The sequence below is a fragment of the Pelobates fuscus genome, chromosome 2, assembly GCF_036172605.1.
Source record: "Pelobates fuscus isolate aPelFus1 chromosome 2, aPelFus1.pri, whole genome shotgun sequence".
Taxonomy (NCBI): Eukaryota; Metazoa; Chordata; class Amphibia; order Anura; family Pelobatidae; genus Pelobates; species Pelobates fuscus.
The window spans coordinates 294,824,971-295,978,403 of record NC_086318.1 but is presented as its reverse complement, the minus strand read 5'-3'; the positions used below and the strand labels follow the sequence as shown (position 1 = coordinate 295,978,403).

The 1,153,433-nt window shown below is 40.8% G+C and overlaps 2 protein-coding genes across 2 annotated transcripts; one reads left to right on the top strand and one right to left on the bottom strand.

The window, feature by feature from the left end:
• The first annotated feature begins 57,658 nt into the window (after positions 1–57,658).
• CLVS2 (clavesin 2) lies at positions 57,659–218,510 on the top strand. The gene is made up of 5 exons (XM_063443458.1): positions 57,659–59,216; positions 149,134–149,308; positions 194,560–194,670; positions 199,407–199,627; positions 217,151–218,510. Exons 1-5 carry the CDS (start codon positions 58,828–58,830, stop codon positions 217,236–217,238), a joined length of 984 nt encoding a protein of 327 aa, XP_063299528.1. The 5' UTR covers positions 57,659–58,827; the 3' UTR covers positions 217,239–218,510.
• Positions 218,511–287,917: 69,407 nt separating this feature from the next.
• Positions 287,918–1,069,377, bottom strand: TRDN (triadin). Its single transcript, XM_063441781.1, has 72 exons — positions 1,068,945–1,069,377; positions 1,016,875–1,017,078; positions 980,340–980,471; positions 974,459–974,488; positions 954,032–954,091; positions 948,400–948,462; positions 937,689–937,736; positions 933,635–933,694; positions 932,214–932,273; positions 923,825–923,881; positions 923,092–923,121; positions 922,599–922,655; positions 921,263–921,322; positions 919,665–919,721; positions 919,505–919,561; positions 917,534–917,581; positions 916,307–916,360; positions 916,149–916,205; positions 914,921–914,959; positions 912,328–912,372; positions 907,571–907,630; positions 896,593–896,676; positions 895,729–895,788; positions 895,332–895,388; positions 894,724–894,780; positions 893,522–893,581; positions 887,870–887,923; positions 884,176–884,235; positions 876,535–876,720; positions 872,586–872,645; positions 813,497–813,562; positions 765,922–765,969; positions 742,062–742,127; positions 739,884–739,949; positions 700,521–700,571; positions 668,471–668,500; positions 667,622–667,651; positions 641,268–641,321; positions 637,438–637,485; positions 637,196–637,222; positions 624,290–624,334; positions 622,681–622,722; positions 587,846–587,893; positions 584,808–584,855; positions 583,879–583,926; positions 583,471–583,518; positions 583,063–583,110; positions 582,736–582,783; positions 582,366–582,413; positions 568,564–568,608; positions 566,786–566,833; positions 565,843–565,884; positions 565,327–565,344; positions 556,910–556,951; positions 554,444–554,491; positions 553,384–553,431; positions 548,537–548,584; positions 499,118–499,165; positions 496,781–496,826; positions 412,021–412,070; positions 402,049–402,096; positions 394,311–394,328; positions 391,201–391,248; positions 390,371–390,427; positions 387,250–387,297; positions 385,947–385,994; positions 363,513–363,560; positions 362,222–362,269; positions 330,868–330,918; positions 329,244–329,300; positions 292,018–292,047; positions 287,918–288,737 (listed from the first exon to the last, which is right to left on the bottom strand). Exons 1-72 carry the CDS (start codon positions 1,068,964–1,068,966, stop codon positions 288,586–288,588), a joined length of 4,023 nt encoding a protein of 1,340 aa, XP_063297851.1. The 5' UTR covers positions 1,068,967–1,069,377; the 3' UTR covers positions 287,918–288,585.
• Positions 1,069,378–1,153,433: the final 84,056 nt, after the last annotated feature.

The following is a 1,153,433-nucleotide window of genomic DNA, read 5'->3' as shown; positions in this document are numbered from 1 at the left end:
ATGGGTGGACTAACAAACATGCACACACTAATACACTTTGACACACGCACATGAATGCACACACTCAAACACACTGATGCACTGAGACACACATTGACAAATACAGACATCCAATCATTATGTGCATCTGGTGGTGTGTATTTCTGAGTGTGTCTGGCATTATCCAGCTGTATATGTGAGTGTTTTCAGGACTGTCAGTATCCTTGTGTGTGAAATTAAGTTTCTGTGAGCATTAGAGATGTCCCGAACAGTTCGCTGGCGAATAGTTACTGGCGAACATCGCTTGTTCACGTTCGCCACGGCGGGCGAACATATGCGATGTTCGGTCCGCCCCCTATTCCATATCATTGAGTAAACTTTGACAACCCCCCCACCCGCCGCTCGGGGGTGGGGGCGGGGGGGGTGTCAAAGTTTACTCAATGATATGGGGGGACCTACTGTCCTCCCCCCGGCCCCCACCCTTGAGTGGTGGGTGGGGGCCCTAAAAAAAACAATAGGGGGGGAACTTCTGTACCCCCCTCGGCCCCCCCCCCCTGAGTGGTGGGTGGGGGCCCTAAATACTAAGAAGGGGGGGACCTAATGTCCTCCCCCCCAGCCCCCACCCCTGAGCGGCGGGTGGGAGCCCTAAATACTAAAAAGGGGGGGGGACTAAGGTCCTCCCCCCTGGCCCCCACCCCTGAGCGGTGGGTGGGGGCCCTAAATACTAAAAAGGGGGGCCTAATGTCCTCCTCCCCCGGCCCCCACCCCTGAGCGGCGGGTGGGGGACCTAAATACTAAAAAGGGGGGGACCTAAGGTCCTGTGAGGAACTGACTCTGCTGGGTTTCGAACCCTGGTTTACATGCTGCTAAACCTCTTCCTTACCACTACACCAGCCTGCCTTTTGCAAATGTACCTGAGATCTGGTAACCTTGACTCTATAAGCATTGGTATCAGTGACAAGTCTCTTCAGCTGTGTCTGGTCATGTGTCTGGTTCTTGGCCTATAAAAGCCACTTCCTGTCTGTACCTTTGCCAGATTATTGTGGTTCCTCTACTCTCTAATCAAGCTTGTTCCTGTTTCTCCTACCTGTTGCTGACTTTGGACCGTTTTGACTTTGCTGCTTCTCCTTCCCACTGACCTCGGCTTGCCTCACTACGATTATCATCTCTCTGTTCCAGTCTCCCATCTCTGCTTAAGACCAGAAGGCCACTCAAGGCTCAGGGGCTCAACCACCTGGGTAACGAGTGGCTACCTCTGGCAGAAAACATTGCTGATCTGGCTACTGGACTCCAACACTTTGTAATATCAATATCATTACAGAATAATCTGGCCCATTCATGGAGACCGTCGGATCAGATTCTGCATTGGCCCAGCAGGTTGCTTATAATGCAAGAACTATGCAGACCCAGGCACAGACCATTCAAGTGCTGCAAGATCAGGTAGCTGAACTGCAAAATGAAGTTCGATCAATGCATAGTGAGCTTACCAGCTACAGGGCACATGATGTTGCGGCTGCTGCTACTACTACTGTTACACCTGCACAAGATGCCCGCTTGCCTCTACCAGAAAAATTTGGAGGAGACCGCAAAAAATGTAAGGGTTTCCTAAATCAATGCCGTTTGCATTTCATGATGTTACCTAACCGTTTTCCATCTGAAAGAGAGAAGGTGGGATTTATTTTCTCCCTATTCAAAGATGAAGCCCTGGCTTGGGGCTCCCCTTTTCTGGAACAGGACAGTCCAGTCTTGGGAAATTTAAAAGACTTTCTTGAGGCCATGTGCCTAGTTTTTGATGACCCCAATCGCTGTGCTACAGCAGAAGCCACTCTCCTTCATTTACATCAAGGGAGGCGCTCTGTGGCTGAATATGCTGCTGAGTTCAGACAGTGGGTTGCTGATACTACTTGGAACCAATCAGCCCAGAGGTTCCACTTCAGAAGGGGTCTCTCAGAAGCTATAAAAGATGAGCTAGCTCGTGTTGATCTTCCTGTTGAGTTTGATGCATTTGTGCGGTTGGCTATCCGTATTGATCGGAGACTTTCAGAAAGAAGATTGGAAAGACAGGGCTCTTTTAAACCAAGTGCTACTCCTACTTTCTATTCAAGAATTTCTACTCCGACCCCACAAACACCTACGGACTCTGAACCTGAGGCTATGCAGGTAGATCTAATAAGAGGGTCATTATCCAATGAAGAAAAACAGTGGCGACGCACTCACAATTTATGCCTGTATTGTGGTAGTGCAGGGCATTATGCCATCAATTGCCCTAGCAAGTCTAAAAGAACAATAGCTATGACTGCTGAGGGTGCACAGATTCAACACCAATCCCAGATTTCAGACCAACTGGATTCTGTCACACAACCCTTGTTTTCTCTGGCTCAGGGTGAAGAGGGTATGATGACTCAACATCCTCATTTGGTGGTGCCTATCACTTTGCAATATGGTGATAATAAAATTTCAACTACAGCTATGATAGATTCTGGAGCAGGCGGAAACTTTATGGATATTAATTTTGCAGCAGGAAATAAAATTCAGTCTATCCCTAAATCTTCACCTGTGTTAATGGAAACAGTAGACGGTTCTCCACTTACGTCAGGCCTGGTTACACATGAGACTGTGCCCTTAAAATTGATTCTGGAAGTGAATCACCATGAGTCTATATCTTTCCACCTAATTTCCTCAACACAGTTTCCAGTGATTTTGGGTATACCCTGGCTTGCTCTGCATAACCCACAGATTGATTGGAAGACTAGAACTTTGTCCTTTCCTTCAGAACACTGCTTAATGAATTGTCAACCCTCTAAGGCAACACCTGTTGCCACAACAATTAATGAAATGGTTGATACAAACTTAACTAAGCTTCCTCTACAATATCGTGATTTTGCAGATGTCTGTGATAAGAAGAATGCTGATCAGCTTCCACCTCACAGGCCTTATGATTGCCCAATAGAGCTGCTACCTGGAGCTGCTATCCCATTTGGCCGTATATACTCCCTTTCTGAGCCTGAATTGAAAGCACTTCGTGAATACATACAAGAAAATCTTGCCAAAGGCTTTATTCGACCATCTACTTCTCCAGCAGGAGCTCCTATATTCTTTGTAGAAAAGAAAGATGGCAGTCTACGGCCATGTGTCGATTACAGGGACATTAATAAAATCACTGTTAAAAACCGCTATTCCTTGCCTCTCATTCCTGAACTTCTGGAGAGACTTCGCTCAGCTAAAATATTTACGAAGCTTGATCTACGGGGGGCATATAATCTGGTTCGCATAAGACCAAATGATGAATGGAAAACAGCTTTCAGAACCAGGTACGGACATTACGAATATCTAGTAATGCCATTTGGGCTTTGTAATGCCCCTGCAACTTTTCAGCATCTAATCAATGATGTACTACGGGATCTCCTGGATCAGTTTGTTGTGGCATATTTGGATGATATCCTGATATTTTCTGATAATCTTGAAAATCACAGAAAACAGGTCTGCATTGTTCTTGAGCGCCTTCGTACCCACCACCTATACATTAAACTGGAAAAATGTGAGTTTGAACAAACAGAAATTCAATTCCTGGGATATGTAATAACTCCTAAAGGTTTAAGTATGGACGCAAGTAAAATTAAAGCTGTGCTTGACTGGCCCATCCCCAAGAATGAAAAAGATATTCAGAGATTTGTGGGGTTTGCCAATTTTTACAGGCGTTTCATTAAGAATTTCTCTGCCGTTATTACACCGATCACTGAACTTACACGTAAAGGGACTCCTTTTCAGTGGTCCAATAAGGCTGACACTGCATTTTCCAGATTAAAGACTCTGTTTACATCTGCCCCTATCCTGGTACATCCTCAGCCAGAATTGCCATTTACTGTAGAGGTAGATGCTTCTGATTCAGCTGTTGGGGTTATACTGTCTCAAAGGACTGGACCTAAGATGTTGTTAAATCCATGTGCCTTCTATTCCCGCCAGATGTTACCAGCAGAAAGAAATTATGACATAGGGAATAAAGAACTTTTGGCTATAAAAGCTGCCTTTGCCGAATGGAGACATCTCTTGGAGGGAGCCACCCATCCAATTACTGTCCTCACAGATCACAAAAATCTGGAATGTATTCAATCAGCTAAGAGACTGTCAGCCAGACAAGCACGCTGGTCCCTATTTTTCTCAAGGTTTAATTTTTTGATTTCATACCGCCCTGGTTCCAGAAATGGCAAGGCAGATGCCTTGTCTAGGATAGCTGACCCCCTCCATACTACAGTAACCAAAGCCACCATCTTGCCTGAGAGTAGATTTTTAGGAGTTACCTTTCCTTCTGATCTAATGTCTCGCATTAAAAAGGGCTACGCTGATGAACCAGTTTTTCGTGATCCTCCTCGTGATCTTCATATGACCATGCTTAATGGGTTTTGGATTTTTCAACAACGTCTGTTTGTTCCAGAATCAGTGCGACTGGACGTTTTACGTCTCTACCATGACTCAAAACCAGCAGGTCATCCAGGAATCCGAAAGACACAAGAACTACTTACCCGATCCTTTTGGTGGCCTAAATATTATGAGGATGTTAAGAAGTATGTGTCCTCTTGTGATGTATGTGCCAGACATAAGACTCCTCGCTCATCCCCTGTTGGCATGCTTCAGCCTCTTCCTATTCCTCATCGTCCCTGGGGATCTATATCCATGGACTTTATTGTGGAACTACCCCCCTCTAAGGAACACACTACCATTCTTGTTGTTGTGGACCGGTTAACTAAGATGAGTCATTTCATACCAGCTCGTGGTCTCCCTTCAGCTAAACAGACTGCTGACCTAGTTATTCAGGAAATATTTCGCTTGCATGGAGTGCCTGATGAAGTAATTTCTGACAGGGGAGTGCAGTTTACATCTCATTTTTGGAAATATTTTTGTTCTATTCTAGGTATTAATGTAAATCTGTTGTCAGCTTTTCATCCACAAAGTAATGGACAGACTGAGCGAACCAACCAGACGTTAGAACAATATTTGCGGTGCTATATTAGTTACCTGCAGGATGACTGGCTGGATTTTCTACCCACGGCGGAAGGCTAACCGCCTTACGAGATTCCCAAGAACTGTTGAAGAAGACTCTTTCGGAGGCTCAGGAATGTTACAAAAGAGCTGCTGATAGGCATAGAAAGGAGGCCCCAGTTTATCATCTTGGTGACAAGGTTTGGCTGTCAACAAAGAATCTTAAGCTTAGGATTCCTTCTCATAAATTGGGTCAAAAGTTCATGGGACCTTTTGAGATCATCGCTCAGATCAATGCTGTCACCTTCCGTCTGCAACTTCCAGATTCCATGAAAATACATCCGGTGTTTCACGTTGCACTGCTTAAACCTTTTCATAAAAATACTTTCCCTGGTCGAGCCCTGCCTGCCCCACCACCAGTCCTCGTGGATGGTGAAGATGAATACGAGGTGGAAAAAATTCTTGACTCCAGGATATTCCGCAACAAGCTTCCATATTTGGTTCTTTGGAAAGGCTATGGTGAAGAGGATAGATCATGGGAACCAGTGGACAATATTCATGCTCCTGATATTCTTCAGTCTTTCCATGCACAGTACCCTGCTAAACCAGGAAATAGGGCATCCAGAGGCTGCGCCTGTAGAGGTGGGAGTAATGTGAGGAACTGACTCTGCTGGGTTTCGAACCCTGGTTTACATGCTGTTAAACCTCTTCCTTACCACTACACCAGCCTGCCTTTTGCAAATGTACCTGAGATCTGGTAACCTTGACTCTATAAGCATTGGTATCAGTGACAAGTCTCTTCAGCTGTGTCTGGTTCTTGGCCTATAAAAGCCACTTCCTGTCTCTGTACCTTTGCCAGATTATTGTGGTTCCTGTACTCTCTAATCAAGCTTGTTCCTGTTTCTCCTACCTGTTGCTGACTTTGGACCGTTTTGACTTTGCTGCTTCTCCTTCCCACTGACCTCGGCTTGCCTCACTACGATTATCATCTCTCTGTTCCAGTCTCCCATCTCTGCTTAAGACCAGAAGGCCACTCAAGGCTCAGGGGCTCAACCACCTGGGTAACGAGTGGCTACCTCTGGCAGAAAACATTGCTGATCTGGCTACTGGACTCCAACACTTTGTAATATCAATATCATTACAGGTCCTCCCCCTGGACCCACCCCTGAGTGGCAGGTGGGGGCCCTAAATACTAATAAGGGGGGGACCTAAGGTACTGCCCCCTGGCCCCCACCCATGAGCGGCGGGTGGGGGCCATAAATACTAAAAAGGGGGGGGGACCTAAGGTCCTCCCCCTGGCCCCCACCCCTGAGCGGCGGGTGGGGGGCCCTAAAAAAAATGTGTCCCCACCAGGTGACTAGGGGTCCCCAAACCCCTAGTCACCCCCTCCCCCCCCCCCCACAAAAAAAATTAACCCCCTACCTACCCCCCTCACCCTAAAAATAAAGAGGGGGACCTTTAACTAAGTACCTGTAAAAAAAAAAAAAAACTTACCATTCAATGTTTTCTTTCTTCTAAAATCTTATTTTTTCAGCCCCAAAAAAGGTCATATAAAAAAACATAATAACCGAAGCAATAAAAAAAAAAAAAAAAAAGCGCAAAAAAAATAATCCATCTTCACCCAGCGAGGGCTCCGCGCAGACTGAGCGATGCAGAGCAGGGGAAGGCTTATAAAGCCTTGCCCCGCCCTGCAATTAGGCTCAGAGTACTCTGATTGGTGGGTTTAAGCTATCCAATCAGAGTGCTCTGACAGGTAAATGAAGAGACTGACAGGTAAGTCTCTACATTTACCTGTCACAGCACTCTGGTTGGTTTGAAATCCACCAATCAGAGTGCTCTGCGTCATTTTACACAGCGTGGGAAAGTTCTTTGGAACTTTCCCTCGCTGTGTAATTTGAATCATAACTCTCTGATTGGTTACTTAATCCACCAATCAGAGTGTTATGAGTAAAATTACACAGTTAGTTTTTTTTTTTTTTTTTTTTTACAGGTACTTAGTTAAAGGTCCCCCCCTCATTATTTTTAGGGTGAGGGGGGTAGGTAGGGGGTTAATTTTTTTTGGGGGGGAGGGGGTGACTAGGGGTTTGGGGACCCCTAGTCACCTGTGGGGGACATTTTTTTTTTTAGGGCCCCCACTCGCTGCTCAGGCGTGGGGACCAGGGGGGAGGACATTAGGTTCCCCCCCTTTTAGTATTTAGGGCCCCCACCCGCCGCTCAGGGGTGGGGGCCGGGGGGAGGACATTAGGTCCCCCCCCCCTTTTTAGTATTTAGGGCCCCCACCCGCCGCTCAGGGGTGGGGGCCGGGTGGGGAGGACATTAGGTCCCCCCCCCCTTTTTAGTATTTAGGGCCCCCACCCGCCACTCAGGGGTGGGGGCCATGGGGGAGGACCTTAGGTCCCCCGCCTTTTTAGTATTTAGGGCCCCCACCCACCGCTCAGGGGTGGGGGCCAGGGGGGAGGACCTTAGGTCCCCCCCATTTTTAGTATTTAGGGCCCCCACCCACCGCTCAGGGGTGGGGGCCAGGGCGGAGGACATTAGGTCCCCCCCATTGGTATTTATGGCCCCCACCCACCGCGCAGGGGTGGGTGCCGGGGGGAGGACAGTAGATCCCCTCCTCATTATTTTTATGGCCCCCACCCACCGCGCAGGGGTGGGTGCCGGGGGGAGGACAGTAGATCCCCTCCTCATTATTTTTATGGCCCCCACCCACCGCGCAGGGGTGGGGGCAGGGGGAGGACAGTAGGTCCCCCCCCCTCATTATCTTTATGGCCCCCACCCACCGCTCAAGGGTGGGGGCCGGGGGGAGGGCAGTAGGACCCTCCCCCATTGTAATTTATGGCCCCCACCCGTCGCACAGGGGTGGGAGCCAATAGGTTGGTTTTTTTTTTGTGTGTTTTTTTTTTACAGTGAGCAGCCACTGGCCACTGGCTGCTCACTGCTTACTAGACATGCCCCTACTCGCGGTATAGCGAGTAGGGGCAGAATTTACTAATACTAAGTAATCTTTACTTAGTATTAGTAAATGTGGCTGAAAGACCAATTTAGGTCTTTCAGCCTTTTAGTAGATAACTCCCTAATACCGTGATGCAAGATGCAGCCGCGGATCGGAGTTTGCATGCCACAGTCCAGGTGTTGGTCCCCTTGAAACAACTTGTGGGTTTTAAAATTCGCCTGCCTATTGAAGTCTATGGCGGTTCGCCCGGTTTGCGGGTTCGCGAACATTTGCTGAAATTCGCGTTCGCCATTCGCGAACCGAAAATTTTATGTTCGCGACATCACTAGTGAGCATATGTATGTTTGTTTCTGGGAACATATGTGTGTGCTTGCGGTGTGTTGTGTATATGAGATTTTTGTGAATTTAATACTTTCTCTAATTAAAGAGCAACCTCTGTTTGGAGGACACATTCTGAGGTCTTGTGGAGTCCATACTTTGACACATCAGAGCTATATTGGGCAGGTTGTTTTAATGTTGTGGCTGATCAGTGTATGTCCCAGTGACTTGAATCTCGATATAATAACTATCAAGAGAGAAATATACATAGCATAATATTGTATTATAAAGATAAAATGGTGAGATACAGGTAGGGCCTCTTCAGATGGCTCAAAAATATAGGTATTGTGTGACCACGTGACAATTATTTGTAAAAAGTAACTTTATTACAACCAACAACCATTACTCACTGGAGTTTGCTTGAAAGTAGTCTCTTTAAAGTAGTCTCTTTAAAGTAGTCTCTTTTAAGTAGGAGTTAAAACAACAGGAGTTTGTTGGAGAACTGGTGGACTGTGGTTGGAATTAGTTAATACCAAGTGGGAAAAAACAGGTATAATTTTATATATATATTTTTTTTTGGTTTGTTTGTGTTTTTTTTTTGTTTTTTTTAAGCTTTGACCCTTTTTAAATTTTCTCCTTGCTGTCTTGATTTATTTTAATATTTTATAACCTTTTCCCCTTGCTGGTTTTATTGAAAAGGTTTTTCCCTCCATTTTTTTTTCTTCCTCTCTTGCTGCTTATATTCCTCTCCCTGTGGGTGCTGCTGCTGAGCTAATTAGGGGAAGTGCCCCTTAATTTCCACCTGTGTGGGATTTGTATTACCAATATAAACCCACTACTGACTCACAAAGCTTGCTCACTGGAGTTTGCTTGACAGTAGGCTATTTAAGGTAGTCTCTTTTAAGTAGGAGTTAAAACAAAAGGAGTTGAAACTATAAGCGAGTTTAAACCAAGAGGGTAAATATTGTTTTTGCTCACTTATGTTTTTTGGTAACTGGGGATGAGTGCTGGCAAGATTACAAGTTTTACTTAGTGTACATCCTGCTGCATGTATGCATGCCTGGATATATCTGTCCAGGGTCCATACCTCTGTGGTGGGTGTGAGCGAGTGGCTTTTCTGGAAGCTCGGATTGGAGATCTGGAGAGGCAAATTGCAACACTGAGGGAGATTGATAATCTTGAGAGGAGTCTGCTGCTCACTGAGCAGAGTTTAGTGGGTGCAGGTAGTGGAGTGGGAGGAGATGAGACAGTTGGAGAGCAGGCACATAGCTGGGTAACAGTAGGGCGAGGAAGCAGAGGGGGAGGGAAGAGTAGCTAGTCCTGATCTAGTGCAGCCTAACAGATTTGCCTGTTTGAGTGAAGATGTTGGGATCATCAGCTCAGGAGTAGCTGTACTGCAGGAAGCTGTTCCTTCTAACAGCCGTGGGAATAGCTCCTCTAGTTCGGGTGGGGTTGAGAGGGTAAAGAAATCTAGACAGGTTGTGGTGGTAGGGGATTCTATTATTAAGAGAGTAGATAGGGTAATCTGCCACTCTGATCGACCAGGTGCTCGGGTCCGGCATGTTGCCGAGTGGAGGGATTATTGGGAGGGGCTGAGGATGACCCAGCTGTCATGGTCCATATTGGTACCAATGACAAAGTCAGAGGAAAATGGAAGATCCTAAAGAGTGAGTTCAGGGATCTAGAAAGTAAGCTAAAGAAAAGGACCGCCAAGGTAATATTTTCAGCTACAGCAGAAAGGCAGCAGGAGATTAGAGAGGTCAATGCGTGGCTGAAGTCTTGGTGCAGGAAAGAGGGTTTTGGGTTTTTAGAGCACTGGTCTGATTTTGCACTTGGGTACAACCTGTATAATCATGATGGATTGCACATAAACGGAAGAGGGTCTGCTGTGCTGGGGATAGGATGGCTAGAAGGTTGGAGGAGATTTTAAGCTAGTAGTGGGGGGGAGGGTCAAAGCAATCTAGAATATGGAGATAGGATAGAAATGAGATGGGCTTTAGCTCAGAACAAAGGGTGTGGAGGGGGTGTGGTCGACAGCCAGCGAGAATGGTCGCATAAGCGTTTTGCTCCTTCCCTGATTGTCGAAAAGCGGCGTATAACAACGACTAAAGTTGCACAAGCAGGAAAATAAACGACTCCCATCAAGCACTGACGGGCTGCTCCACCTGATGGCGGCTAAAAACAAAACAAAAATGGATAAGGCGGCATTTTTCACGCAGAAACTGTCCAAGCAAAAGAAGCCGCCGGAAAGGGAACAAGATGGCGCCGACGAAGGAGCGGAGGCTCAGGCGTTGGACACAGAAAACGAAGTTCAGGTGGGGAGTGAAGGACCAATAACAGAGTCCAGGATGAAATCTCTGCTGGAAACATTGAATACCTCCCTGATGCACCAATTCAGAGAGGTAATAGCCACCCTAACTAAAGATGTGACAGAGCTGGGCGAACGTACATCACATATAGAAAACAAAATGGCGGAACATGCAGAGGCCCATAATAGCATGGCGGATGCCATGCATGAGTTGGAACACAAAATACAAGCCCATGAAGACAAGCTAACAGATCTGGAAGATCGCTCCAGGAAGAAAAAAAGTGCGAATAAGGGGCATTTCGGAAGACATAGACGGCAAGCAATTGCTTCACTATACTATACCGGAAGTGGATCCTGACCTCCTAGTTATAGACCGCATACACAGTCGGGAGGCCGAAACACATACCGATATCGTCACCACGTGATGTGTTAATGAGGATTCATTATTTTCATGTTAAAGATCAAATCATGAAAGCCAGCCGCAAAAAACGACCACTGGCAGAATACAAAGCTCTGCAAATCTACGCAGACCTCTCTCCAGCTACACTACTTCAACGTCGGAACCTGGCGCTCATAACGACCACTCTACGGGCTCAAAACGTACCTTACCGCTGGGGTTTCCACCCCAAGATCCAGGTGCTAAAAAATGGGACTCTCCATATGATCAGAACGGTGGATGAAGGATGCAAAATACTAAGAGATTGGGACATACCTATCCAGGACCCGAAGCAACCACCTACACCCGGCCCAAGGCGGCTAAATCCAGAGTGGCAAAAAGCACCATCTATACTAATGCTTTGTATATCTTACAACAGAGAGGGAATGATGTACTCATATGGCTAATGTAAATGAACGTATCTTGCTGTTTGATATTGCTACGTGGGGTGGCCCCCCGGGAGGTTAGGTGAGAAGCCACTCTGAAAATGTGAAGCCCTGGAAGACATATATGTTGTGGAACCGTTTCCCGCTAGAGGAAACCCTGGCATTTCAGCCAGAAAGCCTGTATGCTACTTATTATAAAGTTAAAATCAAATATATGTTAAAAAAAAAAAAAAATTAACATATTAAGATGTATAGCCACAGTAGAGAGGAAAGTCAATTACTAAGATGGGATGTAACTGAGATTTAAACATTAGTTGCAGTTTAAGAGTATAGTTGACGCCAGTGGGACGATTGTTCACACACTGGTGGAGGTTACTACTACCACGACCCCTGGTAGTGTTATGCTGTTTAATTCCCCTACCCTTCCTCACCCCCACAGAACTCTCGCAGATTTCGACCATGGGTTCCCAGGGTAAAGCTAATATAGACATACCAGGTCCCCGACGAATCCAATGCCCAAGACTACACTATGAAAATAGTTACGTACAATGTTAAAGGGTTAAACACCCAACACAAGCGTAATCTCCTGTACAAGGATCTGTCCAAATGGCATAGCGACATAGTGTGAAGATATGTGTGGGGATCAGCCCAATGCGGGGACAGTTATCCATGTGTTATCAGGCACTAAATCAAAACCAACCCTTTAGAGAATGCAAGTACGCAGTGGAGTGGGCTAGGGATTGTGGCAAGACCATTTCAGATTCACAATGGACGGTGCTCCTGAAGGCATTGAAAGGAGTTACAAATTGCGCAGTACACATAGAATTACACATACATTTTTTATTGAGGTGGTATATGGTCCCGGCCAGGTTAGCACGCATTTTTCAAGATAGCTCCCCTACATGTTGGAGATGTGAGAAACAAAAGGGTACGATGCTCCACATATTGTACAAAACAATTGTTCCTTTCTCTTCTGTATCCCCTCATGGTTTCCTTTACCTATGAAAATAAAAATTGTCAAATTGAAAAAAAAAAGAACAAAGGGAGTGGAGATGGGGGGGAGGGGAAAGCTCAGAACAGAGGAGGTATGTAATATTTATAATTTACAAAAAGTACAAAAGACTCATGGTAATATTAAATGTATGCTTACTAATGCAAGGAGCCTATATAACAAAATGGGGGAACTAGAGGCAATAGCATACACTAAACAATATGATGTATTAGGCATAACAGAAACATGGTGGGATGAGACACATGACTGGGCAGTTAACTTAAATGGGTACAATTTATTTAGGAAGGATAGGAAAAACAAGAAGGGTGGTGGGGTATGTTTGTATGTCAGCCATGAGTTAAAGGACCACTATAGTGCCAGGAAAACATACTCGTTTTCCTGGTGCCCCCACCCTTAGGGTCCCCCTCCCGCCGGGCTCTAGGGGGTGGAAGGGGTTAAACTTACCTCTTTCTCCAGTGCTGGGCGGGGAGCTCTCCTCTTCCTCTCCGCCTCCGCCTCACAATGCTTTCCTATGGACGCTGGTGTCTTCTCACTGTGAAAATCACAGTGAGATGCATGCAAGCGGCTCTAGCGGATGTAACTGTTATGTTTATAGAAACATAACTGCTATGTTTATAGAAAAAAGGGTTAACCCTAGCTGGACCTGGCACCCAGACCACTTCATTAAGCTGAAGTGGTCTGGGTGCCTATAATGGTCCTTTAAAGTCAAATCTTAGGCATGTGGAGGGAAAATGTGGAAGCTTTATGGGTAGATATCTGCTTGGGGCAAACAAAGGGAAATACATTATTGGTTGGGATATGTTATAAACCACCAAATGTAAATATTTATGAGGAAGAACTGCTGTTAGAGCAAATTGGGAAAGCTGCAAATCGGGGTAACACGTTAATTATTGGAGATTTTAATTACCCGGACATAAATTGGGATAGAGGGACTAGTACTTCAGCAAGGGGAATCCGGTTTTTGAATGTGTTAAATTACGTACACCTTGTCACAAATGGTACGAGCACCAACTAGAAAGGAGGCTTGTCTGGATCTCGTTATAACAAACAATGTTGATCTTTTAACCAACATTCAAGTAGGGGAGCATTTGGGAAATAGTGATGGTAACTATATGGTAACAATATGGTAACTTTTGAAATAAACTCAAAAAAGCAAAAGCACGTGGGGTATATTAAAACGTATAATTTTAAAAAAGCCAATTTTAATAAGATTAGGGCAGCGCTACAACATATCGACTGGCATAAACTCCTTAGTAATGAAAACACTGAGGGAAAATGGAAACTATTCAAATAAATATTAGAAAGGTACATTTCACAGTATGTACCATTGGGTAATAAATATAAAAGAAACAAATTAAAAACAATTTGGCTTAGTAGATAAGTAAAACAAGAGATTAAAAATAAGAAAAGGGCATTTAAAGCATTTAAATCGGACAAATCAGAGGCATCCTATATAAGATATAAGGAAGCCAATAATACTTGCAAAAAGGCAATTAAAGTGGCTAAACTAGAAAATGAGAAATTGATAGCAAAAGAATGCAAAACCAACCCCAAAAAACAAAAAATGAAAGTGTAGGTACACTGAAAACAGAGATGGGTCTGTTAGTTAAAGGACCACTATAGTGCCAGGAAAACATACTCGTTTTCCTTGCACTATAGTGCCCTGAGGGTGCCCCCACCCTCAGGGACCCCCTCCCGCCGGGCTGGATGGTGAGGAAGGGGTTAAAACTTACCTTTATTCCAGTGTCGGGCGGGGAGCTCTCCTCCTCCTCTCCGCCTCCTCTCCTCCCATTCGGCTGAATGCGCACGCGCGGCAAAAGCTGCGCGCGCATTCAGCCGGTCTCATAGGAAAGCATTATCAATGCTTTCCTATGGACGCTTGCGTGCTCTCACTGTGAATCACGCAAGCGCCTCTAGCGGCTGTCAGTGAGACAGCCACTAGAGGATTTGGAGGCTGGATTAACCCATTTATAAACATAGCAGTTTCTCTGAAACTATGTTTATAAAAAAATGGGTTAACCCTAGCTGGACCTGGCACCCAGACCACTTCATTAAGCTGAAGTGGTCTGGGTGCCTAGAGTGGTCCTTTAATGAAGACCAGTAAAAGGCAGAAATTTTAAATAACTATTTTTCTTCAGTATATATTAATGAGGATCCTATGGCAAAAGATAAGCAAATGATTGTTGCAACAAACTTGCAGATAACTTGTGATTGGATAACTCGAGACAAGGTGCTACAGCTATTAAAGAAAATTAATGTAAATAAAGCTCCGGGGTCTGACGGTATCCACCCATGAGTATTTAAGGAGCTAAGTGGGGAAATAAGTGAACCTCTGTATTTAATTTTTCAAGATTCTTTTGTTTCAGGTATTGTACCGGAGGATTGGAGGAAGGCAGATGTTGTTCCTATATTTAAAAAGGGTTCAAAACCCTTGCCTGGAAATTATAGACCTGTGAGCTTAACTTCTGTGACTGGGAAATTATTTGAACGGCTATTAAGGGATAATATTCAGGAATTAATTGGGAAGAACTGTGTTGCAATAATCAGCATGGTTTTATGAAACATAGGTCATGTCAAACTAAAGAAGTAGGTAGAAGTATAGATCAGGGTGTTGCAGTGGATGTCATCTACTTGGATTTTGACAAGGCATTTAATACGGTTCCTCACAATAGGTTAGTCTTCAAACTAAAAGAAATTGGTCTAGATTAATATTCTTGTTCTTGGGTAGAAGGATAGAGTACGACGAGTTGTCATTAATCGTAAATTTTCAATCTGGACAAAAGTGGTAAGTGGTGTCCCTCAGGGTTCTGTTTTGGGACTGCTTCTATTTAACATATTTATAAATGATCTTGAAATGGGCATTAAAAGCCATGTATCAGTGTTTGCAGATGCCACAAAACTTTGTAAAGTAATAAAATGTGAGCAGAATATTGCCTTGCTGCAGAGGGATTTGGATGGATTGGGGGACTGGGCACTAAAATGGCAGATTAAATTTTATGTAAAGAAATGCAAAGTTATGCACTTCGGGGTTAAGAATGCACAAGCAATTTACACCCTAAATGGTAGTGAACTAGGGATAAACACACACAAGAAGAATTTGGGAATTGTTATAGACAACAAATTAGGCAGCAATATGCAATGTCAAGCCAGTAATGTTTTGTCATGTATAAATAGGGGCATAAATTCTCGAGATGAAAATATAATTTTGCCTCTTTATAAATCACTGGTAAGACCACACCTTGAATATGCTGTGCAATTTTGGGCACCTGTTCTAAAGAAATATATCATGCACTAGAAAAAGTGCAGAGACGAGCTACAAAATTGATAAAAGGAATGGAGCATTTTAGTTATGAAGAAAGGTTAAAAAATGTAAATCTCTTTAGTTTGGAAAAACGGCGCCTGAGAGGGGATATGATAACATTATACAAATATATTCGGTGCCTGTACAAACCATTATCTGGAAATCTATTCATAACCAGGGCTATACATAAGGCACAATGTCACACAGTTAGGCTGGAAGAAAGGAGATTTCATCTAAGGCAAAGAAAAAGGTTTTTTTACAGTAAGAGCAATAAGAATATGGAATTCCTTGCCTGAAGAGGTAGTTTTGTCAGAGTCTATACAGATGTTTAAACTGCAATTGGATAAATACTTGCAAAAACATACAGGGATATAATTTCTAATTAGTGGGGTAATAGCTGCTTGATCCAAGGAGACATCTGACTGCTGTTTTGGGGTCAAGAAGGAATTGTTTCCTAGTTTGTTGCAAAATTGGAAGCGCTTCAGACTAGGTTTTTTGCCTTATTTTGGATCAACAGCAAAAACATATGTGAGGAAGGCTGAACTTGATGGGCGTAAGTCTCTTTTCAGCTATGTAACTATGTAATATCTAAAAAATATAAATAAAAACAAGTGCATTAACCCCTTAAGTCCGGAGGGCGTACTATTACGTCCTTTTAAAAGCGTCTCTAAACGCCGCCGGACGTAATAGTACGCCCTCCGGTTTTTAGTAACTTACCCGGTCGCCGGCGGTCCCACGCCGGCGATCGCGGTTGGGGGGACTCCCAGGGAGCCCCCCCGCGGCACATCTTCCTCCTCCGGTGCGAGGACCTCACAATCACATGGCCGGGATAGCTGGCTCAGGCATTGCCAGCAGGGGGACCAACTGTAATGACAGTTGGTCCCCCTGCTGGCTGAAAATAAAATAAAAATAATGTTAAAAGTGTAAAAAAATAAATTTATACTTAGATCATATATATATATATTATATATATATGATCTAAGTATATATATACACATATACATACACACACATACACCGTCTAGGTGTATTTTAATATTAATATATATATAATTATATATATATATTAATATCAAATTACACGTAGACTGATACTGATTAAATATATATATAATTATTGTTATATATATATTTATAAATAATATAAAAAAAATAAATATGTAAATACGTAAAAAAATAAAATAAAATAAATAATTAAAAATAAAATATTAAAAAATATATAGATGTGTTTTATTTCATTCTAACTGTATTGTGATATTAATATATATATATTTATATCAAAATACACGTAGAACAAAATAATATATATATCTATACATAAATATATACGTATATATCACTATATATATACCTATATATAAATAAAAATATTAAAAAAAAAATATATATATATATACGTATATATACACATATGTATATATATACATATATTAATTCTACACATATATTTATGTAATAATTTTACATAATTAGGTATCCTAATTAATTACAATTAGCGGGACCTGCCTGACCACCCATGCCGAAAGTATAGGGAATTTAATTTGCTATCACTATATTTAACCCTATAACTTTCCAAGACACCATAAAACCTGTACATGGGGGGTACTGTTTTACTCGGGAGACTTCGCTGAACACAAATATTAGTGTTTCAAAACAGTAAAATGTATTACAACCATGATATCGCCAGTAAAAGTGACGTTTTTTGCATTTTTCACGCACAAACAGCACTTACAGGGACGATATTATTGCTGCAATACTTTTTACTGTTTTGAAACACAAATATTTGTGTTCAGCGAAGTCTCCTGAGTACAACAGTACCCCTCATGTACAGGTTTTATGGTGTTTTCAAAAATTACAGCGTCAAATATAAGGCTTGTGTTTAATTTTTTTCACATTAAAATTCGCCAGATTGCTTACGTTGCCTTTATGACCCTATGGTAGCCCAAGAATGAAAATTACCCCTATGATGGCATACCATTTGCAATAGTAGACAACCAAAGGTATTGCAAATGGGGTATGTCCAGTCTTTTTTAGTAGCCACTTAGTCACAAACACTGGCCAAAATTGGCGTTTTTTGCATTTTTCACACACAAACAAATACGAACGCTAACTTTGGCCAGTGTTTGTGACCAAATGGCTACTAAAAAAGACTGGACATCGCTTATTTGCAATACCTTGGGTCGTCTACTATTGCAAATGGTATGCCATTATGGGTGTAAATTTATTTCCTGGGCTACTATACAGTCTCAAAGGCAACGTAACCAATCTGGCGAATTTCAATTTCAAATGTAACACGCTTTATTTGACCCTGTAACTTCCCAAAACACCATAAAACCTGTACATAGGGGGTACTGTTTTACACGTGAGACTTTGCTGAATACAAATATGTGTATTTTATTGCAGTAAAAGCAAACAGTATTATGACATTGACAGTTAAAATGTCATGTAGAACGAAAAAAATCAAAAAAAATCTTATTTTCTCCCATTTTTTTCATATTAAATTATGTTTCATAGCTAAATATTTGATATTAAATGAAAGCCCTGTTTCCCCTAAATAAAATGATATATAATAAGGGGGCGTGCATTTAATATGAAAGAGGTGAATTACGGTTGGACAGACATATAGCGCAAATGCCAGGTTTTGTTTACGTTTAGTTTCGTTCACAACTTGTACATTTGGCTGCGGTGTTAAGGGGTTAATCCATAAATGTGTTTTTCCTTGTCAGCTAACTCAACTAGAGAATGATTAGCCTGCTAGCATGGAGATAGCCCCTCAATTGCCTACAATAATACTTTTATTTTATCTAGCAAATCCTAATACTCTCTAACAATTGTACTTTTCCACAGGTATAAACAGAGGCTTGATGATTACCCTAAATGTTAAAGTGAATCACCATGAAAATTTGTTGACAAAGGTTATTTAGGTCTGTTTAATGTTGTTTTTTACCTCTCATGCAGAGGGACCTGCCAGTATTTCGGGTGTGAACTGTCCTTATGGTGGAATCAGACTGATATGCAAATTGTACCGATTATCTCTATTTTGACAAAAATGAGCAAACATGTTTTTAAAACTTTACTAGGAATTTCTCAAAGGGCAAACTATTACGTTTTCTAAACTTTTGCCCATTCTCAGAGTTCTTATGTTCTTTCATTTAACTCAGTTTTTGCTTTAATGTAGTTGTTTAGTGTATCCATAAGTTAAAAGGGTAACCTAGAAGTAGATCCTGTGCTCACTGAACCTAGAGGAGTATCAGCACCAAGAGGAGTAACACCACACTGCCGAGGCCCAAAAAAGCCAAAACGATAATCTTGGATTGTTGTATCTCTTGTGCTACCATTTCAGATCTGGACTGTCTATATTGGGATCAGTCTGAAATGCAAATCGTTTAGGTCCTCTCTGTAATTCACAAGTGAGCAAAACATTTTTTTAGCAGGGATTTATCAAAAGGCACGCTATTGGGGTTTCTGCATTTTTGCTAGTTCTCAGAGTGTTCATATTCTCTGTTTTTGCATTTTCTTAGGGTTTTCCTTATGAAAAGGATAATCCATATGTGGACCATATGCTAGAGGAGAATTAGCAACACCTTACCGAAGAGCCCCAAAGAAGGTCAAAATGTACTTTGTGAGGGAACTCCTGTACCTTCACCAGGTCAGCTTCCTCTTTTGCTACCACGGAGCCTGGAGTAGTTCAGACCCAGTCACTGAAGCTTGACTGGGATCTCTGACCAGGCTACAGCTCTCTCCTTCCTGGCAGCTATTGTCCCCCCTACCGTTGCCTCTTCTGTTCCTCTCCCAGGCAGGCATCAACACCTCTGCCTACAGTGTCTCCAACTACTGCCTTTACAAAGGCACTTGTGGTTCCAACGCCTAGCTCTTTCTTTACTCATCAGGGGAATCAGTGACCAATACAGCCAGGAAACAAGTCCGAAAACTCTATTAATGGGATCCCTAAACAAACCACACAGGACACACAGTTCCCAATGAAAAGGATACACACTACTTTATTTTGGACAAGGACTGGCCTTTTGTGACTTGTCCTTAAAAATGTGGTGACATCAATATAAATATAAACAAATAAACATAACGTAAAAAAACAAGCAACATAAAGATGCCTTAAATATATAACACAATCACAACTTGGAAATACACAGATATGTATTATTATTATTGGCATTTATATAGCGCCAACAAATTCCATAGCGCTTTGCAATATTATACGAGGGGAGATTTAACAATAAATGAAACAGTTACAAAAACTTACAAGAACAATAGGTTGAATAGGATCCTTCTCAAATGAGCTTACAGTCTAGAGGAGGGGTATAAAACACAATAGGACAGGACATAGTAATCAAACAACTAGTCAGTTTTCCTAATATGCATATTACGTGTACAAATCAATGCATTTTCCAGTTTCACCAACAGAGGGTGATAGTCATCACAAGTCTGAAAAAAATCCTCTTTTAAAACAAGGGCACCTCAACCTTGCAACAGTGGCAAACCAAACCAAGGGGGAAAACAGTCCGAACAGCCCCCAAGACCTGCCTCCCCAAAACAGCCCTTCCAGGCCTGCAAGGCTAGTTTTTAAAAGAATTGCATGAAACAAAAAGTATATTCTCAATTGTATTTTCTTTGTCTCGTTTGTATTTCAACCATTCACTCATGTTTGACTGTATCATTTTTGGAGGGTTTTCCTAAGGTTTAACCCCTTAAGGACACATGACATGTTTGGTCCTTAAGTGGTTAAATTTGACCCTTAATTGCAAAATTCAGGAGAAATATATGAGAATTGCAATTTACTAAATACACTTGGGATTCTACTTTGATGAAGAGACATTTAGATCTATTCAAAGCCTAATAGAACAATAGTACAGAAAAAAGATCAAATTAAGTGTAGAATGTGGACATGCATTAAACTACAGTATATACACAATTGGTCTGTACTAGACCAGAAATAATAATAATAACAAGAATCCTTTTTAACCCCAGCCACAGCTATAAAAGCTGCCACTACATATGCAATTTATAAATGGGCACATTATGTTACCCTGCAAAATCAGATTTTAAAATACACAAAATAAAGTTTGGCAGAAATGCCTATGAAATCACAGTACCATTCTATAGGTACTTTTTTTTTTTTTTTTTTTTTAAATCAGTCAGGACTTAAAGGGAAATTATAGTGCCAGGAAAACAAAGTTGTTTTCCTGGCAATATAGCTCCCTATAGTGCCTCCCTATGTCAAGGCCCCACATGGTGCAGAAGGGGTTAAAAAACCCTTCTGTTACTTACCTGAGACCAGCACCAATGTCCTTCCAGATCTTTGAGTGACGCTCCATTGAGCTAACAATATACAGTGTAAATTCTGTGTTGACTCTCAACTTCTGTATTAATAAATCTTCCTGGGCCTCAGAGACCAGTGGTAAAATCAATTGTTTGTCTTACAAACAGGAACAAAAAAATATGTCTTAATACTTCAGGTATTTTCCAGACCCCAATAAGCTTTAACCTATTGATTCCTAGACGCAGTTCACTTCATGGCTCTTAGTTAAAAACAGCCAAACTAACCTGTACCATGCTGCAATACACCATACCACTTCTGTTGGGTAACAATTCCATGCATCCACTACACATATCACATTAGTTAACCATAATTTGTTGATGAAATAGTAAATACACACACATTAATTGACTATATTTTTTTTATAATGATATTTATTCAAAAAGGGAGCTTGGAAGCTAAAATGGGGTTCTTTAGCTCTGGATATTTACAGGAGGGGCAGAAGGATACTAGAGTTTTTTTTATTTTTATTTATTTTTACATTAGGCAAAACAGCCTCTTTACATAGAAAAAAAAATGGCTTAAATAGTGCAGTTAGGCAAGATAGCATTGGGAAGAACATTGTTATTAGCAATAATCAGCATGGTTTTTTTAATGCAAAGAGTACAAACAGCAGGTTATGCCACTATGGAAAAGACTAATAAATTAATTTAATGAATAAATCATGGAAAGTAGATACTATAGAATTTATAAAATTAATAAAGTAAAAAAAAAAAAAAAAAAAAAAAGGCCAGATATTCTTCTAATGAGTTCTTTTGCAGTATATTCTGTCCTCATTGGGTGTATATGTGGATATACGCGAGAGGAAGAGTTACTGATATACTGATAGTGTAGTATTTAGTATACTGGGTTATTGACAGCCAATAATGTGCCTAAATGCCCACTTACATATTTGGAGCTTACGTACAAGCTCCAGTAATATTAGCACGTAGTGATAATCTCCTCACTATTGGATACATTTGTAGGCAGAGTCAGTGTTGTTGGCCCCAGTAGAACATGAAATTGTAGAGTAAAATCCAATAGTGCAATATTATAACTATAGGGTATAAAAAGTGCCAAATATACCACCCAAGGATATAGTTGATTCACTTGTCCTCCAGCGATGTTCACACATATAATAAAACGGAGACTGATATAGTGCTCTCTGCATAATATTATTTATGGTGAGAATTGAAACTGTACTCACAATTTTTTGAGCAATGGATTTGCTCAATCCCCACGAGGATTTAAAGGTAGTTATCCAGAAAGATGTGCTTCAGCTAGTGCTAGGAAAAATGATAGAGTAAAATAAATAAGAATATTAATAAAGTCAAGCACGTTCAAAATAGAGGAACCACAGTGCTTAATTGATAACAACAACATAACCTGTTTAACCCCTTCAGGACCGGCCTGTTTTTGCGATGTTTGTACGTTAAGGACCAGAGCAGTTTTAACACTTTTGTGGTGTTTGTGTTTAGCTGTAATTTTCCGCTCTCTCATTTACGGTTCCCATACAAGTTATATACTGTTTTTTTCATGACAAGAAGGGCTTTCTTTACATACCAGTATTTATATTATGTCATATATTGTATTTAAAAAAAATAATAAAATATGGTGAAAAAAAAAAAAAAAAACATGTTTTTGGACTTTTACTTGAAAAATCTTTTACTTATCTACAAAAGCTAATGAAAAAAACTGCTAAATAGATTCAAAATTTTGTCCCGAGTTTAAAAACACCCAGTGTTTACATGCTTTATTGCTTTTTTTTGCAAGTTATAGGCCTATAAATACAAGTAGGAAATTGCTGTTTCAATATATATATATTTTAAATGTATCAATAGTGACATTGTTACACCGTTATCTGTCATAAATCCCCGAAACACACCTAACATGTACATATTTTTTAAAGTAGACAACCCAGGGTATTCAAAATGGGGTATGTCCAGTCTTTTTTAGTAGCCACCTAGTCACAAACACTGGCCAAAGTTAGCATTTATATTTGTTTGTGTGTTAAAAATGCAAAAAACGCTAACTTTGGCCGGTGTTTGTGACTAAGTGGCTACTAAAAAAAGCTGAACATACCCCATTTGCAATACCTTGGGTTGTCTTCTTTTGCAAATGGTATGCCATCATGGGGCTAATTCTCATTCCTTGGCTACCATACGCTCTCAAAGGCAACCTAACCAATCTGACAAATTTCAATAAAAAAAAAAAAAGTAAAATCAAGCCTTATATTTGACCCTGTAACTTTCACAAACACTATAAAACCTCTACATGTGGGGTACTGTTATACTCAGGAGACTTCGCTGAACACAAATATTAGTGTATCAGAACAGTAAAATATATCACAGCAATAATATCCTCAGTGAAAGAGCTGTTTGTGTGTGAAAAATGCAAAAAACTTCACTTTCACTGACAATATCATCGCTGTGATATGTTTTACTGTTTTGAAACACTAATATTTGTGTTCAGCGAAGTCTCCCGAGTAAAACAGTACCTCCATGTACAGGATTTAGGGTGTCATAGAAAGTTACAGGGTTAAACACAGTGCTAGCAAATTAAATTATCTGGACTTTTGGCCTGGGTTGGCAGGCAGGTCCCTCAAATTGCAATCATTAAAATTACTTAATTAGGTAAAAATATTACATAAATATGCACGTAGAATTTTAATATATATACATATTTATATATTTGACGTCTACGTGTATATTTATGAAATTATTTATGTAATTATGTATGTGGACATATGTATATTTCGTATTATTTTTATTTATTTATTTATACATAGATATATATATCATTACATTCTAAGTGTATTTTGATATAAATATATATATATCAATATCAAAATACTGTTAGAATAAAACTGAATATATATATATAATTTTTTTTTAATTATTAAAAATTATTTTTATTTTTTGTTATTTATTTTTATTAACATATTATTTGTATTTTATAATAATATATATATACCATATATATATAGTTATTATATATATTGTATATATTCGTGTGTAATTTAAATATACGTGTATTTTTATAATTATATACGTATATATAAATATAAAAATACACTTAGTGTGACATTATATATATGATATATATATACATATATTATATATAGGTATATATAGATATAATACATGTATATATAGCATATATATATACACATATTATTATTTTTTTACACAGATTTTTTTTTTACACTTTATTTTTGATTTTACAGATGCAGGGAGACTGCCTGTCAGCACAGACAGTCCCCCTGCAGGCAGATACACAGACCCCTATTGCGGTCATGTGATCGAGTGATCACATGGCCGTGGGGTCCTGATCTGCCGAGGGGGGACTGCCCGGGCAGACAGGCAACCCCCCTGGACCGGGAGGAGAGCTGATCGCCGCCGTGGGACCGACGGCGATCAGGTAAGTAGCCCAAAACCGTTATGACGGTTCAGGACCGTCAGCGGTCCAAACGCACGTTTTACCGCTGACGGTCCTGAACCGTCAGCGGTCCTTAAGGGGTTAAAAAAACCTACCCTCCTAAATATGTAATTAGACATAGAAATATTATATTTTGTTATGCCACTTTTTTTTAGAGCTTGTATTCAACTTTATCCACAAGTAGCAATAATTGCCTACCGTATATACTCGAGTATAAGTCGAGTTTTTCGGCACATTTTTTGTGCTGAAAAACCCCAACTCAGCTTATACTCGAGTCAATGTCTGTATTATGTCAATTTACATTGCCATAATACAGACAAGGGGCGGTGTAGGAGGGGGGCTGGCAGAGAGCGTTTACTTACCTCTCCTGCAGCTCCTGTCAGCTCCCTTCTCCTCCGCGCCTGTCCGGTCAGCTCCCCTGTCAGCTCCCAGTGTAAGTCTCGCGAGAGCCGCGGGGTCAGAGAGTGGCTCTCGCGAGACTTACACTGGGACTTACACTGGGAGCTGACCGGACCGGCGCGGAGGAGAAGGGAGCTGACAGGAGCTGCAGGAGAGGTAAGTAAACGCTCTCTGCCAGCCCCTTCCACTGAACTGCCAATGCCACTGGACCACCAGGGAGTGAGAGCCCCCCTCCCTGCCATGTATCAAGCAGGGAGGGGGGACGAAAAAAAAATATATAAATAATAATAAAATAATATTTAAAAAAATAATAATAGAATAAAAAATAATAATAATAAAAAAATAATAAAACAAAAAAACAATTAAAATAATAATTAAAAAATAATAAAAATGCCCACCCCCCACCAAGGCTTTGCATCACACACACACACACACTGCACTCATACACACACACTGCACTCATACACACACACTGCACTCATACACACACTGCACTCATACACACACTGCACTCATACACACACACACTGCACTCATACACACACACACACTGCATTCATACACACACTGCACTCATACACACACTGCATTCATACACACACTGCATTCATACACACACACACTATTCATACACACACACTGCATTCATACACACACTGCACTCATACACACTCTGCACTCATACACACATTGCATTCATACACACACACACTGCACTCACACACACACACACCCTGCACTCATACACACACTGCATTCATACACACACACACTGCATTCATACACACACTGCACTCATACACACACACACACTGCATTCATACACACACTCTGCATTCATACACACACATACTGCACTCATACACACACACTACACTCATACACACACACTGCATTCTCATACACACACTGCACTCATACACACACACATTCATTATATACACACACTGTAAATACATATTCAATATATTTTTTTTAGGATCTAATTTTATTTAGACATTTACCAGTAGCTGCTGCATTTCCCACCCTAGTCTTATACTTGAGTCAATAAGTTTTCCCAGTTTTTTGGGGTAAAATTAGGGGCCTCGGCTTATATTCGGGTCGGCTTATACTCGAGTATATACAGTATATATTAAGGAGAAACTTTTATGAAGATTGTCAATGTGTGTCCTGGTGACTGTCATGCCCACGCAACAAAACATTTTACATAGAAGGTAAGGCAAGGCTTTTAATCCTCTCCTATTTACTGATCTTGAGTCATAGCAGTAGATATAGATTGAATGTGACATTTATGAATTTTATTGTCAAGAATGGACAATTTTGATAGGAAGGGATACAGAATTCATAAGCAAAATGTGGATTTTTGGAGAAATGGTCATTAGTGATGTACCGAACTGTCCGCCGGCGAACAGTTCCCGGCAAACTTAGCGTGTTCGCGTTCGCCGCGGCGGGCGGACACATGCGCAGTTCGATCCGCCCCCTATTCGTCATCATTGGGCAAACTTTGACCCTGGGCCTCTCGGTCAGCAGACACATTCCAGCCAATCAGCAGCACTCCCTCCCTTCCACACCCTCCAACCTCCCTCCCAGCATCCATTTTCGATTCATTCTGAAGCTGCATGCTTAGTGAGAGGAGGGAAAGTTTAGCTGCTGCTGATTAGATAGGGAAATTGATAGCTAGGCTAGGGTATTCAGTGTCCACTACAATCCTGAAGGACTCATCTGATCTCTGCTGTAAGGACAGCACCCCAAAAAGCCCTTTTTAGGGCTAGAACATCAGGCTGCTTTTTTTTTTTTTTTCCTGTGTAATGTAATTGCAGGTGCCTGCCTGCCAGCTTCTGTGTGAGGTTCACATTGGATACTGTGCCCACTTGCCCAGTGCCACCACTCATATCTGTTTTTACAATAGGTTAAGCTTTAGATTTAAAATAAATATTTTTTTTTTCACTGTAATAGAAGAGCAGTTGCCTGCCTGCCAGCTTCTGTGTCAGGTTGGATGCCTTGCCCATTTGCACAGTCAGTGCCACCACTCATATCTGTTTTTACAATAGGTTAAGCTTTAGATTTAAAAGAAATATTTTTTTTTTTCACTGTAATAGAAGAGCAGTTGCCTGCCTGCCAGCTTCTGTGTCAGGCTGGATGCCTTGCCCATTTGCACAGTCAGTGCCACCACTCATATCTGTTTTTACAATAGGTTAAGCTTTAGATTTAAAATAAATACTTTTTTTTCACTGTAATAGAAGAGCAGTTGCCTGCCTGCCAGCTTCTGTGTGAGGTTCACATTGGATACTGTGCCCACTTGCCCAGTGCCACCACTCATATCTGTTTTTACAATAGCTTAAGCTTTAGATTTAAAATAAATAAATTTTTTTCACTGTAATAGAAGAGCAGTTGCCTGCCTGCCAGCTTCTGTGTGAGGTTCACATTGGATACTGTGCCCACTTGCCCAGTGCCACCACTCATATCTGTTTTTACAATAGCTTAAGCTTTAGATTTAAAATAAATATTTTTTTTTCACTGTAATAGAAGAGCAGTTAGTTGTCTGCAAGCGTCTGGGTGTCAGGCCTACTTCAGCGTGTGCTCTGCAGACCTGTGCCAGCGTGCTTTGACAGTTGCCAATCATATCTGGTGTCTCTTTAGCGTGCTTTTACAAAGAAAAAAGGTTTCCAGTGTAAGCTAATAGCAGCCAGTCAGTGTCCTTCAAGCGGCTCTGTCAGGCCTTCCTTCAGCGTGTGCCCTGCACAACCCTGCCAGCGTGCTTTGACAGTTGCCAATCATATCTGGCGTCTCTTTAGCGTGCTTTTACAAAGAAAAAAGGTTTCCAGTGTAAGCTAATAGCAGCCAGTCAGTGTCCTTCAAGCGGCTCTGTCAGGCCTTCCTTCAGCGTGTGCCCTGCACAACACTGCCAGCGTGCTTTGACAGTTGCCAATCATATCTTGTGTCTCTTTAGCGTGCTTTTACAAAGAAAAAAGGTTTCCAGTGTAAGCTAATAGCAGCCAGTCAGTGTCCTTCAAGCGGCTCTGTCAGGCCTTCCTTCAGCGTGTGCCCTGCACAACACTGCCAGCGTGCTTTGACAGTTGCCAATCATATCTGGTGTCTCTTTAGCGTGCTTTTACAAAGAAAAAAGGTTTCCAGTGTAAGCTAATAGCAGCCAGTCAGTGTCCTTCAAGCGGCTCTGTCAGGCCTTCCTTCAGCGTGTGCCCTGCACAACACTGCCAGCGTGCTTTGACAGTTGCCAATCATATCTGGTGTCTCTTTAGCGTGCTTTTACAAAGAAAAAAGGTTTCCAGTGTAAGCTAATAGCAGCCAGTCAGTGTCCTTCAAGCGGCTCTGTCAGGCCTTCCTTCAGCGTGTGCCCTGCACAACACTGCCAGCGTGCTTTGACAGTTGCCAATCATATCTGGTGTCTCTTTAGCGTGCTTTTACAAAGAAAAAAGGTTTCCAGTGTAAGCTAATAGCAGCCAGTCAGTGTCCATCAAGCGGCTCTGTCACGCCTTCCTTCAGCGTGTGCCCTGCACAACCCTGCCAGCGTGCTTTGACAGTTGCCAATCATATCTGGTGTCTCTTTAGCATGCTTTTACAAAGAAAAAAGGTTTCCAGTGTAAGCTAATAGCAGCCAGTCAGTGTCCTTCAAGCGGCTCTGTCAGGCCTTCCTTCAGCGTGTGCCCTGCACAACACTGCCAGCGTGCTTTGACAGTTGCCAATCATATCTTGTGTCTCTTTAGCGTGCTTTTACAAAGAAAAAAGGTTTCCAGTGTAAGCTAATAGCAGCCAGTCAGTGTCCTTCAAGCGGCTCTGTCAGGCCTTCCTTCAGCGTGTGCCCTGCACAACACTGCCAGCGTGCTTTGACAGTTGCCAATCATATCTGGTGTCTCTTTAGCGTGCTTTTACAAAGAAAAAAGGTTTCCAGTGTAAGCTAATAGCAGCCAGTCAGTGTCCTTCAAGCGGCTCTGTCAGGCCTTCCTTCAGCGTGTGCCCTGCACAACACTGCCAGCGTGCTTTGACAGTTGCCAATCATATCTGGTGTCTCTTTAGCGTGCTTTTACAAAGAAAAAAGGTTTCCAGTGTAAGCTAATAGCAGCCAGTCAGTGTCCTTCAAGCGGCTCTGTCAGGCCTTCCTTCAGCGTGTGCCCTGCACAACACTGCCAGCGTGCTTTGAAAGTTGCCAATCATATCTGGTGTCTCTTTAGCGTGCTTTTACAAAGAAAAAAGGTTTCCAGTGTAAGCTAATAGCAGCCAGTCAGTGTCCATCAAGCGGCTCTGTCACGCCTTCCTTCAGCGTGTGCCCTGCACAACTCTGCCAGCGTGCTTTGACAGTTGCCAATCATATCTGGTGTCTCTTTAGCATGCTTTTACAAAGAAAAAAGGTTTCCAGTGTAAGCTAATAGCAGCCAGTCAGTGTCCTTCAAGCGGCTCTGTCAGGCCTTCCTTCAGCGTGTGCCCTGCACAACCCTGCCAGCGTGCTTTGACAGTTGCCAATCATATCTGGTGTCTCTTTAGCGTTCTTTTACAAAGAAAAACGGTTTCCAGTGTAAGCTAATAGCAGCCAGTCAGTGTCCTTCAAGCGGCTCTGTCAGGCCTTCCTTCAGCGTGTGCCCTGCACAACTCTGCCAGCGTGCTTTGACAGTTGCCAATCATATCTGGTGTCTCTTTAGCGTGCTTTTACAAAGAAAAAAGGTTTCCAGTGTAAGCTAATAGCAGCCAGTCAGTGTCCTTCAAGCGGCTCTGTCAGGCCTTCCTTCAGCGTGTGCCCTGCACAACCCTGCCAGCGTGCTTTGACAGTTGCCAATCATATCTGGTGTCTCTTTAGCGTGCTTTTACAAAGAAAAAAGGTTTCCAGTGTAAGCTAATAGCAGCCAGTCAGTGTCCTTCAAGCGGCTCTGTCAGGCCTTCCTTCAGCGTGTGCCCTGCACAACACTGCCAGCGTGCTTTGACAGTTGCCAATCATATCTGGTGTCTCTTTAGCGTGCTTTTACAAAGATAAAAGGTTTCCAGTGTAAGCTAATAGCAGCCAGTCAGTGTCCTTCAAGCGGCTCTGTCAGGCCTTCCTTCAGCGTGTGCCCTGCACAACCCTGCCAGCGTACTTTGACAGTTGCCACTCATATCTGGTGTCTCTATAGCCTGCTCTTAAAACCAAAATTTTGTTTCCACTGTAATAGAAGAGCAGTTGCCTGCCTGCCAGCTTCTTTTTGAGGTTTACAGTGGATACTGTGCCCTCTTGCCCAGTGCAACAACTCATATCTGTTTTTACAATAGCTTAAGCTTTAGATTTAAAATAAATATTTTTTTTTCACTGTAATAGAAGAGCAGTTAGTTGTCTGCAAGCGTCTGGGTGTCAGGCCTACTTCAGCGTGTGCTCTGCAGACCTGTGCCAGCGTGCTTTGACAGTTGCCAATCATATCTGGTGTCTCTTTAGCGTGCTTTTACAAAGAAAAAAGGTTTCCAGTGTAAGCTAATAGCAGCCAGTCAGTGTCCTTCAAGCGGCTCTGTCAGGCCTTCCTTCAGCGTGTGCCCTGCACAACCCTGCCAGCGTGCTTTGACAGTTGCCAATCATATCTGGCGTCTCTTTAGCGTGCTTTTACAAAGAAAAACGGTTTCCAGTGTAAGCTAATAGCAGCCAGTCAGTGTCCTTCAAGCGGCTCTGTCAGGCCTTCCTTCAGCGTGTGCCCTGCACAACACTGCCAGCGTGCTTTGACAGTTGCCAATCATATCTGGTGTCTCTTTAGCGTGCTTTTACAAAGAAAAAAGGTTTCCAGTGTAAGCTAATAGCAGCCAGTCAGTGTCCATCAAGCGGCTCTGTCAGGCCTTCCTTCAGCGTGTGCCCTGCACAACCCTGCCAGCGTGCTTTGACAGTTGCCAATCATATCTGGTGTCTCTTTAGCGTGCTTTTACAAAGAAAAACGGTTTCCAGTGTAAGCTAATAGCAGCCAGTCAGTGTCCTTCAAGCGGCTCTGTCAGGCCTTCCTTCAGCGTGTGCCCTGCACAACACTGCCAGCGTGCTTTGACAGTTGCCAATCATATCTGGTGTCTCTTTAGCGTGCTTTTACAAAGAAAAAAGGTTTCCAGTGTAAGCTTATAGCAGCCAGTCAGTGTCCTTCAAGCGGCTCTGTCAGGCCTTCCTTCAGCGTGTGCCCTGCACAACCCTGCCAGCGTGCTTTGACAGTTGCCAATCATATCTGGTGTCTCTTTAGCATGCTTTTACAAAAAAAAAAGGTTTCCAGTGTAAGCTAATAGCAGCCAGTCAGTGTCCTTCAAGCGGCTCTGTCAGGCCTTCCTTCAGCGTGTGCCCTGCACAACACTGCCAGCGTGCTTTGACAGTTGCCAATCATATCTGGTGTCTCTTTAGCGTGCTTTTACAAAGAAAAAAGGTTTCCAGTGTAAGCTAATAGCAGCCAGTCAGTGTCCTTCAAGCGGCTCTGTCAGGCCTTCCTTCAGCGTGTGCCCTGCACAACCCTGCCAGCGTACTTTGACAGTTGCCACTCATATCTGGTGTCTCTATAGCCTGCTCTTAAAACCAAAATTTTGTTTCCACTGTAATAGAAGAGCAGTTGCCTGCCTGCCAGCTTCTGTTTGAGGTTTACAGTGGATACTGTGCCCTCTTGCCCAGTGCCACAACTCATATCTGTTTTTACAATAGCTTAAGCTTTAGATTTAAAATAAATATTTTTTTTTCACTGTAATAGAAGAGCAGTTAGTTGTCTGCAAGCGTCTGGGTGTCAGGCCTACTTCAGCGTGTGCTCTGCAGACCTGTGCCAGCGTGCTTTGACAGTTGCCAATCATATCTGGTGTCTCTTTAGCGTGCTTTTACAAAGAAAAAAGGTTTCCAGTGTAAGCTAATAGCAGCCAGTCAGTGTCCTTCAAGCGGCTCTGTCAGGCCTTCCTTCAGCGTGTGCCCTGCACAACACTGCCAGCGTGCTTTGACAGTTGCCAATCATATCTGGTGTCTCTTTAGTGTGCTTTTACAAAGAAAAAAGGTTTCCAGTGTAAGCTAATAGCAGCCAGTCAGTGTCCTTCAAGCGGCTCTGTCAGGCCTTCCTTCAGCGTGTGCCCTGCACAACTCTGCCAGCGTGCTTTGACAGTTGCCAATCATATCTGGTGTCTCTTTAGCGTGCTTTTACAAAGAAAAAAGGTTTCCAGTGTAAGCTAATAGCAGCCAGTCAGTGTCCTTCAAGCGGCTCTGTCAGGCCTTCCTTCAGCGTGTCCCCTGCACAACCCTGCCAGCGTGCTTTGACAGTTGCCAATCATATCTGGTGTCTCTTTAGCGCGCTTTTACAAAGAAAAAAGGTTTCCAGTGTAAGCTAATAGCAGCCAGTCAGTGTCCTTCAAGCGGCTCTGTCAGGCCTTCCTTCAGCGTGTGCCCTGCACAACACTGCCAGCGTGCTTTGACAGTTGCCAATCATATCTGGTGTCTCTTTAGCGTGCTTTTACAAAGAAAAAAGGTTTCCAGTGTAAGCTAATAGCAGCCAGTCAGTGTCCTTCAAGCGGCTCTGTCAGGCCTTCCTTCAGCGTGTGCCCTGCACAACCCTGCCAGCGTACTTTGACAGTTGCCACTCATATCTGGTGTCTCTATAGCCTGCTCTTAAAACCAAAATTTTGTTTCCACTGTAATAGAAGAGCAGTTGCCTGCCTGCCAGCTTCTGTTTGAGGTTTACAGTGGATACTGTGCCCTCTTGCCCAGTGCCACAACTCATATCTGTTTTTACAATAGCTTAAGCTTTAGATTTAAAATAAATATATTTTTTTCACTGTAATAGAAGAGCAGTTAGTTGTCTGCAAGCGTCTGGGTGTCAGGCCTACTTCAGCGTGTGCTCTGCAGACCTGTGCCAGCGTGCTTTGACAGTTGCCAATCATATCTGGTGTCTCTTTAGCGTGCTTTTACAAAGAAAAAAGGTTTCCAGTGTAAGCTAATAGCAGCCAGTCAGTGTCCTTCAAGCGGCTCTGTCAGGCCTTCCTTCAGCGTGTGCCCTGCACAACACTGCCAGCGTGCTTTGACAGTTGCCAATCATATCTGGTGTCTCTTTAGTGTGCTTTTACAAAGAATAAAGGTTTCCAGTGTAAGCTAATAGCAGCCAGTCAGTGTCCTTCAAGCGGCTCTGTCAGGCCTTCCTTCAGCGTGTGCCCTGCACAACACTGCCAGCGTGCTTTGACAGTTGCCAATCATATCTGGTGTCTCTTTAGCGTGCTTTTACAAAGAAAAAAGGTTTCCAGTGTAAGCTAATAGCAGCCAGTCAGTGTCCTTCAAGCGGCTCTGTCAGGCCTTCCTTCAGCGTGTGCCCTGCACAACACTGCCAGCGTGCTTTGACAGTTGCCAATCATATCTGGTGTCTCTTTAGCGTGCTTTTACAAAGAAAAAAGGTTTCCAGTGTAACCTAATAGCAGCCAGTCAGTGTCCTTCAAGCGGCTCTGTCAGGCCTTCCTTCAGCGTGTGCCCTGCACAACCCTGCCAACGTACTTTGACAGTTGCCACTCATATCTGGTGTCTCTATAGCCTGCTCTTAAAACCAAAATGTTGTTTCCACTGTAATAGAAGTGGATACTGTGCCCTCTTGCCCAGTGCCACCACTCATATCTGTTTTTACAATAGCTTAAGCTTTAGATTTAAAATAAATATTTTTTTTTCACTGTAATAGAAGAGCAGTTAGTTGTCTGCAAGCGTGTGGGTGTCAGGCCTACTTCAGCGTGCGCTCTGCAGACCTGTGCCAGCGTGCTTTGACAGTTGCCAATCATATCTGGTGTCTCTTTAGCGTGCTTTTACAAAGAAAAAAGGTTTCCAGTGTAAGCTAATAGCAGCCAGTCAGTGTCCTTCAAGCGGCTCTGTCAGTCCTTCCTTCAGCGTGTGCTCTCCAGAACTGTTCCAGTGCACATTGCCAATCATATCTGGTGTCTCTATAGCGTGCTTTTAAAAACAAAATTAGTTTTTCACTGTTATAGATTGAATAGCAGTTACTTGTCTTCAAGCGGGTGTGTCAGGCCTACAGTGTGTGCTCTGCAGAACTGTTCAAGTGCACGTTGCCAATCATATCTGGTGTCTCTATAGCGTGCTTTTAAAAACAAAATTTGTTTTTCACTGTTATAGATTGAATAGCAGTTACTTGTCTTCAAGCGGGTGTGTCAGGCCTACAGTGTGTGCTCTGCAGAACTGTTACAGTTCACATTGCCAATCATATCTGGTCTCACAGTAGCTTGCACTCATAGTACCACTAATCCCAAAAAAAATGACAGGCAGAGGCAGGCCACACCGCAGGGGCCGTCGTGGTCGTGGTGTTGTGATTCCCTTTTGCCCTAGAATAATGCCCAGTTTTCAGAAGCCACGTACCCTGAACTTGAAAAGTTCTGAGGACATAGTTGACTGGCTAACACAGGACACCCAATCTTGTACAGCCTCCGCTCGGAACCTTGACGCACCATCCTCCTCCAGCTTAGCTTCAGGCACCTCTCAAGATACCACTCACCCGCCTGCCGCCACCACCAAAACTAGCACCACAGCCGCTTTACTTGGTATGTCAGAGGAGTTATTCACACACCCGTTTGAAGAAATGAGTGATGCGCAACCATTATTGCTAGAGGATGTAGATAACAGGGATATGTCTCAGGCAGGCAGCATTAAACACATGGAGGTACGGTGTGATGATGATGATGTTGTACCCGCTGCTGCTTCCTTTTCTGAGTTGTCAGATACAAGCGAAGCGGTTGATGATGACGATGCGTCCATGGATGTCACGTGGGTGCCCGCTCGGCAAGAAGAAGAACAGGGCGAAAGTTCAGATGGGGATACAGAGAGGAGGAGGAGACGAGTTAGAAGCAGGGGGGGGGTCGTCGCAAGGAGCTAGTGGCACAGTCAGACAGCATGCATCGGCACCCGGGGTCAGCCCGACAGCACGCCAATCAACGCATGCTGTGTCCACCACCAGAATGCCGTCATTGCAGAGCTCAGCAGTGTGGCATTTTTTTTGTGTGTCTGCCTCTGACAACAGCGATGCCATTTGCAACCTGTGCCAAAGGAAACTAAGTCGTGGGAGGTCCAACACCCACCTAGGTACAACTGCTTTGCTTAGGCACATGATCTCACATCACAAACGCCTATGGGATCAACACATGAGTACAAGCAGCACGCCTACTCTAAGCCGCCATCCTCCTCCTGGTCCAGCATCTTCAGCCACGTCAACCACTGCTGTCCTCCTTGCCCCCTCTCAACCATCCGCCACTCTGTCTCCCGCCTTGAGCAGTTCCCGCTCATCTGCCCACAGTCATGTGTCTGTCAAGGACATGTTTGAGCGTAAGAAGCCAATGTCACCAAGTCACCCCCTTGCCCAGCGTCTGACAGCTGGCTTGTCCGAACTATTAGCCCGCCAGCTTTTACCATACAATCTGGTTGAGTCTGAGGCGTTCCAAAAATGTGTAGCTATTGGGACACCGCAGTGGAAGGTACCAGGCTGGAATTTCTTTTCACAAAAGGCAATCCCCAACTTGTACTCGATTGTGCAAAAGGTAGTCATGGCATGTCTGGCACACAGTGTTGGGGCAAGGGTCCATCTGACCACTGATACCTGGTCTGCAAAGCATGGTCAGGGCAGGTATATCACCTACACTGTGCATTGGGTAAACCTGCTGACGGCTGACAAGCAAGGAATGCGTGGCATTGCAGAGGAGTTGGTGACACCACCACGAATTGCAGGCAGTCCTGCTGCCACCTCCTCTACTCCTCCTACTCCATCCTCTTCCATAACCTCCTCGGCTGAGTCCTCTTGTGCTGCTGCGTCTTGCTCCACATCAACGGCACCCCCCCAGCTCCCCAGGTACTATTCCACATCCCGGATACGGCAGTGTCACGCCGTCTTGGGTTTGACTTGCTTGAAAGCAGAGAGTCACACCGGACAAGCACTCCTCTCCGCCCTGAACGCACAGGTGGAAAAGTGGCTGACTCCGCAGCAACTGGATATCGGCAAAGTGGTGTGTGACAACGGAAAAAAATTGATAGCGGCATTGAAGTTGGGCAAGTTGACACATGTGCCGTGCATGGCACATGTGTGTAATCTGATCGTACAACGCTTTGTGCATAAGTACACAGGCTTACAGGACGTCCTGAAGCAGGCCAGGAAGGTGTGTGGCCATTTCAGGCGTTCCTACACGGCCATGGCTCACTTTGCCGATATCCAGCGGCGAAACAACATGCCAGTGAGGCGCTTGATTTGCGACAGCCCTACACGTTGGAATTCAACACTCCTAATGTTCGACCGCCTGCTCCAACAAGAAAAAGCTGTTAATGAATATTTGTATGACCGGGGTGCTTGGACAGCCTCTGGGGAGCTGGGAATTTTTTTGCCACGTTACTGGACGCTCATGCGCAATGAGTGTAGGCTCATGCGTCCTTTTGAGGAGGTGACAAACCTAGTCAGTCGCACCGAAGGCACCATCAGCGACATCATACCATTTGTTTTCTTCCTGGAGCGTGCCCTACGAAGAGTGCTGGATCAGGCTGTAGATGAGCGTGAAGAGAAAGAGGAAGAGTTGTGGTCACCATCACCACCAGAAACAGCCTTATCAGCATCGCTTGCTGGACCTGCGGCAACGCTGGAAGAGGATTGTGAGGAAGAGGAGTCAGAGGAGGATTGTAGCTTTGAGGAGGAGGAGGAGGAGCAAGACCAAACACAACAGGCATCCCAGGTTGCTCGTTGTCACCTATCTGGTACCCGTGGTGTTGTACGTGGCTGGGGGGAAGAACATACATTCAATGACATCAGTGAGGAGGAGGAACGGGAAATGAGTAGCTCGGCATCCAACCTTGTGCAAATGGGGTCTTTCATGCTGTCCTGCCTGTTGAGGGGCCCTCGTATAAAAAGGCTGAAGGAGAACGACCTGTACTGGGTGTCCACGCTACTAGACCCCCGGTTTAAGCAGAAAGTGGCGGAAATGTTACCGAATTACAACAAGTCGGAAAGGATGCAGCATTTGCAAAATAAATTAAAAAGTATGCTTTACACAGCGTATAAGGGTGATGTCACAGCACAACGGGAATCTAACAGGGGGAGAGGTGGAAGTCATCCTCCTCCTCCCACGACCACGCCGGCAAGGACAGGACGCTTTAAAGACGTGTTGTTGATGGAGGACATGCGGACCTTTTTAAGTCCTACGCATCGCCACAGCCCTTCGGGATCCACCCTCAGAGAGCGACTCGACCGACAGGTAGCAGACTACCTCGCCTTCACTGCAGATATCGACACTCTGAGGAGCGATGAACCCCTTGACTACTGGGTGTGCAGGATTGACCTGTGGCCTGAGCTATCCCAATTTGCGATAGAACTTCTGGCCTGCCCCGCTTCAAGTGTCCTGTCAGAAAGGACCTTCAGTGCAGCAGGAGGTATTGTCACTGAGAAGAGAAGTTGCCTAGGTCAAAAAAGTCTAGATTACCTCACCTTTATTAAGATGAATGAGGGATGGATCCCGACGGGACTGACACTGGGCGATACATTCGATTAAAAAAGGCCTGATGAGATGAGCTGCCTTGGGCTAAAAATGGTCCACACGCTGCTGTATTTTAGCTCTGAATGAGAAGACGCTTAGCTTAGTCAGGTTGCTACTTTGTTACTGTGAAGCTAGACTTAGGCTGGGATAGAACTTTTGATTTCCACTTTTATTTCGCGAAGTTTTACAGCCTAGTTAGGCATCCACTTTTCTACCAATACCTAGACTTAGGCTGAGCTCGTATTTTGTTTTGTTTTTACAATACAAGGGGTTGGGAATAAGTGGGCATCTGAGTCCTGGCTGGATGGGAGACATTCCCTGCAACTGAGAGACAGGGGCAGCTCCTGTGTCTCTGGGGAAAGCTCACAAACTAGCAACTACATACTATTGTAAATTTGTATCTTTCCCTAATAGCACTACTCTGGTACCTTAGCGTTCTATCAATAAGCACTAACAGATCGTCCCAGCTACTTTGTCTACATTATTTTTGTATAAGCAATCCACTACCTTTGTAATTTGGGGCTGACTACTACTCAGTTAAATCGACCTACTTGGGTATCTTTACATACAGGGGGAAGTTTTCCAAATCTATTATGTTTTCATTGTTTTTCCACCACACTGTATGCCTTTGATCACGATTTATCTCACCAGTGCAGTCAGCATCCCCACGGTTTACCATATACTCCAGGGAAGGACACCCTGGGGTCTGGGGTATCCCCCCCAGAATATACAGTTGGGCTACATTTTATGCAGACACTCTGACACTATAGGGTTGATCTGTGTTCTGGTGCTTTATACATTTAGGTAGATACTCTTTTACCGTATGCTAGTATGAGCAAATAGCCTCTAGGGATTGTGGTACAGTACTCTCTACAGTGATCTGTCCAGTACCCCCCCATCATCAGTACAGCCATATGGACCAACCCCCACTCCTATACCCCATGATTTTTTTTAGTCTCTGTACGTTTTTCTATTAAAGATTTATTATTTTCCTTACTCTGTACATCTATTACTCTGCACACCAAGGGAGTGAATACCCTATTGTGGGCACACCCTCAGTCGAGTGTGTTCTGGTAGATGGATTTTACTTTCCTCTCCGAACACCTCAATTCTTGGGATTTATTCTATTTTCTAATACTTATTGCGTTGGGGTAAGCCCTTTAGTTGTTGCCAATTTAGTCCTTGCCTTGGCTCCAGAGCTGGACCTTTCTAGCTCTATAGCCATCTTCCTATTCGTAATATAGCTCTGAATGACGTTTGACTTGCGTGACTTATCCGCCACCAACTAGGGTTCAAATCGCCATGTTTTAGGGCACTTTCTGCCTGTGAAACAAACATCAATTTTTCTGCCCGCTGATACAGCAGCGGCTGCAACAATACCAAATTTTTCAGGCATGTGTACATGCCTAATTTTTAGGCCCACTGGTGCAGCACTGTGGCTTCAAAAACCAAACCCAAAAAAAATCCTCCAAGATGGCACCAATATACCAGTGGTCTAAGCATCTTCCCACCTTGGCCTAAAAAGGGGAGGTGATTCCACAATTAAAAATCGCTGCCATATACACGTCCACTGATAGGAGACGCGGAAGGTATTAAACTTATATGAACAATACTAAACTCACCACTCCTATCTGGTGGCACATTAGCTTGCCCGCGCAGTGCCCCAAATTTAAAGTAAGAGGACCGACCAAGCATCTTCTTCCATCTCCCTGTTACATAAATCAATGCCATATCCATAGAAATTGTAGAGAATATCCAGGATAGTTTTACAGGGCCAAATCATGTCGCCTGTTGAAAGAGGTGACCTTGCTCGGGTCCCAGGTGTGCGGTTCCTAAAATGCCTGCCATATACATGTCCACAGATAGGAGACGTGGAAGGTATTAAACTGATATGAACATTTACTAAACTCACCACTCCGAGTGCTGTTATTTATTTAATTTTTTGGTGGTGAGGCTTTACAGGACAGAGTGCTTCTCCACGGGACATGTTAACTCACGGGCAGCTGGCTCATCAAGGAACCAGAGCAGCTTGAACGAGGTGACCTTGCTTGGGTCCCAGGTGTGCGGTTCCTAAAATGGCTGCCATATACACGTCCACTGATAGGAGACGCGGAAGGTATTAAACTGATATGAACAATACTCCACTCCTATCAGTAGGTCCGTCCCATTGTGATTTATGCCCCCCACCCACCGCGCAGGGATGGGGGCTGGGGGGGAGGAAAGTAGGCCCCCCCCATTGTGATTTATGGCCCCCACCCACCGGGCCAAGGGGGGGAGGACAGTAGGTCCCCCCATTGTGATTTATGGCCCCCACCCACCGCGCAGGGGTTGGGGAGGACAGTAGCTCCCCCCAGTGTGTATCATGGGCTTTGAGGACAGGTGTCAATCCATACCTGCCAAGTGACCCTATGTAGGGGGAACAGTCCCTATTCTGCTCTGTGTCAGTGTGTATCATGGTCTCTGTGGACGGGGAACAGTCTCTATTCTGCTCTGTGTCAGTGTGTATCATGGTCTCTGTGGACGGGGAACAGTCTCTATTCTGCTCTGTGTCAGTGTGTATCATGGTCTCTGTGGACAGGGAACAGTCTCTATTCTGCTCTGTGTCAGTGTGTATCAGGGGCTTTGAGGACAGGTGTCAATCCATACCTGCCAAGTGACCCTATGTAGGGGGAACAGTCTCTATTCTGCTCTGTGTCAGTGTGTATCATGGTCTCTGTGGACGGGGAACAGTCTCTATTCTGCTCTGTGTCAGTGTGTATCATGGACTCTGTGGACAGGGAACAGTCTCTATTCTGCTCTGTGTCAGTCTGTATCAGGGGCTTTGAGGACAGGTGTCAATCCATACCTGCCAAGTGACCCTATGTAGGGGGAACAGTCCCTATTCTGCTCTGTGTCAGTGTGTATCATGGTCTCTGTGGACGGGGAACAGTCTCTATTCTGCTCTGTGTCAGTGTGTATCATGGTCTCTGTGGACGGGGAACAGTCTCTATTCTGCTCTGTGTCAGTGTGTATCATGGTATCTGTGGACATGGAACAGTCTCTATTCTGCTCTGTGTCAGTGTGTATCAGGGGCTTTGAGGACAGGTGTCAATCCATACCTGCCAAGTGACCCTATGTAGGGGGAACAGTCTCTATTCTGTTCTGTGTCAGTGTGTATCATGGTCTCTGTGGACGGGGAACAGTCTCTATTCTGCTCTGTGTCAGTGTGTATCATGGTCTCTGTGGACAGGGAAAAGTCTCTATTCTGCTCTGTGTCAGTGTGTATCAGGGGCTTTGAGGACAGGTGTCAATCCATACCTGCCAAGTGACCCTATGTAGGGGGAACAGTCTCTATTCTGCTCTGTGTCAGTGTGTATCATGGTCTCTGTGGACAGGGAACAGTCTCTATTCTGCTCTGTGTCAGTGTGTATCAGGGGCTTTGAGGACAGGTGTCAATCCATACCTGCCAAGTGACCCTATGTAGGGGGAACAGTCTCTATTCTGCTCTGTGTCAGTGTGTATCATGGTCTATGTGGACAGGGAACAGTCTCTATTCTGCTCTGTGTCAGTGTGTATCAGGGGTTTTGAGGACAGGTGTCAATCCATATCTGCCAAGTGACCCTATGTAGGGGGAACAGTCCCTATTCTGCTCTGTGTCAGTGTGTATCAGGGGTTTTGAGGACAGGTGTCAATCCATATCTGCCAAGTGACCCTATGTAGGTGGAACAGTCTCTATTCTGCTCTGTGTCAGTGTGTATCAGGGATCATTAGGATAGGTGTCAATCCATATCTGCCAAGTGACCCTATGTAGGGGGAACAGTCCCTATTCTGCTCTGTGTCAGTGTGTATCAGGGATTTGACTATCTTTATTCAGATTCAAAAATTACAATTCCAGGAAAAATTTAACAAACATTTACAAGAACATGTTATGCACATCATAGAAACAATGTGAACCTCTTTAGAGCCACAAACTTAAGACAAAAAATACGTACACACAATGTGTAAGGGTTTGAAAGAATATTCTGAATCCTTACATGTTTACTTTATCATTTGTTTGATTTTTGTGAACCATATATAAACTACAAGCAGCGTGAAAACTATAAAAACTCAAGTGGCCATGCTAATCAAATTAAAAAGTATGCTTTACACAGCGTATAAGGGTGATGTCACAGCACAACGGGAATCTAACAGGGGAAGAGGTGAAAGTCATCCTCCCCCTCCCACGACCCCGCCATATCTGCCAAGTGAACCTATGTAGGGGTAACAGTCTCTATTCTGCTCTGTGTCAGTGTGTATCATGGTCTCTGTGGACAGGGAACAGTCTCTATTCTGCTCTGTGTCAGTGTGTATCAGGGGCTTTGAGGACAGATGTCAATGTTAGGTGATTTCTGCCCTTTATGGATTAAAAGCAGACTCTGCATCAACTGTGTAATTTTCCAGGGGAGTTTTGCCATGGATCCCCCTCTGGCATGCCACAGTCCAGGTGTTAGTCCCCTTGAAACAACTTTTCCATCACTTTTGTGGCCAGAAAGAGTCCCTGTTGGTTTTAAAATTCGCCTGCCCATTGAAGTCAATGGCGGTTCGCGCGGTTTCGCCGGTTCGCAAACATTTGCGGAAGTTCGCGTTCGCCGTTCGCGAACCGAAAATTTCAGGTTTGCGACAACACTAATGGTCATATGATGTGAATATTTATCTAGATCAGGCATTTAGAGATAAATCTCTATTTTATTGCTTTTAGACACTGGATTCTTGGCAGTTAGTCACAAGAATATGTGATCAAAATGTGTCCTTTCAATTGCAGTAGAAAAGAAGGTTTGGAAATGCAGCGGGGAAGCAATCACTAAAATGTGTAAAAGTTCTAAATCTTTAAAACCAATTACTATTTTTTTGAGTTAAAACTTGAAATCAAATAGCAAGGTTTTTGTAAATTTCCTAACTATGCAAATATATTCACAATTTAGAACAATTTAACACATCCATTGATCTCACGTTGAAAATGGTAATATGTTCAATTAACTTTTGCTTTTTCTTGCAAATTACATTTTTTTTTATCTGCACATATTTCTTTTTTATTTACCATGGTAGCACACTTATATTGCTATACTTAACACTATATTTAACACAATGTACACATAAGAAAAAGAGGACTGAATGATCATCAGTGCTATATTAAATCAGTCACAGATTACATTACCATTATTTAATCCATCGAAGCTGGTGTGTACATGCCGCTAATGTGTGCAGGGAATTTTATAACATGACAGGAGGCTTCGTATTTGCTTAAGACTTTCTTTACTTAAGCTTCACAGCAGCACTTTTTTACTTAGTAACAGGATAACCAATCAGAAAAAAGATAACATGGCATAAGAGTCCCTCCCTGTGACGTCACTTCCTCTTTCTTTGCTGCTTCACACCAGTACAGGTCAGAGTGCCACTGTCTCCTACTTTCTGTGGGTTTCTGTGGTTTATTCTTTATTCTTTATATTTTACATATCTGTTTCTGTCATACTTTTATCTATAATATTTGGTTTCTTATTTCTAAGGTATTTGTTCCTGCCTTTTCTTATTTTCCCTAAGTTTCTCTTATTCTCTTATTACTGTCTCACTTTAAACTGTCATTTTTTACAGTTTCGTCTCTATTTTTATGTATTTTATGAATTTTATTAAGTTTTAAAAACCTTTAGCAGTCCGGATTGCGGTCGGCATATTCTGCCCCGTTTTCCCGGGCTTTCTGGGCCGTGGAGAACGCCTCCAGCGACCCTGAGTGCGCACGGCGGCCATCTTGTGTTGACATGTGTTGACATATTACACAGCATCATAATTTATTTAACAAAAATAACGTCAAAATGGAGAAGCAATATGTGAAAAACTAAGTACGCCTTATTCAATGTCTTTGATTCAATAGCTTTTAGAACTATCTTTAGCAGCAATAACTTGAAGTAACAGTTTTCTGTATGACTTTATCAGTCTCTCACTTCGTTGTGGAGGAATTTTAACCCACTCTTCTTTACAACGTTATTCCAATTGTTCAGCTCTCTTAACCCCTTGAGGACTGTGGGTGTTCTATGCAGTCCTTTTTGGGGCGGTCCTATACGCCGGCGGGCGTCATAGAACGTCCCCGCCGTCCTTTGTACTTACCGGGTCCCCGTCGTTCCCCCGGTGGCAGTCATGATCCTGGGGTCTGCATAGGAGCTCAGGCAGACCCCGTCCTCCCGATCCGCCCCCCCCCCACAGTCATGTGATCGCAGGGTGCTTGCGATCACATGGCCGGAATAGTTCCTGCAAGGGGGTTGTCTGAGCTCTCAGGAAGTCCCCCTAATGCCTGCAAAAAAGTTTTTAAAGTTAACAAAAGTGTTGCGGTCACCGGCCCGCCGAGCCTCACGGTCGTGCCCGACCGGCACGACCGCACCGACGACACGAGCTTACCTGCTCGTCGGCGAGCCGGGAACCGCGCACGTAGTTCTTCCGAGCATCACGCCCGAATCCAATATGGCGCCGACCACGTGGTCGCGTCTATGGATAGCCCCGCCCCCGAGAATTATACTAACGTGTGCGTGACGTCACGACGTCAACGCACACGCACGTTCTGGGGTCAGAGGTCGCCCTCTGACCAATCATAGCTTAGAGAGGGGTATTTAAACCCCTAATTTACCCCAGTACTTTGCCATGTCGTGGTTTCAGTTTCCTGGTTTCCTGAAAGTGCTATTTTCGTGTTTCTGATTTCCTGGTATCCTGATCCTTGGCGTTTCCCTGGTTGTTCTGATCTCTGGTTTCCCTGACTTGGCTTGTTTTATCGGTATTGAGTATTTTCTGGCTTCCTTGACCTCGGCTTTCCCTTTGACCATTCTCTGTCTCTAGCGTATTAGTCCGGCCATTCTAAGGTCCGGTTTACGCTCTGTCCTGTTATTTTTCCTTTTCTGACTTATGTATATGTTTACATAGTTTCTGCGTGCTGGACCACATTACTAGTCGTGACATTACGACATGGCCATGGATCCTGCAGAACTATGCAAACATATGATCGCCTGTGAAAATAGGGTGGAGGATATGGACCACAGGTTAGACCAATTTGCCCAGGCATTTCAGACCTTGCTCCAGAGGACTGCCTATTTAGAGGTTCCTCCTGTACCACCTGTGGTTCCGCCACCTGTAGTGGTTCCCGTACCACATAAACCACCGTCCATAACCCTGTCACCGCCCCCTCGTTATGGAGGTGATTCTAAGGAATTCAGAGGTTTTTTAAACCAAATTGAATACCACTTTGAGGCCTCCCCAGGTTCTTTCCCAACAGATAGATCTAAAATTGGCTATCTGATGAACCAATTAACTGGAAAAGCCTTGACCTGGGCTAACCCCTTATGGGAAAGTGGTGATGCAGTAGCCCGTGATTACGGTACCTTTCTAACGGCTTTTAAGGCTACGTTTGAACCTAAAGGCAGGGAGAAGAACGCTGCCAAAGCCCTTATGAGAATCAAGCAAGGCAGTCGTTCTGTAGCCGATTATGCAATAGAGTTCAGGACATTAGCGTCTGAGGTTGATTGGACCAATAGTGGTCTGGTGGCTGCTTTCTCTGAAGGTCTAGCTGAGAGTATACAAGATGAGACTGCAGCTAGAGACCTTCCAGTTAATCTTAATGAGTTTATTGCCTACATGATAGACATAGATAACCGGCTCAGAGAGAGAGAGAAAAACAAACAACGTAACAGACGTTCTAATTTGTCCATAGCTCCTCGTTTCTCTAACCCAGTGGTGAGTAGCCAAACGCCTCTTCCAGAACCTGAACCCATGCAATTGGGTAGCGCTAAACTCACTGAGGCAGAGAGACAACACAGACGTAACGAGGGGTTATGTATGTATTGTGGCAAGAAGGGACATCTAAGATCGTCATGCCCGGTTCGGCCGGAAAACTTGACTAAGAACCGTTTCCTTGTCAAAGTAACCTTATCTTTCAAGAACACTACTGTTCAGTGTGAGGCTATGATTGACTCTGGGGCAGCGGAGAATTTCCTAGACAAAGAATTCTCTGCAAAACATCTCCTGCCCTTAAGACATAAAGAGAAACCTATAGCAGTCGAGGCCATTGATGGAAGGCCTCTTACCCAGCCTTTCATCACACACGAAACTCTGCCAATCACTGTTTCAGTGGGTATTCTCCACTCTGAAGAAATGACCTTTCAAATCATATCTTCACCTACAGTTCCGATAATACTCGGTTTCCCTTGGCTCCTGAAACACAATCCACGTTTGGATTGGATTGAAGGAGAGATTGTAAGTTGGGGTGAGAGATGCAAAGGTGTTTGCCTTAAGCAAATCCCACAACCTATTGGTACCATTAATGTTCCTGTTGCACCTCCCTTGACCACACAAATTCCACCACAGTATATGGATTTGAAAGAGGTATTTAACAAGGTCCAGTCAGAAGGGTTACCTCCTCATAGACCTTATGACTGTACTATAAATCTACTACCAGGGACTATGCCTCCCAAGGGAGGAGTTTATGCCTTGTCCCCCCAGGAAAATCTTTGTTTGGAGGAATATATTAAGGATGCTCTCAGAAAGGGTCATATCCGTAGATCCTCCTCACCAGCCGGGGCTGGATTCTTCTTTGTCTCTAAAAAAGAAGGAGACCTACGCCCCTGTATCGATTATAGGGGTTTGAATAGGATTACGATAAAAAACGCCTATCCTATTCCCCTTATATCAGAGCTGTTTGACAGATTGAAGGGAGCTCGAGTCTTTACCAAGCTCGATCTCCGAAGTGCATACAATCTAGTCAGGATTAAGGACGGCCACGAATGGATGACCGCATTTAACACCAGAATGGGACATTACGAATACCTGGTTATGCCGTTTGGATTATGTAACGCTCCAGCGGTATTCCAGGATTTTATTAACGATGTCCTAAGAGAGTACCTTCACATGTTCGTTCTAGTGTATTTGGACGACATTCTCATCTATTCCCCAGACCTAGAGACACATCACGAACATGTGAGAATTGTACTGAAAACCCTGTTACAGAACGGCCTTTACTGTAAACTGGAGAAATGCCAGTTTGACCAAACGGAGATACAATTCCTTGGATACGTTATATCTCCGTCTGGTTTCCAGATGGATCCTCGCAAACTGGAGGCAGTCTTACAGTGGCCATTACCCAAGGGCCTTAAAGCTACTCAACGCTTTATAGGTTTTGCGAATTACTACCGCAAATTCATAAAGGGATTTTCCTCCGTGATTTCCCCTATAACCAATTTAACCAAAAAAGGAGCAAATTGTATATCTTGGCCCAAAGAAGCAAGAGAGGCATTTGAACGATTAAAATCTTTATTTTCCTCAGCACCTGTCCTGACCCATCCTGATCCATCCAAACCATTTATCCTAGAGGTGGATGCATCAGAGACAGGAGTTGGAGCCATTCTGTCTCAAAGAGAAAGTCCTGATACGCCTTTACATCCCTGTGGATTTTACTCTCGCAAACTCACACCTGCAGAGAAGAATTATGACATAGGGAATAGGGAACTTTTGGCCATTGTACTTGCCCTTAAGGAATGGAGGCATCTCTTGGAAGGTTCCAAAGAGCCACTTTTGATCTTTACTGATCATAAGAATTTGGCTTATATTGGGGACGCTAAGAGACTGTCCTCTCGTCAGGCTAGATGGTCATTGTTCCTCTCCCGATTCAATTTCGTAATTACATACAGACCTGGTACTAAAAACACCAAGGCAGATGCACTTTCTCGGCAGTTTGAGACAGATGAAGTTCCGGAACAGGTGATATATCCTATTGTACCTCCTGAATGCCTCATTGCCACTACAGTTTCCGAAGTGTCTTCTCCACTCTTCTGTGCCATAATAGCAGATCAAACTCAGGCACCTGTGGGAAAACCTCCGGACAAACTGTATGTGTCTCCTCAGTTTCGAAAGAAGGTACTAGATTTGTTCCATGACAATCTCACAGCGGGCCATCCTGGAGTCCATAAAACTCTCTCTGCCATCTCCAGGAGGTTTTGGTGGCCTGCTCTTAGAAACGATATCAAAGATTATGTTGGGGCATGTCAAATATGTGCCGTTTCTAAAGTTCCTCCTAGGTCACCTCCTGGACTGTTACAACCACTGCCCATACCTAGTACTCCATGGACCCACTTGGCCATGGATTTCATTGTGGATCTACCCAGTTCAAACGGTTTAATACAGTCCTTATGGTTATTGATAGATTCACGAAGATGGCACATTTTGTCCCACTTAAAAAATTACCATCTGCTCAAGATCTAGTTCAAATATTCTTGAGAGAGATCTTTCGGTTGCACGGTGTACCCAAAAGCATAGTATCTGACAGAGGTACCCAGTTTGTTTCTAGGTTTTGGCGTTCCTTTTGCAAACAATTGGGCGTCGAACTCTCCTTTTCATCAGCATATCACCCTCAAACAAATGGAGCAGCAGAGAGGGCGAATCAGTCTTTAGAAGCCTATTTACGTTGCTTTATAAATGCCAATCAATCTAACTGGTATGAGCTCTTACCCATGGCTGAGTTCGCCAGAAACAACGCCACTCATGAATCTTCTAATCACAGTCCATTCTTTGTAAATCAGGGTTATCACCCCGCTGTTTTTCCTTCTGCATTCTCAGACACGGAAATCCCTGCTTTGAACACCCGTTTAGAATCGATTCATGATACCTGGGATTCCGTCCATTCAGCTCTGCAAAAAGCCTCATTACGAGCAAAGGTCGAAGCTGACAAAAAACGGGGCGCTAATCCTGTCTATCTTCCAGGTGACCGGGTGTGGCTCTCCACAAAACATATCAAGCTTAAGGCCCCGTCCATGAAATTTGCCCCTCGGTACATAGGTCCCTTTCGAGTTACTCAACGTATTAATCCAGTGACCTATTCTTTGGCACTACCGGCTCATATGAGAATAGCGAATACTTTCCATGTGTCTCTGCTCAAGCCCCTTACTTGCAATCGCTACACCAGGGTATCCACTCCTCCTCCGCCCTTGGTAGTGGGTGATCAAGAAGAATACGAAGTCCGTTCTATCATGGACTCCAAATTATCCAGAGGTGTCTTGTCCTATCTCGTTGACTGTAAGGGTTATGGTCCCTAGGAACGTTGTTGGGTTCCTGCTGACCGGGTCCATGCGTCCCGTCTTATCCGGTCATTTCACAACCGCTTTCCTCTTAAGCCGGGTCCTTCCCGCTTGGTGCGCGGTCTTCGAGTGGGGGGTACTGTTGCGGTCACCGGCCCGCCGAGCCTCACGGTCGTGCCCGACCGCACCGACGACACGAGCTTACCTGCTCGGCGGCGAGCCGGGAACCACGCACGTAGTTCTTCCGAGCATCACGCCCGAATCCAATATGGCGCCGACCACATGGTCGCGTCTATGGATAGCCCCGCCCCCGAGAATTATACTAACGACGTCAACGCACACGCACGTTCTGGGGTCAGAGGTCGCCCTCTGACCAATCATAGCTTAGAGAGGGGTATTTAAACCCCTAATTTACCCCAGTACTTTGCCATGTCGTGGTTTCAGTTTCCTGGTTTCCTGAAAGTGCTATTTTCGTGTTTCTGATTTCCTGGTATCCTGATCCTTGGCGTTTCCCTGGTTATTCTGATCTCTGGTTTCCCTGACTTGGCTTGTTTTATCGGTATTGAGTATTTTCTGGCTTCCTTGACCTCGGCTTTCCCTTTGACCATTCTCTGTCTCTAGCGTATTAGTCCGGCCATTCTAAGGTCCGGTTTACGCTCTGTCCTGTTATTTTTCCTTTTCTGACTTATGTATATGTTTACATAGTTTCTGCGTGCTGGACCACATTACTAGTCGTGACAAAAAGTTAATAAAAAGTTTAATAAAGTAAATAAAAGTACTCGGATCATATATATATTTATAAATATATGATCTAAGTACTTTTATATGTACAAACACAAACCATTGATAAAAGTGTGTTTTAATATTCATATATATATATATATATATGTATTAAGGCCTTTTGGCCTGTAATTGTGGGAGGGGCGTATGACACACCTCTTCCCTACTTAAGGGACACCCCTTACCTGGCTCCATATCGTTCGAGGTCAGCGCTGCATCACCCTCCCACCCACTCCTCATTATTAACTCCTTTTCTCTTTACATTTCTTCTTGGTGGGCCCTCTTTATTTACAGGCCTACCTCATCGTCGGTTCCGGCACACCACAACCGACTTGCTCTTTTAATACCATCCTACACTTATCAGTGTTTGTATCTTCTGTACTATCATGAGCCCTTAACACAAATATATATATATAAAATTACATATATATACCGTATATTAATATTAAAATACACGTAGAATGACAATTTGATATATATATATATATATATATATATATATATATATATATAAAAATAAAAATGATCAATAAATAAATTGGGAAAAAATGAGAAAATAAAAAAAATAAAAATAAATTTAAAAAATATACACTAGTTTTAATTTGTTCTAACTGTATTTTGATATAAATATACATATATTAATACTTTTAGAATGACATTATAAATACATATATGTATCTATATATCTATAGCAGTGATGTCCCGAACGGTTCGCTGGCGAATAGTTCCTGGCGAACATAGCGTGTTCGCGTTCGCCACGGATGGCGAACATATGCGATGTTCGGTCCGCCCCCTATTTTTTTTGTGGTCTTTCAGCCAAATTTACTAATACTAAGTAAAAATTACTTAGTATTAGTAAATTGTGCCCCTACTCGCAATACCGCGAGTAGGGGCATGTCTATTAAACAGTGAGCAGCCTGTGGAGGACATTAGGTCCCCCCCTATTGGTATTTAGGGCCCCCACCCACCGCTCAAGGGTGGGGGCCGGGGGGAGGACATTAGGTCCCCACCCCTATTGGTAATCAGGGCCCCCACCCGCCGCTCAGGGGTGGGGCCAGGGGGGAGGACATTAGGTCCCCTCCCAACTTGTGTTTAGGGCCCCCACCCAACGCTCAGGGGTGGGGGCCGGGGGGGAGGACATTAGGTCCCCCCCATGTTCTTGTTTAGGGCCCCCACCCACCGCTAAGGTGGGTGGGGGCCCATCACTATTGTGGCCAGAAAGAGTCCCTGTGGGTTTTAAAATTCACCTGCCTATTGAAGTCTATGGCGGTTCGCCCGTTCACAAACATTTGCGGAAGTTCGCGTTTGCCATTCGCGAACGGCATATTTCATGTTCGCGACATCACTAATCTATAGCTATATATATTAGGTCCCCCCCCTATTGGTATTTAGGGCCCCCACCCGCCGCCCATGGGTGAGGGCTAGGGGGAGGACAATAGTTCCCCCCCTATTGGTATTTAGGGCCCCCCCCCGCCACTCCGGGGTGGGGGCCGGGGGGAGGACAATTGGTCCCCCCATTGGTATTTAGGGCCCCCACCTGCCGCTCATGGGTGGGGGTCGGGGGGAGGACATTAGGTCCCCCCTATTGGTATTTAGGGCCCCCACCTGCCGCTCAGGGACGAGGGCCAGGGGGGAGGACATTAGGTCCCCCCCAATTTGTGTTTAGGGCCCCCACCCACTGCTCAGGGGTGGGGGCCAGGGGGGGGGACATTAGGTCCCCCCCCTTATTCTTGTTTAGGGCCCCCAGCCACCGCTAAGGTGGGTGGGGGCCCATCACTATTGTGGCCAGAAAGAGTCCATGTGGGTTTTAAAATTCACCTGCCTATTGAAGTCTATGGCGGTTCGCCAGGTTCGCCCGTTCACGAACATTTGCGGAAGTTCGCGAACGGCAAATTTCATGTTCGCGATATCACTAATCTACAGCTATATATATATATATATATATATATAGCTATATATAAATAAAACTAATTTTTAAAAATGATATACATATACATGTATATTTAAATTCTACAAATATATTTATATAATATTTTTACACAATCAAGTCATTTTATTACTTACAATTTGAGGGACCTGCCCGACAACCCAGGCACAAAGTCCAGAGAATTTGGCTCGCAAACTCTATATTTAACCCTGTAGGACTTTGTAGGACACCATAAAACCTGTACATGGGAGGTACTGTTTTACTCGGGAGACTTCGCTGAACAGAAATATTAGCGTTTAAAAACAGTAAAGCATATCACAACGATGATGTTGTCAGTAAAAATGCATTATTTTGCATTTTTCACACACAAACAGTATTTCCACTGACGATATAATTTTTGTGATACTTTTTTTTTTAATATTTTTTTGTATATATTTAAAATTTTATTGTTTTTTCAAGAGTAAACATCAGCATAGTATGGGGGTACAGAAGTAAAAGAAAGGGGGGATGCTTGCGTAAACATTTGCATCAAGGGTGACAACTGACATCACATACACAGGTACCTTTTTGGATAGATAGAACATTTTTTTTTTTTGAATGATACATATCAATAAAAAATAAAGTTTTGCGAGAGTTATACATTTTCTATTAAAGCTTTGGAACCTGATACGAGTACTAAGGCTGAGACTCGAACTGGTACTGAGACTGGGTGTTTCCTTTAACTCGGACCTGTCGTGGGTTTTGGGGCGGTATTCCTGGTCATTATTATGGTTGCTGAGTTAAGTAGTAGTGTTGTCCGCTCCCGCCCTCATGTATCGTGAGACTGTCTTAGCTAGGCCAGATGTGGCCCTTCATGGTGGTAATTATGGACTAGTGTGCGTGTGCATAGCGGGCGGTTGATTTTGGACTTCCTAAGTGGACTGTGTAGTGAGTCCTGTTTCGCGTTCTGACCACCTCAGGTGGTTGTGTGAGAAGGACGTGCATACTGCCTGTCTTCGGTGCAGTCGGCCCCTCCGGGAGAGCATCCCTGTAGGGAAGGGTTTGAACTACAGGTAATCAGGCTGAATTCTCGGCCATGAATCTCACCCATGGTTTCCATGTTTCCCTGAAGAGTGTATAGTTGTGGGAAATGGATGCGTGGATCTCTTCCATAGTTCTGATTGAGTCTACTCTGGCTACCCATTCCCTGATCGTGGGGACCTTAGTATGTTTCCACTTTACTGGGATGAGCAGGTTGGCTTCAGTAAGAAGATGTGTCAGGAGGGTTCTTTGTGTCTTGGGGATTAAGGTGGGTATGATCAGGAACAACAGAGTGTGAGGGGTATGAGGCAGTTTTGTACCTGTTACAGAGTTGATCATCGTCACAATGTTGGTCCAGTATCGTTGCGTGAGCGGGCAATGCCACCAGATGTGAGCGAGGGATGCCTTCGGTTGGGAGCATTTCCAGCACACATCTGGTGTGTTCGGGAAAATATTATGGATTTTGGCAAGAGAGTAGTGCCATCTGGATATTCTCTTATTCTCTTATATGGGTGCATGTGGATGTCGCGTGAATTTGTGAAAGGGCAGTCCGCCATTGGGGCATCGTGATTTGTTTAGTTTAATATTTGTGTTCGGCAAAGTTCTCGAGTATAACAGTACCCCCTATGTACAGGTTTTATGGTGTTTTCAAAAGTTGCTGAGTCAAATATAAGGCTTGAGTTTCCTTTTCTTCACATTTAAATTTGCCTGATTGGTTAGGTTGCTTTTGAGAACGTATGGTAGCCCAGGAATGAGAAATACCCCCATTACCATCCCGTGGCATACCATCTGCAGATGTTGACAACCCTAAGCACTGGAGTGCAGAGAGCTGACAAAGACACTAGGTTGGTGAAACCAATATTGTTTTGTTCTAGTTTAACCCCTGAGAGATAGGGAACCTAATGTTAGTAAGTGCTCAGACGAGCTAGGCTTTTGTTTATAGGGATTTGTGTTTTATTTATGTTTTAGTTGTGTTGCTGTGTGGACTTGCCAATAAAATTGCCTGGATTATATGAAAACCAAAGGACTGTGCCTGTTGTTTACCCTAGAGGACCGTGCGATCTGCAAACAAGGATCACACCACTTAGTCACAAACACTGGACAAAATTAGAGTTCAATTTAGTTTTTTCCATTTTTCACACACAAACAAATATGAACGCTAACTTTGGCTAGTGTTTGTGACTAAGTGGCTACTAGAAAAGACTGGACATACCCTATTTGTAATACCTTGGGTTGTCTTCTTTTGCAAATGGTATGCCATCATGGGTGTAATTTTCATTCCAGGGCTACCATTTGGTCTCAAAGGCAACATAACCAGTCAGGCAAATTTCAATGTGTATAAACTGAAAAATGAATTGTGCTATATTTGACCATGTACATTTCCAAAACACCATAAAAACTGTACATTGGGGGCGGAGCTTGACCGCCATGCGGAGTAGTCGCAGGCACCCAGAGCTCCCACCAAACGGATGACTTTAAGCCTCATTTATCTCGACCCAGACAAGTAAAATGGGCCCCACACTCACCCAAACCACAGAGCCATCAGTGGGACGGAGGCTCTACAGGCTCCCCGGAGGCGCAAACCGTCGCTGGTCCGACTTGCGGCCTATCAGTTGATGTGGGGCTGGGGACGCGGCTTGTCCTCCAGCTCTGAAGTACTGCAGATGCAGAACCTCCCCCCCCCCCTTGGATCAATGGGGGTTATCACGGTCCAGCATGGCACCCCCATGTGCCCGAACAACTACACGCAAGCCCTGCGGGGCGGGTGGAAACAGCAGCACCCAGCTCACGTAAGATGGCGGCGGGCAGCACCAGGAAGACCCCTGTAGGCAACGCGGCCTCAAACTCCGCAGCGGCAGGCTGCTAGGGGTCCGAGACGGAACCTGCACAATAGCGGTAGCTGAGAAGGTCAGAGGCAACATCCCACAGCTACAACCCTAAGGTAGAAGGTGTAGGGAAGAAAACCCCAAGTCCAGCAGTGGCGGGAAACCCTAATCAGGTACCAAACGAAGCTGCCAAGTGTCCCGGAGACACCCTGACCAGACCTCTTCCTAGCCTCCACCCAACCTCCAGAACCGGCAACGACCTACCTGGCATGACCGGGCCCTGGGACTTAATACTACCCAGAGTGCATCCACTACTCCTCACCCAGCCCCAGCCTGCTTACTATATTCCACCTCTACCTGCTCAGGAAGGAGCTGCCTGGAATATGACTGACTTTGAACAACGAGGCTGGGGTAACCACACTCAATCGGGACTCTAACTCCTATCACTCATGAGTACTAAGCATGTTTAGATAAATGTGTAACTACCTGCACCTGGTCTGCTTAAGCTAGGACCTGCTGTCTAGTCTAGTGAGCACGGTGCAAGACACAATCTCCCAGTTTCATAAGCATTTCCTTGTTTATAAGCCCGTTATTCACCTTATTAAGCAAAATACCAATATGTCTACATAACTAGCGATTCCTTATTCACACTTTAGATATGTTGCATACGCATGTGACCCTGCTACTTTACTTAACCTAACTTTAAAAATGTGTGCAGTACTTCTCTATGCCATAAGCCTGTTAAGCAATGTGCCCCACTCTACTTGTTACTGCTGTTGTGGCACAACAAGCGTCTGTATTAATTGAATGCACCACAAAAATAAAGAATATAAAAACAACCAAATAAACTGTTCATTGGGGGTACTGTTTTACCCGTGAGACATCGCTGAATGCAAATATGTGTACTTTATTGCAGTAACAGCTAACAGTATTGTGACATTCAAAGTTAAAATGCCATGCAGAACTAAAAAAAATAACACAATTTCTTATTTTCTTATTATTTTTTATATTTTATTCATATTAGATTATGCTTAATATACAAATATTTGATGTGACATGAAAGTCCTTTCTCCTGAACAACATGATATATTATAAGTGTGGGTACACATAATAGGAAAGAGGTGAATACAGAAGTCCATAACTCTCTATTCCCTTATCTGCCATGCAAACCTGGGGGGACATATCTACTAATCTTTGAAAACTAGTGACTGGGATAGCCAACGGGCAAATAATTCTGCGACGTTCAGTCTGGCTGAAATCTGGACCAAATTCATGCCCATTTGGGACCTGAATGGCAAACCCCAAATATGGTTGAATTGCATTGTTCAATTTCTGGATTTTGGAGTCAGAATAGCCCTGATGTCCTATTCAGTACAGGCTATTAGCATTATAGAGGACCCATGAGTGCCCTAATTGTTTTATATTTGGCTGCACCCAAAGTGAATTCAGAGTAAATTTCCAATGTAAGGCCAGAAGAGCTGACCTGAAAGCATAGCTGACTTCAAGAGTTTTTCCAGCTCAGCTTCTTTGAACTTAAATTTGAAATTCACTTTAAATTATCACTTTATCCCCACATCCACTACTTCCTGTTCCAGAGGTGTTGGGCTTAGCTCAGCCAATGAGTTAGCCTGTACTGCAGGACTTAACTCAGGAGAGCTATCAGAAACTCCTGCTTAGGAGTTTTCAGCTTTTCATAGGACGTAGTGGAGATGTGGACCTGCGCCCATCAAACTCTAGGTAAGAAGTCAAACCATACAATGGGCGGATGCCATGGCACTCCTGGCACCATAATTACTTCAGTTGTAGTAGTTGTTATGGCACTTGGAGTGTTTATTCGTGTCAATCAATTTTATATTGAGGTACATTTATAACAAACACTGCTTTTGTAGTACTGACATAGTGACATTGCCAGTCATAAACATTTAGAACAAAAACAGAGAGAAAACTGAAATGTACCCGAATCATGAAGCAACCAAAATACACAATGGTGGAGCATGATTATTTTGGTTTATGATTATGGATTCCATCTGTAGCCTCCCAAAAAGAGATGATTTATATGGGGGGAAAAGATGATTGATGGTTAGAGGACAGACACTAAATATTGATTTTATTCACTGATTTAGTGAGAAGTGACCAATAGAGTGAAAGAGCAGGAGCAATAACAAAAACTCTGCATTTATATATTTATTAAGTTATTAATCACTGTAAAAGTACCCTGCATATGTCTCTTATAAATAGAATTTATTAAAATACATTTCTTGTAAAGCCTTTCTCAAGTAAAAAGAAAATGTCACCCTCATAATAATGTGGCTGTTATATTGACCCCCATAGGCCTTTTTATTAATATATATATATATTAATGTTTTAATGTAGCAGGTAGCTAGCAAGGGCTGGCCAGCCACTACATAGTTAACCCTTGCAGCACCATGGGTTAATTTACTATTTGCCTGCTTATTGCAGTATGAATTCTGCCATTTTTACAGAATCTTGTCCATCTGGAGTGTGTTTAGTTAAAAACCCTGATAATTTATTCAGCACAAAACTGTAGTTTTAAAGAAGTAACGAACATAATTTTGGATTTTTTAAGCATGTTGTCATTAATATAACACACAAAGGCAATATATTCCAAAAACAGCAAGATGTAGTGGTTTGGCAAGCTTCCAGCAAAATGTAGGCAGACTGTATATGCACATTTTTACATCGTGGCCCTTTTAGTATAAAGAATGCTATTTAACCTATTACTGGAAGTAAGCAAACATATATTGTATTCCTTTAACCCCTTAAGGACACATGACATGTGTGACATGTCATGATTCCCTTTTATTCCAGAAGTTTGGTCCTTAATAGGTTAAAAAAAAATATGAAATGCTGTTTTGTTTCCCTCGGTATCACAATACCTTTAGAAACTTAGTTTATCACAAATGTCTGCGGTCTGTCAACAGATGCAGGTTTTTGTACTGGCTTTTTTATGGTATCTGAAAATGACAAAATGGCAAGTTAGGCTAATATAGATAAGATAAATAAAATCCCATTTTCTTTCCAATTTTAAATATTATTCCAAATCTGATTTTTAATTTTTTTTTTAAATTTTCATATTTAATAGTGTGTTTTTAAGTCACTACAAAACACTCATTAGTAAATGGACCTCTAAATGTTAATCTGTTTTTTTGTTTCTCTCTCAGCTTGATGGGTTAAAAGAAATACAAACAACACAAGAACCACTGCACCTTTGTATAAGGATTTTGAATTAATATTTATTTTTTATGTATTTTTGGTTTACTGTATACAGATTTTGTTCAGCTGATTATCAAGTATAATACGTTTATGTCAACGATAAAATGAGAATTTACTACAGTGTATCAATTAACTTACATTTGTATATATCAGTAGTTTAATACATTATTATTTTTACTGTAATTTCTTGGAAGTATGAATTGCCCTATTGCACCTTGTATTACGTAAAGACGGTAGAAGTAAAATTAACTATTTGACACTATTCTATGATTATGCTGTAATAATAAAAAAGGAAAGCTCTGCACGGCTGTCTACTCATGCTGAGAGCCTTGTGTTGGGGCCTGGACCAGTCTTGGGAGGGGCTGTGTTATGGGTAATAAAAGGGAGGACAGCAGGTGCGGAATTAAATAGGGGTTGGTAACAAAGAATATGAATGGCATGTGGGGGGAGATAGCAATAGGGAGGATGCTACACAGTGCTGAGAGGGGAAGAAGACAGCTGGAGAGCCTGCTATCAGCAGAAAGTCTAAGCAGAGGTACTGGCTGCATAGTACAGACTCAGCCCAGACTGACGTCACCCACCCTCAAGCAGCAGCAGCAGGACCAGAAGTGATTGAATGCACACAACAGACGGGCAGCCTCTCATCTCATTGCCTCCAAACCACTGCTAATGCAAGATAGGAACACGAGCGAAAGAGGCCGCTCACACACTTCATCCCTGCTGCTGCTTATGTGATCGGTGTGCTAAGAAAACAATCAAAGGATCTGATGGTGCATGTAAGGATTAAGAGATGCGAAAGAGGAATTACTAGCCGCTCCGTACTGCTTTACTGTTTGGCAGGATTGTGATGGCAAAGAAGGGTGTTGCCATCATCTTTTAAAATCAGCTACAGAAGTCACATGTACCAGGTTCCCGAGTCTCAGCACTGGTTTATTTATTTTTTATTTTTTTAGAGTGATGCTTGCTGTTTTTCCTGAGAGATTTGTCTGTGACAAGAAGAAAAACTGCAGGTTGCTGCATTGACTGTGGTTTTGTTTTTTGCTTCAAGATGGGAATTACTTGTAGTATTTGTATTTCAATCTTTTCATGACCACACAGGACAGGACCTATATGCACCTATGATGGGATATTTGTAAACACTGTATTCTCAAGACTGTAGCTGATAAAAAGCAGTGGCTGTGGGGAACTTGATTTGTGACATTGGATTACCAAAAGAAGATCGAAAGCGGTTATTTTCATATATTCACAGACCTGAACAGTGCAAGATTTTCTGATGGTCAGGCAGGCTATACTTATCTCATGGTTTGATTTTGTCACTGAGCTAAGGAAATATAAGATCATTGCAGGCAAGATTGCTACAGGAGATCAGTGTTTCCTGTTGATGCCACCTAGGGGCGCTATATCATTCTCTCCGTTGCTTACCCTTGAGATCAGGTGCATAGAAAAACAAGCGGGGATTTTGATCTTCACTGCTGTTTAATATTCCTAATTCACTGGACAAGCATAAGTACAAGTATTTCACTGCTTTCTGCTGTTACTAAAGCCTGTGTACACATATATTTTCTTGTAAAAATCCATGTGTTTACTTACCTACACATTCATTGTGATCTTTTTCATTGATTACAACTGAGTCAGACCTCTCAGGTATATAAGGATAATTAAACATAAGGATAAGGGAACCATATCTAATATACAAAATGACTCACTTGCAGGCTGGATTGTCGCCTGAGACATTAGAGAAAGCTCGGTTGGAGCTAAATGAAAATCCAGACACCTTACACCAAGATATCCAGGAGGTAAGGGACATGGTTATTACACGACCAGATATAGGTTTTCTCAGGACTGATGATGCCTTCATCTTGAGGTTTCTAAGGGCAAGAAAGTTTAACCACTTTGAAGCTTTCCGTCTACTGGCCCAATATTTTGAATACCGCCAACAAAATCTGGATATGTTCAAAAACTTCAAGGCCACAGATCCTGGAATTAAACAGGGACTCAAAGATGGCTTTCCTGGGGTACTGTCAAATCTTGATCATTTTGGTCGAAAGATCCTAGTACTGTTTGCTGCCAACTGGGACCAAAGCAGGTAAAGTTTGGTTGAGAAGGGACAAAAGTACAAATCAATAATACACATGCTGTTATTTTAGGATCTGTCAGACATTACAACATATACCATATTTGTAATTTCATGTATGCTCTCTTCATCCACTTAGAGTACCTGTACAGTAGTATTTTATTGATTATTGCAAAGTAGTTCAGACAACAACAACCTGTGTATCTGCCCTCTGCATTTCAACCCTGTTTCCATCAACTCCTGTATTTATCAGCACCCCTATGACTCTCAGTTCCATTTTATATTTGTCTTTCCCCAATATTCAGATACCACAGTAAAAACCATATCAGTTTTATGGTCCCATGTGTTTCTCGGCCAAATGTTATGTAAGCCACTTATGTACTTCTGTTTTCACTTGTTCCTCATTTCACGGTCATCCTGTATCTTATCAATTGCCCTTCTCACGGTCCCCACACCTGGTATATTCTACCCTCTTAAAAAAAACTATTATCTGCCTCTGGCAACTAGCTATAAGTTGCCCTTCACTAGCTACTGAGCACCGAAATCCATATTCAAAGCCGATCATAGTCACCACCCGTCATATTCATTCCTGGCCTGTTTTTATTTTCAGTCTTTACCAATACATTTATGGCTCAGTGTTGGACTGAGATTTGTGTTTCCACACAAATCCTTTTCAGACACACTCCGGGATGAATTTCCCAGTATACCAGGTGACTCTGGGCACCAATCTGTGCGTTTTAATTAAGAATTTTTTACGTTCCCTACTACTAGTAGATACGTTGAGAGACATTAAAGGTAGATCTGCACTCCCTCCCTCAATACAAGTGCCCACCCCAGGACATCCCTGGGATGGAGGGTTACCTATATCTTGTAGGCCAAGGCATGGATGGTAAAGTGGGACTGGCTGGGATGGTAAAGTGTTTTTAAAGAGACACTCCACTGCACAATTAAAAAATAAATAAAAATCACTATTTAGTAGATGTATTCAAATGAAAACTTGCATGCATTTCATTCCATTAGGGTTATATCTAAAATAGTTTGCAAAACCTGCAGCTTGTCTGCTGTTTTTGCAAGCCTTCCCCTTCTAACTTTGCCCAGACTTTCTTTGGCTGTCCAATCACAGACTTCCTAATGTAGCTCAATGAGAAGTCTTTGCAATGCTGGTGCTCTGAGCAATTGCTCCACCAAACCAGGATGAAACAGGACATGTTGTCTGCTTGATTATTTTTTTAAAAGTGTCAGTTTTTATTGAAATCTGCTCTTTTTTGCAAAATAAAAAATAGTACTCACTTTTCACACATAAAGCTTTTCAGCAAGCTAAAATGATTTAGGAGTCTGGAGTGTCTCTTTAACATGGGATACTCCTGCATGTTATGAAAGTCACCAACCTTAGATCAGCCATTATTGTTGCAGGACCAGTCTTTACCCCTCTGTGCACTGGCTACTGTTCCATATGTCCCCATACTGTTGTCTCTGATGGAGGGTATGAATCTATGATGGCACAACTTCCTCCATCAAATGGTGTATCATAGACACAGCAAGGTGTAGTGACATTTGTAGTCAGGAAGCATGTGCTTTTAGAGGCAAGTACTGCTGCTATTACCAAATAATAGCCCACCAGAGGAGCCTCGAATGCACATTATTGGGGGTGGGGTGGGGTCCAGGAGGAATTATTTTAGAAGCTCAATTATATGATATGAATGTAGATAACAAAATTAAATGGAGAGGTATAATGAAGATGGAGAACAATAACCAGGTCTAACTAGGAATGGGAGATAATGTGATGTAAAATGTGATGGGATAACATTAAGAGGACAGTTTAAAAACTCAAACTCAGCATGCAGTGGGGGATATGAAAACATGATTTTACTGCTTTATAAACGTATCAAGAAATAAATATATTGTCAGAAATAGTTTTTGTTCTAATGATTTACATTCTATTCCACTAACAACTGAAAAAAGTCTGTATATGTTTAATATTGCACATAGCACACATTTCAAAAATTGGTTGAAAATAAATGGTGCATTGCAGTACTATAAAATATATTTTCAAAGAGCATGGAACATATGAAAATCTGCTTAGAGGAATGCATATTTAACTAGCACTTTAAATCAGACTCCATTATGCCTGTTAAGTTACAGAGAAAAATATATATATATTTATTTATTATCTATAATCCTGAGGAAAGTCCTAATCGTGGACTGAAACATTGATCAGTAAAGAATGGAACTTTTATCACGAAGACCGTGAGTGCTAGCCAGTTCATACATATAGCACACTTTTGCCTCTGAATTCCACTTTATACATGGATTCCTTGGGGTATGTGTCTGCTTTATACAACAGCTTTGAAAAGAGTTGGTATGAGGAAAAATGTGGTTCTTTGTTGAGACATTTGCATATGCCTACCCAGAATCCCTTTCAGTTGTGAGAGCACTGTTAAAGTGAGATTTCTGTGGGAAAAGCTAGTCTTATGGCTTGACTGGTGTGCACTTGTGTTTAGCAATGTATTAACTATCCATTTACTTCAGGTGGAAGGGGTTTTCATCCACACTTTTTTCCCCACCACATCCCTGTTGGTATGTACTTTACAAGTAGCACCAAACCTCCTTAACAATCCAGTTACCAACCTCATGCTGATGAGTTGCATCACCAAGGTAACAGCTGTCCATGAGTTGTTCACTGGCGTTGCTCCTCTTCCTGAGTTGTGTTTCAAAGCTGTTGTATACAGCAGACACATACTCCAATAAATCCATGTATAAAGCCGAATTATGAGGCAAAAATGTGGTTCTTTGTTGAGCTCATTTGCACATGCCTACCCAGAATCTGTTGCAGTAGTGAGAGTACTGTTAAAGTTAGATTTCTGTGGGAAAAGCAAGTCTTACATAGTTACATAGCTGAAAAAAGACTTGCGTCCATCAAGTTCAGTCTTCCTCACATTTGTTTTTTTACTGTTGATCTTATGGCATGACTGGTGTGTGTATTTGTGTTTAGTAATGTATTAACTATCCACTTCAGGTGGAAGTGGTTTTCATGCACACTTTTTTCCCTGTCTCAACTCATTTGGTATGTATATGTATACCTATATACAGTGAGGGGAAAAAAGTATTTGATCACCTGCTGAATAACAAAAACAAAATCCAGAAAAACACATGTCAAAAAAGTTATACATTGATTTGCATGTCAATGAGCGAAATAAGTATTTGACCCCTTCGACTTAGTACTTGGTGGCAAAACCCTTGTTGGCAATCACAGAGGTCAGATGTTTCTTGTAGTTGGCCACCAGGTTTTCACACATCTCTTGTGGGATTTTGTCTCACTCCTATTTGCAGATCCTCTCCAAATCCTTATTATTTTGAGGCTGATGTTCGGGAACTCGAACCTTCAGCTCCCTCAACAGATTTTCTATGGGATAAAGGTCTGAAGACCTTAATCCCATAGAAAATCTATGGACCTCAATGTGCTTCAACTTTGTTGCCTTGGCTGTGTGTTTTTGGGTCATTGTCATGCTTGAATACCCAATGCCCTGGCTGAGGGAAGGTGGTTTTCTCCCGACATTTGATGGTACATGGACCCGTCCATCGTCCCTTTGATATGGTGCAGTTGTCCCTTAGCAGAAAAACACCCCAAAGCATAATGTTTACACCTCCATGTTTGATGGTGGGAATGGTGTTCTTGGGGTCATAGGCAGCATTCCTCCTCCTCCAAACACAGCAAGTTGAGTTGATGCCAAAGAGCTTGATTTTGGTCTCATCTGACCACAACATTTTTACCCAGTTCTCCTCTGAATCATTCAGATGTTCACTGGCAAACTTCAGACGGGCCTGTCCATGTGCTTTCTTGAGCAGGGGGAATTTGCAGGTGCTGCAGGATTTCAGTCCTTCACGGCATAGTGTGTTACCAATAGTTTTCTATGGTCCCAGCTGCCCTAACATCATTATAAAGATCCTGTAGTTCTGGACTGATTCCTCACCGTTCTCATGATCATTCAAACTCAACGAGGTGAGTGTTAAGACCTGCAGTGATTATGGTACTGCGATCTTCTATTCCTTTCCCAATAGCTGAGCATAAGTGATTATAGCTGCAGTTAGGAGGTAGAGGAATAGTGTAGATGAATGCAGCTTCCAAGACGATTCTCCCCAGCAAGTAGAATATTCCCCAAGCATGAGCCTAGACTTCATGAAGGGTGTAACAGGAATGATTTTTATTGATGCCACACTGGCTTTTATGAGAATCCTCCTGCAAGAGGACCTCCCACAGTAAACAAAGACAATAACCAATCAGCATACAGATTAACAGTAACCCCTGCCCTCTCTCTGCCTGAGAGATATTGAGATAAGTTAAGGAATAACCCAATTATCTCCAGGCAGAGTACACACAATTTTTCCAAAAATTCGAACACCCCTTTACACACAAGGTATCCCCACAAACATATTCCCTGATAGCCCCGATCTGGGGGACCAACATATTCAATTTCACCCAGATCGGTTCAGGGGTTCTCAAAAAGTATGGAAGTCATAAGTTACCAACCACACACGAGGCTCCTGCCCAAAACAGTTCCAAGAATTCAGCGTGTGCGGTCGGTCAAATCAGTAAATGGCATAAAAACAAATAAAGTCCCGAATGGATCCTCCTGGTTCATAGGAGCGATTGCTCCCCTTGTTCGTATGAACCAAACTACCAAATGGCGCTCTCCTGGCTGTTCGGCAACTAAAGGAAGCAGGCGTTCGGTAGTTTCAGCGGTGGTTCGGGAGGTCGAGTGTCCGATTTTACTTCCAGACACTCGACGACCAAGTCCCGCTGCCTCCTTTTGTGCAAACAAGATGGCCACCATTTTCTGTTCCACGTGGCATTCGGCTATACGAATGGCGGGCGTCCAGAGAGCGCTTAATAGACAGTTCTTTTGAAGTTAATGAGCCAAGAGGGTGGTCGGTGTTCGGTAGTTTTAAACTGCCGAACCAATAAATCCAAAATAAACTAAATGGTGCAGAAAAGCACAAACACAGAAGAAAATGCCGAACTCAGTCTATTTTCTTCACAGTGAGATCTTGCATTGAGCACCAGACCAAGGGAGACTGACAGTTATTTTGTGTTTCTTCCATTTGCATTTGCACCAACTCACCTTCTCACCAAGCTACTTAGCGATGGTCTTGTAGCCCATTCCAGCCTCGTGCAGGTCTACAATCTTGTCCCTGAAATCCTTGGACAGCTGTTTGGTCTTGGCCATAGTGGAGAGTTTGGAATCTGATTGATTGATTCTAAGAGCACAAAGGTGGGGCTTTAGGACAGGGGGTAGAGGGCTTGTAGGTTGTAGTGGGGTTGTGGAGGGTACAGAGCCTATAGGGAGTAATGGGGCTGTTGGGATAGTGGGAACAGGGCTTATAGGGAGTAGAGCGACTGTAGGGGGTAGAGGGCTGACAGGGGTTAGTGGGGCTCTAGGTGGTTAGTGAGGTTGTAGGTGGGTAGAGGGCTTATAAGAAGTAGTAGGGCTGTGAGGATTAGAGTGACTGTAGGGGGTAGAGGGCTTATAGGGGTAGTGGGACTGAAGTGGAAGAGGGCTTAAAGGGGTACTGCGGCTGTAGGTGGGTAGTGACGCTGTAGGTGGGTAGAGAGCTTGTAGCAGGTTGTGGTAGAGGGACTGAAGGCTTACAAGGAGTAGTGGGCTTGTAGGTTGTAGTGGGGCTTTGGGGATAGAGGGGGCCGATTATATAAACTTTTAATAACAAAAAAACCCAAAAAACGATTCCCCTCCCTTAGCCTCACCTGTGACATGCTGTTGCAGACACTGCTTGCTCCTTGTAACACACATCAGGGCAGCTTCGTGCGGCTCACTGATCTTTGACTCATGATGTCAGTTCCTGCATATCGAGCTGCACAGAGCTGCCTGATCTGTTACAGACTCAGCTCTCTTGTCTGTAAGATGTGTTCATCAGTCAGGCACACGGAGAGGCAGCCTAGTAGGTCTTTGGGAAGGCCCATGAACTGCCTCTCAGTGTGCCATGGTGGGACCTGACAAGGGGAAATGTATTTTGTAACAGGGGCCTGTGGAGGGCTGTGTGGGCCCCTTGCTGTGTGCAGGCTGGCTGGGGAGATTGCTTAACTCCGCAACTGAGCCTTACCTTACTGCATACTGGGCTGGCCCCCAAAAGCCTTGACGAATCCATGATTGATTTGCCCGAGTTCTCAGTCCACCCCTGCTTGTGAGAACTTGCGGGAAGAAGATGATGGACCCACGAGGGAGTTCAGGTAAGTTAAACTCACCTTTGAGTGACTACCCCCCGGCTACTGGACCCCAGAGGTGATGTCATCATCAGGTTTCTTTGCAAATTATGCAGAGTCCCCAGATGTTGACAGTGCTTCTTTAAGAGTTATTTGTCTCAGTAATAGTAAAGGAGCACAGAATATAGGTATAAATGTTTCTCTCTTTTGTAATTTTAAATTGTGGGGAATATCTCCCAAGTGTACCCGTACCTCTATTATCAGTCCCCCAACGAATAAAGGGGCAGAGCAGTCTTTCTGCATGGGTATGCTGGGCAGCTGTCCGGGGGCCTCACAAGCATGCCCATGTATCCTTTAATCTTCCCTATGAGCCTATGCAGAGCAGTCATGATCTCCCTAACCAGTCCAAAGGCACTTCACTGCATGAGAGGGTGAGAGGACCCGGGAGGCTGCAAGAGAGGGAAGAGAAGGAGGACTCCTCTCACAAAGCAAGCTCAGTTTATGAAAGGTGAAGTGAGTCCTCAGCCAAAAGTTGCTGCAGCCTGAAGTTCATATTCCACCACTGGACCACAAGGCAGTGCAATGTCTCCTCTCTCTGGCCAAAGGTAAGAAGGGAGGACATAAAGTTTTTTTAAATATACATTTGCTCCCTTATCACCCCCCCCACACACACACACACACAAAATAGACCCTTTGCACCCGTCACACACACTCAACCTTTTACATAGACACTGAACCACTACACATGCTGCACCCCTCACACACTGCACCCCTCACACACACTGCACCCTGCACAAACACAGTCTGTCACGAACGCACCCTACTCCAAGAGTGTGCGTGACGTAGTTGTGGTGGTGGGTTAAAGTACACTATTTGTCTTCACTAGACCGGAAATAATGACAAAATCCCCCTTTTTAACACCACCCACACTTAAACACAATAATATATTACTATTACTATTTTAACGCTGCCACCACCTAGACAATTTATAAAAGGGGTGCCTTGGTCCCCCAGGTAAATCAACAATAAAACCCACCAAATATTACTTAGTACAATATTTAAGGAATTACAAAAATACTAACTAGTCTCTTCAGGTAACGTGATTCTTAACCAGACAAAGGCAGAACTTAATAAATTAATGTTTATTATGAACAAAGAATAGTCACAGTGCATATAACAATATATGATAAACAAGTTATTTACACCAACAACAGATAAAAACAAAAAGGATAAAAAATAGATAAAAAATAAAAAGGATAAAAAATAGAAGTCCTAATTACTCACTGTAGCGGAGTAGCAGTATAACCACGGTATCTCCGCTGGTAGTCTGTGTGTGTATACTATGTAGCCTGTGTATATGTACTCAGCAGTCTGTGAATGAATTCAGCAGTGTGTATGTATGTATGTATGTATGTATTGTATGTATGTATTGCATTTGTTGGTGATACCAAAAAAATTAGGCTTGATTTTATCGATAATTAAAGAAAAATGTATTCCAGTGAGTGGTTGTGTAGGCAGAACCACAGTGCACTGCTGTGCCTGTGGTACTAAAATGCTGTTAAGGTGGCCCTGAGATAATGTGTAATGAATTTATTAACTTGACTTTGCAGGCCTAAAAACATCTTAAAAACATTCATAATTGAAAACTGCATATGTATAAATGTATATATGTTCATATTCCTCCTCTGCTTGTAATGTATTGTGTTGATTCCGTGAATAAATGAAATTGTTATGGTGCCAAGAGGCCCCCTGGCGCACTGTAACCTCAAAGCTTTAAACAATTCTCAAACGGTTTAACCCCAAAGTGTGCCTCAAGCGCAGATCTGTAAGTGTCATATGCGGCATCCGGCTTCTGACTTTTAGAATCTCAGCAACTGATTGGCTTAGAGCGTCAGCTGACTGCTAAAAGCCAATCTGCAGTGCCCCTGCCCTCATGCTTCCTCAAATTGAGATTCCGAATACGGTTTTGATATTTACACCCTCTGTAGCGGCACCCCGGTGTAGTAGGGGTTTACGCCGCTGAGAAGGTGTCCTTTCCCCCAAGCACGAAGTTAGCTACAGCATAACAGGTTCCCCATAATTACGACATCCAAGTAATAGTCATCCCCTCCAAGCACGAGACGAGACTCTGTGTTGAGGGTCAAAGTAGGAATAATGTTTATTCGGTAACTCGGGCTTTTATGCCGTACAACAACTCCTCCCCGTATCCGGAGGAGATAATACATTTACAGTGGGAGTCACTCCCACTGTACCGAGCAGAATATTATACCATTATTACAAGTTTATATAATCCACACAATATGCAACGAAAATACATTGTGCTACGTGTATTAGGGAACGGAGATCTAGGGGAACAATATACGTGAAAATCCCCTAGATCGGTTGGGCCGTTCGCCAGATACACGTTTGCACCAATTACTCAAAAACTATACAAGATAAACGAAAACTCTCTGTTGGACCGGGTGTCTTTAGTTCGGTACTTTGGATCCGTCGACTAGCATGGGCGTACGTCGTTGGTAAGGTCGGAATTCGTCGTGTGGAAAGTTCGGTCATTAGTCCATGCGGTCAAAATGGCCGCGACCCATTGTTCTCTCCACGTGGCGATGTATACCGTACGGATCCACAAGTACCCGAAATCCACAATAATCCATATGCAACGGCAATTCTCCGAGATGGTATCTGTTACACCCAAAAGGGGTCTGTCACACGGCTCCCTCCTAGTGGTACACTCCGGCAGACCTGGATTGATCCTTTCGGATTAACTTAGGGATGACCGGAATTCATTTGTCCGGAGAATTGTCCAGTTGTCGAGACAACCCATCGGCGTTGCCATTTAGCTTACCGGGTCGATAGCTGATGGTGAAATTGTACGTTTGCAGGGCCAAGCTCCATCTTAGCAATCGGCCGTTGTCTCCTGCGACCCGGTTAAGCCATACCAATGGATTGTGATCGGTTACCAAAGAGAATTCCTGTCCATACAAATAAGGTGTTAGTTTTTTCAATGCCCATACCAGGGCCAGGCACTCTTTCTCTACGGCCGCATAACTCACTTCCCTCGGTAACAGCTTTCGGCTGAGGTATGCGACCGGATGCTCTTTTCCATCTTCCCCGATTTGGCTCAGCACAGCCCCCAGTCCATACATGGAAGCGTCTGTATGTACAAGGAAACGTTTGTTAGGTACTGGGGCAGCCAAGACAGGAGCATTAACAAGAGCATGTTTGAGAGATTGAAATGCGGCTTCGCAAGCGGGAGACCACAGGACCTGTCTGGGTAAATTCTTTTTGGTCAAGTCAGTCAAAGGTTTGGCTACCGTGCTATAATCAGGGACAAAGCGCCTATAGTACCCGGCGGTCCCTAAGAAGGCCAATACCTGGGTCTTGGTATTCGGTGTGGGCCAGTTCGCTACTGCCTCAACCTTGGCAGGCTCCGGTCTCTGGTTTCCACACCCCACCCGGTGTCCCAGGTATTGGACCTCGGCCATTCCTAAATGGCATTTCTCGGGTTTTAGTGTCAGGCCCGCGGCCCGAATCTTATCTAGGACTACCCCTACGTGGACTAAATGTTCTTCCCAAGACTCACTGTAGATCGCAATGTCATCCAGGTATGCACACGCAAACTCCTGGAAGCCATCGAGGAGCCGATCCACCATTCGCTGGAACGTAGCCGGGGCATTTTTCATCCCGAATGGCATGACCTTAAATTGGTATAAGCCAAACGGGGTGACAAAGGCCGACTTGGGGACGGCATCCTCGGCCAGGGGGATCTGCCAATAACCCTTGCAGAGGTCTATGGTAGAGAGGTAGTTACCCCTGGCTATGCGATCTAATAATTCGTCTACCCGAGGCATGGGGTAAGCGTCAGTGGTAGTCTTTTCATTTAGTCGCCTGTAGTCGACGCAGAACCGAGTGGTTCCGTCTTTCTTGGGGACTAAGACTACGGGAGAGGCCCAGGGACTGTCGGATGGCTCAATGACCCCCAGCTGGGTCATTTCCCGTATTTCCTTCAGCATTCCGTCCCGGACGGCTTCCGGAATACGGTACGGGGGTTGTCGGAGGGGGGCCTGCCCTGGGGTCTCTACTTTGTGTATGGCCAGGGTGGTGTATCCTGGCTCCTGGGAGAAGGTACTCTGCTTCTCCCATAGGAGCTGTCTAGCCTGCTCTAGCTCCGTAGGGTTCAGTCGTTCTCCCAGCTTCACTAGGCTAACTGGGTCGGGGTGAGTCTCCTTTTCCAGCAGGTCAGGTAGGGGTAAATTTTCGGGGTCATCAGTAGCTGGGGCACAAACAGCGTTAACATCTTCCTGTCGCTCTTGGTACTCTTTCAACATGTTCACATGAAAGGAGCGTTGGATCCTTTCATCTGCACAGCTGGCAATAAGGTAGGTGGTATCACAGAGTTGGGCTAAAACCTTGTAAGGACCCTGCCACGCAGCCTGCAGTTTGTTGTCCTTCACCGGTTTTAGCACCAATACCTTCTGCCCTATATGGAACAGTCGTTGCCGGGCACCCCTATCGTACCATCGTTTCTGTCGCCCCTGGGCCGCCTGGAGATTCTCCCTTACCAATAGGGAGAGTTGCTCCATGCGGTCCCGGAGCTCCAGGACATATGGCACAATAGGTGTCCCTGCCTGTTCGGTTTCCCCTTCCCAGTGGTCCCGAATGAGATCGAGGGGTCCTCGCACCCTCCTCCCATACAATAACTCAAAGGGAGAGAAACCCGTAGATTCTTGGGGGACCTCCCTATAGGCAAATAACAGGTGGGGTAAGAATCTCTCCCAGTCTCTGCAACCGTCCGTAAAGGTCCTCAACATTTGTTTGAGAGTCCCATTAAAGCGCTCACAGAGACCGTTAGTTTGAGGGTGGTACGGGGAACTGAGCAGGGGTTTAATGTGGCACACTTTCCATAACTGCTGTGTGAGTACGGCAGTGAACTGGGTTCCCTGGTCGGATAGGATTTCTTTAGGGAACCCCACCCGAGTGAATATCTTAACCAAGGCATCGGCTACCGTCTCCGCTTCAATATTCGGCAGGGGTACCGCCTCGGGGTACCAGGTCCCATAGTCCACCACGGTAAGAATGTACTTCTTACCGGACGGGCTATGTCGCGCTAGGGGGCCTACAATGTCGACGGCGACCCTATAGAAGGGTTCCCCAATGATCGGCATCGACATTAATTTAGCCTTCGGGCGATCTCCCCTCTTACCCACCCGTTGGCAAGTGTCACAGGTTCTGCAATATTGTCGCACGTCCCGGTTAAACCCTGGCCAGAAGAAATTCTGGGTAATCCTATGGGCCGTGCGACGTACTCCTGAATGGCCAGCTAAGGGTATATCGTGAGCGATCCTCATGATCTCTCGCCTGTACTTTTTCGGTAGCACTAGTTGCTTCTGTGGGACGGGGTTTTTACCTGCTGCGGGCTCCTGGGGGATCCTATACAGTCTATCCCCCACCCACTCGTAGCTTTCCCCATCTGTCCCCGGTTCCCCTTTCTCTGCCTTATCCCTATATTTCCGGAGAGTGACGTCTTCGCGTCTCCCTCCCAAAAGTCTCAGGGGTATCCCAGTCTAAGGGGGTCTGTCCTAAGGTCACAGTCGGAGGGTCAGATCTTACCTGGGTCTCCGCGACTGGCGGGCCGGTTCCAATAGCACGAGCCTGAGCCCGGGTGGTGACAGGGCAGGCTCCAGCAGGGCCTTGGGGAGCAAAAGCGGACAACAGCGGGGCTAAGTCATTTCCCAAAAGTACTTCCGCGGGTAGCCCTTTCATCAGGCCCACATTCACTTGGCCAGCTCCCACCCCCCAATCCAAATGCACTCGGGCCGTGGGGAGGCGATGTACTGCACCCCCGGCCACTCTAACGGCCACCGTTTGGCCAGTATGTTCTTTTTCTGGGACCAGGTCGTGTTGAATCAAGGTTAAGGTGGCCCCAGTGTCTCGTAACCCACTGACAATTTGTCCATTCACTCGGACTGTTTGTCGGTGATGCTGCCGGTTGTCTACAGCAGCCGCATATAGGGGATTGGCCTCGTGTAAAATCTCCCATTGCTCTTCCCCCAGGGGTTGGGCTTCAATGCAATGGGCCCCTGAGGTAAAAGGTCGGGGGTTCCCTTCAGCGGGCTTCCTCCAGGAAGTTTGTCGAGCGGGATCAAGTGGGCATTTGTCCCTCAGGTGACCCACCTGCTGGCACCTATGGCACCGCCGGCGGTCCGGGACACTTGACTGGGTGAAGCGGGAGGAAGTGTTGTAGCTAGGTTGGATAGTGGGGGTGGTTGGAGTAGGGCCGACAGGGCGGCTTTCTACTCGGGCAGCTGTCTTTTGGGCCGAGGGATCGGGTTTGCGGGCGTCTGCGTACTCGTCGGCCAACCGGGCGGCTTCGGGTAGGGTAAGTGGTCTCCTATCCCGAATCCACTCTCTGAGCTCCTTGTCCACCTTTTCAAAAAAATGTTCTAACAAAAACAACTGTAAAACCTCCTCCGTGGTGGTAGCTTGGCACCCATCCATCCAGTGGCCAGCCGTGCGTTGTAATCGGCAGGCCCATTCGGTGTAGGAGTCACCGGTTTGCTTTCGGGATTCCCGGAAGCGTCTCCGATATGCTTCGGGGGTTACCGCATATCGGGACAATAGAGCTTCTTTTACCAATCGGTAGTTTCCCACCTCATGGTCCGGGATCGCCCGGAAAGCATCGCTGGCTCGTCCGGATAATTTGCCAGACAAAATTTTGACCCACTCCTCGGAGGGTACTTTATGCAGGGCACATTGACGTTCAAAGTCCGCTAGGTATTGGTCGATCTCCCCCTCTGCTTCCACAAAATTTTTAAAAGCGGCAAAGTGTACTTTCCTCTTTTCCTCGGGAGTTTGGAAAGTCCCCGCAATTGGACTGGTGCCAGTGGAAGTCTGGCGCCGGTTGGCATCGACTGCCGCAATGACTTGGGTTACAATCCTAGGTGAGGGGTTTGGTCCGTAGTGAGCCAGCCTTACCCTCACCTCGTGGTCGAATTGTTCATCTGCTGGCGTTCGGACCAAGGCGATCTCCGGTTCTGGGTTTGGTTCGACATCCAGTCCGTCATTCTGTTCGGCTAGGTCCAATGCGACCAATTCTGCCAAAATGTCTCTTTTCTTTTTGTTGCTAGCCGAACGACCACGGCTCTCCAACAAGTCTTTTAGGGTAGATCGTTTCAACCTTCCGTAGTAGGCCTCCATCCTGATTGCTCTCGGTAGCTGTCCTTCTGGGGTGAAAGAACGATCCCACCGCTGCCACCAATTGTAGCGGCACCCCGGTGTAGTAGGGGTTTACGCCGCTGAGAAGGTGTCCTTTCCCCCAAGCACGAAGTTAGCTACAGCATAACAGGTTCCCCATAATTACGACATCCAAGTAATAGTCATCCCCTCCAAGCACGAGACGAGACTCTGTGTTGAGGGTCAAAGTAGGAATAATGTTTATTCGGTAACTCGGGCTTTTATGCCGTACAACAACTCCTCCCCGTATCCGGAGGAGATAATACATTTACAGTGGGAGTCACTCCCACTGTACCGAGCAGAATATTATACCATTATTACAAGTTTATATAATCCACACAATATGCAACGAAAATACATTGTGCTACGTGTATTAGGGAACGGAGATCTAGGGGAACAATATACGTGAAAATCCCCTAGATCGGTTGGGCCGTTCGCCAGATACACGTTTGCACCAATTACTCAAAAACTATACAAGATAAACGAAAACTCTCTGTTGGACCGGGTGTCTTTAGTTCGGTACTTTGGATCCGTCGACTAGCATGGGCGTACGTCGTTGGTAAGGTCGGAATTCGTCGTGTGGAAAGTTCGGTCATTAGTCCATGCGGTCAAAATGGCCGCGACCCATTGTTCTCTCCACGTGGCGATGTATACCGTACGGATCCACAAGTACCCGAAATCCACAATAATCCATATGCAACGGCAATTCTCCGAGATGGTATCTGTTACACCCAAAAGGGGTCTGTCACACCCTCTATAACCATTCTTGTAAAACTGACTGGACTACAGAGCATAACGGCCAGGGCCTGCAAAACTGACTGGACTACAGAGTTTCTCCTCACCAGCCTATTCAAGCTCAAAAAGGCCCATTATAATGGCTAAAAAAAGTGATCAGGTGCCTTCTCTGCCTAATGGGAAATCTGGCACTGCCAATTATAGGGCCAAATCCTTCTGTCCCTCTTGATGTATCCGAATATCCTTTTATAGAATCTCCATGTGGTTAGTATGTTTGTTAGTAAACTATCTTTAAACTTCAATAAATATGTTTAGAAATCCATCTATGTAAATAAATACATTGTCCATGTTTTTAATTTTATGGCAAGACAGGAGGCTTCATATTTGCTTATCTTTCTTTACTGAAACTCCCAGCAGCAAAGAAACAGTTAACAGCAGTGTAAAAAAAGTTTAACCAATCAGAGTGCATCACAGCAATATAAACTGTCATCAGGCTCCTTCCAATTCCTCTTTCTTTGCTGCTTAGCCTCCCAGGTGAGTCTATTCTAATTATACTCCTATTTATGCTCGATTTTTATATATATATATGAGTATATTGCTTTAATATTATATATATTTATTCATTTACTTATTCTAGTATTTTTTCTCAGCCTTTCTGTGCTTTTACACACTGCTTAGGTGACATGGGCTGACTCCCCAGTCAACCTATAAACACAATTGCCTCTCTTATTTTTTCTACCATACTTGTAATTCTTATACTGTCTGTTTAACTGACACACTTTTCCCCGCAGCGCCCGGCATTTTGCCGGTCCGCTCCGCTCTGTTTTTTCCCTCACACACTTCGTGTGTTGCATTGAGTCTCCATAGAGACGTTTCCCGCCCTTTTCTTTCCGCGGCCATTTCTATTTACCTTTTCCCGGGCTTCCTCTCAGCGCCATCTTGCGGAAATTTTATGCGCGGCGGTTCACTCGCATTTCAGCTCCCACTGCAGAACGCGACCCAGCTGTTCGGTAAGTACTTGTGTCCCTTAAAGCCCCAGACCTTTTTATTTTAAATCATTAAAGATACATACTCAAAATTTCCCTTTTTTCTTGACAGGTTTTTTCAACTTAAAAAATCCTTGCTTGATACTGAGGGTGACCCCCTCAAGCCTTTATTCAGAGGGTGACCCCCTCTAGCCTTCCTTCAAGGGTGACCCCCCTTTTTTTCTGCCTCTATACAGGGTAATCCCTATTTTATAACACAGGCACATACCTGTTATTTGATTTTGGACATTTCATTGTCCTTCTCTCTCTGGGTGAACCCCATTGATATATTGTGGATGAACCCCACTGTTACAAAAATTACTTTCTGTATAAGTCCACCGCCTCATTGTAATTAGTTTGTCTGCATACCAAAATTAAAAATAATAAAAATTTAAAAAATTTAAAAAAAAAATAAATAAAAATTTTAAACTATATATATATATTGTATATAATATTATTTTCTTTTGTGGTGACCCCACTGTTATTGACATTATGTCTGATGTGCCGGAACCAGCAGTTTCTGCCGAACTTAAGGCTTGGCTATTCAATGCCATCACTGAATCTATTCCTAAAGCTTTAGCGGCTTTCAGCGAGCAGACAATACCAGCCCCTACGGCGACCATTACCCAACTCTCAGATTCCGAAGATTCTCACACTTCGGAACATGAAGGAGCCCCTCGCAAACGCCCTTGGAAGGGCGATAGCGCCACCGCCGGTAAAGGCAAAGCGCCCGCTAAACACCCTAAAGTGCCCTATTCAAAACCCAAACATGATTTTGACGCATTTGAGGGTTCTACCTCTGACTTTAACCTCCAAGTATTAGACGAATACTACGCAGAACACTCTGATACTGAGGCTCCGCCTCATAAGACATTCCGAGACCTTTATCCATCCGATTCTGCAACTAATGAACCCCTCATACCTCTAGAGGAACTCCAATCGGAGTCTGACCCCATGGATACCTTATTTGACACCTCTGGACGCCCTCTATTTGACCCCAGGTGCATTAAGCACCCTAGATCGGCCGAATGGACACCCCCAGACGACATTGCCAAATATTGTAGAACGTGGCTCCGTCGGCCTTTAGAAAAAGAGGTGAGAGCCAAATTAAGGGCTGAATGCCCACGCCCCACCATCCCAGACAAGGTGGCCAATACACCAGAATTCGACCCCTTCCTTGTGACCTTTCTAACCAAGTCAGGGAAAGACCCCCGTAAAGGTCTAGAACAGGGTCTTAAAACTGCTCAAGACAAGTTGATGGATGTGGCGGGCCCGCTCATACAAACCTTCATTATTGCAGACGAGGCTTTATCAGGTGGCACATTTGACGCACATATGGTGCGAGAGTGGGCACAAAGGGCCTTATGCCTTTTAGGCAATGCCAATGTGGCAATATCAACAGAGCGGCGGAAAGCCGTCCTTTATAAAATTGATGCTAAACTTGCCGAACTAGGCACCAAAGAACTTGGTCCAGAGGCTCAAGGCATGTTATTTGGAGACAAGTTCATAAAAGAACTAAGTAAACACGTCTCTGTTTTTACAACACTGACAAAGGCACAATCCTCTATTCGCAAGGTATTTCGCTCTCAGCGTTTTTCCGGAAGAGCTGGTCGCTATAGAGGCCGAGCGACTGGCAGAGCCGCCTTCACAGGCTACAGGCCTCGACCTTCAGACACCTGGAACTCGGGCAATACCCGATTCCAACACAGACAATTTTTTCCCTCTCGCGGAGCAATCCGAGGACGTGGATCCGCTTCCCTACGCGGTCGCTCTGCTACAGGTAATGGACCTTCCTTATTCTCTTATTCCTATTGCAGGCCGGTTAACCGTTTTTTCCCAACAGTGGTCTCAACTAACTCAGGATCCTTGGATCCTTCAAACGGTGTCCGGGTTCCACCTGGATTTTTCAGTCGAACCAATTCAAAATTCCCTTCCTACCACAATAAAAATGTCTTTGCTAGACGAGTCGACTCTACGGAGCGAACTCAACGATCTATGCACCAAATGTGCGATCGAACGAGTTGTGGGCCCACAGGTCTTCGTAAGCAACATGTTTCTGGTAAAGAAAAAATCAGGGGGTCTACGACCAGTCATCAACCTGAAAGATCTGAACAATTTCATCGTATACCGTCACTTCAAAATGGAAGGGATCCATTTATTGAGAGACCTACTCTCCGAGGGAGATTGGTTCTCTCGCTTCGACCTAAAGGATGCATACCTCACGGTGCCGGTAACACCAGCACACCGCTGCCTCCTTCAGTTTCGTTGGGAACAGACACTATGGCAGTTCACCTGCCTCCCCTTCGGCCTATCTTCCGCACCCTGGTGCCTTACCAAACTAATGAAACCAGTGATGGCCTTACTGCGGTCCCAAGGAATCCGCTCCATAATCTATCTGGACAATATCCTTCTCATGGCACAGGACCAGGAAACCCTCCTCCATCATACAAACATGACCTCCGCCCTATTGCAGAATCTTGGCTTCGTGATCAATCACCAGCAATCATCTCTAACACCGTCCCAGACGACACAATTCCTGGGATTCCAGATAGACTCCGTTCAAGCAGTCCTTCAACTTCCGGCACCCAGAATAAAATCCATAAAAAGAGACATTCGGAAGTTACTGATATCACCACACCTTCGCCTACGGGATCTAGCCCGCACCATCGGCTTGCTCTCCGCCTCAATACAGGCTATATTCCCTGCCCCACTGCACTACCGGGCACTGCAACGATTAAAGACCCAATACCTACACCAGTCGACATCTTACGACCAACAGATCACACTCACAGACGAGGTCCGGCTCGAGCTCCATTGGTGGCTACAACATATGGATGCCTGGAATGGAAGAGCCATTTTCGGATCCCAACCAGACTTCATCCTGGAATCAGATGCAAGTTTGCTCGGATGGGGCGCAACCTGCTCGGAAACCTCTACAGGAGGACTCTGGTCCCACTCAGAACGCGCACTTCACATCAACTGCCTCGAACTGATTGCAGGCTCATTTGCAATCCGCAGCTTCGCCAAAGATGTCTACAACTGTTCAGTTGTGCTGAAGATGGACAACGTGTCCGCAGTCCGCTACGTGAATCATCTAGGAGGTTCCAAATCAAATATGCTCTCAGATCTGATCAAGGAATTATATCAGTTCTGCCTAGACAGGAATATCTCCCTGCGAGCGGAATATCTGCCGGGAACAGACAACCTCGTCGCAGACTGGTTCTCCCGCCACTGGAGGGACTCCAGCGATTGGCAACTGAATACACAAATATTTCAACATCTCCAGATTTGCCGGGGACCATTCAACCTGGACCTCTTTGCATCTCGCCTCAACAGGCAGACGGACGCTTTTTACAGCTGGTTACCGGACTCAGCGTGCCTTGCAGTCGATGCCTTCCTACAGAAGTGGCCGATGTCAGGGGCATATGCGTTCCCTCCATTCTCCATGATTCCACGCACGCTACAACTTCTCAGAACTCAAGGTGTCAAGATAACTCTAGTGACCCCGCTATGGCGGGCCCAACCATGGTACCCTTACCTACTGGAAATGTCAGTGGACTTTCCCCTGCTGCTACCCTGCACCCACGACCTCCTCAGAGACTCGATAGGCAACTTTCACCCATTGGCGATCCAAGACCATCTCCAACTAGTGGCTTGGACCATTTCAGGGGATCGTGGAATGTCTCAGGCCTTTCGACAACTGCCCCCTGGACTCCTTTGGGACTCATGGGCCCCAGGAACCAGACGCTCTTACATCTCTGCATGGCGCCTATGGAGTTGCTGGTGCTTGGAAAGGAACCTTGATCCCTTTTCAACACCTATAATTAATATTATTAACTTCCTGTCATCTCTATTCGACCATGGTAAATCCTACCGGACCATTAACGTGTTTCGGTCTGCTATTTCTGCAGCGCACGTTCCTATAGAAGGCTCTTCGGTGGGCAAACACCCGTCTGTCTGCAGACTCTTGCGGGGCATCCGCATCGCTAGACCCCCGAATCCCAATATAATCAATTCTGGGACGTTGCCGTCATGCTCACGTTCTTGGAAGCTTGGCCGGACAACGAAGCGCTTTCCCTACGCCAATTATCAGCCAAATTAGCTCTCCTCCTCTGCTTGGTCTCCTTCCGAAGAGTTTCCGACATCAGGGCTTTCGACTTTCACGCCCTCGATTTCACACCAGAGGGGGTACACTTTCACATCACTAGACGCACTAAGACCAACTCATCTACCGTGAGCTACCCTTACTTCTCGGAGAGACCACTCCTATGCGTAGCCCGGTGCATAAGACACTATATCGCTCGCACTACCCTTCTCAGAGCACCTACCGGGCCCCTCCTGGTATCCTATGTACGGCCTCACAAACCAGTTTCGTGCCCTACCATTGCACGCTGGATTAAATGGCTCCTAGCCCTGGCTGGCATTGATGCATCTTTCGGGGCTCACTCGGTTAGAGGCGCAGCCGCCTCTTCAGCACTCTTAGCTGGAGGTTCCTTAGCGGAAATTCTATCCTCCGCTGATTGGTCTAGAGAATCCACCTTCCGTACCTTTTATTTTAGACACTCTCCTCACGTTTCTCTGTCCTTGCTATCTGTGCGTTAAAATAGCAAGTATGAAGCCTCCTGTCTTGCCATAAAATTTGGGATTATTCTAGCTCCTAGTGACCGAATAATCTAAATTTTATTAAAGACAGGAGGCGAATATTTTCCCACCCTAGATTTCTTTTCCCACCCTTCTAGGTAAGTATCCTGTACTATCTCCAATTTCTAACTATGACTTACATCCTCTCTTTCGCTAACCTAGACTCATTAGGTCGTTATTATTATAACCCGTTTTTTCTATTATATTTAGTTCATTAAATTCTAGATGGTCATTTACTGTTATACCACTCAGTTATTACCATAGTTAGAGCTTGCACTAAATTGGAAGTCAGTTCACTGCACTTATTTGGTTTTTCTTTTGCCAAAGAGACCATACTTTCACGATGTTTCTCCTTCCTCCTAGTGTGAAGATCGCTTGCCTTCTGCCTTGACTCTACCTGCGGGTTGATCACTACCTTCATCCTTAAAGATACCTTCACCGTTACCTGTTCATCGTTTTAATGACTACTTTTACATGGTTGACTCTACGACTGATCGGCTACATCAAGAAAGAGGAATTGGGAGGAGCCTGATGACAGTTTATATTGCTGTGATGCACTCTGATTGGTTAAACTTTTTTTACATTGCTGTTAACTGTTTCTTTGCTGCTGGGAGTTTCAGTAAAGAAAGATAAGCAAATATTCGCCTCCTGTCTTTAATAAAATTTAGATTATTCGGTCACTAGGAGCTAGAATAATCCCGAATTGCAATTTAGTTGTTTAAATTGTTATTATTAACTTAAAGTTTCCAAGAACTCCTCTGCTCCTGACTGCATCCCCACTCACACCCCTAAAATTAAAGTGTCCCTATTTGCCCATTTGAAATGTTGAGAGCTATGGGTTGATTAGTAGATTTTAAGCCCTGGAACACAATGGTAATTCACCAGTTTTTTTCCAGCCACCTGAATCAGATGTAACTACTAGTAACATAGTTCTTTTTTTTTCATGTCTTATTTTTATTAGTCATTATTTATTTCAATAAAATACAAACAAAATGGTTACAGGAAAGATAAGCACATAACACAAACTATATCCATATGTCATTGTTGTTCTTAGCACATACAAGTTCCAATACAATTAAGCGAAAATTATACATCAATTATTGTTGTGAGGTAGATGAAACATTATCTTCTTTAACATGTAGCTTAAGACACATTTTGAAACTAATGTGGCTATTAATACAGCTGCTGGTTGTAGGAGGTACAATGCCCAAATGTTCAAAAAGGTGATTATAGAACAATTGGATCATTCAATACATATAACGTTTAGCACACAGCATATTATGATCAACTTAAAATCAACAACCATACACGACTTTTTCATCTCAAACTCACTCACACTGCTTGCACTTACAGAGACCTGGCTGTCCCTCTCTGATAGCGCTACTCCTGCCTCTTTATGTTTTGGTGGGCTACGATTCTCTCACACTCCCAGACTCAACTGTAAAGGAGGCGGCGTAGGCATCCTTCTCTCCCCTTAATGTACCTTTCAACCAATCATAACTCCCCCTGCCCTATCCTTTTCTGCTTTTGAAATTCACACTGTCCGCCTATTTAAACCCACTCCTTTAAGAATTGCTATCATCTACCGCTTTCCCCCCCCTCCCCCCCTCCCCCGGTTATCCTAGACTATTCATTGAGCACTTTTCTTCCTGGCTTCCCCACTTCCTCTCATCTAGCACTCCTTCCCTTATACTTGGGGATTTCAATATTCCAATCAATAACCCCAATTGCACTGATGCCTCTCGTCTGCTCTCTGTAACCTCCTCCTTTGGCCTTATGCAATGGTCCAATTTACCAACCCATACAGCAGGAAGCACTCTTGATCTTGCCTTCACCAACCTCTGTACTGCCTCTAATCTCTCCAATATTCCTTTTCCTCTATCTGACCACCATCTGCTGACTTTTGAAATTGACATACCTAAGACCCAATTGACACCACCATCTGTACATCACTCTCACAGAAACCTCCAATGTCTTGACTTAGAGCATTTCTCCACTAATCTCCAAACTCTCCTTTACCTATCTCAAACCTCACCTGTCCTAGTTCTGCAACCTCCTTCTACAATTCCACCCTCTCCTCTCAACTAGACATCATGGCCCCTTGTACATTTAAACGCCGCAGGCCCCCCCAACAACAACCTTGGCACACCAAGCTCACTCGATACCTCCAAAAATGCTCCAGAACTGCTGAACGCTGTTGGAGAAAGTTTCACTGTGCATCTGACTTTATCCACTATAAATTAATGCTGAGCTCATACAGCTTGGCTCTTTCCTCTGCAAAAGTTAATTACTTCAATACCCTCTCCTGCGAACCCAAATGACTATTTCACACATTTAACTCTCTTCTTCGCCCTGCTGTTCCTCATCCACCTACTAACTTGACCGCCTCAGACTTTGCAACTCACTTCACTGACAAGATCTCTACAATCAGAGAAAATATCTCTCATCTTTCTCATCCCCCTTGCAATACTTCCCCTAACTTCACTCCCTCTGCTGTTCTTTGTTCATTTGCACCCACTGCATTGGAAGAGGTTTCTGCTCTGCTCCAGTCCTGCCGCCCCACCACCTGCTCCCTAGATCCAATTCCCTCACATCTCATCCGTACTCTGTCTTTTTCTCTTTCTTCACCTCTCACTAAAATTCTCAATCTCTCTCTCTCCTCTGGTATATTTCCATCGCCCTTCAAACATGCAACTGTAACCCCAATTCTAAAGAAGCCCAATCTTGACCCTAACTCCCCATCCAACTATCGTCCTATCTCGCTAATGCCTTTTGCATCCAAGATCTTTGAAAGAATTGTGTATGCGAGATTGACAGACTTCCTCGAGTCCAACTCTCTGCTAGACCCGCTTCAGTCTGGTTTCCGCGCTAAGCACTCTGTGGAAACGGCACTGACCAAAGTATACAATGATCTACTCGCTGCAAAATCTTGTGGTCACTACTCTATCCTAATTCTCCTTGACCTGTCTGCAGCTTTTGACACTGTTGATCATCAACAGCTTCTTCTCATCCTCAGCAATATCGGTCTACAAGATAGTGCTCTCTCCTGGTGCTCCTCCTACCTCTCCCAGCGCTCTTTCAGTGTTTCTTTCTCTGGCTCTGCTTCTTCTCCCCAACTCCTCTCTGTTGGTATCCCCCAAGGTTCAGTCCTTGGTCCCCTACTGTTCTCCATCTATGCTGCCTCCCTTGGTAAACTCATTAGCTCCTTTGGCTTCCAATATCATTTCTATGCAGATGACACGCAAATCTACCTGTCCTCTCCTGATCTCTCCCCATCCCTCTTGACTTGTGTCTCTAACTGCCTCTCTGCTGTTTCTAACTGGATGGCTGCTCACTTCCTTAAACTAAACTTGACCAAAACTGAAATTCTGGTCTTTCTTCCCTCAAGTGTTGTTACTCCCGTGTCTGTCTCCCTCCAAGTCAATGGTGCTACCATCAACTCCACCACGCAGGCTCGCTGCCTAGGTGTTCTCTTTGACTCCGACCTCTCCTTCAAGCCTCATGTTCAATCTATCGCCAAATCCTGTCATTTCCATCTCAAAAACATTAAAGGACCACTCTAGGCACCCAGACCACTTCAGCTTAATGAAGTGGTCTGGGTGCCAGGTCCAGCTAGGGTTAACTAATTGTTTTATAAACATAGCAGTTTCAGAGAAACTGATATGTTTATCAATTAGTTAAGCCTTCCCCCTAATCCTCTAGTGGCTGTCTCACTGACAGCCGCTAGAGGCGCTTGCGTGCTTCTCACTGTGAAAATCACAGTGAGAGCACGCAAGCGTCCATAGGAAAGCATTATGAATGCTTTCCTATGTGACCGGCTGAATGCGTGCGCAGCTCGTGCTGCGCGTGCGCATTCAGCCGACGGGGAGGAACGGAGGCGGAGAGGAGGAGGAGAGCTCCCCGCCCAGCGCTGGAAAAAGGTACGTTTTTACCCCTTTCCCCTTTCCAGAGCCGGGCGGGAGGGGGTCCCTGAGGGTGGGGGCACCCTCAGGGCACTCTAGTGCCAGGAAAACGAGTATGCTTTCCTGGCACTAGAGTGGTCCTTTAACGCCAGATGCGACTAAGGTGTTGGTCCATTCCACTGTCCTTTCTCGCCTTGACTACTGTAATCCGCTTCTCAGTGGTCTTACATGCTCCAACTTGCGCCATTACAGTCCATAATGAATGCGGCAGTGAGGCTCATCTTCCTGTCCGCCCGCACCTCCCATGCCTCACCCTTCTGTCAGTCCCTACATTGGCTTCCTATAAAATATAGAGCTCAATTTAAAATTCTGGTTCTTGCTTTCAAATCTCTACATAATGCTGCTCCCACCTATCTATCCTCCCTTATTCACAAGTATATCCCGTCTAGGCCCTTACGATCTGCTGAAGACTTACGTCTATCTTCTGTCCGTACTCCCACCTCTGATGCTCGCCTTCAAGATTTCTCGAGGGCTGCACCGTTCCTGTGGAACTCGCTTCCCTCCTCCGTTAGATGCTCTCCACTCCTTCAAAAAATCGTTAAAAACCCACTTCTTCATAAAAGCATATCAATTAAACTGTTAATAGCTCCCAACTGATTCCTCTTCTGCAACTGTCACTAGTCTAATACTATCCTTACCTTTTTATGTCATTTTACCCCACTCCCTCTAGCATGTAAGCTCCTTGAGCAGGGCCCCCAACCCTTCTGTTCCTGTGTGTCCAACTTGTCTGGTTACAACTACATGTCTGTTCGTCCACCCAATGTATAGCGCTGCGGAATTTGACGGCGCTCTATAAATATCATAAAAATAATAATAAGACAATTCTTATTACACATTGATACCCTTATTTATAAGGAAATCCTTCTTTAATTGTAATTCCTTTTTAAATGTAATTTTTATTTTTCAATGTAATTTATTCATTTTGTTTCCTTCTTAAATTAAATCTTTTTTTTAGTGAAATTCCCTTTTAAAATATTTTTTTTAAAGTAATCCTTTCAATGCAACTGTTTTAACATAAGTTACTTATGGAAAGCCTTTGTGTATATGTTCAGTTTTTAACCAGCATTGGATGTGTATTGACTGCACCATAATAAGTTAACATACAGCCGAAAAGACTTAGTTGGCTATTTAAACTCAGAAGCTTTGAATGGAGGCCAGCCTCTGATGAAGTGAGAGTTTACTCACGAAACACGTAAGGACGCTTTTCAGCATCTATCGCAAATTGCTAAACTACCGAGTTGTATTGGAACGCAGAAGGGGAGAGCAGTGGAATGCACCAAGCTCCTTATAAACTTACATCCACCGGCCGGATTGTAGGATCGTGACCACCATCAACTACCTCCCACTGCAAGCATTTCCATCATACACTTGATATAGACCTGCAAATTGTGAGTGCTTTTAAATTCATAATCTTTATTAAAGTATTTTATACAGTAAGTACTATGGTTCTCCATTTTATTTTCTTATATAACGGAGAAAACAATTTGATACTTGAGACCATCATATATACAGTGTACATATCATTGATACAACACTAATTGAAGAAGATATAACTGTTAGTACTATATTCAATAGCCTGTTCAGTAGACAAACCCCAGCTGGCTCAATTGCTGGCGCTAGCTGATACAAGCTAACATTGCACATATTGTATCAACACTTTAATGTGATACTTTTGAAAGACTGAGACTTTGATCACTTTAAGATTTGGGACTTTCATACTGAATGACATATTGGTAACTTCAATTGGTCTATTAAGTTTTATCAAGTTCTATTAATTTATAAGGCGCTGTTCTTATTTCATAAAGATATATTACATCCACCACAACTACTCCTCGATATCTATTAGATCACATCTAATAACTGTTCTAAAATCTGACTATGCCTAAACAAACAGTTGCACATATAAAAACTTAATGAAAAATACCAGATAAAAGAGAGAAACTTAAAAAAAAATGTTTAGGGACAAATAATAAATACAACAATAGTTGTATATTTTTAGAATTAGCATTTATCGGTATCAGAGTTTGGACTTTCTATGGTGGAATCACTGCCAAGTCAGAGTCTGCAGGGATACAATTTAAACCCTACTACTTTATAGTGGTGTGGAACCTCTACATATTTATATCCAATGGTGACCCAAATTCAGAGCTGCGTATACCTCAGGATATATATTTTTTAATCTCAGGATATTATTAAAGTCTTTGGGATACTCTTGGGTCACTTCACAGTGATTAACTGCTTTACTGAGATGCGTGCACTTTGTGTCACACTTTCTCAGTAAGTGCACCAATACTTATTGCTTCTAAAAAATATATATTCGGATACATTCAGTTTAAATAATAGCATACATTTGTTTAAAAAAATTGTTTTCATAATTTTGCTTTTTATAATTAATTTATTAATTCTGGTTTGGAAATTTCTCATGTTTATAAAGTTCATTATTTTTTTTATCTTATAAGGCAAATATTGAAAGGAGTACATGCTATTTTAATTCTAAATCAAATGTAGTATGATGTGAATAATAAAATATGGGAATATAACATGAATAGCTGTCATGACATTCTAGTTCAGATCACACACACACCACACCCCTCACACACACTGCCCCCCATATGCACACACTATACCCCTAACAAACACTGCCGCCATAAAAAGGCACTGTACCCCTCAATCACTCTGCCCCCACAAATACAATTCCCCCTAAATATATACACAATGCCCCCCACACACACACTGTCCCCTCATGCACACAGTACCCTTCAATCACACAGACACAATGCACCCCACACACACACTACATCCTTCACAAACACAATGCACCCCCATACACACACTGCACCCCACACACATACACACTTAACACCTCTCACACACACTAAACCCCACATACATTGCACCCCTCACACACATATACATTGCGCCCCTCATGCACACCACTGCCCCTATCCCCTACTAAAGTCCCTATCCCGGCAACCCCCAGGTAAGTTGCCAAACTGTTCTTAAACAGTTTGACTAATTACTCTGGGAGGGCACCATGGCACTCCTGGCACCATAACCACTACAGCGTGCTGTAGTGGTTATTGTGCCTGTATTGTTTCTTTAAATAATCTACAAGTGAGACGCAGCACGATCCCGCGAGACCCGTGGGGACCCAGGGGTGCTGCAATGTACCTCGCCCTCCCGCTCCCCCCTTTCTCCCCCTCCTCCCTTTTTTTTCTCACCACATACATTCAAAACCTCGCAGGCCAATGCCAATGTCAGTCTAACAAGTGTCCGGGGCAGCCGCGGCCGGGAGGTACCGAGATCTGTGAAACGTGTCCTATATCCAGGACACGTAAAAAAAACACCTACACACAAATTCAAATCGAGCAATCACACAAACACTGATGAAGCAACAATAGACAAGGGAGGACTACACAATGGAGGTCTACATACCATCCATTCGGAGAAGGAGAGAGGACTGAGGCACAGACAGACTACCACAGGTAAACTATAAATAAATAGACTTATGTAACACACGCTAGGAAATGAAACACCACACTCTCACAAAGACAAGCAAACCCAAAACAAAATTGCCCGAGTGAATCTGATCTGATTCAACCCTAGAAGGAAGCTTCCGACAGCGATATATACCCGACGCAAGCAGTAAAAACCCGAGACGATACGTCCGCTTAGGCGCAGTTACTGGAAACACACCAGACATAGGGAAAGGGAACGGAGACAAGCTCGACACGAGACACATCCCAGTGACCCAAACGCAAAAGACCCCAAACGACCAAGGAAGCTATCCGGCTCCACATAACACAAACCCACTCACGACTTCATAGATATTTGTCAGGTTACTCCCATGGTCGGGGACAAAGGATAGACTGTAGGGCAGAGTACGAACACCGAGGGACCAACCTCAAGCAGATACATGTACGACACAAAGTACTAACGCGTTCCACACTCACAAGCTCCAAAAACACTAGAACACACAACTCTAGCAAAACGGGGAACAGTCAGTTACATAAATAAATAGCTAAACTCATCTCCCAGGAGAAATGTCTTCACAAAAGTTAATTTAACTTACGATACTCGGGACCTGCGTGTCCGTCAACATTGTGGGCCTGTGAGCCCGTATAACCATTTGCATTAACAAATGGAAAGGAAAAAAAAGAAAGAAAAAAGAGGGGATAGAAAAAGAGAGAAAGGGGAAAAACTACTCCTGCACAGGTGAATCGGGAGGTATGGGAGAAAATAAGCTTTGATAGAAATGTGAGTCTTGAAGCTGCTCACCCCTGACAAAGGGCGCACTCGCTAAATGCACATATGGCAATTATAAATGTTACAAGAACTTCGTGAATCAGACTAAGCAAAGGTCATGCAAGCTCGGACAAATACTCAATGTTGCTTAACTTTGTTTCCGCACAGGTTGTGCATGTTATATGATATGTATTACGCTGATGGGGACCTGCGAGTCCCATAGTCATTGCTCAACCTTGTTACCACGAATAAAAATCGTATTTACAAAAAAAATTATAATCTACAATCGCAACTCCCGAGATTAGGTTCTAGATCCGCCCCTGACAGGATTTGGGCACCTTGGAAAAATATTGAAACATTAAGGGCGCCTTGAACCTAAAAGGTTTGGGAACCACTGGTATACAGTACAGTGCTCATAATAGTCAAACGTATTCCTGTCTTTATCAGCTTCTAGTACTAACACCCCGGTCCACATCATAAAGAGACTGGGTCGTTGGAAATCCTCTATATACAATATGTACATTCCACAACCAGAAAGAGAGCTTCGCCAAGCCTTCAGGAATTTGGTTATGTAACAAATGCAATAAAGTGCGTTTTTTTGAACTTCTCTTTGCTCTCTTTTATATACAGGCCCAGTCCGACGTTGGTTTCGGCACACCACAACCAACTTTCATCTCAGACACTATCCATTACATATTAAATTCCGAGCACAAATATATATATATATATATATGTGCCCTATGATGGACTTTAGGCCCTAATAATTTGTGTAGCATTCTATGGTAACATTGTCATAATTTCTCTATAGTGCTTTAGGTAGATTGGCAACATACACAATTCACCTAAATATCTCTACTAGGTTATTTTGGAATGAAGGTCCTCAAGGGTCCAGCATACATAACTCTACAAATTCAACAAGGCGTTTGGTCTTCCTTTTACTGCATTTGGTGGGACGTGATATGTGTATAGAATTGTTATTAAGGTAATAAGCACATTGAAATGCTCTTACATGGTAACATGTATTGCCATGCTGTTTGCTAAATTCCACTTTGATATGTTCGGGATTTTTGGCGTTGTATGCTACATCTCCTCAAGAGCTGACTATTGGCTAACACTGTACAATGAGAGACTGTGAGCATGTCTACATTATGACATTTCAAGCTGAAGATGTGGGATTAGGATGCTGGAAAATCATTTAATTATTATCACACCATTTGAAAACAACTGTAAGAGGAAAAACAAGGTAAAACTGTGTGTAAAATAAACTGTAGTGGTTATGTTGAATTGAATGTCACTTTATGTAATCTACTCTTAAAGGTCTATCACCTACCCTGTAGAACAATCATGTGCTAATAACAGTCATGGTTTGTTAGTTTTACTATCTCTCACATAGATTTACTGTCTTCTACCAAGATTTGCAAAATTAGCTACAACAATCCATTAAATATCCTAAAGAAGTATTTTCTTCATGACTGTGTAAGTCAGAATAGGTAAGGAAGTATTTTTTAAATGTAAAACAGGCTCATTTCATAATATACAATATACATGTGCAGCATATTGTATGTACTGTTTGCCACGCAGTGCACACAGTATATAAAGTTACCCTTCTTAAGTTGTTTGTGATGTCAAAAATGTTTTCCCAATAATGGAAAAATCATTGTGATGACGTCATTTCAACCATTTGGAAGTTTGGCTCAGCAGAATTCTGGTTCCGAAAACCTGATTCGGAAATTAATCAGATGAACCGAAAGGGTGAGAAATTTGGTCATACAGTGTACTGCAAAATATATACATGATATAATATTATAACAATCAAATCTAAACAAACGAATTGGTGAAATATATAAAACTTGGTGCTACAAACACATGCAAAGTGCAAAGTATTATATCAATAAATAATTGTGAGAGCACACAACAAAATGAATACAAACTTTACCACAGTCTGCAAAAAAAATAAAAAAAATAATTAGACCTTTTTAATGGTCCATGACGTCGCATTTGGACAAGAAACCTTTTACTTTTTTTTGTTTTTCTTCTGTTGGTGAATATCTTATTGTAGTTGTTCTTGGAGCAGCTTTAGATGCTGGATTTTAATCCTGCAAATATGATGCTTGTAAACTTCACTTCCAAACTATTGCTTCCTTCATTCAGGAGGTAACTACAAAGTCAGAATTCACTCTCCTGTAACGCTGGGCGCAATAATAGATATAATAGCATGTATACATTTTTGCAGTACACTCCATTTTTCTGTCATTTGGTTCACAGATCAAGTGAAACAAAGTAACCAGTAGGGGGAAAAAGAGGAGGAAAGGTAACAAAAAAAATCCATATAAATATATTTTTAAATTATAGTATAGAAATGTACAAATATATATATATATATTTTTTTTTTGTTGCTGCTCCTTTTTCCCTCAATTGCTTAGTTCTTACTTGATCATGTAACAAAACAACATTTAGTGACTGCCCCTTGCCTTCAATTATCTTTTCCCCCCATCAATTATCTCTTTTGTTGGCTCAATGGGTGACCTTCAGAATCCCCAATTAAAAACGAAAATGTAGCCCCTGTTCAGCAATAAAGCAGTGATATCCAATACTGCTCCCTGACTGCACCACCTGCACCAGCAGTAGTTCTGCCACTGGTATCAGTACATATGCATTTAAAAATGCATATCACTTTAACACCCTAGCCTTTGGCCCAGTGCCAAAAAAATGGAAAAGGTGTACCCCAAAAGCTGACATATGTAAAAATACTTTTTTTGCGCCATAAGGAAGTGCCCTTTGATACACTGAAAAAAAAAATTATGTGTAGAAGCTGTCCACATTGCATGATGAAATTACAGTGCCAGTGTCTGTCAGAAGGGATGCAAAAATCCAGAAACCAAAGTGCATTGTTCAGTGCACAAAATATATAGGGAAAATAGATCTGGCTGATCTGCAAGCAAAAACCTGTTATAAAAAAATATTATAGGGGACACTATAGCCACCAAAACAACATTAGATTAATTAAGTGGTTTTGGTGTATAATGTATTTGAAGCCTCTGGATGGGCATGATCTACATACCAAAACTGCTAAAAGTTGTTTTAGTGACTTTAGTATCCCTTTAACACAGATCTAGAATTCATACATGCTGTACAAAAAGCAGGCACAGCAGAACCACAAAAGTCACCACAATGAAAGTGCAAAGTCTACTACAAAAAGGAGTTAGGAGGGACTCTAGATACTACTGCCCTACTTGCCAATCTTTACCTGGCCTATGTGTTATAAACTGTTTTTCAAAGTGTACAATACATAAACTTTTGATTCAAATGAATCTGTATGTGGCTATACTATTCCTGAACTTGGTTTGTCCTGTTTACTCTTTGTCAGCTGCTTGTACTGACTTATTGGCTTGCCATACCGACTACTCTGACTTCTGGATCCACTAATCTTAGCCTGTCCAGGTCTAAATAAAGCCCAGCCACTCTGTTTCCAAGTTTAAAACTGCCATGTTACGCATTTGGCCATGTAACTTCCAAAAATAAATGACGGCACTGTTATATCTGTTAGATATTTTGATAAATAAAACTATTGTGGCTTTATTGCAATAACACAAATCAGGATTATGACATTTCCTGTACAAATGTAAGCTAGGTGTGTGAAAAACACAAATGAAAGTGTAACCACTAAACGTGGTCAACATATGTGATAAACCAAGCAACTTAAATGACTTGTTTTTGAATACCCTGGGTTGTCTGCTTGAGAGAATGATATGCAATAATGGCATACCTACCAACACTCAGGATTCAAGGCCATGCAGAGAGGGATGTTAAAGTGCTCCATGCATAGTCCACTAGACAGTGTTAGGACATCTAATGATGCTCTTGCACCATACAGCCCGGGGACAGTATCTTGTTGTCCCCATATGTCAGTTTTCAAACAGTGACCGACCCAAGGTTCATATATATGGCTGAATGATCCTGTGGTATACTAAAGGTAGGGATGAACTTTTTTCATTTTTAACACAAACTTAATTTAAAGAAATATTACTGTCACCAGAACTTCTCCAGAGGCCTGTCAGTAGCTCAACATTCATAAAAAAAGGTACATACCTTTTATTTATGAATGAGAAGTTACTGATTGGCCTAGAGCATCAGCTGACCACTCTAGCCAATCAGTGGCGCCCCTGCCCAGTGGTGCACTGCACTCTTCTGAAACTTAGTTTCAGAAGCCGGATGCCACTTGGGAACATGGAGATCTGGTGCTGTAGGCAGCCTTAGGGTTTAAACTGTTCAAGAGCGGTTTAACCCCTTATGTTAAGAGAGCACTCAGGTTCCTCCCGTCACTATAACACTACATTTTGATTAAATATTATTATAATTATTATGTATTATGTTTTCCTATATATTAAAATTTCGGTAGATAGAGCCATAAATGTATATATACTGTTATTTTATTTTATTATAATAATGCAAATGGATGTATCTAGCTCTTTTTTCTCAAATAATCTTACTAAGGTTTTAACACAGCAAGTTATCCTATTGACATAAGCTTAATCTGGTATTGGACTGAATTTTAAATATTTCTTAAGACACACTTTAAAAGCATCAAATTATTTTTTTATGACAGCTCCACACTATGTGGGTTTATTAACATGACATCAAGGCAGCTTCATTGTGCTTTCATACAAAACCAGACTGTGGCAGATATAGAGCTGGGTACCACATGTTGTTTTATGTGATTTCACACTATGAATTGTCAATTTTCAATTAACAGAGACATTTTAGTAGTTTAACATGTGCATTAACATATAATGCAATACATAACAGTAAAGTTATTGATATTTGACATTTAACAGACAATCCGGGCGGGCGGGCAGCGCTGGCGAGGGAGCACTTCCCCTGAGCTCTCTGCTCAGCTCCCTCGCGCGCCGCCTGCAGAGTGATACCAGGAGCCGGAATATGACGTCATCTTCCGGCTCCCGGTATCACTCTGCAGGCGGCGCGCGAAGGAGCTGAGCAGAGAGCTCAGGGGAAGTGCTCCCTCGCCAGTGCCGCCCGACCGACTGACCAGCAGCCACTGGACCCTGAGGGAAAAGGAGACCCCCCCCCAGCATTCCCAAAGGTAAGGAGGCTGGGGGGTTGAATTTTTAAAAGAAAAAGTGTGTGTGTATGTGTGTGTATGTTAGTGAGTGTGTGTGTCTGTTAGTGTGTGTGTCTGTATGTCTGTTAGTGTGTGTGTGTGTGTGTGTGTCTGTTAGTGTGTGTGTGTCAGTGTGTGTGTCTGTTAGTGTAAGTATGTTAGGGTGAGTGTGTGTCTGTTAGTAGTTTGTCTGTTAGTGTGAGTGTATGTTAGTGTGAGTGTGTGTCTGTTAGTGTGTCGTTTAGTGTGTGTGAGTGTGTGTGTGTCTGTTAGTGTGTGTGTGTCAGTGTGAGTGTGTGTCTGTATGTCTGTTAGTGTGAGTGTGTGTCTGTTAGTGTGTGTGTATGTTAGTGTGTCTGTGAGTGAGTGAGTGTGTGTTTGTTAGTGTGTGTCTGTTAGTGAGTGAGTGTGTGTCTGTTAGTGGTTTGTCTGTTAGTGTGAGTGTATGTTAGTGTGAGTGTGTGTCTGTGTCTGTTAGTGTGTCGTTTAGTGTGGCTGTTAGTGTGTGTGTGTGTGTGTGTGTCTGTGAGTGAGTGTGTGTTTGTTAGTGTGTGTCTGTTAGTGAGTGAGTGTGTATCTGTTAGTGTGAGTGTCTGTTAGTGTGTGTCTGTGTGTGTATGTTAGTGTGTCTGTGAGTGAGTGAGTGTGTGTTTGTTAGTGTGTGTCTGTTAGTGAGTGAGTGTGTGTCTGTTAGTGGTTTGTCTGTTAGTGTGAGTGTATGTTAGTGTGAGTGTGTGTCTGTTAGTGTGTCGTTTAGTGTGTCTGTTAGTGTGTGTGTGTGTGTCTGTGAGTGAGTGTGTGTTTGTCTGTTAGTGTGTGTCTGTTAGTGAGTGAGTGTGTGTCTGTTAGTGTGAGTGTCTGTTAGTGTGAGTGTCTGTTAGTGTGTGTGAGTGTGTCTGTGTGTGTATGTTAGTGTGAGTGTGTGTCTGTATGTCTGTTAGTGTGAGTGTGTGTCTGTTAGTGTGAGTGTGTGTCTGTTAGTGTGTGTGTGTGTGTGTGTGTCTGTGAGTGAGTGTGTGTGTCTGTTAGTGTGTGTCTGTTAGTGAGTGAGTGTGTGTCTGCTAGTGTATGCGTATCTGTCAGTGAATGTGTGTATTTGGAAGGCGGGGGAGGGGGAAGGGGTGGGGTGGCGGGGAGGGGGGTCAATGGCAGAGGGGTGTCTGAGTTTTGTCCTGCCTAGGGCAGCACAAAACCAGGATACACCACTGGCATAGTGTTTGAGTTTGAATGCAGGGTTGTGTCTGCATGTAGTGTTGTCTTTTAAATGCAGGTGAATAAAGGGATGTTTGTATATAATTTTAGTGTTTTCACAAAGGGGTGTGTTTTGGTGTGTTTGTATGCAATATTTGCGTTTGATTGCAGGGATGTGATTGGATGTTGTTTTGGTGTTCGATTGCTGGGATGTATACAAATAAACACATACACAGATAAACACATTTACACACATAACACACTGACACACAGATACACACACCCTGACACACACAGGCACATTGACACATATAAACACCCTGGCATATAGATACACACACTGACATGTAGATATGCAAACTGACATATACAAACATACGGATACATACAACACACTGACACACAGATACACACACTAACATGACCATACACTGATACAGAGCTACACACAGTGACACATACAAACACCCATACACAGATATATGCACTGAAACATACAAACACCATGGCACAGACACACGGACACATACAAACGCCCTGAAATAGAGAAACACATACTGACACATAGAAACACCCTGACACACAGATGATACACACTGATACATACAAACATCCTGACACAGAGATACACATACTGACACATACAAACACCGTGGCACAGAAATACACACATTGACACATACAAATACCTTGACATACAGATAAACACACTGACACATACAAACACCCTGACACACAAATAAACACACTGACACATTCAAGCACACTGACACACAAATTGACACATGTAAACACACTGACACACAGATACACAGACTGACACATACAAACACCCTTACACAGAAAGGCACACACTGACACATACAAACACCCTGACAATCATTCTGTGGTAAACTGCTAGAAAATTGTGTAACACTTCATGGAGGGGCAGTGCCAAGGGAATTGATAATCTCAGCCAATCCCATGCTTTCCCTCTATGAGGAAAGGTCTGCTCCTCCATGCAGAGTGTGGAGATGATGGAGATCAGTGCTGCACATTGTGCAGTACTTACCAAGGAAGCACCTGTAATGGCCATCTGAGTGACTGCCACTGGAGGTGCCCTAGGCAGTTATGTACAAATGCCTAGTTATGTAGGCAGTTCTTTGAAAAGGCAGTGTTTGCATTAACATGCTTGCAGGGACTGACTATACACACCAGAACAACTACATTAATCTGTAGTTGTTCCGGAGACTATAGTGCACTTTTAATGTAAGCCAGGTAAGTAACAAGTACAAGGCAGGTTTCTGGAATCTTTCAAGTAGAACAGAAGTTCCAAAGTGGCATAGTGAATTAATTACCTGAAGCAGAATTTGAGAAGAAATCCATGACTTAACATATCATGTTCTGAGTTCATCCGTTTCAACAGGCTCATTACTTCACCTATACGTGAAGCCACCTTGTATCTTTTCTATGTTAATTTGTCTGTAAATAATGTAATAAAGATTATATGACACTAATCTTATTATGTGAAGATCTAAAAAAATGTTTTGTCTATTTCTGATACATTAAAGGACCACTCTAGGCACCCAGACCACTTCAGATTAATGAAGTGGTCTGGGTGCCAGGTCCAGCTAGGGTTAACCCATTTTTTTATAAACATAGCAGTTTCAGAGAAACTGCTATGTTTATAAATGGGTTAAGCCTTCCCCCTAATCCTCTAGTGGCTGTCTCATTGACAGCCGCTAGAGGCGCTTGTGTGATTCTCACTGTGAAAATCACAGTGAGAGCACGCAAGCATCCATAGGAAAGCATTGTAAATGCTTTCCTATGCGACCGGCTGAATCCGCGCGCAGGTCTTGCCGCGCGTGTGCAATTCAGCCGTCGGGGCAGAGAGGAGGAGGAGAGCTCCCCGCCCAGCGCTGGAAAAAGGTAAGTTTTAACCCTTTTCCCCTTTCCAAAACCGGGCGGGAGGGGGTCCCTGAGGGTGGGGGCACCCTCAGGGCACTCTAGTGCCAGGAAAACGAGTATGTTTTCCTGGCACTAGAGTGGTCCTTTAAGGAGTGAGGTTTGTAAAAACACAGAGTGCTTTCCTCTTGCTGTTACCAAGGAATTACATCTTTAGTAGTATTGCTTTATATAATGAACATTTATTACAGTCTGATTCTGTAAACATAAATGTATTGCCAAAAGCTGTATTTCTTAAAATATATAAAGAAATACATTTGTGCAGGCCAGAAGCAATCTAAACTAATAGCGTGTGTTCGTTTATAACATAGCAGCAGGAACGTATTAGATACACTAAAACAAATATCTAAAGGTCTTGTTTTTGTATGATGCAGTACATCATTAAAGTCATAAAAAGCATTATTCTCGGTTGCTGTGGGTTCAATCATATCAATGTCACAGTAAATCTGCCAGTAATATGGCAGTAAGTATATCCTGCAATGAAAGGAGTCAGATTGCTTGAGCAAAATATCATTGTTCCGAGGTAATAGTGTCTGAATTTTATTATTGGGAATACAATGTTGAATTTGATATGTGATGCTTTCATGCTTCCGAATAGTCTCAGACTTAGTGTTCCTGCCCTGATTCAAGACTAGGGTCAGGCTGTCCTCTATTACTTGAAAAAAATACAGAATGCTACAAAAAAGCTGATGTTCCATCATTCTTTCCACAGGCACAGCTGTTTGGATGACATCTCATATTATTTGACATGACACCTTTGACACTCATGCACTTTTGAATTTTCTCAAGTATTTATAAATAAGGATTACACATCATAGATACATGGAGGGAAGCATGAGTTGAATTCGATTTTATTCCCTTGTCCATATCAAGCTTTGGGGTCCATGGGTTTGAAATCCAGCTCTAACCTTCAATGAACATAGAAAGATTCCACTTTTTCAGAAAGGTCATTTCTATCCATTCACCTTGCACAAAGAAAAATTGCTCTGGGCAACATTTTGAACATTGGTGTGTAAATGGAGAATGAAAAGACCATGTCTATACCAGATATTTCTTTATGATATATTGTTATATCTTTCTTGATGCAAGAGTACTAAGGCAAGTGCTCCCCATGGGAAGCCAGAGTAATTTATGTCTGAACAATTCACCAAATGCCTGTAGCCATGTTGTATACTGTATATGGATCTGTGCATCTGTTTCGGTGTGGTTGTTTGTGTCTGTGTGTCTATGGTTGTAGCATGCCTCCCAACATTCCTGATTTCAACAAGACAGTCCCAATTTCAAAATCCTGTCCCATTGTCCCACTTTTGGAGATAACATGTACTGTCCCTGAAAGCATAGCATGCGACACACAGAACTCTGGGACCCTGCAGAGAGCACTGAAACAGGGCTTCAAGCATAGTATCTCTTTGGTGGGTCAGAATGATTAACAGGCACCCTCATGCACATTCATGCTAGGCTGATCTGGGAATTATCTGGGTTGGTACACCTCTTTTGTTTGGGTGGTGCTATTCCCCCCACCCCCACCCCCACCCACCTCACTAGCACCCTGCTTCTAAAGTTGAAATTTGGCACAAAATTCCAGCCATGCATCATCCAAATTTGGGCTCTGGATCCGCCGCAGGTTTGTTATTTGCTAGATTTGCTATTGAACTCCGAGATTGTCAGATGGGTGTTCCAGAGGTAGAACTAATCTCCACCCACTTCCACAGGGTTACTTTACCCTCAGTCTTTTCCCTTTCAGTTTTACTCAAAACCTCCTTACTTTATACACATGTTGGCAAGTAACATTCTTTATCTCTTTCAATATTAATTTAACAAATAGATGGCATGGTGAGGGGACACCTAATGCGCCTCCACGGCAAGTGCTGCATGCATTTGGTCTTCCAGATAGGAAAGTACTGAATCAATACTTATATAAGTATAAGTATAAGTACTTTATAAGACGATGGATGTCCTCGTGCAAAGTTTGAGGACGCCCAGGGTCATTTCATTGAGTTAAACTTCTTCTAAACTGGAATTTTTTCAGCTGCAGGTTTAGAAGGATGGGGACAGTGCACCCAGATCACTTTAACCCCTTAAGGACACACGACATGTGTGATATGTCATGATTCCCTTTTATTCCAGAAGGAACATGATAATGTTAGGAATGCAAAAATGCATTCCTAATGCTATAGAGCCCTAGTCACTATTTAGGTTAATTAACCATTTATTTGCTTACATTAATCCTGGGGGAAACTCTTCGGCACTGGTGACCTCTCCTCCATCAATGTCAGCTTCCGAGTGGATTACTCAATGCTTTCCTATGGGGATCTTTTTTGACACTGGACTCCGTATCCGTACTCCATGTCCAGCATCAAATAAGTGCGATTTACTCAGTGGCCTTTAGTGGCCGTCAGGGAGACAGCCACTAGAGGCTGGATTAAACCTGCAGTGTAAACATAGCAGTTTCTTTGAAACTGCTATGTTTTCAGCTGCAGGGTTAAAACTAGGGGGACCTGGCACCTGGAGCACTTCATTGAGCTGAAGTGGTCTGGGTGCCTATAGTGATCCTTTAATGACATGGAGTGGTCTGGGTGCTTATAGTGTCACTTAATTATGAGAACATTACCACAGAAAAGTTTTGTTTAACCCCTTAAGGACACATGACGTGTGTGACACGTCATGATTCCATTTTATTCCAGAAGTTTGGTCTTTAAGGGGTTAAGTGATAATCTAAAGAAGTGGTTGTTTTCTACTTTTGGTTTAATTATTATAATTGTTATTGTCTAGTAGACAAATGTATGCTAATCAGGTGATTGATCGAATTCCTGAACGAGCTGAAACGTAGCCGATTCACAAACCAAACTAGCCACACTATGTCTGAAGATGTTTGTTTTGATCCGTGATTCTGAATTCTGCTAATTTAACAAACAGAATATATAAATGTTAACCCCTTAACGCCGTTACGGCGTTCTATGCCGTCGCGGCTTTAAAGGGCTTTAAAGCCATTGCGGCGGCATAGAACGCCGTAACGGCTTGCAGCCCCAGGAGCTAGGAGTTACTCACCTCCGCCGCGATCCTCTTCTGGGGGGCTGTCTGAGAGCCCAGGCAGCCCCCCTCCGGCAAATGAGGCCCCCGGGGGCCATGTGGTCGCTCTCAAAGAGCGATCACATGGCCCCCTATAGCTGGCTATGGATCTGCCAGCAGGGGGACTGTCTAAAATATTAGACAGTCCCTCTGCTGGTAGGTAGTGTAAAAAAAAAAAAATTAAAATGTTATAAAAAAAATTAAATGCCTTTTTATATATATACATTTTATATACATATAATTACAATAATAAATAAATAAAATAATTAAATAAATAAATAAAATATTGAAACAAAATATAAAATAAATTATATATTCATATGTAATTTCATTCTAACTGTATTTTGTTATTAATATATATATATATTGGAAACAGAATACACTTAGAATGACATTCTATATATATCTATCTATATATAAAATACAAATAACCGCAAATATATATATAGAGATAAATACATATAATTACATAAAAGATTACATTAGTATACACGTAGAATTTATATACCTATAAATGCATATATATTAAAATTCGACGTGTATATTTAAGTAATTTTTTAACATAATTATGTCATTTGATTAATGAAAATTTGATTGACATGCCTGACAACACAGGGAGAAAGTGCAGAGAATTTAATTCGCAAGCACTATATTTGACCCTGTAACTCTCCAAGGCACCATAAAACCTGTATATAGGGGGTACTGTTTTACTCGGGAGACTTCGCTGAACTCAAATATTAGTGTTTAAAACTGGTAAATTGTATTACAACGATGATATTTTAAGTAAAAGTGACGTTTTTTGCATTTTTTACAAACAAACGGCACTTTTATGGGCTATATTATTGTTGTAATATGTTTTACTGTTTTAAAACACTAATATTTGTGTTTAGTGAAATCTCCCGAGAATAACAGTACCCCCCATGTACAGGTTTTATGGTGTTTTGGAAAGTTAGAGAGTCACATATAAGGCTTGCATTTCATTTTTTTGACATTGAAGTTTGCCAGATTAGTTATGTTGCCTTTGAGACCGTATGGTAGCCCAGGAATAAGAATTACCCCATGATGGCATACCATTTGCAAAAGTAGACAACCCAAGGTATTGCAAATGGGGTATGTCCAGTCATTTTTAGTAGCCACTTAGTCACAAACACTGGCCAAATATTTAGTTTTTTGCTTTTTTCACACAAAAACAAATATGAACGCTAACTTTGGCCAGTGTTTATGACTAAGTGGCTACTAAAAAAAACTAAACATACCCCACGTTTAATACCTTGGGTTGTCTACTTTTTCAAATGGTATGCCAATATGGGGGTAATTCTCATTCCTGGCTACCACACCGTCTCAAAGGTAACATTACTAATCTGGCAAATTTCAATTTGAAAATGGAACGTTCTATATTTGACCCTGTAACTTTCCAAAACACCATAAAACCTGTTAATGGGGGGTACTGTTGTACTCGTGAGACATCGCTGATTACAAATATGTGCATTTTGTTGCAGTAAAACCTAACAGTATTATGACATTTACAGCTAAAATGTGAGGCGGAACTACAAATAAAAAAATACAAATAAAATTTCTCAGTTTTTTTAATTTTATTCATAATAAATTGATTCATATACAAATATTTTATATGAAATGAAAGCCCTTTTTCTCCTGAACAAAATGATATATAATAAGTGTGGGTGCATTTAATATGAAAGAGGTGAATTACGGTTGAACAGACATATAGCGCAAATTCCAGTTTTTGTTTACGTTTTGTTTTGATCAGAACATGTACTATTGACTCCGTCCTGAAGGGGTTAAGGCTGGGAGCCCTGTTGTTGTGGGAGGAGTTGATACCATTGTAAAGATGCCCGCAGTCCTTACCTCGACACTGAGGGCTCTTTCAGAGAAACCCCTCTCTCCTCACCCTTTAACTCCATTTATTTTCAACAAGTTGGCCCTTTTTATTTACAGGTGTGACACAGCCACAGGCCCAGCCCATCTTAACCAACTTTGCCTTGTGTTACTGGGCCAAACATGGCTTTGTTCTCTGACTACAAATGTATTTTCTTTTTTTTACTGCTCTGTCGTCCCTCTATATGGGGAAAAAAAGGCAGTGTTTACATTATTGCCTAGGAACACCTCTCGTGGCAGTCACACAGTCGGCCACTAGATGTGCTTCCTGGGTCAGTGCTGCACACTGTGCATCACTGACATTCAGCGTGTCCACCACAGCATGGAGGCACTGAACATTCATCATAGAGATGCATTTATATGATGCATCTCTTCAGGGCCGGTGTAAGGATTTTTGCCGCCCTAGGCAAAAAAATGTTTGCCGCCCCCCATATGTCCAGCCCACCATGTGACATCACAATGCCCCGCCCATATGCTCTGCCATATGGGCCAACGCCAGTCTTCACAAAGTGTCATCTGAAAAGACAGTGTGTTTACATTAAAAAGCCTACAGGCACAGGCTATAGACACCAGAACCACTACATTATGCTGTAGTGCTTCTGGTGACTATAGTATCCATTTAATGTGAGGTAAATTAGAGATTAGTGCCACTAATAATATATTGGATTGCCTACTTACCACCAGATAAGGACAAGAGGCTGATGATGGGCTCAGTCTGGCTCCACAGGTCTGGTGTAGAAGAGGCTCTCTGGAGACTGTTTTTAACAGTGCTCACAACAATTAACGAACAGGAAGCAGCTCCATTTTTTAGGGCCCCTTACACAGCTCAAGGTCTGGGCCCCCAGGGGGCATACGCCTACAATGCCCACCCATAAATCCACCTACATGGCCCATCCATGAGTTGGGGATGTTTTATGTGTGCAATTTGTGTAAGGGATGTAGTGTGTTTATAAGGAATGCATTGTATGTTTATGGGTATGTGTGTGTGTGTAAGGGGTGCAAGGTTTGTTTCTGTGTATGTAATTGAATGCAGTGTGTGTCTGTAAGGGGTGCATTAATTATGTAAGAGAACGTAAGGGATGAATTGTGTGTTTCGGGTGTGTCTGTGTGTGAGTAGGAATGCATTGTATGTTTCTGTGTGTGTGTGGGGGGGGGATGCATTGTGTATGTGTGTAGTGTAACAGAGAGGGTTTGTGGGGTAGGATAGGGACTGAGATGGGAACAGCTTTCTTTTTTTTAAAAAAAATTGATAGTGCTCTCCCCTCAATTATTGATTTCCCCTTCCCTTCTGTCCCTCCGTGTTCTCCCCTTCTGTCACTTAGTGCTCTCCCTTGGCCCCCTGTCCCTCTGCAGTCCCCCTTGGTGGTCTTCTCACTCTCCCCTCCCCCCTTAGTGGTCCTCCCTCTCCCAAACCCCTTTGTGGTCCTCCCTCTCCCAAACCCCTTAGTAGACCTTCCCCTACTCCCCCCACCCCCTTAGTGGTAATCACCCTCCTCCCCTCTCCTTAGTAGTCCTCCCTCCTTACCACCCTTTGGTGGTCCTTCCCCCCCTTAGTGGTCCTTATCCCCCCTCCCCTAGTGGTCCTTATCCCCCCCTCCCCTAGTGGTCCTTATACCCCCCCTCCCTTAGTGGTCCTTATACCCCCCTCCCTTAGTGGTCCTTATACCCCCCTCCCTTAGTGGTCCTTATAACCCCCCCTCCCTTAGTGGTCCTTATACCCCCCCTCCCCTTAGTGGTCCTTAAACCCCCTTCCCCCTTAGTGATCCTTATAACCCCCCTCCCCCCCTTAGTGGTCCTTATAACCCCCCTCCCCCCTTAGTGGTCCTTAAACCCCTCCCCCCTTAGTGGTCCTTATCCCCCTCCCCTAGTGGTCCTTATCCCCCCTCCCCTAGTGGTCCTTATCCCCCCTCCCCTAGTGGTCCTTATCCCACCTCCCATAGTGGTCCTTACCCCCCCCTCCCTCCCATAGTGGTCCTTACCCCCCTCCCTCCCATAGTGGTCCTTATCCCCCCTCCCTCCCATAGTGGTCCTTATCCCCCCCTCCCTCCCATAGTGGTCCTTATCCCCCCCTCCCTCCCATAGTGGTCCTTATCCCCCCACCCTCCCTCCCATAGTAGTCCTTATCCCCCCTCCCTCCCATAGTGCTCCTTATCCCCCCCTCCCATAGTGGTCCTTATCCCCCCCATCCCTCCCCTAGTGGTCCTTATACCCCCCCATCCCTCCCCTAGTGGAGTGGTCCTTATACCCCCCATCCCTCCCCTAGTGGTCCTTATACCCCCCTCCCCTAGTGGTCCTTATACCTCCCCCTCCCCTAGTGGTCCTTATACCCCCCCCCCCCCTTAGTGGTCCTTATACCCCCCCTCCCTTAGTGGTCCTTATACCCCCCCTCCCTTAGTGGTCCTTATACTTCCCCTCCCTTAGTGTTCCTTATAACCCCCCTCCCCCCTTAGTGGTCCTTAAACCCCCCTCCCCCTTAGTGGTCCTTATAACCCCCCTCCCCCCCTTAGTGGTCCTTAAACCCCTCCCCCCTCCCCCTTAGTGGTCCTTAAACCCCCCCCCCATCCCCCCCTTAGTGGTCCTTAAACCGTCCCTCCCCCCCTTAGTGGTCCTTAAACCCCCCCTCCCCCCTTAGTGGTCCTTAACCCCCCCCCCCCATAGTGGTCCTTACCCTCCCCTCCTGCCCATGTAGCGTGGCCGGGCGGCGCGGAACGCGGGACAGGAACCTTTGTTTCCAGTACCCGGCCGCCGGCGGAATGACAGGAAATGCTCACTGAGTGAGCACTTCCTGTCATTCCGCCGGCGGCCGGGTACAGGAAACAAAGGTTCCTGTTCCGCGCCGCCCGGCCACGCTACATGGAGAGACCGGCAGGAGGGAGCGCTCTGCGCTTCCCTCCTGCCGGTCATAAACCCGGCCGCCCTCCATGCAGCAGTGCTGCGCCGCCTGGGGCTTGCTAAAGCGCTCAGGCGGCGCAGCATGAGGAGGCGCAGCGGGGACAGGGATCCGGCGCCCCCTGGTAAGTTGCGCCCTAGGCGGCTGCCTAGGTCGCCTTACAGGTGGCGCCGGCCCTGCATCTCTTTAAGGAGATTTTGACTGCCGCAGTGTGTCATTTTTGCTGCACGTGTGCCATAGCCTCCAATGCTTTGGAGGCTATTGGCTGAGATTGTCAGGACCTACGCGGCCTTGGAATAAATCAAAGTTCTAATCCTTTTTAATGAGGGCAAGGATGGGCTGGCTGCCTAAAATGTGTTTTAACACTGGCCACCTCAAATGTAGTCTCAGGAGTACATATTTATATTACTGACAGTAGTGTTCATTTACTCTGTGAACCAAATTGCAGCATCATGCTTTTAAGATTGTACTGTAAAGTATATACATAATATGTTATTTATATATTTTACAGTACTCTGGCCTTGTCTATAGAATGGAAACATATCAGATGCAAAATATGTACTATGGTTTTAAGAACAGCAATTGGTAACCCAAGGCAAAATCAAGACTGCATTTTCTCTCATTGTGATTAGTCTATGCAGAAGATATCTGCCTATGATCACACACATTTTCTGCACACTTCATATAATATCTTAATGCATTACTTTCATGCAACTTGTCTTAGATAACAAGTAACATTTTGGTAATGATAAATCATATTATTTGTCATGTGTTATCCAGTCTCTGAGCAAAACCAGGACTGTCAACTTCCCACCAACTAGCAACCACATCTGCCACCCAGAGAGTTTAAAATATTTGTACAATGCTTTCAGCCGATTCATGTTTAATAATCATTAAACATAGCTAGTTTTCTGAAATATATAATTTTATCTATGAGAATTCTATGTTGTTAAAGGAACACTCCAAACACCATATCAACTCAATGTGCTATATTTATTTGGTGGCAGAAGTATCTTAGTGCCCCACCAATGTAAGTAGTAAAACCATTTGTTGGGCCATGGTCACTTATTTCCTATTAGGAACTTTCATTATCTATTCTGAACTAAATCCTTCCATGTATTACCAGCTGAAATTTTCAATTGATTTTGCAAAATTTCTCTTGTTAGTGAATAACACATTTAGTCACCTGGCCTCTGCTTTAAGTGAAGCATGCCAAACACATCTCCGTATTAGCTTCAATCCAATAATTTCAACTGCTTTTAATCAAAGCAGACATACATTTTGATTACTGTATTTTGTTTGATATGATGAACGGCTCTGTAGTTGTAAAGTAGCACACAAGTAAACATTTAAAGGAACTCTATAGTGTTAGGAATGCAAAGCTGTATTCCTAAGACTATGTTGTCCCTTTGCTCCCTGATCCCAGCATTCAAAGAGTTAAATAACTTTTTAAGCACTTAACTTATTCCTTTGCGAGGGGAACTTATGGTGCATTTGTGGCGAGTGCCCTGCACACACTAGGCCTTCTCCATAGTAACGCATTGAATCAGTGCTTTCCTATGGGGATTTTGAAGATGCTGGACGTCCAGCATCATCTCACAGATTCAAAATCTTTGAAACAGCAGGATATGATTCTAGTGACTGTCTGGTAGACAGTAGAGGCAGTCTGAACACTTCAATGAAAATTGCAATGTTTTTAGCTGCAGTTTTAATATGACAGGGACAGTCAGGGACAGATTAAGAGCCCAGTGGGCCTGGTGCTGACAATTATGATGGGGCCTAATTACAGAATCTTATCGACCAAAAACACTAAACCAGTCATACCTCTCAAGCATCATGTATCTGATGGAGGTTGGTGGGAAACTCAGAGGATGCAGCTATAAGAAAACACATACTCTATGCTAATCTCTATCTTATTTATGCTTTCATCTTTCAAGTTAATCCATACCCCATAATAGCAGTGTCCAGTGAAGCAGGAAGTCAATGGGCAGGGTAAAAGGATGTGCCACTGACGTGAATCACGTGACCAGAACTGCCAAAAGGGGCGAACATGCCCAAAAAGGGGGCATGTCTGTCCAAAGAATTGGAAGGCCAGCCTGGCATCAGTGTCCCTATGTATCACAGTGTCAGTGTCCCCATGTTGCCCAGTCTTCCAGTGTCCCCATGTCTCAGTGTCTCCCGTGTCAATAGGATACTAGGGGACACTGAGAGACATGGGGACACTGAGAGACCCGGGGACACTGAGACACTTGGGGACACTGGGAGACATAGGGGCACTTGTGGATATAGACATGGGGACACTGGGAGACATGGAGACACTGGAAGACATGGGGTCACTGGGAGAAATGTGGTTACAGACACCAGGGACACAGAGACATGGGGACATAGACATTTGGGGTAACTCAGACACTAGGGACACTGAGAGACATGGGGACACAGACATCTGGGGTAACTAAGACACTAGGGACTCTGAGAGACATGGGGACACAGACATTTGGGGTAACTAAGACACTAGGGACTCTGAGAGACATGGGAACACAGACACTTGGAGACTAGGGGACACTGGGAGACATGGGGACAGACACTAGGGGCAGTGGCTGGGAGGCATGGGGACACAGACACTTGGAGACACTGGTAGACATTGGGGCACTTGTGGACATAGACATGGGGACACTGGGAGACATGGGGACACTGGGAGACATGGGGACACTAGGGACACAGAGACATGGGGACACTGGCTGGGAGACATGTGGACACAGGAAGACATGGGGACACAGACATTTGGGGACACCCTGAGACATGGGGACACTGACAGACATGGGGACACAGACATTTGGGGACACCCTGAGACATGGGGACACTGAGAGACATGGGGACACAGACACTAGGAGACTAGGGGACACTGGGAGACATGGGGACACTGAGACACTGTCTGGGAGACATGTGGACACAGGGAAACATGGGGACACAGGCATTTGGGGACACTCTGAGACATGGGGACACTGAGAGACTTGGAGGCACAGACATTGGGAGACTAGGAGACACAGGGAGCCATGGGGACACTGAGATACTAGGGACACTGGTTGGGAGACATGGGGACACTGGGAGACAAGGAGACACTGTGTCCCTAGAGTCTCCGTGTCCCATGTGTCTCAGCATCCCCATGTCTCACAGTGTCCCCTAGTGTCTCAGTGTCCACATGTTTCCCAGTGTCCCCAAATGTTTTAGTGTCCCCACATCTCCTACTGTCCCCCAATGTCTCAGTGTCCCCATGTATCCCTGCTGCCTTTCCCCCCATCCTTCACATACCTGAGCTGTAGTCTGTCTCTGCAGGCTGGGAGCTGTTGTCTGGACTTTCTGTACTGTGTAGCTGCTCCCCTGCGGATCAGTGAGTAGAGAGAGGCAGGGAGATGCTGTATCTTCATATCCCTGCCTCGCTTCATTTACAGTGACCCCTACTGGCCGGTGCTGGTATTGCAGAGTAATCTCCATTTACACTGAGAAAAATATTTGCATTTATATTGCTGGTATTACTGCAATAGTGTCACGTCCAGGCAGCCTCAAATACAAGATGTGCCTTAAAATACCAGTCAGGTGGCAAACCTAAGAGTAGTTTAAATGGGCCTGGAGCTGCAGCTCCATCAGCCCCTATGTTAATCCGGCCCTGTCTGCAGCTCTGCGGAGCTTCAGACCGGAAATGAGGGCCACCGGACCACCAGGGACCCCACTGGACCACCCCACTGGACCACCAAGGTAATTTTTTAGTCACCCCCCTCTCACAATCACCCCCTCCCTCTAATTCTCACCCCCCTCCCTGAGCTCCCTCTCACTTCACCCCCCCCACACCATCCCTCTCCCTCTCACAATCACCCACCCTCCCTCTCCTCATTACACCCACTCCCTTTCCTCATCACCCCCCTCCCTCTCCTCATCACCCCCCTCCCTCTCCTCATCACCCCCTCCCTCTACTCATCACCCCCCTCCCTCTCACAATCACCCCCCTCTCACTATGACCCCCTCCCTCTCATCCTCACCCCCCCTCCCTGAGCTCCAGGGCCGGACTGGGAACTAAAATCAGCCCTGGAAAAAAATTCTATACCAGCCCAATAATGCGTCGCGACAGCATAGTGTGCTGATATATAGGGTGAAAAAATAACTTGAAATTGAAAACTCTTACTCCAACGAAGGAACGCATATAGGGCTTCAAAATAAACAAAATAGCGCCTTTTTTTTTTTTTTAAGTAGACGTACATTTGTTTGTAATCAATGTTTCAGTACAACTACTTTGGCCTATTAAGGACATTTTAGCAATGGTACTGAAATGCTAAATGTCTGCAGTTGCACAACTAAAAAAAATGAAGTGATCTGGTTAATTTTGAAGTTCTATGGGTGCGCTCTTCACTTTGAATATGTTATTGTGCATGAGTATGCAACTAGCAACAAGACAGGGCCAATACGTGCTCATTACACACACATATATATGACATTTATGTGTGTATTATGCATATATAAATGTAAATTACTATATGTGTAAATATTATAGGCATAGTTATATGTTACTAATACACACATCAATATACATGCATATATATATATGTGTGTATTACTGTCAGGATTACATCAATTTACGTCTATTACCTTTACCTCGTTTAGTGTATCTTGGCTCCAATTGTCTCCTTTTTTTTCTCTTACAGCGACCCTTGTGCATCTTTTACTTCATCCCATTCCATGTGTGTTTCTTTTTACCCTTCTCCAGCCTCTGTATTTCTCTTTCCCCCAGCCCCTTTTGTGTTGTTCTTAGCCCCAGACACTTTGTCTCTTTCTCCCCTTCCAAATCTCATCTGTGTGTCTCTTTCTAACTCCAGACTGTGTGCCTCTTTCTCTTCTCCCAGCCACTCTCTGTCTCTTTTTCCCCAGCCCAGCATTGCCTCCCACAAATCTTGTCACTTTGTCCCCCTTCCCTACTGTATGTCTCTTTGTCCCCCCTAACAAACCTTCTGTGTGTCTCTCTTCCCCATCTCCTCCCTGTGTCTCTCTCTTACCCCTCTGTCTCTTTGTCCCCCTTCTCCTGTGTCTCTCTATTACCCCTCTCTTTGTCCCCCCATCCCCTGTTTCTCTATTACCCCTCTGTCTCTTTGCCCCCCCCCCAACCTGGTGTCTTTCTATTACCCCTCAGTCTCTGTCCCCACCCCCCTCTCCCTGTGTTTCTATAACGTAAACTGTATTAAAGAACAATAATGCAAAGTCTTTTTCTCCGTAATTGTGGTAAAAAGTTGTGATATTTAATAAATATAAATGTACAAAATGAAACAATTGTCTCCCCCCCTTCCCCTCTATTTGCCTACCCCATCTCCTCTATTTGCCTGTCCCCTTCCCCTCTATTAGTCTCCCCCTTCCCTTCTATTTGCCCCCTTCCCCTCTATTTGTTCTCCCCCTTCCCCTCTATTTGCCTCTCCCCTTCCCCTCTATTTGTCTCCCCCTTCTCCTCTATTTACCCCCCTTCCCCTCTATTTGTCTTACCCTATATTTGCCCCCCCTTCCCCTCTATTTACCCCCCTTCCCCTCTATTTGTCTTACCCTCTATTTGCCCCCCCTTCCCCTCTATTTGGCCCCCCTTCCCCTCTATTTGCCCCCCCTTCCCCTTCTGTGTGCCTCCTTAACTTGTCACAGGAGGACTGAGGGAGGGGGCGGAGCTAACTACCATGCTCCCTCACGGTTCCCATAATTCCCAGCATCTACACATCATAGAGTAGTGATTACTCTATGATGTGTAGATGCTAGGAATTATGGGAACCGCGAGGGAGCTTGGTAGTTAGCTCCGCCCCCTCCCTCAGTCCTCCTGTGCTGACAGCTGCACGGCTGTCAGTATCATTGAGTGTGCCGCCGGATCGCTTAGGCGGCCGCCCAGCACACCCACTGATACTGACAGCAGGTATAGCTGTCAGCACAGGAGATGGGGCCGCCGGCTGCAAGGTAAGTATAAATCCTCAGAGTGTGCTGCCGGACCGGCCACCCGGCGGCACCGACAATGCGGCTGGCGGCCGCAATATTATTAAAATATAGCAGGGCTCCCTCTCTCCCTCCAACCCCCGGTATCCCGGTGGGCCAGTCCGGCCCTGCTGAGCTCCCTCTCACTTCACCCCCCCACCATCACCCACCCCTCTGCCTCTCACAATCACCCCCTCCCTCTCCTCATCACCCCCTCCCTCTCCTCATCCCACCCCCTCCCTCTCATAATCACCCCCCTCCCTCTCCTCATCACCCCCTCCCTCTCATAATCACCCCCTCTCACTATGACCCTCTCCCTCTCATCCTCACCCCCCCTCCCTGAGCTCCCTCTCACTTCACCCCCCCACCATCACCCACTCCCCTCTCTCTCACAATCACCCACCTTCCCTCTCCTCATCACCCCCCTCCCTGAACTCCTTCTCACTTCACCCCCCACACCATCACTCACCGCCCTCCCTCTCCTTATCACCCCCCTTCCCTCCCACAATCACCCCCCTCTCCTCATCACCCCCTCCCTCTCACAATCACCGGCCTCCCTCTCCTCATCACCCTCCCTCCCTCCCACAATCACCCCCTCCCTCTCCTCATCACCCCCCTCCCTTTCCTCATCACCCCCCCTCCCTCTCCTCATCACCCCCCCTCCCTCTCACAATCACCCCCTCTCACTATGACCCCCTCCCTCTCATCCTCACCCCTCCTCTATGAGCTCCCTCTCACTTCACCCCCCCACCATCACCCACCCCCCTGCCTCTCACAATCACCCACCCTCCCTCTCCTCATCACCCCCTCCCTCTCACAATCACCCCTCCCTCTCCTCATCACTCCCTCCCTCTCACAATCACCCCCTCCCTTTCACAATCACCCCCTCCCTCTCCTCATCACCCCCTCCCTCTCCTCATCACCCCCTCCCTCTCACAATCACCCCCCCTCTCACTATGACCCCCTCTCTATTACTTCACACCCCCCCACACCATCACCCATCCCCCCTCCCTCTCACAATCACCCAACCTCCCTCTACTCATCACCCCCCTCCCTGTCACAATCACCCTCTCACAATCACCCCCACCCACTCATCCTCACCCCCCTCCTGAGCAGGGCTGGATTAAGAGCCCAGTGGGCCTGGTGCTGACCGTTATGATGGGCCTAATTACAGAATCTTATCGACCAAAAACACTAAAACAGTCATACCTCTCTAGCGTCATGTATGTGATGGAGATGGTGCTGGAGGGAAACTCAAAGGATGCAGCTATACGAAAACACATACTCTATGCTAATCTCTTTATCTAATTTATGCTTTCATCTTTCAAGTAAATCCATGCCCCCTAACAGCAGTGTCCAGTGAAGCAGGAAGTCAATGGGCGGGGTAAAAGGGTCGGCCACTGACGCGAATCACATGACCAGAACTGCCAAAAGGGGAGGACATGCCCAAAAAGGGGGCATGTCTGTCCAAAGAATTTGAAGGACAGCCTGGCATGTAGGCTGCCCAACTAAGGGCATACTATGCAGGCAGCAACCTGAGCTTGACATAAATGCGTCTAATGATGCGCTCACTCCATGCTTTCTAAGGATTGTCCCCTAGCACTCGCTAGTCCACTTGACTTACCTTCTTACTAGCAGGCAGAAGTTCCTGGTATATGGTCTGAGACAGAGAACAGGTGGATGTAGTGAGTGTTGAAGAAATGGGACATGCCCCAGTGACCAACGTCTGCATTATCTAAACTAATTTTATTGTCAGCCAGTCCACACAAGTTTTGTTCCCATACATCCCTCTTAAGCTTCCAAACTTAAAGGGACACTATAGTCACCAGAACAACTACAGCTTATTGTATTTGTTCTGGTAAGTAGAATCATTCCATTCAGGCTTTTTGCAGTAAACACGGTCTTTTCAGAGAAAATACCTCCACTGGCCACTCCTTAGATGGCTGCTAGAGGTGCTTCTAGGGGCAGTATTGCCTAGTGTGCAGCACTGCCATTCAGTGTCTCCACCCTCTGCATGCAGACACTGAACTTTCCTCATAGAGATGCATTGATTCAATTTGTCTTTATGAGGAGATGCTGATTGGCCAGGGCTATATTGAACTTGTGCTGGCTCTGCCCCTGATCTGTCTAGTTGACAGTCTCAGGCAATCCTATGGGGAAGTATTCTAATTTGACCACCACTTCTGATGATGTCAGCAGACAGTCAGTTCAGAGGCAGAGCCAGCAGCTGCAGACTTGAATACAAGTAATATTTTACTATATTTAAGGAGGCAAGAAGGGGCCAGGGTGGTGGTTTTAACATAATAGGGTCAGAAATACATGATTGTGTTCCTGACCCTATAGTGTTCCTTTAAGCAAGAGTATGTGAAGAGTAGTTAGGGTTTCCACCTTTCTTGGAAAAAAAAAATACCAGCCATTTGTATAATTAATTAGTTATGCATGACATCACATGATGTAAATCACAAGGAGTGACATCAGAGAAAATTCTGTAAAATCACCAACAATCTACTCACAGTTTGATTCTGCTGTATAGATGAACTGCTCCCATTGTCTCCCTGTCTCCCAGTGTCTCAGTCTCGCAAGTCACCCAGTGTCTCAGTGTCCCTATGTCGCCCAGTCCCCTAGTCTCCCAGTGTCCCAATGTCTCAGTGTGTCCCCATGTCACTAGGATACTGGGGACACAGTGAGACATGGGGACACTGAGAGACCGGGGGACACAGAGACATGGAAACACTGAGACATTTAGGGAAACTGGGAGAAATGGGGACACTGAGACACTAGGGACACAGACACATTTGGGGACACTGAGACACTAGTGTCTGTCTCCCAATGTCCCTATGTCTCACAGCGTCCCCATGTGTCTCAGCGTCCCCATGTGTCTCAGTGTCCCCTAGTGTCTCAGTGTCCCCAAGTATCTCAGCGTCCCCAGGTCTCCCAGTGTCCCCTAGTGTTTGTATCCCTATGTGTCCCCTAGTGTCTCAGTGTCCCCATGTCTCCCTGCAGCCTTTCCCCCATCCCTCACTTACCTGAGCTGTAGAGCTGCTGTCTGGACTCTGTGCTGTATAGCTGCCCCCCCAAGGATCAGTGAGTAGTAGAGAGAGGCAGGGATATGCTGTAACTTCCTATCCTTGCCTCTCTCCACACACACAGTGACCCCTACTGGCCGGTGCTAGTATTGCAGAGTAATCTCCATTTATACTGAGAAAAATACCTGCAATTGTATTGCAATACCAGCATGGCCAGGCAGCCTTAAATACCTAAGAGTAGTGTGTGTAAAAAAAAAAAAAAATGAAAAAAAAAAGATATATATATATTGTTTTTAAATTGGCCTATTCCATGGGCCTGGGCCTGGAGCTGCAGCTCCATCAGCCCCTATGTTAATCCGGCCCTGGGGACAGTGCACCCAGACTTCAATGTAATTAAGTGGTCTGGGTGTCTATAGCGTTCCTTTAATGTTAATATTCAATAAGTAAAGCTACTAGGTTACATAGTTACATAGTTACATAGTTAGATAGCTGAAAAGAGACTTGCGTCCATCAAGTTCAGCCTTCCTCACATTTGTTTTTTGCTGTTGATCCAAAAGGCAAAAAAAAAAAAAAAAAAACCAGTTTGAAGCACAATTTTGCAACAAGCTAGGACAAAAAATTCCTTCTTGACCCCAGAATGGCAGTCAGATTTATCCTTGAATCAAGCAGTTATTACCCTACATTGAAAGATTATATCCTTGAATATTCTGTCTTTGCAAGTATGCATCTAGTAGCTGTTTGAACATCTGTATGGACTCTGATAAAACCACTTCTTCAGGCAGAGAATTCCACATCCTGATTGTTCTTACAGTAAAAAAACCTTTCCTTTGCCTTAGACGAAATCTTCTTTCTTCCAGTCTAAACGCATGGCCTCGTTTCCTATGTAAAGTCCGGTTTGTGATTGGTACAGGTTGGTATATCCAAGATTCAAACCATTAACTATCTTGCAATTGTGGTGGTTCGAACTACAGCCTTGTAAACACTATCTAGATAGAACATGCATTTGTGTCTGTTTTTGTATGTGTGTTTTAACAGAAAAGATACCTTGAGTGTTTTCACTTGTTTCTTTTTCTGGTATACAAAAAAATTAATGAATTAAGACAGTAACAGAGTTGGTTAGATTTTAAGAAAAAGTATCCACTTAGGATCAACAAAAAATATAACTTTAAGTTATATATTTATTTAGACTGATCAGTCACAATTTAAAAACCACCTGCATAATATTTTTTCTTCTTCTATTGGTGATTCCCTCTCAACAGAAGAGGATTTCAACCACCAATTTATCTTATCCCTTCTAAATGGTGATTTATACCCTCTTCTCTGATCAGTTCTGTTGAATTTCATGTAATTTTTATGGGAAGTGGATTCAACGCAGTGTAGTGTGTGTGTGTGTCAGGGGTGTAGTGGGTGCACGAGAGGTGCTGTGTATGTGTTAGAGATGGAGTGTGTGAGTGAGAGATTCAGTGTATATGAGGGGTGTAGTGTGTTTATGAGTGAGGCAGTGTGTGTGTTTGTGATGGGTGCAGTGTGTGTGAGGGAGTGTGTGTGATGGGTACAGTGTGTGCGTGCTTGGGGACGTGTATGTGTGAGGGGTATGTGTATGGGTGGGTTAGATGGGAGAAAATGTATTTTATAGTCTCCCCCTCCCTCCTTTTACCTTTGTTCAGGGAGGGAGGATATAATGATGCAAGCCCTTGCGTTCCAGTGCAGGAACATACTGTAGCGGACCGTGTTTGGCTACTAACCACCTTCCTTAATTTTAAATGTCCATAACTTTGATTGTTACAGTATTATGCATAATTTGCCATAGTTCGTTACTTTAAGAAACAAGTAACAAGTTGGCTGCTACATCATTCGTCTGGTTGTTTGGTAGGAATCCAATTGCAAACTTATTTAGCCTTTCCGTTCGACAAACGAACAAACTACCAAATAACCAGGCCACCCCGGAGAGAAACATGGCTCTAATTAACCTCCCCATAGTTATTCGCACTACCTTGATTGCTAACCACACGAACGCACTGTGTATTCCCAGGGTGGTTGCCGTTCGGCATACGAACACGTGGTGGCCGCCATCTTTACATACAAATGCACCAGCGGTGTTTGGTCGTTGAGTGTCTGAAACCCAAATTGGACACTCGACCACGTGAACACAGCAGAGACCTCCATACTTCCACCCGTTCGTGGGAAAACATTCGAACGGCATGGCGGTCGGTGAAGAGATTCACACGAACGAGGGGAATCATCCGAACCCAGACAGAGCCCATTATATTGAATGATTTCATGCTTTTCACCTCACGAATGGGGACCGACCGCAAGGCCAAAACCCATGGATCTCTTTTCGGCTAACACCTCATGTGCGGTCGGTAAAACGAAGACCTCCAAGAAATTCACGAACCCCTGAACCGATCTGGGTGATTTTGGAGTATGTTGCTCACCCAGATCAGGGCTATCAGGGGGTATGTAGGTTATAGGTGTAGGTTATAGTTTTGGGGTACATCCAGGAATTGGGTTAAAATGTGTGTTTCAAATATACAGTTAATTATGTTATCTCTCAGGCAAAGGGGAGGGAATGTGTGGTCTGTAACCAGCTAGGTATTGGACAATGCCTAATTTTCTGTGGGTGTCTCCCTTGCATGGGAGAATTGCATAAAAGCTGAGTATGTGGAATTAAAATTCAGTTCTGCTCCTGATACAGAGTGTCGTCCAGTTATTGGGAAAGGTGATGGGATATTCGTGGATTTAATTACTACTTATGCTGTACTTCGTATGATGTTTTGCTTGTTTCTGAATAACTATTGGAGTAACCAGCGGAGAATAAGCCCTGCTACCATTGATCTCCGCTACACATACTGCCTCCCAAGTCTTTCTCTCCCTCTGCTAGAAAAAAGTGGCAGTGGGCCGGTGAGGGAGATCTTTGATCTACTCATCCGCTTGAGAGGGCATATAGCAAGGTATCTTCTGCAGAACCCACCACTGCCCACTATGAAAGACTGAATTGCCCACTAGTGGGTGGTAGGGACCAGGTTGACAATCCTGGTATACAGAAACTTTTTTTTATGGGCACCACACACTATTTCCTGAAGTGTAATCTCCGCGTTTATATATGTATATACATATTCGAGGTTCCTCTTTCTATTTACACTTATGTACACATATTTACTTATAGGCATATGTGAGATAAATAGTGGCCTTCATTCAATTTGTTAGAAAATGAGTGCATGAATAAAACCTTTGGCTGTATCTTGCGTTAGTAAGTGTTGATTACAAACTGTTTTATTAAGTGAAAAAAAAAAGCTTTAGTGATTGATTGAATGTGTAGTAATTGAGAGGTCAGAGTCAAATGTAATGCTAGGGCAACAAACCTATGGAGTAGGTTTGATGGTAGAACTATTGACCTGAAGGAAGATTTAGAGAGGAGGGGCTAGATTAGAAAGGATAAAAGTGAACAGGGTAAAGATATTTAGTTTTAGGAACTGAACAATTAATGTCCAGACAGAGACAGATGAGAGGAATTTAATTTCACAATTCAAGATGGATTGAAAGGTATTGGGGGAACAAAGGAATATCAGCACTGAAATCCAAAGTTATTAGGTTGTCAAGAGGAGTTTTATAAAAACACACTGAATGAATACTGAACTGAATCTTGGTGCACTCCAATTTAGGAGGCTTCAATGAATGGTCGGAGAGGTACTAAAGTATGATAAGAACCAAGGAAAAGATGTGTCATGGAAACCAACATTGTGAAAGGTACAAAGAAATAAGTTTCACATAGTAAACGTAAGAAAGGTAATGAAGAATACGTAAGAATAATATACTTTAGATCTAACAGTGATGAAATCATTTGAGTAGAGCATGCCTAACTGAGCATTAAGAGTGGAAGAAATCATACTTAATAAGATGAAACAGAGAGCTCGAATAAAGAAATGCATTAGTATGGTTTTATGCAAGACTTGTAAGGCGTAGGAAAAGGGAAGTAATGGGATTGGACATGTAGATGGAGAATCTGGGACAAGAGAGGGCAGTTTTAGGATGGCGGTGCTAACTCTGTATTTCAAGAATGTTTGGAAAAATAGTAAAAAAAAAAAATAGAAAGAAGTTGATGTAACAGGGTGAATCCAAAGTAGAAGAATAAAGGACCAGGCACTCGACAAGCTCTGCAAGACTTTTAGTCCTTTTAACCTTATTTACCAGGTGTCGACTGAGGACTCGTAGGTCTGGGTTTAGGCAGGAGCCCGTCAGCAGCTGAGCAGTGTTGTGAGATTTAGAGAGATCAGTAGAGTGCTATTTACAAACATCCCAGACTGCACAGTCTCTTACCCTGCCAGCCGGGGAGCTCAGTGCTGCAGTAACTTCCTGTGTGAGGTGCTCTGTCATTACAGGATCTGACATCACAACCCCACCCCCTTCACACACAGAGCAGCTCCTCATGAAACTGCAGCAATGTGTGAGGAAGGAGGACATACAGCATCATTCAAGCCAGATCTGCACAACATAGACAAGGAGAGAGGGAAATTGAATTATTAAGACATATAAATGGCGTAAAAGACAAATTGGGTTAGTAGAGGAATAGGGACTAAAGCAATTAGGGCTGATAAAAGAGAGAGATAAGTGAGGCTTACAAAAAAAAAGAGAGAAATAAGTGGGGTCTGGTAAATAGAGAGACAAATGAAGACAGAGAGAAGTTATGGTGACTAAAGAAAAAGAGAGACAAGTGAGTGTTAATGAAGAGAGAGAGGCAAGGGTTACTGTAATGAAAGCAACTTCGCCACTGGTTTTTGGAGGGGCCTGTTTGCCAGCCTCCTACCCTGGGACTATGGACCCTGTGATAACCCATGTTCAAAAGTACTGTTTCTGCCCCTTGGACTTTTAACTGGAACAGATTTAAACAAGTGGTGGCGGCCATCTTAAATTGTCCAGCAGTGTTTTGTCGTCGAGGGTATGGAACTGTTTTGGGCATGGGACCATGTGCACGGTGGGGCAAAAATAAGACTTCCAGGAAATTCCTGAACCCCTGAACCGATCTGGGTGATTTTTGGATATGTTGTTCACCCCAGGGCTATCAGGGGATGTGACCTTTTTAGGGATATGTTGTATTTTGGGGTACTTTTTGGGGTTTGTAAAAATGTATCTTTTTTTCTGCTTAGAGTTAATTGAGTTAGTCCATTGTCTTTGTTAATTGTATCACAGGCAGAGGGGAGAGTTTGTGTACATTATCTGGGAGTGTCTAACTGTACCATACTGTTTTGATTGGCTTTGTGACTTTGTGTCCTGTGCTTCACAAGATCCACCTGGGTGGTAACCTTGTGGGGAAAACTGTATAAAAGGCAATAAACCCTCAGATCTGCTGAGTTCCTGTTTTACCCTCAACATAGAGCCTCGTCTCGTGTGGGGGGAAAGGCTGCATCGACCCTTGGGATTGCTATATCACTATACTCCCCAGGGATTATAATCACTAAGCTCTTTTAAGAGCTTGATCCTGCTACTCTCTCTTGGAGGAGAGGTTCACCCACTGGAACCTGGAGCCTTGTTGTAGGTCCAGGGTGGGTAGAGGACGGCAAGTTCCTAGCCAAGCTGTAATGCTGGATGTAGGGACCGCGGTGTTGATAGTGTCTGGTGGAGTGTTTGGAGTCCTCGGTGAGCACTAGGAGCATCCGTCGGCGGAGGTACCCAACTGGGGTACAGGAAGCTTCGTAACAGTTAATTTAGGGTTGGATTGAGGGCCTGGTTCTAAAAATTCTGATGGGACAAATTACAGAAACTTATCAACAGAAAACACCAAAACAGTTATACCTCCCAAGCATCATGTATCTGGTGGAGGTGGTGCTGGAGGGAAACTCACAGGATATAGCTATATGGCTCCATGACACATACCCTATGCAAATCTCTGGCTTTTATATTATAAGTAAATCCATACCCCCTAATAGCAGTGTCCGGTGAAGCAGGATTTCTGTGTAAAAGGATTTCTGATGTGAATCACATAACCAGAACCGACCATAGGGACAAAAATGCCCAAAAAGGCGGCATGTCTGCATGCAGAATTAGATGGTCAGCCTGCTGTGAATGCACATCAGGCTGTCTGCCTTTCCTACTGGATGGCCAACCGAGGACATACTGTGCAGACAGCACCCTGAACTTGGCATAAATGTGTATAATGATGAGCTAGCTCTGCACTTTACAAAGACTATCCCCTACCACTCGCTGGTCCACTCCTCTCCTTATCTCCTTATCTTCTTACTAGCAGACAGAAGCTCTTGTTATGCAGTCTGGAGCAGAGAAAAATTGTATGTAGTGAAAGGTAACATGCCACAGTGTTAGAGAGACGGAAGCAGCAAATGCACTTGTATAGAGCGCAAAGTAAGCTTAACCTTAACTAATTTAATCGTCAGCCAGTCCACACCAGGTTTGTTCTCCTACATCCCTCTTAAGTTTCCATAGTTAAGCAAGAGCATGTGAAGAGTATATATATATTTTTTTTATTAATCAATGGGCCTATTCATATTCATACACACAGCTACACTCCTAAATACATTCCAAAATATACAATAACACTCTCAAAAATATTTCCAAATACACATTTCATATGACATTTCAGATATATACAAAAAAACACTGCACACAAATACACACACTTGGAATACAAATCTATATGCGTATGCACTTTGACACTTTGTTCAAATTATCTTCTGCATTCTAAAGCACACAAATATATTTTTGCATCCTGTCCTTGCACACAAATACACCCACCATTCACAAACCCAGATGTGATACACTAATATGCCATTACATATCAATCACAGATTTTATTCACTGAACTGGGAAAAGTAGGTAACGGACAAAATATTATTTAAAATTAATTTTGTAGGTCAAAATAGCCTATATAGAAAAATTATACAACTAGGGTGATTTTAATATTTTACTGCCTACTAGAGTTGAGCGGACACCTGGATGTTCGGGTTCGCTGAGTTCGGCTGAACTTCGTCAAAAAGTTTGAGTTCGGGCTCGAACTTGACCCCGAACCCATTAAAGTCAATGGGGACCCGAACTTTTGGGCGCTAAAATGCCTCTAAAAAGTTCTGGTAACGGCAAGAGGGCTGCAAAAGGAATTAAAATGGGGGTAAGAGTAGGACAAGTGCCCTGCAAACAAATGTGGATAGGGAAATAACTAAAAATAACAAAATAAGCAGCCGCTTAGTAGATAGCTCCCTAATACCGTGGGAATTAGGGAGTTATCTACCAAAAGGCTGAAAGACCTAAATTGGTCTTTTAGCCATATTTACAAATACTAAGTAAAGATTACTTAGTATTAGTAAATTCAGCACATACTCGCTATACCGCGAGTAGGGGCATGTCTAGTAAACAGTGAGCAGCCAGTGACTGCTCACTGTAAAAAAAATAAAAAAATGAAAACCTATTGGCCCCCACCCCTGAACGGCGGGTGGGGGCCCTAAAGTAAAATTAGGGGGGGACCTGTTGTCCTCCTCCCCGGCCCACACCCCTGAGCGGCGGATGGGGACCCTAAATAACAATGAGGGGGGCCTACTGTCCTCCCCCCCATCCCCCACCCCTGCACGGCGGGTGGGGGCCCTAAATAAGATCGAGGAGGGTGGACCTACGGTCGTCCTCCCCCCCGTCACCCACCCCTGCGCGGTGAGTGGGGGCCCTAAATAAAAATTTAACACCCCCTCCCCCTAAAAAATAACCCCTACCTACCCCCCTCATCCTAAAAATTATGAGGGGGTACCATAAGCTAGATAACTGTAAAAAAATAAATAAATAAATAAACTTACCATTTGATGTCTTCTTTCTTCTAAAATCTTTTTTCAGCCCCAAAAAAGGCCAAATAAAAATCCATAATAACCGACGCACATAAAAAAATAAAAAATAAAAGAGCAAAAAAAAAAAATCCATGTTCACCTGGAGGGCTCCGCGCAGACTGAGCTCTGCAGGACGGGGGAAGGCTTATAAAGCCTTGCCCCGCAATTAGGTTCAGAGCACTCTGATTGGTGGGTTTAAGCCATCCAATCAGACTGCTCTGATAGGTAAATGAAGAGACTGACAGGTAAGTCTCTTTATTTACCTTTCACAGCACTCTGATTGGTTAGCTTGAAATCCTTTAGAGTGCTCTGTGTCATTTTACAGCATGGGAAAGTTCTTTGGAATTTTCCCACACTGTGTAATGTGACTCATAACACTCTGATTGGTGGATTGAAAGTAACCAATCAGAGTGCTCTGTGTCATTTTGCACAGCCTGGGAAAGTTCTTTGGAATTGGAGTCGGTCTCTTCATCTACCTGTCAGAGCACTCTGATTGAATGGCTTAAACTCACCAATCAGAGTGCTCTCAGCCTAATTGCAGGGCCGGGCCCTGCAGAGCTCAATCTGCGCGGAGCCCTCCAGGTGAACATGGATTTTTTGCGCTAGTTTTTTTTTTTTTTGAGTGTGTCAGTTATAATGGATTTTTAATTGGCCTTTTTTGGGGCTGAAATTTTTTTTAGAAGAAAGAAGAAATCAAATGGTAAGTTTATTATTTATTTTTTACAGGTATCTAGCTTATGGTCCCCCCTCATTATTTTTAGGATGAGGGGGGTAGGTAGGGGTTAATATTTGGGTGACGGGGGGTGATACATTTTTATTTAGTTCCTCCCAATCTTATTTAGGGCCCCCACCCACCGCGCAGGAATGGGGCTGGAGGGGGGGGACAGTAGGTCGTCCCCCTCATTTTACTTTAGGGCCCCCACCTGTCATTCAGGGGTGGGGACCAATCATTTTTTGTTTTTTTTTACAGTGAGCAGCCACTGGCTGCTCACTGTTTACTAGACATGCCACCTACTCGCGGTATAGCGAGTAGGGGCTGAATTTACTAATACTAAGTAATCTTTACTTAGTATTAGTAAATGTGGCTGAAAGACCAATTTAGGTCTTTCAGCCTTTTGGTAGATAGCTCACATGCTGCACTGGCCAATCACAGCCATGCCATTAGTAGGCATGGCTGTGATGGCTTCTAAGGGCACACAAGTCAAACGCTTGTTGATCGGCTGCCCTGCAGCCTTTCAAAACGTGCCATTAAATCGCCAAACACCGAACTCCAACCCGAACATATAGTGAAATGTCCATGTTCGGGTCCGGGGTCCAAAAACCGTAATGTTCGGTACAAACCCGAACTTTACAGTTCGGGTTCGCTCAAACCTACTGCCTACAATTTGTAACTTCTTCATTATTTATTTCTAAACATCTATTGCATTCATTCACTAAACAGTCATGTTTAGCAACTTGAATATCAAATGAGAAATATAGCAATGTTGTAAAATTGATCCAAACTACATATATTGCCCTAAATTATGCAATTCAATACTGTGACGGAACGCCTGGCACCCCAAGCTGGTACCTCCATCAATCGCCGTTTCCTAGTACTTTTGAACACCATAAGCACTGTAATGGAACACCATAACCCCCATAGACCCCACGCACCACCGCAGCTTGGTTGGGGTCTCGCCGTCCTCCATCCACCCTGGACCCAAGACCAGGATCAGGATCCAGCTTCCAGTGTGTCAACCTCTTCTACTCCAGAGAGTGCAGCAGGAACAGCTCTTATAAGAGCTAGTGATTATACTCAGGGGAGTATTGTAATATAGCAATGCCCAGAGTGAATGTAGTTCTCCAATGCCTCAAACATGAGCCAAGACTTCATGAAGGGGTAAACGAATCTCTCTTTAATGGGAGCCACACTTAGCCTTATATGACAATCCCCATGCAAGGGGTACGCCCACAGGAACCTTGTGGGGGACTTATTTGCAACTTTACAGTCCAATAACAATAAGGTTACAAGGCACGACACTCCCACACACAGCACCCGATCCCTCCCTTCTGTTTGGGAGATAATTGGATCAGTAACTGTACTAATTCTAATCCAATTATCTCCAAGCACAGACCAAACAAACATACTTTTTAGAACCACCCCAAAAGTACCCTAAAAATACATAAAACCCCAAATGTTACATCCCCTGATAGCGCTGATCTGGGTGACCAACATATCCAATAATCACCCAGATCAGTTCAGGGGTTCAGGAATTTTCTGGAAGTCTTATTTTTGACGAACAAGTGCACATGGTCCCATGCCCAAAACAGTTCCAGAGAATTAGTGCTAATGGTCTGTCTCTCTGTCTGGAGTACAAAAGTACATACTTCACATGAACAGAGCCTTTTAAAGTATTTTAGCCAGGTCTATTGCAGGGGCCATAGTCACAGGGTAGGAGGCTGGCAACCAGGCCCCTCCAAAAACCAGTGGCAAAGTTGCTTTTGTCACAAATAAAATTAACTTTTTAGTGAATAACATTTTGTGCAGTTGTGTGTGTGCCTTTTGGATGTGACAGGGGCCCAGGGCCGAAATATGCAGCTGTCAGGCGTCACCTGTTATTTGTGTTTGCTGGTATTGAATAGTTAGATATATCTATCTATCTCTGTGTTAGAACCATAATGTCTTGAATATAGCTCTAAATCCTAGCAAGTGTAGATTTATGAAAAACATAGATTTCCCAAATTTAAAGGGTTACTGCAAGCATCATGACCAATTCATTGATTTTAATTGATTGTGGTGTCTGTATGGGCATGAGTTTCGGTATGAAATGCTACAGCTATGCAGTTTTATCTGTTTGCTGTTGAAGGTGTAATCTCAATCAGCATCATTTGGCTTTGTTAGCCAGCCCAGAAGAAAGGTACTAGTGGTTATGATGATTGGAGTAACCCTTTAAATCCCAAAGTTCATCTAGTATTATTAATCTGACTCGTAATTGGAAAGTTCATTTTTGGTTAATAAACATTATATGACTTTTATTATTGTTTCATATACAATTCGTGATATTTTAAGAAAGAAGACAAACCCTTATTCCAATTTTTTCTTTATAAAAATATGCTCATTGGATCACATCACATATCAAAAAAATTTTCATTTGGTTCATGACTGACAAGCGTCATCTAAAATACACATTGCTTACAGAGAAATTGCCTTTAGGGAAAAATGCAGCAAGTGGTCACTGACCTTTAGGAAATTAAGAACTTTAAATCCTTTGAAGCAAGGTCAGTGTACATAAATGCATCACAGAGATATATTAAGAATTAAAATATAACTACTTCAGGATTGTGTTTGTCTGTCTGTCTATCCATCCATCCATTGATAAAAAAGGAATTCAATTGCCATTAATCTTTTTACCATCAATTTGTCTCTCGAGTGTCTCCCAATTCCAATATTTGTATTCTTTCTTTATGAATTAGTCTCTACAATTTTTAAGATCTCCCAGGCCTTGACTTACCTGTACTTCTGTCTTTTTTGCAGTCTCTACAATTTTTTATTTTTTTTTAATATCTTACACTCCATCGATTGAATTCCCTAGTCTGTCACCTGGAACATTCCAAATTAATCAGACATATCTGATTTAATTATGGTTGTTTTAACCTACATTTAGCCACATTTGGGTGAGATAGGAAGGGAAAGATTCTATTCAGAACTAATTCAGGTCATTTGGCGAATTTATTCTGGACTGACAGAATTAGTTAATTTCTTTGTTCAGTAATATATCTGGCCCTGAACAAGTTTCATCAGTCTTTACAGAGCCATTCTACTGGATGACTCATAAACCAATAGGTCAAGCAAATAATGTAGAATACAGCATTAGATGGGCATATAAACTATTGCTCAGTGATTCATTATACTTAATCAGCCTTCATTTTAAAAAGGTTTTGGGTAATCTGTATTAGTGAACTGACATTTTTCCAAGTCAGATATTTACAGTTGTTTACTTAAGGTTCCCACATTTATAATAATACACAACCAATCGCCAAATTACTTGTACTAGCGCTCTTAAGAGAAAATAAAACGCATTTCAACATTGTGCATTGCCTCTCTCGTGTTTACTAAAAAAAAAAAAAAAAACTAAAATAATTTACAAAATGCTAAGTATATATATATATATATATATATATATATATATATTAGCAAAACATGAAAAAGCATGATGTGCTTCTACTGCAGAATACAGGAACATCGGAAAAAGATCTGCTCCATTTGGGAAGCTGAGCAATGGAGGCAAATAGCAGGATCATCAAAAGAAAAAGCAATGTTGTTTACAAAATAAATCATACATTTCATGCAGTGATGATTCATGGATGGTATATTGATTAAGGGGTAACATTTTTTTGTAATTTTTTGTAATTTTTTTGGTGACAGAAGGACATGATCAGTTTCTGAATATATATAGAGGTGTAGTATGATAAACATAAGATATAGATATTATATATTTTTTTTTATCAATTATGCAGTTTGTAGTTCATCCTTGGTTTCTCTGAAATATTACCGTTTAATTTTGTCCTCAGTCAGAATACATTTAATTTGAAAACTGAATATATGTATGTATAAATTTGAGATATGGGAAAAGTTGTGAAACAAAAAAAGGATTTCCTTAATTAGCATTGCAAAAAAATTTTTCCCCAAGTTCCTGTCGTTAATGAAGCTGTTAACTCTCCCATGCCACGCCGAGGAGGTTATGGAAGAGAATGGAGTAGGAGGAGGTGGCAGCAGGCCTGCAAGTCGTCCGTGGCGGTGTCACCAACTCCATGCTTGGTGTCACGGTTCTCACCACGACATCCAGACGAGGTCGCCCCAGAAGTGCCCGATGAGGGACTTGAACCTGGGTACTTTGCAATCCTAGACCTGCTCTCTTGCCTCTGAGCCACTATACAGCTCTAGAAATTGCCTGAAGTATAATCTTGCCTTGTATCCAGCACTGGTGGCTGGACGTTATTCTGTGGCTGCTCCAACATTCTCAGCACACCTGTGGCTAATCACCAATCAGCCAGGTATAAGACACTGCCTCTCCCTGAGGGCAGTGTCAGTTCATTGACTCTGGTTCGAGTATTGCTGTTTCATGTTTGTCAGGATCGGGACAGGGATCCAACACGCAGAGTACAAAGAGTAGAGAGATACGTATACCGGACCTTAGAATGGCCGGACTTAACGTAAGAACTACGTATAGAATGGTCAGAGACAAGCCGAGGTCGAGGGAACGAGAAGACAGGTATGCGAGAGACAAGCCGAGGTCAAAGGATAACAGAGAAGCAGGAGAGTAATAACAAAGCCGGGTCAGAACCAAAAGACAATCAGGATACAAGAGCACTGTGTGACTAGACTGGCTAGAACCACGACAGGGCAATGAGCAAATGCGGAAAGCTCCATTAAATACCCTGGCTCTAGAGAGTAATCACGCCTCCGACGAGTCCTGATTCGTGTTCCGGGCTTGAGTGGCAGGTCGGACTGGATTAGCGTCATGACGTCGGCTATTGAGCGTCGCGTCATAAAAGGAAGTAGCTCCCTCGCGGCCGGCGTGTAAACGACCGAGGGAACCGCGAGGAACGGGAGAAACGGACCTTCTGGAAGGAGAAACTTCTAAGTCTCTACCCCTCTCAGAGGTAGAGACTACAGGTACCCTGACAGTACCCCCCCTCTCAGAAACGCCCACCGGGCGGAAGGAACCGGGACGAGACGGAAAGCGGGAGTGAAAAGCCTTGTGAAGACGAGGAGCATGGACATCCTCCTGAGGTACCCAAGTCCTCTCCTCAGGACCATATCCTTTCCAGTCCACCAGGTATTGAACCCTCCCGCGGGAGATACGAGAGTCGACGATGGAGTTGATCTCGTACTCCTCCTGGCCCTCAACCTGAACAGAGTGAGGAGGTGAAACCTTGGAGGAGAATCTGTTACAGATTAACGGTTTCAGCAATGAAACATGAAAAGAATTAGGGATACGCAAAGCAGGAGGAAGCGCTAAGCGATACGCAACTGGATTAATTCGAGTCAGAATCCTGTAGGGCCCAATGTAGCGAGGAGCGAATTTCATAGAAGGTACCTTCAAACGAATGTTTCTAGTGCTCAACCATACCCTATCCCCAGGCACAAAACTTGGAGCCGCCCTTCTGCGTTTATCAGCGTGTTTTTTGTACAGTAAGGAATTATGTAGGAGAATTTGTCGAGTCTGATCCCACAATTTCCTCAGATTGGCAACATGAACATCAACCGACGGTAACCCCTGGGAAGAGGGGACCGAAGGAAGAATGGAAGGATGAAAGCCATAATTCATGAAAAAAGGGCTAGAGTGAGTTGAATCGCAAACGAGATTATTATGTGCGAACTCTGCCCAAGGAATCAGACCAACCCAATCGTCCTGGTGTTCAGAAACAAAACAACGCAGATATTGCTCAATTTTTTGATTGGTACGTTCAGCAGCTCCGTTAGACTGAGGATGATAGGCAGAAGAAAAATTCAATTTGATGCCTAGTTGAGAACACAATGATCTCCAGAAACGTGAAACAAATTGGGAGCCTCTATCAGAAGTAATTTCAGAAGGGATCCCATGTAAGCGAAAAATTTCTCTTGCAAATATTTCCGCCAATTCAGGAGAAGTCGGAAGTTTAGGTAAAGGTACGAAATGTGCCATCTTGGTAAACCTATCAACCACCGTGAGGATAACAGTCTGTCTTTTAGAAGCAGGCAAATCTACAATAAAGTCCATAGCCAAACAGGTCCAAGGTTTGTCTGGAATCTCCAAGGAATGTAAAAGACCATATGGAAGCGAATGAGGTAGTTTGGTCTTAGTACAGACCTCACAAGCTCCGATGAAATCCTTAACATCCCTCCGTAAAGAAGGCCACCAGAAATCCTTAGAGATCAAGGAATATGTTTTGCGAATGCCCGGATGACCAGCTACCTTACTCTCGTGAAGACACCGTAAGAGCTCCAGTTGGAGTTCAGGAGGAACGAAGTGTCTTGACGCAGGAGTCTGTCTAGGTGCCAGATGCTGCAACTTCATGATCTTGGCAAGCAGCGGAGAATGGATTTTGAGAGTTGTGTTAGCGATAATATTACACTTGGGTACTATAGAAGACAAAACCGGCTCCGATACAGCAGAAGGTTCATATTGACGAGACAAGGCATCGGCTTTAGAATTCTTAGAACCAGGTCTATATGTGAGTATGTAATTGAAGTGAGTGAGAAATATAGACCAACGAGCCTGCCTTGAGGATAATCGCTTAGCCTCCCCAATATAGGACAAGTTCTTATGATCCGTTAACAGGATGCAAGGTCCCTTCCAATAAATGTCTCCACTCCTTTAAGGCCATGATAACCGCTAGAAGTTCCCTGTCACCAATGTCATATCAGCTCTCAGTACCGGACAATTTTTTGGAAAAATACCCACATGGATGTAATGGTTTATCCACACCTAACCTTTGGGACAGGATAGCACCTATCCCCGTCTCAGAAGCGTCAACTTCGAGTAGGAAGGGCCGAGTAGTATCAGGGTGAACTAAAATTGGTGCGGAAGCAAACAGTTCTTTGAGAGTCTTGAAAGCAAGGAGTGCTTCAGTAGACCAATTCTTAGTGTCAGCCCCCTGTCTGGTCATATTGGTGATAGGAGCAATAATTGAAGAGTATCCCTTAATGAAACGTCTATAGTAATTGGAGAAACCAATAAACCTCTGAATGGCCTTGAGACCCTTAGGTAAAGGCCAATCTAAAATGGACTGGAGTTTCTCCGGATCCATCTTAAACCCCTCCCCAGAAATTACGTAACCAAGAAAGTTTGTCTGGGATTGGTCAAAGCTACATTTCTCCAATTTACAGTACAAGCCGTGTTGAAGGAGTTTGTGCAAAACCCTTCTGACCTGTCCGTGGTGAGTCTCAATTTCTCTAGAATGTATAAGTATATCATCGAGGTATACAATAACACAGTCATGTTGAAATTCCCTGAGAACTTCATTAATTAGGTCCTGAAATACTGCCGGTGCATTACAGAGACCAAAGGGCATTACTGTATACTCATAGTGCCCATAACGAGTATTGAACGCAGTCATCCACTCGTGTCCCTGCTGAATTCTGACCAAGTTATATGCCCCTCTGAGATCTAACTTAGTGAAGATCTTGGAACCCTTTAATCGATCAAAGAGCTCAGTGATCAAGGGAATCGGATAGGCGTTTCTGATGGTAATTTTATTCAAACCTCGGTAGTCAATGCAAGGTCTCAAAGTACCATCCTTCTTTTTAACAAAAAAAAATCCAGCCCCAGCAGGGGAGGAGGACCTCCTAATGAATCCCTTGTCTAGGTTCTCACGAATATACTCCTCTAGAACTAAATTCTCTTTCGTAGACAAAGGGTATACATGACCCCTTGGAGGCATAGTACCAGGAAGTAAATTAATCTTACAGTCAAAGGACCTATGTGGAGGTAAAGTATCGGCCTTTCTTTTGTCAAATACCGCCCTTAAGTCCAGGTACAAGGACGGTATTTGTACTTCTGTAGAGTCGGTAGAATTAGTAGGTGTGTTAACTGTGCAAAGCGGTGACACTCTCTTTAAACACTTCTCCTGACAATTCTGGCCCCATGAGACTATCTCCCCTAATTCCCAATCAATAATAGGATTATGTCTCTTAAGCCAGGAGTATCCCAGGACTATGGGAACAGAAGGAGATGAAATGAGTAATAGAGATGTCTCCTCCTCGTGTAGGATACCAGTAGTTAAATTAAGAGGTATGGTTTCACGAAAAATCACAGGCTCAACTAAAGGTCTACCATCTATGGCCTCAACGGCCAAGGGTGTGTCCCTTAACTGGGATGGGATAGTGTGTTTGGTGACAAAAACTTGGTCGATAAAGCTTTCAGCAGCTCCAGAGTCTATCAATGCCATAGTCTCTAGAGTTCCCTTCTCCCAAGTTAAGGAAACGGGTAATAGAAGCCTGTGATCTTTGTAATTATGAGTAGAGGACAAAATAGAAACACCCAAGGCCTGTCCTCTAGAGAAACTTAGGTGCGAGCGTTTCCCGGGCGATTGGGACAATTCAAACGTAAGTGACCTCTGACTCCACAGTACATACACAATCCCTCCCTTCTCCTGTACTGTCTCTCCTCCTCTGAGAGACGAGTATGGCCTATCTGCATAGGTTCTGGAAAAAGTGGTGTTTTGGCCTCAGGACTTTGAAAAGATGGAGCTAGTCTAAAAGAAGATCTACAGGTTCTATCTCGAGTGTTCTGCCTTTCTCTTAGACGTTCATCAATGCGAGAGATAAATGAAATTAAATCCTCCAAATTCTCAGGAAGCTCTCTAGTAGCTACCTCGTCAAGTATTACATCAGATAGTCCGTTAAGAAACACGTCTATATAAGCCTGTTCATTCCACTTAACCTCTGCCGCCAAAGACCTGAACTCTAGTGCGTAATCCACAAGTGTTCGGTTATCCTGTCTAAGTCGCAACAGTAATCTAGCTGCATTGACCTTTCTGCCAGGAGGTTCAAAAGTTCTTTTAAAAGCAGCTACAAAGGCATTATAATTGTATACTAATGGATTCTCATTCTCCCACAACGGATTAGCCCATCTCAGAGCTTTCTCAACGAGTAAGGTGATAATAAATCCCACTTTCGCTCTATCTGTAGGATAGGAGCGGGGTTGTAATTCGAAGTGGATACTTATTTGGTTTAAAAAACCACGACACCTCTCAGGAGATCCAGCATAACGTACAGGTGGGGTAATTCGGGAAGAAGCCCTACAGTAGCTACCTCTAGACCTGAATCCACAGGAGAAATAGAAGTATTACGCATCTCCTCTGGTGGATTATTAGGACGAGATAACAACGCCTGTAGCGCTAGTGCCATCTGATCCATTCTGTGTTCCATGGCGTCAAACCTAGGATCAGAAGAACCAAGCTGACTGTTTGTACCTGCAGGATCCATTGGCCCTGTCGTAATGTCAGGATCGGGACAGGGATCCAACACGCAGAGTACAAAGAGTAGAGAGATACGTATACCGGACCTTAGAATGGCTGGACTTAACGTAAGAACTACGTATAGAATGGTCAGAGACAAGCCGAGGTCGAGGGAACGAGAAGACAGGTAAGCGAGAGACAAGCCGAGGTCAAAGGATAACAGAGAAGCAGGAGAGTAATAACAAAGCCGGGTCAGAACCAAAAGACAATCAGGATACAAGAGCACTGTGTGACTAGACTGGCTAGAACCACGACAGGGCAATGACCAAATGCGGAAAGCTCCATGAAATACCCTGGCTCTAGAGAGTAATCACGCCTCCGACGAGTCCTGATTCGTGTTCCGGGCTTGAGTGGCAGGTCGGACTGGATTAGCGTCATGACGTCGGCTATTGAGCGTCGCGTCATAAAAGGAAGTAGCTCCCTCGCGGCCGGCGTGTAAACGACCAAGGGAACCGCGAGGAACGGGAGAAACGGACCTTCTGGAAGGAGAAACGTCTAAGTCTCTACCCCTCTCAGAGGTAGAGACTACAGGTACCCTGACAATGTTCCAGTGTGCTCCTGACCTTGGATTGTTATTTCGTTGTACCCTGACTTCTGGCATCCTCTGATCTCGGCTCTCTACTCGCTTATCCTGATTTCTGGCACCAACTGACCTCTGGCTTACCCACGACTATTCTCCTGGTTTATCCGTTTCTGTTCTGCAACTTGGAGCATTAACCTGCACAGCCCCCGTGCACAGATTCACAGGCCAGGTGAGTTCTTACCTGACCACCCTGGCCTGTGTTTAATTGCAAGGGTGAGCATATATCTGCGCTACAGACTCCCAACCAAGGTAAGCCGTTACACTTGGCAGCCGTCAGCAGGTTTACCCAATGCGCAGTGTAGGTGATATACCTGCCCTGACTATGCTTTGCAGACCAGGTATCAGTGGTCAGATGGACCCTTGCCCCAACACTGTGTGCCAGACATGCCATTACTTCCTTTTGCACAATCGAGTACAGGTTGGTGATTGCCTTTTGTGAAAAGAAATTTCGTCTGGGTACCTTCCACTGCTACAAATTTTTTGAACGCTTCAGACTCCACCAGCTTGTATGGTAAAAGCTGGCAGGCTAATAGTCCAGACAAGCCAGCTGTCAGACGCTGGGCAAGGGGGTGACTTTCTGCTCAAACATGTCCTTGATAGACACCTGACTGTGGACAGATGAGCGGGAACTGCTCAAGGCGAGAGACATAGTGGCGGATGGTTGAGAGGGGGCAAGGAGGACAGCAGTGGTTGACGTGGCTGAAGATGCTGGACCAGGAGGAGGATGGCGGCTTTGACTTTGTGTGCTGCTTGTGTTGATCCCATAGGCGTTTGTGATGTGCGATCATGTGCCTACGCAAAGTAGTTGTACCTAGGTGGGTGTTCGACTTCCCACGACTCAGTTTCTTTTGGCACAGGTTGCAAATAGCAGCGCTGTTGTCAGAGGCAGTCACACAAAAAAAAATCCACACTGCTAAACTCTGCAATGACGGCATTCTGGTGGTGGACACAGCATGCGTTGATTGGCGTGCTGTCGGGCTGAACCCAGGTGCCGATGCATGCTGTCTGATTGTGCCACTAGCTCCTTGTGACGACCTACCCCTGCTTCCAACTCGTCTCCTCCTCCTCTCTGTCTCCCCATCTGAACTTTCGCCCTGTTCTTCTTCTTGCCGAGCGGGCACTCACGTGACATCCATAGACGCATCGTCATCATCAACCGCTTCACTTGTATCTGACAACTCAGCAAAGGAAGCAGCAGCGGGTAAAACATCATCATCATCATCATCACACTGTACGTCCATGTGTGTAATGCTGCCTGACTGAGACATATCCCTGTTATATACATCCTTTGGCAAAAATGGTTGCGCTTCACTAATTTCTTCAAACGGATGTGTAAATAACTCCTTTGACAGATAAAGTGAAGCGGCTGTGGTGCTAGTGTTGGTGGTGGCGGCAGCCGAGTGAGTGGTATCTTGAGAGGTGCCCGAATCTAAGCTGGAGGAGGATGATGGTGCGTCAAGGTTCTGAGCGGAAGCTGTAGAAGATTGGGTGTCCTGTGTTAGCCAGTCAACTATGTCCTCAGAACTTTGCAAGTTCAGGGTACGTGGCCTCTGAAAATTGGGCATTATTCTAGGGCAAAAGGGAATCACAGCACCACGACCACGATGGCCCATTGCGGGGTGGCCTGCCTCTGCCTGTCATTTTTTGGGGGGGATTAGTGGTACTATGTGTGCAAGCTACTGTGATACCAGATATGAGTGGCACTGTGCACTGGCAGAGGTTGGCAGAGTACACTGTGTAGGCCTGACACACCTGCTTGAAGACTAGTAACTTGTATTCAATCTATAACCGTGAAAAAAGTTTTTTGTTAAAGGTCCCCCCTCATTATTTTTAGTGTGAGGGGGGTAGGTAGGGGGATATTTTTTTTTGGGGGGGAGGGGGTGACTAGGGTCCCCCCATTTGTATTTAGGGCCCCCACCCTCCGCTCAGGGGTGGGGGCCGGGGGGGGGACAGTAGGTCCTCCCCCATTGTGATTTATGGCCCCCATCCACCGCTCAGGGGTGGGGGCCGTGGGGGGACAGTAGATTTATGGCCCCCACCCACCGCGCAGGGGTGGGGGCCGGGGGGACAGTAGGTCCCCCCCATTGTGATTTATGGCCCCCACCCACCGCGCAGGGGTGGGGGCTGGGGGGGACAGTAGGTCCCCCCCTTATTGTTTTTTTAGGGCCCCCACCCACCGCTCAGGGGTGGGGGCCGGGGGGGGGACAGTAGGCCCCCCCATTGTGATTTATGGCCCCCATCCACCGCTCAGGGGTGGGGGCCGGGGGGGGGGCAGTAGGTCCTCCCCCATTGTGATTTATGGCACCCATTCACCGCTCAGGGGTGGGGGCCGGGGGGGGGGACAGTAGGTCCCCCCCCATTGTGATTCATGGCCCCCACGCACCGCGCAGGGGTGGGGGCCGGGGGGGAGGACAGTAGGTCCCCCCTCATTATTTTTATGGCCCCCACCCAACGCTCACGGGTGGGGGTGGGGGGAGAGACAGTAGGTCCCCCCCATTGTGATTTATGGCCCCCACCCACCGCGCAGGGGTGGGGGCCGGGGGGGAGGACAGTAGGTCCACGGGGCGGATCGAACATAGCATGTGTTCGCCCGCGGCAGCTAACGCGAACATGCTATGTTCGCCGGGAACTATTCGCCAGTGAATAGTTCAGGACATCACTAGTAATAGGGTTGATTTTGCTCTCATCGGATATTACTTCCTCAAATTTCTAAGATTTATTGCTACATTGAATGCAGTCTCTAGCTTGTTTTTTCTCTTTTACAATTAGCTGAACTTGGAGTAAGTCTTAGCTAACTAGTAAAAGCATGTTAATGTTTAAAGGACCACTCTAGTGCCAGGAAAACATACTCGTTTTCCTGGCACTAGAGTGCCCTGAGGGTGCCCCCACCCTCAGGGACCTCCTCCCGCCCGGCTCTGGAAAGGGGAAAGTGTTTAAAACTTACCTTTTTCCAGCGGTGGGCGGAGAGCTCTCCTCCTCCGATCCTCCTCTTCTCCTCCCCGTCGGCTGAATGCGCACGCGCGGCAAGAGCTGCCCGCGCATTCAGCCGGTCACATAGAAAAAGCATTCATAATGCTTTCCTATGGACGCTTGCGTGCTCTCACTGTGATTTTCACAGTAAGAATCACGCAAGCGCCTCTAGCAGCTGTCAATGAGACAGCCACTAGAGGAAATAGGGAAAGGCTTAACCCATTCACAAACATAGCAGTTTCTCTGAAACTGCTATGTTTATGAAAAAATGGGTTAACCCTAGAAGGACCTGGCACCCAGACCACTTCATTAAGCTGAAGTGGTCTGGGTGCCTAGAGTGGTCCTTTTAAGATTTAGCATTGCGAGTCACAATGTATCTGTAAGTAAACATAACATTTTGTTGCATGGGATCTGCAACTCAAGGTTAAAAACTGCAGGTCAATGACTGCAACAAACAGGGAAACATGACCAATTTCTCACAATCTCTCATACAGTAGAGGTATATTTTTCTAATTATTATATTAGATGCTAATTGACATTTCATTTCAAAGCACTCTATTAATTCCTTATCTGTTTTAACATAATCTTCTGGTTCTGTCGCATGCATTCTGTACATTCAAATTTACAAGTACAGAATTTCTTTACAAATAACTACATTAAAGCAATATTATCCTTACAAATATCAGTAGTATTGATATATAATCATTATGAAGGAATTCCACATATATGGATAATACAATATATGGAATATGCATGAAGGGTCTTTGAATATAGGATTTTGTAGCTGGATGAAAGTACTTTATTTCTGTTAATCCAATTTATATTCACTGTGAAGCACAGTTATGATCCTAAGCTTTATAAGCAAATATTGAAGCTATCTAAAAATATAGAGGGTATGTTCACTCAATGGTGAATTTGAATATGATGAAATTATTTGCAATTTAGGCTAGATTTCTTTTTATAATTTAAATTAAAACAGATCATGTTTATGACGCCTTTAACCCCTTAAGGACCAAACTTCTGGAATAAAAGGGAATCATGACATGTCACACATGTCATGTGTCCTTAAGGGGTTAAACAAAGCCCGACTAACCAGTCCAGAATATCTGCGACTGTCCTATGATAGACTTACTAATGTAGCAATGAGGAGTCTTTGCAAGACAGCTGCCCTTTGCAAATCTACTGAGCTAAACACACAGGAAGTAACAAGACCAGTTCTCTAACTGAAAAGTGGGGAGGTCTCAAGGTTATTTAATAAAAGGGACAATTTCTGTTTTAAAAACTGCATTTATGTAAAATAAACACATAAAGGATGTCAGAAAGCTGAAGTGTTTTAACCCCTTAACACCGTTACGACGTACCATGCCGTCCCGCATTAAAAGGGCTTTAAAGCCGTTGCGGCCGCATGGTACGTCGTAATGGCTTAAGCCCCCAGGAGGAGAGGTGTACTCACCTCCGCGGCGATCCTCTTCTGGGGGGCTGCCTGAGAGCCCAGGCAGCCCCCCTCCGGCAAATGAGGGCCCCGGGGGCCATGTGATCGCTCTCAAAGAGCGATCACATGGCCCCCTATAGCTGGCTATGGATCTGCCAGCAGGGGGACTGTTTGAAATATCAGACAGTCCCCCTGCTGGTAGGAAAGTAAAAATAATAAATAAATAAAACATGTGTAAAAATAAATTAGATATATTTATTTATATATATCTATGTATGTATGTAACGTCATACAAAGTGTATTTCAATATTAATATAAGTATATATATTATTAAAATACACTTAGAATGACATTACATATATATATTATATATATACAATAGATGTACATACATATATTATATATAAATACGTATAATTAAAATAATAAATAAATAAAATATTAAAACAAAATGTTATGTAAATTATATATGCATATGTAATTTCATTCTAACAGTATTTTGTTTATATATATATATATATATATATATATATATATATATATATATCTATATCGGTAACAAAATACACTTAGAATGACAATAACAATAACCGCAAATATAAATATATATATATATATGACAATGACAATAACCGCAAATATAAATATATATATATAGATAAATACATATAATTACATAAAAGATTACATTAGTATACACGTAGAATTTAAATACCTATAAATGCATATATATTAAAATTCTACGTGTATATTTAAATAATCTTTTAACGTAATTATGTGATTTGATTAATTAAAATTTGATTGACATGCCTGACAACACAGGGACAAAGTGCAGAGAATTTAATTCGCAAGCACTATATTTGACCCTGTAACTCTCCAAGACACCATAAAACCTGTACATAGGGGGTACTGTTTTACTCGAGAGACTTCGCTGAACTCAAATATTAGTGTTTCAAACTGGTAAATTGTATTACAACGATGATATTTTAAGTAAATTGACGTTTTTTGCATTTTTTACAAGCGAACTGCACTTTTATGGTCTATATTATTGTTGTAATGTGTTTTACTGTTTTAAAACACTAATATTTGTGTTTAGTGAAGTCTTCCGAGAATAACAGTACCCCCCATGTACAGGTTTTATGGTGTTTTGGAAAGTTAGAAAGTCACATATAAGGCTTGCATTTAATTTTTTTCACATTGAAATTTGCCAGATTGGTTATGTTGCCTTTGAGAGCGTATGGTAGCCCAGGAATGAGAATTACCCCCATGATGGCATACCATTTGCAAAAGTAGACAACCTGAGGTATTGCAAGTGGGGTATGTCCAGTCTTTCTTAGTAGCCACTTAGTCACAAACACTGGCCAAATATTCGTTTTTTGCTTTTTTTCACACAAAAACAAATATGAACGCTAACTTTGGCCAGTGTTTGTGACTAAGTGGCTACTAAAAAAGACTAAACATACCCCACTTTCAATACCTTGGCTTGTCTACTTTTTCAAATGGTATGCCATTATGGGGGTCATTCTCATTCCTGGGCTACCACACCGTCTCAAAGGTAACATTACTAATCTGGCAAATTTCAATTTGAAAATGGAATGTTCTATATTTGACCCTGTAACTTTCCAAAACAACATAAAACCTGTTAATGGGGGGTACTGTTGTACTCGTGACACATCGCTGATTACAAATATGTGCATTTTCTTGCAGTAAAACCTAACAGTATTATGACATTTACAGCTAAAATGTCAGACGGAAATGCAAAATTTTTAAAAAAATCTTATTTTCTCAAATTTTTTTAAAATTTTATTCATAATAAATTATGTTCCATATATGAATAGTTAATGATAAATTAAAGCCCTGTTTCTCCTGAACAAAATTATATATAATAAGTGTGCGTGCATATAATTTGAAAGAAGGGAACTACGGGTGAACAGACATATAGCGCAAATTCTAGTTTTTGTTTACGTTTTGTTTTGATCAGAACGTGCATTATTGACTCCGTCCTGAAGGGGTTAAGGGTTTGAATGTTCCTTTCAAGAAAAACTGTATGTGTGTGACTGCCTGTACCTGTGTGTTTCTGCCTTATCCTATGTGACTATCTTCAAGCAACTGTGTGCATGCGGCTGTATTTGACAGTGTATATGTGTATATACCGGCACACACCACATAGTGATAAATGGAGAAACAGCATTACTACAATTATTTATTCCAAAGAGATCAAGGTAAATAAGTAAAATCCAGAGCTCAAAAGCAAAACAACTCACAGTATCATGTGACATCCTTAGTCTGCCCCTCTGTAATGTAGGGGAGGGAGTCGGCACCTATGTTGGCTGCAGACCATAAGTAGCTGTCTTCCTAGCTCGGGCCAATCAGAGCGCTGCCGCAGATTACCACAGGACACTGCAAGGCCCTGAGCTTGCGAGACAGTTACGCATGGTCTGCACTCAGTGGAGGGGCAGACCAGATTCAGATCAGCATGCCCCTCTTCCAACTAGGTAATAGGAAAGGAGAAATGCATGTGTTTTGAAATCATTATTAATTTAATAAATCCCCTATATAATCACTACATTCATATATACACACACACACACACACTAACTATGCATGAATGACATGGGGGGCGCTGTGAAGATTTTCGCAACGGGCGCCTAAAGGTCTAAGGCCGGCCCTGCCTATAATCTTAATTTCATTAAGGTCAGGAGGTGAGAATTTTGCATTTAACCCTCTTAAATAAACTCCAGCAGCACAGATTTAACAATAAAGTTTAGTGAAAAAAAATATTGCAACATGGTATAAAAAGCTCCTCCCCCTGTATCTCTCCCTCTTTCTTTGATGCAATATAACAAGAAACACATCCTTTAATCCCTTAAGGATGGCGGACATGCTATGCCGTCCTTGGGGACCCGGCTCTAAATGCTGGCGGGCGCCATAGCACGGCCCTGCCGGCGATCCCACGCCTGCTATCGCGGTGGGTGGGGGGAGGAGGGGGAACTCACCTGGCATCCCAGAGAGTCCTCCTGCTGCCATTCTGGCCCTCCTGGGGGCCATGTTTCATAGCTAAATATTTGATGTTAAATGAAAGCCCTGTTTCCCCTGAATAAAATTATATATAATAAGTGTGGGTGCATTTAATATGAAAGAGGTGAATTACATTTGGCTCAGTCCTTAAGGGGTTAAATACAATAAACAACGATAACAATGAAGATTAAGACTAAACTATCCGAATCCCGAATGGATGGTTTTCGTAGAGTATGAAGACAATCCCATATATTGATCCATGAAGGGGAATCAAACTGAAAATATATAAAAGACATGAAAGGGACTTGGAAATGAACGGTTTGTCATAAATACATTAAATATATATATTAAAATTGTATGTAATAAGTTATAAAATAAATCACATAATAATTAAGTAAACACACCCACCCAGAATTTATATCGTTATTGAAGTAAAAACCAATGAATCATAGAAACAGGGTGGGGAAATAATCGCCTCCTGTCCTTAATAAAAATTGAGATAATAGGTACACTGTGTTAGCATAATCTACAATTTTATAACACGACAGGAGGCTTCGTATTTTGCATTTTTAAAGCTGTGAAAGAAAAGCAAAAGCAGCATGAGAAACCTGACGTAAAGAAAAAACACGGAATGTGCTTTCTCTAGTCAAATCCGCGGATCGCATTATGTCGGTAGGCGAAGCACCCACTGGAAACACCTAAGTGGCTGCGCCCTGAACCGAGTGTGCTCCAAAACAAGAGTCTACACCCACTAGAGATATCAGCCAGCAAATGAAATAAGAAGTGGTCCCAATGGGGATGTTTGTAGAGGAGCAGTACGCTCTACATATCCTAGTAATATGTCAACCATGCAGAGGCAGGGGAACAGTTCGAAAACGGGAGATGAGACGGAGGAAAGGTCCATCTTAGTCCGACGTGAGTTAAAAAACAACATTCCTTCCAGAGTAAAGCAAAAACCGTCCACGTTGAACGCTCAAACATCTGCAACCTGTTGAAAAGAAAGACAAAAAAGTGTAAGTTTCGCCGAGAGTAGGTGCAAAGACAATTCCGTAATGTATGGCCATTCACAAAAACATTTAAAAATTCGATCCATGTCCCACATATGCGAGTATTTGGGAGCAGGTGGTCTAGGCAGGCAAATCCCCCTCAGAAGGTAACAGACCAGAGGGTTCTGACCTATAGAAGTGTCCTGAAGGGGAACATGAGCCGCTGAGATAGCCGAACATGTAACATTGATAAAGCGATACGCCAAAAAAAGATGGAATAAGAAATTTAGTACGACAGTAACCGGTGCCGTAAGGTTTCGAGATCCCTCTCCATACACCAATAACTCTATCCTGTCCATGTGGTGCCATAGCTCCTTCTAGTGCCTGGGGCACAAGAGTCCCTGAGTAGTTCCTTAATTGATGGTGATAAGCAATTGACTGACCAGGATCCCCTGAAACCATAGGATCACATCTGTGATGGTTCAGACATCGTGCCACAAGGTTCCCGTAATGGCAGAATGAGATACCTGTGAGCAGTACACGTGAACCATGTAATGTTGCAGGGTATCTGGGTCTCACCCAGAATTGGAGTGCAATAATATAGTATGCATGGAGTGCCAAATGAGAGGGGGTCACCCTCCAACGACCGGTGCCAGTGGTCATGTATTTACACAAGGTGGTTTCCCTTTGTAGTATTGGATACACTGACCATCTCATAAATAAGTAGGAGGGGTTACCCCTCCATCGTCCCATAGAATGAACTACATTAAGCTGTAGTTGTTCAGGTGACTATAGTGTCCCTTTAAATATGTTTGAGCTTTGAAGGAACACTATAACGGCAGAAATACAAACATGTATTCTTAACACGACAGTGTTCAAAACACATTTTAGGTGCCTGGCCTCCCCTTTCCCCCTATTAAAACAATAAAAAAGTACCTTTAATCCAGTGTTATGCAGGTCTTCCGCGGCTTGCTGCGTCCCTGCTTCACTCCCTGGCTGAGATAATCAAATTTGATCTCAGCCAATCTAATGCTTTCATTGTGCAGTTTTGACCCAGGAAGCACCTCTTGTGGCCGTCTGGGTGACAGCCACTACAGATGCTCCTAGGCAGTAATGTAAACATTGCCTTTTTTTCCTGAAGATGCCTGCAGGGGCATACTATACACACCAAAACAACTACATTAAGCTATAGTTGTTCTGGTGACTATAGTGTCCCTATACGTTCTGGTAGATTGCTAACTTTCATATTGTAAAGGGAAATTAAACTATTTCCAGCATATAAATATAAGATTGCATCTGCATACATAACTGGTCATGTATTTTTTTTTTGTCAATCTTTATTTTCAGTGCAAAGGTGTACAAACAGGCTTGAAAAGCCACAACAGCATTGGCAAGCTTATAGTGATGTACATGATGATATAGTGTCATGGCATGAAATATAGTAGCAATTTTTTATGAAAATAAAATAATGATAACATGAAATCATAAAACAAGGTAGACTGGTATGTCTGGTATGTCAGATGCTATATCCCTACATTAAGTAGATTAGTTATAAATGAACAATAGAAAACATGCTTTTAGTTTAGGCTCATAAGAGTAGAAAGCAAATTAGAAAAACATCAAGATATGAGTTGGAGCGTAGGCTCCTTGTCACTGAACATTTCTCAGCTGTTGTGCCATTGAGTGCCTAGGATTTCAGATATATGCTGCACTCACAGTATAACAAACCAAATAATAAGGAACAAAACTAAACTGTGAAACAAGACATCAGTTGCCTGTATGTAACATGAGCAGATTGCATGTAGAGAAGACACAAGCAAAATAGTTCACTCGGGCTCCAACATAGCAGCAACGAAGAATGCTTCCCTCCATGCCCTAGACTTGCATGAGGATCTGCATCCCTGAATCAGAGACCTGGGAACACATAGACACCAAGTCTTTCCCTCGCTGGGGCAGGCCAAATATTGGGATGGTAAATGCCTCTGTAGGCGAATGATCCTCGACCTGCGTGGTCGATGCACGGAGGCTAAGCCTCGGGCAGGCCATGGATGAGCAGGTTGTTGCCGAGCAGTGTAGCCCTGAGGGACACCTCTCCTCTCTAGCTGCATGCTTCTCCATTCAGTGGGCTTCTGCTTAGATGATGAGGTGTGAAATTGTTCCTAGAGCTTCAGTCAAAAGCCCTGGAACAACTCATCCAAGCATAGCAGAAGAAGGCCACTAGAGCCACAGTGAGAGAGCAGATTCCTGTCCAGGTCCTGTATATCAGAGAGGGCAGCCACTATCTTGGGGGTGAAAGGTATTTATAGATCCTCTGCCTTACAGAGGACCAGAAGGGCTTAACAAGGTAACTGTATTTAATACTGCTCACAATTATACACTGCCACCCCCTCTCACCCCATGCCACAATTACTCACCCCCAGTCTTTTCACACTCACCACCTCTCGTCCTGTCACTCACTTAACTCTATCACACCAACCCACAAAGCACAACCGTGCCACACTGACCCTGTAACACACACACCCTTCAACTCTGTTACACTCATAATCCCTCATGCTGCCAATTACCCTGTCACACTCACCTCCTCATCCTGGACACTCAGCCCCATTATTCTGTCACACGTACCCACAACACTCACACACACCCTAAAGCTATCACACTCACACCATCACCCTGTAACACATAATTCGCAAAATATATGTCTCATACACCCTCCCCTCCCTGCCACATGTATGCTCCTCATCCTGCCACAGTCACCACCTTAAGATAGTCGTCTTCATAGACAGATGCCTCATCCACATAATCACAGCCTAGTTATAAACACAAGTTACCAAAAAGAACGCGCTAAATTAATCTGTAAATATAAAGAAACAAATAATGGTGCAGACCATCTGGTACTAATAATATGGGGAAAAGGGGTTGTATGTAAAAAACTCACATGTCCCAGAGCCCTATCACCCCTGGCTCTGGGTTTGAAATGCTCCTTGGGAGAGGGGATATTCCCACACTGCAGGGTAGTCAGGAGGATATGTCCACTGATGATTCTGTTGTGCTGTATATAAAAGGAAAGAAGGGCAGGACCTCCAATTGAATAGTATCACAATTCGTTTTATTGTAAAAAAATAGGTTAAAAACCCTTACTTTGGATGTGGTGGGTATAAACTCGCAGAGTCACCCACATCAAAGCATAAAACACATGTACTCGAAAAGAACGCTTCCTGGTTGTAGTCCGGTCACGTGATCGCTTCCGGGTCCGCCCTCCAATGACGTCCGTGTGACGCGTTTCGCCCGCCTCCACAGGCTTCTTCCGACAACGTCATGGGGTTCCAGTCTTCCTTTTAAGTCCATAGTGCCGCCCTTCTCTCGCCTCATTGGCCGGGGGGCGTGGTTTCGCACGATCTTTTTTTTCCTCAATCATTCAATTACACACTAGTAAACTTCATAGACTTAACCCCTTCCAGCACCCACACTAAAACGATTATATTCAGTGCCACATATTAAAAACAGAATCATCCAAGTGATATTAATCACAATTATTTCTAATATATATATAGACCATATCTAAGTTATTCCACATAATGATTTCTCAAAGAGACATCTTCTTACTTCATTAAATTAAGTTTTAAAGTATACACAATGTACATTATACGAGGGTAATTAATAAAAATTACAAATTCTATAAAAATTATATAAAGAAGATCAATTCTAGACAGCAGGAAAAGCCTTAACTTTTTCCATATCCCTTAAAATAGACAGTGCAAATATATATCTCTTTTATACTCATTTCTAAAGTATGCAATTATTATACTAAATACAGACTGGCATTATTACAGAGTGCCTGCTGATTGAAAAAGAGAGGTTGGAAAAAAACACAGACATTATAATTTATTCACAAAAAATGACAGATTTCAAATTCTCCATTTAAACCCCTAGGGAACAACGATTTCAATTTAAACACCCACCTCATTTCTTGTTTTGACAACTTATTGTCCAGATTTTCACCCCTCCAATTTCTACTAACTCTTTCCATCCCAATAAATTGCAATTTGGTAACATCTCCCTGGTGTTTGTGAATAAAATGGGAAGATAGGGGGTGCTCCTTAAAACCTCTTTTTATGTTACGCACATGCTCCTCAATACGAATATGCACTTGCCGGGTAGTTTTACCGACATAATGCATATTGCATGGGCATGTGAGAACATAAATGCAGTTAGTAGTGTGACAGGTTATCAATTGTTTCACACTATATACTTGTTGTGTATTGCCCCCTATCAGTTCTTTTTTGACACACTTAGTGGCTCCCGTGGTTCTGCACGCCAAGCAGTATCCGCATTGGAAAAAACCCACATCTTTATTGAGGAAGTTCTTATTTGAATTTTCTTGTCTAAAGCTACTCTTTACCAGATGGTTCTTAATACTCGGTACTCCCCTGTAGATGATCCTTGGTTTTTTCGAAATTATCTTATCCAGCAGGGGGTCCTCCTTTAAGACAAACCAATATTTATTAATTATATTTTTTATATCCTTATTCTTCCCTGAATAATCGAAAATTAGGGAAACTTCATTCTTGTTACTATTCTTTTTATTTTTATTTTTAATCTTTTTACTTGATTTGTCTAGTAGCTTTTTCCTGTCCATTTTCCCCACTTCCTTATGGGCCTTATCCAGTAGAGTCCTAGGGTAGTTTTTAGCTGTGAATTGTTCTACTAACTTGTCAATCTGGCTCTCGCAGGTTTCTCCACTCGTGCAGTTTCTTTTTAACCTTAACATCTGCCCTTTGGGGATGTTGTCCAGCCACGGGCCATAATGGCAGCTGTCATAAAAAATGAAACTGTTAACGTCCACCTTCTTGAAGAAGGTTTCAGTACATATTTGATTGTTGGAAATAAAAATGCGTAAATCCAAAAAATTAACCTGATTATCACTGTGGTCCATAGTGAGCTGAATCCCCCATGAATTGGAATTTAAATGTGTCAAAAAGGCAGTAAGCTCTTCTGCAGAGCCCCTCCAGATCCAGAACAGATCGTCAATGTAACGGCGATAGGTGACCAGGTTCTGCACCCAGCCATGACCACCATATATAAAGGATTCCTCCCAATATGACATGAAAAGGTTTGCATAGCTGGGTGCGAACCTAGCCCCCATCGCCGTCCCAAGGATCTGTAGATAGAAAGAGTCTAGGAAATAAAAATAATTATTAGTCAAGATGAGGTGGATGCCCTCCAAAATAAATGCCTGTTGATCCGAAGATAAATTTGAAGCCGACAGAAAAAATTGGACGGCCTCCAAACCCTTGGAATGTGGAATAATCGAATTATTCGATTATTCCACATTCCAAGGGTTTGGAGGCCGTCCAATTTTTTCTGTCGGCTTCAAATTTATCTTCGGATCAACAGGCATTTATTTTGGAGGGCATCCACCTCATCTTGACTAATAATTATTTTTATTTCCTAGACTCTTTCTATCTACAGATCCTTGGGACGGCGATGGGGGCTAGGTTCGCACCCAGCTATGCAAACCTTTTCATGTCATATTGGGAGGAATCCTTTATATATGGTGGTCATGGCTGGGTGCAGAACCTGGTCACCTATCGCCGTTACATTGACGATCTGTTCTGGATCTGGAGGGGCTCTGCAGAAGAGCTTACTGCCTTTTTGACACATTTAAATTCCAATTCATGGGGGATTCAGCTCACTATGGACCACAGTGATAATCAGGTTAATTTTTTGGATTTACGCATTTTTATTTCCAACAATCAAATATGTACTGAAACCTTCTTCAAGAAGGTGGACGTTAACAGTTTCATTTTTTATGACAGCTGCCATTATGGCCCGTGGCTGGACAACATCCCCAAAGGGCAGATGTTAAGGTTAAAAAGAAACTGCACGAGTGGAGAAACCTGCGAGAGCCAGATTGACAAGTTAGTAGAACAATTCACAGCTAAAAACTACCCTAGGACTCTACTGGATAAGGCCCATAAGGAAGTGGGGAAAATGGACAGGAAAAAGCTACTAGACAAATCAAGTAAAAAGATTAAAAATAAAAATAAAAAGAATAGTAACAAGAATGAAGTTTCCCTAATTTTCGATTATTCAGGGAAGAATAAGGATATAAAAAATATAATTAATAAATATTGGTTTGTCTTAAAGGAGGACCCCCTGCTGGATAAGATAATTTCGAAAAAACCAAGGATCATCTACAGGGGAGTACCGAGTATTAAGAACCATCTGGTAAAGAGTAGCTTTAGACAAGAAAATTCAAATAAGAACTTCCTCAATAAAGATGTGGGTTTTTTCCAATGCGGATACTGCTTGGCGTGCAGAACCACGGGAGCCACTAAGTGTGTCAAAAAAGAACTGATAGGGGGCAATACACAACAAGTATATAGTGTGAAACAATTGATAACCTGTCACACTACTAACTGCATTTATGTTCTCACATGCCCATGCAATATGCATTATGTCGGTAAAACTACCCGGCAAGTGCATATTCGTATTGAGGAGCATGTGCGTAACATAAAAAGAGGTTTTAAGGAGCACCCCCTATCTTCCCATTTTATTCACAAACACCAGGGAGATGTTACCAAATTGCAATTTATTGGGATGGAAAGAGTTAGTAGAAATTGGAGGGGTGAAAATCTGGACAATAAGTTGTCAAAACAAGAAATGAGGTGGGTGTTTAAATTGAAATCGTTGTTCCCTAGGGGTTTAAATGGAGAATTTGAAATCTGTCATTTTTTGTGAATAAATTATAATGTCTGTGTTTTTTTCCAACCTCTCTTTTTCAATCAGCAGGCACTCTGTAATAATGCCAGTCTGTATTTAGTATAATAATTGCATACTTTAGAAATGAGTATAAAAGAGATATATATTTGCACTGTCTATTTTAAGGGATATGGAAAAAGTTAAGGCTTTTCCTGCTGTCTAGAATTGATCTTCTTTATATAATTTTTATATAATTTGTAATTTTTATTAATTACCCTCGTATAATGTACATTGTGTATACTTTAAAACTTAATTTAATGAAGTAAGAAGATGTCTCTTTGAGAAATCATTATGTGGAATAACTTAGATATGGTCTATATATATATTAGAAATAATTGTGATTAATATCACTTGGATGATTCTGTTTTTAATATGTGGCACTGAATATAATCGTTTTAGTGTGGGTGCTGGAAGGGGTTAAGTCTATGAAGTTTACTAGTGTGTAATTGAATGATTGAGGAAAAAAAAGATCGTGCGAAACCACGCCCCCCGGCCAATGAGGCGAGAGAAGGGCGGCACTATGGACTTAAAAGGAAGACTGGAACCCCATGACGTTGTCGGAAGAAGCCTGTGGAGGCGGGCGAAACGCGTCACACGGACGTCATTGGAGGGCGGACCCGGAAGCGATCACGTGACCGGACTACAACCAGGAAGCGTTCTTTTCGAGTACATGTGTTTTATGCTTTGATGTGGGTGACTCTGCGAGTTTATACCCACCACATCCAAAGTAAGGGTTTTTAACCTATTTTTTTACAATAAAACGAATTGTGATACTATTCAATTGGAGGTCCTGCCCTTCTTTCCTTTTATATACAGCACAACAGAATCATCAGTGGACATATCCTCCTGACTACCCTGCAGTGTGGGAATATCCCCTCTCCCAAGGAGCATTTCAAACCCAGAGCCAGGGGTGATAGGGCTCTGGGACATGTGAGTTTTTTACATACAACCCCTTTTCCCCATATTATTAGTACCAGATGGTCTGCACCATTATTTGTTTCTTTATATTTACAGATTAATTTAGCGCGTTCTTTTTGGTAACTATTGTTTTGCTTTTCACAATTTCTTGTGCATTGTATTTGTGAACGCTGCCATATTATCTGCATGAGATTTTAGCGCTCACACATTGGTTATTGTAGTTATAAACACAACACACAAAGACCAAAAAAAAGCCCACCTTACACAAAACAAGCAACTGTCTCAAACACATACACACACGCAAAAGGATGCTCAGGCACCTACACAGGTGCCAAAGACTCAGACACACTCAGAATTGCACACACTTGCAGGCACATGCACATATACATAATGCCAGAGACACAGACACTCCATCAGAAATACACACGCTCTCTCTCTTTAAGGTACACATACATATACATAATGCTAGAGATACAGACAAATTCAGCCCCTTCTCCATGACACTAGGATGGGGCCCAATCTGGCACCCTGCATAGGGCCCTGAACAACCTTAATTTTGCTCTGCTCTTTAATGTGATGAAGGTAAAAAGATTGAGAATGTGAATAGAAGATTGCACTGGTTTCCCGTACAATGTAAAAGCCATTTGGTTTTGTTTGCATAACAAAGTCACTCCCCCAAATCTAAAAATTTAAGCCAAGGTTTTTAAGATTATGCATTTTATTATTAAATATATATATACATATATATATATATATATATATATATATACCGCATTAATTCGAGTATAACGCGCACACGTGTATAACGCGCACCCCTAATTTTCGATTAAAAATCGGTATAACATTTTATACCGATTTTTAATCTAAAATTAGGGTGCTTGTTATACTCGAATAAATATTCGAGTGGGTGCTCGATAATACCGACCGCCGGGCTCATTACAAGCCCGGCGGTCCTGGGGGGGCGGGCAGCAAGCGTTTACTCACCTCCGTGCAGCTCCTCCAGCTTCCCAGTGTAAATCTCGCGAGACCCGCGGCCAGCTCTGACGACATCAGAGCGTCAGAGCTGGCCGCGGGTCTCGCGAGATTTACACGGAGAAGCTGGAGGAGCTGCACGGAGGTGAGTAAACGCTTGCTGCCCGCCCCCCCAGGACCGCCAGGCTTGTAATGAGCCCGGCGGTCCTGGGAGGTATATTTATTCGAGTATAACGCGCACCCCTAATTTTAAATTAAAAATCGGTAAAAAAAAAATGCGCGTTATACTCGAATAAATACGGTATATATATAAAAAAAAAGGGGAAGAGGGAGTACATGCATTTGATACAAGTGGAATGCCCAAATTATATATTTTGTGATCCTTGTTTGCAGTTAGCACGGTCCTCTAGGATAATCAACAGGCACAGTCCTTTGGTTTTCACATAATCCAGACACTTTATTGTTAAATCCACACAGGGACAGCAACCCAACTAAAGTAACAATATTATAACAGGTTTCCCTTTAAACAAAAACCTAGCTCATCTGAGCACTGACTAACATTTAATTTCCCTCTATCACGGGTTAAACTTAAACCTATCACAGGTTTCACCAACCTTGTTAAGTAGCAGCACTCTGTCACCTTGACTGCTCTCCTTCTGCACTCAGCCACCTTAAATCTTGACTCTTGACTCTCTCACAGGAGAGAACAGTGTTTGTGTTGCATACCACACATATAGCACATACTCCCCCTGGGGTTAAATGGCATATGCCTCTCTGCCTTCACTTTATTACAATATATATATATATATATATATATATATATATATATATATATATATATATATATTATACAGACTGCAAGGTTACTCAAATCAACTCAAGAACCATTGTTTAAAGAAACTGCTGGTTTTCCACCAACATTCCACACTTGGTCTGCTCCCAACTTCCCCCTCAAAAAAATGGAAAAAAAGATATTCAGCATTCATCCTTCAACCATTAAGATTAAAGGTACACGGTAGTGTTAGGAACACACATGTGTATTCCTGACCCTGTTGTGTTAAAAACACTAAACAGTGTTAGGCAGCAATGTAAATACTGCCTTTTCTCTGAAAAATTTGCGTTTACATGAAAATGCCTACAGGGGAGGCTATAGACACCAGAACAAATATATTAAGCTATGGCTAATGAATAGGAATACAATATACATTTCAAGTTCATGTCTATTTTGCACCTTAGGTATATATTTGTTGTTTATTTGCAGAATAGAATCTTTATATGTTGATAAAATATATATATTCTCTGTTTCGTGCAGGTATACACTTGTGGATATTCTGCGTGCAATACTTCTCTCTTTAGAAGCTATGATAGAAGATCCAGAACTTCAAGTGAACGGGTTTGTTTTGATAATAGATTGGAGCAACTTCACTTTCAAGCAGGCATCCAAGCTTACCCCAAGCATGCTAAGACTAGCAATAGAAGGTCTGCAGGTAAAAGCATTTTTATTCTGTCACACCTCGCTGCGCTCATCTACCTTGAATGAATTACTTACAGACTCATGAGTACTTAATCTAACTTGTGCATTTGAAGAACATTACGAATAACCAGCACAGAGATCAAATGCATTCCTTTTGCATTATCACAAAGTGTAGTTCAGAACCGATGACATACTATTACTTACATGAAAAAACAAGAGCATCTGAAAAAGTATTTTGTTTTGTATTATATTATGATAATATACATGCTATGACTTTCCAGTTTATAAAAACCCTTTCTTTACACAGCTTATATAGATGCTTATAATGAAGCAATAATTATTTTCACAAATCTATTGTTTTAGTAAAGGGAGTAAATGTTTAAAGGAAAAAAAACCCTAGATAAAATATCATATCCAGGCTATAATGAACACATGATGACAAATTGATTTACTACATTACTTGTTCTCAGAATGTATGAAAGATATCTAACTACATCTATGTCTATACTTTTAAACACAAAGCCTTGTTTGAAATCCTACAGTTACATTAATGAACAAATACAAGAGACATCACCACCCCCTGATGCTGATTCTGAAGCCATATGTCTGTAGAGATTTGAAAGGGAAGCGAATTTCATGGTGTGAGTGTTTGGGATAAAAGTGATCTTAATTTGTTAGGTGTAGGAGCTTGGAAAGGATCCTAATTTGATGAATGAGGATGTTTGGGAGAAAAGCTGTTCTAATTTGATGGTGGGTGTGGGTGTTTTAAAGGAAATAAATCCATATTTGATGGGAACTTGTAATGAGAAGGTTAAGGATTCTAAGTTGGAGTGTGTTTGAGGATGGTGGTTCTGCAATTAGTGGTAGGTAATAGGATTAAACAGGGGGAAAATGTAACAGAGTTGAGAGAAACTGTAAAATACTTACATAAAATAAAAAGGCATTATAAGACTGTGAATGACATAGGGTAAATGGACATAGAGCCCTGACAGAGTAACATGATTTTAGATGGTATGGCATGAGTTTGTATAGCATGAGCATAATCACCCTCCCTGTAGAATCAATACCCGTACTAACTTATATAATGAGTTATAGGGGAGTCCAGAGAAGGACCTACATGTCTGTATGGTCTATTGGCTCATCCATTTATTCCACCAGTTGCAAAACCCTAACTGTTAGGGCCATTTAAAAATAAAAGTGTCCAGTATATCCAAATATTTTGCTCGTATATGTTTACATTTCCTTGATACATTCTCCTCTGTATCTTTCTTAGAATTGTTATTCTATATATTTTTCATGTGAGGTAAAACTTTCTCATGCTTTTTAATTTCTAGTTAAAGAGCTGACATTCTGTTTTGTTAGTAATGTTTTCGGCTAGGTTAATGCAAATACTTCTCCAATAGAAGCCAGACATACCTCCCAACATCGGAAGGTATGGATTCACCCACCCTTCCTTCTATACCTTCCCATTACTATATTACTATAAGAGGGGCTAGAATTGTTCAGTGTTTTATAGGTATGGGTTAGCACTTTGAATTGACTCCTATAGGATACAGGAAGCCAATGTAAGGACTGACAGAGGGGTGAGGTGTGAGAGGACCAACTAGAGAGGAAAATCAGCATGGCGGCAGCATTACAGACTGTAGGGTGGCCTTATGGCTTTTGGGAAAACCAATTAGGAGAGGGTTACAATAATCCATGCGGGAAATTACTAGAGCATAGACAAGCTCCTTGGTAGCATATTGCGTAAGAAAGGGGTGGATGCGGGCTATGTTTTTAAAATGGAATCTACAGGACTTGGCAACATACTGGATGTGAGGCTCAAAGGTGAGGCCAGAATCAAGTATGACGCCAAGACAGTGCACTTTCAAGGATGGACTTATGTGGATACCACTAATTTGAAGGAAGAGCGAAAGAGAAGGATCAGTATTAGGAGGAGGAAAGACAAGAAGTTCAGTTTTAGAGAGATTGAGTTTCAGAAAGCGGGAGGACATTCAGTCAGAGATGGAAGAAAGGCAAGCAGTGACTCGTTGCAGGACGGCAGGGGAGAGGTCTGAGGAGGAGAGAACCATCTGGGTGTCATCAGCATACAGGTGGTAGTGGAATCCAAAATAGGTAATAAGTTTGCCAGAAGAGGCAGTATAAAGAGAAAATAGAAGAGGACCAAGGATCGAGCCTTGGGGGACTCCAACCGAGACAGGACGAGGGGAGGAGGTATCATTAGAAAAGGAGACGCTAAATGAGTGTTGGGAGAGATAAGAGGAAAACCACGAGAAGACAGAGCCACAGAGACAGAGTAACTGAAGAGGTTGAAGAAGGAGAGCATGATTAACGGTGTCAAAGGCAGCAGAGAGGTCAATAAGAATTAGTATGGCCTTTGGATTTAGCTGCGATTAAGTCGTTAGTAACTTTGATAAGAGTCATATCTGTTATATTAGATTCATTTCATATTTAAATGCAATTCAGCTAAACTCAGGCCAATCAGGTGTGTTGCTGATAATGGGGGGCTGGTCACAAAGGCTGGGTAGGTGAACCCCAACCTGAGGAAAAAAGAGATAAAACCTCCAAATAAAGTCCTTCCAGTATTATTGAAAAGGCAAATACGTGAAAAATAAGTAGAGGGAATACATAAAATATATATGAACCCATTCCTTGTGGAGCAGCAAAGAAAGAGGAGGTGTTAAGGCTGCTTTACCTCACATACGCTTATCCTGTTTTTGATTTTTTTTTTCTTTGCTGCTGTATAGTTCAGTAAAGAAACATATGCAAAATATAAAACTTCCTGTCATGTTGTGAAGTTTATTCTGTCCTCAATGCAGTCTGTGTCTTACTGTATTACACTGTCTCATGTTGCATACTCTCTCAAATACATTTTGAAGCGATCGTTTTCTGTAGCTCACATTATTTCTGCATTATTGTCTTTTGTAGGATGCTTTATCATGTTAAGTATATCTGGAACATTCACAAAGTGAAAGGTCAATGTAGCACAAAGTACAGAATTGCGACTGCAAACTGCAAACTAGCTGGAATAATTGGGTCCAGAAAATAATTAGTGTTACAGCTCTGAAAGAAAATCCAAAAGTGACCTTAAAAATATATGCTCATATTTTATAACATTGCCTTATTTTTAGCTAGTACTGTATTAACAATAATAATTTTCTTTCTTTTTTTTTTTTGTGGGTATTTATAAAGCTCTGAACTTGCACCAATACAGTTATAATTAAAGGAACACAATGTTTTCCTGACCCTATAGTGTTAAAAACACCATCTAACCCCCCTAGCCCACCCTTAATATAACTAGCAGGTTTCCCTAGTCTATAATGTAAACACTGTCTTTTCTCTGAAAAGACAGTATTTGTTGCAAAAAGCCGTAAAGGAATGATTCTACTCCCCAGAACAAATACAATAAGCTGTAGTTGTTCTGGTGACTATAGTGTCCCTTTAATATATTTAAAAAAAGAAATAAACTCTAGCTAAACACACTCAGAACCCATGCTGTCTACTCCCTCTCCTATCTCTCTTTGTATGGGAGCTCTAGTGTTTGGACATGTTTCATGGTTAGTAAAGGAGTTACAGCTAGAGAAAGTCAAGTATATTATTGTATTTATTGACCTGGAAGTGTATGGGCAATAGCCACATACTCCTTTGTAGCATGGGTGGCAGTATAAATAAAATATGGGCAAAGAGATCTATTGGGTTACTTACTAAAGTAAGAATTCAAAGAGTGAGTTTAAAATTTAAAGGGACACTCCAGGCACCCAGACCACTTCTGCCCATTGGAGTGGTCTGGGTGCCAACTCCCACTACTCCTAACCCTGCAAGTGTAATTATTGCATTTTTCTATAAACTGCAATAATTACCTTGCAGGGTTAACTCCACTAGACAGCCACTAGAGGTCACTTCCTCCTTCATAGCAGAGGAAACCTGTGCTAGAGCGTTGCTGGACGTCCTCACGCTGTGTGAGGACCTCCAGCGTCGCTTATTTCCCCATAGGAAAGCATTGATATTATTTTTCAATGCTTTCCTATGGGGAGACGTAATGCACATGTGCGGCATTGCCGCGCATGCGCATTAGGTCTCCTCGGCCGGTGGGCGGGATCAGTCTTGCCCACCGGCCGACGCAATACAGAGGAGGAGCGCCGCGGAGGAGGAGACAGCGGCGAGGGACATCGCCGCTGCCTCAGGTAAGTGACTAAAGGGGTTTTCACCCCATCAGTAACTGGGGATTGGTGGGTGGGAGGGAGAGGGACCCTCCAGTGCCAGGAAAACGGATCGTTTTCCTGGCACTGGAGTTTCCCTTTAAGGTTTAAAATAACCAAACTGAAAAAATAATGTAAATCAGCTATGCCATCAGTTTTACTACTCTGGCCTTACATTTTAAAATTCACTCTGAATTTTCACTTTAGTGAGAAGCAGCCATGGACCTTTATTTAGTGTTAAACTTCTTGAAAATGGTTTAACACTGAAAGGAGGAACTCTGATTACTCTGGATTACTCTGGGCACTATATTCAATCCTATGATATAAAATGGTAATAGTAACTACAGTGTCCGTTTAATATTAAATGATGGTGTATAAAGGGATCTAGTGTGCATATATGATCCAGAGTTGGGTAAAGTATCTAGTGTGTGTCTGGAACGTAATGTGTTTAGGAGTGCAGTATGTGTGTGAGGGGTGCTGTAGTATATATATATATATATATATATATATATATATATATATAAAATAAATATGTTTGGAAGTATTGTGTGTGTGTGTGTGTGTTTGGTGCAGTGGGTGTCTGTGAGGGATGTGCTGTGTATGTGAAGGGTGCAGTATGTGTGTGCGATGGATGCTGTGTTTGAGGAGTGCTGTGTGTGTCTGTGAGGGATGTAGTGTGTATGTGAAGGGTGCAGTATATGTGTGCGATGGATGCTGTGTTTGAGGGGTGCTGTGAGTGGTGTGTGGGGGCTGTGTGTGATGTGTGTGTGGGTGCTGTGTGTGAGGGTGCTGTTTATTAAGTGTGTGAGGGTGCTGGGTGTGAGAGTGCTGTGTGTGACGGGTGTGAGTATGCTGTGTGTGTGAGAGTGCTGTGTGTGATGGGTGTGAGAGTGCTATGTGTGATGGGTGTGAGAGTGCTGTGTGCGATGCGTGTGAGAGTGCTGTGTGTGATGTGTGTGAGAGTGCTGAGTGTGGTGTGAGTGTGAGTGTGCTGTGTGTGATGGGTGTGAGTGCTGTGTGTGGGTGTGAGAGTGCTATGTGTGAGAGTGTTGTGTGTGATGGGTGTGAGAGTGCTGTGTGTGCTGTGTGTGAGAGTGCTATGTGTGATGGGTGTGAGAGTGCTATGTGTGAGAGTGCTGTGTGTGATGGGTGTGAGAGTGCTGTGTGTGATATTGCTGTGAGAGTGCTGTGTGTGATGGGTGTGAGAGTGCTGTGTGTGAGAGTGATATGTGTGATGGGTGTGAGAGTGCTATGTGTGAGAGTGCTGTGTGATGGGTGTGAAAGTGTTGTGTGTGATCGTGCTGTGTCTGATGGGTGTGATAGTACTGTGTGTGATGGGTGTGAGAGTGCTGTGTGTGATGGGTGTGAGAGTGCTGTGTGTGATGAAGGGATTGTGTGTGTTTGGGGGGTAAAAAAATTAAAATTAAATTAAGCAGGCATTATGTCCCCCCTCCCTTCTTACCTTTAGCCTGGGAGGGGGGGTTCCGGCATGCTGGTGAGTGGGAGGGGGGGGGACCGGCACGGTGGCATCATTCCTACAGGCTAGAGTTCACTCTCGCGAGATCCGGTCGTTGCCATGGCAACGCACCGGATCTCGCGAGAGGAACCCGGTGGAACTGCAAGATAGAGCTCCGCCGGGTCCTCTCCCTCCCTCCCCAGCTGCAGGTCTATTACAAGGGGGCCGGTGAGGGAGATCTTTGATCTCCCCACCGGCCCTCCATGGAAAACAGCGGGGCCGGCGCTCGGATAGTGCCGGCCCTGCATAGACCGGCCGGGGAGATCGTGGGACCTCCCCTGCCGGCCTCAGTCCATGGCCACCGTGGGTAACAAGTTACCTCCGCTTTCTCCTTAATCCCTATGTATTTTTAAAGAAATGGAGGTTTTTTTAGTTACCTCCAATGGCCATGAGAGGATAAGCCCACCTGCCAACTTCAAGGCATAAAAAAACTCCATTTGTTTAAAAATACATAGGGATTAAGGAGAGAGGGCAGTTAACTTGTTTTTCTTTGGTTTTTACTATATATTGGGGCTGATGTGTATTGTAGTCTTTGCTGCTGCCCAGTGATGGGAGTGAGTGCAGGACTCATCTTTCTGCATTTGTATCCACCTTGCATCCCTTATGCATACAAACACAGATTCACACAATGCATTCCTTACACACAACCAGAAACAAGCAATACATCCCTTATACACAAACACACACTACTTTCTATCCCTTACACAAAAACACACTGCTTCCACTACACACAAACACACTGCATCACTTACACAAACTGGTATCCCTATACACTACATTCCATAAGCACACACATTAGATCATCTACAATAACACATAACACATCCCCTACACACGCCACTCCCTGTGGGCGAACTCATGAGTGGAACATGTAGGTGGACTTATGGGTGGGCCTTATGGACATACTCAGCATCAGGCCCAAATGGAGCTGCTTCCGTTCTCCCAGAATATTGAGTTTTGTGACCACAGTTACAAACAGCCTCCAAAGACCCTGTTCTACACCAGACAAGTAGAGCCAAACTGCAAGCAGAGCCCATTACCATCCTCATCTGGTTGTAAGTAGCCAATCTATTATTAGTGACACTAACCTCTAATTTACCTCACATTAAAGGGACACTATAATCCCCAGAACCACTGCAGCTTAATTAAGTGGTTCTGGTGTCTATAGCCTGTCCCTGCAGGTTTTTAATTGTAAACACACACTGTGTGCAGCACTGGCGTTAGTTCATATGGTAGATCATATGGGTGGGACATTGTGCTGTCACATGGGGGGGTGGCAAATTTTTCTTTTGCCTATGGTGGCAAAAATCCTTGCACCAGTCATGTCTATCAGTCAGTGAGTGAGTGTGTGTTTGTGTCTGTCAGAGAGTGGGTGTGTGTCTGTCAGTGTATGAGTGTGTCTGTCAGTGTGTGTTTGTCTGTCAGTGAGTGTGTGTTGGTCAGTGTTGCGATGGCCATGGCTGGACAATAAAGCACCTGGAGGTGCACAGAGGGACGCAACGCCACATCACATTCCGACATGACGTCAACGTGCTCCACCTTCACAGAGTTTCAAGGAGTAGAGGGAGGATCCGCTTTGGCACAGTGTGCAGACAGTGCCATTGGGGGTATAACAAAGGCTGGACTCCGTAGTCGAGTGGAGTTTGCTTGTTGGCTAACTGTTTTTTTTTGTTTTTTTTTTAAACAAGGGCTGCGGTTTAATACGGGGGGGGGGGGGGGTGCTGGGATTTAGTAGAGGGGTGGAACTGGGATTTAGTATAGAGAGAGGGACTGGGGGTTAGTAGAGGGGGATGCTGTTTTTTTTCTTTTTTTATATATATACTGTACTTCTCAAAACAAACCTACGTTTCTATGATTTTTTTTATTTATTTTTTGTGGCCCACATAAACTTAAACCATGTTTATTTGGCCCATGCTAGCCTTTGAGTTTGACATGCTTGGTGCAGATGATGAAGGTGTAAGTGGACATTGGTTTCCACTTGCTATAGCGCCCCTGGGTGTGACAAACCACTTTAGTTCTTGAGGTCTGTTCCAAAGCCTAGAGGTCTGTGGACAATTGATTTTCAGATTGCGGGTGGGCCCTTATTATTAAATAGAAATATCTTAATCTATTCATTTACTAGCTTTTCAGCATGGCATAAGTCAGTGACTTATGACAGGTACGCTTTTTTTTTCCATTCCCTATTTAACCATTTCCAAAAGCTTTCTAAAATGTACTATTTAAGTATACTGTTAAATCAAAGCATTCATTTCAAATAGCATTTGTGAACAAACCCATTTTTTCATCTTAGTTATTGCTAGACTTAATTGCATACTATAGACTGATTATACAGTGAAGTTGAAAGCGTATAATAATTTGGTAAAATGTATATATATTTGAATAAAATGTGTGTTGACTGCTGGATAGATATTCTACACATTTGGTTAATGAAGCATTTCCAGCTCACTTAGTTCGAACATTTCTGAATGATGAATGTATATTCCTGGCACTAACCTTTAATTGTAAAATACAAAAAGCCAATTAAAATGTCACACATACAACTCTAATAAGGAACAGCTAATAACAAGTCTTGTCTCATGGGTATAAGGGTACATTGTGTGTTATTTGAGTCCATGTGATATGATAAGAAATGTCAAGATGACATTATGTTTCATAAAGCCACAAGACTAAGCTTTTTTTTTCCTAACAGGACATTGAATACTTTAACATATTAAGATAAAAATAGACATTTTTTTTATTATGAAGCTGTGATTTTTCCTATATCACAGCAAATGCAAGTGTATATACCCTCTGGCAGAAAGTGAAAGTGGTTCAATGCAAAACAGTCTTTTTTTTGCACAGTCTTTTTACATATACTGTGCAGCTTGTGTCCACTTTGCATTAAATGCATTCATTTAAGTAATTGTACTAATTATTATTTACAAAACACCAACACATTTCGCAATGATGTACAAGACACACATATATATGTAACAAAACATTTTGTTACATTTTTATGTTTGATTTTGACAGGAGCAAGAGGTGGTGAAGAGATTCTAATTGTAGTGAGTTTATTTCTAAGGTAATATCCATAGAAATGTTATTTTCCAAATGTAATGCTTAATTAGGGAATAAAACGTAAAAAAAAAATGTAAGAGGTTGTTTTTTTTAAAGAATTTAAGGTGAATATCGGACAGCTTTATGAATTTAATGGGTCTGCATTGGGCAGTTCTAGTAATGGATCCTTTCTCTACAATTATACTCATATTCACAAATGTATGAAAGAGAGGCAGACAATTAGTATTCAAATAAAAGCCACTGCTCTGGAATTGACACCAATGAATATAATGATGAAAATCACCCAAAACGTGTGTTAATCTTTTTTTGTGTGATAATCCAATTTATTTAAATTTTTATATTCAAAAAGTATATCACAATCCATTTCAGCTCAGGTTCAGCCAGGGCATACGTTATTACGTTATTAATGAGAAGAAGAACATTGTCTTTGTTTCACACTATGGTCACTGACAGACAGAACACATTTGCAGTGATGATGGACAGACAGCTAGGATGGAGGCACCCAATTCAAGGATTAATAAATAATAATTTATACATTTATTTTTATTTTTCAGCCCTACTAAAAATATATTTGCTAGACATAGGGGTTAAATAAATATACTAAAAATATCATGGGAACTTACATTCACCTTCAATGTGCAGCAGAAATGGAATTTGGGTAGTATGGGTGCTATGGACTAAGGCACTAATTTCCACATACTTTTCATCAGAACTTGAGGTAAATCTAAATTGGCCATCACGTTCCTCTTTGTTTTTTAGATGATGGGCAGGGGATTTAGTACTTAGCTAGAGAAATGCTTGAATCATTCGCCTATGAAAGAATACTCCCTGTTGGGAAGTGAAATAAGGCCTACAGTGAAGACCATTAGAAACCCTACTCTTAAGAAAACAAGACATTAAGCAACACATATTGCCTTTTTAAAGTCTAAAGTACCTCTACTATACCTCTATACTATACTATAAGAGCACAACTGCTCTTATGCTGAAAAAGAATGGTGTGAAATGGATGATAGAACCCCCACTTCTTCCAGGTGGCAGAGTTACCATAATTGAGAATAGCAATTACAGTAAAAGTAGCAATGCATTGTGTACCTAATGTATTGTATAAGCAAGATAGTCTCAAATACTTTGGGCTGATTCACTTTATTTTTTTATTTTTTTGTTTGTTTAACTCTCCTTGATTTTTTCGACTCAAACGTAAATCCGATTTTTATTAAATGTTTTCAATAAAGAGATAATAAAACAAAACAAAACAAAGAGCAAAAAAAGAAGACACACAGGTCTTTGTGAACACCTATATAAATTAACAACACTTAAGATAATAAGCTGAAAACACGATCAATAACATGAAGTCCTAAAATGCTACAATAAGCAAATTTTCCCCAATCCCACCTTTTTAACTCTATCCTTTATGTTTATACATCAAGAAGTTAACATGTTTTAAGGTTTCGGTACATACATAATACATATAAAGAGCCTTATCAGATCCCCCTATGTCTTGTGTATGCCTCAGGTGGGGCATAATCATAATCCTTAGAGAAGAAAAAAAAATTAATTAAACAAAGAAAGAAATAGATAGATATTTATGAAACAAAAGATAACACAGGAAGCACCTATTACCCACCAGGAAGGTGCAGTTCCTATCCACCTGCTCCTCGTCCATCCGTACCATGCAACCTCTCATACAGAGTTAGGATCTACCCCGTTATTAGTAAATTTAAACAAGGGTAGCCATCGCTCCATATGCCTAGCACCGTCACCCAGCAAAGATGCCTGCATAGGCCTCGGCTGCCTGAATCTCCTCGACTCTAAGCATTCACTGCTATAAGTGATTTTGCAGCATTAAGAATGTGCCTCAGGATAGCCTTTTTATATTGTGGAATTGATAATGGGATAAGATGCAGCAGTACTTGCTCCGCACTGAAAGAGATGGAATTAACAAGAATGTTGGTTACCGTATCCCGAACCATATCTTAAAATGGGATGATTTGAGGGCAGCTCCACCAAATGTATGCAACGTTCCCTTTACTGGCACCACACCTCCAACATAATTGGGAAATATCCCTACAAATCCTGTGATTGCACTGGAGTCCGATACCAGAAAGAAAGTAATTTATAATTAACCTCCTGGTATCTAGGACTAATCGAGCTCTTAAAGTGTGTGTCAGTAAACTCCATGTCAAGGAGGCCTTCCCAACGCCGCTTAAAAGTGTTTCATGCTGTTCTGTTTCCCACTAGTAAATACTGGTATAGTGAACACACTGCTTTATCTAGCATCTAGCACAATCTCTCCCTCACACAAATACTCGAACCAAGATTGGTTGAAATTTAGCAGTGTCCTGTAATGTGAACTGATGATAACAATGTTAGAGCTGTGCGTATTAAATTCTTTTATAGGGGTCAGTTTCTCTTGTTCCATGAGGTCTATCAATTCTTGTATGTCGCTTTTTCCCAGCATCCTACGAATGAGTGTATAATCCCACCTTCTCGGTGGTAGGCCACCACCTAAATGTCTCTTATGCATTGATGGAGTCAAAGGACTCAGTATAGGGGAAAGTTGGCTGACTCCTCTCATAGACCTCCAAGTTCAAGGTGTCAGATTAACAGGCAATTCCCTAGCCATTTCCTCCCTGATGCCCAGTCTAATCAAAGCGCAGATTGCAGGGAGTCACAAACACTATCATGTCCAATACTACCCATTGTTTTTAAGGTGGGGTCCTGTGTCAATCAAGTATATTGCTTAATAATATTTCCTAAAATCCAGTAAGGCAAAGCCCCCCCATTGCCTCAATTGTGTCCTCTCGTCATACATATTATATCACCACTGTTATCAGAGAAGCAAAGAAAGTTCTGGGTGGGGAGATGGGTACAGCAGCCTCATCAAAATGTTCATTTTAAGGACTGACACCCATCCGTGCCACAAAATATGCGGGTAGGACCATCGCTTGAGGTCCACCAAATTTTTTGTAAGAGGGTGAGGAAGTTATTTCTATAGAGTTCCACCGGATCTTTCATCACCAGTACCCCCAAATATTTAATGTAGGTCAAAAACCAGTGAAAGGGAAAATGAGGCAAAAGAGCTAAAAATGTATCTTCAGGAATTTGTACATTCAAAACTTCACACTTTGAGAGGTTTAACCTAAGTCCAGACAGAGCTCCATTCCTGTCAAAATCCCTCATTAGGCATGGTAAGGAGATTTGTGGATTGGTAATAAAGAAATAAGAGATCATCTGCATAAACTGCTCTTTTTTCGATTCTTGATATCTGTAAAGTACTGATGAAAGTTATCTTACTATCTTTAACCACTTAAGGACCAAACTTCTGGAATAAAAGGGAACCCTGACATGTCAGACATGTCATGTGTCCTTAAGGGGTTATGGAGCTTACAAACAATCATGCTTTCCTCAAGGCCATGACAGGTGCATAGTCGCCATATGGGAAGGCGGAATCAGGACAACACCTCCCCCCCCCCCCCCCCCACATACCTAACCCAATAAAACATGGACACTACAGTATATGGGTCAAAATTGTCCACAGCTTTTATTAAATAGTAATAAATTAACATAGAAAAAGGTCATTGCCCCACACCCCGCCATCACATCTGTATCCTTCAGTTAGATATAAAAAACAATGACCCATATATAAATAACATAACAGTATACCATCATGAACATAACTTAAAGTGCCAACATTTTAATTAACCATGGTAGGGGTAAGGATACCCCTATCCCACCTGGTTCTGAGCCACTGACAGGGCTCAAAACCTACCAAACTTACCAAGAACCATCTTCACCATTTCCATAACCATCCTAATGGGGAACCTATTTCCTATTCTTCAGCTCCCTATCCCGTCACAGACGTTGAACCCTTAAGCTATCTGAGCTCCGCCACCCTGAAGAAACAGCGCTTTCTGCAGCCCTTCCTGCCAACCCAGGATCAGGAGGTCCCACCCCACCGGTGCCACCGTCCGAAACTGGGACCACTGCAAAGCATCAGCCACCGTTCAAATACCCGGGCACATGCCGTGCACAGAAAACCACATTGAGAGACATGCAGTGGAAAAAAAAGCGCCACAACAGACCCACCATCGGTTTAGACGAGGTGGACAGATTATTGACTGCGTGTACAACGGACATGTTATCTGAGGAAAAAGACCACCTTCCGGTCCTGAAGCTTGTTGCCCCAAAGAGCCAGCGTCACCACCAAAGGAAACATCTCCAAAAACGCCAGGTTACAAATGAGGGGGCTCTTCCCCCACGCCTCCGGCCACCACTGCGCACACCAAGGGCCACTAAAGTAGGCCTTGAAGACCACGCTACCTGATGGGTAAGTGAAGAGCTCAAGATCCGTAATGAAACCCCATGCCTGCTGAAAAAACACAGAACCATTGAAATCCTGCAAAAACGCATCCCACACCCCTAGATCAGCCCGCATGGGCGACGACACCCTGATGAAATGGTGCAGTGATTGCACTCCCGCCATAGCCGCAGACAGGCTCCGGCTGAAAATTTGTCTCATCGGGATCACCCTGAAAGCAAAATTTAGCTTCCCAATAAGTGATTGCAGTTGCCGAAGGGTTTGCCAGCCCCACGCAGAAGAAATTATTCAGGTAGTGCACCACCAACTTACTTCCAACTTCCATCTGAACCACCCACTCCAAAAAGGAAGTGAATTTCTCGACGTAAGAGATCGAACAGCCTATCGGGAGACACACGTCAACAAAATACGCTCCGTCAAAGGAGCAACCCAGCAAGTGATGACAATCCGAATGAACTGGAAGCAGGAGAAACGCTGCTTCCACATCAACCTTAACCATCAAGGCACAATGCCTGGCCCCCTTAACCAACTCAACCGCATGGTAGAATGATGCACAGGTCCTTATCAATGTCGTCATTCACCGACGCCCCCTTCAGGTATGAGAGGTGATGAATGAGTCAAAACTTCCCCGGGTCTTTCTTGGGAACCACCCCAATAGGAGACACCTGCAAATTATCCATAGGATGTGCCACGAAAGGGGCCGCCATCCTGCCCAACTGTACTTTTTTCGCCAGCTTCTCCCGCACCACCCCCAGAAACTCCGCCACCGACCGCAGATTGTCCAACCCCCGTGACCCACCCCTGTCCTGAAAGGGGATAAAGGAACCCGACCGGAACCCAGCAAACAGCAACTCAGCATCCGCCCTATTACCATAGTGGCTTAGTCACGGCACCATTGCATTTAACTTCACTGGGGTTAGGCCCCATGGCAGCGGGTGCCCCCCAGCCGAGACACACTCCCCGGCTCCCCCATCTTACCTCACTTAAAACACAGATTGAGTCTGTGGGAGCGCCCACAACCCTAACACTCATGCCTAAAGTGACTGCACTTGCCCACATTAAAGAGCTAGCATAAGCTCTTTTGGAAGGCGGCCGACAAATCAGACTGCACACTTGCGCCAGACGTTTGCTGAAAGGGCTGCGCTTTTTGCGCCATCATCAGCTTCATCCAGAGAGTCAGGTCCATCTTGTCCCACCTCATACCCGGATTAGCCGCCAGCCATTGTCGGAACTGCTTATCGTACCTCCACCATGCTAGCCCGCCGTACATATGGTACACCTCCCAGATCCTATCCAAGTAGCAGAACAGCGATGAACGCAGCCACGGCGACTTCTCATCCAGAACACTGGCTATGACGCAGAATGCCCTCAACCAATTTCCAAAAGATTTCAGTATCTTACGATACCGCTTCCGCTTCTCCTCCTCTTCCTTTTTCTCGTCCTTCTTGTCATCCTTCTTGAGGTCAATAAAGTCCTCCAATGGAAGAAGCGAGAAAATTTAGCAAAATTCCCCCTTCCACAACTTTTCTTTCACTTCCTGCTTCAAGTGTATCTCCAACGGCTCAGCGAACAACACATATGTGTGCTGTCGTGCCGCATCCGGAACCCCCCTGTCAATTCCGCCCTCTCACTCCCGACCTTCGCCGGTCCTTCCGTTGTCCCTGCATCGCCACACGGGCAGTACCCCGCTGAGCCACCTGCGTCTGACCCCGCGCTCTCCTCGACCACCGCCCTGTGCGCCCTCACCTGGCCTACGCTAGACCCCTGACTACCCACTGCCCCCAATGAACTAAGCAGGGTCACTGCAATGTGTTCAGCAATGTGTGAGAGGGTAGTGCAACATCAGACTCACCGGCCAAGCCCCTCATCCCGGATGGCACTGGGGTTGCACTGCCAACTCCAACAGGTCCAGGATGCTTACCATCCGCCGACTGCCCGACAGCCAGGGAGCCCCCCGATGCTGAGAATGCCCAGAAGAAGAACGGCTCTGAGACCTGAAATGAGAAGAAGAAGCCCTGGGCAGGATGTACTGCTGCCTATTTATATAGCCAAACCCCTTACCCTTAAACCACCAATCCCTACATGCTTCCTCCTATGCCCACCTCCTAGCCCTGTCAAGGCCCCTATCCACTAAACTGCACTTTTGCTACATGGGCTACAATATATTTACATGTTTAAAGGACCCCTATAGGCACCCAGACCACTTCAGCTTAATGAAGTGGTCTGGGTGCCAGGTCCATCTAGGTTTAACCCTGCCTGCTGTAAACATAGCAGTTTCAGAGAACCTGCTATGTTTACATATGGGTTAATCCAGCCTCTAGTGGCTGTCTCATTGACAGCCGCTAGAAGCGCTTCCGCGCTTCTCACTGTGATTTTCACAATGAGAAGACGCCAGCTTCCATAGAGAAGCATTGAGAAATGCTTTCCTATGGACTGACTGAATGCGCGCGTGGCTCTTGCCGCGCATGCGCATTCAGCCGATGACGTCGGAAGGAGGAGAGTCCCCAGCGCCGAGGGAGCCCATCACTAGAGAAAGGTAAGATTTTAACCCCTTCCTCCCACTTCAGCCTGGCGAGAGGGGGACCATGAGGGTGGGGGGGACCTATTAGTACTATAATGCCAGGAAAACAAGTTTGTTTTCCTGGCTCTATAGTGCTCCTTTAACCCCTTAAGGACACATGACATGTGTGACATGTCATGATTCCCTTTTATTCCAGAAGTTTGGTCCTTAAGGGGTTAAGCTTTTTCGACTGATGTCCCCTTAATTAGGATTCAGGGTAAGCAAAGGTTTCATGTCCTGAATTGATCATATTGTTGTTAGTTTAACCTGGTCTAATATATTTTATGCAGTCTCATGTAATGTATACAAGATGTTTAGCATAGATCAGCGTGGGCAGTGTTGGTTCATAAATAAGGCTGCAGGTTAAAGTTAGTACACAGGATATCTGGAAAATCAGAGAAATTACTGTGCAATTTGAGTTTTAGAGTATAGACCAGGGGTGCCAAAAAGGTAACTCTCCAGATGTTGTAGAATTACAACTCCCATGATGGTTTGAATGCCTTTAGAATGGCATAATATCATGGAATTAGTAGTTTCAAAACATCTGGGCATCTACTTTTTGGGTACCTCTGGTGTGGACTATTGGGATTATGTCATCAGCATGATTGATGAGCCACAAAGCGATATATATTTTTCACTTTTGTTTTTATTGCAATAGTTACATAACGTATCTATGACATTAAATATGCAATTGATTAAACAATTACATTAATAATTAAATCATACATTCTTTAGTTAATTAAACAATTTAGTGTTCTTATAATAAAATGTTCATGTTCACAGTGTGGTATAGATCTTCTCTCTCTCTCTCTCTCTCTCTCTCTCTCTCTCTCTCTCTATATATATATATATATATAATATATTTACACTCAATTGCATGAGTGGATGCTTTTCTTGTTATCATGTCTAATTATCATGTCTACTTTTAAGATGGCTACCAATTTGAAACAAGTCATTCCAATATCATAGGTACAGCCAGGCTTATATTATTTAAACAAATGCAATTTTTTTTTAATTATTATTTAATCATTAAAGCAAAATAATTATTAGACTTACATATATGGCATAGCAGAAAAGAATAGGTAAAAATATATATGAATAAACATTTAAGCATAATACAGTAGTTATAGTAGCAGGTAATGTTGGGGTTAACAAACTTTGGCACTTATCATACAAACTATATGACCTTCACAAGCTCTGCAATTTTTTTTCTGAAACCTTACACATTTTATGCAGCATTTCAGAAAGTGTGACAGACAAAGCCTAATGGATGAACTGACAGATTGACTGTGAAATAGTGCTATCTAAGATGATTGAATCAGAAGTGTCTTCATAAATAACTAAAAAGATGGCAGGAAGAGCAGTGGTGGACATAGGGTTAGGAAGAGGCATTAATTGCATCATCCTATGAGGTGTTTGGGGATGAGGTAACCAAGAAGGTGAGATGGCAGAACTGGAGCTAATTGTCTCCCAAAATATTACATAATTTGAACAGCTTAGCCTAATATTGTACCGATGCCTATATTCACTGTTTATTTCATACAGAGTTTCAGGGTTATTCATTAAACTTTGGATTTGACATGGTAAATTTAGAAAAAACAAAAACATTCAATGTATTTCGAGATAACTTTGACAATACTTTATGAAGGTAGTTCTCTTGATTTACTATCCTTTAATTTATCATTTGTGTCATAATTAACCTGAATATGTTTTTGATGCTAAACTCTGTAAATCAACCCAATGGATCCAAATTGTGCCTCTAAGAGACATTCAAAAATCATACTAGAGCTATATAACTAACTTAATAAATGCTTACTGACTGAACAAGCAGTCAACTGAAAAATAGTTAACAAATGAATTCCAGAGTATAAGTAAACCTCAACACACATTTAAGTAATACCTAATGGAGTATAGAAAGGAAAAGGAAAGCGCATATTATGTATACATTAATGCAATAAAATTAGACAGGTAGACAAAAAAAAAAAAAGGCAAAAAAAAAAAAATCTGTATAACTAGCCAATGGTCAGTGAAACAGAGGTACACACAGGTTGAAAGGCAAGCCAAGGTCAAGGATCACAAAGTCGGGAGACAAGCATGGGTCAAAATACCAAAGAACATTAACAGTAAAATACACCCAATTAGACTCCAAGAAGAAGCCATGACAGGTCAAGGTACTGTTTATGGAGAGGGTAAAATTAGGAGAGTAAATAACTCTATTGACCACCATTATAATTGAATATGAATAGAATATGTGAGTGTGGCATTGCAAGTGCCATAATGTGGGAGCATGTGCACCAAATGAACCAAATATCGAAGACACCATATAATAACGAGGAGGGACATCATCCAAAACTTTTGTCAGGAGGGGAAACATGTGGAGCAGGGGTGCAGAGTGTCAGCCACTTACCTTGTCTGTCCGACGATCTGCCAACATCGGGATCGGTCGAACTGCCGCTCCCATGCCGGGAAAGGATGCATTAAGGATGCCGGGAAAGGATGCATTAAGCATCAGGGACTATGCGCCCCCCCCTTTTAAAGAGGGTACCATGCGTACCAACGCACTCAGGTCAGAAGAGCTCTAAACAAGAGAGCTCAACGTACACGTACTCTTTCTTTTGATCCTTCTTTGTGTTTTGACCCGGCTTGCTCTTGACTATTTTGATTTCTGGCTTCCCTGACTCGGGTGCGTTCCTCGCTATTGTGTATTTCTGGTTTCCCTTGACCTTGGCTTGTCTCTGGATTTACTTGAAGTTCCTTTTTTTATCCGGCCATTCTAAGGACAGGCTTTAGGACTTTTTTCTGTCTCTATTGTTCTAGTGGTTTTCACTCTGCGTATTGGGTATTATCGTTACACAGAGGACTTGTGTAACATTAATTTGAATAAGTAATAAGTAAGATGGGACACTGAGACCCCCCTAAAAACCTGGAGGAGTCCAATGATATAGTCTTTAATATTATCTCATATAATAGGTGGTAGAGAAGACAGGGATATTGTATCCCCTGGCATTATGGGGTGGTGGAAGATGGGGTCAGTATTATGCTAGGAAACAGAAAATCTCTTTCCCTTAAAAATAGTTTAGAGGATTAATCTATTAATTCTGGTGGAAATGGTCATTCCATGGAACAGGTAATTAAGGTCTTTTTTATGCAGTTGAACTAGGTGTTCCATTGGCGATAGCTTTCACTTGGGATTCACTGGAACACCTTAATCATATTTTAAGCCCTTAAATATCATATACCAGTTTCTGGAAGGGTAAAATCTATGTATAGTCCATCCTGTAGAATCGGTGGTCTTTAGATAATAATTATTTATAGTTCTGGGGGAGTCACCTGTTTTATTAATATCTCACTAGTGTCACATTAGAGCAGTTGGTTACATACCTTATTAGGACACTGACTACACAAAAGTAGACCAATATATTGAGAATGACACAAAAAATTGTCTGTAGAGCTTTAAAAAGTATAATAGGTTGTTTGCAGTGCAATCAATACACAAATGGTAAAGGCAGTTGTTTGCAGTGCAATCAATAAAGAGAAAAAATGGTAAAGAAGTTGTTTATAATGCAATCATTAAAAAACAAATAAAGATAAAATAAGTTGTTCATAGTGCAATCAATCGAAAAAAGAGTAAAGAAGTAAAAATCTATAAAAGCAGCAAAAGCGTCCCATGATAGGAGTAAAACACCCTCCAAAACAACCTATTGAATGGTAGATACAAAAAAAAAAAATAAGAGTAATTATAAAAGCTCTAGAGAGAGCACAAAACACATTTTATATAGACTAGATGGAGATTCATTTTGGACTGAACTGCAATTTGGTCGAAATCTGGGCTATTGGGTGATCGATTTCCGAACCAACACATGCTAGATTCTCAGAGGAACTGATTTTGCTAAACCTGACTATACTTGTTTTCTTTCATGATTCTGAGTGCTATGAAGGGGATGCAATAGAGTAGAGTGTTTTTGTTGTCTGCATCTCCTATCCAATTACGCAAAAAAAGATCATTGATGGTTACGGCATAGCCACTAAATGCTAATTTTATTCAAAGTTGAAGTGACAACTGACCAATACAGAGAAAATATGAGTAATAAAACAACTTTTACTTCCAAGCAGAGTTCTTCTAAATACTATTTAGGGTTACAGACCAGCAGTAATCCTGTGTGTTTTTACCATTGCTACGTCTGTGCTGAAGTGTTAACTTTGTGCTGTATCTATCAGGTAATACTGACAGGAGTAATTGAGAAAACATTGAGTGGGATAGGAGATATGCATTTTTTTGGTTCTTTTAAGGGCTGTGGTGTTCAGGAAAAAATATTTTGCCATTTTTGAGGAAAGAAAACCTTTTTTTGTAGAATGGACTGTTCTTTTTGTCTAGCATGAATCATCGATTGTAGTGTAAGACAAGATTTAGATGTTTCTAGCATCTACCGAAAGGCACTTATAACAACTTTGAGGAGATTGGCAGGCATGTTGACACTGATCAAAGAATGAGACTAACTTACCAATATACAGTTGTTAAACATTTATTTTTTGTTAAAAGACACTATAGTCACCAAAACAACTTTAGTTGAATGAAGCATTGTTGGTGTATAGCTCATGCCTCTGCATTCTCACTCCTAAAATCTCTACTATATAGGAGTGTAATCACTTTATTTTTACAGCCCTAGTCACACTTACACACACCATTCCTAACACTTCCTGTAAATAGTCATCTAATGTTTACACTTCCTGTATTGAATATACTATTTAATTTAGAATTATTTTTTTTTTTTAATCTCCCGTTCTGTTAATAGTTTGCTATATCCTGTAGGAGCCTCCTGTATGTAATTAAAGTTCAATTTACAGAGCAGGAGATAAAACTTTTAATGTAAGCTACTTCTGATTGAAAGTGCAACCATTTCTTTTCATGCAGACTGTGTGAGTCACAGGTAGGGGAGGCATGGCTGGGGTTGCATAAACAGAAGTTCTACTTCACTACTTCACTCCACTAAATACTCAGACATTTTTCAACACAAACACCTATTTTTGCTGAAAAAAGTTGTGTTACTTTTCATAATTCACAATCATGCATATACATAATCTACTACAATAAGAATAATAGATCCACCATCATCAATCTTCTGTCCTAATCCCAAAAATAAATTAAGGATGATTTGCGGAAGTGGTTGTGTTCCACAATCCACCATCAGCAGCAGTGCCCATGCTTTTGAGAATCTGAACATCTCTTCCTAAGCCATGAGGCCTGCTGTCACTTCCTTCACCAGTGCCTTCACAACCACCATTATCGCCTATTGGTAGTATTCAGACTCAGGATAGTTGTATTAGCAGCATGTCTATTACGTCTAATTCACCATACAAGAGGCAATTGCATGTTTCTCAACTGTTTCATGATGTAATACCTTCTGCAGCCCCTTCCACTGGCAATTTTCAGCAAGAACATAGTCCCATCACTGTACCATTATTTTGTGCTACTTGTAAAGGATCAGCTGGATAAGGCTGTAGGTCAGCAGGTGCATTTCACTACAGATTTATGGACTGATTCTAGTGGTCAGCATGCCTTCTTTTCTGTGATAACAGAGTTGTAGAAGACCCTAGTGCCTGGGCAGGGTGGTGGCAGTTGAAGAAGTACAACCTTAGCAGCATGTCAGGCTGGGAGTGGATCTGATGGGAAGCAGGGCAATTGATCTCTCCTGCTATATACTGAAGCAATGTACAAAAAGCACCCTTTAGCAAACATCTTGCAGGCAATCAAATGAATGGTGGTAACTTGGCTATACTCTGCACGTTGGATTCATGGTCATGGGTGAAGTGGTAACACTCCAGATTCTCAAGCCTCATAAACAGAGAAAAATCAAATCATTAGATGTATTTCGAGATTTCATACAGGCTAGGGGCTGGTAATGGACATGATTAAAAGATATTGGCCTATTCCTCAAAAGTGACAATATCACCAACTAAACAATCACTGAAAGACCAACCACTACAGCAAAGAGAGCCCCTAATTTAAATGACCTCTTGGTACATAGTTATCTATCCAAATCTGCTCCTTAATCAACCTGGCTAACACCAACAAAAGGAATATTTCGGTGCGGGCACTGCAAAGTCTGCAAACACATAACTCCAATTAAAACAATCAAATCGTTTGTAACACATCAGTATTATGAGTTAAAATCTTTCGTAAATTTTACATCATCAAATGTGATATATCTGGCGTACTGTGTATGTGAAATTCCGCCAACGAATTACGCCACCTTTTATATATATATTTATATAATTACGCCAACAAATTTTACAACATATATATATATATATATATATATACATATAAATGATCAAAGCTGGCATTGACACACCAATATTTCATAACTTCCACAATGGCAAAACATCAAGTCTGTCTTTGCAAGCCATCGAAAAAATAAAGACATATCCACATGGAGGAGATTTAAACCCCAAACTACTACAAGAAGAGTCAAGGTGGACATTTTGACTCAATGAAGAATTCAACTACACAGCTTTTAACTAAACCATCTAAGTTTAGATCATAATAATTTATCTTACTCATAATACCTTTAAAAATATATACATTTCTGTTCTAATTTTTTTGGTTTATATGACATCATACATGAATATATACATTCATTTTACAAGACTTATTTATTTTTAGGGATATCTATTTACATATTGCCATATAACAGTTGCCTCCATACAAACTGTCTCTAATACACATATCTCCATGTATATAAAAGGACTTATCTCTACACATTATTTACAAAGCACAAATGTTTAGTTGTGGTTACACCATCTGACTCTGACTGATGGAAAATCAGCAAAAGACATTACATTAACTCAGCATAAATTAACCTTAATATTAACCTTAATATACAGTACCATGTTCGTATGTACATCAAGCATGGGGCAAGAGGGAGTTATATTAATTTGATATACACTGCTCAAAAAAAAAAGGGAACACAAAAATAACACATCCTAGATCTTAATGAATTAAATATTCTTCTGAAATACATAGTTAAAGGTGCTGACAACAAAAGCACACAAAAAATAAAGGAGGTCTGGATTTGGAGTCACAAACAAAATTAAAGTGGAAAAACACACTACAGCAGTGGCGTACTAAGGGGGGAGGCGAGGGGGGGGGGGGTGGTCGGCCCCGGGTGCCACTCACTAGGGGGGTGCCCAGGGCAGACTGCAATGCCCCTCCTGCCCCTCTTGCTGCAGACCATGGGTCTCGCGAGCACTGCCCAATCAGAGCGTTGCCGTGGCTTACCATGGCAACGCTCTGATTGGATCTCACAAGATCCATGGTCTGCAGCTCTGCGGAGCTGCAGACCGGAAATGAGGGCCACCGGACCACCAGGGACCCCACTGGACCACCCCACTGGACCACCAAGGTAATTTTTTAGTCACCCCCCTCTCACAATCACCCCCTCCCTCTAATCCTCACCCCCCCACACCATCCCTCTCCCTCTCACAATCAGCCACCCTCCCTCTCCTCATTACACCCCCTCCCTTTCCTCATCACCCCCTCCCTCTCCTCATAACCCCCCTCCCTCTACTCATCACCCCCCTCCCTCTCACAATCACCCCCTCTCACTATGACCCCCTCCCTCTCATCCTCACCCCCCGAGCTCCCTCTCACTTCACACCCCCACCATCACCCACCCCCCTCCCTCTCACAATCACCCCCCTCCCTCTCCTCATCACCCCCCTCCCTCTCCTCATCACACCCCCTCCCTCTCACAATCACCCCCCTCCCTCTCCTCATCACCCCCCTCCCTCTCCTCATCACCCCCCACCCTCTCACAATCACCCCCCTCTCACTATGACCCTCTCCCTCTCATCCTCACCCCCCCTCCCTGAGCTCCCTCTCACTTCACCCCCCCTCCCCCCCCCCATCATCACCCACCCCCTCTCTCTCACAATCACCCACCCTCCCTCTCCTCCTTTCTCCCTCCTTTCCCTGTGGCACTCTCCCTCCCGCTCTGTCTCTCTCTATTCTCCCACTGTCTCTTTCTTCCCTATGTCTGTTTTATTTTTTCCCCTCCCCTTGGTAGTGTAGGAATTAAGAAAAATACTTTACTGTAAGGGTAGCCTTGATGTTCTTGTGCTTCCTGCGATTAGTAAAATTTGCATTCCGGCACTGCAGCTATTTGAGAAGACATAATTAAAATAGTCGAAGGTGCTGCTCCAAAGTGTACCTTCTGGTAATCTAGGGTAGATGCCTGAGATTAGCACCCCCAGACTATGCTGAGGTAATGTGTGCACTATAACCTGTTGTTACCAAGGTATAATTATATACAATAGTTACATAACATTATTTCATATCAGTTTACAAAGCTTTTAACTCTGAAAATGTTTTCTTACCCTATGAGCTTGAAGGTTGCATCCATAGATATCTATAGACATTTCCTATTTTGTGATTTTCATAAGCAAATTCTAAATTAGTATTGAAATTGTGAAAAATAGGAAGCTTAAACAAGAGATAATTTCATTTGTAAAGCTTCTTCCCCCCCCCCCCCCCCCCCATCCCCTCCATTTACCTGAGAGGAGCCAGAGGGGGCCGGCCGCGTTCCACGCTGGTGCCGCCGGGCCGGCGGCACTTCTAATGCTGAGGACGGAGGAGCATGAAGGAGGAGGGAGGAGCATGTCTCTCTACAATGCTCCCTCGCGGTTCCTGTGCTGGGAATTGTGGGAACCGCGAAGGAGCATGGTAGAGAGACATGCTCCTCCCTCCTCCTTCATGCTCCTCCGTCCTCAGCATTAGAAGTGCCGCCGGACCAGGAAAGGCTGCCACCCGGCCCTGGCGGCACCAGCGTGGAACGCGGCCGGCCCTCTCTGAGTGTGCCACCGGACCGGCCAGTCCGGCCCTGCATACAAGTAGGTGACCACAGGTGTCACAACGCAGAGTGAAATCAAAACATATTTATTGTGGATCAAAAAAAAAATAGATCCAACGTTTTCATCATGTGTGTTCATCACAGTCAGTTAACACATATCAGTACCTTGAAAAGGAGGAGAAAATGAAGAAACCACACCTACATCCACTGTAACAATCATGCTGGTGATGAAAAGTTACATAGCAATCAAAACCAGGTTAAAAACAATCTGCATTTTTTTATTTGCTTTTATTGTCTCTTACATGCCCATTCACGTGTGGAAGATCTTATGCCAACTTTAATAATTGATGTGGCTTCAATCAATTTTCGTTTGTGAATGCAACCTTAAATACTACTATATGGTGTATTTATGATATTACACTATGAGTTTTATTCTGTTCCTACTGTAGATCCATTCTATTGAATTTACTTTGTTAGTTCTACAGTGTGGAAAACTACTATATAGGTAAACCATATTTGTTTTACCTCCACATTATATGTCTTCCCACTTTGATTTGTAAGGTAAGATATTTTGTATCTTATAGCTTAAGCTCTACATTTCTCTATGCAATCTTTATTCTCAATATAATAATCTTATAGCCAATTTATATTTTGTTTCTTAACATTTTTAGCATTTAATAGATAATGTTCTGCTTCTGTCACAACAGCAGTAATACAACAAATCTGTTATGTATTGTGTGCAAGAGAATGCATAACACAATTGTGTATTTAAGTGCAGTTTACTGATGTTCTGTGAGGGGGAGAATCTGTGGGTGTATAATGCCAGTTCATTTCTTTCCATAGTGATCTACAAAAGCGAAAACCCACGACTTGTGCAATCTGTTTCACATATACATGAAATATTTTTTGTCTCTTTATGCTCTTACTCATTAACCATCTGTTACCCAAATTCAACCCTTGAGGCAATTTAATTTCCAAAAAGTTTAAAATAAAACAAGGTATAATGTAATTTTTTTAAATGTGTCTGTTAATAAACATCTTGCACAGATTTTATGGTTTTGAGAGTTTTTCCCAAGTAACATTACACATGCATGCATATTGCTGCCCGTAAAATTCTTTTTGCAAAAACACAACAAAAATTCAACATTTTGTAACAATTACTCAGGTTTTCTTTATGTAAGGTGAACCTGTCATGCAGTGTTGTATTTTGGATTGGTGCTGCTCTAGGCATGACGAAACTCAGGCAACATCCAATCTAAATTCGCTCAGCCTCTTCCTGTCGAGGTCGCACCTCTTCCTGTTTAAGACCAACACGCAGTTTGACTGACAGACACCCACTGACACACTCACTCACTGGCAGGCACACACTCTCAGCAGATACACATACAATGGCATATATTCACTGACACACACTTTCTGACACATTCACTAACAGACACACTCAGACATACACTGACAGACACATGCACACATTCACTAACAGCCACACACTAGCAGACACACTAATTTACTAACAGCTTAACAGATGTACACTCACAGATATATACTGACAGACACATACACTCATTAAGAGATACACCCTTAAAGACACACACATTCACACAGACACACACTGACAGGCACACGCACATTCACTCATAGACACATACTGACAGACACACACATTCACTAACTGTCACACAAATGTGATGACAGGCACACACATTCCCTCACAGACACATACTGACAGGCACACACACACATTCATTCACAGGCACCCTGATACTGACACACTCACACATACACTTACAGATTATATATTTTTTACAATTTTAATTTAAATCCACTCAGCCTCCCTACCTTTGGGAGAGCTGGAGTGGATTCTTCCCTGCGGTCAAGTGGGTCTGGCTGATGCTGTGCTGGCTGGGCGGCTGGGCTGCTGGACTGGCTGATTGGCGAGGCATGTGGGCGGGCAAGCAGACGCACAGTGGAGGCATCATGGGAGCTATAATGCTCCTGCTCCCTCGCACACTGCTTAGTGGGGGCCGGAGTGATGTAATCTTCTGGCTCATGGCATCACTGCAGGGTGCACGAGGGAGTTGAGCAGGAAGAGCTCAGAAGATAGTGTTCCCTCGTTGTTCGCCCGCAATATTAGCTGCTGTCTTCTTCAGGGGGTCCTGAGTTGGTCAGTCAGTCAGCTCTTGTGTCCCCCATAAAAGAGGCTAACAGGGCATCTGCCAGGGCGATTGGTGGGGTGCCATTCTTTGCCCAAGACAAATGCCTGTTTAGCCTCATTAAAGATACAGCACTGTTGTTATGCCAGACTCACTTTGTTCTATAACAAGTCACTAAGTGTATATTATTCTGACCACCATTTAATCAGCACTGCCATACTAAAATGTCTATGGGTATCACAGTATTAAAACATTGTAGCAATTTGTTCTGCTTGTGGACACTTCCTCAAGCAGGGCATTCCTCAGTAGCATCGCTGCAAGCACATCAATTCAGAATATCGTATACTCTCATGGGAGGCATGGCAAAGAGTGGCAGGGAGCAATTTCCTTTCAGTTCACTGGAATGGGAGGGTTGGCAAAGATCAGCACTGTATTTGTTTGTACATGAGATGGTGACCTGTGCTCAGAATGATTTCAAGGCCAGCACTGGCCTTTGGGATATTTGTTGGTGGACTGCGGTATCTGAAGATGACCAGGCTGCTAGACTACAGAAGGATGTATAATGTCCCTGGAAGTGTTTGTCAGTAATCTCATGGTGAGATGAGTCAGTGATTATGACACACTGTGGTTGTCATTGATGTTAATGGTGTCAATGGAAACCTGCATCTCATAGGCATACACAGGTCTCTTTCAATGTTCCTTCCAATTGGAAGGAACATTGAGGGCATTACAGGAGCCCTCATCAAAGTGGCAACCCCAACTCCAGGGTAACCCCAGATGCCTCTTCACCCTCCTGGCATTCCCTCTGAAGAGTGCTGTGATTGGTGGCTGGGGACACGAGCAACAACCAATCAGAGATTCACTGGATCGCAATACAGTTCCAATTCAGCAAATAGTGCCACATAGTCTCAGGGTATCTCCTTGTCAGTCGCTCAGAGGGTGAATAGGTTCTGATGATCCCCAAAGTTCAACCAGCTCCAGCTCTGGGTTAAAACAAGCATCTGGAGTCCCCTCATGTGACACATAATATTAAATATTCTGGAAAGTGACAATCCCACTTTAACACATTAAAATATATTTGGTTCTCTTAAAAAGTCTTAAAGTCTTGGTGGTGGTCAGCTACCAGAGTGAATGTATAGCTTTAGGTAAATGACCCCCTGTCTTTCTGTGCCTCTCTATTTGATTTCATGCATTTTTGTTTTAAAATAAATGTATACCTTTTTGGTAAAATATTACTTTAGGGTAGAAAATATATCTTCATGGATAAAAAATTATGAATATTTAGAAATTTACTCCAATGTTCCAATTTTCACTGCACTCAAGCTATGATTATCTATAAAAAAATATGTGCTGAACTTTCTGGGCATATTTTACAAGCCAGAGTCTAGTTTGTCTTCTCAATGATAGATAGGAATTTCGCAAGACTCCAAAATTACGCTGTGACCTTTTGTAATAGCCTCATCTGCCTTCAATTAAACCATGTGACAATCTGAAAAAGGAAATGTCCTGCTGAATAAATCCTTTTCTATATATCTATTGTGACATGTTTAGGTAGTTCTTCTTTACTGAGATTTGCAGTGTATGAGATTATATATTTATTAACCTTTAAGAGCCATGTTTTCTAAAGATATTTAGTGATATACTTCAATAAAAAATAAATAGAATGCATAAAATGGATGGACATATCTACATGAATGGATGTAGTTTAACCCCAAGCTATTAACATTTATTTGAAACAAATGATTCATACTGAGTAATTATTTATAGAATAAAATATAATTTTTATATATAAAGTACTAGTCAGGGACACTAAAATAATTGAATTCATTAAACCATTAGAGAGATTTTGAAGGAGACAAAATGTTCTAGAGATATCTGATTATCCAATTATGCTATAATATAAAACAGTATAGATACAATACCATTGACAACGTAAAATTGATTGTGTTTTGTGGAGCATATATATGTGTGACTTTGCTGTGGCTTCGGCATCACTTCAAGGTGTACATTAGAGCTGTGTAGCCAGGCAAAGCATAGTGATCACAGCCCCTACTAGGCTAATGTAGGAAAGCTGGGTGGACCTCCTAAAATAATAATAATAATTTATACATGGTGCATATCCATATGTCCCAAATTTATGTATTTTCTTCTCTATCCATATCAGGCTATGGAGCTAATTAAAAAGGGGAATTGGGGTGAGCACACCCGAAACTTGCATTTCCAAGTAGTGGTGCTGCCGTAAAGACCAACATACCGTATATACTCGAGTATAAGCCGAGTTTTTCAGCACATTTTTTGTGCTGAAAAACCCCAACTCGGCTTATACTCGAGTCAATAGTCTGTATTATGGCAATTCGCATTGCCATAATACAGACTGGGGCTGTGGGGGCTGCAGAGAGCGTTACTTACCTCTCCTGCAGCTCCTGTCAGCTCTCTTCTCCTCCGCGCCGTCCGGTCAGCTCTTCTGTCAGCTCCCACTGTAAGTCTCGCGAGAGACGCGGCTCTCGCGAGACTTACAGTGGGAGCTGACCGAGGTGCTGAACGGACGGCGCGGAGGAGGAGAGAGCTGACAGGAGCTGCAGGAGAGGTAAGTAACGCTCTCTGCAGCCCCCACAGCCCCCCCCACTGAACTGCCAATGCTGGACCACCAGGGAAGGAGAGCCCCCCTCCCTGCCATGTATCAAGCAGGGAGGGGGGACGAAAAAAAAAAAAAGCGAAATAATAAAATATTAATAAGTAAAAAAAAAAAATATTACAAATAAAATAAAATAATAAAAAATAACCATAAAAAAATATTAAAATAATAAAAAATAATAATAAAATAAAATAAAAAATAATAAAATAAAATATTAAAATAATTCAAAATAATAATAATAAAATTGCCCACCCCCCACAAAGGCTCTGCAACACACACACACACACATACTCATACACACACTGCACACATACACACACACTGATCACACACACACTGCACACATACACACACACTGCATTCATACATACTGCACTCATACACACACGCTGCATTCATACACACACTGCACACACGCTGCACTCATACACACACGCTGCACTCATACACACACGCTTCACTCATACACACACACTGCATTCATACACACACACGCCGAAACCGGAAGTGCAGCAGCATTTCGTTGCCGGGGAGCTTGTTTACATTGCAGGTTACCCTGACAACGGCAAATGATGCGAACACGCTACTTCCGGTTTTGGCGTGTTCGCACATGCGCACATGGAAGTGAGAGACGCCGGGCGCCTGAACACACAGGTGGTAAGTGTTTTTAATTTTTCTTATGAGTCTGTTCAGCTATATATAAGCAGTTATTTGTAAATGGAATGTTTTTGTAAGCTGAGTTGATCCTGATGAAAGCCACTGAATTTATTTTTGGTATATATATATATATATATATATATATATATATATATATATATATATATCTTTGATTAGACTCTCACCAGTAGGTCTGCCTTGCATTGGGAATAGCAGAACCTCCTAAATAATCAGCTGTGAATAAATACTTACAATCTGATGAAAATACAATTTCTGAGGTTGGTGAAAAACCCCTGATTTATGTACTAAGATATGCAAAATCTACGATTGATGGATGACATCGATTTGTAGATTATACTGACATTTGGTCTAAGAAAATAACCAAAGGTAGACATTTCAGAAAAATGTTAATGGTAATTGGAGTGTGCAGTTCACTTTGAAATATGATGTGAACAACATTAAAATTGTTAACATGATGGTTAAAAGAAAATATAATAAGTTGGCAATCAAATTATATAGAAAGCCCATGGCAGTATTTTAGCTACTACAATATAATTCATGTCATCCTTACTTAGTCAAGAGTAATTACATTCAGTTAGATTTAGGAATATTAGAAACTCGGTTTACGCTTATGGGGATGTATTCTATTACAAGAGTTAAAGGTATACAATAGGCACCCAGGCCCCACCACTCCACCCCAAGTTTAACCCCTTAAGGACACATGACATGTGTGACATGTCATGATTCCCTTATATTCCAAAAGTTTGGTCCTTAAGGGGTTAAACCCTGCAAGTGAACACATTGCCATTCTGCAGAACGGCATGGTTTAACCCCTTAAGGACACATGACATGTGTGACATGTCATGATCTCTTTTATTCCCGAAGTTTGGTCCTTAAGGGGTTAACTGCCACTAGAGGTGCTAACACTGAAATAGCTCAGTAAAACTTTGCTATTTCAAGTAGATTGTCTAATACAGACATTCTCATTGGCACAGCAAAGTGTTTTGCTGTGCAAATGCACTAGCCTCCCAATTATTTTACACAGTAAAGCATTGAATTGTACTCAGATAATTGAGCTCAATGATCTCAGCCAAGGAGGTGGGCACTGCCAGGTAGAAAAGGTAAGAAGAAATTATTATTATTTTTTCTTCCCACAGGTGGGTGCCGTGGACGCTTATTTGTATTCCAAATGCTATAGTGTTTCTTTAAACTTAGTTCTGCTAACTGAATAACAGATCTTCTATTAATATATATGGGAAAATCGATGTTCTATATACTCATCTCATATAAGAGAGGTCTGGTCTGCAGTGAGCAGATTTGGACAGAGAAACTGTCGACTGATTAACTATAAAGTTAGTGACAATGACTAAGGGATTGGCAAAAAGTAAAATTTCTGAGACAATGAAATTTATGCAAATATACCACTAAACATTAGAGATGGTGAATAAAGTTCACGTTCTATTTTTCTTATTTGAGAACAAATTTCCTTAATCTGTAATACGAACACATACTGTGATTTAAAAAGAAAATATGCTTTCAAATTGAATAATGAGAAACCTATAATATTAATCTGTTGGAATACACATCTTTACAATATGCCCATCAATTATTGCTTATCATATGGATAAATCAACAAAAATATATAATATGTTAACTCATGTCAAACGTATTGTCATGTCAAATTATGATATTATAAATCACTGGTAAGACCACATACTGAATATGCTGAGCAATTTTGGGCATCTGCTTTAAAGAACTAATAGAGAAGGTGTAATAAGTGTCAAACAATTAAGTGGGCTACAACAAGTGTCCTAAATTGAGTGTAAGCTCAAAATCAGAAAAGTATGTGCGCTCCTGGAAATACTAAAGTGACACTTAAAGTACAAATGTATATGTATTCGTAAAAAACTCATATAAATCTATAAATCAATCGGATCATGAATAAAAACATGACTAAATTGATCTTTTGCTGAAAGGTACACAATAATAAAAATCAAACAAATAATAAATCAAAAAATGTGTAGGTCCTGACAAATGTAAATGCCAGAATAAACACTTAACAGACACTAAAGATACAATGTGTGAAACAAAGTATCTAGAGGTATGACAAATGCTTAAAATGTAATGAAAGTAAAACAAAAACCATATATACGTAATAAAAGTACCTTGCGTCAGTGGGGGCCCCCACCGAGGTATAATGGAGAGAGATAGTAGTGGCCAAATAGAATCCGTCAAGGGAGGATAAAATATTACACCGCGGTCGGGGTCTTCTAAAAAGACAGCGGTGTAAAAGAAAACACTCTCCCAGTAAGGCAAATAATCACCCGTAGGTTGGATGTAACGTGTTGCACCGTGGTCGGTGTCTTCAAAAAAGACCGCGGTGTGAGGAAACCAACTCCCGACAGAGACCGGCTATCTAATAAGGTAAAGACTATATCTCCACACAGCAACAGAGCAGAACGTCACGTAGTCAGCTGTGACTTATCGACGTGTTTCGTCCCGCCCACAGGACTTTCTCAAGACAAAGTAATTGCCACAGATCACAGTTTAAATAGCCCAGGAATAACCCGAGTTACATGTGTAAAGGGTAAACCCTGGACTGGATCCATAAAAAATCTTTTGATAAAAAACAACAATGACATGTTAACAAAAAAAGAAAACTATTATTCAATAATAAGTATATATATAAGTGTCTGGTTGAAAAATAAAAATAAAACTAAAACTTAAGCACTTCAACCATTTGTTTTTATATTTAGATGTATATGTATATTTCAGAAGATACAACTTCATACATTACAATTAGGCCACCAATAAAATTTAATATAAAAAAAAGAAAACACAAAGTTTATATCTAAATGGGCAAAGGGAGGGGGAGAAAACAGGTTATCAGAGAATATTTGAAAAGACCAAAACCAGATCTTAGAGTGGAAATGTATATGCTGTCAAGGAATCCATTTTGGGTAACCAAGATAAATGTATGTATACATACACAGAAACGTGTACAAGGTAAACCCAAAGGATGACATAAAGATACAAGCAATACTACAGGGTGTGCTATAACATAGAACAAGCCAATATTAAATTACTTAGAACAGATCTAGCTCTTCATTCAAGCCGTTAGGTGTCATGGTGTTTAGCTTAAAGATCCACATGGACTCAGACTTGATTAGTTCCCTTTTCCTTAATGCCCCATCCTGATGCGGGGGAATATGTGTTAACCCCATTAACTTAATACCTGATGGATTCTTATGATGGAAGGTGGCAAAGTGTCGAGCTACTCAAGACTTGGTATTATTGCGAATTATAGCTGTTCTGTGTTCACGAAACCTGCATTTCAAGGGCCTGGTAGTTTGGCCCACATATTGCCGATAACACGGGCAAATTAAAAGATACACTACAAAGGGAGCAGTGGCGGACCCAGGGGGGGGCAACGGGGCAATTGCCCCCCCCCCCCCCACCGAGAGCGGATCCTGCTGGGTGCCTTCACGGACCGGAGGGGAGATCAGAGATCTCCCTCTCCAGTCCGCTGGCACATTGCTGGGCGGCCGGCATTGAAGGGAGAGGAGACCCAGGAGCTCTAGCTTGCAGCTCCGCCGGGTCTCCTCTCGCGAGAACGGAGCGTTGCCGCGGTTACCATGGCAACGCTCCGTTCTCACGAGAGTGAACTCTAGCCCACGAGGTGCAGGCTAGAGTTCACTACCCCACTAGAACCGCCAGGGATTATCCACGAGGACCACCAGGGCTTCACAGAATGGATATCCCCCCCCTCCCTGGGCAAAGGTAAGAAGGGAGGGGGGATAATATTTATAATAGTAATTCCAAATATTTGTTTTGTTTTTAAATTAAAAAAAAATATGCTTTATATCCTCCCTTCCCTGGGCAAAGGTAAGAATGGAGGGGAGATATAAAGCATATTTTTTAATTTAAAAAAACAACAACACTTATCTGTTTTAATTAGCCCCCCCCAACTACACACACACTGCCCCACCACACACTTACCCCTACTGCACCCCCATACACACACTGCCCCCACTGCACCCCCATACACACACTTACCCCCACTGCACCCCCATACACACACTGCCCCCACTGCACCCCCATACACACTGCACCCACTGCACCCCCATATACACACTGCAACCACTGCACCCCCATAAACACACTGCCCCCACTGCACCCCCATACACACTGCACCCACTGCATCCCCATATACACACTGCCCCCACTGCACCCCCATACACACACTTACCCCACTGCACCCCCATACACACACTGCCCCCACTGCACCCCCATACACACTGCCCCCACTGCCCCCCCATACACACACTGCCCCCACTGCACCCCCATACACACACTTACCCCCACTGCACCCCCATACACACACTGCCCCCACTGCAGCCCCATACACACTGCACCCACTGCACCCCCATATACACACTGCACCCACTGCACCCCCATACACACACTTACCCCCACTGCACCCCCATACACACACTGCCCCCACTGCACCCCCATACACACACTTACCCCCACTGCACCCACATATACACACTGCCCCCACTGCACCCCCATACACACACTGCCCCCACTGCACCCCCATACACACACTTACCCCCACTGCACCCCCATACACACACTGCCCCCACTGCACCCCCATACACACTGCACCCACTACACCCCCATATACACACTGCAACCACTGCACCCCCATACACACACTGCCCCCACTGCACCCCCATACACACTGCACCCACTGCACCCCCATATACACACTGCCCCCACTGCACCCCCATACACACACTTACCCCCACTGCACCCCCATACACACACTGCCCCCACTGCACCCCCATACACACTGCCCCCACTGCCCCCCCATACACACACTGCCCCCACTGCACCCCCATACACACACTTACCCCCACTGCACCCCCATACACACACTGCCCCCACTGCAGCCCCATACACACTGCACCCACTGCACCCCCATATACACACTGCACCCCCATACACACACTTACCCCCACTGCACCCCCATACACACACTGCCCCCACTGCACCCCCATACACACTCTACCCCCACTGCACCCCCATACACACACTTACCCCACTGCACCCCCATACACACACTGCCCCCACTGCACCCCCATACACACTTGCCCCCACTGCACCCCCATACACACACGGCCCCCACTGAACCCCATACACACACTGCCCCCCACTGCACCCCCATACAAACACTGCCCCCACTGCACCCCCATGCCCTCACTGCACCCCCATACACACACTGCCCCCACTGCAGTCCATACACACACTTACCCCCACTGCAGCCCATACACATACTTACCCCCACTGCACCCCCATACAGACTTACCCCCACTGCACCCCCATGCACACACTTACCCCCACTGCACCCCCACACACTACCCCCACTGCACCCCCCATACACACACTGCCCCCACTAAACTCCCATACACACACTGCCCCCACTACAACCCATACACAGTGTTCCCACTGCACCCCATATATACACTGCTCTCCCATGCACACACTACACCACTCACACAAACACACAATGCCCCTCCTACACACAGTGCTCCCACTGCACACACACACAGTCACACACACACACCTACCTACCTAGAGGCCCTATCCCCATACTACAGCCCCTATCCTGGCAGACCCCAGGTAAATTGTCAAACTGTTCTTAAACGGTTTGACTATTTACTCTGGGAGGGCACCACAGCATCCTGGCACCATAACCACTACAGAGAGCTGTAGTGGTTATTGTGCCTGGATTGTTACTTTAAATTATATATGAGTGCCCCTCCCGAGATAAGGCTCTGGATCCGCCAGTGAAAGGGAGTGTTACAGGTAATTTCAGATTGCACTGAAAATACCTCTGAACTGTTGTAAGGGCTGAAACTCGAAATGAGATGGCAAATATAGCCACAGGTGAGGCATTTAGTATGGCCGCAGCGCTTGTCGATTGAACCCTCTTTATTTGCTCTCATTTTTCTCTCATTAGAGTGCTGAAACTTGGAGGAAGCTAAAATATTTTTTCAGGCTGGGAGCCTTCCTAAATGTAACTCTAGGGAATTCTGAAATGCAAAAAGATAACCAGGGGTCTTTGGTCAAGATAGGCCAATACTTATGGAAAATCCCAATGATGTCATCAAAAGCTATATTAAATGTAGTTGAAAAGATGGGTGTTGTACCTCTACCCACCTATCTCGTACTGATATTATATTTCGCTTTTTTCATTTTAAAGACATGAGTTTTATCTAATAGATCCAGAATCATATAATGCTCATTAGTGTTGGACTCATATTCAGAATACACAGTTTTAGGGGGATTGGTTAAGCTGGAAAGGCCCATAGTATATTATAATTATGCCCTTTTAGATACGCATTCAATACCTTATTTGGGGGATAAGACTTATCAATAAAGCGTTGGCATACTACAAGGGACTCTTTCTCATAATCAGACATAAACAAACAATTTCGTCTGATTCTGGTAAATTGTCCTAAAGGAATATTCTGTATCCATATGGGATGATGACCACTTTTAGCATGTAAATAGCCATTCACATCCACACTCTTTTGAAAGGTCTTAGTGATAATTCTTCCTTTAGTCCCACTCAAAGTTAGGTCTAAAAAATCAATAGAAGACCTATGTTTAGGTAATAGAGAATGGGGATCTCTCCCTGTGTTGAAAGAAAGAAACTTCTTTCTTTTTTATCAATAGCACCATTCAAAAAGGCCAATTCTATGAGGTCTCTCAGTTCACTCCTGAAACCTCATAGTAGTCTCTATAAATCTATAAATCAATCGGATCATGAATAAAAACATGACTAAATTGATCTTTTGCTGAAAGGTACACAATAATAAAAATCAAACAAATAATAAATCAAAAAATGTGTAGGTCCTGACAAATGTAAATGCCAGAATAAACACTTAACAGACACTAAAGATACAATGTGTGAAACAAAGTATCTAGAGGTATGACAAATGCTTAAAATGTAATGAAAGTAAAACAAAAACCATATATACGTAATAAAAGTACCTTGCGTCAGTGGGGGCCCCCACCGAGGTATAATGGAGAGAGATAGTAGTGGCCAAATAGAATCCGTCAAGGGAGGATAAAATATTACACCGCGGTCGGGGTCTTCTAAAAAGACAGCGGTGTAAAAGAAAACACTCTCCCAGTAAGGCAAATAATCACCCGTAGGTTGGATGTAACGTTTTGCACCGTGGTCGGTGTCTTCAAAAAAGACCGCGGTGTGAGGAAACCAACTCCCGACAGAGACCGGCTATCTAATAAGGTAAAGACTATATCTCCACACAGCAACAGAGCAGAACGTCACGTAGTCAGCTGTGACTTATCGACGTGTTTCGTCCCGCCCACAGGACTTTCTCAAGACAAAGTAATTGCCACAGATCACAGTTTAAATAGCCCAGGAATAACCTGAGTTACATGTGTAAAGGGTAAACCCTGGACTGGATCCATAAAAAATCTTTTGATAAAAAACAACAATGACATGTTAACAAAAAAAGAAAACTATTATTCAATAATAAGTATATATATAAGTGTCTGGTTGAAAAATAAAAATAAAACTAAAACTTAAGCACTTCAACCATTTGTTTTTATATTTAGATGTATATGTATATTTCAGAAGATAAAACTTCATACATTACAATTAGGCCACCAATAAAATTTAATATAAAAAAAAGAAAACACAAAGTTTATATCTAAATGGGCAAAGGGAGGGGGAGAAAACAGGTTATCAGAGAATATTTGAAAAGACCAAAACCAGATCTTAGAGTGGAAATGTATATGCTGTCAAGGAATCCATTTTGGGTAACCAAGATAAATGTATGTATACATACACAGAAACGTGTACAAGGTAAACCCAAAGGATGACATAAAGATACAAGCAATACTACAGGGTGTGCTATAACATAGAACAAGCCAATATTAAATTACTTAGAACAGATCTAGCTCTTCATTCAAGCCGTTAGGTGTCATGGTGTTTAGCTTAAAGATCCACATGGACTCAGACTTGATTAGTTCCCTTTTCCTTAATGCCCCATCCTGATGCGGGGGAATATGTGTTAACCCCATTAACTTAATACCTGATGGATTCTTATGATGGAAGGTGGCAAAGTGTCGAGCTACTCAAGACTTGGTATTATTGCGAATTATAGCTGTTCTGTGTTCACGAAACCTGCATTTCAAGGGCCTGGTAGTTTGGCCCACATATTGCCGATCACACGGGCAGATTAAAAGATACACTACAAAGGGAGCAGTGGCGGACCCAGGGGGGGGCAACGGGGCAATTGCCCCCCCCCCCCCCCCGAGAGCGGATCCTGCTGGGTGCCTTCACGGACCGGAGGGGAGATCAGAGATCTCCCTCTCCAGTCCGCTGGCACATTGCTGGGCGGCCGGCATTGAAGGGAGAGGAGACCCAGGAGCTCTAGCTTGCAGCTCCGCCGGGTCTCCTCTCGCGAGAACGGAGCGTTGCCGCGGTTACCATGGCAACGCTCCGTTCTCACGAGAGTGAACTCTAGCCCACGAGGTGCAGGCTAGAGTTCACTACCCCACTAGAACCGCCAGGGATTATCCACGAGGACCACCAGGGCTTCACAGAATGGATATCCCCCCCTCCCTGGGCAAAGGTAAGAAGGGAGGGGGGATAATATTTATAATAGTAATTCCAAATATTTGTTTTGTTTTTAAATTAAAAAAAAATATGCTTTATATCCTCCCTTCCCTGGGCAAAGGTAAGAATGGAGGGGAGATATAAAGCATATTTTTTAATTTAAAAAAACAACAACACTTATCTGTTTTAATTAGCCCCCCCCAACTACACACACACTGCCCCACCACACACTTACCCCTACTGCACCCCCATACACACACTGCCCCCACTGCACCCCTATACACACACTTACCCCCACTGCACCCCCATATACACACTGCCCCCCTGCACCCCCATACACACACTGCCCCCACTGCACCCCCATACACACACTTACCCCCACTGCACCCCCATACACACACTGCCCCCACTGCACCCCCATACACACTGCACCCACTGCACCCCCATATACACACTGCAACCACTGCACCCCCATACACACACTGCCCCCACTGCACCCCCATACACACTGCACCCACTGCATCCCCATATACACACTGCCCCCACTGCACCCCCATACACACACTTACCCCCACTGCACCCCCATACACACACTGCCCCCACTGCACCCCCATACACACTGCCCCCACTGCCCCCCCATACACACACTGCCCCCACTGCACCCCCATACACACACTTACCCCCACTGCAGCCCCATACACACACTGCCCCCACTGCAGCCCCATACACACTGCACCCACTGCACCCCCATATACACACTGCACCCACTGCACCCCCATACACACACTTACCCCCACTGCACCCCCATACACACACTGCCCCCACTGCACCCCCATACACACACTTACCCCCACTGCACCCACATATACACACTGCCCCCACTGCACCCCCATACACACACTGCCCCCACTGCACCCCCATACACACACTTACCCCCACTGCACCCCCATACACACACTGCCCCCACTGCACCCCCATACACACTGCACCCACTACACCCCCATATACACACTGCAACCACTGCACCCCCATACACACACTGCCCCCACTGCACCCCCATACACACTGCACCCACTGCACCCCCATATACACACTGCCCCCACTGCACCCCCATACACACACTTACCCCCACTGCACCCCCATACACACACTGCCCCCACTGCACCCCCATACACACTGCCCCCACTGCCCCCCCATACACACACTGCCCCCACTGCACCCCCATACACACACTTACCCCCACTGCACCCCCATACACACACTGCCCCCACTGCAGCCCCATACACACTGCACCCACTGCACCCCCATATACACACTGCACCCACTGCACCCCCATACACACACTTACCCCCACTGCACCCCCATACACACACTGCCCCCACTGCACCCCCATACACACTCTACCCCCACTGCACCCCCATACACACACTTACCCCACTGCACCCCCATACACACACTGCCCCCACTGCACCCCCATACACACTTGCCCCCACTGCACCCCCATACACACACGGCCCCCACTGAACCCCATACACACACTGCCCCCCACTGCACCCCCATACAAACACTGCCCCCACTGCACCCCCATGCCCTCACTGCACCCCCATACACACACTGCCCCCACTGCAGTCCATACACACACTTACCCTCACTGCAGCCCATACACATACTTACCCCCACTGCACCCCATACAGACTTACCCCCACTGCACCCCCATGCACACACTTACCCCCACTGCACCCCCACACACTACCCCCACTGCACCCCCCATACACACACTGCCCCCACTAAACTCCCATACACACACTGCCCCCACTACAACCCATACACAGTGTTCCCACTGCACCCCATATATACACTGCTCTCCCATGCACACACTACACCACTCACACAAACACACAATGCCCCTCCTACACACAGTGCTCCCACTGCACACACACACAGTCACGCACACACACCTACCTACCTAGAGGCCCTATCCCCATACTACAGCCCCTATCCTGGCAGACCCCAGGTAAATTGTCAAACTGTTCTTAAACGGTTTGACTATTTACTCTGGGAGGGCACCACAGCATCCTGGCACCATAACCACTACAGAGAGCTGTAGTGGTTATTGTGCCTGGATTGTTACTTTAAATTATATATGAGTGCCCCTCCCGAGATAAGGCTCTGGATCCGCCAGTGAAAGGGAGTGTTACAGGTAATTTCAGATTGCACTGAAAATACCTCTGAACTGTTGTAAGGGCTGAAACTCGAAATGAGATGGCAAATATAGCCACAGGTGAGGCATTTAGTATGGCCGCAGCGTTTGTCGATTGAACCCTCTTTATTTGCTCTCATTTTTCTCTCATTAGAGTGCTGAAACTTGGAGGAAGCTAAAATATTTTTTCAGGCTGGGAGCCTTCCTAAATGTAACTCTAGGGAATTCTGAAATGCACAAAGATAACCAGGGGTCTTTGGTCAAGATAGGCCAATACTTATGGAAAATCCCAATGATGTCATCAAAAGCTATATTAAATGTAGTTGAAAAGATGGGTGTTGTACCTCTACCCACCTATCTCGTACTGATATTATATTTCGCTTTTTTCATTTTAAAGACATGAGTTTTATCTAATAGATCCAGAATCATATAATGCTCATTAGTGTTGGACTCATATTCAGAATACACAGTTTTAGGGGGATTGGTTAAGCTGGAAAGGCCCATAGTATATTATAATTATGCCCTTTTAGATACGCATTCAATACCTTATTTGGGGGATAAGACTTATCAATAAAGCGTTGGCATACTACAAGGGACTCTTTCTCATAATCAGACATAAACAAACAATTTCGTCTGATTCTGGTAAATTGTCCTAAAGGAATATTCTGTATCCATATGGGATGATGACCACTTTTAGCATGTAAATAGCCATTCACATCCACACTCTTTTGAAAGGTCTTAGTGATAATTCTTCCTTTAGTCCCACTCAAAGTTAGGTCTAAAAAATCAATAGAAGACCTATGTTTAGGTAATAGAGAATGGGGATCTCTCCCTGTGTTGAAAGAAAGAAACTTCTTTCTTTTTTATCAATAGCACCATTCAAAAAGGCCAATTCTATGAGGTCTCTCAGTTCACTCCTGAAACCTCATAGTAGTCTCTATTCTCCCAGATCCGCTCAGCTTCCTTAAGATAATCAACTTTGTCCAACAGGTCAATACCCACTCCTCTGTCCGCCCCTTTAATAATGAGGTTACAATTAGCTTTCAGGTCATCTGCTTTAAAGAAAGATATTTTGGACTGGAAAGAGTACAGAGGTGGGTAACAAAATTAATAAAAGGAATGAAACGTTTTAGCTATGAAGAAATGGTAACAAATTTAACCTCTTTAGTTTAGAAAAACATTGCCTCAGAGGCATGATAAAATTATACAGATATATCCAGGGCCAATGCAAACCATGTGTGGAAATATATTCACAAACAGGACTATACATAGGACACAATGTCATGTGTTTAGACTGGAAGAAAGATTTAGTCTACGGCAAAAGATAGTTTGTGTTTTTTTTACCGTAAGAACAATAACGATGTGGAATTCTGTGCCTGAAGAAGTGGTTTTATCAGATATGTACAGATGTTTAAACAGCAACTAGATGCATACTTGCAAAAACACAATATTCAATTATATAATTTTTTTTAACTGTAGGGTAATGGCTTCTTGATCCAAGGATACATCTGACTGCCATTCTGGGGTCAAGAAGGAATTTTTTTCCTAGTTTGTTGCAAAACTGAAAGTGCTTCAAACTGTTTTTCCCCCCTTCTTTTGGATCATAAGCAAAAAACGGATGTGAGGAAAGCTGAACTTGATGGGAACGTCTCTTTTCAGCCTATGTAACTATGCAAACTATGTTCGATCCTGCATGAGGCAGACCAACAATAAGATTTCTGGGTCACTTTACTGTTTCTGCCCTGGAGTCAGATATGTTAGAGATATATATGTTTGCTTGTACATTTGCTCACAGTATTTTTAATATAAAAATTAACCTTCCCATGTTATGCATCTAAGAGTCTTAGTTAGAACTGACATTCATACTGAAAGAGTCTATCATTGACTCTCACTATTAGGTAACCTTTTAATAAAATTTGAATTTCTGGGAATTGAAATCTGCAATTTCTAAGGTTAATTGGTGTTCTCCCAGTCTAATTTGCAATGCAGTCCATTTGTATTTGGACAGGGACTACGGTATTTACTTTAATAAACTGGTTTTCAAATGTATCATGTTGGTGCAGGTTTTACCAGAGACCTTGAACTGCATAGGAAATTCAATAAATCAGTCACTTAATTTCAGTGGATAAATCTGAATAGGACAGATTAGGATAACCTTAAACAAAGCTGTTAAATTAAGTACTTGATTGCAAATACTTTGCATTTAATAGAATCATGGAATCTACAATCCACAGACATTTCAGACACTAGGCAGCCATCTTCTCTTCTAATGATCTGTCAAACCTGTACTGCAGGAATTATCCTGTTTGTTTTGGGACAGTTGTTCTTTGTCTTGTCTTAGCAAGTAAAATTAATTCTCCATTAGAGTCAGATGGGGTGATTGTCTCTGTCAGTCACAAACATTCAATTTTTGACTCTAAAAATATCTGAGCAGATAAGATGTCTCTGTACATTTCAGGATCCACCTAGCTGTTGTCTTTAGGAGTTACACTAAAGATAAAGTCCAAACACCATAATCACTGGGGCTTATTGTAACAGTTTTATTGTATGTAGCCGCCTGCTATTGTCAAATGGTGGTTCTTGTGGCACCTAAACCCATTCCCTCAGCGGTTGATGAGATAATTCATTAGTGTAACATAGCCCAAATCTTGGAGCCCACTAATGTCACACTGTGCCTGCTGTAAGGAGAGCCCTGTTTTCTGTAAAACTACTTACACAGGGGAGAGCACCTAAAGACATATTGTACTACTACACTACATTAAGCTATATTTTTAGTAGTACTTAAAATGTTCCTTTTTCTGCAGTTTCCTCTTTTAGTCACTGTGGAACTGGAACAGGTTAAGTTTTATATCTTTAGTACATTACACTGTCTTAAAATCACTATAGTTGTTAATGTAATTTGTACTAGACTAGCTGATTTTCTTCCGTCTGCTGTGGTTACTTTTCAGGATCACAATGAAAGCATAGCCTGAAACAAGCACTTGCTGTACTGTTCGGTATTTAATGCAATCCTGTCATACTACCTAACTAATAGAGGTATAGAGCAGAATTCTGCTCCAGAGCTCCCCCTAGGTAGCCTGGACGAGTACTGTATCACTGATATTTCTGTTTATAATGGGCAGCAGCTTCAAGAACTGCTTGATGAAAAAATAAATAGAGGGGAAAAAAAAAACCCTAAAGAACTAAATATTCAGGACTCTAGATTAAAATGTCCCCTAGCGACATCTATTAATGGTGGTTTGCAGTCTTGGAGCCAAAGTATCTGAGGATATGCTGATGCCATTTTCTCTAGTTCTCTTTTTCACTTCGATAATTACAATATTGAGCATTGTGAATGTAAAAAAAAAATAATTGTTCCAACTGTTGTACACATTTTTCATTCATCTTCTAGTGGTGTTCCAGGCTGTTTGCTATTGCTGAGGTCCTCATCACACAATTGATTTTGACACAGTTAAAGTTTTGGCTATATCTCTGATCAGTTTATTCACATTGTTTTTCACTTGATATAGACTCTTCTACTGCTACTCATATTGTGAAAGAAAAGTAATACCTGTAGTCATCTTGTTAGATGTAGCGTTACTAAAAGAATGACAGGCATGCATCAGAAATCGTTGCAGAATCAATTATTCTCTTACATTTGGTACCTTAATTGCAGATGACACTAAAATATATATATCCCCCTCTCTATCAAAAAAACTGCAAATATTTTAAAGGATATAAATACCAGTGCACATAATTCATGTAGTCAATGTTGAATTTAACATAAAGACATAAAATATAAAAACCTGGGTAAATCCAGATACATATGGACCGCACTAAAGTGGCTTTTCAAAAGCATTGGATCATTGTCAACTAAATTTTATGAGCAAATATTGTATTATAAGACACATGTGTCGCCTATTAAAACAATATCAGTACTTGACATGCAATTCTGGGAGAAAATAGCACATTTAAAAAAGGGATGTTCTTTCTGTGTTGGCTATTATACACTTTCTCCAGAATTGTTGCGATTTTGGTTTGGTAAATATGACTTTTTTGTTAAATGTTTTCCAATATATCTGTTGGTTTGGTTGACTGGAATGATCACTTGTTTCTTAATTTACTGTTTAACCCCTTAAGGACACAACTTCTGTAATAAAAGGGAATCATGACGGAATATATCCATCATGTGTCCTTAAGGGGTTAAGCATATATTGAATGAAAGATGTTAAAAAATTTTGAAAAAAAAAGAAAAAAACACACGGAGTTAGGCATGATAAAAATAGCATTTTTGTTACAAGCAGCTTGCTTTGAGGAAGCCTCTGGAGGCTAGTATGAATTATACATCAAACCATATTTATTATGTGCAAGTCTTTTTAGGACTTACTGGATTACTATGAAAAATGTATGATACATCTGATTGGCATGTTTACATAGTATGACGGATTACAAAATGTTTACTTTTCTTTTCCTGTTTTATAGGATAGCTTTCCTGCCCGTTTTGGAGGAATCCATTTTGTCAATCAACCCTGGTATATCCATGCCTTGTATACCGTCATACGTCCATTCTTGAAAGAAAAGACACGGAAAAGGGTATTTCCAATGTCTTATATTTTCCTTAAAAAGCATCCTTCTTTAAATGTTCCTTGATATACTCCTTTTGATATAAATGCTATTAGTGAAATCCACTTTGTACCACTCTAGATTTAAACAGTGAACAAGCACTAATCAGTTGAAATAGGATGTGTCATGCTTCTGATCAGGACAGAGATGAGACTGCAACTCAACTGAAATTTTTTTTTATCTTAAACATGATTTGTCTTGAAAATAATAAAAATAGCAGGACTTTTAGGAAGAGAGAAAATATAAAAGGGAGAAATAGAAGAATCAATTAATGTAGTTAAAAGGCAAGTATTGTGTACAAAAAAAATATAATAATTAGATTTAGGCAATGTGACAGATCCATCTGTACAGACTAAGATTGCTGGTTCGTCTGTTTGCCTTTATTTCATTTGATTTCCTGTCCGTATGCCCCTGTTTGTGTGTTTCTCTAAATACCGATTGAAACTACCGAACGGATGGCCACCCAGGAGAGGAGTGTGCTGCTGGTTAACCTCTTGGCCCCAATTAGAACGTTGTGGTTAACCGCAGACACCTCTCCATTCCATCCGTACGGGTGGTCGTCGTTCGTATGCCGACCACGAGGCGGCGCCCATTTTGGAACACGAGAAGGATCAGCGGTGTTCGGCGAGGATTCTATGGAACTAAAAACGGACACTTTATCTACCGAACACTGCTGAAAACTACCGCCCGCCTTCTATTTCGTCGAGGAATACGAACACAGGTCCGTTCGGGAGTTTGCAACGTACGTATGAACTTCGCCCAGATAGCCGTCCCAAGGAGTCAATCGTATACCAAAAGACTTGTGAGAAACTCTGACTCCATGGCGATTGAACTGTGTACATTGGATCTGAGCGCTATTCGGTAGAAATGTGCACTTAGATCCAGGCTATCTGGGGATACGTTACACGAACCACATACATTCGGTATTTTCACATTTATGTATTTTAATTTATTTTTATTACTGTATTTAAAATGGTGATTTGCCTCTATCCCATGAGATAATTAGGTTTCTTCCCAATTATCTCCAGGATAAAGAGGAGGGATTTATGTGTGTAAAGGGGAGTGATTATACCTAAGCCACTGCGATTGGCTACTGTCCAATATGTGTTACAGTCTTCCATCTGGTCCCCTAGGGGAGTGTCCACCAGGTGGGAGACCTGCATAAATACCGGGCAGGTAGCCCCCATTAAACATAATCCTGTTTTACCCTCAAGACGGAGCTTGGTCTCGTTTGTGGGGGGAATTATTACTTGGAAAGTGCATTTTGTCTATTTCACCCGTGAAAGGAGTTTGGCTGATTTTATGTTCATGAGTTACCGCATTCCCTTACACTCAGTTTGGGAGTTTGGCGGTTGGCTATGTAAAGCCTACATTTCTACAAAAAGGGATTATCGGCTAAATGGCGGTTTCATCTATTTAAGCAGTGAGTGTCTTAACAACTGGTGGCAAGCGACGGGATGAACCTCATAGCCCAGAGAGACAGCTACACACCCAGGATTAATGGAAGTACCATATGAAAGGCTGAAAAGGAGGAGATCGGGGATTTTGTGGCTGTCAAGGAAGCTTTGATCTCCAGGTATGCCGTTACACCAGAGGCATACCGGAGGCGATTCAGAGACACGGCCAAACTAACTGGGGACTCTTACGTGGAATGGGCCTGTAAGGTACACCGCACAGCCACTCACTGGATGGCAGGGTGTCAAGCCGTATCCGGGGAAGAGGTGCTCCAGATGGAACATAATTCATTATGAATAACATTTGAAAAAAAATTTGAGAAAATTTGTATTTCCGTCTGCCATTTTAGCTGTGAATGTCATAATGTCAAAAAATGCACATATTTGTAATCAGCGATGTCTCATGAGTACAAAAGTACCCCCCCACTAACAGGTTTTATGATGTTTTGGAAAGTTACAGGGTCAAATATAGAACGTTTAATTTTCAAATTGAAATTTGCCAGATTAGTAATGTTACCTTGAGACGGTGTGGTAGCCCAGGAAAGAGAATTACCCCCATAATGGCATACCATTTGAAAAAGTAGACAAGCCAAGGTATTGAAAGTGCAGTATGTTTAGTCATTTTTAGTAGCCACTTAGTCACAAACACTGGCCGAAGTTAGCGTTCATATTTGTTTTTGTGTGAAAAAAGCAAAAAACTAATATTTGGCCAGTGTTTGTGACCAAGTGGCTACTAAGAAAGACTGGACATACCCCACTTGCAATACCTCGGGTTGTCTACTTTTGCAAATGGTATGCCATCATGGGTGTAATTCTCATTCCTGGGCTACCATACGCTCTCAAAGGCAACATAACTAATCTGGCAAATTTCAATGTGAAAAAATTGAAATGCAAGCCTTATATGTGACTCTCTAACTTTCCAAAACACCATAAAACCTGTACATGGGGGGTACTGTTATTCTCGGGAGACTTCACTAAACACAAATATTAGTGTTTTAAAACAGTAAAACATATTACAACAATAATATAGTCCATAAAAGTGCAGTTCGTTTGTAAAAAATGCAAAAAACTTAACTTTTACTTAAAATATCATCGTTGTAATACAATTTACCAGTTTGAAACACTAATATTTGAGTTCAGCGAAGTCTCCCGAGTAAAACAGTACCCCCTATGTACAGGTTTTATGGTGTCTTGGAGAGTTACAGGGTCAAATATAGTGCTTGCGAATTAAATTCTCTGCACTTTCTCCCTGTGTTGTCAGGCATGTCAATCAAATTTTAATTAATCAAATTACATAATTATGTTAAAAGATTACTTAAATATACATGTAGAATTTTAATATATATACATATATATGTATTTAAATTCTACGTATATACTAATGTAATCTTTTATGTAATTATATGTATTTATCTATATATATATATTTGCGGTTATTTGTATTTTGTATATAGATAGATATATATAGAATGTCATTCAAAGTGTATTTTGTTACCAATATATATATATATATATATATATATATATATATATATATATATATTAATAACAAAATACAGTTAGAATGAAATGACATATGGATATATAATTTATATTACATTTTGTTTCAATATTTTATTTATTTATTTTATTATTTTATTTATTTATTATTTTAATTATACGTATATATATATATATATATATATATATATGTATATATATATATATATATGTAGATCTATTATATATATAATATATATACATATTATATATATGTAACGTCATTCTAAGTGTATTTTAATACTAATATATATATTTATATTAGTATTAAAATACACTTTGTATGACGTTACATATATATATTATGTATATTATATATATATATATAATATATATACATATATTATATATAAAAAAATACTTTTAATTTATTTTTAAACATGTTTAATTTTTTTTTACACTACCTACCAGCAGGGGGACTGTCTGATATTTTAGACAGCCCCCCTGCTGGCAGATCCATAGCCAGCTATAGGGGGCCATGTGATCGCTCTTTGAGAGCGATCACATGGCCCCCGGGGGCCTCATTTGCCATGGGAGGGCTTCCTGGGCTGTCAGGCAGCCCTCCAGAAGAGGATCGCGGCGGAGGTGAGTACCGCCGATGTCCTGGGGACTGCAGCCGTTACGGCGTTCCATGCCGCCGCAACGGCTTTAAAGCCCTTTTAAAGCGCAACGGCATGGAACCCCGTAACGGCGTTAAGGGGTTGAAGAAACAGAAATAAAAAACAAAACAAGATTCTGTCGTCAGGATAGGGTCCTGACAGGATAGTACAGTAGATTGCAAGTTATGAATTCCAAAAATAAGAAATAAACAAAAGGTATAAACAAATTCTGAGAGAGAAAATTAAAACATTAAGATTAAATAGCAGCGCTCCACAAAATTGTTAAATGCCAATTCTAGTCTAGCTCAAAATAGTTATTTTGATATATACTTTACATAACTCTATTTTGGAAGGTGGAGAAACTAATCCCATACACATAATTTTTTTTTTGTTTATTGGGCTTTGGTAAGGCAACTTATAGAGCATAACCTTTAAATTATATGACAATGTGAAAATATCAGCAAATTTCTAAAACTTAAAGGACCACTATAGGGTCTGGAACACAAACATGTATTCCTGACCCTATAGTGTTAAAATCAACATCTAGCCCCCCTGTGTCCCTCTTGCCTCCCTGAATATAGCAAAATCGTACTACTTGTATTCAAGTCTGAAGTTGCTCCCTCTGCCTGTGAACTACCTCTGTCTGCTGACATCATTAGAAGTGGTGGTGTGAGCTAATCACAATGCTTTCACATAGGATTGGCTGAGACTGTCAAGGAGGCAGATCAAGGGCAGAGCCAACACAAGTCAAACACAGCCCTGGCCAATCAGCATCTCCTAATATAAATGAATTGAAGCAATGCATCTCTATAAGGAAAGTTCAGTGTCTGTATGCAGAGGTTGGGGACACTGAATAGCAGTGCTGCTTATTCTGCAGCACTGCCAAAGGAAGCAGCTTTAGCATCCATCTGAGGAGTGGTCAGTGGAGTTATCACTAGGCTGCAATAAAGCCTGAAGGAGATTATTCTACTCACCAGAACAAATGCATTAAGCTATAGTTGTTCTGGTGACTATAGTGTCCATTTAACTATTCTCTTCATAGAAAACACTACATAGAAGAAAACACTTGACATTACATGAAATTTGCAAACTAATTTGTCTTATCTTTGTTTAGATATTTTTGCATGGGAATAATCTCAATAGCCTGCACCAACTGATTCACCCAGAAATCTTACCCTCTGAATTTGGTGGGATGCTGCCACCATATGATATGGGAACATGGGCAAGAACGCTACTGGACCATGAATATGATGACGAGAGTGAATATAATGTAGACTCATATACTATGCCAATGAAAGATGTGGAAAAAGACTTATCTCCCAAAGCTATGAAGAGGTATGGCACTCATAAGTTTGATTTATTTTGTATGATCTCCTTGTGAGCAGGGTAAAATATCTTGGGCAAAACATAAATTTTTATACAACTATAGTAATTCTGTTTTATACAACTATGGTGATTCAATTCTTCTCTATGAGTAAATGCTGATTGGCACAGCACAGCTTTTTGATGCACATTGCTTTCCTTTCAGAATGTAATCGTGATGTTCTCAGCCATGGTGGCGGGGTCAGCCACTGAAAGACCAGTGTGGCAATGGAAAGGTTACATTTAAGTACCTTTTTACTGCACAGAGAGGGGCACCAGGGACCTCAACAGCCACTCCAGCACTATAGTGTTGAGAAGACGTTTGTATTCCTAACTCTATAGTGTTCCTTTAAGTATTTTTTATTTACTATGAAGACTAATAGGATTATTTACTAAAGTGAGAATTGTAGGCTATTCAAAATGAATTCAAAGTAAACTTCAAGCTCAAGACCAAAGTAGCCAACTGGAAATATTCTCAGTCAGATATGCTTCCATTTCAGCTACCTTGGCCTCAAATTTGAAATTAACTTTGAATTTCCCACAATTCACATTTTTATAAATAACCATATGAGACTACTAACTGATAGTGTCGTACATGTGAAATCTGTCACAAACCAGAAGGATTCACAAATTATTTTATATACCTTTGGGTTACAGAGCTATTACACATAAAAATGGAAATTAGTTTAGTGAGGCAGGAAAAACAAGTATGTGTAGCATCATGCAAACGAGCATTAAATGACTAGATATAAATGGAAATCCATACTAATTATTGAGTTCAGGTGCCTTAGCCTCACCCATTGCTAAAAGATGCATACAGTCCATCAATCCACCACAAAATATCCATAGGAAAACATTAGCAATACTGAAAAGGATGCCACAAGTCAGTTGGTTAAAAGTGTGTTTTACTAGATTTGCCTAGGTCAACTCTAAGTGCTATTATTGTGAATGGGAAGAATCTGGGAATAACTACATACCAGCAATGAAGTGGTAGACTATGTATACTAACTTGGGGGGAAGCCAAGTGTTGAAGCAACAAAGCTGTAGAGTGAAAAAGTATGAATCTAGCACTAATAGTACCAATTAAAATAGACCAAGTGTTCAAAGGAAATCATGGCATAAACTAATATATGACATATGCAGCCAAAAAAGAGTGCGCAAATGCACAAATGCAATTACCTAAAGGTGCAAACAGTGCAAAAATATTAAAATAAAATATGTATCTTATTTGTTTTAAGATCGTATATCACATCTTTAATACACCATAGGTGGTGTTCTACCTATCTTAAAACAGTGACATGGTTGAATGATCAGTGAGATGGTGGAATTAAATCTGCATGCATTGGGTTGTGTCAATACAAATCACTTGAGTTAGACAATCACATTTTTAGATTTATGTAATAGTTTTTTTAATTTTACTGTCTTATTTTTTTTTTGATAATCATTTTTTTATTATCAAGTGAATAAAGCAAGTTTAGGGCTCGCAGGCCCTTTCCAACCACAGAATGCAAGATTACAATGAAGGAACAGTATATAAAGACAAAATGGTTAGATACAGAGTCAATTGCACTTCCAATGCCAGTTTATAACAGATAACATTGTACATTTATATGTACGTCCCACATCGGGGGTCGCACTATGTTGTTGTGTTGATACTTCATGGAGCTGGATGTGTCTGGTTAGAGCTAGAGCGATGTGGACATAGTAACGTCCACAGATGTCCTGAGGTTGCGGGTCTGCAAGCGGTAAGTATCTACTATTTTCATCGATGAATGTGAGATTGTAATGTGTTGTGTTGGGTTGTGGCCCAACAGGGGGCCGTGTATGTGTAGTGGTAGAGTATCAGCATGACACAAAACATTTAATGTAGGGATGAGGAAAACAAGGGGGTATGTTCTGTAAGTACCCAAGCCTTGGCGCAGTCCGTGTCCCCCCCATGGTCCGATCTACTGCGAACGGTAACCATGTCTGTAGTACAATCGGCTTTGCTCATCGTGACACCTCTATTGAGGGTTACTTAGTTGGGCGAGCACGTCAAGTTTGCGCCCTTCTCTAGTGTGTGAATTCCCTTTTGGTTTGGTTGGTCTAGCTAGTGTCCAGTCTGTTTCCCTGGCTAGATAGTATGTTGCCAGGGTGTGATGTGTCAGGGACGATGGGTGAGGATGGCTGCTAGGTGCGTTGCCTGAATCAGTGGGAGCGCGGGTCGCGCGTGTTCCTGGTTTCCTCGGAAGGGGGTAAAGTGTATGGGGTGTGGTGTATTGGGGCTGCCGTACACGTTCGTAGCTCAGTCCATTAGCGTCCTCTCATATTTGTGTTGTGTGTTTCATGTCGGCGTATACCAAATATTCCTCCTGTTGTGACCTCTGGGGGAGTGTGAGCCCCGTTCTGTTATGTCCCCCCGTTCCTGTGGAATTATTGAAACCTGTGTCTCGCGTTTGTATTGTGTGGGGGTCTGTGGTTCCGTCTGTTTATCGCGCGTCTGTGTAGAGGCCTTTTATGAGATTGTGTCAGTTGTTCCTCTTTGTGAACCTCTCCAGCTTGCGTCTATTCGTTCGTCTATTCTGTGAATGTCCCCTAGCCGTCGCATGTGTTGTGGGCGGGATGTGAGGGGTAGTGCCTGCATCTGCTAGTGCCAGAGAGCTGGTACGGAGCGTAACTTATTTTACAGGTATGTTACGAGGTTCGCATCGTCCACCGGCCCCGTTCCCCCATCGGCATCCCCCTACGACCTCGCGCGGAAGGTAAACCACGGAGCCCAGGCTTCCATGCATTTTGCTCCCCTGCCTGTCATTTCTGCCTGCAGTGCTTCAGCAGCAATGATGTCCTTGACTCGATGGATCCATTCCTCCCGGGTAGGGATGTCCTTTTTCTTCCAGTACACCGGTATGAGTGATTTGGCCGCGAATAATAAGTGACGTAGGTTAGATTTTTTGTATGTGGACAACGGTTGTGTGGATATGTGTAATAGGGCTAGTTCTACAGACCATTCAATATCATCTACCAAGATTATGTGAACGTCAGATTTGGTTCGGTCCCAGTATGGGACAATGTGTTTGCATTCCCACCAGATGTGTAGAAGAGTCCCTCTGTCTTCCTGGCATCTCCAACACGTTGGTGGTGTAGTGGGAAAAATCCTGTGTAGCAGTACTGGTGTTCTATACCACATGGAGAGTAGTTTAGAGTTAAACTCTTGATAGTGGGAGCTAGAGGAGCTTTTATGTTGCCATATCAAGGCTTTGTCCCATTGTGCCGGCGTAAATGTTTTATCCATGGCCCATTCCCAGTGTCGTTGGAAGGTGTTGTTTTCTGAGGTGGGACTGGTCAGTAAGTATTGGTAGAGGTTTGAGATAGATTTTCCAAGTGATGTGCCATGGGAGCAGAGGTCTTCGAACCACGTTAGATCTCTTCGTAATTTTTCCCTGTGCGGGAGTGAATTATAATAATGTTTCAATTGCATGTTTCGAAAAACTGCCATGTGCAACCGTGGGCGTGCCTCCAATAGTGCGTCCAGGGTCTTCAGGTTGCCGTCCTGGGTAACTTTATGTATTGGGATGTAGTCTGCTTCACCTAGGAATGTCCAGGCGCCTGGTGGTAGTCCGCCTCCTATGATGGGGTTGTGTGTGATCGGTAGCAAAGGGCAGGGGGTCGGAGAAACTTGTGATGTTTCCCTGAGGTTTTCACATGTGAGAAGCGTTTGTGTTACTGGGTCCTCGCCTCTTCTCCTCTCGTTGCTCGTCTTCTCCATACCGCCGCCTTCAATTTTGCAGTATCCCCCTCCCGATCTAGAATCACCCATTGTTTGGTCGTTTCTGGCTCGTGCCACTCCATAATTTGTTGCAGCGTTGTCGCTTGGTGATATTTTTTAAAATCGGGCAGAGCTAAGCCCCCCCCTTTGTCTGGGCATGCATAGTAGTTCATGACGTATTCTGGATCTTTTCCCCCCTCCATACATATTTGATGACCGCTGATTTCAGGGTCGTGAAGAATATTGCCGGTAAGGCTATCGGTATGGTCTGAAATAAATAGAGAGCCCTTGGGAGTACGTTAATTTTAAGAACCGCTATGCGGCCATGCCAGGTGATATGTGGGTAGGACCATCTTTTCAAATCTAATTCGATGTTTTGCAGTAGTGTCGTGAAATTACGCCGGTATAAGTCTTGGGGATTCGTGGTGATCCAGACGCCCAGATATTTCATTGCTCCTGTACACCAACGAAATGGAAAGAGTGGGCCAAGAGATTCGTATTCTGCCGTGGGAGTATTGATGTTCAGTGCTTCACATTTCATCAGGTTGAGCTTAAACCCTGATATGCGGCCGAACTTATCCATCTCTGATAGTAAGCAAGGTAGTGTGATCCGAGGCTGGGAAACAAAGAATAGGAGGTCGTCCGCGTATGCGGCCACCTTATGTTCCGTGTCCTGCCACGTGTAGCCATGGATGTCTTGACGGTCTCGGATTGCCTGTAGGAGCGGCTCCAGGGATAGTGCAAACAGGAGAGGTGACAGGGGGCATCCCTGTCTGGTTCCATTTGCGATTCCAAAGCTTGTAGTCAGTGCTCCATTAACGCGTACCGCCGCTCTCGGTGCACTGTATAGGGCAGTGATCCACGCCATGGTTCTCTGCCCAATGCCCATAAACCAGAGTGTTTGGAACATGTACTCCCAGTTGACCCGGTCGAATGCCTTCTCTGCATCTGTGGATAATAGTAGGAGGTGTTTCTGGTATTTCCGCGCATGATGTTGTATAGAGAATAGGCGTAACGTACTATCACATGCTTCTCGGCCCGGAATAAACCCCGTCTTGTCCACGTGAACAAGGCTCGGTAGTATCCGTTGAAGTCTAGTCGCCAACACTTTTGTCAGGAGCTTTGTGTCCACATTCAGCAGAGAGATCGGGCGGTAGCTGCCGCATTGTTCCGGGTCTTTTCCAGGTTTGAGTAAAACCGTTATAGTTGCCGTCAGGGATTCCATGCCAAAGTGCCCTCCCTCTGTGACTTTGTTGACAGCCTTAGTTAGCCATGGTATTAGTATCGTAGCAAAGTGTTTGTAGTACCCCGTGGAGAACCCATCCGGTCCCGGAGCTCGTCCCGTTTTCGTGCCTTTTAGTGCCGCGGGCAGGTCCTCTGCTTCAATCGGTTCATCAAGCATGGATGCGGCAATGGGTTCAACCGTTTCCGCACATTATCTTGAAGGTATGTCCGTATATGTAATGAGGAATCTCGTCTTTGTGCTGGGTTCTCCGGTGGGCGAAGGTTATAGAGGGAATTGTAGTACTCCCGGAATTCGTCTGCTATTTCTTCTGGTTATGGAGATATTCTGCCCAATGATAAGCATAGTTTTCTTATTTGCGTGCATGGCGTATCCCCTCTTAAGAGGCGGGCGAGGAACTTCCCTCCTTTGGTCGCATGGGTATAGAAAAAGGTTTTTCGACCTTTGGAGCGAGCGATGGTATCTTTGTGTGAGGAGGATCTTCAAGTTTCGCCTGGCCTCTATCCATAGGTCTCGGTTAGTTGAGAACGTTTGTGCTGGATTTCAAGGCGTGTAATGGTGTTGTATACGTCTGTCATCACGCGAGTTGTTTCCTTCCTTTTGCGGGTTGCAATACTGATAAGGGTGCCGCGTATAACGCTCTTGTGTGCTTCCCACACTGACACCGGAGAAATCTCTTTTGTTCCGTTTTCAGCAAAGTAAGATTCCAGTGCTTGGGAGACCTCCCCTCTCACCCCAGGGTCCTGGAGCAGGGATTTGTTCAGACGCCATGTCCAAGTTGCCGGTTTAAACAACGGGGATTCAAGTTCAACCTGGATCGAGCCGTGGTCTGACCACGTGGCAGGTTCTATAGAAGCCGTCCGCAAGCGGGATAGTCCATCTTGTTTGATTAGCACGTAGTCTATTCGGGAGTAGCGATTGTGTATTACTGAGTAGTGTGTGTAGTCCCTGCTGGAGGGGTGAATCGTCCTCCAGCAGTCAACCAACGCCATCTCCCCCAGCGATTTGCGGATGGATCTGATGCGAGATTGCGAGAGGCAGCTGTGGCCAGTGGACGAGTCCATAAGAGGATCTAAAGGGGGCGTTGAAGTCTCCTCCTACGATTAGTGCACCCTCCGAGAATCCGCGTAGTTTGTTCAGCGTCCCCCGTAGAAATTGTGCTTGTTTTGAGTTGGGAACATATATGGTCGCAAGAGTGTATACCCTGTCGGCTATCACTCCTTTTAGGAAGAGGAAACGTCCCTGGTCGTCAGCCATTCTATCCAGTTCCCGGAAACCTAAGTCAGCGGCGATCAACATTGCGACTCCCGCTCGGCGGGCCGTCGGGTGGTTGTTACAGTAGCTTATTGGATAGTGAGTGCTTCAGAGTTTGGGGGCCGCATATTCCCTGAAGTGGGTCTCCTGGAGCATCGCTATTGATATGTGTTTCTTTCGTAGGACTCTCAGTAGGTGAGAGCGACGTTCTGGTATGTTCAAGCCTCTGCAGTTGAGTCATGACGGATAGGGGAGCGTGGTTGTATGCCATAATCCCTCCCGTGGCCATGCGCACTCGTCCGCAGGGGATGCGTCCGAGCGGAGCGATGAGCCGAGCCGACGGTGCAAACCAGTGATGATGTACGCGCTACTATGAGGTATAATATATCGGGTGTCCCGCTCAGTTCTATGTATGGTTAGATATCTGAGTGTCTCGTCGGGCACCGACTACGTCCGGACTACCGTGGGGGCGTCGTCCCTTGTTATCTGTGTCAAGCCTGAACGTGTACTGCAGCCGTGTGGAATGGTGTATGTGTGAGTGAATGCGTGTATGTGTATGTAGGTGAGATATGTGTATAAGGTAGGTACTGTAATTATTTCAGTTACGGTAGGTAAAATAAGGGTGGGCCGGGCGGGCCTCCCCTCTGGGTATCGTCCCCAGCGGGGTGAAAGGAGGTTATCACCCCGGAGTCTCCTGAAGAAGGAGGGTCACTTGCGTCACAGCAGGCATGGCCAGGTGTCCCCCCGATAACCAGATTGGTGTGTGAACGAGCCTGTGGCTCCGCTGATAGTCTTGCGCAAGTGAAAGTACAGAGCTGTGGTCGGGGTCTAAACCAGGATTGGTATAGCCTATGTGTCATGGATAAGTCAAGTGTCGGTCTGTCCCGCTCAAACCAGTTCCTAGCCCAAGTGTGTTTAGACATGGGAGGAACAAGTATGCATGAGGTTAAACATTATTATGACAAATTGTAAGTTATAGGCATAAACATAGACAACATTGATAACAACCAGCAATAATACATTTCCGCCATCCCCTCGTGCATCTCCCGCCAGCATGTGCTCCCCACCTCCCCTCCCCAGTGCAGACCCTAGGCAGCAATTGTACCTCCAACCTACCCTTCGGGATGTGCTGTGAAAGAGTGTCTGTGTGGGTAATCTGGTTGGGCCTAACGATTAAGATCAGCTGTCATATCTCTGTCCCTCAATCTGCGCACTATATCTTGGTCCGGGTGTGGGTGAGTCGCATTTATTACCTCTATGGGACCCTTGGGAATTGGGCAACTCCCTGATGTCCCTATGTTAGCATCCCTACTTGTATCTTATGTCTCTCTTTTTTTTTTTCCTCCACATCTCTCCCCCATCTTTTCTTCTGTCCCTGCTAGTCTCTAGGTCTCAACCATCATTCCTATCTTACCCCTTGGCGTATATTTTCCCGTATATTTAACATAATAGGTGCATCAACAAAACAATCAATTTCTAAACATTACGGTGAGGGAAGATACTTATCATGGTGAGGATAGTCTCGAAGCCTAGTTTCCTAGGGCGATGTACAATTCGGGTCTCGCATACACTGTTGGAAAAGTCCCTTCCCACGGCTTTGTTGCGAATGTAAACATAAGAGAACAGCTGTGGTCGTACCATCATAGGGAGAAAATGTTTCCATTGCCCCCCTTATCCCCACCACCCCAAGGTCCCGTCCGTGAACCCCATACCACTTTTCTGGAGGGAGGGTTGGTAGCTCTAAAAACAAAGAGAGACATGTGAAGGCCACTGATAGTTCTGAAAGGGAGGGAAGCCGGTCCGAGTAGTCCCCTTGTCATGTATGCTCTCAATTTGGATGCGTCGTTCCTCTGTGTGGCCCTGATAGTGTGGAAATGGTGCTGTGGGTCCCCTTGTAACCTCCCCAAGGTCCATGTATTCGTCACCCATCCCTTTCCAGGTTACTGTGGATATCAAGGCTGGTGTAAGCGTCTCAGTGAGGCCGCTCGACCCAATAAAATCAGCGATACAGCTCTAAGTTCAGGGGGTCACCCAGGGATAGGTAGGGCAGTACCTTCTTGGTTGTTCAGCAGTGTCGGAGTGGCGGTTGCTATTCCTGGCCACCTCATGCATCGCGGCGGCGATGAGGTGGTCCCGGCGGCGACCTTCCCCTGCGTCGACGGGGTGCCCGCTGTGGCCTCTGGCCAGCATCCAGCGGTCCCAGAATCCAATCTGGTACTTGCACGGATTGTAGTCCCAGTTCCTCCAGGAACCTGGGGACCTCCTCCGGCCATCGGATCGATACCCATCCATTCTGGTGCCTTGCCGATAGGGCGAATGGGAAGCCCCATTTGTACGCTATATTGTGGTCCCTTAGGAGCGATGTGATGGGTCGCAATGCTCTTCTGGCCTCCAGTGTAACCGGAGATATGTCATTAAACAATGATATATGTGCCCCTTGGTATTCCCATGTGGGCTGGGATCTGGCCGCCTTCATGATGGTATCTTTTATGGCAAATGAGTGCAGGCAACAGATTATGTCTCTCGGGCCTTCCTCTAGGGAGCGAGTTCTGAGCGCCCTGTGTGCTCTATCGTACCTGATTTCTAGCAGGGTGTCACCGGGCATGATCAGGCAGAAAAGGGCCATTAATGCGGTTTTGATGTCCTCCTCGTCCTCTGTCTCCGGCATACCGCGTACTTGGATGTTGCATCGGCGCCCGCGGTTGTCAAGGTCTTCGACCGTCCTTCTAAGCTGCCTGCAGGAGTAGGTCGCCCTGTCGAGCTACGGCCGTGTCTGTTGACGCCAGTCTGGTAGTTTGGGCCTCATGGGAGCGTTCTAGCTCTTGAACGCGGTTACCTCTGTCCGGATTCCGGCCATTTCAGCACGCAGGGCATCCTGGATAGTGGTGGTGAGTACCAGGTCTGCCTTCGTGGCCATGGAGGCCGCTATAGTGCGGATTTCTTCCCCGATGCCATCTAGTGTAGAGGTAGAGGAAGCTCCGGGTGCGGAAGAAGTGAGCGCCATCTTGGGGCCTCCGGCCTCGTCGCTTGTGTCTGCTGGTGTTTGCAGAAATTCATCCATCGGACCCAGCGACTGATGTGTTTGGGATCCCCTGGGGGTCCTGGTAGGTTCACCCCTTCGGTTCCGTCACATTAGGGCTTATATTAGCGGATTATTAGGGCTTTGCAAGGACTGGTGGAGCGGAGCTCACAGCTTAAGCTTCCATCCTGGTCGACGTCCCAGCCACGCCCCCCCCCCCCCCATTTTACTGTCTTATTAAAGCGATTTGTTTTGCCACAGCATATGCAGATCTATGTCACTGTCATCAAACAGGTAGTATACCACTTATAAGATTGTTGAAGTTGTGATACAGATACAGTATGAGCCTAAAACCAATGACGGCTCTAACATTGGTAAGTGGCTCTATTTATTATTTATGAGTTTGGCATTGTGGCGAAACCGACCTCGCCACGTGTCCTTGGAGGGGGCTGCTTGCCCGCCTCTTGCCTTTGGACTATGGCCCTGGGAGATTGGGCCCTTCTACAAAACGTATTCGCCCCTAACAGAGTGCATGTCACTCATTCTGGCCCTTTAAACACAGTGGGGCCATTCGGTACTTGCCCTGTGTGAGCAGTGATACCCCCACATGTCTGTGTGTAATGTATAAAAAGTGACTTTATATATTTTAAAACATAATCCTGTATTTAGGTCCCCACATGTGTAATGGAGTTTGTCTTTGACCTGGGAGATAATTGGATTACTTCTCCAATTATCTCCAGGGCAGAAGGGAGGAAGCCAGGATGCATTGTGGGGATGTTTTACTTTTCCAGATTAAAATACTGCCAGCCAGGGGGAACAAAAGATACTTTTACTGGTCTGATTCATGCCATTTTTTAATATGTTGTTCCCCTGAATGGATTGATTGTGGATATTTATTTTTATGTGAATGTGATGTATGGTTTTAAAGTTACAGAGTATGTGTGGAAACTGTATTTTACTGTATGTAATAATTATGTTAATAGCTTATCTGAGGGGAGGGGATGTGTGGGTTGTATTGTTGCTTGATTGGTTGTTTTATGCCTCCCCCTGGGTGTGTCCTGTATGTGCAGAACTGTAATAAAAAGCAGGCTGGGTGTTCCAGACCTGAGATTCTGCTTGACCCTCAAACCGATGTGTCGTCTCGTTTTTGGGGGAATTGGATTGTATGCTGACTGCCAGGAGTGTAAGCGGATTGTATGCTTTTCCTGTTCGGCTGATTCCAGGGTTCGTGTATTGGAGTTCGGAAGGTTGGTGATTGTAGTAGCTGCTAGTCTATGGAAAAGGGGGATATCGCCTAAACTGGGTTTTATCCTCTTGTAAGTGAAACGGTCCGTTACAGGCATGTTTATACATAATACTCTATGACTGTCTGCATCGTATCTCTTGGAGGGAAGTTGGCTATACCATTCCTAGAAGAGGCTTATACCAGCATATATTGACACCGTATGATTCTCTACACCATCAGAGTGTAGACCGATATCCTTGACCAATTTAACCCCTTAAGGACACATGACATGTGTGACATGTCATGATTCCCTTTTATTCCAGAAGTTTGGTCCTTAAGGGGTTAAGGAGATTATAGGAGGAATTGGATTGAAATATAAGTATCCATTACTACTTCTTCCTTTCTATTTCACATTAAGACATACATTTTTTTTTTTTTTTTAGGTTTTACTGTTGTCTTGAAATAAATTTTGAGCCACTATGTAACCACTGTGATATATGAAGTGCTGAAGCACATAGTGCATAAAAATGACATCCCTCAATACACTGCTACTTTTGGAAGTGGGATCAGCTTTATAACTATGTGTTAGGAGCTTCTAGAAATGGGTTTCCATTGCGGAGCAAACATACACAAGCCATGCATCAACATGCAATGCAGAGGTGTAAACGTGTTCTCTGGAGTGATGAATCATACGTCATTATCTGACAGTCTAAATGAAAAATCTGTGTATGACAGATGCCAACAGAGTTCTATATAAAATTAATAGTGCCTATTGTAAAGCTTGTTGGAAAAGTGATAAGGATCTGATGTAGTTTTCAGGGTTTCAGCTACATTGTCTCATAGATGGAAAACACTAGAAAGCCATATCTCCCAAGTGTCCTGGAGAGGTGATACTGGAAGGACACTTGACGTATGCATTCTAAGCCTGCATATACCATATGTCAATCTCTCTCTTCCATTGCGCATAAAGTACTAAAAAACTAATATGTTTGGGGAACTTCATCCACCTACTCTCAGTTATTATCTGGTTGTCCTATTAAAATGCTTTCTAAAGAAATCTGGTGAATAAACTATTAGGCCAAATTAACGTTTGGCTTATATCCTCACCAAGAGAGTTCTTGGTTTACTCAGGAAAAAAGGGGCATTTATAGGAAGGATATCTAGCTGGTAACCATTTATTTCTATTGATGTTGCAGTATATAAAATCATCCATGCAAGGAAATCTTGAAGTATCCTTTAACTGGTATCAGAAAAGGATAGTATGATCCCACAGCGTCCAAGGCAGGTTATCTGTTTGTCCAACCCCTTATTCCTGGTGTGTAAAGCCTAGCAAATTAATGGGTTTGGGACCTTTGACTAAACCCCTGTCTAGACAGCTCACTGTTGTCACTTTATGGTTAGTCTTACTTTGACTGTTTTTAACTGGTCATTAAAGTAGGATATGATAAATAATGAGCAGAGCACAAATTCTTCTTAAAAGGTTACTCCAAGCATCATAACTAATATAGCTTGCTGTAGTGGTTATGATGCTAGGAGTACCCTTAGGGCTGTTCCCCGGTTATGGGTCAAAACAGAAATGGGGCAACTAAAAAAGTAACCATTTACATTTATCATCAGTGAAGTTAACAAATTAGTAAATTAATCTTGATTTTTGCATTGTATAATGAAAACAATCCTTAAAGAGAGATTATCCACCCTTTAGTGAAATACACATGTGAGAGATAGTCTCTGTTTGCAGTTAATTTAAATAACATTCTGTGGTAAAACAAACAGGTCAGTGCTGATGCGAATAGTGAATTCCATTGTGAAGCCATAATAGCTTGGTGGTTTTGGCATGTCATAACATACTACATTAAACATACTACATAACATACTTCATTAAATCCGCTGTGATTGATTTACATAGATGTACCCCAAATTAGAGAATTCCCATCCATTTATGATCACTTATGATCAAACATATTTCTAGAATTCATAAAGAGTATGCTCATTTTCTTGTATATGGTTTACAAAATATTAGTGGCCATGTGGCCAAATATAAACCCACCTACTCCTGTGTGACAGGAGACATCCCATATGTTATCTTCTTGTTTACTTTAGCCCATGTACTTCTACAAGCATTATTACTGCCTAAATAAAATATCAGTAGCTACTTTTGGGCTAAAGTAGTCCCTCATGAAACCTACTTAGTTCCCTGTGGATTAATTTTGCACCGCTCCCTCCCAATGCCCCTCTCCCTTGCTTCTAGCCCAGTTGCCTAAGGGCAACTTAGACAACTCCCTCCCATTGCCCCTTTCCCTTGCTTCTAGCCTAGTTGCTTACTAGACATCAAAACTTCTAAATCAGCCTTGCCAACTTTTTGTTTTACCAGTTAAATAGTACATTTTGTCCCCTGGGCTCCCCATTTTTATTTATTTTTTGCAAAATTACTATTTGGAAAGTTGTACATAAAGAAATGTATGGGCTTTCATAAGATCAGTGACAGAGCCACTTTAAATGTGTTGTTCTGATCAAATATCAGTTTATAAAGTTTTTTCTTTGTTTTGCCTATCTATCTATCTATCTATCTATCTATCTATCTATCTATCGATCTAATCTATCATCTCTCTTTATTTGGTTGGTTCTTCTAAGAAAGCAGATAATACTAAATAAATGGACAGCAATCAAGGTTAGAGTGTCTTAAAACTAGAGCATATCAAAGAGCCAAAAATATAGTAAGAAATAAAGTTAGAACCAAAAAAAATTGAGCTAGAGAATTGGACGGCTCCGACCCCCTAACCCACACGCCCCTGCATAATCCAGTCACATGGTGCATACATTAGCACTCTAGTTAACACATACTTGTTGAAAAGAGGTAAAATCAGTATTGGTGATGACAGAAATACAAAAGCAGTTGAAACACATAACACCAAACCGATAAATAGGCCAAGACAACAACAGAGTATAAATCAGTAGAGAATGCTGTGTTATTAGTATATTACAAGGAAACAGATCAATAGTCAATCAATGAGCATGCTTTCAGTCATCCATTTGGTAGAGGATTCTTCTCTAAAGAGAAGCTGACTCAGGAATGGTAAGCAGCACTGTGCATTAACACAATGAATGTTGTAATTGTTCTGGGAAAATAGAATAGAGACTGGCATAGCATATTAGTAATTCAATAAGAACATTTATGTTTTTATAAGAGTTGAAAGACTAACAATTATATGGAAAATTCCAAATTGATAGTTTTTTTATTTTTAAATTTGTATTTTATTGGAGTTTCCAATTACAAAAATAACTACTGCATCATTGTATAAGTTTGCATTTACATGCAGGCATCCTCATATAACAATTCATAGCAATATGTAGTAAGGTGTCCAACTGCGGTAGACTGCCTATGGCTTAGTTAAGACATAGCGATTGCATGGTTGCTGCATGGTGGCCCCTAGGTGTTTAGCTACCTAACTGTTAGTAATGTGCCTCTGGGAACAGTCATACTGAGGTGTCTGTGCTGTGCATCTACACAATATATGGTCATAAACAGAAAACATAATGCTACCATATGTCACAGGTATGTAATTCGTGGACATTTCTGAAAAACTTGGCCTATATGGAGTGTGTCCTCACCTAGCACTTTGCAATATCTAATCTAGAATATCCACATTTAGACTATAACAGACAACCGAAAATATTGTTAAGTAAGTAATTTGAGTAAAACAAGTGTTGTGGACTGCGTCTTGCGGTCCATAATATTTTTATGCATTACAGGTCATGGCTCCCGAGGCATGGGTTTCTTCAGATTGGGTCTCAGCCAGGTGCAGTCTCTGCAAGAATGTGTTAGAGTCCCCCTGAGAGGTCAGGGTGAGTGCTGTGTCGCCTTGTATCACACATTCAGTGAACCATACGCTCCACAGCGGTACTTGATCGCAACGCTCAGCAGTTGTATGTTTTCCATTTGGGAAGGTCTAATGACATGCGGTGCTCACCATGCATTGGTTCCCAATAGCGATGATGTTGAAGGAGGTGGAGATGGAGCCAGCGCTGATGGACTTATTTGTAAATTAATTTATTGTAATTTAGAGACACATTACCATTAACATTAAACTCTTGGAAAAGAAGTCTATGTACAAAGCATAGAAAAGTAATGACCAAGGGATTTTGGCCCAAAGTAGAACTGTTGATCCTAAATATAGGCACTTTGTAGGTATGTTACTCAGAGCATTTTGATGTCCTTTCCAACTTGGACTGGTCCCCCTTGCATTCATTATATATGCCCCCATGCTTGTGTAATTGTTTGATGCCATTGCGGACTGTTTGTCATATTTGCAGACTATATTCTATACTTTCATGTGTAAAGCCCGGCAACCCTAAGTGCCAGCAATACATTTTCCTGTGTAGTATAGAATATGCTTAGCTCTGGGTTCTGCGTTTTGAGGTGTCCAGCCTTGACAGATATTTTTTTATGTAAACAAGAGATGGGATTAAGTGAGCAGAGATACACTGCAGAGATTTGGAAAAAACTTTTTTTTTCTTTTTTAGCAAATTAAATTTTGAGATTTGAATAAGGAGGTATGATTAAAGCACCTTTGTCACTGGGATTTGGAGAGGCCTGCTTGCCAGCCTCTAGCCCCAAGACTATGGGCCCTGCAAAAAGACAGGCTAAAAAGTGACTTCCATGGGAAAATGTGCCTCTTCCCCTCCCCCTTTTTCCTGTCCTATTTTTTCTCCAGCAGGACGTTGTCCCAGGGACACTGCCAGGCCAGTTTAAACTGGCTGCTTTGTCCCTCCTCAATGTCTCATTAGCCCTTGCTATTGTTTAACCCCATGGCGATCCAACTGTATTCGTGAGATCTGAGTGCTTTTCGGACACATTGAGCGCTCAGATCCAAGCTATCTGGAGATATGTTGGACATATAAGTTAAACATTGTATTATAAGAGTTATGTATTTTTATGTGGTGTTTGTAACAGTTTTTGACTTAGAGATAATTCCTGTACCTGGAGATTATTAAGTTACCACAGCCACTTAAGCCAATTATCTCCAGGATAGAGGAGAAGATAGACCGGCCGCACAGCCTAAATCTGTGGAACTGTTTTGGGCATGAAAGCCATGCTTGCGGTCGGTCAAATGTGACTTCCATAAAACTTTTGAACCCCTGCTCTGATCTGGGTGATTTTTGGATATGTTGTTCACCCAGATCAGAGCTATCCAGGGATGTAGATGGGGATATGTTGTTGTTTTGGGGTGTTTCTAGACTTTGGGTAAAACTGGATATTTTCTGCCTGTGGTAATTGAGTTAGTCTATTGTGTTTGGTAATTGTATCATAGGCAGAGGGGAGGGTTTGTGTACATTAGCTGGGAGTGTCTAATTGTACAATACTGTGTTGATTGGCTGTTGTGACTTTGTGTCCTGTGCTCCACAAGGTTCACGTGGGTGGTAACCTTGTGGGGAAAACTGTATATAAGAAATGCTTTTGTGCTCAATAAAGGAGATCATCTTCATGAAGTTTCGGCTCATGTTTGGGGGATTTTAGAATTACCTACACTCTGGGGATTGCTATAATCACTACACTCCCCAGAGTAAGCTCTTGTAAGAGCTTCCTGTTCCTGCTCTCTGGATTTAGGAGAGGTTTACCTACTGGACTCCATGGTCTTGGGCCCAGAGTAGGTGGAAGACGGCAAGACCCCAACCAAGCTGTGGCGGTTCGTGGGGTCTGCGGTGGTTATGCTGTCTAGTGGAGTGCTTTGAGCCCTCGGGAAGCACTAGAAGCATCCGTCAAACGGAGGTACCAGTCGGGGTGCCAGGCATTCCGTTACAGGAGGAAATTAAATCATGAATATATGGTTAAAAATATCAAATGCACTTTAAGGGTTATTCCAAGCACCATCACCACCTTACTGATTTGAAGTAATCATGGTGCCTAATGTCTGTATACAGATACAGAGTTTAACTCCACCTCTGCCCTTGCCAGCCAGGAACAAGAGTTTTGGACTGACTAATGTAAATTACGTGCATATTTGCTGTCTGATGCCAGCCACACCTCATGCTGGCTCCAGGAAGCCAAAAATGTCAAAGACCCTCTCATGCCACAGACATGCTCCCCCAGCCTATCCCCTCTGATATCCGTCCTTCTCTATTTATCTTCTCTGTTTGGTGCTGGAACCAGTATAGGAAGGGTTACTCTTACCACAAACAATATTTTACTAAGGCACTGCTTTTTGGCTATATTGGTGTATAGAAGTGTGTCTGGAATATCCTTTTACTAAAAATACCTCTATGCAATAACACTTTTCAGTAATGCTTTTAAACAAATACAATGTGTATCGGGTACCTAGGGCTCTAAAAGTCATTTTTTTTTTATGATAAGGTACAAATCTTGGTCATTCTGAAGCATAGAGAACCAAGAATGCATATTACCTTTGACTCTCTGATAGTGGACCCCTGGGTTCATATCTGATTGCCTTATGGTCAGCATGTCCTTTTTATTTATTTATTACTCGTATTTATAAAGCGTCAAACGTATTCCAGAACGCTGTACAATTGGGAAAAAGACAAAACAATAAGAACAGACCGATACAACAGGTAAAGGGCCCTGTCCATGAGCTTACAATCTAAAGGTTAAACTGTGGAGTTGAGACAAAAGGTAGCAGAGAAATTTGTATGAGATGGCATAGAGAGTTTATAGCATAATGCCATGTACAGTAACTGAAAGATGCAATAACCTATAGCTATAGTTAATATTGTTTAGCAGCTCACAGAAAGCAGACTTGCTCACATCATTACACACTGCTGGTTCAACTTTGCCTAGCAACATGCTTTTCAAGGAACGGATACTGCTACCAAAAGTGCTATGCATATCAATACTGCATTGCTCATCACATAATATGAATATGCATTGAACATGAAATGCTTTCAATTGCAAATTATATTGTTGAATGTCAAGAAATTATCCTTAAGGCATTTGGCAACATTACGATGATAGGAACCTGAATAAGATGATTTTCTTTTTTTTTTTTTATCTGCTTTAGGTCCCAGTCTGTAGTGGATCCTGGGGTGTTGAAACACAATGATAAAAATGAAGAGGAAAACTTGCAGCCGTTACTGTCACTTGATTAGCATCTTCCCGGCAATGTTCTTTCAAGCAATGAAAATGAGGATTCATGTTCCGGGAATAACTAAACACTTTACAGGAATGTACCAACTGGATATTTATTGTATATGTTATCTTTGCAAAATGTAACTAGACACAGAGTCTCTCTGCTTTGCAGTGTTGAGATTCTAACAAAAGATTAATGCATTTAATCTAGTCAAGTGCCAACTTGTTTGTAAATAGAGTCCAATGTAATCTTCCTCTTTAGATTTGTAAGTGATTAAATAGATCACTTGTGTGAAAAAATGTGTAAATGCCAACTTACATTTAAAAATTGTGCACTGTAAAAAAATAAAATAAAGACACAAACGTATATATATATATATTCAAGGTAGGCCCCATGCTTTTATATAAAGCCATATATAGCAGCTACCACACTGCTTTTTACTAGAAAAAAATGAAGAATGAAATATCAGTATGGTTGCATTATCAAGTAAAAAAAGTGACTTTTCTTTTTTGCAAAACTAAGTATCAATTTTGAGTCGGAAGTTTCTTCTGCTTGGTAAGATTGAACATAGCAGAACAAATACTATCTGTACTGTGCCAAATTGGTTTCTTATTGGAATTTGTGATGCTAGTTATCCAGTCTTATTACAGTACCAGTGAGAAATGTTATAGAGTGGAAAAAACAGTGCCAAAAAATGAAAAATTGGTTGTGCTGAAAATTTGTTTTTAAAACATAATGTTTTCCGAAGCTTGGCAGATCCAATCAAACAGAGTTACATAAATGTAAAACTATAAACCTGTATTATTGTCTTAAATTTTGTACATTGAGTACTACGGGTCGGTGTGTACCAAACACCAAGTGCAAACGTGTCATTAACTGAAAGCAGTGGACGTTGAGCTATGCTATTATGTATTCTGTTTTCACATCTGTATTTTCCAAGACCATCTTTTATTTACAGCATCCACATTCTATAGGAATAGTAAAGCGATACAAAAAAAAAAAAAAACATTACATCTACCATACATCTACAACAAAATCATAAAAATATTAGACTTGGAGATTTGTGTCATTACAAACTGCAATTTGCCTGACTTTTGGCCAATCGTTATAGCCGAATCATGAACCAAAAGAAATTTACAATGGCCAAGCATGTTTGTTTTGTGATTCCTAATTCCTCCTGTTCACCAGAAAAAGAGATGATTAATGGTAGAAAAGATGATTGAAAGCTAGGACACAGTCACTAAATGTTGATTTTATTCACAGAACAAGAAATAAAAAAATAATAGAGAGAAAAAAGGTGAAGCAGTAAAAAAAAATAAAAAAAAATATTTATATGTTATTTAATTAAAAAATAGATCTATTTTTTCTGCTCCTTCTCTTTTTACCTTGGTAACAAGCACTGTTCAAAATTTTGAGCTGTCATAAAGTGCAGGATTATGAAGCTGGCAATGCACCGTTTTTGTTCCTACTGTGGATTACAAGGATTCTGAGTTTATTTATGAGATTGTACATTTTTGGAATTGAGGAAAAATCTTGTGAAATGTCCATCTGTAATTGTCAGTGAACATCTTCAATTTACTTTTTCGCATCGCTGATGACAGTGATGTGTGACATATGCTGTTGTTAATTCTTGATGCATTAAATACTAAGCATTTTTATTACTGACCTAACTGCCATTTGGACACTGAGTATTTGACTGTTGAGTTTACTCATGTTTCTTTAGAACTCATGTTAAATTACTTATTTTTGGGACATTTTATCGTTGCTAGTGCTAACTAGCAATCAAACACATATGAGTCCTCTTTAAAGATTACTTTGTTTTTGTGATTTTGTTATTTGAAATGTAAGCTTCCTTTTCAAGTGGTGTTTTGTTTGTTTCGTGCTATCTCTCAATGCCATCGAGGTAATCGGTCCTTAGAGATTGTGCCCTCAAATGAAATATCCTAATAGTTAAGCATCATTAGGGAACTTAAGAGAAAAAACATTCTAGGTGCTCTTGAGGACTATATTGTAAAGGTGAAATGTATTGTCATAGTCCATAAAAAGATTCATTTAAAAGTACATTTAGTTGTTTTTAAACAGGTGTAAAAGTAATTTCTTGTTCTTTATACTTTCTGAAAACATTTTGCTACAGATTGGCATAGTCTGTCTTACAATGTAATTTGTATGTGCTATCAGGGTTGTCTTTATTTTATAGATGCTTAACGGAGCACTAAAGAACCACGATAGCACTTCAGCTTGCTGTAGAGCTTTATGTATGAAAAGTGTGTCCCCTTCTTTTCATTTTACAAAAAGTGCAGATTTCAATAGAAATTGGTACTTTTATAAAATAACCTTGTTACACTCCCTGGCTGTCAATCAGACAACTGGTCCTGTTACTTCCTGGTAGTCTAGCTCAATGGAGCTAACCTCAAGAGGCAGCATATGGCCCAAGTTCCTTGCAATGACTTCTCATTAAGATGCATTAGGAATTATGTGACTGGACAGTCACAGAAAGTCTGGACTTGGTTGGAAGTAGAAGGCTTGAAGATCTGTAGCTTTTGCAAGCTGCTTTTAGATATAACCCCAATAAAAAAAAAAAAGCATAATAAAATGTAGTCATGTTTTTATTGGGTTATATATACTAAACACTGATTTGTATTTATTTTCAAATTTGGACAGTGTCTCTTTAATTTACACAAGTATTACGAAAAAGGGGACATGCATCATAACAATTAAAGTTATAACAATTCAATTTGCACTCCTTTTAATTCCTTTATTATCAATATAATAGTTTAGTTTTGCTAAGGTCTGCATTACTCTAATGCAGACCCTAACCTGGCTGAGAAATGATTCATTCTAATATTCTGATCAGTAACAGTCTTGTACCGAGTAAATTTATAAGGTTATCTCACCCGTATACATCTGAATGTTGGCTCCAAGTGGCTTTGCACAAGTTGAATGGGTATGAGTTGGACCATACACCCAATCCTCCTGGTTACTAGAGGGTCCAATATGTACATATTTACATACTAATATAAGCTGACAAGAAACTAAAATTAATTACGTTCTGATTTTTACTTGTCTGCATGACTGCTGTTGATCCAACAGAAGGTGGAAACCTCAAACGAAAGCAATTTCTAATGTTGCCACAATATGATAAAAACTGTTCTTGACTGCAAAGTAACAGTCATTTTTTTCCTTTGATGAAAAAATCTGTTACACCCATATTAACCATTATATCCATGAATTCCAAAACATCCAGATGTTTAAAAATGAGTACAGTATCTAATAAAAAAAAAACTCCATACGCAGAGAATTCTATATTTTGTTATTTTTGCTTTAAAGAACTCTGCTGTAGGTGAAATCTTGTCTTTTAAATTCTAAATTGGTGATATTGTGTCCTTTGTACAGTTCTATTAATGAACAGAATACCAGAAAGCTATTTGTATTGGTTCTGTATTTGTTTGTATAATGTTATGGTGTACACTCAAATTCACAGTTTTTTTTTAGTAACAAGTAAATCTTCTATTTCCCAACTAAAGAATGTAGCCTGCCTGTTTCTATTTCTATAATATGCTTCTTTAAAACCGGTGCAAAAAATGCACCATGTATTCCAGGTGGAATATTTTTATATTTTTGTCCCGTGAATCATTACCCACTATATGCATGGCAATACCTTACTGGCCTTTGGAAATGCTGTCTGACTTAGAACTAGTCTGTTGTCTATAACTATGCCCAAGTCTTTCTCAGTTCTTGTTTTCCCTGACTCCTTTCTATTTAGGGTAAAGATTGCTTGTACATTATTCACTCCAAAATACATAGCTTTGCATTTATTTGTCCAGTTCAATAATTTGTCCAAATTCATCTGTAGTAATATCCTGCTCACACGTTAGTACCTTACTTAGTTTTGTGTCACCTGCAAACACTGACACATACCTTGTATGCCTATTGTGAGATCATTAAAAAAAACAGGTTAGAGAACTGAATCCATAATAGAGACTTGTTCAAGAAGAATACTCCAACTCCTTTAAATTTGTGCACCAAATAAAATTTTCAGCCCCTTCTCCCCCCCGCCCCATGTCACAATGCAAGCATAGTAAAACAGTTGCAACATTCAACAAATAATTTAGGGAATGTCCGGTGGGCTATTTTTTATTTAATTGATATTTACTAGCAATGATAATTAATAGCTTATTGAAATGTTTTTCTTTGAGATTGCTATTTAAGCAAAAAAAGTCATTATAGTCAGTACTAAATTAGACCAACATGGATTGAATGGCATCTTTCCAAAAATAGCTTTACAGTTAAATACCAATGCATTTTTTGCTTGAAAAGTACGTCATTAGCACACTGTAGGTGAAGACATGAAGTTACAACAAGACAACATTGACAAAAGGGTTTGACAAAGCAAAATATATAAACATAAAACATATAGTTGTAACAAGCCCATACTATCTACTGTATGGTGTTGCAGAATATGTTTAATAAATACAACATTAGTAATAATAATATAAAAAAATAAAAGTGACCTTTTGCACATATTTTATTGCTATTACCATGACTTTGTAAGAAGCCTTATCTGATCAACTTACATTATAATTCTAAGGCAGATAAATGTTTTGAAATTTAAACTTTAGACTGTTGTTTTTTTTTTTATTTGTTAGTTAACCTGAAACACTAACTTAAGATTTACAAATTACAAATGAGTAATTCAAGTAAAATATACAGTAGTCATCGATAGAAAGAGTGTAAAGTCCTACATTCAAAGTAGATATGTGCGTTGAATGTTATCACATTTGAAAAAAGTGGTAAAAAATCTCATTATTGCTGCCTATGCATTTTTGGGAGTTGATTTAATACAAATACATAGTTTACAGAACAATAACTGCATAGGCACTGTTTGGCTGTATACGATCTAAAGTGCACCTTTATAAACAGTAAAATACAAAAAGTAAAAAACAAAACAACACATTCTTATTGTACCACTGTTAAACAGTCTAGTAAATCATTCTAAGTGTTTCAATACACAAAAGCATTTCATCCAAAATTGTACTGTACGTTACAAACTTAGGCAGCACAACTAAATTATGTATTATGTATTATTTAGTAAACCTTACTGTGTTTGCTAATTGTGATAATAGAATCCTTACACTTTAAAGATGGTGTAACTATATTTGTATAAATTAGATGTAATCCTGGAGAGATTAATTAATTTGCATATTGGATTAAAAGGAATTAGATTTGGAAGAAAGTCTAGTTTAAATATTCTTTTTAGGCATAGGTTAGCTGTACAGAGGTGATTTATCCTGACTAATGTGTTTTCATCAGTATTGTCAGGAATGATAAGAAACAGCATATGATTTAAAGATTCCAGGTTCCAGAAGTGCCCTGGCACTCCACAATTGTAAAGAGTCAAACTGTTTTTGAATGGTTTGACTTCTTATATTTGCTCTAGGCTGATCCTTTCAGCCACTAGCATGGCCGGAGAAACACATTTTCCCTAGTTGGAACTTCAGTTAGCTCTCCTGAGCTAAGTCCTGCAATTCAGGTCTTAGCTCACTGGCTCAGAATGATCAGAACAGGTGATTCTCTCAGTCAATGAACTAAGCTCTGCATTGGCTCAGAAGTGCTAATGGAAGTTTCTGGTGATAAATTTACATTTCTGCAGCAATGGTGGTGGAGTTGGAGGGGTGTCCCGTGGACCACAAGTAAGAAGTTAAACTGTTGAAAACAGTTTGACTCCTTATAAAGGAAGGGAGGGGGAGGCAGGGCACTCCTGGCACCATATCCACTAGATTGAGTGCTAACCCCTATGGTGCCTGAAATGCTCATTTAATTTTCCAATAATAAATATCGGATTTGTTTGAATATAAATCCCAGTGGACGAAGTGTAAAACAAAAATTATGGTGGCTCAGGTTGAAGATGTGCTACAGTGGTGAATTACCAGTGGTCTATAATAGTTCTCTTTACGGCATATTGCAAAAGTATCTGCTATGTTTACACCTGCTATTTTCGTCTCTTATTCAATTGTGCATTTATTTATTTTCCTTTTTTTTTCTTCAACTGCAAAATATTAGTTTACTGGATATTATTAGTTCAGTTCACACGTTCTTTGGGAATGTAAGTAGTCTAATATGTGACTAAAGAAATACTGAACATTATCATTCATTTGCAATAGAAGGAAAATACCACCGTCACAAGTGCTACAAGCATATGTCATGTTAATGGCTTTCATTTGCCTATATGCTATTCTTAGAATCCTGTTAGCAAAATTAAGAAGCATCATTAAAAATAGTTATTTTGTTTAATTTCCAGTGTGTATAGCTCTCTTCTCACCAGTGATTACTCATAGCTAAAACCAATCAGAACACTGTATGGGCTCCTGTGTTACATATTTTATGATCTGGTGCAATGCAGCACGAGGTCACTCGTAATATAAGATATAGCTTGTGGCTGCTGTAAATGAGTCTTCTGATTGGATAGTGTTGCTTGCTTGGTTATAATCATTACGCCTTTGTTAAACCATGAACATGTTAAGCACATGCTGTCTACCTTACGTGACAAAGACACACACTCTAGAGAGAGAGAGAGAGTGGTCCTTCGACTGTAACCATGGTAACAAAATAATTCTCTTTCTCGCTTGCTGACGTTGTACTTCTCCAATGCTTTATAAATATTTAATGTAAAAAAATTGTCTTTGCTGCCATCCTTCAGACATGGAAAAGGAAAGAAAGTATGTCTCTGATACTTTTGTCTGGCGAATTATATTTTATCTATATATTCACTGCTAAACAGAATCTGCGAACAGATTTAGGGCATACCCGTGTAATTTGGTATTTGAAAATATGTTTTTGACATAATGGGGGTTATTTATAAAGAGCAACTGGGGGTTTATAATATAAAATTGGAACAGTCACCATGGATACCAATGATTGCTCTGTATATTGTGAAATAGAATATAAAGTTCAGACTGTAAAATTAAAAGGATTAATTGCTATTCTGCCAAATGGTGCTTCAATTGAAATTGAATTTCACAATGACCTGATTAAAGCATTGCAGGCCTTTTTGTAAGAGTGATTTGTTTATTTAATAAATTGGGAGTGGTGCAGGACTGACAAGGAAAATGCATTTTTTAGACCACAATGTCCAATTTGGAAAACAATTGAATATAAACTTTTAGTTTTTCCATTCTACACAATTCTCAGTTTATTACTTACATCCAAAAAAATAAAAAAATCTGTGCTTTTCTCAACAAGTGTAGTAGCAGCTATATATCTGGCATATGTTTAATACTTGTGGATTGAACCATCCAAAAACAAAACAATATTTTTACAAACTGCCAATGCTGTGTTTAAATACAACAGAAAAAGAAATGTTAGGGTAAATATTTTATTTATTTGTATTTATTTATTTTACCAGTAATAAACCTATGAACATTCTGTCAATGTGTCTCGATGTGTGTCTGATAAAATAAACTGTGGTTCAAATGCAATGATGAAACCTGATAGGGTTTACAAACAATCTTAAGATAAATAAATCTTAAACGTATATTTCCATGTCAATGGCTTTAAAATCAATTTCTTCAAATCTAGTATGCATGAATACTGTATAACATAAATATTTTTCTGTAGTACTTTTTTTTCTTAATAGACTCCATGTTACCGTTCTTGCGGAACTCCCTTCTCCATTAAACATTCACCCAGTCTGCACTCCTTGAAAAAATCATTGAAAAACTCGCTTCTTCAGGAAAGAGTATCAATTAAACTGTTAATAGTTCTCCTCCCCCCTCGCACCTTGATTGCGCTCCTGCAACTATCATTTAAAAAAAAAAAAAATGAATTAAGTAAATTCTATTCTTCCAGCCTACTTATCTACTCCTGCTCTTAACTTTGTGTCACTTTACCCCACTCCCTCTAGCATGTAAGCTCATTGAGCAGGGCCCTCAACCCCTCTATTCCTGTGCATCCAATTTGTCTGGTTACATTTGCGTGTTTGTTAATCCATCCATTATACAGCACTACAGAATTTGTTTGCGCTATATCAATACTAATAATAATGTTATGACTTTGAGACAATACAGCACTCTGTTGTTAATGTTTCATCTTATACACTGATCAGCCACAACATTAAAACCACCTGCCTAATGTTGTGTAGGTTGCTCTGATGCATTGAGGCATAGACTCCACAAGACCTCTGAACATGTCCTGTGGTATCTAGCAAAAAGCAGCAGATCCTTCAAGTCCTGAAGGTGTGAGGTGGGGCCTCCATGGATCATATATGTTTACAGCACATCCCACAGGTGCTCAATTGGATTGCGATTTTGGGAATCTGGAGGCCAAGGCAACACCCAGTGGTGTATCATGGTTTTGTGCTGCCCTAGGCAGGACAAAACTCAGACACCCCCCCACGCGCGCGCGCCACCCCCACCCAACCCTTCCCCCCTGCCCCGCCTTCTAAATACACACACATTCACTGACAGATACGCATACACTAGCTAACAGACAAACACAGTCAGACACACACAGTCGGACACACACACACTAACAAACACACACAGTCGGACACACACACTAACAAACACACACAGTTGGACACACACACTAACAGACACACACAGTGAGACACACACACTAACAAACACACACAGTCGGACACACACACACTAACAGACACACACAGTGAGACACACACACTAACAAACACACACAGTCGGACACGCACACTAACAGACACACAGTGAGACACACACACTAACAGACACACACTGTCGGACACAGTCAGACACACACAGTCAGACACACACAGTCAGACACACACACTAACAGACACACACACTAACAGACACACACACACACACACACTAACACACACAGTCACAGACACACACTGTCACAGACACACACTAACAGACACACACACACACTAACAGACACACACACACTAACAGACACACTAACAGACACACACACACACTAACAGACACACACACACTAACAGACACACACACACACTAACAGACACACACACACTAACAGACACACACACACACACTCACATTAACACATTTTTATTTTTTTTTTACTCCCCCCCCCAGCCTCCTTACCTTTGGGAATGCTGGGGGTAGGGGGGTTCTCCCATTCCCTGGTGGTCCAGTGGCTGCAGGGCGGCACTGGCGGGCAGGCTGGGCGGCTGGCGAGGGAGCTCTTCCCCTGAGCTCTCTGCTCAGCTCCCTCGCGCGCCGCCCGCAGAGTGAGGCTGGGAGGCGGAGCCGGAATATGACGTCATATTCCGGCTCCCAGTCTCACTCTGCGGGCGGCGTGCGAGGGAGCTGAGCAGAGAGCTCAGGGGAAGAGCTCCCTCGCCGGCTGCCCAGCAACCAGCCCAGCAACCAGCAACCAGCCCAGCATGTCTGTTAGCCGCAAGGCTAACAAGACATTTGCCTTGGGCATTTGGGGGCGGCGTTTTTTGCCGCCCCCTGGAAAATGCCGCCCAAGGCAAATGCCTTGTTTGCCTCGCGGCTAATACGCCCCTGGCAACACCTTGAACTATTTGTCATGATCCTTAAACCATTCTTGAACATTTGTTGCAGTGTGGCAAGGTGCATTGTCCTGCTGAAAGGGGCCACTGCCATCAGGGAACACCATTGCATCAGAGGGTGTACGAAAGGGTGTACTGCATCAATCTCTAGGTAGGTGGTACATAGTTTCATAGCTGAAAAGAGACTTGCGTCCATCAAGTTCAGCTACATGTCAAAGTAACAACCACAAGGTTTCCCAGCAGAACATTGCCCAAAACATACCAGTGCATCTGCTGGCCTGCCTTCTTCTCACAGTGCATCCTGCTGCCATATCTTACCCAGGTAAATAATGCTCATGCATCTGGCCATCTATCTGATCTAAAATAAAACATGATTCACCAGACCAGGCAACTTTCTTCCACCATTGGTCCAGTTCTGACACTCATGTCGCCGTTGAAGATGCTGTCGGTGGTATACAGGGGTCATCATGGGCACGTTGAGTGGTTTGCAGCTACACAGCCAAATACACAGAAAACTGCAATGCACTGTGTGTTCTGACACATTTCTATAATTTCCAGCATTATATTTTGAGTGGTTTGCAGCTACACAGCCAAATACACAGAAAACTGCAATGCACTGTGTGTTCTGACACATTTCTATAATTTCCAGCATTATATTTTTGTAGCACTTAGAGCTACACTATCTCTTTTTGTGTGATCGGACCAGATTGGCTAGTTCACTACCGTTGTATATCAGTGAACCGTGGGTTCCCATGTCCCTAAAGCCTGTTCACCGGTTGTCGTTCTTTGCACCTTTTTGGTAAGTACTAACCACTGCATACCTGGGATACCCTACAAGATTTGCCATTTAGGAGATGCTCTGATTTAGTAGCCTAGTCATTACTATTTGGCCCTTGTCAAAGTCACTCAGATCTTTTTGCTTGACCATTTTTCCTGCTTTCAACACATGAAATTCAAGAACTGAATGTCCACTTGCTGTATAATATATCCCATCCCTTGACAGGTGCCATTGTAATGATATAATCAATGTTATTCACTTCACCTGTCAGCGATTTAAATGTTGTGGTTCATCAGTGTATGTTAGCATTAATAATTCATTAAACAGGCATGTATTTCTTGAAACACTCCAATGAAAAATATATGTACATCCAATCTCCTACTGAAGTGTCCTCTACTGCGGCACTGAGCACTAAGAAAGATGCTTTTCCACTTTGCAAATAAAAAGGCCTAGCAAGAACCATTGATATCAATCTTAAAGTCAAGGTTCTTTTATTTATTTTTTATTTTTGTAAGGTGCTTTTTTTCTGCCTGAAAATGCAATGTGATAATTACAATCCAGGTAGAAAACAATTGTAGTCAAAGCAACGATGATGATATAATTGACTGAATCTAAAGTCGATATATAGCAAAATTATATATAGGTTTTTAGCTGAAGTGGCAGAATATATTTGCCATACCTATTTTAATGGTATTTACTTGTCAAACTCAGAAAACTGGTGCCCTTAGATGAACCAAGAGGTTTAAACATGGCTTTATAATTAGTGTAAACACCTAATCAGCTAGCTATTTTTCCAGAAGTGATTTTTTTCTCTGCCTTTAAAACACGTAATAATTAAAATTATAGGCTTAGTCAGTTAGTTAGAAAATTATTTTATTACTGTAAAATATAATCACCATTACAATTATTTATATAGTGCCAGTAGATTACATAGTGCTGTACAATAGGAAGCAAGATGAACATTTAATTCTAACAAAGTATGTAAGACATAGGGGAACAGTAGGTGAAGAAGCCAAAACAGACTTGCAGTCATGAGAGATATTCACCATCAAAACTCTTGTTTGCTCAGGGCCGACGCTTCCTATAGGCAGACTAGGCAATGGCCTAGGGCGCTCTGTGAGAGGGGGCGCCCGCAGGTGCTGTTATGCAGTCTGAAAATGTGCTGGCCCCTGTCCTGTTCCTGATGGTAGAGACCATAGAAACATAGAATTTGACAGTAGATAAGAAACATTCGGACCATCTAGTCTGCACAATTTTCTAAATACTTTCATTAGTCCCTGGCCTTATCTTATAGTTAGGATAACCTTATGCCTATCTCACACATGCTTAAACTCCTTTACTGTGTTGACTTCTACCACTTCAGATGAAATGCTATTCCATGCATCCACTACCCCCTCAGTAAAGTAATACTTCCTGATATTATTTTTAAACCTTTGTCCCTCTTATTTAAAACTATGTCCTCTTGTTGTGGTAGTTTTTCTTCTTTTAAATATAGTCTCCTCCTTTACTGTGTGGATTCCCTTTATGTATTTAAATGTTTCTATCATATCCCCCCATCTCGTCTTTCCTCCAAGCTATACATGTAGCTTTAACCTTTCCTTGTAAGTTTATAATGTAAGGGTCATTATGTTTGTGTATGGAAACTTTAATTCCTTGAACAAGTACATTCAATTTTTTTTTTTTAAGCCATACCCCTTATTTATCCATAAAGCAGTGTGTGTGTGTGTGTGTGTGTGTGTGTTTGTGTGTGTTTTGTGTGTGTGTGTGTATATGTGTTAGGCAGTGTGCGAGTATGAGGCAGTTTGTTTGTGGTGTGCAGTCTCTGTGTGTGTGTGTATTACATGTGTGTATGTATTTGCATGTATGTATGTAATAATCATATATTTCAATGTATGTATTAGGCAGTTTGTGAGTATGTATCTATTAACCGGTGTTGTGTGTTTGTGTTTGTGTGTGCATGTGTGAGGCAGTGTGTGTATGTATTAGGCAGTCTGTGTATGTATTAGGCAGAGTGTGAGTGTATATTAGGAAGTGTGTGTTAGTATGAGGCAGTTTGTGTTTTGTGTAATAATTATATATTTCAATGTATGTATTAGACAGTTTGTGAGTATGTACCTATAAAGCAAGTTGTGGGTGTGAGTATGAGGCAGTTTGTGTGTGAGTATGAGGCAGTTTGTGTGTGTGTATGCATTAGGCAGAGTGTGAGTGTGTATTAGGAAGTGTGTGTGAGTCAGTTTCTATGTGCTGTGTATGGATGTATTTGGCGGTTTCTGTGTGTGTGTGTGTGTGTGTGTATTAGGCAGTTTGTGTGCATATATGTATAAGATGCTTTCTGTGTGTGTGTGTGTGTGTGTGTGTGTGTATGTATTTGGCAATGTGTGTGTGTGTGTTTAAATGTGTAAGGCAGACTGTTTGTAGGTTTGTGTATGTATAAGGCAGTTTGGTCCACACACATAATTTTCTTGACAGTTTATAAAATGGCTAATTTCAATAGAAATCAGAATTTTTATAATTGTGGGGCAAAAACAGCACCCTGTCTCACACAGCTAGGAAGGTTATCCACTTCCTTTAGCTCCACCGAGCTAACAGAACAGGCAGACTAGTGTACACCTGCCTTTCCCCTTTCTCAATGTGATGAACTAGAGCTCAATGGGAAAGCTATGATTGATTAATAAGATGCTATTTAGCATGATAAATGCATTAAGCATCAAGTCAAGGATTAAAACATGCTATAATTACAGTGAAACACATTACTTTCTCCTAGTTCACTACTATTTTTCTACTAGAGCAAACCAATCATGAATTTGGAAGAGTAGAAGACTCCTAAAAATAGAGCTTGTCCTGAATTGCATATCATAGGCAATCTAGGCAATCCCTGTGATCTAAGATGCATTTTCATGAGCACTGTGGTGCCTGTGTGTCCTATGTGAGACTGTGAAGCAGTTAGTCTCCGTTTATAACACTATAAGCTTTGAAGAGAATGGATTTAGAAATGTGCATTTTTCACTGTATGGGTCAATTGTAACAGATATCTCTATATTGCTGATTTATAATTGTTTATTATTTGAATCTATCTGAAATATGCATATAGAAGCATCATTTTATAAAGAATGAGAGAGAAATATGCAGAGAGCTTTAAATAAAAAAAAAGGTGGGGGTGGGGCCAGCAGCACAGTAAATAAGCATATAGTGTCCTGTTATAATGGCCATTTTATATTTAAGAATTTCAAGCCTCTCCCTGTTCTCTCTATTTAATTCTCTCAATTCCTCCCAATAACGCTATTCATGTCTATCACATCTCTTTTAAGATGTTTATCTCTCTCTCTCATATATAGCTTCACTTTTCCTCTCACAGATATCTCTTACACACTGATTTGTTCATGAGGACATGCTAGAATACGATAATGAGACCCGATTTGTGCAGCGATACTTTTGACATTTATTTTGTATATTTACAGTGCAGATTTCTTGTCAAATGTTTTTTATTGAATGTTTTCAAATTATTATAATACAACGCTTCTAAAAAAAAAAAAAAAATTGTCATAGTATACATTATAACAGATATTAACTGGGGAAAATGAACAGTATATATATCCTAATTCTAACATGAGTACATATATTTTTTTTTCAAACAGTTTGTAATATTGATATGTTAAACTTGGCTGTCATCCAGCGTATACTGTATCATCTATATTGAAGTACTAACCATGCATATTATATACAGTTGTAATCAAAATTATTCAACCCCCGTTGAAAATCAGGATTATTATCAAAATGTAAAGACTTTCAGCTGTTTGCAATTAACAAATCAAACGAATAACACAACAAATGTTTCAAGTGGTTTCCCCAAATTTAACTGTAAATGCAACTTATAATTACCTTTCCAGTTTAAAAATGAATTAACCCCTTGCTATAAAACAAGACTGTAAGTCTATTATGGACATTATATATTGGCTGTATCATTGTGCTAACAATGAATATGATATATTTAGTCTAGTATAATGGCTATCCATGTAAATAATAAATTGTATCAATCTGCTATTTTGGCTTTATTAATCTGCTAATAGTAAAGCTCATATATTGTCTTTATCAGTCCACTAACCACGGGTAAGATTTATTGGCTATATTGATGTGCCAATCAGAGGAATAATATATCATTTGTGTTAGTGTGCTAATCATGGGTCAGCAGGGCCGTCTTTAACACGGGGCAAAAGGGGCAGCTGCCCCGGGCCCAGTCAGTCTTAGGGGACCCAAAGCAGCTGCCCCTTTAGCCCTCAGGCCGCCGTGGTGCGTGCGGCCTGCATGGAACTACAACCACAGGCCGCGCAATGTGGGGTCTCATCGGGTGGCCAATGCTCTAAGGGCCACCCGATGGCGATGGTTTTTCAGGGGCTCGGCCGCTTTGAGAGCGTGACCGGGCGCCCTGTGATGATGTCAGGATGCTGGGAGGAAGTGACAGCCGGTCACTTCTTCCCAGCATTCACGAGCACCGCGCGGGAGGAGGAGAAAAGGAAGGAGTCAGAGTGGGAGCTCTGACTCCCATCAGCCTGAGCCAGCCTCCTGCACTCCAAAGGTAGGAAACACATACAAATGTGCATGTATGTATATATGTGTCTGTCTGTATGTATGTGTATGTATGTGTCTGTCTGTCTGTATGTATGTGTTTGCATGTATGTGTCTGTTTGAATGTATGTGTCTGTCTGAATGTATGTATCTGTATGTATGCATCTATCTGTATGTATGTGTATGTATGTATGTATGTATTTATCTATCTGTATGTATGCATGTGTCTGTATGTATGTATATGTATGTCTGTCTGTCTGTATGTATGTATGTATGTGTCTGCCTGTATGTATGTGTCTGTATGTATGTATGTATGTGTCTGCCTGTATGTATGTATGTATGTATGTATCTGTATGTATGTATGTGTCTGTTTGAAAGTATGTATGTCTGTTTGTATGTGTGTATCTGTTTGTATGTAAGTGTCTGTCTGTATTTATGCCTGTGTGTATCTGTTTGTATGCATGTGTGTATGTGTATCTGTTTGTATGTGTGTGTGTTTCTGTATCTGAATGTGTCTCTATGTGACCCTGTGTATCAGTATATGATTCTGTGTGTCTGTATGTGGGTCTTCGTATATATGTGTCTCTGTATGTATCTGTGTCTGTTTGTATATGTCTATGTCTATATGTGTATATGTGTGTATGTTTGTATGTGTGTCTGCATGTCTTTGTATCTGCATATGTGTCTGTGTTTTTATCTGTGTGAGTGTCATTCTGTGTATTTGAATGTGTATCATTCTGTGTGTATGTGTAGCTGAATGTGTGTCTGTATCTGTGTATGTGTCAGTGTCTGTATCTGTGTGTATTTGTGTATCTGCATGTGGGTCTGTGTATGTATCTGTATGTTATTGTGTATATCTGCGTGTATGTCAGTGTGTTTGTTTGTGTGTTAGTGTTTCTGTTTATCTGCATGTTTGTCAGTGAGTGCATCTGTGTATGCACTCGTGTGTCTGTGTGTACCTGTGTATGTGTGCATCTCTATGTATGTGAGTTTTTGCATCTGTATGTATGTTAGTGTGTGTATTTTGTCTCAGTAAGAAATGAGAGGGCTAAATGTGTGTTTTTATTGTTGTGTGGGTGTTGATGGCATGATTGCATGCTAGGAAGGGTAAGGGCTAGGTCAAGGGGCCCAAATCAACTACCTGCCCAGGGTCCAATCAGTATTAAAGACGGCCGTGCATGGGTGTACTAAATTGACTGAACTGGTGTGCAAAGCATGAGATTAATATACTGTAATGGCTATATTAATGTGCTAACCCTGGATATAATGTAATGCCTAACTCAGTTTGCTTACCATTGGTGTAATATATTAGCTGGATCAATGTACTACAGGCAATTAAGTCTGTTGTATTATACTAAATTATCAGTTTTTGTGAACTCTTTGTCTAACATGCCTTTTATATATACCGTATTTTTCGCTCCATAAGACGCACTTTTTTCCCCTCAAAAGTGAGGGGAAATGTCTGTGCGTCTTATGGAGCGAATATGAAGGTTTACTTACCTGTCTTGCAGCGTTGGCCGGCAGCACAGGGCGCACCGCGGTAGTGGAACTTGAATTTCAAGCTGAGTGCGCACTTCCTTTCAGTCCCGCCGGAAACCGGAACATGAAATTCAAGTTCCACTACCGCGGTGCGCCCTGTGCTGCCGGCCAACGCTACAAGACAGGTAAGTAATTATGGGACAAGGGGAGGGGGACAGTATGGGAGAGAAGAATATGGGGAGGGGGATGAAGTCTATGGGGAGGGGGGGAGATGAAGTCTGTGGGGAGGGGGGGAGATGAAGTCTGTGGGGAGGGGGGGAGATGAAGTCTGTGGGGAGGGGGGAGATGAAGTATGTGGGGAGGGGGGGAGATGAAGTCTGTGGGGAGGGGGGAGATGAAGTCTGTAGGGAGGGGGGGAGATGAAGTCTGTACGGAGGGGGGAGATGAAGTCTGTGGGGAGGGGGGGAGATGAAGTCTGTGGGGAGGGGGAGATGAAGTCTGTGGGGAGGGGGGGAGATGAAGTCTGTGGGGAGGGGGGAGATGAAGTCTGTGGGGAGGGGGGGAGATGAAGTCTATGGGGAGGGGTGGATGAAGTCTATGGGGAGGGGGTGGATGAAGACTATGGGGAGGGGGTGGATGAAGTCTATGGGGAGGGGGTGGATGAAGTCTATGGGGAGGGGGTGGATGAAGACTATGGGGAGGGGGTGGATGAAGACTATGGGGAGGGGGTGGATGAAGACTATGGGGAGGGGGTGAGTGAAGACTATGGGAGGGGGGGACACTATGGGACAGGGGAGAAAAAAAATATTCTGTACAAACTGTCCCATAGTAAGAAACACTATGGGACAGTTTGTTCAGAATATTTTTTTTTCTGGGTTTCTTCCTCTAAAAACTAGGTGCGTCTTATGGTGAGGTGCGTCTTATGGAGCGAAAAATACGGTAATTATATATATAGTGAACTGGTAATATGTGACACTAGTGTATATTTGTTTAGTGTTAACACTTGTAAAGTTAAAATATTTTTTTATTTAAGCAAATCCTATCTAGATATTCACATTATTCCCAAATCCTCCTTCTCACAATAACATGCATCTATGTCAGTAACACACTACATATTGCATTCTGCTTCATTACAGTTATGTTTCACTCTTTACAAACCTATACATTTTGTGACTGAGTGAAATTCAAGGTGGCAGGGTTGTGTATAAGACCTTTTCACTTATGTTACACTCAGTGTGTAGACGGCTGGAGGACATGGATTATCTTTTTATCTCTCTTTTTATTTTTTTGACAGTGTATGGGTGCATTGTTTGCCATGTTTCAAAGACATTGACTGGTAAGATACAGATGTCTCAGACAAGACCATTTTTTTGAAGCTATAATCACTGTTGACTGTCAGTTTTTCTAGCGTAGTGCATGTGCAAGAACAGCACTTAAACCATGGACATTTACTATATTTGGTGACTAAACTGAGTAAAAAAGCTGTGCTAATGTTACCTTACCATGGTTTGCAAGGATGCTGATATTTAGGGTGGGAAGAAGGTGCTAGAGCAGGGGTAGGCAAACTTTTAGTAGTACTGTACCAAAACAAGATCTTGAAGTCCTATTTTTTAACGTTGAGATGTGTGTTACTGTATTCTGCTTGTGTTATATATTGGTGCTGCAGTTGCTTTGTACAATTGTACTTATGTGTATATATTGTATATGTTCATGAATAGTTTGTGATATTGTGTATGATACCTATAAATGTGAGCTGTGTAAGAGGCTGCTTAAGGAATTGTGTGCGTGGATGATATGTTACATTGTGTGTTTGGTGGTGTGTGTATGTGTTGGGCTCCGTGGAGTATTGCATGTGAGGGGCTGCTTATGAGGTTGTGAGCGTGTATGTGGAGGATCACTGGTGTTGTGGTTGTAGGGACGGTGTGTGTGTGGGCTATTTATATTATTTGTATAAAAGGAAAGCTTATTTTGCAGCTCTGTGTATATCATAGAAACATAGAAACATTTGTGGGTGGCTTCTCTGCGATCCAGTGGGCACTGGGTTGGCCAGGTGCAGGTCAAAACCTGTGATAGATACCGTGGGCTGCTCTACTCGAGTGCAGGCACTCGTTCATAAGTGTTCAGATGGAGTGATCTGAGATCACATCCTCTAAGCGCTGCAATGGGTATATTAGGGATTGCTCCTCACCACCTGCAATTACCACTTAGTTTGCTCTAGCAGATATCTGACAGGCAAGTGCCTATTTGGCTCTGGCAACCTTGAGTGCCATGCAAAAGCACCTTGAGTGCCATAGGTTGCTGACCTCTGTGCTAGAGGATCTGATACAGATGCAGAAATGAGTGCTAAGCTGGAGGTGCATAGCAAATCTCCAAAATACGCACATATGCAGTTCACTTTCTACTTGCTCTACCTGCTATGTTTTTTTCACAATGTTTTTTTTTCACAATGTTTTTTTCACTCGACTTGACGATTGGGTTATATAACATACATTTTGACTATGACTGAAATGTACCTTGAGCATCCACTAGATTAAACTCCAAATATAATACAAAAGATAAACATAGCACATTTCAAACAAAATACCCCAGAACATGAGTACAATCCTAGATTTTCTTAAATTGAGCTTCAAAGGTCTTATGGAGATCTGAATTTGTATGTATTTTCGAGTGGTTTTTTTGCTATTATTTTTATACTTCACATAGTCTATCTATCTATCTATCTATCTATCTGTCTGTCTGTCTGTCTGTGTGCACTTCTAAATGCATATATATGTCAGTAGAATTATTTTTATCATAATTTGAATTTCTCCTCTATTTCAAAGACAGAACACTAATTTGCATGTATAGTTTCTCCTTCTCTGAGGCACATTAATAAATTGCACAAGAAAGTCTTTGCTGTATCTTGAATTGGTAATAATAATTCTTTGTTTTTGCAAATTTCATTATTTAATTTTGAATAACACAATCTAACACTGACTATCTTCCAAGATAAGCTGCGAAATCGGTTAGATAACATATATATATAATTAACAGAAAGGACTAAGACTTCAAATGCCCTAAATTAATTAGAAACCAGTTTGAAATATATATTGATTTATATAAAACTTTCATGAACCAACCAATTAATTAGGCATAGTAAATTATACTAAATAATAAAACAGGTACATATAAATGCCTGCTGATTCCTACATAGGAATGCTTCAAATGTGAGGAAATTAATGATCTCAACAATGAAATTAAAGATCTCAACAACTGATTAGTGTAGAAATTCAAATGTTCAGAGCTCAATGAAACTCTAGAAAAAAAAAAGAAAATGATGCAACAAGTAGATAAAGTACAAGGAGGGAGTACACTGATTTTATCTAAACCCTGCAATACAGAGTTGAAAAAGTAATTAATGCATTAGAAGATATATATTATCTCCTATTCTACATTCTAAATGTATGCATTCATCCTTAAAGGACCACTATAGTGCCAGGAAAACATACTTGTTTTCCTGGCACTATAGTGCCCTGAGGGTGCCCCCACACTCAGGGACCCCCTCCCGCCCGGCTCTGGGGAGAGGAAAGGGTTAAAACGTACCTTTATTCCAGCGCCGGGCGGGGAGCTCTCCTCCTCCTCACCGCCTCCGATCCTCCCTTTCGGCTGAATGCGCATGCGCGGCAAGAGCTGCGTGCGCATTCAGCCGATCGCATAGGAAAGCATTTACAATGCTTTCCTATGGACGCTTGCGTGCTCTCACTGTGATTTTCACAGTGAGAATCACGCAAGCGCCTCTAGCGGCTGTCAGTGAGACAGCCACTAGAGGGTTTAGAGGCTGGCTTAACCCTTATATAAACATAGTTTATATAAAAAAGGGTTAAACCTAGCTGGACCTGACACCCAGACCACTTAATTAAGCTGAAGTGGTCTGGGTGCCTAGAGTGGTCCTTTAAGCAACAAGGACAAATAAGAATTATATTCCAAGTTATCCTTATCCATAGTTGAGTAGCCACTGACTGGCACTAACATGACATGCAAGATCTGTTTAAAACAATATATGAAAGCCCCACTATTGGAGCCGCAACGCCACTAATCTTATGTAGAGGCTTCACCAGTAGATGGAACTGGTTAGAATGAGAAGTTTTTCCCTGTACTCTGCACACATCTACGGTTAATTTACTCTATGGTTCTTACTGGCACCATACCTATCATAGACCTAAGATAAGGCCAGGGACCAATGAAAGCATTTAGAAAATTAGACAGACTAGATGGGCCAAATGGTTCTTATCTGCTGTCACATTCTATGTTTTGGCCTAGAAGGGTGTCAATGAAATCTTTAGTAATCGATGGACTTCAATTGTTCAATTTAGAGGAAACTAACACACAGATGAGAACAACATTATTGATCTTGCACCTAAAAAAATCTAAAAGTAGTGATCTGATAAGCCTTATAAAGCCTTATCAGAACATATATGGTTGTGCTCAAAAGTTTGCATACCCTGGCAGAAATTGTGCAAGTTTGTCATTGATTTTGTGATACCAAGCAAAGGTCAAGTAGACCAAGAAAGATTTCAGCCACAACTGCCAGAAGAATTGTTCGGCATACAAAGAAAAACCTACAAGTAACCTCAGGAGAAATACAGGCTGCTCTAGAAAAAGATGGTGTGGTTGATTCAAGGAGCACAATACGACGATACTTGAACAAAAATGAGCTGCATGGTTGAGTTGCCAGAAAGAAGTCTATACTGAAGTGATGAGACCAAAATGGAGTTTTATGGTCACAACCATAAGCCCTATGTTTGGAGAGGGGTACAAGGCCAATAGTGAAAATATTACCATCCCCACTGTGAAGCATGGTGGTGGTTCACTGATGTTTTGGGGAGGGGGTGAGCTCTAAGGGCACAGGGAATCTTGTGGAAATTGATGGCAAGATGAATGCAACATGTTATCAAAAAATACTGGCAGACAATTTGCATTCTTCTGCACAATGGCTGCACATGGGACTCATTTGGACTTTTCAGCATGACATTGACCCCAAGGCCAAATTGACCCTCTAGTGGTTACAGTAGAAAAAGTTGAAGGTTCTGGAGTGGCCATCACAGTCTCTTGACCTTAAAGGGACACTCCAGGCACCCAGACCACTTCTGCTTATTGGAGTGGTCTGGGTGCCAACTCCCACTACTCTTAACCCTGCAAGTGTAAATATTGCAGGTTTTTATAAACTGCAATAATTACATTGTAGTGTTAACTCCACCTCTAGTGGCTGTCTACCAGACAGCCACTAGAGCGCCCTTCCGCGTTTATAGCAAAGATTTGCTAAAGCGTCGCTGGATGTCCACACGCTTTGTGAGGACCTCCAGCGTCGCTCAATTCCCCATAGAAAAGCATTGCCGCGCATGTGCATTAGGTTTCCTCAGCCAGCGGGCGGGATCAGTCTCGCCCACCGGCTGACGCGATTACTGGAAGGAGCGGCGCCGACCCGAAACCACCGCCGAGGGACATCAGCGGGGTCTCAGGTAAGTGACCTGAAGGGGTTTTCACCCCTTCAGCTACCTGGGGTGGGAGGTGGGAGGGTGACGGTACCTGCAGTGTCAGTTCCCTTTAATATCATTGAGCCACTCTGGGGATATCTCATGCAAGACGACCAAAGACTTTGGATGATCTGTAGTCATTTTTCCAAGATGAATGTGTAGCTATACCACCTGCAAAAATGAGGGGCCTTATAGACAACTATTAACAAAGACTGCATGCTGTCATGTATGCTTAAGGAGGCAATACACAGTATTAACAACTAAGGGTATACAGATTTTAAAACAGGGGTTATTTCATTTTTTTCTTTGTTGCCATGTTTTGTCATATGTCTGTGCCATTCTGTTATAACCTACCGTTGAATATGAATTACATAAGAAATAAAAGCTGTCTTGTATTAATTAAAAATAAAGAGCAAGAGTCATTTTAAGTAAAATATTTTTTAGGGATTTACCCTAAAATGAAATAAAAAATTCAGTGGGCAACTGATCACCAACTCACTCTTCCACCCTCACAAGAAAAAAACTTTCCTACACATCCAAACAGTGACCTGACCATCCTTGTATGTTGAAATAAAGAACAGTGCCCTATCAGCTTCTCATAACTGTGTCTCTGAAGGTAACATCATTACAATTAAGGTCATTTGAAATAAGGGGGAGCAACGACAGTGGTAACTTCAATATTTGTATTTATTTATTTTATGAGGTTGGTGTACAAAGGGGTGAACACCACCAGCACCAGCACCACCACCACCACATTCTAGTAATATAAAAAAAAAATACCTGCTTTACTCAGAGTAGGCATGGTTTGTCAGTCAAATAACTTTAAATCAGTAAATAAAAGTTGGTGTAGTTGGCACTTACAGTTGTGACTAGGCAAGAGGGACCTTCTTATAATTTTATAACACCTGACTGTTACTGCCCAACCTGCCCAATACTGAAACTACCCTGAACCCCCCATCCCCACTCTGCATAAGGGTAGTGGAAGTAGTAGTGGAGGAGGGAGCACTGGTGGTAGGTTGTGATGAGAGCACGAGTGTACTTGCTGTATGCTCTGCCCTGGTCTGCTTCTCTCATTAACACAGACGTGTTATATTTGTGTCATGATTACCGATTGGCAAACTCCCTCTGAGTCACTTCTGGGTTTCACTGATTGGATCCCGCCCATGCACTTGACGGCAGACACTGCCGTGTTAAAGGGAAGCCATGGTTACTCTGAAATTGCTTACTCAATTTGTTGCAAATTGTTACTAAGTTCCATCTGAGTTCCCTGTGATATCTACCTGTGTACCAAACCTTTGATCTTCCAAACTGACTTCGCTGAACTCTATACTCTCTGGACACGGAACGGACTCTGACTATTCTACTACCTTCTAAGTTCTTTGTTTATTTTACTGCAAGGAATTTGCTACTTTGTAACTGTATTATATTCTCTGGATTTAACTTGAATTGAATTACTGTTGGAATCTTGTTCAGTACTCACAAGGCGTAATCAGGTAGGCACCATTTTTGTTTTCTTAAAGTGACAGTACATATTCTTTTAAATTCTGCAATTGTGTTCCAAGGAACCTTAATTTTCTTAAGTATTACAATTTGCAGATGTTGCTTCATACTGGTAGTAGTGAGATGATCCCTACTCACTCCCTTGCTGCACAATTTGTACTTTGCAAGATGACCTACTGGGAGGCACTCAAAGTGATCCCAAAATTTTCTTTGGCGTGATACATTAGCCCACCCTTTACCTTGTGACGCAAGGAGATTCATATTTCATCAATGGCAGTGGAACCTGTTGCAAGACTAGCCTGAACATTAGCATTTGGTAGATTATTGCTAACAGAAATGTTTATGGTAGTGGCACTGGTGGTGTTGATGGTGGTTGTAGTAGTGACGGTTCTGTTGGATTATTATGCAATGTTTTATTCTATTTTCCTATCCATTTTTTTTTTCAACCATACAGTATTATGTAATGTTTATTCACTTTTTTCATGTTCCTACATATCTTTGGAAGAAATAGTGTGACATCCCTATTTCTTTTATTAAGTTGTTTTATATATTTCAACACAAAACACAGTTGTGATTTTTCACATTGTTTCAGTATTATTGTACTGGATATTTTTTGTTATAAGCATATAGTGCACAGGCACTTTCTTTCACTTTGTAGCACTTTAGAATTTAAAGTCATAGCGCACCTTTTTTAAATTTGTTTTGATTAATTGGGTGTTTTTAGAGCTGTTTCACTGGGAATGTACTGCTTTACCTTTTTTTTCCCTGTAATCTTGGGATTAGTATGTAACATTGATGATGGTAAATTTGTTTTTATTATTACAATAAATTAGGTATATGAATGATCATGTAATTTGTTTGGTGAAATGTATCATTACAGGTCTGTCTCTCTGAGTCAGTAGCCTCAATCAAAGTCTCTGGAACAATCATGCTTGGAAATATAGATTGTTTTACTGATCCTGATTTTCCCCTATTTTAGTCAGTTGTCATTGGATCTGTGAATAAACTCAACATTTAGTGGCTGTCCACTAACCATCATTTTTTTGCTACCTCTTGATAATAATCCAGCCTATTTGCCAGTAAATCCCCCTTATTAGTTTCAGGAACTGCTCCATGAATCAAGATCCTAAACAAGCATGTGTGGGCTTGTGCAAGTCAGTTTCCCTGAGATTTTAGAACATGCTGGCTTGGATACTGGAATTTCAGATGATCATCCAATCAGCCTAAAATTGGCTAAAACAAATCTCCAAGTATAATTCAGACTTGTTTTAGGAGACAGTAAAATGCAGACATCAAAGCAGTGCTAAATGTATGTTGGGCTGACAAACTCACAATGCTTTCCCCTTAGCAGCCCTTGGGTATATCTTATTATTCTCATGAATTTGAATTCTTAAAACTGAATTTAAGAGAGACAGAATAATAAGGAATTATTTTGAAAGATTAAGTCTCCTCTATTATCAATCTCAATGTAGTAACCTTTATTCTATTTGATTCATAGTTTCAAATAGAGTCTGTACAGACTGTTATATAACACTGTGGACATCTAAAGTTAATATTTTGTAGTACTCCTATTAATGCAACATTTATAGAAGGCCGTGGCCAAAAAGCAATTCACTGGCTAGTGGTATAAAATTGATTTTGTGCCTTTTCCTATGATGCCTTTTTGCCTCATTGTGTTTTTAAGACATGTTTGTTTTCCAACCACTTGTAAGGTTTTGTAATGTGAGCCATGTCTACTATCCACCAATGGTATGTCCCATGGAGGGGTTGGTGAGAAATTCTCTGTATCTGCTTCCTCTATCTGCTGTTGTCTTCAGCATTTCTTTAGCAGTGCATCTTTTTGAGCCATCTACATGTGGTGTACTTGTAAATGCTCTGTGTTTCATACAGGACCGTGGACTTTACACCCATAAGGACCAGATTAACAGCGGGTTAAGGCAAAATAATGTGACTCTTTTTTTTTTTTTCAATGAAATAGAAAACTTGTAAGCTGTTTTATTATGTTGGATACCTCTTGATATGTCAACTTCCAAATTAATTAATGAAGTCATTCAATGATGTATAAGGTGACACAAAAGATAACATATGAATCGACACAATAATGAAGTGTTATTAACATCCAGTGCCAAAATAGATGAATGGAGATACACTTACTAAACTGTTACAAGATTTTGACCTGGAAAGTACCAAAGAAGTCAACATGTGAGGATGGACATGCAGTGGATGAGTGGGGATGTAAGGGCAGCACCATCAGTCATAATACATGAGTATATTTGACTGTTTCAGTAGGTGGAACTGCATGAAATGTAAATTGTAGAATAAGCAGTTTGCATCTGTACACTGTATTTTTCTCTAGTTATTAACTCTCTGGTTCTAATTAATACATAACGGATTACTCTAAGCACTAAAGGAACTTTAGCCCAAGTAATCAGTTGGAGTCATAGATCATTCCCTAACAATATCACTGCTCAATTATCTACTATCAATTATTTAAGATTTGCATAACTTTGTTGATGAAACTCTAGCCACACCTTCCTTGGCTGTGACTCACACAGCCTCAATGAAAACAAAAGATTTCATTTTTATAGTACAGTGTATTTACTTTAAAAGCTCTTATATCCAGCACACACAGGAGACTGCTGTATGCTCTAGCAGGCAAATAACAGAACAGCAGATAGGAAATTCTAAATGTAACACATAACACAAGTTATTATATTTCAGGAAGTGTGTTGGGAGGATGACTGTGTCACAGCTAGTCGAGATGTGGCTAGGGCTGCATAAACAAAGTTTAACTCCTAAATGGCACCTAAATAACTCCTAAATTATACACCAAAGCCACTTATTTATGCTAAAGTTGTTTTGATGCTTAGCTCCACTTTAAATTGTCAATAACATTGGAACAGGTTGTTTACTAATTTGATTACATTCAACAGGTCCTAGAAAAAACAAAAAAAACAAACAAGAACTATATTTACATTGTTCAGCATTAACCAATAAGTTTTAAACTATTCCATAATCCATATGAATGAAGTAACAAACATAGATTATTATTTACCATACACAGTAACATAACACGCTGGGATTATTTCTGTCTACAGAATTATATTGGACTTGCAGTAAAATCTACTGTCATTTTATTTTCAAACGCCTTTTTAAAAATTTAAATTGCACATTAAGTACAACAGATAAGAGCTCTCCAACTTTTTAAATAAAATGTCAGTGATCTAAACTCAAGGGTCCAATTCCCATGAGCTAGTTAAAATAACGAACATTAGATCATCATTTTTTCTCAACTGAGGTGTAACAATTTGTAGTCAATTAAAATAACAGGGGCTTTAGACTTCTGAAAGAAAATCTAGCCATGATTAAAGCAATTACCTTCTATTGTAAGCATCTAATGCACAATGTTGCTGGAGACATGCAATCAGCATTTAATGTTTGGGGGCAGAGAGGTGCAGCTGCTCTATATGATCTGAGTTTGTGTTGTACACTCCCCAGCTGGCTTCAACAAAGAATAGGAACCAGTGGTAGGCTAATTTAGCACTTTGCACATTTTCATATTGTGTTTTGGAAGGAATTAGAGAAAAAAAAAAGTGCTTTAATGCATCAATATATTTCAGTGTATGTAGTATTCAACTACAGTGAAGTACTTAAATGTTTGGTTTGTAATGCATATTTTTTTGTTATTTATGATCTATGCTCCATCATAAAATATTACAATGATTAATCTGGTAAAGAACACATTGTTTAGTTTTTGACTGTAGTAATGTATACAAATCATGGACAGTGTAGGGGTAACAATTTATATACAGAGCTGTGTTATATGCATACTGTATATTACCTTTATATACATAGACCCTCTATTTATAGAACTAAAATTAAGTAAACAAATTAACATAATCGTCAGCAGTGTTGACATATTAAGTACTTGCATGCACATCATATGCAGATGATGACTATTTGAGGTCTACTACCATTAGACAGCATCAGATAAAAGGTATTGCTCATATTGAGTTGTGTGTTTTATACTATAGCCATATTCCATTCCTATTTGCTTTATAGTATTTTCCCTTTTCAGCTACGTCTTCCATGGGGAGAATGCATACTTGCATTCTTTTAGGTTAACACTATTTTGAATATTTTTGGTAAATCCATTTGAGGTACTCTTTATATAAAGACCAGGGGAGGGCTGGCAGCCTTAGGCCTGGGGGGCAAAACCAGTCAAGTGACCCATTGCGCCACCAAATCAGTTCACCATCCATGCCCACCTTTTTCTGGTTTTATAACGGATATTGATGTTATGCTAATCAGTAGCTCTTTGCCATACCCGCTCCTTCACGGCTCTGACTTTCAATGTTGTCAGAGCACAGGCTGAGAATCTCTGAGCCTGTGCTCTGACTCACTAACTGAGCGCCGGAACCACGAGGGAGAGGATATGATCTGACTGCACCTACTGCTGGTGCGCACCAGTGGACCACCAGCGAATCGTTTAAATTAAATATGCTGGTGTACCCAACTTGTGAGCTGTGTTGGCCGCCGGGCGCCTCTGTTGTCATGGCACCCTGCGTGACCGCACAGCTTGCCCACCCCAACGGCTGGCCCTGCTGACACACACTGATGTTACTACTTAGACATCCCTCAATATTAATACAGAGATGAGAGTAAACACCAATAAACTGTGGAAACAGAGCTGATCCCCCCCAAATTTATAAAGGTTTGCTTAGAGGATTTATTCAAGATTAAATCATGCCTCCTCCTCTCTCCCCCATGCGCTGCTCTGTAGGCTGGGAGGAAGTGAAGAGTAATCACAGTCTCCCAGCACAACGCCACCTGTGGCTGCATGGGGAACAGCTGTTTAATGTAATGCTTGCAGGACGGCCAGCTGCTGCAGAACCTCTTTGTTTCCGTCTCTGCAAAGGGCTCCAGGCACTGCTTGTTGTGAGTGTGAGCCACTGTAAATTAGGGGCAGAGGGCACTTGCACTGCGGTCAAGACAGGTCTGGGCAGGAGGAGAGTGCAGTGCAATCAGTGCACTCCCCTCCTGTGGGTCACCAGTAGACTGGTGCACCTGCCCAGGATCAGAGCCGGTGCAAGGATTTTTGCCGCCCTAGACAAAATATAAATTTGCCGCCCCCCCCCATGTGACATCACAATGCCCCACCCATATGATCTGCCATATGAACTAACGCCAGTGCTGCACACAGTGTGTGTTTACATTAAAAAGCCTGCAGGGACCAGCTATAGACACCAGAACCACTTCATTAAGCTATAGTGTCCCTTTAATGTGAGGTAAATAATAGATTAGTGTCACTAATAATATACTAGATTGCCTACTTACAATTAGATGAGGATGATGATGGGCTGCAGTTTGGCTCCACTGGTCTGGTGTAGAACAGAACCTCTGGAGGCTGTTTGCAACTGTGGTCACAAAATTCAACGTTCTGGGAGAATTGGAAGCAGCTCCATTTTTGGGGGGCCTCTTACACAGCTCAAGGTCTGGGCCCCAGTGCCTGACGGTGAGTATGCCCATAAGGCCCACTCATAAGTCCACTTATATGTTCCACCCACCCATGAGCTCGCTCACAGGGAGTGGAGTGTGTAGGGGATGTGTTATGTGTTATCTAATATGTGTGCTTATGGTATGTAGTGTATAGGGATACCAGTTTGTGCAGGTGATGCAGTGTGTTTGTGTGTAGTGGAAGCAGTGTGTATTTGTGTATAAGGGATGTATTATGTGTTTCTGGTTGTGTGTGAGGGATGCATTGTGTGAATCTGTGTTTGTATGCATAAGGGATGCAAGGTGTGTGTCTGTATGTGTGTGCATTGAGTGTAAGAGATGCATTGTGTTTCTGTGTGTATGTAAGAAAAACAGTGTGTGTGTTTGCATGTGTGTGTAAGTGTTTGCATTGTATGTTTCTGTGTATGTGTGCAAATGATGCATTGTCTTTGTGTGTAAGGGTTGCATTGTGTGTGTGTGTAATGGATGCATTGTGTGTTTCTCTGTGTGTAAGGGAAGCATGTTCAGTTTCTGTGTATGTATAGGGATGCATTGTGTGTTTCTGTGTATGTATAGGGATGCATTGTGTGTTTCTGTGTATGTATAGGGATGCATTGTGTGTGTGTGTGTGTGTGTGCGCGTAGTGTTAAAGAGCTCCCTGTCTTGCCCCCTGTCCTATAGAGCTGTCCCTTCTGTCCCTTAGAGCTCTCCCCTGCCCCTTAGTGCTCTCTCCTCTCCCCCACCCTCCCCTAGCGGTCTCTTCTCACACTCACCCACCCTCCCTGTGCTCTTCTCATCCCCCCTCCACCCTCCCTGTGTTCTTCTCACTCCTCCCTCTGTGTGTTCTCACCCCCCCGTGTTCTTCTTACCCCCCCTCCCTGTGTTCTTCTTACTCCCCCCCTTGTTCTTCTTACCCCTTCTTCTTATTACTCCCCCCTTCTTCTTAACCCTCCTACTTCTTCTTACCCCCTCCTTCTTCTTCTTGCCCCCTCCTTCTTCTTCTTACCCCATTCTTTTTCTTACCCCCTTCTTCTTACCCCCCTTCTTCTTACCCCCTTCTTCTAATTACTCCCCACTCTTGTTCTTACTCCCCCTCTTCTTACTCCCCCCTCCCCTCTTCTTACTCTCCCCTCTTCTTACTCTCCCCCCCTCCCCTCTTCTTACTCTCCCCCCTCCCCTCTTCTTACTCTCCCCCCTCCCCTCTTCTTACTCTCCCCCCTCCCCTCTTCTTACTCTCCCCCCTCCCCTCTTTTTACTCTCCCCTCCTCTTTTTACTCCCCCCTCCCCTCTTTTTACTCTCCCCCTCCCCCCTCCACTCTTTTTACTCTCCCCCTCCCCTCTTTTTACTCTCCCCCTTCCCCTCTTTTTACTCTCCCCCCCTTCCCCTCTTCTTACTCTCTCCCCCCTCCCCTCTTCTTACTCTCTCCCCCCTCCCCTCTTCTTACTCTCCCCCCCTCCCCTCTTCTTACTCTCCCCTCCTCCCCTCTTTTTACTCTCCCCCCCCTTCCCCTCTTTTTACTCTCCCCCCTTCCCCTCTTTTACTCTCCCCCCTTCCCCTCTTTTACTCTCCCCCTTCCCCTCTTTTTACTCCCCCCCTTCCCCTCTTTTTACTCCCCCCTTCCCCTCTTTTTACTCCCCCCCTTCCCCTCTTTTTACTCCCCCCTTCCCCTCTTTTTACTCTCCCCCCTTCCCCTCTTTTTACTCTCCCCCCCTTCCCCTCTTTTACTCTCCCCCCCCCCTTCCCCTCTTTTTACTCTCCCCCCTTCCCCTCTTTTTACTCTCCCCCCTTCCCCTCTTTTTACTCTCCCCCCCTTCCCCTCTTTTTACTCTCCCCCCTTCCCCTCTTTTTTACTCTCCCCCCCTTCCCCTCTTTTTACTCTCCCCCCCCTTCCCCTCTTCTTACTCTCTCTCCCCCCCCCCTTCTTCTTACCCGACTCCCCTGTAGGTGGCCGAGCTGCACTCCAGTCCGCGGTCCCGGCCGGAGTGATAGGAAGGTGCTCAGTGTGCACCTTCCTGTCAGTCCGGACGGGTACAGGAAACAGAAACTCCTGTTCCGCGCGGAACAGGAGTTTCTGTTTCCTGTACCCGGCCGGACTGACAGGAAGTGCACACTCAGTGTGCACCTTCCCATTACTCCGGCCGGGACCGCGGACCGGAGTGCAGCTCGGTCACCTACAGGGGAGGGGAGGGAGACAAAAGCAGCTGCAGCCGTCTGAGCGCTCTTTACAAAGCGCTCGGCGGCTGCAGCATTTAAAGGGCCGGCCCGCCGCGGCCGGTCCTAAAATAATTTCGGGCGGCCTGGGGGGCAATTGCCTCCCTGCCCCCCGGCCCAGCCCGCCCCTGATAAAGACATAAGTCTAACAGCATGAGACCAGGCATCTTGTATTCCAAGAGAGATCAAACAAGAACAATGATAAGAAGATGACAAAGCACTTAAGAGTTATTTAGATGTACAATGGTGGGCGGCAACAACAACCTGCGAGTGGTCTCTCTACCTGGCCAATATGGGCATAAATTGCAGAGGTAGGTGGGAGTTTGGCCTCCAGATACCAAGCAATAGATGTAAAATAAATGACAAAAGAAGAAATCCAATGGTGGGGTATAATTGGGTTACGTATAGAAAGAATATGTGAATCCACTTAGATTATTCAGAGCTTCAAATCAGCTTGGTTTTATGAGCTTGAGCAATATAATCTCCACATTGGACTATAATGGTGCTTCACTCTTTTCCGATATGGGTTCCCAGTGGAATATATGATAGAAACAACAGAAAACAAAGGCATTGTATAGTGTAGTATGTGACAGGATAGTGCCAATAGTAGAATAAAATATATGTACATACATGTTTGTGTCTAGTGTGGCTCAAATAAAACATCATGTGTCGACCCCAACAAAGTAGACTCTGCTGTGCACTCCCTTGGTTGCTTCTTGGAGGGGCATAATGCTTGAACTAAGTATAGAGCTTGAAGTAGCTGTGGTAGAAATAGCTGCAGTGCCAATGAAAACAGAAGCACAAGTTGTTGTATCATAAAAAAAACCAAAATCTTCCTGAGTGTCAAATCGTATGTAACGGACATTGCACAGTGCTCGAACACTTGCACAGTACACATAGGACTGAAAACAGTAAGAAAAAAATTTAAACATTTCTTTTGGTATCCTAGTTTTGTACTAGAATGAATGACAAAGTGCCTACCAATCTCCTATCTCCCACACAATTTTTTCAAGTGTTCATTGCTTCTTAAAAGGGAGCTGCTAATTTCCTTGGGTTGTCTATTATTGCAAATGGTATGCCATAATGGGGGTAATTTTAATTCCTGGGCTACCATACAGTCTCAAGGGCAACATAACTATTCTTGCAAATTTCAATGTGTATATACTGAAAAATTTTACATGCTACATTTGACACTGTAACTTTCCAAAACACTATTATTCTTAGTGTATTTTAAAATTACAGGGTCAAATGTAGCATGTTACATTTTTCTGTATATACACATTGAAATTTGCAAGATTGGTTATGTTGCCTTTGAGACTGTATGGTAGCCCAGGAATGAAAATTACCCCCATGATGGCATACCATTTGCAATAGTAGACAACCCAAGGTATTGCAAATGGGGTATGTCCAGTCTTTTTTAATAGCCACTTAGTCACAAACACTGGCTAAAATTGCCGTTCAAATTAGTTTTGTGCATTTTCCAAACACAAACAAATATTAACACTAACTTTGGCCAGTGTTTGTGACCAAGTGGCTACTAAAAAGACTGGACATAGCCCATTTGCAATACCATGGGTTGTCTACTATTGCATATGGTATGCCATCATGGGGGTAATTCTCATTTATGGGCTACCATACGGTTTCAAAGGCAACGTAAGCAATCTGTCGAATTTCAATGTGAAAAAACTGAAAAATGTAACATGCTATATTTGACTTCAAAAAACACCATAAAACCTGTACATAGGGGGTACTGTTTTACACGTGAGACATTGTTAAATACAAATATGTGTATTTTATTGTAGTAAAAGCAAACAGTATTATGACATTTACAGTTAAAATGTCACATAGAACTAAAAAAAATAATAGAACTAAAAAATTATATTATATATTTTATTCATATTAAATTATGTTTCATACCTAAATATTTGATGTTAAATGAAAGCCCAGTTTCCCCTCAATAAAATGATATATAATAAGTGTGGGTGCACTTAATATAAAAGAGTTGAATTACGGTTGAACAGACATATAGTCAAATTCCAGATTTTGTTTACGTTTTGTTTTGATCACATGTACATTTGTCTCAGTCCTTAAGGGGTTAAATTATTTCATATTTCTGGATACACTTTTTAAATGGTTAAATATTGTATAACACATTTTTATATTTTTTGATACATTGATATAATTTTTGTACATACAATATATTTTGGAGAATTTAATATTTAAAAAAAAAAACCTTTGATAAGCTCCCTTTTCCTCCTTTATTGGTCACTTTATTTAGTGGCTGTCCCCCAATCATCAATCATTTTTTATTTGCTGAATAATAGAGAGATCAAGCGCTAAACAGGCCTGTTCATGAGTGGAATCAACAACCTGCTAAGAGTCTTTCTTCTTGGCTGCAGTAGTAGTGGTTTCTCCGAATATGTTCATAGTTGTGCCTCAGATAGAAGGATGAGTAAAAGAAAAGAGAAAGAAATCCAATGGTGGAGTGCATCTGGGCACTTGAATGAAATAAATGTGGAAATCCAATTACATTTAAGAGAGCTTCGAATTGCACATGTCTATTCTATACTTTACAAAGATACATTATCTTGCACTTATCCACATTAAATGTCAGTTTCCACAGCTCTGGCCATTTTTTTTTTTAAATTTGAGATTTTTATTTTTCTTAAGATCATAAGGGGTCGAGGATACAGAACAAAGAAAAGGGGTGGGTGCGGGGTTGGGCGGAATACATCCAAGGCATAAAATCAGATCAAAATTACAATTATTGTATACATTTTATGTTGCCATACATTTCATACAGCATGATTTGTAAACACTGACCACTTTTATGCAACCTATCTTAATTGGCCGTGTTAGGGAGATATCACAATCTTGTAAAAAAAAATTAAAAAAAATTCCACATTCAGTTACACCTGAAACAGTTACTATGTCTGGGTTATCTGATACTGCATCTGTTGATTTGACATGTTGCGTGTGTAGTCTTTGGGTGTGTGTGTGTGTATGTGTATGGGTGTACCAGGTCATACATCGTAAATGGCACAGATCCCTCATCACGAATCAACGCTTTGGGGTTAAATTTTGGGCGTTATGTCGTCTAATCATGAAGTTTTCCCATAGTCAACCCAGGGTCTCCAAATTTGCTCTGTCTGGCATTTCTTCGTGTATGAGTCCGCCGTGAGCAACTCATATTTGTAATATAAATTTACCTTCTCTGTTAGTTCTCGTCTGGAGGGACAGGCGTTACTCTTCCAATTGTGGGCCAATAACTGACATGCCGCTAAAAGCACTATGGAAGCTATTTTTTTGTCTGCCTTTCCCCAATGTGTTGGAAAGAGGAGCAAAAGTGCTAGTTCAGGTGTGATGGGTGTTGCGTGTCGTAGTACTTGGTTCAGTATTTGCTGGACTCTTGTCCATAATGGCTTAATTTCCGCACACTCCCACCAAATATGTAGCATGGTGCCTATGGCGTTCGAACATCTCCAGCATGTAGGACTCGTATTGGGGTATATTTGGTGTAACCTCTGTGGGGTAAGGTACCACCTATAGATTACTTTTTTATGTGCTTCTATGTGGGAGAAGCATGACGTAAGACCTTTTAGTGCATTGATAGCTAAGAGCCATGCTTCGTTTGATAAGGTGGGAATTCCCTCTTTTTCCCATTGTTGCGTGAAGCTAAATGAATGTGGGGTGTGATAGTCCATAATAGATTTATAACATAGTGAAAGGGACTTGGGCTTTAGTGGAGCATTTTGACATCTAAAAACAATAGCTAATGTACTAATTGCCCGCTGGGGTAATATCGAATGTTGCCTCGAGACCTGGTTGGATATAATGCTTTTCAGTTGGAGGTATTGGTATATTAAGGAGTTTGGCAGGTGAAATTGTTTCTGCAGGTCGGGGAACGTTTTGATGGATTGTAATGTGCACAGATCTTTGATATGTCTAATTCCATATGTGGCCCATGGTTTCAGCGACAACCACGGAGTCAGGAGTGTTAGCGCCTCGATAGGGGCCTCAATGCAGTATTTACCCTTTTCCGACGCAGCGGATAGCAATTTGTCCCAATATTTCAACATTAACACTGAAGTCGGGTATAACGAGAGTTTTGGAGGGCGATGTATTTTAGGGGACCACATGATATGTAGCAGCGAGTGTGGTTTGGGTTTTGCAGATTCCATGTCTGCCCATTGGAGTGTGTGCTTATTGGCATGGAGACGGATAGCAGATTCTAAGATTGCAGCTTCATAGTAAGCGGATATTTTAGGCGCTCCCAGTCCTCCTTCAGCCGGGCTTTGTTGGAGTAAGTACATACAAAAGATGGTAAATCACACTTCCGGATATGTTGGAGTAAGGACATGGGTAGGCGCGTTTTTTTCCTATCCCAGATGTAGCGAGATATTGTGGACTGAAGGGCTTTAAGCGTGCGTGGCATTATTTGAAGCGGTAACATGCGAAAATTTTAAAGAATTTTTGGCAGCAGGATCATTTTAATTACATTGATACGGCCTAACCAGGATAAGTGAACATGCTTCCATGATTGGAAAAAGGAGGTGCATATTTGTGATAAAGGACCATAATTTAGAGATATGGTGGTGTGGGAGTGTAATGCTAGTTTCACTCCGAGGTAAGTGATATATTTCTGTCTCCAGTCGAACTGGTAGGTCTGGCGTAACTTGTCAATTGTTGGTACAGGCATGTGTAGTGGCAAAGCTTGTGTTTTATTTTGGTTTAGTTTGTAATAGGATATCTTGCCGTATTCCCGTAGGTGATACATGAGGCGTGGAATAGAGGTTATTGGGTTACTGATGGTAAGCAAAACATCGTCAGCAAACATCGATAGTTTGAAATGTGTGTTCCCAATTTGTATCCCTGAGATAAGTGGATCGTTTCTAATTTTAAGTACTAGAGGTTCTAACGCTAAGATAAAAAGGAGAGGGGACAATGGGCAACCTTGCCTGGTACCATTTGACAGGCTGAACGGTATTGATGTAAATCCGGAGTTGGACACTTGTGCTGTCGGCCCGTTGTATAGCGCCATAATACCTTGAGTCATCTCCCTTGGAAACCCATATTTAAGGAGAACTGATATCATGTACTTCCAGTTAAGCCTGTCAAAAGCTTTTTCCGCGTCCAGCGCTAACAATAGGCTTTCTGTTTTCGCTTCAGTGATATGGGACAGTATGTTAAGGATTTTTCTCGTGTTATCGGTGCCTTGCCTGCCCTTGACGAAGCCTGCTTGGTCATTATGTATGATGCGTGTCAAAATGGGGTTGATCCTATTTGCTAACAATTTGCCATACATTTTTGTGTTACAGTTTAGTAACGAGATTGGCCGAAAATTGGGGCATTGGGTTGGAGGTTTCCCAGGTTTGGGTAGAGTTGAAATGTGGGCTTGCAACATAGCGTTGGGCATGGTCCCTGTCTGAAAGCATCGATTAAACAGTTTTGTCAGGTGGGGTACTAGGAGGTCTTGGAAGGTGTAGTAGTACATGTTCGTAAATCCGTCAGGGCCAGGAGATTTATGTTTCGGCAGATGCCTAAGTATGTGTGTTATTTCTTGAGCCGTAAAGGGTTGGAGTAGGGCTTGACTTTCTACCGGGGTGAGAGACGGTAGATGAATGTCATTCAAGTATAGGTCTATTTCGGCTTGTGTAGGGGTATGGCAATCGGGCATCTTCGCCAAATTGTACAGCTTGCTATAATAGCTGCTAAATTCTTCCACAATTGCTTGTGGATCAGTAATTTTGTTGTTTTGGCCTGAGGAGAGAAATGCGATTTTAGACGACAGCGATTTAGCTTTGAGTTGTGCTGCTAGTGTCTTCCCTGCTCTATTCCCGTCTTTAAAAAAATTGTGTTTCGATCTTGACAATAGGTAAGTCGTTTTTGCTAGTTCCAGATCTTTCAGTGTTAATTGAAGCTCAAGAATCTGTTTTGTTATGGTTTGGGAGGGTGCATGTTTGTTTGCTTGGGTGAGTGTAGCAAGTTCTTTGTGTTTGTCAATGTAGGCCTTCACCCGAAGTCTTTTGTTGTAGCTGGCATGTTTAATAAATTGGCCTCGTATGACCGCCTTATGAGCTTGCCATAGGGTCTCTATTCCTACCTCTCCTGTGTCGTTTAAGAGAAAGTATGTGCTTAAGTCCTTATTGATTTGTGCCACCAGATTGTGGTCAGTCAGGAGGGTGTCATTCATTCTCCAGGTACGATTTCCACTCGTGGGATGTTGTGTTGTAATTTCCAGTGTGACAGGGGCGTGATCGGTCCATGTAATGGTGCCTATGTCAGTTTTGGCTATTTGCATTGTGAGTGAAGATGGGATGAGGAAGCGGTCAATCCTGGAATATGTGCCATGAACTAGGGATTGGTATGTGTAATCTCTGCTTAAGGGATGCAGCATTCTCCAAATATCTATATATCCATGTGTTTGTAAGGTATTTTCAAGACGGGAAATAGTGCGGATCCTTTGCTTCATCGTTTTAAGTGAGATCAAGGGGGCAGAGGTCGTATCTAAATTTTGATCTAAGATAAAGTTTGTATCCCCCCCAATTATGACCGTTCCAAATTTATGGGCATTCGCTAACGTTAAGACGCGGTCCAAAAACATGTGTTGGTTGTCTTGTGGGCCATAAACATTGACTAACGTATATTGGACGTTATTAATGATGCATTGTATCAGAAGGTATCGACCCTTTCTGTCGCTTACTTTTTTGATCAGCTGAAAAGAGATTTCTCTGCTGAACAGGATAGAAACACCTCTTTTTTTTTTTTTTTTTAAATAGGTGCAGTGGAATCCTAACGGAAAGTGCTTCGAGAAGAATTTAGGTGGATTAGGAGTTTGAAAATGCGTTTCTTGGTAAAATGCTATATGAGTGTGCTGCTGTTTTGCCTCCAATAGTGCCATACGGCGTTTGTGAGGCGAGTTGAGCCCTTTAGCGTTTATGGATAATAGGTTAAGAGTCATCTGAGATCAATATTGGTATGATAGATGAGCCAGCTGTATATTGTAAACTTATCTGAGTACTGAAGGTTAGTGGCAGTTGTAGCGTTAGGTTTGCTGATGGTTGTGTAAGTCAGCCAAAGCTTACCCTGGTAGCATTGTGCGCGTCAGACCCATGTCAGTACCAGGTACAGGCCTGGATCGGAGATCAGTGTAGTGCGGTAATTTGTGATCGCCTTGGAGTAGGATGGGGGGTAGGAGAAGAAAGGTAGTGAACAGGGGTTTAACCAACTATTTACATAACGGAGGTCCTTAGTGTAGGACCTAATTTTCCTGTCTGTCTTGGGCACTGAAGCCCTTACAGGGGGGTTGAGAGGACCCGTTAGTCGAGACTCGAGGAGACAACCCATGTGTATTGAGAGGGTATGATTCATCTAATATCTCAGTAGGGGATATATAACACGCAAATTGGTGGAGACGTGTTCGTTGTAAGAATTTGTCAGCTAAGCCTTATCATCGGTGGGCGGCTGTGGTTAGAAAGTGTTATATTCGTGCACGTATCGTTGGTATAATTAGAGGACCGCTAGTGCAAACTCTATACATTTGGTGCGAAACAGAATATGACATACAATGTTAAAGTCACATAAGACATTTCGAAACCTGTAACTTAGAGATGCAGGTACCTAACATCTGAAAGTATAATGGAAAAAAAAAAAGGAAACAGCCAGCAGAGGAAATGGGGCAACATGTTAGATACACCCTGAGATATATTCGCTATTACCCTGATTTCCCATCGGGAGTATGGGCCACTCAGTGCCCCTCACCTAAATGTCCATAGTAAACTGAGATGGTGGGTATTTTATCGCATCGTTTGACCTTGATTCGGTTAATGTGTGCTACGGGAGACTCACCAAGGTATTCAGAATGTCGGTGAGAATTTTGTTCGCTCTTTAATGTGCACATAGCGATTATCTGAAATCAAATGGGGCTATGTTATACCAATTACCAGCCTCTTATTCTTGGTCATTATATTTGAAGGGATGTAAGGGTGAGTTTAATTAACTCAATCATCGCCTTACCGACCCTAATGTTACATATTCGGTATATGCGATTCTAACTTATTTCCAGCACTCCAAAAGAGACAAGCGGTTATAACACCAATTAACCCTGGAACATAGTTAGAGGACGGTGTAACGGCCTAGTGTGACCGGAATTTGGTCGAAATAGAGCCGGTAGACCTTTGTACTAACCACATATATAAGCTGTCACTACTCCCTTTCCCAAACTGAGAGAGATCAACTTAGAGTAAACATATAGAGAAAAAAAACAAGAACATAATAGTAATAATAAGAAAATAAAGACCACGTAACGTGCGGTTAAGTACTTAATACTGGAGCCTGACTTCTTCGTGTTGCGGCTGTACACCGGCAAAATTATTTCCCAAAGTTCCATCAGACAAACGTAGATAGAGTCACTTAATCTTCATACGTGTGTCCCAATCATGTGTGACTTTCATCTGCGATGTTACTGTGGTGGACGGGGGTGGTGTGAGGGATGCTGCTGGATTGGGCTCCATACTTTCAGTTAGCGGGATGTTCCACTCCGCCAAGGCGCACTTCCCTTCCTCCATATTGGTGATGTGTTTTTCAACGCCATTTCGTCTGATGATAAGGCGTGCCGGGAAGCCCCATTTATAGGGCACGTTCGCCACTCTCAATGCGCTGGTTATTTGAGCAAAATTTCTTCGGGCACTCAGTGTATGAGCGGACAGATCCGTGTATATTTGGATCTTGTGGTACTCTGCAGGGAGGGTCGGGTTCTTCCTAGCAGCCGCCATTATAGTTTCTTTAGAAGTGTAGTAATGTAACCGGGTGATAGTATCCCTCGGAGCGGACTGTGGAAGGTGCTTAGGCCGGGGTAGTCTGTGCGTCCTGTCCAGCAGTAACGCCGTGACTGGCAACTCTGGTGCCAAGACGTGAAAGAGTCGGCGTACATAGTCGCCCAGGTCGCTAGGGCCCACACTATCCGGTATGCCGCGGATGCGTACATTGTTCCGCCTGTCTCTGTCTTCGTGGTCGGCAAGTTTAGTGAAGATAGATGCTATTCTGGCCTCCATACTGTCATGTGCGGACACTACGTTGTTATGCGCAGTTATAATTTCTTCTGTTTTATTTTCAATGTAGTCCATTCTTTCCCCTAGAGCTTTAACCTCCTCTTTAATTTCTTTTGCTATCATGGCAAAGTCCGCTCTCAGTGATGATTGGAGGCTGTTCAGCATGCGTTGTATTGCTGATTCCGTGGCCGGTACCTCCCGATGGGAAACAGAGGTGACATCGCTCCGACCTGAACTCGAGGCCGGAGAGGAAGGCCTGTCGGCGCCATCTTGCGTGCGGCATGGCGGCGAGTTCATTGCAGAAATTTGCAAAGTTGCTGCTTCTTTAATTTTAGTTTTTTTTGTCAGGCGTTGCGCCATAGTGTCTAGGTTAGAGGCAATAACGTTTGTTGGGTCGAATCTCTCGATAGACGCTGATTTTATCGCTGTATTGCGGGGTCTCTCACGGAGCTGATCGTTCACACGTCCGTTTCCTAGAACGGTCAGGCCACGCCCCCCCAGCTCTGGACATTTTTCTAGTTTACCTAAATCATTTTCCATTTGGCTTATCCCTCCTGGAACATCAACCCTCTTGCAAATCTTAGTATCACTAGCAATCTAAGTATCATCTTACTGTGTAATATATGTCATGATCACATGTTAGTGAGCTAGTGATCAGTGATGTCATTGGTCAATTAGTTTACCATATAATAACTATAAGAAATATAAGAAATATGTGTGTGTGATTTATGCGGGGGTAATGTGTATAATGCATATATAAATTATTTAAACTTTTTATTTTGTTATAAGATGTGATGCAGTTTTATTTAAAATGGGATCCAGCAAAATGGTGAAGCTGATATTAATAGTTAAAAAGTGTATATATAAAAGGTTGGGCTTCAACAAAATGGCAGACTGACTGAGGATGTCAACAATAAGAGACTTGAACTCAATAGTAATGGAGGTAATAGCCCTGAGGATAAATGAAATATTTTTAAACAAGTATTATAAATGTACACTTCTTAGTATATATGATTGGGTAACAAAAAAAACTAGCTATCAATCAATCAATCTATCTCTGTGAAATATATTCATTAACACTAAAACAATGCAACAAAATATAGACTTTGATAAATGTCCTCCTGAAATTCCTTCTCCGGTAAATCACAGTTTTTGATGTTAGTAAGAACAAACAAGTATTATACTATCACAAAAGAATGAAGCTATTTGAAGCAAGAGATAAGCTTTTACGGATTATATAAGATAGAAAATGTACTTCTACATCATTTTCCTTTCCAAGGTCACAGCAACTGTGCCTCCATTACACTAAACAGGCTGCCTCATTAACATATGTATAAATCTCACCATTGCCTGGAGACAGCACCAAGAGAAATCTCTCCAGACAAACTTAAATATCTTTCTGAATATGTTTGAGTGGCTCATCATTTCCGAGTAAAGAAAAATAGAGATAATAGAAACAGAATTACCCATTTACTTTGAGAGCTGATCATTTATGCCATTGTACATTTTGAAGTGAGGTTACACTTATGTAGTTACACACAAGTCACCTGATTTGCATGCAGCACACATAGTGTTACATTTAAACAAAATGGATTCTCATAAGAGACAGGTTCTAGCAACTGAAATACAGTAGAGCATGCCTATGCATCTGATAGATTCTACATAACTCAACTAATTTGAAAGACAACTTAGTCATAAATAATGTACAAAACCTAGACTTTTAGATAGTATGCTCAATTTGTTAAGAAAAAGAATATAAAATGCATGAACCCTTTCACTTCCTTCACTTCACTTTTTTTTATTTAGGATCTGAATAAAACATCCCTATTTCTCAGTGTATCTTCATTAAACCAAAAAAAAAAAAAAAATACAAATATATATATATATATATATATATATATATATATATATATATATATACACAGCTAGTCTAGATTGCTAACTATGCAAATTGCTTTGGAGAAGGGAACTGTATAAGAATTGTTAAATTACTGAATAAATAAAATAAGTTAGTTTTACGTTATGCTTGTCATTGGTTTATGTTGTTTACGTACAGTTCTCACATTTATTCAATGTTTGGATGCTGGGTTCTGAAATGTTGCCATGAACACATTGTTTCCTGTGCATTTAACATGGCAAGATCTTTCTTTATGTAGTATGATTTATTGAAGTTCCTTGCTTAGGAGGCTCTTTATGGCTCACTATTAATTCACTATTAATATTTATTAAAACTATTAATGACTTAATGACCAGACTGGTTTTCAATTTTCTTACCATTTCTGCAGTGTTTGTGTTTAGCTGTAATTTTCCTCTTACTCATTTACTGTACCCACACATATTATATACCATTTTTCTTGCCATTAAATGGTCTTTCTAAATATACCATTATTTTAATAATATCCTATAATTTACTATAAAACAATTATAAAATATGATGAAAAATTAAAAAAAAAACACTTTTTGTAACATTGACCTCCAAAATCTGTTACACATCTACAACCACCAAAAAACACCCATGCTAAATAGTTTCTAAATGTTGTCCTGAGTTTAGAAATACCCAATATTAACATGTTCTTAGCTTTTTTTTTTTTTAGCACTTTGCTGTTTCCAAACCATTTTTTTCAAAATTAACGAAAGGTACATTGTAACACTGATTTCTGTCAGGAATCCCTGAATAACATCAGGGATTCTCAACCGAGCCCTCAAGGACCCCATACCAGTCCAGGATTTAGGGATTACCTGGGTGTGTCTAAGGTGTTTAGAAAAAAAACAAAAAAAAAAGCACCTTAGACTCTAAGGTGTTTATTTCCTTCTTTTTCTAAACACCTTAGACACATCCAGGTAATCCCTAAATCCTGGACTGGTAGGGGCCCTTGTTTCACATGTATATATTTTTTTAAAAAGAAGATAACCTAATGTATTAAACTAAAGGTATTTTGACTCTTTTCATGCAACCATTTTACCACCAATCTATGCAAAATAATTTTTTTTTTTTTTTAAATGGTGATTTTTTGACACACATTGCGATTTAAGAATACATGTACTGAGAACTTTAAGGGTTACTGCCAAAAAACACCCCCATATGTGTTCAACAATATCTCCTGAGTACAGTGATACCACCCATGTATAGGTGTGTCAGGTTCTTTGGGGGCTAAAATACCTTATTTGGAGGGTGCACATTCCAGTTTTCCAATTTTACATTTTGAAATTTTGACAGCACCCATGTCCTATTTCGGACATTTTTGAAGCCGGACAATGTAATTTACCCCGTAAAACCATATATTTTTGAAAAGTAGACACACTAGGGTATTTCAAATGTTGGTACTTTAACACTTCCCATGCACTAATTCTACCACCAGTCTTTGTAAAACTTTTGGGTATTAATTTTTTGTGTATTTTTTCTCTCACATTGTACTTTAGGCATGGAGCCTTAGTTCCTGTTATGTGTTACTGACAATGAACACCCCAATATGTGTTCAGCAACATCTCCTGAGTACAACAGTACCCCCAATGTACAGGTTTTATGGGTTTTTGCAAACTTACAGGGTTTAACCCCTTAAGGACACATGACGTGCCTGACACGTCATGATTCCCTTTTATTCCAGAAGTTTGGTCCTTAAGGGGTTAAATGTTGGCTTTCCCCTTTTCCTTGTTTGCACATTGAAATTTGCCAGATTGGTGTGCTGGGCCTATGTTGCATTTGAGACCATATGGCAGCCCAGGAATGAAAATTAACCCCATCATGGCATACCATTTGTAAAAGTAGACAACCCATGGTATTCAGAATGGGGTATGTCCAGTCTTTTTTTAGTAGCCACTTTGTCACAAACCCTGGCCAAAATTAACATTATATAATATTAGTGTTTTTTTTATTTTTCACACATAAACTGCTATATTACGATGCTATTATCAGTATGATACATTTTACTGCTCTAAAACACTCATATTTGTGTAGAGTAATGTCTCATGAGTACAACAGTGATTTGGAAAGTTACAGGGTCAAATATAAGATTTGCCAATTTCTGTTTTTGTAAATTGCTATTTGCCAAATTGGCTATGTTGCTTTTGAGACAGTATGGAAGCCCAGAAATGAACATTAACCCCAGCATGACATACCATTTAAAAAAGTAGACAACCCAGGGTACTCAAAATGGGGTATGTCTCAGACGTGATGACGTGCAGAACGTAGCGGACACACGCAAGCAAGCGCCTCTCGTGGGTTAAATATAGGGCTTGCCAATTAAATTCTCTGGACTGAAAACACAGTTGATGTATATGAGCGCTTATTGAAGTGCAAGTGTTAAATCGATTGACTGTGCAAAAAAAAATATTCTCTTAGCTGCTACCACACTGTAATGTGCAATTCTCCAAAAATCACATCAAAGACAGAATTTTTTTGTACTAGATTCAGTGTACATAAGGGCACTGCACTATTCCTGTTTTTTATTTTTCTTAAAGGTATTCACAACATTGGATGTTCAAAGATATATAAAAATATGTTATATATACATTCCTTGTTTGCACTAGGTGTACTATTAAGTTTTAATATATAGGATGTAGAATATGTGTGTGTGTATGTATATATATATATATATATATATATATATATATATATATATATATATATATACACACACACATATTCTACATCCTATATATTAAAACTATATATATATATATATATATATATTTACACACACACATATTCTACATCCTATATATTTAACTATTAACTACATAATTATTTGATTTTATTAATATATGTACAATATATTTATTTTATTCTTTTTCTTTTTTTTTTTTTTTTTTACACATTGTAGGAGTCAGGGGGCCTGCTGGCAGGTACATAGACACCTATTGCGGCTATGTGATCGCGGTGATCACATGGCCCTGGAGGACCGCGATGGCCGGAGCTGCTGCAGGGGGACTGCTGGGGTCACAGGCAGACCCCTGACCGGGATTGCTGGTCCAGTTAAGATCAGGGGTCATTTTTGCCGCGGACGAACCAGGTACGTCCGAGGTCGTAAACAACCATTTTTGTCTGACGTACCTGGTACGTCCGCGGTTGGGAAGGGGTTAAAATGTATTAAATTGCTGATAAGTACCAGTCTCTCAAAAGCCTGCATTAACCATTGAACATTTGATTCAACCTTGGCCAGTTCAAATGATGACCTTAAAGAACCATGACTAATTCAATATTTTGAAGTGGTTATGATCAGGGCCGGACTGGGAGAAAAATTCGGCCCGGGCATTTTTTTATCCCAGCGGCCCACTAAGAAGGGGGCGGGTCAGAGGAGGTGTGTTTTGTCATCACGAATGACAAGCACTCCCCCTCTCAAAGTGAGCATGTTGGTTCAATGCTCTTCCAGGGCAGACCATGCGCAGAGCTCTGCTGAAGAGCTCTAGCATGAGAAAAAAAAAAAACTGTATTTGTTCTGCACAGTGCAAGCAAATTTAATAACATGCTTGCACTGTGTTTCCTTGCAACTTGTCTCTGGTGTCTCTATAACTGGATACCAGGAGACAAAAATGCCAGGAAAGAGTATTGTGCATGTGTTTGGAGTCTGCTTGTGGTATTGCGTGTGTGTAGAGTGAGCTGATTGTGGTGTGGTATTGTGTAATAAGGTTAGTTTTAGACATGTTGTGTCTGTGGTGTAATGTGATGCATATGTGGCTAGGGGCTGTAGAGAATGTATGTAAAGGGGATGTAGCATGTGTGCAAACAGGCTATAGAGTGTGTGTATAGGTGATGTAGTGTTTGTAGAAAGTGTGTGTTTAGGGGTGCAGTATGTGTGTGAGGGGTGGTGTGTGTGTGTGTGTGTGTATATATATATATATATATATATATATATATGTGTGTGTGTGTTTGGAACTATTGTGTATGTGTGTGGTGCAGTGTGTTGGGGGGTTCTGTGTGTATGTGAGGGGTGCTGTGTGTGTGCGTGATGGATGCTGTGTGTGAGGGTGCGGTATGTGAGGGTGCGGTGTGATGTGTGTGAAAGTGCTGTGTGTGGTGTGTGAGAATGCTGTGTGTGATGTGTGTGAGAATGTGGTGTGTGACAGTGCTGTTTGTAGTGTGTGTGAGAGTGCTGTGTGTTATAGTGCTGTGTATGATGGGTGTGAGAGTGCTGAGTGTGATAGTGCTGTGTGTGAGTGCTGAATGTGCTGTGTGTGAGAGTGCTGAGTGTGATGTGTGTAAGAGTACTGTGTACGATGTGTGTGAGAGTGCTGTGTGTGATGGGTTAGAGAGTGCTGTGTGTGAGAGTGATGTGTGTGAGAATGCTTTGTGTGATGGGTGTGAGAGTGCTGTGTGTGATGGGTTAGAGAGTGCTGTGTGTGATGGGTTAGAGAGTGCTGTGTGTGATGGGTTAGAGAGTGCTGTGTGTGATGGGTTAGAGAGTGCTGTGTGTGATGGGTTAGAGAGTGCTGTGTGTGATGGGTTAGAGAGTGCTGTGTGTGATGGGTTAGAGAGTGCTGTGTGTGATGGGTTAGAGAGTGCTGTGTGTGATGGGTTAGAGAGTGCTGTGTGTGTGTGAGAGTGTTGTGTTATGTGGGTGAGAGTGCTGAGTGTGATGGGTGTGAGTGCTGAGTGAGAGTGCTGTGTGTGATGGGTGTGAGAGTGCTGTGTGTGATGGGTTAGAGAGTGCTGTGTGTGTGTGTGTGAGTGCTGTGTGTGTGTGTGAGTGCTGAGTGTGAGTGCTGTGTGTGACGGGTGTGAGTGCTGTGTGTGGCGGGTGTGAGTGCTGTGTGTGATGGGTGTGAGAGTGCTGTGTGTGATGGGTGTGAGAGTGCTGTGTATGATGGGTGAGAGTGCAGAGTGTGATGGGTGTGAGAGTGCTGTGTGTGATGGGTGTGAGAGTGCTGTGGGTGAGAGTGCTGTGGGTGAGAGTGCTGTGGGTGAGAGTGCTGGGTGTGATGGGTGTGAGAGTGCTGAGTGTGATGGGTGTGTGAGAGTGCTGAGTGTGATGGGTGTGTGAGAGTGCTGAGTGTGATGGGTGTGTGAGTGCTGAGTGTGATGGGTGTGTGAGTGCTGAGTGTGATGGGTGTGAGTGCTGTATAAATGTTAGAATGGATTTTGTGTGTGGGGGGGGTAAACAAATAATATAACAGGCATTATGTCCCCCCCTCCCTTCTTACCTTTAGCCTGGGAGGGGGGGGACTGGTACCTGGGGCTGGGAGGCAGAATGGCAGTGTTCCCTGGTGGTCCTCGTGGTGAGTGAACTCTAGCCTGCGGGCTAGAGCTCACTCTCGCGAGATCCGGTCGTTGCCATGGCAACGCTCCGGATCTCGCGAGAGGAACCCGGCGGAGCTGCAAGTTAGAGCTCCGCCGGGTCCTCTCTCCGGAAGGGCTGGCTCCCTCCCTCTCTCCCCGCCGGCGGCCGCATATCTATTCAAGTGGGCCGGTGAGGGAGATCTTTGATCTCCCCACCGGCCCGTCATGGAATACAGCGGGGCCGGCGCTCGGATAGTGCCGGCCCTGCATAGACCGGCAGGGGAAGTCCTGGGACCTTCCCCTGCCGGCCTCGGCCCCACGGCCATCGCGGCCCACCGGGCATTTGCCCGGTGTGCCCGATGGCCAGTCCGGGCCTGGTTATGATGCTTGGAGCAAGTATGTGCAGATTTTCAGTAAGGAATAGTGCACATACTGAGATATTTAAGCTACTTACCAAAGGTGTAACTTCATCCCAGAATAAGTCAGCATTTACATGATGGTATAAAGAAGCAAGAGGAAAGTGGATTCTTTTAAATGAGTTTAAATGAACAAGTTGAAAACATTAGTTACAATCATGCTTCTACCTGTTCACATAGATTTCCTGGTTGAGGGAGATAAAAACATTTTACATAGAAAAGAGAAATAAATAGCACAATATATTAATTATTTATTTTACTTTAGAAGTTTTGATTAACTAAAGTTTTATAGAATTGTTTTCCAAAAAGTGAACTACAAGATGATTTATGTTTGTGTTATAGTATAATTTAGAAATAAACAAAGATGTTTAAATGTCTATCTGTTCCTGTCCAAATTAGAGAAAATTAAATTGCGTATATACGCTGAAGTAATTCAGACTGACACACGGAGTTCAGGTTAAAATAACTTCGAGGAAATTTATTGGCAAGTGAAGCAAGAGCGGGCTCGCAGGCCCTTTTAAGAGGCATTTTGCGTCATCATTGATTATCAAGATATCAGTAAATAAACATCATTAATTGGATTAATTGTTAAGTGTCTGGGTTAGTGTCCACCTATCAATATAATTAATTGGCTCAAAAACTAAGTGGTTAACTAAGTGTCCACCCACCGATAGGTGGTATTGTTCTGGACATGGGTGGGGACAGAGGGCTCAAGCGCCATCTTCCCTAGCATGAGGTTTACTTGGTGGAAAGGGGGGCTTGAGCGTCATTTTACACAGTCAGTGATGTCAGGTCTTGTGGTCAGGTGCAAGGTTCTCTTATGAATAGAACATTTCATTAGTACAGTGTTCTCATGGCCTTGGCTATACTTTGTTGCAAGTTATAGGGAAATTCAGCAGTTCCTGAGTTAGTCATGTCTTTATAGAAAATACAGTCTCTGTTCATTGTATTAAATGTGCTGGGAAATTCTGTCATGTAATGTAGTTTTAAAATGGAGAAGTCAGGTTATGTGGACAAAATGGAGGGTTTGTCACAGTGTGAGGTTAAAATGGAGTTAGTACAATAATTCGATACAAGTTCAATAAAGATTTTTAATAATTCTACATCAGTCCCCCCTATGAAATGTTAGATTCTAAGAGATAAAAACTTTATTTGTTAATACCAGAAGACGTGTTAGCCCAAAGGCACAGAAACCCCGTGGCCGCTAGCTAGATGTTAATGCAAAGTGCAATTCTGTCCCTAATTCTGACCCTAATAGGCTAACTCATCGTCAGTATGGCTCTCGAACACTTCACTCCCATGGGTGGCCCATGGTGGCTTGCCCACCACTTCTCCACACGGGGCCTTTACCATTCACTGACAGATGCTGTCCCTAGGCTGGTCCCTTCCTAAAACTCTCGCACTTTATCAACAAAAGGGATAGTTTGCAGCGGTAAACAGGGTGAGTTGAGATCTTGGAAATCTTGGTCATCAACTTCGAGATGTGTGAAAGTGGGTGCCGCTTGGTCAACAGTCTTCATGAGGGATTTTCTCAGGCAAGGGAGGATACAACAAAAGAGAAGAGCAAAGATAAAAAGAAAAATTAGTATTGCTATACCAATATGCATTAAAGCCCTTTGCCATCCTGTCATCCAACCAAACCATCTTTCCCAGGGATCTTTTATCCCAGAATTCCTTTTTAACTCTTCAGAGAGCTCATTCAATTTTTCTATGGCTAACGTAACTTTACCATTAGGGCCTGTGTTTTCTGGGATGTAGGTACAACATGTCATGGTGTCGGGCAAAATTTTACATACTCCTCCTTTTTCGGCTAGAATCATATCTAAGGCCATTCTATTCTGGAAGGCCATTTGGGATGTGGCCTGCAACTGTTCGGCTAATCCCTGGAGGGCATCTCTGGTGTAATTAACAAAGCGCTGTTGGTTATAATAGATGTAATTTATCCAATTTAAATTCTTGTTTGCAGTAACGATGGTAAAAAGTGATTCAAATCCTGCAGCAACTTCATCTCTTGCTTTAAATTCATTGGGCACCCCCCTAGGCACCCCAATGGCATCAATATAAATGTGAGGATCAAAACTTCCCTTTACTGGGGCTTCGCGCTTAACCTTAGTGTGACTGGACTCATGGGTGTTGAGGTGTGTGTCAGAGATAATGTGTATGGGCATAATGGCTTTAGCCAAAGTACACTCCCCCCACCATTCTTTGTCCATTCTGGATCTTAGCTGTAAATCCCCACACAACCAGTAAATATCCCCTAATGATCTAGTATGAAACTGCAACAAGTTCATGGAGACATTTCTGTACGTAGCACAATACCCCTTAGAGAAGTTACCCAAGAATCTACCAATTCCATCATAATTAGCATAACAAGTGTAATTACCTTTATATACTGTAATACCATCTGGGGGTTTGACATCCTTGGTTAGAAGAGGATACTCTACTGTCCATGCTTTACATATGGACCTGTTGAAATCGTAGTGATAGGCAAAAAGACTCAAAACACACTCTTCTATATCTACTGGCAGGGTTAAAGGCACGGTGCCCAGATGAGGCCGGGCACCGCCACACACATAGCATGCGGTCTTGTTATGCTTATTGGCATTATATTTCATCCATTCTAACCATAAATTAACATCATTAAAACCTGTTTCAGCGGCCATGGTATCTTCAAAGGTGGGGTTAGCAATGGCCATCATGTCTTGAAAGGTCTGGATGTGTGGTTTTAATGGATTAGGGACCATATGGGTGGCCCCTTGCCACTCAGAAGAGTTGCACATATATTTGAGGTAGAAATGCCCTAACTTGCTATAGGAACCCTTTTTCCAATACATTCCCATTACATATTGGTCTGCATCTGTTGGACTTGGATGCTCAATATTGAGGATTAATTTCATTGGTGTACCCCCCCCCAGGCTTTCTCAAAGTCATTCTCTGGAGAAGGGATCTACCATGATCATCTACTTTAGATAAGGCACTTTTTGGTTTGTAACCCCAGGCAGGCCCGGCATTCCATCCCGCCGCCCCCCAATGGTCACAATTGTGCCCCCATTGTTTGTCAACTACACAAACATATGGGTATTTTGCATGAGGGATATCTCTATAGATATTCTGAATTTGTGATGTAGGGAATGGGCATTCTACGATATCACAATAGTCAAAGGTATAGGTAGCCACATGGGTACATGATGAATTATACCAGAAGGTGTACCCACTAACATCTTTGGTGATGGCTACCTGTTGGGCCTTAATTAGGCTAATTAAGGAGATGATGTACCAGAGGTACATGGTTGTGCTGTATCTTCTTCCTCTGGGGCAGGAGACTTCTTGCAGTGGGAAGCGTGGATCCAATGTGGCCTGCCGACCAATTTGACGGAGGTTGCGGTGATCAGGAGAACTTGGAATGGACCGTCAAATCTTGGTTCCAGGGTATTTTTCCACACAAATTTCTTGACCAGAACCCAATCTCCGGGAAGCAGGTTGTGGGTACCTGTATCCAAATCGGGATCTGGAATTGAAGAGAAAACTTGGGCATGTATTTTGTTTAAGGCACTTGCAAGTTCAGTTACATAGTCTACTAAAACATCTGATTGAAGCTGTAACTGTTGCGGATAATAACAACCTAGTCTGGGTGCTGTTCCAAATAGAATCTCATATGGGGATAATGAGTGCTTCCCTCTAGGTGTGTGCCTAACGCTGAATAAAGCTATTGACAGGCTTTCTGGCCAGGGCATCTTTGTTTCTTGTGACATTTTTAACATTCTGGCTTTTAAAGTGCCGTTCATGCGCTCTACTTTACCACTACTTTGTGGGTGGTAAGGGGTGTGAAAGGCTAGGGTCACCCCCAGAGCAGTCCAAATTTCTTTAGTCACTGTTGCTGTAAAAGCTGGGCCCTGATCACTTTCAATGACTTCTGGAAGTCCAAATCTACATACAATGTCTGTAAGTAGGCGTCTTGCGGTTGTTTTTGCAGTGATATTGGCCACTGGGTAGGCTTCTGTCCAGCCTGTGAACATGTCCACTATTACTAGTGCATATTCATGAGACCCACTCTTGGGCATTTGTATGTGGTCAATTTGAATTCTGGTCCATGTGCCCATTGGACAACTGCTGGATATAAATTTTTCGGAAGGCAGAATTTGAAGTTGTTGATGTATATTCCGTCCTTTAGGATAGCGCCTTTCTTCTTCCATTTCTGGATTTCTTCAGGGGTAATTGCAGCTTGCTGTTCTCGCAAAATTCTTAGATCAGTAGGAAGGGTTTGCAAGGTAAAAATAGGAACTTCTTCTTCTTGTCCGGACACTTCTTCATCCACTTCCTGCAAATCTCTGGCTGCTTGTTTAGCAGCCTGGTCAGCCAAATGGTTGCCCTTTGCTTCATCTGTATCCAACTTCCCATGTGCCTTCACTTTCAAAACGGCCACTTCTTCAGGGAGTAGGAGGGCATCCATTAGCTCCTTTATTGCAGAGCTGTGTTTGACTGGTGTACCGGCAGTGGTAAGAAATCCTCTTGTCTTCCAAATGAGGCCGAAGTCATGTGCCACACCCAGAGCATATCTTGAATCTGTATAGATGTTGGCACGTTTTCCTTCGGAAATTTTGCATGCTGAAGTCAGGGCTTGTAATTCAGCTTCCTGCGCAGACATCGCAGGTGGTAAGGGTGATGACTTGATAACTTCATCTGTTGTGGTTACGGCATATCCTGTATGGTATTTTCCTTCTTCATCAGCATACCTTGAACCGTCCACAAACAGGGTAAAATCAGGATTTGGTAATGGATTCTCATGCACAGTTGGTAAGTGTATTGTCTCCATTTTCATCTGTTCAAAACAGTCATGAGGTGTTTCTGGGTCATAATCATTCACTATGACCAGATCTTGAAATTCTTTTTCCAGGAAATGGCGTGGCCATGCTTCAAGAAGGTCAGTTGTTGGGTATTTGATAATACCATTTTCCTGTAGCTGTGATTCATCCATGGTGGCCCATAATTTTGCCATGGGCCCAAGATCATTCCATGACCTTGTTTTTAACTTGGTAACGGGGACATGTGGGATAGCAGTATCCCAATGACGGTACAGGTAATTTAGTTCTGGAGGTAGTTGGATCAGGACCATGCTATTGCCTTCAGAGTCACAATAGAAATCTTGAGCAGTGAGCTTCACCTCTATCCAGTGATAAAGCTCATCTTCATAGCAAGGTTCAGGAGTAATGTTTGGCTTGTACCACATGGTACAGAAGGCGTAATCCGGGCCTTCACAAAGAGGTGTATTTTCTTCATAAAATGTTAAATCTGGATGCATTCTCTTGATGCACCCGCAGAGAAGGTAGATGTAGGTTTCATCCATGATAAACCCATAGTAGATACCCCCCTCAGGGAGTGGAAGAAGAGTGGATGGATTAAGAACTTGACATCTTTGTATGGAAATGTTGTCAGGCAGAAGAAGATGACATTGTAGACGCAGGTGTCTGGCAGGAGACACGTGCTTGAGCTGGACTTGGTTGATAATGGCAGAGATATCATGAGGGGCCAAAACAACCAGAGGGTGGCCGAGGACCAGGTCTGCAGTTCTTTCAATAAGTTCTCTTGCAGCAAAAACAGCCCTAAGGCAGGAAGGAGTCCCCCTGGCCACAATATCCAGCTGGCAGGAAAAATATCCAATAGGCCTTTGGCGGCCTCTTAAGTCATTAGTTTGGGTGAGAACTCCTGTAGCATGGCCTTGTCTTTCAGAGACAAACAATTTGAAGGGTTTGGTATAGTCTGGTAGGCCCAAAGCAGGAGCAGAAGCAATGGCACGTTTTAGAGAGTTATCCAGAGCTTCATTAGTCAGGCAGAATGGGTCTGACTTGAGTGCATCATAGAGAGGTTGCATAAGCAGAGAGGCTTCTGGGATCCATGGTCTGCAGTAGGAAATGAGGCCTAAAAAGGCATGAAGAGATTTTGAAGTCCTTGGAGGTGGGATATCCAGTACCGCTCTTACTCGGTCCCGAGTGAGATGTCTGGTACCTTGAGATAGGCAATGACCAAGGAAAATTACTGAAGGTTGACAGAACTGCAGCTTGAGGAGCGAAGCTTTGCATCCTTGTTCTGCTAAATAGCAAAGGAGACTAATTGAACAGTCTTCAGTTGTGGGTATATCATCTCCACAGAGCAGTAAATCATCCACATACTGGAGCAAGACAACTTCTGGGTGTTCAGCTTGCCATGGGTCAAGGATGGAGCACATGGCTCTTGCAAATTGACTTGGAGAATTTTGTGCCCCTTGGGGCATGACAGTCCAGGTATACTGTTGCATTTCATGGGTGAAAGCAAACAAGTATTGACAGGTTGGATCCAGTGGGACACTGAAAAAGGCATTAGCCAGGTCAATGACTGTGAAATACTTTGCAGATGGTGGGACTCCAGAGAGCAGAGTGTGAGGGTTTGGTACAAGAGGGGTGTCAGGACAGTTGCTTCATTGACAGCACGGAGATCCTGAACCATCCTGTACTTTTCTGGCTCACCTTTTGGAGTTTTCTTCTTCACAGGAAACAATGGAGTATTACATTCTGATTTACATTTCACTAGAGCACCCTTCTCCAAGAGTGCTTTGATTTGAATTGAAATGGCTGCAGCCTGTGCTGGTTTTAAAGGATATTGTGGTTTTCTTGGTAACTTAGCTCCTGGAATAAGCTTTACCACCACAGGTGGGACATTTAGGTGACCTATGTCCTCTGGGCCTGAGGACCATAATTTAGCAGGCACCTTCGTTTTTAACACATCTGGAAAGTTGGACCTCTGTTCTGCTGCTTCCCCACAGGGTTCTTCTAAATGCAGCATCAGAGGTAGGGAGCACAAGGCTGAGGTGTCTGATTCAGATAGAGGTGTAGACATTTCTACCTGTCCATCTGGAGTGAAGGTGATAGATGCCTGCAGGCGTGAGAGGACATCAGCGCCTAACAGGTTAATTGGGCATGTGGAGGATACCACAAAACGAGCAAGCAGACTAGTGCCAACTCGTAGTGGAGTTGTTAAAGGACTGTGTCTTGGCTGGCCATCCACTCCAACACAAGAGACATCAATATTTGACAGAAAAGATGGGTCTGGCAGGTCTTGTTCTCGCAGAACACTTCGGGCTGCACCTGTGTCAACAAGAAATGTGGTTGGTTGGCCCTCAATGGGTAAAGTCACTGTAGCAAGTGGCCCCCCCTTATCCCCTGTAGACACTGCCATGACAGGGGTTACAGACACAGGCTTGCCAATTTCCTAATCATCAGGTTCCTCAACTAATGGAACCGTTGTCTCGGCCTTGGGGGCCGGGGCAGGCTTGAACGGCTTTCTTGGCTCTCTTTTAGGTTCTGGGCAATCATTTTTAAAATGTCCTTTAGCCTTGCAATTAAAGCAATATCCATCCTCTGGTTTGGTGGCTTTGGGAACAGGGGTGGTGCGGGACACCATAAGAGGAGCTGAACTGGGCCTTCTGGGGGTCTGGGCAGATTCCAGACCCCTAGCAACTAAGAGTAAAGTATCCAGAGGAACAACCTTATATTCAGGGCGTGCAGCAATGATTCCCTTGCGTATGGAGTCTTTAACACCTTGGACAAATGCACCAGACAGCATTTGTGAATGAATCTTATCAGTAAGATCAAACCCCAAATCTGTAAACATTTGATACAGTCTTGCATGAAACCTTTCCACTGATTCTCCTTTATCTTGTATAACATCAGTGAGGCCAGCAGCCTGATCTGCAAGTTTGTCCTTAGCCCAGTCTTTCAATTGGTTGCAAAAAGTTACTCCGGAGGGGTAATCAACATCACTTACAAGCAGATCTGTACTGAGGTGGCGGGCCATGCTGGGCCAATATGCATCCCCGGCTTTAATAGCACAAATGCTCAGTAAATCACGCCATGCTGCGGAATAAGTCTTTTGAATTTGAACTATCCCTCGGTAAAAAGGCATAGGCTGCTTTTCTGGGTCAGGGAGTGATTTCATTAAAGCACTAGCTTGGGTGGAATTAAAAGCAACATATTTAGGAGGGGCCCGCTCTCCCCGACCTTTATGTCCAAAAGGATCATCGATGGAACGGTGGGCCGGGGCTCCTGCAGCTTCCGATGAGTCCTGGGACACCCTGTCCTCCTCTTCCTCTTCTATCTCTACGATCTGGGCCCCTCTACGTGAGGGGACCACCTGAGGTGACAGAACTGGGGGATGGGAGGGGGTCCCAGATGTTGGGGTGGCTAGTGGGTCATGATCTTGGGATAAGTAATCACCGGGAAGTACCGGCATCAGGGGTGCCGAATGACTGGGGGCCGCCATATTGGAGGCGTGAAAGGAAGCTGCATTGGGGTTAAGGGAAGAAGTGGCGGCCATGTTGGATGTGGGCACGTCCGGGGCAGACTGTGCCGGACTGGGCATGACCGGAACCTGGGGAGTGGCTTGGGGGAGGGGGTATGGGTAGTTTGGATAGGGCAGGGCCATAGGGTATGGGAAAGGGTATGGCCAGGCTGGGGAGGGCAGGAGAGTTGGGTGGGGATTTGGAAAGGAGGTGGGATATTGGGTCGTGGTAGGGGCGGGTAAGGGAGAGGACGGAGAGGGATTAGTAGAGGTGGGTGTAGAAGGAGGAGCCGGAGCGGGTATAGTGGGATTGGTAGCAGCAAGGGAGGAGGGGTTAATTAGTTGGGCGGATGCAGATGGGAGGGTAGGATTATCAACGGAGAGAGAGTGTAGAGAAGAAATGGCAGATGAAATATTAGGATTAGGTACAGAAGGTAATGTGGGGATGGATGAGGATGATTGGAATGTTAGGGACGGGGAAGGGGAAAAGAAAGATCCATCAGAATTCAGGACCGGGCAGACAGGGGAGGTGACGGGATGGGCATCGGGAGGATTGGGAGTGGGGAACATAGTCAGCTGGCTATCACCTATTGCTGACTGAACCTTGGGGATAGACATCCCCTGGGCGCCATTTTGGGGCGCTGGCTGAGGGAATACCCCAGCAACACAGTTATTATGATACACAAACAATTTCACACCTTTGTGATTTATTTCTTCCTCAACCCAACCTTCCTGCTGAATAGCCTTCGCTACTCTGTACCACGCTTCAGCAGTCTTTAATAAATCGTTATCTGTAAGCTTGCCTTTCTTCTCTGTTAGTAATCTACGCCAGCTTTCTGGCTGCAATCTACCACATGAAGGCACAGCAATTTTACACACTTTAGCAATCTTTTCAACACCTTTAACCATCTCCTCTCCCTCTCTGTCTTCAACTAAATCACATGCGAGCCAGCCCCTACCGGGCTTACTCAATTCCTGTCCCATATTCCCCCCTATACAGGCGTCCCAGATATAGGGAAAGAAAAATTAAACAGAACGTCTACAATGCTCGACTGCCACTCAAGAAGGGTGGGTCCCCCTCAAGTGCGTTTTCCCAAAACGTAGACTAGTCACTGAATCCGCCTACCCGGGGTGGTAGACACGGATTGGAGCGAGGTGAGAAGTGTGTGACCAATCACTTCTCTATCAAGAGAAATAGGAGTGGATAGAGTAATAATACAGGAAGTGTAGGAAAAGTAAAAAGTAAGGAGAAATTTTAGAAACAGACACAGGAGTTTGAATGACTCCAAATTAAACAAACAGGACAATAATACAATTGAAATACAGTGCATGCATCACAGTTCAAATAAAATCAACAGTAATCCTTTCCTTTACTCGCGTGACCGAAGTCACCTCCCTCAATCTCGTAGTGTCCCCGCTCGGAGAATGACTTCCTCAAGTCTCACTACCAGCGGCCAAGGATAACAGCTAACACCGGTCCGAAATCCATATGCCTCCCTCGTCACAGCAGTCCACTAAGAGTGGCCACCTCTATCCTCACCCTCGTAGTGCCCCTATGAAACCCACTCATAAGTCCCACTACCCCGTGGTGATGAAGACAGCAATGCCTGCCCGAATCCACTCACCACAAATAACAATTGGAATGACTCCAGCTCAGCGCCTCTCTGCAAGCAGAGTTATGTGCACAATGAGGCTAGCTAGGCTATCAAAGTGACACCAGAAGGATCCCCAGGAAACTATGAGTCTACACAATCTCCACAGATCCAACACCCCTCTTTTTCCATACAGCCACAGCCACGAGGCTCCTAAAAGAGGTAAACAGGCAAAGAAGACCCCCAGGAAAACTTCCACAGGTCAACCCCCCTATTTCCCTACAGCCACAGCCACGTGGCTCCTAAAAGGAGTAAACAGGCAACAGGACTCCAGGCAAATCCCCCGGGCCCACCCCCCTTTAACCCAAAAGGGGTAAACAAGCAAACAGGCAAAGAGAGGACCCCAGGCAAAACCCCCGCAGGTCCACCCCCCCTTTATCCCAAAAAGGGGGAAACAGGCAAACACTTAACCCGGTCACTCAGCTAAAATAGGCCAATTCAAACACACCCAGGCAACAGATAGACTAAATGCAGGTAAACAAGTGAGTAACGAGACACCGGGCAAGATTTTACCTGTCTTTGATGTCCTCCCGGGAAGCAGTCACAGACACGTGGACGGGTCAATCAAAGGGGCCGGAACATACCGGTGGCTCTGCAGAAGTCTCTACCGTGTACCTGGAGGTGATCAGTCTCCTTTCCTTCCCCCCGGATTCCTCCGTCCAACAGCATCTTCCTTAGGACGGCTCACCGGCCAGACATAGCCCGGTGCCCCACGTTGGGCGCCAAATTTGTTATAGTATAATTTAGAAATAAACAAAGATGTTTAAATGTCTATCTGTTCCTGTCCAAATTAGAGAAAATTAAATTGCGTATATACGCTGAAGTAATTCAGACTGACACACGGAGTTCAGGTTAAAATAACTTCGAGGAAATTTATTGGCAAGTGAAGCAAGAGCGGGCTCGCAGGCCCTTTTAAGAGGCATTTTGCGTCATCATTGATTATCCAGATATCAGTAAATAAACATCATTAATTGGATTAATTGTTAAGTGTCTGGGTTAGTGTCCACCTATCAATATAATTAATTGGCTCAAAAACTAAGTGGTTAACTAAGTGTCCACCCACCGATAGGTGGTATTGTTCTGGACATGGGTGGGGACAGAGGGCTCAAGCGCCATCTTCCCTAGCATGAGGTTTACTCGGTGGAAAGGGGGGCTTGAGCGTCATTTTACACAGTCAGTGATGTCAGGTCTTGTGGTCAGGTGCAAGGTTCTCTTATGAATAGAACATTTCATTAGTACAGTGTTCTCATGGCCTTGGCTATACTTTGTTGCAAGTTATAGGGAAATTCAGCAGTTCCTGAGTTAGTCATGTCTTTATAGAAAATACAGTCTCTGTTCATTGTATTAAATGTGCTGGGAAATTCTGTCATGTAATGTAGTTTTAAAATGGAGAAGTCAGGTTATGTGGACAAAATGGAGGGTTTGTCACAGTGTGAGGTTAAAATGGAGTTAGTACAATAATTCGATACAAGTTCAATAAAGATTTTTAATAATTCTACATCAGTTGTAGAACGAAAACCATAACTGCCATTTATTTCTATAACCAAAGATATATCTAGTCAGGGGTAAATGAATATTATAAACCCTTTGAAGTACTGATATCATTCATCTCCCGGATGTTTGGCAAAAGTAACATCCCCAGGATGTACTTGGAAACCAGAGTAATATTAATGTACCTTGCCTGGTTAAAAACGTTGTTATTATTATTTATATTGATATACAGGAGTTATATGCAAATAAGATCCAAATATGATCAGCAACATTTTTATGTTGGATATATAGCATTATTTAACAAAAAAAATAAAGAAAAATAGTATATGGTTAGATTTTCTGTTTTAAGCAATTTGATAATGACTTCTTAAAAGCACCAAAGTTTAATGATGCACCTATTATTAATACAATGTTACACTCATCATAGCAATCTGTAGGCATTCTACGCAAATATGATACAATACAACATACACAATGTTTAAATTGTGTGTAAATATATATGCGCAATGCAAATATATATATATATATATATATATATATATATATATATATATTTAAGAAATGGATTTTAAGAAATAATATATGGTTACATCTACTGCTGATTATACCAATTTGGTAATGTCATGTAAATATTTGTTTTCCTACTTCACAATAAGTAAAGGGATGTCCAAGCCATTTTTATAACATGAAACGTTCCTTTATTAAAACACATCTAATTTCACAAAAATATAAAACTACAATGCACCATCTTTGCAACAGCAATTTATAGTTACTAACACACTGCATAATGAGGATTTGAGATCTGCCATTGATAATTAATTATTGCTACAAAGAACTATTCATTCCATAGATACCTATACTAATGAGGTCGTTTTCTAAATGACAAACAAGAGAGTGAATTGTAAAATTGAACATATGTCAAGCCACATTTTTACCTAAATGACAAACCATCAATTGGTCTGTAATTTAGCATTTTGCCCTTTTTGATTTTTCTACTCTTTTGTTTTTCTACAAAAGAAAGGTGAATTCGCTTGTTAAAATGTGAAATTACCATACAATGTCCCAATATATATTCATTTGATTGTATTTGCTACTCTGGCCATCCTTCAACATTAATAATGAAAGGGCTTGAATATATTTTTCTTAGTGGCTATCATTTCCCCAAAGGATTAATTGAAATATGAGAAGATTTTGCAGTTTTGTTTAACGTCAAGGAAAAAAAAAAAAAATCAGCTTATGCAAATGTCCTAATTGACATAAACACAGCCCCACATGCATGTTTTTTTTTTTTTTTTACATGATTGTTAAGACCTATAAACATTAATTTATTGAGCTTGTTCTTGAACATGACACTCCATATTAGAGACCCGTATCATCTCTAAAGCAGTGTTATGGGAGATTAGATTATGTATAAGGACCTATTTCGGTGCAAATTTGCAGAAGTAGACAAATCACAATAGAAACCAGTGGAATGTTTCCTCAGATTGCTCCATTTCTCAATTTTCAGAACTGTGTCCCATATTATTTTTTTTATAAACAACCTTTACATCATCAAATAAGATCAGTGCTTGAGTCATGTGTGCATTTTCACTGCAGAGGTTACATTCAACATAAAAGAGTGATGTGTATATATTATTCAAATATATTTGTAAAATAAATTCTATAATAATTTATTTTGTATAGCATAAAATCATTTTTAGACCACTTAAACTAGGAATATTTCACATCAAATACAAATATTATTATATACAATTTGTGTAATTTGGGTGAGTAGAAATGTAGTGGTTTTAAAGAATGAAAGCCAATGAATCTTGTCTATGGAACTGCTTTTTTATGATATAATTGCAAAAATAATCCAGGGACATTCAAGTCAGACATTGCAATTTTGAATATTCTATACACATAACAACAGAAATTAGAAAGTCATTTACATACAGACCTTAAGGAAATACATAGATTGTCTATGAAATCAGAGAGAGACTGAAGGAGAGATAATTTAAGCACAAAAATCCTTCCATTTTAAAGAAGCACCAGATTGGCGGGTTGAAGTAAGTGCCCTGCTGTCACCATATGTCCTGAACGCTTCTCCATGAGAAGCATCTGGATGCACAAAAGATATCAGTATTGACTGAGCCATCTGTGAGAGGAGGTATTGATATTCCAAAGTGCGTGGAATATTTTACTTAATTTTTTTAATTTAATACTTTAATACTGGGTTACAATTAAAAGGTTAGCAAAGCGTCAACCTAAATTGGGTTCACTTATACGAGCATACAACTTAAGTGGTTTGGCATTTCAACAGGAAACTTCCTAATTGTGAAATTATAGTTTTGCTTTAGGCATCTGCTTGGCTGCAGAACCTGCTTCTTACTAGTGAATTTTCTAAGGTTACAATTAAAGAAAGGGGACATCCTTGGCAAAATATTCATCAGTAAAAATTGAAAAAGTGATGGAGCTGCCTACACTTTAAGGTGAGTGATTATTGTAAATGGTATCTGGAATTATATTTGAGAGTATGTAACTCAGAGGGATATATAGTATGGCTGTAGGGATGTAGGGATTTTATGGTTGCGTAAACATATGAGGAAGAGAAGACAGCTGACAACTGAGAGACACTGTGGTGGTAGCCCAGAGATTATGGTTGGGGTTACAGCCAAAGGGAGATTGAAATATTCGTGTGGTAAAACTACATTTTGGACCTAGAAAAGTAGATTGCTTTAAATGGATTGCAATTCTCTTAATCCTTAAAATAGCACTGTTATCTTGTACCCAACAAGACTGTGCTAGTACAGAATATCTTGCGTAGGTAGAGTATGCAGCTCTACACATCCCTTCCACCTTTGTGTGAGAGGATTATTTAATAGCCTGACCTTTGAAGTGGAGAAACTGGTCAATATTGCAGCGAGCCTTTAAACAGTCTGTCTATGTACAGTATATGTTGTAGTAAATCCACTTTGGTTTTATCATAGAGTATATTATACATATTATGCACATTTATTTATATATGTACAAATATTACATATAGAAGAGACAAAGAGGTGAGTGTTATGACATCTGTTATGATTCTCTAAAAAACATTGATCAAGTGCCCTAAATTTATTTATTTCATGTAACAGACAATAGCAAGCAATGGCATAGTCACTGCATGTCATAATTTGTAAACGTATCTTTTGATTCTGAATGAAAATAGCCATGTGTTTCTCTGTATTTCTTCAGATTTGTTAATGTAATGCTTTATAGGAACACTTCGAGCACCATAGCTACTATAGCACACTGTGGTGGCTTTAGAGCCAGATGCAATACCCAATGTAAGTAGCCAACTAATTTTTTAATGGTTTGACTGCTAACCTGAGGCCCACATAGCACCTCTCCCCACTCCATGCCAGCTGAAGCTGTCAGCCAATGAGCTCAGCCTGGCATTGCTTGGACTTGTGTCTCTCTCACTGAAGTAATTAACTTGGGTAATGACATTCACGCAGACCAAGGTAACAAGTAAAATGGTTCATGCAAGGTTTGACTATCTCCAAACGGGAAAAAAGTGCCACAGCACCTCAGTCACCATAACTACTACAGCAAGCTATAGTGGTAATTGTGCTTTGAGTGGTCCTTTAAGGCTTTAAATAGGAACCTGACAAATATGAAAAAAGTATAATATTCACATTTCAATGCCAGTTTTACTAATGTCTCTATTGACTATTGTCTATGAATAAAATAAACTTTGGAATTAAATAAAAAAATAAATGCTTGTAAATATGCATACTGTAAACTATATAAACAACTGCATTATTCTAAGTTTACCAGGCATGAAGCACAAGAAAAGCTTTATAGAACAACAACAATATATTGCTTATCTAACCATGTAACAAGCAAAACACACGATTTTGATCTCTGCATCTTGTCTCTATGTTATGAGCATTCATATCAAACCCCATTTAGACCCTAAATAACAACTTACCAATATTCTGTAGCTGGCTACCCTAATCCATCATAATCACTTCTAAGCTTTTTTGTATTCCTTGTGCATAAGAAATTCAAATATTCTCAGATGATTCAGAGGGATTGCACAATAAATCTATAACACCATAGAAATAAAAGATTATTTCACGTGTAAAGCATTCTTAGAGGAAGCCAACATGTTTAATCATGCAAAATCTTTCAAAACAAAGGAACATTTTTAATAACCTTCTTCTATGCACATCCATTTCTTTGCATAAGGGATTATCTTTATGTCCCTGTTGCTTATCCGAGCATTAGTCCTTGCTTCCAGTTACATCTGGAATCAGAACTTCCCTCTCTTCATCATCTTCATATAGTATACAGTAGGTGCCTGTACATCTAGAAAATTAGACCAGAAAGCACAAAACAAGAAGACCTCGGTATTACAGATATCAATTCATGAACTGGCTTAGAAATTGCCAAACCTTGGCATTTCATCTAATATGGCTAAGACTTCCATAGGTTCTAGTAGATTACTGCTTGACTCAGAACCACTAAATCCTTAAAACAAAGCAGCGGAGGTCTCAAGGGGTGAGAATGTCTAAGCTGGCACATACTACATTTGTTTCTGCGTAAAGCATACCATCTTACCATAGCAAATAACAATAATCTAACAATAATCATATTGTCCGCAGCATAAAACATTAACTAAGTGAAATTCACACGTTGGATTTTGTTACCAGAGAGAAGCTTAACTCTTGTACCGGAAAAATGATATCCAGTAAACAGTGGAAAACCTATCTGTGCAAATAGAAACTGCAAATCAAAAATGGAGGCAGGTCTGTTTACTACTGGATGCTCAGGCATGTTTTACTAAAAATAGTCCTGCTGGTGACATGTTTTTATTTTTTTTATTTTTTAGATCAGATAACAGGTATGTACATATGTCAGGAGACATGTATATGCCTTCAACGTTAATGAACATTTTGTCCACCAGAATTTTTCTCTTACTGCAATTACTTGTCTATATGATTATGAAGTTAAATAAAATGTGTAAATGTGATAAGTAATGGGGAATTGTGTATTACTGGGAAATAATGACATCATCAATACGTTTGCATATATTGCAATATACCAGTACAAATCTTCCTGAGATTGGTGGAAGTTATATTGCTGGGCAGCAGCTGCTTTTGTGGCTACTATTCTTAACTCAACCCCTCAAGCTTTGTGGTTTGCCAGGTTTGGAGAGAGAATTACACATTTCTGTCTCCTCAGCTTCTCTCTCGGCATCAATTGACAAGACTGCAGTAGCTGCGAATAGCAGCCATTCACTGAAAGTGTCTCAGTTTTATCATTAAATGAGTGAAACTTCACTGAAGTGTCTGCATTGTGCTTTTCAATGCATATTATGATGCCACTTGCCCTACAGTATGCAATTTAATGATCTAGCCATTGATAATATACATATATATAATTTACTAATATATAAACAAAACTCCCGTGAAACGCTGACTGAGATGCTGCTCTTGTCCTTGATATTAAAATGTATTCATAGTATTTCACCTCCTCAGTACTTTTACTGTACCGTCTTCTGTTAATCTCTGGCTTTGCCAGGTGGCTTGGACCAAGAGTATCTCAGTAGACACCAGCTTTGCTGATATTCTCTCCAGACAAGCACCCATATAAAGTCTATCATTAGAAAAGCAGGAACATCTCAGGACTAACATGGGTTTAGGAGGCAACCCATGGTGGGCTAGGTACATTCTACAAATATGACTTTCTTTGGGGCACTAAGTATAGATTTAAAACGTGGGTTTTAATAGAAAAAACGCGCAAACACACACACACACACACACACACACTATAACATACCAAGTCATTCTGGCACCAATAATCTCTGTTCTTGTAGTAATGAAGTTATGATTTTTGAATTATCATGTTTATTCACTAAGGTTGCTTATATTTCTTCTAAAGAGTAACTGTTTACATTCTTCATTAAAAATCTAATGTACGTTTATATTCTCTTTTTATCACAGTTTTAATGGCCGAGTTGACGTTGCCACATCATTTTAGTGGGTATTTGCTCATTTTCCATTCATATAATATAGGTAATATTTCAGATGTACTCAATATACTTACACATTTTATTGCTGTTATAGCAGTAAGACTAGCATAATAATACTATTTCCAGACAGACTTTGTATTTTTTTTTTACTTTCCTCTGATGATCTAAGAGATAATGAGGTCACAGGGACAGTATAAGGATTCTACCCTAAGATGACATTTATGGAAAAGGGGGCAGAAGATCTATGAAACACATATTTAATTTAAACTATAATAGGTTTCTGAGTTTGCCTGTACATTCTAATTGGATTACTGTCAGTAGGCTAATACACATGTGTGCTTGCTTTATTTTACACAAGGAAAGAAAATAAAAATGATGTGGGGTTATTAATTAAGGTTCAAACTTCTTTTGGTTATTGAAACATTTTTAAATTAGTTCAGAAATTCGGGATGTTCTTTTTCTGCCAGTCAGACCTCCATTGTTTAATAGATATTATATCATTTATTTTAGAAACTTTCAGAGGTGTAGCAGGGCGGAGTGGGGAGAGGCAGAGGGAGGTAACTGTCACCAGACACCAGTCATTTTGGCACGTTGGATTAGAACTGCATGAAAGCATTGCAGAATCTGTCTCTGATAATCAGGGCCGGTGCAAGGATTTCTGCCGCCCTAGGCAAAGATCTATTTTGCCGCCACTTCATGTCACTTACTCACTGACAGACAGACACTGGCAGACACACACACTCACTGACCGACACTCACAGACACGCACTCACTAGTAGACATACACTCACTCACTGACAGACCCACACACAGACAGACACTCACTGACATACATACACTCACTTACTGACAGACCCACACACAGACAGACACTCACTGACATACATACATTCACTCCCTGACAGACACACACACACACACACACACACACACAAAGACACTCACTGACATACATACATTCACTCCCTGACAGACACACACACACACACACACACACACAAAGACACTCACTGACATACATACACTCACTCACTGACAGACACACACACACACACAGACACTCACTGACAGACACACACACACACACTGACAGTCAAACACACACACTCACTGACAGACTGACACTGACATATATAAACTCAGTCACTGACAGACAGACAGACACACACACACAGACACACACAGGCAGACACTCACAAACAGACACAAACACACAGACACATGCTCACTGACAGTCAAACACTCACACACTCACTGCCACACAGACTTACACAATTTTATTTTTTGAGTCCCATACAGCCTCCCTACCTCCCTGGGGTCCAGTGTGGGGCAGCTCCTCGCTCCTCCAGCACATTGTTTAGTATGCCAGGGCTGTAATGATATCATATTCCATCTCCCCGCATCACAGAGGGTGCGCAAGGTAGAAGTGGGAAGCTGCAAGAAGAGCCTCCCTCGCTGCCTGCCTTCTCCGTCCCCCTCTCCTCCGGTCACTGGGATTTCTTGCCAGAGCAGGCACCTGCCATTAAGGTAAGCAGATGCCTGCTCTTCCTTACCTAGCACAGATTCAGGGGCGCCCTGAGGTGGCCCGATGGCCACCTTCTGGGCCCCCTGTGACAGGGCTCCCATTTTCAGGTGCCCGGAGGATCGGACTGGCGCTGGGGGGGGGGGGGGGGGGAGCTCAAGAGCCACTCACCCAGTGCTGCGGACCAAGACAAGGGAAAGGAAATATCCTAGTGGGTGCCCCCCGCAGGCCGGAGCCCTAGGTGAATGCCAAGTTCGCCTAACGGTTGCATCGGCCCTGCTGATAATGCTCCCTTGAAGTTCTTGATGATGCAGTACATAATACATGTAATTGCCTCCACCTATTATTGTTTTAACATTCACCCTCCCCCCTCTCATCTCCATTTGCATGCCTCTGGCCCCTGGAACTCTGGAGAGTGAACAGGCAATTTGTTCCTCCTCCTCCCTCGGTCCGGTGAGTGACTTAGGGGCTATGATTGCCCGAGTAAGGCTCTAAATCATCTGTACACTCATTGAGACAAGGACACATGGCAAACACAATATCCCCTTCTCCTTAAGTACATGGTCTAGCTAGAAAAGCACATATATATATATATATATATATATATATATATGTCACGAAGGAGAGCTATCACTGGACTTTTGAACAAAGTTCAAATGTTTATTGTGAATACAGTCACATTACATCAATGTTTCAGACTTTCATCAGGATATATATATATATATATATATATATATATAAAACAAAAATAGTAATGCACTCCACCTTCCTTGATGTACTTGCCCGGTGCTCATCAGCAAACAGATACAGCCAAAAGTACAAGATAGCACTCCAGGGACTTCCAAGTGGAATGAATAAATCTTAGCTTTGATTAGCTCAAAATCAAAATCAACGTTTCAGTCTGTATCACAGACTTTCATCAGGATAAAATTATGAAAGTCTGTGATACAGACTGAAACGTTGATTTTTATTTTGAGCTAATAAAAGCTAAGTTTTATTCATTCCAATTGGAAGTCCCTGGAGTGCTATCTTGTACTTTTGGCTATATATATCTCCTATAGAATGTAAGCTCGATTGAGCAGGGTCCTCAACCTATTGTTCCTGTAAGTTTATTTGTAATTGTCCTATTTATAGTTACATCCCCTCTCATAATATTGTAAAGCGCTACGGAATCTGTTGGCGCTATATAAATGGCAATAATAATAATAATAATAGTAATAATATATAAAATGCCAGAGTATAGCAGTATGCAATGATACCTTTTTTATTGGACTAACATAATATTTCAAAGACAAGCTTGCGAGAGTTTCCTCTCTTCCTCAGGTTTGAAGCAATACAATATATATATTGCTGTTATTGTGTATGTGCGTCAGTATATGAATGTCAATGTGCCTCTGCAAACCATTCACAATTTATGTTTCATTGACCATTGTCAATGAACAATTCAAGGGAAAATAAAATGTTTTTATGTTAACAAATTATTCTCACTTTTATGAACTGGTTGTTAAAGACCCGAAAAGTGCATTTGCTAAAATCATTTTAAAAATAATGACAGAATCCCATCCCTTTAATGCTGTGTAACTTAAAACTACAAAAAAAAAATTTAATAAAAATCAAGTGCAAGTTCTCAAGTTCCCTATGAGAATCAAATCAATAAATTATTCCTTTTTAAGTAGAACCCTCATTTAATACTTTTCATATTTTTCCAAGATTCTAGTAAGCAGTATACTAAAGCAAACCATTCTTGAGTAGCCTATAACAGACTAGTCATTAGTGTAATAATATCCAGTTTTCTAAGCACCATAATAACCGACTTTTCATTCTATAATTTTTCTCAATTCATTTCATTTTTACAAGCTTTTCAAAATCAGAGATACAATTGCAGACACTAACATTCATATACATTAGAGTAAAATACCATTTCATGATCAAAGTGTCTACTGTGACTCAATTTCAAAAAGTGGCGCTAGATAAAATGTAAGCACCTGGAGGAAAGCTCAAAGTCAGAAAAATTTGTACATGCTTTCAGCATCTTTTTTTCCTGCAATAGATATGGAACTTTAATACTATGCGCCTATTTATTCAATAGAGTAGTGTTCCCCTTGTGGACCATTAACAGTGCAGGATTTATGTATTTCCCTGTTTTATTCCAATGGAGACACTGACAAAACCTGGACTGTTGATGTTCAATGAGGACTGAGTTGGGGAACACTGCAATAGAGCAATACATTTTTAATGTTACATTATCTACCAAATTGGATTGGTGTAAAACGATATTATCATCTACTGGATCTATCAGTAATTTGGAACCTGGTTTTACAGACTGTGAATTGTATCTGGTTCTCATTCACACGGTTGCGGAGAGTTACATGCTTTGCTAGGATCTGTGCTTCAATCCAACAGTCCTGCCTTTTTACGATTCCCTCGAATTTCTGGTTTATTTATCTATTTTACGAGTTTGTGTGTCCTTTTATTTTTGCTTTTTACTGTTTATGTATTTGCAATAGTAATCTTGTTAAAGGGCACAGTCACGCTGTACTTACCTTTCTCCTATTGTTTCCTCTTCTCTTCCTCTCTTAGAATCTGTTCTTCTTTTCTTTATTTCTGATCTAATTTTCTTTAAAACATAAGACAATGTAGGGACTACTTTGTCTTATGAAATTTTCATATGCTTGCCATTTTTTTACCCAAGGTCAGCTCTAGTTCAGGAAAGTACTCACCCTCCTCCTTTGACAGAGGAAATAAAGTTGACTTAGCCCCTCCTTAGGTCACAGAAAGTCAAGCGTAGGAAAAATACATAATACAAAGTAGTCCCTAGAGCAAACAATAGGAGAAAGGTACGTTTGGCATGACAGTTACACTTTAATTGCTCTTTGTTATGTTTTACTATTTAGAATTTTGATATTGTCAATAAAGTGCTAACATTTTATCTAGTGCTAGTTTCAACTTATTGATACATTTCTAGATGTTTAATTAGTCACCATTATACAGTGTTCTGCTTTTTTTAGACATTATTTCCATTTTAATTTTTTTTATTCCATTTGATACACTGACTCCATGAAATAAAAATAGCTTTTGATCTCCAATTGTACCTCTTTTACAGTTGAACTGAACTGCACAAACAGAATTTCAAAATATTAAATAAAATGCAGCATCTGATCAAATTCAAATCTTACCACAATTAAAGGACTAGAGTCACCAAAACAAGCTTAGCTTAATGAAGTAGTTTTTGTGTACAGATCATTCCTCTGAAGTGTCACTGTCATTTAGGAGTTAAATTATTTTTGTTTCTGTTTCTGCAGGCCTAGTTACACCTCCTCTGACTGTGACTTAGACAGCCTGCATAAAAACAAAATGGTTTTATTTTCAATCAGATGTAACTTGCTTAAAACAAAATCTGTAAATTGAACTTTAATTACATACTGGAGGCTGCTAGGGGTCAAGCAAGCTATTAACAGAGCAGGATATAAGAAATTCTAAATTAAACATAATTTGCAATAAAGGAAATGACTCTCTACATGTGTTTAGGAAGGAGGTATAACTAGGGCTGTATAAACAAAGGGATTTAACTCCAAAATGGCAGTGAATTTAGCAGTGAAACTTCAGGGGTATGATATATACACCAAAACTGCTTCATTAAGTTAAAGTTGCTTTGGTGACTATAGTGCCCCTTTAAATGTTGTAGTGCTGTGTGGGAGACCCACATTGCATTTGGACTGTCACATGTATTTTATGCAGTAACTGGGTTCATGTAATATAGACTTTATCAGTTTCTTGGCTCCAAGTTCCACTCATTTCTGCCAGCCAGTATTTGTGGCCAAGGCTGGAATAGATACAATACGGTGAAGTTTCAATGCTATTTGTCAACCTCTTCATTCCTTTGAATACATCCTTGCTTTTTAGCTGGTATTGTTAATAGCAGTGTATTATTATACGTGATGCCATTGTTAAACTCTCCAATTGAGAATAAGAAATCCCCAAATTGTTCTATAAAATGTAATTGCAATTTCAATATATGAAAAGTGGTAATAATATAACAGATTATAGAACTCATTGGATACAGAAAAGAAAGAGCCAAATTGGTTGTCATTACTTTATAAATAAGGTCTGTATTGCAAAGTTTTCAATTATTTGGTTACTTGCGTAGTTTCAGCTTTGTAGCCGCAGTAATAGTTCAATACGATTTGAACATCAATTGTACTTCCAGTGAGATTTTTCATAGCATTTTATCTGCCTTTATTGCTACGTTATGCAGGTCCCTTAAATATAAAAGGGGTTAAGCAAAATAAACTAATAAATTCTACATTGTGTTCTTTAAAGCATGTCTATGGATTTGCAGCATACAGTGCTTTTTTTGTCCTAGCTGGTAACAAAGAAAACAAACAAAGAAACACACGTGAACCTCTTATCTTCCAGTTTGCCGTTATAATTACAGCCATTAACCCTCACTTTTTCTATTAAAGCTGAACGAGTTATGGCAAAATCTGTTACACGTTGTTCTGTCTTCTTAATCTCACAGAGTTTACAAACGGAAAAACAACCTTTCTCTGTCTTGTGACCTGCTGCTGGAGCCACTACCGTTAAATCCAGTGGCTCACTACAAAATGGTTGATTTCAGTAATCCAACTCATTAGGTGTTGTTAATTTATTTTATTGTCCATGTGCTCTTTTTTCCCCCTCATCCTTCGTATGACCTGGGTTTCTTTGCTGGCTTTGAAATGAGGTAAACAATGAAGGAAATCCAAATCCATTTAATCCATTTAGTCCTTCATGGAAGATACACTGAAAGAAGCGCAATGGTACTGCAAAAAGAGAAATAATTACTGATGACAATGTGTTTGGCCATGGTTTCAAATACAGAAAAATGTCTTGCAATGGCAAACATATCTTAACACTGTGATTTGTGCACAACTGTATTTAAGTTGTTGTAAACCTTCCCACTATCTCATTTTAGAAGTGCAACTCTTTGTCTAGCCTGCATTATGGGAGTTATTCTAGAAAACCTGTAAAACTTATCATAATATATAACAATAGAATGACTATTAAAATTATTATAAACATTTACAGAGCATTAACATATTCTGCAGTGCTTTAGAAGTATAAAAAAGTGTATATGAAGAAGTCCCTGGTCAAACAAACTTACAACCTATGTGGATTTGAGGTAGACGGTAGCATAACTACCATGGTTGCAGGGGTTGCAGCCACAACCGGGCAAGTCACTCCAGTGTCCCAGCTGCCCTGTTACCTTTGCTGATTGGCCAGACTGGCCTACTGGAACCTCAGAGCCAGTGCACGACCGCCCAGAAAGCATGGTTGCCAGGTGACTGGCAGGAGCGGAGCACACAATACAGTAACTGCATGTAGCATGGCCAAGCAGACCATGGTCTGACAGGAAATTCTTACTGAGAGGGCACTTCCTGTCAGACCGGGTAAAGAGGTGTCCCCTGCCATGCTACATTGAGTCACCTGGTAGAGAAGGTGATGGGGGAATGAGACACATGGAGGAGTTGGGGGGGGAGTATGAGCCCCACATATAGGGGCTAGCGGGAATGAGACTGGTGAGATACATAGAGGAGCTGGGGAGGGCAAATGAGACACATGGAGGGACTGGGGGACATGAGACATATGGATGGGCCCCAGTGACATTTTTGCACCAGGGCCTAGTGGTTTCTAGTTCGGAATCTGGAGGTAGGCATACATATGATATTATGTGTCTTACCCAGAGACACTTACTGGTGAAGTGGACTGTCCAGAATTTAACCAGCTGATAAAATACATCAAATATAAAGAATAGAATTTAACCAGCTGATAAAATACATAAAAACACAAATCATCATACAACATAGCATTACTTATCCTACTTAAATATGTGTATTTAAGTAGGATAAGTGAGGCTGTGTTGTAAATGGATTTATGTTCACACTGAATTGCATAACTGTCACTTCTTCATTGAATAAAACATTGAAACTTACCTATAACCTGTTTTACATGTAATAGTTTGTTTACTTTTAATTGTATGCTAAGGATTCAGTGTCGTAACAATCTAATTCAATTTAGGCACAGCCTGGGCACACAATGCAAACAATGTGGTTTCAAGATATTATAACCCAAACATGAACCTGAGATAGTAACATATTACTGGTACTTAGAATGGATCAGCTTTAGGTTAAACCCAGCATTGTGACTACACAACTGCAAGCAGGTGTAGCAAAGTCAATGACCGGTTGAGATCAAGGATAACTGACAACAGCAGAATGATAATGCAATGTCAGAGTAGTCAGCACAAAGCTGGGTCAAAACTAATATAAATGATAACATACTCTTGGGTAGCAAGAACCATGACTGGGCACAAGGTAAACAGAACAGACAGTATATACAGGCAAGTGACAAAATGCTATTGATGAGGGCAGGGTCACTTCTGCAACACCAGTATTAATGAAATACAGGCCCAGACTGGCCATCGGGCAAACCGGACAAGTGCCCGGTGGGCCGCAATGGCCATGGGCCGAAGGCAGCAGGGAGGTCACAGCATCTCCCCAGCCAGTCCATGCAGGGCCTGCGCTATCCAAGCGCTGGCCCTGCTGTATTCCATGATGGGCCGGTGGGAAGATCAAAGATCTTCCTCACTGGCCCAGAGGCAGTGAAATGCGGGAAAGGGAGACAGGAGAGGACCCAGAGAAGCTCTATCTTGCAGCTCTGCCGGGTTCCTCTTGCGAGGTCGGAGCATTGTTATGGCAACGCTCCAGTTCTCACGAGAGTGAAATTTAGCCCCGCAGGCTAGAGTTCATTCACCATTAGGACCTCCAGGGATTGCAGCACGGCCCCCCTCCCAGGCATGAGGTAAGAAGGGAGGGGGGGATACAATGCTTGTTTTTTTTTTAATGCAAGCTTTACTTTGGCATCGCTCTCCACCATACTTACCTAGTCCCATGAGATAGACTCATAGCTATTTGGCTAAGATGACTAGGCATTGATAACAAGAGAAGGGTATTAGAATTTTTTTAAGGGGTGCCCTCGAAGGCTCAACAGAGTAGGGAATTTTACAACCTGCAGTTCACCGCACTGTTCCTTATCTGTTACACTATATAATTCTCCTCCTGGTAAAATAAGATATGATACAAATGTAACATTGACATCTAGTTACATTTTGGTTTCACACAATTCTGTATGGTGCCATCACTAAATCATTTCCTACCTGTATATATTTGTTTTTTTTGTTTTAGGTACATTTATACTTTCACATAGATTTTTGGTTACACTTCTTTAGTTTTGGGATCAAATGTATTAGTTTTAGTTATTTATTTTAGTTTTTATATAGTTTTCTTTAATAGAACAATTAGAACACAGACAAATTGAACATAATCCTCTTATGGACTAATCAATTCTTTCAGGATTTTCTTTGTCCTATTTCTTGGATATTCATTTTATTTATGATAAGAGTTTCTAGAATATTTTAATCAAAATATTAAAAGTGACGTTTCATTTATTATTTGGGTTACTCTTTGCTATAAAGGGTGTTCTTTCCTTTGTCTTATAATAAATAATTCTGGGGGTTGCCCCCCACACCCTCCTCTATTCATAAGAGTAACCTGACACTTTCTCTCTAGAAGGTCACTCAGTTTGTAGTTATAATATAAAAATGCTGACAAGACAAGTCATGGAGTAATTTCTCAGTTTTAGAATATAGTATATTTCATTTTAAGGTAACCAACACTATGCATTGTCATTTTCAACCAGGGTTCTTGACATTCTACCAACCTGAGTGCATTTAGCCTGAATTTATGAATGCATCCCTTTCATAGCAGACATTGCATATTGGAAGTGCTTTTTTAGAAGACTAGATTACAGGTTGAGTTGTAATATCCAGCTTTTTGTCCTCAACAATGAACCATTAGCTATGCTGATTTACTAGACATGGGACAAAGATGATAGAAAATGCAGAGCTTTATATTAGACTGTTTTGTTAAAAAGGAAGACATTTATGCGAATTACCTTACAGCGAAGCAGCATGTAGTATTCATGAATACATGTGAAAGGACAAATGATAGATGAAGGTGAACAAATTATTGGAATATACGTTACCTTTCTTTTCAGGTTCGATGTCTGCGGATTCTAGAAAATACAGAGCATTATGAAAAAGTTAGTAAAAGACTCAGTAAAATATTGCAAATACTATTCCTTGCAGTAATACAAAATTATATATAAATCAGATAAGTCAATAAACATTGTGTTATATCAAAATGCTATTTCGTAATACCCTAGATAAAAGAAAAAAATATTAAAATGATAACGTAACAAAACATCAGCTAAAAGAAGTTACTACCTTTACTTGTATCAGATGTCATAATATACATTATGCATCTGAATTAGCAAATGCCCAAGAATAAAATAACAAATCAAATATATAAGTATTGCCCATCAGAAAATAAAATAAATAAAAAAAGATAAAATAAATGAAAAGATGATATCCCCTGAAAAGAACCATTACCAGTATTATGTTGGCCAAGAGTATAAGCTGCTGCATTGATTAATCCAATAACCAAAAGATGATGTTGCGCTAAAATATTATTTTGTATACATGGTCAGTTTATATCTCACCAGGAAATTTTCATAAAAACTGTTGAAAAAATTCCTGTTGAGATATAAACAGACTATGTATACAAAATAATATTTTAGCGCAACATTATCTTATCGTTATTGGATTCTTTCAAATATGTATTTGGGTGATTGCTACTGGTTTCCAAGATTTGTATCCAAGATTTCCAAGATTCCAAGATTTTTACTCAATAGTTATCTTATGTGCTACACTTTATATTAGAATTTCTTAGCGCTATCCATGTCTTTGGGTTAACTGCTGCATTGATTAGTTGTTCTATTGAGAGGGGTTTGCATTACATTACTCAACCATTCTATGTAACATTTTTTTTTTTTTTTTTTAAATGTGAAGGAATCAGTGTCTTTGCAGTATTGCTCTAATAGTCAATGGTTTCTTATATTGATAAAGAACTATAATAAAGAACCATAGCATCTGCTGAAAATGGTGATGGTGAATCACGAAGAGCATGTTTAGTTTTTGAATTTTTTTTCCAATATAGTTTAATGAGAGGACATTACCACCATATGTGCAAAATAGGAAAAATAAGTAATCAAAACCTTCACATAAGGCTATCTACAGTTGATAACGTGATTTAGTGACACGGTAGTCCTGCACCAGAGTGAAATTAGCTTTAAGGGCATCTAATTGTGCTCCAGTTGACAGAGTAGCATAATGTGTCAAAGTGCAGATCTTCTTCCTTTTAGGCAGGGACAATCCAAGAATCAAAACTTTCATATTGTCAAGATTACTAGTAGATCCAGCACGCAGAATTATATCACACCTAGGACTAAAGGTAATGTCTTACCAGGTCTTAGAATGGCTGGAATAGTCAGAATAATTGCCGAGGTCAGGGACACAGAAGGAAACACAACGATGAGGGAAACCCAAAACTCAAGGATACCAGAATTCAGGAAAGTCAAAGCAAAGCCAAAGTCAATAACCAGATATAAATGCGCAGGAACACTCTCTTGGATCATCAATTAAGGGAAACCAGGACAGGGGACTGACAGAAAGGTAATTTGGGTTTAAATACCTCTCCTTTTGCTATAATTGGCTGCCTCCGACCTCTGACCCCAAAACGTGTGTGCGCAACTATGATGTGACGTCGCACGCACGTTGGCGCCATCTTTGATGTGGGCGAAGGTCAGTTTGTTATAAAAATCTGAACTGCAGCGGTCGGCGCTCCTAAGAGCGTCGCACCCGCTGGGGACCGGACCGGAGGGAGGTCGGGCAGTGATCTGCCCCGAACAAGGTAAGTGAGATTTGTTCTGTCAGTGTGGTTGCTTACTTTTTGTGTACACGCCGGCAGAATCACCGGGAGCCGTGACACATATTTGGCCACATGTAATGGAAGTGAAAGACCAGGAAAGCGAAGTAAAAAGAGCTAATTAATTTATAATAACAACATTGAATAGCAAGTGAGGAAGAGTTAAGAAAAAGTGAATCAAATGAACAAATCATCCTGTTCTCAAATAATTGATAGACACTTAGCACCCAATGATTAGTTTCAAATTATTTGCCGGATATCTTAAACAGGAAATCCTTTAGAGCGATTAGTGGGCATATCTAGTTGCTATGAAAACCCTTTTTACCTGATATCTGCAACCTTCAGCAGGGAAAACCGTAAAGCAGTTTTGTAAGTCTAGTCTGTCACTCATTGAAGATAAACTCTGAATTAATTTGACTTCGATGTGTATCATACTTTTTACAAACTCATATGAAACTTTGAACAAAATTCCTTTAATAAAACAAAGGTATATAGTAAACGTAATAATATCTGTACTGACTAATTTGAATAAAGCAGTAAGAAAATCAAGAAGGATATATTGTATGGTATTCAACTCAAATGTATGTTAATTGTATTCCAAAGCACAAAAAAAAATACAAATTGAGAAAGAGCCTCATATAGTTGCCCTTTACTTCAGAACTAGTTTTCACAATGAAGACAAAAAAAATTCAGGTATGACTTTTCTTTCTACATCTTTATAAAGGTACTATATGGTCCCATCTGCCTCATGTAACACTATGCAAAAATCATTTCAATTAAGCAGCCAGGAAGGAAAGAGAATGGAGAGATGACTCTAAACACAATAAGTAGCACATTAAAGGACTTCTTTGGGCTGTTAAAGAGGCACACACTTTCCAGTCTAATGCAGATGCTTAACCCCTTAAGGACCAAACTTCTGGAATAAAAGGGAATCATGACATGTCACACATGTCATGTGTCCTTAAGGGGTTAATGTAATTTTTTTTTTATGGCATTTTTAGGAAGATGCATTCTCAAAGTTACCATCAGGTTCCTTATAAATTTGCACAAGCAAGAGATATATTGTACGTATAAAAGTATACTGCTTATAATCTAATTGTTTAGATTGTGACATATAATAAAATGTGTGACTATAGAAGCCCTAAAACATTTTATTCTTATGCCATTTTTGTAAAGAACAAATTAGTAAATAAAAGAAAAAATAAACTTTAACAAATTCACATACCTTTTTATATTGTAATATTAGAATAATGCGCTTGCACTACCCTTTTATTGGATAAAATTGTATTGTTAGTTCAATAAAAATGCATTGTGAGATACTAATATTTTATTATATAGCATCAGTGGACTAGTATGGCTACTTCTGAAATTTATTTTTTAACTAACACTAAACAGCAGTCTATATAGAAAAGTGCTAACTATACTTCCCTTGTTTCGAATAAATACTATGCTGTCTTTTTTAATGAACATAATTTGATAACTTCACAGCCAAATGTGAATATGACGATTGGCAACTGCTAATATTTGTTAAGATTATTTTGTCGATAACTCTGGCTCTGAAGCCATTAAAGACAGCATAATTGCAGTCTGGAATGAGGCTACTCTGTGAGATATATTTTGACCTACTTTATGAAAAGAAGCATTGATTCTCTGCCCAGTAGGTATAAAATAAAAGTAAAATTTGTATTCATTTTCAAAATTGAAAAGAACAAAATGTCATTACAGTATCTAGTCCTTGAATCAAAGATAACATGTAAAATCAATGTAGTATAGTTCCACAGAAGAACTCAGCGCTCAACTTAATATAAATTACTCTGATGCAGCAAGGAGTTGGAAATAGGTCACAGAAAATTACTGTTCAACTCGGTATAAAATTGTATATGTTATTTTTTAGAGGTAATACATCTTTTTTTTTATAGACTGTTGGTTCTCACTTTTTTATATTAAACCGTGTTTAACTAAATAAATTGCAACAATATTAACTTTCTTTTTCTGTTCATTTATTAATAATGAAAATTCGAATTTGGGGGTTAATTCAATTATTTGGCTATCTGTGGTAATGAGTGAATGTGTAATAATTAAATAAATATTTTATTAAATATTACTTTAATTAGTGTGGAATAGTGATGTCGCGAACATAAAATTTTCGGTTCGCGAACGTCGAACGCGAACTTCCGCAAACGTTCGCGAACCGGGCGAACCGCCATAGACTTCAATGGGCAGGCAAATTTTAAAACCCACAGGGACTCTTTCTGGCCACAATAGTGATGGAAAAGTTGTTTCAAGGGGACTGTGGCATGTTGGAGGGGGATCCATGGCAAAACTCCCATGGAAAATTACACAGTTGATGCAGAGTCTGGTTTTAATCCATAAAGGGCATATATCACCTAACATTCCTAAATCACAATGGATATGGATTGACATCTGACATATGACATATTGACACCTTGACATATGGATTGACACCTGTCCTCAGAGACCCTGATACACACTGACACAGAGCAGAATAGGGACTGTTCCGCATACATAGGGTCACTTGGCAGATATATATTGACACCTGTCCTCAGAGACCCTGATACACACTGACACAGAGCAGAATAGGGACTGTTCCCCCTACATAGGGTCACTTTGCAGATATGGATTGACACATATCCTAAGGATCCCTGATACACACTGACACAGAGCAGAATAGGGACTGTTCCCCCTACATAGGGTCACTTGGCAGATATGTATTGACACCTGTCCTCAGAGACCCTGATACACACTGACACAGAGCAGAATAGGGACTGTTCCCCCTACATAGGGTCACTTGGCAGATATGGATTGACACATATCCTAAGGATCCCTGATACACACTGACACAGAGCAGAATAGAGACTGTTCCCCCTACATAGGGTCACTTGGCAGATATGGATTGACACCTGTCCTCAGGGACCCTGATACACACTGACACAGAGCAGAATAGGGACTGTTCCGCCTACATAGGGTCACTTGGCAGATATGTATTGACACCTGTCCTCCGAGACCCTGATACACACTGACAAAGAGCAGAATAGGGACTGTTCCCGCTACATAGGGTCACTTGGCAGATATGGATTGACACCTATCCTAAGTATCCCTGATACACACTGACACAGAGCAGAATAGAGAATGTTCCCCCTACATAGGGTCACTTGGCAGATATGGATTGACACCTGTCCTCAGGGACCCTGATACACACTGACACAGAGCAGAATAGGGACTGTTCCCCCTACATAGGGTCACTTGGCAGATATGTATTGACACCTGTCCTCAGAGACCCTGATACACACTGACACAGAGCAGAATAGGGACTGTTCCCCCTACATAGGGTCACTTGGCAGATATGGATTGACACCTGTCTTCAGGGACCCTGATACACACTGACACAGAGCAGAATAGGGACTGTTCCCCCTACATAGGGTCACTTGGCAGATATGTATTGACACCTGTCCTCAGAGACCCTGATACACACTGACACAGAGCAGAATAGGGACTGTTCCCCCTACATAGGGTCACTTGGCAGATATGGATTGACACTTGTCCTCAGGGACCCTGATACACACTGACACAGAGCAGAAGAGGGACTGTTCCCCCTACATAGGGTCACTTGGCAGATATGGATTGACACCTATCCTAAGGATCGCTGATACACACTGACACAGAGCAGAATAGGGACTGTTCCCCCTACATAGGGTCACTTGGCAGATATGTATTGACACCTGTCCTCCGAGACCCTGATACACACTGACACAGAGCAGAATAAGGACTGTTCCACCTACATAGGGTCACTTGGCAGATATGGATTGACACCTATCCTAAGGATCGCTGATACACACTGACACAGAGCAGAATAGGGACTGTTCCTCCTACATAGGGTCACTTGGCAGATATGGATTGACACCTGTCCTAAGGATCACTGATACACACTGACACAGAGCAGAATAGGGACTGTTCCTCCTACATAGGGTCACTTGGCAGATATGGATTGACACCTGTCCTCTGGGACCCTGATACACACTGGCCCCTCCGCCCCCACCCCTGTGTGGTGGGTGGGGGCCATAAAATTAATGATGGGGGACCTACTGTCCTCCCCCCGGCCCCCACCCATGAGCATTGGGTGGGGGCCATAAAAATAATGAGGGGGGACATACTGTCCTCCCCACCCCGGCCCCCACCCGTGCGCGGTGCGTGGGGGCCATAAAAGTAATGAGGGTGGGACCTACTGTCCTCCCCCCTGGCCCCCACCCCTGCGCGGTGGGTGGGGGCCATAAAAATAATGAGGGGGGGCCTACTGTTCTCCCCCCGGCCCCCGATACTTAGCTAACTAATATTATACTAGGAGGGAGTGGTTGTTCTTCAGCATAAAATGTGTTTGGAGCATTTAATTAACAAATTCATGTAAGCAAACTGAGCAACCTCTACCATGACAAATGTGTTCTATTCTTTTTTTTTTTTTTAAATGCCTGGCAACTAACCATTCCTTGACATTGTATTTGAGGAAGCTTGAGTTTTCCATAATCATGTTTTTTATTTCAGCTCCTCACCCCATGCACATAATAGAAGATAATGGGAGGACTATTTAGTACATAAGTTAAAAAAAAAAAAAAAACAGCAACCTAACAGTTAGATTCTGTTAAACTATAAAATCATATAGAATTCTCTGAAAGAACAAAAATAACTACTAAGGTAATAACATTCAGCCAAAGGGTTACAGTTAACATGTGCTGCTTTACCCAGCATACATGGGTGGGAAGGAAAAATAAGTATCCCTATAAGGTGAAGGTGGTCCTGTTAATCCCCATTGCTGAATATTTTAATTAGCATCCTAACATCCAAGAATGGGGTATGGGAGAAGAATGGAACAGCAGTCTTATTATAATTAACTACTTAAGGACAGAGGCAATTGCTCACGTTCTGAACCCAAATGAAACCTTGAATTTGAGCTATAGGGTTGATCCACCATAATTTAAGAATCTCTCTTCAAGTGATGCAAAGGGATTTCAGTTAATATTCTATATGTAACACTAACAAAATATTTTATATGAAAAAAAATGTTAAATATTTGAAAAAAACATTTTTTTCATATTTTTGCTTTTAATAATTTGAATACTTCCAGTTAAACTATAAAAAAAAGATCTCAATAGACTGAATATATAAATAGATTAATATATCGGCCCTGATTGTTAACAGCCTAATATGTCTAGGATCTAAATAAATTTTTGATAGTTAATGCTAACCCTTTTCCAACCCACACACTAACGCTATACCAACCATAGTCATAACACTATGCCTACCCTGGTCTTACCCTTAACCTTACACTCTCCCTAATCCCAAAACAGCCTTAACTCATAACCAGCATTAACCCTTACCTTACCCTAATTCTACTCAAATCCAGCCCTTACCCTATAGCTAACACTAACCATAACCTTACCCTAACACTAATTCTGACTCTACACCACTCTTACTGTACTAACTATAATCCTAACATAATCCTTACCCCACCACTAACCCCAACTCTAATCCTAAGGTCAATTCTGATATTAGAAATGGGTTTTACTGTTTAATTCAGAAGATAGTGGTCTGTGACCAACATCTACTGCCCATTTTAATAATTGAAGCCTGATTACTAAACGATTATACTGAGATCGATGCTGTGCATGTGGGGCAAATATGCAGGACTTTTCATACCATCCTACAGGAATTCAAGCACACTTTGTGTATGTCGGCATGGAATATCCTAACATCCTTATTTGGTCAGTCTTGTCCTGTGTCAGGTAACTTGTCTTCTTAAATATCTACAAATGCTCTCAAAACAACCACACAAACATATAATCTACACACCAGATGATTAACATAATACATCTGAAGTAAGCTCAACAGAATATGTGTTATAAACAACAGGAATTAATTTGGTTCTTGCATTTCCATATTATTTTGCTTAAATAAAAATGTCTTCTGGCTAAGAATGTAAAACGGGTGGCATACAATAACTATGATGCATCACCGAGATGCAACAAGATATGTTTATTTTTAGACAATGCAGTGTCCCACATATACTATAGGAACTTTTTCTGAGCGGTGTATTCTAGTGTGAATTTCACTATTTGGATTATTGTGAAAAGTTTGTCAGGTGCCTTTTTTTAATTATCCCATTACTTCGCTTCTCCATAGTAATTTTGATGGTAGAAACCCTAATGACAATCATGCCTCAAGCACTATTCCTGGAGCACTAAATCTCTTTGCAATCTGAAGAATCTGAAGAGTAGAATATAAAGTATGGCCTTCGTCAGAACCCAAATGCAACAATGCTCATGGTATGAAAAGGCAAGGAGCAGTGATGTATCCTGGTTCAAATAGGAAGAATGTTATCAGTGATTTATGTGATTTGTAAAAAATTATATATATATATATATATATATATATATATAAAAACGAGAAAAATTCTTGCACTCCAACAAAACAGTAAATTGGTACCTGGTGCTCTGGTAGCAAAAATAATATATCCAAGAAATACCGGCACTCCAGGAATTCTCAATAATATAAGTTTTCTTTTATTCAGTTCAGGACGTCAACGTTTCAGCTCCTCATGGATGAAAGCTCCATGAGGAGCTGAAACGTTGACGTCCTGAACTGAATAAAAGAAAACTTATATTATTGAGAATTCCTGGAGTGCCGGTATTTCTTGGATATATATATATATATATATATATACACATATATATATATATATACACATATGTATATATATATATATATATATATATATATATATATATATACATATATTAATTCTACATATATATTTATGTAATATTTTTACATAATTAGGTATTTTAATTAATTACAATTAGCGGGACCTGCCTGACAACCCATGCCAAAAGTATTGGGAATTTAATTTGCTAGCACTATATTTAACCCTATAACTTTCCAAGACACTATAAAACCTGTACATAGGGGGTACTGTTTTACTTGGGAGACTTCGCTGAACACAAATATTAGTGTTTCAAAACAGTAAAATGTCTTACAACAATGATATCGCCAGTAAAAGTGACATTTTTTGCATTTTTCACACACAAACAGCACTTACACGGACGATATTGTTGCTGTAATACTTTTTATTTTACTTTTTACAAATATTTGTGTTCAGCAAAGTCTCCAGAGTACAACAGTACCCCTCATGTACAGGTTTTATGGTGTTTTCAAAAGTTACAGCGTCAAATATAAGGCTTGTGCTTAGTGATGTCCCGAACAGTTCGCTGGCAAATTGTTCCTGGCGAACATAGCTTGTTCGCGTTCGCCATGGATGGTGACTATATGCGATGTTCGGTGCGCCCCCTATTCGTCATCATTGAGTAAACTTTGACCCTGTACCTCACAGTCAGCAGACACATTCCAGCCAATCAGCAGCAGACCCTCCCTCCCAGACCCTCTCACCTCCTAGACAGCATACAATTTAGATTAAATCTGAAGCTGCATTCTTTTTTTAATTATTATTATTATTATTATTATTATTATTTTTTTTTTTTTTAGATAGAAGTGTGTTATATTTGAGCATGCTAGGCTGAATGTGCGTATATCATGGCTAGTTGCACTGAGGGTATGAGTATATAGCAGTACATTGTTGTGAAAGATGGCTGTCATGTTTAGGGTGTAGCTTGCACGTTATCAACTGTGTATTTATATCAGCAGCTCCACCACTAGTTATAAATCAAGTGTGAGTCGCCCCATGAGATGAGACTAATGGGGACTGCTTCGCTTAGCTGTGGTGGAGCTTGTTGGGGCTTTGGTGGAGCTTGTTGGGGCTTCCTGCTTGTTATTTGCTTCCAAAATTGATTAAAGAGTCTGTCCAGCTTAGACTCAATATCCTGCCATGCTTTGCTGGTACCAGGAGGACACGCGGCTGCCGCCATATTGGGAGAGTCGCAGATGAGTATGTCAGCCTGGGCGGCTGTGCTCTGTGCGTCCATTAGCTCCAGACAGCCTCTCAGGGGTGGACCGGGATAACCCCCACCGGTTCGAGGGGGGGTAACGGAGCTCCTGCCGGGAAGTAGCTGCTCCTGGGCATCCCAGGATCGGGAGATCGGCCGCCTCTCCCGCCCGGTGAGCACCAGGCCACACTTGCCACGCAGAGGTAAGTAAGTCTCTGTCGATTTGCTGACCGCTATTAAGCATATCGGGTCGGTCAGGTAGGAGCAACATTGCTGGGTCATCCCCTTCTGGGGTGAAATTCGCTTGTTGATAGCTGCTTAAAGTGAGATATTGAGGGAGCTCACATGAAGTGCGTTTTTACTCCATGACAACTAGGCCCCGCCCCCCGGAAGCTGCATTCTTAGTGAGAGGAGGGACATTGTAGCTGCTGCTGATTTAATAGGGAAATCGATAGCTAGGCTAGTGTATTCAGTGTCCACTACAGTCCTGAAGGACTCATCTGATCTCTGCTGAAAGGACAGCACCCCAAAAAGCCATCAGTCTGCTTTTTTTTTTTTCCTGTGTAATCTAATTGCAGTTGCCTGCCTGCCAGCGTGTGTGTCAGGCTCACAGCGTATACTGTGCCCACTTGCCCAGTGCCACCACTCATATCTGGTGTCACAATAGCTAGCATTTAAAAAAAACAAAAACTTTTTTGACTGTAATATAATAGTCAGTTTCCTTCACACGTGTGCGTTTCAGGGCCTGCCAGGGCACAGTGTCACACCAGTGCAACTCATATCTGGTATAACAGTAGTGTACATTAAAAAAAAACCTAGAAATTTGGTGGAGGAAGAGACCTTCAATGACATCAGTGAGGACAAGGAACGGGACATGGCTAGCTTGGTATCCAACCTTGTGCAAATGGGGAGTTTGCGGTTGTGAAAATGGACTGTTTGTGGTTGTTTGCGGTGCGTTAAACGGGGAGTTTGGTCTGTCACTGTGAAGCGGGCGTAACCCTTACACTACCTGATCGATACAACATCATACCTGATGTTTTAAAGCACGTTATTCCAAACAATTTAGGAATGTTAGGTGATTCATGCCCTTTATGGATTAAAACCAGACTCTGCATCAACTATGTAATTTTCCATGGGAGTTTTGCCATGGATCCCCCTCCGGCATTCTACAGTCCAGGTGTTAGTCCCCTTGAAACAACTTTTCCATCACTATTGTGGCCAGAAAGAGTCCCTTTGGGTTTTAAAATTCACCTGCCTATTGAAGTCCATGGCTGTTCGCCCGGTTCGCCCGTTTGCAAACATTTGCGTAAGTTCGCGTTCGCCGTTCGCGAACGAAAACTTTTATGTTCGCGACATCACTACTTGTGTTTAATTTTTTTCACAGTAAAATTTGCCAGATTGTTTATGTTGCCTTTGAGACCCTATGGTAGCTCAAGAATGAAAATTATCCCTATGATGGCATACCATTTGCAATAGTAGACAACCCAAGGTATTGCAAATGGGGTATGTCCAGTCTTTTTTAGTAGCCACTTAGTCACAAACACTGGTCAAAATTGGCGTTGTTTGCATTTTTCACACACAAACAAATATTAACGCTAACTTTGGCCAGTGTTTGTGACCAAATGGCTACTAAAAAAGACTGGACATGCCCCATTTGCAATACCTTGGGTTGTCTACTATTGCAAATGGTATGCCATTATGGGTGTAAATTGAATTCCTGGGCTACCATACAGTCTCAAAGGCAACACAACCAATCTGTCGAATTTCAATTTCAAGTGTAACGTGCTATATTTGACCCTGTAACTTCCCAAAACACCATAAAACCTGTACATAGGGGGTACTGTTTTACATGTGAGACTTTGCTGAATACAAATATGTGTATTTTATTGCAGTAAAAGCAAACAGTATTATGACATTGACAGTTAAAATGTCATGTAGAACTACATTTCTTATTTTCTCCAATTTTGTTCATATTAAATTATGTTTCATAGCTAAATATTTGATATTAAATGAAAGCCCTGTTTCTACTGAATAAAATGATATATAATAAGGGTGGGTGCAATTATTATGAAAGAGGTGAATTATGGTTGGACAGACATGTAGCGCAAATGCCAGGTTTTGTTTACGTTTTGTTTTGTTCACAACGTGTACATTTGTCTCAATCCTTAAGGGGTTAATAGGTGAAGAATTGATATAATATCATGACCTTGCCCCCCCTCAGTTCCAGCCCTGCCACCAGTCAAGAGGGTTTAACATTGCACAGGAATGTGAAGTGCTGCATGCTGTGGAAAGATAAAGCAGGGATACTTGGGGAGAGCTAAATGGGGGCACTGGGACTGGAGAGATAACCCACAGTGCATACACACTTGCATAAGTCTGGAACTCACCCATATACACGCACTGACATTGCAAGTGCACAGGAACATACACACGTACTATAATTGTACGTGTATAGGGATATCAATACGTCCTAATGACATTTTTACTTTATTGCTATTATTGTAAAAATGTCATAAATAACTTTTATCACCTAACACGAATTCCATTGTTTGTAACTATTGCTTCCAGTTTATGTATGTGTGTGTATTATGTTTTATTTTAGTAGCTATAGGAGAAACATATCCAGACTTATACAATTGGCTATCCAATCATAGTTTTGTCTACAATTTGGCCCTCCATAAGAAATGAGTTTAACACCGATTAAAGGAAAATGGAAAAATAATACAAAAAAAATTAGCTTTTGAAATGTTATTGAAAATGAATAGCACAACTTTAGTATTAGTCATTGCAAATAACATATTTGACACTGATATACTCTAATGCAGGGGTACCTAAAAGGTAGACCTAGTTGTTTTAAAACTACAACTTTCATGATGTTCTGTCATTCTGAAGGCATTTTACAGGCATGCAGGGCATCATGGGAGTTGTAGTTCTACAACATTTAAAGGATACTAACTTTTAAGCAGCCCTGCCCAATTATTTTTATTATTTTCATTATTAAGTGTCTTAATGTGAGGGATATACATAGTTGAAATAAAAATATTTTATGTATAATACATAATGTATATATTTTATGCTTTGTGTAAATGCTCAGAATTAAACGACGGAAAGAGGTTACAAGTAAAAGAAAAGTACAAATACTTATCCAGGTCAGGAGCAAGGCTGAATACAGCTAAATCAAACACAAACTAAAAAGCCAGAATGTTAATGGATTTGCCAATGCAATCATGTCTTAAAAAGGTCAGCACTTAATGTTAAAACTGGACAGAGCTACTATGCAAACTAATGTTTTTTTTTTTTGTTTTTGATGAGAACAAAAAGCAGTATGTGTCAAATATGTTATTTGAAATGATTATTGCTAAAGCTGTGCTATTCGTTTCCCATAACATTTAAAAAGCTGGTCTGTTTTGAATTTGCATTTTCCTTTAATATGAAGTAGTTTTTATTAAATCACCACTTAATTATACACGGTATAATACAGTCATTTTCTGAAATCACAAAATGTTCAAGGCAAAAAATGGTATTCATTTTGTGTTTAGAAAAATAAAGTACTGGTTTTATGGGGTTACTACAGTAGATGACAAATAAACCAAAACAGAATATAATGACCTGTTAATTTTTTTTCGATATAGCAATTTGATTGCATGTGCTTTTATCTTTACAAAGATAAAATTATTTATAGTCATCCTACAACAATATGTTCAGCTCTATCCATAGTTACTCCAAGTCACTCCTCCAAGTTACTATTGATTTTTTATTGGAATTAATTGCAAAATGTAAACATTTAGTACATTTATTTTGTTCAAATGCTGGGCAATTAAAGTCCAAAGGAGAATATTTGTTCAATTAAATGACAATTAGGCAAGAATCTTTCATCTCCAACTATTCCTTACAATGGTACATGCTGAAATTAGTAGGAATTCTAAAGAGTGTGATCTTCTTATTTTATTGGTTACATAGTTATATAGTTACATAGGCTGAAAAGAGACATGTGTCCATCAAGTTCACCCTTCCTCACATTTGTTTTTCGCTATTGATCCAAAAGAAGGTTAAAAAAAAAAAACAGTTTGAAGCACTTCCAACAAGTTCAACAAACTAGGGGGAAAATCCTTCTTGACCACAGAATGGCAGTCAGATCTCTGCTTGAATCAATACATTATTGCCCCACAAATTAAAAGTTATATCCCTGAATATTATGTTTATGTAAGCTATGATCCAGTAGAATCAAGCAGAGAATTACACATCTTTATTGTTCTTGCTGTAAAAAAACCCTTTCCTTGTCCTTAGACTAAATCTCCTTTCTTCCAGTCTAAATACATGACAATGTGTACTATATATAGTCCAATGTATGAATAAATTCCCAGACAATGGAATATATTGAATATATATTTGAATAACGAAAAATGAATAATAATCATATCACCTCGGAGGCGCTGTTTTTCTAAACTAAACAGATTTAAATTTGTAAACCATAACTAAAATGTTCCATTCCTTTTATTTATTATGAAGCCCTCCTCTGCACTGTTTTTAGTGCCACAATATCCTCCTTTAGAACAGGTGCCAAAAATTGCACAGCATATTCAAGGTGTGAAACAAATTTAATAGACTCTTTCTGGCCACAATAGTGATGGAAAAGTTGCTTCAAGGGGACTAACACCTGGACTGTGGCATGCCGGAGGGGGATCCATGGCAAAACTCCAATGGAAAATTACATAGTTGATGCAGAGTCTGGTTTTAATCGATAAAGGGCATAAATCACCTAACATTCCTAAATTGTTTGGAATAACGTGCTTTAAAACATCAGGTATGATGTTGTATCGATCAGGTAGTGTAAGGGTTACGCCCGCTTCACAGTGACAGACCAGACTCCCCATTTAACGCACCGCAAACAACCGCAAACAGTCCATTTGCAAAACCGCAAACTCCCCATTTGCACAAGGTTGGATACCAAGCTAGCTATGTCCCGTTCCTTGTCCTCACTGATGTCATTGAAGGTCTCTTCCTCCACCCAGTCACGTACAACACCAAGGGTCCCCGAAAGGTGACAACAAGACCCCTGGGACGCCTGCTGTGTTTGGTCTTCCACCTCCTCAAAGCCACCTTCCTCCTCTGACTCCTCTTCTTCAGACTCCTCTCTCTGCGTTGCCTCTCTCTGCGTTATTATAAGGTGTGTTAAGTAGTACTATTCCTATCAGTTTAATCCCTGTTGTGTTGTGTATATGGCATCAATTTTAGGAACCGGGAGATGGAAAAAGATGCTTGGTTGGTCCTCCTACTTCAAATTTGGGGCACTGCGCGTGTAATCTAATGTGCCACCAGATAGGAGTGGTGTGTTAAGTAGTACTATTCTTATCAGTTTAATCCCTGTTACGTGTATATGGCATCGATTTTAGGAACCGGGAGATGGAAAAAGATGCTTGGTTGGTCCTCCTACTTCAAATTTGGGGCACTGCGCATGTAATCTAATGTGCCACCAGATAGGAGTGGTGTGTTAAGTAGTACTATTCTTATCAGTTTAATCCCTGTTACGTGTATATGGCATCGATTTTAGAAACCGGGAGATGGAAAAAGATGCTTGGTTGGTCCTCCTACTTCAAATTTGGGGCACTGCGCGTGTAATCTAATGTGCCACCAGATAGGAGTGGTGTGTTAAGTAGTACTATTCCTATCAGTTTAATCCCTGTTACGTCCCCTATCAGGGGACGTGTACATAAGGCATCGATTTTAGGAAGCGGGAGATGGAAAAAGATGCTTGGTCGGTCCTCCTACTTCAAATTTGGGGCACTGCACGTGTAATCTAATGTGCCACCAGATAGGAGTGGTGTGTTAAGTAGTCCCCCTCATCAGGCCTTTTTTAGTCGAATGTATCGCCCACTGTCAGTCCCTTCGGGATCCATCCCTCATTCATCTTAATAAAGGCGAGGTAATCTAGACTTTTTTAACCTAGGCGACTTTTCTTCTCAGTGACAATACCTCCTGCTGCACTGAAGGTCCTTTCTGACAGGACACTTGAAGCGGGGCAGGCCAGAAGTTCTATCGCAAATTGGGATAGCTCAGGCCACAGGTCAAGCCTGCACACCCAGGAGTCAAGGGGTTCATCGCTCCTCAGAGTGTCGATATCTGCAGTTAAGGCGAGGTAGTCGTTCTCTGAGGGTGGACCCCAACGGGCTGTGGCGATGTGTAGGACTTAAAAAGCTCCGCATGTACTCCATCAACAACACATCTGTAAAGCATCCTGTCCTTGCCGTCGTGGTCGTGGGAGGAGGTGGATTACTTTCACCTCTTCCCCTGTTAGATTCCTGTTGTGCTGTGACATCACCCTTATACGCTGTGTAAAGCATACTTTTTAATTTATTTTGGAACTGCTGCATCCTTTCCGACTTGCGGTAATTCGGTAACATTTCAGGCACTTTCTGCTTATACCGGGGGTCTAGTAGCGTGGACACCCAGTACAGGTCGTTCTCCTTCAGCCTTTTTATACGAGGGTCCCTCAACAGGCACGACAGCATGAAAGACCCCATTTGCACAAGGTTGGATGCCGAGCTACTCATGTCCCGTTCCTCGCCCTCAGTGATCTCACTGAAGGTATGTTCTTTCCCCCAGCCACGTACAACACCACGGGTACCAGATAGGTTACAACGAGCACCCTGGGATGCCTGTTGTGGTTGGTCTTCCTCCTCCTCCTCAAAGCCACATTCCTCCTCTGACTCCTTTTCCTCACAATCCTCTTCCAGCTTTGCAAAAGGTCCAGCAAGCGATGCTGTTAAGGCTGTTTCTGGTGGTGATGGTGACCACAACTCTTCCTCTTCACGCTCATCTAGGCCTGATCCAGCACTCTTCGCAGGGCACGCTCCAGGAAGAAAACAAATTGTATGATGTCGCTGATGGTGCCTTCGGTGCGACTGACTAGGTTTGTCACCTCCTCAAAAGGACGCATGAGCCTACAGGCATTGCGAATGAGCATCCAGTAACGTGGCAAAAAAATTCCCAGCTCCGCAGAGACTGTCCTAGCACCCCGGTCATACAAATAGTCGTTAACGGCTTTTTCTTGTGCGAGCAGGCGGTTGAACATTAGGAGTGTCGAATTCCAACGTGTCGGGCTGTCGCAAATCAAGCGCCTCACTGGCATGTTGTTTCGCCGCTGGATATCTGAAAAGTGTGCCATGGCTGTGTAGGAACGCCTGAAATGGCCACACACCTTCCTGGCCTGCTTCAGGATGTCCTGTAAGCCTGGGTACTTATGCACAAAGCGTTGTACGATCAGCTTACACACATGTGCCATGCACAGCACATGTGTCAACTTGCCCAAATTCAATGCCGCCAACAAATTTCTTCCGTTGTCACAAACCACTTTGCCGATCTCCAGTTGGTGCGGAGTCAGCCACTGATCCACCTGTGCGTTCAGGGCGGACAGGAGTGCTGGTCCGGTGTGACTCTCTGCTTTCAGGCAAGTCAACCCCAAGACGGCGTGATACTGCCGTATCCGGGATGTGGACTAGTACCTGGGGAGCTGGGGGGTTGCCGTTGATGTGGAGCAAGATGCAGCAGCAGAAGATGACTCAGCCGAGGAGGTTATGGAAGAGGATGGAGTAGGAGGAGTAGAGGAGGTGGCAGCAGGCCTGCCTGCAAGTCGTGGCGGTGTCACCAACTCCTCTGCAGAGCCACGCATTCCATGCTTGGCAGCCATCAGCAGGTTTACCCAATGCGCAGTGTAGGTGATATACCTGCCCTGACCATGCTTTGCAGACCAGGTATCAGTGGTCAGATGGACCCTTGCCCCAACACTGTGTGCCAGACATGCCATTACTTCCTTTTGCACAATCGAGTACAGGTTGGGGATTGCCTTTTGTGCAAATAAATTTCGTCCGGGTACCTTCCACTGCGGTGTCCCAATAGCTACAAAACGCACACGTGTGAAGGAAACTGACTGCTATTATTTCACAGTCAAATTTCTAGTTTTTTTTTTTTAAATATACACTACTGTTACACCAGATATGAGTTGCACTGGTGTGACACTGTGCCCTGGCAGGCCCTGAAATACACACGCGTGAAGGAAACTGACTGCTATTATTTTACAGTCAAAAAAGTGTTTTGTTTTGTTTTAAATGTACACTACTGTTACACCAGATATGAGTTGCAGTGGTGTGACACTGTGCCCTGGCAGGCCCTGAAACGCACACGTGTGAAGGAAACTGACTGCTATTATATTACAGTCAAAAAAGTTTTGTTTTTTTTAAATGCAAGCTATTGTGACACCAGAGTGGTGGCACTGGGCAAGTGGGCGCAGTATACGCTGTGAGCCTGACACACACGCTGGCAGGCAGGCAACTGCAATTAGATTACACAGAAAAAAAAAAAAAAGCAGACTGATGTTCTAGCCCTAAAAAGGGCTTTTTGGTGTGCTGTCCTTACAGCAGAGATCAAATGAGTACTTCAGGACTGTAGTGGACACTGAATACACTAGCCTAGCTATCGATTTCCCTTTTAAATCAGTAGCAGCTACACTGTCCCTCCGCTCACTAAGAATGCAGCTTCCGAATTAATCTAAAAGGGATGCTGTTCAGGAGGTGGGAGGGTCTGGGTGGGAGGATCTGCTGCTGATTGGCTGGAATGTGTCTGCTGACTGTGAGGTACAGGGTAAAAGTTTACTCAATGATGACGAATAGGGGGCGGACCGAACATCGCATAAATTCGCCCGCCGTGGCGAACGCGAACAAGCTATGTTCGCCAGCAACTATTCGCCAGCGAACTATCCGGGACATCTCTAAATCTAAGTATATATATATATATATATATATATATATATATATATATATATACATTTACACATACACACACATACACATACACTGTCTAAGTGTATTTTAATATTAATATATATATATATTGTCTAAGTGTATTTAATATTAATATATATATATATATATATATATATATATATTAATATCAAAATACATGTAGAATGATATTGATTATAGATATATATATATATAATTATAATTATATATATATTTATATATAATGGAAACAACTAAATATGTAAATATGTTAAAAAATAAAAAATAAATAATTAAAATATATATATGTGTGTAATTTCGTTCTAACTGTATTTTGATATTAATATATATATATATATATATATATATATTGATATCAAAATACACATAGAACTAAATAATATATATATCTATATACATAAGCGTATACGTATATATCATCTCAGATATTACCACCTTAAATTTGCTTCCTAATTCCTTGACCTAATTCTTTAGGGCCTGTCTTCTTCCTCTAACTTTTTTTTTTTATTATTGGAGCATGACAGCCAAGTCAGTAACATGCCAGATGGTAGCAACCGGAGACTGGAAACTGTCTTTATTCAATCAGAGAGGTAGATTACCCTGTCTTTTATTTTAATAATAGAATCCACTACCACCACAACTTGCCTAACCATTCTGGATCCCATCCATACTAGAGGACCTGTTCCCCAGGCTATTGGAAGGAGCAGCTTCCTCCAGCACAGCCACTTCCACTACCAGCACAGCCATTTCTGAGCTGATACTCCCATCATCTTCACTCAAACGGCAAATCTGCTAAGTTGTACAAAATGTTTGCTGGCCATGCGCTTTCCCGTTTCTCACCTTCTGCAACTACATCTAACTGTCACCCAACTACATGTCTGTTGCCTGACTGACTCAACTTTTCCCACTCCACTAGCTGCCCCAACCAAACTCTGCTCAATGTGCAGTAAGCCCTTTTCAAGATTGTCAATTTGACACCTTGCTCTCCAGATCTCCAATCTGAGCTTCCAGAAAAGCAACTGTCTCTCACCTGCACAGAGGTATGTACCCTGAAGGGACTATTCCAGGCATACATAAATATAGCAGATTGTCCACTGTCAAATTTTGAATCTTGCTAAGGCTCAAACTTGCCCCAGTAAAATAACTGCAGGATTTAAAAGTGTGTTCTAACTTCTGTCGGTGTAAACTCTTACTAAAAGATAAACTACTTTAGGGTAGACTAGCAGAGAAGCTCTTAGTGGGCAAACTCAGTGAGTTATATAGGTGCACACAAAGACACACAGGTGAAAATTATGTAGCCACTCCCTAAATCAGGGGTGTCCAAAAGGTAGATCCCTAGATGTTTTACAACTACAGCGTCCATGATCCTTTGTCATTCTAAAGGCAGTCTAAAGGCATGCAAGCCATCATGGGAGTTGTATTTCCTAAACATCTGGGTATGTATCTTTTGGGCATCCCTGCCCTAAATTAACTCAAGCTGAAAGTGCACTCAAAGAAAGAAAATGCATTTCTAAACTCTGTAAACACACTTGCTTTCACAATATAATTCCAAACCAGAGTATTAGGTTATAATTTTCAGTAATCCTAATTATCACAAACCAAGTTAATACATCTGTGCAGCTTTCCTGCTGTCTTCGAAATTAAAGTGTAAACGTTCCGTTTAATCTTCAGTTCATTAGACGCAGAAATGTAACTTCCAACTATCTCTTCTATATGGAAACTAATGAGGTAGCTCAATACTTTTAATAACTGTGCTGCACTAATTTATTGCTAGTTGTTGTATCATCAACTAGAGAAATTAAATTACTTCCTATTTTTCCCCAATAAAAATTTCCCAATTTTTTTCAATTTACACTGCACTAATCTATGCCGCCTTTATCTTGATTTTGTTCATTATTGTATTCTTTTTTATCAAGGTATATACTGTGTATGCTTGGAACATGTGGTGATTAAAATAAATACATTAATACACCGCTCAAAAAGTCAATCACACTTCTGTGAACTCAAACTGTCCACTTAGGAAGCAACACTCAGTGACAACCAATTTCACATGCTGTTGTGCAAATGGGATAGACAACAGGTGGAAATTATAGGCAATTAGCAAGACACCCCCAATAAAGGAGTGGTTCTGCAGGCGGTGACCACAGACCTCTTCTCAGTTCCTATGCTTCCTGGCTGATGTTTTGGTCACTTTTGAATGCTGGCGGTGCTTTCACTCTAGTGGTAGCATGAGACGGAGTCTACAACCCACACAAGTGGCTCAGGTAGTGCAGCTCATCCAGGATGGCACATCAATGCGAGTTGTGGCAAGAAGGTTTGCTGTGTCTGTCAGCGTAGTGTCCAGAGCATGGAGGCGCTACCAGGAGACAGGCCAGTACATCAGGAGACGTGGAGGAGGCCATAGGAGGGCAACAACCCAGCAGCAGGACTGCTACCTCTGCCTTTGTGCAAGGAGGAACAGGAGGAGCACTGCCAGAGCCCTGCAAAATGACCTCCAGCAGGCCACAAATGTGCATGTGTCTGCTCAAATGGTCAGAAACAGACTCCATGAGGGTGGTATCAGGGACCGATGTTGTGCAGGACGTTTGACATTTGCCAGAGAACACCAAGATTGGCAAATTCGCCACTGGCGCCCTGTGCTCTTCACATATGAAAGCAGGTTTACACTGAGCACATGTGACAGACGTGACAGAGTCTGGAGACGCGTGGAGAACATTCTGCTGCCTGCAACATCCTCCAGCATGACCGGTTTGGCAGTGGGTCAGTAATGGTGTGGGGTGGCATTTCTTTGGGGGCCGCACAGCTCTCCATGTGCTCGCCAGAGGTAGCCTGACTGCCATTAGGTACCAAGATGAGATCCTCAGACCCCTTGTGAGACCATATGCTGGTACTGTTGGCCCTGGGTTCCTCCTAATGCAAGACAATGCTAGACCTCATGTGGCTGGAGTGTGTCAGCAGTTCCTGAAAGACGAAGGCATTAATGCTATGGACTGGCCTGCCTGTTCCCCAGACCTGGATCCAATTGAGCACATCTTGGACATCATGTCTCGCTCCATCCACCAACGTCACGTTGCACCACAGACTGTCCAAGAGTTGGCAGATGCTTTAGTCCAGGTCTGGGAGGAGATCTCTCAGGAGAACATTCGCCACCTCATCAGGAGCATGCACAGGCGTTATAGGGAGGTCATACAGACATGTGAAGGCCACACACACTACTGAGCCTCATTTTGACTTGTTTTAAGGACATTACATCAAAGTTGGATCAGCCTGTAGTGTTTTTTTCCACTTTAAGTTTGAGTGTGACTCCAAATCCAGACGTCCATGGGATAAAAAATGTGATTTCCATTTTTTAATTTTTGTGTGATTTTGTTGTCAGCACATTCAACTATGTAAAGAACAAAGTATTTTAGAAGAATATTAAATTTTTTCAGATCTAGGATGTGTTATTCTTGTGTACCCTTTATTTTTTTTGAGCAGTGTATATACATATATATAGATATATATTCATACATGCACATATAACTACATATATGTGCACCTGTTCATATATACTTTTATTTTACTTTTACTTTTCTCTTCCTTCGCTTTCTCTCATCTCTTCCCACTCCTTCCTCTTTCCTGCCCTTCATTTCCTCTATACTTTATATATTTATTTCACCTCTGGCCAAATAGACCACAATTTAGTATGAGTATATTCTTTACCAGTAAGACGGCATGATATTAATTCAAACTAAAAAGTGTTGTCTACTCTTTCCAAGACTTCTTTCAAAGTAGGGGAGCATACTTTTTTACATTGAGCCACAATACTATTTTTTGCAGCCACCAAAAGAATAAGAATCACAACTCTATGTTTCAAGTCAGCTAAAGAAGGGATTAAATGAAGTAAGTAGCATTCTGGCTGATAAGGAATTTTTTTTCTTTTTTAAAAATTGTATTTATTACTTTAGTTATATCAGAGATATTATTTGCGTATAAGCCTCTAGAAATAATAATATTTTTATGCCTAAGATACATGAATCATTCTTTAGGTTAATAAGTGGAATTGTTACTGCTGATCTGGAAAAGATTTAATTCCATTTTCATCACATATCAGACTTATTAAACGGTTTTAACCTAGAACACTCCCCAAAAATATGTTGTAAGGACCCTATTTCGCCTAAACATATCCAACATACCGGTGATATCTGAGCATGCATACGTGCCAATCTAAGAGGTACGAAGTACCATCTCATAAGTATTTTACAAAAAGCATCACAATGAGATAAGCTGTGGGGTGCTGTTTTCGTTATCTTAATAGTCTGTAACCATTGTGAAATAGGGAAGGTTTTACCCAACTCCTATTCCCATTTTATAGTATGATTTAGTTTAACCTCATTCCCCAATTCTGAAAATGCATTATAACATAAAGATAATAGTTTACTCTTTTTTGTTTTTCCCATACAGTGATGGCCAAAGGAAGTTATATCAGAGAAATCCAGAAATAATAATATTTTTAAGCCTAAAATACATGAATAATTGTTTAGGTAATAAGTGAAATTGTTCCTGCAGATCTGGAAAAGACTTAATTCATTTTTCATCACATATCAGACTTATTTTATCTGCTCCTTTCCTAACCCATGATTTCACTGAGAGATCTGCAGTTATAGAAGGTGATGTAAGCATTTGTAAAGGGGCTAATGACAAAAGATTAACCTTACCCATAAGAGTAGGAGCCAATTTTTTCCAACATTGAAACATATATCTAGAGCTAGAAAGTATTACAGTTTTACTAGAAACTGGTATCATAGTTGTCCACAAAAATTGATCTGCAGTGTGTGGTTTCATGCATGCATTTACCATATTGGTAGTTTAGAACTTAAAATAGCTCTTAATCCCTACGTAAGTATCGATGCTGTAAAATACGTGTGTATACGTGGTATACCTAACCCTCACAAAGCATAGGATTTCCTTGCTGAATAATGAGCTATCCGTGGAGGTCTCTTTTTTCCAAATGTAGGTATTTATAATGAACTGAAATTTTCTTACTATACTACTAGGTAGTGCTATGGGTATTGTGCGAAAAAGAAATAACACATGTGGTATAACATCATTTATCATCATCTATATTGAATTCACGCGGCCTAATAATGATACCTCTCTATCTCTCCATTTCTCTATTTGCTGTTCTAATTTATACTTAAGTTTCTTATGGTTTTCCTGAATTAATAGGCTGTTGGTTTTAGCCAGGTTAATACCCAATATTTTTTATGGCAGTCAAATGTATATATCTCCTTTAAAAGTTCTACTTCCTGATTTGGTAATCCTAATTTGGTATAACTTTTTTTTTTTATCATTATTTTTATAATATGAGACTCGACCATATCTTTCAAGGAGTGTAATCAAAGAAGGGAAAACCCTCACTGGCTGAGTTAGAAATAATAACACATCATACGCAAATAAGGCTAATTTTTGTTCTCCTGCAAGTGTAGTCAAGCCACAAATATCTAAATTTTGCTTAATGTGCTCCACTAAAGGTTCTAAACTTAAAATAAAAATTATTGGTGAAAGAAGGCATCCTTGGCGAGTACCGTTTTTTTTATATTAAATGGATTAGATAAAAAGCCCATATGAAATACCTTTGCAGAAGGGTTTGAGTAAAGTGCTAAAATGCTTTTCATAAACTCTACAGGGAACCCCATCTTGCTCAAAGTCATATCCGTCCAATGTAAGCGATCAAATGCTTTTTCAGCGTCTAACGCCATAATTATACCTTGCTGTTTACTCCTGTGTGACAATTTAATGAGATCTATAAAATATCTGGTGTTATCACCTACTTGCCTATTTGGCACAGACCTAGCCTATTCTGTTGAAACAAGGTCATCTAATAAAGGTTTAATACGCGTAGGAAATAATTTGGCATATAGTTTAATATCAGCATTTAAAAGCGCTATAGGCCTTAGGTTTGCGCCCTCAATGGGTAATTTCACTGGTTTCGGCAACGTCACTACATATGGTTCAGGCATTTCTTTTGGTATATTGCCTAAATTTTTTACATAATTAAAAAGTACAGTAAGGTAAGGTAATAATAATTATAAAACCCATCTGAACCTGGTGCTTTCTTTTTTGGAAGAGATAATATTGCCTTGCACACTTCATCTTCTGTGAAGATATTTTTTAAAGACCATTTTGCTCCAAATGTTTTTCCGACAAAGGAACTTCACCCAGAAAAATAATTAATTTCCACAGGCGTGGGCTATGTTTCTGCATCCCCTGTTAAGTTATACAGTTTACTATAATACAAAGCTAACTCCTCTACAATGTCCTTTGAATTGTAAAGTTTCACATTCTGGGCAGAAATAATATATGGGATTTTAGTTAGCTTTTAATTTCCGCCTGAGTATCTTCTCTGCTTTGTTACCATAGCTGTAATGTGTTTGTTTTAAGGACCACATTTGTTTCTCAGTTTCTTGTAAAGAAAAAAATCTGTAATTGTTTTTTAATATTTCCTATCCCTTTAGATAATTTTTTTGAGGGATTCAATTTGTTTTGAGATTCTAAAATAGAAAATTCTTCAAACAGTTGTGACCGAGCCGTATCTACTCTCCTTTTATTCAAGGAACCAATTTGAATCAAAATACCTCTTATTACAGCTTTATGAGCTGTCCACTGCGTCGTTACTGAGATTGGGCCTATTAGATTTTCCTGAAAGTATAGTTCTACCATTTTCTTGACTCTACGTTGATTTATTGAATCATCTAGTGGTGCCTCATTTTGGCACCATTTACCTCTCCCACGAGCTGGATAAAGTGATTTACAATTAATAATTATCGGTGCATGATCTGACCAGGTTCTACTGCCTATATTGACATTAATTATGTTTTTAATTGTATTTTTGTCCAGCACGCACATATCAATACATGAATATGTAAGGTGAAAAGGAGAAAAAAACGAGAACTCCCTTGCTGTTGGATATAAACTGCACCAATTGTCATATAATTCATGCATATAAAATAATTTAGCTAATCTCTTAGCTAATGAAGTTGAAATATGACTTGGATTCTTTTTTAGTTCTTATTTATTTAATGTCTAATTCTGGGTCCAATGTGCAATTGAAATCTCCGCAGATAAAAACATAACCTTTTATCAATAATGCATTTTTTTAAAATTATTTTTTGAGAAATACTCCTTGAGATTGATTAAGGGCATAAAAAGACGCTATGATAATTTTTCATCCATTCGTGGAACCTACTAATATCAAAAGTCTACCCATATCATCCTTATATCTTTTCTCTAGCCGAAATAACCAATCTGCATGAAAGACTATAGAAACACCTTTTGTTTTTTGTTGTGAACAGCTTGAGGATATTTCTTAGAATTAAACTTGGTTGCATCTATTGCGCTAAAATGTGTTTCTTTAAAACAAATGATTGCTGCATTAGATTTGTACATTTCATGCATTGTTAGTCTTCATTTGTGCGGGCTATTTAAACCATGACCATTTAATGAAAATATTTTAAATGATTCATACATAGCAGAAACACATTGAGATTCCTATTATTACTCCCCCCTCCCCCCCCCCCCGCTCCCTCTTCCTTCCTATTATTTTCCCTTTCTTACCCCCTTTTCTTGATATAAGGGCTCTGTATATTTCCTGCAATACTGTAGAGGTGCAAAAAACAAAACAAAACAAAAAAAAAACATAAAAACCCTGAACTTAAAAAAAAAATAGGTATTTACAACAACTCTCATTAATGAGAGTAAACATAGGTAATAGGTATTATTGAGTTATCTAGTTAAAATAGATTTTAAAAAATAAAAAATTGTGTTTTACTTACCTTTCAATGTCTCCTCATTGTCCGATAAAGCAGACTGCAACACATTTTTTCTCAATTAACACAAAAAACTCTACAGCATAAAATAATGAGCACAAGAAAAAGAGGCAAGTCAACCCAAAAGAAGATATTCTGTTCAACCCTCTCATGCACATGTTTTATAATGATCAGATGCTGTATGCGTTTGTCAGTGTTATATGCTTGTGTGATAATAATAATAATAATAATATAATAATAATAATGTACCCATGCTATAGCTGCCTTAGTCTGTACTCTGATGCATGTTCATTTGTTAAACACTTTTCAACTCACACATCATTATTTGTCCCCACTATAACATATTTCATTCACCATCCATGGACAGGGAGGCCCCACAAACAACTACTATCTTCCTTTGCAGATTGTAAAGGAGGAGACTATATTTAAATGAAGTAAAACTACCACAACAAGAGGACATTGTCCTGAATTAGAGTGGCAAAGGTTTAAAAATCATTTCAGGACGTATTACTTTACATATAGGGTAGTGGATGCATGGAATAACCTTCCAGCTGAAGTGGTAAAGGTTAACACAGTGAGGAAGTTTAAGCATGCGTGGGATTGGCATACGGCTATTCTAGACTTAAGATAAGGCCAGGGACTAATGAAAGTATTTAGAAAATTGGGCAGACTAGATGGGCCAAACAGTTCTTATCTGCTGTCACAATTTTTCTTTTTCTCTTTTAAAAAAAATGTATTTCCTTTTTATTCTATATCATAAATGAGTACAGGGATATTCATTACAATGTAGTGATAACATTGTACAGGAAAAAATATAAATTGCATCATTGTCAACGATCTGACTTAGTAGTTACATCAATGTTGTGTAGGAATAGTAATACATTATAATTTGTTAGTTTCCACTATGCAATGTAATTTCAAAAGTGCGATATACTAGCATGATGCCCAGAATCTTCCAGTGTGCATTGGTACCATCACTTTATCATGTTACCTTGTGTAAATACAACGGCAAGGCCTGAGTATTAACCCATACGAAGGCCTTATCCATGTCGGGCCATTTTTTCGCTTTTTGGTCGTCGAAAGGACCCTTCAGTGGGTGTGGCCAGCTGCACTTAGACTTGTGCATATTATAAGTGTGACGAAATAACGTGCTATCTCACATATTATCTGTAAATATACGGATTGTGTCAGTCCCAGTAACTCTAGTAGGATCTCGATATCGTCTCTGCTTGTTTGTGTGTCGTTTCAAGAGTCCTAACTTCTTCCACTAGAGTTGGTAATTTAGTTTCCCGAATCTTTTAATATTTAGAGGTGAGTGCTATAACATGGTCCCTAATTATAGGTTTCCCTATCCTTTGGTAGTTTTTTTCTTCTGCCCCTAATTACACATTTGTGTGCTTCCCATGTGGTCTGTGGAGAAGTGTCTGGCCCTATGTTATCCTTAATGTAGTGTTGGATCGAGGTGTGTATTGTCCTGATCGTTAAGCAATAGATCAACTTCCACTGAAAGGATTTCAATGTCAGAGAAGGGATCTGAGTGGCAATAGACAGAGGTGCATGGTCTGGCCAGGTTATTGAGTACTATGAGCATGAGCTGACCAAGTGTAAAAATCTGTGTGGGAGAAAGAACATGTCAAGTCTTGAGTACGTATGTACAGTGGCGTACATACCGGGGTGTACAGTACATATGTACAGTGGCGTACATACCGCCATGTGACCCGGTATGTATGCCAGTGTGGCCAGCCTCTTCTCCTGGGGGCCCCCCAAGGCTGGCCCTGCTGTCACCGGACGGCCGGTCCTGCGGGCGCGCGAGGGAGCACTCTCTCTGGCTGAGTGCCCCCTCTTCAGCTCCCTCGCGCACCGCACTGATACCAGAGCCGGAAGATGACGTCATCTTCCGGCCCCGGCATCAGTACGCAGCGCGCAAGGGAGCTGAACAGGAAGCACTCAGCCAGAGAGAGTGCTCCCTTGCGCGCCCGCCAGACTGCCCCCCCGCCCGGTGACCGGCCGCCCAGGAGCCCAGCAGCACCACTGGACCCCAGGGAATCCCCTCAGCTCTCCAAAAGGTAAGGAGGCTGGGGGGATTAAATTAAAAAAAAAATATGTGTGTGTGTGTTAGTGTTACTGTGTTAGTGTTGGTGTGTGTGTGTGTGTGTGTTAGTTTGTGTGTGTGTGTGTTAGTGTGTGTGTGTTAGTGTTAGTGTGTGTGTGTGTTAGTGTGTGTGTGTGTGTTAGTGTGTGTTAGTGTGTGTTAGTGTTAGTGTGTGTGTTAGTGTTAGTGTGTGTGTTAGTGTTTGTGTGTGTTAGTGTGTGTGTCTGTGTCAGTGTGTGTGTGTTAGTGTGTGTGTGTGTGTTAGAGTGAGTGTCTGCTAGTGAGTGTCAGTTAGTGTGTCTGTTATTAAGTGTGTGTCTGCTAGTGTCTGTTACTGAGTGAGTTTGTGTGTGTCTGTTAGTGAGTGTGTGTTTGTCAGTGAGAGTGTATGTTTTGTAAGTGAGTGTGTATGTATGTCTGTCGCTGAGTGTGTCTCTGTCAGTAAATGTGTGTGTCTGTTAGCTAGTGTGTATGCGTCCGTTCATGACAGTGTGTGTGTGTGTCTTCAACAGTGTGTGTGTGTGTGTGTCTTCAGCACTTACCTTTCTCCAGCGACGGACTCCCTTGGCGCTGGAGATCCCTCCGCCTCTCAGTTCCGAATGCGCATTCAAACCGCCCATAGGAAAGTATTACTCAATGCTTTCCTATGGACGTTCAGTGTCTTCTCACTGTGATTTTCACAGTGAGAATCGTGGAAGCTCCTCTAGCGGCTGTCAATGAGACAGCCACTAGAGGCTGAATTAACCCTCAGTGAAACATAGCAGTTTCTCTGAAACTGCTATATTTTCAGCTGCAGGGTTAAACCTGGAGGGACCTGGCACCCAGACCACTTCATTGAGCTGATGTGATCTGGGTGTCTGTAGTGGTCCTTTAAGTGGGTGCATCTGCATGCACTGGCGTACATACCGGGGTCGCAGCCCTGCAACCCCGGCGACCAGGTGCCCGCCGCCATGTGTTGCGGCCTCGGCACGCGCAGAGTAAGCGCGGGGGGGGGGCCCATGGATCAATTTTCGCACCGGGGCCCCATGGGTCATGTGTACGCCACTGCGTATGTATGACATGCAAATTGTAGGAATAATCTCTCATATTTGAATGCATGATTCGCCAACAGTCCCACAGTTGCGATTGGTCCAAGAGATGTGAGAATTGTTTAACCCCTTAAGGACTGAGCCAAATGTACACATTGTGAACAAAACAAAACGTAAACAAAACCTGGCATATGCGCTACATGTCACCGTAATTCACCTCTTTCATATTAAATGCACCCACAGACTGGACATACCCCATTTGCAATACCTTAGGTTGTCTACTATTGCAAATGGAATGCCATCATAGGGGTAATTTTCATTCTTGGGCTACCATAGGGTCTCAAAGGCAACGTAACCAATCTGGTGAATTTTAATGTGAAAAAAATGAAACACAAGCCTTATATTTGACGCTGTAACTTTTGAAAACACCATAAAACCTGTACATAAGGGGCACTGTTGTACTCGGGAGACTTCGCTGAACACAAATATTTGTGTTTCAAAACAGTAAAAAGTATCACAGTAATAATATCGTCTGTGTAAGTGCTGTTTCTGAGTGAAAAATGCAAAAAAGTCACTTTTACTGGCGATATCATCATTGTAATAAATTTTACTGTTTTGAAACACTAATATTTGTGTTCAGTGAAGTCTCCCGAGTAAAACAGTACCCCCCATGTACAGGTTTTATGGTGTCTTGGAAAGTTATAGGGTTAAATATAGTGCTAGCAAATTAAATTCCCTATACTTTCGGCATGGGTTGTCAGGCAGATCCTGCTAATTGTAATTAATTAAAATACCTAATTATATAAAAATATTACATAAATATATATGTAGAATTAATATATGTATATATATATATATATATATATATATATATATATATATATATATATATATATATACGTATGTGTATATATATTATATATACACAATATAAGAGAATATATATATTGATAGTAAAAAACACCTAGACAGTGTATGTGTGTGTATGTATATGTGTATATATATATATATATATATATATATATATATACTTAGATCATATCATAATATATATATGATCTAAGTATATATGTTTTTTTTTACACTGATTTTAACTTTATTTTATTTCATTTCCAGCTAGCAGGGGGACTAACTGTCATTACAGGCAGTCCCGCTGCTGGCAATGCAGCAGCCAGCTAACCGGCCATGTGATTGTGAGGTCCTCAGAAGGACCCCACAAACCTTTGCCTCTGAGAAATGGCCAAAATAGCCAATTGGGTATCTGCGATTATGAAAGTTTGGAGCCGCATCTTTTTTAAAGTGGGTTTGTTGAACAAAGGCTATGTCAGCCTTTAATTTATAAAATTCCGTTAAAGCTAGGGATCGTTTTTCTGAAGAGTTTAAGCCTAAACATTGAGGGTTATGACTCAGAGGGTGGCCATCTTTTAGGATAGGTTCCCCTCCCCCGGCAGGTGAACAACAGAAGAACAATCAAAATATAACTATATACAAGCAAAAGAAAGAAAAATAGAGCTGAAGTGTTATGAAATGTGTCCCTGACACTAAAGGGCATAGGGAGATCCCTCGGTGGTGTAACGATACCTTACCTTTCCTCCTCGGACCCGCGCAGCAAGGCATCCTCTTCCGGTGAGCGGCACAGCCCTTCTGACGCCGGCCGCTCACACCGCTCGTCTTTTTATGATACGGCACATGCGCGCCATAGCCGGCAAGTAAATGCCGACGTGATTCGTACGCGGCCACACCCCCGGACCTTTTGGGGGCATGGTTTTAAAGCAATATACCCCACACTATAAAAGGGAGCCCCTGACAGTGGAAAGACGCCCTAGTGTGGTCCTTGTTGGTTCCTCTAGTGCTGTTAAGCTACTTTATTGATTGTTTCCTGGTTATTGACTATTGACTTTCCTTATTGACTACTCTACTCTCTGGTTCGCCGTACTTTGGCTAGGTTATCGTTTATCCATCTTCCGTACTCCCTTGATCTCTGGCTATCCCTTTTGACTACTCTAAACGTTAGTCCGGCCATTCTAAGGTCCGGTATACGTTCTGTTCTGGGTTACACTCTGTGAGAAGGGGTCACTATCGTGACAGGTGGCTGTCTCAGATCCCACTTGTGTAGTGGACTGAGAGCCTCACTGTCACCGCAGGATAGGTTCAATACCTATAAGAAGGTAGGAGAATTGAGTACGTGAGGGTTCATGTACAGGGTGGGATTGGTGTTAGAGAAAAGAAATGGGATGTATCTAAACGGTCACAGGAATCATCGTCTATTCCTGGTGGGAATCCTTTTACAACTCTTTCAGGAAGTTTTTAGGCACAAAGTTTGTTGTTTTATATATTTTTTTTTCCTTATATTCATATATAACTATGAGTAACTAAGCAGGGACACTGGTCATAACTATGAAGTTATGGTATGATAGTTTTTGTTGACTGCGGAAAGTGGAGTCAGTGGGATCTTGTGGTGTAAATGTATGATATGGGGAATCTCCATATCCTGTATCTCTCCTTATGCCTATTTGATGTGAGGAGTGTGGATGTGAGTAGAGTGGGATAGTGAGAGAAACTACTTCTGCGGTAGTGTGTTGGCCTAGCTCCACTTAACTTTTGCACACCCAGGCAATGTAAAAACACATACATAATATATATATATCTTACGAGTCACCAGTGTGCCAACAGCTAGGTCTCAGTCTCTCTGGCGTGAGTTATGAAACGTCCACAGCTACTAGGATTAAATCATGCCAGTATAGTGTAGTAACCATGGTTGTTTACCCATCAGCTAGGTCCATCAAGTGTTGGTCATAGGAGATGAAATAGTTATCGATTGGTCAATGCGCTTGGCCTAGCTGTCATATTCGGGTTATCCTCTGCGGCATCTGTTCGCCTCTGCTTTGCTTCCTGTTGCTACCTCTGGCGTTGTGGGAGTTGAGGACATTCAGGAATCAGAACCGGACCATACCACTCACTGATCGGAGACATTGGTAAGTTCAATTCCTGTTGAAAGCCGGCACGTCTTGGATGGTGTGTATAGTATGCTGAGCATTTTTGTAGGTGGCACTTAAAGCAAAAAAGGAAGCCCCCTGCTAGCATATGTTTCAGGCCCTGAGCTGGTCTGTGATTGGTCTCAGTGCTCTTCTTGCTTGTAGTGTAAGCAAGGATAAGTCTGGGTATATAGTGATAGGGACATTGTGAAACAATAAAGGCTGAGACGAGTTACATAGCGCTGCTAATATGCCTTCCTTGCAGCAGAAGTAATGGAGCCTGCAAATTAAGTCCCTTGCTCTGTCAGGCGATTCTCCTCTGCAGCGCAGGGCGCGATGAGCCGGGTCCAATAGTATTGGGGATTTGGGCGATTTGTTTAAAATAAGGATAAAAAGTTCTTTCAGCATTAGTGGTATATCTTCAAGGTTGGTTTCAGGGAGGCTCCTTATCCTGAGGATGTTTTGCCTCACTTTATTATCTAGGTCAAGAGTCAGCAAACTATGCCACGTGTGCCATACATGGCACTCGAGGTGCCTTTACATTTGTCAGGATCGGGACAGGGATCCAACACGCAAAGTACAAACAGGTACAGGGTACGTATACCGGACCTTAGAATGGCCGGACTAACGTACGGAGAGTATAGAGAATGGTCAGAGACAAGCCGAGGTCGAGGGAACGAGAGGACAGGTAAGCGAGGAACAAGCCGGGTCAAGGATAACAGAGGTAAACAGAGTAAGACAAACAAGCCGGGTCGGAACCAAAAGGATAACTGAAAAACACCAGAGCACTGTGTGACTAGACAGGCTAGAACCACGACAGGGCAATGAGCAACAGGGCGAAGTATGTTTAAATACCCTGGCTAGAGGGGATAGACACGCCTCCGACGAGTCCTGATTAGTCTCCAATGGATTGAGTGACAGGTCGTTCCGGATTGGCGTCATGACGTCGGTCTCCGGGCGCCATGCTACATAAGGAAGTGACTCCCTCGCGGCCGGCGTTTATGTAACCGGGTCGACCGCGAGGAACAGGAGAAACCTGGCGTCCGGACGGATAAACGTTTAAGTCTCTACCTCTCTCGGAGGCAGAGACTTCAGGTACCCTGACAACATTGCACTATAGGCTGTTAAGGCTAAACAGGCTCTGGTCTATCTGGATCTCAGATCACTTCCTCCATGCACTTGTGAACGTGAATTCACACTGGAGTAGAGCAGTCTGCAGCATCTATTGCAGCTCCTGCCTTTGACCTGTACCTGGCAAGCCTGGTCCCCACTGGACCCCAGTGAAGCCACCCACACATCTAGATATACACTGAGCTGCAGAAGATGCCTCCCCATCATACAAATAATACAAATAGCCCACACACAAATACACATCCAGTCGCCACAAACACAACACCACTGACAAACTACATACACAACCCCACATGCAGCTATCACATGCAATACCATAAGCAGCCCCACACATACACACACCAAACACAATGTCACATATCATTCACACACAATTCCACAAGCAGTCTCCATACACAGCCCACGTTCATAGGTGTAATACACAATACCACAAACTACTAATGAACATATAAAATATGCCCACATATAAAACATCCCACATATGCACAAATACGCTAACAAATACAATAGCGCAAGCAGAATACAACAACATACACACTTCAATTTAAAAGAAAAATTGGATTGGCATGCCACAGGACTGCAAGATTTTGTTTTGGCACAGTACTGCTAAAAGGTTGCCTACTCCTGATCTAGGTCATCCATTGACACTTGGATAGCTGACAGATGGGTGTTATGTGCAGCCACTTTGTCTTTTAGGAAGTGCAATTATGTGTAAATCACGTCCCTGTCATCTTCCTGGATGCCCACTCTACCTCCCATGTGGCGAATGTTGGCCCCTATGCCATCCAAATTAGTTTGGAAAGTTACCTCCAGTTTTCCTTGCATAAACTGCTTGCAAGGTCTTGTATGGAGGGCATATTGCTCAGTATGTTTCTCACCTCCATCTCTAAGTGGTGGCTGGATGAAGTGGTGGCCGGATGCCTCAGAAGCCCCAGGGCTAGATGGCAGTGTGTCAGATCGCGGTAAGTCCCCGCCATATTTGGGCCTAGCTGGCTGGCATTGAGTTCTGCGTTGTTGCAGAAATACTTTGTTGGGGTCTTGCTGGAGGCTTGCTGCGTTGATGTGGACCTTTTAAGGTGTCCCATGTTCGCTGATTTCACCCGATTACAACAGATTCTGCACACAGGATAGCAGAGCTAAGCTAGGATGCGACCATTGAGCTCAGCTGTTGGCTCTGACCCCTGCTGTCACATTCTATGTTACTATGTTTCTATGTTTCTTTGTTCTCTCAGTTTTTGTCTGACTCCAACCCTCTAGATATTTAGAGGACCCAGACACTCCACATTAGACTCTACATTTTTTGTCATCTCCACCATTGCAATTTCCTGAAAAATCACAGAATGCATAACAGAGCATAACAGAGCTGCCTTGTAACCCTCCATAAGCAGAACCCCAGAGCTTCATTGCTTATTCAACTGACCACTGTCAAGGCTAAATGTAAATCTCTGACCACCATTTATATAAATAAAGCGGTCATGAGCACAATAAACTGAGATAGAAAATTAGGTTGACATGCTAGAATTTGGTGAGATATTACTTCCATATATTAATGCAGTATTTAATGGCCTTCTCAGATAGGGGAAACAGAGGATATATGAACATTTTGCTTACTTGTTGATACATGCCAAATGGTTTAGACAAGATGTAACAGGACATAGCATAAGGGGGCAGAATTCAAAGTAACATCATATGCCAATGATGTCCTTTTGACTATAACCAACCCAAAATTCTGGTTCACTGTCCTATTCCAACTAACACAGCAATACCTTGATATTTCAGGTTACAAACTAAATATAAGAAAATCTGAACCTCTATCAGTGGAGAATAAATAATCAATTGATTACAAAGATCATTCCTCTTTCAAATGTATCCCTTGCACATTATTTATCTGGTATTAAGATATCCCTTGATGACTGATCTGTTACATCTCATGACCCCTTTTTTTCTAATAGTTGCTTGAGATTACTGGCACTCAATACAATCTGGGGATAATCTGTATACTAGCAAGCTCATTGCTCAAAGCATGTCTGCTTACTTTAGGCAGCTTGCTTTGATCCCGAGTCCTATCTGACAGAACATGTAAGGTAGATTTGGACGATCTCTCCACCAATATTCTTCCTGAAGTCAGAGGATGCAGCACAGACTCCCATTACCCCCCTGCCAGTGAGAGTTATCCTGGCACTTGCTCCTCGACTTCCTTACCACTGAAACAACTGAGACCATATCAGCACCAAAGTGACACACTGTCTGGTGCCACATCCTTTTTAAGATGGCGGACACCACATGTGCGATCCTGATCCTGAAGCATGCCGAATCCAAGTTTTGCTCAGCTGTACAAGTGGTTTTCTGATTTATGGCTGCAGCTATGACACAAACAGCAACTGCCAGTGCTAAAAGGGTGAGACCATAGCCTACCTCGAAGTCTACCTTATCGTATCCCAGGACCTACTACGTGCTCTGCCCAACTGCAGGCTTCTGAAATTAAATGCCTTATGAAGGCTAAGTCACTTGGACTCTAAAACAAATCTCAGGGTTGGCCAACATCCATTAATGCATATCTAGGTTGGGAACCTTAAAGTGACTACCCCTTGTGCACACCTTACACTCTTAGAGGGTATACAGGCAATGTCATTCAGTGTCCAGATGCTTTTGGACCATGTTTTTTGTGCCAGGAGCAAAGGGATTTATAAGCAATGCATACAGGCTCTTGCAGAGGCCCAGTGCTGGAGAAATGCACTGTTTTGGAAAATGGAGACCGTGTCTCTATACGGTAAATTCTCGCTAGTTTGGGAATGGGCTGATCTCAGATTGTATAGGGCTATAGGCATTGTGCTGTTTAACCCCTTAAGGGCACAGGACATGTGTGACATGTCATGATTCCCTTTTATTCCAGAAGTTTGGTCCTTAAGGGGTTCATCTAACATGTTTGTTTCTACCGTTATGCACTACGTGTGGTGTTTTTTTATATAATCCTATATCTTAGGTCCAAATACCTATGTACAATTTTTCTTTTTCTTGAGATTTGCAGTCTTCATTTCAGTGGTATACAACAATTTTTTTTGTTATACCTTAACAAATGTATAGCTATTTCACTAGACTTTGTTCAGTTTTTTTTTTAAATTCTTATTATATGCCTGTTACCTGGACAGTTATACCGTGTCCTTTCTTGTCATGCTATATTTGTAGCTGTGACTGCACAACCAAAATAATTATTTAAAACATAATGAGTGTGGATGAAAGCCCCTTTCCACCTAAAGTAAATGGATAGTTAATACATTGCTAAACTAAAATACACACACCAGTCAAGCCATTTCCCACAGAAATCTCACTTTAACAGTGCTCTCACTACTGCAAGGGATTATATGGCTTGACTCGTGTGTGTGTGTGTGTGTATACATATCCCCTGACCTTTCCTCACTCTATAACGTTAATTATACCAAGGGTAGGCAACCTTCGGCACTCCAGATGTTTTAACAAAGATTTGCTATGCTGAAAAATGTGCTGCCATAAAAATGAAGTTACTAAACATGAGAATGATAGCCACCTTAAAAATACCTGAATGAGTTTTTTTTTTTTTTATTTGAGTCTCACCTGTATGGTTCCTAAACACATTTTCGTTATTTCTTTATGCTCACCTAATTAGATGATGACAAAATTAAATTACCTTTGACTTTTTCCTGTTTCACTGGTTTCTTTGCTGGTTTCTGTGCTTTTGGTGTTTCTAAAAATAGACAATGTCAATATTTGGTTACAATGTAGACAGATAAACAGTAGTTGATTCTTGTTAACATATTCACTGTATTTTTTTTATGTAAGTGTTAAACTAGCATTTCAACATTTCAAGTTTAAAAATGTCCATGAGAACATGGGCATTAAAACAAATTCTGTTAAAGCTGATTTAACAAGCAATTATTAGCATTAGTGCATGTCTCTTCTTGGTCATCTTTGCCAACAGTAAATAAATGAAGTAAGTGTAGCCAGTGGCTCAAAAAGACTATTATTTGTTAACAATGAATAAAGGTAAAAATAGCAACTTAGAGCTACACAAAGCTAAATTGGAAACTTTGGGTGGAAGATAATTGTTAATTTAGTCAAAGGAGGAATCACTACTAACTAGGTCCATGCCACTAAGCAGTCGTCATATTTTAATTATACTATGTTTAATTAAAAATAGTATATTAAAAAAATATATATGATACATAGTTTAATTATTGTATGCAGCTGGATACCTACTAATTCTCTTCCCCAGTGTGAGGGTAAATATGCATGTTTGAAACCTCTAATACATCTGATTTGATGAAGTACCGAGTGCGAAATGCGTCATCGAAGGAACGGGTACAAGCAAAAACTGCCAAGTAATGATGAATCTTCCCATGGTAGACAGGTGTACACAATTTCTGCCAAGCAGACCTGCAATACTCTGCCTCTGCTTATATCTTCTGCTACCGTAGGGGAGCTAATATGTAAGAGTGTTTTATTTATTTTTGTATAAATAATGAGTTGTCTCTTTACAATGTTTTGACTGCCTCTTCTCCCCACTCTCTAATTCATGAACTCAGTAGAGTTTGAGGTCTACACCTATCAGAGCTTTTTTTGTGGTTTTCTCAGGTGTTTTACATACACCTGGAGGCTTTCCTTGTTTAAGCCCACAAACTACATGATAGAGCTGAGTGAGGCTTTTGTTCCTGTAAGTGTTAGCATTCCCGCTGTTGAACCCGGTTTTTATAGCTATGTTCTCTGCCAATATACTGCTTGTTTGTGATGTAGACACTGCGGCAGGTTGCACTATCATTTATAAGTATTTTTCTCTTTTTGTATATACATATATGTGTTTATTAAAGAGGATTTTAGTTATAAAAATAAGTATCCTTGTATGTTAAGATTAAAGAGCACCTCTATTTTTTTGCTTTTGTTTAAATCAATATATATATATATATATATATATATATATATATATATATATATATATATATATATATATATATATATATATATATATATATATATATAATGTCTAGACTAAGTTTGCCAGTTTATGTTGGGATGGCAGCTAATTGGCTAAATGCATTAGCTGATGATTTGACTACTTCAATTTTGGGGCTCTAGGGTACTTCTGGCAACATAATCACTACAACATGCTGTAGTGGTTAAGGTACTAACAGTATCCTTTTAATTGTAAATTAACATTACTGACTCTTGACAGCACTATTTATGGCTGGAATTGGTACAGTGCCATTGAATTCCTCTTACAGAAAAACCATGGCGTTCAAATATATTCCTAGCATTACCTTTTCGTTTTTCAATTTTCACATGTTTCTTTCCAATTTTTTTCTGTTTAGCTTTAAAAACAAAGACAGAAGAATAAAAAAAAAAATCTGTAATACTCAAATGGCAAATATAAACCACAGCAAAAGATTTTTTTTTTTTTTTTTACAAAGTTCATTTACAGTAGCCAAAACATTTCTGAATACAGCAGCAATACTGAGAAATTGAGAAATGCATTGAAACAAATTAATTAACTCCAGAGAGAAAGCAAATTATTCACATTATTGTATCAAACTCTAGCATGGAAAATAAAATGTTATAAAAACAGATATATTTATCTACCTGGAATAAAAACTTACTAACTTACCTCACTGTGTTTTTTTTCTGTGGACAATCAGGTTACCATAATAAAAATAACAATGAAAAGAAACAACAATGTAGATTCACAAAGCAACATAACTAACCAAGTTCTACTGTAACACTCAGACGTCAGATTAAAAAAACAGTGATACTAATTATCATGAATAGCAGGCTAGCTTCTGAATGTAACTGAGCACAAACAGACAATTTTCCTAGCCTAAGCTATGCCAAATAGCAGTTGATAGTCTGTGGTTCATATCTCTGAATGCAGACATGAAAAAAAAATAAAAAAAATGACAAGCTCGATGCCCAAACATCTTTCGTTGCTTAGGGATCTGGAATTCCACACGGTATCAAAAATAGGGAGATAGGAAGTTGTTTGATTATTTATGCTAATTTCTTATGGGTGGCTAAAAATGCAGCTTAGTTTGCTATGATGGACAAGTTCTCTGCACAATGATGTGTGCTACATCTGATGTCCAATCCAGAAGTAGAAATAAAAGATTATTGATGGTTAGAGGACAGGCACCAATTTCATTCACAGATCACGTGAGAAGTGATGGTAAAGGGAAAAAAAAGGATTACTACTACCAGTTTCACTTACACTCACTATGATTTCGGAGAGTTAGTATTGTTTTATTAATTTAACATTATTTTTTACTTCAAGTAATAGAATGATAGCTTGACTTGCAGTGTGTTTCTGTGCTACTGCTTAGGTGTTGCCAAGCTTCTTTCCTTAGTAACTCCTTGTAGAAAAAAAAAGTGTGTCATATTTTCAAATATCTTTCATTGTAGTGTTTGGTTTAGCCATGCTTGGAAGAGTTTTACTGGTTGCTGTTTTTATCCCCATACTGAAGGACAGTCACACATGGTACAGACTGGATGTGTGGGAAAGCTTTGTCCTTTGTTACACAGGGTGGAAGTGGTGAATGGGTCAATTGCCCAGTACCTACTGACTGTGTCCTTTGAATTTTTGAAAAAGCTTCTGTTTTAAAATTAAATTACTTCTGCTGCTGCTCCCCCTTTTTAAAATACCTTTCATTGCTGTGATTTTGCTCAGCCTGGCCTAGTTTTGCAGTGTGGCTACACTTTCTAGCTCTGCAGACTCAATTGAGAGATGCTGTTTTTTTCCACAATGAAGTCGGTCAATTCTTTTTCTTAGGAAAGCTTGAGTGGTTATGGGTAAATGACAACCCATTCACCCCTTCCACCCCTTCATTTTTAGAAGTAAATCCCTTTTTCAAATTAAGTCACTCTTGCTGATGCTGGTTTAGTTTTTTTAAGTTAAGGATGGTCACACACAGACATTGTTCTTCTCAAGGTGGAATGGGTGAGTAGGTAATCAAAAGTTTGCTCACTAAAAAGCATAGCAAAAATGACAGATATTGCTTAACCAAAAGGCTTGATAAAATATGTTGCAATATTTGCATTAACACATTAGACAAATTTTCCCTCTTGTTGGGCTTGCAGAATGTTCTCTCCAATAATTTTTAATGGAGGATGTTTGGCCAAGCTGAACCATCATATGGACAAGCATTGGATATTCCAAATAAAATTTAAATTTTGTGAAAAATTATCCAGCTGAATTGAACTACCCAGCCATGCACATGTCTAATGCACACTAAGGAAATAATAATCATTAAAGTAAAAACTGTAATATATATTGGAAGACGGACTTCAGGTGCCCCATAATACTTTGCACTAGTCTTACCAATCTATACTAGTGGTATGGGTGGCAGTGATAAGATTAGATTGTGCAGCTTTCTCTTGCAGTCTTATGAGTAAACAGTAAAAAACTAATTATTTTGTTTTAAAAATTATGGATATATATATATATATATATATATATATATATATATATATATATATATATATATATATATATATATATATATATATATATATATATATAGCAGTTATAAAAAGGAGGCCAACAAATGGACAGTCTCTTGGACCCCAAGTATGTAACCCCCATAAGAAAGTTATCTCTTTTAATGCACACGCAGCACTGGGCATCTCCTGGCCATAAGGAAATTGACCTCATAAATAGTCAAATACTCAAAAGAGATGCCTAGTTTACTGACACTTAATGAATTGACCCTTAGTCATAAGAGTCCAGGAGATACTAAGCCTTACTGACGTTAACCTTTAAAGAACCTGTAAAAACCCACAAATGTCCTTACCTAACTCTTCACACTAATAATTATTAATGAGGGTGGGACCAAATATTCTAAATAGAAACATCAGTCATCTTAAAATAAAAATAAAAAAAATACTTATTGATGTCTTGATTGAAGATCTTTCTTTATTCTTATTTCTTAGGACCACAAAATGTGAAAAAAAATAATCCATAACAACCCAGCATACCAAATATAATAAAAAAAATTGCATAAATAATTGGATTGTAAGCCAACCAAGCACAGTGCTCTGAAAGGCAAGTCTGACGTAATGTGTGTTAATCCTTTAGGTGTTAGAAGACTGGGCATCTCCTGGTCTCTAAAATTCCCAAGGGCCAAACAGATGTCTATTAAATGGGGATATCCTCTTAGAGTCCAGTAAACTTGAAATTCCTATGTCCCTTTGGACTTTCAAGAGCCAGGAGACTGGGCAGTGGTCATCTCCTGTCCCCATATAAGTATTAAAGTAGTTGATCTCTTTTAATTAAATAACCAGAAACTGCTGAACTGAAAGCTTTATATATATATATATATATATATATATATATATATATATATATATATATATATATATACATAAACCATTATTGTTTACATATTTTTATACATTAGATGTATTTGCAAAGATTTAGAAAATATGTACCATCAGCATGTTCTGAGCACCAAATTTGACATTCTATAGTTCACTGAGACATTATTTAAAGATCTTCCCACCTTTTGAGTGAGACCTGGCAGTGATCATGCAGCACTTGCCAGGTCTCCTCCATGTCTGGATGTGCAGAGCTCCGTGTGAGGGGAAGAGGTGGGGCCCAGGAGAGTGGAAGTTACTTCACTTTCTGCACTGTCCTCTCCTGCAGAATCCGCTGAAGCCTGGCAGTCAGCAGGTATGTAAATATTTTCTTAACCCCAATCCCCCCTTCACCCAGCCAAGACACCTTGCCCCCCCCCTCCACCCATACCAGCCTCTATGCCTCTTCATCCATCCCAGCCACCATGCCCCCCTATTCCCAGCCCCTATGCCCCAATTCACCCATACCAGCCCCCCTTTACACATCCCAGCCTCAATGTCTCCTCCAACCATCCCAGACCCTATGCCCCTTCATCCACCCCACACCCTATGCCCCCTTCAACCCACACCAGCCCCTATGTGCTTTCATCCATCCCAGCCCCTATGCCCCCCTGTTTTATTGTCTCTGAACCTGTGCTGCCTGAACTGACCCCTTGCTTTCCTCAACTACAAATTTGGCTTTCTCTTTGGTACTTCACCTTGGCTTATTCCTGCCTCCTGGACTCCTCCTGTCAAATATGTGACAGACGTAACAGAAGAACTGAGCTTACATGGAGCCCGCAGATTTGTCCGGAATGTTACATACACTAACCAAGCAAGTGTCTACACTCACTCAAGCTGTGCAAGAGTTATAAACTCAAGCTGCTACCTCCATATCCAGAGCACCACAAGTTTCTCCTGCTGCTAATCTGGTACCCCTGCTGAAGAACCATGCTATTGCTCCAGCACCCCAGGTATCACTAACTGCAAGATAATGCATCTTGGACGTAAAAACCCAAGGGCAGAGTACAGAATATTTGATAGAGTCCTAACCTCCACATCTAAAGAAAGGGATTTGGGGTGATTATTTCTGATGCATTAAAGGTAGGCAGACAATGCAATAGATCAGCAGGAAATGCTTTCAAAATGCTTGGTTGTATAGGGAGAAGTATTATCAGTAGAAAGAGGGAAGTGCTCATGCCATTGTACAGAACACTGGTGAGACCTCACTTGGAGTATTGTACGCAGTACTGGAGACCATATCTTCAGAAGGATATTGATACCTTAGAGAGAGTTCAGAGAAGGGCTGCTAAACTGGTTCATGGATTGCAGGATAAAACTTTCCTGGAAAGGTTAAAGGATCTTAACATGTGTAGCTGGAGGAAAGACGAGACAGGGGGGATATGATAGAAACATTTAATTACATAAAGGGAATCAACACAGTAAAGTAGGAGACTATATTTAAAAGAAGAAAAACTATCACAACAAGAGGACATAGTCTTAAATTAGAGGGACAAAGGTTTAAAAATAATATCAGGAAGTATTACTTTACTGAGAGAGTAGTGGATGAATGGAATAGCCTTCCAGCTGAAGTGGTAGAGGTTAACACAAAAAAGAAAGTGTAAACCTAGGACAAAACGTCCAGGAAACACTAGTGAGATATAGATCTCAGTCGTCTGTTAAAATTTAAATATTGTTTAATTGGTATACAAAATCATGAACAAAAACAGGATAATAAACATAAAAAATATATAAATAACCAAAATAACACACCCAGAAAGGGAGAGAGGAAGTATCAGAAGCTCAGGGAGCTATGGGAAGAGTAGGACAAGGGTTAATGTAATGGGTCAGGGGTACATAGCTGTATAGATGTCCACTCTACAAATGGATAAATAAATGAGCGAGATAGATATCTCTCAATAGAAGGCGGACAGAGACTATAATAGCCGCTAGTACTTAACAAGACACTAAAAACCCTAATGAAGGCTGTAATAGAGGATACTTGTAAATAACACTGACTAACACATGCAGATAAACCCTCAGTATTGAATTGCCAATTGTTAATAAAGAGACATTGAAAGTCCCAATAATGACTATACTAAAGGATACTGCTTAGATCAGTGTTGCATAATGACACATACTAACAGGGCCGGTGCTTGGATTTTTAGGTACATAGGCGAAGATGCATTTTTCCGCCCCCCCCAAAAAAACATCTTCACCTATGTGCCTCTTAACCAGCCCCGCTCCCCTCCCCGACCAATAGTGGTCCCTTCCTGCCCCTTAGTGTTCTTCTCCCCTCCCCCCTCTTTTCCCTGTCTCTTGGTGTTTCTCTCCCATTCCCTCCCTGTCCCTTGGTGCACCCCACACCCCATTAGTGGTTACACTCCCCTTCCTGGTGTGCCTTCTACCTCTATTGTTGCATTGCCTAGCGGAGCAGATCCCCTAAAGGAGCTTCAGTTTTCTGTACCCGGCCGAACTGACAGGGAGTGCTCTCTCTGTGAGCACCTCCTGTCAGTCTGGCCAGGTACAGGAAACAGAAGCTCCTGTACTGCGCTCTGCTCCGCTACACTCTGTACACACTGACAGTCACACGCTCAATGACAAACACACAGACGTCACTGACAGACACAGACTCATTGACACTCATTGACAGACACACGGATAGTCACACACATACTCAATGACAAACATACTCTCACTGACTTGACAGACACACACTCATACACTGACAAACACACTCATCATACACTGACAGACACACTCCTAAACTCACATGCACACACACAGACGCACTCACTCACACACGCTGTCACTCATAGACGCACGCTGTCACTCACAGACGCACACTCTGTCACTCACAGACGCACACGCTGTCACTCACAGACGCACACGCTGTCACTCACAGACGCACACGCTGTCACTCACAGACGCACATGCTGTCACTCACAGACGCACACGCTGTCACTCACAGACGCACACGCTGTCACTCACAGACACACACGCAGACACTCACAGACACACACGCTGTCACTCACAGACACACACACAGACACTCACAGACACACACACTGTCACTCACAGACACACACACTGTCACTCACAGACACTCACAGACACACACACTGTCAATCACAGACACACACACTGTCAATCACAGACACACACACAGACACTCACAGACACACACACAGACACTCACAGACACACACAGACACTCACAGACACTCACAGACACACACACTGTCAATCACAGACACACACACAGACACTCACAGACACACACACTGTCACTCACAGACACACACACAGACACTCACAGACACACACAGACACACACACTGTCAATCACAGACACACACACAGACACTCACAGACACACATCACATACATTCACTAATTATTTTAATAAATATACATTTCCCACCCAGCCTCCTTACCTGGAGAGCTGGTGTGGATGATGCATCCTTCCCTGGGGTCCTGCTGAGCGGCGTGCGGCTGTGCTGTGCGGAGATCAGACGCGGCGAGGGAGCTCTAATCTCACCGCTCTGCTCCCTTGCACGCTGTCTGCTGATACCGCGGGAGCCGGAATATGACGTCATATTTCGGCTCCCGCGGTATCAGCAGACAGCGCGCGAGGGAGCAGAGCGGTGAGATTAGAGCTCCCTCGCCGCGTCTGATCTCCGCACAGCACAACCGCGCCGGGGGCCGAGATGGTGGCTGGCAGGAGGGAGAGCTTCCCTCCTGCCGGTCACTGAAATTTTGCGCCCCCAGAGCCCGTGCGCCCTAAGGCCTGTGCCGCCTTATGGACGCGCCGGCCCTGCATACTAACAATACAAGCGAATCCTCAATAGAACAGTCTCTCAATGAGGGGCGGACCAAAGTTGTAATTTCAGCTGGTACTGAAGAGACACTTAAGCACTGGTAAGGGCTATAGTAGAGGATACTAGTAACAGTCACTGACTAAAGTATGCAGAAAAATTCCTCAGTGTAAAAGTTGCCAATTGAATAATCAAGAGACATAAGAGCCCCAATAGTGCAATTATCCGTTGTGTGGCGAAGTTTGACGCGGGATGGGATATAGCTAAAAAGATCCTGGCTAGATTTTGGCCATTACTTACACAAGACAGACATCTAAAAGATGTGATCCCCCCACGTGTCTCAATAACAGCAAAAAGGGGCAAAAATCTCAAGGATATGTTGGTACCTAGCCATCTTTCTAAAAAGAATGAAAATAAGAAAAGCTGGCTCAATGTTTATGGTACCTATCAGTGTGGACGCTGTGTAGCTTGTAGCTACATAGATAGAGATTCTAAGTCCATTACTGACTCCTCCGGTACACTTAAAATTTCAATCAACCAATTCTTTAACTGCAATTCAACGGGACTAGTCTACCTACTGACATGCAAATGTGGTAAAAAATATGTAGGGAAAACAATACGTCCCTTTAAGAGGCACATGATGGAACATGTCCATTCGGTTTCATCAGACAGAGATACCCCAGTAGCTAGACATGCCAGAGCACACCATAGTGACACATCTAGATGATTCAAGTTTGCAGGGGTGGAAAAAGTTAATGTGGGGAAAAGAGGGGGAGATCTAGATCTAATCCTTAAGAGGAGAGAATGTTATTGGATCCAGACATTAAACACCTTATCCCCTAATGGCCTTAATGAAGGCTTCACCTTTACCCCCTTCATTGCCTAATTACTACCTGTCATTTGGATATATACTAGTTGTTTGTTACTAATTACATTTACTGTAATCATCATAATGTTAATATGTCACTTTCATGAACCACTTAACAAGCGGTCACTTTATATTACAGCCATTCAGCAGCCATTGTAATTATGTTTGAAGTATTTATCATCTTATTTTCTAAGTCCCCAATTGTGTTTTCATAGGGGAGACCATACATTATACCTATACTTCGACATTAGCACAGTTTGGGAATATCTCTTTAAATGCGTGCGGCCATTCATTTTCTAAGTTTACCCTAGAGTATGTGAGATCATACTCTGAGAATAGGGCTGGCTTTGCACTACCGAACTTTTTTTTCCCCTGTGTTCTAATAACCTTCCGTTTTCTGTTGTGGGCACGAATGGGTGTTAGAGCTGTTGCCCCTGGTAACGCAATATACATGCATTCCAGGACCGGCACTCAGCTCCGCCCTTCCACCCTCTGATTGGTGCGGAGCCACATGATTGACGGCTGGTGCACGAATCAGAGACGGCAGACGCACACACAGTGAGCGCCGCCCATACCCGTTGCTGATTGGCTCAAAAAACGCCGCGGTACGTATTTAATACGAGTACACGGGCATTTGCTCGTTGATAGCCTTTGAGAAAGGCGCTTTTCATAGCGTCGAAACGCGTTAGGCAGATTATGATTTTATAATCACTTCACCTTATTTTTCGTTTACACTGTTTGGGGTGTCTAGTTAGGTATAGAGGAGTTGGAGCCTGTATGGAGTCATTTATAGGGAATGAATGAGTGTTCCTATGGCTATGTTTCACTAAGGATTCACCTATTAAGAGTAGCCAGTGTGAGACAGTTGCTACACTGGTCTGAGTAATAGCCTTTAGTGTAGCCATTACTGGGGCTGGATTTTTTCTTTCATTACTAGCTGGGCTTTTTCATTGAGGATTCATTTGCACTTATCAATCAGTATGAGTCACTAGGTAACACTGATCGAAGCAGTATCCTGCAGTGTAGCCACTATTGGGGCTCTTATGTCTCTTGATTATTCAATTGGCAACTTTTACACTGAGGAATTTTTCTGCATACTTTAGTCAGTGACTGTTACTAGTATCCTCTACTATAGCCCTTACCAGTGCTTAAGTGTCTCTTCAGTACCAGCTGAAATTACAACTTTGGTCCGCCCCTCATTGAGAGACTGTTCTATTGAGGATTCACTTGTATTGTTAGTATGTGTCATTATGCAACACTGATCTAAGCAGTATCCTTTAGTATAGTCATTATTGGGACTTTCAATGTCTCTTTATTAACAATTGGCAATTCAATACTGAGGGTTTATCTGCATGTATTAGTCAGTGTTATTTACAAGTATCCTCTATTACAGCCTTCATTAGGGTTTTTAGTGTCTTGTTAAGTACTAGCGGCTATTATAGTCTCTGTCCGCCTTCTATTGAGAGATATCTATCTCGCTCATTTATTTATCCATTTGTAGAGTGGACATCTATACAGCTATGTACCCCTGACCCATTTCATTAACCCTTGTCTTACTCTTCCCATAGCTCCCTGAGCTTCTGATACTTCCTCTCTCCCTTTCTGGGTGTGTTATTTTGGTTATTTATATATTTTTTATGTTCATTATCCTGTTTTTGTTCATGATTTTGTATACCAATTAAACGATATTTACATTTTAACAGACGACTGAGATCTATATCTCACTAGTGTTTCCTGGACGTTTTGTCCTAGGTTTACACTTTCTTTTTTTCTTTTTTTGCATACAGTACAAGGGTTACCCTCTATTGTGATATGATCTGGACACACTGAATCTATCCCTGTTCTGGGGCTATTTTCTTCCCTTTTTTAGAGGTTAACACAGTAAAGGAGTTTAAGCATGCGCGGGATAGGCATAAGGCTATCCTAACTATAAGATAAGGCCAGGGACTAATGAAAGTATTTAGAAAATTGGGCAGAGTAGATGGGCTGAATGGTTTTTATCTGCCGTCACATTCTATGTTTTTTATGTTTCTATCTACTACCTTAATGATTTACAGGAGTTCGATCCTAGTTTAGCTACTTTATTATGGCTTGTGAACTGTTATTTGATTTAAAGCCTAGAACCGACTATTGTGATGCTGTTAAAATTTGTACTGTTAATACCCTTTGTGACAAATCTCACTATTTTGACGTGGTCTAAGATATTCCCCTGATAAATTCAGTAATATGATTCCTGAACCCCATTCATGTTTTCCCCATTCGGGAGCTACAATCTACCAAACACCGACGACCCCCTGGCCCATTAAATATCAAAGAATCCACAAATTCAAGTGCTCTTTCGGTGTGGCTGCCATTCATATAACTGAACAATACGAGTGCTGGAAAACAGCGTCCATCTTGTCGCACAAACGCAGGCAGCGGGACCTGGTCGTCAAGTGTCTGGAACTATAAGTCGGACACTCGACCTCGTGAACAATGGCAAATTCACTTGAATGCCTGCTTCGTTCCACGACGAGCCAGGAGAGCTCTGTTCGGTAGGATTGTTCGCACGAACAAGGCAAACAATTGCTACTTATGAGACAGGGGAACTGTAAGTCTTTTTGTTCATTTTGGAACTCCGAAATTGACCGACTGCTACCACTGATTCTATGGAACTAATTTGGGCAGGCGCCACATGTGCGGTCGGTCAAACTTTTACCCTGGTGGCAATTTGGCAGTGTTCATGGGATCTGTACACTAAATTACCTCCCAGGCACAGACACTCCAGGGCATGTTGGGGGACTGTTTGGGGCATGTATTACTGTATCCTTGCTGGAGACCCCATGCTGGTGGTCTGTGTATATAAGTGGGCCACCTGGCCATAATTAAACAGTTTATCTTGTACCCTTAATCAAGTCTAGGCTGATGTTTGGGCAGCTCGGAGTTATTATCACTATTTCACTTGGGACTCGGGAGATTTACAATGAATATACTCAGCCGGAGTATAGGGGATCCGTTACACCCTTCTCACTGATCCCCCAAAAGAATGGGTCCATGATCTCCTGTGCATTGATGATTCAAGTATCCAAACTTGGACTGAATCACATCACCATCAAAAATAAGTACCCCCTACCACTTATTCTAGAGCTTATTGAACATCAAACAGCATGAATATACACCAAACTGGAATTAAGGGGTGCTTCTAACTTGCTCCACATCCGTTAGGGAGACGAGTGGAAAACTCCATTTTGTTCACGCTATGGTCACTACAAATACATGGTCATGCCATTGAAATGTTGAAACATTTATGTAAAAACATTTTGTATGCAAAAATGGAAACGTGCATATTTGAAACAGAGTGCGTGGAATTTTTGGGCTTCATCATTAAACCAGGCAAAGTAGTGAGGGATCCTGAAAAGTAACCAGCATCCTCACATGGCCCACACCACAGAACAAGAAACAGATCCAATGATTTGTGGGATTTGCTAATTTTTACCGGAAATTCATCTATAACTTTTCCAAAGTAATCCAACCCATCACTCAAAAGGCCAGTGTTGAGACTTACTTCACCCTCAATCTAGAATTCTGTCTCTTATTGTATGGAACTGCTATACAGCTATCACTACTAGCTCTTGGAAGAGCTTCACAGCTACACTCTCCTGGAGTAGAGGCCTTCCCACTGAGTCCCTGGATCCAGGAGTTTGGTCCAGGGTGGGAAGGGATGGCGAGACCCCAATCAAGCTGCGGTTGTTCGTGGGGTCTATGGCGCTTATGGTGTCTGGTGCGGTGCTTATGGTCCTCAGCGCCAGCTAAGAAGCGGTCCTTGGCAGAGGTACCCAGCAGGGGTACAGTGAGCTCTGTTACACCGACCATAAAAACTTGGAATACATCCAAACAGCTAAACGTCTCGATGCTCTCTCCAGAATTCACACAACAGACAGTCAAGAACCCAAACAGAATGAAACCATCCTTGAAATCATCACTTTGTTGACCTCATGTCTTATATCCCACAGGAGATCAAAAATACGACACTTCCTAATAAACTCCCCACTTCATCTGAAGGCTTTCCACAATCACATGGAAAAATTTACGTACCAGAAAAAACACGTCTGAAAGTACTGTTCCACTTTCATGACTCTCTTATCGCTGGCCATGGGGGACAAACAAATTCACTTTACAGTATCCAACGACAATTCTGTTAGCCCTCTCTTCAAAAGGACATCAAAGACTGTTGGGTCATGCACAACTTGTGCTTGTGCTAAAGGTCGCACTTCTAAAATATCTGGTCTGCTACAACCCTTAACAATACAATACAGACCCTGGAGCCATCTTAAGGTTGACTTAATTGTAGATCTACCAACATCACAAGGATGTAACACCATTATGATTATAGTTGATCGCCTGAAAAAATGGCACATTTCATTCCTGCTAAGGGACTCCCTACTGTTGAACAAACTCTCTCTTCCTTAATAACATCTTCCGACTTCATGGGATACCTGAATCTATTCTCTCTGACAGAGGAACACAATTTACTTCCCGTTTCTGGAAAGCATTTTGTCAATCTCTCAAGATCTCAGTAGATCTTTTAACAGCCTTTCATCCAATCCAACAGACGAACTGAAAGGACAAATCAACCTTTGGAAACATATCCACTTACAATCTGATTGGAAAAAATTGCTCTCTACAGCCAAGTTTACTTACTATTCCAAACAGCATGATTCTACCCACAGTTCCCCGTTTTCTTTTAAACTATGGCTTCCATCCCAACACTCTCCCTGGGAGTCCTCCACTCACTCCAGATCCAGAAGTTGCTACTCACTTAAAACAATTAATACAAGGCTTCCAACAAGCTCAACACATTTTACAAGAAAGCCAACAAACATACAAAAAATATGCCGACCTTAAGAGAATGGCACTTCTGGTATACAAGGAAAATCAACTCATCTGGCTATCTACAAAAAATCGCAAGTTATCCAGTCCGACCAAAAAGATAGGTCCCAAATACATAGGACCTTTTCATATTTCCAAACTGTTATAGTACGATTGGAACTACCACATCAGTACCATATTCACCCTTCTTTACACGTTTCACTTATTGAACCTGTCAAAGAGAACCCTTTTCTTAATCGAGACATACCACCACCTGATCCTGTCATGATAGGCAGAGAAATTGAATATGAAGTAGAAGAAATCTTGGATTCACGGAAACAAAGAGGAAATTTGGAATTCCTCATCCATTAGAAGGGCTATGGTCCTGAGGAGAGATCCTGCGAACCTGTAAAAAATATACATGCCCCTAATCTTGTTAGAATATTTTATTATTGACATCCGAATTGTCCTGCACCCTTATGCCTCCAGAGAAGTGGGGTACTGTCACGACTGCACTTACCTTACCTCTACCCACGGCTGCAGCGGTCTCCTCTGGGTGCACAGCGAGGACTCCGGCGTGCACAGCATCGTGTACATCGGTCCTGCAACATGTGGACGTGGGTAGAGGTCCCAGCTGAAGTCACATGTGATTCTACTAGGTGCGCCGGCCTCTTAAAGGTACAGTACAGATGTAGTTTTTAAAGGACTAATCAACTTCTAGCCAATAGAATGTGAGAGGTGGATTTCACTCCTGTATATAATCACAGTCTACCTCTACCTCATTGCTCAGTTCTACTATGCTTACTGGGGTGTCAACTTCAGTGTGCCTATCCTGCCTTACCTGATTTATCTGATTTATCTCCAAACTCTCCTTTTACCTATCTAAAACCTCAACTGTCCTAGTTCTGAAACCTCATTCTACAATTCTACAATCCCACCCTCTCCTCTCAACTAGCCATCATGGCACCTTGTACATTTAAACGCCGCAGGCGCCCCCAACAACAACCCTGGCATACCTCCAAAAATGCTCCAGAACTGTTAAACGCTGTTGGAGAAAGTCTCACTGTGCATCTGACTTTCTCCACTATAAATGTATGCTGAGCTCATACAGCTTGGCTTGTTCCTCTGCAAAAGTTAATTACTTCAATACCCTCATAACCACACTCTCCCGCGAACCCAAATGACTATTTCACACATTTAACTCTCTTCTTCACCCTGCTGTTCCTCCTCCACCTACTAACTTGACCGACTCAGACTTTCACTTCATCTGCATCATACTTCACTGACAAGATCTCTACAATCAGAGAAGAGATCTCTCATCTTTCTTCTTCCCCTTACAATACTTCCCCTAACTTCACTCCCTCTGCTGTTCTATGTTCATTCGCACCCGCTACATTGGAAGTGGTTTCTGCTCTGCTCCATTCCTCCCACCCCACCACCTGCTCCCTAGATCCAATTCCCTCGCATCTCATCCATACTCTGTCTTCTTCTCTTTCTCCACCTCTCACAAAAATTTGCAATCTCTCTCTCTCCTCTGGTATATTTCCATCGCCCTTCAAACATGCAACTGTAACCTCAATTCTAAAGAAGCCCAATCTTGACCCTAACTCCCCATCTAACTATCGTCCTATCTCGCTACTGCCTTTTGCATCCAAGATCCTTGAAAGAATTGTTTATGCGAGATTGACAGACTTCCTCGAGTCCAACTCTCTGCTAGACCCGCTTTAGTCTGGTTTCCGCGCTAAGCACTCTGTGGAAACGGCACTGACCAAAGTATCCAACGATCTACTTGCTGCAAAATCTCGTGGTCACTACTCTATCCTAATTCTCCTTGACCTGTCTGCAGCTTTTGACACTGTTGATCATCAACAGCTTCTTCTCGTCCTGCGCAATATTGGTCTACAAGATATTGCTCTCTCCTGGTGCTCCTCCTACCTCTCCCAGCGCTTTTTCAGTGTTTCTTTCTCTGGCTCTGCTTCTTCTCTCCAACTCCTCTCTGTTGGTGTCCCCCAAGGTTCAGTCCTTGGTTCCCTCCTGTTCTCCATCTATACTGCCTCCCTTGGTAAACTCATTAGCTCCTTTGGCTTCCAATATCATTTCTATGCAGATGACACGCAAATCTACCTGTCCTCTCCTGATCTCTCCCCATCCCTCTTGACTAGTGTCTCTAACTGCCTATCTGCTATTTCTAACTGGATGGCTGCCAACTTCCATAAACTAAACTTGACCAAAACTGAAATGCTGATCTTTCCTCCCTCAAGTGTTGTTACTCCTGTGTCTGTCTCCCTCCAAGTCAACGGTGCTACCATCAGCTCCACCACGCAGGCTCGCTGTCTAGCTGTTCTCTTTGACTCCAACCTCTCCTTTAAGCCTCATGTTCAATCTATCGCCAAATCCTGTCATTTCCATCTCAAAAACATTGCGCGCATCCGCCCCTACTTAACACCCAGATGCGACTAAGGTGTTGGTCCATTCCACTGTCCTTTCTTGCCTTGACTACTGTAATCCACTTCTCAGTGGTCTTACGTGCTCCCAACTTACGTCTATCTTCTGTCTGTACTCCCACCTCTGATGCTCGCCTTCAAGATTTCTCGATAGCTGCACCGTTCCTGTAGAACCCGCTTCCCTCCTCCGTTAGATGCTCACCCAGTCTCCACTCCTTCAAAAAATCATTAAAAATCCACTTCTTCTTCATAAAAGCATATCAATTAAACTGTTAATAGCTCCTGACTGATTCCTCTTCTGCAACTGTCACTAGTCTAATACTATCCTTACCTCTGTTCCTGTGTGTCCAACTTGTCTGGTTACAACTACATGTCTGTTCCTCTACCCATTGTAAAGCGCTGCGGAATTTGACGGCGCTATATAAATATCATAATAGTAATAATAATAATAATAATCTGGTATCTGACCCTCTGCCTGTTTTACGTTTCTGAACCCATGCCGCCTGAACTGACCACTTGCTTTCCTCAACTACGAATTTGGTTTTCCATTTGGTACTTCGCCTTGTTTGATTCCTGCCTCCTGGACTCCTCCCGTCAAATACGTGACAGATGTAACACATGAGTGCAGATAAGACACAGGTTTAATAGAAAACAGACACCATTCTTGCAGATGGTCTTAAATATATATGTGTGAAGATCACAGAGTAAGGGGGGGAGTGAGAGAAAAAAAACAAGCAAACAGTGCAGAAGATGGTGCTGGAAGGGGGGGGGAGGGGAGTAAAAAAATAATAATTACTTATATAAAGAATGCATGAATTCCCATCCAAGAGTTACAGCATATGCATGAAGGCCTATATCCAGCAGACACAGATACAGAAACATACACACACACACACACACACACACACACATCCATATACATATATTTATTTATTTATTTATTTATTATTGCCATTTATATAGCGCCAACAGATTCCGTAGCGCTTTACAATATTATGAGAGGGGGATTTAACTATAAATAGGACAATTACAAATAAACTTACAGGAACAATAGGTTGAAGAGGACCCTGCTCAAACGAGCTTACATTCTATAGGAGGTGGGGTGTAAAACACATTAGGACAGGAATTTACAATCAAATAAGGTGGGCTGCCCTTTAGGAGAGGGAAAGAGACAGGTATGTGAGGTAAGATATACGCAAGTAGTGTATATGTACAAGTATACACAAGTACATACACAATATACACAAGTACATACAGCGATAGACATATAAATACAACCAAATGCACAAATATATGTACATGCACACCTATAAAAACATCCACACACAGGCACCAATACATGTACAAATGTGCCTACACATACATAGACCCATATATATGCATATACACATATATACCGTGTTTCTCCAAAAATAAGACCGGGTCTTATATTAATTTTAGTCACACAAAACACACTAGGGCTTATTTTCAGGGTAGGGCTTATTTATTTACGGTACCGGTATGTACATTGAATCCCCCCTTTAATTAATCCACCCCCTCTAATTAATCCACCCCCCTTTAATAAATCCACCCCCCTCTAATTAATCCACCCCCCTTTAATTAATCCACCCCTCTTTAATAAATCCACCCCCTCTAATTAATCCACCCCCTTTAATTAATCCACCCCCTTTAATTAATCCACACCCCCCTCTAATTAATCCACCACCCCTTTAATTAATCCATCCCCCCTTTAATGAATCCACGCCCCTTTAATTAATTCACCCTCCCTCTAATTAATCCACCCCCTCTAATTAATCCACCACCCCTTTAATTAATCCACCACCCCTTTAATTAATTCACCCTCCCTTTAATTAATCCACCCCCTTTAATTAATCCACCCCCCTCTTTAATAAATCCACCCCCTCTAATTAATCCACCCCATCTAATTAATCCCCACACCCCCTCTAATCCACACCCCCCTCTAATTAATCCACACCCCCTCTAATTAATCCACACCCCCTCTAATTAATCCACACCCCCCTCTAATTAATCCACCCCCCTCTAATTAATCCACACCCCCCCTCTAATTAATCCACACACCCCCTCTAATTAATCCACCCCCCTCTAATTAATCCACCCCCCCTTTAATTAATCCACCCTCCCTTTAATTAATTCACCCCCTTTAATTAATTCACCCCCCCTTTAATTAATTCACCCCCCCCCCTTAATTAATTAAGTCCCAGACATAAAATACCGGTATCTACTCACAGTTCAAAGAGTCCGACCACTGGGTGCCTCACCGCCCGGAATGGATCCTTCCGCTGAAGATCCGTGAAGGCAGACTGACGGCGCTGCGCACGTCGTCATCACGCTGCGCACGTCGTCATCACGCTACGCGATGCCGCGTCCCACAACGCTCCTCCCCCTCCTCATAGAAGAAGGAAGTCCCGCCAAAGGTAAAATGCCTAGGTCTTATTTTCGGGGTAGGGCTTATATTGCAGCCCCCCCTGAAAATTCGGCTAGGGCTTATTTTCGGGGTAGGTCCTATTTTCGGGGAAACACGGTATATATATATATATATATATATATATATATATATATAAAAAAGAAGAAGAAATTGTAGCCGTATTAGTCCAGTGATGTAGATGTAAAAAATATATACCGTATACACTCGAGTATAAGCCGACCCGAAAATAAGCCAAGGCCCCTAATTTTACCCCCAAAAACTGGGAAAACTTATTGACTCGGGTATAAGACTAGGGTGGGAAATGCAGCAGCTACTGGTAAATTTCTAAATAAAATTAGATCCTAAAAAAATTTATATTAATTGAATATTTATTTACAGTGTGTGTATATAATGAATGCAGTGTGTGTGTATATGACTGCAGTGTGTGTGTATGAGTGCAGTGTGTGTGAGTGCAGTGCGTATGAGTGCAGTGTGTATGACTGCAGTGTTTGTGTATGAGTGCAGTGTGTATGTATGAATGCAGTGTGTGTGTATGAGTGCAGTGTGTATGAGTGCAGTGTGTATGAGTGCAGTGTGTGTATGAGTGCAGTGTGTGTATGAGTGCAGTGTGTATGACTGCAGTGTGTGTATGACTGCAGTGTGTATGACTGCAGTGTGTGTATGACTGCAATGTGTGTGTATGAGTGCAGTGTGTATGTATCAATGCAGTGGGTGTGTATGAGTGCAGTGTGTATGACTGCAGTGTGTGTATGAGTGCAGTGTGTGTATGAGTGCAGTGTGTATGTATGAATGCAGTGTGTGTATGAGTGCAGTGTGTGTGTGTATGAGTGCAGTGTGTGTATGAGTGCAGTGTGTGTGTGTGTGTGTGTATGAGTGCAGTGTGTGTGTATGAGTGCAGTGTGTGTGTATGAATGCAGTGTGTGTGTATGAATGCAGTGTGTGTATGAGTGCAGTGTGTGTGAATGCAGTGTGTATGAGTGCAGTGTGTGTGTGTGTGTGATGCAGAGCCTTGGTGGGGGGGTGGGCATTTTTATATTTTTTTAATTATTATTTTAATAATTTTTATTTTTGTTATATTATTATTATTATTTGTGTTATATTATTATTTTATTTTATTATTTATATATTTTTTTTCGTCCCCCCTCCCTGCTTGATACATGGCAGGGAGGGGGGCTCTCACTCCCTGGTGGTCCAGTAGCATTGGTAGTTCAGTGGGGAGGGAGGGGGGCTGGCAGAGAGCACTTACCTCTCATGCAGCTCCTGTCAGCTCCCTTCTCCTCCGCGCCGGTCCGTTCAGCTCCTCTGTCAGCTCACACTGTAAGTCATTTACAGTTTTTTTCTTTTTTGTTAATTGTTTGTAGAAATAATATTTTTGGATGAAGTGTGTTGCCCAATAAAAAATAAAAAATGAAGAAAAACCGTTCCTCTCCTAATTTAACAGACATGCTGCCAATCCCACTATCCTGATGATGAATACTACTAATAGCGGTGGTGGCGGCAGTGGTGCTGGAGGCTGCAGTGGAGGAAGTGTCAACAGTCCTTATGGTTTGGAAAAGGTGTTCAGATTCTTAGAGGCTATGGAACAAAGACAATCCCTTCCCCTAACCCTCACTTTCTTCTTGGCTTAGAATGTTTTTTTTTCTAATTAAATTAGTTGTACAAATAATTGTGTATTGTGTATTCAGCAAAAATATGTGTTTGTGTTGCAGAAAGTGTTAGTTCTTGGTGGACTTACTCATGCAATGTTATTGTTTGACATTAGGAAACACTGCACAGTGCACGCACACTTGCACAGCACACACTGGTAAATTAACAGCAATATATTGGTAACCTAGTCTTGCATTAGGATCAATGTCAAAATGCCTCCAAACCTTCTATTTCCCTACTCAAAGTTGTTTCAAGTGCCTCATCATCTCAGGGGAGTGTCCGCCAGCCCACTCTTGAACATTTTGTTGGATTTTAATCCAGAGCAATGCCAAAACAGCAACCTAACAAAATCACCAACCAGATTGCCCACATTTATGGACTGCACCTACTGTCCAGCATCTATGACAAGATGTAAACATACAGTGGAATGTCACTTTAGACATACTGAAATCTGGGACAGAGAGGGCTATCTTCCCACTACTCCTTTGGTGTTGACCTCCCACTGTGGCATGATGATTGAATAATATTAGGTTAGCTAGCTTCCTCCATTAAGGGACGTAACGGGGATTTTGACCTACATTAATGCTGTTTTGGGGCATCTTCTTGTTTACACACCTCATAATAAAATAGAAAAAAAGTAAAAGTGAAACTCACATTACTTTGAGATCCTTCTCAACGTTTTTGTCCCCCAAAAATGTCTTTTCATTGTAGTGGTTTCAACCTGCATGACTGCATGAGTTTTGTGGTTCGTGCTACTTCCAAAGATGTAGAAGCTTATAGGGCTTATATACTGTGTGTATTTTCCCCACTGAAGGATGGTTACTAACGCTTTTGAGTGGATACATAGGAAGCTTTGTTCTTGTCAGGATGGAAGAGGTGAGTGGGTGGTCAACTGCACACTGAATTTTTCACTTTCACTTTGTATAAATCCCATATTTTCAACTTAAAATTACACTTGCTCCCCATTTTTTCATTAATACAAATTAATACAAGATAGCAAATGGAAAAATATTGCAAACAGCAATTATAAAACTATGCTGTATCACTTCCTATTGTTTTTTTTTCTGTCATATGGTGGCAGTACATGTGGGTTTTGCCCCTTTCCTGTGGACAAGCATCTAACATGATTCATTAAATCAACAAACCCCCTCCTCCTTGCCCTATAAAAGGGCTATCTGGCAAAACCTAACCCAGTTTCCTTTCTTGTCCCGAGAGGGAAGGACACAGCATCTGGAGGGTGAGACACACAAGCTGCTGGTCTGGGGGATCCGGTCCAAGAGCTGCCCTGGCGGTTAGCTGAGAGACCATGCTCCTTGCGTTATGGTTACGGAGCAAGTGGATATATTACCTTTTATGGGGTTCCGGCGAGTACTTCCTGGAGGCGGTCTTGAGGCACAGGTACAACTGATTGAAGCCTGCGCACAGCGTTGGAACGCACACCCGGGAGGTGATGCGTTCCACTAAAAGTTTTTGTTGCGCAAATGCGCATGCGCATACCAAAACTTTATTAACAAAAAACCCCACAAAATTTGATGTTCGGGGTAGATGAAGCTGTGCAGTACCCACTGACAGCATGGATGTTTGCCAGAAGTGGTAGGCCATGTCACCAGTCCCCCACACGGCTCAGAGGTATTTTGAGGTAAGATGAATTAATCTTTCCTTCAAAATTATCTCTGTAAAAGTTTATACACTTAATTTACAAGGACAAGGAAAAGAGGACATAGAGATCAGGAATCTACCCTAGTGGTTCTGTAGAGGTTCAGGTTAATAGCCTGGCTACTGCTAGGTTACTTCTTCATCATCTAGGTCTGCAAGAAGATAGAAATTGCTGTGTTACTTTGATCAACTAGACTTCCTGCTTTAAAGGTCTACTTTCTAATAAGGGTCAGGTTTTTTTTTGGTGTTGGGAACACCACTGCCTCCATGTTCATCCGTCTGTAGACCCATGCTTCAGTGTCTTCAGGAGGTTTCTCTGCAGGCTTCGGTGTTTCTGCTTTGAAGTTCAGGCCTCAATCCTGAGAATCTTGCTAAAAAAGATTTTTGCATCCATATGTTAAGCTGAAGGTTTTTGTAATCTGTCAGGTCCAGACATCCTCCTAGAGATCTGTTTTCCTTCCTGGGATTTATCATTATAATTTTACTGGCTCTTGGTAACTCTCTTTCGATCCTTTGGAAAAGGTTCCCTTACAAGTTTCGTTCCTCTAGGTCACCTTCTTGGGGGGCCGTCACATCGGCTAGAAGGTTCAGTGAGCTTCAGTCATTTTCTTCCCCAGATGATTTTTTTCAGTATCGCTCGTGGACACAGTGGTTCTTCACCCTAACTTTTTTCCTACGGTTTTGTACTCCGAGTCAACCGATTGTTTCTGCCTTCCTTTTGGTGGTTAGCTTAAATCGTTTTTTCTTGTATCTTAAAGGAGCATTGCAATATTTCTCTTCCTAGGTCTGAAGAGCTCAGGTATTCTGGCCATCTGTTTGTTATCCTCCAATATAAATTCCAGGGGTACGGTGCTTCCTGCAATTCTTTGTTTCAATTGACTAATACAAGTGAGTAGGTTGGCAGTTTCTTCCGGTGGTCTTCAAGTTCCGGTTTCTCTCACGGCTCTTTACACTCGGTTATTGGCTGCCTCAGGGACAGTAAGAGCTCTTGTTTCCTCCAGTAGACATCTGTGAGGCACCGTCTTGGAATGCCTTTCCACACTTTCATTAAACTCTACAGGCTAGAGATATTCACATCCTCTGAAACGGCCTTTGGGCGTAAAGGTTGCGAGCTGGGTTGGCATTGTACCCAGGGTGGGGGATCTTGCTATATCCCACATGTACTGCCGCCATATGACAGAAAAAAACAGATATTTTTACTTACTGTAAATTCTCTTTTTCTTAATATGGTGGCAGTACGGCTTCCCTCGCTCTATATAAAATTTTCTTGATTGCAGTGTAAGTTTTATCTGTGGTTTTTCTTGCTACTTACTGGGGTAGGTGTTTTCTAGATAGCCCTTTTATAGGGCAAGGGGGAGGGGATTGTTGATTTTTTAATCTTGTTAGATGCTTGTCCACAGGAAAGGGGCAAAACCCACATGTACAGCCACCATATTAAGAAAAAAATAATTTAGGGTAAGTAAAAATTTCAGTTTTTTAATCCAGACATATAAAAATCTAACTCAGAATTGGCATTTCATAATTGTCTACTATTACATAGGCATTAGGCCAGGCAATATTGTTGCCATTTTTGCACGTTTCCTGTGATTTTTTTTTGCTGTCCAAACTTATTTGACACCAAAAATATCTCAAACTAAAACTCAGCATATACTAAATTCTGGAGTCATGAAAAAAAAATCAGTCAAAGTGGTTTGAGAGGACCATGCACCCCACTTTTGAATATCAGTAAATACTGGAATGACCATGGATGGCACACTGTAGGGGTTGTTGTGCTTGAAATACTTAATAATGCTACATTATCATTTAAACAAAAGAAGTATAGCAGCAAAACACACTTGTGCACATCATTCTCATATACCAAATACACCCACAAAGAATAGGAGAAGCAGTTTAAACTATTTTTTATTTTTTTTAGGAATTGGCATGTTGGAAGATATAAGCACATTAAAGCTTATTAAAATATATAAACAGACATAGGCAATATTATCAACATTTTAAATTTATAGGCTGCATGTCTATTGTTTAATGTAGTAATTTTGAAATTCAGGTGCCATGATTTAATGAATCAATGTCCTGCCATAGACAGCACTGTCTCGTCATGGCTAATCAGTGTAGTCTGGTTTGCTACAGGATTAGAAAGCAGTGACAACATATAAGCATTATTTAGGAGCCCAAATTTGTGGAGAAATAAAAAAAAAAAGCATTTTATATTAGACTCAATATTATATATTGAAAGGTTTTGCAGCAAATTATAACACAAACAAAAAAGCAGCAATTCTTTTTCTAATAAACGTTTTTAATAACAGTAAAAAGTTAAAAGCGTATACACATTTTATTACACATTAATGCATTTTTATTTGTTCATTTGCATTATACAGAGCATAAATCCATCAGCAATACATCATTAAAAGTCAGTAGCAAAGCAACATATAAAAGCATTTGTTGATTTGATAGCACAGACAAAGTGACATGTTTTATGTAACCGCTTGCATCAGTTACTGGTACTAAATCCATTTATGTATGTTGTAACAAATTTAAATGACTTCACATCTGTGCCTTTGATAGCAATTCGGAGGACACATATATAGATGGAAAATAAGAAATTAAAATAAACTTGTGATATTATGCATAATAAATTATCTTATAGCATATAGCTAAATACAAAATATCTTTACATTATTTTTTAAACTGCATATAGAAAACTAATATATTTTTTAGGATAGTTCATAAATAAAGCTCGGTTTTATTGAAAAATTTACTACTTGTATTGTATTTTTTTTTTCTGGTTGAGAAAACATGTCTTTTTTTGTAAACACCCTTAAGCTGCTTAAGCAAAAAAAATAAAATTATACATTACATATGTTTTGTAAGCTTGCTGAAGGAAACACAGCGTATTTGAAAAAAATACATGCATTTTAAATAAATAAGCAAATAAATTAACTTAGTTTAAAATATCCCTGGAGAGAAAGTTATGAAGGGTCGTCAGTTGTTTTTTTGTTTTGTTTTTTAAGCTAAAAATATTGCTGTAAATCTGTTTTATTTATTAAACTAACACTATCAATGTCTAGTGCGAAAAGTTGTTTTATTGTCACAGGCTTATGTTAAGTACAAATTGAGAAGTTATCCAAAACATTAAAAAAAAAGAAGGAAATAAATATGTCTGGTAATAATTGCACAAAATTAAAGTTGTACCAAATACAGTATAATGCAAAACACACACACACACACACACACACATATACACAAAACTAAATATGACCTAGTTAGCTATTTCCTCTTTTTGTTTTGTTAATTTCTCAGTTTTACCCGTATTAACCCCTTCAGGACGGAGTCAAAAGTGCACGTTCTGATCAAAACAAAACGTAAACAAAAACTGGAATTTGCGCTATATGTCTGTTCAACCGTAATTCACCGCTGTCACATTAAGTGCACCCCCACTTATTATATATAATTTTGTTCAGGATAAACAGGGCTTTAATTTATCCTTAACTATTCATATATGGAACATAATTTATTATGAATACAATGTAAAAAAGATGTGAGAAAATAAGATATTTTTTTACATTTGTATTTCCATCTGACATTTTAGCTGTGAATGTCATAATACTGTTCTACTTTTTACTGCAAAAAAATGCACCTATTTGTAATCAGCGATGTCTCACGAGTACAACAGTATCCCCCATTAACAGGTTTTATGGTGTTTTGGAAAGTTACAGGGTCAAATATAGAACGTTTAATTTTCAAACTGAAATTTGCCAGATTAGTAATGTTACCTTTGAGACGGTGTGGTAGCCCAGGAATGAGAATTACCCCCGTAATGGCATACCATTTGAAAAAGTAGACAACCCAAGGTATTGAAAGTGGGGTATGTTTAGTCTTTTTTAGTAGCCACTTAGTCACAAACACTGGCCATATTACAACAATAATATAGTCCATAAAAGTGCCATTCGTTTGCAAAAAACGCAAAAAAAATTCACTTTTACTTAAAATATCATCGTTGTAATACAATTTACCAGTTTGAAACACTAATATTTGAGTTCAGCAAAGTCTCCCAAGTAAAACAGTACCTCCTATGTACTTTCTCCCTGTGTTGTCAGACATGTCAATCAAATTTTAATTAATTAATCAAGTCACATAATTACGTTAAAAGATTACTTAAATATACATGTAGAATTTTAATATATATGCATTTATAGGTATTTAACCCCTTAAGGACACATGACATGTGTGACATGTCATGATTCCCTTTTATTCCAGAAGTTTGGTCCTTAAGGGGTTAAATTATACGTGTATACTTATGTAATCTTTTATGTAATTATATGTATTTATATATCAAACAAGTGAGGCATCCACTTTATCATCATTTGGTAAACAAAGGGACTACACTGGATTCTAGGTGAAAACTAATGTTAGATGTGTATGTGTAACATTCATAATATGTATACACAAGTGAGTGAATAAAGAGTCTATAAAATCAGGACCACAAATACTCACTGGGAATTCAAAGCAAATTAAAAGTGAATTTAAGGCCAAAGTAGCTGAATATGATGTATAGGTGACTTTTTCTAAGTTCAGCAATTTTGAATAGTGAATAGTTTAGTGAATAATCTTGTCAGGACAATATCTATACCACAAAATCAACAGATTAAAATAAATAACATTAAATAAATAAGAATCAATACATGGTTTGAAAAAGATTAAATAAAACCACTGTGCAAAAAACTTAATAAAAAAAAAACAAAAGAGGTACACATAACTCCTCTTCATGTGACGATAAATAAAAAAGTTAACTTTTCAGTACACACTGTGAATCGACTGGTAGGTATTTAAGATAATGTAATGGCACACTAATGGGCTTTTTTTTAAACCTTGTTGCTTCTTTTTAGTGACTGACCACTACTGTTATTGAGTAGTGTCTGTCTCCCGACTCTGAATGATAACTTATATTATTTTCTATGGGAGATGGTAACCACCACTACTTAGTGACTGGGTCCATACCTGTTACTACTAATTACCGGCTGTTGCTAATCTAAAAAACCTAACACCAACCCCTGGCCTAGTGTAAAGAGGTTAATGACAGCTAAATCCATATACATTCTGCTAATAAATTTTACTGGCTAGTCACTGGTTTTCATGTGGCTAGTGGACACACAGGGTGAAGTGCACATGTTAATAGCCTGTTAATATGTGGCTGGTCAGTATCTTGTTACGGCAGCCATTACTTAGCAAAAAATATAGAGACAAGATTACCTGGTGGTAGTTGCAGTAGCTTATTCATTTACTCACAGTAAAAGGTTTTTACTGACTCAATTGTTAGAGCAGATCCACCACTTGTCAATAAAATAATTCCATACTGCCATGATGGCAAACTACACAGGGGGCACATGTATCAGCTTTGCAATCAGAAAAGTGGGCGAATCACAATGGAAACCAGTTGAATCTATAGGCTTATACCATTGGTGATTGCATCACCACTTTTATGATCATGACTCCTTGATAAACCTCCATGGTAGTGTCTACGTATCCCTATTTGCGCCACTCCAATAAAATAATAGAGGGAAGGAAAAAGCAGTGCAAAAAAAAAATCTTTAGCTTATTAAAAAAAAAAAAAAAACATTATACCTTAAATGGAAAGTAGGTTAATAAATCAATATGTGTGATACTTCTGATTAGTGTATTAGTGTATTTAAAACTTATATGAATTTATTTTATTTACTATTGGCTCAATGCGAACTGTGGTGCAAAAAGCAGTGCAATGTGATTGTATTGAGTAGTCATTTGTGAGCTCCAGTTTTCTGAGTGTGCCATTTACATCATCTTATATACCTACCTGTTGATAGACATTTAAATTGTATGCTATGTTATTTTCTCTTATATTGCAACCATGAGCTGCATGTACAGATAAGTATTTTTGTTTCTATTTTTAAAAAAAGTGGTGTTAGATTTTGTGATTTGTGTTCCATAATTAAAACACATCTTCCTATTTTTATTAATAATTTTTTGAGCATCACTTTAACACACTTGCATGCAATATACACCTAATTTAATTTCTATCTTGGCTCAAGTATTCCTACTTAAACACAGAATACAAATTTATTGCAATACCGACTTGAAATAATTTGGCATACCAAAATATTTCAAATCATAACAAAATGAGTGCCACATAAAAGCAATATACACTTAAAATAATATTAAACATTCATTTTAACCTTTGCTGCCTTCATAGAGAATAATTGTGTCACTCAACCAATGTGTATCATTGTAGATATACCTCTGTTATGCCAGCTTTTAGCTAATCAGGAAGGGTTGAGAGGCTGATAGCATCAAAGCCAAAAACAGTCAATCAGTGGTGGCAGTCAGGTAATGAAGTAGAACAGGTACAAGAAAACTGGTTAAGACTAGCATTTATCAAATTCCACTGGGAGATTAGTCTGTGAGAGCTGGTTGAGTAGAATAACTACTTGTGACCTGACACATTGCTTCCCTCACAAACATACCCTGGTGGTGCCTTGCATAGTAATTTGGCATATATCTGAAGTAGTCTAGATATAGTACACACTAGATACAGCCTTTTCAACCTTTACTTCTATTTAAAATAAAAGGTTAAGATAGTTTGGTACCTTTTTAAAGTTTTATATTTGATATATAATACTATATAAACTGATACTTTGAAAACTGTTTTTACATTTGGTGTACAGAAAACAAATACAATGTATGATGATTGGTTTGAAATACAAAAGATCACATTTTATCTAGAACCCAACATACTTCTCAAGAATAAAATGTTTAAAAATGCACTTACTCTTAATGATAAAACCATGACCAAACTTGAAAGTTAACAAGTCCCTAGCTGTCATGAGGATGTATGAATAGGAATGGATAGGACCCCAATTGTTACCTATTTCATCGAGTATGTGTGCATATTCATTTTTGCCTCCATATATTTGTACCTAATTGTTTTTTGACACCCCACATGTGCATCTGCCAATTGTATGATGATCTGCTTGATGATTATGCACAATATTAAATGTATTTTAAAAAAAAAGAGAGATTTCTTCTCCAAAAATTTGCTTTCATGGAAAATAAATAATCTATAGTTGGACCATTTATCTATACTTAATTGACAAAAAATCTCATTTTCTTTGGAAAACTACCAAAGCACCAGTAATTGACGGGCTATCAAGTAATTATTGTATTGTAAAGTGAAATACATATGTGGTTTTCACTTAGAGAAATGTAAAAAGAAAACAAAATAAACATATTAACTGTGCTCCAATAAGCACAGTCTTTCAAGGTCATACTAAATTTCTGTGTATCCAATCTGTCCACTTTCTTATATGACTTCCATTTCTTTGTAGTTACACATGCCTCTGTCTTTTCTGATTATACACAGCCAAATGCATTCTGTCTAGGTTAACCTTATCTTATGACCAATGCCATCACTCTCTGTACTTCTTACATGCTAGTGCCTTGATAACCTTTTATGGTACTGCCAGTAATAACCAATAACTCCTCTGTTGCATATCCCATTGCAGACCAACATAACTTACAGTAAATAACTTCCATGTTCATTGAAACAAAGTCATATAGAAAGAAACAATGATTGTTTTTTTTTAACTTTAAGAGTAATCTTCCTTTCTTAAAGCTTCTTCACAACATACTTGATGTGTCATTTGATTTTGCTGTAAAGCAGAATTAGCAGAATACATAAATTAACATAAGTGAAGAAAACATTTATATACTTGTAAGACTAATAATTTACCCCTAAAACTCACAAAGCTTTTTACCCATAAAAAGCTAAGTTACAAAATAAACTAAACTTGTTTAGTTGGTTTTCTTGTAGGTACATACACTGATAAGTCACAAAATTAAAACCACATGTCTAATATCATGTAGGTCCCCCTGGTGCTACCAAAAGAGCTCTGATGCATCGAGGCATGGACTTCACCTGATCTCTGACATCAAGACACTAGAAGCAGATCCTTTAAGTCCTGCAAGTTGTGAGGAGGGACTCCGCAGATTTGATTTGTTGTTCCAGTCATCCCACAGATGCTCAATCAGATTGATACCTGGGGGATGTGGAGGTCAAATTATTGCTTTAAAGGGGCGTACATGGTCTGCAAATATCTCTAGGTAGGTGGTACATGTCAAAGTAATAGCCACATGACTGCTTGGACCCAAGGTTTTCCAGCAGAACATTGCCAAGAGCATAACACTGCCTCTGCCAGCCTACCTTCTTCCCATAGGGCATCCTGCTACAATCTCTTCCACAGGTAAATGATGCACATGCACCTGGCCCTCCAACTGATTTAAAAGAAAACATGATTCATCCATCCAGTCAACTTTCTTCCATTGCTCCATGGTCCACTCATGTCCCCATTAAAGGTGCTTCTAGCAGTGGACAGGGGCCATCATAGGCACCCTGACCATTCTGCAGCTATGCAGACCCATACACAGCAAGCAGGGATGCACTCTGTGTTCTGACACCTTTCTATCATGGTGAGCATTAAGTTATCAGTTATTTGAGCTACAGTAGTGCCTTGGGCACCCATGTTCCTTATGTCAGTTCACTAGTTGTCCTTTCTTGCAGCACCTGTGGTAGGTACTAAACATTGTATACCGGGAATACCCTACAAGACTTACCATTTTGGAGATGCTCTGACCCAGGAATCTAGCTATCACTATTTCACACTTGTCAAAAAACATTTATATCTTTTTGCCTGCCTATTTTCTCTGCTTCCATCACATGAAGTGCAAGAAGTGACTGTTCATTTGCCAAATATATCTTACACCTTGGCAGGTGCCATTGTAACATTATAATCAATGTTATTCATTTCAGTGGTTTTAATGTTGTGGCTGACCAGCGTATTTGTACACTTACATGACTAAATCATCCTCCAAAACCTCCAACATCTTTAAAACTGTGTAGAAGCTGTATATGCATGGGTGCTGCTGTATATGCATGAGTGCTGCTTCTATGGTTCTTATATACATAAAACACACAAAAAGGCCAAAGAAAAAGAAAAAGTATCTATGCTGGGTGGGTCATAGCTCTGTGGGTAGATATGCAATGTTAAATTAATTGCTCAATAATTGTGTACATATGTTAACTGACAATAGTTAAGAGAAAGGATTTTTCTATGCAATGAGTCATGTGTAGATGAGTGGGTTTTATAAGTACGCAGTTTCTGAAATAAAGCTACTTTAACCTGTGCTTTCCATTGTATTTTGGAACTTTACCTTTGTGTGGGATTTGTTGTTATGGTACAGTAAAGTTTTTGCATGCATGGCCTTCTTTTGTGTGCATATGTGTGTTTGGGCTGAGTTGGGTTCATGTTTTTGACTGAATCCTTATGATAATTGAGAACACTTCTTTCTCTATGACCACTTAACTAACACAAAGTAGTGGTTGTGGTGCTTCCAGTGGAGTGTTTCTTTAACTAAAAACTAATGGTATAGTATAGTCTCCAAAAGAGAAGGATAGTAATTCATTCAATACCTAGCTCTACTTCAAAACAGGAAACATGGCATGTTTTAGATGGGCTACCTCCCTTTCTGGTGGCTCTGATATAACAGTACCAACTGCTATAGATAGGGGGAAGGTCAAGGGTCTAAAAATGATCAAGCATGGAAAGGAATTGTTTATCAATTTGAACTAGAAAACTGTAACATGAGCGAGTCATTGGGGACTAGAGGAAATAATCAATTAAAAGATCATTATAAGAACAATGTACATATTAATTTCATCATGAGACTGGCATTAGTGGCACTTCTTTTTTAAAAAGCAAATTACTCAATTATAATAGTCAAGGAGAGGAATATAATATTTAATTGTACCACTTAACTTAAAGGGACACTATAGTCACCTGAACAACTTTAGCTTAATGAAGCAGTTTTGGTGTATAGAACATGCCCCTGCAGCCTCACTGCTCAATCCTCTGCCATTTAGGAGTTAAATCCCTTTGTTTATGAACCCTAGTCACACCTCCCTGCATGTGACTTGCACAGCCTTCCATAAACACTTCCTGTAAAGAGAGCCCTATTTAGGCTTTCCTTATGGCAAGTTCTGTTTAATTAAGATTTTCTTATCCTCTGCTATGTTAATAGCTTGCTAGACCCTGCAAGAGCCTCCTGTATGTGATTAAAGTTTAATTTAGAGATTGAGATACAATTATCTAAGGTAAATTACATGTGTTTGAAAGTGAAACCAGTTTTTTTTTTCATGCAGGCTCTGTCAATCATAGCCACGGGAGGTGTGGCTAGGGCTGCATAAACAGAAACAAAGTGATTTAAGACCTAAATGACAGTGAATTGAGCAGTGAAATTGCAGGGGAATGATCTATACACTAAAACTGCTTTATTTAGCTAAAGTATTTTAGGTGACTATAGTGTTCCTTTAAATCTAGAAATTATAATTTAGTCTTGAAAGTGTGAATGTTTATGCAGCAGTAATATTTATTTTCATTTAATCAGTTCAGGATTTAAGTATAAATGCAACCTTATTAATTTCAGAATGACTTAAAACTCCTTCCAGACTTTTGATCTATAAGAAAAAAATCTACCTACTTGTTTTGTCATCATGAACCACATGTTCAAACTTCAAAATCTTCTCATCTAGAAAAAAGAAAATATATTTATATTTAGACTAGTACCACAAATATTGCTTTTGTATAATAAATTATATATAAAGTGAATTATAGGGTTATTATTATTATTACAAAAGTATAGGGTTGTAAGCTTTTGCAAATACGTCATAGAGAAAATATCTTAATATATATTATCAGTGCTTTGTTGCATCATTGGGGTAAGATATTTTATACCTTATGAAATTGTCTTAATCTTTGGCTAATACATACTTTTTTTTTAATCGGTGCCCATTACATCAATTGGACTGCATCACCTATGATTAATGTATCCTTGATTTTCCATACATTATTTTAAATCCCACTTTTTGAAGGGGAAACCTTTACACATCTGAGATAATGCAGCATGATAACAACCAAAATAATACAAAAAGGGGAAAGGGTGTGCATAAATGCATACAGGGCCAGATTTCTCATAAGACCACAGAGACCATGGCCTCAGGACAGCTCACGGGCATGGCCCGGCCCTGCAGAAACTCTGTATCGTTGGTGGTACGGCAGGAAGGTTCAGGCAAGAATGAGAACCTGTTTCCCATTCTTGCACATGACCTGCAGCTGCAGGTTCTCTGTCCCCCGCAGGCAGCCAAAGGAACTGCAGGAGAGCATGTTGTGATGACATCTCATCATAACTCCTCTGAACTCCTATACTTCAGGCTGCCTGCCATTACTGCCGAATCTCTCACATTGTTGGGCAAGGGAGTTAATTGGACGAGAGACACAGGGGAAGGAGTTAAGCTAGATGTGAGTAACTGAGGAAAGGGGGACATAAGTGGAGAATGAGTGAGTGAAGGAGAGAGGGGACATAAGAATAGCCACAGGTGATGATGGGGTAGAAAAAAAGGAGAGCAATTGTGTAAAACTGTGTTGAACAAGTGATTTAAGAAGGTGATTTAAGGAGGTGAGTATATTCATAGACTTTAAATTCTATTTTGCTCTACTTATGATGCTGAGCTGTTCTCTGACTAAAAACCGTACCCTCCTTGTTTTGATGTTTGTGCTTGAGAGTAAGTTTCCACAGGCATACACACATGGTTCTTCAATAACAATAGGCTTGGACCTTTTCTCTGGTAGAACAAGGCTCTTTGCAATGGCACAATCTACAAGGTCTCTGTCATATATGTGCTGTTTTTTTTTTTATTGACTGAATCTCTTCTTGTAAAAACATTGGATGTAAATATCTTGTGACAGTACCTGCTAAGACGGAATCAACATACCTGACTTTGTATCTTGAGGTGCTTTGTCATGTTTAAACGTTTTTTCTTCTAACAAAAAGGAAACAAATAATTGTAACTTTAGGTTATACTAGAGTAAGTAAAAATGCAAAACATAAGCATGGTTAAGCTGCAAACATACATCGGCCAAATAAATTACCACAATGCAATATATATGAAAATACCAGAGCTTTCTTTATTACCACATATTAGTCAGCAGTTGTTTGGTCTATATATAGGTATGAAAGATAAGGGAAGATTCTGCAGTTCAAAATTTTGCGTGTATGACAAATACAGGACACATATTAAAAGGTATGCATTAACTATTTTGTTACCTTTGGAAGGCCATCATACCAACATAGGCGGATTCTTTTTTAGATCCAGGTACTTGTGGCTCATTTATTAAAGGAAGACCCACCCCCCATCTTGATATTCTCATCTTGATGTTTTCGGCCTCTCAATGATTACCCATTGAGTGAAATAGTACTTAGCAAGAGTTGTATTTTCATTAAATGTCTTTTATTCACTTGAGTGCACCTATACACTGTATGTACTTATCTGTATTGTATGCAAACGAGGTCAAAACATATTCATCTACATTGCTCCCACATTGTCTTACCCATTTACTTAAAGTATTCTTTAAGCTCATGTCTGTTTGTCATTAATATGCATTTTATATTGTCACTTTGAAGATTTTCATGTTTTCTTTTATGATTTTCCTATCTGACTAAAAAGGCTTAAAGTATATTGAGCTCCTCCTCATCCTCCTGCAATTGGAATCATACCAGGGGGACATAAATTATTTTTGTTTTGAGCATACATAATCGTTCATATATAGGTCTAAATTTTGTTTCAGTTGACAGAAGGTTTAAAATTGGCAAGATTTTGTATTAAATTATTTTGATTTATGAAAAGGATCATACTTGGGACATAACAGCAGTCCTGCTTTGGTTGTAGTTTTTTTTAATTTTATTTTTCTTACAATGTTTATAATAATTTAGAAATAAAACAACAACAAAGAGCAAAACATAATGAGAAAAAAAAGAAAAAAAACTTGTTGAATTTCTATATATAAGGCATTTACTCATGTGTTTTTGAGTGTCACTTCTCTAAAGCCCCTGAATGGTTTATGAGGAAAAATGCAGCAAATGGGAGATTAATTAATCACCTGGACACCTTGGACACTCTAGGACCTTCTGCTCTGCTCAGTTACTGTGACTTGGTTAATGGAGAAGTGAACTCCTCATTAGCCCATCCAATTTTGCCCTGCAATGATAGGCTAGTGCCCTAGTACTCTTAAACTGTGTGATCACTGAGTGATTAGTGTGTTAAAAAAATCTATTTTAAAAATGTAATTTACTAGAAAAAGTGTGTGACTTTATTTAACCATGTTAAATATTACATACAATTCAAAGAGTGCCTAGTTAAACGGAACATAGCCAGTTCACAATTCTACTAGATAAAAATGTTGATTCCTCTTCAAAACATGTTGAGGATGTAAAATAAATAAAATATATTAAACCACAATAACACCCTTGATCAATATGTTAATATTGTTATCCTTTATGATTTTTACCAATTTTTTTTTTCATCTTAAACTGATTAGTTAATATGTCTAAAGCATATTTTCAAATTAAGATGGAAAAACGGGTTAGACCTTAAAGAGAAAAAAAATACAATTGCATTTTCTGCTTATTTTTAAATGATCTAGTAAAGTTTCATATTTGGTGAGATATTTTAAAAATCCATTGTCTTTGGACCAACACAAAACGCAGGATGGTATGGAAGAGCTTTACCAAGCAGACTCCGGCCATTGGTGGTTCAGACACAGGGATTGTCATGCAGCTGACACAGCTCACACATGGCTGGGTGACAGGAGTGCAGGGGGAGCTTAACAAACTACCCCTATGGAGGATTAATTATTTTCCAACCAGGACTATAAAAGCTTACCGAGTGGCAGGGGAGGTGAGGCTTACGGAGTGGCAGGGGTGGGGCTTACATAGTGGAAGAGGTTGGGCTTAAATGGCAGCAGGGGCAGAGTCTACAGTTCCCAGAAGCTCCTGGTAACCGTTGCACAGGAAGGGGGAAGAAGGACAGAGTCCCTGCTTTCTCAACATCTAGGCTACAGGAGCTGCCGTGCCTCCACTCCTGCCAGCAGCCCATAATGGAAAGAGATAATTGTGTTTGTGTGTGACTGTACTCTGTGTGTTTGTGTCTGCCTGTGTGTGTGTGTGTGTGTGTGTGTGTATGTGTGACTTTCTGCCTGTGTGTGTGAGACTGTACTCTGTGTGTGACTATCTGACTGTGACTGTGTGTGTGTCTGTGTTTGTGACTGTAACTGTGTCTGACTGTCTGCCTGTGTGTGACTGTAACTGTGTGTGACTGTCTGCCTGTTTGTTTTGAAAAAGTGTATGGAATTGCACTCACTCCCATCAGTCAGAGCCAGGGTGTTTGCTGTACCAGAACCAAACACCAGATTATCAAGATCAATTCAGCAGAATCCTGACTGTGGCCCAAGAGGCACACATAGGGGTTGAGGGGACAAAGACACAAACACAGAGGGGTTGAACAAAAACCACACATCTGGGAGTTAAAGGGGCAAAGAGTCACACAGAGTGTTTGGGGGGCACAAAGAGAGGCTGGGGACGACGACAAAGAGACACACAGAAAGGCTGGGGGAGAAAGAGGCACACAAAGTTAGAATTTTTTTATTGAGGGGGGGTGCAAGAGACTGGTCTTGCCTAGGGTGCAAAATAGTCTTGCACTGGCCCTGACTGCAACTGTGTTTGACTGTCTGCTTTTAACTGTGTGTGTGTGTGTGTGTGTGTGTGTGAGACTGTCTGCCTATAACTGCATGTGTCTGTGTGACTGTCTGTCTGTTAATGAGTGTGTGTCTATGTGACCATCTGCATATAACTGTGTGTGTGATTCTATGTGACTGTCTGCCTGTAACTGAGCATGTGTGACTGTCTGCCTGTAAATGTGTGTGTGTGTGTGTGTGTCTGCCTGTAACTGAGCATGTGTGACTGTCTGCTTGTAACTGTGTGTCACAGTATTATGTGACATACTTAGTCTGCCCCTCTGTAATGCAGGGGAGGCAGTCTTGCACCTCTGGCCTGCACTTCTGCTGGCTGCAGACCATAAGTAGCTGTGTTCCGAGCTCCGGCCATCAGAGCATTGCTGTGGATTACCAGAGGAAAGCTCTGACACTGTAAATACCTGAGCTCACAGTCTGCACCCGGTGAAGGGGCAGACCAGATTCCCAGCACACTGTAACGCTATAGATCAGCATTCCCCTCTCACTGCAAGTTAACAGCAGGGAAGGGGGAATTAATATTTGTTTTTAAATTATTATTAATTTAATAAATCCCCTATATACAAACATTACACTTGTATACACATACACATATATGGATAAAGGTGTATGACCAGGGAGGATGGGGGTCGCTGTGAAGACTTTCCACACAGGGCGACTAATGGCCTAAGGCCGACCCTGTAGAGACATACACTCATACTTTCATGAGGTCTCCAAGAGGTCTGCTAAAGTTTTACCTTTATGATAGTATCTCCTAATCTCAACATACAGAGTCATGCTAGGCAGAACTGAGATAGGCCAAGAATGTACAATGAGACAATTGAACCAATCCCCAATCTTACAAATTAAGTGGGACAGAAACCAAATTTGATAAAAGTGATCCTAAACTGCACATCAACAAAAATTAAAAGTGGACATACAGAAATCATAACTGTATTTACAAAACAATTGTGAAATAAAACTAAGAAGGGAAATATCCCAAGATTTATTTTTTATTTCACTCCTGTTCCACATTAGAAGGCAACCCCCAATAATATTAATTATTATATTGAATAGATGCACTTCTTAAGCTTGGATTCTTCTGGATCTAGTACTATGTACTAGTACTATGTACAATGTTAACGGATTACCACAGGGAGCTCTATTATCATGGTATGGTGACTCAACATCAGAGACCTGCGGAACCAGGTTTGCCAGCATAAACAGATTTACAGGTATAGTTTCCTACTCTCAAATATACAGATCCAAGAAAGAGTGTGAGGGAAAAAAAACATATACTAAAATAAAAAATCATGCTAAAATAACTAAAGACAGGGAGGAATAATGTATCCCTAATGATAAAAAAATATGTAGTGCAAAATTGTGAATTAACAATGTGGTGAAAGAGTGCAATTTTTCACTCACAAAATATAGAGCCACAAAACCTGAGCTCTAGAAACATACAAATATATATAATTCCTATCAGACCAGTCCTTTTGAGGTACAGGTAAGTATTTCATGAAACCGTGTTCCATTTTACCCCATTTTCCCTTTTGTTTTTATGTCTGTATTTTTTCATACTTTATTTTAGGTGTATATATGAAGGATTATACATGGGTGTCGTACATGGGTGTATTTTATAGCATATTTTGTTTGTTGCTCTTAAACTTTACATTCTCAGGAATTTATGTAAGGTTTTGGATCATTAATAAACTTGAAATACATTAGTGGCTAATAAAAAATGCATAAATAATAAACTAAAATGTAGGAATATTTAAGTTTTTGTTTATTACTATTATTTTTTTAGTCGCAGTAGAAAGCCTTAATAAACCATTAATGTTGGCTGTCTTCCCAATACTTTTTAATTAAGTTAGAATTCAGGCAGCACAGATGATTACTTTGAAATAGGGAAATGCATTCACGTAATGAACTAATCCATTTACTGTACATACACAGATGAAGAAACAACAAATCTAGTGCCTCAGGCTTCCTAACTAGTTGTATCAAATATATTTGTCTTTTTTCATGGTAGGGACACAGCCACATTTAATCACAATATTCTGGAAGAATTATAATAAAAAATACAGTAATTTATGAGCAGTAGTAAAAATAACTATATTTTATTGGATGCAAAAATCCCATTTAAGCAAAACCTATATAGTTTTTAAAGAATACTTATATTCCATGTGCATACTTATTCTGAATGCTAAAATAATTCAAATGTGTAAGCAGAAAGAAACAGTGCCTTGAAAATGTCCTCCAATTCAGGTCAGGATATGCCAATAAGTAACAGTAAAAGGGGGACAAAACGCAGGAAATGGTGTAATTGTTATAAAGTGAAATAAAGTCAAATTAATTGCACTTACAATATATTGAGCTAGTGATTAGTTCCAAATTAATGTGCCTGAACGGCAACAGACCTGTCTAAGGATATAGTTGTGCCTTGATCCAATGGATGTTGATCCAGTGGTATGTGGATAGAACAAACAAGTTGTAGCGGAACGCCGTAAGCCTGTCCTGCAAACTGCCTGTGTGACTATATTCATTATAATTTTACCTGTGTTGAATTGCTATTCATGTATGTAAAGTGTGAATTATATGTTATTCGGTAGTTTCCCTCCGTACTATATACTTATGGAAACTACCGAACGGAGGGACCACCCCGGAGAGAAGTGTGCCAACAATTAAGGTTCACATTCTCTCCAAAACCACAAGTTAACATTGTATCGGGGTGGCCGCCATTCGGCATGCGTACACGTGGCGGCGGCCATCTTACGCATGAAAATCTCAGCGGTGTTGTGTCGTCGAGTGTCTGGAACCCAAATCGGACACTCAGACAACCAAACACCGCTGAGACCTCCAGAGCTCCGTAACGACCGAACGGAGAGTCCTAACAAATCCCCATTCGGTAGTTACAAAGTACCGAATGAGGGAATCACTATCTGGGTGAATTAAAGTATGGATGGCTGTTAGAAATGTCTGTTTTATCTGCCGAACGGAGACCGACCGCAGGGCCCATTCACGTGGAACCCTTTTCGGATACCAACTCGTGTGCGGTCGGTCAAACTTCACCTTCTGGTAACTGCCGAACCACCGGTCCGATCTGGGTGAATTTTGGATATTATATTCACCCAGATCAGGGCTACCTAGCGGTACCCTAATATTGAGGATATGTGATGGTTTAGGGGTACATCCAAGTTTGGGGTAAAGTCCTGTACAAGTTAAGGGGATTATGACTCACACCGAGGGGAGGAGATGTGTGGGAGGTAACAAGCCCTGCATTGGTCACTGTCATAATTATTGTAGTTCCCTCCCTTGCATGGGAGCAGGCTTTATAAGAAACCCTGAAATAAACAATTGTCAGTTCTACTCCTGAAACTGTGTGTCGTCCAGTTATTGGGAGTGCTGTGGGGATATTTCTGTACCTTTTTACCTGCTGGAAACTCTGCTGTGGATTTACTAATGACTTGTTCCTGAGCCTTCCTTGGATCTAAAGTGGAGAATAGCTGCGAGAAATCAGCTCTCCGCTACATTGGTTGGCAGCGCTGGGATCCAGACTCACAGAGGAACAAGGATTAATGGAGATTGACCTTTCCACGCTAAAGAGAACCACATTGAAAGACCTTCTAGAAGCGAAAGGTGGTTCTGCCAGCAGCAAATCCAAAGCAACGCTTATCACCGAAGTAATGGCAGAGTACAGAGCAGAAGAGGTCCAGGCCACGGAACAAAGACCTGAAACAGAACAGGAGGAGTTCCAAAGGCACTTACAATTCAGACTGGCCTTTTATGGAGAAAACCCACCAACAGAGATCATCTCTAAAACGATGACAGAGGTGCAGGAGTTTGTGATGAGAAACAGGAGACCACAAACACCGGAAAGAAGTGCAGCAGGAGCTGTGGCACAAGAGGGTAAGCCCAAAATTCCCTATCAAGCTTTTAAAACGTATGTGGAAGCAGAGGAGGATATAGATGCCTTCCTCCAAGACTTTGAGAGACTGTGTACGCTGCATAACATACCAAGGGAAGAGTGGGTACCCATATTAGCAGGACGGCTGTCAGGAAGGGCAGCTGAAGCTTACCGCACTGTGCCTGATATTGAAATTAGGAACTATAACCGGGTAAAAGAAATTATCCTGGCCCGGTATGCAATAACAGCAGAGGCATACCGGAGGCGCTTCAGGGAATTGAAAAAGGCGGACAAAGATTCGCATGCAGAGTGGGCTTGCCGACTGGAAAGGGCAGCTCTTGGGTGGATGCAGTCCAGTAAAGCGCGGTCCATGGAGGACTTGTTACAAATGCTGCTGTTGGAGCAGTTTTATGAGGGGATATCCTCAGAACTACAGGAATGGGTGAGGGATCGTAACCCCACCACCCTCACCGAGGCTGCCAAAAAGGCAGATGATTTTATGGACGCTCGCAGACAGACCAAGGCAGTGAGTACCAAACCTGCCATGCGGCCACCAGGGGGGAATTCCTTCTCTCCTAACCCTCAACCCCCACCAAGACAACTCCCTCCACCAGCACCAGCAGCAGCACAGCAGAGATACCGCACACCTGCTTCTGTGCAATGCCACCGATGCCAGAAGTGGGGACATTTCCAACGAGAGTGTCCACAGTCTAGAGACCGCAACACCTGGATCCGACCAGGGCCTCCACCACCACCACCGAGAGCAGCCGCGCATCACTACCAAGATGAGGTACCACTTCCCTACAGCTCTGCCGTTCCAGTCACGACTGTGGAACAGTGGGAAGTGCTGCATGAGGCCAATCCCTTACAAGCACAGGCGGATAATCGACAGCACCATAGGCAGACCGTATATCTCGAAGGGAAGCCTATGCAGGGGCTCAGAGACTCGGGAGCCACCATCACCCTGGTGCAAAGTCATTTGGTTTCGGACAAAGCCAAACTGAATAAGACTGTGGCTGTCAGGGTTGCAGGGGGAGCCGTGTATCGGCTAGACACAGCCCGGGTACACTTGCATTGGGGTGCGGGGTTTGGGAATGTGGAAGTGGGACTAATGCCGCAATTACCTGCTGAGGTGGTCCTAGGGAATGATCTGGGCAAACTCACCTCCGCCTTTGAACCCCAAACTACTGAGGAAGCACACCCAGTAGTCACCAGGCAACAGGCCCGCACCCAGCACAACAACAACGCACTGCCGGAGGTCCAGGTAAGAGATTCCTCCCCTTCCCTAGACTGTATGCCGTGGGCCCCTCCTGACGAGTTTGTAGCCGAGGTGATCACTGACCCTACCTTACAAGTATATCGAGACAAGGTCACCTCTATCCAACCTGGGGCGGAGGGGGAAAGATTTGTATGGGACAGGCAGTTATTATACCGGGAAACGAGTAAAGAGATAGCTGGGTCAGAACCCATAACTGCAAGACAGCTCGTGGTACCGCAGAGGTACCGAACCGAATTACTCCGGATAGCGCACGATATTCCGCTATCCGGACATTTGGGGGTCAGCCGTACCAGATATCGGCTGACCCAAAGTTTCTTCTGGCCAGGGATTAGCCAGGAGGTGCGCAGGTATTGTAATACCTGCGATACGTGCCAGAGGGTAGGAAAGAGGGGGGATAAGCGTAAGGCAAAGCTGCACCCCCTACCCATAATTGAGGAACCCTTTCATAGGGTTGCAGTAGACATTGTAGGCCCCTTCCGGAAGCCTAGCCCATCAGGCAAACGGTACATTTTGACCGTAGTGGACTACGCCACTCGCTACCCCGAGGCGGTAGCCTTAACGAATATCCATGCAGAGACGGTGGCTGAGGCGCTGATGCAGATTTTCTCCCGGATGGGGTTACCCAGGGAGATCATCTCGGATCAGGGCACTCAGTTCACGGCAGAGGTCACCCAACAGCTCTGGAAGTTCTGTAAGATTAAGCCCATCATTAGTGCCCCGTACCACCCCCAGACTAATGGGCTCTGCGAACGGTTCAATGGCACCTTAAAACAGATGCTCCGAACCTTCGCAGAGACCCACCGAGACTGGGAAAAATTCCTGCCGCACTTACTGTTTGCTTACAGGGAGGTGCCGCAGGAATCTACGGGATTTTCTCCCTTTGAACTGCTTTTCGGGAGGAGAGTAAGGGGACCCCTGGACTTGATTAGAGAACACTGGGAGGGAGACCGTAGCGCTGACGGCACCCCTATTGTACCATATGTGTTGGCCCTCCGAGATCGCCTGGAAGCTCTCACAAAGACGGTAAAGGAAAACCTACAGGCAGCTCAGACGCGTCAGCGCACCTGGTACGATAGAGGCGCCAGGGACCGTAGCTTTCAGGTCGGACAGAAAGTTTTAATTTTAAAACCTGTCCGACACGATAAGCTACAGGCCGCCTGGCAAGGCCCTTATAAGGTGGTAGAGCAACGGTGTGACACCACTTATATAATCGGCCACTGCGCAGGGAATGGGGGGCGACGCATGATCCATGTGAACATGCTGAAGCCTTACCAAGAGCGATCAGAGGAGGTGACAGCTATCTGCGCCCCCACCTCTGAAGAAGGCGACAGCCTACCCCTCCCCGATCTGTTAGAGGACGGACAGATGGCTGGGGATTTAGGAGCAGTTGTACTGGGGGATCGGTTAAGCCCACAGGAGCGTATCGAGGTACAACAACTACTGCAAGAAAAGCAGGAGACCTTTTCTAATGTACCTGGATACACCCCTCTGGCTACCCACCGAGTAGAAACCCCTGGCCAACTTCCCATGCGCCAGACTCCGTACCGCATCCCTGAAGCGGTACGGGAGAATATGCGCAAGGAAATTGAAGAGATGATTCAGTTAGGAGTCATTGAGCCCTCCGATAGCCCCTGGGCCTCTCCCGTAGTCCTCGTACCAAAGCGGGACGGCACGACCCGCTTTTGCGTGGACTACAGGAGATTGAATGAGAAAACCGTATCCGACGCATACCCGATGCCTAGGATAGATGAGTTGCTGGACCGGATGGCCAGGGGTCAATACCTTACCACTATTGATTTGTGTAAAGGGTATTGGCAGATTCCCTTGGCCCCGGACGCCATCCCTAAGTCCGCCTTTGTCACCCCATTCGGCTTGTACCAATTTAAGGTCATGCCGTTTGGGATGAAAAACGCACCGGCTACCTTCCAACGGATGGTGGACCGCCTCCTAGATGGGTTCCAAGACTATACCTGCGCGTATCTCGATGATATTGCCATATTTAGCGATACCTGGCAGGAACACTTGGCCCATATAGGAGCGGTTCTAGACAGAATCAGGGAGGCTGGCTTGACCTTAAAGCCAGCGAAATGTAGCATTGGGATGGCCGAGGTACAGTACCTGGGCCACAGAGTGGGCTGTGGTAAACAAAAGCCGGAACCAGCCAAAGTAGAGGCAGTAGCACAGTGGCCTACCCCGAAAACTAAAACCCAGGTATTAGCCTTCCTAGGGACAGCAGGGTATTACCGGAAGTTTGTGCCCAATTATAGTGCCCTGGCCAAACCCCTCACTGACCTGACCCGTAAAAACCTTCCCCGCCAAGTAACCTGGACCCCGGAGTGTGAGCAGGCATTCCAACACTTGAAAGATGCACTTGTCAATGCCCCTGTCTTGGCCGCTCCCAATCCAACTAGACGTTTTCTTGTCCACACAGACGCTTCTATGTTTGGATTGGGGGCAGTACTGAGCCAAGTCGGGGCCGATGGCGGAGAACACCCCGTGGCTTACATCAGTCGCAAACTTTTACCTCGGGAAGTAAGCTACGCCGCCATCGAGAAGGAATGCCTAGCTGTGGTGTGGGCCTTAAAGAAATTACAACCCTACTTGTATGGACAGGCTTTTTCTTTGCTCACGGATCACAACCCGTTGGTCTGGCTGAACCGGGTGGCTGGGGACAATGCCCGGCTGCTGCGCTGGAGTTTGGCGCTGCAGCCCTTTGACTTTAACATTCAATACCGCCCGGGTAAGCAAAATGGAAACGCCGACGGGTTGTCACGACAAACTGATCTGGAGAAATAATCCGTGAGCACCCCGGTCATCCCCAAGCCGATCCGTGTGGGATCAGACTGTGTATGCCGGCTTGTGGGCAAGGGGGAGCAGTGTAGCGGAACGCCGTAAGCCTGTCCTGCAAACTGCCTGTGTGACTATATTCATTATAATTTTACCTGTGTTGAATTGCTATTCATGTATGTAAAGTGTGAATTATATGTTATTCGGTAGTTTCCCTCCGTACTATATACTTATGGAAACTACCGAACGGAGGGACCACCCCGGAGAGAAGTGTGCCAACAATTAAGGTTCACATTCTCTCCAAAACCACAAGTTAACATTGTATCGGGGTGGCCGCCATTCGGCATGCGTACACGTGGCGGCGGCCATCTTACGCATGAAAATCTCAGCGGTGTTGTGTCGTCGAGTGTCTGGAACCCAAATCGGACACTCAGACAACCAAACACCGCTGAGACCTCCAGAGCTCCGTAACGACCGAACGGAGAGTCCTAACAAATCCCCATTCGGTAGTTACAAAGTACCGAATGAGGGAATCACTATCTGGGTGAATTAAAGTATGGATGGCTGTTAGAAATGTCTGTTTTATCTGCCGAACGGAGACCGACCGCAGGGCCCATTCACGTGGAACCCTTTTCGGATACCAACTCGTGTGCGGTCGGTCAAACTTCACCTTCTGGTAACTGCCGAACCACCGGTCCGATCTGGGTGAATTTTGGATATTATATTCACCCAGATCAGGGCTACCTAGCGGTACCCTAATATTGAGGATATGTGATGGTTTAGGGGTACATCCAAGTTTGGGGTAAAGTCCTGTACAAGTTAAGGGGATTATGACTCACACCGAGGGGAGGAGATGTGTGGGAGGTAACAAGCCCTGCATTGGTCACTGTCATAATTATTGTAGTTCCCTCCCTTGCATGGGAGCAGGCTTTATAAGAAACCCTGAAATAAACAATTGTCAGTTCTACTCCTGAAACTGTGTGTCGTCCAGTTATTGGGAGTGCTGTGGGGATATTTCTGTACCTTTTTACCTGCTGGAAACTCTGCTGTGGATTTACTAATGACTTGTTCCTGAGCCTTCCTTGGATCTAAAGTGGAGAATAGCTGCGAGAAATCAGCTCTCCGCTACATTGGTTGGCAGCGCTGGGATCCAGACTCACAGAGGAACAAGGATTAATGGAGATTGACCTTTCCACGCTAAAGAGAACCACATTGAAAGACCTTCTAGAAGCGAAAGGTGGTTCTGCCAGCAGCAAATCCAAAGCAACGCTTATCACCGAAGTAATGGCAGAGTACAGAGCAGAAGAGGTCCAGGCCACGGAACAAAGACCTGAAACAGAACAGGAGGAGTTCCAAAGGCACTTACAATTCAGACTGGCCTTTTATGGAGAAAACCCACCAACAGAGATCATCTCTAAAACGATGACAGAGGTGCAGGAGTTTGTGATGAGAAACAGGAGACCACAAACACCGGAAAGAAGTGCAGCAGGAGCTGTGGCACAAGAGGGTAAGCCCAAAATTCCCTATCAAGCTTTTAAAACGTATGTGGAAGCAGAGGAGGATATAGATGCCTTCCTCCAAGACTTTGAGAGACTGTGTACGCTGCATAACATACCAAGGGAAGAGTGGGTACCCATATTAGCAGGACGGCTGTCAGGAAGGGCAGCTGAAGCTTACCGCACTGTGCCTGATATTGAAATTAGGAACTATAACCGGGTAAAAGAAATTATCCTGGCCCGGTATGCAATAACAGCAGAGGCATACCGGAGGCGCTTCAGGGAATTGAAAAAGGCGGACAAAGATTCGCATGCAGAGTGGGCTTGCCGACTGGAAAGGGCAGCTCTTGGGTGGATGCAGTCCAGTAAAGCGCGGTCCATGGAGGACTTGTTACAAATGCTGCTGTTGGAGCAGTTTTATGAGGGGATATCCTCAGAACTACAGGAATGGGTGAGGGATCGTAACCCCACCACCCTCACCGAGGCTGCCAAAAAGGCAGATGATTTTATGGACGCTCGCAGACAGACCAAGGCAGTGAGTACCAAACCTGCCATGCGGCCACCAGGGGGGAATTCCTTCTCTCCTAACCCTCAACCCCCACCAAGACAACTCCCTCCACCAGCACCAGCAGCAGCACAGCAGAGATACCGCACACCTGCTTCTGTGCAATGCCACCGATGCCAGAAGTGGGGACATTTCCAACGAGAGTGTCCACAGTCTAGAGACCGCAACACCTGGATCCGACCAGGGCCTCCACCACCACCACCGAGAGCAGCCGCGCATCACTACCAAGATGAGGTACCACTTCCCTACAGCTCTGCCGTTCCAGTCACGACTGTGGAACAGTGGGAAGTGCTGCATGAGGCCAATCCCTTACAAGCACAGGCGGATAATCGACAGCACCATAGGCAGACCGTATATCTCGAAGGGAAGCCTATGCAGGGGCTCAGAGACTCGGGAGCCACCATCACCCTGGTGCAAAGTCATTTGGTTTCGGACAAAGCCAAACTGAATAAGACTGTGGCTGTCAGGGTTGCAGGGGGAGCCGTGTATCGGCTAGACACAGCCCGGGTACACTTGCATTGGGGTGCGGGGTTTGGGAATGTGGAAGTGGGACTAATGCCGCAATTACCTGCTGAGGTGGTCCTAGGGAATGATCTGGGCAAACTCACCTCCGCCTTTGAACCCCAAACTACTGAGGAAGCACACCCAGTAGTCACCAGGCAACAGGCCCGCACCCAGCACAACAACAACGCACTGCCGGAGGTCCAGGTAAGAGATTCCTCCCCTTCCCTAGACTGTATGCCGTGGGCCCCTCCTGACGAGTTTGTAGCCGAGGTGATCACTGACCCTACCTTACAAGTATATCGAGACAAGGTCACCTCTATCCAACCTGGGGCGGAGGGGGAAAGATTTGTATGGGACAGGCAGTTATTATACCGGGAAACGAGTAAAGAGATAGCTGGGTCAGAACCCATAACTGCAAGACAGCTCGTGGTACCGCAGAGGTACCGAACCGAATTACTCCGGATAGCGCACGATATTCCGCTATCCGGACATTTGGGGGTCAGCCGTACCAGATATCGGCTGACCCAAAGTTTCTTCTGGCCAGGGATTAGCCAGGAGGTGCGCAGGTATTGTAATACCTGCGATACGTGCCAGAGGGTAGGAAAGAGGGGGGATAAGCGTAAGGCAAAGCTGCACCCCCTACCCATAATTGAGGAACCCTTTCATAGGGTTGCAGTAGACATTGTAGGCCCCTTCCGGAAGCCTAGCCCATCAGGCAAACGGTACATTTTGACCGTAGTGGACTACGCCACTCGCTACCCCGAGGCGGTAGCCTTAACGAATATCCATGCAGAGACGGTGGCTGAGGCGCTGATGCAGATTTTCTCCCGGATGGGGTTACCCAGGGAGATCATCTCGGATCAGGGCACTCAGTTCACGGCAGAGGTCACCCAACAGCTCTGGAAGTTCTGTAAGATTAAGCCCATCATTAGTGCCCCGTACCACCCCCAGACTAATGGGCTCTGCGAACGGTTCAATGGCACCTTAAAACAGATGCTCCGAACCTTCGCAGAGACCCACCGAGACTGGGAAAAATTCCTGCCGCACTTACTGTTTGCTTACAGGGAGGTGCCGCAGGAATCTACGGGATTTTCTCCCTTTGAACTGCTTTTCGGGAGGAGAGTAAGGGGACCCCTGGACTTGATTAGAGAACACTGGGAGGGAGACCGTAGCGCTGACGGCACCCCTATTGTACCATATGTGTTGGCCCTCCGAGATCGCCTGGAAGCTCTCACAAAGACGGTAAAGGAAAACCTACAGGCAGCTCAGACGCGTCAGCGCACCTGGTACGATAGAGGCGCCAGGGACCGTAGCTTTCAGGTCGGACAGAAAGTTTTAATTTTAAAACCTGTCCGACACGATAAGCTACAGGCCGCCTGGCAAGGCCCTTATAAGGTGGTAGAGCAACGGTGTGACACCACTTATATAATCGGCCACTGCGCAGGGAATGGGGGGCGACGCATGATCCATGTGAACATGCTGAAGCCTTACCAAGAGCGATCAGAGGAGGTGACAGCTATCTGCGCCCCCACCTCTGAAGAAGGCGACAGCCTACCCCTCCCCGATCTGTTAGAGGACGGACAGATGGCTGGGGATTTAGGAGCAGTTGTACTGGGGGATCGGTTAAGCCCACAGGAGCGTATCGAGGTACAACAACTACTGCAAGAAAAGCAGGAGACCTTTTCTAATGTACCTGGATACACCCCTCTGGCTACCCACCGAGTAGAAACCCCTGGCCAACTTCCCATGCGCCAGACTCCGTACCGCATCCCTGAAGCGGTACGGGAGAATATGCGCAAGGAAATTGAAGAGATGATTCAGTTAGGAGTCATTGAGCCCTCCGATAGCCCCTGGGCCTCTCCCGTAGTCCTCGTACCAAAGCGGGACGGCACGACCCGCTTTTGCGTGGACTACAGGAGATTGAATGAGAAAACCGTATCCGACGCATACCCGATGCCTAGGATAGATGAGTTGCTGGACCGGATGGCCAGGGGTCAATACCTTACCACTATTGATTTGTGTAAAGGGTATTGGCAGATTCCCTTGGCCCCGGACGCCATCCCTAAGTCCGCCTTTGTCACCCCATTCGGCTTGTACCAATTTAAGGTCATGCCGTTTGGGATGAAAAACGCACCGGCTACCTTCCAACGGATGGTGGACCGCCTCCTAGATGGGTTCCAAGACTATACCTGCGCGTATCTCGATGATATTGCCATATTTAGCGATACCTGGCAGGAACACTTGGCCCATATAGGAGCGGTTCTAGACAGAATCAGGGAGGCTGGCTTGACCTTAAAGCCAGCGAAATGTAGCATTGGGATGGCCGAGGTACAGTACCTGGGCCACAGAGTGGGCTGTGGTAAACAAAAGCCGGAACCAGCCAAAGTAGAGGCAGTAGCACAGTGGCCTACCCCGAAAACTAAAACCCAGGTATTAGCCTTCCTAGGGACAGCAGGGTATTACCGGAAGTTTGTGCCCAATTATAGTGCCCTGGCCAAACCCCTCACTGACCTGACCCGTAAAAACCTTCCCCGCCAAGTAACCTGGACCCCGGAGTGTGAGCAGGCATTCCAACACTTGAAAGATGCACTTGTCAATGCCCCTGTCTTGGCCGCTCCCAATCCAACTAAACGTTTTCTTGTCCACACAGACGCTTCTATGTTTGGATTGGGGGCAGTACTGAGCCAAGTCGGGGCCGATGGCGGAGAACACCCCGTGGCTTACATCAGTCGCAAACTTTTACCTCGGGAAGTAAGCTACGCCGCCATCGAGAAGGAATGCCTAGCTGTGGTGTGGGCCTTAAAGAAATTACAACCCTACTTGTATGGACAGGCTTTTTCTTTGCTCACGGATCACAACCCGTTGGTCTGGCTGAACCGGGTGGCTGGGGACAATGCCCGGCTGCTGCGCTGGAGTTTGGCGCTGCAGCCCTTTGACTTTAACATTCAATACCGCCCGGGTAAGCAAAATGGAAACGCCGACGGGTTGTCACGACAAACTGATCTGGAGAAATAATCCGTGAGCACCCCGGTCATCCCCAAGCCGATCCGTGTGGGATCAGACTGTGTATGCCGGCTTGTGGGCAAGGGGGAGCAGTGTAGCGGAACGCCGTAAGCCTGTCCTGCAAACTGCCTGTGTGACTATATTCATTATAATTTTACCTGTGTTGAATTGCTATTCATGTATGTAAAGTGTGAATTATATGTTATTCGGTAGTTTCCCTCCGTACTATATACTTATGGAAACTACCGAACGGAGGGACCACCCCGGAGAGAAGTGTGCCAACAATTAAGGTTCACATTCTCTCCAAAACCACAAGTTAACATTGTATCGGGGTGGCCGCCATTCGGCATGCGTACACGTGGCGGCGGCCATCTTACGCATGAAAATCTCAGCGGTGTTGTGTCGTCGAGTGTCTGGAACCCAAATCGGACACTCAGACAACCAAACACCGCTGAGACCTCCAGAGCTCCGTAACGACCGAACGGAGAGTCCTAACAAATCCCCATTCGGTAGTTACAAAGTACCGAATGAGGGAATCACTATCTGGGTGAATTAAAGTATGGATGGCTGTTAGAAATGTCTGTTTTATCTGCCGAACGGAGACCGACCGCAGGGCCCATTCACGTGGAACCCTTTTCGGATACCAACTCGTGTGCGGTCGGTCAAACTTCACCTTCTGGTAACTGCCGAACCACCGGTCCGATCTGGGTGAATTTTGGATATTATATTCACCCAGATCAGGGCTACCTAGCGGTACCCTAATATTGAGGATATGTGATGGTTTAGGGGTACATCCAAGTTTGGGGTAAAGTCCTGTACAAGTTAAGGGGATTATGACTCACACCGAGGGGAGGAGATGTGTGGGAGGTAACAAGCCCTGCATTGGTCACTGTCATAATTATTGTAGTTCCCTCCCTTGCATGGGAGCAGGCTTTATAAGAAACCCTGAAATAAACAATTGTCAGTTCTACTCCTGAAACTGTGTGTCGTCCAGTTATTGGGAGTGCTGTGGGGATATTTCTGTACCTTTTTACCTGCTGGAAACTCTGCTGTGGATTTACTAATGACTTGTTCCTGAGCCTTCCTTGGATCTAAAGTGGAGAATAGCTGCGAGAAATCAGCTCTCCGCTACACAAGTAACACCAATATAGTGTAGTATACTGAGCAGATTGAGAGAATATATAAAGATGCACACTCACAATATGTGGAGCCCACTGTTGGCTCCTAGTCATTTGCATGTGACGGAAGTATGCACACTCCTGAGTGTACACAGGCTTCTACTCTTGCACACCCAGGAGTGTGCATTGTCCCCCTTTTTCTGTTACATATTCTCACATCCTTAGCTGAATCGGAGGATATTTTCAAGGTGTTGCTTCCCTCCTCTATCACAATACCTATCAATGACCAGAATGGCTCTGACTCTGGTTTGGGTTTTTCAAGCTGCCTACCCAAGTATTTAACAAGTGCTAGAAAGTTTGCATCCTTTATTACCCATTAAAGGATTAATGCATTTTAAAAAATAACTTATGTAGGCTGGGATGGAAGTGACCTCGGAAACTTTGATCATTATGAGCATCCTCTAAGGCAAGGGTAGTCACTTACCTACCACCTACTTTTGTATCTCTGTTGATGGTAACATTTCCTTACTGCCCACAAGTGCCGCAGTTACTAATTTTATAGCACAAGTACGATTATTTAAACATATATATTTTATAGAAAGGTGTTTTTTTTTTTAAAACTAAATTTGTCTAATTTTTTTCTATCTTCTATTCTACTTTTTATGTGTGTCTGTGAGGTGCTGTGTGTGTGAAGGGTGTAATGTGTGTATGAGGGGTGCAGTGTGTGTGTGAACGGTGCTGTGTGCGTGTGTGTGTGAGGAGTGCTGTATGTGGGTGAGGGGTGCAGTGTGTGTGTGTGAAGGGTACAGTGTGTGTGTATAGGGTACAGTGTGTGTGTAAAGGGTACAGTGTGAGAGAGGTGTTGTGAGTGTGAGAAATGTGCTGTGTGTGTGTGAAAGGTTCTGTGTGTGTGTGAGGGTTTCTGTGTGTGAGGGTTGCTGTGCATGTGTGAGGGTTGCTGTGCATGTGTGAGGGTTGATGTGCATGTGTGAGGGTTGATGTGTATGTGTGAGTGGGGGCAGTGCATGTGTGACGGGGGCAGTGCGTGAGTGAGTGGAGCATTGCGTGCGTGAGTGGAGCAGTGCGTGAGTGAGTGGGGCAGTGAAAGTGTGAGGGGGAAATACATGGTAACGTGAGGCAATGCTCCAACCAGTCTGCAAGGGAGAAACACAGAGCCTTCCAGTCTATTCCCTCTCTCTGCTGGAACTAAGTGCCAGCTGGCCGGTGAGGGAGATCTTTGATCTCCTCACCAGCCTGAGAGGGCTTACAGCAAGGCTGGCTCTGCATGGGTCGGCTGGGAGATAAAATCAAGGCCATCGAGGCCCATTGGGCATGTTCTGGGCATTTTCTGCAGATCCGCCCACCTAAAATACCAAACCACCCACTAGAGTGCGGTAGGGACCAGATTGACTACGCCTGCTCTAGGGCATATCTTGGATTGCATAGCCAAAGTTCTAGTGTGGAATCAGTTAGAATTGGTACAAAAGAGGCTGGACCTTCCTTGGCACAACACTTAGGGTAGATTAGGGTAGACTAGCAACAAGGAAGTTGTTGTAAAGTCTGTCACTGTGCATAAAAATTAATGTACACTTAGCACCCATAGAATTAAATTTAAAAAAGGACAAAGAAAACAGGTGCTTCTACAGATTTCCTGCAGGAGCAAAATTTTACATCTCTCCCATCTTGCCTGGAGCTATTAAATGCAGTCCCCATACAATTATATTATTAATTATAAAATTAATTTATTGATACCTTCTCACTTTAGTTATTCTTTGTTATTATTAAGTTACATTCTCTAATAAATAAAGGTCTGATATTTAGGATTACTGTTATAAATAAAATGTGATAATGATTCTAATGTATTTTTTTTCTAGCATAAATTGGTTTATTTATTTATTAAAGGGACACTGTAGACACTATATCCATTTAATATCATAATATCACCTAGAGTCCTCTGGCACTATCCAGTTAATGTGAAACAATTTTCAAGCAGTTTAACACCTAATGAGGGTCCCTGTCCATCCACAGCATGGCCCCCACTAGAGGTTTGGCTAAGGCATAGATTAAACACTTCCTGCTAGCCATACAGATTCATAACTGCAATAGACAATGTCTAGGCTAAAGCTTCCACATTATCAAGCAGTAAAGAGGGAATGGTCTACTGGAGACTCTTGTTTAGTATTAAAACAATAAAAACAGTTTATCACTGAATGGATGATGGTGCCAGGGGACACTGTAGCCATGTCAACAGGATTAATCAGTTACAGTGCCTACAGTATCCCTTAAATTCAACCTTTTAAAATATATCAGAAGGCATACACAGTTATAGAATCCATTATATCCACTGTCTTACAGTCCTTCCAATTACGATAGAAAACTATATTAACATATAATAGTTGTGGCATTGTAATATAAATCTTTTATGCGGCACTGTCGGTGTGTCCCTCACTCAAAATACTAGATCTAGCTTATCTCAGGCTTTTAGAAACCTAAGCTCATTTGATCTGCATCACATCTCTTTCTCTTTTAAGTCTCTATTTTCTCCCATCTCAATTCTCTCCTGTCCCTTTCAAGCTACCTCATACTACAATTCTGCCCTCTATACTGCACTATGGCTGCACCAATCAAAGCTCACTCAAGGTATCAGCCACGCCTTCAACCCTGGCATAGAGTGCTTACCCGCTATCTCCAACAATGCTCTCATACTACTGAATGTTGCTGGAGAAAGTCTTGCACCACACCTTATGCCAAACTTACATTACAAGTTCATGTTACGTTCCTATACTTCTGCCCTCTCCCTTGCCAAGCAAGAATATGTTACCTCACTCATATCCACCTACTCTCATTATCCTGTATGCCTATTTTATACCTTTAACTCCCTTCTTCGCCCCACTGTGACCAAACCATTTACTAACCTCACAGCTAGTGATTTTGCATGTCACTTAACTGACAAATAACTCAAGTTAGGAATGCAGTCACCCCCTTTTACTCCTTCCTTCCAATAATTAGCCTCCATTCTGTACTGTATTCTACTTGTAACTCCTTTCCCCCTGTCTCTGAGGTAGATGTATCAAAACTTTGAATATCCTCTCACCCCACCACATGCCCTCTCGATCTCTTCGCCTCTCTCCTTCTCCAATCTATTTCCCTTAGATTGGTCCCATCCCTAATGCATATTTTCAACCTCTTTTTGTCTACTGGCATGTTCCCCTCTTGTTTCAAACACACAATTGTTAATTCATCCTAAAAAAAATCACCTCCTTCTAAATATTATCATATCACTGCTTCTTTTTACTTTAACTCAGTTTCTCAATACTCACTCTCTCTTTGACACTCTTCAATCTGGCTTCCTCTCCCTCCATTCTACTGAAACTGCCCTTACCAAAGTGACTTACAAGGCAATTACTGCTAAATCTAAACGTCATCATTCCCTTTAATCCATCTGCTGTCTTTGATACTGTCGACCACTCTCTTCTTCTAAAAACCCTCCACAACCTTGGACACTGACAATTTTTTTCCATGTTTTCATCCTATCTTTCTGAACACTCATTTAGTGTATTTTTCTCTCGGTCACCTGCTCCCCATTGCCTCTTTCAGTTGTTGTTCCCCAAGGCTCTATTCTTGGTCCTCTTTTATTCTCCATCTACAATGCCTCTCACAGTAAGCTTATTAACTCCTGGATTTCAGACGATACTTAGATTTACTTTTCATCCCCTGACCTCACACCTGCTCTCCTGGAGTGTGTCACATACTGCATTTCTTCCATCTCTAATGGATGTCTTCCTGTTTTCTAAAACATAGACTTTCTAATAATTAAGTACTCAGATCACAAGAGGGTAAGAGTCAAGCATATAAACATATTGCCACTTTCGAAAAGGCTATTTCAATTGAGTCCTTAGATACAAAATGCCTTTGACTTCACTTTCAGTTAACAAAAAAACAAAAACAAAGCTCAGCACTGAATAACAGTGACTCCATCCACTTAAAACTGAAAAGGGGACCTTAAAAAAAACAAAAACAAAACAAAAAAAAAACATTTAAAATTGATTTTAGAATTTACCATTTGGATTATTCCATTAACCCTGCCAGGAGCTACTCCCTCTAAAAAATATGGTTTACTCTCCACCAGTGCACTGCTCCACCCCTGAAGATTATAACTGATGACAGTTGCCCTTCAAGTCCAGATGGAATTTTGCATGTGCTAATCATTGCAGAGATTGCCCAGTAGAACTCTTCTCATAGGAAACCAAAAGACTAATGTTTTCATATGGAAGCTCTCACTTACAGTTGAAGTTCAAGTGACGTTAATCAGGAAGCCCTTCTGGCAGCCAGGTTGATTGCCAATGGGCATTCATATATTAATTAATAAATGTCAAGATTGCTCTCGAAATTGGCACTTTTATGAATTGGGACAAAAGAGCATGCACTCCTAAAGCACTTCAGCTTTACAGGTCTCGAGTGTCCCTTTAAGTATCAGGAATTGAGACAGAGTTTCTTATCATAAAAAGTGACAGCTTAGTGTACTACAGTACAAGGGGAAGATCATACTATAACCCTTGCAACATCAGAATACATATTGTGAATACCTTGCTTGTGTACATTGAGTGACATTGGAGAGTTTTAAAATTATTTTGGACTTTTTCTTGTTCCATAGTTATACTTTTGATAAGGGGGTCCCATTCTGGACAACAGTTATAATACCTAGATATACACTCAAAATGAAAACTAGAGTAATGGAGAAGTCGTTTCTATTATTAAAGCTTGAACCTTTAACATTGCATTAAGAAAAATGAAATATCACAAATGTGTAGTATTTAAGCTCGTGTTTGTTTGAAAATGCTTTGTTACCATGATGTATCTCCAAGATGCTACGCAGTCCCCAAATTTTTCTTTGTGGTGTCTTTATTACATTTGTAATCTTTGATCAATCAAATCAAATCAATCAATCATTGTCAATGTTGCATTTTGAAGAAAAAAACAATACCTTTCTTTTGTGGTGCAGCTGTTTTTTCAGGAAATTTAATGTCTTTTTCTAAAACAGTGAAAACAAAACAAATCTTGATATTTTGAACAATGTTACATGCTTTGCATATTTCTTGTGGTACAATTTAATGCAGCATAAGACTGATGTGAAAAGCATATTAAAATAGCATGTTTTTATTATGTGCCAACTAATCTAGACCACAGATGTCACAGCCCTTTCCGGATGTAATAATAGATCATCTGCAAAGCCTGTCATAAAGATGGATAATTAAAAAAATCCAAGGAACATTTGGCAAGTCTTGATGCAGTTGTTTTCTATTTATTTTTAAAATTCTATGAAAAGTACAAACTAAAGCATATACATGATTAGGATCCCAGTCATAGTGTGATGATGCCTCCATGCTAAATTATCACACAAACATTTGAATTCATAGAAAGTCACATCCAATTAGCATTCCAGTTTGTGACTGAAAGCTGTTTGGTGAGCGTAGGTGGGTTGGTAGAGCAGTTGGCATGAAACATCATTTTTGTTGCTTTAACTTTGTCTGTTATGGCACATATATGAATAAATAAAAAGTAAATGATGAGCATGAAAATATAAATAGAAATATCAGCTATTTAAAATGTAGCAATCATATTAAACCGTATTACATTTTACAGTAAGAGCTGGCCATATACACATGCAAAATAAATGAAGAAGGAAGAGGGTTTTTATTTATTTTATTTTTAAATGCATGCAGTAAAACGGCAGAAAACCTTGGTTTTACATCTGTGCTAAGTTCTGCAAGATATTGGCATGTCTAATTTTTTTGAAAAAAACTGCAAACACCAACAAAATGATGCTCTTTGCAACACTGTATCTTCTGGCAGATTGCATATTAAACATCCACCATGTACATCCATGTACAGATGGTACACTTGGAAATCTACATCGCTAGATCTGTCAAGTTTTGCTAGTTTTTTTAAACTGTGAGTCACTTTCGTAAATGTCATTGTGTTGGTTTTCTCGCACAATTGCACACAGTGTCTGATTTCCGACATGCATGTACATGTGTGTTTTCTATTATGTGTAATTTTTATTCCATATATATTTACGGTATTTAAAAAAGGAAACTATTATGTATTAGACATCTATACACCTCCTGCTCAAAGTTTGTGAAATCTAGAGAACTAATCAAGCTTAATTATTAGTACATGTTCAATTGAAACTACTGGAACGTGCAATGCTGAAGGTTTAACAATGTTAGTTTGATTATAAAATGCACTGTTATTAACTTGTTAGATATATTAATTATTTGTAGTACCTTTCTTTGGCTCAGGATGTTCTTTTTTTAGTTCCTTGACTGTTGAATCTGTGAAAGAGATAAATTGGTATACTATTTTGTTTCTACCATTTTAATAAAACTGTTGTGAATTACTTTACTCAGTCAGAAAATAGTTTTACATTAACATAATGGTAATTATTGTTAAGTGTAAAACCTAGATGCTCCTTGATTAACATAGTAAACATTGGGACCAATGCTTCCACAATCAACTTTTAGACTTTAGATCTTTTCAGAACTCCAGCATCAGAAAGCTTTTGTGAGTCTTGTTGATTTTGAGACAATGTCTGCACTAGGACATTGTGGACATTGTGCTAAAATGATCATCATGCATAATCGAGTCTGTTGGAAATGAATTAATGCTAAATCAGACCAATGGTGATTTGGAGATTTTCTGTAGATTTTCTGTAGGACATTCTAAAACTAGCTGGCTAATTTTCTTATTTGAAATTAGTTCCAGGCTATAACATTGAAAATGATTTATACTTTTTGTTAGCCTTTTTTCATTATATGCTCTTTTCACTTTTAAATTTATAGTAAAGATTAAGCACATTACATCACAATCCATTCCAGACAATGCAAAGCCAGGCCAAACAATATGGAAACATAGAAATATTGTTTCATTTTTCCTTGTCTCTGTATGCTTTTGCTATGCTGAGTAGAAATAACATATAAAGATGATTGACAGGGAGGTGGGTGATGAGAGGGAATATGTGAAGGGAGGCACCAGGTTGAAGGATAAAAATATACAGCATTTTACTTTATTTTGTACACTTACAAATATATGCAAGGAATGAACCCAATATTAAAAATTTGCAAAAGTGACAGCTAAATCACTTTGTCCCCCAAAAAATGTATTGCAACAAAAACAGAGAATATGAGTACATGCAAAAACGCAATTGCTTGCCCTTCATTTAGTCCATGCTCAGGTCTCAAAAATGTTTTGCTAACTTGCACCATTACATAGAGAACTTATACCATTTGCATATCATACTGGTTCCACCCATAAGGGCAGTCCATATTGAAATGCTTTGAATACCTTTAAGATTTGGGAAAAGGTGTCCTATGAAAAGTAAGCACTGATTTAGCGATTGTTTTCATAAATGAGAAACAAAAATCAGTCAACAAAGAAAATTTTAATTTAATCCCTTTTCACATGTTTTCATTTTATTATTCTTGTATTTGATATAAAATACTTAATATTTACCATATTAAATACTTACACTTACCATATTATACTTTAAAGGATTACTCCAGGTCTTTTGAGGGGGACCTTTACTATTTTTTGGGCATTATGGATAAGGTCCCCCCTGGATTAGCTCACTTTAAATCCAGCAAAGCTCCCAGTGCTAACTTCCAAACCCCTCGGATGTCACAGGGGCCTCAGGTGGCAAGGTGGATTATTTTGTCGATGAGAGGAAAGAGGTTTTCTTTTTAAATTGTGTGCAAGGGAGGGAGGTAAGTGGAGCAGGAAGGGAGGGGGATGCAATCTTCATGCTGCACACTGATAACAGAATTGACATTAGGTCGCCCGGAACAGAGTTCTGGGCTGCCAATGTCACATATGCTGTGGGTGGAGCTAGCTCCCAACACACAATTTAAAAAAAAACTAATTATGTGCTGTATCCAGCATTATTTAAGCAAGCAGACTTTTCTTCATGTAGAGCAAGTCCTGGCAGCTTATGTTCTCACTGATAGGTCTATTTTTTGGTCTCCAAGAGGGATGTTCTGTGTGGAATAAGAGCGATTGAATGGTATAGACATCACATCCCTTCCATACATTCAGAACTCTCACACCCTGCTTTTGTTAAATGCGGAGGGTTGCCTGGAGGAGGAAACATCTGTTATAGCATGCTGCTGGACACAACAGAGAGTGAGCAAACACAAGGGAGAGGTAAGATGGGGTGAAATAAAAGTTGGAGACAGAAAGGAGGACATACAGCAGGTGGAGGCAGGTCTCCTAAATTTTTAAACTAGCCACTGAACAGTTTGGGCAGATTGGGTTATTGCTGCCCAATCACTAGAAAAGGCCTCCTAATTGATTATAAAATAGGAAGGGGTGGACACAGGGCCGACCCAAGACATTGTGCTGCCTGGGTCCAAGGATGAAATGCTGCCTACTTCACCAAAACCAAACCACGCCCACATTCATTACCATAGGTCATTTTAAGTGCCCCTCTCTCCTTCCCCATTGTGCCCCGACTTACCTCCCTTAATGTAGTGTGGACTACGGTAGAGGGGCTTCTGCTTCCTGTCAGTCTGGGTTTCACTAAACACTTCCTGTCAGATCAGGTAGTTGACAATGATCCTCTACTGCAGCATGGTCCGCTTCGTGACAACTACATGAAGTGACCAACAGAAGGCTGAGCACTGTGCACTCTCCTGCCGCCGGTCACCTGGAGCCCGGATATTGTGTCCCATGGGCCGGTGCGCCCTAAGGCTGCCACCTGTGCTGTCTTGTGGTTGTGCCGGCCCTGACTGTCCCCAATAATACCACTGTTACCTAACGCTTGGGCATCTCTGGTGCCATCCTGGTGGGTACCAGCTGATGTCAGGTCTGGCTCAGAGAGTGGTTTTGGGGCAGTGCCTGTGCCCAAATTTCAGAAAATAATACATACACACATTAACATAAACTGCCTGATACATACATGTATGTGCAGTGCCCAATACATAAAACACACACTGTCTAATTCATACATACTGCCAAATACATAAACAAACACATTGGCTCATTCATGCACACACAAACTTTCTAATTCATACGTACGTACACACACACTCTCTACCTCAGACTTTTAATTGCTGTCTAATCACAGGCTTCTCAATTCATTTCATTGAAAAGTCTTTGCAAAGCAGGTACTCTGAGCAATTACTGCATCTTGAGTTTAGCATTGTAAGCTAAACAATCAGGAACTGAAATGTGTAAAGGGTTTAGAGTGTCCCTTTAATCTATTAGGTTACTTTCAAACTTGCATGACTGCACTGTGTTGAAGCTATAAAGCTGTTAAAAGTTACTGCTTTTTTTGTAATGAAGTAAAATACCTTTAATATTACTTTTTTAATTCATGTTCACTTAAATTTAAAAAAATGTACAGATATTTACCTTTCTCTGTCTCTTTTGGTTCTGCTTTGTGTTTCTTTTCTAGAATCTCTGGGATCTCTGAGAAGTTGATGTAAACAAAAACATTGTGAAAAAATGAAGAAAATAAAAAATCTTTAATTAAAAATTCAGATGTTGGTTAATAAATGTTAGACTTGTGCACATGAAAATATTGTATTTGGCCAAATCGATTCTACCTCCTAAACAATTAAGTTTGGGTGAACAACAATTCATCCATACAGCATTTTGGCTTAGACAATTTTCATCCATGCAAATGATTCGGTAAAATGATTTGGACAAACCAAAAGAGCACAAAAATGGCCCAATCAATCCACTGCAACATATACATATTATGTGTAGATATTGATATGTGCATTTTCCCTCCATTTGGTTCACAGATCAAGTGAGACGAAATAATAAAGGAAAGAAAATGAAGACTAGTAAAATTTATATTTTTATATAATGTTTTAGCATAGAACGTGAAGAGAATAAAGTTCCGAATGAAATTAAATATAAGTCTCCCTTTAAATGGCAGCCCTTTGTCCCTTTTATGTTTTAATGATATGTCTCTTTTGTATATTTCTAAACATGAGTTGTTTTTTTATTCCAAATTTTATATAAAGAAAGAAAAATACTTTAAAAACTTTATACATATATTTCAAGATCAAGCATGACTTATAGACATCATACCATCTCAGATATTACGATACACTGAACAAGAGAAGAATTACATTGTCAACATTGTAATCCACATTAACCACACTGGTATAACTTTACTTCTGGTCAAAGTAAGTATTTTCCAATTTTCAGTATAGGTATGTAATTTTGGTTACCTTTCTTAATTTTTGGTGCTTCTTTTTTATCTTTTTTCTTGTCTGTCTCTAGGGGTAACACCAAATGTATCAATTAATAAATTAACGTGCAAGACATACAGAAGTTAGCTTGCTTATCTTGTATCAATATGATAGTGGATTTTTAAAGATGCTTGTTAAGATACTTCAATAAATGTCATCCCTTGACACACTGTTATGCTTTCTATAATCAGAAGAGCAACATTATATACTTGCTATACAGTCAAATACTATAAAAATCTTAATGAGAAACTGTATAATTATATGTCTGAAGTGATTTGTCTATTTATTATAATATATTGGCATTCCCAAACCCCACCCTCCCTTATACTTTTTTTTTTTCAACCTAATTTCCAATTTATTGTTAGTCATGTTTTTGTTATAACAAAAAAAAATCTATTTAACCATTACATTATTATTGTAATATTTCAAAATTGTAATTTGTTAAAACATTTTTTAAAAGTTTAATAAAAGTGCAACATTATATAGATGAACAGATGTCTGTTAACATAATTATTAACAGCAGCATCACTAGAGGGGTGCAGTGGATGTGGACCGCATCAGGTAAGACCATCAAAGGAGGTAATACCCAGTGGGCTGCTTCTGTTTGGGGATATTATGTCTGGGGCTTCTCAACCGATCCCCTAGCATAGTGACTTCCTCTCACTCTGTGCCAACAATCATTTGCTCAATGCATGGGGTTACTGTGCCTCATATGTGCGTAAAACAATGCTTGTTATAGGCAGGGATGGCCGGGACATGGTTAGCACAGGTATGCTATAGAATGAAGGTTGTCATTATTTTGTCTGTGTATATTGGTGTGTGTGTGTCTGATTATATGTGTGTGTTATGTTTATATGTCAGCAAAAGTGGTTGTAGGACAGTGAAAGTGTTAATATTAGTGATAGAGTGTGTAAGTGATAATGTATGTGTGTGTTAAATGTGTATCGACCCCTTAAATAGATCCTTATATGATATATTTATAACATATTAATATAACTACAGATTGTAATAAATATCTGTTTTATTTAAAGTGATCCTGTCAGACATCCACTGTAACAAAGTATCCTCACTGATGTGTTCTGGTATTTGAGAAGGTCTATTGGGTGTGTGATACCACAAATGGTGACACCAACTAGAAACAAATGCTATCCGAGCGCCGGCCCTGCTGCATTCTATGACGAGCCGGTGGGAAGATCAAAAATCTCCCTCGCCGGCCTACATGCAGTATATTGCGGCCGCTAGTGGGGGGGGAGAGGGAGGAAGACAGGAGAGGAACCCGGAGCTCTAACTTACAGCTCCGCCGGGTCCCTCTCGCAAGATTCAGAGCGTGCCAAGGCAACGCTCAAGGCCTTGCGAGAGTGAACTTTAGCCCCACTAGCACCACCAGGGATGGCAGCAGCACGATCCCCCCTCCCAGGCTAAAGGTAAGAAGGCATATAATCACTCACAGCACCCTCACTCACACACACAAACACACACCTTGCACCCACCCCTGACACTCACAGCACCCTCACTCACACACACACTGAACCCCTGACACTCACACCATCCTCACTTGCACACACACACCCTGCACCCCTAACACTCACAGCACCCTCACACACACACACACACACTGCACCCCTGACACTCACAGCACCCTTACTCACACACATACACTGCACCCCTGACACGCACAGCACCCTTCCTCACACACACACACACTGCACCCCTGACACTCATAGGACCCTCACACACACACACACACTGCACCCTCACACACAGCTTCCTCACACGCACATAGCACCCTCACGCAAACACAGCACCCATCACTCACACACAGCACACATACACTACACCCCTCACACACACAGCACCCTCACACACACACACACTGCACCCCTTTTGCACACACACTACACCCCTTATACACACATACACACACACACTGCACAATACTCTTTCCTGGCATTTTTGTCTCCTGGTATCCCATCTACGGAGTCACCAGAGAAAAATTTCAAGCAAACACAGTGCAAGCATGTTATTAAATTTGCTTATGCTGCGCAGAACAAATACAGGATCTTTTTCTAGTGCTAGAGCTCTTCAGCGGAGCTCTCCGCATGGTCTGCCCTGGAAGAGCATTGAATCAACATGCTCACTTTGTGATGGGGCATGCTTGTCATTGGTGATGAAAAAACACCCCCTATCTGGCCCCACCCCCTTTTTAGCGGGCCAGTGTAATTAAAAAATGCCTGGGCCAAATTTTCTTCCCAGTCCGGCCCTGCCCAGCAGAACATTGCCAAAAGCATAACACTGCCTCTGCTGGTCTGCCTTCTTTCTATAGTACATCCAGCTGCCATTCCTTCACCAGAAGAACAACGTACAAGCACCTAGCCATCCACATGATCGCTCATCAGCTTTACATTTTTCTGCATATTGTTGCCACATTTTTTTATCGTTGATCAATATCAGAATGGTCGAAGTGTGCTTTGCATTGCTATTGGAAAATGCCCCAAGATGTTACATAATAGTTACGCCAAATATTTGGCCAACATAGACCTCAGAGAATTATTTTCAGATAATTCTATCACAATAACATAATTGTGACTCAATGAGGTTTTACGTTTGTTTACTATTTGTGCTTGAAAATGCCCATTGAACTGAAATCCTACAGCCTATATCATTCTTTGGAATCCCACTGTCTAAAATTACATCCTGAATAATCCTACATCCTATTATATTTTTGTCCATATTATGTTGCACCTGCTTGTTTTCACCAAACTACTACTTTCCTACTGTGCATGCATTTATTGTAGCTATATACAGAAGAATAAACATCCTTCTTTTAAATTAAGTTTGAAGGAAGGTCTAGATGTAACTTATTTTATTTAGTCAGAATAAAGGTCTAACTGCTATATTAATTATGTGTGATCATATAGTTCCTTGTGTTTTATTTAGAAAACAATTTGCAATATGATCATTGATAACCATCTCTTTGAACTCAAAATGGGAATCATGCTATTACAAATAAGCTTTGGCCGAAAGCAAAAATATTTTAACATTAGAGAGATGAAGCTGAAGCTGAAGCCAGTGAAATATATTTCACATACTTGGTGGTATTTTCTTTGCTGTTGGGAATTAAAAATGAACATGAATACTCTATGGTATAGAAATATAGAAGAAAAAATATATGTTTTTTTCATGAAGTCACATTTAAACTAAAAGTACAACAACATTGGTTATAATTGAGATTTTGGGTATTCAAATAGGAAATCTGGGAACTTAGGTGGGTCATTGACCTGACATTTTATTCTCTTTCTATAGTCATAAGGGCATAGCTAAGCTAAAAGAGAAGGATATTAGAATGGATTTAGAAATGATGAGGAAAAGAAAATGTGCAACAAATGGACAGAATTGTGCAGATAGAGTCGATGAATATAGAGTAATGCATTTAAAATCAGGTTGGTCTGGTATGCCTAGTGCAACACACAGGGATGAGGGAGTCTGACTTAAAATGAAGTGCTCAAAACTGGATATGGGCAGAGATTTCACCAAAAATCTGTCTGAAATATGAAGTATTGTGGTTAACACTGTAAGTCCAGTGTAATGGATCCAGGAGCTGGTTCACTTGAAAAGGGCTTTGTTAGAATTCAGGATAAAAACACAATATTTGTATCTTTAAATCTGTTAAAAACAGAGTGGGATTAGGTACATACCAAATACTATACTTTGTGCAAAAAAATATATATAAATTGGGATCACTTTCATGCATAGGGAATCAGTATAGGGAACTGTTTCCTATAATGTGATAAATTAGTATAACATTGATACGTAATAACACGAAAGTATATGGTGTATACGTCTTTAAATCTGTGGACACAGAGTGAGCAGAGTATATACCAGATAATATACTTTGTTATACAAAGGTATGTTTCTTATAGGGTGGAAATACAGTATACATGACTGTATTCCATAATATAGTAGAAAAAAATAAAAATCAGTAAAATCCAATGAAATCCAAATGAAGTTAAAAATAATTCAAAATTTATTAGAAAAAACGCCTATGTCGAGGCATTCAAAGTGAAAAAATATAAAAATATAAAACTGCATATAAACAAATAAATATAAGTCAGGGACGTTTTGCAAGATTATTACCAGCACATCTGTGTATGTTGTTCCGTTTTTGTTATAGGGACCGATCAGGATGGATATGGATAGTGTGTTACACTCCCTGCCGGCTATTCGTGAGGTTGGCGGGCGTCCCAGACCTCACTCTGGATGATGCACGCTGTTGGCCGGCGGGTCCCCAGATCTCGGAACACTCTTCGTTAGATGCAAAAACACTGCAGCTGGATCCTTAACCTGCGTCCGTACCCTGCTTACTTCTTTGTGGTCTGTAGTCTAACGCGTTTCGTGGGTGTCAGCTCCACTTCCTCAGAGACTACTATATTATGGAATACAGTCATTTATACTGTATTTCCACCCTATAAGAAACATACCTTTGTATAACAAAGTATATTATCTGGTATATACTCTGCTCACTCTGTGTCCACAGATTTAAAGACGTATACACCATATACTTTCGTGTTATTACGTATCAATGTTATACTAATTTATCACATTATAGGAAACAGTTCCCTAAACTGATTCCCTATGCATGAAAGTGATCCCAATTTATATATTTTTTTTTGCACAAAGTATAGTATTTGGTATGTACCTAATCCCACTCTGTTTTTAACAGATTTAAAGGTATACACACCATATATACAAATATTGTGTTTTTATCCTGAATTCTAACAAAGCCCTTTTCAAGTGAACCAGCTCCTGGATCCATTACACTGGACTTACAGTGTTAACCACAATACTTCATAGAGTAATGCATTGTTCGTGATGACCATTGGTGAATCTGAACACATGTAAGAAAATTAGCCCTGTTTTTGCTAGGAAAGTTAACGTTATTATTTAATAAAATCCATATACTGTATACAGTAAAACTATTTATAAAATGACATATTCATAATGATTATCCATTCTTAGCGTTCTGTTTTATCTTATGAGATATAGCCAGCTCTCTGGTGTTTTATAGGTGGTGTAGTAATGTTGTTAACATTGTTAGATTTTTATTTATACAAGAAAAAGAGAGCGCTAGTACTAAATGGTTAAATGGCTAGCGTAATAACCAAAAAATCTAAACAGTATATAAATAGATGCTGATACCAGAAATAGATAAGCTGCTAAAACAAAAGAAAATCCCAATTTCTAAAAAATGCATATATGAAATTTCAGCGCTTAATAGATAATCCCCCTATTTGTAAAGAGGGTCTTAAAATAAGAAACAGTGGAAAAAAATTGTATAACACTGTAAACCTTATATAAAACTAAAAATAAATAAGAATAAAGATAAATAAAATATAAAAAATAAAATAAAATAAAATTAAATTAAAATCCAACAAATAATAGTCCAGAGTCAAATGTGGAAAAAATGCCACTATCAGAAATCCAAAGTACGATAAAAAGGAAATGTAAATCCTGCACCAAAATCCTAATTTGTAGTGAAGAGTAGGGGTCCAGATATACGGAAATACCTTGGATAGAAGGGAAAACAGAAACGGTATATAGTGTAAAACCGTAACACAATTTATTTAGGTATAAAATCCCCCCCTACATAAATGCTCTTACACGAAAAAACGAGATACTCATCGTATAGCAGACTGCTTCCATGCCCAGTCGTTTGTTCAGATGAAGCTGTAATTCCTCCAAGAAGACAGGAACTGCCCGGTGCACTCGGGAAAAAAAGTCTTTGATGCTGGCAGGAAAACAGCGGACTTGCGGCAAATGCGGCTTGAGTTAGAAGCCGGTTAAGCAGGGAATGCTGCAGATGAAGTCTCAGTAGACACCTGATCAACGCGTTTCGCCCCTACTACGGGGGCTTTTTCAAGATAGGTGTCTCATGCCTGGCTTGGCAGTTATATACTTTTGCCGGGCAAAAATCGTTTAAAATCTTAAAGGTATAGCTACAAATAAATAAAAACTTTTTTTGACATAAACATTTCATATCAATTAAAAGGCTGTGACTTGAGATATACAAATAATTATACCAATAATTTAGATAGTGATGTCTAAGCATCTTAACACATGAAATCCAAAGTAAATCATAGCAACAATTGGAAAAATTACAAATATTGCATCTGTGTGTCGTTTTTCCAATGTGGCAACATCTTAGTAAATGTTCTGTATAATGGCAACTAATATATACTTCTTTTCCACTTGAAGAACCACAATTTGTTGATACTATTAAGTGGTGATAATTTGAATATTGTGCTCTAATTGCACCAACACCGTAAAGTGTCCTATCAGACATAAAACAGATGGAAAAAATATATAATAAAATACATACATAAAGTGGAATGAAATGAAAAGGAATAATTCTGAGCTTGGACCTAAGTAGTAGTAGATGGCAGTGACAGTTGTAATATATATTACAGTATCTATTAGGCCATATTTAAACCCCAACTGTAATAGGGGTATATCTCCTAAACCCTTTTGGGACCAAAATCATAAAAAACATTTTGAGTGTAATAAACCAATAACTATAGTATATTCATTAATTCCAGCTCCGCATTTAGGCCCCAGGGGACAAGGGTCTTCAAATTATAGATCCAGAACATTTCTCGATATGTTAACATTCTACTCAGTTCTCCTCCCCTCCATGGCACTTCTAGTTTTTCAATGCCGCAATATGATAGGAGTGTGGGATCACGATTATGATGTGTATTGAAGTGATTTGAAAGTGTGTGTTTATCAAATCCTTTAAGGAACCCCAATAGACCACAGAGCAACCAACATTTAGAATCACCAAGGGCAAACCAACTAACCCGAAACTGGCGTTCCCAGAATAGGTTCGATGTACTCAACCGAGAGGAAACTAACTATGAGGCTGAACCTAAGAATCAAATATATCCCAAAGATAATGAGGATTTTTTAGGACCAAGAGGGAAATAGCTCAGTCGGTACCGAATAGAGCCCCTACAATCAAATACCAAAAAAAGACCTCTGCTAGAGGATGCAGGGGGGGGGGGGGGGGGGGGGGGAGAGATACCGCAGGAGAAAAGAAAATGAGAAGGTAGACCTAATGGGAATTTTCAATCTATCTAATGTTAATTTGTCCAAACATCAAATTAAAGTTCTTAATAGAGGCTTAAAATATGCTCCCACTACCACATCAGATCCTTTTTCAGCATATCTAGATGTACAAAAATATATCAGGAAATGAACTCTAAAGAAATTTTTCTTAAACAATCCCATCCCGGCGATACAAAAACCGGAGAAAACTATCTTTCAACACACAGCCCTGAGAAATAAGTCTTCCTTTTGTCCAACCAATCAAATAAGTGGACCTATGACAGCTTTTAATCTGGCAGTAGCGGCAGATATAGATAAGCTACCCAAAAAAGTAGCCAAACACCAACATAATCTAAGTGTATGGGAAAACAAAGCACTTAAAGAGCTCAGTGCCAATAAAGACATCACTATAAAGCCAGCGGACAAGGGGGGGGAATCGTGGTCCTTAATACCGAGGATTACAACAGAGAATGTAAGAGAATTTTGGATGATTCCCTCACATATAAGCAGATAAGAGGAGACCCCACGCCTGACATCAAAAAACATTTGTTCAGTATATTGGAGAGAGGAAGCTATCTAAATATATTGGACAAAAAAGAACTAGAGTATGTTATGGTGGTTTACCCCAAAAAAACAGTATTTTACCAACTACCGAAAATCCATAAGAGTCTCGAAAAGCCCCCAGGGAGACCTATTATTTCTGGGATAGGGTCTTTAACATGTAACCTATCCCAGTATATAGATGTCATATTACAACCATTTGTTAAAAAGGCCAAATCATACCTAAAAGATAGTGGGGATCTGCTTATAAACATTGAAAGTCTGAAATGGGAGCAGAATTACATAATGGTTACATGCGACGTTACGTCACTGTATACTGTTATCAAACATGATCAGGGATTAAAAGCAGTGAGAAAAACTCTATATGAGGACCCCACCATGTTGGTGGAACAAGTAGAATTCTTGATAGAATGTATTGATTTCATACTTAACAATAATTTCTTTTGGCATGGCAACGATATCTATCTGCAGATCAATGGTACCGCTATGGGGACCAGGTTCGCCCCAAGCTATGCGAACATCTTCATGGCCTACTGGGAAAACCTGTTCATCTGGCAAGGACACCAGTGGGGGGCGAACCTGGTCTTCTATAGACGGTACATTGATGACTGGTTTTTTGTTTGGAGAGGGGGAGAAACAGAACTACTAGAGTTCCTAGCATATATCAACAGGAACGAATACAACTTATTCTTTACATACAAGTATAGTTCCAGTAGCATAGATTTCCTGGACTTGGTCCTATACACGGATCAACAAAGTACCCTCAAGTCCAAAACCTTTTTTAAGAGTGTAGACGTCAACAGTTACATTCTAACTTCTAGTTGCCACTATCCTACTTGGCTCTCAGGCGTCCCCTTTGGACAATTCTTAAGGGTCAAGAAAAATTGTTCTGACCCTGAAATATGTTACCAACAACTTCAAAAAGTGAAACACCAGTTCATAGAAAAAAGATATGACGAGAAAGCACTAGATACAGCTCTTGAAAAAGTGACAAATATAGAACGTGTAAACATCCTACACAAGAAGCAAAAAAGTGCAGAGTCAAATAAGAATACTGAAGATCTATGTCCTTTAGTGTTTAACTATAGTGCCCAAGCATATAAGATCAAAAATAGCATACAAAAACATTGGCACCTACTTCGCCAAGATGCAGCTTTGGCCACGCTTTTACCAGTTAAACCTAGAGTTATCTTTAGGGGGGCTCCTACGTTATGCAACAGATTGGTACATAGTTACAGTAAGCCATCTAGATCCAATCATTTTTTAAATGGCCAAAAGGGGTACTATAAATGTGGCAATTGCCACATATGCAAATTGAGCACGATAGGAAAAAATTGTACCACCTTTCAGTCCTCAACAACCAAACAAATATTCCAGATTAAGAACTGCATCACGTGCAATACAAAACAGGTCATATACAAGTTGGAGTGCCCGTGTGGCCTCCAGTACATAGGTCAAACCAAAAGAACATTAAAAACCAGGCTCAGGGAACATGTGTATAATATAAAAAGAGGATTTGATAAACACACACTTTCAAATCACTTCAATTCACATCATAATCGTGATCCCACACTCCTATCATATTGCGGCATTGAAAAACTAGAAGTGCCATGGAGGGGAGGAGAACTGAGTAGAATGTTAACATATCGAGAAATGTTCTGGATCTATAATTTGAAGACCCTTGTCCCCTGGGGCCTAAATGCGGAGCTGGAATTAATGAATATACTATAGTTATTGGTTTATTACACTCAAAATGTTTTTTATGATTTTGGTCCCAAAAGGGTTTAGGAGATATACCCCTATTACAGTTGGGGTTTAAATATGGCCTAATAGATACTGTAATATATATTACAACTGTCACTGCCATCTACTACTACTTAGGTCCAAGCTCAGAATTATTCCTTTTCATTTCATTCCACTTTATGTATGTATTTTATTATATATTTTTTCCATCTGTGTTATGTCTGATAGGACACTTTACGGTGTTGGTGCAATTAGAGCACAATATTCAAATTATCACCACTTAATAGTATCAACAAATTGTGGTTCTTCAAGTGGAAAAGAAGTATATATTAGTTGCCATTATACAGAACATTTACTAAGATGTTGCCACATTGGAAAAACGACACACAGATGCAATATTTGTAATTTTTCCAATTGTTGCTATGATTTACTTTGGATTTCATGTGTTAAGATGCTTAGACATCACTATCTAAATTATTGGTATAATTATTTGTATATCTCAAGTCACAGCCTTTTAATTGATATGAAATGTTTATGTCAAAAAAGTTTTTATTTATTTGTAGCTATACCTTTAAGATTTTAAACGATTTTTGCCCGGCAAAAGTATATAACTGCCAAGCCAGGCATGAGACACCTATCTTGAAAAAGCCCCCGTAGTAGGGGCGAAACGCGTTGATCAGGTGTCTACTGAGACTTCATCTGCAGCATTCCCTGCTTAACCGGCTTCTAACTCAAGCCGCATTTGCCGCAAGTCCGCTGTTTTCCTGCCAGCATCAAAGACTTTTTTTCCCGAGTGCACCGGGCAGTTCCTGTCTTCTTGGAGGAATTACAGCTTCATCTGAACAAACGACTGGGCATGGAAGCAGTCTGCTATACGATGAGTATCTCGTTTTTTCGTGTAAGAGCATTTATGTAGGGGGGGATTTTATACCTAAATAAATTGTGTTACGGTTTTACACTATATACCGTTTCTGTTTTCCCTTCTATCCAAGGTATTTCCGTATATCTGGACCCCTACTCTTCACTACAAATTAGGATTTTGGTGCAGGATTTACATTTCCTTTTTATCGTACTTTGGATTTCTGATAGTGGCATTTTTTCCACATTTGACTCTGGACTATTATTTGTTGGATTTTAATTTAATTTTATTTTATTTAATTTTTTATATTTTATTTATCTTTATTCTGATTTATTTTTAGTTTTATATAAGGTTTACAGTGTTATACAATTTTTTTCCACTGTTTCTTATTTTAAGACCCTCTTTACAAATAGGGGGATTATCTATTAAGCGCTGAAATTTCATATATAGATTTTTATTTATGATGATCTCATATTTTAATACATTTTCTAGTTTTAGGAATACAGACAAGGTATTGTTTATAAAATATGATATTCTAATATAACATTCAAATGCAATGTTACCTTTTTTTTGTTCTGTTGGTCCTTCGATGTGTTTTTTCACGGGAGTATCTGTGGTAGATAATATCAAATTGTTAATATGTGGTTTTCATTACTAGAAACATTCTTAAATGTTAAAATATTATACTAAATCTTGAGATGTTTTGGAGGTGTTCTTCAGTTTGAACAATGAAGTTCAAAATAATAAATGTATTTTGTTGCAAACTGAACATGGATATTGCTAAGAGTGGATGAACTGGGCTCAATCCCCAAATGATGTCTTAAAAAGCATTGAGTCTCCTTTAAGCACAATTTCAATGTTAGCCTAAAACCCTTATAATACTGAGAGAAAATAAAATCTCCAATTACATAATGTGTAATAATGGCACTATATTTATGCACCATATTTGGCATACATATGTGCCATACCTTTAATGCTCCATAGTGGCATTCATTTTAAACTTACAAACACTGTGTGGTTATTGCTGTGGGTAAAGGGTTTTAGTATAGGGGGGCAGGTTTATTAATGCAAGATTGGGTTTCATGTGGCAGGTGCATGTTAATAATACATGTGCATTTGTGTGTGGAGATTATAAATATATATTTCTGTAATACTGTGGTGTATTCATAGAACATTTCAGAGTTTAAGGTAAGGCATAGGGCATGATAAAGGACAGAGTTTTGGGGGCTAAAGGGGACACTATAGACACCCAGACCACTTTACCTCATTGTAGTAGCCTGGGTGCAATGTGCCTGTCCCCCTTAGTCCTGCAATGTAAAACATTGCAGTTTTTGAAAACAGTGTTCAATGTCTTGTCACACTTGTTTATATTATTTTAGATATGCAATTGCAAAATAGTTTACCTTTCTTTTCTTTTGGTATTTCTATTTTATGATGTTCTTTCTTGTCTGTCTCTGTTAGTCAAAAAATATACAATGATTAATATGTTGTAAACCATGCACGCACAAATCCATAGCAAAGAAACAATTGCAATAAGGTTTGGACCAGTCATTGGGAAAGTTGGCTAGAATGCATCTATGTGATGTTATTTAAATTACATATGGCTGAAATGCCTGAGCGTGTTCTAAATCAGGGGTAAGGAATCATCAGCACTCGAGATGAGGGCACACCCGGAACATGCAGTGGTCCTGACATAGAGATCAAAATACAGTTTAGAGAACAGCGTACACACACAAAAATACAGTTTAAAATGTACAAGGCTAAGTAAAATCAATTATCTCAGCAAACAAGTATGCATATTTAGTTCCACCACATGGCCATATCATAGCAAGCCTACCAGTACACCACAGTACCGCAATATCTGTGAGTCCTATACTAATTCTGCCAAGGAGCTTGTTCATGCTCTGGTAATCTCTTGCATGGATTACTGTAATTCTCTCCTAGTTGGTCTCCCCAAAAGCCGAATTGCCCCCCTACAATTGGTAATGAATGCTGCCGATAGGCTAATCTTTCTCACCTGTAGCTCCTCCTATACCTTGCCCCTCTGTCGATCTTTACACTGTCTTCCAGAATCCTATAGGTGTCAATTAAAAATACTAACCCTTACCTATAAAGCTCTAACCAGCTCTAAGCCACTGTTACATTTCTTCCCTGATTCATAGATATGCCCCTTCTCGGTCTCTCCGCTCTGCCGGTGACCTTCTCCTGTACGCTGCTCACACCCTTACTGCTAACTTGTCCTTGCAGGACTTCTCGCGGGCATCTTCCTTCCTTTGGAACAGCCTGCCTACCCCCATCAGACTCTCACTGCACTATTGCTATTAATTTCACAGTGCTATTAATCTCCCTCCCAATTCACTGCATGACATATTGATCAAAGAGCACTAAAGGTAATGACATCACCAATGACACGTAGGTACTGTCGTACAAAAGAAAGTAGCTAGTGTCTTTAAATGTTAAAAAGTATTAAAATGGAAAAACACATTATTTTCACCTTTCTCTAACATGTATAATCATTAAAAAGGCTTAACACAAAAGACACTGGCATTGTCTTTTTAATTGTTTCAATGGAAGACATTACAAAGTATTAGATGCATTTTAGCAACCAGACCATTCACTACAGAACATACATAATATATTTAGATGGATTTTTTTCCATATACACCAGTCATCCAAAGTCCCACACTGCTATTTTAAGGAACTGAAATGTTATAATTTACATTCATATTTGTTTTCAACTATAAGAACTGTTAGAGTCTCTGACTGGATTAATTCATAGACTACTGATCTAAATAATAAATAAAAAATGGGTGCTTAAGTCCCTTTGTTGTCTCTCTTTAAACACACTTAAATACATATGCCTACTCTTATTCAATTATATGTATACAGTTATCAAGGCATTTGTGGCTTCCGTGCATGCTTTTTCTTTATTTTCTTCCATCCCATCCAAATTTCTACAAAGGCTACATTTTATTTTGGTGAATAAAACCTAAAAAAACAAGGGGAAAAAAACTGACCTTCTATAGTGTATTAACATTTATTGAAAATAGTGCATAGAGAATTCACATAAGCATAAAAATATGTATATATTTAAAATTTCCAAACACGCAATGGAAAATGAAACAATAAAAAACTTAGAGATGGAGAACTTGAAAATAACTAAAACCAACATATAGGGGGATGTCCTTCTATATAGAGTATTTACAGGGAGCAAATGAGCAGAGATGTATTGAATCAAAGAAGGAGAGTGAATGGAGTTGGACTAGCCAGCTCCTACACACTCCAGGTAGGTTACAAGAGGTATATTAGGGGCTTAACCCCAAATAAAGTCAAGAGAAAAAAAGGGGGTGAAAACGAAAATGGAGACACAATCCCATACAATGGGTGTGGTCCGAATTCGTTTTCAAATATATACCTCTGAATGTGAAAGTCACATTGAAAAAGGGGAGGGGTTTTGAAACCTTTATTAAGGGAGAAATATATATATGTATGATAAAAATTGGCAAACACGTTACCAATAGGTGATTAGACCTAGATGGTGGGTAAGTAGAGTGTCATCAAATTAATGCTGTTCATAAGTCAAAGAGTGTCTCCAGGATATGAGTACCTGAATAACTAATAGATAGGAAGAGGCAAGAGAGGGGAGAAGGAATGCTCATATATATAATGTGAACACATATATCTAAAGTGTTGACACAAAAATATGGAGCACTATATACATATAGGTAAAGTGAGGGGGAATATAGGTTGCTTGGCAGAGATAATTTGTCACAGAAGGTCAGATAACTGTGGTAACTGCAAATGGCAACTATATCAAAGTTGGTGTATAGAGGATAAGGGTGCACATATATTGGAATGGTATACAGTATATAAATATACCTCTAATATTATATAGTATTCCTGCATAAAATATGCGCAAATGAAAGGGTAATTCTCCAATATGAGGGGGTATTTCTGCTGGAAGGTGCAGCTTGTATAGAAACCCTTCACACACACCACATCAATATCCTAAAGTCGCCCTGGACTAGCTGTCTAACTCACACCTGAGGGAAAAAGCTAACTGCTACTTCAAGGCAGCCTCAAATTGTCCCACTGCTTAGTGGATCGTATATCCATTAGTGTATTAGCTGTGTACCTTAAAGATCGTAATGAATTAGATCTTGTAAAGTAAATGTAGACTGTCTAAATATGGTACATACAGTGCAAACATTGCTTAGTGGACCGGGAGAAGAAAAGTATGTAAATTCTCATAAAAATACAGGTTAACGTCATGCAGCAATTCGAATAACAGCAAACAGGAGATGGTCACTAATATCCCATTAGCACTAGATAAATTGTTTTGTTTTTATTTTTTAATATATTTATTATTTTAATACCCAATAGATACCAATGAGATATAGATCAATTCTTAGTAATGTATTGCCATATTATGGGAGGGAAAGGCCAAATCGGTCCGGGTCAGTCGTCAGCTCACTGAAGAGAAAAAGGGGGAAAGAGCAAAGCCCCCCCACCCAAGAAAAATGTGTACATAAAATAGAATAAACACTAAATGTAAATTAAATTGACGGGTTTTCTATATCTAGTAAGATACAGTAAAGACACAGGTAGGGAGAGAATATGCATAGAAAGTGAAATGTCTATGTCAAATGGAATGGGTATAGACATAGGCTCGTCACTCAGCCGAGTTGGATGTCAATTACTCAATGTATAGATTTGACCAAGGGTTGAATAGCCAATCAGATAAACTGTTTAGTGGATAAACGCAATATTGGTTAGAAAGTGGTACCATAAAATTATAAGGATTTAATGCTAGAAACTGGGTGAGTTAAAGAGGGAGGACTGTCTCATTCAGATGAATGGAGAGAAAGAGAAGCCATTCCAGTCATTACAGTGAGTCCCCCTGCTGGCATTGCAGCAGCCAGCTGTCCCGGCCATGTGATTGTGAGGTCCTCGCAAGGACCTCACTCTCACATGACCGGGGGGGACCGGAGGAGGAAGATCTGCCGCGGGGGGGCTCCCTGGGAGTCCCCCCAACCGCGATCGCCGGCGTGGGATCGCCGGCGACCGAGTAAGTGAAAAAAAAACCGGAGGGCGTACATTTACGTCCTGCGGCGTTTAGAGCCGCTTTAAAAAGGACGTAAATGTGCAGGCTTAAGGGATTAAAGGACCACTATAATGCCAGGAAAACATACTCGTTTTCCTGGCTCTATAGGGTCCTTGGTCCCCCTCACCCTCTGGGTCCCCCTCCCGCCGGGCTCTAGGGTGAGGAACGGGTTAAACTCCTACCTTTTTCCAGTGCCAGGCTCCCTCGGCGCTGGGGAATCTCCTCCTTCTTCTGCCGTCATCGGCTGAATGCGCATGCGCGGCAAGAGCAGCGCACACATTCAGCCAGTCTCATAGGAAAGCATTCTCAATAAATATTATTTTTTATATTTTGCCAACAGATTTTTGTAATTATTGCATTCGAGTAGGTGTGTGAGATTTATAAATTTTTTTTATATTTGGATCGTGCCTCTATAATACATTTTTTATTCACATCTAAGACCCAAAATAGTGAAGATAGGTTTCCTACCCCAGATTTATCTATTTCCATTTTGTTCCATGTTTCTTGAGTTGCTGCATTGTTTTGTGTGAGCAGTATATGAAATAGTATACTAGCCATGTAACATTGTAAAATTTCTGGGCACACCAATCCTCCATCTTGCCCTGATCTGGCCCTTGCTTTCTTGCCTCCCCATACAAACTTAAAAAACGATGAGTGTAAGAAAAAAAGCTGTTTTCTCTGAAATTTAGAGGGATCATTCTCCATAAATACAGCCATTTTGGTAGAATATATGATTTTAAGATGTTGATCCTGCCCGACCAAGAAAAGACCAGACCTTTCCAATCTCTTAAATTTTTATTTGTTTGTTTTAGTAGAGGTAAAAAGTTGGCTTATATTAGGCCTTTTAGATCTGAAGTTAGGGTTATGGCTAGATACTTTAGCCTAACCTTATTTTCGGGAAGCCCAATATTTTATACAAGAAAGTTAGTTAATTTTTGGTTCATAATTTCAGCAATAAATAATGATTTCTCCAGATTCATTTTCTATCCTGAAACGTTATTTATCTCTTTTAGAAGCTCTGGGACTGGAATTTTAGGTTCTTCTAATGTTAGTAAGATATTGTCTGTAAATATTAAAATGTATTTGTTGTACAGCATTAGTAAAACCTTTAATTTTTTTTGTTTTGTCTTATTGAAATCGCAAGTGATTCTAGTAGCATTATATACAATAAAGGGGACAGAGGGCACCCTTGTCTAGTTCCGTTCTTAATGTTGAAATTTTGTGATGTAAAACCCGACCCTGTTACCTTTGCTGATGGAGAGCTGTAGAGAGCAGACATGGCTTGTGATATTGGTCCAGTGATTTGAAATAGTTTTAAGGTAGCGAACATGAAACCCCATCCAACCCTGTCAACCCGCTTTATCAGTGTCTATTGACAGTAAGATTAGACGGGTTCCATTGATTTCTGTTTCTTCTAGTATCGTTATTATTTTTCTGAGATTATTGATTGAGGACCTCCCTGGTATAAAACCTACTTGGTCATTATTAATTAACCGTGGTATAGCTATTTTAATTCTGTGAGCAAGAATAGAGCATAATATTTTGATACTGGTATTAATTAGTGAAATGGGTCTATATGGGTCTGTAATTGCCAATCAGTTCTGGGTATCTATCTGCCTTTGGGATGGGGACAATATTCGCTCTCAAAAGCTCTCCAGGACAGCATCCTGTTTTCATTATGTAGTTAAAGATGATAGTGAGTTCCCCTTTTAATTGCTTAGTTTGTAAAATTTGTTTGTAAAGTCATCAGGGCCTAGAGCAGTCTTTATTTTAAGCTTATCTATAGATTTACTAACCGTTTCTTCTGTTATGGGCTGGTTTATCAGTTTTTATTGGTCGGGCAGGATTTTTGGCATAATTATACACTTGGAGAATTTATCTATCTATTTTTCCCTTCCAAATAGTTCTTCTGGTAAATTGTATAAGTCCCGATAAAATCCTTTAAAAGCTGTTCCTATTTTTTCAGGGGCCATTAGATAAGTTTCTTTATCCTTTATTTTATTTATCACTCTTTTATGTTTCTCTTTTTTTATTTATTGGTTATTAGTGCTTCTGGCTTATTGCCCTTAGATACCACTTAGATTGTAATACTTCCAGTTGTTTGGTTGCTTTAATCATTAACTGGTTGTTTATCTATTTTTCTGTTTCTTCAATCATCCTTGCTATTTGTGTGGAGGGTGTTATTTTATGCTGCCTTTTATATTCACTTAGTCTAGTTTGAAGAGGGGCTGTGTTCCTTTTTTGTTTGCAGTGGATGCCATTTTCATCATGTGGCATTTAAGTACGCTTTTATAAGCGCACCAGATCGTGATATCCTGTGTACCTTTATTTTTGTTTTCTAAGAAAAAAAGCTTATTTTCTTAATATTTTCAACTTTTTTTTTTTATGTAGAATAAAATCTTTTATACACCACTCTTTGCGAAAAGTATCAAAGGTATATTTATATTCCAGCATAACAGGGCTGTAGACTGACCATGCTATATCCTAATACTTTCTTTTGTCATTACTTTGTAGTTGTATATCCTGGAACACCAACCCTGTTGCGAGTCTTAGCATCATCAGCAAAAAGACATACCTTACCATCAAGATCTTCTGCAATATCACTAATACAAATATTAAAGAGAATGGGTCCAAGTTCAGATCCCTGAAGTACCCCACTTGTGACAAGCTGATGCTTCAAATATACTCCTTTGACTACAACCCTCTGTTGCCTGTCACTCAGCCACTGCCTTACCCATTCAACAATATTGGAATCCAAACTTAAAGATTGGAGTTTGTTGATAAGCCTTCTATGTGCAACAGTGTCAAAAGCCTTACTGAAATCTAGGTAAGCAATGTCTACTGCACCACCCTGATCTATTATTTTAGTTACCCAAACAAAAAAAAATCAATAAGATTAGTTTGACATGATCTCCCTGAAGTAAACCGATGTTGTGTCTGATCTTGAAATCCTTGTAATTTTCAACAATCCTATCCTTTAACATGGTTTCCATCACTTTCCCCTCTACTGAAGTAATGCTTTCTGGCCAATAGTGACTAGACACCTCCCTACTACCTTTCATATAAATGGGTAGCAGAAAACAGGTTGCAAGAGTATTCTGAGAACAGACAGCAACTGAAATAGCCTGCCCTTCGGTGGATCCCCGCTCAGAACTCAAGCTTGTTTTTAGTTCATCTTGTGCCATTACAGAGAGAACATATCTGAAGCTTATCAGACTGGTCCCACCCATATGGGCAGTCCAGATCCGAAATGCCAGTAAGTTCCCTCTGCACGAGAGATACAGCAACCCCAGACGATCGTTTCAGCCTTGTAAGGCATCATCAGTGAGGCATAGCGGATATCTCTCTAGGCACCATGAGCATGGGGTCCATGTCTGGATTACCCTTTAAACTTATGGAGAGCAGAAAACAGGTCGCAAGAGTATTCTGAGAACGGACAGCAACTGAAATAGCCTGCCCTTCGTTGGATCCCCTCTCAGAACACAAACTGGTTTTAGCTCATCTTGTGCCATTACAGAGAGAACATATCTGAAGCATATCAGACTGGTCCCACCCATACGGGCAGTCCAGATACGAAATGCCAGCAAGTTCCCTCTTCACGAGAGATACAGCAACCCCAGACGATCATTTCAGCCTTGTTAGGCATCATCAGTGAGGCATAATGGATATCTCTCTAGGCACTATGATGTACACCATTCGCTAATTTCCAATATTCTGGGACTACTCCTGTTAACAATGATTGGTTAAATAAATCTGTTAATGGTTTTGTTTTGCTCGTACATAAGCTCTTTCAATACCTTTGGGTGTATGTCATCAGGCCCCATTGACTTATTTGTCTTTACTTTGGACAGCTAAAATAGAACCTCTTCCTCTGTAAACTCACATGTAAGAAATTACTAAAGAGGTCCCTTTCATTAATTTTCAGCTGTTAATACTGAACAAAAATATTGATTGAGGCAGTCAGCTAGACCTTTATCCTCTTCTTCATACCTTCCTTTTTTTGTTTTTAATCTAACTAATCCTTGTTTTACTTTCCTTTTCTCATTAATGTATCTAAAAATGTTTTATCCCCCATTTTTACTGACTGTGCTATTTTCTCTTCTGTGTGCTTTGGAGGCTTTTATAACTTGTTGCCTCTTTCTGCGTAATCTTAAAGATCTGTCTATCTTCCTCACTCTGTTTTTTTTATAATAGTTTTTAGTATTAGTTTTTTAGTATTTCTGCAAAGTACCACAGTGTTTTCTGTAATTTTTCTGTTCTTACTCACAAGCCTAATGGGATTTTTTGTTGCTTACAGTAGTGTAACTTTTAAATAATCCGATTTATCCTGGACCCCATTTTAACTGCTCAAGTCTGATAATGACTTTTATATATTCTAATTTTAGAAAAGTCTGTTTTTCTAAAATGTAAAACTCTTGTTTTTGTGTGGTGTGTCACTGTTCTTATATTAAACCACATTGATTGGTGATCACTAGATCCTAAACTTTCCGCTACAGTGACATCTGATGCCAAAAGTGAGAATTCAAAGGGAATCCATAATGAATTTCACATTTTAGGCCAAAGTAGCAGAACTGGAAGCAAACCTGATTTAGAGAAATTTTCAAGTGCAGCTATTTTGGCTTAAAGGAACACTGTAGTCACCAGAACAACTACCACTTATTGTATTTGTTCTTTTGAGTAGAATCATTTTCTACAGGATTTGTGCAGTAAACACTGTCTTTTACGAGACAAATCAGTGTTTACATTGCAGCCTAGGGATACCTCCACTGGCCACTCCCCAGATGGCTACTAGACGTGCTTCCTGGGACACTGACTGCCATTCAGTGTCTCCATCATCTGCATGGAGACGCTGAACCTTCCTCATAGAGATGCATTGAATCAATACATCTCTATGAGGAGATGCTGATTGGTTAGGGTGTGTTTGACTTTTGCTGGCTCTGTTCCTGATTTGCCTCTTTGACAGTCTCAGCCTATCCAATGCTTTCCTATGTTGTATGTATTAAATCTATATCTACTAAATGCATTATATTTATTTGTATTTGGGCAGTTGAGTATCCCTTTAACATTTCTTACATTTACCTTTCTTCATTTGCTTTTTTTAATGCTTCTTCTCTGGAGTCTCTACAGAATACTGATTTGTAATGTAATTTAAAAATATATCCTAGCATTTAATGCTGTTAGGTATCTGATCATAAAGTATTTCTTCTTTAAACAAAATAAACCGTTTTTATTACAGATTGCAATATTATTTTGAAACATATTTTTCAAATCTTAATAATGTAATTTGTTGGTATAGATACTGCCTATGCAGCCTTGCAAATGAAAGCCATGCCATTTTTGAAAACAGAACTAAATGAGCTCTATGTATTCATACCATTAGATCTCAGTGTGTCTCAAAAAACAACAAAAAAAAACTATTTATTATATTTACCTATTTTTGGTTTTCTTGGTTCAACTTCTTGCTTCTTCACTGGAGCATCTATGGAAGATATTGTATTATATGAAATAATTGATGTAGAAGCAGGTAGATTTAGTAAAAACATGTCAATCTATCCTCTCTTTATAGCCAATGTACATTATATTTAAATGAAATATCAAACTTTACTTAATCATTTCTTAGAATACATGAAAGCTACAACTTATGTGCTGCAGTTTGCTGAGAAGGTCATTAGCATAAAAGAGAGTAATGAAATACAGTTTGTAAAAAATGCCAATATACATTTCACAGGAACAAACAAATAAGGTAAGCAATTATATCTCAAGGTATGAGCATGAAAGCTAATATAATACAAAGCCAATGCCAAGGCAATATTATTAGTATAGTATTATCACATGCATTCTGTAGTTTTGGTTGCAGTTTGGGATTCAAAGTATATAAGCATGTTTAGTTGGCATTTAATTTTAAATGTATAATATAGTACTACTGAATGTCTGGTGCAAAAAAAAAAGAAAAAAGAAAAAGAATAAAGCTATTGTTTGTTTCTTGAAAAACAGTACACTGTAATATATCCCTTAGCCCCTTACAAAATCAGGCACACACACCCATAACTATGCATTCCCAAACTAACACAGAGACATGCACTCACATAAATACACAAATATACACTACCAAACACACACACACATACACAGGTTCACACAGATATACAATGCTAGACCCACACATTCACTAGTATACATTGTCATACATACAATTACACACTGACACAAACATACATAAATACCACTGCTACACAATAAAAGGTACATTTCTACACACAGACAGATAACACAGGCAGGTACCTGATGCCACACACATATAGAACACATTCATACATGGAAACACACTGCCACACACCAAAATAAATGCATATTGTAGTCACCCTTCTGTTTTCATATATTTTGGTTGCAGAACCAAAGTCAAAGTACTCAGAGTACAGTGGGAGAGAACATGTCCACAATGATGGCCCTCTTATCTCCCCAAAGCTGCTGCATAAGGGACTGGCCAAGCAGTGGTCCATATTTCTTCACTGGTCCATATTTCTTCCAACAGGACCACAGTGTTAAAGGGCATCAGGTGGCCCTATGCTCAATCAGCTTGTGAAGTATCTGAAGTGCTAAATCAATGTTCCATATTGATATGCTTCAGGACCACTGCTTTAGCACTTTCATTAATTCATTATCACACCTTGCATATATCTTACACATGCATTCACACAGGTATTAAAACCTTTGACCTCTGCCGTAGGTTCCATAGTCCATAATCCTTTCAAAAAGAGCATGTTTCTTTAACCACTTGGATGCATCAAGATCTTGTATACAGTGGTTCCCAACCCAGTCCTCAAGTACCCCCTAACAGTCCAGGATTTAGTCTTTGCCCAGTTGTGTTTAAGGGCTTTGCACTGCCTGTCTGTTACCAGGGAAACCCTCTCTCGGTGTGCTTCATGCTTCAGTGCTGCCTAAAAGAAGGCAATGCCTGTAAAGGAAAGTATGGGAATAGGCAAGCTATTGCAGCACCAGCAGCAAGCATGGTGAGAGAAGAGAGAATCAGCTATAATGAAGAAAGAAACCGCTTTGGTCAGGCAATCTGAGAATGGAGAGAGGACATATGTTTTATTTATAAGTCAACATAAAGTGTTGGGGACTTTTAACCTGACAAAGAGAATACAGGAGGGCTAAATGAATATCTCAGGCACCATAATAACTTAATGTCAATGCTGTTCTAATAGTACCTGGAGTGTTCTCTTTTTTATTTATTTATTTAAAAAAAAAATATTGTGAATTCAAAAGCATTACATGTAACATGTGTAATACACAAATTGAGAGACAGGTCATGGTATGCATGGAGACAAAATATCACATAGCGTGCGGCATCCAGTTACATTGGATCAGTCAAAGGGGTTACGTATCGGCTTTATACGTCTGACATTTTTGCCCTTTTTCTGCTTTGTAGGAGAGAGCCAAATTATACGTTGATACCTTTGTCTCGTCTGCTAACTGAGCGATTAACTGATTCTATCAATAATATACAATCAATATTATAAATATGTTTACAGCTAAGTGTACCATGGTTAGATAATGTTTCTTTCAGTTACTATTGTGATACTCAAGTCAGTGTAAGGTGTTCCCAGATTGCGTATTGTAATGTCTGTTGCCTGATTTAGAACTCATGTCCCTTACCTAGCTATTGGACTGCTATGCTCTCAGTGGGGTATGGTTAAGGTCTTGTGGTCTGCATGTATTCGCACCATCTGGCCCACGTAGAGGTATATGAGGGTTATTTGTCTGAAAGGGAGTAGCATATTTCCTCCATGCACCTTGTAGTCTCTACTTTCTGTATCCAGTCCCTGATTGATGGCGGGTTGTTTTTTTTCCAGAATAGTGGAATAAGCTGGTTGGCAGCCGTAACGTTTTGGGGATGTAGGATGGTGGTAGAAGAAATATGAAAGTGTCTGGAGTGAGTGTGATGGTCTCCCCCAGAATGGTTTGTATTAGGCCTGATATGCGTAACCAATATTTTTTTTATCTCTGGACACGTCCACCAGATATGAGTTGCTGTGCCGTTGGGCTGGTGGCATCTCCAGCAGCATGTGGATGTTTGTGGGAATATGGAGTGGAGCCTCACCGGGGTGTAACACCATCTGACTATACGCTTGTAATTACTCTCTTGGGCCTCCGTATTTCGTGAGGATTTGTGTATTGTCTGAAAGATTTTTTTCCAGATATCAGGCTGAAAAGCCAGGTTTAGTTTTGACTCCCATGTTGTAGTGAAAGTTTGTGGGTGTTTGGGTTGTGTGGAGATAAGGAAGTCATACATCTTGGAGATTAGTTTCTTTTTGATCACATGTTTTGTGCAGAGCTTTTCAAATGGTGTTTGGTCTTGTACTTTTCCCTGCACTAGGGGGCCCTTTTTCATAAAGTGCGTGAGTTGGGTGTGGTAGAAGGTTTGGATTACAGTGATCTCCTTCTCGGGGATTATTTCCTTGAGCGGTCTAACCTCGGCTCCATCTGTCACCTTATCTAATGTGAGGTATGGGGAGTCAGGGTATTGCTTGTATGCTCTTCCGTCAACCCCAGGTGGAAACAGTGGGTTATGTGAGATTGGGTACAGTGGTGAGGGGTATGGAGACACAGTGTGGTGATTGCGTATATGTGCCCACATCTTGAGTGTGGGGGTGATGGTGGGATGGCTGTTGGATTTAAGTAGTGTTTGGCCCGATTTATGCCAGGGAATGGTGTATCCCGCTGTACGAAAGCATGCGTCTTCTAACTTTACCCATTGTTTGTCTGTCTGGGGATTAGACCATTCGTAAACCCTTGTTAGGAGGGTGGCCTTCTGGTATAATTCAACGTCTGGGAGACCCAGACCCCCCTCTTCCTTTGGTCTTTTGAGTAGCGTGTAAGGTAGTCTGGAGTTTTTATTTGCCCAGATGAATGAGGAGAAGATCTGACGGATTGTGTCGAATAGGTGTTTGAGTAGCGATATCAGCAATACTTGTAGTAGATAAAGCATTTGTGGCAGTGCATTCATCTTTAGGATGTTTAGTCTACTAAACCATCCAAAATGTGGTTTATTTCATGAAGTCAGGTCTGCATTGACTGCTTGGAGTAGTTTGGGGAAATTGTTAGTGTATAATAGTGTGGTATCCCTTGGAATGTATATCCCCAAGTATTTGAGCGGTCCCGTTGTCCATGTGAATGGGTAGTCGTGTTGTAGTTGTGTCTTAGTGTCCGAGGACATTGTAATTGGTAGTATTTCGCATTTACTAAGGTTCACCTGAAAGTTTGATATTCTACTATATTGTGACATTTCTGACATTAAATGTGGTAGTGTTGTGGTAGAATCGGTGAGTGTGAACATGATATCGTCTGCGAATGCGGATATCTTAATGGAATCTTCTCTCACCTGTATCCCCCTGATGTGGGAGTTGTCCCTAATTCCTTGTAGAAATGGCTCTAGTACTGGGAGAAATAACAGTGGGGATAATGGGCAGCCCTGTCTGGTGCCGTTCGAGATCCGCACCATTTCAGATAGTTGCACATTTATGCGCAGGCGTGCTGTGGGATTGGAGTAAATGGCACCGAGCCATTTCATCCAGTAGGAGCCAAAGCCCGTGTGTTGAAGTGTGTGTTTCATCAGGGTCCAGTCTACCCTGTTGAATGCTTTTTCCGCGTCTATTGACAGTAGCAGACTGGTCTTGCCTGAACGTTTTGCCTGGTGAAGGAGATTCAGGATCTTTGTCGTATTGTGCTTGGCCTACCTGCCAGCTTATGTTGCATTAATCAGGTTAGCAGTGTAATGGCATGAATACTTGTACAAACAACAAATACAGTAGACAAAATGGAAAGACCATATAGTGTATTGGATAAAACCATCCACGTAATTAGGCTGCCACCTGGATAGGTGAGGAGCTGGTGTGCATGGTGCATAGTGGAAGAGGCCGTGAGAAGAGGAAGTGGGCAGAAGTGAAGATTAAGAATAATCTGTAATTTAGAGAAGTCTGGGAATTTACATGGTACCAGAGAAAGACAATTGATCTAAGGGTGTACTTTAATGCAATGAAAGGATGCTAAGAAAAAACTTATTTTGGATTCAAAACAAACAAAGAAACAAACAAAGAAAAAGTAAATCAAACTAAAGTAAATAATACCCAGAACCACTACTGCTAGCACCCCTCCCCACCCCAGCCATGGGGATGATAGTCAAAATAAAACAAAAAAAATACAATTTTAAATCTGCATTAGTCTGTAGCCCGCCCCCACTGTAAAAGAATCACAGTGTGTTTAAATAGGGAATATGTTATGGGATGTCAGGCCATAAGGACATTGGGCATGAGAAAGGAGCACCTGGCTAGTTCCAAACCTGGGGTATCGGGTTGCAGCCCACTGCTGCTATAGTGGTGTGTATTTTTTTTTATGGGAGAGTGAGAGAGTGGGGAAAGGGCACACAACAAGGAGGTCAGGGGAGAGTGGAAGTGGAGGCATGGAAAAAGATTTGGGGTTATTCTGAACCTTCTTCCAAAAGTGTATTTCCAAAGACAGTGGTATAGGATTGCATTGGGGTGTAGGCATTTCCCTTCTAAATGTTTGCATCACTTTTTAGAACAGCACATATACATAAATCTTGTATAATCTTGCATGGTGGAGGAATGAGCCAAATGTTGTTTTATGTCATTAGGTCTCAAATCTCTCCAATAATAACTCATTTTTTTCACATAAATACCTGTTTTTGTTGGTTCAGTTTCATGCTTCTTCACTGCAATCTCTGTGAAATATATATTACATTCTATGATATACCATAATTGATATGGGAGCAGGTTGAGTAAATACCTCTCCCTCTACATTCTGAACATATCAAACATTTGTTTAATGCAAATTAAATAATTGTTTGAGGATATCATACTTTCCTCATTGATTTAATCAGAAAATATGAAAACTCTTTCATTCCATGCTGCAATTTGCTGAGAAGAGCATTAGCATTTTTAATGCTAATTTAATACACACTGGTTAAATAATAACACACATTTCACAGGAATATACAAATAAGATGAGCAAAAAACTAAAGCTAATAGTATACAAAGCCAATGCCAAGGCAATATTAATAATATATTATCACATACTTTCTGTTGCTTTCTTTGCTGTTTTGGATTCAACGTTTGAATGAATATCTAGAAGGTGTATACTATCTATAATATAATCTATAATAGCATATTATGGAATTTCTGGTGTAAAGAGTTTTTTCTTTAACCCCTTAAGGACACATGACATGTGTGACATGTCATGATTCCCTTTTATTCCAGAAGTTTGGTCCTTAATGGGTTAAGTTAGTTTTTTGAACAACTATAAAGCTTTTCTATGTTCTAAGAGAGGTTACCATTAGATATCACCGGGCCCCGTACAAAATGATTTTAGTTTACACTCTTCTGGACACAGAAAATAAAAAAAACTCTTACACATTCCATCCTGGAATACAAATTGGAAAAATCCACAGAGCAAATATATCTTATGACAAAAGTGTTAAGGCTAATAGTATACAAAGCCAATGCCAAGGCAATATTGATAATTTCCTTTCTAATCATGGCAGCATATACCAATGGGTTAGCTCTGCCCCTTACAGCCGATAGGGGTTGTGACGAGACCAATCTCGCCACTGTGCATTGGAGGAGCCTAGTTGTCCGCCTGCTGCCTTTAGACTATGGCCCCATGTTGAAACGCTTGATTTTCCCCTGCAAAGAGACGAAAGTCATTCGGTACTTGCCCTATTTGAATAATGATACCCCAGATAGCTATGCCATGGAGCCCATTCGTATAACGAAAGACTATGAGAAAGACTTTGGCTCCATGGCAATTGAACTGTATGTATGAGATCTGAGCGCCATTCAGTAATAATGTGTGCTCAGATCTAAGCTATCTGGGGATATGTTCAATGTTTTATGCAATAGCTGCACAGTTATATATTTGTATGTATTTTATTGTCTTTTGCTACCATGTGTTCAATTGGGTTTTGCCTCTGTCCTTGGAGATAATTGGATTACTCCCCAATTATCTCCAGAATAGAGGACTCTGTGAAACTGGTTTTGGGCAGAAAAGCCATGCTTAATTTGATCACAAAGGACTTTGATCTATCTTTTGAACCAATGGACTAATTTGGATGATTTTGACATATGTTTGTATTTGGAGTATGCTGACTCTGAAAATGTAAGTTTTATGTGAATGTATGTATACTTTTAAAGTTATGAATAATGTGGAAAAACTGTATTTCTCTGCCTGTGATAATTACATGAACCCATTGTGTAAGGTAATTGTATCACAGGCAGAGGGGAGGATTTTGTGTGGGAGTGTCTGAGTGTATTGTACGTGTTTATTGGTTGTTTTCCAAAACCCTGTGGGTGGTACCAATGTGTAAAAATGTGTATATAAGAACAATAAACCCACAGCTCTGTCTGGTCCTGTTTTGACCCTCAACACAGAGCCTTGTCTCGTTCTAGGGGGATTTATTGTATTCTGTTTCAGTTTGACTGCTAGGAGTGTAAACCTTTCGTATGGTTTTTCCTATTCGACTGTTTACAGCATTCGTATGTTTGAGAGCATTCATATGCTTCTCCGGTTCGGTGTATTGGTGTCTACAGTAGCTGTGCCTGTGTCTCTGGAAGGGGAAGATCTTCTAAATGGCGGTTTAACCCTTTTATGCCTGGAGGTGCTGTTACAGGGGAAAACACCAAAGACTTTGAAAGGAGGCTCCATTACTAAGGTCCTCAGTCTTTTTCCTGTCCTACAGCCCTTAGGATGGGAGCATTATGCTCCCTTTACTTATGGACATAATTAATTGATTTTCTCACCACTCCTGGTTGGTATATTTATTCCTCATTCTCGGGTCCTCTACCAGAGGCCTGGGAGTTTGAGGGTTCTGCGCAGTATTTTAGCTGTTCCTAGAACTGCACTATTTGGACAGCGATCTGAGATGTCCCACCTGGAATCTGTTTAAGCCACTCCCACAACTTGGGAGTCACAGCTCTGAGTGCTCCTATCACAACTGGGACTACTACTGCCTTCACTTTCCACATCCTTTCTAGTTCTTCTTTCAGTCCTTGGTATTTCTACACCTTCTCATGTTTCTTCTTCCTAATGTTATAGTCACTGGGTATTGCCACATCCACCATGACTGCAGTCTTCTGTTCCTTGTCTGCCAGCACTTGCTTGTCTGTTTGAATCTTGAAGTACCACAGGATCCTAGCCCTGTCATTCTCGTCTACCCTTTGTGGTATCTCCCATCTTGACTTAGGTCGAATCCATATTCCGTGTAGATGTTTTGGTACACAATCCCAGCAACTTGGTTGTATCTCTCTGTGTATGCTGTTCCTGCTAACATCTTGCATCCAGCTACTAGGTGCTGGACTGTCTCAGAGGCCTCTTTACACAGTCTGCACCTTGGGTTTTGTCTGGTGGGGTAGACTCCAGCTTCCATTGATCTGGTGCTGAGTGCCTGTTCCTGTGCTGCTAGGATAAGTGCCTCAGTGCTGTCTTTCAGTCCTGCCTTTTCCAACCACTGGTAGGATTTTGTCATGTGAGCCACATCTACTATCTGCCAGTGGTACACCCTATGGAGAGGTTTGACTTGCCAAGGAACCTTCTCATTTTCTGCATCCTCTATCTGTTGAAGTCTCCGGCATTCATATATATATATATATATATACAACATATACATATACATATACATATACATATATACAACACGTACAACATCGCAAAAACAGGCCGGTCCTTATGCACCACTGCATAAGACATCACAGTTTAAAGACACTACAGAATAAAGGCACCACAGTGTAAAATGACCACTGTATAAAGGCACCATAGTATAAAAGTACCATAGTATAAAAATGTCACAGTATAAAGGCACCATAATATAAAGGCACCACAGAATAATTGCACCATAGTATAAAGGCACCAAACAACTAAAATAGCAAATACAAATAAAGTAATGAAGATCATTACTTTATTTGTATTTGCTATTTTAGTTGTTTGGTGACTTTATACTATGGTGCAATTATTCTGTGGTGCCTTTATATTATGGTGCCTTTATATTATGGTGCCTTTATACTGTGACATTTTTATACTATGGTACTTTTATACTATGGTGCCTTTATACAGTGGTCATTTTACACTGTGGTGCCTTTATTCTGTAGTGTATTTAAACTGTGATGTCTTATGCAGTGGTGCATAAGGACCGGCCTGTTTTTGCGATGTTGTACGTTAAGGACCGGGGCTCTTTTAACACTTTTGTGGTGTTTGTGTTTAGCTGTAATTTTCCTCTCTCTCATTTACTGTTCCCATACAAGTTATATATTTTTTTTGCAGGACAAAAAGGGCTTTCTCTACATAACATTATTTGTATCATGTCATATAATTTACTGTAAAAAAAAAAAATAATAAAATATGGTGAAAAATTAAAAAAACATGTTTTTTGACTTTTGCTTGAAAAATCTTTTACTTACCTACGAAAGCTAATGAAAAAAACTGCTAAATAGATTCCAAATTTTGTCCTGAGTTTTTGTCAGTGTTAACATGCTTTTTTCCTTTTTTTTGCAAGTTATAGGGCTATAAGTACAACTAGGAAATTGCTGTTTCAAAATATATATTTTTAAAATGTATCAATAGTCACATTGTAACACTATTATCTGTCATAAATCTCTTAATCACACCCCACTTTACATATTTTTTTTTAAAGTAGACACCCCATATTGAATACCCTGGGTTATGTCCAGTCTTTTTTAGTAGCCACTTAGTCACAAACACTGGCCAAAGTTAGCTTTCATATTTGTTTGTGTGTGAAAAAAGTAAAAAAACTAAATTGAACGCTAATTTTGGCCAGTGTTTGTGATTAAGTGGCTACTAAAAAAGACTGGACATGCCCCATTTGCAATACATTGGGCTGTCTTCTTTTGTAAATTGTATGCCATCATGGGGGTAATTCTCATTCCTGGGCTACCATACTCTCTCAAAGGCAATGTAACCAACCTGACAATTTTCAATGTAAAAATATTTGACCCTTATATTTAACCCTGTTACTTTCAAAAACGCTATAAATCCTGTACATTGGGGGTACTTTTAGCTTCCCCATCTACCGAGACACCTGCGAGTTGATTATCTCGTACTGGTTGTCTAGGACAGTGATGGAAAAGTCTTGCTTTGCTTGTTTTAATCTGTTATATATCTCTTTTTGATTGTTAATAGGTTGAAGGCAGGAATGTGTAGCCATATTAGAGGGGGCAGTGCACATCCGGTTCGCACCATATAAGGAAATGGGTGGAAACCTTGATACATGTGGAGAAAATGATATAAGTATGTAACCCATGTTGATACATATATAAATTACACTAGGCTCATTGTAATGCTGAACAGCACCTGAGGAAGACCATATGTAAATGGTTGAAACGCGTTGTGCATCTTTTATTTTATTTTATATGTAATAAAACTTTTGTTTATACATCTTTTACTCCTGACTCCTGATTCCAATTTTCCACCAAAGGACCACTGCAATAATTGGATCCATTTGAGAGGAGAAAGAGTTTCTTAATGTCCTTGAAAGTGATATAAAGGCGATATAAGTTCTGAGCCAACTTTCAAACGGCTCAAAAAAGTGTGAGTGGTTTCAGCTCATTAATTTCCATATCACTGTGATTATATACAGATTACACTATGTTTGGTTATATATTCTCTGTATAGGAAAATTATACCACGTACCTTTGAATATATTCTTTACCCATAAGGGAGAAAAATCTACTTACAGCTACCTGTTACTACATTTATTTACAGGTAACTAATCCTTCACCCTTTGGTGTGCGCTTTTACCTTTTTGTTCTCTTTTGCACTAATATTTGTGTTCAGCGAAGTCTCCCGATTAAAACAGCACCCCCCATGTACAGGTTTTAGGTTGTTATAGAAAGTTATAGGATAAAATACAGTGCTAGCAAATTAAATTCTCTGGACATTCGGCCTGGGTTGTCAGGCAGGTCAGGGATGTTTTAGCCGCGAGGCAAACAAGGCATATGCCTTGTGCGGCATTTTCCAGGGGGCGTCAAAAAACACCGCCCCCAAATGCCCAGGGCAAATGCCTTTGTTAGCCTTGCAAGTAACTGACCTGCTGGGCTGGCGGGTGGTGAGGGAGCACTTCCTCTGAGCTGTCTGCTCAGCTCCCTCGCGCGCCACAGAGTGAGGCTGGGAGCCGGAATATGACGTCATATTCCGGCTAGAGATGAAAAAGTGATACAAGGTAGAGCCACAACGTCACAAAAATATGTGAAGCTGTAGAGTCTATTTATAATAGCCTACCTCAGAGCTACAAAATAGGGGGTAACCCAAACAATAATGAGTACAATGAGGAGACCCTTGAAACAAGGGGATCCCAAAGAGAGTAGCTCTGAACACAGAAAGTACATATGTAGTACCAGATTATGAAAGGAAAACGAGAAGGAAAAGAGAGGGGAGTCACATATAAATGAGTAGAGGGATGGAAAGGGTGAAAGGGAGTAAACAGAAATAAATCCTATCTCCACCCTCTGCCTCCCACAGTTCCTTAAATAAGGACTAAATAAGGACTGATAACCCCCAAAAAAGTGAAGAGTTCCCACTATCAAAAGGCAGACTGGAAATCCTGTAGACGAATGGGTTAAACAGACCCAAGATAAATAACCCTATACAAGGTCTAGAAACACCACACAGGACTAAAGCTGCCTACCTAAAAATCCTGAACAATCTGGTAAACTAACTGTAGCGGACTGGACCCTGCACCAGAGTCTGCCCCAGTTTCCTGGAGGGGACTGCTTGCTCGCCTCCTGCCCTGTGATTATGGTCACTGGGAGATATGGCCCTTCAAGTACAATATTTGGGCATAATGGATTATGTATGACCTTACTGGCCCTTTAAGAACCATCTGGGGACATACTGTGGAGTTACTGGGTGACCACCATTTCATGTATCAGAGGCACATGGTGAGAACAATGGATGAAGCACATGGTGAGAACAATGGATGGCGGCCATTTTAACTCACAGTCATTGTTGTGACTTTTCTACACGGTGCCATCTCGCCGGTATTTGGCACACAAAGACATTGTGCAGTAGTTTTAAACTATACAACAGGGGACACATTATACAGTAACTATTTTTTATATAATCTGTATATGTTCTGCGGAATCTGCATTAAACTGTAACTTCAAAACTACTGAATGGATCTGGGTGAATTTTGGATATGTGGTTCACCCAGATATGGGGTTATTGCGTGTTTTGGGGTCCCTGTGATATTGTTTATAAAACTGTATTCCTCTGCCTGTGATAATGAGATTACCCATTGTGTTCAGTAATCCTATTACAGGCAGAGGGGAGGATCTTGTGTGGGAGTGTCTGTGTGTATTGTACCGATTGATTGGTTGTTTTGTCCCACCCTGTGGGCGGACCTGTATTGTCAACAGCTGTAATAAAAACCAGGCTGGGAGTGCCAGCATCAGTTCCTGCTTAACCCTCAAAGTGAAGTGTCGTCTCATTATTGGGGGAGGATTTATTGTATGCTGTTCCAGTTTGACTGCTAGGAGTGTAAACCTATTTGTATGGTTTCCTATTCAAATGTCTACAGCATTCATATGCTTGAGAGGATTTATACGCTTCTCTGATTCGGTGGTTGTGGTGTCTGCTGCAGTGCTTGGAGTCCTCAGGAAACGCTAGGAGCATCCTTCAACGGAGGTACCCAGGCGGGGTGCCAGGCGATCCGTTACACTAACTAACTTATCCCAGCATACTGACTACCTAAGTGCTACCTAATGTGAAAATAAAAAATATATATGTATAAAGAAAGCGCTCGACGCGCGTTTCAGCGTGAATACACGCCGTCGTCAGGAGCAATTGCACATGTCTATCCCACTAAACCGGTTAAGTACCTGTTCAATCAGGGAGAAAGTCCCTCCAGCTGATCGGACGTGTTGAGAGGAGTGGGTGAATGACGTGAAGTCACCACGCCCCCTTGCCGTGTCATAGCTTATAGTGTGTAGCCATTGGAGAGCAATGAAATCAATCAATGCTGATCTGACATGTGGAGGGGGGTGGGTGAATGACATGAAGTCAACACGCCCCCTTGCCGGATCATAGCTTGTAGTATGTAGCTATTCGAGTACAGCGGAGTCAATCACTGTAGGGGGAGGGTGCACGGTCGAACATCCCTCCCCTAAACATCGCGGCTAGCACAAAGATGATTGACAAGTTGTAAACACAACCATCTCACCAAGCACTAATATCCAGAGCATACAATAGACTAAATTAAAGGTGATGAGAAAGTTAGGGGTTAAAAGCTTTAACCCCATCATATCTCAGATCTTCTATGCAACAATGGATGCAACAATGGAAATACCCTCTACTGTCAGAACACTATAGGTACTGTTCCCTAAACATTTAGACTTAGGATGGCAAACAATCTAAGGCTTCCACCATCCAAAGGTCACTCTGTATAGGTATTCTTTTTCCAATATAAATGAAGGATTTATGTATAGTGAATCCTATATAGTATTATATATACTGACATCAATTGATTACCAAATTCAAGACTAAATGTGACTCACACTATACAGAGTGAGACAAAATGAATGATATGAAAATAGACTAGGTACAATGGTGGTAGGCAAAATGGTGCAATAACACCTAAATAACAAAAAATGAAAAAGAGATACAAGGTAGAGCCACAACGTCACAAAAATATGTGAAGCTGTAGAGTCTATCTTGTAATAGCCTACCTCAGAGCTACAAAATAGGGGGTAACCCAAACAATAATAAGTACAACGAGGAGACCCTTGAAACAAGGGGATCCCAAAGAGAGTAGCTCTGAACACAGAAAGTACATATGTAGTACCAGATAAATGAGTAAAGGGATGGAAAGGGTGAAAGAGAGTAAACAGAAAAAAAATCCTATCTTCCGGCTAGAGATGTCGCGAACATAAAATTTTATGTTGGTGAACACGAATTTCCGCAAATGTTCGCGAACGGGCGAACTGGGCGAACCGGGCAAACCGCCATAGACTTCAATAGGCAGGCGAATTTTAAAACCCACAGGGACTCTTTCTGGCCACAATAGTGATGGAAAAGTTGTTTCAAGGGGACTAACACCTGGACTGTGGCATGCCGGAGGGGGATCCATGGCAAAACTTCCATGGAAAATTACATAGTTGATGCAGAGTCTGGTTTTAATCCATAAAGGACATAAATCACCTAACATTCCTAAATTGTTTGGAATAACGTGCTTTAAAACATCAGGTATGATGTTGTATCGATCAGGTAGTGTAAGGGTTACACCCGCTTCACAGTGACAGACCAAACTCCCCGTTTAACACACCGCAAACAACCGCAAACAGTCCATTTGCACAACCGCAAACTCCCCATTTGCACAAGGTTGGATACCAAGCTAGCCATGTCCCGTCCCTTGTCCTCACTGATGTAATTGAAGGTCTCTTCCTCCACCCAGCCACGTACAACACCAAGGTTCCCCGAAAGTTGACAACAAGCCCCCTGGGACGCCTGCTGTGTTTGGTCTTCCACCTCCTCAAAGCCACCTTCCTCCTCTGACTCCTCTTCTTCAGACTCCTCTCTCTGCATTATTATAAGGTGTGTTAAGTAGTATTATTCCTATCAGTTTAATCCCTGTTACGTCCCCTATCAGGGGACGTGTATATGGCATCGATTGTAGGAACCGGGAGATGGAAAAAGATGCTTGGTCGGTCCTCCAACTTAAAATTTGGGGCACTGCGGGTGCAATCTAATGTGCCACCAGATAGGAGTGGTGTGTTAAGTAGTACTATTCTTATCAGTTTAATCCCTGTTACGTCCCCCTCACCAGGCCTTTTTTAGTCGAATGTATCGCCCACTGTCAGTACCTTCGGGATCCATCCCTCATTCATCTTAATAAAGGTAATCTAGACTTTTTTTGACCTAGGCGACTTCTCTTCTCAGTGACAATACCTCCTGCTGCACTGAAGGTCCTTTCTGACAGGACACTTAAAGCGGGGCAGGCCAGAAGTTCTATTGCAAATTGGGATAGCTCAGGCCACAGGTCAAGCTTGCACACCCAGTAGTCAAGGAGTTCATCGCTCCTCAGAGTGTCGATATCTGCAGTTAAGGCGAGGTAGTCTGCTACCTGTTGGTCGAGTCGTTCTCTGAGGGTGGACCCCGAAGGGCTGTGGTAATGCGTAAGACTTTAAAAGCTCCGCATGTCCTCCATCAACAACACATCTGTAAAGCGTCCTGTCCTTGCAGGCGTGGTCGTGGGAGGAGGAGGATTACTTTCACCTTTTCCCCTGTTAGATTCCCATTGTGCTGTGACATCACCCTTATACGCTGTGTAAAGCATACTTTTTAATTTATTTTGGAACTGCTGCAACCTTTCCGACTTGCGGTAATTCGGTAACATTTCAGGCACTTTCTGCTTATACCGGGGGTCTAGTAGCGTGGACACCCAGTACAGGTCATTCTCCTTCAGCCTTTTTATACGAGGGTCCCTCAACAGGCACGACAGCATGAAAGACCCCATTTGCACAAGGTTGGATGCCGAGCTACTCATGTCCCGTTCCTCATCCTCAGTGATCTCATTGAAGGTATGTTCTTCCCCCCAGCCACGTACAACACCACGGGTACCAGATAGGTGACAACGAGCACCCTGGGATGCCTGTTGTGGTTGGATTCTTCCTCCTCCTCAAAGCCACATTCCTCCTCTGACTCCTCTTCCTCACAATCCTCTTCCAGCGTTGCCGCAGGTCCAGCAAGCAATGCTGGTAAGGCTGTTTCTGGTGGTGATGGTGACCACAACTCTTCCTCTTCACGCTCATCTACGGCCTGATCCAGCACTCTTCGCAGGGCACGCTCCAGGAAAAAAACAAATGGTATGATGTCGCTGATGGTGCCTTCGGTGCAACTGACTAGGTTTGTCACCTCCTCAAATGGACGTATGAGCCTAAAGGCATTGCACATGAGCGTCCAGTAACGTGGCAAAAAATTCCCAGCTCCGCAGAGGCTGTCCTAGCACCCCGGTCATACAAATAGTCGTTAACGGCTTTTTCTTGTTGGAGCAGGCGGTCGAACATTAGGAGTGTTGAATTCAAATGTGTCGGGCTGTCGCAAATCAAGTGCCTCACTGGCATGTTGTTTCACCGCTGGATATCTGAAAAGTGCGCCATGGCCGTGTAGGAACGCCTGAAATGGCCACACACCTTCCTGGCCTGCTTCAGGGCGTCCTGTAAGCCTGGGTACTTATGCACAAAGCGTTATACGATCAGATTACACACATGTGCCATGCACAGCACATGTGTCAACTTGCCCAAATTCAATGCCGCCAACAAATTTCTTCCGTTGTCAAAAACCACTTTGCCGATCTCCAGTTGGTGCAGAGTCAGCCACTGATCCTCCTGTGCGTTCAGGGTGGACAGGAGTGCTGGTCCGGTGTGACTCTCTGCTTTCAGGCAAGTCAACCCCAAGACGGCGTGACACTGCCGTATCTGGTATGTGGAATAGTACCTGGGGAGCTGGGGGGGGGGTGCCGTTGATGTGGAGCAAGATGCAGCAGCAGAAGAGGACTCAGCCGAGGAGGTTATGGAAGAGGATGGAGTACGAGGAGTAGAGGAGGTGGCAGCAGGCCTGCCTGCAAGTCGTAGCGGTGTCACCAACTCCTCTGCAGAGCCTCGCATTCCATGCTTGGCAGCCATCAGCAGGTTTACCCAATGCGCAGTGTAGGTGATATACCTGCCCTGACCATGCTTTGCATACCAGGTATCAGTGGTCAGATGGACCCTTGCCCCAACACTGTGTGCCAGACATGCCATTACTTCCTTTTGCACAATCGAGTACAGGTTGGGGATTGCCTTTTGTGCAAAGAAATTTCGGCCGGGTACCTTCCACTGCGGTGTCCCAATAGCTACACATCTTTGGAACGCCTCAGACTCCACCAGCTTGTATGGTAAAAGCTGGCGGGCTAAGAGTTCAGACAAGCCAGCTGTCAGATGCCGGGCAAGGGGGTGACTTTGTGACATTGGCTTCTTACGCTCAAACATGTCCTTGACAGACAACTGACTGTGGGCAGATGAGCAGGAACTGCTCAAGGCGAGAGATGGAGTGGCGGATGGTTGAGAGGGGGCAAGGAGGACAGCAGTGGTTGACGTGGCTGAAGATGCTGGACCAGGAGGAGGATGGCGGCTTTGAGTTTGTGTGCTGCTTGTACTCATGTGTTTATCCCATAGGTGTTTGTGATGTGTGATCATGTGCCTTCGCAAAGCAGTTGTACCTAGGTGGGTGTTGGACTTCCCACGACTCAGTTTCTTTTGGCACAGGTTGCAAATGGCACACTGCTGAGCTCTGCAATGACGGCGTTCTGGTGGTGGCAACAGCATGCGTTGATTGGTGTGCTGTCTGGCTGACCCCGGGTGCCGATGCATGCTGTCTGACTGTGCCACTAGCTCCTTGCGACGACCTCCCCCTGCTTCCAACTCGTCTCCTCCACCTATCTGTCTCCCCATCTGAACTTTCCCCCTGTTCTTCTTCTCTTCTAGCGGGCACCCACGTGACATCCACGGACGCATCGTCATCCTCAACCGCTTCACTTGTATCTGACAACTCAGCAAAGGAAGTAGCAGTGGGTACAACATCATCATCATCACACCATACGTCCATGTGTGTAATGCTGCCTGACTGAGACATATCCCTGTTATCTACATCGTCTGGCAATAATGGTTGCGCATCACTCATTTCTTCCAACTGATGTGTAAATAACTCCTCTGACAGATAAAGTGAAGCGGCTGTGGTGCTAGTGTTGGTGGTGGCGGCAGGCGGGCGAGTGGTAACTTGAGAGGTGCCCGAAGCTAAGCTGGAGGAGGATGGTGCGTCAAGATTCCGAGCGGAAGCTGTAGAAGATTGGGTGTCCTGTGTTAGCCAGTCAACTATGTCCTCAGAACTTTTCGAGTTCAGGGTACGTGGCCTCTGAACACTGGGCATTATTCTAGGGCCAAAGGGAATCACAGCACCATGACCACGACGGCCCCTGCGGGGTGGCCTGCCTCTGCCTGTCATTTTTTTTTCGACTAGTGGTAATATGCGTGCAAGCTACTGTGACAACAGATATGAGTGGCACTGTGCACTGGCAGAAGTTGGCAGAGTAGACGCTGTAGGCCTGACACACACGCTTGCAGACAACTAACTGCTATTCAATCTGCTATACAATCAGTCAAAATTGTATATTTTTTTTAAATGTACACTACTGTTTCACCAGATATGAGTTGCACTGGTGTGACACTGTGCCCTGGCAGGCCCTGAAACGCACACGTGTGAAGGAAACTGACTGCTATTATTTCACAGTCAAATTTCTAGTTTTTTTTTTTAAATAAACACTACTGTTACACCAGATATGAGTTGCACTGGTGTGACACTGTGCCCTGGCAGGCCCTGAAACGCACACGTGTGAAGGAAACTGACTGCTATTATTTCACAGTCAAATTTCTAGTTTTTTTTTAATGTACACTACTGTTACACCAGATATGAGTTGCACTGGTGTGACACTGTGTCTTGGCAGGCCCTGAAACGCACACGTGTGAAGGAAACTGACTGCTATTATATTACAGTCAAAAAAGTTTTTATTTTTTTTTAAATAGATGTTCCCCTTAAAAATTAAAAAAGGGTGCATTAATATGCAGAAATGGAAAAGTCATATAAAAAAATCATATACAAAAGAAAAAAGAAAGTGTCCAAAAGTTCTGTCTAAAACAAAGTCCTGAAAACAGAGTCCAAATATCGTGGTGGTTTGCAGGGGCTCAGTAGTTGGTAGAAATACCTTAGAAAAAAGGAGACAGGAAAAGATACATAGCGTGATACTGTATCGAAAATTTATTATCCAAAAAATAGGAACAAAATAAAAGCCCCCCCAACTTAAAACTCGTACATTAGAATAAGTTTTGTACTCATCATAATATGTAGCAGGAAAAAAGTCTGTCCCAGCGGCAGGTGTATCTCCCCGTGGCAGCTCCTCTCCGGTGCACTCGGGAAGGCTGACAGACTTTTTTCCTGCTACATATTATGATGTGTACAAAACTTATTCTAATGTACGAGTTTTAAGTTGGGGGGGACTTTTATTTTGTTCCTATTTTTTGGGTAATACATTTTCGATACAGTATCACGCTATGTATCTTTTCCTGTCTCCTTTTTTCTAAGGTATTTCTACTACTGAGCCCCTGCAAACCACCACGATATTTGGACTCTGTTTTCAGGACTTTGTTTTAGACAGAATTTTTGGACACTTTCTTTTTTCTTTTGTATATGATTTTTTTATATGACTTTTCCATTTCTGCATATTAGTGCACCCTTTTTAATTTTTAAGGGGAACATCTACTTAGCGCTGACATTTTTATTGCAAATTTGTTCTTGGGAATTTGGGAAAATTCTTTTTGTTTTAGCAGCTATGATTGTTTAAGTACCAGAAGGTACCATATTTTTTGTATTATCTACACTACACATAGACTTTTTATATAGGTCTTTTATTTTTTCTCTTTTCAAGTATTTCTATTTTTTTTTTAAATGTCAGCTATTGTGACACCAGATATGAGTGGTGGCACTGGGCAAGTGGGCACAGTATACGCTGTGAGCCTGACACACACGCTGGCAGGCAGGCAACTGCAATTAGATTACACAGGAAAAAAAAAAGCAGACTGATGTTCTAGCCCTAAAAATGGCTTTTTGGGGAGCTGTCCTTACAGCAGAGAGCAGATGAGTCCTTCAGGACTGTAATGGACACTGAATACACTAGCCTAGCTATCGATTTCCCTATTAAATCAGCAGCAGCTACACTGTCCCTCCTCTCACTAAGAATGCAGCTTCCAAATGAATCTAAAATCCATGTTGTCCAGGAGGTGGGAGGGTCTGGGAGGGAGGGTCTGCTGCTGATTGAAAAGACCAGCTTTTTCCATAAGTCATCTAGACTTTTTATCCTCCCATATGGCCACAGAAAAGGCGATGGTGGTAGCAGCCATCTGGAAAGCTTATCAATGCCATTCACTACCTGTACCAAAGGGTATCAGGGCATTATCCACTCATGCAGTTGCAGCATCTTGGGATTCTGTGACAATGGTCTCTGCTGACAATTTTTGTAAAGCTAGCACTTGGACCTCTTTGAACAGCATTACATACTGGATGTTAAAGCAGCCAATAAGGCGCAGTTCTGACGTCACGTCCTTAACTCAGTTCAATCTTCTAATCTATGTTGAATTGTTCTGATTATTTGATTTTCAGTTATTTACGTTTCTGTCCCTCCCTTTGAAGCTTGGGTATTTCCATTTGTATATGCTGGAATGAATAGTCAGGAGAGTGAAAAAAATATTCATACTTACCATAATTTTATTTTTCTGGCTATTATTCATGGCAACATATACATTCCAGCATATACAAATGGAAATACCCAAGCTCCAAAGGGAGGGACAGAAATGTAAATAACTGCAAATCAAATAATCAGAACAATTCAACATAGATTAGAAGATTGAACTGAGTTAAGGACTTGACCCACCATTAATATGTCTATATTTATCTACTGAAGAGCTTGTTAGTGAATAAGGACATTAGGAATGGAGCCTCCTTTTAAAGTCTTTAGGGTTTTTTCTGTCCTACTGGCTGTAAGGGGCAGAGCTAAGCCATTTGTACATGATGCCATGAATAATAGCTAGGGAAAGAAAATTACTTAAATATGAATAAAGTTTCCACTATACTATTATGGCATACTTTCTGTTGCTTTCTTTGCTGTTTGGGATTCAAAGTTTGAATGCATGTTTAGTAGGTATATGATATCAGATTTATAATATAATACTATGTAATGTCTGGTGTAAAGTAAAAGATACAGTTTTTTTTGTTTTTTTCTTTAGTTTCTTGAACAAATATAAAGTTATTTTCTGAATTCCTAGTGAGATCTTGACTCCTTACAAAATTCCTCTATCAAACAGAGACATGCATTCATCCTCATATATTATAAGCTTGTTTGAGTAGGCCTTTGCTTTACCTTCAATTATCCCCTTCCTACATTTATAAAGCACTGTGAAATATGTCAACGCTATATAAATGCTAATAAAAATATTCCAAAAAGTGGTTTAAGGTGCTAAAAATAAGACAATCATTGCTGAAGCAAGAGTTTTTGATACTCTTCTCCTTTTACATTTGTGCATCACTCTTTAGAACCAGGTATATTCATATATATCCCTTCACTTGTATGGTAGTGGAATGAACCACATGTTATTTTACGTCATTAGGTATTATATCTCCAGAAATTAAACAAATATTTAGCGTAATTACCTGTTTTTGTTTTTGTTGGTTCAGCTTCCTGCTTCTTAACTGGAGTCTCTGTGGAAGATATTACATTCTATGATATACCCTAATTGATAAGGAAGCAGGTAGAGTAAATACCTCTCAATCTATATTCTCTACATATCAAATATACATGAAATGTAAGTTAAATAATTGTTTTATGCTATGATATACTATTATCACATACTTTCTGTTGTTGTTTTTCTGTTTGGGCTTTTCAAAGATTGAATGCATGTTTAGTGGATATATACCGTATTTTTCGCTCCATAAGACGCACCACACCATAAGATGCACCTAGTTTTTAGAGGAAGAAACACAGAAAAAAAATATTCTGAACAAACTGTCCCATAGTGTTTCTTACTATGGGAAAGTTTGTTCAGAATATTTTTTTTCTCCCCTGTCCCATAATGTTCTCCCCTCTCCCATAGTGTTATCCCCCCTCCCATAGTCTTCTCCTCTCTCCCATAGTCTTCTCCCGCCCCCTCCCATTGTCTTCTACCCCCTCCCATAGTCTTCTCCTCTCTCCCATAGTCTTCTCCTCTCTCCCATAGTTGTCTCCCCCCTCCCATAGTCTTCTCCTCTCTCCCATAGTCTTCTCCCCCCCACAGTCTTCTCCCCCCTCTCACAGTCTTCTCCCCTGTCCCATAGTCTTCTCCACTCTCCTACAGTCTTCCGCCCCCTCCCATAGTCTTCTCCCCCCTCCTCATAGTCTTCTCCCCCCCACTCCCATAGTATCCCCCCATCCCATAGTGTTCTCTCCTCTACCATACTGTCCCCTCCCCCCCCCATAATTACTTACCTGTCTTGTAGCGTGGGCCGGCCTTACAGCGCGCACCGCGTTACAGGAACTTCAGGTTCCGGTTTCTGGCGGAACTGAAAGGAAGTGTGCACACTGAGTGCGCACTTCCTTTCAGTCCCGCCGGAAACCGGAACCTGAAATTGAAGTTCCTGAACCGCGGTGCGTGCTGTTAAGCCGGCCCACGCTACAAGACAGGCAAGTAAAGCTTCATATTCGCTCCATAAGATGCACAGACATTTCCCCTCACTTTTGAGGGGAAAAAAAGTGCGTCTTATGGAGCGAAAAATACGGTAATATCATATCTAAAATACAGTTTTATTGAATGTCTGGTGTAGAAAATAAAAGAGGAAACCATTTTCAAAGGATTATTTACTAAAGTGAGACTTAAAAGTCTATTTAAAGCGACTTTCAAAGTAGCCAAACTAGAAATGTATCCAATTTCCACTTTAGCTAATTCTACCTTAAATTTCAAATTCACTTTCAATTAATTTTTAATTATTTTTTTTTATATATGTCATTAGGTCTCAATATGTCTCCAAAAATAGCAATTTATTTTACGTAAATACCTGTTTTTGTTTTTGTTGGTTCAGCTTCGTGCTTCTTCACTGGAGTCACTGTGGAAGATATTACATTCTATGATATACCATAATTGATATAGTAGTAGGTAGAGTAAGTGCCTCTACCTCGATGACCTACATGTTATTTTACCTAATTAGATCTTAACATCTCTACAAAACTTAAAAAACATTTAGCGTTATTACCTGATTTTGTTTTTGTTGGTTCAGCTTCATGCTTCTTCACTGGAGTCACTGTGGAAGATATTACATTCTATGATATACCATAATTGATATAGTAGTAGGTTGAGTAAGTGCCTCTAACTCGATGACCTACATGTTATTTTACATCATTAGGTTTTAACATCTCTACAAAAATGAAAAAATATTTAGCGTAATTACCTGTTTTTGTTTTTGTTGGTTCAGCTTCGTGCTTCCTCACTGGAGTCTCTGTTGAAGATATTACATTCTATGATATACCATAATTGATATGGTAACAGGTAGAGTAAATGCCTCTCCCTGTACATTCTCTACATATCAAATATGCATTAAATGTAAATTAAATGATTGTTTTATAATATCATTCTTTCCTTTTTGATTTAATCAGAAAATATGAAAACTCTTACATAAAATGCTGCAATTTGCTGAGAAGGGCATTAGCACTGAGAATTAAAATGTAATACACATTGGAAAAATAATAACACACGTTTCCCAGCAATATACAAATAAGGTAAGCCACAGAGCAAATATATCTAAAGACAAAGACAAAAGCGCTAAAGCTAATAGTATACAAAACAAATGCCAATGCAATATTGATAATATACTATCATCACATACTTTCTGTTGTTTTCTTTGCTGTTTGGGATTAAACGGGTTGGATACATGCTTTGTAGGTGTATAATATCAGATCTATAATATAATATTATGTAATGTCTGGTGTCAAGCAAAAAAATTAAGTTGTCTTTAATTTTCTTAACCCCTTAAGGACCAAACTTCTGGAATAAAAGGGAATCATGACATGTCACACATGTCATGTGTCCTTACGGGGTTAAACAACTATAAAGCTCTTTTCTATATTTTCAGTGGAGTTACCATCAGATTCCTTGCAAAAGGATTTTAGTTTACACTCTTTTAAACACAAAATGTATTCTCTAATTCACTAACCAGTGACATGCTTTTTATCTTCATAGATTGTAAGCATCTTTGAGTAGGCCTTTCTTTACATTCAATTATCCCCTTCCTATAATTGCAAAGCACTATAGAATATGTTGGTGCTATATAAATGCTAATAAAAAGTTTCATAAAAAGAAGTTTAACCCCTTAAGGACACATGCCATGTGTGACATGTCATGATTCCCTTTTATTCCAGAAGTTTGGTCCTTAAGGGGTTAAAGTGCTAAAAATAAGACAATCATTGCTGAAGCAAGATATTTTGATACTCTTCTCTTTTTACATTTTTGCATTACTCTTTAGAACCGAGTATATTCATAAATCTCCCTTCACTTGTATTTTAGTGGAATGAACCACATGTTATTTTACATCATTAGGTCTTAACATCTCTACAAAAATGAAACAATATTTAGCGTAATTACCTGTTTTTGTTTTTGTTGGTTCAGCTTCCTGCTTCTTAACTGGAGTCTCTGCGAAAGATATTACATTCCATGATATACCATAATTGATATGGGAGCAGGTAGAGTGAATACCTCTCAACCAATATTCTCTACATTTTAAATATACATGAAATGTAAATTAAATAATTGTTTTTATGCTATTGTATACTATTATCACATACTATCCTCTGATGAAGTGATCTGTGATCACGAAACACGTTAGGTGGCATCTCCACACAGGGCCGGACTGGGAATTAAAAGCAGCCCTGGAAAAAAAATATTTACCAGCCCCATAATGCGTCGCGACCTGTGGTTTGCTGGGATATGGGGCTGTAGTAGGGTATTGGAGCAGTGGTGCAATGTGTGAGGGGTGCAGTGTGTGTGTGTATGGGGGGGCTGTGAATGTGTGTGTATGGGGGCTGTGTATGTGTGTGGGGGGCAATGTGTGCATGGGGGCAGTGTGTAAATGTGTATGGGGGGGTAGTGTTTGTATGGGGGGGTAGTGTGTGTATGGGGGTAGTGTGTGTATGGGGGGTAGTGTGTGTATGGGGGGTAGTGTGTGTATGGGGGGTAGTGTGTGTATGGGGGGGTAGTGTGTGTATGGGGGGTAGTGTGTGTATGGGGGGGTAGTGTGTGTATGGGGGGTAGTGTGTGTGGGGGGTAGTGTGTGTATGGGGGGTAGTGTGTGTATGGGGGGTAGTGTGTGTATGGGGGGTAGTGTGTGTATGGGGGTAGTGTGTGTATGGGAGGGTAGTGTGTGTATGGGGGGTAGTGTGTGTATGGGGGGGTAGTGTGTGTATGGGGGGTAGTGTGTGTATGGGGGTAGTGTGTGTATGGGGGGGTAGTGTGTGTATGGGGGGTAGTTTGTGTATGGGGTAGTGTGTGTATGGGGGTAGTGTGTGTATGGGGGGTAGTGTGTGTATGGGGGGTAGTGTGTGTATGGGCTGGAGTTCACTCTCAACACTGCGACCACCAGGAATTCATGGTGGTCGCAGTGGTGAGAGTGAACTCTAGCCCATAGCTCCAGGGTTCACTCTCGTGAGACCCGGAGCATTGCCGTGGTAACCGCGGCAACGCTCTGTGCTCATGCGAGAAGGACGCAGAGGAGCTGCAGGTTGAGCTCCCGGCCCTCTCTTCCTCCCTCCCCTGCCGGCTGCCCGCACAGTGCCTGTGGAACGGGGAGGGAGATCGGCTGGCAGGGAAGAGCCTCATGGGGCTCTTCCTCCCCTTGTGTGTCTCTCTCCTTTCTCCCTCTGTTCCTCTCTTCCCCTCTGTCTCTTTCTCCCCCCTTTCCCTGTCTCTCTCTCCCCACATCTCTCTTCCCCTCTGTCTCTCTCTCCCCCACATCTCTCCCCCCTTTCCCTGTGTCTCTGTCTCTCTCCCCCACATCTTTCCCCCCCTTTCCCTGTGTCTCTCTCTCTCCCCACATCTCTCTTCCCCTCTGTCTCTCTCTCCCCCACATCTTTCCCCCCCTTTCCCTGTGTCTCTCTCCCCCACATCTCTCTTCCCCTCTGTCTCTCTCTCCCCCACATCTTTCCCCCCCTTTCCCTGTGTCTCTCTCTCTCCCCACATCTCTCTTCCCCTCTGTCTCTCTCTCCCCCACATCTTTCTCCCCCCTTTCCCTGTGTCTCTCTCCCACATCTCTCTTCCTCTCTGTCTCTCTCTCCCAACATCTCTCTTCCTCTCTGTCTCTCTCTCCCCCACATCTCTCTTCCTCTCTGTCTCTGTCTCCCCCTTTCTCTCTCTCTGTCTCCCCCTTCTCTCTCTCTGTCTCCCCCCTTCTCTCTCACGCCCCTTCTCTCTCTCTGTCTCCCCCTTCTCTCTCTCTGTCTCCCCTTCTCTCTCTCTCCCCCCTTCTCTCTCTCTCTCCCCTTCTCTCTCTCTCCCCTTCTCTCTCTCTTTCCCCCCCTCTCTCTCTCTTTTTCCCCTTCTCTCTCTCTTTTTCCCCCTTCTCTCTCTCTCTCTTTCCCCTTCTCTCTCTCTTCTTTTTCCCCTTCTCTCTCTCTTTTTTTCCCCTTCTCTCTCTCTCTTTTTCCCCCTTCTCTCTCTCTCTTTTTCCCCTTCTCTCTCTCTCTTTTTTCCCCTTCTCTCTCTCTTTTTTCCCCTTCTCTCTCTCTTTTTCCCCCTTCTCTCTCTCTTTCTTTCCCCCTTATCTCTCTATTTTTCCCCTTCTCTCTTTTTTCCCTTCTCTCTCTCTTTTTTTCCCTTCTCTCTCTCTTTTTCCCCCCTTTTCTCTCTCTTTTTTTCCCCTTCTCTCTCTCTTTTTTTCCCTTATCTCTCTCTTTTTTCCCCTTCTCTCTCTCTTTTTTCCCTTTTCTCTCTCTTTTTTCCCCTTCTCTCTCTCTTTTTTTCCCCTTCTCTCTCTTTTTTCCCCTTCTCTCTCTTTTTTCCCCTTCTCTCTCTCTCTTTTTTCCCCTTCTCTCTCTCTTTTTTTCCCCTTCTCTCTCTCTTTTTCCCCTTCTCTCTCTCTTTTTCCCCTTCTCTCTCTTTTTCCCCTTCTCTCTCTCTCTTTTTCCCCTTCTCTCTCTCTTTTTTTCCCCTTCTCTCTCTTTTTTCCCCTTCTCTCTCTCTCTTTTTTCCCCTTCTCTCTCTCTTTTTTCCCCTTCTCTCTCTCTTTTTCCCCCTTCTCTCTCTCTTTCTTTCCCCCTTCTCTCTCTATTTTTCCCCTTCTCTCTTTTTTTCCCTTCTCTCTCTCTTTTTTTCCCTTCTCTCTCTCTTTTTCCCCCCTTCTCTCTCTCTCTTTTCCCCTTCTCTCTCTCTTTTTTCCCCTTATCTCTCTCTTTTTTCCCCTTCTCTCTCTCTTTTTTCCCTTTTCTCTCTCTTTTTTCCCCTTCTCTCTCTCTTTTTTTCCCCTTCTCTCTCTTTTTTCCCCTTCTCTCTCTTTTTTCCCCTTCTCTCTCTCTCTTTTTTCCCCTTCTCTCTCTTTTCCCCCCTTCTCTCTCTCTTTTTTTCCCCTTCTCTCTCTCTTTTTCCCCCCTTCTCTCTCTCTTTTTTCCCCTTCTCTCTCTCTTTTTTCCCCTTCTCTCTCTTTTTTCCCCTTCTCTCTCTTTTTTCCCCTTCTCTCTCTCTCTTTTTTCCCCTTCTCTCTCTCTTTTTTTCCCCTTCTCTCTCTCTTTTTCCCCTTCTCTCTCTCTTTTTCCCCTTCTCTCTCTTTTTCCCCTTCTCTCTCTCTTTTTTCCCCTTCTCTCTCTTTTTCCCCCTTCTCTCTCTCTTTTTTTCCCCCTTCTCTCTCTCTTTTCCCCCCCTTCTCTCTCTCTTTTTTCCCCTTCTCTCTCTCTTTTTTTTCCCTTCTCTCTCTCTTTTTTTCCCCTTCTCTCTCTCTTTTTTTCCCCTTCTCTCTCTCTTTTTTCCCCCTTCTCTCTCTCTTTTTTTCCCCTTCTCTCTCTCTTTTTTCCCCTTCTCTCTCTCTCTTTTCCCCCCTTCTCTCTTTTTTTTTTTTCACCTTACCTGCGAGTAGTGAGTAGGGTTTTTTGCTGGAACCGCCGGACCGGGTGGCAGCCTCGCCGGTCCGGTGGCACTCCTGTCAGGCTGTCACTAGCGCTGGGGGCTGAAGGAGGAGGGAGGAGCATGTCTCTGTACCATGCTCCCTCGCGGTTTCTGTGCTGGGAATTGTGGGAACCGCGAGGGAGCATGGTACAGAGACATGCTCCTCCTTCAGCTCCCAGCGCTAGTGACAGCCTGACAGGAGTGCCGCCGAACCGGTGAGGCTGCCACCCAGTCTGGCGGCTCCAGCGTGGAATGCGGCCGGCGGCCGGCCCCATCAGAGTCTGTGCCACCGGACCGGCCACCCGGTGGCACATACATGGTCAGTGCAGCCCCCAGGTGCCGCGGCCCACCGGGAAATTTCCCGGTATCCCGGTGGGCCAGTCCGGCCCTGTCTCCACATCGGTACAGATCGGTTCCTGACACTGAGCATTTGGAACGCATCCAGCAGCCGCAGTGGAACGCACGCGGCTAGTACACAGTGTTATTCCAGCACGAGGAAGTCCCCATTCACCTCTGTCCAGCCGGCAAGAGAGTGTTACTAACATCTTTGGACCCCCAGTCTGCTATACCTGGTATATTGCCTCTCTCATTTGGGACTGTTTTTATTTACTAGTCTTTTATATTATTATGTGTTTTGTAGACAGTTGATATGTACTAATACATTTTCATAAACAGTACTCTGACTGCTGCACCATATATTAGACTCAGTTCTAAGACTTTTATAATCCCCTGTGGGATTTATTTTCTTCTTTATTATTTATCACTTTTCAGCATGGTGTATTGATTCTATAGAATAGATTATAGAATCTTTACTAGATTAACACCTTAACAGCCAGTGGATTTCACCTACCTTATTCTATAGGAGTTTAAGATCTGACTAGCTGACACATTTAATAAGGAATTAAGGATATTCTTATTTATTTATCTGCAATCTGCTTTTCCATTTCCACTGAGTCATGTATCCATTATTTATTTATTTCAATAAGCATCTTACATACTTTCTTTTGTTTTGTTATTTCTTCTGTTTGGTTTTCAAAGAATTAATGCATATTTAGTGGGTATATAATATCAAATCTAAAATATAGTTTTATAGAATTTCTGGTGTAGAAAATAAAAGAGGAAAGCATTTTTAAAGGATTATTCATTAAAGTGAGACTTAAAAGTACATTTTATTGACTTTCAAAGTAGCCAAACTAGAAGTGTATCTAACTTCCACTTTGGCTATTTTTTACCTTGAATTTGAAATTCACTTTGAATTCACTTTGAATTTGTTTTTTTCAATATATGTCATTAGGTCTCAATATGTCTCCAAAATTAACAAATCATTTTACGTAATTACCTGTTTTTGTTGGTTCAGTTTTGTGCTTCTTCACTGGAGTCTCTGTGGAAGATATTACATTACATGATATACCATCATTGATATAGGAGCAGGTAGAGTAAGTGCCTCTCAATCTATATTCTCTACATATCAAATATGCATGAAATGTATATTCCAAAAAGTGGTTTAAAGTGCTAAAAAAGAGACAGTCAATGCTGAATCAAGAGGTTTTGATACTCTTCTCTTTTTACATTTTTGCATCACTCTTGAGAACAGAGTATATTCATAAATCTCCCTTCACTTGTATTTTAGTGGAATGAACCACATGTTATTTTACATCATTAGGTCTTAACATCTCTACAAAAATGAAACAATATTTAGCGTAGTTACCTGTTTTTGTTTTTGTTTGTTCATCTTCCTGCTTCTTAACTGGAGTCTCTGTGAAAGATATTACATTCCATGATATACCATAATTGATATAGGAGCAGGTAGAGTAAATACCTCTCAACTAGTGATGTCGCGAACATGAAATTTGCCGTTCGCGAACGGCGAATGCGAATTTCCGCAAATGTTCGCGAATGGGCGAACCGCCATAGACTTCAATAGGCAGGCGAATTTTAAAACCCACAGGGACTCTTTCTGGCCACAATAGTGATGGGCCCCCACCCACCTGAGCGGTGGGTGGGGACCCTAAACAAGAATAAGGGGGGACCTAATGTCCTCCCCCCTGGCCCCCACTCCTGAGCGGTGGGTGGGGGACCTAAACAAGAATAATGGGGGACCTAATGTCCTCCCCCCGGCTCCCACCCCTGAGCAGCGGGTGGGGGCCCTAAATACCAATAGGGGGAACCTAATGTCCTCCACCCGGCCCCCACCCATGAGCGGCGGGTGGGGGCCTTTAATACCAATAGGGGGGGACCCCCTGAGCGGCAGGTGGGGGCCCTAAATACCAATAGGGGGGACCTATTGTCCTCCCCCCAGCCCCCACCCCTGAGCGGCGGGTGGGGGCCCTAAATACCAATAGGGAGGGGACCTATTGTCCTCCCCCGGCCCCCACCCCATAGCGACGGGTGGGGGCCCTAAATACCAATAGGGGGGACCTATTGTCCTCCCCACAGCCCCCACCCCTGAGCGACGGGTGGGGGCCCTAAATACCAATTGGGGGGGACCTATTGTCCTCCCCCCGGCCCCCACCTCTGAGCGGCGGGTGGGGGCCCTAAATATCAATAGGGGGGACCTATTGTCCTCCTCCCCGGCCCCCACCCATGAGCGGCGGGTGGGGGCCCTTAATACCAATAGGGTGGGGACCTAATGTCCTCCCCCCGGCCCCCACCCCTGAGCGACGGGTGGGGGCCCTAAAAAAAATGCCCCCCCAGGTGACTAGGGGTCCCCAAACCCCTAGTCACCCCCTCCCCCCCAAAAAAATGGTCCTCCTACCTACCCTCCTCACCCTAAAAATAATAAGGGGGAGTCAATAAAGCTAAAAACCTGTAAATAAATAAAAATAAACTTACCATTAGATGTCTTCTTTTTTCTAAAATCTTATTTCTTCAGCCCCCAAAAAGGCCAAATAAAAAGCCAATATAACCGTCGCACTTTGAAAAAAAAAAGAGCGCAAAAAAAAATAAGCCTTCTTCACCTTTCGAGGGCACGCCGCGTACTGAGCTCCGCAGGGCGGGTCAAGGCTTATAAAGCCTTGCCACGCCCTGCAATTAGGCTTAGAACACTCTGATTGGTTGGTTTAAGCCAATCAGAGTGCTCTGTGTCATTTTACACAGCGTGGGGAAATTCCAAAGAACTTTCCCACGCTGTGTAAAATGACACAGAGCACTCTGATTGGGTGGATTTCAAGCTACCCAATCAGAGTGCTCTGTGTCATTTTACACAGCGTGGGACAGTTCTGTGGAATTTTCCCACACTGTGTAATTTGACTCATAACACTCTGATTGGTGGATTAAGTAACCAATCAGAGTGTTATGAGTCAAATTACACAGCGTGGGAAAATTCCAAAGAACTTTCCCACGCTGTGTAAAATGACACAGAGCACTCTGATTGGCTTAAACAAACCAATCAGAGTGTTCTAAGGCTAATTGCAGGGCGTGGCAAGGCTTTATAAGCCTTGACCCGCCCTGCGGAGCTCAGTACGTGGCGTGCCCTCGAAGGGTGAAGAAGGATTAAATTTTTTGGCGCTCGTTTTTTTTTTTTTAAGTGCGATGGTTATATTGGCTTTTTATTTGCCCTTTTTGGGGGCTGAAGAAAGAAGATTTTGGAAAAAAGAAGACATCTAATGGTAAGTTTATTTTTATTTATTTACAGGTTTTTAGCTTTATTGACTCCCCCCTCATTATTTTTTGGCTGATGGGGGTAGGTTGGGGGACCATTTTTTGGGGGGGGGAGGAGGTGACTAGGGGTTTGGGGACTATTTTTTAGGGCCCCCACCCGCCGCTCAGGGGTGGGGGCCAGGGGGGAGGACAATAAGTTCTCCCCCTTTTTTTACTTTAGGGCCCCCACCAGCTCAGGGAGGGGGGACCCTTTCTTTTTTAACAGTGAGCAGCCACAGGCTGCTCACTGTTTAATAGACATGCCCCTACTCGCGGTATTGCGAGTAGGGGCACAATTTACTAATACTAAGGAATTTTTACTTATTATTAGTAAATTTGGCTGAAAGACCACAAAAAGAAAATAGGGGGCTGACCGAACATCGCATATGTTCGCCATCCGTGGCGAACGCGAACACGCTATGTTCGCCAGGAACTATTCGCCAGCGAACCGTTCGGGACATCACTACTCTCAACCTATATTCTCTACATTTTAAATATACATGAAATATAAATTAAATAATTGTTTTTATGCTATTATATACAATTATCAAATACTTTCTTTTGCTTTGTTTTTTTTCTGTTTGGTTTTTAAAGAATGAATGCATATTTAGTGGGTATATAATATCAAATCTAAAATATAGTTTTATAGAATTTCTGGTGTAGAAAATAAAAGAGGAAAGCATTTTTAAAGGATTATTCATTAAAGTGAGACTTAAGGGGGCGGAGCCTAGCTGCCAAGCAGAGTGGACGTGCCAAATCTCAGTTCCTGCAATATATGCCTGATTTTGGGGAAAATACCCCGTAAACCTGGCACAAACCCACTCTAAAGGGGCATAATTGAACGGGGATTCTCGGGGTGCACCTCTGGACACCCTAATCGACGACCTACCCACCCGAGACCCCAAGTTACGGTGACCGAGGCCTACAGCATGGCTGGCAAGGGGGAGAGCGGCCGATCTCCTCGCTCTGCAGCCCACAGCAGGGCCCTAAAGTACCCTCCCCCCCCCCCGGACCGGTGGGGGTTATCCCGGTCCCCACTGGGTAAGCCTGCCTCCACAGCACATACCTTCAGCGACAAGCATGCCACTAAGCATCGTACCCAAAATGGCTGCCGCAGCAGGGCCTCCACACTCCCAAGCAGATCTAGAGAGCCAGGAATGGAGCACTCGTTTCAAGGCCAGATTTGATGCAATCTGTGACCAACTCTGGAACAGAATGGCTAGCCGAACTGCACGACTTCCGACACCAGCGGCTCCCACACTAACAGTGCCAAGTGCCCGTCTGCCCATTAAGAAGATGGTTAGGGGCCCAGCCCCAAAGCATTGCCCGCGCAGAAGGAGACTACGTTGCCACCTGCAACGGCAGCCAGGCAAGACACTTCACTACCCTTCAAAGAGGAAAACCCGAAGCACCATGGCTACTGGCACCCAGGGGCGCCCATAGTATACACCAGGAGCTGGAAGACTGCCTTACCTCGCTCGGCTGACAGTGAAAATGCCGTATACGCCCGGTGCTCAGTGACCAGACGGCAGAAACAAACGAAGTGCCCGAGTGGTGCGAAGCACTGGAGCCATCTCTCACCCCACTCAGCCTTCTCAACCATGAAGGGACCTGTCCAGCGGCAAGTTTGTCCCCACAAGCTGCCACCCATGCGGAGCTCTGGCTTGACGACACCCAGGAACACGCTATGGCAATCCCCAACGGCACCCTCTAGCACATGGAAGGAATGGGCCGCGAGAGGGGGCATTGGCTGAGTAACTTGCCTTTTTTCCACATCCCCCACTCGGACAGCACTTTTTGGGACTACCACCCCTAGCAACCCAACCAACAACCTACCGATGGACTCTCCTACCCTGCGAAGAGGTTTAATAGCCAGCGTACAGTTCCAGATTGATATGCCTTATTAGCATGTGTTTCATCTTAGTCTGTGTTTTCTTTTTAATTTACTTTCTTTTACTCTGTAAACATTTGATATGTGCCGCACAGTCAAAGTCCTCAACCATAGAAATTCCCATGTACAATAATGTTGCTCATATTGCATCAGCCTCCCACCCCCAGACAATGCCTAAGCAACCCTGGGATTAACCCACGGTTCTCTTGAAACAAGGTGGGCTGTATTTACCAAATAGCTTAGCAATAAATTTAGGGAAGCACTGTGCAGTGGAGACTATCTCCTTTTCTCTGCTTGTAAGATTTGAGGTTCTCAGTGGTTACTACTATCTCTTGTAAATCTTGTTTAATCACTTTGATTCCTAACTAAAAAGAGAATTTACACAGTTGTAAACATGTCAAAAGTGTTAACGTTTGCCATCCTCAGAACTGCAATGCTATAGACATGATATAACATTTAATTTAATCTTAAACATAACTAAACTTGACAATTCTTAGGCTTGTATAGCTTAGTGAATCTATATATATCTACTATTGTCATAACGATAGATATTGGCATGTTTGCATTAAAAAAAAAAAAGTGCTGTTTAACCCCTTAAGGACCGGACTTGTGCGATGTTGTACATTTGCGACAAAGGCATCTTTTTGACACTTTTGTGGTGTTTGTGTTTAGCTGTAATTTTCCGCTCTCTCATTTACTGTTCCCATACAAATTATATATTGTTTTTTTCAGGACAAAAGGGGCTTTCTTTACATACCATTATTTATATAATCTCATGTAATTTAATTTAAAAAAAAATGAAAAAATATGTTGAAAAATTTAAACAAATACACGTTTTTTGAATTTTATGTGAAAAATCTTTTACTCATCTACAAAAGCAAATGAAAAAAACTGCTAAATAGATTCAAAATGTTGTCCTGAGTTCAAAAATACCCAGTGTTTACATGCTTTTTGCTATTTTTTTGCATGTTATAGGGCTATAAGTACAAGTCTACGTGTATATTTATATAATTATTTATGTAATTTTGTATATGGACATATGAATAGTTTGCATTCTTTTTATTTATTTATATATACATAGATATATATACAATTTCATTCTAAGTGTATTTTGATATATATATATATATCGTATAGATATATAATTTTTTTTAATTTTTATTATTATTTTTAATTTTTTTTATTTAATTTCAATTATTTATTATTCGTATTTTATAATAATATATATATACAATATATATAGTTATTATATATATTATATATATATACGTGTGTAAATTAATTATAAGTGTATTTTTATATTAATATATGTACATATTAATATAAAAATACACTTAGCATGACATTATATATATGATATATAGACATATATTATATAGGTATAATATATGTCTATATATCATATATATACACATATATTATAATATTTTTTTTTATTAACTTTCACTTTAAATTTATTTCTGATTTTACAGTTGCAGGGAGACTGCCTGTCAGCACAGACAGTCCCCCTGCAGGCAGAGACTAGGACACCTATTGTGACCATGTGGTCGCCCTGTTGAGCGATCACATGGCCACAGGGGTCCTAAACCGCCATGGGGAGGCAGTCTCCCCACACCGGGAGCACCGCCGATCGCCGCCGGGGGAACGACGGCGATCGGGTAAGTACATTTTAAATTTAGGACGGTTCAGGACCGTCGTCGGTCGGCAAGTGAAAAATGCCGATGATGGTCCTGAACCGTCCAGCGTCCTTAAGGGGTTAATCTGCCACAATTTAATTTGTAAAAATGTTATGAAAAGCCTGCAGCTGCTATTGTGGCTCTGCTCGCATATTGTTATTTCATGCACAATGAAAATAAAGAATTTAAAAAAAAAAATAAAAAGTGAGACTTAAAAGTAATTTTATTGACTTTCAAAGTAGCCAAACTAGAAGTGTATCTAACTTCCACTTTGGCTTTTTTTTTTACCTTGAATTTGAAATTCACTTTGAATTCACTTTTCATTTGTTTGTTTTCAATATATGTCATTAGGTCTCAATATGTCTCCAGAAATAACATATTATTTTACGTAATTACCTGTTTTTGTTGGTTCAGCTTTGTGCTTCTTCACTGGAGTCTCTGTGGAAGATATTACATTCCATGATATACCATAATTGATATAGTAGTAGGTAGAGTAAGTGCCTCTACCTCGATGACCTACGTGTTATTTTACATCATTAGGTTTTAACATCTCTACAAAAATGAAAAAATATCTAGCGTAATTACCTGTTTTTGTTTTTGTTGGTTCAGCTTCCTGCTTCTTAACTGGAGTCTCTGTGGAAGATATTACATCCTATGATATACCATAATTGATAAGGGAGTAGTTAGAGTAAATACCTCTCAATCTACATTCTCTACATATCAAATATACATGAAATGTAAGTTAAATAATTGTTTTTATGCTATGATATACTATTATCACATACTTTCTGTTGTTGTTTTTCTGTTTGGGCTTTTCAAAGATTGAATGCATGTTTAGTGGATATATAATATCATATCTAAAATACAGTTTTATTGAATGTCTGGTGTAGAAAATAAAAGAAGAAACCATTTTCAAAGGATTATTTACTAAAGTGAGACTTAAAAGTCTATTTAAAGCGACTTCAAAGTAGCCAAACTAGAAATGTATCCAATTTCCACTTTAGCTATTTCTACCTTAAATTTGAAATTCACTTTCAATTAATTTTTAATTTTTTTTTTATATATGTCATTAGGTCTCAATATGTCTCCAAAAATAGCAATTTATTTTACGTAAATACCTGTTTTTGTTTTTGTTGGTTCAGCTTCGTGCTTCTTCACTGGAGTCTCTGTGGAAGATATTACATTCTTTGATATACGATAATTGATATGGTAACAGGTAGAGTAAATGCCTCTCCCTGTACATTCTCTACATATCAAATATGCATTAAATGCAAATTAAATGATTGTTTTATAATATCATTCTTTCCTTATTGATTTAATCATAAAATATGAAAACTGTTACTTAACATGCTGCAATTTGCTGAGAAGGGCATTAGCACTGAGAATGCAAATTTAATACACATTGGAAAAATAATAACACACATTTCCCCGGAATATACAAATAAGGTAAGCAAAAGAGCAAATATATCTAAAGAGAAAGACAAAAGCGCTAAAGCTAATAGTATACAAAGCAAATGCCAATGCAATATTGAAAATATACTATTATCACATACTTTCTTTTGTTTTCTTTGCTGTTTGGGATTAAAAAGTTTGAATGCATGTTTAGTAGGTGTATAATATCAGATCTATAATATAATATTTTGTAATGTCTTGTGTAAAGTAAAAAAAATAAAGAATGTATTCTCTAATTCTCTAACAACTAGCGACATGCTTTCATCCTTATAGATTGCAAGCTTGTTTGAGTAGACCTTTCTTTACCTTCAATTATCCCCTTCCTATAATTGTAAAGCACTGTAGAATATGTTGGTGCTGTATAAATGCTAATAAAAAGTTTCATAAAAAGAAGTTTAAAGTGCTAAAAATAAGACAATCATTGCTGAAGCAAGAGATTTTGATACTCTTCTCTTTTTACATTTTTGCATTACTCTTTAGAACCGAGTATATTCATAAATCTCCCTTCACTTGTATTTTAGTGGAATGAACCACATGTTATTTTACATCATTAGGTCTTAACATCTCTACAAAAATGAAACAATATTTAGCGTAATTACCTGTTTTTGTTTTTGTTGGTTCAGCTTCCTGCTTCTTAACTGGAGTCTCTGTGAAAGAGATTACATTCCATGATATACCATAATTGATATAGGAGCAGGTAGAGTAAGTGCCTCTCAATTTATATTCTCTATATATCAAATATGCATGAAATTATGGACATAGGAAAGGGATAAACGCCACACCAGGACCTCTCGACAGCGGACATAACCCTTATGGGAGGAAATAGCCTGACTTCTGACAGCAGTGTTACACAAGCCACTAAGACCGAACCCCTGGTCATTCTTAATAGCTAGACCTGTTGACAGCCTGTCCAATAAAGAGCAAAAACTGTTCAACAAAATAACCCTGGCCGCTAGAAGAGCCATGGCACAAACCTGGCTGCAAATCGACATGCCACAAATGGAAAGGGTCACCCGCAATATCAAGGAGGCCCACCTCATGGATAAATTAACAGCACAAATAAGAGACACCTACCCACTGTTCCTCAAAACATGGGAGCCATGGGAAGACTATACTAACCGTTGATGACTTCATGGACGCAGTATCAAATACCGTTCCCTACGTGCCGGCCACCCCACGCTGGCAATACCCAAAACCCATCCAATTCCCCGCCCACCCCCCCCCCCCCCAACCCCTCTCTCCTTATCTCCAATCTGACCTATCTCTAGGTCATTTCCTAAAAATGTTCATGTTCATACAGGGTAGATAGGACAAATTTGCTAGGCTGTGAATAACAAATATGTAAATCCCATGGGCACACACGTGCCAAGGGAACACAGAAACTGGGCGGCTAGTGATACCCGACATAGAGAAAAGATCAAGACTCTAATCCTGCAAGGAGATCAGAATCCCAGTCATAGAGGACCAAACCGCCAAACTACTCTGCATTGTTGGTCAACTAATCAAAACTGTTAGTGCGTAATATTGCACTATCCATCTGTATAATTATGCCAATTGTCAATGTATATGTTCTTATACCTCATAACACATATTTGTATAACTACGTACGCCTATACCCTATATGTTGTTGTAAACACTTGGTATGCATGAACTAATAAATAAAGATTTAAAAAAAAAAATATGCATGAAATGTATATTCCAAAAAGTGGTTTCAAGTGCTAAAAAAGAGACAGTCATTGCTGAATCAAGAGGTTTTGATACTCTTCTTCTTTTACATTTTTGCATCACTCTTTAGAACCGAGTATATTCATAAATATCCCTTCACTTGTATTTTAGGGAAATGGAACCACGTGTTATTTTACATCATTAGGTCTTAACATCTCTACAAAAATGAAAAAAATATTTAGCGTGGTTACCTGTTTTTGTTTTTGTTGGTTCAGCTTCCTGCTTCTTAACTGGAGTCTCTGTGAAAGATATTAAATTTTATGATATACCATAATTGATATAGGAGCAGGTAGAGTAAATACATCTCAACCTATATTATCTACATTTTAAATATACATGAAATTTAAATTAAATAATTGTTTTTATGCTATTATATACTATTATCACATACTTTCTTTTGCTTTGTTCTTTTTTCTGTTTGGTTTTTAAAGAATGAATGCATATTTAGTGGGTATATAATATCAAATCTAAAATATAGTTTTAGAGAATTTCTGGTGTAGAAAATAAAAGAGGAAAGCATTTTTAAAGGATTATTCATTAAAGTGAGACTTAAAAGTAAATTTTTTTGACTTTCAAAGTAGCCAAACTAGAAGTGTATCTAACTTCCACTTTGGCTTTTTTTTTACCTTGAATTTGAAATTCACTTTGAATTCACTTTTAATTAGTTTTTTGCTTTTGTTTTTATGAATACGATTTTTACTCAATAGTAAGATAAGTATGCAATGCAACATTCACGGACACGCAGGTCCGCATCAGCAGAATATTTATAGGTCTCGCTGGACCAGCATTCTCAGTACGTTAGGGCGCGTAGGTCCGTAATAAACAAATTTTGAGCTGACAATAAAGTGTGTGATAATGTAGTGTTCAGTGTAATTTTTCCTAAGTTCAGGTGTGAAGTTGTGCTGGTCGGTGGTGTGCCAAAGTATCTTAAGCGTCTCATTACCCCCTCTTTCTCCACACTAATCAGTCCCGAGCTAATGTGGTCATGTCATTATGTCCCCCTTGGACCTGCCTGAGAGGGTTTTTAGGTTTGCGTCGTGTTCAGTAGTGAATCCCCTTCCGGGGAGGTGTTTTAGCCTGAGGGATGAGTGTGCAGAGGTCAGGGGAAGTGAAGGATATTGTACTCTTTGTTATGCTGGGGTTAATCTAGTGTTCTTGGGCGGCGGCCCAGGACCTCTGGGGCGGCGCTGCTATCTTTCCCTCCGTCCCTTACTTTCTTTGGGTCTCGTATGTCAGTAACTTCTGGAATACAGTATTGTATGTAGTTGTAAGCCAGTGTGTCCAAGTGTCAACATAGAGTTGGAAGCGGTCTTGTGTTGTGTAAATCAGTTCCTCTATCCTCCTCAAATCTTCCATTTTGTCAAACCAGGCCGGAAGAGGCGGTATGAGGTCTTGTTTCCAGTATAAGGGGACGACTTGTTTGGCCGTTTTCAAGATCCGTATCGTCAATGATTTCTTATATTTGGCGGTCAGTAAGGTGGTATGGTGTTGTAGAAATGGGGCTAGTTGAAAGGGAGGGGGGCGTTCAGTGAACTTCTGTATGGGGGTGCCTTCCATAAAGATTTAACCTTTGGGCATTCCCACCAGATATGGAGGAACAATCCTGTGGTCACCCAACAGCGCCAAGAGTTGCCATCTGTGGATGGGTTTATTTTCTGGAGGGCCTGAGGGGTTCAATACCACATTGATAGCACTTTAAATGCAATTTCCTGAGTCTTACTCGCTAGGGGACAATGCTGCACTAGGTCGCATATCTTCCTCCACTGTTGTGGCATGAAGTTCTCTCCAATTGCCATCTCCCGTTTCCACATGTATGCCGGCGCCGGGAGATTTAAATTTTGTTGTGATAGGGAATATAGAAGGGAGATCATATGAGGCTGTGGGTCTGGGTCGACACATAGGCGTTCGAATGGAGTTAAAGGGACACTATAGTCACCTGAACAACTTTAGCTTAATGAAGCAGTTTTGGTGTATAGAACATTCCCCTGCAGCCTCACTGCTCAATCCTCTGCCATTTAGGAGTTAAATCCCTTTGTTTATGAACCCTAGTCACACCTCCCTGCATGTGACTTGCAAAGCCTTCCATAAACACTTCCTGTAAAGAGAGCCCTATTTAGGCTTTCTTTATTGCAAGTTTTGTTTAATTAAGATGTTCTTATCCCATGCTATGTTAATAGCTTGCTAGACCCTGCAAGAGCCTACTGTATGTGATTAAAATTCAATTTAGAGATTGAGATACAATTATTTAAGGTAAATTACATCTGTTTGAAAGAGAAACTGCTTTATTTAGCTAAAGTAATTTAGGTGACTATAGTGTTCCTTTAAAGGGACACTCCAGGCACCCAGACCACTTCGGCTCATTGGAGTGGTCTGGGTGCCAACTCCCACTACCCTTAACCCTGCAAGTGTAATTATTGCAGTTTTTTATAAACTGCAATAATTACCTTGCAGGGTTAAGTCCTCCCCTAGTGGCTGTCTATTAGACAGCCACTAGAGGGACTTCCTGCTTCATAGCACAGGTTTTCTGTGCTAGAGCGTCGCTGGACGTCCTCACGCTGTGTGAGGACCTCCAGCGTCGCTCTATTCCCCATAGGGAAGCATTGAAATTCATTTTCAATACTTTCCTATGGGGTGCGCTAATGCGCATGCGCGGCATTGCCGCGCATGCGCATTAGGTCTCCTCGGCCGGCGGGCGAGATCAGTCTCGCCCACCGGCCGACGTAAGTAGAAGGAGGAGCGGCGGGGGAGGAGGAAGCAGCGACGTGGGACCTGTCGCTGCCCCTGGTAAGTCACTGAAGGGGTTTTCACCCCTTCAGCAACTGGGGATTGGGGGGTGGGAGGGAGAGGGACCCTCCAGTGCCAGGAAAACGGATCGTTTTCCTGGCACTGGAGTTTCCCTTTAAGGTTCTAAATAAGTTTGGTTGTTGAGGTAACTTGCGTATGAGTTGTTTCAGTTGTTCATATTTCATGCTGTTTAGAAACGTGCCTGGGGTGCCGTGTAAGAGGTCAGGTAGGTGTCTGAGTGAGTTGCCTTCCGTCATATGTCTAATCTTGGCCTGTGTGCAAGTGAAAAAGCATGTGAATGCCTTGTATTCTGTCTCAGGGAGTAATTCAGGGTTATTAATCAAGGGGAAGAAGGGTGATAGGAAAGAGGATAGGAAAGAGGAGAGACACAGTTTTGGTGCGATAATGTGCCAGACGTCCAGGGTGACCTTTACACACGGTTGATGTTTTGCAAGTTTTCTGCTTTCTTCCGGTTTCATCCAAGCCAGGGCAGTTCAGGATCCACCTGTCTAGGGCCTGTTCAATCCCGTTCCATAGTTTATCGGTCCCGTCTTTGTCCCACTCTAGTATTCTCTGCATATGGGCGGCTCGGTAGTATAGGAGGAAATCGGGAACAGCTAACCTGTCTTCTGCCTTCGGTCTGGAAAGTGTTTGGTAACTGATCCAGGATCTGTGAGGGTTCCATATGTAATTGATCACTAACAATCGTAGCAAAGCGAATAACACTTGTGGGATCTTGATGGGTAGTGTTTGGAATAAATAGAGTATTCTTGGCAAGATGTTCATTTTTTTAACTGCAATGCGTCCCAGCCAGGATCTGTGGGGTAGTGTTCAGTCTTTGAGGTTCTTTCTGAATGTTGTTAGCATGGGGGTAAAGTTCATCTGATATAGTTGTGAAAGATCTCTCATGAGCCACACCCCCAGGTACTTGAGTGCCCTCTCTGACCTTCGGAACCCAAAGCTTGAGGGTAGAGTTTCAGCTCTCTTGTCAGGTACTGTGATATTTAGTATTGTCGATTTTGAGTAATTTTTTTTTAATTTAATCTCTTTTTATTGAGGTTTCATATATCACAAAAGTTTAGAATGCACAAAGAACACACATTGTATATCCATTGTTTACAGATTGTAGCGGAACATCTCTGTTACATTCATAGTATCATTTCTATATACAAATCATTCCATTACAGTTATATTGTAGGATATGAGATTGGATAGTACAAGTGATAGAAACAAAATAAACGAAACAAATTAATTAATTAATAAAACTAAGTAATAAAACAGTGTTACATTGTCCAAGCAAATAATATCATATTCATATCATATTCGTATGTGACCTAGGTTCTGATCTACTATAGAACCAACAATTCAGTCCGCATTCTTTGAAAGTTTGTATTGTGCCCAATATAATCACTCATTTCTGTTCTTTGACATGTATGTTAACCACGGCTGCCATATTTCCGTGAACCTATCCAATCTCCCTAGGGAGGACCATCTTAGTTCTTGCATTACTCTAAAATGTTCTAGTTTTAATGTCCAATCCCTGAGTCCTATGTGTGATGCGTTTTTCCAGTTAGTTGCAATAACTGATTTGGCTGCTGTCAACATAAAAAGCAGAAGTGAGTATTTGAATTTTTGCTTCGGAATGTGTACATTGAGTAGTACCATCGTGTCTATTTCGCAAGGGATTGTCTTACCATCAATTTCCTTTATTTTTGCGTTAACCATTCCCCAGAATGACCGTAAATATGTGCAATGCCACCACATGTGTCCTAAGTTCCCGTTTTCCTCCCCACAGTGCCAGCACCTTGGGGGCTCATCCCATGTAAACCTATGAATGTCAAACGGTGTTCTATACCCCGTCGATAGGGTTTTGTATTGAATCTCGTGTAGGGCAATACTGGGGTGGGAGTGAAAGGCTCTGTCGAACACCCGCTCCCATTCTCCATTACTCAGCGTGCAGTTAAGGTGTTTTTCCCATTTGCGTGTGAACCATGGCCTACCCTGGTATAGATTCGTCTGAAGTATTCCCAAGCATTTAGATATTGTTTTTGGAATCAACGTCACACTCCCACACAATTGTTCGAATTTAGTGACATCTCTGGAATTTTTGTCAGGAATATGTAGAGATTTCAGAAAATGGGACATTTGGTGAAATAAGAATTTTTGATTTAAAGTATGTGTGGTTGTTTGTGTTATATCTGTCAGATAGTGGCCCTTGGGCAGACCATACGCTATCTAAGGGTACGTATGGTGAGTTCTCCAACCGGACTGTAAGTGGGAGTGAGATACATTTAGCCCTAATCGGAAATTTTAAGTTATGAGAAACAGGGTATCTCAGTGACATGCCTGGAGATATGTCGGGAAGGTGCAATATTTTTTTCCACACATTAATCGTGGCATCGATAGTATGATGGGAAGGTGTAGGATAGTCCGTAGCGTTCGTATAAGCCCACGGGAGAGCTTCCAAGGGGGTATGTGATATCGCTTGTTCTAACGCGACCCAACGCTTCGTAGGAGGTTGGCATGACCATTCTATTATTCTTGTCATATGTATAGCGTAGTAATAGTGAAGGGCGTCTGGTAGCCCCACTCCCCCTCAATGCTTGGGTCGCGTGAGGATGTGATAAGCAATATGGGGTCTTTTTCCAGCCCATATATACTTAGTGAAAATCGCTTTGACAGTGTTGAAAAATTTCTGTGGAATTCTCGGGGTCTTTCCCGGCTTTGGGTAATACAGTGATGGTAGCTTCTAGACTGGAATGGGGAAGTGGTGTGTGTTGGGACAAGGAGTTCAGGGTTTCCAGGAAGTGTGGTGTGAGTTCATCTTGAAATGTTTGGTAGTAAGTTGCCGAAAACCCATCATGGCCTGGAGCTTTGTTATGAGGGGTATCTCGTATAGCCTTTTGAAGTTCCTCTAGCGTGAATGGAGTGTCTAAGGATTGTGTTTCCAATTCAGAAAGTTTCTTAAGTGTATGTTTCTCTAGGTATCGTCTCATAGTCTCTTTGTCGGGTGGGGTATGTTGTAGATTATATAAGGAGCTATAAAATTTGCGGAATTCTTCTGCGATATCCTCCGCAGTATGCGCGAAGGTGCCGTCTGATTTTCTCATTTTGGGTATATACGTGTGTTGTTGTTGCTCTTTAAGTGCTGAGGCCAAGAGCCTTCCACATCTATCACCGTGTGTAAAATATCTCTGTTTGGACCATAGCAGAGCTTTCTTAGTTATGTCATTCAATAGTATTTTCAATTCTGATCTCAGTGCTGTTGTTAATTTAATAAATTCTGACTCTGAAAGAGTCTTCTTGTGGGAGTCTTCTAAAGTTTGAATGTCTTTAATTAATTGTTTTCTAGTTCTGGACTTTTCCCGTTTCATGTGGGATCCCCATTTGATTAGTTCCCCTCTAATTACGCATTTATGGGCCTCTCACTGTGTAGTGAGTGATGTGTCTGGAGTTCTATTAGATTCAAAGTATTGGTGTATGGATGTTTCAAGCGCGTCCCTTACTTTGTTATTCAGCAATAGGTGGGGATTCAATTTCCATTGGTATTTTGTCGTGGGTATATTGGGTATAGATATCCATAGGTGTACTGGAGCGTAGTCAGACCACGTGATATTACTAATAGTAGCTTTACGTACAAGAGTGAGGTCTTTATGTGTCGTAAGGAAATAGTCAATACGTGTGTATGCATGGTTCGGAACGGAATAAAAAGAGTAGTCTTTCGTTTTGGGATTCAATACTCTCCAACAATCTATTAGTTGGTTGTCCCTAAGTATCTTTCTCATCTGGGACCTTGCTGAAGTGAGATGTGCTGGAAATTGTGATGTACTGTCCCATTGGGCGTCTAATGACATATTAAAGTCCCCTCCAATAATAATTATACCCATGGCAGACTTTCTGACCTTCATCATTATACGTCTTAGGGTGGCACTTTGGTGGGTGTTTGGTAGATATATGTTAACTAGCGTGATCAGAGCATTACCTATAGGGCCTATCAGGATGATATAGCGTCCCAAGTCGTCTGATATCTGTTGTGTCAGGGTGCAGGGGACTTGGGCTCCAATCAGAATTGCTACTCCTCTGGATTTCTTAAGGGCAAAGTTACTGTAGAATCCCATTGGGAATTGTTTGTGTTTTGGAGCTGACTGCCTTTTAAGGTGGGTCTCTTGTAAAAATACAATGTCTGCTCTCATTTTATGGAAATCCCTCATTGCCATATGTCATTTTTCAGGTAAATTCCGGCCCTTGACATTAAATGATATTATGTGTAGTTGCTTGTCCATATTATGGCTCTTCTGTCGAGAAGATTAGCGGGGGGTGGAAGCCTGTGGTCGTCTGTCAGGGATGAAACCCTGTATATCTTGAACAATGTTAACAAAAAATATATAACTATGTACAACAATGAACATAAAAGATTGCTACTTTTTGCAATACGAATAGACGCAACTGTGTCAAAGAAGGAGTCGGTGTGTATCCCTGGTACTCCTTATCAGTCGGCCTTGTAAAGTGGTGCAGGATAAATCCGGGAACAATTGAAGTTGTACATTGCCTTGCGTCATAGCTGGGGAGTCTTTGGAGAATTTCATAATTTCTTCTTTTAAGTTAAAATAATGTACCCTGCATATGACATCCCGTGGCTTGTCTTGAGGAAGGCCCTTTGGTCTCAGGGCTCTGTGTGCCCGGTCTAGGAGGATCGGTGTGTCCGCAGGCCTTTGGAGGATATTATTAAAAAGATTTTGTAATTTAGCCTGCAGGTCTTCCGAGGCTTCTAGTGCTTCCGGTAGGCCTCTCAAGCACAAGTTATTCCTCCTACCTCTATTGTCCAGTTCTTCATAGTTTCTGGGCAGATTTTTACACTTCAACTCCAATGCCTCTTGCCTTTTTTCTATTGCCTGAATAGCAGTAAGTGTTTGCAGATTTTCATCCTCCAGTTCCCCCACTCTCTGTTCCACCTAATGCACGTCTCTGACGATGTCGTAAATTTTTTCTTGCATGGATTCCTCCAACTTCGCCAGCATAGAAGCTAGGTCGGATTTAGAGGGCAGGTTCTGCAGAATCTCCCTTATATCCATGTCTTTAGAGGCAGTGGAGTAGTGTGAGGATGCCGGGCTCAGGGGAGGAGAATCCGCGTCTCACGGGGCAGCCACCATATTGCTGTCTTCGTTGTGCGTTAGGGCCTTAACTTTCTTGCGAAAGTATCTATCCAGGTCTCCCAATTTTTTGCCCGTTTCTTGTTCCAGATGATCCTGGGGGGCTATAGACTTCTTTTTGTTCCCCATCTGTGGATATATTCTGTGTTTAAGTGGGTCCGTGCTGTGTAGGCGCCGGGAGCTCACCAGCTATGCGACCGCTCACATGGAGTGTTAGGACACGCCCCCGAGTAATTTATTGTAAATTCAGAGAGGGCACCGTATCTGTCAAATTCCTTCAAGAGATTGGGGAGCGATGTTTCAGGGGCGGATACGAAGAACAACAGGTCATCTGCGTAGGCTACCACCTTGTGCATTTGTCCCCCACTTGCAGACCCTTGACATCTGGGTTCTGTCTCACCACTTGGAGGAACGGTTCAAGGGCAAGGGCAAAGAGCAGTGATATTGGACATCCCTGTCTGGTTCCACATCGTATTTAGAAGGGTTCCGTGTAGGAGCCATTAATGCACACTCTGGCCGTGGGATTGTCATAGAGTGCTGTAATCCAGTTGTGCATATTTGGTCCCACTCGGATGGATTGCCTGGTCTGCATCAGGAAGCCCCAGTCCACCCTATCAAATGCCTTCTCAGCATCAGTAGAAAGCAGCAGTAGGTTCTCTTAGTTTCTCTGGGCCTGATGGATCAGTGTTAGTGCCTGTGTCGTGTTATTCCGGGCTTCTCGGAAGGGTATAAAGCCAACTTGATCCGCCAGTACTAGGTTAGGCAGGTATGGTTTCATTCTGATTGCCAGTATCTTCGCAAACAGTTTCAGGTCTACGTTAAGGTGTGATATGGGTCTGTAATTGGCACACTGCTCTGGGTTCTTGCCCTCTTTGGGGATTAGTGTGATATTGGCAGCCAGAGTTTGGGTGGGTAGTCTTTGTCCCTGCGTGAGTGAGTTATAGGCTTTTAGAAAGCGAGGGTATAGGACATCTGCAAATTGCTTATAGTAGCGCAGCGTAAGTCCATCTGGGCCCGGGCTTTTGCACTTGTTTGTGGCTTTAACTACCTCTGCTAATTCCTCCATAGTCAGAGGTGTTTCCAGGGCTTCTATCGCCCTCCTGTTAGTTTTGAGTGACAGTTAGCTTCCAGGTATTTTCCTATGGATGGTCGTTGGGCTAAATGTGGGCGGTGCCCAGTAGGCGGCTCTCAGGAGTACAAGTTATCATAGTACGAGCACACTATTGTAGCAATCTTGTCTGGTAGCCGTTGTACTGAGCCTCGGCGGTCACGTAGCTGGGCTATATAAGATTTGTTCTTCTTCTTGTTGATGAGTCAGGCCAGCAATCTGCCGCATTTATCAATGTTAACAAAGAAGTATGCTTTCGAGCATTGAAGCTGTCGTTGGTAACGGCCATGTAGTAGGGTAGCTAGCTTGCCTCGTGATGCGGCGGGTTCTTGGAAGCTGGTCAACGTTTGGACAGCTTTATGAGTCATCTCCAATACCTGTATGTCGTTGATAAGATCATTTAACTCCGTTTCCCTGTTTCTCTTCAGGGCAGTTCCCTTAGCTATAAAGAAGCCTCTGATCATGCATTTATGCACCTCCCAGATCATCGGAGCTGGTGTATCAGCAGTCTCATTGTCAGCGAAGTATTGGTTGAGTGTCGTATTGGCATCCTGAAGGATAAGTGTTTCATTGAGTCTCCAGTTAATGGTGCGAGGTAGGCAGAGGGGTGATTTTAAGGTCATGGTCAGAGGGGCATGGTCCGTCCAGGTCGTTACGTCTATGTCTACATGTTGTATTAAGTGAAGGTAGTAGTGTGGTATGAAAAAATAGTCTGGAGTATCTTTCATGTGGGGTGGAATAGTGGGTATAGTCCCTGCCGTCGGGGTGTAGGGCCCTCCAGCAGTCAGACAGCTGGTGGGAATGTAGGAGGTTTTTGAGTAGCCGTAGAACGTGTTCTGGGACTGCGGAGGTTCCCGCAGAAGTGTCAACTCTAGGGTTTAGAGCGGTGTTTAAGTTCCCCCCGAGGATCAGAAGGCCCTCCATGAATGGCAGAAATGTGCCGAGTATGGTTTTCAAAAACTGGCCTTGGGAAGCATTAGGAGGATAGACGTTGGCTAGCATTAGGAGCATAGATGTTAGTATTAGGAGCATAGCTGTTAGCATAGATGTTAGATCCTGGCCCAGGATAGTCCCCTTAACAAATACGTATCTTCCTTCCTTGTCAATGAGGGTGTCTTTGTGCTGGAATGGGATCGATTTATGTATGAGGATTGCAGTACCCCACAATTTATTTATTACCATAATAGCCCTGTGGGTATAAATGATTGGACAGTTTCGGGGCATTATCCCCGCGGAAATGCGTTTCCTGAACATAGACTATGTGGGCTCTGTGGGACCTAAAATCCCGTAGGGCCAGAGATCGTTTCTCAGGTGTATTGAAGCCCCTGGTCAGAAAGGGGATCTGGTGGGATCTGGTGGGTGTCTACTTTTCCCTAACCAGTGGGTCACCACCGGTACCGCCGAGGGGTCCTGAACCACTCGTCATGTCAGAGGGTGAAGCAATTGTTGTCAGGCCGTGTAACCAGTGCAGTCAATATGTAGGTAACGTATGTAGGTAACGTAAGACTTGTAGGCGTTAAGTGTAATCAACAAGTGGAACAGTATAACATTCAAAAGACATTTTTTATCTATTACAGAGTGAGTCTGGTCCCAGACGGAAATATTTACAATTTGTCGGTTGAAGTGACAGAGCAAGGGCAGGATCCCGACTTAGGCCAGCTGGGTCTTGAAAACCCACCCGCTCTATTTATGCAAAAAGGATGTAGCGATATTGCAGAAAGCAAGTTGTGTCACTTTCACCGTGGTGTGGAGGGGGTCGAGGTCCTAGTCAAGAGGTTAGTGTGTAAAGAGTGTATATAAGTGTATTAAGCTCTCACAGAGTGTGTGCCTCCTGGCCTCTGTATGTGGAGTAAGGCATAATTGTGCGTTATCCCCTATGTCGAGGAATGGGTGGTGGGGATGAATCTATGGGGTGGGTGTAAAGCAGGGTGGGAGTGTGGCCGAACCGCCCCGGGCCTAAGTGTAGCAGAAACCAGAAACAGGGCAGCGAGGATGTAACCACATATTTGGTCCCCCAGGGGGAGGGGAGCGCTGCGTGCGATCTCCACCCGCCCCGTCCAGGGGTCCCCCGACCCTTAAACAATAATAACATTATCCCCCTTCTCACGTAGCCGTTGGGTGAAGTTGGCAGTGTCAAAAGTCTGCAAGCCGGTGTGGCGTCATACCGCATCTCCTGGTGCAAGTATGGTCTTCCATCGGTTCCTTTTATCAGGGTCTTATAGTTACGGAGGTCCAGGAGGGGTCTGGGGGGATGAGATCAGGGGTGCATTAAAGGCGCACTTGCCCTTTGTCTGTGCCTCTCCAGGAGTGGATAGATGTATGTTGCTCCATCCGTTAGCTCAAGTCCAGTATAGTGGGGCCCCATGGTGCCGAGTATTGGAGCATGCCGGCTAATGCAGTAGATCCTGGAGTACATTTCCGCCACAGGGTAATATAGCATGAAGATATCAGTCGTATAGAATGTGTGCTTGGTTTGCGGTAGTGAGGTACTGATACCTGTTGTCTTGCCGGTCTTGGCATGTTGAGTAGGTAGGCTTCTGCCGTTAGTATGAGGAGCTGAATGGGTAAGATGGGAGTTGTCTGTGGGCAGCGCAGGTGAGTGTAATTCGTGGGGGCAGGACTGTCCTGTTTTGGTAGTGGAGCTGAAGAGTATGGCTCGTTGGGTAGACACTCCCAGCGCGTGCGTTGGGTCCAGGTGAGTGTCTCCAGTACATGAAGAGAAGAAAAAAAAAGAAAAAGGGTGTTTCTTCGTGTGCGGGGGTGGGTCCATACGCCAACATTGGCAGTCTATGTCCACTTAGAGGTGGGTAGATGGAGCGAGGACGATGAGACAGAAGTCGGTACTACGTCGGACAGGTGCGTGCGGGTATGCGGGTATGTATGTCCCATAGTATGTAGTGGTAGGTGGAGCGGGAAGATCCGCGGGGATCTCTGTTCCCATTTGCCATTGTAAGATTCCAGTATGGTACTGCTGGTTCCCCGCGTCTCGTTGAAGGTGGGCAGATGCAGGATGTTGAAGCAGCTAGTAGTTCCATGCAATAAGGGCCAGTCAAGTTGGGAGTGGGCGCAAGTAGTCTCTGGTGGCGGGCCTGTTTCATAAAGGTGTTGAAGGTTAGTGGTGCATCCCCATAGTCAGTCAAGTATGAGTAAGGAAAGAAGCATAATACAATAAATCGTTCACTGTCTAGGTTTGTAAAAGAGAGGCATCTCTGTGGTAACATGGGCTGTTAATGCCATTGTTGAAGGTGGTCTGGTGAGTGTCCCTCCAAAGGCAGGTGGAGTAGGGTTGTGGAGGGAGGCGTCGTCATGGTTTGAAGGAGGTGCGTGCGGGTTTCGGGGGTGGGTTCGATCCGGCAGGGTGTCATGGCCCAGGGATTTGTCCCCATCACAGGATAGTAGTGGTTAACAGGGGAGGAGGGCCGTATTGTTCATCGGCTTGGTGTGCAACAGTGTTGCTTCAAGTTGTTAGTGTTGTTCGGCCTTTCGGTTTTAAGAGTGGTCAGGTGGGTATCAGTGTGGTGAGGAGGTGTTTGGAGGGGTAGGGAGGGGGGGACGGAAGGGAGTGGAGGTAGGAGGGTGGGTAGGTGGGGGGGCAGGTGGGTAAAAGATACGTGCCTTCTGCGGGATACTGTTAGTGACTGTCCCCAGAATCCACATCAAGTCATTATGTAGGTAATATGGGACATTGATGTGGGAAAACCTCATCTAGTTCCGCCATCTCTGATGTCTCAGTAACCTAGGCGGAGGTACAGGCACATCCTGGGATCGCAGGAGGCATGGCTCCTCCCCATGTGACCCGGTACAGCCACAGTGTCTCAAACAGGCACTGGTGTAATGTGTTCCCGTTCTTTATCTGCCTGTGGTAGGGGTATATACTACGGAGCTTTATCAGTGCCTAGTGGCATTGGAACATCAAGCAGGGTAAATAAAGGTTGTTGCTGTGGTATATTTGATGGGGAGGTGTTTTGTTTCTTTGCCTGTGTGGGCACCATGTGTGTTAAATGACTTTGTCAGTTTTCAGGGGCAGTAGCACAAGGGACAGGGTGCGTTGTTCCTGAATGGCCGGGGGGGGGGGGGGGGGGACCATATAAGGAAGCTTTGCTCCTGTCTAGGTAGGAGGGTGATGGTATTCCCTTGTAGTTTAGGGAAAAGCCGCAGGAGGGTGTCAGTCCTGTGTAGTGACATGTGTTATGTTCTACGCTCAGGGGTGAGCCCTTACACATATGGGGTGACCACCGTGTAGTATTTAGTCTGCACCAGGGGGGTCGTACTGCCACTGGACATTGGGTAGGCCAGTATCTAGCCACGTACGGGAAGGCTGTGGGGCCGGTGGGAAGGTGTTGCATGATTTGGTGGTGTGGCCAGGCCATGACAGGTCTAGTTGTTTAATAGGGGCCACTGTCAGTGGGGTCCATGACACCGGGGGGTAGGTCATGGTAAGTGGGTCTAGGTATTGGCTGATCAATAGATCTTTTTTTTTGGGGGGGGGGGGGGGGAATCTGAGTTGAATTCAAGTTAGTATTAAGTTAGTTTCTAGCTGCACAAGCACCGTTCAGAATGGAGTGTGTCTCTGTGCGGGAGGTCGGTAACGACCATGTCTTGTATTAATGAGTGTAGGGCCTTTCTAGAGGGCCCTTCTATGTGCCCCCCCCCTTTAGAGTATAAGTGGTTGGGGGCAGGTAAGCGGGAACCCAGGGTAGAGGGTCAAGGGAAGAAAAGAGGGGAATAGTTAGTGAGAAAAGAGGACGGGAAGAGGCGAAGGGTATGTGTAGGGGTGGGGGGGAGTAGGAGAGATGGAGACCTTGAGGGCCATAGGTACTCATCTGTCGGGCATTTGCAGTAGTGGCGTGTCATAAGTCAGAGGTATCGGGCTCTGTGGTCGGGACATGCGGTGGTCGAACAGGTATGAGGAGGAAAGCTGAAGGTCATGGTAATAGCCGCTCAGTTCTTAGGCCATTGTGCCTGCCACCCTGGACGTCATCTGGCGGGGTCTCCTGTCTCTCCGAGGCTGCGCTGGTAGGCCTCTGGTCACTGGGCGGTAAAACTTGATGGGGTCTGGCCATGTCATATTCAGGGGGGGTAGGGACAGGACTGCTCCCAGGTGGTCCAGATCTGAATGCGACCTGGTCGTTAAGGGGCCCTCCCGCATGGTCACTGACAGGTCTGTCAGGAACAGCCACCGTAACCTGATGTCCCTGGCCTGTAAGGTGCAGGTGAGGGGTCGCACAATCCTTCGAAAGTGTAGTGTGGCTGGGGAGAGGTCTGGGAAAAGTTGAAGTTCCGCTTGTAGGTATCTTATAGTACCCTTGTCTCTGGCCATGTGTAGGATGTCTTATCTCTCCCGGAAGGACTCCAGGCAGCATGTGACACCCCGTGGTGGTGCCTCAGGGGGTCCCCTTGGGCGCCGGGCATGATGTGCTCTAACGAAGGCCACGGGTGTCGCCATATCTTTATCCACGAAGGTGTTGAAGATTGTCTTCAAGGTGGAGCAAAGTTGCGCCGGTGTGTCCTCTGTCCCGGGGACGCCCCTCTGCTTTAAGTTATTCCGACGTCCCCGGTTGTCTAAATCCTCCACATGGAGGGACCCCTTCCGACCTGTTCTGGACTACATGTAGCTGGTCGCACGTTGCCTCCATCCAGCCCACTCGGTCGTTCAGTCCTTGAAGATCCTCGCGTGGGGCCTGGATATCCGCCCTGATTGAGGTCTACAGAGCGTTGTTGGCAGCCACCAGGTCATCTCAGGTGGGAAGTGCTCTCAGTAGCGGTAGCCATGTGCGGTCCTCCTCTGGTGAGAAGCGTGGGGAGATGTCTTTCTGTTCTTCTAAGGCCTCCTCCGAAGCGGCCTAAGACGCTAGGTCTGCCGGGGTGGACAGGTAATTTCGTAGCGATGGGGTAAGAGTCCCCTTTTTGGGTTCCTCTTGTTTTTGTGAGCCAGAGGCTCAGTTGGATTTCCCCATTAGGAAGTTGTGGTAGGGATAACTAGCTGAAGAACACGAGACCACAGAGCAGTAAGAGTTAAGCTTCCATCTTGGTTCAGCGTCAAGCCCCGCCTCCTGTTTTTTTTTTCTATATATGTCATTAGGTCTCAATATTTCTGCAGAAATAACAAATCTTTTTACGTAATTACCTGTTTTTATTTTTGTTGGTTCAGATTTTTGTTGGACTGACAGCTCAGCTCGCGATCTTTGCCAGCCCCCTCTCCTGTGCACACAGTATCTTTGCCAGCCCCCTCTACTGCACACAGTACCTTCTCTCTCCTGGACACGTCAGACGTATTTTAATACGTCTGACATGTGCAAGGCTTTTTTAGGGCCCTACATGATTGGAAGTCCCTCTGGTGGCCGTCTGAGTGATGGCCACTGGAGGTATTCCTATCAATCAATGTAAACACTGTATTTTCTCTGAAAATATAGTGTTTACATTAGATTGCCTTCAGGGAGCTATATATCTCACCTGAACAACTACATTAAGCTGTAGTTGTTCAGGTGACTATAGTGTCCCTTTAATTTATTTTTTTGTTTGGGATTAAAACGTTTGAATGCATGTTTAGTAGGTGTATAATATATGACCTATAATATATTGTAATGTCTGGTGTAAAGTAAAAAAAAATAAAGAATGTATTCTCTAATTCTCTAACAACTAGCGACATGCTTTCATCATTATAGATTGCAAGCTTGTTTGAGTAGGCCTTTCTTTAACTTCAATTATCTTCCCTTTATATAATTGTAAAGCCCAGTAGAATATGTTGGCGCTGCATAAATGCTAATAAAAAGATTCATAAAAAGTTGTTTAACGTGCAAAAATTAAGACAATCATTGCTGAAGCAAGAGATTTTAAAGGACCACTATAGGCACCCAGACCACTTCAGCTTAATGAAGTGGTCTGGGTGCCAGGTCCAGCTAGGGTTAACCCATTTTTTATAAACATAGCAGTTTCAGAGAAACTGCTATGTTTATAAATGGGTTAATCCAGCCCTCAAATCCTCTAGTGGCTGTCTCACTGACAGCCGCTAGAGGCGCTTGCGTGATTCTCACTGTGAAAATCATAATCATAATGCTTTCCTAATGCTTTCCTATGAGACCGGCTAAATGCGCGCGCAGCTCTTGCCGCGCCTGCGCATTCAGCCGAATGGGAGGAGAGGAGGAGGATCCGAGGAGGAGAGCTCCCCGCCTGGCACTGGAGAAAGGTAAGTTTTAACCCCTTTCCTCTCCGCAGAGCCCGGCGGGAGGGGGTCCCTGAGGGTGGGGGCACCCTCAGGGCACTATAGTGCCAGGAAAACGAGTGTTTTCCTGGCACTATAGTGGTCCTTTAATACTCTTCTCGTTTTACATTTTTGCATCACTCTTTAGAACCAAGTATATTCATAAATCTCCCTTCACTTCCATTTTAGTGGAATGAACCACATGTTATTTTACATCATTAGGCCTTAACATCTCTACAAAAATTTAAAAATATTTAGCGTCATTACCTGTTTTTGTTTTTGTTGGTTCAGCTTCGTGCTTCTTCACTGGAGTCTCTGTGAAAGATATTACATTTTATGATATACCATAATTGATATGGGAGCAGGTAGAGTAAAAAGCTCTCAATCTATATTCTCTACATTTTAAATATACATGAAATGTAAAATAAACAATTGTTTTTATGCTATGATATACTATCATCACATACTTTCTGTTGTTGTTTTTCTGTTTGGGCTTTTCAAAGAATGAATGCATATTTAGTGGGTATATAATATCAAATCTAAAATATAGTTTTATAGAACTTCTGGTGTAGAAAATAAAAGAGGAAAGCATTTTTAAATGATTATTCATTAAAGTGAGACTTAAAAGTTAATTTAATGTGACTTTCAAAGTTGCCAAACTAGAAGTGTATCTAACTCACACTTTGGCTATTTCTACCTTAAATTTGAAACTCACTTTGAATTCACTTTGAATTAGTTTGTTTTCTATATATGTCATTAGGTCTCAATATGTCTACAAAAAATTACAAATCATTATATGCAATTACCTGTTTTTGTTTTTATTGGTTCAGCTTCGTGCTTCTTTACTGGAGTCTCTGTGGAAGATGAAACATTCTTTGATATCCCATAACGGATATGGTAACATGAAGAGTAAAAGAGGACAGCATTTATAAAGGATTATTCAGTAAAGTGAGACTTAAAAGTAAGTTTAATGTGACTTTCAAAGTTGCCAAACTAGAAGTGTATCTAACTCACACTTCGGCTATTTCTACCTTAAATTTTAAATTCACTTTGAATTCACTTTGAATTTGTTATTTTTCTATATATGTCATTAGGTCTCAATATGTCTCCAAAAAATAACGAATCAATACACGTAATTACCTGTTTTTGTTGGTTCAGCTTTGTGCTTCTTCACTGGAATCTCTGTGGAAGATATTACATTCTTTGACATCCGATAATTGATATGGTAACAGGATGAGTAAATACCTCTCCCGGTACATTCTATACATATCAAATATACATGAAATGCAAATTAAATAATTGTTTTATGATATCATTCTTTTCTTATTGATCTAATCAGAAAATATGAGAACTCTTACATAAAATGCTGCAATTTGCTGAGAAGGGCATTAGCATTGAGAATGCAAATGTAATACACATTGGAAAAAAAATAACACATTTCCCAGGAATATACAAATAAGGAAAGCCACAGAGCAAATGTATCTAAAGACAAAAGCACAAATGCTAATAGTATACAAAGCCAATGCCAAGCCAATATTGATAATACACTATATTCACATACTTTCTGTTAATTTCTTTGCTGTTTGGGATTAAAAAGTTGAAATGCATGTTTAGTAAGTGTATAATATCAGATCTATAATATAATATTTTGTAATGTCTGGTGTAAAGTAAAAAAAATAACGAATGTATTCTCTAATTCTCTAACAACTAGCGACATGCTTTCATCCTTATAGATTGCAAGCTTGTTTGAGTAGATCTTTCTTTACCTTCAATTATCCCATTCCTATAATTGTAAAGTCCAGTAGAATATGTTGGCGCTGTATAAATGCTAATAAAAAGTTTCATAAAAAGAAGTTTAAAGTGCTAAAAATAAGACAATCATTGCTGAAGCAAGAGATTTTGATACTCTTCTCTTTTTACATTTTTGCATTACTCTTTAGAACCAAGTATATTCATAAATCTCCCTTCACTTGTATTTTAGTGGAATGAACCACATGTTATTTTACATCATTAGGTCTTAACATCTCTACAAAAATGAAAAAAACATTTAGCGTAATTTCCTGTTTTTGTTTTTGTTGGTTCAGCTTCGTGCTTCTTCACTGGAGTCTCTGTGGAACAAATTACATTCCATGATATACCATAATTGATATAGGAGTAGGTAGAGTAAGTGCCTCTACCTCAATGACCTACATGTTATTTTACATCATTAGGTTTTAACATCTCTACAAAAATGAAAAAACATTTAGCATAATTACCTGTTTTTGTTTTTGTTGGTTCAGCTTCATGCTTCTTCACTGGAGTCTCTGTGGAACATATTACATTCCATGATATACAATAATTGATATGGGAGTAGGTAGAGTAAGTGCCTCTAACTCGATGACCTACATGTTATTTTACATCATTAGGTTTTAACATCTCTACAAAAATGAAAAAACATTTAGCGTAATTACCTGTTTTTGTTTTTGTTGGTTCAGCTTCGTGCTTCTTCACTGGAGTCTCTTTGGAACATATTACATTCCATGATATACCATAATTGATATAGGAGTAGGTAGAGTAAGTGCCTCTATCTCAATGACCTACATGTTATTTTACATCATTAGGTTTTAACATCTCTACAAAAATGAAAAAACATTTAGCATAATTACCTGTTTTTGTTTTTGTTGGTTCAGCTTCATGCTTCTTCACTGGAGTCTCTGTGGAACATATTACATTCCATGATATACAATAATTGATATGGGAGTAGGTAGAGTAAGTGCCTCTAACTCGATGACCTACATGTTATTTTACATCATTAGGTTTTAACATCTCTACAAAAATGAAAAAACATTTAGCGTAATTACCTGTTTTTGTTTTTGTTGGTTCAGCTTCGTGCTTCTTCACTGGAGTCTCTTTGGAACATATTACATTCCATGATATACCATAATTGATATAGGAGTAGGTAGAGTAAGTGCCTCTACCTCAAGGACCTACATGTTATTTTACATCATTAGGTTTTAACATCTCTACAAAAATAAAAAATAAATAGCGTAATTACCTGTTTTTGTTTTTGTTGGTTCAGCTTCATGCCTCTTCACTGGAGTCTCTGTGGAACATATTGAATTCCATGATATACCATAATTGATATGGGAGTAGGTAGAGTAAGTGCCTCTAACTCGATGACCTACATGTTATTTTACATCATTAGGTTTTAACATCTCTACAAAAATGAAAAAACATTTAGCCTAATTACCTGTTTTTGTTTTTGTTGGTTCAGCTTCATGCTTCTTCACTGGAGTCTCTGTGGAACATTTTACATTCCATGATATACCATAATTGATATGGGAGTAGGTAGAGTAAGTGCCTCTACCTCAATGACCTACATGTTATTTTACATCATTAGGTTTTAACATCTCTACAAAAATAAAAAATAAATAGCGTAATTACCTGTTTTTGTTTTTGTTGGTTCAGCTTCATGCTTCTTCACTGGAGTCTCTGTGGAACATATTACATTCCATGATATACCATAATTGATATGGGAGTAGGTAGAGTAAGTGCCTCTAACTCGATGACCTACATGTTATTTTACATCATAAGGTCTTAACATTTCTACAAAAATGAAAAAACATTTAGCGTAATTACCTGTTTTTGTTTTTGTTGGTTCAGCTTCGTGCTTCTTCACTGGAGTCTCTGTGGAACATATTACATTCCATGATATACCATAATTGATATGGGAGTAGGTAGAGTAAGTGCCTCTAACTCGATGACCTACATGTTATTTTACATCATTAGGTCTTACCATTTCTACAAAAATGAAAAAACATTTAGCGTAATTACCTGTTTTTGTTTTTGTTGGTTCAGCTTCGTGCTTATTCACTGGAGTCTCTGTGGAACATATTACATTCCATGATATACCATAATTGATATAGGAGTAGGTAGAGTAAGTGCCTCTAACTCGATGACCTACATGTTATTTTACATCATTAGGTTTTAACATCTCTACAAAAATTAAAAAACATTTAGCGTAATTACCTGTTTTTGTTTTTGTTGGTTCAGCTTCATGCTTCTTCACTGGAGTCTCTGTGGAACATTTTACATTCCATGATATACCATAATTGATATGGGAGTAGGTAGAGTAAGTGCCTCTACCTCAATGACCTACATGTTATTTTACATCATTAGGTTTTAACATCTCTACAAAAATTAAAAAACATTTAGCCTAATTACCTGTTTTTGTTTTTGTTGGTTCAGCTTCATGCTTCTTCACTGGAGTCTCTGTGGAACATATTACATTCCATGATATACCATAATTGATATGGGAGTAGGTAGAGTAAGTGCCTCTAACTCGATGACCTACATGTTATTTTACATCATTAGGTCTTACCATTTCTACAAAAATGAAAAAACATTTAGCGTAATTACCTGTTTTTGTTTTTGTTGGTTCAGCTTCATGCTTCTTCACTGGAGTCTCTGTGGAACATATTACATTCCATGATATACCATAATTGATATGGGAGTAGGTAGAGTAAGTGCCTCTAACTCGATGACCTACATGTTATTTTACATCATTAGGTTTTAACATCTCTACAAACATTAAAAAACATTTAGCCTAATTAACTGTTTTAGTTTTTGTTGGTTCAGCTTCATGCTTCTTCACTGGAGTCTCTGTGGAAGATATTACGATCCATGATATACCATAATTGATATAGGAGTAGGTAGAGTAAGTGCCTCTAACTCGATGAACTACATGTTATTTTACATCATTAGGTCTTACCATCTCTACAAAAATGAAAAAACATTTCGTGTAATTACCTGTTTTTGTTGGTTCAGCTTTGTGCTTCTTCACTGGAGTCTCTGTGGAAGATATTATATTCCATGATATACCATAATTGATATGGGAGTAGGTAGAGTAAGTGCCTCTAACTCGATGACCTACATGTTATTTTACATCATTAGGTCTTACCATCGCTACAAAAATTAAAAAACATTTTGCGTAATTACCTGTTTTTGTTGGTTCAGCTTCGTGCTTCTTCACTGGAGTCTCTGTGGAAGATATTACATTCAATGATATACCATAATTGATATAGGAGTAGGTAGAGTAAGTGCCTCTACCTCAAGGACCTACATGTTATTTTACATCATTAGGTTTTAACATCTCTAAAAAATAAAAAAAAAATTGCGTAATTACCTGTTTTTGTTTTTGTTGGTTCAGCTTCATGCTTTTTCACTGGAGTCTCTGTGGAACATATTGCATTCCATGATATACCATAATTGATATGGGAGTAGGTAGAGTAAGTGCCCCTAACTCGATGACCTACATGTTATTTTACATCATTAGGTTTTAACATCTCTACAAAAATGAAAAAACATTTAGCCTAATTACCTGTTTTTGTTATTGTTGGTTCAGCTTCATGCGTCTTCACTGGAGTCTCTGTGGAACATATTACATTCCATGATATACCATAATTGATATGGGAGTAGGTAGAGTAAGTGCCTCTAACTCGATGACCTACATGTTATTTTACATCATAAGGTCTTAACATTTCTACAAAAATGAAAAAACATTTAGCGTAATTACCTGTTTTTGTTTTTGTTGGTTCAGCTTCGTGCTTCTTCACTGGAGTCTCTGTGGAACATATTACATTCCATGATATACCATAATTGATATAGGAGTAGGTAGAGTAAGTGCCTCTACCTCAATGACCTACATGTTATTTTACATCATTAGGTCTTACCATTTTTACAAAAATGAAAAAACATTTAGCGTAATTACCTGTTTTTGTTTTTGTTGGTTCAGCTTCATGCTTCTTCACTGGAGTCTCTGTGGAACATATTACATTCCATGATATACAATAATTGATATGGGAGTAGGTAGAGTAAGTGCCTCTAACTCGATGACCTACATGCTATTTTACATCATTAGGTTTTAACATCTCTACAAAAATTAAAAAACATTTCGTGTAATTACCTGTTTTTGTTGGCTCAGCTTTGTGCTTCTTCACTGGAGTCTCTGTGGAAGATATTGCATTCCATGATATACCATAATTGATATGGGAGTAGGTAGAGTAAGTGCCCCTAACTCGATGACCTACATGTTATTTTACATCATTAGGTTTTAACATCTCTACAAAAATGAAAAAACATTTAGCCTAATTACCTGTTTTTGTTATTGTTGGTTCAGCTTCATGCGTCTTCACTGGAGTCTCTGTGGAACATATTACATTCCATGATATACCATAATTGATATGGGAGTAGGTAGAGTAAGTGCCTCTAACTCGATGACCTACATGTTATTTTACATCATAAGGTCTTAACATTTCTACAAAAATGAAAAAACATTTAGCGTAATTACCTGTTTTTGTTTTTGTTGGTTCAGCTTCGTGCTTCTTCACTGGAGTCTCTGTGGAACATATTACATTCCATGATATACCATAATTGATATAGGAGTAGGTAGAGTAAGTGCCTCTACCTCAATGACCTACATGTTATTTTACATCATTAGGTCTTACCATTTCTACAAAAATGAAAAAACATTTAGCGTAATTACCTGTTTTTGTTTTTGTTGGTTCAGCTTCATGCTTCTTCACTGGAGTCTCTGTGGAACATATTACATTCCATGATATACAATAATTGATATGGGAGTAGGTAGAGTAAGTGCCTCTAACTCGATGACCTACATGCTATTTTACATCATTAGGTTTTAACATCTCTACAAAAATTAAAAAACATTTCGTGTAATTACCTGTTTTTGTTGGCTCAGCTTTGTGCTTCTTCACTGGAGTCTCTGTGGAAGATATTATATTCCATGATATACCATAATTGATATGGGAGTAGGTAGAGTAAGTGCCTCTAACTCGATGACATACATGTTATTTTACATCATTAGGTCTTACCATCTCTACAAAAATAAAAAAACATTTTGCGTAATTACCTGTTTTTGTTGGTTCAGCTTCGTGCTTCTTCACTGGAGTCTCTGTGGAACATATTGCATTCCATGATATACCATAATTGATATGGGAGTAGGTAGAGTAAGTGCCCCTAACTCGATGACCTACATGTTATTTTACATCATTAGGTTTTAACATCTCTACAAAAATGAAAAAACATTTAGCCTAATTACCTGTTTTTGTTATTGTTGGTTCAGCTTCATGCGTCTTCACTGGAGTCTCTGTGGAACATATTACATTCCATGATATACCATAATTGATATGGGAGTAGGTAGAGTAAGTGCCTCTAACTCGATGACCTATATGTTATTTTACATCATAAGGTCTTAACATTTCTACAAAAATGAAAAAACATTTAGCCTAATTACCCGTTTTTGTTTTTGTTTGTTCAGCTTCATGCTTCTTCACTGGAGTCTCTGTGGAACATATTACATTCCATGATATACCATAATTGATATGGGAGTAGGTAGAGTAAGTGCCTCTAACTCGATGACCTACATGTTATTTTACATCATTAGATCTTAACATCTATACAAAAATTTAAAAACATGTAGCGTTATTACCTGTTTTTGTTTTTGTTGGTTCAGCTTCCTGCTTCTTCACTGGAGTCTCTGTGGAACATATTACATTCCATGATATACCATAATTGATATTCGAGTAGGTAGAGTAAGTGCCTCTAACTCGATGACCTACATGTTATTTTACATCATAAGGTCTTAACATTTCTACAAAAATGAAAAAACATTTAGCGTAATTACCTGTTTTTGTTTTTGTTGGTTCAGCTTCGTGCTTCTTCACTGGAGTCTCTGTGGAACATATTACATTCAATGATATACCATAATTGATATAGGAGTAGGTAGAGTAAGTGCCTCTACCTCAATGACCTACATGTTATTTTACATCATTAGGTCTTACCATTTCTACAAAAATTAAAAAACATTTCGTGTAATTACCTGTTTTTGTTGGTTCAGCTTTGTGCTTCTTCACTGGAGTCTCTGTGGAAGATATTATATTCCATGATATACCATAATTGATATGGGAGTAGGTAGAGTAAGTGCCTCTAACTCGATGACATACATGTTATTTTACATCATTAGGTCTTACCATCTCTACAAAAATAAAAAAACATTTTGCGTAATTACCTGTTTTTGTTGGTTCAGCTTCGTGCTTCTTCACTGGAGTCTCTGTGGAAGATATTACATTCCATGATATACCATAATTGATATAGGAGTAGGTAGAGTAAGTGCCTCTACCTCAATGACCTACATGTTATTTTACATCATTAGGTTTTAACATCTCTACAAAAATTAAAAAACCTTTAGCGTAATTACCTGTTTTTGTTTTTGTTGGTTCAGCTTCATGCTTCTTCACTGGAGTCTCTGTGGAACATATTACATTCCACTATATACCATAATTGATATGGGAGTAGGTAGAGTAAGTGCCTCTACCTCAATGACCTACATGTTATTTTACATCAGGTCTTACAATCTCTACAAAAATTAAAAAACATTTCGCGTAATTACCTGTTTTTGTTGGTTCAGCTTCGTGCTTCTTCACTGGAGTCTCTGTGGAAGATATTACATTCCATGATATACCATAATTGATAAGGGAGTAGGTAGAGTAAGAGCCTCTAACTCGATGACCTACATGTTATTTTACATCATTAGGTCTTAACATCTCTACAAAAATGAAAAACATTTAGCGTAATTACCTGTTTTTGTTTTTGTTGGTTCAGCTTCGTGCTTATTCACTGGAGTCTCTGTGGAACATATTACATTCCATGATATACCATAATTGATATAGGAGTAGGTAGAGTAAGTGCCTCTACCTCAATGACTACATGTTATTTTACATCATTAGGTTTTAACATCTCTACAAAAATTAAAAAACATTTAGCGTAATTACCTGTTTTTGTTTTTGTTGGTTCAGCTTCATGCTTCTTCACTGGAGTCTCTGTGGAACATATTACATTCCATGATATACCATAATTGATATGGGAGTAGGTAGAGTAAGTGCCTCTAACTCGATGACCTACATGTTATTTTACATCATTAGGTTTTAACATCTCTACAAAAATTAAAAAACATTTTGTGTAATTACCTGTTTTTGTTGGTTCAGCTTTGTGCTTCTTCACTGGAGTCTCTGTGGAAGATATTATATTCCATGATATACCATAATTGATATGGGAGTAGGTAGAGTAAGTGCCTCTAACTCGATGACCTACATGTTATTTTACATCATTAGGTCTTACCATCTCTACAAAAATAAAAAAACATTTTGCGTAATTACCTGTTTTTGTTGGTTCAGCTTCGTGCTTCTTCACTGGAGTCTCTGTGGAAGATATTACATTCAATGATATACCATAATTGATATAGGAGTAGGTAGAGTAAGTGCCTCTACCTCAATGACCTACATGTTATTTTATATCATTAGGTTTTAACATCTCTACAAAAATTAAAAAACATTTAGCGTAATTACCTGTTTTTGTTTTTGTTTTTGTTGGTTCAGCTTCATGCTTCTTCACTGGAGTCTCTGTGGAACATATTACATTCCATGATATACCATAATTGATATGGGAGTAGGTAGAGTAAGTGCCTCTAACTCGATGACCTACATGTTATTTTACATCATTAGGTTTTAACATCTCTACAAAAATTAAAAAACATTTTGTGTAATTACCTGTTTTTGTTGGTTCAGCTTTGTGCTTCTTCACTGGAGTCTCTGTGGAAGATATTATATTCCATGATATACCATAATTGATATGGGAGTAGGTAGAGTAAGTGCCTCTAACTCGATGACCTACATGTTATTTTACATCATTAGGTCTTACCATCTCTACAAAAATAAAAAAACATTTTGCGTAATTACCTGTTTTTGTTGGTTCAGCTTCGTGCTTCTTCACTGGAGTCTCTGTGGAAGATATTACATTCCATGATATACCATAATTGATATGGGAGTAGGTAGAGTAAGTGCCTCTAACTCGATGACCTACATGTTATTTTACATCAGTGGTAGTCAACCTTTTTTTACCTACCGCCCACTAATGCATCTTTTTGGTTGAAAAAATTTCCTTACCGCCCACTAGTTTTCGCGCAAATGCGGAATATTTTTTAGAAAGGAGGGTGTTTTACAAAAAATAAATGTACGTACATTTATCTTTTTATTTCTACTTAATGCCGGTTTATAAGGTTTTTAACTTTATAAAGTTTAATGAGAAAACAATAAAGTAAATTGAAATTACCTTTACTAGTGATTAATGAGATCCTTGAGGTTGATGCTGCGAGACTAAATATTTGATATCTGGTTCGATTTTCGTAAGGAACAAACGAAGGTCTCTTTCAGTGATATTCAGACGACTTCTCTGTTTGCGCATAATATGATTTCTCATTTGTGCGTCAGCTCATCTCCTCTACCTCCTCAATTCCCCTCCCCACGTTTTTTCCCCTTTTTTCTATTTTTTAACCTTCCTTGTAGCAATGCCCAGTAGGAAGGCTGAGCTAGGTAGCCCACTTACTATATAGTCCACTATAACAGACAGACACACGTACAAGACACACATACAAGACACACATACAGACACACATACAGACACACATACAGACACACATAGAGACACACATACAGACACACATACATACGCATACATACACACACACGACACATACACACACACACACGACACATACATACACACACACACACACGACACACATACAGACACACATACAGACACACATACAGACACACATACACAAATACAGACACATACATACACACACACACGACACATACATACACACACACACACACGACACATACATACACACACACGACACACATAGACACACATATAGACACACATACACAAATACAGACACATAGATACACACACACGACACATACATACACACACACACACGACACATACATACACACACACATACAGACACACACACACATACAGACACACACAACACATACAGACACACACACGACACACATACATACACACACACGACACACATACATACACACACACACACACACATAAACATACTCAAGACACACACGACACATACAGGAACACAGACAGACACACATACACCCAAGACACATACATACAGACACACACAAGACACACATACCAACAGACAGTCACACATACATACACACACACAAGACACACGACACATACATACACACACACACACACGACATACATACACACACACGACACACATAGACACACATATAGACACACATACACAAATACAGACACATAGATACACACACACGACACATACATACACACACACACACACACGACACATACATACACACACACATACAGACACACACACACATACAGACACACACAACACATACAGACACACACACGACACACATACATACACACACACAACACACATACATACACACACACACACACATAAACATACACAAGACACACACGACACATACAGGAACACAGACAGACACACATACACCCAAGACACATACATACAGACACACACAAGACACACATACCAACAGACAGTCACACATACATACACACACACAAGACACACATATATACAGACACACACACACACACACAAGACATACATACAAAGACACACACACACACACATTATATTTAAGTCACCCTCCTGTTTCCTACCTTTTAGATTCAGGAGGGTGACTTTCCCTGGGGTCCAGTGGTGGCTCAGGTGGATGGCAGTCAGAGTTCCCACTCTGACTCCCTGGTCTTCCTCCCGCGCGGCTCTCAGGGTTAGCTGGGAGGAGTGACGTGCAGTCACTTCCTCCCAGCTCTGCGATGTCATCACAGGGGGCCCGGTCGCGCTGTTAAAGCGCCCAGCGCTGACCGGGCCCCCTCACAATCCACATCCATCGGGTGGCCCTGACAGCATGGGCCACCCGATGGACCCCTCCATATGCGGCCCCGACGGTTTGCCGCGCGGGCCGGGGCCGCAAATTGTCACGGCGGTACCCAGTCACAGGGGTACCGCCGGCTCGCACCCGCCCGCCCGTCCGCCCGGTCGTCAGGTCGTCAAAACCTGGAAATCCCTACCGCCCACCTGAAATCCTAAAACGCCCACTAGTGGGCAGTAGGGACCAGGTTGACGACCCATGCTCTAACTCGATGACCTACATGTTATTTTACATCATTAGGTCTTAACATCTCTACAAAAATGTAAAAAACATTTCGCGTAATTACCTGTTTTTGTTTTTGTTGATTCAGCTTCGTGCTTCTTCACAGGAGTCTCTGTGGAAGATATTACATTCCATGATATACCATAATTGATATAGGAGTAGGTAGAGTAAGTGCCTCTAACTCGATGAACTACATGTTAATTTACATCATTAGGTCTTACAATCTCTACAAAAATTAAAAACATTTCGCGTAATTACCTGTTTTTGTTGGTTCAGCTTCATGCTTCTTCACTGGAGTATCTGTGGAAGATATTACATTCCATGATATACCATAATTGATATGGGAGTAGGTAGAGTAAGTGCCTCTACCTCAATGACCTACATGTTATTTTACATCATTAGGTTTTAACTTCTCCACAAAAATTAAAAAACATTTTGCGTAATTACCTGTTTTTGTTTTTGTTGGTTCAACTTCATGCTTCTTCACTGGAGTCTCTGTGGAACATATTACATTCCATGCTATACCATAAGTAATATGGGAGTAGGTAGAGTAAGTGCCTCTAACTTGATGACCTACATGCTATTTTACATCATTAGGTCTTAACATCTCTACAAAAATGAAAAAAACATTTAGCTTAATTACCTGTTTTTGTTTTTGTTGATTCAGCTTCGTGCTTCTTCACTGGAGTCTCTGTGGAAGATATTACATTCCATGATATACCATAATTGATATGGGAGTAGGTAGAGTAAGTGCCTCTACCTCAATGACCTACATGTTATTTTACATCATTAGGTCTTAACATCTCTACAAATCTAAGAAAACATTTAGCGTAATTACCTGTTTTTGTTTTTGCTGATTCAGCTTCGTGCTTCTTCACTGAAGTCTCTGTGGAAGATATTGCATCCCATTATATACCATAATTGATATGGGAGTAGGTAGAGTAAATGCCTCTAACTCGATGACCTACATGTTATTTTACATCATTAGGTCTTAACATCTCTACAAAAATGAAAAAACATTTAGCGTAATTACCTGTTTTTGTTTTTGTTGGTTCAGCTTCATGCTTCTTAACTGGAGTCTCTGTGGAACATATTACATTCCATGATATACCATAATTGATATGCGAGTAGGTAGAGTAAGTGCCTCTAACTCGATGACCTACATGTTATTTTACATCATTAGGTTTTAACATCTCTACAAAAATGAAAAAACATTTAGCGTAATTACCTGTTTTTGTTTTTGTTGGTTCAGCTTCATACTTCTCCACTTGAGTCTCTGTGGAACATATTACATTCCATGATATACCATGATTGATATGGGAGTAGGTAGAGTAAGTGCCTCTAACTCGATGACCTACATGTTATTTTACATCATTAGGTCTTAACATCTCTACAAATCTAAGAAAACATTTAGCGTAATTACCTGTTTTTGTTTTTGCTGATTCAGCTTCGTGCTTCTTCACTGAAGTCTCTGTGGAAGATATTGCATCCCATGATATACCATAATTGATATAGGAGTAGGTAGAGTAAGTGCATCTACCTCAATGACCTACATGTTATTTTACATCATTAGGTTTTAACATCTCTACAAAAATTAAAAAACATTTAGCCTAATTACCTGTTTTTGTTTTTGTTGGTTCAGCGTCATGCTTCTTCACTAGGCTAGGGTATTCAGTGTCCACTACAATCCTGAAGGACTCATCTGATCTCTGCTGTAAGAACAGCACCCCAAAAACCCCTTTTTAGGGCTAGAACATCAGTCTCCTTTTTTTTGTGTAATGTAATTGCAGTTGCCTGCCTGCCAGCTTCTGTGTCAGGCTCACAGTGCATACTGTGTCCATTTGCCCGTGCCACCACTCACTCACTGGTGTCACAATAGCTTAAGATTGACATTTAAAAAGAAAAAAAACTTTTTTCATTGTAATAGATTGAAGAGCAGTTAGTTGTCTGCCAGCTTCTGTGTCAGGCTCAGTGGATACTGTGCCCATTTGCCCAGTGCCACCACTCATATCTGGTTTCACAAAAGCTTAAGCTTGCATTTAAAACCAATTTTTTTTTCACTGTAATAGATTGAAGAAGAGCAGTTAGTTGTCTGCCAGCTTCTATATCAGGCTCAGTGTATACTGTGCCCATTTGCCCAGTGCCACCACTCACTCACTGCTGGTGTCACAATAGCTTAAGCTTGCATTTAAAACCAAAAAAATTGTTTCACTGTAATAGATTGAAGAAGAGCAGTTCGTTGTCTGCCAGCTTCTGTGTCAGGCTCAGTGGATACTGTGCCCATTTGCCCAGTGCCACCACTCACTCACTGCTGGTGTCACAATAGCTTAAGCTTGCATTTAAAACCCCAAAAAATGTTTCACTGTAATAGATTGAAGAAGAGCAGTTAGTTGTCTGCCAGCTTCTGTGTCAGGCTCAGTGGGTACTGTGACCATTTGCCCAGTGCCACCACTCATATCTGGTGTCTCTGTAGTGTGCTTTTACAAAGAAAAAAAGGTTTCCAGTGTAAGCGAATAGCAGTCAGTATCCTTAAAGTGGGTGTGTCAGGCCTTCAGCGTGTGCCCTGCAGAACCCTGCCAGTGTACTTTGACAGTTGCCACTCATATCTGGTGTCTCTGTAGCGTGCTTTTACAAAGAAAAAGGTTTTCCAGTGTAAGCTAATAGCAGTCAGTGTCCTTAAAGCGGGTGTTTCAGGCCTTCAGCGTGTGCCCTGCAGAAACCTGCCAGCGTACTTTGACAGTTGCCACTCATATCTGGTGTCTCTGTAGTGTGCTTTTACAAAGAAAAACAGTTTTCCAGTGTAAGCTAATTGCAGTCAGTGTCCTTAAAGCGGGTGTGTCAGGCCTTCCTTCAGCGTGTGCCCTGCAGAACCCTGCCAGGGTACTTTGACAGTTGCCACTCATATCTGGTGTCTCTATAGCGTGCTTTTACAAAGAAAAACAGTTTTCCAGTGTAAGCTTATAGCAGTCAGTGTCCTTAAAGCGGGTGTGTCAGGCCTTCCTTCAGCGTGTGCCCTGCAGAACCCTGCCAGCGTACTTTGACAGTTGCCACTCATATCTGGTGTCTCTATAGCATGCTTTTACAAAGAAAAACTGTTTTCCAGTGTAAGCTAATAGCAGTCAGTGTCCTTAAAGCGGGTGTTACAGGCCTTCAGCGTGTGCCCTGCAGAAACCTGCCAGCGTACTTTGACAGTTGCCACTCATATCTGGTTCTCTATAGCGTGCTTTTACAAAGAAAAACAGTTTTCCAGTGTAAGCTAATAGCAGTCAGTGTCCTTAAAGCGGGTGTTTCAGGCCTTCAGCGTGTGCCCTGCAGAACCCTTCCAGCGTACTTTGACAGTTGCCACTCATATCTGGTGTCTCTGTAGTGTGCTTTTACAAAGAAAAAAGTTTTCCAGTGTAAGCTAATAGCAGTCAGTGTCCTTAAAGCGGGTGTTTCAGGCCTTCAGCGTGTGCCCTGCAAAACCCTGCCAGCGTACTTTGACAGTTGCCACTCATATCTGGTGTCTCTGTAGTGTGCTTTTACAAAGAAAAAAAGTTTTCCAGTGTAAGCTAATAGCAGTCAGTGTCCTTAAAGCGAGTGTGTCAGGCCTTCATTCAGCGTGTGCCCTGCAGAACCCTGCCAGCGTACGTTGACAGTTGCCACTCATATCTGGTGTCTCTGTAGCGTGCTTTTACAAAGCAAAAAAAGATTTCCAGTGTAAGCTTATAGCAGGCCTTCAGGCCTTCCTTCAGCGTGTGCCCTGCAGAACCTTGCTAGTGCACATTGCCACTCATATCTGGTGTCACAATTTTGTGCATTTAAAACCACAAAACTTTCTTCACTGTTATAGATTGAATAGCAGTTAGTTGTCTTCAAGCGGGTGTCAGGCCTACAGCGTGTACTCTGCCAACCTCTGCCAGTGCACATTGCCACTTATTTCTGGTGTCACAATTGCGTGCATTTAAAAACATATATTTTTTTTCACTGTTATAGATTGAATAGCAGTTAGTTGTCTTCAAGCGGGTGTGTCAGGCCTACAGCGTGGTCGTGGTGCTGTGATTCCCTTTGGCCCTAGAATAATGCCCAGTTTTCAGAGGCCACGTACCCTGAACTTGAAAAGTTCTGAGGACATAGTTGACTGGCTAACACAGGACACCCAATCTTCTACAGCCTCCGCTCGGAACCTTGACGCACCATCCTCCTCCAGCTTAGCTTCAGGCACCTCTCAAGATACCACTCACCCGCCTGCCTCCACCACCAAAACTAGCACCACAGCCGCTTTACTTGGTATGTCAGAGGAGATATTCACACATCCGTTTGAAGAAATGAGTGATGCGCAACCATTATTGCCAGAGGATGTAGATAACAGGGATATGTCTGAGGCAGGCAGCATTACACACATAGACGTACGGTGTGATGATGATGTTGTACCCGCTGCTGCTTCCTTTGCTGAGTTGTCAGATACAAGTGAAGTGGTTGATGATGATGATGCGTCCATGGATGTCACGTGGGTGCCCGCTCGGCAAGAAGAAGAACAGGGCGAAAGTTCAGATGAGGAGACAGAGAGGAGGAGGATGAGACGAGTTGGAAGCAGGGGGAGGTCGTCGCAAGGAGCTAGTGGCACAGTCAGACAGCATGCATCGGCACCCGGGGTCAGCCCGACAGCACGCCAATCAACGCATGCTGTGTCCACCACCAGAATGCCGTCATTGCAGAGCTCAGCAGTGTGGAATTTTTTTTGTGTGTCTGCCTCTGACAACAGCAATGCCATTTGCAACCTGTGCCAAAAGAAACTGAGTCGTGGGAAGTCCAACACCCACCTAGGTACAACTGCTTTGCGTAGGCACATGATCTCACATCACAAACGCCTATGGGATCAACACATGAGTACAAGCAGCACGCCTACTCGAAGCCGCCATCCACCTCCTGGTCCAGCATCTTCAGCCACGTCAACCACTGCTGTCCTCCTTGCCCCCTCTCAACCATCCGCCACTCCGTCTCCCGCGTTCGGCAGTTCCCGCTCATCTGCCCACAGTCATGTGTCTGTCAAGGACATGTTTGAGCGTCAGAAAGTCACCCCCTTGCCCAGCGTCTGACAGCTGGCTTGTCCGAACTATTAGCCCGCCAGCTTTTACCATAAAAGTTGATGGAGTCTGAGGCGTTCAAAAAATTTGTAGCTATTGGGACACCGCAGTGGAAGGTACCCGGCCGAAATTTCTTTTCACAAAAGGCAATCCCCAACCTGTACTCGATTGTGCAAAAGGAAGTAATGGCATGTCTGGCACACAGTGTTGGGGCAAGGGTCCATCTGACCACTGATACCTGGTCTGCAAAGCATGGTCAGGGAAGGTATATCACCTACACTGCGCATTGGGTAAACCTGCTGACGGCTGCTAAGCATGGAATGCGTGGCTCTGCAGAGGAGTTGGTGACACCGCCACGACTTGCAGGCAGTCCTGCTGCCACCTCCTCTACTCCTCATACTCCATCCTCTTCCATAACCTCCTCAGCTGAGTCCTCTTCTGCTGCTGCATCTTGCTCCACATCAACGGCACCCCCCCAGCTCCCCAGGTACTATTCCACATCCCAGATACAGCAGTGTCACGCCGTCTTGGGTTTGACTTGCTTGAAAGCAGAGAGTCACACCGGACAAGCACTCCTGTCCGCCCTGAACGCACAGGTGGAAAAGTGGCTTACTCCGCAGCAACTGGATATCGGCAAAGTGGTTTGTGACAATGGAAAAAATTTGTTAGCGGCATTGAAGTTGGGCAAGTTGACACGTGCCGTGCATGGCACATGTGTGTAATCTGATCGTACAACGCTTTGTGCATAAGTACACTGGCTTACAGGACGTCCTGAAGCAGGCCAGGAAGGTGTGTGGCCATTTCAGGCGTTCCTACACAGCCATGGCTCACTTTGCCGATATCCAGCGGCGAAACAACATGCCAGTGAGGTGCTTGATTTGCGACAGCCCGACACGTTGAAATTCAACACTCCTAATGTCCCACCGCCTGCTCCAACAAGAAAAAGCTGTTAATGAATATTTGTATCACCAGGGTGCTAGGACAGCCTCTGGGGAGCTGGGAATTTTTTTGCCACGTTACTGGATGCTCATGCGCAATGCCTGTAGGCTCATGCGTCCTTTTGAGGAGGTGACAAACCTAGTCAGTCGCACCGAAGGCACCATCAGCGACATCATACCATTTGTTTTCTTCCTGGAGCGTGCCCTGCGAAGAGTGCTGGATCAGGCCGTAGATGATTGTGAAGAGGAAGAGTTGTGGTCACCATCACCACCAGAAACAGCCTTATCAGCATCGCTTGCTGGACCTGCGGCAACGCTGTAAGAGGATTGTGAGGAAGAGGAGTCAGAGGAGGAATGTGGCTTTGAGGAGGAGGAGGAAGACCAACCACAACAGGCATCCCAGGGTGATCGTTGTCACCTATCTGGTACCCGTGGTGTTGTACGTGGCTGGGGGGAAGAACATACCTTCATTGACATCAGTGAGGAGGAGGAACAGGAAATGAGTAGCTCGGCATCCAACCTTGTGCAAATGGGGTCTTTCATGCTGTCGTGCCTGTTGAGGGACCCTCGTATAAAAAGGCTGAAGGAGAACGACCTGTACTGGGTGTCCACGCTACTAGACCCCCGGTATAAGCAGAAAGTGGCGGAAATGTTACCGAATTACAACAAGTCGGAAAGGATGCAGCATTTGCAAAATAAATTAAAAAGTATGCTCTACACAGCGTATAAGGGTGATGTCACAGCACAACGGGAATCTAACAGGGGGAGAGATGGAAGTCATCCTCTTCCTCCCACGACCACGCCGGCAAGGACAGGACGCTGTAAAGACGTGTTGTTGATGGAGGACATGACAACCTTTTTAAGTCCTACGCATCGCCACAGCCCTTTGGGATCCACCCTCAGAGAACGACTCGACCGACAGGTAGCAGACTAGCTCGCCTTAACTGCAGATATCGACACTCTGAGGAGCGATGAACCCCTTGACTACTGGGTGTGCAGGCTTGACCTGTGGCCTGAGCTATCCCAATTTGTAATAGAACTTCTGGCCTGCCCCGCTTCAAGTGTCCTGTCAGAAAGGGCCTTCAGTGCAGCAGGAGGTATTGTCACTGAGAAGAGAAGTCGCCTAGGTCAAAAAAGTCTAGATTACCTCACCTTTATTAAGATGAATGAGGGATGGATCACGAAGGGACTGACACTGGGCTATACATTCGATTAAAAAAGGCCTGATGAGATGAGCTGCCTTGGGCTAAAAATGGTCCACACGCTGCTGTATTTTAGCTCTGAATGCCGGTTGACTTGCGTGACTTATCTGCCACCAACTAGGGTTCAAGCCGCCATGTTTTAGGGCACTTTCTGCCTGTGAAGCAAACATCAATTTTTCTGGCCGCTGCTACAATACCAAATTTTTAAGGCATGTGTACATGCCTAATTTTTAGGCCCTCTGGTGTTGCACTGTGGCTTCAAAAACCAAACAAAATAAAAAGGCACATAGTGACCCTATGTAGGGGGAACAGTCCCTATTCTGCTCTGTGTCAGTGTGTATCAGGGATTTGACTATCTTTATTCAGATTCCAAAATTACAATTCCAGGAAAAATTTACAAGAACATGTTATGCACATCATAGAAACAACGTGAATTCTGCTCTTTGTCAGTGTCTATCAGGGGCTTTGAGGACGGGGAACAGTCTCTATTCTGCTCTTTGTCAGTGTGTATCAGGGGCTTTGAGGACAGGTGTCAATCCATATCTGCCAAGTGACCCTATGTAGGGTGAACAGTCCCTATTCTGCTCTGTGTCAGTGTGTATCACGGGCTTTGAGGACGGGGAACAGTCTCTATTCTGCTCTGTGTCAGTGTGCTTCAGGGATCCTTAGGATAGGTGTCAATCCATATCTGCCAAGTGACCCTATGTAGGGGAAACAGTCTCTATTCTGCCCTGTGTCAGTGTGTATCATGGTCTCTGAGGACGGGGAACAGTCTCTATTCTGCTCTGTGTCAGTGTGTATCAGGGGCTTTGAGGACGGGGAACAGTCTCTATTCTGCTCTGTGTCAGTGTGTATCATGGTCTCTGAGGACGGGGAACAGTCTCTATTCTGCTCTTGCATTTCTATTTCTTCTTAGATAACAAAACAATTCTGAGACGACGTTGGCAGGGCTATTCACTTGTGTGATCTGTCATGAATTGTCATTTGAATGTTAATTTGAACTGTGGGGCACAAGAACTTGAATCTGACAATTTTTATTTTATCAGAGAACTTGTTCGGGATACAGAAAGGAAAAAAGGGAGGGTAAGCGGTTAAGGTACATCTTATACATTCAAGAGCAAACTGGTTATTCATTCTCGTGGGAGTTTTTCCGCTGCCCTTGTGCCTTCTGTCTAGTATCATGTCAGGGTTGTCTTTCTCTCCTAAACCTGGGTTTGGTCCGGGGTATGGGAAGCAGGAAACCTGGGGACAGGCTACGGTAGGGGAAGAAGAACGGGGGAAATAGATGTCGGAAGCCCCTCATCTCCCTTTGTCTCCTTCTTAGTTAGCACGCTGTGTGCAGTCACCGGGTCTTTTCCCTTATCTAACTACTTAACTATGTACAATGTGGGTGTTTGTTCCGTTATGCCCTGTAGATTGTTTAACCTCAGCTTGGTATACCTCAATGTTGGCTGTTGTACCATGGTGTTTGGAGTCGTTGTCTCTCTGCGTCAGAGCAGTTAGGTCTTAGGAGTGGTACTATTCATCCTTCGTGTATATATATATATATGTGATATGTTATTGTTCTAACACGACCCCCTCCTCCTCCTTCCTCAGATATGCCTCCCATATGTTCCTGGCTTCCACTATGTGGTGTGGGGGGTGTAGCCGCTGGCAGGTTTTTGTTTAATATGCTAGGTTTAGGGAGATCTGTTGGAGAAGGCTAGATCTCTCCGGTGGCTGTTGTTGTTTCCACCCTCTGGCTATTAATAAGTTGGCAGCAATCAAAATATGATATGTTAGGTTGGCATGTGCTTTTGGGAATGGGTCAATCGAGATGAAGAGTAGGGCATTTTCTGGTCTCAGGTTGGTTCTCGTGACCAGTGCCCCTTGTATCACCCCCTCAACTGCCTTCCAGTATCCTCTGATGGCCGAGCAGGCCCAGCAGATGTGGAGCATTGTGCCCTACTCTATTAAACATCTCCAGCAAAGTCTCGAGGTGTTGGGATATATGGTCGCTAGTCTAGTCGGTACCAAGTACCACCTATATTGTATCTTGCGCATTAGCTCTAGGTGGGATGCGCATCTGGATCTACCTTTATGGGCTATGAAGGCTTGGTTCCATTGTTCTTCTGAGAAGACTGTACTCAAATCCTTATGCCATGCCTCTATGAATTTGTCTAGCTGCGGTGGTGGCTGTTGGGTAGGATTATTTAGAATTGCATACATGAGTGAAAGCGGTTTCTTGGGCATTGTTCTAGATTTGCATGCTTTCTCTATACAACGCGTGTGGGTCAGAGTTGTCAGGATAGTGGAGTTTGTCAGTGCTCCCTTTAGTTGTAGTTAGGAGAATATCGCTCTTTGTGGCAAATCGTAACTCTGTTGCAGGTCGGGGAATTGTCTCAGCTGTCCTTGATTATAGAGGTGTCTAACCAACGTGCATCGTCGCTCGGTCCATAGTTGATGGTCAAATGTGGGATTCATCATGTGTATGCAGTATAGTGGTGTGGCCAGCGCCCATTTATCTGTATAACCTAATTGTGGTTTAATCGTATCCCAGGTTTTCAGCAGGATTGCAGTAGTGGCCGGTGTGTCTGGTAGTTTAGGGCGATGTCTATGTGGAACCCAGAATAAGTACCTAAGGCCCTTGGGGCAAGCCCACGTTGATTCCATGTCCACCCATTGTGGTATGTTGTGGGCTGTGTGTGCCTGCAGGGCGGTGGTCATCAGCGCTGCCCTATAGTAGGTTCTCACCTCTGGTAGTCCTAGCCCTCCCTGCTCTAGGGGTTTGGTGAGTATGCTAGTGGCTACCCTGATTTTTTTGTGTGCCCACACGAAGCTAGTGAGAGTCCTTTGTAGACGTCGCAAGTACGCATTGGGTAAGGGGATCTGTAGCGTTCTAGTCAGGTATTGGAATTTTCGGCAGCAGCAGTTTCCCTTTTTTTTTTTAAGAATTTGCCAGTAATCTTTTTTTGAAGTTGTTCCCCTCCTCTTGACATGATCAATGACCTGAGAGCCTCCGTAAGCAGGGTTGACCTGTTAGTCCCGTTTTCCATTCAAGTTGTGCATGATGTCCAGGCTAGGTTTCCAGGGACAAATGTTGTAGCCTGTTGAACGAGGTGACCTTGCTCGGGTCCCAGGTGTGCGGTTCCTAAAATCGCTGCCATATACACGTCCACTGATAGGAGACGCAACAGGTATTAAACTGATAAGAATAGTACTACTTAACACACCACTCCTATCTGGTGGCACATTAGATTGCACGCGCAGTGCCCCAAATTTGAAGTAGGAGGACCGACCAAGCATCTTTTTCCATCTCCCTGTTCCAAAAATCGCTGCCATATACACATCCACTGATAGGAGACGCAACAGGTATTAAACTGATAAGAATAGTACTACTTAACACATCTTATAATAACGCAGAGAGAGGCCACGCAGAGAGAGGAGTCTGAAGAAGAGGAGTCAGAGGAGGAAGGTGGCTTTGAGGAGGTGGAAGACCAAACACAGCAGGCGTCCCAGGGGGCTTGTTGTCAACGTTCGGGGACCCTTGGTGTTGTATGTGGCTGGGTGGAGGAAGAGACCTTCAATGACATCAGTGAGGACAAGGAACGGGACATGGCTAGCTTGGTATCCAACCTTGTGCAAATGGACTGTTTGCGGTTGTTTGCGATACCATTAAACGGGGAGTTTGGTCCGTCACTGTGAAGCGGGCGTAACCCTTACACTACCTGATCGATACAACATCATACAGTAGATCCCCCCCCCTCATTATTTGTATGGCCCCCACCCACCGCTCTCGGGTGGAGGCGGGGGGGAGGACAGTAGGTCCCCCCCATTGTGATTTATGCCCCCCACCGCGCAGGGGTGGGGGCTGGGGGGGAGGGCAGTAGGTCCCCCACCTTATCCTTATTTACTGAATATTCCCCTGTATAATAATGTTTGGCATTTAGTGAATATTTCCCATTCTGCTCTGAGTCAGTGGGTATCAGGGTCTCTGAGGACAGGTGTCAATCCAGATCTGCCAAGTGACAATATGTAGGGGGAACAGTCCCTATTCTGCTCTGTGTCAGTGTGTATCAGGGGCTTTGAGGATGGGGAACAGTCTCTATTCTGCTCTGTGTCAGTGTGTATCAGGGGCTTTGAGGACGGGGAACAGTCTCTATTCTGCTCTTTGTCAGTGTGCATCATGGTCTCTGAGGACGGGGAACAGTCTCTATTCTGCCCTGTGTCAGTGTGTATCAGGGGCTTTGAGGACAGGTGTCAATGCATATCTGCCAAGTGACCCTATGTAGGGGGAACAGTCTCTATTCTGCTCTGTGTCAGTGTGTATCATGGTCTCTGAGGACAGGGAACAGTCTCTATTCTGCTCTGTGTCAGTGTGTATCAGGGGCTTTGAGGACCGGTGTCAATCCATACCTGCCAAGTGACCCTATGTAAGGGGAACAGTCCCTATTCTGCTCTGTGTCCATGTGCATCAGGGGCTCTGAGGACAGGTGTCAATCCATATGTCAAGGTGTCAATATGTCATATGTCAGGTGTCAATCCATATTCCTTGCGATTTAGGAATGTTAGGTGATTTCTGCCCTTTATGGATTAAAACCAGACTCTCCATCAACTGTGTAATTTTCCATGGGAGCTTTGCCATGGATCCCCCTCCGGCAAGCCACAGTCAAGGTGTTAGTCCCCTTGAAACAACTTTTCCATCACTTTTGTGGCCAGAAAGAGTCCCTGTGGGTTTTAAAATTTGCCTGCCCATTGAAGTCAATGGCGGTTCGCACAGTTCGCAAACGTTTGCGGAAGTTCCCGTTCGCCGTTCGCGAACCGAAAATTTTGGGTTCGCGACATCACTAGTTATTTTACATCATTAGGTCTTAACATCTCTACAAAAATGAAAAAACATTTAGAGTAATTACCTGTTTTTGTTTTTGTTGGTTCAGCTTCGTGCTTCTTCACTGGAGTCTCTGTGGAACATATTACATTCCATGATATACCATAATTGATATGGGAGTAGGTAGAGTAAGTGCCTCTACCTCAATGACCTACATGTTATTTTACATCATTAGGTCTTAACATCTCTACAAAAATAAAAAAAACATATAGCGTAATTACCTGTTTTTGTTTTTGTTGGTTCAGCTTCATGCTTCTTCACTGGAGTCTCTGTGGAACATATTACATTCCATGATATACCATAATTGATATGGGAGTAGGTAGAGTAAGTGCCTCTAACTCGATGACCTACATGTTATTTTACATCATTAGGTCTTAACATCTCTACAAATTTAAAAAAACATTTAGCGTAATTATCTGTTTTTGTTTTTGCTGGTTCAGCTTCATGCTTCTTCACTGGAGTCTCTGTGGAACATATTACATTCCATGATATACCATAATTGATATGGGAATAGATAGAGTAAGTGCCTCTAACTCGATGACCTACATGTTATTTAACATCATTAGGTCTTAACATCTCTACAAAAATAAAAAAAACATTTAGCGTAATTACCTGTTTTTGTTTTTGTTGATTCAGCTTCGTGCTTCTTCACTGGAGACTCTGTGGAAGATATTGCATTCCATGATATACCATAATTGATATAGGAGTAGGTAGAGTAAGTGCCTCTACCTCAGTGACCTACATGTTATTTTACATCATTAGGTTTTAACATCTCTACAAAAATTAAAAAACATTTAGCATAATTACCTGTTTTTGTTTTTGTTGGTTCAGCTTCATGCTTCTTCACTGGAGTCTCTGTGGAACATATTACATTCCATGATATACCATAATTGAAATGGGAGTAGGTAGAGTAAGTGCCTCTAACACGATGACCTACATGTTATTTTACATCATTAGATCTTAACATCTATACAAAAATTAAAAAACATGCAGCGTTATTACCTGTTTTTGTTCTTGTTGGTTCAGCTTCATGCTTCTTCACTGGAGTCTCTGTGGAACATATTACATTCCATAATATACCATACTTGATATTCGAGTAGGTAGAGTAAGTGCCTCTAACTCGATGACCTACATGTTATTTTACATCATTAGGTTTTAACATCTCTACAAAAATTAAAAAAACATTTAGCCTAATTAACTGTTTTTGTTTTTGTTGGTTCAGCTTCGTGCTTCTTCACTGGAGTCTCTGTGGAAGATATTGCATTCCATGTATACCATAATTGATATGGGAATAGATAGAGTAAGTGCCTCTAACTCGATGACCTACATGTTATTTAACATCATTAGGTCTTAACATCTCTACAAATTTATAAAACATTTAGCTTAATTACCTGTTTTTGTTGGTTCAGCTTCGTGCTTCTTCACTGGAGTCTCTGTGGAAGATATTGCATTCCATGATATACCATAATTGATATAGAAGTAGGTAGAGTAAGTGCCTCTACCTCAATGACCTACATGTTATTTTACATTATTAGGTTTTAACATCTCTACAAAAATGAAAAAACATATAGCGTAATTACCTGTTTTTGTTTTTGTTGGTTCAGCTTCATGCTTCTTCACTGGAGTCTCTGTGGAACATATTACATTCCATGATATACCATAATTGATATGGGAGTAGGTAGAGTAAGTGCCTCTAACTCGATGACCTACATGTTATTTTACATCATTAGATCTTAACATCTATACAAAAATTAAAAAACATGTAGCGTTATTACCTGTTTTTGTTTTTGTTGGTTCAGCTTCCTGCTTCTTCACTGGAGTCTCTGTGGAACATATTACATTCCATGATATACCATAATTGATATTCGAGTAGGTAGAGTAAGTGCCTCTAACTCGATGACCTACATGTTATTTTACATCATTAGGTTTTAACATCTCTACAAAAATGTAAAAACATTTAGCCTAATTAACTGTTTTTGTTTTTGTTGATTCAGCTTCGTGCTTCTTCACTGGAGTCTCTGTGGAAGATATTGCATTCCATGATATACCATAATTGATATAGGAGTAGGTAGAGTAAGTGCCTCTACCTCAATGACCTACATGTTATTTTACATCATTAGGTCTTAACATCTCTACAAATTTAAAAAACATTTAGCTTAATTACCTGTTTTTGTTGGTTCAGCTTCGTGCTTCTTCACTGGAGTCTCTGTGGAACATATTACATTCCATGATGTACCATAATTGATATGGGAGTAGGTAGAGTAAGTGCCTCTACCTCGACGACCTACATGTTATTTCCCATCATTAGGTTTTAACTTCTCTACAAAAATTAAAAAACATTTAGCATAATTACCTGTTTTTGTTTTTGTTGGTTCAGCTTCATGCTTCTTCACTGGAGTCTCTGTGGAACATATTACATTCCATGATATACCATAATTGATATGGGAGTAGGTAGAGTAAGTGCCTCTAACTCGATGACCTACATGTTATTTTACATCATTAGATCTTAACAACTATACAAAAATTAAAAAAAACATGCAGCGTTATTACCTGTTTTTGTTCTTGTTGGTTCAGCTTCATGCTTCTTCACTGGAGTCTCTGTGGAACATATTACATTCCATAATATACCATACTTGATATTCGAGTAGGTAGAGTAAGTGCCTCTAACTCGATGACCTACATGTTATTTTACATCATTAGGTTTTAACATCTCTACAAAAATTAAAAAAACATTTAGCCTAATTAACTGTTTTTGTTTTTGTTGGTTCAGCTTCGTGCTTCTTCACTGGAGTCTCTGTGGAAGATATTGCATTCCATGTATACCATAATTGATATGGGAATAGATAGAGTAAGTGCCTCTAACTCGATGACCTACATGTTATTTAACATCATTAGGTCTTAACATCTCTACAAATTTATAAAACATTTAGCTTAATTACCTGTTTTTGTTGGTTCAGCTTCGTGCTTCTTCACTGGAGTCTCTGTGGAAGATATTGCATTCCATGATATACCATAATTGATATAGAAGTAGGTAGAGTAAGTGCCTCTACCTCAATGACCTACATGTTATTTTACATTATTAGGTTTTAACATCTCTACAAAAATGAAAAAACATATAGCGTAATTACCTGTTTTTGTTTTTGTTGGTTCAGCTTCATGCTTCTTCACTGGAGTCTCTGTGGAACATATTACATTCCATGATATACCATAATTGATATGGGAGTAGGTAGAGTAAGTGCCTCTAACTCGATGACCTACATGTTATTTTACATCATTAGATCTTAACATCTATACAAAAATTAAAAAACATGTAGCGTTATTACCTGTTTTTGTTTTTGTTGGTTCAGCTTCCTGCTTCTTCACTGGAGTCTCTGTGGAACATATTACATTCCATGATATACCATAATTGATATTCGAGTAGGTAGAGTAAGTGCCTCTAACTCGATGACCTACATGTTATTTTACATCATTAGGTTTTAACATCTCTACAAAAATGTAAAAACATTTAGCCTAATTAACTGTTTTTGTTTTTGTTGATTCAGCTTCGTGCTTCTTCACTGGAGTCTCTGTGGAAGATATTGCATTCCATGATATACCATAATTGATATAGGAGTAGGTAGAGTAAGTGCCTCTACCTCAATGACCTACATGTTATTTTACATCATTAGGTCTTAACATCTCTACAAATTTAAAAAACATTTAGCTTAATTACCTGTTTTTGTTGGTTCAGCTTCGTGCTTCTTCACTGGAGTCTCTGTGGAACATATTACATTCCATGATGTACCATAATTGATATGGGAGTAGGTAGAGTAAGTGCCTCTACCTCGACGACCTACATGTTATTTCCCATCATTAGGTTTTAACTTCTCTACAAAAATTAAAAAACATTTAGCGTAATTACCTGTTTTTGTTTTTGTTGGTTCAGCTTCATGCTTCTTCACTGGAGTCTCTGTGGAACATATTACATTCCATGATATACCATAATTGATATGGGAGTAGGTAGAGTAAGTGCCTCTAACTCGATGACCTACATGTTATTTTACATCATTAGATCTTAACAACTATACAAAAATTAAAAAACATGTAGCGTTATTACCTGTTTTTGTTTTTGTTGGTTCAGCTTCATGCTTCTTCACTGGAGTCTCTGTGGAACATATTACATTCCATGATATACCATGATTGATATTCGAGTAGGTAGAGTAAGTGCCTCTAACTCGATGACCTACATGTTATTTTACATCATTAGGTTTTAACATCTCTACAAAAATTAAAAAACATTTAGCCTAATTACCTGTTTTTGTTTTTGTTGGTTCAGCTTCGTGCTTCTTCACTGGAGTCTCTGTGGAAGATATTGCATTCCATGATATACCATAATTGATATAGGAGTAGGTAGAGTAAGTGCCTCTACCTCAATGACCTACATGTTATTTTACATCATTAGGTCTTAACATCTCTACAAATTTAAAAAACATTTAGCTTAATTACCTGTTTTTGTTGGTTCAGCTTCGTGCTTCTTCACTGGAGTCTCTGTGGAAGATATTGCATTCCATGATATACCATAATTGATATAGAAATAGGTAGAGTAAGTGCCTCTACCTCAATGACCTACATGTTATTTTACATCATTAGGTTTTAACATCTCTACAAAAATGAAAAAACATATAGCGTAATTACCTGTTTTTGTTTTTGTCGGTTCAGCTTCATGCTTCTTCACTGGAGTCTCAGTGGAACATATTACATTCCATGATATACCATAATTGATATGGGAGTAGGTAGAGTAAGTGCCTCTAACTAGATGACCTACATGTTATTTTACATCATTAGATCTTAACATCTATACAAAAATTTAAAAACATGTAGCGGTATTACCTGTTTTTGTTTTTGTTGGTTCAGCTTCCTGCTTCTTCACTGGAGTCTCTGTGGAACATATTACATTCCATGATATACCATAATTGATATTCGAGTAGGTAGAGTAAGTGCCTCTAACTCGATGACCTACATGTTATTTTACATCATTAGGTTTTAACATCTTTACAAAAATTTAAAAACATTTAGCCTAATTAACTGTTTTTGTTTTTGTTGGTTCAGCTTCGTGCTTCTTCACTGGAGTCTCTGTGGAAGATATTGCATTCCATGATATACCATAATTGATATAGGAGTAGGTAGAGTAAGTGCCTCTACCTCAATGACCTACATGTTATTTTACATCATTAGGTCTTAACATCTCTACAAATTTAAAAAAACATTTAGCTTAATTACCTGTTTTTGTTGGTTCAGCTTCGTGTTTCTTCACTGGAGTCTCTGTGGAACATATTACATTCCATGATGTACCATAATTGATATGGGAGTAGGTAGAGTAAGTGCCTCTACCTCGACGACCTACATGTTATTTCACATCATTAGGTTTTAACTTCTCTACAAAAATTAAAAAACATTTAGCGTAATTACCTGTTTTTGTTTTTGTTGGTTCAGCTTCATGCTTCTTCACTGGAGTCTCTGTGGAACATATTACATTCCATGATATACCATAATTGATATGGGAGTAGGTAGAGTAAGTGCCTCTAACTCGATGACCTACATGTTATTTTACATCATTAGATCTTAACATCTATACAAAATTAAAAAACATGTAGCGTTATTACCTGTTTTTGTTTTTGTTGGTTCAGCTTCCTGATTCTTCACTGGAGTCTCTGTGGAACATATTACATTCCATGATATACCATAATTGATATTCGAGTAGGTAGAGTAAGTGCCTCTAACTCGATGACCTACATGTTATTTTACATCATTAGGTTTTAACATCTCTACAAAAATTAAAAAAACATTTAGCCTAATTAACTGTTTTTGTTTTTGTTGGTTCAGCTTCGTGCTTCTTCACTGGAGTCTCTGTGGAAGATATTGCATTCCATGATATACCATAATTGATATAGGAGTAGGTAGAGTAAGTGCCTCTACCTCAATGACCTACATGTTATTTTACATCATTAGGTCTTAACATCTCTACAAATTTATAAAGCATTTAGCTTAATTACATGTTTTTGTTGGTTCAGCTTCGTGCTTCTTCACTGGAGTCTCTGTGGAACATATTACATTCCATGATGTACCATAATTGATATGGGAGTAGGTAGAGTAAGTGCCTCTACCTCGACGACCTACATGTTATTTCACATCATTAGGTTTTAACTTCTCTACAAAAATTAAAAAACATTTAGCGTAATTACCTGTTTTTGTTTTTGTTGGTTCAGCTTCATGCTTCTTCACTGGAGTCTCTATGGAACATATTACATTCCATGATATACCATAATTAATATGGGAGTAGGTAGAGTAAGTGCCTCTAACTTGATGACCTACATGTTATTTGACATCATTAGGTCTTAACATCTCTACAAAAATGAAAAATCATTTAGCGTAATTACCTGTTTTTGTTTTTGTTGATTCAACTTCGTGCTTCTTCACTGGAGTCTCTGTGGGAGATATTACATTCCATTATATACCATAATTGATATGGGAGTAGGTAGAGTAAGTGCCTCTACCTCAATGACCTACATGTTATTTTACATCATTAGGTTTTAACATCTCTACAAAAATTAAAAAAACATTTAGCCTAATTATCTGTTTTTGTTTTTGTTGGTTCAGCTTCGTGCTTATTCACTTGAGTCTCTGTGGAACATATTACATTCCATGATATACCATAATTGATATGGGAATAGGTAGAGTAAGTGCCTCTAACTTGATGACATACATGTTATTTTACATCATTAGGTTTTAACATCTCTACAAAAATTAAAAAACATTTAGCCTAATTACCTGTTTTTGTTTTTGTTGGTTCAGCTTCGTGCTTCTTCACTGGAGTCTCTGTGGAAGATATTGCATTCCATGATATACCATAATTGATATAGGAGTAGGTAGAGTAAGTGCCTCTACCTCAATGACCTACATGTTATTTTACATCATTAGGTCTTAACATCTCTACAAATTTAAAAAAACATTTAGCTTAATTACCTGTTTTTGTTGGTTCAGCTTCGTGCTTCTTCACTGGAGTCTCTGTGGAAGATATTGCATTCCATGATATACCATAATTGATATGGGAGGAGGTAGTGTAAGTGCCTCTAACTCGATGACCTACATGTTATTTTACATCATTAGGTCTTAACATCTCTACAAAAATTAAAAAGCATTTAGCGTAATTACCTGTTTTTGTTTTTGTTGGTTCAGCTTCGTGCTTCTTCACTGGAGTCTCTGTGGAAGATACTACATTCCATGATATACCATAATTGATACAGGAGTCGGTAGAGTAAGTGTCTCTACCTCGACGACCTAAATGTTATTTCACATCATTAGGTTTTAACTTCTCTACAAAAATTTAAAAACATTAAGCGTAATTACCTGTTTTTGTTTTTGTTGGTTCAGCTTCATGCTTCTTCACTGGAGTCTCTGTGGAACATATTACATTCCATGATATACCATAATTAATATGGGAGTAGGTAGAGTAAGTGCCTCTAACTTGATGACCTACATGTTATTTGACATCATTAAGTCTTAACATCTCTACAAAAATGAAAAAACATTTAGCGTAATTACCTGTTTTTGGTTTTGTTGATTCAACTTCGTGCTTCTTCACTGGAGTCTCTGTGGAAGATATTACATTCCATGATATACCATAATTGATATGGGAGTAGGTAGAGTAAGTGCCTCTACCTCAATGACCTACATGTTATTTTACATCATTAGATCTTAACATCTCTACAAAAATTAAAAAAACATTTAGCGTTATTACCTGTTTTTGTTTTTGTTGGTTCAGCTTCATGCTTCTTCACTGGAGTCTCTGTGGAAGATATTGCATTCCATGATATACCATAATTGATATAGGAGTAGGTAGAGTAAGTGCCTCTACCTCAATGACCTACATGTTCTTTTACATCATTAGGTCTTAACATCTCTACAAATGTAAAAAACATTTAGCTTAATTACCTGTTTTTGTTGGTTCAGCTTCGTGCTTCTTCACTGGAGTCTCTGTGGAAGATATTGCATTCCATGATATACCATAATTGATATGGGAGAAGGTAGTGTAAGTGCCTCTAACTCGATGACCTACATGTTATTTTACATCATTAGGTCTTAACATCTCTACAAAAATTAAAAAGCATTTAGCGTAATTACCTGTTTTTGTTTTTGTTGGTTCAGCTTCATGCTTCTTCACTGGAGTCTCTGTGGAACATATTACATTCCATGATATACCATAATTAATATGGGAGTAGGTAGAGTAAGTGCCTCTAACTTGATGACCTACATGTTATTTGACATCATTAGGTCTTAACATCTCTACAAAAATGAAAAAACATTTAGCGTAATTACCTGTTTTTGTTTTTGTTGGTTCAGCTTCGTGCTTCTTCACTGGAGTCTCTGTGGAAGATACTACATTCCATGATATACCATAATTGATACAGGAGTCGGTAGAGTAAGTGTCTCTACCTCGACGACCTAAATGTTATTTCACATCATTAGGTTTTAACTTCTCTACAAAAATTAAAAAACATTAAGCGTAATTACCTGTTTTTGTTTTTGTTGGTTCATCTTCATGCTTCTTCACTGGAGTCTCTGTGGAACATATTACATTCCATGATATACCATAATTAATATGGGAGTAGGTAGAGTAAGTGCCTCTAACTTGATGACCTACATGTTATTTGACATCATTAGGTCTTAACATCTCTACAAAAATGAAAAAAACATTTAGCGTAATTACCTGTTTTTGTTTTTGTTGATTCAACTTCGTGCTTCTTCACTGGAGTCTCTGTGGAAGATATTACATTCCATGATATACCTGATATACCATAATCGATATGGGAGTAGGTAGAGTAAGTGCCTCTACCTCAATGACCTACATGTTATTTTACATCATTAGATCTTAACATCTCTACAAAAATTAAAAAAACATTTAGCGTTATTACCTGTTTTTGTTTTTGTTGGTTCAGCTTCCTGCTTCTTCACTGGAGTCTCTGTGGAAGATACTACATTCCATGATATACCATAATTGATACAGGAGTCGGTAGAGTAAGTGCCTCTACCTCGACGACCTACATGTTATTTCACATCATTAGGTTTTAACTTCTCTACAAAAATTAAAAAACATTTAGCGTAATTACCTGTTTTTGTTTTTGTTGGTTCAGCTTCATGCTTCTTCACTGGAGTCTCTGTGGAACATATTACATTCCATGATATACCATAATTGATATAGGAGTAGGTAAGTCAAGTGCCTCTAACTCGATGACATCCATGTTATTTTACATCATTAGGTCTTAACATCTCTACAAAAATTAAAAAACATTTAGCGTAATTACCTGTTTTTGTTTTTGTTGGTTCAGCTTTGTGCTTCTTCACTGGAGTCTCTGTGGAAGATATTACATTCCATGATATACCATAATTGATATAGGAGTAAGTAGAGTAAGTGCCTCTACCTCGATGACCTACATGTTAATTTACATCATTAGGCTTTAACATCTCTACAAAAATAAAAAAAAACATTTGGCGTAATTACCTGTTTTTGTTGGTTCAGCTTCATGCTTCTTCACTGGAGTCTCTGTGGAACATATTACATTCCATGATATACCATAATTGATATGGGAGTAGGTAGAGTAAGTGCCTCTAACTCGATGACATCCATGTTATTTTACATCATTAGGTCTTAACATCTCTACAAAAATTAAAAAACATTTAGCGTAATTACCTGTTTTTGTTTTTGTTGGTTCAGCTTTGTGCTTCTTCACTGGAGTCTCTGTGGAAGATATTACATTCCATGATATACCATAATTGATATAGGAGTAAGTAGAGTAAGTGCCTCTACCTCGATGACCTACATGTTAATTTACATCATTAGGCTTTAACATCTCTACAAAAATAAAAAAAAACATTTGGCGTAATTACCTGTTTTTGTTGGTTCAGCTTCATGCTTCTTCACTGGAGTCTCTGTGGAACATATTACATTCCATGATATACCATAATTGATATAGGAGTAGGTAGAGTAAGTGCCTTTAACTCGATGACTAGTGATGTCCCGAACGGTTCCCTGGCGAATAGTTCCTGGCGAACATAGCGTGTTCGCGTTCGCCACGGACGGCAAACATATGCAATGTTCGGTCTGCCCCTTATTCGGCATAATTGAGTAAACTTTGACCCTGTACCTCACAGTCAGCAGACACATTCCAGCCAATCAGCAGCAGACCCTCCCTCCCAGACCCTCCCACCTCCTAGACAGCATACAATTTAGATTAATTCTGAAGCTGCATTCTTTTTTTTATGTATAATCTTTTTTTTGTGTTTATTATACATTATCCTCCATAGCCAGTAACCTGTGTTTATTATACATTATCCCCCCATAGCCAGTAACCTGTGTTCATTATACATTATCCCCCCATAGCCAGTAACCTGTGTTCATTATACATTATCCCTCTATAGCCAGTAACCTGTGTTTATTATACATTATCCCCCATAGCCAGTTACCTGTGTTTATTATACATTATCCCCCCATAGCCAGTAACCTGTGTTTATTATACATTATCCTCCATAGCCAGTAACCTGTGTTTATTTTTTTTTATTTTTTTTTAAATTCTTTATTTTTGTTGTGCAGGTAGGTACATGACATTTTAAACGCCACAACAGCGTACACATATATTCATATAGATTCAGCAGTGGCATGAGTGCTTGCACATTTTTGAATACAAACAATATAAGAGGCTTAACATCGATGAATATATACTGCCATGTAATATGGCATGTGAAAGAGTTAAGGTTGCTTAGTATAATGAGTGCTGGGACATACAAGGCTGCATAAACTAGAGTACAATGAGATTGACCAACGTTCAGCTTTCAATTCTGCTGTTGCAATGCTATCATAGACATAATATATTAACATGGTTTACAGTACAGCAGTTTCTAGATTAAAGAATACATGTAAAGGTTAGACTACGTGTATACATCTAGGGAGCGCCATACATCAATTAACTAATCGTGTATAGGAAGAAACACAGCAGGTTTTCAGTGCCACACCAGTGAGGGACAGCCTTTTTCAACTTTAGCTATAGCATAGAGAGCATATTATTAGGTTTGTCTCAGTAACAATTGCAAGCCTAGGGTAACGTTCTATGGCTTCAGTTCAGTTATGCCTGGTTAGGTAGACAAGTTGGGCCCAGCATCTATCCTTTCTGAGTAGAATTAAGACTGGGTAGTCAGCATTTAACATTACTAGATTAGCTATGGAGTACTGGCACATTTAGATCTGATAAACTGCCCGTCCAGCCGTTAATTGCTAGTTTGTAGTTTGGGGAAGACATTAGAGAACATATATGTGGTTCTGGTTGACTTAGGTTACATGCTAAGGAAATAAACATTCTAGGTATACGTGGGTTAACCATGTCTGTGACACTATAAGTATATATAGCAGGCCGAGCAGAGAGAAGAAAAATGCATAAATAAATGGCAGGATATAAAAACATATAGAAAAATCAAGGCTCAATTGGGTCTGCTGCCCATAAGCGGATCTGAGGGCTTGCTTATACAGTAGATTAAGTATATTTTTAACACATTCATAGCTGTTGGGTGCAATTGTCGCATTATGACTTAAGCTGGTCTGGTAGCACTACGGGTACCGAGGGTATACTATGCTAGGTATTTAAACAGGTTAATGTGGTTAGGATCTGTAGTATTAGAGCGTAAATAAGGTACATAAGCCTCTGTCTAACACATGTGATACTCTCACACGGCAGAGACATGCCGAGTTGACCACAGGCTGAGCCAAGAAATACTGTGTGCTCTGCGGTAGGATCAGGGCACAAAACAAAAGTAAAGCTAGAAAGCATACATGGGAGCAGTGGTTAATAAACCCAGCTGGTTATCTAAGCATACATATAACGAGGATATTGGTCTACCACATTGATGCCCACCGGCAGAACCCTTGTTACGCTGCATAGTCTTGTTAAGTCCTGCTTCCCCCTTCAGCAAACACAGCAGGAAAGGTCGGTTGCCTAGAAAATTATAGAATATAGAGGTTTTAGCGGCATTTTTACATTTACGGCTGGCAGATTGATCAGTCCCGGGTTCAGCGTAAACCTGTCACTCCACTCCGATGCTCGGAAACCGGGGGTTATATTCCAACTGGAACTTGAGGCAAGTTCTTAATCAGATGTTCTATGGGGTGTGGGTGTGTGTCCGCTGTCGCCTCCTGAGCTGACCCCAGGGCACAGGAGTAGTTTCAGTATCATCCGATTCCCGTGGTTGGCAGCTGTGATGCAGTCGCTTGGTCATTCTGTAGGCCGCTCAGGCTTGAGGAAAGTTGAAGCTGTGTGCTCCGGTCGGAGAGGTGCCCAGAGGCCCCTGCGGCTCTGCTGAAGGAGGCAGTGTTGCGTGGGCCGCGACGGACCCCGCTTCAGCCCCAGGCCTTTTGGAAGGTCCGCATCTGTGTGCAACAGACTTGGGTATGCAGTGCAGCCGGGTCTTCCCCTTTATGGGCGCTGCGGAGGGCTCCGATAGTTAAACGTCGCCAGCGGCGCGTGGTCCTCCGGCGTCGTGGGCGATGCTGTGGGGGTATACCCCATTTGGCCTTCGGCCCAGGTAGGCAGGAAGCTTGGGTGGCGTGTGCTCTAGGTCGGAGTCTGCCCTAGAGAGGCCCGCTCAGCCCTTTCTCCTTGTCCTCCCTCACCTCCCGCACATACCCTGGCGACTGCAGTACCATGCGCTGCTCCAGTCTCTCCCAGAAGCGCTGGAAGGCCTCATCTATGCGTCGGAGGGAGCACTCAATCATGTCTTCGCCGGGGTCTGCATGTGTAGGCGATATTTGTGGTGTGGCCTGTGTGTGAGGCCTGTCTTGCGTCGAGCCTGATTCTTCATGCAAAGTGAAAGTGTAGGCGAGAACTTGGTGCTTGTCGGTGGGGACCGGGATAACCCCCGCCGGTCCACAGGGGGGGGGGATGGGTATCCCTGCTGGAAAGCTTCTCTCTGTGCCACGGCGGGAGAGCGTGAGAGCTTGTAGGGAGAGCTTGTAGGCCGCAGAGGTCGCTTGGGTGATTTCGGCTCAAGGGACTGCATGTGTGGTATCAGTAAGTAGGGCTTGCTTTCCCCCTGCCTCCAGCAGCTGGCATCAGGTCAGTAGTCGCTTGGTGTGAGTTTTAAGTTGATAAATGCCACCGCCGTTCGACTGCTCTGCTTCAAGGTCAGGCCCCGCCCCCCCAACCTGTGTTTATTATACATTATCCTCCCATAGCCAGTAACCTGTGTTTAATTTACATTATCCCCTATAGCCAGTAACCTGTGCTTATTATACATTATCCTCCCATAGCCAGTAACCTGTGTTTATTATACATTATCCCCCCCATAGCAAGTAACCTGTGTTTATTATACATTATCCTCCCATAGCCAGTAACCTGTGCTTATTACACACTATCTCCCCCATAGCCAGTAACCTGTGTTTATTATACATTATCCCCCCACAACCAGTAACCTGTGTTTATTATACATTATCCTCCCATAGCCAGTAACCTGTGTTTATTATACATTATCCTCCCATAGCCAGTAACCTGTGTTTATTATACATTATCCTCCCCATAGCCAGTAACCTGTGTTTATTATACATTATCCCCCATAGCCAGTAACCTGTGTTTATTATACTTTATCCTCACATAGCCAGTAACCTGTGTTTATTATACATTATCCCTCCATAGCCAGTAACCTGTGTTTATTATACATTATCCCCCATAGCCAGTAACCTGTGTTTATGATACATTATCCCTCCCATAGCCAGTAACCTGTGTTTATTATACATTATCCCTCCCATAGCCAGTAACCTGTGTTTATTATACATTATCCCCCATAGCCAGTAACCTCTGTTTATTATACATTATCCCTCCCATAGCCAGTAACCTGTGTTTATTATACATTATCCCCCATAGCCAATAACCTGTGTTTATTATACATTATCCTCCCATAGCCAGTAACCTGTGTTTATTATACATTATCCTCCCATAACCAGTAACCTGTGTTTATTATACATTATCCTCCCATAGCCAGTAACCTGTGTTTATTATACATTATCCTCCCATAACCAGTAACCTGTGTTTATTATACATTATCCCCTATAGCCAGTAACCTGTGCTTATTATACATTATCCTCCCATAGCCAGTAACCTGTGTTTATTATACATTATCCCCCCTATAGCCAGTAACCTGTGCTTATTATACATTATCCTCCCATAGCCAGTAACCTGTGTTTATTATACATTATCCCCCCCATAGCCAGTAACCTGTGTTTATTATACATTATCCTCCCATAGCCAGTAACCTGTGCTTATTATACATTATCTCCCCCATAACCAGTAACCTGTGTTTATTATACATTATCCCCCCACAACCAGTAACCTGTGTTTATTATACATTATCCTCCCATAGCCAGTAACCTGTGTTTATTATACATTATCCTCCCCATAGCCAGTAACCTGTGTTTATTATACATTATCCCCCATAGCCAGTAACCTGTGTTTATTATACATTATCCTCACATAGCCAGTAACCTGTGTTTATTATACATTATCCCTCCATAGCCAGTAACCTGTGTTTATTATACATTATCCCCACATAGCCAGTAACCTGTGTTTATTATACATTATCCCTCCCATAGCCAGTAACCTGTGTTTATAATACATTATCCCTCCCATAGCCAGTAACCTGTGTTTATTATACATTATCCCCCCATAGCCAGTAACCTGTGTTTATTATACATTATCCCTCCCAGAACCAGTAACCTGTGTTTATTATACATTATCCTCCCATAGCCAGTAACCTGTGTTTATTATACATTATCCCTCCCATAGCCAGTAACCTGTGTTTATTATACATTATCCCTCCCATAGCCAGTAACCTGTGTTTATTATACATTATCCCCCCCATAGCCAGTAACCTGTGTTTATTATACATTATCCCCCATAGTAATTTAATGTTGGACCTAGTCAGCTTGATGTCTTAGGCTGGCCCAGAGAGTGAGTCAGTGAGTGAGTAAGTGAATAATATAATATATATGTTCAGAAACACATTAGTAATATATGTAAATCGGGTTCATGCAAAGAGGGTGAAAAGGTATTAAAGAAAAACACACTTATTGCATCAAATTTACAAAGAAAAAAGAAAAAATGATCGAGGGTTCTAACAAGATAGACCCAAGATCATAACTTGGATATCTGTTAAAGAATGGTCAAAGTAAAAATAAAAAATAATAAATAACTTTATTGAATATATACACAACCCTAGCTACTTGCTTGTAAAACAAAAAATAAGTGGAACCCAGAGAGGAGCTTTAAGAAGCTCAAAATGTCAAATAGCCGCTGAGCTCTTAAATAATTGCCTGAGGTAAGATAGAGTAAAGCCTGTGGCTAGTCCTCTCTAGAAGGTGGATTCACAGACCTCCCAGAGTGGACAAAACCTTACTTTCCCTCTAAGACATACATTACAGTTGCAAAAAGTCTGCTGGACTATAACAGGATGTATCCAGTGTAAAGCTGTAGCCTAAAAATTGCAACACTTGCAAAAGAAAAAACAGCTGGACTATGTGAAAAGACTTGACTAAATCCTGTTGCACTAATACGGAGGCTCTAAGTGCTACGCCTGGCAGGATCTGACTAGATAATTAAGGAAACCTTGAAGAGAAAACGTTTCTCAACAGAATACTGCTAAAGTATAACAGGAACTGCAAAAATCTCTGATATTCTAGTGCTCTAAATCCTAAATATAGATTAAGTTGCTGCCTTGTCCTGTAGCTACTAAGTAGAGATGCCCCTAACCAGCAGGAAAACCGCTACTAAAAGGCTCTTACAAACGGCTGACAAACCCCCCCCATAATGAAAGAAAATGTGCTAAACAAAACGTGCAGAGTGCAAATAAAATGACATAATGCCTAACGCGTTTCGGCGCTGCTAAAGCGCCTTTGTCAAAGGCCGGGTAAACCGTGCAGTCTCCACGGTGTTCTTTTATATATGCCGGTAGAGTTCAACTCTCCAATCGCTATTGGTGGGCGGGTGTTCATTCGCACCAAAGTGAGGCTTGGAACTCACCGTGCGTTACGAGACACTTCCCCTCCAAAACTATCGCCCATTCAGTACCGCCCTTGGCGATGCTCCGCCTATTGGGGTGTATACTTTTCATTATTGCCGATCCTACCTTCCTAGTCTGTATTAACTCCTTGGTGACTGTATGTCCGAAAATGCAGATCCCAAAAGCAGAAAAAACTAATAAATTCTAGGCAGTATTAAAATACTGCCTTATATTTACTTGAGATCCTAAGGATTACATACACTACATCATCAGGAAGTATATATACATACATTAGTCGTAGGGTTGGTTGAGTTAAAGTATATTCATATTCATATAGATACCCGGGCTAGCCATTATGAACACCACCAAAGGAGTCTATTCATGTGCAGAGTTGTAGTATATTGAATTAATAATACAAAGTGACAGCAGTCACTTATATACATTCATGATAAGTCATAATAATGAAACCAAACTATAATTACTGGTCTAAATATTGATGAATGGGGTAAAAGAGAACTCCTCATGCAATCCCTTTGGTGACATGGTATCCAATTTGTTTATCCAGAAGCATTCCCTTCTTCTTAAAAACAAATCAAAATTGCCACCTCTTTTTCCCTTACAGACACGTTCAATGCCTGCAAATTTCATGGCTCTTGGTGAGTCATTGTGGTATTGTCTCATATGTCTAGCTACTGGGGTGTCTCTCAATGATGTTAAAGAGTGGACATGCTCCATTACCCCTCTCTTAAAGGGGCGTATGGTCTTCCCCACGTATTTCATACCACAACTGCAGGTTAGGAGATAAACCAAACCTGCAGTGTTGCAGTTGAAGAATTGTTTAATGGGGATGTGAATTGTACCTGTGGAGTCGGATAGAGTCTTAGAGTCTTTGGCCATAAAGCAACATGCGACACATCTGCCGCATTTGTATGTGCCCTGGGACATCTTGTGCCCCGTCGTATGCAAACCTGCACCTAGGGTGGTGGGAAAATGAGGTTGTAAGTTCTGAAGCATTGTCACAATACAGGGATAGCATTTTCCTATGGAAACGTTATATTGATGACATATTGATAATATGGACTGGCACAAGGGAACTATTCCTAGTATTACTATTCTCAATAGTAATACTCTCAACCTCAAATTTACCTCAGAAATAGGTAATCCCTCTTTGAATTTCCTGGACTGCACACTTCTTATATCAGACAATTGTGAAATTATTACCACTCTCTATCGGAAACCCACATCTACCAACAGTATGTTGAGGTGGGAAAGCTTTGAAACGTGGTATTCTGGTGGGCCAATGCTTAAGGCTTAGACGGAATTGTTCCTCTTTGGAGGACTTCAAAGTAAAAGCAAAGGATCTGAGAGCTAGATTCAAAGAAAGAGGCTACCCAGGAAGATGTTTAAAACAAGCCTATCAACAGGCATTGCTAAATGATAGGGAAAAACTTCTAGATGACACCCTGAAACAAAACACCACACAAATGATACGCTGCATAGCCAAATACGATGCTGGTTGGGATGTGGCAAAGAAAATCATTGGTAGGTTTTGGCCCCTTCTCACTCAAGATTCCCATCTTAAAAATGTGGTATTCCCCACAGTATCAATTACGGCCAGGAGGGGAAAAAATCTAAAAGAGATGCTTGTCCCGAGTCACTTAAAGTCTCAAAATAATAACAAGGGAAGTTGGCTTACGGTACAGGGCACATACAAATGCGGCAGATGTGTTGCATGTTGCTTTATGGCCAAAGACTCTAAGACTCTATCCGACTCCACAGGTACAATTCACATCCCCATTAAACAATTCTTCAAATGCAACACTGCAGGTTTGGTTTATCTCCTAACCTGCAGTTGTGGTATGAAATACGTGGGGAAGACCATACGCCCCTTTAAGAGAAGGGTAATGGAGCATGTCCACTCTGTAACATCATTGAGAGACACCCCAGTAGCTAGACATATGAGACAATACCACAATGACTCACCAAGAGCCATGAAATTTGCAGGCATTGAACGTGTCTGTAAGGGAAAAAGAGGTGGCAATTTTGATTTGTTTTAAAGAAGAAGGGAATGCTTCTGGATAAACAAATTGGATACCATGTCACCAAAGGGATTGAATGAGGGGTTCTCTTTTACCCCATTCATCAATATTTAGACCAGTAATTATAGTTTGGTTTCATTATTATGACTTATCATGAATGTATATAAGTGAATGCTGTCAATTTGTATTAATAATTCAGTATACTACAACTCTGCACCTGAATAGACTCCTGATGGTGTAGTAGTGTATGTAATCCTTAGGACCTCAAGTAAATATAAGGCAGTCTTTTAATACTGCCTAGAATTTATTAGTTTTTTCTGCTTTTGGGATCTGCATTTTCGGACATACAGTCACCAAGGAGTTAATACAGACTAGGAAGGTAGGATCGGCAATAATGAAAAGTATACACCCCAATAGGCGGAGCATCGCCAAGGGCGGTACTGAATGGGCGATAGTTTTGGAGGGGAAGTGTCTCGTAACGCACGGTGAGTTCCAAGCCTCACTTTGGTGCGAATGAACACCCGCCCACCAATAGCGATTGGAGAGTTGAACTCTCCCAGCATATATAAAAGAACACCGTGGAGACTGCACGGTTTACCCGGCCTTTGACAAAGGCGCTTTAGCAGCGCCGAAACGCGTTAGGCATTATGTCATTTTATTTGCACTCTGCACGTTTTGTTTAGCACATTTTCTTTCATTATGGGGGGGTTTGTCAGCCGTTTGTAATAGCCTTTTAGTTGCGGTTTTCCTGCTGGTTTGGGGCATCTCTACTTTGTAGCTACAGGGCAAGGCAGCAACTTAATCTATATTTAGGATCTAGAGCACTAGAATATCAGAGATTTTTGCAGTTCCTGTTATACTTTAGCAGAATTCCATTGAGAAACGTTTTCTCTTCAAGGTTTCCTTAATTATCTAGTCAGATCCTGCCAGGCGTAGCACTTAGAGCCTCCGTATTAGTGCAACAGGATTTAGTCAAGTCTTTTCACATAGTTCAGCTGTTTTTTCTTTTGCAAGTGTTGCAATTTTTAGGCTACAGCTTTACACTGGATACATCCTGTTATAGTCCAGCAGACTTTTTGCAACTGTAATGTATATCCTAGAGGGAAAGTAAGGTTTTGTCCACACTGGGAGGTCTGTGAATCCACCTTCTAGAGAGGACTAGCCACAGGCTTTACTCTATCTTACCTCAGGCAATTATTTAAGAGCTCAGCGGCTATTTGACATTTTGAGCTTCTTATAGCTCCTCTCTGGGTTCCACTTATTTTTTGTTTTACAAGCAAGTAGCTAGGGTTGTGTATATATTCAATAAAGTTATTTATTATTTTTTATTTTTACTTTGACCATTCTTTAACAGATATCCAAGTTATGATCTTGGGTCTATGTGTTAGAACCCTCGATCATTTTTTCTTTTTTCTTTTTCAAGTTATCAGGGTTACCCCCTTTCTTGGGATATCTGGTAGACATCACACAGTGACCTTTATCGGGAAGCTGTGTCTCTCTACGTTTTTGATCAAATTTACAAAGCCAAACTTTTAAAAGCTTTCCTCATTTCTTTCTCGGGATGAGGATTATATCGGTTGTAGACTGTGGATTTCCATCTGCCCAATCTTTTAATAATATGCACTGGAGTGTCAGTGTTGAAGGAGACCGAAGCTGCCCCTATTCTAAATGAAAGACCCGAGACATGGATACAACCCAATCTTAGGAGTAGTGTTCTGATGTAGAAGATGAATTTAGCCGTAGTGAGAGGGATTCAGTGAGAGTAGTGGTAATATGTGTGTGGCATGACTGAGTATGGATAAGTAAGAGTCAAGTATTTTAACTGGGCACTAGTTCTAGGTGGGATAAAGTGGTATAGCGGATGGATGAGTAGTTTGGTTCGTTTCAGAGGTTTGTAGAGAAAGTATATAGTGATCATGATTTTTAGCGATATCCAATATTTTTAAGGTGGTCTCAAACAAACATAAAATGCTATATAAAATTTGTGGGAATCAAATAGTCGAGTACAGTAAATCAAAGAGGGCTCAGAATATCGAACCATCGATCGGTAACCTGGATGAAGTAGGGGGTCTATCTGTTTTATTAAATACGCGGTAATATGCTTTTAATGGGATAGGACGTTAGGAAAGGTGTGTGATTGGGATACGTGGTTGTGGCTGTATTTACCTTATCCTGGGACCGACCTGGCTCCTAAGCATGAGCCGCGTGTGGCTGGATCACTCCTGCCTCCACACGAGCCACATGCGGCTTGATCTCCTCTTCTGACTTAGCTGCGTGCACTGACCGCAGTGATCGGTCACGTGGCCCGCCTGGCACTAGGAGCACGCAGGCCACGAGCTCGCTCTTAAAGGGGCAGTGGGAGCCAAAAGTTGATTCAGGCTCCCATTGGCCCACGTCCTTCCAGCACCCCCACACACAAATGTTTTGGGGGCATAGGCATGACGTGGGCCAATCAAATGTTAAAGGATATTTAAACTTCCCTAGCCCTATCCACTTTGTCCTATCGTGGTTTCTGTGTCAGTACCCTTTAGTGTGTTCCTTGATCTATTTTGTTTATTTTGGTATTGACCATGGCTTTGTTCTTTACTCTGAATTTATCTTTAACCCTTTCCTGTCTTGTTTGCCTGTGTGACTGATTACCATCTACCTGACTCTAGCTTGTTCTCGTTTTCGCAGTCTCTCTGTTACCATGACCTCGTCTCGTTTCTGATTACACTTTATCTCTGTCTGATGTTTAGTTTGGCCATTCTAAGTCAAGGTAATAAGTTATATCCTAGTCTTGTCCCTTGCTATCCTAAACTCTGCGTGTTGGGGTATTACATCATGACATTATGATAGGACCATGGGCCCTGTAGGTTTAGGACAGCAAATGGCCTCCTATGAGGCAAGATTTTAAGAACAGGATCACCATATGGACCAGATTGCCCAGGCCCATCAGACACTTTTGTCCAGGAATGCTTATTTGGCCCCTGAGACACTGGTATGCGTACCATCTCAACCCGTACCTCCCATTCCAGAGGCATCTATCCTGGCTAGAGATGTCCCGAATAGTTCGCTGGTGAATAGTCCCTGGCGAACATAGCTTGTTCACGTTCGCCACGGATGGCGAACATATGCAATGTTCGGTCCGCCCCCTATTCGTCATCATTGAGTAAACTTTGACCCTGTACCTCACAGTCAGCAGACACATTCCAGCCAATCAGCCGCAGACCCTCCCTCCCAGACCCTCCCGCCTCCTGGACAGCATCCATTTTAGATTCATTCGGAAGCTGCATTCTTTTTTTTTTGTTTTGTTTTTTTTGTTTAGTCAGAAGTGTGTTTTATTTGAGCATGCTAGGCTGAACGTGTGTATATCATGGCTAGTTGCACTGAGGGTATGAGTATATAGCAGTACATTGTTGTGAAAGATGGCTGTCATGTTTAGGGTGTAGCTTGTACGTTATCAACTGTGTATTTATATCAGCAGCTCCACCACTAGTTATGAATCAAGTGTGAGTCGCCCCATGAGATGAGACTAGTGAATTACATAATACATGAACGGTTAAGGTAAAGGCATGTAAGGAACTACGACAATAAACTCTTTAGAAGGTGAAATAATTACATGTTTAAACGCTTGCTACTTTACGATTAGTTAATGTGCAGAGAGCAGTTCATGTGATCAAAGGCATGGTGTGGAGGATCGGCTATAGTGGGACATGCTTGGCAGGCTGCTGTTTACTGCTTGTGCTCATCCGATCCCTTCTGGGCGCCAGGTGCAGACCCTGGGAGTCCCTGATACCTGGAACAACAAAGGCAAGTCTCTGGCTGAGTTCCGGGTTCGCGGCTTGAGATGATGGAAGCTTGTTTTGTCGGGTGGTCGGATCTGTCCCGGTGGTGCTTCACGTCCGGTGCGGGATTGTGGTGGCTTAAGGTGGAGGCCCGAGACAATCGCTTGACGTGGGGCAGGCTCTGCATTTCTGTTTGTGCCTCTGGTCCCGTCTTCGACGCATTTTGCGTTGGTGGATTTTAATGGGGACTGCTTCGCTTAGCTGAGGTGGAGCTTGTTGGGGCTGTGGTGGAGCATGTTGGGGCTTCCTGCTTGTTATTTGCTTCCAAAATTGATTAAAGAGTCTGTCCAGCTTAGACTCAATATCCTGCCATTATTTGCTGGTACCAGGAGGACACGCAGCTGCCGCCATATTGGGAGAGTCGCAGATGAGTATGTCAGCCTGGGCGGCTGTGCTCTGTGCGTCCATTAGCTCCAGACAGCCTCTCAGGGGTGGACCGGGATAACCCCCACCGGTCCGAGGGGGGGTAACGGAGCTCCTGCCGGGAAGTAGCTGCTCCTGGGCATCCCAGGATCGGGAGATCGGCCGGTAAGTAAGACTCTGTCGAGTTGCTGACCGCTATTAAGCATGTCGGGTCGGTCAGGTAGGAGCAACATTGCTGGGTCATCCCCTTGTGGGGTGAAATTCGCTTGTTGATAGCTGCTTAAAGTGAGATATTGAGGGAGCTCACACAAAGTGCCTCTTTACTGCATGACAGCTAGGCCCCGCCCCCCCGGAAGCTGCATTCTTAGTGAGAGGAGGGACAGTGTAGCTGCTGCTAATTTAATAGGGAAATCGATAGCTAGGCTAGTGTATTCAGTGTCCACTACAGTCCTGAAGGACTCATCTGATCTCTGCTGTAAGGACAGCACCCCAAAAAGTCATTTTTAGGGCTAGAACATCAGTCTGCTTTTTTATTTCCTGTGTAATCTAATTGCAGTTGCCTGCCTGCCAGCGAGTGTGTCAGGCTCACAGCATATACTGTGCCCACTTGCCCAGTGCCACCACTCATATCTGGTGTCACAATAGCTTGCATTTAAAAAAAAACAAAAAACTTCACACTTGTGCGTTTCAGGGCCTGCCAGGGCACAGTGTCACACCAGTGCAACTCATATCTTGTGTAACAGTAGTGTACATTTTAAAAAAAAAATACAGGGGGCTTGTTGTCACCTTTGGGGGACCCTTGGTGTTGTACGTGGCTGGGTGGAGGAAGAGACCTTCAATGACATCAGTGAGGACAAGGAACTGGACATGGTATCCAACCTTGTGCAAAAGGGTAGTTTTTGCAGTTGTGCAAATGGACTGTTTGTGGTTGTTTGCGGTGCGTTAAATGGGGAGTTTGGTCTGTCACTGTGAAGCGGGCGCAACCCTTACACTACCTGATCGATACAACATCATACCTGATGTTTTAAAGCACGTTATTCCAAAAAATTTAGGAATGTTAGGTGATTCATGCCCTTTATGGATTAAAACCAGACTCTGCATCAACTATGTAATTTTCCATGGGAGTTTTGCCATGGATCCCCCTCCGGCATGCCACAGTCCAGTTGTTAGTCCTCTTGAAACAACTTTTCCATCACTATTGTGGCTAGAAAGAGTCCCTGTGGGTTTTAAAATTCGCCTGCCTATTGAATTCTATGGTGGTTCGCCCGGTTCGCCCGTTCGCGAACATTTGCGGAGGTTCGCATTCGCCGTTCGCGAACGGAAAATGTTATGTTCGCAACATCACTATCGATGACCTACATGTTATTTTACATCATTAGGTCTTAACATCTCTACAAAAATGAAAAAACATTTAGCGTAATTACCTGTTTTTGTTTTTGTTGGTTTAGCTTCGTGCTTCTTCACTGGAGTCTCTGTGGAAGATATTACATTCCATGATATACCATAATTGATATAGGAGTAAGTAGAGTAAGTGCCTCTACCTCGATGACCTACATGTTAATTTACATCATTAGGTTTTAACATCTCTACAAAATTGAAAAACTTTTAGCGTAATTACCTGTTTTTGTTTTTGTTAGTTCAGCTTCATGCTTCTTCACTGGAGTCTCTGTGGAAGATATTACATTCCATGATATACCATATATGATATAGGAGTAGGTAGAGTAAGTGCCTCTACCTCGATGACCTACATGTTAATTTACATCATTAGGTTTTAACATCTCTACAAAAATGAAAAAACATTTAGCGTAATTACTTGTTTTTGTTTTTGTTGGTTCCGTTTTGTGCTTCTTCACTGGAGTCTCTGTGGAAGATATTACATTCCATGATATACCATAATTTATATAAGAGCAGGTAGAGTAAGTGCCTCTATCTCGATATTCTCCACATATCAAATATACATTGAATTTAAATAAAATAACAGTTTGCTATCATACTTTTCCTTAATGATTTCATCAGAAATATGAAAACTCTTACACATTTGCTGAGAAGGCCATTAGAATGGAGGAGACTAATTGAATACACATTGGAAAAATAATAACACACATTTCACAGGAATATACAAATAACGTAAGCCGTAGAGCACAAATATCTCATAACAAAAGTCCTAAAGCTAATAGTATACAAAGGCAATTCCAAGGCAATATTGATACTGTACTATTATCATATACTTTCTGTTGTATTCTTTGCTGTTTGGAATTCAAAGTTCGAATGCATTTTTAGTAGGTGTATAATAACAGATCTATGATATAATGGAATGTCTTTTGTATGTAAATAATAGAGGTTTGTTTTAGCTTCTTGAGTAACTATACAGCTCTTTCTATATTCTAAGTGGGGTTACCATCAGATATCACTGGGTTCCTTACAAAATGATTTTAGTTTACACTCTTTTAAACACAGAATGTATTCTCTATTTATCTAACAACCAGCGCCATGTTTTCATCCTCATAGATCATAAGCTTGTTTAAGTAGGCCTTTCTTTACCTTCAATTATCCCCTTCTTTAATTGTAATGCCCAGTAGAATATGTTGGCACTATATAAATGCTAATAAAAATATTCCAAAAAGTAGTTTAAAGCTGAAAATAAGACAATCGTTGCTCAAACAAGAGGTTTTGATACTCTTCTCCTTTTACATTTTTGAATCGCTCTTTAGAACAGAGTATATTCATAAATCTCCCTTCACTTGTATTGTAGTGGAATTAGCCACATGTTATTTCACGTCATTAGGTCCTAATATCTCACCAAAAATGACAAACTATTTCACACAATTACCTGTTTTTGTTTGTTCAGCTTCCTGATTCTTAACTGGAGTCTCTGAGGAAGATTTTAAATTCTATGATATACCATAATTGATATGGGAGCAGGTAGAGTAAAAACCTCTTAATCTATATTCTCCACATACCAAATATATATGAAATGTAAGTTAAATAATTGTTTTAATGATCACATACTATTATCACATACTTTCAGTTGTTGTTTTTTTCTGTTTGGGTTTCAAAGATTGAATGCATGTTTAGTGGGTACATAATATCAAACCTGAAATATAGTTTTATAGAATTTCTGATGTAGAAAATAAAAGAGGAAAGAATTTTAAAGAATTATTCACTAAAGTGAGACTTAAAAGTCCATTTTATTGACTTTCAAAGTAGCCAAACTAGAAGTTAATCTAAATTCCACTAAGGATAATGCTACCTTACATTTGAAATTCAGTTTGAATTCACTTTTAATTTATTTTTTCTATATATGTCATTAGGTCTCAATATGTTTCCACTAGTGATGTCGCGAACATAAAATTTTCGGTTCGCGAACCGCGAACGCGAACTTCCGCAAATGTTCGCGAACCGGGCGAACCACCATAGACTTCAATAGGCAGGCGAATTTTAAAACCCACAGGGACTCTTTCTGGACACAATAGTGATTGGGGGGGGGGGGAAGACCTACTCTCCTTCCCCCCCCCCGGCCCCCACCCCTGGGCGGCAGGTGGGGGCCATAAAGATAATGAGGAGGGACCACTGTCCTCCCCCTCTCCGGCCCCCACCCCTGGGCGGTGGGTGGGGGCCATAATGATAATGAGATGGGGGACCTACTGTCCTACCCCCTCCCGGCCCCCACCCCTGGGCGGCGGGTGGGGGCCATAATGATAATGAGGGGGGGACCTACTGTTCTCCCCCCTGGCCCCCACCCCTGGGCGGCGGTTGGGAACCATAAAGATAATGAGGGGGGACCTACTGTCCTCCCCCTCTCTGGCCTCCACCCCTGGGCGGCGGGTGGGGGCCATAATGATAATGGGGGGACCTGCTGTCCTCCCCCCGGCCCGGACCCCTGAGCGGTGGGTGGGGGCCATAAAGATAATGAGGGGGGACCTACTGTCCTCCCCCTCTCTGGCCCCCACCCCTGAGTGGTGGGTGGGGGCCCTAAAAATAACAATAAGGGGGGACTACTGTCCCCCGTCCCCCACCCCTGAGCGGTGGGTGGGGGCCCTAAAAATAATATAAGATAATAATAATATAAGATAAGAAGGGACCTATTGTCCCCCCCGGCCCCCACCCCTGAGCGGTTGGTGGGGGCCCTAAAAATAACAATAAGGGGGACCTACTGTCCCCCCAGCCCACACCCCTGGGCAGCGGGTGGGGGACATAAAGATAATGAGGGGGGGACCTACAGTCCTCCCCCTCTCCGGCCCCCACCCCTGGGCAGCGGGTGGGGGCCATAATGATAATGAGGGGGGGGGACCTACTGTTCTCCCCTCCCGGCCCCCACCCCAGGGCGGCGGGTGGGGGCCATAAAGATAATGAGGGGGGACCTACTGTCCTCCCCCTCTCCGGCCCCCACCCCTGAGCGGTGGGTGAGGGCCCTAAAAATAAAAAGTTGTTAACTTTATTTCACACCGCCAAAACTGCTGGTCATCCGGGGGTTACCAAGACTTATAACACTTCAAGACTTCAACAGTTCTGGTGGCCTTCACTTAAGCGAAACGTAGTGGATTTTGTACAGGCTTGTCGGGTCTGTATGCAGTGTAAGTCTCCTAATGTGAGACCCCAGGGTCTACTGATGCCTCTATCTGTACCCCAGAAACCATGGACCCACTTATCCATGTATTTTATTGTAGACCTTCCTCCTTCTGATGGTCAGACAGTGATATTGACTGTGACGGATAGGTTCTCTAAAATGGCACACTTTATTCCGGTTAAGAAACTGCCTTCTGCGATTCAGCTTGCTCAGGTGTTTGCCAAGGAAGTGTTCCGCTTGCATGGGGTACCTCAGGATCTCGTATCTGACAGGGGCCCTCAATTTGTCTCTCGGTTTTGGAGGGGCTTTTGTGCTGAAATGGGGATCTCCTTGTCGTTCACTTCCTCCTATCACCCGCAATCTAATGGTGCAGCCGAACGTGCTAATCAGTCTGTGGAATTGTATTTGCGCTGCTTCACTAATGCGCACCAGGACGACTGGTCCTGCCTCCTTCCGTGGGCTGAATTTGCCAGGAATACGGTGTCTCATTGGTCTACTGGCTTAAGTCCTTTTGAGGTTGCTTATGGGTTTCGGCCTTCTGTCCTTCCCTGTGCGTTCTCCGACAAGGGAATGCCCGCCTTGGACCAGCACCTCGCCTCTTTGCGGAAGATGTGGGATCAGGTCCATATTGCGCTGTCTCATTCAGCAGCTGCTCAGAAGAAGTTTGCTGATCGCCGTAGGGGTGTGGCCTCTTCTTATGCTCCGGGTGATAGGGTATGGTTGTCCTCCAGGAACCTCTGTCTCAAGGTTCCCTCGATGAAGTTTGCTCCCAGGTTTCTTGGTCCCTACAAGGTGTTGCGTAGGCTTAACCCCGTTTCCTACTCCCTGGACTTGCCTCCTTCCATGCGTATTCCAAACACGTTTCACGTCTCGCTTTTGAAGCCCTTGCTGTGTAACCGGTTCTCTCGTCCCCTCGGATGGCCCGTTTCCCCTCGCACTGTCCCTAGTGACGTGTACGAAGTGGCTGCCCTTCTCGACTCTCGTATTTCTAGGGGTCGGCTGAAATATCTGGTGGATTGGAAGGGTTACGGCCCTGAGGAGCGGTCTTGGGTTTCGAGCTCTGATTTGCAAGCTCCCTCCTTGGTCCGCTCCTTTCATGCCCGGTTTCCTTTGAAGCCTTCTGCTTCCCGCCCTCTGGGCGGTCTTCGAGGGGAGGGTAATGTCAGGATCCCGCAGGCGGCTGCGAGGGGAGGCTGCAGTCCGCTCGCGGCACTCACCCTCCAGCCGTCCGCGGTCCCCTTCGTGCTGTATGCTCGGCGGGCGGCATCCTCCCAGCCACGGATGCCGCCCGCGTCGTCCTCTCCGTCCCCCAGCGGCAGCATGAATGACGCTGCACGCTGGGAGACCGCCCAGTTTTATAAATGCCGGGGTCAGCCACCTGACCCGGCGTTAAAGGCACAGTGCCTCAATCACAGTGGGAGGTATAAATATCTCCCACATGTGATTGTTAATTCTGATTGGAAATTATCCAATCAGAATTCATCAATAGGTTTAAATACTTACCTTTCCTGTCTCTCCCTGCCCTGTTGTGGTCTTTGCTTGCTAGTATTTTTTACTGAAACTTGTGCTTCTGGTTACGTACTCTCTGGCTTGTTTATCTGACTTTGTGACTTTCTCCTACCCTTTGACCTCGGCTTGTTTCTCGTTATTCTGTCTTCTGGTTCCCCTTACTCGGCTTGTCTCCTGACTATTCTTTGTGTGCTTAGCCCGGCCACTATAAGGTCCGGTAGAGCACCTTTTCTGTGTGTGTGTTAGCATGTTTGGTTCCCAGAATCGTGACATCGTGTACAGGTTTTATGGTGTTTTCAAAAGTTACAACGTCAAATATAAGGCTTGTGTTTCATTTTTTTCACATTAAAATTCGCCAGATTGGTTAAGTTGCCTTTGAGACCCTATGGTAGCCCAAGAATGAAAATTACCCCTATGATGGCAGACCATTTGCAATAGTAGACAACCCAAGGTATTGCAAATGGGGTATGTCCAGTCTTTTTTAGTAGCCACTTAGTCACAAACTGGCCAAAATTGGAGTGTTTTGCATTTTTCACACACAAACAAATATTAACGCTAACTTTGGCCAGTGTTTGTGACCAAATGGCTACTAAAATAGACTGGACATACCCCATTTGCAATACCTTGGGCTGTCTACTGTTGCAAATGGTATGCCATTATGGGTGTAAATTTCATTCCTGGGCTACTATACAGTCTCAAAGGCAACGTAACTAATCTGGCAAATTTCCATTTTTAAATGTAACGTGCTATATTTGACCCTGTGACTTCCCAAAACACCATAAGACCTCTACATAGGGGGTACTGTTTTACACGTGAGACTTTGTTGAATACAAATATGTGTATTTTATTGCAGTAAATGCAAACAGTATTATGACATTGACAGTTAAAATGTCATGTAGAACTAAAACAAATAACAACAAACTTTCTTATTTTCTCCCATTATTTTTATATTAAATTATGTTTCATAGCTAAATATTTGATATTAAATGAAAGCCCTGTTTCCCCTGAATAAAATGATATATAATAAGGGGGGGTGCATTTAATATGAAAGAGGTGAATTACGGTTGGACAGACATGTAGCGCAAATGCCAGGTTTTGTTTATGTTTTGTTTTGTTCACAACGTGTACATTTGGCTCAGTCCTTAAGGAGTTAAATCAACTTACATTCAACAAGGATTTTGCTTTCAAAGTATTAATTTAATAAAATGTTTTTCCCTTGCTTTTCCCATTCCCAGTATGTTTCAAATACTCTTACACACTCAGTGCAGACATTGGAAAGGACAGTGACAAAGAGGAGCTTAACAGAATACAGATCTGTGATAAATGTCCTATACAAGTGAAGCTTATAGACCGTAACATGTATCAAAAATGGACAAAAACAAAGATGTCTTTATTTTTGGAGCTTTAGTTCCATGTTTATTCCCTGGAGTATCTGCAAATATAGTATTCATCAATTACTGAAATTTACTGTACTAGTGATATTTAGTGTATACTATAACTACCTGTAATCAGGTAGAGTTAGTGAATATCTATCCCTATATATGTAATCTAGATTTGATTTAAGTAAAAAGCTATTGTCTCCATAAGAATTTACAAAACATGTTATTTTTGAATTTTGCAAAGCCAATCAAAGAAGTCAGTGGTAGCTTTCTTTTTAATTATCTCCATATTTTAAACTGAAAAGAATAAAATTAATATTTACTCCATCTTATATGTTGTGACTAATGTAAAACTGAAATTAATAAAACACACTTTGCAAATACATAACGAAAATCTTCATATAAGTACACAGTAGGTAAGTCATAAAGTAAATATATAGTAAATAAGAGAAGAGAGACAAAACCAAAAGAATACAAGCTTGTGCTAATGCAATATGCTGCTGCATGAAAGTGCAAATTTGGTTCAAGCAACTGAATTTACCTTTTGCAAATAGCCACATTGGTTAAAACAGCCAAAGAGCGACAAGTGAATAACATTCAACTACTGTTTGGTTGCAGTTTGACATTTAAAGAGTAGACCCCATGGATTTGCTGTGAGTACCATTTGCACAAAGGAAACGTGGCCATGACTATTACTCTTATTAGGTCTCCGTGCTGTCTAATAAAGAAAATCTATTCACACAATTACCTTTTGTTTTTGTTGGTTCAGCCTCTGTTTTTTTCGCTGGAGTCTCTGTGAAAGGTATTTAGTGTATACTGTAATTAATGTGGGGGCAGAAATCTATTTCTCTTCTCTACCTATTTAATGTATATTTGAGATACAAAAAGGGTTCTCATAACAATTTAATAACAATTTACAATCAAATGATTTTGCTTCCAAAGTATTAATTAAAATAAATTAACGGTAGCAATTTTTTCCCCTTATTTTGATAAATTCTCCAGTATATTTCAAAGCTCTTACACACTCAATGCATTCCTTGAAAATAGGGACCTTAATACATTACACAAATGTAATAAAAGGGGACAACTGGAACACACAGAGTGCTAAAATTCATCAAATATGGAAAAAAAATACCTGTTTTTATTTTTGGTGCTTTAGTTTCTTGTTTTTTCTCTGGAATCTCTGTGAAAATAATATTAATCGGTTAGTGGTGTATTATAATAGGCATGTAAACAGACAGAGGTAATGACTAAATGCATTTATATCTAGTCTATATTTGTAATCTAAATTATGTTTGAATAAAACCAACAGTTTCCATAACAATGTGCTAGACATGCTAATTTTGAATTGGACCCAGCCAATCAAAAAAGTCAATGGTAGCTTTAGTTTACATCAAATTCACATTTTAAGCTGTAAATAACAAAACTCTTATATACTTCATTCTATATGTTACTAAGGATGTAAACAGAGACAAATAATAAAACACAGTTTTCAAATAAATAACAAAAATCTTCATACAAGTACATAACAGGTAAACCACAGAGAAAATATATCCCAAGAGAAGAGAGACAAAGCCAAAAAAATACAAAGTTTGTGCAACGGCAATATTCATATGTGAGTATATATCAAAGAAGCTGAATAGAAGTGCAAATTTGGTTGAACTAACTGAATTTACCTTTGGGTTAAAACAAAAAAATGTATGAAAACTGAAGAGCGTTCAATTGCTGTTTGGTTACCATTTGGCATTTTAATGCATAGACCAGACAGATTTGCCACAAGTACTATTTATACAAAGGGAAGATTAGTCATGAGTATCAATGTTATTAGATCTGGTGGAGTTATTCACCAAATAGATTAGCTAAACTCTGGTGAAAATGACCAAATTCTGACACAATTTTCATATTTACTACAGTCAAATATCAGAGAATACCAGAGAATCTGCAGCAACTGCCTGGATGCATTTAATGTACTGATTAAAATCAGGGCTTTTGTAGCTAAAATGTTTAAAAAGTACATTTCTTGGAAGAGTCAGAAATCACTGGTTTTAATAAAGTATGGGACTGAATGCATCCAGTACAATGCATATTACCAAATTATCATTCACTTGTTTTTGTGCAAGTGAATGATAATTTTAAGCACTATTTGCCTGCTGACAGTAGCCAGTGGGCAATTAGTTAAATAACCTTTAGCACTTCAAGGGTTAATTATGTGGTAGCTGGATGGTGCTTGATAGCCAGTCTCCACATAAAAAAAGTTAAAAAAGATAATTAAACAATTCTGTAGGGGTTAATAAGACCCCCATATTACTATAAGGGAGGTTTTAAACCTCCCTATGCCACCACCTGCCATGTGGAAGGTGAGGACATATTTGATAAACTAGTTACTGGGCAACCACTGATGCTTTGAAAGATCCTATACCATGAGAATGGGGCCTGTGAAATAATGGGAGGCATGGTCAGTCCGTGGGCTGCGAGTCAGGGTATTTAAATAATAAGGGTGGACAGATCACCTTTCAGCCCTGCCCCACCCCTACCAGAGCTGGTGGGTTAATAACAAAGAGACAGAACATTCTAATGTCCCCCTATGCCCCCACTCGTTGGTGCCCAATGGTGCAATTATAATATAAAGGGAAGACATACTGTCCCCTACCCGAGCCCCCACCAATTAGTGGTGGGTGGGGTTTCTAGATAATAAAATGGCCTAATGTCTTCCCACCTTCCCCTACCAACTGGTGGCAGCCTTAATTTTAATATTCTGGGGAGGGGCCAAGTATCCTTCTCCCCCACCCATGGGTGGTGGGTGGGGGCTTAAATAAACAATGTAGAGGCATGTTCCCTCCCTTCCTTCCCATTCCCCTAGTTAATTCTCTCATCATCGCTCATTAGAAATAAATAACCCTACCTACCCCTTCACCCTAATAAAAGTGACAGGTGCCAATAAAACTAAAACCTGTAAAAAAAAAAAATGAATTAATTTTTTTTTACAGCAGTGACATTCAGCCCAGCTGAAATCCAGACCATATTCAAACCTGTTCTGGGCCTGAATTGCAAAATCTGGACATTGTTGAATAGCGTGAACAATGTCTGGATTTTGCAGTCCATATGGCTGGGCTTTAGTCAATAACCCCATCAGTTTCTGTCTAAATTAAGCAATTCTTTTAACACAACTACCTTTTATTTTTGTTGGTTCAGGCTCCTGTTTCTTTACTGGAGTCTCTGTGGAAAATAATCATTTCGATTTTGAAATGCAATTATTACACCTAATGATCTAATGTATATTTGAGCCAAAACAATTTACAACAAATAATAATTTTGATTCAGATATTAATGGCATCATTTTTTCTCAATCATCTTCTTAAATTCTACAATGTATTTCATAACTTTCACACACTCAAAACACAAAGTTGTTGAGAAAGATATGGGAAGATAATGATATACAAAAGTGTGGTACAAGCTGATATAACATAGAAGCTTGAAGAATGCTAAAACTTAACATAAAAGAATGTACCTCCTGTTAGACATGTGCAATTTGTTTCGGTTCGAATATGAATTCAGATGAATTTTGGGCAATTCGGACATTCAGGTACTTCCGAATGTCCAAATTGCCGAATTGCCGAGGTCCTGAAGTTCTGAAATTACCAAATCTCCAAAGTGTCTAAGTGCTGAAGTTCCGAAGTGCTGAAGTGCCGAAGTTGCGAAAGTTCTGAAGTGTCAAAGTGCCGAAGTTCCGAAGCACAGTATTGCTTAAGTACTAATGTACTTACCCAGTCAAAGAAGAAAATGTTACATTGTAAACAATTTTAAATAAAAAGTATACAAACATAGCCAGGATTCAGCTGTAAGCATTTGTAACACTTACAACAATCAAGTAACATACATTCATATAAAATGTAAGTTACTTGGCCAGTCAATGTAATGACAGGAATGAAGAAGTAGATAACTCCCTAATTCCCACGGTATTAGGTAGCTGTCTACTAAAAGAATGAAAGACCTAAATTGGTCTTTCAGCCAAATTTACTAATACTAAGTAAAGATTACTTAGTATTAGTAAATTATGCCCCTACTCGCTATACCGCGAGTAGGGGCATGTCTATTAAACAGTGAGCAGCCTGTGGCTGTAAAAAAAAAAGTAAAATAATGGAGGGGGGACGGGGGGGGACTATTGTCCTCCCCCCGGGCCCCCACACTTGAGCGGCGGGTGGGGGCCCTAAATCAGAATAAAGGGGGGACCTAATGTCCTTCCCCCTGGCCCCCACCCCTGAGCGGTGGGTGGGGGCCCTACAGTAAAATAATGGGTAACACACCTAATGTCCTTCCCCTGAGCAGTGGGTGGGGGCCCTAAATACTAATAAGGGGAGGGACCTAATGTCCTCCCCTGGCCCCCACCCCTGAGCGGCGGGTGGGGGCCCTAAATTGAAATAAGGGGGGGACCTAATGTCCTCCCCCCTTGCCCCCACCCCTGAGCGGCGGGTGGGGGCCCTAAATACTAATAAGGAGGGGGGACCAAAGGTCCTGCCCCCACCCCTGAGCGGCAGGTGGGAGCCCTAAATACCAATAGGGAGGACCTATTGTCCACCCCCCTGACCCCCACCCCTGAGTGGTGGGTGGGGGCCCTAAAAAAATGTTAACCCCCCTCCCAGGTGACTAGGGGTCCCCAAACCCCTAGTCCCTCCCTCCCCATAAACAAATTAACTTCCTACCTACCCCCTCATGACACGTGAGTGGGGGCTTTTAAACTAAAGTGGGGACCTATTTCCCCCCCAACCCCCACCCCTGAGCGGCGGGTGGGGGCCCTAAAGTAAAATGTTGGGGGGGACCTATTGTCCTCCCTTTCTGGCCCCCACCCCTGAGCTGCGGGTGGAGGCCCTAAATTGGAATAAGGGGGGGACCTACTGTCCTGCCCCCTGGCCCCCACCCCTGAGCGGCAGGTGGGGTTCCTAAACAAGAATAAGGGGGGGAACCTAATGTCTTGCCCCCTGGTCCCCATCCCTGAGCGGTGGGTGGGGGCCCTAAATAATAATAATAAGGGGGGACCTAATGTCCTCCCCCTTGCCCCCACCCCTGAGCGGCGGGTGGGGGCCCTAAATTGGAATAAGGGGGGACCTAGTATCCTCCCCCCTGGCCCCCACCCCTCAGTGGCGGGTGGACGCCCTAAATACTAAAAAGGGGGGGACATAAGGTCCTCCCCCCTGGCCCCCACCCCTGAGTGGTGGGTGGGGGCCCTAAAAAAAATGTGTCCCCCCAGTTGACTAGGGGTCCCCAAACCCCTAGTCACCCCCTCCACCCAAAAAAAATGATCCCCCTACCTACCCCACTCACCCTAAAAAATAATGAGGGGGGGAAAGTACCTGTAAAAAAAATAAAACTTACCAATCTATGTTTTCTTTCTTCTAAATAAAAAAACATAATAACCGAGTGCAAAAACGAGCACAAAAAAAATAATCCATCTTCACCCGGCAAGGGCTCCGCGCAGACTGAGCTCTGCAGGGCGGGGCAAGGCTTATAAAGGCTTATAAAGCCTGCAATTAGGCTCAGAGCACTCTGATTGGTTAGTTTAAGCAATCCAATCAGAGTAATCTGACAGGTAAATGAAAAGACTGACAGGTAAGTCTCTACATTTACCTGTCACAGCACTCTGATTGGTTGGTTTGAAATCCACCTATCAGAGTGCTCTGTGTCATTTTACACATCGTGGGAAAGTTCTTTGGAATTTTCCCATGCTGTGTAATTTGACTCATAACTCTCTGATTGGTGGATTAAATAACCAATCAGAAAGTTATGAGTCAAATGCGCTCGTTTTTTTTTTTTTTTTTGGTACTTAGTTAAAGGTCCCCCCTCATTATTTTTAGGGTGAGGGGGGTAGGTAGGTGGATATTTTTTTTTTTGGGGGGTGACTAGGGGTTTGGGGACCTCTGGTCACCTGGACACATTTTTATAGGGCCCCCCACCCGCCACTCAGGGGTGGCGGCCAGGGGGAGGACCTTAAGTCCTCCCCTTATTAGTATTTAGGGCCCCCACCCGCCGCTGAGGGTTGGGGGCCAGGGGGGAGGACACTAGGTCCCCCCCTTTACTCCAATTTAGGGCCCCCACCTGCCGCTCAGGGGTGGGGGCCAGGAGGAGGACATTAGGTCCCCCCCTTATTAGTATTTAGGGCCCCCACCCGCCGCTCAGGGGTGGGGGCCAGGGGGGAGGACATTAGGTCCCCCCTTATTAGTATTTAGGGCCCCCACCCTCTGCTCAGGGGCGGGGGCCAGGGGGGAGGACATTAGGTCCCCCCTTATTCCAATTTAGGGCCCCCACCCGAAGCTCAGGGGTAGTGGCCAGGGGGGAGGACAATAGTTCCCCCCATCATTTTACTTTAGGGCCCCCACCCGCAGCTCAGTGACCATAGGCTGCTCACTGTTTAATAGACATGCACCTACTCGCGGTATAGCGAGTAGGGGGAAATTGACTAATACTAAGTAATTTTTACTTAGTATTAGTAAATTTGTCTGAATGACCAATTTAGGTCTTTCAGCCTTTTGGTAGATAACTCCCTAATACCGTGAGAATTAAGGAGTTATCTACTAAGCAGCTGCAATAGAAGTCCCGAGGTCCTGAAGTCCCAAATTCCGAAATGCCGAAGTTTCGAAATTCCGAAGTTCCAAAGTTCCGAAGTGTCGAAGTGCTGAAGTTGCCGAATTTCCGAAGTGTCGAAGTGCCCAAGTGCTGAAGTGCCGAAGTTTCGAATTTGCCGAAGTTTCAAAGTTGCCGAAGTGCCGAAGTGCCGAAGTGCCGAATTGCCGAAGTCCCGAATTGCGAAAATCCAGAATTTCGGAATGCCGAACCGAACTGAAAATTTTCCCCATGCACATGCCTACCTCCTGTCTTTATTTTTGGTGCTTCAGTTTCCTTTCTTTTCCCTGGCACCTCTAAGAATATATTATTAATGTTTTTTATGTATTATAATTGACATGTAAATAGGCAAAGTTAGTGATTCATTTACTTCATATCTAGTCTATTTGTGTAACCTAAATTTGATTCAAGCAAAAACAACTGCTTCTATAAAAGAAGTCAATGGTAGCTTTGAATTTCCTTATTTTCATGATTTAAGTAAAAAAAAAAACTCTTTGCCCATATGATTTGCAAATTAAAAGTATATGACTTCATCATTTGAAACATATAAAATCAGAACATATTATCAATGTCACTGTATATTTATAGAATGCTAACAATTTTCATGAAGCTCTATGAAGGGTATACATGTAGAATATAGATTTGAAATGAAAAATCTCAAAAATGTAAGGATAGGTTTACACTTGCTTTAAGATAACTCAACACATTTTATTATAATATAAAAAAATTATTCCAAATATTTACCTGTCTTTGCTTTTGTTGGTTCAGTCTCCTCCTTCTTTACTGATGTGTCTGTGGAAGATATTATATTGAATACTATAAGGGATATGAGAATAGGAAGTGTTAGTAAATCATTGTTTGTCACACTCTACCTATCTAATATGTATTTGACTTCAATCAAAACTAGCCTATCGTGCAGCTATTTACGAATGAATGATGAATTTGAATTATATGTTATTTTACTTTAACATGGTCCATCAAAGAAACTAATGTTATCATTGTTTTTTCTTGTTTGTATGATTAATGCTCCATAATGACAACCTTTTTTTTTTTTTTTTTTTAACGCTACCAGCAAAGGGACACAGAAGCTGTTGCCTGTCCCTTCTCAAATACCTTGCCTTTGTTTGTTATTTTTATGGCCCATGGGATCTCACTCCTAGTTGGCACACTTTTATTTTTCTTAAATTGGCATATACTTGTGATCTTGCACATCCCCACAACACATAGCATGTCATCAATGTTGGCATAGCCATGAACTGAGGAAATGCAATGTTCTTACATATTGCTTGGAGACATTGCATGAAACAGGACCCTAGAAGGTGGGTATCTCACAAGATCTGATGTGACAGGCTTAAAATAGGAAACTCTCCACTCTTTGTCAAGTTATAAATAAAAGAAGCCTCTACGTATCTTAATCTTAACTTTTTGAATTATAATTATAAAAAGGGAAAACTTAAATATACAGAGACAATTTTAAAAAGTGCATGAGGTGATAGAGCCACTTAAACAAGATTAGGGGGTAGCTAATTTCAGCTTTTTGAGCTCTTTTTTGTTTTAAAATGTACCATAGAATGTCCTTTATATAAGCAATTAACCCATACTCAAAAAAGTTAGTATCTAGTATAGAATCCTAATTTTCTTCCTTCAACTTACTTTTATTAATTAAATGCATACAGAAAGTGCCCTGATGTAGTTTTCTATGTAGTTTTTATTTACTTACTACTTTAATGCATTATAGGAATCCTCCAGATACGATAGCTCCAGGACACCATAGTATTACTTTTAAATGCTAAACTCCCTCTACTCTTGCTCTGGGCTAACGTGGAACAGTGAGAAGGTGCCTGTGGTTTGATGAGAGCATCAGCTGATGCTCTTAGCCTGTCACTGGCCACCCATCATAACTAGCGGATAGAAATTTACATTTGGGCAAGTAGTGTAATTATGTAATATGAATTTGATTTAAGTAAAAACAACTGTTTCTATTACAGTTAATTTTGATTTGGAAACCAGTCAAAGAAGAACGGTAGCTTTGATTTTCCTTATTTTCACGATTTGAACTGTAAAAGTCATATCTTTCATGCAATGAAATTACCGTAGTCAAGTTAAACTGGGAACATTGATGAAATGCAAACTCATAACAAAATGGTCTATACGAGTACATAGAAGGTAAGCTATACAGAAAATATATCTATAGACAAAAGAGACAAAGCCAAAAATATATTAAGCATGTGAAAAGGCAATATTGATACCTGAGTATGCATCAGATAAATGTGGTGTTTCCTTTGCTCTAATGATTCACAGAATAAAAATATGTGAAGCATGTCATTATTTGTGCTATTTAAAGAAGTTAGTGGTGGCTTTTATTTGCCTTATTTTAATGGTATTGCCAGATGGCAAAATTCTTCCAAACTCTAATCTGTAAGTTGCCAAGGGAACTATTTGCAGAAAATAAAATATATCCAGTTGTATCCATGCCATTATATGTTATCTGAATTTCTTTCTAAATTTAATAAATAATTTCAAATATTTACCTGTTTTTGGTTTTGGTATTTCAGTCTCCTGCTTCTTCGCTAGAGTTTCTGTGGAAGATAATATATTATATTCTGTAAAAAGAGTTAATACATGCCTGTCCATCTCTCTTCTCTACCTATCTAATAAACAGTATATTTTATTTAACTAAATAAAGCCAATGAAATAAATAATTAGTAGCATTATTATTTTAATGGCTATAGTGTTATCACAAGGTTTTTTTCTTTAAAGTGAACATGCCAGTTTAAACCCCTAAAGCTGGTCTATTTGTCCCTGCTCAGTTACCTTACATTTTTGGTCATTTTTCCCATCCCAGTAGACCTTATTTCCAGTTGGTGCAATCTTCCCTACTGCAGTGATGGTATAAGCAGCATCATTCCTTTTGTGGGTGTGTGCTCATAATCTCATGCATACTCACAACACATCACACATCATCCCTACTGACAGAGTTATGAACTGAATAACATCAATGCTCACGCACACTGCTCAAGATAAGATAAGACAGAGATTTCATAAGATTTGATGCATCAGGCTTGGAAAAGTAAGTAGCTCTTGACTAAGCTCCTTCCTTATAAGTATGTTTTGTCAGCTTGAAGAAATGTAGTCCCTCCCTTACTTTATGTCTAACTTAAAGTGGCACTGTCATAGTCGAACCCAGTTTTTTTTAACTTCCCTCCCGACTCCACTACATCTAATTGCCCCCCTAGTAACCGCCAAATGCCTCTAAGCTCCCCATATTACCTATTTCATGAATATGACCACAATATTAGCATAAGGGAGATTAAAATCTCCAAATGCCCCTACTCGCTATGCCGCGAGTAGGGGCCTGTATACTAAACAGTGTGCAGCCTGTGGATGAGGAGGATAAGGTAAAGGAACAGTAAATGAACTCTCCACAATCTGTACCAAGCCAATATTGATAATAGTTTATGCTTCACATATCTTCTCTTATTTACTTCAAGAATATTGGGGAGCAATTTTTTTCCGTTTTGTGCAAATTTTGGTTTTAAAATCTAGAGTAGTTTGACCTTTTTATAAAAAAAAAATAAAGACCCTGTTTACCACCTGTTACAGTTTATGCAATAGTAGGGTACATTTCTCACCATCGTTTACCCTTATTGGTTAAATGTATTCAGAATACTCTTGGAAGCATCAAGGTCCTCTATATTAAATATATCTTGATGAAGGTGTTACGTGAAGATAATAAGCAGTGTAATATTTCATTCTATTGCAGTTGGACTTATCAAGGGTGTTTGTGCCATCAGAGTTTAGAGACTCTGAAAATGTGATACACGTTTTAAAATGTATACCTGTCTTTATTTTTGGTGCTTCAACCTCTTGCTTTTTCCCTGGAGTCTCTGTGAAATATAGTATTAATCTGTTACTAGTATACAATAATTGATATGTTAAACAGAAAGTATCTCGATAACTTATTTATCATACATTTGATTAAATAAAACCAACCATTTCTAAAACATTATGAGTTTTTTTTTCCACAAAGCAAGTGAAAGCCCCTTTTTAATGATTTGACCAATAAATATCAGATCTCTTATACACTGCTCCATTAATTTGCAAAAGTGGGAAGATTAATAAAATATACTTTACAAAAACATAATAAAATTATTTAAACAAGTACATAGAAGTAAGCAGAAAAGAGACAAAGCTAAAATAATGTCTATGCATGAGCCATTGCAATATTGAAATTTCAGTAATAAAAATTATATAGTTTGCTTTGCTCTCATAATTTACAGAATAAAGATATATGCGGAGTGTATTTATAAGTCTAAGTAAATCATACAATGATCCATCCCAGTATATATATTGATTTTGAATATGATGTAACTACACTGAAAGCTAGTCAATAAGTCATTAATAGCTATATTTTCCTTATTTTCATGATTTCACCAGTACATATCAAAACTATTTCACATCATGTGAGTTAAAGGACCACTATAGTGCCAGGAAAACATACTCGTTTTTCTGGCACTATAGTGCCCTGAGGGTGCCCCCACCCTCAGGGACCCCCTCCCGCCGGGCTCTGGAGAGAGAAAGGGGTTAAAATCTTACCTTTCTCCAGCGCCGGGCGGGGAGCTTTCCTCCTTCTCTCATCCTTCCTCGCGACGTCATCGGCTGAATGTGCATGCGCGGCAGGAGTCGCGCATGCATTCAGCCGGTCTCATAGGAAAGCATTTACAATGCTTTCCTATGGACGCTGGCGTCTTCTCACTGTGATTTTCACAGTGAGAAGCACGCAAGCGCCTCTAGCGGCTGTCAATGAGACAGCCACTAGAGGCTGGATTACCCCTCAGTATAAACATAGCAGTTTCTCTGAAACTGCTATGTTTATAAAAAAAAAGGGTTAACCCTAGCTGGACCATTAAGCTAAAGTGGTCTGGGTGCCTATAGTGGTCCTATAACAAGAGCACAATTTGCACAAAGGAAATTAGCTAGATGTATTCATGTCATTAGATCTTTTAGACATTTTACAAATAATTTTATATAGTTGGATTTTGTTGGTGCAGCTTCATGCTTTTTCACCGGAGTCTCTGCGAAAGATGCTAGATTGTAGTTTGTGTTATAATGAATATGTGAATCTCTCTTCTCTACATATATAATATATTTTTTATTTAAATAAAAATCACTGCTTGTGCTGCTCTGTACAAACAATTAGATTTTTGCATTTGGTAATATCACATTTTACCAAGGGCCATCAAATAAATTAAATGTAGCAATATTTTTGCATATTTTCATGATTTCACCATCATATATATATATAGATATCCATTTTTACATTTGCTAAGAAAGTCTTCAGGAGCATATATAAACAGTTTTCCTGTGCAATTCTAGACATTAATATACAAACAAGGTAAACACAGAGCTAAAATATTTCAAGACAAGAACAGTAATGCCCCGTTTCCACAGAGCGGTACGGTTTGGGTTGGTTCGGTCTGGTACGGTATTTTGAGTGTTTCATTATGAATGTGGCCCATACAACCGAACCACACCATTCCTGTGCCCCCTTCAGATGAAATGGTATGGTACGGTTAGGGCAGAGCTACTAGCATCACACTATACAATCCATTGATTGGCGGGCATGAAAACATCAATGCTCGCGACAAATGACACGCTAGGCATTTGGTCTAAACCCTGCATGCCCCCTGGCGGTCTGACTTGCAGTGGAAATGCTCACCTAAATAGGCTCGACCATTCTAACCTTTCCAAACTGTACAGACCCGAACCGTTCCGCTCAATGGAAACGAGGCATTAATGAACTCGCCACAATCTGTACCAAGGCAATATTGATAATAGTTTATGCTTCACATACCTTCTCTGATTTTTTTCGCTGTTGGGAGAACTAATGCAGCTTTAGCAGATAACTAATCTTAAGTCATTTATGTAATGTTAATTAATAATATATGTTACCATTCATATTCAGTCAGTCCCAATATGTGTTTCTTTTGGACTGGCCCCTGTAGTGCTCCCTTCTCAGTCTGAGGACTCACATTCACTATGAGCACATTAGATGCTAATGTGAACTGTATTTATTTTCCAGCATATTTACTTTGTACCTTTTGTATATGCACCTGGTATGAACTTTCTGCGTTTTAAAATATAATTGAGTGCCTAGTGCACAATTGAGCAATTAAGAATAAAATAAGGAGAATGCTACTGTATGTTTCTTGAAAAAGTATAAGGCTGTTTCTTTTAGAAACATATGGCTAAACATTCCCCTATTGTTTATCCTCATCATAGCTTTTATTTTAGTATACATTAACTATATATTGCATAATGGACAAGAGGTAAAATGTAGGACAAAATATTGCTGGGTTTTAAAAAAAAAATAGCAAGTAAATAGTGTGGCAGGCATTTCAAAGCAAATTCCACATTTTAGTGCTAGTGTTAGAAGGTGGGGTCCCTGTTGACCTGGATCCACGGTAATAAACAAATAAAAGATAGACATACTCAGCACTCAACAATAAATCCAAGTGGCTAATTTAGCTTTAAAAGTAAAAGTGCAATGTTTTGATACATATATGTGTCTTTTTCATATGACTTGAGAAAGACACATATGTGTCGAAACATTGCCCTTTCCCTTTGATAGTGGAATAAACCACCTGAAATTATTGCTGTGTGCTGAGGACATTTCTTTTTTGTTTGCTTAAAAAAACAATAGCAGTGGTGAGTTTTCACGATACTCTGCTCCCAATATTTGCATAGAAAACATAAGTAACGACTAATGTCAGAACCATATTAAGTAAATCCTCTCTTGTCTCCTGGTTTGTATATAAATGTTTGCATAAACATTTTATGCTTGTACATATGTATTTTTTGCAACAACAATTTAAATAGAAAATTTATTTTTGGTTCTTCTGCCTCTTGTTTTTTCTTTGGAGGCTCTGTGAAATGAATGTTTAATCTGTCAGTTGTGTATAAATTATATAAAACCAGGTACAGGTAGTGGATATCTGCATATTTATTATGTGCACATTTGAAGTATACATCTGATTTAATTAAAATCAACTACTTCCCTAAATATGCAACATACAAAATATTGATATTGGTAAATTATATTTGATATGTAAACAGGTAGATTTAAGGAATAACTGTCTTTATATCTAGTTGACTTCTGCAATATAAATTTGTTTTAAGTAAAACCAATTGTTTCCATAACAATTTACCAAATATGCTGATTCTGAACTTGACAAAGTCATTATTTTCCTAACAGAGGAACTTATTCCCAGATATGTCCATTTTACTAGATGTTAGCATTATTCTAAATATGAACACAATTTCAAATATTTGTTTTTATTAGTTCAACTTCTTTCTTCTTAGGTGGAATCTCTGTGGAAGACATAATTAATCAGGGGCAGGAAATCCGTAACTTGGGTGTTTTTATATTTGTGTGTTACATAGGGTCTGAGGGCAATGAGCTGCCTAATGATAGAGTTGGGTAGATCAGAGATGATCTCACAAAATTGTCACCAACATTTTATTACATTTATAGTACCAGTCTTAAAACCAGTAAGAGCAATGGTGGCTTGTCCATAGAGAAACTTAAGGCAGCTCAACACAAATAATTGTTATTATAATATTGATAAAACAAATCTATTGCCACTAGTAAAATAATGAAGTACTGACAATGTTTCCCATTGAGACAGTGTTAACACACACATTTCCATTTTAAATGGTAAACATACCCTATAGAGTACCACAGTACTATTTGATAACTGTCTGGATAAGCTTTTTAGAGCTGGCCATGTATAGAATTTAGATCATTTGGGAAATAAGTTCAGCCTAAGATAATCTCATACGTGCCCAGTATATTCCTAGAGGTGATATTTGAAGTATTCCATTTAGACTTTGGAATAGACACCCAGTTTATAATAGTTCAAAAATCTTACAATCTCACACAAAATCATTACTAGAAATCACCCTAGAGTTTGAAAACTGAGCTTACAATGAAAAGATTGTGCGCTTAAAGGAACACAATAGGATCAGGAACACAAACATGTTTTAAATCCACCATTTAGGTGGCTTGCCCTCCCTTGGCCCCCTTAGAAGGGGTTAAAACTCCACTTATTTCCAGCAGTGCGTGGGTCCACTGGTGCTGACCCCGTCTCCAATCCGCCTTCTTGGGTCCGCTGGTGCTGACCCGGTCCCCAATTCCGTAGGGAAAGCTCTGGATTGGCTGAAATGGGCTAGGAGGCAGGATGAGGGTAGAGCCAAATACTGTTTTAGCCAATCAGCATCTTCTCATAGAGATGCATTAAATCAATGCTTTTCTATGAGGAGAATTCCACGTCTCCATGCAGAGCATGGAGACCCTTTATGGCAGTGCTACCTACTGTGCAGCACTTCCTCAGGAAGCACCTCGAGTGGCCACTGGAGATGTCCCTAGGGGTCCATGTAAAAAAGAGAGATTACAAAACAGACAAAAATAAAGCCATAAACACTTAATACTCGCCTAAGAGCTCAGGAAGACACACAGAACCTAGAAGCTCTCTGGATAGCCCAGAAATGAACCAACCATTTCTTACTGACATTGAAAATTCCCATGAACAACCTGAACATTACCCCCTGTTAACAAAAGAATGTGTGATGGAATTAATGGATGACCTACACCAAGAAATTAAATATATGACAAGGCTCATGGACACATTTACAGAGAAACCTCTAAAATTTTCATTCTATATCGCTCCAAACAGAAACTATAAAACATTTGCAAGATAATTACAAATTGTTATCAATTAAACACAACATTTTAGAAAACAAATTAAAAGATTTAGAAGCTAAAAATATAGACTCGGAAGATAGGGCCCAAAGAAAAAAACATAAGAATTAGAGGAATACCGGAGGATTACACAAAATAAAAACATAGAAACATTTCTAATAGACTTATGTTCTTCACTTATTCCCTCATCCAAATTGGGTCAATTTCCCTTTGAAAGATACCGTTGTTTAGCAAAAGCTAAAGGCATAACTGAACACCTACCGAGAGAAGTAATAGTAAGATTTGCTTCTTACTACATTAAGAATCTGATTACTCAAGCCGGAAGAAAATAATTATCCAAGCTGGAACAATACAAAGAGCTGAAGATTTTGGCAGATATTTATTTTGCTACCAGACAAGCTAGAAGGAAATTTCCAAAGTTTGCATATTGAGAGACAATCATATTGCCTATAGATAGGGGTTTCCAGCAGCCTTGATTATCCAATATGAAAACTCTTCTCTGATGTTTAGAGATCCTTCCCAAGCACGCCAGAAATTAGCAAAAATTGGACTAATAAAAGAGAATGACACCCAAGACCAACATTCTACAAAATAAATCAAGACCCTACAGAGGAAATGATTAATGAGTATATAATGCTATAGTTAAAATTGAGGAAAAACTTTTTTTTCTTCCTTTTCTCTCCTCCTTTCCTTTCACTGATGGGTTATCAGACAATTAAGAGATTCCTTTAAAGGTTCTCACAATCTAAAAAGTATAGGTAACTTATTAATAATACTTATAAGAATTAAAATGGTTGCACAGTGTTAAAAACAAATTAGTAGTATGGGTAGTGCAAAGATAAATATAAGGAACATTACAACAGGTATTATAGTATACGGTAATTAAAATAAAAAAAACATGCCAATCGATAGTAACTTTTAATCTTAAAATACTGGATCCAAGAACCATATATGAGAGTATCAACTGGAAATCTAGTTGCTGAAAAATAATAAATATAAATAAAGGTGGTATTGGTAAATAAGTTCCAAAAATAATAATAATAATAATAATAAATGGTCAGACAAAGATTTCAGCCCCAGACGAAGGTGCATCACTTAGGCACCGAAACGCGCGTCGGGTTGAGGGTTTTTTCCTTCACTTTCTCACTTCACAGGGCACTCTATCACTATGTGCAGGCAACCAACACTCTAAGTATGGTTCTGCACAGTAGCACACTTTTATTTTAACACTGTTTCTTTCTACCTCCGTTATTGCCTTACACTTTATTTGAGTGGAGTTATTTGAGCATCCTGCTATTTAAAATGAGGGGAGCCTAATTGGTTACATTACCTTTATATAATTCTCTTTGACATTCCCTCATTTGCAACTAAAGGCTTTTTGGATACATTTTATCAATCCGATTACAAACTATCCAGTGCTTAGCCATATTGAGCTGCTGTCTTGTTATCAGTCTTTGGATAAAGCTGACTACAAACTATCCAGTGCATAGCCATACTGGGTTGCTGTTTTGTTATCATCTTTTGATAAAATTGACTACTCATTATCCAATGTATAGCCATATTGAGTTGATGTTTTGTTATTATTATTTTTTGACATAGCTCTAAATTTTGCTCAATACTCCTATTCACCCCATATACTCAGACCACTAAAAGTGGTGTTACGTCCGTATGATACTATGATTACATTCATGCTGTTCTGAGTACCTCTGAACACCACAGGGTTAAGGCATTTGACTAGGTCCCTTACTATATCTATTCTGATTTATAGCTCATATGATTCTCAGACATTGACCAAACTAGGATTATATTAAAGTCTAAGACTGAGAGCATTAGAGACCACTCTAGAGACATTAGGACAGGAGGTTAGCCATTTGGCTTGTATTATCCTTTTTCTGACCATTTATTATTATTATTATTATTATTATTATTAATTTTTACTTATTTACCTATACCACCTTTATCTATTTATATTTATTATTTTTCAGAAACTAGATTTCCAGTTGATACTCATATATATGGTTCTTGGATCCAGTATTTTGAGCATCTTGTTTGTAGTTTCTAGATTTAGGGGTTATGCCCCATGTCTTCTAAGGTGTTATCCTCTACTGGTTTAGTGGATTAGTCTGGTTCTAGACAGCCACTACCTGTAGATGTTGTTTTTTCTGTATATTAACTTTTAATCTTGGTAAGTGGGTGTACAGTTACTTAATATTTATCACTAAATAGCATTAATTAATTGAAGACACGCTAATTGACAGGGACTTAAGACAAGCATAGAGTATGTGTAGTGGATTTTTGGCATGGATAAATAGGGGGAAGTTATAAACTTGTAATGTAAGTTTCTTCTTTTTTTTTTTTCTCTTTTTTCTAGTCCCTCTCCTTGGCTAGCTCAATTCCCAATTTTGTATACATAAAGTAGTAAAAGCGGGGAAGGAGAAAGGAGACATTGGCCTCTCTTTTTGGACAAAATTCGAGTGGTTGATAGAAAATTTTACAGCTCATACTCCTCCTGAGCTCTTACACCTGTAAGACGCCGAAAGAAGATTAACACATGTGGTACATACATGTGGTATGTATGATGGGAGCTCTCTACAGCACTGGTCAAATCACCTGGACTGTCGAGATAGTGTGGAATTTGGAGAGAAGCGGTGATGGGAAGAAGGCACAAGGTATGAAGGGAAAGGTAGGAGAAGAAAGGGAAATGCATAGAGCTCATACTTTATACTGATGTCACTGAGATGTCGCTCAATTAACACCAAGGGGTTGAACTCCCCATATAAGAGAGGGTGTTTATATAACCTCCTGAGTGAGCATAATGTTGACGTGGCATTAATTCAGGAATCTCATTGGGTCATAGACCCTACAAAACTGTGAAAATTTACAAGATTCCCTTTGCTGTTTTTTTTCTAATTATGAAGGAGTAATAATAATAATAAAAGGGGTAGCCCTAATATTCTCTAGTAAACTGAAAGTTGAAGTGATTTTTCAGGAGAAGGATCCTAATGGGCAAATCTAATTTTCATTGTTAAAATAAATGACATTCTATACACTTTAATTAACTTATATGCTTCCAACACTTCATCTCTCAGAATTATAAGCAATCTAATCTCCAAAATCAATACTATCGCAATGGGTACTCTGATATTAGTTGGCGATTTTAACTGTGTTCCTAACCCCAGTATAGAGAGGAGCCAGGCGAAGAACGCCCCTAAGCTTATAGCCCAGATTCCACAAAATTTCAAAATCTATTATGGCAAAATGCACTGTATGACTGTTGGCGAGTGTTTAACCCTACATTTAAAGAATATACTATTTATTCTCACACTCACCCATCATATTCACGTATAGATTTGTTTGTAGCTAGGAACAACTCACTACCTCTGATAAAAAAAGCATTGGTATAGGCCTAATCACTTGGTTAGACCATGCTCCTCTGATAATGTGGATAAAAAATAATACTCAATATAAAATAAGATCCAAATGGAGACTAAATGATGGCCTCTTGAAGGCAGAAGACAATTCTGATTTACTGTTTGAGGAAGCTCAGAGGGCCATCCAAACAAACGATAATGGGGAGGTATCGGAAGTAATGCTCTGGGCATCTTTCAAGTGTATAATAAGAGGACTGTTTATTAAACTGGGCTTCTCCATTAAAAGAAACTCAAGAGAGAACTTGCAACAGCTGTATATAAGATTGTCAGACATCGAAAGGCAAAATAAAAATAATTTAGGCAACAGAACTTAGAACTTTGGTCATTTAGACAGCAAATTAACAACCTGACATTGGAAAAAAAATCAACAGAAATATAACAGAATTGGCAAATCTTTAACTAATAAATGAAAACAAAAATGCAAGTCAGAAATAATAAAAAATAAATTGTGGATGACAGTCATATTACCTTCAGTGGTGTATCTTGGTTTTGTGCTGCCCTAGGCAGGACAAAACTCAGACACCCCCCCGCGCGCGCGCCACCCCTTCCCCCCTGCCCCGCCTTCTAAATACACACACATTCACTGACAGATACGCATACACTAGCTAACAGACACACACAGTCAGACACACACAGTCGGACACACACACACACTAACAAACACACACAGTCGGACACACACTAACAAACACACACAGTCGGACACACACACTAACAGACACACACAGTGAGACACACACACTAACAAACACACACAGTCGGACACACACACACTAACAAACACACACAGTCAGACACACACACTAACAAGCACACACAGTCGGACACACACACACTAACAGACACACACAGTGAGACACACACACTAACAAACACACACAGTCTGACACACACACTAACAAACACACACAGTCGGACACACACACACACTAACAGACACACACAGTGAGACACACACACTAACAAACACACACAGTCAGACACACACTAACAGACACACACACTAACAGACACACTGTCGGACACACAGTCAGACACACACAGTCAGACACACACACTAACAGACACACACACACACACACACTAACACACACAGTCACAGACACAGTCACAGACACACACACAGTCACAGACACACACACTAACAGACACACACACTAACAGACACACACACTAACAGACACACACATACACACTAACACACACACACACTAACAGACACACACACACACTATCAGACACACACAGTCAGAGACACACACACACTCACATTAACACATTTTTTTTTTTTTATTTACTCCCCCCCCCCTACCTTTGGGAATGCTGGGGGTGGGGGGGTTCTCCCATTCCCTGGTGGTCCAGTGGCTGCAGGACGGCACTGGCGGGCAGGCTGGGCAGCCGGCGAGGGAGCTCTTCCCCTGAGCTCTCTGCTCAGCTCCCTCGCGCGCCGCCCGCAGAGTGAGGCTGGGAGGCGGAGCCGGAATATGACGTCATATTCCGGCTCCCAGTCTCACTCTGCGGGCGGCGCGCGAGGGAGCTGAGCAGAGAGCTCAGGGGAAGAGCTCCCTCGCCGGCCGCCCAGCAACCAGCAACCAGCCCAGCATGTCTGTTAGCCGCAAGGCTAACAAGACATTTGCCTTGGGCATTTGGGGGCGTCGTTTTTTGCCGCCCCCTGGAAAATGCCGCCCAAGGCAAATGCCTTGTTTGCCTCGCGGCTAATACGCCCCTGATTACCTTGAATAGTATATGTGGAACGGCACTCACTCCCACAAATCTGAGCCAGGGTGCTTGCTGAGCCGGAATCAAACACCAGATTTCCAAACATTAGTACAATAATAGGGGTCCAGGCACTCCTTGGTTCAAGACAGACACTTGGTTCAAGACAGGAACTTTATTGAGAACCACAACAGCAACGTTTCGACCTTTTGGGGTCGAAACGTTGCTGTTTTGGTTCTCAATAAAGTGCCTGTCTTGAACCAAGGAGTGCCTGGACCCCTATTATTTTAGTCATATATACCTGTCACCATAAGACATCTCGAAAGCTTTCCGAGATTATTATTTTAAGCTGTATAATTTGGGTTCAAATAGAAAATCTACTCAACAAATTAAATCCTTTTTGGCTAAAATCAAACTTCCTAAGATAAAGAAGGAGTTAGATATTCTTAACAGTCCAATATATTTGAGGGAGATTAATGAGGTAATTGAAACTCTCAAACTAAATAAAGATTTGGGGCAAGATGGCTTCCCATCTCTTTTTTATTAAAAATTAAAAAAGTAGTGACTCCAATATTACTGAGGGTATTTTCTATCCTTCCTAAACAGGAACATATTGCAGAGGAATAGAGTCTTCAGGACTCTATTCTCCCCATATCAAAAGAAGATAAAGACCCCACCAAAACCTCAAACTACAGGCCCATCTCTCTGATAAATTTAGATGTCAAGATCTATTCAAAAGTCCTTTCTAACTGTCTTAAGGAAATAATTCCTTCTCTAATCCATGGCGACCAGGCTGGGTTAGTCAGAAACAAAGGAGCTAGAGATAACATTTGCAGAGTCATTAATCTAACCCACAGAATCAATTAAAAAAACTTTAAAGTCGCTTTTTTGGCTATGGACGCTGAAAAGGTGTTTGATAGGTTGGATTGGCCGTTTATGAATATGGTTCTGCAACAATTTGGTATCATAGGTAGTTTCAGAGACAGCATCATGTCCTTATATACTAAACCATCTGCAAAGATAATTGGTCAGCCATGGAATCAGAATACGTTTATATCAAGAACGGAACACGGAAGGGTTGCCCACTGGCGCCAACGCTCTATATTCTCGCTATGGAACCTTTCACAGCTCTAATTAGACAAAAAGAAGAAGAACATGGCATCCAGGTCGGCCAAATCGATGATGCTCTTCTGACTCTGTCGAACCCCATTGAGTCCATACTAGCAGTGTTGAAATTGATGATGGAATATGGTGAATTTTCCAACTTTAAAACTAACATACTTAAGAAACAGATATTGATATGTGGGCTTAATAATATACAGAGGAATCAGCTTAGGGTCTGCTTTGAGTTTTAATGGGACTGCAGATTCATAGAATATTTGGGGGTGAAAATCACTCAATCATTTGAAGACCTGATCAGCATAAACTACCTAAAACTTTTAGAGGATTTTATATTGTATTTTAAGAAATGGAGCATGGTTGAATTATCTTGGATGGGTAGGATAGAATCAACAAAAGCTTATCTGATCCCAAAGTTAATGTATCTACTCAGAACAATCTTACAGTAGCTATACAGTAATCTTACAGTAGCTACAATGTTACAGTAGCTATCTCTAAGTTTATTTGTGCCAGTAAGAAACCTAGAATTTTTCAAAAAATTAAGAAATCAGGGGGGATTTCTTAATTTCCGGACGTACATGCATTTCACAAAGCCTGCATGCTATCCCACTACTTAGCTTGGGATAAAAATATTAACAATACCAACTTATGGGAGGAAATTGAAACCCAAGAGTTTAAAGCCGATATTCTGTATGATTGATTCGGGATAGATGAGAGATGCCCATTAGAAAAAATAAAATAAAATAAAATCCCATTATTATGGCAATTTTGAGTACGATTAAAACCATAAGGAAAAAATGTAAACAAACAAATGGAATCACCCTATCTTCTCCACTAGAATTATTGGAAATTAATGTGAAGGATTTGGAATTGAGTAGTTGGAGAAGATATGGTATTAACCAGCTTTTGCATATCTTCTCTAAGGGCAGTTTAATCCCCTTCCATTTATTACAGTCTATTTATTATCTTGCCCCAGGCGAAGTATTTACATACTTGAGAGAGAAAAACTATTCTACTACTAAGCAAATTCTAGATCATAATGATATAATTGATTTCCTAGAGATTCACGGCCCTTAGAAAATAATTTCCTGCTCACTTAAATTCCTCAGTATTAATGATACCTTTGTGAAAGAGTCTCCAATATTGAAATGGGAACTAGAGTTTAAGAAAGCATTTGAGTTACACACTTGGAAGTAGGGTATCAAACGAGTCAAAAAGGGTAAACACGTGTAAATCTGATTGAGATGTACTACAAAGTATTATATAGGTGGTAAATGATTCCAACTAAATTAAATGAGATTTATATTTCTCACTCTGACCAATGCTGGAGATGTTGCAATGCAAAGGGGTCCCATCTCCATATTTGGTGGTAGTGCGCGGGGTTAGACATTATGAAAAACAACCTAAAAATACTTCTTTTTGAATTTTTGAGTGAAGAGACACTACTTTCTCTGCAGCTTTTTCTTCTTTACTTAGACCTTCCCCAAGTGGATAAACCCTTATCTAATTTAATGATCCATATTATGCTGGCCACAAAAACATGCATCGCCAGAAATTAGAAAAATCAAGGGCATCAAAACTGGTACGAAATAACATCTCAAATAAATCACCAGTGCTCTATGGAGAAAGGTTTTTACTTGATGAATAACCAACTGAATCTATATAAAACACTTTATTGGGAAGCTCCTTGCACTTTAGTGGTATACATCAAATATTTACCTGTCTCTGTTTTTGTTGGTTCTAACTCCTGTTTCTTTACTGGAGTCTCTGTGGAATACATGTTTACTGTTTAAATGGCATAGTATAAATATATATATTGACAGGTTTGCTTGTTAAATTTCTCACTGGCTATCTAATCTCTTAACTAAAAATTATTTTACAAAAAACTAACCATTAAAATGTAAGTTTCTTTATGCTCTGTAATGTATTGTGTACATTATCTGTATTGACAAATGCTCACGTACAAACTGTGCACAATGTCAGGACAATATTTTGGCCCCCTTAAAAAAAAATACCACCTTTGTTTATATATAAAAACATCTACACATTGAGTTCTGCAAGCTGCAAAGAAGGTTAGTAGCATTAAAAAAGTTTTTAAAATAATGTTTTTGTCAAAATAATGACAAGCAATTATTCTGAACAAATTAGGCAACTACAAAAATAATTAGTATTATGCTTAATCCATAAGTGACCAAAGACATACATCTTGGCCACTTACATACTTGGTGGTCGATGAAGCACATTGTACAAGGAGAGATCATTGTCTCTGAGGAAGTGCCTTATAAACATGAAATGCTTTAGTGTTCTTCTCTTGGAGCCCAAACCTCTGTGCACTTTACTCAATTTATATTCATATATAAGCTTGACTTAGTAGAGCTACCTTTTTAATATGCACAATCAAGAGCGTATTTCTGTTCTTGTTTTGGAACTAGCATTTCTGTGATTTTCATACTACATAGGCCCACATAGAGTTTTTACAGTGCCAGGTAAAGGCAATGATGTTTGTGGAGTGGAGTAAGAAAATGTAAGTTAAGCTTGGAAGTGTGGAGAGTAGAAAGCGGGAGAACCTAGCAGGGATTGTGTAGGTAAATAAGGTAGAGAGCAGTAGCCTGGAAAGTAGAAGGGGGCTCTGGACAGCAGGAGTGTGACTGAGGTGGGCCATTAATTTATTAAAGTACCCCAAGATTTTAGCCCTGAACATCGCAACAGTAAAGGTTATGTTAAGGAAAGTCCCATCCTCAATTCTCCATCTAAAAGTGCCTCGTCACAATGGCCCTATTCAAAAATATTTGCCATGTTAATGGAATAATGAAATTAAATAATTATTAAGCTCTATTTACATATGTATGGGTTACGGGTATATGGGAGGACAACTTTTGTGCTATTCCCTTTTTTACACTCATACCTACATCGGACTAGGAGGATGAAAGCTATTTTTGAATTGTGAACTAATACACTATGCAAAAATATCTAGATATATACCTTTGCGGTCTTAACTTCTCCATTGCTATGATTTTTACTTTCTTTACAATTTTTAATAATGTATTAGCAAATGAACAGTATAAACAACCATCAAGTGTAAAATGTAAAATTGACTTATAATTCCCTATGTACCGTATATACTCGAGTATAAGCCGACCCGAATATAAGCCGAGGCCCCTAATTTTACCCCAAAAAACTGGGAAAACTTATTGACTCGAGTATAAGACTAGGGTGGGAAATGCAGCAGCTACTGGTAAATTTCTAAATAAAATTAGATCCTCAAAAAAAATATTAATTGAATATTTATTTACAGTGTGTGTATAATGAATGCAGTGTGTGTGTATGAGTGCAGTGTGTGTGTATGAATGCAGCGTGTGCGTATGAGTGCAGTGTGTGTGTATGAGTGCAGTGTGTGTGTGTATGAATGCAGTGTGTGTATGAGTGCAGTGTGTGTGTGTATGAATGCAGTGTGTGTATGAGTGCAGCGTGTGTATGAATGCAGTGTGTGTATGAATGCAGTGTGTGTGTATGAGTGCAGTGTGTGTATGAATGCAGTGTGTGTATGAATGCAGTGTGTGTATGAATGCAGTGTGTGTGTATGAGTGCAGTGTGTGTATGAATGCAGTGTGTGTATGAATGCAGTGTGTGTGTATGAGTGCAGTGTGTGTGTATGAGTGCAGTGTGTGTATGAATGCAGTGTGTGTGTATGAGTGCAGTGTGTGTGTATGAGTGCAGTGTGTGTGTATGAATGCAGTGTGTGTGTATGAGTGCAGTGTGTGTATGTGTATGAGTGCAGTGTGTGTATGTGTGTGTGTGTGTGTGTGTTGCAGAGCCTTGGTGGGGGGTGGGCAATTTTATTATTTTTTTTTATTATTTTAATTTTTTTATATTATTATTTCTTCTTATTATTTTTTATTTAATTTAATAATTTTTTTATTTCATTATTATTATATATAATTTTTTCGGCCCCCCTCCCTGCTTGATACATGGCAGGGAGGGGGGCTCTCCTTCCCTGGTGGTCCAGTGGCATTGGCAGTTCAGTGGGGGGGGAGAGGGGGGCTGTCAGAGCTGTAACTTACCTCTCCTGCAGCTCCTGTCAGCTCTCTCCTCCTCCGCGCCGTCCAGTCAGCTCTTCTGTCAGCTCCCACTGTAAGTCTCGCAAATTTTATACTGGGAGCTGACCGAGGTGCTGAACGGACGGTGCGGAGGAGGAGAGAGCTGACAGGAGCTGCAGGAGAGGTAAGTTACAGCTCTGACAGCCCCCACAGCCCCTGTCTGTATCATGGCAATGCAAATTGCCATAATACAGACTATTGACTCAAGTATAAGCCGAGTTGGGGTTTTTCAGCACCAAAAATATACTCAAATATATATGGTATTTAAACTTAGAGACATCCAGAAAGTAGGCATACCTGCCGAATATGGGGTACTTTGACGTAGTTGGCAGGCTTATGCAATGTATGATCATATAATGTAACTAAACCCCCATCATTTTTTGCCTAGGTGAGGTGTTTTTTAAAAAAAACTATTACAATCTCTATGAAACCATTGTTTAGTGAATAAGTGAGTGCGCTGGATTCTGTATTTTGTATATTTTGGCCCCAGCAGCACCCTCTGGTGTATGCATGTTCAGGTGAGTGCAGCCCTCTTGGTTTCTTATATATATATATATATATATATATATATATATATATATATTGGTAACAAAATACACTTAGAATGACATTCTATATATATGTATATATATATATATATATAGAATAAAATACACAATACTGGAGCGCTTAATATATAGACACTCTATAAGAACTTATATAGAGCTATTAATAAGTATTCAAATATTTAGATATTTGCTGTATATTCGCTGCAACACTTCAAAGTGATCCCTTCACCACATGTCAAGTATTACAAATAAAATATTAAGAAGTGGAGCGATATTAAGATTTCAATAGGTCCCTCTCCCACATGCACCAGAGTTTGCAAAAGGAAAAGAAAGGTACTTATATTGTTCACTGAATGGTGTTCCAGTTCATACTCGGCATGTAAGAAAAATATAAAAACAAAAGAATCATAGAACAGATCTGTATGGCTTACTTGAAGCCTCTTAAATGATATTAAAAGTACAGATAGTGGCTTAATTAGATGTATGTAAAACAATTTATTACCAATGTAACAGTTTCAATTGTGCAAAAATTAAAAGTAAATATAAAACATAGGTGTATAGCATATCACTGCTTAGTTAACAATCCTAAAGCAGGTTGTTGCACAATACACGAACAAAACAGATTACTGCTAGACAAATAGGACATAAGGCAGGTTTGCTGCTTACTAGATAGAGTGGTGAGTAAAACGGTGTATATTCCCGTTACTCACAAACAGGCTTTCCCGCACTGGGAGATGTCTCCTGGGTTAGGGGGTAAGTGGAGTTCCTTTCACTGTAGTCCGGGTAATATGCGAGCGATCGGCTGCTGCTTGTTTCAAAAGTCCCGGTTAGTTGATAGGCTCCGCCCCTTCTCAAAATACTTCCGTGTTCGTCTACGCGTTTCTCCGTTCAAAAATATGCTGCCAGGCTGCTGGGGAAGGAGGAGGCCACCGTCTGCAGCAGCACCAGTACCAGCCCTGAGGGCAGACAGGATGACTGTACAACCAGGATCCAGCCCCCAGGCCGACAATCCAGCAAGCCCAGCAACAGGAGGAGGCAGGAAACTTGTTGCTGGCCCGGCTCCTAAGTGGCACTGAGGTCAGAGACTGCAAACTCTGGTGCATGTGGGAGAGGGACCTATTGAAATCTTAATATCGCTCCACTTCTTAATATTTTATCTATATATATATATATATATATATATATATATATATAAAATACCAATAACCGCAAATATATATGTATATAGATGTTTTACTTGGGAGACTTCGCTGAACTCAAATATTAGTGTTTCAAACTGGTAAATTGTATTACAATGATGATATTTTAAGTAAAAGTTACTTTTTTGCATTTTTTACAAACAAATGGCACTTTTATGGACTATATTATTTTTCCAATATGTTTTACTGTTTTAAAACACTAATATTTGCGTATAGTGAAGTCTCCCGAGAATAACAGTACCCCCATGTACAGGTTTTATGGTGTTTTGGAAAGTTAGAGAGTCACATATAAGGCTTGCATTTCATTTTTTTGACATTGAAATTTGCCAGATTGGTTATGTTGCCTTTGAGAGCGTATGGTAGCCCAGGAATGAAAATTACCCAAATGATGGTATACCATTTACAAAAGTAGACAACCTGAGGTATTGCAAGTGGGGTATGTCCAGTCTTTCTTAGTAGCCACTTAGTCACTAACACTGGCCAAATATGATTGTTTTGCCTTTTTCACACAAAAACAAATATGAACGCTAACTTTGGCCAGTGTTTGTGACTAAGTGGCTACTAAAAAGACTAAACATACCCCACTTTCAATACCTTGGCTTGTCTACTTTTTCAAATGGTATGCCATTATGGTGGTAATTCTCATTCCTGGGCTACCACACCGTCTCAAAGGTAACATTACTAATCTGGCAAATTTCTATTTGAAAATGGAACGTTCTATATTTGACCTTGTAACTTTCCAAAACACCATAAAACCTGTTAATGGAGGGGTACTGTTGTACTCGTGAGACATCATTGATGACAAATATGTGCATTTTTTTGCAGTAAAACCAAACAGTATTATGACATTTACAGCTAAAATGTGAGGCGGAACTACAAATTTAAAATAAATAAATAAATAAATTATGTTTCATATATAAATATTTGATATGAAATGAAAGCCCTGTTTCTCCTGAACAAAATTATATATAATAAGTGTGGGTGCATTTAATATGAAAGAGGTGAATTACAGTTGAACAGACATATAGCGCAAATTCCAGTTTTTGTTTAAATCAGAACGTGCACTATTGACTCCGTCCTGAAGGGGTTAAAGTCTAAATACATTTTACATAGAATTTTAAATATTTACCTGTCTTTGTTTTTGCTGGTTTAGCCTCCTGCTTTTTCACTGGAGTTTCTGTGGAGCATATAATAGATATTTTAGTAGCAAAATAAAAAAAACGTGTAGTCAGAGTCTTATGAAGTCAGTAAATATTTGTTTGTTATTCTACCCTACACATATAACAGAAGTGTAATGTACACAAGCTCAACTGTTTTTACAAACAAGATTTTTTGTTAAATATCACATTCCAACATGGCGAGTCAAAGCTTTCTTTATTTTCATGATGTGGGCAGTAGAGCACTTATATACTCCAATATGGAATTAAACCATAATAAACCATGATACCAAAAGGACAAATTTAAATATTGAGGGGTTATGGAAACATTATAATAAGCAGTTAAAGCAAAGGTTGAGGGTTGTGTTTCGGGTAGGAGTTCATTAATCTTAGAACTACACAAGGAAATAGTCTAGGAAGGACCCGGCTGGCCCCGCCTGGCTCCACCTCAATGGCTGAGCATTTTGATGATCTCAGCCAACCCAATGCTTTTTTCATAAAAAAAAAGATTTGGAAGCTATTGTGCTTGCATGGCAAAATGCTGCTCCAATCAGCAAGGAGCCATTGTGTTAAACAAATAGAGGACTATCTTGCCTGCAAAACACTAGAAGCCAAAAGTGAGGATATTGGTGTTCCAGGAGGTGCTCCAACACCATATTTAATCTAGGCTATAGGGGATTATTATTGAGAATTACATTTTACTCAGAGAAAAAGAACATTTGGTTTAATGGAAAATCTTAATGGAAACATATATACTCAATTGCTAACTCAGTTGTTCATGTTGGATGATTGTCTTTACTGCATGTCTCTATAAATATTTATGTATTGCTACACTACAGGCTACCTATTCTTCTCTACGTTTATTAAATCTAAAACCTGGGGCCAAAGAAGAAACATACAAAGAGTTGTGCAATTCAATAATAAGCACAATTTCCCAGAAGAATTATTTTCCAGAGTAGGTTAATGCCATTTGGGCTATACATCTCTTAATTTAACAGTTTCATATATTCACCTGTCTTGGTTTTTGTTGAGTCATCCTCCAGTTTCTTCACTGGAGTCTCTGTGAAATATATTATTAATCTGTTAGTCACACCTTATAATTAATATGGGGATATGACATTATAGTAAATGTTTGTAAACAACATTTTGCATTTGAAACAGTAGATTTTCGTTTCTGCATACAGATACCCCTAAAGGGGAGATAAGCGCAGACCATCAATACTTCTTGTAAGTTCTCTACCTCCTGGATGTTATTATTCCTTTTTATACATACTTCACTATATACTATTTATTATCCTTTAGATTTACTAAAGATCACTTCCTGTTATACAGGTAGTATTTTCCACTTTGTATCCTCTATATTGTATGTGCTATCCCCCTTTTTTTTTTTAGCTCGTATTGCTTTTTTAAGCTGTATTAGCTAATTGGTTGTTGTTCGTATATTTTATGTTGAGTGAGTGAGGTACACTCTTGGTGATAGCACATTTTCACTTCTGAGTTTACGCTATAGTACATTCTCTATATAAATTGTTCACAAATCTGTCTAAATCTATGTTAGTGAGCACAACTGGGCAAATAAGCATAGATAAGAGGGGTCTATGTAGCCCAAGATAAAACATGATTGGATTGTGGCATCCCTGTGATATGTGAATAACTGAACTCGACTGATAATTGTGTCACAGGAATGACGCAGCTCTGCAAGAACACTTGGGTCTGCATCAATAATGATGCAAGTATGAGATGAGTCAACAATAACACCACAATGACGTGACCCTGTACAAACAGTGTAACACGTCACAAATGATGCCAGATTTGCGTGAAAAGGCTATTGCAGCCGTGACAAATGCATAGTATTGAAAACATACAGATTTTAAAAAAAATCATATTTTACCCCAAAAAATGATTTCAGATGAATGAAAGCTTTTAAACAGGGAAAACTAAGCAAGCAAATAAAAGAAGCAAATGCATGTAGAAATGACATTTAAATAGCTTTTATAATTAAACCAAGCATATAAGGGGGAGTAGTTCTCCACTCAAAAGAACATCATAAGAAAGAAGAAAAGAGGATATATTGATGAATCAAAATATATGAAGTATTAGAATCTGACCCCAAGTTAAAAGACAAATTATATAAGATCTAAGTACATAGGCATTCAGGTGCAGCAAACTGTACAAAAAAGCTGAACATATCTCAATGGATATGCTTACTGTCTTACAATTTTTAGATTATTAGAAGTGGCATTGAATAATGTTAATATATAATCAATGCATCTTCATATCAAATACAATGTTTCCACATGGGTTAAATAATGATTTAGAGCTATTTTTTTTCTTACCTTTTTTGTTGTTATTTTTAAAGATAAAATATAATTTATATAACACAGACTTAATAGTGCTAAAAATAATTAAGACAAAATTTAAAATGTGAATGCAAAATATTTCTTTTTTTTAATATATTATGCTTCTTTTTTATTACTAAATAACTAGGTTGAATTTTCAAATGTATACAATAATGTTTGGGAATATTTAATGTATCTAGAATAGCATTTAACATTGAATGTTCAAGTTTTATTACAAAACAAACAAATAGAAACTGAACTGAAATGTGTAAATGGAACTGAATAGAATGCATTTTTTTGTTTTTTTTTCTAATTTGTTTATTATTGTTTTGTATAATATATTATACATACAAGATAAATACAAAAACAACATATTGTTTCCACATTTGATCACAAAGAAGTATATAAATTAGGTTTCACATCATATATATCAGCAGCAATATTAAACAACATTACTGCTCTCCAAAGATTATACTTCAGACATACAATCAGCGGTAGGGGTGAAAGTGTTGAGAGCCAAAAGTCCCCCACTTCCATCACTACTTGCATAAACAAATACATATAAACAAACAAACATACAATAAAGTTGACATACCTATCTTTGTCATTCATATTATATATTATGCCACTCTTGATTCATATTAGATTAAATTCCCACTCTTCTAGAGATTCCTAGTTGATATCACAATACACCTTCCAAAGTTGAGTTCTCAAGGACCTTTATCCAGTTATCCCAGATCTCATATTGGCGAATATTAATACTTAAATTGGAGGCTATTCCCCTTTCCATTTTCCATTGAGTTATAATGGTTGCCTTAATTTGCTGCCACGAATCAATTGTTGTCTTCTTCCAATTTTTTGCAATGGACATCTTAAAGGCCATCAAAGCCTGAATCAGCAAGCCTTTCTTATCTTTAGTTAATTGTGGAAAATTTAAATGTAAAAGCAAATTGTGTGGGGTCCAGATATGCGTGGTATCCAAAAATGTATTTATATGCCCCAAAAATTGAACCCAAGCTTCCCTAATTGGTGCACAATCCCACCATATATGTAATTCATTCGCCCCCTCATTCCCACATCTCCAGCATCTAGATATCTCTTCCTTCGAGAATTTCTGAATCTTGTTAGGTGTCATATACCATCTATTTAGAAGTTTGAAGTGAGCTTCCCTGATATTTAAGCAATGTATCGTAGAGTAGACTGATTGGAGAGCCCTATTCCATTCCCTTATATTGATTTTTATTAATAAATCTCTTTCCCATTTAATTTTAGCTATGGGGTGAACAGGTCCTTTTATACTTTTCATAATCTCAACACATCTGGTTAATATTTTAGTATCTTTCTCTGAGTCTATTAAATCATTTAATTTAGATATTGATATTGACTTCGTTATACTGCCTAGGGAACTTTGCAAAAAACTTTTGATCCTAATAAAATTAAACGCTTGTGAGTATGAAATAAAATAAACTCTTCGTATCTCTAGAACGTTTTGTTGATATGCTACTTATGGTTTTTAATATAACAACTATGATTTTGTTTTAATGTTGGATATTGTTCTTTATTAAATGTCTAAATACATTTTCCTCAATTACTACACTATATGCTATCTTTCCCTTTTCATGTGTATTATATGAATCTAAAAGCTGGAGAGCAAAGAAGAATGCGTTATGCATTTCCATAAGGAGCAATTTGTCAAGGATAACTTAAATGAGAAGTGCATTTGACAGAACGCACTATGGCCTTGATTTAAAATTGTTGGATAAGCTTTCCAAATTATTTAAAATTTTGGATGAACTTTTAAATTTATTTGTTAACATATAAAAATGTATCACATATAAAAAATATATCAATAAGCATATAACTAAACTCAAATATTGTTCATGATATTTAATTATTTGAAATTATTAAATATCCCAAAAATGTAAATCAGTTGGAAAGCTTATCCAACAATATTAAATCAAGGCCTACGTGTTTGTTTTGGTTCTAGATTTTGTCAGTTTATAATTAAAGTCCAGTTAGGAAGTATTGTGTAAACATTTGTTCATATACATTATAGGTTTCTAATGTTTCCACAGCTTGTTTGGCAAATGAAGATTCTATATGCTTAAGGCCAAATGCCTGTATTTGTGGGAGGAGTTTATCCTCTAAAAATCCTATCCCACCTCTTACATGGGCTGTTCCATTTTAGGTCATCGCACCCACCTCACACCTTATTTAATTAATTTATTCCACTCTTCTCCTTGGTGGACGCTCTTCTATTTACAAGTCTACCTGTCGATGGTTTCGGCACACCACAACCAATAATTGATACATTCTACTATCTTGTTTCCGACCACAAATATATATATATATATATATATATAATTATTCTCAGTGAAGCATTTTAATGGCAAGAATTCCTAGATGAAGGATAATTTTCCAGAATATATACATGACATTTGGTCTATCCATCTCTTAATTTAACAATTTTAAAGTTATACCTGTCTTTGTTTTTGTTGCTTCAACCTCCCTCTTCTTCACTGGGGTCTCTGTAGAAGGTAAAATTTATTTGTCAATTACACATTATTAATATTGGGACTAAACTATGTCAATAAATATATATATATATATATATATATAGAGAGAGAGAGAGAGAGAGAGCATTTAAAGTACTCAGTCAAAGAAACCATTTGTTGAGTTGCATTTCATATTCTCATTATTTGGCCAGTAAATATCAAAACTCATAGACACTACATACTACATTTTGCTAAGAAGGCCAGTGCAATAAATTATAGGAACATACAAATACGGCAAGTCACCAAGAAACTATATCTCAAGACAAAAGAAGCAAAGCCAACAGAATAGAAAGCCTGTGCCAAGGCATTTTTGGTAACTGATTGTTTATCACATACTTGCAGGTCTTTTCTTTTCTGTTAAGCGTCAAAGAATGGATTGCGTAAGTGAGCATATAATCTTAAGCCAATTACACGATCATTAAAATCCATACTTTGTCATAAATAGTAGTTAAAAAGTAAGATAATGGTAGTAACAAAGGAAAATAATGGTACCCTAGGTAATTTTTCTTTTCATTTTCATATTTTTTTTTAAGTATAAAGTTTGGTGTATTTCTAACTCTAGAGATACACACTCTGTTAACTCTTATGTATTTAACCCCTTAAGGACACATGACATGTCTGACATGTCATGATTCCCTTTTATTCCAGAAGTTTGGTCCTTAAGGGGTTAAAGGGTTAACAGTCAATGTTAATTAAGAAAAAGTTTTTTTTTAGAACATATAGCTAGCTGCCAATAAGATTGTAATGAGGCCAAGCATAATACAACACTCCACTATGCAAATAATTTAATGGGTCCTTCTTGGGCATAGAAAGTTGAGAAATCAGAGAGACTTCAACTTCCAGACCGTAATCTAGGGTGATAATTTGATAATAATATACTGTACAATTATACTCTCTTTATATTGGGACAATTATCCAGACTGTATGATGGATGAGAAGGGGACATTAGATCTTCTACATTTAAAAACAATTAAAACATTTTTACCTGTCTTTGTCTTTGCTGGTTCAGCCTCCTGTTTCTTCACTGGAGTCTCTGCAGAATATATTATTACTCTTTAATCAGTATATAGCAACTGATATTGAGAAAAAAGACAGTGATCAAATATATATATATATATATATATATATATATATATGTTCGGGGAAGTAATGTGTGCCTGACATTGACTGTTTCTATATATTTATCAATCACACAGTGTCTAAACACGTTTTAATACATAATAAAAATCCCAGCCTTTTAAAATTTTATGCAATAGACACATGCAATTTACCTTGGCACGGTGGTAACATCAAACATTTTTTAGGACAACAAGAAATGTAATGTTTTTTTTATTTAAGAACTTTAATCCCCTAACGGTCTAAATGCAGATTTTGTTCTATATAATTTTTTATGATTTTTATATTATGCTTCTTTTTATTCCCTTATGTTATATATTATACCTCTCTTTCACTATGATTAAGACCAGTATTACAATATGTTACCATGTGTTTTATTGTATTTTATTTCATATCTCATACTGGATATTCCTTCAGTTTTACTATTATGATAAACTGTATTTAACTATTTACTATTTTTATATTGATGTATTTATTACTTTAGGAATTGTATACAATAATATTATATTCTATTAATTTTGGACCTTTTGGGACTCTGTATCCGAGCCCTCCGGCTGCCATTTTTTTGATCCCTCATGTTCCCTAGCTGACGCCATTTTGTTGGAACCGAGCCTGTATACAATGGGCTTGGCTCGATCATCATAGCTTTGTTTTCAGGCTGGAGGCAGTCAGAGAGCATCTCCATGTCTCCAACCAGCTCCTAACTGCCTCCCAGCCCTTTTGATATCATACCACAATCGCAACCGTGCCGATCACGTGACACAGCACGCGCATCATGTTGTTTTCATTATATTCTCCTTCCACTTTTTTATCTCAACATAACTTTCTAATAAATGTTTGTTTTCAGAATTTAAAGTATTTACTACCTTCCCACGTGTCCTCTTAAAGCCTTAATATGTTTATTTTTACCTTTTGAATAATTGTAAGTTTCCTACATGTTAATTACTTCTGGTCATGTGATCCATGAAGCATATGACAGATTCACATTTCATTCCCCTATTTAAGCAGTGTTGGTCCCCTCTTATCTGTAAACACTTCTGATAAAGCCAGCTATTTGGCACAACTCATTAAGTGTACTTTAAACTATTTTATGCAAACCTTACTACACCATATTGTCTCTATTCTCCTTCTACATATCTACGAAGATATTGCTGCAAAGTGGAAGACCACCCAAATATCTGTGGACCACCACATATCCCTAGGTGGGGATTATTCCACCCAAGCGCAAAAGGTGTGAGTAGAATACCTCTTTTTAACTTTTTTTCATTGTATTTACATACTACTCCATCAATTTATTTCTTTTATTTTTCATATTTGCTAGGACATAGTATGCACTTCACCACACTTCTGCTTTTCCTACTTTTACACCGGACTAGAGAGACTCTGGATTTGGTGACTTAGCTGCCTTTGAACTGTACCAGTATTTCACAAGTGCTGAATCAATCCTCCTTTGCTTATTTTGTTTCTATATATACTTGAGCCTGGAGAGAGGTTCCATGGTGCTAAGTCCACAAATTCCAAGATATTGTTTATGAGTTTATTCACTCAAAATGTAGAATTACTGGTCAAACTGCTGACCTTAATAGGTTATAAATACAAACCTAATCTTTTTTCTTGCTTATGGACAGGAAATTGAAGATCAGACATTGAATATCAGAAAAGATTTTGAATACATATCCATTTGTGATAAATAACATTTTGCTGTCTATGACATAGCCTTCTCCATATGTCAAATTTTCGAATTGATGTCTAAGCCCACTAAATGATGCTATAATTTCCCTTATATTCAGCATCTTATTGCTCCCATATTGCTACATTCCTCATAACATCATATCATTGTATATTTTAAGTGGTTATGATAGTGTTTATGTGGTTATGATACCAAGACTGAACCGATGCCCTCACAGTTTAAGTAGTTAAATCATTTGAGAATGGTTTGAATTATTACCTGAAATCCAACAGGTCCTGCTCCCTGACTCCAGTACATCAGACAGATAGCTGGAAGTCCTCTGTCTGAGCTAAGTCTGGTAGTGAAGGATTTATCTCTGAGTACAAAAACCTGACACGTTTAATCAATAAGCTTAACACTGCACTGTGGAGATTAACTCAGGAGAGCTAAGAGAAGCTTTTACGAAAAGCTCTACAGGAAGTAGAGGAGGCACGGAGTAATGCCTGGCAAACCACAGGTAAGACGCCAAACCATTTTAGAATGGCTTATTAAGATAAAATATCTTTAAAAACTTACTTTTATTAGAGCAGGACTATATACTAAGTGTGTTTCTGCCATGAGAGCTTAGTGGTTTTCTAAATTTAACAAAACATTTCAAATATTTACCAGTCTTTATTTTTGGTGCTTCAGGCTTTTTCACTGGAGTTTCTGTGAAATATATTATTAATTTATTAATAGCATGGCATACATTTAAACAGGTAGAGGTAACAAACATCTGCATATTCACTAGAAACATATATTCTAATATAATATACACAAAATCTTCCAATATAGTGCAAATCGTAAATGAAAAGATAATCACATCATACTTTATTCACTCACTGTTTAAATTAAAATTGTAGGCTAATCAAATAATGGGACCATGCAGGATCTCAGTTCTGTAGCAACGAAGATCCTCCTCTAGATTATTCCAATGGGGTGGGTTAACAAGTTTGTGAACAACTGAGCAGAGAACCTTTGTTTCTGCAGAACAAGGATCTTGTGTGATCTCAATACTTGATGTGCTTACTATTTGGCTTTAAATGTGAATAAATAAAGTGTTTTGTGATTTTCTTGTTGTCACTATATTAAGCTCTCCTCTTTTTATGCCATTGAGTCCTGATATGAAGATTTGGAGAATCCAGTGATTGTGTTTGAACACAATAAAGCAGGTGTTGAATCAAAACTATTCAATCCCCATTGAAAATCAGGTTTATTGTCAAAATTTACAGATGTTCAATTGTTTGTAATTAACAAATTAAACAAAATCAACTGAAATTGCTCAATACAATGAATGCTTCAAGTGGTTTCCCCAAATTCAACTGCAAATGCAGCTTATAATGACTTATCCAGTCTCAAAATTATTCAATCCCTTCATGGCAAGCATCTTTAGTACTTAGTAGAGTACCCTTTTGCTGTTATTATGTGCTGCAAACAAGATGCATAGCCAGACACCAGTTTCTGACAGCGTTCCTGAGGAATCTTTGCCCAATACTCATTGCAATGGCCTCCAGTTTTGTAATATTCTTGAGTTTGCGTGCTGCAATCACCTTCTTCAAATCCCACCAGAGATTTTCTATGGGGTTTAAGTCAGGTGACTGTGATGGCTACTGTAGAATTTTCCAGGACTTCTTCTGCAGCTGAGCCTAGGTGGAATTTAAGGTATGCTTGGGATCATTTTCTTGTTGGAAGGTCCAATGATGCCCAAGCTTCAGTATCCTCACAGACAGCATTACGTTTTCTTCTAGGATTTCCTGATACTTCAATAAATCCATCTTGCCTTCCACACACTGCAGGTTTCCAGTCTCAAAGGATGCAGAGCAGCCCCAGGGCATTACTGAGCCATCACCATGCTTAACTGTAAGCAGAGTTTTCTTTTCTGAGTATGCTTTATTCTTCTTCCTCCAGACATAACGTTGATTTATTGGGCTGAAAAGTTCTAGTTTTGTTTCATCACACCTCATAAAAGAATCACAAAACTTCTATGTCTCATCTATATGATTTTGAGCATATTGGAGCCGACTTTCTTGTACTTTGGATCAGTAGTGGTGTACGTCTTGGAGTTCTGACATGGAAATCCTCTGCATTTAGTACACACCTTACTGTACGTACTGAAACCTCAGTGCCTGTAGCCTCCATGTCTTGATGTAGGTCTATTGCAGTCACTCAAGGGTTTTTCACAACCTGACTTCTCAGATATCTGGTTGCAGCCATTGATGGCTTCATCTTTAAAACTTGAACTTGCGAACTACACTTCTAATGGTGTCTCTAGGAATATTCAGTGTCTTTGCTATCTTTTTGAATCCTACTCTTAACTTTGTGGAACATTCTTTTGACTTAGCCATATTTCTAACATGCAGTCCAAGATGACACTCAACAAACCCCTAGCCAGTTCAGCTATTTCTAGTGTCCCAGCTCAAGTACGCCTAGTGCAACCAATGAAGCCCTTGATTAGTTGCATCATGTGGGCTTGAGACAACACCTGTTTTGCATATTTGTGCAGATGTGAGGGATTCTATTCAGTGGGTTAAATAATTTTGTGACTGGAGCAGTCATTATAAGTTGCATTTTCAGTTGATAACATGAATTTCAATGGAGTTCGAATAATTTTAATTACAGCTGTAGATTACAATTATAAATTAACAGGGAGTTCCATTACTTTTTGATTGAAGGTAAATGGATGCAAATGTATAAAGGTGAATTTGGCATTCTTTAGCAGGTTATAAAATACATGCAAATCTCTACAGGAGAAAGCTGCTTGCCCAACCTCCTGTTTGAGGCGGGAAATGGCAGAACAAGGCAAGGTGGACACAGGGTTTAAGCAGCTGCATTATGCATATTGTTAATGCAGTTTGAGAATTTTCAGATAAGTGGTTATGAAAGACAATAAAGATGAAGAATACAACAGGATTCCAGAGTTAGCACATTTAGGACTCAACTAATAAGCTTTCCGAAGGATATAATATGGTTGGAAATATTTCCAAATGATTTATCCTATAGACCTAATTGTGACTTCTGTAGATAAATTAATGATTTTTTCTAAAAGTATTGAATAATTTGGAAAGCTTATTAAATTGATACCTTTCAGCATATCAGCACAATCATCACAATAATGGATACAGTAATTACATTGGCAAACAAAGTGACATAATCTATTATACAAAGTGTTAAGTGTAGTTAGATGTCTTTGTGGATTTGTAGTGCAGAATCATAACTAAATCCCCATAGTTTATGATTTGAATTGATATTTTGTGCCTTATGTTTTTCTTATGTGAACATATATACAGGTTATATCTCTATACAGCACACCAAGTTTGGAATAAAATTTAAAGAATAGTCGAAAGTAAGCTGAATAGAAAATGAAGATCTAATCATATGTCAAGATACATAAAGATGTGTGATGAATGTGATCTGTGAGAAAAATAGGCGCTTAAGAAACAATAAATTATTACGTATAGTAAATAGCTGCTACAACACTTATATGTGGGTCTCTCTAATCCCCAAAATAGAATAACAGTTAGGGAATTTGAAAGGGTTGATATGAAGAAAAAAACCACCACAAAGACCTTTAAGTGGAGCGCTGAATGATACTTACCCCTAAACTTAGGGGTATCATATAATCCCAATGGAGTTAAATATGCAAAAGAAAATAGGGAAAAAATTCCCAATAGTGGAGTATGTCAAGTATTATACATAAATGATATAAATGGTAGCAATTTACACTCACAAGTGAAGAGCCAAGTAAGGGACTGGCTCAAATCACTTAAGCCTTGGTATATAATGAGAGACACCTTCCCTCTTTATTTTCTTTCTTCAGTACTCAGAAGAAAACACATAAAAGAAATATCTTCCTGGTGAAGTATGTTAGAGCAGGTCTTACACAAATAAATGTATCAAATGGTATATTGCTCACCTTTTCCAGAGCCAGATCTGGCTCTGGTTAAAAAAAGCTTGTTACCCACTAAGGGGGTACACCTTCTTTGAAGGTAGATGAAGGTAGCAGCAAAGTTGGTTAAAAGATCACATTTATCCATTAATTAATATATTAAAAATAACACATATAAATTGCCAAACAATAAAAGTCCTTATGCTGCAAGCCTCTTTGAAGAGGCTTGCAGCATAAGGACTTTTATTGTTTTGTAATCTATATGTGTTATTTTTAATATATTAATAAATTGATCTACCTCCAAAGAAGGTGTACCTTCCTTAGTGGGTAACAAGCTGTTTTAACCAGAGCCAGGTATTCAGATTTGGCTCTGGAAAAGGAGAGCAATATACCATATACAAGAAAATAATGAGGGAAGGTGTCTCGCATTATACACCAAGGCTCTTCACTTGTGAGTGTAAATTGCTACCATTTATATATTTTATGTATAATACTTGACATACTCCACTATTTGGAATTTGTTTCCTCTTTTCTTTTGCATATTTAACTCCATTGAGATTATCTGATACCCCTAAGTTTAGAGGTAAGTATCATTCAGCGCTCCACTTAAGGGTCTTTGAGGTGTTTTTTTTCTTCGTATCAACCCTTTCAAATTCCCTAACTTTTAAGATACATAAAGGAACTGACTTTGCACTGGTTAAAATGAAATGTTGTCAAAATGCTTAACTGGATGTTTAACCAATTTTGGCTTTGTTCCAAAATACCATTACCACTATTCTGCCAGTATGGAGAAATTGTATTGCACATCATAGGCCTAGGTGCATAGGTGTGCACCCTAAAGCACAAACACTCACACTGCATGTATATGTACGTGTGTGTGTGTATATATATATACATATATATATATATATATATCTATTTATTTATATGTATATATAATTTTATATACACACACACACACAAACATATATATATATATATATATATATATATATACATACATACATACACTGCTGTGAGTGTGAGGGTGTTGTTAGTGTGTGTGAAGGTGCTGTTAGTGTGCTTTGTGTGAGGGTGCTGTGTGTGTGTGAGGGTGCTGTGTGTGTGAGAGAGAGAGTGCTGGTAGTGTGCTGTGAAGGTGCTGTGTATGTGTAAGGGTGCTGTGTGTGTGTGTGTGTGTAATAGGGCTGGTAGTGTGCTGTAAGGGTGCTGTGTGTGTGTGTGTGTGTGAGGGTGCTGTGTGTGCGTGTGAGGGTGCTGTTAGTGTTCTGTGTGTTTGAGGGTGCTGTTAGTGTGCTGTGTGTGAGGGTGATGTTAGTGTGCTGTGTGTGTGAAGGTGCTGTTAAGTATGCTGTATGTGTGTGTGAGTGAGAGAGGGTGCTGTTAGTGTGCTGCGTGTGAGGGTGCTGTTAGTGTGCTGTGTGTGAGGGTGCTGTGTACTGTGTGTGTGTGAGGATGCTGTGTGTGTGAAGGTGCTGTTAAGTGTGCTGCGTGTGTATGTGTGAGGGTGCTGTGTGTGTGAATTTGTTTGGAGTGATTGTGTGTGGGGGTGGGGGGACAGATTAGGAAATAGACCCCCTCCCTTCTTACGTTTTGCCTGGGAGGGGGATCCTTGCTGCAATCCCTGATCCCTGGTAGTCCTAGTCAGGGCCGTTGCAAGGATTTTTGCCGCCCTAGGCAAAAACATTTTTGCCGCCCCCCATATGTCCTGCCCACCATGTGACATCACAATGCCCGCCCATATGCTCTTCCATATGGGCCAACACCAGTCTTCACAAAGTGTCTTTTATCTGAAAAGACAGTGTGTTTACATTAAAAAGCCTACAGGCACAGGCTATAGACACCAGAACCACTACATTATGCTTTTGCGCTTCTGGTGACTATAGTATCCATTTAATGTGAGGTAAATTAGAGATTAGTGCCACTAATAATATATTGGATTGCCTACTTACCACCAGATGAGGACAAGAGGCTGATGATGGGCTCAGTCTGGCTCCACAGGTCTGGTGTAGAAGAGGCTCTCTGGAGACTGTTTTTAACAGTGCTCACAACAATTAACGAACAGGAAGCAGCTCCATTTTTTAGGGCCCCTTACACAGCTCAAGGTCTGGGCCCCCAGGGGGCATACGCCTACAATGCCCACCCATAAATCCACCTACATGGCCCATCCATGAGTTGGGGATGTTTTATGTGTGCAATGTGTGTAAGGGATGTAGTGTGTTTATAGGGGATGTAGTGTGTGTTTGCGTGTAAGGAATGCATTGTGTTTCTGTGTGTGTGTGTGTGTGTGTGTGTATGTAAGGGGTGCAAGGTTTGTTTCTGTGTATGTAATTGAATGCAGTGTGTGTCTGTAAGGGGTGCATTAATTATGTAAGAGAACATAAGGGATGCATTGTGTGTTTCGGGTGTGTCTGTGTGTGAGTAGGAATGCATTGTATGTTTCTGTGTGTGTGTGGGGATGCATTGTGTATGTGTGTAGTGTAAAAGAAAGGGTTTGTGGGGTAGGATAGGGACTGAGAGGGGAACAGCTCTTTATTTTTTATTTTTTTAATTCATAGTGCTCTCCCCTCCGGTCAATTATTGATTTCCCCTTCCCTTCTGTCCCTCCGTGTTCTCCCCTTCTGTCACTTAGTGCTCTCCCTTGGCCCCCTGTTCCTCTGCAGTCCCCCCTTGGTGGTCTTCCCACTCCCCCCTCTCCCCCTTAGTGGTCCTCCCTCTCCCAAACCCCTTAGTAGACCTTCCCCTACTCCCCCCACCCCCTTAGTGGTAATCTCCCCCTCCCTTAGTGGTCCTTACCCTACTCCCCTCTCCTTAGTAGACCTCCCTCCTTACCCCCCTTTGGTGGTCCTTCCCCCCCTTAGTGGTCCTCCCTCTCCCAAACCCCTAGTGGACCTCCCCACCCCTGTTCCCCCTGTGTTCCTTCACCCCCCTCCCCCAGTGGTCCTTACCCTCCCCTCCCCTAGTGGTCCTTACCCTCCACTCACCTAGTGGTCCTTACCCTCCCCTCCCCTAGTGGTCCTTACTTCCCCTTCCCCTCCCCTAGTGGTCCTTACCCTCCCCTCCCCTAGTGGTCCTTGCTCCCCCCTCCCCACCCCTACTGGTCCTTACCTTCCCCTCCCCTAGTGGTTCTTATTCCCCCCTCCCCTCCCCTAGTGGTCCTTATCCCCCTCCCTCCCATAGTGGTCCTTATCCCCCCATAACTCCCCTAGTGGTCCTTTTTCCCCCCATCCCTCCCCTAGTGGTCCTTATACCCCCCTCCCTCCCCTAGTGGTCCTTATACCCCCCCTCCCTCCCTCCCCTAGAGGTCCTTATACCCCCTCCCCTAGTGGTCCTTACCCTCCCCTCCTGCCCATGTAGCGTGGCTGGGCGGCGCGGAACGCGGGACAGGAACCTCTGTTTCCTGTACCCGGCCGCCGGCATAATGACAGAAAGTGCTCATGGAGAGACTGGCAGGAGGGAGCGCTCTGCGCTTCCCTCCTGCCGGTCACTCAAACCCGGCCGCCCTCCATGCGGCAGTGCTGCGCCGCCTGGGGCTTGTTAAAGCGCTCAGGCGGCGCAGCATGAGGAGGCGCAGCGGGGACAGGGATCCGGCGCCCCCTGGTAAGTTGCGCCCTAGGCGGCTGCCTAGGTCGCCTTACAGGTGGCGCCGGCCCTGGTCCTAGTGTGAGTGAACTCTAGCTTGCAGGGCTAGAGTTCACTCTCGCAAGATCTGAGCATTGCCACGGCTGCTGGCTAGAGCTCCCCTGGTCCTCTCCTGCCTCCCTGCCTGCCTGTGGGCCGGTGAGGGAGATCTTTGATCTCCCCACTGGCCTATGGTGGCACACAGCAGGGCCGGTGCTGAGATAGTTCCGGCTCTGCATGGACCGACAGGGGAGATCCTGTGATCTCCCCTGCCAGCCTTGATCCATGCACAGGTCACTGGGATTAGGCTGTGCCCAGGCACACCCGGCACACCCCGTGTGCATGCCTATGTTGCACACATATGTTCTAACCAGAAGGACACATTAGAAGTGTCAACCCGTCTTCTGTTTTCTGTGGTGTTCCTAATATATGCTACAGTTTACTCCATGTAACACATTCTAACACATGTTCCTCAAATCTGTTTTAATACCCAGGCAATAATCTAGCACATTATTGTGATCTTCTCCATAACATTAATTTCTCCACAAACGCCAATATATGAAGTCAACAGTTGTCCCATTGGTTTTACATTTTGCCCCATATGAGGCATATTTAACTTGCATATACTGTTCAATATATTGTCACATTTTCTGCATATTTTTCACATTGTTCCCATATGTTCCCAGATTAATGCCCCATATATGTCATCCCATATGTTGTCACATTGACACCATGTTTCCAAAAAAGCCACACTGACAACATTTGCATATTATTCCCACATAAGGGTTATAAAGAGATGCTAACTGAAGAGTAATTAGGTGAGAAGAAAGTCGGGGCACTCCTGAGGGACTGGGAAGACATACCCTCTCACACATCCACATGCGCGCGCGCGCGCACACACACACACACACACACACACACAAACAAAGGCAGAGGATGCCCACCACTGCTAGCAGTAGTTTAAACAACACAACCATCCACTGCAGTTGTGACAATTTCTCCATGCAATACTGCTGCCCAAGCTGCTGTTATTAGCTCTGATGCTCACAATGCTGCTGAAAGTGTATTTTGCTGGAAATCTACTTAGTTTGCCAATCATATTGACATGGTATTGAAATATAGTGCACTAACCTGACACCTCTAGTAATAAAGGGGCTGATCTACAAAGCTGGTATAAATATGATTTATTTAAATTGAGCTGTTTACATAGCAATATATATACAATGTTGATTTTACATTTGATGTAATCACATTTGGCCAAGGTCAATCAAAAAAGTCAATCTGAGATTTTTTTTTTCACCAGTAAATATTAAAATCTTTACATACACATCTTACAGGTTGTTTGATAGACAAGTTATTTTGATGAGATGAAAAAAAAAAGCGGTTTGATAAAATTACAACAATCAGTCCCCTTTAACATTCATATAAGCTTCCTATACATAAAAATAAGTTAAGCCACTGAGATAAGTATAGCAAAACTAACAGAACACAGAGTCAGTGCCAAAGCAATATTCACAAAAGTTTATGTATCACATACTTTCTGGTGTTTTCTTTGCTGTTGGGATTTAAAGAATAAAGGTATTTTAAATAGGTATTTAATCGAAAACATGAAAAACCTACAATGCAATATTTTAATATTGTTTATATGTAAACTGCAATACATCAATATTTCCTTATTAGATATACATGTTTCCTTATTATATATACAGTATTTGAGATATATATATATATATATATATATATATATATATATATATATATATATATACTGAACCACTCATGGGCAGCTGTTTCGTTGTTAATGCAACTCATCAGCATGAGGTTGGCTACTGGTTTGCTATTGAGGCTTGGTGTTAATAAATTTAAAAAAAGAAAATATTTGATGTTAAGACAATTAAAATTTATAAACACAAACTTAATAAAAAAATACATTAATAATGGGTTAGGCATAATTGACAAAATAACAAAAAGGAGATTGATGATACATTTTGGAAATGGTAACTTTGCATTTAAGAAAATATGTAAATTTAGCAAAATAGTTTCAGATATTTACCTGTCTTAGTTTTTGGTTCTTTAACCTTCTTTATTGGAGTCTCTGGGGAAGATATTATTAATGTATATATCACGGGGTATAACATGTTCTTTTTTTATATCTGTCTATGGAGCCTACCTATTAAATATACAAATATTTTAAGTACAATCAACTCTTTACATAACAATTTACAGAAATGATTGTTTTTTTTAATTTAATGAGAATAATCAAATAATAAAACAACATTTTCCTCAGTGTATTGGTAGTGGTAGACAAGTAACAGCTATCCTGTAAAACATAGTGAAAGGGTTGGTACAAGTCTTCTTTTTACAATAGGATGCATAGAGATATAGCTGTCTTTACCCACTTTACCCCAGGCCAAAAACTGGTGTTAAGTTGTTTGAAGTCTAGGAGAATGCGTTTTACATTACTTTTGGATTACTTTTCTACTGAGAAAAGTCTGTGGAATGTGTCTGTTTTTTTTTTTTTTAGAAGGAACCTGCTTGTTTTGCACAAGACATATGAGGAAAGTATGTGGATAAAATGCAATTGCACTTTTAATGAATATTGAGCATCCATGGATTGTCCTACAAGCACAGAAGTGGACTGATTTGTGTATTGGTTTAGATTTTTTCATTCATATATATATATATATATATATATATATATATATATATATATATATATATACATATATATATATATATATATATATATATATCCAGTTTATGATATTCAAACTGAAAAGTATTACATTGTACACATTTGTTCACCACTTTTACATCATGAATATTGTTTGTTCCTAAAGTCTCCTGAGCAAAATAAGGATTCTGCATACATAATGTGGCTAAAGATGAAAAATAGCTGACAACCTTTTATTGCTAACAGGAGGAATATGTATGTATGGTATGGTCATGCTATAAAGCATAAGAATCTCTAAATGTGAACAGTTCTAAACTTTTACCTGTCTTTGATTTTGTTGATTCAACCTCCTTTGTCTTTGGTGGAGTTTCTGTAGTAATAATTAGTAATCTGTTAGTGATGTACTATACTTTATTGGAAGCAGGCCAAGTTTATTAATACCAATATCTATAACAGTGATATGTTTTCATATGTATACACACATTTATACACACATATATAATTATGTAGAGTCTGGTTTCAGAGAAATTAAAAAACACCTTTGACTGTTGTAGTCAAAACTGTGGAAGATGGAGTTATGTCTTCTGAGAAAACCTCCATGAAGGACAGTATCAGGTAAGTATAACTCACCTCTACTGAATCTCTGGGCCACCACACACCAAGTGATGAAGTCACTATCCGTCGTGTTTGCAAAATATGGTGACAGAGTTGCTTCAACCCCTACCTTAACCTAACATTAAACATTAACCGCTACACTACTTTGACACTTACACTAATCTTACCTAAAAATAAGTGATATAAATGATACATAACATCAAAACAATTTTAAGGAAACATATTTCTATCTCATGGTTCTGAAAATATTTAAAAACTCCTCAACTTTCAACTTATGATTTATTATGGTATCTGTCAGATTTAGTGTTTCTCCTAATACATGGTTCACTATTATGTTTCCTCTTTCTCTATATTTTTCTTGTTTTACAATGTCTCCCTCTTGTTTTCCAGTAGTTTACCCCCCCTCCATTTACATCTGTCTAAATTAACGTTAACACATAATTGCACATGTACCTGTTTAGTTAAAACGTAAAAGGTAGACAAGGTTCTATACTCATAAATATGTTGATGAAGAAGTTCATTTGTGATAAGCTGTAATAAAATATTGTATATAACTTGGGTCTGTCTAAATTTGGAAAATTTCTAATATTTACCGGTCTTTATTTTTGTCGGTGCAACCTCCTTCTTCACTGGAGTCTCTATGGAATAAATAATGAATATATTATTGGTATTATAAAACTATAATCGGAATATGCAGAATTAGTTTATATCTACCTGTCTATTTAATCTAACTGCATAACATACATTTGAATTAAGGGAAATAGCATGTTTTATCACATTTTACAAAACTGTTCATTTTGCATTTGATGTAATCATACTCTGACAAGGGCAAGCAAAGAGGCTAAGGCCAGATTTATTTTTCCTTATTTCCATAATCTAATTACCACAGTCCCGCAGGTGAGTTACCAAGAAAGCAAGTATCATGCACAATATTAATTATTCTATGATGAGTGACATTCTATGATAGTAAAAGAAAACATCCTGTAAATATGAATAACCATCTTGAAATGCTTTAATTAATGTTTGTGGTATGCAGCATATGCTGCAGTCTAACATAATTTCTGATAGGGATGGTCTGATTCCAAGACTGAAGCCCTCAGCAGACAATTACCCATGCAGGAGGATTTAACCTCCCGTTTATTAATACGGGGGTGGGGAGGGGTGGAATAGTTATTTATTTATGTATTTTTTATTATTTTTTTATTTTTCTATATTTTAGGCAAAAACTAAAATTTGCTTTCATATACGTAAATGAACACAAAACAGATGTTTCACTAGTGCTTAGAGTCATAATATGAAAAATATTCTTGTTATGCAAAAAAAATTATGATATTAAATATTTACCTTTCTCTGTTTGCTTTTGCTCTGATTTTTGCTTCTGTAGGGGTGTGTCTATGAAAAAATAGATGATAGATAGATGATTGATAGAGAGATATTTTTAATTAAATCTAAATAAAAGAAAATATAAAACACATTATCATTTACCTTTCTTTATTTGTTGTGCTTCTTTATGTTCTTTCTTGTCTGCCTCTAGACACAAAATAAAATATAGGTACTTGTTACTGTTAATTTGCACTGTGCATGCTCAATGCAAATTAAATATAAAGGTAAAATTAGCTGTTCAATTGAATTCCTAATTATAGCTTTGATTTACATTTGTGGGATAATCTTTTCAAATGATTTTACATTTTTCATTAAACTTTTAAAAAAAATTTCAAGATATAAAAATATAAAAATATCTATAAAAACAGATCAATATATCAAGACATTTCAAATTTTAAATTATTTTTCAAGATATAAAATCATTTTAAAAGTATATCCAAAACTATTAACTTGAGGCCTATTTTGAAATTGGATCTGTTCTCTTGAGATATTTGTATTGTATTGTTAGAGGGGGTTATAGACAGGGGCGTATTAGCCGCGAGGCAAACAAGGCATTTGCCTTGGGCGGCATTTTCCAGGGGGCGGCAAAAAAAGCCGCCCCCAAACGCCCAGGGCAAATGCCTTGTTAGCCTTGCGGCTAACTGACATGCCTGCTGGGCGGTCTGCTGGTCAGTGCTGGCGGGCGGGCGGCCGGCGAGGGAGCACTTCCCCTGAGCTGTCTGCTCAGCTCCCTCGCGCGCTTCAGAGTGAGGCTGGGAGCCTGAATATGACGTCATATTCCGGCTCCGCCTCCCAGCCTCACTGTGCGGCGCGCGAGGGAGCTGAGCAGACAGCTCAGAGGAAGTGCTCCCTCGCCGGCCGGCCGCCCGCCAGCACTGCCCAGCAGCCACTGGACCACCAGGGAGAAATAGGACCCCCCCCCCCAGCATTCCAAAAAGGTAAGGAGGCTGGGGGGGTAAATTTAAAATAAAAATGTGTTAAATATGTGAGTGTGTGTGTCTGTCTGTTAGTGTGTGTGTGTGTGTGTGAATGTCTGTTAGTGTGTCTGTGTATTTCAGTGTGTGTGTATGTCTGTTAGTGTGTGTGTGTCTGTCTGTCTGTCTGTTAGTGTGTGTGTCTGTCTGTTAGTGTGTGTCTGTCTGTTAGTGTGTGTATGTCTGGATGGGGGTGGGGTGGCGCGGGCGGGAGGGGGGCGTCTGAGTTTTGTCCTGCCTAGGGCAGCACAAAACCAGGATACACCACTGGTTATAGATCAAGAGGAGAATAATATACTATTGTATATATTGTATATAAACTAATGTATATATCATTTTTTTCAAACCTCAAACAAACTAGGGAAGCTAGGTTTAATTCACTGTTAAACACACACAAAAAATCTCCACTTCTCAACAATAAAAATATTGATGAATACTTTTATAAACTAGAAAAAATAGCTAAAAAGAAAACAAAAAAAATGGTGGGAAGTATCATTCTTAGATACATATATAAAGAAAATCTAATCCCTAGAGGGTTAAGTCTCGAGAAATTTCCAGCTAATGGCCTAGAACAGTCAAAACATGCCCATAGATGGGATCTGGCTTTGGAAAAATGCTCACATATACTTATGGAAATTATTATTGACTTTGAAAAAGATAATTTAAAGAATCTGACTAGTCAGATTGAAATTCTTGAAAATGACTTTACCATTGACAAGGAGAGTGAAGAATTCAAGAATAAAGAAACTATTCTATTAGACAAAGTCAATAAAATATATGAAAAGATAGCAGAAACCAAGAATAAGAAATATTATAGAGATAAGAAAAACAGAGAAAGTAATTTCCAGTGTTATCCTAAAGCAAATTTCAATAATACAAAAATAACTAAAGAATCCAACATACAAATTAATATTCAAAAAGATAATAGGCCACCTTTAAGAGGTTATGAAAGGGTACTACTTAACAAATCCTCCTCAACTATTAGACCAAGGTTTAACTATCAAGACGAAATTCAAGAAAGAACTGACAAACTAGTTCTTAGGTCTCGGAACACTAATGGTGACTGAAAATGTTTTACACAAAGATCCAAACTCGAAGAAAAAAGGAGAAATAACTAAATTCCCCCCACAATTTTTTTTTTTACAGAGAATAGACCTAATGAATCATTTCGCCCCTTTAGGGGATTTGAATGCCCCAGGAAAAAGGCGACATATCAGCGAAGACAGGAGGGAGTTGGACTAAAGGATACCGTTTTGGAAAAAGGAATTTTTATCATTTCTGATGTTGCGTTTACTTTAAATGAAATGTGCATTCTAGAAAAATGGTTGAAATTTGCCCCATATATACTGGCAAATTCATTTAATCTCTTCATTGATGTTAGTAAATTTATTCATAAAATGTCTCTGAAGAGATTTTTTAACAAAAAAGAGAAAAAAAAGAGGTCCAATACTAGATACTAATTTGAACAACAGAGATATGATTTTACCTTTGAATACTAGATCAACATTTTGTCCGACCGAAAAAGGTAGTCAACTAGAAGCCTTTACTAAAATGGTACTTAAGGAATTGAACAAAATTGCACTAAAATTAAGAATTGTAACCTTTCAGGAAATTAAAATTAAATTTTAAATAAATTTAAAAATAGGACATAGTCTGTGGCGAAAACAGCTTCGCCACTGTGAACTGGAGAGGCCTGGCTGCTAGCCTCCTGCCCTGCGACTACGGCCCCTGGACATATTGCTCTATAAACACTATATTTGGGCATGTAATAATTTATATTGCTGCTACTGGCCCTTTAAAATCAGCGATGGACATATTGGGACTTTTGGGACTACTGTCCCTTTAAGACTGTGAAGCATATTCTAGTGTACTGCCTGTAATATTGTATATGTCTTCATGTGTTAAGTTTAACCTGGGTGATATGTATGCAGCATTCATCTGATTGTTCGGTAGAATCACTCCATTCATTATATTGAGTGAAACTAGCGAACAACCAGACCACCCAGGAATAAGTGTGCCTCCAATTACCGTTTGCAACAATGTTGCAAACAGGTAATTGGCAATCCATGTAATGTATTCTTTGTCCTCTGGGTGGCCGCCATTCGGGAAACAAACACGTGGCGGCGGCCATCTTAAACTACCGAACAGCGGTGTTTTGCCGTCGAGTGTCTGGAACTGAAATCGGACACTCGACTAGGCAAACACCGCTGAGACCTCCAGACTTCCAGGATTTCGTGGGGAAACTACCGAACGGCCCGCCGTTCGGTAGAAAGAAACGTACGAACTAGGGGATTCATGCGAATCCCCCTTAGTCTCTATAACACCAGTAATTCGTCTGTTTCATTCACTTGTTTGTGACTAGTTATCAGGGGCTATCAGGGGATACCTGTTTTGGAGGTGTAGCATATGTATTTGGGGTACATCCAGGAATTGGGGAAAAGGGTGTACGGTATAATTATGTTAAGTGTTAATCTAAGGGGAGGAAATGTGTGGGAGGTACATCCATGTGATTGGTTAATTTCATCCTCCCCCTGGGAGTGTCCTGTATGTACTTGTTTGTAATAAAAGCCAGACTGGGTGTCCCAGTCCTGAGTTCTTGCTTAACCCTCAAAGCGATGTGTCGTCTCGTTCTTTGGGGGAATGGGATTGTATGCTGACTGCCAGGAGTGTAAGCCGATGTCTGCTTTTCTTGTTCAGCTGTTCCAGTGTTCGTGTGGTTCCAGTCGGGAGAATGGTGTTTGCAGTAGCTGCCTGTGCATCTGGAAAGGGGATAATCGCCTAAACTGGGTTTTATCCTCGTGTGTGTGAAACGGTCCGTTACATAGTCCTCAAAAGTGCCGATAAGGGGGGAGACACGCTAGTGATGACAACTTATTATTATCTTAAGGAAGCGAACCGACTATTTAATGACACATTAACTTATAGGAAATTGACAAAAAATACAGAAAATTAAATTACATACTTACCTAGTAATTTTATTTTCCTGGCTATTTATCATGGCAGCATCACTTATGGGTAGCTCCGCCCCTAACCAGATCAGGACAGGATTAACCAATAAAAAAATGAGAGAAAGATAATTTAGGCATGAAAGGTCCCTCCTCCATCCATACCTCAGTCTAGTTAAAAAGAAGAAGGGTGGGTGACTGATGCTGCCATGATAAATAGCCAGGAAAAGAAAATGACTGCGTAAGTATGTAATTTCATTTTCTGTATTTTTTGTCAATTTCCTATAAGCATCACTTATGGGTAATACCTAAGCAAAAAAATAAATAAAAGGGAGGGGATACAATTTAATTTGAATTGACACAAGACTCAGATTGCTGCAAAAGAAAATCTAATTTTTATTATGCACATTAACAGCTGATAAGATTCCTCTTCCAAAGGAAGTAGTTGTAGAATGAAGGTCCAGTTTGTAGTGCTTAAAGGTAGTTGGAGTGGATCAAGTAGGTGCCCTGCAGATGTCATCCAAAGGAACCTCTGCCCAATTATCCCAAGATGTAGCCAGGGATCTGGTGGAATGAGCTCTGATCTTGGCTGGAGGAGTCAGCTTGTTCCGCAGGTAGGAGTCTGTTATGACAGAAGCTACCCATCTCCTTAAGGTAGAGGAAGAGGTCGCTTCTCCCTTACGAAGGCCAGAAGGAAGGACAAATAACCTTTTGGTTTTTCTGTCAGTAGTAACAGATAGGTACTTGACCAAAAGTTCTCACAGCGAGTTCATGGTAATACTGTTCCTCAGGAGAAGACATGGAGGAACAAAAGGAAGAGAGAACCACTTCCTGGAGCAGATGAAACCTAGATACAACTTTTGGAAGGAAGTCTTCACTAGGTCTTAGAATCTCTCGATCATGAAATATATGAGTGTGCGACTGTCAGGATTACCAATTGATCCAGCACGCAGAATTGTATCACACCTAGGACTAAAAGGTAATGTGTTACCAAGCCTTAAAATGGTTGTATTTAACGTACCAAACATGATACTTCCCGAGGACAGGGACACAGAATGGGACACAATGATGAGGGAAAGTTAAAAGTCAAGGATACCAGAAATCAGGTTAGTCAGAACAAAGCCAAAGTCCAAAACCAAAATATCAAGATCAGGAACACACTCTCAGATTACCATCAAGCAGAAACCACGACAGGGCAATGAGAGAATGTAAAAATTTGTTTAAATAACCCTCCTGTTATTCCGATTGGTTGTGACTGACCTTTGAACGCAAAATGTGCACGCGCGTGACATCACACGCAAGCCAATATCATCATTAACGTGGGTGGCCATGGGGCTATAAAGTGACATAGATCCACAGCGACCAGCGTCCCTAGACATGCTTGGTTTATCAGGTATCTGGGCGCATTGTTGCAGATGGGCACAACTTTTCCTGTCAGGACGGTAAATACCATCATAAACATTTCTATGTGTGGATAAATCCGTTACAGTGACTCATTACTAGAGAATGCCTGGAGTTCCAAAATCCACTTGGCTGTGGAGACTGCCACCAGGAACATTGTTTTATAAGTGAGACATCCTGCAGTGGTGTATAGGAAAATTCTGTTAAAGCATTCAGGACCATTGGCAAATCCCATGGAGGAGCTGTGTTTCTGGCTGAAGGGCGTAAGTGCAAAGCTGCCTTAAAGAACCTTGAGATGAGAGGGTGAGATGCCCATGAGGTATTACAAAAGGCAGATAAACCTGAGGACTGTACCTTTAAGTTGCTGAGGCTGAGACCTTTGTTGAGGCCTGCCTGTAGCAATTCAAATACATGGAGGTGAGTAGGGTGTTGAGAATCAAAAGATTTTGTCGCTGCCCATTTTGGGAAGGTTTTCCAAATCCTGTAATAGCAGGAAGATGTGGACTGTTTCCTTGCCTTTGGGAGAGTATCAATCAATTTGGATAGGACCTGGGCCTTCTTCCCTTCTTTACAGATTTTTCTTAGTACCCAGGAAATCAGAGGCAGGGGAGGAAACACATACCCCAGGTTCAAGTTCCAAGGATGGGAAAGAGCATCTTGACCCAAAGCTAGAGGGTCATTGGAGAGGGAAAAGTAACCTGCCACCTGTGCATTCCATCTGCAAGCCGTTAGCTCTACTTGGGGTATGCCCCACCGCTTCGTCAGAACCTGAAAAACTCTGGGATTCAATCTCCACTCATCTGGTAATATGTGAGTTCTGCTGAGGAAATCTGCAAGAATGTTTTCTGTCCATGAGAGGTAGATCGTTTTCATCCCTTTGATATGAGACTGCGCCCAGGACATCAGTGGAGTTATTTCTCGTAAGAGAAGGTTGCTTCTTGTGCCCTGTTGTCCGTATGTATAGAGAGCCAAGGACACTTGAGAATTCTGTGGCATTTCCATATTGCAATTTATATGGTCCTCAGTTCCCGCAGGTTGGAGTGAAGGCATTTCTCTGATGGGTTCCAAGTGCCTTGAATCCATATTGATGCTGTGTGAGCACCCCATCCCGTCATGCTTGCATCTGTAGTGATCATTTGCCAAGGAGGTTCTTCTATGGGAAACCCTCTCCATAGATTGTCTTGCTGTAGCCACCATACCAAATGATCTTTTACAACTTGGGGAATTTGAATCACTTGTTTCCAGTTGTTGCAATAGTGGTTGAACTGATTCAGGAAATTTGATTGGATTATTATTGAGTTGCATTGAGCCCAGCGGACTAATCCTATAGTTGAGGTTATCGAGCCCAAAATGCTTATGCACTCCTTGGCTGTGATGGAAGGTTTGAGGAGAACCGAGATCATTTTTTTCCCAGTCTGCTTATACTTTTTTGTTATAGGAAAACCTTTGCTTCTACGGTGTTGATATAAGCCTCCAGGAATATAGCTTGTTGAGACAGAGTCAGATCACACTTCCCTTTGTTGATAATCCAACCATGTTCCTGTAGACAATTCAGGGCCTGTATAATGTGACAAGAGGCTTCTTGATGAGATGGAGCAACTATTAAAATGTCGTCTAGGTAGTGAAATATAACAAGCCCCTGTTTTCTCAGATGTGCTGTAAGGACCACTAAGATTTTTTAGAAGGTCCTTTGAGCAAGGCTTAAGCAGAAAAGAAGGCCTCTGAATTGAAAATGCTGTCCCATAATATGAAATCGGAGGAACCTGTGATGAAGAGGGTAGATGGAAATGTGGTAATGTGCATGCCTCGGGTCTGTGGACATGAGCCAATCCCCTTTGTTGATATTGGGAATAATAGTGGATTTGGATTCGATCTCTGACGAGATCAGGCACTTTCAAACTGGTATGGCCATAGGCTGAAGTCTTCCTCCTAAGCAGTCTGTATGGGCCTGTAAACCTTCAGAAGATTTTGGAAGGGACTCTCGATCCACTTCCTCTGGAGGATTTAGAGGAAAATGAAGGCTGATATTTTCACCAAGATGCATATTTGTTGTATTGTTTACCTGGTTTGACCTATTGTCTCGAAAGGACCTGTAACGAAACCTCTTGTCTTTCCATGAGGAAGAGTATGGGGTTCTCTTCCCTTGAGGTAGAAAAGCTTTCTTGCTGTCTGCTGCTTTTTGGATAGCCTCATCAAGGACTTTCCCAAAAAGGAGATCACAATGGAAGGGAAGAGCGCAAAGGGAGGCTTTTGAAGAGTAGTCAGCTCCCCAAGAGGGCTCTTCTGGCTGATACAGATAATGCCATGCTTTTGGCAATCATCTTGGAGATATTCAGGGATGCTTCAGAGCTAAAGTCAGCGGTGAGTCTGAAGTCCCTAATGTTGTCCAGAAGGTGTCTCTTCTTACACCTCTTTGGATATCTTCTTCCAGGTTGTCTAACCATACCTTCATAGCTCTGGACAAGGTGGTAAGGGCTATAGCTGGATGTAAGACTGAGCCAAGAGACAGATAAGCTTTTATTAGGTTGGCATCCAGTCTTTTCTCCATAGGTTCTCGTAGATATGCCATGGAGTCAATGGAAAGCATAGTACTCAGCGCAATTTGCATCAATTTTTGGGATAGCAGTCCAAGTTTTGCAAACCTTCGAGATGAAGGGGTAGATCTGAGGAATCTTATTTTTTAATGTAACTTTCTTCCCTGGTCTGGCCCATTCATTAACGATCATTTCCTTGATAGAAGGATGCACAGGAAACAAGGGTTTTGAAGATCAGAGGTCTTCAAAATATTTGTCAGATTTTAAGGATTCTGTTTTTTCTTCCTGTAATTTAAGGGTATTTTTTATAAGGAAGATACGTTTTTCGACAGACTTGTAGTCTAAGGATTTAGGGCCATGCTCCATATCCTCCTCCTCCTCGTCAGTAAATTTTCCAAGGATTCCAGCTCAGATTCTGATGAGGGATAAAAGGATTCAGCTCTTTGATGTTTCTTGGAGGAATTGTTTTTTGAAGAAGACTTGAAGCCTTCAGCTATGGCTTGGAATATCCAGGTTTTAAGTTATGCGAATATTTTTTATGGACAATTGGGAAACAAAACATATATGGTCCAATAACCCCTTTGGAGCAGACTTTGTGCTATGTAGAAGGTATATAGATTATATTTTAATAATTTGGAAGGGGACTGTGGAAAACTTTCATCTTTTTATCAATTACATTAACACTAATGATTACACCAGAAATTAATAAAGAAAAGATAAATTTTTTAGATCTTACAATTTTTATCCAAGATTCACGTATAAAAACGTATAAAAATACTTTTTAAACCAACCAACGCCAATTCTTTTATACATACTAATAGTGGTCATCACCCTAACTGTTTCCGGAGTGTTCCAAGAAGACAGTTCACAAGATTAAAACATAACTGTACTGATGAAAATAATTTTTAAGAACAAAGTAAAATTTTAAAAGACAAGTTTTTAGAAAAAGGGTATTCCAGCACCTCTATAGAACAAGAGATAAGCCGTTTAAAAACTGTTGATAGAAATATTTTTTAATAGATAAAAAGACCACCAATGCTAACCCTAATTTGGGCACTTCTTTTATCACACAATATAGTGCACAAGCTTTTCAAATTAAAAAGGTTTTAGAACATCATTGGCCACTTTTATTGGAGGATGAATTTTTAAAACAACAATTACCCCCTGTGACAAGATCAATCTCGCCACATTGCATTGGAGGAGCCTGGTTGCCCGCATGTTTCCTCTGGACTATGGCCCCATGGTAAACCTTGTATTTTCCCCTGCAGAAAGGCTTGTTCGTGCCTTTCTGCCAGGGTGGTCGGTAAATTCAATGTACCGAACAAACGCATGAATGAATGACTGAACCACCTGGGAGCTGGAGTGTGCCTCCCAGAAGCTGCGGTTAACCGTAGCTTAATTGACGAATGCTGGGTGGCCTTTGTTCGTTTGCCGAACACGTGGCGGTGGCCATTTTAAAGTCCCAAACGGCCAGCGGTGTTCAGCGCCCAAACTATGGAACTCTAAACGGACACTTATTTGCGCGAACACTGCTGAGCGGTCAGCTTCCTTGCTTCTGTATTCGGTCATTTAACCGAATGCCTGTTCATTCGGTAGTTTAACCATATGAACAGCATCACCCCAGATAGCCATGCCATGGAGCCTATTCGTATAACGAAAAACTATGGGAAAGACTTTGGCTCCATGGCGATTGAACTGTATGTATGTGATCTGAGCGCCATTCGATAATAATGTGTGCTCAGATCTAAGCTATCTGGGGATAGGTAGAATGTATTTATGTTTTATTCATTATTTGCAACATTGTGTTTTTTGTGTCTTTTTACTGACATGTGCTCAATGGAGTTTTGCCTCTGTCCTTGGAGATAATTGGATTACTTCCCAATTATCTCTAGGATAGAGGGGAGGGATTGTAATGTACTGTGGGAGTGTTTTAACCCTGTATGCCTGTGATTAGTCATTTTACCATGTGTGTCCCAGTCTTCCATCTGGTCCCCTAGGGGAGTTTCCACCAGGTGGAAGACCTGCATAAATACCGGGCAGGTAGCCCACATTAAACCAGACCACTGCTTGACCCTCAACACGGAGCTCTGTCTATTTTTTGGAGGGATTTACTGTATGCTGTTAGAGACTGATTGCCAGGAGTGTAAGCCGCTTGGATGCTTTTCCTGTTCGTCTGCTAGCAGCTATTCATGAGGTTCCAGTTCGGGAGTTTGGAGTGTTATTTTGTATGCAGTTCGGGAGTTTGGTGTTCTGCAGTAGCTATGCCTGTATCTCTGGAAGGGGAATATCTACTAAATGGCTTTTAACCCCTTTTTATGCCTGGGGGTGTCGTTACACCCCCAGTTTCTAAGATGATTTTTAGAAGAGGCCAAACAAATACACGTTTTTATAAGTTTGGAACTTGCAAAGGTAGTAGATTTTTACCCAAGAACAACTTATATGATTTATCTGTTGACCTGTAGTTATGGTATGCTGGTAGACCCCTCAAAATGAGATTTATGGAACATTGCAATAAATTCTGAAAAAGATCACACATTCTATTCCTATTCATTGCAACTGTTGTTCATCTTTAAATTTTAACACTTTTTTGTGCATGACTATAGAAAAGGTGTCTATAAATGAGAGGGGGAGACCAGATGATGAGACTTAGACGTAGAAAAAGGGTTTTGGATCAATGTTCTTAATACACTACATCCAATGGGTTTGAATGTTGATTTTGATTTAGTTTGCCATTTTAATTTTAATTTTTAATTTTTTTTTTATTTATTAATTTTTTAATTTTTAATTTTATTTAATTTGTATTTTTAGTTATTATTTATAGTTTTTATAGTCTTTTTTAATTTTTAATATTTCTAATAGTTTGATTTTATTTCACTAAGTATATTTATTTTTCACCTTTTTTGTAGTTTTGCAATATTGATTTTAATATGGTGTTGGGTATGACCATTATTATATTATTATTGTATGAGTATAAGAAATATCTTTGTAGAATCATTGTTATTTTATATTGCCTCAATTTCATATTTACTAATACATATCTCCTTTCTTATCTTATCTTCATATCGCCGATATTCATCCCCATCTGGGGCTTGTCAGGCTTTTGTTTCTTCGTTTTCCTGCCCATGCTTTCTGGAATTGCAAAGGTATTCATTTTTTTTTTGGTTAAATTTATATTTTTATTGATTTGATTATTAATCAATGCCGGAGCTATGAGAAAGTGCGTCCGTCCGCTGCTGACAGTAGGCTCCACCCTCTCCTTTCTTATCGTTTATATATTTTTTGCGTACATATTCATTGTATTTTATATTGAGTGCTATTGGATTTTATATGTATGGACAACTATAGACCTCTGGTAGAATTTTGATACCAGCGTCTGCTATTCACCTGAAAGTGAGTCACCATATCAAGTGGAACTCAAGTTGGAACGCATAGAACGTTTCATGCATCCCCAGAAGTATGTCACACGTCTGATTCAAAACGAGGTCTGAGACGCAATCAGCAATCTCAGATGGATCTACACGAAGTCGCCGATCCTGATTGGTTGATTGGATATTGGGACGGCACAAATTTCAATATTTAAACTTGGCAGTAGTTATTCAGTTATGCCTGAATAGCCAGCACACATAATCATGAAGGGCAATTAAATTGAGATTTCCTTCAAGAATAAGCACAATCCCTTCCTTAGGGAAGGAAAATTGGAGTTATGATTTTCTTAATGTTATTTGATACAGAAAGAGAAAAGGAGCATTTTATTCAATACCAGCTTAATCTGTGCAAATATATATGGATACAGAGTTGCATATACATCTACTAATAATGTGTAAAGTACTAATATATTTTTTTTAAGTTTAAACCACAGTCTGGTCACATGACTATTTCTTTTTCTTTTTCTTCAGGTGATTAGTTTACATTTTCATCTTTCTTCTTGTTCAGTACAGTAAGAAGTATCCTAACTTATAAAAATGTTTTGTGTAAATCTCTGGTACTAATTGCAGAGGTACAGGAAGCAAATATGTGCTTGGGTCCACCAAAGCATAGCCATTCAATAATAATGGAAAGGTTCTTCTAAGTTTAAAGAGATATTTATCAAATTTAGCATTAACATCTTTCTCCCTTTAAGAGGAAGTATTAAAACATTAGGAGTCATACCACATTGAAAATCAACTATAACTCGTGTTAACCTTTCTTTCATTTGATATTTAATATTAAGTATTCAAAAAATTACATCATAATCCATTTCAGGCAAGGTAAAGCCAGAGCAAAGTGATGCCCAGTTTAGGAGGACAAGATACCACTTGTCTAGCCATAGAAATCACAAATTAGTTATTACCTCCCTATATTACTTATGCACCCCTGCCCCCACCACCACCATAGGCCCATATAGATCCGTCCACTAGACAGACACCCCACATTTTAGACAGCGATAATGGAGAGATCATCAGAGACCATGGGGATAGCTTAAATGTAGTACAATGATTGAAATCCCCATACTGAGCACCCACACTCACTTTTAAAGCTTCTACACACTTAAACTGGTAACAAATTTCCATCACACTTGATGCATGTTTCTTTTCCCCTGCTTTGTGGCCACAGCAGACATTCACTGTTTAATCTAGACAGCCTATAAATTCCTTTATTATTATTTCCTTTGTTGTTATTTCCTTTGTTCGTTTATGTATATATCATTGCCAAAGGATGACTAGTTTTGGTACTCAAACCGCACTGTAATGGTTGTTAATACTACATGACATACTCCACAACAGTATGAGAAGCTAGAATGTGTACTAATATGTATTTGGGCATGGAGCTTTCCAATCTATAATTATATATATGATGTACACTGACTCTTATACACTGTTGATGTTATCTATATATACCAGACTTTGTGATTCTGATATCTGTTTCTCGACATCTGTATGCAATTTTTAAAGTGAAAATAAACAGACATTAAACAAAAATATTATATATGGAGAATAAAGATGAGAATATCCTGAAAAGCCACACAAAATGGCATAATTACTCATTACAAAAGTGGTGTTAGGTAACATGATAGATAGATGGACGGAATCTGTGAATAGATATATGGATAAAAGGATAGAAGCTATCAATAGACATATTTTAAGAAAACTAACAAATCAGTGGTTAAAATCAAAACCAAAGTTTACAAATTGACTTTTCTTTATTTGCTGTGATTCTTTATGTTATTTCATGTTTGTCTCTAAACACATCATAATATATATTGGGACAGTTTTGCATAGTAAATTTAAATATATAGATTAGCAAGAGCTTATGATTTTATTATTCTCCATTTTTTTCAAACCCTGGACAATTTAATATTTATTTTTTTCTGTCAATTTACAAATGCTAAAAAACAAAGTAATAGAGACATAAAATACATTTATCTAAATTGTGTAAACCAACTCAATATTTATATTTGTACTGTGCTACATGCTTGTTCCTATGTTTTCCTTGCATTAATGATTTACATAATGCTATTTTGGGATCAAGGCATATTCAAAACAAAGGTTTCAAGGTTCTTGATGTGCAATATGATTTGCCTACTTTAGATTTGCTTTTGTATACTATATTATATACAATCTACGTATGCGAATTATATTAAACTTTGTGCATACTCATATTGATAAGTATATTTATTTATTTTTAAATATGACTTCCATTATTGCTGTATTTTCAAGTAGCAATAGTATTATTATTATTATAGCACCAACAGATTCCATAGCTTTACAATATTAGAGGGGGAGAATTTAAATTAAATGAGACAATTACAAAAACTTAAAGGAACAATAGGAAGAAGAGGACCCTGCTCAAATGAGCTTAGAGTCTAGAGGAGATGGGGTATAAAACACAGTAGGACAAGACAACTGAAAAAACAAACAAGTCAATATTATTTTGTTGCCAGCTGTCAGACATGTAGGAGCCATGAATCTATAATAATTCAGAAACATGAAACTGTAATACAGTTATATTGTATTAACAGATTGTAAAGCTTGATCTCATAACTACAATAGCAATGAAGTATAAAATATTACCTTTCTTTACTTTTATTTCTTTGTCTTTGTGTTCTTTCTTGTCTGTCTCTAAAGGCAATATCAAATATACATATTAAAGGCATACCATACAAAATGCATGCAAATATAGGATGAAAGAAAGATTGGCTAAATCACAATTGGGTTGTTGAGTACTTCCCAATTTTACAAGCCATTTTTTTAAAGTTTTTAGGATTTATCACTGGTTTTTCAAATGAATGTAAGCTAGCACTCCAAAGATCAGACATGGTTAGCTTTGCTCAATTTCAAGAGATTCCTCTCAATAGGTACATTTGCAGAAAAAATATATAATTTGCATATTTATTTTCTTGTATACATTTAATTATTGATTTGTTAGTATATTTTATCTTACCTTTCTTTACTTTTGTTTTTTCTTCTTCATGCTCTTTGTTACCTGTCTCTAAAGATAATATCAAATAGAGATAAATTCTCAAGAATATCTGGCTAAATCCCATCACATTAACCATTTCTTAATTTTAACATTGCATTTCCCCATTTTTATGATTAATTGTTGTATGTTCGAACAGCCAACAGCTAGCACTCCGAAAATCAGATATAGTTAGCTTTACCCAGTCTCTAGTATTTTCTCTATATAGGCACAGTTGTAAAAATAATAATTTGTAGATTTATCTCAATGTATAAATTAAATTAATGTATTTGATAGAATATTTTGCCTTACCTTTCTTTTCTTTTGTTTCTTCTTTTTTATGCTCTTTCTTGTCTATCTCTAAAGGTAATATCAAATATACCTATTAAAGATATACTTTAAAAAATACATGGAGATACAGTGTTAAGAAAATCTGGCACATTGTTAAGCATTTCTCAATTTACAAGCCAATTTTCCAATGTTGTAAGTATAAGCATTTCCCAATTTTACAAGCCCATTTCCCAATTTTGTAAGTACGAATTAGATGTCCAAACAATGGATAACTAGCACTCCAAAAAATCAGATAAAGTTAGTTTCACCCAGTCTCCAGCATTTTTACTCTATAGGCACAGTTTCAAAAATAATAATTAGTTCTTAATTTGCAGATTTATCTCAATGTATAAATGAAATTAATGCATTTGATAGAATATTTTGCCTTACCTTTCTTTTGTTTTGTTTCTTCTTTTTTATGCTCTTTCTTGTCTGTCTCTAAAGGTAATATCAAATATACCTATTAACAATGTACTTTCCAAAATACATGGAGATACAGTTTCAAGAAAATCTGGCACATTGTTAAGCATTTCTCAATTTACAAGCCAATTTTCCAATGTTGTAAGTATAAGCATTTCCCAATTTTACAAGCCCATTTCCCAATTTTGTAAGTACGAATTAGATGTCCAAACAATGGATAACTAGCACTCCAAAAAATCAGATAAAGTTAGTTTCACCCAGTCTCCAGCATTTTTACTCTATAGGCACAGTTTCAAAAATAATAATTAGTTCTTAATTTGCAGATTTATCTCAATGTATAAATAAAATTAATGCATTTGATAGAATATTTTGCCTTACCTTTCTTTTGTTTTGTTTCTTCTTTTTTATGCTCTTTCTTGTCTGTCTCTAAAGGTAATATCAAATATACCTATTAACAATGTACTTTCCAAAATACATGGAGATACAGTTTCAAGAAAATCTGGCACATTGTTAAGCATTTCTCAACTTTACTAGTTAATTTCCCAATGTTGTACACAATCATTGGATGCTCAAACAATGGATAACTAGCACTCCACAAATCAGATATAGTTAGCTGCACCTAGTTTCTAGTATCTCCTCTCTACTGTTATAGTTGCAGGAAGAAGAAGAAAAAAAAAAAACACTTGTTGATATGTTGCAAATGTATTGTAGTATAGAAATGTAATTCTTGATTCAATATTGTTTTCATTATTTCAACACATTTGGATTAGCAGTGAGACAAATTTTAATTATGAAACATTTAAAGATTTGAAATAAACAGTTAAGTTTGTGAAAACCTCTGAAATAACACAAACATGTAAAATGTATCTCTTTATGCCTGGCTGAAAAAAGTCCCTTTATTTTAAATTACTGTGCACACCTTGACATTTACATTATTGCTGCATAGCCGTTGTAAATGGAGCCTTACGGGATATGGAACATTATGAGATTGGCATGCGATATACACCAACTGTGCAAGCAAGGCATAAGTCATATTTTTGTAGCTAGAAAAACTGTTTGCTTTTTGTAGATCACATTTAGACAACATATGAACCTAGACAAAAAGACAATGGGATATTGTATCACCAGAGCTGGATAAACCCTTCTACAAAAAATCTAACTTTAAGCTTACTTATTGTAGCCTCACATAGTGATGTTGTATAGGCAAATGTATTTGTAACTATGAATGTAATACCTGGTATTTTTCCTTACATTATATTTTTTCCTTACATTGTATAAAAAAGGTATCAGAAAAAAAAATCACATACCTTTCTCTCTTTTAGCTGGTTCTTCGGTGTGTTTCTTGGCAGTAGACTCTAAGGAACAAATATTGATCTGTTAGAATCATATTCTTATGCTGGGATGGCAAATACCAACCCAATATTTTCTATACTAGAAAGCTTATGATGACCTGCATGTGAGAGGCTATGATAGAATTGCATGGTTTGTAATATAACAGCAGCAGGGACCAAAGTGGGGATATAATGGATTACATAGTTACATAGTTACATAGGCTGAAAAGAGACATGTGTCCATCAAGTTCAGCCTTCCTCACATTTGTTATTTGCTGTTGATCCAAAAGAAGGCAAAAAACCCAATTTGAAGCACTTCCAATTTTGTGACAAACTAGGAAAAGAAATTCCCTCTTAACCCCAGAATGGCAGTCAGATTTATCCTTGGATCAAGAAGCCATTACCCTACAGTTGAAAAATAATATAATTGAATATCATATTTTTGCAAGTATGCATCTTGTTGCTGCTTAAACATCTGTACGGACTCTGATAAAACTACTTCAGGCTAGGAATTCCACATCTTTATTGTTCCAACGGTTCCAATTCAAAGCAATTCTACCATTTAGAAACATAAACGGTAGTGATAATTAGTGCAAAATAAATTTACACTACAAACAGTCATGTACTATCCTTGAAATATACTTTAATATAGTGTGTAAAACACAACACAAACAAAAGCCACATAGAAAAGGTGGAGAGTCAATAAAATATAATGATATACCTAAAGTTCTTAAATAGTGGATTGGTATTGTTCAGACAGACCAGTTGTTCTTAAAGGATAAAATTAAACCTTTTCCACTATTGAAACAGGAATTTAAGCTACCTAACAAAGAACTATTTACGTACCTGAGATTAAAAAAAAATTTAAATCAAAAGATTGATCACAATTTACAAGCTGGGGCTAAGACGATATGTCTCCTATTAAACAACAAAAGAGCAAATAGTGTCTCTGCCTTAGCAATGAAAGCCATTCTAAAGTCTGATGCACCCCCTGTTATTACTTCTGTGCAAAAATGGGAGAAAGAATTAAAAATAAGAATTACTAGGGAAGATTGGTGTACGATTATATTTAAAACAGCCAGAAGTATTCATTGCCTGAATTTACTGGAAACAACATATAAAGTAATAAACAGATGGTATTTTGTTCCCACCAGAGTGGCCAATATGTACAGCTCGACTTCACCATTATGTTGGAGATGTAAACGACAAGTGGGCTCTTACTTACATATTTGGTGGGATTGTGATATTGTAAGAAACTTTTGGCAGGAAACTTTTGTTATTATGGAAAAATGTATTTCTAAACCTATACCTAAAGGCCCAGAAAATGCTATTTACACTTAAATATTGATTCCTTATCTCAGAAAGATTTTACTATCTATATCCATTTTATGATAGCTGTAAAAATCATAATAGCTAGGAATTGGAAAAATTCACTACCCTTTTGTGTAGATAAACTCTTATCTCAAGTTAAGTACCAACTTGAGATGGAATCCCAATTAGATAAGTTTCATGGTAAAGACTTGAAAGCCAAAGACTATAGCACCTTTTGGAAAGAAAAGCTTAAAGAGTTACCGGTAAATAGGTTTGTTCCTGAGTGATGGAACTACTGGGTCGCGTTGACCGATTAAAATTGTAGATAATTTGTATAAGATCTCGATGTGACATAGAGGTTCTGTGCTGAAATAGAAGATCTCCCTTTGCTCCTTTGCTCTTTACTCGGCATGCAAGTTGATGTAATGTATGTTTTTGTATTAATTGTACTTTTTTTTTGTCGATATATTGAAGACCGTTTCATGTAATTAAGTACAATTATTGTTTTTGTATGGAAGAAGAATAAGTAATAAAAAGAAAAATTATTTATAATAAAAAAAAAATAGTGGATTGCAATAATATTTTTAGATAATATAAAAATAACACAATGAAAAAAAAAATTACCTATATGTTTTGGTTTTGTTTTAACTTTTTATAAATTAACTGAAAATATCAATGCAAGCCATTTTATTTATGCTTCACCTTTTCTAATAAACTCTACCATTTACAGCTACAGCAGCTACTTACCAAGAAGCTTATAAACACCAACTACATTCTAACATTATAATGTATAAATGTTAGCTCTGAACACTCCATATATGTTAATATTTAAATAATGCATCAGCTTCACCAGAGGCTATAGTAATGTTTTGACATTTTCTGAGTTTATTTAGTATTACATATGAAGAGTTATGAATAACTAAGACTAGCAATTTGATATTGCAAATATAGATAGAAGCACTTGCAATAGTAAGCATGATGATAAGTGCAAAGGTTGGGTGTTCAACAAATCTCCATATTAACACAGAACATATTATTTCCTGCAAAAGCAGGCTGCTAAACCCAACCAATTGGAATCAACCAAGAGAATATTTAGACACACCAACTGATTGATGTCTTTGTGAACCTTGGCTCTCCATAGGTCACAATAATCTCATAAAATTATGATTATTGTATAATAATATTGAAAAGTCAGTTTTATTTTTCATTTTCAACATTTTTACCAAGTTCCCTGTATAGTATTTAAAAATAAATTCACCTCTTATATTGTAGTTCTATATTTTTGGATAAGATGCTACTTTAGATTATTTTAAAGAAGTGGCAAGAATAAGTTTTTGTTTTTCTTACTGATGATGCTACAGAAAAGCAATCATTATGCTGTATTATCTAGATGTGCACACAACTGCTGTTAACTTAATTAAAGTACCTGTTTTGCTGTAGTAAAACCACTGGCGTCTAACACAAATATTTTCCGTTTTTCACTTAAACCACCTAAGTGGCTACATACTAGCTTAATGACTCATGAAATGGTCTGAGCTGAAAGTCTCTCAGAAGAGGATAACAAACGTACATGGCAAACAGCTTTCTGTAACCCTTATTTTTCCAAGTTAAGAATGACAGGATTTAGGGCAAAAAACATTGCTTTTGACGTAAAGAGAGAATCTTAGCCTATATATTTTATTTACAAATGTATACATAGTTACCTTTCTTTGGTCTGGCAGGTTCTTCATGAGATTTCTTTTGTTGAGTCTCTAAAAAAAAAAAAAAAGTTAATATAAATATTTTTAGTACAGCCTCTGTATTTGCAACCTTTAATTGCTATTCAGATTAGAATGGGTAATGAGGAAGTAAAGTATTCCATTATTAAATGGCAGCACAGGTGCTGGGTTTTAGTTACCAGGACAGTACTAGTTTTTGTGAAACCGGAATTCTGTAAGACAAGGCAGGTGATGTAAGATCACAGTACACAAAATAAATACTCTGTTTATAAGAGTGGACACAAAGTACTATCTAATCTGAGTAAAGGCTTACCGGAAGACTAGAAAAATACATTTCTTAATGGTCAAATAAAATACTTCAAGAACAATCTGGAGATTACACAAAGTTTTCAAATGTGTGTTTTATACTGCTACAAGCAACAGCTCAAGCAAAATAAGTTATATCCTACAGATTTCACAAGACACATTTGCAGCACCAAAGCAATGCTCCATTAAATGTAATTGTTTTGGGAAGAATACACAGTTTCCATGCTATGTTCTTTAGATTATGCCTAATATGATATTATTTAGGCATGTGCATTTGTTTCCTTTCAAATCTAATTTAGTCTGAATTTTAGAAAATGTGGCAATTTGGAAGACTCAAATTTTTAAATGCCTACTTAAGTAAGCAAACCAAAAAACTAAAGATTACTCTGAAATGTTTCAGATCCATTCATTTTCATAAGGATAGCACATAATGGACTTTTTAATTTAGCAACTTAAAAAGCAAATTTAAGAAAATTGCTTTTATACTTAATGTTGACCTCTCAGCTGTTTAGTAGATAGCTCCCTAATTTGATATTCTTATGTGGTATTGCTATAAATAAATAAGGGTACCATTAGAAACTTTTCTCCTAAGCAACTGAAAAAGCAAAATGAATAAATGGTCTTTATTCCATTAATTTTCATATTTCAGCTGTTTATTAGATAGTTCCCTCATTAAGTGGGATTGCCATAATCAAGTGTGCCTACCATTATAAGTTAACCCAGAGTAATACTGTGTCTAATTTCACACATTAATCTCTACAGCACACAACCCAATGCCAGGTGAAAGTACACATAAAATACACAGCCTAAATTGAATGATAATAAGCTTGTTGTTATGTTTCAATAAGATTGTCTGTAATGAGCATGTTTGAGTGTAACTGTAGAGAGCTCGCGTGTATGTCAGACAGTGAGCGTGCCTGTAGTAAGCATGTGTGTATCAGGATCTCCCCAGCTGGTCCATGCAGGACCCGCGCTATCCGAGCACCGTCCCTGCTGTAACCCATGACGGGTCAGTGGGAAGATCAAAGATCTCCCTCACTAGCCCCCAGGCAGTGAAATGCGGCCGCTGACTGTGGAGGCAGGGAGACAGAAGAGAACCTGAAGGAGTGGGCCGTTGTGATAAAAAATGCACAGGCTTAATTTTTTACCCAGTCTGGCCCTGTGTGCCAGTGAGATTGTCTGTCAGTGAGCACATCTGTGTGTATCAGTGAGATTGTGTACATGAGCCAGTGAGATTGCCTGTAACTGAGCACATTTTTGTGGATCAGTGAGATTGTCAGTGAGCTTGTCTATGTATTTCAGTGAGATTCTCAATGAGCTTCTCAATGATTGTTTGTGCATGTGTATATGCCAGTGAGTTTGTCTGTCAGTGAGCGTATCTGTGTGTATCAGTGAGATTGTGTTAATAGGAAATAGGAAGTATCAGGATGTATTAGAAGTATGGTTTGAGTACAACCCAAAAGGGTAATCAGACAAAAAAGGAAAGAAAAATCATAAGCCAAAACATGAGCCAGTTCAGGGAAAACAGATGTCAGGAACCAGAATGTTATTCAAGTTAGGAACCAAGTAAAACCAATACGAACAATGGACTCAAGGATCTAGAAACCACAAAAGGGCTCTGGTCAAAAAGCAAGAGGAGATTAAATAGGACCAGGCCCATGCATCACATTTGTGTCAGGTTTGCACAGCTACAGTACATAAAACAGAACGATAACTACAATAAGTAAAAAATATGAAGTGGCTTGCATGATTTCTGGATTGGTCATGGCCAGACTGATGGGGACCCGGGCTGCTGAAATTTAAGCTGTGCCTTGATGGAATAGATTTATGAAAAATTGACGAATGTGAATCAAAATCAAAGAACAACCAGAAAGTTTGATGCTTGGTTGGCAAGATGACAGTGTGACAATGATAGTGGTAAAGACCGTTGCAGCAGTCGAAACATTGTTGTTGCACATTTTGTGCACCTGAATAAAGGGGCACTTTCACATGGAAGTGCTGCAATTTATTTTTATACTTTCCTGAATATATACTAGTTTGGGCAGAACTTAGATTCCTTGCATCCTTGTGTGGTTGATAGGTTCTGTTCTTATTTTGGAGTGACGGTGGTGTACTAAAATTGGTAAGTGGTTTCAAAAAATTAAAGGAGCTTCTTGGATGGCTCAGAGTGAATTAAATGTGAGGCAGAAGCATTAGAATTTGAATTCCTCAAAAATTTTATTAAATAGGAGTCCACCTATCTTAAACTTAATCTTTATAAATTTCCCAGTTTTTTGGTGACGTAAATAATCCCCACAATATTACGCAGTTCAGATGCGAAATGCTGGCAAGTTCCCTTTCTAGGAGAGACTCATTAGCACTGGGCAATCTGTCTCATCCCACTTTGAGCCTCATCAATAAAGTGTAGCTTATACCCCTCTAGGCACAGTGAGCATAGGGTCCATGTCTGGATTTCCCTTTTAACTTTGGAAGACTTTAATGAAAGACATTGCAGCAGAAACAAATAATATAAGAACTCTGAGAATAAGTAAAAGCTCAAAGAAAGCTCAATAGCTTGCTTTTCAGTTAGCACTTGCTTAGGTCTCCAATATATTTATATATATTTATTTATTTATTAATATTATTATTTATTTATTTTTATTTTTTTCACAGTAATTTTGTAGAGAAAAAATACTGTAGTTGTTCCTTCCAATACATTTCTACAAAGCTACTTTCATAAATCAGACCTGGCATGGTATAATTTACTGTGACTGAAACATTGCAATGTCAAAAACAATAAGTATCGTGGTCATCATATTTCTTGCTGAACAACTAAAATGCCTAATTTGAAAGAATATGGAATTCACAATTGCTTGAAGACGTAGAATGATATATGCTGCCAAATATTCATAGCTGCACATTTGCACTGCCAAGTCATATTAGAAGCAACTGAACAAGTTCAATTTCCTAATTTACTTGCAATGTAAGAGATAGGGAATTATTTCTTGTTGGGCAATCTTAAACTTTGAGGTAATTTCTATCAACACCCTGGTTAATGTATACTCATCATATTTTTCAAATAGATATCAATAGACACAGTGTACAATTTTGATTAACAGTCAACCTAGGATATAAACCAATCCATAGATTTTAATTAATTATATAACTCATTATGTGGATGTAAAATAATTAAAATTTGTATCTTGTAATACCTTTTTTATTGGACAAAAATAATTTTAGAATGGCAAGCTTTCAGGAGAACCTTCTTTCTGAGCCAAAAAAATGACATGTAGGAGTTGAGTTATTATACAAGTTCAATGTAACATAAGTGCAGATAAGACAGACACCGGTCTGCTAGAAATATTTAGTATTTGGGTGACAAAGTGAGGGGAGAGAAAGAGAAACAAAACGTGCAGGAGATGGTATTAGAATGGTGCCAGGATTCCCCCATATTATTTTCTCTCGGATGCATTTACCCATATGACTCATATGTTCCAAAGTTTTGAAGTGCCGAAGTCCCAAATTTTAAAAGTGCCGAAGTTCCGAAGTGCCAAAGTCCCGAATTTCGGAATGCCGAACCGAATATTTTTCCCATGCACATCCCTAAAGATTACCATTGCTAGATGGGATATTATTTTCAGTTTATATTGCTGCAGAAGATTGTTAAAGTGAAAATACCTTATTTCAATAAATCAAACTTTCTTAAAGTGACAGTATCAAATTATTTCTTTCGCCTGCAGTTGAGTTCCAAATTAAGTTTTTCTAAAAGTATTGCAAAGGGTGAGTATTCAAAAAATAATTACACAAACTAAGAATGCATGTACTTACATCTAAGAAATCAGAATATGCATAAAGGCACTTATACAACCTATGAATACATATACACATACACATATGTATTCAACATCCATACATACACGCAAATACATACAATCAGGCCCGGACTGGCCATCGGGCATACCGGCAAATGCCCGGTGAGCCGCGATGGCCGAGGCCGGCAGGGGAGATCACAGGATCTCCACTGCCAGCCCCTGCAGGGCCAGCGCTACCCGAGCGCCAGCCCTGCTGTGTGTCTCCATGGGCCGGTGGGGAGATCAAAGATCTCCCTCACCGGCCCAGACACACTGAGATGCGGCCGCCGGCAGGAGAGGGAGGGAGGGAGGCAGGAGAGAACACCGGCGGAGCTCTAGCCAGCATCTCAGATCTCGCGAGAGTGAACTCTAGCCTCCAGGCTAGAGTTCACTCTCACCACTAGGACCACCAGGGAAGGAAGCTGCAAAAAGGATCCCCCCTCCCAGGCATGATGTAAGAAGGGAGGGGGGATATTTAGCAATCTGCCCCACCTCCACTAGGACCACCAGGGATCAGGCACCCCCCCATGGAAACCCGGCTTCCCACCCCCTAAAGGTAAGAAGGGGGGGTTATAACTTTTAATTGTTTTATTATTAATAAAAAAATATATTTACATTTAAATACAAAATACACTCACACTAACAGCCCCCCCAGACACAAACACAGCACTCCCAGACACACACAGCGCACCCCCAGACACACACAGCGCACCCCCAGACACACACAGCGCACCCCCAGACACACACAGCGCACCCCCAGACACACACAGCGCACCCCCAGACATACCCAGTGCACCCCCAGACACACACACAGCACCCAGACACACACAGCACTCAGACACACACAGCACTCCCAGACACACACAGCGCACTCCCAGACACAGCGCACCCCCAGTCAAACACAGCACCCTCAGACACACAGCAAACATCACCTTTAGACACACACAGCACCCTCACTCACACACAGCACCCTCAGACAGACAGCATCCTCGCTCACACACACAGCACACTCCCACACATATACAGCACACACACACAACACACACATATATATATATATACATATATATATATATATATATATATATAATATATAAAATAACCCTCAGTGAGTTAACTGAAAATTAGAAACTTAGAATGTGACGGTAGAAAAAAACACCCTCACACACAGCACCCCTCTTACATACACACACTAACACTGCGCCCCTCAAACATACAATACGTCCAAATATATTTATATATATATATATATATATATATATACACATACACACACACACTACAGCACCCCTCACACTGCACCACTACATACATTACGCTCCAGATAAACGCTAGATCCCTTACCCTATATGCACTCTTAATCCTCTACACACACACACACACACACACAATCTCCTATACACACACTACATTCCTTGTCAGCAAACACATACAACATTCTCTAAACACACCCTCTCTAAAACCCCTACACACACGTCACCTATACACACACACTACAGCCCGTAAGCACACACTCGCACAAATGAAATTGACCTATTTACACAATACCACACCACACTCTACACACACGCAATCCCACAAGCAGGCTCCAAACATATGCACCATGCACTTTACTGGCCCTTTTGTCCTCTGGTATCCCACTTGTGGAGAAACCAGAGACAATTTAAAAGCAAACACAGCGCAAGCATGTTATTAAATTTGCTTGCGCTGCGCAGAACAAATTCAGGGCCTTTTTCTAATGCCAGAGCTCTTCAGCGGGGCTCTGCGCATTGAACTAACATGCTCACTTTGAGAGGTGGCGTGCTTGTCATTAGTGATGACAAAACACACCCTCTCTGGCCCCGCCCCCTTCTTAGGGGGCCGCTCTGATTGAAAAATGCCCGGGCCTAATTTTTTTCCCAGTCCGGCCCTGCATACAATGCCTACATAGAAATAGACATATATCACATCCATACACAAACATCAATACATACACCTATAAATGCATGCATAAATACATAAACCCATTTGTTCAGTATACATACGTACACATACATATGCGAACATTCACATGTATACAGTTGCAAGAAAAAGTATGTGAACCCTTTGGAATGATATGGATTTCTGCACAAATTGGTCATAAAATGTGATCTGATCATCATCTAAGTCACAACAATAGACAATCACAGTCTGCTTAAACTAATAACACACAAATAATGAAATGTTGCCATGTTTTTATTGAACACACCATGTAAACATTCACAGTGCAGGTGGAAAAAGTATGTGAACCCTTGGATTTAATAACTGGTTGAACCTCCTTTGGCGCCAATAACTTCAACCAAACGTTTCCTGTAGTTGCAGATCAGATGTGCACAACGGTCAGGAGTAATTCTTGACCATTCCTCTTTACAGAACTGTTTCAGTTCAGAAATATTCTTGGGATGTCTGGTGAGAATCGCTTTCTTGAGGTCATGCCACAGCATCTTAATCGGGTTGAGGTCAGGACTCTGACTGGGCCACTTCAGAAGGCGTATTTTCTTCTGTTTAAGTCATTCTGTTTTTTATTTACTTCTATGCTTTGGGTCATTGTCCTGTTGCAACACCCAACCTCTGTTGAGCTTCAGCTGGTAGACAGATGGCCTTAAGTTCTCCTGCAAAATGTCTTGCTAAACTTGGGAATTCATTTTTCCTTCGATTATAGCAATCCGTCCAGGTCCTGACGCAGCAAAGCAGCCCCAAACCATGATGCCCCCACCACCATACTTCACAGTTGGGATGAGGTTTTGATGTTGGTGTGCTGTGCCTCTTTTTCGCCAAACATAGTGTTGTGTGTTTCTTCCAAACAACTCAACTTTGGTTTCATCTGTCCACAGAATATTTTGCCAGCACTGCTGTGGAACATCCAGGTGCTCTTGTGCAAATTGTAAACGTGCAGCAATGTTTTGTTTGGACAGCAGTGGCTTCCTCTGTGGTATCCTCCCATTAAATCCATTCTTGTTTAGTGTTTTATGTGTTGTAGATTCGTTAACAGGGATGTTAGCATTTGCCAGTGACTTTTGTAAGTATTTAGCTGACACTCTAGGATTCTTCTTCACCTCATTGAGCAGTCTGTGCTGTGCTCTTGCAGTCATCTTTACAGGATGGCCACTCGTAGGGAGAGTAGCAGCAGTGCTGAACTTTCTCCATTTATAGACAATTTGTCTTACTGTGGACTGATGAACAGCAAGGCTTTTGGAGATACTTTTATAACTCTTTCCAGTTTTATGCAAGTCAACAATTCTTAATCGTAGGTCTTCTGAGAGCTCTTTTGTGCGAGGCATCATTCACATCGGGCAATGCTTCTTGTGAAAAGCAAACCCAGAACTGGTGTGTGTTTTTTATAGGGCAGGGCAGCTGTAACCAACACCTCCAATCTCATCTCATTGATTGGACTCCAGTTGGCTGACATCTCACTCCAATTAGCTCTTGGACATGTCATTAGTCTAGGGGTTCACATACTTTTTCCACCTGCACTGTGAATGTTTACATGGTGTGTTCAATAAAAACATGGCAACATTTCATTCTTTGTGTGTTATTAGTTTAAGCAGACTGTGATTGTCTATTGTTGTGACTTAGATGACGATCAGATCACATTTTATTACCAATTTGTGCAGAAATCCATATCATTCCAAAGGGTTCACATACTTTTTCTTGCAACTGTATGTATATACACAGAACAAAATTATAAACACAACACTTGTTTTTCCCTATTTTACTTGAGCTGAACTCAAAGATCTATACCTTTTCTATGTAACTGCCTCTAGTGGCTGTCTTACTGAGAGCAACTTGAAGCACTTTCACCGAAATAGTGTAATAAAACTGCACAATCAGTTTGTCTCATTGAGACCATCTGATTGGAGCAGGGTGGTGGTTTGCCGCACATGCGCACTGGCCTCCCAATGCATTACTATGTAAAAGCATTGGATTGGCAGAAAACATTGGTCTCGATGATCTCTGCCAAAGACCAATGCTGCAAGGGATAAAAGGTAAATAAACTCACCTTTGTAACCCAAGCAGTGGAGGCCTGGTCACCTAAATTGTATTTGTATTCTCAACACTACAGTGTTACTTTAAGAAATGGGTGAGCTCCCCCCGTCACAACAAATAGATAGGTATTTTTTTCCCCTGCTTTCACAACAATTACACTGAGCATGTCTTATTTGCCGAGATAATCCATCCACCTCACAGGTGTGGCATATCAAGATTCTGATTAGACAGAATGATTATTGCAAAGGTGTGCCTTAGGCTGGCCACAATAAAAGGCCGCTCTAAAATGCAAATATATGTATATGTGTATATGCATGCGTAGGTTGTATATATGCCCTCATGTATATTCTGGTGTCTTATCTGAACTCATGTCAATTTAAACCCAGTATCACAACTCATCTTAGAATTCTATGTGTCGTTTTTGCTCAGAAATACTTTAGATTTAAGAAAGGGAGTTTCTCTCGAAAGATTGCCAATCCAACATTCTGTTAGTCCAATAAAAAACAATATTACATAGATGTAAAATGTTTATTAATGTTATATAAATATCCCAAGAAAATAAGGGCCTAAAAAGATAATAATGTTGGATGCATGTAAAAAAAAAAAGGATATTACAATATACTAATTTTATCTGCATCACTCGACTAATGCGGCTACTCTAACATTTATAATGTGTAACTGCAGCTACATGTCAACATGCCACTCTTATTTTTCAGTGATTAAATTTACAAAGATCTGTTAGAAAAATAGTATGTATGATTACTGTAGGAATAGTTATGATATAACAATCTTTACACAAAAAGTGTCCACTTCATAAATTATTTAAACAATTAAAAAAAGATAAATTCAAAGCTATTTCTTTGGAGAGAATAATACAAAGTTGTGCATATGCAGAAAAAGTTTCAAAATCTGCAAAATACAAGGAAAGAACTGTTCTCTGTAAGCCATATCCACATGTATTTAATAAATGATGTTCAAAAAGTAAAAGAATAGAACATAAAAAGCAATTATTGTAGCTTCACTCATTCAGCAAGAAAACAAATGTTTGTGCTTAGACAGGCATTTTGAATTCAATTTAAACATACTATAATTTGTCCACAAGGAAAATAAATCCTCAACGATGGTCACTTGGGAACTCATTGGGCTTTACCGGGTTGTAGAGGGACCCGGTGGTGGACTCTGTTCGAGCCAGTGTGTGCTGCGGGCTGTGTGCCATTACGTATTCCTGCACATTTGCCATCACCAGATTCATCATGGCATCCGATACAGGCTGCGGCAAAAATGCTAGCCTGGTCCTCATTTCTCTCTCGTAGAGAGTTTCTGCCATGACTGCTGGGGGTGTAGCGCTGCGGGCTTGGTCTCCCTCCATCAGCTCGGCAAATAGTACCGCCTTGGTTTTGCTGCTGGCTACTTTACCCCTGGCTTCCAGTAGTTCCTTTAACGTCTGTTTCTTTAGTTTAGAATAATCCGTCTCCATTCACTTCAGCAGTCGGTTCTTTCGTTGAATTCTGCTTGCCATTCCCTTTTCTCATTCGGCAGTTGTAATTTGCACGAATTGCGCTTTTTCGGCTGTAAGGTCGGATCCCGTCGCTTGCCACCAATTGTAGCGGAGTGTAATGTTAAAATCCCCAATCTCCGCTGGTTCCACAGGTAAATCCACAGTCAGCGCTGAAAAGTAAGGCAAGTTCCCAAATCCTCCCAATAACCGGACGAAACACAGTTTGGGAGTCAACTAACTGGCTTTATTCACAGCTGGCATATTTATACAGTTCCCCATGCAAGGGGTTTCCATACAGTAAATCCAGGGGATTTCTCCCATCATGCAATGTAACTTTCCCAACAGGCTGTGCTGCACGAGAAGGATACTCCCACTAAAATGGACGATTAAGTGGATTATCCCCTCGTGCAGCAGAACTGACAATCTGTATTAAAATACGGTTTTTACATTCTATTCGGCAGATTTAAATGACCGAACGTTCGGCAGGTAGCTGGGACCTGAGCGCATCTTTTGGGAGAATACCGCTCAGCTCCCAGCTGAACTGACCGAACGCCGCATAAAATACACTTAGCCATCGAGTTCGGTTTAAAACTACCGAACACCAATGGGGAACACAATGTGATGAGAGCGGAACTCCCGAACGCTCTGGAAGTCCAGCGGTGTTCGTATCATTGAGTAGCCGTTTTTAGTACCAGGCACTCGACGACCGAACACCGCTGGAGAGACAAAGGATCCAAGATGGCCGACCGCCGCATGGTCGGTAGTCGAACGACGGCCACCTAGGAGAGCCTTTAAAATTACCGATTGCAACATTGTTGCAATCGGTTAACGAGCGCCACACGACTTCTAAGTGTGTGGTCTACCTGGGGAGCCCGTGTTCGGTTGGCGAACGGCCCGGATGGCCGCAATTCGTCAAACGAAGGGTTTGTATGCTGGTAGCTTAGGGCTGCCAGCATGTGAACGGTCCTATAAAATACACACACAATATAGAAGATACAGTCCCCCCTTACAGCCTATGGACAACCTCTACATATCACAGTCCAGAAGTGGCTAGGTTTGCCACAATGCTCCCCCAGAACCAAGCCGGCATACACAGTCTGATCCCAACGGATCGGCTTGGGGATGTCCGGGGAAGTACTCACAGATAATTTTTCAAGTTCAGTTTGTCTAGATAACCCGTCGGCGTTACCGTTTTGCTTCCCTGGGCGATAATGGATTGTAAAGTCAAAGGGCTGTAGCGCCAAACTCCAGCGCAACAGCCTGGCATTGTCCCCAGCCACACGGTTCAGCCATACCAACGGGTTGTGATCTATGAGTAGGGAAAAGGGTTGTCCATACAAATAAGGTTGCAACTTTTTGAGGGCCCACACCACGGGCAGGCATTCTTTTTCAATGGCGGCGTAGCTTACTTCCCGGGGTAACAACTTTCGGCTCAGGTAAGCTACGGGATGTTCTCCGCCATCTGCTCCTACTTGGCTTAGCACTGCTCCCAATCCAAACATTGAAGCGTCTGTGTGAACAAGAAATCGTTTAGTTGGATCAGGAGCGGCAAGTACAGGAGCATTAGTCAAAGCAGTTTTCAGTTGTTAGAATGCCTGCTCACACTCTGGGGCCCAGATCACCTGTCGGGGAAGGTTCTTGCGGGTCAAGTCAGTCAGGGGTTTGGCCAGGGCACTGTAATTGGGCACGAATTTTCTATAGTACCCTGCGGTACCTAGGAATGCTAACACTTGCGTTTTGGTCCTGGGGGTAGGCCACTTGGTCACAGCTTCAATTTTAGCCGGCTCGGGTTTGTGCTGCCGACACCCCACCCGGTGACCCAAATACTGCACCTCTGCCATCCCAATATGGCACTTGCTGGGTTTCAGGGTTAGTCCTGCCTCCCCAATACGATCTAGGATGGCCCCTATATGCTGTAAGTGTTCCTCCCAGGTCTGGCTAAATATGGCAATGTCGTCTAAGTACGCACATGTATAACTTTGGAAACCGTCCAGTAGCCGATCTACCATCCGCTGAAAGGTTGCCGGGGCGTTTTTCATCCCGAATGGCATGACCCGAAATTGGTACAGGCCAAACGGGGTGACAAAGGCCGACTTGGGAATGGCATCATCGGCTACTGGAATTTGCCAGTATCCCTTACACAAATCGATGGTAGTGAGATACCGGCCACGGGCCATCTTATCTAGCAGCTCGTCTATCCGGGGCATCGGGTAGGCATCAGACAAGGTCTTGCCATTTAGCCTCCGCTAGTCGACGCAGAAACGCGTCGTGCCGTCCTTCTTAGGTACCAGCACTACCGGCGATGCCCAGGGGCTATCGGAGGGCTCGATAACCCCTAGCTGCAACATTCCATCCAGCTCAGTCTTCATATGTGCCCTCACTGATTCGGGGACACGATATGGAGCCTGCCGCATCGGTAGCTGTCCCTGGGTTTCAACTCGGTGGGTGGCCAGCGGAGTGTACCCAGGTAAATTGGAGAAGGTAGCCCCCTTAGCTACAATCAGCGCCTGTACCTGGGCACGCTCTTGAGGGCTTAGCCGCTCCCCCAGTTTAACCCCCTTGGAGGGCTCTGTCTGTGCCTCTGGTTCTAAGAGGTCGGGTAGGGGCAGATTCTCTTGATCCTCCGAGGCAGAGGCACATATCGCCGTCACATCCTCTATCCTCTCATGGTAGGGTTTGAGCATGTTCACGTGGAGCATGCGTCTTTTCCCTACCCCTGAGCAGGGGCCAATCACATAGGTGGTGTCACACTTCTGTTCCACCACCTGGTATGGGCCCTGCCAGATGGCCTGCAGCTTGTCAGTGCGGACTGGTTTTAAAATCAAAACCTTTTGTCCTACTTGAAAGCTGCGGTCTCTGGCCCCCCTATTGTACCAGCGGCGCTGGCGTTGTTGGGCTGCCTGGAGATTGGTGCGCACGGCCTGAGTTAGTGCCTCCAGTCGATCCCTAAACTCCAGCACGTAAGATACAATAGGGGTCCCATCGGGACTACTCTCCCCCTCCCAGTGCTCCCGAATTAAGTCTAGCGGGCCCCGTACCCTCCTCCCGAACAGCAGTTCAAACGGGCAAAACCCTGTGGACTCTTGGGGTACTTCTCTGTACGCGAACAGTAAATGGGGTAGGAACCTTTCCCAGTCTCTATGGGCCTCTCCAAATGTGCGGAGCATCTGTTTCAGCGTACCATTAAACCTTTCGCATAGGCCATTGGACTGGGGGTGGTACGCTGAATTTACTATTGGCTTAATGCCACAGAGTTTCCATAATTGCTGGGTGACCTCGGCGGTATACTGGGTGCCCCTATCAGATATGATCTCTTGGGGAAACCCTACTCGGGAGAATACCTTCATTAGGGCCTCTGCCACTGTTTCGGCATGAATATTGGAGAGGGCTATAGCCTCGGGATACCGGGTGGCATAGTCTACTACCGTTAAGATGTATTTTTTCCCGGAGGGGCTAGGTGTTGGCAAGGGCCCCACTATATCTACGGCCACCCGACTAAAGGGTTCTTCTATGATGGGAAGGGGGCAGAGTTTGGATTTATGTCGGTCACCCAGTTTGCCTACCCGCTGGCAGATGTCACAGGACGTGCAGTACTGTCTTACGTCCTTAGAAATCCGGGGCCAGAAGAAAGCGTGGGTCAACCTATATCGCGTACGGGTCATCCCTAGATGGCCAGACAGGGGAATATCGTGTGCAATCCTAAGCAATTCCTGCCTATACTTCTGAGGTACCACTAACTGTTTAGTCGTTACTGTGACTGACCCTCCAATTTCGCGTTCAGCGATGCGATACAGTAGCCCTTTCTCCCACATGTATCGCTCCCCCTCTGACCCTGCCTGGTCAGTGTGTACCCGGTCCCTGTATATCTGTAGCGTGGGATCTGATTTTACCTCGGCCTCAAACTTAGTCGGGGTATCCCAGGATAAACGTGTCGGGTGGGGGTCTTGGTCTCTTACCTGAGCCTCAGAGTGTGTTGGTGGAGCCATGGTGCGAGCCTGTTGCCGGGTGGTTACTGGATGGGCTTCCTGGTAGGGAGCCTGTGGAACAAAAGCAGAGGTCATCTGGCCCAAATCATTCCCCAGAACAACATCTGCCGGTAAATTCTGCATTAGTCCCACTTCTACTGTCCCCTCTCCCGCACCCCAGTTCAAATGTACTTTCGCAGTGGGTAGTCGGTACACAGCTCCCCCGGCTACCCGGACTGCCACAGATCCGCCAGTATGCGTCCCCTCGGATACCAAAAGGGGTGCTATCAGGGTTAAGGTAGCTCCCGAATCCCGCAGTCCCTGAACCTCTTTCCCCTCAAGGGTTACCAGCTGCCGGTGATGCTGCCGGTTATCGGTGGCTCGGACCGACATCACTTCATGCAATATACCCAGGGGTTCCTCCGCATGAACACTCCACAACTCCTGAGTGGTTGGTTCCCTCTGATAATGGTGGGCAGCAGCCCTGGGCACCGGGTTTGGGCGCCCCTGATTCCAGGTGGGCTTGCCACGGTTTTGGTAAATTCCCGGGCCATATGCCCCCATTGTTTGCAGGAGTGGCATTGGATGTTGGCCCGCCCATTATATCTGGAAGGTGGAGGTAAATTCCCTTGGGAAGGACGAAACGGGGCTGTGTGCGCTGGAGGTGGTATAGTGCTAGGTAGTACTGTGGGTCGGGAGTAGTTTTTGGCTATAGGTCCCTCGTGTCTCCGTGCATCAAAGTGTTGGTCGGCCAATCTAGCTGCTTCAGTTAGGGTGAGGGGTTTCCTGTCCCGCACCCATTCTTGTGTCTCAGGAGATAGTCCATTAAAAAACTGCTCCAGCAACATCAGCTGGCGTAATTCCTCCATGGTGGTGGCTTGGCTGGCTTGTATCCACCCTTGGGAGGCTTGATCTAGCTTGTGCGCCCATTCAGCGTGTGAATCTCGCTCTGGTTTGCGCAAGTGTCTGAACTTGCGTCGGTATGCCTCTGGAGTAATGGCATACCTCTCTAAGATGGCTTGCTTCACCTTCTCATAATCCTTGCTGTCCTCACTGGGCACAGCACGGTAGGCTTCGGCTGCCCGACCTGCTAGCTTGCTTGCTAGCAGTTGCACCCATACTGTCCGCTCTAACTCATGCAAATCACACAGTCTCTCAAAGTCCTGCAAGTACCCATCAATCTCATCCTTTTCCTCGCAAAATGCTTTGAAGGCCTGGTACGGGATCTTGGGCTTTACCGGGTTGTAGAGGGACCCGGTGGTGGACTCTGTTCGAGCCAGTGTGTGCTGCGGGCTGTGTGCCATTACGTATTCCTGCACATTTGCCATCACCAGATTCATCATGGCATCCGATACAGGCTGCGGCAAAAAATGCTAGCCTGGTCCTCATTTCTCTCTCGTAGAGAGTTTCTTCCATGACTGCTGGGGGTGTAGCGCTGCGGGCTTGGTCTCCCTCCATCAGCTCGGCAATTAGTACCGCCTTGGTTTTGCTGCTGGCTACTTTACCCCTGGCTTCCAGTAGTTCCTTTAACGTCTGTTTCTTTAGTTTAGAATAATCCGTCTCCATTCACTTCGGCAGTCGGTTCTTTCGTTGAATTCTGCTTGCCATTCCCTTTTCTAATTCGGCAGTTGTAATTTGCATGAATTGCGCTTTTTCGGCTGTAAGGTCGGATCGCGTCGCTTGTCACCAATTGTAGCGGAGTGTAATGTTAAAATCCACAGTCAGCGCTGAAAAGTAAGGCAAGTTCCCAAATCCTCCCAATAACCGGACGAAACACAGTTTGGGAGTCAACTAACTGGCTTTATTCACAGCTGGCATATTTATACAGTTCCCCATGCAAGGGGTTTCCATACAGTAAATCCAGGGGATTTCTCCCATCATGCAATGTAACTTTCCCAACAGGCTGTGCTGCACGAGAAGGATACTCCCACTAAAATGGACGATTAAGTGGATTATCCCCTCGTGCAGCAGAACTGACAATCTGTATTAAAATACGTTTTTTACATTCTATTCGGCAGATTTAAATGACCGAACGTTCGGCAGGTAGCTGGGACCTGAGCGCATCTTTTGGGAGAATACCGCTCAGCTCCCAGCTGAACTGACCGAAAGCCGCATAAAATACACTTAGCCATCGAGTTCGGTTTAAAACTACCGAACACCAATGGGGAACACAATGTGATGAGAGCGGAACTCCCGAACGCTCTGGAAGTCCAGCGGTGTTCGTATCATTGAGTAGCCGTTTTTAGTACCAGGCACTCGACGACCGAACACCGCTGGAGAGACAAAGGATCCAAGATGGCCGACCGCCGCATGGTCGGTAGTCGAACGACGGCCACCTAGGAGAGCCTTTAAAATTACCGATTGCAACATTGTTGCAATTGGTTAACGAGCGCCACACGACTTCTAAGTGTGTGGTCTACCTGGGGAGCCCGTGTTCGGTTGGCGAACGGCCCGGATGGCCGCAATTCGTCAAACGAAGGGTTTGTATGCTGGTAGCTTAGGGCTGCCAGCATGTGAACGGTCCTATAAAATACACACACAATATAGAAGATACAGTCCCCCCTTACAGCCTATGGACAACCTCTACATATCACAGTCCAGAAGTGGCTAGGTTTGCCACATACAGGAGTACTGCCCAGATGGAAAGCATGTATCTATCCGATACCCAGGTCCAGAAAACATGAATTATATATGTTGTATGTGACGATACTGTTTGTGGCAGTGATAAAATGGGTGTGATATAGGGCACCCCTCAAGCACCAGGCAAGCATAGAGACCAGCATCTTTGAGCCATGGACTTGGGGGTTCATAAAGTCCAAATCCTTCTCCCTAGGGGAGAAACAGAATGCTGTGTTGTGTTGTTGCTGGCAGTGGTCGGCCCTCCAATAGGGACCATTTGGTATTTTTTATTCTGTTAGGTTTTATTGTGGACTCTTTTTATATCTTTTGTGCATTTTATTGTTTCTATTACTATATGCCCTTGTGTTTGGATTATTTTATTCTTGACGCTACCTGTATCTTTTGTTTGACTATTAACTAGCAAGATGTTGGTATATGTTCTCTACCTCTCAGTTTTAGTTATAGAAGTAACAATTGTCACAGCCAAAATGAGATTAACAAGCCTTAATTACAGCCATTACTAAGAAGTAACTTGGCAATACACATGACATAGAGAGCGCACTCATACTATATCCCTCTACTAATAGCTAATCTAATATCTGGAATTGGCATGAATTCAGAGTGAATTTCAAATTTAAGGTCAAAATAGCCAATTTGGAAAGAGTCTCTAAGTCAGCTATGCTCCTAGTACAGCTATTTTGATAATGACTTTGACTTCACAACAATTCTCACTTTAGTAAATACCCCTGTCAATGTTTTGTGGAATGCTATCTATTTAGAATCTATATAATCACTTAACAGCACAATGGTAACCTTTTTTTATCACTCTATGTCTTTTCTGTTGATACAGAATCCTAGGAACTCCAACACCAGTATTCATGCTACTTTGTTTAGAGCTTCAAAGCTGTGTTTCTGTTACGTTATTAATGCTTAAAGTCAAAAGAGTGCTGCACACATGTAAGTTTACATAGGAGCTCTGTGGAGGGGGGTCCGCAGCCCACCAGGAACAGCAAGAAGTAGTGTTCCACAGGCATTACAATGTAGGGTAAAGGCAAACAATTTTTTATACAAAAAAAGATACACTATTTCTGCCTTTTTGATCTCCAATAAATATTATTTTGTGATGCCTGTGGAACTCTACTTCAGGTTACTAATGCTTTTAGATGTTTTTAGCGTGGCATAGTTTAGCTCAGAGTAAATAGGGGCATGACATGTACAGAGGTTAATTTAACAAAATATATTTTTATTGGACTAACCTTCTCCACATAAACTAAAAAGATTTTTAATGTATCTGTCTCAAATGTTCGGTGGAATATATAACCATCTCCTGGTGTTTTTATTTGTTATATATATATATTTTTTATAGCAGGACTAAGCCTCACTGCTAAGTAATAGTTTAAATTGTCGCAAAGGTTGTACCCAAAACAAAGTAATGGTTTACATGTAGAAATTGCTTTCATTACTGTGTTTAAAAAAAAATATTTATAGAATCACACATTGGAAAAAAAATATCCGGTGAGAACGTAAAAAAAAAAAAAAAAAGTACCCATAAAAGAATTAATGACAACTGCAAAGTACAATGTTTTCAGCGAGTACAGCTGACTTCTTCACTATTACATTGAACCTATAAATCCTTTTCAAGAAAATGGGTCACTGTAAGAAATTACACAAACGAAGAAATTTACATCAACCAACATTTTCTCTCATCATTTTAAGACACAATGTATGTTTTTGGAGTCGCCCTGCTTTTACACTGCCTTAAGAGATAACACCATGACTTTGTGCCTGCTGCTCTATTCAGATGTGTCATTCTAATAGTAACTGCAGGCTATATAACTTGTTCAGTGTCCACAACAGTTAATGGCTGTCATGTCATACACACTATCATGTCCATCACTCTGTCACAGGCTACCCAATCAGCAATCTACCCAAAGAGGTTTTCTACTAGTTTCATTATATCTTTTAAATGTCTACCATATCTTGCAAACACAGCTGCAAAGTACAGTTATTTTATGGCAACAAATCTGAGAAAGAAAGAAAGAAAGAAAGACGTTGTTGCCACAGGTAGGAGTAGGTGGTTGATAATGACCTGTCCAACCTATTATTAATTTTAAATTTTCTGTTATATTAAAAATCATTTTATGAGATCATGCAATTTATTTTTCAGCCTCTGCCAAATTATTATTATTTTAACAAAGTAATTCATAAACTGCGCTAATATTTACAGAGTGTCACATTAATTGTATCATATCTGTACATTGGAAATCACGCTATTGGTATGCTCTAACATGTATCTATTGAGATTGCTAGTTGCTTGCATTTTATTTTTTTAATTAAGCCATTATAGTCATATAAAATTGCCTTACTCTTCACATTGTGAGTACCTTTTTGGGGGGATCAAAGAAAGTATCTAGTCAACCTCATGCAACCTTTTTAAAACATCTTATGTAAGGAACTTGATTGAAATGTTGCACCTAGACAGGTTATTTACTTAAGAATAGAAAGTGAATTCAAGTGAATTTCAAATTTAAGGTCTAAAGAAATGAAACAGAAAAATTCTCAACTATGCTTTCAGTCTGGCTACTCTGGTCTTAAATTTGAATTCTCACTTTAGTAAATAATCCTGTATATGTTTCCCCCTCGTACTTGAATCTCTACTTATTTATTCATTTATGTGTCTTATATCCACTTGCTCTACTGGTGGAACTTGTGTTTTTTTCATTTAAATTCTTTATTTTTGAGTGCATATGGAAGAATAACAATCACAAATGCATGTGCCATGCCCCAACAGCATGTACCAGCTGTATAGTAATAAACATAATTGTAATAAGGCATGACATGGGAATACAATGCACAATTTTTATATGTAATGAAGTGAATACTGTTTTTAAACTTAGATAGTAGTGGAGTAAGATCTGATCGTATTGGCATAAGTGTGTGCACATTTTTAAATATAAACAAGCTGAGCATAGATGAATAGTTACTGCAGTGTAGTTCAGTATGTGTGTGGATTAGCGTTACATTGCAGTAGGTTACTGCAGTATATCGAATGCTTGAACATACTTGTCAAATATAATAAACAACAGACATGGCAATTGTTAATTACAATAAGTAAGGAAGTGAATAAACAAGCTATTTAACATGCTAGCTGTACAAGAGTTATGAACAGTAAGTGCCATGGGGTCCATGCACAGCTTCCTATTAATGCATATATGATAAATGCGTTCAATGAGTAATTAATTGGTGCTTTGACTTGCTGATACTGAGGCTAGAGTAAGCATTAGCTGTATAACGGAGCTAGAGAGGTTTCCTTAAAGGGACACTCCAGGCACCCAGACAACTTCTGCCCATTGGAGTGGTATGGGTGCCAACTCCCAAACTCCTAACCCTGCAAGTGTAATTATTGCAGTTTTTTATAAACTGCAATAATTACCTTGCAGGGTTAACTCCACCTCTAGTGGCTGTCTACTAGACAGCCACTAGAGGGAACTTCCTGACTCATAGCAAAGATTTGCTAGAGCGTCGCTGGATGTCCTCATGCTGTGTGAGGACCTCCAGCGTCATTCAATTCCCCATAGGAAATCTTTGTCAATGCTTTCCTATGGGGAGCGCTAATGAGCATGTGCTGCATTGCCGCGCATGCGCATTAGGTCTCCCTGGCCGGTGGATGGGATCAGTCTACCCCACCGGTCGACGGAGTCAGAAGGAGGAGCAGCGCGGAGGAGGAAGCAGTGACGAGGGACATCGTCGCTGCATCAGGTAAGTTACTGAAGGGGTTTTCACCCCTTCAGCAATTGGGGATTGGGGGGTGGGAGGGAGAGGCAACCTGCAGTTGTTTTCCTGGCACTGGAGGTTTCCTTTAAGGCCTGCCTCCACGTTTATAGTACACAAAATAATAGGTAAGGCAAATTATAATAAAAATGCAAACAATGTATATAAGTAAGGACTAACTCTATGGCAGCTAGTAGTGGGGTCAGGATGATTAGTCCAGTGTCAGCCGACGCCCTGTTTCATCCATTGTGGGTGACAGCCTGGATGCTCTGTGAAGCAGGGGTTAAATGTGGGGTCCCTCCAGCCCCAGGAGGATACCGTGGTCTGCATCTTAGGTATTTCGCCTTTAATGGTCCAGGCGGCTACTCGGGATCTCTTCCCTGCAGATTGAGCATGTCCCTGGGGCAACTCGTCCCGAGAGTGTGTGCTGTGCTTGGGCAGATAACTTCCAGTGGACTGAGGCCCAGATAGGTGCTGATGGGCAGCAGGGTGTCTGCTTCGTTGTTGGAGCTGTCTCTGTTTCTGTTTCTTCGCTCTCCGCTTCCGTGACACCTGGGTAGCTGCATGATGTCCCAGTCTAAGGGCACATTTAATAGTTGCCCGTTGGATCGTGGGTTTAGCTGCTTGTTCCCACAATTTTACTGCAGGTGATGTTGCAGTAGTGCCTCCCAAGGCCGGCCGTGGCAGTTTAGTTTTTCCTGGATTAGTGGGCAGGGAGCTTTCAGTCGAGCCCGAGCCCTCTGTGCATGATTGCACTTTGGCCCAGAATTGCGACCATGAATTGCTCGAAGGCCACATCTCCACATGAGATGTCAGGCGCATAGGTGCATGCCTTCCCGTAGGTCTCATTACAGCAGCCGTCTTGGGGGTTAGGCCACGGTGGCGAGACCCCAGGATTTTCCAAGTCTCTTAGCTGGATTTGGTGCTGCTTTCCCAATGGGGGACCAGACATTCATCATAGTGTAGATACAAAATTAATATTGACTATTTTTTGTGACAGATTTGAGTGTGCTAACTAAATAATCCCTGGGTGGGATCAACAAATAGAATGTTTGATTACTATAAATTTACCCCCCACCGGTCTGAGAGGGGGGTGGGAGGGTTAACAGGGCAATCGCTTCAAATGTTGCAAACCACATATGCCAGCATGGAGACAAGTCCAAAAGTAGGAAAGTTCACCATAAACAGCCTTTGTGTGAGAAACTGAATATATTGGGAAATAAAAAAAGTCAATAAAAGGTTTTCCCTTTACCTCAAATGTAAGCTAGAGATTAATGAGACCAGACATTCATCATAGTGTAGATCCAAAATTAATATTGACTATTTTTTGTGACAGATTTTAGTGTGTTAACGAAATAATCCCTGGGTGAGATCAACAAATAGAATGTTTGATAACTATAAATTGACCCCCACCAGTCCGGGCGGGGGGAGGGGGGGGGGGGGGGGGGGATAACAGGGCAGCCACTTCAAATGTTGGCGCGTTAGCACGTCCAGGCTGGGAGATTGGCCACTGCCGGTTTAGGCCTCAGTATGGTTCAAGACACTAGTTGTGTAATAAGGCTTCAGACAGACATGAGACAGGCCCACCACATGCAGGGACAGTTGCTTAGTGTCTTGAGTATCATTTGAGGGCATAATCCCCCCCGTTGGAGCTAGTTTTGTTAAATATTTGTGAGGAGCTCATACTCTGCACGTCTGGCAGCCATGCTGGTCAGGTCCCACCCCCGGAACTTGTAATTTATGTTTATTTGTTTAGTTCACCTACTGATATACTGTACTTTTTTACTACTATTTAACTTTTTTTTTTACACTTTTTGTTTAAAGGCACCGAGACCACTACAGCCCATTAAAGTGGTCTGGGTGCAAACTAACTTAACCCTGAACATGTAATTATTGCATTTTTTTTTAAACTGCAATAATTACCTGCTAGGGTTAACACCTCCTCTAGTGGCTGTCTACTAGACAGCCACTAGAGGGATGTCCGGGTTCTTAGCGTCGCCGGAATCCCCGTAGGAAAGCATTGAACAATGCTTTCCTATGGAGAAGTCCTAATGGGAGCGCGACCATTGCCGTGCATGCACATTAGTTCTCCCCTATGCCCCTGGCGGGGGATGAGCATGGGCAGAGTTGAACCAGCACAGAGGGACATTGGCGCTGGACCCAGGTAAGTGACAGAAGGGGTTATTAATCCCTTCTGCACCACAGGGAGGCCTTGACAAATGAGGAAGCTATAGTGCCAGGAAAACAAGTTTGTTTTCCTGGCACTATAGTTTCCCTTTAATTATCTCCTATGCTTAATTGCATGTGTTTATATTAACCTTCACAAAACATGAAATGGTTAATCTGTATAGCTTTAATAACAATATGATAAAGAAATGTATACACCTTTTGAGGAATTCTAGAGTGACATGTGTTTCTACTGCAAATCATTCACAGATTCACTGCACTATGGCATATGACATTGGACAACTGAGTCAAACACTCTGTAGGTCACAACAATGTTCAAATCCATCAGAAAAATATACCTTTCTGTTCCTATTTTTAGTTTGCCTTGCTTTATTTAATTACTTTCGGTTCCTGAGCTGTCTTCATTTTTTTATTTTGTATCTACATTGTGTGCCTTGTTCTGAAAGCTTAACTTTTCCTGCAGCAGTTCACAAAATATTCTCAATGGCTCCTTGCAACATTAAATGATCATCAGGAAATTGAGTCTTCTCGAGAAAATGCCATAACTCACCATTGATAATGACTTATTTTATGTTTGTAAGTCTTAGTTTTATTTAACATCCCAAAAGAATGACCTTTATGCAATCTGTTAAACTGTTGCTGTGCTAATAACATTTTAATGAGAGATGTTCTTTTTATTTGACATTTGGAGAAAAGATCTTACAAGATGTAACCTTTTAGTTTCAATGATTCCTGGCTAGTATTACTAGACTCTTGCTGTCCATTAACCTAAATATGTTAAATGTGCCTTATAGTAAGACTTAATTTCAAGTGAGTAGTATTTGCTAGAGTCATAGGTAGATACAGTAAATTACTACATATAGTTTAATTAGATAGTAGTAAGAAGTGTGTGTCACATATTCATCCGCACATACAAATGTGGTTAATGGCATTTACTGTCCTGACAGGAAAAGTTGTGCCGAGCAACATTACTGTCCTGACAGGAAAAGTTGTGCCGAGCAGCAATCATGCACTTGGAAACCTGGTAATTACTTTTGGGGTGAAAGGCCGATCATGGCCAATCAAATCCACAGGAGGGTTTGTGCTGAGCAGCAATCATACACATGGAAACCTGGTAATTGCCTTTGGGGTCAAAGGTAGGTTACAGTCAATCAGATCCACAGGAGGGGTATTTAAACCCAACTCTCCTCTTGCTCATTGCCCTGTCGTGGTTTCATGCCTATGGTTATACGAGAGTGTGTTTCTGATCTTGATTTTCTGGTATTTGACTGTGGCTTTGTTTTGACTTCCCTGATATCTGGTATCCTTGACTTCTGGCTTTCCCTCATCTTTGTGTCTGATTCTGTGTCCCTGACCTCGGCAAGTATTTTGACTATTCTTGGAGACGTTAAGTCCGGACATTCTAAGATCTGGTTATACGTTATCCTTAGTCCTAGGTGTGGCACAGTACTGCGTGCTGGATCAACTTGTAATCCTTACAGTGTGTAAGTGGATTTTGTTGGTTTCATACATGAGAAGCAAGATCTAGTGGGCAATTTAACTAATAAAACACGGCATTGTTACATCATATGTAATGTTTGTATGCATGCCTATTACTAAATAGGTAAAGATAGCTAATTTCGTTCATACATAAATACACAAATAGACATCAATATGCAAATACTCAATCAGGGTTTTTCTCTAAAGTAAAGATGGGTGGGAATTCATAGTGAATTTAAAAATGTAGGCAAAAATTATTGAAATAGAAAGAATTTCAAAGTCAATTCTGTTTTTCTATTTTGGTTTTAAATTTGAAAATCACTTCAATTGTTCATAAAATTCACTACAGTTTCCACTTTAGCCAGGGATAGGTAGCCTTTGGCACTCTAGATCTTGTGGACTACATCTCCAATAATACTCCTATAGCCACTAAATGCTTATGTGACTGTCCAGTATACCTATATTCATAGCATATTCTGTGGTATCAACAAAGAGCTAATTTGTTCAATCTGTGCAGACTTTTGCTTTTTATAAATGTTGTCATTTTCTGCTGCTAGGAGATTATTCATAATTGCATAGCAAACTCATATTTTTCCACCTTTTTCTTTACAACTATATTATCAGCTTTGTTGGTGACCACAAACCCAACGTGCAGCTTAATGCCTGCCTGCTCTCCCAAATTTCCAACCACCTGTCTTATTACCTCATTATGTTTACTTAAGTGTGCTTTTCGTCCAATACTTAAGCATGTAGCAGTAGAGATTGACAGCCCTGTTGTCAATCAGATCCACTCCCAGACCAACATGTTGCTAAGCATGGGCATACTGTACTGCCACCACCCATACTAGCCACTAGGGAATGCTATCAGTGTTCTGTCAAAGAGAGGAATGCATACTTGCCTCCTCTACTACCATTCTTAGGTACCAATGGTGGTACAGTCATGTGAAAAAGAAAGTACACCCTTATTGAGTTCTACACTTTGCAATTTACTCTTCTGGGATGCTGTCAAAATAATTCCAAATGTTGAATAGCGTGACCAACTAGGCTCAAGTCTTGGCCTTGTAGCTGATTAAGATGCAGGTGATTTGCATCTTTGGAAGTTGTCACAACACTAGCCTCTACACTAGCTCTTGGCTGAATAATGCTAATGAGAAAGACGGTGGTGGTTGTGGTGTTAATAATAATCTTACTGGGTGAGCTACTTTTGCCACTGGTAGGAAATGAGTCTTCAACTGTTTCCATTAAATTAGGCAATTATACTTCAGAGAAAGATTCACTTGGTGAATGCTTTCTAGGTGCAGAAAAAAATTAACTGCTGCCTTTGCTCTTCAGATCGTCTTCTTCTAATACCTCTGTATCATAGTCAATGATCTCACAGAACAGACTTAAACAATTGTTTTGAGTTGTGCTGGAAAGAACAATACTATCACCACTAGATTCCTCACTTCTACCACCACCAAGACCAGACATTGGGGACACTATTCAGCTACTCTTCAGTAAAGAAGAGTGAATAGAGTTTAATGGAAATATTTTGAGGCTGAATATTACTAATAGTAGTGGTGCTGGAGGATGCTATGGTAGAGGTGTCAGTAGTCATCTTGGCCAATGAAGAGGTGTTCAAAATCTCTAAGGCCATAGCACTACTACTGATGGTGGACTGGGAAATATGACCTTGCACTAAACATCCTTAATTTCATTTTTGGAACAGGATGATATATTAATGATAGTGGATTCATTTTTCTCATTACAGTAAATTAGGTATACAAATGATTTTATATTCTATAAACTAGCACAACTCTATTTACCTAAAATAGGTGTTTATATTGCAAAATGTGTTGGTGCTTGGTGCATTTACCATGGAAGCATTGTTGTGTGTTTAAGAGCTTTTCTGGGAAGCTCCGACCCTACCTGAGGAGAATGCTCTCCCCAGCTGTTCCCACCTCCTATAACCTCCAATCCAGTCCCAGCTGTTTATTTAGTCTACCTCAACAGAAAAAGAAAGCAGCCCGATCCTCCTTTTCCTACAGAGCACCACAATTATGGAACAACCTCCCGCACACTTTCAAATATTCCCCAAGCATAAAGTCCTTTAAGAGATCCTTCTCTACATATCTCAAAACAGAATGCACCTGTCACGGTTGATTATATATTACCTATCTGCTCTATGTTAAATTTTGTATATATTGTTTTTGTATTTTATTGCATCAATGCGATGTTTTGTGGACCCAGGACATACTTGAAAACTAAAGAATTATCAATGTATCTTTCCTGGTAAAATATTTTATAAATAAATTTTAAAAAGAAAACACAGAGTTTGACTGCCTGCAAATTTGCACAGCACACTGGACTAAAATCAGTCAGAAAAAAATAAATAAAAAAAAACTATTTCTCTAAACAGTTGACAAAAATACCTTTCTACAACTGTATATTAGTAACAGGGCTAATCAAAAAGATATTTTTTTCCTAAGACTATACCACCTAAAAGAAGGAATTTCTTTCCTACAGTCTCACTCCAGGATAAATTACAAAATGTCTACCAATCTCTTATTTTACCAGTAGTGATGTCCTGAACCGTTCGCTGGCGAATAGTTCCTGACGAACATCGCTTGTTCGCGTTCGCCACGGATGGCGAACACATGCGCTGTTCGGTCCACCCCCTATTCGTCTTCATTGAGTAAACTTTGACCCTACCTGTACCTCACGGTCAGCAGACACATTCCAGCCAATCAGCAGCAGACCCTCCCTCCCAGACCCTCCCACCTCCTGGACAGCATCCATTTTACATTCATTGTGAAGCTGCATTCTTAGTGAGAGTAGGGACAGTGTAGCTGCTGCTGATTTGATAGGGAAATTGATAGCTAGGCTAGTGTATTCAGTGCCCACTACAGTCCTGAAGGACTCATCTGATCTCTGCTGTAAGGACAGCACCCCAAAAAGCCCTTTTTAGGGCTAGAACATCAGTCTGCTTTTTTTTTTCTGTGTAATGTAATTGCAGTTGCCTGCCTGCCAGATTGTGTGTCAGGCTCACAGCATATACTGTGCCCACTTGCCCAGTGCCACCACTCACTCACTGGTGTCACAATAGCTTGCATTTAAAAAAAACAAAAACTTTTTTGACTGTAATATAATAGCAGTCAGTTTCTTTCATGAGTGTGCGTTTCAGGGCCTGCCCAGTGCCACCACTCACTCACTGGTGTCCCAATAGCTTGCATTTAAAAAAAACCTAAACTTTTTGGACTGTAATATAATAGCAGTCAGTTTCCTTCACGAGTGTGCGCTTCAGGGCCTGCCAGGGCACAGTGTCACACCAGTGTCACTCATATCTGTTGTCAAAGTAGCTTGCACGCATAGTACCACTAATCGAAAAAAAAATGACAGGCAGAGGCAGGCCACCCTGCAGGTGCCGTCGTGGTCGTGGTGCTGTGATTCCCTTTGGCCCTAGAATAATGCCCAGTGTTCAGAGGCCACGTACCCTGAACTTGAAAAGTTCTGAGGACATAGTTGACTGGCTAACACAGGACACCCAATCTTCTACAGCTTCCACTCGGAACCTCAACGCACCATCCTCCTCCAGCTTGGTTACCACTCGCCTGCCTGCCGCCACCACCAACACTAGCACCACAGCCACTTCACTTGGTATGTCAGAGGAGTTATTTACACATCAGTTGGAAGAAATGAGTGATGCGCAACCATTATTGCCAGAGGATGTAGATAACAGGGATATGTTTCAGTCAGGCAGCATTACACATGTACGGTGTGATGATGATGATGTTGTACCCACTGCTGCTTCCTTTGCTGAGTTGTCAGATACAAGTGAAGCGGTTGATGATAACGATGCTTCCGTGGATGTCACGTGGGTGCCTGCTAGAAGAGAAGAAGAACAGGGGGCAAGTTCAGATGGGGAGCCAGAGAGAAGGAGGAGGAGACGAGTTGGAAGCAGGGGGATGTCGTCGCAAGGAGCTAGTGGCACAGTCAGATTGCATGCATCGGCACCCGGGGTCAGCCAGACAGCACGCCAATCAACGCATGCTGTTGCCACCACCAGAGTGCCGTCATTGCAGAGCTCAGCAGTGTGGCATTTTTTTTGTGTGTCTGCCTCTGACAACAGCGATGCCATTTGCAACCTGTGCCAAAAGAAACTGAGTCGTGGGAAGTCCAACACCCGCCTAGGTACATCACAAACGCCTATGGGATCAACACATGAGTACAAGCAGCACACAAACTCAAAGCCGCCATCCTCCTCCTGGTCCAGAATCTTCAGCCACGTTAACCACTGCTGTCCTCCTTGCCCCCTCTCAACCATCCGCCCCTCCGTCTCTCGCCTTAAACAGTTCCTGCTCATCTGCCCACAGTCAGGTGTCTGTCAAGGATATGTTTGAGCGTAAGAAGCCAATGTCAAAAAGTCACCCCCTTGCCCGGTGTCTGACAGCTGGCTTGACTGAACTCTTAGCCTGCCAGCTTTTACCATACAAGCTGGTGGAGTCTGAGGCGTTCAAAAAATTTGTAGCTATTGGGACACCGCAGTGGAAGGTACCCGGACGAAATTTCTTTCCACAAAAGGCAATCCCCAACCTGTACTCGATTGTGCAAAAGGAAGTAATGGCATGTCTGGCACACAATGTTGGGGCAAGGGTCCATCTGACCACTGATACCTGGTCTGCAAAGTATGGTCAGGGCAGGTATATCACCTATACTGCGCATTGGGTAAACCTGCTGACGGCTGCCAAGCATGGAATGTTGGTGACACCGCCACGACTTGCAGGCAGGCCTGCTGCCACCTCCTCTACTCCTCCTACTCCATCCTCTTCCATAACCTCCTCGGCTGAGTCCTCTTCTGCTGCTGCGTCTTGCTCCACATCAACAGCACCCCCCCAGCTCCCCAGGTACTGTTCTACTTTCCGGATACAGCAGTGTCACGCCGTCTTGGGTTTGACTTGCCTGAAAGCAGAGAGTCACACCGGACCAGCACTCCTGTCCACCCTAAACGCACAGGTGGATCAGTGGCTGACTCCGCACCAACTGGAGATCGGCAAAGTGGTTTGTGACAATGGAAGAAATTTGTTGGCGGCATTGCATTTGGGCAAGTTGACACATGTGCCGTGCATGACACATGTGTGTAATCTGATCGTACAGCGCTTTTTGCATAAGTACCCAGGCTTACAGGACGTCCTTAAGCAGGCCAGGAAGGTGTGTGGCCATTTCAGACGTTCCTACATGGCCATGGCACACCTTTCCGATATCCAGCGGCGAAACAACATGCCAATGGGGCGCTTGATTTGCGACAGCCCGACACGTTGGAATTCAACACTCCTAATGTTCGACCGCCTGCTCCAACAAGAAAAAGCCGTTAACGACTGTTTGTATGACCGGGATGCTAGGACAGCCTCTGCGGAGCTGGGAATTTTTTTGCCACGTTACTGGACGCTCATGCGCAATGCCTGTAGGCTCATGTGTCCTTTTGAGGAGGTGACAAACCTAGTCAGTCGCACCGAAGGCACCATCAGCGACATCATACCATTTGTTTTCTTCCTGAAGCATGCCCTGCAAAGAGTGCTGGATCAGGCCGTAGATGAGCGTGAAGAGGAAGAGTTGTGGTCACCATCACCACCAGAAACAGCCTTATCAGCATCACTTGCTGGACCTGCGGCAACGCTGGAAGAGGATTGTGAGGAAGAGGAGTCAGAGGAGGAATGTGGCTTTGAGGAGGAGGAGGAGGAAGACCAACCACAACAGGCATCCCAGGGTGCTCGTTGTCACCTATCTGGTACCCGTGGTGTTGTACGTGGCTGGGGGGAAGAACATCTCTGAGGACGAGGAACAAGACATGAGTAGCTTGGCATCCAACCTTGTGCAAATGGGGTCTTTCATGCTGTTGTGCCTGTTGAGGGACCCTCGTATAAAAAGGCTGAAGGAGAACGACTTGTACTGGGTGTCCATGCTACTAGACCCCCGGTATAAGCAGAAAGTGCCTGAAATGTTACCGAATTACGGCAAGTCGGAAAGGATGCAGCAGTTCCAAAATCAATTAAAAAGTATGCCTTACACAGCGTATAAGGGTGATGTCACAGCACAACGGGAATCTAACAAGGGAAGAGATGGAAGTCATCCACCTCCTCCCACGACCACGCCGGCAAGGACAGGACGCTTTACAGATGTGTTGTTGATGGAGGACATGCAGAGCTTTTTAAGTCCTACGCATCGCCACAGCCCTTCGGGGTCCACCCTCAGAGAACGACTCGACCGACAGGTAGCAGACTACCTCGCCTTAACTGCAGATATCGACACTCTGAGGAGCGATGAACCCCTTGACTACTGGGTGTGCAGGCTTGACCTGTGGCCTGAGCTATCCCATTTTGCGATAGAACTTCTGGCCTGCCCCGCTTCAAGTGTCCTGTCAGAACGGACCTTCAGTGCAGCAGGAGGTATTGTCACTGAGAAGAGAAGTCGCCTAGGTCAAAAAAGTCTAGATTACCTCACCTTTATTAAGATGAATGAGGGATGGATCCCGAAGGGACTGACAGTGGGCAATACATTCGACTAAAAAAGGCCTGATGAGGGGGACTACTTAACACACCACTCCTATCTGGTGGCACATTAGATTGCACACGCAGTGCCCCAAATTTGAAGTAGGAGGACCAACCAAGCATCTTTTACCATCTCCCGGTTCCTAAAATCGATGCCATATACACGTCCCCTGATAGGGGACGTAACAGGGATTAAACTGATAAGAATAGTACTACTTAACACACCACTCCTATCTGGTGGCACATTAGATTGCACGTGCAGTGCCCCAAATTTGAAGTAGGAGGACCGACCAAGCATCTTTTTCCATCTCCCGGTTCCTAAAATCGATGCCATATACACGTCCCCTGATAGGGGACGTAACAGGGATTAAACTGATAGGAATAGTACTACTTAACACACCTTATAATAATGCAGAGAGAGGCAATGCAGAGAGAGGAGTCTGAAGAAGAGGAGTCAGAGGAGGAAGGTGGCTTTGAGGAGGTGGAAGACCAAACACAGCAGGCGTCCCAGGGGGCTTGTTGTCACCTTTCGGGGACCCTTGGTGCTGTACGTGGCTGGGTGGAGGAAGAGACCTTCAATGACATCAGTGAGGACAAGGAACGAGACATGACTAGCTTCGTATCCAACCTTGTGCAAATGGGGAGTTTGCGGTTGTGCAAATGGACTGTTTGCGGTTGTTTAAGGTGCGTTAAACGGGGAGTTTGGTCTGTCATTGTGAAGCGGGCATAACCCTTACACTACCTGATCGATACAACATTATACCTGGTGTTTTAAATAATGTTATTCCAAACAATTTAGGAATGTTAGGTGATTTATGCCCTTTATGGATTAAAACCAGACTCTGCATCAACTATGTAATTTTCCATGGGAGTTTTGCCATGGATCCCCCTCCAGCATGCCACAGTACAGGTGTTAGTCCCCTTGAAACAACTTTTCCATCACTATTGTGGCCAGAAAGAGTCCCTGTGGGTTTTAAAATTCGCCTGCCCATTGAAGTCTATGGCGGTTCACCCGTTTGCGAACATTTGAGGAAGTTCGTGTTCGCGAACCGAAAATTTTATGTTCGCGACATCACTATTTACCAGTCAAAGTTGTTTCAAGTACCTGTGTCAGTACTTCCTAACAGGTCCATAAATATTGGGACATCGACAAAATTCAAATCTTTTTGACTCTATACACCAACACAATGGGTTTGAAATGAAACAAACAAGATGTGCTTTAACTGCAGACTTTCAGATTTAATTTGAGGATATTTACATCCAAATCAGGTGAACAGTGTAGGTACAACAGTTTGTATATGTGCCTCCCACTTTTTAAGGGATCAAAAGTAATGGGACAGATTAACAGTCATAAATCAAACTTTCACTTTTCAATACAAGGTTGCAAATCCTTTGCAGTCAATTACAGCCTTAAGTCTGGAACGCATAGACATCACCAGACGCTCGGTTTCATCCCTGGTGATGCTCTGCCAGGCCTCTACTGCAACTGTCTTCAGTTACTGCTTGTTCTTGTGGCATTTTCCCTTCAGTTTTGTCTTCATCAAGTGAAATGCACGCTCAATCGGATTCAGGTCGGGTGATTGACTTGGCCATTGCATAATATTCCACTTCTTTCCCTTAAAAAACTCTTTGGTTGCTTTTGCAGTATGCTTCGGGTCATTGTCCATCTGCACTGTGAAGCGCCGTCCAATGAGTTCTGAAGCATTTGGCTGAATATTAGCAGATAATATTGCCCGAAACACTTCAGAATTCATCCTGCTGCTTTTGTCAGCAGTCACATGATCAATAAATACAAGAGAACCAGTTCCATTGGCAACCATACATGCCCACGCCATGACACTACCACCACCATGCTTCACTGATGAGGTGATATGCTTTGGATAATGAGTAGTTCAATTCCTTTCCCATACTCTTCTCATCACTCTGGTACAAGTTGATCTTGGTCTCATCTGTCCATAGGATATTGCTCCAGAACTGTGAAGGCTTTTTTAGATGTTGTTTGCCAAACTCTAATCTGGCCTTCCTGTTTTTGAGGCTCACCAATGGTTTACATCTTGTGGTGAACCCTCTGTATTCACTCTGGTGAAGTCTTCTCTTGATTGTTGACTTTGACAAACATACACATACCTCCTGGAGAGTGTTCTTGATCTGGCCAACTGTTGTGAAGGGTGTTTTCTTCACCAGGGAAAGAATTCTTTGATCATCCACCACAGTTGTTTTCCGTGGTCCTCCGGGTCTTTTGGTGTTGCTGAGCTCACCAGTGCATTCTTTCTTTTTAAGGATGTTCCAAATAATTGATTTGTCCACACCTAATGTTTTTGCTATCTCTCTGATGGGTTTGTTTTGTTTTTTCAGCCTATCGATGGCTTGATTCACTGATAGTGACTCTTTGGATCTCATATTGAGAGTTGACAGCAACAGATTCCAAATGCAAATAGCACACTTGAAATTAACTCTGGACCTTTTATCTGCTCCTTGTACATGGGATAATGATCCCTCACCTGGACCTTTTATCTGCTCCTTGTACATGGGATAATGATCCCTCATTATCCCATTTACAAGGAGCAGATAAAAGGTCCAGAGTTCAACACACACCTGGCCATGGAACAACTGAGCAGCCAATTGTCCCATTACTTTTGGTCCCTTAAAAAGTGGGAGGCACATATGCAAACTGTTGTAATTCCTACACCATTCACCTGATTTGGATGTAAATACCCTCAAATTAAAGCTGAAAGTCTGCAGTTAAAGCACATCTTATTCATTTCATTTCAAATCCATTGTGTATAGAGCCAAAAAGATTAGAATTGTGTCGATGTCCCAATATTTATAGACCTGACTGTAGCTAAATACAGCACAACAGTCCCCAAAAACAAGGATTGTCTTTCTACTAAGCAGTTAAAATATATATATATATATATATATATATATATATATATATATATATATATATATATATATATATATATATTGGTAAGATAGTCTTACACTAATATCAATGACAAAGACAAGGAGACTAGGCAAAATAATTTTTATTCCTAACATCACATTTCCTAAGAGATAATTTAAGATAATTTTCTTTAACAATCAGTGTTTAATACATGAGTTGGGAAATACTGTGAATGTGGATGATAATACATTTGATACTGAGTTGAGTTTACTTGCATTTTACTTCCTATAGTATTAGTGATAAAATATCTAAAACAAGAAATTTGGGGATTTTCTTTCAAGGAATCCAACATTGGCATCAATTTTCTAGAGCGTCCGCTTATCATATATAAATGTAATCAAAATCTCAAGGACTGTTTTGTTAAAACTGTTTACATTATAAGACACAATTAGGGGTCATAAATCAGGAGTTATGACTGCCTTTCAAGTTGGCAAAACCTGTGGGAAAATATTTTTTGCCATTAACCACATTTTCCCTTTTGTAAGAGGTGGAGACAGATCAAAGATGATTTTGCTGTTTGTCATTTTCTCCTTTTTTTTAATAGATGTTGAGTTCCTAGCACTGTTTATATCCTTTTCCTTTTTAGTACACTATTTTCTCAGACATACTCCCCTCACTTTTCTATCATTATTTCTTTGCATTTAATTTGGTTTACTTTTTTATTTCTTTCCTTTCTTTTTCGTCTTTATCTAATTTTAATATTTTTTTCTCCTTTTTCACATATTCTTTATTTTTTTCACTATACACAACTTAATATTCACACATCATTTTGCAGTTGTACCCTCTCTTCACATTTTATTCTCCAATGTTTCTATTTGCCTTTCTTTTTGCCTTTTTCATGTTGCCTTATTTAGTGGTTACATTGAGGTCAATTAGCCATTAATAATTGTTTATATTTATTTCATCATACATAGCCACTATATTGCATTTGCAGAGTGATTTCAATTTTTTAAGTTAAATATATTTTTTCATAAGTAATAATTGTTTCATTTACTTTGTATGTGATATGTTTATGTATAGTCCATCTTTAGTTAGTTCTATGTATCTAATTCTTATTTTTTGCTATAAAAAAACATTCCTTTAATTCACTCATTTATATGGTAAGTTTGGTAACTATAATTGATCATGTCACCATGCACACTTCATTCTACAAGTCACTTCCTACTAGCAGTTTGTGGACACAGGAACTCAGCTTGTCACTATTGATGAGTTAGTTCACAAACTTCTCATCACTGTCTATACATATTCATAATCACTTTATTTCACATCTTGCTTAAAAAAAACAGTTGGTCAAAACAATGGTATACTGTAAGTTTGTGAAAACACTATTTTTGAGTGCACTTATTATTGGGTTTATATTGATTATCTATCTATCAAGTGCTTACTGCACATTGCATAGTGTAAGCTCAGCTGTGATTACGAAAGAGCTATCAATAGATTAAGATGTGAACATATATTTCCATAATGAGAATGTTCAGTTTATGATTAAAATAATTGATATATCAACGGCAGGCCTTTTGTTGTGAATTTAGTATTCAAACCCCATATTATAAGAGAAGACAAATACTGTTCAAGATTACTTGACATCAAAACATTTAATTAATAAAAAAAAGCCATTTTTTTCTTAATGAGTCAGTTAAAATGTAAATTCATTTTATTAAAAAGGCAAACCAAAAACTCCAATCATACCTTGCTTTGTTCTTTTAACTTCTTCTTTCTCTGACAACTCTACTGGAAAACATAGATAAACTTTAGAATGTTACATTCTACATTGTGTGATTCATGCATGACTGGAAACAAGTTTCTTTCTGTTAATTAAAATATATTATTCACACATGAATCTGTAAAGTGACTAAAACAATTTGAAAGGAGCAAATGAAAAGACAATTATGCATAAATATGTGCAATAAAGTAAGTCAGGCAATATTATATTTGTATCAAAGAATACCTAAAAAATATTTAATTGCTTCTATGACTTTCACTTTAGTCTTAGTGTCTTCACCTTATAGATGCATGTTAATTAGAAAAAAAACCTCAGTCATAAGTTTAAGAGGAAAAGATGGCAAATCCAATGCTAAACGATTACAGTCAATGCGTTCAGTAAAACTACAAGTTAAAAATAGTTTCATGGGTTAGTTCCCTATATCAAATATTTTAGATAATGTAAAAGGTAACTGGAGATTTTAGAATATAGCTGAATAAGTAAAAAATTAGTAAAAAAAAATCCATCTTGATTTTTTTTCTCAGCTCATTTTTTGGCACAACAATTTTAGTTCTATATTATGTAACACATCATACTAATTTATGTGAAATTCTAAAACATGCTTGCTATAGAGAACAAAATTGGATAGGAACACAGAAAGTTATGATGTAAATATTTCTTGAAGAATTGGAACACATTTATTTTACTTTCTCTGTGTGGTCATATGAAGATTTAAAAGCTAAAAACTGATTTTAATGCCACATTACTGCTGTTCAGAGTACTCCAATTACCCTTCTGGCCCCATTAAAGGAAATCCCTGTACAAAGAGCTAACGTTTATATTGCTATTATTTATAAAAAATATATATACTTACATACTATGTAAAAGAGAAAAAAAGAATAGAACAAATGCATATCATAAATTCTGCATTTGTTTAGGTAGATATTACATAATTTATTTTTTCATAGTATCTGATGAATGAAAAACAACTTAAATTCTAAATATAATTTATTGGCCAAATGTTCATCCCCTAAGAACTTACAAATAGCTACTGTGGGATGTTGATGCATGAAGTAGAATTAATAAGTCACTTTGGAGGGAACAATTTGATGTTTAATTATTTTTAGCAAAATCAGAAATCCTATTTCATCACTCTAAATTATTATGATAGAGGGAAAATGGCTGATATTAATACTACTGATTGGTACATTGTGCCTGAGAAACGGTTTGTAAATGCTTCAACTAACTCTTCTTGGATAGCTTCTCTAAGATGGCACCTGGAAATTACTGGAAGTGATTGTGTGCATAGAATATTCACCCTTGTGCAAATGTCTAATGTTATATGACTCTTAAGAAACATGTGGCAACCCACAAGGCACGGTGTCATTTAGATGTAGCCATTTTATCCACTTGGTGCCGGTGGTCACCTTTTACATGTTTCCTGTTCTTAGAAACAGAATTGTACCAATAATGTTAATTAATTGAATTAAACAATAATTTCATTCATTGCTTGCATGTTAAAGTCTGCAATGGCAGCACCACAAAATAAGGCTTGACAAGAGATCATGGAATAGTAAACATTCAATAATGAATTACCTTTTTTTGAAGAATCCACAGATATATCTTTTATTTTTTCAGGCTCTGAAAACACAAAAAAAAAGTCCTACATTTTCCACACAAAAAAACCCTCAACAAATACATGTATATATGAATGTATGTATGTATGTATGTATGTATGTATGTATATATATATATATATATATATATATATATATATATATATATATATATATATATGTGTGTGTGTATATATACACATACATATACACACATACATACTGACATAAATTAATTAGAAACTATTTTCATATTAGTTTGATGTATAACTGATCAGGAGGAATGGATAGGTAAAACACATGTATACATATGAAAGTTAAAGGGGGGTGTAAGCACTTATTCTCCAAATAAGTTGTTTTATTTTATGTTGATTTAGAGTGATGACAGAAACAGATAACGATGGATACATATGGAATTATATTAAGACATCATGTAGAGTCAGGAGTAGTTAAGTTATATGGTGTAAAATAAAAGCACTGGTCTGTAAATTTATATTTTTGGGGAAATACATTTGGTTAAGATGTTAGAGGTATAACAATTTTCTCAAAATCAGGTTTGAAGGCAATTTACTTACTGCCATTCACTGAGTCAAACAAAATTATTAGCAGCCACGGGATAATGTGACTAAATCACACAGGCCTGAAAATCGTGTAGAATATGTTTACTATTGATAATCATTAAAATTCGATCACATGAATATACATAAATTACAAGTTACCTGCTTATGTCTTTGTATTACCATTTAAAGATCAATAACATCCAATGCCATTAACAAGCCCTAAAGATCTTATATTGTCATTTTACTACTGTTAAATTATTGGGGCAATCTAAGTAGGCATAGTTACTTTAAGGACTTGACTGTTAGGAATATATACACAGACATTTTATTTTAGGACGTTTAACTTGTAATATTATGAGTATCTTCACTAAAGTGATGGGATATAATAAACATGCAGTGATTGTATTTAGGACAATTTTACCAATTCCCAACATAAATACATATAAAATTGAATTAATGGATATTTAATGTATTAGATAAGCGTTTATTTAAATATGTGTGCCAGAATATGAAAATCTAAAAAAATAATACTAATATGAAAGTAAAACTCAAATTTGCACACAATTTTAATTATCTTTTTTTATTGATATCAATGAATTTATTTGCATTATTATTATTACATATTATGCTTAAATAGTGTTATTGTTTAACGAAGTAACACAAATTTTCAATCAAAAATTGGTTGTATGTTGTAGTTTAAAGGGACACCATTACTATTTACACTTTTACATAGATTTTGGCCTCATGAATATGCTGTATTTTTTTGCATGCTCAAATCTTAGTAGTTTTTGCACAAAATCAATATATGTTTTGCAGAATGCTGCACAATATGCCTGTCTCTTTAGCTACACCCCTCACTCCAGAAAAATACTTCCTTATCAATGGCATGCACACAGCTCAACCACTGACAGTACTGAATGATATGAGCATCAAAACAACCTGGATTAGAATGAGAGGACACCCAGAGAGACATATAGTAAGTATATCACTACCTGTTTGTAATTTCTCTGTGTTGTTGGGGCTAAGACTGTGCATATTTTGGCATAATTGGGTGCATTAAAGTTGCATTGGTGCTCAGAGTGTCGATTTAATATTGACTGGTCATTGTTGTTCTTTCCTTTGTTATATTTCGTTTAAAAAAGGCATGCATACTGAAAATGAATTTCAGACAATTTCAGAAATTTCACTCTGTAGCACAATACAAGGTAATTTTATCCTATCAGGGAGACGACTTTTGTGAAAAAGTTGCAAAATATGGAGCTTCAGTCAGCTGTTACTTGCAGAATCCATCAATTTCCTATCAGTTACGGATAGGACAGGCATCCTCTTCCATGATATATATAAAGTAGTTAGCTGAAAGATTCCTCAGTCTACAAGGGAGGTCAGGGTGTGATCTTAGAGTGAACCTGAGCTAGACAATAGAGATGCTAAGATGAAATAACCCCCCCATCTACCCTCCCCCCCCCCCCCCCCAAGTACCACCGTATAAGCAGACATGTAAGGGAGACTTTGCAACAACAACAAAAAAAACCTCATAGGAGAGACACAACTGCTTATATATTATGAGTCTTTATATACGAAAGAACAATCTTTAAATTATGAAATATGTGCTCTTAACATGCTGTGTCTACATGCATTTTCCTTTCTGGGTAATACATGGGATTTAAAGGGATTCTCCAGTGCCAGGAAAACATTTTCGTTTTCCTGGCACTGCAGGACCCTCTAGTGCCCCTCTCCCTCCCACCCCCATCCCAAGTTGCTGAAGGGGTTAAAACTGACGTCATCGGGTAGACCTAATGCGCATGCGTGGCAATGGCCGTGCATGCGCATTAGACCTCCCCATAGGAAAGCATTATATAATGCTTTCCTATGGGGATCCTATGGGGATTTCGGCAATGCTGGAGGTCCTCACATAGCGTGAGGATGTCCAGCGTCGTTTTAAAACACTTTTTGTGTTCTAAGAACACGGAAGTCCCTCTGGTGGCTGTCTAGTAGACAGCCACTAGATTAGGACTTAACCCTGCAATGTAAATATTGCAGTTTATAAAAACTGCAATAATTACACTTGTAGGGTTAAGGGTAGTGGGAGTTGGCACCCAGACCCCTTCAATGGGCAGAAGTGGTCTGGGTGCCTGGAGTGTCCCTTTAAGCATGTTGTTTACAAAAGTTCATGGTGCGGCAATATGTACATGCCTAAATTGGATGTTTAGAAAAAGAGAATTTATTAGAAAAGTCACCTGTTTGCTTATCTCAATTCAAACTGAGTTCCATACTACTACTGCTACTTTTCAAGAACCTATTTTAGCTGATATAAGACTTTCTATTAGGAAAGCTCCGTTCATTTTTTATTTACATTTTGATACATCTAAGGTCTTAAACAAACAGCACCGCATTGTGGGCAAACATTTGAAAACTATTTAGATATGTTAGGAAAAACACTCAGATTTGTTTAAGGAGAAATAGCAATATATTTAGATAATTTTAACATCATGGGTTTGGATATTGGGCAGATATTTTACTTTTGATTTTTTTTTACATTGAGAGTTCTTTCTACATTTGTTTTTTTTTTTTAGTCAGCTAATTTTATGTTTGCAATACTACAATATTTTTTGTGTGTTCCATTCTTAGCGAATAGATTGAAAATTGTCAGATTTTCAACAACCACATTTTTCCATCAAGTTTCTTTTCATAAAATCTAATTTCTAAAAAATGCATTTGATTTTATTTATTTTATTTTAAACATCTACTAGACACACAATCCTGAAGAAGAACATTATGGGACAGTACACACATTTATTTCCATATTAAATTGTTTATTTGTAGCATTAGTTTTCCATCATTGATTATCCTTTTTGCAACTTAAAATATCATCCCATTGTGCCTACACACTATCCCAAAACAATATGCACTTTTAAATTATGTGAGGTTTTAGCACTAATCCACTATAGAGGTTTGCTTTGACATGGCAGGTGAGTTTACACTTTGATAACCATTGGTTTGAGACTAAAAACCTCTAGTTATTTAAATGCAAATAGAGATTAGGCATAGTGCACAGTTAGCTTTTTAGGTTTTTGGACTGATGAATATTAAAGTCATTGCTCCAACTAAAAAGTGGTGGGAGTTAGAGCACAGGGCTTAATGTTGTGTGTTTCTATCAGCTTTATATATATGCCATTCTCATTTTAACTACAGCATATCACAATATAATTATTAAACATGTCTGGTTTACCCCAAAAATAAATTCATTAATTAATTTATTAACAATACATTGTGATGAACTAACAACCAAACTGCAAACTGTAGCCTAAAATATTACATTTTGGTCTAACTGTCCCAATTCAACTGTTAATTTTTACATACACAGTTTAAGTAATAAACCTCATTGTTATTGATTAAACATTAGGAAAATAATTTGCGGAGATTTTAATTTACTTTTTTATGTTACATGTAATTGCCTCTCTTTCTCTGAACTTGTTTTTTTTAAAGATAAAAAATATATTTTATTAATTTAATATGTGTAAAATTTAGTTTTAAAACAAACAAAAAAAGATCCATGTCATTTTCCCAATTCTACCATATTTTGCTAAACTGTCTGGTAAGAAAATGCAACACGTTTACATAAAAAAAGAAAAAGGAGAAAGTGTTATCTTTAGAAAACACCTTTTAGAACTGTGTGGTTCTTCCATGTGTTACTTCAATTTGAAAGTCATAATGTAGCCTGACATGGTCTATGTAGTTACCAGATGTGAATAAATTAGACATTAAAAAAAAGTTTTAAATAATGTTTGTTGACACAAGAAATATGACAAATTTAAAATTATTACTTACAAAATTTTGCATTACATTTTTCTTATCTGATTGAATACATTTATTAGGGGTGAGGAAAAAAGAAAAGAAAAAAGGGGTAACAAACTCTCGGCTGTTTAAATAAAATCAAAGTTGAGATAACACTGTTTGCATTTGCATATTTTAAATGGCATTCTGGAAATGTTATGGAAACACAGTAATGAGGACTTGTTAAGATGTGTTTTATGGTATGCAGATTTAACCCATCAGTATGGATATAACGATATGTGTGAATGTATATGCGCATAACTGAACAACATTGCATATTGATATACTGTAATCTAAATTATATAGATTAAATATCTTTTCTAGATCTTCATATTATTTCTTACGTGGTTGTAGAGAAAGGATTTTTAAAATAATCTTTAGGAGGGACCTAAATGAAGATGTATTGGACTATAAATGTTCTTATTATATAAATATATATTACTATTATTTTGTGATATTACTTTCAATATTAATGTCTGATATTATATATATATATAGTATCTGACATATATACACATACACACACACACACACATATATACATACACACAGATACATATACACCAACTATATATATATATATATATATATATATATATATATATATATTATTTTTTTCAAACAGCAATCCAAAGACTTTTAAATTAATATATAACTTATTCATTAAATCCTGAAGAAACTAGCTTAGTCTAACTGAAAAGTTGAAAACAAATAAGAAGTTATATATGAATTTAAAAGTCCTCGGAGTGCCATTGTTTGGAAGGTGGATTATATGCTTAACGTTGCACACGGCAAGTTGAAATTGAAGTCCTCGAGTGCAAGATCTGTGAGATATATATATATATATATATATATATATATGCATAGACTATGGAGTAAAGTATTTGTTTGCTTATTTGTAAATCCTGGGAGTGCTGATTATTTTTTGGCTTTATGTTTATTGTGCAATCAAGCACCGGGTTATAATCCTGTTTTGGTAGGAGTGCAAGGCTTTTTGGTTTTTAGTATATATATATATATATATATATATATATATATATATATATATATATATATATATATATATATATATATATATATATATATATATATATAGCAGATACTGGTAAAAATGTATAATTCTGGGCTCTAAAGAATAATTAAAATGTATAATTCTGTGAAAATCCTTATACACTGAATTTATTACTTGAAATTATTAATCCAATCGTTATTTGTGCATCATTCTGGTACTCTATTAATATTCATAATCACTTGATGTCACCCTGGTCCACATCATTCCAGCAACATAAGTCATGCACTTTTCAGTGTAATTTCTTATGCAGAAAAAGGGCAGGCAAAAGGGCTAAATACAGGTTTTCCAGACCACGTCTCTTTGCTCTATCATGGTTATGGTCTTTGTTACCTTAGAGTGCATTTTGACTTGTAATGTACAATTTGGTTATTAACCTGGCCTTGATATTTGACTATTTTTATCTCTAGAATCCCTGACTTTGGCTCTGTTTAACCTTTCTCCAGATCTCTCTCTTCCTTGATCTCAGCCTGTCACTAGTTACTCTTGACCAGCAACCCTAAAATCCAGTAATATGTATAGGATATTAATATCCCTATTGTTTGCATGTTGGGGTGTTCAGCCTTAACAGTGCAGCAGAACCACAATTAAGTAGGAACTCATATGCAGAGAAAAAAAGACAATACAGCAAGGTAGAAGGGCAAAACAAGTATATTAATTGCCAAAGAACAAATCACAATAGCACAAACTTAAGATACAAGGCAGCAGACACTTCTCTTTGACTCAGGCCTTTAGGACACAAGGACAGGCCTCTTGGACTCTGGCCTTCAGCACACAAGGGCAAGCCTCTTGCACTCTTGATAACAGGATACAGGGACATGCCACTAGGACTCTGGTCTTCAGGCCTTCATTGGGTAGACCTCTTGGTCTCGGCCACCAGGATACAATTATAAGGCACGTTGAACTCCCAGCCACACCTCAAACAAAACCAAGCCTGAAACAAGCAATGACCTGGAAGCCAAGAAGGGGAAAGGAAAGCCTATCTAACTATGTAGGGCCACCTGGGTCAGAGCCATATCTCTTGTGTCTGGGCGCAGCAGCCTGCAATAGAACTACAGCAAGCTAATGGCACTGTGGGGTACTGCACCAGACTGAAATGATTTGAAAATTAGGGTGATTACATAGGATCCTTAAATTCTGCTCCATTTTTAAAGAAATATAGAAAAGCACTAGGATTGGGATAATAATAGTTCAATCCTAGTGAGAACTGAAAAAAAGAGAAAAGTGTACAGAGCTTCGGAAGCTTGTCTTTCACTTTATGACAACGGCATTTTTTGCATTTTTTGCTGTTTGCGTTTGACTAATTTATTGCACCGACGCATATTATATACCGTTTTTTAAAGGACAGACAGGGCTTTAATTTGATGTAACATATATATATAAATATACATGCTTATTTATTATAAAAAAATACAGAAAAATGCAAAAAAAATGAAAAATGTGTTTTTTTTTACAGTTTTTGCAATAATAATGTGTGCACAATTAGTGCAGGTTAAGGAAAGTAATTAAAAATAAATTCATTTAGTTGTTCTGATTTACAGAATATATAATGTGTCTGGGATTTTAAGTGTTTTTTGGTAGTTACAGGTCACAAAGCACAAGGAGTAAAATAAACTTTTAATGTGGAGCGATTTTAGAATTTGGTATGTTTGTCTTGTAAGCTTAAAAGCCATAAAAGAAAACAAAATTGCCACACAAAAGTATATATTTATATAAAGTAGACACCACAGGCTATTTACCTAAGGTTGTTTTGACACTTTCTACGTAGCCATTTTACCGCCAACCTCTGCTAAATATTGGAGTAAAATTGTGTTTTTGGAGGGTTTTCGCACACAAACTTATAACAAAGAACTTCTCATGTGTATTTTGTAAAGTTGGTGTGTGCTATTCCTGTACAAAGTGTTATTATGTGTTCAGTTACTTCTGCTGAGTACAACGGTACCCCCATTGTATGTCTTTGGCACTATTTCGTGAAGCTACAGTGCCATATAGGAGACCTGTCCTTTTCAGTATTCACAGTAGAATTTTGAGAGACGGATTTAATGAGCCTATGCTTCCATTTGGGGTATTATAACAGTTTGACTGTTCCAAAAAACCCCACAAATGCCTACCATTTGTAAAAGTAGACACTCCAGGGTATATCATAAGGTGCATATTGTGCCTTAGCATGCCCCCATTTTTTACCAATATATGCCAAAGTATGTGGTAAAAAATAATTTGGGGCATTTTTTTACATACGGATTGCATTTTTGCTGGGCATTTTGTATATTTCATATGTGCCACTAAGTTCAAACCCCCCAAATTATGCTCAGCTAAGTCTTCTGAGTAAAAGGACACCCCCATTGTATGTCTATGGCACTATTTCGTGAAGCTACAGTGCCATACAGGAGACCTGTCCTTTTCAGTATTCACAGTAGAATTTTGAGAGACGGATTTAATGAGCCTATGCTTCCATTTGGGGTATTATAACAGTTTGACTGTTCAAAAAAAAACCACAAAGGCCTACCATTTGTAAAAGTAGACACTTCAGGGTATATCATAAGGTGCATATTGTGCCTTAGCATGCCCCCATTTTTTCACCAATATATGCCAAAGTATGTGGTAAAAAATAATTTGGGGCATTTTTTTTACATACGGATTGCATTTTTGCTGGGCATTTTGTATATTTCATATGTGCCACTAAGTTCAAAACACCCAAATTATGCTCAGCTAAGTTTTCTGAGTAAAAAGACATCCCTAATGAATGTCTTTGGCACTATTTTGTGAAGCTACAGTGCCATATAGGAGACCAAGCCATATCAGTTTTTACAGAACTTTGAATTTTGACGCTGGGCCTATGTGCAATTTCCAAGCATCTTCGCAGGTTTTAAATTCAAACTACCCCTCAAAGGCCTACCATTTCTTAAAGTAGACACCCCAGGGTATTTCAAAAGGCATATTTTGAACCTTGTAGTGGGATCATTTTTCCGCTAGCTTGTACCAGGTGTAGTGGTAATGAGCGTTTTTTCTGCCTTTTTGACACACAAAGTGAGTTTGCACAGTATATTTTGCAAACCTTATGTGTGCTACGACTGTATAATACTTCATATGTTGCTCAGCTATGTCTGCTGAGTACAAAAAATACCCCCGTATGTACCTTTGCCAGGTATATGTGGACATCAGAGGGGCACATTTGGGACACAGCCATTCCATTTTTTTCAAACTTTAAATTTTTACGCTGTGCCCATGTCCCATATTAGAGTATTTTACCAGGCTATATAATCCAAATACCCCATAAAGCCATACCATTTCTTAAAGAAGACATCCCAGGGTATTTCAAAAGGCATATTTTGAACCTTAGCGTGGGATCATTTTTCCGCTAGCTTGTACCAGGTGTAGTGGTAATGAGCATTTTTTCTGCCTTTTTGACACACAAAGTGAGTTTGCACAGTATATTTTGCAAACCTTATGTGTACTACCACTGTATAATACTTCATATGTTGCTCAGCTATGTCTGCTGAGTACAAAAATACCCCCGTATGTACCTTTGCCAGGTATATGTGGACATCGGACGGGCACATTTGGGACACAGCCATTCAATTTTTTTCAAACTTTAAATTTTTATGCTGTGCCCATGTCCTATTTTAAAGTATTTTACCAGGCTATATAATCCAAATACCCTATAAAGCCATACCATTTCTTAAAGAAGACATCCCAGGGTATTTCAAAAGGCATATTTTGAACCTTAGCGTGGGATCATTTTTCCGCTAGCTTGTACCAGGTGTAGTGGTAATGAGCGTTATTAAATGTATTTTTTAACTTTTTAAAACTTTTTAAAACTATTTTTTAAACTTTTGTTTTGCCTATTAATTTTTTTAAAGTTTCCTAAACTTTCGTAAAACTTTTTTTTTACCGTTTTAACATTTTTCGAAGCTTTTTTTTTTACCGTTAACTCCTAACTAGCAGTAAGCAGCACTAACAGTAAATTCCCAATTTTCCCATAACTCCCACCCACCCACCCCAGCTAGCAAAATATTTAATTATACAATATTTAAATTAGTTAATTAAATACATTTAACCCCTGAGAGTTAAAAAATATATAAAAGTTAATCGTCAGGGGTTAAAAAAAATTAGATCACAGTATAATACTGTGATCTGTATTTTGATCACTGTAGGCAGTGATCGACTGGCAGGGAAGGGGTTAATTTTTATTTGGACTGGGTAAAGGTTTTATTTTTTTAATTTTTTACTTAAACGTTATTAAAACTTTATTTCAACTTATTTTTTTAACTTTTTAAAGCTTATTTTAAAACTTTTTTTAACGTTAACCCCTAGTTAGCCTAACACTAAATCCCCCAATTCCCCACTAACTTCCACCCTTCCCAGCTCGCTAAATTTATAATTTTAAAATATTTAAATTAATTAATAAAATAAATATAACCTCTGAGGGTTAAAAAAAAAGAATTAACCCTCAGGGGTTAAAAAAAAAATCAGATCATAGTAAAATTTAATCCCTGCCAATTGATCACTGTAGTCAGTGATCAATTGGCAGGGAAGGGGTTAATTTTTTATTAAAATGGGTAAAGGAGGGTGGGATTTTAATTTTACTTTTTTTTTTTTTACACCAGGGGGCAGGATCAGCACTGATCCGTCTCCCTGCACTTCACAGTGAACCCGGAAGTGCAGGGAGGTGGAGGTGAGTATACAGAGCACATGTGCTCGCTCTGACATGCTGGCAGAGCGGGCACATGTGCTGGGGCAGCCGGATCCGGTGTTCCCAGTCTGCCTCTAATACAGAGGTAGACCGGAGCACCATTAACCCCACGATCGCCGCGATTGCGACGATCTGGGGTTAATTTTAGCGTGTGACGGACGAGGTCCGTCACTCGTCATTAAGGCAATCCCTTGAGTGACGGACCTCGTCCGTCACTCGTCCTTAAGGGGTTAAGGGGTTAAAGCCATTTTAAAGTTGGGTAGATCACGGGCTGAAGCAACTCCCCTAGCTTAGCTCCCCTATCTGTTACCCAACAATGCAATATGACAAAGTTTTATATTAACGTTATAAATGTTTATTACATACTTTTGAAAGATATTCTTGCTTTATTTTGGTTTGTATCTTTGTTTTAAAGTGTTAGCTTGCTAATTTAAAAACACTAATTGTTAAGTTATGCATGTCCCTTTAAGATGCAATATTTTCACCCAATATTGACAATTGATATAACAAAATCTGAGTTTTCAAACTTGCCTTATTAACTTCTTTATTTAGAGGTGTATTTATTTTGGGTTTTATTCACTACAAATTTTATTATTATTATTATTATGTTATTTATATAGCGCCAACAAATTCTGTAGCGCTGTACAATGGGTAATAGCAGTAATAACAGGAGCATCAATATTAAAAATATCTAGGAATAAATACCTTTGTAAAATGGAATTTTCATATCAAGTTTCCTAGTTGTTTATTTATTTATTTATTGGCTATGCAGAGAAATAGTATGTATTTACTTGGAAACAGTCGCCAAAAGGCCAATTTTGATAGACAGATCAATGGTCTTATACAAATTGTATGTGATAAGGCGAAAGACACATGTTCTATTTCAAGCTGCTCTATCATTAAACATTAACTTTATTTAATCTGTTTCTTTAGAGTTTCCTGTGTCTGATTCCCTCTTTTTCCCCAGAGAACTCTATTTTTCATAACATACATGAGGAAAAATAGGGACTCCTTGAGTATCAAATTCAAATATACAAAATTTGACAATGGGCAGAGCTTAAGCAACACTCTGTTTCATCTGCCAGTCAAATTTATGCACAATGCATCAATAAAATAAATCCCACAAGAGGGCAAATAGCAGACACCATGGTTAGATGAAAACAAAATGGCTGCACCTAGATGTTTGAGATATGGCACAAGGAAGAAAAGACAACAAATATAAATAAAAGCAAGTGTCGATGGGGTATAACCATTAAGATACACAGGCATAAGGAAAGAAAAACTGAAAGGAAAAAAAAATATGACAGAGCCACTTTAAACATACAATTGCCTAATTGACTGAATTGTATGCAGTTATGGAATTTCAATGATTACTCAATGTCATTAGGACAAAAAGACAGTTTATGAACATCACAATTTAGCATTTTGACAACACATAGCTGCAGTTAGCAATTTAAACTGCGTATTAACTAAGATGTCATATCAAACAAAGGGATCACATTCACTAAGCAGAAAGTACTGGTGAGTTTACTTAAACTAAAACACAGAAAAAAAATCCTACAACAAATGAACCCAAGAGTTTTTTTTTAAATAAAAATACTGTAAAAAAAAAAAACAAAAAAAAAAAACCTTTTCAAATAGCTTATCTACAAATAAATCCCATATACTTTAATGGTGACTATTATCGATATATTGTTTTTAAAAGTGTTTTTTTAACAGATTGTGGTCATTTAAAAGTTAATCCAAATTAATTAAATTAAGGCCATAGTCTGCACACCAGTTAACTCAACTTCCCTTACGCACCTTCTATTCGCCACTGTTTATAAATACAAACCCCACTTGCCCTATACCCTTTTAAGGACATACGATGGGCATTTTCCATCAGGATTGCCTTTTATTTCTGAAGCTGTGTCCTTAAGGCGATACTGTAAGCTTATTTTATGAGGTCTCATGCATCTTATTTCTTTTCACCTTTACCTGTTTGCTAGAATTAGTTTGATTTATGTGTATATCCATTTTACAATACTGATTAAGTTGATGCTTACAAGTATCAAAACTTAATAGCACATAACAACACGCTGTTTAATGAATTGATCCCATGGTGTAAGCCAAGAGAAAAAAAAAGAGCGGTGTATTTGTAAACCATTAAAATAAATTGAAAGTAAACCGGCCCCTGCAAAATTTCAGTAAAAATATGTGTATGCGTTTGTGTACATATTTTTTTCAAAGCTTCTGAGACATCCAACGTGCCTATGCTGACACCGACAGCGTCAAGTCTTCACATGAGACAGCCCAATCAGCAACTGGCCACGCCCTTTCCATCACAAGGTAAACTGATATAGAGAAAGGGTAATACAGGCAAAAAAAGAGAGGGGGCAGAGGGAATTGTGAAGATGGAGAAAGAAAGGGGAAAATAAGGCAGACAGGAAAGAACAATTAGAAAAACATAGATAAGAACAGCAGTGATAGCTAAGAGGTAAGGGTGAATTCAGACACATTATGGAGTGCAGAGAAAATCAATTAAGCACGACTGATAGATCAGACAGTAAACGTTCTTTCATATGAATTAAATATATGGAAAGTTATAATGTCCCTGTAAAGCAAATAATATTTAGCAAATGGATTATATAGATGTATATATTAAAAAAAAAAAGAAAACAAGGTACAAGAAAATTGCATAGCATTGTTAGTGAGGTTATATCATATATCAGCTAGTTAATTAAAACATACGTGTTTTCTTCACTTTAGAAGTTTTAACTGTTGAAACAAAAATGTCAAAGCATGTGCAGTAATCAGTTTGTAAATAACTGCATAAACAGTGCAATCATAATAAAAAATGCTTTTGAAATCCCTGGGGTAAAAAATAAATTGTCAATATAGTTGTGTGCATGTCACAATTTTACAGTGATATAAATACACAGTTATCCACAAAATATTAATTATAATAATGAGGCATGCTATTTTATATTTACCTTGTTTGGCAGAAGATGTTGCAATCTTTTCTTTAGCTTTTGCAGGTTCTGCATAATAAACATTACAATAAAGAAAAAGTCAGTCCTCTTCTGCAACTGTCATCAAAACAAAACACTAAGCCCTCAATGAATACTATCCTAGCAGCAACCTACTTTTCTACCCTACCTTTACCTTTTGTGTCACTATACCCCACTCCCTCTAGAATGTAAGCTCATTGAGCAGGGCCCTCAACCCCTCTGTTCCTGCCCATCCCACTTGTCTGGTTACAAATATGTGTCTGTTAGTCCACCCATTGCACAGCGCTACGGAACCTGTTGGCGAGTTATAAATAATAATAATAATATGTAATGTTCTGTGTTTAACCCCTTAAGACCGCAGCCAAATGTACAAGTTGTGATCCAAAAAAAACGTAAACAAAACCTGGCATTTGCGCTACATGTCTGTCCAACCGTAATTCACCTCTTTCATATTAAATGCACCCACACTTATTATATATCATTTTATTCAGGGGAAACAGGGCTTTCGTTTAACATCAAATATTTAGGTATGGAACATAATTTAATATGAAAAAAATATTACAAAAATGGGAGAAAATAAGATTTTTTTAAATTTTTTTTAGTTCTTAGTGACATTCTAACTGTGAATGTCATAATACTGTTTGCTTTTACTGCAATACAATACACATATTTGTATTCAGCGATGTCTCACGTGTAAAACAGTACCCCCTATGTACAGGTTTTATGGTGTTTTGGGAAGTTACAGGGTCAAATATAGCATGTTACATATTTCAGTTTTTTCACATTGAAATTCGCCAGAGACCATATGGTAGCCCAGAAATAAGAATTACCCCCCATGATGGCATACCATTTGCAAAAGTAGACAACCCAAGGTATTGCAAATGGAGTATGTCCAGTCTTTTTTAGTAGCCACTTGGTCACAAACACTGGCCAAAGTTAGTGTTAATATTTGAAAATGCAAAAAACTAATTTGAACGCAAATTTTGGCCAGTGTTTGTGACTAAGTGGCTACTAAAAAAAAAACATACCCTATTTGCAATACCCTGGGTTGTCTACTATTGCAAATGGTATGCCATCATGGGGATAATTTTCATTCCTGGGCTACCATACGGTCTCAAAGGCAACCTGGCGAATTTTAATGTGAAAAAACTGAAATGCAAACCTTATATTTGACTCTGTAACTTTTGAAAACACCATAAAACCTGTACATGAGGGGTACTGTTATACTCAGGAGACTTCGCTGAACACAAATATTAGTGTTTCAAAACAGTACAACGTATCACAACAATTATATCGTCAGTGTAAGTGCCATTTGTGTGTGAAAAATGCAAAAAATTTCACTGTCACTGACGATATCGTCGTTGTAATATATTTTACTGTTTTGAAACACTAATATTTGTGTTCAGCGAAGTCTTCCGAGTAAAACAGTACCCCCCATGTACAGGTTTTATGGTGTCTTGGAAAGTTACAGGGTTATATATAGTGCTAGCAAATTAAATTCCCTATAGTTTCAGCATTGGTTGTCAGGCAGGTCCCGCTAATTGTAATTAATAAAATGACCTAATTATGTAAAATTATTACATAAATATATGCGTAGAATTATTATATATATAGGTGTGTATATATATATATATATATATATATATATATGTGTGTGCATATATATGTATATAATTTTTTTTATTATTTTTATTTATATATAGGTATATACTTAGTGATATATACGTATATACTTATGTATATAGATATATATATTATTTCGTTCTACATGTATTTTGATATCAATATATATATATTAATTTTAAAATACAGTTAGAACGAAATTACGCATGTTTATATAAATTGTATCTATTTATTTTGTATTATTTTTTTATTTTATTTTTTAACGTATTTATATATTTATTTATTTTTTATTATATATAAATATATATAATAAAAATTATATATATATTTAATCAATATCATTGTACGTGTATTTTGATATTAATATATATATATATAATTATGTATATATTAATATTAAAATAATGTAGACAGTGTATGTATATTTATGTGTATATGTGTATATGTATATATATACTTAGATCATATATATAATAAATATATATATGATCTAAGTATATATAATCTTATTTTTACACTGTTTTAACTGATTTTATTTGAATTTCAGACAGCAAGGGGAGTACCTGTCATTACAGGCACTCCCCCTGCTGGCACTGCCTTGGACGGCTATGCCGTCCATGTGATCGCGGGGTCCTCGCAAGGACCTCGCGATCACATGGCCCTGGGCTCCCAGGTAAGTCCCCCATACCGGCGACCGGGTAAGTACATAAGATCGCAGGACGTTCTATGCCGCCCTGCGGATTTTAGAGCCATCTAAATAAGGACGGCATAGAACGTCCTGCGGTCTTAAGGGGTTAAAACACATGCAGGGTTATTTAACATTCTTGAAAATTCAAAGATAATTGTAAGTGAATTTTAAATTTAAGCCCAGGCCAGCCAACCTGACTAAGTGAATTATTGCAGCTGGGATATTTTGATCTTAAATTTTAAATTTACTTTGAATTCTCACTTTAGAGAATAATCCAGATAATGTAAAAAAAAAAAATCTGTTCTTCATGGTACACATTTACATTGAGACTTGGATACTGTTAGTATAACCACAATGACGCAGCAAGATTCAGCCCTAAATACAACTTTGCGGTAAAAGTATCCCCTATTTTTTCAAAAAACATTATATAGATAATGCGTTAAAATTATATACAAAATAAGTAAATTCAAATATAAAAGTTACACACCTTTAAAGTTTGCTTTGGTGCATTTACTGGGAGGAGACTCCTATTTCATGAACTATATGCATCTTTTTCAAGCCATATTTTTGAATGGAGAGCTACCGATTGATTTATAGAGTCAGCTGACAAGGCTAAGCCAATCATTGATGCCCCTTCTCAATAGCTCTCCCAGGATTCCATTCTAAAGATTTATTTTTTTTTAAAGCGAATGTGGAGGGGGAAAGATAGAAATGGCACTGGAGAGGATTTGGGTTTGGGTTAAACAATCCATGCATGATTTAATCCCTAAATGTAAACCAGCACCAGGAATCTCATTTTGGTGAAGTTGTTATGGTGTCCAAACTGTTCCTTGAAATATACAGACATATATACATACATACAAATATAGCTAAAATATAGAAACAACTCAGCAGACTTTATGAGTCTTTCTCAGAAGCTATAGTAGGAAATGGAAATTCAGTTTCTCCTTGGGTCAGAGGAGGATGCCCAAGATTTTAAGAACATCAACTACGAACAATGTTGAGTAACTTGTTTATACTTGCAGGCTTATTCCCTAAATCATGAAATTTTGGGAATTCCTCATGAATTGCAAATTTTAGACCATATTTTCCTATAATGCAGAGCTGTCCAACCTGCGGACCCCCAGATGTTGCTGAACTACAACTCCCATGATTCTTTCAATGAAACAGATAGCCAGGGAATCATGGGAGATGTAGTTCAGCAACATCTGGGGGGCCACAGGTTGGACAGGCCTGCTATAATGTAATGCTTAGTGAATAAGCTTAGAATTTATTTACATAATAAATAACATTATGTAAATCAATCAATTTTACTAACATGGTCACATTAGGTTTATTGTCACCCTCCACCACCAATCTCTGACTAATTAAATGATAGCATCATATATAATACATATTATGTACTACTTTTATTTATTTTTTTTCACATTTTTCCATGATCAAATATTTTGTTCAGTACCAAATCTGAGTAGAGAAGAACATTTGTATATGTGTTTCGTACCTTTGACTTTCTTCAATGGTTTTGCAGATACCTTTGTTTTGGATATATCTGTTTCTGTAGAAACAATGTTAAATAAACATTATATAACATTAAACATTATGACATTAACCAATGTGAAATTATTTTTTTTTAAAAATTGTTAAATTATGATAAGAAAATCAAATCACACTATACATAAATTAAGTTAACACAATTACACTTTTCTCATGTTTTTTGACAGCACGTTTGGCACTATCATTTGTTTAAAACAAGTGACCTCTATATCACAATCTATCTGCTTACGATTTAATATCATTTCTTTATTGGACCAGTATTTCACATAAAGTTCAGCAACCAAAAAGGACTTGATAAACCATTGGATATTTTTTTTGTTTTTAACTAACTAAGGAATACCCTGATAATTTAGCTAACTAAATAACTTTGCTCAAAAGCAACAAGAATACTAAATACACTATAGAACATGTTAAGTCACCAAATGTATGTCAATGCTTCTTGGTTGATCAATTAAATAAAATAAAAATACCCATTATATTACACTAATATAATTAATACAGATAATACAAAAACAAATAATTAATCAACCAGGGCTTAAAATGTGTAGTCCTATGCTACTAGCCAGGCTTTTCACTGCAAGCCCTGGTATACCCTCCATGGTTGAATTTATACTCACCAGGGCTAGTGGTCAATGGAAAAGTTGATCCCGGTAGTCTACTATACCCAAGATGCATGTTTTGTACATGCTTAAAAGAAACACATACATGTAATTGTTGTTTAGGAACACAACAAATTGATGCCACATTTGTTATCTGTCATCGCTAGTGTTGTTGATAACCTTCATCTTGTGTCATTATTGTCATCTCAGTGTATTGATCTCAAGATCATGTGATTAAGGATGATGACTGAAATTAAGTCTAGTTTAGATTTGTTGAAAACATTTTCACTATTCTGTCTGAAGTCTTAAAACCATTATCAATTGAAAACCAATGTAGGGTAACGGTCAAGGACACAATGGGATATGAATACAGTAGTCATAAAATTGTACTAAAATAGAACATTTATTGCTGGAATAGGCAGCCTTTGGCACTTCAGATTTTGTGGACTACATATCCCATAATGTTCTTACTGCCTAATGCTGACAAAACATCAGGGGAATATAGTCCACATTATCTGGAGTGCTGGAGGTTGCCTACCAATAATTAAGGTTTGCATTTTTCTAAAATATCGCCAATCTTTAAAGGAATGTGCAATTCCACTTTTCATTTAAGATCACATTACCGGTACTTCCTTTTCTAATTTCTCAATACTCCTATGTAAAAGCATAAATATTTTAATTTATGACCATGAATATTAAAAGCTCAGGTGAATTAAAACTATATTTTCTAAAGTAGCATTTACAATTAAGAGATAAATCATATTAAAAAATGTCTGTCTGTGTGTAAGCATTAACAAAGGAGAATTTCAGATCTGAAGATGAAAGTGTGAGTCTATTCACATATAACCTTTTCTATGAATGTCCATGTAGTTTCAATAATATCCCTCAATGCAGCATATTCAATAGTTCACAATTTCTCATCAGGGCAAACAACCTACATCTAACCCCACCCCCAAATCATTAACATGTACGTGCCACGGTTGTACGTGCCACGGTTGTACGTGCCACGTGCCAGCATTGATATCTATTTACCAAAGTAAGAGTCTCCTGCTCTCACAATTCCTGCGAATATTTGATAGGAGAGTAGAGCATACTTTTAAATAAATATATATATATATATATATATATATAAATATAAAAAAATTTGTTTGGGCTCTACATTGTTGTGATCCTTATTAATATTTTGCTGGTGCACCTAACACGTACACCATCGATGGATACAATGCTGTATATACACATATATATATATATATATATATATATATATACTTTTTTTGCACTATGTTGCATATATTTAATTATCTATAGTCCGTAAGTTTTCACTTTGCCTTTCCTCCCACGTCGTTTTCGTTCTCTAGATGGTTTTTTGCACTTTGTGAATTTTTTTGCATCATTTTTCTATTCACTATGGTTTTTTATCTCTTTCCCGCTCCCTTGGTTTTCTTCTTCTTGCTCTTCTTTTCTCTTTTCTTGCTGTTTTTCTTTTTGCTGTTCTTGTGTTTCGGTTTTCTTTTTCTACATCTTTTTCTTTTTTCATTATTATTATTTTGTATTAATATTTTTTTTTATTTTTTTATTTTTATTTCTATATATTCTTTTTTACTATTATTATTTTTTTATTACTATTATTATTATTTTTTCGGTATTATTTTTCATTATTATTATTTTTCATTATTATTATTATTTTTTCATTATGTCTACATTTTTCATATCTTTTATTTATTTTCCCACTTTATTTTATTTTATTTTATTTCACATACATTTTTTCACATATATACTTTTTTTGTTTTATTATTTAATACTTTTTTATACATTCTCACATTTTTTAGACATGTCTTTATATTTTTTTCTATCTGAGAGTTCTGTTTTCTTATCACTTTATATTCATTCCACCCTCTGCATATCTTATTTCTCTGTGGACTATGGATTCATGTAACAGTACATGCCTATATTAGTACATATTTCCATCACCATTCCTATCTAACTTATATACTCTTTTGACTTGTGTTACTTTATGCACATCACGCATGACCATTCACTTCAGGTTCCCTTGGTAACAAGATGCTTGTTCACGACCTGTTCCGGTCGCACTTTTTTTGACGTCATCACCCACCTACGGATCCTGCACGGCACATTTTAATCACGGGTCAGCGTTCACACATGGCTTTGGGGTGCACAGCTATTCTAGGGTAAGTGATTACTCCTTAATTATGTATGCTATAAATGTCACTTTTTTACACTGTTCAGTATCTTGATAAAGACCTGCGGGTCGAAACGTCGATTTTTTTTCACTGAATAAATTGCCTTAATAAGTCCTCTGGAGTGCTCACTTCACTGTTTTCGTATATATATATATATATATATATATATATATATATATATATATATATATATATATATATATATATATATATAAATAAATTAATCCACTGCACTCACGCTAACAAAACAGTCCAATGCCGGGCGCAACACCAGAGCTCCAGAAAATGTAAAATCCAACAAGAAAGGCTGCTCTCCGGACTTTAAAACAAAAAATTTATTAGGTAATGTTAAGAATAACGACCAACGTTTTGGTCCCCATTCGGGACCTTCTTCAGGGTTTTTGACATATATATATATATAAAAAATATATATAAAAAATAGAAAAAACCCCAAGCACTCACGCTTAATTGTTCCTCATATGCCGGGTGCCAGAGCCTGGACTCCAAAGATACAAAGAATGCCAAATAATAGCTGCTCACCGGTCTTGTTAAAATCCAAAAGTTTTATTCAATCATGTTAAAATCTGTGACCAAGGTCACATATTTTAACATGATTGAATACAACTTTTGGATTTTAACAAGACTGGTGAGCAGCTATTATTTGGCATTCTTTATACATATATATATATAAAAAAAAATATATATATATATATATATATATATATATATATATATTTAAAAGCATGCTCTGTCTACTCACCTATCAATTATTCACAGGAATTTTGAGAGCAGGAGACTCGCCTACAGGTAGTTTGTTTGCCCTGCACTATAGTGCTACTTTTGATACAGATCTTAATAATAAACATTATTAAAATCATTAACAAACCATTGCATGAACTTTGTATCAGAATAAACTGGCACAATAGAAGATTTTTCTCTACATCTGCCATATAAGTTTTACTACTATGCCATCTCCTGGTAAAATATAAATTTAGACAGAAAATATCTTTATGTTACTAGCAGAAGAAGCTAAAAAATTTTGTGAATAACTTTCGTGAATAACTAGTCACAACACCTTGTGACTAGTTATGGTAGGGATAATATCGGTCTGTGAACACTTTTGTTTACTTTGAATTATATTTTCATGCAACACAATGCAGTAATTTAACCCCTTAAGGACGCAGCTTCAGAAGTTGGACATACCCTTAAGGACACAAGCTATTTTTGCATTTTTTGCTGTTTATGTTCAACTGCAATTTGCATCTCTCTCGTTTATTGCATCAACACATATTATATATTGTTTTTTAAAGGACAAAATGGGCTTTAATTTGATGTGACATATACTATATAAAATCTAATTTATTATAAAAAAATTAAATAAAAAAAAATATATATTTTTTTTTATTTTTCACAGTTTTGGCAATAATCGTGTGTGCATAATATGTCAAGGTTAGGAAAAATGCTAAATAAATTCATTTATGTGTCTTGTTTTTCAAAGTGCATAATATATATAGGATTTCAGCTCATTTTAAAAGTTACAGGCCACAAAATACAAGGAGTAATATAAAATTTCAATTTGAAACAAATTTAGAAGTCCGTATGTTTGACTTGTAAGTTTAACAGCCGTCACAGAAAACAAAATTGCTACACAAAAGTATATATGTATATAAAGTAGACATCACAGGCTATTTATCTAAGGGTATTTTGACACTTTTCTCATAGCTATTTCCCCACCAATCTCTGCTAAATATTGTAGTAAAATTCATTTTTTTCTGGTTTTTGAAACACACACATATAACAAGTTTTTTTAATGTGTATTTATTTTGGGGCAATATAGTATTTTGGTTGTTCAAATGACCACACAAAGGCCTTCCATTCGTGAAAGTAGACACTCCAGTATATCTCATGCGGCATATATTGTGCCTCAAGATAGCACCATTTTTTCACCATTTGTGGTAAAAAAAATATTTTTCGCATTTTTAACTTATGCATTAAATTTGTGCTGGACATTTTGTATATTTGTTATGTTCCAATATGATCAAACAACCCAAATTATGCTGAGCTAACTCCTCTGAGTAAAACAATAACCCCATTGTTTGCCTTTGGCAGTATTTCATGAAGCTACAGTGCCATATAGGTTTTTACAGTAGAATTTTGAGAGATGAATTTGATAGGTTTATGTCTCATTTTGGGGTCTAATAGCAGGTTGCTTATTCAAACTTCCCCCACAAAGGCCTACCATTTTTTAAAGAAGATACCCCAGGGTATTTCAAAAGGCCCATTTTGAACCTTAGCGTGGGATCATTTTTCTGCTAGTTATTACCAAGTCTAGTAGTATTAAGCATTTTCTCTGCCTTTTTGACACACACATTGAGATTTTACTGCATAGTTTGCAATCCTCAGGTGTGCTACAGTAGTATAACACTTCATATGTCGCTCAGCTATGTCGTCTGAGTACCGCAATACCCCTGCGTGTGTCTTTCCCATGTATATGTGGATGTTGAAGGGGCAAATTTGAGACTCGGCCATTTCAGGTTTTTTTTTCAAACTTAGAATTTTTACGCTGGGTCCATGTCCCATTTTAGGTCGAACTCTGAAGTATTGTCTGTCACCTCTGAATCCGCTGTCAGAATTCTCTAAGCCTCCGCGGCACTGAACTTCCTAAGTGTTTAGAACTTTTTACACCATAACTTTAACACCTCTGAATCCGCTGTCAGAATTCTCTAAGCCTCCGCGGCACTGAACTTCCTAAGCGTTTAGAACTTTTTACACCATAACTTTAACAAATCAATGTTATAATATATATATATTTTTTTATCTATTTATTTGTATTTTTACCCCTAGCATATGCAGTAAACTTCACAATTTCCCATGGACTATCATCCACCCCAATTAACTAAATACAGGTAGAAAAATAATATATATATATATATATAGTCAGCGTTCAGATAACAGAAGAACTACAACAAAATTATTAATTGTATTGAGAATTTATTGGTCCTGAGTATGAAATAATTTAAAGCAGTTCCCAATACAAAGGCCGGGCTGACAGGGACAAACAGGGCAGTTCGAATGCCCCTCTGGTAACACACCCTGCACCATTTTTTTTCTCCTTTTTTCCTACCTCTGGAAAGAACAAGGAAAAAGGTGTTGTTTGAATCTCTAAATACTTTAATATATGGATTTGGTTCAAATGTAAATAAAAACAGGAAAAAAAACTTGCAGAAAAATTGCGATTGGAGGACTCAAGACAAGGTGCTGCAGCAACTAAAGAAAGTTAATGTAAACAAAGCTCCAGGGCCTGACGGTATTCGCCCACAAGTACTTTAGGAACTAAGTGTGGAAATAAGTAAACCTAAGTTCTTAATCTTTCCAGAATCTTTTCTTTCAGTAATTGTACTGGAGAATTGGATGAAGGCAGATGTGGTTCCTATATTGAAAAAGGGTTAAATACCGTTGCTGTAAATTATAGTCCTGTGAGTTTAACTTTTGCGGCTAGGAAAGTATTTTAATGGTTATTCAGGGATAATATTTAGGAATTCATTGGGAAGAACAATGTTATTAGTAATAATAAGCACGGTTTTATGAAACAAAGGTCATGTCAAACTAACCTAATTCCATTCAAAGAAGTGGTAAGTAGAAGTATAGATCAGTTTTCTGCAGTGAATGTAATCTACTTGGATTTTGCCAAGGCTTATAAAACTGTTCTACACCATAAGTTAGTTTTAAACTAAAAAAAATTAGTCTAGATGAAAATTTGTGTACATTGACTTAAACAATAGAGTACAGAAAGTTGTCATTAATGGTACATTTTCAAGCTGAAAAAAACAAGGGTTCTGTTCTGAGGTGGATTCTATATAAAATATTTATAAATGGACTTGAAATAGGCATTGAAAGCCATCTTTCAGTATTTGCAGATGACACAAAACAATGTAAGTAACACAAAGTAACACAATGTGATATTACTTTGCTGCAGAGGGATTTAGATAGACTGGGGGACTGGGCACACATATGGCAGATAAAATGTATTGTCGGAAAAATGCAAAGTTATGCACTTTAGGTACAAAGAGAAATAATTTACACCCTGAATTAATTAGGGAGAACAACACAATAAAATTTGGCAATTGTTACAGACAGCAAACTAGGCAAAAATTTACAATATCAATCGGCAGTCACTAAGACCAGTAAGGGCCTTAGTATAAATAGGGGTATTAATAAGAAAGTATTAAACCAGGAAAGGTACATTCAGATTACTCTGGTTTTCAAGTATTTCCTAGGGATGTTATTCATATCCAGGGGTTGCTACTATTACCCAATTTAATGGTACTCATTTTATCTACCTCAGAAGAATGAAGGTATTTGAACCTGTGACCCAAAACTTGAACAGATTCTACTGATGAGCTATCTCACTGGCCTTACATTTATCAATTCATAGGATGATAATAATTTTGCCTCTTTATAAATCACTGTTAATACCACACCTTGAATATGCTGTGCAATTTTGTCCACATGTTCTAGACAATAATATAGCACTAGAAAAAAAGTGTAGAATCTGGCTACAAAATTAATAAAAGGAATGGAGAATTTTAGCTATGAATAAAGGTTAACAAATGTAAATCTCTTTGGTTTGAAAAAAATGGCACCTCAAAGGGAATATGATAACATTATATAAATATATTTGGGGCTATTGTCTGGAAATCTATTTATATGCAGACCATACATAGGGCATGAGGTCAAGCATTTAGACTGGATGAAAGGAGAGTCAAAGGCAAATTAAAGGGTTTTTACAGTAAAAATAATAAGCAGGTGGAATCATTAGCCTGAAGAGGTGGTTTTATCAGAGATTATACAGATGTTTAAATGGAAATTGGAAATGAGATAAAGAACAAATCCCTGAAAACAGAGATAAATTCAGTGTGTCCAGGTCGTATCTCTGTAGGGGATAACCCTTGTAATGCAATACAAAAACGAAACTGGAGTGTGAACCAAGGACAGGTGTCCAGGGAACACTAGTGAGATACTGGTCTGAGTTGTTAGTCACTTAAAATAAAAAATCATTTAATCGGTATACAAAACCATGAACTTAAAGTAAATGTAAAAAGAAAAGAATATAAAAAGTGAAAAATAATAAATAATAAGTGCACTCCAACAGGGAGGAGGGTAGAAAGGTAGCTCAGGGAGCGCAGGGATGAGCTTAGGCAGTGGGTAAAAGGAGGTACAAGTAGTTTGTAGCTATATACTAGTCCTATGCAAGAGAAAACTGCTCTCTACAGAAATGGACATGAGCTATAGTGGCTACTATGAGAACCTCTCCAATACCCAGAGCAACAATGTACACAAACTGGTAAACTCCAGGATACTGTAACAGCCTGTGTGATATAGAGTACTTCACACCTGCTATAGAAATAGAATAAATCCTTAGAGTGTACAAACAGCCCGTTAGTAGAACCCCAGTATTAGGTTACATAAGAGGATAAAGTCCTAGATCCGTGTTACAAATTGCTTCACACTATCTCCTAAGGTACAATATATCCTCAAAGGCTAATGCCCTATCTGTGCCAAATCTGAGGTATAAACTCATACTGAACCCTGAATAATGCTCCAAACCGGCTACCAACCCTCCTTGCCCTGATTAAACACCCAAAACAATGGTGAAGAAAAAAGTGCTGTGCTTTTAAAAGAACATTACTTCTGCCTAACGCGTTTCGGCGCTAAAGAGAGCGCCTTTCTCAAAGGCTATCAATGGAGAACTGACTCCGGACTCGTGTTAAGTATGTTGTACTGAAAGAAATGAGCCAATCAGTGAAGAGTGTGGGCGGCGTTCTATTCAGCCGCAATAGCCGTTTGTGAGTGGTTCACCAATCTGTCAATCAGATGGTGAGGTCCCAATCGGAAACAGAGGGGCGGAGCTAGGTGCCGAATCTGGAACTCATGTGTAATGAGTTGCCATGGGTACCTGCTCGTGTACCGGTCTCGTTCTTTATAGCGTAAATACATTCATACAGTATGGTATTGCCTTAGTGGCTCAAGAGAGATAGTAATACCCATTCTCCATGATATGGCAATGGATAAATAGCCCATGGGGTGGGTTTTTCCCCGGATTTATGGCAAGAACGTATTGAATGGGTTACATATAAAGTGCATATGGAGACACAGTTTATCACATGGTGGCTATTAACAATAAACACATATAGCTGCCGTGGTTCTTTTTACAACAGTCCATGAAAAGGACATATTAGTATAATGACACTTGTAAGGATAAGTGACAAGCAACTAATATATATTGTATGAAGGGTTTATGATGCAATAAAAGGGGTGAATGTGAAGCCTTCATTGAGGCCACAAGGGGATAGAGTGTTCAATGTCTGGATCCAATAGCATTCTTTCTGCCTCAAGATCAGATCCAGATCTCCCCCTCTTTTTCCCACAATGACCTTCTCAACCCCTGCAAATTTGAAGCATCTAAATGTTTCACTATGGTGTCCTCTAGCATGTCTAGCCACAGGGGTATCCCTATTTGATGGAACTGAGTGGATATGTTCCATCATACGCCTCTTGAAGGGGCGTATAGTTTTTCCCACATACTTTTTACCACATTTACATGTGAGTAGGTAGACTAGTCCTGTGGAGTTACAATTAAAAAACTGTTTGATAGGGATGGTTAGTGTGCCTGAGGAGTCTGTGATGCATTTGGAGTCTTTATCTATGTAGCGACAGGCCACACAGCGTCCACATTGGTAGGTGCCGTACACATTTAACCAGTTTTCCTTGCTAGTATTGCGTTTGGAAAAGTGGCTGGGTACTAGCATGTCCTTGATATTTTTGCCTCTTTTGGCTGTTATTGAGACATGTGGGGGGATCACATCTTTGAGGTGTCTATCTTGAGTAAGTAATGGCCAAAACCTAGCCAAAATCTTTTTCGCTGGGTCCCATCCTGCATCGAACTTAGCCACACATCTAATAGTTTTAGGGGGGCATGGTTTGGGACGGTTGTCCAAGAGATCCTCACGTTCACTTAAGAGTGCTCTTTGGTATGCCTGTTTCAGGCATCTATTAGGATACCCTTTGGCTTTAAACCTTGCCTTCAGTATGGCTGCTTTCTCTATAAAGTCTTCCACAGATGAGCAATTTCTTTTAAGGCGCAAGTACTGTCCCACTGGAATACCCCTCTTTAGTGGGTTAGGGTGGTGACTACGCCAGTTGAGCATATTGTTAGTGGAAGTGGGTTTGCGATATAGAGTGGTCTGAATCGTGAGTTGTTCAGTAATAGTGAATGTGCAGTCTAGGAAATTCAAAGATGATAGCCCAATTTCCATGGTCAGACGGAGATTCAGGTCATTAGTATTTAAAACTTCCACAAATTCTGTGAATAGTTCTTGGGTTCCTGTCCATATGACCAGAATATCATCTATATAGCGTTTCCAAAGATGGACGCAGTCCATATAATGTTTTAAGCGCTCTGAATAGACAATATGCTTTTCCCACCATCCCAGGTGCAGGTTGGCATAGGAGGGGGCACAAGACGTCCCCATCGCAGTGCCCTGCACCTGGTGATAAAATTTGTTGTTGAAAAGGAAGAAATTATGAGTCAAAATGAACTTTAAGAGGTCTAGTACAAAGGTGGTATGGTGTGAGTGGCTAGAGCCCCTTGTTTCAAGGAAAGTGCCAACGTGCTGTATCCCACCTGTATGGGGTATTGAGGAGTAGAGTGCCTCCACATCGAGGCTACAAAGCATCGCCCCCTGTGGTACTTTGATTGATGTAATGCATCTTAGAGTATCTTTTGTATCTCTGAGGTAGGACGGTAGTTTTTCTACATAGGGTCGTAGAATTTTATCTACGTAGGTGCTACCTTTGCATGTTAGATTGTTAGTGCCTGATACAATCGGTCTAGCTGTCAAGGGTTCATAGCCTTTATGTATCTTGGGGAGACAGTAGAAGGTAGTTGCCCCCCTTGTCTGCCGGTTTGATGATAACCTGTTCATTGTCCCTTAAATCGGTTATTGCTTTCCATTCCCTTTTTGTAAGGTTATGTCTCGGTTTAACCTTAAAGGTATCAATGTTCAGGTTCTTAATCATATTGGTTGTGGACTCAACGAACATGTCAATGCTTTTAAATTCACGAAAGTTCGGAGTAAATTTACTTTTTGGATGCAGATCCGTATACGGTGGGGGGGAAGCATTATCATTGGTTTCAAGAAGGGACACCAAGTCAAGAACACATTGATATTCTCTTTCATCAAAGCCTAGTTCTTTGGCTTTTTTCTCGTCTCTCACTTTAAAGAATTTGTGAAGGGCTAGCTTTCTCCCAAACAAGTTTATATCTTTGATCCATTCAAATTTGCAGAATGGTGGAGTTGGGACGAAAGATAGACCCTTCATAATTACTTGTTCTTGTAACATGGTGAGAGGGGTGTCTGAGATATTAATTATTCTAGTGTCTCCTTCTACTTTAAGTTCATGGTTTTGTATACCGATTAAATGATTTTTTATTTTAAGTGACTAACAACTCAGACCAGTATCTCACTAGTGTTCCCTGGACACCTGTCCTTGGTTCACACTCCAGTTTCGTTTTTAAATGGAAATTGGATACATTTTAGCAAAAACATAATATTCAGGGATATAATTTTTAATTAGTAGGGTAATAGCTTCTTGATCCAAGGAGATCTTATTCTTTTCCTAGTTTTCTGCAAAATTTGAGTGCTTCAGCTGAATTGTTTTGCCTTTTGTTGAACCAACAGAAAAATGAAATGTAAAAAAGACTGAACTTGATGGACTCGTGTCTCTTTTCACCTATGTAACTATATGTAATATGGTACATGATTTTTTAAAACTGTTTCTGCCCATCTAGCATCAGGCAACTACCAACCTTAATACAGCTACCACCCAATCACCTGCCTCCCATAAAAATTGAATTTCCTGTCGCGCATCGCAACCTCAAAAAAAATGAGTCAAATCAGCAGGACTCTGATTTGGAACGGTAACAACAGAGACTAGTAGGTCAAGCAGACACTTTGGATTCCAAGGGCTGACAGACAAGATATTTGCTATGAAATATCTGAATTTGGGCTGATCAGACACTTATACAAATTCCTCAACTCCGAGCTGCTATGTTGTAGAATCAAAAACCAATCAAATCCAGCAATGGATGAGCATGTGATTTGGAATTCCGTCCATGGCACAAAAAAGAAATGATTGATGGGAAAAAAAAGAGGATTGATGGCTAGGGTACAGTCACTAAATATTGGTTTTATTAAAAGTTCAAGTGAGAAGTGACCAACAGAGAAGAAAAAAGGAGGAGCGAAAAATAAATCTATATTTATGTATTATAATAATTATTATTTAATAAATATAGAAATTCTACAGCTAACCTATTAATTACTTATTATCACTTGGTCTTTAAACCAAATGGTGGGGAAATGCATATCATTAAGTATTTATTTTGTAATATACTGATTGGCCCATTTTCATGCTTTTTGGTTCGTCTCATTCATTTTCTCAAATCTTTCTTCATTAACAAAGCTGTTCCAATTTTTTTTTTGCAATGTATAAGTCTACAACAGCCTAACTTGTGGGTGGACTTGATTGACCATAAGAAAAAAAAACAAGAATTCAATGCTGCACACATGCATACATGAGTGCTTGGTTCTGTGAAAGAACTTAATGGGCAAAGAGAACAAAGGTAAAAGCTAACCAGGATATTCACATAAATATATACCAAAGTATGAGCTATTCCTTAGTGATGTTCTGACATAAACCCAAACCTCTTCAGCCTGATCATCACGAAGAATGAATATGAATACAGGTTTAAGAATGAAGTTACCACGGGCCACCACTTATACTTGAGGAGCGTAAGCTGTATTGCAAGGATGAGGGGGACATCAAATCATGAATCAACTTAACTTGCATATACAGGGACAATGGAAAATCCTTATGGTGAAATTAGTGTTAGTGGACGATAACACAATTGAGAAGATGATCAGGACCAAATAACCTGAAGGGTAAATAGAAGAGAAACCTCAACCATATGTACAATACAAGGAGGACAGCAACATGTGTCTACTTCTAGAGAGTTAGACAGGTTCTGATGTCCCAGCTCAATGAACATATGATCTAAGGCATCAAGCCTAATGAGTGTCTAGGCCACTGCATCCATGTGTACATAGCTAAAAGATCACAAACTGCTAAGAACACTAGAGCAATAGACAGAAGACGCAGATAAGACAAGAAAAATCCCTCTTTTGAATGTACCACCAGCAGATAGTAAATGTGGCTTTTAACACAAAGTCCTACAAGTGGTTGGAAAAGAAAGGACTAAACAACAGCACTAGGGCACTAATATTAGCAGAACAAGAACAGTTCTTTAGCACCTGAATGATAGAAGCAGATGTTTATCACATCAGACAGGACCAAAGATGCAGATTGTTTAACAAGACTTCAGAAACAACACAGTACATGAAGGTTTAGTGTAAGAATTTAGCGAGGATGGCATACATAGAGAGGCAAGACACCACCAATCTGCCAGAATTGTGCATAGAAACACCTTCACTATATATAGGCTTAACCTAAGTAAGTCCAGCTGGGAGGTGCCATATTGGGAATTTGAGAATGGCAAAGCTATTCAGATCCAGACTGAGAAAAAAAGTACTGGTTAATTATTTACACACTGTGGTGGTAGACAAAGAATGAAAAGACTCTATTGGTGGTGGATATGGTACTACCCAGTGATCATGGCATCAAAAAGTAAGAATATGAGAAGATGAACAAATATCAAGGGCTTAAAGAGAAACTAAAAAGGGTATAGAATTTGAATTCTGTAGCGGTCCCACTTGTGAAAGGATAGGTTTGTGACCCAAAGGCTCGGTGAGTAGCTTCTGCAGTTTTCAGGTAGGACAACTCTCAGTGGTTCAGAAGAACGTTTATTCCTCAAGTGTTGTTAAGCGTGTGTGAGTTTAAGCCACATGAAATTTGTTGACAAGAAAAAATCACAATTCACAAAACAAAATATAAACAGAAAGATACACAGAATGATAACAGGCTACTTTTACAAAACAATAATTTGCTGCAACGTAAAGGCCAAATTGTGAAATCTAATTTCAGTAGCCACAATAGGCAAATAATTATAGAAGAATTGTTTTTTTCCAAATCTGTTGTGCATGTGTGCATGTTATTAGCTATATTCAGGTATAAATATCTCTCTGTGCATGTAAGAATAAGAATTAGTGTAAGAGCACACAATGTACAATATTCACTATGGCCTTGATTTACTATTTTGGATAAGCTTTTTAAATGATTAAAATAGATTTTAAGAAAAGATTTTAAAGGTCATTTCTGTAGATAAATCATTTAAAAAGTTTTTTCTAAAATACTTGGTCTGTGCATGCACCTATGCATAATGGAATTACCGTATATACTCTAGTATAAGCCAACACGAATATAAGCCGAGGCCCCTAATTTTACCCCAAAAAACTGGGAAAACATATTGACTCGAGTATAAGACTAGGAGCTAGCAGCTACTGGTAAATTTCTAAATAAAATTAGATCCCAAAAAATTATGTTAATTGAATATATATTTACAGTGTGTGTATATAATGAATGCAGTGTGTGTGTATGAGTGCAGTGTGTGTGTATGAGTGCAGTGTGTGTGTGTGTATGAGTGCAGAGTGCAGTGTGTGTGTATGAGTGCAGTGTGTGTGTATGAGTGCAGTGTGTGTGTATGAGTGCAGAGTGCAGTGTGTGTGTATGAGTGCAGTGTGTGTGATGCAGAGCCTTGGTGGGGGGTGGGCATTTTTATTATTATTTTTTTAATTATTATAATTCTAATATTTATTTTGTTATATTATTTTTTTTTTAAATATTTTATTTTATTATTATCATTTTTTTTCGTCCCCCCTCCCTGCTTGATACATGACAGGGAGGGGGGCTCTCACTCCCTGGTGGTCCAGTGGCATTGGCAGTTCAGTGGGGGGGGGGGCTGGCGGAGAGGGGTTACCTCTCTTGCAGCTCCCTTCTCCTCCGCGCCGGTCCGGTCAGCTCCCTCTGTCAGCTCACACTGTAAGTCTCGCGAGAGCCGCACTATGACCCCACAGCTCTCGCGAGACTTACACTGGGAGCTGACAGAGGTGCTGAACGGACCGGCGCAGAGGAGAAGGGAGCTGACAGGAGCTGCAGGAGAAGTAAGCGCTCGCTGCCAGCCCCCACAGCCCCCTGTCTGTATTATGGCAATGTAAATTGCCATAATACAGACAATTGACTCAAGTATAAGCCGAGTTGGGGTTTTTCAGCACAAAAAAATTGCTGAAAAACTCGACTTATACTCGAGTATATACGGTATGTATGCAAGTGCTATATAAAATGGGTGTGTATGCATGCATTTATGAAATGTTAGAGTGACTGGAGTGTGCAGTAGTTTACAATATGAGAGAGACAGCAATAAAACAGACTTACAATGTGCAAAGAATATAATTTTCAAAAGCTTATAGGACTATCAATGAATACATGATGATTAGCCAGCTTTTCTGAAAAATATAAGGATGAGTGTGTATAACTATACAAAATTAACGGTTTACACTTAAATATGAAGGAAAATATGCATTCATGTGATTGTATGGGGATAAATGTGAGTGTGCAATATGTATTCCTCATCAATATTTATGTTTCTCTTTGTGAGTTTTCTGCAGAAGCTTAATGATTAGACATAGGCCTTGGTAAAAGAGATTTTTTGTATACCTTATACCTCACACTTAACTAGGTACTAGGTACTAGGTAATGACCTGGAAGGTCTAGGGCTGGAAACTCCCTGTTGTATCTCCAGGTAAACCTATTTTTTAAGCCAACTTTTTTTTATGATGGATCTTTCACTACCTGCTTAGAACATGTAAACAATTGATTTCTGAAGGTACTGAGTCACTAGGGTTCTAAGGTACGTGAAACAGTGATGGCAAACCATTGATATTACTTGAGCACCTGGTGATTGTTATATTCAAAGCTCAGATAAAATGAAAAACAAATACAATTATTTCTTTTAGGAAATTATATCATTGATAGAGTAATGAAATCACAACATCCCCAATAAACTGTCATGACACACTAGAAATGAAATATCACCTGCATTTTTGGTGGTAATTATTTTCTTGATGCACTTTGGTGTGATATAACAGACACTTAAAACAAAGAATGATCTGCATTGGAGGTTTACGTTATGTGTTACCTTTTGGCACTGAAAGAAGGCATTCATCCAGAATGAGTGGGCATACAATGACTAAATTGCAGATAAATATAGCTAGTGATAGGTAGGAATCAGGTATATGGAATTGGGACATAAGTAGCCAATTGCTTCCATAGTCACATTATTACTGGTATGGTACAATGTCTCCTGTTAACATATAAAGAATGATAGGTATTTGTCAGCAAGCCATGAACTACTAAAGCCATCGTGGACTAGATAAACCTATAAAACTCATTTAAATGGTGTTAAAATTTACCATGGCACACCAAACGTTAACCCCTTAAACAAAGTGACAATATTTTAACTTAGAAAATATACTAGAAACAAATATAAATCTATATGTAAATTGTCATCTGTGTGAAGCAGAAATGCCACAATACAACGAGCTCTTTATGAGTGAGCCAATTTATACATCATTTTCATGATAGATTTCTTTATCATATATTAAAACGTTCATAAAACACTGTAAGTAAACATCTAGCATTATATTGTATTGTGAATGAATAATAGAAGCAATTACATGCCTCTGTATCCTTGAAAGCTTGCTACTGACAGAGAAAGATGCAAAGAAGCAATTATTTCATTTCTTGTTTACAGTAGCTTACTCAGGAAAGATGTTTAGTCATAAAACAAGCTTCGTTGTTTGTGATACAAGTGCTCCCCATAGAGTTCATTTTTATATATACTGCAGAAATGTCTTTTTATTTTTATTGGTCTATGCCTGCAAAGGAAATTAATTTCAGATGGTGTTTTTGACTATATAATGGTATATGCATCCCCAGGAAGCTACACATCATCAAACTCTAACTGTACATTTAAACAACTTCTGCTGGTTTTATATCTCCATCTTCTTTTAATACATTCCGAGCATCCAGGGTAAGTTTATCAAAGGGTTTTATTCAATAACAACACATAAATTAGCAAAGAATGTATACCAGTCCTGGGATTTAACTCTACTTTCTGCAAGAAAAAAAAATAGCTGACAATGTGAAATAACTGTGCTCTCCTTATTCAGTTCCAGCCCAATTGCATGTTAACAAGCATTAAAAGTAACCCAGCAGATAGATGTAATGTTTTACTCCCATAAAAACCTATGACTGAGTAAAATCAAAGATCGAGCAAATAACTGTTGCAAGCCTTAAACCAGCTAAAAAAGGCAAATTAATTCCAGCCTCTGCCTCAATACAGTCAATGATACCAAACCAGGAGAAAAATAGTTATGATGGACTTTAGGCATACCTAATCCCTGACTACATTTAACCCCTTAAGGACCAAACTTCTGGAATAAAAGGGAATCATGACATGTCACACATGTCATGTGTCCTTAAGGGGTTAAACAGCTCTAGCTAATATTAATTTATCCATGTTGTGCTAACAGCTTTTCTCACATAAACTGAAGCAACCTGTAAATTACCATTTTCGTCCCTGTGTAATACTCCAACATATCACACATGGATGAATGAAGAAGGGTACTATTTGTCAAGTACCCTGGGTTAAAGTGAACTTTTGGTGACAGTTATAGGTTTGAAGTTTTCTATTTGATTCATGTTATGCCAGTAAGTGTTTTTTTTCTGTCAATACTTTTAAAAGCTTATACTTTAATGCATTTCCCTGTCGACTGCTCTGAGCATCAGTCATATTTTCAGTGGTTGTTACGCTTTCAGTGATACACACCTTTCATGCATACCCTTATTTGGGAAGCACAGACTTGCTTATCATAATGGATTAAAATTTCCCAAGATCCTCCCAGAGAGTGATTCTTGGTAATTCTTTTCATGGAGTCCCATTGCATTTCTCCTCATCTTGGAGATAAGGAGACAAAGATGCTCCCAACTCTCAACAATGTATTTGTATATTTGTATGTGTTGTTCTTGTTTAACTTCAGAGCTGTGACCAGGCCTGGAAAAATGCCCAGAGAACCACGATGGCCATAGTCCGAGATCGACAGAGGAAATCAACAGATCTCCCCTGCGGGCTCATGCAGAGCCGGCGCTATCCGAGCGCTGGCCCTGCTGTGTACCTTCATGAGCCAGTGAGGGAGATCAAAGATCTCCCTCACCGGCCCACAGGCAGTGAAAGGTGGCCGCTGGCTGGGGAGGGAGTGAGACAGGAGAGGACCCGGGGAGCTCTGGCTTGCAGCTCCACCGGGCTCCTATCGCGAGGTCGGAGCATTGTTGCAGTTACCATGGCAACGCTCGGCTCTCGCAAGAATGAACTCTAACCCAGCAGGCTAGAGCTTACTCACCACTAGGACCACCAGGGATTGCAGCATGTTTTTTTAATTAGAATAAATAAATATATATTTACATTAATCTATCTCCCACACACACAATACCTCCAAACATTTTCACACACACAGCCAGGGCCGGCACGTCCATAAGGCGGCACTAGCGGCCACCTAAGGGCGCCAGAGCAGGGGGGCCCAAAAAGTTTTTCAACTCACCTTACTCTACTCTCAGCCTGCAGCCAATGAAGTCGGCTGGCCTCTCCTGATGATGTCAGGAGGAAGGGATGTGACTGTCCCTCTTCACCAGCCCCTGTCCCTCTTCCCCAGCCCTGTTCCCTTACTCAGCCCCTGTCCCTCTTCCCCAGGACATGTCCCCCTACTCAGCCCTGTCCCCTTACCCAGCCCCTGTCCTCTTCTCAGCCCTTGTCCCCTTACTGATCCCCTGCCCCCTTTCTCAGCCCCTGTCCCCCTTTGTCAGCCTCTGCCCCCTACCTCAGTCCCTGCTCCCCTACCTTATCCCATGTTCCCATTCATCTGCCCCTCCCTCAAACCCTGTTCACCCTGTCTCAGCCACTGCCCCCCCTCCCTCAGCCCCTGTCCATCTTCCTTAGTCCCATGCACTCCCACCACGGCTCCCATACCCTCAATACAGCCCCATAACATGCACACTACAGTCCCTGTCCCCCAATTGCAACCCATATCACCCACACCACAGCCCTTTTTCCCAAATTGTATCCATCAACCTACTTCAGCCCCTATCCCCCCACTACATTTCGTAACCCCCCAATTACAGCCCATATCCTCAACTACAGCACCTGTCCCCCCACTACAGACCCTAATCTCCTAATACATCCCCTAACTTTTCAATTACAGCCACTACAACCCACTTCCAGTGCCATTCCCAAGATTAGGCTCTGGATCCACCCCTGCTCTTTATGCATGTATCTGTATGACTATAATCCTGTGTATGTATGTCTCTATATGTCTGTGTCTGTATGACAGTTTCTGAATGTCTCTGTGTGTGTCTGTATGTCTGTGTTTGTATGACATTGTACCTCTGATTGTATGGCTGTGTGCCTGTGTTTGTTTGATTGTGTGCCTGCATATCTCTGTGACTGAGTGCCTGTATGGTTGTGTGTTGCTATATATCTAAATCTATATCACATGGAAAAAGATCCAAAATTCGCTGAGGGGAGAGACCAACAGAAAGGGGCTGGAATGGAAGAAAGAGACCGCAAAAGGAATGGGGACACATACAAAAGGTCTGTGGAAAGGTACACAAGATAAAATACACTAAAGAGGGTAAGAAAATCGAAGGGGGGGGGGGGGGGGGGGGGTTCCAAGACACACAGGTGTCCTTGAGTAGATGACAATGATATATGGAGTTAATAGGAAAACCTGTAGTTTAAGCAACGTAGGCTGTCAGTTTGTCAAATCTCTGTTGAATTAATTGAAATATAAAAAAAAAATGTTTCTGGCATATCAGCTATTTCTGTTATTTACTAATAGGGCTTTGTGGATTGCCCCAGGATAGCTGAGGGTTGGACTGCCTGGATATCCTTGTCCCCGAGTTTGGAGAGCGATGAAAAGATCCAATTCAGCACCTATTGATATTCCTGGAGCTCTGAGCAGAGCTAGTGATTAGCATTTCCCTAGAACACGAGTCGAGGCTGTGAGTTAAGGGTAAGAAGTCTGGTTTATTGAGCAGAAAGGCATTGCTTATATACACATTTTCAGGTCAGGGCAACACCCCTCTGGACCTGATGGAACAGGGAACATAAACCAATCAGAATAAAGTGCATCTTTCTGAACCCACTCCTCTATCCTGGAGATAATTGGCTTAAAGGGACACTCCAGGCACCCAGACCACTTCTGCTCATTGGAGTGGTCTGGGTGCCAACTCCCACTACCATTAACCCTGCAAGTGTAATTATTGCAGTTTTTTTTAAAACTGCAATAATTACCTTGCAGGGTTAAGTCCTCCCCTAGAGGCTGTCTATTAGACAGCCACTAGAGGGAACTTCCTGCTCTATAGCACAGGTTTTCTGTGCTAGAGCGTCGCTGGACGTCCTCACGCTGTGTGAGGACCTCCAGCGTCGCTCTATTCCCCATAGGGAAGCATTTAAATTCATTTTCAATGCTTTCCTATGGGGTGCGCTAATGCGCATGCGCGGCATTGCCGCACATGCGCATTAGGTCTCCTCGGCCGGCGGGCGAGATCAGTCTCGCCCACCGGCCGACGTAAGCAGAAGGGGGAGTGGCGGGGGAGGAGGAAGCAGCGACGTGGGACATGTCGCTGCCTCTGGTAAGTCACTGAAGGGGTTTTCACCCCCTCAGCAACTGGGGATTGGGGGGTGGGAGGGAGAGGGACCCTCCAGTGCCAGGAAAACGGATCGTTTTCCTGGCACTGGAGTTTCCCTTCAAGTGGCTGTAGTAACTTAATTATCTCCAGGTACAAGAAATATTCTTCAGATGAACATGTAACAAAAACCACATAAAAATACATAAATCATATAATACAGTATTTAACCTATATGACCAAAATATGCACAGATAGCTTAGATCTGAGCACACAATATGTCCAAAAAGCGCTCAAATCTCACGAATATAGTGGGATCCCCATGGGGGTAAAGTTTGTCTCCACGGCCGTTCGGCAGAAGTCAACCCAGAATTAGTTCCACAGTTTTCAGGCATAGGGTCAGTCTAGCTTTGGGAGTATAAAAGTACTGAACAGCGCTGCGTTCGTATGATTATCCACGAACAGATGAAAGTCTGGAAGTCCCAGCGGGGTTCGTGAAGAATAGTGACCGAAAACAGTACCATGAGGTCGACGTCAAAAACCCCGCTGGGCATTCGGCAGTTAAAGATGGCCGCCGCCACGTGTTCGTTCATCAATTAAGCTGCGGTTAACTACAAACCGCAGCTTCTGGGCGGCTAATAAGGGGCACACTCCTCCTGCTGGGTGGCCAGCCGTTCAGCAGTTTGTTCAGTTATTGAAAGGTGAAAAAGGTCAACAAGGCAAACTTCAGCTTCTGGGCGGTTAATAGGCGGCACACTCCATATGCCGGGTGGTTGGTCATTTGTTCACACGAATGACCTGGTTAATTACTTTTGTGGTTTTATTCAGGGGAAGGAAACAGAAACATTGTAACAAAGTGGCAGACAGAGGGTACTTTGTAACAGACTTTCTTATAACAAATGGGTCACAAGTGAGTATCCATGTAAGTCTTACACATCCACTTTTGGAGTTTTTAATGAGTGTTGCTAGTGGCTATATTTATGTCAGTAAGGAGAAAGAAGCCAAATCCAAGTGACTAATTATGATATAAGCCCAGTGGTGGATCCAGAGCCTGATCTCGGAAGGGGCACTTGTAGATTATTTAAAGAAATAATCCATGCACAGTAACCACAACAGCTCTGTGTAGTGGTTTTGGTGCCAGGAGTGCCGGGACACCCTCCCAGAGTAAGTAGTCAAACAGTTTAAGAACAGTTTGACAACTTACCTGGGGTCTGCTGGGATTCGGGGCTGTAGTAAGGCAAAGGAGAAGTGGTGTGTGTGAGATGTGCAATGTGTGAGGGGTGCAGTGTGTGTGAAATTTTCAGTGTGCGTGTGTGGAGGATGTAGTGTGTGAATGTGTAGGGTGTGTGGGGCAATGTGTGTATGTGGGGGGCAGTGTTTGTGTGTGTGTGGGGGGCAATGTGTGTATGGGGGGCTGTGTATGTGTGTGTGTGGGGCAATGTGTGTTTGGGGGCTGTGTATGTGTGGGGCGATGTGTGTATGGGGGCTGTGTATGTGTGTGTGGGGCAATTTGTGTATGGCGGCTGTGTATGTGTGTGGGGGCAGTGTATGTGTGTGGGGCAGTGTATGTGTGTGTGGGGCAGTATATGTGTGTGGGACAAGTGTGTATAGGGGCTGTAACGGACACCTTCCATTAATGGACGCTTCCTAGCTTGCGCCGAGGACCACAAGCACCGCACTGGACACCACAACCACCGCAGACTCCACAATCGCCGTAGCTTAACTGGAGTCTCGCCGTCTTCCTTCCACCCTGTATGAACCTCCAGCATCCAGGACCATGTGGGGAAGTCCTCTCCTCCAAGGAGAGCGTAACAGGATCAAGCTCTCAAAAGAGCTAAGTGATTAAAGCTAAAGGGAGTATGTATCGCATAGCAAGCCCAAGTGTGAATATAGCTGTACCCTCCAAGTACGAGACAATACTATGTGTTGAGGGTCAAGAAGAACTGTGGTTTAATGACACACACTCAGCTTTTATGCAATTCTCCCATGCAAGGGAGACACCCACAGACAATTATACATTACCCAATCACACACTGGTTACATCCCACACATCTCCTCCCCTTAGCCTGAGAAGTAACCCGGCGAACGCCGGCGAACATAGCCCCCTATTCGTCATCATTAAGTAAACTTTGACCCTGTACCTCACAGTCAGCAGACACATTCCAGCCAATCAGCAGCAGACCCTCCCTCCCAGACCCTCCCACCTCCATGACGAACAGGGGGCAGACCGAACATCGCATATGTTCACCCGCCATGGCGACCGCGAACAAGCTATGTTCGCCGGTGAACAGTTCCCGGCGAACTGTTCGGGACATCTCTACCCTGAGCTCAATCATGATTGTAGCTACTAGGTCACAAGGTGGAAAGCAATCAGTCCAGTTGGATTGTTACTAAGTAACCTGTAGCCCCGCCCCTTTTCTGGGCCTTGCACACATGGCCACCACACTCAGAGATACATTACTCTCTAATGCAGGGCAAGCTGTCTCATGGCTAGGTGAGTACACAATTAAGGTAAATTATTTTCAGGGATTAGGGGTATATATTTCTTTGTGTCTGCACTTGTAAGTTATGTTTTGTCCTGATGAAAGCTCCATGTGGGAGCTGAAACGTTGACTTTTTAAATGGATTGAATAAAAGTTAAATTTTCTTTGAAAATCTCTATAAAGTCCTTGGAGTGCGGTCATTTCTGCTATGTCTACATGATCCTTGCCAGACCAGCACCGGGCACCACAGGATTACACCAGGAGTGCAAGCCCTCGCTATTTATATATATACATACATATATATATATATATATATATATATCACAAACAGATAAAGTTGGAATATGGAATGAGTTAGGAATTTTTACTCAACTGCAATATCAATTTTAAGAACACCAGGTGCAGTTATATATTGCAAATAAATGCGGGCCATTCTGTAAACAATGACAAAGCAGGAATGTCAACAGCCTATACCAACATATGGAGACCAATATATGAATGTATAAAGAACAGACTGTTTATTTCTCCACAAGAAACATGGAGAGCAGGCAAAATTCTGTGTCTAGATATAACATATGGACCATTCAACTTTTGGATGGAACACATAGTGAAACCTCATCATGTCTTTAGTTATTCAGTAATTATACACAACCTGTTAAGTAATAATTATGTCTGTAATATATTATTTTATCACATACTGTGGTATATTTATCCAGTAAGAAATAGGAAGTATGCTTTACCAAAATTCACAGAGAAATTGTACACTTCTCTAACAATATTTAGGCAAGCAAACAAGATAATAATCTCACTATAGTTTATACATTCTACCACCAGTCTATGTGTGATAAATTGGAAGATGATCATAGTCACTGATGGGAGTTGTAGTTTATCAACAGCAGGTTGCAAACTTGTATAGGTACACAAACTATCTAGACGCTTATCATTTATAAAAAAAAAATACTTTAATAAATTGAAAACAGTGAGTGTAAGGGTAGTTACCTCTATAACTGTCTTGACATGACAAAGACCACAGCTTGTGGCCAAAACATTGCAGCATGTTTATATTAATGATTGCATTCATAGAGGTTTATGTACTTGATTCTTATATATATATTGTTTCACTTAATCTTCGGAGAGTTGCCATCTCTGGGTTTGAAGCATTAATCTATTATTTTTATTTAATGATATGGCATTAGTGCCATTCCCTATCTTAGTGAATTAAACGAGTACTTAACTGAAGTCCTTAGCACTTGACTTACCTTTTTAGGTTTTATAAATTCCAGAGATGGACTATTAGTTTAATTATGCCAGTGAATAAAAGAGAAATATTTTTTACATATATTTTTAGGAAAGTAAAGAAAAATCAAGGTACTTTGCCTTTACTATAATATGATTACACTGTCACTTCCTTTTGACTTTAAATAACTTGTGAAAAAAAAAATTATACAATTTTTTTATATATTACATTAATTCATGTAAATGAATATAATTACAATAAATAAAGAATGGTGCCAGAATGTATTTCAGTATTGCGCATGAAAAAATAAACATTAAAATTACTGTTGATAACATAGTGAGTATTTTGCCGATTACAAAGGAACTCAACTCACTGGCCACCAATGAAGATATAGGCTCTTTATCAGCACTTTCTGTGAATTCCATAACAACTTGCAGATCATTCAAAAACCAGTTAAACGTTAAATTGTTTGCAATGAGATGGCTTCCAGCCCGTTGGCAACTCTCAACTCTCTTACAGTACATTAAAGTCATAATGCTTGTTTACCATCTGCTTTGCTAAGTTATATGTTTCATTCAGTAGCAATGAAGTGTTTAATGTTACAACCATTAAAACTCATGGGGAATTGGTATCAATCAAACCAAAAAAACAACAACACAAAATTAGTCTGAAGAAATGTATATGCCTTCTGGGTCTCTGTATGTGTGTTCATAAAGCAGAGTTTTTTCCCATTTAACACCCACATGTAAATTATAAGCAGGGACATCTCTCAGTAGCCAAGTTAAATTGTAAAACAAATATAATAAGGCTGTAAGTGTTTGGTTCAATTCTGATGACTTTATTGTTGGATAGCATAAATATTAGTTTTCATACAAAAATCTGATGTGATAACTCATTTGAGTAGTGATGTGACTATAAACTCTGTTAAGCCATTAGGGTGCAAAAAACATCTAAACACTAAAGCCACTATATCTTAATGTAGTAGTTTGGTTATACAGGCTATGCCTTTTATATGGCATTGGAAAACATTTATAAAAGAAACATCAGTGTTTTTCAATAAAACTAAAGTTTTATAGACTGACACAGGCACTTCCTCTGTAAGTACTTTGAAAATCAAGTCTTCACATTTGGCGTCATGAAAGCAAACTCTGCTAATGCTTCTCATAATGAAGTATTGGATTATTTGCTTTGCATATGCAAGCATTGCATTGGTAGAGCATAGGAATGAGATGCATACTCCATTTGCTCCCAATGAGTACTGGATTGGACTGAGATTATCAAGGACGATGACCTCTCAGAAGGTGGAGTGGCTACTGTCCCAGCAATGGATTACAGGCAAGTTTAACAGCCTGTTTATTATTTTAATTTTTTAGAGGGGAGCTCTGAGTCTAAAGTAATAAAAGAGCACCAACATTGATTATAAGAATAAGATTGAGTTGCAATACAATATAAAGCAGTGTAATATAATATAATATAATATAATAATATTGGGACTTCTCCTTTTAAAAGCATTGAATCAATGTATTCCTATAGGGGTTTTGAAGTAAAACTTGGTGTGAAACACCAGGAAGACAGCCACTAGAGGAGGAGTTAGCCCTGCAATATAATTACTGCAGTTTCTCAGAAACTGCAATCAATAATATTACATAGTTAACGGGACAGGGACACAGCACGCAGACCAATGAGATGAAGAGGACTGGGTGCCTATAGTGTCCCTTTAATCAAAACCAATCTTCCCTCAACTGTATCTTGCTGTATGTAAACATGCACAACATACACTAAATATAAACAGAAATATATACAAAATTAATCAGAAAGTACTAATAAACTAGTGTATATTTATAACCATGTCAGAGATTTAAAAAATTCTTGCTTTCTATTTATTTTTTTATTGCTGCTTTGATTAGATTATAAATAGATGATATTAATTAGCATACACTCTGTAAATAAAATGCTTTAGACCAAGAAGCTAATATGCAGCCAAGGCAATAGCAGAAAATCAAATGGCAAATGTAACTATATCTTACTTTTTCCTCTACTGATTTTGGGTTTTTTAACTGTAAAGATAAAAACAAGAAGGGCATTTTTGCATTTGTTTTGTCTATTTGTTGTTCACAGATATTACATTTATTGTTGTCTTTATTTAGTAATTTGATAGTCGTTCACATAAATATTATTGCTTTACTGTATTTTCAATATTTAAACATATCATTTAAAATATGATTAAGGACATTTTCTTGACACCTTGTGAGAGAATCTCAAATTATTGTCATAGTGGTACCTAATTACCCACATATATCATACCATAATTACACCTTTAAATCACAGCTGGTTGCTATCAGTTCATGGGAGTAGGGCCAGAGCTACCACAAGGCAGCACAGGCGGCTGCCTTTGGTCGCAAAAGCCCTGGGGCACAGCGTTCCCCTCCAGCCAGTCACTATGTGTGGTGTGGCCAAGCTGCGGACCTGGGGAGAGGAGCTTCAGTAATCTCTACCCCAGTCTGACAGGAAGTGCACGCATGGAGTGAAAAGTGCTTTACGTCAGACTGGGGAAAGATTACTAATTATCCTCTCCCCCAGCCTGTTCCTCAGCAACAATATACAGGAGTGAGCAGACACATGGAAGGAAGGGGAAAGGGGATAAAATGCATATTTGCCTGTGTGGCCAAAAATCCTTGCACCGGCCCTGGAAGGGAGTTGCACACTTGGACCGCAGCTGTGGCTCACTGCATGGCACAGTTCATTAGCAGCTCTTTCCTGTCCACAACTGCTACCATCTCTTTGTCCCTCCCCCCTATTCATGGAAAGGAGGAGCTGCTGGAGAGTATTAGTAACAATATCTTGCAATTTCACAACAAGACATGCATTGTACCTACCATCTTTCTTCTCTTCTGATTTAGCGATAGCTTTAATAAAAAAAACAAGAAACAAAAAAACAAACATAAAATTGCGTTAAATTGTAGCTTCATAAAAATATTGTTGGTGAAAAAATACTGTAAAAAAAGAGAACTGTGGGATATTACAATTCACATTATATTTGTTGTCACACACATATTCTAAACCAAATACTTCCACAGTTCTGTATTACACAAAAAAAGAGGGGCCATATTAAAGGAAGCAAATGTGGCATCTATTGACGGAAGATGACATGACAAGATAAGTGTACTAATAGAGAGAAATGATCCAGCACAAAGCACCCCAACAGTGTGATCCTTTATGACATTGTTAGAAAAGTGTGTGCTAAATTATTTATTTTTATTGCACATAATCAACTGGATTTTGGCTAAAGCCAGGATCTATGCACATGTATACAGTGAGCTTTCTTCTTATGATTAATTGTCACTTAAGATTTATGTAGTAGAATATTTTGTCTTTGTTTTATCTTATTCATTGATATTAATATACTCCCACCTAATATGCTTCGTTTTCCCTCCCATGGCCTATTTAAATTTGTATATACTTTTGTTTTTTAACCCCTAATTTTCTTTTATTTTTTTCTCTTTCCCCTTTACTAAAAATTGCTTACTTTTTTGGACAATTTACATTATATTAGTCTGTGATTTATGCAGAAATTACATTCTATTAGATTGTTAATTAAGTAGCAACAACCTATATATGTGTATTGTATTTATACAGACTCTGTGGATTCTGATATAAATTATGACTGTCTTTTCAGGTGACTCATTTTAGTATGATGGATTTGAAAAGGTTTTATAGTTTGTGGGTTGTTGCTAACCTTAACCCCTTAAGGACCAAACTTCTATAATAAAAGGGAATCATGACGTGTCACACATGTCATGTGTCCTTAAGGGGTTAATCTTTATAACATTATGTTTACATACTTTTATTTTGTTCAATGATATTTTGTTTTTCATGTGTATTTGTATTGCAGTGGATGGAGAAATGTTTTCAATGTTTTTTCTTTTTTCCCTTTTTATTTTGGATTGTGTTTAAAAAATGTTTTGAACCTGCCTGCCTCACTTGTCTCATGTAAAGCCCTGGCCAAAGGGCATGTTCAATCTAGCAACACTCAGACACCTGTCTAGCCCTAGAAGCATTGCTAATCGTATGGGTCTAAACCAGGTTTAATGTCCACACACTCCTGATTTTAAGCGGAATGTCTACCGTTATTTTACATGTTATTTTACTCGTCACGTTAATCGTGTACCAATCTCGTTCACTACAAAAACAAAAATGTGCGCAGTCAAGCCAAGATGGCTATACTGTTAACTCCACTGTTTATTCTTATCTCGCTTTTACAGGGAGTGCAGAATTATTAGGCAAATTCGTATTTTGACCACATCATCCTCTTTATGCATGTTGTCTTACTCCAAGCTGTATAGGCTTGAAAGCCTACTACCAATTAAGCATATTAGGTGATGTGCATCTCTGTAATGAGAAGGGGTGTGGTCTAATGACATCAACATCCTATATCAGGTGTGCATAATTATTAGGCAACTTCCGTTCCTTTGGCAAAATGGGTCAAAAGAAGGACTTGACAGGCTCAGAAAAGTCAAAAATAGTGAGATATATGGCAGAGGGATGCAGCACTCTTAAAATTGCAAAGCTTGGTTGCTTCATCTAAGTGTTGCTTCTAAGTGTGTGTGTGGTTGGAGATATTCTGGAGAGTTTTACAGAAGCTTCAACTGTCGAAGAGTTGTGCTAAGAGTTCTTTTTTACTGTTACAGGTAAGATTCATCTGTAGGAAAAGGTTACTGACTGCACAAGGTTTGATTTCCTGTTGGTAATTATAAGGCATTTGATTGGATTAGGTAGCTACTTGCTATTGATTGCTATTTAAATTAGCTATTGTTTGCTAATAAGCAGAGGCCTACCCAGGTGTTAAACATTCCTAGTGGGAGGTGATTTTAGGAGTATATAAGGGTAGTTGTCATTAGCTTGGCTAATAGAGCTTGGTTGCTTCATCTAAGTGTTGCTTCTAAGTGTGTGTGTGGTTGGAGATATTCTGGAGAGTGTTGCTTCTAAGTGTGTGTGGTTGGAGATATTCTGGAGATAACCTGGAGGTAATCCGAGGTATTCAGGAGGATAAATAAAAAGTGAAGGTTTGTTTGATTTAAATTATTCACCTCATTGGAATGGCAGACTTAGTTCAGTGTAATAGTTGCTTTGCATTTGTTTCACGTTCCACTTTTTGGAGGTTTGGTTGTTGTCTAATCTGTAGACAGTTCTCTATTTTGCGGCAGGAGATTGTATTTTTGAAGTCTGAGATTTGTAAATTATCTGGTAAACAAACTCAGGCTGGAACTGCTGCAAAGCCACTGCCGCAGAGACATACTAGGAATGACAGATGGATTACTGTAGGATCTGGTAGACTTGGAGTTGTGGATAAAAGGCATATTGCACAGTCTGTTGCTCTACATAATTCATTTTCTGCACTTTCAGAGTGTAGTGGTGTCGTGGAGAGAGGCACTGAGGCTAGTGGTGTCGTGCAGAGAGGCACTGAGGCTAGTGGTGTTGTGCAGAGAGGCACTGAGGCTAGTGGTGTTGTGCAGAGAGGCACTGAGGCTAGTGGTGTAGTGCAGAGAGGCACTGAGGTTAGTGGTGTTGTGCAGAGAGGCACTGAGGCTAGTGGTGTTGTGCAGAGAGGCACTGAGGCTAGTGGTGTTGTGCAGAGAGGCACTGAGGCTAGTGGTGTTGTGCAGAGAGGCACTGAGGCTAGTGGTGTTGTGCAGAGAGGCACTGAGGCTAGTGGTGTTGTGCAGAGAGGCACTGAGGCTAGTGGTGTTGTGCAGAGAGGCACTGAGGCTAGTGGTGTTGTGCAGAGAGGCACTGAGGCTAGTGGTGTTGTGCAGAGAGGCACTGAGGCTAGTGGTGTTGTGCAGAGAGGCACTGAGGCTAGTGGTGTTGTGCAGAGAGGCACTGAGGCTAGTGGTGTTGTGCAGAGAGGCACTGAGGCTAGTGGTGTTGTGCAGAGAGGCACTGAGGCTAGTGGTGTTGTGCAGAGAGGCACTGAGGCTAGTGGTGTTGTGAAGAGAGGCACTGAGGCTAGTGGTGTTGTGAAGAGAGGCATTGAGGCTAGTGGTGTTGTGCAGAGAGGCACTGAGGCTAGTGGTGTTGTGCAGAGAGGCTTGAAGACTATGGTGAGGCCTAATAGAAATCAGTTGTTGGTGGGGGATTCCATCATAAGAGGTGTGGAGATGGACAATGGTGGTCTTGTGAGGTGTCTTCCCGGAGCTACTGTTCACAGAGACAGGAGACGTATCTGTAATATTGTTAAGCAAGCAAAGCAGGAAGGGGAATTGGATGTACTTGTCCATTTAGGGACAAATGACTTGGCTTGCAATGAGGTTTCAGAGGTTAAAGAAGTTTTTAGTGTTTTTGCCAATGATATACGGCAGGTTGCTTCCACATTGTCATTCTCTGAAGTTCTGCCTGTGCATAACACTCAGAATGACAGGCGGATGCGTATTAGGGACTTTAACTTGTGGCTTGGTGAATGGTGTCGGGAGCAAGGATTTGGCTTTATTGCTCATGGTAGCTCTGTTTGGAATGGAAATAAACTGTACAAAAAAGATGGTTTGCATCTTTCTCAAAAGGGAACAAATGTTCTCAGTGAGCAGTTCAGAGGTTTTGCTAGGATGTATTTAAACTAGGAGGGGGGGGCAAAAGGGTGATAAAACATCAATCCAATTGTAAAACAAGGATTAGTTAGATTAAAAACAAAAGAAGGAAGGTATGTAGATGAGGATAAAGGTCTAGCTGACTGCCTCAATGAATATTTTTGTTCGGTATTTACAGATGAAAATGAAGGAAAGGGACCTCAGTTAAGAAAAAGGATAAATGAGTCATTTATTACACGTGAGTTTACAGAGGAAGAGGTTCTATTTCAACTGTCAAAAGTAAAGACAAATAAGTCAATGGGACCTGATGGAATACCCCCAAAGCTATTAAAAGAGCTTAGTGGTGTACTAGCAAAACCATTAACAGATTTATTTAACCAATCATTGATAACAGGAGTAGTCCCAGAAGATTGGAAGTTAGCGAATGTTGTGCCCATTCACAAGAAAGGTAATAGGGAGGAGTCGGGCAACTATAGGCCAGTAAGCCTAACTTCAGTAGTGGGGAATGTGATGGAAACCATGTTAAAGGATAGGATTGTTGAACATCTAAAAACACATGGATTTCAAGATCAGAGACAACATGGGTTTACTTCAGGGAGATCATGCCAAACTAATCTTATTGATTTTTTTGATTGGGTAACTAAAATTATAGATCAGGGTGGTGCAGTAGACATTGCTTACCTCGATTTCAGTAAGGCTTTTGACACTGTTGCACATAGAAGGCTTATCAACAAACTACAATCTTTGAGTTTGGATTCCAATATTGTTGAATGGGTAAGGCAGTGGCTGAGTGACAGGCAACAGAGGGTTGTAGTCAATGGAGTATATTCGAAGCTTGGGCTTGTCACCAGTGGGGTACCTCAGGGATCTGTACTTGGACCCATTCTCTTTAATATTTTTATTAGTGATATTGCAGAAGGTCTTGATGGTAAGGTGTGTCTTTTTGCGGATGATACTAAGATATGTAACAGGGTTGATGTTCCAGGAGGGATAAGCCAAATGGAAAATGATTTAGGTAAACTAGAAAAATGGTCAGAGTTGTGGCAACTGACATTTAATGTGGATAAGTGCAAGATAATGCATCTTGGACGTAAAAACCCAAGGGCAGAGTACAGAATATTTGATAGTCCTAACCTCAACATCTGAGGAAAGGGATTTAGGGGTGATTATTTCTGATGACTTAAAGGTAGGTAGACAATGTAATAGAGCAGCAGGAAATGCTAGCAGAATGCTTGGTTGTATAGGGAGAGGTATTAGCAGTAGAAAGAGGGAAGTGCTCATGCCATTGTACAGAACACTGGTGAGACCTCACTTGGAGTACTGTACACAGTACTGGAGACCCTATCTTCAGAAGGATATTGATACCTTAGAGAGAGTTCAAAGAAGGGCTACTAAACTGGTTCATGGATTGCAGGATAACACTTACCAGGAAAGGTTAAAGGATCTTAACATGTATAGCATGGAGGAAAGACGAGACAGGGGGGATATGATAGAAACATTTAAATACATAAAGGGAATCAACACAGTAAAGGAGGAGACTATATTTAAAAGAAGAAAAACTACCACAACAAGAGGACATAGTCTTAAATTAGAGGGACAAAGGTTTAAAAATAATATCAGGAAGTATTACTTTACTGAGAGGGTAGTGGATGCATGGAATAGCCTTCCAGCTGAAGTGGAAGAGGTTAACACAGTAAAGGAGTTTAAGCATGCGTGGGATAGGCATAAGGCTATCCTAACTATAAGATAAGGCCAGGGACTAATGAAAGTATTTAGAAAACTGGGCAGACTAGATGGGCCGAATGGTTCTTATCTGCCGTCACATTCTATGTTTCTATGTTTCTTCTGAAGCGTGATCATCGAACAATCAAGCGTTTCATTCAAAATAGTCAACAGGGTCGCAAGAAGCGTGTGGAAAAACCAAGGCGCAAAATATCTGCCCATGAACTGAGAAAAGTCAAGCGTGCAGCTGCCAAGATGCCACTTGCCACCAGTTTGGCCATATTTCAGAGCTGCAACATCACTGGAGTGCCCAAAAGCACAAGGTGTGCAATACTCAGAGACATGGCCAAGGTAAGAAAGGCTGAAAGACGACCACCACTGAACAAGACACACAAGCTGAAACGTCAAGACTGGGCCAAGAAATATCTCAAGACTGATTTTTCTAAGGTTTTATGGACTGATGAAATGAGAGTGAGTCTTGATGGGCCAGATGGATGGGCCCCTGGCTGGATTGGTAAAGGGCAGAGAGCTCCAGTCCGACTCAGACGCCAGCAAGGTGGAGGTGGAGTACTGGTTTGGGCTGGTATCATCAAAGATGAGCTTGTGGGGCCTTTTCGGGTTGAGGATGGAGTCAAGCTCAAATCCCAGTCCTACTGCCAGTTTCTGGAAGACACCTTCTTCAAGCAGTGGTACAGGAAGAAGTCTGCATCCTTCAAGAAAAACATGATTTTCATGCAGGACAATGCTCCATCACACGCGTCCAAGTACTCCACAGCGTGGCTGGCAAGAAAGGGTATAAAAGAAGAAAATCTAATGACATGGCCTCCTTGTTCACCTGATCTGAACCCCATTGAGAACCTGTGGTCCATCATCAAATGTGAGATTTACAAGGAGGGAAAACAGTACACCTCTCTGAACAGTGTCTGGGAGGCTGTGGTTGCTTCTGCACGCAATGTTGATGGTGAACAGATCAAAACACTGACAGAATCCATGGATGGCAGGCTTTTGAGTGTCCTTGCAAAGAAAGGTGGCTATATTTGTCACTGATTTGTTTTTGTTTTGTTTTTGAATGTCAGAAATGTATATTTGTAAATGTTGAGATGTTATATTGGTTTCACTGGTAAAAATAAATAATTGAAATGGGTATATATTTGTTTTTTGTTAAGTTGCCTAATAATTATGCACAGTAATAGTCACCTGCACACACATATATCCCCCTAAAATAGCTAAAACTAAAAACAAACTAAAAACTACTTCCAAAAATATTCAGCTTTGATATTAATGAGTTTTTTGGGTTCATTGAGAACATGGTTGTTGTTCAATAATAAAATTAATCCTCAAAAATACAACTTGCCTAATAATTCTGCACTCCCTGTACTGTTGTGGCATAGCGAGAATGCTTGTTACCCTCATGCACGTTGAAAAAAAAAAGTTTTGAAAAATACTCAATAAAAATTATTTGAAAAGAATATGCAATTTATGTAGTGTGAAAAGCAATGAGTATAAAGGAAAATGTAATTTACTTATCCAACCTTAATGTGCAAATTAACTCTGTCCACACTCAGTTAAAAGACAACTGCCATCAAATTTTCACTTCTTAGTTTTTAAAATCTTATTATATTTAATGAAAATGAATTATATTTTTAAAAATATTATGTATATTTATTTGAGAAAATGTCCCATTTTATTTGGTTTAGCAATCATTTCGGGTCAGTGTCTACTGTTATCTGACCAATTGTTGCTTAGCCTAATTTGCCGCTGCTGTGATTGCTCTGTGTGAAACATTTTATTGCTCCAGCAGAAGTGGTTTTCACTTATTGCAACAAAAAGAAAAACACTAAACCTTTCATGTGTTGTACAGTGTTCACTTATGTGTCCTCTTGTGTCCAATCAGGTAAAGCTAAAGGACTACAATTAACCTTGTTTGGCAAAAACTGCATAATGTATAAACAGAAAACCCTGTAGTTATATTCAGTGTTGACTTTAAGTGTATTATTAATAAAGCCAACATACTTGTAAAAAAAAAAGCATATATTAGGTGGTCCCTTTATAAAAAAATAATTAAAATAAAAACATTTGTTGTTTATAGACTCAGGTTTATTCACTAAATAGGCAGTTGAGGAGAATTAAAAAAGGGAAATTAGAAAAAGTTGCAATTGTCCAATTTAACCAATTTAGTCAATAACAATGTTAGTGATTAACCCCTTAAGGATGGAGACAATTGTACATGTTTTGATCAAAACAAAACGTAAACAAAACCTGGAATTTGCGCTATATGAGGTTCAACCAAAAATCACCTCTTTCATAATAAATGCACCCACACTTATTATATATCATTTTGTTCAGAAGAAACAGGGCTTTAATTTCATATCAATTTTTTTTTTATATGAAACATAATTTAATATGAATAACATCTAAAAAAAATATGAGCAATTAAGAAATTTTGTTATTTTTCAAGTTCTGCGCGGTATTTTAACTGTGAATGTCATACAATACTGTTGGATTTCACTGAAATAAAATACACATGTGTATTCAGAAATGTCTTTCGAGTACAACAGTACCCCCAATGTACAGGTTTTATGGGTTTTTGGAAACGTACAGGGGTCAAATGTAGGGATTTCCCCTGTCCATGTTTGCCAGATTGGTTTGCTGGGTCTGTGTTGCCTTTGAGACAGTATGGTAGCCCAGGAATGAAAATTAACCCCATCATAGCATACAATTGGTAAAAGTAGACAACTCATTGTTTTCAAAATGGGGTATGTCCACTCTTTTTTAGTAGTCAAACAAGAAAGAGAATGCACACCAGAAATCACAGAAAATAATCAACCTGGTTTAATAAACCAATACTAGGTTGATGCACAAAATAACAGTAATATATAAAGTGATACAAAAACAGGCACAAAGCATAAATAATAAACAATAATAGTTTACCAAAATTCTCACAAGCCTAACAGGGCAGAAACAGGAATAAAAATAACCTCCCAACGTTTCAGCACCTCCTGGTTGCCTTTATCAACGAAACGTTGGGGGGTTATTTTGATTCCTGTTTATGCAGTTGAAAACATTAAGGAACATAGAAGTCAGAGATGAACATCAGCAACATAAAGATGAATAAGAGATACATTGAATGGTGGGCATATACTTCATACAAGTGCCATGGAGCTCCTCTAGTTTGTCTGATAGTTGCATTTAAATCAGACCTTTGTATAGTTCTTTACTTAACTGTAGTCCCATCTTTTTTGGAACTGATTTGGAAAATTATTTGCATCCTCAACCAAAGATATTTCACACCATAATAATTGTAACTGCAGATCATGAGAGACACCCGGATGGCCCTTACCCCTCTCCCCATTGTAAGAAGTCAAAACATTTTTGAATGCTTTAAATTCTTACCTTAGGTGCGCCAGGTGCTGCTCCTTATTTCCACTACTTCAGTCAGAAGTTGAGGCTGAGCTTCCAGCCCTACAGACCCAAGGTAAAACATTCAAACAGTTCTAAAATGGTTTGACTCCTTAAAGTTAAGGGAAATTACAGTGTGATGCAGTGGTTATGGTGCTTGAAATTTTCATTTTATACCTTCCCTAATTATCTTGAAATTGAGTTTATATATAGACTGTTGTATTCAGGAAGAAGCAAAGCATGATACTGATAGTGCAGCTATTTTATATTTATTTTTATCAGGAACACTCTTAGGTAGGGGGCAACTGCCTCTATGCTATTAAAAATAATTGTCCTTAACAAGGTGACTACAACTCTAGATTGTCTTTTAAATATTAAGTTAGTCTAAAAAAAAAAAAAAAAAAAAAAAAAGTATATATATATATATATATATATATATGTGTGTGTGTACGGCACATACCGAGGACGTCCGGAACAATAATAAATGAAGCAGAAGTAGTAAGAGCAAAGTCAGTTGAGTTGTGCCGAAACTGACGTGAGGTTAGACCTGTAAAAGAGGGCCCACCTAGGTGTCATGAGAATAAATAGAGGGTGCGGTGGGAGGGTCACTTCCGAGATCGTCGACGACAGGTAAGCAGGGGCTCACTGGGTTTAAATAGGGATGATAGTGCCTCCCACAATTACAGGCCAAGCCTTCTATTTGTGTACGGCACATACCGAGAATGTACGGAACAATAATAAATGAAGCAGAAGTAGTAAGAGCAAAGTCAGTTGAGGTGTGCCGAAACTGACTTGAGGTTAGACCTGTAAAAGAGGGCAAAAATATAAGAAGCAATTCTTAAAAGTCAGATATATTTATAAAGCAGATCATTATATAGACATTTCACAGAAAACCAGTGTTACTTCTATCTCATGATTGGGTATGAATCTGTTGTATGCGGATGATTTCCACCGACCCATATTTTTAATGATGTGAGTAGATGCGTGATTTCCAGAGGCAGCTGTGGCTGCTCCAATGCGGAATGAACGACTCGAGAAGGAATGTGGGTTATGTCCTAGTCAGAGTGATATCATACGAATGTAAAGGATGAAATGTATAGTGGTTAGCTAATAGTGGGGAATCAGGGATGGAAGTGAGTTGAGATTCCACTAGATTATCCAAACCGTGGATAGGACAAGATTTGGTAGAGGTAGGCTAATATTTAATCTGTACTGTTGGACCAGTTATGCTCGTTTTGGTATGAGAATAGATAAACGTGTATGCCTGTCAAGTAAGGTTTCATAGTATTGTAAACTAATTTAAGAGAAAAGTGGCAAAAGTTGTGAATGCGACCAGTTTCAAAATGGAAAGCATTAATTACACAATAATCACGAACAAAACTTTAAACTCATACGTTCTCTGGAAAAGGCTTTCTGAAATTAAGTAATAAACCAACCTATGCGAGCGACCTACTATGGAGCAACCGAGTATTTAACGCATAATTGGGACTGTGAAACTTTGAGGCTCCCTGGGTTGCGAGTTTCTAATGGATGAACTGAAAAATTCCTGCAAATTAGAGCGTGAGAGAGCATCAGCTGCATTATTCTGAATATCCGGAATGTGAACACAAGTTATGCAGAATTGAAGATTTGCCGCCAGCCAGGTAAGACTCCTTACCAAGTTCATAATCGAGAGGGACTGAGAGCGGCCTTCGTTGACGATATTACATGTCGCCAAGATATTGGAAAAGCTTCTGACCGACGGCCCTCTCCACTCTTTGCCCTATATGTGTGTAGCTGCTACGATTGGGTAGATTTCCACTAGCGCTGAGGCGGTATTTAAATTTATAAGCGAGGTAAACTCAATTGGCCAAGAGACGTGTATCCATTAGTTGCCAAAATCGCTGCATAATCTACGGTACCTGATGCGTCAGTCTGAACCACAGGGGAATTGTCATAAATGGGGGGAAGAAATAGCGACCTGCCATTCCAAAAGGACAGGAACAGAAGCCACATTTTAAGATCAGCTCTAGCTGGATGGTTTACGAGAGCTGTGGAGTCGTCATCTGGGAGACCATGCAAGAGAGAGAGGAATCTGGAAATTAAAAACCTGCCTTGTGGAATTATTCTCATCACAAAAATTGAGTGAACCGAGTAGTGACTGTAGCTGATTCCTGCTGTAAGTGCCTTGTGACGTGCAGATGTTGATGTAAGAAATAAATCTATCTACTGTCTCTTGTGGCAGGCTGGCCTGCATAGAAATAGAACTGAGTGTAATCCCCAGGAATGTAATGTCGGTGTTGGGACCTACTGTTTTGTCCGGGAACTTCTAAATCTTTGAACAGAGTGAACATTTGATTAATGCTGTGTGGCGTGGTGTGGTGCGATGGTGAGGAAGTTGTCTAAGTAGTGTATGACTATTGGACATCTGCATATGCTCCATCGGATGTTGTACTGATAATCTGCGTTAGCGTTACTGGTAGAGGGAATTTGCTAAGTTTCCCGTACGAAATTTGATCGTATGAGCTGCTGTTGAGCAAATGGCGCAGGAAGGTGTTTTGAGACCCGAAAAAAATGCGCTAGAAACAGTTCTGTGTGTAACTGACCCCAAACGGTGTTTGTATTGTATTCTCTCCGAGCCTGACCTGAGAGGGGTGCTAGTAACTGACAGAACATCTCCTAGTATAGAAGCATTAGACATGCTAAGGAAGTGAAGCAGATGCTTGGTTAGTATAGTACCATATAGACCTGCAGTGACCCAGCTTACTAGAGTAGTGCCTACAGGCAAAATTGTATCAACTAGCTTATGTTGGTGACAGGTGATGCCCTGACTACTTGCCAAGTAGCTTTGAGAGGCTCTACCTATGATTTGGCTCGTGGGGCCTTTGTGCCACTGAGGTGGGTGGCGGGGTGTTGGCCTCTCAGTGACCGTAACAGAATGTAATATCGATTGGCCGTGACGGGTGAGGCCCTAACTATGATTTGATGCAAGGCTATAACTATGTGTAGGGCCGATTGGGCACGGACCTCTGAACGGAAGGACTGATTGTATGCCTTGCGGGACCACTTTGACTAATAGGCGGAGAGGCCTACGGGACCATACCTAATTTGGCGAGAGTTTAAACTTACTCCTGATCCCACCTGGTTTTATTAGTTACCACACCTGCTGATTGTCCTGAAAATGAACCTACATAACCCGTATATGTAGACTAATGTTAAGAAGATTTGACTTGTCCTGGTAGGGTGATAACTAGAACTCTTTAACTGCTGCATTTGCGTTTTAACCAAGAAGGATGGAATATCTTATAACAGGAGAAAATAAAACATAATTAATTGTCATCTTAATTATATAGCGTAGCTTAGTTAGCAATAAGTAATGCCCCAGACAGAAGCTGAGCATGATATTAACCATAGTTTAACATGCTTATATACTCAAAAACACACAATTGCTTTAAGGAAAAATACTTTAGTAAATTAATGACCCTGTCATTGTACACGTTAAATTTGTGTATGTATATGGACAAAATTACAGGAAAAGAACATAATAATGAAGGATTATATCAGCGCTGTTTAAACGGAATAAACTACTACTGCCATGACAGAGCGAAAAACCAGCGCGGTACTACTTGATAGTTTATATGATACCACAAGAAACATAACGAAGAAGGTTCATTTGAAAATAAACGACAGTTTGCATAAAATAAACTAAAAAGATTGTATGAGAGTGTCTCCATTACCGGCTGCTGTAAGCGTACAAATGGTTAAATATATGACTTTAAGTGAACGGACACTAGACGTTGAAAGAATGTAACTGCCGGTACTCCCTGTAACTAGTAATGTGTGCTGGGGTAACCACATTGGCGCTTACTCAGAAATGTTAATGAAAATGTATAACAACACGCTATAAAGGGCCAACGATTGACTGGCTGCCCGGCAAATGCTAAAATGGGAATATGGCAAGCTTAATTGGCACCCTAATCACTACGGCGTTTAGAAGAAGCCAACTATAACTGAGCGCACAATGTAGTATAATAAATAAACTGAGACCTCTTTAAATGAAGTGGCGTATTTAACCAAGAAGGCACCGTTGCAATCAGTGACAGTAATTGTATGAACTTTAACCAGAGGGAAGATAAACTAACTTAAATTGACATCTAATTTAAATACAGCCTAGTGTAATTAGGAACATGAGATGCAGGAGACAGAAGTGGGCGTAAAATAATCTTATTTAACATGCTTACATATACCAAAAACACCTTAGCTATGGTTTAAGAAAAATAATACACCGTGAATGTATGACCTTAATTGCCCTAAAACATCCTGATTAGGATATTGCTGTTCGTTTTTTAATTTAGACATAAATACAATGAAAAGGCTGATTTTAAAGAAAGACTCATATGTATAGGAATAGTAAGCATAGAAATTTAAACATTCATAAATGGTACTGTGCTGACGACACTGTGGTACTGTGCTGACGACAGTTAACCGAAAGCCAGACCACACGAATTGCAGTGGTACATAACGACCGATTAACGTGAGTGTTATAGTATTGAATGAAAGTTTAGACGAAGATGTGAATGAAGATAAGTACAGGGAAACGTGCGAATGACAGAGTATAACTAACGGTGTAGCGGTACGATTGCTAGCTGTTTAGTCATACTCCCCAGACAGATTAGTGTATATTAAAGGGCGTATACATATAACTGTAGAAAAAACACAGTAGATGACAACAATAGTACAAAACCTTATTGACGGCCAAATGAAGAATCTTTGACAATTATATACTATAAGATAATATCAAAAGCAGACAGCTGCTGCTGTATAAATGTACATAAGAGCATGGAGAGCGTGTGTGCATGCTTTCATTACCACAACTAAATTTGTCAGGGGGATACAGTTGCAAATAATTGCCACACCATAAAAAAGACTAAATACTTTGTAAAACTCTCCTGAAATTTAACCAGAACCGTATAAATACCAGGAAGATGTGCTGAAACTTAACTTTTAATGTATACAGAGCGCAACGAAGGTGCCTGGAATACACGGACGTTTACACAATACTGAAACAAGGCATGAATGTGTTTACTCACCAAAAGCTGTCATGTAAAGGAGTAATAATCAAAGGAATTTAAAAGTCATAACCTGTATAACATACTAATAAACAAAGTATAAGCACGCAATTAAGCTTTAACCATATTAAAGTAACGAACAGAGCAATGAAGGTACATTTGCAAATAAACGCAAGTTTGCCATACATTTAGATGAAAGTTACCAAACAATATTGTAAAACCGCAAGGTGGCAATATTAGCCAAAACAATTTATCTGGTATACGAAAAGCGGAAACAAGCCTAAATGAGGGGAATAGCATTGCTATGAATGAAATTGCTGAATGCAGCACGAAATAGGGAGATGTCCACGAAATGGCCCGCACGTAAGTAGAGGGGTTAATCTAAAGAACCGTATGTTCGGCTAAACGAGGCCGGTACGTGGCAATTATCAAAGAGGAACCTTTACACGCCGCATAACCTGTGAGTACGTGAGGGGCGAATATGCTTGTAACACGTTGCCGGGGACCCCGGAGAGTCATAAGGTTCCCCAGTTAATGGAACCCATGGTGTGTTTGAAGCACCCGACTGTCAACTCACGGTTTACTCGGGGAGATAGCCTTGTGGAGCCGCTAGGCACCCGACACCAGCAGGACCTTGTGTAGTGAATTTCTCACTCTGTATTAACCCTGAAATGAAAACACAATGCACTGCCGGCGGATGGGAAAATGACGTCAGGAACACGTGACCGGAAGTAAACCGCATCACTTCCGAGATCGTCGACGACAGGTAAGCAGGGGCTCACTGGGTTTAAATAGGGATGATAGTGCCTCCCACAATTACAGGCCAAGCCTTCTATATATATATATATATATATATATATATATATATATATATATATATATATCATTGCATCAAGGCATACTGTAATACCCGGTTATTTCATGAATGTGAGTGAAATGTGGTTTCATACATCCAGGGCCACAATGGACCTCCTGAGACAACTGTTTGGAGAGTGCATAATTTCAAGAACTTCCCTTGTTTAATTGGCTGACCTTTCTGTTCCCGAATACTTCCTGTGAGGATATCTGAATGAGTGGGTGTACGTGAACATACCTCGCACACTTGAGCAGCTCAAGGACGATATTCATGCAAAAATATGAGAGCTAGAGCCTCAAACAATAACTAGTGTTATGAGCAATGCAATCGAAAGAGCCCAACTTTTAACCCCTTAAGGACCAAACTTCTGGAATAAAAGGGAATCATGGCATGTCACACATGTCATGTGTCCATAAGGGGTTAAACATGTCATCTACTGTACCTAGTCCAACAAATCTCCATACATTAAGCATTCATTATATGTAACATCATTTAAATTAGTTCATTAAGAAAAATGTTATTGACTCCTCAAACCCTACTTTGAATTTTGGCCGACCTGTATATACAGGTATATATATTCCCTAATTCCATGTGCTAGCTATGAACATTGTTTACAATTACTGTAATACTTTGTTTTTGCTTTTATTTTTTTGCATTGTGGGAAAACATTATAGTGAGCGTGTTAAACAAGTTAAATATTTTATATTCAGCATAATTGCATTTACCATCAAAGCTAAAAAATAGTTCACAATAACAGCATAATAAAATATGTAATATCTGATAGAAACAAAGTTAAAACTAGTGCTATAAAATCAAAGTTACTTTTTCTTTTTACAAACGTGTTTCAGCTGATAAAAAAAGTGTGGATAATGAATGTGAAGAAGTTTTCAGATTTCTATTTCCTCTGAGCCATTGTCAAAGTCATATTTATAGATATCCAGTTATTGCTGTGAAAAAATTAAATGTTCGATGAAACTTCAAGAGTTATATCATCTGTAAATGACCATGTTATCTGCTGAAGACATATTCACTTGGATGGACATTTCCTAAGCTGTGTACACTATTCTATGTTTCCTGCGCAGCTTCTGTCAGAAAGGAAATGGAACAGAAATGATCTGAAAGGCAAAAGCCAGGAACAGATAACGTTCTTAGGAAATCATTTCAGTGAAGCAATGCTATTCCTATACTTTCACTTTTAAAGAGAATCCTTTTAAGTTCTACAGATTTGAATGTTATTATGATGTGCAAATTCCAACACTCAACGTTTTGGCTTTCAAACAGAATATAAAATCTATATTTTATCTTCCTCCATTTTTACTTATTACTTTTAACTCAGCATCCTGTGTATAAAATTTAGCTTTAAAAATAGTACTAATATGTTGAAGCATGGTTTCCTGAGATACATGTTTTTTTTTTTTTTATTATTCTTTATTTTGGTTGTGCAGATGATCACAAGATATGAACAGACGCCACATATGGGACATTTTTGACCCATTATGAATAGTAAAAGTCTTTAATTATAAGGACGGGCAGTGTTTCACAAGACCCACCGAGAGTCCAAGTTTTGTCAGTATATCCATTAGAATAAAACCAGTAAATACATAAAACCTGGACTGTTGGTGGGCCATGTGGACTGGTTTGGGAACCACTGACCTAGGGTCTAAAAACCAGTGGGTTCATTATACTTTAAGTATTCATTGAACTGTAATCGGTAGTCGTTTTTCATACATATAGTACTAACTGACAAATACGTACCTATAGATAACTGGTGAAATAAAATAGCTACCACCGTCTTGTGGGTTTAAAATAATTAATGGAAATGCAAAAATCAATAACTGCAAACACCAATACTGATGTAATGCATTTGATAGTTCTTGACCCCATTAATATGCTGTATTTTGCAAGCTTAAATCTTTATACTTGTTACACAAACAAATACATGTTTTGCAGAATGTTGCATTATAAGCCTGCCCCTTCATACCAAAAAGATGTATTTTTCAAACTGTGCACACAGTCTAAGCTCCAAAAACAGAGTGCACACTGCTTTTAATTCACATATCTCACAAGTGTTCTTATTTAGGAAAGACAGTCTCTATTTTGGGATCCATCCAGTTGTCCCTCTTTTTTTTTTTTATCCTAATGTCTCTTTTTTTCTAGGAAATACATATTGTTCACATGTCTGAGTGTACAATTGAGCTCCATAGTAATAATACCCATAGTAATGTGTCTTTAAATTACAAAATAAATGTGTTTATAAATCAGTAAATAATATATATGGTCCTTGATCTAGATTACATTTAAATTCCATAAATTGTTATTAGTAAGTCACCTAAATTTTCTCAGAACCACCCCGCACCCAAAATTGAAGCTGCTCTGTTTGTCCATTGGGAAGTATGTAAGACATGTATGCACTATATTTGCATTTATTTGTGACTGTATTGCCCTCTTTGATGATGCATCCAATAGATAGAATATAGAAGTTGGAAAAAATGTTGGGAAGTAGGCAGTTCGATAAACTACAAACATGTAGTGGTATCCTAACTATATGTCTCACTGGGTGTTTTTTTTTCTTAGAATGCAGGTTACTTTGCAGTTCAGATTATGGTGCTCCAACTTGTAGGGTCCTTTATATCACAGGAGCCCAGGGCTATTGCCCTACTCATCTCTTCTAAAGGAGAGGCCATGGGTGTTATTATAATTAGTCATATAGGCATGTGGTTGTCATATCACTTTGGTCAACGAATAGACCAAGCAGTTCCTTAACATCTAGCCAATATTTGTGTGCTATGCCACGTCTTCATTTTTTTTTCAGTTTGGTCAGTAATCCTCCTTTTCATCTTCTAATATGATGTGATATTTTGAAGATGACAAGGGAAATAGAGGGGTCCTACCTGTCAATTATGGTGTAGTTGAAGACATGAACTGTAATGAAATATATTCTCCAAAAGATCACTGTTCCAAATGTAGCAGTTCCATAATATGTATATTAATCTGCAATACCTAGATACAGGTTTTGCTGTGTGTCTCAATCATCCCTTAAATAGCTATAAGGTTGTGGTTTAACTTTAATTTCCAATCAGTGCATCCACACAGGCATGACCCGCCCCTCCCCCCCACCTATCAAATATTCTAATCTGATAGAAATAAACAACATGCCTGATTTTATATGGAATCTCAAAATATTGGTTGTGTGCTGAGGTAAAGATGCTTACTTTCAACTTATATATATATATATATATATATATATATATATATATATATATATATATATATATATTGCAAAACAGAAATTACTCCCCCTTTTACCATGTAACCTTCTTCTCCACTCCAGTCAATTGGGGTTTAATTAGTCACATTTGTTGTATCAAAGATAACCACAGTGGATATGGTATGATAAGGTATATAGACTGTATAAATTACATTGGTTTAATTGATTATCTGTTTTTTGGCATAATAATTGAATAAAAACTTCTGAACGAGGATGAGGTGTATATAACTGATTGTATAGATTACATTGGTTTAATTGATTATCTGTTTTTTGGCATAGCAATTGAATAAAAAAACTTTGAACAAGTATTTATTGAGTGTGGCAATACGTACCAATACAGACGTATCTAAGCATTTCAGAGTGTGGTATCATATGTTTAATTGTATGTACTTTTGGGGTATTCAGAGTGAGCTACCTAGATACCAGCACCTGTTTGGATGGAAGAGTGCCTGTACAAATTACTACTTCTCCACTCCAGTGTTTGTCTTTGTTAGGCAGAGAAACACAATTTACCAGCTAGGTCTTATCAGTCACTCTTTATAGCACAAAAATATTCTAAATGCCTTTTCTACCGCACACTGTCAGAGTTATTCACTAAAGTAAGAATTGTCAGTAATTCAATGTGAGCTGAAGTGCATTTATATAGGAATACTAACTGCTGAGATACCATTGACTGTCTTAAACCCTTAGACCTTCCCTCTCCTAAAAAGCAGGTACTGTACTTTGAGGCATGACATTGTCGTCTGCAATCAGTGCTACTCACTAAAGTAAAAAAGTGTGGGAATTCAAGATCAGCTACTGTGGTCTTAAATTGGAAATTTACTTTGAATTTCCAATTCTCTAAGGCAGCTATGAGATTGAATTAATTGGCCCTTCTCTAACCCAATTATGTAATAGACTTCAAATGAACCTGGAAGAGTGGATTGGCACAAATTTAAATACAGACAAACTGGAGTGAAGTAAATATAGATGAAAGAAGCAATTTAGCAAAACTTGTCCGGCACAGGATCCATTTTTTTTTTTTTTACAATCTTTATTTATGTTTTGTATTATTGTTTGACATTTTGTTTGTTTCATCACAGAACAACAGTAGGGTATAAGTATAGCAGTATTGACATTGCTTTTTGACCATGAACATATTCCCGTAACGTGGGCTTGTCTTTTAATTAAGTAGAAAACTGCTTTCCGCCTCGTGGGCATTTGTGGCCTTTCTCCGCTGTCTTGTGTCTAGTATACATCTTGTGTGCGTGGTTGTCTGTGGTTGTCTACCGGTGCATGTGGAATCATTACGTACGTTAGGACCAGCATTTCCAGTCATGGTTCATGTCCCTGATAAGGGGTTGGGTCATCAGCCCTTTATTTTGGCTGTGGTCATAGCTGCAAGTTTGGTCAATAGTGTTGTCGCGAACCCGAAATTTTCGGTTCGCGAACGGCGAACGCGAACTTCCGCAAATGTTCGCGAACGGGCGAACCGTGCGAACCGCCATAGACTTCAATGGACAGGCGAATTTTAAAACACACAGGGACTCTTTCTGGCCACAATAGTGATGGAAAAGTTGTTTCAAGGGGACTAACACCTGGACTGTGGCATGCCGGAGGGGGATCCATGGCAAAACTCCCATGGAAAATTACATAGTTGATGCAGAGTCTGGTTTTAATCCATAAAGGGCAGAAATCACCTAACATTCCTAAATTGTTTGGAATAACGTGCTTTAAAACATCAGGTATGATGTTGTATCGATCAGGTAGTGTAAGGGTTACGCCCGCTTCACAGTGACAGACCAAACTTCCCGTTTAACGCACCGCAAACAGTCCTCTATATACAGTGTAAACATGGCTCCCTCTATATACAGAGTAACATGGCTCCCTCTGTATACTGTGTAAACATGGCTCCCCTCTATATACAGTGTAAACATGGCTCCCTCTATATACAGAGTAACATGGCTCCCTCTATATACAGTGTAACATGGCTCCCCTCTATATACAGAGTAACATGGCTCCCCTCTATATACAGTGTAAACATGGCTCCTCTCTATATACAGAGTAACATGGCTCCCCTCTATATACAGAGTAACATGGCTCCCCTCTATATACAGTGTAAACATGGCTCCTCTCTATATACAGAGTAACATGGCTCCCCTCTATATACAGAGTAACATGGCTCCCTCTTTATACTGTGTGAAACATGGCTCCCCTCTATATACAGTGTAAACATGGCTCCCTCTATATACAGAGTAACATGGCTCCCTCTATATACAGTGTAACATGGCTCCCCTCTATATACAGAGTAACATGGCTCCCTCTGTATACTGTGTAAACATGGCTCCCCTCTATATACAGTGTAAACATGGCTCCCTCTATATACAGAGTAACCCTGTCTCGGTTGGAGTTCCCCAAGGCTCTGTCCTTGGTCCCCTTCTATTTTCTCTTTATACTGCCTCTCTTGGAAAACTTATTGCCTCTTTTGGATTCAACTACCACCTGTACGCTGATGACACTCAGATATACCTCTCCTCACCAGACCTCTCCCCGGCCGTCCAGCAACGTGACACTGCTTGCCTCTCTTCCATCTCTGACTGGATGTCGTCACGCTTTCTCAAACTTAACCTCTCTAAAACTGAACTCCTTGTCTTTCCTCCTCCTAATACTGATCCTCCTCTCTCACTCTCCCTTCAAGTCAATGATATCCACACAAGTCCATCCCTACAAGCGCGCTGTCTTGGCGTCATACTTGACTCTGGTCTCACCTTTGAGTCTCACATCCAGTTTGTTGCCAAGTCCTGTAGGTTCCAACTCAAAAACATAGCCCGCATCCGCCCCTTTCTTACGCAAGATGCTACCAAGGAGTTTGTCCATGCTCTAGTAATTTCCCGCATGGATTTCTGTAACTCTCTCCTGATTGGTCTCCCCAAAAGCCGTACTGCCCCGCTACAGTCTGTAATGAATGCTGCAGCTAGACTGATTTTCCTATCCAGTCGGTCCTCTCACACCTCGCCCCTCTGCCAGTCCTTACATTGGCTCCCTGTATCCTATAGGAGTCAATTCAAAGTGCTAACCCATACATTTAAAGCACTGAACAATTCCAGCCCCTCTTATATCTCTTCACTGATCCAGAGGTATGCCCCTCCTCGTACCCTCCGCTCTGCCCGCGACCACCTCCTGACCGCTGCTCGCACCCGTACGGCCAACTCGCGCTTGCAGGACCTCTCACGGGCGGCTACTCTCCTTTGGAATAACTTGCCTACTGCCATCAGACTCTCCCCTAGTCTTCAATCATTTAAGAAGGGCCTTAAAACCCATCTCTTCAGGAAAGCGTATGGCCTCCCAGAGTAATCTCTCCCTTACATACCTGTCTCTTGCTCTCTCCTATGGGATAGTGCTTTGCTCTCTTCTCCAGCTCTGCTTCACTCCTACCTGATATTTCCTATCCTAATGTTTCTAATACCCCACCTCCTATAGACTGTAAGCTAATTTGAGCAGGGTTCTCTTCAACCTATTGTTCCTGTAAGTTTTCTTGTAATTGTCTTATTTATTGTTACATCCCCCCTCTCAAAATATTGTAAAGCGCTACGGAATCTGTTGGCGCTATATAAATGGCAATAATAATAATAATAATAATAATAATAATAACATGGTTCCCTCTATATACAGTGTAAACATGGCTCCTCTCTATATACAGAGTAACATGGCTCCCCTCTATATACAGAGTAACATGGCTCCCCTCTATATACAGTGTAAACATGGCTCCTCTCTATATACAGAGTAACATGGCTCCCCTCTATATACAGAGTAACATGGCTCCCTCTGTATACTGTGTAAACATGGCTCACCTCTATATACAGTGTAAACATGGCTCCCTCTATATACAGAGTAACATGGCTCCCTCTATATACAGTGTAAAATGGCTCCCCTCTATATACAGAGTAACATGGCTCCCCTCTATATACAGTGTAAACATGGCTCCTCTCTATATACAGAGTAACATGGCTCCCCTCTATATACAGAGTAACATGGCTCCCTCTTTATACTGTGTAAACATGGCTCCCCTCTATATACAGTGTAAACATGGCTCCCTCTATATACAGAGTAACATGGCTCCCTCTATATACAGTGTAACATGGCTCCCCTCTATATACAGAGTAACATGGCTCCCCTCTATATACAGTGTAAACATGGCTCCTCTCTATATACAGAGTAACATGGCTCCCCTCTATATACAGAGTAACATGGCTCCCTCTTTATACTGTGTAAACATGGCTCCCCTCTATATACAGTGTAAACATGGCTCCCTCTATATACAGAGTAACATGGCTCCCTCTATATACAGTGTAACATGGCTCCCCTCTATATACAGAGTAACATGGCTCCCTCTGTATACTGTGTAAACATGGCTCCCCTCTATATACAGTGTAAACATGGCTCCCTCTATATACAGAGTAACATGGCTCCCCTCTATATACAGAGTAACATGGCTCCCCTCTATATACAGTGTAAACATGGCTCCTCTCTATATACAGAGTAACATGGCTCCCCTCTATATACAGAGTAACATGGCTCCCTCTATATACAGTGTAAACATGGCTCCCTCTATATACAGAGTAGCATAACTCCCTCTATATACAGTGTAACATGGCTCCCCTCTATATACAGAGTAACATGGCTCCCTCTGTATACTGTGTAAACATGGCTCCCCTCTATATACAGTGTAAACATGGCTCCCTCTATATACAGAGTAACATGGCTCCCTCTATATACAGTGTAACATGGCTCCTCTCTATATACAGAGTAACATGGCTCCCCTCTATATACAGAGTAACATGGCTCCCTCTGTATACTGTGTAAACATGGCTCCCCTCTATATACAGTGTAAACATGGCTCCCTCTATATACAGAGTAACATGGCTCCCTCTATATACAGTGTAACATGGCTCCCCTCTATATACAGAGTAACATGGCTCCCCTCTATATACAGTGTAAACATGGCTCCTCTCTATATACAGAGTAACATGGCTCCCCTCTATATACAGAGTAACATGGCTCCCCTCTATATACAGTGTAAACATGGCTCCTCTCTATATACAGAGTAACATGGTTCCCCTCTATATACAGAGTAACATGGCTCCCTCTGTATACTGTGTAAACATGGCTCCCCTCTATATAAAGTGTAAACATGGCTCCCTCTATATACAGAGTAACATGGCTCCCTCTATATACAGTGTAACATGGCTCCCCTCTATATACAGAGTAACATGGCTCCCTCTGTATACTGTGTAAACATGGCTCCCCTCTATATACAGTGTAAACATGGCTCCCTCTATATACAGAGTAACATGGCTCCCTCTATATACAGTGTAAACATGGCTCCTCTCTATATACAGAGTAACATGGCTCCCCTCTATATACAGAGTAACATGGCTCCCCTCTATATACAGTGTAAACATGGCTCCTCTCTATATACAGAGTAACATGGCTCCCCTCTATATACAGCGTAACATGGCTCCCTCTGTATACTGTGTAAACATGGCTCCCCTCTATATACAGAGTAACATGGCTCCCTCTATATACAGTGTAACATGGCTCCCCTCTATATACAGAGTAACATGGCTCCCTCTGTATACTGTGTAAACATGGCTCCCCTCTATATACAGTGTAAACATGGCTCCCTCTATATACAGAGTAACATGGCTCCCTCTATATACAGTGTAACATGGCTCCCCTCTATATACAGAGTAACATGGCTCCCTCTATATACAGTGTAACATGGCTCCCCTCTATATACAGAGTAACATGGCTCCCCTCTATATACAGAGTAACATGGCTCCCCTCTATATACAGAGTAACATGGCCCCCCCTCTATATACAGTGTAAACATGGCTCCTCTCTATATACAGAGTAACATGGCTCCCCTCTATATACAGAGTAACATGGCTCCCCTCTATATACAGTGTAAACATGGCTCCTCTCTATATACAGAGTAACATGGCTCCCCTCTATACAGGGGCGTACCTGGAGCATTTGGCACCCGGGGCGGATCCTTTATTTGGCACCCCCCTCCCCAACTTTGAAATGTAAAAAACAGCTGCAATTTTTTTTAAATGTATGTTTATGCAGTGTGTGTATAGTGTGTAAAGTGTGTGTATATTGTGTGTATAGTGAGTGTGTATAGTGTGTACAGCGTGTGTATATTGTGTGTATAGTGAGTGTGTATAGTGTGTGTGTATAGTGTGTATAGTGTGTGCAGTGTGTGTATATAGTGTGTATAGTGTGTGTATGCAGTGTGTGTAGTGTGTGTGTGTGTATAGTGTGTGCATAGTGTATGCAGTGTGTGCAGTGTGTGCATAGTGTGTACAGTGTGTGTGTATATTGTGTGTATAGTGTGTGTAGTGTGTGTATAATGTGTGCAGTGTGTGCAGTGTGTATGTAGTGTGTGTGTATAGTGTGTGCATAGTGTATGCAGTGTGTGCATAGTGTGTACAGTGTGTGTGTGTAGTGTGTGTATAGTGTGTATAGTGTGTGCAGTGTGTGTATAGTGTGTGTATAGTGTGTGCAGTGTGTATGCAGTGTGTGTAGTGTGTGTATGCAGTGTGTGTAGTGTGTGTGTGCATAGTGTGTACAGTGTGTGTATAGTGTGTACAGTGTGTGTGTATATTGTGTGCATAGTGTGTGTATATTGTGTGTAGTGTGTGTATAGTGTGTGCAGTGTGTGTATAGTGTGTATGCAGTGTGTGTCCCCAAGCCCCTAGTCACACAACCAAATAAAAAAGCCCCTACCTACCCCCTTCACCCTAAAAAATAGTGAAGGGGGAATAAAATTACTACCCTGTAAAGTAAAATTCAACTTACTATTCAACGTCTTCTTCTTCTAAAATCTTCATTTTTTTTAGCCCCAAAAAAGGCCAAATAAAAAGCCATCATACCCATCGAACTTAAAAATAAAATAAAAAACCCGAGCACAAAAAAATATTAATCCATCTTCACCCATGGAGGGCTCCGTGTCAGTGTTTATCAGGGATCCTTAGGATAGGTGTCAATCCATATCTGCCAAGTGACCCTATGTAGGGGGAACAGTCCCTATTCTGCTCTGTGTCAGTGTCTGGAGGGAGTATCTGCAGTAACACAGAGTGTCTGGGGGGAGTATCTGCAGTAACACAGGGTGTCTGGAGGGAGTATCTGCAGTAACACAGAGTGTCTGGGGGTAGTATCTACTTGTAACATTTATATGCACTAAAAAAAAAAATTGAAAAAAAATAAAAAATGGTTGCAGCTTCCGAATTAATCTAAAATGGATGCTGTCCAGTAGGTGGGAGGGTCTGCTAGGGAGGGTGTGCTGCTGATTGGCTGTAATGTGTCTGCTGACTGTGAGGTACAGAGTTTACTCAATGATGACGAATAGGGGGCGGACCGAACACCGCATGTGTTCGCCCGCGGTGGCGGACGCGAACATGCTATGTTCGCCGGGAACTATTCGCCAGCGAACAGTTCGGTACATCACTATTGGTCAATAACTAGTTAACCTTCCCTATCAGTCGTTATATCAATGTTGTGTATCTCGTCTGTAGCGATGTACAGGCCGAGGGAGCAATCAACTGCGAAGAATGTAGAAATGGGTCAGGGAGAAAGGAGGAGAGGGTGAGAAATAGAGAGAGACAGTGGAAGAGAGGGGAGAGGGGAAGGGGGATAATGATTGGGGGGCTTTGTGTTCGTGGCTGCCCCTCTCCGCCCCCTACCCCATCTCGCCCTGGTAGTGCACCGTGTGTCCCAGTCCAGTGGAGGCCAGTCCCCCCTACCTGTCCACATTGCCAGCACTCCCATGGGTTATCCGCATGCATTTAGTACAGGACGTCTAGTGTCCGGTACCAGAGTGTTAGCAGCTTGTAGCTCAGTTCCTGGAACTTAAAGCTTATGGAGCATTTGTGTGTGCTGGTAAAGATTTTGTCCCATTCCTGGTCTGAGAAGATGACTCCCGTTTCCTTCTCCCATTTACTTGTGTACCCAAGTTTTATTTCGCCTCTATATGACATGAGCAGTGCATACATGGTAGAGATTCCCCTTGAGACTTGTACCCTCCTAGTGCATAGCGCCTCATATTGTGTCAGTGGTCTTTGTATCTGTATGTTTTTACTTGGTGGTAGCGGTACTGCTCTATTTTTTTCAGTTGTCTGTCCTTCATCAACACAGTGATGGTCTTAAGCTGGGTGGATGTGCACCATTGGTGCATGTATGTCCAGTCCATGTGCTGGAGTCCCATCAGGTCTCGTGCACTCAACCCAACCACCAGGTCTGGATTATTCGTGATTGGGATAAGTGGGTTAGGCGATGTCGTCAGTAGTTGGAAATGGAGTGCACACCAGATGTCCAGTGTGGCATCTATCAGAGGGTTATTTGTGTGCAGGGTTCTCAGTGTCTGATTACCCATCCAGAGTGCGGACGGGATCCTACCCTCAGCTTGTTGGATTTCCATGTCCACCCATTGCTTCTTTGTGGGGTGAACATGCCAGTCTAGACACCTATGTAGGTGGGCGGCATGGTAATACTTTACTATTGATGGGAGACCCACTCTCCCGGTTGGTTTGTGCAGTTCCAGGAGGGCCACACAAACTTCTGTATCATCGTGGTTAGGGAGCTAAAGAATATCCTAGGGATGGTGATCGGGATGGTTTGGAATAGGTATAATATTCAGCTTGACCGCATTGGTCCGGCCGAACCATGAGACGTATTGGGGGATCCAGCATTGCATGTCTTTTTGTAGTGTGGTTAGCAAGGGAAGATAGTTCAGCCGGTACAACTGGGTGAGGTCTCATGTCAGCAGAGTGCCCAGGTATCTCAGTTTATGCTTGCACCAAGTGAAGGGGAACTGCACCTGAAGGAATGTGGTGGAAACCGGGTCATGCAATAGGTGTAGCTCCTCTGACTTATCCATGTTCAATTTCAGGTTGGAGACTTGACTGAACTGCCTAAAAGACTCCAGCAGGTTAGGTAGGGATACCCTGGGTTGCTCCAGGAAGAAGAACATATCATCTGCGTATGCTGCTACGTGGTGCTCCCCCTTACTCGAGGTGAACCCCATAATACCCCTGTCCCATCTGACCACCTCCATAAAGGGTTTAAGAGAGAGGGTAAACAGGAGGGGGGAGACAGGGGCACCCCTGGCGCGTGCCATTTTGAATAGGGAATGGGGCGGTTAATGCTCCACTGATGCGGATTCTGGCTGTGGGGGTCGTGTATAGTGACTGCACCCATGCTCGCATAAGTGGTCCGATTCCCATGTGTTACAGTGTTGATGTTAGGTAATGCCAGTCTACCCAGGTCAAACGCCTTCTCCGCATCTGTGGAGAGAAGCACCAGTTCTTTTTTTTTGACCGGGCAGCGTGGATGATGTTCAGCGCTCTGATAGTGTTATCGTGCCCATCACATCACAGGATAAAACCCACCTGGTCAGGGTGGATCAGACCCGGCAGGGGCCTCGATAGTCAGAGGGCCATCACTTTTGTGAACAATTTGAGCTCTGCATTCAGGAGCGAGATAGGCCGATAGCTTAAGCAGCTGGCTGGGTCCTCACCCTCCTTTGGTTTGATTGTCATCACCGCGGCCATTGACTCCTTGGAGAACTGCCCCCCTGTCTGGATTGAATTGATACCCTTCAGGAATGTAAATAGAAAAAGCAGGTAAAGGCGCTCTCTAAAATAACTAAATATACCCTTCAGGAGCCTCGGGAAGAGGATATCACGGAACGTGCGTAAGTATGACAGTGGCAGGTCATCTAGCCCTGGGGCCGGTGTTTTTTTTTACAACTTTAGTGCTTCATTCAATATAAAAAAAAGTGCACAATTTAAAGTAAAAAATAGGAAAGCTCCATACACCTTGAGTGGTACCCCCTAAACCACCTCTATAAAATACACAAGATATACATACATAAGGTCTTCTTTGGTTTTTACTGTATGTATTAGGGCTGATGTGTACAATGGTCATTGCTGCCGCCCAGAAGTGATGGGAGTTTGAGCGCAGGACTTGTTTTTTTTATATTTGTATTCACTTTTGTATCACACAGCTATGTTACAATGCTGCCGCCCATCCCATGTGTTCCTTATTTTGTATTTGGTTTTTATTGTGTATTGGGGCTACTATGGTCATTGCTGCAACCCAGGAGTGATGGGAGTTTGAGAGCAGGACTGTTTTTTTGTATACATAAGGTGGAGCTGATTGGAACAACATATAGTACAAATCTGTGGAAATAAAACACAGCAAAAAAACAGTGCAATATTACCAGAACAGGTAGCGTTATAGTTAATAAAATTTGGAACGTCATATGGCTCGGATGGAAAGCGTGGAAGGACACTTTAAGGTCGACCAACTGATGAAGCCCCATCACAGGGGAGAAACGCCTTTTGGACTATTTTGGACTTCTAGGACTATATTGTCTACATACCAATCAAGGTTTTTACCTTTTTATTCATCAATATTATTCATTCATTTGATTTTATTATACAATAAAGAATCTCTTTGAATCTCTTTGAAGAAACATCTCCAGCATCCTGTGTCTATACTGATAGAGCCACACACAGAGGAGCGGGCAGACAAAAGGAGTTAGACATCCTTAAAGTGTCCTTCCATACTTTATATCTGATCCATATGATGTTAATGGCTCTCCACTTGTAAGTGACACTTCAAATTGTATTTATTATAATGCTACATTTTTTTGGCAATATTGCACTATTTTTTTTGCTGTGTTTTATTTCCACCGATTTGTACTATAGGTTGTTCCAATCAGCTCCACCTTATGTTTTGTAGTGCCCCCCCCCCCCCATTTCCCTCAGTGGTTTCTCCCCTTGCACTGATGTTCCTCTTCCCTTCCATCCCATGTAGCTTAGTGCCCCCCTTAATGTTCTTCTCTCTCCCCCCTAGTGTTCCTCTCCCTTCCCTCTTTTTTAGTTTTATTTCCCCCCACTCCCCTGTCCCATAGTATTCTCCCCCGTCCCATAGTGTTCTTTCCTCCCTCCCCCTTAGTGTTTCCCCCGTCTTCCATAGTGTTCTTTTCTCCTTCCCCCTTAGTGTTTTCCCCCGTCTTCCATAGTGTTCTTTTCTCCTTCCCCCTTAGTGTTTTCCCCCGTCTTCCATAGTGTTCTTCCCCTTGTCCCATAGTGTTCTCCCCCCTCCCCTGTCCCATAGTGTTTCTCCCCCCTCCCCTGTCCCATAGCGTTCCTTCCCCTGATCCCTTAATGCCCCTCTCCCCCCCCTTGATCCCGGGTGTGTCTCCTATCTTTCTGGTAGATGGCCGAGCAGAGCAGACTGTGGTACAAGAGCTTCAGTTTTCTGTACCCGGCCGGACTGACAGGAAGTGTTCTCTCAGTGAGCACTTCCTTTTAGTCCGGCCGGGTACAGGAAACAGAAGTTCCTGTACCACGGTGCGCCCACCTCCTGTCGGTCACTCTAATCTAGTGATCCCCGGGCTGGTGCTCCCTAAGGTGGGCGCTTGTGCCACCTAATGGGCGCGCAGGCCCTGGGTGGACTCAGAAATTATTCTAGGGCCTATATAAGCACATTCAATATAATACAGATAGCTGTTTTGTCCAGACAGAGCTATTTACCGGAAGAAAGCACTTAGCAGTTTCTAATGAGAAACGTGGAGTAGTGAAACACTAGAAATAGATAAAATATAGCTTTTAATAGAAATTTCAATACAAACAAAAACAGTGATCAAACCAAAAAGAAGTGCATCAAACCAAAAGGTACAACTGAACAAAAATAAAATAAAATTTATTGTCTAATGACAAGAAGAAACGTATAAATCTGAAACTCAGAGTAACTAGTCTCTAAGAAAACCTGGATAGTAGAACCCCAAGGACCAAGTGCCAGTATGTTACTCCCAAAGTCAAAATGGGAAAAACATGCATACAGAATATTCAAACCGGACAGAATGCTAAGGAAAATAGTGTGTGGCAGTATGATTAACTGCCTCCTAGTTTGTCCATATGCCACATACAAACTCCCTATGGAAAGAGCACATAAGTGTAGATTATCCTGCAATATATGGGCTCACAAGAAGAGGTATGTGCGTCGGCTAGTCCCTAAAATAGTATAAAGTTAATAAAAATTGATTTTCTAGTCCCTACATATTTGACAGCCCTCCTGAGTAACCCAGAGTAAATACAGAATATCCCAGATCTGTATAACTAAACGTTGTAACAGTTTCCACTTAAAATATAAATTTCTACATAAAGTATGAAGAACTAAAAAAGACTAAATGGGTGAATGGAGAGTCTTAACCTAAAGCAAAAAATCATAAGTGAAAAAAGCTAGCCAGCTCCAGGGAACACCCAAGGTCCGCACTCTATGCACGTTTCACCCAGCAATCGTAACCAGAATCATCACTCCTGATGATCCCGGTTATGATCGCCGGGTGAAACGCACATTTCTCATTAATAAATTATTATTATTATATAAATCAAATTATTTTACTATTGGTTGTAGTTGTTGCATTTAAATTGTGTCAACATATTGCACAATGATTTACTTTTATAGACTAGGAGAAATTGACATGATTGACATACAATATAATATTGACAGAGATAAAAGGTGAAGAATGCTCTACTTTACTTATAAACTCCATATGTTCTGTAATCACCCTGAACCTGTACCATTCGCCTCAAACTTACTTTAGCTTCAAACCTATACACTTTGCATTAAAACCTGTGACTCTGTTGCAAATTATGTAATTGGTGCTGATATTCCTCTCTAAATATTGAAAGAGACTTGGAATTTGCATTGATAGATGTTGAAACAAATTATTCCTGGGCTTTTTAGGACACACTTCAGGATCCAGCATAGTAGAGCCTGCCTTCCTAGCAATGCACCTACTACTGAGAATCACCAAGGGGATATGTGCTGGCAAATAATGGATGGATCAGCGTTGTTGTACAACTTGAAGAATAAGATTTTAAGGGCTTTCTAAATTAATTTGAAAGAAAAGTTGAAAAACAAATGCATATTTCAATTGAATTAAATGCATTTTTAGCCCAAACCTTCCCATTGAACTTATGTAAATAAAGAAAAATTCAAGTGAGAAGTATTATTTAATGTAGGTCTACAATAGCCATATTAAGTTGAGAACAAGTAGGTGTATAAATGAGACCATAGTTTTGAGTGTTGCCAGCTTGTATGCACATAGAGCAGATGGTTCTAATGGACAGGGATTTGTAGCAGTGTAATGCAGGCACAACTTACCTTAGGCACTAACATGTGTTGTGATTTTCTATAGCATTTTTCATGGACCATTTGCATATTAATATATCACATTATTTTGTGCAATTATTCAAATAAAGATTGTGTTACAATGTGTATCTGGAAAAATTTAAATGAAATTAATTCATTTTGCTAGTAAACTATTTGTAAGATTCTGACATTCTAGAAAATGTCATTAGAAACTGTTAATGGTGTTTTACAATTTCAATATTTTGTAAAGAAATCCTGGTGATAATAATTTTCATTGAAAAAAAAAAAAAGATTCCCATTTCAGTGCTTTATTTAATCCCCCATAAAATCCTCAAAAAAATCATAAAGAATTCTGATACTCATCTATATGTCTCGTGGAATTTTAGGAGTTATTTTGATTAATTAACTCCAGGAAAAATAAAGATACCTTGCCCATCTAAGTGTAATGCGTATATGTATGTATATAGTAATATTGTTGTTGTATTCTTTACATCTATTTTGAGGATGAGTGAACAGGAAACTCTGCTTTGTGCTTTTTCAAAAGCAAAATAAAAGGATAGCTGAACAACTGGGCTTTGTTGCATCATATTTTCAGATGTGTGTATGTGTGTATACATAAAACAACCAAAATAAAACATACCAACAGCATTATTTTCTCAAAAAAAAAAAAAAAAAAAAAAAAAGGATCTACACTTTCATGTTCTTTGTATTAAAAAAAAGTCTTAAAATCTTGCTGCACTATATCTAGTCACAAGGTGGCACTGTTAAGCTTAGAAAATGTCCAATGCTGCTGAATTTGTTTTGAAGACCAGATATTAAACATTGACAAGTTAGATGCCCTACCTTGAGCTGGTTTAACGGCTTCTTCTTTGTGCGTGGTAGTCTTTACATGTTCTGTGATGAAAGAAGCAAAAACAACTCTAAATGTCATATTTTACATATAGATTATTTGCCAGTTTTACAGCTTTCTGAAATGTGATACTGTACATCAGACCAGCCTGCATAATTATATTTACTTAAGCAATGGTTTCACAAACATAGTTGTCATATAAGTTTCTACCCATAATTAAAATTTCCCCATCCCACCCCTTACACGGTTATTTGAATAGAATAGACAAGCAATTGTTAGTGTAACAAGGTTTTAGCTCACAGCCTTTGTGAAATATTATCATTGATAGCAATTTCTACTTGGTTTCTAGGATTGGTTTCAGCATAAATGTCAATAACATTACCCATTGGTGGCCTATTAAAGCAAAATTGTGAACTATTGCTTTAGAGCAAGCATGTCAAACTCAAAGGCTAAGACGGGCCAAATAAACAAGGTTTACTTTTATGTGGGCCGCAAAAATAAACAAACTCCAGTTTCCACAGAAATGTCGGTTTATTTAGAAAAGTACAGTATAAAAAAGTTGTCTAACTGACACTGGACATCCTCGCACTCGTAGGGCTTCAAAATAAACAAAAGAGCGAATTTATTTTAAGAAATGCATTTGCATAAGGGAAGGGACATGGTGAATGTATGCTGTTGCACAGCAGTAAAAAAACAAATGACGTTATCTTGTTGATTTTGAAGTTCTATGAGTGTGTTCTTCACTTTCGCTGAGATCATCAAACTTGATTCAGCCAATCCAATGCTTTCCCATAGGAAAGCATTGGGAGGCTATTGTACATGTGTGGCAAAAAGCTGCGCGGCCAAACAGCATCTCCATGGGGGGCATTCAGCACTTCCATGCAGACCCAATCTAACACACTGGTCCTCCTCCCACTCTAGCACATTGCCCCCAAATCCAACACACTACCCCTCCTCCCTCCACTCATCCACTCCACCATCCATTGCCCACTTCACCCAATATAATACATTGCCCCTTAATCTAATACACTGCCCATCCTCCCTCCACTCTAATTGAATAGACTGCCCTCACTCACACCACTCTATTTTAATACACTTGCGTCCCTCCCTCCCCCCAATTTAACACACTGCCCCCCGCCCCTCTAATACACTGGCCCCCTCCCTCCCTCAAATAAATGCACTGCCCCCCACCCTTCGCCAATTTAATACAATGGCACCCTGACTTCCCCAAATTAATACACTGCACCCTCCCTCCCATTAATACACTGCCACCACTCCCCAATGTAATGCACTGGCCCTCTTCCTCCCCCAGGTTAATACACTGCCCCTTCCCTCTCTAATTGAATACACTGCCACCCACCACCACCACTCTGCACTGCCCTCCCCCCAAATTAACACACTGGCCCCCTCCCTCCCTCAAATTAATACACTGGCCCCCTCCCTCCCCCAAATTAATATTGCACCCTCCCACTATCAGATTAATACAGTGCCCCCTCCTTCAAATTAATACACTGCCCTCCCTCAAATTAATACACTGGCACCATCCCTCCCCCAAATCAATACAGTGCCCCCTCCCTACCTCAAATTAATAGAGTGCCCCTCTTCTCCTACCTTACAATTTGCTGTCCATCCTCCAGCTCTAGCTCCAGCCCTGGTAAAGGAAGCCAGACGCTCCTCTGGCACTGCGAGCAGGAGGGAAGGGGGAGTGGCTGCTCTGGTCTGACACAGCAGACACACAGCCACTCTGCCCTCTTGTGGCCGGGAGAGCACGGGCCGCATGTTTTACATGCTTGCTTTACAGGCTAATACAGTACATATGTAATTCAATAGTCATAACCTCAATAGATGAAACAACTTAATCTCTACTGCAAAACCCAAAATCAAAAGATAATATATTAAACTTAGCCTAATATATTAAACTTAGCATAATATATTAAACTTAGCCTAACAAGTGACCTATGTGAGCATCTCAAATGTGCTGTTTTTTCTGCAATATAATTTTCTTGAAATAAATTACTATATTCTTACTATATGCTTTTATATTTCCTGCATGCTTTTTTTGTACCAGCTTGTTCGCGCAGAAAATCTAACAGATGAGTGTAATCTGTTAAAATGTTCATACCTCCCAAATGCTCAGAGGACAGGACAAAGGATATAGCTGGCCTAAATGTTACCATTTTTGGCTTGATGTTCCTGTTACAGTCTGAATTTTATAAGATTCTGCGACTGCCTGAACCTTCTATTCAACTTTACGGATTGCAAGTATTTTCTCAGTTTTCTTACTTGCATTCTTCATTTAATGTTATCTGGGGCCCTGGCTCCTATAGCCTAACTTTAGGGGTTTCAGATGCTCATTGTCTTTCAGTGCTTCATGTAGACGACTGCTCCACTGCATCCTTTAGTGCTTACCCAACCTTTTATCCTTTCATCAATCCGTGTTCCACATTGCCACAGACACTAAAACAGATGTGTACATTTTAGGTATGTAGGAATGACACAGACCTACGTAAACTCTGCAGTGGTTCTCTGTTTTTTTCCTTGACATATAAATATATTATATTTTAGGAGGGCATAATATTTTATCTTATGTAGTATTTGGGTTTACTTATTTGGCTTGCCTATATTTATTCTGTCCTCTAGTACCCCGACTCCAAATTATGTATTTCTTTAACCTTTCTGACCTTGGCTTGTTCCTGACTATACTACTTGATTGCAGGTTTGCTAATTTGCTGTTGAATAGAGACAGAATTAAGCACAACCAATCTAAGAATCGTTAATTTTATTATTTCGCTATTAGTATCAGGATTAGTTAGATTCAATAACTGGATGTTTAGTTGCCTCAACACCTTGGCATTGTCACTTCCAGAATGCCAGAAGTAATCTCACATTTATCCTTCTAATGTTTCGAGGTCTGATTTTTTTTTTTCAATTCTTTATATTCCCAGAGCACCAATAAAGAGTAATGCAGCTTTCAAACCAAGCACACTGGTTATACTGGGGACATTGCATGATCTTAAGAATGTCAACATTTACCCAGAGTCTAGTGAACACAGAGCAGTACCAATTTGGATGGTTTACCTGTTGTAATGGCACAGAGTTCTGGAAGTGTGTTACTGTGTAGGATTAATACAGCTAATTAAATGTGTCTATGCATTAAATGAGACTCAAATAACAGATATTTTATAAGAATACATATTTAAAGAAAGAAAAAAAGCTGCAGCAGAGATCGGGGCAAGGGGATATTTCTATAAACTATAATATATACTATCTTGATGTGCACAAAATGTAAAGCACTCATGGAAAATGTCATATTGAATGAGATTAAGATCTTCACAGAACACTATCATGTGCAGTGTCTCTAAGAAAGGATTTATGAGAATGTGGCAGCACTAGATGTGGAGATCAATATTTGTTACAATATTTTAGTTTTAATCAGAGCAGCAGGGTATATCGGGTCAGATGAAAACGACTGAATGTGTTTAAGCAGTGACATGTTAAAGAGGTTCTGATGTATTCAGATTTGTCATTATTGTTTGCCTTGATCATAAGATGGTATTTAAAAAACAAAGACAGCTTTTTGCAAAAACAGCTTCTGCATGACCTAGTATTTAAAACAAAATAGTGCATTATACTTATGGGAGAGCTGCTAGATAAACATCCATTTGATACCAGCAACAGAAGGTAGATCTGATGTATATGCCATAAAGTTGGTGACCTGATGCTTACGGTTAATTGGAGCTATCACCTACCTTCCGATGAAGTTTTATGGAAGAAACTTTAGGTAATTCCTGGATGGAGAGTTTAGATTATTTCTCTTGGTTTATTATACTAAAAAGTAATATTATAGGGGGTCCACTGTAATTAGTGATGTACCGAACTGTTCGCTGGCGAATAGTTACCGGCGAACATAGCGTGTTCGCGTTCGCCACCTAAACACATGCGCGGTTCGATCCGCCCCCTATTCGTCATCATTGAGCAAACTTTGACCCTGTGCCTCACGGTCAGAAGACACATTCCAGCAAATTAGCAGCAGACCCTCCCTTCCAGACCCTCCCACCTCCTGTACAGCATCCATTTTAGATTCATTCTGAAGCTGCATTCTTAGATAGAGGAGGGAAAGTGTAGCTGCTGCTCATTAGATAGGGAAATTGATAGCTAGGTTAGGGTATTCAGTGTCCACTACAGTCCTGAAGGACTCATCTGATCTCTGCTGTAAGAACAGCAACACAAAAAGCTCTTTTTAGGGCTAGAACATCAGTCTGCTATTTTTTTTCTGTGTAATGTAATTGCAGTTGCCTGCCTGCCAGCTTCTGTGTCAGGTTTACATTGGATACTGTGCCCACTTGCCCAGTGCCACCACTTATATCTGGTGTCACAATAGCTTGTTACAAATCGCTATTTGTAACTGGCCCTTTAAATGAGAAATTGCCCTGCTTCCCTGGATTGTGGAGAAGCATGTTTGCCAGCCTCCTGCCTCATGACTATGGCCCCTGGAAGATTGTGCCCCTGAAAACTTATTAACATTTATTGGGTGTGTATGGCCCTTTAAGAACCGTCTGGGGACATATTGTGACTTTGCTGAACAATGCCCCTTTAAGACTATGTCCCCAGACCGGTAAAATAACTTGCCCCTGGCTTTCCCCTACTTGGTTCAGTAAATAGGGCTTACTGAACCAAGTACCACACAGGCGGACCACCCAGAAGTTAAAGTGTGCAGCAATTTACCTCCCAGGCTGTGAGGTTACTGCCGGTCAATTGCACGTGGCGGCGGCCATCTTGGTTTCCTCGAATGCGGTCAGCGGTGTATGCTAAAGATTCTGTGGAACTGAAATCGGCTACACATTTTGCCGAACACCGCTGACCCTTACCTTCTCCCATACGGAACTTGCAGCTCCAGAGACTAAGTCCCGTTCGAAATGGGACTTAGTCGTTTTTTCGCATGAAATTGACCGGCCGCACAGCCCAAATCTATGGAACTGTTTTGGGCAGGAAATTGTGCTTGCGGTCGGTCATAAAGGACTTCCAGCTAACTTTTGATCCACTGGAGGGATTTGGCTGATTTTTTGAAGGGTTTATGTTTGATGTATGCTGAGTCTGAATATGCAACTTTTATTGAAATTGAATGTATGGTTTTAAAGTTACAGTGTGTATGTGAAAACTGTATTTTTATTGTATGTAATAATTGGTTTAACTGTTTATCTGAGGGGAGGGAACCTGTGGGCTGTACTATGCTTTTATTGGTTAATTTCATCCTCCCCCTGGGAGTGTCCTGTGTGTACCTTATCCTAATAAAAAGCAGGCTGGGTGTTCCAGTCCTCAGACCTCTTCTGACCCTCAATACGTAGCCTTGTCTCGTTATTGGAGGGAACTGCTATATCACACTGGGGATTGCTATGCGCTGCATATTCCCCTGAGCTCTTAATCACTTAGCTCTTGTAAGAGCTTGTTCCGGATACGCTCTCCTGGAGGAGAGGTCTTCCCCACACGGTCCTGGAGGACAGAAGCCGATCCAGGGTGGGAGGAAGACGGCGCGGCTCCAGTTAAGCTACGGCGGTTGTGGAGCCTGCGGTGGTTGTGGTGTCGTCTGCAGTGCTTGGAGTCCTCTGAGAGCGCTAGGAGCATCCATCAACGGAGGGTACTCGGTCGGAGTACACGGAGCTCCGTTACATTGGTGGCAGCGGTGGGATGGCGTCCTAGTGCGAGGAGAAGCAGCTCAGAGACACTGGTACGTTTGGAGTTACAATTGAGGGCAACGCTAGCCATTGGGCAGCGCCCCTGGCTACAACAGGATGGCTTCCCTAGGGCGAGGAACAGCATCCTGGGAACACCCAGCAAAACTGGACTATTGGTATAGTCACGTACAGTTTGACGCCATGCTGAAGCGGCGGTTGGCTGTCTACGGGCCCCTCCTAACAGAGGAAATTGTACCAAGAGTGAGGAGAGAACTGGCGGAGTATCTGCAGATGGAAGCAGAATATCGGGCAGTGAGGGCAAAGTATTCCGTCCCTGCGCCCCAACAACAGCGTGAGTTACAGGGGGCCGAAGGTGCCGTCCTTCCCCCCCAGCAGCAGTGTGTCCTACAGAGAGCAGAGACAGTTGGTCCCTCTCTACAGCAACAGGACCACAGTAAGGGAGTGGAGACAGGCGGTCTCCCTCTCCAGCGGCAGTGTGTGCCCCAGGGGGCCGAAGGTGCCGTCCTTCCCCCCCAGCAGCAGTGTGTCCTACAGAGAGCAGAGACAGTTGGTCCCTCTCTACAGCAACAGGACAATGATAAGGGAGTGGAGACAGGCGGTCTCCCTCTCCAGCGGCAGCCTGTGTTTCCGGGAAGGGAGCACAGCACCCCCTCTCCCCAGCGGCAGCTTCCCCTAACAAGGGGAGACACCAATCCCCCAGACGGCGCAGATGGGACCGTGGTCTCTGTGCCTGACCTACAGGGATGCTGGACAGCCTTTCCAGATCCCCAACTACCCTCACCGGGACACCCAGAGGAGGGGGTAAGTACAAATTCCCCTCCCCAGCTAACTCCTAGCGTGGCACCAGGGTTAACGGAGGCGATGCTAACCCCTGCTGACGTCCATGTTCCCTTGGCTACTGAGCCGGACTATGGTCTCAGTACCCCAGCAGAAGAGCTGGCAGCTGGGCAGAGTGCAGTCGGCCTCTGCCCTACCTTTTTCCCTGGTCCAGAGCCTGATGTCCTGCAGGCTACCCCAGCAGAAGAGCTGGCAGCTGGGCAGAGTGCAGTCGGCCTCTGCCCTACCTTTGTCCCTGGTCCAGAGCCTGATGTCCTGCAGGCTACCCCAGCAGAAGAGCTGGCATCTGGGCAGAGTGCAGTTGGCCTCTGCCCTTCAAGTACCCTCGGCATGTGGCCTCATTACCACAGCCAAATACCCAGGTGCAGTGACTGTGTGTTGTGGGGGGGCTGTTCCTGTACTTTGATGTTGTGGGGGGGCTACTCGGACATCTGTTTATTGTGGGTTGGTGGATCGACTAACGGAGGCACTGACCGACAGAAGGTCAGGTGCCTGGTTAGTCTTCCCCCCAAAGGGGAGATGTGTTACAAATCGCTATTTGTAACTGGCCCTTTAAATGAGAAATTGCCCTGCTTCCCTGGATTGTGGAGAAGCATGTTTGCCAGCCTCCTGCCTCATGACTATGGCCCCTGGAAGATTGTGCCCCTGAAAACTTATTAACATTTATTGGGTGTGTATGGCCCTTTAAGAACCGTCTGGGGACATATTGTGACTTTGCTGAACAATGCCCCTTTAAGACTATGTCCCCAGACCGGTAAAATAACTTGCCCCTGGCTTTCCCCTACTTGGTTCAGTAAATAGGGCTTACTGAACCAAGTACCACACAGGCGGACCACCCAGAAGTTAAAGTGTGCAGCAATTTACCTCCCAGGCTGTGAGGTTACTGCCGGTCAATTGCACGTGGCGGCGGCCATCTTGGTTTCCTCGAATGCGGTCAGCGGTGTATGCTAAAGATTCTGTGGAACTGAAATCGGCTACACATTTTGCCGAACACCGCTGACCCTTACCTTCTCCCATACGGAACTTGCAGCTCCAGAGACTAAGTCCCGTTCGAAATGGGACTTAGTCGTTTTTTCGCATGAAATTGACCGGCCGCACAGCCCAAATCTATGGAACTGTTTTGGGCAGGAAATTGTGCTTGCGGTCGGTCATAAAGGACTTCCAGCTAACTTTTGATCCACTGGAGGGATTTGGCTGATTTTTTGAAGGGTTTATGTTTGATGTATGCTGAGTCTGAATATGCAACTTTTATTGAAATTGAATGTATGGTTTTAAAGTTACAGTGTGTATGTGAAAACTGTATTTTTATTGTATGTAATAATTGGTTTAACTGTTTATCTGAGGGGAGGGAACCTGTGGGCTGTACTATGCTTTTATTGGTTAATTTCATCCTCCCCCTGGGAGTGTCCTGTGTGTACCTTATCCTAATAAAAAGCAGGCTGGGTGTTCCAGTCCTCAGACCTCTTCTGACCCTCAATACGTAGCCTTGTCTCGTTATTGGAGGGAACTGCTATATCACACTGGGGATTGCTATGCGCTGCATATTCCCCTGAGCTCTTAATCACTTAGCTCTTGTAAGAGCTTGTTCCGGATACGCTCTCCTGGAGGAGAGGTCTTCCCCACACGGTCCTGGAGGACAGAAGCCGATCCAGGGTGGGAGGAAGACGGCGCGGCTCCAGTTAAGCTACGGCGATTGTGGAGCCTGCGGTGGTTGTGGTGTCGTCTGCAGTGCTTGGAGTCCTCTGAGAGCGCTAGGAGCATCCATCAACGGAGGGTACTCGGTCGGAGTACACGGAGCTCCGTTACATAGCTTAAGATTGACATTTAAAAATATTTTTTTTTTTACTGTAATAGATTGAATAGCAGTTAGTTGTCTGCCAGCTTCTGTGTCAGGCTCACAGTGGATACTGTGCCCACTTGCCCAGTGCCACCACTCATATCTGGTGTCACAATAGCTTAAGCTTGACATTTAAAAAGAAAACATTTTTTTTTCACTGTTATAGATTGAATAGCAGTTAGTTGTCTTCAAGCGGGTGTCAGGCCTTCAGTGTGTACTCTGCCAACCTCAGCAAGTGCACTTTGCCACTCATATCTGGTGTGACTATAGCGTGCCTTTAAAAACAAAAAAAGTTTTTCACTGTAAGCTAATAGCAGTTAGTTGTCTGCAAGCGTCTGGGTGTCAGGCCTTCAGCGTGTACTCTGCCAACCTCAGCAAGTGCACTTTGCCACTCATATCTGGTGTGACTAAAGAGTGCCTTTAAAAACAAAAAAAGTTTTTCACTGTAAGCTAATAGCAGTTAGTTGTCTGCAAGCGTCTGGTTGTCAGGCCTTCAGCGTGTACTCTGCCAACCTCAGCAAGTGCACTTGGTCACTCATATCTGGTGTGACTATAGCGTGCCTTTAAAAACAAAAAAAGGTTTCACTGTAAGCTAATAGCAGTTAGTTGTCTGCAAGCTTCCTGGTGTCAGGCCTTCAGCGTGTACTCTGCCAACCTCAGCAAGTGCACTTTGCCACTCATATCTGGTGTGACTATAGCGTGCCTTTAAAAACAAAAAAAAGTTTTTCACTGTAAGCTAATAGCAGTTGTCTGCAAGCGTCTGGGTGTCAGGCCTTCAGCGTGTACTCTGCCAACCTCAGCAAGTGCACTTTGCCACTCATATCTGGTGTGACTATAGCGTACCTTTAAAAACAAAAAACTTTTTTCACTGTTATAGATTGAATAGCAGTTAGTTGTCTGCCAGCTTCTGGGTCAGGCTCACAGTGGATACTGTGCCCACTTGCCCAGTGCCACCACTCATATCTGGTGTCACAATAGCTTAAGCTTGACATTTAAATTTTTTTTTTTTTCACTGTTATAGATTGAATAGCAGTTAGTTGTCTGCAAGCGTCTGGGTGTCAGGCCTTCAGCGTGTACTTTGCCAACCTCAGCAAGTGCACTTTGTCACTCATATCTGGTGTGACTATAGCGTGCCTTTAAAAACAAAAAAAGTTTTTCACGGTTATAGATTTTAAATGCACGCTATTGTGACACAATGCACGCTATTGTGATATGAGTGGCACTGTGCACTGGCAGAGGTTGGCAGAGTACACGCTGTAGGCCTGACACACAGACGCTTGCAGACAACTAACTGCTATTCAATCTATTACAGTGAACAATTTTTTTTTTTTTTAAATGCACGCTATTGTGACACCAGATATGAGTGGTGGCACTGGGCAAGTGGGCACAGTATCCACTGTGAGCCTGACACAGAAGCTGGCAGGCAGGCAGGCAACTGCAATTAGATTACACAAAAAAAAGCAGACTGATGTTCTAGCCCTAAAACGGGCTTTTTGGGGTGCTGTCCTTACAGCAGAGATCAAATGAGTCCTTCAGGATTGTAGTGGACACTGAATACACTTGCCTAGCTATACATTTCCCTATCAAATGAGCAGCAGCTACACTTTCCCTCCTCTATCTAAGAATGCAGCTTCAGAATTAATCTAAAATGGATGCTGTACAGGAGGTGGGAGGGTCTGGAAGGGAGGGTCTGCTGCTGATTGGCTGGAATGTGTCTGCTCACTGAGGCACAGGGTCAAAGTTTAGTCAATGATGACGAATATGGGGCGGATTGAACCGCGCATGTGTTCGACCGCCATAGCGAACGCAAACACGCTATGTTCGCCGAGAACTATTCGCCAGCGAACAGTTCGGTACATCACTACCCACCAACATAATTATAGTGTATTAGCTACACCAAAGTTTTGAAACCTACAAGTTAACCAGCAGCCACTGTTTTGCTCTAATTATTCCCTTGTTTGTGATAGGCAGTGATTACTCAAATGCTTTCCATCTTCTGCTTTATTAAGCAAGAACACACACAGAACATCCATTGTTCAGTTTAATCAGATACTTTTATCTTGATGTGGTTGATGTTGATATTCTTTGTGGTTTAAATTGCCAATAAAAACAGAACATTTCACAAGTTTGTTGTTGAGCTTATGTTCCTGGCCACAAATTTGCATCCTGGCAGTTTCTACTTCTACTGCATATTTTTCTATTATTTACTTTTTTTTTTTATTTTTATACTAGGTTTAATATTAAGTATGGATTTAAAGTTTCAAAATATGCTTGGGGAATATTCACTAAAATACAATAATGGTGTGCTATAAAAAGCTCCAAGTCTGCAGGTCTGACTTCAGTTTTTCTGTGAGTTCCTTATCTCATCTGACAATAGAACCTATTGTCAGAGGGAATAATTTATGCTACCATTAGCTGTGTCACAGCTCTTAGCAGAGAGATAAAGGGGGCTTCCTTACCCCTGCAAATCTTAAAGTAGACATTTATCTTTTTGAAAAAAAGGTAATTTCCTTTCACCAAAACCACTACATTAAGCCTTAGTGTTTCTTGTGATTAGACTGTCCCTTAAAGGATATAAACAAACATTCAGTGTGTGAATTTCTGTTCAGATCGCTGTTTTATATTTGACTTTGGCCCATCCTATAGTCATGAACTCAGTTTGACTCATGTTTATGCTATTTCCCAGCCTTGAGGTATCTTCTCTCTAGCTACCTCTCACACACTTATAATACTCCTGTCTATCACCTCATCTAGTTCAGATTCAACCTGTCTGGCAACAGTAAATAGAAACTGACACAATGTTTATGAGAAGACTAATACAAAGCTACCGTGTTTCTCCGAAAATAAGACCGGGTCTTATATTAATTTTAGTCACAAAAAACACACTAGGGCTTATTTTCAGGGTAGGGCTTATTTATTTACGGTAATTAATCCACCCCCTTTAATTAATCCACACCCCCCCTCTAATTAATCCACACACCCCCTCTAATTAATCCACACACCCCCTCTAATTAATCCACACCCCCTCTAATTAATCCACACCCCACTCTAATTAATCTACCCCCTCTAATTAATCCACCCCCTCTAATTAATCCACACACCCCCTCTAATTAATCCACCCCCTCTAATTAATCCACACCCCCTCTAATTAATCCACCCCCCTCTAATTAAGCCACCACCCCTTTAATTAATCCACCACCCCTTTAATTAATCCACCACCCCTTTAATTAATCCACCCCCCTCTAATTAATCCACCCCTCTAATTAATCCACCCCCTCTAATCCACCCCCTCTAATTAATCCACACCCCCTGTAATTAATCCACCACCCCTCTAATTAATCCACCACCCCTTTAATTAATCCACCACCCCTTTAATTAATCCACCACCCCTTTAATTAATCTACCCCCTTTAATTAATTCACCCCCCTTTTAATTAATTCACCCTCCCTTTAATTAATTCACCCCCCTTTAATTAATTCACCCTCCCTTTAATTAATTCACCCTCCCTTTAATTAATTCACCCCCCTTTAATTAATTCACCCCCCCTTTAATTAATTCGCCCTCCCTTTAATTAATTCACCCCCCCTTTAATTAATTCACCCCCCCTTTAATTAATTAATTAAGTCCCAGACATAAAATGCCGGTATCCACTCACCGTTCAAAGAGTCCGACCACTGGGTGCCTCCGCTGGATCCTTCCGCTGAAGATCCGTGAAGGCAGAATGACGGCGCTGCGCACGTCGTCATCACGCTGCGCGATGCCGCGGCCCGCAACGCTCCTCCCCCTCCTCCTCATAGAAGAAAGAAGTCCCGCCGAGCCGCAAAGGTAAAATGCCTAGGTCTTATTTTCGGGGTAGGGCTTATATTGCAGCCCACCCCGAAAATTCAGCTAGGGCTTATTTTCGGGGTAGGTCTTATTTTCGGGGAAACACGGTAGATGACACTGATCACAAAATTACCTAAATATGATACCACTGGCACCAATGGTCAATTTTCCTTGCAGCTTTCTGGCCATTGTCCCAGATGTTAAAAATGTACTAGCTTCAATTTTTGAAACATATGACAGAAAATACTTGTTTACTAGACAAATACAGAAAATGTATGTCATGAACACTACCAATCCAGATTTTCAGCTGACTTGCTTAAGTGGATGAAAGGGTTAAAAATCACAAAAAAAAAAAAAAAAAGGGGGAATAACAATAACAGAAAACCCCTAACTCTCACTATAGTAGCGAAGCACTAGTCTTACTGTCCAAAGAGAACTTTCAAGAAAATGGCAATCCACTGCAAATTTGATTTGACTCTCAAAATGGAATACAAAGAGTAGTTTTTTGGGGGTTTCTTCAGATTACACATATATATATCTTGGCAGACCCTTCCGAAAAGGGGTGAAGGGTGTGCAGGACTCCCAATTATATGTGGGACAAATAATATAATCCAAACTGAAATGAACAATGCAACATATTTACGAAGAGATGCTTCTGATCTCTGTGTAACCATATCAGATCATCTTTGTAACCATATCAGACCAAACATAATATGCATTTAATACAGTGGTTTTCAACCCAGTCCTCAAGTACCCCCTAACAGTCCAGGATTTAGAGATTACCCAGTTGCGCCTAAGATGTTTTTAGAAAGAAAGAAAACCACTTCACACACACAACATGATAATCCCTAATTCCTGGACCGGTAGGGTACATGAGGACTAGGTTGGGATTCCCTGATTTAATACATTATAGCCCAAAAATAAAATCCACATCCACATCCAGGACTTTATGTGAACGACTCTTCATTGAACTTACAATATACATTGCAAGTCTTATGTTATTTTCCAAGTTCTGGCAAACAGCTGGGTAATATCGGGCGATGCCTTAAAAACAGACACCTGTTGTATATTTTCTCTACATCCTTTTGTGTACACATAACACAATAACATTGATTTACAACTTTTTCATGTTTCTAATACATAGCTCACAATTCTTAACTAAAGAACGCCAGATTAACCCATGCAATGCTGTAATCAGTCATACCAAATCTATTGGGTAGTCATTCTTCGTACCCACTACACACGTCATAGTGAATAACGATATCGTTTTACAATGAAGCAATAAATACACAATAAATACACACTACATTGATAGACAATATTTTTTTACCATGAATGATTGGGCATGACAATGTAAATTCGAGGATATAAGTAATTACATATTTGTGTAATGAAAAGTATAGATTTGTTATGTTCTGTTTATTGCATGTTTGTTAACTAATCATTTGACATGTTTCTTCTTCCTCAGTACTAAAAAATGCACATTGATCTAATGTTATAGGTTTGTTCCTGAAGAGCATTTGGATGCGGATCAATGCACAGAGCCAAATGTCTTCAACGAAAGACATATACAAAAGGGTTACTATAGTGTAAATTACTGCAATTAAAAGTACATCTCAAGTGACATTTTAATTTCCAATTTTGCTGAATTGAAAATATAATAGATTTTTTTTTAACACATTTTGCTATTGTGGCCTACATTTTTAAATTCTTTGACATTTCTTTGAATTCTCACAAATTCACATTTTAGTAAACAAGTCTGTCTCGCTTGTTTGCCCTATTAACTAGGCATTTTGTTGTTCATCACAAATAGCCTTTAGCTTCTTGTGATTGGAATTGCTTTAATTGCGATAAAGAGCTCTAAGCACGAGTCTCTCAATATACCACATTCAAGAAAATATTAAATGTTCATGAAATTTGATGTCTTTTATCTAAAATGTATTTTACAGCAGTTTATACTATGTATGGAATATTTTTTTTCTTTATTACAAATAACTATTTAAAGCAGTACTGTCACTTCTCTACAAATTACACCATTGTATAAAACATAAAAGTTAACTTGTACATTTTGTTAACCTACTTTTTTACATGCCGCTCAATTTTACTTTAGAATGTATATTGAAGATTCATCAAGTGGCATCACAATCAAGTTAAGTTCAGGCACAGCTATGGCACTCAATGCAAATTAGGATGAGACCAGATACTTTGTTTCTGTTTCTCCTCTCTCACTGTCACTATGTTTAATAGCAGAAAATTGAACCTTTGTAACAATGACCGTCAAAGAGCCAAGATGTAGTCTGCTATTTTAAAAATATATGATTGGGATTCTACAACTGAGTTTATTTTTCAGACCTCACAAAAATATATTTGCAAAATACATGCGAAAAGTAAACAAAAATCCTGGAAAGAGACATTCTGCTTTATATTTGCTACAAACTATATCTTTTTCAGTGCTTGGTGTAATTTAAGGACATGATAACTGTGTTTCTCTTATAGTTTGTTAAAAATCCACAAAGCATTTCCATCATATTTTTGACTACACACATGACTGATTATATGAAAATAGATTTTAGAGATGGTATCTTATCAGTTAGACTAAAGAATCTTCCATGAAAATAGTGTGCTATTACTTTTAATGGAACCACAACTATGCTACCTGCACAGATCATTTCTATAACTTTGACATCCTGCAAATGTTTCTCTTTGTCAGTTGCCATGTAGCCATAGCCTAGGGAATATTATATTACTGAAAACAAGAAACAATAACAAGTAATACAACAATCTAGAGACAGCTGAAATTCATATTATTTACCTGGTGTGCTGGAAATGTACACCATACGCTGAGCTTAGATAATACAAGTTATTTACTAAAGTGAGAATTGTCTGAAATTTAAACTGAATTTCAAATGTAAGGTCATAGTAGCTGAAATGGAAGCATAGATGCATTTCTAATTTTGGCTATTTTGGCATTAAATGTAAAATTTTCTTCAAATTCCTAAAATTTTTCACTCTAGTAAATAACCATCAAAGACTTCTGGTTGCTAATCATAAACCCAGCCATTTTACCTCTGATTCTAGATCTTGATTCGAGATGAAATGTAAGGGGGTTGTACCCTCTTCTTACAAACATCCCCCTTGTTGTAGACTTCTATCTTGTGGGAGTCACAAAACATGGTCTTTCATTAATGCAGTAAATTCTGAAAATACAAGTTATAATTACTTCACTGTTAAAGGACCAATCCGGGTACCATGGAAACTTCATCACAATGACATTTTTATGAGAGGAGTCCTGGACCCTGTCTTACATGGAAAGGTTAAATAATTCATGATTTGCACTCAAACTTGTTATAGGTACAACTTTGGAGGGTCCTTTTTAACCTTTCACTGCAGAGAGCCTAAGGAGGAAGTATTTCAAAATTAGGTGGGCTAATCTCATAAGAGCAGGAATTAAGTTGGTAGGATTGGGTACCTTGGCATTTCTGCCAGACTTATGCAATGTATGCAGTAACTAACTGGTCTGTGTGTGAAATTATATATATATATATATTTTTTTATTTTTTTGTTCATCACAAATTGCCTTTAGCTTCTTATGAAGATATATGACCTTGGCCTCTCACATGTGTAATGGTTCTACCAATGATGGTGGACCTGATCACATTTAGCTCCCCATGGCATCATCGATAATATACAGTAAGCAATAGAATAAATTATTAATATCCCCTGTATGAGAAATATTCCTAACAGATTTGGTCAGTATGAACTGTACCCACCCACTCTGGGCATGAACCCTAGAAACATAGCATATAGTAAAGAAAATAAACAAATAAAGCCTGCTGGTTCACCAATTGGATAATTTATACACCTATCCTCCACTATTAAATGTTCACTTCCTCGTTAAGTGTTATATGTTGCACTCACCATTTATCAGCCTATCTACCTATTTGTACTCAAGAGGAATTTCTCTGAGGAAAAAAAATCCTTATTTTCTTTACCCTGATTATTGGCCTTCTTGCCAAACTTCTATAACTACCAAATTCGCAGTCTCACTAAATAATTATGCACATGACGGAAGGAAAGGTTTCGGTTTTAACTACAATACATGTTAATGATGCAGGTAGAATCTGTATGCCCTGAGGAGGATGTGACATGACTCACTTCCCTATAAAAACACTCCATGACCTAATGAGGTATCTGATATGTGTTGGAGATGTTGTGGAGGACTGGGAACACATATCCACATATGGTGAGAAGGTGCTTGTCTTGCACAGATCAAAAGTAAAATAGTTAGAATATTAGCTGCAATTTTAAAACAACATTTTGTTCTAATACCACAAATATTGTTGTTTTTTATATAGATTATGCTAAGATAGATAAATCAAGAAACTATCTGTGTAAAAATATACTTTTAGCAACTAAGATATGTATTGCCAGATATTGGAAAAAAGTTGAGATACCTTCATGGCCTGAAATTCAATTCCAAATCCAATATCAAGCCACTTCAGAAAAACAATTTTACAATAAGAATAAGATAAATGAGAATAGGTACGATGATATCTGATCAAGATGGCATAAAACATATACCCCCTGTGAATTTGATCCACTGGACAATATATATATATATATATATTTAAATATATATATGGCAGTGAGTATGGAACCATCCACTCCCTACCCTAGAAATGTGAGCATATCTCAGACTGGAACTCACTGGATGACTTGACAATGTATGATGTTTATGTATGTTAATTTAAGTATATTGTTCTATATCAGATATATTGCTTATTTTTTTAATTTTCTTCAAATAATGGATGCTTGTAAAATGTTAAAAAAAATTCAGAAAATTATTGAGATAATTGAAGAAACATCAAATATTTAATAAAGTGTTTCATCCAGGACTTGCCACAGTCCTGGATGAAACACAGAGCATCCACAAGTACATCACGAAGATGGCTCCCAAAGGTGAACTGCTAAGGAAATGCCTGAGACTTCCACAGATCGAGGATGCAGAAAAATAGGAGGTTCCTTGGCAAGACAAACCTCTCCATGGAGTGTACCATTGGCAGGTAGTGGATGTGGCTCACATGACAAAAACCTACCAGTGGTTGGAAAAGGCAGGACTGAAAGATAGCACTGAGGCACTAATCCTAGCAGCACAGGAGCAGGCACTCAGAACCGGATCAATAGAAGCTGGAATCTACCACACCAGGCAAGACCCAAGGTGCAGACTGTGCAAAGAGGTCTCTGAGACAGTCCAGCACCTAGTAGCTGGATTCAAGATGTTAGCAGGAACAGTATACATGAAGAGACACATCCAAGTTGCTGAGATTGTGTACTGAAACATCTGCACAGAATATGGATTGGATCTGCCAAGTCCAGATGGGAAATACCACAACGGGTAGTTGAGAATGACAGGGCTAAGATCCTGTGGGACTTCAAGATCCAGACAGACAAGCAAGTGCTGGCCAACCAAACAGACATTGTAGTGGTAGACAAGGAATTAAAGACTGCAGTCGTGGTGGATGTGGCAATACCCAGTGACTATAACATCAGGAAGAAGGAACATAAGAAGGTGGACAAATACCAAGGACTGAAAGAAGAACTAGAAAGGATACGGAAAGTGAAGGCAGTAGTAGTCCCAGTTGTGATAGGAGCACTCGGGGCTGTGACTCCCAAGATGGGGGAGTGGCTTCAACAGATTCCAGATGGGACATCTGAGATCGCTGTCCAGAAGAGTGCAGTTCTAGGAACAGCTAAGATACTGCGCAGAACCCTCAAACTCCCAGGCCTCTGGTAGAGGGCCCGAGTATGAGGAATAAGCATACCACCCAGAAGGGGTGAGAAAATCCATTATATATATATATATATATATATATATATATATATATATATATATATATATATATATATATAAATAAAACAGATACAATTTGTATCTTGTAATACCTTTTTTATTGGACTAACAGTATTTTTTAATGACAAGCTTTCTCAAGTGTCTAAAGCATTTCTGACATATATATATATATATATATATATATATATATATATATATATATATATACATATATATATATACATATATACACATATATACATATATACACATATATACATATATACATATATATATATATATATATATATATATATATAAATATAGAAAAAAATCTTGCACTCCATGAAATAGAAAAAATACTTGCCCGGTGCTTGTCAAGCAAAATGTAGATCAATTTGAAAAGGATAGCACTCTCAGGACTCCAATATAAAATTTAACTTTTAAATATTTTCAAAGTAAAAAATCGACGTTTCAGTCTGCTATTCACAGACTTTCATCAGGTCCTGATGAAAGTCTGTGAATAGCAGACTGAAACGTCGATTTTTTACTTTGAAAATAATTAAAAGTTAAATTTTATATTGGAGTCCTGAGAGTGCTATCCTTTTCAAATTGATCTATATATATGTATATATATATATATATATATATATATATATATATATATATATATATATATATATATACACACACACATATATATTCTCATTGAATTACATGTGCCCAAATTTCTTTTTGCCTGATGTTGTTGCTGAACTTTGGATGGTGTACCTCATTTCCCAATCTTTGCATCCGACTCTAGGACTATTTATTTGGCCTTGCCTTTGGATTATTCCTTTAATATTTTTGCTTGCTACCAGAATCTCAACCCTCAGTCCTGTCTCTACATATCTGCCAATGTTTCCTGCCCACTGTCTTGGAAAGAGGTACACAGGGAAGAATGCAAGCTGGACAGGGCACTGTGCAAGCTGTGACCTTGCCCACTGTTACAAAGTCCACCGCTAAAAGAATGGCTAGGATGACTAACAGCCTGCCCCTTCAATGCTATCCCTTCAAGACAATGCAGAAAGTGCTGCTGACCCATTCTATGCATGGTGCTTCTTCCCAGTCTCTTCCTGCATTTGAAATCTGCTGGCAAATTTCAAAATGCGGGACAAGTCCCCGGGATAAATTTTTGCTCGGGCAGTACCTTAAAATGCAGGACTATCTTGCCAAGATTGGGACTGTTAGCACCTATGCTCTTAGCTGCAGACTTCCCAACTAATGATGTTACTATTTAGAAGGTGTGAACTCTGCTGCAACACCTATCCCTCACACTTTGTGCCTTGTTAGTGCATTCAGTGTATGAGATTAGAATGGACATGTGCTTGACACTAAATTTGTGCATTCGGTTTCAAACAAACTGGGATTCATATCAATTTTGGGCAAAATGCAGGTGTGACTGTAGTCACCAACACCTGGACCTTCAGAAAGACTATTTATGTAGGTTGCTGGACTTTTCTTATGTTTTAGTCACCCTGTAGGCTTTATAGGTGCAGGGTGTGTGTAATGTAATTGTTTATATTGTGTGTGTGTGTGTGTGTGTGTGTATACAGAGTATAAAGAGTGGTATTTTTCTAAACCCTTACATACGTATAAACCCTTAATAGGGAACACATGGGTTGGGCGGCAGCATTGTAACAAAGCTGTTGATACAAAAGTGAATACAAGACTCTTGGGCGTCTGCAACGACCATAGTACACATAAGTCTCAATACCATCAGTAAAAACCAAAGAAAAGAATGTACCTGCGCATTTCCCAAATCCCTATGCATATTTAAATATTATTATTAATATTATTTAAATATGCATAGTTACTAAGTTATTTAGTAACTCAAATAGCCATGAGAGGGGATGCCCACCTGCCATGTCAAGGCAAACCTCTTAAAGGGACACTCCAGGCACCCAGACCACTTCTGCCCATTGGAGTGGTTTGGGTGCCAACTCCCACTACGCCTAACCCTGCAAGTGTAATTATTGCAGTTTTTTTTATATATTTTATCTACTAGACAGCCACTAGAGGTCACTTCCTCCTTCATAGTACAGGAAACCTGTGCTAGAGCGTCGCTGGACGTCCTCACGCTGTGTGAGGACCTCCAGAGTCGCTCATTTCCCTATAGGAAAGCATTGACATTATTTTTGCCGAGCATGCGCATTAGGTCTCCTCGGCCAGTGGGCGGGATCAGTCTCGCCCACCGGCCGACGCAATGCAGAGCAGGAGCGGCGTGGAGGAGGAGACAGTGGCGAGGGACATTGCCGCTGCCTCAGGTAAGTGACTGAAGGGGTTTTAACCCCTTCAGTAACCGGGGATTGGTGGGTGGGAGGGTGAGGGACCCTCCAGTGCCAGGAAGACGGATCGTTTTCCTGGAACTGGAGATTCCCTTTAAGTGGGTCCTACACCTACTATTTACCTTGCTTCCTTGAGCTTCAAGCAACCTCCATTGGCAGGTGGGCTTGTGGCAGGTGTGCTTGCATCTAATGGCCATTGGAGTTACTAAATAACCTCCATTTATTTAAATATGCACAGGGATTTGGGAAGTGCAAATTACAAACGATATTCAATGCAAATTGCATGACATGTTGACTTTCTTATTTTTTCAGTGCTTGGCCAAATCCAAAACTGTTTAGAGAGGAAACCGCTAATACTAAATGTTAAGGCTATAGTAACATATCCTATTAATAAGTAATGTAAATTATATGTACTTCTGCACTGAAAATACAGTGTATGGACAGCAATAAGGGAAACAACCTGCTTGATGGAAACAGATGTTATATTATGTTTATTTATGTGGCAAAAATTACTACATCTGGTTCCCTAATGTAAGTGTAAGTCAGCCATACGTTCCACTCTACACACTTAAACTTAAGATTCACAGTGATCCAATTTCATGAAATGTGATATAATTATAGGGTACTTTACTCAGAATAAGAATATTTATAATTATAGGGTACGCTGCTCAGAATTTTAAAGAGAGATACAAAGTTTAAAAAAAGTATTTATTTCTCTAAAATAAGTATTTTTCTAAAACCAGTAGATTTTTCACAATAAAGAATATTACATAAAATATATATATATATATATTTTTTTTTTTACAATTTCTGTTCCAAATCTGTGAATTATTTTCTGGTTTTATCATTTTAAAGGTTTACTCTCATCATGAAACACTACACATACAGAGTTTAGTGCGTTTGCTGTCGCATATGTAACTTCACCTCTGGCAGTCATTGTGATGCCATCAGCCAGGCTGGCAAATGTCATTTATGTGCGCATTTCTTTGCACGGAAGTAATTCATTGGCTGGGAGTGCCCAGTTGATGCTCTCAGCCAAAGAAGCATCTGGCTTTTCAAGCTCTGCAGAAGCTAGATTCAAATCACCAGCCATTAGAGTATACTTTGCGTACTTTGCATTTAGCAGTTACCCAGGTATGATGGTTAACCATTGCAAAATGGTTTGCACCTTCACTGTAGAGCCGGGCCATGGTTTTTCTCACATTATAAACACTACAGCTGGTAGTAAGCCTTTAAACTAGCAATCCACAATAGTCATCCACAAAGCGCAGCCCAAATGTACTTACAAAAAGATCAAAAATACAGATGTTTCGGAACCACTGTCCCTTTACCAATGTGTAGGGCCTTTGTTTGTACGCTCAGTTAATATTAGAGCTATTTTTTACCTATCACAAAACACAACAGATCTAGTTAAATAACAACAAGATTAGTCCTCTATATTACATTTCAGTATATCTGCTTTAATAATTTATTTTTTGCCTGTGTTTTAAATTGTTTGCTGTATTTTCTCAGGGTATGCAATGAAACACACAGGATCGGTGATGCAGTTTATTGCTGCAGGCATGCAATATATCTGTTTTCTAAATAAATTTATACCTTTTGGTCTTTTATACATGTTGGGATCTTGAGTATGCTATAAGATGCCTGCGTGCCTGCATTCAGTGGCTTTTCAGGTAAAAACCAGATGTATAGTAAACAATCAAGCATGTCCTGTGCTACAAAGCTATACAGCATTTTGATGACTATATTATTTATTTATGTGGAATTATAACAGGCCTGCACAACCTGCGGCTCCTCAGATGTTTTTGAACTACAACACCCATGATTCTTTGAATAAAACAGATAGCCAACGCACATGATTCATTTAATGAAACAGATAGCCAACGCTTATGTTTGTTTTTTTATGAAACAAATAGCTAGAGAATCATGGGAGTTGTAGTTCAAAACATTTGGGGAGCCGCTGGTTGTGCAGGCCGGAATTATAATGTATCATATCACCATAAAATAAGCATTTGTATTATTTGGAAATTAATTAAACAATATTCAGCAGCTCTGTTAAAAGTGGTCCCTTTACTAATAATGTACATATTCGAAAATATAATCTGCTGCCTTCTTGCCAGCATGTAGTGATAACTAATATAAGGAAAAACAAAAGGGAGTGGAACAGCCTCGAACAACTAAACAAACATAATATGCAGCACACCTGAAAATAGGGGATTCCCTACCAGACCCCTAAGTGCAAGTAAAAACAGGATTGGCCAAGGACAAAATATATTGGAACCAGATAATATCAGAAATCTCAGAATAAAAAAAAGAAAATACAAAATAAAACCCAATAGTGCCCCTTTACAATAAAAATGTAAAAGGTTGGTAACATATGGAAGAAAACAGAAGAACAGAAAATAAAACAAAAGTGTAGAATGCCAGAATCAAACAGGTACATTAAACACTCAAGTCTGCAAATGGAAACTCACGTGGAGTGGAGCTTAAACCTGCATCAGATTAATCAGCATACAATGGTTTAGATCACTTGGGTATTTTACCATATAAAAAAAACACAATAGTGTTCTCTGTTTGTATAGTTATAAAAGTAATAATTGAACATTTACTTTTATACCTATACAAACGGAGAGCATTAATGCTCATTAATCCGGAACAGGTTTAAGCTCCACTCCATGTGAGTTGCCATTTTCAGACCTGAGTGTTGCATGCACCTGTTTGATACTGGCATTCTGTACTATTGTTGAAACGTGCGAAATGCAATGAGGAGATATAGAGGATAATGAGCTAGGAAGGGGTAAGTGAATAAAAAGGAAATTTGAAATGCAAAGTGGAAGGGAATATATTACAATGTTGGCAAAATAAGTCTTTGAAAATAAAAGATGGAAGAGGATAGGAAATGGGAACCAAAAGGGGACAAGGAAAGGAATAGAATGAGAAGGTAGAATATATGCAATTAAGGAGGATGAATATATGGAAAAAAAGGATGAGATAAAAGGATCTGTTTATGATGAATGTGAATCAGTCTGTATTATGTGAAAATGCCTTTCCTTCACTAGAAAACACCTTTTTATTCCTTATTGATATGCCATACATATCTTCTGTGGAAACACAAAAATTCAAGTATATATGTTTATTAACAGTAAACAAACACCAATCACTTGAGTATATACGGACGCTATGTACACCTATTATGCAGAAGTTATTCTGGCTTTGCCCATGCTCATTTGATCTACCTTATATCTGTAAATATATGAATTTGAATCAAGCTAAGTAATTAGAACATAGAGCACAGCAAATTGTTGCTTATGCATGTCATCCAGTTATCCAGTTCCCACTAAGCTGGTTTCCAGTCCACACAAAACCTTTACTTGGAATGACTGACAGCATCAAGCTTCAGAAAGTAACATAATAAACAGAAATTCTGATAAAAATATTCCATTGGAATGTTATCACTATCGAAGCAGGTGTATAAGATCATTTAGTAGTCTCTGAAAGAAACAGCAGGTAAACCAAGATAAGAATGCAACAATAAAAGTGGAATGTGTGCATTTGTGAAGTTTTTCATTGTAAGGAATGTAAAAATGAGCACATCTCGTGTAAATATTAACGCAGTCATGTAGCCTTTGTGTATTTATTAATGTAGTGATCTAATATCTTGCATGTTTGAGAATTAGACATTTTGGTGCTTTGCACATATGTGAGTGATTTCAGATTGTAGATGAGACACATATACACAGTTCTTGAACATATAGGAAATCAGAAAGACAGACAAGACAAATAAAAGTAGTAAATACAAAGGTTTGTTCAATCTAGTGTAGTTGGAGAGTTTTTAACTGTCCTGATTGGTGTGTCCTCTTGGCAAATCTATTTTCCATTCATTCATTGCATAAATACTAGCATATACAATGCATTACAGTTGTTACAGATTGCATGGCTCTCTTTGTATTTTAAACATTGTAACAAGCTCAACACCCAAGAAATAAAAATGTAAAAATGATAGTAGATGTGGCAGTATTATTTCATTATAAATGTTCAAAATGCCTTTGGGTATTAGTATGGCATCTGATGATATTTTGGGAATACATACTCTGTGTTACATGTGGAATACAAAGCCATAATAGAGTAATTAGAGAAACTGTAAAAATGACAGGTAATGTTTATTACCTTCAACCTCCCTTATCCTCTCCTCTTCAGTTTAATATGATGTTATAAAATAGGCATAAAATAATGATGCAAGTCATCTCTAAAATGATATAAAGGTAGGTTGAAATATGTGCACATATGCAGGAATGGTACAGACAAGATCTGGGTCAAGAAAAGACTCCTGGGTGCAGAAATATTTTGGTAATGCCCTCACGAGTGGTGTTAAAGTGAAACCTGCTACACCCTGACCTTAGTGTACTCTTTATACATACCATAATTTCTATTTATGGTAAGACCACACCTTGAATATGCTGTGCAATTTTGGGCATCTGTTCTAAAGAAAGATATCATGGCACTAGAAAAAGTGCAGAGACGAGCTACAAAATTGATAAAAGGAATGGAGCATTTTAGTTATGAAGAAAGGTTAAACAATTGAAATCTCTTTAGTTTGGAAAAACGGCGCCTGAGAGGGGACATGATAACTTTATACAAATATATTTGGGGCCAGTACAAACCATTATCTGGAAATCTATTCATAAACAGGGCTATACATAGGACACGAGGTCACACATTTAGGCTTGAAGAAAGGAGATTTCATCTAAGGCAAAGAAAAGGTTTTTTTTACAGTAAGAGCAATAAGGATATGGAATTCTTTGCCTGAAGAGGTGGTTTTGTCAGAGCCTATACATATGTTTAAACTGCAATTGGATAAATACTTGCAAAAACATAACATACAGGGATATAATTTCTAATTAGTGGGGTAATAGCTGCTTGATCCAAGGAGACATCTGACTGCTATTTTGGGGTCAAGAAGGAATTTTTTCCTAGTTTGTTGCAAAATTGGAAGCGCTTCAGACTGGGTTTTTTGCCTTCTTTTGGATCAACAGCAAAAGCATATGTGAGGAAGGCTGAACTTGATGGACGCAAGTCTCTTTTCAGCTATGTAACTATTTTGGGAAATTTTGATCTCAAAAGTCTGCAGTTTCTTACTACTCATTATAGCAATATGTGTTACTTCCCTGAGTGCCTGAAATTCTCACAATGCTCATCCAGTTAAAGCATTTGCACAGTATCATTGTTGACTGTGCTGTGAGGAATTTTAAGGTTTAAAACAAATGGCTGCATCCCAAACATACATTAGCACACAGACACATATGCATGCTCCTAGACACACATAAAATATGCATAGTATGAGACACATACACAGATATTATTATTATTAGTAGTAGTAGTAGTATTGCCATTTATATAGCGCCAACAGATTCCGTAGCGCTTTACAATATTATGAGAGGGTGGATTTTACTATAAATAGGACAATTACAAGAAAACTTACAGGAACGATAGGTTGAAGAGGGCCCTGCTCAAATCAGCTTACATTCTATAGGAGGTGATGTGTAAAACACAATAGGACAGGGATTCACAAACAAATAAGGTGGGAGTGAGGCAGAGCTGTAGAAGAGAGCAGAGTGCTACCCTTTAGGAGAGAGCAAGAGACAGGTATGTAAGGTAGAGATTACTCTAGGAGGCCATAAGCTTTCCTAAAGATATGGGTTTTAAGGCACTTCTTAAAAGATGCAAGACTAGGGGAGAGTCTGATGGCGGTAGGCAGGCTATTCCATAGGAAGGGAGCCGCCCGTGAGAAGTCCTGCAAGCGTGAGTTGGCCGTACGGGTGCGAACAACGGACAGAAGAAGGTCACGGGCAGAGCGACAAGACCGAGAAGGGACATACCTATGGATCTGTGAGGAGATATAAGAGGGGCTAGACTTGTTCAGATAAACATATAGATGCATATACACATACAGGGTCATTCACTAAAGTAAAAATGGCACCATACTAAACAGGTCAAAACTATCTGGCTCTGTATGGGGTCAATCGGACAGCAAAATCCAGAGATTGTTCACACTATATACCAATGTCCAGATTTTTCAATAAAGACTCCAAATGTTTAAAATCTGGGCCAGAAATTAAAGCATTCAAGCCTAGGGTTTGAAGCATTTGGGTCCAGAATTCAGCCATCTTGCAGCATTTGATCTGACTGAAATCCAGGCCCAAATTCTTAAAATCCAGGCCTCAGACAAATATTGAGTGGTAAAGATAGCCTGCATCATTCATCCTAATGTGACATGGTTGTTTATGGTTAGGACATGGTCACACTACAAGTTGGATGCTGTATGGTGGTGAAGAGGAGCATCTATAGCCTGAGCAGACTTATTTGCTCTCCACTTGTGAGTGAAACAGTCACCAATTTTAATATTATAATTTTATAACAATATTCACTATATGTGTTTTTTATGTATATATCATGTGGATGGTGTGAACACTATGTAAGTGAAGTGTGATACATTTGACACTAGAATTACATGTGTTTGATTTTATATCACTTACTTTGTATTTTGCACTTTGAATTGTAGTTGCACTTAAATGAAAATAATTGTATTGTGATAATTTATTATCTTTTACACTACACTTGGAACACTTTGGTCCACATACTAACCATATTTTGTCTTAAAGACACAGCACACCTTTTTTGTATATATCGTTTGGTATAGTGTCGTTTGAGTTATTGCACTAGGTAAGGTGCTGCTTCTATTTTATTTTTGTCTATTTTTAGCGCCATATTTTACTTGTTTTTTCTGTGTGTGGGCACACTACCAGCCACTGCCATTTAAAACCAACCTGGAATCACCATTTTACAGATTGACTTTTTTTTTTTTTTGGTTTTGAAAATGAAAATTTTCGGAATGTGTTCAGTACTGTACAAGTGTTTAAAGTCAAACAAATTAACATCACAGTGGTAAATTCACCAAACACCAACCTATTTAGCAAAAAGTATTTTTTGCTAAGTAAAGTAGTGTTAGTTTACACAATACACAATCATTTATACCCCTAAGTTTTGTAATAAGAACAAGCCCAACATCAGCAATGGTGCTTCATAATCCCAAAACAAGATTGAGGAAGAGTAAGGAAAGGGTTGGGCAGGGGCTGTTGGTGTCACGGTTATCAGGGGAAGCTAAACACGCAGACAGATCACAGACACATAGGATTGCAATACCAGTGCTTAGAGCAGCTGGGCTATGCAAAAGAGAGAGAGAGTAGTCAGAGTACAAGCCGAGGTCAAGGACAACAGAGACGAAATATGAAAGGACAAGCCGAAGTCAAAGATCAAAGAAGACAGAGTAAAGGTGAGACAAGCCAAAGTTCAGTAACCAGATAATCAGACACAATATAACGCGCTATTGGGCTATCAAAAACCACAACAGGGCATGAGGACATAGGAAAGGTAAGTTTATATATGCTTGGGGCAATTCTGATTGACTAACTTCCAATCAGAGTTAATAATCTCACATGGAAGGTACTTGTACCTCCCATTTTGACCTGTGATGTCACTATTGCGCGCCGAGTCAGGTGACTGACTTAGGTGCCTATTTAAACACGATGCACACAAGCGTGCAGCGTCCACAAGGTTACTTGGAGGAACTGACACAGCCGGGAGCAGCGCATGGGCACTGGAAGCGGGTTAGCGGAAGTGAGGAGATGCTGCGAGTGGCGCGTGGGCATTGGAAGCCTCCGCTCGTGGTGAGGGAATAAGTGAAGGTGCCGAAAGCGGCGCGTGAATGCCATGAGCAGCCGAAAAGCGGAGCATGATACTTGACAGTTGGTAGTTTGGGAGGGGGAGAAAGTGAGTTTTTCTTTTTGGTGTTAAACACAGAGGTGTGTTTTTATGTAGTGTTAACGTATGAATGCAGGGGTGTATTTGTGTGTAGTGTTGGCGACAGAATGCTGAGATTAATGCACATATACACTGCTACACACACTCTGATACAAAACACACACACACACAGATACACACACACTGAAACACATGCAGATACACACCTATACACACCTATACACATGCAGACATGCAGACACAGACACACCAATTCAAATACACATACAGACACACAACCTTATATACATGCAGATACTCAGACACAGATATACAAACACTAACATGCAGATTAACAGATGCACAGACTAAATAAAGATACACACACTGACAACATACAGATACACAGACACATACAATGACAAAATATAATACATACACATATACTGATACATATACAAATATACTATCAGACACATACACTGACAGACATACTGACAGATACACTGACAGGCATATACACTGACAGACATACAGACACATACTGATACTGACACACACAGACAAACACACACTGACAGGCATACTGACACACACACACACACACAGACACACACATTGACAGACATACTGACAAGTGCACACTGACATACTGACACAAATTTACAAAAATGGAGTCAGGTGCTGCTTAGGAATGCAACTGCTACTAATATCGGGTAGGACAGATAAGTACATCCCAGTTGCTTTGATAAAGATGGCTCCTGATCAAGTATCACTCTCACTTGTCCTTTGTTACGCCAGTCGTTGAATTGCAGACTGCATTTCTAATGATACACATAAGAGCTGATATGGAATTATTGGGAGGCAGATTTGATTTAACTGTGTAATTCAGTATTTGAAGTTTGCATTATGTATTTTATGCTTTGCATAACTTTATGTCTAATTTGTATTTACCTTTTCAGTTTTTTCTTTAAGCTAAAGGGGATCACTTCAAAGTCAGCAGAAATTCCATTGAATGCACTCTCTCTTCTGAACAATTTAAATGAATTGAATTTACTATGGATCTGTTATGGATACGAGAATTTGCATTTTGCAGAATCACTTGGCTTCATTTGCATATGTCACAAGAAATATATAGCTGAGGACATACTGTGAATTGTTCATGCTTAATTATTAAGGTGTGAATTTTAATATCTGATGGCAGCAAGGATAAGGTGCTGCATTAGTGCTTCAGATAATAAACTATGTGTTTGAAAAGTTAAAAACAGACACTAAGAGAGCTATAAACAAATTGTGGCAAGACTTTATTTAAAAGCATTTGAACAATTTCATAATGGTTGACAAGCTATATCCGTCATCACATATATTTATTTGTCTAACTCTTGGTCCTTTGACAGTTAAAGGGATACTCCAGGAACCTAAGCCACTTCTGCCCATTGGAGTGGTCTGGGTGCCAACTCCCACTACCCTTAACCCTGCAGCTGTAAATACTGCAGTTTTCATAAACTGCAATAATTACATTGCAGGGGTAACTCGTCCTCTAGTGGCTGTCTAGACAGCCTAATAGACAGCCACTAGAGGGCACTTCCTGGTTTCTAGCACAGGTTTTCTGTGCTAGAGTGTCGCTGGACGTCCTCACGCCCTTCAGCAACATGGGATGGGTGGTGGGAGGGAGCGGGTACCTGCAATGCCAGGAAAACAGTTTGTTTTCCTGGCACTGGAGTGCCCCTTTAAAAAAGTAGAATTTCCACCCCAATACATTGCATAGTAAACCGAATTGTTGTGGCCAAGTAACAATATAAAGCAATGAACTAGCTATAACTATGACAAGTGGTCTGATATCCTTCACATAATTGTATTATAGATTGAACAAACCTTATAAACACTTTAAAGCAGATATTTATTATGAGCTGCTTGTTTTTCAGATCCTTCGCTTGCCCCTTCCAGCTGTCTGCCTCCCCAAACTCCACCCAGTATGGGAATTTCCTGGCACTTCTAGCCTACTTCTGTCCTAAACCCTGCTAAATGTGGGAAGTTACTCATCTTTCCAACTTATTTCCTCCACAAATGGCACCAAATGTGGGAAGTTACTGACCCTTCCAATCTATTTCCTCCACAAACTGCAACAAATGTGGGAAGTTCATGCTTCTTCCAATCTACTTTCTCCCGAAACCCCGCAGAATGTGGGCAGTTCCTTCCCCTTCCAACAAACTTCCTATCTAAACCCCACTGAATGTGGGCAGTTCCTGCCCCTCTCAACTTACTTTCACCTCAAGAAACATAGAAACATGGAAACATAGAATGTGACGGCAGATAAGAACCATTCGGCCCATCTAGTCTGCCCAGTTTTCTAAATACTTTCATTAGTCCCTGGCCTTATCTTATAGTTAGGATAGCCTTATGCCTATCCCACGCATGCTTAAACTCCTTTACTGTGTTAACCTCTACCACTTCAGCTGGAAGGCTATTCCATGCATCCACTACCCTCTCAGTAAAGTAATACTTCCTGATATTATTTTTAAACTTTTGTCCCTCTAATTTAAGACTATGTCCTCTTGTTGTGGTAGTTTTTCTTCTTTTAAATATAGTCTCCTCCTTTACTGTGTTGATTCCCTTTATGTATTTAAATGTTTCTATCATATCCCCCCTGTCTCGTCTTTCCTTCATGCTATACATGTTAAGATCCTTTAACCTTTCCTGGTAAGTTTTATCCTGCAATCCATGAACCAGTTTAGTAGCCCTTCTTTGAACTCTCTCTAAGGTATCAATATCCTTCTGAAGATAGGGTCTCCAGTACTGTGTACAGTACTCCAAGTGAGGTCTCACCAGTGTTCTGTACAATGGCATGAGCACTTCCCTCTTTCTACTGCTAATACCTCTCCCTATACAGCCAAGCATTCTGCTAGCATTTCCTGCTGCTCTATTACATTGTCTGCCTACCTTTAAGTCATCAGAAATAATCACCCCTAAATCCCTTTCCTCAGATGTTGAGGTTAGGACTCTATCAAATATTCTGTACTCTGTCCTTGGGTTTTTACGTCCAAGATGCATTATCTTGCACTTATCCACATTAAATGTCAGTTGCCACAACTCTGACCATTTTTCTAGTTTACCTAAATCATTTTCCATTTGGCTTATCCCTCCTGGAACATCAACCCTGTTACATATCTTAGTATCATCCGCAAAAAGACACACCTTACCATCAAGACCTTCTGCAATATCACTAATAATTTTTTTAAAGAGAATGGGTCCAAGTACAGATCCCTGAGGTACCCCACTGGTGACAAGCCCAAGCTTCGAATATACTCCATTGACTACAACCCTCTGTTGCCTGTCACTCAGCCACTGCCTTACCCATTCAACAATATTGGAATCCAAACTCAAAGATTGTAGTTTGTTGATAAGCCTTCTATGTGCAACAGTGTCAAAAGCCTTACTGAAATCGAGGTAAGCAATGTCTACTGCACCACCCTGATCTATAATTTTAGTTACCCAATCAAAAAAATCAATAAGATTAGTTTGGCATGATCTCCCTGAAGTAAACCCATGTTGTCTCTGATCTTGAAATCCATGTGTTTTTAGATGTTCAACAATCCTATCCTTTAACATGGTTTCCATCACTTTCCCCACTACTGAAGTTAGGCTTACTGGCCTATAGTTGCCCGACTCCTCCCTATTACCTTTCTTGTGAATGGGCACAACATTCGCTAACTTCCAATCTTCTGGGACTACTCCTGTTATCAATGATTGGTTAAATAAATCTGTTAATGCTTTTGCTAGTACACCACTAAGCTCTTTTAATAGCTTTGGGTGTATTCCATCAGGTCCCATTGACTTATTTGTCTTTACTTTTGACAGTTGAAATAGAACCTCTTCCTCTGTAAACTCACGTGTAATAAATGACTCATTTATCCTTTTTCTTATTTCAGGTCCCTTTCCTTCATTTTCATCTGTAAATACCGAACAAAAATATTCATTGAGGCAGTCAGCTAGACCTTTATCCTCATCTACATACCTTCCTTCTTTTGTTTTTAATCTAACTAATCCTTGTTTTACTTTTCTTTTCTCATTTATGTATCTAAAAAAGGTTTTGTCCCCCTTTTTTACTGACTGTGCTATTTTCTCTTCTGTGTGTGATTTGTAAGCTCTTATAACTTGCTTAGCCTCTTTCTGCCTAATCTTATAGGTCATTCTGTCTTCCTCACTCTGGGTTTTTTTATAATTACTAAATGCTAACTTTTTGTTTTTTACTATTTTGGCTACATCTGTGGAGTACCACAGTGGTTTCTTGAATTTTTTGCTTTTACTGACAAGCCTAATGCAATTTTCTGTTGCCTTCAGTAGTGCAACTTTTAAATAATCCCATTTCTTTTGGACTCCATTTAAATTGCTCCAGTCTGATAATCCTTTACACATATTCTAATTTTGGAAAAGTCTGTTTTTCTAAAGTCTAAAACTTTTGTTTTTGTGTGGTGTGACTCAGTCACTGTTCTTATATTAAACCACACTGACTGATGATCACTGGATCCTAAACTTTCACCTACAGTAATATCTGATACCAAATCTCCATTTGTTAACACTAAATCTAGTATGGCCTCTTTACGAGTTGGCTCCTCAACGACTTGTTTTAGAGACAATCCCAGTAGGGAGTTTAGAATATGTGTGCTCCTGGCACAAGTAGCTATTTTTGTTTTCCAATTTACACCAGGAAGATTAAAGTCACCCATGATGATAACTTCCCCCTTCATTGTCATTTTAGCTATTTCTTCAACTAGTAGATTATCTAACTCTTCAATTTGTCCTGGGGGCCTATAAATCACACCTACACGAGTTACTGTGTGATTACCAAATTCTAACGTAACCCAAACTGACTCTATGTTCGCCTCACTAACCTTTATTAGGCTAGATTTTATGCTATTCTTTACATACAGGGCCACCCCTCCCCCTTTCTTGCCTTCCCTGTCTTTTCTATATAAAGAGTACCCTGGTATTGCTATGTCCCAGTCATTTTTCTCATTATACCATGTCTCAGTAACAGCGACTAAATCTACACTATCAGTTGCCATTATTGCCACAAGTTCATGGATCTTATTTCCTAAACTGCGAGCATTTGTAGACATGACTCTAAGCTTATCATTTTTTAACACACTTGCTACAGGCACCTTCTGTCCTTGTTTTGGGGGACAATTGGATTGATGCTTTATCACCCTTTTGCCCCCCCCCCTCCTAGTTTAAATACATCCTAGCAAAACCTCTGAACTGCTCACTGAGAACATTTGTTCCCTTTTGAGAAAGATGCAAACCATCTTTTTTGTACAATCCTTGCTCCCGACACCATTCACCAAGCCACAAGTTAAAGTCCCTAATACGCATCCGCCTGTCATTCTGAGTGTTATGCACAGGCAGAACTTCAGAGAATGACAATGTGGAAGCAACCTGCCGTATATCATTGGCAAAAACACTAAAAACTTCCTTAACCTCTGAAACCTCATTGCAAGCCAAGTCATTTGTCCCTAAATGGACAAGTACATCCAATTCCCCTTCCTGCTTTGCTTGCTTAACAATATTACAGATACGTCTCCTGTCTCTGTGAGCAGTAGCTCCGGGAAGACACTTCACAAGACCACCATTGTCCATCTCCACACCTCTTATGATGGAATCCCCCACCAACAACTGCTTTCTATTAGGCCTCACCATAGTCTTCAAGCCTCTCTGCACAACACCACTAGCCTCAGTGCCTCTCTGCACAACACCACTAGCCTCAGTGCCTCTCTGCACAACACCACTAGCCTCAATGCCTCTCTTCACAACACCACTAGCCTCAATGCCTCTCTTCACAACACCACTAGCCTCAGTGCCTCTCTTCACAACACCACTAGCCTCAGTGCCTCTCTGCACAACACCACTAGCCTCAGTGCCTCTCTGCACAACACCACTAGCCTCAGTGCCTCTCTGCACAACACCACTAGCCTCAGTGCCTCTCTGCACAACACCACTAGCCTCCGTGCCTCTCTGCACAACACCACTAGCCTCAGTGCCTCTCTTCACAACACCACTAGCCTCAGTGCCTCTCTGCACAACACCACTAGCCTCAGTGCCTCTCTGCACAACACCACTAGCCTCAGTGCCTCTCTGCACAACACCACTAGCCTCAGTGCCTCTCTGCACAACACCACTAGCCTCCGTGCCTCTCTGCACAACACCACTAGCCTCAGTGCCTCTCTTCACAACACCACTAGCCTCAGTGCCTCTCTGCACAACACCACTAGACTCAGTGCCTCTCTGCACAACACCACTAGCCTCAGTGCCTCTCTGCACAACACCACTACCTCAGTGCCTCTCTCCACGACACCACTACACTCTGGAAGTGCAGAAAATGAATTATGTAGAGCAACAGACTGTGCAATATGCCTTTTATCCACAACTCTAAGTCTACCAGATCCTACAGTAATCCATCTGCCATTCTTAGTATGTCTCTGCGGCAGTGGCTTTGCAGCAGTTCCAGCCTGAGTTTGTTTACCAGATAATTTACAAATCTCAGACTTCAAAAATACAATCTCCTGCCGCAAAATAGAGAACTGTCTACAGATTAGACAACAACCAAACCTCCAAAAAGTGGAACGTGAAACAAATGCAAAGCAACTATTACACTGAACTAAGTCTGCCATTCCAATGAGGTGAATAATTTAAATCAAACAAACCTTAACTTTTTATTTATCCTCCTGAATACCTCGGATTACCTCCAGATTACCTCCAGAATATCTCCAACCACACACACTTAGAAGCAACACTTAGATGAAGCAACCAAGCTCTATTAGCCAAGCTAATGACAACTACCCTTATATACTCCTAAAATCACCTCCCACTAGGAATGTTTAACACCTGGGTAGGTCTCTACTTATTAGCAAACAATAGCTAATTTAAATAGCAATCAATAGCAAGTAGCTACCTAATCCAATCAAATGCCTTATAATTACCAACAGGAAATCAAACCTTTTGCAATCAGTAACCTTTTCCTACAGATGAATCTTACCTGTAACAGTAAAAAAGAAAACTCTTAGCACAACTCTGAGACAGTTGAAGCTTCTGTAAAACTCTCCAGAATATCTCCAACCACACACACACTTAGAAGCAACACTTAGATGAAGCACTTAGATGAAGCAACCAAGCTCTAACCAAGATATCCTAAAAAAATTAAACTATAAATAAATAAATCCATAAAAATTACTGGGTAAGTTCTTTAGGTTATAGACAACAAATAAACAATAAACAGTTGAAGATGCAGACACATGGGTGTTGCATTGGGAGATAAAGAAAGTAGGAACTCTTGGAAAAAATCTGAGGAATACACATTACTGAAATGTTTGAAGATTTCCTATAGACATATAAGCAACTATTTCAAGATGAAGAAAAGCTGCTATTTTCTCTGGAAAATTGAAGGAAAAAAAAGTTTTCAGTACAGATTTCCACCATATTGTTTTTTAAAAAAAAGGAATAAACTCATACTACGTATCAGAACAATAATACAACGTAAAAAAAAAATATGAAAAATAATTCTAGAATCAGCATTTAAATGTATACATATATGATTAAGTCACATTTTAAAAAAATCTCTAAACTGACTATATCTCCATTTGGTGAGGGGATTTAAAAGCCATTCTACCCAATCACACATTTCATATAATATACTGAAAAGCTAACATAAATAAATTCATTATAGGATAAAATGTAACTGCATGACATAATATGCAATAACAAATGCAGTATCACTAGTTTTCTTGTTTGTTTTTTTAACGTAGAATTGTCTGCATACACTCAGATTTGTTGAAATGATAACCTAAATAGCCTTGCTAATATTTTTCTCCCCTGCCTTCTTAAAAGTCAGTATGAATCCTCCTAAAAGTCATTTCAATTATTATTTGCTTGCCAGTCTTTAATAATCCCATTCACATCAAAAGATGAGGCAATTAAAGAGCATTGAAAAAGCTCTTTAGTCTAACAGGTGCTGCCAATCAATACAGCGAAGATATCACAGATCTTTAGACTAATTAAAGTAATAATCTAAAAGGAATTGAAAATGGACTGTCACGATAAACACAGACAGCAAGCTATGTCTCCGAATACAGCTGGTACAATGCAAAGCAGCAGTATATGGCTCTGCCAATCATCCCTTCTTGTGTGTCACCTATGAATTATTTTCAGGTTTTTTTTCCACTGTAAACATGCTAGATCTCAGGATAAGCAATAAATCTGAATGTCAGTACATACAAGTTATGCTGTATAATATGTGATATTGGCTGTCTGACTCTGGAGTATATAGCAGCGTAAACAGATGTACCATAATTTACTAAAAATACACTTTATAAAAATAGACTTTCATTCTCGAGTGATTTACCATTCTAAATATAATTTAACTCTCTTGGCTTGACTTGAGTATGTTTTAAAGAAGCATAATTTTAGTATCAGATAAAGTAGCAGATTACTTTTCATTTGTATTTACAACTATGTATATTTAGCAAAATGTTATATCCCTGCATCTCTGTCAAAATATGGCAGCATTAAAGGAATACTATAAGCACCCAGACCACTTCCATCTCAATTCCCCCTCCTCCCACCCCTTTTTAACCCTGCAGGTGGAATCTTTCACCTGCCTCTAGTGGCTGTCTTACTGAAAGCAACTTGAAGTACTTCCACTGAAATAGTGTAATAAAACAATTTTGATCAGTTTGTCTCATAGAGACCATCTGATTGGAGCAGGGTGGTGGTTTGCCGCACATGCGCACTAGCCTCCCAATGCATTACTATGTAAAAGCATATGATTGGCTGAAATCATTGGTCTCGATTAATTTAGCCAAAGAATCAGATTGACATGCCGGAAACCAATGCTGCAAGGGAGAAAATGTAAATAAACTCACCTTTTAACCCTAGCAGTGGAGGCCTGGTCACCTAAATTGTATTTGTATTCTTAACAATACAGTGTTACTTTAAGCAATGGGTGAGCTGCTCCTCTCACAACAGATAGATGGGCAGTTTTTTTCCCTGCCTTTCACGACAATTACACTGAACAGAATTATAAACGCAACACTTTTGTTTTTGCCTCCATTTTTCATGAGCTGAGCTAAAAAATCTAAGACTTTTTCTATGTACACAAAAGGCCCATTTCTCTCAAATATTATTCACAAATCTGTCTAAATCTGTGTTAGTGAGCACTTCTCCTTTGCCGAGATAATCCATCCACCTCACAGGTGTGGCATTTCAAGATGCTGATTAGACAGCATGATTTATGCAAAGGTGTGCCTTAGGCTGGCCACAACAAAAGGCCACTCTAAAATGGGCAGTTTTATCACACAGCACAATGCCACAGATGTCACAAGTTTTGAGAGAGCGTGCAATTGGCATGCTGACTGCCGGAATGTCCACAAGAGCTGATGCCTGTGAATTGAATGTTCATTTCTCTACCATAAGCAATCTCCAAAGGCGTTTCAGAGAATTTGGCAGTACATCCAACCAGCCTCACAACTGCAGACCACGTGTAACCACACCAGCCCAGGACCTCCACATCCAGCATATTCACCTCCAAGATAATCTGAGACCAGCCACACGGACAGCTGCTGCAACAATCAGTTTGCATAACCAGAGGATTTCTGCACAAACTGCCAGAAACCGTCTCAGGGATGCTCATCTGCATGCTCGTCATCATCATCGGGGTCTCGACCTGACTGTAGTTTGTCGTTGTAACCGACTTGAGTGGGCATGTTGAGCGTGTTCAGAATGCTCTAGATCGGCGTATATGACAGCGTGTTCCAGGTCCTGCCAATATCCATTGAAGAGGAGTGGACCAACATTTTACAATCAACAGATGTGTTGCACTGCATGAGGCAAATGGTGGTCACAAAAGATACTGACTGGTTTTCGGAGTTCCACGTGCCACCTCGAACTTACCCAATACAGTTTATTGTGGCCAGCCTAAGGCACACCTTTGCATTAATCATGCTGTCTAAAAAGCATCTTGATATGCCACACCTGTGAGGTGGATGGATTATCTTGACAAAGGAGAAGTGCTTACTAACACAGATTTAGACAGATTTGTGAACAATATTTGAGAGAAATATGCCTTTTGTGTACATAGAAAAAGTCTTAGATCTTTGAGTTCAGCTCATGAAAAATGGGGGCAAAAACAAGTGTTGCGTTTATAATTTTGTTCAGTGTAGAAAGGAGTCTGCTTTAACAGACTTATTTTTTTTAGGCCAGTCAGGGTTCAGCCTCTTTTTCAGAATACCCAGCAGATATATTATAGTTCTTAACTGGGCAGGGTTAAGTACCCCATTAGGTAGAGTAGGCACCTGCCCTGTATGTGTCACCTGTTTTCATCACTTATAATGTGCCTTTTTGGAGGTTAAGTGAGTTGATGGGGAGAGATAAGTACCAGGACCCTTCACCAGAGACCTCAATAGTCCAGTCTGCCCCATGTGACTGATGATATTTGAGTTGTCGTATTAGTCAAGTCATGCAGATGAAAATTAATTAAGTATTGCAGTTTTTTTTAATACCCTTTTTATTGAACTAACAGAAGTCATGTAGTGGGAAGCTTTCGGGTGTTCTTCCCCTTATTAGGTCTAAAGCATTACCATGATTGATAGCAGAGATTTGCATGAGGAGCAGGGACAGCAAGGAGTTATGCACAATCTATACCAGCAACCGCAGCTCTACAATCAATCATAGGAGGCTGATTGGACTACAGAAGACTTAGGAGGGTGAATACATTCTAAATCTCCAGTCCATTTCTTCCCTATGAGAAGCATTGGATTAGAGGAGATTGCGAAAAAATTTAAGAGGAGTAAAAGCAGGTAAAGGGGACCTATAGTCCAAATAATTATAATAGTTTATTCAGAACATTAGGTTTCTTTCTGGCCAACCCACTTTGCCCACCCCCTTTACTATGTAATGATTACTCACCTTGTTTCAAGCGCTGGGATTCCTCCGTTCAGCAAGGAGGAACTGATTAATATCATTTGATTAGTACAGTACCTGGTGATGTCAGTGGTTATTTAACGAGAATACATACTATATTTTGTCAAGTGGTATATACAAGGTTTGTTAGTGCACTCTTTCAGAATAGCTAGTTCAAAATAGCTTTAAAGTCCCTGTAAATCACGTTGAACATTAAGGGTATTAATATCGTAGAAGTCACTTTGAATACTTCCCCATACCTGCTTTCTTTGGTTCTGAAACAAGCTTCTTCTCTGGTAAAGCCTTCTTCTGCTCTACCACAGCAGCTGTAAAACAAACAATATAATATTAATCATTTTGTGATTCATTAAAATGTCTGTCATGGCTAGACTTGAAATGTATTTCTAACTTTCTTTTTGGTCTAATTTTTTATATTTTTAAGGTGGTTATCATCTCGCTATACCTCAAAGATTAGTGAGCAGATCCCTGTTTTTTTTATATTAATTAAAGGTACACTTTATGCACTGTAACTGCTTCATCTCATTGGAGAAGTTAGTGTCTGGAGGCCCCTGGCATCGTACTTCCTTTCAGCATTAAATCAATTTTAAGAGTCCACAGCAGCCCATTCCCTCTGTGATGCTGGACTAATAAGAAAGCATTGACCTGAGCAGCAACAAGCAGCTGTTATTGGCTGAGTGCCTTGATTCTACGAGAACTACTGGATTGGAGGAGATTGCGAGACATCAGCAAGCATGCTGACATCTTTGAAGGCAGAGCAGGAGACTGCAGTTGTTTTTCAGTTTATTTAAAAAATAAATTGTACGCATGAGGATACGTTGCTTATTTTTGGGTTTCCTTTTACGTAATTGTTCACATTTAGTTTTATTTGTCCAGTGTTGCAATGTTGTAAGATACCTGCTGTTAATGGCTATATTGACCGTGTCAAGTCTGAATGAATACTACAGTCTAAGAGTTTAAAGGACCACTCTAGGCACCCAGACCATTTCAGCTTAATGAAGTGGTTTGGGTGCCAGGTCCAGCTAGGGTTAACCCATTTTTTTTTTTATAAACATAGCAGTTTCAGAGAAACTGCTATGTTTATTAATGGGTTAAGCCTTCCCCGAAATCCTCTAGTGGCTGTCTCATTGACAGCCGCTAGAGGCGCTTGCGTGATTCTCACTGTGAAAATCACAGTGAGAGCACGCAAGCGTCCATAGGAAAGCATTGTAAATGCTTTCCTATGCGACTGGCTGAATGCGCGCGCAGCTCTTGCCGCGCGTGCGCATTCAGCCGACGGGGCGGAACGGAGGAGGATCGGAGACAGAGAGCTCCCCGCCCAGCGCTGGAAAAAGGTAAGTTTTACCCCTTTTCCCCTTTCCAGAGCCGGGCGGGAGGGGGACCCTGAGGGTGGGGGCACCCTCAGGGCACTCTAGTGCCAGGAAAACGAGTATGTTTTCCTGGCACTAGAGTGGTCCTTTAAGACCCATAATAAAAGATTTTTTCTGGGTGACTTATGGATCACACCTGTATACAATGTGTTCAAATACCATGGTTTGTTGCACTAATGACTTGAATCCTGGCCTTTTACCAGGTATAACCTTGTTTCAGAGAGTGGAAATTATTTTATTATTCTAGATACTCTTCCTTAACTGTTTCAATATATGATAGGTACATGCTCTTTGCATGAGCTGGTGTGAACACATAGTGTCAATGTATGTGGCCAATGTAATGTCTGTGTATGAGCTGGTATGAACAGATCAGTCTCAGTATATGTATCCAAAATAAACTCTATGTATGCGAAGGTGTAAAGACACAGCTTCAGTTTACATTACCAATTTAATCTTTCTGTCTGAATACATAACCTACCTTAATATATGAGCTCTGTGTATGAGGTGGTATGAATACAGAGATTATATTGGACACATACTGAGGTAGATTATGTATTCCTATGAAGACCCTCAATATATGCCACTGATATAATTACAGTGTAAGACTTGGGGTGAAGACACAGTTGTTTTTCCAAATTATTCCCTAACAGTTCCACAAAAAACAGGAAACTGTGGCCATAGACTCTTTGCACCATGTCCACTGCATTGTAAATTAATGGATGTTATTGAGGATGTTCCTCTAATGTCTCCTTACTGTTTGTACATAGAGTGATCAGGACAACATTTCCATGATGCATTAATGAATGCCAAGGTGAGGGAGGGGGAAGTGACCGGTATCCTTTGATTGGTCTGGTGCCTGACGATGTCTGTTATTTAACAGGAATATGTTAACATCATTTTTTTCAAGTGGTATATAAAAGATTTCTCAGAATAGGTAGTTCAAAATGGCAAAATATAATATGTGATAATTTTAAGCTTTAACGTTCCCATAAATCATGATGCACAATTCAGGGATTAGTATAACTAGACACTTTGAATACTTTCCCATACCTGCTTTCTTTGGTTCTGACACAAGCTTCTTCTCTGGTAAAGTCTTCTTTTGCTCTACCACAGCAGCTGTAAAACAAATAATAACAATAATAATAAAAATAATAATAATAATAATCATTTTTCATAGAATAGTCTCATTTTATTAATAAATTAAAATGTCTGTTCTGGCTAGACTGAAAATCATGTTCTAACTAGTGTTGTCGCGAACCCGAAATTTTCGGTTCGCGAACGGCGAACGCGAACTTCCGCAAATGTTCGTGAACCGGCGAACCACGCGAACCGCCATTGACTTCAATGGGCAGGCGAATTTTAAAAACAACAGGGACTCTTTCTGGCCACAATAGTGATGGAAAAGTTGTTTCAAGGGGACTAACACCTGGACTGTGGCATGCCAGAGGGGGATCCATGGCAAAACTCCCATGGAAAATTGCACAGTTGATGCAGAGTCTGCTTTTAATCCATAAAGGGCAGAAATCACCTAACATTGACACCTGTCCTCAAAGCCCAGCCCTGATACACACTGACACAGAGCAGAATAGAGACTGTTCCCCCTACATAGGGTCACTTGGCAGATATGGATTGACACCTGTCCTCAAAACCCCTGATACACACTGACACAGAGCAGAATAGGGACTGTTCCCCCTACATAGGGTCACTTGGCAGATATGGATTGACACCTATCCTAATGATCCCTGATACACACTGACACAGAGCAGAATAGAGATTGTTCCCCCTACATAGGGTCACTTGGCAGATATGGATTGACACCTGTCCTCAAAACCCCTGATACACACTGACACAGAGCAGAATAGAGACTGTTCCCCCTACATAGGGTCACTTGGCAGATATGGATTGACACCTGTCCTCAAAACCCCTGATACACACTGACACAGAGCAGAATAGGGACTGTTCCCCCTACATAGGGTCACTTGGCAGATATGGATTGACACCTATCCTAATGATCCCTGATACACACTGACACAGAGCAGAATAGAGACTGTTCCCCCTACATAGGGTCACTTGGCAGATATGGATTGACACCTGTCCTCAAAACCCCTGATACACACTGACACAGAGCAGAGTAGAGACTGTTCCCCCTACATAGGGTCACTTGGCAGATATGGATTGACACCTGTCCTCAAAACCCCTGATACACACTGACACAGAGCAGAATAGAGACTGTTCCCCCTACATCGGGTCACTTGGCAGATATGGATTGACACCTGTCCTCAAAACCCCTGATACACACTGACACAGAGCAGAATAGAGACTGTTCCCCCTACATAGGGTCACTTGGCAGATATGGATTGACACCTGTCCTCAAAACCCCTGATACACACTGACACAGAGCAGAATAGGGACTGTTCCCCCTACATAGGGTCACTTGGCAGATATGGATTGACACCTGTCCTCAAAACCCCTGATACACACTAACACAGAGCAGAATAGGGACTGTTCCCCCTACATAGGGTCACTTGGCAGATATGGATTGACACCTATCCTAATGATCCCTGATACACACTGACACAGAGCAGAATAGAGACTGTTCCCCCTACATAGGGTCACTTGGCAGATATGGATTGACACCTGTCCTCAAAACCCCTGATACACACTGACACAGAGCAGAATAGAGACTGTTCCCCTACATAGGGTCACTTGGCAGATATGGATTGACACCTGTCCTCAAAACCCCTGATACACACTGACACAGAGCAGAATAGGGACTGTTCCCCCTACATAGGGTCACTTGGCAGATATGGATTGACACCTATCCTAATGATCCCTGATACACACTGACACAGAGCAGAATAGAGACTGTTCCCCCTACATAGGGTCACTTGGCAGATATGGATTGACACCTGTCCTCAAAACCCCTGATACACACTGACACAGAGCAGAATAGAGACTGTTCCCCCTACATAGGGTCACTTGGCAGATATGGATTGACACCTGTCCTCAAAACCCCTGATACACACTGACACAGAGCAGAATATGGACTGTTCCCCCTACATAGGGTCACTTGGCAGATATGGATTGACACCTATCCTAATGATCCCTGATACACACTGACACAGGGCAGAATAGAGACTGTTCCCCCTACATAGGGTCACTTGGCAGATATGGATTGACACCTGTCCTCAAAACCCCTGATACACACTGACACAGAGCAGAATAGAGATTGTTCCCCCTACATAGGGTCACTTGGCAGATATGGATTGACACCTGTCCTCAAAATCCCTGATACACACTGACACAGAGCAGAATAGAGACTGTTCCCCCTACATAGGGTCACTTGGCAGATATGGATTGACACCTGTCCTCAAAACCCCTGATACACACTGACACAGAGCAGAATATGGACTGTTCCCCCTACATAGGGTCACTTGGCAGATATGGATTGACACCTATCCTAATGATCCCTGATACACACTGACACAGGGCAGAATAGAGACTGTTCCCCCTACATAGGGTCACTTGGCAGATATGGATTGACACCTGTCCTCAAAATCCCTGATACACACTGACACAGAGCAGAATAGGGACTGTTCCCCCTACATAGGGTCACTTGGCAGATATGGATTGACACCTGTCCTCAAAATCCCTGATACACACTGACACAGAGCAGAATAGGGACTGTTCCCCCTACATAGGGTCACTTGGCAGATATGGATTGACACCTATCCTAATGATCCATGATACACACTGACACAGAGCAGAATAGAGACTGTTCCCCCTACATAGGGTCACTTGGCAGATATGGATTGACACCTGTCCTCAAAACCCCTGATACACACTGACACAGAGCAGAATAGAGACTGTTCCCCCTACATAGGGTCACTTGGCAGATATGGATTGACACCTGTCCTCAAAACCCCTGATACACACTGACACAGAGCAGAATAGGGACTGTTCCCCCTACATAGGGTCACTTGGCAGATATGGATTGACACCTGTCCTCAAAACCCCTGATACACACTGACACAGAGCAGAATAGAGACTGTTCCCCCTACATAGGGTCACTTGGCAGATATGGATTGACACCTGTCCTCAAAACCCCTGATACATACTGACAAAGAGAAGAATAGAGACTGTTCCCCCTACATAGGGTCACTTGGCAGATATGGATTGACACCTGTCCTCAAAACCCCTGATACGCACTGACACAGAGCAGAATAGAGACTGTTCCCCCTACATAGGGTCACTTGGCAGATATGGATTGACACCTGTCCTCAAAATCCCTGATACACACTGACACAGAGCAGAATAGGGACTGTTCCCCCTACATAGGGTCACTTGGCAGATATGGATTGACACCTATCCTAATGATCCATGATACACACTGACACAGAGCAGAATAGAGACTGTTCCCCCTACATAGGGTCACTTGGCAGATATGGATTGACACCTGTCCTCAAAACCCCTGATACACACTGACACAGAGCAGAATAGAGACTGTTCCCCCTACATAGGGTCACTTGGCAGATATGGATTGACACCTGTCCTCAAAACCCCTGATACACACTGACACAGAGCAGAATAGGGACTGTTCCCCCTACATAGGGTCACTTGGCAGATATGGATTGACACCTGTCCTCAAAACCCCTGATACACACTGACACAGAGCAGAATAGAGACTGTTCCCCCTACATAGGGTCACTTGGCAGATATGGATTGACACCTGTCCTCAAAACCCCTGATACATACTGACAAAGAGAAGAATAGAGACTGTTCCCCCTACATAGGGTCACTTGGCAGATATGGATTGACACCTGTCCTCAAAACCCCTGATACGCACTGACACAGAGCAGAATAGAGACTGTTCCCCCTACATAGGGTCACTTGGCAGATATGGATTGACACCTGTCCTCAAAACCCCTGATACACACTGACACAGAGCAGAATAGGGACTGTTCCCCCTACATAGGGTCACTTGGCAGATATGGATTGACACCTGTCCTCAAAACCCCTGATACACACTGACACAGAGCAGAATAGGGCTGTTCCCCCTACATAGGGTCACTTGGCAGATATGGATTGACACCTATCCTAATGATCCCTGATACTCACTGACACAGAGCAGAATAGAGACTGTTCCCCCTACATAGGGTCACTTGGCAGATATGGATTGACACCTGTCCTCAAAACCCCTGATACACACTGACACAGAGCAGAATAGAGACTGTTCCCCCTACATAGGGTCACTTGGCAGATATGGATTGACACCTGTCCTCAAAACCCCTGATACACACTGACACAGAGCAGAATAGGGACTGTTCCCCCTACATAGGGTCACTTGGCAGATATGGATTGACACCTATCCTAATGATCCCTGATACACACTGACACAGAGCAGAATAGAGACTGTTCCCCCTACATAGGGTCACTTGGCAGATATGGATTGACACCTGTCCTCAAAACCCCTGATACACACTGACACAGAGCAGAATAGAGACTGTTCCCCCTACATAGGGTCACTTGGCAGATATGGATTGACACCTGTCCTCAAAACCCCTGATACACACTGACACAGAGCAGAATAGAGACTGTTCCCCCTACATAGGGTCACTTGGCAGATATGGATTGACACCTGTCCTCAAAACCCCTGATACACACTGACACAGAGCAGAATAGAGACTGTTCCCCCTACATAGGGTCACTTGGCAGATATGGATTGACACCTGTCCTCAAAACCCCTGATACACACTGACACAGAGCAGAATAGGGACTGTTCCCCCTACATAGGGTCGTTTGGCAGATATGGATTGACACCTGTCCTCAAAACCCCTGATACACACTGACACAGAGCAGAATAGGGACTGTTCCCCCTACATAGGGTCACTTGGCAGATATGGATTGACACCTATCCTAATGATCCCTGATACACACTGACACAGAGCAGAATAGAGACTGTTCCCCCTACATAGGGTCACTTGGCAGTTATGGATTGACACCTGTCCTCAAAACCCCTGATACACACTGACACAGAGCAGAATAGAGACTGTTCCCCCTACATAGGGTCACTTGGCAGATATGGATTGACACCTATCCTAATGATCCCTGATACACACTGACACAGAGCAGAATAGAGACTGTTCCCCCTACATAGGGTCACTTGGCAGATATGGATTGACACCTGTCCTCAAAACCCCTGATACACACTGACACAGAGCAGAATAGAGACTGTTCCCCCTACATAGGGTCACTTGGCAGATATGGATTGACACCTGTCCTCAAAACCCCTGATACACACTAACACAGAGCAGAATAGGGACTGTTCCCCCTACATAGGGTCACTTGGCAGATATGGATTGACACCTATCCTAATGATCCCTGATACACACTGACACAGAGCAGAATAGAGACTGTTCCCCCTACATAGGGTCACTTGGCAGATATGGATTGACACCTGTCCTCAAAACCCCTGATACACACTGACACAGAGCAGAATAGAGACTGTTCACCGTCCACAGAGACCATGATACACACTGACACAGAGCAGAATAGGGACTGTTCCCCCTACATAGGGTCACTTGGCAGATATGGATTGACACCTGTCCTCAAAACCCCTGATACACACTGACACAGAGCAGACTAGAGACTGTTCCCTGTCCACAGAGACCATGATACACACTGACACAGAGCAGAATAGGGACTGTTACCCCTACATAGGGTCACTTGGCAGATATGGATTGACAAATCCCTGACAAACAGCTACCACATGCAAGGAAGGCAGCAGGGGCGCAAATGACCCACTCCCGACGCGGGAAGGTAGTGACGACAAATAACAATACAGGACTCTTTAGAGGCCCTGTAATTGTAATCAGTCCACTTGAAATCCTTTAACTTTTATCAATTGGAGGGAAGTCTGGTGCAGAGCCACTGACCCATGCGCAGGGCCAGCCTTAGGCTTTTGGGCGCCCTGTGCAAGAAATGTTCATCCTGTCACACCCATGTGCAAGAAATCTTCACCCTGTCACACACACACACACAGGCAGACAGCCATACACACGCACACACACAACTGCGACTGACTAGGTTTGTCACCTCCTCAAAAGGACGCATGAGCCTACAGGCATTGCGCATGAGCGTCCAGTAACGTGGCAAAAAAAATTCCCAGCTCCCCAGAGGCTGTCCTAGCACCCCGGTAATACAAATATTCATTAACAGCTTTTTCTTGTTGGAGCAGGTGGTCGAACATTAGGATTGTTGAATTCCAACGTGTAGAGCTGTCTCAAATCAAGCGCCTCACTGGCATGTTGTTTCGCCGCTGGATATCGGCAAAGTGAGCCATGGCCGTGTAGGAACGCCTGAAATGGCCACACACCTTCCTGGCCTGCTTCAGGACATCCTGTAAGCCTGTGTACTTATGCACAAAGCATTGTACGATCAGATTACACACATGTGCCATGCACGGCACATGTGTCAACTTGCCCAACTTCAATGCCGCTATCAAATTTTTTCAGTTGTCACACACCACTTTGCCGATATCCAGTTGCTGCGGAGTCAGCCACTTTTCCACCTGTGCGTTCAGGGAGGACAGGAGTGCTTGTCCGGTGTGACTCTCTGCTTTCAAGCAAGTCAAACCCAAGACGGCGTGACACTGCCGTATCCGGGATGTGGAATAGTACCTGGGGAGCTGGGGGGGTGCCGTTGATGTGGAGCAAGAAGCAGCGGCACAAGAGGACTCAGCCGAGGAGGTTATGGAAGAGGATGGAGTAGGAGGAGTAGAGGAGGTGGCAGCAGGACTGCCTGCAATTCGTGGCGGTGTCACCAACTCCTCTGCAATGCCACGCATTCCTTGCTTGTCAGCCGTCAGCAGGTTTACCCAATGCGCAGTGTAGGTGATATACCTGCCCTGATCATGCTTTGCAGACCAGGTATCAGTGGTCAGATGGACCCTTGCCCCAACACTGTGTGCCAGACATGCCATGACTTGCTTTTGCACAATCGAGTACAAGTTGGGGATTGCCTTTTGTGAAAAGAAATTCCGGCCGGGTACCTTCCACTGTGGTGTCCCAATAGCTACAAATTTTTTGAACGCCTCAGACTCAACCAGATTGTATGGTAAAAGCTGGCGGGCTAATACTTCGGACAAGCCAGCTGTCAGACGCTGGGCAAGGGGGTGACTTGGTGACATTGGCTTCTTACGCTCAAACATGTCCTTGACAGACACATGACTGTGGGCAGATGAGCGGGAACTGCTCAAGGCGGGAGACGGAGTGGCGGATGGTTGAGAGGGGGCAAGAAGGACAGCAGTGGTTGACGTGGCTGAAGATGCTGGACCAGGAGGAGGATGGCGGCTTAGAGTAGGCGTGCTGCTTGTACTCATGTGTTGATCCCATAGGCGTTTGTGATGTGAGATCATGTGCCTACGCAAAGCAGTTGTACCTAGGTGGGTGTTGGACCTCCCACGACTCAGTTTCCTTTGGCACAGGTTGCAAATGGCATCGCTGTTGTCAGAGGCAGACACACAAAAAAAATGCCACACTGCTGAGCTCTGCAATGACGGCATTCTGGTGGTGGACACAGCATGCGTTGATTGGCGTGCTGTCGGGCTGACCCCGGGTGCCGATGCATGCTGTCTGACTGTGCCACTAGCTCCTTGCGACGACCCCCCCCCCTGCTTCCAACTCGTCTCCTCCTCCTCTCTGTCTCCCAATCTGAACTTTCGCCCTGTTCTTCTTCTTGCCGAGCGGGCACCCACGTGACATCCATGGACGCATCGTCATCATCAATCGCTTCGCTTGTATCTGACAACTCAGAAAAGGAAGCAGCAGCGGGTACAACATCATCATCATCACACCGTACCTCCATGTGTTTAATGCTGCCTGCCTGAGACATATCCCTGTTATCTACATCCTCTAGCAATAATGGTTGCGCATCACTCATTTCTTCAAACGGGTGTGTGAATAACTCCTCTGACATACCAAGTAAAGCGGCTGTGGTGCTAGTTTTGGTGGTGGCGGCAGGCGGGTGAGTGCTATCTTGAGAGGTGCCTGAAGCTAAGCTGGAGGAGGATGGTGTGTCAAGGTTCCGAGCGGAGGCTGTACAAGATTGGGTGTCCTGTGTTAGCCAGTCAACTAAGTCCTCAGAACTTTTCAAGTTCAGGGTACGTGGCTTCTGAAAACTGGGCATTATTCTAGGGCAAAAGGGAATCACAGCACCACGACCACGATGGCCCCTGCGGGGTGGCCTGCCTCTGCCTGTCATTTTTTTTGGGATTAGTGGTACTATGCGTGCAAGCTACTGTGAGACCAGATATGATTGGCAATGTGCACTGGAACAGTTCTGCAGAGCACACGCTGAAGGAAGGACTGACAGAGCCGCTTGAAGACAAGTAACTGCTATTCAATCTATAACAGTGAAAAACAAATTTTGGTTTTAAAAGCACGCTATAGAGACACCAGATATGATTGGCAATGTGCACTGGAACAGTTCTGCAGAGCACACACTGTAGGCCTGAGACACCCGCTTGAAGACAAGTAACTGCTATTCAATCTATAACAGTGAAAAACAAATTTTGGTTTTAAAAGCACGCTATAGAGACACCAAATATGATTGGCAACTGTCAAAGCACGCTGGAACAGGTCTACAGAGCACACGCTGAAGTAGGCCTGACACCCAGACGCTTGCAGACAACTAACTGATCTTCTATTACAGTGAAAAAAAATGATTTCTTTAAAATCTAAAGCTTAAGCTATTGTTAAAACAGATATGAGTGGTGGCACTGACTGTGCAAATGGGCAAGGCATCCATCCTGACACAGAAGCTGGCAGGCAGGCAACTGCTCTTCTATTACAGTGAAAACAAATTATTTATTTTAAATGTAAAGCTTAACCAATTGTTAAAACAGACATGAGTGGTGGCACTGGGCAAGTAGGCACAGTATCCAATGTGAACCTCACACAGAAGCTGGCAGGCAGGCAACTACTCTTCTATTAAAGTGGAAACAAAATTTTGGTTGTAAAAGCACGCTATAGAGACACAAGATATGAGTGGCAACTGTCAAAGCACGCTGGCACAGGTCTGCAGAGCACACGCTGAAGTAGGCCTGACACCCAGACGCTTGCAGACAACTAACTGCTCTTCTATTACAGTGAAAAAAATATATTTATTTTAAATGTAAAGCTTAACCAATTGTTAAAACAGATATGAGTGGTGGCACTGGGCAAGTAGGCACAGTATCCAATGTGAACCTCACACAGAAGCTGGCAGGCAGGCAACTGCTCTTCTATTACAGTGGAAACAAAATTGTGGTTGTAAAAGCACGCTATAGAGACACCAGATATGAGTGGCAACTGTCAAAGCACGCTGGCAGGGTTGTGCAGGGCACACGCTGAAGGAAGGCCTGACAGAGCCGCTTGAAGGACACTGACTGTCTGCTATTAGCTTACACTGGAAACCTTTTTTCTTTGTAAAAGCACGCTAAAGAGACACCAGATATGATTGGCAACTGTCAAAGCACGCTGGCACAGGTCTGCAGAGCACACGCTGAAGTAGGCCTGAAACCCAGATGCTTGCAGACAACTAACTGATCTTCTATTACAGTGAAAAAAAAATGATTTCTTTAAAATCTAAAGCTTAACCAATTGTTAAAACAGATATGAGTGGTGGCACTGGGAAAGTAGGCACAGTATCCAATGTGAACCTCACACAGAAGCTGGCAGGCAGGCAACTGCTCTTCTATTACAGTGGAAACAAAATTTTGGTTGTAAAAGCACGCTATAGAGACACAAGATATGAGTGGCAACTGTCAAAGTACGCTGGCAGGGTTGTGCAGGGCACACGCTGAAGGAAGGCCTGACAGAGCCGCTTGAAGGACACTGACTGTCTGCTATTAGCTTACACTGCAAACCTTTTTTCTTTGTAAAAGCACGCTAAAGAGACACCAGATATGATTGGCAACTGTCAAAGCACGCTGGCACAGGTCTGCAGAGCACACGCTGAAGTAGGCCTGACACCCAGATGCTTGCAGACAACTAACTGATCTTCTATTACAGTGAAAAAAAATGATTTCTTTAAAATCTAAAGCTTAAGTTATTGTTAAAACAGATATGAGTGGTGGCACTGACTGTGCAAATGGGCAAGGCATCCAACCTGACACAGAAGCTGGCAGGCAGGCAACTGCTCTTCTATTACAGTGAAAAAAAATTATTTATTTTAAATCTAAAGCTTAACCAATTGTTAAAACAGATATGAGTGGTGGTACTGGGCAAGTGGGCACAGTATCCAATGTGAACCTCACACAGAAGCTGGCAGGCAGGCAACTGCTCTTCTATTACAGTGAAAAAAATGATTTATTTAAAATCTAAAGCTTAACCAATTGTTAAAACAGATATGAGTGGTGGCACTGACTGTGCAAATGGGCAAGGCATCCAACCTGACACAGAAGCTGGCAGGCAGGCAACTGCTCTTCTATTACAGTGAAAAAAAATTATTTATTTTAAATCTAAAGCTTAACCAATTGTTAAAACAGATATGAGTGGTGGCACTGGGCAAGTGGGCACAGTATCCAATGTGAACCTCACACAGAAGCTGGCAGGCAGGCAACTGCTCTTCTATTACAGTGAAAAAAAATATTATTTTAAATCTAAAGCTTAACCAATTGTTAAAACAGATATGAGTGGTGGCACTGGGCAAGTGGGCACAGTATCCAATGTGAACCTCACACAGAAGCTGGCAGGCAGGCAACTGCTCTTCTATTACAGTGAAAAAAAAATATTTATTTTAAATGTAAAGCTTAACCTATTGTTAAAACAGATATGAGTGGTGGCACTGGGCAAGTAGGCACAGTATCCAATGTGAACCTCACACAGAAGCTGGCAGGCAGGCACCTGCAATTACATTACACAGGAAAAAAAAAAAAAAAAGCAGCCTGATGTTCTAGCCCTAAAAAGGGCTTTTTGGGGTGCTGTCCTTACAGCAGAGATCAGATGAGTCCTTCAGGATTGTAGTGGACACTGAATACCCTAGCCTAGCTATCAATTTCCCTATCTAATCAGCAGCAGCTAAACTTTCCCTCCTCTCACTAAGCATGCATCTTCCGAATGAATCGAAAATGGATGCTGGGAGGGAGGTTGGAGGGTGTGGAAGGGAGGGAGTGCTGCTGATTGGCTGGAATGTGTCTGCTGACCGAGAGGCACAGGGTCAAAGTTTGCCCAATGATGACGAATAGGGGGCGGATCGAACTGCGCATGTGTCCGCCCGCCGCGGCGAACGCGAACACGCTAATTTTCGCCGGGAACTGTTCGCCGGCGGACAGTTCGGTACATCACTAGTTCTAACATACATTTTGGTTATCACCAAAGATTAGTGAGCAGATCGCTGTTTTTTCCATACTTAAAGATACACTTTAGGCTCTAAAACCACTTAATCTCATTGAAGTGCTTATAGTGTCTGGAGTCCCCTGGCACAGTACTTCCTTCAGTGTTAAACCATTTTTAAAGGTTTAACACAAAACATGAGTCCACAGCAGCCCATCTCCTCTATGCTACTTGAGCTAACGAGGAAGCATTAGCCTGAGCAGCTGACTACTTTGATTTTATCACAGTGCCCCTTGCTGGTATGAATTTGTATGACTAGAAGGAAGAGTGTAATCTCTACCTTAGTCATACCTCCAGTATGGGTGAGACTGTGGGTGGCAACAAACTCTTATTATTTAGTGTTAATCTGCTCATAAATAGAGGGACAGTGACACTAGGACACTAGGCACTATGATCAGTTCAATGAGATGCAATGAACTATAATTGGACTTGAGGAACTAGGCTTGCAGGCAAAGCATATAATGATGTCAAGGTATTTGTGTATTTATTTTAATGCCTTGTTCACTGGGTAAAAACCTTTTCAGATATGCTTGGTCAACTATAACAGAGGCACTGACATCATAGAACTGCATTTTGTTTTACTGGGTATCTGCACTGGGAGGTGTAGTTTAATTCTGGGAGAAGAGTCTTGTGCTTCACCACCTTTATAACAATCCCACTACAACTGCATCTGATGTCAGATAAACATTCCAGGTACAAATACAACTTTAATGCATTGCACAGTTTTGATCATATTAATAAGTTGTTTTTAGTGATGTACCGAACTGTTCGCTGGCGAATAGTTCCTGGCGAACATAGCGTGTTCTCGTTCGCCACGGCGGGCGAACACAGGTTCGATCCGCCCCCTATTCGTCATCATTGAGTAAACTTTGACCCTGTGCCTCATGGTCAGCAGACACATTCCAGCAAATTAGCAGCAGACCCTCCCTTCCAGACCCTCACACCTCCTGCACCACATCCAGGGCCGTCCTTAGGGGTGTGCGAGCTGTGCGGCCGCACAGGGCGCCATGGAGCAGGGGGCGCCGTGCGGCCGCACAGCCGATTTTAAAAAAAAAAAAAACAATTTTTTTTTATTTTTTTTTAAATTTGCAGCGGGGGCGGAGCTTACCGTGCGGCGGGGGCGGAGCTAAAAGCGCCGGAAAACTGCTGCAGCCAAACAGTCACCAGGAGCTGCACTGCCTCCACAATTAACTCCACAGGTAACTGTGTGATTGTCAGGTGAGTGTGACTCTCTGCCTGTGTGTATTATTGTCTGTGTGTGTGTATGACTGTCTGCCTCTGTGTGTGTGTGTGTGTGTGTGTTACTGTCTGTGTGTGTGTGTGTATGACTGTCTGCCTCTGTGTGTCTGTGTGTATGACTGTCTGCCTCTGTGTGTGTGTCTGTGTGTATGACTGTCTGCCTCTGTGTGTATGACTATCTGCCTGTGTGTGTCTGTGTGTGTGTGTGTGTGTATGACTGTCTGCGTGTGTGTGTGTGTGTATAACTGTCTGCCTCTGTGTGTATTACTGTCTGCCTCTGTGTGTTTGTCTGTGTGTATTACTGTCTGCCTCTGTGTGTGTGACTATCTGCCTGTGTGTTTGTCTGTGTGTGTGTGTATGACTGTCTGCGTGTGTGTGTGTGTATGACTGTCTGCGTGTGTGTGTGTATATGACTGTCTGCCACTGTGTGTCTGTGTGTGTTACTGTCTGCCTCTGTGTGTTTGTCTGTGTGTATTACTTTCTGCCTCTGTGTGTGTGACTGTGTATGACTGCCTCTGTGTGTATGACTGCCTCTGTGTGTATGACTGCCTGCCTCTGTGTGTATGACTGTCTGCCTGTGTGTGTCTGTGTGTGTCTGTGTGTATGACTGTCTGCGTGTGTGTGTGTGTGTATGACTGTCTGCCTCTGTGTGTATGACTGTGTGTGTGTCTGTGTGTATTACTGTCTGCCTCTGTGTGTATGACTGTGTGTGTGTCTGTGTGTATTACTGTCTGCCTCTGTGTGTGTCTGTGTGTATTACTGTCTGTGTGTATGACTGACTGTCTGCCTGTGTGTGTCTGTGTGTATGACTGTCTGCCTTTGTGTGTCTGTGTGTGTGTGTGTGTGTGTATGACTGTCTGCCTGTGTGTGTGTGTATGACTGTCTGCTTGTGTGTGTGTGGATGTCTTCCTGTGTGTGTATGGCCGTCTGACTCTGTGTGTGTGTGTGTGTGTGTGTCACATACAACCAATACACGCATATCACACACTGTTAATATACCCATTACAAATATCACACATAGCATACATATCACACACAGTCATCACACGTACTATTACATACACAGACAACACAAACATAACAGCATACATGGATGACGGGGGGGGGGCGCTGTGAAGATTTTTCGCACAGGGCGTCTAAATGCCTAAGGCCGGCCCTGACCACATCCATTTTAGATTCATTCTGAAGCTGCATTCTTAGATAGAGCAGGGAACGTGAAGATGCTGCTCATTTGATAGGGAAATTGATAGCTAGGCTAGAGTATTCAGTGTCCACTACAGTCCTGAAGGACTCATCTGATCTCTGCTGTAAGGACAGCACCCCAAAAAGCCCTTTTTAGGGCTAGAAAATAAGTCTGCTTTTTTTTTTTTTTTTTTGCAGTTGCCTGCCTGCCAGCTTCTGTGTCAGGCTCACAGTGGATACTGTGCCCACTTGCCCAGTGCCACCACTCATATCTGGTGTCACAATAGCTTAAGCTTGCATTTAAAAAAAATAAAAAATTCACTGTAATAGATTGAATAGCAGTTAGTTGTCTGCAAGCGTTTGGGTGTCAGGCCTTCAGCGTGTACTCTTCCAACCTCTGCCAGTGTACTTTGCCACTCATATCTGGTGTCACAATAGCGTGCCTTTAAAAAGAAAAAAGTTTTTCACTGTAAGCTAATAGCAGTTAGTTGTCTGCAAGCGTCTGGGTGTCAGGCCTTCAGCGTGTACTCTGCCAACCTCTGCCATTGTACGTTGCCACTCATATCTGGTGTCTCTATAGCGTGCCTTTAAAAATAAAAAATGTTTTTCCCTGTAAGCTAATAGCAGTCAGTGTCCTTAAAGCGGGTGTCAGGCCTTCAGCGTGTACTCTGCCAACCTCTGCAAGTGCACTTTGCCACTCATATCTGGTGTCACAATAGCGTGCCTTTAAAAAGAAAAAAAGTTTTTCAATGTAAGCTAATAGCAGTTAGTTGTCTGCAAGCGTCTGGGTGTCAGGCCTTCAGCGTGTACTCTGCCAACCTCTGCCAGTGTACTTTGCCACTCATATCTGGTGTCTCTATAGCGTGCCTTTAAAAAGAAAAACGTTTTTCACTGTAAGCTAATAGCAGTTAGTTGTCTGCAAGCGTCTGGGTGTCAGGCCTTCAGCGTGTACTCTGCCAACCTCTGCCATTGTACGTTGCCACTCATATCTGGTGTCTCTATAGCGTGCCTTTAAAAATAAAAAATGTTTTTCCCTGTAAGCTAATAGCAGTCAGTGTCCTTAAAGCGGGTGTCAGGCCTTCAGCGTGTACTCTGCCAACCTCTGCAAGTGCACTTTGCCACTCATATCTGGTGTCACTATAGTGTGCCTTTAAAAAGAAAAACGTTTTTCACTGTAAGCTAATAGCAGTTAGTTGTCTGCAAGCGTCTGGGTGTCAGGCCTTCAGCGTGTACTCTGCCAACCTCTGCCATTGTACGTTGCCACTCATATCTGGTGTCTCTATAGCGTGCCTTTAAAAATAAAAAATGTTTTTCCCTGTAAGCTAATAGCAGTCAGTGTCCTTAAAGCGGGTGTCAGGCCTTCAGCGTGTACTCTGCCAACCTCTGCAAGTGCACTTTGCCACTCATATCTGGTGTCACTATAGCGTGCCTTTAAAAAGAAAAAAAGTTTTCACTGTAAGCTAATAGCAGTCAGTGTCCTTAAAGCGGGTGTCAGGCCTTCAGCGTGTACTCTGCCAACCTCTGCAAGTGCACTTTGCCACTCATATCTGGTGTCTCTATAGCGTGCCTTTAAAACGAAAAAAAGTTTTTCACTGTAAGCTAATAGCAGTTAGTTGTCTGCAAGCGTCTGGGTGTCAGGCCTTCAGCGTGTACTCTGCCAACCTCTGCCAGTGTACTTTGCCACTCATATCTGGTGTCTCTATAGCGTGCCTTTAAAAAGAAAAACGTTTTTCACTGTAAGCTAATAGCAGTTAGTTGTCTGCAAGCGTCTGGGTGTCAGGCCTTCAGCGTGTACTCTGCCAACCTCTGCCATTGTACGTTGCCACTCATATCTGGTGTCTCTATAGCGTGCCTTTAAAAATAAAAAATGTTTTTCCCTGTAAGCTAATAGCAGTCAGTGTCCTTAAAGCGGGTGTCAGGCCTTCAGCGTGTACTCTGCCAACCTCTGCAAGTGCACTTTGCCACTCATATCTGGTGTCACTATAGCGTGCCTTTAAAAAGAAAAAAAGTTTTTCACTGTAAGCTAATAGCAGTCAGTGTCCTTAAAGCGGGTGTCAGGCCTTCAGCGTGTACTCTGCCAACCTCTGCAAGTGCACTTTGCCACTCATATCTGGTGTCTCTATAGCGTGCCTTTAAAACGAAAAAAAGTTTTTCACTGTAAGCTAATAGCAGTTAGTTGTCTGCAAGCGTCTGGGTGTCAGGCCTTCAGCGTGTACTCTGCCAACCTCTGCCATTGTACGTTGCCACTCATATCTGGTGTCTCTATAGCGTGCCTTTAAAAATAAAAAATGTTTTTCCCTGTAAGCTAATAGCAGTCAGTGTCCTTAAAGCGGGTGTCAGGCCTTCAGCGTGTACTCTGCCAACCTCTGCAAGTGCACTTTGCCACTCATATCTGGTGTCACTATAGCGTGCCTTTAAAAAGAAAAAAAGTTTTTCACTGTAAGCTAATAGCAGTCAGTGTCCTTAAAGCGGGTGTCAGGCCTTCAGCGTGTACTCTGCCAACCTCTGCAAGTGCACTTTGCCACTCATATCTGGTGTCTCTATAGCGTGCCTTTAAAACGAAAAAAAGTTTTTCACTGTAAGCTAATAGCAGTTAGTTGTCTGCAAGCGTCTGGGTGTCAGGCCTTCAGCGTGTACTCTGCCAACCTCTGCCAGTGTGCTTTGCCACTCATATCTGGTGTCTCTATAGCGTGCCTTTAAAAAGAAAAAAAGTTTTTCAATGTGAGCTAATTGCAGTTAGTTGTCTGCAAGCGTCTGGGTGTCAGGCCTTCAGCGTGTGCTCTGCCAACCTCTCCAAGTGCACTTTGCCACTCATATCTGGTGTCACTATAGCGTGCCTTTAAAAAGAAAAAAGTTTTTCACTGTAAGCTAATAGCAGTCAGTGTCCTTAAAGCGGGTGTCAGGCCTTCAGCGTGTACTCTGACAACCTCTGCAAGTGCACATTGCCACTCATATCTGGTGTCACAATAGCGTTGATTTAAAAACAAAACATTTTTTTTCACTGTTATAGATTGAATAGCAGTTAGTTGTCTTCAAGCGGGTGTGCCAGGCCTACAGTGTGTACTCTGCCAACCTCTGCCACTGCACAGTGCCACTCATATCTGGACAGTAGTTTGCACGCATAGTACCACTAATCCCCCAAAAAATGACAGGCAGAGGCAGGCCACCCCGCAGGGGCCATCATGGTCGTGGTGCTGTGATTCCCTTTTGCCCTAGAATAATGCCCAGTTTTCAGAGGCCACGTACCCTGAACTTGAAAAGTTCTGAGGACATAGTTGACTGGCTAACACAGGACACCCAATCTTCTACAGCTTCCGCTCGGAACCTTGACGCACCATCCTCCTCCAGTTTAGCTTTGGGCAGCTCTCAAGATACCACTCACCCGCCTGCCGCCACCACCAACACTAGCACCACAGCCGCTTCACTTGGTATGTCAGAGGAGTTATTTACACATCCGTTTGAAGAAATGAGTGATGCGCAACCATTATTGCCAGAGGATGTAGATAACAGGGATATATCTCAGGCAGGCAGCATTACACACATGGACGTAGGATGTAATGATGATGATGTTGTACCCGCTGCTGCTTCCTTTGCTGAGTTGTCAGATACAAGTGAAGCGGTTGATGATGACGATGCGTCCATGGATGTCATGTGGGTGCCTGCTCGGCAAGAGGAAGAACAGGGTGAAAGTTCAGATGGGGAGAGAGGAGGAGGAGGAGACGAGTTGGAAGCAGGGGGAGGTCGTCGCAAGGAGCTAGTGGCACAGTCAGACAGCATGCATCGGCACCCGGGGTCAGCCCGACAGCACGCCAATCAACGCATGCTGTGTCCACCACCAGAATGCCGTCATTGCAGAGCTCAGCAGTATGGCATTTTTGTGTGTGTCTGCCTCTGACAACAGTTATGCCATTTGCAACCTGTGCCAAAAGAAACTGAGTCATGGGAAGTCCAACACCCACCTAGGTACAACTGCTTTGCGTAGGTACATGATCGCACATCACAAAAGCCTATTGGATCAACACATGAGTACAAGCAGCACACAAACTAAAAGCCGCCATCCTCCTCCTGGTCCAGCATCTTCAGCCACGTCAACCACTGCTGTCCTCCTTGCCACCTCTCAACCATCCGCCGTCTCTCGCCTTCCCGCTCATCTGCCCGCAGTCAGGTGTCTGTCAAGGACATGTTTGAGCGTAAGAAGCCAATGTCAGAAAGTCACCCCCTTGCCCAGCTTCTGACAGCTGGCTTGTCTGAACTATTAGCCCGCCAGCCTTTACCATACAAGCTGGTGGAGTCTGAGGCATTCAAAAAATTTGTATCTATTGGGACACCGCAGTGGAAGGTACCCGGACGAAATTTCTTTCCACAAAAGGCAATCCCCAACCTGTACTCGATTGTGCAAAAGGAAGTAATGGCATGTCTGGCACACAGTTTTGGGGCAAGGGTCCATCTGACTACTGATACCTGGTCTGCAAAGCATGGTCAGGGCAGGTATATCACCTACACTGCGCATTGGGTAAACCTGCTGACGGCTGCCAAGCATGGAATGCGTGGATCTGCAGAGGAGTTGGTGACACCGTCACGACTCACAGGCAGACCTGCTGCCACCTCCTCTACTCCTCCTACTCCATCCTCTTCCATAACCTCCTCGGCTGAGTCCTCTTCTGCTGCTGCGTCTTGCTCCACATCAACGGCACCCCCCCAGCTACCCAGGTACTATTCCACATCCCGGATACGGCAGTGTCGCCATCTTGGGTTTGACTTGATTGAAAGCAGAGAGTCACACCGGACAAGCACTCATGTCTGCCCTGAATGCACAGGTGGAAAAGTGTCTGACTCCGCAGCAACTGGATATCGGCAAAGTGGTTTGTGACAACAGAACAAATTTGTTGGCGGCATTGAAGTTGGGCAAGTTGACACATGTGCCGTGCATGGCACATGTGTGTAATCTGATCGTACAACGCTTTGTGCATAAGTACACAGGCTTGCAGGACGTCCTAAAGCAGGCCAGGAAGGTGTGTGGCCATTTCAGGCATTCCTACACGGCCATGGTGCACTTTGCAGATATCCAGCGGCGAAACAACATGGCAGTGAGGCGCTTGATTTGCGACAGCCCGACACGTTGGAATTCAACACTCCTAATGTTCGACCGCCTGCTCCAACAAGAAAAAGCCGTTAATGAATATTTGTATGACCGGGGTGCTAGGACAGCCTCTGGGGAGCTAGGAATTTTTTGCCACGTTACTGGACGATCATGCGCAATGCCTGTAGGCTCATGCGTCCTTTTGAAGAGGTGACAAACCTAGTCAGTCGAACCGAAGGCACCATCAGCGACATTATACCATTTGTTTTCTTCCTGGAGCGTGCCCTGCGAAGAGTGCTGGATCAGGCCATAGATCAGTGTGAAGAGGAAGAGTTGTGGTCACCATCACCACCAGAAACAGCCTTATCAGCATCGCTTGCTGGACCTGTGGCAACGCTGGAAGAGGATTGTGAGGAAGAGGAGTCAGAGGAGGATTGTGGCTTTGAGGAGGAGGAGGAAGACCAACCACAACAGGCATCCCAAGGGTACTCATTGTCACCTATCTGGTACCCGTGGTGTTGTACGTGGCTGGGGGGAAGAACATACCTTCATTGAGATCACTGAGGAGGAGGAAAGGGAAATGAGTAGCTCGGCATCCAACCTTGTGCAAATGGGGTCTTTCATGCGGTCGTGCCTGTTGAGGGACCCTCGTATAAAAAGGCTGAAGGAGAACGACCTGTACTGGGTGTCCACGCTACTAGACCCCCGGTATAAGCAGAAAGTGGCTAAAATGTTACCGAATTACAACAAGTTGGAAAGGATGCAGAATTTGCAAAATAAATTAAAAAGTATGCTTTACACAGCGTATAAGGGTGATGTCACAGCACAACGGGAATCTAACAGGGGAAGAGGTGAAAGTCATCCTCCACCTCCCACGATCACGCCGGCAAGGACAGGATGCTTTAAAGACGTGTTGTTGATGGAGGACATGCGGAGCTTTTTAAGTCCTACGCATCGCCACAGCCCTTCGGTATCCACCCTTAGAGAACGACTCGACCGACAGGTAGCAGACTACCTCGCCTTAACTGCAGATATCGACCCTCTGAGGAGCGATGAACCCCTTGACTACTAGGTGTGCAGGCTTTACCTGTGGCCTGAGCTATCCCAATTTGTGATAGAACTTCTGGCCTGCCCCGCTTCAAGTGTCCTGTAAGAAAGGACCTTCAGTGCAGCAGGAGGTATTGTCACTGAGAAGAGAAGTCGCCTAGGTCCAAAAAGTCTAGATTACCTCACCTTTATTAAGATGAATGAGGGATGGATCCCGAAGGGACTGACACTGGGCGATACATTCGATTAAAAAAGGCCTGATGAGATGAGCTGCCTTGGGCTAAAAATGGTCCACACGCTGCTGTATTTTAGCTCTGAATGCCGGTTGACTTGCGTGACTTATCCGCCACCAACTAGGGTTCAAGCCGCAATGTTTTAGGGCACTTTCTGCCTGGGAAACAAACATAAATTTTTATGGCCGCTTCTACAGCAGCGGCTGCAACAATACCTAATTTTTCAGGCATGTGTACATCATTTTTCGTCACTCTGGGGCTGCACTGTGGCTTCAAAAACCAAAACAAAAAAAAAGGCACATAACAGGGATTAAACTGATAGGAATAGTACTACTTAACACACCACTCCTATCTGGTGGCACATTAGATTGCATGCACAGTGCCCCAAATTTGAAGTAGGAGGACCGACCAAGCATCTTTTTCCATCTCCCGGTTCCTAAAATCGATGCCATATATACGTCCCCTGATAGGGCGCCAGCTCGTTATTCTCTTGGGCGCCGCCGCCAGCTCGTTATTCTCTTTTTCACTTCACTAGGGACACTTTACTGCACTATGGGCACTTAGACCCACTCTTTGTCTTGCACACTGTTATTCCTAGCCAGCATCTGTGATGGGGAATCAGGCAGTCATCTAAACGTTTAGATTGAACTTTAGCTTAGAACACCCTTGAAGGTGTTTAAGGAGATTAGGGCTAGTTTAGAGGATTCTTCTTAGAGTCTTTATAGCCCTTCTACCTATCCAGCATTTCTGGAAACTAGCTAAGAGAAAGGGTGGCTGTGTGTCTGTGATACATTTAACTTTTTATCACCTTATTGATACTTTATCACTCTGCATACTCTGCCTATATCCATCTATTTAGAGGGAATTTCCTTGCCCCTGCCAATATTATATAATAGGTAATAGTATTACCATTATTACACAATTAGGTCTCTGAGGACAGGTGTCAATCCATATCTGCCAAGTGACCCTATGTAGGGGGAACAGTCCCTATTCTGCTCTGTGTCAGTGTCTATCAGAGGCTCTGAGGACAGGTGTCAATCCATATCTGCCAAGTGACCCTATGTAGGGGGAACAGTCTCTATTCTGCTCTGTGTCAGTGTGTATCGTGGTCTCTGAGGACATGTGTCAATCCATATCTGCCAAGTGACCCTATGTAGGGGAACAGTCTCTATTCTGCTCTGTGTCAGTGTGTATCATGGTCTCTGAGGACAGGTGTCAATCCATATCTGCCAAGTGACCCTATGTAGGGGGAACAGTCTCTATTCTGCTCTGTGTCAGTGTGTATCATGATCTCTGAGGACAGGTGTCAATCTATATCTGCCAAGTGACCCTATGTAGGGGTAACAGTCCCTATTCTGCTCTGTGTCAGTGTGTATCATGGTCTCTGATGACAGGTGTCAATCCATATCTGCCAAGTGACCCTATGTAGGGGGAACAGTCCCTATTCTGCTCTGTGTCAGTATGTATCAGGGGCTCTGAGGACAGGTGTCAATCCATATCTGCCAAGTGACCCTATGTAGGGGGAACAGTCTCTATTCTGCTCTGTGTCAGTGTGTATCATGATCTCTGAGGACAGGTGTCAATCCATATCTGCCAAGTGACCCTATGTAGGGGGAACAGTCTCTATTCTGCTCTGTGTCAGTGTGTATCATGATCTCTGAGGACAGGTGTCAATCCATATCTGCCAAGTGACCCTATGTAGGGGTAACAGTCCCTATTCTGCTCTGTGTCAGTGTGTATCATGGTCTCTGAGGACAGGTGTCAATCCATATCTGCCAAGTGACCCTATGTAGGGGGAACAGTCCCTATTCTGCTCTGTGTCAGTGTGTATCAGGGGCTCTGAGGACAGGTGTCAATCCATATCTGCCAAGTGACCCTATGTAGGGGGAACAGTCTCTATTCTGCTCTGTGTCAGTGTGTATCATGATCTCTGAGGACAGGTGTCAATCCATATCTGCCAAGGGACCCTATGTAGGGGGAACAGTCCCTACTCTGCTCTGTGTCAGTGTGTATCAGGGATCCTTAGGATAGGTGTCAATCCATACCTGCCAAGTGACCCTATGTAGGGGGAACAGTCCCTATTCTGCTCTGTGTCAGTTTGTATCAGGGGCTCTGAGGACAGGTGTAAATCCATATCTGCCAAGTGACCCTATGTAGGGGGAACAGTCTCTATTCTGCTCTGTGTCAGTGTGTATCATGATCTCTGAGGACAGGTGTCAATCCATATCTGCCAAGTGACCCTATGTAGGGGGAACAGTCTCTATTCTGCTCTGTGTCAGTGTGTATCATGATCTCTGAGGACAGGTGTCAATCCATATCTGCCAAGTGACCCTATGTAGGGGGAACAGTCTCTATTCTGCTCTGTGTCAGTGTGTATCATGGTCTCTGAGGACATGTGTCAATCCATATCTGCCAAGTGACCCTATGTAGGGGGAACAGTCCCTATTCTGCTCTGTGTCCGTGTGTATCATGGTCTCTGAAGACAGGTGTCAATCCGTATGTCAAGGTGTCAAGATGTCATATGTCAGGTGTCAATCCATATCCATTGTGATTTAGGAATGTTAGGTGATTTATATCCTTTATGGATTAAAACCAGACTCTGCATCAACTGTGTAATTTTCCATGGGAGTTTTGCCATGGATCCCCCTCCGGCGTGCCACAGTCCAGATGTTAGTCCCCTTGAAACAACTTTTCCATCACTTTTGTGGCCAGAAAGAGTCCCTGTGGGTTTTAAAATTCGCCTGCCCATTGAAGTCAATGGCGGTTCGCCGGTTTGCGAACGTTTGCGGAAGTTCGTGTCCACCGAAAATTTTGTGTTCGCGACATCACTAGTTGTTTTATGCTTGGAGTGCTCCTTAACACAGCCACAGATAACTGACAGTGTTTTGTTTATTACTTGCATGCCATTAGAAGTATGTTTTACCTTAAAATCAGATCAGTCTATTAAATAAGAAATCAGATGTATGAATTAAAGGAATCAGCAGTATATTGGTGAACAATATCATGAAATCCAGGAATTGGATTAATAGATGGGGTTAGATTTCAGAATAGACACACAAGGTCTATGTGTTTTTGTGATTTATTGTTATATGCACTTATCTTAGTTCAGTTGTGTACTTAAGTCACCAACTTACAGTAAATACTGAATCAATCATGGAAAGTACTCTACAACATGCACCAGGCCTTGCTCCATTAGTCACGGTGCCTCCCCCCTTCCAATGCCATGCATTACAACATTTCCAGCATCCTATGATAATAACCCAAGCTTAAAGCAGTTTACAACAGAAAACCACGTACATGTATCATATACTAAATATTTTTTCACACTGTGCAGCACTGCCCCAGGAAGCACGTCTAGTAGTTATCTGATGAGTGGCCAGTGGAGTTATCCTTAAGATGTAATGTAAACACTAGATTCTCTCTGAAAAAAACAGGACAGTGTTTACTGCAAAAAGCCTGAATGGAATTATTAGGCTCACCAGAATAAATACAATAAGCTGTAGTTGTTCTGGTGACTATAGTGTCCCTTTAAACAAATTATAGTTATTATTATGAATGAATTTGCTGATGTTCTACAACTGATACTGAGTGTGTTCTGCAATTGAAACAGTCTACTGTGATAGAAAGATCTACTAATATATAGAGGATCCAAGCATAATTATGCCACCTACAACTGTAAATAAAGTGATGATTTATAAAGCAAATATATATATTGTTATAAAACCCCAACATATTTTTCTGTGGTTGCTTGGTACCTGGAATATCCTTTTTGTCAGTTGATGCCTTCTTTTCTTCTGGTTTTGCTACAATAAAATAAGACAAAAACAATAAAATTGCTAATAATAAACATATGTGATTCTCTATTGTCTTTAAAGGTGGATAGATGGGTAGCTATTCCATAGAGAGATACATAGATTCTCCTATCTAAGTTAAAAATGGGTCATTATATATTAAAATTATAATACTGTTCATAAATCATTGGAAACATGGAAACTATCTTCTCCACTCACACCTTAAAGATCATTTTAAAGCTTTAAAAATAATGTTCATGAACTTCAAACAGGCTGTAAGTAACTAATGTCATTAAGCATTTATTATGTCTCTTGGGGGTATATGCAGCAGTGAAAACTTTAACAAAGATTCAAGCAATTAGCTAATGTAGGCACTCAATGGAGTGATAAATTATTCTCCCCTTGATTACAAGCATTAACAGCAAAAGTGGGAAAGATTATGCAGGTTGGTGTTATATGTGTTGCTATGCATAATTGTATTTCACTATTATGATAGCCTTGCTATATATTTATATTTTGGCCAATTATAGAATTACAGTAAAATGTATCACATTTTTTTAACATGATAATTATATTAAATAACCACTCCAATCACTATAAACACAATATTTTATCGTAGTATTTCTGGTGCATGGACTTTAGTTCCTTTTTTTATTTATTTTTTTCTAACCATTTTCAATAATTCCCTGACATTCAAAGACCACAAACTCTCAGATTGCCCACCATATGAAAAGTTTAATGATCAAGATTAAAAGTACAAAATATCTGTACAAGTAAGCAGGACATGGTGGGGCTGATTTACAAATAACCCTAACTACACTACCAATTCATTCTAAGATTCATTGGAACTGACTCTTAGAGTCTTTACATCACAAACACTGCAATAAATTATAGTTGTAATGGTGATTGGAGCATCCCTTTAAAGGGACTCTCCAGTGCCAGGAAAACAAATAGTTTTCCTGTTACTGCAGATCCCCTCTCCCTCCCAGCCCCCATCCCAAGTTGCTGAAGGGGTTAAAACCCCTGCAGTGACTTATCTGTATCTAGCGCCGATGTCCATCTGCGCTGGGTCAGGGTCCGCCCACGCTCCTCCCCCATACGCATTAGACCTCCCCTTAGGAAAGCATTGAAAAATGCTTCCAATGCTTTCCTATGAGGATTTCAGTGACGCTGAAGGTCCTCACATGGTGTGAGGACGTCCAGCGACGTTATAGCACATTTTTAGTGTGCTATGAACATCGACGTGCCCTCTAGTGGCTGTCTAGTAGACAATAATTACACTTGCAGGGTTGAGGGAAGTGGGAGTTGGCACCCAGACTACTCCAATGGGCAGAGGTGGTCTGGGTGCCTGGAGTGTCCCTTTAAGTAGTCATACATTATATATCAGAGAAATTTTAATTTACTTGATGTATGGTTAAAATTGTACACCCAAAGAGAGACATTTCGACAACAGATATCTAAAATGCAAAAAAAAAAAAAAAAAACACTCTAGAAATTACACAATATAAAAATTCGTTAAAAAAACACTTTTACTTTGCATTAACCTTTTCCCACCTGTGGTTATATGTTTTATTTTACATGTATATAAAAGATTATTTTTTGCCGAGATTAGGTGTTTTTAATAAAACTAGTCAAATCTGTCAGCATCAAAGTAGCTGTTTAGTTGATAAGTGAGTGCGCTGGATTTCTATTTTTACTGTTGTAATGGTATCAATTAATTAATGACTTTACATCATAAATAAAGCATATTTAGTGTAATGCTTTGGAGGCACCACTAGGGGCAGTGTGTAGGAAGACATGTGCTTCTGGCAGTGACATCACAGGCCAGCCTACTTACACTGAATAAAAACCAGATGTAGGAGAAACTCTGTCTCTTTTTGCCTGTACCTGACTGGACCTAAGATGTAGTACCAGCTCTGACAACCCCAGCCAAAGGGCTGGGGCCTTGTAAGTAATATAAATCCATTGTAACATTTAGCAATTGTAATAGCCTTTTGTAAAACGTGTGGCAACCTTTTGTAGTTTTGTATTGTGTAATTATTATGGTAAATTGACATTCTGCTAGCATGTGTTTAATTGTTATTATAATTATATTAAATATACATTTAATACTACAATGTTTTGTGTATTTCCTATTATATATTCAACCATAATACCGAACTCTAAAAAATATTAATGTTGTTATTTGTTGCTTAATTATTATATATTAATTATTAAATTGATATTCATATTTAAGTCACAACTTTAACACTTGGCGACGAAGATGGGATTATGCTGGAATATTAGGGAAAATACAAAAGTTATGCATTTTGTTTAATACATAGAGTCAATTGTCTGTCTGTATAGAAGTGAATAAATTGATGATCTGGTTTCAATGGAATGAATATAGATAGCAAATAGGGATTAGATATTTGTTTTTAATGTATCTCTTGCTGTAGAACATAGTGATGAATTATTGTGTTGCTTGTTACCAATCTTTGGTCATTTTTATATAGAAAAAATATACTTTACTTTTTGTCTGACCATGTGGATTTGAATCCACCATTGACCACATGGTGTAAATGAGTTGAGGCCTAGTTTCATTGTTTGCTACCATTTGCATAGGAAAAGACTTTTCACTAAACTAGTTCACCAGGTTGTATTGCTAAATTTGACCATGTTTGTTTGTGTACTAATTTACATTTGTTTGGCATTCATGGATTTGTCTAGTTGAAAAGAGATTTGGACAAAATTTATTAAATTTAGTAGTTAAGAAAAAGATACGTTTAGTAAAGCAGATTCAGTGAATAATAGATTTATGTGTGCGTATACACAGAATATTAGTATAAATATATATATGATTTTGACTCATGAAGGAGAGACCACTTTTTTAACAGCTACAGCTGGGGGAGAATGTCCTTGTTGGGGGTGGGTAGTCTTGCCTGTATGAGAAAAAATAAACTGCATTGTTTTGTAAATGTAATTGCCTTTGTGGAGTGTTTTTCAGCTTTATTATCCAGGACTATGGAATTACTGGACACATGATGGAATTTCAGGAACTGGTAACAAATGAACTGAAAAAATGGTAAAATAATTCCTTTGTCCTATTTAGTCTGAATATTTTAACAAGTTAGCATTTTTAACAAAGTAAGTGTATGGGCTCAGATTAAGATTTATATTATTTTAGAAGCCATCTATAACTGATTTTAATATTTCCATGCTTTGAATTAGGGTGTATCTGCCTAGCGGGTGAACCTCCATAACGTGGGCTGTGATTTTAGTTACAGTAGCGGGTGGGGAACCTGAGCTAGGGGGTATTTAAACGTGTCCGGATAAGGGGGAGCATACCCAATAGTTGTTGTGCAGTTCTATCCTGTATTATTATATTATTTGAAACCCTGTATTACTTATAAGTAGCGTTTTGTAACTTATTTGTAATTGTTTATATATATTGCTCTGGGAAAGGGATAGGCTAAATCTCTGAGAGACCAGGAAATATATTTAAAAAAAGGGCGTATTACACTAGTGGTAGGGCGGCCTATCATGACCATAGAGACCCTTGGTGACTAGTTTTTGTTGTATATTGCCCTGGGAAGGGGATACGCTATTTAATAGAAATTCCTGAGAGACCAGGAAATATACAATAAGTGATACGTGAGTGTACTGGTTAAATTGCAGACATATTGGCCCAGAACCTTTAATCGAGCCGGAAAAGAGGCTGCTGTATGTTTGCTCCTCTATAATTTTGCGGGGGCGGTCACCCCCATGCGGAAAGCCACTGCCATCACAGGATGGTTAGTTGTGCAGGCCCTTAGCCGCGAGGTGCAAGCATGTCCGTGGAAAGGCTAGAAATTAATAGGGAGTCACTCATAGCTGTCAGAAGTGTTGAACTTTGAGACATATTGACCTATATCCTTTCAGAGGCGGAAGAGGTGTTGTGGTTCACTCCTCTATAATTTAACCAAAGGGTGGAGAGTTATTAAACATGTTTAGGTTGGCTAGAAATGTGTTTCCTGAATTGCAGAGAAGATGCAGAAAGCAGCTATTAGTTTAGTGTTTTTTTAAGAGCCTTGTAAAAAATTAAGAAAGTAATCTTGTTGAAAAAAAAAAAATATTTATAAAATGAAAAGCTGAAGGAGTGTGTTTACATGTCTGTGTGTGTATATATATATATATATATATATATATATATATATATTCTAAGTAAAATATTTGCAGTATACGCTATAAGTGACTAGGAAAGTAATCCTGATCTGTTTTCTAACCTTTTCAGATGTAGCAGAAACCAGAGGTGGACATTGGAACACAGATAGAATATCAGATGGAGACCAGTGTCTAAATGTTGACCTTTGATGAGCTATTGAATGTTTTATTTTATTGTCTATTTAACATGTCTATGCTATGATTTTGTGCATACTATTCTCTTATTTCTAGTGATTGTATTGCAATTGAAACCCTTATGTATTATTGTTGTATGTATGTATGCTTGCCTGGGAAAGGGGGGAATTGACCCATAGGGACCAGGGGGTATTTTTGTGTAAACCGAACTGGGGTGGGAGGGCTCTAACGAGGGAACCCCATTGTCCAGTAGGTGCTTGATTTGTGTCTGTGTAAAGTGATTTGAGTGGTTGCAGTTCAAAAAAACAAACAAAAAACGGAAGAGTGATAAGAGGGATAAGAGAAAGTAGGCATTTTGGGTTATCTATACATGTTTAAATAGAAGGGTGGTAAATAGGAATGTAATTGTTTTGGTTAATGTTTAGATTAAATTGGTTAAATACAGCAGTGATAACGAGTGTTTAGATTAAATTGGTAAATGCAGCAGTAATAACGAGTGTTTGGGTTAAATTGGTAGATACAGCAGTGATATTGTGTTTTTATCTCTGAATCAGGAGTGTGCTGGATGTGAAGAGAGGTGTGTAGGTATTTATCCAAACGCCATAGGGAAAAATATGGTTAAGACACCACAATCAAATGGTACTTGTGATGATTGGCACAGTTATTTGCCATTTATGTTTGTGTTCGTCATTGCCTGTGTTTTCATTCAAGAACTTTCAAGCAAGGATATTTTAAGAAGAAGCACTGGACACTATGCTCAACTGTTGCTGTAAGGAGAAAAAATATTGCAGCTAAGAATGGTGAGAGTCGGAACAAAATGCATCAGGAGCAGGAAACTGTTACGTCAAGGTGGTTAATGGTATAAAGAAAGAAAAAACAAAACAATGTGACCACAAACACACAAAAGTCCTTGATCACATGAACTGTTATGAGAAGAAATACTGAAGCTGCGAGTGATGGGAGTAGGTAAAATAATACAGCCAGAGCAGGATACTGTGACAATTGACCACAAACACACAGAAGTCCCTGCACACATGAACTGTAAATACAAAAATCCTACGTCCTTGTTTGCTCAAACTATTTCATTCATCCCTGTCTCCATGCGTATGTTCTATGAGACTGTCGAAGAATAGAGTATCCAGTTTCCAGGACTAATGTTTGTGAAAATTCCAGGCACACAGACCAGCCAGAGGCTACAGAAATCAAGTCGGTCGGTGCCATGATTCATAGGTGTTATGAGTTTGTGGTGTCTAATACTATATTAAGCTCCAAAACACATCCTCACATGAACACAATATCATTGGTTAATCTAATAAAACATGGTTTGAGTTGTTCATTATTATAAGGGTGGGTATGTGCCTACTTTAGGCCAAGGTTTCCCAACTGGTAATGCATGTGCTCAATGGTGAACATTTATATAAGAAATAAAATGTGAATGGGTAATAATTAATGGGTAAATGGGTATCGTTCTTCAAAAGGTGGGTTTTGTTGTAGGGCAGGTAGTGTTAAAATGGGGAAGATTCAAAATGTACTGGTTTTATAAATGCTTGTTTTATGACATAAGTCAAAGGGTGGTTTGTAATGGTATCAATTAATTAATGACTTTACATCATAAATAAAGCATATTTAGTGTAATGCTTTGGAGGCACCACTAGGGGCAGTGTGTAGGAAGACATGTGCTTCTGGCAGTGACATCACAGGCCAGCCTACTTACACTGAATAAAAACCAGATGTAGGAGAAACTCTGTCTCTTTTTGCCTGTACCTGACTGGACCTAAGATGTAGTACCAGCTCTGACAACCCCAGCCAAAGGGCTGGGGCCTTGTAAGTAATATAAATCCATTGTAACATTTAGCAATTGTAATAGCCTTTTGTAAAACGTGTGGCAACCTTTTGTAGTTTTGTATTGTGTAATTATTATGGTAAATTGACATTCTGCTAGCATGTGTTTAATTGTTATTATAATTATATTAAATATACATTTAATACTACAATGTTTTGTGTATTTCCTATTATATATTCAACCATAATACCGAACTCTAAAAAATATTAATGTTGTTATTTGTTGCTTAATTATTATATATTAATTATTAAATTGATATTCATATTTAAGTCACAACTTTAACAACTGTATTTATTGGCCCCCAGCAGCACCCCATTTAAGCATGTTTAGGTGAGTGCAGACAGCCCCTTGTTTTCCCATTTATATTTGGGAGTCTAGCCAGCTCCTTGGTTTTGCACCGCCCCCTGTCACAGGTGTCTCATCTCAGGACCCTATTTAAGCCTTATACTGCAGAGAACTCGAGATGGAAGGATTTCCCCAAGTGAATAGCTCATTTAGTAGACCGTTGGCAGTGAGAGTAGGACCTGCCAAAGATGGGGTACATTGATGTTTGTGGCAGGCTTATGCAATGTATGATCATATAGTGTAACTAAACCCCCATTATTTTTTGCCTAGATTAGGTGTTTTTAATAAAACTAGTCAAATCTGTCAGCATCAAAGCAGCTGTTTAGTTGATAAGTGAGTGCGCTGGATTTCTATTTTTACTATAAAAGATTTAGCAAACATGGAATCACAATTCAGTTCAGTCTAGGCACAACTATATATAAAATATAGAAAATAAGTAAACATATTTAAATTCAAGTGACATTTAATTTCCATTCCATTAAAATTGACTCACTAAAGATGTAGGGTTGTTTTCTAAAAAATCAAAAACATATGGTTTAGACATGAAAATTACCACCAGAAGAAAACAGTAGCTCACATTTGTACCTACTTGAAAATATTTATACATTTGTGTAATATTAAGATATTGGCTCAACATGGATAAAAATATATATATACCCCCCCCCCCCCCCCCACACACACACTAATTTACTAATATAAAAAAAATATTTATTTCTAATTCCATTATTGTTCCTTATTTACGTTACTAGATTGCAGGGCAGTCCTTGTAATGAAAAATAAATAAATAAACGTATCTATAATCCAGAGCCAGATAGTCACTTTACTGAAGCCCTACCCACGCATTGTGAACTTATCAACATTGCTAATCTCTTGTTCAATCCAAGACATGCATGGCAAGTTGCACCACCAATCTTTCTCATACGGATTATTTCAATCCAGTACTTTTCACAGAAAAGCATTCAGTAACATCATGTTGCCAAATGTTTTAAGGGGGAAGTGCAGTAAGTGTTTTTCATTCATAGACATAGGTAGCAGGTATGCAAGAAAACCAATATATTAACCTGTGGAAGCTGTAATTGTTATAGTGTCCCTTTAAGTATTCAAATAATTCTGAACAAACACTACATTGTTATTGCTGAAGTTAAAAGTGCACGCGCGCACACACACTTTTATATATATATATATTCCACGATCCTGCACTCACATTTGTAGTATAAGTGCCATGGTGCTCTTTCAGTCAAATCAACATAAATCTCCATGAAGAAAGGCACACGCTGGGCTTTTTGAAGAAAATCATTTGTCTTTATTCATAACTCACGGGTTACAGCAAATCGAAGTTTCAATCCATCATAGGACTTTCATCAGGATCATGATGAACCTCATGTATATATACACATACTTTCCAGACAGTCCTCAAGTGTGTGTATACATACATATATACATGCATTCTGTCTGGAAAGTATCCAGCCATGTAATATGAAAAATAGAGACATTTACTGAAAAAGATACAAGACACAAGTAACATTGTACATAGGGCAATGAAGTCTCAATTTCCGTGGAGGAATGTTCATGCTTAATGCTACATTTTATGAAGATTTGTTGCTTTACCCACACAATTATTTCGAATACAATGACCACACAGTATACATGCTCAATCAACAGCATCTAGCACCCCCACTGACTAGTACAGTAAAGTCATCAGTTTTTTTACAGAAGACTATTCAAGCCTATTCTACTATACTTTAAACCAACTGGCTATCAATTTGTTAAAAGTCAGATATAATAGAAGACATGGGGAACAACGTCTGTTTTAGTTATTTAGTTACAGAGAGTGTTTCACAGTGTCACATATTTTCAACTGATTCACACTGAACAATGCGTCTTGCCTGGTATATATAGTATAAAAGCCAACAGTGGCAAATTAACTATTTTCAAACATTTGATTTGGACCTTGCTCAGGAAATTAAACTTGCTTGGTTCTTCAAAGTGAGCATTTTAGATTGTACATTATTAAGAATGAAATGTAGAACAATACTTTATGAAGCTTGGTAGAGAAGATCTGCCAATCTGCAAACAGTTAAACATGAAAACTAAATTAATAAAAATGAGAGGAGGTTTCCAGTATTTTGCTAAACATGGAGATGTCCATAGACTATCTCATCATCCCCCACCCCATTCAAGGTAAAAAATTAAAGGGGAATGACCTAGACCTTCAACTAACCTGGTTGAGAGAACTGTTCAAAGTCCCACTTGTCACGGTCATATACCCCAACACGCAAGAATAGTCCAGATAGTCTAGAGGCAAGAAAACAAGATACGTCTTACCGGACCTTAGAATGGCCGGACTAGATGTGGACAAGAAAAGAGTCCAGAACAAGCCGAGGTCAAGGGGACAGAGAGACAGCATAAACAGAACAAGCCAAGGACTGGTACACAGGAGAGCAAACCGGCGGACAAGACAAGCAAGGATAAAGAGAAAGCGGAGTCAGGAACAAAGCCAAGATCCAGCACCAAAAAACCAACTGAACGATACAAGCACTAAAGGGAACTGAACAGAAACCACGATAGGGCAAGGTACTAAGGAACAGGTGAGTATAAATACCCTAGACTTCACTTTGATATGCCCCGGTCATATCAACGCCCCCAAAACGTGAGTGTATAGAGAATGTGGCATGACGGGGGCAAATGGGAGACCGTTTCAAATTTCGGCTCCCACTGTCCCTTTAAGAGCGCGCCCAAGACACGCAGCGCGCTCTTAGAGTCAGGCGGGACATGTGACCGCTTCTCGCGGTCACTGCCCGCCTTCCTGATTTCGCCGTCAAATGAGCCGCACGCGGCTCGTGCAGAAGCAGGACCGCGCGCAGCGAGAACAGAGGACCCCGGCCGGCCCCTGGAGAGGGTAAGTACCGCGACACCACTACACTTAGCTACTGTTTGGTTGATAATAACATAATTGATATAAAGACATGTCATTCTCATTCCTCATTCCATGTGCTTCATCCTTGTAAGTAGGAAGTCCATGAAACCCTTGTTCATTGTGTATACCATGCTATCTGTCCAGTGGAATCCTGATTTGATGGTGGTTTAGGAGATTCCAGTTCTGGTCTCTGGTGGTCTTGGTCATTATGTTCTTTTAAACTATATGATGTCAGCAGCACAATTACATTCTCCCTTTCACTTATTTAAATGTTGTGAAAAATAAAAATCAGTCCCTACTAAACATATGTAATATGCAATTACTCATGATTATACAGGAACAGGCATTTTAAAACGATGAGCGTAATGTTTAATTAGCAAATCAAGCAGAAAGCTATGCATGATATACAAGTATTATGTTTAAATATAGTTGCAACACAGTGTAGGTAATCATGACACTGATGTCACAAGAGAGCTTGTCTTGATAACGTTTGTTTAAAAATAGTGCAGGAATTATGAGTCATGGTTACAATGGTAGACATTTCTGTAATATAAATCTGAAGGATACATATAATGGATAAATGAGTAAGACTATATTGGTTTATTATGTTATACACTTTTTTTTATTTGTCTTTTGAATGATTGTCTTTTATGCACAATCCCTGTGTTCCTGTACATAACAACAAAAAAACTTACATTTTACTTGGGCATTAAAAGACAGTTCAATATTGCTCACTGCCATCAAAGACTAGGCTCTACAGGTTTTAATTGACATCCATGTGTCAGTAAAACCTTTTTATTGTGTTATAATGCAGTGTGCTGGGTCTTTCAAAGATACTAATTTGTAGGTGAGTTCTCACACAAATCTTTTTTTTTTTTTTTTTTTTTTTTAAGATGTACCTCTCCAGTTTCATCCTATAACTGAGTTTTAGCCTCTCACACATTAGGCGGTTCAAGTTTATAATAAGCCTTGAGAGACTTGAAGATTTCCTTTCGATGTAGGATAGGCTTTTTTATTCTATTTATTTCCTCACAATGCACATGAATGTTTATCCATTATTTTCTATGTGCTTTTATAACATGTTAGATAATTGATATTGCAAACATTTTGCGATCTCTATATACAGCTTGGAACACAATTAGTTAACAAAATGTAATCTTATGAGGATATATTGTTCAGAACGGTTGTACATTTTATTTATTACATTAACTTTTAACAGAAAAAACATATCTAAATTGGTTAAATACATCTTCTGGTTTTCCAGATTTCTAATTTATCTGCTTGTAATTAGATATATAAGTTACCATTTCTCCTGTTTAGTTTATGTGGTAAGATGGAAAGAAAGATATAGAACACTGTGTTCCTTTAGAAAAACATTAAAATGATTTTATATTTTATGTCCATAAGTACTCTGTACTTATTGCAGATAAACAGATTGTTCCATAGAGTACATCATTCATTTATAGAGAACAAACACAAATGTGGGTTTCATTATTTAATAAAAAGTTGTGGAATTACATGAAAAAATTATATTTAAAATGGATTTAAACTCAAATGCCATAAGAATGAAAGGTTTATTATATGAATATCATCATTAATATAGAGCTAATTTTTTCTGCATTTTGTATTATTACTACCATAGTTACTGTGGAGGAGTTTTTTTTTCTTAATGCAATTTAAAGTATGGCAAGGTGAACGCAGAGCATACAATCAAGATATTCAATATGGTTTCTAGTAAAAATATTGTGAGAACATGCGATAACAAGAGTCACTTTTTGTTTCCTAAATAAAGGCTGCAAGATGGACTATTTTTCCATATTCCTTTTTAAAACAGAGAAGACTTAAGCATCATAAAAGCTGTTAAAAATCATACATATAATGAACTACTTCTCTAATAGGTGATACACGTTTTTAAATAAAATAAATAAATAAATAAAATTATTTAAAATAATCAGTCATGAGTATGTCATTTTAGTTTTTATATCTGCCTGCTTTACATACCCTGACACATGACATTAGTCAAGAAAAGGCTCTTGACATTATTTTTCTAATGCATGCACCTGCTGTGGCCGATTCAGCTTGATGCCCAGATGCCTCGATCAAACATTCAAGGAAACCTGTTTTTGTTACAATGGAAGAGATCAGCTGATTTCACAGAGTATTAAACAGAAGCTGTAGATTTTTTTTTTTCTTTAGAAGATAGGTTTCACACCCTGGTAAAACTCTAAATCAGATTCATTGTGGGTGTAAAAAAAACCTTACTGAATGTTAGCTTCTTGACAGTTTCACAACAACCTTAAAAGGATTTACAAAAATAATATAACATCTGGTGTTCTCCTTTTCTTATAACCTTGGTTACTTTGCAGTCTCAATCTATTTATAAGATCATCTTCATAAATCATGTTTTTTTTAATCTCACTAACAATGATTTTTTTTTTAACATAAGAATGCTTATGTATCAAAATAGTGTTTAAATATCTAATGTGACTCATATTTGGCATGAACACTTTTCTCATAAAGATAATTGAATAGTTCCCTTGACAAATCTTGCTATATTGTAAAAGAGCTATAATATTTTGTATTTCCCTTTTTCTAACAATATATCAGTTTATACAACACATTCTTCAAGTATCGGTCCAGTAAAGCTACTTGATAACTTCTCATATTGAACACAAGCAAAAGAGAGATAATTTAGAGAAGTTCTATTTTTCTTTCCATGATTTTCCCCCCCAATTTTTCTCGTTTTTTTGGCTCTAGTGCAGTTTGCAGTTCTCTAAAGACACAGTGATCTACATATACATAAAATGCATAGTGCTATGTGTAGCTAAACTCAAGAGGCAGCAATTGCCCAGATCAACTGTCTTTCAAAGATTTTTAATTAAGCCACAGGAAGTTTAGGATTAGTGAGAGGGGTAGAGTGTGGATAGGCTCCAGACAAGGTATTTTTTAGCTTTTTATATACCCTTCTTAATAAAAAAACATAATACAATAATACATAATACAATATATGTATGTCTTAATTGGATCTTTCTTTCTTGCTCTTGCTCACTCTTTTTTAGATATATCTTATAGTATTATTTTAGGCTAAAAACTAAGCTAGGAAATTATCAATCTGGGAATAATATAGGCTATAATTAGCTTGTTGAAATAACTAAATGTACATGATATTTTGAGTATTCTAGTAAGAAATGCATGCTATCCGCTGTTTTTATTATTGACTTTGGATTTTGAAAAGTTAATACGTGATTAAGGAAGCAGGACATCCCACTGTAATATGACAGTTTTTTTTTTTAAGTTTATTGAAGTATATGTCATACAACAAGTATAAGAATCTCGTCACTACATATCACGAATAAGACATCAGATACAAAATTATATCAAGTCAAAACATAATATAGTACATGGTCATGGGCAAGATTTTCTTGACATGTGTAGACTTGAAACATGGACTGTAAGAAGCCATATCATAGAAGAAAATGGGATAATAATAATAATAATGAATAAAAAGCACATTCTAAATTTTTATATAAGGACACTAGACCAGGGATAGGCAACCTTCGGCTCTCCAGATGTTGTGGACTACATCCCCCATAATGCTCTTACACACAATGCTGGCAAAGCATCATGGGAGGTGTAGTCCAAAACATCTGGAGAGCCGAAGGTTGCCTATCCCTGCACTAGACTATCAGATTGGAAAGTAAACGTTCTGGGAAAAAAACAAGCACAATAGGAATACATGATATAGTGTAGTGTTTATTACATTAACAGGAACACAAGTGTAAGACATGACAGTTGTTCCAAGCCTTATATTGTGATAGTAAGCCTGTTATAGTGGTGACAGTTCAATATACCGAGTTTGAAAAGTGTAATTTTCCATTAATAAAATGGAACCATAGATAGGTGAAATATGTCCTGACATGGTTGCGACACTACATCATCATGGTTTACTTTTTGATTCCTCAAGTGTGGAGGATTCACAAAAAGGAAGAGATGCATAGCTTGTATTTCATTGCATTATTAAGCAACATTATTGTGTATTGTAAACATTTGTTTTTATACTATATTTAGGACCCACGGCTCTGTGTAGAGCATGGCTTTGTTCTGCCTAGAGGACTGCAGGGTAGATATCTCCATCTCCTTGAGACATTTTTAAAAGATTAGAAGATGGGGTGTGGCTAACTACCGAGCAATATGGCCGCATAAGAAATTGCTGCAGTTCTGAGCTCCATAAAAAGCATGCAAAACAAGCTGCAAACGCCTCACCGTCATATCAAACAGTGAGATGTCACAACACAAACAAAGAAATTAGCGACAAAGGCAGAGAAATTTAATGTTTTCGGCCAAAAGGTCCTGCAGCGCATTTGACATTGCTGCTCGACTTACAAGATGGTGACGGAGACTCTGACGTGAGTGTCCCAACTCCTACAGCGGAGCACATACCCGCTACTAATACAGAGAACATTACTAAGGAATTCCTTACCATGTCCAAAATCTAGAACACAAAATAGAACTCCTGGAGTCCAGGATGGCAGACTCAGAAGATAGAGCACCAAGGAACAATGCTAGGCTGTGAGGAGTGCCATAATCCATGTTACACATGGACCTGCAGGCAGGGCCGGCCTTAGGGGTGTGCGAGCTGTGCGGCCGCACAGGGCGCCATGGAGCAGGGGGCGCCGTGCGGCCGCACAGCCGATTTAAAAAAAAAAAAAAAAAAAAAAAATTTTTTTTTTTTTTAAATTTGCAGCGGGGGCGGAGCTTACCGTGCGGCGGGGGCGGAGCTAAAAGCGCCGGAAAACTGCTGCAGGGGAAGCAGGAAGGAGTCCCTGCTTCCCCACCAGTCACCAGGAGCTGCACTGCCTCCACAATTAACTCCACAGGTAACTGTGTGATTGTCATGTGAGTGTGACTCTCTGCCTATGTGTCTGACTGTCTGCCTCTGTGTGTGTGTGTGTGTGTTACTGTCTGTGTGTGTGTGTGTATGACTGTCTGCCTCTGTGTGTCTGTGTGTATGACTGTCTGCCTCTGTGTGTGTGTCTGTGTGTATGACTGTCTGCCTCTGTGTGTATGACTATCTGCCTGTGTGTGTCTGTGTGTGTGTGTGTGTGTGTGTATGACTGTCTGCGTGTGTGTGTGTGTATAACTGTCTGCCTCTGTGTGTATTACTGTCTGCCTCTGTGTGTTTGTCTGTGTGTATTACTGTCTGCCTCTGTGTGTGTGACTATCTGCCTGTGTGTTTGTCTGTGTGTGTGTGTGTGTATGACTGTCTGCGTGTGTGTGTGTATGACTGTCTGCGTGTGTCTGTATATGACTGTCTGCCACTGTGTGTCTGTGTGTATTACTGTCTGCCACTGTGTGTCTGTGTGTATTACTGTATGCCTCTGTGTGTTTGTCTGTGTGTATTACTGTCTGCCTCTGTGTGTGTGACTGTGTATGACTGCCTCTGTGTGTATGACTGCCTCTGTGTGTATGACTGTCTGCCTCTGTGTGTATGACTGTCTGCCTGTGTGTGTCTGTGTGTGTCTGTGTGTATGACTGTCTGCGTGTGTGTGTGTATGACTGTCTGCCTGTGTGTGTGTGTATGACTGTCTGCTTGTGCGTGTGTGGATGTCTTCCTGTGTGTGTATGGCCGTCTGACTCTGTGTGTGTGTGTGTGTGTGTGTCACATACAACCAATACACGCATATCACACACTGTTAATATACCCATTACAAATATCACACATAGCATACATATCACACACAGTCATCACACGTACTATTACATACACAGACAACACAAACATAACAGCATACATGGATGACGGGGGGGGCGCTGTGAAGATTTTTCGCACAGGGCGTCTAAATGCCTAAGGCCGGCCCTGCCTGCAGGCCTACACACGTGGCCTCCTCTGGGCCTTTGATCCGGATATACCAGCAGACATGCTCTTAATCAACCGGGTGCACCATGTCTGCCTGATTAGACTGATCCAACAGGATAACACCACAACAACTTTGCAAAGAAAGCTAGAGAGGCGCAAAGCAAAAAAATAACTAACATGGAAGTAAACAGTTTGTAAACTGCATCTCACCTACTGCTACATGTTCTAATGCTTTCTTTTTGGGAAAAGGGCACCAGCCAACCATACTAGCGATCCTATGGTATACAACACCTATTATCTCTGAAGGTCTCATGAAACAGGACCTGTTAAAATAGCGATGGTGCTTCGCTAACAACCCAGAAAAGCCCTAACATTCCAAGACCCCGTTATTCATCTATTTTCATTTTTTATTTCTTGTATATTTGTTATGTATTATCTTATATTTTGATGTCTTCAAATAGTGCCTTCATGTGATGCCTATAAGCTTCTGCTCGAGGGCAATACTAACTCCGCTTAAACATTAGGCACATATTCCTTAGAAAACTGTTTACTAACAAACCTGACCCACATCAGACTATGTATAAGATTGGTGTGGCCCTTAGACACAAGTTACCCCTTTGATTAAAAATAAATAAATACAAAAAAATCAATACCCATAAACGACCTCAAGCCTACCAAACCCCTGCTACTGAAACAAACTGTGTATCTTAAATACAAAGAGGCACACCACCCATAGGCCAAAGGAGTCGTAGCAACAGCCTAAAACACAGCAGTTGAATACTACGCACAAAACCAAATACCACCCCACAGGGAATAGAAACGACCAACATTGGCGCAACATTGTCATTGAGTACATATAACTATGGTCTATTTTGTGTGGACTAAGGGATATGCCCTTAAGCTACAATTATTTATATGTATGTTGTTATTTTTGTTTATCACAACAATTGATTCTTGACTTGGTTAAACGACTTTGCTACCTAAACATAAGTTTGTATAACACCACAGCTCAATAATGATTTCAATCGTATCTTAGAGCTCTACAGCCACTTCATTGGTGAATGTTTGTTTCTCCAACCCCCACGGTGCGGAACCCTCCACACCATATCCTCTAAGGAGGACACACAGTTCTTTTTACCCTCATCCTCACTGTTACTGATTACCCCTCCTTTAGCTCAAATGTCCTACATGGAAGAATTCTCCACACCTACTTCAACACTGCCATCTCTCGCCCTAAATATAAAAAAATCCCATTAACAAAATGGGCTACTTACGATCCTCACCACATGACTACAACTTACAACCCCAAGACCATGAAAATACAGTCACATAATCACCCACATAAACGTTGTATCTTCTTGGATAAAGCAAGATGGGTGAAAATAGATATATTATGTGTCCAAGAGACACACTTTGTCACAAATAGGATCTCTCTGTTTGGCCTGTGGAAGTACCTGTTCCAATACCATACCACACACATCTCCAAAACAAGAGGTCCAGCCAAGGAAGATTCCTCATCTCACATTGCACGATTATACCTTAGTGGGGATCTATGATCCCAACGTCATCAGAGAAAACATTTTCACAAAGTGCTCACCAAGCTCCCAACAGCACCCTCTAGCTCACTTGTCCTGTGTGGAGACCTAAACCTTGTCTTTGATTTACATATAGACACCACCCTACCAGACGCATCTACTAGGCATTCGGCATTACGGACACACAACAAAGCCCTGATTAAACTCATAACAGAATATGGTATATATGATGCATGGAGAACACTTAACCCTACTGGAAAATAATTGACCTACTATTCTAGCATACACAAAACATTCTCCAGAATAGACCATATTATGGTATCTGGCCACCTCCTTCCCAAAATCATACAATGCTCTATTGGAAACATAGTGTGGTTGGACCACGCATCGATAATGCTAACTCTTATCAGGTCCCACATAGGGGACAAGCACCATGGCATTTCAATGACTCCTTTCTGCAAGACCCCCAACTTTATAACTCAACTGACACAAGATCTGGAGAACTACTTTACCCTCAATAACACCCCGGAATGCTCCTCATTTTTCTCTCTCATTAGAGGCCTACTGATTAGCCAAGCCTAGTTTCTAAAACACAAATCTCAACATGACTATGTCAGCTATTACATTAGCTCTTAGCACACAGTGTGCACATGGTTAAAGGGTCAGAATACTGATAGGTTCCTCCTTAACTTTTGCAATATAATTAATCTGTAATGGTAATATGGAGCCAAGAAGTAGCTAACATAGTTAACAGAATCAACAATCATTACAGATCAAAACAGATTGAAATCACAATCAGATCATTCCTCAGAGTCATAGTCCCATTCCTGCAGTTTGAAGCCTCACAACATTTCAATTATCCACAGCGTGATTGTCTCAGGTCTCAGTCAGCTGTAGAGTGACTAAGCACTTTGCTTTGTTTCGTCAATAATTTGTCATTGAGGTGAATGCACAAAATACATACATACAAGTGTCTAACTATATTTGTTGATGTCTTAGTCCTTAAACACAACACAGGTATGCTGTGCCCTTATCTCCAGTAACACTTACACCATACTGGACACATTTCCATTAGCGTTCCCATTGTGTCGTTAGGTTCCTCCCTATAAGAATCCACTCTCAAGCTCAACCACACTGGTTGGACCAGGTACGTATGTTCTATATACCTTAAATTCATTACGCTCCTATTCCCCTACATTCCTTAGGGATAGATCAACTGGTAGTGGTGCTGGCCTTAATCTAGATTAATGGTTACATTGTCCCGCAAGGCCAACTCCCACCCTTAAACGGAGGTAATCGCTCATTGGCCCAACTCATAGTTAGAGCCTCGCTTTAACCTCTATAGGTTATTAGACAGGGCCTCACCTGTCATGGCCACTCATATTGAAGCTCTTAAGTTTCACCAAGAAGCCAACATTCCTGCCACTCCGTTCGGTGGCCTCAGTCTCTCGGCCAAATTCATATCTAGAGACTCTCAAAGCCACTTGGCATTTAGTAGGGCCTCACCTATCCCTGCTTTAGCTAATTTCTTCGTCATTTGGCACTAAGCAAGACGCCAGTTGATGTAGGGTTAAACTCTCATAGCACGGCTGTTATATTACACATTATTTATTACCTCATACTACGTCTCGTAACTAGGTTCAAGCAGGATTTTCACCCCTGAATCCCTCAACAAACCCTCCACCACAGACAGATCATACACTCAACCTAGAAATAGGATTCCGCTAGGCCAATCTCTTGCGATTCTGGACCAGTACAATTGCTGATGTCCAGACATAAGGTATATCATTCCCTGTCACAACTCAGGAGCAGTATTCATGATTACCAACCCTGAAGTTTGCAGACATCATAGCAGATTGCAAACCATGAAATCTGACATCTGTTCACCCCTTTATACGATTCACGCTAAACTGAAGAAGTCAAATCTACCAAAGTCTAGCCAGTAGTTTGAACTAGGGGCCATAGACCATACTTACATGCCCACATTTGTTCTGACCTTGGTGTCAGGATCGGGACAGGGATCCAACACGCAGAGTACAAACAGGTGGTAGGTACGTATACCGGACCTTAGAATGGCCGGACTTAACGTAAGGAGTAAGTAGAGAATGGTCTAGGTACAAGCCGAGGTCGAGGGAACGAGAGGACAGGTAAGCGAGAGACAAGCCGAGTCAAAGGGTAACAGAGATAAACAAGGTAGTACAAACAAGCCGGGTCAGAACCAAAGAGACAACTAGAATACAAGAGCACTGAGTGACTAGACAGGCTAGAACCACGACAGGGCAATGAGCAGATGCCGAAAGCCTTACTTTATACCTTGATTCTAGAGGGTAATCACGCCCCCGACGAGTCCTGATTAGTGCTCGGGACTTGACTGACAGGTCGACCCGGGTTGGCGTCATGACGTCGACTACTGAGCGTCGCGTCATATAAGGAAGTGGATCCCTCGCGGTCGGCTTGTAAATGGCCGAGAGAACCGCGAGGAACGGAAGAAACAACCCTTCTGGGAGGATAAACGTCTAAGTCTCTCACCTCCTCTGAGGTAGAGACTACAGGTACCCTGACACTTGGTCTATAAATACACTATCTCATACGTTTAGAACGTCTTTAGGGACAAATGGACCTCTGTTACAAGACCTATTATGTTCCAGGGTTAGGCATACAGCTCTCACAATACATGATGGTATTGCAGTATTGCTATGGATAACGCCACATCTGCTCCCTGTTTCTCTGCTACACCAAACCATGAGCTTTTCACAGACCATGACTTTTAGAAGTTAACTTTGACAACTGGCCTTTACCTCTATTACTCACTAGTGATGTCCCGAACGGTTCGCTGGCGAATAGTTCCTGGTGAACATAGCTTGTTCGCGTTCGCCACGGACGGCGAACATATGCGATGTTCGGTCCGCCCCCTATTCGTCATCATTGAGTAAACTTTGACCCTGTACCTCACAGTCAGCAGACACATTCCAGCCAATCAGCAGCAAACCCTCCCTCCCAGACCCTCCCATCTCCTGGACAGCATCCATTTTAGATTCATTCTGAAGCTGCATTCTGCATTCTGCAAGCTTAGTGAGAGGAGGGACAGTGTGCTGCTGCTTATTTAATAGGGAAATTGATAGCTAGGCTAGTGTATTCAGTGTCCACTACAGTCCTGAAGGACTTATCTGATCTCTGCTGTGAGGACAGCACCCCCAAAAAGCCCTTTTTAGGGCTAGAACATCAGTCTGCTTTGTTTTCTTTTTTTCCTGTGTAATCTAATTGCAGTTGCCTGCCTGCCAGCGTGTGTGTCAGGCTCAAAGCCATAGGCGTGCGCAGCCTATTGCATTAGGGTGTGCACCCTAAAGCACAAACACACGCCGCATGTATATATATATATATATATATATATATATATATACACACACACATACATATACTGCTGTTTGTGTGTGTGCTGTGTGAGGGTGCTGGTAGTGTGCTGGTAGTGTGCTGTGTGTGAGGGTGCGGTTTGTGTGTGAGGGTGCTGTTTGTGTGCTGTGTGTTAGGGTCCTGTTAGTGTGCTTTGTGTGTGAGGGTGCTGTTTGTGTGTGTGTGTGTGTGAGGGTGCTGTTTGTGTGGTGTGTGTGTGAGGGTGCTGTTTGTGTGGTGTGTGTGTGTGAGGGTGCTGTTAGTGTGCTGTGTGTGAGTATGCTGTTTGTGTGAGGGTGCTGTGTGTGTTTGTGAGGGTGCTGTTAGTGTGCTGTGTGTGAGGGTGCTGTGTGTGTGTGTGTTTGTGAGGGTGCTGTTAGTGTACTGTGTGTGTGAGGATGCTCTGTGTGTGATGGTGCGGTGTGTGTGGGTGCTGTTTGTGTGCTGTGTGTGAGGGTGCTGTGTGTGCGCACTGTTTGTGTTAGGGTGCTGTGTGTGTGTGGGTGCTGTATGTGTGTGTGCTGTATGTTTGGGGGGATTGTGAAGGTGGGGGCAGATTAGTAAATAACACCCCTCCATTCTTACCTTATGTAGGGAGGGGGGATCCTTGCTGTCATCCCTGGTGGTCCAAGGAAGAGTGAACTCTAGCCTGCGGGGCTAGAGTTCACTCTCGCGAGATCTGAGCATTGCCGCTGCACCGCTCAGATCTCACGAGAGGAACCTGGCAGAGCTTCTGCCTAGAGCTCCCCGGGTCCTCTCCTGCCTCCCTCCCTTTGATCTCCCCGCCGGCCCATGGAGGCTTAGAGCAGAGCCACACTTTATTCCCAAGATCCCCCCCCCCCCAAAAAAAAATACACTTGTGTGTGTGTGTATATATATATATATATATATATATATATATATACGCGTACACACACATACACTCACACACACATATATTCACAGACACACACACATACATTCACAGACACACACACATACATTCACAGACACACACACATACATTCACAGACACACTCACAGACACACACATACATTTACAGACACACATACACACACACACTTACAGGCACACACACACATAAACTCACAGACACACACACTTACAGGGAAGATAATTGGGAAGATTTTATATGTATCGGGATCGATTTGGTTATACCACATTGGAGAGGGGGAAATACTGAGAAGATGCTAGCCATGAGGGAAACCGAGTGGATTTATAAAATGAAGTCATCAGTTCCCTCTGGCCTTAACACTGATCTCGATATACTTGTATTTATTGATTAAATTGGCATGTAGTTTATGTTTATATTAACCCACTGTGTTCTGTTTCCCCATTTGGTCCCGGTTGTCGAAGTGAAGGACGAGATGTTCATCAAGCTTGGGAAACTTTTGAGACCTTATAAGATCATCGTCTACCTGTTCTCTCTCTCCAGTATATATGGGTCATTTTATCATTTTATCAATTTTTATTATCTCTTGATGTATTGTACACCTTATCTATATCTCTCCCTCCTTTTGGAATTTCTGAAATGCTTTAGAATCCTTAAATTTTATGGTTCAAAGTTTGGAATACTAAACATGTTGTCTCCAAATACTCACATTTTTTAATGTAATAATCGTTATTATCATCACTATTTTTTAAGAGATGCCCCAGTGTTCATCTTTTACCGTTTTATATATGTATGTATTATGCCAAAAAACTCTGTTTAGAACAATTTGTATCTCTTTTGAAATCCTCCGTATCTTTGTCACACCATACTGACGTATTGAAGTATCTCAGTGTCTGTTACATATGGTTAATATTAGATTCCTCTGTTAGCCTTATTCATATACATATGTAATTTGTATATTGCGTTTCCAGCAATGCAAATGAACCTGATTGTTCTTTTTATATGCCCCTTTTTTTAGTACTCACTATTTTATTTTTTTTAGTATTCACTACTTTTCTTTTTTAAGTTTTATATACATTTGCAGAGTGCCTGCATATTAATTTAATTAAATTTTTGCCCCATTAGCCAGATCCCAGTGCCCATGGTCCTATTTGCATGCTCTAATTTGCCAATCTTGTGTATGTTTGAAAGATTGCATGATAGGCAGGTCTGTAAATTCAGACCGCATCCACATTGAGCGCTCGATTAATTCGGGCTGCTCGTCATGCGGCTGTGTAAAGTACACATAAAGTTATTTTTGCGTTCCAGCCTGGTTTGCGCATGCGCACATCGACCGGCCGTGCGTCATTACGTATGATGGCACGTACGGCGCGATCTGCGCATGCGCGACCGGGGAATGGCGGTCGGACCGGCAGATTTAAAAGAAGAAGAAGACCAGTGCACACCCAGCAAGCTCCTGAGGAAGTCGAGATCGACGAAACGCGTTGAGCACCCACAAGATCCCTACATTTTCGGCACAGCAGTTTTTTCTGTCTCCTGTAAGCACTTTATTGTTCTGTATTGGTGTCCATTCTTTGAAGTTACATCAAGCACTTTGCATTGTTTGCACTTCAGCACTTGGCACCTTATTACATCTAAAGGCTTCTGTGAGTTTATAGCTGCTGTCCTTAGGGGTCCTTGGCCAATTTGGCTGTTAATATTTATATTGTTTTTTCCTGCATATACTGCGCATATTTTACTATTTTATTTATTGTTCCAAAATAAAGTGGATTGTTTGGATTTCCACCCATTGTTATTTTTTCATTGTTTGGCATTTATATATACTCTAGTGGTTGTGGCGCCCTGTAGTCTGGAGTTACATTCAGGCATTGTGTTTATTAATAAAAAATTGTCCACCCAGCCTCCCTACCTGGAGTGCTGGCGTGGACTTTGTCCCTGGGGTCCAGTGGGGCGGGCGCCTCTCTCCATATCAGCCGCGGCAAGGGAGCTGTGTGCTGTCTGCTCCCTCTCGCCGCGCGGGCTGTCTACAATAGCTGGGAGCCGGAATATGACGTCATATTCCGACTCCCGGCATCAGCAAGCGGCGCGCGGCGAGAGGGAGCAGACAGCATACAGCTCCCTCGCCGCGGATGGTGACAGGCACCCGACCGGGGGGGGGGGGGGAGGGGGAGAGGTGTCCATCACCTCTTGCTGCCCCCCCATGACAGGGTGAACACGGGGGGGAGGTGGAGGGCATTTGGGGGGGAAGAGTGCCTGCAGGAACAGTGGGAACATTGTTCCCACGCGTTCCTGCAGGACTCACAGGCGTGCCGCGGGGATTAGGGTGTGCCCAGGCACACCCGGCACACCCCGTGCGCACGCCTATGCTCAAAGCGTATACTGTGCCCATTTGCCCAGTGCCACCTCTCATATCTGGTGTCACAATAGCTTGCATTTAAAAAAAACTAACTTTTTTGACTGTAATAGATTGAATAGCAGTTAGTTGTCTGCAAGCGTGTGTGTCAGGCTCACAGTGTATACTGTGCCCACTTGCCCAGTGCCACCACTCATATCTGGTTGTCACAATAGCTTGCATTTAAAAAAAAAAAAAAAAAACTTTTTTGACTGTGAAATAATAGCAGTCAGTTTCCTTCAAACGTGTGCGTTTCAGGGCCTGCCAGGGCACAGTGTCACACCAGTGCAACTCATATCTGGTGTAACAGTAGTGTACATTTAAAAAAAAAACTAGAAATTTGACTGTGAAATAATAGCAGTCAGTTTCCTTCACGCGTGTGTTTCAGGGCCTGCCAGGGCACAGTGCCACACCAGTGCAACTCATATCTGGTGTAACAGTAGTGTACATTTAAAAAAAATAAAAAATTGACTGTAATAGATTGAATAGCAGTTAGTCTGCAAGCGTGTGTGTCAGGCCTACAGCGTCTACTCTGCCAACTTCTGCCACTGCACAGTGCCACTCATATCTGTTGTCACAGTAGCTTGCACGCATAGTACCAGTAATCGAAAAAAAATGACAGGCAGAGGCAGGCCACCCCACAGGGGCCGTCGTGGTCATGGTGCTGTGATTCCCTTTGGCCCTAGAATAATGCTCAGTGTTCAGAGGCCACGTACCCTGAACTCGAAAAGTTCTGAGGACATAGTTGACTGGCTAACACAGGACACCCAATCTTCTACAGCTTCCGCTCGGAACCTTGATGCACCATCCTCCTCCAGCTTAGCTTCGGGCACCTCTCAAGTTACCACTCGCCCGCCTGCTGCCACCACCAACACTAGCACCACAGCCGCTTCACTTGATATGTCAGAGGAGTTATTTACACATCAGTTGGTAGAAATGAGTGATGCGCAAGCATTATTGCCAGAGGATATAGATAACAGGGAAATGTCTCAGTCAGGCAGCATTACACACATGGACGTATGGTGTGATGATGATGATGTTGTACCCGCTGCTGCTTCCTTTGCTGAGTTGTCAGATACAAGTGAAGCGGTTGATGATGATGATGCGTCCGTGGATGTCCCGTGGGTGCCCGCTAGAAGAGAAGAAGAACAGGGGGAAAGTTCAGATGGGGAGACAGAGAGGAGGAGGAGACGAGTTGGAAGCAGGGGGAGGTCGTCGCAAGGAGCTAGTGGCACAGTCAGACAGCATGCATCGGCACGGAGATCGGCAAAGTGGTTTGTGACAATGGAAGAAATTTGTTGGCGGCATTGAATTTGGGCAAGTTGACACATGTGCCGTGCATGACACATGTGTGTAATCTGATCGTACAACGCTTTGTGCATAAGTACCCAGGCTTACAGGATGTCCTGAAGCAGGCCAGGAAGGTGTGTGGCCATTTCAGGCATTCCTACACGGCCATGGCGCACTTTTCAGATATCCAGTGGTGAAAAAACATGCCAGTGAGGCGCTTGATTTGCGACAGCCCGACACGTTGGAATTCAACACTCCTAATGTTCGACCGCCTGCTCCAACAAGAAAAAGACATTAACGAGTATTTGTATGACCGGGGTGCTAGGACAGCCTCTGCGGAGCTGAGAATTCTTTTGCCACGTTACTGGACGCTCATGCGCAATGCCTGTAGGCTCAAGCATCCTTTTGAGGAGGTGACAAACCTAGTCAGTCGCACCGGAGGCACCATCAGCGACATCATATGATTTGTTTTCTTCCTTGAGCGTTCCCTGTGAAGAGTGCTGGATCAGGCCGTAGATGAGCGTGAAGAGGAAGAGTTGTGGTCACCATCACCACCAGAAACAGCCTTATCAGCATCGCTTGCTGGACCTGCGGCAACGCTGGAAGAGGATTGTGAGGAAGAGGAGTCAAAGGAGGAATGTGGCTTTGAGGAGGAGGAGGAAGACCAACCACAACAGGCATCCCAGGGTGCTCGTTGTCACCTATCTGGTACCTGTGGTGTTGTACGTGGCTGGGGGGAAGAACATACCTTCAGTGAGATCACTGAGGACGAGGAATGGGACATGAGTAGCTCGGCATCCAACCTTGTGCAAATGGGGTCTTTCATGCTGTCGTGCCTGTTGAGGGACCCTCGTATAAAAAAGCTGAAGGAGAACGACCTGTACTTGGTGTCCACGCTACTAGACCCCCGGTATAAGCAGAAAGTGCCTGAAATGTTACCAAATTACCGCAAGACGGAAAGGATGCAGCAGTTCCAAAATCAATAAAAAAATATGCTTTACACAGCGTATAAGGGTGATGTCACAGCACAACGGGAATCTAACAGGGGAAGAGGTGAAAGTAATCCTCCTCCTCCCACGATCCCGCCGGCAAGGACAGGACGCTTTACAGACGTGTTGTTGATGGAGAACATGCGGAGCTTTTTAAGTCCTACGCATCGCCACAGCCCTTCGGGGTCCACCCTCAGAGAACGTCTCGACCGACAGGTGACAGCGATGAACCCCTTGACTACTCGGTGTGCAGGCTTGACCTGTGGCATGAGCTATCCCAATTTGCGATAGAACTTCTGGCCTGCCCCGCTTCAAGTGTCCTGTCAGAAAGGACCTTCAGTGCAGCAGGAGGTATTGTCACTGAGAAGAGAAGTCGCCAAGTCAAAAAAGTCTAGATTACCTCACCCTTATTATGATGAATGAGGGATGGATCCTGAAGGGACTGACAGTGGGCAATAAATTCGACTAAAAAAGGCCTGATGAGGGGGACTACTTAACACACCACTCCTATCTGGTGGCACATTAGATTACAGGCGCAGTGCCCCGAATTTGAAGTAGGAGGACCAACTGATAAGAATAGTACTACTTAACACACCTTATAATAACGCAGAGAGAGGCAACGCAGAGCGAGGAGTCTGAAGAAGAGGAGTCAGAGTAGAAAGGTGGCTTTGAGGAGGTGGAAGACCAAACACAGCAGGCGTACCAAGGGGCTTGTTGTCACCTTTCGGGGACCCTTGGTGTTGTACGAGGCTGGGTGGAGGAAGAGACCTTCAATTACATCAGTGAGGACAAGGAACATCATACCTGATGTTTTAAAGCACGTTATTCCAAACAATTTAGGAATGTTAGGTGATTTATGCCCTTTATGGATTAAAACCAGACTCTGCATCAACTATGTAATTTTCCATGGGAGTTTTGCCATGGATCCCCCTCCGGCATGCCACAGTCCAGGTATTAGTCCCCTTGAAACAACTTTTCCATCACTATTGTGGCCAGAAAGAGACCCTGTTTTAAAATTTGCCTGCCCATTGAAGTCTATGGCGGTTTGCCCGGTTCGCCCGTTCGCGAACATTTGCCGAAATTCGGGTTCGCCATTCGCGAACGGAAAATTTTATGTTCGCGACATCACTATTACTCACCCTCCCCTTTCACTAGTCGAGTTATACTTTGTTTCAAAGCACCATTTACTATGCCCCAAAGCACGCAAATACACATGGCCCTACTTTCTTCCCTGGAGGTTCAAATATCCCAAGTATTCCGTAGCCTCCTCCAGCAGTCTAATTTGCTGTGTATATAACTAGACTCAATTGGACAAAATAATGAATTAAATATTTTAGTATGTTCCCTTGCTTAATCAGCCCTCAGGCAGAAGACAATAATATACACTTACATTTGACAATGTAATGTGTCAGGAGCTTCTGCTGTACTCTCTCTATGTTACTTCCAAGATGGCTTCTTGCTTTTCTCTCTTCTGTGGGCACTGTAACCCCACACACTGGTGCTATCAGCCAATGATGGCACCTGAATAGAGATAACAATAGCATGCCTGTACTCATGGGCAGCTGGTGAGCTGCGAGGGCCCCCCCCCAGAACTGAAACCTATTACAGAAATAAAGAGACACTAAAGATTTCCGATATTTTTTTGCTTACCACCGTCCCCTCTAGAAAAAGAACCTTAGTGTTTCTAAATGACTGCAAATAAATGTTTTTACACACATAAACACTGGTGGGGTGCTGCCCCAAGTGCCACGATGGACAAGCCTCCACTGGTGCTAACCATGGCCTGAGTTGTTGTAGCACATTTTTAATTGCATACTGTTATAAAAATATGTTTTATATGAAATAAGTGATAACAGTGATTACAGCAGCATCTGATGATCCCATTGTATTAGCTTCTCTAAAACATAGGATAAAAAATAGGATGTGCTAAAAACAGTGATGTTTATTTTCTAGCTAACCTAATTCCTTTGTAAGGAAACAGAATTTTGTTGGAAATCACTACAGGACAAGTGAACAATGAACAATCTTTAATAAAAAGAACAGCTGATGTTGAACATCTAGCTAACATATCTTAGCAGGTGTTGTAATTGGAGTTTTGCTTTAATGCTCTAAAAGACTTTTAAAAAACAGCTTGGTTTGTGACATCCCAGCAGTACATACAAATTGCACAAATGCTCAACTTTTTTAATAGCGTCATTGGAAATGTCCTTGTACTTTAATTCAGGCGAACATGCACAATGAACACTACTTGCCATCAAAAAATAAGACTGCCTTTTCCTTTATAGCATGAAATGTGAGTTCTTTCCATGTGGTTTGTTTGGTGTTATTTTGTAGTCTTTTGCTTTCTACAATGTAGGTTTATTATAACAAATCCTGCCAGAATCCTGCATTAAATGTGTCCTATATCTCTGATGTGCACTGAAAATGTACACCTGATGCATTTTATGTTTTCAATGTAGAACCAAGAAAGTAAACACACATGTATTTTTGTTTTGCCTACCCTTTTTATTATTTATTATTATTATTATTATTATTATTATTATTATTATTATTATTATTATTGCCATTTATATAGTGCCAACAGATTCTGTAGCGCTTTACAATATTATGAGAGGGGGATTTAACTATAAATAGGACAATAACAAAAACCTCAAGGGAACAATAGGTTGAAGAGGACCCTGCTCAATCAAGTTTACATTCTATAGGAGGTGGGGTGTAAAACACATTAGGACAGGAATTTGCAGTCAAATAAGGTGGGCTGCCCTTTAGGAGAGAGCAAGAGAAAGTTATGTGAGGTAGAGGTTAGTCTTGGAGGCAATAAGCTTTCCTAAAGAGATGGGTTTTAAGGCACCTCTTATGGCCTTAGTCTGAGTCTGATGGCGGTAGGCAGGGTATTCCATAGGAAGGGAGCCGCCCGCGAGACGTCCTGCAAGCGTGAGTTGGCCGTACGGGTGCTGACAACGGACAGGAGGTGGTCACGGGCAGAGCGGAGAGACTGAGAAGGGACATACCTATGGATCTGTGAGGATATATAAGAGGGGCTAGAGTTGTTCAGTGCTTTATAGGTGTGAATTAGTACCTTGAATTGACTCCTATAGCATACAGGAATCCAATGTAAGGACTGGCAGAGGGGTGAGGTGTGAGAGAACCGACTAGAGAGGAAGATCTCAGTCTGGCAGCAGCGTTCATTATGGACTGTAGCGGTGCAGTATGGCTTTTAGGAAGACCAATCAGGAGAGGGTTACAGTAATCCATGCGGGAAATTACTAGAGCATAGACAAGCTCCTTGGTAGCATCTTGTGTAAGAAAGGGGCAGATGCGGGCTATGTTTTTAAGATGGAATCTACAGGATTTGGCAACATGCTGGATGTGAGGCTCAAAGGTGAGGCCAGAATCAAGTATGACGCCAAGACAGCGCGCTTGTAAGGATGGGCTGATGTGGGTACCACAAACTTGAAGGGAGAGCAAAAGAGGAGGATCAGTATTAGGAGGAGGAAAGACAAGGAGCTCAGTTTTAGAGAGATTGAGTTTCAGAATGCGGGAGGACATCCAGTCAGAGATGGAAGAAAGGCAAGCAGTGACACTTGCAGGACGGCAGGGGAGAGATCCGGGGAGGAGAGATATAACTGGGTGTCATCAGCGTACAGGTGGTAGAGGAATCCAAAAGAGGTAATAAGTTTGCCAAGAGAGGCAGTATAAAGAGAAAATAGAATGTGACCAAGGACAGAGCCTTGAGGGGCTCCAACCGAGTCAGGATGAGGGGAGGAGGTATCATTAGAAAAGGAGACACTGAATGAGCGTTGGGAGAGATAAGAGGAAAACCACGAGAGGACAGAGTCACAGAGACCAAGTGATTGAAGAGTTTCAAGAAGGAGAGCATGATCAATGGTGTCAAAGGCTGCAGAGAGGTCAAAAGGATTAGTATGGAGTAGTGGCCTTTGGATTTAGCTGCGGTTAGGTTGTTAGTAACTTTGATAAGTGCAGTCTTTATGTCCTTGTATCAGGGTGCCCCACTTTCTCACCTCTTACTATGCTCAGTCTCTCACATGTGTCTTTACAAATCAATCTACAAATCATTTTCCCTTTTGCAGCTATCCTACATACTTCTTCATCCAATGTAATGTTCTCTCACATCATCTTCACTACATTCCTAAATAAACAGCACTTGCATACGCAGTGAGAGTCATGTCTCTTTTAGTATGTTTTAACCCTAGTAACATACAATTACTAAGAAAAATGAGTGACTAGACCAGAGGTCACCTGGAGTCTTTCCACCATTTACAATATTACTAGGGAAAAGAGGTTCCTGTACAGCTGGAATTTGTTAACAGTGGGTGTGGACTATAGATTCCGAGACCAATCATCCTTTGTGATTTTGAGCTCGTATTGGCAAAAGATCTTTTGCACATTTCCCTGTATCTGTGCAATAATGTTGGGTTTATTTTTAATATGTTATTGTGTATCTGAATAGATTTTACTATACTAAGATTATTTTTTTTTTTTTTTTAGATGATCCAAAAACAACGGAAATATATGTTTTGCCAGGTTATGGTATAAATAGAATGTGTTACTCGGGACAAGGGTTGGGTAAGGACAGGGAATAAATTACATATAAAATATGTGCTGAGGTTTTGGGAAATTTATCAAATTCATTCCTAATAATAATAAAAAAAAATGCTGATAATCACATAAGCCTTTAAAAAAACAACCATCTCAGTAAAACTGTAAGCAATTTGATTTAAAAAAATGCCTTAATCATATTGTACCAAAATAGGCTGAGTACAAAACTATACATCAGGAGCAATAGAATAAATTACATTATTTGTGAATTTGACAATGGAAAAGGTGCAACACTCCCAATTAACTCGAGCAGTAAAATGAAAAGTACAGAGGCTTTGTGTTGGACATCAGGAATTTAAGGTCTCTTTTGGTTTCATGATTTATTTTATTTACTTTTGTTTTTTTAAACCTAGTTTAGCAGTTTAAGGTATTGCCAATTTATAGGCATTTAGTCACAGTTTTGTCTTTGCTTCATATGGTTATGTTCATTGGAACACACGTAAGAGTTTATGTATATGAGCCCTAACACTACTAAAAGCATCATTGGCACAAGTAATTGAATATTTTTTGTACATGTTTGCCAGTCCTATAATATATTTTTTACTTTCCATGATCGTAGTCTTATTTTTCAGTTTTTAGAATCCAGTTTTGTAACTAAGCTATCTTCGAATGACATATTGCCTGTAGGATGATTGCATGCACTCTGATTTTAATTTACAGTCTCATTACTTCTGCAGAAAAGCAATGTTTTCAAATTACTTCTATTACTGTGTTGTTTGAATCCACCTCCAGAGTATTTACACTGAGCAACAGATTTAGAAGCACAATCACTTTAGTTAGTACTTTGCGAAATAACCTCTTGTTTAGCATAGATAAGCATGAAATGTAGACAGTGGATGTGACAAGAGGGGATCGTGAAATAAAAATCCAAGAACTGAAAGTGAAATAATTCCAAGTGAATTTACAGATAACAAGTAGCAGAGAAAATAGCCCTCACTAGCAATAATCCAGTAGAAAAATAACTTGGTGTTATGAGGGAGCATTTTATTTAGGATTTGAAGAAGGTAAATAACCTTACAAAATAACTTTATTTTATATTTATATAAAATTTTAAAAAAATACAGAAAAAACATTGGGCATATATAAATACTTTGCTTGTCTATTTTAAAATCGGCCATTTTAATTGTATACATAATATTTATAAATTAATCATATAAAATAAATTTTATAAGAGGAGAGGAAAAAGGACAAAATGTATTTTGTACATGATATGTATTGAGGAAAAGCTACCATGAAAGCTTACATTAAGCTATGGTTGTTTTGATGCCAGCAGTGTCCCTTTAAGCCATAAAACAGCTATCGATTGCAAAGCAAAGATGATTACGTAATAAAAAATTATTCTGTCTGCTTTTTGAATAGCTAAAGGTAATGCTATAAACAAATAATGCCTCTGGTTGAGCGGCAGGGAAATTGAGGCATAGTCTGGATTGAGTTTGATTTCAATTGCAAAAAATAATGATATATGAGTACCGGTAAGTTTGCCAATGTACATGTGGTAGCACAAGCAGAGAAGATGTTTTCTGAAAGAGAATGCTTTTAACTCATTGTACTTCAGTAAAGTAAAGGGAATAAAGTGCAAAATTGGCGAGTTCCATTGGTAAGAGGAAATCTTGGGGAAATATACCTGCAGGTTGAAACCTCTGCTTGAGGATTACTCTAATTAGATAGTCGGTCTAAGTATATGGTCTGGAAAGCCAATTATTTTCAATACCACTTTAAGAAACGCCCAGTTGAATTGGCCAAAGGCATCTGAGGCTGAAATGGTACTGCAAAGTTGATTTTTCAATCGATGTGAAACATAATAATTTCTTAGTATAATCTGCACCTTGACAGCAGTTTGTAAAATCAACTTGGGCCTTGATTTAATATTGTCGGATAAGCTTTCCAAAATATGTAATATTTTTAAGCTTCTAAAATTATTTTTTCAACATAATAAAATATCAAAACTATATAATTTATAAAATTATATCCTCATCAACCACAACATTAAAACCCCTGGCAAGTGAACTGAAATATTCTCCAAAAATATTAAATAATTTTAAAAGCTTATCCAACAATATTAAATTCAGGCCTTGATCAGAGTGGATAATAAAAGGTAATATTGTAGATAATCTGTAAGCATATAACGTTGTACTTTAAGACAACATTCTTGCATTCAGTAGAGAATTTCCTGGTATTAGAGTTGTCATGATTGTAGCTAATAGAAAATAATCTAGGAAGGATTGTATTTGGGCTGTTAAATGTTATGCAGGTGTAGAACAAAAATATCAGAAAAAGATTGGTAATATTTGTTAGTTAATATTTGTTAGGAAACCCATGACGGCCAGTGGATTTGCTTGTTGTTATCAAAGCTTGTTGCTGATCATATATAAGATACAAGCGGAATTCTCTGTCTAAAGAGGTGATTTTATTAGATTAATATTTTTAACAAAATGTATTTTTATTTTTATTGTGCATACACTAATGGGTATTACTAATTAGTCCCAACCAGGGCCGGACTGGGAACAAAATTAGGCCCGGGCATTTTTCAATCAGAGCGGCCCCCTAAGAAGGGGGCGGGGCCAGAGAGGGTGTGTTTTGTCATCACTAATGACAAGCACGCCCCCTCTCAAAGTGAGCAAGTTGGTTCAATGCGCAGAGCCCCGCTGAAGACGTCTGGCATTAGAAAAAGGCCCTGTATTTGTTCTGCGCTGCGCAAGCAAATTTAATAACATGCTTGCGCTGTGTTTGCTTTCAAATTGTCTCTGGTGTCTCCACAAGTGGGATACCAGAGGACAAAAGGGCCAGGAAAGTGTATGGTGCATGTGTTTGGAGCCTGCTTGTGGGATTGCATGTGTGTAGAGTGTGGTGTGGTATTGTGTAAATAGGTCAATTTAATTTGTGATTGTGATGTAATATGTGTGGCTAGGGGCTGTTGAGAGTGTGTGTATAGGGGGCATAGTGTTATAGGGGATGTAGCGAGTGTGTGCCTACGGGCTGTAGTGTGTGTGTGTATAGGTGACGTAGTGTGTGTAGGGGTTGTAGAGAGGGTGTGTAGGAGATCTAGTGTGTATAGGAGATTGTGTGTGTGTGTGTGTATAGAGGATTAAGGGTGCATATAGGGTAAGGGATCTAGCGTGTATCTGGAGCGTAATGTGTGTAGTGGTGCAGTGTGAGGGGTGCTGTAGTGTGTGTGTGTGTGTGTGTATATATATATATATATATGTTTGGACGTATTGTATGTGTGAGGGGCGCAGTGTGTGTGTATGTAAGAGGGGTGCTGTGTGTGAGGGTGTTTTTATCTGCCGTCACATTCTAGGTTTCTAATTTCCTTTGTCTGTTAACTCACTGAGGGTTATTTTATATATTTTTTATATATATATATATATATATATATATATATATATATATATATATATATATATGTGTGTGTGAGCGAGGGTGCTGTCTGTCTGAGGGTGCTGTGTGTGAGTGAGGGTGCTGTGTGTGTCTGGGTGCGCTGTGTGTCTGGGTGCGCTGTGAGTGTTTGGGTGCTGTGTGTGTCTGGGGGTGCTGTGTGTGTCTGGGGGTGCTGTGTGTCTGGGGGTGCTGTGTGTGTGTGGGTGCTGTGTGTGTCTGGGGGTGCTGTGTGTGTCTGGGGGCGCTGTGAGTGTTTGGGTGCTGTGTGTGTCTCGGGGCGCTGTGTGTGTCTGGGGGCGCTGTGTGTGTCTGGGGGCGCTGTGTGTCTGGGTGCGCTGTGTGTCTGGGTGCGCTGTGAGTGTTTGGGTGATGTGTGTGTCTGGGGGTGCTGTGTGTGTCTGGGGGTGCTGTGTGTGATGTGTGTCTGGGGGTGCTGTGTGTGTCTGGGGGTGCTGTGTGTGTCTGGGTGCTGTGTGTGTCTGGGGGTGCTGTGTGTGTCTGGGGGCGCTGTGAGTGTTTGGGTGCTGTGTGTGTCTCGGGGCGCTGTGTGTGTCTGGGGGCGCTGTGTGTGTCTGGGGGCGCTGTGTGTGTCTGGGGGTGCTGTGTGTGTCAGGGTGCTGTGTGTGTCAGGGTGCTGTGTGTGTCAGGGTGCTGTGTGTCTGGTGGTGCTGTGTGTCTGGGTGCTGTGTGTGTCTGGGTGCTGTGTGTGTCTGGGGTGCTGTGTGTGTCTGGGGGTGCTGTGTGTGTCTGGGTGCTGTGTGTGTCAGGGTGCTGTGTGTGTCTGGTGGTGCTGTGTGTGTCTGGGTGCTGTGTGTGTCTGGGGGTGCCGTGTGTGTCTGGGGGTGCCGTGTGTGTCTGGGGGTGCTGTGTGTGTCTGGGGGTGCTGTGTGTGATGTGTGTCTGGGGGTGATGTGTGTCTGGGGGTGCTGTGTGTGTCTGGGTGCTGTGTGTGTTTGGGTGCTGTGTGTGTCTGGGGGTGATGTGTGTGTGTGTGTGTGTGTGTGAGGGGGCTGTTAGTGTGATTTTTTATTTAAATTTCAATATATATTTTTTTTATTAATAATTAAAATTAAAAAAAAAGTTATATCCCCCCCTCCCTTCTTACCTTTATCCTGGGAGGGGGGATCCATTCTGCTTGTGGGTGGGGTGCCATGCTGCCATGGAGGGTGCTGCAATCCTTCCCTGGTGGTCCAGTGGTGAGAGTGAACTCTAACCTGCCGGCTAGAGTTCACTCTCGCGAGATCTGAGCGTTGCCGCGGTAACCGGTAACCGCGGCAACGCTCAGACCTCGCGAGAGGACCCGGCGGAGCTGCTGGACAGAGCTCCGCCGGTCCTCTCTCCTGCCTCCCTTCCTCCCCTGCCGGCGGCCGCATCTCAATGCCTGTGGGCCGGTGAGGGAGATCTTTGATCTCCCCACCGGCCCATGGAGACACACAGCAGGGCCGGCGCTCGGGTAGCGCTGGCCCTGCAGGGGCTGGCAGGGGAGATCCTGTGATCTCCCCTGCCGGCCTCGGCCCCACGGCTATCGCGGCCCACCGGGCATTTGCCCGGTATGCCCGATGGCCAGTCCGGGCCTGGTCCCAACCTTTAAAAGCTGTAAAGCAATACATTTAACTGGAATTCAGCGCTGTGCAAAGCACCCCGCCCTACTTTCCACTTTTTGTCAAACCCTACCGCCGCACAAGATTAGACTGTTTCACACGTTCAGAGCACATGCATGCGCTCTGAGCCAGGGAGGGGAGAGAGGAAGTGGGTGTTGATAGTGGAAGGTAGGGAGGGATTTAAAAAAAAAAGTAATAATTAAGTGGCAGAGAGGAAGTTCACGGTGAGATGAGTAATCAAGACTTCCTCTTGCAGGTTGCCAGCAAATGAGAAGCTCATTACATTTGTCAGAGCTATTTTATGCACATAATTCACATTGGTAACAGAGTTCTCGGCTATTATGTGTGCAACTAGCTCCTGGCACAAAAGTGAAAATATCTCTGTAAGTGTAGTGCTTCAAGAAGAAACTATACACAGGCAGAATCCTACCATTATGACCACTTAGGATGCTTCCTGTCCTAATGTGTTTTACACCCTACCTCCTATAGACTGTAAGCTCGATTGAGCAGGGTCCTCTTCAACCTATTGTTCCTGTAAGTTTATTTGTAATTGTCCTATTTATAGTTACATCCCCTCTCATAATATTGTAAAGCGCTACGGAATCTGTTGGCGCTATATAAATGGCAGTAATAAATAATAATAATAATAGTGGTTTATCTGAACCTTTAAAGTTTTCACCTTATTTTTGACCAAACAAATACATGGATATGGGGTAAATTGAACTTTCAACCTAGTTAACCATGTTACAAGCTATATTTTACATTACATTATAAATAACATTTTAATTTATATTGTTTTAAAATAATACTTATGGTTTCATTCATGTTTATGAGAATACACAGTAGAATACATATTTAAAAAAAAAAAAAACATATTAAGTACATATGAATAATGCAAGTAAATATGCCAGGCAACAGCAAATGAAAAAGTGTTTTTGCTAATTTATGTTATTAATAACTTATCAATTGAAGCTATAATATCCAATGAGAAATATACAATACGGAAACATTGATTTTCTTCATTCAAAATACTCTTTGCTCATGTTATATAGTATGATGGATAAATAGCTATATTTAACAAGGTAAATCAAATCAATTATGCCAAGTGACAAATTGAGAAAAATTACTGTAACCAACAAAATGTTTCTGCTGATTGGTTCAGGTTTAGTCTAAGGACTACTGCAATTTTGCATTCATAACTATGATTTTTTTGTTGCTGTCTGTAATTTGAAGAACAGAATGTTGCATGTAGAAATGTAATCAAACCTACATAAAAGTATTTCCGGACTTGTCACGAGTAATAATGACTCTACGGAACAAATGGAGGAGTGGAAAATGCATTTATCAATATGAGGAGGCCTCATGGTGTCTAAATCATTGGGAGATATGTTATAAGTTACCTATGAGATGGTAACTAACTCCACACATGCTACGTTTTCCAACATGACGACAACCTGTTGGAGATATTCCTTAAAATTCCTTATTATATTGCTTTTGGTCCTGCTCTCTGTTGCAGGAGTTTTAGAGGAATTTTCCCACTCTTTTCTGGGGATGTACACAAAGCATGTTTATAATACGCATTTTATTGGTGACCATATCACAATAGCACATGGTTGACTACCCTTTCCATTAAAAACCAAGCACACATTAAATTACATCAGGCATGCCTGTATGAAACAATATCCCATAGATCTATGGGTAGACTTGGGGCAACTGATAACAATTATTTTAATTTGTCAGTGATACTGACACCATGTTGAGGGGCTGGTGCTTTTGTGTGCACTGTCAGTAATACTAAACTTTAAAAGGCAACCTTATGGTCATATAAAACAGTATAATTTATGCAGTATAATCTTTAAACATATTTATCTAGAAGCAGCCTAGCAACGAGAGTTCTGGGAATGTAGAATAGTTCGGTAGGTGTCTGACTCCTATCCTTTATGAACATCATTTTGAGTCTTTTCAACCTGCATCTTTTTTGGGTTTCTATGAGTACACTAAAATGTGTATCATGTGTTAGAATTATGTCCAACCCTAAGTTGAATGAGATGGTCCTAATTGTTTTAAATATTGTAATATGAATACTAATTCGTAATTATCATTATAAATAGTAAGATTTTAAGCTACTATTTTGATATTACTCCTTTTTTTTATTTTAATATTGCAACTTACGTCCCATGCAGTATGCAAGAGATTTCTTTTGTTTTACCCTTGCACAAATGTGTCTGTAAGGTTAAACAGGCTATAAAAATAGCAAGCCTTTCAGCACAATCTCGGCAAGCATACATTAGAGAATTTAAGTGGCAGAAATATCAAAAGTATTGCCCACCAGAAGCATCTAAAAGAATAATTACAACTGGAAGTTTTCTATGCTTTTCTTGGATCACTAGTCAACACTGGATAAAAATATGAAATAGCCAGCAATATGGACTATATGCATTTGATTAAAGCTAGAATTAAAGCGGCACTGTCATGCCGAATCCCGTGTTTTTTTTAAACCTCCCCCCCCCCCGCCTCCACTACATCCAATTGACGCCTTAGTCACCCCCAAATGCCCCAAAGCCCCCCATATTACCTATTTATTAATCTTTATTTTCTGCCCGATCTATATTCAGGGCGCTGACATCTTTGTGTGGGTAGATGAAGTCCCTGTGGGACACGTCATCTGCCCACACTAGACAGACTGTGAGATTCCCGCACATGCCCAGTGAAACACTTGGACATGCGAACGAGAATTTCATCTATTCATTCATTCGTCAGACAGACGAATGAATGAATAGAAATGTCAGACGAACAAACTAACACTGAGTATCAGTGTTAGTTTGTTCGTTCAGTTTATTACAAGGAGGGAGCTACCGGCTTGCAGCTCCCTCCTTGTAATATGCAAAGACAGAAGCGGCAGGGAGCAGTGCTCCCCGCCACTTCCTAAAACCCCCATGTCCCCCCTCACTCTATGGGGGTCAATATGACCCCCATATTAGCATAAAGGAGATTAAAATATCCCGAATGCCCCCACTCGCTATCGCGTGAGTAGAGGCATGTCCACTAAACAGGGAGCAGCCTGTGGCTGCTCACTGTAAAACAAAAACCCTACTATCCAGCCCCCACCCCTGACCAGCGGGTGGGGGCCATAAATTACAATGGGGGGGAGGGGACCTACTGTCCTCCCCCCCTGGCCCTCACCCTTGCGCGGCGGTTGTGGGCCAAAAAGATAATGAGGGGGGGACCTACTGTCCTCCCCCCCAGGCCCCCACCCCTGTGTGGCAGGTGGGGGCCATAATGATAATGAAGGGGGGACCTACTGTCCTCCCCCCCGGCCCCCACCCCAGGGCGGCGGGTGGGGGCCATAATGATAATGAGGGGGGACCTACTCTCCTTCCCCCCCTGGACCCCACCCCTGGGCAGCGGCAGGGGGCCATAATGATAATGAAGGGGTGGACCTACTGTCCTCCCCCTGGCCCCCACTCCTGGGAGGGGGGTGGAGGCCATAATGATAATGAGGGGGACACACCTATGTCCTCTCCCCCCCGGCCCACCCCTGGGCGGCGGGTGGGGGCCCTAAGTCATATCCCCCCCCCCCCATCAAAGGTGACTAGGGGTCCCCAAGCCCCTAGTCACTCACCCCCCCATCCAAATAAAAAGACCCCTAGCTACCCCCCTCACCCTAAAAAATAGTGAGGGGGGAATAAAATTACTACCCTGTAAAGTAAAATTAAACTTACCATTCAACGTCTTCTTTTTTCTAAAATCTTCATTTTTCAGCCCCAAAAAAGGCCAAATAAAAATCCATTATACCCGTCGAACTTAACCCCTTAAGGACACATGACATGTGTGACATTTCATGATTCCCTTTTATTCCAGAAGTTTGGTCCTTATGGGGTTAAAACAAAATAAAAAACCCGAGCGCAAAAAAAAAACCTGACAAAAAAGAAAAAACCTGAGTGCAAAAAAAAAATAATCCATCTTCACCCATGGAGGCTGCTCACTGTTTACTAGACATGCCCCTACTCGCGGTATAGCGAGTAGGGGCATCATTTACTAATACTAAGTAATCTTTACTTAGTATTAGTAAATGTGGCTGAAAGACCAGTTTAGGTCTTTCAGCCTTTTAGTAGATAGCTCCCTAATACTGTGGGAATTAGGGAGTTATCTACTAAGCGGCTGCAAGATGCAGTCACAACATGAATAGGATCGGAGTTTCATTAATTCGAATGAAATTCCGACACGAACAAAGTGCCAAATTGCGTTCTAAAACAAACGAACATACTGTTCTCATTCAGTTAGAACGCAATTCGGCAGTTTCGGCTAAAAGGACAGGAAGCATTGTGGGAACAGGGAGGAAAGGTAAGAATTATGGGAAAATTGCTTTGACCAGAGGAAATGAAGCACACTTTGCTCCTCCGCTGGTCTGAGCTGGTCAAGCGGAGGAAACCTCCATAAGGCAGAGTCCCTACTTTGTCTTATGATTTTAAAGAAAACTATAGCAGACAGGAAGAAAAAAAGAACAGATCCTGAGAGAGGGGGGGAAGAGGAAGAGATTGAGGAAAGGTAAGTTTGGCATGACTTATTACAGTTAATTATATTTTATTTAATCTCCTCTCTCTGTTGCTAATTCATGTTATTATACTTCTCTTTACATTTTTTCATCTGTCACTGTGGTGAAGTCAGGGCAGATGGGAACTCTTGGATTCCTCTTTTGTTTTGGTCCTTTATCTGCCTACCATTATTTAAGCATGTATTGTAAATGATCATTACAAAGAGTTTTTCATCCCATTCCATTGCTTATTCCCTGACATTCAATAAGATTTACTTTCTGAAGGAAATGATCTGAGTGCCATAGAGATCATCTGATTGTTACAGAGCAATGTTTTGCAGTGCATTTCCACTAGGTTCCCAGTACTGTCCAATGGGAAATCATTGGATTGGTTGAGATCATCAAGAGTGATGATCCCAGCCAATGAGGTATGCTATCAGGATGGAGACCAGCACTGTGAAGGCTGAAAGGTAAGTAAATCTCACCCTTCAAGCCTTCACACAGTGGGGAGGGGCAGAAGGGCATTACTGCAGATAAATTAAAATTATAGCATTAGGAATACTTGTTTGTATGCTACATACTACTGTATGTTTGCACATATGTATGTGTTATTACACTTAGGTGTTTGGTTTATTTCTGTCTCAGTTTATCAATATTTTCTATTTATATTGTTTTGTATTGATCACAAGGTGTTGAGAATCCTTGTGTAATTTAATGTTGCCCTTCTTTCTAATTATAGGGAGCGCTTTAATTTTGAACTTTCTGCCTATTTTTCTCATCTCTGTAACTGCACTAACTTTGAAGATGGGTATATCAGGCCTCTGAGCTATTTTGCTGCACTAAATTTGACAGGTCTAAACCGACACTTTATTTGTTGGACAGTCCTGATTTTAGGGGGGCTGTATTTCATTCCCTGGTGTCCTCTATCTGGCAACTAGTATATTCTGTTCAGTAAGGACATTCACTTCAGTCTGACATGAGCCTTCTACATATACTAAATTAAAGAGAGGGATAAAGAGAAAGTACATAGTAACACCATGTATTATAGCAAACATATGCTTTCTAGGAGAAAGCATAATAAAGACAATAAACTAACTGAAAGACATATGATGGGAGTTATAATCCTGGTCATCAGTCCAGGAATGCATGTTTTGCACCTTGAGATGAGGAGTCCTACATTGCAGAGTTAGTCATTCCATGTTTGATGTAAGGCATGATATCACCCATTTTGCAGTACAAGATTAAAAAATGTATCTGTAATAATACATTATATTTGCTGGTTAGGGTTAGAATTAATATTAAGGTATTAATGATTATTAGTGTAGCATAGTGCTTAATCTTTAGTGTTAGTAGAGTGGAGGGTGTTATATAGGGGTTCATGTTTAGTCTGTTGTTTTGGGGGATTACTTTTTTGTAAGAGCAGCACTGGGGAATACATGTCTCAGTACAACCCAAAATTAGTGTGAGTTACATTTCAGAGAGAAAGCTATTTCAGCTCTTTCCATTAAAACAGAAGCAGGTGCCACATAGAAGTATAACCCCCACTAATCTTGGGTGTAATGAGACATGTATATTCGAGATTAAGGCCCCCGACTACAGGAAATAATTACATAGATAACTTTACTACCTCTACAGTATAGTATAGAGATTGAAACAGGTCTGACATTTTAAATTTTATATATATATATATATATATATATATATATATATATATATATATATATTAATAAATAATATATATGCATATAAAAATATATAATATCTATTTAACTATATGTAGAGTAAAATAGGCAAAACAAACAAGAAAAGAAACTGCTTAAGGGAAATAGAAATAGATATTCATTGAAAACCAGACAGTACATAGTGTGTTCCATTCATTTATGACCACATTTTTCAGCGTTTAGCTGAAACTGGAAGTATCTGGTGAAGCTAATTATCATTATTTAAACTAGTCCATTTATTATCGGGAAGAAGACAAATGTTTTTCATAAACTTGAATTTCTGCTTCAGCAACTGCATACAATTTGTCTTCTTTTCCCGCATGTATCTAGTCTGTGCATCGTGCCACTTGCCCATAGATGTCTGATTTAGTAAAGTCCTCTTGATGCTTGTCAGCATCCTTTGGCACATTCTTACTTCATTAGATTCAAATTAATTCAATCAACAGAAGAGAGAGTTTAATGAATCTAATGAACGTTTCACATTTATTAGATTCACTCTTCATTAGACTGATTATGTGTAGGGGCCTATTTTTCAAAAAACTTGCATTAAATGATATGTGTTTAAATGTTAGACTTTTTAATGATGGAAATACAGGGAATAGAAAAAACTGTTCAAATTCTAACTTGCTGTCGAAAGCAAAAGCATTTGTGCAACATCTTATGTAGCTATTGTTTCCGTATGGACAGGTTTCTATTTGTTTGCTTTTTTGCTTTTTATTTGTCTTCAGCAATAATAAAATATACAAAACTCTCAAAAATACAATGTACATCTTATGTGCATTTGTGAATATTCTTCTGTTTTTTGTTTTGTTTTGTTTTTTTCCTATTTGACTTGTTTTGTTTGCCTGTTTATTTCTAGAAAATATTGCTATTTGAATTCTCTCTCTCTCTTCCTCTCTCTCTGTCTCTTAATTTGCATTTTCCTTAACACAACGTAACCAGTAAAACAGACAACTATACTGAGGAATAATACAAACTATTATCTCACTAATAAAAAAAAATGCATTATATTTTGGACTGAATACATATTATTGGTTGTACAGTTTAACCCCTTAAGGACACACGACGTGTGTGACACGTCATGATTCCCTTTTATTCCAGAAGTTTGGTCCTTAAGGGGTTAAAGGAGAACTATCAATTGACTGGATGTTACATTACTGAATAAAACATGGGAAATCATCGGTGCATTGTGTTAACATTGTAGTAGTTCCACTTTCTTTTAAATTTGTATTAAAGATTTAGCAAATCGCATGATAATCCAATTCAGTTGAGGCAAACCAATGGCACACATTGCAAATGAGAAACAGAAACTTTGTTTCCTTACTCCTCTTCTCTGTCTGCTTTCTCAATGCTGAGATACAAAATACAAAGAGCCTAACAATGATTATGCGGTAGCCAAGATGCAGTTTAATTTTCTTTTTTTCAAAACTCACAAATACATGTTTGGTTAATATAGGGCAACTGTAGGCAACCTTTTAGTAGAACTGTGCCAAAACAAAATCTTGAAGTCCCTTGGTGTGCCGGTCCTGTTTTTAAAAATTGAGGTGTGTATGTTGCGTATTGTGTTTGTGTTATTTATGGGTGCTGCAGTTGCATTGTAGCAAAGTATTTGTGCTTATGTGGGCTGTTCTTTTGTATATGTTTATGATTTGTATTTATATGAGGAGAGGCTTCTCCTGCAGCTCTGTGTATATCTTGGAGTGTATATCTTGGCTTCCCTGTGGTCCAGAGGGGACTAGGCTAGCCAAGTACAGGTCAACATCAGGAGCTGCGATAGCTATCGCGGGATACTTTACTCCACTGTTGATTCCCGTTCACAAGTGCTGCAAGTTCACAAGTGCTATGTGAATTGAGGATAGTCCCTCACCACCAGCAATCACCACTAAGTTTGCACTGGGACTCCTGTTAGGCCAGAGCCTGCCTGGTGTGCCATAGGTTGCTGATTCCTGATTTATTGGTAGGCAAGCATACATTTAAAACTCTGTGACGTGGCAGTTCCCCGTTAAACACAAATCTAACCTCTCAGTTTATGAAATTCAATTTCCGCTGGATGCCACTTACATAGATGAGAACAACTATGTAGAATTCATCATTTGTATTCTGAGGTATCTGCTTGACTTCTTATCACAAAAAAACTGCCCTCAAATATTGTAAACCTTTTGGCATTTTAAAACATGCTGCCAACTAAATGCAATCATAAATCAGTTCACTTCATTCAATTCACATTCACATTTATTCAATTTAGTTTCCTCATTTTGAGGATGTTTAAATTGTGAAGTTATAAACAACCTTAAACAATCATGAACATTAAATCATCCCATAGAGATGTAATAGAGAGCAGCCACTTACTATGCAAATTGGGTGAATTCAAATCCACAATTTGTGGAATAGAATATTGTCTGAGTATGATCTGTGAAATTTAGAGCCACACTGCTGTATTGCAGATTTACCTTACACTGTTTTTGTAAATGAAAATGAAAGACTTTGTGCAGATATTAGTCACTCATAACATGAAGTATGCTCTGAAGTGTTAAAAAGATTCTGTTCTATTCACTTGCTAGGCTCACTGTATGACTTACATACAAAATGGATCAGGACTTTCTAAATTGGGTTCTGTATAACCACCTGGTATCACCACACAAGTAATGCATTCCAAATGCAAAGAATGGTCCAGCACTCTCCACATACATAGCAGCATTTCAGTTCACATAGGAGCCTTTTCCAAGCTAACAAAAACCACAGCATCATCAGAACATATAATATGCAAATTAGTGTGTGCACTCACAATTAGGATCATGTGCAAAGTCAAGTAGAGATGTGGGCAAAACTCACAAATAATGCTTGCGCCAATGTTCAGACTCATAATGATATAGAAAAAAAAATATTGTTCCAGGTACTCAAGGAAAAAGGCCAAATTAGCAGCTTTATTTAGCAATGTTTCAACCCAGCAGGATCTTTGTCAAGCTTGCTGTTGTTTTGCTCTAAATCAACCTCATATTTTTGCTTATATCCTTGAGTACCCGGATCAATATTTATTTTCTATATCTGGAAGTGAGACCTGGCCGTCCTCAGGTCCTGAGCACCCCTGGAGAGTGTGGTGTCCATTATCTTTTCTACATAATGATGACATCATTATAAAAAGGTGCACACGGCAGCTTATTTATGAATGCACACTCTGATTTGCACCTTATCAGGGTTACTCAAAGTCTGAATGGCTCTGAACTGACTGGTGAGAAACCATACAGCTGCATACAGGTCCATTCAGATTGCAAAATATGGACAATGTGTCTGGATCTTGTAAATAATCCCCAAATGTACCTGAAGTTGGTGCAGATTTTAAACTACTGGAATGCAATACTGGCCCAGAGGCTTTAACTACGGGCTCAGATTAAAAAAATAAAATCCAAACTATTCGCCAGCATGTGACAACACTAGCAACCAGTGGGTAAGTAGTGGAAAAAACCCTGGCAGTGCAAGGGTTAATTATGCGTTGGCTTAAATTAAAAAAAAAAAAATCTAAATCAAAAAGACCCCCATATTTATATAATGGAGGCAGGTGGGTGTATATTTATTAAACATTTAAAACTAGTATATGGGCAGTCATTGGGATGGGGCCTGTGAAATAAACTTGCCAGTATGTGTAGGCTAACACTTATAATATAATAGGGATCTACTGATCCCTCCCACAGTCCCACCCATGCTGGAGGGTAGAGGCCTTAATTAATTAAAAAATAGGTTTGGAGATGCCATTGCCATTGTCCACATGCCCAAATAATAGTTCCTCCCGCCAAGTGGCTGGGAGTCCCCAGTCCTCTAGCCAAACCCCTAAAATAAAGTCCTTACCCACGCTCATCCTAAAAATAGTGATGAGGTCAAATAGTCTTAAACGTGTAAAAAAAAAATATGTATTTTTTTCTTCTAATTTTTCAGTTTTTCAGCCTCCAAAAAAGGGCAAATAAAAATTCATAATTCCTGATGCAACTAATGAAAATAATAAGAAGGCTCGATCACAAAAAACCTGCCGGAAAAATAAAATCATTCAGCAACAAAAAAATAGTTCATCATTACCCATGGAGGGCTCACAGCAGTATGTTTTCCAATGTAATGACAGCTATCGCAAAGCATGGGAAAATGCAATATGACCAACTAAGCTACTTGGCTACTAAGTCAACCAATCAGAGCATTCTGACAGTCAAGTTTTACTTCTCTCGAGATGCTCTGATTGGTAAATTGGTTTGGATGCAGATATTAGTAATTTTCCAAACTTTACGAAATGAATGTTATGGAGTCCTGATCGCGTTTGGCTCTAGTAAATATGTCAATTGCCAATATGGTCAAAATGTGCTCCATTTCACTGGATTTTGTCCATTCTGACAAAATCCGGTGTTTGTTGAATAACCCTGCATATATTCTTTTGATGCTGTGGTCTCCTATGTCTCCTATGTGAGCTGAAATATTCCTATGTGTGTGCTTTCTGCTATGCACTAAATAAAAAGACATTGCATTATATTTGCAAAATATGCAAAGACCCCGCTAGGGGACAGAGATGCATTAACATTGTTTAACTATTATTCTGTTGTTTTGAATACTCAAGTAAAATTTTGCTGTTACCCCAAACATGTATATATTTAAATCCTTTCTCACTCCTCTGGGTGGTATTTTGTAGCTTCTTCATTCATGCTCCCAAGAATCTGATCTATCTGCACAGTATCTTAGCTGTTCCTAGAGCTGCACTCTTCTGACTGGAATCTCAGGTATCTCACCTAGAATCTGCAGAAACCACTCTTTCAACTTGGGGGTAACAGCTGTGAGTGTTCCAATAACCATTATAACCACTGCTACAACTTTCCATATACTTTCCTGCTCCTCTTGAATCCCTTAGTACTAGCCCACTTTTTCTTTTTTATCGAAGTTATGGTTTATGTAAATATAGTTTAGTGTGGTTTCAATTCTTGGTTGAAGTGGACATCATACATATAATATGTTACCAGTGGAAATCATGTAAAGTCAAACTGATATACATTGATATCCAGAAAAAAAATGTTAAACAAACGCTGTAGACTCAAAATCACATCAAAAGTAAAGTGAAGGGAATTAGAAAAGTGATTTATAATACAGACTTACATAACAAACGTTTTACCAATATATACAAATGCATATTGTTGGAAAATATTGGCAACCTATTTTGCATCAAAAAGTCAAAAAAGTGAAAGAAAGAAGCGTTGCAGAAGGGGTTGGATTCTGGCAACAATCTCTAATCTCGGGGAGTTTCTTCAGCACTCCCCTCCCCCTCTTACACACCCTTCTCAGTATCAGACCAAACCATTAATGACAAGAACAGAGCACCAATATGCAGCAATAAGAGAATGAAAACTATCAGAGCCTTCTTTGCATGAATCACACTGATAACACTCCCTCTCTTTTCCCCCTATCAGGCTGTTACAGGTTAAAGAGATCTTACAACTGCATATGTGTAAATATATCATGGCATGCCCAATGCACTTTTACAGCATTCCTAGGGATAGGAAACAGATTGGTTAGATTATTACCCCCTGGAGTGGGCTTTTTAAAACATAATTATGAAGAAGCAGATAAATATGCAAAAAATCATATTTACCAGCATTCTTCTTCTTACAGAGTGAGGCAACTGCCTCATTTAAAGCTAAAGCTTTTGAGTGAGACAGTCATTTTAAATTGATGCATTTCCCTTTAAGAAAGAAAAATAAGGTAAACAAGTTCATTCTGCTGTTTAACAATTCTCAGTTTAATAGCATGTATGCATTAGGCTCTCCATTTTCTCAATGTTTTGTATAATAAATATCCACACACATTTGATAGCCATTGTTTGCCCTCTGTAATACCTGCCATTTTCTACAAATTTGACAATAATATTATCCTCTAGGAATTGCTATTGTACCTTTTACAGAAGGTAGTGATGATACAGCTGCTTTTTGCGGTATGATAGCAGGAGACATTGGATGTCCTGTGAATGGAATAAAAAGCTGTAGTTAATTAAATGACATACATAGGCCAAATATTTTCCAAATCCTTCATTTTTTATGAATGGCTTTAAATTTTTTTTACAAAAACTCAGGGGAACAAATAGTTTTAGACAATTATCCTCCTGTCTTTTTACAGACAATTTAATTAAAAATTGCTGATGTGTGAGAATAATACCAGAGGCTTAACGGTATCTCATCCTTGAGAAACATTCTTAGCCTCTTGTTGCACTGGTAATTTTAAAGAAATACACACCTCAATATTGCCTAAATACTTTCATCAATTATCAATAGACAATCGTATTTACTTTCTATGTTGTGCACTCTATGTTATGCCCAAAGGAATTTGATATTCTTTAAATCCAAACATGACTGATTATCCTATAAGCAACAAGCAACAAGCAACGTTCAAGAAATAACCAAAATGCAATGTTAACTATGTTAAAGCAATCACTTTACTATCAACAGCAAGACAAACGTCTATAACTTAAAATGATGCTCTAAATTGTTGGTTCATAGCAAATTGCTCATAGTATGTTTATGAGAAGATCCTATCATGAATTATCTTCTTAAAATATGCTGTAAATTGTGCCTTTATTCTTCTGCTTAAAATGTCAGTCTTGTTATGACATTCATAACATGATGTCTACATATGGACACTCTTCCAGACATTCCTACAAATATTGTGGGGGGTCTTTATCTCTGAGAGTGGTAACTTCTGTTAGTCATCAATCCAGAACCGGATTGCCCATAAAAACATTGCTGCCTACGGTCTCTGTCTGGGCATGGAGCTCTGGCTCTAGCTGTGTAGGTTTCCCTTACTGGAGGTAGTTCACTCATAGGTAGTTCAGTAGATCTTCCTATTATACCCTGTGCCCTCTCACCTACTCAAGAGAGTTTTGTGGTCAATTAGGTGCAAATCACTTTAAGAGCTCCCTCGCAGTCCCATGGTGCTTACTAATGAAACAGAGTACCACAGCCATCTCTTTGAGTCATTAATTGAGTGCCAAGACGATGAGGAACTCTCAAACTTATCTGCACCTGCTGCTGATTGGTGCAGACCAAAGTGCTCCTTTACTAGACCATCAGGGATCCAGTTCAAACTCCACCAAGAAAAGGTAAACGGAGGCGAGGGGGAACACACACATTAAGGTACTACACACAACACTCAACCAGTACACATTCTAATGTATATATGTAAATATATGTAAATCTGCACAATTTTAATTTTAATTTAAACCTATTTAGAAATACAAAGAAACAAGTCCTACGCTCAAACTCTCATTACTCCTGGGTGGCAACAGCGACCATAGTGCACATCAGCCAAAATACATATAGTAAAAAACAAAGAAAAAAGTTACCTGCGCTCCTTCCACATCCCTATGTATTTTTAAACAAATGGAGGTTTTTAGTTACCTCCAATGACAATGAGAGGGTAAGCCCACCTGCCACATCAAGGCAGACTTTCAGCTTTAATTCAAGGGGTTGCAGAAAATATTGTATAAAAGTTGTATTAATTGCAACCATTTTAATACACATTCCCTTATTTCAGGAGCTAAAATGTAATTGAACAAACTGACATAATATCCCTATATTCTTCAGAATTCATCTGGCCACTTCTGTCTTCTGTCACATCATCAATAAACACTAATGAGCCAGTGCCATTTGAAGCCATGCTTGCCCATGCCATCACACTGCCTCCACCATGTTTTAGAGATGATGTGGTTTGCTTTGGATCATGAGCTGTTCCAGGCCTTCTCCACACTTTTCTCTTCCCATTATTCTGGTGCAATTTCATCTGTCCAAAGAATGCTGTTCCAAACTGGGATGGATGTTTTTTTTAAGATGTTTTTAGTGAAGTTTTATCGGGCCTGTCTGTTCTTGAGGCTTATAAATAGTTTGCATCTCATGGTGAACCCTCTGTATTCACTCTCATGAAGTCTTCTCTGTATGGTAGACTTGGATAATGATATGCCTACCTCCTGAAGAGTGTTCTTCACTTGGCTAGATGTTGTGAAGGGCTTTCTCTTTACCATGGAAATTATCCTACAATCACTGTTGTTTTCTTTGAATGTCCAGGCCGTTTTGTGCTACAGAGTTCACCAGTGCTTGCTTTTTTCACCAGAATGTACCACACTGCGGATTTGGCTACTCCTAATGACCCTGCTATCTCTGATTATTTTTTTTCAACCTAAGGATGGCCTGTTTCACTTGCATTAAGAGCTCCTTTTACTGTATGTTGTGGGTTCAAAGCAACAGCTTCCAAATGTGAATGCCAATCATGGAATCTAATTTCAACCTTTTACCTGCTTAATTGATGAAGAAATAACGAATGAATAGTCCACAGCTGTCCATGAAACAGCATTTGATTCAATAGCACAATTACTTTTGGTCCCTTGAACAAGAAGGGGCTACATATTAAAGAGCTGTAATTCAGAAATCCTTGTTTCTATTTGGATGTGATTATCTTAAATTAAAGCTAAGGCCACCCTTTAAGCCCCTATTCATTAAACGTGTCAGTGTCCAAATATTCCCATGCCTTACTGTATTTTCTTCATGACAAACCACAGACAATTCTTCTGGACAATGACTTATTAGCATTGCCTATTGTAAATGTGATATTTTCAATAGAAATATCAAACTTGTCATGCTTTATGAATATACACTGTATGATATTTTAGGCTTATCAAAGTCAAAATAATTGTCACAGTTTTTTTATAATTTATTCACAGTTGGGACATCAATATTTTCTAAATACTGTAGGTCAAAGAAATAATTACATTTTTAGGGATATTCAGTTTAGAAACCAAAATGTTTGAGGATCAAGAAAGACACAAGGAGTCAATGTTCTATTCTTCTGCAATAAAAAAATACTGTGTTCTAAAAACCAGTTATCCATAAAATTGTTGGGAAATGGTGATCTAATTTGTGCTGAAGCTTTCAAAACAGTGATACTTGGAAGGTTATTATAAGAGAGTGGGACCTAGAAGAACATGAGATTACTCTAGGGGCATGATTTCCTTTAGATTCCTGGGCCAGTCCGTGTTGCCCCAAGCTATAAACCCATCTCATCTGTCACTACATATCTATTATTAGTACTATCCATTCAGCAATGTCAGAAGTCCTGAGCCTTAAAATTCCAATTTTAACAGTCAGGATTTAGTGTATGCAAAGCAAGATGACGAGGAAGATGAAGACACAGAGCATATCAATAAAATTCTGTATAATTTATTAATACATGTCTCAGCTCCGATCAAATGTTGACTTCAACACGATGCATGCTATGTGTATTTCGTCGGGGGGGATTGGGATTGATTTAGAAATATAGTACTTCTAGATCTTAGCTTGCACTTTTGTATTTACTATACCTTTCTATGGGTCAAAATAATTATTTTGTAACCATTTTAAATGGTTGTTGAAGGAAAATAGTTTATCCTTAAAAGACATAGATCCTACATTGATATCATATTTGAGCTTACATGGCTTTGTATGTATATGACAGTTTTTACATTTCTGTAAATTAAAAGTTAAAAAAGGGTTAAAGTTAAGATGAACTTTGGGCTGGAAATGGGCTAAAATTCATTAGGGGCATGGTTAGGGGGATCAGAAGTTTTTTTATAAAGCTAATATTACTTAATAGAAACATTACTTAAAGGGTCACCAGAACAACTACGGCTTATTGTTTTTGTTCTGGTGAGTGTAATCAGTCCCTTCAGGCTTTTTGCAGTAAACACAGAGAAAAGGCAGTGTTTTCATTACAGCCTAGATGGCTACTAGAGGTGCTTCCTGAGGCTGTGGCATTGCCATTCACTGTCTCCACCCTCTGCATGGAGACACAGAACGTGTCAGGATTACAGTATGATCCAGCACGTAGAATTGTGTAACACAGTGGACTGATAGGTAACTTATACCGGACCTGAGAATGGCTGGACTAACGTACCAAAGAATAGTCAGGAATAGCCAAGGTCAAGGGATACAGAAAGAGACACAACGATAAGGAAAAGCCAGGAGTCAGGGATACCAGAAAACAGGGAAGTCAAAAACAATGCCAAAGTCAAATAACCAAAATTAACAGAATAAATAACGCACTCTCAGACAACCACAAGGGAAACCATGACAGGGCACTGAGCAGGATGAGAACTGGGTCTAAATACCCCTCCTCTAGATCTGATAGGCTGTAACCGGCCTTTGACCCCAAAGTCAGTTACCAGGTTTCCATTTGCATAATTGCTGCTCAGCATTAACCCTTCTGTGGATTAGGTTGCTGCTCGGCACAACTTTTCCTGTGTGGACCGTAAATGTTATTAACCACATTTTTATAAGCGGATGAATACGTGACAGAACGTTCCTCATAGCATCTCTATGAGAATACGCAGATTGGTCCGGGCTGTGTTTGGCTTATGTTTGCTCTGCCCCTGATCCTTGGCTTATGTTTGCCCTGCCCCTGATTCTTGACAATCTCAGCCAATTAAATGTTCCTATGAGAAAGCATTGTGATTGGCTGAGATCATCACTTCTGATGATGTCAGCCAAAGAGGCATGTCAGTGGCAGATCCAGTAACATATTGACTGACATAAACTCTTTGGTGAAAAAAAAACCACCGAGGATAAATGGAATAACTAAGAAAGGCACATTTCTCAATATGTACTATTAGGTAATAAATATAAAATAAACAAATTAAAACCGATGTGGCTTAGTGGACAGTAAACAAATATTAAAAATAAGAAAAGGGAATTGAAAGCATTGAAATCAGACAAATTAGAGGCATCCTATAGAAGATATAGGGAAGCCAACAATGCATGCAAACAGGTATGCCTAAACAAGAAAATTAGAAATGAATAGCCAAAGAAAGCAAAAAACATGTTTAAGTACATAAATGCATAAAAAAAAAAAATGTGTAGCTAGGTACACTGAAAACCGAGATGGACATGTTAGTTAATGGAGACCAAGAAAAGTCAGAAATGTTAATTAACTATTTTTACTCAGTTTGTATTTCAGCTGATCTTATGGTAAGAGATATGCATGTTATTGCTTGCAGACAAATTGTGATTAAATGACTCATGATAAGGTGCTACTGCATCTAAAAAAAGTTCATGCAAACAAAACTCTGCGATGGTGTTCACCCATGAGTAATTAAGGAGCTAGGCTTTTGAAATAATTGAACCTCTGTATTTAATCATTCAAGATTCTTTTCTATCAGGAATTGTACTGGAGGATTGGAGGAAGGCAGATGTGGTTCCAATATTCAAAAAGGGTTCAAAATCTTTGCCTGGAAATTATAGATCTGTGAGTTTAACTTCTGTGGCCGGGAAAGTATTTAAAGGATTATCAAGGGATAATATTCAAGAATTCATTGGGAGGAGCAATGTTATCAGCAATAATCAGCATGGTTTCATGAAACATAGGTTATGTCAAACTAACCTAATTGCATTCTGCAAAGAAGTAAGCAGAATTATAGATCAGGGTGTTGAAGTGGATCTTATGTGCTTGGATTTTGCCAAGAGGTTTGATACAGTTAATCATAATAGGTTAGTGTTCAAACTTAAATAAATTGGTCTAGACAAAAATTCTTCTTCTTGTGTAGAACAATGGCTTAAAAATAGAGCACAGAGAGTTGTCATTAATGGTAACGTTTCAAGCTGGACAAAAGTGGCAAGTGGTGTTCCTTTAGGTTTCTGTTCTGGGACTGCTTCTATTTAACATATTTATAAGTTATCTTGAAATAGGCATTGACATTCATGTTTCAGTGTTTGCAGATGACACAAAGCGCTGTAAAAGAATACAATGTGAGCAGGATATTGCTTTGCTGCAGAGGGATTTAGATAGATTTAGGGACTGGTCATTTAAGTGACAGATGAAATTTAATGTAGAAAAACGCAAAGGTATGCACTTTGGGGGAAAGAATGCACAAGCCACTTACACCTTAACCCCTTAAGGACACATGACATGTGTGACATGTCATGATTCCCTTTTATTCCAGAAGTTTGGTCCTTAAGGGGTTAAATGGTAGTGAATTAGGGATAACTACAAATGAGAATGATTTGGGAATTATTATAGAGCATAAACTAGGCAACAATATGCAATGTAAATTGGCAGTTTCTTAGGCCAGGTATTGTCATTTATAAATAAACGCATTAATTCTTGGGATGAAAATATAACCTTGCTTCTATACATTACTGGTAAGACCACACCTTGTATACGCTGTGCAATTTTGGTCACCTGTTCTAAAGAAGGATATTATAGCATTAGAAAAAATGAGGTGGGCTACAAAATTGATAAAAGGAATGGAACATTTTAGTTTTTAAAGGACCACTATAGGCACCCAGTCCACTTCAGCTTAATGAAGTGGTCTGGGTGCCAGGTCCCTCTAGGGTTAACACGTTCTGCTGTAAACATAGCAGTTTCAGAGAAACTGCTGTGTTTACTTTAGGGTTAATCCATCCTCTAGTGGCTGTCTCATTGACAGCCGCTAGAGGCGCTTCCGCACTTCTCACTGTGAAAATCACAGTGAGAAGACGCCAGCGTCAATAGGAAAGCATTGAGAATTCTTTCCAATGAGACTGGCTGAATGCGCGTGCGGCTCTTGCCGCGCATGCGCATTCAGCCGATGACGGAAGAAGAAGGACGAGATTCTTCAGCACCGAGGGAGCCCGGCGCTGGAGAAAGGTGAGTGTTTAACCCCCTTCCTCTGCATCCAGCCCGGCGGGAAAACTATAGTGCCTGGAAAACTAGTATGTTTTCCTGGCATTATAGTGGTCCTTTAACCCCTTAAGGACACATGACACGTCATGATTCCTTTTTATTCCAGAAGTTTGGCCCTTAAGGGGTTAAGAAAGGTTAACAAATTTAAATATCTTTAGTTTGGGAAAACTGCACCTTAGAGGGGATATGATACCAATATACAAATATATTCAGAGCCAATAGAAAACATTGCCTGGAAATCTATTCATAAGTAGGACTATACATAGGACAAGAGGTTATACATTAGACTGGAAGAAAGGAGATTTAGTCTAAGATAAAGGAACTTTTTTTACAGTAAGAACAATAAGGATGTGGAATGTTCTGCTTAAAGAGGTGGGTTTATCAGAGTCTATACAGATGTTTAAATAGCAATTTGATAAATACTTGCAAAAACACAATATACAGAGATATACATTTTAACCCCTTCAGGACGGAGTCAATAGTGCACGTTCTGATCAAAACAAAACGTAAACAAAAACTGGAATTTGCGCTATATGTCTGTTCACCCGTAGTTCCCCTCTTTCAAATTATATGCACCCACACTTATTATATATCATTTTGTTCAGGAGAAACAGGGCTTTAATCTATCATTAACTATTCATATATGGAACATCATTTATTATGAATAAAAGTAAAAAAAAATTGAGAAAAGAAGATTTTTTTTTAAATTTGCATTTCCGTCTGACATTTTAACTGTGAATGTCATAATACTGTTAGGTTTTACTGCAAAAAAAATGCACATATTTGTAATCAGCGATGTCTCACGAGTACAACAGTACCCCCCATTAACAGGTTTTATGTTGTTTTGGAAAGTTACAGGGTCAAATATAGAACATTACATTTTCAAATTGAAATTTGCCAGATTGGTAATGTTACCTTTGAGACGGTGTGGTAGCCCAGGAATGAGAATTACCCCCATAATGGCATACCATTTGAAAAAGTAGACAAGCCAAGGTATTGAAAGTGGGGTATGTTTAGTCTTTTTTAGTAGCCACTAAGTCACAAACACTGGCCAAAGTTAGCGTTCATATTTGTTTTTGTGTGAAAAAAGCAAAAAACGAATATTTGGCCAGTGTTTGTGACTAAGTGGCTACTAAGAAAGACTGGACATACCCCACTTGCAATACCTCGGGTTTTCTAATTTTGCAAATGGTATGCCATCATGGGGGTAATTCTCATTCCTGGGCTACCATACGCTCTCAAAGGCAACATAACCAATCTGGCAAATTTCAATGTGAAAAAAATGAAATGCAAGCCTTATATGTGACTCACTAACTTTCCAAAACACCATAAAACCTGTACATGGGGGGTACTGTTATTCTCGGGAGACTTCACTAAACACAAATATTAGTGTTTTAAAACAGTAAAACATATTACAACAATAATATAGACCATAAAAGTGCAGTTCGCTTGTAAAAAATGCAAAAAAACTTCACTTTTACTTAAAATATCATCGTTGTAATACAATTTACCAGTTTGAAACACGAATATTTGAGTTCAGCGACGTCTCCCGAGTAAAACAGTACCCCCTATGTACAGGTTTTATGGTGTCTTGGAGAGTTACAGGGTCAAATATAGTGCTTGCGAATTAAATTCTCTGAACTTTCTCCCTGTGTTGTCAGGCATGTCAATCAAATTTTAATTAATCAAATCACATAATTACGTTAAAAGATTATTTAAATATACATGTAGAATTTAAATATATATGCTTTTATAGGTTTTTAAATTCTACATGTATACTAATGTCATCTTTTATGTAATTATATGTATTTATCTATATATATATATTTGCGGTTATTTGTATTTTATATATATATATATAGATATATATAGAATGTCATTCTAAGTGTATTTTGTTACCGATATATATATATTAATAACAAAATACAGTTAGAATGAAATTACATATGCATATATAATTTATATTACATTTTGTTTCAATATTTTATTTATTTATTTTATTATTTTATTTATTTATTATTTTAATTATACGTATTTATATATAATATATATATGTACATCTATTATATATATAATATATATAAATATTATATATATGTAACGTCATTCTAAGTGTATTTTAATATTAATATATATACTTATATTAATATTAAAATACACTTTGTATGACGTTACATATATATAATATGTATATATATTATATATATAATATATATACATATTATATATATATAAAAATATATTTAATTTATTTTTACACTTGTGTTTTATTTATTTTTTATACTTCCCACCAGCAGGGGGACTGTCTGATATTTCAAACAGTCCCCCTGCTGGCAGATCCACAGCCAGCTATAGGGGGCCATGTGATCGCTCTTTGAGAGCGATCACATGGCCCCCGGGGGCCTGATTTGCCGTGGGAGGGCTGCCTGGGCTGTGAGGCAGTCCTTCCGAAGCGGATCGCGGCGGAGGTAAGTACATCTTACCTCCTGGGGCTGCAAGCCGTTACGGCGTGCTATGCCGTCATAACGGCTTTAAAGCCCACTTAACCCGTGACGGCATAGCACGCCGTAACAGCGTTAAGGGGTTAATCAGTGGGGTAAAACCTACTATATCCAAGGAGATATCCAACTTCCCCTCAAAGTTCAAGAAGGATTTTTTTCGTAGTTTGTTACACAATTGAAAACACATTAGATTTGTTTTTTTTTTGTGTGCCTGCTTTTGGATCAACAGTGAAAATCCAATGTGAGAAAGGCTCTATTTGATGGACGTATGTCTCTTTTCAGCTATGTAACAATATAACTATATTTCGAAAGGCCAGAGGTGGGGCGGGGGGAGAGTGAGGCTAGGTGATGTTTTTAACACTCTAGGGTCAGGAATACATGTTAATATAATTATGGTTATTTACACAAACATTCATTAAATTATATTTGACCTTAGTAATGATTTTTAAATTAACAACTATAGTGGTTAATGTCGTATTGCGCATTAAAAACCGTAATAATGCAAGTTGTCAGTAACATTGTGCAAGGACCCCAATATCAGGACTGTAGTTAGACATGCATGTCCAGACATCTGTCGGAAAATAGTGTTAAATTCCAGGACAGCAGCTATAATTTGCAAAGGGTCAAAACAAACAAAAGGAAAAACAATAAAATATTACTTTATTGGGTAATATATAAACTCATCAATCAGAGAAAAAACTAATAAACACATCTGCCTGAAAATAGTGTTAAACTCCTGGACAGCAGCTATAATTTGCAAAGGGTCAAAACAAAAAAAAAGGCAAAGTAATAAAATATTACTTTATTGGGTAATATATAAACTCATCAATCAGAGAAAAAACAAACACATTTGCGAATACAACACAAAAATAAGGTAATCATAAGACACACACTAACTAATAGGTGGGAAAAAAATCCAACTAATGATCTTAGAAATACTGCATTGACAAAACCATTTAGAGAGAACAGTTCCTGTATGTGAAAGCATACTGCTAAGAAAATAATTAGTTTCACTAAATATAAGAACTCAGCTAAATAGCAGGTAGAGGTTGTAATATCTAAATATTTTATACAATTCCGAATAGTTGCTACAACGTAAATATATTACAAGGACAAGCAGGCTCTCAACATGTGTGGATTACACAACTGGCAACAATGTTGGCCCTACAAGTGGTCCAAAGAAGAGCTAAAGTGGAGCTGGTAAAGTAAGTAAAATATTACATGAGCAGGATTGCATATTGACTTAAAGGGATACTATAACTGCCAGTAATACAAAGCTGTATTTCTGGCACTATAACTCCCTCTGCCTCCCCCTCACCCGCAACCCCTTCCCCCCATTGCCGATGAATAAAGGGTTAAAGGGTTAAAAAAGGAAAAGATCATTATGTAGGATCCTAGCTTAAGGTGCACAACTGAACGTAAAGATAATAAAATATTATATATAATAAAGCAGCCAAGACTACTAAAATGAAATCAGTTGATGGAAAATGTGTAATAATACTGCTCTTAATACCAGTTAAGCTATTGGTTAAAAAAATAGAATCTCAATAATAAGTCTGTTGTACAAAAGGGTGCCTCAAAAAAAAAAAAAAAAAAAAAAAAAAAGAATTAGCAGTCCAAGAAAAAGAGGTGTATAAAACCAAAAACCATGTAAACCTGATCTCTACCTGTTCCACTTGATCAGATATACAGAGAATGTATCTAGAGCAGTCTCACTGCTGAATTCGCTGTCATTTATGAGTTAAATCATGTTTTTTATGCATCCCTAGTCACACCTCCCTGCATGTGACTTATACAACCTTCCTAAACACTTCCTGTAAAGGGTCATATAATGTTTACACTTTATTTTGCAAATTCTGTTTAGAACTTGTTATCTCTGCTCTTTTGTTAGCTTGTTAGACCATGCAGGAGCCTTCTGTATGAAACTAAAGTTTAACTTACAGATCAGGAGATTAACGTTTTTAAATTAAGTTAATAGACATTTGCAATTAGTTTCATTCCGAATGTGAATTCAGATGGATTTCGGGAAATTCGGACATTCAGATGCTTCCAAATGTCCCAAGTGCCGAAGTGCCCAACAGAATTGCCGAAGTGCCGAATTTCGGAAGTGCCGAAGTGGCAAAACAAGAGAGGGAGGGAAAATGATGTGAATGATGATGGGGTAGTGTTAGGGGTAAGGGTAGGGTTAAGGGTAGGGTTAGGGGTAGGGTTAGGGATAAGGTTAGGGGTAGAATTAGGGGTAGGTTTAAGGTTAGGGGTAGAGGTAGAGGTACGGTTAGGGTTAGGGTTAGGGGTAAGGGTAGGAGTAGGGAGCCTAACAGATGTTCCGAAGTCCTGAGTTGCCGAAGTCACAAATTGCCAACGTTACAAATTGCCAAAGTCCTGAATTGCTGAATTTCCAAATTGCCGAAGTCACGAATTTCGGAAGTGCCGAACGGAATTGCCAAAGTGCCAAATTATTTTTCTTACCCAAATTTCCAAACGGAACCAAACCAAATTTTTTGCTCAAGCACATCCCTAGAAGTTACATCTGATTCAAACTGAAACCATTTTGTTTTCATGCAGGCTGTGTCAGTCACACCAGGAGGTGTTTCTAGACCTGCATAAACCGAAACAAAAGTGATTTCATTCCGAAATGGCAGTGAACTTGAGCAGTAAAACTCTGCAGGTATGATCTATACACAAAAACTGCTTCATTAAGCTAAAGTTGTTTTGGTGACTATACTGTCCCTTTAAATTAAGCTTTATTTATGTCTCTAACATGATCAGCAACCCAGATAACATTACTTTACATCAATTTACCTTGCATACCTTATAAAAACAACCATCTACAAAACTGAAATCGCACCTGCATATCATATTTAATATCTGGTCCATGGGAAAGATGTGCAATGTCTCACAGTTATTTCCCTATCTTATCTGTAACACATGATTTATCGCAATGATACTTTTCTCAGCTTCATAATGTGTTCTTTCAGAAGTATAAAACTGACCTAAGAGCATGAATGGTTTATTTAAACTTCCATTTTATCTGTATACTTTTTCCGATTCCTTTTTGTTAACCTTGTGCTGGGAATTCTCCTCTAAAAAATCATATTTCATGTCACATACAGGGGTCTGTTTTCTCATTTATACCCAACCATGCAGATAAATTCATCCTTGGCCAAGTCAGATTAATAGTTGTTCTGCTGTCTTCCCAGCAACAGTAAAATCAGGGGAGCTAGAATAATAAATGTTTCTTGCTACCATCCCTGCACAAATGCGTGGAGAAACAATGAAACAAACATCCCTGTGCTCAGACAGACAAATATTTAGTGGAAAGTTCAACAAAATAAAAACTTTGGCTCTAGGGGACAGTGAAGGGTTACTGGATGGTTTCTTGGAACAGTGTAAATGAAAAATGTTAAAATCTAAAACCGCCATTCTCTGAAGAAAATTATTTTTTTTACAACATTTCCAAATAGCTTAATTATTTTTATGAAAAGACATTAAAATAAAAAAAAAATACATTTTAAAACTGTTTTTTGCCATTCAGTCCATCAACATTCTCAGTGTTTCTGTTTCATGTAGTCTAAGAATAAGGTTGGATTTCAATGAAGTTACGTGCAGTTTTCTGGATATTATTTGTTAGGCTTCTGTAAGTTGACATAATTTTCTTGACAGCATCCCAGTAGTGCTGGCATAAAACACTGAGCCCATGACTCAAGTTGTTAAAGGAACACTATAGGGTCAGGAACACAAACATGTATTCCTTACCTTATAGTGTTAAAACCCCCATCCAGCCCCCCCTACCCTTGCCCCATAAATATAGTAAAATCTTACTTTTACTCAAATCGGTAGCTGCTGGCTCTACCTCTGATCTGCCTGCTTAGTTGACATCATTAGAAGTGATTATCGGAGCCTATCACAATGTTTTCATATTGGCTGAAACTGTCAAGAAGAAATCAGGGGCAGAGCTATCACAAGCCAAACACAGCCCTGGCCAATCAGCATCTCCTCGTAGAGATTAATTGAATAAATGCATATCTATGAGGAGTGTCTCTATGAGGAGTGTCTCCATGCAGAGGGTGGAGACACGGAATGACCATATGAGGGTTGGCCAGTGGAGGTATCCCTAGGCTGTAATGTAAACACTACCTATTCTGTGAAAAGACAATGTTCACTGCAAAAAGCCTGACAGGAATGATTATACTTACCACAACAAATACAATCAGCTGTAGTTGTTCTGGTGACTATAGTGTCCCTTTCACATAATCTAAAGACCAATATAGTCATTAAAAATGTAAATGGTGGGGGGCGGGGCCGGACCGCCGAGCTGGATGGTCGCAAGTACCTTCAGCTCCTGCACCTTCCAACGATTTTAGCCCTAAAAACATGGTTTATCCTGGTATAGCAAACCGACAGCACCGACCCTCCATGTGCTGGGACCACTGGACCCAGGGAGAGGCTGACTCTCCGAGTTCCAGTCCCCTGGGGGAGAAACTGCCACACCAGATGGGGCCTTCTTCGGCGGTGAGCGGGGCGGACGGCCGCTGCCCCGCTATCCTGCCTGACAGTGCCCGGCCGGAGGACCGGACCGGCAAGGTCCTGGCCCTGTTCCCCCCCTCTGGGCCGGCGGGGGTGATCCCGGCCCCCACCCTGTGACCCCGCAGGCAGCACGGCAACCCGGGCCCAGCAACATCTGCAGTCTGATCCACGGCCTGGGCACCCTACCTAAAATGGTGGACGCCATGTGCGACTAAACCAGCAGGAGACCAAGCGGCGCCCAGACGCCCACAATCCATGGCAAAACAACTGGGTACAAACAAAACGACACCCCACAGCTACCACCGGCTACCACCTACCAGGGAAACTCAGCACAGTGCCCCTCTCCAGGCCGCAACAAGAGGCCAAAGATTGTGCCCAGGGACCCGACACACCGATCCACACCCAGGCAGAGCGCCCAGCAGAATCACCTCCCGCGCAAGCTGCCCGTACCTCCTGGCCTCATACTTCTGCAGCCATCCTGCTTCATCAGTGCTAGATGGAATCGCTGGGACAGGGAGGGTCAGCTGGCTGTGCCGTGGCGAATCCTGAGGTCGGGAGTGGGTTGAGTGCCCATCAGAGACTGCCCGAGGTTACCCAACAACCACATGCTGACTTTTGAACTCTGTTCTTTGATATATGCCTTCTGTTTTAAGCCTTTAATACTATTGATGACTATGTCGGTTAGTACAGCTTGACCACCACGCAATCTTGTTTAACTGCCTACTGACATTTATTATTAAGACACGGTTCCCCACCTACAACCTCTACATAAAATGTGCAATTTTTTATTAAGATATTTTACTGCACTGAGTGCTCAAAATCTAGCCTGTAAGCCACGTGCATTCAAGGGGTTCAGCTAAGTCTGTACAGCTCCAGTTATAAATAAGCATGATCTGTGCTGCCCACAGCCTAGTTCTCCTGTTGAGCAATATAGAAGTACTCCGAGATAAGCAACAACACTATACAAAACATGGGGTGGAACTAGCTACTCTCACTAGTATTGCATTATGCCTGATATTAACCTGTTGTAACGTAAAGAATGTCTAACTAAGCATGCATAAACTCTTCTTAGTCATAGCATGCATGAATATAGAGCGCCTAGACAAAGCGTACTGTCTAAACTTTGCTATATATAAAATGAGGTTGATAATCATAGGAGACTTTGACAATATGTTATGACGACCCTAACCTGTACAACTCTTAAAAAAGTCTCCCTCTCTTTTTTTCTGTACCCCTATAATCACATGCCTCAACAAAAATAAAGAATTAAAAAAAAAATGTAAATGGTAAAGACGTTAAATAATATGATTTCTGTGTCCCATCCAATATCACGTCTTGTTAAGTTTATAAATTAAGGATGAGATTTAGAGGTAAGAATCTCTGAGTTGGGGACATAACCTCACATATTCTCATCTCTATACCTCATTCCCTAATGTTTATCAGTCATCCTTACTGTTCCAAAATGTCTCTTCCTGATACACCAGAACTCCAGGCACCAATTAATGCACTACAAGGCTGCAGTGACACCTCAACAATTTCAGGGTTATTCTTAATGTGAATTCAAGGTGAATTTCAAATGTAAGGTTAAAATAGCTGAAAAATTCTCCCACTCAGTGATGCTTCCAGTTCTACTACTTTGGCCCTAAATGTGAAATTCACTTTGACTTCTGTGCAATCATCACTTTAGTAATTAATTCTGGGAGTCTTTTTTAATAAAAATAAACTTTAACAAGGCAAGAATGCATATGCATGAGATGAGTCAACATACAAGATATACCAGTATATACATGTGTGTGCATGAGACTTATCACGTAGGTAGTCACGGATTAACTGCAATACACTTTTACAAGTGATTAGTCTGCTGAATATGCATGTTAACACTAGACTTGCGCACTTGCCAGTTGCAACACTGGTTGGAATAAAAAAAATGTCAACATATTGTGAACATCTGGACAAAAGTCAGTGTTTAATAAATAACCCTGCAAATGATGAAAAATGTCAGCTTTAAATATAGTGATACATTTCTTGTTTTATGTGACTTGGAGACTTGGCTTTATTTATGTTGATTTATGTTCATTTATGTTGCAATTATTATAGACCAAATGGTGCAAACAGGATGTGTTAAGCCTATATGTTAGGTATCAAAAGATATATGATCTCTATTAAAACTCTGATAATTGGACTAGCTTCTAGTGAGGAAAGAAATCAGACTTGGGACTTAAAAATATTCATGCCACAATTTTGACAGCACAAAATCATTAGATATAGTCAGAAACTATGCCTCTGTATTTGAATGGAAATGTGTGTAGTAGTTTGAATTTAAATGTACGGATATTGAGTAAAATCTATGCCTTTTATAATTTGTGATCTATTCTTCTCTGTAGATGGAAATAAAAGTTCCAGCTGCTCCTATACCTAGGCAGGGTTGAATATAATATAATAATTGGAACAAATTCAACAGGTTGCACTATCACCTCTTGCTACATGCAGTGTGAGCCGCTATGTTGAGATCTCTGATGTCTTACTGGAGACAATTCTCATGCAGGATGCTGTTATATCACTCATACTTCTGCACACGATAAAACCTGTATTCTGAAAAAATAGGTACAGGGATGTGCACATGACTCAACAGAAAACTCTTCAGAAACACAGATCATTTCCCTTTTAAAGTGTCATACACTTAGAAGCAGCACATTCTTTATTTTGTATATTTTTTTTATTTTTGGTATTTTGACTTGCTCTCATTTCTTTTGCTCTTTACCACTCTTGATCCAGTTTGTCTTTTTTGACCTTGGCTAAATCCTGACTACAAGTTTGCCATTCTAAGCACCAGCAATATACATCTATCTGCAATATACATCTATCTACTCTGGTACGTTTGTTTTTAGATTCAACTCCTGTGTGTTCAGATATTATGTCTCCTTAATACAGATTAACACATAACACAATGATAGGCAATGTCTTAATAGTGGATTTTGGAATAATATAATATTATGGAATAATGGATAATACTATGGAATAATACAATACTATATGTAACAAACAAATAAAGAAACATAGACGGTTGTTCAGTAACTTATCCCTGCCTGGTTATACAATAAAAACATAAGAGAAGCTCTAGTTCAATGCACAATCTGAAGAAATGCCCAAGGAAAGTGTGTTTTGCTCAAAGAAGACTATGATTATGGGTACATGTTTATGTATAAGACTACAATTTGTATGTGTGTAGGTACCTGTGTTTGCAACCAGCAATTGCAATGACAAGGAACAATATCTGGCCTTCCAACTATTAATTTATTGTTCAAAAAGAGAGAAATATAATATATAATATACATAACAGTGAAATATGTGCTATGACAATAGTTTCCTGGAATACAAGCTTTAGTATAATGTATGAATTAAAATGATAAAAAGGTATTGTGACGGAACACCATCACTGAGTACCATGCGCACGTGTGCCCATCCACTTGTCCAGTCACACTGGACCCCCAAGGAGGTTCCAACAGACTTGTCGCAGGCCCGCCGTGGGTCTGTCCTCAAGTCTGTCTATTTATACGGGGGGAGATATGTCATGGATAGCCTGTAACTCACTTGCCTCCCCTGTTAGATGCCCACCCAGTCTCTACTCCTTCAAAAAATCATTAAAAACCCACTTCTTCATAAAAGCGTATCAATTAAACTGTTAATAGCTCCAACTGATTTATCTCTTGCAACGGTCATTAGTCGAATACAATCCTTACCCTTTGTGTCACTTTACCCCACTCCCTCTAGCATGTAAGCTCCTTGAGCAGGGCCCTCAACCCTTCTGTTCCTGTGTGTCCAACTTGGCTGGTTACAACTACATGTCTGTTCGTCCACCCACTGTAAAGCGCTGCAGAATTTATCTATAAAGATATATATATATATATATATATATATATATATATATATATATATATATATATATATATAGAGAGAGAGAGAGAGAGAGAGAGAGAGAGAGAGAGAGAGAGAGAGAGAAATCTAAAGCTCTTGCACTCCAACTTAGTGCCAAGTTACATAAATAATAAAAATCAAAAGGATTTTTTCTTTATTTGAAAGTTAATCCAGGTCAATGTTTCAGCCCCTGAACGGAGCTTTCATCAGGACACACAAGACCTCTTTCAAGCAGACAACATGCCCTGTTACTTCCTGGTTTAGTTTGCTCAGCGGAGCTAAGCTCAAGATGCAACAGATGCTCAGAGCACCTGCCTTGCAAAGACTTCTCATTAAACTGCATTGGAAAGTCTGATTGATCTACTGCAAAACGTCTGGGTGGAGTTAGAAGGGGAGGGTTGTAAAGGCTGCAGACAAGAGAACTGCAGGTATTGCAAGCTGTTTTTAGATTAACCCACAATAAAATGCATAATTAAATGCATGCACATTTTCATGTTGGGTATATATACTAAAATTTGATTTTGACTTTTTGGGTACCCTAACACCATGATGTCCATTTAAAGGCTCAGGAATATCTCCATAATTAGAGTGTAACGCAGACCTGCTTTGAAGAGCTTCAATACAGCATTCCATACCAGTTTTGCTCCCTGGTGTCCCATATGATAGGAAACCATGAAAATGTCCACAGGCAGCACAGTGATCATTAGATGTACCTGCATTGTACTCCTTTAACTAGGTCCATGTAGATAAGCATTTCAGCAGTACTCTCTGCATAGTCTTAAATTGTTAGGGGCCAGCAAAGAGAATAATAACAAACCGACTGTGGTGAATAGTAAAAACTAGTTGGGAAAAATGATTGCTTATTAATTTTATAATTAAATTGTCAAATTACAGTATTTCACTATTTTAATTAATAAACCCCACAAAACACACAGGTTGCAAAGTTGCTCAGTTTTTCATTATTACCAAAAGTTTTTTGACTGCTATATCCTTTGCATAAAATACTCACTATAATTACATTGTATTCTAGTAACTATTAAACATTATCTGAGACTGTGCCATGCAATCTGTTTTTAGATCATTAAGAAGAAAAGGTTCAGAATATAATAATCATAATATTAACATTTCTATTCCTTACATGAAATAATCCAGAGACTGTTCGTGGTTTTGAATTTCTTTTTAAATAATTTTTTTACATTTGAGATCTATATCTAATCATCCAAGTGCAACTTCTTCTCTAGGTTTTGTATAGCTATATTATCAAATATGCATCTTTTAAAAAAAACACTTCCTAAGCAACTTGCACACAAAAATATAAAACCAATCAAATTGTGAAACAATGCTTAGGAGCACCAAATCTGAATGTATAAAATCTTAAAGAATTGTCACTACTGATAACTTTTCACAAGCCATAGTTAAACACTGCTTCTGGTTAGAGTAACTCTCACCGGCATGGTCCCTTAATCCTACTCCAAAAAAAAAATAATTGAGTGGAAAAACTCAACTCGATCCAGAGCTATTGCCAAGTTCTCCCAATAGCCTGTTGTCACTCTCATTTACTGCACTAAGAGTGATATCAAGGAGGAAGGGCTGAGGTGTGGACACACTCGTGGTGGCAGCATTGGAACACTGCACATACAAACTCCAAGCTCAAGTTAAACTTCAAACACTAAAGTAGTCATGGTGCATGGAGTAACCCTTTAACCAATTGATTTTCCCAAATTGTTTTTGTTAACAAAATTTGGAAAAGCCAAACAGCCTCATGGCCGAAAATTCTGCCATCCCAAATTTATTTTGTAAGGTGTTGTGGTTATAATGCCAGAAGTAATGGGGCAAACCATTTTACAATGCTTTGCCCTTTTACCTAGGTCCCTCTCAGATGCCGAGGGTCCTCTTATGGACAGTGATGGACAGTGGTTAAAAAAAATGCTGATTCCATCATTCATTGGTTAACCAATCTCAGCCAATGAATGCCAATGAATGCAATTCTGCATGTAGGAATATGTACAGAATTGGCATTAGTCAGCCCAGAAGTTCCTGAGGTGGAGTTATATCTATGGCAGTAGATGAGATAAACATATCAGAGTTTCAAAGTGAAATGCTGTTCATACAGACTGCAGGCACAATGACCACTTCAAGTCACTGAAGTAATAAAAGAGCCCTTTAATTTTAAATTACAGATTTTATTTTTTTACTGCTATAAAGTAGACGGTATAATAATAATAATATAATCCAGTTACATCATATATTTAGTACTATGTTGTGAGGCAGCAGACCACACACCTCTCTATGCTAGTGGCCCATGGGGCAAATACCCCCGTACTCCATGGTCAGCCTTCCCTTTTCACTATTGATGTATAAGTTTACAAGTGTTAAATGTTTGAGGTCTTAAATAAAAATTAAAGGGACACTATAGTCACCAGAACAACTACAGCTTATTGAATTTGTTCTGGTGAGTAGAATCATTACCTTCAGATAAAATGCAGTGTTTTCATTACAGCCTAGTGATAACTTCACTGGCCACTCCTCAGATAGCTGTTAGAGATCCTTCCTGGGTCATGGCTGCCTAAAATGCATCCAAAAATTCAGTATCTCCTCCTTCTGCATGTAGACACTGAACTTTCCTCATAGAGATTAATTTATTCAATTCATCTCTATTAGGAGATGCTGATTGGCCAGGGCTGTGTTTGAATCGTGCTGGCTCTGCCCCTGACCTGCTTCTTTGTCAGCCTCAGCCAATTCTATGGGGAAGCACTGTGATTGGATCAGGCTACCACTTCTGATGTCAGCAGATTTTTTTTTTTTTTTAGGCAAACAGCATGCAGAGTTACAGCTTCTGGCTTTAATACAGTAAGATTTTGCTATATTTATGGAGGCATGAAGGGCCCAGGGGGTAGATGGTGGTGCTAACACTATAGGGTCAGGAATACATGTTTGTGTTCCTGACCCTATACTGATCCTTTAAATAACTTACTGCAGATAATATCCCACTCTGTGATGTAATAAGAAAAACAAGAACAGGCCATGTAAGATCTTCTATAACAAGGGTCCTCAAACTCCGGCCCCCCAGATGTTGCTGAACTACAACTCCCATGATTCAAAGAATCATCTGAGTTGTAGTTCAGCAACATCTGGGGGGCTGGAGTTTGAGGACCCCTGTTCTATAACATGTGAATCTAAGGTGTTACTAGGGGGTTTGGGGAGCTCAAGACCCAGATCTGGGACTTTTTTTGCAGATGGTGGAGGGGGTAGGAGGACATTAGCTAGGTTGATTTTTTTTTTTTGTATTGTTTTAATTTTACATCAGGTAGATGCTTTTCAAAACACCGACCTATTATGAAAAGAAAGATTAGTAGTATAGAGCTCTGCCAGGCTACTTAGGGCATCTGTCAGAAAACAGAGAACAGAACTTCAGTGCACACCCCTCTTTTAGATAGGTATCGTTGTGTAATTGGTTTGAATACCTGGATGTGTAGCATTTGCTAATTTCCGGCTATGCTTTTTTTAAGCAGCACAATATTCACAATCAGAGAGTAAGGGACATATCATGGCATACCACCACCTACACCGTATGGAGAAATGAATGGCTACCCTAAAAGTAAACTGAACTCAAACACATAAAATATATAAAATAAAATGGAAATACAACATTTGAGATTATTATTACTATTATTATTTCCATTTATATAGTGCCAACAGATTCCGTGGTGTTTTACAATATTATAAGAAGGGGGATTTAGCTATAAATAGGACAATTACAAGAAAACTTACAGGAACGATAGGTTGAAGAGGACTCTGCTCAAATGAGTTTACAGTCTTTAGGAGGTGTAAAACACAATAGGACAGGGAATAGCTATCAAAATAGATGGTAGTGAATAGAGCTGGAGGAAAGTGTAGAGTGCTGCCCTTCAGGAGAGAGCAAGAGGCAGGTATGTGAGGTAGAGGTTACTCTGGGAGGCCATAAGCTCTCCTAAAAAGATGGGTTTTAAGGCACTTCTTAAATGATTGAAGACTAGGGGAGAGTCTAATGGTAGTAGGAAAGCTGTTCCATAGGAAGGGAGCCGCCCGCGAAAAGGCCTGCAAGCGTGAGTTGGCCGTACGGGTGCGTGTAGTTGACAGGAAAAGGTCAAGGGCAGAGCAGAGAGACCGAGAAGGGGCATACTTATGGATCTGTGAAGAGATATAAGAGGGGCTAGAATTGTTTAGTATTTTATAGGTATGGGTTAGCATTTTGAATTTACTCCTATAGGATACAGGAGTGGGTTACAATAATCCATGCAGGAAATTACTAGAGCATGCTGAATGTAAGGCTCAAAAGTGAGGCTAGAATCAAATATGACACCAAGACAGTGCGTTTGCAAGGATGGACTGATGTGGATACCACTGACTTGAAGGGAGAGCAAAGTAAGAGGATCAGTATTAGGAGGAGGAAAGATAAGGAGTTGAGTTTTAGAGAGATTTCGTTTTAGAAAGCAGGAGGACATCCAGTCAGAGAAGGAGGAAAGGCAACATGTTGCAGGGCGGCAGGGGAGAGGTCTGGGGAGGAGAGATATATCTGGGTGTCATTAGCGTACAGGTGGTATTGGAATCCAAATGAGGCAATACGTTTGCCAAGTGAGTCAGTATAAATATAAAATAGAAGGGGGCCAAGGACAGAGCCTTGGGGGACTCCAACAGAGACAGGATGAATGGAGGAGGTATCATTAGAAAAGGAGACACTGAATGAGCGTTGGGAGAGATAGGAGGAAAACCAAGAGAGGGCAGTGTCACAGAGACAGAGTGATTGAAGAGTTTGAAGAAGATGAATGGTGTCAAGGGCAGCAGAGAGGTCAATAAGTATTAGTATGCAGCAGTGGCCTTTAGATTTAGCTGTGATTAGGTCAATAGTAACTTTGATAAAAGCAGTATATTGGCCTTCTTCCAAGATGAGGGTGTTACCAGACATGGAGTGAGCTGGTGCACTTTGAACTGTGTGACAAAGCTTTCAAAATACGACTTTTTCTGCCCTCTTAAAACTCTTCAGTCTTTTTTTTTTTTCTCCTTGGCTCTTTTGTTCCAAAACCTTTCTCTGAACTTCCTTAGAAACGTTTTGAAGACATTTTAGTTTTGACAAGTGCACCAGAATATATACTATGTTAAAAACCAAAAACAATAAAACCTTAAATATAAAAGTGTGTGTATGGATCACTTCCAGCCCAGTGGGTTCCTTTAAAATTATAGATGCATATAAATTAGCCTGATTTCTTCAGTGTGACTTTGCAGTAATTATTAGCTGATGATAATAAACATCATGCAATTAACTAGCGATTAGTAGTCAAGCAAGTCCTAATTTGTTGTGCTTCCTGAGTTAATATTGAAATTAGTATTTGCTATTTTGTCCTTCAAGACAATATGTGCTTTGAGAAAATTAATCAAATGGTCATGTACAGCAGCAAGCATAGTACTAGAGATTTTTTTTTTTTTATTCTTTATTTTTGACATGCATAAATTACACTTCAGCCTGTGCGGCCACAACAGCTTTGACAGACATTATAACGTCTGGCTTGTCATACCATTTGAGAGAATTGCACATTTTAAAAAAGGTTAAACAAAAACAGATAACAGGTTATTATATTAAAGGCACTTGTAAGGCGATATATGAGGCTGCATAATATGCGTGTCAAGGCTCAGAAATTGGGTAGTCGATTGATCCTGGTATGATGGGGCAGAGCCATTATAGGTCGTATGTGAGTTGCAGGTAATTGAGTCGTGTACCTCTGTGTGTAGTATGCGTGAGGCGTATGAGCCATGTAGGAGGCTTCGGTAGTTACCTGTGAGACGAGGGTTAGTATATGGTGAGTGGTATGTTTGAGTAGCATGGTCTGAGGTGCGGAAAAATGCCTGAATAAATAGCTCCACCTTGGTGTGTGTGTTGTGGATTTACATGATGGGAGCTGGGGGGGTATTAGGTAAGAAATGGAGCCAGCGTGTCCGGGGTATACCCGGTCTTGGCCTTGTTTGGCCTTAGTAAGTTGTCGGTCTCACAAATTTGTGTGGTATCTTGTTCGGAAGTCATGCAATCAACATTTAACTGAGGGCTAAGCCCAACATAGAGAGAAATAACATGCGATTAACCTAGAGTCCTGTGTGTCAGGTTGCCTCCCTCCCAGGTACTCTGCGGGAAGCAGGGATGAATGGGACAATTTTAGCTTGGTCCCAGGTTGTAGAGGGAGGTGGGACTGTGAGGCCCAGGACCGCCAGGACAGTGTCCATCTCCGAGATGTCTGCCACTTTATGTTCGGTGTCTTGGTGCTGAATGAGGAGTACGTGCATTGGTTCCCAGCGGTATTTCACTCCCTGAGCTGTCAGCATTGTTGTCAGCGGTCAGAGGGATTTTCTCCAGACCAGGGTGTTGCGAGAGAGATCAGAATAGAACGACAGTTCAATATTCTCAAACCTATAGGGATTTTTGCCTTTGGTGTCAAAAGGAAGGAAGGATGCTTTGTCCTAACCATTTTGGAACTTAATCAGTAGGTTGCTTGTAGCTGCATTTGAGGGCATTGATGGTTTGGGCAGGCGGAACATTCCGTCAAGTTGTATTCCCTTACCTTGTTTGCGGGGTAAGAGGGCTGCAAATAGCCTGTGAGTAAAGTGAGGCAGTTCAGCTGGGGTGACTCCATCAGAGAGGCCCCTGATTTTCACATGTTTCCATCTCTGCTTGTCTTCCATAGCTGCAAGTTGGTGAGTGTGATTGGTGTGAGCAGCTGTCAGGTTGGAGACCTGCTTCTGTATTGCCAGGACTTGTTTTGAGGTTGATTGGGAGGTCTGCTCCACTGTTGTGAGGTGAGCAGCTAACCCCCTGACGTCTTCCCTCACTTGGGATATCTCCACGGAGAGTGATTGGTGGAGGTCTGTGAGGAGATTAATGATTATCTCTGTGGTGAACGGTTGAGATGAGCCCACGGCCGACTGTGGAGGCTTAGGGGGGCCTTTATACCCTAGAGTGCCAGGGCTGTGTAGTGGGGCATCCTCCGAGCTATCTGTGAAGTCTTCGTAGTCGGCCGCCATGTTGGATCCAGCCGCACCATGCGGTCTCCACAGTAAGTCTCCAATATCTGCTGTAAACCGCACCCGATCTGCCCGTGGCTTTTTAGTTTTCCTCCCCATCAGTGTGTGTTCTTACCGACACTCTGCTGGGTCGTGTGAGGGTTTGTCACGGTTTATTATGTGCCGTTAGTGCTTCAAAGCCGAAAGAGCAGTGATTATGCGTCCGATCCCGTTGGGCGCTGGCTCCGCCCCCCCCCCCCCCCCCGTACTAGAGATTTTTTATTGTCTTATACTGAAACATAGTACTGGTTTTAATAGAATAAGAGACATGATAATGAAATATAACAGAAATGTTGTATCTAATGCAAATCATGTATTTTGAAGTCCGATTTTAAAATACTATGTCCCATGTTAGTAAAGATGCCCCAAGTCCAAACATACTGAATTGTATTACTGAAACATAGAAACATAGAAACATAGAATGTGACGGCAGATAAGAACCATTCGGCCCATCTAGTCTGCCCAGTTTTCTAAATACTTTCATTAGTCCCTGGCCTTATCTTATAGTTAGGATAGCCTTATGCCTATCCCATGCATGCTTAAACTCCTTAACTGTGTTGGCTCAAAAATGTACAAAATCAGCAGTATTTCCGACTATTATTCTACAGGGCCTGAAAAGGCAACTAGTACAATTTATATATTGCTATCCTGGCAAGGTGTAGAATGGCCAAATAAAGAATAATAGAACATGCATACCAAGATATCCAAGCCACAAAACTGCTTATTTTCATATAAATTTAGATACGTAGTTTAGATTCTAAAAACATTTTTACTAAACAGTGCTGTGTATCAATCTGCGTGTAATTAAAGGATTGTATTGAACAGAATGAGGCACACGTGTGTCTCTCTTTCTATATATACATATTGCAAAATCCAGCACATTCACTCTCTAAACACCAACTTAAATAGGAGGATGGTACATGCCTTGTCACATACCCCCATTTTGAATTGAGACAATGTATTGGCAGGGATAGGGAGTGTGGACTATTGTAGCTCTATCCATGGCTCATTCACGTGTTGCACCACCTTTGAGTACTAAGTCTAATAATCTGTAATCCCCTACTATACAAATAATTGCTAAACTCTTTAAAGTGCTTTGGATAAAGGAGTTATACATATATAATTTAAATTATAAATAAACATACAAACAAATAAATAGATTTGTTTGCTGTAATTTGCTTGAGTGCAGCTTACCATTGTAAATATGTTTATTTTGTAGATAATTATATTTTGTATTTTTGTAGATAATTATATCTTGCATATTTTCTGTACATAATTATCAAAACAATCCCATTTACAAAATATCACAGTTTTTTAAAAATAAAAACACTCATTGCATACCTCCCAACGTTTCAAATTGACAAAGAGGAACACTTTTATTTTAGGGGTGTGGGGTGATGTGGCTTGGGTGGGCTGCTCTGAGACATTTAGGTGACTTACTATTATTGCTATTAGTATTTTTATTATTGCCAGTTCTATAGCGCCAACAGATTCCGTAGCTCTTTACAATATTATGAGAGGGGGGGATGTAACTATAAATAGGACAATTACAAGAAAACTTACAGGAACAATAGGTTGAAGAGGACCCTGCTCAAACGAGCTTACATTCTATAGGAGGTGGGGTATAAGACATGTTAGGACAGGAAATATCAATCAAATAAGGTGGGAGTGAAGCGGAGCTGGAGGAGAGAGTAAAGCATTGCCCTATAGGAGAGAGCAAGAGACGGGTATGTAAGGTAGAGGTTACTCTGGGAGGTCATAAGCTTTCCTAAAGAGATGGGTTTTAAGGCACTTCTTAAAGGATTGAAGACTAGGGGAGAGTCTGATGGGGGTAGCCAGGCTATCCCATAGGAAAGATTAGTCCTGCAAGTGCAAGTTGGCCGTACGGGTGCGAGCAGCGGTCAGGAGGTGGTCACGGGCAGAGCAGAGGGAATGAGGAGGGGCATACCTATGGATCTGTGAAGAGATATAAGAGGGGCTAGAATTGTTCAGTGCTTTAAATGTATGGTTAGCACTTTGAATTGACTCCTATAGGATACAGGGAGCCAATGTAAGGACTGGCAGAGGGGTGAGGTGTGAGAGGACCGACTGGATAGGAAAATCAGTCTGGCGCGGCATTCATTACAGACTGTAGCAGGGCAATATGGCTTTTGGGGAGACCAATCAGGAGAGGTTTACAATAACCCATGCAGGAAATTACTAGAGCATGGACAAGCTCCTTGGTAGCATCTTGAAAGAAAGGGGCAGATGCGGGCTATGTTTTTAAGTTGGAATCTACAGGATTTGGCAACAAACTTGATGTGAGGCTCAAAGGTGAGGCCAGAGTCAAGAATGACGCCAAGGATGGACTTATGTGGATATCACTGACTTGAAGGGAGAGCGAGAGAGGAGGATTAATATTAGGAGGAGGAAAGACAAGGATTTCAGTTTTAGAGAGATTGAGTTTCAGAAAGTGGACATGGTCAGAGATGCAAGAAAGGCAAGCAGTGACATGTTGCAGAACGGCAGAGGAGAGGTCCGGGGAGGAGAGGTATATCTGAGTGTCATCAGCATACAAATGGTAGTGGAATCCAAAAGAGGCAATAAGTTTGCCAAGAGAGGCAGTATAAAGAGAAAATAGAACAGGACTAAGGACAGAGCCTTGGGTAACACTAACTGAGACAGGACGAGGGGAGGAGATATCCTTGGAAAAGGAGACACTGAATGAGCGTTGGGAGAGATAGGAGGAAAACCATGAGAGACAACTTAAATGTCATTTAGAACAAGAACAATCTATCAAATGCACTGACAGATTTCTATGTAGATGTTTTATAGTTTAAAAATACACTACTAGCAGAATTTTTGCTGTGGAACTCTAGGATAAATTCAGACACATTAGGAAATGAAAATACTGAGCTCCCAAAACATAGAGAAATTAGAGTACAAAAGAAGGACAGAGGGATTTGATCCAAAGTTAGGCACTGTCCCTCCTAAATATGGACACAAATGGTATGTTTGGGAGACTCAGCATGTGCATATGTGTAGCTAGACAGTACAGTAGTATTTATCTAGTTAGTCAAAACAGAGGTACAGGATATAAAAGAAGACAGATAAGTATGGTATAGATTAGAGAAAGATATCAGAATTCAAGACTTATATATCCACTGCCTAAAGAGATGGGCAGTGATATGGCTTTTAGGAATGGATGCCTAGCATAGAGGTATTTCAGTTCCATCCTTAGCTGTCCACTACAACACTTTGTAACATGGGACAATAGACGTGGATGCTTGGGTTCAACCCCCCAACAAAGAATATTAGCCCTGCCACAGCATTATATATGGTTATCATCTTTATACAAATGCATGATACTTGGCACAGCATATTAGGGTCATGTTTAGGAAACCTTTTGTGGAGCTCATTAGAGGCAACATTGAATCTTCAACAGAGAGACTGAATTAAGAATAACGTGTGAATGAGGATAGAAACTATTAACTGAATGTGTGCCTTGATGACTCAAATGAAATGACTGAAGTCTGAACTGAAGTCTATGATGAAGTCAAGAAACCATGTTACTACTAGTTAAAGCTTTAAAAAAATGTATTGGGCCAGATAAGTTATATCATCTCAATAGAGAGATATCCATTACAGACAGATCAGAAGCAGAATAGTGGGGACACTTAAAATGGAAGCTTGTCAGACATGCTCAGCCACAGGCACTAGTAGGAGTGAGTTTACTACATTTACAAACAAAAGGCACAAAACTCAAAAACCTGAGTATGTGCTGCCTGGAAATAAATGATACCTCTAAAATAAATGATACCTAGGCTTTGTCGGGCTAATCCTTATCCTGTAAATTCACACTTAGATCGAGAAGAGTTAAAAATAACTATATAAAGAAAGTGAAAAGGCTTTATTGAAACTGGCCACTGCTCCCAATAGCAGTTATGTAATAAGGATATAAGCCAAAAGGAAACATATAACCGATGATAAAGAAATGAATGACAAATTCCACATGTACTGCTCAATAGTGTTGTCGCGAACCCGAAATTTTCGGTTCGCGAACGGCGAACGCGAACTTCCGCAAATGTTCGCGAACGGGCGAACCGTGCGAACCGCCATAGACTTCAATGGACAGGCGAATTTTAAAACACACAGGGACTCTTTCTGGCCACAATAGTGATGGAAAAGTTGTTTCAAGGGGACTAACACCTGGACTGTGGCATGCTGGAGGGGGATCCATGGCAAAACTCCCATGGAAAATTACATAGTTGATGCAGAGTCTGGTTTTAATCCATAAAGGGCATAAATCACCTAACATTCCTAAATTGTTTGGAATAACGTGCTTTAAAACATCAGGTATGATGTTGTATCGATCAGGTAGTGTAAGGGTTACGCCCACTTCACAGTGACAGACCAAACTCCCCGTTTAACGCACCGCAAACAGTCCTCTATATACAGAGTAAACATGGCTCCCTCTATATACAGAGTAACATGGCTCCCTCTGTATACTGTGTAAACATGGCTCCCCTCTATATACAGTGTAAACATGGCTCCCTCTATATACAGAGTAACATGGCTCCCTCTATATACAGTGTAACATGGCTCCCCTCTATATACAGAGTAACATGGCTCCCCTCTATATACAGTGTAAACATGGCTCCTCTCTATATACAGAGTAACATGGCTCCCCTCTATATACAGAGTAACATGGCTCCCCTCTATATACAGTGTAAACATGGCTCCTCTCTATATACATAGTAACATGGCTTCCCTCTATATACCGTGTAAACATGGCTCCCTCTATATACAGAATAACATGGCTTCCCTCTATATACCGTGTAAACATGGCTCCCCTCTGTATATAGATTTGGCACCCGGGGCGGATCCTTTATTTGGCACCCCCCTCCCCAACTTTGAAATGTAAAATACAGCTGCAATTTTTTTTAAATGTATGTTTATGCAGTGTGTGTATAGTGTGTAAAGTGTGTGTATATTGTGTGTATAGTGTGTACAGTGTGTGTATATTGTGTGTATAGTGAGTGTGTATAGTGTGTGTGTATAGTGTGTATAGTGTGTGCAGTGTGTGTATAGAGTGTGTATAGTGTGTGTATGCAGTGTATGTAGTGTGTGTGTAAAGTGTGTGCATAGTGTATGCAGTGTGTGCAGTGTGTGCATAGTGTGTATATTGTGTGTATAGTGTGTGTATAATGTGTGCAGTGTGTGCAGTGTGTATGTAGTGTGTGTGTATAGTGTGTGTGTATAGTGTGTGCATAGTGTATGCAGTGTGTGCATAGTGTGTACAGTGTGTGTGTGTAGTGTGTGTATAGTGTGTATAGTGTGTATAGTGTGTGTGCAGTGTGTGTATAGTGTGTGTGCAGTGTGTGTATAGTGTGTATGCAGTGTGTGTATAGTGTATGCAGTGTGTGTATAGTGTGTGCAGTGTGTGTATAGTGTATGCAGTGTGTGTATAGTGTGTGCAGTGTGTGTATAGTGTATGCAGTGTGTGCAGTGTGTATGCAGTGTGTGTAGAGTGTGTATAGTGTATGCAGTGTGTGTATAGAGTGTGCAGTGTGTGCAGTGTGTGTGTGTGCATAGTGTGTATATTGTGTGTATAGTGTGTGTATATTGTGTATAGTGTGTGTATAGTGTGTGCAGTGTGTGTATAGTGTGTATGCAGTGTGTGTCCCCAAGCCCCTAGTCACACAACCAAATAAAAAAGCCCCTACCTACCCCCCTCACCCTAAAAAATAGTGAAGGGGGAATAAAATTACTACCCTGTAAAGTAAAATTCAACTTACTATTCAACGTCTTCTTCTTCTAAAATCTTAATTTTTTTAGCCCCAAAAAAGGCCAAATAAAAAGCTATCATACCCGTCGAACTTAAAAATAAAATAAAAAACCCGAGCACAAAAAAAAAATAATCCATCTTCACCCATGGAGGGCTCCGTGTCAGTGTTTATCAGGGATCCTTAGGATAGGTGTCAATCCATATCTGCCAAGTGACCCTATGTAGGGGGAACAGTCCCTATTCTGCTCTGTGTCAGTGTCTGGAGGGAGTATCTGCAGTAACACAGAGTGTCTGGGGGGGAGTATCTGCAGTAACACAGGGTGTCTGGAGGGAGTATCTGCAGTAACACAGAGTGTCTGGGGGTAGTATCTACTTGTAACATTTATATGCACTAAAAAAAAAATAATAAATTGAAAAAAAAAAAATGGTTGCAGCTTCCGAATTAATCTAAAATGGATGCTGTCCAGTAGGTGGGAGGGTCTGCTAGGGAGGGTGTGCTGCTGATTGGCTGTAATGTGTCTGCTGACTGTGAGGTACAGGGTCAAAGTTTACTCAATGATGACAAATAGGGGGCGGACCGAACACCGAATGTGTTCGCCCGCGGTGGCGGACGCGAACATGCTATGTTCGCCGGGAACTATTCGCCAGCGAACAGTTCGGTACATCACTACTGCTCAATCATATATATAGGTACTAATAGCTTAGCATTCACGCCCCAGGGAAAGCAGTCTGTGTAGTTCAGAGATGGTAGTAAAAAGCAACAGTGTATCAATTGCAGTACACAATGTTGCAACATAAAAGCCAAAAGCCAATTTACTCATGGGTCTAAACTCAGGAGTCTCACAGAGCTGCAGTTTAGGAATATTAGAGAAACAGTTAAAAGATAGAAATAGCTTCTCTCACTGCTATTCAAGCTAGACAGGATAAGGAACCAGACTAAAATAGAAAATTTAAGTGTTCATCTTAGATAAGAAATCAAAAGGGTTGATCATAAAGAAAATTTTAAATTAAAGTCACCAAGTGCATGTGAACTAAGTAAAAAAAATGTGCCTGTGAAAACACCCTAGATAAGATGCGCGTTTTGGTACAGAAATGCCATGCACCTTCATCATGACAAAGGTTGTTCTCATGCAACATAGACAAGATGTGACTTTCGGTGCGGAAATGATATAAGAGCAGCAATATAAAATAAGTAAAAAAATATATAAAAATACTTTTATATTATACATTTAAGAAATGCATAAATATAGATTTTTGTTTATATAATTCTTTATTTTTGTTGCGCATAATATAACAAACAAGCTTGCATCGCCAAAACAGCAAGAGCAAGCCAAATATATCCACATAGCAATACAAAGTATGGCAATAATACAATAGCACAATTTTTCTGTTTAAGAATGCATAGTCAGATGTGTGGTATGATTTGTAGAACTGTACTCGTTAAGCTAGGCTAGATACGTCATATATATCTCCTCTATTCATTTATCTATATATTTCGGCTGGTGTGATATATACCTAGATGATAAGAATTAAATATAGAATTTTTTTTTATTGTTTTTTTTACAATTCTTTGCAAATTATGCACAAAATATCTGCATAATATTTATAGTCTGCAGTCAATTGATTGGCCAATTTTCATGTCATTTTGGTTTTTCCAAATCATTTTTCCTGAAATTTTTTTTCCTGATATGTGTATAAACTGAAACGCCACATTGACCAATCCCAAATCTCCTGCATCTGAATTATTTTTTTTTTTTTTTATGCATTCAAACTAATCAATTTTTGTATTGTGTTGTGCACAAGTCTATTTTTTTTATGTATAGTCTTTGTTGATAACTGTGTTGTATGGGACTTAAACTATATACCAGCACCCCAGCACTTACCATGCACACCTGGAAGCCCTCTTCCACAACATCCCAACACACGCATTACTTCCTACGCCTATCAGGCACTAAGCCCAAACCTCCCTACCACCTCCCACAGCGGTTACAGAGTGCGTAGCTTATATTAGCAACGTGCAAACGACATCTTGATGTACCGTTTGAATGCCTATGTGAATGGTTATTATTTATCCTTCAAAAAAGTGTTACTGTACCTACACTCATGTGACTACAACGGAATGTTTGTTACTGTGTGATATTATGATGTTACACCCCAAATAAAAATTATACATAAAAAACTATATACAACTATATTCAAGAAAAAATATATATTTTGATTGGGAGTAATTTATTTTACTTGTATTGTAACTGCATTACCACACCAGGTTAAATATTTTAAAGGTATGCAATGCACCAGTGTATTGCATCCAGCTGTATCTTGAGAATGAGACAAGAATAACCTGAGTCAAATAAAAGTAAATACAGTCTTCTAGAACAACCACACATTCATCACAATTCTCATTAGCAATGCAGGATTTTACATTATCTACCAGTTCAGTTGGATATTTATAAACCATTTTTCGGATGTACAATTCCCAGAGCATTTAACCAGTTTTAACCCTTTTCATTATTAGAATATAAAAACTGTTTTGGCTATAAATTCTTAACCCCTTAAGGACTGGACTTTTTTTGCGATGTTGTACATTTGCGACCAGGCATCTTTTTGACACTTTTGTGGTGTTTGTGTTTAGCTGTAATTTTCCGCTCTCTCATTTACTGTTCCCATACAAATTATATATTGTTTTTTTCAGGACAAAAGGGGCTTTCTTTACATACCATTATTTATATAATCTCATCTAATTTAATTTAAAAAAAATGAAAAAATATGATGAAAAATTGAAAAAAATACACGTTTTTTGAATTTTATGTGAAAAATCTTTTACTCATCTACAAAAGCGAATGAAAAAAACTGCTAAATAGATTCAAAATGTTGTCCTGAGTTCAAAAATACCCAGTGTTTACATGCTTTTTGCTTTTTTTTTGCATGTTATAGGGCTATAAGTACAAGTAGGATATTGCGGTTTCAAAACATACATTTTTAAAATGTATCAATAGTGACATTGTAACACTGTTATCTGTCATAAATTGCTAAATAACACCCCACATGTACATATTTTTTTAAAAGTAGACAACCCAGGGTATTCAATATGGGGTATGTCCAGACTTTTTTAGTAGCCACTTAGTCGCAAACACTGGCCAAAGTTAGCGTTCATATTTGTTTGTGTGTGAAAAAAGTAAAAAACTAAATTGAACGCTAATTTTGGCCAGTGTTTGTGACTAAGTGGTTACTAAAAACGACTGGACTTACCCCATTTGCAATACCTTGGGTTGTCTTCTTTTGCAAATGGTATGCCATCATGGGGGTAATTCTCATTCCTGGGCTACCATACGCTCTCAAAGGCAACGTAACCAACCTGGCCATTTTCAATGTAAAAATATTTGACCTATATATTTGACCCTGTAACTTTCAAAAATGCTATAAAACCTGTACATGGGGGGTCCTGTTCTACTCAGGAGACTTTGCTGAACACAAATATTAGTGTTTCAAAACTGGAAAATGTATCACAACAATTATATCATCAGTAAAAGTGCTGTTTGTGTGTGAAAAATGCAAAAAAAGTCACTTTCACTGACAATATCATCGCTGTGATATGTTTTACTGTTTTGAATCACTAATATTTGTGTTCAGCGAAGTCTCCCGAGTAAAACAGTACCCCCCATGTACATGTTTTAGGGTGTCGTAGAACGTTACAGGGTAAAATACAGTGAAAGCAAATTAAATTCTCTGGTCTTTCGGCCTGGGTTGGCAGGCAGGTCCCTTAAATTGCAATCAATAAAATAACTTAATTATGTAAAAATATTACCTAAATACGCACGTAGAATTTAAATATATATGCATATTTATATATTTGAAGTCTACGTGTATATTTATATAATTATTTATGTAATTTTGTATATCGACATATGAATAGTTTGCATTCTTTTTATTTATTTAAATATACATAGATATATATACAATTTCATTCTAAGTGTATTTTGATATAAATATATATATATTAATATCAAAATACAGTTAGAATAAAATTTCGTATAGATATATAATTTTTTTTCAATTTTTTATTATTATTTTTAATTTTTTTAATTTAATTTAAATTATTTATTATTCCTATTTTATAATAATATATATATACAATATATATAGTTATTATATATATATTATATATATACGTGTGCAAATTAATTATAAGTGTATTTTTATATTAATATATGTACATATTAATATAAAAATACACTTAGCATGACATTATATATATGATATATAGACATATATTATATAGGTATAATATATGTCTATATATCATATATATACACATATATAATAATATATTTTTTTTTATTAACTATAACTTTAAATTTTTTTATGATTTTACACTGGCAGGGAGACTGCCTGTCAGCACAGACAGTCCCCCTGCAGGCAGATACTTGGACACCTATTGTGACCATGTGGTCGCCCTGTTGGGCGATCACATGGCCCCAGGGGTCCTAAACCGCCATGGGGAGACTGTCTGGGCTGCAGGCAGTCTCCCCACACCGGGAGCAACGCCGATCGCCGCCGGGGGAACGACGGCGATCGGGTAAGTACATTTTAAATTTAGGACGGTTCAGGACCGTCGTCGGTCGGCAACGCAAAAATGCCGATGACGGTCCTGAACCGTCCTGCGTCCTCAAGGGGTTAAATGATATCAGGTGAGCTTCAATAAGCAAAGAATGGACAGATCTTGCTCTAAAAGAAGATTGTTGGAATCACCTGCCTTGCGCTCATTTCACTGTGAAGATTGTTTTATTACGTTTTTTTTTTCTAAAGTATTTTCCAAGAAGAATACAGTTTATATTCTCTTTGTAGCTTAAACATGAATATAAACAGTACAAATAAACAACAGCGAAGCGTGTATTATGGGACACTTATGTCATTGACTGAAATTCGATTCATATCCCAGTGCTTCTCTTAGATTTGGGCTCCTCTTATTACACAATGTCTGTCTCAAAATTACATCACTCACTTGACAGTAAGAGGTTTTAGAAATAAGAAATAAGTATATATGTATCGCTCTCTCTGTCTCTCTCTCTTTATGGAACTTTCTCTAAAATTTGTCCTATATATTACTTTTTTATTTTACTTTTTTGTTATTTTTTGGTTCACATGTTACAGTAACTATTTATTTATTTATATCCAAAATCCCTGAGCATGCAAATGTACGCAAATTGACTTTTATATTAAAAATATATTAATATGTTTTTAAGGTTTTGCAAGTTTTGCTGATCCCTACTCATCATAGATCTAGCTTAATATGTGCAATGTTCTACAGAATAGGTGCAGCTTTTCCACAATTCATTTCTATACACTTATCAGATGAAATTTAAAACAACATCCTTGAACCCTCAAGGGAACTATTTAGTAGTATAATATGTCCTTCATTATAGCGTTTTAATTATGAAGCTCTGCAAAAGGAAACAAGCAGGCAACTGAAGAAATTAAATACAGAAAACCATGTATTATTGCTTAACTTGTAATACTATCAATATTTTGAGGTGGATCGATTTTTAGGTCTAATTTTGTATGAATATATCAATGATTAACCTCTTTGTACTAGAAATAAGACAAGAACTAGGCTAAACATGTTAGAGTGCCCACAAAAACTCCTTTATTTACATGATGGGAGTAGCCTCATAAACTAGACAACATTTTGGCATAAATGCCTTAATCATGTTAGAGTATACCATTAACAGCCAAATATATAGACATAAAACAATAACCAAACCAAATTAAAGGTTCTGTATTCAAACACATTTAGTTTTTGGTTTTTTTTTTCATTTTAGAAATATAATGAAGAAAAAGAGAAAAAAAAAACAATACACTAAGTGTAACAATGTATCAGTAGCAATGTATCAATATAATGGCACAATAAATTGCAACATATTGAATGGTGCCATTATACTCTATGATACACTGTTATACTAAATATATTATTTTTATGGCCTTTTTAGTGTTAGCAATGTCTTGTTGATGGAATACTGGAAAACAACGACCATTTAAAACAACAGGTACTCATATATTCGGAATAAGTATAAACAATAGTCTAAAGGTTATGATCATACAGTAAGTTAAAATATACATTATGAAATAAAGGTGAGATAAAATAATTATAATGGCAGTAGGAGCAAAACTGTCCTTTTAAAGACGTCACTCCAACTAGATAAAATACTGTAGGAGCAGAACAGCCTGTTCAACTTGTTAAATTAAAGGACCACTATAGTGCCAGGAAAACAATCTCCACCCTCAGGGCCCCCATCCTGCTGTGCTGAAGGGGCCCTTCAGCCACTTACCTTAATCCAGCGCCGGGCTCCCACGGCGCTGGTTGCCTCTCCTCCCCTTCTGACGTCAGCTCCCGAGTGGAGCATTACTCAATGCTTTCCTATGGACGTTCTGCGTGCTCAATGTGTGCTATGTTTACAGTTGCAGGGTTAAAACCTAGGGGACCTGGAACCCAAACCACTTCATTGAGCTGAAGTGGTCTGGGTGACTATAGTGGACCTTTAACTAGATCTCAAATATAATATATTTGGTATAGTTTACAGAATATAAACCATTATAAAATGTAAAAAAAAAAAAAAAATCACACAGTAAGTGTTTCAAAGCAATGTCATAATGCTCTAATTTTAGATTTAGCAGAGTTTGCTAATATAGGCTTCTGACATTTAATATGTAAAGGATGCATAATTATAATAACTGCTTTTAAATATTTAACGTAATTTTTGTATTGAAAATAAGGTTCCAGAAGAAAAACAACTTTGTCTACTTCTAGTGGGCATGATATGCTGTATATAATTTATGCTATTTATTAAAAACACCATAGTCGACGAATAAATATACTACATTACATTACATATTCTTACTCTGCCAGTAATCTAGATGCAGGTGCAAAAAGAATGAGGAAGTGAAAGATAGAGAGAGAGAGATTTACAGAAAGGAGAGAGTGCATAAAAAAACGATACCATAAGAAACAGATTGTGTGAATTACAGCAAAATAGAGAACATGGTACAAATTGTACAAGAGGAAATATGTTAAAAAGCAACAGTGTTTTTTTTTTGTTGTAAGAGAGAACATATAAGAGAATTCTTAATTGAAAAAGAGAGACATGAAACAAAGCAGAGTAGTATAAAAAAATAAAATGTGTCCATGAGATAGAATGCATTAAACCGAAAAAGAGCATAACAAAATAAAGTACAGCCACAAGACAGATAGCGAATAAGAGTACATGCATTAACCAGACCAAGAGCAGAAATGGAACAAGATAAATATAACACAAATAGAGGACACAAAACAGAGGAAGAGTGCATGCAAGATTAATTCGGAATTAGACAAAAAGTGGAGGAATGAAAATGATGAAACGAAAAACAATGCAGAGAACATGCTCAAACAAAAAGTAATGTGGATGCAGATGTAAAGAAGGAATATTGTATGTGTTAAAAGGAAAGCAAGGAAAGTAACAAAACCATGAGAATTATTAAATTAGAATATTAAATTAATACATATGGGAATAGAATGATAGAAAGTACAGATATACACAGGAAATAACGTAAAGTTATAGAGTAAAGAGAGGGAGGGAAAAAAGAGAGCAAGACTTTAACTGATGCAAAAATATTTAAATAATCTCAAAATAATATGTCACAATAAAATTTATATGCATTATTTTCTCAACTGGAGGCTTGATAATTATTAATGACTATATAATGTTATATAATATCATAATTATATCCGAGTTGTTTTTCATAACTGTTTTGTCAAAAGCAATTTAATAAGACATTGACATTTCTAGAGAAAAAAACAAACAATACTTTCCATTTTAACAAATGACAAAAAAATGACAAAATTCATAGTATACTACAATGATGGTATCTAAAAAGGAATATTGGCCTCCTTAGTACCCCCCATCCATTCTAGGCTCAAATACAGTTACAGTATTTTGTGTGATAAATATGCAAAAATAAAGCAAACCATAAACTCAGGCATAAAGTAAATGAGGATCAGAAATACATGGAAAATCTTAGTAAGTATTTTAGTGTAGAGTAGTGTACAAAAGAAGAGGCATTAGAAGAATGGCCGATCATAGACTAATTCTGCCAGCATCAATGCATCATTATTCCATACTTCTGCCACTGCGTCAACAAAGGGACCAAAGAAAATCTAGGGGAACAGATCTAAATTGCTGCTCCAATGGGAAACGTATTGGATTAAAACACTGGACACAAAGCACCTGAAGGGCCTTAATGAATATGTTTCATCCAACTCTTTCCTAAACACACATTAAACATCCAAATACGTTACCAATTTTTATTTAATTATCATTTTTTTGATAACTCTGGTAGTTTCATGCATATTGAGTATTTATTTTTACTTATGTCCTTAGACTTATATTTCATATCGACTGGTATGATTTTTTCCTTTTTTTACCTTTTCTCTAGGGATTTACTCCACTGTATTTTCTCATACTTTTTAATTATACCATGGTCATATTTGTATTACTGTTTTCAAGTCTTTTGGTTTAATAATCATAAGATTTTTTGTATACATAGTATCACTATGTTTTCTTCTCATGTATCTCTATTATTTTTTCTGCCACAAGATATCTGTCAAAGTGTATAAGTACAATGTATATATGTATATGTACAGACCATTGTCTACTTCTCATGTCACTTTTTTCACGTCACTTTTGTCAGGTCTTGCTTTGCTCACTGTTGTTGTGTGACACAGTTTTATTTTTTCTCACTTTTTTCACACCACATACACTTTGCACCTTCACATCACTTATCTATTTTCAACTACATTGGTCTACACTTTTATTTTTTTATTTCCAGTCTACTACTTTTTCTCTATGTCTTCTCTAACATAATTTCCCTTTTTCACTTCTCTTCTAGTTCACACTTCACATTCTGCCATCATTACGTTCACTATCTCCTCTTTCTCATCCACATATCATTTTTCTATTTCTTTGGTCTACTACATCTTACAGACTTACATGGTCTACATAGTTATTTTTTCCCATATACTCCATCTTATATAATACATATAAATATATACATTTATACACCCCTCACATCTCTGTAAATCTTTTTGGTCTGCATGTTTGTCATCCCAGAAGGAAGCCTCTTCTAAAGATGATGCACAAGAAAGCCTGCAAACAGTTTGCTGAAGACTAGCAGACTAAGGACATAGATTACTGGAACCATGTCCTGTGGTCCGATGAGACCAAGATCAATGTTTTTGGTTCAGATAGTGTCAACCATGTGTGGTGGCAACCAGGTGAGGAGTACAAAGACAAGTGTGTCTTGCCTACAGTCAAGCATGGTGGTGGGAGTGTCATGGTCTGGGCCTGCATGAGTGCTGCCGGCACTGGGGAGCTAGAGTTCATTGAGGGAACCATGAATGCCAACATGTACTGTGACATACTGAAGCAGAGCATTATCCTCTCCCTTAAGAGACTGGGCCGCAGGGCAATATTCCAACATGATAATGACACACCTCCAAGATAGCCACTGCCTTGCTAAAGAAGCTGAAGGTAAAGGTGATAGACTGGCCAAGCATGTCTCCAGACCTGAACCCTATTGAGCATCTGTGTGGCATTGTCAAATGGAAGGTGGGGGAGCACAAGGTCTCTAATATCCACCAGCTCCGCAAAGTCGTCATGGAGGAGTGGAAGAGGACTCCAGTGGCAACCTGTGAAGCTCTGGTGAACTCAATACCCATAAGGGTTAAGGCAGTGCTGGAAAATAATGTTGGCCACACAAAATATTGATAGTTTGGGCCCAATTTGGACTTTTCTACTTAGGCATATACTCACTTTTGTTGCCAACGGTTTAGACATTAATGGCTGTGTGTTGAGTTATTTTGAGGGGGCAGCAAGTTTACACTGTTATGTAGGCTGTAAACGTGCTACTTTACATTGTAGTGTCACTTCTTCAGTGGTGTCACATGAAAAGATATAATACAATATTTACAAAATGTGAGGGGTGTACTCACTTTTGTGAGATACTATATATATATATTTACACATAGCGTGGTTTGTAATACAGAATGACCAGTGACCAGGGACCAACCAACTGCAGAAAGAGACAGACCAGCAGTGACACAGTGTGCTTTAACCTTACTGTGCATGTTTGGGAGTGTAAGCATGGATCAGTGATTATATTATGAGAATAGTCTTAGTTTTATGTTTTTCTAGCAGTTAGTACTGCCAGGATCCTTAGATAAAACATTGAGTGGGAAATAGGAGATTGTTACTTGGGTTGGTAGGAATTTTGTCATTCAGCCTAATGTGAGGCAATATTACCAATATACAATTGTGAAAAGTTGTTTGTAACGGACGCCTTCCATTGACGGATGCTCCTAGCGCTTCCTGAGGACTCCACGCACTGCAGATGACACCACAACCACCGCAGACTCCACAACCGCCGTAGCTTAACTGGAGCCGCACCGTCTTCCTTCCACCCTGAATGAACCTCCAGCATCCAGGACCGTATGGGAAAGACTCCAGGAGAGCGTATCAGGAACAAGAACTAAGTGATTAAAGCTCAAGGGATTATGCAGAGCATAGCAATCCCCAGTGTGATATAGCAGTTCCCTCCAATAACGAGACAAGGCTACGTATTGAGGGTCAAAAAGAAGTCTAAAGTTTAATGACAGGGACTCTGCTTTTATGCAGTGCTCCCCTGCAAGGGAGACACCCACAGGCAATTAGGCATTAACCAATCACACAATGGTTACCTCCCACAGATTCCCTCCCCTTAGCCTGAGAGGTAACCCAATTATAACATACAATTTGTCAGGATCCCGCGGGCGGCTGCGAGGGGAGGCTGCAATCCGCTCGCGGCACTCACCCTCCAGCCGTCCACGGTCCCCTTCCTGCCAGGTGTTCGGCGGGCGGCATTCTCCCAGCCACGGGTGCCGCCCGCGTCTTCTTCCGGGTCCCCCAGTGGCAGCATGCATGACGCTGCACGCTGGGAGACCGGCCAATTTGTTACACGCCGGGGTCAGTCACCTGACCCGGCGTTAAAGGCACAGTGCCTCAATCACAGTGGGAGGTTTAGATATCTCCCACGTGTGATTGTTAATTCTGATTGGAAATTAGCCAATCAGAATTAATCTTCTGGTTTATATACTTACCTTTCCTGTTCCTCCCTGCCCTGTTGTGGTCTTTGCTTTATAGTATTGATACTGAACGTGTGCTTTCTGGTTACGTACTCTCTAGCTTGTTATACTGACTTTGTGACTTTCTCCTACCCTTTGACCTCGGCTTGTTTCTCGTTATTCTGTTTTCTGGTTCCCCTACTTGGCTTGTCTCCTGACTATTCTGTGTGTGCTTAGCCCGGCCACTCTAAGGACCGGTACGGCACACTTTCTGTGTGTGTGTCTGTGTGTGTGTTGGCGTGTTGGGTTCCCCGAATCGTGACATTACAACAGGGCCATAATGGAACCTGCTGACATACCACAGCTCCTAGTTAATCAGGAGGCTAGAATGGATGGCTTGGACCACCGTATGGATCAGTTTGCTCAAGCTTTGCAAACCATACTGGCTCGCACTGCACACTTGCAGCCTGCCGTTCAGGAGGTTGCTGCTGCTGTGCCCGAGCCCATTCCCACTCTTGCACCCGTTCCTGCCCATGTAGTGCATATGACGCCGCCACAGCGCTACAGCGGTGACCCGGCATTGTGTCGTGGTTTCCTCAACCAAATTGACATCCATTTGGTGATGAATCCACGTTCCTATCCCACTGACAGATCTAAAATAGCCTTTTTGATAAACCACTTGTCAGGGAGAGCTTTAGCATGGGCTAATCCCATGTGGGAGAATGCTTCCCCAATGTCCTTTGCAGACTTTTTGACCGCTTTCAAACGCACATTTGATCAACCCGGTAGGGTTGCTTCTGCTGGCAAAGCTCTGCTTAGGGTACGACAGGGTAATAGATCTGTAGCGGATTACACTATCGAATTCCGCACTCTAGCAGCTGAAGTGGTTTGGAACAATGACGCCATCGTAACAGCCTTTCAGGAGGGTTTGGCCGCTTACATACTGGATGAAATAGCATCCAGGGAATTGCCTGTTCTTTTGGATGATGTTATAGACTATGTGATCCTTATTGATAACCGCATTAGAGAGAGGCGTAGTCAAAGACGCCTGGATACACGGGTGTTGCCTGCCCTACCCAGCACTGCATTACTAGCACTACCCGCTCCTAGGCCACCATCCCCTGAACCCATGCAATTAGGCGCTACGGGGTTAACTGAGGCTGAAAGAGCGTACCGTAGAAGGGAGGGGTTATGCCTTTATTGTGGTAAGAGGGGGCACCGCTGTAATGCATGCCCTAAGGTACAGGGAAACTACAGCACCTAAGGCCTAAAGAGGGGTCGGCCTCGGGTGTTATGACCTTGTCCCCTCATGTGTCCATCTCCAGACCATTTATTACGGTTTCTCTTTTGGTCAATAAAACCACCATAACAACTAAAGCCTTGATCGATTCAGGTGCGGCAGACAACCTTATGGATGAGAACTTTGCCAAAACCGCAGCCTTGACTTTGATCCAAAAGGCCACACCCTTGGCCGTTGAGGCCATAGATGGTAGACCGCTTGAGAAACCTCTGGTAACCCATGAAACCCAAGAAATCATTATGTCTGTGGGTGCTTTGCACAAGGAAAGGTTAACCTTTCAAATAATTGACTCCCCTACTGCTTCAATCGTTCTGGGTTTTCCCTGGTTAGTTAAGCACAACCCGGTACTTGACTGGGGTTGTTTAGATATACTCTCCTGGGGGGAATCTTGTCAACAAGACTGTATGGCTCATGTACGTCCTGTTTGTTCACTCAATGTGCCCACGGCTAAACCACTTTCTGTTTCTGTCCCTTCTGTGTATGCAGACCTCGCATTGGTTTTTGAAAAAAGGGAAGCAGATAAACTACCCCCACATCGGGAGTATGACTGTGCCATAAACCTGTTACCGGGTACTATGCCTCCTAGGGGTAAGGTCTACCCTCTTTCTGAGAAAGAAAACCAGATCATGGAGGAGTACATACGGGAATCCTTAAGTAAAGGTTTTATTAGAAGGTCCTCTTCTCCTGCTGGTGCTGGTTTCTTTTTTGTGGCAAAGAAGGAGGGCGACTTGAGGCCATGTATAGACTACAGGGGTCTGAACAACATAACGATTAAAAACGCCTACCCTATCCCCCTCATCACTGAGTTGTTTGATCGTGTGAAAGGTTCTAAGTACTTCACCAAATTAGACCTCAGGGGGGCTTATAACCTCGTCCGTATAAAGGAGAATGACGAGTGGAAAACAGCGTTTAATACGCGCAGCGGGCATTACGAATATCTGGTCATGCCTTTTGGACTGTGTAATGCTCCTGCTGTGTTTCAGGACCTCATAAACGATGTCCTTAGGGATCTTTTGCATGTCTGTGCCGTGGTGTACCTGGACGACATACTTGTGTATTCCCCTGATTTGAAGTCACACCATAATCATGTTAGGATGGTGCTCAAGAAATTATTACAGAACGGACTCTACTGTAAGTTAGAAAAATGTTTGTTCGATCAAACCTCGGTGCAATTCCTTGGTTATATAATTACTGAACAGGGTTTCAGTATGGACCCTGCTAAATTGGAAGCCATACTGTCCTGGCCACTTCCCCAAGGACTTAAGGCTATCCAGCGTTTTATAGGATTTGCCAACTATTATAGGAAATTTATAAATAACTTTTCACCCCTTATCTCTCCTATAACGAAGCTGACTAAAAAAGGTCTACACCCTAGGGTTTGGACTCCCGAAGCCCTTAAGGCCTTCGAAACTCTCAAGAAGGCATTTGCCTCTGCTCCAGTACTGCACCACCCTAATCCTTCTCTTCCCTTTGTTATGGAAGTAGACGCTTCTGAGTCAGGTGTGGGAGCAGTACTGTCACAGAGGTTATCGCATGATGAACCCCTCCATCCCTGTTGTTTCTTTTCAAAAAGGTTGTCCGATTCAGAAAAGAATTACGATGTTGGGAACAGGGAACTATTAGCTATTGTGTTAGCTTTTAAGGAATGGAGGTACTTATTAGAGGGTTCTAGACACAAAATCATGGTTATTACTGATCATAAAAACCTCTCCTATATAGCTGACGCTAGAAGGTTATCTGCCCGGCAGGCTAGATGGTCCCTATTTCTTTCACGTTTTCAATACGTTATTACCTATAGACCTGGTTGCCGTAATGCCAAAGCTGACGCTATCTCCCGACAGCATGAACCTTTAGAATTTGTTAACCTGACTCCTGTACCTATTGTTCCTGCGTCTCAGATAATAGCTGCTACCTGTTTGGTTGTTTCATCTCCTTTTCTTGATAGTATTAAGACATACCAAACCCAAGCACCCCCTGAGACGCCGGCTGGTAAACTATATGTTAAAACAAAGGACAGAAAGAAGTTGTTAGCTTTATTTCACACCGCCAAAACTGCTGGTCATCCGGGAGTAACCAAAACCTATAAGGGCCTCCTTCAACAGTTCTGGTGGCCTTCGCTTAAGCAGGACGTAGTAGATTTTGTACAGGCTTGTCGGGTCTGTACTTAGTGTAAGTCCCCTAATGTGAGACCCCAGGGTCTACTCTTGCCTCTGTCTATACCAAAGAAACCATGGACCCACTTATCCATGGATTTCATTGTAGACCTTCCTCTTTCTGATGGTCAGACGGTGATTTTGACTGTGACGGATAGGTTCTCTAAAATGGCGCACTTCATTCCGCTTAAAAAGCTTCCTTCTGCTAGTCAGTTGGCTCAGGTGTTTGCCAAAGAAGTGTTCCGCTTGCATGGGGTTCCTCAGGATATCGTGTCTGACAGGGGTCCTCAATTTGTCTCTCGGTTTTGGAGGGGCTTTTGTGCTGAGATGGGGGTCTCCTTGTCGTTCACTTCCTCCTATCACCCGCAATCTAATGGTGCAGCCGAACGTGCTAACCAGTCTGTGGAATTGTATTTACGCTGCTTCACTAATGCGCACCAGGACGACTGGTCTCACCTCCTTCCGTGGGCTGAGTTTGCCAGGAATACGGTGTCTCACTCGTCTACTGGCTTAAGTCCTTTTGAGGTTGCTTATGGGTTTCGGCCTTCTGTCCTTCCAGGTGCGTTCTCCGACAAGGGAATGCCCGCCTTGGACCAGCACCTCGCCTCTTTGCGGAAGATGTGGGATCAGGTCCATGTTGCGCTATCTCGTTCAGCTGCTGCTCAGAAGAGGTTTGCTGATCGCCGTAGGGTTGCGGCCCCTTCTTATATTCCGGGTGATAGGGTATGGTTGTCCTCCAGGAACCTCCGTCTCAAGGTTCCCTCGATGAAATTTGCTCCCAGATTTCTGGGTCCCTACAAGGTGTTGCGTAGGGTTAACCCCGTTTCCTACTCCCTTGACCTGCCTCCTTCCATGCGTATTCCGAACACGTTTCACGTCTCGCTTTTGAAGCCCTTGCTGTGTAACCGGTTCTCTCGTCCCCTCGGGCGGTCCGTTTCCCCTCGCGCGGTCTCCAGTGGCGTGTACGAGGTGGCTGCCCTTCTCGACTCTCGTGTTTCTAGGGGTCGGTTACAGTATCTGGTGGATTGGAAGGGGTACGGCCCTGAGGAGCGGTCTTGGGTTTTGAGCTCTGATTTGCACGCTCCCTCTTTGGTCCGCTCCTTTCATGCCCGGTATCCTTTGAAGCCTTCTGCTTCCCGCCCTCCGGGCGGTCTTCGAGGGGGGGGTAATGTCAGGATCCCGCGGGCGGCTGCGAGGGGAGGCTGCAATCCGCTCGCGGCACTCACCCTCCAGCCGTCCACGGTCCCCTTCCTGCCAGGTGTTCGGCGGGCGGCATTCTCCCAGCCACGGGTGCCGCCCGCGTCTTCTTCCGGGTCCCCCAGTGGCAGCATGCATGACGCTGCACGCTGGGAGACCGGCCAATTTGTTACACGCCGGGGTCAGTCACCTGACCCGGCGTTAAAGGCACAGTGCCTCAATCACAGTGGGAGGTTTAGATATCTCCCACGTGTGATTGTTAATTCTGATTGGAAATTAGCCAATCAGAATTAATCTTCTGGTTTATATACTTACCTTTCCTGTTCCTCCCTGCCCTGTTGTGGTCTTTGCTTTATAGTATTGATACTGAACGTGTGCTTTCTGGTTACGTACTCTCTAGCTTGTTATACTGACTTTGTGACTTTCTCCTACCCTTTGACCTCGGCTTGTTTCTCGTTATTCTGTTTTCTGGTTCCCCTACTTGGCTTATCTCCTGACTATTCTGTGTGTGCTTAGCCCGGCCACTCTAAGGACCGGTACGGCACACTTTCTGTGTGTGTGTCTGTGTGTGTGTTGGCGTGTTGGGTTCCCCGAATCGTGACACAATTTAAACATACATTTTTATACATTTCTATAACTCCAAAACTATGCATTCAATCTTCATAAAAAAAAACACATATTAATAGTCAGCATACTTTACTTACAAACATATCCAAAATTCAGCTAATTCCATCCAGGGGTTAAAGAGTTAGCTGGAAGTCCTTTATGACCGACCGCAAGCACATTTCCCTGCCCAAAACAGTTCCACAGATTCAGGCTGTGCGATCAGTCTATTTCTGCCCTGAAAAGTTACAAAGTCCCATCCGAAGGCGGCGTTCGAACCGTCGAACTCACTTTGACTTTTGTTGAAGTGTCGAAGTGAAACCGGGGTTTTTTCCGTGGTGTTATATTGTCTACCAGAGGTCTGTTTTACACCCAGAAATGACAAAGTCCCGTTCGAACGTGTGTTTGAATCTTCGAACGGGACTTAGTCTCCAGCCGCAGTGTCGAAGGGTAGGGGAAGGTACAGCTCACCGCGTTCGACTGGATTAAAATGGCCGCCGCCACATGTTCGACTGTAATGGCGGCCACTTCGACGACTTCGGCACTTCGACGGCTCCGGCACTTCGACGGCTCCGGCACTTCGACTGCATTCGAAGTGCCAGTTTAAAAGTTGGAACACTGCTCCCAACTATTTAAAGGGCCAAGAACAGCATACAAACATCCATTGTGCCCAAATACAAGTCTCAAAGGGCAATACCTTCCAGGGCCATAGTCGCAGGGCAGGAGGCTAGCATTAAGTCCTCTCCAATGCCCAGTGGCAAATGGCAGTTTGTCACATATCTCCCCTTTGGGGGGAAGACTAACCAGACACCTGACCTTCTGTCAGTCAGTGCCTCCGTTAGTCGATCCACCAACCCACAATAAACCAGGGCCAGAGCAGCCCCCCCACAACAACAAAGTGCAAGAGCAGCCTACCCACAACAAACAGTTACTGTACCTGGGTATTTCGCTGTGGTGATGGGGCAACACGCTGAGGGGACTTTAGGGGCAGAGGCCAGCGGCGCTCTGCCCTGATGCCAGCGCTTCTGCTGGGGTGAAAGGAGTGCAGGCCAGTCCTGTAAGAAGGGGGTCGGTAGGGCAGAGGCCAGCGGTGCTCTGCCCTGATGCCAGCTCTTCTGCCGGGATACTGGGAACACACTCCGGCTCAGTAGCCAGGGGAACAGGGGAGTCAGTTTTGTTTGTTTTTGTTAACTGTTTGGAGGAACAAAAACCCTTCCTCTAATGACTGGTGTGTTAGAGAAAATCTTCATTATCAATGTCATGTACTACTACAAAGCCACCCTTGAGGGCAGGGGAAAGGGTCCTGTTTCTCAATCCACGTTCAGCAGTTGCACTTTTGCTTCTGAGAGTTGGAACATCTTGGCCATAAAGACTGCTAATACTTTAACCACTGTCACCACCAGCATTAGTAGTAGTACTCAGCCTCAGGATAGCGAGATTAGAAGCATGTCATATACATCCAATCTAACAACCAGGGAGCAATTGTTTTTTTCTTCCATTTATATCACTTTGCAACAACATGTGCTGCCACCTGCACTGGATTTGCTGCTCCTTATACCACAAGAAGTTGAAGCATTATGGCTTTTTTGTACTCCCCCAGGAAGCAACCAAGGCAGAGAGCAGCAAAATCTAGCTTGTGAGGGTCATCAGATCCTATATTTAGTGAGGACTTACAACTCAGCCACTGTTAATGTTACTGTCAATTTTACCATCACCACCACCACCAATATCACTACCATCAACATCACCTGTAGTGACATCATCAGTCTCTCCATTAGCATTAATCAACAAACTGCTAGTGTACAACCTAGTGTTGTGACAGCTTCCACTGCCACTAATGAAAATCCACATGCATCTCCAGTCGACGCAAGGCAAAGGGTGGGAGCTAGGGTGTTGTACTTATGAAGTACACTTTGGGATCAGTGTGGGTGCCTCCAAGAAGGCCAACTTGCAATGTTAAAATTGTGTGACAAATTGTGTTGCAAGAAAGTTAGTAGGGGACGACGGAAGGTTCATCTCACTAATACCAGTGTGAAGAAACATCTGCAAAGTTACAGAATTTGACTCGCCAATCGGCCTTAATTTGAATGGCACAAAAATATCACCTTAGCTATACTTGAATCATCCTGTATAAGGTTCTGTAGCCTGGCTGGGTACCTCCACCAAGGATCGCTTCCTAGCTGGAACAGAGGACAAACCTCAGCACTCCTGCCCCCTGTCACTGTGACTTGACTGAGGTCCTGGAACCTCTCTGTCCTAGAGCCAAATGGGGAAACTTGCTCTATCCTCTCCCAGGCACTGGACGACACTCAGTCCTGGGAGCTCTAGTCCTTACAAGGACTTTCCCTGTTGAATCCTCCATACTGGAACAAGCTGGAGTAGTTCTGGGAGTACAAGCTAGAATGTTTTAATCTGGCCAGATGGCCTGCTTTTATACATTTATGGACACAGTCAAACATTTTACACACACACAGGCAGACAGTCAGACACAGAAACACACACACAGGCAGACAGTCAGTCACACACACACACAGACACAGGCAGACAGTCAGACACACAGACACACAGACAGAGGCAGACAGTCACACACAGACACACACACACAGGCAGACAGTCACACACACATGCAGGCAGACAGTCACACACATACACACACACAGGCAGACAGTCACACACAGGCAGACAGTCATACACAGACACACATACACAGGCAGACAGTCACACACACACACACAGGCAGACAGTCACACACACACACACACACAGGCAGACAGTCACACACAGGCAGACAGTCATACACACAGACAGAGGCAGACAGTCACACACACACACAGACACACACACACAGAAGCAGACAGTCACACTCACACTGACAATCACACAGTTAACTGTGGAGTTCATTGTGGAGGCAGTGCAGCTCCTGGAGACTGTTTGGTGGGGAAGCAGGGAACTGCTATAACACTCCACTTTTAGCTCCGCCCCTGCCGCATGGCAAGCTCCGCCCATGCCACACGGTAAGCTCCGCCCCCGCCGCAATTTTTTAATTTTTTTATTCCGGCCGGCCATGTGTGAGCTGTGCGGCCGCAGGGTGCCCCCTGCTCCATGGCGCCCTGTGCGGCCACACAGCTCGCACACCCCTAAGGCCTGCCCTGGATTTATGGTAACATAGATCTCTTAAAAAAATTTAGATTGAATGAAGATTTGACTGTGTCCGTAAGATAATTGTGGTGCTCTGTAGGAAAATGAGGATCAAGTCATTTTATTTTTGTATTGTGGTATGCTAAATCAAGTGCTGGTTCTGGATCGGAATCAATGTCCAGCATTAGCATTTGTTGCACTATCTGTTTTCTTACTGTAGGGCATAGGCAGGATTTGGTTCTAAACAGGGCACCTAGTTTTGCATAATTTTTTGAAGAGAGTTTTTCAATTTGAAGGCCAAAGGATAGATGGGCTCTATCAACTTACCTAGATATGTGAAAGAACAGACTGTAGTCAGTCTGGTATTTGAATTTTTTCTGATCATTAGTTATGCATTATATAATTTAGGTACTGTTCCAAAGATCATTGTGACAGTTTTGTCAGTGTTTATGAAGAGTTTGTTATATGTCATCCACTTTAAAAGCTCTGCAAACTGGTCTTGGAGCACAGCCTCAAGCTGCGGCAGATTGGGTTTACTAGTGTAGAATTACGGTGTTGTCTGCTTATATGTGTACAGTGGAGACTTTGCAGACGTTAGGCAGATCATTTATATTTAATGTGAATAGTAGAAGGCTGAGCATGGAGCCTTGGAGAACACCACACGTGACCAGAAGAGGTATGTGCTATCAGAAATGGTCACATATTGCAATCGATCTGATACATATGATCAAAACCAGGTTCGTGGATGGTCACAAATACCCGAGTTTCTATGTTTTTTTGCAAAAGAATGCCATGGTTCACCATGTCTAAGGCCTTGGCAAAATCAAGGAAAATAGCTCCAGTTAAGTCTCCTTGCTCCATACCAGTTTGGATGTCATTTCAAACTTTTAAGAGAGCAGTTGTGTGATTTGAATGAAAGCCTGATTGATCAGGGGTTAGATAGTTTGATTGTTGATAATACTCACATAGTTACTTGTGAATGCATTTTTCCAAGATTTGTGACATTACAGGGAGCAATGATATCAGACGATAGTTAGATAACATATTGTAACCGCTTTTATCGTGTACGATGATGAATTGTATTGATCCCCAGTGATTTTATAAACATGATGAACACTTGGTAGGATTCAGCTTCAGATATGAGTTGCTCATATGAATTAGTTTACTATAGTTTACAATACAGCTTTATTATTATATAATAAATAGAACATGAATTGATAATCTGTGTTATCGAACATAAATTGATTATCTATGTTATCGGAATGTAACATATTTATGGATATTTTTTGTGTCTGTTGCTGTGTGGATCATGTTTATGTTTGTGAATGTTCATGACAAGCATGGAAATTATCCCTAATTATATAGGAGGTTTCTGTTGATATGTCATAAAGCTTACTATTTGATTCTTTTTGATGAGGACCAAGTTAAAGAAAAAATAGCATGTACTTTTAGAGATACCTTAGTCACTCATTACTTCCTGAGTGAGAAATAATTTTTTTATTTGGAATTAAAAGTTTCCTTTTGGGGGGCGGGGCCGGGCGGCCATGCCGACAGTCTGCAGGTCACTGGAGCTCCTGCGGAATCAAGCTAATTTTGGGGAAAATACCCACCTTATGCTGCATGAGAGCTCTGGAGGTTCGGGGAATGGAGTCCTGGATTGTCCGGTGTAGCTGGAGCTCTAGGTCCTGGAGAGACATTCTGGGGCTTGAGAATGGAGGAGAGCTGGGTGGACGGCCGCTGCCTCGCATTCCAATCTGGCTACTATAACATAGCTGGCGTCCTCCCGGTCTTGCTCACCCCCCTCTGGGCCGGTGGGGGTTACCCGGGCCCCACCAGGCAACACACAACTACAGGGCGACTAAACGCCGAAGGTAAACGGCTCCCACGAGGCCTCCTTAAAATGGCCGACGGCAGCTTGACAACTCCACCGGCCTAAACATGGAGAACCCACTATGGCGCACGGAAGCAGACTGCTCCGCCACAATACGCCTATCACCGGGACCAGAGACCAGCCAGGGGAGAGTACCCAGAGAAGGCATACCCAAGCATCGGCCCTAATATAACGCAGCCCGCACCTAAACACAGCGACTTAAGTGGCACCGCGTTTACACCCACCAGACGACCGGGAGACCCGGCAATCCGCAACCATGGTGCCCTCTGGAAAGACTTTGGGACTCAGAGGACGTTCTTATAGGGACTATCCCCAAGCATGGGAATAAACTGCCTTCCAACACCTCCTATACAACCAGAGCCGGAGGCGACCCCAACATCCCACGATGACTGGCACCTAAGGCACACACCACGGAACAGCCTCAAAAGCGGTTACTGCAGCTGCATTTCATAATTAAACATACTGCAATGTCATTTATGTTATAATCACCGTTATAAGAAATGACAGTTTGTTTTTTATGCCTAATGCTGACGATGACATAGTCTGCCCTGCTTTGCCTGGTGGTATATTACTTTACTTTTACGCTTAATTTAGTTAAGCTTGATACTTTATTATTTTCTAACATGTCAGTAAGTCAATCTGTATTTACGCCTGTACTTATAGCCTTACCTGACACACAAGACTAAAGCTCATAAAAGCGTAACTTAGCATACAAACTACAACTTAACTTTTAAAAAATGTGCCGATATCTCCATGTCACTAATGTACAAATGCTGGGTTTATATCTCCTAACTCTGCCATTGTGGCATAGTCAAACGTTCTGTAAATCTCTGCACACAGAAAAATAAAGAATAAAAAAAAAAGTTTCCTTTTAGAGTAATTTGTAGTAAACTGTAGTGCAAGGAAGAGAATATGGCCACTCAACAGATGCCCATTTGACTGCCGCTAACAGTCACCTCTGCTTAGGGATCACAATAATGATGACTTGTAAGTATGAAATACCTTTAATATAACCTTAATGGTTGTTTATATAGTGTTGCACTGGCTGGTTAGACATACAAGGAGGCCATTGCTCACTAAAGATAACCATTGTCTCTATGCCAGTTAAAGTCAATTGCTAGTCCCTGGGAACAGTCTGGTGTTTGCATGCTATAGCTGCTACTAAATGGGATGATTCCAAGCTAAGTAGTGTTTGTGGAGTATGGATCATTATTTAATGTGCAGTTTGCAATATATATGTGTATTATATGGTGTGGCGCATACATATATATGTATATATATATATATTTAATACTAATGTACATTTGGTTGTATGAAATACTGACTGAATGACTATTGACTGAAATAGGCTTCTTAACTTAGCTTAGATTTGAAAAACGTTACACTTTCAATGACATTTCCACAAGGTTAAAATTAAATTAGAACAAACACATGTACTGTCAGTCAAATGTATACAAAACTCGTTGTAAGCTAATTACAGGCAAGAGCCTTCTAGAGAATATTCCAAAAACACATGTGCTGTCAGTTAAATGTATACAAAAACACTTCGTAAGCTAATTACAAGCTCGAGCCATTTAGGGAATATCCCAAACTTAGATATGCAATACATTACATCATGTAACAAGTTAGAAAACCTTTTTGGGAAAATCACACAGGTGGGGGCTGCTTTATAGAGGACAAAATGCCTATTTAACTGAAGGAGAAAGGATAGGATGTTGTCATTCAAACATTATTCCATTCTCACTTGCACGCAGAGCATCATACACAAGGACATATGCTGTAATACTTTGGTAAGATTAATTATTTACTGACTATTTTTGCATTCTGTTACATTCATCCAATACACTTTTATCTTATATTTATTTGAGTCATTGTTTCATTTATTACAATATTTTTACAGTGCCTTTTCGGGTCTTCAGACACTGAACTAATTTTAGTGATAAATCAAAAATATCATCTAGAATGGTTAAAGAAAACAGTATTTATAAGTAATTTGGAAACGGAAAGGTCTACTCCGTATATAGCTATAGATTGCATAAAGACACGCTAAGCTTAGAATGACCCGGAGTGACCTTTTGTCGGTAAAGGTCCACATCATACCTGAAGCGAGCCATAACTATCAAAATTGAAGTATCACCGAAACCGACAGTGTTTACCCTCCAGTTTGAATTTATATTCATGATAGTGAGTCATAAGGCCTTCTACCCTCTAAAATGATTTACAAATATCTTAGAGTAACTTAACTTAAGAGGCTAGCTGCAGCCAGAAACAGTATTTGACAGTGTCCACAAACAACATCCTGACGTTGTATGGAAAAAGGAGGGGAGGCACTATGAATCTTTTGTACCTCCAGACATTACCTACTACATATATCACATATCAAGATGGACCCGTGGACCTGCTGCTTAGCTTGTCTCAAGCACAGCAGTGTCAAGATATATTTCCACAATTCTCCTAATTGTGGCATACGGTATCTCACAAATGTGAGTACACCCCTCACATTTATGTAAATATTTTCTTATATATTTTTATGGGACAACACTGAAGAAAAGACACTCTGCTACAATATAAAGTAGTAAGTGCACAGCCTGTATAACAGTGTAAATTTGCTGTCCCCTCAAAATAACTAAACACACAGCCATAAATGTCTATACCATTGGCAACAAAAGTGAGAAAACCCCTAAGTGGAAATGTCCAAATTGGGCCCAAAGTGTCAATATTTTGTGTGGCCACCATTATTTTCCAACACTACCTTAATCCTCATGGGTATGGAGTTCATCAGAGCTTCACAGGTTGCCACTGGAGTCCTCTTCCACTCCTCAATGATGACATCACGGAGCTGGTGGATGTTAGAGAGCTTGCGCTCCCCCACCTTCCGTTTGACAATGCCCCACAGATGCTTAATAGGGTTTAGGTCTGGAGACATGCTTGGCCAGTACATCACCTTTACCTTCAGCTTCTTTAGCAAGGCAGTGGTCGACTTGTGTTTGAGGTCGTTATCATGTTGGAATATTGCCCTGCGGTCCAGTCTCCAAAGGGAAAGGATCATGCTCTGCTTCGGTATGTCACAGTGCATGTTGACATTCATGGTTCCCCCAATGAGCTGTAGCTCCCCAGTGCCAGCAGCACTCATGCAGGCCCAGACCATGACACTCCCACCACTATGCTTGACTGTACTCCTCATCTGGTTTCCGCGACTCGCGCTGTACACCATCCGAACCAAATGCGTTTATCTTGGTCTCATCAGACCACAGGACATGGTTCCAGTAATCCTTGTACTTAGTCTGCTTGTCTTAAGCAAACTGTGTGCAGGCTTTCTTGTGCATTCTCTTTAGAAGAGGCTTCCTTCTGGGACGACAGCCATGAAGACCAATTTGATGCAGTGTGCGGCGTATGATCTTAGCAATGCTGGCAGCACTCATACGTCTATTTCCCAAAGACAACCTCTGGGTATGACGCTGATCACGTGCACGCAACTTCTTTGGTCAACCATGGCGAGGCCTGTTCTGAGTTGAACCTGTCCTGTGAAACCACTCTATGGTCTTTTCCACCATGCTGCCGCTCAGTTTCAGGGTCTTGGCAATCTTCCTAGGCCATCTCTATGTAGAGCTAGAATTCTTTTTTTCAGATCCTCAGAAAGTTCTTTGCCATGAGGTGACATATTGAACTTCCAGTGACCAGTATGAAAGATTATGAGAGCAGTAACACCAAATGTAACACACCTGCTCCCCATTCACACCTGAGACCTTGTAACACTAACGAGTCACATGACACCGGGGAGGGAAAATGGCTTATACATGTCCAATTAGGGGTGTACTCACTTTTGTTGACAACGGTTTAGACATTAACCCCTTCAGGACCGCTGACGGTTCAGGACCGTCAGCGGTAAAACGTGCGTTTGGACCGCTGACGGTCCTGAACCGTCATAACGGTTTTGGGCTACTTACCTGATCGCCGTCGGTCCCACGGCGGCGATCAGCTCTCCTCCCGGTCCAGGGGGACTGCCTGTCTGCCCGGGCAGTCCCCCCTCGGCAGATCAGGACCCCACGGCCATGTGATCACTCGATCACATGACCGCAATAGGGGTCTTTGTATCTGCCTGCAGGGGGACTGTCTGTGCTGACAGGCAGTCTCCCTGCAAGTGTAAAATCATAAAATAAAGTTAAAAAAAAAACAATCAGTGTAAAAAAAATTATAATATGTGTATATATATGATATATATACATGTATTATATCTATATATATAATATATGTATATGTATCATATATATAATGTCACACTAAGTGTATTTTTATATTTATATATACGTATATTAATATAAAAATACACTTATATTTAAATTACACACGAATATATACAATATATATAATAACTATATATATGGTATATATATATTATTATAAAATACAAATAATATGTTAATAAAAATAAATAACAAAAAATAAAAATAATTTTTAATAATTAAAAAAAAAATATATATATATATTCAATTTTATTCTAACAGTATTTTGATATGGATATATATATATTTATATCAAAATACACTTAGAATGTAATGATATATATATCTATGTATAAATAAATAAATAAAAATAATACGAAATATACATATGTCCACATACAAAATTACATTATTAATTTCATAAATATACACGTAGACGTCAAATATATAAATATGTATATATATTAAAATTCTACGTGCATATTTATGTAATATTTTTACCTAATTAAGTAATTTTAATGATTGCAATTTGAGGGACCTGCCTGCCAACCCAGGCCAAAAGTCCAGATAATTTAATTTGCTAGCACTGTGCTTAACCCTGTAACTTTCTATGACACCCTAAATCCTGTACATGGGGGTACTGTTTTACTCGGGAGACTTCGCTGAACACAAATATTAGTGTTTCAAAACAGTAAAACATATCACAGCGATGATATTGTCAGTGAAAGTGAAGTTTTTTGCATTTTTCACACACAAACAGCTCTTTCACTGAGGATATTATTGCTGTGATATATTTTACTGTTCTGATACACTAATATTTGTGTTCAGCGAAGTCTCCTGAGTATAACAGTACCCCACATGTAGAGGTTTTATAGTGTTTGTGAAAGTTACAGGGTCAAATATAAGGCTTGATTTTTTTTATTGAAATTTGTCAGATTGGTTAGGTTGCCTTTGACAGCGTATGGTAGCCAAGGAATGAGAATTAGCCCCATGATGGCATACCATTTACAAAAGAAGACAACCCAAGGTATTGCAAATGGGGTATGTTCAGCCTTTTTTAGTAGCCACTTAGTCACAAACACCGGCCAAAGTTAGCGGTTTTTGCATTTTTAACACACAAACAAATATAAATGCTAACTTTGGCCAGTGTTTGTGACTAGGTGGCTACTAAAAAAGACTGGACATACCCCATTGTAAATACCCTGGGTTGTCTACTTTAAAAAATATGTACATGTTAGGTGTGTTTCGGGGATTTATGACAGATAACGGTGTAACAATGTCACTATTGATACATTTAAAATATATATATATTGAAACAGCAATTTCCTACTTGTATTTATAGGCCTATAACTTGCAAAAAAAAGCAATAAAGCATGTAAACACTGGGTGTTTTTAAACTCGGGACAAAATTTTGAATCTATTTAGCAGTTTTTTTCATTAGCTTTTGTAGATAAGTAAAAGATTTTTCAAGTAAAAGTCCAAAAACATGTTTTTTTTTTTATTTTTCACCATATTTCATTATTTTTTTTAAATACAATATATGACATAATATAAATACTGGTATGTAAAGAAAGCCCTTCTTGTCTTGAAAAAAACAATATATAACTTGTATGGGAACCGTAAATGAGAGAGCGGAAAATTACAGCTAAACACAAACACCACAAAAGTGTTAAAACTGCTCTGGTCCTTAACGTACAAACATCGCAAAAACAGGCCGGTCCTGAAGGGGTTAATGGCTGTGTGTTGTTATTTTGAGGGGACAGCAAATTTACACTGTTATACAGGCTGTACACTTGCTACCTTACATTGTAGCAGAGTGTCATTTTTTAATTGTTGTCACATGAAAAGATATAATATTATATTTACAAAAATGTGAGGTGTGTACTCACTTTTGTAAGATACTGTATATAGATGAGCAAAAGCAAGCATTGTTTCATAATTCATCTCTCATTTCTGCAGACATACAACAACAAATGGATTATACTCCAATAGAACCAGAGACGAAAAAAAAAGACAAATATATTATTGATAATTAAGCAATTCTAAATGTTAAATGATTGTATGTAATATATATGTATCATTCATTAATCATGTAATGTTTCCTCCAAAAGTATATATTTTTTTTCTTTAGGAAGAGTATACTGAGTTAAACTGTAACTATCATTATTATTTTACTATGAAAAATAGGTTAATGTCATTTTAAATCACTTCCTCATCATATCCCTTTACATATAATTTGTATATTCAAAAGTAATGTGCAATTCAATTCAATATAAAGAAAATTAAGTCAAATAGACAGTACAATATGGGGACATCTCCCTGCTTAGACAGACTGACATTGCTGCATTAGATACATTAATTAATGAGCGTGACTGCTCGGATATAAATGTGCGCAGTCATTAAAGGATGCATATCTAGAACCATACAAGTGATACATTGTGTAGTTTAGCATCTATTAGAAGGCTAAATTGAATATTTTAAAAGACAAAAGGTGTTATAGAAAGGTGGGAAGCAATGCTGTAATTAACAAAACTTTCCTACACCCATTTGTCCAGTTTGAATCATTATGCAGGATTGTAATGATGTAAAGGAACGATCTTTGCAGCTTTTCAAAGGTTGTACTCACACATCAGCATCTAATTAGACTTTTATGACTGGGAAAGACCATTAATAAGACACTGAAAGAATCCTAACTCATGCAGATAGAGGCGCAATTAGCAATTAGTTTGATGCTTAAATCCAGAAAGTCAGAAACCTTTCTCTGGCTCTATCTAATCCAAACAGAATTTAGTAAGGGGGGCAGGGGGGGGGGGTCTTTCATGTAAGCAGGGTTTATATTAAGCCAAAGCAGTAAGAATTTATAAAAAATATATACCTGTAGAAATATTCCCTTGAGAATACATGTCAACGACATAGCGACAGAATTGATATTGATCTAACAGAGCAAAAAGGGAAAAAAAGACCATGAAAAGATATTCATTAACACGTTCATCTTCTTTGAAAAAAAACTAAACAAAATCCATGGGACTCAACTAAAAAAGTGCTCCTTAACATGCCGTAAAACACTTCATGAAGTATAAAACCACTTATTAACATCATTATATAATTGATGATCACAATTAGTTATAATAAAATTGCTAGTAAAGTTAAACATTCATTTGGAATTTGAGTTGCTTTAGGTATAATGTTCAACATTGTATTGTAGTTACAGTGCTGAATTAACCATCAGTTAATGTAGGCATTAAAATAACCAGGAGTGTAATTTATGAGGTATGGGATCAGTAGCAAAACACAAACACTTGAGAAATGGCTAACTCATACTGAAATGTAATTTAAGCACTAGTTAAAGTACAGTTTTTATGAGCTAGACCAGGGATAGGCAACCTTTGGCACTCCAGGTGTTTTGGACTACATCCCCCATAATGCTCTTACACCCATAATGCAGGCAAAGCATCATAGGAGCTGTAGTCCAAAACATCTGGAGTGCCGAAGGTTGCCTATGCCTGCGCTAGACTAATGTAACTTTATGGCAGTTTCAATTAATGCCTGGTCTTACTTAACACAACACTGCAAAGCAATAAAAAGGAAACATAAAACCAACATTAATGGGACACCCTAAGCACTAACAGCCATTTCGGGGTATAGCTCATGCCCTTGCAGTCTCACTGCTAAATGATCTGCTAATTATGAGTTAAATCACTTTTACTTCTGTATATGAAGCCCTAGCCACACCTAACCTGGCTGTAGCTCACACAGCCTACATGGAAAAAAAGTTTTTATTTTCAATAAGATTTTACAGCACAGTGTGTTTACTTTAGATGCTGGTATTTTCTGCTCTGTTAATTGAGTTCTATGAGGCCACTAACAGAGCAGGATATAAGACAATCTAAATGAAAGACACTCTATGCGAAGTGTAAAATTCAACAGAGGGACTGCAGAGGAATGATCTACACGCCAAAATCATTTTGTTAAACTTACGTTTGTTTGGTGGTTAGAGTGTCCATTTTGGTAACCTGCTCATGCTGACAAGCAGATGTTCATGTAGTAAAACCATGTGATTGTTTGAGTCCAAATTAGTTTTTTCAACTTGTTTAGAGAGTTTTCTGTACCATTGTGACGGATTAGACACAGATAATGGTAAATGTTTTTACATAATTTTATTTTATTTAGATCTGATAGAGTCTGATGTCAGTATTAATTACACTACTCATTTAATTATTGTTTTCTAATATTGACAGAATATTGTTTGCAAATAATACAAAACATCAATATAATAGTAATAATTGTTTTTTCAAAGTTGGCACATTCAGTCAAAAGTATACAGCATAGTGCTTTATATAGTTATTTAGCCTTTAAACATTTCTCATTTTATAGTGTTACAACCTGAAATTTAAACTTATTTTACTGCATGTACCTGATTGCACATATTCTTAAATAGCTCCAGACAACTTTGAGTGGTCATATTATATAGATTTTTTTTTTTTGTCGAAAACCTGATAAATACTTTACAGACCTGCTTAACCAAGTCATGACGAAAAACAATGAATGACAGACATTGAGATTGCTTAAAATGGCAACACTGTCAGATTCAGACTTGGCGTATTCAAAAGAGGAGTTCTTAGATGCTCTGGATGCATATGCAAAACTTGATTTCAACATACAGATCATGCTCCTGAGGTCTCACTGCTCAAGTCTCTGCCCTTTAGGAGTTAAACCACTTGGTTTATGCAGCCCTAAGCACACCTTCTCTGGCTGTGACTTGCATAGCATCCCTACACACTGGCTGAAAATAAGTTTGCTTTTTAAACTTCCCTTATTGCAGTATGTTTAATTTAGAATTTCTTAACTCCTGCTCTGTTAAATGTCTACATAGAAACATAGAAACATAGAATGTGACGGCAGATAAGAACCATTCGGCCCATCTAGTCTGCCCAATTTTCTAAAGACTTTCAATAGTCCCTGGCCTTATCTTATAGTTAGGATAGCCTTATGCCTATCCCACGCATGCTTAAACTCCTTTACTGTGTTAACCTCTACCACTTCAGCTGGAAGGCTATTCCATACATCCACTACCCTCTCAGTAAAGTAATACTTCCTGATATTATTTTTAAACCTTTGCCCCTCTATTTTCAGACTATGTCCTCTTGTTGTGGTAGCTTTTCTTCTTTTAAATATGGTCTCCTCCTTTATTGTGTTGATTTCCTTTATGTATTTAAATGTTTCTATCATATCTTCCCTGCCTCGTCTTTCCTCCAAGCTATACATGTTAAGTTCCTTTAACCCCTTAAGGATACATGACATGTCTGACACGTCATGATTCCCTTTTATTCCAGAAGTTTGGTCCTTAAGGGGTTGACCTTTCCTGGTAAGTTTTATCCTGCAATCCATGAACCAGTTTAGTAGCCCTTCTCTGAACTCTCTCTAAGGTATGAATATCCTTCTGAAGATACGGTCTCCAGTACTGTGTACAATACTCCAAGTGAGGTCTCACTAGTGTTCTGTACAATGGCATGAGCACTTCCCTCTTTCTACTGCTAATTCCTCTCCCTATACAGCCAAGCATTCTGCTAGCATTTCCTGCTGCTCTATTACATTGTCTGCCTACCTTTAAGTCTACTAGAACTTTCAGCTGCATTCTGCATGTGATTATAACAGAGCAGAGGATAAGAACTTTTAAAGTTAAAATACTTTGCTGTTGAAAATTAATCCTTTTTTCATGAAGGATGTAAAACAAACAGGGAAGTTGTGGCAAGGGCTGCATAAACCAAGTGCTTTAGATCTTAAACAGCAGAAGGTTGACTGGTGAAACTGCAGGGACATGATATATACACCAAAACTGCTAAAGATATATGAGGAACATTTCTGCCTCTACTACTTTCCATGGAACGTTGGCAGTTCCTTCCATTTGCTCTCCTGTGCTAAGCCCTGCAGTGCTGGGCTAGCTCAATGACTAACAGTTTATCAGCCAATCAGTAATGCATTTTGATGCTTGGGCTTAACTTAAAGAGATAACTTCCGGCTCTCTTTCGGAAATATTGGGGCAACAGTAGAACCCAATAAGCCCCAATTATGATGAGGGGGTTGTGGGGAATGCCAGGGCATTCGTGGCAACATAGCCACTACAGTGCGCTTTTTTGTTTATGGTGCTTAAAGAGTTCTTTTAACTGTTGACATTGTAGTTGACATTGTAGTTGCATGTAACAAAAAAAAAAATATTTTTCAAAAAGCATTTGCAAAAATATATAAAAACCACAGTAAAAAATATATAATGGAGGAATCACCAATGCATTGAACCTGCTAGTACCACTGGTTTCCATGGCAAATATCCCACTGTTAGTACTTTACACCATTTTTAAAAACAGAATACTTTGATAAATCTCTGCCTATTTGAATAAAGAGTTAATATACTGTTACAAAAATAACAGTGTGTGAGCATATTTATTGCATGTGCCTGCATTTTATTTTGTCTACAGAGCCCAGATATATTTATAAACAAGCTGGGCACATCACCTTTGAAGCTAGAAAATATTATCTTTTAGCACTTATACTACTACTAAAATATTTATCAGTGCTTATTGTTATTACAGATATAAAGAAAATGGATCAGTTGAAAAAGGGCATTCCAAATGAATCTCTATACAGCCAAACCATTGTTTCTTTTCAAGTTCTTTAAGCTGTGATTTCTATATAATTGCATTTGGGTTCAGCTTTCTCAGCTTTCTCAGTTTGAGACTTGGCTTTTCTTCACCTTACACAAATCTTTATTCCTCTCTTACTCTTTTACTCCGTAAGATCTTCAGTGAGATTCTTTAGGGATATTTTACCTTGCTTTGCGGCTTTTGTTTCCACTTTATCTGGATGCTCTTCTTTGGTCTTGGATTTTGTCTTTTTCTCGTCTAATAGTTTAGCTTCTTTTACTGTGTCTTTTGTTACCTTTTTGACTGATGTTTTAGGTTTTATATATTTCTTTGTCTTTTCTTCTGCTGGGGAGACCTTTGCTTTTTTCTCATCTAGAAAACATAAAATCCCAAACGATGTTAGAAAACCAAACTAAAAATAAACATTTTCATCTCAAATGTGCAGAATCATGATTTTCTTTAGAAGCTATGTAATTATATCTACATGTTAACATACATTTGGAAGAAGCAATTATTTTTAAATGTGCTTAATTGTATGTTTGAAGTTCATACACACTTGTGCATAAGAAAGAAATTAAATAGACAATTATTATTTGCCATTATCCACATAACAACAAGCAAGGTAATATTTTAAAGTGACAATGTAGGTATTATAACCACTTCATTTTATTGCATTGCTATAGTGCCTGGCAGAGGCGGCTCTAGACTTTATGAGGCCTTAGGCAAAACGCAAACATGAGGCCCCACTAACAAAAAAGTGTCACATATACACATTGATGCACTGTCTACCTGTGTATGTGCCTGAGAGTGTGTCTGACAGAGAGTATCCTTGTGTGTGTGAATGTTTGCGTTTTTGTCTGAGACCCTATGTGTATGGGGTAGCTGATGGTGAGAGGGAGCAGGGGGTGTGATGGTGAGAGGGAGCGGGGGGTGTGATGGTGAGAGGGAGCGGGGGGTGTGATGGTGAGAGGGAGCGGGGGGTGATGGTAATGTGAGAGTGAGAGGGGAGGTAATGTGAGAGTGAGAGGGGAGGTAATGTGAGAGTGAGAGGGGGGTAATGTGAGAGTGAGGGGGGGGTAATGTGAGAGTGAGAGGGGGGGTAATGTGAGAGTGAGAGGGGGGTAATGTGAGAGTGAGAGGGGGGTAATGTGAGAGTGAGAGGGGGGGTAATGTGAGAGTGAGAGGGGGTAATGTGAGAGTGAGAGGAGGGGTAATGTGAGAAGGAGGGGGTGATGGTGGGTGGGGTGAGGCTGAGGGTGGTGACAGAGGGTTATGCTGAGGGTGGTGGGGGGTGATGCTGAGGGGGGTGATGCTGAGGGTGGTGGAGGTGAGGCTGAGGGTGGTGAGGGGTTAATGCTGAGGGTGGTGGGGGGAGTGATGCTGAGGGTGGTGATGCTGAGGGTGGTATGGGGTGAAGCTGAGGGTGGTGGTGGGTGGTGAAGCTGAGGGTGGTGAGGGGTGATGCTGAGGGTGGTGGGAGGTGAGGCTGAGGGTGGTGGGGGGTTATGGGGGATGGTGAGGCTGAGGGTTGGGGGGGTAATGGTGAGGGTGGTGGGGGGTGAGGCTGAGGGTGAATGGGTAATGTGAGGGTGGTGGGGGGTGAGGCTGAGGGTGAAGGGGGGGTGAGAATGAGGGTTGTGGGGGGGGGGTAAGGCTGAGGGTGGTGGGAGGTGTGGGGATGGTGAGGCTGAGGGTGGTGGGGGGTAATGGTGAGGGTGGTGGGGTGAGGCTGAGGGTGGTGGGGGTGAGGCTGAGGGTGGTGGGGTGATGGTGAAGGTGGTGGGGGGTGAGGCTGAGGGTGGGGAGGGGTGATGGGGAGGGTGGTGGGGGTGAAGCTGATGGTGGGTGTAGCTGAGGGAGGTGGGGGTGAGGCTGAGGGTGGTGATGGTGGGGAGAGGTGATGGTGATGGTGGTGGGGGTGATGGTGGTGGGAGGGGAGGCTGAGGGTGGTGGGGGTTATGGGGATGGTGAGGCTGAGGGTGGTGGGGGTAATGGTGAGGGTGGTGGGGGTGAGGGTGGTGGGGGTGAAGCTGAGGGTGGTGGGGGGTGATGGTGATGGGTGTAGCTGAGGGTGGTGGGGGTGAGGCTTATGGTGGGGAGGGGTGATGGTGAGGGTGGTGGGGGGTGATGGTGGTGGGGGTGAAGCTGAGGGTGGTGAGGGTGATGGTGGTGGGGGGTGAGGCTGAGGGTGGTGATGGTGATGGTGGTGGGGGTGAGGCTGAGGGTGGTGGTGGGTGTAGCTGAGGATGGTGGGGTGAGACTGAGGGTGGTGGGGGTGATGGTGAGGGTGGTGGGGTGAGGCTGAGGGTGGTGGGGGGTGATGGTGAGGGTGGTGGGGTGAGGCTGAGGGTGGTGGGGGGTGATGGTGGTGGGGGGTGATGGTGAGGGTGGTGGGGTGAGGCTGAGGGTGGTGGGGGTGAGGGTGGTGGGGTGAGGCTGAGGGTGGTGGGGGGTGATGGTGGTGGTGGGGGGTGATGGTGAGGGTGGTGGGGTGAGGCTGAGGGTGGTGATGGTGGTGGTGGGGGGTGATGGTGAGGGTGGTGGGGTGAGGCTGAGGGTGGTGGGGGGTGATGGTGAGGGTGGTGGGGGGAGGTGGTGGGGTTGATAGTGAGTGGTGGTGGGGGTGATGGGGGGGTGATGGTGGTGGGGGGGGGTGATGGTGAGGGTGGTGGGGTGAGGCTGAAAGTGGTGGGGGGTGATGGTGGGTGGTGGGGTGAGGCTGAGGGTGGTGGTGGTGGGGGGGTGATGTTGAGGGTGGTGGGATGAGGCTGGTGGTGGTGGGGGGTGATGGTGAGGGTGGTGGGGTGAGGCTGAGGGTGGTGGGGGGTGATGGTGAGGGTGGGGAGGGGTGATGGTGGTGGGGGTGAAGCTGGGGGTGAGCCTGAGTGTGGTTGGGGTGAGGGGGAGGGAGAGCCTACCTTTCCCTGGTGGTCCAGTGGGCTCCCTGGTGGTCCGGTGGCCACTGCTCCCGGTCTGCAGCTCCGCAGAGCTGCAGACCGTGTAGTCTCGCGAGACTTCAGAGCGTTGCCGTGGTAACCCGCGGCAATGCTCTGATTGGCCAATTCTCGCGAGCCACATGGTCTGCAGCTCTGCTCACTGCGGAGCTGCAGACCAGTGTCTGCGATGGTGGCCGGGCAGCCAGGAGGGGCCTCGCACCCGGCGGCATACCGGGCAAGCCGCCGGGCCCCCTCCTGGTGCCAGGTCCTCGGTCACAGACCGAGGACCTGACACACTCTGCCCACAGGCGGTTTAGGCGGCCGCGAGGCCCCAGCCAGCGCGAGGCCTTAGGCGGCCGCCTAAACCACCTAATTAGAGAGCCGCCTCTGGTGCCTGGATTACGCTAGTGTTTTCACTCTATTCAGTGTTAAACCATTTTCGAGCAGTTAAACTCTAAATAAGGTTTTCTGGCCCCTACTGGAGATATGACAGGGATTATAGACTTCCTTCTAGCCATAAAAATCCAAAACCACCAATACATGTGATAAGGTGAAAGTAGCAGCTGACAATCCTCATTTTTCACAAGCAGCACAGAGGGTATAGGCAGCTGGGCAGGGCCAACCCGTCCATAGGTTCTGGTGGGACCATGCTCCAGACGGCCCTGTCATAATCTAAGAGCAGTTGGGGAAATAACAATAACAATGATGGTAATTTTTGATGGAATATGGCAAAGTAAGTTTGTTCTCTGCATTGTGTCCATGTTGCAATATTGATATACTCATAGAAAACAATTTCATATCAATAACTTTTTTTTTGTAGTTCAATTTATTTTAATGAAATAAAAGTTCAATATTTCAGACATTAACATATGAATTTAGTGTAACAACAAACACAAATGGATGTCAATAACTTTTTGGACCTAAGAGCCACCATCCACTTTATTTCAACAAGGGTATGCAATGAGGGCAGTTTATGCATTTGAGGTATAACAGCATAAGTGATATTATATATGGGATGCAGTGCGAAGAATTTAAGGAAATGTTTTTAGCTACATGATACCTTAGTTGAACAGTATGTAGGTACCTATGATATAGTTGTCAGCAAGAGTAGAACAGAAGATTTATTGCACAATAACAAGGTTAAGAACTACAAAGTTTAAAGACTGTATTTTTTCCATGCCTTACAGTAAGCAATTTAAAGAAGTTAAATCTATTGTAAAGAAGAATTTGCCAGTTCTGTAAGCTGACAAAAAATTGTTGCCAGTAGTTAAACAGGGCATTATGTATGTGGCACGAAAAGCATCAACCCTAGCCAAATAGTTATTGGCTTACATACAAAGGACGTTTTAAGGGTGGAAAAAAAATCCATGCAAGTTGTGGATTTGTTTTGGAAATTGGACTTTTATGTCAATGGCCACTGGCATTAATCTTCCAATACAGTTGTATATTAATTACAAAGCAAGAAATATTATTTACTTGCTAACAAGTAGTTTTTGGGAAAAAAAATATGTATATATTGGTAAAACAATGAGAAAATTTAAAAAATGGCTCAGAGAACACCTGAATAATATTAAAGCTAGTTATAATATTCTGAATGTAAGTAAACATTTTACTGTATATCATAATGGGGATTTTTTTTTAGTTTCTGGTAATGAGAAAGAGAACATGTTTGCTAAGACTTATATTGCCTCCAAGAGAGAAATGTACTGTGTTTTTACACTGAAAGGTATTGCTTTTCTTAAATATTGGATAAAAGTGAACACCATTATGCACCATGTTTTGCTCTGTGGAGTTTTTGAACACCGCCATGTGGCTTGTAAGATATTATTAAACAGTCTTCCACAAGGGAAACTGATGTAACAACCACACATACACATTTCAGACTTTTTTTTTGTTTCCATTGGTGAGGTGTAGATGATGAAGAGGGCATTTAAGTACTGGTTTGTCTTAAAGGTGGGGTCAGTCTGATATGCAAGTGGCACAGAATCTCATGGAATAGCACAAGTGAACTTTAGTATTTTGTGATGTATATGTAGGGATTATCATTAGAGCAAGCTCATTGAGTGTTGGTCCCTTCATGGTGCTTTCATATACCCTGTTTTGAAGCATTGTAATATTATAGTAACATTATCATAGTGGTGGCTGGTAAAGTTTTAATACGGTGAGTCGCCAGACTCCTCCCCCAGAAGTTTACTCCTCCCTACAGAGTACAGAGATACTCCTACAATACAGAACGCTGAGCATAATGCAGATATGCTCATGCAATAAAACAATCTGGCACAACATAAATATATCTATAAAATATAATACAGAGATAACCATACCACAAAGAAAGCTGATAAATAAATAGAGATATAATACACAGAGCTGTGCACAATACCGATATATCTGTACAATACACAGAGCTGTGTAGACTGCAGATATACCTATACAACAGGTAGAGCTGTGTAAAATACAGAGAAGTAGCACACAGAGTTGGGCTCATTAAGGAGATAACTATCCCACGCAGCCAGGGTCACTGTAATGGTTTACACAGAGTTGCAATACAGAAATCCCCAACACAGCACATATATCTGTAAAATGTTTTAGTGTTATCATAAATATTGCTGTTGTTATCAAATATGTGAGCTATTCCACACATTGTGTGCACATGGTTAAATCATCAAGATGCTGCTAGACTCCAACAATTTCAGCTATGTCCGACTCTCTATTTGCTCTCAGCACACAGTGTAGAGACGATTAAAGCAGCAGGATACTAATAGACCCCTGTCCTTATTACCATTGTAGCTGGCAATACAAATAATCTGCAGTGGCTATATGAAGCCAAGAAGTAGCTGACATGGTTAACAGAATTAGCAATCATTACAGATTGATAGAGATTGAAATCAGAATCAGATCAGTCCTCAGAGTCACAAGCCTAGTCCTACAGTTGAAGCATTTTCAACTTTTTAACTAACTGCATGAGTGTCTCAGGTCTCAGAGTGACTGAGCACTTTAAAGAAGATGACGGGTATGGGTATATCCAGTAGAAGTTATCAAACCTATTAGGGACAGATATCACAGTGCTTTGTGTCAGAAATGTCCCCATCACCTTGTCATCCCTTGGCAACTCAATGTTAATTCCTAAAAGTCCTTCTTAAAGGACACTAGCTGAGAAAAGGGCCGCTTTCAAACCAGCCTCATTTTTTGACATGCCTAGATGTTCTCCAGTAAGCTTATCCAAACACCTACCAATTAGGGGTGAAGGGGCCTGCAGAACTGAAATATATTACAGAATTAAAAAATACTCTAATTTTATCCCATATTTTTTAGGCTTACCACCCTCCCCTCCAGAAATAGAATCTTAGTGTTTATAAACTACTGCAAATAATGTAATTCTCCACCAGAAACTGGTGGGGCACTGCCCCAAGCTTTCGCTGGTTTATCATAATTCAAATAAGAATAGAAGAAGCTAGTATAGTATATTTACATTAGGTATATCTGGTTTATTTAGTAATAGCTTAAAAATGGCCTGCTAATTTAGAAAGCTATTTTAGTATTTCCTTTGTGGTTGAAGACCTTTAGATGTGCCTAGATATATATTTCACTTTTAATCTGCTTTGTGCGCTAAAGATGTATTTATTCTAGTATGTTGATTATACCACCACAGCAATGTTGCATTTTTTATATTAAACACGTATAACTCATTTCCAAAATTGTCATTACTTTTTACCAGCCAGTCACAACTCGCTAAAATGCCTTTTGCTACTTTTAGCGAGTAGAGACAGTAACCAGCCTGCAAAATTTTGCAAATAATGACAGGGAGTTACAAGAGGAGGCCATTGAAAGCTATTCAAAATGGAGCCACCAACCGCTAGTTTGCAACTTGTTACTACTGTTTAATGGGTGCCGCCAACTCAATATTAGCTGTATGGCATTACATTAATACCCTAAAGAACATATCAAAATATATTAAACCTTACCCCCATCCTCTTTGTAGGCACCAAATATTTGCTACCAGTAATATAGGTGGGGATAAGCCCTCCAGGGAGTAGATATCTGCTCCATGCACAGGATACGCTTTACTGGACTGCCCCATATCAATACATAAAAACCAAACCCCTCTCTCCTTTAACTGCATATGCAAGAGATTCAAATGTGTATGTTATTTCTAATGTGCCATTATGGAACAGTTGTGGAGGGGTAGTATACCAACTGAACAGTATGTTATACATCTGTTCTTGGGACAGTAGGCATACAGAGACATTAGCTTAAGGCTCCCATATTTCCTTCCAAGAGTCACCCTCCAATACCTACCCTAAGTCCCATTCCCATTTTTCAGTGTATCATACCGGACATCACTTACTGGAGCTAGAACAAATATTAACCCCTTAAGTACACAACTTCTGAAATAAAAAGGAATCATGACGGAATATTTCAGTCATGTGTCCTTAAGGGGTTAATAACTAAGTGATATAAGACCTTTTTTTCCTGTACCTTGTACATGTCTTCATAAAAGGTTAACTAATAATATGCTGCTCTTTTGACTGTATCCTGTTGGGCAAAATCTCGGATCTTAATGTACTAAATAATCCTTAGTATTCAAGGAGAAAGAAAAACGACTACAGAGGAGACTGGGATCTTTCTACACGTTTAATTTACTTTGTATTCTATAATAGAAGGTAGTTGGGCTTACAATCCAGAATAACAAATCTCGTCCCAACTACTCTATCCTTAATATGTAAGGGTAAGAAGAAGGATGATGATGCAGTTTATGAAGTACTGTCAATATGGATATTTATTTAGCTTGTCTTGATATTTGGATTGTATATTTAATACATGGATATTTGTTAAAAAAAAAAAAGCATACATTTTACTAAACAATATTTTTACTATAGAATCAATTACAAACCTTTAGGTGGAGTCTTTTCTGTAGCTTTTTCTTTTTTCTCTTGCTTTACTTTTGTAACTTCTGTAAGACACACAAAGAATTGGCAGATGGTTATTTGAGATAAAATGAAATTTTCTTGCATATCATTAACAAGTTAATCTTATTATACACATCATTTTTCTTTATTTCAAACATACAAGCACACAGATTATGATGGCATTTATGAATGTGAGATAGTGCATGGTGTATACCAGTATAAACTGTGATGGCCCTATACTCAGGGCACAACTGGGGCATACATATAGCTCGTATCAGTAGTGTACTAACAATAAAAAATGATATCCTAAAAGACTACTTCAGTCTTAACTCAAACTCTAAACACTAGACCAGTGATGGCGAACCTTTTTGAGCCCGAGTGCCGAAACCGCAATACATGCCAACTTTTTTTTCCTTAAAGTGCCAACACGGCAATTGCGTGTGTGTGTGGGGGGGGGGGTGCGTGTGTGTGGGGGAGGGTGCGTGTTGTATGTGTAAATGAGGGGTGCTGTGTGTGTGTATGAGGGGTGCTGTGTGTGTGTGGGGGGTGCTGTGTGTGTGTGGGGGGGTGCTGTGTGTGTGTGGGGGGGTGCTGTGTGTGTGTGGGGGGGTGCTGTGTGTGGGGGGGGTGCTGTGTGTGGGGGGGGAGTGCTGGGTGTGTGTGGGGGAGTGCTGGGTGTGTGTGGGGGAGTGCTGGGTGTGTGTGGGGGGAGTGCTGGGTGTGTGTGGGGGGAGTGCTGGGTGTGTGTGGGGGGAGTGCTGGGTGTGTGTGGGGGGAGTGCTGGGTGTGTGTGGGGGGAGTGCTGGGTGTGTGTGGGGGGAGTGCTGGGTGTGTGTGGGGGGAGTGCTGGGTGTGTGTGGGGGGAGTTCTGGGTGTGTGTGGGGGGAGTGCTGTGTGTTTGGGGGGGTGCTGTGTGTGTGTTTGGGGGGGTGCTGTGTGTGTGTTTGGGGGGGTGCTGTGTGTGTGTTTGGGGGTGCTGTGTGTGTGTTTGGGGGGGTGCTGTGTGTGTGTGGGGGGGGGGGGTGCTGTGTGTGTGGGGGGGGGGTGCTGTGTGTGTGTGTGTGTGTGGGGGGGGTGCTGTATGTGTGTGAGAGGGGTGCTGTATGTGTGTGAGAGGGGTGCTGTGCTGTGGGGGGTAAGGGGTACTGTGTGGGGGGGTAGGGGTACTGTGTGTGGGGGAGTAGGGGTACTGTGTGTGGGGGAGTAGGGGTAATGTTGTGGAGGAGTAGGGGTACTGCTGGGGGGTAGGGGTACTTCTGGGGGGTAGGGGTACTTCTGGGGGGGTAGGGGTGCTGCTGGGGGGGTGGGGAGGTGCTGTGGTGGGTAGGGGTGCTGCTGGGGGGTGGGGTGGGGTGTTGCTGTGGTGGGTAGGGGTGGTGCTGTGGTGGGTAGGGGTGGTGCTGGGGGGGTGGGGTGGTGCTGGGGGTGTGGGGTGGTGCTGGGGGGGTAGGGTGCTGCTGGGGGGGTGGGGTGGTGCTGGGGGGGTACGGTGCTGCTGGGGGGTGGGGTGGTGCTGGGGGGTAGGGTGGTGCTGGGGGGGTGGGGGGTGCTGGGGGGCTGGGGGGGTGCTGGGGGGTAGGGTGGTGCTGTGGGGGGTAAGGGTGGTGCTGTGGTGGGTAGGGTGCTGGGGGGGTAGGGTGCTGCTGGGGGGTGGGTAGGGTGCTGTGGTGGGTAGGGGTGGTGTTGTGGGGGGTAGGGGTGAGGCTGTGGTGGGTAGGGGTGGTGCTGGGGGGGGTAGGGTGCTGCTGGGGGGGTAGGGTGCTGCTGGGGGGGGGGTGGTGCTGCTGGGGGGTAGGGGTGGTGCTGTGGGGGGTAGGGGTGGTGCTGTGGTGGGTAGGGGTGGTGCTGGGGGGTAGGGTGCTGCTGGGGGGGGTAGGGTGGTGCTGTGGGGGGTAGGGGTGGTGCTGTGGTGGGTAGGGTGCTGTGGTGGGTAGGGGTGGTGCTGCAGGGGGGTAAGGGTACTTCTGGGGGGGTAGGGGTGGTGCTGTGGTGGGTAGGGTGCTGTGGTGGGTAGGGGTGGTGCTGGGGGAGTAAGGGTACTTCTGGGGGGGGTAGGGGTGGTGTGTTAGTATCCCACCCCCTCCTTTTTACCTCCAATGAAGTGTGGGGGGGGGCACAGCCATCCCTGGTGGTCCGGTGGTGGTAAGTACTGCAGGGGGAGGGATCTGTGTAGCAGCTCCCCCTGTCCTCCCGCGCGATGCTGTGTGGAGCGTTGCCATGAGCTCCCCCTGTCCTCCCGCGCGATGCTGTGTGGAGCGTTGCCATGGTAACGCTCGGCAACGCTCCACACAGCATCGCGCGGGAGGACCGGGGGAGCTGCTACACAGATCCCTCCCCCTGCCTCCCGACCCGGAAGCAGAATAGGCGCCTGCCGTTTCGGGCAGGCAGGCGCCTATTCTGCAGTGATGGCGGACCTGTGGCCGCGTGCCCACAGAGAGGGCTCGGCGTGCCACCTGTGGCACGCGTGCCATAGGTTCGCCATCACTGCACTAGACCTATCTCACTGTCCGTAACCTATTAACTCAAGCCTGAAAACATGTCAATATAAATTATACATAACGGTAAAGCATGCATTAGTGAAAATAATACTATATGTATATATCACTACATTATATTCCTTTTAGATGATTTAACAAGTAATTGTATTTGAACAGGTAGCCTAGATTTAAAACTAGTAGGGAACTTGTATTGCCACTAGTGCAATTAAATGTAATTGTATCCGAATCACAAACCAAATGAAACACTAAATAGATGAGCATGACTATTGTGATTTATGACCCAGAATTCCGCGTGTGGTGGCAAAACAAAAATAAAGGGGGGGGGGGAGGGGGGGAAGAAGAGAAGAAGATGTAACCAAATCTATATTTATATATTACATAGAATATATTTAAAAAATATATATTATATACAAGATTGTTTACTGCTTTTCCTGTTTTCCCCGTTATTAATTAGGTATTCTCACTTTATCTGTGAACCAAATGTCAGGAAAATGAAAATGCGGCTGTACGTGTACTGCAAAATATCAACATAATATTTACAAAATGTATGTATTCTGCATTACACTTATTGGCCCATTTTGCACCATTTTGGTTCATCTAATATTTTTCTATACATAGATTTTTTTATTTTATTTAGTTTTTAAGGTAATATTTTCCTACTTGTTAACCTACTATCCAGAGATTTATAGATTGTACTGTACAATGTCTCTGCCTATTTTAACCTGTCTCCAACTGAAAATTACTAGCCAGACCTTGAAATAAAGAATTATTAAAGTTGTACCATATACATGTAGTATTGTAAAGTAAGTTTGCTACAACAAATTCTGATGCACTTGTTATTTAAAGGTGAACTATTATAATTAATCAAAATACATATTATATACATACATGGTATAACTTTAATAGTATAAGAAAGATTTTAGGATATGATAGAAAGTTACTGAATGAATGAGAAAAGCAATGCAGAGAACAGAGAGTGGAATCAAGGCACATCATTCTCGAGGCAAAATCTGCTATTCCAGTGAGTTCATCTCATTTTAATAGAACACAATGGAATTCATGCCAGCCATGCACATATTTTCTGGAAGTTTAGAGTTTGCTTTTCATCAAAGCATCTCAGGATTTCCCCCATCCTATTAATTATGTGTGCAACACAGATCATATGAAGAAACCTACTAACCTTTAGGAGGAGATGTCTTCTCAGGTTTTTCCTTCTTTTTAGTCACTTCTTTTTCTATTAGTAAAACATGATATATTAAGAATACATTTTATATCTACATATTTTATTTAAATGTATATTTACAAATTATTTCCTACACAATACATACAGTATCTCACAAAAGTGAGTACACCCCTCACATTTTTGTAAATATTTTATTATATTTTTTCATGTGACAACACTGAAGCAATGACACTCTGCTACCATGTAAAGTAGTAAGTGTACAGCCTGTATAACAGTGTAAATGTGCTGTCCCCTCAAAATAACTCAAAACACAGCCATTAATGTCTAAACCGTTGGCAACAAAAGTGAGTACACCCCTAAGTGGAAATGTCCAAATTGGGCCCAATTAGGCATTTTCCATCCCCAGGGTGATGTGACTCATTATTGTTACAAGGTCTCAGGTGTGAATGGGGAGCAGGTATGTAAATTTGGTGTTAATGCTCTCATACTTATACTGGTTACTGGAAGTTCAACATGGCACCTCATGGCAAATAACTCTCTGAAGATCTGAAAAAAAGAATTGCTCTACATAAAAAGTTGCTCTACATAAAGATGGCCTAGGCTATAAGAAGATTGCCAAGACCCTGAAACTGAGCTGCAACATGGTAGGCAAGACCATACAACCATTTCACAGGACAGGTTCCACTCAGAACAGGCCTCGCCATGGTCGACCAAAGAAGTTGAGGGCACATGATCAGCATCATATCCAGAGGTTGTCTTTGGGAATAGACTAATGAGTGCTGCCAGCATTGCTGCAGAGGTTGAAGAGGTGGGGGGTCAGTCTGTCAGTGCTCAGACCATACACCGCACACTGCATCAAATTGGTCTGCATGGCTGTCATCCCAGAAGGAATATAATCTTATAAAGATGATGCACAAGAAAGCCCGCAAACAGTTTGCTGAAGACGAGCAGATTAAGGACGTGGATCACCGGAACCATGTCCTGTGGTCAGATGAGACCAAGATAAACATAGTCAGCTGGTGTCAAGGTTCAGATGGTGTCAAGTGTGTGGCGGCAACCAGGTGAGGAGTACAAGGACAAGTGTGTCTTGCCTAGCATGGTGGTGGGATTGTCATGGTCTGGGTGTGCATGAGTGCTGCCAGTTACAGTTCATTGAGGGAGCCATGAATGTCAACATGTACTGTGACATACTGAAGCAGAGCATGACCCCCTCACTTCAGAGACCGGGCCGCAGGGTAGTATTCCAACATGATAACGACCCCAAACACACCTCCAAGACGACCACTGCCTTGTTAAAGAAGCTGAAGCTAAAGGTAATAGACTGGACACGCATGTCTCCAGACCTAGACCCTATTGAGCATCTGTGGGGCATTGTCAAACGGAAGGTGGGGGAGCGCAAGGTCTCTAACATCCACCAGCTCCGTGATGATGTCATGGAGGAGTGGAAGAGGACTGCATTGGCAACTTGTGAAGCTCTGGTGAACTCCATGCCCATGAGGATTAAGGTAGTGCTGGAAAATAATGGTGGTCACACAAAATATTGACAATTTTTTTGTTGCTAACGGTTTAGACATTAATGGCTGTGTGTTGAGTTATTTTGAGGGGACAGCAAATGTACACTGTTATACAGGCTGTACACTTACTACTTTACATTATAGAAGAGTGGCATTTCTTCAGTGTTGTCACGTGAAAAGATATAATAAAATATTTACAAAAATGTGAGTTGTGTACTCACTTTTGTAAGATAATCTATATATGTTTGTATATAATAGGCAGATAATTAAACAGACTAGGTACAGGCCCTTCTTCAAAATATGATAATTACTAACAAGTGAGACATGTTTATTTTAGAGGCTGTACTAGTCAGAATGACTTGAATGCCTAAACTGCAGACTGTACTGTGGCTTTAAAAAATGGCTGTAAGTTTTGTAGCTAAAGATAAGATTGTAGAGATATCACTCTTTTGAATAAATATGATTCAACTTGGCCACAATTGAAGATAAATACAGAATTAGACAATAAAGCTGGAGGAGTTTTTCAAATGAGGACTGTAGAAATAAGCTGGGCTGGATTTATTTTCATCAATGCTTCTTAGGGAACAAGAAAAATTACACTACACACAAACACACTTACATTCAAACACCAACACTACATACAAATACACCCCTGCAATCAACTGCCAACACTACACACAAACGCACATCTGCTTCACAAACACAATTGCACTGTGCACTTATTGACAACCAAGTCCTGCCCCCATTATACTACTATTTGATTTTCACAGAAACTATAGTTTCTGATGCAAGTAAGATAACATGTATTAACAAGTAAAGCTTTAGGTCTACAAAACTAATAATTTTATTTGGTATGTCGGCATCTATTTGGGTTTTAGTCCTTGTATCAAATGAGATATTGACACATCAAGGAATTCTGTAAATTTTCCAAGTTTGGAAACTGAAGTGGGGATATTATTTATTTTGCCATGCAATTTAACAAACTCTTTAAATGGGCAATGTAGGCACTTTAATACCTTCATCTTTAGCTTCAAGCCACGTCTCCAAGCCCTCTGGATATGAGAGCCAGGAAGCTTACTTCCCAACTCTAATACCATAAACATACCATGAAGTCACGCACACATAGTCGGCTATAGAGAATCCTCGTATTCAATTATTCAAAGGTGAGTCATTAGTTTATTTACATTTTTTGTTTATATTATTGTGTAGATGGGTTGAGAGGGAAAAGTTAAGCGGCACCAGGACTCAAGTGTTAGGAGAACAATTATTTATAAAGCAAGGCTTTATAAACAGACTTCAAGTAAGTCAGAAATAAAGTCAGAATGAAAGGGTGAGAAAGGTTTAGGGTAACTAGATAAAAATCAAGGTTTTTTTTTTTTTTTTGCACAGTCTCACAAAATAATGGATTATATTCCACATTTGTGATGTCATCACTAGACACCAAATGCAAATTTACCATTATAATAAATGGAGGATGGCACATATAATTTTAAAACTCTATTTTACATGGCCTATTTGTATCCTAAATATTACAGATAGCATAATGTACAGGTTGTTTTTAATCCACTGCATTGCTAATCTAAGCATTGTTGAAGTAAAAATATCAATTGAGGTAAACAAATTGATAAAAAAAAAAAAATTACTTTAACCCCTTAAGGACTGAGCCAAATGTACACGTTGTGAACAAAACAAAACGTAAACAAAACCTGGCATTTGCGCTATATGTCTGTCCAACCATAATTCACCTCTTTCATATTAAATGCACCCCCCCTTATTATATATAATTTTATTCAGGGAAAACAGGGCTTTCATTTAATATCAAATATTTAGCTATGAAACATAATTTAATCTGAAAAAAATGTTATTTTCTTAGTTCTACGTGACATTTTAACTGTCAATGTCATAATACTGTTTGCTTTTACTGCAATAAAATACACATATTTGTATTCAGCAAAGTCTCACGTATAAAACAGTACCCCCTATGTACAGATTTTATGGTGTTTTGGGAAGTTACAGGGTCAAATATAGCATGTTACATTTGAAATTGAAATTCGCCAGATTGGTTACGTTGCATTTGGGACTGTATGGTAGCCCAGGAATAAAATTTACACCCATAATGGCATACCATTTGCAATAGTAGACAACCCAAGGTATTGCAAATGGGGTATGTCCAGTCTTTTTTAGTAGCCATTTGGTCACAAACACTGGCCAAAGTTAGCGTTATTATTTGTTTGTGTGTGAAAAATGCAAAAGACGCCAATTTTGGCCAGTGTTTGTGACTAATTGGCTACTAAAAAAGACTGGACATACCCCGTTTGCAATACCTTGGGTTGTCTACTATTGCAAATGGTATGCCATCATAGGGGTAATTTTAATTCTTGGGCTACCATAGGGTCTCAAAGGCAACGTAACCAATCTGGCGAATTTTAATGTGAAAAAAAATGAAACACAAGCCTTATATTTGACGCTGTAACTTTTGAAAACACTATGAAACCTGTACATGAGGGGTACTGTTGTACTCGGGAGACTTCGCTGAACACAAATATTTGTGTTTCAAAACAGTAAAAAGTATCGCAGCAATAATATCGTCCGTGTAAGTGTTGTTTGTGCGTGAAAAATTCAAAAAACATCACTATTACTGGCGATATCATCGTTGTAATACATTTTACTGTTTTGAAACACTAATATTTGTGTTCAGTGAAGTCTCCCAAGTAGAACAGTACCCCCCATGTACAGGTTTTATGGTGTCTTGGAAAGTTATAGGGTTAAATATAGTGCTAGCAAAATAAATTCCCTTTACTTTCGGCATGGGTTTTCAGGCAGATCCCGCTAATTGTAATTAATTAAGATACCTAATTATGTAAAAATATTACATAAATATATGTGTAGAATTAATATATGTATATATATACGTATATGTATATATATATATATATATATATATATATATATAATTTTTTTAAAATATTTTTATTTATATATAGGTATATATATAGTCATATATACGTATATAGATATATATATATATATATATATATATATATATATATTATTTCGTTCTACGTGTATTTTGATATAAATATATATATATTAATATCACAATACAGTTAGAACGAAATAACACACATCTATATATTTTTTAATTATTTATTTTTAATTATTTTTTTTATTTATTTTTTTAACGTATTTACATATTTATTTATTTTATATTATATATATATATAACAATAATTATATATATTTAATCAGTATCAGTCTACGTGTAATTTGATATTAATATATATATATATATATATATATATAGTAATAGTAAAATACACCTAGACAGTGTATGTGTGTGTATGTATATGTATATATATATATATATATATATATATATATATATATATATACTTAGATCCTATATATATAGTATATATATATATAGGATCTAAGTATATAAGTATTTTTTTTACACTGATTTCATTTTATTTTATTTGAATGTATATAAGTATTTTTTTTTTACACTGATTTCATTTTATTTTATTTGAAGTCAGCCAGCAGGGGGACTACCTGTCATTGCAGGCAGTCCCCCTGCTGGCAATGCAGCAGACAGCTAACCTCGCAAGGACCTCACTCTCACATGGCCGGGGGGGCCCCCAGGACGTCGGATGTGCCGCGGGCGCGGGGGGCTCCCTGGGAGTCCCCCCAACCGCGATCGCCGGCGTGGGATTGCCGGCGACCGGGTAAGTAAAAAAAAAAAACAGAGGGCGTACTATTACGCCCGGAGGCGTTTAAAGCCGCTTAAAATAGGGCGTAACAGTAAGCCCTCCGGTCTTAACCCCTTAAGGACCAAACTTCTGGAATAAAAGGGAATCATGACATGTCACACATGTCATGTGTCCTTAAGGGGTTAAAGGGTTAAAGTAATTACTTCTCACTTGTTAGTAATTATCATATTTTGAAGAAGGGCCTGTACCTAGTCTGTTTAATTATCTGCCTATTATATACAAACATATATATAGTATCTCACAAAAGTGAGCCACCCCTCACATTTTTGTAAATATTTTATTATATCTTTTCATGTGACAACACTGAAGAAATGACACTTGGCAACAATGTAAAGTAGTAAGTACTAACGTACTAATGTACTAACCTTTGGTAACACTTTTTGCTTCAGCTTTTTCCTTCTTCTCTACTTTTTCTTTTGTGGTTACTAAATGAGAGCAACAGATGAATGTTATGTTTGCATATTATATGGTACATTTTTATTTTAGTGAACTAATAATTCAGCACAAATCCATCCAGTGCTGTTATAAGTAATGCATTTGTGTTGTTTTTTAATTTAACCATAAGGGTAAAAAATATAAACATAACACTATGTAACGATAAACATATTTATTTATATTTACATCCTTTAAAGATTTTTATATACACAATGACATAGAGAGATTAGAGAAAAACAAAGTGTGGTCCAAATTCCAAGAAGAAAAAGCCTGACATTCTTTATGGAAAATATTTCAGGTACATGTAGACACAGACCCCTAATTAGACTGACACATTTAAAGAGGTGACACGTGTACAATGAGTGCATCATAAGGAAGAATCAAGACTAGATTCATGTTACAACTTCCAGTGTTACGTTTGGTACATATGATCAAATATACCTATAGAACCCAGTTTTCCTATTTAACTATCTAATGAGTCTGGACCATACCTTCCACGTGTCCTATTTAGGAGGTACAGTCCCTATTTTGAACTATAGTCAGTCTGTCCCTCTTTCTATCATAATGATGTTTTTTTCAAGGAGCTCTGTTTGTGGAGTTTACACAAGAGTTTCAGAGCAATAATACCTACAGCAATGTGCTTTAAACATCAATAAATTTGTTTAGATATTAGCCTATGAAAATAAGATACAATGTTATATTTTTAAATTACATTTTCAATAAAGACATCATTCAGTCACCTACAATTTCTCAGGATAGCCATGTCACTGGCCACGCCACCACTCCCCTAAAACTAAAATCTCACCCTTTGTCCATTTCAAATATTGGAATGTATGGTCTAATGTGAGTGTTCCAATTGATGTTATTCAATAGATGCAAGTTTATTAGAAACATCAATCAAGTTCAGTTATCCACAGATTACATAGTTAACCTAATCCCGTTATCACTGTGTTAGTAGTACCTACTACAAAGATACTGAACATTGCACACCTATATTTTCTCCTTAATTGGAGGAAATGTGAGTGCGCAAATGTTCTTCTGTGTTTATTGTATGGATCTCCGAACAGATTACAGAACAGATTACAAAACAAATACCATCATAACAACATTTCTTGAAAGATAAAATTCTAACCTTTAAGTAAAGGTTTTGCCTCCACTTCCTTTTTCTCAACTTTTTCTTTTGTAATAACTGAAATGAAATAAATTTAGATAAGTTTTGCTTATAACGCATATAAATTGTTCTGTATAGAACAGCGGCAGTGTATACAGATACACATACATATTTGTAAAATTATAATAAATATAAATCAACATAAACTCTTTAAATGAACTAAAAAATAATTAATTACTTAAAGAAAAATTCCCTAACAATTTATAAAGCATAGGCGTAGTGATATTACAATGGAAAACCAGACCAAAGCTGGAGTTGAAATAATACCCCAAAGAGGTATTATGGAAATTGATGGAACCTATAGTTAGTGTTATGTTTGGGTATTCAGTGATGAAGAATTAAAACAGTCATCTATAATAGCTAGATGATCAAAATTATAGCATAGATATATGACACACTATGTTTTTACTAATTAAACTCATAATTGACCCAAATGGGCCTCAAAACATATGTTGAAATATTAATACATATATGACCAAACAAGTTTTTTTTATTTAAGATGCAACTAGTTTAACTATAATTTCACAATTTGTGTTTTTAAATTGTACATTTCATTTTAGTTAACTGACCTTTATGTGGATGTTTTTTGTCTTCTTTTGCCTTCTTTTCAGATTCTTTTGCCACGTCTGAAATAAGAGCAGCAGAAATGAATTTGAATACAAATTGGTAAAAATGTAAAAAATAGTTAACATGAATATCACTAGTTTGCATTTGTATAAAGGTCACTCACTGAAACAATGTCATCACCCTAACACCTGAATTTTAGATTACACGTACAAATATAAAATACATAAGAGTGGATCTACAAACCTTAGATATGTCCACTCTTAATAATGTATGACTTATATTAATATAATTAATCATAATACAAGTTTGATTAATATTGTATTTAGGTTTATAAAAATAATAATATATAATACATTTATAAAGTATTTTAAATAAAGATTTTATAACCAAGTAGCCAACCTTTAGGGGGCAGGGGTTTTTCCTCCTTTTCCTTTTTTTCAGATATCTCTTGAATAATTACTGGAGCAAGGTAAAATATGAAACAAAATAGAAAAAATAAATAATTGGAATGCAATTATGTCAATATAAACTGCATGCACAAGTTAGTTAATATGCTTGTTTCATTTGTTATTGAAAGAGAAACTGTCCCCAAATCACAAATTTCCCAGTTTTGTATGATTTTCAAATATTAAAATAACCAATATATTTCTGTCATCAATGCATGTTACCTATAAGCAAAAAGAGCAGCCATTTTATCTTTTTATTGCAGAATTTACATAAATACGCCTCCCATTATATTATTCCTCTCTTTGGAGGGATTTAATTGGTTCTAGAGGGAGGGATAATTCCGCAAAATTAGGTTAATTATAAACGTAAAAAATAACGTGAATTATTCATTAAAAAAAATAATGTGGTTTATTAAATTATTATTATTAAAAAAAATAATGTGGGTTATTCCTGCACCACACTGAACACATTTACAGTGCAATAAATTAGTTACTAATGCTTAAACCAAATATTTCAATACATAGCATGCACATTTAAAATAAAAGTACACGCTGTTGGTAGTTTTTAGGAACGCATCTGAAAATGGATATGTTGGTGTAAAATCCACATTCTAATAAAGCAATGTAATGCAGACTTCTAATAAAGCAAGAAAATAATGCTACAACTTCTATGCCATTCTATAAGTTCTATAGCTGTTGTACTTTCCATCACATGTTGTAATACAAGGTAAAAAGCTGTTAGTTAAAAAATATAAACATTATGGTTAAAAACCTGTAGGCTAAGGTACATTATTAAGTTGTAAAAATGAATCCTTACTGTGTTCACTTCCCATTAGAGGAGATTGTTTAATTTCGTCAAGCATACTGAGGGTATACAGCTTTAAGATGCAGGTAGGCGGAGCTAAAATGACATAATGAAGCCAGATCTTAGAGACAATTAGTATAGGTAGTTTGTTACTACTTACAAATAGGAGCAGTATAGGAAACAGAAAGAATACAATGTTCATTGTATAGTGCAAAGTCTTCTTGCTGTGATGTGTCCTGTGAGATACAATCTTGGCCAAGCTAGATTAGTTTGCTTTAAAGGGACACTGTAGTTACTATTATCATTTCATCTCATTAAATTGAGTATAGCGGGGGGCGTGGCTAGCCGTCGGGCAGAATGGACGTGTAAATCGCTGCTCCGGCACATGGGCTCCAAATAATTAACCATATCGGAACAGCATCGGCCCCAAACTACCCTTACCTGAACATATGCGATGTCTCAATCCAAGACAAAGAAGACTGGTGCGAAAGCGGACAAATCTAATTTTTTCGGCCAGAAAGGAGCGGCGACACATGAAACCACGCGGCTCTCCGCGCAAGATGGCGCCGAATATAACAGTGCGGACGGCGCTCAGCATACAGTGGAGGAACCCCACTCCCCAGAGAGCCTCACGAAAGATTACTTCGAAAAGGCTATGGAGGCTATGGCGACCAAATTAATATCCACCTTCAAAGCCACCGCAGATCAAATCAAACAGGAGGTACGTGATCTCTCCTCCAGAACCTCGCATGTGGAGCAGACATGCCAAAACCTTGCCTCCCAGCAGCAGGAAACGACGGAGCAGCTGCACAGCCTACAGAAACAAATGGAGGGGATGGAGACACGCATGGCAGACTATGAGGACAGGGCAAGACGAAATAACCTGCGGCTGAGGGGAGTCCCAGAAACGGTACTTCCTGATGACCTCCAAGTTTATGTAAGGGGCCTTCTCCACTCATACGCCCCAAGCATACCGGCAGACATGCTCCTGGTAGATAGGGTACACCGAGTGCCGAAACCGCGGTACCTCCCAGATTCAATCCCTCGAGACGTCCTCCTCCGGGCACATTATTTCCATATAAAGGAAATAGTGCTCAAGACCTACCGCAGCAGGCCGGACCCGCACGAGGACTACCCCACGGTACGCATCATGGCAGACCTCTCCGCGGCTACGCTCAGAAAAAGGCGAGACTTCCACCAAATCACCGCAACGCTCCAAGAACAGGGAATTCGTTACAGATGGGGCTATCCTACCAAGATTATTCTCACACGCAACGGAGAAACGAAATCCTTCGCCACCCCAGAGGACGGTCTGAAAGCGTTCAGAGAATGGGGAATACCCGCCTTAACAGACAAAAACCCACAACCTACTGCCAGGCAGATCCGTCGCCCTCTAAAGACCTGAGAGAACTGTGTGTCTTACATCTACTGCGATCCCCTATAATGAACACTCTACCTTGATCTCATACGATAAGTACCCTGCAAAACCAATGTTTGCACATGTTTAATTATGTTTAATTATATGCTGGCGACTGCGCATGCTACAGGTTTAGACACCTGCCTATACCTGGTTCAACTATCACTTGTTTAGATGTTCCACAAGGGAATGATATCCCCCCAAATGAAAAAAAAAAAAAACAAAAACAAAAACAAAAAAAAAAAACAAAAAAAAAAAACGAAATGACTTATACTGTAACACTCACTCTAGTCTAACGGCGCCAGACGCTACTCACCTCCATATAACTGGGGTTAAAGGTTGATAATCTCTTTAATTAGCATCGATCCAAGGTTGTTGCACATTGTCGGCAAAATCGCAGTGGAAAATGTGACACATGATCTTAGGCATCCCTTATGAAGCCTCTCTTCAACACAAGTTCATTCCATTATCTAACTGTATCACTTGCTATGCATTACCTGGAATGTAAGGTTTAAATGTTTACATGTTACTTAATATGTTATATGCCGATCTGTTCAATAGTTTTTCGTTCTCCACAGTGGAGCCCAAACAGCCAACGTTAGGAAGCTCAAGCTCCCACCCCCACAGGTGTGTCAGACGCACCGGACCTTTAGAGTCCTAGTTTTCCTCCTCTCCGCTCACCCGTTATTACCGCCCCCCCCCTCCTCCACTACCCAACCCACAACGACAACAAGCCCAACCACAGCACCGAATACCGCTTAATACTCCTCCCTCCAAGCTCTACAACCCACCAACATGAAAATATACACGCACAACGTCAAAGGGCTCAACACCCCTCACAAGAGACGCATATTACTGGAAGACCTGAAACGTGATAAAGCAGACATAGTCTGCATTCAAGAAACACATTTCGTAACGAACCGTATCCCCACCTTTGCGGCAAATGAATATCCCTTCCAGCTCCACGCGACCCATACCTCCAAATCAAGGGGAGTCTCACTGCTTCTCCATAAAACCCTTACAATAGAACCCCTTCACACCACAATTGATAGTCAAGGCCGATTCATAATACTCCATTGTCTGATTAACAATAACCCCCTCCTACTGGTCAGTCTCTACAGTCCGAATGACAATCAATACAACTTCCTGCACAGAGTGCTTACAAAATTGCCAACCGCCACTAACGCTCCAATCCTAATCTGCGGTGATATGAACCACACAATGGACTCGCACATAGACTCCACGCTCTCCGACTCCTCAGACAGACATGCCACGCTTAAACGTAATAACAAAGCCCTTGCGAAACTACTACACACCCATGGTCTCTATGACCTCTGGAGAACACTCCACCCGACAGCCAGGGAATACACATTTTATTCTCACGTCCACAAAACATACTCCAGAATAGACCACATTCTTGCATCGGGACCAATACTCCAACTAACTCAGGACTGCTCGATAGGCAACATAGTGTGGTCAGACCACGCGCCCGTACTACTGGCGCTAGAGGACACTTACCAACATAGGGGCAGGCCACCTTGGCGCCTCAACGACACGCTTCTGAACGACCAAACCTTTGCACAAAAACTCACCCAACAATTGCAAGATTATTTTGATTTAAATGACACTAAAGAAGTTACCGCTACAACCCTCTGGCAAGCTCATAAAGCGGTAATGAGAGGGACATTGGTCAGCCGAGCGTCCTACCTGAAACGCAAACGCGATAGCGAACTATTACGCCTACTAAAAGCACTCCGGGACGCAACAACTGCACACCTTATGAACCCTACCGACGCACGCAGAGATGCCATCAAAACCATAACCGACCACATCGACCGACTTAATCTTGACAAAACGGCCTACATGCTTAACAAATTGAAAATGAAGACGTACACCCAAGGTAATAGAATGGGAAAATACCTAGCAACACTACTCAAACAGCGTCAAGCAAACTCCAAAATACCCTATTTAATAGCTACTACGGGAGGCAAAATACTAAACCAACAAACCATAAATGATACAATGGCCGACTATTACCAAAACCTGTATAACTTAAAAACTGACACCTCGGTACATCAACCCAATGACAAAGAAATAGACATGTTCCTCCAAGGAGCACAACTACCAACTCTGTCACCAAGTCAAGTGCACTCCGTACAAGATGAAATAACCATTCAGGAACTCGTGGAAGCCATACAAGCTCTCCCACCCGGGAAATCGCCAGGCCCGGATGGCCTAACCAACCTATATTATAAAAAATTTGCATCACAACTGGCCCCTCGCCTGAAAAATATGTTTACCCAAATACTAACTACTGGCACTATGCCACAGGAAATGCTGATGGCACATGTTGCCACACTCCCGAAACCAGGGAAACCACCGGATAGATGTCAAAATATGCGGCCAATATCCCTATTAAATACAGACGTGAAGCTCCTTGCAAAAATATTCTCAAACAGGCTTGCACCCATTATACCGACCTTAGTTAAAGGGGACCAGGTGGGATTTGTGGGAGGCAGACAGGGGGCTGATGGCACGCGTAAAATATTAAACATGCTGCACGGACTGCAGGGAGGGAGGGTCCCAGCTGTACTGCTCTCTTTGGATGCTGAAAAAGCTTTTGATAGGCTCCACTGGCCCTTTCTCCTTGCGGTCCTCCGGAAATTTAACTTCCCACCCCAATTCTTAAAACTAGTCGAAGCAATATACTCAGCCCCAACCGCCCGAGTAGTAAATGGGGGATTCATCTCCAAGCCGTTCACTATCTCTAACGGTTCTCGACAAGGATGTCCACTCTCGCCCCTACTTTACATCCTGGCACTGGAACCCCTAAATCAGATTATAAGAGACAACCTGGACATCCATGGAGTTAAGCTCAAGGGACGGGAATACAAACTGACAGTATTCGCTGACGACATCCTTCTCACTTTAGAACAACCCCACATATCCCTCCCGAACTTCCACAAAATTCTCACACAGTACAGTCACTGTTCATATTATAAATTGAATGTAGCTAAAACATTGGCCTTAAGTATCAATGTCCCGGCCCAAGACTTAGCACGACTGAAAGCCAACTACACATATGACTGGAGACGAGACCATGTAAAATTTTTAGGCATTAACTTTACCCCCACACCACACTCACTATTTAAAGCAAACTATACTAGACTACTTAGCGAACTTAGAACGCTTCTGCAAAGCTGGAAAGGGAAATTCATCTCTTGGGCGGGTAGAATTGCCTCGGTAAAGATGGTGGCTCTACCCAAAATCCAATATCTATTTAGGACGTTACCACTAAAACTCCCACAAAATTATATACGAAATCTACAAGACGCCATAAACAACTATGTATGGGAAGGCAAAAGGCCCAGAGTAGCAAAAACCACAATGCACAAAACACCTGCCAGAGGAGGGATGGGCTTACCGGATATACAGGGATACTACAAGGCGGCTCACATAGCTCCCCTGCTGGCGGCACCTCACCAACGTGAACCATTAGCGTGGACAGAAATAGAGGCTAACTATGCAAACAGCCTTCCCATCTCAGTACTAGCCTGGCTACCCAAACCACACAGACCAAAAACAGATGGCATGCTACCCACCACCAAGCTCACTTTAGCAGTATGGGACAAATACCGGGAACGCCTCGGGAACAAGACACTGCCCTCCCCTGCCCTCCCACTTGAAGCACTGAGACTCCTTATACCAGACTTCAATTACAAAATCTGGAACAGGCACGGAATAAAAACATTATCGCAATTGCTAGCAGACTCCCACCTGAAATCGTTCTTAGACCTTAAAACCGAATACAATCTACCCGCCACGGCACTATTCTCCTATCGGCAAATGTTGTCTTGGCATGCCACACACCCGATGCCACAGCCAACTGATAAAACTGACACACGCTGGCAGAAAATAGAACAGATCTGCACATCAACCAAGCCAGTTAAGAAACTGATCTCTACAATCTACGCATCGATACTAACTTTATCCCAAAGGCACCCCCCTTCCTTCATGGAAGTGTGGGAGAAAGACATTGGCCACAAAATTTCCGAAGAACAATGGCACACAATTTTTAAGGCACATAAGCAATTCACCCTCTGCACGAATCACTTCGAATTGACCCGCAAGATCTTATACAGATGGTACCTGGTCCCTACACGCCTACAACACAGCTATCCGGCCACGTCAGACCTATGCTGGAGATGCCAAGCTGATAGAGGCACCATGCTACATATATGGTGGAGCTGTACAAAAATCCAACAATTTTGGCAACAGATAGCAAACTTAATTACCAACTGCACAGGCTCAAAGTTACCGCTTCAGCCTGCAACTTACTTACTTCTCTCCCTGCCCCACACACCACACAAACATCATGCCTACCTCAACTACCATATCATTGTAGGTGCACTAACTAGCATTAGCAGGAAATGGAAGCAGGACACCCCCCCCCCCACAATCCAGCAATGCATTGCAACTATAGAAAGTAACAAAAATTATGAAATCATGGCTAGGAAAACACACAGTAACGGCCCCCAGTGGTCCAAAGCCTGGAAGTTATGGGACCGTAATAGACCGACCACATAGGACACGCAAATATGAACCAATTACTGCAATATGCCTCATGTCTAGGGGCACGGAACGCTTTGTCCACCTACTTCTCGAAGATGAGCCATACCCAACTAGGTAACTCATGCAATACAACTGAACCACCGCTAACTCTCCAACCACTGCTTCCATGACCCCCCCCCCTACTCACTTCACCATGATACCACGCAAAACTGCCGCCCCCCCCCCCCGGGTCCCAAATCCCCAACTGCCAAACGCACTACCCGCAAAACCACTCATGAAATGCCATAACCATCGAAGGACTGCAACGAGGCTAGGCAAACACTTACAAACCACAAGTTGCATGCATTCCAACATACACAAAGACGCACACATGGGGAAATGAGATGGATAATCGCTCTAACTAAATGCCTCGCTAAACATGCCTCTTTCCCACTACCAAACACAGGCACATACAGAAGAAAAGTAAGAGAGCAACACATCGGTGGAAATGTAGGGCCCCCCTACTTCCCTTCCCCTTTCTCTTCTGTACCCTCCCTGAACCTCAAGAATGTTGAAAACGTAAAATATTGCTTGTTCCCCTCCCTCTTTTTCTTCTGTACCCCTTAAAAAAAAAAACCTGAAAAACAATAAAAATTGTCAAATTCAAAAAAAAAAATTGAGTATAGCATCTTGGATCCCATGGCACTGCCCCCCCAGTATTAAACTATTTTTAAACCAGACCCCCACTGTATGTATGGATAAGGAACAGATTACACTTCCAGCCCTACCAATTTATGGGTATTGTGATAGGCTAAAAAGTGGTCAAATGACACTCTCAGTCAATCACAGTCACTCGTTGCAGCTCAGGTTAATGCAGGAGTCCTTTAGTTGTCCAAACAGTACCAAGGGAATGATTCTCATTTAACATTGACATATTAAAATAACTAAATGGAAGGATGGTGCTAAGGGACTCCAAAAACTATATTTCAATAAAATTAAGCTGTTTATCCAGTGTCCCTTTAAGTGCACCATTCCCACTTTGTATAAAATCTAACAAACATATTAATCTTAATACAAGCCTTTTCTACATTTTACATTTTAAACACTAGTTTGTGAAATTCACTTGTACTAAACTGACCGAGATGATCAATTTAGGATGAGGCTAAACCCCGGGATTAAGCTCATCAAGATTTATCTTTAAACTTTGATAAGTTGACTACATGAATCAGGCATCAAGCTTAAACTTTAAATACAGGTTTACGTTTATCAGGTGGGTTGGAGGATTTTGTTCATTCTTCATTGAAGAAAGAAGATTACAAAGAGATCTTCAGTCAAGAAATTACTTGTTTTTTTAATCTCATTTTTTAAAAGTCCTCACTATTAATTTGTGTGGGCAGAGATATACAATCATTACTGATGGAGATCCCAAACTGTCATTTTCTGGGGCATTTAAGGGGTTAATCCCACTTAAGAGTAAGGACCTATCCAACCCAGGAGACTAGGCCCTTATGTGTCATAATTTTGTATAGGTTAACCCTGTTATCAAATTAACCTCTTGAGGGTTCAGGAGACTGAGCATACCTTTTTATATACATATATATTTTACCCTCTACCCCACTACCCATGGAATGGTGAAAAAGAAGAGGTCATTAGCTGGACCCAGGCAACCCCTCTTCACAGTGAGAGGGCTGATATAGTCTTGTGTATAACATGTTAGTACGTAAGCACATTCTTAGCATGTAGAACCTATTTTATTTTCAGTGCCAGTTGGAAGAGCATCATATTACCCTGCTCTGTTGCAGCATTGAAATGGTTACTGTTACTGATGAGGCATACCTAGTGGCTTGCCTATGTCTGGTCTCACTAATTTTACATCACTATGTTTATGCCAATAAAAGGGCTTTTTGGAGTCTGTGAAAGGACACCACCATTTAGTGGATATGACAGTTCCTCTGGTTCACTATGGAGTTCTCCAGGACGAACCTTTTTACAAATTCACCGGTTTTGTGAATAGCACTGTGGTTGTAACTTTGGAGCAGTTTATTGGACACTGCAACGTTTCGACCTGTACCCAGGTCTTTATCAAGCTAACACCACATCAGAAAATGAGTATTTATATACACACATAATCAATTAAAGTGAAACTAATCTGAAATTACATAATTCATTAAAACACACAGTGATATAATTAAAACACACAATGATATAATAAAAAAAATGTCTATTATTTGTTATTCTTTATTTTTAAAGGGACTCTCCAGTGCCAGGAAAACAATCCGTTTTCATGGCACTGCAGGTCCCCTCTCCCTCCCACCTCCCATCCCCGGTTGCTGAAGGGGTGAAAACCCCTTCCGTCACTTACCAAAAGCAGCGACAATGTCCCTCGTCGCTGCTTCTTCCTCCGCCGCTGCTCCTCCCCTTCATCACGTCAGCCGGCAAGGTAGACTGATCACGCCCGCTGGCTGGGAAGACCTAATGCGCATACGTGGCATTGCCGCGCACGCGCATTAGACCTCTCCATAGGAAAGCATTAAGAATGCTTTTCAATGCTTTCCAATGGGGATTTTAGCGACGCTGGAGGTCCTCACACAGCGTGATACTGGCAATGTGAGGGAGTTGGAGAAGGTAGAGGCACTGTTGGACTTATTGGGCACTGGCATCTTCGACCACGGACTTGGAGGCTCTGGGAGTCCCAGTCTTTCCCTTGTTGGGAGACACAAAGGGCCCTGGTGGACTTGCGCCCTGCAGGCGGACAGTCCTGCATCTGTGCAGGTGATGCTTTGGGGTTGAGCCCCTGTTGGCCCTCCAACTAGGTGGATTTGTACAAGTGGTATTAGGAGCCACAAGAAAGGCTATGCCCGAAGGAGGTCTGTTCACCTCTTGGCTATCACTCCTCCATTCTCCACTCTAAGGCAGATGTAATGCTGTTGCTGCACGTTTCTCAAGCTTCGCTTCAGAAAAGCCCCGTTAAGTTGCGTTGTGGTGGGTACATGGTGTTTAGGCACATCTGCCATCCTGAAGTCACTCGATGCGCTGTGTGCAGGAGTTGGCACTTGTAAGTGACACACATGTATCAGGTGTTTTGGCAGCATGGACCGGGATAACCCCCTGCTGGTCCGAGGGGGGAGGATATGGGACTCAGCTACTGATCAGCCCACAGGATTTCACCAGAGAGGTCGGCCACAGCTCCTGGCTCACCCACCACAAGGCCTCCTAGCAATTGGGTCAGGTCACAATCAAGGCAAACAGGGCAGAGTTTCTCCAAAGAGCTTATCAACTTTTCCAGGTATCAGTTAAGTCAGGTGAAGTAGTCAGGATAGTATTTTAGTCGTTGACTAAGGCGATTTTTGCACAGAGCTTGTGCCTTTTATAAAGCCTATGAGGGTCAAAATGACTCCAACATTATTGTAAAGGATTGTAAAACAAACTTCTCTTATGCCCCCAAAGACATGTGAGAGCAAGTCCATTATATATGACTAGCCAGTGACTCCTTACTGTAATTAAAACTTGATTTTAGTTGGTAATAAAATACAGAGGGCATCAGGTAGGGGCTGTAAATTTATAAAGGTGGGGAGGACAGATCATTGTCCTACTTATGCTGCCAGTAGACAAATAGGTGCTAAAATCAATGAGGCAACGTATCAGGGATTAGGTGCCCCATAAATGAAATTTAATCACCAAAGCTGACCTATTAAATGCAAAATATAGGTTTGATTTCAATATTCGAACCAATATTTATCAGCTCTGAATAAGCCTTTAACAAAGGTAATGCAATCAATATGGAATGTTAAATTGCTCATCTGGAGCAAATAATGACTGCTCATCTGGAACAGATAATGTGATCAGCCCTAACTTAACTGAGATTTAGTTTGCAATCATATGAAAAATAAGGGTTTCTTAGAGTTGTATAATAAATGAGACACCCTATTCCCTTTTCATATAATATTGATGTTGTTATAACATATCAACCTTCCTTTTGTCTATGGTGGTTAAGTGAAAGGTACTATACCTCACACATTGGGAGAGCAGCCCAGGATAGTGCTTTTTTTAAGTTTTGCATAGTTCCAAATTAGATCTTCCCCACGCCTGTGGACCTTTTACTCAGCTCCAATTCTAGACACCTGTACTCATCAATAGTTAAAAACAAACTATAATCCTCAGTTCTCAATGTTTACAATTGACTAATTCCTTTATATTTGAAACAAGTCCACTTATCTACGTTTTTTTTGACTGAGTTAGGATTGATACTCTATACCAGGCATAGGCAACCTTCGGCACTGCAGATGTTTTGGACTACACCTCCCATGCTGCTTTGCCAGCATTATGGGTGTAAGAGCCTTATGGGGGATGTAGTCCACAACATCTGGAGTGCCGAAGGTTGCCTACCCCTGCTCTATACTATCTATACAAACATGTGATTCTATTCAAAAGAGTTCCTGATCTCTTTCTATTTGAACTCTGAGGCCCTCTGTTCATGAGCCAATAGTGTTCCTGATTTCTGACTAAATGCTGCTGGGATGGCTCTCACAATAGGGAGAGAGTGACCTTTATCTATTGCGATGATATGTGCAGTACAACTGTTTCAGTTTTTCTTTTCTTTTTCTTTCTCACTCCTTTTCGATTTTCTTCCTTTCCTCCATATCATTTTCCATGCTGTCACCACTCCTACTCTGCTAATTATTACTTGTATGACATCACTTTTCCCTCCCTTATTTTCTTTCATAACATTCTATTATCGCTTGATCAATATGTTTCACAATTTTAAAGCAAAAACATTGTTAAAAAATGTGCATGGGTTGTTTGATGCCTCCCTAATAATTGTCTATTTAAACACAATTTGTCACAATAAAAAAAAATTGAAAACTAAATTGACATGAAAGGTATTTTTGTGATCCTTAATAATAATGGCACATCAACTATAAAATGTAGTGGAGTTCTACTATTTTTAAAGTAGTGATTATATAAAAATATTCCAGTTTAACTTACAGGTCAATGGGGTTTTGCTATACATCAACCACTAACCTTTGGCCTCTGGCTTCTCAGCTTCCTCCTTTTCATCTTTTTCTGTTGTAATTATTTTTTCTGTTGGAATTAAACATGTATAATTATGTAGATGAACAATAGATGGGAACAGACTTGATTTAATAATTGTATATTTTTGAATAACTTTACAAGTTTATTCAAAAAAGTCAAATGAATTGAAAAACAAATCTGATCCATAGTATAACAACATAAAAAATGATGACCATAGAAAAAAAAGGTAGCAGTCATTTATCACTGAATAAGATTACCAAAGATTATTGGAAAACGGCCACTAGACAGTATCAGTAGCAGCAAGTCTACACAACTCCAACCAACACCATCACAGAGACCAATAAGCTCATATATGCCAAATAATTAGCAATCCTTTAACTGCATGACTACAAGATCAGGCTGAAGGAGAAAAATACCCACTAAGACTGGAAACCAAGATAAAGGCAACACATAAGAAAGTTAGTAAGCTGGATCAAGATGTGGAAAGATCAAGGATGTATTCTGGTTACTGAAGAAATACAAGAATGTGCCCATACCATAGGCAATGGAAACAGGTAAGCAGAGGGTGACAGGATTGGCAACCAGACTGAGAAGCAGAGCCTAAGAGCATAAATGCCCTGTTTACCAAAGAACAGCAACAGCAGGGTAACCACAACATTTCCACCCAAGACCGACCCAAAGCAGAGGCTGAACAGTATTGGAAGAACATCAAGGAGAAAGAAGCATCACACAAGGCAGAACAATACTGTTCATGAAGGACCCTCAGAAGGGAACAACACCATCTACCTACCGACCAGTCACCTGCCTCTCTGCAACATGTAAGGTCCTATCTGACATCACAGCCTCCAAGATTGATAGGCATGAGTCAGAACATGAGCAACGCTAAAAAGTGGTTTGGAAACAGGGCCGTCTATAATATGATTAGGACCCTGGGCAATGCATTTTCTTGGGCCCCCTGGGCCCTGCCCCTCCTATCCCTCCCCCCAATTACGCCCAATGCGCAATCACACTGACAGACGTACTGGCACATACAGACACAGACAGACATTAAAACATTCACAGATACACACTGACACACAAATATATACTGGCAGACATACATACACAGACAGACACATACACTGGCAGACATACTGACAGATATACTGACACACACAGGCACATACACTGACAGACGTATTGACACACACACAGGCATACTGACATACACATAGAAAGACGTACTGGCACATACACACAGACAGACATTAAAACATTCCAAGATACATACTGACACACACATACACTGACACACAAATATATACTGGCAGACATACTGACACACACACAGACATACATACATACACACAGGCACATACACTGACAGATATACTGACACACACAGACACATACACCAACAGACGTATTGACACACACACACACAGACATACATACACACACAGACACATACACTGACAGATATACTGACACACACAGACACATACACTGACAGACGTATTGACACACACACACAGACATACACACACAGACACATACACTGACAGATATACTGACACACAGACATACACTGACAGACGTATTGACACACACAGACATACATACACACAGACACATACACTGACAGATATACTGACACACACACAAACACATACACTGACAGATATACTGACACACACAGGCACATACACTGACAGACGTATTGACACACACAGACACATACACTGACAGATATACTGACACACAGACACATACACTGACAGAAGTATTGACACACACACACAGACATACATACACACACAGACACATACACTGACAGATATACTGACACACACAGACACATACACCAACAGACGTATTGACACACACACACACAGACATACATACACACACAGACACATACACTGACAGATATACTGACACACACAGACACATACACTGACAGACGTATTGACACACACACACAGACATACACACACACACAGACACATACACTGACAGATATACTGACACACAGACATACACTGACAGACGTATTGACACACACAGACATACATACACACAGACACATACACTGACAGATATACTGACACACACACACAAACACATACACTGACAGATATACTGACACACACAGACACATACACTGACAGACGTATTGACACACACAGACACATACACTGACAGATATACTGACACACAGACACATACACTGACAGAAGTATTGACACACACACACAGACATACATACACACACAGACACATACACTGACAGATATACTGACACACAGACACATACACTGACAGAAGTATTGACACACACAGGTCTACTGACATACACATAGACAGACATACTGACACACACAGGCCTACTGACATACACACACACACACACACACATACATACATACACAGACAGACATACTGACACACAAGCATACATTTAGCCACCCTCCAGGTTCTTACCTTTTCCTGGAGGGTGGTTTCCCTGGGGTACAGTGGCAGGCTGAGGCAGATGGGAGTTCTCCTCTGGAACTCCCCTCCCTGCCATTCTCCTCCCGCGCGGCTGTGCTCTCCGTCGGGAGGAAGTGACGTCACTTCCTCCCAGCCGGTACAGGAAGGGGCCTGGTCGCGCTGTTTAAGCGTCACAGCGCCAGACCGGGCCCCTGCTCACACATGCTCCCCGGGTGGCCCTTAGTGCATGAGCCACCCGGGGAGCCTCCTCAGCGTGCGGGCCGGTGCGGCTCTGTGCACACTATCACCCCCTTCCCTCCCAGTATCCCACCTTTTCACACTATCACCCCCTCCCTCCCAATGTTTCCTTCCCTCACACTAGCACCTCTCCCAGTATCCCTTCACTCACACTATCACCCCCTCCCTCCCAGTATGCCCCTCACAATATTACACCCTCAGTATCTCCCTCACAGTAATACCCCCTTCGTCACAGTATTTCTCTCTCCCACACAGTATTACCCCCTCCCTCACAGTAAATCTCCCTCCCACACACTAACACCCACCTCCCTTACACTACCACTCCCTTCCCTCACACTACCACCCACCTCCCTCACACTACTACTCCCCTCCCTCACACAATCACCCCCATCCCACACAGTGTCACCCACTGTTCCTCACAGGGTCACCCCTTCCCCCCCACATACAAAGGATCACCCTCCTCACACAGACTGTCACACTTCCTCTCACACACAGTCACCCCCACAATGTAGTGTCCTCATACTTGCACATACAGTCAGTTTCCTCACACATTGTCACATCCTCACACATTGTCGCCACTCACACAATATCATCCCCCCCACACTTTCAGCCCCTTCATGCATCCACACTCACATTAACCACTCCTAATCCTGTCACACTTTCACCTGCCCTCGCTCTGCCATACTCACCCTGTCAAATTACCCCCCTAATTCTGTCACACTCACCTTCTCTCACTCTGTCACACTCCCCCCACCCCTGCCACACTTATCCTGTCACATTAATGCCTTTAATCCTGTTACACTCTGACACACTCACCCTATCACATTAACCCCTCTTAATCCTGTCACACTCCCTCCTCAAACCATGGCACATTCACCCTTCACACCAACCCTGTGATACTCACCACCCAACTATGCCACACTTGTCCTTTTACATTAACCACTCCAATCCTGTCACATTCGTCCCTCCTACCATGCCACTATTGCCCTGACACACTTACCTCCACTCGCCCTGTTACACTCCCTCATCGAACCATGTCATACTCGCCCTCACTCATTCTCTCTCACTACCCCTCCCCCCCACCCTGTCCTATTTACCTCCTTCATTCTGTCACACTCTCCATACCACTCACCCTGTCACAGTCACAAGCTGAAGACATACATCATACACAGTTTATAATTTGGTAAAAATAATCCCTTTACACCAGTAATTATGTATACATGACTGCCAGGCTATGCAACCCCACAATTGTGTATAAACGATTGGCATACTTGCAAATTAAATTATTTTATTGCAAATTAATTTTGTTTGCATATTATGCTACAACTACAGCCAGAGAGCTCACCATGCAGGGGCACAGGAAGCCGTACATGCAGGCTTCTGAACAATGAATGAAAAGGCTAACTGTTACTGAACAATGAACAATGAATGAAAAGGCTAACCTTACACAAAAAATGCAACCCTATTTTTTTTTTCACTTTGGTTGTTAGTGGGGTCTCATGTTTGAGTTTTGCGTGAGGTCTCATAAAGTCTAGAGCCACCTCTGGCCAAGTGTATCTGCTCTAACGAGCATTGGTGTTCAGAGCAAAATCGTGGTAACCTATGGCAGTTACTCTGAACAATTTTTGTTCATGAGAACCATGCTGATGGTCTGGGCCCTGTTTCTGCTACTTGGTCATGCTATGTAGTAGTGGGAGAGAAAGGGCATGGTGCCATATTGCCGTATTTTGTCATTTATAACTGTTAGTCCCGAGTTCCCTGATCTGGACAGAAACAGACCAAGTAACTCGGGACTAAGAGAAATGAATTGCAAAATTTAAACCCAGGGCTTGTTGGAGGCTGACTCTAGCACGAGACAGCCCCTTCTGCCAATGCCACTCGTTAAAACTGATCAGCTAATGTTCTAAAACTCAGCCAATGAACTAGTCCTGCATGGCAGGGCTTAGATCAGGAGAGCTAACAGAAGCACAGACTCTCAACAGAAGAACTTGAAGCTATTCCAAGCATTGTTTTTATGTAAATAATTAACCACTTACCTTGGGCCAAAGGCTTCTCAGCTTTCTCCTTGTGTTCAGGTTTTTCTGGAATTATATATTTATAAAAATGTGTTTTGTAACATATAAAATATAGTGAATTCAAATTGTTAAAGGGGAATCTGCTAAAATGAATTTATATATGGCATTTATGTATGATAACAAATCACAAAAATCTAATTATAAATAAATGCTGCATGGTTTTATTTTCATTCACCATTTACAAATATGATTGTTTATATATCCTCCTAGAAAGGACATTCTAAGAAGAACACTGACATTTCTGCAAGATATTGGCAGTTAATAGAATTGTCAATACGAAACAGGTGATAAGAAGTTAGTAACAGTATAAAATCATGGCAAATCTTATCAAGCTGCCTACATGCCCTGGACTTCATAGCAAGGACGTAGGTGGTAAGCACTTAATTTTATGTCACAGGGCACTATAATTGACAATAGAGCACCCACTGGATATGCATTTTAGTTTCTGCAGGGTCACCACTAGGGCCAAGGTAGATTTCACATTACTACTGTCTTTACTTTGAGTATTGAAGAATACCATTTATGTGAATTGTCAATGCATTTTCTTGACATGTAGGAATTTTTTGCCAGTGAACTGAAGTAGAGCAAAAAAACTTAAGAAGGGTTTTCTGTCGTGGACTACACACAAAAGCAAGGAAATATTAGACTCTTCTCTTTTTTAAACATTCCACTGTGGATTGTATGAAAAGATGAAGAGTACAATGTACTCCTGGTTACTGTGTGCCACTCTTTGTTAAGTGTGCTACAATTGCTAAAGATTTATCTCACTTTTGTACAAAATAATAAACTCATTTTTACAGATGGATCTATTATATTTGCATGCCCTCCAGCATCAGCATTCCATAAAGTGAGCAAACTAAGAGGAAGTGTTCCAGTGTTTCTCATCTAGTCAATGGTGCTGCCCAAAGGAAAAAGGTCTCATTAAGAAATAGGCAGGACAGCCTGGTTTATTTGCACTCCAGGCTGTGTCTGCAAGTCACACAGTGAGGGCTGTCTATACAAGGAGTGCTCTAATGCCCTGGGGTACAGTGTCAGCTCATCTAATGATGCACTCACACCACACTTTTTGGAGAAAGGAGAAGGAAACTAGGACAAGGGATAGGACCCAAAATATTGATTGTTTCATTTAAATTGGGTTTGTTGGGATGCCTAATATAGGCTATGGATTCTAATACAGAATAAAGAAGAAGTGTTCTAATATCCCAGAGTGGTGGTACTTTGTTACAATCTATGGAATGTAATAAGCAATTTGTAATAAGTTGGAGTACAAGGTCTCTAAATATATATATTTAGAGATTTGGTTTAGCTCAAATTGAAATTCAGCCAAATTTGAGTGAATCAATTACTTAACGGAATTTTCTTAATCCTGAGCATAACTTTTACCCGATAAATTCTTCCTAACCATAAATGTTTAAAATCCAAATCAAATTAAGTCACAAAGACCAAAAATTTTCACCATCCTCTAGGGCAGGGGTCAGCAACCGATGGCACATGTGCCATGATTAGCACTCGAGGTGCCTTTGCACTGCACTCAAGGCTGCCAGAGCCAAACAGGCTTTGGCCTATCAGAAGTCCTAGTGGGAATTCATAACTGCTAGTGCAAACCAAGCGGTGATTGCAGGTGGTGAGGGACAATTCTCAATATATGCAATGCAGAACTTAGAGGAAGAGATCTTTCACTTCCTCCTAGCAATTGTGAATGAAAATCTGCACTGAAGTATAGAAGCCCGCAGCAGCTATCGCAGCTTCTGCTCTTAGCCGATACCTGACCAAACTGGATTCCACTGAACTCCAGGGGTGCCAAACACATGCTAGATATACACAGATTAAGCCTCCCCCTCATACAAATAATACAAACACACACGTACAGTGCCCACAAACCCAATACTACTGATAATCTGCACGCGCACAAGACCACAACAACCCCACACATATACACAATGTGACATATCATCCAGACACACAATACCACAAACTATTCCCGAACATAAACAAAATAACAGCCCACATGCACACAAATACAACACTGCAAAGCAACTGTGGCACCCATAAAGAACACAAGCAGAATACAGCAACATACACAACTCTTTAAAAAAAAAAAATATATAGAACCGGCACGTTGCAGGTGTTCAAGATCTTGTTTTGGCACAGTACTACTATAAGATTGCCTACCCCTGCTCTAGGGCAATGTTCAATTAAGATAAGTAAATATAAAGAGTAAGATAATCACTGTAGCTCTGTAAAGATCGGGTTTCTTAGTGATGGTACAGGAATTATATTGGGACAGATGTGATAGTGTGTAATTTCAGGTTTAATTTTTCACAAACTAAATGTTTGATAGGGTAGCTTGCACTTTCCTAGAGAGTGCACACAAGTCACAATAAAATTAACAAATTAACAAAATTAACAATTAACAATTAACAATATGTGTTTACACATTAGTGGCAGGTAGTAAAAGAAAATATTTTCGGTCAAGCTGAACAGTTGAAAAGTCTCAATTAAAACCTAAATCAATTTATTATTTATTGTTTTATTTTCCCAATTAATCACTAACCTTTGGCCAAAGGCTTTTCAGCTTTTTCTTTTGTTATTTCTGGAATTACACAGACATATTTCTATAAATGATTATATTTTAAAACTCATTGTTTTTAAATCGCATCAGAAAGGTCTCAAATGTGAATTCAGAATGCTAATATTGCATGTAATAATGTTAGGACTTGCTCTAAATAATGTATCAATTCAATATTTTAAAAAAATAAAATAAAACATTTTGTGAATTAAACCAGACATTTTGCAATTGTTTTCCCCACTTCTAATGCTGTACTTGAATGTCTTTTTTTCATAAAAAATAAATAAATGCATTTTCTGAAAAAAAAATATTTATTGTGTATTTTACATGAAAACTAATTTATGAAGTTGGTAATAGTAGTTGAGAAAGTTTAGTCACATTATAGAATGCTGTTCCATGATATTTTTTAGCGCAGTTTTGGCACCAATTTTTTCCTCATGTAAGATCTGTGCTAGTTGCCTTAGGTTGGTTTGAAAATATATCAAAGTGTTAATTTTCAAAGCTCTTCTATAGCTGACATAATCAGATGACAAAATCATCTTTGTTGGTCCATTTGTAATTCTAGATATGCTGAATTTAATTTTTTAGTTTGTCCATGCTCCCTGTATACTAGTTTTCGCATTCTGAGTACAATTACAATGACTTTGAATATAAGTGTGAGAAGATAGAATCAAGTATGTTTTTTTTTATTTGGATAGCAAAATCTTTTACAGGTAACAAAGGGTCTTTTTCTAGCATAACTGGCAATGAGATTCCATACTAATGAGGTGGAAAATAAAATTAAAATGATTATGTTCTTCGTGCACATTATCGAGAAAATGAATATTTGTGATCTAATCTTTGTCTGAGTAGTGTGTATGTTTTATCCAGGGCCGGATTGAGAAAAAAATGTGGCCATGGCATTTAAAGGCAGAACAGCTTCATAGGAAATAGAAGGCCATATTATGTCATTACCAATAACACACACATACCCCCATAAAAGAAAATGCCCTGTGTTTGTTTTATGGACAAGACTGGAAAGGGTGAAGTGCATTTGTGGCAAATGGCCCACGGGACATTTGCCCAGTTTGTCTGGTTTGACCTATTCTTTGTCCAAGTAGTGTATTTGTACCTATGAAAGTTCATCTTGCTGATCTTTGTGTGTATAAACACTTCTATTAAAGTAAAATTGTCAAATGAAATAATGTTTATTAGCTTTCATTTAATCACTCACCTTTGGCCAAGGGTTTTTCAGCTTCTTCCTTCTTTTCAGGTTTTTCTTTTCCAATTACTAGAATTAAATATGCATAATGATATGAATAAATAAGACATAAACATCACTAGAGTTTAAATATAGAAGAAACCTGTATTAGGTTTAACTTAATCATTCACCTTTGTCCAATGGCTTCTCAGCTTTTTCCTTCTTTTCAGTTTTTTCTTTTGCAACTAATAGAATTAAATATATAGTAAAAATAAGTGTAAGAAAGAATATTTGTTTTCTGGCTGGTATATGTTTAATTGAGGAAATGAGTTACTTGTTATTTACATTGTAGGGACTTTAGTGTGTGGGGGATGCCGTGTATGTGTGGGGGACAGGGGCTGCAGTGTATGGAAAATGGTGACTGGAGTATTTGGAGACAATAGGGACTGTGGTATGTGGGAGGATAGAGGTGGTAACATATAGGGAGAGAAGGACTGCAGTATGTGTGTGGGGTATAGTGTCAGTGGTATATGAGGCCAAGGGGCTCAAATGTATGGGGGAGATAGGGTCTGTAGTGTGTGGAGGTGATAGGGACATATGGGGAGACAGGGGCTGCATTATGTGTGAGGGTACAGGGCTGTAAAGTATTGGGAGATAGTGGCTGTAGTATATGGGAGGATTAGGACTAAAGTCTATAGAGAGCTAGGTGCTGTTGTATGTGGAGACATAAAGGGTTGTAGAGTATGGATAGGGGAGAAGGGGTTGTAGGGTGTGGGGTTAAGTGTTGTAAGATGAGGGGGATAGAGTTTCTCAGTTGTGTGGAGACAGGGGTTTGTAATGTATGGGAGCATAGGGGGTGCAATGTATGGGGCATTGAAAAAAGACAACATTTTATTGATCACTGGTGCTCTGGGGAGATGCATTTTGCCTGCACCGCCATAAAGAGCGGACTTGATTTTCTGGCTGGAGCAGTGGACTGTTGCTCTGATAGAGTAGAAGGAGCAGAAAACTTGGCCAGTGCCCACAGGAGATGCAGACAAATTTCTTTGGCTCCCACCTCACATCCAGCATTAGGGTGACCAGGCCGGTGAAGGGGATCTTTGATCTTCCCACCCACTATGGAGACCACTCTCTGGGTCAGTGCTGGAGTAGCACCAGACCTCCTGGTTCGAGATGTAGATCATGGCCCTCTGGCCATCTGTCTTGTTTGCCCAATGGTCAGACCAAGCACAGTTTGATCTGTTCTTTGTCCAAGTGGTATATTTTTAACTGCCTATAAATCCCTTAAGTTTATCTTGCTTGTGCATGCCAGGGTGTGTTTGTGTGTGTGTGTAAATTTCACTTTAATTATATTAAAAATGTGTTCGTCAATAAGCCAAATGGAATGAGCTTTTCTTAGCTTTCATTTAATCACTCACCTTTGGCCAATGGTTTTTCCTTCTTTTCGGGTTTTTCTTTTGCAACTACTAGAAATAAATATATAGAATATATTAGAATAAAAAAACATACATTTAATATATTAATAAAAAATAAAAATAAAACACATATACACACCACCAGCTTTCTACAACAAAACAATCACCACACATTTCTTTACTGTGCATGTAAGTTAACATTATATGCAATTTACTACTGGACATATTTGCTAACATGTCAGTAGCAATTTTCTACACAGCTTCTCAGATAGATTGTTTGGTTGAATCCAGCTAAAAACAGTAAACCAGTACTTTTCTTGGCAGAATTCTCAAAGAAAACAAACACATCATTCAAACACTAGTGGAAAAATACTTTTAATTACATCATGGTTCCAATTTTTTTTTTAAATTTACATTGTAAAGCCATTCACAGGTAACACACAGGGTTTTTGCTAGCATTGTTTTCAATGAGACAGCATATTTCGGTGACAAAAAAGGGCCTATTATATAACATGTTCCTCACTCACACTATCTAGAAAAATACTCTGTGTGTGTCTGATCTGTTGTTCGTCCAAATTCTCTCTGTGTATGTTTGATCAAGGACTGGACTGGGACAAAAATGTGCCCAGAGTATTTACAGGCAGAGCAGCGCAACACAAGGGGGGCAGGGCAGTAATGGTATTTTGATACCCCTCCAGGGCAGCTCATGTACAGAGTGCTGTGGAAGAGACAAAGGAAAAAATGCCATGTGTTTGTTTAGTGTATAAATTAATGGCATGCTTGTTCTGCATATGCTGGAGACTTGTCTGTGATCGTCAATAAGTTGAACACAAGCTGACAAAAGAAGGACAAGGTTGGGAGAGGGAGTTGTGTGTGTTTTCTGTGGATTTGTATAGTTTTGGAAGTTGCATGTGTGGGGGGCGGCTGATTGTAGTGTTGTGTGTTTTAGACTACATGTGATGTTATGTGTGTAAGGGGAGTCTGCTTGTGTGGTTGAATCTGTGGGGTATTTGTGATGTGCATGTAAGGAGGATTCTGTTTGTGTGGTTGATTTGTGTTGTTGCACGTGGGGTGAGACTACTTCGAATAGTGTGTGGGGAGGGAATCTTCTTGGGTGGTTGGATGTGGGGTAGAGGCTGCTTTTGTGTTTTTTTTGTGTTTTGTGTATAGATAAGTTCTGTAATGTGTCTGGTTCGGCTATACTGTATGTATGGGGGAGTAGGTGCTGCAGTATGTGAGAAATGGTGACCGTTATATTTAGAGGCGATAGGGGCTGTTGTGTGTGTATGTAGGAGGATAGGGTCTGCAGATTTTAGGTGAGATAGAGGTATGGGACGGTAATGTGTGAGGGGATAGGGCAGTAGGAAATGGAGTCATAGGGGCTTTGTGTGGGAGTGGGATAGGTGTAGTGTACAGGGGATAGAAAAATAACTAAAGTTTATTGATCTCTGTGGTCTGGTTAGAAATGCACCTTGTCTGCACCCCCATTGGGTGCAGACTTACTTTTTTGTCCAGAGACAGTATCAGAGTTTTGCTGTGGCAATGCTCTGAATCAGCAGAATTAGCTGAAAACTTGGTCTATATCGACAGAAGGTGCAGACTGAATTCACTGACTCACTCCTCCCCTCCAGCATTAGGGTGGCCAGGCTGTTGAAGGAGAACGTGAATCCCCCCTCTTCCCACTTATATCTCCCTTGCTGGCCTTGGCCCTTGGCCATTGTGACCCATTGGGCATTTATTCAGTTTTTCTGATGGCTATTCAAAGCCTGGATTGATCTATCCTTTGTCCATCTAGCATCTTATACCACTGTCTATACATTTCTTAAGTTCATCTTGCTTGGGTGTGCCAGGGTATATTTGTGTGCATTCTTCATCTTGCTGGTGTCTGTGTGTGTAAATACTTCAAATAGATTAATATGTTATGCAATAAGTTAAATGGAGTTAACATTTATTAGTTTGCATTTAATCACTCACCTTTGGCCAATGGTTTCTCAGCTTTTTCCTTCTTCTCTGGTTTTTCTTTCGCAGCTACTAGAATTAAAAATATAGAGCTATATAAATAAATAACACAACTAAACACCACCAGCATTTTAAAATGGAATTAATCTTTATTAGCTTTCATTTAATCTCTCACCTTTGGCCAGTGGTTTCTCAGCTTTTTCCTTCTTTTCAGGTTTTTCTTTTGTAACTTCTATAATTAGACATATAAAACTATATAAATAAATAACACATATAAACACCACCAGGGTTTTTCAACAATACAATCACAAAAGTCTTTATAGCGCTTGTAACCTAACATCGTATGCAATTTGCTACTGGACATATTTGCTAACATGTCAAATGAAATCAATAGATTATCTGTTCGGAGCCAGCTAAAAAGCAGAGAAACCATTTGATTGGCAGAACACAGAAGGAAATTGAGCACTTTACCTTAAACACTAATGGGAAAATACCTTTACTCTATTATAAATTATATACATCATGGTTCCAGTTTTTTCTTTTTCCTTTGCAGAGGTTTAGTATATGACACATGGTGTTTCAACTTTCAGTGCAACGTACATGAGAGAACAATATGCAAACGTAAGTTATTCTGTCATATCAAACTTGCCTTTCTCCTATTGTTTCCTCTTTACTTTCTCGTTTAGAATATGTTCTTCTTTTCTTCTTTCCTGATCTATTGCTCTTTAAAATATAAGACACCATAGGGACTACTTTTGTCTTATCTATTTTTCTTGTGCTTGACAAATCTTGACACAGGTTGGAGCTTCGGGCAAACTCTACTTCCTTTGTCAAGATAACAGAGTGTGTAGCTTGCCTTATGCTTGAAGCTTCACCCGGTGTCAAGATTTGTCAGGCATAGGAAAAATACATAAAACAAAGCAATACGTACTTTGTCTTATGTTTTTAAGAGAAATAGATCAGAAACGAAGAAAAGAAGAACAGATTCTGAAAGAGGAAGAGAAGAAGAAACAATAGGAGAAAGCTAAGTTTGAGATGATAGACCCACTTTGGGTACTTCAAAATATTTTGTGTGTTGCTAAGCTATGAGAGTACATATTATTGTTGATAAAAATGCACATGCCACAAGGCCCGGTACTGTTGAAGTGATACTGTTATCAAAAATCATCTTTATACAGCTCTTTAAAACTAGTAATAGTTTGTGTTAATTTTTAAATCTGCTCACTTGGTTATTTTTTGGTTTTTTTTTTTTTTTTTGTGTTTTACTTTACTTTACTAAAAATGAATTAATGCCATTCTTGCTAACCTATACCTTTGGACATTCATCTACAGAATTCAGAGTGATTCCCTGTACAGTAGAATGCTAGGAACTGCTCAGAATCTGTTTGGCAATTGATATCAAATGTGCACATGTTTTATTAATAACATCAATAATTGTCACTGGTGGTATGAAAATTGTGGTTCCCAGTTAAATATATTAACATTAAAAACTGTCAAATTTGAAAAGTGAAAATTCCAACTTACATTACTTATACTTGTTTATATAAAAACATTACAGTGTGTGGTCTACCTCAGCTTGATGAGCAATTAGAATTATAGTCTTCTAATGCAATATATTTGTTTCCTATTGATTTGCACATCTCATGATTTAGCTACATAGTGGCTAGGAATATGCCATTTGGAGAGGTTAAGCAAGACCAACATTTATTATACCAAGTTACAATGATGCAAGGTTAAATTACAGTTTAACAATGTATAAATACAACCACTGACCTTTGGTAGGGGTCTTCTTTTCTGCCTTCTCCTTCTTTACAGGTTTTTCTTTTGTGGTTACTGGAATAAGACATATATGCATGAAAAAAGTAAATTATAGCAATGTAGCAAACAGAACCATAGGAGAGTTATGGCATGATTTTTTTTGTTAGTTAATATATACAGACATTTTATGCCACAGTGTCAGGGTGTTTTGGTATACGCTGTTCATTCAGAAGGTAATAACAATGTGGTACAGTGATTCCCATGATTCCTGATTTTTGTATTTTTATTTCTTTTTTTTCTTTATTTGCATGCACTTATTCTTTACACAATATCGTTACATACTAATGTGGATATACTGTATACAAATAATTGCCTTGATTTAGCCTTATGCTTACGATAACCATTGGTTGTACAGTGGGACCTCGGTTTACGAATTTAATGCGTTCTCCGGGACGTTTCTTATCGCGAAAAATGTGTAAACCGAAACACGGTTTCCCAAAGGAATGCATTGAAAACCAATGAATCTGTTCTGGAGGTCAGAAAAAAGTCAAAATGAGCTGGCATGGAAACCAACCCACAATGCAGAACACACAATAAGAGGCATGCAAACGACAAAGCTCAGCTCCCTACCTTTCCACAGCTTGAGAAATGCACCAAAAAGTCCCAAAACAACTGTAAACAATTTCCAGAATGGCTCCAAAACTCGATGCAAAAGCCGCTCCAACACCTCCACACTCAACGCCACGTGCTACCCACAGGCTCCAGCATGCAGGGGGTGGTGCTATAAATGTCCCAGGTGCAATGCATCCTGGGGAAACTTGCTTTGTATTTTGCGAAAAAAAATTGTAAACTGAGGCATTATTTTCAATGGATTTTCATTTGTTAACCGAAAATTATGTCAACCGAAGCGTTTGCAAACCGAGGTCCCACTGTATCTTATACTTGTATGCATATACAGATTAAATGTGTATTTTTTTTTTATTTCATATATAATAAAGTTTATTTTTATTATAAAGGTGTGCAGTTGGTGTTTCCCTTTTTTATGATTGTATTAACACTAGAGCAACATCTTTAAAATAATCATGTTTTTGAAATTCAAAGAGCAAAGAACAAAGAGAATTAAAGAGACAAACATTTTAGTTGGCTTCATAGATACATTTTGGTTTTACTTCTTTACTGTTTACTACTTATATGAACATGTATACACTTTAAACAGTAAAATGCTGTATTTGATTAATAAATGAGTCCAGTTGTTTAAATGTCAAATCATCATTTATGCTACAATTAATGTAATGTCATTGGACATGTTAAAAAGGAATTAACCTTTATTAGCTTTCATTTAATCACTCACTTTTGGCCAATGGTTTCTCAGCTTTTTCCTTCTTTTCTGGTTTTTCTTTTGCAGCTACTAGAATAAAATTTATAGGACAATGTAAATAAACAACATTTATAATCACCACTAGCAAGAAAACAATTACAAATCTCTTTACTGTGCATGTAAGGTAACATAATACACAATTTCCTCATTTTACCACATCAGATCCACTTTGCTCTGCATTATATTAATGACCTGGATGAAAAACGTGGCTAAGTGTCCTCAACGATTTACTATATTTTCACATATATCTGAAATAGTTAGAAACACCAAATGGTATTTTTTTATATTGAAGTAAATGTATGCAGGTAATGGTGTTTGACTGATAAAATAATGGTATTGGGGAAAATAAAATGTTGTTGACTATTGCTGATCAGGACCTTAGAGTTCTGTTGGCGTAAAATTAGACTTTTCACATGTATCACTTAACATAACATGCTTTTATTTTATGTGTGCAACTGCCACGCACCTTTAGCAGGGGATTTCTTCTCAGGTTTTTCTTTAGTGGTTATAGAGCGATGTCAGATATGTACAGGAAAAAAAGCATATTGTTGCAATTTAGGCATAGATGATCTTTGATGTGATAAAACATTTTAAGAAATAGCAATAGAATATAATAATATTATAATATATATATATATATATATATATATATATATATATATATATATATATTATCCTAGGTCAGTGGATGCCAACCATTTTTTGGACCAAGGCACATTTTAGTGAGAACATTTTTTCTAAGGCATACCTACTTTTTACCTTCACCACCAGACTGTCAATTTTCACATTTACTCAAAGCCTTACAAGAGAGATCTGAATAGTATGCGACATTAGTTTATTAGTATCAATTTGTTTCCAGACAGGAGTCCTAATTGTAATGCAATTTTAATGACATTTCTTTAAACAAACTTTTTCAGGACTATCTTCAGTCTGTTATAGCCCTAATGTCAATGGCACACTTTGAAGTGGCTTGAGGAACATCAGTTGATGACAATAAACTGGTTGAAAACCACTGCTCATATTAGTAAGTAGTACTACGTATTTGCAACTAATGGCTGACATTAAGGGAACTAAATAACAAAAATATTTAAAGCCAGATACTTTATTAAATTAATTCAAAGTACCCTCTGAGCGAAAATATACTTTTCACATGCACTACTCAAATATATATGTATATTATGTGTACACCAGTTATTAACCTTTGACAGGAGTTTTCTTTTCTTCCTTCTTCTTTTCGGGTTTTTCTTTTGCGCTTACTGGAATAAGACAAAAAATTGTGAGACCATGCATTGTGGGCAATGACTTAATGTAATTTTTTTTTTTACATGTATCACCTTTTACGTGCTGCATAATTTTCTGGTTGTTTTGCTTCCATGAGTAACAATTTACTGTAACTTAGCAAATCTTTAATATTTGTGGAATAACATAAATGTGTACCAGACAGCCACTAGAGAGCTTCCTGAATTGAAAAAATTTCCTTTTTTTCTGTGTATATTTTGAATCAAGGCTAGATTTCTTTTGAGTTGAGCACCCCGCTCCTCCACTAGAGGTGCACCGTTGGAGGTGACTACAGGAATGCATACATTTAAGGAGAGTCTTTGGAAGCAGTAAGTATTGCAGTTAGCATGTAATCTCCCATGTTAGAATTTGTATAGGAATCCCCATATTTGTTTGCTCAATAAGTAATTTTAAGTAGCCTTGTAGAATTTTAAACTGTATATGTTTCTGTGTTTGCTGTTCCTTAATCTGTATTTTGGCTATTTGGTAATTGTCACACTTCCATAACCACTCAAAAACTATACCAATCTGTTATCTATTACCTCCTGTTATCTGATGTTGGTTAATTCCAGCATGCTTGACGTCCTGCTTCATGCCCTGATTTGAACCTATTTACTACGCTAACCTCTGGATTTATTGACCCCTGATGTGTTCACTGATGATATATACAATTTTGCAAGCTTAAACACTACCTATAGATCTCTACATCTTTTATTGCTATTGGCAAATGCATATAATCCAGAACATTTGATTGGTTTACCACTGACAAATTTTGACTGCCTGTGTCCTCTTTTCTGAGAATGCATCCAGTGTTATTCTTCTATTTAACCATTAGTGTTATACGTTACATGTCAATACGTATATATCATTTATAAGCTTCACTGCACCAATTACAACATTATCTTTCTTTTTTGTAAATATGATTTTTATTTGTAATTTTCAAAAAATTTTAACAAGCCAGGAAATATATGTCAGGACTCGCAGGTCCTTGTCTTAACGGGTGAATTCAGTATTAACAGTAGCTTAGATTCATATAGTAACACGGGCACAGGCACCCCTTCTGACAGAGGACTCGCAGGTCCGTTATTGAACACATTGTTGCAGTTACAAAGTTCTAGATATCATGTTCATTTGTACATATATGCAGATGTTGTATGCTCATTATTAGTATTGATTTGTATTTTCTGTACTCTTGGGTGTGTGGTCTTGAATCTGTCGTGTCCAGTGCTACCCGTGTCCCTCTCATCGTGTCGGTGTGAAGAGTAATGTGTGTCGTGTTGTTGTGTGTTAGTGTGGGGTATGGCAGGCCCCGAGGCAGCCGTGGCCCCCGCCGGTTTCGCTCCGTCTTTCCCTAATTCTCGGTTGTCTTCTACCTTTGGGTATATCATATCCTGAATGTGGTGGTCGCATCGACCTCTCTGTCATCGTGGGGCCGGGGCAGGTCCTCCTTATGGGTGTGTTGCCTCCTCCCCCCATCATCCCACCTGAGGCCAGGTGCGAGCCTGTTTAAGTGACTCTTTGGTGGCGTCCCTACCATTTGTGGTGCCTATGGGGTTGGGACGGCCCCCCCGTCTTCTAACCTGGTGTATGCTGTAATTGACCATCCTGTTGCACGTTTGCTAGAGTTTACATGTGGTGCCTCTGTATTAGGTGTTTAATGGTGTAGAAAGCAGGTTGCTAAATTCTGGAGTATTAGTCTTTAGTATCCAGTGTGTCCATGTGTTGAGGTATTTTTGGTAGGTGTCATTAGCTGAGTTATGGAGTTCTTCCAGGGACCGTAGTACCTCCATGTGTGTAAACCATAGTTTCAGTGGTGGGGCGACTGTCTGTTTCCAATAGAGAGGAATCAGTGCCTTTGCTATGTTCAAAATGCGTATAGTGAGTGACTTCTTGTATGCGGACCTAGGGGTTTGGGTATGGTGTAGCAGCATTGCCGCTGGTTGGAATGGTGGCGGGTCATCCGTGTATTGGCAGATTATTTTATGTATTGCTTTCCAGTAAGGGGTTATCTTACGACATTCCCACCAGATATGTATGAGAGTGCCATATTCTTCCTCGCATCGCCAGCAGTGGGATGGGTGTGTAGTGATTCTGTCATGTAATGTCGCAGGGGTGTAGTACCAATGAGTCAATAATTTATAGGCCGTTTCTTGGGTCCTGCTATAACTAGAACAGTGATGCGTTAAATAACAGACCTTCTCCAATTCTCCTTTGTCTAATGAGTGGCCTAGAGCCGTTTCCCACTTCCCCATGAATCTTGGTTGTTCCGTTGGTGTGAGCGTGAGTAGTATATTGTATATGATGGATACCCCATGTGCCAATGGGCCGGATTCTAGGCATAGATTTTCGAATGCGGTGGTCGCCCTCGTCAGTATTGGGCCCTGTGGGAGGGATGCCGTGTAACTCATTATCTGTCTATATTTGAGGTGCATCATAAGGGTGTGTTCAGGTCGCCCCCGTAGGTCGTTTAGCGTCCTGGGGCCCTCCGATGTGAGAACGTGCATAAGTCTGGGTAGTGGCTCCCTAATCAGGTCTTTGAATGCCCTCGGGTCTGTTCCCGGTGGGAAGTCAGAGTTGTATGTGAGTGGTAGTAGGGGGCCAGGGTATGTGGTTAGACCATGCTTCCCTTTTGAGCGGTTCCACTCCTGTAATGTCGCTTTCGTGTAAGGAGAGTGTGTGGGGTTCCCTATCGCAGCCCCCGGTGGTAGCCACGGTAGCACTGCAACCGGGGCCCCCGCTACGTGTTCCTCTACCTGTTTCCATGGCTTGTGGAAGCCCGATTTTGTCCATTCGACTATTCTCAGGAGGTGACATGCCCTATAGTACAGGGTGAAGTCTGGCAACGCCAGACCCCCCCTGTCTTTCGGTAGTGTCAGTAAAGCGTGGCCGACCCTAGGTTTTTTCCCGTTCCATACATATTGGATCAGTGCTGTACGCAGCGCTGCGAAGAATGAGCGTGGGATCTGTATCGGGATAGTTTGGAACAGGTAGAGAAGGCGTGGTAGAAAGTTCATCTTCGCTACCTGTATCCTGCCTAGCCACGAAATGTGGGGGTGTGCCCATTCCTGCATCTCTGTTCGCATTTTCGCTAGTATAGTGGCGAAGTTTTCTTTGAATAGGTCCCCCTCCCTCCTTGTTAACCAGATACCTAAATATCTTATTTTCTGTGTCGCCCATTGAAACGTATAATGTTGTTTTAGGGGTTCCGTCCTGTGCTCTGGGATGTTTATGTTTAGTATGTAAGATTTGGTTAGGTTAATATTCAGATTGGATAGCCTCCCGTATTCCTGGAAGGTTTTCAGTATGTTAGGGAGGGATATTTCAGGGTTAGTCACATAAAACAGGAGGTCGTCGGCATATGCCGCGACTTTATGGTGGGTCTCCCCCGTCGTTATCCCTGTGATATCTGGATTGCCTCTGATGGCCACTAGAAGTGGTTCCAGGGCCAGAACGAATAGAATCGGGGACAGGGGGCATCCTTGACGCGTGCCATTTAGGATATCGAATGGCTCCGATAGGGCGCCATTGATTATTACGTGTGCCGAGGGTTGTGTGTACAGGGCCTCTATCCACCCCCTAATGCCCGAGCCCAGACCCATGTGGGTCAAGGTCTGGAACAGGTATTTCCAGCTCACCCTGTCGAAGGCCTTCTCCGCGTCCGTGGATAGCAGGAGAAGGCCCCCGGCAGCGCGACCACCTCCGGTCGTCAAAGCGAGGGTTCGTATCGTGTTCTCGCGGGCCTCTCTCCCCATCACAAAACCCACCTGGTCTGGGTGCACCAGGGTGGGAATGTGTGGTTGCAGCCTGTTTGCCAGTATTTTAGTCAGGAGTTTGAGATCGCTATTTATTAAAGATATAGGACGGTAGCTCCCACAATGCTCCTTGTCTTTCCCGTCTTTAGGCAGAATCGTGATGTGTGCTGTCAGAGATTGTTTAGGGAGTGTGTGACCTTCCTTGATGGCATTAAACGTTGCGATGAGTGGGACATAGAGGATGTCCGCGTACGTTTTATAATAGCATAGTGGTAGACCGTCCGGGCCCGGGCTTCTACCCGTCTTCGTCTGTTTCACTGCTTGTGTTAGTTCCTCAAGTGTTATTTCCCTGTCTAGGAGTTCAGATGTGTCCCTATCTAGCGTCGGTGTCGGATGGAGCGTGAGATAGTCTCTTATTGACTCCGTTAGTCTAGCGTCCGTTTGCTGGGTGTGTGGTCTGGGTAGTGCGTAGAGGCTCGCGTAATATGCCCTAATTGCCTCCTGTATCTTGCTAGGCTGTCTGTGTAGAGTGTCCCTACGGTCCCTAATCCGGTCAATGTATGTCTGCTGTCTACGTTTGGCCAACATGCGTGCCAATAGCCTGCCACTTTTGTTACCGTGTAGTGCAAAAAAGGCTTTATGTCGCAGCGCGTCTCGGTGATATTTTGTCTGTAGTAGTTTAGTTAGTTCCCTCCGTAGTGAAAGTAGTCGGGCTTGGTGTTCTGGTGTCTGTCGGGTTTTGTTCATGTTATCAATCTCCCTTATTTTCGTCAGGGTATCTGTCATAGCCCTCTCCCTTTGTTTCTTCATTATGGCGCTTTTCTGAATGAAATGACCCCTGATCACGCTCTTGTGCGCCTCCCAGAGGATTGTCGGGGTTGTTTGGGATGGTGTGTTCGTGGCAAAGTATTCTCGGAGGGCTGTGTCTATATCCGACTTTACCTCTGGTACGGATAGGAGGTATTCATTAAGCCTCCATTTAGCAACTCTGGGTCTATAAAGTGGGGATGCCATCGTGAGTGTGACTGGGGCGTGATCCGACCATGTGGCCGTGCCATGTTCCACTTGTAAGACGAGTGGGAGATGGTAGTGTGTCAAGAAAAAATAGTCTATTCTGGTATATGAATTATGGGGGTGGGAGAAGAACGTATAATCCCTCTCGTCTGGGTGGTGGGCTCTCCAGCTGTCTACTAATTCGTGTTTGGACATGAGGTGTCTGAGCGTGGTTAGGTGTTGAGACGGTACCTGTGAGGTGCCCGCGGATGTGTCCCATTTCGGATCAAAGGCTAGATTGAAGTCCCCTCCTAATATTAGTGTGCCTTCCGTGAACCCTCGTATCCTCCGGAGTATTCCGGAGAGGAATTTGTGATGTCTCTGATTGGGGGCATAGATATTAGCGAAAGTGTATATCCGTCCTGCTATCGACCCCTTTAGGAGTATATATCTGCCTTCCCTATCCGTCTGTAGGCCCTGTTCCTGGAAAGGGATTCCCTTACGTATCAGGATTGCCGTCCCTCTGGCCTTTCCCCCGTGATAGTCGCTGTAATACCCAGTGGGATAGTGATGGTTGTGTAGCTTTGGTCTGGCCCCCTCTTTGAAGTGTGTTTCCTGAATGAATATAATGGATGCCCTCGCGGCCTGGAAGTCTCTCATGGCAGCTGCTCTCTTTTCGGGTTTGTTTAGGCCCCGTGCATTTATAGTAATCAGGGTGAGATTGGCCGGGGTCAATGACATTTTGAGCGGAGTCTCTATGGACCTTAGCCCCGGCTGCCTCGTGGCCAAGTGGGAAAGTGGGTTTGTGTTGTGTCCGGTATGTGTGTGTGAGTGTGTAGTGTGATGTGTCCGCCGGTAATTCGGCGTTAGGGTTGTTGCGTCTCAGTGGTCGTGAGGGCCCTCTACCGCCCTTGGGTGTTCTATGTCGGCCACTGGTTATTGGCGCCCGTCCCTCGTGGGAGTGGTTGGAAGGCCGGAGCCTCTATTCGTATCAATATGTGTTCGGTATAAACCGAGTTGGTCGTGGAGTGATTCACTCCTATGTGTTACCTCGTGTCTCTACCAGAGTCCCGTGAGGTCCCCCTGGGCTCCATGTGATGGTGTGGATGTTGCTCATCCTCGCCAGTGCATATGTGTCTTACCTATTTGGTATCGATACCTCGTATAATGCCCTCAACCAATAAACATAAACAGTAATATCAAAACATTTGCATCAATAAAGAAAATATTTGCAGGATGTTCGGTTATCTTAAATACAATTAGGCTTTGGGCTCAGTCGCCGTTTCTTGAGATCCCTTATCCATTATAGTACTATATACATATGTATAACGCTGAGCCCTACAGTGCCCATTCCCACCAGCCCCGCACCCCCCAGCTCCGTCCCTCTCCTCCTTTAGCTTCGCTCACTCTCACGCTCCCTCAAGGCACTCTCGTATGAGCATCACCCATCCCTCCCGTCCACCCCCCGGTCCCCCGAGTTTTTAGTATGCCGGCCCCTGTGTCCCCTCCTAACCGGTATACATATCCATGCTTCTAAAACCCCCCATCTAAAACATTCCGAGTACCTTATGTTGTGGTTGGGTCTGGACCCTTATGTGATCGGGAGGTCGATGTGCGGGCGACGCGAGCCCACGCCCCCCCGGCCTGCTCCTGAGTAGGTCATCACTAGGCCATCGAGGGAGGGGCGGTTGCCCGCGCCGGTCACCCATCCGTCCCGTGTCTCTCCATACCGTCAACATTATACAGTGAACCCTCATATTTTACCCTCTCCATCCGCCTCCCGCCTCATTTTACCCCCTTGAATTAGGATACCGTGGACAGGTGGCATCGTGGGCAATAGGTCCCACAGTAGAATCGGAAGTCTCTCGGGCCTATTGGCCATTGATGTGTGGTAGTAGAGTTCTCTAGGGCGGGTAGTGATACCCCATAGATAGTGTCCGCTTGGTCTGGTTCCGGTATCCCCGATGTGTGCTTATCCGTTGTTTCTCTGTACATGGGTAAAATGTCCTTGAGTAGAGTGGAGCATGATAACCTTCATAGTCCTGTCAAAAAGTCCCATGCGGTCTGTGTTCTGCGATGGCTAGGGTGCGGTGCCATCAGAGTATGGAGCCAGTGGGGAATGTCATATAGAGTCAGGTCCATGCCGTGTCATCAGTTGTTTCCTCTTACAGGCCTCGTGGGCCCGTCGCCTGTTGGCGGTTGATCCTCGGGGTCCGATTGTCGTCCGCTTGCGGTCGAGGACCCTGGGGGGGGGGTGTATAGGGCCAGGGGGTCCGGCCATGTTAGCGGTGCCGGTGTGATCTGTAGTTCCCTCCCCAGAGCCTCCAAATCAGCCATGTCCTTAACCATGAAAGGTCCTCGTGGTGTGTGGGCCTGTAATCCAGTCGGAAAGCACCAGCGGTATTTGATCTTGTTGGCTTGTAGTTGCCTGGTGAATGGGCGTAGTGCCCTGCGGTATGCTAGCGTGGTGGGAGATAGGTCTGGGTAAAGTTGGACTTCGGTGTTGCCCATTAGTACCCTGTCCGTCCCCCTGGCTTGTCGTAAGATTTCTTCTTTCAACTGGTAGTCCGCCAGGCAGCATATGGCATCTCTGGGCAGGCTCCCGGGGGGGCCTTTCGGTCTAAGCGCCCGATGTGCTCTCACCATGTCTATAGGGGTTTGCGGAGCGCGGCCCAGTATCCTGTTGAAGATCCCTTCCAAAGTGGTCTGGATGGGGGTAGTTTCGTCTAGGTCCTCTGGGATCCCACGGACCCTGATGTTCTGTCTCCTTCCCCTATTATCTAAGTCCTCCAAGTGGTGTGCAATCTGCTGTAGCCGTTGTGTGGTTAGCCGGAGGGTTCCTGTATTAGCGGACTGCGCCGCTTGCATGTGGTCGCAGTCCGCCTCGAGCTGGGAGACCCTTTGGTGTAGGCCGCTGAATTCCTCCCGCATGGCCTGCAGTTCTTCCGTGATGGAGGCCCGGAGGCTGTTGTTCGCCTCCGCCAGGTCCGCCTTGGTGGGTAGGTTGCGGAGGATGTTGATCCATTCTGGGCTCGGGTCTGGGGTCGGGTATGGCATCGGCGTCCCCGCTAGCGTCTCCTCCCCGTGTAGGGAGGGTGGCGAGAGGGCCCCCTTTGAGGCCGTCGAGTCATTTGAGGCCTGTGTTTCCTCCTCCGCCTGGGCCGTTAAGAATCGCCGCATAGACGAGGTTGATGCACCCCTTGGAGTGTCGGCGGGCTTGGATGAGTGAGGTATCTTGTTCGATTTGCCCATTTTTGGGGCAATTAGGTGCTATTGGCGAGGTTTTACTGTGAGCCTTGTGGGGAGCTCCGGGTTTACGCCGCCATCTTCTTCGGCTTCCAAGCCACGCCCCCCACAACATTATCTTTCAAGGCATTATACTTTTCAGAAACCATATAAATCTAGCTTGAATTCTAGAACAGTTCATGACAGTTTGTCTATTTTCTCTATTTTACATAGTAAACCTCTCTCTGAATTAAATGTCCTATTCACAATGATGTTATGGCTTTGTAAAAGATGATTCTGTTTATACAATTCTAATCTTGAACCCTATGAAGTCAGTTACCTTTAGTTGGCTCTTTCTTTTGCGTTTTCAATTTTGATGCAGGTTTTTCTTTTTCAGTAACTAAGTAAATGTTAAATTTTAACAATTGTTAAGAAACAACAAAAAAAATGTACTCTGCTTGCTTTCTAGTTGTTATGTATATTACCAGTTCATTTTGCAGGAATTTCCTCTTACATGTCAGATAAAAAAAAATATGATCTACTTGCAAACATTTTTATACATTAATAATTTATAAATCATTCATGATCAAGATAATAAGAACAAAAACTATTAAACAATGAGTGACAGATAAGTACCAGAAATTACAAGTGGAAAAGGTGCAATGACAATTTTAAAAAAATATTATGATTAGCATGAGCTTATAATGTGCAATAGGCGAAACATACACACCTAAAACCAATATATCAAGTAAAGGTGTGTCTTTAAAACATAATGTAGTGTTTGGGTCAAACACAATAGAAAAATTCACAATATGTGCATAAAGCAATTGTGCAATTTTCATTTTATTCAACCCAATATTCAATAAAGTGCATAAAACAGTTGTGCAATCTGCATATTATTCAACCCAAAGTGCAAAGTGCATATCAATCACATATAATATATGGGGAATCCATTCAGTTGATATAAAAAAAAAAAATAAAGAGAAAAATACAGCATTTACAGCCTTAGCAGTGTTTGTGTTTGTGAGTGGATTTATTCACTTAAATATTACTTATATTTTTATCAACAGTATTACACTATATGTTTTGTTCTCTTTTTTTTTTTTTTTTTTTTTTTTTGGATATCAACTGAACGGTGCGTTTTCAGCCTCCTGAAGAATACCTTCAAAGATCATGGTAAATTCAATAGTTTTTCTCCAGAAAAATATCCACATCAGGATGCACACAATTCTAATGATTGTGAATATTTCTTAGTTCTATCAATCTGACTTTCTAGCAAATTGCAGCATATAAATAGCACTGAGTTTCTTGTCTACATCTTCAGACTAGAGCTAGACTATAAAATCCATTGTAAAAAAACTATTGATCGGTCACTCTGTGTGTGTTGCGCTAATCCAGTATTTATTTATAATTTAGATCAATTATTTAGTATTTACACTAATTTTTTTGTAAATACGTGATCAAAATACCAAAAGTTGACAAATCTGCCCTTTGGCCACAGTTTTATATGAAAGCATATTTAGAAAAAATAAAAGAGATTTAAAACTATTACAATGCACATCTGCTGGTGTGTGTATAAATGTTCTCTCAAGTAGTCTGTCCATGTGTGTATTTTCCAATGTGTACAGAAGAAGCAGATGGGCTTGGAGTTTTTTCTGGTAATTTATTTTGGAAGAATCCAGTGAAAATGATAAATCTTGCTCACAAACAGCACAGCACAGTGGCCATGTTAGTGCACAAGCTAATTATTAGATTATTTACCCTTTGACTGAGTTTTCTTCCCAAGTTCTTGTATAGTTACAGGCTTTTGTTTTTGAACAGCTGAAATAATACAAAATAAAAAACAAGTATAACTGAATCAATAATATCTCAGTTATGTTAATGAGATGAGCTTAAAAAACAAACACACATTACACTTAGAATAACTCAAAGGAAAAACAAATACAGAGTAATAGATCTGAAGGAAACTCTGGCCCCATAACAACTTTATTAAAAAAAAAAAAAAAACAGTATTATGAAGTGTGGTGCATGTCATACCTTATGGTACTAATCCATTCAAACAGTTCAACAATAAAGTTGTTTCCTCAGGCATCCATTATGCTGTCTCCTTTAGCTTTCCTTTTGGGGCCAGGGATAGGCTGAAAGTGTCAGCCGATGCTCTTAGCCAAACACTATTCATCCATCGAACTTTATTAGGCTTGGGGACACATGGTTCTTTATTGGGATAGGAGATACCATATCCCACCAATATTCATTATCCTCTGTTATATGTCATGCAGGAAGAGATAGGTAGAGGCACACTATATCCGTCTGAGGCAATTAGGTTACACAAGGGGTTTAATGATCCCTTGTACGTTGGACATTTTACTCTTATTCCTTTGACAAGGTGGTCAAAACTAGTACAAAATGTCTTACAAAAATGTAAACATACGATTTCAGGTATTAAGGCACTGACATATAGTACTGTGTGAAGTTTATTAATGCTCCTGCAAATGTTTTTACAAGGCTTTGTATATGTAATACCAATAATAATTTAAATAATATTAAAATACATGTTAGTTTATGCTATTCTTAAAATATTAAAAGATTAGTCATTGACTATTCAGTCACACAACCACCTGGAAATATGACATGTACTGTTTCCTTTGAAAAAAGACAAATCAGACAGAAACATATATTTTTCTTGTATTTTTTATTAATTTTCACCCAGGGCTTTCTATTAATTTTCACCCAGTAAAAAACAAAAGTTACATCTGCTCATCCTCTGAGTGGGGCGTCGCTATATGTAAAGGAACGTTTATTTATGACTAAGTTATTTTCTGGACATCAGGCCTTGGAGCTCTGAATGTTGCCATATCATGTGTTCCAACACTGCTTATCATTCAGAACATATTGACTCAGGCTCTAACAATGTGCTATCTCAGCTGTTGGCTACCATGGCTGCTAAAAATGTTCCTCCTCATAGAGAGGCCTTATTGGAATAGCATTACTTAGTCTTGATTACATTACATCTCAACATTCTTCAACTCCACTTTCTCCACTTTCTCCATTGCTCTTTCTGTGTCAAGTAGATACATTTAGCACATATCGCTACAAATGGTTATATTGCTGGGTCCTTAATGCTTTGCAGTATATTACTGCTCCTAAGAAATTCCCAGACTGAACAATCATTAGATTGTGTATCAAGAGCCTAGTTCCCAACTATCTTGGATCTAGGAGCTTGTTGATGTAACTGTTTGTTTTGGGTTTTCAGACAAAATCGATGATAGTGAAATACTAGTGTATATGAGTGTCGATTATAACGTTATATGTGCTGGGTTAAATGTCAAACAAATTTGGCAAGCAAAACTTTTATCCCCTCCCACTCTAAGTCACCCACACACTGATATTTTGCCTGCTAATTTTTAAAAGTAAGTAGGTGGGCTAAGTCTTATTAGATTAAAGGGACACTCCACTGCCCAAATACAAAATAAATAAACGGTTTAGTAGATACATCCCAAATAAAAACTTCCATGCATTTAATTATGCATTTTTGTCATTGAAGTTATATGTAAAAACAGCTTGCAAAGCTGCAGTTCTTTACAAGCCCACCTCTTCTAACTCACCCAGACTTTATGCGATTGTTCAATCACAGACTTCCCAATGCAGCTCAATGAGAAGTTTTTTGCAAGGCAAGCACTCTGGGCAGTTGCTGTCTCTTGAGTTCAGAGCCATTACGTTAACCAAACCAGGAAGTAACAGGGCCTGTTATCTGCTTGAAAAGTCACGGGGGTGTAACCAGTATAATTTATAAAATTTTAAATTTCTATAAAAATCTGTCCTTTTTCCAAAATGAAAAATATAGAACACACTCTTCACACATAAAGCTTTTCAGCAAGGTAAAGTGCTTTAGGGGTCTGGAGTGTCAGTTTAAGTTTACTAACCTTCGCTATTGTGTTTTTGCTCAAAGAGGAAATACAAAATAAGTTATTTTCCAAATATGAAGGTGGGTTGCATGTAGATAACAGTGGTAAAAGTCTCTTCAAATATGTTTTGCCTATACTTATTTGCAGGCAGGAAGATGCCTTTAACAGGAAGATCACTAATTAATTTCTGTTGTGAAAAAACTCCATTAGATGCCCAGGGACATTTTTATTATAGGGATGATAATAAATACCAAACATTTGAGGTTTACACAAAACATTGCCTCTCAATTCACGGGTTACAATGTAGCATAAGACATATCAGCTTAAAAATCTAAGATAAAGTATCAAACAGTATCAAACCAATGTAGCCAAATCATTAAACAGACAAAACTTGCAATGGACAAGCATGCTTGTTTTGATTCATAATTCTGAATTCGGCCCTTAGCAGCAAAAAAAAAAATAGATGTTTTGGGGGGAAAAAAGACGATTGGTGGCTATTCAAGTGAGCTGTGATCAATAAAGTGAAAAAAGGAGAACCTGGAAAAAAATATATATAATACATTTTTAATATTTAAATATATAATGTATACTTTTTATGGTCCCTTCTTTTTTTTCCCACTTGATATATAATCCAAAAAGTAGTAAATTATATATATATTGTATATATTTACCAGTATTCTAATTGGCCCATTTTCACACCTTTTGGCATGCGAGATTCGTTTTCCCCAATCCTTTTTTGTTAATGAAACTCAGCCATATGGCTGAAATTTGGACGTCCCCCAATTATTATTTATTTTTTTTTACAGAAGAAATTCAACGAAATACATTTTTCAGCCATGCACAAGGTAATAACAAAAATTTTTTTTAAAAACAAATAGTGAGTTTAGGGGGCGTACAGAAGTCATCTTACACTTATTTTTACACAATAGGTTTCCTCAATTGTCATAGTTAGAAATACTGCCTTTTTATGATATATTTCATAATATCTCTGCCCTTCCATTCATGTAATAATTAAAACTACAGCAGTAATATTTCTGTAAGACTTTCTTTACCTGCAGTACAATGTCATACAAATGCCAAACAGTTCCCATTTGTTCAGTCTTTTAACACAGACGTTTAACACAGACAAAGCAGCTGGCAAAGTGTTGAAAATTCTGTTTACATTTAACTATTCCTAAAAAAGCACCTCCATATTCTGCTTCAGTGGGTGCAAATGGATTAGCGATAGTGTTAAAGATTGTGGTATTTTGAAGCATGTGCCAAGTCTTAAGAAAGAGACACTTCATCTCAAGATGCTGCCTTGCCACATCCCCTCCCCCTGGGGAGCTCAGATTGATGGCAGCAGCTGTAGGAACTGCTGTTCCAAGAATCCTCCTTGCAATGACATTTGTGAAGGTTTTAAGCTAAGATGATATATTAGATTCTTCTGCTGATCTTGGTCAGGTCTTCTGAGTGCAGTAAGTGGCCATGTGAAGAAAAAACAAAAAACTGGGATCCTTGACAAAAGGACAAGAGGGCAAATTGCTGTCTGTCACCTGAAACTATCACCCTGGGGGCTATTTTGCTCCATAAAACTCTGTCTGTGAAATAAGTGTAAATTAATTTAGCTTTGGCCCCCTGTTCTCTCATTCTTTCTGGAGAAAGTAATACATGATATTTTATTTATGGACTGCCTTCCACATCATGCCAGTTGCTGAATGATAGCAAATCCCATCAACCTCAGCCAAGAACAAAGCATGATGTGAGCTATAGTCCAACAACATCTGGGTGCAATTTAGCTCTAGTGTACACTATACCAGCAGTAGTAATTACATTATTATTCTGTGGAATATGTTGGTGATTTATAATATGTATTATATTCCAATACAGCCAGCATTGATAGAAAACACACATTCATATATTTTCATTACCTTTAGTTGGAGACTTTTCTTTCAATTCAGCTTCTTCTTTATGAAGGGCTGAACACAAATTAAGACAGATTCATGTAAAATATCTAACATCCCCATCTTGTAATCATGATTTGTAGAAATGGAATGTCTGAATGAGGAAATTGACTGGAGTTGCCTGTGTATCCTTGTTGTGTATTACAAACCAATGTCAAGCAGTAGTAGGAAATAGTAAGTAACTTAATATAAATAGTTGTAAAATACTGTAAACTTCAAAGATGTATGTCATAACCTGCACATTTTCCATTTCTGTATAACGAAACCCTGTATTTTAACCCTTTAAGTAGAATTACACATCAAGCATGAAGAATAAAATGTGTTGTGAAATATTAATTAAGACATTAAAGCAGCACTGTCACTGTCCGGGGACTTTGCAGAATTCACAAAGACCCCCGACAGTGACATCACCACTGGTGGTCTGGTGACACAGCCGTTGGGATTGACAATGTAGCTCCGCCCAGTGTCTAAGAAAGTCAGATGGAGGAAATATACAAGGGCTTTGTTTCTGTATATCTCTTGACTGAGTTGGAATTTCAGCAATATACCAACACAGTAAATATTTGCATTTCATAAAAATTCCATCTTAATAAAATACTAATTTTTCAGGAGGGGTGACAATGCCACTTTAAGACACACGAACATTTGCTGAAAAATTGAAATAAGTGCTGTAAATGTTTCAAACCACATCATTTGTTCACAATACTGCGATATATAATATAATACAGAAAATCACACTGCAATGTCCCAGACTCAGATGTAAAGGAAAATTTGTCAGTGATTAAATTGTCAGTGATGACAAAGCAGATAAACCCCTTTGTCATCACTAACGGAGACATTTTGCGTGGGTGTATTGTTCTCTCCTATTGCATTGCTGCATTCATTTTGCACTTCAGATAAATGGCCCATTTTCATTGTACAGTTGGTTGGTCATAATGGGACACTGGGAGCTTGAACTAGCGGGTCAACTGTTTTGGTAGAATACAGGCTAGTGCAGAATGAATAACTGGCCTTCCCCACTTACGTAAGAAAACCAGCTATTTTTCAATCTGTTTCTAACTGAAACAAACGTATGCACTGGAAGTCAGTTATAATTGGTGTATTTTTTACCTGGCAGGTTGACTGCAAATTTAAAGCACCCTGACCTTTGGTGGATTGACCCTTTGAGATTTAGCAAATAAACGCCTAGTTATAATTCGGTGCACATAAGTGACTATGGATCTTGCTTATAGAGTGTTCTCTTTTTGGAATGAGTGTCTTCCACGCAGGAAACTATTCTCTAATTAACACGTATGTGCAGATTAAATAAATCTCTTTGTGAATTCTAGTTCCAGCTCCTTAATAGAAATGCTCAGAAACATGTTAAGTTATTAACCAATGAATGTATCATCAACTCTGTGCTATTATTTGTACAGTTAAGGTTTCAGTGTCTCTTTATTCCTTAACGAGAATGAAATGCAGAGTTGCATCAATTTCCAGGAAGGCATGACTTGGAATAGTGCCCCATTCCTTTCTGTTTCCAAACAGCTGATTCAATTTTGCAAAGTAAATTACATAAAATACAGTTATTCCTGTAATTACCTCAGTCAATTTATCAATGCAGATATAAATTAATGGGACTGTATACTCCCTGCTGCATGCCTGTTGTTGAGTGGGGTTCACACATTTGCAGACTGGCCAAACATTATCTCTTAAGGAGCACAATATACTTGATATTAGAACTAGGAGACATTTTTAGTGACAAAGCTCTAAGTCATCAGATCATGGTCACAAACTCAATTTACCTGGAGGCAATTGGCTAAGCTGTCTTCTCACATGAGGACTGCAGATTCACACTCCCTGACACCCAACAACACACACACATAAATCCACATTCCCAGTTGTGAGTGTACACACAGGTTTATTCTCTCAAATACACACACAGCTTTATACTTACAGATCCACACACATAAACACTCAATTTGACCAATTGTCATTCCCATACATACCCACAGAAACACATAAAGGCCCTCACAATGGTACATGCATAGGCACACATACTCATATACGCACACTTATACTAACACACACACACAGGCACAGAATCATACACTCATTGAATTGTACACAAGCACATACTCACAGGTACACACATAATAGCACACTCACAGATACACAAACAACTACACACAGACATACACTGACAAATATGCACACAATTACACAAACATTTATATACTCTCTTACTCCTTACTACATCATGTAATGTAGCACAGCCAAGTGGTGTCCTGAGAGGTGTGCTACTAACTGAGTGCAATATTGCTTTTGACGCCATTTTGTTTTAGACTTATGCCTAGATGAACGTTTAAACTGTTCCAACAGAAAATCAAGCTTCCTGCATTCCAGAAAGGTGTCCTTGAGAATGGGCTGTGATTGAGAAAATGGCTTTAGTATATACACTGAACAAAATTATAAACGCAACACTTGTTTTTGCCCCCATTTTTCATGAGCTGAACTTAAAGGTCTAAGACTTTTTCTATGTACACAAAAGGCCTATTTTTCTCCAATAATGTTCACAAATCTGTCTAAATCTGTGTTAGTGAGCACTTCTCAGTCCATCCACCTCACAGGTGTGGCATATCAAGATGCTGATTAGACAGCATGATTATTGCACAGGTGTGCCTTAGGCTGGCCACAATAAAAGGCCACTCTAAAATGTGCAATTTTATTACACAGCACAATGCCACAGATTTTGCAAGTTTTGAGGGAGCGTACAATTGGCATGCTGACTGCAGGAATATCCACCAGAGCTGTTGCCTGTGAATTGAATGTTAATTTCTCTACCATAAGCCATGTCCAAAAGGTGTTTCAGAGAATTTGGCAGTACATCCAACTGGCCTCACAACTGCAGACCATGTGTAACCACAGCAGCCCAGGACCTCCACATCCAGCATCTTCACCTCCAAGATCATCTGAGACCAGCCACCCTGACAGCTGCTGCAACAATCGGTTTGCATAACCAAAGAATTTCTGCACAAACTATCAGAAACCGTCTTAGGGAAGCTCATCTGCATGCTCGTCATCCTAATCGGGGTCTCGACCTGACTGCAGTTTGTCGTCGACTTGAGTGTGCAAATGCTCACATTCAATGGCGTCTGTCACTGTGGAGAGGAGTTCTCTTCACGGAAGAATACCAGTTTTAACTGTACAGGGCAGATGGCAGACAGTGTGTATGACATTGTGTGTGTGAGTGGTTTGCTTATGTTAACATTGTGGATCAAGTGGCCTATGGTGGCGGTGGGGTTATGGTATGGGAAGGCATATGTTATGTACAACGAACACAGGTGCATTTTAATGATGGCATTTTGAATGCACAGAGATACCGTGATGAGATCCTGAGGCCCATTTTTGTCCCATTCATCCACGACCATCACCTCATGTTGCAGCATGAAAATGCACAGCCCCATGTTGCAAGGATCTGTACACAATTCCTGGAAGCTAAAAAACATAGGAGTTCTTGCATGGCCAGCATACTCACCAGACATGTCACCCATTGAGCTTGTTTGGGATGCTCTGGATCGGTGTATACGACAGCGTGTTCCAGGTCCTGCCAATATTCAGCAACTTTGCACAGCCATTGAAGAGGAGTGGACCAACATTCCACAGGCCACAATCAACAACCTGATCAACTCTATTCAAAGGAGATGTGTTGCACTGCGTCCAATGGTGGTCACATCAGATACTGACTGGTTTTTGGACCCCCTCAGAGCCCTCTCCCAATACAATATTTTAGAGTGGTCTTTTATTGTGGCCAGCCTAAGGCACACCTGTGCAATAATCATGCTGTCTAATCAGCATCTTGATATGCCACACCTGTGAGGTGGATGGATTATCTCAACAATGGAGAAGTGCTCACTAACACAGATTTAGACAGATTTGTGAACAATATTGGAGAGAAAAGGGCCTTTTGTGTACATAGAAAAAAGTCTTAGATCTTTGAGTTGAGGTTCATGACAAATGGGGGCAAAAGCAAAAGTGTTGCGTTTATAATTTCAGTGTAGTAGAAGGATAAAATATGTGCAGGTTATCTTTACCTTTCTATCATGAACCTGTTTGTGTATTTTGCTAAACGGCATGAAGAAAACAACGGCCATCTGTCTTGTTGTTGTACTTAATTAAGACATGTCTTCAAGTACATCTTTATAATTAGCAACCACTGACATAAAATAGTAGTTAAGATACATACACATTCATATCTTTAATGTTGCCTGAGACTGATCAGTGCCTTATGTACTCTGTTGAAAACTGTGTAAAATGTTTGTTTATAGGTTCTTAGTTCGTAGGTTCTTCAACATTGACAATATTGCTGTATGGTTTAACAAACTTACATATTCATCAAAAGAACGTATATTCAAGTGTAAGCTCAACTACAAAATGACGGAACTCTCTACTGACTATTTAACACAGGGTATGCAGACAGGGAGCGGCATAAGTCATGTTCCCGCCCCCTAGTCACAATAGACAGAACTGTGTGCCTGATCTTCAGAATCCTGTCAGAAGCTTCCTCTTACTCCGGAAGCCAAACGACAGTGCCATATTACTGAGGAAGCAGTCAGTGGTCATGTAACAGCGTCTTTGGTTACACATTAGACACCTGGCAATGGTTGCCAAATGCTCAGTATCTGACTAGACAGACTAAAAGAAAGTGAATTTATAAGACTCCTGCATTAGATTTTTTACTTGATCAAGTATATTGTAATTGTACCGCATTGTAAGTACTAAATTAGTCATAGTCCCATAACAACTTTATCTCAATGCTGTCGTTATGGTGCCTGGAGGTCCTGATCACTGTCTTTTAGTGGAGGATCATCTATAGGGCTACTTGGGGCAGTGCCAAACCAGTTTTTATGTTGGGAAAATATTATTTGCAGTAACAGGGCCACCATCAGGGGGTGACAACCATGACGGTTGTCACGGGCCCGGCGGCCCTGGGGGGCCCGGACAGCTCTGGCAGTCCGTGGCCCCACTTTCTTTCTCTGCACACATAGATCGCGAATGTCGTGATCTATGTGTGCAGCCACGGGCCCCTGGCTCCCTGTTACCGCAGAGGGGGCCCAGGCAGCACACAGCCTCTTCTCTTCTCTCTTCTCTTCTAATAACTCTTGCGAGACCCATGGCAATGCTCCGCGGGTCTCGCGAGAGTTATTGGAAGAGAGGAGAGAAGAGGAGAAGCTCCCCCCCCACCGGATCACCAGGGATGGAATCCCCCCCCCCCCCTCCCTGGACAAAGGTAAGCAGGGAAAGGGGAGAAACATTTAATTAAATAAAAAAATTATTATGTGAAAATGCCCCTTCCTCCCCCTCCCCCTCCCCATCCGCCCCAGATTGCACATTTACACACACACACTACATACACGGACACAACACACACACACTACATACACTAGCACAACACACACTACATACACTGAAACAACACACACGCACTACATACACTGACACAACACACACACACTACATACACTGACACAACACACACACACACTACATACACTAACACAACACGCACTACATACACTGACACATCACACACACTACATACACTGACACAACACACACACACACTACATACACTAACACAACACACACACTACATACACTAACACAACACACACACACACACACACACTGCATACATTAACACAACACACACACTGAATACACTAACACAACACGCACTGCATGCACGAACACAACACACACACTGCATACACCAACACAACACGCACTCTGCATACACTAGCACAACACACACTGTATTCACTAACACAACACACACTGTATACACTAACACAACACACACACACTGCATACACTAACACAACACACTCTGCATACACTGACACAACACACACACACACACACATTGCATACACTAACACAACACACACTGCATGCATTAACACAACACACACTGCATGCATTAACACAACACACACTGCATGCATTAACACAACACACACTGCATGCATTAACACAACACACACTCTGCATACACTGACAACACACACTGCATACACTAATACAACACACACTGCATACACTAACACACACACTGCATACACTAATACAACACAAACACTGCATACACTAACACACACACTGCATACACTAACACAACACACACACTGCATACACTAATACAACACAAACTGCATACACTAACACACACACACTGCATACACTAATACACTAATACAATACACACACTGCATTCACTAATACAACATGAACTATGCATACACTACACACCAACACACTCACTGCATCCACTTTACTGACACACACTCTGCATCCGCTACACACTAACACACTATCTGCATTCACTACACATTAACACTCTGCATTCACTACACTAACACACACTCTGCATCTGCGACACATTAACACACTCTGCATTCACTACACTAACACACTCTGCATTCACTACACTAACACACTCTCTGCATTCACTACACATTAACACACACTCTGCATTCACTACAAATTTACACACACTACATTCACTACACTAACACACACTCTGCATCTGCTACACATTAACACACTCTGCATTCACTACACTAACACACTCTGCATTCACTACACTAACACACTCTGCATTCACTACACTAACACACACTCTGCATTTATTACACACTAACACACACTCTGCATTCACTAAACTATGCACACACTCTGGATTCACTATCCTGACACACACTCTGCATTCACTACACTAACATACAATCTGTATTAACTGTACACACAGCATCCACTACACAAACACACACTACATCACTGTACACACACTACATCCACTACTCTTACACTCTCTGCATTCACTACACATTAACACTCTGCATTCACTACACTAACACACACTCTGCATCCGCTACACACTAACGCACCCTCTGCATTCACTACACATTAACACTCTGCATTCACTACACTAACACACACTCTGCATCCGCTACACAATAACGCACCCTCTGCATTCACTACACATTAACACACTCTGTATTCACTACACTAACACACACACTCTGCATCCACTACACACTAACACACTCTCTGCATTCACTACACATTAACACACACTCTGCATTCACTACACATTTACACACACTCTGCATTCACTGCACTAACACACACACTACATTCATTACACTGACACACTCTGCATTCACTACACACTAGCACACACTCTGCATTCATTACACACTAACACACACTCTGCATTCACTAAACTATGCACACATTCTGGATTCACTATACTGATACACACTCTGCATTCACTACACTAACATACACTCTACATCAACTGTACACACAGCATCCACTACACAAACATCCTGTATTCACAGTACACACACTACATCCACCACAACTTGAAACACTCTGCATTCACTATACACAGACACTGCGTCTAATACACACACTACATCCACTACAGACACTGCATCCACTAAACACATTTCATATAGTACATACAAACACTACATCCACTACACAAACACACACTACATCAATGTACACACACTACATCCACTACTCAAACACACTCTGCGTTCACTATACACACTGCATCCGCTACACAAACACACACTCTGCATTCACTGCAGAAACAGTATCTAATACACACAAACACTACATCCATTACACATATTCTAATTTACTTCCACTATACACACCACATTCAGTCCTGCATCATTGTCAGCGGACTAGGTAGGGCATGGGCGGGCCCGGGAGGGAGGGGGCCCAGACCTTGTGCTTTGTCAGGGGCCCCACAATTTCTGATGGCAGCCCTGTGCAGTAATTTCAAATCACAATTAATCTTTTTCTGGAGGGAATGGTGGTGAGCAAAAAAATATGGGAAAAATGTATGCCTTTGTACTGTAATAGATTTTAGTTTTGCAAACTCATCCCACTTCATTGGTAGTTGTTTGAAGAAGATTATTTAAAAACATCTTGGCATGTGAACAAAAGTGGGAAGGAATTTCAGGAATTTACAGTTGCCATTTGGGTAGTAGAGCCATCTGCCAATGAGTGGAGGCATGCTATTGGTATATATATTCAGGGGCCATCATTGGCTGATAGCACTAGAGGGTGGAGTTACAGTGCACACAGGAGAGAGACAGTAGCCATCTTAGAGGAAACAGACAGAAAGCACAGCAACAGCAGCTTCTGTCCCTCACTAATAGTTTTAATAACTCTAATTGCACATACCCAGCACATTCTTTAGTTTAATTTATACAAGGTGTTCAATTTATAAAGCATTTAGCTAATAATCACTATAAAATATGCACACTGACATATTGACAATGCAGATCTTCAAGTAAAAATCTAATGGCTTAGAGCTTTGTCACACACATACACATACATACAGACACACAGACACACACACACACATACAGACACATACATACAGACACACACAGACACATACATACAGAGACACACATATACACACAGACAGACACATACATACATATAGACAGACACAAACATACAAAATGTTTAAGTTACCCTCCTGTCTCCTTCCTTTTGCAGGAGGGTGACTTTCCTTGGGGTTGTGTGGGCTCAGCCTGATGGGAGTCAGAGTTCCCATTCTGACTCTCTCCTTCTTCCCGCGCATCTCTCGCTGATAGCTGGGAAGAGTGACGGGCAGTCACTTCCTCCCAGCTCTGTCTGATGTCATCACAGGGGTCCTGATTGCGCTGACCGGGCCCCCTGGAAATCTATACCCATTGGGTGGCCCTAACAGCTTGGGCCACTCAATGGGCCCCTTCATTTGCGGCCCGGCAGTTTGCCACGCGGTCAGGGGTCGCAAAACATAGCGGTGGGTACCCAGTCACAGGGGTCTGCAGGGTCGGCCGAGCCCTCTGGAGTGATGGACCCAGTCGCAGCTGCGACCACTGCGACCGCAGTATGTACACATGTCTGTACGTATGTGTCTGTATGTGTGTGTGTTTCTGTATGTATGTCTGTATGTATGTGTCTGTGTGTGTGTGTGTGTGTGTGTGTACCTGTATGTGTGTGTCTCTGTATGTATGTGTCTATATCATACAGACACATACATACAGAGACACACACATATACAGACACATACATACAGACACACACACAGACATACAGACACACACACACACATACAGAGAGTCACACATACAGACACATACATACAGACACACACAGACACATACAGAGACACATACATACAGACACACACATACATACAGACACACACATACATACAGACACACACATACATACATACATACATACAGACAGACACACACATAGACATATACATATATACAGACACATACATACAGACACACACATGCAGACACATAAATACAGACTGTATGTGTGTGTGTGTGTGTGTGTGTGTGTGTGTGTGTGTGTATGTGTCTGCATGTGTGTGTGTGTGTGTCAATATGTATATATGTATGTGTCTGTATGTGTCTATGTGTGTGTCTCTGTATGTATGTGTCTGCATGTGTGTGTGTGTGTGTCAATATGTATATATGTATGTGTCTGTATGTGTCTATGTGTGTGTCTCTGTATGTATGTGTCTGTATGTGTGTATCTGTATGCATGTGTGTGTGTCTGTGTTTATGTGTGTGTATGTGTCTGTGTGTATGTCTGTCGGGTGGGTGTATGTATGTGTTCGCCTGTATGTATGTATGTGTCTGTCAGGGGGGTGTATGTGTGTGTCTGTCTGTATCTGTCTGTCTCTCTTTGTATGTGTGTGTATGTGTCTCTATATGTGTGTATGTGTCTGTATGTATGTCTGTGTCTGTATGTATGTCTGTGTCTGTATGTATGTGTCGGGGGGGGGGGCACAGATCAGTTTCGCACCGGGGCCCTCAGTGCGTGATCTTTCCGTTTGTATATTTCTCTATGACGTTTGGACGTGCATCGGCTGCCGTGATGTGAGTTGGGGGCTCAGATTCCAGGTGAGTAAAAAACATTTATATAGTGGTTGGGAGGTGGATTTTAAAAATACATTATTTGTATATATATATATATATTTATTTTTTTTTAATATATTTTTAAGGGTTGGAGTAACCCTTTAACCCCTTAAGGACACACGACATGTGTGACATGTCATGATTCCCTTTTATTCCATAAGTTTGGTCCTTAAGGGGTTTATCTAAATAAACTCTGCTCAATAAGCTTTTAAAGAAATTTTACATTACTGTCATAAAACTTAATCATCAAACTAAATAACATGTGCTTTTCAATCAACCCAAAATACAAACATCAACTGAGAAAAAGAAGTGTTGAGATGCAAATGTAATGTTAACTGTTCCACCAAAAGTATTCTTGTAGCAGTTTTACCTTTAAATGGTTTTGCAATCAGTTTAGATGACCTGATCTGTGTAAGGTATGAAGGAATTGACATTTCTGTCTCTTATTCATTTCATTGAAAAAAAAAAAAAATAAGACTAATTTTGTTTGGGATTAGTTTATGCAAAGCTAACATTATTAGATGAGGCAAGTCCTCTCCAGATTTGCTCCTGCGAGATATCCCTCTATGTGATATTTACTTGTGGATAAACCCAAACTTAATAAAGAATACTTTCCGTTCTTATATGAAAAGCTTATAAATTGTAATTCTGACATTTTCAAAATTATATTTTATACATACCTTTGTGTTTTGCGTGTTCTATTTTTTCTTCTTTGACCGGTTTGTCTTTGGGAACATGAAGAACTGAAAAAGGTGCAAGAAAAAATTAGTTATTCTATAAAATAAATATAAACTTTCCTTTAGATTCACATAGTTAAGTAGATGTGCACCCTTGTGTCTGTTTCTGCACAGATTCTCTCAAATATTGCAAACACCCTTTTGAAAAATCTAGCAGTAATAATGATATAGATGATTTCTGCAGGTTATGTAATTGGGTGGTGTAAGAAGGGTTGAGGTAAAGCAAGGAATTTGAAATCATGATATAAGTAAAAAATTCCTAAATTACATAATGGTATAAAAGTAACTTTACTTTCTTTTACCATCTACTATATCCTAAAAAGTTTATTCACAAATGTACAATAGTAATTACCATCAACAATATTGTAAACTAAAGAATTGGAGTAAAAACTGAAATCTTGCCAAGAGCTATAACACTGACACGTTTTGAAAGATATACTTTTTTTTCATCTTAATTAAGATTCATCTCTGCTACAAACCTATGGTCTTTTTATGTTTTATATTGTTTTAGGTATATATTTATAACAACATTGGTAATATCTTCATTTATTTGAGTGCTCTCACCACTATCACTTTCTATATTTTTTTTTTTTACTAATGTGACAATCCAAAGTGAATTTCAAATGTAAGGTTAGAGCAGCGGAATTGAAGGCATAGCTAAATAAGTGAATTTTTCCTGATCATCTATATTCACATTACATTTTAAATGATCGGTGAATTCACCTTGAATTCTCACTTTATTCATAGAAAATACAATTCAGTCCAGTGCAGGATTTTTAGGGCAAACCTGATGTGTTGTGTCTAGATATAATGTATTTCAATTACTACGATCATGAACAATATTTTCAAATAAACAATCAACCTATATTGTAGGTCAACATTAACAGCCAGAATGGACATTATATATGATGATGATGATAGATGATAGATATGTGATTAATTCACTGAGAACATGACAGGAAACCTTTATCAAGGCAAATACAGGTGCTACAATACTAGCTGCAGAATGCACAGCATATGGTTCATAAAGGCAACTCACAAAGAAACGAATCTCAAGACTTATGTTCTTTATGCAAATACAGGTGCTATTCTTTGGTAAAGTGCGAAAAAAAGAAGCAATGAGCCTGGAAACCAATAGAAAATCTTTCCATATTTAGCTATTTCACCCACAGCAACACTTGTTTTGCCTTGATATATCTCCCCCAAGATATCTTATCTCTCAGCCCGGCGTGCAACGAACATGTGCGGACAAATACAAGTGCTTAGTGTTGAGTTGCATTTCCCTTCAGCAATAATGATAAAAAAAAAAAGTAGCAGAAAGTGTGAAAAATCTCTGATTAGAAAAATAAAGGCCATTATTTTTTTATTTCTACATTTAAAGTGGCTAGATTTAATTGATCTATATCAGTTTTATCATTAAAAAAATTGGGGGTGGGTTTTAGATATTAAACTTGTTGCGGCGCTGCTAAGATGCTATGTGACACAGGGCTAGAGGTTATATTTTGGTGATGGAGAGGAGGTGTAGGCTTTACATATCCCAAGACTCCTGTCAGCACTACTTATTGATAAAAGACGTAGCAGTAAATACTATAACAGCGTTTCTTTAAACTTTGCAACCATGGCATATAGTGGGCAGGGAAATTGATTTTCTTTTCTTTTTTTCATAACTTTTTTTGTGTATCTTTGCTGTTCAATTTAACATGTTTTCTATTTTTTATTTATTATCAGCCTGTTTAGGTTGTCAAATTATTCTGCATGCTTTACACTTACACTTTATAGATATATCACATCAAGTAACTGACAAACAAAGCAAATGTTGACAGACACAAGAAGTGAAGCTGGCTCTTAGACAAGCTTATAATTTGAGAATGTTTGTTTTTGGCTTACACTTTTTAATGCAGAGGGTTTGGGCTTCTGCACAAAAATATAAATGTATTGCATCTTTTACAATTCAAATACAGAACAAAAGCAAAAGGAGAAGAACATACACGTGTGTGTATATAATATAATATATATATATATATATATATATATATATATATATTTATACTGATTTAAGAAGTTAAGAAAATCACAACATATTTTGTTAAATTATATATCGTTTTAAATGATAGAAAAGAAATACACACTGTTCCAAGTACCGTATATACTCGAGTATAAGCCGACCCGAATATAAGCCGAGGCCCCTAATTTTTCCCCAAAAAACTGGGAAAACCTATTGACTCGAGTATAAGACTAGGGTGGGAAATGCAGCAGCTACTGGTAAATTTCGAAATAAAATTAGATCCTAAAAAAAATATATTAATTGAATATTTATTTACAGTGTGTGTATAATGAATGCAGTGTGTGCGTATGAGTGCAGCGTGTGTGTGTATGAGTGCAGCGTGTGTGTGTATGAGTGCAGCGTGTGTGTGTATGAGTGCAGTGTGTGTATGAATGCAGTGTGTGCAGGGCCGGTGCAAGGATATTTGCCCCCCCCCCCATATGTCCTGACCTCCCCTCTTCCTCCCTCAGTGGTCCTTACCTCCCCACCCCCGTGTTCCTTCACCCCCCTCCCCCAGTGGTCCTGACTCACCCCTCCCCTAGTGGTCCTTACCCTCCCCTCCCCTAGTGGTCCTTACTTCCCCCTCCCCTCCCCTAGTGGTCCTTACTTCCCCCTCCCCTCCCATAGTGGTCCTTATCCCCCCCCTCCCTCCCATAGTGGTCCTTATCCCCCCCTCCCTCCCATAGTGGTCCTTATCCCCCCCCTCCCTCCCTCCCATAGTGGTCCTTATCCCCCCCTCCCTCCCATAGTGTTCCTTTTCTCCCCCCTCCCTCCCATAGTGGTCCTTATCCCCCCTCCCTCCCATAGTGGTCCTTATCCCCCTCCCTCCCATAGTGGTCCTTATCCCCCACCTCCCTCCCTCCCATAGTGGTCCTTATCCCCCCCTCCCTCCCATAGTGTTCCTTTTCTCCCCCCTCCCTCCCATAGTGGTCCTTATCCCACCCCCTCCCTCCGATAGTGGTCCTTATCCCCCCCTCCCTTCCATAGTGGTCCTTATCCCCCCCCCTCCCTCCCATAGTGGTCCATATACCCCCCCCCCCTCCCATAGTGGTCCTTATCCCCCCCCCTCCCTCCCATAGTGGTCCTTATCCCCCCCTCCCTCCCATAGTGGTCCTTATCCCCCCCCTCCCTCCCATAGAGGTCCTTATCCCCCCCCTCCCTCCCATAGTGGTCCTTATCCCCCCCCTCCCTCCCATAGTGGTCCTTATCCCCCCCTCCCTCCCATAGTGGTCCTTATCCCCCCCTCCCTCCCATAGTGGTCCTTATCCCCCCCCTCCCTCCCATAGTGGTCCTTATCCCCCCCTCCCTCCCATAGTGGTCCTTATCCCTCCCCCTCCCTCCCATAGTGGTCCTTATCCCCCCCCTCCCTCCCATAGTGGTCCTTATCCCCCCCCTCCCTCCCATAGTGGTCCTTATCCCCCCCCTCCCTCCCATAGTGGTCCTTATCCCCCCCCTCCCTCCCATAGTGGTCCATATACCCCCCCCCCTCCCATAGTGGTCCTTATCCCCCCCCCTCCCTCCCATAGTGGTCCTTATCCCCCCCTCCCTCCCATAGTGGTCCTTATCCCCCCCCTCCCTCCCATAGTGGTCCTTATACCCCCCCCCTCCCTCCCATAGTGGTCCTTATCCCCCCCCTCCCTCCCATAGTGGTCCTTATCCCCCCCCTCCCTCCCATAGTGGTCCTTATCCCCCCCTCCCTCCCATAGTGGTCCTTATCCCCCCCTTCCCTCCCATAGTGGTCCTTATCCCTCCCCCTCCCTCCCATAGTGGTCCTTATCCCCCCCCTCCCTCCCATAGTGGTCCTTATCCCCCCCCCTCCCTCCCATAGTGGTCCTTATCCCCCCCCCTCCCTCCCATAGTGGTCCTTATCCCCCCCCCCCTCCCTCCCATAGTGGTCCTTATCCCCCCCCTCCCTCCCATAGTGGTCCTTATACCCCCCCTCCCTCCCATAGCGGTCCTTATACCCCCCCTCCCTCCCATAGTGGTCCTTATCCCACCCCCTCTCTCCCATAGCGGTCCTTATACCCCCCCTCCCTCCCATAGTGGTCCTTATCCCACCCCCTCCCTCCCATAGTGGTCCTTATCCCCCCCCTCCCTCCCATAGTGGTCCTTATACCCCCCCCCCTCCCACAGTGGTCCTTATACCCCCTTTTTTATTATTATTATTATTATTTTTTATTATTATTTCTTATTTTATTTATATATTTTTTTTTTCGTCCCCCCTCCCTGCTTGATATATGGCAGGGAGGGGGGCTCTCCTTCCCTGGTGGTCCAGTGGCAGTTCAGTGGGGGGGAGAGGGGTGCTGGCAGAGCTGTAACTTACCTGTTCTGCAGCTCCTGTCAGCTCTCTCCTCCTCTGCGCCGTCCGTTCAGCTCCTTCTATCAGCTCACACTGTAAGTCTCGCGAGAGCCGCGGCTCTCGCGAGATTTACACTGGGAGCTGACCGAGGTGCTGAACGGACGGCGCAGAGGAGGAGAGAGCTTACAGGAGCTGCAGAACAGGTAAGTTACAGCTCTGCCAGCACCCCTCTCCCCCAGTCTGTATTATGGCAATGCAAATTGCCATAATACAGACCTTGACTCGAGTATAAGCCGAGTTGGGGTTTTTCAGCCCAAAAAATGGGCTGAAAAACTCGGCTTATACTCGAGTATATACGGTAATCAAAAGAGAAGATCAAATTCATCTCAGCAGGATTCTTTCTTTAATAAGTATAAATCTATGTTTTTTTGCCTAAGTCCCTTTATATTTGAATTCAGGAAACAAACTGAAATTTTTCTTTAATATCTTTAATTATTCTACTTGATAAAGTCACATTACAAATTAACTCAACATAACATGTTTTAAACATCCAGCTATATATACACGTGCCCACACCTTAATGTGAAGATTTTTTTTATTTTTTTATTTATTTTATTTTATATTTCAGACGTATACCTGCCTTGTATATTTTAACTGGTACTTCTGTGTTTCAGGCCTTGGTACTCTTGTCATCATAAATATTTCCTCCCTATATCCTTCTCCTCCCAGCCCCAGTTCTTCTCTCTTTATTAATATGTTCCATTCTTTATTTCTTACGTTTGTGAGTGGGAGAAGTAAAGGAAACAGAGGGGATAAATTAATTGAACCCTGATCCTTCCCACCTCAATCCCCCCCACCCTGATTCTTGCTTCCTATTATAGATTCTTGTTTATAAATCTTTCTTTCCTGCCTATCCTTGGAGAGAGAGAGCACACCTTACGTCTAATGTAATGCAGTTAATTTTACCGTTTTTTTTTTTGTCTGCCCGTTTCTTAGGACCTGCTTCTTTTAGGGACACAGGAGAAAACTTTTGCCCAGTTGGAATAGTTCTTAAATTATAGCTATCCATGTGTCCCAATATTCCATTTGGGTGTATCTATTTCCTAGGTTTGCCAATATACCCCTCTCCATATTTGCTTGCCATATGACTTGTGCTACTAATTCTTTAGTGTGTCTGTTTTCCAATTACGTGCTAAGAGTAGTTTAGAGGTCGTGATGATATGTACTGTTACCTTTGTGTGAAGATTTGACTTCAAGTTTTTCGGGTTTTTCTCCTGTGTCTTTCTGAAGAACTAAAAAACATAAATTATATTATTTTTAGAAAAAATAAATAAACATCTAATTATAGTAAGTAAAAGTACAGAATGGGTTAGATCAGCCATTGATTTTGACACTTTCATTATTTAAACTACACTTCCTGTGATGCTCAGCTAATCAAGAGAGCATTGAGAATCATGTAGGGAATTTTGTGAATTTACAAGAGAAGGGCATATTTCAACTATTTGCAATCCCCTTGTTGGTTCTCTATAAATCCTTGTATATTGTATTACCTGATTGGGAAATGCATTTCACAACCAGGGTTAGAAAACATGGATAGGAGGTTCTGTGAACTGCATTGCATGTGCCAAAAAATGTTAAACTATTTAAAGATCAAAAACCATTAAAATATGTAATTCCTGAAATAAAGATCAATAACTATAGATAAACAACATATATTATTATGAAGTATGTAATAGCATTTATTTTATATTTATGTTAACTTTTCATTTTTAAAATATTGGATAAACATGCTGCACATGCAATTGCATTTGTGCATAAGGATATTGTTTACACTGATTCTATAGTATTGGAAAACACAAATCCAGATTGGTAGGCAATACTTCTCGAACTTTGATTAATTACTCCTCACTCTTAAGCACACGGAGAAAGAAGCAAGAGGCAAATACTGGTCAATCAACCATTGCTAGACCATTGCAAGGAACATCAAAGTCCAATTAATGTCCTTGTAATTCTGGTGCATTAGGCAAAATTTTATTCTCTTCTTCTGTCTATTTTTTCTCTTTTCTATATATTTTTTTATCTCTTTGTGTGTGTATGTTGTGCATAGCAGAAAATCTAAATATGGTATCTAACATAAAGCACACACAAAAAAAAACTACCTCTTTGAGTAAATGAGAATGTGTGCAATACTACAAAGATAGAACTAATGTGGAATAGGAAAAATATGATTTTTTTTCTATTTAACCCCTTAAGGACACATTACATGTGTGACATGCCATGATTCCCTTTTATTCCAGAAGTTTGGTCCTTAAGGGGTTAATCTTTATTACTGATACTGTTCTACAGGGTAGATTCCACCAATGCCCTGTGACTGCGTGGTCGATTAAGCAGAATATTATGACGTTGGTGTAATAATATTAATTATTAAATACTAATTATTAAAATCCATTTATGCAGAGTTGCACGCATTTAACAGATATGCAAACATTTTATTTTAATCATTTCTAGTTGACTGGAGACTGGGTTTGGCTACTAACATGACAGCCTACTGCTGGGAACCTGTCAGTCTGTCCACATGATGTCTGCCTTATATGTAAGGAGAACCACAGGATAATACTGTGTACTAAAGGTTTCAAAATTGTATAGCAAATAAAAAGTGATGCACAGCACTTCATTTGCTTCTCTGGAATATTAAATGCCCAGTGCTCTGTATGACTGTTCCTGTACAGTAAGCACTGTTCTTCTCATCAGTTCCCACTACACTACAGTGAAGAAGTGATGCTCTGGGCCATGTAGCATTCTGTAAACATTCTGAAATTATGTATAAAATTCCCATCTTATGAAAAATAATTTTTTTTTTTTAATAATAATATACATTGCCATCAGGTAGGCTGTACTTACAAGTGTCTGAACTTCCTAGAAGTCAGTGATGAGAAACGTTTTCTTAAAGGGACACTCCCTAGCTTGCGGAAGTGCATTATGCGTGTCTTCTGTTTTTCATTACACAAGAAGTGAATATTATTATAAATTGGCACTTTTATAAATTAATATTGTTACACTTTCCCAGCTGTCAGTCAGACAACTGGTCTTGTTACTTCTCTATGTTACATCAACATTTGGTATGCTTTACCTTTAAGTCACATCAACATCTGGTATAGTGTTTTTACAGTTTAAACTCCTTTTGGTTTATTTATTTCAAATTTGTACCTTTTACTACTATATACTTCTGTGTCATCAAGAATGACACTATGAGAGCAGTTTCTGCTCTCTTATTACATTGAGACTTTATTTACTGTCTCAAGGGTCTGCCCCCTATGATTACTTCCCACTTGGACATATATACTTTAAACTGAGGGACTATAATCCCACTTATCTAACAAAATTTACGTCCCTCTAGCCGACACTGTTGCCGGCTCGAGCAGCCCTTGACTCCTCCCCCTCCCGTGACGCGGCCTCATGCGATTGGCCATGACGTCACGGGAGGGGCAGGCACTAGCCCTTCATAAACCCGACGGTGACGGGATCCCCTCACTGCTCTTGAAAAAGGCGCCACATAGCGCCGAAACGCGCGTCGAGAAGACGCTTAGCCTAGCTAGATACTCTACTTTGCTAATCATACGCTAGACATAGGCTGAGTTAGAATTTTGATTCTTTGATTTTATACTACAAGGGGTTGGGTATATGTGGGCACTTGGGTCCGGCTGGATGGGAGACATTCCCTTTATCTGTGTGACAGGGGTAGCTTTTTGTTTCTAAGGAAAGCTCTTAAACTAGTAGCCTCTTATTACTGCAACTTTGTATCCTTCCCTAACACTACTACTCTGGGACAATAGCGCTCTATTAACAATTACTATCAGAGTTTCTCTGCTACTTGGTCTGCATTTACCTTTTTTTTCAAGCAATCCACTACTTTTGGAATCTGGCATTTGGGGCTGACTACTATCTAGATGAATTGAGTTATCTGGGTATCTCTGTATAAGGGGGAATTTTTTCAATTCAATTATGACTTTACCGTTTTTTCCCCGCACGGTACGCCTCTGATCCCACTTTTTCTCACTAGTGCAGTCAGCCTTTTTTGCCTTACTTAAACTACTACCTATATAATAGGACTACGGTGTAACGGCTACCCAGATAGAGAGAGGGTTTCTGCCGTTGAAGACGTCCTTTTTCCCTGCAAGCTGCTGTGGAGAAGTAGGCTGATGTAATCCCATCCACGATATCCAGAGCGAAAATCAGGTTCAGCTGTAACAGGAACAGAATAACATCCCCAAATAATCCCCTTCCAAGAACGAGACGAGGCTACGTTATGAAGGGTCAAGATGAACTGAGGACTGGAACACCCAGCCTGCTTTTTATTAGAAAAGGGTACACACAGGACACTCCCAGGGGGAGGATAAAAACAACCAATTATGCACAGGGTAACACCCCCACGTCTCCTCCCCTCAGATAACCACATAACACAATTATAACATACAATATTTTACCCCAGTTCTGGATGTACCCCAAAAACAGGGGGTACACCTTTAAATCCGGCACCGCTTGAGAGATCTTGGTTAGGGGAACACTCTGTCCAAAAATCAGCCCGATTGGATGAATGGTTCGGGAGTTACAGAGTTTCAAAGTTTTGACCGACCGCACAGACCAACTAGCCGAAAATAGTTCCATGAGTTTTGGCCTTGCGGTCGGTCTCTGTTCGCACGGTAAAAAGGTATGAAAATCTTGCCATCCATCCGAATCGCGGGGTTCGCTGAAATCCCCATAGATGATTGATTGTAACTACCGAATGGTGGAGTGTTCGGTAGTTTCTGTGCGAACTTATGGAGGTCTGGAGGACTCAGCGGTGTTCGCCTGTTTGCGTATCCGTTTTTAGTTCCATGCGGTTACAGGCAAACACCGCTGTTCGTACACAAGATGGCCGCGAACACGTGTAAAGTCCCGAAATGGCGGCCACCTATATTTCACATACGGACTTCGCACGAAATCATGCGAACAGAGGAATGAAACGAACAAAGGACTAGGTTGTAAGGATCTGTTACACTGCTCCCCTTTTGTGGAACACTCCGGCAGACCCGGATTGATCCTTTTCGGGTCAACTTGGGGCTGTCCGGTCCCTTGTTAGGGCAATAGTTCTGTTTGTCTGGACAGACCATCGGCATTCCCATTAAACCTGCCAGGGCGGTATTGAATGGAGAAGTTGTAGGGTTGCAGTGCTAGGCTCCATCTCAACAAGCGTCCATTATCTCCAGCTACTCTGTTTAACCACACCAGGGGGTTATGGTCGGTGATTAGTGTAAATTCCTGTCCGTACAAATATGGGGTGAGTTTCTTTAATGCCCAGACCAGGGCTAAGCATTCCTTTTCCACTGCCGCGTAGCTCACTTCTCTAGGTAACAGTTTTCTACTGAGATACGCGACAGGGTGCTCGCCTCCATCTTCTCCGACCTGGCTTAGAACTGCCCCCAGTCCATACATGGATGCATCTGTATGAACGACAAATCTTTTGTTAGGGACGGGGGCAGACAGGACAGGTGCATGAATTAGAGCATTCTTTAGGGCCTGAAAGGCTGTTTCACAGGCGGGAGACCACAGGACTATCCTAGGCAAGTTCTTTTTGGTTAGGTCTGTTAAGGGTTTTGCGATGGTACTATAGTCAGGGACAAACCTCCTATAATATCCTGCGGTCCCCAAAAATGCTAATACTTGAGTTTTGGTGTGTGGTGTGGGCCAGTTAGCTACAGCTTCAACCTTAGCGGGTTCTGGGCGCTGCTTCCCACATCCCACTCGGTGTCCCAGGTACTGGACTTCTGCCATGCCGAAGTTACACTTTTCTGGTTTCAGAGTCAAGCCTGCGGCCCGAATCTGATCCAGTACGGCCTCTACATGCCTTAAGTGCTCTCCCCAGGTTTCGCTATAAATCGCAATGTCATCCAGGTACGCGCAAGCGAAATCCTGGAAGCCATCAAGGAGGCGGTCCACTAAGCGCTGAAATGTAGCCGGGGCGTTTTTCATCCCAAATGGCATGACCTTAAATTGGTACAAACCAAATGGGGTGACAAAGGCCGACTTAGGGATAGCCTCCTTGGCCAGGGGAATCTGCCAATACCCTTTACACAAATCGATGGTGGTCAGATAACGTCCCCTGGCAATACGATCTAATAGCTCGTCTACTCGGGGCATGGGATATGCGTCTGTCAGGGTTTTGTCATTGAGACGTCGATAATCGACACAGAACCGGGTAGTCCCATCCTTTTTGGGGACTAGGACCACCGGTGAGGCCCACGGGCTGTCAGATGGCTCTATCACTCCTAGTCTTAGCATCTCCTGGATTTCCTTCCTCATCTCATCTTTTACTGCCTCAGGGATCCTATAGGGGGTTTGTCGGAGAGGAGTTTGTCCTGGGGTCTCTACATAGTGAGTTGCTAAGGGGGTGTATCCGGGCTCTTGGGAAAACGTCAACCTCTTTTCAGTCAGCAGTTGTCGGATCTGTCCCTTTTCAGCGGGGGTTAACCGCTCCCCTAGCTGTATGGTATTGAGCAGGGTCTTAGGTTCCGAGTTAGCTAATAGGTCGGGTATGGGTAAGCTGTCAGGGTCTTCAGTGGCTGGTATACATATGGCTGCTATATCCTCGGGCCTTTCTTGATATTCTTTTAATAAGTTTACGTGAAAGGACTTCTGAATCCTTTCATCTTTGCTGCTGGCAATTACATAGGTGGTGTCACATACCTGTGCTACCACTTTGTAAGGGCCCTGCCAGGAGGTCTGGAGCTTATTCCCTTTGACAGGTCTAAGCACCAGCACCTTCTGGCCTACTTGAAACGTTCGCTGGCGGGCGCCCTGATCGTACCAACGTTTCTGCCGTCCCTGGGCCGCATGGAGATGGTCCCGTGCCATCCGGGCTAACTGTTCCATACGGTCCCGCATTTCTAGCACATATGGTACGATGGGGACACCCTCATGTTCTGTCTCTCCCTCCCAGTGCTCTCGGATGAGGTCGAGAGGGCCTCGTACTCTCCGGCCATAGAGCAGTTCAAAGGGAGAGAACCCTGTGGATTCCTGTGGCACCTCCCGATAAGCGAACAGGAGGTGCGGCAAGAATCGTTCCCAGTCTTTGTATTCCGCTGTAAAGGTCCGTAGCAATTGCTTTAGGGTACCGTTAAAACGTTCACAGAGACCGTTAGTCTGAGGGTGGTACGGGGAACTAAGTAGGGGCTTAATACCACAAACCTTCCATAGCTGCTGGGTTAGGTCTGCGGTAAACTGGGTCCCTCTATCGGACAAGATTTCCTGAGGAAATCCCACTCGGGTGAATATCCCGACTAGAGCACTGGCGACAGTGTCAGCCTGGATATTCGTCAGAGCGACAGCTTCCGGGTAGCGAGTAGCATAGTCCACTACGGTAAGGATGTATTTCTTACCAGAGGGACTGGGGTTAGGTAGGGGTCCCACTAGGTCGACTGCCACCCTGCTAAATGGTTCCTCGATCACAGGCATAGGTAACAGTCGAGCTTTAGGGTGATCTCCTCTCTTCCCTACCCGTTGGCATACGTCACAAGTGCTGCAGTAACGTCGTACATCCTTTGAGATCCCCGGCCAAAAGAAGGTCTGGGTGATCCTGAAGGTGGTACGGTTACCCCCTAGATGCCCTGCCAACGGAATGTCGTGGCCGATTCGAAGAAGTTCCAACCGGTACTTTCTGGGTACCACTAGTTGGCGCTTCTGCGAAGGGGGACAGCCTCTCTTTTTGCCTTCCGTCAGTCTGTACAACCTGTCCCCATCCCATAGAAAACGTTCCTGTTTGCCCTCCCTACTGTCTGCTAATTCTCGATACTTTTGGAGGGTGGGGTCCTCTCTAGTTTCCCTCCCAAACTCCTCTGGGGTATCCCAAGCTATGGGCCTGCTTGTCGTAGTGGGGTTACATGTGGGTGCTTGGCTTACCTGGGTCTCCCGGCCTGTATTAGGGTCATCTGTGACACGGGCCTGTGAGCGGGTGGTTACGGGACAAGCGGCAGCAGGTGTGGGCAAATATGCTGAAGTCAAGGGGCCAATGTCATTTCCCAAGACGACCTCGGCAGGCAAGTTGTCCATAATGCCAACTGTGGTTTTTCCCGATCCGACTCCCCAGTCTAAGTGTACTCGGGCAGTGGGCAAGCGAAAAACAGCGCCCCCTGCGACCCGAACAGCAACAGTGCGGGTAGACACATTCTCTGGCTTTACTAGGTGTTTTTGGATCAACGTGATGGTAGCCCCGGTGTCTCTTAGGCCTTGTGCTATTTGTCCATTCACCCGAACTTCCTGCCGATGATGTTGTCGGTTATCTGGAGAAGCAGCTTGTATGGGATCTGCTTCATACAAAATCCCCAGGCATTCCTCAGGGCCCATTTCAGCTTCCACACAGTGAGCCGCAGAGGGTCGTGATGCAGGGGCCTCTGTGTTGGGAGTTGTGCGTCTCCAATTGTTGTTATTGGATCTTAGGGGACAATATCGAGCAATATGTCCGAGGTTGCCGCAGTGATGGCACGTCACTTTCGACAAATCTCGGGGGTAGTTGGTAGGTCCCTGAGGACGGGGTGGTCCTGGTGGGACTGGAGCTCGAAACTCTGGGCGTGAGACAGCGGCTGGGGTTCGTGGCTCTATCTTATGAGCTGGTCGTGGAGTACCCTGGCTTACTCTCCTTGTCTCGGCATATTCATCGGCCAGCCGAGCCGCCTCATTTAAATTAGCGGGGCGCAGGTCTCGTACCCAGTCTTGTATGTCCGCAGCCAAATTTTGGAAGAAATGTTCCATTAAGAACAATTGCAATACCTCCTCTCCGGTGTTGGCCTTACACCCTTGGACCCAATGTGATGCCACTCTTTGTAGTCGGTTGGCCCATTCCATGTGGGAGTCCACAGCTTTCTTTTTGGACTCCCGGAAGCGGCGACGGTATGCTTCTGGGGTTACCGCATACCTGGTGAGCAGTGCCTCTTTTACTGTTTGGTACTGCGTGATCTCCTCTGTAGTGAGCGCTCGAAAAGCCTCACTAGCTTTTCCTGATAGTTTTCCCGCCAGGATAGTGACCGATTGCTCTGGCGGTATTTGATGTAGCGAGCACTGTCTTTCAAAGTCCGCCAAATACCCATCAATTTCCTCTTCATTTTCCACAAAGGTTTTAAATGCAGTGAAGGGAATTTTCTTTACTGTAGTAGTGGGTAGCGGGTTAGGAACTGTCTGTGTAGTGAGCTGTCTGGCTCTTACCAGTTCCATTTCTTGATCCCTCTTGGTTTGGATCTCTTCCCTCGCTTCCCGGAACAGTTGGGTTATTAGCTCTGTAGACGTGACTGGATACAACGCTAATCTCCGCTGTACAATTGCCGTAATCACATCGTCCTCACTGATGGGTGCCATGGGTTCCGTTACCTCCATGGACCTATCCATCTCGTCCAGCTCCAGCAGGTCAGCTATCAGCTCCCTCCGTGGTCTGTTGCTGGCACTCCTACCACGATTCTCCAATAAATCCTTTAGTGTGGGTCTTTTCAGCTTGGCATACTGAGACTCCATTCAGCACTTGCTCCTTGGATAAAAGGACCATCCCACCGCTGCCACCAATGTAACGGCTACCCAGATAGAGAGAGGGTTTCTGCCGTTGAAGACGTCCTTTTTCCCTGCAAGCTGCTGTGGAGAAGTAGGCTGATGTAATCCCATCCACGATATCCAGAGCGAAAATCAGGTTCAGCTGTAACAGGAACAGAATAACATCCCCAAATAATCCCCTTCCAAGAACGAGACGAGGCTACGTTATGAAGGGTCAAGATGAACTGAGGACTGGAACACCCAGCCTGCTTTTTATTAGAAAAGGGTACACACAGGACACTCCCAGGGGGAGGATAAAAACAACCAATTATGCACAGGGTAACACCCCCACGTCTCCTCCCCTCAGATAACCACATAACACAATTATAACATACAATATTTTACCCCAGTTCTGGATGTACCCCAAAAACAGGGGGTACACCTTTAAATCCGGCACCGCTTGAGAGATCTTGGTTAGGGGAACACTCTGTCCAAAAATCAGCCCGATTGGATGAATGGTTCGGGAGTTACAGAGTTTCAAAGTTTTGACCGACCGCACAGACCAACTAGCCGAAAATAGTTCCATGAGTTTTGGCCTTGCGGTCGGTCTCTGTTCGCACGGTAAAAAGGTATGAAAATCTTGCCATCCATCCGAATCGCGGGGTTCGCTGAAATCCCCATAGATGATTGATTGTAACTACCGAATGGTGGAGTGTTCGGTAGTTTCTGTGCGAACTTATGGAGGTCTGGAGGACTCAGCGGTGTTCGCCTGTTTGCGTATCCGTTTTTAGTTCCATGCGGTTACAGGCAAACACCGCTGTTCGTACACAAGATGGCCGCGAACACGTGTAAAGTCCCGAAATGGCGGCCACCTATATTTCACATACGGACTTCGCACGAAATCATGCGAACAGAGGAATGAAACGAACAAAGGACTAGGTTGTAAGGATCTGTTACATACGGTTTACCATACACTTTAGGGAAGGAGACCCTGATATTAGGGGTATCCCTCCCAGAATAGCAGTTTGGCTATATCCTATGCAGACACTCTGGCACTATAGAGTTCATCTGTGGTTAAGGTGCTACACACATCCAGGTAGACACTCTATTACCACATGCTAGTTTGAATTACTAGCTTTTATGTGTCTAGGTGGAGTTTGGCTACACAGTTTGGCTCCTATAGAGACACTCTGGCACTATAGAGTTTATCTGTGGTCAGGTTACATATACATCTAAGTAGACACTCTATTACCATATGCTAGTTTGTACAACTAGCTTTTAGGTGTCGAGGTGCAGTATTTTCCACAGTAACCTTCCCTACATCTACTCTGCTGCCCCCCGTATTGATTGTCAGCACAGCCTGTTGGACCAATTCCCACTCCTGTACCCCATGTATTTTACTAGTCTCTCTACGTTTTTTCAATAAAGATTTATTATTTTCCTTACTCTGTACACCAAGGGAGCAAATACCCTATATGTGGGCACACCCTCAGTCAAGTGTGTTCTGGTAGATGGATTTTTGTTTTCCTCTCCAAACACCTTGAGTTTGGGGATTTTCTCTATTTTCTATTGTGTACTGCACTGGGTTAGGCCCTTCATATGTTGCCCACTTAGTCCTTGCTTTGGCTCCAGAACTGGATTTTTCTAGCTCTACAGTCATCCTCCTCTCTTTAATATGGTCTTGTTACTTCCTGTTTGCTTAGCTCAGTGGAGCTAAACTCAAGACACAGGTAATTGCTCAGAACACCTGTCTTGCCATGTCTTCTCATTTAGCAGCATTTGTAACTATGTAATTGAAAGCCACAGAAAGTCACGGCAAAGTTTAAAGGAGCGGGCGTGGAAGGTTGAAGACAAAATATCTGCAACGTTTTCAAGCTGGTTTTAGACATACTCCCAATTAAAAAGAAAAAAAACAGCATAATTAAATGCATGCATTAGTTCATTGGGGGTATATCTACTAGCCAGTGATATATTTTTTTTGATGGGGGGCAATGGGGTGTCCCTTTTACTAAAAAATTACACTTCTTCCACGTATATGTTGTACCTTGGTAGGCAATGAAAATTCCTTGAAATCAATATTTATCTTTACAAATTCCTTTAACGTTTGACGACCAAAATGCACAATAGCTTTGTAGTCTGTATTTGCAAAATCCCCATCATATGGTGTTTAGTAGATATCACTGTTCAGTAGAGATAGCCTTATTCCACTTAACAGCATTGTAAAAAAAAATATATATTTTTTTCGAGAACAAATGTGTGGGTTTTTTTTTTGATTGCTACACTGAAATTTAAAACAAAAGTGACTTGATACTGCCTATCCCATTTTCATCAAACCCCATTCTTAAAAGTATTAGGTCATATCTTAATATCAAAAAGGACAGAGTCAAATTGGATTAGGGTATATTAATTCTGTGGCAAGCATTTTGATGGGAATGTTCAGCATGGTCTTCCAAACATATATTTTAAATAGGGATATACAAAACAAAACACAGTCCCAGCTATCTCTACAGAATGGCATCTCTCTCGTCATTTCTATGACCTACCTTGTTTAATGATAGATAGCATAATTTTAATATAGATTACTCATAACACAATATTAATAACTTTCTGTTTTCTTAACCTAAGACTAATATTTCTCATTCTAAAGGTTCCCTACATGAATACTAGTATGTATGCACAATTGGCTTAGTATAAATATGGTCTAGAGTCAATTTTTCCCTGTTGAGTGTTTTGAGATGTCAAATCCTTTATGACAAATGTCTTTAATTTTCTGGTAATCACATCATATTATAATGCTAAGTTGATAAAGATGATCTCATTTTAAAGAAGACTTACATGCCCAAAGTAAAACATGCAATTTATCCTTATCAATGTGACACATTGTTAATAAATCCTAATATTACCAACTCGTATTCAGAAAAAAATTACAATATGTAGATGCAGGGATCATCTCTGTTGCCATGGAAACAGTGCATCACGGCAGTAAAGTTTATTTTATTATGATAAAGAAGTATTTTATACGACATATATTTTACTATTAGATTTCTAATATCACCACCAATCAACACCTAATGTTCTAATGCCCCATCACTTAACCTCTAAACCAGGAGTTAGCATTAAATCTTAGTCTCATGTAAATGAACAAGAACAATAGATAGGAATTTGTCTTTATGACATTTACTCTTACACATGATACACATGATTGTGATGCTTGCTTAACCCCATATGTGATACATTTCTGGCCACTGAATTATTAAGGTATATTCAGTATCACGGAGTTGGTGCTTGGAAAAAAAATATCAATTGAAGCTGAAAGGAAAGTTTTATTTCACTGGACCATGTTAAGCGACATTTTACAGTCTTAAATAAACATAACTCACTGTTTATAGATGGACCCCAAAGATGTATTGTCTCATAATGTGTCACCTGATGAGTTAAGGAGGCATTGTAAACACTGTCATAATGCCTTACCTGATATGAATATATTTTGAATACATTTTTGCTCTAGCTGTCACTTAGACAGTTAACACAGCTTAACAATAAGAGGCTTACTCTTCTCTATTGAAACACTATCTGTGTTTACTTCTCTGCAATGGGTTTTCTTGCATCTTGATAAATATCACATTCAGCATTTGATTTAAAAAGATTGTATTCATAGAAGCAGAGGCATACTTTAATGTAATTTATTAAAGGGATAAAATAGTGTATGTTTGATCTTTTATGAGATTTGGGGACCTCAGACACACATGCTGAGCTGATCAAATCCTTCTTACCAAGGTTTCTAGACTACAAACAAATTACTTAAACCTGCAGCTTCTGATGAAAGTGAAAAAACAGAAATGGCCCAGAGTGTCCACTGCCTTCAAATGATTGATCTTTTAGCTCATCCTTAAACACTCCTTTGCAACGGAGCACATCTCAGAACTGCAATAAAATTAGCTTCATTCCATTCCCTGCTCCAGGGGCCACAATGTACTAAGAATCAGGTTCCTCTGGCAATAATTGGATTAAAGTCACATTCACTATTACTCATTTTCCTGTATGTTTTCAGATCACGTCTCTCTCTACATCTACAGTCCAAAGAAAAACAGTTTTGTGAGAACATGCTAATCTGCAAACTGTATTATGTGAGACTCTTATAAACGTTGGTAGTGGTGAGTAACTGTGGCACCCCCATAAATGCGAACAGCACTAAGCATCATGGAAGTGTAGTTCTACAACATTTGGGTTGTTATGATCCTTGGAATTGATTTTACAGATGATAATCATCTAGTAAAGCTTTCTGGCATCATGGGAGATGTGTCTCACCAACATGTCCAAAACTATTATTTTATTACACTGTTATATTGAAATGTGTGACATTTATTTTCAGTACTTCACATTAGACGTGTGCATGGCAGGAAAGTTTGGTTTTAGCCAAATCATTTTTCCTGAAACTAAAATTTTCCTTGGGATGTCACACTTCTTCATGTGACTGTTCGGCTAAATATCTCCCATGGAAAAATATTTAGGGAAACAAACCAAAGGTTGTGAAAATGGGCCAGTGCACTAAAAACTATATATAATATATCTTAACATATAAGTATTTTCCTGACATTTGGTTGACAGATCAAGTGAGGATAAGTAACCAATGGAAGAAAAAAGAGGAGGAGCAATATAAATAAACAAAATCTTTATTTACACCATATTCATTTATTTGATATATAATAAATATATATAGAATATATTATAAAAATATAAATATGCATAGGTATTCTTTCTGCTCCTCCTTTTTTCAATCTGTTGGTCACTTATCACTTGATCTGTGAATACATTCAACATTTAGTGACTGTCACTTAGCAATCAATCAACTTTTTTCCCATCAATTATTTTTATTTTTTGGCACCACAAGCAGAACTCTGAATACACTGAATCATACAAACATAATACTGAATCACGCAAACATGTCCAGCTCATGTCATTTGGTCAGTTACATGTGTGTATGGCACATCGGAGATACAGAATTTGGACAAATAGTCATTCAGCCCAAATTTGGCCAAATTCAAATGCACAAGTCTAGTTCACGTAAAACACATCTGCTTTCTATAAATATGTGTAAGTACTCCTCTTTCATATTACTTTAGTTTACATAAATGCTTGTACTTTCAAAATGCCAGCTATGTTTATGACATGGTTTGGTAGTCTAAGTGCAATTCCTAAGCCTTCTGAGATGGATATGCTCAATTCACTGCAATCTGTTAATGGTGTGTGTTAAACTGTGCAGAATAAGTGTCATGGGCATGAGAATAAGGACATTAATTAATGATGTTAAGAGTTAACATTTTCTTGGTCCTGGATCCCATCATATATACAAAGTGCCTAAGTTTATTTTTGCAAAGAAAAGGACTAGACACACACAGATGGTTTAGAAGTTGCTTTATTGGATAAATTAAGGTAACTTTTCAGACAGGGACGTCAGGTTGGCCTGGGTTCCAACTGGGCTACAGAAATGCCCCATTTTTAGAAAATGACCTTTATAATAATTACTCCTGAGTCCCAAGGCTGGCCTAGAAATCGAGGCTTTGCACAGCTCTTACTCTCTGCTGGTTGCAGACCTCGTGTAATAATAATTACTCCTGAGTCCCAAGGCTGGCCTAGAAATCAAGGCTTTGCACAGCTCTTACTCTCTGCTGGTTGCAGACATCGTGTAATGGTAACCATGAGCTCTGGGCAGTTCAGAGCACGAAGTCGGCAACTGGCAGATGCTATGCACTCTGGACCACTAGAGATATGCATGATGTCCCCCTCCCTGCCTCAAGATAACTTTAATTAAAAAAAAAAAGATAAAAATATATAATTTTAAGACCCATTTTCCATACACACTACAGCCCTTATCCCATAATAAATCCCCTACTCATGCATACTGAGTTCCCAACACATGCAAACATCCCCAGCACATACTGCATTCCTAGAAAACACACACAAGATCCCCTAAGCACACACACACACACACACGCACACAACTCATTCACTATACACACACACTACATCCCTTGAACTGTCTATCTTTGCCATTGTCTATGCCTGTGTACCTGTCTGTGTGTGCCAGTCGGTTCTGTGTATGCCTGTCTACACATATCTGTGTTGAGTCAGTATGTGTATGTCTATGTGTGTGTATGTGTATCTGCATTTGTGTCTGTAAGTAACTGTAAGTGTGCAAAGAAGCTTGCTAAGTGGGGGTATTGAGGAGGAGTCAGAGATTATAATGTTAAGATTGAATATTTGCTTGGTCCTGGATCCCATCACAACCCTAACATGCCTAAGTTTCTTTTTGGAAACAAATTGTGAATTAAACTACGCAATAAACAGTGTCAATAACAATACATAGGTCTATTATATTTTGGAGGGATTAGTTCCCTCAACAGATTTCTATTTAAGCATAATGAGTAATACATTCAAATAGACTTGTGGAAGTACTAGCAAAAGGATCCAGTATCAAATGTTCTACAGGCTAAAATGTCACAGGTTGACAGAGGTCAGAATGAAAACCTCATTCTGACCTAGACCTGAATGGTTGGGACTGTAAGAAAGACATGCACATTAAAGTATATTTTGATTTTAGGGAACAAGTCTACTTTTCCCAAATTTCCGAAATACAATTTCATGATCAAAATGTACATATACAAAACATATACTATAGAAGGTTATTTACTAAAGTGGACATTGTAAGGAATTCACTGTGAATTCAAAGTGAAGCTCACATTTTAGGCCCTCTTCTAGCTAAAACAAACATATCTGACTCAAATAAAAAAAATTTCACTTGGGCTCTTTTTGCTTAAAGTTTGAAATTTTCAAATCACTTTGTATCCGTGGCAATTCCTACTGCTTTGAATAACTCTGGCAGTAAAATGTCATAAAATAGAATGAACAAATAATAATATGCTTCAGTTTTAAAACAATTTACTGACAACCATTGTTACCTTTGCTTAATGTGCCACTTAGCTTTACATATAGACTTAGCGTTGTTAATAATTTCTTATGTATTGTAAAGAATTTGACATGCATTTTTGAGAATACACACGGCTGGAAACTTTAAAGCCAGGCCCCATCTTGTAAATCTTGTGACCTGAAGTGCATTTTATCTTCCCTTAAAATCCAAATAAAAATATGTATAGTGGTAATTGTCCCTGTCAATAGCTCTACACAGGTCTCCCCCATTCTAACAAGAATGTACAAACAAAAGGGTTTCACTTTTACTAGCACCAATGCCTCCTCTAACTCCTTGATGGTTCAATCAAATGTTCCTCAGAGGACATACTGACAGCCACTAGAGTTGGACTTAACCCTGCAGTGTAAACATTGCCATTTCTAAAAAAAAACTGGGTAGGGTTAAAATGTAATGGCCATTGTACCCTAAACACTTCATTGAAATGATGTGGGTCTGGGTGAATCTAGTGTCCCTTTAAAAAGAAAATGTTACAGACTGATTACCCTAAAACATCACCTTGGCTTGATTTGATAAATAATGATAAGTTGTAGATAGCAATTACAAATTGTAATTGCATTTATCTCTAGAGTTATTTATACTTTATTTTATTGACATGCAGCTTCACATATGCCTGTTTAAATCACATATTTTTAGAGAGCTTTAGGGTTAAATTTTGAGTGTGACGTTAAATGACTTAAATCACTTTTTCACATTCACTATGACCGACTGGAAATCACTGGTGAAACCTTTGCCTGGAACCGACTCATTGCCTTCACTGTGCCAGAGGAACAAATTATCTTATTAATGTATTGTCAGCATCCTGCATGCTTAACATATCATCTTCATTAGCCATCATTTATCACTCAGCTGCTATCCTCTATAATCTCTTTTAAGTAACAAATAACTCTCAAGATAACAGATCGTTTGGCACACATCACTATTAATATTAATTATTCTGTTTGATTTATGTTGTAACAATACTGCAGTATGAATGCAGTAGTCACCAATGTCATCATGCCCTTTGCTTTTATTTGTTTTAAACAAAAAATAATAATTTGTAGAGTAAAAAATGTATATAGATAGATAGATAGATAGATAGATAGATAGATATCAAAATCCAAATAGGTTATGGTGGGGAGAAATTGTGATTGAAACACCCTTCCACCTAAAGTCTGTGGATAGTTAATACAATGTTAAACAAAAAACTGCACACCAGTCAAGCCATAAGACTTGCTTTTTCCACAGAAATCACAAAGGATTTTGGGTGGGCATATACAAATTAGTTTAACAAAGAATCACATTTGCCTCATTCCGGGGCCTGATTTGCCGTGGGAGGGCTGCCTGGGCTGTCAGGCAGTTCTCCCGAAGAGGATCGCGGCAGAGGTAAGTACTTTCTATGCCGCCGCAACGGGTTTAAAGCCCATTTTAATGGGGACGGCATAGAACGCTGTAACGGCGTTAAGGAGTTAAAATGGAATGAGGCAAAAATGTGATTCTTTGTTAAGCTAATTTGCACATGCCTGCCCAGAATCCTTTGTGGTAGTAACATAACTGCAGATTTGTGATTTTTGTGGGAAAAGCAAGTCTTATGGCATGACTGGTGTGCAATTTTTTGTTTAACATTGTATTAACTTTCTCTCTCTCTCTCTCTCTCTCTCTCTCTCTCTATATATATATATATATATATATATACACACACACATATATATATATATATATATACACACACACACACACACCACACACATGTACAACAACACCGTACAATAACTTGACAAACAAATAGTTAGAACAAAACAAGTTGGACATACAGGAAATGATGATGATGTGAGGGCTTTGCAGCTGCCATGTTTAAATCTGTTCCTCTCCCCTTTATGCAAAAGCCAGGAAAGGCTGGGCAACTAAATTTAGCACAAAAGTAGTATGAAAGGGACAGAAATTGTGGTATAAGTGGTGACCAGGAAGGAGTGATATATGCTGCCATGAGGGAAAACCAAACAAGAGTGTGATTTATTTTAAAGCAACTGAAATGGCAGAAAATAGACACACTTTGACTGCCATCTGTGAATCCAAACACTTGTTTGTATCTGTTTCCATGTATGTATATGTATGTTACATTCCATAGCAGCTGGAAAGGCACTGAACAAGCAATCTCTGGTACTGCACTTACTGTCGAACAAGACGTCAATAAAATAATCATATATTTTAAAATTCCACCTCACTGGTGAGTGCAAATTTAACCCTGGTGAATAAAAACTCACCTCTAGTGAATGTGGCATGGAGCTTTCAGCTTGCAGTGGAGAGTATTTTTTAAGGCATGGCTTGTAGCATAAGACTTAATATTTTAAGCCAAATACATCGCTGTATGTTGAGATTGGGGGTGTACATTCCCAAACTGGGAAAAGCTGTTCCCCTTTCAGCCCTCCACACACTCAGCCCCTATCCTACACTCACAATGCATTCCCTAAACACTCAGATACACACGCACAATGCATCCCCTACAAACATACACAGAAACACACAATGCATCCCTTTCACACACACTGCATCCCTTATAACAGAAACACACAATGCATCCTTTACACACACACAGAAACAAAACGCATCCCAAACACACACACACATTGCTTCCCTCAAACACAGACAAAGACACACAGAAACACAATGCATCCACAGAAACACTCAATGCATTACTTACACACACTGCATTCATTACACACACACTGCATCTATTACACACACATAGAAACACAATGCATCTCGTACACACAAACACACACTGCTTCACTTACACACACGCAGAAATACAATTCCCCTCTTACACGCTTACACATACAATGCATCACTTACACATCCTGCATCCCTTACACACACTGTGCATCCCTTACATACACATACTGCATGACTCACACACAGAAACACATAATGCATCCTTTACACATATAAATACAGAATCACACAATGCATCCCTTACAGACACCGAGAAACACACAGCGCTTCCCTTACACACAAACACATACTACTTTCTATCCTTTACACACAAATACACTGCATCCACTACACACACACACACACTACATCTAGGAAATGCACACACACTCCCTTACAAAGACACACACTACCCAACATCCTCTACACATACTGGAATCCCTATACTCCACGTTCCATAAGCATAAATACATTACATCCTCTACAATAATACAGAACACCCTGTGAGCAAACTCATGGGTGGGCCCTGTAGGTGGACTCATGGGGTGGCCTTGTGGGTAGACTCCAGAGTGGGTCATGTGAGCATTTACACACTGTAAACTTTGTTTGCACCTAAATCCCTGTATCACTTTGATTTTTATTTGTTTGTTTTCTTTTCACTCTTTCTTTATTTTTTTCTCTATTTAGCTCAATGAAAATCTAACTAATTTGCAATTAATATTTCATGTACTGTAGGTTTTGATGTAACTATATCTTTGAATGGGAAAAATATTGCTAAAAATATTATTTATATTGTATTTTTTAATAATAAAAGAACTACATAGTGCCTGCCACTGAATTAAATATTCCACATTCAGTGGGTACAGCAAATACATATAGTTTTGAAACAGTACAAGAACAGTAGCGGGATTGGAGCCATAGTTTACAATTAAGTACATTGGAAAATGTGCAAGGTAGGAGGAGGATGCTGAGTGCATTATAAGACAACAATCATTGGAAGAGGGATAGCTATATCATACAAGAAATGGGAGGAGGCCAGTGATATTAGTAATTTTAGAGTATACATTTGGATTTTGGCATAGTGGAATTAAAATCTTCACATTCTTTGTGACAAACAGCTTCCACAGAGAAGGAACACAAATGTGTATTCCCGACCCTATAGTGTTAAAATCACTATCTAGCCTCCCTGACCCTCCCCCCTCCCCCTGTTGACCCCTGAAATATAGTAAAATCTCACCTCATTTTCCTATGGGAAAGCATTGGATTGGCTGAGAACGTCAGTTATGTTGTTTTCAGCCAAAGAGGCGTTCTGGGGGTGGAGCTAAATGGTGCCTTGGCAAATCAGCATGAGAAAAGTCCAGTGTCTCCACGCAGAGTGTGTAAACACTGAACACTGTGCAACACTGCCCCAAGAAGCACCTCTAGTGGCCTTCTGAGAAGTGGCCACTGGGGGTATCCCTAGGTAACAATGTAAACATTGCCTTTCTCTGAAAAAGCAGTGTTTACTCTCTCTGTAGAGACAATAAGCTGTAGTTGTTCCGGTGACTATAGTGTCCCTCTAAGCAAAAAAACAAAAACCTGTTTCTAAGTGCCTAGTTAATATTAGAAAGCTATATAATATATGTATAGCTTCTTGCCCTTGGTTGTGTTTAAATGTATCATAGTTTTCCAAAACTAAAACAGATTACCAGTAGATATAAAAAAAAGTAGAAAGACATTTTCTAGCTTTGTATCAGTTTTTATAAAATATTCATTCAGGAAGGTCTTAATATACCATGGACATTGATAAATTTGATGAAAATTGGTTTTGAATGGTAACTTTGCTTTCAGATAAGATATAAGATGGGATTTAGTGTCTTTATATACAATTGCATAGGTTTCTGACTGTGACTCATTGTGGGGAGAAGGACATGCAAGTGACATTAGTTTGTCATATTGCTACAATATATTTTAACATACATGAACACAATGGAATTTCTTAATGTCTGTATGTATAAATCTATCTTTTACTTATAATATTGAGTGGCACACATTGCTAGCTCGGAGTGTTCATACAAATTCATTATATTTTTATATACAATTATATATGTATTTAATGTATTTAATAATATATGTATTTAATAACTATGCATTTCAAAACTGGAAAAAAGTATATTATTAAAAATAAATTTGTCCATGTATCCACATGAGTAAAAGACGGGTGCTCGAATTGGAATGTAAGTTTTTTTCATCAAACCAGAACATTTTCCAACAAATTTTTTTACGTTCTTAAATCTGCTAAGTACTAGCATTATGGATCCCTACTAGTCAAGAAACTAGAAGAAAGTTGTCACCAGTTAGATATATTTCTTACAGATAAAATAATTATATCTACATGATATGAAATTACATTAACAAAATATTGCAAAATCTGAATATTGTAAATTAGACTAACCTATTTTCTTCACGGGAGCAACACCAGGCCCTATATTGAAAGAAAAAAATATTAGTGAGACATGCGTTCAGAATTCATCATGTTTTTTTCCCTGTTCAAAGAGGGAGATTTATCAAGGCAAAAACAGGTGCTATTCCGGGGAAAATTTCTCAATAAGAAACAATCACCATGGAAACCAATAGAATGTTTCTTCACATTTAGCACTTTGTACCAAAAATAGCACACATTTCCCCATGACAAATCACCCCCAAAGTAAACTAACATTCTGATGGATATTCATTAAATTAAAATAGACTAAAGTAGGTTTCCTGCCTTGTAAACATATGGATATTTTAAGATTTTTCTTCTCTGACTCATAGTAGTCTTAATAGTTTTGAAACTCTCCAAATGACTATACATTTACAAAAGCTGAGATGTAAAAATATACATGCTGGTTTGAAAAACTGTTTATTTAGCCTGCAGCAAAACTATTATTTTTACTGCTTTATTATTGAATTATGCGCTTATTGAATAACCCTCCGTGAACCAATGCTCATGAAGCACAGTGTTATTTGACACAATTTTACATATACTATAAAGACAAAGTTTACTCTGATAACTATACACAATGTGTAACCCTTCAATTAACAATTATTTCAAGACATGGGGAACTCAAAATACAGTACAATACAACTGTGCATTTTAGTAGTTATGCTGAATAAAAAAAATTGGACAAGTGGCTGAAATGTCCAAAATAAGCCTCTTAGACAATTAATCATCGGAAATATTTAATCATGTCTACCACACAGCAGTTTGTAATAATGATTCTTCTACTGTGATAATGAATCTTAGAATACAGTACATAACTGGTTTCAATTAGATTAATTAATCTAGGTTCCAATTGTGAGCATTGCATATTTTAATTTGATTTCCTCTGCATTCCTTTTTGTTTAATTGTTTTTATAAAGTACTAAAATAACCTGAATTAAATATCATAGTCATGTCAAGTTTTATTACCGTTTGGTCTCTAGGTAATAATAATTTAACATGTACTGGGCTATTTAATAAAGTGGGAATTGTCATAAAAGTGGGAATTTCACATTTATGACAAAACAGGTAAATGAAAAATATAGATGTCTGATATATATATATTTTTTTTTTTTCAAACTTTGTCTATCTGGGCCTAAAATTAAAAATGTTCTCTAAATTCCAATTAAGACACCCTTTAGTGATAAACCCAAATACATTTATAAAAATATCCTATGTGACTGGGTTTTTTTTATGCAATGAACCCAAGTGCTCACAAACTTAGAGTAGATTATTACAAAAAGTTTTATGTGTGTTATTCTTCTCTGGCCTATACAGATCGGCTTCTAGATCTTTCTGTGAGGCTTCTACGTGAATTTATCAACCCCTCCATTATTGTACGTAATTTACTCTAGTACTATAAGATATAGTGCAATAGTATATATATCTTATAATATAGATGTAGTTTGATTAAAAGTGGTTCTCCCCTTTTTCAACACATAATGTTTTGATGGGAAAAACAACATTTCATATGCTATAGATTATGTAAATATATGCATTTTTGCAACCTAGTTTAAAAATTAATAGGTTATTTTGTACATATTAATTTTCTTCCCTAGGGTCTAAGTTGCTGTGTTTCAACAAGTGGTTTGTCTTAATGTTTAGAATGATGTAGGATAAGTAAACCTTACTGTATTTTGTTTTTGATTATTTGAAAAGGAGCATGGAGAGGAGATAAAACCTTAATATAGTTTAATCTAAATGCTCGAACCATCATACTATATTCGAACATACAGTAGCATTTGGAAACATAATCTAGAAAATATAAAAACTTAATTTTACATTACTCTTTTATGTACATGCATACTTACCTCAGGTGTACTGGAAATAACATAAGCTAGTGTAGCATGCCGATAAGTTAGTGTTGATAAGATGACAATGAACAAACTTTATCCAATAAAACAGAAGTAACTAAAGTTTTTTCATGAAAACGTTTATAAATCATGCATTATCTAATCAAGCAGTTTTAGAGACCATGGGCATAACAAGTGTCAACAACTTCGATTTTGCCTTTAACGGGTGCCATCATTTGCAAAGCTCTCAGAACTTAAAATGTGCAATTTTGAAACTAGATTTTTTTTGCTATCCAAGTCTACAACATAACATTTGGAAAAAAGAACTGCATTACATTCAAAATTTCAGTATTAGGTAACCTGCAAAAATGCAAGGAATAAATATTAATACACATACAGATATGTACTTACCATGTATATATTTGGTTTAATGTACACACTGAAATAGTACAAAATATTTACATCCTTAGCAACTTTGAGAATGCCAAGGATATTTAACCCGGTTCACTATCTGTTTAAAAAATGGATTACATTTCTTTGACATATGGGATGCATCATTTGACCATAAATATAGGATAAAACAAAAGTGGTAGTAAGTAAGCCTTACTTCAGTAGTGGGGAAAGGATAGGATTGTTGATCATCAAGTCAAACTAATCTTATTGATTTTTTTGATTGGGTAACTAAAATTATAGATCAGGGTGGTGCAGTAGACATTGCTTACCTAGATTTCAGTAAGGCTTTTGACACTGTTGCACATAAAAGGCTTATCAATAAACTGCAATATTTAAGTTTGGAATCCAATATTGTTGAATGGGTAAGGCAGTGGCTGAGTGACAGGCAACAGAGGGTTGTAGTCAATGGAGTATATTCGAAGCATGGGCTTGTCACCAGTGGGGTACCTCAGGGATCTGCACTTGGACCCATTCTCTTTAATATTTTTATTAGTGATATTGCAGAAGGTCTTGATGGTAAGGTATGTATTTTTGCTGATGATACTAAGATATATAAAAGGGTTGATGTTCCAGGAAGGATAAGCCAAATGGCAAATGATTTAGGTAAACTAGAAAAATGGTCAGAGTTGTGGCAACTGACATTTAATGTGGATAAGTGCAAGATAATGCATCTTGGACGTAAAAACCCAAGCGCAGAGTACAGAATATTTCATAGAGTCCTAACCTCAACATCTGAGGAAAGGGATTTAGGGGTGATTATTTCAGATGACTTAAAGGTAGGCAGACAATGTAATAGAGCAGCAGGAAATGCTAGCAGAATGCTTGGTTGTATTGGGAGAGGTATTAGCAGTAGAAAGAGGGAAGTGCTCATGCCATTGTACAGAACACTGGTGAGACCTCCCTTGGAGTATTGTACGCAGTACTGGAGACCGTATCTTCAGAAGGATATTGATACCTTAGAGAGAGTTCAGAGAAGGGCTACTAAACTGGTTCATGGATTGCAGGATAAAGCTTACCAGGAAAGGTTAAAGGATCTTAACATGTATAGCTTGGAGGAAGGATGAGACAGGGGGGATATGATTGAAACATTTAAATACATAAAGGGAATCAACACCGTAAAGGAGGAGACTATATTTAAAAGAAGAAAAACTACCACAACAAGAGGACATAGTCTTAAATTAGAGGGACAAAGGTTTAAAAATAATATCAGGAAGTATTACTTTACTGAGAGGGTAGTGGATGCATGGAATAGCCATCCAGCTGAAGTGGTAGAGGTTAACACAGTAAAGGAGTTTAAGCATGCATGGGATAGGCATAAGGCTATCCTAACTATAAGATAAGGCCAGGGACTAATGCAGGTATTTAGAAAACTGGGCAGACTAGATGGGCCGAATGGTTCTTATCTGCCGTCACATTCTATGTTTCTATGTTTTTATGTATTGCTATTCGGGGATAAACAAACAGACAAAAAAAATCTATGTACATTTACACATTTTTCTTTATGTATTTGTTTATATTTTACATATATAGAGAGGAGGATTCAGATTTCAGAGACCATATGGTATCTTTCAATATTTTATTTGAGGCCTGAACTTTTTTGAGTGTAATCCTCATACTATAGGTATGACAAAAATAGATACATAAAACTTGACAGATATTCTGCATAAGGTATTTGAAAAGAATTGGAATGAGTTGAAAATAGGCTAACAAAATTCGTCCAAAATAATTTAATAAAATAAAATGCTAGATTTATTATCCAACTTGACTGTTTTTACATAAATTTGTAAGTTATTTGACAGAACATCACACATGACTGTACAAGGAGTACACCCCTACACAATGTTGCTGCACATTTAAATGTTTTGAGTTGATATGCAAAACAACATGCATAAAATATATTAAACTAATCACACAAGTCCTTTCACTTAGTCTTGCATGACCACATTGCAAATTCCACAAATTTACTTTTCTAAAGCAAAACATGCATTAAGTCTTAGGTCACAGCCTTTGGCAATGAAAATCAACTGATTTTTTTATATATATAAATATATTTGTTAAATAAAATGTAGGTTATCACTATAGGACCGTTAAGATGGCATCTCCATTAAATGATATGGGATTGGACTTCAACTTTTGAATTTATTTAAGTTGCCTTCTTCAATTTGGAAGATAATGCTTAGTTTAATAAGTCTGTCAACTGAGAGACCTTTAATATTCATACAATAAATATATATATTTTTTGTCAAGTCCCATTTTAACTAGAAGAACTCAATAAATGCATGTTCCATTTCCATCAACCATTATTGTGGTGGAGGTTAATATCAACAAAAGAAATGACCAGTGTCTACTGTCATTCTTCCTATGGCTATGGCTCTTATGTATGACTTAAAGGGTCAAAGAACCCCTATTCAGTATGAGAAAAAAATACCTATAGATTTTTCAAAAAGGCATTCTTACAAACTTCCTGTTATTACTTAAATTTGCACTATATATTGTTTTAAATACTATCATTTTACATACACTTCATTAAAGGTAGATATGGGGGATTGTCCCAAGACTGTTAAAAAAATCTATGAATAATGAAGTTAACTTCAAAGGTTGATACAAATATATTATTGTATTGCGTTCCCATATAGATGAAATTATATTATTTCATGATTTTTTGATGAGAATATAGTGTCTCTATGCACTATATTGCATCACTGCAATAAAAATTTAAAAAATCCCACAAGGAGGAAATCGTCCCATCCTACCACAAGAATAAGAATTCTAAAACTGACATCTTGTTATTTGTATTATTTATAATCTACATCAACTACCTATCCCAAAATAGCTTATTTTGTCTCTCTCTATTTATTCATATAGAACGTGTTAGACATTTGAATGCAAAGTCTAGCACTAGATAAGAAAGTTCTCTGTGCCAGAAAGGTATCTAAATGGATAATTCAGGACTGCAAGCTTTACTTAAAGTAATTTTTTATGTGTGTACTATTTTACAATATTTCAATGACCCTATAAATGACAGCCTATTGAAAAACCTTAATAATCAATGCACCATATTCATTAACCACTTTCCTGTAATGAATTCAAATTGATCTTGAGTAAATTGGCCTCTCCTTATTGCTCTCTATTTTAAATCACTCTTCCTTTCAAATAACTGTTTTTATACTTTCAAGGGAGCATTACATGGTACTATTCAATTAGCATATATTTTAATGTAATGTATGCATTGCCTAGATGCCTTGTGGCATGGCTATTTCGTCAATGAAATGTACTGCTCTATCCCAGCAGAAAAAAAAAAAATTAGTTCTGCTTTCAAATAGAATTATGATTTTTCTCATCATCATTTATATTAAAAAGTTGATCCGTTTTAAGAAAAAGAATAAAAGAGACTGGATAGCTGATTTTCAGTGTATGATGATGTAAATACTCATGCTATTGAATAAAAATGAAAAATATTCATACTACTGAATGCTATTTAAAAATGATGGTTTTGTATGTCTTGCAAGCGATTAGTGTGTATGAAACATTAGCTGCTGCGGTGATGCTTACATATAGTGAATACATACCTTTACGTTCATCATCGAGGTCTAAGATGTCAGAAATTGTTGAAAACCAAGCATACAGCCAGTCAGTGGAGTCGTCAACAGCTTGATGTATTAGTTTTACTGGGTCACTCCTTAACTTGTTAATAGAACCTCCTGAGACACAGTTTAAAACATAAAATTGGTAAACAAGTGCTTGATACAATTGCATTGCACTGAGTTTGTTTCACTTTAGTACTTGTCATTCCTTGAACAAAAAACAGAAATGTTTTTATCTGAGTTTTATCAGTTTGTATGTATAATAGACAAAATAATTGATCATTCTCAAAACTGTGAAGTAGACAACCATTATATTGTTACATACTGAAAATAAAGCATCATCTTTTTATTATTGATAAAAAAAAAAGATTATTCAAAGCTTAATGGAAAACACTGGCAGGCTTCATAAGAGGTTATACATGTATTTTGGAATATTTCATAAAGAAATTATATATTTTTTAAATTTAAGGAAAAATTAAAAATATCATACTTTTGAATATGTAATATCATCTGCAATCAAAAATAATTGTATATAGTGTTCTTAAAAACCTTTTCAGGTCTCTCCAATAATCTTATTTTAGAGATTGAAAATTCTGTCAATTTACTACGCACATATTTGGTGCATTGAGGACCAAAAGTTAGGATAATATAGACAAGTTGCAATTATTATCTTCAACCCAGCAGACTTGCAGAATTTGGTAAAAACTTGAAAAATATGTGTATCCATAAGTTTAGTGTAAAATACGTATTTTCCAGTTGACAGGTATTTTTTTTTAACAAACATCAAAAATCCAATTATTTACAACTTTACGATGTTTGTAATGTTTGTTTTTTCTTCTGTCTTTCTAGAACTCATACTTGCATTGTCTATAATGCAGAGCTTGCTATTTAAGAAAGCATTTTTATGTGTATACATATACAATTAAGTGTGATATCTCATTCATATAAGCACATCACTGGCATTAGCTATCTCAGACTTAGATAGCAGACAATAGAAGACTTTTTATTTGCTTTTAAAGGGACACTATCATAACTTTATTGTAAAGTGTATATGTGAAGTATTATATTAAAATGCTTTGTGCTCTGTATTGAGTTACACGGACTAATGATAATATATTTACATTAGGCTACGGTTTAAAATAATTAGAGCCAATTAACTTAGTTCTTATTTCACATTTAAAAAAGGATGAACAAAGTCAAGTAATTTACAAAATAAATATACACTTTTAATGTTATGTATAGTATTTGGTGAGTCAACTGCGACACACATTAAGCAGTCTGTACATGTTTGAAAATTGCTGTGCTTTGTTTACCACCATTTCTAACTGCAGTGTTGCTCTAAACATGACAAAAAGATATGCAAAGATATGTTGTAGATCTGCTACGGCTAACACACAATGCATGATAGCAAGTTGCAATCAGCCTCTAGTAAAAACAGGTGTTAGGTATGAAATACTTTTCTATATACACCAGTCATTTTCACTTTATAGTATTAATCAACTGATTTTCATATTGCATATTACATATATTGATCTGAGAAGGGACCCATTTTTTTGGATATTTTTGGACACTGAGCAATGTACAAAAATATTCTCACCTGAAGAATATTTATTATTGGTTTTCTAATTAGAAAACATTTAACTTTATTTTGGCTTTGGTTTTGATTTGGTAAGCTAATTTCCTGTACATCATAGTGAAATTGCAATCATCATTTTGTTTTCCAAGAGAAGAAGGAGAACAGTTCTTTTCCAGCATTGAGAACATCATCGCGAGGGAGAACTTAATGCAGATTTGCAGCGTGTACTTTAGGCCCTCCCTATAGCAAAACATTGAAACAATGTTTTCTGATGGGTTTTGCAAGATGCTGGACTTCCTCATGTAAAGCGTGAGTAAATCCAGAGTTGTTTCATGGAGTTAAACTCTGTAAAAAAACTGCAGGTAGCGCCTGTAGTGACTTTCTGGTGGGCAGCCACTAGAGATAGTTTCTAAAAATGTTTTTACGTGCAGGGCTAAGGGGACAGGGACAGTGAACCCAGACCACTTCACTTAGATAAGCTGGTCTGGTCAGTTAAATTGAACTGAAACATTGTTTAAACATTTGTTGTTCATCTAGCTAGAAAAACATTAAATAACATGTATCATTGGAATAAAGATGAAAATATAAGAGCACATTATTTTATTTAATGACTTATGCATTTCTGCACTAAGTTATTGTGATTGTTGAGACAGATTTAAAAAAAAACGACAAAAGCTTTCTCATGATGTAGTATGTCATAAAAAGCATCTGTCCTTCAATAGTGTGACTTACACTGGTCTACCTAGTGGTGTATTTGCCTTGGGCGGCACTAACCAGGGGACTGCAAAAAATGCTGCCCCCAAATGTCCACTCGGGCTTCGACTTTGCTGCCCCTGTCATGGAGAAGTCCAAGACCTGGCCTGCTGGCCACCATATCGACCCCCCGGCATGTGGCTGGATTAGAATCCGAGGCGGCGAAGGAGCTGTGATCTCCCTGCTCTGCTCCCTTGCTCGCCATTTGCTGATTGCCGTGGGAGCTGGAATATGACGTTATATCCCGGACGGCCCGCAAGGGAGGAGAGCAGGGATATCAGAGCTCCCTCACCGCCTTATATTCCAATACAGCCACACACCTCCCAGCAGACCCCCTGGACCCCATTAACAGATCCATGGCAGCTCTCCAGGTAGGGAGGTTGGGTGGAAATTTTCAAAGTATTTTAATAATATTAATAATTAGTGAGTGTATGTGTGTGTGTGTGTGAGTGTATGTGTGAGAGTATATGTGTGACTGTGTGTGTGTGTTTGTGAGTGTCTGTCAAATCAGTGAGAGTCTGTTTGTCAATGAGTCTGTATGTTACTATCAGTGTATGTCTGTCAGTGTGCGTGTGTGTCTGTCAATGAGTGTGTGTCAGATCTGTGAGTCTGTGTCTGTCAGCAACGTCTCTGTGTTTGTCATTGAGTGTGTGTGTGTGACTGTCAGTGTGTATATCTGCCAGTTTGTCTGTTGGGGAATGTGTGTGTATCAAATCAGTGAGTCTGTCTGTCAGTAATGTCTGTGTGTTTGTCATTGAGTGTGTGTGTGTTAGACTGTCAGAGTGTGTGCTTAAAGGCATACCATAGTCACCCAGACCACTTCAGCTCATTGAAGTGTTCTGGGTGCAGTGTCTCACTCCCCTTAACCCTGCAAGTTTAATTATTGCAGTTTCTCAGAAACTGCAATAATTACCTTAAAGGGTGAACTCAAACCAGGTGGTTAGGCGACCAAAAGTCGCCTAACTGATGCTGGACGTCCTCACGCTTCTGCATGAGGACATCAAGTGTCTGCTAAATCCCCATAGGAAAGAATTGATACAAAATGCTTTCCTATGGGTGTTGGATTCAGGTAAGTGACTGAAGGAGTTTTAACCCCTTCAGTGCTGAGTAGGGGGGAGAACGCAAGGGAGGGGGCACTATAGGGTACTATAGTGCCAGGACAACTTTCCTGGCACTATAGTATCCCTTTTAAAGGAGTAGGAAAAGGATTAGGAAAAGGTGGAGTCTAAAGAGGAAGGGGTAGGTTCTTAATCAGAAAGAGGTACGGCCTTGACAAGTAGGTGTAAGGCAAATTTAGATTAGGGGGGTGCCCAGGTTTAGACATGCCTAGGGCAGCAGAAAACCTTAATACACTGGGTCTACCTACATTAACCTTCTCGCAAAACACTGAGTGATTTTTTAAGATTTCTGCTATGTAATGTACTATAAGATAAGCTAAAGTCTGTTCAGTTCACTTTCTGACTCAACCAGAATCCAAACAGAAAATGTACTTGTATGTTAGGTACATGCTATACTCTACAACAATCATATAAATATGTATTCTACACTTTAATTTTACACAATGTCTGGTGATTTAATCTTATTTAATAGTGCTTTCTTGCCTAATTTATCATTTAGCCACGAAGTTATACTTCGCAGTTTTCTTTCAGTGTTCACCTACGTGACCTTGTACTGAAATTCACAGTTATCATTTAGTGCATGGCATCTGAAAACTTACAAATACTAAATATCAAAGTATGACTACTGGTAATTTATTTTATTAAAAATGATATTAAGTATATGTGTCTAACATCAACTTATTTTTTTTTCTGTTCAAATGTGCATTGTAACAGAATTTTGTAACTGGTTAAAATATTTTAAAAACCAATATCAAACTAACTACAATGGAGGTTATTTTGAAGAGGTTACACTTGTTGCAAATATTGTAAAATATACATGATTTGCAGCCAGTTAGGAATTAGACAACAGCTGCATTATAAGAAATATTATATCCAAGAGACAGGTTTTGGAAGTGCAAATGCATTACTAAAATATCTCTAAAAAGGTTTTTTTTTTCTAAAAAAAAAGTAGTTTCATGCCATTATATTGTGGAGTAAATTGCACTGGCTTCCACTCTACAGCTGTTTCTTTCTGTAATGTACTTTCCAATTTACTAAAAAAAATATTTTTTTTATGCTCAACATAAAGTCCTCTTAGTTGACCTCTTCATTTATTACTAACAAAACATGAGCAATATTCATTATAAGAATAAGACATATATTAGCTAGTACAATAGAGATAGCAGAAAATATTCAAATGTTTACAAGGAAAAATATTAATTATTTACTATGTCTATTTAAAATATAAAGAATGTAGAATATTAATATTAATAATTCAATATGTTGATATTTTAAGAAATATCTAAAAATATAAGGAACTTGCTGTCATTCAAACATGCACGCCACTGTGCTATATGCTAGAGAGTGATATCTACTGCAGCCAACCTAAGACTATTATTAAGTAGCTTTACTTTTAACGTTTGTTGAAAAGTCATATTTTTGTAAAGTGACCCATAAATGAAGTATCTATTCTAGGGTCTCTTTTTTGAATACTGACGCACCTTTGGGAAGCAGCAGAGTATGTTTGTGTATTTTTTAACAAAAGATCAAAAGGTTAAATAATAAAGAATTTTTTTCACTGCCATCTTAACTCATATTTATCAAAGGCACCAATATTAGTGTAGGACTAATATGTATATATATATTGCCTTCCACTAATATTGACACCTTTGATATATATATATATATATAAGCCAAAATGGCTGAGAAAAAATATATTTATTGTCTACACACAAACATATTCTGCTGTCATGCATATCAAACAATTGGAAACACAACACAGGTTTATCCAAAAATAAAAATAAACAAAAATCTTGCGTGTAAAATAATATGGATAGATAGAAAAGTACATTAAATATTCTGTAAGAAATCCGTTTGTACTGATTGAGAAATTGACCTTTTGTTGTGTGACAAACACTTTATAAAGTGGCAAGAAAAAAATGGATAAATGCTTAAAGTAAAATAGTTGGTGAATGCAGTAATTCAGGGTATGTGCAGTTTGATCGCAGGAAGTGATAATATATATTGAAATAATGGATGTAAAGCTACACGGATAACCTCTGACAATCAAGTTGCCATGGATCAGCAGAGCATTGTGGGAAACATTGTTACAACATGACAATCTCATTTTGTGAAAAATACTTAAATGCTGCTTAAATATAGTTTGTTACGCTGGGAGAAGAACATATTGAAACCAAACATGATGACATTATAATTATTAAACTCCTTAATAGTAGTTTATACTTTTAACCCCTTCACGACGGGTGACGGACGAGGTCCGTCATCCAGGGGATACCCTTAACGACGGATGACGGACCTCGTCCGTCACGCGGTAAAATTAACCCCAGATCGCCGCAATCGCGGCGATCGTGGGGTTAATGGTGCTCCGGTCTGCCTCTGTATTAGAGGCAGACCGGGAGCACCGGATCGGGCTGTCCCAGTACATGTGCCCGCTCTGACAGCATGCCAGAGCGGGCACATGTGCTCTGTATACTTACCTTCCGCCTCCCTGCACTTCCGGGTTCAGTGTGAAGTGCAGGGAGACGGATCAGTGCTGATCCTGCCCCCTGGTGGAAAAAAAAATAAAGTTTATTTAAAATCCCACCCCCCTTTACCCCCCCTTTACCATTTTAATAAAAAATTAACCCCTTCCCTGCCAATTGATCACTGACTACAGTGATCAATTGGCAGGGATTACATTTTAATATGATCTGATTTTTTTTTTTTTAACCCCTGAGGGTTAATTCTTTTTTTTAACCCTCAGGGGTTAAATTTATTTTATTAATTAATTTAAATATTTTAAAATTATAAATTTAGCTAGCTGGGGAGGGTGGAAGTTAGTGGGGAATTGGGGGATTTAGTGTTAGGCTAACTAGGGGTTAACGTTAAAAAAAGTTTTAAAATAAGCTTTAAAAAGTTAAAAAATTAAGTTAAAAAAAGTTTTAATAACGTTTAAGTAAAAAATAAAAAAAAATAAACCCTTTACCCAGTCCAAATAAAAATTAACCCCTTCCCTGCCAGTCTATCACTGCCTACAGTGATCAAAATACAGATCACAGTATTATACTGTGATCTAATTTTTTTTTTTAACCCCTGACGATTAACTTATTTATTTTTTAACCCTCAGGGGTTAAATTAATTTAATTAACTAATTTAAATATTGTATAATTAAATATTTTGCTAGCTGGGGTGGGTGGGAGTTATGGGAAAATGGGGAATTTACTGTTAGTGCTGCTTACAGCTAGTTAGGGGTTAAAAAAAAGTTTTACGAAAGTTTAGGAAACTTTAAAAAAATGAATAAGCAAAACAAAAGTTTAAAAAATAGTTTTAAAAAGTAAAAAAGTTTTAAAAAGTTAAAAAATTAATTTAATAACGCTCATTACCACTACACCTGGTACAAGCTAGCGGAAAAATGATCCCACGCTAAGGTTCAAAATATGCCTTTTGAAATACCCTGGGATGTCTTCTTTAAGAAATGGTATGGCTTTATGGGGTATTTGGATTATATAGCCTGGTAAAATACTCTAAAATGGGACATGGGCACAGCGTAAAAATTTAAAGTTTGAAAAAAATGGAATGGCTGTGTCCCAAATGTGCCCCTGCGATGTCCACATATACCTGGCAAAGGTACATACGGGGGTATTTTTGTACTCAGCTGACATAGCTGAGCAACATATAAAGTATTATAGAGTGGTGGTACACATAAGGTTTGCAAAATATACTGTGCAAACTCACTGTGTGTGTCAAAAAGGCAGAAAAAACGCTTATTACCACTACACCTGGTACAAGCTAGCGGAAAAATGATCCCACACTAAGGTTCAAAATATGCCTTTTGAAATACCCTGGGATGTCTTCTTTAAGAAATGGCATGGCTTTATGGGGTATTTGGATTATATAGCCTGGTAAAATACTCTAAAATGGGACATGGGCACAGCGTAAAAATTTAAAGTTTGAAAAAAAATTGAATGGCTGTGTCCCAAATGTGCCCCTCCGATGTCCACATATACCTGGCAAAGGTACATACGGGGGTATTTTTATACTCAGCTGACATAGCTGAGCAACATATGAAGTATTATACAGTTGTAGCACACATACGGTTTGCAAAATATACTGTGCAAACTCACTTTGTGTGTCAAAAAGGCAGAAAAAACGCTCATTACCACTACACCTGGTACAAGCTAGCGGAAAAATTATCCCACGCTAAGGTTCAAAATATGCCTTTTGAAATACCCTGGGGTGTCTACTTTAAGAAATGGTAGGCCTTTGTGGGGTAGTTTGAATTTAAAACTTACGAAGATGCTTGGAAATTGCACATAGGCCCAGCGTCAAAATTCAAAGTTCTGTAAAAACTGATATGGCTTGGTCTTCAATATGCCACTGTAGCTTCACAAAATAGTGCCAAAGACATTCATTGGGGATGTCTTTTTACTCAGAAGACTTAGCTGAGCATAATTTGGAGGTTTTGAACTTAGTGGCACATATGAAATATACAAAATGCCCAGAAAAAATGCAATCCGTATGTCAAAAAATGCACAAAATTATTTTTTACCACATACTTTGGCATATATTGGTGAAAAAATGGGGGCATGCTAAGGCACAATATGCACCTTATGATATACCCTGGAGTGTCTACTTTTACAAATGGTAGGCCTTTGTGGGTGTTGTTTGAACATTCAAACTGTTATAATACCCCAAATGGAAGCATAGGCTCATTAAATCCGTCTCTCAAAATTCTACTGTGAATACTGAAAAGGACAGGTCTCCTGTATGGCACTGTAGCTTCACGAAATAGTGCCATAGACATACAATGGGGGTGTCCTTTTACTCAGAAGACTTAGCTGAGCATAATTTGGGGGGTTTGAACTTAGTGGCACATATGAAATATACAAAATGCCCAGCAAAAATGCAATCCGTATGTAAAAAATGCACAAAATTATTTTTTACCACATACTTTGGCATGTAATGGTAAAAAAATGGGGGCATGTTAAGGCACAATATGCACCTTATGAGATACCCTGGAGTGTCTACTTTTACAAATGGTAGGCCTTTGTGGGGGTTTTTGAACAGTCAAACTGTTATAATACCCCAAATGGAAGCATAGGCTCATTAAATCCGTCTCTAAAAATTTTACTGTGAATACTGAAAAGGACAGGTCTCCTATATGGCACTGTAGCTTCACGAAATAGTGCCAAAGACATACAATGGGGTTACCGTTGTACTCAGCAGAAGTAACTGAACACATAATAAAACTTTGTACAGGAATAGCACACACCAACTTTACAAAATACACATGAGAAGTTCTTTGTTATACGTTTGTGTGCGAAAACCCCCAAAAAACACAATTTTACTCCAATATTTAGCAGAGGTTGGCGGTAAAATGGCTACGTAGAAAGTGTCAAAACAACCTTAGGTAAATAGCCTGTGATGTCTACTTTATATAAATATATACTTTTGTGTGGCAATTTTGTTTTATTTTATGGCTATTAGGCTTACAAGACAAACATACCAAATTCTAAAATCGCTCCACATTAAAATTTTATTTTACTCCTTGTGCTTTGTGACCTGTAACTACCAAAAAAAACTTAAAATCCCAGACACATTATATATTCTGTAAATCAGAACAAATAAATGAATTTATTTTTAATTACTTTCCTTAACCTGCACTAATTATGCACACATTATGATTGCAAAAACTGTAAAAAAACCCAATATTTTTCTTTTTTTTGCATTTTTCTGTATTTTTTTTATAATAAGTAAGCATTTATATATATATATATATATATATATATGTTATATCAAATTAAAGCCCTTTCTGTCCTTTAAAAAACAGTATATAATATGCGTCGGTGCAATAAATGAGAGAGATGCAAATTGCAGTTGAACGCAAACAGCAAGAAAATGCAAAAATTGCTTGTGTCATTAAGCGTAAGTCAAGCTTCTGAAGCTCTGTCCTTAAGGGGTTAATATGTTTGCAGTGCTTAAACTTATATTTATATGTTGTAATGTCATGTTAATTTTATAGTAAATAGTTCTTGTAATTCTTAATGTTTTATAATTGGTACTCAATACCATCCAAGCAAAATAATGACTTATTACATACAACACATGCGCTTTTTCTTTACTGGCCTTAAATATTTATATCCTGAATTTATTGGGTAATACCTTAAACTAGATGTTTGCAGCTTAAATAATATTTAAGGTTATACATGTGCTTAGTGCTTCGTCACCTACTCCTCACAAGCTCTTGCACAATTTCATGAAGGGAGATGGTATTAATGAGATAAACGTACATTTGCAATCACCTTCATATTAAAACAAAATGGCAATTATTTCAGTCAAATATCCAAGGCTGATTTTCTAAGGTATAATACAGACTATTTCTTCATGCAGAGCAACAAGGACCAGTGCATAGGACCATTTTGATTCGATAAGTGGCACTGAGCTTTTAAAGTACTGAATATTTGCAAGTGCCCACTATTAAGATTATGCAGTTTTAAAGGAACCGTGTAGGCACCATAACTGCTTCATCTCATTGAAGTTATTATAGTGTCTTTTTTCCCCTGGTGCTGTCCTTCCATACAACATTTTATAGTGTGTTAAAGCTAAACAAGAACCCACATCAGCCCTTTCTATCTGTGCTGCTTGGGCTAATGAAAGAGTATTAGCCTGAGACGGTGATAGGCTGAGAGTGTCAGCTGACCGCATATATTACAGTGCCATTGTGAATAGTTTGACTAAAGGAAGCATGATGATGAAGCATGATATGACACCTTCAGTGTCATATGGGAAGCCAGAAAACTTAATTCAGTACTAAACTTCTCAAAAATAATTTAACAATAAATGGAGAAATTGTGTCAGGGGACTTCAGCCACTATAACCAATTCAATTCGATGAAAAGGTTATAGTGTCTGCAGTGTCCCTTTAAGCATAATGGCATAAATACTGTAATGTTGTATCATCCTCCTTAACATGCTCTCCTCTCACCATAAAATGGTCTGTGTCTGTGCAGAGTGCCTTTAACTGCATTTATTGGCAGTTAGAAAAAATAGTTCATGGCTTAGTAATTCAGCCTTGAATATTGTGTAGGTGTGATATTTCTTTAAGAGCTTGGGGATATTACATGTCACAGAACAGAATGACTAGTAATATCGGTGGTATCAAGGAATCTCCAAAACAAAACCCAAAAGTACATACTAGTCATTCTCGGATACTTATAATTAAAGGGACACTATAGTCACCAGAGCAACTACAGCTTAATGTAGTTGCTCTGGTGTGTATAGTAAGTTCCTGCAGACTTTTTCATGTAAACACTGCCTTTTCAAAGAGTGGCAGTCACTCAGACGGCTATTAGAGGTGCTTCCTGGTTCAGTACTGCAAAATGTGCAGCAGTGACGTTCAGCGTCTCCATGCTCTGTGTACTCACAGTAAGGATGGTAAATAATACTGAATCGTATCACAAAACAAAATTATTATAAATGGGATAGTCTAAGACAAATACAATGATATTTTCGTGTAAATCGCAAAAAAGGGAACAGAGAATTCTCCATCTAAAGTAGGTCTCACTTTAAAATTTATGCTTTTCAAATTATTTAATATTTTTGACATACTTTTAAATATATTTTTATAAAATATATTGAAGATATATCGGACATAAAAAAATATCACTATACTAAAGAAATGTAAATATCTTTTTTTTTTTTTTTTTTAAATATGAAATTATTTGAAAGGTTTAAGTATTACATTGAGGCTATAGTTTGTGATAATATAATAACAATTCCTACCTTATGGAGTTTGTGGTGTTTTAATACAAAGGTAATTTGAAGGGCTATATAAAAATATATATATGAAATTTTAATCAATCATAGAGGACACACACTCAGATGTCTATAAGGATTTATTGTAGTTGAACTTATAACCAGCAGCTAAAAGTCAACATTTTGTAGAAACACAGCTTTTGATACTATGACATATGATAAATAAGACTTTAGAGCTACAACCTGCAGATATTGTAGTGGCACACTAAAATAATTCGCAAACTGATCACGAAAACCTTTTTATCAAGAAAAAATGTAGCTCACGGTGTATAATAGTTAAAGATGGTGACTACTTTGTTAGGAAAAAAGCAGTAAAGGGCAGCATTAAAACAGAATTGCAATGTGTTACCACTAAGAGCCAAAAGACAAGTTAAAATTACTGGATAAAATGTTGTTTATCAGAAGAATTTGATGGTAATGGATGTCTGGAAGCTCGATATAAATTTGAAGTAAACATTACTGTTCAGCCTGTTAACTACTGCTTTTGTCAAAGGCGATACCCTTGAAAGCACACATTCTGGGTCTTCAAACAATAGATACTACTCCATTCGGGCAAAGTGGAGGCTAAGTAGTATAATGGTAGTTAAAAACACTAAAGAAAACTGAGCAACTAATATCTTTATATAATCTCCTTCAGGCCTACAGTATGTCATAATGATCTCAATGAGACAAATCCAGCATTGTGTTGGCTAAAAAGCCAAGAGAAAAGGGACAAAAGACTATGCTAAGAGGGCATACTGAATTATGAACATATATGTCACACAAGCACAGCATACTTAACTTGTTTTCCTTGCACTATATGGTTATTAGGTCCCCTCCTTTCTCAGAGCTCTCCTCCCGCTGAGCTGAAGGGGGTTAAAACCCCTTCAGCCACTTACCTTAATCCAGCACCGGCCTCCATCGGTGCTGGTGACCTCTCCTCCCCCTGCCGACGTCAGCTCCAAATGCGCATGCACAGCCAGTGCCACACGCGCATTTAAACCGCCCATAGAAAAGCATGCTTTCCTATGGACATCCAGCGTGAATTTGATTTTCGCATTGAGGACCACAGAAGCGGCCTCTAGTGGCTGTCAGGGAGACAGCCACTAGAGGCTGGATTGACCCTTTTTTCTAAAACTGCTATGTTTTCAGCTGCAGGGTTAAAACTAGGGGGACCTGGCACCCAGACCACTTCAGTGAGCTTAAGAGGTCTGGGTGCCTATAGTAATCCTTTAATAAAAAAGTAAACCTAAAACAAGTTAGTATGTCAATAGAGACACCAGCATTCAAACTCAGAAGCAAACTCAACATGAAAATGAAATATGGAGTAAGAGTATTGGAACAATTGAACAATAAGCATTCGAAATATTCAATTAAATATGCCTGGTAGCAAAGTACAAGCATTAACACCTGGATGACTATGTGCAACTGTGGATAACCTAAAGCAGTTGTAGCTTGCTAATAGGTTCTGTTATTTTATATCTTTGCATGTTATATGTTTAGATTACTCAAATTATTTAGATAACAGTTATTGTCTCCTGATGAATGAAACATATGTACACATATCTAATGCTAGCAACCCACTGAACTTGTTTAGTGTACAGCTATTGTTATATCTGTTTAATTATGATGTGAGGAAGGACTTATGAGTGGCAGCCAGTGCCATGGTGGCATGTGGAATGTATGTGCTGCTAGTGTTAAGTGAAGTAAATAAGCACATACCTTTATAAATAAGCACTCCAGGAGCCATAACAACTTCACCCCTGCTTCCTTTTTTCTCAAAGCTTCTGGAAAGACTTGCCTTTACCCATCTGGCTTGCTTCCTCAATTCCTACTCTCTCCTTGACCCTCTTCAATTTGGCTTCAGCCCCCTCCACTCTACTTAGACTGCTCTTATTAAAGTTACTAATGACCTAATCATAGCTAAATCCAAAGGACATTACTACATACTAATTCTTATTGACCTCTCTGCTGCCTTTGACATGTTGATCATGTTCTCCTTCTCCAAACTCCTAAATCACATGGTCTCTGTGACACTGTCCTTTCGTGGTTTTACTCCTAGCTCTCCCAATGCTCATTCAGTGTCCCCTTTACTAATGATACCTCCTCCCTTTGTCCTGTGTCAGTTGAAGTCCCCCAAGGCTCTGTCCTTGGTCCCCTTCTATTTTCTCTTTATACTGACTCTCTTGGCAAACGTATTACCTTATTTGGATTACACTACCACCTGTACGTGGATGACAACAAATATATCTCTCCTCCCTAGACCTCTCCTCCACTGTCCTGCAACATGTCACTGCTTGCCTTTCTTCCATCTCTGATTGGATGTTCTCCCGCTTTCTGAAACTTAATCTCTCTAAAACTGAGCTTCTTGTCTTTGGTCCTTATTGTCAGGATATTTATATTGGCAGACATTTTGTGCTAAGATAGAAATTAAAAGTGTCTACTGCCAGTCACATTTAAAACCAAGCTGACTCCATTTTGGATCTTCAGGCTAACAAAGACACATAATTTCTTCTTGCTTTCAGTAACACTAGCCATCAGTCTGTGCTAAGGAATGCATTATGTAAACAAGCCTAGTGATAAGCAATGAAGCAGGGGGATGGAAAGCTCTGTTTAAATGTTAATGGAATATAAATATTTTTTAAACAAAGACACTAGTGACAGAGAAGACTAAGTAATTAATTTAACTTTCTAAGTCTTACAAGGTCCCATTGTAAGTAAGGGGTGAAATTGAGTTTAGACATGTCAATTCTAGAAATTACGATCAAAGTCGTTGCCACAAAGACTGAGGCAAACGCTTTGAACTGACAGCAAATGTAAGTTATGGTAGTCATTTTAGATGAGCCAAATGACGTCAGAATGGTCACCCAAAATAGTTAACTCTTTCCTGGACATGAAATTTTGATGAGGCAATTGCCCCCTCTATTGACCAAAAACTAGATAATACTAGATAACGTAGACACACCTACAGTTTCCTATTGGCCTTATCAACTAATGACGTACAGAGAGTCTGGCCCTTTAGTTAGGAACAAAGGGAAGAGAGAGATTCGGTTTCAGATTCACATTCACATTCAAATTCAGATTCATAATTCGGACATTCAAGGAGATGGAGGAGAGATCCAGGACACTCTGGGACTAACACTCAACTCTCAAACTCTCTTGGACACAACTCAAGAAACACTCCTTGACACTAAGAATTTTACTATTACTTTCTAACCAACATCACTTTTCTATTACATACAATCCTACACATAACCATATTTCCATTCAAGTTCCTCTATCCAAGCATCTGATGAGAATATCTACAACATAACTGGTAATTATGCTGGTTTTATTTAATTAATTTAAATTAATTACAATTTACATAGCATGACATATGACTGGATAAATCACGGTCAGATTTCAATAATTGAGAAATCTTAGTTAACTAAAGAATATATAGTTATAAACATTACATTCTGCAGGTGGAATCAAAAATAATTATATATATGGATGATATAGTTATCACGTGTTAGCATACCGCTGTTTTTATCCAGGTGTATTGATTTGCTCTGAAATAAGATCGTGTATAATAATAACAAAGTATTTAACCAGGAAAGGTACATTCAGATTACTCTGGTTTCCAAGTACGTCCTGGGGATGTTACCTTAGCCCAACATCCAGGGGTTGTTACTATCACCCAATTTAATGGTACTCATTTTATCTACCTTGGAAGGATGAAGGGCTGAGTCAACCCTGCCGGGATTTGAACCTGTGACCCAAGGGTTAGAAAAGATTATGCTGATGCATTAGCCCAGTTAAATTCGGCTTTTGTAAAAATCTAGTAGATTATTCTTATTGGACGGTTCCATGGAATGTTTAATGATATGAATGTTATATAATTAAAAATAGCAAAATAATAGGATGTTATATGCCTAGGAGGATTTAGCCACCGTTGAAAGAGTTAATTAGGATCTAACTGTGAGCCAAGATTTTATGGCTTCTCGCTATGCTGTGTGAAGTTTCTGTGTTCTGTGTCTGTGAGATTGTTTACATATCGTAAATTTGTAAGTCTTGACAGTTGATGCTGTAGACATTGAATTTTTTTAAAACCATTGCCATTTTGTTGTATACTTACGTTATACTAAATATTCACTGATTATTATCACGCATGTTACACATTATTATTTTATTATGATGTCACAATAAATTATATTTTTTTATAAGCATTTGTGGTTTATTTGTATGGAATAAAATCTTCTAATGGCTTTCTCTAGGATCTAAGAGAATTGAAATAGTGGGCAATTCTCAACTTTATATTATAAAATCGGGGTTCAGTGCCAAGATATCAATTTTGATGTAATAAAAATTATTAAATTAATGTTTTTGATATTTTTTATGAAAATATTATATTTAATATTTATCACCCCATAAATATCCCTACATATTATACTGATCCTGCACTTTCTCTTTCCCTTCAAGTTGATGAAACCCACATCAGATAATCCTTGCAAGTGCACTGTCTTGGTGTTATATTTGATTCTGGCCTCACCTTTGAGCCTCACCTCCAGTCTGTTGCCAAATCCTGTTCATTCCAACTAAAAAAAACATTGCAGGCGTCCGCCCTTTTCTTACCCAAGACACTACTAAGGAGCTTGTTCTCTCGCATTGACTATTGTAATTCTCTTCTAATTGGCCCAGAAGCTGTACTGCCCTTCTACAGTATGTAATAAATGCTGCTGCCACACTGATTAACAGGGATGCCTCTCTGCCCATGACCTTCTCCTTCCCACTTCTTGCACCCATATGGCTAACTCACACTAGCAGGACTTCTCGCAGGCAGCGTTTTTTTCCCTTTGGAATTCCTTTTTTCCTTTTTCCACCATCAGACTCTTCCCTGGTCTCCAATCATTTAAAATATGCTTCAAAACAATCTCTTCAGGAAAGCTTATGGCCTCTACCTCACATTCCTGTCCCTTAATTTCTCCTAAAGGGCAGCACTCAACTCTTCTCCAGCTCTGTCTCGCTATCACCTTCTTTCAATGTTATCCCCTGTCCTATTGTTTTTTATACCCCACCCCCTCTATGTAAGGTCGTTTGAGCAGGCTCCTCATAAACCTACTGTTCCTGTTACATTTTGTGATTGTCTCATTTATTGTTAAATCTCCCCCTCTTATAATATTGTAAAGTACTACGGCATATGCTGGCACTAAATACTAAAAACTACTACTAATAATAATAATAATCTGACTAAAGTATTATGGTGCTCAGAGGTCTTTGAAACCATTTTAGTTTAAGGGGTTTTACTTAGTTTTCAGTTTAACCTCTTAAGGACACATGACATGTCACGATTCCCTTTTATTCCAGAAGTTTGGTCCTTAAGGGGTTAATCTTTACAAGCAGTTGAACCTCATATTTTTTGTAGATGGCATCCATCCTTTGCTTCTCTCCTTTGGGACTAAATAGATGCTCGCCTTTCAAATGCAGTAAGCTAGTGATAGACTGTGAGCATCAGCTGACTTTCTCAGCCTATCCCCAGCACTCAGTCTGAGGCTTCTGCACTGAAGCTGAAGACTTGGCCAGAAAAGGAGGAGCAAAGCAGTGCCATGTAAACCATCTACACATTTAAGAGCACTGTATCCCTTAAAGGTAAAATGGCACCATTATGAAATTGCTATGAAATTGTTGTGATTGCCGGAGTGTTTCTTTTAGGATCCCCTTGTCTTCATGTGTTTTTATTTATTTCAAACAAATTGTTGGTAATACACACAGATGCAAAAGCTACATTTACATTTACTCCTTATACAGTGAAATGACACACAAAACATTTACACAAACATGTACATTTTCACATTTCCAGGATACACAAATAATCATCTGTTTTCTCTCAGGCACTTTAAACCAATCTTTACGACTGCTATTGACATAACATGTAACAGCATATAACTAATAAAATAAAATCAACAACCTTTACTTGATAAATTTATATTCAAGTTCCAGAGGCCCAGGATCTGGGTTGCAGCCAGTTTACTATACCTTTACATACAGTTTTATAGAGGAAGGACTAAGCAAATCAAACACTTTTATAGGTCTGTTTTCTCCTGTATCTTTATCAACTGTCTATATCGTATTGTGTTTGTTTAACAAAATGGACCTTCTTATTTCATTAGCACTAATGGCATCAATAATATTTTATGTCACACCAGTAAACAACTGTATGCTGTCATGCATATTTTCAGCACTATCTAAATCAATGAACATCATCCCTAAGTAAATACAAGAACAGGACAATGATGCATTATCAAGATCACATGTAAGTGTGCATCAAGAGTTTGGTGGGACAGAGGTGAAAGGAGGCATTATTAAACCAGGAGAAACAAAAATCATTAAGATAAACTTGATATGAACAATTAAATCAGAATTACAATCATCCTCTGTTTTTTTCTTAGATTTTAACTATCAAAACTGCCAATAGCAAAAGGCAGTTGACAGAAAAAAACAACAACAAAAAAAACTAATGGGCAAGAATAATGATACCATAAAAAAAAATCTGAGAACATACACAATGAAATATTTATCGAAATAAATTGTGTGATAATACAAGTGATGAAAGAAATATTTTGTATGATATCTTAAGTGCGCTAATGAGGAGCGATATACAACGTATATAGGTATGGTTGTACATATTTCTCTATATTCAGTGAGAGAGGACTATTGCAGTAAATATATGCCATTAATAGCCTTTATGTATCCTTTGCTTTAGGCAGTATTAACGACCTCCGAGAGTAGTGGTACATAAGTATTACACATGATCAGGATATTGATAGATACCACAGGCATGAGGCAATAAGGCAAGACGAGGTTGCTCTTGGCATATGATCATGGTGACAGCATGGCACAGTGATCATAGGCTTCAGCTCATGCAACCGGGCAGAAAAAAATCATTTTGTACTAATGTTTTAATGGATGATCAGAAATGTGGCTGCCCATTAATAACCACCAGTTTTACACCAGTCATTGTTTTGCAGGGGGTGGGTAGTGGAGGTAATCACATTGATACCTTGACTAATAGACTGCATTTTTCTCCTGCAGGGGCCACAGTGCCTTGCACATACAAAATTCGGCTCAAAGAACCAAATAAATGTTGATATGGACTTGTTGCTTCAGGCATTTTTTACATATGTGTGAGATATTTTGTATATGTATGAGAAGAAATCTCTATTTGTCCTTACGGACTATAATATTAAATGTAGGTGTAATGAATGATGTATAATTGCACTGGAATAAGCACATAGCAATTTTTTTTAAATTGCTTCAATCATTAATGCGCAGCCATTCAGAAACATCTCACGTACTTATACTTATAAAATATTTCTATATTGTGAACATATTCGCACAATGACTTTTTTACATCTTGATTTTTATTCATAAATTAATACTGCTGTTTAATTCAGAAAAAAATAGCACAGAAATCATAATTTCGAGGGAAATGAAGTGTAAAAAAACAACTTATATTGTATTTCTATTTTGTGATTAATCCAGTAGCAGATGTAATTGTTGGCAATAATAATGAAAAACATTAAACAATAAACATGGTGCTATTTACAAAAGTTAAGTTTAACAGTAATAGATATATTATATGGATTTATCTTTCTATAAGAATTGTTCTAATGCATTTCTCATACATTATTTCTATTTTATGCTCCTGTTATATCTTAATAAGCAGTTAAGGACTTTGAAGAACACATTCAACGTAATCAACCGCCATCCAAAAACATGTTTACTTAAGTTACATCGTTACATAGCTGAAAAGAGACTTGTGTCCATCAAGTTCAGCCTTCCTCACATACGTTTTTGCTGTTGATCCAAAAGAAGGCAAAAAACCTAGTCTGAAGCGCTTCCAATTTTGCAACAAACTAGTAAAAAATTCCTTCTTGACCCCAAAATAGCAGTCAGATGTCTCCTTGGATCAAGCAGCTATTATCCCACTAATTACAAATTATATCCCTGTATGTTATGTTATGTTATATTAAGTTACCTGTTTGTCTTATCTTTTTTACCCCCTCATCAACATTTCTATAAAAGATTACAAAATAAATGAAAATTTTTAAAGGTTGTTACAAAAAGTTTTGATGGGTACCTCGGTGGGAGCCTCCCAGAGATTTCTTTATAATATAGAACATTATTTGGGATCCTTTCTCTGCTTGGGAGATCTTGAGCAAATATGTGTAGGGTGACATTTATGAGTATTGTCAGGATCCTATTCTGACGACTAAGTTTATGTTCATTTATTCCTGTTGCTTTAATAACTAGTTCGAGCTGCGCACCACTAGTGGCCTCCTTAACCACTAACCTTCGTCATCCTCACCTGCCTGGGCTATTCAAGAAGCTACAATAGGCTACACACTTACCAAAGGGCCTTTACATTGAATGCTACGGAATCTGTTGGTGCTATATAAATGGCAATAATAATAATTATAATGAAGTTGATGTTCATCCTGAAACACTTCAGATCCTGGCTCCTGTGAACCAGCCTGTGGACTTACCTTCTTTGCTTCAATCCTGCTTACTTCCAAACCTGTACTATACTAGCCTGAACTACTCCTCAATCCTACTTACTTCCAACGCTGCTCAATACCAACCTGAACTACTCCTCCATCCTGCTTACTTCCAACCCTGCTCAATACCATCCTGAACTATGCTTTATCTTACCCAGCTGATTTCTACCAGCCTGATCTATACAACTTGTCTGCTCCATACCTACCTGCATAACACCAATCTGGACTCAAAGTAATTTTTTATGGTGCTATTTTCCTGTTTGATCAATACTCCTTCTAATTGGGGGGTGATTAAAGGACCACTATAGTGCCAGGAAAACAAACTCGTTTTCCTGGCACTATAGGGTCTTTAGGTTCCCCCCACCCTCAGGGTCCCACTCCCACCAGGCTGAAGGGGGAGGAAGGGGTTAATCACTCACCTTTCTCCAGCGCCGGGCTCCCTCTGCACTGGGGAAATCTCCTCCCTCTTCCGACGTCAGCGCTGAATGCGCATGCGCGGCAAGAGCCACACGCGCATTCAATCAGTCCATAGGAAAGCATTATGTCAATAAGACAGCCACTAGAGGCTGGATTATCCCTAATGTAATCATCACAGTTTCTCTGAAACTGCTATGTTTACAGCAGGCAGGGTTAACCATAGATGGACCTGGCACCCAGACCACCTTATTGAGCTGAAGTGGTCTGGGTGCCTATAGTGGTCCTTTAACAAAATGTTTTCCTGTAATCCTCCAACCTATTTGTTCTGTTCTGTTTTATTTGTCCTTCTAATTTTAACCTATACTTGTATCTATAGGTTTTCTTATTATTTACTTTCATTTCTGTGTGTAATCTATTTAGGGCATATGCCTAAGCCCTTTTATTTCTGTTTTCTCTCTCTCTTTCTATTATAGGATACCCTGTTCATACTATGTCTAAAAGCACAAACAAAGTACCTGAAGTCAACCCTGGCATAAGTCTCCTCTCTGACCTGCTGAAGATCATGACAAGTTTAAGGCCGTAAGGCCTGTATTTGTGGGAGGAGTTAGCGTTCCTATATAAACGCTACTCCCCCCTTTCTACCTTGCCGTACGCACGCTGTTCACCCCACCCACCTCTCCCTCTTATACAATTCATTCGGGGAGGCCCTCTTTTACAGGCCTACCCCCTACGTCGGTTCCGGCACACCACACAGACTTAATTCCAATCACAAGGTATTTCACTATACGATATTAACCGACCACAAGTATTATTTATATATCTATTACTATGATTTAATTTCTAGATCTATAATAATTTTTAATATATATTTATTTTAAAAAGTCTCCATTGATATTATATCTTTAGTATTTCATGTTAGCAAAAAAAAAAAGACACTACAATCATTTCCCTTTTATTTTATATATATTTACACTGTCACACTCATTAATTCAATATTTGATTAATTATGAATATTACACTCTAAACAAGTGCTATTTCTCAGCATAATTTATTTATTTCAATTTATTTATTCACAGACTGTCACTGGCTCCCAAGAAAAACTCTTCCTCATTACTGCCAGGGCTGGAGGAGGAGACAAAGGGGCCATGTAGATGGGCGATGGGGAAACACTTAGGGATAAGAGCGTTAACAAATTTAAAAGTTGATATATTTTATATAAATAAAGATGTTATCCAGCTGGAGTGCTGAATGTGCTACATATGCCTAGTTATGGTAAAATAATTAATATATGTTAAGATCAATCTTTTGACTTATATTTGGTACTGTAAAGAACATTTTAAAGGGGTTTCAAAAATATTGGGTATAGACCAACATTGTTTTAAAAAGTGCAATTTTATATTTAAACCACCCCAAAAAAAAAAACATTTAATTTTACAAAATCATATAAACATGTTGATGTGGATAAAGAGAGGAGATTTTGTTTCTATTGTTTTATCCTCACCAGTCTGACGAGTCTCTGGTATGGACACTGACCATAAGGAAACGTCAGACCTTGCATAACAGAAAGTAATGATTGAATGATAAAGATTTGAGATATGAAGCAGTCAAGATATTTTAACTTAAAAGAAAGTGTGTTTATTGGTATCATACCATATGAAAATACTGGAGTATTATCTGAGTGTGTATTTCATGAAGAAAAAATGAAAATAGATAAATAATAATACAAATAATAATAATAATATTACTAATTATAATAATAATATATATATATATATATATATATATATATATATATATATATATATATATATATATATATATATATATATATATATGTATGTATATATGTATGCCCTGCCCTGTTTTGCCCTGTTTTTTTTTAAATAACATCAGTTATTTTAACTGTTAAACTCTATCAGATTGATCAGTATTGTTTCAGTCCTGAGGAAGAGAGGAAAACTCTCAAAAGCTTGTCTTTTTAAATATTATGTTAGTCCAATACAAACTAAATCAATCTGATTACATACTGCAATACTGTGGTATTTTGGCATTGCGTATATACATACACTCATGACTTGTGGGTTACTAACAATCTGATAGTAATTATGAGGAAATGACAAATGAACATTGTGGTAAAACAAAACTTAAATAGCTAGATCGATAAGCCTTAATCCATAAATCTCTAGCATGAGCTTGATATAAAAATGTGTTGTTTTCAAGTAAAGCAATCATACTTCAAATATGATGCTTTTATGATGTTTTGTATGTTTTGGTTTTCTTTGGGGTAATACTTTTTGTTCAGATGTACGTTTTGTTTGGTAATGGATAGAAAAAGAAAAGTAAGATAGAACAATCATCATTCTTAAAGTTTGCAAGAATAATGAATAGAACTGTACATTTTAGTCCAAAATATAAAATACTGCCACTTTGTTCTCCAATTTATCTCTTGTCCTTGAATTGTTACTTTGCTGTTCAGTTTCTGGTTTATTGAATAATACTGTATGCATTTTTACGCACAACTAATTTTTCAGTTGCTTCCGGTTAATACTTGTGTGCAAGTGTCATAAAGCTATAGATTTTATTATTCTTTGCTCTGGACTTTATGATTTCATTACAAGTTTTTACAACCCATGTTAGGCAGGCAAAGGTCACAGAGTAGGATTTTTTTTTCCTGTGCCCTCTGCCAGAGGTTGCTTTAGTATCTTCATAGAGAAAATCTTTGCAGAACTGTGTGTGCCATACAGACAAAATGGCAACGAAATGCTGACAATTGTGAGCCCATGATACAAATGTTAATAAAAAATAATTAGAGTAAGACAAAGAACAACAAAAAAATAACAACGAAAGAGAAACACTGCAGGCAGAAAATCTTTACCCGGTGGTAAACAGGGGTCATCACAGTAGTGGGAATAGGTGGCTATTGATGATGAGGAGGTCAGGAACCATCATGGAAATAATAGAAAAGGAAGGATACATGTTAGCACTTTGCCATGAACATTCACTGTTAGGTCTAGCTCCTACAGAGACTTTATTTTGTTTTCTTCCTTGACACTTAAAATTATTGCCTAACCAAAATGACTTAGGGAGAAACATAAACTGTGCAAAATGTCCTATAAAAGTAGGACACCAAATAAATCATAAAAACATTAAAAAAAATAAAAGATTTATATACGATAAGAAAGGTAATAAAGTGCTTATTGTTGAATACGTGTTGCATGTGTTGTTGGATTATACTATGATTCTACATGTTTAAATGCCATCATTTTTATTTTCCTATTTAACTTTAAGCAAAGTCTAAATCATAGTAAAATAAAAGAGCACACACATATTTATTTCATATAGTTTCATACAATTTTAACTTTTGAATGTTGTTTATATTTATATTAAGTAAATAGTGCAAACTGCAATAATATTCAATATTGATCACTAAACATTTTTGTAAAATTTTGGTACTGAAAATAAACTTACAATTATACTTGTAATAGGATTTAATGTTAAAAAAGGACTCCGGGGCATTGCCAAGTTCTAAACTTCCTTGGGCTTTAGCCCATAATAAAATGCGATGACCCCTTCCCCGTGGCTGCATCCAAAGCCAATCCCCAATGCAATCATTTAAACCTCACAGTCCTATCCTAGCCTGTCTTTTTATTTCCCTATCTCCTTTCAACTATTTGTATCTCCCTACTCATCCCCATGACACCCCTTTTATCTTTGTATCTCTGTATCTAATATAAATCCCTGTGTGCCTCTCTCCACCCCTCCTCCCAACCCTCAATGTGTCATAAGGCTTACTACTCATTACTCTACTAATGTGCTGCTTTAATTAGCTTCTACCTAGTGTAAAATGATAAAAGCACTAGTATCCTGTTACTTGCAGTGTCTGGGGCTAAGAAGTCCTTAAAATACCCCTTAACAATGCTGGTGCCAGAAATAATTGAAGATAATATTTAGATAGTATTGTGCAATGTACGCGCTGCAATTAATTGATGGATTGTAATGTTGGCTTTGTACAAAAACAATTTTAAGGTGCTACATTAAACATACAGTTTGATCTTGAGTCCCGGCTTTCAAAAAAGACAGAAGGCTAGGCTAAAAATTGTATAAGATGGAATAAAAATGTCATTTAAAAAGGAAGGGTAGAAAAATACATCTGTCTATGGTGAAATAAATGAATATTATATTTCACGAATAAATAAAGGAATTGAGGAACCCTTTAAACACTACAGCAACTTTTGCTTACTGCATCAGATATGGCAAATACATCTCCTGTCACTGTCTCTTTGCACCCACTTGCTTATAATTGCAGAAATTTGCACAAATTGTTGCAAAGATACGTCTGTCAGTTGTATGTCAGCTATACTTCTTCCTCCAATACAAAATATTTCTACTGATGTTGCAATATTAAAAATTATGTATTTTTTTTAATTCTTCTTTTCCCGTTTGGAGACAGACTTCTTGCTGCTGACCTGTTCATTATTTTCCTCTGAGGCTTGTTGAAAGAAATTTCACCAGAGAAGGCTTGTCTATTAGTTTTTGTTGTAATAATAAAAACAATCTAATTTATTGGTGTGGTAAGGACTAATGAAAGGTGTGTATTATATGGAAACATGTTGTGTCTTCAGTTTCTTACCCCCTCCCACTTTTTATTGATGGTTGTTGATGCTGCTAAAAGGCTGAAAAACTAACAATGTCGAGATTTAGGTGTATTTTTTTTTTTTAATTCATAGTTCTCTGATGTCACTCATTGGCTTTGCATTGAGCCACAATATCTTTAACAAATGTGTATTGTCCTTTCTTCTAGGGATGTAACTGGGTAAAAACATTAGTATCAAATTGGACCTCTATATAGTGATTATTTTCCAAATATGTGTATCTATAGGTTCGTGATGTTAAACCAGGCTCAATGGAGTGGGAATTGAATACATGGAGTTAAATTGGCAGAACCCAGGAAGTCAACAGGATGGATCAAACTCAAAAGGAGAGACCCACTATCTTTAAACTTCACCAGTTGCCACTATCACTCACAGCAACCTTAACAGTTCTTATCTACAAGCACATTCATGTGTATGGAATTCTTTGCCCAGGGAGACTCTCTAGTCAAAATTAGAATCTGTGACTTGATTTCCAGGGAAAAAAATAAAAACATAGGCAGTTATTGCAGAAAACAACACTCAAAAAGTTAAAAGTCTATGACACTAGACATCAACATTGAGAAAAATAAATGCACAATAATTTGCAACTTTGCTCATAGTAAAATGGGATTAAACTATTTAAAAAAATATATAGTGTCCCTTTAAACAATACCTAAATAACAGCGTTTTATATATAGGGTGTCAAATATATATTGTAGATGTTTTGTAGAATTCTAAGAGGTATCAAAATGACTTGAGGAGGTGGACCTCTTGATATGTATGCGAGCACTATTTGAAGTGTTTTTTGTGCAGTGTTGGGATACATCATAACAAAAACAAACAATGACTGAATATTCACTTTATGTTTTAAGGCCATAATGATCAATAACAGAAAACAATAACTTACAGTAGGTATTCCACAAATCTTGAGATATAAGATGTTTAGAGTATGTAGTTAGAGACACCAAAGGTAGCAATCAACATCTAATTAGTGGATATCATTTAATGTTTAAGACACATACATTTTACAATTATTCTTCATTATATAAATGTTGGGAAACTACAAATGATTAGTTTTTTTTTTTTTTTAAACTTACCTTCATTACAATAGACTGCAACAAAATATATTTTCATAGTCAAAAGGCTCAAACAACACAAGATTAGACATCTCAAATATTGTTATCAAATGATGATTTTTTTTCATTGAATGAGTGGATTGTTACACAATAACAAAAAATGACAAAATTAAATTCATTGAAATGATGGGTGTCACAAATAGACCAGTGTTTCTGATATAATGGTTTAAATGCATCATGGTAACACCTGCACGTGTTAAAAGGAATACTTTAGGTAATATAACCTGGTTTAATGTTACATCATTTAGGAATGATTTGCCCTAAACCAAGTGATAATCTGAGAATGATGTGGGCAGGTTAGCCTTAGTTTGGTGAAACTGGCATAGCGAATATGGAAGTTTTAATCATGCATTATCAATATGGCTAAGGTGGAGTGGTGACAGGAAAAACCCTAGTTTATATTAAACCATTTCTAAGTGGTTTGAAAGTAAACCAAAACTGTATAATGCTAAGCCAAACACAAAGTTTAAATGGGGTTGCTAGTTCAATGGAATTGAATAAAACATTGAAAATCACATATACATTGTGTTAACCTTTTTCACAAGATGTTTAGTTTTCTTTTAAATTTATATTAAAGATTTGGCAAATTGTGTCATAAAACATTTCAGATAAATCAAAGCCAGTACACCCATTGCAAATGAAGAGGAAAAATAGAAACATCTTCTCTGTATGTTTTCTCTATACTATCCAACAGGAAAAGAACAGAGCTTATATCAATGATTGACATGGACCTACGATGTAGCTGCCTAGTTGCATGATAAAGCGATATGGAATTCTACGTTTAATTTTATTTTTCATACATTGCAAATATGTATATGTTAACTGTAGAGGGAAAATATATATTCAAAATGTTTTCTTTCAAACATTAACTTTACTTGTTTAAAAGAACACTAAAAGTACCATAACCACTCAATGGTGCAGGGCTTAACTTATTGACTGAGAGCAATCAGCCATCACTTTCACTCAAAATCTGGACATGCAAATCAGGCTTAACCAATGGATGTTCTCTGGCTCTCCATACTGGAAAGAAGAGGTAGGGAGAGGTATATGATGGACCAAATAAGAAATCAGTGAGAAAACATTTTGTTGGTTTATATTGAGGGTGCTGGAGAGGGGGCAAGGCAACCTAGGCACCATAAACACTGGCACTCATTGTAGATATTTAGCATTGTGATGAATTATGTTCTAGGAGTCGATTATAAAATGTAAAAATACAATTAAAATATATATGTACTCAATGTTAATTATCTATGCAACACAATCTCCGAATTACAGTTATTCAAGTTGGTTGGCAATTAATTTTGCATTTTGAAATCAGCAGAAAGTATAGTGGGGATCACAATAAATGCTTAATTTATAAGTAATTAATGCATTCCCACAGTTACATAACTGGGAAAGATAAAATGATAAATGCTACACAAAGACACCAATCCAACCTCACAATCTGTTCAATAGTGCTAAAATATGTTTTGATATTAATAAACATAAAATACAGTTCAGGTAAATATTCCAAGAAGAGGCACTAAGGAGTTTATTTAATAAACCAGTGGTTCTAAAAAAAAAAACTCTGCCAGTCCAGAACTTAGGGATTGCCTAGTTGTGTTTAAGGTGTTTAAAAAAAAAAAAGGGTCCTCCAATCCCCTCTCCAATCTCCCCTCTCACATAACGTGGTTGGTCTGGCGAGTTAACTCTCCCACCACTCCCTCTTTCACATCACCCTTTATAGGTGGGCCCTCTTTTTTACAGGCCTACCGCATTGTCGGTTCTGGCACACCACAACTGACTGGTGTTTGTAAACTATACTATTATCACTACTAATATGTTACTACTAATGACATTACAGCAGTATTGCCCCGATCACAACGAGGTAATCCCTAAATCCTGGACTGGTAGTGAGTGCCCTGAGGACTGGTTTGGAAACCACTGCCCAATACTATAAATTGTAGCAAAATGAATGCCAAATGGCAACATTAATGGCACAGTAGTCAAGTTACGACTATATGTGGGTTGGTGAATTGTTTATCTCAATTCAGAATTTTAATTTGCACAAATTAGAGTTTGCTAAAGAAATCCGTATGTATTCCTTCCTAAGATATTTGGTATATGCAGAGATAATGAAATGAATTACACAAAGTACTAAATGCATAAACCATGATAAACACATACAGTTTAATGAAAATGAGTGACTAATGATTTTAATTTTGACATCATAACTGAATATACTGTGTGTGGGAGGTGCACTAACATCTGTTGCAGCATGTGTGTTTTGTACCTATAAACGTATGCTAATGTCATATAGTCTAGCACTAACGATGATATGTTTCAGGTTTTCTTCATTTGAAAACATTTATGGCAGCAAATCATGTTAATTTTATAGCCAAGCGTCTGCTTCTCCATTTTTACATTATCGCATTTGGGCAATGCCCTATGATATAATACTATTTTATTTGATTCATATTCATCTGTTTAGTGTTATCGCTGACACTTTTTGCTTGTTTGATATATGACTCTAAATTACAGATAACCTTTATAATGATAATGTTTGACTAATATAAAATACATATATATATATATACCAACAAATGCACATATAGACATTTATTATCAGGATGCAAACTTAAATTGGATTGTGGTGGTTATTGTTTTGCTTATCAATTGATCAAAGTGAGGTTGATTGTAGGAAACTATAAGGTTATTATGGTGATAAGGTTATTATGAGGAGCATAAGAAGCAGAAAGGGGTAAAAGCTATTTGGAAGATGCATCCAAAAAAAAAGGGGGAAAAAAAACTAGGGATGTGCATAGGCAAAATATTTTGTTCGGTCCGGTAATTCGGGTAAGTAAAAAAAATTGTCTGCTTTAGCAATTCAGACCAATGGCGTTCGGTTCGGCACTTCCTCACTACCTAACTTCGGCAGTTTGGAACTTCAGCTATTCGGAACTTCAGCAATTCGGAACTTCGTAAGCATCTGAATGTCTGAATTGCATGAAACAAATTGCACATGTCTAGTGGTTGTGGTGGCAGTACTGGCACTGGGAGCCCTATAGATGTGTAAGTGGTTGTGGTGGCAGTCAGGGCACTGGGAGGTGGAAGCCCAATAGATGTGTAAGTGGTTGTGGTGGCAGTCCAGGCACTGGGAGCTCTACAGATGTGTAAGTTGTTGTGTTGGCAGTCCGGGCACTGGGAGCCCTATAGATATGTAAGTGGTTGTGGTGGCAGCCTGGGCACTGAGAACCCTACAGATGTGTAAGTGGTTGTGGTGGCAGTCCTGGCACTGGGAGGCGGGAGCCCTATAGATGTGTAAGTGGTTGTGGTGGCAATTCTGGCACTGGGAGCCCTACAGATGTATAAGTTGTTGTGTTGGCAGTCCAGGCACTGGGAGCCCTATAGATATGTAAGTGGTTGTGGTGGCAATCCTGGTACTGCGAGCCCTACAGATGTGTAAGTTGTTGTGATGGCAGTCCGGGCACTGGGAGCCCTATAGATGTGTAAGTCGTTGTGTGGGCAGTCCTGGCACTGGGAGGCGGGAGCCCTATAGATGTGTTTGTGATTGTGGTGGCAATCCGGGCACTGGGAGCCCAATATAAATGTGTAAGTGGTTGAGGAGGCAATCCTGGCACTGGGAGAACTATAGATGTGTAAGTTGTTGTGGTGGCAGTTCGGGCACTGAGAGCCCTAAAGATGTGTAAGTGGTTGTGGTGGCAGACCTGGCACTGGGAGCCCCCTGCCCATAGTAATACACAACCACTTACACATTTATATGGCTCCCAGTGCCTGGGATTGCCACCACAACCACTTACACATCTATAGGGCTCCCAGTGCCTTGACTGCACCACAACCATTTACACATTTATAGGGCTCCCGCCTCTCAGTGCCAGGACTGCCACCACAACCACTTGCACATCTATAGGGCTCCCAGTGCCCAGACTGCCACCATAACAACTTACACATCTATAGGGCTCCCAGCTTATTGCTCAAGATTCCTGTCATCATTCAGGTAATATCCCTCTCTCTTGTTTTGCCACTTCAGGACTTCAAAACGTGGCAATTTGGTTCGGTTCGGCACTTCTGAACTACCAAACTTCGGCATTTCGGACATTCGTAAGCATCCGAATGCGCGAATTGCATGAAATTTGTCCGAATGTAAATTTGGAACGAAACGAATTGCACATGTCTAAAAAAACTGAGGTGTATTGATGCTTAGAAAATACTTTAAACAGGCTTTGTTCATTCAATTGGGACTAAATGGAGACCACCCTGGAGCTTGTGAAGCTTAATTGATACATTGTTGCAATTTGCACCTCTATGATCTAAGTGTTCATCTGGGTGGCCGCAATTCCAATGGCCGACCACGAGGTGGTGGCCATCTTGTTCGAATGGACCAAAACCGTGAATAGACTTCAGGGGGACTTAGCCACGAATGCCCTGAACTATTTTCGGTATGAAAACTTTGCAGTTCCCGGTCGGTCCTCCAGCAGCACTTAGCTGCGATTCTATGGAACTATTTTCGGCTGATATGTTGGTCACCCAGATCAGGGCTATCAAGGGGTGTAACATTTGTGGGGTTTTATGTATTTTTAGGGTACTCTTGGTGTGTGTTTTTTTCTTTTTAAATGTGTTTTTTCTGTGCTTGGAGATAATTGGATTAGAATTAGTACAGTTACTGATCCAATTATTTCTCAAGCAGGGAGGAGGGATTGTATGTTTGTTATGTGAGTGTCGGGTTTTTAATCACTGTTCTTATTGGTCTGTGTCTTTGTGTTGGAGTCCCCAACAAGGTCCATTTGGGGATTGTCATAAAAGACCAAGTGTGGCTCCCATTAAATTGAGATTTGTTTACCCCTTCATGAAGTCTTGGCTCATGTTTGGGGGATTGAAGAACTACATACACTTTGGGGATTGCTATATCACAATACTCCCCTGAGTATAATCACTAGCTCTTATAAGAGCTGTTCCTGCTTTACTCTCTGGGCTAGGAGAGGTCTACCACTGGAAGCTGGATCCTGGTCTGTGGTCCAGGGTGGGTGGAGGATAGCGAGATCCCAACCAAACTGCGGCGGTTGGTGGAGTTTACTGTGGTTATGGTGTTCCAGTGCAGTGCTTATGGTACTCAAGTACTAGGAAGCAGTCGGGGTGCCAGACGCTCTGTCACATATGGGTCCTGTGGGATCTCAATTTAGTAGGCGGGGTGGGGAAACAGATGCATCTGCCTCGCTGTTCAATCAGATTCTCCTCCGATGCATTGAATCACATGCACTGTAGGGCTCTAATGCTTCGCTAGGAGAAACATTGGATTGGCTGAGGTCATCAGCAATCTTCCTTTTTATTTTAAGCTTAAAAAGGGGGCCTTTAAAGTATGCACGAGGAAACTCAAACACTACAAATATATGTTTTTATCTTAAAAATATTTGTTAGAGAGAAATATTGATGCTACTTTCTCTGCGCTGTGTGTATCACAAATCTATTTTAAATTGATACATTTTGCTCAGGGATTAATCTGAATATCTTTGCAGCCTTGGCACAATACTACACATTTGTTTACATGAGGAATTATATAGCATTAATATTGGTCATTATAAACATCAGTCACATAGACAATGTTTAGGACAGCTGGTCTTTGGAGATGCATTTACAACAATAGGTTTTTGTGTTGATTCTTCTTGTGCATATCATTCCTATGACTTGGTGGAATCTCAAGCTGAGGTTAGTTTGAATTTAATCCAATTGAAAAAGCAATATCTTAGATAAGTAGACTTGGAATTTTTATAACAAAGTGTGTGCTATTTGATAATTTTACATTTTTTGTGTCACAACCGACGTTGTACCTTGCCAATTGAGCAAGTGTACAAAGGAGGCTTTTCACTAATCATATATGGCAAAATGACACAACAGTTAACACGGTTGCCTAAGCGCATATCATGGCATGCACGTGTACCATCTTATTGTAATGCTACAGAGCCAAAGTAGACTATTTATAGTGTTACCATCTAGCCATCTAGAGATGGTGACACATCTTGTACGTAACATTTGGAATTTCTGGCTAATTAATAGTAAAGCATAATGGAATATGTGTGCACTGGCTCTGTGCTTTAAGAACTAGAAAATGCCTCCATACTTAATATTCTTGTGAATAGTTTGGCAGATAGTTTGGTTAGTTCACCATCATGTTATCAAAAGTTAATAAAATTAACTTCAAAGAGTTGTGTAATAAAAACAAGACAAACTCAAAAGTGTAGTAATCAAATGTGTCCTCTTGGTAAAATTATTATTATTATTATTATTATTATTATTAGAAATTTATTTTTACTACTATTATCATATGGAATTTTCATCTAGAAAAATGTACAGGGATTTATACTGAATACATTATTTTAAAATAAGAATTAGTTGAAAAAAAAAACAATTAAATGTCATGAAAACTAATAGCCTTACAATAAATTCAAAGCAATCACCCAAACAACTAAAAATGCCAATGGTGGCTTTTTGTAAATAGGTTCAAGGAGTAGTAATAACAAATTTAATGATAGAAATAAATTACATTTGTATTTATCTTGTGTTACTCCAATATCAACAATAGCATCAAATTAAACATGAAATGTATGGGGAATGGAATAATGAAAGAAATGTATTTGTGGCAAACAAACAATAAATACAAATTTACATTTCATTATCTACAAATGAATGGGGAAATAGTTACTTCTGTGCTCAAATTAATATCACTGTCAGATAGTTTGATAGACAGGAAGAAGCACTTCATTTCTTGAATAAAACTAATGAAAAACTGGCATCCCATATTTGATAAGTAAGTAGAGATTAAACAGGAGATGTTCCTTAGCAACATACTATATGCCTAGAAGAAAATAAATGAAGGAGACGGCATCAGGAAAATTACAATTCTACATGTTATAGATGGAGCTTATTTTAATACCACATCAGGGAGTAATTTTATTACCAATTTATTATCTTTAAAAATGTCCTACTGGTGATGTCAAGTACAATCACAGAGGTTTGCAACTGTCAAGGTCAAAATATTCTGCTAGTGAATACTGAGTCTGCCTACTGCAAATAATATGCATTATTGCCTTTACTAGAAATTAAAGGTGTTGTAATATATAAGTTTTTCTTAAAGGTACACAATCTTTTTTTTTTTTTTAGCAAGCTAGTAGATATACCCCAAATGAAAACATGCACATATTTATTTCTAAATTTGTTTTTCATTGGGGTATATCTAAAAACAGCTTGCAGAAGATGCTGATTTCTTGTCTGTGGTTTTTGCAAATCCAAACTGAAAATCAAATTAATGAGAAAACCCTATCTTGGAGTAGCAAGCACAAACACAGCTTTCCAATCTTTCTTTACAGCTCATTGAGAAGGGGAAATAAGACACATGCTAACAGAGAGTGCATGCCATTTCTATTATCTCCAAGAAGCTAACAGAAGAGGAATAAAAACCTTCATGGCTGTCTGACAGCCAATGAAGTGGTTTGCCCCCCCAAATATAAACATGCTTATTTGTTTTAAAATCTTCACTTTCATAAACCTGTCACAAATTTGAAAGGCTGCAGAATGACCTGTGCAAGAATTTGTAGCTACACATGAAAGATGCATTTGTCCACCTCCCAAAAAAACACAAAACAATGCATCTTCACCTGTGTGTCTCTTAACCTCCCTCTTCAATGTCTTACCCGCTTTAATGTATATTATCCCTATTTTACCCTATTTTACCTATTTGTGTGTCTTACAACTCTTCGCGTGTCTCTTCCAACCTACCCTTTGTGTGTCTTTTACTTCCCTCCACCACCTGTGTATCTTTTTTCCCGTAGCTCCTCTTTCTACCGCAGCCCCTTTGTGAGTCTCTGTCCCCTTAGCCTCTTTATGTGTATCTCTTTCTTCTCGTGTCCAGCCCCTCTGTGCCTCTTTATCCATCTAGTCCCTCTGTGTCTTTCTTTTCCCCTTTCCCAGTACATCTGTGTGTCTCTTTCACAATGTCCATCCCCTGCATTGTGTGTGTCTCCAATCTCTTTGTGTGTCTCTTACTTCCCTCCAGCCCCTGCGTGTCTTTTTTCACCCTAGCTCCTCTTTCTACCGCAGCCACTTTGTGTGTATCTTTCTACCACAGCCTCTTTGTGTGTCTCTTTCTCCCCCCAACCTCTTTATGTGCCTCATTCCCCCAGGCCATTTTGTGTATGTCTTTCTCCTCTTGCCCAGCCCCTCTGTGCCACCTTATCCACCTAGTCCATGTGTATGTCTCTTTTCCCCTTCCCCAGTCCATCTTTATTGTTTCACCCTTTCCATGCTCTTATGTGTGTCCTTCCCCCAGCCCCTCTGTGTCTTTTTCCCCTTCCCATTCCCTCTGTGTCTCTGCCTCCAAACCTCTCTGTGTGCCGCCTCCCCCATTTGTGTAACTTTTTACCCTTCCCCAGTGTGTCTCTTCCTCTCCAGCAACTTTGTGTGTCTCTTTTTCCCCCACCTAATTTTGTGTGTGTGTATTTCTTCCCTTCTCAAGTCCCTTTTGTGACCCTCTTCCCCCAGCACCTTTTGTATATATTTTTCTGCCCATTCCCAGCACCGCTGGGTGTCTCTTCCCCACAGCTTATCTCTGTTTGTCTCTTTTTCCTATCTCTGTGTGTATCTTTGTCCCCCCAGCCCCTGTGTGTCTCTTCCCTCACTTAAATTCCCCACTTGAATCCCTTTTTGTGTCTTATCTCCTCTTTTGAATGTCTTACCCCGTTAGTGTGTCTTATCTCCCCTTTGTCTTATGCCCCCCCGTTAGTGTATTTTATTGCCCATTTTCACCTTTGTGTGTCTTACAACCCCCCTTTTTGTGGTTCTTACTTCCTTCCAGCCCCTTTGTATTTTTTTTTCACCTCTAAATCCCTTTGTGTGCAACTTTCTCCCCTTTCCTAGCCCCTCCATGTGCCTCCTTTCTTTTGTGCATCTCTTTCACCCCCTACCCATTCTTTATGCCTCTTTCTACCATTTCAAACCCCTCTGTGTCCTTCCCCTAGCCCTTCTCTGTCTTTTTCCCCTTCCTCTGCCCCTCTGTGTGTCTCCCCTAGCTCATCTGTATAACTCATCCAAAGCCCCTGTGTGTCTCCAGCTCCTTTGTATGACTTTCTGTCCCAATGTGTGTCACTTCCCTTCCATCGTCTTTGTTTGTCTCTTACTCCCCCAGCTGTTCTGTCTTTTTAACCCTTCCCCAGAATATCTGTGTGTCACCCATGGCCCCTGTGTGTCTCCCTTTAGTCATCCATCTGTATGACTTTTTCCTTTCCACAGTTTGTGTTGCTTCCCTTCCTGCACCTTTTTTAAATTTCTTCCTCCCCTCCAGCCCCTTTGTGTGTGTGTCTCTTTCTCCGATTCCACATGCCCTTTGTGTGCCTCTCCTACCCAGCCCCTTGTGTGTGCCTCTTCCCCCAGACCATTTTGTGTGCCTCTTCCCTCAGCCCCTTCTGTGTTCCTCTTCCTTCAGCCCCTTACGTGTGCAGTTTCCACAAACCCCTTTTGTATATCTATTTCTCCCCTTCTACAGCCCCTCTGGGTGTTTCTCTCCTGCCAGCCCCTGTCTGTCTCTTTTCCCTTTCCCCAAGTGCCTGTGTGTATTTCTTTGCCCCCTCCCCCTCCCTTTATAGTCTTTCTGCCCCCTACTGTGCCTGCTTACCTTCCTGTGTAGTGTGGCTGAGTAGAACACTGTGGAGGATCTTCTGTATCCTTTACCTGGTCTGACAGGAAGCTGTTGACAAGAACTTCCTGTCAGACCAGGTAGAGGGTATAGAAGATCCTCTACCACGTATGAAATGACTGGCAGGGGGTGGAGCACTGTGCTGAGTGCTCTCATTCTGCTAGTCACCTACACTTTGCTGCCTATGCAGCCTTATGGTTGTGCTAGTCCAGGGCTCCAGAAACATAAAGCATTTCAGCAAATTTAAGTGTTTTCTTTGTATGGGTATTCCTTTAAGGAACACATACAAAAATAAAATAAAATAAAAAATGTGTGCAGCAGATTATTGTTTATAGATACAAACCTAAAAAGAACGATTATATTAGTACACAAATCAAGCACTATGTTAAGAAGACCTATGAAAAAGATTTGAACATTTTAAAGAAAGTTTACTGTATATTTATTTTCAACTTTTCATCTCCGTTTAATTCACAGTTTGCAAATAATTAGTTCTGGTATGTATTAGCAGCTTTAAAAGCTATCAGATAAGTGTTATATTTGTTATGAAATCATTTAAAACAGCAATTTTTATATTTTCAAAGCAACCGAAGTAGAAATGCTAGATAAAAGCAATTTCAACATTTTTAAAAGTATTACACTATAGAGATAATTTCACATTCGAGCAATAGTATGTATCTAGCAATGAATCAACATGCAGGATTGGTGTTTTCATTTAGTAGAACGAAAATTACATACTTTCTTGTGTATAATACTATGTTATTATATTCGTTATATTATTTTTTTAAGATTACATTGTGATCACCAAAAAAACTTTCTGCTATTATATATTTAAGAGAAATGTTGAATCCAATATATTTGTAAAACAAACAATACAAAAAATGACAAGGTTTGGCTCTACCTGCAAGAGCTTTGTAGTCCACCAAGTCGAACATTACAATTGCTACGCTGGACCAAGTAACTATAAGAGCAGCTACAAGGAGCCATGCTACTGGTGAACGGAATGTTGTCTTCAAGTCTTGTGCAACTGTGTTTGTCTTCACTGACGGTTTATGAACAGTCCCATTCTTGCCATCTAGAACCATTGTGGTAGCGGATATGCGACCTGTTTAAAAACATCAGAGTTGTAAGAAATATTTCTTTAAAAAAACACAAGGTTAAAAGATATAACATTTCCAAAGTGGCAGATCCCCATGTACTCATACTTCATTTTTTGGGATTGCACAAAGATTTACTGAGTCTCTCTTTATGAATCTCTCTCTCTACACATACATATATACATGCACACATACCCTATCTATCTATCTATCTATCTATCTATCTATCTATCTATCAGAAACAGCTGTGAAACAGTGCTCTCTGCATGACCCACCCACATTGGACTGGCTTGATTGATTGGAAATATCAATATGTCAGTTTAGGCCACTTAATTGAACCCCCAAGATCCTCTGTGCTTGTTACAGTATGGTACTTGTTTATCAGGCCACAAAGAAATAACAATAACAGATATCTCATAACAGCGCTCAGTGTAATGGTGATGTATTCAGCCATCAAACTGGCAATGTTTTGATACACAAACAAAATGGCTTGCGAAAGACACTTTAATGGCACAATAAACTATCATTATATCCTATCACGGAGTGCTAAAGTTTCCGTTATTTTTTTTAATTCTGCTGACTGACCTTCCTATTCCTCAGGTAGACGTACCCCTGTTAGGCCTATTCTTTGGTCAGACCCATACAATTTAACATTTCCCTTTTGGATATACGTTTCTTGGCTAACAAGAACTACACTATTGGTCGATGATTTACAGTGAGAAGTAAATCTTGATCACCTTAATCACTGTTCATATCTCTGTGGAAATTTAGTATTACAAGTGTTAGTATTTAGAGTGAACAATTAAAGCCAACCTGCAGTTAAGTGTTAAGCCTTCCAGGCATTTCTTTTTTTCAATTCAAAAACAAAGACAAAAACTCAATATCCCATGCAGGGGAGGTAAAGAAACTCAAATATGGGAATCAAGACTTAGGAATCCCAGGAATAACATATAAACTTTCCAAAAAGTGCTCATGGGAACAACAATCAAGTGGTGCACATCATTCTGTAGTTTCAAGGTGTGATATAATGCGACTCAGGTTGAGCAGAGAATGTATTGAATTAAATCCAGAGGTAGATGTGTTTCGGTAGGGAACTATGATAAATGAACCAAAGAGAGCGGAATATCGGAAAGGGCAAGCTCCTCACATGAGAGAGAGCAGGGACAAGAGAAGAAAAGCAGGGGGAAAAGACCACAAGATAGGGAGGGGACTACCCACCCTGTCTGCATCCCCAGAACCTGTTGCCCCATTCCCCAGATAACCCCAATCCAGGAAATGCAGCCATGGGTCCTAAGTGGAGCAATCATGTCTCTGCTATAGGGAAGCCATCATCTCCTCCATAATTCCCTCAACCATTGCAATTCATTGTTGGAATGTTAAAGGGCAAGTGCTCCTCCAGAGGACTGGGATCATAGTCTTGGCAGTTTTAAGGAGGTGCTTGAGCATAGATATTTTATAGATAGAGATGGATAATTAAGTATAATGCGATAGATATTCTGCAGTATGGAAAGTTCTAGACATTTCTTGATGGGGGCCTGCAGTTTCTCTTCTGAGCAAAGAAGCCTAGACTTGTGCACACAAGAAGATATGGTTCAGCTGAACAATTTTTCCATAAGATAGAAAATATCTCTGGATGCCTGAATTTTTGATGAATGTCAGTTCAGAAAGTGAACCAGACAAACCAAAAGGGTGAGATAATGTATATATTTAGCAGTACACTGATAGCAGCATTTGCCCACCAAATCAAGTTACAAAAATTTACAAGTTACAAAAATTTACAAGTTACAAAAATTTACAAGTTACAAAAATTAATAAAATGTTGAATAAAATCAACATTCAGTCACTGTCCCTTAGCAATAATTTATTTTTTCCCATCAATCATCTCTTTTTTTGGCAGAATGCATAAAAACGGTCCGGAATGAGCATACTCATCCATTAAGTGTTTCAGTTGCTTCATGATTAAGATAAATTTGGCTCGGAGTTCAGAAATTTGACTGATCAACCAATCAGCCCAAATTTGGACGATTTGCATGTTCGAAACAAAAAGAATCTGAAAGGCACACATGCTGTGCTGACATATCTGTATTATTTTTGCTGACATCTACCTGTCTCAATATAATAACACATGCTGCATAATTAAAACTGACCAAATAGCTATCCAATGGTTTGATCTTTATCACTGAAGCAACTTTTTATTCAATTTTGGTGTTGAAATATATATATAAGGTATTTTTCAATTGTTTTTTTTAAAGTGAATATTTTAGAGTAGAAAATTACATAATTCAAGATATTAAAAATGATTTATTAATAAAACCTTTAATATTTTATTAGTGATCCCTCATTGCATGACAAACAAATAAAATAAAAATCCTGAAGGTATTTAATGAGGATTTCATATCCTTGGCATACTACAGCAAGGTAACCGTCTTGGTTCTTCACGAGTGAACCAGACCCTATGAAGCAGAATCTCACTAAATTAGACTGTGGCAAGGTTCCATTTCATACAGACATGTCTGAGCAACATCGGTATATTTGCTGCTTTAGGAAACATTATATTGAAAGAGCGTTTGATACAGATGAATCATGATTAAATAGCTTCATTTATTTCTGAAAGCATGACGTTTAAAGCATGGAGCAGGAAGCATATTCTTTTGAAATCCTATTTCTAGTCATTAAACCAGATGTTTAACAATATATACATTGAAGAAAATTCCATATTGTTTTCTGACAGAAATTTGAAAGTGACAATTTAGCCAATTCATGGAGTTTTGCTCTGGAATCTAAGGATTTAAAAAGGAGCAACATTTTTAGAAATGCATCTCCAATTCTGCAGTGATGAGATTGTACCGAGTTTACCTTAAAGGACCATTCTAGGCACCCAGACCACTTCAGCTTAATGAAGTGGTCTGGGTGCCAGGTCCAGCTAGGGTTAACCAATTTTTTTATAAACATAGCAGTTTCAGAGAAACTGAATACTGCTGCCAGCTACTGTATTCATTTTCTTAGTATCTGTTTATTTAGGTGTTATATTTCAAAATGCATAGAGTGCAAACATATGCCAGGACTATGGAAAATAGGTGTAAACCGTTCAAAAGAAAACATGGATTTTTACTTTTAAGTTGATGTTATATAGGTTAAAGGGTGAGTGAGTTTCATAAACTTTTTAGATGTTATTTTATTTCTGTAAAGTCAGCAAACTCTAAAAAAACATTATCATGAGAAAAAAAAAGAGCACATGGAGAGGATTTAAAGTTCATTTATATTCCAACTTATTTTTTTAATGAATATGTTTTCATGTGTTTTTGGTTACAGCTTGTCATTAGGTCTTGCTATTCTAATTTATATTATCAAGAGCAGATTTCAAAACAGACTCTTTTCCTTGTAACCTGGACTGCCATCAGGGACCTTCAGGCTTTGTACACAGATAAGTGGCCATTTCTCAGCAAGCAAGGGGCCTAAATGTTTGACAAAGCATTACTAAGTGGTTTGGTGAGATATGACTCTAACTGGATTGCAAAGAGCTACCCATGGCTCCTTTTCAAGGATGTGATCTGATTCCTCTCTTGCAACTGTCACTAATCTAATACTATCCTTACCTTTTTGTGTAATTTTACCCCACTCCCTCTAGCATGTAAGCTCATTGAGCAGGGCCCTCAACCCCTCTGTTCCTGTGTGTCCAACTTGTCTGGTTACAACTACATATTTGTTTGTCCACCCACTATAAAGTGCTGCGGAATTTGTTGGCGATATAAATAACATAATAATATAACAATTGATTAGAAAAAGCCATTTACGAATTATATCTGTGATGAAAGGGTAGCCTATGGTATGGATTTACTAGTGGAGAGCTGGAATATAAAACTTCATCTTTAATTAATTGTATTATTGCTACCCTCTAGTTGCACAATGCTCTAATACTGTAATGAAATATTCTAATTGTTATAACTTGATGGGTAGCTATGCCGTATAACCTAGATTTACTGGTTGGTCCAGGATTTATATAAACTCACCACCCTGTCTGATGTATAGTGCAGGATGAATTTCATGAAACAAACTACTCTCTTGTAATGAAAATGTCTATGTCTTGTGTCTTATATTGCCATGGATGTACAGCCCCATTTTATATTAGCTGTGACTCTATCCAGTAATGAAACAGCCCAAAGTGCAAATATTAATAGTGGGCTATACTACTATATTCTACCAGATTACCATAGCAAAGTCATGAAGCTACCATGATATTAAAACAAAAAGCTAAACTTTACTTGTATATTCTGTAATACTTAGTTATGTTAACAGTAAGGTTGGAGAAATGTCAATAAAGTTCAACCTTAATGTTACATTAGGCCTTGTCTAAAAGTGGGAACAATCTAGTCAGCTTTACTCCACCAGTAAATTCCCTCATTTAATTTCCTCATTTAATGCTACACTAAATGCAGGTTATGATGTAGTTTGACATACAGAGATAAAACGATTGCACATAGACTGTATTACACATTTTATATTTGAAGTGGGAGATTATATGTGGTTGTGAAGTTCTACAGTAAAACATGCAAACTATGTTTTTAAGTCATCATTGTTCACATCAGTTAATTTAAATTAAATACGTTCACTGAAATACCCCTCTCACACAAGCATAAGGGTCATATTTGTTTAGCAATGGCTTCACCTGCCATTTTATTTGAGCCTATTAAACAATTACATAACACTCTGCGACATGGGCACATACCACTTAGCTAATCAGCACCTGTGATTTTCCTCCAGTCACTAAATCTTTCCTGTCATCCTGTCTGTTAGATCCCATATATGCTCACTAATTAACCATGTCTGGAACTGAAACTGGCTTCACTTTCAGCTTGCTATCCTCTAGTATACTCATGTTTGCGAAGTGATTGCATATAAAATAAGTGTATAGGTTCTTTTGGCGTGCGAGTCTGTCTTGAGGTATACTGACGTTACTGTCTATTGAAGCTATAACATTGCAAAGTACAATTAGCCACATATTGATAGATGGGGTTTGTACCATGCAGGCTTTTGATAGTAAGTGGTAAATTCTAAATCAATCAATATTGTGTGCGTATATTGAACTAACCCCATGCATGTATTTCAAAGTGTGATATAAACAGCTTAGCGATACAAATGACAATCATTGTATATCCAATCCTCTGACAGTGCCCTTAAATCAGTCAAAGAATAGGATATAAATGTAACTTGTAATATATTGTAACTATTTAACTCTAATTGGGAACTAGGCAGGAGATATATAAAAAACGACAATAGAATGTATCTCACCACTTGATTCACAATAGCACTTGGTTTGGTTTTCTCAAATCTGGACCCCTTTACTTTCACCAAGCTGACCAGTCTCTAACTCATTTTTTGTTTTTTTTGTACACCTGCAGGCAAGTATTTAACAATTAGCTGCCCTCTTTTCCAAGTTTTTTTTCCCCCACAAACGAATGCACTTACTAATGCATTTCAGCTAGTGAGTGACCTCAGAAATCTTTTAAATTGTTACTCCAGCCACCATGACCCCTTTTGCTTTTTAGAAGTGGTCATGTGCGAAGACTCTGTTTTTTCATTGTTTCTACTTGAAAAGCTGCACAGAGGTATTTGCACTTTTATGCTGGGGGCTAGTTGCACCCCCCAACGCACACATGCCTACCTAATGTCAATTCTGTACAAAGATTACATCTAGAAGTATTTGATTAGACCACAGATAGGAAGGATATGCTGTTTGCAAGAATAAGCTGCATTGCATTTTTTGTAGAAATGCAAGATTGCACCCACTTGTTTTTTTTTCGCTTGGCAAGTCTGTTAGTCACCAGGTGTCCTTAAGATTTATTTTTATGTCTTCAGCAGTTCTTTCTCTCAATCTGCATTTTATCTAGGTAATCCCTCAGCATCCGTAAAGGAACACTCTGGGCACCAATATAACTTTTAGATATTTGATTGATTTTGGTCTCATTAACCCCTTAGCGACCAGACCAATAAGGACCAGGGCTGTTTTTACATTTCTGTGGTGTTTATTTTTAGCTGTAATTTTCCTCTTACTCATTTACTGTACCGACACATATTATGTACCGTTTTTCGAGCCATTAAACAGTCTTTCTAAAGATACCATTATTTTCATCATGTCATATAATTTACTATAAAAAAATGATAAAATATGATGAAAAAATGCAAAATAAAAAAACACACTTTTTTTTAACTTTGACCCCCAAAATCTGTTACGCATCTACAACCACCAAAAACACCCATGCTAAACAGTTTCTAAATTTTGTCCTGATTTTAGAAATAACCAATGTTAACATGTTTAACTTTTTTTTTTGCAAGTTCTAGGGCTATAAGTACAAGTAGGACATTGCTGTTTTCAAAATATATCTTTTTTTAAATGTATCTGTCATAAATCTCTGAATCACACCTCAATGTACATATTTTTTTAATGTAGACAACCCAGGGCATTCAATATGAGTATGTCCAGTATTTCTTCATAGCCATTTAGTTACAAACACTGGCCAAAGTTAGCATTTCTATTTGCTTGAGTGTTAAAAATGCAAAAAAACAATTAACTTTAGCCAGTGTTTGTGGTTACTAAAAAAGACTGAATATACTCAATTTGCAATACATTGGGTTGTCTTCTTCTCATTTCTGGGCTACCAGATGCTCTCAAAGGCAACATAACAAATCTGTCAAATGTCAATGTTAAAAAATGGAAAAACAAGCCTTATATTTGACCCTGTAACTTTCAAAAAACACTATAAAACCTGTACATGGGGGGTGTTGTTTTTCCTCGGGAGACTTCGCTGAACACAAATATTAAAGTTTCAAAACAGTAAAATATATCACAGCGATGATATTGGCAGTGAAAGTGAGTTTTTTTTTGCATTTTTCACACACAAGCGTCACTTTGACTGATGATATAATTGTTGTGATACGTTTTAATTTTTGAAACACTAATATTTGTGTACATGTGCAGGTTTTATAGTGTTTTTGAAAGTTACAAGGTTAAATATAAGGCTTGATTTTCCTTTTTTTTTACATTGAAACTTCTTAGGTTGTTCATGTTGCCTTTGAGAGCGTATGGTAGGCCAAGAATGAGAATTACCCCCATGATGGCATACCATTTGCAAAAAAAAACAAGCCAAGGTATTGCAAATGGGGTATGTTCAGTCATTTTTAGTAGCCACTTATGAACACTAACTTTGGACAGTGTTTGTGACTAATTGTTTTTTGCATTTTTAACACACAAACAAATATGAATGCAAATTTTGGCTAATGTTTGTGACTGAGTGGCTACTAACAAAGACTGGACATATCCCATATTGAATACCCTGGGTTGTCTACTTTAAAAAAATATGTATATGTGAGGTGTGATTCAGAGATTTATGACAGATAACAGTATTACAATGTCGCTATTGATACATTTTAAAAATATATATTTTAAAACAGCAATTTCCTACTTATAGCCCTATAACGTGCAAAAAAAAAAAGCATGTAAACACTGGGCGTTTTTAAATTCAGGACAACATTTAGAATCTACTTAGCAGTTTTTCCATTAGCTTTTGTAGATAAGTAAAAGATTTTTGAAGTAAAAGTAAAAAAAAAAAAACATGTTTTTGTTTCCAATGTTTCACCCATATTTCATTATTTTTTCTAAATTAAATTATTAAATTATATGACATGACACAGATAATGGTATGTAAAGAAAGCTCTTCTTATCTTGAAAAAAAAAATATATAATTTGTATGGGAACAGTAAATGAGAGAGGGGAAAATTACAGCTAAACACAAACACCACAAAAGTGTAAAAACAGCCATGGTCCTTAACGTACAACATGGCCAAAACAGTCTGGTCCTGAAGGGGTTAACGTATGGAGATTTTTTGACTAGGCATGGAAGATTACATATTTTAAATTGTCTCTATTTGCTGCCTCGCAAAGTCAGGCTCTTTCAATTGCATTGTTCATAACATAAGTTAATGTTTGAGGCTCTGGCGCTTAAATTTATGCATGGGTATTCTTCTTGAGCTGCTCAAGTGTAAGCGGTTTGTTTACGTACACATGCTCCTTCAGATATCCCCACAGGAAGTAATCCCCACAGGAAGTAATCGGAAGCTGAAAGGTCAGGTGAACATGGTAGCCAATTAATCTGAGAAGTTCTTGAAATAATTAGCCGAACAGTTATCTCAGTTTTGAAAATAAAATTCCGCTATTTTTACTCATTGTTCCTTTGTGAAATTTTTACTCATTGTTCCTTTGTGAAATTACCCATGATGAATCTCCTAAGACTCAGTTATAATACGCACCTGCAGCAAAAATATGTGACTACTACCAATAAGTTATTAATCTGCCAATTACTACTCTGAATTTTGACCCACACTGTACATTTTAATATTTAGCTGGTATATATATTTATACCAGCTAAACATTGTTTACTACTATACTGGGCTTGAAATTGATTTTGAATAAATAAGAGAGAAGCAACCATACACCATTAGAAGAGATTAAGAGATTAAGGCCACAACTGTAAAGAGCCGTCTAGGAGCATTTGAGGTAGAAAGATATATATCGCTAGGTGTCTTGTTCGATATAATGTATGATTATTTGGGACGGTACTTTACTTCTGTGCTAGATATTTTCTTTTAAACAATTGGATTGTTAGCTCAGTGTAGATTCACTTCCAAGTCTGTGTAATGAAAATATTTCACAGTTCACAACTTACTGAATCTATTTTCAGATGGTTGAGATTTTTGTATTTTGAATCTATAATGAAACCCATATACTTAGTGTTAGACAGATTTACAGGCCTCGTTCTGTAAATAACAGCTGTGATTCCAAAGCTCTAAATTGATAGCAATTAGATTAAGAGAGACTTTAGATGCGTTGGACAAATACTAATTTGACAAAAAAGAGCAATATTCTAATAAGAATGGCTTGACATTGTATGCATGTACACACACACACACTAAATATATATATATATTATATTATACAGTATCTTACAGAAGTGAGTACACCCCTCACATTTTTGCTAATATTTTATTATATCTTTTTATGTGACAACACTGAAGAATTACACTCTGCTACCATGTAAAGTAGTAAGTGTACAGCCTGTATAACCGTGTAAATTTGCTTTCCCCTCAAAATAACTTAACATGCAGCCATTAATGTCTAAACCGTTGGGAACAAAAGTGAGTACACCTCTAAGTGAAAATGTTCAAATTGGGCCCAATTAGCAATTTTCCCTCCCCTGTGTCATGTGACTTGTTAGTGTTACAAGGTCTCAGGTTTGAATGAGGAGCAGGTGTGTTAAATTTGGTATTATCGCTCTCAGACTCACACTCAGAATTGTTGCTCTTCATAAAGATGGCCTAGGCTACAAGAAGATTGTCAAGACCATGAAACTGAGCTGCAGCATGGTGGGCAAGACCATACAACGGTTTCACAGAACAGGTTCCACTCAGAACAAGCCTCGCCATGGTCAACCAAAGAAGTTGAGTGCACGTGCTCAGCATCATATCCAGAGGTTTTCTTTGGTAAACAGACATATTTGTGCTGCCAGCATTGCTGCAGAGGTTGAAGGGGGGGAGGAGGGGGGGGGAGTGGGAGGAGGTCAGCCTCTCAGTGCTCAGACCATACATCGCACACTGCATCAAATTGGTCTGCATGGCTGTTGTCCCAGAAGAAAGCCTCTTCTAAAGATCATGCACACAAAAAAACTGCAAACAGTTTGCTGAAGACAAGCAGACTAAGGACATGGATTACTGGAACCATGTCCTGTGGTCCGATGAGACCAAGATAAACGTATTTGGGTCAGATGGTGTCAAGCGTGTGTGGAGGCAACCAGGTGAGGAGTACAAAGACAAGGGTTTCTTGCCTACAGTCAAGCATGGTGGTTGGCGTGTCATGGTCTGGGCCTGCATGAGTGCTGCCAGCACTGGGAAGCTACAGTTCATTGAGGGAAAGATGAATGCCAACATGTACTGTGGCATACTGAAGCAGAGCATGATCCCCTTCCTTTGATGACTGGGACGCAGGGCAGTATTCCAACATGATAACAACCTCAAACACAACTCCAAGATGACCACTGCCTTGCTAAAGAAACTGAAGGTAAATGTGATGGACTGGCCAAGCATGTCTCCAGACCTAAACCCTATTGAGCATCTGTGGGGCATCCTCAAACGGAAGGTGGGGGAGCGCAAGGTCTCTAATATCCACCAGCTCAGTGTTGTCGTCATGGAGGAGTTGAAGAGGACTCCAGTGGCAACCTGTGAAGCTCTGGTGAACTCCATGCCCATGAGGGTTAAGGCAGTGCTGAAAAATAATGGTGGCCACACAAAATGTTGACACTTTGGGCCCAATTTGGACAATTCCACTTAGAAGTGTACTCACTTTTGTTGCCAACAGTTTAGACATTAATGGCTGTGTGTTGAGTTATTTTGAGGGGATAGCAAATTTAAACTGTTATACAGGCTGTACACTATCTACTTTACATTGTAGCAGAGTGTCATTTCTTCAGTGTTATCGCATGAAAAGATATAATAAAATATTTACAAAAATGTGAGGAGTGTACTCACTTTTATGAGATACTATATATATATATATATATATATATATATATATATACACACATACATACATGCATACACACACACATACTTTCAAGGGGAAGATTTGTTGTCATTCATACATTTTCCCTCATAATGCTTGATTGCACTTACAAAATGTAATACAACAGACACTAATCACTGATTGCTGGGATATACATATCCCATTCTGCCCAATATTGGTGGGAGTTATGTTACTGGGCAACAGTGGCTTTATGCACCTGCCAATATTTTATTTAGTCTTGTCCTGTGAAATGTATGCAGTGAGTGAAACTGAGGATACCTTAACAGCATCATGCGTAACAGCGAGCCACGTGTTATATAAAAAAAAGTATGCCATTTAGGGGTTCTGGAAACATTATAATAAACCACAAGGGCTACAGAACCCCAAGACATCATTATAATATCCTCATACATATATATAACATTGTGGGTCTTTACCATTTGACCTGCACTGGGATACACATGCTTAACATTAGTGGGAGTAAGAGTGCCGGGTGACAGCTATTTCAGTTGTCATCATTATCATTATCTTGGTAGACTGTAATAGGCATGTCCTGATTGTGTCTGGTTGTGTATAAATGCTATCTGTGCATATTCTCTCTTCATTGACGTAATTATTGCACAGATGAAATAATGATCCATACAGAATTCTAAAACGCAATTTAACCTTTACTGCATGGGCAGTGGGAGGAGAGGGCATTCTGGACCTGGACCTTAATGTACCTCAAAAGATATTAAAAGAGGTCTCAGAATTGCTATCAACAAAAGACAGGGCTGCTTTCATGTAGTTCATAGTCTCAGTACAGAAACATACATACACACGTATAATATAATATATATAATTCTAAAAACCACACAACAGAGCAGGAGTGCCCAAAAGGTAGATCCCCAGATGTTTTAAAGCTATAGCTTCCACAATGCTTTGTCATTGTAAAGACATTGTAAAGGCATGCAAAGCATCAAGGGAGTTGTAGCACCCCTGCAATAGAAGATACTTAAGGGAAATAATGCCATAATGGATTCTGGAGAAATAGGTTGTGTGGTTTACAAATGTATCCAGAACCCTGTATTACATCCAAGTGGAAGAATTGCATAAATAATATCACCATCCATGCACCGTTTGCCAATAGAAATTTTGAATTTATATTGGCAAACCCTTCGTTTATATATAGACTAAGCGATCACATAATGTCAGTTGTGCTTTTTGATACATTGGAATTATAGACTTTTTCTTATGAAAGTATATCTGTGGATATAGATGAGCAGTCCCTACGCTATACCATTATAATGAAAGGGACAAGCTAGTAGCTAAACATTTTTCTAAGTATGGGAGATCAACTTAATGCACCAAAATTTATTTTTTTTCAATTGCAATACACCCTTACCGAGCGGTTGCTACAGAGGAAAGTTACTGTGTTGGTAATGAAAATGTCCGTCATCAAAATGGCAGCAGGTCCTGCTTGGGAGTGTAACTCCACTAATTTCTGACACTATATAGCAGCAAAATGTGTATGATTTCTCATTGATTATGGAAATAATTGCATAGAAGACATCACTATACATGCAGTATGGGATTCTAAAATGTGACCTGCATTTATTTCAACTTTGTTTAAAACTGTCTTACTTTATATATTCACAAATGAAAATGTTTACTCAATAACATCAAATGTGTGTTCAAATATTGCTCAAATTATAACTCAGAGAAAGTGTTTTATATGATCTGTCATCTATTATTGGACAAAATAGTCATGAGTACAGTATATTTTTACATTTACACATAGGAAACAGAGGCTATAAAGTTGCTTTTTAATTACATTTACTGGCAGTTAGAGAGTTCCCAATTTCTTTGTTACCTTTGTCAAAATAGAAAAAGTGCTTTATATGTTTGCTTATAACAGCAGAAAAACTAGAAATCAGGGACATATTTCAAGATGATTATATCTTAATTAGCATTATATATGTAGTAACATTTGTTAAAGATAAGTTTTTTAAATATAAAATTTTAATTTCTGTATATTATGTCTGACATAAATATAAGACTGTATAGTGTTCCCTAATATAATTACTATGCTACCGTTAATGTAATCCTTATCCTTGCTTTTTCTCAGGAAATCATCTTTTCCTTATCCCCAATGAACTGCTAAAGTTTGCCTGTTTTCTCTATGGAATGCAAAATTGTATCAACTTAAAACCTCATATATGATAAACTGAAAAATGAAGCTTCAAAGGATTACTCTAACCACCATAACCACTTTTGCTTTTACTGCACAAGTTACACCCTTGATACACATACACTCTGAGCCAGTGAGAATGATCCAATCGAATGCTTCTCTACGAGAAGTTTTAATTGGACCTCGCAATGGAGGTTGTGATGTCATATCGGGGAGTGAAAACCAGTGTGTCGAGCTTCACCAGCTTCTCCAGGTAAGTTTACAATCTTTTACAGGGGGGGAGGAGGCAATAGGGATTTGTACATTTAAAAAACAATTTCATGATAAAAAAGTTTGAGTTACACTTTAAATGTTTAAAAAAAAAAAAAATCACTTCTTTTTTACATTTTGCTGTGAAGTCAATGTTGGATATTTTGCAGCAAATGTTATTTCCCAAGCCCAAAACAGGAGATAATGCTAATGCTAAATTGTCATATATACGGTACTTTTTGAGGGGAAAAAATAAATATCTACTACATATGGAACAATTATTGAGATGCAGCAGACATGGAGATTTTGCATATTCTAATACTTAGAAGGGATTCAATTATACATGCAAAAATTGAATTTACGCTGTAAACCAAAATGAAAAATATGCACGTTTAATGTAGGCAAATATAATCCCTTCTGTTTAGTAGAGATGTACTAAAAGGGTTAAATTAACCTTTCATCTCATGTATTTTAACAATCTCATACCATGCTCATGAATGATCATTAACAACGAGTGTCCATAAAGTGAACTAAAAATAATGAGTTAATAAGGAACATTACAAAAATGTTCTTGCTATGCTTGGCAAACCAACACGAAATCACTTTAGTATCAATTTAATTGAATACTGAAGTGTTCTGTTTCTCCTGACTGTAAATTAATAAGTGTTCCTTGTCATTATTGTAATCAACAAATTTCTAGACATGAGTCAACATGCATGTGCGACTTTTATCATATTTTTGCTGACCTAAACATTAGCAACCTGAGTAGGGTCTACAGACTAATTTTTCAAATTCCTCAATTAAGTTACTCAATAGCATTGTAACTAGGCCGGCTGTTTACTGTAATGGCAGACTGCCATAACATGTTAGGATATCCATTTCTATAGCCCATATAGGAGCTAATCTGAAGTCTTGGCATCTGATGTTCCATCCTGACTGATTCTGACACTGGGCATTTCAATATGTTAAAATGTAAGTTTCTTAATTCACCATCCATCATTCATTGATGAATCATTCTTGCATACGCACATTAGAGTATTTTGACCGTACAAAGACATGTCTTCCCTATTGAAACATTCTCTTGGCTCTTGGCTCTTTCACAGCTCTTTTAGTTATTCTACCAGTTATTCTAATTGCTAGTTGGCTCATCTCAACTCGTTACTAAACTCTGCTTTCTGCCTCCAAAGACATTGGTTATTTCTCTAATTATGGGTACTTTTGGTACCCTGATATAGTCATTGTTATTTGACCTTAACTTGTCTGAATCCCTTTTCCATCATCCTGTTTAGGTTTTATCTACATCTTTCATTATTTTTAACATAAAAAATATGTTAATCACATGATGTAGCACATTACTTTAGAAAGAATTACTTTTTCTGGCAAGCAGGCATATATTCTATGAATATTTACCTACTCAAAAGTATCAGCCAATTCTAACCATGCTTAAAATATTTGTCTCATTCGAGTGGTCCTTCTTCTTAAATTTATTTTACAGGTTTAAAATGCTATTAGTTATACTGTACGAAAAACATGTAACATTAGAAGATAAACACATGTCAAATATATCAGGAAAGAAAATATAGAAAAAATTATGTATAGTAAAAAAGTCTGTCATGCAAGAAAATGTGCCTATCTATAAGTGTACTAAAAATATATACAAAGGATAAGATGGGCCTTTGATTGGCCATTTTGATTTGTCTAAATAATGTTTTGTCCGGAACAAACCTTATTTCCAAATAAATCAATCTAGACAAGTCATATTTTTTCCATTGTGCACAATTATATTGGACACACTTCTCATCCATCATGGCACACTAAGTTTATCATTAGCTCCCACACAAAAATCAATCTACGAGATGGTTAAAAGAACAACAGCGTGGAGGGGCGGGGCCTGACAGCCGTCCGTGCAGTTCGCATGGTGCTGGAGATCCACAGGGAAATCCTCTAATAGGGCCATAGAATGGAATTTATTATAGTACTTTTGGCTGAAATCTTGCATCTAACCTTGGGGAGCACCCTATTGATATTCAGACACTTTTCTGCTTGTATTCAGCAGATATTGCCCACGCAACTCCTACCTTTGGCCTGTCATTACACTCAAGGACGGGGAGGTGGCCGATCCTTGTCATTGACCTGGAGCTTACTAGCTTGCAGCCCTTCCCCCCCCTTCCTTTGGACCAGTGGGGGATATCCCCCCATAGGTGTCTGAGAGCAGTCACATCCACAGCCTACCAGAGACCTGGAAAGTTGGAGCCTAGCAGCCAAGATGGCCACCATACTAGGGATGGCGGCATGAGCACCTTACTGCAACCATCCACACCCATGGTACCACTCCTCCAGGCATTTGACCGGCACTTGTGCATTGTTCTTGAAAAGCTATATGGCAGTGAGCTCACCAGAACTCCTGTGGACAAAGCTTTCCAGAGCTGTCACGCCAATCGAAGCCTCGTGCATCCACATACCTTACGTGTTTCAAGAAAGGAGCAAGAAGCTGAAACAGAGGTTAGCTGCACTCCATCTAATGCACCCACGTACTAGCCACTGTTCACCCAAAATGCGGAGAACCTGGCCCCCTCAACCTCAGCACTACCGTGCTGATCCTGAGCCCGCTCTTGCGTACTGCCAGGTATGCAGGACCACAAATGCTCCAGGCCTACACATACCTGTATCAAGTAGGGGGGACGAAGGGAACAGAAGCTGAGCCTGGTATCAAGCTGACCTATCTACCCTGGAACATATGTGGCATCGGCTGACTGACCTAAGCAGAGACCTCACTATTTCCTGATAATAGCATGAGAACAGTAGAGATTCTGCATGGATGATCTTGTATACCATCTTTACCCTGTGGCTTTATATTATTTTTGTTATTGCACGCTGACCTCATATACTTGTGCTACTTATTATCAACATGTTTGGATAGATTTCTTTACTTATATGCTGAAGATGTAATCTGTGACTAGGCATGCATACACAACCTGGTTCATATACTCTGAGTGAGGCAGACCTAGCCAAGAGACAATCCTTACGTGCTTCTCTACGTTAAGCAAAGCCTAAACACCCATTTACTAATTGTGTACGTTATCACTCTGCCTCCTACATCCCGCACTATTTAAGCATAGTCTAGATCGGTTCCAACTTCGCCAGCTTACCTTCCTCCAGTATGACTGACTAGCCATACATATCTATTTTTAGCCTACACTTTATTTAATAGTTACAAAGGTCAGATCAGCCTGATATATCTGCTTAATTTACCTAACAATACATAACAATAATTCCTTATACCACAATGTTGACTACCTTGGAAATGCTTCCTATTGCTATTGTGCTACTGAAAGTTGATTGTCCTCTCATGCACAAAAAAAAAAAAAGAACATCTGCACAGTGGCATAAAAAGGCAAAGAGGAAAGAGGAAGCTTGCTTCCTAGTTCTCCTCCGGGACACAGGAGTGCTTCAGCAGCAGCTTGAATGAGGTGTCAACAGAGATTCCTGTCCTAGAACAGGGTCCCAGGTACCCAAGTACTAGCCCAGACTGAGTGAAGGGTGAAAAAGGAACTGCTTTATTATGGCCAAGTTTCCTGCTTATATACACAACCCCCAGCAGGATGTCTCCACACAAATGCAAGCCACTCCCAAAGATCTCTGTGCCTTCGAGATAATTGAGTTAAAGACTGGTAAGCTAATTATCTCCCAGGAACAGAGAGGCAAACACAAAAACATAAAAATACCTCAAAACATAAAAATATACAGTAACCCCACATAACATACATCCCCAAATAACCCTGATCTGAGTCCCCTAGTTCTTCAAATAGTACTCAGATATATGCAGTGTACGGGAAACGCCACCAAGTTCTGAACGGCCACAAACGCAGTGCTATGCCCAAAATATTTCCAGGACGTTTTGTGCTTTTGAAGGAACTTTCTGCATCTCCTGTGGCTGCAATATGGGGGGCTCTGCCTGGCTCTCACATAGCATTTGTTCCTTTTAGTCTCCGGCACTTTCCCTCCAAAAAGCGCTCTCCTGGCAGGTTGCAAAGTCTTTAAAAACCCTGGACCAAGTTGTCCAGGAACGGTTGTATAGTCATCTCACGCAAAAAACATTCACGGATAATTACCACTGAGGTGACCGGAGACCCACAAAGTCCTCATGCTGAAATTAGTTCCATAGTAGTCGCGGATAAGTACCGCTGAGGACCATTCATGGGTTTAGTTCATGCGAACGGCCACCAGGGAAAGCTGCTAATGGTGGCTGAGCAGGGTAATTCCCAAACGGGGTCTCAAACCTGGACCATACTCGGTGGGCAGGATGTCACCTTTCACACTCTTCCAGGAGTTCATGGCAAACGTCCAAGGAAAAATAGTTTTGTCACACCATATATTCTTAACATATATGTTTTGGAAGAGTAGGTTCTCCTCCCAATGATGACCAAATAAATCTTTGCGGTTGCAATGACCTGATACACAAGGATAGGCATCCAGACCCAGAGGTGGAGTAAAGAGGTGTATCTTTATTGTAGAAAATCTAAAGGAGAACACACAAGTATACAGAGAAAGATATAGTGTCAGTGCACAAGGAAAGGTACCACAGGAAAGATGTTTACATCTTTTGTGCTAATAAAGCACTTCCTCTGAGACTTTCTGTGCACTGCAGCCAGGGCCGGCCTTAGGGGTGTGCAGGGGGCACCGTGCGGCCGCACAGCCGGCCAGGATTAATTTTTTCAAATTTGCAGCGGGGGCGGAGCTTACCGTGCGGCGGGGACGGAGCTAAAAAAACTGCTGCAGGGAAAACTGCTGCAGGGGAAGCAGGAAGGAGTCCCTGCTTCCCCACCAAACAGTCACCAGGAGCTGCACTGCCTCCACAATGAACTCCACAGGTAACTGTGGGATTGTCAGGTGAGTGTGACTCTCTGCCTGTGTGTATTACTGTCTGTGTGTGTATGATGTCTGCCTCTGTGTGTCTGTGTGTATGACTGTGTGTGTCTGTGTGTATTACTGTCTGCCTGTGTGTGTGTGTGTATGACTGTCTGCCTGTGTGTTTCTGTGTGTGTGTGTGTGTATTACTGTCTGCCTCTGTGTGTGTCTGTGTGTATTACTGTCTGTGTCTGTGTGTATGACTGACTGTCTGCCTGTGTGTGTCTGTGTGTGTGAGACTGTCTGCCTGTGTGTGTATATGACTGTCTGCCACTGTGTGTCTGTGTGTATGACTGTCTGCCTCTGTGTGTATGACTGTCTGCCTCTGTGTGTCTGTGTGTATGACTATTTGCATGTGTGTGTCTGTGTGTGTGTGCATGACTGTCTGCGTGTGTGTGTCTGTGTGTATGACTGTCTGCGTGTTTGCCTGTGTGTATGACTGTCTGCGTGTGTGTGTCTGTGTGTATGACTGTGTGTGTCTGTGTGTATTACTGTCTGTGTCTGTGTGTATAACTGACTGTCTGCCTGTGTGTGTCTGTGTGTGTGTGTGTGTGTGAGACTGTCTGCCTTTGTGTGTCTGTGTGTGTGTGTGTATGACTGTCTTCCTGTGTGTGTGTATGGCCGTCTGACTCTGTGTGTGTGTGTGTGTGTGTCACATACAACCAGTACACGCATATCGCACACTGTTAATACACCCATTACAAATATCACACATAGCATACATATCACACACAGTCATCACACCTACTATCACATACACAGACAACACAAACATTACAGCATACATGGATGACGGGGGGGGGGGCGCTGTGAAGATTTTTCGCACAGGGCGTCTAAATGCCTAAGGCCGGCCCTGACTGCAGCTGTGTATGAAATTGTTTTGTGTTTTATAATTGATTTACTACAATAAATATAACTTTTTACTCTACTCTGAGTGTTAATCCCTGTCCTTGTGAATTAGGACCAGCAACCACGCAGCTTTATTTGCAAAGAAAAAAAAAATACTCTTCTCTATTCCCTCTCCCTTTTTCTGGCACCACAAAGATTAATGACATCATAGGAATCATCATAGGATGTCACTTTTTTAACATCAGTGTGTTATATCTCGGTATTTCAGTTCTGCCAGAGTAGCATAGTCAGCTGTGTGTACTATACAGTAGTAGAGTGGATGGCCACACAAAATGGTATAGCAGTTTCTTGATGCATGAAGAACATTAACCTCTTAAGTCAATTGTACACGTTCTGATTAAAACAAAGCTTAAAGGACCACTCTAGGCACCCAGACCACTTCAGCTTAATGAAGTGGTCTGGGTGCCAGGTCCAGCTAGCTTTTACCCTTTTTTTTATAAACATAGCAGTTTCAGAGAAACTGCTATGTTTATACTGAGGGTTAAGCCAGCCTCCAGAGCCTCTAGTGGCTGTCTCATTGACAGCCGCTAGAGGCGCTTGCGTGATTCTCACTGTGAAAATCACAGTGAGAGCACGCAAGCGTCCATAGGAAAGCATTATGAATGCTTTCCTATGCGACCGGCTGAATGCGAGCGCAGCTCCTGCCGCGCATGCGCATTCAGCTGATGACGTCGCGAGGAAGAAGAGGAGGAGGAGGAAAGCTCCCCGCCCGGCGCTGGAGAAAGAGGTAAGTTTAACCCCTTTCTTCCCCCCAGAGCCCGGCAGGAGTGGGTCCCTGAGGGTGGGGGCACCCTCAGGGCACTCTAGTGCCAGGAAAACGAGTATGTTTTTCTGGCACTAGAGTGGTCCTTTAAACAAAACCTGGAATTTGAGCTATATGTCTGTTCAACCATAATTTACCTCTTTAATATTACCCACACTTAATATATATAATTTTGTTCAAGAGAAACATGTCTCTCATATCACATCTTTATATATGAAACATAATTTACTATGAATAAAATGTATTTTATTCTAAGAAATTCAGGGGAAAAAAATTCAAGTTCAGCATGGCATTTTAACTGAAATATGTGTCGTATGAGTACAACAGTACCCCCATGTACAGGTTTTATGGGGTTTTGTAAAATTACAGGGTCAAATATAGCATGTTCCCTTTTTCAGTTTATACAATTTAAATTTACTAGATTGGTTATGTTGCAGCCCAGGAATAAAAATAACCCCCATTATGGCATAACTTTTGCACAAGTAGATAACCCAGGGTATTCAAAATGGGGTATGTCCAGTTTTTTTTTAATAGCCACTTAGTCAAAAACACTGGCCAAAATTACCATTTGTATTTGTTTTTCTGCATTTTTCACAAATAAACTGCCCTTTCACTGATAATATCATCAGCATTATATGTCTTACTGTTCTAAAACGCTCATATTTGTGCCCAGTAATGTCTCACAAGTAAAACCGTACCCCCCATGTACAGGTTTCATGGTGTTTTGCAAAATCACATCGTCAAATATAAGATGCCCATTTTCACAGCTGATATCATCGTTGTGATACATTTTACTATTTTGAAACACTCATATCTGTGTTCAGTGAAGTCTCCCTAATACAACAGTAGCCCCCATGTACAGGTTTTATTTTTATTTTTAAAGTTACAGGTTAAATATAGGGCTGCCTGGGTTGTCAAGCCCGTCCCTCAAATTTTAATTAATACAATCGCATAATTGTGTTAAAAGATTACATAAATTCTAGAATTCTAATATATATATATATATATATATATATATATATATATATGCAATTATATTTATTTATTTATAGATATATGTCTAGAATTTCATTCTAAGTGTATTTTGTCAAACATCCTGATCCTGATGAAAGTCCCTGTTAGGGACTGAAACGTTAATCCCTGGATCCTTAACCCCTTAGGGACACATGACGGAAATATTCTGTCACAATTCCCTTTTATTCCAGAAGTTGTGTACTTAATAAAGAACTTTATATCTCTCCACAAGACCGTGAGTGCAGCCCTATTTCACTGTTTCTACTCTCTCTCTATATGTATATAAAAATGGTCCTTAAGGACCGCAGACGTACCTAGTATGTCCACGGCAAATAGATTACTTTCCCAATTGCCGCCGTTCCCAGTGCCGGTGATATATATTATATCTATATATAGTATGTATATATATCATATAGTATATACACATAGAATAAAATTATATATATATATATATATATATATATATATATATATATATATTCATGTATATAAATAAATACAAATAATATGAAATATATATATATATATATATATATATATCCATATACATAAATAATTTCATAAATATACAGGTAGACTTCAAGTATATGAATATGGATATATATTTAAATTCCACATGCTTATTTATGTAATATTTTTACATAATTAAGTACGTTTATTGATTGCAATTTGAGGGTCCTGCCTGACAACCCAGGCTGAAAGTCCAGATAATTCAATTTGCTACAACTGTATTTAACCATGTAACTTTACTATATTTTACTCTGGAGACACGCTGAATACAAATATTAGTGTTTCAAAACAGTACACCATATCAAAGTTAGCGTTCATAATTGTTTTTTGCATTTTGCATTTTTAACACACAAACAAATATAAATGCTAACTTTGGCCAGTGTTTGTTACTAAGTGGCTACTAAAAAGACTGGACATACCCCCTATTGAGTACCCTGGGTTGTCTTCTTTTAAAAAAATATGTACATGTGAGGTGTGATTCAGACGTTTATGAAAGATGATACCTTGTCAATATTGATAAATTTAAAAAATATATATTTTGAAACAGCAATGTCCTACTTGTACTTATAGCCCTATAACTTGCTAAAAAAAATGCTAAGAACATGTTAACATTGTATTAATTAATGATATGGGTCTATAATTGCCTATATGTTCTAGGTATTTGCCTGCTTTTGGAATAGGCACAATGTTTGCCCTCAACAGCTCTCCAGGACATTCTCCTGTTTCCATTATATAGTTAGAAATATTGGTGAGTTCCCCTTTTCCTTGATCTTTTTGTAAAGCCATCTGGGCCTGGAGCAGTTTTTTTTTTTTTTTAAGTTTGTCTATCAATTTGCTGACTTCTTCTTCTATTATGGGCTGATTTATTTGCCTTAATTGATAGGGTTGGATTTTTGGCATGGGCAAGTTTTCAAAGAACGTCTCAATCTCTTTTGCCTTACCAAATGTTTATTCTGGCAAGCGGTATAAATTTTGATAAAATCTTTCAAATGCACCTCCAATTTTGTCCAGCGCCATTAGATAACTATTGTTCTCTTTTATTTTGTATATTACTCTTTTGTATTTATCTTTTTTCAACTTATTGGTCATCATTGTTTCTGGTTTATTGCCTTTTAAATACCATTCAGCTTGCAGTGATTCTAGTTTTTTTTTTTTTTTAGATACTTTATTTATTAGTTGATTGTTAATCTGTTTTTCTAATCTACACATATTAAAATACTATCTTCTATTATAGCTGATAGATTAAAAACAATGATACCAGAACTTATTAATAATGATCAAGTCAGATTTATACCAGGGAGGTCCTCAGTTAACAACCTTAGAAAAATAATAAATATAAAGGAGGAAGCGGAGAGCAGTGGAACCCCTTTAATTCTTCTGTCAATAGACGCAGAGAAAGCGTTTGACAGGGTTGGATGGGGATTCATGTTCGCCGCTCTAAACCATTTTGGAAATACTGGACCAATTTTTCAAGTCATATCTGCTCTCTATGGCTCTCCATCATCTAAGATAACAGGGTCAGGGTTTACTTGTAATGAGCCCGGCGGTCCTGGTCTGTATTATGGCAATGAAAGTTGCCATAATACAGACCCTAACTCGAGTATAAGCCCAGAGGGGCTTTTTCAGCACAAAAAATGTGCTAAAAAACCCGGCTTATACTCGAGTATATACGGTAATTTCCCAGAAAACTGTCTGTCTCTATTACACTCTTCGTTTGTTAAATTTATTTGGGGGGGGGGGAGGGGGGGGGGGCAGGAAACCAAGAGTCAAAATGAAAGTATTGGCTAGATCAAGACAGGACAGAGGCTTGGGGTGCCCAGAAGTTTTACAATGTTATTAGGCCAGCAGATTATTTCATATAATGCTCACACAAAGCAAGGCGGCTATTCAAGAAACATGGTATAAAATGGAAAAAGCTAAAACTAGGGTTGGAAACTTATCCTCATTATTTTGGATTGTTGAGGCAAATAAAAAAATCTATGAGAGAGGCACAAAGAAATCCTTAAACACTTAAAGAGCTAACGAGATGGTGGGATAAACTCACAAATAAGAAAGGCCTTAGAAACAAAATAATTGACACGCTCCCATTCGCAAGTATCTCAGATATGTTACAAAATATAAAAAGGAATTTAAAGACATAATGGAGGAATACAACCTTAAACCTTTGAACCAAATTATGAAGGACTTTAATATTCCCCCCAGTGAAACATTCAACTATCTGCGAATTACCCACTTTTTAGCTGAACACCTCTTTAAAAACAAGAGGAGGATACCATAAACCTTATACAATTATTTGAATTAAAGAATTACAAAAACATAATCGCAAAATGTGCAAAAGTTGTATATAGATGGAGACATAACAAACCAATAGAATTGATTAATAAATGGGAAAAAGAACTACAAGTATCTATAGAAGAAGAACAATGGATAAATTCCCTAAATAAACTAGACACAAATATACATTGTCTAAATCTTTTAGAAACCAAGTTTAAACTATCAAATAGATGGTACTTAACACCTAAATGCTTAAAGAGAATCTTACCAGAACTACCAGACAGATGCTGAAAATGCAATACTGGTGAAGGTAATATGATCCATACTTGGTGGCAATGCACACCCATAAATATATTTTGGAAAGACGTATATAAGATAATATATCATATAATGGAAATAAAGCTACCTTGCAAGCCTGAAGTGGTTTTACTAAACTTGCACTGGCCAGAAATGACAACAAAAAAATATCAATGGTGTCACTACATATAATTCTTATCAATAAACTGCAATCTTTAAGTTTGGATTCCAATATTGTTGAATGGGTAAGGCAGTGGCTGAGTGACAGGCAACAGAGGGTTGTAGTCAATTGAGTATATTCGAAGCTTGGGCTTGTCACCAATGGGGTACCTCAGGGATCTGTACTTGGACCCATTCTCTTTAATATTTTTATTAGTGAGATTGCAGAAGGTCTTGATGGTAAGGTGATGATACCAAGATATGTAACAGGGTTGATGTTCCAGGAGGGATAAGCCAAATGGCTAATGATTTAGGTAAACTAGAAAAATGGTCAGAGTTGTGGCAACTGACATTTAATGTGGATAAGTGCAAGATAATGCATCTTGGACTTAAAACCCAAGGGCAGAGTACAGAATATTTGATAGAGTCCTAACCTGAACATCTGAGGAAAGGGATTTAGGGGTGATTATTTCTGATGACTTAAAGGTAGGCAGACAATGTAATAGAGCAGCAGGAAATGCTAGCAGAATGCTTGGTTGTATAGGGAGAGGCATTAGCAGTAGAAAGAGGGAAGTGCTCATGCCATTGTACAGAACACTGGTGAGACCTCACTTGGAGTATTGTACGCTGTACTGGAGACCATATCTTCAGAATGATATTGATACCTTAGAGAGAGTTCAGAGAAGGGCTACTAAACTGGTTCATGGATTGCAGGATAAAACCTACCAGGAAAGGTTAAAGGATCTTAACATGTATAGCTTGGAGGAAAGACGAGACATGGGGGATATGCTAGAAACATTTAAATACATAAAGGGAATCAACACAGTAAAGTAGGAGACTATATTTAAAAGAAGAAAAACTACCACAACAAGAGGACATAGTCTTAAATTAGAGGGACAAAGGTTTAAAAATAATATCAGGAAGTATTCCTTTACTGAGAGGGTTGTGGATGCATGGAATAGCCTTCCATCTGAAGTGGTAGAGGTTAACACAGTAAAGGAGTTTAAGCATGCATGGGGTAGGCATAAGGCTATCCTAACTATAAGATAAGGCCAGGGACTAATGAAAGTATTTAGAAAATTGGGCAGACTAGATGGGCCGAATGGTTCTTATCTGCCGTCACATTCTATGTTTCTATGTTTCTATGTAATTACGGCAGCCAAATTACTTCTTGCAAGAAACTGGAAAACAGAGACAATTCCAAATATCAATGAATTGAATGAATTGATAAAAAAGGGTAACATGGCAAGCAAGAATGTAAAGATGTATCCTAGTAAACTTGGGAAACAGATAAAACCAAATAGAGGACTGGGATACATGGAAATATAGACTGGATGATTTACTAGGCTGTCAGCGTTCCACATAGTGACCTGACTCTTCTCTTTCAGATAAAGGGAAAAAAAAAAAGAGAAAGGGGGTAATATAACCATGAACCGCTCAGACAGACAAATAGAATATCTGAACAAAGACACCATACAAGATATAATAGGCTCTTGTACTCTCCGGGAACTAAATGTGCAGGGTGGATGGACAAGAAACCTACATTGAGAAATACATAGAAATAACATTAAAATTTAAAATTCAAATGCTAACATTGGGTATTTCTAAACTCAGTTCAAAATGTAGAAACTATTTAGCATGGGTGTTTTTTTGGCAGTTATAGATGCGTAACCGATTTTGGAGGTCAAAGTTTGAAAAAGTGTTTTTTTTATTTTTTTCATCCTATTTTATAATGTGTTTTATAATAAATTATATGATGTGATGAAATAAATGGTATCTTTAGAAAGACCGTTTAATGGCGAGAAAAACAGTATTTAATAGGTGTGGAAAATTACAGCTAACACAAACACCACAGAATGTAAAAACAGTCCTGGTCCTTAACGGTAAGAAAATTGAAAAACGGTCTGGTCACTAAGGGGTTAAAGCCCATTATATGCATAACAGCGTTACGGGGTTAAGGTCATATGTCCTGCTTTGCTAATGTTACTACTATTTCCAAATTGCCTCTAGAAGAAAGCCCGGTAACTGTTAATGGAAAGCTTCCAAGAATATGTTACCATGAACTGTACACAAGCCAAACTGTATTCTAGGCGCATGTGCATGTATCATTCATTATATTCAATAAAGGTACTCCAGGCACCATAACCACTACCATAACAATTACTTAATTACTTGGCTGGATCACTTAGAATAGTAAGTCCTACACCCACATAACAGCCCTGCAGAGCTGTGTCAGTCTTCTGAAAATTAGATCATAGATTACTGTTGGGTCGCATAGCATTGCTTCAATCTACAATGTGTAGATGTGCTTCAGTCTATGTTTTAATTAATAATTACTTTTTTTAACCATGTTTTAAAAAAAAATCGCATGCAACAACTGCTTGCACATGCCATGTACACTACTTAAAGCTTTCGAAGTCAGACCAAAGCTGAGCAAATAACAATTAATCATTAACTATTCTATATGCCTCTCCTTTTCCATTATATGAAATGAGTGAAGGTCCTAGGATAATTTAGTAACTGGCAGTAAGTAATGCAAAAATGCATGCATGCATGTATCATCATTACTTAGAAAGATGAATATTTATGGTGCAGTTAAATCAGTGTGTCTTTTTACAATTCAATATAGAGGGAGCTGACCTGTTTAATAAGAATTGCTTTTAGTCCTAACATTACTCATTGTTACATTTGGTTCCCTTTATGTATTAGCCTCAACACATATTTGTTAACCCATGAATTGAATTGCACTGGGAAAAAAAATTCTAAAATAAATTAATTCAACTATATTAGAAATCTCAATTAAGTGTTTTAAATATGTTGTTTTGGGGAGATACATTTTCCTGTAATTTATTGATTGTCACAGAGTACAGCAGAGACCAAATGTTAACTATATTGGTCACATTTGTTGATCAGTTTGGCAATAGGGTCATATTGATTTGTGAAAGAAGAGAATGAGCTTTAGCTTTATCAATATAAATCATTTCTTGCCCAGTGCCACCACTCATATCTGCTGTCACAATAGCTTGCATTTAAAAACAAAAAATTTTTTTTCACTGTAATAGATTAATTAGCAGTTAGTTGTCTGCAAGCGTGTGTTTCAGGCCTACAGCGTCTACTCTGCCAACTTCTGCCAGTGCACAGTGCCACTCATATCTGTTGTCACAGTAGCTTGCACGCATAGTACCACTAATCGAAAAAAAAAAATGACAGGCAGAGGCAGGCCACCCCGCAGGGGCCGTCGTGGTCGTGGTGCTGTGATTCAATTTGGCCCTAGAATAATGCCCAGTTTTCAGAGGCCACGTACCCTGAACTTAAAAAGTTCTGAGGACATAGTTGACTGGCTAACACAGGACACACAATCTTCTACAGCTTCCGCTCGGAACCTTGACGCACCATCCTCCTCCAGCTTAGCTTCGGGCAACATTCAAGTTACCACTCGCCCGCCTGCAACACTAGCACCACATCCGCTTCACTTGATCTGTCAGAGGAGTTATTTACACATCAGTTGGAAGAAATGAGTGATGCACAACCATTATTGACACAGGATGTAGATAACAGGGATATGTCTCAGTCAGGCAGCATTACACACATGGACGTACGGTGTGATGATGATGTTGTACCCGCTGCTGCTTCCTTTGCTGAGTTGTCAGATACAAGTGAAGCGGTTGATGATGAGGATACGTCTGTGGATGTCACGTGGGTGACCGCTAGAAGAGAAGAAGAACAGGGGGAAAGTTCAGATGGGGAGACAGAGAGGAGGAGGAGACGAGTTGGAAGCAGGGGGAGGTCGTCGCAAGGAGCTAGTGGCACAGTCAGACAGCATGCATCGGCACCCGGGATCAGCCAGACAGCACGCCAATCAACGCATGCTGTTGCCACCACCAGAATGCCTTCATTGCAGAGCTCATCAGTGTGGCATTTTTTTCGTGTGTCTGCCTCTGACAACAGTGATGCCATTTGCAACCTGTGCCAAAAGAAACTGAGTCATGGGAAGTCCAACACCCACCTCGGTACAACTGCTTTGTGAAGGCACATGATCGCACATCACAAACACCTATGGGATCAACACATAAGTACAAGCAGCACACAAACTCAAAGCCGCCATCCTCCTCCTGGTCCAGCATCTTCAGCCACGTCAACCACTGCTGTTCTCCTTGCCCCCTCTCAACCATCCACCACTCCGTCTCTCGCCTTGAGCAGTTCCTGCTTATCTGCCCACAGTCAGGTGTCTGTCAAGGACATGTTTGAGCGTAAGAAGCCAATGTCACAAAGTCACCCCCTTGCCCGGCATCTGACAGCTGGCTTGTCTGAACTCTTAGCCCATCAGCTTTTACCATACAAGCTGGTGGAGTCTGAGGCGTTCCAAAAATTTGTAGCCATTGGGACACCGCAGTGGAAGGTACCCGGCCGAAATTTCTTTGCACAAAAGGCAATCCCCAACCTGTACTCGATTGTGCAAAAGGAAGTAATGGCATGTCTGGCACACAGTGTTGGGGCAAGGGTCCATCTGACCACTGATACCTGGTCTGCAAAGCATGGTCAGGGCAGGTATATCACCTACACTGCGCATTGGGTAAACCTGCTGACGGCTGCCAAGCATGGAATGCGTGGCTCTGCAGAGGAGTTGGTGACACCGCCACGACTTGCAGGCAGGCCTGCTGCCACCTCCTCTACTCCTCCTACTCCGTCCTCTTCCATAACCTCCTCGGCTGAGTCCTCTTCTGCTGCTGCTTCTTGCTCCACATCAACGGCACCCCCCCAGCTCCCCAGGTATGATTCCACATCCTGGATACGGCAGTGTCACGCCGTCTTGGGGTTGACTTGCCTGAAAGCAGAGAGTCACACCGGACCAGCACTCCTGTCCACCCTGAACGCACAGGTGGATCAGTGGCTGACTCTGCACCAACTGGAGATCGGCAAAGTGGTGTGTGACAACAGAAGAAATTTGTTGGCGGCATTGAATTTGGGCAAGTTGACACATGTGCCGTGCATGGCACATGTGTGTAATCTGATCGTACAATGCTTTGTGCATAAGTACCCAGGCTTACAGGACGTCCTGAAGCAGGCCAGGAAGGTGTGTGGCCATTTCAGGTGTTCATACACAGCCATGGCACACTTTTCAGATATCCAGCGGCGAAACATGCCGGTGAGGCGCTTGATTTGCGACAGCAGGACACGTTGGAATTCAACACTCCAAATGTTCGACTGCCTGCTCCAACAAGAAAAAGCCATTAACGACTATTTGTATCACCATCACCACCAGAAACAGCCTTATCAGCATCGCTTGCTGGACCTGCGGCAATGCTGGACGAGGATTGTGAGGAAGAGGAGTCAGAGGAGGAATGTGGCTTTGAGGCGGAGGAGGAAGACCAACCACAACAGGCATCCCAGGGTGCTCGTTGTCACCTATCTGGTACCCATGGTGTTGTACGTGGCTGGGGGGAAGATCACTGAGGACGAGGAATGGGACATGAGTAGCTCGGCATCCAACCTTGTGCAAATGGGGTCTTTCATGCTGTCGTGCCTGTTGAGGGACCCTTGTATAAAAAGGCTGAAGGAGAACGACCTGTACTGGGTGTCCACGCTACTAGACCCCCGGTATAAGCAGATAGTGCATGAAATGTTACAGAATTACCGCAAGTCGGAAAGAATGCAGCAGTTCCAAAATAAATTTAAAAGTATGCTTTACACAGCGTATAAGGGTGATGTCACAGCACAACGGGAATCTAACAGGGGAAGAGGTGAAAGTAATCCTCCTCCTCCCACGACCACGCCGGCAAGGACAGGACGCTTTACAGACGTGTTGTTGATGGAGGACATGCAGAGCTTTTTAAGTCCTACGCATCGCCACAGCCCTTCGGGGTCCACCCTCAGAGAACGACTCGACCGACAGGTAGCAGACTACCTCGCCTTAACTGCAGATATTGACACTCTGATGAGCGATGAACCCCTTCACTACTGGGTGTGCAGGCTTGACCTGTGGCCTGAGCTATCCCAATTTGCGATAGAACTTCTGGCCTGCCCCGCTTCAAGTGTCCTGTCAGTGCAGCAGGAGGTATTGTCACTGAGAAGAGAAGTCGCCTAGGTCAAAAAAGTCTAGATTACCTCACCTTTATTAAGATGAATGAGGGATGGATCCCGAAGGGACTGACAGTGGGCAATACATTCGACTAAAAAAGGCCTGATGAGGGGGACGTAACAGGGATTAAACTGTTAAGAATAGTACTACTTAACACACCAGTCCTATCTGGTGGCACATTAGATTGCATGCGCAGTGCCCCAAATTTGAAGTAGGAGGACCGACCAAGCATCTTTTTCCATCTCCCAGTTCCTAAAATCGATGCCATATACACATCCCCTGATAGGGGACGTAACAGGGATTAAACTGATAAGAATAGTACTACTTAACACACCACTCCTATCTGGTGGCACATTAGATTACACACGCAGTGCCCCAAATTTGAAGTAGGAGGACCAACCAAGCATCTTTTTCCATCTCCCGGTTCCTAAAATCGATGCCATATACACGTCCCCTGATAGGGGACGTAACAGGGATTAAACTGAAAGGAATAGTACTACTTAACACACCTTATAATAACGCAGAGAGAGGAGTCTGAAGAAGAGGAGTCAGAGGAGGAAGGTGGCTTTGAGGAGGTGGAAGACCAAACACAGCAGGCGTCCCAGGGTGCTTGTTGTCACCTTTCGGAGACCCTTGGTGTTGTACGTGGCTGGGTGGAGGAAGAGACCTTCAATGAAATCAGTGAGGACAAGAAAGGGACATGGCTAGCTTGGTATCCAACCTTGTGCAAATGGGGAGTTTGCGGTTGTGCAAATGGACTGTTTGCGGTTGTTTGCGGTGCGTTAAACGGGGAGTTTGTTCTGTCACTGTGAAGCGGGCGTAACCCTTACACTACCTGATCGATACAACATCATGTGTTTTGCCATGGATCCCCCTCCGGCATGCCACAGTCCAGGTGTTAGTCCCCTTGAAACAACTTTTCATCACTATTGTGGCCAGAAAGAGTCCCTGTGGGTTTTAAAATTTGCCTGCCTATTGAAGTCTATGGCGGTTCGCCCGGTTCGCCCGTTTGTGAACATTTGCGGAAATTCACGTTCGCCGTTCGCGAACGGAAAATATTATGTTCGCGACATCTCTAGTCATTAGCAGTGTGTAGAGCTCTATTAATAATAATCATTGTGGGACAAAATGTCCCCTCTTCAAGCCCAACTCCTACCACCCCGCTAAAATGAAATAAACCATACCTAGCCAAACTTGTGCGCACTCTCAACTGAAAAATGAATAATAGCATACAATAAAAAAATCTGGAGTTAAAATAATGAATTATAATAAGAAACCACCACATACTATATAGAGCAGTTGGAAACGTGATTGTTCTACGTATGTACGATAAGGGTATATATTTAATATATTAGAATTTGAATATTAAATTACATTATTATATTTTGTTAATGTGTAAATTAAAGTGACCTATGATATAAATAGCCACTTGGTGCAGCAAACAGCATCAGAATTAATGATAGGCAAAAGAGATAATAAAGTTTGCATCAGGAAGAGAGCAAGTCCAGATAGGATACGGCAGCATAACAAACAATACAAGTAACATCCACTTGGCAAGCAATAGAAACCTTGCATTAAGTTGCATTATAGCACATTTTGTCCTTGTCTACCTAGGTTTACTGAACTGTACTAATGTATTCTGAACATCACAAGAAGAAAGTATATTTACAGCTATCTTAGTATGGAGCAGGACAAGCTGTGCTGACTTAATGACACTGCCTAGAGGGGAAAATAACATTTGCGTTGCTGTAATTGAATCAATCAAATGTCCCTTTTATCAATTAAGAAAATGTCAAGATGGCAATTTATTTCTGCCCTTCTGACACTTTGTCAGTGGACTAACTAGACTACTGATTGCAATAAGGAACTTGTTAGTAGTAATTTGTCAATAAAGTTGACAAAAAAATCAATAGAGGGATTAGCAATGTACAAACATTACAAGCCACATGCAATATACTTCATCATAAAGAATTTAATGGATAACAAAATATGATTCAGATTTCGATGCTATTTTCATCATCACACAGCAGAATGTGAGCAAACTACCTCATTTGCATAACAAAGACCTTCATATGGGTTTAGATTCACCATCTCTCTGACAATCTGACATCAGGCAAAGTTAGGGGGGTGCTTTTGATGTTTGCTATAGAAACAGAGCAGTGCATAGAAAATAACAGGCTTTCTACGCTATTTTGTTATATTATATTTTTCACTTTAAAGATGAAGCAATTTCACTTCTTCGGGACTCCAGTAAGAATACGTATGGCTATTTTAAGATGTGTAACATTTTAACAGCCCAATAAACTATGTATTATTGTTTAGTGATCAACCACAAATCTCCATCATTTGTCTGTTCATTTAGCTCTGGTTCTCGAAACAGGCTATGTGTTTAGAAGTGAATAATTTGGTTCAACATTAACTTTATAGATCAAGTTTCTCACTAGCCACCTGTCTCGAAAAATGTAATCTTAACATTTTAGTTGCAATTTAATTAACTCCATACCCCACTTTCCATATATGATTTTATTTTGCTTTGTTATTCACTCTTCAGAGAAACATTGTTTTCTTCAATGGCTATTCTGTCTTCATGAACTTTTATAGTTCAACCATCCGTGGTGCATTATAGAAGCTTAGCAGAGAATGAGAGGTGTGACGGATAGGGATCAGAGTGTATTCAGCACACTACAACCTGCAATGCCCCCTATAGTATGATGTAACTGTACTTACTATATAGTGGCTAACTTGCGGTGTTAATACCAAATATCTATATTGAGGGACTAGGCAATGCTTTGTTTTCATTTTGCTAATTATAATACTACATACAACTTAAAGGGGCACTTCATTGCCCAAGTACATAAAAGTCACTATTCATTATATATGCCCCCAATGATATCATTCATGCATTTAATTATATATTGTATATCTAAATATAGCTTGCAAATGTCACAGATATCTTGTCTGCAGCCATTGCAAGCCAGATTGTGGCTGTCCAATCTCAGGTTGCCTAAAGCAGTACAATGAGAAGTCTTTGCAAGGCAGGTGCTCTGAGCTAACCAAACCAGTAAGTAACACAACCAGTTGTCTGATTGACATACAGGGAGGAGGATGTAACAAGGTTAATTCACAAAAGTGCAATTTCTATTGAAATATGCATTTTTTTGTAAATGCATATAAAGCATTGTAGAAGGTAAATGTATTTCAAGTGTTCCTTTAACTTGCACACTGAGTTCTCGAAGTCTAACCTTTTTTTTTATTATTTCAAAAAGGAATTACATGCTGAATTTTGATCATTTTGTAATTATAGGTCACATAACCTGAGTAGGTGGATATTTGAAGTTCAATTTAGGATTATTAAAAATGATTCAGGTAAAAGACTGCAGCATGTATCACTGTTTTGTTCATGATAACTATTCATATTATTGTATAAAACAGGGTTAACTAAAGTGAGAATTCAAGGTGCATTTTAAATTTAAGGTCAAAAAGTAAGAATAAAATATCTTAAAACTCTATCTTGCATTAGAATGTATTCAAATATTAACTTCCTCAGGGTTAAAAGTTTGAATGGCCATTGCCTACTGGTACAAAACTATTTGGCTGCATACGGAGCCATTCAGACTTCAAAATCTCGACATTGTTCACATTATTTAACAATATCTCTCCAAAAGAGCCTACGTTAGGTCCCAATCTCAACTGAACCAAAGACCACTGGACAACTGAAATGGTTTACATTGTGGGCAGTGATTTAAAAAGAATACAAACTATTTGCCTGTTGGCAGCACTAGTTAAAAATAACATTAAAAAAAGTTAAGTAAATAAAGCCTATGGGGGCCAATAAGACTCCAATGTAACTATAAGGGAGGTTTTAAACCTCCCAATACAAATGCAAAGTTTGTATTGTTTGCCAACAAAATGTTACGTGTATTGTTTGTTATGCTGCAATATCCTATCTGGACTTGCTCTCTTCCTAATGCAAGCTATGCTTCCCTCCTGCCACATCTACTAAATCTTTAAAACTAGCATTTGGACAGCCAACATTATGGAATTGATATGCCACCACAGGCATCATGTGCTGGACTTTAAATTAAATAATGGATGATTGACAGATCACTGTTTATGCACCTGCTCCTACCCATGGCTGGTTGGTAGAAGTGATTAAATAAAAAAAAATTCAAAGTGGTATTTTTATGTGTGTGTCCCCAGCCCCACCTGTGGTCAGCTGGTGGGGTTACTAATTTTATCACTGTTTTTTTTTAATAATAATAATATTACCATAGTAAATTGCGGTGAGGTGAGTGAAATAATGCATTCACTTTTGTCATTAACAGGGTTATTGGCTAAAGTGAGAATTCAAGGTGAATTCAAAGTGAATTTTAAATATATAGGGAATAATTTTCCAAGTCAGCTGTTCTCTTAGAATTCACTTTGATTTCTCACTTTAGTGAATAGCCCTGTATCTGTAGGCCAGAATTGTTCTGATTTGAAGGGGTAGCTAATAATCACATGTTAACAGAGACACAGACCTACAGTTTTAATTTTCTTTAATGGTTATGTAAATCAACCTGCTTTGAAAGATTCTAGATCATACTTCCGCAAACTCTGGCCCCCCAGATGTTGCTGAACTACAACCATGATTCTAAGCCTATCTATTTCATTCATAGAATTATGGGAGTTGTAGTTCAGCAACATATATAGGGCTGGGGTTTGGGGAAGCCTGTTCTAGAGACTATGGCTGGATGATTAAATTCTGCTTGTGCATAGAACTATGCAGAGAACATAGACAAAGTAATGGACTCCAAAATACATGGACATCTAAAAGACAAAATGTGAAAAACAACAACAATTCCTAGACCTTCCCAAAACTATGAAAGCACATAAAAAATATGCAGTGTCTTCTGAGAGCCTTTTATATGTCTTTATACTGACCACCTATATCTATATGTTCTTAAACAGGTTTTGTAAAGTACCTCAACAGTTAGAAAATTCTAACCCTTTGCAAAAACATTTGTTAGTAGATATTGATTATGATGATTCGTCAGCCACTGAGTAGTTCACATAGAGATAAAAACTGAGTGAAAAATATGAAATTGGACAGAAATAAAAGCTTCTACATAAACAGGTCCAATATTTTTCTTTTTATAGACATATGATCTCACAACTATGTTTTGCCATTTGGGTATCATCTAAGGTTACCTAATTCTCTTCCTTGACTAGGATAGTGTTTCTTTTACTTGATTCTTGGCACATCTGATAATGTACACTAAGAAACAAGTGTTATATTCTCAATAAGCTTCGTTTGCCAACATAATCAGCTGCTCGTAAAGAGAATGTGCAAGTTAGTAGAACAGCCTTTGCAAGGTGCCTCTGCATACACATTAAATTAGAGGATGAGTTTTGACCTCCAGCCTAGCTAAACATTTCCTTTATAATTCATGAAGTGCGCTTTATAAATATGTGTTTTAATTTTAATACCAGTATTATTAACATTACAATTTAAGTATATAACAGCTTCAGTGCCATCAACAATAAATAAAGTATAAACAAGAAAAGATATTAACAAAAGTAAATTAATCTCACCCCTAACATTACGCAACAGACCATTGATTTTTCCTATTATTTATGTAACCCAGTCCTTCTAGTAAAGCTGTAAAACAATGTATCCTTTAATTCATAGCAAATACATCTCTCTGCCTTATTATTTACTTTTGGCTTGTTTGTTACAATTCTATAAGCCCTAGAAGGTCTTTGTCAAATGTCCCATAACTTAAGGGAACACTATAGAGTTAGGAATACAAACATGTATACCTAACCTTATAGGGTTTTCCTCTTTATTTAGATTTATTCCCACAATCTAAATTTAAAAAAATGGACTAAAGTATCTGCAGATGCTCAATCCGCCTCCCACGGCATCATGCCGAAGCCTCTTCATGACCAATCCAACTCTCCTCATAGAGGATCATTGGGAATGAAAAGCCTGTGTGTGGCCAACATTGTGCTCCTCAAAAGAAATAGACAAAGTATCTCTAGTGTCTTCTAAGTGGCAATATTTTGCATTGAAGGATTTTAACTAAAGGATTTCAGCACCCAAACCACTTCATTGAGATAAAGTAGTTTTGATGCCTTTAGTGGTTCTTTAATAGTAAAATATAAAGCTATATGGATAATAAGAAACACTAAATGAAATCTATACAAATTTATTATATATATATATATATTCACATTATGTTTAGTTGGGGATGAGGTGGAAATAATTTATATTTAGGCATCCAGACCACTTTATCTTTGAAGTGGTCTTGTGTAGTGAGCCTTGTCCCTTTAACCCTGCAATGTTCAAACTTTGCTGTTTTAGAAAACTGCAAGGTTTACATTGCAGAATTTAAACTGCCTCTAGTGTCTGTCTCCCAGACAGCTACTAGAGTTGCTTCCTGCATTTATACAGAGTTTAAATCCATTGAATGATGCTGGATGTCCTTAGCTTTGCATGATGATGTCCAGGATCTTGAAAAGCTCAATAGGAAAGCATTGATTCCATGCTTTTCTATGGTGAAGGCCTAATGCGCATGCAGAACTTGCTGTGCCTGCACATTAGGTTCCTGGATCACCATGACGTCGGAGGGGAGGAGCCCTATCCAGCACTGAGGTAATCCTTTTCCCTTGTGAAAAAGCCTCCTGAGAGGCGAAACGCGTCAAGTGGGACACCCCTCCTCTTGGACATTTGTGGGGATAGTACCACCCATGCTGTGATTACTAGAGCTCTACAAATTGTAAGTACATTACTTTATCCTACTACCCTGGTTTTATAGTTCTTACTACACTATCAGAGTGTTTCTCTCTTTTTATCCCCATTTTGCATCTGGAGGACCAATACCACCTTTACCATTCTGTATCCTTAGACGGGGATTATACCGTCCATGCTGAACAAAGTAGAGCTCTTATATAGCTCTACCGTATGTGAGTGTTTTTCCTAAAGTTACCCAGCACAAATATTTGCACTGTTATATACTGTATTGCACTATTATTTTTTCTCTGTTTTATTACTCCGAGGTATTTACCAATTTCTCCCTCGCAGAAGTGTATGTATGTATTACCCTTGGGCGCAGTATACGCCATATTTTATATTCTCTGTTTCACCAATACACAAGGTTTGGGAATCCTTCTATTGTATACAGCAGCCCTCACTGATTCATCACATTATAGCGAGCGCCTATATACCCTGTTTTTCTTAATCCTTTTCAGCTGACTGAGGAAGCCGTTTTTACGGCGAAACGCGTCTCGGCTAATAGTGGTTCAGTATTTTAGCCACCAACTATAGTGTATATTTGCTATTGTTACTGTTACAATTATTTTTTATTTTTGTATCACATAGCTATTTTTAATCATATTTTGTAATACATTTATTTGCACCCTCAACGGTATCCTGCCCTGTGATTCCGTTTAGGAGAAAGTGTCACCCCAGAAATTGACACTAGGCTTTATACACTTAGAGACAGTTTCAAAAGGCTCTTTACAAGGTGAGCATTTTTATGCATTATTCCTGTTCACAGTGACCATTGGATATACTGCACTTAGAGTATCACTTTTCTTTCTCTGTATCTATTAACCATATATGACGTGGGGAGAAATACACCTATCATTCAACTACAAGAAGATTATGTGATCTACCTTAAAGACACAGACACCTGGAAGTTTAGAGCCTTAGATTTCCAAAAGGCTCTAAAATATGTGAGCTTATCTGTATTTTAATTCACAAATTAACTCGTGGTTGCATACAATATTGCACTATTATTTGTATCTTTCTTCTGTTTTTTTCTATGAACTCATATAAAAGTGCCATATACTAAGGGAAAGCGGATTTTATACACGTTAATCGAGGGATATTCACCTCCTGCTGTACCACAAGCGCTGCACCCTAAACTAACAGCCTGAAGGGTAGAAATACCTATCCAGACTGACAGTTTTTGTTCTTTGGTGATTACTCCTTTTAATACCTACTTCTTACCCTAACATTAACATGCCTCCCATCTTGCTTTTAAGTCAGTGCTCACACGAATTCCTTCCCAATTACATAATATATACATTTATACTTGCAAGGCTGATGATAGCTGGGTCATTGGCTATGGGAAGCAGAACAACATCCAAAATTACAACAAGCCACACTCAAATTACTTCATTAATTTGAGCAGAAGTTCCATGAAAGTGGTGAATTATTTAACAAATTGCAAGAGTACATGGCAGAAAATGTCCATTAAAGTTCATATCCAAGGGGGCGGCACCTGACCAGCGAGTGGAACGGTTGCACACTGAGTCTGCTTCTGACATACACGCAATAAAATAAACAATGCGACCCCAATCAAACCCCGAAATCACACCAAAGCGCATCTATGCACACCAAAATAAAGAATAATATTTAAAAAAAAAAGGTTCAGATCCAAAAATCCATACAAAACATAAGAATATATTAAAGGGGCATTTATACATTGACAAAGGGCTTGTGCCTGAAACATTTGTATGTATATGCTGTGTGAACCCTATTAAATGGTGATGTGAACTTCATTAAAAGGTTGCATGTCGGTTGCATGTTTGTGTGTCTCATGAAAGCTGTGTATGAGGACACAACTTGGATGCTTGATTCTGTTATTTGTGGGATATTTTTGTTTGTATATATGTATGTGTGTGTGTGTAGACTGCATATGCATTATGTTTATATTGGGAGGCTGCGTATGTAATGTGTTGGATGGGCGTCACTGATTATTAGTTTATAAATATGTGTTATTTTTTGCCCTTTTCCTGAATACCTTTTTGGTAGAGAGGAAGGTTATCACTTTTGGTTATCTGATAACAATTCTAACAGGTGCAGACCTATGTACAAACTGTTTCCAGTTAGATACTCCTGAATGTCTCATTCATACTAAAGTAAAAACTGAAACTGACCAAAGGCTTGTTTGAGTTTGTGGAATAGAGAGGGGATGCAGAGCTGTTCAACAGATGATTCAGCACTGCTTCAGCTACCCTACATACACTGGGGACCTTAGGTAGCCAGGCGCTTGCACTCAATGAACCTGAGTTCTCTCGCTTCTGGTGGAAACCATTACGTACATTGATAAGTGATTAGTCTAATTACACGTTTATAATATTCTTCCACTTTTCTGAACAAGACATTTTGGTAAATCTCCTTCTGTGTATTCCCGTTACTATATTAGCATGTAAAGTGTTACTCACATAATTAAGAACACCTGTTTGAGCTATAAAAAGATACACATGTATAATTAGGATGCATCCATGCAAAACTGAATAAACACTAAGAATAGTATTTGTGTTTTAACATGGTTACCGCTTCTACCAATTACATTCAAGGATTTTTGATATGTTTACCCAAAATACATTATATAAAAAAAGCAGATCCAAAACTATGATTACTGTGTTACTTTAATTACAGAAAATATTGTTTATAAAATAAGGTTGCTTCATACATATGTGAACGTAATAATTAGAAATTTTACATTTTGATATTCATAAAAATAATACCCGATGAGCTATTTTGCTGCTATCTTACACAGCTTTAAAACGCATGATTCTAATTGCACATTATGCAATAATGATATTCCATTGATCTGAATTCACAAGCATTCTCTGTGACAATTTATCTCTTGCTGTACTTTCAAGATACAGAATCATTCAAAGTGACCTGTCTGCAAATGTATTTGTGTGTGTTGATAGTCCATATATATCTCGTTATCTCAATTAGATACATATACATAGATTAGATATACATGATACATTGGATAAATAGACAAGATTAAACTAGATTAATAGATTAAAAATACTAAATTATTCAATTTAGTCTTTTTTTTAAATCTATTAATCTAGGATAGATAGATAGATAGATAGATAGATAGATAGATAGATAACAATATATATATATTTTAAATCTCTTGGATATATCACTACATATAATACATGTCAACATTACCCTCAATAATAAAATGTTTCTATTTGTGTTGTATATTTTTTCCAGAGCTGTATCAAATAAACAACAGATAAAACAGTAAAGACTGATGCTACAAATGTTATTTTTCTAGCTGCTGCTTTAGCATGTAATGTATCCGTCTAAGAAGAAGAACCAGATAAGCAAGGTTTGAGCAAATCTGGCGCAAGACATCTAAGCATGCCAGACACTACTTTTGTGATGCTGTCAGGATATGCCACCTGTTTCAGTTTTCTGCTTCAATTCCTGATGCCAAAAGCAAATTATAGACACATTCAACTGCTGACCAAAAATACAAATAGAAAAGCCTACATCAGCCATATGTCTTCTAAAGTAAATACATCCTCTATACCAAACAGTAAAGGTTCTGTAGCTCCCAGAGGTTTGAAAAGCATTGCAATCTGGCTGGCAGTTTTTCTTGAAATGATAAAATAGTATAATAGACACGTTGTAAAACATTCATTTACTGTTTAATTAATTTTATGATATTATCTTCCTATGAAAAAATCCTTTGCACAATAAAAAAATAAACACGCACACTTTATAAAGTAAAACAGTAACTATTACTTTTCTGGAATTTACAACATTAAATAAAACATTGACTAAAAAAATTAAATAAACATTGAAAACATTAAATAAAAAATTAGACATAAAGATTTGCTTTGTTACTACTGGAATTAGTCTTAATTTGGGCTCATCAGGTGATCGCACAAAATCATGAATTCCGAGCTGAAATGTAGCTAAATAATAAACCCAATAAATTGTGCAAAGGAACGAGCATCTTTGTTTGATTAGCACTTGGGAATTCCATCCATGGCACCAAAAAACAAAAACAAAAAAGAGATGATTGATGGAAAGACAGATAATTGATGGCTAGGAAAAGCTACTAAATGTTCAAATGTACCAAATCATTCTTCAAAACAAACTAAAAAAACAACAACCATATTTTTTATACATGTAAAATACATATATATATATATATATATATATATATATATATATATATATAAAAAATTCGAAAGGTGCTGCACTCACTGTTTGCTCCAATAGAATGCCCGGTGCTTGATCGGCAAAAATTATAGAAAGTAGAATTGACAGCACTCCAAGGACTTCTTCTTAAAAAGTAACTTTTATTCTTCCAAGTAAAATATCAACGTTTCAGTCTAGCGATTCTAGACTTTCATCAGGACATGGACATGTCCTGATGAAAGTCTAGAATCGCTAGACTGAAACGTTGATATTTTACTTGGAAGAATAAAAGTTACTTTTTAAGAAGAAGTCCTTGGAGTGCTGTCAATTCTACTTTCTATATATATATATATATACACATATATATATATATATATATATATATATATATATATATATAAACAGTGGTCTGGAACTGCACTCACGGTCCTTTATCCTGTCTATCCTGAGGAAGATCCCTGTGCGGACCGAAGCGTCGATTTTTGTATTTGATGAAATAAAGAAAACTTTTTTCAACTTAAAAGGACCGTGAGTGCAGTTCCAGACCACTGTTTGTATTATCATCCCCTGAAAACGAGCAGCCGGCAAGTAATAGTCTATTATTGACTTTAAACTCTATTGGAGCTAGAGTGCAAGGAATTTTTGTAGTTTTGTATATATATATATATATGTATATATATATATATAATGTTTTTTAGCTTTTAAAATTCTTTTTGAAATATTCTTTAACTGTCTTAATCAGATATAATAAAAGTATAGCTAATCACACATTTCAATTTTGAAGTTCAATACATGCACTACACAAATTCATGTTTGGCTGTGTTTTGTGTATGGAAATCATCACATCCCAGGATTTTTACTATTATGATTTCTTGTCTGCTACATTTCACAAATATGTGTTTGTGAGATCTAAAAAGTAAAACTAAATACAGAACAAGCTTCTGCTGTATTTAAGCTGTATTTAATCCTGAAACTGAGGGCATCCATCTTGGTTTCCTGTCAATAATTGATATAAACTCTGTCCATTTGTAAGTCAGCATAGCGCGAGCCACAGAGAGACGAGGACAAACAGAATCATTTTTTTTGTTTTTACTCTTCCAATCATTTGCACCCTCACTGTACTTGGACCAAACTAGATTGTGTTGTCAAGTGCTAAATTATTAATATTAATTTGAAGAAAACAGAGCATCAAATGAAAAAAGGTTTACGCAAGATATAGAGAGGTTTAGTGTTGCATTTAATGTTAATATGTTAATATGGTATTATTTTTACCAAACCACATATTTTGGTTTCTAATTTACTGCAAACCAATATCATGCATCATGCTAATCAGATTAAATTTGAGTTTTTATCAAGGCATCTTCATACACTCATCGAGAACTTACAATATACATAGTTTGTCATTTTGTTGAGATACACATGGCTCAAGCTTTCATATGAGCTTTAGCATTGAGTTCCCAATTAATTTAATATGCTCTGAATTAAGTTCCTTTGAATTCTAGAGTATGAGAGAGAGAGTATAGGTAACCTGAGGATATTTCCACCTTGTGTTGATTTACAGATATTTTTAGTGAATAGAACTTTTGAACATACTGAATGTTCAAGCCATTATTCAAAAAACTAAACATATATTGGTTGAAATTAAGTTTGCCTGTAGTGTAAACAATGTATTTAATTTTTTTATTTTACATACACAATTCCACCAAATCAACTCAATCCTCTGCAATTAATGTCATAATGCACTCAACTGCAAGGAAGGTGGAAGACTGGAAGTTGCAGGAGTTGATGCAAGAAAAACTGCAAGGTCCAAGAAATAACAATGTATAACATTGCTGAAAGGGTTACTAAGATGTGGCTAGTTAATTATAAGGGTAATGTGTTACGAGTGACATATTTAAATTTTGTGTTACCCTAGGCCTGACAAACACCATTCAATCTTGCCGAGCATCATGGGAACAGTACTTCACAGACTATCATATGTTGCAAGATTGCTACCCTTGCCAACTCATATTTGTGAAACACAACATAGACTGCGTGGCGGAACAAACCATTTTTTTTTTTCGTGGAGTTTACTGTTTATCCGTTCGGGAGTTATGGTGTCCGAACACTCTGCATTTGACTCCCGAACGAGGATCACCCTGGTAACCCATTACAACGTTCACACCGGCAACTTAAGTGTGGAACTGCAAGGGAAGTAATCAATAAATGCTTCCCCTGGGTGGCAACCATTTCGCGTAACTGAATACATGTGTTCGGCAAAAGAGTGGCGCCCATTTTGTCTCCCGAACGTGGGCAGCGGTATTTGGTCACCGAGTGCCTGCAATCGTTTTTAAATGCACGCTATTGTGCCACCAGATATGAGTGGCACTGTGCACACTGGCAGAGTACACGCTGTTGGCCTGACACGCAGACGCTTGCAGACAACTAACTGCAAATTAATCTATTACAGTGAAAATTATTTTTTTTTAAATGCAAGCTATTGTGACACCAGATATGAGTGGTGGCACTGGGCAAGTGGGCACAGTATCCACTGTGAGCCTGACACAGAAGCTGGCAGGCAACTGCAATTAGATTACACACAAAAAAAAAAAAAGCAGACTGATGTTCTAGCCCTAAAAAGGGCTTTTTGGGGTGCTGTCCTTACAGCAGAGATCAGATGAGTCCTTCAGGACTGTAGTGGACACTGAATACACTAGCCTAGCTATACATTTCCCTATCAAATGAGCAGCAGCTACACTTTCCCTCCTCTATTTAAGAATGCAGCTTCAGAATGAATCTAAAATGGATGCTGTACAGGAGGTGGGAGAGTCTGGAAGGGAGGGTCTGCTGCTGATTGGCTGGAATGTGCCTGCTGACTGTGAGGCACAGGGTCAAGGTTTAGTCAATGATGACGAATAGGGGGCGGATCGAACCGCGCATGTGTTCGCCCACCGTGGCGAACGCGAACATGCTATGTTCGCCGGGAACTATTCGCCAGCGAACAGTTCGGTACACCACTAGTCACTCCTACTGTTTTAATGTCTGTACATTATACACCTTAATATTTAGGGAGTTTCAAAACAACACTTCCTTGGTTACTTGCCAAAATAGAGGTAATTGGGAAACAGACAATGGCAAGAGACCGCTGCAAATTTGTCCATGATACCAGCAGGGCATCAAGTCAGCAGTTAAAGTAATGACAAAAAGGAATTGGGGGCACACCAGAAACATGCATTTTGCAGGAATTGTGCTGCCGTAATGACCAAAATCTATACATAACACAGACCAAGGAAAAGGGCACACATAAAAATATGTTTACATTTTATATTGCTACTTAAAATCACCTATCTCAGCAAACAAATATGGGGATTCAATTCCACCATATGGCCATATAGTCCCTTGTCTATAATTACATTGAGATCTCCCTCCCTTTTTTTCCTATACCTTTAATACGTTTAAAGTTTTTATCCACCATTCCCAGCACCAAGACTGCCTTTTCACCTCTCACAACGTATTACAGCAACGTATTAATATGCAATGGCACACACATAACATTTATTCAGCTGAACTGCAATTTTAAATTGGCATGCTACCAATCAGGTGCAAACGTTCTGGCATTCTTTTCTAGTGACAGGCTGTGCTCTATATCAGTGTAACCACATACAAACTACTTTAGGCCTCTAGGACATGCAGGATTGCAGATCCTGTCATCTCATCTAGACAGCTATCTTAGGCACAGGCTCTGTTTAAATATATTAGTACGAACATGCAGTAACTGTACATGGACAAACTACCATCCCCAGATGAGAACATAATAATTAATTCATTAAAATTTGAATAAGGGAGGGATACTTTGTGTGCCAGAGCAACTTTAAATGCTTTTAACAGGTTATGACCCCATTAATATGCGGTATTGTTTCATGCTCAAATGTTTATAGTTTTTACGAAAAATAAAATAAATGCTTTACAGAATGCAGAATACCTCCTAAGCCATGCTTCCTCGCTCCAGAAAAAGTCTGCCTTATCAAATGTATGTACACAGCTCAGCCATAAACAGCTCTGAGTGATCTGAACTACAAAGCAACCTGTAGTTGAAGGACAATGCACCTAGGCAAAAATATAGTAAATATTCTTGACTTTTCTCACTTCCTGCTGCCATGTTTCTCTGACTTCCTGCAGCCAGGTTTTTTCTGACTTCCTGCAGCCAGGTTTTGTATTAAATGCAACTCACTAATTGCTGTTATGGGCTGAGCTATGTACATTTAAGAAAGTCTTTATGGTGGCATGCATAAGGAAAAGCACTAGTGGTGCTTCATTCTGAAAAACATTTCTTTAGTTTGTATTTAGAAACTATAAAGATTCTAAGATACAAAAATACAGCATTTGAAACCATAACCAATCAAATACATTATATATATATATATATATATATATATATATATATGTTGGTGCCTAGAGGGTCCCCTTAGTTTGATTAAAAAGAGTTTTGCAGACTATTCTGCACACATCAATAGGGAAAGGGTTTATCTCCCATTGATGTGGTAATATGTTGTTACATCACAGATACAGTATGTTAACATGATCACTGATGACATGGGAGATGGAAAAAAGCACAATCGTCTACTGTGCTTGAAACAAGGCTCGTTCGTCTTTAATAAAGCAGATCTATGATATAATGCACCTACTGCTTCACTAGATCACATTTCAGAGTCAGACAAATAGGCACCAACACTAAGATTGCTGCCAAGACTCATTTATATCTCACACAAGAACCACCTTCAATAAAGCAGCAACTGTTTATAGCAATCATCAACATGCAGTATTCAACCTTTGTAACAGAATTAAATAAATAAAAGTATAGCAGTGTAGACTTGGGTAATTTGTTTTGGGCAGATGTGCAATTTGGTTAAATTCATGCCAATCTGGTGATCAACTGAAATTCCAATTTACGATCCACCATGTGCTAGCAATCTTGGGCAGTGGCAAAACTACTGCGGTCGCAGGTGTTGCAGGTGCAACCGGGCCTGTCACTCCAGGAGGCCCGGCTGCCCTGTCGTCCCCTGCTACCCAGGTGCCCGACAGCCATGTAATGCGGCCCTGGCCCACGCGGTATAACTGCTGGAGCTGCGTGTTCAGGGGCCCATTGGTGGCAATGAATTTCCAGGGAGCCCGGTCAGTGTTGTGGCAATTTAACAGTGTGGCTGGGCCCACTGTGATTATGTCAGATGCAGGGAGTAAGTGACAGCAGGGACGTATCTTCCATGAGGCAAACAAGGCATCTGCCTTGAGCGGCACTTTGCAGGGGGCGGCAAAAAAGCCGCCCAAAATGCCCAGGCAGATCCCTTGTTTGCCTCGTGTCCTGAGGGGCTCAAGAGCTGGCTGGCTGACCACTTTTAAACCCCCCCGAGGTGGGTGACGAGTGGCGGGCGGCGGGCAGCATGCTTACCTGAGCTCTTCTTGCTCAGCTCCCTCGCGCTGCTTAATGAAGCAGGGAGCCGGAATATGACGTCACTCCAGCTCCCAGTATAACGAAGCGGCACGCGAGGGAGCTGAGCAGGAAGATTAAAGCTCCCTTGCTGCCTACTCAGCCTGTCCACGCCCTACCTTCCTGCCCAGCAGCCCCACTGGACTGCAGGTAAGCAATCCACTCCAGCTCTCCCAGGGAGGCTGGGTGGATTTAAAATAAAATTTAAATTTGTGTCTGTAAGTGTGTATGTGTGTCTGTAAGTGTGTGTGGGTGTCTGTAAGTGTGTGTGACTAAGTGAATGTGTGTGTGTGTGTGTGTGTAAGTGTGTGTGTCTGTAAGTTAATGTGTCTGTGTGTCTGTAAGTGTGTGTCTATGTGAGTGTCTGTGAGTGAATGTGTGTGTGTCGGTCAGTGAGTGCGTGCGTCTGTCAGTGCGTGCGTCTGTCAGTGTGTGTCTGTCTATCAGTGTGTCAAATCAGTGAGTGTGTGTGTATGTCATTGTTTGTCAGTATATATGAGTGTGTGTCAATGAGTGTATGCGTCTGTCAGTGAGTGTTCGTCTGTCATTGAGTGAGCGTCTGTCAGTCAAAGTGCGGCCTTAACAGGAAGGGGTGGGGAAAATTTCAATTGGTGGTGAGTGGGTTGGTAGGGTGCCCAAGCACCGTCCTGCCTAGGTCATCACAAATCCTAAATACACCACTGAGTGACAGCCTCAGTCACTACCACCCAGCATCCACCAAGAGCCACGTAGGAGGAGAAAGGAGAGGGGGGAGTCAGAGTGGGAATTCTGACTCACATGAGCTGGAGCCAGCCACTAAACCCCAGGGAAGTCACCCTCCTGCACCTAAAAGGTAGGAAACAAGAAGGTCATTAAAACATTTTATGTGTTTGTGTATGTGTGTTTGTATGTATGTGTCTCTGTATGTGTGCGTGTTTGTATATATGTGTCTGTTTGTGTGAGTGTGTGTATGTGTGTGTCTGTATGCATGTGTGCCTGTATGTGTGTTTCTGGTGTATGTATGTCTGTTTCTGTGTCTGTGTGTGTGTCTGCATGTTTAACTGTATGCCTGCATGTGTATCTGTATGTTTGCATGTGTATCTGTATGTCAGTGTCTGCCCTATGTATCTGTATGTGTGTCACTGTTTGTATCTATATGAGTGTCATTCTGTGTATCTCAATGTTTGTCATTAAGTGTCTTTGTATCTGTATGTGTGTCAGTGTTTGTATCTGTAGGAGTTTCTTTTTGTGTATCTGATTGTGTGTCATTCTGTGTGTATGTGTATGTGCATATTTCTGTGTGTATATATGTGTCTGTGCATCTGTGTGTTAGTTTGTGTGTCTGTGTATTTGCATGTGTGTCTGTATCCGTATGTGGTTTTGTATCATCATGTGTGTCTGTATATGTATCTGTATTTGTTATATGGTGTTTATCTGCATGTATGTCAGTGTGTGTTTGTCTGTTTATTTGCATGTGTGTCTGTAACTGTCACGCCACCACACACACTGCATGTCAAACAGCAGGCTAACAAACTCACCTGCCTGACTGCCCAGCTGATCTCTGCAGGGGGAGCTTCCTTTTCCACATGGAACCCTTTAATCTGCTGATAGAGGCCCTTTCTCTTCAATATGAATTTCCCTCATGATTCACTTTAAGCAGGAACATAGTCCAATCAGCTGGCTAAGGACTGTGAGTATACTTCACTACAGATTTATAGAGTGCTCCTAGTGGCATGCCCTCCTTTCTTTGATGATACACTGGTGGAAGCCCATGTGGTCTGATCATAATGGTAAGAATAAAACAATAATATGGGGAAAATGGCACTCAAATCCAACAGCCTAACATACTAAAGGGACATAATTTTTAACACAGTCCATGATTTGCAATGAAAGAGAGGCATGCTTGTTGAGTAAAATATACACATTGAATCTACCATGTTATCATTGTCAACTACTCCCAGCAGCAGCAGTGGCAACATAACCCCAAGTCAGAAGAGTCGAGCAGCTTGGACTAAGGCTGTTGGCAGTTTGTTGGGAGAAAGTAAGCCAGCAAGCAGCCATAAGGAGTCTATCAATTCCTCTGAAATGGTTAGAACGTATCTGTGTTAATGTGCTTTGCATCCAAGTAAGGGACCTCTGACCAACGAGGTTGAGAAGAAAAGTGTGTGGCCTAGTAGTTTTCTGGTTGCCCAGCAGGTAAGCTATTCCCAAATTAATGAAATCTCTAGGAGCTCAGCAGAAAACTAAACAATGATTGATTGCCCATCAACCAGATGTGGAATTGTGGCCTGTGCAATGGGCTGGATATTTTTTAGCAAACTTTTAGTATCTTTTAGTAAGATAATACTTTTAGTAAGATAATACTGAGACAGACAGTCTGATGTGCTGAAAGCTGAGTGGAGAACAGGAAAAAAAGATAGTGCTACAAAGCGCAAAACGGTCTTGCTTCCTCATGAGTAGATACCAGGTAAAGTACAAAACCCCTCTTACTCTTTCTCTGATTAAAGTAAGGTGAGGGAGCTATAATACTTATGTGTGTCTATGGATATGTGTTTATGTGTGTGCTATAACGAGTCTGTGCTAGGATTTTTTTCTGTGTGTGTGGTTATGTGCATCTGTTTGATTGTATGTTCCTTTGAGTGTGTACATGTGTGTGATTATGTTTCTCATTATGCCCTCCAATTAATAAGTTTTCTAAATGATTCAATATTGTTATAGAAACTTTCTGAATGATTAATATACAAAAAATATCCATAGACTTTAATGGTGACTTCTGTAGATAACTCAAACAGAATGTTTTTATTATTGTATTGAATCATTTGGAACACGTATTAAATTGAAGCCTATTTTGATGTGTAAGTTATGCATGGATAATTATATATGTATGTGTTTGTCTAATATGATGTTTGTAAGTTGTTAATGATGTATGTGCCACTGATGATGTATGCGTTTGTGTGGAAAGGTGGTCAGCTAAATCCTAGGCCCTTGAAAATTGTAACATCTTTGAAAGTCTGCAACAGCAAATAATACACCATGTTGTTAAATTTTTCACACTCAAAACAATATTCCATTGTTGAAAATTGGCTTAATTATTGAATATATTAATCTAATCAAATATGCTCCAAGACAAGCATATTAGAGCAATGTTTTTAATTCTACTACTTGAAACTAGACAAGATTACAGTTATAAGAAATAAAGTTGTTAGGTTACCAGACCAAGCTTAAAAGCACAATCCACTACCCAAATACAAAATAAACAAAAATATCTGTTGAGTAGATATACCCCAAGAGAATACATGCATGCATGTATTTCATTAAGTATTTTTTATTGGGGTAAGTCCCAAATCAGCTATTCTCTTGTCTCCTGCCTTTGCAGGCCATCCCCTTCTAACCCCAGACTATATGTGGCTGTCCAATCATAGATTTGAGAAGTAGTTGTAATGCAGGAAATATGGACAATTGCTGCCTCTTTAATTTAGCCCCACTGAGCTAACCAAGCCAGGAAGTAAAATGACTTCTTGTCTTCTTGAAAGCCAAAGGGGTCTAACAAGGTTTAGTTATAAAATGTGAACTTCGATTGAAATCTGCATTTTATGCAAAATAAAAAAAGAGGACACGCTCTTCACACATAAAACTTTTTAGCAAGTTAAAGTGCTTTAACTTTAAGGGTCTGGAGTGCCCCTATAAAGCAGGCCCAAATATACATTGTGAGGCAAAGAACAGCATGACGATTGTGATCAAACTGCAAATATTTATAGTCCAGATAACAAATGGACGAGAAGTGTTATAAAATAGAAATGAAAAATTCCAGGACTCCTTATAGTGAGAATTATATCATTTTATTGGCAAGCCTATCATATGCAGAAATGGAAGAGATTCCTGGGGAATAACAAAATGCAGATTCTAACTTATAGTGCTAAAAATGTAGAAATTATCCATAATGTGCTATGGCTTTACATAGCAACCTCTCTACTTTCAAAACTTTGTACCAGAAATGTTGTACATATATAATTTTATGTGAACGTATTTGTCCCTACATTATGTGCTACAGAACAACAAAACAGAACAACAAAACATGTTGGAACATTATAATTGATTAAACATAACAATCATTATGATAACCACATATATTCTGAGTATCTCAAGAAACTGGAAAAAAACTAAAAGCGTTACAGTTATCGTACCTCAGAGCATCAAGCATATGTAGCGGACTGTAATAGTTATGTTGCTTAGAGTTTCCCTCTACATAGTTGCTATATACATTATTTAGTATATATATGTATAAATATATATATATATATATATATATATATATATATATATATATATACATTTATTTTTTTATATATTTGTTTACTAAATAACAAAGCAGTCTGACAAGCTTAGGTTAAGGCCAAGAGGGAAATTCGTTACAAACAATGTTTTCTAGTTATATTGTTACACAACGTACTATTTAATTGCCCAGCACACAATTAGTATCCTTTGAGAACTGAAATTCAAATGCTTATGAGTGGTAAAAACATTTACTGCAATTCAGCAAATCAAGCCTGAGGTGTTTGGACAGAATTGAAAAATGCAAACTGGAACAGGAACACAAACTACTAATTACTTTATATATTCAGCTGATGAGTCCGATAAACAGAGTTTCTTGTGTCACATTAGTAGCATGGCCACAGATGATCTGTCTTGGGGTTTCGAGTTTCAGGTTATTTTTAGAGGTGTTGGGAGATTTCATTTTGCAGTGTATCAGCTCTGCTAACATTAGGATGACCATATATTTTTTTTTTTATTACAGTGAGGATAGTTACATAAAATGAATTCTGCATTGCTGCATTCAAATTATAGCCACTCTGCAGGTCTATCTAATGTAAGTATTGTTAATTAAAGGGACAATATGATAATAATAGGATCATCATATCAAAAACCCACTTTAAAATAAAGCTTAAAATATCAAGCATTTAAAATGTGTTTTTTTCTGTGTTTTTCGAGACATCTAGTTATGCCATTCATTAGCAATGTTAGCAGGGACCACTTGAAATACATAATATTGCATACCCTTAATTGGTTAAGTATAGATAGCAGTCTTCATTGTATTTATTATAACGCATTTTCAGTATTGAAATCCACATTTTAAGTGTTCTTTCATAAATGTACAGGGGCTTATTTACTAATGTGGGAATTTTAGTTCATATCACTGAGCTAGGAAATTACCTGAGATGGATTTGATATATTTTTTTTTTTATCAATAATTTTTTCCAAAAATGTTAAATTCCCTTGTCAGTTTTAAATACCCTATGTAGAAAACATACTCTGCAATGTAGTCACTTTATTAAGGACAGATAATTTATTGTCATATGACTGGGCAATAACACAAAGTTTTTTTTTGTTTTTTTTTTTCTAGTTAATTTAAAACGTTTACAAAGAAGAACAAGACAATTTCCTGAAAGTGACATTTAATTATTAAAACACTTTAGCCCAAATAAGCTTCATCATTGCAAATCAATATCGTCTAATTGTGTCTTAAAAATGCCTAGATTACCTTCAGATGAGTTCTCCGTCATAGTGATGAAAGGGTATCTTACTAAAAGAATCAATGCCAGGTCATTAAAATCTTCAAGTGGAGAGGCGTAGAATTAAGTTGTTTTGGGGAGGTCCCTGTTAAATTTTTTAACTCAGTTCCTTCCTCTTTTATGCTGCCTGGAGCTTCTTCTCTTAATTCAGTCTTTCCCTCCAGATACCTTTCCTAGGACGATGAGTGCAAAGACTAATACAGCCTCCTCCAGCTCTGTAATTGCAATGTTTCACAGTCCTTTTGAGGATTCCTAAACAAAATTAGGCATGCAACTCCAAAAAGAAACTGGAAATCAAAGAGACAGCAGAAAAAAGCAAAGGAACTGACTTGAGCCGTCTAAGGCCCTGCAGCTTGTCTCATACTAACTGTACTTTTTGGGGGGACAGGTCTGTGAATGTCTAGTAACATTATCCATTACTGGCCTGGTTTATTCTTAGCACACATGCTGGGTGCATTCTTCTTGGCCTTATTTGGATTAGGGTGGGACTCATCTGTATGGTGTGTCAAGTCCCACTGTCATTCACTGCTTCCCAGCAGGAAAGAGCCATTCCATTCTCTGTTAACCCTGCAGATACTGCTGAGCAATATGCTGAGCAACCTACATCAAGTTATGTTTCAGATACGAGAATATATTAAGTATAAACTATATCGTAGCAAAGCCATTTAATCAGAATGCGGTCATGTGTTCTAAGATTTTCATGTGAAATATGGAACATGTGTTTATAAATTAATAAATTATGATTTTATTTTATTTTTTATTCACGGACAAATATTTGACATCACACATTAAATTACACTAACTTACCTTGAGTTGAAATTGAATGTAGTGGATGTTGGATTCCAGCAGCGCACTCATGCATTGTAGATTAAACAGAAAGTGTGGCAGACACGTTTTGCAGTTGAATGTAATAAACCATACTCTACAAACCTGCACTAACCACGCTAACCACTAGTAATTTTACTGAACCTATTTTTGGGGCAGCAACATCAGTCATTACACATATTTATATCTGACAAACTCTACCTGTAGGGGGAGCTGCTACCAGTCTATTTTCTTCAGTAGTATGCATTTTTATTTTACAGTGGTTTGACTGTCTCTGTGTTGACTGTATGTCTGTCCATCTGTCCCTCATGCCCCCCCATGGTCAGACAGCAGGGAAGACCTAATGCGCTACGTGACGATCTCCGTGCTTGCATTAGAACTTCCCTCATAAGAAACCATTCTATAATGTTTTGCTATGGGGTTTTGGGTAACGCTGAATGTTCTCATGCACCTTCAGGCAACCAAAAGTTGCTTAACCACCAGAAAATCCCTCTATTAGCTGTCTGGTAAACAGGTGAAGTTAACTCTAGCAGGTATTATTGCAGTAAAAAATTACCACTGTAGGATTAAGGCACCTGGGACGATGGTGGTCTGGATGCCTATAATGTCCCTTTATTCAAAAATTACTTCTGATTAGCACACTATTATGGTTAAAGGAGCACTCCACACATATTTTCTTACTCTTCTGTTAGCTCCACAGAGGTAATGAAAGAGGCAGGCACACCCGCATTCCCCCTTTCTAAATAAGCCGTATTTTGGTAAAAAAGGAAGAGTGCAGACATCAGGTTTACAGCTGTTACAAGCTGTTGTTTCATATACCCCCAAAGAATACATGCATGCTTGTTTTCTCTGTGGGAATATCTACTAAATTGTAAAAAAAATATATCAGTTGAGTGTCCTTTTACAGATTTGTCTTAATATTTTTGAATGCATTACATATATATAATGTGCATTAACAATATTAAAAACAAACTAAAAATATTAAAATATACTAACATTTGTCATCCCTGCACTTACTGCCAATATTTAGCATATGAAGCTATAGCTCTCATCTTTCTATAGTACAGCTGAGATATAAATGCAGTTGGCACAGCAAGTGTATTAAAGTTGTAGATTGACACCTTTCACTTGCAACATAATAGTCTTTAGAGCAAAATAGGAAACACTGCAGACTGACAAATTGTAGGCTTATATATATATATATATATATTTTATTATTATTATTATTATTTTTACTTAAGATTAATTAGAACTAAAATAAATCCAGAGCGTCAACTGTAACCTAACATAAATGTTGCATCTTATCTGATGGACCCCTTTAAAATCATTCTGGCAAACTGTATAACACTTAAAGGAACACCCCAAACCCTTAAGCTCTAGTCTATAGCCTACTGTAGTGTTTATAATCTAGGGATGCACTTGCACTAAGTTCCATAGTAAGTAGACAAACCACTGCCATCTCTGGAGCAAGAAACTCATGCAAGGAACTAACATTCACTCCATTGAGCCAAGCTCTTCCATGCAGGCCCAGCTTACTAACTACATACTGTTGGAAGGGGCAAGGACACACCTGGTACCATAACCACTACAGCAGGCATTTATGGTTATAGTGCTTGGAGTGTTCTTTTAAAAATGGGTCAAATAATCATCAACACTTTGTCTTATTGCTGCTATAAGGCAGCCTACTAATGTTGTCATTCATAAAAGCACAAACAACTAGATCTCGTTTTAATATTTTTAAATAAGCTTTTCAAATGATTTAATATTTTTGAATAAACTTTCCAAATGATTTTTAAAATTTTATCATATGTAAAAATATATAGCAAAACGTGTCAATACATTGAAAAATATTTTTCTAAATATTAAATAATTGTAAAAGTTTATCGACATATTACATATTTTGAAAAGCCTATCCAAAAATATTAAATCAAGGCCGTAGTTCTGTCTTGCCAGAGACTGTCTATTGTGCATGCTCCAGGAAGTGTCTACAAGTAACCACAGAGTGAGGTGAGATAGTGTTTATGACATTCATATTACAAGCGAGTTGTCATTGCTGACAATTGATTTGTGGGAAACAAAGTCTGTATCCCTTTGAATGCTATGCAGATACTACTGATGGTGAACATATGATATCATGTCTCAACTATTGCAGTCTCTCTTTGACATAACAATATATTACATGTACTATATGAGTAAGACTGTCCACAGTTAGTTTTGTTTATATTTATTCTCAAGACATAAGGTTGCCTGCCTTTCTCTGCTCACAAGTGACAGGTCCACTTTAATTTTATCATTGCAGGGGTGCATGACTGTACGTGAAAAACATAAAACAGCACAAATAATAAATATATCTTTAAAAACAAATTGGTCCTTAAAGGGACACTGTATGCACCAAAACAACTTGAAAAGATTGGTTTTGCTGTATAACGTAGTCCCCTGCAGTCTAATTGCTCATTTCTGTGCAATTTATGATTTAAATCAATGTGTTTATGCAGACCTTGTCACACTTCCTTACATGTGACTTACATAGCTTTCCTAAACTCTTCCTGTGAAGAATAATCTAATGTTTAAACATCCCTTAGTACACATTCTTTTTTTAGATTTTTTTAAAGATTTTTTTTTATGTCTCCTGCACTGTTAATAGCCACAGGTGGCTCCTGCAATACAGTCCATGCAGGAGCCTCCTGTGTGTGATTAAAGTTCAATTTACAGAGAATTAGGTAAAAACTTCTAAAGCAAGTTTATATCTGATTTCAAATTAAATAATATATTTCATGCAGGCCATGGGAGTTACTGCAATGGAGGTGTGGCAAGGGCTGCATAGACCGACACAAATGTGATTTAACTCTTAAATGGCAGAGAATTGGCCAGTGAGACTGCAGAGGGATGATCTATACACCAAAACAGCCTAATTAAAGAGACACTTAATGCACCAATACAACTTTTATGCATTGATAGATTTTATCCTTATATATATGCTGTATATTTTGCATGCTCAAATCTTTACTGTTTTTGCACAAATAAAGTAAATGTTTTGTAGAATTCTGTATCATAAGCCTGCCTTCTTAGTCATGCCCCTCATGCCAAAAAAACAACCTTATCAAAAGTATTGACAATGTTTCAGCCCCAACAGCAATGAGTGAGCAGCATTTACACTCATCAGCAACAACATTAAAACCACCTGCCTAATGTTGTGCAAGTCCCCCAAAAACAGCACTGATGCTTCAAGGCTTGGGCTTCACAAGTCCTCTGAATGTGTCCTGTGGTATCTGGCACCAAGATATTATGTATTTATTTATTGATACGATATTTTACCAGCATGGATACATTGAGATTTCTCTTGTTTTCAAATATGTCCTGGGTCTTTGTCGACAAAACATTGCATTGTTACAATAGAATACAATATTACAAAAATACAATATACAAACTATATATATATATATATTGTAACGGATCGCCTGGCACCCCGACTTGGTACCTCCGTTAAAGGATGCTCCTAGCGCTTCCTGAGGACTCCAAGCACTCTGGCAGCCACCACAATCACCGAATCAGAGAAGCATATGAATCCTCTCAAGCCTCTGAATGCTGCAGACCGTTGAATAGGAACCATACGAATAGGTTTTCAATCCTAGCAGTCAACTGGAACAGCATACAATAAATCCTTCCCCCAATAATGAGACGACACTTCACTTTGAGGGTAAAACAGGAACTCTGGACTGGCTCATCCAGCCTGGCTTTTATTTCCAACTCACACATACAGGCCACACCCAGGGGGAGGCATAAAAGAACCAATGACATAGATGTTACCTCCCACACATCCCCTCCCCTTAGTGTGACACATAATCCCATTATGCATACAGTGTAAAATATACTTTTACACAACTTTCATAACTTTAAAACCATACATCACATTCACATAAAAATACATATCCACAATCAATCCATTCAGGGGAACAACATATTAAAAAATGGCATGAATCCGACCAGGGGTTCAAAAGTTACTAAAAGTATCTTTTGTTCCTTTCTAGCTGGCAGAAAAACATCCCCACAATGCACCCTGGTTTCCTCCCTTCTGCCCTGGAGTTAATTGGAGAAGTAATCCAATTACCCAGGACTAAAGGCAGACTCCATTAACCACATGGTTGCAAAACAACATAAAACACTTTAAAATACATAAAGTCACATTTACACATAACACACAGACATTTCACCTATCCCCAGATAGCTGGGATCTGCACGCACAAAACTACCGAATAGCGCGCAGATCCTACTCACACAGTACAATTGCCATGGAGCTAAAGTCTTTCCCATAGTCTTTCATTATATGAATAGGCTCCATGGTATGGCTATCTGGGGTATCACATTCCCATAAAGTCTGGTCCATAGTCCAAAGGCAAGAGGCGGGCAATCAGCCCCCTCCAAGGACATGTGGCGAGGTCGGTTTCGCCACACTTCTCCCCTTTACCCCCCAGACTAACAGGGTATCTGACCTCCTGCCGGTCAGTGCCCTGGTTAGTCCAGCAACCCACCCATGAAGCACAAACAGCAGTACCTCCCACCCACAATAACTGGTTACTACACCTTGGTAGAGGAGAACTTTGTCCAGGTCCAGGTGCCTCACCACGGCTGTGTGGGGGACTGGTAGTCTGCCTTGGTGGGTTGCTGAGTGGGCAGAGACCAGCGGTACTCTGCCCTGGTGCCAGCGCTACCACTGAAGTAGCCTGATTGGAGCCTGGTTGTGGGAGGGGGAGACCGACCGTCTCCCCTCTGGGTACACAGCTCTGCTGCTGGAGACAGACTGTCTCCCCTTTGGCTAAACAGCCCTGTCGTGGGGGGGCAGGACCGACCGTCCCTACCCCCTGTGCTGGAAGTGCAGAGACCACTGTCCCATCTGCACAGGTGTGGGGCTTACAGTCTCCCCCTGGTACATTAAGCTGCCGCTGGGGAGAGGTGGTAACCAGCTCCTCTCCCATTAGAACACTCTGCCGCTGGGGAATGGAGACTGGGCTCTCTATTCCCTGTACATTAATGATCCGCCGCTGAGGAGAGGTGGTAACAATATCCTCTCCCATACATACTTCCCGTCTCTGTGGAGGGAGACCGACTGTCTCTCCTCCCAGCACAGAGTCCTGCTGAGGGGGAAAGGGGGCTGGGCTCTCCATTCCCTGCTGGATACTCTGCCGCTGGGGAATGGAGACTGGGCTCCCAATTCCCAACAAATCACACTGCTGCTGGGGAGGGAGGACGGCCCCTTCAGCTCCCTGTAACTTGGGCGCAGAGACCACGGTCCCATCTGCGCTGGTGTGGGGCTTACTGTCTCCCCTTGGTGTGCTAAGCTGCCGCTGGGGAGAGGGGGTAACAAACTCCTCTCCCTTACACACTTTCAGCCGCTGGGGAGTAGGGCTGACCCTCTGTACTCCCTGTAGGCAGGGCGCAGAGACCACGGTCCCATCTGCGCTGGTGAGGGGCTTACTTTCTCCCCTTGGTGAGCTGTGCTGCCGCTGGGGAGAGGGAATAACAAACTCCTCTCCCTTACACACCTTCAACCGCTGGGGAGAGGGGATAACAGGCTCCTCTCCCTGCACCGTAGACTGCCGCTGAGGAGCAAGAACGGCACCTTCAGCTCCCTGTAACGCACACTGCCGCTGGGGATCTGGGCCGACTGCCCAGCATCCCTGTAGGGCCGGTAGAGAGACCGCAGTCCCATCTCCACCTGCCATCTGTGGGTCTTCCCAGGACCAATCCGTGAGGCCCCTCAACATTTGTGAGTAAGGGCCACCTGCTTCCCCACCTGGCAACTCTGGCTGCTGCTGGGGATCTGGGCCGGCTGCCCAGCATCCCGGTGGGCCCGGTGGAGAGACCTTGGTCCCATCTCTACCTGCCTGTTGTGGTTCCTCACAGGACCAGTCTATGAGGACCCCCACTTCGGGTTCCTCTCGCCGCCTCAGGGAAAGACGGCTAACCTCCTCGGATGCAGCCTCTACTCGGCTGCTGTAACGCTCCTGCTGCTGAGCATACTTCCTCTCTTTTGCCAACCGGAATTCTCGGTCCAGCCTTGTGTTTCGCTCAGCCATGACCTGGTTCCAGATCACCCGGCGTGTCTCCATGGGTATATCATCCCCATACTCGGCCACTCGCTGCCTCACCTCGGCCAGCCAATCATCTCCAGAGCCAGAACCTTCCATACTTGTCTGCTCCCAGGGGCGCTGCACGACTGCTAGCGTTGCCCTCAATTTGTAAATCCAAACAGTGTCTCTGAGCTGCTTTACCTCACACTAGGACGCCATCCCACCGCTTGCCACCAATGTAACGGATCGCCTGGCACCCCGACATGGTACCTCCGTTAAAGGATGCTCCTAGCGCTTCCTGAGGACTCCAAGCACTCTGGCAGCCACCACAATCACCGAATCAGAGAAGCATATGAATCCTCTCAAGCCTCTGAATGCTGTAGACCGTTGAATAGGAACCATACGAATAGGTTTTCAATCCTAGCAGTCAACTGGAACAGCATACAATAAATCCTTCCCCCAATAATGAGACGACGCTTCACTTTGAGGGTAAAACAGGAACTCTGGACTGGCTCATCCAGCCTGGCTTTTATTTCCAACTCACACATACAGGCCACACCCAGGGGGAGGCATAAAAGAACCAATGACATAGATGTTACCTCCCACACATCCCCTCCCCTTAGTGTGACACATAATCCCATTATGCATACAGTGTAAAATATACTTTTACACAACTTTCATAACTTTAAAACCATACATCACATTCACATAAAAATACATATCCACAATCAATCCATTCAGGGGAACAACATATTAAAAAATGGCATGAATCCGACCAGGGGTTCAAAAGTTACTAAAAGTATCTTTTGTTCCTTTCTAGCTGGCAGAAAAACATCCCCACAATGCACCCTGGTTTCCTCCCTTCTGCCCTGGAGTTAATTGGAGAAGTAATCCAATTACCCAGGACTAAAGGCAGACTCCATTAACCACATGGTTGCAAAACAACATAAAACACTTTAAAATACATAAAGTCACATTTACACATAACACACAGACATTTCACCTGTCCCCAGATAGCTGGGATCTGCACGCACAAAACTACCGAATAGCGCGCAGATCCTACTCACACAGTACAATTGCCATGGAGCTAAAGTCTTTCCCATAGTCTTTCATTATATGAATAGGCTCCATGGTATGGCTATCTGGGGTATCACATTCCCATAAAGTCTGGTCCATAGTCCAAAGGCAAGAGGCGGGCAATCAGCCCCCTCCAAGGACATGTGGCGAGGTCGGTTTCGCCACATATATATATATATATATATATATATATATACACACACATATTTAAGTTTAATACATAACAGGTAATAAATATATTCAACCATCACGGTGCATTCTGTGCTGAGGTATATTGCCATAGATCTCTTAAAAGATTATAGATTGAATGAAGATTTTAATGTGACCCTGAGGTTATTCCATAATTGCGGTGCTCTGTAAGAAAAGGAGGATCGAGCCACTTTATGTTTGTATTGTGGTATGCTAAATATAGTGCTAGTACTGGATTTGAGGTTATAAGAGGTGGGAACAGCCGGGGAGAGCATTCTACTCAGGTAGGGTGCGAGCTTCACAGAAATGCTCTTATGCACAAGGCTGAAAAGATGAAGAGTGCGTCGGGATTCCAGCGACAGCCAGTTTAGCTCTTTTAGCATGTCACAGTGGTGGGTAAAGTAATTACATTCTACGACAAAGCGTCAGAACAAATTATATATGTTTATTAAGGTGGGTGTGCTGTCCGGGTGCATACACTACATCCCCATAATCAATGACCAGCATTAGCATTTGTTGCACTATCTGTTTCCTTACTGTAGGGATTAGGTAGGGCTGGCGCGTCCATAAGGCGGCACAGGCGGCCGCCTTAGGGCGCCAGAGGAGGGGGGCGCAAAAATCCGAATCCCCTGCCTCTGGCTGGAGACTCGGATTTCTAATCTCACCTCTCTCCCTGCAGCCAGCACACAGCAGGAGCCTGGCAGTGAAGTCAGCCGTCCTCCTCTGATGATGTCAGAAGGGGGCGGGACTTCTACTGCTCCCAGACTCCCCAGCGGTCCTGACTGCAGCTCCAGCTTACAGCCTCCAGTGCAGCCTGTCCCAGCCGACCACCAGGGATAAGGTTCTCCCTCCTGGCCCAAGGTAAGCCCCTGGGAGGGGAAGGGGAATAACTTTTAGTATGTTTACTTTTATTTTATTTTGTAAATCAAAATGTTTTTTTGTTTTTTTTTGCAGCCCAGCATACTCCCCCTGCCCCCACTATACTGCCCCTGCCCCACTATATTACCCCTGCCCCACTATATTACCCCTGCCCCCACTATATTACCCCTGCCCCCACCATACTCCCCCTGCCCCCACCATACTCCCCCTGCCCCCACCATACTCCCCCTGCCCCCACCATACTCCCCCTGCCCCCACCATACTCCCCCTGCCCCCACCATACTCCCCCTGCCCCCACCATATTGCCCCTGCCCCACTATACTGCCCCTGCCCCACTATACTGCCCCTGCCCCACTATACTGCCCCTGCCCCACCATACTCCCCCTGCCCCCACCATACTCCCCCTGCCCCCACCATACTCCCCCTGCCCCACCATACTCCCCCTGCCTCCACCATACTGCCCCTGCCCCCACCATACTGCCCCTGCCCCCACCATACTGCCCCTGCCCCACCATACTGCCCCTGCCCCACTATACTGCCCCTGCCCCACTATACACTATACTGCCCCCACTATACTGCCCCTGCCCCACTATACTACCCCTGCCCCACCATACTGCCCCTGCCCCACCATACTGCCCCTGCCCCACTATACTGCCCCTGCCCCACTATACTACCCCTGCCCCCACTATACACTATACTGCCCCCACCATACTACCCCTGCCCCACCATACTACCCCTCCCCCCACTATACATTATACTGCCGCTGCCCCACCATACTCCCCCTGCCCCCGCTATACTCCCCCTGCCCCCACCATAGTGCCCCTACCCCCTCTACAGCACTTCTATTTCCCTCTATAGCCCCTGCCCCCTCTATGCGCCTGCCCCCCACTATACTGCCCCTGCCCCCTCTATAGCCCCTGCCCCACCATACTACCCCTGCCCCCTCTACAGCCCCTCTATGCCCCTGCCCCTCTATAGCCCCTGCCCCACCATACTACCCCTGCCCCTTAACAGCCCCTCTATAGCCTCTGTCCCCACCATACTGCCCCAGCCCCCCCTCTACTGCCCCATGTGCCCCTCTCCAGCACTTCTACTTCCCTCTATAGCCCCTGCCCCCACCATTCTGCCCATGCCCCCTCTACGTCCCTCTATAGCACCTGTCCCCACCATACTGCCCCATCTGCCCCTCTACAGCACCTCTATAGCCCCTGCCCCCACCATACTGACCCTGTCCTCCTCTACTGCCCCATGTGCCACTCTACAGCACCTCTATTTCCCTCCACAACCCCTGCCCCACCATACTACCCCTCTACAGTCCCTCTATTTTCATCTACAGCCCCTGCCCTGTCTACAGCCCCTCTATTTCCCTCTAAAGCCTCTACCCCACCATACTGCCCATACGCCCCTATATAGCCCATGCCCCCCTCTACAGCCCCTGCCCCCACTATACTGCCCATGTCCCCCTCTATTGCTTCTGTGACCCCCTCTTTATCCACTGTGCCTCCTCTATTTCCCTCTACAGACCCTGCCCCCTGCCTCTGCCCCCCTTTCACACGCCTCTACTGCCCCTGTCTCCCCCCTCTACTTCCCCTACCCCTATACAGCCCCTGTTCCCCCCCGTCCCCCCCTCTACTTCCCATTTACCCCACCATACTGTTCCTGTGACACCACTTTATTGCCTCAGTGTCCCTCGTTAAAGCCTGTGCCCACACCATACTGCCCCTGTGTCCCCCTCTACTGCCCGTTTCCAACCACATTGCCCATTTTCTCCCACCACAGCCCTTCCACTCCCTTGTACAGCCCCTATCCCCTTACTACAGTCATTACCCCCACTACAGCCCCTCTCACCCAATTGCTGCCCATATCCCCCACACTACAGCCCCTGTTCCCACTTGCAGCCATCAACCTACTTCAGTCCCTAACCCCCTACTACAGCCCCAATTCCCCACTACATTTACTAAGCCCCCAATTACAGCCCCTAACTCTCAACTACAGCCCCTAACTCCTCAATTAGAGCCCCTATTACCCCACTAAAACTCACTACCAGCCCCCCCACCCACGATTAGGTTCTGGATCTGCCCCTGCTTTGTATACCTGTGTCTGCATGTCTCTGTATGACTATGTCTGTCTGTGTATGAAAGTGTATTTATGTCTGTGTCTGTATGTCTCTATATGACTGTGTCTGTGTGTTTCTGCCTGTGTCTGTATGTCTCTGTATGACCGTATCCATATGTCTCTGTATGCCTTGTTCTGTGTATATATGTCTCTGCATGCCTGTATGCATCTGTATGCTTTGTTCTGTATGTCTTTGTATGCCTGCATCTTCATGTCTCTGTATGTCTGTATGTCTGTGTTTGTATAACTGTGTCTTTATTTATCTATATGTGTGTGTCTGTATGACTGTATGTCTGTGTACCTGTATGTGTTGATTGTATGACTGTGTTTGTTTGATTGTGTGCCTGAATATTTCTGTGACTATGTGCCTGTATGTGTGTGTAGCTATATATCTATGTCTATATGGCTTGGGAGAGAAAAGTTACATAAAGGGCCCCGAGGGGAAGAGGGACACACAGAAAAGGGCTGTGGGAAAGAAAGACACACAGAGGGGCTGGGGGGGGGGGGGAGAGGAGATACACATGGGGGTTGTAAGAGACATATACAAGAGGGTGTAAGACACACTAATATATACAATACACTAAATGGGGATTTCAAAAGGCTGGATACGGGACACCGCTAAAGATACATCTTATTTGTGTGTCGGGGGGAGGGGGGCGGCAAAATTCACCTTCGCCTGTGTAGCCAAAAATCTTTGCACCGGCCCTGGGCTTAGGCAGGATTTGTTTCTGTACAGGGGACCTAGTTTTGAATAAAGGTTTGAAGAGATTTTTTTTCAATGTGATGGTCAAAGGATAGATTGCGGTCTAGATATTTAAAAGAGCAGACTGCTGTCAGTGTGCGATTTGAATTTGTTCTGATACACAATTGTTGATTTTGTAGTTTACGTAATTTAGGTACAGTTCCAAAGATCATTTTAACGGTTTTGTCATTGTTTAGGAAGAGTTTATCCGCTATCCACTTTTATACCTCTGTGAATTGGTTTTGGAGCACAGCCTCAAGCTGCAGTAGCTTGGGTTTACTAGCGTAGATTACAGTGTCGTCTGCATACATGTGTACAATTGAGGATTTGCAGACGTTAGACAGATCATTTATAAATAATGTGAATAGCAGGGGGCCAAGTATGGAGCCTTGGGGAACACCACACGTGTCTGCAAGAGGGAGGGAAGCACTATCAGAAATGTCCACATATTCCAATTGGTCTGAAACATATGATAGAAACCGGGTTAGCGGACGATCACCTGAGTTTTTACATTTTCGCAAAAGAATGCCATGGTCTACTGTGTCAAAGGCCTTGACAAAATCAATCCAGTTAAGTCTCCTTGCTCCATGTCAATTTGGATGTCATTGCAAACTTTTAAGAGGGCAGTTGAAGTTGAGTGATTTGGACGAAAGCCTGATTGATCAGGGGTCAGATAATTTGATCGTTGATAATATTCACATAGTAGCGTGTGGACGCATTTTTCCAAGATTTTTGACAATACAGGGAGCAATGATATTGTGCGATAGTTAGATACCAAAGTATTGTCACCACTTTTATGAATAGGTACAACTTTTGCAGTCTTCCAAAGTTTGGGTATGCATCCTGACATCAGGAATTTATTGATAAGGGTAATGACTGGTTTAGCAATTGCTGGTGCACTGAGCTTCAGCAACATTGCTGGAATTTGATCTGGTCCACACTGGTTTTTCTTTTTTAAATTATTAAGATGTTTATTAACGACACTAACAGGCACAGGTCTAAAATTTAATTTCTCTAAATGAGGATTTTGAAGATTTGGCAGAGCCTGATCTTATTTTGCGGTCTGCAAATGAGTGTAATTTATTATCTTAGCAACCAGGTGTCACGTATTCATCTGCACATAAAAATGTGATGAATGGGATTTACTGTTCTGACAGGAAAAGTTGTGCCGAGCAACATTACTGTCCTGACAGGAAAAGTTGTGCCGAGCAGCAATCAATCCACAGGAGGGTTTGTGCTGAGCAGCAATCATGCAAATAGGAACCTGCTAACTGCCTTTGGGGTCAAAGGCCGGTTACAACAAATCAGATCCACAGGCGGGGTATTTAGGCCCAGTTCTCCTCTTGCTCTGGGCCCTGTTGTGGTATCCCTTGTGGTTGTCAGAGAGCACGTTATTGATTCTGGTTATTCTGGTATTTTGACTTTTGCATTGATTTTGACTTCCCTGTTTTCTGGCACCCCTGACCCCTGGCTTTTCCTTATCGCTGTGTCTCTTTTTGTGTCCCTTGACCTTGGTTAATCCTGACTATTCTTTGGTACTTTAGTCCGGCCATTCTAAGGTCTGGTATACCTATCAGTCCTCTGTATTACACAATTCTACTTGCTGGATCATACTGTAATCCTGACATTACAACATGGCCATAGATCCTGTAGAATTGTGTAAGCACATAGCTGCTTGCAAAAGGAAACTGGAGGAAAATGATCACCGCATGGATCAATTTGCCCGGGCCTTCAGTACGCTTCTTACTCGAACAGCGCATCTGCAACCTGAGGCCTCTCCTCCACTTTAGGTACCTCCACCTATAGTACACAATGCATCTACTATTTCCCTATCTCCTCCCCTGCATTTTGATGGTAATATTCAAGAATGTAGGGGATTCCTTAACCAAATGGAGTATCATTTTGAGGCCTCACCGAGATCTTTTCCCACAGACAGAGCTAAAATAGGTTACCTGATGAATCAGTTAAAAGGTAAAGTTTTAGCTTGGGCCAATCCATTGTGGAAGAGTAATAGGAGTGTGGCACACAATTACCAGGATTTCTTATGGAATTTAAACTTACGTTTGAACCATTAGGCAGGGAGGACGACGCCTCCATTGCCCTGATGCACAACAGACAAGGGAACCGGTCTATCTCAGAGTATGCCGTAGAATTTCATACCCTGGCTTCCAAGGTAGACTGGACTAACAGTGGGCGAATCTCTGCATTTAAAAAGGGACTATCTGACACTATGCTAGATGAGATTGCTGCCAAAGATCTACCCAAGAAACTTAACGAATTTCTCACATTTGTTATGCAAATTGATAATAGTCTAAGAACCAGAGAGAATACTAGAAATAAGACCAGACGTATGACTATGCCTTTAACACCCCGTCTCTTTGAACCTGTTGTTCCTGACCTTCCTATACAGTCCGAACCTGAACCCATGCAGTTGGGGGTCACTAGAATGTCAGAGGCCAAGAAACAATATAGGAGAAACAAAGGTTTATGTTTATACTGCAGTAGTAATGGACACATGAGAGACAATTGTCCCATTCGTCCGAAGAAACTACCGCACCTAAGCACCTTAAGGAGACAGGTCTTAGGTATAATAGAGACGTCCTCTGAAAATAATAAATATAGACTTCTCATTGATATTTCGATTATTCTTGACAAAAATAACTTTTCATGCAAAGCACTGATGGACTCAGGGGCTGTTGGAAATTTAATTGATGTCCAATTTGTCAAGGATAATACTATACCTATCAAGGAGAGACTATCACCCCTAGCCGTTGAAGCTATTGATGGAAGACCACTCTCACAACCATTGATAACGCATGAAACCTTACCCATTAATATTTCCATTGGTGCCTTACATAAGGAAGAGGTTACATTTCAGGTTATTGCATCTCCTTCTTGTCCTATCATATTAGGATTTCCATGGCTTAGCAAGCATAACCCTCACATTGACTGGGCTAATGGGGAAATATTAGAATGGGGTAAGGAGTGTAATGAAAGGTGTAAATTGCATGTCACCAAAAGAGTGGGCACTATTGAATTACCTACTAGTACACCTCAAAATCCCAAGATTCCTATACAATACCGTGACATTAAAGAAGTATTCAGCAAGACTCAGTCTAATACTCTACCTCTTCATAAACCATATGATTACTCCATTAAGTTACTACCCAGCGCCATGCCACCCAAGGGAGCAGTCTATGTTATATCTCCTCAGGAGAGTAGTGTAATGAAGGAATATATTAAGGATTCATTGAATAAAGGCCATATACGAAAATAATCCTCGCCTGCTGGAGCAGGATTCTTTTTTTGTATCTAAAAAGGATGGTGAGTTGTGCCAATGTATCGATTTCAGAACATTGAACAAAATCACCATTAAGAACGCCTACCCCATTCCTCTTATTGCTGAATTATTTGACAGACTCCAGGGTTCTAAAGCTTGACCTTAGAAGCGCGTACAATTTAGTGTGAACCAAGGAAAACCACGAGTGGAAGACTGTATTTAATACCAGAAGTGGACACTATGAATATCTAGTGATGCCATTCAGTTTGTGCAACGCTCCAGCGGTTTTCCAAGATTTCATTAATGATGTACTCAGGGATTACATTTACTCGTTTGCCTTGGTATAGCTGGATGATATCCTTATTTATTCTCCTGACCTTCAGTCTCATCACGATCATGTTAAACAAGTTCTGCAAACTTTGTTAACAAAATCTACTTTATTGTAAATTGGAAAAATGTATCTTTGACCAGTCTGAAGTACAATTTTTAGGATATAATATTTCTGCCTTGGGGTTTCAGATGGATCCTAAAAAACTAGAGTCTGTTCTACAATGGCCTTTACCCACTGGGTTGAAAGCCATTCAAAGATTCATTGGTTTTGCCAATTATTACAGAAGTTTTATAAAGGGATTTTCAGTAACAGCCCCCATCACCAATATGACACGCAAGGGGGTTAGTAGTACAAAATGGTCTACGGAGGCTATTGAAGCCTTTGAAAATCTCAAACAGCGGTTTGCCTCCGCCAACATATTGATACATCCTGACACCAGTAAGCCTTTCATACTGGAGGTTCTATGTGCTGGATCATACTGTAATCCTGACACCAGGGTGGTAGCACATCCAACAAAATAATTACTAAAGGCATTTGCTACATCTAGGGGGTGTTGCAGTGTTTGGTTGTCCATTTCGACAGTGGAGGGTTGGGAGTGGATTGTGGGGGTTTGTATGCTATTTATTATTTTCCAGAAGTTTCTTGGGTTTGATTCAAATTTTCACTGAAATATTGGGCCTTTGCCATTTTTGTTTGTTTTGTGCATGCATTTCGCCAATGTCTGTGATCGTTCATGGAGCCAGTAAGCTTGAACTTTGACCACAGTGAATATTAGAAGCAGACCAGCAATCCGTTGGATTGAGATTTGAGGAGTTTGGAGGCCAAGGTACCCATTGAACTCTTTGTCATGTTCCTCAGACCATTAATGAACACATTTTGCAGTGTGGAAGGGTGCATTTTCCTGATGAAAGAGGCCACTGCCATCAGGAAACCTCTTGAAGGGGTTTATGTGATCTGCAATAATCTCTAGGTAGGTGGTAAGTGTCAAAGTAACATCTAAATGAATGCCATGATCCAAGTTTTCCCAGCAAAACATTGCTTAGAGCATAACACTGCCTCCGCCACCCTGCCTTTTTCCCATAGTGCATCCTGCTGCCATCTCTTTCTCAGGTAAGCAATGCACACACACACATGACCATCCACCTGATCTAAAGGAAAATGCAATTTATTATACCAGACAGTGCTTCACGGTCCAGTTCTTCACTCATGTTCCTATTGAAGGTGCTTTCGTGGTGGAAAGGAACTATCAAAGGTGTTCTGACCTGTCTGCGGCTATGCATCCCCATATACAGAACTATGATGCACTGTGTGTTCTGGCACTATTCTTTCATGGCCAGTATTACGTTTTTCAGCAATGTGAACTATAGTAGCTCTTTTTTTTAGGGCCCTCACCCACCACCTATGGGTGGGGGGCATTAGGTCCCCCTTTTAAAATATTATTTCTAGAGTCCCCATCTGCCACCCACGGGTGGTGGGGGACACTAGGTCCTTTTCCTTGTCCATATATCAGAGATCATAGATCTGTTCAAATCATATTTAGACCCCTGACCTACCACACATGGTTGGGGGCTGGAAGGGGGCACTAGTTGTCCTATTTTTTCTTTTTACGTAATAGCCACAGCTTACTAGCCACAGTAGAGGCAGGGGATGTCCCTGGAGATATCGGGTTCCAAATGTCTTTATTTTGGTACCTTGAGTGCCCTGTCTATAATTAGGTTTCCTTGCTCCAGGAAGGGCAGATTAGGCTTGAATAAAGCTGCAATTTGGGACCCCCTGCACACTGATGTTGTCCTCCAGTTCTGCCAGCTTTCCCATGAGGTGTTTATGATCTGCCTCCATTTGTAGATCTTGTCCATTAATTCATTGTTTACCATGCACAATTCATCTGCCCTCTCATCAAGGGCAAAAGTTCAAGAGCCAAGGCTCCTTACCAGGGCCAGTGCAACCGTTAGGCGAATTAGGCATTCGCCTAGGGCACCGGCCTGCTGTGGGTGCCCACCTGGGATATTTCAAGAGCTCTTGAGAGCAGCTCTTGAGACGCCCCCCGCCCAGCGCCGGGCCAATCCTCCAGAAGCCCGAAGGTGGGGGCCCGAGAGGAGCCATCTGGCCACCTAAGGGCATTCCCGAAGTTGTGCTTACTCGGTATGGCAGAGTAGTCACCTGCTTACCCGGATGGTAGGTGCCTGCTCTGCCAATAAATGCCAGAGGAAGGGGGGAGGAGAAGGCAGGCAAGAGTGGGCAGTGTAGAAAGTTGTTCTTGCCAATCACCTCCTCTATGGTCTGAATATCCTCCTTCAGAGTTGAGTGTGGGTCTGCTAGCTTATCTGCCAGGTGTTTTTCAGACAGAGATATATCCTCACTGTGCAAGGTTATGAAGTCCACATCAGATCTCGTTTCTGAGAGTTAGGGACCTCTGCCATCTTATTCAGGCCTTCCTTGGTGAAAATATTCATGACTCTTTGGCGCTTTTGGTGGTACCATTGTCAGTGCCACCCTTCAGAACACCTAAATGCACTTATGGTGTCCCTTAATGATAAAGACAAGACGCTTAATTTAGTAGCTGTCATCAATTCTGATACAGAGCTGATACGGGCAAGTGCTTTTAATGTTGGGGCTCATCAATATATATCAACCATTGAGCTAATTTCAAAAAAGGTGTAGGGGGTCCTCTAGACCATTTTGTTTTTACTTAGCCTCATACCAAATGAATTTAGGAATGGAACAGCAGTCACAATTGAACATATGCTCTGTCTATTATCCTTAAACCAAATGGTAAAGAAATAAAAAATGCATATTTCTGTTTTTCTTTTATTTGCTTTTTACTGTTCTATACAGAAAAATATATTTAGATCCAAGATATATTAAAAGCAGTGGATATAATGTCTGAAGATACCCAGGTATAGTAAACCACTACATATGCTCACTCTTTTCACAGTTCTGCCAAGTAAACAGCTGTCAATAGCTAACTGGCAGTTAGAAAAAAAACAAAAAAAGGTTTATATGCAAACATATGTCTGCCTGTTCATGGACTTGTTCCTGCTAATTACATGGCATATTGTTTTGTTTCCAAATCAGTTGGACACAATTTTGTTTTATACTTCTTCTTAGCAATGTTAAAATAATTAAATTATTATCTTAAAGGGACACTCCAGGCACCCACACCACTTCTGCCCATTGTAGTGGTCTGGGTGCCAACTCCCACTACCCTTAACCCTGCAAGTGTAATTACTCCCATGTAAGAAGCTCCACCTTATGTATGCATGTTTCTTTCCCCAAGTGGCTCTTTTCTAAACACCCATCTGTCTTCATATTTGCCTCTTTTTTCTCCAACTGTCTAGTTATTCACGTGCATTGGATTATTTACTAAAGTATTGGAAGGATAAAGAGTGAACCTACAGTACATGCAACGTGTAGAACAAAATTAAACGTAGCTAAATATATAGAGGAGTATTACCAATCTTTAAGATGTTTGGGTTTAATGCTAAGATTTTCAGGGAGGTGGGTATACTTGGATTTTCACCAGAACTATCCAAAAGGGGCTCCAGAGAACAAAGCCAAAGAAAAGCAAAGCATAGATTATGATACAAAAGGCAAGAATAATTTTTAATAAGCAAACCTAAAAAAATCAATGACCACATTTTAATAGAATGTGCTAACATGTCCACAAGAAATTCATAACAAATTGCATACCAAGGGGGCATGGCTTGCAGCTTGATGCGAATGCTCGTACACAGCGAGATTATATGATTATATTAGAATTTGGCGAAATGGGGAAAAATAAGAAATCCCTAGCACCCCAAGATCATCTAGAACCAACTTTCAGCAAAAAGCAGGGGAATTGGACAAGTATTTCAAGAGAAAAGGCCAGAATACTGTCTGCGCCATTTTTACATGCGACTCACTGGCGATGAGTCCCACAAACTCAGAACTGTCTTTACTTTCTAGAGACCCCGACCTCAGAGAGGTAATACAAAACTTACCCTCAAAGGATGACATAGCCTCCATTCTGACCGACTTGAGACCTTGGTACAGGAACAAATCTCATCCTGTCATACCTCATGTCCCATGCTGTCCCGTGCCCGCCGTCATCCTCTCCTGCCGGGCGGTGCAGATCTCCAGCTGGCATTGCGCGCGCGCGCGCGTCTGGGAACGAGTCCGAGGACATGCGCACACGGTAGCCGACAGGGGTGAAGTGACTCTTAGCATTTAAAGTGATAGTAGCCTATTGCTACTATCTATTTATATCCTGCCTCATTTCTGTCCCTTCCTATCAGAGTACACCTTGCCCTATATTAACCTCCTTCTGACATCACTTCCTTGTGCGTTCTGATTACTTGTCTTTCTCTGGTTCCTGACTTCGGCTTGTTATTTTGTTATTCTTGTTTCTGGCTCCCTGGACTTTTGGCTCTGTTTATTCGCTTACCCGTACCTCTATATCCCTGACCTTGGCGTGTCTGACTATTCTTATCTCTTATTCCTACGTTAAGTCCGGCCACTTTAAGGTCCGGTAATACGTCTGCCTGTGCTTGCCTTTGTTGTTCTCTGGTTTGCGTGTTGGGGAGTATTAACCTTGACATTATGACAGGGCCAAGGCAAACCTGGGACAACAAATGGCAGCATATGAAAATAGAATAGAGGTGTTAGACCATAGAATGGATCAGTTCGCCCAAGCCTTGCAAACTATCCTCACTAGAACTGCGTATCTTCAACCAGAGGCAGAGGACAGTAGTTCTCAAGGTGCTGTCTCTCTACCCCCTGCGACTCATTCCACTCCATCCATTCGCCTAACTCCCCTGTTACGGTTACTCCCAGGCTAGCTGGAAGCTGGACCGCTTGGATGATCTGGATCCCAGTGTAGAGATTGAGGAGAACCGCAGCAGCTAGTAGTCCATACGAATCCTGTAAATGTAGAATAATCCCACTAGCTATTATACAGCTAGGATACTCTTTCCCCCCACAAAACGAGTCGAGGCTGCGATTTGAAGGTCAAACAAGAACTGGCTTTAATGGCACACAAGGGTCGGTATTTATGCAAAATCTCAGGTCCAGGGACAGCCCCCTCTGGACCTGATGGGATACATAAATAATACAAGGGATTAACCAATCAGAATACAATGCATCATTTGAATTTGTTACCGCCCAGCTTGGAGATAATGAATCCTATCTTAACGGCTTTGACAATTATCTCCAAGCGCTTAAATACCACGTTTTTATTACACATAAAACAGGTTAAAAATATATAACTTAAAAATTTTTAGTTAGAATTTAGGACTTCTACCATTCATTCTATAGCCCCGGTCTGGGTGTAATAGTTCACCGAAGAGCGCCGCAAACCCAAGAACCATATGCTTAGTTTATTCGTTATAAAGTCTGTTCACATATTTGGTCCCTGAGCCTGAGATGGCGGCCTTGTTTTTGAGTGTTTCAATAGGCAGCGGAACCTCGGCATCAAACTCGTGGAATGAGTACCGGCCAGAGTTGTGCACGAATCCTCGCTCTCTGGCTGGATGTTTCAGCTGTTCGGGAGATGAACGTAGACCGCCGTGAAGGGGGTACTTAACCTGCGGTTAACCAGGCTGTAGGTGGTCCCCGTTCGTGACCCTTTTGGTAGCTAGATTATCGGGAGATAAGGCACGAATGGGATTGCCCGGAGGCCGTCAATTAACCTGCGGTTAACCGCAAACCGCAACGCTCTGGGCGATCAAGTGATAACACGTTCCTCCCGTATGGTGGTCGGCCGTTCGGTAGTTTGAAAGGTGACCGGGGTTAAGTGGCGGCACACGCCAGGGACCGGGTGATCCGTTGTTCGTTTCACGAATCGGTGCACGTAATCCTTTCGTGAGTACAGTATAAAATGCAAGTACCGAAGCCACATATAATAAAGAACATCATAATGTTTGTCTGTAACGGTTTTGTAACATTCCCCTTCTCGTTATTCCGGGGAACCATCGTTATGCAGGGGATTTTTGAACCAGGTGGGAGTAGATTTTGAAGTGGCTCCTGATTCATTCCCTACTGATAGGTCTTTGACAAAGTACAGGCAGACCGTCTTTGACAAAGTACAGGCAGACCGTCTTCCTCCACATAGGCCATACGATTGTGCCATTAATCTCCTCCCTGGTACCATGCCCCCCCTCCCCCTCTTTCTCAAATAGAAAATAAGGTTATGGAGGAATACGTACAAGAATCAAGTAAGGGGTTTATCAGATGCTCCTCTTCCCCTGCAGGGGCTGGTTTCTTTTTTGTTGCCAAAAAGGAGGGGGATTTACGTCCCTGCATAGATTATAGGGGTCTGAATAAAATCACTCTAAAAATTGCGTATCCTATACCATTGATAACAGAGCTCTTTGACAGGCTTCGTGGTTCTAAAGTCTTTACTAAATTAGACCTTAGAGGAGCTTACAATCTCGTTCACATCAAAGAGGGAGACGGAAATGGATGACAGCATCTAAAATTCAAAGTGGTCATTATGAGTACACGGTAATGCCCTTTGGTCTATGGAATGCCCTGGCTGTTTTCCAAGTTTTTATCAATGATGTCTTAAGAGATTATTTGCACACTTGCGCTATTGTGTATCTTTTTTTCCATATAACGTTTTTATTGGTTTTGGGTAATACGCCAATGCATAATAATAGTACATTTGCTGACGCAGCAGCTCATTAACCAGGTTCAGCATCACCAATTTGTAGTTTAACACATACAATATGCACGTATGATGCACACGTACAGTTATACAACGTTAACTATTGCTTTGCATCGGTGTTGTGTTATAACCTTGCTCCTGTGACAGCTAGTCAGGGGCCTTATTAACGTGAAGCAGTGGTCTCTTGTGTTCTCTAAGTAGGTGAGCATACGTGGCTTGTATTACTTTCGCGTCATGCATTCGGGTACAGAAGAAAAAGAGTTAAGGGAAGGGTTACATTCAACTTTAACTTCAACTGTGGCTCTGACCTGTGTACCTACTTGACCTGTGCATATTGTGTTGTGCTGACGGCTTTGGTTTCGTTAACGGACCCCTTGGTTCCTATGGTTCGTGGTTTCCACCTCCTCTACCAGTTTCCCTGAGCTAGAATCTATAATCATACCCTATCCGTCCGTTCCGTCCTTTGCTCGGACGTCTAGCCAACCGCCCCATTGAATGCCATGTTTTCCCGGCGTTCCCTGCAGTTTGTATGCCATCTGCTCATGAAGGCATATGCTATCCACCCTTTTTGCTACCTCCTCTAAAGTTGGAGGTGCCACATTTTTCCACTGTGAGGCTACCGCGATTTTGGCTGTGGTCATTATATTTATGGCGGTTGTGGCTGCTGGGTGTCTCGCTGGATTGCTCGCGGGGAGCATATGAAGCAAGTAATGTACAGGATTCATTGGTATTGTCATGTTAGTAGCTTCTTTTATGAGCTTTTGGACAGAAGTCCAGAATGGAGTTATTAGTGGGCATTCCCAGAATATGTGTAGCAGCGAACCTGATGCATGTTTGCACCTCCAGCATAATGGGGAAGTGTTGGGAAACATCCTAGCAAGTCTTAGGGGGACTAAATAACAGCGCATTGCAATTTAGCAATATGCTTCCCATAGGGACAAGCTCATGGACGCTCGTTTAGTGATGTGAAAGGCATCATGCCATTGTTGTATGGTGAGTGGTGTCCCTACGTCTTCTTCCCATTTTTCCATGTAAGGAAGTTTGTGCGCTGATTTTCCTCTTTCTAATGCGTTATAACATAGAGCCAGAGGTTTGATGGAGCGGGACGTAAGGATGTATCGGGCAGGAGGTGTGTCTGGATGTTGTATGGGTTCTGATGGTTTGGTGTGTGCTTGCAGTATGTTCTTGACTCTTAAATATGTGAATAGGTCTCTTGAGTGCAGGGAGAATTCGCTTTGCAGGGTTGGGAATGCTTTTATCGTATTTCGGTTATATAGGTCCTGTATTTTACGGACTCCTAGAGCTGACCATGTCTGGAGCGGGAGGTCGGGTGAGCTAGCCTGCAATGCTGTGAGTGGCGCTTCTTTTAGTAGTGTTTGTGTATCTATTACCTCTGAGGCCCACTTTTTCCAAGTTGTCAGTGTGGTTGTAGTACACCATAGTGTGTCAGTCCCTATGGTTTTATGGTCGAGTGTACAGAGGGCATTGGACAAAGTAGCTGGGTGTATGCAGGCATCCTCAAGAGCTTGTCAGGATCGGGACAGGGATCCAACACGCAAAGTACAAACAGGAGGTATGTACGTATACCGGACCTTAGAATGGCCGGACTAACGTAAGGAGTAAGCAAAGAATGGTCTAGAGACAAGCCGAGGTCGAGGGAACGAGAGAGCAGATAAGCGAGAGACAAGCCGAGTCAAAGGGTAATAGAGGTAAGCAGGGTAGAACAAACAAGCAGGGTCAAAACCAAAGAGACAAATAGATAACAAGAGCACTGAGTGACTAGACAAGATAGAACCACGACAGGGCAATGAACAAATGCATAAAGCCCTACTTTATACCCTGGTTCTAGATAGGTAATCACGCCCCCGACGAGTCCTGATTCGTGGTCGGGACTTGATTGACAGGTCGGAACGGATTGTCGTCATGACGTCGGCTACTGAGCGCCGCGTCATGAAAGGAAGCGGGTCCCTTGCGGCCGGCGTGTAAACGGCCGAGAGAACTGCGAGGAACGAGTGAGTCAACCCCTCTGAGAGGATGAACGTCTAAGTATCTCACCTCCTCTGAGGTAGAGACGACAGGTACCCTGACAGTACCCCCCCTCTCAGAAACGCCCACCGGGCGGAAGGAACCGGGGCGAGATGGAAAACGAGAGTGAAAAGCCCTGCTGAGGCGAGGAGCATGCACATCCTCCTGAGGTACCCAAGTCCTCTCCTCAGGACCATATCCCTTCCAGTCAACAAGATATTGTAACCTCCCCCGAGAGATTCGAGAATCGAGGATGGAGTTGATCTCATACTCCTCCTGACCCTCAACCTGAACAGCGCGAGGAGAGGATACAGTGGAGGAAAACTTGTTACATACTAGAGGCTTCAACAAGGAAACATGAAAGGAGTTAGGAATGCGTAAGGCAGATGGAAGGGCCAGACGATACGCAACTGGGTTAATTCGAGTCAGAACCCTGTAAGGGCCAATGTAACGAGGGGCGAATTTCATAGAAGGAACCTTCAAGCGAATGTTTCTGGTACTCAGCCATACCCTATCACCTGGAACAAAAACCGGAGCCGCCCTTCTACGCTTATCAGCGTGTTTCTTGAACAACGCAGAATTATGCAGGAGAATTTGTTGAGTTTGATCCCACAACTTCCTCAAATTGGCAACATGAACATCAACCGACGGTACCCCTTGGGAAGGAGAAACCGAGGGAAGAATGGAAGGATGAAAGCCATAATTCATGAAAAAGGGGCTAGAACGAGTAGAATCACAAACGAGATTGTTGTGTGCAAACTCCGCCCAAGGAATCAGACCGACCCAATCGTCCTGGTGTTCGGAAACAAAACAACGCAAATATAGTTCAATCTTTTGGTTGGTGCGTTCAGCAGCTCCGTTAGACTGGGGATGATAGGCAGAAGAGAAATTCAATTTGATGCCCAGTTGAGAACAGAAGGATTTCCAAAAACAGGAAACAAATTGGGAACCTCTATCAGAAACAATTTCGGAGGGTATCCCATGTAAACGAAAAATCTCTCTCGCGAATAGCCAATTCGGGAGAAGATGGCAGTTTAGGTAAGGGCACGAAATGAGCCATCTTAGTAAACCTGTCAACCACCGTGAGGATCACAGTCTGTTTTTTAGAAACAGGCAAATCGACAATGAAGTCCATAGCCAGACAGGACCACGGTCTCTCTGGAATTTCCAAGGGATGCAAAAGCCCACATGGAAGCGTATGAGGTTGTTTAGTCTTCATACAGACCTCACATGCTCCGACGAAATCCCTAATATCCTTACGTAGTGAAGGCCACCAGAAGTCTTTGGAAATCAAGGCACACGTCTTGCGAATGCCAGGATGCCCAGCCACCTTACTGTTGTGAAAGCACTGTAACAGTTCCAGTTGGAGTTCAGGAGGAATGAAATACCTTGCCCCAGGACCCTGTCTAGGAGCCAGATGCTGTAACTTCATGATCTCGGCAAGCAACGGAGAATGAATCCTGAGACTCGTGTTGGCGATAATATTGCACTTGGGAACTATAGAAGACAAAACCGCCTCAGATATAGTAGAAGGTTCATGTTGGCGAGACAAAGCATCGGCTTTAGAGTTCTTAGAACCAGGTCTATAAGTGAGCACGTAATTGAAATGAGTGAGGAACAAGGGCCAACGAGCTTGCCTGGCGGACAAGCGCTTGGCCTCCCCAATATAGGACAAGTTCTTGTGATCCGTCAAAATAGTAACAGGATGCAAGGTCCCTTCCAATAAATGTCTCCACTCCTTTAAAGCCATGATGACCGCTAGTAGTTCCCTGTCACCAATATCATATCTGCTTTCAGGCCCAGATAATTTCTTGGAAAAAAAACCACATGGATGTAACGGTTTATCCACACCTAACCTTTGAGACAAGATAGCGCCTAAACCTGTCTCTGAGGCGTCTACCTCGAGTAGAAAAGGCAAAGTCGTATCAGGGTGAACTAAAATTGGTGCAGAAGCAAAAAGTTCCTTGAGTGTCTTGAAAGCAACAAGAGCTTCAGTAGACCAAGTCTTAGTGTCAGCCCCCTGTCTGGTCATATTGGTAATAGGAGCAATAATAGAAGAGTATCCTTTAATGAAACGCCTATAATAATTGGAGAATCCAATAAACCTCTGAATGGCTTTGAGACCCCTGGGTAATGGCCAATCTAAAATAGACTGGAGTTTATCCGGATCCATTTTAAACCCGTCCCCAGAAATCACGTAACCAAGAAAGTTTATCTGAGATTGGTCAAAACTACATTTCTCCAATTTGCAGTACAACCCATGTTGTAGAAGTTGTCTGTGGTGGGTCTCAATTTCTCTAGAGTGTATTAGTATATCATCCAAATATACAATAACGCAATCCTGTTGAAATTCCCTAAGAACTTCATTGATCAGGTCCTGAAATACTGCCGGTGCATTACAGAGCCCAAAAGGCATTACCGTGTACTCATAGTGCCCATATCGGGTATTGAACGCTGTTTTCCACTCGTCTCCCTGCTGAATTCTCACCAAGTTATACGCCCCTCTGAGATCTAACTTGGTGAAAATCTTGGAGCCTTTTAGACGATCAAAGAGCTCAGTAATCAAAGGAATCGGGTAGGCATTTCTAATCGTTATTTTATTCAAGCCTCGATAATCAATGCAAGGCCTTAACGTACCATCCTTCTTATTCACAAAAAAAAAACCGGCCCCGGCAGGAGAGGAGGATCTCCTAATGAATCCTTTGTCTAGGTTCTCACGAATATACTCCTCTAAGACTAAGTTCTCCTTAGTGGATAAAGGGTATACCGTACCCCTCGGAGGCATGGTCCCAGGCAGGAGTCTGATCTTGCAGTCAAAGGGCCTGTGTGGAGGTAAAGTGTCAGCATTCTTTTTGTCAAAGACTGCCTTTAAATCCAGGTACAGAGGCGGTATTTGTACGTCTGTAGACTGAGTAGAATTAGCCGGTGTGTTAACTACGCAAACCGGTGAGACTTTCTGTAAGCACCTGCTCTGGCAACCCTGACCCCATGAGACTATCTCCCCTAGTTCCCAATCAATAATAGGGTTATGTTTCTTTAACCACGGATACCCCAGGACTATAGGAACAGAAGGGGACGAAATAAGCATAAGAGATATACCTTCCTCGTGTAGGATACCAACAGTTAAGTTAACAGGTATGGTCTCCCGAAAAATAACAGGTTCAGATAATGGTCTACCATCTATGGCCTCAACGGCCAAGGGTGTATCCCTTAGCTGGGATGGAATAGAGTGTTTAGTAACAAAAACTTGGCCAATAAAGCTCTCAGCAGCTCCGGAATCTACCAACGCCATAGTTTTTAGTACTCCCTTCTCCCAAGCTAAAGAAACAGGTAGCAGAAGCCTGTGATCTTTATAATTATGTATAGAGGACAAAATAGAAACACCCAAGGCCTGTCCTCTAGAGAAACTTAGGTGCGAGCGTTTCCCGGGCGATTAGGACAATTTAGGCGTAGGTGCCCTCTTACTCCACAATACATACACAACCCCTCCCTTCTCCTGTACTGTCTCTCTTCTTCTGAGAGGCGAGTATTGCCTATCTGCATAGGTTCTGGAAAAGCTGAGGTTGTGGATTCAGGACTTTGAAATGAGGGAGCTAGTTTAAAGGAAGGTCTACGGGTTCTATCTCGAGTGTTCTGCCTCTCTCTTAAACGTTCATCAATACGAGAAATAAAAGAAATTAAATCCTCCAAATTTTCAGGAAGCTCTCTTGTAGCAACCTCGTCTAGAATTTCATCTGATAATCCGTTTAAAAATACGTCTATATAAGCCTGTTCATTCCACTTAACTTCTGCCGCCAAGGACCTGAACTCTAGTGCATAATCCACAAGGGTTCGGTTATCTTGTCTAAGGCGCAACAATAATCTAGCTGCATTGACCTTTCTACCTGGAGGGTCAAAAGTTCTTCTAAAAGCAGCGACAAAGGCATTATAATTATAGACTAACGGGTTATCATTCTCCCACAATGGATTGGCCCATCTCAGAGCCTTATCAATGAGTAGTGTGATAATGAATCCAACCTTCGCCCTATCTGTAGGGTAGGAGCGGGGTTGTAATTCGAAATGAATACCTATCTGGTTTAAAAAACCACGACACTTATCCGGTGAGCCACCATAACGTACAGGAGGAGTAATACGGGAAGAAGCACCTACTGTGGCTACCTCTAGACCTGAACTTACAGGGGAGATGGATGTAGTACGCATCTCTTCTGGTTGATTATTAGAACGAGATAATAAAGCCTGCAGCGCTAGAGCCATCTGGTCCATTCTATGATCCATGGCCTCAAATCTAGAGTCGGAAGAACCAACCTGAGTGTTTGTACCTGCAGGATCCATTGGCCCTGTCGTAATGTCAGGATCGGGACAGGGATCCAACACGCAAAGTACAAACAGGAGGTATGTACGTATACCGGACCTTAGAATGGCTGGACTAACGTAAGGAGTAAGCAAAGAATGGTCTAGAGACAAGCCGAGGTCGAGGGAACGAGAGAGCAGATAAGCGAGAGACAAGCCGAGTCAAAGGGTAATAGAGGTAAGCAGGGTAGAACAAACAAGCCGGGTCAAAACCAAAGAGACAAATAGATAACAAGAGCACTGAGTGACTAGACAAGCTAGAACCACGACAGGGCAATGAACAAATGCATAAAGCCCTACTTTATACCCTGGTTCTAGATAGGTAATCACACCCCCGACGAGTCCTGATTCGTGGTCGGGACTTGATTGACAGGTCGGAACGGATTGTCGTCATGACGTCGGCTACTGAGCGCCGCGTCATAAAAGGAAGCGGGTCCCTCGCGGCCGGCGTGTAAACGGCCGAGAGAACTGCGAGGAACGAGTGAGTCAACCCCTCTGAGAGGATGAACGTCTAAGTATCTCACCTCCTCTGAGGTAGAGACGACAGGTACCCTGACAGAGCTAACCATAGAGGGGTTTGGTCTGCGTCTAAAGATCTAATTAATCGTAGGCCTTGTGCTAGCAGGGATGCTCGATAGTAGTTACGGATGTCTGGGACACCTAGACCTCCTCTCGTGTATGGTAGGCTGAGTTTGGCAGTGGCTAGTCTGGGAGGCTTTCTCTTCCATATATGGGCGTTAATGATAGTCTGGAATCTTTTTAGTAGTTTGTCTGACAATGGTATGGGAAGTGTGCGGAAGAGATATAGCACATGGGGCAATACCATAATTTTAATGGAGTTAATTCTCCCCAGCCATGATATTTCCAACTCCTCCCAATTTCCCATTTGGAATGCAAGTTTGCGGATCATAGGCGTGTGGTTCTCTGTGGTTAGTGAGTGTACTGTCTTTGTTAGTTTGATACCTAAGTATTGGATCGATTTAGTTCGCCAGTCGAATGTGTGTGTCTCCTCTAGCTTGTTGACTGTGGATCTAGGAAGTCGGATGGGGAGGGCTTGGGTTTTTGCTATATTATTGTTATAGTATGACACTAAGCCATAGTTATCCAGTATTTGTATAAGGACTGGGATAGATTGTATCGGGTCTGTTAGGAATACCAGTATATCGTCCGCAAAGAGAGCTAGATTGTGCTTGCCCGCAGGGGTAGCAAGCCCTTTCATCAGTGGATTCTGTTTAATGTTATTGATTAGGGGCTCCAAGCACATAATAAAAATGAGAGGGGAGAGCAAGCACCCCTGGCGTGTGCCATTGCAGATTTGGAAAGGTTTGGAGAGGAATCCTGTATTATAAACCTTTGCCGAAGGGCAGCTGTATAGTGCTAGGATACTAGTGATAAAGGATTGGGGAAGTTTAGGCGGTCAAACGCTTTTTCAGCGTTGAGTGCTAGGAGGACCCCTTGCTGGTTAGATGTGTGTGCCGATTCAACTAGATTGATGAAGTGCCTTGTATTATCTCCCACCTGCCTCCCGGGGACAAATCCTGCTTGCTCCTTCAATACTAGTTTGGGCAGGAATGGTTTTATATTATTTGCTAAGAGCTTAGCATAGAGTTTTGTGTCGGCGTTCAGTAATGATCTAGGTCTAAGGTTGGCACACATTGTAGGTGTTTTGTTGGGTTTAGGGAGTGTTACTATATGGACTTCTAGCATCTCTGGTGGGATTTCTCCCGTTCTTTTTATGTGATTGAAGAGCTTTATGAGGTGTGGGGTCAGGTTATCTCCAAATTTGTGGTAGTAGTAGTTGGTTAGCCCATCCGGGCCCGGTGCTTTGTGTTTTGGTAGTGATGCTATTGTGGAACGAATTTCTTCGTCCGTGAATGGCCTCTCTAAGGAGGTTATCTGTTCTTGGGTGAGGATTGGGAGGGCAGTGTTGTTAAAAAAGGATTGTAATTCCCTCTCCATGGGTTGGTGTGTGTTTAGGTCGTTGTCAAGCTGATAGAGTGTGGTATAGTAGGAGGCTAATTCCTCCACCATATCTTGAGGGTTATACAATTTGTTACCTATCGTGGATAAGATGTATGGGAGCTTAGTGGTTTGATACTTCTTCTTCAGTCGCCGAGCTAGCATTTTCCCCGCTTTATTACCTCCAACATAATGGATTTGTTTGAGATAACGCATGTGTTTTTCAGTAGTATCTAGTGCTATGGCGTGTAGTTGTAATCTCACTTTTTCCAGCAGTTTTTGTGTGTGTTTTTTGGGGTCTTGTTTGTGTGTATTTTCTAATTTGGTGAGTGTCGTTAGTAGCTCAGTTTTCTTTGAGCATGCCCACCTTTTTGTGTTGGCTCCCATTTGGATGAAAGCCCCTCTTATGACCACTTTGTGTGTTACCCATTGAGTCATAATGACCGTTGTGCACTCTACATGATTGGCAAAGAAGTCAGTAATCCGTTTTGCTATATTTTTGGAGTTTTCTGGGTTATCCACCAGAGCTTCGTTCATTCGCAATGTGCCTCTACCACGGGCTGGGTACGGGACGCGGAGCGGCGCGTGGTCTGACCACGTTATCGGGCCTATAGAAATATCAGTGAGGTGTGTTAGGGTATTTTTGTCGGTGAGACACAGGTCGATTCTGGAATATGTCATGTGGACCGGGAAATAATATGTGTAGTCCCTATCTGCAGGGTAAAGGCATATCCATGAATCATACAAGTCATGTAGCAGGAGTAGTTTGGTGAAATGCTGTGCTAAAGAGATAGATATCCTTTTAGGAGCTTTGTCCCCTGTCCGTCTCATGTCCATGCTTGGATCGGTTGTACAGTTAAAGTCACCACAAAGGATTACGTGTCCTTGCTTATATCTATCTAGTTTTTTCATTGCTGATTTAAGGAAAGATTTTTGGTCTTCATTGGGTGCGTATAGTGAGGCTATTGTGACTTCTATGCCATTTAATGAACCCACTAATATAAGTAGCCGGCCATCCCTGTTTGCGTGTTGTTTGCTCAACGTAAATGCCCAATCGTCATGGAAGAATATCGACACCCCTCTGGATTTTGTTGGGGAAAGAGCATGAATGGCCTGCGTATAATGTTTTACTGAAAATTTTGGTGGATTGCGTCTACAGAAATGAGTTTCCTGCAGGCAGGCTATCGCCGCTTTGGACGAGCGCATTTCCTGCGCTGCTAGCCTATCGTTATGGGGGCTGTTAAGTCCCTTAACGTTAAGGGAGAACACTTGCATTGCATTAGTCATTGGATTTGGGAGTTAGAGTATTTATTTTGGCAGGTGTTAGTCGTGCTGTTTGGGGGTTCCCTTTGGAATTGTGTGTCGGTGCGTGGTGATATCTAGATCGCGTTCTGAGGAGGTTGGTATGGGTGTGCACAGTGTGGTCTTGCCTACAGGGTGTCAAGCAGTACAGCCAGGTTTTGGGCAATGGTAGGGACGTAAACATAAACATAAACTTAAACATATGCATAACCAAAAACAAGTAAACAAAGTATATACAACATGCCCCTTTGGTCGTGGGCATTTTACGTGATTGGTCTGCAGCCCATGCCGAAGCCGGGCAGCAGGTCAACCTAGGAGGCGTGATCTAAGGAAGGCAGCCGTGTCAACGACCCTTTAAACATGGTTCATACATTAGACTTTTTGATGTGTAGGACCTTTGTGTGTTTTACCTTTGTGTGCATTTTTTTTTCTCTCTCGATATTTTCTGTTTGTTTGTACTTGTTAACTATGTGTCGCTTGTCAGGGTCTATGTGTGTGTTCTTGTACAGGAGAAAGCTAATATAAGATATTAAGGTGTGTCGTATCAATGAGGTGAAGTGTGTCATTGCATACATACTGGCATCACTCAGTATCGCACACAGTCTTGGTCCTACGTGTTCTGTGAACAGGGAGTCCCGCTATTTTCCTGATTGCTCTAGTTGTTGTCTGGGCGAGCCCGCCATGTGCCATTCCGTCGACAGCCGTCGAGACATCTTAGAGATTTGAGTAGGAGAGTCCTGAGCTCTAAATAGTCCCCAGTCCTGGAGGAGTTTCAGGCCTTCAGCTGGATCCTCGATGTTATGATGCTTGTTGTCTTTCCATATCAAGAGCTTGGTAGGGTAACCCCAAAGATATTGTATATTGTGGTTTTCGTGACCAAGATGAATTCCCGTCTTCTTTCCATGGTAAGCGCCGATAAATCTGCAAATAATTGGGTGTTTTGGTACGGCTCTGGGAGTTGTTGTAGTTTGCGTGCCGCTGTCATCACGGCTTCCTTAGATTTAAAGTAGTGGAATCTAACCACCGTGTCCCTTGGCATATCTGTTGTGAAACGTGGGGGTCTTGGAATGCGGTGGGCCCAGTCCATGAGCCATTTTTCTTTCTCTATGGCTGGTGCTAGCGCGGTGCATAGGCCTATGATATAAGCAGGGAGAGCATCATGTGTGACGCTGTCTGGGATTCCCCTGAATCTTACATTATTCCGCCTGGAGCGGACTTCTATGTCTGCTGTTTTCCTCTTTAGCAGCATATGCTCTTCTCTGAGCGTTCGCAATTGCTCTGCAAAATCATTTTGTGTAGCGCATATCTCTTCCGTCCTCACTTCCAGGCGGTCTGTGCGCTCACCAATGTCGGCTAGTTCCCGCTTAAATTTTGCAGTCATTTGTTTCATGTCCGCATTTAAAGTCGTTCTTAAGTCTTGCAGCATAGTAAATAGCCGTTTCTCACTTACTGGTGCCTCCGTGTATGAAGAGGAGGTTGTGTCAGTGTCATGCAGTTGATCAGATGCAGGAGATCTGTCTTTGTCTTTTTTGGCGGGTTTTATCTGGTCCGTCCGTTTTCATTTGTTTGGACGGGGTCATGGTGCCGGTGTCTGTCCGCGGGTAAGGTTGTGCTGGGTTTCTGGTCGTCTAATCTGCTTAATTATAGGGTCCGTTGCGGCCGGGAGCTCTTACTCCATGCGACCTTTCGCTTCGGCTGTTGGACACGCCCCCCCGCTATTGTGTATCTTGTTGACATTCTCATTCATTCTCCTAATATTCAGATGCATCACCAACAAGTTAGAAATGTTTTACAGACCCTTCTTGCTAATGGCTTGTATTGCAAACTTGAGAAATGTCTATTCGATCAGACTTCTATTCAGTTTTTAGGGTATATAAGTTCTGCTGATGGCTTTCAAATGGACCCTAAAATACTATTGTCTATTCTTGAATGGCCCCTACCCATTGGATTGAAGTCCAGACAGAGATTTATTGGGTTCGCTAACTATTATAGAAGATTTATTAAGGGCTTTTTCACAGATTATAGCTCCAATCATCGCTATGACCAAAAAGGGAGCTAATCATGTCAATTGGTCTATGGAAGCCAAGGCTTCTTTCACTCTCTTGAAAAAATCGTTTGCCTCAGCTCCCATCCTGGTACATCCAGACCCCTCTAGAACCTTCATCCTTGAGGTTGATGCCTGTGAGACTGGTGTGGAAGCTATCCTTTCCCAGAGGGCATCTCCTACCGCTCTGTTGCATCCTTGTGGATTCTTTTCTCGTAAACTGACACCTGCAGAAAAGAATTATGATATATGTAATAGAGAATTATTAGCCATAATATCAGCTCTCAAGGAATGGCGTCACTTACTTGAGGGATCTCCGGTTCCTATCATGATTCTCACCGATCATAAGAATCTATCCTATTTAAGTGACACTAGAAGGCTTTCATCCAGACAAGCTCGCTGGGCTCTTTTTCTTTCCCGCTTCAACTATGTAATCTCCTATAGACCGGATAATCATAACAGCAAAGCAAATTCTCTTTCCAGACAGTTTGCCACTCTTGATAAGGAGGAGGTCATAACAGAACCCGTCATACCCCAGGAGAGAATCATCGCTTTGACTGGAACCAGGGTCTCTTCCCCATTTCTGCACAAAATCCAAAGGGTCCAAGATAGGGCACCTAGTGATAAACCTGTTGGGAAAGACTACGTGCCTCCCGAGCTGAGAGGGGAAGTATTCAGGCATTACCATGACAGGAAAATGCACAAACACAAAGCACCGGGCCCGGATGGGCTAACCAACTACTACTACCACAAATTTGGAGATAACCTGACCCCACACCTCACTAAGCTCTTCAATCACATAAAAAGAACGGGATAAATCCCACCAGAGATGCTAAAAGCCCATATAGTAACACTCCCTAAACCCAACAAAACACCTACAATGTGTGCCAACCTTAGACCTAGATCATTACTGAACGCCGACACAAAACTCTATGCAAAGCTCTTAGCAAATAGGATAAAACCATTCCTGCCCAAACTAGTATCGAAGGAGCAAGCAGGATTTGTCCCCGGGAGGCCGGTGGGAGATAATACAAGGCACTTCATCAATCTAGTTGAATGGGCACACACATCTAACCAGCAAGGGGTCCTCCTAGCAGAAAATGGAAAACTTTGCAAGGGCTAACTCTGATATTATTTCTCTATCTAAGACCATTGATTTGATTGCACGACAATATTGGTGGCCATCTCTTAGAAAGGAAGTTGAAGCTTACGTATAGTCTTGTAACATTTGTTCTCAATCTAAATCTTCCCATCAAGTACCATGTAGTCTTTTGCATCCCCTTCTTTTGCCGTCAGTTCCTTGGTCTCAACTGTCTATGGATTTTATACTCGAGTTGCCACACTCTAAGGGTTTTACAGTTATTTTGGTTATAGTTGATCGCTTCTCTAAAATGGCGCACTTCATACCATTGAGAAAGATGCCTTCTTCTGCTGAATTAGCCAAAATATTCACCAAGGAAATAATACGCCTACACGGGATGCCAGACATCATTGTGTCTGATAGGGATTCACAATTTATCTCAAAGTTTTGGAGGGGCTTTTGCAAAGACATGGGTATTTAACTCGCCTTCTCCTCAGCCTATCATCCTCAAACGAATGATGCTGCTGAAAGAACCAATCAAAGCCTTGAACAATATCTCTGTTGTTTTACGTCTCAACTCCAGGACAACTGGGCTGACCTTCTTCCTTGGACTGAATTCGCCAGGAATAATGCTATGCACTCTGCTTCTGGTCACAGTCTCTTCTTTGTCACGTATGGTCGTCATCCAAATCTGCTCCTGGCTTCGTTTTCTCACAAGGGAATGCCGGTTCTAGATGAACACTTATCCACTGTACATGACACTTGGAGAATGGTTCATGCCATCTTGGAGAAGACTATGCTTACTCAGAAAGCTTGTGCTGCTAGGCACCGTATGGCGGCACCTTCTTATGTTGCTGGTGATAGTCTGGTTGTCTACATGAAACTTACGCTTACGCGTTCCCTCTATGAAGTTGGCTCCTAAGTTCATTGGACCTTACAAGGTTTTGCGGAAGGTCAATCCTGTTTCCTATGCCTTGGATTTGCCCAAGAACCTCTGTGTACCCAACGTCTTTCATACGTCCCTCCTGAAACCGCTTGTTTGCAATAGTCATTCCCGTTCCCAGTCTCGTCCTACTCCTGTTTTGGTTCGTGGCCAGGAGGAGTACGAGATTCAACATATTGTCAACTCCCGAGTCTCCCGTGGGTCGCTTCAGTACCTGGTTCATTGGACGGGTTATGGGCCAGAGGAGCGCTCATGGGTTCCTGCTTCTGAGGTCCATGCGCCCCAACTCCTTTGGGCGTTCCATGCTAGGTTTCCTTCTCGCCCTTCTGGTGTTCCTCCAATGGGCGTTCCTTCAGGGGGGGTTCTGTCATACCTCATGTCCCGCGTCGTCCCGGTCCCGCCATACATCCTATCCTGCCGGGCGGTGCGGATCTCCGCCTGGCATCGCACGCGCGTGCATCTGGGAACGCGTCCGAGGACATGCGCGTGTGCAAGTGGTAGCTGACAGGGGTGACGTGATTCTTAGCATTTAAAGTGATAGTAGCCTATTGCTACTATCTATTTATATCCTGCCTCATTTCTGTCCCTGCCTATCAGAGTACACCTTGCCCTGTATTAACCTCCTTCTGACATCACTTCCTTGCCCTGTCATGGTTTATTATAGCCCGAGAGTGGGTTCTGATTACTTGTCTTTCTTTGGTTTCTGACTTTGGCTTGTTATTTTGTTATTCTTGTGTCTGGCTCCCTGGACTTTTGGCTCTGTTTATTCGCTTACCCATACCTCTATATCCCTGACCTTGGCGTGTCTGACTTTTCTTATCTCTTATTCCTACGTTAAGTCTGGGCACTTTAAGGTCCGGTAATTCGTCTGCCTGTGGGGCTTTGTTGTTCTCTGGTTTGCGTGTTGGGGAGTATTAACCTTGACAACTTCCCTGTCGGCAGATATCAGATATAAACCCGGTAGGCCACAGGGTCTCAGAGCTGGAGGAGGACAGAGACAAAGCCCACACTACTATAAAGAAGCTTGAAGACCGACAACAAACCATTGATCTCAAACTCACTCAAATGATTAGGAACATGGAGGACCTCGAAACAGAGATAGGAGGAACAATCTCCGAATCCAAGGACTGCCTGAATCGCAAGACAGCGCAGAAGACCTAAATGATAAGCTACAAAATATTTTTTAACTTGATACTCAACAGGCCTCTAGACACTCGTATCCTTACTCACAGAGCGCATAGGGCACTTAAACCTAAAGGGATCCCGACTGAGTCCAGAAGGGGTGGTATGCAGGATACATTACTTTCATCTTAAGGAGGAAATCCTGCGAGCCTCTAAGAAATCCCCAGCTCTTTCCGTGGATGATGCTAACATGCAGATTTTTCCTGATCTCTCCTGGATCACTCTCCAAGGCAGGAGAGCATTGCACCCAATTACACAAATACTCCAGGAATGGAACATAAAGTACCGGTAGGGATACCCGTTTTCTCTGACTTCCAACACGGAGAGCAACAACTAATGATCACTACACCTTCAGACATACCGGACTTTACCCATGCAGAACCCACATATGGAGATACCGGACTGGTACAATCAACGGTAAAGGAACAAGACACTCTCCTTGCCCCAACAGAACAGATGGCAAACATCAAAAGAAAAAGGACCACGTCCAAACAAGATTCTCTTCATCCTGCATCCAGGGCAAGACAAGAACCAGCTTGACTTTAGATGACTATACTAGGTCATATTCCTGTAACACAAAGTCAATCTTTTTGACTAGGTTTTAATGTCTTCGGTCCTAGTCCTCCTCACACATAGAAATTGTATTGTCACACAAATAATGAGGTTTAGCGAGTGAACTGGTAATACTTACCACTTAGATTTTGGTCCATGAATACGCACAACAATATTACCGATCCTGCGTCAGCTTATATTACTTATAGTCACTTACACAGGAGCAATGTGATATTTTAACTACTTCTCCCACTTACATTTCAAAGTAAGACTTTAACCTTTTATGTTTATGTTATCCTTATATTTCATTTCATATGGTCTATGACAGGGATAGGCAACCTTTGGCACTCCAGATCTTGTGGACTACATCCCCCGTGATGCTCTTACACCTATAATGCTGGCAAAGAGTCATGGGAGGTGTAGTCCAAAACATCTGCAGTCTGAAGGTTGCCTATGCCTGGTCTATGATCATGAACCCTATTATTTTATAAGAAACGTGATTGTTGTATTGTCCACAAGGTTTATGTCACAGTTCTACCGGTACTACCACTGAGAATCCTGCGACACAGACCCTCCTATTTACAACAATTAACCCCTTATGACCGGAGGGCGTACTATTACGTCCTTTTAAAAGCGTCTCTAAACGCCGCAGGGCGTAATAGTACGCCCTCCGGTTTTTAGTAACTTACCCGGTCGCCGGCGGTCCCACGCCGGCGATCGCGGTTGGGGGGACTCCCAGGGAGCCCCCCCCCCCGCGGCACATATTCCTCCTCCGGTCCCTCACGGTCATGTGAGAGTGAGGACCTCACAATCACATGGCCGGGATAGCTGGCTCAGGCATTGCCAGCAGGGGGACTAACTGTAATGACAGTTGGTCCCCCTGCTGGCTGGAAATAAAATTAAAAACAGTTAAACAAGTGTAAAAAAAAAAAATATATACTTAGATCATATATATATATATATATTATATATATATGATCTAAGTATATATATACACATATACACACATACACATACACCGTCTAGGTGTATTTTAATATTAATATGTATATAATTATATATATATATATTAATATCAAATTACACGTAGACTGATACTGATTAAATATGTATAATTATTGTTATATATATATTTATAAATAATATAAAAAAATATGTAAATACGTAAAAAAATAAAATAAAAAAAATAATTAAAAATAAAATATTAAAAAATATATAGATGTGTTTTATTTCGTTCTAACTGTATTGTGATATTAATATATATATATATTTATATCAAAATACACGTAGAACGAAATAATATATATATCTATATGCATAAATATATACGTATATATCACTATATATATACCTATATATAAATAAAAATATTTTAAAAATATATACATATATATATATACGTGTATATATACACATATGTATATATATACATATATTAATTCTACACATATATTTATGTAATAATTTTACATAATTAGGTATCCTAATTAATTACAATTAGCGGGACCTGCCTGACCACCCATGCCGAAAGTATAGGGAATTTAATTTGCTAGCACTATATTTAACCCTATAAAGACACCATAAAACCTGTACATGGGGGGGTACTGTTTTACTCGGGAGACTTCGCTGAACACAAATATTAGTGTTTCAAAACAGTAAAATGTATTACAACCATGATATCGCCCGTAAAAGTGAAGTTTTTTGCATTTTTCACGCACAAACAGCACTTACACAGACGATATTATTGCTGCAATACTTTTTACTGTTTTGAAACACTAATATTTGTGTTCAGCGAAGTCTCCCGAGTAAAACAGTACCCCTCATGTACAGGTTTTATGGTGTTTTCAAAAATTACAGCGTCAAATATAATGCTTGTGTTTCATTTTTTTCACATTAAAATTTGCCAGATTGCTTACGTTGCCTTTATAACCCTATGGTAGCCCAAGAATGAAAATTACCCCTATGATGGCATACCATTTGCAATAGTAGACAACCAAAGGTATTGCAAATGGGGTATGTCCAGTCTTTTTTAGTAGCCACTTAGTCACAAACACTGGCCAAAATTGGCGTTTTTTGCATTTTTCACACACAAACAAATACTAACGCTAACTTTGGCCAGTGTTTGTGACCAAATGGCTACTAAAAAAGACTGGACATCCCTTATTTGCAATACCTTGGGTCGTCTACTATTGCAAATGGCATGCCATTATGGTTGTAAATTTATTTCCTGGGCTACTATACAGTCTCAAAGGCAACGTAACCAATCTGGCAAATTTCAATTTCAAATGTAACACGCTATATTTGACCCTGTAACTTCCCAAAACACCATAAAACCTGTACATAGGGGTACTGTTTTACACGTAAGACTTTGCTGAATACAAATATGTGTATTTTATTGCAGTAAAAGCAAACCGTATTATGACATTGACAGTTAAAATGTCATGTAGAACAAAAAAAAAAAAAAAAAAACGTATTTTCTCCCATTTTTTTCATATTAAATTATGTTTCATAGCTAAATATTTGATATTAAATGAAAGCCCTGTTTCCCCTGAATAAAATGATATATAATAAGGGGGGTGCATTTAATATGAAAGAGGTGAATTACGGTTGGACAGACATATAGCGCAAATGCCAGGTTTTGTTTACGTTTTGTTTCGTTCACAACTTGTATATTTGGCTGCGGTGTTAAGGGGTTAACAAACAACTTTTATTGTTAAAATACACAATTTAAAACCATTAACGCGTTTCACCTAACAAGGCTGTGGCAAACCTAGCCACTTCTGGACTATATTATATAAAGGTTGTCCGTAGGCTGTATGTGGTACTATGTATCTTGGGTTGTGTATGTATTATATTATGACCGTTCGCATGCTGGCAGCCGTAAGCTACCAGCATGCAAACCTTTTGTTTGACGAACCGCGGCTATCCGGGCCATTCGCCAAACGAATACGGGCTCCCCAGGTAGACCACACACTCAGAGTCGTGTGGCACTCATTAACCAATTGCAACAATGTTGCAATCGGTAATTAAAGGTTCTCCTAGGTGGCCGTCGTTCGGCTACCAACCATGCGGCGGTCGGCCATCTTGGATCCTTTGTCTCTGCAGCGGTGTTCGGTCGTCGAGAGCCTGGAACTGAAAACGGCTACTCAATGATCCGAACACCGCTGGACTTCCAGAGCGTTCGGGAGTTCCGCGTTCACCACATTCTGTTCCCCATCGATGTTCGGTAGTTTCAAACCGAACTCGATGGTTAAGTGTATTTTGTGCGGCGTTCGGTTAGTTTAGCTGGGATCTGAGCGGTATTCTCACTAAATGTGCCCGCAGACCCCAGCTATCTACCGAACGGTTGTTCGTATGAAAGTGGGTAATATTATGCGAAATATGGATTTTCATGTGAATTGTCAGTTTTGCTGCACGAGGGGATAATCCACTTAATCGTCCATTTTAGTGGGAGTATCCCTCTCGTGCAGAAATGCCTGTTGGGATAATTACACTGCCTGATGGGAGAAATCCCCTGTAACATCTGTGAGGAAACCCCTTGCAATGGGAACTGCATAAATATGGAAGTCTGTGAATAAAGCAAGTTAGTTGACTCCCAAACTGTGTTTCGTCCGGTTATTGGGAGGATTGGAAATATTGCCGTGCTTTCTAACTCTGACTGTGGATTACCTGTGATACCAATGGAAATCGTGGACTATACTACTGCATTCCGTTACAATTGGTGGCAAGCGACGGGATCCAACCTTACAGCCGAAAATCAGTGTTCGTGTAAACTGAAACTACCGAACAAGGAAAGCAAGGGCAATTCGTATGGAGATTGATTATACCGTACTGAAACGGCAGACTTTAAAGGAGCTACTGGAAGCCAGGGGTAAGATAGCCAGCAACAAATCCAAAGCTGTGCTGATCGCTGAACTGATGGAGGGAGACAGAGCTCGCAGCGCTACACCTCCACCAGCCATGGAAGAGACCCCATACCAGAGAGAGCTGAGAACCAGGATGGAGTTTCTGCCGCAGCCAGTACCCTTGGAGATATTGACCGTGCTGATGTCAGATGTACAGGATTATCTGATGGCAAACCGCACACCAGAGACACCGCCTAGGGCAGAGTCTGTTACTGCCTCCATATACGGACAGGTAAAACCCAAAATCCCACATCACGCATTTAAAGTGTTTTGTGAAGAAAAAGATGAGATTGACGGGTATTTACAAGATTTCGAGAGGCTGTGTGACTTACACGACTTGGAACCCGCAGTATAGGTACCCCTACTGGCAGGCAAATTATCGGGTAGAGCGGTCGAAGCCTACCGCGCTGTGCCCCGAGAGGACAGCAAAGTTTACCCAAAAGTAAAAAGGGCGATCTTAGAGAGGTATGCCATCACCCCAGAGGCGTACCAGCGCAAGTTCAGAGGCTTGCGCAAACCCGAAAAAGATTCCCATGTAGAGTGGGCGCACAAGCTGGATCAAGCATCACAAGGCTGGATACAAGCCAGCAACGCTACCAATATGGAAGAATTGCGGCAGTTAATGCTGCTGGAGCAATTCTTTAATGGCTTGTCCCCAGAGGCACAAGAATGGGTGAGAGATCGAAAACCACTCACCCTAACCGAAGCGGCTCGACTAGCTGATCAACATTTTGATGCCAGGAGGCATCACGGACTCCAAAGTAAAACTTACCCTCGACTCACCGGGCCACCCAGTAACTTTTCTCCTACCGGCCCCACAGTACCCCTGTCCAGGCCCGCACCAAGTAATCCACCACCCCCCTCCCGATACAATGGCCGGGCTAACATCCAGTGTCACACCGGCAAACAGTGGGGACATATCTCCCGAGAGTGCACGCAAAACCGGAGCAGACAAGCGTGGAACCAGGTGCGACAAAATTTGGCACCATGGGCTGCTGCTCATCACTATCAAGTAGCACCGGCCACCCAGGAAATGTTGAGCGCCCAGACCGAAGAGCCTCTAGGAGTACTCCACGAGGTGATGTCGGTCTGAGCCACCGACAACCGGCAGCATCATCGCCAGCTAGTGACCCTGGAAGGGAAGGAGGTACAAGGGCTCCGAGATTCAGGGGCCACTCTAACTTTGGTTGCACCGCATTTAGTCCCAGGTTCAACCCACACTGGCGGATCAGTGGCAGTACGAGTGGCAGGGGGAGCAGTATACCGACTACCCACTGCCAAGGTACATTTGGATTGGGGTGTGGGAGAGGGAACTGTGGAAGTGGGGCTTATGCAAAATTTACCCGCAGATGTTGTACTGGGGAATGACTTGGGCCAGATGACTTCTGCTTTTATACCCCAGGCTCCATACCAGGAAGCCCATCCAGTGACTACACGGCAGCAGGCTCGCACCACGGCTCCACCAATACACTCTGAGGCTCAGGTAAGAGACCATACCCCCCACACGACTCACATGTCCTGGGATACCCCGACTACCTTTGAGGCAGAGGTAAAGACAGACCCCACCCTACAAGTATATCGGGACCGGGTACACACTGACCAGGCGGTACACGTGGGAGAAAGGGTTATTAGACCGCATCGCGGAGAGGGAAGTGGGAGGGTCCGTCACCATGACAACAAAACAGTTAGTGGTACCCCAGAAATATAGGCAGGAGCTACTTAGGATTGCTCATGATATTCCCTTGTCCGGACACCTAGGGATGACCCGTACCAGATATCGCCTAACGCAAGCTTTCTTCTGGCCTGGAATTTCTAAGGACGTGCGACAGTATTGCACCTCCTGTGACGTTTGCCAGCGAGTAGATAAACGAGGTGACCGCCACAAGGCCAAGCTTTGTCCCCTACCCATTATTGCAGAGCCCTTCAGCAGGGTAGCCGTAGACATAGTGGGGCCCCTGCCAAAGCCCAGCCCCTCTGGGAAAAAGTAGATCTTAACTATAGTAGACTACGCCACCAAGTACCCCGAGGCCGTAGCTCTCACTAACATTCACGCTGAAACCGTAGCTGAGGCCTTAATGAAGGTATTCTCCAGGGTGGGGTTTCCCCAAGAAATAATATCTGACCGGGGCACCCAATTCACTGCCAAGGTCACCCAACATATGTGGAAAGTATGTGGCATTAAGCCGATAGTCAATTCCGCCTACCACCCCCAGTCCAATGGACTATGCGAGAGGTTCAACGGTACGCTGAAGCAGATGCTTCGTACGTTTGGGGAAACCCAGAAAGACTGGGAGAGGTTCCTACCTCACCTGCTCTTTGCATATAGAGAGGTCCCCCAGGAATCGACAGGATTCTCCCCATTTGAATTACTGTTTGGGAGGAGGGTGCGGGTAACCTTGAATCTAATTAGGGAACACTGGGAAGGAGAGAGTAGCACCGAGGGAACCCCCATTGTATCGTACGTACTGGAGTTCCGGGACCGTCTGGAGGCGCTGACTCAGACTGTGCGCACCAACCTCCAGGCGGCCCAGCAACGCCAGCGCCGCTGGTACGATAGGGGAGCCAGAGACCGCAGCTTTCAGGTGGGACAGAAGGTTTTGATTTTAAAACCCGTCCGCACAGACAAGCTGCAGGTTATCTGGCAAGGCCCATACCAGGTGGTGGAGCAGAGGTGCGACACCACCTATGTGATTGGCCCCTGCTCAGAGGTAGGGAAGAGACGCATGCTCCACGTGAACATGCTCAAACCCTACCATGAGAGGGTAGAGGACGTGACGGCGATATGTGCCTCAGCCTCCGAGGATCAGGAGAATCTACCCCTACCTGACCTATTAGAGCCAGAAGAGCCGATAGAGCCCTCCCGGGGGGTTCAGCTGGGGGAGCGGCTAAGCCCTCAGGAGCGTGCACGGGTACAAGAGCTGATTGTAGCCAAAGGGGCTACCTTCTCCAATTTGCCTGGGTACACTCCGCTGGCCACTCACCGAGTCGAAACCCCGGGACAGCTACCTATGCGCCAGGCCCCATACCGGGTCCCCGAGTCAGTCAGGACCCATATGAAGGCAGAATTAGACGAGATGTTACAGCTAGGGGTTATCAAACCCTCAGATAGCCCCTGGGCATCGCCGGTAGTACTGGTACCTAAAAAGGACGGCACGACCCGGTTCTGTGTCGACTACCGGAGGCTAAACGACAAAACGGTGTCGGATGCCTACCCGATGCCCCGAATAGACGAGCTGTTGGATAAGATGGCACGGGGCCAGTATCTCACTACCATTGATTTGTGTAAGGGATACTGGCAAATTCCCCTAGCCGATGACGCCATCCCCAAGTCGGCGTTTGTCACTCCGTTTGGCTTGTACCAGTTCAAAGTCATGCCTTTCGGAATGAAAAACCCTCCGGCTACCTTTCAGCGTATGGTAGATCGGCTACTGGACGGCTTTCAAGAATATGCCTGTGCGTACTTAGATGACATAGCCATATTTAGCCAGACCTGGGAGGAACACCTACACCATATAGGGGCTATTTTAGATCGTATTGGGGAGGCAGGGTTAACCTTAAAGCCCAGTAAGTGCCACATAGGGATGGCCGAAGTGCAGTATTTGGGGCACCGAGTGGGGTGTGGGCAACAAATACCCGAGCCAGCCAAGATTGAGGCCGTGGCGAAGTGGCCTACCCCAAGGACCAAAACCCAGGTGTTAGCTTTTCTAGGTACTGCAGAGTATTATAGGAAGTTCGTACCTAACTACAGTGCCCTGGCCAAACCCCTGACCGACTTGACCCGCAAGAACCTTCCCCGACTGGTGTTCTAGGCCCCAGAGTGTGAGCAGGCATTCCAACAACTCAAGACTGCTCTGACTAATGCTCCTGTACTAACTGCTCCTGATCCAACTAAAAGATTTCTTGTCCACACAGACGCTTCAATGTTTGGATTGGGGGCAGTGCTGAGCCAAGTGGGAGCAGATGGCGGAGAACATCCCGTAGCTTACTTGAGCTGAAAGTTGTTGCCCCGTGAAGTGAGCTACGCCGCCATTGAGAAAGAATGCCTGGCCGTGGTGTGGGCCCTTAAAAAGCTACAGCCGTATTTGTATGGACAACCTTTTTCCTTACTCACAGATCACAACCCGTTGGTGTGGCTGAACCGTGTGGCTGGGGACAATGCCAGGCTGCTGCGCTGGAGCTTGGCGCTGCAGCCCTTCGACTTCACCATACATTACCGCCCAGGGAAACAAAATGGTAACGCCGACGGGTTATCCAGACAAACTGAACTTGAAAAGTGATCTGTGAGTACTCTCCCGGACATCCCCAAGCCGATCCGTTGGGATCAGACTGTGTATGCCAGCTTGGTTCTGGGGGAGCATTGTGGCAAACCTAACCACTTCTGGACTATATTATATAAAGGTTGTCCGTAGGCTGTATGTGGTTTTATGTATCTTGGGTTGTGTATGTATTATATTATGACCATTCGCATGCTGGCAGCCGTAAGCTACCAGCATGCAAACCTTTCGTTTGACGAACCGCGGCTATCCGGGCCGTTCGCCAAACGAATACAGGCTCCCCAGGTAGACCACACACTCAGAGTCGTGTGGCACTCATTAACCGATTGCAACAATGTTGCAATCGGTAATTAAAGGTTCTCCTAGGTGGCCGTCGTTCGGCTACCGACCATGCGGCGGTCGGCCATCTTGGATCCTTTGTCTCTGCAGCGGTGTTCGGTCGTCGAGAGCCTGGAACTGAAAACGGCTACTCAATGATCCGAACACCGCTGGACTTCCAGAGCGTTCGGGAGTTCCGCGTTCACCACATTCTGTTCCCCATCGATGTTCGGTAGTTTCAAACCGAACTCGATGGTTAAGTGTATTTTGTGCGGCGTTCGGTTAGTTTAGCTGGGATCTGAGCGGTATTCTCACTAAATGTGCCCGCAGACCCCAGCTATCTACCGAACGGTTGTTCGTATGAAAGTGGGTAATATTATGCGAAATATGGATTTTCATGTGAATTGTCAGTTTTGCTTTCACGAGGGGATAATCCACTTAATCGTCCATTTTAGTGGGAGTATCCCTCTCGTGCAGCAATGCCTGTTGGGATAATTACACTGCCTGATGGGAGAAATCCCCTGTAACATCTGTAAGGAAACCCCTTGCAAGGGGAACTGCATAAATATGGAAGTCTGTGAATAAAGCAAGTTAGTTGACTCCCAAACTGTGTTTCGTCCGGTTATTGGGAGGATTGGGAATATTGCCGTGCTTTCTAACTCTGACTGTGGATTACCTGTGATACCAACGGAAATCGTGGACTATACCACTGCATTCCGTTACAAAGGCTTCTTCAAAAGCCTATACCATTTTGTAAGAAGCCTTGTTAGGTGAAACGTGTTAATGTTTTTAAATTGTGTATTTTAACAAAAAAACATTTTTGGTTACTCTTTTTCCATACCAATTCTCTTGTTATTGTATTTTATATACACTTTTTATTATTTACTCTGGCTGTCATTTTTACTGTATCCTGTACTCAAGTAATCCGAGGTGGGGATTATTCCACCAACGCTGTGTAAATAGAGCAGTATCTTCTGCTCTATGTTTGTGAGTATATTTATATATACATTTTATTACTCATTCTTAACATATTGAGAGCACTATTGCTGTTTTTATATATTCTGGAACACTGAAAAATCAGACCGGATTGACGGACTCACCTCTCCACTTTATCCTTCAGTGGGGATTATACCGCCTAACGCCCTTCACTGCAGAGCTGGTTAGAGCTCTCATCAATGTGAGTTCACTACCTTCTTTTTACCTGTTTTTACCATTGGATCTAGACTATATCACACTATCTGCTGATTGTCAAGTTTTCCCTTTGTCTCCCCACATTTACGGATATTCGGATATTTTAACCATCCGGACGGATCTACTCCTGAGGATTGCACCCTTACCTTATCCGGATATATTAGTGAGACTTGTATATGACTTTTATATGACTTTTATCTGAATATTTTATTATCCAGACGGATCAACTCCTGAGGATCTCACCCCCATTTTTTTTATTTGTTGTCCTAGTGAGACTTTTTATCATTTTTTTACCCAGGCCCACTTGTTGTTAAATCTTCATTTAGACCATTTGGTCTGGCTTACATTGTTACAGACTACTGTTACTAGCTCTGAGCGCAACCCTTACCCCCTTCACATTTTTTACCTTGTTTTTTGTTAGGGTCTTGAGGGATTCCCTTTTTTGGGTTGCTGCCCTTCTATCTGTTATTTAGCGCTGACTCTTCCCCCCTGTTCACCACAGTAACTTTGCCTGTTAACAAGTAAGTGCCTCCGCCAATTAGTGCTCCTAGTGCTCACCAAAGACCATCAGCACAGCACCAGATACCATAAGCACTGCAGACCTCACAACCTCCACAGCTTGGTTGGGGGTCTCTCTGTCTTCTGCCAACCCTGGACCTATGACAAGGCTCCAGGTTCCAAGAGTATAGCAGGATCAGCTGTAGAGCTCTTACAAGAGCTAGTAGAAACCAAGGGAGTATAATGATTATAGCAATCCCTGTAATGATTATAGCTGTTCTCTACAACACGAGATGAGGCTGCGAGTTGAGGGTAAGAAGTCTGAAGGTTTATTGGTACAGGTTGAATTTATATACAATTCCTCAGGCCAGAGGCCCAACCCCTGGACCTGATGGGGCACCGGATTACAAAATGTACAGACCAATGCAACAATGTCTGACACTCCCATATACAGCACACAATCCCTCCCCTCTGCTTGGGAGATAATTGAGCAAGATACTGTAAGTAACTTAATTATCCCCAGGCAGAAAAAACACATTTTAAACAAAGTATAGAAAACACCCCAAAACACAACATATCCCCACAAATTACATCCTCTGATCTGGGTGACCAACATATCCAAAAATCACCCAAATCAGAGCAGGGGTTCAGGAAATTCCTGGAAGTCTCTTTCTGACCGACCGCAACCATGGCTTCATGCCCAAGATAGTTCCAGAGAATTAGGCTGTGCGGACGGTCTATTAACATTGATTAAACAACACTTTGAATAGTTGAACAGGACCGTTCGTTCACAAAGTCAGTGTTGAAGTGTGTTCAGTAGATTACTTCTACCGAACAGCGCTCTTTTCGTGTGAATTTAGTCGAACTTAGCTGGAGGTGAAAGTCCCAGCGGTGTTCGTGCCGTTGAGTGTCCGATTTTAGTTTCATGAACTCGACGGCAAAACCTCGCTGACCGTGTTCAACTAAACAAGATTGCTGCCGCCATGTGTTCAACTAGACAAACGGTGACCATCCAGCCGTTTGTCAATTAAGCTGCGGATAACCACAACTTCTGGGAGGTTAACAAGCAGCACACATCCAATTATGGGTGGTCCAGTACTTCGGCTGTACGACTGTTCGAAGTACCACTTCGAATCACTTCGAAAGGTCGAAGTGGTACTGATAAAAGTCCCAGCAGGCAGAAATAGTGCCTTAGAACCAAATAAGTAACAGGGGCCATAGTCAAAAGGTAAAAGGCTGGCAAGTAGTACTCTCCAGAACCCATTGGCGAAGTGGCTTTCAGTACAATAACTATCACATTACGTGTGCTCCTTAATAAACGAGCATACTTACTGTGGTATTTGTTAACAGGCAAATATACTGTGGTATTTATTAAATGGAAAACCTACTGAATTTATTACTGGGCACCTGACTTCACAGGTTAAATGGGCCAACTGACTGTGGAATGTTCTGTGGGGCAAGATGACAACCTATGTTGAGGAGCACTGGCGTGTATATATCTATATACCCTAGTGTTCCTCAACCTTTTCTCACCCACATCGAAGTTACCTCAAAGGAGAGCACTCAAAAAAGAGAGCACACTCAATAGTTTTCCTTTAAAACTGATTTTCTTTCAAGAAGTGTGTGTGTGTATATATGTTAAGGTGGAGCCTGTAGTTGTGGGAGGGGTTAACCGGCCTACTTAAACTCAGACCTACCCCTAATCATTGCCGATACCAACCAGACTCCTGTGCGTCTACTTCCGGTTCCGGTCCATGTTAGCAGTGTGCCAATGGCAAGGAAACTCTTCACTAGCTCCCAACCCAGCCAAAACACCTGGAAGGCACCCAGACCCGTCAGAGTCACTAAAAGATTCTCAAACCCGCTCCTTATACACCCATCAAAGACGTTCTACCCAAAGTACGGCTGTAACGAGCTAGGCTCACACACTGCAGGTAGAATTCTTAAATAACCTATAAATACCTTAAATGCCTTAAAAAAACCTATAAATGCCTTAAATAATGCATCCACCATTTACTCTATACCCACATCCAACAATATTTAGGCCTGCAAGCAACCAGGATAACCGTAACCACCTAAGGATCTTCCAGCATTTACAACCTTACTGGCCTCAAGGTAAGTAGTTCCCGGCACGCCCAAATCATACATACCACTGGTCAGGACACACATCAGTTAGACCAACTGGCTATAAGCCATCACAACAGGGCCAGTTAAATGCCAGAAGTAGGTCCACCCAGCGCACTAATTGGTGGCAACGGCTTCCACGCGAAACTGCACGTCACAACCATAGCTACGTTTCATGCCAATCCACTTATCCATCATACCAAGGCAGATACCGATCCGCCCACATGCGTCAAAAGAGAAACCACTAATATCTCATGTCACCAACCGACACCCACGCGGTCACCCCACCTCTCCTCACATCAAGTAGGGTAATTACCCCCATAAGGGCGGGCCTAAACTCACGCCATCATCACCCCATAACAAGTGGTCACTTAACTAATAACGCGTATTCCTCTTCCAGAATGTTGCACGTTTCAAATATAGCAGAGGATTTCTCCCCACCCTGCAACCCTGCCAGAGCCTCCATGCCGGCCAGACCAAGCATCCCGGCAAGACGGATATATCAAACGCTTTCAAACTTCTACCCATGCACCCGTCACTGTGGCATCTGCACGGTGTCAGATGGAGGGGCCAGTACTATTTCGCCACACGTCTGACGTTCGGGGCCAAGAGCAGCCCCAAACTGTTTGACACGTATGCCGAAACACTATGCTGGCTACTCCTGAATGTGTTCAACTGTCCAGTGGCATTACATTATTTAGACGACTTCCTCATCTTTGAAGAACCCAACAAAATTCCCCATAGCATCGACAAAACTGTGGCACTATTCTCCACATTAGGGGTCCCCCTGGCAGCGGAGAGAAAATGATAGGTACCACTACCAAGTTAACCTTCCTAGGCATCCAACTGGACTCGGTAACCATGCTAGCCAGTCTGCGTAACGAGAAAGTTCACCGCATTAGAGACAAAATATCAGGGTTCCTACATATGGATTATTGCTCCGCTACGAACTTCAGTCACTACTTGTCTTACTTAATTTCGCTATTTGCATAATACCACAGGGCCGCACTTTCATTTTACACCTACTGCACCTACTAACTGAGGCCCCTCACAATAACCACATATTTCCCATCGACATTAACGCCAGAGCAGACTTAATCATATGGGGTAAATTTCTTTCATCCTGGAACGGAAATCAATGTTTATACCCCCATTAGACGCAGACTCCCCGGTCATATGGACTGACGCAGCAGCCCACTCAGGGTTTGCAGCTATATATCATGATCAGTGGTTCCAAGACTCATGGCCCCCTGAAACTCTGACACTGCAGGCCTTCAGCACCACATCCACTCTATATTTGAATTATACCCTAGAGTAGCAGTGGCACACACATGGGGCACACTATTGGAAGGCAAAGCAGTCAAATGCCTCTCCGATAATGCAGCCGCCTGCAAAATCATCACTAGTGATCATGAGACTCACATGGCTGACAGCAACACACAGCTTTCACCTGGTTTGCATACATGTACTCGGACGAGAAAACATTGCAGCTGACGCTCTCACTCCAACTTACAGGCATTTTTCAAACACCACCCTACAGCAGCCAGTCCTACCTGATCATGGACTAGTCTTTCTAAAACAACACGCCCAGACCCTGGCAAAATCCACCTTATCAGATAACACCAAGAAAGCATACGACAGAGCTCTGACCATCTTCAACATGTTCACAGCCGAACATCACTGACACCTATTCCATAGACAGGATAATATTCACTGCTCATTGCCACTTACATCTAAAGTTAGCACACAACACCATAAAAATTTATCTAATGGGAATACAACACCACCTACTCACTTCATTCCGCACTCACAGACCTTTCACGTCAAACTATTACCTGAAGAACATGCTCAAAGGCATAGTACAAAGAGACAGCCAATAGATGGGGGTAAATTCAAAGCCCTATGAGACTTATTGGACACCCTCCCATTTGAACCCCATACTAACAACATCATCAAGGCAGCCATATCACTTTCTACAGGTTTTTACGCCCCAACGAGTTCACGGTGGGAAGACTTTCAGGGAATCCTTCAGATGTTAGAATTAGGGACAACTACATACGACAACTGAGATGTTTCAAGACTGACCAGATGGGGCCCCCAACCAAAGTCCAATACTTTCCGACTCACAACAAATGGTGTCCTGTTACTGTCTTGGATATCTTTTACCTCTCTCTTACAGAACAACAGAGCTACTCCCCTCTGTTCGAAATACATAACAAAGCACTTTCCACCGCCAAGTTAATGGTCACCTAGAATAGGCCATGACCCAATGTCCATCTCAGGGCACTCCTTCAAGATCAGCGCCGCTTCAACCGCATCCAGCAAAACATGCAAACACACTTCATACAGAAGTTGGGCAGGTGGAAATCCGCCGCCTACAGTAAATATTTTCCACAACCAGAGAAAGAACTCAGGAAAGCATTCAAAGAACTGGTCATGTAAATAATAGGGGCATTAAAAGTGTCTTGATTACATCCTTTTGCCCTCTTTATTTCAGGCTTACCCGATCGTTGGTTTAGGCACACATCTACCAACTATGGTTACAACCTCGACATCAAGAACAGTTAATGTCCCTGACTTCAAATGTTAAGGCGGAGCCTGTAGTTGTGGGAGGGGTTAACCAGCCTACTTAAATTCAGACATCCCCCTAATCATTGCTGATACCGACCAGACTCCCCACCCGCCACTCCCCTTAACAATCACTCCCTAATGGTTACAACCTCGACATTAAGTACAGCTTAATGTCCCCGACTACAAATATATATATATATATATACATATATATTATATATATATATATATAGATAGATAGATATCTATATATATATATAGATATACATATATATATATAGATATATATACATATATATTTATATATATTTATATATGTATATATATATATATATATATATAAATCATTAAAGAAAAGAGGAGTCAGAAGTGGTAATAAAATAATTTGTTTATTTATACAAGCAAGTGGGAGAAGCAAAGAAGAAGAGGTAGCCAAGGTTGTTAGGAGCAGTCCTCTGAGGATGTAGTGCAGAAGAGAATAAACCAACGTATTTTCAGGGGAAGGATAGGGAAAACCAGAAGAAAATTAAGAGAATGTAACAATTATGATAAACAGCATTAGTTGTGTTTTGTGTATTCATTCAGTTGTGTGTTGTGTATTCATCATCATCTATTCATCATCATCATCAACCTTTCTAGGAAGACCCTGCGCATGTCATTCAAAAAATACCCCTTTCTGTCTCATTAGAGATATCTTTGCCAGAAGCTCAAGGAAGCAGGCTGAAGGGTCAGTGTTAGGACCCGCTTAGGGGGGGTCTGCCTTGACGTTGGCAGGCGGGCATCCCTCCAATGGCCATTGGAGCAACTAAATGACCTCCATTTGTCTAAATATACATAGGGATTAAGGAAAAAGCGCAAGTAACATTTTCTTTTCTTTGGTTTTTACTATATATTGGGGCTGATGTGTGTTGTAGTCCTTGCTGCTTAAGCGCAGGACTTCTCTTTTTGTATTTGTATTTACTTTGTATCACACAGCCTGGTTACAATGCTGCTACCCATCCCATGTGTTCCCTATTAAGGGTTAATAAGTAAAGGGGTGTATATAAAAAATACCCCTTTCTGTCTCATTAGAGATATCTTTGCCAGAAGCTCAAGGAAGCAGGCTGAAGGGTCAGTGTTAGGACCCGCTTAGGGGGGGTCTGCCTTGACGTTGGCAGGCGGGCATCCCTCCAATGGCCATTGGAGCAACTAAATGACCTCCATTTATCTAAATATACATAGGGATTAAGGAAAAAGCGCAAGTAACATTTTCTTTTTTTTGGTTTTTACTATATATTGGGGCTGATGTGTGTTGTAGTCCTTGCTGCTTAAGCGCAGGACTTCTCTTTTTGTATTTGTATTTACTTTGTATCACACAGCCTGGTTACAATGCTGCTACCCATCCCATGTGTTCCCTATTAAGGGTTAATAAGTAAAGGGGTGTATATAAAAAATACCCCTTTCTGTCTCATTAGAGATATCTTTGCCAGAAGCTCAAGGAAGCAGGCTGAAGGGTCAGTGTTAGGACCCGCTTAGGGGGGGTCTGCCTTGACGTTGGCAGGCGGGCATCCCTCCAATGGCCATTGGAGCAACTAAATGACCTCCATTTGTCTAAATATACATAGGGATTAAGGAAAAAGCGCAAGTAACATTTTCTTTTCTTTGGTTTTTACTATATATTGGGGCTGATGTGTGTTGTAGTCCTTGCTGCTTAAGCGCAGGACTTCTCTTTTTGTATTTGTATTTACTTTGTATCACACAGCCTGGTTACAATGCTGCTTCCCATCCCATGTGTTCCCTATTAAGGGTTAATAAGTAAAGGGGTGTATATAAAAAATACCCCTTTCTGTCTCATTAGAGATATCTTTGCCAGAAGCTCAAGGAAGCAGGCTGAAGGGTCAGTGTTAGGACCCGCTTAGGGGGGGTCTGCCTTGATGTTGGCAGGTGGGCATCCCTCCAATGGCCATTGGAGCAACTAAATGACCTCCATTTGTCTAAATATACATAGGGATTAAGGAAAAAGCGCAAGTAACATTTTCTTTTCTTTGGTTTTTACTATATATTGGGGCTGATGTGTGTTGTAGTCCTTGCTGCTTAAGCGCAGGACTTCTCTTTTTGTATTTGTATTTACTTTGTATCACACAGCCTGGTTACAATGCTGCTACCCATCCCATGTGTTCCCTATTAAGGGTTAATAAGTAAAGGGGTGTATATAAAAAATACCCCTTTCTGTCTCATTAGAGATATCTTTGCCAGAAGCTCAAGGAAGCAGGCTGAAGGGTCAGTGTTAGGACCCGCTTAGGGGGGGTCTGCCTTGACGTTGGCAGGCGGGCATCCCTCCAATGGCCATTGGAGCAACTAAATGACCTCCATTTGTCTAAATATACATAGGGATTAAGGAAAAAGCGCAAGTAACATTTTCTTTTCTTTGGTTTTTACTATATATTGGGGCTGATGTGTGTTGTAGTCCTTGCTGCTTAAGCGCAGGACTTCTCTTTTTGTATTTGTATTTACTTTGTATCACACAGCCTGGTTACAATGCTGCTACCCATCCCATGTGTTCCCTATTAAGGGTTAATAAGTAAAGGGGTGTATATAAAAAATACCCCTTTCTGTCTCATTAGAGATATCTTTGCCAGAAGCTCAAGGAAGCAGGCTGAAGGGTCAGTGTTAGGACCCGCTTAGGGGGGGTCTGCCTTGACGTTGGCAGGCGGGCATCCCTCCAATGGCCATTGGAGCAACTAAATGACCTCCATTTGTCTAAATATACATAGGGATTAAGGAAAAAGCGCAAGTAACATTTTCTTTTCTTTGGTTTTTACTATATATTGGGGCTGATGTGTGTTGTAGTCCTTGCTGCTTAAGTGCAGGACTTCTCTTTTTGTATTTGTATTTACTTTGTATCACACAGCCTGGTTACAATGCTGCTACCCATCCCATGTGTTCCCTATTAAGGGTTAATAAGTAAAGGGGTGTATATAAAAAATACCCCTTTCTGTCTCATTAGAGATATCTTTGCCAGAAGCTCAAGGAAGCAGGCTGAAGGGTCAGTGTTAGGACCCGCTTAGGGGGGGTCTGCCTTGACGTTGGCAGGCGGGCATCCCTCCAATGGCCATTGGAGCAACTAAATGACCTCCATTTGTCTAAATATACATAGGGATTAAGGAAAAAGCGCAAGTAACATTTTCTTTTCTTTGGTTTTTACTATATATTGGGGCTGATGTGTGTTGTAGTCCTTGCTGCTTAAGCGCAGGACTTCTCTTTTTGTATTTGTATTTACTTTGTATCACACAGCCTGGTTACAATGCTGCTACCCATCCCATGTGTTCCCTATTAAGGGTTAATAAGTAAAGGGGTGTATATAAAAAATACCCCTTTCTGTCTCATTAGAGATATCTTTGCCAGAAGCTCAAGGAAGCAGGCTGAAGGGTCAGTGTTAGGACCCGCTTAGGGGGGGTCTTCCTTGACGTTGGCAGGCGGGCATCCCTCCAATGGCCATTGGAGCAACTAAATGACCTCCATTTGTCTAAATATACATAGGGATTAAGGAAAAAGCGCAAGTAACATTTTCTTTTCTTTGGTTTTTACTATATATTGGGGCTGATGTGTGTTGTAGTCCTTGCTGCTTAAGCGCAGGACTTCTCTTTTTGTATTTTCATTCACAAATTAGTTTATATTATTATGGGCAGATTGGGCACGCATTGGAATGCACTCTTGCTCCCTCATTTCCATAAAGTGCTGCATATTTTGATCCAAGGAAACCATTGCTATTGTAAATTGCCTAACGCCCTCATTCAAAATGTTTGACATGGAGCGTACCTCAGTTATTACATTTTCGAAGATTTCTCGCTGATTCTCCCTATCCTGCTATATGGATGTCTCTAGTTCAGCTTGGTGAGCCTGGATCGTCTCATACAGCGCACCCAAATGTGGATTAAGTTGTGGCAACGGCATTTCTTCGGCCACTGATGTCACTGAACCAGGATCCACTGCTGTAAGGGTATGGTGCCCTCTACTGGCAGTTGGAGAGCACCATCAGAACCTATAGGGGAGAACAGAGAAGGAACATTGTTAGCATGTGTCATATGTTGCAATGCTAACTATTATCTGTACAACAATATTATTCAAACATGGAAATAAGATATATGCAGTCATGCTATTAATTTTTGTTATGTCTAAGTATATTAATGTGTCTTTGTCCACCCCAGGCCTTTCTCTGTTTCTTTGTGACCCCTCAACGCATCTCTTTGTTCCCAGCTCCCTTTCCTTCTAAACTCACTACATGTATTGTGGCTGAGTGTCCCCAGGTGGAGAATATCCTGTTTCTTCTGCATGACAAGGAGCTGATCGTTCAACTCAGCTTCCTGTCAGGCCAAGTAGAGGGTACAGAAGATCATACACCTGCGGTCCACTCAGCCACAGTACATAAAGTGAACAGAAGGAGAGGAACAATGTGCGCTCCCCCCCACCCCTGCTGGTCACCCAGACATTGAGCCCTCTGGCCAGTGCACCCTAGGCAGACATCTAGTTTGCCTAGCGGTTGACCCAGCCCTGCCTGTTACATAAGCTAGTGTGCCAGTACACCTATCATATTTCAATATCTAAAGAAGGTGCTGCGCGCATGTGCAGTACATCCATCAGATTTGTATATCAGATTGCTATATCTGATGGATGTGTACACCCTTTCAGATTAAAGGCCCAGCTGATCGAGCGTCATCAGAGGTGGCGCACATGCTTGCGGTACTTTCACCAGAATTCTATACCCCAAGGCCTGCTAGCGCGCATCTGATCTCATGTCACTTCTGGTGATGTGAGTGGGGGAACCGGAAGTGACGTAGGTATAGAAATCTGATAGATATAGATTTCTGATAGAACAGCGGTGTTTTGCAACATGATAGCTTCCCAATGCTTTTCTATGGGGAAGCATTGGATTGGCTGATTTTGTCAATTATTCAGGTCACAGCCATGGAGGTAGAGTGTGGACCCGCACAGCCCTGCTATAAAGATGAGTAATTACAGTTACATTGCTCACAGTTATAGTAACAGGAATACATGTTTGTATTCCTGTCACTATAGTGTTCCTTGAAAGCTGAGCGGCACATGGTGTTTTTTTTTTTTTCCTCTATGTGCTTAAGTGACCCAACCCTCACTTTTAAAAGACTTTAAAAGCATAGCTGCCAATGGCGGGGGAGTGTAGCAAAAGCACATGAAGGAAATAAATATGTTTTAAAGAACATGGAATAAAGAAAATGATTTTTTAAGGAATATAAGTGCCGTTTCTTCACCATGTACTCAGTGCAGTGGTTCCCACCAACAGCGTTCACCTCTGTCACAATCTTTCTCCACAGATGATTATTCTTTGAACGAGAAGTGTTTTTGGCTGCTCCCTCAAAAATACATTGGTAGTACTGGCACAACTTGGTGACCAGTACTGTATTCTCCTCTGCGCCAAAGTTCTCTGCATACTTTTTCTTGCTCCCAGGATCTGCAGCCTTTAAGATCCAAGGCTGCCTCTGCTTTCCCTTGCTTCTCCCACTTGCTTCTCATTGCTCCTGTTCAGAGTGGCCAATGCCCCCCCTCCACTATATCCATTGCTTGATCACTTGAGGAGCTGGAGGAAGACATGGCCGCTTCAGGCAGGTTCAGGCTGTAAATGAAGTGTGTCAGAGCCTAAGATGGCTGACAGGGTGGTGGGCTGACTGAACTCTAAATTGGCTGAATGGCTGGCCTATAGAATATCTGGATAGATTTCGCACTGAAGGACTGCCTTGAGTTGATACTTTTTTTTTTTTTTTTTACAGTTTTGTCTGGCAGTTTTGTCTCCCTTCTAAAATGATAATGTGTTGCCAGTTCCCACGTGTCAGGGAAGTATGATGATTCATGAGCCTAAGAGACTAAGCAAAAAGCAATGCATTTCGACATACAAATGCCTATAGTGAGTGTTCGGGAGTTTACTAATAGTGCCAATACATTTTCATGCGATTGATATTGTTCAGGCATTTGACGGTTGAGGAGTTATTTCAGGAGTTTTAGGCGTAAATTCAGGGAAATAGAACATTGTTCAATGCCATGTTGCGAGATCAATGTACGAAATTTGAAACAAATGGTTTTACTTCATTCACTTGAGGGTATTTAGGGATTAGGGAACTGATTTTTATGTTATATTCAATTCATTTGGTTCAATTAAATTGCGCCAAATGAACGAATGGGGTTATCTGAAATGAAAAAAAAAATACCGAATTTTGTGCAAAAATGAATGGACGGAAGTTATCGCAGGGGGTGCAAACCGTCCTCCTGATTGGGCAAGGCTATGGGAAAGAGGCCCGCCCGGAGATTCACTCCAGAGAAGCACCAAAAGGATCTGACATGGACGGCCCATGCTGGCCCTGGCAGAGCCAAGCGCTGGACGACTCCTTCGTGTCGGGTCTCTGACCGCTGGAGAAGTAGACACCCAGGCCTCTGGGTTTGTGGGGTCCCCAGAGAGTCCTGTCCCCGATGCCGTGAGCCCTGTGGGGCGGGATCGCACTATCCTTTCGACAGACCGGTGGTCGAGTGGGATGGACACCAGCTCCAAATGTGTGGCCGGCACTGGGTGAGACACAGGAGTGCACTTTCTAAGGGACTTCCGCGGAGCCGTGGAGGTGCAGGAAGCAGACTTCAGAGTGCCCATGGGGCCGTGGGGGCCCAACCGGTGGACGGAAAGTGGCCTGGCAACCCAGGGACAGGGTCAAATATAAGGCTTGATTTTACTTTACTTTTTCATTGAAATTTGCCAGATTGGTTATGTTGCCTTTGAGAGCGTATGGTAGCCCAGGAATGAGAATTATCCGCATGATGGCATACCATTTGCAAAAGAAGACAACCCAAGGTATTGCAAATGGAGTAAGTTCAGCCATTTTTAGTAGCCACTTAGTCACAAACACTGGCCAAAGTTAGCGTTCATAATTGTTTTTTGTATTTTTAACACACAAACAAATATAAATGCTAACTTTGGCCAGTGTTTATGACTAGGTGGCTGCTAAAAAAAGACTGGACATACCCCATATTGAATACCCTGGATTGTCTACTTTATAAAAATATGTACATGTGAGGTGTGATTCAGAGATTTATGACAGATAACAGTGTTACAATATCACTATTGATAAATGTAAAAAACAGCAATTTCCTACTTGTACTTATAGCCCTATAACTTGCAAAAAAAAAAGCAAAAGAGCATGTAAACACTGGGTGTTTTTAAACTCAGGACAACATTGTGAATCTATTTAGCATTTTTTTTTTTTAATTAGCTTTTGTAGATAAATAAAATATTTTTCAAGTAAAAGTCCAAAATCATGTTTTTTTTTTCAAATTTTCACCATATTTTATTATTTTTATATGACATGATACAAATAATGGTATGTAAAGAAAGCCCTTCTTGTCTTGAAAAAAACAATATATAATTTGTATGGGAACCGTAAATGAGAGAGCGCAAAATTACAGCTAAACACAAACACCACAAAAGTGTTAATAGAGCCCTGGTCCTTAACGTACAACATGGCCAAAACAGTCTGGTCCTTAAGGGGTTTTCAGGGTACGGAGTGCATCACATTGCATCTCCAAAACATTATAGAGAACTAAATTTAGGATATGTGTGTAGATGTGTGTCTGTAAAATGATGCAACATGAAGAACCATGTTTTGGTATGAATCAGGAGCATCCCACATCAAAGGAGGGAAGATATATACAGAGAGCTGGATATCTAAAATAGAAAATAACAAATAATAGTGCAACACTGTTGGAGAATGTTTGCAGTGCCCCCACTCTATAAGGAACTCACAAGCTCCAGATGAAAAAACACCGTACGGTTGCCTTCCCCACCAGGGGAGGTCTGGATCCTCAGTCAACTTAACGCCCCCTGGATCAAAGTCAGGAATCAGGTAGGTAGGTATAAATTGATTTATTATATACAAACTTGAATAAAAAAAGCCATATGTTAAAAATGGTGGTATAGCACCGGTCCGGCGCATTTTGTTTCTATAGAACCTTGCTCAGGGACCACCTTTTGTACAATTACAATCATAAAACATATAACAATAAAATGTCATACCCATCCCTTTACACCCTCTTCTTAAATAGGGATATTCGTGTGTTCGTGTGAGTTTTCTTGTAATCCACCAATAGTTGAAACCTGTTTCACCTCCTCACCGCTGTTCCTAGTTGTTTCAATTACCGCCGTGAGTGTAACTGCTCTACATCTGACTTGCGTTCCACTTCATCCTTTAGAGCGTTCTAAATTTTAATTAAAGATTTATTGTTCATAAAATTCATGCATTAAGAAAACAGTCTCGGAATAGTTTGTCTCTTGGTCTATTGAAAAAAAAAAGGAATTAACTCAATAGCAAATATCATCTATTCTTATTTCAACTACTTTAACTTATTGAATTAGATAGAAATTTGAATCGGTGCAACCTATAGTTATAAAGTTTTACCCAAACTTTTTTTTTTTTTCAATGTTTGATTTTTATTGAAAATTTTCCATAATAACAGACAATGGGGTACAGAAAGGAAGAAGGGAATGGGGTGAAGATGCAGTATGTATATAAATGTGGATATCGGACAATATCGTTTTACAGTTGTACAGAATAATTGCAAATGAACTTAAAGACATGTTGTGGTCCCATTGCAGCAGCATGCATAGCACATATTATGGTACATTAACTATACCTATGGAAGTAAGTGTTAGCGTCAGCTGGAAATATTGGAGTGTTATATATATGAGGTATTTGGCATGCCATATTCTTAAATGTATTAACGATAAGACCGTAATTCTTTATAGTTATACAGAGTATATATAAATATATTCGTAAGATATTGTTGTTGATTCATACATGTGTGTCTTTTGTGGGTAGCATGACAACAATCAGAGAGTGCAATAACCTGTTGCATATAATGACCAATGTAAGGTGTATAGCACAATGTGTCCAAGTTTGTGCGGCCTTGTGGTGTGTGCGTCCTATGAGAAGTTGTATTTTTACCCCAAACGGAAATGAGGTGTGGGTGGTAGCACCTTTGACAGCTTATGTGTCAGAGTAATATTATGGGACCTTAAGTCCAGGGGTTATGGTAATCCTAAATGGGTGGGCTATCTTTTGTGATATGCGCGGGTGGCTATACTATACACTCGTAGCCCTAGTGTAGAGTGGCCACTCATTAGTTTGAGAAAGGTTTAGTTAGGAAACGACTAACTTGGGGTAGGCTCTGATGGATGTTAAAGTGACTTATCCTTTACGGTATGGATGTGAGCCGATTCCAATATTTAGCGGATCGCAATCGCAGTGAATTGCAGGGCTTCATGCATCTTCGGTTGTGTGAGGAAGAGGGGATAGATAAGGTATTAAGGGTAGAGAGTAACATGGTGTTATTGGACGGGGAGAGAAGAGTAGGATAGGAAGCCACCAATATTTTGACATTCATATGTAGGAGGTACTTTATATATTTTAGAGCATCAAATCAGTTTAGTAAATTGTTTATAAGTAGAATCCCAGTTCTCCCATTGTTTATTGAATTTGGACAAGTCACCTCTCTTAGCCCATTCCCTCTCGTGACAGTAATTTGTGTTAACTCTGTTGATTAATTCTTGCAGAGAGGGAATATTGTTGCTTTTCCAATGAGTCGCAATACATATTTTTGCAGCTATTAAGATATTGTCAGGAACCAGGAACCAGACAGAGACAGAAGTAGATGCAAACACACCTTTATTAATAAATAACTAATAAATAACAAAAGCAAAGTCCAGGAATCAAGCAGAGGTCAGTCACCAGAGCGGGTAGTCAGACAAGCCAGGATCAGGAGCACGGAGAGCAGCGGAGTCAGGAACAAGGCCGGAGTCAGGAACCAGGAGCAAACAGGAAACACAGGAACAAGGAGACTTCTGGGAAACAGGAAACCACGCAAGGGCAAGGAGGTTCTGGGCTTAGCTGCTTAAATAGGCAGAACTGATTAGCAGCAGGGTTGATTACTACTCACAGGTGAGTAACCGTGGCAACAAGCAGAAGCAGCTCATAGTAATTGCAGCTGAAAACTCAATCAGTGAAACAGAAAGGGTTGCTGTTTAAAACAGCAAAGAAACCCTGACAGTACCTCCCCCTCAACGACTCCCCCCATCTCTGTTGGTGGGTCCGGGCTTCATGGGGAAGCGGGCGTGATAGGAACGAAGGAGGGATGGTGCATGGACATCAGAGGCTGGAACCCAGGAGCGTTCCTCTGGACCGTATCCTTTCCAGTGCACCAAGTATTGGATCTGTCCTCTGAAGACCCGTGAGTCAATGATGCTGCGTATTTCATATTCCTCATGATTGTCAATCAGAACAGGATGTGGACGTGGCACTGAGGTGGTGTAGCGATTACAAACCAACGGTTTCAAGAGGGAAACATGGAAAACATTTGAGATGCGCATGTTAGCAGGAAGGTCAAGTGCGTAAGCTACAGGGTTAACCCTTCGAAGTATACGAAATGGTCCAACGTATCGGGGTGCCAGTTTTTGTGAGGGAACACGGAGGCGTAGGTTGCGGGAAGACAGCCAGACCCTCTCTCCGACCTGATAGGTAGGTGCAGGAAGTCGTCTGCGGTCGGCCTGGAGTTTGTAGTTCTGCATTGCGCGTTGCAAAGAACTCTGAACCTGCACCCAAGTGGAACGGAGTTCCCTGAGATGTTCCTCCAATGCCGGTATCTCCTGTGGCAAGAACGTATCAGGCAACATGGACGGTTGAAACCCATAGTTTGCCAGGAACGGGGATAGCCGGGAGGAGGCATTAATCGCACTATTGTGGGCAAACTCCGCCCAGGGTAGCAGATCAGACCAGTTGTTCTGGTGGTCAGAAATGTAGCAACGCAGAAACTGTTCCAGTGTTTGGTTAGCTCGTTCCGCTGCACCATTGGATTGCGGGTGGTAGGCCGAGGAGAAGGAAAGCTGAATTCCCATTTGCGTACAAAAAGCTCTCCAAAATCTGGACACGAACTGGCTACCCCTATCTGAGACTATCACTTTGGGTAACCCATGCAAACGAAAGATCTCCCGACCAAAAATTGTTGCAAGTTCCTGGGAAGTTGGTAGTTTTTTCAAGGGAATGCAATGCGACATCTTCGAGAATCGGTCAACAACCATGAGAACGACTGTATTGCCACGGGAGACCGGAAGATCTACGATAAAATCCATGGACAAGTGGGTCCAGGGTCGTTCACCATTAGGTATGGTTTGCAGGAGACCCACTGGAGGGCGTCGTGGGGTTTTGTTTTGAGCGCACACAGGACAGGCAGCTACAAAAGCGGTGACATCCGAACGGAGACTAGGCCACCAAAATTGCCGGGATACGGACCAGATTAACTGTTTTTTGCCTGGATGTCCAGCTGCTTTGGGGTCGTGGTATGTACTCAATAGTTTCGTACGGAGGTTAATAGGTACAAAACAACGGCCATTAGGTTTCTCTGGAGGAGCATTACTTTGTGCAGCCAGAATCTCCTCGCCTAGGGGTGAGGTGAGGTTAGTACGGATGGTTGCCAGTATATGGTCCGGAGGAATCACAGGAGTAGGGGTTATCTCCTCTCTAGATGGAGGGGAGAACTGTCGAGACAAGGCATCAGCCCGAATGTTTTTTGTACCGGGCAAGTAAGAAACCACATAATTGAATCTTGATAGGAAGAGAGCCCATCTAGCTTGCCGGGGGGAAAGTCGCTTAGCTTCAGAAAGATGTGTTAGATTCTTGTGGTCTGTGAGTATGAGGATTGGCACTGAAGTACCCTCAAGAAGGTGCCTCCATTCTTTGAGAGCTAAAATTATGGCTAGAAGTTCTCTATCACCAATCTGGTAGTTGCATTCCGCCGGGTTCAATTTCCTCGAGAAATACCCGCACGGATGCCTGGAGCTCTCTGGGTTAGGACGTTGAGACAGGAGGGCGCCCACTCCTGTCTCAGACGCATCGACCTCAAGAATGAATGGTAAGGCAGGGTTAGGGTGTGCCAGTATAGGAGCAGCAGCAAAGGCGACTTTGAGAGACTCAAAGGCAGTAATGGCTTCCTGTGACCAATGAGGTGGATCAGCATCTCTCCTGGTCATGTCCGTGAGAGGTTTAACCAAGGAAGAAAAGTTGCGTATGAACTTCCGATAATAATTGGCGAAGCCCAGAAACCGTTGTATAGAGCGAAGACCCGTAGGTCGAGGCCATTTTAGTACAGCCGAAAGTTTCTCCGGATCCATAGAGAATCCAGTATCTGAGATAACATATCCCAAGAATGTAACCTGTTTGCAGTGAAACTCACATTTCTCCAATTTGCAGAACAGACTATTTTCTCTAAGTCTCTGTAGAACACGAGAAACGTCTGCGTGATGGTTCTCGAGAGATGTGGAATGGATCAGAATATCATCAAGATAAACCACCACACATTGCTGCAGCATATCTCGCAGGACGTCATTTATAAATTCTTGGAAAACCGCCGGAGCATTGCAAAGACCAAAGGGCATTACTAGGTATTCGTAATGGCCGCTCCTGGTGTTAAATGCGGTTTTCCATTCGTGGTCCTCTTTTATCCGGACGAGATTATATGCCCCTCTCAGATCAAGTTTGGTGAAGACCGTTGCTCCCTTGAGGCGGTCAAATAATTCCGTGATTAATGGAATGGGGTAGGCATTCTTAATAGTAATGCGATTGAGACCCCTATAGTCGATACAGGGTCTCAACTCGCCATCTTTTTTCTTTACAAAGAAAAAGCCGGCCCCGGCAGGAGAAGATGACTTCCGAATAAAACCCTTAGACAGTGCATCGGTAACATACTCCTCCATGGCTCGATTCTCTGCTACAGACAGTGGGTAAATCCGGCCCCGGGGAGGATTGGTACCCGGTTGGAGTTCGATACCACAGTCATACGGACGGTGTGGTGGCAGAACGCTGGCTTGACCCTTGTCAAATACATCTTGGAATTCTTGGTACTCAGCGGGTAAGGAAGAGGCAGAACATGCGCCCAAAACTTTGACCGGTTTCTGGAGACAGGACAATGTGCATTGCTGGGACCATGATAATATCTCAGCTTTGCGCCAATCAATTGTGGGGTTATGCTTCTGTAACCAAGGGTATCCCAAAACAACCTGGTAATATGGAGAGGAAATGACCTGGAATTGGGTCGTCTCATGATGTAGAGCCCCTACAGCCAGAGATATGGGCACGGTTTCTTGGGTCACGTGGGTTGGCTGTATTGGTCTGCCATCGATGGCTTCAAAGGCTAGTGGGGAGTTGCGAGACTGTAAGGGTATAGAGTGCTTTGCTGCAAAAGCACAATCTATAAACAAGCCTGCGGCCCCAGAATCAAGTAACGCCCGGGTTTCAATGGATGAATCAGGCCAGGAGAGGATAACAGGCACCAAGGGTTTGCGCACACATATCTCTGGGTCTGCAGAAAGACCACCCAAGATCTGCCCCTGACAGTATCTTGGGTGCGGGCCCTTTGCCGGACGAATCGGGCAAAATTTTAACAAGTGACAATTGGTGTCCGCAGTATAGGCACAGACCCTCCCTCCTCCTAAAGGCTCTCTCCTCGACCGAGAGGCGTGAGAAGCCTAACTGCTTTGGCTCCACACAGACAGAGGACTCAGGACCAGGAGGCATGGGAGGTGAGGGAGGTTCGGGTGGGCAAGAAAAGCTCGGTGCCAAATTTACAAGAGGCCTCCGCAGGCGCTCCTTGGATGAGGATCTCTCTCGGAGTCTGATGTCAATGAGGGTGACAAATGATATCAGTTCCTCGAGATCTTTAGGTAATTCTCTGGCTGCAATCTCATTTTTAAACACATCGGAGAGACCTTGTGCAAAGGCAGCCACGAGAGTCTCGTTGTTCCAGCCACCCTCTGCTGCCATGGTACGGAATTCACTGGCATACTCGACAATAGTTTTTGTGCCCTGAGAATTAGACATGAGTAGTTCGGCAGTAGGGGTGGAGCGAGCTGGAATATCAAAAACCCTATTGAAGGATGCAACAAATTCAGGGTAATTGTAAATAATAGGCTTCTCTGCCTCCCAGAGAGGTTTTGCCCAAGCTAGGGCCTTTTCAGACAGCAAAGAAATCATGAAGTGAACTTTGTCACTGTCTGTAGGAAATGCCTGGGGCAGGGTTTCAAGGTATCCTTTAACCTGATTTATAAATTCTCTGCACTGTGCTGGGTCGCCCCCAAAATACTGAGGGAGCGGGACAGACCCAATCATTTCTCTAGCCGCTACAGGTTTGGAGGCTACAACCGGTGCTAGAACAGGAAGTGAGGCAGAGGCGGCCGCAATCGCAGGCTGGCCGGGTACTGGATCCAGATGGGCATACTGGTCCAAAAGGTGGTTCTGCTGGTCCCACCGGGTAAATAGGTTAGGTATAGGTGTCTTGCCTGTACCATCTGTATTCATGGCCCTTGCGTAATGTCAGGAACCAGGAACCAGACAGAGACAGAAGTAGATGCAAACACACCTTTATTAATAAATAACTAATAAATAACAAAAGCAAAGTCCAGGAATCAAGCAGGGGTCAGTCACCAGAGCGGGTAGTCAGACAAGCCAGGATCAGGAGCACGGAGAGCAGCGGAGTCAGGAACAAGGCCGGAGTCAGGAACCAGGAGCAAACAGGAAACACAGGAACAAGGAGACTTCTGGGAAACAGGAAACCACGCAAGGGCAAGGAGGTTCTGGGCTTAGCTGCTTAAATAGGCAGAACTGATTAGCAGCAGGGTTGATTACTACTCACAGGTGAGTAACCGTGGCAACAAGCAGAAGCAGCTCATAGTAATTGCAGCTGAAAACTCAATCAGTGAAACAGAAAGGGTTGCTGTTTAAAACAGCAAAGAAACCCTGACAGATATTAATAATCGCTACTTTTAAAGGAGTACATCTGGTGTTTTCGCCCACCTGTTTGCCTGGCACGAAGCCCGCTTGCTCTTCAGAGACCAAATTTGGTAGCATATATTTTAATCTATTAGCTATCAGTTTTGCATATAATTTCACGTCCGCGTTTAGCAGAGATATTGGGCGTAAATTACTGCATGATGTGGGTGGTTTGTTTGGTTTAGGCAGGGTGATAATGTATGCTTCCAACATTTCCCTCGGGAAGCTGCCTACTTTTTGTATTGTGTTAAAGAGTTTTGTGATATGTGGGGTAAGTTGTGGTTCCATCTTAATATAGTAATAATTGGAGAGTCCATCTGGACCAGGGGCTTTATGCTTCGGTAGGGACTTTATGGCTGTGGCCACTTCGTGTTCTGTAAATGGAGTGGTCAGTTGATCATTTTGTTGTGGTGTAACCTGTGGAAGTGAAATATTTTGCAGAAACGTCGATATGTCTTGGTTACTCGGAGTGTATGTGTTTTTGTCTAAATTGTAAAGATCATTGTAAAATGATGATAATTTGTTGACTATATCTGTGGGATTAAATAATTTTGTGTTCGATTTGGAGAGAATGTACGGGATTTTTGTTTGAAGGTATTTGGATTTTAGCTGATTGGCTAATAACTTGCCGGCCTTATTGCCCAGGTTATAATATTTTTGCTGGAGTTTTGCTGCCTTATTAGCGAAATCCTCAATTCTAAGATTCAATATTTGTTCACGTAGTATTGTGATTTGTTTCATTGTGGTATGGAAGGGGGATATTTTGTTGGAGTTTTCCAATGTTACAAGTTGTCGTTGAAGCGAGTCATTTAGATTACGAGCTATTTTCTTTTTAGTTGAGCCTAGTTTGATAAATGTTCCTCTAATTACGACTTTGTGCGCTAGCCATTGGGTTTCTGTAGAGGTGTCGGTAGTGGTATTGTTGGTAAAATAGTCTTGTATTTCTAGGGCAATTTTCCGTAAATTTCCAGGTGAGTCAAGAATGGATTCGTTTAAACGCCAAGTGCCTCGGCCCTTTGCAGGGTAGGGTACTGCTATAGTGATAGTGATCGGTGCATGGTCGGACCAAGTCCGTTGACCTATGGTTTGGTCCAGGAGATGGGGCAGGGTTGATTTATCGAGTAAACATAAGTCTATCCGTGTATATGTTAAGTGAACTGGAGAGAAAAAAGTAAAATCTTTGGCTGTGGGGAATAGGTTTCTCCAGGTGTCAAATAGATCATGCGAGAAAATAAGATTTGAGAACAGTTTACTATTATGAATAGTGAGTTTGTTAGGTTTTTGATTGTTGACACACTGGATATCCAGTGAGGGGTCAAGAGTGCAGTTGCAGTCTCCGCATATTATGACATGACCTTGTTTTAGAGTAGATATCTTTTTTATAGCCTTATTGAGAAAGGAGAATTGAGCGTCATTAGGAGCGTAAAGGGAGGAAATCGTAACTTGGATTCCATTAAGTTCACCAACTAAAATAAGCAGTCTGCCTGTTGGGTCAGCGTATTGCCTAATGGGGGTGAACACCCAGTCCGTATGAAATAAAATTGCCACTCCTTTAGATTTATTTGGTGCGTATGCATGGTACGCTGTAGGGTATTTGGATGATCTCAGGTGAGGTGGATTGTTTTTACAAAAGTGTGTTTCTTGGAGGCAGACTATAACAGCATCAGAGTTATGCATGTCTCTTAACACTTGACTTCTTTTGTAGGGTCTATTTAGACCTTTTACATTGAGGGAGAGGATTTTCAGTGTGTTAGTCATCATTATAGGTAGTTACGACGTGCGAGTAATAATATGGTCGCTCTAAATTAAATAGGAATGTTCTGAACCATCGTAAGTTGCTGCTCATATTGAAGGCTTTCAATATTGGGGCTTGGAGGTAGATATAGAGAAGTACATTGTGGCTCCCAGGAGGTAAGTTTTGGTACATAGGTGGAGTACAAGGGGGAAATAAGGAAGGGGTGACAACATTAACGGGGTAACTATATACACAATCATTTTCTCTGAGTGGAAAATGTGAAGTGGCCATTTTAAGAACACTAGGAGTGTCTCAAGTGGTGACCAGGGGGGGGTGAGAGAGCTCCTACAACCTGGTAGGATTGATCCTGTAGTGAGTAACTGCAGGGAAGTCAGTTTGAAATGTTTTTATAAAACATGAGAGAATCGTTGCGTGTGGTATTTAGCTTAAATACTCGATTGAGTGCGGAACTGACAGGATTATAGGATAATTTGTCCTGTGTGGAGTGCGAGCTTGCCAGCAGTAGTGCAGCAAGGACCCTGAATACTAGAAACTTAGCAAGTTGATTCCCAATTTTAAAATACATTGAAGTTTAGGTGGAAAATAGGGAGGGTTGTTACGTTGGCTAGTGGGCACGGTAACTTACATAGCAAATGAGTGACTAAAGGGGTCTCTAGGTGTAGAATGGTGCGTTGTAACCATCTACTTAGAGTTAAGGGTATCAATTAACGTATGTAGTAGCCATGTAGCACACGTACAACGTTATCCATAAGCATAGCATAGTTCTAAAAATAATAAGTAATACACAATATTAGAGACATAACATTAAATTGTTTACAATATATGCAATTATCAACTGAATACACCTTAGTTTGTCATCGATAAAGAAATTGCGTTGGGACTAGCAGCGTGAATATGAAATTCTAGTTAAATTTGAAGCAAGGTAATAGTGCTGTACATAATCAAAGTTAGGGCATTATGTGTAGTATTAGGAAGGACTTTACAAAATAGGATAGCCATATAGGTGGCGAGTGTCGTGATGTGTTTACATGTCGCCAGATAGTTACATTACATGCGAAGCGTGCTTTACACATTGTGTATAGGGAGCACGAAAATCATGTGGGTAATACCTTGCAAGTGTGTTTTATTACTAAGTATGAGCATGGTACAGTGGTCAGTAGCCGATATGGGCAGAGAGTGAAAAGCACATGGTTGTACTCTATTATGAAACCAGCGGGCAAACCATTGTAGACAAAGTTTGTAACTCAAATGGTCGGTGTTAGGTATTTGCTGTTAGATAAGGTTATTAGGTTTGGTAGTAACATGTAGAATTACAGCAGAGATGCGTGCCCAGCTTAAAAGAGTATAGGTGTCATTTACAATTACCGATTAGTAAAGGCAGACAAGAGGATAATGCATAAACAGTAAGGGAAAATAAAGCAAGGAAAGAAAATAATACACGACAGATCATACTGTGCTCTGGTATCACAAAACTAATACTTATACTCATCGCGTCTCATATTTTGGAAGTAGAGTGAAAGTTCATGTGTTGCGAGCTGGCGATCCCGCCATCTTCCACTCCTTTTGAAGTCGTCTTGGAGAGCAGCTTCTGGACGGAGAGTTAAGTGGAATTGCGTTGGAGTTGGTCCATAGGCCCCATTTGATGAGAAGTTTCATTCCTTCATCTGGGTCGTTGATTATGTGTGTTTTGCCTTGTCGCCATTTCAGTACCTTTGTGGGATAGCCCCATCTGTAAGAGACTTTGTTGTTGCGTAAAGTATTTGTGATGGTTAAAAATTCCTTTCTTCGTGCCATGGTGGTGGCTGATAGATCAGCATACAAGGAGATTTGTTGGTAGGGGTCCGGGAGTACATTTGCTTTCTGGGCCGCATTTAGCAGAGCGTCTTTGTGTGTGAAGTAGTGAAACTTCACTATGACATCTTTAGGGACATCTCCAGCCATGCGGGCCGGGCGTGGTAGCCTGTGCATGCGATCGAAGGTCCAAGCAGAGTCGGGTAATTCCGGGACTAGGGATTTGCATATAGATAGTATGAAGGCTGGCAAAGTGTCGTGGGATACATCGTCTGGGATACCCCTGAACCGAACATTCTGTCTTCTCGACCTATCTTCTAGGTCAGCTAATTGTATTGGTATTTTCCTCCGAAATTTTCTGTAACTTTTCAGCCATTTCGTTGTGGGCTAAACAGATTTCGTCGGATCTGTGCTCTAGTTGGCTCGTTCTGTCACCCAGAGCTGAGATTTCTTTCCTTAGTTCACTATCAATTTTCAGAAAGTCTTGTCGTATGGTTGATCGGAGGTCTTGCAACATTCTGTGCAGGCTACGATCTGTAACCGCGGTGTCGGAGTGTTTTGATGAGGTCGACTCGCAATCAGAGTTAGCCTCAGATAAGTTAGCCATGTCGCCGCCATCTTGAGTTTCTCGTCTGCGGTCTTTTTTTTTTTTTTTGCCATGTCGGGCAATTTCAGTTGCTTGGGAGGAGACATTAGTGTAGGTTGCCTCTTTGGGAAGGTAAGTAGTCGAAAATTTGGCAGTTATCGCTGTTATTGTCGCTCATTAGGTTGGCAATTCGACGGAGCTCTCAGTCCATGCGACTGTACTCGCCGGAAGTCGGACACGCCCCCCAAACTTTTTTTATATACTAATATTATTGTTTTGTTTTTATAGCCCAACATAAGCTGAAATTCATGAAATAAATATATATCCAATATTTCTAAAGTTAGAAGTCATTTGTCTTTTATAAATTAATATATATTAGCCTATATTGCTTATTTCCAAAAACTAAATAATGAGTTATAAAGGTAAACTCATTATAAAAACAAAATTAAGATACAATAAAAATAGGAATTAAATAAAAATAAAAATAAATTTAACATAAAAATAAAATAAAAATGAAAATAAAAATAAATATAAATATAAAGAAAAAGAAAAAAGAAAACTAAAAAAATTGAAAAAAATATAGAATTAAATAAAATTAAATTAAAAACAAAAAAAATATGAAAATACAAATAGGAATACAAATAAAAATACTTATGAAAAAAACTAAAGAATATGAAAAAAACTAATTAAAAAAGCCAATGAAAAAATGACTAAAATGTAAATGAGATTAAAAAATGTATATACAAATTATATTAAATATGAAAAATTGCATAAAAATTATATTACAAAATGACATAATAAATTTCAACTTGTCCCATGAGGCTCATGTCCATAGTCATATCTTCCATATACTTCACAAAAAAGGTCAATATCCACATTATTAGCGGGATAAATTCTATAACAGCAAATCTATCAACCTTTATGGATTTGTATTTGCAAAGTTTTGCCCAAGCATCCAAATCATACACCAAGGGTACTAAATCTATCCTACAGGCGCTAGAAAATATAGAATGGGAGAATAATTATAGCTAATTATAGTGCTGCTGCTGCTTGATTGATTGGGGGGAGTGTTCGTTAATTGCACCTGTGTGGGATTTGTATCCCTATAAAGGCACACCCCTAACTCACTGAGCTTGCGCACATTATTTGGACTCTATTAAGTAGACTCTTTCAAGTAGGAGTTAGAAAACCAGGAGTTGAAACTAACAAGGTAATTTTTTTTAATTTTTTTTTATATATATATATATATATATTTTTTTTTTTTTAATTTATATATATATTTTTTTTATCTGTATCTGGGGAAATGAGTGTTAGCAAGATTGCTAGTTTAACTCAATGCACATCTTGTTGCATGTATGGATGCCTGGATGTACCCGTCCATGGTCCATACCTCTGTGATGGTTGTGTGCGACTGGCTTCTCTGGAAGCTCAGATTGGAGATCTCGAGAAGCACATCGTAACTTTGAGGGAGATCGACAATCTTGAGAGGAGTCTGCTGCTGACTGAGCAGAGTTTAGTGGGGACAGGTAGTGGAGAGGGAGGGGATATGACAGATGGGGAACAAGCATGTAGCTGGGTGACAGTGGGGCGAGGAAGCAGGGGGGAGGGAAGAGGAAAGGGCTAGCTAGTCCTGATTTGGTGCAACCTAGCAGATTTGCCCGTTTGAGGGAAGATGTTGGGAGCATCAGCTCAGGAGTAGCTGTATTAGAGGAAGCTGTTACTTCTAACAGCTGAGCTACCAGCCCCCCTAGTACGGGTGGGAATCAAAATGTAAGGAAGGGTAGACAGGTTGTGGTGGTAGGGGACTCTATCATTAGGAGAGCAGATAGGGCAATCTGCCGCTCTGATCGGCTAAACCGGACAGTTTGCTGTCTCCCGGGTGCTTGGGTCCGGCATGTTGCTGATAGAGTGGATGGATTATTGGGAGGGGCTGGGGATGACCCAGCGGTCATGGTCCATGTTGGTACCAATGACAAAGTAAGAGGAAGATGGAAGGTCCTAAAGAATGATTTCAGGGAATTAGGTAGCAAACTTAAGAAAAGGACCTCCAAGGTGGTATTCTCTGAGATATTACCTGTGCCACGCGCTACAGTGGAAAGGCAGCGGGAAATTAGAGAGGTTAATGCGTGGCTGAAGTCTTGGTGCAGGAAGGAGGGTTTGAGGTTTTTAGAGCACTGGGCCGACTTTGCGATTGGGTACAACCTTTATAGTAGTGATGGATTGCACCTAAACGGGAGAGGGTCTGCAGTGCTGGGGGATAGGATGGCTAGAAGGTTGGAGGAGATTTTAAACTAGTAGTAGAGGGGGAGGTTCATAGCAATTTACAAAATGGAGATAGGACAGAAAGGAAATGGGCTTTAGCACAGTATAAGGAGGGTGGAGATGGGGGGAGGGGCAAGCTCAGAACAGAGAAGCTATGTAATGTTGATAATTCACAAAATATACAAGTGATGCATGATATTAAATGTATGCTTACTAATGCAAGGAGCCTAAATAACAAAATGGGGGAACTAGAGGCATTAGCATACACTAAACAATATGATATAATAGGCATAACTGAAACATGGTGGGATGAGACACATGACTGGGCAGTTAACTTAAATGTGTACATGTTATTTAGGAAGGATAGGCAAAACAAGAAGGGTGGTGGGGTATGTTTGTATGTCAACCATGATTTAAAGCCAAATCTTAAGCAAATGAAATGTGATGAGGAAAATGTGGAGGCTTTATGGGTAAATATCTGCTTGGGGGAAAATAAGGGAAACAAACTATTGGTTGGGATATGTTATAAACCACCTAATGTTAATATTGACGAGGAACAACAGCTGTTTGAGCAAATTGAGAGAGCTGCAAATCTGGGTAAAACTTTAATTAGTGGAGATTTTAATTACCCGGACATAAATTGGGACAGAGGGACTAGTAGCTCAGCAAAGGGAATTAGGTTTTTAAACTTGTTAAATGACACCTTCATGTCACAACTAGTACAAGCACCAACTAGAATGGACGCTTTTCTGGACCTGGTTTTAACAAACAACATTGATCTTTTGACCAACATTCAAGTAGGTGAGCACTTGGGAAATAGTGATCACAATATAGTGTCCTTTGAAATAAACTAAAAAAAACAACAACATGGGGTATACTAAAACATATAATTTTAAAAAGGCCAATTTCAATAAGTTAAGGAAAGCTTTACAATATATTGACTGGCATAAACTCTTTAGTGAAAAGAACACTGACAAATGGATCATCTTCCAACAAATATTAGAAAGGTACATTTCTCAGTATGCACCATTGGGAAATAAATATAAAAGAAACAAATTAAAACCAATGTGGCTTACTAGAAAAGTAAAACAAGAGATTAAAAATAAGAAAAGGGCATTTAAAGCATTTAAATCGGACAAATCAGATGCATATTATAAAATATATAAGGAAGCAAATAATGCGTGCAAAAAGGCAATTAGACTTGCTAAACTTCAAAATGAAAAAATGATAGCTAAAGAGAGCAAAACCAACCCTAAAGCATTTTTTAAGTACATAAATTCTAAAAAAAACAAAAATGAAAGTGTAGCTACACTAAAAACTGAAACGGGGGTGTTAGTCAATGAAGACCAGGAAAAGGCAGGAATTTTAAATACCGTATTTATCGGCGTATAACACGCACCGGCGTATAACACGCACCTCATTTTTAGAAAGAAATTCCCAGGAAATGTCCCCCCCCATCCCATAGTATTCCCCCTCATCCCATAGTGCCCCCCCCCTCCCATAGTATTCTCCCCCCCTCCCCTCCCATAGTATTCTCCCCCCCTCCCCTCCCATTGTATTCTCCCCCCCTCCCCTCCCATAGTATTCTCCCCCCCTCCCCTCCCATAGTATTTTCCCCCTCCCATAGTATTCTCCCCCTCCCCTCCCATAGTGTACTTCCCCCCTCCCCTCCCCTCCCATAGTGTACTTCCCCCCCTCCCCTCCCCTCCCATAGTGTACTTCCCCCTCCCTCCCCTCCCCTCCCATAGTGTACTTCCCCCCCCTCCCATAGTGTACTTCCCCCCCTCCCCTCCCATAGTGTACTTCCCCCCACTCCCCTCCCATAGTGTACTTCCCCCCCCTCCCCTCCCATAGTGTACTTCCCCCCCTCCCCTCCCATAGTGTACTTCCCCCCCTCCCCTCCCATAGTGTACCCCCCCCCATAGTGTACCCCCCCTCCCCCCTCCCCTCCCCCCTCCCCTCCCCCCTCCTCCTCTCTCCCCTCCCCCCTCCTCCCCCCTCCCCCCTCCTCCCCCCTCCCCCCCACTATTGTGCACACTTCCTTTCAGTCCCGCAGGAAACCGGAACATGAAATTAAAGTTCCTGTACCGCGGTGCAAGCTGTGAAGCCGGCCCACGCTTCAGGACAGGTAAGTAATTATGGGATATCGGCGTATAACACGCACCCACGATTTTTCCCCTATTTTCAGGGGAAAAAATGCGTGTTATACGCCGATAAATACGGTAACTATTTCTCCTCTGTATATATTAAGGAAGAACCCATGGCCATAGATGTGCAAATGATTGTTACTAAAAACTTGCAGAATAATTGTAATTGGTTAACTCAAGACAAGGTGCTGCAGCAACTAAAGAAAGTTAATATAAACAAAGCTCCAGGGCCTGACGGTATCCATCCACGTGTACTTAAGGAACTAAGTGTAGAAATAAGTGAACCTCTGTTTTTAATCTTTCAAGATTCTTTTCTTTCAGGAAGTGTTCCGGAGGATTGGAGGAAGGCAGATGTGGTTCCTATATTCAAAAAGGGTTCAAAATCCTTGCCTGGAAATTATAGACCTGTGAGCTTAACTTCTGTGGCTGGTAAAATATTTGAAAGGTTATTAAGGGATTATATTCAAGAATTCCTTGAGAAGAACATGGTTATCAGCAAAAATCAGCACGGTTTTATGAAGCACAGGTCGTGTCAAACTAACTTGATTGCATTCTACGAAGAAGTAAGTAGAAGTATAGATCAGGGTGTTGCAGTGGATGCGATCTATTTGGACTTTGCCAAGGCATTTGATACAGTTCCACACAGAAGATTAGTGTTCAAACTCAAGGAAATCGGTCTAGATGAAAATGCTTGTTCTTGGGTAGAACATTGGCTTAAAAACAGAGTACAAAGAGTTGTCGTTAATGGTAAATTTTCAAGCTGGACAGAGGTGGCAAGTGGTGTCCCTCAGGGGTCTGTTCTGGGACCCCTTCTATTTAACATGTTTATAAATGATCTTGAAGACAGCATTGAAAGTCATGTTTCAGTGTTTGCAGATGACACAAAACTTTGTAAAATAATACAATGTGAGCAAGATATTACTTTGCTGCAGAGGGATTTAGATAGACTGGAGGACTGGGCACTCAAATGGCAGATGAAATTTAATGTTGAAAAATGCAAAGTTATGCACTTCGGCGTAAAGAATACTCAAGCAACGTATACCCTTAATGGAAGCGAATTAGGCATAACAACACACGAAAAGGACTTGGGAATTGTTATAGACAACAAACTATGCAACAATGTGCAATGTCAATCAGCAGTGGCCAAGGCCAGTAGGGTATTGTCATGCATGAAAAAGGGCATTCATTCTCGGGACAAGAATATCATTTTGCCTCTTTACAAATCACTGGTAAGACCACACATTGAATATGCTGTGCAATTTTGGGCACCTGTTCTAAATAAGGATATTATGGCACTAGAAATTGTGCAGAGGCGGGCTACAAAATTAATAAAAGGAATGGAACATATCAGCTATGAAGAAAGGTTAACAAATTTAAACCTATTTAGTTTAGAAAAACGTCGCCTGAGAGGGGATATGATAACATTATACAAATATATTCGAGGCCAATACAAACCATTGTGTGGAAATCTATTCACAAACCGGACTTTACATAGGACACGAGGCCATGCGTTTAGACTGGAAGAAAGAAGATTTCGTCTAAGGCAAAGGAAAGGTTTTTTTACTGTAAGAACAATCAGGATGTGGAATTCTCTGCCCGAAGAAGTGGTTTTATCAGAGTCCATACAGATGTTCAAACAGCTACTAGATGCATACTTGCAAAAACAGAATATTCAAGGATATAATCTTTCAATGTAGGGTAATAACTGCTTGATCCAAGGATAAATCTGACTGCCATTCTGGGGTCAAGAAGGAATTTTTTTCCTAGCTTGTTGCAAAATTGGAAGTGCTTCAAACTGGTTTTTTTTGCCTTCTTTTGGATCAACAGCAAACAACATGTGAGGAAGGCTGAACTTGATGGACGCAAGTCTCTTTTCAGCTATATAACTATGTAATACTATGTAATACTATGTAATACTATGTAAACATGATTTGGGGCTGGATGCTATCACCTTTTTTTCTGATGAAAGACAGTAACTTAGAACCAGGTATTAGAGATTTTATCCTAACTTCAGTAAAATTTATATTAGAACACAACTATTTCTTTTTCGATGGGAATTTTTTTCTGCAAGTTACAGGGAACGCCATGGACACAAGTTTCGCCCCCAGTTATGCAACTATCTATATGAGGCAATGGGAGGACCTATGAGTATGGTCTGAACATGACTGGAGGGCGAGCCTGGTGCTATGGCGGCGATTTATAGATGATATTTTGATCATCTGGGGTGGCTTCTCACAAGAATTTGGCTCTTTTGCTCAATACTTAAAGCAAAATTCCCTGCTCTCCCCAGAATGCCCCTAACACCCTGCAGCTCCTACCCTTTGCACACTTTGCAGTCTGCACACTCTGCAGTCACACCCTGCAGCACCCTCTGCAACCTTTGAACCCTCTGCAGCCCCTGCCCCCCTGCACCCACTTCAGCTCCTAACCCCCTGCACCCTCTACAGCCCTGGTGCCCACTACAGCCCCTGCCTCCAGGCATCCCCAGGCATTTGCTCTGTGTTTTTTTTTGTTGTTGTTGGGGGGGCTTTAAACTTTTTTGGGGGGGCATCTTTTTCATTTTTTTTAAAAAAAACCTTATATATGTTTATTAGATGTGTTCAGGAGCTATTTGAGATGACGGCATTTCTTTATTTTGGGGATAGTTGATAGACTAGTCACTATAACATTGAATTATTCTGAGATTCAGGTGCCCTTGAAGGCACAATAGTGATAGACTAAACATGAATTTAGTGCTAGGAGCTGCAAGGCCCAGCTCTGCCCTTCACTCTTCTCTCACTCACCCCCTCTCTGCAGGACGCCAGGCTGCCGAGTATTGGTGAATGCCGGTTTGGTTGTGACTCTCTCTAAGGTCTGTTTTTCCGATGGCCAGATGCATTCCCATACCATTTTTAATGTATGTGTACATAACTACTTATGTCAGCTACTCTAAATAGGATGTATGAATGGTGCTCACTTTCCCTATTTCTTTCTTGACCTTCCACTTGACACCAATAGTGTATGAATTGTACCTCAACTAATTAAATAACATTTTAACATATTTGGGATAAATTACATAGCTTTTTACTTCATTAATACAGAAATAATGTTAATAAATAATGTTTTAACTGTAGGCTAGTTTATTTTCTTCTTCATTTTATTTCCCTAAGAATTATCCATCTTTTGCTTATTTTTGAAAAATACCAAACACATGTTTATCCTATAAAACACACATATTTCTTAACACACTTTACAAGTTCTTCATGATTTTTTTTTTTTATCTGTTAAGATTTTCACATATTCCTCAATTGAAAGGATGAGTCATGCCATTTTACCAGAGGCATGGCTCTTGATGATATTCAGTCACACGTCTTTGCAAGGATTCAAAGATTACATAAACCGGTCAACTTCAATATGAAAGCAGTTAAGATTAAGCAAATGTCAGTGCAGAGAGGAAGCAGTACAGGCTTATCTGCCTGTTAGCATTTTACAACTATTGATCAAGTACTTACACGTGGTAAATATATTCACAAATATGTCTTGAAATCTTATTAACACATTGCTGTTGGTAATGTTATGGTAATGTTATTATTGGGATATTTTCAGAAATGTTTTAACTTATTGAGGAAATTTCTCTACAATGTCTCCAAAACATACATATGGATTAATTTCACACCTTGGGGTTATGCATCCATGATCTTACTTGTTTTTTGGGTTTTTTTGAGGCATACGATAGGCCTAGCCATATTGGAGTTACGCTCCTGAAAACCAGCTCTCAAACTATGAATGAAATTTTTACACCTTTTTATTAAGCAATACAATGATTATTACAAAGAATGGATTACATTACACAGATAAAGGATTACATTGCAAGAGTTCAGTAGCTAAAAGAAAGTCATTTGCATTTTACCAGAGCAGAAAAGTGAAAGACATATGTTGGTATATCAAGAGCAACAGAAGTGCGAAAGACAACTGCCATATCTGCATCAGGTAGAGCGACAAAGATATTGTAAAGCAAACACACAGAGAAATAATTTAGCAAGTCTCATCTGAAAGGTAAAATAAGTTTTGTACAGAAATACAACATACCTTGTCCAACCAGGAATATCATTTGAGAGGTAAACATAAGCTTTTGAGCAGTAATTTAACATCCTGATAAAATAGAGGAACTGTGTCATGCATTGAATTGAGAGTAAGTTATACAAGATGTGCTATGCCATTGAGGTTTCCACAATAGGACAAAACTATCCAAATATCCAATTCTCCATTATTTGGACTAGATCATCTTCCTGACATTGATTACCGAGCAGCTACAGAATAGGTTAAATCAGATTCAGAAATGAAGTGTCATATGTCAACTGGGATTTTGAACACCTTAGTAGCTCTTGGAAAAGAGAGAGGAAGAGAGTTATGTAACTTAAATGAAGGCAATTGCAAAAAAAAAAAAAAGTTTTTTCTAACAGTTTGAGCATTGTTTGTATTAAATTTGGCAAACAATGCTCAAATGAAAGGTTACTTTAGATTTGTAAGCTGTCTTAGTGGAATGGAGATCAACTGTGAGAGCACAAGGAATGAGTTCAGGAGGGTGTGCTTCTAAAGGCGAGAGAATATCCTTCCAATTCCATTACATATAATGCAGTGTACAAAGCCAACAGTCAGTACAGTCAAAGTCTGAGCCCAGCTCATTCACATAAAGATAAGCCAATATAGTCTACATTCCAGAAAATAAAACCTCTTATCTGTAGCCAAATTGTAACTAGTTTAAGGGGGGCAGTAGAGAATATCAAATCAATAGAACCTGGGGTTCTACTCTGTGACCCAGAGCCATTCTTCGTGGCCCCAAGTGGTGAGCTACATGCTGTGCTGGAAGTCACTCAAGTTCAGTCACAGTGATTCTTTTTGTGGATAATGTGCGTGAGAGACCTCCAGAGTCTGTTTTTCCAGTTGACAAGCACTAATCCCAATGCGTTGGGCATGCTATTTTGTAACAGATACAGTGAGTATGAGTGTTATAGATAGATAGAGCACATCATGTCCAACTCCCTGTTACGTTGCATAGCATGGTAGCTTCATAGTGTTCAGCTCTATGCTATTATAGGAACCAAATGCCATATGGCTACACTTAACTTTGGGGACTTTCCTATTAGCATCAGCTGTTTGGGGACACATTCCGGTGTCCATGGGAATGCACCCACAGCTGATTCAGGCACAGATAGTAAGGATGAGATTTTGTCCAGGTGTATGAATTAGAAGGCTGATCTCCCATTTGGATCATGAGCCCTGGCAGGGCCAGATTAAGAGCCCAGTGGGCCTGGTGCTGACAATTATGACGGGCCTATTTACAGAATCTTATCGACCAAAAACACTAAAACAATCATACCTCCCAAGCATCATGTATCTGATGGAGATGGTGTTGGAGGGAAACTCAAAGGATGTAGCTATACGAAAATACATACTCTATGCTAATCTCTCTCTAATTTATGCTTTCATCTTTCAAGTAAATCCATATCCCCTAACAGCCGTGTCCAGTGAAGCAGGAAGTCAATGTGCAGGGTAAAAGACTGTGCCACTGGCGCAAATAACGTGACCAGACCTGCCAAAAGGGGTAAACGTGTCCAAAAAGGGGGCATGTTTGTCCAAAGAATTGGAGGGCCAGCCTGGCATGAATGCAGATCAGGCTACCTACCAATCATGCAGGCTGTCCAACTAAGGGCATACTATGCAGGCAGCCCCCTGAGCTTGATGATGCGCCTACTCCACGCTTTCTAAAGACTGTCCCCTAGCACTCACATGTCCACTTGTCTCCTTATCATCTTATTAGCAGGCAGAAGTTTCTGGTATATAGTCTGGGACAGAGAAAAGGTGGGTGTAGTGAGTGTAGAAGAAAGGGGACATGCCACAGTGTTAGAGAGACCAAAGTCTGCATTATCTAAACTTATTTTATTGTCAGCCAGTCCACACAGGTTTTGTTCTCATGCATCCCTCTTAAAGGAACACTATAGTCACCTAAATTACTTTAGCTAAATAAAGCAGTTTTATTGTATAGATCATTCCCCTGCAATTTCACTGCTCAATTCACTGTCATTTAGGAGTTAAATCACTTTGTTTCTGTTTATGCAGCCCTAGCCACACCTCCCCTGGCTACGCTTGACAGAGCCTGCATGAAAAAAAAAACTGGTTTCACTTTCAAACTGATGTAATTTACCTTAAATAATTGTATCTCAATCTCTAAATTGAACTTTAATCACATACAGGAGGCCCTTGCAGGGTCTAGCAAGCTATTAATATAGCAGGGGATAAGAAAATCTTAATTAAACAGAACTTGCAATAAAGAAAGCCTAAATAGGGCTCTCTTTACAGGAAGTGTTTATGGAAGGCTTTGCAAGTCGCATGCAGGGAGGGGTGACTAGGGTTCATAAACAAAGGGATTTAACTCCTAAATGGCAGAGGATTGAGCAGTGAGGCTGCAGGGGCATGTTCTATACACCAAAACTGCTTCACTAAGCTAAAGTTGTTCAGGTGACTATAGTGTCCCTTTAATACATTGTACAAGCTTTAGTCACAGAGGTTGTGTAGCATGCGGGAAAAAGTCAAAAACAGCTTATTACGATCTACTAAGTATATCACGTATTTCTTTTCTCCCACAGAGTGAAATAAGCAGATACCATGCATGCTTAAATTGACATAGGCCAGGCTTGTGGTAGCCGTACCTACAGCAAACATAACCTATGTGCAATTAAACTTCACAGACGCGTATTATATGCCTGACTAAAGTAAGTCTAGAGACTGCAATAATGTAAAGCATGCTAATTGTGTTAAGAAGGGTAAACATTCGTATAAAACAGAATGCGGAATGATCGGAGATCAAGCTGCACAGGTATACTGCCTGATCTGATGCCATCTTCTGCAGAGCTAAGTAAATGAGTCTGGTGTAGTTCTTAAGGGACTTAGGGTGCAGGTTAACAAGCAGGCCCCTTAAGCGATTAGACCGAGCAGTCATCCGAGCAGTGAAGGTGAGCTTCCCCTCCAGCCCCGGTGCTGTGTGAGAGCCGGTACCCTCCACGAACCTGGAAACCTTTGCAGTCCATGGTCTTCCTGTTCAGAATAGTACGGTGGGCACCGCGTGCTACCGGTGCGGGTCTTCGTCTGCACCTTGTAGCCCTCCATTTGTGTGGCTGGTACCGTTGGGTCGGAACTCTTTTAGCCCTCAACCCAGGTGGGCAGCTTGTGTATATTGCAGAAGTTAGGGACCACTTTGCGCCCTTCAGAGGCTTCCCAGGCCTCCCCTTGCTGCATTCCTGTTCTCCCTTAGGCGACACATGTTCAGTCATTGCTGGTCTTATGCGATCCAGCAACATAGCCAAAATATTTTGAAAATAGCTTTAAGAGTGTCCATAGCTTTGTGATGGAGGCCTGGTGTGTCTGTACCAGGGCCTGGTGTGTCTGCCCTCTTGGAAACCTCCGCTCCTGTCCAGCTTGGGAGTAATGCAGGATCCATTGAGAGGTATGAAGCTGTGGCAGCTCAGATCAGCAGGGACCGGGATATCCCCCACAAGGGGAGCAGGGTAGGTGAGTCGCATTTGTACGTGTCTTAGTTCAGCGGGAGAAACTTGGCCGCCTTTCCCTCACACCATCTCTTGAAGGCCACAACCTACTGCCATGGCTCCCAGCTTCCCAAGGCATCGGTTCAGGTATCCAAAGTCCCCAGCATGTAGAGCTCCTTAGAGTGAGTTTTCCAGAACTTTAGCCCGAGAAATCTCTGGTTCTTCTAGTCTTGTCTTTTTTTCTTGTTTGGTGCCTATTCTAGTCTTGCCTTGTTTCTAGTACTGGATACATATCTGCATATTATCAAGCTCCTGGGATCCGCATTAGCTGCTTCAGGGCCCTGGTATGTGGCTCAACACCAGGGGGTGAGTAGTTACCTTGCACCAGACCCTGACTGCTTATTTCCACAATGTAACTCCTATCATCTTCAGGCGTACTGGGTCCCTGTCCCCAGACCGTCACCCCCTGATACATGTCAGCATAGTCATAGTCCTATTTTTTACTGCATTTCTGCCTTCCCCAGTGGTTTCCTGATTATTTTTTTTGCAGCCTCGCCTAACAGCTTAAAGGGACACTATTGTCACCTGAACAACTTTAGCTTACTGAAGCAGTTTTGGTGTATAGAACATGCCCCTGCAGCCTCACTGCTCAATCCTCTGCCATTTAGGAGTTAAAATCCCTTTGTTTATGAACCCTAGTCACACCTCCCTGCATGTGACTTGCACAGCCTTCTATAAACACTTCCTGTAAAGAGAGCCCTATTTAGGCTTTTATTTATTGCAAGTTCTGTTTAATTAAGATTCTCTTATCCCCTGCTATGTTAATAGCTTGCTAGACCCTGCAAGAGCCTCCTGTATGTGATTAAAGTTCAATTTAGAGATTGAGATACAATTATTTAAGGTAAATTACATCTGTTTGAAAGTGAAACCAGTTTTTTTTTTTTCATGCAGGCTCTGTCAATCATAGCCAGGGGAGGTGTGGCTGGGGCTGCATAAACATAAACAAAGTGATTTAACTCCTAAATGACAGTGAATTGAGCAGTGAAATTGCAGGGGAATGA

Excerpts from the sequence above, each read along its gene's own strand:
- CLVS2 (XM_063443458.1), top strand. The coding sequence starts at position 58,828 with ATGACTCACTTGCAGGCTGGATTGTCGCCTGAGACATTAGAGAAAGCT. Across the intron at positions 59,217-149,133 it reads GCCAACTGGGACCAAAGCAG|GTATACACTTGTGGATATTC; the intron begins GTAAAGTTTGGT and ends TGTTTCGTGCAG. Across the intron at positions 194,671-199,406 it reads AAGAAAAGACACGGAAAAGG|ATATTTTTGCATGGGAATAA; the intron begins GTATTTCCAATG and ends ATCTTTGTTTAG.
- TRDN (XM_063441781.1), bottom strand. The coding sequence starts at position 1,068,966 with ATGACGGAGAACTCATCTGAAG. Across the intron at positions 907,631-912,327 it reads TGAGAAGCCTTTGGCCCAAG|AAAAAATAATTACAACAGAA; the intron begins GTAAGTGGTTAA and ends TAATTCCAACAG. Across the intron at positions 330,919-362,221 it reads GGTTCATGATGACAAAACAA|CTAAACAGAAAAAAATTGGA; the intron begins GTAGGTAGATTT and ends TTGTTTTTAAAG.